Source organism: Pipra filicauda, unplaced genomic scaffold (genome assembly GCF_003945595.2).
Source record: "Pipra filicauda isolate LSUMZ 115617 unplaced genomic scaffold, ASM394559v2 scaffold185_size1782982_pilon, whole genome shotgun sequence".
Lineage (NCBI taxonomy): Eukaryota > Metazoa > Chordata > Aves > Passeriformes > Pipridae > Pipra > Pipra filicauda.
In genome coordinates, this window is record NW_024104293.1 from 280,212 (window position 1) to 1,411,306 (window position 1,131,095).

General features: G+C 45.7%; 24 protein-coding genes, 6 long non-coding RNA genes and 7 other non-coding genes across 83 annotated transcripts in view; 23 read left to right on the forward strand and 14 right to left on the reverse strand.

The window, feature by feature from the left end:
- Positions 1-27,569, reverse strand: part of RABGAP1L (RAB GTPase activating protein 1 like) — a 245,133-nt gene extending 217,564 nt beyond the window's left edge. The window contains exons 1-7 of one of the 7 annotated variants that reach the window (XM_039380095.1): positions 26,772-27,569; positions 23,027-23,106; positions 21,998-22,161; positions 20,743-20,800; positions 14,732-14,789; positions 11,563-11,686; positions 11,337-11,420 (exon numbers count right to left, since the gene is read on the reverse strand). The gene's annotated coding sequence lies outside the window, so the exon portion shown is untranslated. The other 6 variants (XM_039380098.1, XM_039380097.1, XM_039380094.1 and 3 more) reach the window with 6 other exon arrangements.
- Positions 27,072-89,422, forward strand: RC3H1 (ring finger and CCCH-type domains 1). 13 transcript variants are annotated; one of them, XM_039380092.1, is made up of 20 exons: positions 27,072-27,200; positions 49,465-49,833; positions 56,855-56,975; positions 58,103-58,342; positions 59,359-59,534; positions 60,362-60,562; positions 61,675-61,807; positions 63,919-64,037; positions 65,938-66,050; positions 68,703-68,984; positions 69,315-69,532; positions 70,891-71,264; positions 72,288-72,419; positions 73,003-73,173; positions 75,797-76,007; positions 77,389-77,479; positions 77,639-77,774; positions 79,637-79,807; positions 80,369-80,484; positions 81,483-89,422. In XM_039380092.1, exons 2-20 carry the CDS (start codon positions 49,603-49,605, stop codon positions 81,634-81,636), a joined length of 3,390 nt encoding a protein of 1,129 aa, XP_039236026.1. In that variant the 5' UTR covers positions 27,072-27,200; positions 49,465-49,602; the 3' UTR covers positions 81,637-89,422. The 13 variants fall into 13 exon arrangements, with proteins under 13 accessions (XP_039236026.1, XP_027579247.1, XP_027579251.1 ...); XM_027723446.2 differs by lacking the exon at positions 27,072-27,200 and adding an exon at positions 27,473-27,637; XM_027723450.2 differs by lacking the exon at positions 27,072-27,200 and adding an exon at positions 27,473-27,637 and having other exon boundaries at positions 61,681-61,807.
- Positions 89,423-91,946: 2,524 nt separating this feature from the next.
- SERPINC1 (serpin family C member 1) lies at positions 91,947-99,059 on the forward strand. Its single transcript, XM_027723490.2, has 7 exons — positions 91,947-92,032; positions 94,898-95,276; positions 96,770-96,985; positions 97,334-97,471; positions 97,556-97,949; positions 98,270-98,334; positions 98,530-99,059. The coding sequence occupies exons 2-7, from the start codon at positions 94,902-94,904 to the stop codon at positions 98,701-98,703; spliced, it is 1,362 nt and encodes a 453-aa protein (XP_027579291.1). The 5' UTR covers positions 91,947-92,032; positions 94,898-94,901; the 3' UTR covers positions 98,704-99,059.
- A 1,601-nt stretch (positions 99,060-100,660) lies between these two features.
- Positions 100,661-120,407, reverse strand: ZBTB37 (zinc finger and BTB domain containing 37). Of its 2 annotated transcripts, none has more exons than XM_039380084.1 (4): positions 119,286-120,407; positions 116,445-117,392; positions 114,989-115,088; positions 100,661-112,837 (listed from the first exon to the last, which is right to left on the reverse strand). In XM_039380084.1, the coding sequence occupies exons 1-4, from the start codon at positions 119,483-119,485 to the stop codon at positions 112,349-112,351; spliced, it is 1,737 nt and encodes a 578-aa protein (XP_039236018.1). In that variant the 5' UTR covers positions 119,486-120,407; the 3' UTR covers positions 100,661-112,348. The 2 variants fall into 2 exon arrangements, with proteins under 2 accessions (XP_039236018.1, XP_027579295.1); XM_027723494.2 differs by having other exon boundaries at positions 116,445-117,397; positions 119,286-119,374.
- A 946-nt stretch (positions 120,408-121,353) lies between these two features.
- LOC113989170 lies at positions 121,354-127,502 on the forward strand. Of its 2 annotated transcripts, XR_003541148.2 has the most exons (12): positions 121,354-121,411; positions 122,512-122,552; positions 123,053-123,092; positions 123,370-123,415; positions 123,800-123,831; positions 124,218-124,310; positions 124,886-124,911; positions 125,335-125,383; positions 126,067-126,137; positions 126,943-126,973; positions 127,166-127,208; positions 127,379-127,502. It is a non-coding gene; the product is annotated as an uncharacterized LOC113989170 (long non-coding RNA). The 2 variants fall into 2 exon arrangements; XR_005563080.1 differs by lacking the exon at positions 121,354-121,411 and adding an exon at positions 121,541-121,736 and having other exon boundaries at positions 126,067-126,973.
- LOC113989181 lies at positions 122,100-122,181 on the forward strand. Its single transcript, XR_003541159.1, has one exon. It is a non-coding gene; the product is annotated as a small nucleolar RNA SNORD74 (small nucleolar RNA).
- On the forward strand, positions 122,910-122,977 carry LOC113989178. The gene has a single exon (XR_003541156.1). It is a non-coding gene; the product is annotated as a small nucleolar RNA SNORD75 (small nucleolar RNA).
- On the forward strand, positions 123,216-123,297 carry LOC113989176. Its single transcript, XR_003541154.1, has one exon. It is a non-coding gene; the product is annotated as a small nucleolar RNA SNORD24 (small nucleolar RNA).
- Positions 123,548-131,900, reverse strand: HEBP2 (heme binding protein 2). The gene is made up of 5 exons (XM_027723496.2): positions 131,790-131,900; positions 129,749-129,833; positions 129,509-129,644; positions 129,241-129,406; positions 123,548-128,612 (listed from the first exon to the last, which is right to left on the reverse strand). The coding sequence occupies exons 2-5, from the start codon at positions 129,821-129,823 to the stop codon at positions 128,438-128,440; spliced, it is 552 nt and encodes a 183-aa protein (XP_027579297.2). The 5' UTR covers positions 129,824-129,833; positions 131,790-131,900; the 3' UTR covers positions 123,548-128,437.
- On the forward strand, positions 123,634-123,714 carry LOC113989177. Its single transcript, XR_003541155.1, has one exon. It is a non-coding gene; the product is annotated as a small nucleolar RNA snR60/Z15/Z230/Z193/J17 (small nucleolar RNA).
- On the forward strand, positions 123,887-123,973 carry LOC113989182. The gene has a single exon (XR_003541160.1). It is a non-coding gene; the product is annotated as a small nucleolar RNA snR60/Z15/Z230/Z193/J17 (small nucleolar RNA).
- Positions 125,922-125,997, forward strand: LOC113989179. The gene has a single exon (XR_003541157.1). It is a non-coding gene; the product is annotated as a small nucleolar RNA SNORD79 (small nucleolar RNA).
- Positions 127,021-127,095, forward strand: LOC113989180. The gene has a single exon (XR_003541158.1). It is a non-coding gene; the product is annotated as a small nucleolar RNA SNORD47 (small nucleolar RNA).
- A 9,402-nt stretch (positions 131,901-141,302) lies between the features above and the next one.
- On the forward strand, positions 141,303-178,727 carry DHX9 (DExH-box helicase 9). 5 transcript variants are annotated; one of them, XM_039380119.1, is made up of 36 exons: positions 141,309-141,447; positions 141,655-141,723; positions 143,301-143,374; positions 143,742-143,829; positions 144,935-144,992; positions 145,081-145,156; positions 145,815-145,907; positions 146,233-146,381; positions 146,577-146,623; positions 148,048-148,087; positions 153,396-153,536; positions 154,880-154,994; positions 155,218-155,330; positions 155,712-155,857; positions 159,040-159,086; positions 159,478-159,611; positions 160,233-160,322; positions 160,418-160,579; positions 162,491-162,568; positions 162,876-163,067; positions 163,704-163,845; positions 164,332-164,414; positions 165,493-165,649; positions 165,807-165,907; positions 166,498-166,711; positions 166,905-166,999; positions 167,145-167,218; positions 167,858-168,010; positions 169,610-169,770; positions 171,998-172,109; positions 172,689-172,850; positions 172,953-173,080; positions 174,176-174,405; positions 176,253-176,368; positions 177,658-177,858; positions 178,271-178,727. In XM_039380119.1, exons 2-36 carry the CDS (start codon positions 141,659-141,661, stop codon positions 178,539-178,541), a joined length of 4,308 nt encoding a protein of 1,435 aa, XP_039236053.1. In that variant the 5' UTR covers positions 141,309-141,447; positions 141,655-141,658; the 3' UTR covers positions 178,542-178,727. The 5 variants fall into 5 exon arrangements, with proteins under 5 accessions (XP_027579272.1, XP_039236053.1, XP_027579271.1 ...); XM_027723464.2 differs by lacking the exons at positions 141,309-141,447; positions 141,655-141,723; positions 143,301-143,374; ... (5 more) ...; positions 146,577-146,623; positions 148,048-148,087 and adding an exon at positions 150,764-151,031; XM_039380118.1 differs by lacking the exons at positions 141,309-141,447; positions 141,655-141,723; positions 143,301-143,374; ... (5 more) ...; positions 146,577-146,623; positions 148,048-148,087 and adding an exon at positions 150,764-151,031 and having other exon boundaries at positions 154,880-154,985.
- A 17,108-nt stretch (positions 178,728-195,835) lies between these two features.
- Positions 195,836-258,745, forward strand: LAMC1 (laminin subunit gamma 1). Its single transcript, XM_027723443.2, has 28 exons — positions 195,836-196,237; positions 236,551-236,855; positions 238,738-238,868; positions 240,263-240,429; positions 241,435-241,623; positions 243,562-243,679; positions 243,776-243,874; positions 243,980-244,116; positions 244,921-245,043; positions 245,132-245,321; positions 245,572-245,684; positions 246,987-247,208; positions 247,294-247,482; positions 249,024-249,269; positions 249,569-249,722; positions 250,166-250,308; positions 251,204-251,382; positions 251,537-251,693; positions 253,973-254,178; positions 254,555-254,634; positions 254,961-255,098; positions 255,259-255,403; positions 255,735-255,884; positions 256,286-256,400; positions 256,743-256,942; positions 257,162-257,320; positions 257,808-257,907; positions 258,275-258,745. The coding sequence occupies exons 1-28, from the start codon at positions 195,841-195,843 to the stop codon at positions 258,529-258,531; spliced, it is 4,809 nt and encodes a 1,602-aa protein (XP_027579244.1). The 5' UTR covers positions 195,836-195,840; the 3' UTR covers positions 258,532-258,745.
- A 6,711-nt stretch (positions 258,746-265,456) lies between these two features.
- LAMC2 (laminin subunit gamma 2) lies at positions 265,457-283,321 on the forward strand. Its single transcript, XM_027723487.2, has 23 exons — positions 265,457-265,587; positions 269,657-269,845; positions 270,808-270,937; positions 271,827-271,925; positions 272,398-272,534; positions 272,980-273,102; positions 273,229-273,418; positions 273,743-273,855; positions 274,156-274,374; positions 275,137-275,316; positions 275,771-276,004; positions 276,227-276,363; positions 276,633-276,786; positions 276,909-277,114; positions 277,393-277,472; positions 277,945-278,082; positions 278,844-278,988; positions 279,160-279,309; positions 279,803-279,917; positions 280,005-280,204; positions 280,782-280,940; positions 281,029-281,128; positions 281,318-283,321. The coding sequence occupies exons 1-23, from the start codon at positions 265,506-265,508 to the stop codon at positions 281,566-281,568; spliced, it is 3,531 nt and encodes a 1,176-aa protein (XP_027579288.2). The 5' UTR covers positions 265,457-265,505; the 3' UTR covers positions 281,569-283,321.
- Positions 283,322-285,351: 2,030 nt separating this feature from the next.
- Positions 285,352-309,402, reverse strand: NMNAT2 (nicotinamide nucleotide adenylyltransferase 2). Its single transcript, XM_027723445.2, has 11 exons — positions 309,237-309,402; positions 292,416-292,504; positions 291,644-291,711; positions 290,849-290,927; positions 289,703-289,832; positions 288,989-289,069; positions 288,841-288,885; positions 287,966-288,042; positions 286,833-286,934; positions 286,528-286,595; positions 285,352-286,402 (listed from the first exon to the last, which is right to left on the reverse strand). The coding sequence occupies exons 1-11, from the start codon at positions 309,319-309,321 to the stop codon at positions 286,300-286,302; spliced, it is 927 nt and encodes a 308-aa protein (XP_027579246.1). The 5' UTR covers positions 309,322-309,402; the 3' UTR covers positions 285,352-286,299.
- A 1,968-nt stretch (positions 309,403-311,370) lies between these two features.
- On the forward strand, positions 311,371-316,683 carry LOC120323024. Of its 2 annotated transcripts, XR_005563075.1 has the most exons (3): positions 311,371-312,078; positions 312,169-312,479; positions 315,014-316,683. It is a non-coding gene; the product is annotated as an uncharacterized LOC120323024 (long non-coding RNA). The 2 variants fall into 2 exon arrangements; XR_005563074.1 differs by having other exon boundaries at positions 311,371-312,479.
- A 3,313-nt stretch (positions 316,684-319,996) lies between these two features.
- SMG7 (SMG7 nonsense mediated mRNA decay factor) lies at positions 319,997-371,175 on the forward strand. Of its 5 annotated transcripts, XM_027723484.2 has the most exons (24): positions 319,997-320,230; positions 341,326-341,357; positions 342,561-342,678; positions 343,676-343,808; positions 346,736-346,907; positions 347,757-347,828; positions 348,854-349,004; positions 349,341-349,476; positions 351,316-351,478; positions 352,559-352,715; positions 353,802-353,872; positions 354,193-354,253; positions 354,919-355,038; positions 355,272-355,707; positions 359,267-359,411; positions 360,615-360,755; positions 360,873-361,006; positions 361,734-362,099; positions 363,608-363,757; positions 366,143-366,223; positions 366,776-366,935; positions 368,103-368,273; positions 368,386-368,537; positions 369,041-371,175. In XM_027723484.2, the coding sequence occupies exons 1-24, from the start codon at positions 320,202-320,204 to the stop codon at positions 369,152-369,154; spliced, it is 3,465 nt and encodes a 1,154-aa protein (XP_027579285.1). In that variant the 5' UTR covers positions 319,997-320,201; the 3' UTR covers positions 369,155-371,175. The 5 variants fall into 5 exon arrangements, with proteins under 5 accessions (XP_027579285.1, XP_027579282.1, XP_027579283.1 ...); XM_027723481.2 differs by having other exon boundaries at positions 360,615-361,006; XM_027723482.2 differs by having other exon boundaries at positions 352,559-352,712; positions 360,615-361,006.
- A 1,017-nt stretch (positions 371,176-372,192) lies between these two features.
- NCF2 (neutrophil cytosolic factor 2) lies at positions 372,193-381,111 on the reverse strand. The gene is made up of 15 exons (XM_027723500.2): positions 380,888-381,111; positions 380,399-380,481; positions 379,983-380,091; positions 379,661-379,795; positions 379,235-379,342; positions 378,459-378,518; positions 377,577-377,620; positions 377,218-377,359; positions 376,871-376,933; positions 376,441-376,519; positions 374,873-374,916; positions 374,220-374,371; positions 374,031-374,142; positions 373,639-373,801; positions 372,193-372,432 (listed from the first exon to the last, which is right to left on the reverse strand). Exons 1-15 carry the CDS (start codon positions 381,059-381,061, stop codon positions 372,335-372,337), a joined length of 1,566 nt encoding a protein of 521 aa, XP_027579301.1. The 5' UTR covers positions 381,062-381,111; the 3' UTR covers positions 372,193-372,334.
- A 2,902-nt stretch (positions 381,112-384,013) lies between these two features.
- Positions 384,014-388,937, reverse strand: ARPC5 (actin related protein 2/3 complex subunit 5). The gene is made up of 4 exons (XM_027723497.2): positions 388,759-388,937; positions 387,904-387,976; positions 386,049-386,225; positions 384,014-385,249 (listed from the first exon to the last, which is right to left on the reverse strand). The coding sequence occupies exons 1-4, from the start codon at positions 388,899-388,901 to the stop codon at positions 385,187-385,189; spliced, it is 456 nt and encodes a 151-aa protein (XP_027579298.1). The 5' UTR covers positions 388,902-388,937; the 3' UTR covers positions 384,014-385,186.
- A 1,780-nt stretch (positions 388,938-390,717) lies between these two features.
- APOBEC4 (apolipoprotein B mRNA editing enzyme catalytic polypeptide like 4) lies at positions 390,718-400,916 on the reverse strand. The gene is made up of 4 exons (XM_039380109.1): positions 400,733-400,916; positions 394,787-394,848; positions 392,854-394,176; positions 390,718-392,477 (listed from the first exon to the last, which is right to left on the reverse strand). The coding sequence occupies exon 4, from the start codon at positions 392,426-392,428 to the stop codon at positions 391,463-391,465; it is 966 nt and encodes a 321-aa protein (XP_039236043.1). The 5' UTR covers positions 392,429-392,477; positions 392,854-394,176; positions 394,787-394,848; positions 400,733-400,916; the 3' UTR covers positions 390,718-391,462.
- Positions 400,917-410,095: 9,179 nt separating this feature from the next.
- Positions 410,096-464,285, forward strand: RGL1 (ral guanine nucleotide dissociation stimulator like 1). 2 transcript variants are annotated; one of them, XM_027723474.2, is made up of 18 exons: positions 410,096-410,224; positions 411,512-411,622; positions 430,320-430,528; positions 435,436-435,513; positions 444,636-444,820; positions 447,946-448,070; positions 448,725-448,940; positions 452,074-452,177; positions 453,201-453,285; positions 455,172-455,261; positions 456,413-456,499; positions 456,730-456,762; positions 457,564-457,685; positions 457,996-458,085; positions 459,313-459,496; positions 460,197-460,604; positions 462,298-462,412; positions 462,953-464,285. In XM_027723474.2, exons 1-18 carry the CDS (start codon positions 410,198-410,200, stop codon positions 463,048-463,050), a joined length of 2,367 nt encoding a protein of 788 aa, XP_027579275.1. In that variant the 5' UTR covers positions 410,096-410,197; the 3' UTR covers positions 463,051-464,285. The 2 variants fall into 2 exon arrangements, with proteins under 2 accessions (XP_027579275.1, XP_039236055.1); XM_039380121.1 differs by lacking the exons at positions 410,096-410,224; positions 411,512-411,622 and adding an exon at positions 414,476-414,570.
- Positions 464,286-466,461: 2,176 nt separating this feature from the next.
- On the reverse strand, positions 466,462-513,286 carry COLGALT2 (collagen beta(1-O)galactosyltransferase 2). Its single transcript, XM_027723475.2, has 12 exons — positions 512,990-513,286; positions 484,808-484,918; positions 483,253-483,370; positions 481,855-481,989; positions 478,103-478,307; positions 473,497-473,616; positions 472,985-473,061; positions 471,217-471,323; positions 469,832-469,964; positions 469,200-469,327; positions 468,464-468,670; positions 466,462-468,061 (listed from the first exon to the last, which is right to left on the reverse strand). The coding sequence occupies exons 1-12, from the start codon at positions 513,244-513,246 to the stop codon at positions 467,785-467,787; spliced, it is 1,875 nt and encodes a 624-aa protein (XP_027579276.1). The 5' UTR covers positions 513,247-513,286; the 3' UTR covers positions 466,462-467,784.
- A 4,271-nt stretch (positions 513,287-517,557) lies between these two features.
- On the forward strand, positions 517,558-529,342 carry TSEN15 (tRNA splicing endonuclease subunit 15). Its single transcript, XM_027723498.2, has 4 exons — positions 517,558-517,765; positions 518,418-518,499; positions 519,829-519,964; positions 528,898-529,342. The coding sequence occupies exons 1-4, from the start codon at positions 517,589-517,591 to the stop codon at positions 529,100-529,102; spliced, it is 600 nt and encodes a 199-aa protein (XP_027579299.2). The 5' UTR covers positions 517,558-517,588; the 3' UTR covers positions 529,103-529,342.
- Positions 523,570-566,984, reverse strand: LOC120323023. Of its 2 annotated transcripts, none has more exons than XR_005563072.1 (3): positions 566,593-566,984; positions 552,406-552,509; positions 523,570-525,325 (listed from the first exon to the last, which is right to left on the reverse strand). It is a non-coding gene; the product is annotated as an uncharacterized LOC120323023 (long non-coding RNA). The 2 variants fall into 2 exon arrangements; XR_005563073.1 differs by lacking the exon at positions 523,570-525,325 and adding an exon at positions 527,374-530,939.
- A 28,054-nt stretch (positions 566,985-595,038) lies between these two features.
- LOC120323026 lies at positions 595,039-596,527 on the reverse strand. Its single transcript, XR_005563078.1, has 2 exons — positions 596,325-596,527; positions 595,039-595,878 (listed from the first exon to the last, which is right to left on the reverse strand). It is a non-coding gene; the product is annotated as an uncharacterized LOC120323026 (long non-coding RNA).
- A 268-nt stretch (positions 596,528-596,795) lies between these two features.
- On the forward strand, positions 596,796-709,858 carry CUNH1orf21 (chromosome unknown C1orf21 homolog). 2 transcript variants are annotated; one of them, XM_027723460.2, is made up of 6 exons: positions 596,796-596,885; positions 643,849-644,054; positions 664,167-664,261; positions 696,756-696,832; positions 701,169-701,229; positions 709,091-709,858. In XM_027723460.2, exons 2-6 carry the CDS (start codon positions 643,961-643,963, stop codon positions 709,127-709,129), a joined length of 366 nt encoding a protein of 121 aa, XP_027579261.1. In that variant the 5' UTR covers positions 596,796-596,885; positions 643,849-643,960; the 3' UTR covers positions 709,130-709,858. The 2 variants fall into 2 exon arrangements, with proteins under 2 accessions (XP_027579261.1, XP_027579264.1); XM_027723463.2 differs by lacking the exon at positions 596,796-596,885 and adding an exon at positions 599,576-599,811.
- A 7,542-nt stretch (positions 709,859-717,400) lies between these two features.
- On the reverse strand, positions 717,401-744,613 carry EDEM3 (ER degradation enhancing alpha-mannosidase like protein 3). 3 transcript variants are annotated; one of them, XM_039380083.1, is made up of 21 exons: positions 744,328-744,613; positions 742,550-742,595; positions 738,817-738,917; positions 736,335-736,374; positions 735,755-735,867; positions 735,002-735,155; positions 734,366-734,500; positions 733,165-733,270; positions 732,524-732,621; positions 731,160-731,285; positions 730,426-730,509; positions 729,161-729,244; positions 728,653-728,777; positions 727,994-728,159; positions 725,634-725,788; positions 724,697-724,850; positions 724,013-724,207; positions 723,088-723,253; positions 722,458-722,643; positions 721,603-721,617; positions 717,401-720,928 (listed from the first exon to the last, which is right to left on the reverse strand). In XM_039380083.1, the coding sequence occupies exons 1-21, from the start codon at positions 744,486-744,488 to the stop codon at positions 720,519-720,521; spliced, it is 2,820 nt and encodes a 939-aa protein (XP_039236017.1). In that variant the 5' UTR covers positions 744,489-744,613; the 3' UTR covers positions 717,401-720,518. The 3 variants fall into 3 exon arrangements, with proteins under 3 accessions (XP_039236017.1, XP_027579278.1, XP_027579279.1); XM_027723477.2 differs by having other exon boundaries at positions 721,570-721,617; XM_027723478.2 differs by lacking the exon at positions 721,603-721,617.
- A 906-nt stretch (positions 744,614-745,519) lies between these two features.
- Positions 745,520-754,001, forward strand: LOC113989145. The gene is made up of 3 exons (XR_005563069.1): positions 745,520-745,870; positions 750,330-750,370; positions 750,902-754,001. It is a non-coding gene; the product is annotated as an uncharacterized LOC113989145 (long non-coding RNA).
- Positions 745,645-827,202, reverse strand: NIBAN1 (niban apoptosis regulator 1). 3 transcript variants are annotated; one of them, XM_027723429.2, is made up of 16 exons: positions 827,073-827,202; positions 826,780-826,855; positions 825,444-825,627; positions 776,741-776,871; positions 775,206-775,337; positions 774,361-774,475; positions 772,711-772,878; positions 760,828-760,943; positions 757,543-757,647; positions 757,286-757,448; positions 756,288-756,475; positions 755,870-756,031; positions 753,436-753,546; positions 752,746-752,853; positions 750,895-751,006; positions 745,645-749,944 (listed from the first exon to the last, which is right to left on the reverse strand). In XM_027723429.2, the coding sequence occupies exons 3-16, from the start codon at positions 825,502-825,504 to the stop codon at positions 748,248-748,250; spliced, it is 3,369 nt and encodes a 1,122-aa protein (XP_027579230.2). In that variant the 5' UTR covers positions 825,505-825,627; positions 826,780-826,855; positions 827,073-827,202; the 3' UTR covers positions 745,645-748,247. The 3 variants fall into 3 exon arrangements, with proteins under 3 accessions (XP_027579230.2, XP_039236037.1, XP_027579231.2); XM_039380103.1 differs by lacking the exon at positions 827,073-827,202 and adding an exon at positions 826,931-826,970; XM_027723430.2 differs by lacking the exons at positions 825,444-825,627; positions 826,780-826,855; positions 827,073-827,202 and adding an exon at positions 804,393-804,486.
- Positions 827,203-827,292: 90 nt separating this feature from the next.
- Positions 827,293-845,893, forward strand: RNF2 (ring finger protein 2). 2 transcript variants are annotated; one of them, XM_027723442.2, is made up of 7 exons: positions 827,293-827,461; positions 838,691-838,779; positions 839,393-839,553; positions 840,840-841,055; positions 841,772-842,044; positions 842,880-843,051; positions 843,491-845,893. In XM_027723442.2, exons 2-7 carry the CDS (start codon positions 838,693-838,695, stop codon positions 843,590-843,592), a joined length of 1,011 nt encoding a protein of 336 aa, XP_027579243.1. In that variant the 5' UTR covers positions 827,293-827,461; positions 838,691-838,692; the 3' UTR covers positions 843,593-845,893. The 2 variants fall into 2 exon arrangements, with proteins under 2 accessions (XP_027579243.1, XP_027579242.1); XM_027723441.2 differs by lacking the exon at positions 827,293-827,461 and adding an exon at positions 827,643-827,750.
- Positions 845,894-848,483: 2,590 nt separating this feature from the next.
- Positions 848,484-863,403, reverse strand: TRMT1L (tRNA methyltransferase 1 like). Its single transcript, XM_027723437.2, has 16 exons — positions 863,055-863,403; positions 859,861-860,013; positions 858,973-859,035; positions 858,183-858,296; positions 857,190-857,254; positions 856,740-856,869; positions 855,209-855,326; positions 854,712-854,791; positions 853,692-853,938; positions 852,833-853,045; positions 851,903-852,093; positions 850,547-850,625; positions 849,668-849,834; positions 849,435-849,494; positions 848,972-849,095; positions 848,484-848,882 (listed from the first exon to the last, which is right to left on the reverse strand). Exons 1-16 carry the CDS (start codon positions 863,182-863,184, stop codon positions 848,567-848,569), a joined length of 2,250 nt encoding a protein of 749 aa, XP_027579238.1. The 5' UTR covers positions 863,185-863,403; the 3' UTR covers positions 848,484-848,566.
- SWT1 (SWT1 RNA endoribonuclease homolog) lies at positions 863,320-887,875 on the forward strand. 5 transcript variants are annotated; one of them, XM_027723432.2, is made up of 19 exons: positions 863,320-863,450; positions 864,369-864,443; positions 867,396-867,454; positions 868,167-868,884; positions 869,900-869,971; positions 870,098-870,154; positions 870,747-870,876; positions 871,001-871,102; positions 872,545-872,733; positions 873,042-873,135; positions 874,318-874,451; positions 875,109-875,260; positions 876,478-876,616; positions 877,247-877,392; positions 877,835-878,037; positions 878,772-878,900; positions 883,884-883,950; positions 884,637-884,701; positions 885,849-887,875. In XM_027723432.2, exons 2-19 carry the CDS (start codon positions 864,378-864,380, stop codon positions 885,952-885,954), a joined length of 2,628 nt encoding a protein of 875 aa, XP_027579233.2. In that variant the 5' UTR covers positions 863,320-863,450; positions 864,369-864,377; the 3' UTR covers positions 885,955-887,875. The 5 variants fall into 5 exon arrangements, with proteins under 5 accessions (XP_027579233.2, XP_039236020.1, XP_039236022.1 ...); XM_039380086.1 differs by lacking the exon at positions 863,320-863,450 and adding an exon at positions 864,055-864,169 and having other exon boundaries at positions 874,318-874,448; XM_039380085.1 differs by lacking the exon at positions 863,320-863,450 and adding an exon at positions 864,056-864,169.
- On the reverse strand, positions 887,136-903,789 carry LOC113989141 (influenza virus NS1A binding protein). Of its 2 annotated transcripts, none has more exons than XM_027723440.2 (15): positions 903,406-903,789; positions 897,667-897,878; positions 896,360-896,486; positions 895,899-896,068; positions 895,736-895,811; positions 894,873-895,046; positions 894,389-894,514; positions 892,910-893,017; positions 890,732-890,858; positions 889,985-890,209; positions 889,753-889,874; positions 889,529-889,655; positions 889,320-889,451; positions 889,010-889,183; positions 887,136-888,567 (listed from the first exon to the last, which is right to left on the reverse strand). In XM_027723440.2, exons 3-15 carry the CDS (start codon positions 896,468-896,470, stop codon positions 888,314-888,316), a joined length of 1,926 nt encoding a protein of 641 aa, XP_027579241.1. In that variant the 5' UTR covers positions 896,471-896,486; positions 897,667-897,878; positions 903,406-903,789; the 3' UTR covers positions 887,136-888,313. The 2 variants fall into 2 exon arrangements, with proteins under 2 accessions (XP_027579241.1, XP_027579240.1); XM_027723439.2 differs by lacking the exon at positions 903,406-903,789 and adding an exon at positions 898,306-898,491.
- On the forward strand, positions 903,389-923,946 carry LOC113989144. Of its 5 annotated transcripts, none has more exons than XR_005563067.1 (7): positions 903,847-905,705; positions 908,187-908,325; positions 908,727-908,925; positions 909,708-909,888; positions 914,475-914,564; positions 916,957-917,116; positions 923,745-923,946. It is a non-coding gene; the product is annotated as an uncharacterized LOC113989144 (long non-coding RNA). The 5 variants fall into 5 exon arrangements; XR_003541142.2 differs by lacking the exon at positions 923,745-923,946 and adding an exon at positions 919,518-919,852 and having other exon boundaries at positions 903,848-905,705; XR_003541141.2 differs by lacking the exons at positions 908,727-908,925; positions 923,745-923,946 and adding an exon at positions 919,518-919,852 and having other exon boundaries at positions 903,851-905,705.
- A 60,361-nt stretch (positions 923,947-984,307) lies between these two features.
- HMCN1 (hemicentin 1) overlaps positions 984,308-1,131,095 on the forward strand; it is a 161,660-nt gene continuing 14,872 nt past the window's right edge. Inside the window, exons 1-97 of the mRNA XM_027723459.2 lie at positions 984,308-984,848; positions 1,008,625-1,008,695; positions 1,010,762-1,010,920; positions 1,011,460-1,011,582; positions 1,017,399-1,017,570; positions 1,018,665-1,018,771; positions 1,021,377-1,021,497; positions 1,022,054-1,022,317; positions 1,022,574-1,022,718; positions 1,025,500-1,025,621; positions 1,032,103-1,032,360; positions 1,039,872-1,040,013; positions 1,040,381-1,040,508; positions 1,041,120-1,041,233; positions 1,041,870-1,042,028; positions 1,042,789-1,042,983; positions 1,043,791-1,043,889; positions 1,044,729-1,044,856; positions 1,046,545-1,046,689; positions 1,047,934-1,048,046; positions 1,049,046-1,049,205; positions 1,049,862-1,050,027; positions 1,051,929-1,052,056; positions 1,053,185-1,053,457; positions 1,054,891-1,054,986; positions 1,055,363-1,055,557; positions 1,056,598-1,056,728; positions 1,057,381-1,057,528; positions 1,057,690-1,057,816; positions 1,058,782-1,058,936; positions 1,061,191-1,061,469; positions 1,062,316-1,062,597; positions 1,063,603-1,063,711; positions 1,064,276-1,064,445; positions 1,064,786-1,064,940; positions 1,065,668-1,065,791; positions 1,067,057-1,067,158; positions 1,068,651-1,068,818; positions 1,071,866-1,072,017; positions 1,072,766-1,072,889; positions 1,076,750-1,076,925; positions 1,077,214-1,077,310; positions 1,078,708-1,078,830; positions 1,080,599-1,080,760; positions 1,081,412-1,081,690; positions 1,082,891-1,083,058; positions 1,085,691-1,085,804; positions 1,088,154-1,088,240; positions 1,088,623-1,088,814; positions 1,089,536-1,089,709; positions 1,090,660-1,090,773; positions 1,092,226-1,092,371; positions 1,093,987-1,094,137; positions 1,094,858-1,095,061; positions 1,096,636-1,096,749; positions 1,097,586-1,097,773; positions 1,098,187-1,098,283; positions 1,101,284-1,101,445; positions 1,101,619-1,101,732; positions 1,101,856-1,102,058; positions 1,102,297-1,102,378; positions 1,102,506-1,102,637; positions 1,102,865-1,103,014; positions 1,104,389-1,104,548; positions 1,105,143-1,105,267; positions 1,106,712-1,106,895; positions 1,107,062-1,107,159; positions 1,107,595-1,107,873; positions 1,108,585-1,108,775; positions 1,109,813-1,109,894; positions 1,110,296-1,110,432; positions 1,113,400-1,113,541; positions 1,114,396-1,114,540; positions 1,115,503-1,115,630; positions 1,115,977-1,116,133; positions 1,116,304-1,116,425; positions 1,116,608-1,116,772; positions 1,116,970-1,117,077; positions 1,117,198-1,117,335; positions 1,117,484-1,117,618; positions 1,117,845-1,118,114; positions 1,118,584-1,118,774; positions 1,119,129-1,119,342; positions 1,119,818-1,119,952; positions 1,120,434-1,120,624; positions 1,121,289-1,121,370; positions 1,122,420-1,122,689; positions 1,123,171-1,123,341; positions 1,123,890-1,124,060; positions 1,125,243-1,125,413; positions 1,127,115-1,127,285; positions 1,127,542-1,127,712; positions 1,128,280-1,128,450; positions 1,128,668-1,128,817; positions 1,128,994-1,129,131; positions 1,129,447-1,129,568; positions 1,130,369-1,130,606. Coding sequence (XP_027579260.2) covers positions 984,581-984,848; positions 1,008,625-1,008,695; positions 1,010,762-1,010,920; positions 1,011,460-1,011,582; positions 1,017,399-1,017,570; positions 1,018,665-1,018,771; positions 1,021,377-1,021,497; positions 1,022,054-1,022,317; positions 1,022,574-1,022,718; positions 1,025,500-1,025,621; positions 1,032,103-1,032,360; positions 1,039,872-1,040,013; positions 1,040,381-1,040,508; positions 1,041,120-1,041,233; positions 1,041,870-1,042,028; positions 1,042,789-1,042,983; positions 1,043,791-1,043,889; positions 1,044,729-1,044,856; positions 1,046,545-1,046,689; positions 1,047,934-1,048,046; positions 1,049,046-1,049,205; positions 1,049,862-1,050,027; positions 1,051,929-1,052,056; positions 1,053,185-1,053,457; positions 1,054,891-1,054,986; positions 1,055,363-1,055,557; positions 1,056,598-1,056,728; positions 1,057,381-1,057,528; positions 1,057,690-1,057,816; positions 1,058,782-1,058,936; positions 1,061,191-1,061,469; positions 1,062,316-1,062,597; positions 1,063,603-1,063,711; positions 1,064,276-1,064,445; positions 1,064,786-1,064,940; positions 1,065,668-1,065,791; positions 1,067,057-1,067,158; positions 1,068,651-1,068,818; positions 1,071,866-1,072,017; positions 1,072,766-1,072,889; positions 1,076,750-1,076,925; positions 1,077,214-1,077,310; positions 1,078,708-1,078,830; positions 1,080,599-1,080,760; positions 1,081,412-1,081,690; positions 1,082,891-1,083,058; positions 1,085,691-1,085,804; positions 1,088,154-1,088,240; positions 1,088,623-1,088,814; positions 1,089,536-1,089,709; positions 1,090,660-1,090,773; positions 1,092,226-1,092,371; positions 1,093,987-1,094,137; positions 1,094,858-1,095,061; positions 1,096,636-1,096,749; positions 1,097,586-1,097,773; positions 1,098,187-1,098,283; positions 1,101,284-1,101,445; positions 1,101,619-1,101,732; positions 1,101,856-1,102,058; positions 1,102,297-1,102,378; positions 1,102,506-1,102,637; positions 1,102,865-1,103,014; positions 1,104,389-1,104,548; positions 1,105,143-1,105,267; positions 1,106,712-1,106,895; positions 1,107,062-1,107,159; positions 1,107,595-1,107,873; positions 1,108,585-1,108,775; positions 1,109,813-1,109,894; positions 1,110,296-1,110,432; positions 1,113,400-1,113,541; positions 1,114,396-1,114,540; positions 1,115,503-1,115,630; positions 1,115,977-1,116,133; positions 1,116,304-1,116,425; positions 1,116,608-1,116,772; positions 1,116,970-1,117,077; positions 1,117,198-1,117,335; positions 1,117,484-1,117,618; positions 1,117,845-1,118,114; positions 1,118,584-1,118,774; positions 1,119,129-1,119,342; positions 1,119,818-1,119,952; positions 1,120,434-1,120,624; positions 1,121,289-1,121,370; positions 1,122,420-1,122,689; positions 1,123,171-1,123,341; positions 1,123,890-1,124,060; positions 1,125,243-1,125,413; positions 1,127,115-1,127,285; positions 1,127,542-1,127,712; positions 1,128,280-1,128,450; positions 1,128,668-1,128,817; positions 1,128,994-1,129,131; positions 1,129,447-1,129,568; positions 1,130,369-1,130,606 — 15,229 coding nt within the window. The 5' untranslated portion in view covers positions 984,308-984,580. The remainder of the gene's footprint in view (positions 984,849-1,008,624; positions 1,008,696-1,010,761; positions 1,010,921-1,011,459; positions 1,011,583-1,017,398; positions 1,017,571-1,018,664; positions 1,018,772-1,021,376; positions 1,021,498-1,022,053; positions 1,022,318-1,022,573; positions 1,022,719-1,025,499; positions 1,025,622-1,032,102; positions 1,032,361-1,039,871; positions 1,040,014-1,040,380; positions 1,040,509-1,041,119; positions 1,041,234-1,041,869; positions 1,042,029-1,042,788; positions 1,042,984-1,043,790; positions 1,043,890-1,044,728; positions 1,044,857-1,046,544; positions 1,046,690-1,047,933; positions 1,048,047-1,049,045; positions 1,049,206-1,049,861; positions 1,050,028-1,051,928; positions 1,052,057-1,053,184; positions 1,053,458-1,054,890; positions 1,054,987-1,055,362; positions 1,055,558-1,056,597; positions 1,056,729-1,057,380; positions 1,057,529-1,057,689; positions 1,057,817-1,058,781; positions 1,058,937-1,061,190; positions 1,061,470-1,062,315; positions 1,062,598-1,063,602; positions 1,063,712-1,064,275; positions 1,064,446-1,064,785; positions 1,064,941-1,065,667; positions 1,065,792-1,067,056; positions 1,067,159-1,068,650; positions 1,068,819-1,071,865; positions 1,072,018-1,072,765; positions 1,072,890-1,076,749; positions 1,076,926-1,077,213; positions 1,077,311-1,078,707; positions 1,078,831-1,080,598; positions 1,080,761-1,081,411; positions 1,081,691-1,082,890; positions 1,083,059-1,085,690; positions 1,085,805-1,088,153; positions 1,088,241-1,088,622; positions 1,088,815-1,089,535; positions 1,089,710-1,090,659; positions 1,090,774-1,092,225; positions 1,092,372-1,093,986; positions 1,094,138-1,094,857; positions 1,095,062-1,096,635; positions 1,096,750-1,097,585; positions 1,097,774-1,098,186; positions 1,098,284-1,101,283; positions 1,101,446-1,101,618; positions 1,101,733-1,101,855; positions 1,102,059-1,102,296; positions 1,102,379-1,102,505; positions 1,102,638-1,102,864; positions 1,103,015-1,104,388; positions 1,104,549-1,105,142; positions 1,105,268-1,106,711; positions 1,106,896-1,107,061; positions 1,107,160-1,107,594; positions 1,107,874-1,108,584; positions 1,108,776-1,109,812; positions 1,109,895-1,110,295; positions 1,110,433-1,113,399; positions 1,113,542-1,114,395; positions 1,114,541-1,115,502; positions 1,115,631-1,115,976; positions 1,116,134-1,116,303; positions 1,116,426-1,116,607; positions 1,116,773-1,116,969; positions 1,117,078-1,117,197; positions 1,117,336-1,117,483; positions 1,117,619-1,117,844; positions 1,118,115-1,118,583; positions 1,118,775-1,119,128; positions 1,119,343-1,119,817; positions 1,119,953-1,120,433; positions 1,120,625-1,121,288; positions 1,121,371-1,122,419; positions 1,122,690-1,123,170; positions 1,123,342-1,123,889; positions 1,124,061-1,125,242; positions 1,125,414-1,127,114; positions 1,127,286-1,127,541; positions 1,127,713-1,128,279; positions 1,128,451-1,128,667; positions 1,128,818-1,128,993; positions 1,129,132-1,129,446; positions 1,129,569-1,130,368; positions 1,130,607-1,131,095) is intronic.

Here is a 1,131,095-nt window from a genome sequence, read left to right on the forward strand (position 1 = left end):
ATCAACTAAACAACAACACTTCAGTTTCTTGAGCTTGGAATTAGTTTTTGTCTTTGGAAAATATCACGTAGCAACTAGGAGTACCAATTTTTCATGGCTGGAGTTGGACAAACTTGAGTTGCTTATTTTTCTTCCACTGCTGCATGATGCTTGCAGGCAGCATTCAAACTGAAACCCATCACCAGCCAAGTCACTGAACTGCACAGCTACTCGCTCAAAAACATAATGACCTATTTCCAGAGGAAAAAAGCAGAAGCATAACACAATCCTTGCTTTAAGGAGATTATTTAATGGTTTATTCCCTCACTGTAAAAATAACAGTGTTGGTCTAACGCAGTCAATGTAACAACTTCTCTCCGTTAAATATATTAACTATTTCAAAGAGGTCTTTTCTCCACTAGCTATCATTTCCAGAAATAATTCCATGATGTAAGGCACAGGAGACCATATGGAGCAGCAGTGTGACACAAGGCAGCAGTGATCCTGGGTGCCAGTCCCTGTCCTTGCCACACAAGTGCCTCCCACAGTGTCACTTCCGAGGCCAGCAAAGCGCACTAGAAATCCTGATCCACTGCCCAGCACCGATCACCTTTGGAGCCAGGAAAATCCTTGTTCCTCAAAGTCAGGACTGGAAATTATGACAATTGTTACCTTGAGGTTTGCAGATTTGAGATCACAATGTTTTGTTCCTAAGCTCAGGAGGTACCTTTGTAACACCAACCACAGACAGTGTTCCCCAAAAGCTGCTCCCCTGCAGTGACTGTAGGATGCACCAGACAACAGTTCACGCTCCTTTCTCATTTCCTTTAGATATTTTTCTTAATCTTAAGTCTTTCATTCTAATAGTTGTCAAAGGCAATCATGAGTTGTAAATGAGTAACAACACCAGACTCTGGTTTTTCACAATTCAGTCAGATTTTCCAAAATTGCAAGGACTGTTGAGTTTTGATTTGACAGCCATCTAGACTTCTACTGCTGTTTTATCAAAACTGTCATTTCAACAGTGTCCCCAACACTTTGTAAGCAAGAAAAATATTTCTTTTTTAATATGAAACAAAGCCAAACTTCTTGGTAAAAAGAAAATACTCCTGCATATGTTAAAAACAAATACTTCCACATACATTTAAAATAAATACTTTCACATACATTTAAAACCCTAAGATTTTATACTGTCACTTGAACTTAAATATTTAGATATAAGAAAAGATGGAGTGAGAAATCACAGTTAAAGACCAAACAAGGTTCTGTCTGAACATTCAGATCCCCATTAAAAGGCTTCCAAATTATCTAAAATCTTCTAGAAACTGGTATGAGCTGTGCATGTGAAAGCTTCTGGAAGACACACATCAAGGAATAATGTGGACCTTCCTTAAAAGGTTTTTAAGGATCCTTAAAATCTCTTTTCCTTAAAAGAGATTTATTATTTTTAAAAGACAGTGTGTTGAGATGATTCCTCTGTGTGATCAACTTCACTAATCCAATTATTCCAAATTCATTCTGTAATTCAAGGAAGAACTACGGCTTGGAAAGGTGGTATGAAAGAAATCAACTGACCCCTACAGAAAAACTTGCTCATTCAATTAATAAACAATTAAGAATATTTTATAATTCTAACTTAAATATTTGACCTAAAGGAAGTATCCCTCAAAGCTGCATGAGCAAGTGTCTGAAAAAGTTACACAAAGAAAGATGTTTGCATTGCATTACCTGCAGTTACCATCCAATTCACACCCAAGGATGTGTATAATCTCACACTTGATTTTTTAGGAAATGCTATGCATAGTGTTACCTTCCAAAAATATTTCACATCAGACCCTGAAAAGCTCAAGTACCTCTTAAGCTCAGTATTTCCTCCCCAGACTGCCTGAGAAGGTGAACAGGAAAGAGAACGTGTGAGCCCTTTTTCCAAGACACAGTTTCTTTTCCTTTCACCCCAGACATCCAAAATGATCAGAATTTATTTCTTCTCCTAAAGGATTAAAGAAAAAACTGGCTTTAAAAAAAAACAACAAACGCATGTAATCAAAAGACGGGTCTGATCTTTTGATCACTCTGTTTTACATCCTTGTTTCAAAAACTCCTTGAAGCTGCTACAAGCACATTTTAAGGTATTACAGAAAAGATCCGTAAAAAGCCACTTTCAATTAATGATTACGAGATAGGGTTACAAAAAATAAATTAATCTGGGGCTGCCAAAAAAAGTTTTTTTGGTTTGTTTTTGCAGCTTTTCTCTAGTAATCAAATTTGGTACATAGAATTGCTTTAAAGGACAAACTCTATGCTAAAAGCATCTCAACATAAAAACTTTTTAGATCCTTCTTAGGATGGGCTCAAAGAAAAAGCAGCTCAATTTTTTAATATTTTTTTAATAAATAAACTTAGTCTCTGGGCCAGATTACCATTATGTAGATCTTACGTACCTCATTTATTAAATTGAGTGAGTCTCGTGGATTATTTTTGGTGTAAGCCTCAAGTTAATCTAGAGCAGCCTATAAAAAAATCACAGAATAAGCTCTTGCTGCAGAAATACATCTCACATAATACAACACGGTTGCTTATATAATAACTGCAGAAATCTTGCAAAAAATACAGCAGAACTCCCATTCGTTTCCTTGATGCACTTTTCTTGTCTCAGATTAGCCAGGAATCATGAACAAGCATCTGTCTGCTGAGACAGACTATCTAGAGTAGCTTGAATTTTAAGTGTTATTTCTAGTTTGATAAATTCACCTGACTGCATAAAACAAGAAAACCTGAGAAGCCCAAAATCTGTGATTGCTATGCCTTTTTCTTTTTTTTTTATTAGTCACAGTCTCTCAAAGTGTCAGAGAGCTTCCCAAATACAGCCACACTGTACTATCAGTTTCAACTAAACGATGTGTGGTTTTCATTAAATGCAGATGCGAAAACTTACTGTCAATGTTTACATTCTGAATACTTCCCCCAAACATTTTTACTTCTGGAAACAAAGAGAGGAAGTTACAGGCAGCTAATCTAAAACAAAAAATTCACAGAAATGCAAAGCAATAGGAAAGGTCATGCTCTAAGAAGTGGTTATATAAGCCTTTCCTCACCACAGCCGTGTTTTTATCAGTGTTAAGTCATGAAGTCCTTAAACACAGCACAAGCTACCAGAAATGTCAAATACAGCTGAGAGATTGCAACTCCCAAAGGCAGAATGTCCCCATCAGCCTCAGGGCCAAAGTGGGCAATGCTGCCCCCCCAGGAACAAACTCATGGAATAAGCAAAGCCTTTTCAATACAGGAATCCAAGCCCAGCAGCAGCATCCCACCTCTCATCCAGGTGAGAGCCTGTGCAAAATCACCAGGAGGCTGTTCAGAAGCCCCAGGCAAACCCAGGATAGGAACTGCACATCTGGAATGGGATCATGGCACCTCACAGGGATTTTCTGGGAACTGCACAGAACAACACAAGCACTTCTTCCATACTCCCCAGTGAGACCCCAGGGGTTCACTTACTGCCAGAAAAAAGCAGGATCACAGAGGCCAGTGAGAGAAACTGGGAGGGATCACTTGATTTCTGTGGCTACTGTCAAAAGCTCAATACTAAACCACACTCCAGTCTGACTTTCTGATGTTTCAAAATGATGAAAGAAAAGGAGAATCAGAAAGGGGAAGCTAGAAAGGGTCAAAGGTAAATTAACACTACGATTATGGAGAACTTCCAAGTTCATGTTACTGTTTTGGAACTTGCCAAAGTATTTTCTTGGACATCTGGATCAACTCTTTCCATGCTTCCCTCACAGTTTTTATACATCCCTACAGCAATAAACAGTAATAATTAACATTCAAAACAATGTAAATATCAGTCAGTGACTTTCATTCCTTACTCCTGTTTCCTCAAAATCACTTAACTGTTATCTCCAAGAAGAATTCTAGCCAGTAGCTCTTTATTTCTTATAAATTTATAGTGCCAATACTAATTCTTAATAATTAGGATCAAGTATAACAGGGTTAAAAATACCTTTTTATGATACAAGTGTGAGCAAACACAAACTCTGCCTCCATGAACAGAGGGGATCAGCATCTCCAAGGCCCAGTCTTCACTACATTCGAGTTTTACTCCCAAAACAACTGGGGGCACACACAAACCTTCTCTTTCAACTCCATTGCTGTTTTGCAAACAAACAGTTCAATTGAAGAGAAAATGTTGGTACTTACAAGCCACAGATATTCAGTAGTATCTGGAAGAAGCAGGAGGTGAAGAAGTCCCTAAAAAAAGCTGCAACTCTTCCCACCTTTCTCTGCACAACAATGAACAGAACCCAGACCAAACCCAGCACTGGGCACGGCTGCTTCTGCAGCGCTGCCACCACCAGTTACTTGAGACTTCTCTTCAAAATAACGGGAAATAATGAAAGTATACTCCAGTGGAACAAAATTAAACAAAGGGTTCACAGAATGGGATAAAAAAAAAAAAATCCATTTTCTGCCACATGCATTTCAGATGGCTCAGTCTAAATCATACAGTCTTGGTTTTTCAGTAACATCTAATTTAAAAAAAACAAGTTCCTATGGAAAAAAATATCAGCTTGCGGCATACAAACTCTTAATAAAGGGAAACACATCAATATCTTATTTAAATACAAAGGAAAACCCTCCGGTTTTAGCCAGCCATTGAATTTGTCCACCTACGTCTAAATTAAAATTCTGTACCTTGTATTTTGTATCTAAACACACACACAGACAATGCATTAGATTAAGAATATTTGCATTTTATTTTCACACTGAGTTGACTGCAAAGGCCTGAAAAGGCAGAGCACAGCCTTCATCATAAGTAAAAATTTGGGGGGAAGAATAAAGAGTTAGAAAAAAGAGAGAAAAATAACACCTTTTTTTATTGTAACATATTTGTTAAAATACAAATATGTATACACAATACACAAATATGTGTATTGGAACAGATCTGTGGATCTCAGCAAAATCATTTTGTCTAATTTCAGAAAAAAACCACAACAATATTTTGCATACACAGTAGAAGCATGCATTAAAACCATCTTAATTATTATGCTGAAACAGCAGATAACAAGACTCTAGATCTCTGCAAAATGCAGTAATCAAGTCAAAATATCTAAATTGAACTACTTTGAACTGTTTTCCACTGGAGGAACTTCAGAAAGTGGAGATGGCTACAGAATTTATAACCAAAACATCCAAAACCACCTGAAGATAGGACACTTACCCCACTGTGAGGCCCTAACACCACGGGTGTCATCACACTGAATCCAAAACCAGGGTGTTCAATGTAACCACTTTTAAAATAAACCCTGTGGGGAGCAGGGAAGGGGATGCATTTCTGGTTGAGACAGAAACCAATTTCCCTAAAGACTGGTAAAGATTATCAAAATTAACTAAACAATTAGTTCACGCTGAAAGTCAATCCTTCAGATGAGATTCTTGGACAGAGCCTCAACTCTCACTCTTTTTCCTTCCAAAAGGAAAGATGAAGTCATATTCATGGACAGCTGCTACACAACAGCATTTGCAATTTGCTTTTTACCAAAAAAAATATGGTTGTGTGACTTAAGGTACAGACAACAGATAGGACCTAATGAGAAAGGTCGGCTATACCTGAACTGAAAGCACAGCTGTTTAACTGACCTCAGCATCCTGAAAGCCCAGAGGTTTAAGAATCACTTATAACTGACAAGAAGTGTCAAGAGTATTCCCTAACTACTAAGGAATTGCCCTCTGGAAACTTATACCAGCACACCTTGTAATACAAAACTTGCCATATAGAGGTTTTGATGATGAAAGAACAAATAAATAAATAAATAAACAAATATACACACACACACAACGTAAGAGATATTCCAAGAGCTGTATTTATTTGCCGGCAAGAGAAGATCAGGGACTGATCATGAATGGTTACCCAAAACTGCTTCCTTTCATTAAAGGAATGACTACTCCACAAGTTTGACAGCAAGTGCTGAGAAAGGACTTTGTTGTCAGTCACATTCACGCTGGTTCCACTCCTCACCTGTGTCACTGATCTATATGATGCAAACTATTTCACTTCTAAGCCCAAGAGTAACTACACTCAGCCATTTAGCAAATGGCCTTCAAGATCCACTCTCAAATTCAGTCACTCACTGAAATCCTGTTCTGACAATTTACTGCTTCTTAAAAACACCTTTCACTTTTTCTGCCCTTTGACCTTTTGTTTCCTAGCTAGAAATCATCTGGGAGATACTATGAATTTGAGCAATTAAGCCAGGAAGTTGTCCCCCATCATTAGTAATGAGGTTCACTGTTTAAGAGTCTGCCATTAGCCCCATGGAAAATGAAAGTTCATATTTGAAAGGCAAATGTTCAGACTGATTTTACCATTAACTACTGTAGTTATGGAGCACTGTTTTGCATAAAAATGTAACTCCACTTCAATATCTTTCTGCTATATTAGAAACCAACTCAGAACTCCCAGCCATGCTAAAAAGCTTATATTTAGTCCAAACAGATACCAAAGCCCTGTTTGGAAAGGACAGCCACACCAGTGACTGTAATCAAAGCTTTACCTTGGTACCACTGTCACCAGAACACCACAAATCCCAATACAAACACTAGTTAGGGAACTGCAGGCAGCATCAAGCACATGCTGACAGTTTATACCAACCAAGAACTTTGTTCCAGATTCTTTACACAGAATGTAACTCAGGAACTCATTCCCTTATTTTTCTTCAATAAAAAAATGCTTCAATTTCCAAGATTTTGGTTTATTCCAATGATTTCTAAATTGGATTTATGCAACAACCAAAAAAATTAAATTAATCCCAACTGAAAGCACATAGGTACAGACCACATTAAGTATTTATCCACCCATCTTGCTGCTAAATATCAACACCTCCTTTTCAACTACGATGCACAAAAAGGGAAGGGCACAGAAGCTCCAAATTTCTACTTGGAGTTAATTATTTTAGTGATGAAAAAAAAAGGAAAAGAAAAGACGTGTGGTTTGTTTTTCTCATTGTTTTGTCTCCTTGGCACCAAAGCACAACTTGCACTCGACATCTCAGGCAGGACTCACCCCTTATCACAAGAGCCTGATGCTTGTGATAGCTAGGGGGAAGTGACATCTTTGATTTCCTGCTGAGTTAGAATCACTTATTAACCACAACTTCAACCAATTTTGAAGTTTTACACATTTACAGATATGAAACTTTTGGTCTCTGCTTCAGAAGCACCCAGGAGGCAGGTGCAGGAGAGGCTGCCCAAGAGGAACCCAGAGGCACGGGCTGTGTATGCAAGGATGGCATTAGGAAAAATCAACATCCATCTGGAGCTAAAACTGACACAACAGTGTAGTGGCAGCAGAAAGCCTAACGAAGAACCTCTCTCTGTTCAGTGGGACAGGGGATCTGGTGACAAAGCACATGGAAAAGGCTGACATACTCAGACCTTTTTTACCCCAGTTTTCATTGTAAGGTCCACTCACAAGCCCCCCAGGCCCCTGAGCCCAGCAGCAGATTTTGCTGGAGTAAAGAATTACCTCCAAGGGAGGAAGATGAGGCTTGGAAGCACTTCAGGAAATTCTACAGAAGCAGATGGGATGTACCTAAGAATCCTGAGGGAGCTGGCCAACGTCACTGAGATACCACACTCCCACTTTTTTAAAGGCCATGAGACTGGGAGAGGTTTCTTCTGACCGGAAAAAAGGCAAACATCACACCCAACTTCAAGAAGAGCAAGGAGGAGGATCCAGGCAACTACACATCAGCCAGCCTAACCTAAGTCCATGAGAGGATTATGGAGCAAATTCTCCTGGAAGCTATCCCTATCCAAGAAGGTGATGGGGAATAGCTGGCACAGATTTGCCAAGGGCAAACAGATGCCTGATGGACACAAGAGCTGCAAGGAGACAACTGGCTTAGCAGATGATGGAAGAGCACTGGATACAGGAGGTCACTAACAACAGTATCCCACAGTATCCCGACAGCCAAACTGGTGAGACAGGCACTGGGTAAGTGAGCAATAAGGTGTTTGGGAATTTGACTGGACTGCCAGGCTGAAGGAACAGGCATCAGCAGTGCCAGGTCCAGTACAAGCAGTTACAGTCACATCCCCTGAGCATCACCACTGAAACCACCAGGACCATCCCAGGTCTCCATTAATCACCTGGATGATGAGACAGGGTACATTCTCAGCAAGTTTCCAGTGACACCAAACCAGGGGAGTGGTCAGGGCTCCTATTCAGAGGGACTGGGACAGGCTGGAGAAAGGCACTGGTAAGACCTCGTGAAGTTCAACTAAGGCAAGTGCCGGGTCAGCAACAGAACAACCCCCTGTGACAAGACAGGCTGGACACGACCCAGATAAAACATGACTTCTGCAGAAAAGAACCTGGAGATCCCAGCAGGCAAAACTTTGAAAACAAGTCAGCAGCAAAGGCAGCTGAGCACAGCCTGGGCTGTTTGCAGGAGTGCAGGCAAGGCTCAGCCTGTGAGGCTGTGTTTGCAGTGCTGTGCCCAGTTTGGGCTCCCTGGTACAGCACTGACACGGACACTGCAGCACGCCCAGCTGGCCGAGCTGGGCAGGTGGCAAGAGCACATGGTGTACAGGGAGGGGCTGTGGGGCTGAGTTTGCTCAGTCTGGGCAAGAAAAGAGCTCTGAAGAATCCTTTTTGCTATCAGCTCTCTCATGGAAGGGCACAGAAGAGAGACCTGGACTCTTGGGATGGTACACCATGACACGACAAGAGACAACAGACACAAGCCAGAAAGTAAATTCCAACTAGTTTAAAGGAGGGAGGAAAAATCATTGTAACTGCTGTCAAATGTAAAAACAGATTGCCTAGAAAGGTGTTAAAGGCTGGACCAACCTTATCTACATTACTCTTGCTTTAGTAGGGATCTGGATGACTTCCAGAAGCCCCTTTCAACAGAAATTATTCTATTTCAAGAATTTATTTCATCTGCCTGTGACTCTATTTCACAAACTTTCCTTCAGCATTTTTGCATCAGGTTTATTACTTTTATTCACATATTTTAAAACTTCAGTTCTCCTGGACATACAGTAAGCCTACATCCAAGTTTGGTACACGGAAATGTAAATACCTCTTATCTACTTGCCCTCAGAACTTTTTCCCTTTGTACTGCTGTGCTTCCCCAACAACCAGGGAACATGTTTTCAGAATCAGGACAATTCTGCACTTCTAAGCTTACTTGATCTAAAAAACTCACACTTTTTTCAATATCCTGACTCAGGATACAGGGGTGTTTAGAGCAGGAAATCAGAGGGCTGTGCCCCATCTCACTTTGTGGCAAAAACTATGTTTTGCTCTGTCCAAAGACTTTGGTCCCTGCTACTATTTCCAAAGAGTAAGAAAAATTCCACCAAGCACACAATATAATAGAGGTTTTCCACAAGGGCCTCACTCATCTTTCAGAGTGATCTATTTAACTAAGCAGGTTTTGGAACCCAACTGATGTATTTATCTCCTGCTTACAAACAGTCACACCTAACAAACTACTTTTTCAGCTTCACAAAGTCCCCTCTGGGAACACTTCTGATATCAAAATTAAATAAACACCTTAAAAGCCACAGAGGTGTTTTTTAATAATCTATGCATTGGTTTTGTTTCTTTTTAAAGTTAGGAATACAAGAACAAGGTGAAATAAGTAGTTTTCAAGCTCTTTACAATAATGGCTCCTTTAACAGTTGTACCAGAATAAAAGGGTAAGACTGAGGCTGGAACAAACTGCCAAAGGTATGAATCTCAAAAACCACATCTTATCAAAATATGCTTGAAAACAACCTCCACTAAAAGGACACCTTCAGAGCTTCAGGAAGCTCTGTGTTAGTACTCGAAAGGTGCATTTTAATTGTCACTTAATAGATCAAGATTAAAATTCATGGGAAGAGGCTGAGAGCTATTACAGGAACGATTAGTGCAGCTGGTGGTCCAAAGAGAAAACAATCCTGCAGTGGTGCATTTCCATACATTTTTTCATCCTACTGGTTAAAAGTGCTGCCTTTTTTTTCTTTTAATAATACCAAGATCAAAAGTGCCAATAAAATATATCAGTCCACAGGGGGCACAAAATGGGTATAATCCAATGACAAATTCATCTAGACTGGAAATCAGAATGTGTGTAATTACTAAGGTCAGTCATGTCTGAAATAGCCTTCCAATTATAGCAGAGGTAATAGCAATATACAACTCATTACTTTTAAATTAGAGCTCAATAAATTTACAAAAACCCCTCAAAATGCCCAGATCACTCCTTGAAATTAATGACTCACAAAAAAGTTTAGAGACAAGAAAGGATAGGCAAAGGAGAGCAAAGAAAACCACAGCAACTTCTGTGGACTCTTGGGAGAAAAACAGAGATACAGTGGTAGCTCTTAAGTCCATTTAATTTTGATGAGAGTAAGTAAAAAATAACACTAAGGCTTCATAAAGTCAGTACTGGCAGAAAAAAAAAGAGCTCCTACCACCCTTATCATTGCTACCTTCACCACAAGCAGCTTAAGTCAATCAAAAACACAAGGTGGCTTATTTTAGCAGTAGTGTCTTCTGCTGTTAACTTACTGACCATAAAATGAGGACCCAGCTGGGGCAGGAAGTTGTTCTAACCAAAGAACACCTCAGAGAGGAAAAGAAAAAAAGAAATAAAAGTACTACTTTTTGACCAGATTAGTTCTCTTAACTCACCTCCTGGAAGTCCCTTTGATGACAGAAGAGAATGGGCAGCCACAACTCAGACTGTCTTCAAATGTTAGGGGGTACACCAGGAACACAGAAAGCCACGTACTAACATTAAATCTTAATAAGTGAATCACTTTTTAAAGGACCGAAAGCTGTTTTTAACCAAGCAATACATTTCACTGTAACCATCTTAAGGCAAACACTGCAGAGCACCCCCAATAACTCTCGAATTTAGCTTCAATTCTTAGAACACTGAGTCAATTTGTGCTTGCTGTAACTGTATTTACAGTCTTTTCAAGTTTAAACTGCAAACTAACCTCTTAATCATATCATACCATCTAACCCACAAACACAGTTGGCTACAATCCTACTTAAAACCTAGGCACAGGCATAACTTGCAGAACTAACCTTAAACCCCTAGTAAACCGTCATAAGATGAGCTCAGTCAGTCCCAGGACATTTAGGATTTTGGTCCATATCAGAGAGATTTAGTTAAATAAAGCCACGGTACCTTTCCTGAAATTAAAGGGATGAGCAAATGTTGCCTGTAACGTCACAAAGGTCTCTCTCTGGAAATGGAAAGCACAGCTGGCCTCCCCAAAGTTCTAGCAGAAAACCAACATGATTGTGAGACTAGAGCTCGATAGGGACAGAAAAAAGCAACGCTTACCTAAGCAAGCTATTTCTTACTTGTTGCTGGATTCTTCTCAGTCTTGAAGAGCTGACACTTAAAATCTTTTTTTTTCCCCCAGTCCTAAGCAAAAGGATGGATGCACATATGCAGGCAGCTGTGAAATGTGGCAGGCTATGACTTATTTACAATACTATCAAAACCAGGCAGCTTCAACAGCACAGCTCTGGAAGTGACAGCAGAAACAAAGTACATAGGAACTCACACAAGAGGAAATTCTCCGAAATTCACCATTCAGGTGGTTTCAGCAGGTTTTCAAGTATTTTTATCTCAAGACAAGGACTTTTGTACCGGCTCACGGTTAGAGAGAGACGAACTGTGGAAGGGGGCTGGAAGAAAAAATATAGACAGGACAAAAAAAATTAAATTAAAAAAAACCAAAAACAAACAAAAAAAACCCCAACCAAACCAAACAAACAAACAAAGCAAAAAAAAAAAAAAACAAACCAAAACAAGACGTGGCAGACGGCACAGATTTAGGACAGCAGTTTGCTAGTTTGGGCTCTTGGGAAGTGACTTCACTTTTCCCGAGGAGGAGGAGGTAGACAGATGAGCACTTCCACGGCGCTCTCCCTTCCCTCACCACGAAAACAACTTTATTTTTCGAAGCCCGCACTCCGCTCCGGCTCCGCTGCTCCCGGAGCGGCGCCGCTCCAGGGCACTCCCCACACACACATCCAAAACACACAAACAGGGCACACCGCGAGGCAGCGGTACCATCGCCCCCGCCCCCCCTCCCCCCGCCGTCCTGAGGGCCCGGAACCACCACAGGTCAGCGGCCGCTGTCACCCGTCACATGGGGCGGGCCGGAGGATCCCTCTCCCCCCGCGCCGGGGCTCCTGAGGGAGAGGCGACCTCTCAGCCTCGGCCCCTCACGTACCACCCCCCGCCCCGTTCCCCTCGCCCCGGCGGGGCAGGCCTGAGGCGGCGTTCCCGTGTCTCACCGGAGCAGCCGAGCCGCGCTCCCCGCGCCGCCACCACCGCCGCCTCCAGCCCGGCGGGGCCGCGCAGCCGCCTCAGGGCCGGGACAGCGCCGGCCACACTCCGACGGCGGGCAGGGGCGGGCGGGTGCGCGCGCACGGCCAGGGGCGGGAGCGAGGGAGGGGCAGCCCCGCCCTCAGCCGGGGGTGCCGCGGAGCGGGGGCAGCGCCTGCCGGCCCCGAGGGGGGGCTGGAGTCCTGTGCGTCCACCGGGAGTGCCCCCTCTGGAACACGGAACCGTGGAATCACGGGATGGTTTGGGTTGGAAGGGACCTTGAAGACCACCTCGTTTCACCCCCTGCCATGGGCAGGGACACCTCCCACTAGCCCAGGTTGCTCCAAGACCCGTCCAACCTGGCCTTGGATACTTGCAGGGATGGGGCAGCCACAGCTTCTCTGGGCAACCTGTGCCAGGGCCTCCCCACCCGCACAGGGAACAGTTTCTTCCTAATATCCTACCCTGCCCTCTGTCAGTGTGAAGCCATTCCCCCTTCTCCTGTCACTTCAGGCCCTTGCAAACAGTCTCTCTCCATCTTCCTGTAAATTCCCTTTAGGCACTGGAAGGCCACAATCGGGTCACCCCAAAGCTTCTCTCTTCCAGGCTGAACAATCCCAGTTCTCTCAGCCTTTCCTCCCAGCAGAGCTGCTCCATCCCTCTGCTCATCTTGGTGCCTCCCCTGGACTCTCTCCAGCAGCTCCATGTCCTTGCTGTGCTGTTCCCCAGGGCTGGAGCAGCTCTGCAGGGGGGTCTCAGCTGAGAGGGGCAGAATCCCCCCTCCCCTGCTGTCCACACTGCTTTTGACAATGCCTCTCTCCCGCCTGTCTGAAAGCATCCAGTGAGAACCCAAACGTGTCAAAATCCTCGCCCACAAATGAAGGACAATGGAAGTAACCCATAAATCACGGTGCACTTCAGAAAAAAATTACTTTCTTATGTTTGCCTTCAGATTTTGTACCCCAGTCTCACCACGTGGTAGATTGCGTTTGCTTATCAACGTTGGTTTGGTATGGTTAAACAAATGATTAAATAGCGAATATATGTCTATGTTTAATTAAATATCGTCATTGCTTATGTTTAAATAAATATGTTTATATAATGAAAGCTTGTCTTGTTGGGGGTTTTCCCCCTCTCTTTTTTTTTGTCTTGTGTGTGAAACAAATTACATTTAAATTAACCACAACATTCACACAGCTTGTCTGAGTTCTCCCCATTTCACGTGTGGATCAGCAAAACCTTAAGGAATGTCAGCCCACAGCCTTCAATAAAGGTTTATTTGTTATGTGGTCTTTTTTGCCCTGTGCTGCTATAACAAACCTGTCTCAAAGCTAGCAAGGCACGCAGACAAACGAGAAAAAAATCAGGACTGTTTGACCAGTCCGCCACTTTGTTATCGTTACCATTTGTCTGCAGCTGCTGTAAATTAAATTATCTTCAGATTATTCTTATCACACCACAGGGTTTAGATGAACAACAAAAGCATGGGGAAAGAAGAAGAACTGGGGGGGGAAGAGAAAAATGATTTTACTGAATATTAAAATCGAGGAATAATAAAAAAAAAGTCTCCCTGGCACTGTGCTCAGGTGCTGCACGCTGGTGTATAAAGTGGGTAAAAAACAGAAGAAACTGAAAGTCATTATATTCACAACCAGAATTATGAATAAATTATCATCACTGGTTATTGTTATCGAAATGGAGAGTTTGTTCAGGAAGCCTAGGTAGGAAAAAAGGAATGTCAGGTACAGAGTGAGTGACAATATTTTAATAATGGCAAAAAGGAAAAGAACAGTGTCACAGCAAAGATCCATTAGCAACACACAAATGAAAAACATGAAGTGCATGCTGCTTTCATTTGAATAAAATCATCCAAAGTGTAGGAATTTGAAATAGCGTGGCACCTGCTCTGAAAGAAATTTGGGAGGCTGCAGAGGTGCCAATGGTCATTAAGTTAACGGCTCTTCAAAAGAGATGGAAGGAAAATCAAACTAATGAACTTGAATAAAATAAGTTCCAGTAAAGTCACTGTTTAAATGGCAAACCCCATTGTAGAAAATTAAGGAAAAGCACTCTCTGGAAAGTTTTCCATTTCCCAAAGAATCAACACTGTGAGAAATATCTCTAATTAAAATTTCAGAGACGGCCAAATAAAGTGAAATAAGGAACTTTATTTAACAGCGTACCGGGCGCATCGAACTTGTGACCCAGTTCAAGCACACCTGGATGGGAGGGACAAGCCCTTTTAAGACCCTTCAATTTAACATAGCCACTCCCTCGCTCCTCCCATGCCAGCCCTCGCTCTTTTCTTCCTTAAAAGGCAAGCTTTGCTTTCTGGTGCAGCCCATTGGTTGTCCCCATCCACCTGTCAGGTTGTTTCCCCGCCCAGGCCGCATGGTTACCTGGCAGTGAGCCCAGGCTGCTCTCACCACCGTGCATTCTTCCAGGCTCGCCTTCGCACTGGAACAGTAAGCAAACAGAACAGTAAGTGACAATAAGTAGCAGTAAGCAGGCAGAACTATAAGCAGAGCAACAGGCAACCCCAAGCAGAACTGTGTGTAGCAGCAGGTAGGCAGCAGCAATAAGCAACTTCAAGCAGAACCACAAGCTGTCCACCAGTCCCCGACCACAAAATGGCTCCCCAGTCCTTCAAACAAAATGGCTCCCAAGTGCCCCGGCACCAGGCAGCCATGGAAACCCCTGCTTGTAATAAAACCGTCCTATTTATTTCCAACAAACATCAAGGCTGCAACTAGACCACTGCAGTGAGAAAGCAAGAAAGGAAGGGAAGAGTCTGTTTAAATTGAAATATTTCAATGGCTTGCCCCTTTTAAAAAAGCAAAATCTAGGTTAAATTATTAAAATCAATGTAATAAACTAAGGGAATGATTCGAGCTAATTAAAAAGAAAACAGCACAAGGTCAATATAACCTAGAGAGAGAAAAGAAAAACAAATCACAAAACTTAATTGGGCCCCTATAAAGACATAAAACAAGTTACCTCCCATTTACCTTGTACAAAATTTATAGTGAGGAGACTTCATTTAGTTAACTAGATAATAACACCTTTCTTGAAAATTTATAACTTTATATAGATAACAAGCTAAGTCTAAGAAAACATCTGTTGAATGTCTGACTTAACAATATATATTGATGCTTGTATGTAGATACACTCTTGTCTAAGAAAAACAGCTGTTGAATTCCTGACATAACAATGTGTAATGTTTATGCTTATGTATAATGAATATTCATGAAGTAGCTGAGAATAAATATAGAACACTGTCTGCTTTGGGTGTGACAGGCGTTCAGAGTTGCTCAAACTCCCCCCTGATCACCCAGCGCTGAATTTGCTTTTATCATATAATAAATTTTAATTGGAAATTACCCGGCTTTGGGTCTCTATTTCTCACAATCAACAACACAAAGATTAACACACAATATAAGCTAAAACTGTCAAGAAGCCACGGAGAGTAAAAACAAAAAGCTTATGTGAAAGATTGTTGGGGAAGGACTTGCTCTCAGCTGGGCAAGGAAAGTGTTCCCAAGTCATTTGAGGAAAACCAAAGCCTCATGGTTTTTGCTTTGCTCTTCACCAAAATGTCAGCTGTAACCAGGTGGTTAACAAGGGAAGAGAATATATCCAACCCAAAACACAGCCCCACACCAGCTACTGGGAAGAGAATTAGCTCTACCCCAGCCAAACCCAGCACATGTTAACAACATGCAAACCAATGATCAAGGTAAACTAAGGAAAGAAACAATCTATTCAAGTAGGATGCTTACAAAAATAATCTGCAATTTTAGACAACACATTTAGAAAAATGGTTAAGTAATCTCCAAGCTATTAGCAATTCCTTTCAAGAACTCTGAAAAGACAGCTGAGGTTCCATGAGACCAGCAAAAAGGAAATAGTGCCTACCCTAAATGAGAAAAGGGTGGGAATCAGAGGCCAGTCACCTTTATTTTGTATCAGGCAAAATACTGGAAGAAATTATTTGTAAATTAATTGCAAGTTATTTGTAAGGTCTCAGATGATGAGTTGAATAATAATCAACCATAACATCAAAAAAAAAGCAAATTATGGAATCTTGACTGAAGCAAGGCTTCTGATGAAGCAAGGTCAAGAAGCTGGCTACACAACACTTAAGTGAAATGGTTACAAAATGGCGCTCAGAAATAGTGTCAAGTTTGCAGAGAGTCCTCCAGATGCTCACATCCCAAGTCCTGAACTGCTTCTGTGAGGCAAGAGGCTAGGGAATATTTTTATCATATTTGTGGAGGATATCCTGTTCAGGAGGGAGCTGTAAGCATTTTGGAAGATGTAATTAGAATTGAACAAATCATGACAAGTTGGAACAAAGATCTGAACTAAACAGGATGTAATTCAATAAGGTGAGAAACTATTACATATAGCTGGGAATAATTGGCTGCAAAACTGTGAGCTGAAGACAAAGTGGCGAAGCAGTCACTTTACAGAAAATCTTGGTTCATAGCAGTTCACAAATAGAAAATGAGTCACCACAAAAAATGTGACTATGCTACTGAAACGTAGGAAAAGGCTGTAAAAGACAAGAGCGAAATAATTCTTCTGCTCCTACTGAGCTCAAAAAAGGCTTTCATGAAGAACAGAGCTCAGTTTTGGGCACCTCCTTTCAATTCCAGAGATCTCCTGGGAGAACACAAAGAACTACCAGGAGCCCGCACAACTGAAGGGAATTCAGTTGGACATCTGAAAAATCTGAGACATATCCAAGCCTAGAAAAATAAGAGACTTCGTGTAAAGAGACCAGTCTCTGTCTATACAATAGAAGTGAATACTCATAACCAGCACATCTGTTTGAACCTGGAAATAACTTTTTGCAGCATAATGGACTCTCCAGCTAAAACACTTCATGAGAGTTGCTTTTTTTTTTAGTGTACTTAATTCCTCATCTACTTCGTATCCTGAGGTGTGATAAAAGTCCTGAAGATGCTGTGGGGTCTGTGAGGGTTATAAGGGCTCTGAGGACTTTGAGAGCTGTAGAGGGTCATGGGGGCTGTGAGGTCTATAGGTTCTTTGAGGGCTCCGGGGTCTTTGCCGGCTGTGGTGGCTATAGGGGCTGTGAAGGCAATGGAGGCTTTGAGGTCTGTAGGTTCTTTGAGGGCTCTGGGGTCTTTGCTGGCTGTGGTGGCTATAGGGGCTGTGAAGGCAATGGAGGCTTTGAGGTCTGTAGGTTCTTTGAGGGCTCCGGGGTCTTTGCTGGCTGTGGTGGCTATAGGGGCTGTGAAGGCAATGGAGGCTTTGAGGTCTATAGGTTCTTTGAGGGCTCCGGGGTCTTTGCCGGCTGTGGTGGCTATAGGGGCTGTGAGGGCTACAGGGGCTCTGAGGCTTATGGGACTGTGAGTGCTATTTGGTCTGTGAGCTCTGTGGGGGCTCTGATGGTTTGAGGTTTGTTACCACTACGGGGTGTATGAGGGCCGTGGGGTCTGTGAGGCATATGGGGGATGTGAGCACTGTGGGGGTCATGAAGGCTATGGGGGCTTTAAGGGTTATGAGGGGCTATAGGGGCTGGGAGGGCTATAGGGAACGTAAGGGCTATGAGAACTATCAGGGCTAAGAGGGCTGTGAAGGCTATGGGGGCTGTAATGGCTATAGGGGCTGTGACGGGCTTTGAGAGCTATGGGGGCTGTGAGGTTTATGGGGTCTGTGAGGGCTATAGGAGCTGGGAGGGCTATGGGGCTGTGGGGGTTGTGAGGACTGTGAGAGCTATGGGGGCTCTGAAGGCTATAATGGCTATAGGGACTCTAGGGTCTATGAGGGCTTTGGAGCCTGTGACTCTGTAGGGGCTGTGATGGATATGGGGGCTATGAGGCTCCTGAGGAGGTAGGAAGAAGGACAAAAACTTGATTCCATAATCATCCAAATTCAGGGAGGAATCTTCTCCATCCACTGTGGCAACCAGAGAGAAGGCACAAACATTCCAAAGCAATGCTTGTGGAAAATTTGTATACACACACTGCAAACAAATATATACAAAATATATACAAATATTAATCAAAGCCATCAAAATATTATTCAAATTATCTAGTATCTTAACAATACTGATTGAGGTTCTTCACACTATGTAAACAAACTTAAGTTAGAGTAGATATCCATCCTTTTGAGATCTTCTTAGAAAAAATGTTTTTTGTCAGATTTATTAGTATCCATGGGGGTCATCAGAGACATTTGAGTTCCTGTATCAATCAGAAAATTCAAAGGTTGTTTTCTTGGTCCTACTGGTAAGTAGAGATGGGGTCCATCCTATTTCAGCTCTTCTGTGGTAACCTGCAATTGGGAGGCTTCATTTGGGAAGCCCTACAAGGTATAAGGACTAAGCAAGGAAGTCTGTGTTTACGTGGGAAGATAAAGCCTTCCCTGTTGTCAGTGTATGTACACTATACTTCCTAGTGAATCTGTGACAGAACCCCTGACCCTCAAAGCAACCCCTTCTTCTGCAAGTTCTGCAGAATAAGAAAATTGGAAGTTGTGTGAGAAATTGTTTTCTGAGGAAAATATGCATCACTTGGCTTGTTGGTAAGATCTGACACCTAAAAAGGCAGCTGAGCCGCAATGGGTATGGTATTCAAGTTTAACAGAGCACTAATCTCTCTTGGGCTTCAGAGAAAAGATGAAAAACGAAGAGCAACCAAGCCGTTCTTGTCTGATAATAGTAGATTACTGTAACAGATAACTTCCAAAAACCTGAGAAACGGTAATTTATTATGCTATGCTGCAACTCAGTGTTTAATAATTGTAAAGAATTACAGGGACCTGACACAGATTTCAGGTGAGATTGGTGGATCCAACTCGATTTTCTTTTCACTTTAACTGCTGAGAAAGGTTAGCGATACCAAAAATCATCCCTCCCACCAAGGAGATAAATTATCTTTTCCTGTACTTTTACCTAAAATAATTCCCTGGATTGTAGAGGTGCAGAGCCTCTTATGGAGATACTGGTTGTGTAAGCTGTGCCTGGGCCCATCTGCATTTTAATAATATATGACCGTGTAAAATATACCAGATTTATCTCCTGCCAATAAACTTACATGGGTGGATACCTTAGTTCGTGGGAGTTGCATTGGTCTTCTGAACAGTATTTCACAGGGACACAGTTTTGTTGTTTGGTGAGGTCTTTGCCAAGATTTATTAACATTTAACAGTAGCACATACAAGACATGGTGATTTATTTGGCTGTAGCATAAAATCCTGGTGCAAACTTCAGCACTGTCTCCTCCTGAAGTGCTGACTGTGATTCGGGGTGACAGCCTCCCCTCACCTCCTTCCAGGCAGACCTGGATCTTACAGAAGCTTTGTATCTTTGTATCTCTCTGGTCTTGCCCTTTTAGCTGCTGATATCGAAAGGCAGACCGAGGGTCCGTTTTAGAACTTTAACATTGCATTCCCAGCATTCTCCTTTCAATTTGTGAGCTTGAGAAGTACAAGGCAAAGCCAGTTTGCCTCAGCCTCTGCCTCCCAACCCTTGTGAGTTGTAGCTGTTACACCTCAGAGATCAGTGAATGACCATGGTTGCCCTCCGCTGGTTTTCAATGTTTAACTCATCTCTGCAGGGTAGAAACAGTTTTATCTTGTCTATTTAATATGCAAGTAAGTGCATACATGCCTATGTGCTTCCTGTGGAAGGAAATCCAAGGAGAAGATGGAGTTTTGTATGAAAATAGAGGACACTCCTTTTTTTCCTTTTTTTTTTTTTTTTTTTTTTTTTTTTTTTTTTTTTTTTTTGCAGAGCTCTGTGTGTTAATGGAAACAATGATAAGAAAAACTGCTGCCTGTGAGAGACAGTGATAAACTGCCACATAAACAACCTTCTGATATCAAACTGCTGAAGTCCAACTACGGTCGAGTTGTAAAGACTGAGGATTTCACAAGGAAGATGAATAACTTACTTTTTAGCTCTTATTTTTCATTCAGGTAGCACATGTCTGCCCAGCAGAGCCACCAGAACGCCAGTGCCCCCAAAAGCACTGGGGACAATAAGACTGGAGATCCTGCAGCCTCATGTATGAGAACAAGAAAGTGCTTCTCAAAAGAGCTGGGGTTTGTGAACAGGCTACAACTTTTGCCCATATTGCAGCCTTCCATGTGCCTTAATGAGCACGTAAAAAATACCCATTCATCTCTGAGAAACTGATGACACTCTTGCTAAAATTAAATGAATATAATATCTTAAAAATGTATACACAATGCAAGCTCCATCTGTGCCCACAGGATGTTCTGATCCTTTCACTGTTGTTTCTTTAGCAATTATATCAGTTGCTTATGTAGAAAAATAACACCAAAAATACTTAACTAGCGAAACCACAAACACTTATCTCTTCCTGTCTGGAAACGAGAGTCAATTCCACTATTAGTTACTATTTTTCATTCAACTTACTGATTCCCTGTAGTGATTTTCCTTTTTCTTCTTCTGTAAATGACACCTCCTTCACCTGCTGGAATCAAAGAAGAGTAGGCAGCATCATATGACATGTCACATTACTGAAGCCTTCAAGCAATCTTGAAAGAATCTTTTATTAACAATGAAAGATATCAACTTCTTTTTACAAAACCGGTGTTCTTTTTAAGCAAGTTAAAAAATCAAATCAATAGTTGAAATGTCAAATTCAAAAAAAAATCCTTAAAGGTTAGGATTAATGATGTAATTCTTGGTGACAATTTACCAAAACCAGAAGAACATACACAACAAGAACCATTTGTAGTGTACATTTACAATTCAGAAATTTCAGTGTTTACTGCTGAAATTGAACTGCTGGAATGGTGTGTAACAGCTTTTTACCAGCACAGTAACGAGAGAGAGGAAACTGAGAATACTGTGCTGAGAAGAAATTCAAAAGTGGAGGAGGAAATTCTTATCAAAAAGGTAGGGGTTTGTGTGCATGAGAATGGGCCTGTCAGAGAAGACATGATATGTAGAACCTGGTAAAAGAATAACAAAAATTACCATACAGAATGATCTCCAAAAAATAACCTCAGCCCATCTAAACAAATTTGACATGTTCTCAGTGAAAATAATCTTTTTGTGAACTGTTTCTCAAGCATATACTGGAACTACATATATACAGAATATAGAATACATTATACATGTTACATATTAGATATATAATATAGATATATAATATATTATAGTATATATTATATAAATATATATTATAAATGAGATTTTTTTTACAAGTCTCTTCTGAAATCCCACTATGAGATGAGGTATCAAACATGTCTCTCTGCAATAATGTGAACAACATACTTTTTAAAACCTGCTAGAACTGAGATCTGAATAAGCAGCTACTTGACATCCACACTAACATAAAACCACCTAAACTTGCTTTATGCAGATATTCATAACATCAGGAGTAGCTAAGGTTGGTCCCTGATTTTCCTGTGGGAACTGACAGTCCTATTTGCTGGAAGGTGCACTAGGGAAGTCTTGTATCAGGCGTTCTCAAACAAGCCAGTACAAAACTTGGAGTCTTTATGGGGGATACTAAGCAAGGATAACTCCAGGAAATCATCAGCATGTTTTCCTTTACTGCAGAAATGGGATGTGACTGTCTTACAGAGATGTAAGACAGTCCTACTTTTTTCTTGTAGTAAGAGTGCTTTCCCTGGGAAATTCAATTGGAAAAATTACTCACCCCGCAGTTTACTCAGAATGCATTTACTGTAACTTGCATGAGTGTGGAGGAACACAAGGTCTAGTGGCTGGAACAGGAGACCAGACCGTGGGTTTATTCCTCATCTTGCCACTGCTTGCTTTGTGAACCTGAGAAGTTTCTTAACCTTTACAATTCAGCTTCCCCTGCAAAGTGAGAGTAAGGCTGTGGTTTTACATGCAGCTAAACAAAGGTATTACTGGAGAGAAACTGTGCTGGCTGTATCGCCCTCTCTGTCTCTTATTTCCCTCAGTTTTACTGTACACAAGGAAATCTGCCAGAAAAGAACAAAAATTACATTGCTAATTTAGGCGGTTTGAGGTTTTATGCACATACAAACACACTGGAATTCTTATAAAACATAATTGTCTGAATAGTTTAGCATCTCAACTCATCTATTACCTTCCTAAGCTCAATAAAAGGCTGTTGTAAAATGTGATGCAGCAGTGTTATGAAGGAAAAGAACTAGTTTCAATCTAAGTACCGCTGGAAGAAGGAAAGGAAATAAAGGATTGTAGTTGGGCTTTTCTGTTAAGACAGAATAAATAGAAAATGAAATAAATCAAGGAAGTGCAAGATAAAGAGGTGGCAGCATATGGCACTTGGCTGCTGCCTCTGCCTGGGGGTGATTCAGAAGCCAAGCAGATGGTGATTTCAGCAGAGGGCACCAGAACAACAGGGATGTGCTGTGGTACTGTGCCTGTGCCTTGCTCTGCCTGGTGGGTCTGTCTACACACCTGCCATGCTGCAAATTCTTGTACTTTATATCGCTTCAAAATTTTTGTCACACAGAGAGAGATGTATTAAATGACAGTGGAAGCTCTGGGATTGAAGCTAAGCAGGAATTACATGTAAGCAAAGAGGCAGTAAGTAGCAAAATGAGAATCTGGGGCATATACCCCTGAGCCAGCATTCTGCATCCCTAAGCACCAGCGGGAGAAGGAGGAGGAGGCGATGGGACAGTTAAGTAAGTGAAACTTCTAATGAGAAATCACTGAGGTTTCTTATTACCTCCCTTATAATTTCTTCTTTTTCCACAGCAGCTGCAACCAGAGGGTATATTTACATAGATCTTTTGCATTCCAAGTAGCCTGAAAATACAAACATTAATAACTGCATGGAGAGTTTGCAAATTTATTATGTACAGCATCAAAGAACTGTAAAAAGTTTTCAATGAGATGTTTGGCAGGTTTGCAAATTGAATGTTTGGGAGAGAAGCAGTCATGGAGGAACTCTGATTTTACATATATGCACTTTACATTCCTGTAGATCCTTCAGGATTCTCTTGCACAAAGGAAATCTAAATCTTGCCTCTTATGGTGGAGACACTGAATATGTCCTTCCACAGAGGAAGGCTCTACTTTGCTACCATCCTCTTGTTTTCAAATAAGCACATATAACAACCTCTAATAGTTATATCTGCATCCCATGGGCTTGGATGATATTCAGCATACTCTTTAATAAATATTGGAATTTTTTGAAATGATTACATTGGACAGATATGGTCTTCTGCTTTTGTCAGTGGAATTTTATAAAAGTGCAGGAACTTAGGTTTTGTTAACGAGATGGTCAAGCACATACAAGTGCTAAAGATTTTCTTTTTTGTTATCTGTGGTTTACATGCTTGGTAGTTTACATTCACACATCTTGGCTGTGTGAATTAACAAGGACATTTTTTACATACTTGCAGCCACCTGGAAAAATACATCATCCTTGTCTTTCATTCTGATATCACAGGTTTCAAAATGAGAATTTTTCCATTATTATCAGCTTTACTGCTCATGTTGGTAGCTAAAACAGCAAAGTGAAACACTGCCAACACATTTTAAAAATATGTATTTTTTTATAAAGACAGCTATTCTGGTAGCACAGTTCTATATCGGTTTTATATGAAAGAGCAGTATAAAAATTGAATGGTGAGATGACACCATTCGACAGTTACACTGGTATTTTACCTATTTCTCTCGGTCATACAGGCTAAAATGAGGAGTCATTTTTAAGGCATAATCTGAAGAACATTACTAGAGTGGCCACAAATGTCAAATCCTAGAACCATGCCTACACATTATCCCCTCTTGGATGGAAAAACAAAAGAAAAAAAGGAATTTAAAATTTAGACTATATGTGGTAGAATCAAACTAACTCCTGTGGGTTTTTAAGCATGTCATGCAGGAAGAAATGCTGTGTAACTGGGGAAAGCGGACATTAAAACTAATCTAGGTACCTCATGGGAGCAGCTCCCGAGGAGAGAACAAGCTCACCTACAAATTTCTGAACTTTTAGAAAACAGAATAAAGAATAAGCATTAGAAGCAGTCTGACTGATGGAGGTGTAAAATGGGGTTTGAGAATTAAAGTTGCAGTGTTACATAATAAGAACCATAGGCCATTTCAGGTCCCACTTCTTTAAATTTCAACAACTGCAGTAACCTATGTTGTAATACTGCAAATTATTGTTAGCGTGTTACTGGTGATGGAATTAAATGCTGAGGGAAAACATAAACTACCTGAAAACTAAAAGCTTTCCACAATACAGGAACAATACACAGGAACCAAGTATAGAAAGTGGCAGAAGTCTCCAGACTGGATTATTAAAATCCAGACTGAACAGAACACCAGAACATCACCTGCTAGAAACTAGGAAGTATCAGGATGTCCTCAGACCTTGACCATTTCTAGTTTCTGTGACTTTAAACCAAGGTTTAAAGAACGCCGGCCATTTTAGCTCCTACTGCCATCTTCTGCTTCTGCTCACAACACTGATAACTCCAGCAAGGGTCACATTTCTGTGTAACATTTAGGAGAGGAGTCTGCAAAGGATGGCTATTGCTGGTTGGAAATTTTCTGTGGTATAGAATCTCAGACTGGTTTGGGTTGGAAGGGGCCTTAAAGGCTATCTCATTCCACCCCCTGCCATGGGCAGGGACACCTTCCACTAGCCCAGGTTGCTCCAAGCCCCGTCCAACCTGGCCTTGGACACTTCCAGGGATCCAGGGGCAGCCACAGCTTCTCTGGGCAACCTGTGCCAGGGCCTCCTCACCCTCACAGGGAGCAATTTCTTCCTAATATCCCATCTAACCCTGCCCTCTGGCAGGTATGTAGAGTTTTAAATTAGAGTAATAGGGTGAAGAGAGTACTTAAATTGATCTAGAATAACATGCAAAGATACTGTTTAATAGGTCATTTTCAAGAGAGAGGACTGATTAGATAAGCATATAATGATTCAGATTTGAATTTTATTTTTTAAATTTTTTAAAATTACACTGCAGTTTGCCAGTTGGTTATATGAAAGACGGTGCTTCAGGACAAAGACTCTTACATTATTTATACAGCCATTAAGAACAAGTAGTATGAAGGTTTCATTGAGGCATTGTAGAAAGTATTGCAATGCCAATATAATGATAAAAATATAATAATGTACTAAAGTGTGATCATCTCCAACTTACAAATCTGGGTAAGTATAATATTCTTGATTAAACTGTTCATTCAGCTACTTAATTTTGTGACAATGGTACTAAGGATTCTGATGTTTACATTGCTTGTTTTAGATTTCTCTTGGTGGATTTTTAAATTTTTCCTGTTAATCTTTTTGAAGCAACAATAAAATAGTCATAATGCTTAAGACTGACATTTCCACGTTAAACTTCCCAATTTATCATAGAATCGTACAATGGTTTGGGTTGGAAGGCACCTTAAAGCTCCTCTGGCTCCAAACCACCTGCCATGGGCATGGACACCTTCCACTAGACCAGGTTGCTCTAAGTCCCATCCAACTTGGCCTTGAACACTTCCAATTTACACTTCTTTTGTAACTCACACTAAGGCTCTTGCTAAGTTAAAGGTGGTATTTGTAAATATGTTACCTTCTGGTGGTAAGAAAATATGGTAAGAAAAGCCAGCTTTCAGAAATTAATAGCTGTTCTTAAAAATGTTATTTAAGCTTGATAAGCACTAGGCTTGTTTTGGTGGACAAACCTAAATAATGGAGATGATTTCTACAGTAAAATGGATAGTTACTACCATCACATTTCTCGTAAAATTAACATGAAAATCTGTCTGTGGTCAGTGCAAGAGTCAGAAGTAGGAGCTGAAGAGTAACCTCCCCCTGTGTAGTTTTTCCTTGTGTGTAGGAGTTTAGCTCTGTGATTTATTTCTATGTTCTATCTGGATGTCACGACCCAGCTTCCTTTTGCACGTTGCTGTCTTGGGTCTCTGGCTCTGGGCCTGGATACTTCTGACCTGACGTTGCTCTGTTTAAATTGTATTTTGAGCTCATGCGACGCTGCAGTTCGGATATTGAACTGATAATACACTGTGTGCTCCTCACGGTGTTACAAACTGAAAATAGAAATGCAGTGATTCCATACCCAGCATCCCACACAGTGGCCTCACACCAGGATTGATCCCACAGATCTGGGCACAGACGTGACAAAACACCTGGGCGGTAAGACGGGGACACTGAACACTATTTTTGGTCTTTAATTTGAAAACACATGTGGATAAATTCCTTAGTATTTTACACCATATTCACATTCTTGTAAATGGGCATCAGGTGGATGCTACCTTCAAATAACCTGATGGCAAATAATTAGCTCTCGTAACACTTTAAAACTATCAGTCGGTACGTGCTAAGTAAATGCTACGAGTCATTATGAATACCTGTAAGGCATTTTATAAGGATTTAAAATTTCTTCAGTATTTCAACTATTTCTGATACTGCCATACCGGAAGGCTTGGTGGGTCCCCAAACACCTTACCTGTGGTGTTGTTAAAGCTGAGGATGATTTCAGTGGGTCCTGCAGCAAATAAAGCTACGGGGGACCTTCTCCAGCAGCGAGTCCAGCTCTGCTCCTTCCCCTGGGGCTGGTGGGCAGAGCGGCGAGGGCTTTGCCCTGAACGGCCGCCTAAGCGGGAACAGCTTAATTTGTGTTATTTTCCCTTTAAGTTAGAAAATTACCCAGCCCCAAGCTCTTAGGTGTGTTGGCGTGAGGCAGTCGCAGCGGGGAAGATGAGGGGAACCGCAGCGCTCGCCAACACAGGAGCATCCTGAGGGAGAGAAAATGGCGGGCGGGGGCCCTCGGGAGGCTCCCAACACACAGAGCACTCCTCAGGCGGCACTCGGCGTGTGAAGAGCCGCGACCTCCACCCCGATGCCCGTCTGAGCCCGCTAGCGATGAGAAGATGAGGTGACAGAGAGAAAAACACCCCAAAATGGCGAGAGAGGGCAACGGGGAGGTATACCGGCCCTCACAGACCGCCAGACGCCCTCTCGGCCTTGGGTGACAGTTCCGCCGCCCAGCCCTGCCCAGCCCAGCCCAGCCCTCACGGCGCTCCAGCCCGTGACTCGGCTGTTTCTCCCTGCCCCGCCCCGGCTGCTCGAGGGAGGAGGGCGCAGGAAGGGGAGGGCGATGCGGGGAGGGAGGGAAGGAGGGAGGCGGTGAGGGGAGCAGCCGACGCACAAGATGGCCGCTGCTGGAGCGGCGGCGGCGGGGCGGCGGCGGGCGATGGCGGCGCTGCCCCGGGGCCCGCGGGTACTGCCGGAGGAGCAGCAGGGCGCTGTTTCAGCCCCCGTGTGCCGGAGCTGAGGGGGCCGGTGGGCGCTGCGGGGAGCCCGGCCCGTGTGGTGAGTGCGCCGGCTCCGCCGCGGGGTGCAGGGAACAATGGGGCGGGAGGGCTCTGCCCGCCTTGCCGGGGAAGGAGGCGGAGGGGCGGGCGCTCGGACGAGCTGATCTCCAGAGGTGCCTCACAACGCTGACAGTTCCGTGGTTCTGTGCCTCTCCGGGCCTCAGGCTCCTTCCGGGCTCGATTTCCGAGCGCCCTGGGCAGGCGGGGAGGGACCGCAGGTCTCTGTGCCCGGCGCAGGGAAGGCGGAGGGCGGCTGGGTCCGGGCTGGGGGTGGGGAGAGGCGGCATCGCCTCAGGCTGCGGCGGCCGAGGGACAGGCGGCTTTTGTGTGTGCCCTGCGACTGCTGTTGTTTTTCTGCGTGCCTAGAAAGATAAGAAAACTCATCCCCGTGTCGTGTTGAACCACAGCGATGAGGGAATTAATACCCCCCGTTCTCGGGACACCCCCCCTCCCCTGGCCGTGGCTCTTTTGTCTGTGGCGCTTGAGGGAAGAGCGAGGTGGCCTCGGCTCCCTCTGCGTGGGGACAAACCGTGGTGAAACCGCACAGGAACTCCCCTGACTTTCACTAATTTTTCCACCCTGGCGTTGTTTTGGCCATTGGATTCCGGGGCGAGGGTGGGTAAGGTTTCATACCGGGAGCGTGGTGGTGGTGTAGCTGCATTTTAATGTGCTTTAGTGGTTGGGAATGTCCTGGTGTCAGGTTTTGTCCTCAAAAGCCATTTTGAGGCCTGTACTGTTTTAGAACAGGGAACTGATGCCGGGGTTTTTTCCTCCTAGGAACTGGGAATGTTGAATTTTCCTCCACATGCCTTTTCCCTCAGAGTAGCTCTTTTATTTTATTAATTTCAGTCAAGTGTGAATGACAAATCGCCTGTCCCTCTGCTGGTAGCTGCTGTTTTCTGGATGTTTTTGCCATATTGAAAAATGGCTGAAGTGGGTAAAAAAAATTGAAAAATTGACAGAAATTATTAAAAAGTTCAAAGTAACCTGGGCTGTGGCTGAGCTGCTTTAATCATTGTAACTGGTTTAGCAATGCTGTTGTCTAATGACTGCTGGAAGAGAAATGCAATTGTTAACTTCACCATTTATATTTTATTCACATCATATAGCCACAGAGATGTTAGATAACACAGCGGTACTATGAAGCAGAAATTAATGTGATCCTAAATGTACCTTTTTTTACCCTATTCAGCCTTATAAGGATATGGAGGGCATTAATTTTATCAGCTATAAATGTCTGTATTGCTGCGTTGGAAGTCAGTGGAGCTAATAAAAGACTTCATAGCTGTATAAATAACCCACATTCCAGGTGCTGTGTGTACCTTATTGACAGTTTCTAAGCTTTACCGGGAGCACCGTGGCTTTCTTCAGTGCATTAACACTCAGTGCTGATATGAAATTATGGTTTCCACTAACATAAATAGAAGCAGACGTTATCAGGCACCTTTTCTTTTCCCAGCGATAGCTTATGGCTTTGCCTTCCTGTCCCAGAAAAGGGTCTGTCAAAGCAGACAGCTTGACAGGCTGCTTGGAGGGAAATTTAGAAACACAGTTACCATCAGTACAGTCTGTTTTGACAACCAGAAACTTGAGTGGTGAGCTTGTCAATCACCTGTGAGCAGCAGGAGCCTTGATGGAGATGAGTGGGAAGTTATTTGTGTGGTTTCTGGTGGTTTGTTTGTTTTTGTGGGTTTTTTATCAGCTCTGTATCCAGACTAGCTTAGTTCAAAGCAAAATATTTTATAAATTTACAATGCGATGATTGTACGCGGATAATTTAAAAAACTGGTGTTCCAGTGAACAGATGAATGTATGAATCCGGAAATTGTAGACATTAATAAGGCAAGGTTTAATTTAGGGGCATCTTGAGACTTGTGTATTATTATATAAAAGTGTTCCTGCTGAAGCAGATGAACAGAACAGGATTGCTTTTGGAAACTTCTGCTGTGATGCCAGTGATTCACCAGCAGTCTGGGTGGAAGCCATTATCAATCTTGTTGAATTAAGTATCACAGAAGCTGAGATTCAATGAGAGTGTGTGTTAAAATAGTGACTTAATTTTTTACATAAAAAACAGCATTTTGTACAAACTTACAAAAATGCTGGTTTGTAGGTTGTGGGTGAATCTGATGGTGGTTACCTGTGATAATGATGGTAAAGACTAACATCCCATTTAATTAGAGTCTATATCTCATAACTAACCAGTGCTGTAAAAGGGTATTTGATGGTACTGAGGGAATTGACCTTTCCCAGTCTGGAATATGTAATGATAGGAATGAAAAATAATGTTTTTATTTTATTTTGTCACCAAGAATTATAGTTTACATGCTGGATACCTGGGAAAAAATGTTTCATCCATTTGAAAGACCTTGCGTAATCGTAGCTTTCAAACAATATAAAGTGTGAAGCTGGACTAGAAGGAAAGAACTCACCTGCATTTATTCTCCCAAACTTCTCAAGCATCTCAAAATAGTGATGCAGCAGCCACTATGAGGCATCTTTAAGTAGGTGACCTTTATAAAACTTTTTAATTTTTTGCAGAGCCTGCTCATTGTTTAAAATTCTCTTCCCCACTGAATCATTTTGCAGATGAAAATCTGTGTGGTTCTTTGGTGGTTCTTCCCACACCCAGTAAATCAGGTGGTTGTGTGCTGGACCATCCTAAGTATTACTGGCTGTTAGGCCAGGAAAACCAATGTGTCTCAAAGTACATGAGAGATAAGCCATAGGGGAATTTGTAATTTGAAGTTAATGCCCTGAACTGCACTTGGTAACGAATATGAAACCATTCTCACACAGAAATAAAGATATAATATGGCCCTGTTGTGAAAGATCTTTGTATAAACATGCTGCACCAACCGAAATTTCAGCGTGACCTTCAAGATTCCATGTAGGCTCTGTTACAGTAACGCAGCCTGAAGTCGAGGGACTGTGATAACTGAGAAGGAAAACCACAGATGTTTACTTACGTTATGTTACTTTCCTTTCGGCACAGAGATTCCACGGTGAACAGTGAATTAGGTGCAGTTCCCATCACTGAGGGTGACCACTTGTTTTTCTCAAGAAGCATCTCTCGATGGTTATCGTTTGCATCAGTTTCATTTTCTTGGTTCATAGTAAAAGTTGAACTGGTATTGGGTTTCCAAGGACCAGCTGATTTCTGAGGAGGTTTTTTTAGTTGTGGAAATGCGTTAACAGGCAAGAAAGTGAGAAAGTCTTGTCAGCTTCTTGTAAATAGATTTTTCTGGTATAAAAATAATTTCTGGTTAGAGGGCTTGAGGAAATAGCTTTCCTGTTACTGCGTGGTAGCAACAGGTTGTGTTGCTATCAGCTGGAGAAGGATGGCAGTTTTGTGATAGAAATACCAAGATTTCTAAATCATTTGCTGTAAATGTGTGTGGTCAGAGGCAGCACCAGTTGTGCACTGCTCTGTGTTGGAATGTCTAGAGAGGTGTGTTTCATGCAAGTGTGATGTGTGTCCCCCACCTCCCATTAAGATTTCTTTCTAATGCAGTGAGAGGGAAGGCAGCTGCACGTGGTCTAAGGAAAATTTCAGCAAGCAGAGATGGCTTATTGTATATATCAGGGAATACACACACACACGCACACACACAGACCTGGACATCCAATGCAGACTTTTACATGAAAACTTATGCCCTGCATGCTGGGTTGTGTTTTTTTCCCCCAGAAAGTAAAGTATCTCGGGAAGCCTAAGAACCACGTGTAGAAAAAAAATGTCTCTTTGTGACTTGATTGTTCAAAATAGGTAAGGGCACACAATGTTAGCTGCATTGTTAAAATGAAGAATTGTTAGGAACGTGGAGAAAGATCTTCATATGAGAAATAATGAGGAGGAGAGGGGAGGCAAGGCACAAAATGATTGTTTTTCCTCTTCTGCTACATAGGAAATGGAGGATATGCAGTTAAACTGAAAAGTAGGGGAAGGCTGGCTGAAGGAACCTATCTTTCGTTTGCCTCACATAGTTTGTGACAGAGTTGCCATGTAATTTGATACAAAGAATCAAATTTCTTTGAGAAGAGAGTATTTGTGTCGGGGAATACTGTGGTGAGCCTGGAGTTCAGTGTGACAGAAGATGGAGGCTTTATTGACAATTATGCCTTCCAACCATAAAGTCACTGAAACCACCATAAGGACACGTTGTTCTTGCTGTATAGGCCCCTCTCACTACTGATTTCTTGCAAATCCACTTCTTTAAAGCATTATTTCTCCGTTGCACAAATATTTGGCACTTGAGTATGTGTTATGTTAATCTGAGACAGGACTGTACTTCAGCTACGGGACAACTGAAGAAACAAAGCCTGTGGTGTGGCTGAGTGACTACAATGTGCTATTCTGGGAAAATCTAGATCTTGCAGGTGGTTCCTGATTTCTTTCAGTTTGTTTCTTGTTTTAACAAGGACAGTCAGGCAGGTCTCACCCCTCTACTATCCTAGTTTAATAAATATTTTTAAAATTATCTAATTAACTACTCTTTAAAAGCAGGCTGTTAAATTAAAATCCGGGCATTCCAGACGTCATTATTTTTCAGGATGCTCCTGTGTTGATCAGATCCTGTGAGTATAAGCCTTGAAGATTGAGGTATGGTTGGTTTTAAACCTGTTCTTGATAATAAAATGCTGCTTGATCAGCTGATGGAGCAGGAGTGCTTGTGACCTGATTCTAAATGTCTTCTCAGCACTTCCTCCTGAACTCCTTTTGAGCAATCACTTCAGTTCAAACAGGGAGGAAAATGAAGGGTGTTCAATTACAACTTTTAACTTCCCTACTGTTTTCAAAGGAGAATCTTGTCTCTTTGTTGTGCACTGGAGGTCTTCAGGGACCTGCAGCTAATTATTTTTGATAAATTGTGGCAGGCAATATTGGACCCCAACTCAACTATCTCTTGGCAAAAGGAGTGAGGTTCAGGGAAGGCATTGCAAAATGAATCAATTGAAATTCATGCCAAGGGGGACGGTTTTAATTACCTACTTATTAATAAACCAGCTTCTGTGGAACACTCTCAGTGTTCAGCAGCATTTAACTTTCTCTGTGCTTTGTTTTTAGAGTAAACATTATTCATACTGACTTAGCACTCTTCACTTCTTGTAGCAATTGTGCTTGAATTGGTAACTCCTCCATGTCTTACTACAGTGACTGTAATGTAAATGCCCTTCAAAAGTGAATGAAATAAAACTCTTATTGTTGACTTACTTTTCCTGTAAGTCACATTCTTTCAGCTTGTTCTATCCCCACCTCCATTCCTTTTGTTACCACTTTAGAATGGAAGTCCTTCAGGTACTATTTGATGTTAGAACTGTACAAACAATGAAAGTGGTAGGACTTCCTTATCCCGTGTTTGTATCTGATGAATCTGGTACTCACAGTACGGCAAGACTAAAGTCTTTTGTCCTTTGGGGCTTAGGGCAGTTATGCAGGACTAATGATAATAAAATCTCGCCTTTCTGTTCTCTGGGAGGCTCAGCAGAAAATGTTCTCCTGTCTTCACAAGGGAACATTGTTAATGAAATCTTGAAAAATCTGCTCATGCTTGTGAGTCCAGTGAAGTAGTCACTCATCTCTGTTGGTGATGTTTCACAATTTAAAATTCCTGTTTCACTTTACAAAAACCAGGCCTGCATTTTGTGCCACAGTGAAGTGTTTGGAGTGGTTTGAGGAGATAGCAAACAGCAAGGTGTTGTCCTGCTTCACATAGGAGGTATGGAAAAAAGAGTAGGAATTGTGGAGCAAGTCTCAGCCTCCACCTCTATAAATGAAACATCTTCAGTTATATATGGTGTGAAGTATTTCTTCAGCTATTCTAGAGCAATGAATTCTGTTTTACAAGGCATTTGGGCAGTGGGTTTTAGACATGTCAGAGGGGCTTCGTACGGAATGACAAAGTACCCTAATGTAAACAACAGAACTAATTAACCAAATTTGAAAGATCTTGATGAATAGTTGTTTACTATCATACTGGAATTGTCATTGGTCACCTGCATTGTTATTAATTATTGTGTGGGTAGCCATTAATATCCAGCAATTTTTGGAAGCTGGAAAATGAGCAGCTCTTATTTAGCAGCTCCAACAGTAATTCTTGGCCTTGCTTGCTTTGTAAAGGGAACGTGGATTTTAGTTCAAAAATAGATCAGAACAGGGCAAAGTGTCTCACAAATTACTAAAGCAAGTACAAAGAAAACACCACTCTGCCATGTGTCTTTCCAGACTTGAAATTATTTTTCTGTAAGGAATCTTTATATCTTTGCTTGCTAAAATGCATCCTTGTAGGATGTTTTTTCCTGGATACGCGGGTGTCTTTACCTCTCCTGTTCTCTTTAAGGATCTTTCATTCTCTGGTATTCCCTATTTTTCTTTTAATTGTTTTTTAATTTACCTTTCTTCTGATATGAGCCACTATTCAATCCAGCCAGCTAATGCAGGTAACAAAGATGGCTTATTGCCCCTTAACTTCATTGCTTTATAATTCAGACTTGCAGGATGGATTGGATGGATTGTTTGGATCAATCGTGGGACTCTTTGTTCTTGGACTTTGCTGGGAACTACTGAAATGTCACTGCTTCCTCTGGGAAGAGTGGTGAGAGGTTAGAGAGCATTGTTCATGGCACCCTCCCTTGTGGCCACTTTGACTGGTGCTGTAAATTTGACAGAAGAAAGATAAAAAATAAGCTAAACTGGCCTCCTGAAACAGGCTGGGTTAGTTAAACCAGAGGCTGCGACTCAGGCTGTCCTTCCTGTTTATGAGTCATTCTCCCATTTAATTGCGTGAAAAGGCCTCCTGTGGAATTAATTAGAAGAGACATTTGAGTGCTGCAAAAAACTTTAGTTAAAATGGTGAGTTTTAATTTTAGTCTCCTTTTTTTTAACCAGGCCCTAAGGATGGAAGCCTGGACACTGTAACTTCTTTGTGAGTGATTCTTACAGGTGGGGAAAAAACCCCGTTATTCAGGAAAGTGAGAATTAGTTAAACTTTGGTTGTTTGGAGTAGACCAGACTATTTAAAAGAGTAAGTGTTTTGTTGCCTTTTCCTGAATTGAAGATGTCTTTACTTCATGATTTCCTCTGGTTTTCTCTTCTGAACCATTTTAAGGATGTATTTGTATTAAGAAGCTTCAGGGAGACAAATAACTTGTTTTGCATGGATAATTGTGATTTAGTGCACAGAAAAGGTGCTCAAAGTAAGGGTTGACTGTGTTTGGAAACCCTTTGAAACATCCCATATCTACTTTTTTGGTAAGAGGCTGCCTATTGATAACAGGATGTGACTGGAGGTATCTGGAATAACCTAGTTCTGACTGGTGCCAGAATGCATTGGGAAACTGAGCTTTCCAGTTTTCCCTGCAGTGATGCTGCCTGGCATCACTGGCGACTCTGTCCGTAGGCACAAAGGTTCTGTTGGAGTGCAACATACTTCTTGTTTTTATTCTTAGAATAATGAAGTGCAAGGCTGTGGACAAAGCTCTCCTAAACAGCCAGAAAGCAAAGAGGCACAGCCCAGTTGGTTGCAAATCAAAATAAATTACACTTGTACTAAATTTATCCATTTTCAGTAATTATTACCAGAGTTAAGACTTACCTTCTGTTACTGGTAGGGAGAAACGTGGCAAAATTTTCATCTTTCCTTAATGTGTGGTGTTCTGTCCCATTTCTGTAGGAAAGAATAAAAATAAGACTAATAAGTTGTTATCAACACTAGCACGTTACTTTCAGGCTTTTTTTTTTTTTTTTTTTTTTTTTAAGCATATATTCCTGTACCAGGTGTAGGTAGAAATGAAGCAGCTGAGGTATTCTGCCTTCAGTGTCAAGGTCTCTGCACTGTAGTTCGTAGGAATGAAATAGTTCCCTCTCTAGTTTTACGTGGCTTCAGCAAGCAGTGAGATCTGTAATCAGCTTTTCTGGTCACTCCTTTCTCAGTGGAACTTCTCAGTCAAATGTTTCTAACAAAGCAGCACCCAAGGATGGGTGGGGATGTCTCTGGGTGTGTTTCTGAGGAGGAACTATGTGCTCACAGCCATTTTTATGTGAGTTTTCAGCTTCACTAAACCAGTTTAGAATGGAACAACTTGAGTTCTGTCAATCTGCATCTTGGGCACGATGTGGGTGATTTCAGGATGTAGCAGGAAGAACTGTAGTTCCCCAGAACTCCTTGGTGTCAGGATTTGAGGATGTGATGGTGTGGTGATCGCGTTAGGCTGCAGGAGGAGGACGGGGTGTGGAGTCAGGAATTACGAGGTATTCAAACAGTCACGGGCATATTTTAGGTAAAATCTAAAGGGAAAAAAACCCAACTAACATTCCACTGTATCTTCCTGTGAGTAATACATGTATTCACCTGATAAATAAAAATGTTACTTGTTCTCCCCCCTGCCCCAGGAGAGGGGGGAAAAGAAAGGCCTTAGTTCATTTGCCAGCTCACGTGACAGCACTTGGGAGCCTTCAGGAAGGGGAAGTGAGTGACAGCAATCCTTTCCTTCAAGCACATCCGATAATTCATGAATGTAATTTCAGCACTTGGTGTAGCTTTTGAGAAGTGGGAATAGTCAGTCACGTTAATGTGACAAGCTGCTATGTGAGTTGTCATTACAGAATGAAAATTGACAGTAAGCCCATGGAAATCCAGTGACTGCAATATGCTAATAAATACATTTAAATACTTTGTTCTTGTTAGGTTTTGTACGTTAAAGAAAATAATTTCCTATGTCATTTTGAGGGCTTCAGTAGTGCTATTACAGCTGCCTTTGGCTTACAGATTTCGAGAATTTTCTTTTTTTGAGTTGTTTGTCATTCAGTTTTAGCTTACTGTCATTGCTTTTATTCAAAAAACTGAGTGGCTAAATACAGGAATGTGTAAAGGGATATTGACTGCATGGGTGGTAATGGTTTACATGCCTAGTTTTCCCTTCCTATGCCTTATCGTATTTTTGGATAACTGCTATTTAACCAGGGGCTTATACAGCACAAGTCAGAAGGAATTTAAGTTATCAAGTCATGCAAATATTGGCTGTACAAGGCTGGCTTGTCATTTATCCTGGCTTGGTCTACAGCAGTAATGGTGTGATTAGAACAGCTAAGTTCTAAGACTGTAAAAGAAGGAAATTTGAAAAGTGGAATTATTTTTCTGTGTAGTCCCTGTGTGCAGTAACTGTAAAACGTGGATTAGATGTACCCTCAAGGAACTGGAATAGGGAATATTGCAGTCAGGGGTGTCAAGGCTCAGACACTTGTGGTCTCAGTGCAGTGGTGGGCTGCTCCTGGTGGGCTGTGGCCACTTCAAGAAGGAGATTGTTAATGGAAATTAATTCAAATGAAGTACAGAGTTGTTGACTTTGCACCTGCTGTTACTTTCTGAGCATATTCCAGTCTTATCTTATGATACTGGACTTATCCAAGTATCATAAGATAAGACGTATCCAGTCCAGTATCTATGACTGAGGTCTAATCTCCTGTGGATAAGGTTCATTAGCAGAAGTTTACCCTCTGCTTTTAGAAAGGCAGGCTGGTTCAGCTTGCTGTGGAGAGCTGTGCACTTCATGTTAATAGAGCTCTGGCAATAGTCTGTGAGATTGTGTGCTGGGTACTTTTTATTTTCCCTCTTTCCAGGTGCTAATACTGCTGTAATACAGTTGTAATATCTTTTAGAGATGAATATGTCTTTGAGGACTGTTCTGCATGGACTGCTCCGTTTAGGACAAGTTTCATGCAAAGTAAGCAGTAAATAAGAGAACTTTTGTTTTAAAAGACAGAATTACCTGTCTGAAGTAGAACTGTTTTTACAAGTCCTGAACAGCAGAATTCATTAAGTCGGCACTGGATTTTAATAGGTAACTCCCAGGATTATCGTATTTTGCCCTCTTGCTTGGATGATTTTCAAGTTATGTAACTTTAAACTTTTATAACCAGGGTTATAATTCAAAACCTCTTTTCAAGAGGATGTAGGATACTCTTTTTCCCAGTTGAATTCAGGTTCCTGCCAAAAGTAAATATACCTCTCATCCATTACTGATAGGAGGGTCAGTGGGATATTGGAGGCTTGGATTTTTTCTCTAATAAATGAGTATCTTGCATTTTTTGCTGTACTAAAAAAAAAGAAAAGGCATTTCATTTTTGTGGTTCAGCTGGAGATGTTTGTTATTGGTTAAGAGTAGGTGTTTAATGGAAACCCTGAGACTGGAGCCTTTTGTTTCCACTCACTAAAACCACAAGTACTGTTTTTAATGATCTTGTAAAGCTGTAAAGAAAAGATGCTATTTTTATAAATCTGGAAGGTGAGACTTAACACCAAAGCTGCAAAATATTTAAGGGTGGGATTTTTTTCTTATGATTGAAGGTTACATGAAAAGTCTCATTCAAAAGGAGTACCTTGCCCTGGGCTATTTCTGGCCGCTGGAACTGCTCTTTTTAGCAATGCTACAAATTGAATCACCGGCTGCCAGTAGCATTTAAAGCAAATGAGGCTCAATTACATTCTGAGTCAGAAGTACCTGCATTAACCTGCTTTTCAGCAATAGTTGTGTGACCTCTCCTGCTGATACTTGAAAGACTTTAAGCCCTGTGTGAATGGCAATTTAACACTGCTGAAAAGTGATGAGCAGGTTTTTCAGTGCTGAATAGTGTTTGGATTTTTACAACAAAACTATTAGAGGCGTGGAGAAAATCTTGAATAATACGTCGAGTGGCTAATTTTTTATTTATGCAACTGTTAACAAGGGAGCTGAAACTCTCTGGGCTCGGTGCCATTTCCGCAACAAGCTGCCTCTTGACCTTGGATGACTCCGGAGCTCTAGTGTAGGCTAGGTTGTGTTATTAAAACACAATTGTGTCATGGAAACAAGCAGAATAGTAATCTGTGAAACTTAGGTTCTTTATCATAATATTCCTGCTATTATTGCCAGCGATGCTACTACAGGACTCAACAAAGGAGGATACCTGGCTTTGTTGAGTCCTGTAAGCTGTTTTTGTATCGACTGTTGTAGCATTTACATGATGGCTTCCTTATTTGCAGCTGGGCTCTAGGAGCTGTAAGGAAACATGAGAGTTATAGGCTGCTACAGCATTCTTTCATCTTCTCCAGTCAGCGCTTTGTTCAGTGCTCTAACCAGGAGTGAAAGGATGGGTTTGACTGTATTTGCATGACTTACACCATTGAATGTTGGTTAAACCTAGCTGTGAAGCATTGTTTTTTGAAACATGCATAATTTTGGGGTGGATTTAGTATAAAGGAACAATTCCACAGGTTGTTATTGCTCATGTTCCTTATTCCATTTCACTTACTCTCATCATTCCAAACTGTTAGTCTAGTCGTCCTTATGTTAGGATTGCTTAATAGCATTTAAATGTCTGGTTAAAATTCGGCCAATACTTTAGTTAATAAAGAAATACTTAAAAATCTGTGTTGCCCAGGTTGTGCCCAAATAAGCTGTTTATGAAACTACACCTAAAAACTTGACAGATCCGTCTTGGTGCTAAAAAAGGCTGTTTTGAAGTTTCTTTTGTCTCTGCTTCCCTCACTCTTTCCCTTGTGTTTCCAGGACTGCTTGACCATTTAACAGATCTGAAACATCTTTTGGAGGCTGTTAGAGGCTAATGTGGGAAGGAAAGGAATTTGGTTTTGACAGGCTTAGGTCCTTGGCATGGATAATGCAGGTCAGATCTAGAGCTGTCATGGGAGTACTTTCTGAGAAGCAGTTCTGACTTGCCCCACTGTAAGCCAGGCTTGAAACTGCACTGAAAATGCCACATGGGTAAAGTTTCAGTATCTCTTCACTGGTGGTAGAATGCAAATGTGAGTCTGGATGCTTGGGGTCCTCCCAGGGCTAAAATGGCTCACCGACCGTTACTAGGTTGTGCTAGGCAGTGTCACCTGCTGTGTTAATAGAGATCATTTGCTCTTGCTGTGTGCTGCGTCTCCTCTGGATTGTCACACTTGGAGGTAGTGTCTGTGATTTGCTTTGTTTACAGTTTGGGTGTTTTCACAGAACCCCAGAATGGGTCAGATTGGAAGGGACCGCAGAGGCTCATCTGGTCTCACCTCCCTGCTCCAGCAGGGTCATCCCAGAGCACAGGGCACAGGCTTGTGTTCAGACAGCTATGGAATCTCTCTGTTGAGGGAGACTCCACACCCTCTCTGGTCTCAGCACTGCACAGCAAAGTTCTTCCTCATGTCCAGATGGAACTTCCTGGGCATCAGTTCCTGCCCACTGCCTCTTGTCCCATTGCTGGGCGCACTGAGCAGGGCCTGGGCCATCCTCTGCCCCTCCCTGCAGACCCCGACAGACCTGGATGAGGTCCCTTCTCAGTGTCTCTTTTCGAGGCTGAGCAGCCCCAGCTCCCTCAGCCTTTCCTGCACCCAGAGATGCTCCATCCCTTCAGCATCCTCACAGCCTCTGCTGGACCTACTCCAGGAGCTCTTGTCCCTCCTGTCCTGAGGAGCCCAGAGCTGGCCCCAGCACTGCAGATGTGCCTCACAGGGCTGGACAGAGGGGCAGGATCCCCTCCCTGACCTGCTGGCAGTGCTCTTCCTGATGCACCCCAGGATCCCATTGGCCTCCTTGGCCACAAGGGCACTTGTTTCACTAATCTTTTAACGATTTTCTTAGTTCTAGACAGGATGAGAGCAGCTGGACTTCAGCTGTGATCTGGGAGAGAAAAGAAGAAAACCTACATTATCTTCTATTACAACTCCTCAGGCTGCCTACCTCCACTTCTTGGAAGTGGTTGGTACAACTGCAGTGGTGAGCACAGCAGCATTGTCTTGTTCACACTGTTTGCAAACGGACATCTTTTCTCCAAACCTGATGGGGCCATACAGCTTCTTCATAGTGCAGAAATGATATCACATGGGTGACTGAACAGGGGCCTGAAGTAGAGGAGCTGAATTCTTGAAGCTGATATAGTTTAATAATTCTGTCTCAAAATCTTTGAGAATGGTGAAACAGAATTATAACAGAATAATTATAATAGAATCACAATAAGGCTCAGAGGTGAAAAACTTTCTTTGTCATCGTGGACTCCTGGTATGATAAGATGTATATGCCACCAAACTAGGTGCTCCATTGCCTTTTGTAAAAACATTACAGTAGTCTAGAGATTGTTTTGTACATGACACAGAACAAGATAACCTTCCTTGAGATTGTAATATGTTTTAATTGAACTCATGAATTAAACAGGCAGACAAGCAACTACATCAGTAGTTTTGTTTAAAAGTTCATTAGTTTTCGCTGGTCTTGGATGATTTTCTGTTTTTATTAAAAGATCTATTGATGTTTAAGTGCAGTCTTCCAAAATAAATTGCTTTGAAGGTAAATAGAATAACTGAAGCTTTATTAGAGACTGCTTATGTAAACATGATGAACATGAAGCTCTGACATCTGTTTTTAAAGTGGGGGCAGTGTCTGAGTGACAAGAAAGCCACCTCCAAATCAGAGAAATGAAAAGGGAGGGGAAGAAAAATCCCACTATAAAGAAGTTCTGAGACAGAGTTTTCAAATGGGCACTAAAAATACCTGTTTTATGAGCACTTGTGGAGTTCTCTGTAAAATTGAATTTTACATTTACCTTTTATGCTTTCAATAACTCTTTGAAATAGAAGCTTCTTCTTGCCTATGCTGGGCAGTAGCATTTATATTCACTTAACACTGCTCTTACAATATATTCCAGCATCTCCTTACTATTGCACCTGGAATTTTTGACATAGGAAGTTTGGGGTTTTGAAATCTGCCAGATAGTTTGAAAACAAATAAAAATGTGTTTAGGAGAATGCCAAGTGTAATGCAAACTCTTGAACATAAAGGGAAGGAGGCAGGGAGGAAATTCATACTCTTACTGGATTCTTGCCTTGTAAATTTATCCAATAAATATTTTCAGTAATATTTTCAGTAATATTTTGCAATACACTACAAACCCCCCGAGTTTCTGGATTATATTTTCTTTTCAGAGAGAGTATTTCTTTTACAAAAGTTTGCTGGGAAGAGGGTGTGTGGGATAAGTATAAAGGTTGTATTGTAGGTGGAGAGCATTCCCAGACGTTTTCTGACCGATGTCTCCAGCCAGACTGTGACTCTGCCCTCCTCTGTCCCATTGTTTCACGCTGCAGTGCTCATGTTATTGTAGCCGAGTGTCACCAACACCAAGGCAGAATTAGAGCTGCTGAGTCAGGCGGGGAGAGAAGCTGCTACTGGAGAGTGGGTGACAAGCAGCACTTTGTACTTCTTTATTAGGTTGTTTCTTTAATGCTTTCTCTTTCATTGAATTGTGCTGGGTCTTAAATGATTCCTGTCTACAAAATTATAAAGGCATTGCAGTGGCTACAAGATCTTCCCCCCTGCATTTCCTTAGTTTACTGTTCATCTACGAGATGCCTGTAGTAGGAGTTGTCAGGTAACTGTAGTTTATCTCTGCTTGGAAAAGAATGATGCTGGCCTTGGTGATTTTCATCTTTCATATGGTTTCTCTCTAGCAGATGCCAATCTTACTATGGCTGTGATGCATCAGATCACTAAAGGGCCTACAGAAAATAAGTTTTGCTTCAGCGGATGAGGACTCAGGTGCCTGTTCTGTCCCCTGTGCCTCTGCAGCTGGAGTGTTTGCAGTCCCCAGAACTCTACCCACTTCCCAGTGCTTTCTCTTCCTGAAGTCTACTACTTGGAGTTTTATTTTAGATGAACTGTTTGTGTGGCTGATTGCTTGCCTTTTTTCAGTTAAAACAAGGTATTGGTTGCGTAATTGCTGTCCACCCACATTTCTGCCTACCTGTGTTTATTAATAAAGATCTATGTTTAGAGCTTAAACCGGGGCAACTGCAACCAGTTCAGCTGGAATATCTTAGAAAGGAATGAGTAAGGAAGAGTAGTGACTCCTCTAGCTGGCAGCAGTAGGTAATGTGTGTCTGTACCCTTGAACCTGATGACTTTTACAAGTTTGTCCATCTTTACCATGGCATCTTTCAAACCTGTATCTGCTCTGGGAAGAGCAAATTATTTGGTTGCCTCCTTGACAGCAGAATTGAGAGCTCTTGAGGATCTGACCAGTTGAACCAAAGTCTATGTTCTGAAAACTGTTGTGGATATTTGAAGTGCCTTCTGCCTTTCTTCTGTTAATCTGTTTGGTTCTTCCTCAGTTTTTTTAATCCTGATTTAATCAGTGTGTTAATGTCATAGTCAGTTGCATTGACAAATGCGAGAACTCTTAACTTGAAATGAAAGGAACGTGTCGTAGAGATGCTTGTCTCTGTTAACTCCCTGGATTTAATCATCTGTGGGCTTGGCAGTCATTACTGGTAGAAAAAATGTTCTCGGTGATAGATCATGAAACCGTTCACTAGTAAGTGTTGGTTGTTCCCCTTTCTTTTAAATAAGCTGTAAGGGGTGTATAATATCAACCAGAAATTATGAAGTAAGTCCTGTATCTTCCCTGAAAATTTACTATTTGATCCACATGCAGGTTTTATATTCTGGAGGGTATGAGCAGGAAGTTTAAGCTTCCTCTACACATGCATGTGTAGAGGAATGTATGCGTATATTTTGGCTGATGTATATATTTTAATGTTCATTGACCCTAACGGTGCAAGACTAGTGACTGAATGATGGGTGAGAATAAGAGATCAAGAAAATTATATATTTGGGATCAAAAATTTTATATGAGGTTTCATTCCATGTTTTTCCTGTGAAACACTGGATAAGTAACTATTCAACAGTTTTCTGTTCCGCAGTAAGACACGAGCTCTTGCCTCATGGGGTGTTGTGGAGCTTAAATGATTGTAAATTGCTTTTAGAGCCTCTGTTGGGGAAGTACTGTGGTACAGTTGTGATGATGTTAGTTTGGTTTTTTTGTTTTCCTCGTGTTGTTACAAGGCAGGAAGTTTCAAATAAGGAATAACATCTTGTCCTTAACTGGCCCCTTTTTCATAACATACTTCACAGACTACCAAGTAAGACTTTTGCATGAAATTACGTAAACTTCCTTTGGTTTTTTTGCAGTCAAAATAAAAATTACTGAGAAGAAAAGCAAGTAGATCTTGAATCTGATTTAACTGAACTTCAGTGAGTTTGGGACAGAATTTTGATGGTGTTCACGATTTTAGCTTTGCTTTTCTGTCTCTTTAAAAAAAGAGGGGGGAAAAAGGAGATTTATTGTACAGCCACTGCAGCCCATTGGTGTTTCTGTAGCTTTGAGAGAAGGGTGGGAACATGTGTTACACACAGACTTGCAGGTTTTGGTGCTGGGTGGGAATGTGTTCTGTTGGAGCTTTGCTCTGGGAGGTGTTGGGTGTGCTGGGAGCGGGGCAGGCATGCGCCGAGCAGGAATGAGGAAGTGAAGCACTTGCTGCTGCCACTGGAGGGTGTGCACAGAAGTTTCAGAGAGCAAACAGGAGGGGGGAAAACCCTCAGTCTGTCGGAACTACTCTTCTGGGCTTATCGTATGTGTTGTTCATGGAGCTTCCCAGGCAGAGGTAAGAAGCTTTTTTTCTTCTACCTACTCTTCTCTGATCAGACCTGGACTTCCCCTCTCTCTTTAGTTTTATTTCAGAGGTTTTTTCTGTGGAACTGGATATGGAAAACATAGCTAACGTGATTTATTCTTTTCTGTGAACTGTGAAGTTGGCATTACAAGGTGTTTGTATAACAACCCATTACTTTTGGCTGGTCAGGGTTTCCCATGGGTTGTCAGGTCAGTTTTTCCCTAAAATTAAATTCAGGACTTTTTAAAGTCAGGGGAAAGAAGAAAGATACTTTAGTGTCCTCAGTAATGCTGTTGATTACAACGAGCACATAGGAGTAGAACATAAAAAGGTTCTTTAAAACTGGTAAAAATCTGTCTGTTTGGCACTAGGCAAGTATGGAGGGGTTCAGCTGGTGGCTAGAACTAGTGGGGGTCTCTGGTGATCCTTGTGAGTTAGGAATTGTTTTACTGTTGTCTGTTAATTTAATTTAGGCTGTTGATTTATTTTTAATCTCTAAGTGTCAGAGGGGTTTTGAAATAGTTAATGTGTCACAGAACCAGTCTCACAGGAGAGAGAACTGCATGTGGTTACTTCTCAGAAATGTGCAAGTTCTTACTAAGGAGTAAGAGTCTTTAAAAGAATTAATGAAACGATGTTTTCTTTATTAGATTAAATAATAGATTAGCCAAGAGCTGTATTTGCTTGAGCAGATCAGTTGGCAAGCCTGAGTTTTTTTTGGCAGTGAGGAGCTGCTGTAGTGTTAAGCTTAGCACTAAATAGGCTTTACTTGTGTTCACTGGTAACTGCAACAGGAAACTCTGCTTGGTTTAGTTCTGAGTAAGACTCAGCAAAAATGAAACGGCTTCAGGACCGAAAGAACAGCAGACAATTAAAACGATTATTCAGACTTTTGGTCAAGAAGGCGATGACACTGCTTGGGGAAGAAAAGCTGAACGAAATGCTATGGGGAATAAGTAAAAGCCAGGAGCAGGTAATGCTCTTGTTTCCTCTGAAAGGGCACAGACCGAGCCGACGGTGCCCCTGAGGTGCTGAGTCATCTGCTTCAACTGTGCCATGACTTGCTGGGGAGAGCAGGGAGGACTCAGTGCTGCCAGGGCGGCACAGGCTGGGCCTGTGCTGGGGCACGCTGCGCCCCAGTCCTGTGTTTGGGAGAGAACCCGAACCCGGGCAATGCTGGGACCTGCCCCGAGGGACTCCTCGGACAGCAGAACTTCAAGGGACGGGGATTTTAACTGGGAGCGCAGGAGTTTTCCTGTGTCATCCTGTGTGAAACTTGATGACAGTGGATGTTGGTACAAAGTGTTCTGCATTTTGCAAACAACTTTTTGTTGAGAGTTGAATCTGCAAAGCTCCCTGGCGACATGTGGAAGGCTCTGGTGGCCACAGACATAACACAGCGTGGACAGGAGGCTGCATTCCCCCTCTGCATTGTAGAGTAAGGAGCGTGATGAAGTGTTGGGAAGTTGTCCTGGTGGTTTATGGAATGATCCTGCCTTTCTCTGAAGCACTGGCAGGGTCCCAGAGGAGACGGGTCACTGATCTGATTACAGCGTGACATTTCCATCCTTGGTTGAAGGATGGAATTTCAAGGATTTTTGGGGGGCTGGGAGACCCAGAAAAGAGCAGGAATTTTTCCAGGTGATTCTGGCTGTGGATAAAACAGTTTATGCAGGGCTAAGCTGGAGGACAAGGCTTGCATACCGGTATTTTATATTTTCATGCTCAGAAATAATAAAATCAATCTATCTCTAGTTTAGTGTGGTTTTTTGTGTCTTGGAGTATCTTCATGCTTAATTACACCTTTTTGTCTTCCAGTTTATGTACTGTGATGTGCCTTTTTAGTGTTTTGTTTTCTTGAGTTTTGACATATCTTTATTTTCTTCAATCACGAACGAAGTGTATGTAGATACGTGTTTAAGGCACTGGAGAGTATCAGGTGTGAAATAGTGAGTTGAGTTGGGTTAAAAACGTAATATTATGGAAGTGGGGGCTTATTTAAATGGTTATGTCTTTTATAAATGTTTATATTCTTTGCATTTTTCTCACCTCTGGCATAATGCTGGAAAGAAACATTTTTAAAAACAAACAAACTGCACCATGAAAGTGAATATGCTTTTCCTACCTTATCTGTACAGGGAAGTGTTCTCCTTCTGTGGTGATGTTCTAATGGCTGACTATGGTAATAATACTGTCTTGTTTCCATTGTTTGATTGCCATCTCTAATGTCTCCTGTTTAAAGAAGCTCTTTGAAGTTAGAGACTATTTTTCCCCAGTTATTTCCAAGGTCATAGCAAGTCCTAAACCTTGTGACAAGGCATACACCTTTGCCAGCTTCGCTTCTGAACGTGTCTACCCCATCTGGATGCTTTGTGCCTGAGAGAATTTTATGTTGTGTCTCAGCACTTGGCTCTGCTTCCTTGTGTGAAGGTTGAGGATCCAGCAGGAAAATGGGACCATATATGTGGAAAGCTGTAGCGGCAGCAGCAGGACTTGGTTTAGTTCCAGCCTGTATTGTCTGCGACTCGTCAATCCTCAGTCCCTGTGATGCCATTCCTGTCTTCTGTGGGACCGGAGGAATTCCACAGTTCTGTGCTGATCTGATTTATTAGCAGTGCAGGGTTTGTTGCTCCAACAGCTATTCTTTTCTCCTGTGGGGAAGAGGTTGGCTGTATCTTGCCAGTTAGCCATCTGTTCCAGCAGCCAGGCTGTGCTGGAGTAGATGACTTCCTGAGGCTTCTCCCAGCCCTGTATTCTGTTCTCAGTGCTGTCTGTGGCCTTCCTTTGCCATGGAGGCACCCGGACACATCCACAGGCACTGTGGAGTCTCTGAGAGTTCTGATTATGTATAAGCTTTGCTTCCCTTGTTTCCCCCAGCCTTTTGAGACCTGCCTTGACGTGGGATCATGGATGCCACTAATTACTCCCTCCCTCCCTAGACTCCCCAAACTTCTCTTTCAACTTGATTTTGTAAATAAATATGACCTATTTCATTATGCCAGAGCTACAGGTAGGAGCAGCATGTCTCTGTTTACTGGGGTTTTTAAATTAGTTAACTCATATTAAGGTTGCGTTTAACTCCTTTGTTCCAGTTCAGAGCCTGGGATGGTGGAGTCTCCACGTCCACCTTTTATTCTTGATGGTACAGCTTCATATTAGCTGCTGGTTTTAAATCTCCTCAGTTAGTAAGAAACTGTTCTTAATGCTTGGTTAATAATCTGTGTTTCACATAGGCTGTTCAGTTTGTTTCTGAATTGCAGATGAGTCTGGGAAATTGTTGGTAGATATTTTAATAGCAGTGTGACCTAAAGGAAACAATGTGATTCAGCTCTCAGATTTTCAACCTCCGATGGTATTTCATAACACTAGATTTATCAAACTGTGTTCTGCTCTCTGCAGAAGGACTTCTGTGGAGTTTCCAGCTAATTTCTCTTGCAGATTTGGTTTACAAAGAGTAATTCTGGCTGGAATACTTGATACCGAAGTTTACTTAAAATATAAGGAAGCAAGGGAAAGCTTGGAAATAAATTTCCTGGATGTTTTAGTAAGTTAGTTTAGTGAAGTAATTTAAAAGTATGAAAGATTTCACTTGGCTTATGGTGTTACAAGTAATGGAAATGATCTGCCTGTCTGCTGACAAGATGAAAAAAATGAGTGCTTTGCTATTAAAGAGGTGATTTGGAGGGGGAACCCTGAATAACCTTGACATCTTCTGGTTGTGCAGTGGTGGTGGTAGGGTTAACCACATGCAGTGCCTCTTCCTCTGCCTGGATAATATTGATTTCTTATTGATCCCTTTTGGACTGGGCACCAGGGCTGGTGGGGTTGTACGTTGTCTTTTGAAGAGACAAGTGATTTTTTTTCATAGAATCATGAAGTACCCTGAGCTGGAAGGGACACACACGGATCATCCGAGTCCAACTCCTTTTCATTAGCTTTAAAACTAAGCTTTAATGTTTGATGAAACGTGGCTAAAAGCTTAACTAGTAACTCTTCATTGTTTGCCTTGGCAAAATGATGTTAATGGTGAACAACATTGCACTAAATTCTTGAAAAAATGCCTGAGGCTTTTCAGTCTCTGTTTTAGCATTAGATTTTCTTTTTGTGCTATTTTAAAATGCTTTGATTTTGAATTGCACAACTCTTAATTTGAAGTTTCTCTCTTTGCCTTTAGAATTGAGATTTTAATTTAAATTGTGAGGTTGTTTTTCAAGCTGAGATTTGATGACAGATTGCTGTTTTGCTTATGTGAGAACTTTCTATCAGAACAGATACTAACAAGCAAGTGCACACTCATGGGTTTGAAACTGAAGCCAGTGGCATGTGGGAAAGAGAAACTACCACATCTGGGTGGTTGGACTGGGGTTTTTGTTGGTGTTGAGCTGCTAGATATAGAAAAATTGGTTGTAAATCATTGACCTGCCCTCTCTTTTTTTTTTCCAACTCCACTTGTGATAGAAAGTAAGCCAGACATCAGAAATTATTTTATTACCAGTTTTCTTTCTGATGATTATTTTCATCCATCTGTTCTTTTATATTTCTCCTCACATGAGTTCTGCTTTTTTTTTTTTTTGTCCCAAAGGGATGTCTTTTCTTCCATTGCCTCATAATTAGTAACACTTGATCCTCTTAGCATTTTGATTTGAAAGTGCCAAGTGATAAAGACCTCCTAGGTTTTCCTCTATCGTAGTTTGTGTGATTTCTCAATACATTAAAGATGTTCTTTCTTTGTCAATATAATCTCTAGATAGGCAGGGAATGATGTACATTGGGGTCAGAAAAGGGTCCTTGAGACATTCTAGAAATGTTCTTCCCTCTGAAGGCTGGGACAGCTCCCACCTTTCCAGAGTCACTGTGTGCCAATCCGGAGCCCACTGGACTCTGAAGAAAGCTTGCTTGTGGTAAAAGCTTTGTCTAAGCAAAATTATTTAAAGCTCATAATGAATACCATGAAAAAAACTGGTTTGGTGGAATAAGCACACCAGCCCTTCAAAAAGGGTCTTTTTTATTCAAATCTTATTGATGTTAATTGGCTCGTTTATGAAGAAAAAAAGAGAACATAAAACTGTAAAGCTAATTAGCCTTATAACTTCAATGAGATAGTTATCTGTTGCCTATTTTTTTTTAAGCTGTATAATAGCAGAAATGGTTTAAAGTGGCTTTTCCAGTGCCAGAGACTAGCTGGAATTAAAGCAGGTCATGACTCAGTCCTGTATTTAGTGTCAGAACTGCACTCCCTACCTCACATTCCCAGTTCAGCTGTACCTTGACAAGTGCTATTTACTGAGCACAAAGGGTCTCCCGTGCCTGTTCCAGTACAGGATGCTCACTGTGTGTTTCTGCTTCCTTCTAGGTTATGTTTCACACTATGTGCTGACTGTCTGTACTTACAGAAGATATTTAAAAACAAACAGACTTTTTTTTCCCAAGATTTTGATTCCAGTGGAATCTGTGCTTTAGATTTTTGTCTTGTCGATTAACTCCTGAAGCAATGCCTGTACAAGCTCCACAATGGACGGATTTTCTCTCCTGCCCAATTTGCACACAGACGTTCGACGAAACCATCCGGAAGCCCATCAGCTTGGGTTGCGGCCACACCGTCTGCAAGATGTGCCTCAACAAGCTCCACCGTAAGGCATGTCCCTTCGACCAGACCACTATCAACACAGACATTGAACTCCTCCCTGTGAACTCGGCCCTGCTGCAGCTAGTGGGTGCTCAGGTAACAGTGCTTTGCTTTTCTTCAGAATCTGGGGTTGTGTTATTTTCCTTCTTTCTTTTAGGAGGACAAGTTGTGACTGATGTTAATGGTGTGTGGAGTACTCATCTGCCTTTATTGTAAATGTCTACAAAAAGTTGCAGAGGTACCTGGAACAGTAGTTTAGATCTTGATTCTACTGGTTGCTGACTGTGATTTTTGTTACATCTAATTCAGTGTAACCGTGGGCTGTCGCCAGAATGGGTTTGTTCTGTTCCCTTCCTTCTTCCTTGACTCTTACCTAGTCATACTCTGCTGAAAGGATGAGCTGGATCAGTGAGTTTATTTAGTGGGAAGCCATTCTTCTGTTGTAGGTTATGTGCTTTACTGTACTCACCCTACAAGACCTGTGGCCAGCTGTCCCAAAAGCAGGTCAGAAGTGTAAGGGAAGTGGGACAGACCCCTCTGGTAGCAGCCTTTATACAGCCTTATGTTTAATTTGAAACTGTGCACTGGAAATGCAACTTCCTGAACTGACATGTCGCTCTAAATCCATGTAGGTGGATAGGGGCAACCTGCCCAAGCCTCCCCTTTTTGCTGGAACAGGTACCGGTGAGGTCAGCTGAAGGGGTGATCTGATGGGGACGAGTGTCCCTGGTGCTGATGACTGCCTCAGGAGAGGGGCAGGGGTGTGTGGAAAGCAGGATCACCCTGTTCAGCTCAGACCTAAATTGGCATAAACTTATCATGCTTAGATCACTAGTAGCTTCCTGTGACCCGCACATCCCAAAGCTGGGCAGGATTGTGGACCTGGAAGAGGAGGGGCAATCATGTCTAATTTAGGGGCGAGGAGTGAAAATGTAAATGGGGACAGTTACCATACAGGGGTGGTTGTTTTGGTTTGTTCTGCTTCCATATCTGGGCTCAGCAGAGTTGAAATCAGCAGGAAATTCAATGAGGCCCATAGTTCAGGGAAAAGGAAAGAATTTTGTGGAGGAGCTGTAAAAGATGTGGAGGAGAGAAAGATACTCTTATGTTGCTTTTTGTTAGGTACTGGGACCTAGAGATCCAGCCATGCTTTTGCCACTTCTAAGTTCATCAAGTAATATGGCTAATTTGGTGTTATTTTTCTGTGGTGTGTGGCATAGAAGTTATTCTACAAGTTTAAAATGCAGTGATGTCTCTGGCTGTGCTGAGTGACTCATCCTGCTCTGCAGGAGAAGGCAGTGAGACTGTGCACTCCCATTTCTGTGATATGCCACCATCTTTGAAGAGCTTCCAAGCACTGAGATCTGTGGGTGATGCCATAAGTAAATATTGTAATTCTCTTTCTCCCTTACATCTCCTTCCTTCCTCTTTGCAGTTTCTAGAATAGTTCCAGCTGTACCCAAATGTCCACACTTGCGATAAATGTCTCGCATTTTTGCGGTTGGTTTGTGTGCATTTGTTAAGCTTTGTGAGAAGCTATGTGATAAACTTGATCTTTGCCTGAATTACAATTTCCATAAAAACAAGATCCTCTGGAATGAAATGAAAAACCACCCTGCCTCCGTATGGGTAACTGAGAATTTTATTCTGGTTTTGCCAGTTAGCCAGCCAGAGTTTCTCATCCATATGTGTGAGGTATGAAGAAGGAAGAGAGGCTTTATAGTGTTGTTTGTCTTGAGACTCTGGGTCCTGGCTTTGAACTAATGACACCATTTCGTGCTCCTTTTTACATCTTAGAATTTCACGTGATCAGGATTCACAGGACCTTGTTCCCTGATGACCTTCAAGCTGCAAATGCCACCAAAAGAGACAGTATTCCCACACCCCTCATTTGCCACTCACTGCTGCATGTTTGCTGCTCCCAGCAATTCTGGTACCTAAACGATAATCATGGATCTTAGCTGGATGTTTATTACTGAGAAACTTTCCCCTTAAGAGAAGTTTGCACCACCTTCCCAGCCAGCTCCTAATTTCAACATGTGAATGAAATCAGTGTTCAGTACAACTCACCCTCCTTTCCTCCTCCCTGCCCCTTCCTACCAGACTATGGAGTACTAGAAAATAAGTACACTATTTCACTGGGGAGGACAGGGAAACAGTTACTATTTCCCACTAGCCTCTCTAAGGCTATTTTTTAAATCTTCTTAGAGAAAAGGGCTTGATTAAGGACAAATTAAAAAAAAAAAAATTAAAAGGTACTTTAGAGAAACTAGTGATTTTGAACTGTGTCCTGTTTGAGAACGTGGGTTCTCTTTGGTACATATCAACAAAAATGGTCTGTGAGAAGCAATCCAGCTTTCAAAGCATGAGTGGTATCGACTTCAGTTGAAACCAAGCCCATTTCTCTTGTTCTGCTTCATGGTTTAGTTTCAGGAGGGTCTGTGTGTCATTAGTGTCCCTTAATCTCCAACAAACACCTGAACACCTTAAGCTGAGTCCATGGAGACGTGTAATACCTTCTTTTTAAACTATAAATTCAAAAAAAGCAGGTTTCATTTTAGAAGGAAATTCAGTACAGCACAATTAAAGCTTTTATCTGTGAGGGAGAAGAACAGTTTGTTCTTTTCCCTTTGGGGAGACTTCTGAGAAGTCTATATGTGTTAAGTGCTTTTTTGCTGGAGGCAGAGGAGGAGACCAGGCTGTTTAAAGAAACAAATCTATTCTGCTGTGACTGGCAGCAGTTATGGGATTCCAGGGCAAGTCACTTTGGCAACAGTGGGTGAAATAAGCAGGGCTGTACTTCAGAGGGAAAACGTACTAAACTTGTCACACAGTCGCCTGGGGAAGCAGTAACCTATTTCTCTGACAATAGCATTCTCTCTCTGGGTTGGTTTGCCACTTTAATGGTAAGAAGAGTTGTTTTCTTACTTGAATTACAGACTCTTTCTCAGTTTTCCCTCTCCCCACCCCTTTCCAGAAATGAAACCTGTTGCCCAGGTTATAGCCCCCCTTGATGTGAAAATTAACTGTTAGAGGGACTCAAGTTTCTGCCTGCTCCCCTATAGCGTGTTACAGGTCAACAGTGCTTACAGGGGCTGGGAGGCAGTGGTCATGGAATCATCGATTGATTTGGGTTGGGAGGGACCTGGAAGCTCATCTCATTCCACCCCCTGCCGTGGGCAGGGCCACCTTCCATTAGAGCAGGTTGCTCCAAGTCCCATCCAGCCTGGCCTTGGACAGTAGAGGAATGGGAGATTCCACAGCCCCTCTGGTTGGGTAATTCAGCCCACCAGATTAGATGAGTTCAGCAGATGAGGGAGCAGAAGGGATTATAAGGGGAAGATGAGAATTATTATTCCTGGGAGGGCTGGAAATAGCTGAGCCCTAAGCAGAGCTAAGCATATTGTGAGGGAAGGGAGGCACAATGGCTTGGGCACAAACCAGTAAGGCACTCCTGGGATACCTTGCTTCTTACACTTCTTGGGTGAAGAAATCCCTTAAGCCTGTTTCTGTGGGAATGGCGTTTAGAATTTTAGCTATTCCAGCATCCACATGTTACTCACTACGTGCAACTATTTTAAGCATTCACCTGGCCTGTGTTTTGAAGGTGCATAATCATGGATCTGTCATCTAAGCTCTTCCCTCGTGCTTTATTAACCCATGAAGCAGCAGCGTACACATTCCAAACAGGTGACATAGGGTGGCAGAAATGCCTGTGGTGCTTTAATGTCTTTCATAGTCTCCTGTTGGACACGACAGATACATTGGGCAATGGAATCATGTACATGATGAGAGAATGGGTGGAGTGATCTTAACTCACAGCCCTTTCAAAAGGGGAAGATTGCAATTGCAGAGCTATTAGAGGCTTGTTTGATCATTTTTTTATTGTAACTTCTGGTGAAATGAAGTGCCACAGAAGAGGAATTATCTGTGAAGAAGTTGTCCCTAATGTAAACCTTTGAGGAACTGAAGACACTAGGCTTTTGTTTGGGTTTTTGTTTGGGTTTTTTGGGGGGGCGGGAAGCAAATCCTCCATTCATAGGAAGGAGGGAGAAAGAGTTTTCAAACCAGACAAAAAGGGATTTAGTCTGTTTAACATGTTCTCATTCTGTGCAATTAGATGTCTAATGGTAATTAGTGACAACTCAAGCTGACATCCTTCATCAAATTACAGTTAAATCACCAATTCCAAATCACTGCCTGCTATGAGGTGATGCTTTAGCATTCTTTTCCGGTCCCCTTCCTCATGCTACCTCTTCCCCTCTTCCCACAGCCACAAGCCAAGCTGATGGGCAGCATTCCACTGCTGGGATCCTCACAGGCATTGCCAAGGCAGATGCAAAACCCTCACAAATCTCAAGCAATTAAACATCTGAGATCATTTTTCCTGTCTCGCTCTCGTCCCCCCGGGAGGTGTTGGTTACATGATGTGAATATATTTGCAGTGAAAACTGTGATAAGGGTGTGGTGTCTGAGAGAATGGAATATATGGAATGACCTTGAAAATAATGAACTCACTCTGCAGGGCATATATTCTGGGGCTCTTGAGAGGTTGTAAACAGCAGTGACCATAGGGTCATTCTCCATGCATGCTATTAAAAGGATATTTTGCAAAGGGGAAGTGAAAATACTTTGGAGTTGAATTATTATTTCTCAGTTGTCCCTCAGCACTTTCACGATGGAGCCAAAAATAAAATTCACATTTCCTGTGACTTTTATGAATCACGTCTTTACAGTTTTTCTCTTGGGAGATGCTGTTCTTACAATCATCCTAACCCTAAAATATTAAAGTAACTCTTGCAAGTGCATAGAATAGAACCAGCAAAAGGAAAATAATTTGTGAATTTTATTGTGAGGTGCATTCGCATGAGTGACGGTGAAGTGTGTGGGGAGAAATAAAGGCAGGTAGTGTTGTACAGCTTGATTAACTCCTGGAGGTTTTTCTCTGCCAGCTTTTCCCTGGGGGAGGGGGAAGCTCTCTTTTAGTTGCCTAGACAGCCCTTGTGTCTCGCTGGTGGCTCTGCTGTGTCTGGCATTCCAAACACGGCTCTGAATGTGTGCTAAAGCCCCTTCAATTCAGGGCCAAAGCCGGGGCTGAACAGGCTTCCTGTCCCAGGCTTCCTGTCCCACGTCGGTCCCCAGCCCCCTTTGTCTGCTGGGGGTTGTGGGTTGAGTTGTAACCGGTGTGGATGGAATGGCTGCAGGAATAAGGAGGAATTTTCACAAAATCTATGCCCACAATAACGAAGGCAGGGATGGGGCAGGCTCTGTCTGGGCACACGTGCAGGAGATGTCTTTGGGTAGCGGATCCAGTTCTGTTGGGTGACGGCCTAGGCAGAGCCTTATGCTAAAATGGCAGTGGCTTCGAAAGGGAGGTGTGCAGTGTTCTGTCAACATGCAAGTAAATATCGAAGGTGTTAGTATTTGTTTCCCAGATCCCAAGAAACCAGTCTGTTGTGACAGTTAGGTCTGACCACTGTAAGATCCATTTGTGAAATCTCCTTTTGCTGAAAACTTTCTTGCTCACAGACTCATAAAACCCCTCAAATCCCGAAAGCAAAACACCTCAAACAAACCCTGTCCCAAAATTAAAACCAAAAAGCCCAGAACATGACAAGTTAACTGTAGTCAGTGAAAAGGCCAACCTTGCTGTCTTGGCTTTGGTTTTCCCTTTAATGGGAGTGAAAGAGGCTGTGCCTGATCGAGACTATCTTGATTATGTTAGTCTTGTGATGGTATCAACTATCTTAATTGCAACTGATATTTTGCACTCTGAGATTATTTTTGTTGCCTGCTGTAAAAGCAAGAGTCAGGTAGATAGTAACTTTTTATTTTGCTCTGTGTGTCAAATGAGCAACTCAGCAGAGATTGTTGTGTAAGGAGAAGGGTGATCATGTGGTTGAAACGTTACTGTCTATTAAAATAGATGGGAAAGCTCCTATCCCCATTGGTGATGACAACTGTATCTGTATGTCTGTGTATATGTATGTATATATATATATATACAATTTATATATATTCCCTGCTTTTATTCAGTGCTACCATAACACTGCTTTTCCCAGGACTGGGTTGCACGTGAAGGTGGGTGGGTTTGTAACTGTATTTAACTGAGGCATTAAAGGCTTGTGCTTGTAGATTGAGGGCCTGGGTTGGTCCCCATAAGCAGCTATGTGGGATTAGCAGGCTGTTATTGCCACTGGGATAGGGATTGACTTGGAAATAGAACTCTGAGATCTGTTTGTGCTTTGACAGCATATGCAAAACGTGCTTGTGTTTAGTCTTCTGAGAAATTCCAGTTCTCTGTGCTGTCATGTTGGGTTGACTGCTGAATAGTGATGTTGAGAATGTTAGTGCAGTGCTATTCTGCAGCCTGAAATTTGCTTAAAGCTTTTAAGAATTAACCTGGAGGAAGGCAAAAACAAAATCATAACTTGGGGAAGGAGTGGTCCAAATCCCTTTGAAAAGACCTGATTTCTGATGAATGTCTGGATGAAGACATTTCACCGGGAAAAAAAAAAAACAAACAGCCAAACCCACGAATGTCAGGGGTGTGTTCATATGCACTGTGTAGGATAACTTGGTCTTGCTACTTGTTAATTTGATCGAGTCAGAATATGTTCCAAGGGTGTCATAGTGTATTTGCTGCTAAATCTTTCTCCTGCTAATCTAAGTAGCTGTAATTTATCCCTGGATGATTTTAGAGCTGTGAGGCTCTAGATACAAATCAGTACTTACCTGCAGACCAGGGTTCTTCTGATTTATTTTTTTTATTTCCCCCCCCCCCCGATTTTTTTTGGCCAGCCAACTTTTGGGATGTTTCAATGTGCGTTATTTTAGCCAGAGTTTTGTAGTTATGGGAAGTGCCATGTTAAGCCTCCTGCTTCTAGTTCCTGTCAGCCACTAAATAAAGGAAATCTACTAAACATAAATTCTCTGTCTTTTTGTTTTCATTTCACTGGGGTTTGTTCAGTAAACAAGCTGAAAAAATGGTTATTAATATAGGAAAAACACAGAAGGGGAATAAAACAGGAAATGCTTCATAGTAACAAGTGTTTGTAAGCATGACTGTCACTTGTTTATGCATATTCATGTAAATGTACATGTCATCCCTCTCCAGGTTCCTGAGCAGCAGCCAATTACTTTATGCAGTGGAGCTGAAGACACCAAGCATTATGAGGAGGGCAAGAAATGTGTGGAAGAATTGGCATTGTACCTCAAACCACTCAGCAGTGCCAGAGGTAGTTCCTGCATTGCTGCCTTGGACAGTGAGAGTGGGAAACAAATAAGATGCAAAATAAACTATCCAAATGATTAGTTAGTCTGTTTGAAAAATGAATATAAACCTAGTTTAGAAACAAATTGAAGAAGATTTCCTAAACATTAAGATTATGTTTTCATGGTGGGGGTGTGGGTGTGGAATTGTGGAAGGTGTCAAAAGTAATTCTGAGAAAAGACTGAGCTATTTGACCATGATATAGTGAGCTGAGACAAACTCTGTAAATTGCTTTGGCCTCTGCAGACTAAGTAAAAATAGACTTTTTTCAGTTCTGCTTTGTGATAACAAGATCTTACACAGGAGCTGTATCAGTCTGAGTAATTCTAGCTTAGCAAACCTGCACTGTGTTCAATAGTATGGATTTTATCTGCACCACATGTACTGGACTCAGACAGTCTGTCAGCCCAAGGAGTGGAGTTGAGCATCCTGGGCATCAGGTTTTCAGAAATGAATTTTTACAGGGAGTCGTCTCAGTCCTTTCTGCCCAGAACAGTGTGACAGCAGCATGACTCTGGGTAGTAGTGGCCCGGTGAACAAGCCCTGGCTGTGCAACAAATTCAGCATGGCAGCCATTTGCCTAGTGAGTCACTCGTTTCTTTATCCTGGATTAAGTGGCTCCCAGCACTTTGTGAATCAGAATTTTTGCACCCCAGGGAGTTCAGGACTCATGTGTAAGCTCAGTTTGGCTGGGCCAAAGCAGTGGAGATATCAGATGTAGGCAGGAAAGTAAATGTCTTGTGAAAACAAACCAACATCCCAGTGATCCCTGAAGTTCATGAATAAGGGATGAACTGAGAGTGTGGGACAAACTACCCTCACGCTGAGAGGATTCATTAGAGGCTCCACCTTCTTAGAGAGCCAAATCAGCCAATCACAAGACTTAAACCTGTGGGGAAGCTGACTCCCAGGAGACTGCTTTTAATGCCAAATAAGACAAGGTGGCAAAAATGAACATCCGATATGCCTTGTGCAGTGCTCTGTTTGACAAAGTGGACATCAGGTTTGCACTGTACAGTACAGTACCTGAAGGCTGGCACAAAAAGAGGAAATATGAGATAGTTTATTACTCTGTTTCATTTTGTTTTGAAGGTGTGGGTCTCAACAGTACTACTCAGAGCGTGCTGAGTCGTCCCATGCAGAGGAAACTTGTGACATTAGTCCACTGCCAGCTGGTGGAGGAGGAAGGGCGGATCAGAGCCATGCGAGCGGCGCGGTCACTGGGCGAGAGAACAGTCACAGAGCTCATTCTCCAGCACCAGAACCCTCAGCAGCTCTCTTCCAACCTCTGGGCTGCAGTGAGAGCCAGAGGCTGCCAGTTCCTGGGGCCAGGTAGGTGACATGGCAGTGCCACTGCTGTGCTGGAAGCCGTTTAGAACTGAGCCATCGGTAAATCCAATTACCCGAGTGGTTTTATTAGGCAGCAACTTAATTTCTTAATAGTAGATTGGGCTGTTGGGCTGCTGTCATGGACTTCCTTGCATTTTTAGTGCTTTTGCAAGTCTTCTGTGAAATTCAGAATAACGTGTGTCCTTTTCTTGTCATAAGATAAATTAGAAGTAGTTTCTCTTGCTATTCCTTGAAGAAGTAAGACCCTCCTAGAAAAAATAAGTTTACTACAAGAGGCTGGACTTGGCTTTTTTGCCTTCTTGGGGGTAATAAACGTACATACCAGTTGGGGGGATAGATTTATTACAGTTATGTGTACGCATTTTTAAAAGGTTATGTACTTAGAAATTACATTCCTTTGCTTAGAATACCAGAAAAAAATCAATTTTGCTTAAAAAAAAAAAAGTCTCATTATGGAAAATATAGGCTTCGCTTTCTGAGTCTTGAAATATGCAACCAACTTCTTAAACTAAAAATACACTAAAAATAACACTTTTCCCCCACTGAAACAGATTAAGAAGGGCTGACTTTGAGATGCTCACTTTGGTACCACTCCAGGCAAGAGAGAGGCTTGTTACCAAGCAAAATAGAGGTGCTGCAGCACCTGAGTTATTTGTGTGAGCACTCATTGCTCTTTTACCTGCATGGGAATGAACCTTGCCCTTCCTCAGCCTGTCAGCATTTTCCGCTGGAGTAGGTGTGGGACATAGATAATACGCTTGGAAAACTCTTACATTAATAATGAAGAGGTGTACAGACAGGAACAAAGAAGTCTTCCTATCAGATGGTACCCAAAACAGATGAAACAGTAATTTCATAATTTCATGTGGGTTTGTATGTGTGTTGGGGGAGTTTGTAGCTGGTCTCCCACTTGTAGGGAACCAAGAAACTGTGCACAAATCGTTCTTATGCTTCTCTCATCCTTTGTCTCTTTTCTTCATGTTTCCCCCCACCCTCAGCAATGCAAGAGGAGGCTTTAAAGCTGGTCCTGCTGGCTCTGGAAGATGGATCTGCTCTGTCACGAAAGGTCTTGGTTCTCTTTGTGGTGCAGAGGCTGGAGCCCCGATTCCCTCAGGCTTCCAAAACTAGCATTGGGCACGTTGTCCAGCTCCTGTACAGGGCCTCATGCTTCAAGGTATGAAGAAGATTCTGCCTGGAGATTTCATAATGCTATGAAAACTGTTTGTTTGCACTTTCAAGTTTCCTTTTCCTGTAACATTAAATGTACCTAAAAAAATGTGTAGTTATAGAAAGTATTGCTCATTAAATCCCATGTGTGTTTGGAGAGTTCTTTGTACAGCTGTGATGGCAGCATAGGCTGAAACTGCAGCTTGGAGCTCTAAAGCTAGGATTTGACTCTGTCCAGTCTAATAGATGCACAGTTACAAAACCTGGATGTAAGCCAACATTCTTATCTCGTGAAGTGGCTTAAAGCTGGAAGATCCCTAGTTCTGTTAATTCACTGATGATGTGGTCACAAACAAAGAAATAGGAGCCTCTTGGACATGAGAGTTGTATGAAGAGAACTTAAGATGTCTAGTGCACTCTGTAGTATTTAATGATCCTTTAGTTAGGTGTTCAACCTAAATGTCATTCACTTTTGTTAAATGAGTAGCAAAATGCTTTGGTTGTGGTAATTGTACCCTCAAACAAAATTCTGAAATGCAGATCTCCTTGACTGGAGAAATAAGGTGTGAATGCTGTAAAGTCAGTTAGGAAGTGTGACACTTTCACCAGGTCAGAGTCTGAGTAAATGATGTTTTTTATCCATTTTATAGTGACTCGTCTCTTCATAGAGTGTATTATTTTAGCAAAAACTGATGTTCACTGCATATTGTCATAACTTGAGTTTAGTTTGGGAGGAAGGATTTAGTTGCTGACTGAAGATGTTGCTTGTCTTGGGCTTCACAAAATCTCTGGCTTATCTTGCTTAATTGCCTTTGACTCGTTTTTCCCCACTAGGTGACAAAGCGAGACGAGGATTCCTCCCTGATGCAGCTGAAGGAGGAATTTCGGACCTACGAAGCTCTGCGGAGGGAACACGACTCCCAGATAGTTCAGATAGCCATGGAGGCGGGTTTACGCATCGCCCCAGACCAGTGGTCCTCGCTGCTCTACGGAGACCAGTCTCACAAATCCCACATGCAGAGCATCATCGACAAGGTAAAGCCACCTCAAAGCAGCCCAGCCCTCCTTGGATGCAGCTGTGGTAGATTTTGGGGCTTGTATTTACAAACTATGCCGACGTGTACTTGCCCTGTAATCATTTGCCCTGTTATTTCAAAGACCGTTATGCCCTAAATAATTAGAATATGTATTTATAACCTGATGAGTCTTGCTCCCTCTGCCATCCTGCTGTCTCTTGCTACTTTACTTCTTTCTGCAGATGGGAAGCCACAAAGTTCAGCTACACAATTGGGATGTGACCTTTGTGAACAGCTGACAACTAGCAGTGTAGTGACAGAGGTTAATGGTCTGTGTTTCTGGGCAGGAAACAAATCAGTCCCCCAGCCTATAGCTGAAGTAAGGCACAGAGGTGGAAGCATATTTTTAAATAAAATATTTGACCTCTAGAAATGCCCAGATCTCTTTGTGTTTAGAAGCAACATGGGCTTTTAAATTAGGGGACTCACATTGTAAGTGCCTAAATTGGGTGGGAAAAACTGAATCTTGTTGAATGGTTAGGAAAGCTGTGAAACAACTGCATTGGCTGCTGTGCAGGAAAATTAGCTTCAAGATCTGCCTGCGGTGTATTTATGCCTTTGCCCACTTTTTCAAATGTTCTGCCAGACATCTCCTGAAGGACCTACGTAGAATTCAAGGGTTTTGAATAATGGAGTTGTGTGATGTTAGTAAATGGAACGTTGCTATTTTTTCCTTGAACCATCTTGCTCTTTGTTGTCTGCTGTACTCAATTTAAAGCAAGGTGCAAACCTGCTGGGGGGCGTTGAAGATATTAGACTCTTCAGAAATCTAAATTGAATGGTTTCTAATATTGTCCATTTTTAATCTGGGTGCCAGCACAACACAGAAGAAATGGGTTTTACTGCTAGAAATAATACTAGCATCTGTTTTGTCTGTTTAGAGCTGTATTTTAACCTGCAATGTCAGAGAATTGTGCATTCTTGGTAGAAAGGGCTCGCTGAAATGGGCTGGTGCGTAAAAAGGTGTTCCTTCAGATTTGGGAGACAGCTCTTGTGAGCTTGTGAAGCAGCCTTCAGAAACCATGAGGATTGCTTTGCCTGTAGAAAGTTAATTATGATAATTTTTTTAAGTTGCAGACCCCAGCCTCATTTGCACAGAGTGTTCAGGAATTAACTATTGCTCTGCAGAGGACTGGAGATCCAGCTAACCTGAATCGTCTGCGACCTCACCTAGAGCTCCTGGCAAATATTGATCCCAGTCCAGGTAAGTCTGGAAAACCTGTAACTTAGGGTTTAGCCAGGAGGAGCTTAACACGGTGGAAAGATTGAAAGCTGATCATCAAGTATAAGAAAGCATCCTGTGACTCATCAACTTAAGATTCTTGGGTGGTATTCAAAGCCAGCCTGAACAGCAGTAATCTGTGTGAGGAACTGAACTATTCCAAAGCTAAAATAGCTTCCAAAGTATGGCAGGAACCATTTCACCACCTCTCTGAGGTGAGCTCCCTTGTTTGATGGCACTGGATGAGCTCTCATGAGTGTTCAGCGCATAATCCTGTGAGGTGACATAGGGTGTACTTGGGCAGTGCTAATGTGGGGAGTGGCAGCGCTCTGAGGTTCCCTCTTTTCCCTGTTTTAGTCCACATGCTGCTGTTTTAACCACATTGCAAAACAGCAGGAAGATTGACAGAGCCACTGTGTTTAAAGCAGAGCCTGAGCTGTCACTGAGATGCCTTTTTCTCTCCAGTTCTCTACTGCAGCAAATCATTTGTTAACCAACTTGGGGAAGCCTTCAACTCATCAGATTAAGGACTTCCATTAACTTATTGAAAATTGTATGTCTTTTTCTTTACTCAGGAAGTTCCTTGTATTAGTTTTTGATCTGAGATCTCCAGCCTGCAGACATTGCACTCAGAATTCTCTTAGAGGCAGCTTAAAATCATAAGACATCTTCTGTATAAAGAATTTTGGATTCCACAGTAGAATTTTGATAGATTGAGTAGACAGAAGCTGGACAAAAATTAGTCTAGACAAGAAAGATTTGTTACCTTCAGGAGTTTAGTGTTTTTCTTGTTAATGTATAATTCTGCAAAGGTGGGAAAGACAGTCTGGGAAGGTGAAGATAGCTGAAAAGAATATAAGCTGTTGACAGAGGAGAGAAAGATGAATATTGTTGATTAAAAATCAGCGGTGCTGTGAGGGTGGACCGGTTGAGGGAGAAGAGAAGGGACAGAACAGAGTGCTGTGGCTGAAGTTTTATTTCATACCTGTTAACATGTGTAAAATCATTATGCGTCAAAATAGTGTGAAGGCCTAAAGTATCACTTCAGGAGATGAGAAGTTGTAGTTCTTAGTTTCTGTATTTTAAACAAATAAACTTCCCTTTCAAATGAGGACCAGGTGTACTTCACAGCTAAAGGAAATGTAGTTCTTTCTTCCCAAATCTTTCATGCTGAAACAAGTGAGGGACAAAACTGTGTGTGCGCTGCAGATTTGTTAGCCAAAAACTGCTAAGGGAAGTAGCATCACTGAGAGCCTCACTTGGTTTCAGCAGGCAAGTCTGGTCTTGATGGTTCTTTTCTGTGCTGTTGAGTTGCTTCCCTGCTATTCTGTGGGCACGTTGGAAGTACCTCTGGAAGAATTTAGACCTTGTGAGTGGAATCTAATGTAATTAATTGTGCTAAAGATCTTGAAGGGCACTTTGAGGTCCCGTGCTTTGCAGCAGAGTGTGCAGGCATGGGGTGGGAGGGTCAGCTGTTGGCACAGATTCAAAAAACTAGAGAAGTAAATTAGCTGAAAAAACCCTCAAGTGCTCCTATAGAATTGAGACTGTACAGTTTATTCACAGTGCTGTGTGTTAGATGGTGGTCTGAGACAGATTTGCCTTGTGATGTTTTTTCCAAGTGAGAGGCATCGATTCCTGTTGCTGCTCCGTGACTGTGCCTGTGGGATCAGGCCAGTGATCAGGTATTTGTATGGAATGATTTTACCTGCAGGAGTCTGAATGCAAAGAGGGATTTTCAGCCTGATGTTTTCCGTTATGTGAAGTTTGTACAGTGCATTTACTCTGGAGCTCTTGTGAGATGAAAGTTCTTATAAAAGGAAATAATTTGGCATGCTAAGAAGTCTTACTGGCTCATTTGGTGTTTTGTGCAGTTCAGTCTTGAGTCTGTAGGTCCCTTTATTCTACAAGAGGTAAATACCCCGGAATTAAGTTGCTGAATACTTTTTATGTACTGATAAACACTTCTACTTGTCTAGTGAAGTTTTGTGATCCTGATGGTTTGTTGTTTTTTTGTTTTCTTTTTTTACCTGGCTTTAGAAAATCCCTCTGACTTTTCTTTTTCTATTCTCTGTTTGCTGTCCATGCATCAGATGCTCCACCTCCAACATGGGAACAACTGGAAAATGGACTAGTTGCTGTGAGAACTGTGGTTCATGGCTTGGTTGATTATATCCAGAATCACAGCAAAAAAGGAACAGATCAACAACAGGTAAAAGCTAAATCACGTAGGAAATGCTGACCCTTGAATTTGATTTGCTGTATCCAATGTTTACTAATGTCGTCTGGAGAGATTTGGCTTGATGAGGAGCTAATTGAAATATCACTGCTGGGTCATACTTATCAAAAAAGAAACAAGGAAAAAACCTCAAAACAAACTGCTCCCCAAAACCTGTTGAAATAATTTGCACAGCTCACTGGGATGAAAAGAGTCTGATCCAGCTGCAGGCTGAGGGAAATAAATAACAACCCTCCTGACTGGAGGGTGGGGAAGGGATGCCAGGGTGCAACTATTATCTGTAGGATTTTCTTGGGTTTGCCTTCTGTGCCATATTTCAGCCAACTGGCTCTGTGTTAATGAAGTTATTCTTACACCTGTGCTTAATGGTCTGTCAAGTTTGAAGATTTAAGAATACTCTATGTAAAGGTGCAATCCAAGTTCCTGAACCGAATGTTTTTGTTTCAGAAATGAAATTATGTTGGCAAATATTATACTTGAGCTTATCTCATTGTTATCTAATCACACATTCCTTTGGTCTCACTTGTTGGGTAGCTCAGTTGCTGTCAGTGCTCGCTGCTGCTGAAAGGCAGAGCTGCCTGTCCCAGTCCCACTCCTCCTCTTGGAGAGCTGCTCCAGGGAGCTCAACCAGTAGAAAGATTACTCTGCCAAAAAAAGGGCAAAATTAAAGTGAATTATTTCTGGTATTTCACCGTTCTGCATTCAGTGGGATGGCTAATGAGCACTGTCACCAGCAAAAGGAAAAGCAGTAGGAATGCACAAGTGGGAGTCAGGGTGGGAAAAACACTGAGGACTTTTGTTCTTGTGAGCCCGTGGCCTAGACCTGGTATAGGCTGTGCCACTCGGAAGGGAACCTGGAGCCTTCCCAGTGGGAAAGGGACGTCTGCTGGGCAGTGGGCAGAGCTGTGCTGCCTGGCAGCATGGCCAGCACAAGGCTCTGCAGCTCAGGTACACCTACCTGCATCTTTTTTTCACCACAGTAGATGATAAAAAAATTAAAAATCAGTTTGCAAATGACTTCTTAGGGATTTACACCTTTTGGCTGAGCTTCTCAGAAAGCAAAAGTTGACTTCTACAGACCTTTCCCTCCATGGGAGCTCTCGAGTAGGGTATTTCTGTCTCTGATTTAATTCTGCTGCAGAAACTGTAGGACTTTAAAGGACTTTGAGACCCCCTCTTGGCCTTCTGTCAGCCTTTATTTAGAGGGACTGGCAGATGGGTGACCATGCAGACAGTAAGATTGCAGTAAGTTGTTGTTTCTTGGGGAACTTAACTAAGAAAAAATGCAGCCCATCCCCTGCTGCTCTGTGTAGGAGTAAGATTGCACCCTCAACTATTGATGGAAACAATTATAGATAGTGAAGATATTTTTAGTGCAAAAGGGGGTAAAAGGAAAGGTGGTGAAATTTAACTCTCATGCAGATCGAAGGATACTCAAGTGCCATTTTGAGCCACCAGAAAGCAAAGAAGAAGCAACTAAATTGTATTTATTTTCAGTCTACCACATAACTTGATAAATATTTGGTAATTTCTGATTATCGTGGTAATTTTTTCATCCTAGATCAGTTTTGTCCACTTAACTGTGTCCTGAAATGTGTAGCTGTGTTCCAGTTAGAGCCTCCAGTAAAGAATTTGAATTAAAATGTTGTAGAAACCTGATAGTGACTTAGTTGTCAAAACATCTACTCTTGAGTCTCTTGGTTCCCTGGAAGAACCAAACATCTGCTCCAGTCATTTATTTCCCATCAGGTGCTCCTGAAACATGTAAATTGAAGGAATTATCAACAGGCCTTGGCTAAGAGGATACCCTCAGCTCTTGGTTAAGTGCACTTTGAAGTTGAGATGTCTCACCTGGTTTCTTTACCCTTGTCAGCCCCCTCAGCACAGCAAGTACAAGACATACATGTGCCGAGACATGAAGCAGAGAGGAGGATGTCCCCGGGGGGCCAGCTGCACCTTTGCACACTCCCAGGAGGAGCTGGAAAAGTAAGTGTACCTCTGCTAGTAGAAACCGGTCCAATCTTTGCTTCATCTTACCTGTAAGAGTTATTTATCCTATCTAGAAATGAGGAGAGGAGGTGCAACCTGGCTGATACACTAGAAGAAATAATGTGAAAAACCTGTGACAGTCTGTCTTAGGTTTTGGGGCTGCTTGTACTTCCAAACAGGATATTTGGCTTTGTTCAACAGTAATGTAGCTCCAGAAGTTTGATGTTACGCAAGTGTTATTTGAGGGTTTTGAGGGTTGGCTGTTTTCCTTATTTTTAAAGTGTGACTAAACCTGCATCCACAGTGGTCATTATTTGGGGGTACTTCTCATCTTCCCTTCGTATTCAGGTGGGTTGCTGGCAGTTTTCCAAATGTAGGGAATGTGTTGCTGGCTCTCCAGAGAGCTAAAAATGAACTTTCCAAGATTTTTTTCCTGCAGCAGTTATTTGTGCAATCTGTCAGAAAGTTTCATGCTGTAACCTTCAGTTGGTTAAATCTGTTGATGTAGAGTTAAAAAGTAATGGTGATATGAAGTCTGCAGCAAATAATCTACATCCGTTACAGATTCACAGGGGGCCCTGAGTTATCCAAGGGCAAGGTGCTGTTGTTCTGCAGGTTGTTTTAATTTATTTTAAGTAATTAGTATGCAGTGTTTCATTTTTTTATTCTAACCTTGAAGCATTCATATGGCAGTTCACTGGCTCTGTAGCCAGCACGCAGTGCATAGGCAAAACATGAAGGGAAAAAGAGCAGAGCCTGTGCTGTTAGAATGACAAAGACAGTTATTCAAGTGAACAAAGAACAGGACTTTGCGTGCTGCAGAAACAGTTGGGGTGTTTTGCCTTTTGCCACTGTTATTAAAATGGAGGTTGGTAGTGCTGACTGGGGTGGTTCTGTTAACCTGTGCTGGGTGGTGGGTCAGTGTTACACCACAGAGCTGGTTGTGTGTATCAAGGACTAAACAGTTGGCAGGTGGGAGAGGCCTATTGTAGCCCCAGACTGACTTGTATGCCTTGGTATTGATGTTGTCTGTCATGGGCCAAAGTGAATGTTTGCTCTCTTTCAGGTTCCAGTAGTTTCTGTAGGTGGTCGTGGAACTTGGAGTTCTAACTTTCTTGTGCTTTTATCTTTGCTTAAATCCTTTAAGTAGTTAATGTGTCAGTGCTCCTCCTTTTAAAAATGCTTAGTGTGAATAATAAGCCTTGCTGTTGCTGTGTGGTTCCTGTATCTCTACATATAGATTTAAGTTTGGAGGAAGGTTATGAGGAAGTGTGTGTAATGCCTTAGATAGCAAATTATGATTTAGACTTGCTTAAACAGCAGCTTATTACCCTCTTGGTACAAGGGACAAAGACCCAGTGTGCATAGGCAAGTATTGAACTTTTAGATTAATTGTTTAGAAGGCTATAGTCTGTCCCTGCTCAGGTGACAGCCTGGTCTCTGTACTCCCTTTAATGCCTTCTGAATGATGCCCACTGTCAACACACTGCAGCTCAAATTCATAGTTTGAGTATGTGGGTAAAGATTAATCCACCCAGAAATTGGGAGAGTTAGGAAGGTGACTGGAAGATACTCAATGAACTCTTACAGGTGAACAGCCCAAATGTGTATAGCAAGATTACACTTTATCTGGCTTTCCATATTGTCACATCGAAACAAAACCAAAACAAGCCTGGCAATAGACCCCCTTTTTGCCTCTGTTGCATTGACCTTAATGTTGTGCGTGTGGGCAAATACAAAGATTATCTAAAGACTGAGTAATGAGTGTCCTCTTTTTCTACACTAATGTGTGTACCTTCCTAGCCTGGGTTCCCATCTCACTCTGACTGTTAGATATGACAATAAAGTGTTGGCTTCAGTCCTGGTGAGGAAATGGTCTCTTGTTTGGTGAGAACACCCAGGTCTGCAAATGCACCCTCACATTTGGTTCTGGGATCTGAGCTGATGGCAGGGGTTTGGTGGAGGACCTTCAACTCTGGAATTTGCTCTCTGGTACTGCCAGCCTGCTGGTTTAGTTAAAATGCCTATGTTTTTCAGACTTTACTCAGAAGCAGTTAAATTTTTGGAATTGCAGTGGTTTTATCTCTTCAATTACTTTATCAAGTGATACACACAAATGGTGTAAACTGTATGTTGATATAGTAACGTAAATCTTAAACTGTGCTTTAAAAGATACCACGTGGCAGTAAACACTTGGCTTATCATTGGACACATGGTGGAAAAGGATATCTTCATCTTTTGTCACTTTAATTTTCTGCTGTTAGTTTCTTCTCTGAATAAGAGATTTGAACATTCTGTGATTCTTACTCTGAAGCTTCTGTTACTGTATTTTATGTGATGTTTGGTTTTCTTCTGTACAGTTGAAATGTGTATGTTGACAGTAAGATTTTAAACTTGCTGTGTGAAGTTTAGCTGTGAATTCTTGATGTACTTCTCATTCAAAATCCATCCTTGTTCTGATTGAAACTGCTGTTAAAGAGCTCAACTATCAGGCAAGTTGTATTCTAAAAGATATTCTCCCAAGCCCCTTGGAAACTTGAATTAAAACCTGAAGCTTTCAACAGAATCTGTGTTTGAAAACTCCTGAAAGTGCAGCTCCTTTTACTTTTTTCTGTTTCAATTTCTGATGTGCGGTTTCTCTTTCTGAAGATTCCGTAAAATGAACAAACGTCTGGTTCCCAGAAGACCCCTGAGTGCCTCCCTGGGCCAGCTGAACGAGGTGGGCCTGCCTTCAGGAGCTATCCTCTCAGAGGAGGGGGGAGTGGACTTGCCCAATAGGAAAACCTCTGCCCTGCCAAATGGAATTGTGTCAACAGGCAGCACAGTGACACAGCTCATCTCTCGAGGGACTGACTCGGGTTATGAAACCGCTCTGAAGCCCGGGAAGATGGACCATCTGAGTAGCAGTGCCCCTGGATCCCCTCCTGACTTGTACGGGTCTTCCTACCTCTTGTTCCAAATGTTGTGTGTACCTGTGGAGTAGAAACTAGGGAAACCCATTCTCTAGAAAAGAAGTGAAATCAGGGTTGTGGTTGCTTTTGTGGTTTGGGTTTTTGTTGTTTTGGGGTTTTTTTTTTAGTGATTAAAGAGAAGAGTAGAAAACTATAGCTAAAATTTTAAACTTTAAACTGTTTACTTACACTTTAATTGGAGAAGGTGATATAAGCCTTCAGAAGGTGGGGTGTAGATGAAGAACAGTGTGTGAGAATGCAGTGTGCTGTACTAGGCCTTAATAAGCAGAGCCATCTTTCTGCTTTTCAGGCTGGAATCTGTCCCCAAGAGCTCTATTTCTGCCTTACCAGTGAACCCTCATCCTGTGCCCTCCCGGGCCCCAGCAGATCTGCCCTCAGTGTCTGTCACCAAGCAGTTGCAGATGGTACCACGAGGGTCTCAGTTGTACAATGCTCAACAAGCAGATATGTTTTACCAAGACCCTAGAGGAGCTGCCCCACCATTTGAGCCAGCCCCCTACCAACAAGGTAAGGTTGGCACCAAGCTCTTTCATCGTCATGCTGATTTTAATCTTTCTTCCCACTCTGTTTTTTAAGCTCTTAAATTGAAGTTTTCTTGCCTATGACATGAAGTAAAGACACTAATGTGGTGATGACATCATAAAAGGGAAATTGGCAGGATTTTATGTCTTGACTGAGGACTTCAACGCAAATTAAAACAGATACCTGTGTCCATTCAGCGTAGCAAATCCTTCTGTATTCAGTTCTTCCCAACTGGGCTAGATCAAGGATCCAGTATGGTAAACCTTAATTCAGTCTGAATCAGGGAAAATGGAAATAAAGTGCATGTGATGGGTACAGACAAATGAAATTAGAGAAGGGTGTTCACAAAAAAGAAAGCAGATTAAAAAAGGAACTAAGAGGAAAAACTCCTAGGTATAAAGAGACCAAGTGGAGAAAGGTAATATTGAAGGGGATTGAAAATAAAAGATATGGCTATATATAAAGACAGGGAATGATTCTTGGGCAGTGTAAGAATGCAGAGAGAAATGAGCTAAAGTGAAGTTAATATGAAAGGAAAGCAAGGAATGGAAGACCAAAAAAAGTTGGAAGAAGAAAAAGTCCTAGAAAGGAAAGGGGAGAGCGAACCCATTTTTGAGAAAGTTGCAGAGCATTCTGAAGAAAAACAAACAACATTTGATCATTATGTGCCACTGAACATTTGAGTTGTCTACAAAATTTAATGTTATGCACATATTTATGCTTATTTTTAAATTATCCAGAGATCCCAGATAGAATATTAAAATGTTCAGGTAACCAGGAGGTGTGATCTTAGAAGTCTTTGGTTATTCACAATTCCGAAATTTTTTTCTACTGTTCAAGAGGTAGAAGAAATCTTTAGATTAACTTTAAATTCTAATAATCTGAGTTCCTTTACACAAGTAGTGGCTCTGATATATTGGGACAAATTGAATTTTAGTTGCATGAATGAAGATGTACAGGCTAATCTTCAGTTTACTTTTAAGGTTTTGTTTAGCTGAAAGCATTCACAGCAGTCTGGTGAATTATTTCTATGTGGTATGCTGGCAGGACCACTGGCACCTGTGGTGGGCTCAGTCTCACCACCCCTTCTCCAGCTACTGTAACACTGATGCCTTTCTGGTATCTTATTTAGATAATTGAACTTTAAATAATGGATTGACTTCTGCTGCTTCTGGGTTTTTGTGGTTAATTCTTGAATAGAAATACCAGTTAGACCTTTTTTTTTTTTCACCATTTTTTACCGTTCTCTTAATGATTCTTGCAGACCGGAGTACTTGGGGCGATTTGTGGCCAACGGTGCTAATGCCTTTCTCCTGTTTGTCCTGTTTGTCTCCTCCCCTCAGGAGTGTACTACCCCACGCAGTCCATGTCCCGCTTTGTCCGGCCGCCCTCGGCCGCCGAGGCGGGCACCCCGTACCTGGAGCCGTACGCGCCGTACCTGCCGGAGCGCGTGGTGAGCCCGCAGTACCCGCAGCCGCAGCAGTACCCGCCGCTGGCACAGCCCCTGTACCCCCCGCACTATGACAGCCGCCGTGTGTACCCCCCGGTGCCACCCTACCAGCGTGAGGACGTGGTGCGGGGCAGCCCCGTGCCCATCGACATCCCGCCTGCCGCCGTCACCCCCTACGTGCCCGAGGCCAGAGACAGATACCAGCAAGCAGAGGCATATTGCCCGGTGGCTCCGCACCTCGGCCAGATCAGGCCTTCGTGCCACAGGGTTTGTGCTGCCGTTTTGTACTTGTTCGTCCTTTCTCTCCTGCTGCTCCAAGTTGAGTGTTATTGCGGTGAGGGCTTTGTGAGGAAATAGAGGTTTCCACTTGAAACCTGGAAGGCAATTTAGTTACTGGTCAACTCGGCAGTTGTAATGATGTTAATATGTAGAAGAGCAGCAGGTTGCTATTTAGTGCTCAAAGTAGAAAAGCATTGGTAAAAAGCATTGTAATTGTCTCATACAGCCCTGGTTTCTCCAGCAAAGATTAGGCTGGAGTTTAATCTGCACTCCTCTGCAGATTAAATGCAGTTTGTGGAAATGGTCATTTCTGCATTGTACTGCCCAGCTCTGTGCTTAAATAAGAAATATTAAACATACATTTCATGATAAAGGAATTGAAAATTCCACTCTGCCAGATTTTCTCTAAGATTGCACAGTTCTCCGAAGAAGACCCTTCAGTTAGCAAACGTGTTCTGGGAAGGCAGCAGCTGAAGTCAAGTCCCGCAGAATTAGTTGGATTTACATCATCTGTAATTCAGATTAAAGGCCCTGAATCCTGTTGCTGAGTCCAGGAAGCATTTTTAACATAGCTTATAGACTTAGCAGTTTTGAGTTTGACATGTTTGTGGGATGTTTAATGCAAAATGAATAACTAATATGACAAGGTTATGATCTGTAGAGTTCTCCCACTTTCCCCCACATGACTGAAATGGGGACTTGACATGCTGGAACATGTTCCAGTGGAAACTTTGCCAGGATGGGATGCATACCTTGTCTTTGAGGTGTGTTGAACTAACACTGACCAGTGTAGGAACATTTATGTCCTCTATCAAACATGACAGGTAGCAGGAAGACTTTAACAAAGTGATCATTATTTGTTATTTTAATGATTCTGTCTGCCCTCTATATTTCCCTTTCTTGTAGGATAAGGCTGCCATGTTTCGTTTGGATAAACAACACTTAGGAAATTACTAGTTTTGTGCAATAATGCTTCAGGAGCTCCGTAACATATTTCTGTCTTCATTTCAGCCTCATCCCAGCCTGGATGAACTTCACCGACGAAGGAAAGAGATCATGGCCCAGCTGGAGGAGAGGAAGGTGATTTCTCCACCTCCTTTTGCACCGTCGCCAACCTTACCTCATCCTTTTCACTCAGAGGAGGTAAGCATATTTTGACAAAAACGTAATGTGCTGGCATGTTTAGAAAACACTTTGGAGTTTTTGTGTGCTGACAGGTGAAGGTAACAAGAAAATCAAAACAGTGCATCACAAGTGTGTGAGTGGATTGTGGATTTTGTGCTCCAGGTGGGAAGCCCTTGCAGTGCAGTCTCCAGTATCTCAACTGGCTGTTGATTCTCTGATCTACCACTGATTCTAAGCTATCTGCTCTTGGTGCAACCAAGAAAATAAGTTTTGAGCTATTATTAATTGAAGTAGTCTTCACAGTTACTGGACTTTACTTCATTTGCTCCTGATATTCTTAGAATTAAGTAACAGCTTGATAGAGACTTATTTTTTTAACCAAGGTCAAAATACCACTTTCATACTGGCCAAGTGAACAGTCAGCACTGGGAGCATGGCCAGGTGATCAGAATTTCATGCACTTCATGCCTGCCATGGCCCAATTCCAAATGGTGATGTATCTGATAAAAAAATAATCCTGGTGGTGTTTCTCAAGTTTACTGCTGTTGAAGTAAGGGGGGGTGGCTGTGAAGCTGCTTCTTCCCTTCACTTACAGAACCAGGTTTTTGTTTTTGTACAGTACTTGGATGAAGACCTGAAGGTAGCTGGGAAATACAAAGGAAATGACTACAGCCAATACTCCCCCTGGTCCTGTGACACCATCGGCTCCTACATTGGAACCAAAGATGCAAAACCCAAAGATGTCGTGGCGGCGAGGAGTGTGGACATGGCGGTACATGGGGATTAGGGGAAAACAGAAGAAAAGTGGATACTTCTGTGGGTTGGGAAGGACTTTCATTTGCTTTTCTAGGGCTTGTATTAGAGCTCAAAAGTGCATTGCAGTCACAGAAAGCATTTGCAGGTGTGCAGAGTCCTTTGTTTTCAAAGTTATCAGCAGTCCTACCCTGGTGTGGCTGTTACCAAATTCTGCATCTGAATGCAGGATAACCACTCTGCTCTGAAGGCATGAATAACAAGGATATTTTGCCATGATTCTTTACACTTAACTGAAATCCCAAAATTACTCTGTCCTAGCAGCTTGTTAATTAAGCATGGCCATCTGTAGCTTCTTGCACTTCTTTCTGTCAGAGGGAGATGCTGGAATTTAACTTTGTTCTGTTAGTTACTGGTAAGATGTTTTTAGTTTTTACTTGCGGGACTCTCTGATTGATGGCCGTGAGAGTACCCAAAACTTTCATGAAACTGTTGAGAGAAGCACAATTATAACATAGCACTAGGCTGTTTTTTCTTGAGGGCAGTTTCTAGCTCTGTGTTGTGCTTATTCAGCCCTTCACTGAACCGTGGGTGTCAGGCTGTGATCTTGTTTTGTGATGCTCTATTTTTGCTGGGTCAGTGATGCAAAAGAAAGGGGCTGCTAGGGTGTCATTGTTGCGAGTCATGAATGGAGAAGAAAAGAAATAGGAGTGTGAAATACCACCACTATTTGGTTCATTCCTAACATTCAAACAGCACTCAACACAAGAAATAGGCTTGGTAGCCCATGCAAGTATGAAGACATTCAAGTCTTCCAGAGAAAGAACTATTTAGCCTGAGGGACTGTTTTACAGAGGTGCATCTGTTCTCCATCACCTCTCATCTGCAAAAGTGATTTATCATCATTTATATATTGTCACTGTCACAGTGACTTTTCTTTGGCTGATAAGGGAGGGGGGAAAGATTTCTATCCAGAATTTATTCTTCTGTGGACAGGTGCTCACCTGTTGCAAACTCTTAAACAAATGATAGGATTTTTTGGCCCAGCTTCTCAAATAAGCTCCCCTTTTCCCCTCTGCCCTGTTGGAATTAATGTGTCTGATTTCTGTCCAGTGAATTGCTTTCCTGTAAAATCTCGACAATGCTGTGTGAAATGGGAGCAAAAAGGAGGCTTTTTCACAGAAAAAGGCATTTCATCTGCAGCTTTGGCCTTTTTACCTGTGCTCTTGCTCCCAGTCCTGCACAGAGTGGTTGCCTGGAGTTACAACACTGTCACATTTGACCTGGGGAAGGACTGAGATTACTTGGAATCAGATTATTGCGTCCAAGTGGCACCATTAAGGAATCAACAAACAGCTCTTGGCTTTCATCCCTGCTGCTAGACAACTGTGCAAACAAACTGTAGCTCAATTAAGAAAAGTAGTAGGGTTCTGGAGAAGCAGCCTCCTTTTTCATGGCTAAACAAAGCCTTCTGCCCCAGAGCTAATTTTCAAATAGGCAAATAGGATCTCCACTGCTCTTCAGTTTTTGTCTCCTCACAGGAAAAAATGCTCAGGAAACCTTTACTGAATTAATTCTTCAGTGAATTAATTCTGCCTTTTTTATTGTTCACAAGAGATTCCTTTTTTCATGGATGGGAATAGCCTCATCTGAGTGCATAATGATGAATATTATGCCGATGGCATTGCAACTTTACTCAGTAAATAGAAATAAATTAAAATTGGTGCTAGCATCCTATAGCATCAAGATTGGAATTCTGGGGAAAAAAATACATTGTAAAGTACTGCTGCCTCATGCCTCTTCTAGTTTCCAGGTGTTACATTTCTTGACTCTCTAAGATCCAACTGAGTTTTTACTGCTGTTTTCACCTGCCTCGGGAGAGAGAGAGAGCATTTTATCTCTTCATATGCTGACCCCTTATGGTGTTTAAACATGAAGCTTAGTTAGAAACCTACCACCTAAGGAGTCTTTCTGCTGTGCCTTTTGCAACCAGACTTGTCTGTCTCGCATTGGCCTTTTTAGCCACCAGCGCGCTTGTAGCAAATGTGGGGAGAGCCCTTCCCAAATCTTCGTTTGCAAAGCCCAGCCATGATGAGTTAGAAACCAGGATGTTCCAAGCAGTATTGGTCCTTAATGAAAAATGTGCCTGAAAAGATGTATTAGACACGTCCAAGTAAGTGCTGTACTGAAAAATTCCCATTTTGAGTCATTTGCAGGCTGTTAGTGATACAGTTCTTAACAGTGGGCTTCAGAGAAATTTCTTTTGAACTCTAGAAGGAACATATATTCCTCAGAGAGGCCCACTGATGTCATCTTTGACTTTATTTAAGGAGGAGGTCTTTTCCCCCCATCTGTTCCCATTAAACTTTCTCTATCTTCATTTTCATTTGCTGCTGCTCTCTGCTGCTGGATTTATTCACAGTTCATTATGCAACCACTTCCCAGGGGTGTAGTAAATGGTCATGTTAAGTCAGACCCTTAAAAAGACATCCCTCTAACAGCGGAGTTAGAAACTAAAGGGCAGGAAGACTGGCTGAAAGCTCAAGTGACTAGAGAATACAAGAGTTACTCTCCTGCTGCCAGCATGTGGTTCTGTTAATCCCCGAATGTGTCCTGGAGTGCCTTTTCCGTGTCTCGTGCAGAACGTGGACACCAAAGCCATGCGTGAGCAGCGGCTGGACCTGCAGCGCCGGGCGGCCGAGGCTGGTGACGACGATCTCATTCCCTTTGGAGACCGACCGACTGTGTCACGCTTCGGGGCCATCTCCCGCACTTCCAAAGCCATGTACCAGAACTCCGGGCCCATGCAGGCCATGGCGGTTCAGGGAGCTGCCACCAAGTCCATCATTTCAGGTACGGCCTGTGCTCTTGCATTTTGCTGGCTGTTGCTGTTTTCCGTAGTGCAACAGTTGAAGGCAAGCCCTCTAAACTTGTCTCTTGCCTTAGAAGTATAGCTGAGGTGTGTGTCATGCCACTAAAAATAACTCCAGGGAGGGTTACACTAAGAAGCCTGAAGAAAAAGGCTGCCACTGCTTTCTGAGGTCACTTGGTCTGTTCAGCCTGGAGAAGAAGAGACTGACGGAGACCTCATTGCAGTTAACAGGTTAATCACAGGGGGAAGCCAAAGGGCAGGCACTGATTCTTCTCTGTGGTGACCAGTGACAGGAAAGGCTGGAGCTGTGTCAGGAGGGGGCTCAGGTTGGGTTTGAGGAAGAGGTTCTTCCCCCAGAGGGTGGTCAGATACTGACCAGCCTCCCCAGGGCAGTGGGCACAACACCAAGGCTACCAGAGCTCCAGGAGCATTTGGACAATGCTCTCAGGGATGGAGGGGATTGTTGGGGTGTCTGTGCAGGGCCAGGAGTTGGGTCCTTGGGGGTATCCCTTCCAACTAAGGTTATTCAGTGATTCTGTGACAGGTTTGTGCACATGCAGTGTATGTCTTAGTGATTTGTTGTTGCTGTTTGGACAAAGTTACTTTGTTCTGCTGGTCCATCTGAGGTGAGGCTTATTTTAAATCTGTTGCAGTAGAATCCAGAAGCTTAGGGCTTTCCTAAATACATGGTGGAAAACCATCATGATGAAGTACTGTACTGCTGCTCTCCTGCTTTATGAGTAGCAGCTCCTGCAAGCTTAATGCAACCATTGCCTTGTGTACTGTTAGGCAAAGCAAAAAAGTAAGAATAGTTCATTTTTAACACACCTATTTTCTAATAGTATGTATAGTGTTGCTGTCTGTCAGACTCTCAAAGATGGTCTCTTTCTTGAGGTGCACTAAATAACCTTAAGAAATATTCTCTCAAACTTCCTTCTAGATTTTTCAGGTAGTAACTTTCTAGACTTTATTACAGGTAGAACTCTGACTTCCCTGAAAACTTAATCTTCAAACTGTATTTAAGTAGGTACGTCAGAATTATCAGTCAACTCTTGAGTCTTTTAGGAACTGAAATAGTAAAAATAACTGCTCTCATAGTGGCTGTAAGTTTGGGTTTGTGTCCCCCACCTCCCTGAAGTCCTTCAGTTTCATACTCTGCAGGGCTGTCACAGTGTTTTGGGCGCATGAGACCAGTCACGTGGAGTATTTCTGTGTTCATTTAATCAGAAAAAATGTTAGACTTTTCACTCTTAGAGGATTGGCCTTTCTTGTTGTTCTGTCTGTCCAGTTCTATGTTGGCTGAACTACTGGAAGGATAGTTTTGTAGTAATGCAACCTGGTTTTCTTTCTGTTCACTGGCAGACTACAGTCCTTATGGAACTCACGGTGGCTGGGGAGGCTCTCCATATTCTCCTCATCAAAATATACCTTCTCAGGGACGTTTCAATGACAGGTAGGATCGCTCTACTTTTTTCTTTACCTTTTTCTAAATTTTCTTTATTTTTTTCTGCACCAGCTGAGTAAAGCTTTTTTTTTTTTTTCTTTTTTAGAAATCTCCTTCTTTTTTTCTTTTCTAGAAATGTCCTTATTTTTTTCTTTTCTGATCCCAAAGGGAGAGGCTGTCCATGTCGGATGTGGCTGGTCACGGGAAGCAGTTGCCCTCAGCTGAGCGAGAGCAGCAGCTGCGCATGGAGCTGCAGCAGGTGGACCATCAGATCAGCCAGCAGACGCAACTGCGGGGACTGGAGGTTGGTACCAGCCCTTGGAACAACGGTGAGGGGTGCTGTGGAGAGAGATGAAGCTGGTAAAGCTGCTTTTCACAGGCTGGTCTTTCTCTGACTGTCACGATACTCAGTAAAAACACTTAATTCCGTGATGCCAGGCATCAGGACTATGGTACAGGTGTCAGCCTCTGCTTGGCAGCAGAACCTTCATGTGCAAATCAACACCATGCTTGACTGTGCACTCTGCTCAGTCGTGTTTGCTGTCATTCTCTCACTCCCTCTCTGTTCATCTCTCTACTCAGAAGCCAAGTCATGGTGTAGATGCCTATTCCTCCTGGCTTTACTGCCATGGGAAATGTCTGATTTTTTTGTACAGAAGGTCATGACCTTCCTCTGTTTCATGTTTGGCTTTGTGTTTGTACCCATTTCTTCCTAAATAGCACAAGCCACAAGAGTCAAGAAAGTAAATATGAAATACGTTTAGCTTGAAAAATTAAAGCTTAAAAGTCTGTCTCCTCACTTTCATTTTTAAAAGAATTAATGAGCTGAAGTCTTTCTGTTTTGTGAGACACAGAAGGAGAAGTGTCAGGGCATAATGAAAGAATTGTTTTAGCAAATCAGTAAATATTCATCAGAAAACTGTTCTAGGTACTTCAGCAACTATTCATGTTAATGTTTTCACTGAAGGAATTGCTGTAAGTAGTGGATAGCAGCTTCTACTGAAGCAATGGTTACCTAAGAACACGTGTTAGAGAAGGGTTACTGCAGATTAGGTGTCAGAGCTCACAAATTACAGGAGCAGTTGCAGTAATTTGCAGTACTTAGTTACTGGAAACATAACTTGTGTTCTTGTGCTCTTGTTTGGAAACGAGAGAAGAAAATATTTTAAATCTTCCATGTTTGCCTTTGCCATAATAGAAGAGTATTGGAAAGTTGCAAAACCCATGAGTGGCCTTCCTCTCCTGCTCATCATTGTTGGGATTGTCTCAGTGTTAAATCCTACAGAGTTGAGTGTTGAGCCTTGATTTTACTATTAATTTGAAGTTGGCAGAACTACTCAGTTATTTTGAGTAACAACAGTTCTCAGTTTATCTCTTGAGTTCAAAGCTGCAAGTAGGTATTAGAAATCCAGGAGGCTTCATTGATTTACCTCTACAAGGTTGCAACAATCACTTAATTCACTCAGAGCACGAAGAACTAGATCATTCTGCTTTCTTCCCAAATGAATGAGCATTTCTACTTGAAGACCAGCCACATGTTGGGTTGTGTGCACTACTAGATGTTGTGTTTAAATGCAGAGCACACAATTGCAGAACTGGTTCCCAAGTTATTAGCAGATTTTTGGAGTGGCTGACATGGCTACTGCTTTGAGTAACTTGCGATTTGTGAATGGCTGCAGCCACTTGCTTCTCTCTGTTCCTCTGTCTGCTAATATGGGACAGTAGAGAGCTGCATATGGGCATCTACATGTCTCAGGATGTTTTATATGATATGGTCATAATTCTGGCTCTCCTATAGAACTTGATAAATTCTACTGTAAAATAAAGCACTAGATTGGCTTACCTGCAGTTACATGTTGTCCAGCAATAGCTCACAAAAGAGGTTTTGTTCAGGGTCTTAATCTTAGTTTTGAGAAGGGAGTGGTATGTGAGGAAAGCACATGCAAATTTATGGCAGTAAAAGGTATTTAACCCTGCTTGTTTAAAGGTCTTTGTGAATAGACCTGTTGAAACTTGCCTTGGAAGTGGTTTCAGTTGGGACATTGTGAGGTGTGGAGAGAGAAGTTGGTTTTGCAAACGAGCAATACTGTGGCGTTATGGCCTTAGAGCTCCCCCGTGCCCGGTGTCTGTGCTCAGTTGTGTGTGTGCTTGGCTTTATGCATTTAGGCTGTTAGTAACAGGCTGCTGTTGCAGAGGGAGGCGACTACCCTGGCAGGCCAACCACAGCCCCCACCCCCGCCTCCCAAGTGGCCTGGGATGATCTCAAGTGAACAGCTGAGCTTGGAGCTACACCAGGTGGAAAGGGAAATTGGGAAGAGAACCCGTGAGCTGAGCATGGTGAGTGCTGGGGGGGTGGGAGTCAGAGAGGCGAAGAGCCCTGTAACCCTGGCAGAAAGGCTGGATGCCCACAGCTGGAGTCATCCATCTCCCTCTTCACCTCTTTATTCTTCAGAACCTCCTCAGAAGTTTCTCCAGTCTTCTTCATGAAGAATTTTAATTCTAGCCACTTGAAAATGCTGTTGTTTTGTTGCCATTTGAAATAAGTGTGGCGCTGAAATTTGTTGGAAACTAAACAGTCTCCAAGGTCAGTGTGCCATGAGTCCCATAATCTGCCTTAACATAGGAAACATCATCTGCAGGTACAGGCTAGTGTTCAGAAGTCTGTGTGCTGTTACAGTCTGTGGCCTTCGCTTGTTGTTACAAGGATCATCCCTTCCTTTTGGGAAATACTGTGTCCCGAGAGGATGAGCAAATCTTAGTCTGTTTTTGTCTCATGGCTTTTGTGGGTTACACTGCGTGACTCCAACTGACAGGCCTTCATCATCGGCCCTAAGGGATGAAGTCTCCAATTCTTCTAACGCACTGTTAAAGAATTTTTCATCTGTCTTTTCTTTAAAGGAGAGCCAGTCTTCACTGGATATGAAAAACAAACTGGGCACCGCTAAACAGACAGAAAATGGACAATTAGAGCCACAAAGCAAGGTTCCAGCTGAGGACCTCGCACTGACATTCAGGTAATATGGGCCTTCAACCTGTCTTTGTAACAGGAGAATAATTTCATCCAGGGTCACTCTCCTGCGTGAATAATTCCCCCTGCCTCACATCAGCTCTGATGGGGAAGCATCTACTAGGAAAAGAGGATACAAATCAAGTTTTTATAGTGCAAGCATGAATTAAGGACTGCTTTAGTTGATGAGTAGGTGAGTGGAATGAGACTTAGGTAAATTAACGTAACAGAAGACTTGCAAAGTCTTTCAGACCAGGAGTCCATCTCAACAGTATTGGATGATTTAATAGGGAGGAGCAGGAGATAAACAACAACCATAAAAGAAATCTCTACCTGCTATATTGGTTTCAAAGAAAATAGCTGTCCCAAATGTGAAAGGAAAGTTATTCCACCCTGCTAAGGTTTGTCATGTGGATTTGTCCAGGAAGGTACGGACTTTGAAACTAAGTTCTGTTTAATTTGTAGGCAGTTATCTTTTTGTGTGGAGATGCTGGGATTGATTTCAGTTCACATTTAATAGACAGTTGGAATAAGATGTTGGCTCGGAATGCTGGAAATGTCCACAGCAAGTATTTTGAGATGGCCACAAGCATCTGTGCGTATTCAGACTAGTATTGAACAGAGAAGCTCAGATGTCATTACGTTTACATAACTTGATGTGAGCAGTTTGGAATCTGGCTATTTATTCAGAAAACGTGTCCCTCAGTTGCTGATGAAGTTTGCACTTTCTTCTTATAACCCATTCTTGAGTTCTGCACTGCACCATTAGATTGAAGCCTCCAGAGCAGGAACTAGTTTTTTCATATGGAACTCTGAAAGTAATGAAATCAGAACAACCACTTATGGTTTTTACATTAAAAAAACCCCCAAACATAAGATAAACTTTCCAGGTGAGTTAAATATTCTGGAATGTGTTCATTGAAGTCATTTTACTTGAAATAAATGAAAAATCTCAGTAATTACTTCTTTTCACCCACTTCCCCTTTCTCCTCAACCTTCCCCCAGCAGTGATGTTCCAAATGGATCGGCTTTGACACAAGAGAACATTGGCCTCCTGTCAAACAAGGCAGCGTCTCTGAGCTTGTCAGAGGAGCCTGAGGGAGGAGGGGACAGCCACGACTCCCAGCGAGCCGGAGTCACACCCACATCTGCTCCATGAAGCCAGGCCAGCACACCCCGAGCTCCTCCTGCCAGGGTGGCAGCACCTTCCATCACGTTTTTTTTCCAGGGGTAATTGGAGAAAGCCAGGAGCAGCAGCAGTAGCAGAGCAGCAGGTCCAGAGGCAATGTGCACAAACACAACTACTAGAAACAAATCCTGCACATAGTTCACATTAACGCATTTTTTAATTAAAAAAATGAAAATTAGCAGTATCTGCAAGCAATTCAAATTAAATTTGTTTTTGTTCTGTGAATGAACTTTATTTTAATAACTTTGGACGCCTTGAATCCCAGGGCTTAAAAAAAAAGATATTATATATATATACTCTGTTTGATTAATTGTATGATCTTAATGAAGTAGGTTTTTTCTTTTATTTTGGTATTATTACATACCCAGTGCATAATTCCTTATCACCTTAATTTCTCAATGACTAAAACAATCTGGCCGCTTCCTTGTGTGGTTTAAGAGTAAACAAGGAATGAGGGTTGGAGAGTAGCTGTGAAATTGCAGTGTCAAAAGATGTGCAGCAAACTTCATTCTTCCCATTGTGGCCAGGAGCTGAACCCCAGCTTCTTACTTAAATCGTTGAATTTAAACTACAAGTGACAGAATCCTTGCAATTCAGCAGTTGTTGTGGTTTGGTTTTTTAAAGGTGGCATTGTTTAAGGTCTGTATGTTAGAAATTGGCACCTGAGAGTCAGCCTGCAGCTTGTCTGTCAGTGAATCCTTCCTGGATTCTCCTTTCCTAAGGAAAATATTGCATCAAAATGGCCACTGGAGGTGCAGCATAAATCCTGCCAGAAGTACTGGGAAGCAAATTTGCTTGATAGATCCAATGCTTTTCCAAGTAGATGCTTTGTAAGTATAAGTTGGAGAAGCCATCAACCTTTTTTGATGTTTTCTTTAAAAATTAAAGAAATGAAAGATTTTATTCTTGCTGCACGTTTTTTGACTCCTTTGACATACACTAGGGTGAGACCCTGGATACAAAGAACCCTGGAGAACGATTTTAAAAGTGCTGCTCCCTCTGCACCTTCTTGGCCTGTGTTCTCATTTTTTTTTCTGGGTTAGACTACTAAATGGGAAAGCACTGGTTATGTAATAAATTACTGCATTGCTTTGGTTGGGTAAAGCAAGAGTTATTGAATTTTCTTGGGTTTTAGTTTTTTTCCTTAACCTTAACTCCTGCTGAGGTCGTAGCAACCTTGGGCTAAGCTTTGCATTCATCATACTGTTAAATAAAACAAAAGGGGGGTGGGAGGGGATACAGTCCCACTATTGCCTACCAGTAGGAGAGTCCAAACAGAAGACTCTTTTGAGTAGCAATTATTTAATTTGCCCAGTCAAGGCACCGCGTTTATATACTATTTCACATTGAATTTGATTATGCCCTACAGACCTGGCTGGTCAAGGATTTGATACACATATTGGCTTGGGATTCGAGCTTTCTTTTTTATTTAAATAAAAATTTATATATAAATATATATATATACATATATACATAGTTATATCTGTATATATATTGGGTATGTTTTAAGAATTTTTTCGCATGAGCGCAGCTGTTGTGATCAAATGTCTGGGAGGTAGAAGCACTGAATGAAAATAAAGGCATTTTTCAGCTCACACCCCCCCACTCTCCATATGTCTTCACATGGGTTTATTTCACTCTTAGTTGAACTTTGGCCTCTTCATTGCCAAGAGTAGTTTGAGGCTTGCTTTGTTTTCTAGCCCCTCCTAACTTTGGGCAAAAAACCATCTTTGCACTAGAGCAGCTTCACCTCCAGCTTGTCCCCACCCATCCGTACCTGTTGCTTGAGGCCAAGCATTCCAGCCGCTCCCCTGGAGCCCAGCAGGGCTGGGGGGATGCAGTTATGAGTCTGTTCTTCCCTTCTCTGCTCTGGCCAGGAGGATGATGAAGGTGTTTCCCTGGCTGCCTGCTCCTAAGTCACCTGGCACAGGCAGCCTGCCCTCTCCTCCCATCATTTAGTGCAGAGCACCACCCTCAAGTCAGCCTTCTCCTTGGTTTTAATTAGTTTATACCTTCCTGCTGTGTCTTTATTAACACAGGAATCTCACCTTAGTCGAGATAAATAGGGCAATATTCTAAACTAGGAGGACAAGCCCAGAATGTTCCTTTTTTTGACTGCAGTAATTGTGGATGTAAAATTAATTTTCAAAGACGGTTACAATAGGTTTGACTCCAACAGATTCATTTGCAACACTAGGAAGAAAATCTGGAGGGCAGAAACCTTTTTACCTTTTATTTAACTAGTTCCCTTGCCAGATTAGGGATTTTTCCTTTCTCCACTTTTTCTGCTGGGAGGAATTCTGCAGTAAGAGCTACTCAGATTGCTGGCCTGCATATGGTGAATGCTTCCAAAACCTAGGGATTAGAAAAGAGACCTTACTGTTTTGGTTTTTTTTTTTTTTTCTCCTTCATCCAACTGTCCGTGCTGTACTTTGTGTGTAGTGTCCTTGTTGTGATCAGTGTGTCCAGGTGAATGCCCTGTTTGCCCGGAATTATAGTTTGGCTTGTTAAATAGTGTGTTTAATATCTACTAACAGTATTGATTTTTAGCTTTGGTTCTTCCCCTCCTCCTCTTCCCCTTTGTCTACCTTTTTTTTTTCTTTTTGCAGAAGTTAATTTAATTAAAACAAGTTGAACAGCAAAGTGCAGTGCATGCTTTTAAGTCTTTTTCTGAAAACTGCACATGAAATGTTCCCTTTTTGTGGAAAAACTGGGAGAACTCAGAGAACAGAGAGCTCTCCATGCAGTTGGCAGCATTGATGGTTACAGCAAATAAGCTGAGAGTCCAAATGTCTGGAGCAACTCTCTGTCCTGCTACGGTCATTGCTATAGCCCATCACTGTCCCAGTTGTACAGGAGTGCTGCCCACCTCTGTGAGATTGGTCTTGGCTACGGATTGCTTTAGTTCCTTCTACCTGGGCAAGAAGGAGTAGTATTAGCATGGTGTTAGGGCACTGCTGCATCCTTTGGTAGGCAGGTGGAATTTCCTACTGCACCAGACAACTCTTAACCCTCGCTGATACCTGGGTTCCAGCCCTGGCACGGACAAACCCCCCCCAAACAGAAAGCTTCAAGTGGAAAGTTGAGCTTCAGTGCATCAGTGATACAGTCAGTGTAGAAATGTCTGTTTATTCTGTAGTGTTACTTTCCTTCTCCTGTCAACACCTCTTCTTCCTTTCCTGTGACCTAGTTCTGATTTCTTAATAGGAGAAATTTAACCTGTTTCTTCTGCCCCTCTTGCATGCTGTCCCATTTCAGAGTAGGACTTGTTTTCTGTAGATCAGAGCACTTTTCAAGCTTGTCGCACAGTTATCCCCTTCCTTCTCAAGTTCTTTTCTGTCTTGTTTTTTCTGAGCCTTCACTCCCTTTTTTTTTTTCTCCTTTCCTCCTATGGCTTGCCCATCCACCCTCCCTGATTGTGTAACAGTGACAGCTTGCTGCCTCAAAACAGAGCATTCAAATGAATTCGCTTAGCCAATAACTTCTGTGAAGTTGCCTTTTCTAATGGTGTTATTACTCAGTGATGCACAAATGTGATATTGCCCCTACTGGTAGGCAAACGGGGGATCTGTATAAACATGGTAAACTGCTGTTTTCTTTAAAGGAGAGCCAAAGACTTGTGCTTTACACTTTTTTTTTTTCCCCTGATGTAGCCATTTTGATTGTCAAGCGTTTGTAGGGTATCGTGAGTTGACTGTATTATCCCAATAACAATTTCCAGAAGTTAATGATTGTCAAGCCTTGCCCATGCATTCAATTGTGGAAAATCATTCCATTGAGTCATACAATTTGCAATGTACTGAGATGTATCTGGGGTGTTGTGATGTATTTTTAGTCTCTCATGCACTCTCTCAGCTGATGGAATGGCTCATTTGGAGAGGGAGAAGGAACACAGAAATCTCATAATCCAAGAAGCCTTGTCTTTAAGTGTTTAAATCTAAATTGAATACTGATGGAAAATCTCTTCAGTTACATTAAAAGATAAATCTGTGTTACAAACGTGACTGACTTTTAAGCCCATTGGAACCGGAAAGACTTGTCAGACTTTAGCATTACATTAAATTAGATGTGCAAGAACCAAACTTGTATGGTCATATTGTCTCTTGACAGCACAAACTGAGTAAGGTGGGGCAAATTCTTGTCTTAAAAAAGGACCAGGAGTGAGGCTTTTATTGATAATACAAGAAAGCCACTTGCATTTCCCTTCCTTGATCTACTCAAACTCTTGCAGACTTGGTACCAAGGTTTTTAGATTCAGAGAGAAATCTCTAAGTCCAAGTAGCACAAACCCTCATTTCCATTGCCATTTATAAATCTGGACTATAACAAAGCAAACAGTTATCTGAAGAACCCCAATAAAAAGTATCTTTGCTGGACTGGCTATTTCAGACCCACTTTTATGGTCTTGAGAAATTCAGTGCCAGTATTCAGGAGGCTCAAGGGCAGGAGTGCCAGCTTCCTTCTCTGCTCTAAAATAGGGAAAACACCCAGACATATAAGCAGTGTGCAAGTTTTGTGCTTGTCTGTGTGTGTATGAGGAAGTGTTTGTCGTCCTAGGATAGACAGAGCAGTGCTAGGCCATGATTCAAGTTTTGTCATAATCCACTTCCCAAAACACAGCCTTCCATTTTGCCTCCTAATGTTGCTGATATAAAAACAACCAAAAAACCTCAGTGTGTCAGCAACTTAATTTCTTGTATCGTAATATATCAAGTTGCCTGGATGAACAAAAAACAACCCAGGAAGCAAAAGTTGTTGAGTTGACATGAATTGGAAAAACGTCTGCCTCCCTTGAGTAATGTAAACTGAATTTCTGAGGGAAGTGAAGCAGATCTGAGCCACCTTTTGGGTACAGCCTTGGTGCCAAGAGCTGGGTGGTTGTTACTTGTAAATCAACATACTGATTATTTTGTAGCACAAATTGATTTGCTCTCACATCAAGTAGACACTGAAATGTCAAAAACATCATTGGGAGTTCTCTTTTCCATAGTCAAGTGTTACCAACTGCATTATTTTCTGAGGGAATACCAATGGATGAAAGAGGCTGGAGTAGGTTAGTTCAAGTTACACAGTATAAGTAAGGAATTTTGGGGAATGTTATTGCAGTACAGTGTCCTTACACAGTTAACATGTGGTCTTCATTCTTCTGTAAGAAGAAGAAGAATGTAATTGCTTAGTGTTGTCACAGCCTCCGAGGCACTTCTTGTGATGCAAGTAGAGCTTAATTAGCAGGGAAAGGAGAAGAAACTTAATGCTTATTTTGTTTGTAATATAATTTCCTAATGGCAAGTGTGATATCATGTTGTGGGAAGTCTTTGAACACTGGTAAGCAAAGAGGCTGCAGCTTTTCCTGAAATTTCCCAAAAAAACAAGCACGTGGCAATGTGGATTTGTCTGCATAGGAACATCCCAGTCATTTGAAGCTTAAAGTATGTGGCCATAATATTCGAAATTGGGTGCCTGTAGCTTAGTAACATGGATAATTAACTGATCTTTCCCAGGCAATCTTTGCAATTCCAGTGAGTTTGTGTATGATTTGAGTGCCAATTGCCAAGTGTTCAGCAGTTGGGAAGGTTTAGGTGACAAGGTACATCCAGCAAGGCAACTTTCCTTGGATATACCAGTTGGATGTTTTCATATGCCAGGAAACAACTGATTCTGAGATCTGAAAGCTCTAGGAAAACACAATTATCAACTTCAATTTGAAACATGCAGTGTTGGGAGAGATGGAAGCAACAGGTGGTGCAGTGTCTCTGGAAATAAAAAGCATTAGACATGGTGGAATTACATGTGAAATATATATGGGGAAAATATATCTGTAAGCAAAAAAGAAAAAGAAAATCTTGTGGAATATTTGATGTTTAAGAAATTATTTGCTTCTTTGTAATGTTAAAAATGCCTAACTTATAGTTCTGTGGCAGACAGTACTCACAAGTCTTTGGCATCCAAACCAGACTGTGTATTGGATGGATCCCACAACTGGATGTGTGTGCTGACCTCTTTATTTGGAGCTTTTTAAAAAGAAACTTGGCAGCAGCCTTTTAAAAATGTGTGAAGCAACCTGAGGGAGAGGAGGAGAAGCCGCCCCGTTCACCTCCCAGCTGCTGCCCAGCTCACAATTGGGACCGTTCACCCGCAGCCTCTCGCAGGTGAAGCTGCTCAGCTTGGGCAAATCAAATGATTTTGAGAGTTTTTCCTAATTTTAAGGAGTTCCCACTCCCCCTTTGGCTTCTGCTTGCTGTGTAAGCAGCCTCCATGCTAAAAGGAGCTTTCCCTGCAGTCAGCTTAGCAACCGTGCTGTAGCTTGGCTGTTCTTCCCTGTTTCCTGTAACTGGTAGTGGAGTGTCGAGCTCTCTCCCCATTGTATTTGCTGCTGTGGGGAGGAGGAGGTGAGAAAAGGCACATGTGAGAGGAGGGAGGAAGAACTGTGGGATCTCTACAACGGCTCCCACACCCTCTTTGAAATCATCTGCTTCCAGTTGTGGGATTTCTCTATAGATGATCTTTTTTTCCTGGTTTCTGTAAGCCTAATTTTCTTCGATCTTGTTAGTTCTGTACAAGTCTCCCCGAGACATTCTGCAGTCATTATCACCTTTTTGGGTGGAGTTTTATTTTAATTTTTTGGTTTGTTTGTTTTTTAAATAACTTTTTAATATTGGTGCGTATATGCTTGGGATAGAGCTCATGTAATTTTCCAATCGTATTGATTGTATGTGATTGTGCCCTGCAGAGGTATATTTAACAAAAATAAAATAAAGGATAGTCTAGGTAATAAAATGGAGACCATGAGGTTTGTTGAGTCAGGTTATGAACTATTTCTTGAATTTATTTAGGATCCTGGATAAATGAAATTCCCTGTCTGCTGTTCTCATGAATCAGTGCTGAACAAAATGTTCATTCAGTCTCTGTTCGAACTGTGTTTTTTCTTGCTTTTCTTCTCTTTCTGTTGTTTTCTTCCTTTTCTGCTCTTCCCTCCCATCAACAAAAATTCTCACTCCTTTATGGGAATGGCTGACTCTGGGTTGATATTGTGGATATTTATTGTCTGTAACTATCAAAACATTCTTAATAGGAGTAGAGATGAAGTAGAATGTATGAGAAGAATTCCATAAATTGAATTCTTTGCAAGTTCAGGGGAATTTTGAAGTCTTGTACATACAGGCCTAGTCACAGGGGAGATGTTCAGAGGCACACAGGGAGTTGGTGCCTCTTTTCCAGGAAAGGTTGGATGCTTTGCTACCTTTGGTGAAAACTGAGATGACAAAAGGAGTAGAAGAAAGAGTTCTCTATATCCGTCTCCCTCTGTCTTTACTCCTGCAATATGCTTTTTAAACTTGAAAGAAAAGCCTTTTAGATACTGTGCTGAAGTGGGACAGAGTGGATTGAAGGAGGCAAAAGGATCCAGAGATCTGAAAGTCAGTATTTGTCTCCTTTATTTTCTCTTCAGACTTATAGAGCCAACCCTGTCATCTTTGTACGAAAGGACAAGGGAGTGGAGACCTATTGTATGTGTATGGTGGTTATGTAGAAAAAGCCATATGTTGAAATGTTATTTCTTCAGTCTTCACCTTGCTTTTCTGCCTCTTAAAGCTGACTCAACCTCACCTTGCTCTCACATAGTGTCTAAGGGTCCTTTGTGTTGCAGATTCAACAAAAACTGGTGGAAAGGTGATGATTCGCTATTTGGTGTGTAAATAGACAAGGTCTTACCTGCTTTTCTGTCAGCATTTATATTAAATGATAAATTAATGGAGAACACTTTGAAATATCTCTCGTTTTCTGTCTGGGGTGAATGCGCATTCTTCTGGATTTCGTGTGAGGCGTAGGACTGTCAGATCATCTCTCTAAGGCTTTCTCCAGGTCAAGGTGTGTTTGTTCTCTGCTGGGCTGGAGCATAAGAGATGCCAAACAGCAGAAGAGCCACATCTCCTTGGTCTGGTCTGTTCTCTTCTGACTCCACCTATAAACAAAGTGGCTCCTTCACCAGAGATGAATGAGAAAGGATACTCAAAATAATGTTTTGCTAATTGCTCAGAGTACATATCTAAAACCCAAAGCCTTCAGAGAAGGAGGGAGCAGCATTCGTCTGATGTTGAGCCTGGTTTGGGACTTGCCTTAGAGTGATGAAGGTTTGCTCCACAGTCTGCTTTGTGTTTTTTAATCTTCTCCTTTCTGTCCCTTTTGTGGATTCTAACAAGTCATTATCTGGCTTTAAATCTGAAACTGGCCAAACCAAGGCTGCTGCTTGGCTGAAAAACTATTCCTTCTCCTATTGCAGGGCAGGCAGAGCCTTCTGGCTTTTGAAAGGAAGATCTGAAGTGCCGTGGAGCATCAGATCCCTTTGGAAGGGAGTGGTGGGTGCTCTGCATCAAGAGAGATTTGGGGAAACTGGGATTTTTTTTTATGTGGAAAAGAGGGGGGAACTGGGTTCAAGTGGATGGTACCTGCTGGAAAATCTTTTTCCCTTTAGGTGTGGGTACTAGGCTAGAAGGGAGCTGCAGAAGGCGAGCCCAGAACATGGGATGCTTTGATCCCATCACACTCTCTGAGTGCACTGTGCCTCATCATAAAACTCCACAGTGAGCACCCAAAGCACAAACAGAACTAAGGAAATTTGTGTTCCTGCTCACCACTCAGATGTATTTAAAAGCTGTTTCTTTCCAAATAGAATGTCTCCAATTGTTTCTGTAACCTCCTTCTCCATAACTGTGAACTCCAACTCCCTGTCTTCTGGACTACAAGTGTGGGAGAGACTAAAACCAGGGCTTGATGCTTCATCTCCCTTGCCCCAGGTTGCCAGGCTTTGGTGCTCGATGGGTTTGAGCCCCTGGTCCCTGCTTTGGGTCTGGGAGCAGCAGCTTTTGGAGAACAGCCCTTCCACTGGAGCAGACGGGGCAGCTAATGGCTTGTATGAACACACTGGCATCTTGGATGCTTCTTTAGGGATATCCCTGCTCAGGTGTGAGTGATGGGCTGTTGCTTCGACCTGAACCAGCAACAAATTACCATTTACGTGCTGCACTCAAAAAATAGGTTTACTCTGCTCCCCTGGGAAGGGATGGCTTGGGCACTTCTGTGACATGTGCAAAACAGTAGGTGTTTGCTCTTGGTTTTACTGCTTTAAACTACCCCTGAGAAGTGGGGGTGAATGGAAACCCGTGCTTGGATGTCTGCCTTAGTGTGGAGCATCCTTAATTCACCCCGGAGACCCTGGGACCTGTGAGGTACCTCAGAAAATTAAACCAGCAGCCACCTGGAGCAATAAGGTGTGCGGTGCACAGGTCCTTCGTTTCTCATGGAGGACATTTTACAGTATCTTTTAATTTATTTCCACAATCTCTGTCCCTTTTAATTATATGCCATACTGGTATAGTAAGGCCTTTTACTTCCCCCAAACCATTTTGCAGCTGCATTTTGCATTAAGACCTGGGCTCTTACTGGAGGCCAGGAACAGGGCAGGTGTAGCACCTGCTGAGCCAGCCTGCTCCTGGAATTTGATGTTCAGGAGGCAACACTGTGGAATTTATAGAGCAGCTGCATCCCACATCGGAAATGGTGTTGCTCAGTCCTGCTCCCAACACTGCCATGTGGATCTGGACTGGAGATGGGGGAGCTGCTGCTAATCCTCAGCTTTCCAGCTGTACAAGTGAAAGGGCATAGAATCACAGAATATCCTGAGCTGGAAGGGACCCACAAAGATCATCAAGTCCAACTCCTGACCCTACGCAGGGCACCCCAACAATCCCGCCATGTGCCTGAGGGTGTTGTCCAAACTCCAAACACTGAGCTCTGGCAGGTTTGGGGCTGTGCCCACTTCCCAGGGGAGCCTGTTCCAGGTGAGTGTGGTTAAGATGTTATTTGAAACTGTGGCGTGTGAAGTGGGGCGGCTTCTCCCAACTTGTGCCTGTGTGAAAATGGGGGGCAGGTGACAGGGTGGGGAGACATTTTGCTAAGCTGCAAGATACCCAAATGAGAATTAAAGATGCCTTGGATCACCACATTTTTATTTGAACTCCTGAAAGTTTTGGGTTTTTTCTCATGGGATAAGCAGTTAATTTGCTGTGGGCAGGAACTGGAGGCATCTGGCACTTGTGTGGGCTAGATGGTCAAACCTTCCCTTGTCAGATTGAACTTTAAAACCTCTTTCAAACTAAACACTGCTTTTTTTCCTGCTCTTTGCTTAACCTCCAGCAGCTGGTCATCAGCCTTTGGCCTCAGCATCCTACTCCCCTCCCACTGTCCCCTGCTGTTGTCTCAGCTCTGCTTGAGCACAGAAATCCAGTGGGGAAACGGCTTTGGGCTCAAGCAAGACTGTCCTCTTAACAATTTGCATTTACATCCTAAAAGTAGAAGGCTGGAGGGGCAGGTAAGAGAAACAAATTTCACTAATCTTTCATTGTTAATTAATTCCTTGTAGCAGGTTCTTTTCCCTTCACAGGAGCCTATGAATTTTAGCTGCTACCAGAGTGGGTTTTTTTGCTCTTTTCTAGAGGATCCTCCCTCCTATCCCAACTCTCACGAAGGCTGACTTCTGTACAGCTCACTAAAGCATCATGCTTGACTTCTATCCCCAACCTGCAGCAATGCTTTTTGGTGTGGAGAGAATTCCTAAGGTCAGGATGTCCTGAGCAGTTGCTGGCTGTAAAAGAGCACTCCTGGTTTGCTTTGCACTCAGAGTTTGGGATGTGGCGCGGCAGGGAAGCTGAAGGAGGTTTGAGCTCCTTCCCATCAGCTGGGCTCTGTACGCAGTGTGTGGGTGCTGTGGGACAGTCACACCCCCACCAGCACCCCCAGTAGGTTCAGCAGGGTGGGTGCTGGGGGTCTGCAAGCCCACTGAGCTGCCCCGGTCCTGCAGCCATGAGGAACAGTGGGATGGAAAGGGCCTGTGCTGGCTGGAGCCCAGCTGTGGCACAGCAGCTGCGGGATGGGGGAGTTTCTTGACACTTCCCCAGAGCCTTCTGATTGAAGCTGAATCAGCAACTTGTTTCTTGGCTTTCTGCACGTTTTTTGTTGCTTCACCCTTCTAAGAGCTTTTTCTAGTTTCTACTTTCTCCCTTGCCAGTAACCCCTTTCAGGCAGTGCTGTTGTGGGAATACTGTTGACACATGGACTGTGTGGCAGTGCTGCAAGGGAAAAGGGAGTGTTGAAGAGCTGTGAGGGGAGGAGGAATGGGTTTTGGCCAAGTGCTACAACAAAGAGCTGGCCTAAGAAATAGCAAAGGCTCTTGCCTGTAAGAGCCAAGACTGGACATGTCAGGGGCCAGGTCAGCCTTAGTGGATGGTGAAGTTGGTTTAAGGGGTTAGCACAAAGTCCTGTATCTCCTCTAGTGACAGCCCAGGACTTTACTGTGGAGTAGAAATAGAGAGTCTTTTCCGTTTAGTCAGGACAGGGTGAAGATGAGGTGTTCTCCTCACTCCTGTGCTTTGGTTTTAAGTGTGAGATCGGATTAGCAGCACTTTGCGCCATGGCAGGCACCATGAGCTGCCTTGGCTGGGCAGAAACAGGGATTTGTCCTTGTACAGGCATGTCAGGATCTGCCTTTCCCTAGAGGAGAGCAGAGTGACGGGGCAGGGACCATGGTGAGCTTGTCCTTTCTGTTGGGGCCATCCTTCCTGCTGCAGCTGGCAGCACTAAGTGTGGGATTTTTTTGCCCTTTGTGGTGTCCCATCTGTCCTGAACCTTTTGGAAGGTAATCTGTTTGTCATTCCCAGCAAGAACTGTGGCAGTGGCCTGAGTCAGCCTCTTGTTTTGCATGTTTTCTCACAGTCCTTGTTGCTGTGCTATCAGCGGATGGAGAGGGGCCCTTGGGGCTCCACACAGTCTTGGTGCCAGATGAGGTAATTTCTGCTTTTGCAGAGGAACTGGAGCAGAGATGAAGTCATTGTCCAATAGCCTGGCGAAGGGGTTGTGGAAGAACCCAGAGCTCTCCTTCATCCCACGCCAGCCCTTTTGATGCTGCTGTTTTCCTCCCACAGGTGCTGGCCCACCAGCACTGCAAGATCACAGACACAGAGGTCACCAGTGCTAAATGCAGCTGATTTTTAATTTAGTTTCTCAGAAGGCGATGCTTGGTAGCCATGCAGTGAGTGTGCGGGGGCAGGCAGAGACCTACCTGAGTCAGATACATGTTTGAAAAAGTCTCCTGTGGTAGGCAAGTCCTGGGCAGGCTGCCAGCCCTTCCCAGTAGTTGTTTCTCAAGCTGCTGTGGCTGTGGTGTGGGAGCTTCCTGCCACAGGGATGTGAACGAACCCAGGTCATGCAAAGGGCATCTCGGAACCCCAGTGCACAGGACGTGCTGTGTCGACCCTGGCATGGCTGAGGCCTCGCTGCCAGAGCTGAAGGGTGTTGGGATTTAGGAGGAAATCCTTCCCTGTGAGGGTGGGGAGGCCCTGGCACAGGTTGCCCAGAGAAGCTGTGGCTGCCCCTGGATCCCTGGAAGTGTCCAAGGCCAGGTTGGACGGGGCTTGGAGCAACCTGGGCTAGTGGGAGGTGTCCCTGCCCATGGCAGGGGGTGGGATGAGGTGGTCTTCAAGGTCCCTTCCAACCAAAACCATTCCATGATTCTGTGTGCTTTAGCAAAGGTAGAAAAGAAATTATCTCTGCCTTGCTGGGAGATTTTCAGAGACCTGCTTTTGCTGGAACGTGGTGGTTAATATCATCCTGCCCTCCTCCGGTACCAGGGACAACCAGTTTGCATTGAAGTGGTATGAACTTTGGACAGGTATAGCTGGGATGCACCAGCTACACCATACATGCTTACAAAATGCATTTTTGGGATATTAAAGATGCTCAGTGCATGGAGGGACCAACTCCCCTGGAGACCTCTTCCTTATCACCTCTCTTCTCTGCCGTAGCATCTCCTGCATCAGGAACTGAAATAGCGTGAGGTGACCCTGGGGAAACACCACACAGGCAGGGCCCTTGCACTGTAGCCACCTCGCTGGGTGATGGGGAGGACTCAAAAGTTCAAGTCATATTTTTGTACAAACTTGAACCCGCTGCTTAAAGAGGACTCTGGGAAAACTCCCTTTTCAGTGTATTGCTTCTAAAAGTAGTGTGTGCTTGGAGGTATATTTGTTCTGCTGGTGTCTGTCTGTCCTCCTGGTTTATCCTGCAGCTCCAGGACAAAGGGAGGATTGGAGAGGAGCATGGGCTTCTGTTCCCCTGGCTGAAACAGGCCCATGGGTTTAGGGCCAGGCCGTGTGTCTGAGCACTCTCGTTGTGGTTCCAGGACGATGCGTCTGGTGGTGCTGTGTCTCCTGGGCATGTGGGGGGTGGCTGTCCCTGAGCCCTATGCCGTGGAGGACATCTGCACTGCCAAGCCCCGCGACATCCCTGTCAACCCCGTCTGCATCTACCGCAACCCCGAGAGGAAGCCCCCGGAGGGCGAGGGGCAGGAGCCAGCCAAGGACAAGCTGCCGGAGTCCACCAACCCCCGGGTCTGGGAGCTGTCCAAGGCCAACTCCCGCTTTGCCGTTGTCTTCTACAAGTACCTGGCTGACTCCAAGGACAATGGGGAGAACATCTTCATGTCACCCCTCAGCATCTCCACAGCCTTCGCCATGACCAAGCTGGGAGCCTGTGGCAGCACCCTCCAGCAGCTCATGGAGGTCGGTGGGATTCCTCAGCCTTTCCCTGTAGCAGGTCTGAAAGGCAGGAAAGGTGATCATGGCTCATGGATGCTCTCAGGGCCAGGACAGCTCCCTGCCTTGGGAAACGAATCATAGAATCACAGAATGGTTTGGGTGGGAAGGGACCGTGAAGCTCAGCTCGTTCCACCCCCTGCCACAGACAGGGACACCTTCCACTAGACCAGGTTGCTCCAAGTCCCATCCAACCTGGCCTTGGACACTTCCAGGGTTGGCATATAGCATTCCATATAGTGGAGACTTTGCAAGATACCTCTCTGTAGTGTTAGTATGTGAATGTGCATCCATACAATTCCTGACTGTCCTCCTGGTGCAGCTCATCTCAGTCCCAGTCTCTGAGCAGTCTTTCCTCTACACCAAACAGACTCTTCCCCTCCTCATTGTACTCCTGGTGGGACAGAGATGCCAAAACCAGCTATTCGGTCCCATCCAACCTGATCTTGAGACCTGTAAACGAGACCCTGAGAAGGGGCAGCCTGTATTTAGATACTAGCTCCTTCCCATGACTCCTTATTTAGATCCAGCATTCAGGGTGGATTTACTGGGTTTGAGAGATTAGGTTTCGTATGGAGGAAAGGAAGCTTCTTTGGGAGATGAGGGAATGAAATGGGAACAGTTTGTTTCTTGCAGATTGGGCAAGCACATAGCTAAGCATTTCTTTATGCTGAAAGCAGGAAAAGCTGTGATAATCAAGTCCCATTGGGAGAGGCTCTTTTTCATGTTCCCCGTCTCTCCCTTGGGACAAAAATCAGAGACATGGGAGCCCCTGCAGTCCACCTGACTTCCAGGGCAGGGGAGCCTGTACACAAGGAGCCTCATAGGAAGAGCAATGTGCTGTGGGATTTTCTGTGCTTAAAGGCCTGAGGTTGGATAGCAGTAGACAAATCATAACTGTCCTTCTAGCTGGGAACAGATAAAAAAATTGCCTGTGCTGCAAAAATCTACCCTCAAAACGATTGCTACATGTTCCCATTCCCTGTAAAAATAGATAAGATGTACCAGAAGTACTCAACAGGCCATGATAATTCCTCCTGGGAAGGAGCAGCCTTTGCCATTGTCACAGCACAATCCTTCTGAGTCTTCCCATGACCTGGTATGACCTGAGAACTGCTTCCAGGCCCCACTGGTGCAGTGCTCATCCCTGGGGTGTGGTAGCACTGGGGGAACCTGGAACCAGTCACAGGCAGAGTATTGGGAGCAAGGAAACCAGAGTTAGACACAGGAGCAGCACCTGAGCAGAGTTTAATCCTCCACTTGGACTCCAAAGGAGATCTTGGGCTGATGGGGAGTTCATTTTATGTAGATTTGGATTCCCAATTACAGATGGAGGGCAAAGCTCTGAGGGCCTGCAGATTTCCTGGCTGTTGAGGCAAAGGCTCCTCCACCACTTGCTGTGGGGCCCAGGAGCACAAGAACCTGCTCATGGATTCCTTCTCGCTGCTTGGCTCCTCCAGGTCTTTCGATTTGACACCATTTCGGAAAAGACATCGGATCAGATCCACTTCTTCTTTGCCAAGCTGAACTGCCGGCTTTACAAGAAAGCCAACAAATCCTCGGAGCTGGTATCGGCCAACCGCCTCTTTGGGGAGAAATCCTTGGTCTTCAACGAGACTTATCAGAACATCAGTGAAATCGTTTATGGAGCCAAACTCTGGCCTTTGAACTTCAAAGTGGGTTTGATCTACTTGCGACTTTGCTTTTTTGTTTGGTTTCTCCCCCCCGCCATCCTTCTGCTTTTGCTGAAGGATGCATCCCTGTCTTTTGCCCAGAGGAAGTGCCCTGCTCTGGCTGTGTGGGATATGAGTGAAAGCAGGAGGGAGCCTTGGATGCAGTTGCTCTTGTTCCAGCTCACCCTTAACCACAGCCAAGTCCCTTCTCCTCATTGCTGAACCCTGCAGCGCTGCTCTGGGAGCAGTGTCCTCCCCCAGCACACACCCTGGGAACCTGTCTCCTGCAGAAGGGGCACAAAGAGGTGTTTAAAACCCTTGGCTTAACCTTTTTTTGGTCTCTTCCTTCAGGAGAAGCCAGAACTTTCCAGGGAGATAATTAATGAGTGGGTGGCTAATAAGACAGAGAGACGCATTACAGAAGTGATCCCAGAAAGAGGTATTGATGATCTCACTGTCTTGGTCCTGGTCAACACCATTTACTTTAAGGTATGGCTGACAAAACTGGGGGAGGAGCCCACGTCCTTGGGGGAGACATGGTGCTCATGTTTGTCCTCCCCCTCTCCCTTTTAGGGGCACTGGAAATCGCAGTTCCCAGCTCCAAACACAAAACTGGATGTATTTAATAAAGCCAATGGCGAGACCTGCAAAGTCCCAACTATGTACCAGGAGTCCAAATTCCACTACGCATTCATCCCCCAGGACAAAGTCCAGGTGCTGGAGCTGCCGTACAAAGGGGATGATATCACGATGGTGCTGGTCCTGCCCAGTGCTGGGACACCGCTGGAGGACGTGGAGCGAGTCCTGACGTCGGAGAAGCTGCAGGACTGGATAGACTCCATGAAGGAGGTGTCTCTCTTTGTTTATCTCCCTCGGTTCCGTGTCGAGGACAGCTTCAGCGTCAAAGAGAAGCTGAGGAAAATGGGACTGGAAGATCTCTTCAGTCCGGAAAATGCCAGACTCCCAGGTGAGATGTGGAGGTGGGGGGCAGCCATTTCTCCACAGGTGCCAGGGCATTAGGTACAGCAGCACATGAGGAACAAGAACATGAAAGCATTTAGATGTTGCCACAGTCAGTGATGGACTCTGGTCAAGTCCCACCTCAGATAGGCAGCCCAGCTCTGCACTGAGGACATGGCAATTTACCAATCCATTGCATGTGGGGGAGCATATTTTCATTTTAGGGCAGCCATGCCTTCTGCCTGATCCCAGGCCCTGATGAATGGGAGTGTGTTGTCTCTTGAGCTGTGCCTAAACTCAGTTTAACCTTTCTCCACTCTGTTGCAGGTATCATCGCAGAGGGCCGCACAGACCTGTATGTGTCTGAGGCTTTCCACAAAGCCTTCCTTGAGGTGAGCCTTGTTCTGTCCCAGGGTGTCTTCCCCTTGTTTTTTAAAAACATGTAGCATTAAGAGAAAAAAAATAGCTCTGAACCCCTGGTGTTCATTTCCTCAGCAGTCTGGGGTTCTGGAAGGAGAAGGAGGGCAAGCCCTGTCCCTGCTGCACGATGCCTGTGTTTTAATCCCATCTTCTCCCTTGGCTGGCAGGTGAATGAAGAAGGGAGTGAGGCGTCAGCTGCTACAGCTGTCACCGTCTCCGGCCGTTCTTTCCCCATGAACAGAAAAATCTTCAATGCCAACAGGCCCTTCCTGCTTTTCATCCGGGAAGCTGCCCTCAACACCATCATCTTCATGGGCAGGATAGCTGATCCTTGCTCCTAAAGGGGCTGGCAGGGCCTCGCCTCTCCCTCCTCTGCCTCGGGAAGAGGGGCAGTGGGGTATTGCCACAAAGCCCAGGCTGCTCCTGGCATGGTTGGTCTTGCTGTTTGGTGCCAGCTGCAGGGAGGGACTGCATCCAGCTGGGCTGTCCCTGCTCCTCCCTGGGTGAGAAGGCTCACAGGGCCCTGCTACGTCCTCCATGCAAAGGGAAGCTGAATTTCTTCCAACACCAGTAGTTTTGCAGCACCCAAACCCGAGTCCAGCACTGCTGTCCTTCCCATGTCCAGCCCTCCTCCCTTTCGGGCCTCAAGCTGTAACTCTGATCCCGTGGTTCATTAAACCCTATAGATCTGTATGTAGCAGGCTGATCTCTGAATGCCCTGTTTGCACCAAGCCACTTCTTAGACTCATTTAAACTTTGCTACTGTTCCACTGACCTGTCCAGTGTGGGGTCGTTCTGCCGGGACTGGGGAACACAGGGAAGGGCCTGTTTGTTGCAACCACAGGGTTTATGCTGGCTGGGCCAGAAACATCCTTCCACAGCACGTGTGGAAGAGCTGCCAAACAGCTGTGCCCTGCTTGCCAGCAGCTGTGGTGTGTCCAACATGCCCCAGAGGTGAGAGCCACCAGTGACAGTCTTGCATAGCCAAGGCTCCTTTTTAACATTAAGACTTAAACTAGCGAACAGTTCCTGTAGCAGGGGTGTCCATGAACTGTGGCAATGCCCAGCTGAGGTAACCAGTACCTGTAGCTTTGTTAAAAATCCGTTATTTCACCTGCAAGTTGAAAGTTATTTCACCAGGAGCTGAGGTGTGCTGGCCTGCTGCTGGGCCACACGTGTGGCCTCTGGTGCTCTCAAGGTGGCTTTACTGCTGTACAGCCTCTGACAAGGTTGTCCTCCAGATGGAGAAGGTGGTGAGCTTCCCTCTCTAGGATTTCTGCATTTCAGGCAGCTGTTTCAAACCAAAAGGGCAGTGACAGCACAGGTGACAGAAGTGGTTTTTGCAGACAGCTGCGAAAACACCAGTGGGTGTCGCTCCCCAGTGGGCCCTTTAGGCTGGATTTGGTAGGAGCAGTGAAACACCCACCTCTGCAAAGGCTTCTCTAAGCAGCAATGGCCACAGCAGCCAAACCGTGCTGCAGTTAACTCAGAGCTGCCATGACAGGGATTTGGTGACTGGGTCTCTGGTTTTGGTAGCCATAGGGGTTTGCAGGACTCACTCTCCTGCTCCCAGGAGGAAAGTTTGAGCATCTGTGAGTGGCACATGTGTTTGGACACAGAGAGCCACCTCCTCCAGCTGTAGCAACCCCTGCACCCCCGCAAGGCACCGTCCTTTCTGGGCTCACCTGCCTGCCTGGAGTAACACCTTGGGAAGAAGCTGAGAGTGTCACAGATGTCTGGGGCCCTGGGAGAAAAGGGGGGAGCATTTTGGAAATAACTAAGGGCTCAGAAAGCAGCTCTTCCCCTCCCTGCCCTCCTTGGGCAGTCACCACTGTGGCTTTTCTTGCTGGATCCCATCTTTTGCCTGCTCACCTCGTTGAGAGAACACAACCCTGCAACCTCTGCCTTCTTCAGTTGTGCTCCAGGCTGTGGAGGTGGAGGCTGGTGAAGGAGGAGGGCTGAGGCAGTGCTTGGGGATCTCTAGCATGGCACTGAACCACAGTGTTTCCCCTGCCTTTGGCAGCTGGGAAAACAGCCAGAGACTGGCCTGCAGCAAGGGCATTGTGCCTGTTCCACCTGGTGAGACCGGAATGGGCTGAGCCTGCTGAGTGGTGAGACAAAGCTCATCCCAGACAGGACAGAAGCCATCTCAAGTGCCAGGAACAGCAGCCTGGCACTGCCCAACCTTTCCCAAACTGGGCAGTGCAGTGCTGCCCACAGCAGGGACCAGGATCTCCCACCATGGCTGAGAAAACCCACACTGGGTCACACCAGTCAGCTCCACGACACAGACAAGGATCTGAGTATTAAACCATTTAATTCTCAAACCACTCACATGCATAATGTTCTTTTACACAGTGTTAAAAGAAAGAAGAAAATGCAATTTATTTTTTTTAATACAAACAGAATTTCAAGTATACATTTATAGAATTTTCCAAGATTCCTACCCAAGTTGCTAAGTTTTCATTCACATTGTTCTTAAAGCTGTCCGACGAGAGCGCTTTTTGCTAAACTGCTTTCAATGCAATTGTACAGTCCCTCTACCTTGGTTTTATTTCCCCCTTCCCCAACTCTGGTTCCCCTCTGCCACCCCTGCCCACCCCTCTCCAGCAGCCCTGGCTGTCCCTGTTTGCCATTGGCCACGGTCTGCCAACACCTGCTGGAAGAGGAAAAGGGAAGTGATGCTGGAGGACCAGCTTGGGAACAGCTTGGAAAATCACTGAAGAACAGTCTGATATCCACAAGTTACACACAGCAGGCTCACTCTTCCACCTACTGCAGACTAGTCTGAACACTGACTTTTTCTTTTCGAAATAAGGATTACAACCAAAAATAAAATAAAAAAAAAGAGAATAATTAGTACAGCAGGAAATTTCTTAACTGTGAAAGTAAGTCTTGAGTGTTAGGACACCTGTCCTAAAAGGTTTGATTTATAGGCCAACAGTTGAAGGCGACAGCACAGTTTCTGTTACAAAGGGTTACTCTGCAAACCAGCTCAGAGCAGAATCAATGTGGGAGACACAAACTTGCATTTAAAAAAAAAAATAGAATACTGAACTGACAAGGGCTCCATATCCAAGTTATGGAAAAACCCCACAGCCCCAGTAACAACTTCCTCTGGCTCTGCTGTGCAGCTGAGCTCAGCTGGGTTGTAACTGGGTGCAACTTCTGACCTGTTAAAAACGGGATTTAAATCTGCTTTAGAGGCAAGGGTGGGTTCTCTGGACCGATGACAAAGCCCCCCCGGGGCCCAGCCCTGTCAGTGCTCGGCCGGGCGGGGCTGCCCCGGGGGGCCGGGCCCATCCCTGCAGGGCTGCCCCAGCCCGCGGGACTCCCGAGGTAGAGCTGCCGTGGCTTTTGGGCTGCCGGGGGCACCCCAGGGTCTGGCAACTTGGCTCCCCCCGGGCTCTGGCTGCCCAGGAGCCGCCTGCCCATCCAGCTGTGTCCCAGGCCAGCCACAGCTGTACTCGTCTGACCAGTTAAAGTGCATTGCTGCAGTAAAGGATTTTCTTTTTTTTTTTATTTTTTTTTATTTTTTTAAAGAGGAACCTATTTAAAGTGCTGTTCTAGTTTGGAAAGGGACTCTGGTTAGAAAAAAATGGCACCTTTTCACACAAGAGATCTGCTCTCTGCATGTGTTTGTGTATATATATATATATATATATAAATTTGCAGAGTCAGATCTGCTGACTAATGAACGACATATAAAAGTGTTTGTATTTTTATCTTATTGCTTTTTTTTTAATGCTGCCTGCTCCCTTGGAGGCAAGAGGGAGATGGATTCTCCTCTTACCTTTCCCACCACTGACTAATTTCCCAGTGCAGGATGCCGAGCCCACGGGACAGTTCACTGCTGTGCAGCACCCGGGGAGGTTACGAAGCCCTCCTGAACTGTCACACCCCCAGAGCCAACCTGCAAAGGTCACTGCAAGGAACTGGAGGCCAAGAGGGACTCTGGACTCCGAGGGGCTCCCGCTGCTCCTGCCAGATGCCATTTTCATAGAGTCACTTTACAGAGCAGACCTGCATTTCTGAAACACAGAGGTAAGGAAAACAAATCTCTTTGAAGTGAAAGCTTTGCTGCTCGAGTGTGTAGTGTGGTAACCTCAGCACTCCGAGAGAGAGAGGTAGTTATTGTCCTGTGAATCTGCTGCTTCCATTTCTGGAGTGATTGCTTAAAAAAAAAAGAAAAAAAAAGGAAAAAATCCTGTGCTCTTTACTAAGTTATCCCAGTTAAATCTTTCTGGTGAAGATACACTTGACTATTCCCTCTAAGAGGCTTTTATATTTTAGGAGTTGATTGTCAGTTTAGTTTGTTACGAAATCAAATTTGATTAGCAAATTGCTATACAAAGCCACTTCCCTCGTGAACTCCTACAATCCTCTCCCGCCGCTCCGCAGGGAAGGGCTCAACCCTCCGTGCCCTGTTTGGGGGGGGGGTCACAGCCTGTGCTCCCACAGCAGGACAGCGTTTCCTGCTCCGGGCACTTTTAATGGAAACGTTACAAAGAGCTACTGGTATCATATTCACAGTGTTGTACAGGGAAAGTGAGGTGACACCAGGGAAAGGAGGGGAGCTCTGGGGGACAACAGGGACACAGCTCGTGAGAGCTCCAGGTAGTGTTTAACACACTAGGAATATGCCTGGGAAAACTGCATTGGTTCTCTTCCCTTTTCAGACTAAAGCAGTACTTTGAATATCTTGCTTCTATTTTCATTAACTACCCTCTGATCCAGTCTTCTCATCCTTCCCTAACCCTCCCTGCAAGCGTGGGGCACGAGGTGAGGGGTACGTTCCTGCAAGAACGCACAGCTTCGTGTTCTCCTCCTAACTCAGCTTCTAAAAGAGCTTATTCAAAACAGTCCCCGCTGTGCCCCCAAGGATTGCTCTCGCAGCCCTTGGCCTGTCCTGACTGTCAGCAATGTTACAGACAGGGACACAGAACAAATGTGTTATTGGGACGACAACACTCCCCCCTCCCTGCACGATATCCCTCACAGTCCCCACCCTGGGAAAGCTGCCTGAGGTCAGCTTTCGACCCAGGCCAGCGCCTCAGCGCCTTCAGACTAACCCAGGCAGTTAGTCCGAAGCAAAGGGTATGACAAATTCACCCACACTCCACCTGGGCTGCTTCCTCAGCAACACAGCCCCGGCTTAGGAGACCTTCTAACACGTGAGAAAAGTACCTGCAGGCCACCTACACCATCACTGCCTGCGTCTGCAGCAGAGGAGATCCAGGCTGCCCTGCAAACAGCCCCCACAAACCAACCTCACCTTGACCCTGGCAGGGGTGCAGCCAACTGAAAGACCCCCCTGGGCTGGGCACAGCCACAGTGGGGCCGGGTCTTCACTCCCCTTGCCAAATCCCATCTGCCAGCAGGAGAACTGCACCGTGCCCCCCTCCTTGGTGCCCACCGCGGAACGGCACCTCCCACCTGCCTCCCACCTCTTGCAGCCAAGACTTGTGTTCAGTTACCAATGCACGTGCAAGGAGGCTTAAGGAAAAGCTTCACAGTAATCCAGAGAGTTTCCTTAGACACGTAAACTCTCAGAAAATAATACCAGGGAGCACAAACCCCCGTATCAAACCAATGCCCAAGACACATAGGCGAATGAGCGGACCCCGGGGAACCTCCTCGTCTCAAGAAACAGCTTTTACACTTGACCAAACAGAGAACCAGTGAAGTGACATCATCAGGTTAAAATTTGTTTCTCAGACATAGTTTTGTGATTCTTTCCCCCACCCCAGACTCAGTAATTTCTCTTGGAATTCTAGTGGAAGGTGTCCCTGCCCATGGCAGGGGGGTTGGAACGAGATGAGCTTTAAGGTCCCTTCCAACCTAAACCATTCTGTGATTCTATGATTTGAGTAACTAATTCCAATTGTATTTTATCCTTTATACTGCTGCTTTCTGTATTTTATGACCAGCAATAAAACTAACTCATCCAGCTTCATTTTTCATTTCTCATTAGTTTCACAGTTTCATAGCCAATGGTACTGGGTCTGACTTCAAAGGTAGTGGGAAGGTTTTAATAAATAAGCCTCACTGCAATATAAAAATAATGTAGGCATTTCACCATAGATCTGAGGGAGAGGGGGTTAAATACATTAATAAAAACTAAGCTGGAGGCTTAACACAGCTGACAGTCTGCAAAAAATTAATGCACTGATTTTTTTTTTAAGTACTGCTTTAGGTAACTGCAGTAAAATAATAAATCAGAATATGTCAGATTAAACAACTTACACAGCAGTATTTAAAAGATACCTGAATATGTTTCAAAAGCTTAACTGATATGAACTAGGAAGCCCATTAAAGCTGCCCATTTGTACATTATAATACTAAAAAAAACCCAAGAAGGTAACAAAAACACAGCTTGGTGTAGTCTAATGGAAACAGGAACCTGGAGGCTGCACTATCCCAGGATGGGGATTTCCCAGCCTCTCTGGACAACCTGATTCAATGCTGTTTGGCTGTTCTCATGGTGAAAAAAATACCTTGTAATACCTAACCTTATGCTCCTTTGTATAAACTTCCACCTACTGCTACTCCTCCTTGCACCGTGTGCCTCTGAGAAGGGTTTGGCTCTGTCTTCTCTGCGGAGTTTAAACAGGAGCAGTGACACAGGTAAAGGGGAGAGCACTGACACAAAAGCAAACTCCGGTCTGCAACACATGCTAGAAAACCCAACACTCAAAAAATGGCACTTTGAAATCTGTCTGGCACTGCCCTTCCCAGTCTGCACCTCCCATCCTTCAGTTCCTTCTGATGGAAGGAACCCCCTGGGGACTCTGCCCCCCTGGGGACTCGCCTTCCTTCGTTACCATTCACACTCCAGGATGGAGAACACTGGTGCTGTTCAGCTCTCATCTCCAGGATAGGGATCTTTGCACAGGGTTTCCTGAATGCTCCTGCCCACGAGCAGGTTCCAAACCTGGCATTTCCCTGTCCATGACATCCAGGGCGTGCCAGACGCATGCACTCCTCTTTTCCCAGTGATGCTTTGCTGCTGTTTCACCTATTCTACCCAACCCAGGTGGGTTCTAGCGCCACCAGCTCCAGACAGGGCTGACACCAGATGAACCCTCTTATTTCAACTGTCTCCCTCCTCCCTAGAGGAAGCAAGAGCTGCTGCCAAGGCTGTGGGGAGATTGTTAGAGCTGAATTTGTTCTTAGCGCTTGCTCATTCCTCGGGAAGGCAATTACTCCTTGGCACAGAAAAATCAGCATGATTTTATCATTGAACCCATAATTTCTTCCCATTGGTGAGAGCAGAGCATGCACCTCCACAGAAGTTACTAAAACAACCCCCAACCACCTCTAGACATCAGTAAATAGCAATGGCTCATTTTCTAAAACTTTCAATTAGACACTAAATGCATCAGTGACTGGTTTTGTGGCTTCTTCTCTCCAGCCCCCCGTTGTGCCAGACCACACTGATTTTCTGCCTTCTCCCTTTTTATTTCTAGTCTTGCCAGGACATACTTGTTTTCCTACAAAACCATTAAGGACCATGAAAAACACCTTCAGAAGGCTCCACCATCCAACTTTACCCAGCAAGTCTCAAATCCTTCCAAGGCTGCAAATCCCTAGGATTCAGCAGCACAGGTTCTTAAGTCTTATTCATATCCATGTTTTCATCAACAAAAACCTTTCAGAGTTCCAACCTCCTAAGGTTCCTCCTATTTCCGAGACACGTCTTCCCACAAGCTGTAATACTTTGGTTTACAACTGGATTAAAATATAAATTAAATAAGAATAATGCTAAATGAGTTTATACTGAAACACTTTATATATGTGTATATATATATATATATGTATATACAGTATGTGTGTGTGCACTCCCTAATGACAGCTAGAGGAAGCAAAAGTCATTCTCCAAAGGCTTCTACTCTTCCAACTAGCGTGGTCAACTTATCCATTGCAACAATTCCCTGTGCATAAAAGCTAATGAAGCACTGGAAGGTGGTGCTGGCGACCAGCTGGATCACACAGACGTTCAGGAACAGAAAGACAATAAATTATAAGAAGCAGTAGTAACTTGTTCACAGTTGGGATGAGGATAATGTTATGGGAAACCTGAATTTTCTACAGTCCCAGGAATAAAAAGCCAAAGGTCACTGAAGGTTAGAGATATATTGCAGTTAATCCTAAAAGCAAAGATCGGATCTGACACAAAGAAACCACATGAAGTTTCTCCCAGCAGACTAAACTCTGGAACAATCAGATTCAGCAGGAAGATCTCCATCAAAACCAGAATTCATCCCAAGGATGCTCTGATCTCTGCCTCCACCTCAGCAATGGATGCTTTCCCAAGTAGGAAGATTCCTAGAAGTCAACTCAATCCTACATTCAAAAGAAAATGCTCCCAAGTCCTTTCTTGATGCTACTTCTATCAGCCCAAGCGTCACCTTTAGTATCTCCTAGTCCCAGCCTCTGTGTTTCCCTATGTTTGCCAAGCCAAAGCCTTTCAGCAGATGGAAATATTTTAGAGATGGTCGGACTCTTCAGATAATTTTATAACCCACTTGAGCGAGTTCCAGGTTAGGAATAACCTAAATTTCTAGTAAGACTAACTGCAGCAAAACGTTGGTCTGCTGCACTTTATTAAAAAAAGGAAAACAAACAAATCACAGCAAGTCTCCTCCAAGCCTACTCTATTCCAAAATGTTCTGTTAGACTTTAGTTTCAAGCAGCAGCCAGTAGTGTTTGCATAGATCTAGCTTTTATTTGGTTACAAATATATATATATAAATGTACATATATGTGTATGTATGTATTTTATATTAAAATATCCCTTGAATGACAATGACCAAATTAAGGATGCTGAGCTCCTCTTTAGGCCCTTCCACTGCAGATGTCAGAGCTCTGTGCATGGCTCTCATCTCATGGCAGGAGTAAAGACTCGGCTACATCAGCAGATCCCAGACCTTCCAACTGCAGTCTTGGTCACAGGCTCAGCTTTCAGGGAAAACTGAGAGCCCAAAAAGTCTCCTGAATTACAGCTCCTTGACTTACTGAATGGTTTGGGCTGGAAGGGACCTTTAGAGGTCATCTAGTCCAACCCCCTTGCCATGAGCAGGGACTACTCCCATCCCCAAAATATTTCCAGCAGAGCAAGAACAGCATTTGGTGTCACTAATCTGCAGAAACACCTGGATGCTGGCACAGCTAAATTGGCAGGCATGTCACAGATCAAAGACGAGAGTTTGATAAAGTTTACATCATTTTAAGTGCTATCTTTGTTGGTCCTCAACATGACCCTGTGTACCTCCCAAGCCACCTTCCACCCCAACCTTTGCAGTTGTCTTCCTATTTATACCTTGGGTTCTGCAGGAGAGATGAAGTCAGAAGCAAATAAAAGCTGCAACTCTGCTCTTGCCAAGGCCTCCTTAGGGTTGAATCACCCAAAGGCACAGAAGGACCCAGCTCCAAGACCAGGCCTGGAATCACTGGCTGAAAGGAGCATGTTAAGTGATGTTCCCACCGCAGAGATGTGGAACGGAAACAGCCAGCGAGCAGGAGAAGCAGGGAGAGCTGTCCTGTCCATTTATTTCAACTCTGATCCCACGGAGGGCTGAACTCCTGGCTCTGTGCCCTCCCTGCTGAGCCAGCCCCACAATGCCTTTCAGCCAGGCCACAGCTTGTTCCCAGTGCTATTCCAGCTCTGGATAGCTGTCAAATGGGAACAGCAGCTTTCTGTTCCTCCTGCCCTTCTTCAGGCACACAAACTTCTGAAAGTTGAATTATACAGGTCACAGCTTGAGAACATTGTGGAGAAGGTGTCGGTAAGTCCAAGGACTGACCTGATGGTGGGCAGTGCTGGGACGATAAGCCAGGAACTGCCCATCTGCATTGGCTGCTCTGGCTCTCACTGGGCTGACAGCTCTGCATCTTACTAAGTGGCTCTAAGCATGTTCTCAGCCTCCTGTTACAAATTCACATTCCATAAAGCCTCTCATTCATCCCTCTCTAGCTGCTGGAAATACAAAAACCAATTTGTTTCCACACACTCCCATTGCAAGAGAGCAAAAAGACCTTCTCCTTTCTCCCTTTCCCAGTTTCCCATTGGTCATCCTTCTGAGAGGAAGAGGTTTAGCTTTTTCCCAAAGCAGCAGCACAGTATAACACAATTCTGGTTATTTTCACAGCTATTCACAGGGAACCTGGCAGCAGCAGGAACAGCCACGGCAACCGTCACGTCACTCGGCTGTGACTTGGCACCAGGGCTTGCTGCAGGCTTAAGGAGATAACCACAACTCTTCACATTTGGGAGGTGAGTTCCTTGGCAGCAAAGAACTAAGAAACGTGTTTCCTCTCCGAGAAAACAAACTGTGAAACCAGAGTGTGTTCTCCCTGTTGCCTGAGGCAAGCAAACAAACGGGTTAGTCAGCCCTAACTCTGAAGCGGACAGAAATGTTATGTACAGAGGTATTAAAACATGACAGAGTTCTCTTCACATCCTCCTTAAATCACAGTTGAAATCACAGTTTTGGCAGGAAAAGCTGCAGCTAGACGTGGGAATGCAAAGCTGTGCCTCAACCCATCACAGAAGCATTTGCACTTGAAGAGTTGGCATCTGATTCTCCACAGCTTCGGTGCAACTGTGAAGAGCCGTGCCAGTGGAGAGGCAACGGAACACGGCAGCATTCTGCTGGGAAAGCACCTCTTGAGTAGCTACACCACTGCCAGGAAATTCACATGAGGTTTTTCCATACCATACATGACCTCCAACCCCTTTTTCCTCAAATCTTGCCCTTATCTGCACCGAGAAGGTCAAGCACTGAAAGAAATGTTCAATAACGATTCCTTCGGAACTGGTTCCGCCGTCCAGTGTGGACGGGCCTGAACTGCTTTCAGCAATGTTCAAGACGTATTAGAGACACCGTGACTCCCACACATACATACACATCCATTAAATGTACAGAAATAATATTAAAATGATTCCCACTACCATACCTTATACTGACTCTAGCTACAAGCTATAAACTTCACCTCAGTGAGGCCTGGGCAAGAATTGGCTCTTTTGCATGCAATCAGAAATGATCATTTATACAGTGGCAACCTCTGCACTAAAAAAAAAACAACAAACAAAAAACCAAACCAAACCAAAACCAAAAGCAAACATAAAGGAGGAAAAAAAAATAAAAACCTTTCACAAGCTTTGTTTTTCAGCCTAGTAGGATATGAAGGACCAGTTTCATGGTTTTCACCAGGCCAATTAAAGTAGTGAATCAGCAAACAGGGCACACCGTTGGCACCCTGGGCTGTCCGGATGCTCCTCCGTTCACAGTATCAATACAGTAAAACACAAACCTGCTCAAGAAACTCACAGCTATGCCATGGGAATAAAGGCAGTCACCATTTTATGTCAGCCCTTCTTCACTACGGTTGCCATCTGTCTCAGAAAAATGTTGCTTGTGTAGCAGTTACTGCACCTTCACCCTTCTCTTCACAGCAAGCTTAGCAGGGAAACTTTCCCACTATATTTATATATAATATATGTATATAAATAATTTTATGTTTTTATAGTTTGGTAGTATTCTTTTAAAATTTCTATTTTAAAACACTTAAAAATCTTTTAAGCAACTAAAAGTAACTTTTGATGCTCTCTAGTGTGAACAGGATAGGATTTCAAAGTCTTTAACTCTTTTTTTTTTTTCATTTTTGGTAACTTCAAAAGCTATGACTAAAGCAGCACATCTCCACTCCTCCCCACACCTCGATTGCAACGAAACCTACCTTGGCCACCCTCTCACCTCATCTTCTGCCACTGCAACCTCACTGTTTGGGTACCATCCTGCTTGACCTTCACCAGGAAACCCAACGGGGCTGGTCCCTCGGGTGGCCAAATCACTCCCCGTGTGATGATGCACTTGACAGGAGAGGAGGAAGGGACAGAAGGAAAACGGAGGTGAAATATCAGCTTTCCTGTTTGAAATGGTCAATGAAATGGTGCTTTGCAGGTGCCTGGCTCAGGACACCTGCAAAGGTTCCTCTCTTAGGAGCACTTCCCTGTTACATATGATCCTGGCACCAAGCCCTTCCCACACACAAAAACACGTTAGAGCCACGTCTCTTTTTGAGAGAGAGATGGGAGGAACAGTGAGACCCCTAACCTATAAAAATGATCTGTAAAGTGAGGCAAGAATACATCACCCTTCCCCAAATTCTTCCCTCTAAAGGGGCATGAAAATGATCCTGAGTCCCAATTTGAAAGTGGGGAAAGCAAAGGCTGGAGATGTTTCCATGTGCCCAAAACTGTGCAGTCTGACTGCAGGTCAAGCTTTGCTGTCACGTGGTCAGTCTCCTGCCCACCAAGCCCCTGTTCCAACCACTCACCCAGCTTTCTAGCTGAAGCAAGATGAAGTGTATTTCTTTTCAAATGTCTCTTTGTTCCTCCCATCGCCTTAAGGATCAGAACTTCACCCTTCCTTTATCTTACATCCTCAAGAGAACTCCTTCACCAGACCCGATCCACGCAACCTGTCGTTCATTTCCCCCCTCTGTCATGGACAACTTGGCATCAGAACCAGAGAAAACTCTTAAAATATTGCATATTTTTTTTAAAAGACTTCTTCAAAAGATGTCAGAATATTTGCACTTATCTACCTGTCCCATGCTGTTCCGGTTATGAACCACGTAAGCCCGTGCAAACACCTACAATACACACGCAGGCACATCTCTCCAGGTTTGCTAAACTTGCTCTAAACATCAGAGCTGCTCAGAATACAAAAATCTTGAAGTCCATGCAAGGGGACAGAGTTGTGATTGCTCTAGGAACCATTCACTTTTAAGTCTCCTGAACTTCTACAAGGAAATAAGGTAGAGTTTTCTTTTCTTTTTGCATTTCATTGATTAAAAAAGTTATCAAAGTAGTTTGTAGAAACAGGTTTAAAAGCAACCACCCATGATTGCTTGGCTGGGACGACAGCATTGCAGTATTTCTGTATCACATATTGCTGTTATAAAAGATAAGTGCGTGTCGAGGGGGGAGCAGGGGCGAAGGAGGACTTTGGTAGCCAGCCTCTAACTCCGGAATTCAGCCACTCCAGAAAATCTGTGCCTAACCCTTGGCAACCCCTGGAGCACGGCAGCGCTCTGGCCGGGACATCGGAGAGCTCTGAGCTCTCCGGTCGCACCAGCAGACAACCTCCTCTGGAAGACCCCTCCAGCCCTTCTCCCAAGGCATCAGCGTCTCACACGAACTTCACAACTGCTAAATCCCACTCTCAGTAGCCCAAGTGCTTCCTTCACATCTCGCTGACCTGTGGAATACTGCCTTGGAGCCATGCCTGCTTTAACAAGGGGTGCTGAGGCCGTGCGCCTGGAACGGGCAAGGCCAAAAGCCCTAAAGTAACAGCTTAAACAAAAATGTAAAGAAACACACAGAAAATAAGACAGGGATAAATACACTCGGGCAAGGCAGGCTCCACCAGGACAGTCTTTTTGTTTTCTACCTGGGCAAGGGAGAAAGGCAATGGGCCCTTGCCCCTGCTCTCCCCTCGAGCGGGACCAGCGGATATGGCTCTGTGGGGCCGCGGGGCTGCCACCGGCACCGCCGGCAGGGCCTGGCTGCTGGGCCACAGGGCTGTCCAGAAATACAAATGACTGCTTGTCCCAGGTCACTACGGAACAGTAAAAAAATTTAAAATCCTGTCGATCCCTGAATAAGAAGTTGATTGACACAGTTGTTCTGTTTTTCTCCAAGAGGAGGAGGAATGAGGGAGAAAAACGTTTAACACTCCGTGTGTGTGTGTGGGTGTGTGTGTGTGAGAGAGAGAGAGAGAGAGAGAGAGAGAGAGAGAGAGAGAGAGAGAGAGAGAGAGAGAAGAGATTTTTCTATTTTGGCAACATCTTGGGAGCTTCTTTCTGTCCAGTGGTGGCATTGCACTAATTACAGTACCAGCCTGCCAGGTTGGTGCTGACTCTGGAGAGCCAAGAAAGGGAAGACGGTCCTTTCTCCCCGGACTCCGCAGTTGTGTTTCAATCCGGCCCAGTGGTGGACACAGATCCCTGTGCCGTCTCCCCCACAGCCACAGCCTCCTCCTGCGGAGGGGACTCCTCCTCCGCCTGCCCCCGGGACGTGACTGTGGTCTCGGGGGAGATGCTGTGGGGCCCCTCCAGGGGCAAACAGCCGGGGTGGTTCTTGCGAAAGTGCTGGTTGAGGATGGCCTGGAAAGGGAAGCTTTTGCCGCAGACGTGGCAGTGGAAGGGCTTGTTGCCCGTGTGCTTGCGGATGTGATATTCCAGCTGATCCTTGCGGGTGTACTTCTTCCCACACATGCGGCACACAAAGGGGGTGATGCCCATGTGGAGCCGCATGTGCCGGTCCAGGCTGCCCTTCTGGTTGAAGGATTTGGCGCAGTAAATACACGTGAGCCGCGGGTTGTACCGGAACCAGCGCTCGGAAACCTCCTGCTCCCGCAGATACTCCACATAACCACTCACTCCAAGCATGGCTGATTCCTCCCCCTGCCAAGGAAACAGCAGATTTAAATAACAAGCAGCCTAAAACAAACTGCAGAGAAGAAGATCAGGCCCCAGTCCAGCCAGTAAAGCTCGTGCCAAACCTCAAAATCAGCAGCACTAATGTCTGCAACCTCAAGCACATATTTAAGTGCTTAACTGGGGCCTTGGGGCTGAAGACAAACGAGCAATCAATTAGAAACCACTGCTACAGAGGCCCCCTCTGCCAAGTCATTCCCTGGATCTGGGGAACAAAAGACAGTCCTTGTCACGAGCATGCTTGGCCACCAATGGAGTTGTGGGTCACGTGTGTCAATACTTGTTACTTTTTTAAAAATCTGGGCCAGTTTTATTAAAATACTGTATGCCACCTTCTGTTTTACTTACTAAAGGTTAAAAACAGGAAGCCAATTGATGAGCTTGCTTTTTAAAACAAAGGTGGAACAAACGACAAATGGTACTTTGAACCCTTGAGGTGTCACTTCACACCTCACTGAGGTATCTATTCAGGTGTCACTCAGGGCTCGTTTTATTATAAGGAGTCACTTTTGCCTGCCTGGCTGTGTGACCCAGCCCAGCCCCTAGCCCGGCTCACACAGCAAGGACTCGCTGGCTCCTCTGTGTTCTCCAAAGCCACACAGACAAACAGCCAAGGGCAACCCTGAACCACGACAGACACTTCTGGCCATTGTCTTCCGATGGAGCACAAACAGACCGACTCCGGAATGCTCCGTGCTGGGGGATTGCTCTCCCAAGGCTGCTTCCCAGCAGTGCCAAGCACAGAGAACGTGTAACAGCAGGAGGACCCCTCCTCTGGCGGCCAGGGCTGTGTGAGCAGCACTGTACAGGTGCCAGGTGCTGCTGAATCCGGCCATGCAGGCACAGGGAAGCTGCTCAGGACTCAAGGGCATGCACAGAGCTCTTGTACTTCCTTTCCACTCTCTGCCGCTGCCACTGGGCAGGGATCACAGGCAGGCTCTTTTAGTATGGATATGGCAATGCCAGGAGAGTGGAGGGTGATGAGACCTCCCCATGTGTGTAAAGCCTCAGGTTTTATATTTGAGGCCATGTCACAATGCAGAAATAAGAGCAGCTTTTCCGTAGGAAGAGCTAGAATTGCTTTGTATGTCACATTGCCCCTGGAGGGTGAGTTTGACCTGAAATTTTCTCAATGTCTTCTAAGGACACAAAACAAAGCTTTGGAGAAACAGGAACAAAAAGGTATCTGTTGTTTTATGGAAGTGTATTACAGAGGCGGCAGACAGCAATCATGACTTTTTTCCCCGTTGCTTCACTTGGTCTTACTGAAGAGCAAAGCAGCCTGGTAATTCCTCAACCTGCCTTCAGCCAAGCCATTTGCTTACACATTGACACATTCCCTATCTGTCAGGCTCACAGAGTCCTTCTGCACTGTGTTGGCTGACACATTTGCACTACAGTGTCACTGTGACACTCACTGTATGCAACAAAACTAGACCAAAATCATTAGGCACAGGTATTACCACTGTCCCACCTTGCTGCACTCCCCACTGCCCTCCCGTTTCTGCATTTCTCTCCCTCCTACCCCAAAACTGTGCCCAAGAAAGCAGAAAGTTCAGAGCTCCTTTATACATAGCAAATTCTGCCGTGCAACACGGTGCCTTGGGAATTAGACAGAAACCTCTGCACAAATCCACAGCCCTTTGACTCTCCACCTCAAAGGTTTATGGGTGTAGTGCCTGGAGGGCTTTTTGGAAAGGTTCAGCTGCTGTCACCCCTCAGTCTTCCACAGAAGCCAAGCCACACCTCCCCCCTCAGCTCAGGCATTTGCTGCCAGTGTTTCAGGGCAGATCCAGCTCTGCAGGCAAATGGGATTTCTCCTCAGGAGTTGGTGGCCTGCCCAGAATGAAGGTGGATATTTATGCCCTCAGACAACAAGAGAAACTCCTTGTGTTTTCCAGGTATCTGGCCAAAATCCCAAGCGACCACAACCAGTTTTAAATTGTACACAGCCAGCAGACGTTCTCAGTGTGAGCAACTAAACCCTTCACAATAGCAAAAGGTCCTTGTTTCACACGTGGTACTGCTTGCAAATATAAAATATGACACGCTTCATCGCAACACAGCCCCCTTCACCTCCGAGCCAACATTCACTTGCAAACTTCTTGATCTGCCTACCTGGGAACTGGGCTGCTTGGGCTCATCCATCCGCCCGGGAGACTCGCTTTTTGATCTGTACCGCTCAGTCACAGCAACCATGCTGCCAGAAGGGCTAAATCTGTGGGGTGGGGGAAGAGTGTAAATGGACTTTTTAATGGGCATCAGGTCACTACAGTGTTTAGAACAACAGGTGAGCAGTGGAGGCACCTGTACAGCATCTCTTCAATCTCACCAGCTAACACACAGGAGGTGGAACAGTGCAAGTATAAAGGAAAAACCAAGTCATACTGGCATGTGGGTTCAGTCTTAACATCTGAAAAATAAAACTGAGTCATTTGGCTTCCAGTTCAGTGACAGAGAGCTTTGAGGTTGCTATCAGGAGTAAACCAACACAGGCCTGGTGACTCCGGAACTGCACAGCAGGAGCAGAAACCATTTCTCTGAGGGCACTCTCATCCACCACCCACACCCTCCTGCCGCTCCCCAGAGTGAAACACAAGGATGTGATGGACTCCAGGTGGGAAACACGGGATACTGAGTGCAGTGGAAGAAGAGATGCTCGAGACTAACTGATCCCTGGAAAAGAGCTAAGGAAGTAGAAAGCATTGCTCTCCCAAGGCCCAGCTCAAGACTGTTCCCACTGATTGATTTATTAGGCAACAAGTGGCAGAATATTCACTGCTTCCAGGTAGCCGTTCCTCTCTGGGACCAGAGGAACTGAGGTAGAAGAGGGGCAGATGTGAAGGGACACCCTGCAAATATAACCCGCTCCAATCCAACAGACCTGCCCTTTATCAGATCCGCTCTCTGGGCCGTGCTTAGGGCAACAAAATAAATACTCGAGCCGAGGGGAAGCAGATGGATGGAGAATCTAAACGCAGCAGATTTCACCACTCATTTTCACATAAAGGCTTTCTGCTCTCTCATATAAATCAAACCAACAGTAGAGGCCACTGGGCTCCCCACTTCAGCTGCTCCAGAAGATGTAAACCCAGGGCCCACTGCTGCCCTGAAGCACCAGGGACAAAATTTGCTCTTGACTTACAGATGGTGCCCAGCTTGTTTCTCAGCCAGAACCATCCCCAGATTTTCAGGCCAGAAGGCATCAGTGCAATGACACTTTGGGTAACACATATTGTATTTGACCTTGTTAATCCCCATGCTGAGCCTGGTATCTACTGAGGCTGCACAGAACACCTTCTTTAAAGAAAAATCCCACCTCACCTGAAACACTGAGGTACAAATCCCAACCTATGCACAGAACTGGCCTGTAGCTGGAGATCCTGCTCTCATCACAACCCAGACAAAATACTATAACCCAAACCAGACACACTTCTTTACACCAGGAAAAAAACTCATTCAGCACTTAAAATGGTTACAGGAAACAGAAGGAGGAAACGTTCCAGAGAGACCAACCCAGCCAAGTGAAAATATTGCACAGCCAAGGTCAGCAACTGAGTCAAAGGAAACCCACCTGTCGATCTCAGTGCTGGTTGGCCTGACCGCTTTGGCCCCGGAGGAGCCCAGGGCATAGGCGTCCTGGCCCAGCGCTCCATGGCCCGTGGTGTCGATCACCATGGCCGTGACCTCCTCGGCGCTGCTCCCGTCCTCTCCCGAGGGCTGGTGCTCTGCCCCCAGCCACTCCTCCAGGTTCTCGGTTTTGATGCGCACTCCGCCCAGCACCCGCACGTCGTCGTCGCTCCGGGCCCCGCGCTCTCCCATCCCCGTCTCCACGTACCACTGTCCCGCCCTGTTAATCCGCAGGATGGGCTCCCTGCCTTCCACATCCGAGCTCTGCTCAATGATCTGGGGGCTGGTGGACTCCTCGGGCGGGCTGAGCTCCCGGATGTCCAGCACTGTGCTCACCTGGCCCAGCCGGCTCCCCTTCGGGGTGTTGTGGTGTGGGCTCAGGGAACGGTTCAGGGTTGGTGTCACCCGGTGAGACTCAGGCGGTCTCTCCTGATGCTTCGTCCTGGTCTGGCTCAACTCCGCCTCCACCTCTGCAACGTTGATTTTGAAGTGAATCCCCTCAAGGATCTGCGTGCACTTGTCTATGATGTGCTGCATCTGCAGGAAGCTGGCGGCTGTTAGGTAGCTGATGATGTCGGCCAGCTGCAGGCAGATCCTGCCTGTGTAGCAGAAGGAGAGGAGCTGCTCGAAGACAGAAGGGTTCTTGATGACAGAGATGGACACGGTGCTCATCTCGTTGAGGGACATGTGGTCGCGGAAGTAGGGCGAGCTGGCCGCCAGCACCACCTTGTGCGCGCGGAATGCCTGGCCCTGCACGTTGACCACGATGTCGCACAGTCGGCCCTGCATGCGCAGCTGGTTCAGGTGGCTCAGGACAGAGTTACTGAAGTCAGGAATCTCCAGCTGAATGTTCCCGCTCTTCTCCATGGCTGTCCCGGTTGCAGGTGCACGACTGCGCTGGAAAAGGGGGAAGAGACACCGTCATTAGCAGAGCCAGCCTGTCATTTGCATTTAGAACCTTTTTTACCTGCTGCCACATGGGATTTTTAGAGACCTCTCTCCCCACTGAATTGCCCCACACCTGGCAGGGCTCTGTGCTCTCTACGTGCTGTGCAAACCACCCTGCACCAGCGTTCTGCTAAACCAGCCCCTCAGAGACCCCCAGTCCCTACTGGCGCTTCGGCGCCCAAAGAACTTCGCTCTGTCAGCCTCAATTAAAGCACACCTGCATTGTAAAAAGAACATAAAAAATGGTTCAGGTACTAAAAATAGGCAGCTGATTGCATAATGGATTAAAATACTCAGCACTTGTACCTTCTAAGCACTTTGAAAAGGGAAAGTAATATTGTTATGCCTCCTTCGTACAACAGGAATCAGGAAGGAGACACCTGGACCTAAATCCTCCTGAGACTTCTGAAAAGCTGGCTGGCATACATCTGACCTCGAGACATCTTAAGGGCGTCGTTAATCCCAAGATATCCATCATATGTGACACTTCTGACACATGCCAGAAAATATATAACGGGAGGGTGAAAGAAAAAGGTGTGGCCCAGGAGAGTCAAAGGGCCTCACTCAGGACCACTGTTTGTAGGGTCACAAGGCCACAGACTTTGGTCATCACCAATTTCCCATCCTGGCCATATCCCAAGTCCGTAAGTCCTGGGCTCTTTCCCAAAGCACAGTAACAACGGGACTGTTCCACTCGGGCTGCAATCCCCAGCGGTGCCGTTCCGCCCGGACGGCGATCCAGGTCAATGGTTTACCGAGGCTCCCAAGGATAACGGCTCATCCTTTGTTCCCCACCTTGGCTGGGATGTTCCTGGTTGTTCCCACCTGCACCACCCAGCAGCTCCTGGCAGGATCAGGGAGCACCTCCCCGCCCAGCTGGTGCAGTCAGGGGACACTTCACCGCTCAGCGGGTCCGTCAAGGCTTATCAGGAGCTTCCAAGGTGTTTCCAGCAGGGCCAGGGATGAGGGGATGCACCACCACATCATCACACTGCATTTTGGCAGTTTGAAAAGGAGCCCTGACCATATATGGTAAAAATTTGGAATGATCCAAAATTAGATGTAAACTCACCCCCCCAAAAAAAGAAAGTAAATAAGCTTGTTAAAGCCCATTCATGGCGTGAGCGGCTTCCAAGCTGGATGGCACCTGAAGTGAGGATTGAGCAGAGTGCTGCAGGTATAAATACCACTTCAGGCAGGCTGAGAATACTGAGGCTGATAGTGCCTACTCCAAGGAATCCCAGAATTAAGGCTTCTTCTCACGTTCTCCTGTCACAGAATTGTGGAATGCTTTGGGTGGGAAGGGACCTTAATGACCATCTCATCCCACCCCCTGCCATGGGTGGGACACCTTCCACTAGCCCAGGTTGCTCCAAGCCCCGTCCAACCTGGCCTTGGCACTTCCACAGCTTCTCTGGGCAACCTGTGCCAGAGCCTCACCAATTCTTCCCAATATCCCATCTAACCCTGCCCTCTGTCAGTGGGAAGCCATTCCCCCTTGTTCTGTCACTCAGGTCCTTGTAAACAGTCCCTCTCCATTTTTCCTGTAAGTTCCCTTCAGGCCCTGAAGGCCACAATCAGGTCACGTCAGAGCCTTCTCTCTTCCAGGCTGAACAATCCCAACTCTCCCAGCCTTTCTTCCCAGCAGAGCTGCTCCAGCCCTCTGATCACCTTGGTGTCCCTCCTCTGGACTCACTCCAACAGGTTGATGTTCTTCCCTATCTTTAGGAGATAAAACCCCCTCAGACCCAAGGAGCTACAGTGCACAATTCCACAGTGCTGGGAGCAGCACTTCAAACACACAAAGCCAGGGGAAACAGGAACCCCAGTGTCTTACCTGGAGCGCTGTGAGTTACATGCAGGGGGGGAGGAACTGGGGGTACTGCCTTCTTGTTCTCCTTTTTCCTTCTGATGTAGTGAGAAGGTTTGGAAGCTTGTTGCCCCCTTCCCCTTGAGAGGGTAAAAAAAGAAAGGAAAAATGAAGCACGGAGGAATTGTGTGCTCTCGAGCATGGCCATGGATGTCAGGCTTTGTCATTCCTGGTTTGCCACCTTCCCAAAACACCTGTTCCTAAAGCAATAAGCCCCAGAGCATTCCCTTGAGGCAGGGAAGCAAAGGCAATGGTGAAACAATCCACAAGCACCCAGGGAGACGAGGCAGTGGCAGAGGCTGAGCTCAGGAGGTACAGGAAGGGAAGGGTAAAAACAGCAATCAGACCTCAACTGGCTGGGTATGGCCCTGCTCTGAGGGCAGCTGCTCCCAGGGGAGCCCAAAAAAATTATCTGTGAGCTCCTGCTCCAAAAGTAGGGAAAATCCATCAGCCCTTTATGGCAGGAGGAGAAGACCTCTGGAGCTTTGCCCAACTCAGAATGGGGGAACCTGCATTTCATGAGGCACTTTATGTTTTATACACTTTGGGGAACATCCTCAGAGGCTGGAGAGGGGGAATCTGTGGGCTTGGTTCAAACTCCCCTGTCAGGGCGATTTCTGTGCCCCCAGGTAGGGGGTCTCTCATCAGCTTCTGCACCTCAGCAATAACATCCCAATTTCTGTCTTCCCTGGGAAGTCCATCACCTGCACACACCTTTCCCTCAGGGCTGAGCATCAGCACAGGGCACACATTGGGACACTCAGCAGCTTTCAATGCAATCTGAAGTGTCACCAGCTTGGACTTGGCCTTTACTTATCTCAGCAAATGCCTTTCCCTGTGTGAGGCAGCTCCTGAGAACAGAAATTCTCACTTCATCAGGGAAAAGGCAGAGGCAGATCCCCCACAGCAGATGGTGATCACTGTGAATGGCCCTTGTCAGGCACTCGCCCCAGGCACAGAGGGACTGAAAACTCATCTTTTGGGCTCAGATCTACCACGACTGGGCAACTTCACAGAATTTGGAAGGGACCCACAAGGACTATCGAGTCCAACCCCTGGCCCTGCACAGACACCCCAACAATCTCCCCCTGTCCCTCAGAGCATTATCCAAACCCTCCTGGAGCTCTGGCAGCCTTGGGGCTGTGCCCACTGCCCTGGGGAGCCTGGGCAGTGCCCAACCACCCTCTAGGGGAAGAACTTTTTCCCCAGATCCAACCTAAACCTCCCCTGACACAGCTCCAGCCATTCCCTCGGGTCCTGTCACTGCTCACCAGAAACAACTTAGAATACCAGAATACCAGAATGGTTTGGGTTGGAAGGGACTTTAAAGCCCATCCAGTCCCACCCCCTGCCATGGGCAGGGACACCTTCCACTAGCCCAGGTTGCTCCAAGTCCCGTCCAACCTGGCCTTGGACACTCCCAGGGATGGGGCAGCCACAGCTTCTCTGGGCAACCTGTGCCAGGGCCTCACCACCCTCACAGGGAGGAATTCCTTCCCAATATCCAAACCCAACGCGACTCGGCTCCTCCCAGATCCCAGCGGGACTTCTCTCGACTCCCCGTCCGGCCCGACCCCCGGCGGTGTCCCCCCCGGCGCTGCAGGGCTCTCGGTGCCGCTGTCCCCGGCGCTGCCCCTCGGCCCGCCATGGCCGTGACAGCGGCACCCGGACCCCCGAGCGGGGGCACAGCCCGGCCCGCCCTGCGCTCCCCCCCGCCGCGCTGAGGGGCGGCGGCCGCGCCCCGGCCCCGCCCGTCCCCCCGTGCCCCCCGGGCCGTCCTGGGGCCGTCCCGGAGCTCTCCTCGGGGCCGTCTCCGCCCGCCCCTCCCCGGACCGGGCTCACCTGCCGGGGGTGGGAAGGGCCCGCAGCGCCGGCCCGGAACCGAAACGCGCCAGCGCGGGCCGCGCCCCGGAAGGAAACGCCGTGCGGACCGTGCGCCCGCGCACCGCCCCCGCCCGCGGGGTGTGCCCAGAGGGGGTGGGGCCGCGCAAAGTCACGTGATTGCCAACCCTATATAAAGGCCGCGCGGGAGGCTTGCGGTCTCTTTGTTCCTGAGGCGCGGAGGGGTGGGAGGGCTTCGTGCGGCCCCCGCGGTGAGTGCGCGCTTGTTCTACCCCCGGGGTGGGCCGGCGGGGCGCTGCGGGGACCCTCGGGGTGCGGTGGGGTCCCCGATGAGCGCTGGAGCGGGAGGATGGGGGTGGATTGCGCCGCCGGGCCTAGGCCGCTGGTACTGTGCCTCGTGGCGACCTCGGCGCTGTGCGAGCGGGGTCCCATGGGGGCCCCCACGGGTTTGGGGGTATCAACTTGGAGGTGCAGGGTGATACACGAGGAGCTGAGTTGTGGGGTCTTTCCCAGGAGCCCTTTTTCCGTGGGAAACGCGCCTGGCATGTGGCAGTGTGGGATGGGCCCGCTGCAAATGTAAGCATTACGGATCCCTGGGTTTTGTGGGTTGGTGCCTTTTTTCACTGTGCGCTGGGCTTTAAAGGTGGTTACTTTGGCGGATAAATGTGTAAAATGCGATTGTAGCGTTGTGGAAGGGTTAAGGATTTCCTCCGCTACTGAAATGTGCACACGATGCCTTAAAGGATTAAGGGTTGGCCTCGCGGCCCCAAGGCTGCCAGAGCTCCAGGAGCGTTTGGACAACGCTCTCGGGGACAGGGGGAGATTGTTGGGGTGTCTGTGCAGGGACAGGGGTTGGACTGATCCTGGTGGGCCCCTTCCAACTCAGCATATCCTGTGATTGTGGACGTTTAAAGAGCAGTGGCTCACTCGAACTCCCTTATGCCCGCACGTGATGAGAACTGCGTTGGTAGGGACATCTGAGAGGGTGATTGATGAATGCCAACGGATCTGAGCTGGGCAAGGGACACTTGTGGGCTGTCTGGGATAGCTGAGGTGCCACGTGGGCCTTTCTGAGCAGCCAAAGGTCACGGGGCTGATCCGGTGATCGAACAGCAGAATTTCAGCTGTAGAAAGTAAAGTACTTCAGTGGTTCTGTTCTGCGTAAAAATACAGGCAGCAGTTATTTCTTGTGTCCTTGTTTGATCAAAGAGCAGAAATTTAGATTGTGTCGAGGGAGACTTTAAAGCTCAGAGTGCTTTGTATTTTACTTTACATCTCTCAAAGAGGTATCTGTAAAAATAACATTCTTTAAAGAAGAAAAGCTAATATGTCTTCTTGTTTTCTGTTTAAGATGCATCAGCTATGCTATTCCTTCTTGTGGCTTCAAAACAGGTAAGTTTTGCTTCTAAAATAGAGAGTTTAAATGAAAAAATACGTGGATTCATGTACAGCAATTAGACTGGAGTACTCTTGCATCAGGGAGTTACAGGATCAGCACTGGTGGTGGTGTCTCCTCAAGCACTTCTTGTTTGGTTACTGAGAAAAGTCACCCCTTTCTTTGTCCTAGGAAAGGATTTGGGAGGCTCCTGTTGTTTCTAAACAGCTGGTCAGCCTGTAACCAGACCACAAGAGTACCCCAGATCCCTTTTTTCCTGCATTACTGCTGCTTCATTATTCACAGCAATAAATAACTTGGAACACGTTGCAGAAAAAGTGTAACTGAGGAGATTGCTGTTGACTGGACTGCAGAGCCTGTGATGGTTTCAGTATAAAGAGTAGTGGACAGAAGTGATTTCTGAAAACTCTGTGCTGAGGCTCTTTTCTGTGCTTGGTGTGGCTGCCAGAGGGGCTCCCAGTTCTACAAACTCCTGAAGCTGTTCTTTCTCTTCCAGATCTGCCACCAAATGCACAGCCTTGATGCCCCTTCACAAGGTAATACATAATTAATGAAAACTCAGCATGAAATTATGCTTAGGGTTTGTCTGGGCAGTGTCTTTTGCTCTGATAACATACGTCAGTGGTCAGACAATTCCCTGAGCCAGGTTTTCCCTCTGGTGCCACAATGATGACACTTATTTGCTACTCTTGACCAAGAGAGTGATGAGCACTTTTACCACCATTACAGTTTTCTGAGGCACAGCAACTTAAGAGTTCCCCTCAATGCTTTGAGTACTGAATATCTTATTCACAAGCTTTTTTCTTCCTCCAGGATTTGACTCCTGCACTCAGCAGACGTGCAGAAGGAACATCACCTGGTGAGAAATGTGTGCTTTATGGTGGGGTTTCTTCCATGGGGTTGTTAAAACACTGCAGCGGGAAGGATGGGATGTGCTTTAAAATTAGTTTCCACTAAGACCAGAAGCAATTTATACTTGCTAGTATTCAAATTTGTGAATGTTTCTTTGTTTTATTGGGAAAACTTAATTGTAAAAGCTGCGACAAGAGGTGATTGCTTGGTAGGATGATTCCAAAGCAGATACAGTGATGATGGCATAGTTCAGCAGAGCATCCTGTGGTGAACACTTCTGTCTTTCGCTCCTATCTGATGTGTCTGCCTTTTGTGATCTCATCAGGAGCTCTGGGCTTGGACACCAAGGCTGAAATAACGTCTTTTTTTTTTTTTTTTTCATTTGTTGCAGGCACTGGGAGATGAGGCTCTAACCTGTGCAAGGTAAACATTGCATTGCCTGTGTCTGTCCAAACTCATTTGGGTCCCTGCTGTGTGAGGGGCTGCTGTGATGACAGCATAGTTCAGCAGATGAGCCGTGATGATCACACTGTCACTGTCTTTCGCTCCTGTCTGATGCAGCCTCCTGTCCTTAGGCTGTTCCAGTCAAATCATGTGGAAAGCTGAGAGGGAAACACTTCCTTTTGATCAGTAAATGTGTTCTGAAAATTGATCCCAGAAAATCAGTGAATGGGATAAACATAAAGTTTAGTGGGATGAATAGAAGGGTATAGAGTAGGCTGTGCTTGTAAATTAAACACAAGTACAGCAGAATAAGGTTAATCAGGTGTTGATGCTCCAACTTCTGAAAGGGTTTTGTTGCTTTACAGATTGCCCTGGACAGAGGAGACCTGTGCCTCTTGTGTGAGAAGCTATTTCATCTGTTACTGATGTTGGTGAAGCCAAGGCCTTCCTAATTGCAGGTAATTAATAAACCATTTTTAGGGTTTATTGGACACTTTTGTCTGCTGCATTTGAGCTTGGGTGTTTGCTTTTGGAGATGTCTGCAAATTCCTTGTGTTTTCTCTGGAAAGCGTGAAGCAAAGTGTGCTTTCAGCTTCCCGTGTTACACTATAAAGCAGGAAGTAATTGTGGTGGTAAAGATTTCTGGAAAGTGCCTGTTAAACCTGAGTGGTGAATACCATAGTACTCTGAATTTAGTGCCCAAAATGCTTATCCTGGCTTAGCATGGCTGGGGTATTAACACGAAGTTGATGTCACTGAACTCCGCACTCCAGAAGTTTGCTCCTTCCTGCAATTTCAGTTGTCTCTGGAGCTGAGGGATAAACTTACTGGGGTGTTGGAGCTTGCTGGGAGCTGACTTTTCTCTGGGAGGGGATGGAGGTGAGGCGACCTCTACTGTAGATGATGTTGAATCAGGTCTCTGATCCCTATGAGGACAAAACTTGACCAAATGCTGATACAGTATTTTATTGGAACTATTCTTATGCTAAAACTTCCTGCTGGACCTTGTCTAATAGGAAATTTTTCTCTGCAGGCTTCCAAAATGTTTCTCCTTGCAAGGTGGGTATTTGATTAACTCTGCAAGTATCAATATTCTAAAATACGCCCAGAAGTGAAGTATTTACCTTCTTGTTACCTGGGGGGAAGAGGCCAGTGGCTGGTGTTGTCTGCTGCTTGCCATCTCAGCCAAAACCGGAGGATGTTTAAAGGGGGAACTGCCTGGATAAGGCCCAGCCTTGGCAGGCTGGTGTGAGCTTCCAGTGAAGAGCTGAGCACAGAGAGTGGCCTTGATGGCACTGCTGGTGGATTTGCAGCCTTGGCCTAGAGCAGGGACTGACAGAGCTGCCTGTGTGATGAGATGTGACTGCCCTGACTCCAGTTGTGGAGGTCTGCCATTAGCTCTATCTGACTGCAGGCACCTGACTGAGTTTCCACCCTCCTCTGCTGCTTTCCGTGCTGTCCTGATAGTTTGCATTATTCCAGGTGCAGTGGAGCTGGGAAGTGGGGCAGTTGGGAGTGCTGCCAGCAAAAGGTAAGTCGCCAGCACATGGATTGGAACTGCTCAGAACTGTGTGATACAGGGGATGGGGAAGTTTCTAGATCCTATAATTGCAGCTGCAGCACCAAGCAGAAGGTTTCTGGAGGATTTTATTACCTTTACCAGGTAAAAACCCCACATATTGGCAGCAGCCTGCAGGGTTCACTCACCCAAGGTGCTTCATATCTCATATTTTAAAACTTTTAAGTGTTTTCTGTAACTGAGAAGAAGTAATAGGGACCATTTGGAATGTCCAACTGCTATGGGCTCCTTGAGTTCCTCGTTAATGAGTGTGTGGTAACCTGGCAGCACAGAGCTTGTGCTCACCAAAGCCAGTAGTTAATTAAGTAGTGGGCTCTTGCAGGGAGTAGCATTAATCTTCAGGGCTTACTGTGGTGAATTATTTTTCTTAAATGCTAGATCAGGGCTTTTGCATGATGTGAATGAAGATGTGGTTGGGGATAAGGTCTGAAATGCTGAGATCGGATCCTCTGAGACAAAAGTGGCACAACATCAAGCTGCTCTAAGCATGTACTGTTTGTGATGAATTCTAAGCAATGGGAATCTCTCTGAAAGAGTCTGAGGACAACTCTTGTGCTGAAACAGTACCCACATTCAAACTAAATCCTGAAGCACTGCCAAGGAGAGAGTGTTAGTAAAATTTCGCTTCTTTACAGGGTGAATCTCGTGGGGAGTTCCTGTGAGAAACAAGGTGGATGTGCCTGAGGAAAGTGTAGAGTACATGGGGGTTTGTAATTCCTGGAATACTGTCTTTGTGCTGAATGCCTAGGTAGTGGTACCTAAAAGGTGTCCTGTAAGAGATCTGATTTGTCTTCCCTTTATTGTATTCTGATTCTCCTGCTCCCATCTACTGTGGGAATAAACATGTGCCTGAAGCAAGAATGCACTTCCGTGTGGTTCTGAATTTGCCATGAAAAGGAAGGGCTGTTTCTGAGCAGGTACCTGAGTGTAGTCAGTGGTAAACTTGGTGTGGAGTTCTGACTGAACAGATGTGGCCTCAATGACTCTAAAAATTGGGAGTTTATTGCAACGTTGCACTGTGTAATTAAAAGAAAAACAACTCTATATTCTCTAGTTGTCACTTCTCAGCAATTTTTGCTGATCTTTATGCTGGCTCTACGCAAATTTAGACTCAAGTTCTAGATATTTGCTGTATGATCTTGTTTCCCAACAGACTGGTTCTAATTTTTAAAGATAGGTTCTTGGGATGATTTCTATGAGACTTGTAATTTGGGTACCTAAACTCATTAAATACAATTTTCCAATGGGGAGAGACAGCATCACAAAGCAAGTAGTAGCTTTGTACTTACCCTGTTTCTTCCAATGTTTGTAATTCTGTATTTCCAATTCAGTTAGGATTTGTAAGCTTTGTGTCTCCTATATTTGGGTGTTGCAAGTTGAACTTGTGAGTTGCCAGCTGAAAGGCAGCCTTCCCCCAGGTGAAATTAGTTTGGTGAATAGGAATTCATAGATAAACAAACTTGTATATAGTGCTGCTGTCTGTTATTCTGAAAGTACCTCTCTCTTCTCAGGAAAGGACTGTGCTGTTTGCAGCCTCACTGGGTAAGTCCAACAGCTGAACTGTATTATATATTATTGGGAATGTTTGTAGCCACTGATGAGATTGATTCTGCCAGATGAATTAGTGTGATTTTACCCTTTCCGTTCCACTTTGTGCTGAGGTTACAGAGCTGATGTGGAGCCTGTACCACTTGTGCTACTGCATGTGCTAATTGTGTTTTCTTCTGGCTTTAGGTGAGGAAGCAACTTTGCAATTACTGTATGAAGAACTGAGAAGGTGAGTGTAACTGCAGTAATTAAGACATTTCTTTGCTGGAACAAGTGATGATAACCTTAGCTTGAACTCTCTCACTGAACAGAGATGAAATTCTAAGGGCTGAGATGTTCCCAGCAAGTGTCTTGTGGTGGTTTGGTGTCTTAAAGTGGTTCTTATGTCTGTCTTACTAGGTGGAGGATTGCAGTATAATGGGCCACACTTGCATGAACAGCATTAAAAAGCCCAAGTGTTTTTTACCCCACTGGTAATGTTTGCCTGACGCTGGTTGGAGCCAATAAAAATCTGCAAACTCTGCCTGTTGTTGTGACCTCCTTTCCGACCGGAACAGCTTGGTGTGAAACAGCTCTAGGCTACTGTATAAAAGCTTCAAATGCTTGATTTAGAGCAGGGACTAAATTAGGTGAAATGCTTGCGAGTGTCTTAACTGGGGTGTCCAGTGCTGCTGGTGTGCAGGCCGCAGCTGGCCTGGCCAATACCAACATTTAGACAAAGGCAAACAATTAAAGGGGTAATTAGTGTGTTGTAGGTGAGAGCTAAACTTACTACTACTTTAATACTAAAATGCCCCCAGTAATCCTGGTATTATGTGTCCAGGTGTGCACAGAACAAGCACACTGCTTGGACTTTTCCACTGGAATTGAGCAAGACAGGATTTGGCCTCCATGAGGGGAAAAAAGTGAAGAGGTGGGGGATTTTGATACTACCAATTAAAAACCAAGTTATTAATAATGAGGCAGGAAAGCCTGCTAAGGTGTTTCTGCTTCCTGAAACTCATTAATGATAGATTTCTATAAAAAATTCATTTTTAAATTCCTCTGTCTCAGGGTTGATGTCAGTATTGGAAAAGTCAGCTCTATGGAGAACTGAATTCTCCATGACACTTGAGCTGTTGCTGTAGCACTTCTAATGAGAAGTAAAACTAGACATCCAAACTTTGGGAAGGATTAGTTTCAGATTATTGGTGTTCCCTAGAACCCCTCAATTAAGAGTAAGCTTGTACTATCTCCCTCCTACTCTACCTGGTACAATCTACTTGAATTTAAATAACATTTTGTAGACAGAGCTTGAGATCATTTTAGCCACAACAGTATTTCATCCTAGAGAAGATGAATTAGACATTCTGTGTCCATGTGCAAATTAAATCTCTTCTGCACTAAAGCAAAAGCCATTAATAAGGTCTGTTTTCATCCAGAGCTGATTAGTAGCCTCTTAATATTCCCCCCACCATGTTACTTTTTAAAATACCACACTTCATTGTGCCTGTTGAAGAGCTTGAAGGGACTGTCATAGCCTGCAGTATAGAAGAAGTCTTCATGGAATGGTTTGCCTCTGTTTCTTAAGGTTCTGGCCAAGACTTCAGCTTCCTCAGCATATTTCTCTGGGGAGGCAAAGCCACCAAAGGACCTGGTAGAAGTGAAAAAGGGGTTTTTTTTTTATTAAGAATTCAAGCCCCTGGTTTTAATTTGCACAGAAGGAGATTTCACGTTTGCAAAGCATACAGTGTTTTAACACTTGTGATGCAATTACTAGTTAAACTAAGGAGAACAAGCTGCTTAAGAGCATATGGCTGTTTATCCTGGTTTTAAAAGCAGGACTTGAAACAGCTAACCACCCAAGTTGATTCTGAGAGTTGGTTGACATACGGCCCAGGTGTTGCTTCGGGTGTATTTGCTGTAATAAAGAACTGCCATGCAGTGTGGGAGTTTGGGGCTATACCGTAAGGGTGCTAGAAGAGTGGTTTGGATGTTTTGTAGCACAAACTCTTAAGATTCTGGAGGCTGCACCTGCATAAAACCCACTGTAATATATTCAAGAGTAGGCTCAAAAAGTAACATTTTGAAACTTGGTCATTTCGTTCTTAATAAGACACCTGAATGTAATATTTCCAAATGCTTGGGTTTGGGCAGTGAAAGCTCTGGACAGCAGGACATATACCCAAGTAAAAATCCTCCAAGAAAGAGTAGCCCACAGCTCAGTGAGGGCACCCAGTGAGCTGGGTTGGTGTGCTGCCAGCGGTGCTGCTTGTGCTCACCGGACAAAGATCGCCGCTGCCTTCCGCTCCTCCACGAACACGTCGGAGTCCATGGGCTGGGGGGGGGAGTCCTGGTGTTCAAAGGGCACAAAAAACGAGATCTTGAAGTCTGTGCAGCCAGATTTCACCAGGCAGGTCACTGGCACAGTCATGTCAATCTTCATTTCTGGAGGAGAGGAAAGACAGTTGTCAAAGCCGCGTTCTCCAGCTCCTCTGTTTTGTACTACTCATCTTCATCACCTTGCCTTTCAGACCCAGCAGATCCTACCTCTCTCATTCTTTCCCTGAATGTAGTGGAAGAGCTTCCAGAAGCCCTGGCGCATGGCTTCCTTCTGGCTTTCCCCCCTGATGACTGTGCTCACCCACTTGGCCGTCTCATACTGACGCAGTTCATAGTCCTTGGCCTGCAAGGGAGCAAAAGTCACAGTAACCAAGAGATGGGTATTAAAGATGACCAAAATTAATAGCTACTGTTTCCAAATCAGCGTGAAAGCATTGTCGCACTTACCATTGTCTCTGTTGAGCTCCACCGAGGGGACTGCAGGTCCAGGGACAGGAATGTTTGCTTGAAGGATTTGATCATCTTGCCAGAGCTGAAAGGCAGACACAGTTCATTGGTGTCTCTTAAATCTGGTATTAATGAGCAGAAAAAGCACTAGGGCTTTCTGCCTAATGGTTCAGTTGTCCTTGAAATGGTGAGAGGCCTGAATTCCTGCTTATCCTCCCCACTGATTCAACAAAAAAGAGCTGAAATCATTTCAGTCCTCAGGAACAGTACCAAGACCAAGAAACTGCCTCTCGGCTGCTGTGGGAGCATTCATCTCTCAGGTTACCCTGCCTTCACTTCTCTGTGACAAAAAGGCGTTTCCTGGCAGCAAAACAGAAGGTGGAAATTCTGCAAGTGGGAGTTTTGTGGAAATCTGTAAGTAAAAAGGACTTGAGGATTTCAGTCTGTTTGCTCCAGGATGAAAAACACTGGTGTTGGTGGGTGCTCTGGTATTGACTTACTGGGCCTCTCATAATGACTTTGCCTAAACTTCAAAGTTAACTTGGCCTTAACTTTATTTGGTGTCTCATAATAGCTGATACCTTTCCTAAAAGCCTTTAGCCTCAGGGCCCTGTGGATAAATGAGATTTTCTGCATTTAGGAATGAATACTTTCTTTCCTTCACACAGGAGGAAAAAGCTGAAAATTTGAAGACACTGTCCCAAAACAAAGCAAGTGAAAATACTCAAAATCGCCCTTGAAATAATCACATCTGATTAAAAGCCTTGAGATTTTTAGGAGCCTTCATTTATGACTTTTGTCATTACCAGGCAGATTGTAGCATGTAACCTATATCCTGACAGTCTCAGCTTTCCTGTTATATCACTGTCCTTTGCACTTCATGTTGCAAAGACAGCATGTAGTTAATTCAGCAATTATCTCACTTCCTAGGTCATAGGACATTGTTTTCTCAGATTATAGCTCAGTTACATGTTTTGTTGGGTAACAGAACATCTTTTCTAAACAACTATGCTACCTAACTACTGTTTCCATCTTCCTGTGACATGTGGAGTACTGTTGAATACCGTTAATCCCCTTTCCATACCCTGCTTTGGAAGAATTCTTTTGGGGAGCTGAGGTTGAAAAGCTTATTAAAAAACCTCAAAACAACAAAACACACCAAAACCAAACTAAACAAACCTTAGAATCTTTAAAATTAAGTTGTGTAGTGCTGTTGAGCTTCTCCCAGCACTCCTTCACTTGTCCCCACAGAGCAAGGGGAGGTCCCAGAATCCCACAGCAGGACACTGATGCCAGCAGTTAAAGGCAGGTCCTGTCCCAGCCTGAAGGTCCCTCATCCTCAGCAGCCCTGACCACAGCGATGGTCACCAGGGGCTGCTGGGCAGTTGTACTCCAGTAGAGTTTTTGTCAGTGGTGTTTACAAAGCATAACGCTGAAAGTTCCTACAGTAATTTCTTTATTGCCGTTTTTAGGGCAAAGATGCTGCTGCTTTGCTGTCACTTTGCTTTCTCTTCGCTACAACATGATAGAAAACACATTGATCCTCTTCATGTGTTCCCTGGGGATGTGAGGAAGCAGAGGAGTAAATGTTTCTTTGTTTTAACACTGGTAGTAGCTACTGGACGAGCTGCCTTCTGTCTACATGCCCATTCCAACCCCTTTCCAACACACCTTTCCTGAACTGCTGGGTAGATCTCAGCTCTGGCTTTGATAATTTTTTGGCTAGTACTGTCAATGCATGTTAGAAATACTTTTTAATTAAATAAAACAATGCTTTGGGGTGGGAGAGACAAACTGAGAAGACTGCTCCAGATGTTTACAGCTGAGTTCATTTTAGATCTACAGGAAAGCTGAGCTTTGAAGTGTCCATCTGTTCATACAAATATGACCGGGGGTGTTCAGGTTTTCCTGCAACTGTTAACACGTGGGCCAGGGGGACAGTCAGTAGGTTACACCACTGCCACAAGTAAGCACAGCCAGAACATGCCATTCCACAAGCCACTAATGCTGTTGAGGAAGAGGGGAAAGCAAACATACTTACATTTTCAGCTGTCTTGTCCTTCTGGCTGTTGCAGTCTGTGCTGCTGAGGCTGCACATCCTCATAAGATGCTGCATGTCAGTGTTTATTTGAGTTTGGGCAAGCTCCTCCCATGCCTCAGCCCTACTGGAGGGGGCTGCTGTTACGAAAACCAGAAGGCTGGAGCCTTGTGCTGCCCTGGGTCTCATTGGAGAACCCCCACGCAGACGCCAGAAGCCCCACCTCCTGCCCACGAGGCAACACTGGGCCAGTGTGTGAGCTGGCTCTGTAAACACTTCTGCACCCTTGTGTAACTTCCCCCGGTTTCCATGGCTGTGTGCGTGCTGGTGTCAGGGTCAGCAGCAGGTTTAGTGCTTTGGAAGAAAGAATTTTGCATAAATAACGTCCCCCTAGACTTGGATTACGGGAGAGTGGGGGCACAGAGTGCCAGCTTTTCCTTTTTCACCCCAGGGGTGAAGGGTAGGTAGGAATCTGGCTGCACACTCCGCTGAGACCATCCTCACGAGATTTTTGCTGGCATGGTATGAAAGGCAGCCAGTGTTCTCTGCTGGCTGGCTGCTCTGAGCGGTATTTGAGGCTAATCAGTCCCCTTAGCCCTTGGATATCTGCACAAAGGGGTTATACAAAGCTATTGTGAAACCCTGCCCTGTTTGTAATACGCACAGCAGGGCCAACACTCTTCATTTAACCAGCTGCAGCTCCAGACAGAGTTGGGTACCAGCACAATAGGGCAGATTAAACTCCACAGTTTGTGTTCTGAGGACACCCCCCAGTTTGTCATGGTTTGTGCAAATTCCTTGCAGCCAAATTCAGATAAGCTCTTGGGGACGTGTGACATCAATAGCGGGGATGACTTTTAGCAGGAAACACACTTGGCTTGCAGGGAACTTCATCGGGATGCTGTGTGATACGCTCCTGTTCTGAAAGGGGGAATAAAACCCAAACCATGCCAAACAGCAATTGTGAACTTATCTCTAAAGCCACAAAGCTCTCCAGAGCCACAGAACAGGGTGGTGTACAGGGAGATTTACTGCTGGAGTGTATTAGAACATGCTGAGGCCTGAAATGCAGAACCAGTTCTCCTCATGCTTTGTACTTTAATTTTATGGAGTAAAATGTTTCTCACTTTCACCTGTGCTCTGCTTGGGTCAAACAGAAACAGCAGCAGGGCCTTTGGAGCAGCAGAATCTGCTACTCCTTGGTCTTTGCTCAGGAGCTACGGGCTTGTGTAAGGTGAGCTGACACCTTCCTCTGTCACCCCAACACTCCTTCAAGCGTGTCCTGGTAATTATTTTCATAGAACGTGGAATCCTGGAATGGTTTGGGTTGGAAGGGACCTTAAAGATCCTCTCTGCCATGGGCAGGGACACCTTCCACTTGACCAGGTTGCTCCAAGCCCCATCCAACCTGGCTTTGGACCCTTCCAGGGATGGAAGTGTTCTTGAACAATACCCAGCCACAACAGTTTGGTAAATCACCACCAGTGTACCCCAGTGGTGAGCGCTGAGGAGAATTACCTTGAAAGGGCAGCAATAACTCTGTAGATAAACACAAGCCCATAGTGGATTCTCATTTCTGAGGCAGAGAGGCCCAGAACAAACCCCCAGTCAGTCTGTGTGTGTCCAGCTGATGTCCCTGACAAAGAGCTGACTGTTCCTGGTGGAGCAGCCCTGGGCTGGAGAACAATCCGCAGTGTTTTCCCCAGGGGTTGTTTTCCAACAGGCTTTGTTTTTCACATATACATTGAGAGAACATGTCAACAGCTGGATGAGACAGCAGGGCAGGCATGAGGACATGTATTCTGTACACAACTATATACATTCCAAAACTAATTAGTGGAGGGAGTGGGATTATGGTGGAAGCTGACACAATCTCACTGGTACCTCCAAACAGGGGAAAATTTGAGTATGCAGCAGTCGTTAAGTCTCAAGGGCTCTGTGACAACTCTGTGTAATGCCATGAATATATGTCTGGGACTTGGCTGGTATTTTCTAGAACAGCTGAGAAAGCAATGCTCTTCTGTACTGCTGCCTTAAGGAGTAGGGATGAGGGCACAAGCACAGAAAAGCACAGGGTTTGCACCTTAATTTTACCGTTTTCATCAGGCACTTCTGTGCAGGAACTGGTAATGAACTGGTACTTCAGAAGCAGCTTTGATGGGAAAAGGAGAAGGGCGAGCCTGTGATATGATCACTTGTGATTTCCACTTTTTCTCTCAGTAACAAGCCCAGACAAGACCTTAAGCAACATTCTCCAGAGCAAAACTGCTTCCATGTGCTCTGTGGCAGCATTACAATCCTGCTGTCACATCTGTGCAGTTGTGTGGCAAGTTACCTTTATCCTTAGAGGCAAGCACAGACTGCTTGCACAAAAAACAGGAATCTTTTCCACTGACCTAATTGCGTCAGGATTGGAGAAACCCAGGGGACAAAGATGTTTTGTTACAGTGTGATTAATGATAACTTTGAGTCTTGTTCTTGTAGCTGCCAGGTCTGTGGTGGGATCCGAAGAGCTGGGGTGTGAGGGACAGAGAGGGAGCGTTGTCCCTTGTCTGGCCACTCACGTGTTCTAACGAGTGGTCTCATCCCAAAGCTCCAGGCAGTTTTGCATTGCTGCCTAAGCCTGTCAGGAAATAGTTGTCATTTAAAGTTTCATTTAAAGGAATTGAGACTCTTCACTTATAAATGGCCTTTGCTTTTGCAGACTCATGCTCATCAGATGATGCAGAAGCCCTCACTTCCCAACAAAGAAGTTGAGCATGTGATGTTACTGTAGTTACTGTCCAGGGCAGCAAAAATGTCCTTATATGTTGTTAGATGAACTGTGGTTTGCTGCAAATTCATCTCCCAAAAGAAGCCTCTTATGTCCTTGCTCTAAAGAGAGAGAAAGCCTCCATTTTACATCTTATTTTCATTTCCAGTATGGAAAATGAAGAAGCATAAGTGTACCATCTTCTAAGGAAGCAGTTGAATGTACTACAGTACTGTTCCAAGGAACGTCCTTATTATCCCTTGTAAAATGTGGAAAGGAGATCTCTGCCATAACTCCAGTGAGGGAGTATTTACACCTTATGCTCTGACCTACACGTTTTATATCAGCACACTGATTTGTTACGGTTGGATTTGCTCTCAGCCAAAACCCATTTGCTTTCTGGAAACCTGCATGTGGATTTTGTCCATGTTTTCCCCCGATTCCAGCTAGTTTGTTACAAATGACACATGAAACTACTGCCTCTCCCTGCTACCTTGAACAGCTGACTCACTGACAGTGTTACCTAACTCTTGCTGAGTGAGTGATTTCTTGCTCACTTCATCAGGGATGGCCTGGAACTGGCTGCTGTTGACCAAATAAAAACCTTCCTACACCCAACACCACTCCAGAGCACTCTTGACTTGGTATTTTCCAAGATTCCTCCACTGGAGATCACATTTTGGAATCATTCTAGGTTTGGGGAGTTAATCTTAAATAAATCCTTCCTTCCAGCTGCCATGCAAAACATTCCAAAACCTTCCTGTCTTCTGTGCATGGAGCCCAGAGAGAAACTTCCTCAGCTTTATATACTGCCTTATTCACTGGCTTCTTTCCAAAATAAGGGATATTTTTAACATGGATCTGTTTAGGGATCTAGCAGCTGAACCCTACATGCAATTAGCTCAGTAAACTTTAGCCAGCATTAATACTTATCTAAATCCACAGAAACTTCCAGTCCTCTCTGAGTGCTGGAAGGAGAGGAATTCACCTTCTAGAAATTCATCCACATTCTGCTATTGGCAGGTTCTTAGAAACAAGACCGTGAAACCAAGTGAATTTGTATATTCAAGACAGGAATATCTCATCCAGGGAAAGAGGTAACAGTGCTTGCTGGGAAAAAGCCTTGACACAAATCTATTGCACTGCTATTTGGGCTTTTTTAAACTGACATTTAACAGTGACTTAAGCCTGAGGTGAACACACCTTCTTTGCAAACAGAGGAGTCCAGCCCTATAGAGTCCCAAGGACCTGAGAACATGTCCAGAGGTGATGGGACCAGGCCTGGAAAGTCAGGATTCGTATCTTAAAGAAAATACTCTCCTAAAATAGTATTTTCCACTTCTCCCAAAAAGACATGAAAAGGTAACTGAAGCTGAGGGTTTGTCTCCTGAGCTGCTTCCTGAGCTTAGTTGCTTGAATATGGATCATGTCAGAACTTCTCCCATCTTCTGACAGTGGAGGTGTTGGTAGTGGGTGTGGGGTTTGGTGGGCACTTTCTTTATTTAGATGATGTGAGTGAGGCCTCCAGAGATGGATTCTGGTCTGAATTCTGGACCAGAACCTAGTCTGTCATCCTTTCCTTTCCCAGGGTGAGCCAGTGCTGGTTCTGCAGCAGGTGGCACTGTTGGTTGTGTCCAGAGGTGAGTTTTACTTTAATATTAATGTCCCTCAAGCTCTCTTGGTTGCCAGTGGTCGCTTCAGCTCAGTACTGGATCCAGTGCACCCTGATAGTTTGTTCTGTTTCCAAAGCCATAAACTTGATTATACTGTTGACTGTTAATGGGAAGGTTAAACATTTAAACATCTTAACGTGTAAAAAATTATCTTTGTGTGTTAAACATCTTTTATGCAGCAAACACACCAGCCTGAAACAGAGAATCACAGAATGGTTTGGGTTGGAAGGGACAAAGAGCTTCTAGTTCCAACCCCCTGCCATGGGCAGGGAATGTCTCTGTAGGACACTTAAGAAAATGCAAAGTTGGGGGGAAAAAACACTTAAACTGGCAAGTTTCCAGGCAGAATCAATAGCGAACCTAACAGTTTAAAACTCAGATGTCTGAGAGGCTAGTATTTCTTTTGATTTTTGCACCTTTTGATTTAGAGCAGAGAAAATGAGGTTGATGTATAATGACATCACACCAATCTTCCCAGATGATGTGCTTCTGAATACCAGCCAGCCAAGATGATATTTAACAGAATTTCATCACTTTCACAGGTATTGTCTTTCTCAATTTTCATTTAGGCTTGGATACTTCTTATTTGTTCTGAAAACAGACTCGAGTCTGTCTTTGGAAGAAAATTACATCTGGATACATTTATTTATTGCAGAAAGAAAGAAGCAAAACTGTAGTTTGATTATGCTGAACCAGAAGTGCACTCATGGTAGCTTCAGAAATGACAAAAAACAGGTGTCAAAACTCTGTATAGGTAGAGACTAGTGTGATTTGGAGAAAGTGGAAGTGAAGTTGTATTCAGTGTAGAAATTATTGGAAATGTTTATACAGCAGCAACACAAAGTCTGAAGGAAACTTGCAGGGCCTTTATGTGTTTATAACTTCCCTATTTGAAATTACATTATGGAGTTGTTTAGATAAGCTTTTGACATTCATGTTCATTCCTTTTCCTTACAGAAAAATTGCTAGAATCTGTAAAACCATATTTTTATTCCTATGCTTGTTTTGGAAAAACAGCAACTGACTTTTGTTGCTGCTTTCACGGGTGTCCTTATTATCCTCTGAGCTTCGGCACCACTGACACTGCATTGCTTATTTCAAGGGAAGTGGGAAGACACTTTTCTGGGCACTGCACAGGATGCTGCAGCTGCAGAGAGCCTGAACTCTCCTTCTGCCTTGCCCAGAATTTACAGTGCAGGTTTTGGAACCTGGGTGTCAGTTCATGTGTTCGGATTCCCCACACTATAAATTCCCACAGTCGTTGAAGCTGCCATTCCTTCTGGCTAAAGCACAGTTCTTTTTCCTGCTTGTTGTCAGTGTAAATAATCAGAAAGCCTTAGAATCTTCGCCATCGTTTTTTTTAATTGCATCCCTTCCAAAGGTAAGCAAAGACAGCCCTGAAACAGGAAACCTTCAGCCAGGGACTAGGGGAGAGGGACAGAGGCAGTGAGGGGAGTCAGAAACAGTGATCAGATGAGGGAAGACAGTGCCAACCCTGAACTGGGGCAACCTTAAAATTTTTCAGAATGTCTCTGAGCTATTCTAAGATTTTAACCCCCACTAAGCAGCTCTAAACCACTGTATAGTTCTTCTAAATTGTTCTAAAAGTCCTTTAGTTAGCCTAAAGAGCTCTAAGACCTCTGTATTGCTGCAGAGACAATTGGCTAAAACCAGATATAATTTACCCAACTCTAAGCAGTCCCAAAAGTACTCTAAGACTCTAATTGGCTCTAAACTGCCACTAAATGGTGCTAAACACCTCTAGGAGTTTATTGCCACCTTTAAAATACCTTTGCACTTCCTGAAACAGCTTTAAAGATCTGAAAAATAGCTCCAGATTCCTCCAGAACTCCTCAGAAGCACTCTAAGCAGTTCTGAGGAGCTGTAATATCCCTTCCAAGAGTGCTTGGGTCCTCTAAACAGCACTAACATCTTTCTAAACCTTCTCTAAGCAACTTTCAGATTCATCTGATCTTATCTAGAGCTCCTCTATATTGATCTGAAGATCCTCTGGGCATCTTGAACTCCTCTAAGGAGCTCTAAACCTCCTTGAATATGCTGTGAGGTGCTCTAACCAGGCAGCTACAAAACACCTCTGATGAGCTCTTACAGAGCTATTATTACACCCTCTAAATCACACCCTTTAAAATCATTTGACTGATTCTAAAACACTCCGGAGTGATAAACCAGTCTGGGCTTCTTTAAAGAGTTCCAGAATGCGCCACACTGCTCTACAACCCACCTAGACAGCTCTAAAACTCTTCTAATTGAAGGTAAACCATAAACAATGGTGAGAAACTATAAAAAAAGCCTCCAGTCTGAAAGCCCTCTAACCAACACCGATACCTAAAATTCCTCCACACTGCCTTAAGCAGCAGTAAAATGCTTCAAAACAGATCTCACCCCCTCTCAGTTTTCCATGAAATGGCTCTAGAGCTCCTTTTTGCATTTCTGAAACTCCTGCTTAGAGAAACAGTGCTAAAACTTCCCTGAGGCTCTAAAACCACGCTGAACTGCTCTAAATTGATCTAACTCCTCTAAAACCCCTGTAAACAGCTCTAAGCAGCTCTAAGGTCCTGTAAAGTGTGCCAGAACTCCTGTAACGTACTCTAAACTCATTTAGCTTTTCTAAACCTCTTCTAAACACCTCAGAGCACCCCTAAACTGATCTAAAGCTCCTCTGATGCTCTAAGCAGCACTAATGTGTCTCTAAAGACATTTAAAATGCCTCTAAATCCCTGCTGTACAACCCTGAACTGCTCTATGCAGCTTTAAAATTCCTCTAAAGAGCTCAGGGCAGCTCTAAAACCCTTCTAGACCAATCTATGACTCCAACAGACTGTTCTAAGCAGCTCTAAACCACTTCAGGCTACTGCAAAACTTCTATGCTGTTAACAGTAGCTCTAAAACTCCCTTAAAATACTTGGAATACCTTGTGAACTTTCTCTAAGTGGCTCTACGGAGCACTGAATTGTCTCTTAACCTCAAGAAATACACTGTTGTTTTGGGGAGGTGGCAGAGGTTGTGAGAGCTGGGGCTTTTCAGCCTGGAGAGAGAAATTACCCATAGGAACAGAAGAGTTTAGAGAGGAGGGGATTTCTGGCAAACAAGATGACCCTCAGAGAAAAGCATGTGCTTTGGGAGGACCTGCTAATAAAGCTAAACCCCAGAGAAAGTGATCTCTGTGTAGGAACAGCCCACAGGGAGCATATTTCGGGGTGGGGGAGGAATACCACAGCCCTAAACTCCTGGGGTTACTATGTGAGCACATGAAAAATGTGCTCCCGGAGCACACAACAACAACAGGGGATTGTTCTCCCTGCAGGCACTGGGTGCTCTCAAAACACACTCTGATGGGGGTTCTGAGAGTGCACCCTCAAGACAGATGTTTTGAAGGTTTATTGCCATGAATCTGTCCAGGGCAGATTGACATAAGACAGTACCTTGTCTTATGGAGTGCTGGTGGTCTGTCGAAATCACCTGGAGAAGATTTGAATCCAGGTCCAGCTGCAGTTCTGGTGGGATGGAGGAGGATTGTGCTGTGCACGGCTGCCATGGGGCCACACTTGGCACTGCATGCGGTGCACATCTGGGAAAACCATGTTGGGCTGCATGCAAGGAGCAGTTGTAGCTCCCCACGGGCCATTGTTTTCTGCTCTCGTCATGGTCTGACCTCCGTTTGCCCTTCACACAGAGACATGGATCCATGTGTCCCAGAGCCAGGACACTGTGCTGTCATTGGGAGTGCTTCCAGCACCTCAGTGAGGCTGAGAGGGCATGAGATGAGATAGCAGGAAAAAATCCTTCCCTGGCTGAGCGTGGTGAGGCCTTGGCACAGGTTGCCCAGAGAAGCTGTGGCTGCCCCATCCCTGGGAGTGTCCAAGGCCAGGTTGGACGGGGCTTGGAGCAACCTGGGCTAGTGGAAGGTGTCCCTGCCTGTGGCAGGGAGTGGAACTGGATGATCTTTAAGGTCTCTTCCAACCCGAACCAGTCTCTGATTCTATGATTGTCTCCACCCTGTTATTTTGGCAAATTTTGAAAAGTTCATTTATTTATTTTTATGTTTAAGTTTGCCGATAACGATTAATAACCCAAACCAGCCTTACTTTTTGCACAGTGTGGGCTGTGGGAGCCCGTGGGGGTCGTGGCTGTGCTGGGCGTGCCAGAGGGCAGGGAAGGGGCTGGGCGAGGGAGGGCTGAAGTGGGTTGGACAAGGGAAGATTGGGCGAGGGAAGGCTGGGCTGAGGCTGAGGATGGGCTAGGTTGGGGCTGAGAAGGGCTGGGTTGGGGCCGAGAAAGGCTGGGTTGGGGCTGAGGAGGGCTGGGTTGGGGCTGAGGACGGCTGGGTTGGGGCCGAGAAAGGGCTGGGTTGGGGCTGAGGAGGGCTGGGTTGGGGCCGAGAAGGGCTGGGCTGGGCTGAGAAGGGCTGGGTTGGGGCTGAGGAAGGGCTGGGTTGGGGCTGAGGAAGGGCTGGGTTGGGGCTGAGAAAGGGCTGGGTTGGGGCCGAGGAGGGCTAGGTTGGGGCTGAGGATGGGCTAGGTTGGGGCCGAGAAGGGCTGGGCTGGGCTGAGAAGGGCTGGGTTGGGGCTGAGGAAGGGCTGGGTTGGGGCTGAGGAAGGGCTGGATTGGGGCTGAGGAAGGGCTGGATTGGGGCTGAGAAAGGGCTGGGCTGAGGCTGAGGAAGGGCTGGGCTGGGGAAGGGGCTGGGTTGGGGCTGAGGAAGGGCTGGTTGGGGCTGAGAAGGGCCCTGGGCTGGGCGGAGGAGTTGGCTGTGAGGAGGGGCTGGGGCTGAGGCTTGAGAGGGCTGAGCTGAGGAGGCTGAGCTTAGGGCTGAGGAGGGCTGGGTGCTGAGGAGGGCTGAGGCTGAGGCTGCTGGGCTGGGTGAGGAGGGCTGGGCTGGGGCTGAGGAGGGCCGGGCTGGGGCTGAGGAAGGGCCGGGCTGGGGCTGAGAAAGGGCTGGGTTGGGGCTCAGGAAGGGCTGGGCTGGGGCTGAGGAGGGCTGGGCTGGGGCTGAGGAGGGCTGGGCTGGGCTGGGCTGGGAGGGCTGGGGCTGAGGAGGGCCGGGCTGGGCTGGGAGGGCCGGGCTGACGGGGCCGTGCAGCGCTGTCAGGCGGTGCCGCGGCCCCCGCCCCTCACTCCGCCTCCTGCTCCCTCGGCCATTCCCAGCCCGCCGCCTCCCGACGTGCTCCCGGCGCCCGCTGGAGCGGCCCTGGGAGGCGCCGAGGGGCTGCTCGAGGTGAGGGGGAGTTAGGGGCCGTGCCGGGGCCGTGCCGGGGCCCTCAGGGAGCGCGGGGAGCCGGGTCTCTGCAGAGCCGGGCCCTGCCCCGCTGCCCGCGGCCCCGGAGGGTGCTGGGGCACGGCCTGCGGCTCTTGCCTTTGGCAGAAGTCGAACTGCACTTGAATAAAGATGGTAACCGCGTTTACCCCTTTTTTCTTCAAACAGCTCAATGACATCCAGAAAGAAGTTGCAGGGTCTTGTAGCTGCTACAATTACTCCAATGACTCCTGATGGGTGAGTTGTCAAAGTTGCACTGATTACTGTTTCCTTAGACTTTTACTTTGCTTCTTTCATATTTGGAACTATCTACGTTGCTCCTTTCTTTCTTCCCCCTTTTTCTTTTTTTTCTTACATCAGATCTCAGGTGGGATGTGGGAACTGTTAGGTTGGTCCCACTAGGACCAGAGTGAGATTCCCTTTCCTCTGCCTCCTCCTGCTGCCCAGCAATTGCTGTAGGTCTGGGTTGAGAGAGTTTGGATCAGTCTCACTTCTCTTTTTCTGCTGCCTTGTAGGTGCAAATTAAATCATAGTAAGCTTATACGTGAAGAGTATTGCAGTGTTTTCACGTTTGTTAAGGAAAACCACAGTCCTAGTTAAAAAGAGCTCTTGAGAGCTAGAAAATAATTGTCAGAACCTGAAGGCCTTTTAGATTCCACTTTACCCTAGCTAAGTCATGCATGCACTCGTGTGTGTATGTGTGCTGGGATTAGTCTAAGCCTGAAGAAAATACTGCAAGGAGAGCACAGTTCTGAAAATAACATCCAATCGAAACTTGAAATTCAGCTTTCCTCAGGGCAGGGGTGGCTAACAGAACCCTCCCGACTGCATTTTGGTGTTGCAAGACAGAGTTTCCTGGAGTCAGCAGAGAACCCTGAGCTCTGGTGGGGGATGTGTCAGGATATGTTTGTTTTCAAGGGAGATGGTGGAGATGTGCTACTTACGACTGCCAAAAGTGAACTTCACTTTTTAAAAGTGCTGTACAGCTTGACACTGTCCCAGTCAGAGAACTCATTCACTTGCAGGCACTGCTTTGATCCTTGCTTTAAAGGAAACTTGTTTCTGATTTCACTTTTTATCACAACTCAAATTTATAGAAACATGGTATTTAGAGAGTGACCTGAGCCCTCTGCCTGGAATGCATGGTCCTGGTCTGATATGTTCTGGGAAGACAAATGTGGAATTTTGGGTGACGTGTAAGACCAGTCAAGGCACCAGAATTGAGTTCCAGGCTATAGGGTTTGTCTGTATGTTTAACAAATGATACAACAGCCAAATATTATACACTGGTAAACAAAACAAGTTTGTCCTGCAGAGAAGATACACATAGAATTCTATTTCCCCTGTTTCTTGGGGAAGTCTGTTGCTTTCCTCATCCTTTAATGAGAGAGAGAGAGAGGTCAAAGTCACATCCAGCAGATGCAATTTCAGTGTCTGTATCCAGAAGCAGTTTAACTATTTGCCAGCACAAAATCTTTATGCTCTCAAGAGGACTCCTGTTTCCCTCAACAGCTGAAAAGGTTTGTCTTCTATTCTCTCATACCTCCCCAAAAAAGTCCCCTGCTATGATGAGCCTGCAGTAATTCCCAATTGGGATAAAAGGTTGGAACTACTTGTCAGGAGGAAGAGAAACTGGAAGAGGGAATTCAGAGCTGAGCTATTACCTCAGATGTTAAATAGATGCTGAGGGTATCATACCTTGGTGTACAAATGCAAGGCTTCAAAATACATGGGGTTTTTCTTGTTTCTTAATGACTAAGTTAAAGAGAACTGTGGATGGAGACCTATGGTTGCTGTGATTCCTTTCTCTGCAGACAAATCAACCTTCCGGTGATCCGTCAGTACGTGGATTATCTGGTAAACAAGCAGACTGTGAAGAATGTTTTTGGTGAGTGTTTCTTTGACTGAACCTGTGTTACAGCCCTTCTGCCTGGATGGAAATCCAGTGATATCTCACCTGATAAGAGCTGTAGTGGGGGGACTGTGGATGTAGGATCATCCTGACCACTTATAGTCACCAGTGGAGAGAGAGCAAGAGGTACTTAAGGCATCTGCTTCTGCCCACATCCCATTTCTGTGTGGGTAAAATAAGTGTTGCCCTCACAGGGTTACACTCCCAGAGGTGACTGGATAATGTGTTGGCAGAGAAGGCTCACTGAGTGATTCTCCCCAACTCAAAGAATGTCAGTTCTTGTCTTCAGTGAAAACAATGTGTGTAGGTGAGGCCTCACCCCGTATGTTGTGTGTCGAAACAGTGAATGGCACGACAGGAGAAGGCCTGTCCCTCAGCATCCAGGAGAGGAAGCAGCTGGCAGAAGAATGGGTGTGCCAAGGAAAAGACAAGTGAGTAGCTGAGAGGGAACAGGGGATTCCAGATCTCATGTTTTGATGTTGGCATGCCTCGATTGCACAGCCAAATTTGCTGATGCCTTTTTACTCCAGTATTTTGCTGTTGGGCTTTGTTCCCCAGCTCCTTTGCCACTGAGCTGTGTTTTTGTCACTGCCAGTTAGCTGGTGTCCATTTTTTTGACATTTCTTACAAGCTTTGGGAGCTTGTAAGAGTCCTTCTCTTTGGTACACTGAGGGGTGGGGGGACAAGAAAGGACTTGGGGGGGGAAAAAAGGCCTGTGCCCTTTGCTTATTCTCAAGAAGAATTGAAAATAAAAAGCATTCCTGAACCTTTTAATGTAATAAATGATTTGGAAGGGGGAACCCAAGGTGTCAAATGTTTAACTGCTTCCCCAAAGGTGCTAAATCAGAGACAAAAGAAAGAATTCAACCTGGATCTGCATAGTGTGTCCAGTTGCAGCTCCCTTCTCCATCTCCCGTACCTGCTGCCTTCCTCTTACTTGGTCTGTCAGAGGATGTGCAGGGCAGGAGGTGTTTTACGGGGAAGGGTGGTGAGCAGAAATAAACTGGTGCGAAGGCTCACAGCTTTCACATCCCTAGCCTTTATATCCATATCTCCTGTGGATATAAAGGAGAAACACAGCAATGGGACTGATGGCCTGAAACATGGGAGAGTCCCTTGGCAGGAACAGACAGGCGCTCAAAGCTGCTGCTGTGAGGTAGGTCTGCAGAGAAAGAGGTTTAGAATGCAAAGATACACTTTGATATCCTTTACTCTTCCTGGCTTCTCCTTACACCCTTGACGTCTTAATTTCAGCTTCCTAATAAAATGCTGAGATTTGTCCCTCCTGACAGCCTTGCAAGTACACCAGCAAGGAGTCACACATGATCCATGCTTGCAAGTGTGATTTTTTTCCACCACCTGTCGCTTGTCACTGTTGGCATTTTCCCTGTGTGTTGGTTTGTCAGGTCAACACAGGCTCAGATCCTTTCTAGGTTCTTGTTCTGTGGCTCCCCAAGCTCATTTTGGCAGCCTGGCATTTTTCACCATCACTGAAACCTTTCCAAACCTTCTGAATTTGGGGTTTTTTTGGTACAGATTGGATCACGTGATCATTCATGTGGGAGCACTGAGCCTGCCGGAGTCCCAAGAGCTGGTGTGTACACGATATGATTCCTTTTCACTGTGTGTGATAAATATAAGCAGATTTTACCTTCAGGTACTTTCCATTCGGTCTTTTACAGGCAAGACATGCAGCAGCCATAGGTGCTGGTGGCATTGCTGTCATAGCGCCCTTCTTCTTCAAACCCACAAACAAAGGTGAGTACCTGTGATTGCTGGGGCCTTTTTATTGCCCTCCAAACCTTGATCGTAGATAAAGGATTAATACCATCTCCTTTCTTTGGAAACTGTTCTGGTGATAACGTTTGCACATTTGTCATGGAAAAGCAAAACCTACAAGAAGCGTTTTTTTAAGGATGAGAATTTTAAAATTCTCCTGGTAAGAAGTGGGAAAAATGTCTTTTGGGATGTGTTTTGTTAGTGTCTTGTAAAATGAAGACATAATAATTCTTTGATTCTTAAAATGGTACAAGAAAATTGTCCAAAAACCTGTTCATCATTACCACCAAGCAACACCCCGGGGAGGTGAACGTGACCTTGATCCCTTGTCCTTTGTGACACACAAGTGATCCTGGTGAGACCGCTTGGCACACGTGTGAGAGCAGGTCTGAGTTACATCTGCAAGAGAATGAATGAGTTACTGAAATTGCTTTGGTTTAAAACATATACTGTCTTTGCCTTCCTTAAGGTCTTCCCCTGATTTTTGTCACATTTAACGTGTTAGTGACGTGTGAAGGGTTTTATATGTATGGTGCACAAGCTGAGGCCTCTCCACAGCCCCTGGCTGTGAATCTGAACTGTCTGTCCCTATGGAATGTCTCCTTCTCTTATGGGATATGTGATGTTTTCCTTCCAGATGAGCTGGTCTCTCTCTTACAGAAGGTCACGTCTGAGGCCCCTGATGTTCCATTTTATTACTATCATATTCCTCCTCTGACAGGTGTGAAGAGTAAGTACAGAGTACAGATCTGTGGTCATTTGCTCTGGACAGCAGGTTATATGGTGTTTCTGGATGTATGGATTTACATTCAGTCTTAAATATGTTGTTGCCAGTTTGTGCCTAAACTTTCACTTATCCAGGGTTTTTGTGTTCTGATCTGGTAAAAGAGTCTCACTTTTTGTTGTCTTGCTCATTGGTTTAGAGCTGTATAGCTTACTAGGCTTAGGCCTATTAAACAACTTCTAAAACATTAAGTGTCCCTCTTGAGGATGTGGCAGGGGACTGTCCCAGAACAGGGCTGTGTTCCTTCACATGAGCTTGCTGTCCTGCACAGTTCGTGTGGAAGAGTTGCTGGAGGGAATAAAAGAACGGATCCCCACCTTCCAGGGTGTGAAGTTCAGCGACACAGACCTCCTGGACCTTGCACAGTGTATACACAAGAATGAAGCTCAGCAGCTTGAATTTCTTTATGGGGTGGATGAGGTAAGGGGCTCCTCTTAAAAATAATTCCTTCTAAGGCATTCTCTTGTTTCAGCCTTGGGGAAAAACAACCCTGGACACTCAGTGCCAGGCAGTTTCGTTGCTCCCTCCCACCACCCCTTTTTTATTCTTTATTTTGTTACATGAAGTAAAATTATTTTTTTTTTTACTTTTGTTTCTCCCCTCACCCCAAACTAGCAACTGTTGGGTGCACTGGCAGTAGGGGCAAATGGAGCAGTTGGCAGGTCAGTATGGCTTGGACTCCTTCCCCTCTGCACACACACTGCAGTGTTGTATCTTCCGCTGTCTGCACAGCATTTCCTTGACTGTCTTCTGTCACCACAACAGAGGATTTTACAGGGCAGGGATGTACAGAGGTAGACACATAATGTAGCCCCAATCCTGCTGATGGAACAGTCATATAACCTGGGGATCTCACCCAGTGTTCCTTTGGGTGATTAGTGCTGCAGTCCCTAAGCTGACCCAAAGGTTTCAACATAGTTTTTATCCTCACAGCAACTTTAGAAGTGATCCCTACTTCAGTCTTCATTATATGTGTAAGGAACCAAAACCCAGAGAGGTAAAAATCATTAGTTGACATGAGAAGTCTGTGAGGAAAAGGGCTCTGCCAAGTTTATTTCTGATTTATCTTCTGCCCCTCTTACTAGGCTGCTTAGATGAATTACTGTGTATCTGTGTTCCCATTTAGAGGATCCATTAAGTGAACAAGCAACTGGAAAATTAAGAGGTTGATGAATCTGCTCTCTAAACTCTTCTGTAGGGCTTGACATACATCAGATGCTCAACCACATATAGATTGCACAAATCTCTCTTAATAATGACATTCTTACCCTGTCAACAGCAAAAGCCTGTGGTTATTTGCTTCGTTTCACTGATTTTAAGTTCCTCCTTTGCATTTTCCAATTCTCTTTTTGGTTTGTTTTGGGGGTTTTTTTGTGTTTTTTGGCAGCACATACAACTATTTGGGCCGACAAACCAATCTGATGTTGGAAGCCTTTGCAAAGCCAGACCTTGCCTTGGCACGGAAGTATCAGGTACAGCATCTTCCCTGGCCCCACTGGGAGCAACCTCGAGCTTTACTGGGGTGATTTTCCATCTGGGTTTGTCATCCATACCCTGAGGTAGCTTTATTAAAGGAAAATTCTTCCAGCTCCGTCCCCCCTGCTTGTTACTCATCCCTGCTCAGCTTTTTGACCAGTCCTTACTAACTTTTATCTAAGATCTGCCTCACTTACCCTTCAACTCTAATCTCATCCATGCAGGTGAGTCTTTTTCCTTGAACAAACCTGTGTGGAGCAAGCCCCTTGACTAGGAATATTCTGGGGATAACCTACATGATGTAGGGCAGAAAGCTGTCCCAAAACAGCTCTGCCTTCACCCCTCTTGGTCTTGGGCAGCTTGGAGATTTATGGGGAGTTCTGAGCCATCAGTGCACAATCTGTACCCAATGTTTTTATGGGACATTTGAGGCATCCCTCCCCTATTCCAATGGAATTCAATTAGTATTTCCCATAGACTGGCCCAGTGGCCAAGGGCTTTTCTCAAAGCTGGGCTACAGTTGTATAAAATATAGATATCATAATATCTCTAGATGCTTTTACACCTTCAAACTTGAAGGTGTTAATAAACTACTGTTGGTCTTTTCTAGTTTCTCACTGGGGAGTTTCTCAACTTTGTCATCAAACTGGGTAAGTAAACTGGGTAATCACTGCCCGTTTCACTCGTTATGTCTAAAAATGTGGACTTGGTGCTCCTGAAACTCTCATGTTGTTGCACTCTTGGAACTTCCTTCCTGAAAGATTTCACAGTGAAAAACTGTTGCATCTGCTGTTTCCCAACTTAGCAGCAGCTGGAAGCTGGGCAAAGGGAGCTGACCAAGCATCCCTGACTGATTCCACTCTCCCTTCCTTCCTTCTGCTGTGAAATCTCACAGATTTAAAGCTAGGACTCTGTGATTTACCCTTTTTCTTACCCTGACTCTTTCTGTGGGTTGTTTTTTTGTTAGTTTTTTTTTTCCTTCTGTCTCCAAAAGCTCATTTCTTTATTTCTACAGTCATTTTTCTGAGATGGTGGTGCCCAAGGAGGAAAACAGCTCTGATACTTCTCTCTCCTGCCTTGCTGTAATTTAAGAGGAACTTTGTTGAAGGCTGTACAAGGCCAAAACATTTTAAAATTGAATGATTTTTAGAAACAAAATCAAGATTAAATACAAAAAGCAATTAAAACCAACCAAGTCAGAGTCGTGTAGGGAGACTGAATCAGACATGAAATGTTCAAATTAAATTAAATCAGATACTTAATGAAAAGAAGTGTTCCCTGTGGGTTTGCTGGGATATGCAAACCCTGCTTAATGTAGCTGAGCTTTAGTGCTTGATTTTATTTCTTGGATTCAAAGTCAGAGGAATTGCATTATTTTTTAGCCTTATAGATAAGGAGGCAAATACTGAATTTCCAGAGCTATGGACAAGGAGCAGGATGTTACTACTCCCAGGGTTTGCCTTTGCAAGAATCTGCACTGGGGTTGCCTATATATAAATAAATGTAGTGAGCAGGTGTAATTTTTACTGTAATGCCTTTCCTGTCTGCAAGCACTGCTCCCTCTTCTTAGTTACGCTGTTCTTGCTTCCAAGAAATACTTGAAGCCTGGTTGATGCTGGATTACCCAGGAAATCCATGCTGCTGCTTTTTTTGGCACCTTTATCAAGGCTGCTTTAAGCAAGGTGGTCTGCAAATGTCCTGATTTTGCTTTTGTCTGCCCAGGTTTTGGTGTTGCACAGACTAAAGCTGTAATGACTTTTGTTTCTGGCATTCCCATGGGACCTCCACGGCTTCCGCTCCTTGGTGCCTCTGAGGAGTTCATTGCCAAGGCCAAAGCCAAGCTGGACAGCATTGTGTGGCCTGATGGTAACTGATCACACAGAATCTGGGAATCACTGAGGTTGGAAAAGACCTCTAAAATCTAGTCCAACCATTAACCTGACACTCCTGGGTCCAACCCTGAGCCACATCCCCAAGTGCCACATCTACGATGCTGTTCACTTCCACGTGGATCTGGAGGTTCCTTTGCTGGGATTCTCTGCCATGTGGCACATTCCCCACATGCTGGGCTGGGATTTCTTTCAGGGAATTGGCAAAGTGCCCAAGTGCCTTCCTGCTGGGGCTGGCTTTGCTGGGGCACATGTGGTCCAACACTTTACACTGCTTCTCTGGAGCTCTGCACATTCCAGGTCTAGCTGGTACCTTTTAATAAAAAAATAGCAAATTTTCCCCAGTTGGAGGGGCTGACTCCTTTTGCCTAGAAAGGAGGAAGATCTGGCTCCACCCTCCCTCCAGCTGGATGATGTTTTGTCTTCTCCATGAGCACTACACTGTGTTTAAACAACAGTATGGCACCGTCAGATTGCTCAGACTGGTATCTGTTTGTCAGAGTCACTGGGATACTGTCTGTGCGTGTAAAATCCTGCTTTTGTCTGATCTCTTTGTGTTCATACACCTTAATGCAAAATTAAAAAAACACCCCTTTGGCTTTCTAATAAGCAGCTATTTCTCCATTTGTTTTCCTTATGTCAGGAGCAAAGCCACGACTGAGCTGTGCATCTCTATATCCCAGTGCAGAATGCTGTCTGGCAGGTTAGGAAGTCAGAGAATCACAGAATCACAGAATGGTTTGGGTGGGAAGGGACCATAAAGCCCATCCAGTCCCACCCTCTGCCATGGGCAGGGACACCTTCCACTGTCCTTCCACCAAGCCCTGTCCAACCTGGCCTTGGACACTTCCAGGGATCCAGGGGCAGCCACAGCTTCTCTGGGCAACCTGGGCCAGGGCCTCCCCACCCTCACAGGGAACAATTTCTTCCCAATATCCCATCTAACCCCGATCTGTGGCAGTGGGAAGCCATTCCCTGTGTTCTGTCCTTCCATCCCTTGTCCCACGTCCCTCTCCAGCTCTCCTGGAGCCCCTTTATGCCCTGGAAGGGGCTCTAAAATCTCCCTGGAGCCTTCTCCAGGTGAATCCCCCCAGCATTCCCAGCCTGGTTCCAGAGCAGAGGGGCTCCAGGCCTCGGAGCATCTCCATGGAATCACAGGGAATCCCAGAACTGTTAGGGTTGGAAGGGACTTCTGGAGATCACCCGGTCCAACCCCCTGCCAGGCAGGGTCACCTGGATCAGGTGGGTTTGGGATGTCTCCAGCGAGGGAGGCTTCTGGCGCTCCGCGGGCGCTGTTCCCGGCTCTGCCCCTCACGGACAGCCGTTCCCGGCTCTGCCCCTCACGGACAGCCGTTCCCGGCTCTGCCCCTCACCGACAGCCGTTCCCGGCTCTGCCCCTCACCGACAGCCGTTCCCGGCTCTGCCCCTCACCGACAGCCGTTCCCCGCTGAGGGACGGGGCTGTGCCCGCCCCGCCGGGCCCTTCCCGGCCGCCGTCCCGCCGGGCCCGCGCAGGCGCTGCCGCTGCCGGGCGGTGCTGCCCCGGAGCCTCAGGGAGCCCCCCGGACCCTCACGGAGGCCCGGCCCGCCCGGCCATGGGGGACGTGAAGAACTACCTGTACGCCTGGTGCGGCAGGCGGAGGGTCATGCCGGCCTACGAGATCCGCGCCGCCGGCGGCCGCGGCCGCCAGACCTTCCTGTGCGAGGTGCGGGCCTGCCCCGCCGGGTTCGGGCCACAGGGGCTGTGCGGGGGCCCTGAGGGGGCTCTGTGGTCCTGCCGGGGGTGTGTGGTCCGTGACGGGCATCTGGGGGCTCCGAGCGGGTCTGGTGTCCTTCCGAGGGTCTGGGAGGCCCCGCCGGGGGTCTGGGGTCCCTGCCTGTGTCCTGGGGGTGTTGTCGGGGGCTTGGGGGCCGTGCCGGGGGTCTGGGCTCGCTGCCGGGAAGGACCTGCAGCTGTGCCGGGGGTCTGGGGATGTTGCCGGGGGGCAGGTGACAGGGGACCCTGCCGAGGGTCTGGGGGCCGTGACGGCGGTCTGGGCTCTGCCAGGGGGATGTGGGGGCTCTGCCGGGGAACCCGGGGCCCTGCTGGGATCTGGAGTCTGTGACAGGGACCTGGGGACCCTGCCGGTGCAGGCTTGGGGCTTTGCCGGAGCGAACCTGGGGCCAGAGCGGAGGGCCTGGGGTCGCTGCCGGGGATCTGGGGGCTCTGCCAGGGTGGTCGGGGGTCCTGCCCGGCCCGGAGGGGGTTCGCTGGGAGCCGAGGGCTCAGGGAGGGCTCACAGTCCCGGCTTTGTGTGCATGGTGTGAAGGGAGGGGCAGGAGGGAAGCAGCCGGAAGGATGCTGCTACAGGGAAAAGGAATCGGTTTTCTTAAGGGTGGTGAGTGTCTGCACGCCGTGTGTGTGGTCCTTCTTGCACTTAAAATAGCTGTGTGTCACCTTTGCAGAGAGGTTTCGCCTGCGGTTGAACTCGAGATGAAACGTATCAAAGAATTCCTGCTGGAGTGGGTCCTAGGCTAGGCTGTAACAGTACTCTGCTCCTGGCTCCGGATAGTGTGGATGTGGGAGCTGTGAGTTCAGGCTGGCTCTGAGGAGGAGCTGGCAGTGAGTGTGCAGGATGGGTCAGTTTCTGAGCTGGGCCATGGATTTGCACTAAACACCTTGAATTTGTCATTTTACCCTTCCTTCCTGTTTGTCTTCCCTGTCAATAGCAAAACTGAGAAGCACAGTGATATTAAACCAGTTTTCAAGGTGTTTTAACTGAGATTGAGCATTACTCAGATGGAGTGGGTTTATGTGCAGTTAGATTAACAGAATCCCAGAATGGTTTGGGTGGGAAGGGACCATAAAGCCCATCCAGTGCCACCCCCTGCCACGGGCAGGGACACCTTCCACTAGCCCAGGTTGCTCCAAACCCCGTCCAACCTGGCCTTGGACACTTCAGGGATGGGGCAGCCACAGCTTCTCTGGGCAACCTGTTCCAGGGCCTCCCCACCCTCACAGCCAAGAATTCCTTCCCAATATCCCAGCTAAACCTACTCGCTGTCAGTTTAAATCCATTCCCTCTTGTCTGTCTCTCCATGCTCTTGTAAAAACTAATATATAGAAACTAATATATATATTCTGTATTATACAATATATGTATATTCTTGTTCTGGTTTTTGTATGTTGATGCCCTGTGAGCATCCATGGAGACTTAACAGGTGAAAGGATCAGTCTCATGAAAACATTCTTTCTTGCTGATTTCCACAGTCTGGCTGTGAATCCAGTGCAGTTATTGGTTGGTTGGAGGTATCATTGTCCAGGACATAGAATTGCTGCTCTAAAGTAAAAAAATCACAAATTAATCACATGTTTTTATCTGCAAGAATGTGAAGCTAAGCTTGAGGGAACACTGGCTCACTCCTGTCCTAGTCGTCCAAGGGTTTGGGATTATGGTTGAAGAAGGTGATCCTGGGCAGGGTTTGCTGCTGTGTGTTGCCAGGGTCCCTTCCTACATTGATTCGTCTTCTTCCACAAGGTTTTGGGAAGCACTTGTGCTCTGAGAATGGAGGTTTTCAGAATGTGAGAGTCTCTTTAGTAATGGCCAGTCTTCGCGAGCGAAGATTTTGGGAAAGGTCATTAACCCTTCCAGCCTGCGCAGTGGATTTTTAGGTGAGACACAGCGTGCGCTGAACTGAGCCCACCCTTTAGTCCTGAGGTTCATCTGCCGGGGCCGAGCAAAGCCTGGACAGTGGCAGTGAGGTCCCCAGGATGTAGGTTTGTTTAGAGTGACCTTCTCTTAGGTGGATTGCCTACCAAGGCTGATGAGCTCCACCTGCCCAGGGGGCCGGGAATCGAACCCGGGTCGCTGAGGTGAGAGTCAGGCACTCTAACCACTAGACCACCAGAGGCAGGCACAAAGAATACAGTCAAACCCTGCAGAAATATATGGCTATGTCTAGTGATACATAACAACACTTAGCGACATTATTTCTGCTGTATTTATGAGCAAGAAGACTTTGGTGTTTCAGCCAGTGCCGCTGGTTTGCAGGCCCCTCTCACCCAGCCAGCTGTGTGTTGTTCCCTTCAGGTCCGAGTGGAAGGGTTCAACTACGTGGGCATGGGCAACTCCACCAACAAGAAGGACGCGCAGAGCAACGCTGCCCGAGACTTCATCAACTACCTGGTGCGGGTGAACGAGATGAAGAAGGATGAAGTCCCTGCTTTTGGAGTAAGCTGCTCTTTCTCCTTGCCAAAGCCTGACCTTTCTTGGCAGTGGGATGCTCCCAGTTGTGTTTCACTCAGGAGTTCAGTCCCCTGTACAACGATGAGGATTGAGTGTGAGGGACTTGTGCTTGCAGTGCTGGAAAGCTGGGATACATGCAGAATATCAGGGTAGAAAAGATCCTTAAGAGCATCGAGTCCAACTGAATGTTGTGGGATGATCTGGTCCATACATCTGCGTGTTAAGCTGCAAAGCTGATGAGGCTGGAAAGAACTCAGAGTCCCTGTGAGGTGCAGCCTGACTTTAAAAGTGCTGAGTACTCACACCTGACACTGGGAATTGTTTTAGATACATATTATAATATATATGTATATATATATGTACGTATATGTCGCTGGGTATCTGTCGAAGGGTCCTGGTCCAAGGGGGGGAAGAAGACACACAACACACACGAGGATGATGAGACAAAGAGATGTCTGCCTGCTCAAGGCAGCAGGCAGCTTTTTTATTCAGTTCTCCCACCTCTACTTTCCCATACACAACACAAACATATTCTTACAACAACATCCAGGAATGCAGCACCTGCACTCAGCCACACAGCTCAAGGCTGTGTCCATGGGAACTATCTAATAGCTCCACTGCTCTCACGGGAAATGGCCCAACACTCTGCAACACTTCAAATCCTTCAAACTTCATTTGTGGGGCTGTGACTTCACCCCACATGTATATATATTATAATATATATATATGCACAGTCCTTTGTACTTAAAAAAAATTACAACAAAGAAATAATAATCACAAATACCTCAGACAAGATATTGAAAATTTGGCATTTTTTAAATCATAACTGCTTGCAGCCACAACTCCTCAGGTATGTGACAGGATCTCTGCTTTTTATGATGTTGTATGAACCATCAGCAGTGACTAGCACATAAAGGCTGAGGAGGAGGGTAACTCTGTCATTGCAACAATTTTAGAGAAAAAAATAAATAAAGCATGAAGTTATGTGTTATCTGTTGGGAAGGAAGAGAATAATTCTGTTTTCTCAGCTTTCTTGCCTCTTTAGCCCGAGTGAAACCCAGAGTGGGAACAGAACTGATATTTAGGTTTTGATGTGCCAGTTAGTTCACGGCAATTCAGTGTTCAAACACCCATAGTTGTGTTCCTTTCAGTTTTTAAAGGGTGTTACTACTGAGGTTGCTACTGGGTAGTAACTATTGCATATTTACTGGGGATAACTATTGTGTAATGTTGCCTGAGCTCTTTAAACTGCCTGACCAGTTTTGAGCTGAACAATAAAACTTATTCTGTACCAGTGTGGTGAGGTTTTCCTTCCTTCCCTTCTCTAGCCAGCCCCAGGTGACACCTCCGATGGAGCACAGGAAGCAGCTAGAGATGTCACTGGTTCCAGTTCAGCTCTGGGAGGACCCCTTCCTCCACATTTGCTTTTAAAAGGTGAAGTAGGTAAGGCTGAAAACTGTAATTTGTGTGTATTTGGATGTATTTGGGTGGTGATTTTTCTCCCAAATACTCTGCAGACAAGAGACATAGTTTTGGGACAGAGGTGTGAATGACTGTGAGATCTGAGGGACTGGTCATGGCCTATGAGATTGCAGGAAATGCCTCTCCATTGCTGAGAATATGTTTTGGGGGGGTTATTTTATTTTTGGTTTTGTCCACGTGATAGGCAATGGCCCAGGGGCAGCAGCTGGAAACTGTGGCAGTCATGGAGCTCAGTGGGATCAGAGTGCGAATTTGCAAGATTATTATTCAAGGAAAGAGGAGCAAGAAGGTCAGGAGGTAAGTCGTACTATGAAATTCTCCTTTAATTCTTAAACAGGTATCTATTTCACCCCCTTTAATTTGTTATTTGCATTTGTAATCAAACTTGGAGTTTTCATTTGATATTTTGCTGTTGATTTTAGCTTAAGCTGCAGATTTACTCACTGGCTTTTAACAAAGGTAATTTGCTTAAGCTAGGAACAAAATAAATCACTTTGGATACTGTGAACATCCAAGTGTTTGTACAGACATTTTGTTGTGAAAATAAGGAATTACTGAGGACTCTCTAGCATTTTCTGTAATGCCTTAATTATTTTATAGAATCTGGGTGAGTTATTTGAAAGACTTGTTGTAAGAATGTTTAAAACTAGTAAATGATACTCTTCTTTTCCGTATTAGACCTCAGAGTCAGAAGTGGACTTAAATGCTGACCTTCATGGGGGTTGGACCTTGGAAAATGCCAAGGCACGTCTGAACCAGTTTTTCCAAAAGGAGAAGATCCAGGAAGAATATAAATACACTGAAATGGGGCCTGATCACAACAGGTTTGGTAGTTTTAGTCACTGTCTGTGTACAAAGGGTTTGGTGACAGTGGCTGTTCACACTTTTTTTTAGTGCTCCACAGTGGTCTTAGCCAGGACCAACAACATCCCTAAATTTGCTTATGTAGAAATGTGCTTTAAGGACATTTTATTTCTCTTTGTATTACAGTTAACGTTTTTGACACTGGAATCTTCTACTGGAAAAATTAGTTTGACAGAATCTTCCCAAAGGAGTTTTGAGGGTTTCACTTGAGACCAGCTGGATATTACTCTTTCTTGGCTTTCAGCCCATTCCATCAGAGAATTTGCATGTGTTTCCCCAAATGGAAATAACTCATAGCAGATTGTGCATAAAGAATTGATGGTTTTTATTACTTTACCCCTGGAAACAGTCTCTACAAATCATCAAAACTTCAGGTCATTGTATTTCTGGTGAAATATGGTGATGCTTTGTGGCCAGAAACAATGGCACGCTGCTGCTGCTGGATTCTCCTGGCTGGGTCCGAGGTTGGGTTTTTTGCATTGTATAAACTTGTGTTCTACGAGAGTTGATGTTTTTAGAAAGACAAGAGAATTTTCTTATTACAGCCTTTCATGAGAGTCTCACTTGCAGGACTTCTGGTATTCTTTTGTTGAGACTTCCAAGCATTTAGAATATCTAAAATGTTTGTATCAGTGCAGAAAGCTGTAAATTCTCATTTAAAACTTGTCTTCAAGTCTCTTCATCTCCATTTATGTCTCTCAGGCAAGGCCATGTCTTTCCCTTAAATGTGAGTGACAAAAAAAGTTAGTTTGTGCAGTGCTAGGAATTTAAAATATGCTTGTTGTAGGCTTAGTTTCTGAGCATTTCTTTTCTCCTGTAGCTTAGGGAATTTTTGTGCAGCTCGTTTTGTTGCACGTTGTGCAGGTAAAGGCATGAAAGCCCGTGTATTTTAATGTAGATAGTCTGGAGCAGAATGAGATGACTACAGATGACAGTATGTTTCTCAGCCTGGCTCTTGTTCTTCCAGAGGGCATTTCAGAGTTTCCTGTTTCCTGTTTATCCAGGGAAGGTTGTGTGAGTTTCCCTGGATGGAATGGCAGAAGGGGGAATTCACTACCTGCTGTAACATCTAATTAACAATCCTAATGTGTTCTAGGGCTTGTTAAGAGAGAGCAAACTGTTGGAGTCAATCCTTTTGGGTGTGTGCAACAAGAGGGGGATAACTTCAGATGTTTTGGAGTTTTGAGGACGGTTATATAGCTTAGGTAGGAGTTTTTTTTAAGAAATACCAGTTGCCATGCATCCTGCCAGTCCATTTTTGGGCTTTTTGAGTAATGATCAGAGATAATAATTATAAAAGAATTATAACAGATCTGTCAGCCTTGCTTTCAGACATTTGTGGTCAGTTAATCACATTCATGGTCTAAGAACTTAGTAATAACTGGGAAATTTGGATTCAGAAACTTTAATAATGTCAGGAGGGTATGTGTTGTAAATCTAAACATGGCTCTCCTAAAACACAAAGCAAGAACTCAACATTAAGGGGTGGGATGTGGCTCCTCCATGTTGGGATTCCATCAGAAGCATGGGATGCCTTTGCCTCCTCCTGTTCCTGCTGGAGAGCGACATCACAGATCTGTGCACGCTCACACGGCTGGACTAGGGAATCGTGTGGGACTCTGCTGCAAACTGATTTCTGGTGTTGCTGTTCTCCCCTCAGGTGGAGGAGAATGAGATTGAATGCTGACTGTAGGCCTGGCTGAGAAACATACTGTCATCCGTGTCTTAGGTGGCCGTTGTGTCCCTGAGAGCCAGTGGCCTTCGACCCCTGAAGCCACTGTGCCTGAAGGTCAGTTCGCTGGTAGCACAGGAAGGAGCTCTAACCTGAAATTTAAATCACTCACTTAACCTTTCTTATTGTTTGTTTGCAGCAAGAAATGAAGGACACGGGTGCAAGGCTCTGCCTGCAGCTGGGCAAGTGCCAAGGCCTAGTTTCCAAAGAGGATCTCAGTCCAATAAAGCCCAGTTCCATGTCTTGAGTCACATTTGCCAGGTTAAATCCTGTCTTACAAGAATTTGGCTTTAATTTTTCATCTGGCAAACACAGGCTTAGGTCTGGGGTTCTTAAAAACGTGAATCTGGTTTCCATCCTCCTCTGTTGAAGATTATGTTTTTCTTTAAGCCTAAATTCTTTACTCAGAGACTGGTGAGGCCCTGGCACAGGTTGCCCAGAGAAGCTGTGGCTGCCCCATCCTTAGAAGTGTCCAAGGCCAGGTTGGACGGGGCTTGGAGCAACCTGGGCTAGTGGGAGGTGTCCCTGCCCATGGCAGGGGGTGGGACGGGATGAGCTTTAAGGTCTCATCCCACCCAAACTATTCCATGATCCTATGATTCTGTGATCAGTATACCAGTTGACCTTTAAACAAACTGGTCCCATGCCTACTAAGCAAACTATTAGGTTTGCTATGCAGTGTTACCTTGAGGAACTCTGTTACTCGAGTAACAAGTTGCTCAGTAACAAGTTGCTCTGCTGTTCCCAGATAATGGCAATAAGGGAATGGAAATTCATGCAAATTCAAGTATTCTGTCTCCTCCTGTGCAGATAAGTTCAGTGGTCTGTGACTGAATGACCTGGTTTGGTTTTGGCTGTGCTCTGGGCTGGCCAATCATGTGGTAAAAAGCAGAGTAGCTGTATCAAATGGTGCATCTGAGTTGTGAAACACAGGTTACTAGTGAGTTACTAGTGTTATACTAGTATATAATCACTAGTGTGATTAGTGATTAGATCTAATCTAATAATCGTGTGATTAGATCATCTAATCACTAATGTGGGATACAGTTAATGGTACAGTAGGGTGCACATTAATGTTACATTAATGTCCTACCTGCTTTATAATTGTTTCCTTAAACTTGGACAGCTCAGAACATATTTCCTAGTAATAAGGCTTTAAATTTCAATGCTGAACAGCGGCATTTGCAGGATTCTTCTTATCAAATCTACTGGTTCTATTGATGGCAGGTGTGTTACAGACTAATTTGGGGTTAAAGGGACTAAAAGCAGTAATATTTTACCTTGGTCACTGATGAGTTGACAATTTCTAACTGAGGACAGAGGTGTCTTTGCCTAGAAATATTGGAAAGAGTGAATATGTTTGCAGTGTCAGCTACTGGTGATTGTACCTTTGTGTTGTTTCTCTTGCAGGAGCTTTAACGCAGAAATGACCATTTATGTGAAGCAGCTGGGCAGAAGTAAGTGTTCCTATTTTAAGGAAGTTTTAAACTTACCAAGAGGCAGATGTTGGTACGGAGGAATGATTATGGGTACAGACTTTATCACAGTTACGTGTTGGAGCCACTTGCAGAGGTGAGGGATCCTCTGTGTGATGCTGCTGGATGGTATTGGATAATCATGCGCACTGAGTGCGGGAGGACTTCACGGGACTTGTCAGTAAGTAACATCACACAGCCAGTGTGAGGCAGCTGCTGGAGGGGGCTGTTGGATTTTAGGTTGAAACTCTGGATTTATCAAGATTTGAAACTTCCCTGTGTGTACAATCAGAGAGTTTGTTTCAGAGTAGTATCTTCTGTGGAAGCTGTGTGACTGATGGGCTCCTGCAGCTCTGACTTCTGTGTGCCACAGGGATCTTCAGCCGCGAGCACGGGTCCAACAAAAAGCTGGCAGCACAGTCCTGTGCCCTCTCCCTGGTCAGGCAGCTCTACCACCTCGGGGTCATCGAGCCTTACTCTGGGCAGACAAAGAAGAAAGGGGAGTCGGTGAGTTTGGGAGGAGGGGCCAGAATTACTGCTTTCCTTTCGTGACACAGAAGCACTGCCATAAACACAAGTGAGTTAGAGTCTGCTCTCCATATTTTAACATCTTACAAGTTATTGATTTTGTTTCTTTAGTTTAGCAGCTGTTTCTGTTCTGGCCAGTGATTTGGATCAGAAATATAACTCCATGGGTATGCGAATGGAGCAGTAACTAATTTTAAATGAAAAAGTATTTGTAACAAACGCTTTTTTCAGTAAAATGTTTCTACGAGCTTAAGTATTTCTGTTTATGTGCAGCTGTTTGGATTCATTCTCTGACACATGAGCATTTGCTGAGTATTCAAATTTCTCTCCCTTTCTCTCTATATATACGCACACACCAAATAATATGTATTATTTAGGTGTTTGGTAGCAACTTTGAGAATGCGTTCCTCCGAAATGAAATTCGAATATTTAAAAATAATATAGATTCTTATTTGATGAAAAGTCACCAAAACATTTCAAGAATGTGAATTTTGAACTGATGATACTCTTTGGCCCTGTTTGATGGTTCAGCCCACAGTTCTGGCTCCCACAGTCTGTCTTTTTGTGTATATTGACATGTAGTTTTTCAATATTTCCTAGCTGGAACCCTATGAGGTGTCACTGTCTCCTGACTTAGAAAATCAGCTGCAAAAGACTGTCCGGGAGCTGTCCCTGGAGATTGTGCCTTCGGTGAGTGTGTGGCTGAGATACTCCAGTGTGTAACATCACACCTGCTCGTTTAATGCATTCACCTGTCTTTGCCCTCTCTGCTTTTGGAATTATAGCCTGAAGATCCCAGTAATCCAGTTCTGATCAGTGTCGGAAAGTTGGCCCAATTCAAGCCATCACAGAGACAAAGTCACACAGGAGTTGTTCCCTGGTCACCACCTCATTCCAACTGGAACCCTTGGACTGGCTGCAATATCGATGAGGGTCCTCTGGCAAATGTAAGGTTAACTTAAAAAATTGATTTGTTGATTGTTTTCCCTGTGCTTCCAGAACTTTTAAATGGATTTAAAGTATAAGCTATTCCAAAGGAGAAAACAGTCCACTGATAAAATTTCTTCCCTTTTTGACCTGGAGGCAGGGAATTCTTTGTGTTTACTTTGTGTTTCACTAGGTATTGAGCAGCAGTGTCTTGAGTGTCCCAATTCTCTTCTTTGTTTCACTTTTTACTTCCCACTCTGCAGCCCATACAAAGCTTATAATTGAAATTACAAGGTAAGATCACGGACATGTCATTTATAACTCTTTAGCTTCTCTTTCCCATATTTCCATTCTAGGACTTTTTTCTGGGAGAAGAAACTGCTCCATGCCAAGTGTCATTACACAATCAGCCAAATTTCCTATTTTTTGTCATTTCTAGTCCTATTCAGCACAGAACAAATGAAAAGCAACAATGTGGCATGGTAGAATGAGGGAGAAGGGGAAAATTACTGGGTTGTCAAATTCAGAGGGTAATTTGGTCTGGCTGGTATAACCTGGTAAGAAAAGACTCTCAGGGCAGGAACTTGAGTTTCCTACAACAGAGAATCAGAGTGTGTATGGCCAAACCAGTAATTTAATACTTTCTTTCACTCGATAAATGACATCAATTTAACATTGATCATTATGTACTGACTTTTAAAAAATACGGAGCTGATGTAGATTTGGGTGCTGTTTTAAACACATGTGCTGGTTTAAGAGTTAACCAGCAGGGGAAATGAACTCAACTCAAAGGAGAGATTATAAGTCAGAATAACAATTTACTAAAATAATACAGTAAGTACAATCAATCAAACAAACAATTGGTCTTAACCCACAAAACCCAAGTGTATAGCCCAGTACCCTGGGGCATGAACAAAGTGGTGTTCCTTGGGCCCCGCTTGAGTCCAAAGTAAAGGGAGAGGGGAAGAACCTGCCGGTGGGAGAGCTGTTGCAGTCTGGTTAAAGTGGTGATTGCAGTGAGATGCTGGGGGAAGAGCTGTTGCAGTCTTTCTCTGGATCCCACAGAGTGGTTGAAAAATGTTCTAAGACTCCAAGATTATATATCCTCCAGTTCAGGCAGAAATGCTCAGTGCTTCCTTCAGGGCGGGGAGTTCCACAAAGGGTGTGAGGACAAGAGCATCCTCCTATCTCACAGGCCTCTTAACACCTAGTTTATAGCCTGAGGAGTCAGGCTCTATGGGCAGAGGGTGCGAATAGTCTATTGACAACAGTTTCTGGCATGGAAGGCTATAGAATACACAGTTTTGGGTTACACCCATGCCATGATGAACTGGTCTCAGTTGTCCTAACTAGGACAACACATAAGCAGGATATGTGTGGACATTGCAAATTGAGCTGACTTCAAATCTCATCAGTGCTAGTTGTGGTGCACAAACTTATTTGCAGCAAAAGCAGTTTGCTCTTTGGTAACAAATTTGAGTTTCTTTGCAATTCTTTGGTAGTTGAAATACAGGAGTTGCCTGATGAATTTCCCTCTCTGTTCACTTCTCCCTTTTCAGCTGCTGTTCTGTGGGTGGTTTTGTGCTTACATTAGTTCATTCCTTACATTAAAAACTCCTGTCTGAATGATCATCTCATTGGCTTCCTGCTGACTAGAGTGTGTTTTTCAAGCAGTTAAAGTGTTTCAATTTAAGCACTTGTTCTTTTTCAGTGTTTTGGATCTTTTTGAGAAACTTCTTAGAGGATGAACATTTAATTTTAATATGCTGGAATGAATGACATTAAATAGCTCATCGATGTAACTGATTTCAGGGAGTTGTGTAGGAAATGATGACATTTGGGATGATTATGTTGGAGTGCCTGATTTGATACTGAAGTTAGAATGTAGATAAGGAGTCAAAAAGCCTCCAAACAATGTCTTGTACTTGCAGCTCACTCCAGAGCAAATAAGCATGGATCTGAAAAGTGATTTCATGTACCGTCTGGAGCAGGATCAGGAATTACAGAGGGTAAGTGTGCTTCCTGTGACATGCTGTGCTTACACTAGTCTCTTTTTCTTCCAGAAGGGGTTGAACATAATGTCTACAAAGTGTGTAAGGCTGGATTTCAGCAGAAATACACGTTTTCAGAAGGACTGGATGTTCCACTGGGAGGGGTGTGGGGATGTGTTGTGCTGTGTCAGGAAAAAATACAAACTGTTATCTGTTCTTCCAAAGTTTTTCCTTTGTATAAGGGAAAGGGAGACAGGGTATGGATGTGGAGCAGAACAGGTTGATTTTTGGAGATTTTGGAAATGTGCTGGGTTTTTTTTTCCAGATCCAAGAAGAGAGAGAGGCCTTACCTCTGAAGAATTTTGAGAGTGAAATTCTGGATACAGTCCGTCAGAACTCTGTTGTTGTCATCCGTGGTGCCACTGGTTGTGGCAAAACCACCCAAGTGCCCCAGTACATCCTGGATGAACACATCAGAACCGGCCGGGCTGCCGAGTGCAACATCGTGGTGACACAGGTGGGGATGTGTGACCAGTGCACTTCTGGGGTGGATATGAGAAATCACAGGTCAGTTAGGACAGAATCACAGGATGCTTTGGGTGGGAAGGGATCGTAAAGCTCATCTCATTCCAACCTCTGCCATGGGCCGGGACACCTTCCACTATCCCAGGTTGCTCCAAGCCCTGTCCAGCCTGGCCTTAAATGATTGAAGGATGTGCTGAGGAACCTGATTATCATTGCAGGACATCGTTCATAAAGGTTTCTCCTCAGTAATACAAGTAGGAGAAACCTCAGCACTATGTATGTCTTCATTTGGAGTCTTATTCTTTCACAGATCTTCAATTTGGATAATCTGGCTTGTACCTTTCCCGGGCGAAAACTTTTCGTCAGGCTGAGGGGAAAAGATTTGGCAAATGCCAGCTGGTAGTTCCCATGTGTCCTCATATCCCTGCTCTGTGATTTCATATGTAGAATTAACCATTTCAGAAGAAAAAAACATGTCGTTACACACACTGGCGTTTAATGATTACTCCGTGAAGAAATCTGAGGGCAGGACACCTGTAGCACTTCCGATTTGTTTTCTTGCTTTCAGTGCTGTTGTGATAAAGTTCTGTAAGCTGATCATTAAGTCAGGGCACCCTTTCCCCCCCAGCCCCGGCGGATCAGCGCGGTGTCGGTGGCAGAGCGCGTGTCCTACGAGCGGGGAGAGGAGCCGGGGCAGAGCTGCGGGTACAGCGTGCGCTTCGAGTCCGTGCTGCCTCGGCCCCACGCCAGCATCATGTTCTGCACCGTGGGTCTGTACTGCTTTGCTACCTCTGCAGCTCGTTCCTTATGGGTCCACACTCTGAGTTAGCAGCAAAAGCAGGGCTGTGGTTCGGTTAAAATTTGTAGGAAGCCTGTTTCAGGGATTGAAAAGGGTTTTTCTGGGTACAAGTTTGCTGATGTGCTGTCATGCAGAGAAAAATTAAGGCTGTTATTTAGAAGTCTGGTAATACAGGTCTGATAGCACACAGAAATTATCCCATGAAGAGGTAAAATTGCCATATGATTGTCCTTAAAAGACAGAAGGGGAGGCAGCATTGGGTGGGAAGGGTGAAAGAGTCTTTCAGGTGGTAATGCTTCATGCCCTTGCTGTCACTTGTACAGATGAAGGCCTGGCAATTAGAGATGGGTTGGAAAAGGGGCTGGGCAGCCTGCACACTTCCTGGTTTTTAAACCGGGGGCTGAGAGGGGGAAGATTGTTCTGTTACAGGAACATTTACCTGATGTGGCTTTTTCAGGTGTTCTTCTGAGAAAGGTGGAGACTGGGATCCGTGGCATTAGCCATGTTATTGTTGATGAGATCCATGAGAGAGACATTAATGTGAGTGAGCTGCTGACTGCAGTCCTGATCTCTCTGTGCTACTGTTTAACTTGTGGATGTGTTTGTGTGTAGTAGCCAACATGTGAGAGCAAACTGTGTCTTACTAAGGGACATATATGTCAGTTTTCCATCCTCAATAATGTTTTTAGAAGCTCTTAATTACTCCTTACCTGATTAGCAGAGCAAAGACTTGTGCTTCCTTGCTGCCCTCTTTTTGCCTGTTAGCATCTCCAGTGTCCTGGTCCCCTCTGGAGAACAGAACACCACGGCACAAGCACATCTTGTCCAAACAGGGGAGCACACTAAATTGCACTGTTACTCTGCAGTTCTGTTCCTACTGACAGTGTTGTATTACTGGTGATATTTTACAGACCCTGCAGTAGAAGTAGGGGAGGGTTTGAATGTTATTTAAGAAATGGGAAACATTTTCTGTCCCCTTGATTATTCTGTATCATTTTCAGCCTTGCCACAATGAGAGTGAGAGCAAGCACAAAGTTCTGACAGGATATTTAAGCTTGTTTGGACAGAATTTGGGGTCTCCTTTGGGTGGAATTGCAACGCACATTTTTCTCTTCATCAATTAATTTTATGTTAATGATGTAAAATACAAGTTTTGAAATTTTGACTGAGATAGGAATTATACCTTTGGAACAAAGGGCCTGCCTAACTGCATGGCAAAACTAAATAAATGTCATGTTTAAACAGAACTATAAACTTCACATACACCTGCACATTTTTATTTATTTATGAACTGTAGCTACTTTATGTGTAAACCAAGTCTATAAAGACCTGAGGTTGTAATGTATTGTTAGGAAGGAAGCAGACTACTTTTAGACTACCTTCTTTACACTGGAAATCCTAAAATTCACTTACCCCAGGAATTGCAGTAATTTCAAAATAAGGCACTGACAACAGTTTCTGGTTACAGAATGTTTTTATGCTACTTGTTACTTCTCTTGTCCAGTAAAATTCCTGTTCAGTAAATGTGTATGTCTGTGTAGTTCCTTCTGGTCTCTTGGGAAGATATTGCTTTTTATGAGTAGCAAGTTAATGACTCTTTTATTCTCCTTGTGTGCAGACTGACTTCCTTTTGGTGGTGCTGAGGGATGTCATTCGGGCCTACCCTGAAATCAGGGTTGTCCTCATGTCTGCCACCATTGACACTAGTATGTTCTGTGAATACTTCTTCAACTGTCCCATCATCGAGGTCTACGGCAGAACCTTTCCTGTCCAAGGTAAACCATTGGTTGCAGCTCCAGCAACTGCTTTACTTTTTGTTTTGTTCATACTCTGAAACATCCCAGTTACGTCAGGAGACTCTGGAGAGATGATGAGAAGAATTATTACACAGGTTTCTGGCAGTCAGTCCTGATCACCTGTCTGTCCTTGCAGATTATTTTCTGGAAGATTGTATTCAAATGACTCAGTTTGTTCCTCCACCAAAGGAGAAGAAGAAGAAAGAGAAGGATGAAGAAAGTGGTGAAGATGAGGACGTATGTTTGACCTTTTTCCATATGAAAAATTGAACAAATGCCAGTTTTAGGGCTCTAACTCAAGTGTAATTCATGTGGCATTGTTGAACTAAAACACTTGTAGCAGCTTTCCTATTTTTAATCTCTGAGATTGCTGTTAACTTCAGCAATACAACTTAGTTTTCCCATTGCCCTTCTAAACTGAAGAATTTCTTTTTCACTGAAGCCAAAGTTCTTGTGTTTTGTCAGTCTACTTCTCTTTAAAGCTAGAACTGAAATGGTTTTGAAAATGAAAAGATTGGTGACCTTGGAAGAAGAAACAGGGAAGCATGAGCTTGGTGATACCTTTTCAGGGTGAAAATTTAGATTCTTTCCCTTCTTTGCTTGCAGTTGATGTTGTTAGTGCTCACATACGTTGTCAAGAAACTGTCACTTCTATAGCTTTTAATTTGTAGATTTGAAACTTCTGTTTAGGCCAGTCAATTGAAATTTTTAAAAGATGGCCAGTTTTTCTTGAGAGACAACTACCCACATATCTCATTTTCCTGTGTGCCTGGCCAGCCACTCTCTATAGTTTGAGTGAATTAATTTATTTTTTTTTTTTTTGGTAGGCCAATTGCAACCTTATTTGCAGTGGTGAATATGGCCCAGAAACAAAGCACTCCATGGCTCAGCTGAACGAGAGAGAAACCTCTTTTGAGCTCATTGAGGCTCTGCTGATTTATATCAAGACTCTGAATGTCCCAGGAGCTGTCCTTGTTTTCTTGCCTGGCTGGAATTTGATCTATACAATGCAGAAGCATCTAGAAATGAACCCACGCTTTGGTATAAGCAGCTGTTTTATTATATTTCATCTTTTTCGAAGGAAACTATTGGCTGTGCGAGGATGGGAGTTGGATGAGAGGCTTAGGGAGCTAATTTGTTGTGGAAGTGAATGAGCAGAAATTTTTATGTTGTGCAAAGAAGAAATGAGAGTCACATAGTAGTAGTTACCAACCTTCTTGTATTCCTGCTGTAGGAGGCCACCAGTACAGGATTTTACCTCTGCATTCCCAAATTCCTCTGGAAGAACAACGTCGAGTGTTTGATCCCATGCCTCCCGGAGTGACCAAAGTAAGGGAGCCTTCTCTGTGTGCAGCTCTGGGCTTTTGGGGAATGTGTTGCTGAATTTTTTATTTAAGTTCTGTAGTTTATTTTGCTGTTCATCCTCAGCTATTCCAGACCAATGACATCACTTTGCAATTCCTGGTTTTTACAGGTTATTTTATCCACCAGCATTGCCGAGACCAGCATTACCATCAACGACGTGGTCTTTGTTATTGACTCCTGCAAGTGAGTTCATGAAGCAGCTTTTTGTTTTGTAAATCCTACCCCTGGGAATGCAGAAAACGTTCTGGGAGCGCACAGAGGTGCCTTGTATTCCCGTGCTCCCAGAGCTGAGCGTGAGGACTCTAACTCAGGACAAATTAGCATTGTCTTCAGCTGGTCAGCACAGTGACACACCACGCTGGCATCTCAGTGGGCTGGGTTGGTCATGCTGGCACTATTCATGTGAGGTGTCAATGGGTCTCCACGCCAATTTGATGGATGCCATCTGCCAGATGAGTGTTACAAACCCTCAGTGTCTGTCTGATGGAAAAGAGGGAAGATTTTTGTAGTCTCCTACAGATCCTGCCTTGCTGGGCATGTTCTCTCAGCAACGTGCACCCGAGGAGCTCATGATTTTAAGATAATTTTAAGCTTTTGAGGCAGTTGTGAGAACATCATTCTGTGTGTGGCTTGGGGCATTGCTTTATAAAGAGTGATGCTTTAGCTTCCAGATCCATGCCTAACTAACCAAAGCTCAGCTACTCAGACAGGGTGGCTGGCTTCTTAAGCAATGTGACTTCAAGCAATAAAATAAGAACTGATTTGGCAGGACATAAGGTGAAGAGCTTCTGATCTTAAGTGTTTTTTTTCCCCCTGGAACAGGCAAAAAGTGAAGCTGTTCACGGCTCACAACAACATGACAAACTATGCCACGGTCTGGGCATCCAAAACCAACCTGGAGCAGCGCAAAGGCAGAGCTGGGCGTGTGCGGGCCGGGTTCTGCTTCCGCCTGTGCAGCAGAGCTCGCTTTGAGAGGTGAGGCCGTGCTCTGCAGGGACAAAATACCCCCAGACCGCTGTGTGCTGCTCTGGTCACACTGCGGAAATCACTGCAGAAGGCACAGAGAGATGTGTGATGTCAGCTCACACCGAAATATCGCAGTTCTTTGCCTAAAAAATTTACCTATTCGAAATGCTTTCACCCATAGTATGAGGTGGATAAGTAGCTGATGATTTTACCAGTAAGAGCTTCACTGCAACCTACAGAACCTCTCAGGGGAAAAATAATACTGCTTGGGAATTGAGGCAAGGCAGAAAAGAGCTTTGTAGTGAGGATGAGGCTCTAGTCTGCCTGCAAACATTGAGGGCACCTGGCCTCTCCACATAACAGTCAGTTCTGTCATGGAAGTGGCAAAAAGCAGGGAAAGCAGATGTTGCTCTTCTCTGCATCCCCTTCCATGGCCAGGAAGCCCCTTCATGCTCCGCTGGCACCTTCCCTGCAGCTGAAACTTTTGACCTCTTCTCTCTGCCAAGCTGTTTCTCCGTTACTAGAGCCATGGAAATCTCTTTGCTGGTTGGAAAAGTCTACACAGCTGTTACACTCTATGTTTGATCTCCCTCATGAAAGTTCCAGTGCCCCTTTCTTTGGCTGTTAGAGCATAACTGTTTTGATGTTCAACTTTTTGTAACCTCTGAAAACATCAGTTGATCAAAAGCTCTCCTTGAATTGCTCAAATTTATTTAGATCTGCTGTCGAGTACAGTGGAGTGATTTTAATTAACAATTTTTGACAGGGACCTGATTTTGGGCTACTGAAGTAATCATGGGACTTCATGATTTTAAAGTTACCTTCCTTGAAAGAATATAAACCCAAAATATACTAGTTCCATGGTGCCTTGGAAAGGGTTTGTGGACTTGTGAAGATAATCTTTTGAGAGATACTGTCTAAATCTGGTGCCAGCTGAACCTGGATATCTGTTCAAGGTGTTTGAAACCTTTTTTAGCTGCCTGTTGCTGAGTGCAGTCATTCCCTGGACTTCATATTTCAACCAGCAAGCTGAAGGATCACAAAGGATCACTATGCTAAAGACTTGAGAGCTCTGTGTGTTTCCATCAGGTCTTTTTTCCTACCAAAAAATTACCTTTGGAAAACATCCAGCAGAAATACTTAATCTTTTTAGTGATCAGAGAAGTATGTGCAGGAGGAGTGGGTGGTTTGGAGTTGATGGGACAGGTAGAGAAGTGCTTGTACAAAAGGGCTGCAAGCAGGTTGTCTCTTAGGAGTGGAAGAGGAGATGATGGTAAGGGATGTATAGGGCTGGACACAGCCATGCTGGGAATGGGGCTCCAGCCATGCAGGCTCCGTGTGGTCAGCTCGTGGTAGAAGCCACAGCGGGCAGTGGGGATGTGAGGGCTACACCCTGTGTGCATTCCCAGTGCAGATTTAGCCCAGAGGAGAATGGAGAAGCATGGAATTTCCTAGTAGAAGGGCCCAGGCTCCAGGAGCACAGAGAGAGCCGTGGGTTGGCTCAGGGGCTTTGGAGGGCAGTAGTTTGTGCTGGTGCAATGACCCCTCGTGGTGATCAAAGCCTGTGCTCAGTGAAACGTGCCCTTCTTTGTTCTCTTCTCATCCCAGGCTGCAGACTCACATGACACCCGAAATGTTCCGGACGCCACTCCACGAGATCGCTCTGAGCATCAAACTGCTGCGGCTGGGCGGCATCGGGCAGTTCCTGGCCAAGGCCATCGAGCCGCCGCCCCTGGACGCGGTGATCGAGGCGGAGCGCACGCTCAGAGGTACCTGGGCTGCCCTCAGGCTGTTCCTGGAGCTGTGTTCCCTGCGTCCCAGTGCTTTTCCCTGTCCCTGCTCACTGAGCAAGGCCGCACCTCCCCTGCTGGGCTGTGTGAGCAGCACGCGCTGTGGGACACTCCGAGGTGTTTCCTGGAGGCACCGTGTGGGTGGCAGTGGCTTGTGCAGCTGAAGAAATACTTGAATTCCCAAGTGGAGGGTCATTCCTTTGAGAAACTTGAGCCTTCAAACTCGAGGCTTGTTTTTTTGTTTCACCAGTAACTTATGTTAGCTTCCAGCTTCCTGTTTTCCAGCTGTGGCACTGCTGTGTGCAGCACAGACTCAGTCCAGTGCCTGAGGCATTCACAAAACTGCTGTAAAAGCACTGAAAAAGAGAGGTTGCTAGTTCATTGTATAATTACTGCTTTGTACAGTTTGCTGACCCAAGATCCAATATTCTCAGGTAATTAAATCTCCAGTTTATAAATCTGCATAAAAAGCCAGGAGAAACTGAGGTGGGAGTTGAGCTGTCTCCCCACTTTTTTCGAGGAACTAACTAGAATATGAATAAAATGGGGCAGGGAGGAACCTTAAATTTATGCTTTAGATGTAAAGCAGTGATGTCAAACCTCAGCATACTTTGCAAATGTCAGTAAATAAGCACTTCTTAAAATTTTTAACAACTGAAATATCTGCTTGATTGTATACAGGGGGTGACCAGAATGAAAAACAGAGCTGGGGATAGGTATTCAAGTTTAATGACTTTCTGGTCTAAAATTGTAAGTGCTTTTCTCACTGTGTAGATAAGAAGTGCAGAGCCAGGGGAAAAGGCAAATGTTTTCAGCTCTAGCACCAAGTAGCTGTTTCCGCAGGTGCCTCCCTCTCCTGGATGACCTGTGATTTTTCAGTGCAGGTACACTGCTAATACATTTTCAGGAAGGTGAGATGTTACTCTTCAAAGTATTCTTTAGGCTTTTGGGTTCAATAGGTGCCAAGAAAAAATGGATTTGATGGTGGCTAAGGAGTCCTTTATGTGTTTCCTTTCCTGTTTAATTGCTGAGGCTACAAAGCTTTTTTTTTTTTTTTTTAATGTAAAAAAACTCCTGATAGCTTTGAGGATGAATACAGGTGATGATTTGTAGGTAATGGAAGGGGGAAAAGGCAGGTAAAGCCTCACGGAAGAGAGAGTTTGTGGTGGTCTCTTTTTGAGTGTGCTGGTTTAAAAGTTAACCAGCAGGGGAAATGAACTCAACTCAAAAGAGAGATTATAAGTCAGAATAACAATTTAATAAAATAATACAGTAAGTACGATTATACAGACAAACAATTGGTCTTAACCCACAAAACCCAAATGTAGAACCCAGCACCCTGGGGCATGAACAAAGTGGTGTTCCTTGGGCCCCCCCTGAGTCCAAAGTAAAGGGAGAGGGGAAAAACCTGCTGGTGGGAGAGCTGTTGCAGTCTGGTCAAAGTGGGGATTGCAGTCCAGTTGAGGGGGGTGGTCTCAGTCTGGTTGAGAGCGGAGAGCTGCAGTCCTCCTCTGGATCCCACGAGTGGTAAAAGGGTTCCAAAACTCCAAGTTTATATATTCTCCAGTTCAGGCAGGAATGCTCAGTCCTTCCCTCAGAGCAGGGAATTCCATAAAAGGGTGTGAGGACAGGAGCATCTTCCTATCTCGCAGGCCTCTTAACACCTAGTTTATATCCTGAGGAGTCAGGCTCTATGGGCAGAGGGTGTAAACGCTCTATTGATAACAGTTTCTGGGAAATGGCATGGAAGGCTATAGAATACACAGTTTTGGGTTACACCCATCCAGTGATGAATTGGTCCCAGCTGTTCTAACTAGGACATTGAGGAAGAGAATTCTGTGATCTGGCAGCAGCAATGAAGACTCCACAGTTGGCTGTGATTAGATCAAATATAGGGACTTGAAGAAAGTTTAGCAATGTAATGGTGGTTTGTACAGAAACAAACTAAAAAAGGAATGGAAAAACACATATGTGAATTAAATAGTGATTATTTTAACTGTGGAGGAGGTAGGAAAACATCTGTAAAGCTAAAGTAAAATCTATCTGACCTTAGTCCAGTTTTGAAAATCAGGTTGGCAATATTGTAAACAACATTAAACTTAAGTACAGGTGGGGTTCTATTTAAACACACAGAAACTCTGCATTTCTTATCTAAGGCTTTCTGGGACTAGTTAACCCTCTTTGATCAGAAGGCATCTTGTTTCAGAGCTGGATGCCCTGGATTCCAACGATGAGTTGACACCTCTTGGAAGAATCCTGGCCAAGCTTCCCATTGAGCCTCGTCTGGGCAAGATGATGATCATGGGCTGCATTTTTTAGTAAGTTGAGTACTCATCTCAGTGTCTTGTTCTTGTTTTTCTGAGTTCCTGAGCCTCTTGACATGCACTGTATGAGAGAAAAAACAATATATCTAGATGAACAATAAGTGCTGCAGCTGGAGAGAGCAGACTGAATATTCATGGGAGCAGAGGAGAAATAACTTCTAGTGTAGGGAATGAAGTAGTTATGAAACTGAGAGTTCACTGCAACAGATCAGTGGAGCCTGAATATTTATGAATTAAGAGTGGGACTGGAAACACTTAAGTATAACCGTGAGCTAGAGGTGGGGAGACATGGAATTTGGCACTGAGGTAAGGATTAAAATGAATCCCCAGGTTTTGCTTTGTCATTGTGATGGCTGCAGGGTCCTTTTCACCTAAAGAAGGTGGTGTGTGGATGGGGAGGAGGGGAGGGAAGATAGACCTGATTTAACATCCACTTCCAGAGAAGTGTTTCAGTGAAGAACTCTGGTAGATTACTGAGGTCTGTAGCAGAGAAGCTGCACTGCTACCAGCAGCCTGCAGCAGGTGCTGCAGCAGGAACTGAATGACCCTGATCCCTTCTGTGGCTCCTTTCAGCGTGGGAGATGCTGTTTGTACCATCTCTGCTGCCACCTGTTTCCCTGAGCCCTTCATCAATGAGGGCAAACGCCTGGGTTATGTCCATAGGAATTTTGCTGGGACCAGGTACTCGGATCACGTGGCTTTGCTCTCTGTCTTCCAGGCCTGGGACGATGCAAGGTACGTTGTGTGGCGCAGCTGCTGAGGGGGAGTCGTGGGTAACACAGTGTGAGCTTTCCCCTTCCCTGACCAGACTTGTAATTCCCTCTGTTTGCTTTTCAGAATGGGTGGTGAAGAAGCAGAGAAGAGGTTTTGTGAGCACAAAAGACTCAGCATGGCAACTCTTAGAATGACTTGGGAAGCAAAAGTCCAGCTGAAAGACATACTAATTAGTTCTGGCTTCCCTGAAGGTGATTCTACTTGGACACAGTAATTTAAGAATTTGCATTTTTCATTCTGAGGTGATAAATAAATAAGCAGGATAGTCTGTGTTGAACACACAAGCACAGAGGGTTTAGTGGATTTGCCATAACACTGCTCTGCTTTTAGATGGAATTTTAGTGCTGTCTCCTAAAGCAGAGAAGCTGTGATGGCTGTGGTGCAACACAGGTTGGTTTTGAAGGCTGAGGTTAGGACTGCAGGATTGAAAATCTATTAAGCAGCTGTCCTTAGAGTGTTACCTCCCTGGTTTTCTTTCTCCTTCACTTTTACATCTCCAAAACGTGCTGTACTTCCCCCCTCCTTTCCTTTAGCCCGAGCAGGGAGTCTGTGTGAGCTGAACAGTGTTGTGTTCCCTGTGACTCCTGCTGCAGGAGGGATGCGCAGCAGTGTGCCAAATTATTCCATTTTCTAGGAAAAAATAAAATAAAATTCTTAAACTTGACCAGGTTCTGAATTAGCCAAATGTTGCTGAGGAGCTCAGTGAAATGGTTTGTCTGGTTGGATTTAGTAGATGTTTATCTCTCCTTCTTTTCCTTTTTTTTTTTTCTTTAAAATCCTTTAATTTTTTTTCTCCTCACGCTGCTTGGATCACTGCTGCATTTACCCTTAACTTTTTTTCTGGGCAAGATGACCTGAACACAAGCTCCCAGAGACTCTGGGGAGATTTGTAACAAATAAACTAATAAAAGCATCCATTCTGACCTCCCCCTGAAGTTCTGTCTCCAGAACAAATGACAGTAAACACACTGTGGTACAGCACATTCTGGGCAACCCCCTCTCTCCTTGTTTATGAAGAGTTTGGGAAAGAAAAATACCTCCTTGTTAGCAGTATTTTTCAGCTTTTTGCTCTCCATTAAGAAATTAAAAGTTGAATGTAGAGCTGAAATGCTCTGAGCGCAGAGGTCACTGGGGAGCAGATGCACCTCTACCAGTGGACTGAATCAGAAAATGCGTTGGTCCAGGATCCTAAACAGCCCTGCTCTGATCCAGGACCCTAAACAGCTCTGCTGTGCTCTCCTCCATGTCCTGTGGATTTGAGCCACTCCTCTGTTCTCTGCCAACAGAGTGTTTGATGACTCAGCCATTCAACAACACTGGCCCAGATAATAACCTGGATGTTGTCATCTCCCTGCTGGCTTTTGGGGTCTACCCCAACGTCTGCTACCACAAGGAGAAAAGGAAAATTCTTACCACGGAGGGGCACAACGCTCTCATCCACAAATCATCTGTCAACTGCCCTTTCAGCAGCCAGGACATCAAGTATCCATCACCCTTCTTTGTTTTTGGAGAAAAGGTAAAGCTTTTGGGTTTGTTCTTGATCACGTGCTGCCAGATTGTTCAAGAGGCTCTTCTTGGTAAAGAAGCCATAAGGGAAAAACCTGACTGTGCAATATTTAGCTTGTTTTTTGGGGAGGGGCTGTTGGTTGGTTGGTTTGCTTTCCAGAAAGTGAACTTTATGTGGTCCTGGTGTCACTCAGCCTCCCAGGAGCTTCAAGTCAACCACATCCAGTAGAAAGTTCCTGTGAGTTTTGTGACAACAGCCAGATCACAGAGAGGAATCTAAACGATTACCTTCTTTCAGAGTTTGTTTTGGGAGCTCTTCCTTGCTCATCAGGCACCAGAGAATTTTTACCCTTATCACTTCTGCTACTTATGAATCCAGGGAGAAAAGAGGGGCATGGAATATGGAAGTGGGGTGCTCCTGTTTCAGCCTGAAGGTAGTTTGTCATCTGCCGAGGGCAATTCCCATTTCCCAAGCATCTCTTAAGAACCCCAGGATGCTTTCCCCCAGGGTCCCCAGGATGTGCTCCTCCATCCCCTGGATCTGGTGTACTCAGCACGTACCTACATGTCTCTGGAAGCCCTGTGAGATCTCCTGTGCTCCAGTGATGGCCTCCATGAGCTCAGCTGCTCCTGCTCACCCGTATTTGTAGGAGCAAACAAAGGCAATGCTTTTATGTTTGGTAACAAATGAAATTTTAAACCCTTTGGGCACTGGCTGGGATCTTGCCTTGATAATCTGGATTCTCACATCCATAGTTCAGAGCTGTGGTGAGGCTTTGCCCCTCTTCACTCTCTGTGTCAGGATCCCAGGAGGGTCAGACCTTCAATCCCCCTCGACCATCTCTCTAAATTGAGCTTCCCTGAAAACACCAAAAGACTTCTGAGCTCAAAAAGCTTTGCTTTATTAAACCAACATACACATGGCAAACGAGGGGTGACTAAGGCAGTGGCTGAGCAGTGGCTACGGCAGCAGCTGGGTGAGGCTGGGGGGCAGGAAGGGTTTGTGTGCAGCTCTCTGCCTGCCCAGGAGGTACCTGCTGAAGGGAAGTTCCTCTCTGAGGTGTGGTTGTCCATTTGCTGCTGCACTTGGCGTCCTCTGTCTCACCAGGAACTTCAGGGCTCTGCACCGGCCATTTCCTTGCCACAGTTTTTATTCTGGAAGTTTCTCTCTTTTGAGTGTGTGTGGTGACTTCCAGGTAGGAGCAGATCTTCTCCCTGAGGACAAACAACCACAACAGATTCTGCTGTGCGAAAGAAGGAGGGAGAGAGGAGCTGTCAGGGTGGAAGGCTGAAATCTAAAGTGCTGCTCTTCTGTTCCTCTTTAAAGTGAGGGGCAGGAGCTGGGTAGTCAGGGCTGTTGTCTCTGGCTCAGGTCAGAAATCCAAGTGCTCACTTCGAGTTCAAGCTTAAGGTCTCGTTTCTATAAAGTGAGAAAGCAGGCTGGCACACTTGCATGAGTAGGACTCTACTGAAGCAGCTTTTCATCACAGCCCCAGCAATGCAAAAGGTGGGAAGATAATTCAGCTGTGCCTTGGTCATTTTTAGGCTGGCAAAGCATGAGATGGCTCTTGCTAAACCCCAGCTGCATAACTGCAGACACAGAAGATGAGTACTTCTAAATAGCTGTTGGGGTTTGATGGGTTTTTTTACACCAGCCAGTGCAGAAACACTCCAGACATCAGCCTGGCATTAAATTTTGTTTGTGCACTTGCTCTCGTAATCTCCTAACATTATACGTAGATTTTTTCGTGTGTTGTTGGGTGGGGTTTTTTTCACAAAACTCTCCAGTTTCAGTGTCCAGGGGAAGGTAAGGATCCGTTTTCCATTTCAGGAGTTGTTTTCCTCTCTCACCTGCAGATTCGAACACGAGCCATCTCTGCCAAAACCATGACCTTGGTGAGCCCACTGCAGCTGCTCCTCTTTGCCTCCAAGAAAGTCCTGTCAGATGGGGAGCTCATTCTGGTGGATGACTGGTATGGACCTCCTTGGTGCTCAGAATCATGGAATCATGGAGTGGTTTGGGTTGGAAGGGACCTTAAAGCCCATCCAGTTCCAAGCCCCCTGACTGAGGGGGAGTGTCAGTTCTGTGGACAAAAATATCCCTAGAACAGGGCCAGAGCAGGCCCTGCACCACAGGTGTGTTGGGAAGGCATCACCTTTGTTTCCTGTGAGGAAGGGAGGGGTTTATTGGAGCTCTGTTCCATGCAGATTATCTGCTTCAGCTGAAAACAGGACACCAGGCAGTTTCCATAAAAACTGCTGGGTTTTTCCTCTTTAACTGGAAGGTGAATAAGAGGTATGAGGAGTTTTGGGCCTCCACTTCAGACAGAGGCTGAAGAAACCTTGTTTTCAAGTCTTGGAAACAGCTTGAGGAGAACAGTGATTGCCTCTGGCAGTGTAAATTTTGTGGCCATGACCAAATACCATCTGGGTGTCTTTTTGTTCTTTCATTTTTTCCCCCTGGTTGGTGAAATGGAGGCAAAGAAATGCTTAACCTTAATTCACTAGCATTTTTGAGGGTGGCCTGGAGCTTTCAAAATCTTGGAGCCTCATGTTCTTAGTTCACTTTTTATTTTTGTATCTTTCTGTTTTGATGCAAGAAGTTACATACTGATATTATCTGAGTATAGAATGACAGAGTCCCAGAATGGTTTGGGTTGGAAGGGACTTTAAAGCTCATCTCAGGTGGACACCTTCCACTAGCCCGGGTTGCTCCAAGCCCCGTCCAACCTGGCCTTGGACACTTCTAAGGATGGGACAGCCACAGCTTCTCTGGGCAACCTGTGCCAGGGCCTCCCCACCCTCCCAGGGAAGGATTTCTTCCAATATCCCATGTAACCCTGCCCTCTGGCAGTTTGATACCATTCCACCTTGTCCCGTAACTATCTGCCCGCATAAAAAGTCCCTCTCCCTCCTTTTTATAAGCCCTATTTAGGCACTGGAAGGGGCTCTAAGGTCTCCCTGGAGCCCAAGAAACTCCAGCTCTCCCAGCCTGTTTCCAGAGCAGAGGGGCTCCAGCCCTTGGAGCATCTCCATGACCCTTTGTTTTAATTCAAGAACAAATTTCAACAGAAGAATAGTTACATTTTAGCAATGTCAAATTTTAGGGATCTTTCAAATCTGGCCCTTCACTGGGGCCAATCTGCCCCAAATTAGAACTTCGGAGATGAGCCTGGAGGTTTGTGGCTCAAGGAGGAGCCGCTCCCCGGGCCATCTTGGTGCCCGGCCGTGGGGGTGGCTCTGACCCTCCTCTGTGCCGCAGGATCAAGCTGCGGATGCCGCACGCGCCGGCCGCCTGCATCACGGCCCTGCGCGCCGCCGTGGAGGCCCTGGTGGTGGAGGTGACCAAGGATCCCGCCATCGTCCGGCAGCTGGACCCGGCACACGAGCGCATGCTGACCGTCATCCGGCAGCTCTCCAGGCCGGCGGCCGCGGGCATGGCCCTCCTGGCTGCCAACACAAGGTGAGCCCGGGGGTGGCTCCTGGGTGTGCGGAATGCTCCCTGCAAAGCCTGGTGGGGACAGAGCACCGCCTGTTTCCACAGGCAGGACACGTGAATCTTGGCAATAAAAGCTTGTCATCACCTCTTTGCAAAACACTGTGACTTTTTAAAGAAAAGATAATCCAGATTTATTTTGGGCAAACCTATTTGTGGAAATAAATATTTGGCCGGGCTTGCACCCCTCGATCGCCCCTTGTTTTCATGCCTCGCTTCTGAAGCAGAGGAAAGCTTCCGAAGTGGAAAAGGTGTGGTTCCAACACTGTTCTGTTACAGAAACCAGAGGTGGCTCAGCTGAGGATCTTGGCAGTTCCTGCAGCCTTTAGGAAGCGGAATTTGTGAGGCTGTCTCAAGGCTCTGCTGTTTGTCGTTGCAGGTTCGGGGACGGCCCCCGCCCCCCCAAGATGACTCGCTACGACAACGGCGGCTCCAGGGGCTGGGGAGGCTCCCACAGGGGCCGAGGGTATGGCGGGTACGGATACTCCGGATACTCCGGATACTCCGGCCGGCGCTCCAGAGCACGAGGATACCCAGGGAGCCCCTACGGAGGTGGAGGCGGCTATAGAGGAGGGGGAGGAGGGGGGTACCGAGGAGCGGGCGGGGGCTACCGGGGAGGCTACGGGGACCGGAGCAGGGCCAGCTGGTAGTGGTGGAAGTGCAGTGAAGTCTTTCCAGGGACTTCCTCTCCCAAATTCCTCTCTTCCTCTTCCCAGTCTGTTTGCCGTTTTGGTTCCTTAGTACCAGTACAGCTCTGTAATATATCATGCCCTTAGGGAACTTCCTGCAAGTTGTATGATTTTGTTCTTAATAAAGAGTTTGTTTGTAAAGACTTACATGCCATATGTTTGATTTTGGGTTTGAGTTTGGATTTTGGAGTCTTCTGTTGTTAATTGTGGTTGTTGGAGATATGAGGCATTCTGAGGAAATCTTTTCAGTGTCTAAAACCATTCTCTGCCAAGCAGATTCCAAATTACAGCTTGGGCTCAGTGGGGATTTCTCTTAGTTGTCTAACAAGCTGTGCAAATAGCGTTGCTGCAGTGGTTTTCCAACCATGTCAGGCATGGTTGGTTCCTTTGCAGGCATCCATGCTGTTACCCTCCATGGTGAGCTCTTTGGCTGATCCAGGTCTTGTGGGAGCATGGAATACCTTCTCCGAGACTGATGTAATGCTGCTGGTCTCTGCAGAACTTGGAGCGATCTCAGAAGCATGAACTGCTCCCTTCATCCAAGGCAGTGCGCATTGCCATTGCTTCTCCCAAACATTCCTGCACATCCATGTGGAGGAGAGCAGTTCTTTTATGGGAATGCATTGATTGCAGCCTGTGGATTCCAGACAGTGGAAACTCACTGTCTCCCCATTAATCCCGCTGTGGGAGATGGTGGTGGGTGAAGTTTAAACAGGAGGCAAGAGATGGGTGCACAGTGAGGAAGGTGAAACAGGGTACCAGAGGTTATTAGGTACAGGTACAATATTTTGTGATATTAGCAAAAAAATAGTTTTAGTGGGGTATTTCAGTGTTGTCCTAGCTAAAGAAATTCCCTTTTTAGAGTAAAGTTGATGTTTGTCAGGTCTATTGACAAAAATTACTCTAACTTGTAACTGTAAAGCTATTATTAACTATTACTGGGGAAACAAAAAAAGGTTACCATTAATGCCCCCCTGGCTGTGCTGGTTCTGGTACTGTTGCAGTGATGAATTCTGTAGCTCCCCAAGATGTGTGTGCCTCTTGGGCTCAGCTCAACACCACAGCCCCATTCATCAACATGGAGATTAAATCTCATTGGTGTGATTCTTCTGGTGTCCTGTGCAGGGCCAGGACTTGGGCTCGATGATCCCTGTAGGTGCCTTCTATCTCAGGACATTCTGTGATTCTAATTTCATGTTGCTTGTAAGATTTGTTAAAAAAGTTAACAGGTACTTAGGCAACAGGCAGGTGTAATAAATGAAAGTGTGCAGGTCACAGGCTGTGGAGGGGGAAGATGCTGTGGACTTTTTAGCATCTACAAATGGCAGCTTATGGTTTTGTCTGTGTGCTTAGTGTTTTACATATTAAGGAGTGTCGAGCATGAAAGTACTGCTTAACAACATTCAGTCTGGTTTTTAGTATCTAATCCACCAGGCCCAGTTAAGTGGGGAAGCAATAATCCTTGGCTACACTTGATGAATAGCACAGTCTAAACAAGGATTGACATGCTAATGAGGAGCTTAAGCAGCCGGGGTACAGAAACCCGAAAATTAACCTGAAATGACATGTACGTTTTCACAGTAAAAAAGGAGCTTGCAGTGAGTTTACTGTGTCAGTGCACGGATCTGTGCTCTGCCTCAAAAAGCCAAAGTGTCAGAACACTCGCAGCTCCCGTGAAGCACATTTAATTATTAGAATTCAAGCGGAAAGAACTCCCTGAGCTCTGCTGTACCCACCTGAGGTGTGCTGGGCTTGTATATCACATGTATCATGTATCTGTTGGCTTTTGATATCACAGAGTTCTCATAAGGGGATTTGGAGACAATCACAATTTCTACTGCTTTTCCAGTTCCAAGTGGAAAAGGACAAAAATAATATTAATAGTGTCAAAACCGTAGTCTGAAGGATAACACTTGGTAGTTAGTTGAATTTTTATCTTGCAGATTAGCATGGGGATTAGCTAACTGATCTCTTTTTCTGCCTCCAAGTAAAAAAAAGGGTTGAGGAATGCCAGCCAGAGGAAAGCTCATGTCACAGGTACAACTTGATCAAGGTGAGTGGCTTATTTGTCTCTGAAAGCTGAATGATTTCGATGACCCCCCCCAATGTGGAACTGGTCTGCTCACCCAGATCTTTGATGGGAAAAGGTCTGGAAATGGCTGCCTGGAAGCAGTTTGTCAGCTCAAACACTGTCTGTCATGCCCATATGTTATAGGGAACTGATTGGTCACTGAGTTCCTGCTCTGCTCTATCCCAGTGGCACAGGATTTTTTCCCCTAGACAGTAGTTAATAAATTCTCCTCTGCTGTTTATTTGCTCACTGAAAGTCTTTAATCGCATTAAAAGCCCTGGGGAATTTACTGTTCCCTATCATTTGCCGGGAACCATTAATCAGGGCTGCTTTGAGCTACGGTTCATAAAGGTAAATTAGAAGAGAACACAATACTAAGGCCCAATAATAATGTGTTTAGTGAACAGGGATAAGTTTACAGCCTCTTGTTCTCCTGGGAAAACTACCTCATGGTGTTCATGTTCAAATTACCACGTTGGTGAAATGGAGGGTCCACAGAAAAATCTTTCACCACACAGGAAAGAGTGAGCACTGCTTCCTACACTGAGCAGCTCAAACCCCAGTAAAGGTTCCAATTGAAGAGCAATCTATAACTCTGCCCTACTCTGTTTCCTGCAGTCACTTCCTTTTGCAGAGTCATTTCCTTTTGCACTGTCCTTTTAGATACCGGGACTGTATTATGGAATTCCAAGTTTTCCTCCCACGCTGCCATCTGCAAAGGGAGGTTCAAAAGGACCATACTGGAAAATACATGAAGAACTGGGGTTTTTTTCCATAATTCGACTCCTGACCTACAGCCAGTGCCTGGCATGTAATTCCTCACTGTTCCTCTTTCCTTTGTTAAAGGAATTAGTAGCCAGGTAGGGGGACAGGGGAGTAAGATCTGACTCAAGGATTCCAAGGAGGAAGAAAAGATACCTCAAGTCTTGGGGTTTTTTTTGATGATGTTACATGTTGTAAAGCATTTTAAAAGCTAATTCCTCTCAGAACTGGCTGCCCAATGGATAATTCTAGTGCAACAACCACTTTAGTTGTTATTCATTTTGTGCTCAGCTGCTCCTCTGTTTGACAAACAAACAGAGCCAAAGCTCTTTGATGGAGTTGGAGTGTCCTATAACCCAGATTGCCACGGCACGGTGGGTTTGTTGTAGGTTCAGTTCTACGCTTTCTCACACAGGAACTCCGCCTCATTCCATGCACTGATAAGAAGTGACATTCCTTAAGATGTTTTCTACATGTTTCCTGCTTGCCCTCCACTTTTCCACCCTTTGCTCTGCAGGCCTGAGCAGTTCTGGGATTTGGTGGCAAGGAAGAATTTGAAGAGTTTGGTTGATCCAAAGTTGGCATGGTGGGAACTGTACAGGCATTGGTCTGCTGGATGGTCTCAGAACAGGAAACTTCTATGAGAAACTCCCAGTGATGTCCTATTTTCCAAGGCACCATTATAAATTTGAATTTTTTTAAAACCTTGGAGTGACTCAGAAATCTGGCACTGTCCGAAGTACGAGCTTGGCTGTTTTGGGATGAGCATCTGCAGTGGGAGGAAGGACATTAGGAGTCCTCCTAATCCAGCTGAAGATGAATTTAAGGCACCAAGGTGGAAGAAAGAATCCATAAATGCCAGCTGCTGGATCAGAGCTCAGAAGTTTTATAACAACTTCTTTATAACAAAGGCCATGGATATAAAAGTTAGGATTAAAACACATTATATGATGTAATATGAGGACATATTATGGTAAAAAGCAAAAAAATCTTCATTATACTGTGCCACACACTAAATAGAATATTTTGCCCAATATATTTCTGCCCCACAACCCCACTTAAAATATAAAACATTTCTGGTATATAATCACTAAAGCATAATTAAAGAATTTATATGCGCATTTACATGAGAAGAGATTTTTCTCCCTGACACTGCCAGATTTCCCATGTCATTCCCAACAAATTTAATCCAGTTGCCAATTCATTGTACATCCTTTATATTCTGCATGCAACATGCAAGGCACCTGCCTGTTATCCCGTGGATATGCAGACAAGGGAAACTGCAGTTCCAGAGTACTTATAAAGTGCTGAATAACCTGGAAAACAAGCCCCAGGCTATTCAACCAAAACAGTCTTCTTTCCCCGGAAAGAAGGAACAATTGTTACCTTAATGCTAACAACTGCTTATAATAAGAAAACTAAGCACAGCAATGGAAACTGCTTGGTTTTGTTCTTAGGAGAAGCCAGGTGGGAAGATTTCTGGTACATCCCTGACTGTGAAACAACTGTAGGCTTTTAGATATTTATAATCTCCTGAAATGCCCCCATATTTATAAATGAACAAAGCAAGCCCCAAAAGCCCTGAGCCTTGTGTGGATTTATGCAGAAAGACATTTATGCATTTTAAGACAAAGGTTTTCAAGTGTTACGGGTCTTGAGACCCATCTCAATTAGAATAACCAGTCTCAAACTAGATGGAACAAACCCAAATTAATCAACCAAGTTTTGCTAATTCTCTAGTTTGTAACCTGAACCCGGCAGAGGCAGGAGAGAGCTTTGAACCACTTGTTCCTGTGCAAACCATGCTCACATCCAGAGTGCCTGGATCACTGGGACAGCAGCTGAGCAGCAGTGCTGGTGTTTACTGTGTGACCTTTTACAGCTGCCACGAAATGGCTCATCCCGCTCCCTTAGGGCCAGTTCAGACATTTGGTTTGGCTAGTGGAGCTGGCGGGAGGCTCAGGAATGCTTCAGGAATGGAATTTGGCTTTGCTCATCCTTTGGGCAGGGCAGCAGACAGAGGAGAAGGGGAAGAGGGGTTAAAAAAATCCCACCCCTGCGTCTGTAGAGGCCAGATGTGATGCAGTCAGGTAGGAGAGATGCTCCTGTGAGAGCCCAGCAGAGCCCAGAGCCCTGCTGTGCTGGTAAGGATGAGCAAGGGCAGTGAAGCACCAGATGGGCTACGCCAGGCTGAGCAAAGAGAACACACCAAAATAGAGAGCAGTGGGTCAGTGCCCTTATCCTGCAGTAATCCTGCCCTCACTGCAGAGAAACAGTGCCTGGTGAAGGGCTTGCTAAGAACTCCCAACTTTTCCAGCCCAGGAGAGGCACTGGAGAGGCCCTCAGCCTCAGGACCATCTCCAGTGCATCAGTTAGAGAAGATAACTCTCAGATATATACACACAGAGATAACTTTGCTTCCAAAGAGCTTTCCTTGTTTGCTATAGGAGTGCCCGTGTTCGTGTGGTTACAGTGGTAACTCCTCACAAAGCACCTCCAGGAGGATGTGGATATTCGGTAGAAGTTGAAGGTGCAACACACAGTGATGTTGGTGTGATGTAAATCAGGATAAATCACGTGCCTCTGCATATGCTGATGACTGCTACGGATCACCACCATCGCTGGAACACGGGAGAACCAGAGCGAGTCTCCCCCTTTAATACCAGTTTGTTCCCAAAATTCACAGGAAACAGCAACAACTGTCTATTAAACAGATGAACAGAGAATGTGCAGAGGGCCCTCATATTCTCTGCTGTGGGGTTTTGCAGTTTTTCAAGCTGGCTGTAACATGCAGTGTGAGGAAAACAAATTCAAACCCTGAGGAGAAAAGTCAGCTTACGAATTGCAGCTGCCATTTGATAATCTTTATTCTAAGGGTGCAGCACCAATAACAAAGTAAAACAAGTCAACAGCTAAATGTGAAAGCATTTTCAGATTTGCAGACTCTCGAGAGCTTCTGATTAAGATTTCTTTTTCTTCCCTCATTCAGGACGAAGTCCAAGACTTAAGTTTTGCAAAACTCAGAAATTTTATCTTTGAGTGTTTCAAATTGCATTTACTCAAAAAAGTTTTAAAAGAATTTAGTCTTAATTTTTTCCAAAGAAAAATCTCTGGGATTCAGACTGATTGTGTCACTTTAAAAGTGACTTTAAAATGACTTTGAAGTGTCACTTTAAATTTATCACTGGGAACAAAGACAATGTTACAACAACTTTATCTCCCTGAATGGTTCTCAATCACAAGAGTCATCAGGATCCAGCCAATGTTGCCTACTTGACATTTTTGACCAAAAAGGTGTTTTGAAATGTCCTGTCAGCTCTCCAGACAAATCGCTACAGCCTTAAAAACTCTGTGCACTGAGAATAGTGAAGCAACATGGAACAATGCCTCTGGAATAACAAGAAGGTGGGAGGAGGACACACAGCTGGAGTGAGGAGACAGAGATTTCTGTAGAGCCAAGGATGGGGCAATTAGAAGCTGATAGACATTTCTATAGGAGGTCAACTGAGCCAGAGAAGCTTCCAAGACGTGTATATAAGAACATGTATGTTAGTTCTGCATATCCTAATGGAAAGATTACTTCTAAAATGTACCCAATTCTCACATCCAGCATTTTTACACTGTTAAAAATTTGGAGAGAGTTCAAAGTGATAACAAAGTGTCCAAGGCCAAAAATAGGTCTAAGGAAAAGATTTCAGCCTTGGTAACTTATCCAAGAGAAGGTTGGGAACTGAATCTTGAGCTGAAAGTATTTACATAACAGAAGTCTTAAAAGAAAGCATTAGTTGTCTTTCTAAGAAAAAAGACTTTCTAATCACAACACCCTGTGCTTAGTAATGCTTGTTTTATCCCAGGGAATGCTCGAGAGAGACCCTTGGTGAAATCTTGTTCTATTAAATACGGCATATAGGTCATTAGCTTACTGATCTCAAGAGTTTTCATGGATCATCAGGATACATGTCATCATGGATTGCATCAAGGATACATGGGAGAGAGCCAGAGAAGTTACCTCCACAAGTGCTCCACTCTGCACTTGTATTAAACAGGTGGTACCTTCCCATTTAAAGCCTGGTACAAAGGTGGGTTCTGCCCCTTGACGTCTCTGGGACTGCACATGCCTAACAAGGGTGCTCGTGCTGTGCCACCCCTGGTAATCTTTCCTCAGACTAGCCATTTACAGCAGAATTCCAACTCTACCAGCTCCAGGAAATGTAAAAAACCAGGAAGTTATGGTGTAGGGAACCTCTAACGTGCTTGGAAGCGTCTTGGTGGCACTATACAGCCTCATGGTTTGAAAGAGCACTATGGTCTAGGCTGGGACAACAACAACAGAGACAACTGGTTATTTGCCTTGTGAGGACTGGAAATCATCCTGTCCAGTTCCAGACAGCACAAGGGTGATGTGGCTTTGACACAACCCATCTCTCAGCTCATCTCTTTGTTCCTTTTCTAAGCTGCTCTATTTATTCCACAACACACATCAAATTTTCATTGCTCGAGCTATTCAGCTAAATAATATCAGCTGTTATCAGCTGATATCAGTACAGTTCATCAAATGTTTCCTTTCCATTACAACTCTATTACAATTGTCCTGGAATGTCTCAGAATAAACATGTAGGTGTCTTATCTACCAAAGAACTTTGAATGTGTCTGTTGCTGTTGATCCCACAAATCGGTTTAGAGAGAACTAGCACTGACAAGTCTGTAAGTGCCCCAAATAGACAGCAAAAAAAAACTATCAGCATGTTCATAACCTAATAATGAGTATGAAATATTTTTTTCCAGTGGTCTTCCAGCCATGCAGGGCAGCAGGAGGAATCTGTACTGATAGCAACTGTGAGCACCTCTTGCTTTGTGCCACCAGGTCTGCTCCTCACCCCTTCACATTGCAGCTCCCCGAAGCAGGAGACCAAGAGAACTGTACAATTACCTCACCTAGTGGGATGAACAATTGCTCCATTGAGCTGATCCTTACTCTGAATAAATTGGCAGTCCCCACCACAGGATACAAGGAGAGCAACACACTGGGAGAACATCTGCCATCCCAACTGTGACCTGGAAGGGAACACGACTGTGAGAATTTGTGTTCAGTATGAGAAAAATGCTCTCTGTGTTGTACTTCCATGGGGACTAACGAAGCCATGTGTCATCTGTGCTGCGTTATTCCTTCTGTTTTCTCTGCTTGGAAGGCCAGATGTTGCTAAACTGGGACCTGGCCATGTGGCTTCCAGTGAGGGAATGGTTGTTATTGCCTCTTGCCCTGCGAGATGGGATTTGTTAAAACCAGGGCACCTGTACTTGTCCACAGGTGAGCTGGAGATGAAGTGAACACAAGTAAAAGCTTTCAAGCCTGACTTCTACAGGATAACAAACCAGGAAAAGCTCTTGCTGTTTGTTTCCTTTGGGACTTACAGCCTCACTTCCAGGGAGGGCAAGGAATGGCTGGAAGACATAAACATGAGGTGGGAGGAAAAAAAAAAGAAAATAAATTTAAATATTTTCATAAAATCCCAGAATGGTTTGGGTTGGAAGGGACCTTGAAGCTCATCTTGTTCCAACTTCCTGCCACGGGCAGGGACACCTTCCACTATCCCAGGTTGCTCCAAGCCCTGTCCAACCTGGTCTTGGACACTTCCCAAATGAAGGTGAGCTGAAAAGAACTCTTTGTGATTATCTGGAAGCTTATGATGCTTTCAGGTACTGTGTGGGAAATTAAGTTTATACTTGTGTAACTGAATTGGAAGGGAGTGTCCCTGAGGGATACCCATCTGGCAAAACCCATTAAACCCAATTTACCTGTTGTGCAACGAACTTCACTGTAAGAAGAAACACAGGAGGTTCAGTAAAATGAAAGAGAAGCTGAATAGGTCTGTGGGTTTGTAAAGCCCTCAAACAAGGGAATACAATTAATAAAAATGATATCTGGTGGCATCTGCTGAGTCAGTAACATTCTGATTTATGAGCCTTCCCTGCTCATGGACACATCCAGGGATATGTCTGAATTTTAACCACAGGAAAACGCAGGAGCGAACAAACACGTGTAAAATTCCCAATATAACTTTGGAGGTTTGGGAGCCTCACCAAAGCGTTGATGACAATGGTATGCCAGGTATGTATTACTGTATAAAGATGTTTATGTTCTGGAGCCTTTGTGTTTTCTTAACCTTTGAAATCAAACAGCTTAGGTAGCAAAAACTCAGTTGCCACAAGCCAGTGGCTGATGAGCAGGTGTGAAATGTGTTTTGAGAATGACTCAAGCTCAAAAGTAGACCAATGAAAACTACATTCTAGGTTAAAAAACATCAGGCAGTCACAGCATGGTGCTATTTTAAAGAGCATTCTGTGATTTCAAATGGTATCTAAATCTCTAATGTCAACTCAATGCTAATTAAAATACCTTTCACAGACAGGAACCTGAATCTTTGTGAGAAAACAGGAGCAGGAGGGATTGACATTACCATCCTATAAAGATGCAGTCTATCCTCTGCACCCTCCTCTGGTGTTTATTGTAGGTTAACTCCATCACGAACAATTACAATTCATTGTTTAAGAAATCAACATGCTAAATCTCGATTTTTAACTTCTTCACATGACTTTAAAATAATGTGCTTATAGTTGGAGGCAAATTAACGTGTCAAAGATGAACTACCAGATAAATGTGGCAGTTGATCTACTCCAATAAATGCTTTTCATATTAATTAAATTCTCTGATGTAATAATTTTCCTGAGCTCCAAAATGGAAGAAATGAATACCAGTTGCAGAAGGTACAGATTTCCTATTCTTTAAAGATATGATGAGTCAAAGAACAGGATGCAGGGTTCAGAATTTCCCATCCCTTTGCAATCACTCCGTTTTGCTGAACACTTGGCTTTGTCCCTCTGGTATTTCTATGACCTGAGTGTCATGAAAATGGGAGTATGTTGAGGATCCCAGAAAGCAAAATGTGGCTTACAGCTATAAAAACTACAGTTTTTCTTGCCTATGGAGTTATTACTTTAATATGTTTTCAAATCTCCTCCCTAGGTAGCTTGCTACTGGACCTTCAAAAAGAAAAAGTATGAGATTTTAGCAGGAAACAGTCTATTTATAAAGCATTTTATACATTTTCCCATTGTTTATGGTATCCAGTGATGAGTTTAAAAATATAATTTCCTTCCCTAACAATCTTGATTTTGCTCTTTGCTTTGATAATCCATAAGTAGCTGTGTGAGTATTTACACAGCATGCTTCAAACTAGGAGGATAAATTCTCTCATTATTCAAAAAAATACGGACACAGAAGGAAACAGGGATTCAGTTCCTCATAATGAATGAGGTTCCAGTGTTCTGTCTTCTGGATTGGGATTAATGGCAAATTACGTGCTTTTTTCAAATTTGCAAGCGCAACTTATATCAAAGCCACTGCATGTATTTCATGGTGACTCTTTGTTCTTTCTGAAGAGCAGATCAAGGGATTGATGTTTGATAAGGGAGTGGTCTTGATGTCAAAAATAAGCTTTTAGTGTTCTTGCAAGCATCTACCTAAGGATGGCTGAGTTACAAACCTCTTGAAAACTGTAGCTGCTGCATGCTTGGTAGCTTTGCAGAGACTTTGTAGAGCTAATAGCTATATTTTCTGTTCATTCCAAGTATTCCAAGTATTTTTTTTTATTCTGCTTCTTGGCTACAGTGACTGAAACAATTTTCCCTGAATGGCTTCTTTTGTCCATTTAGTCTTTGGTGGCAGGGGGGGCTTTTAGTACAGAGAATATCTCTTCTGTCCTCTCAGCTAGTCATTGTCTGGCCATCACCAGAGGCACAGGCGATGCAGGGGAGGATGAAGTGAGCTGGGGGTAGCAACAGTAGGGATGGGGCACGCTGACAGACAGCCAGGGACACGGGCAAGTATCCCAGAAGCAGCTCTGTGGTCAGACTCCTTGAAGCTCCTCATCCTCCACTGTGTCCTCCCAGTCATGTGGCAGAGAAGCAACTCTGGCTTAACTCCAGTCTAGGTGGGAGCAGGAGACAAGTTGCTGAGGAGCTTTATGGGAAGAACAAACAGTTGGGGGAGATCAGTGATCTCCATATCCCAAGATTACATGTTCCTAGCCTCCAGCTGGGCATCTAGGTTCAACTCTTCTGGCGTAACAGCAAACCCAACTGCAGCTTGCTCGTCAAGACAAACTATTTATTTAGCAGGAGAAACACGAGCTCTGCTCATTCAAAACCCGTCATCCAAAAGACTGGCCTTCTCAACCGACTGTCACAGAAACACCGGATGGTTTGGGTTGGAAGAGAGCTTTAAAGGTCATCCAGTCCTACCCCCTGCAGTGAGCAGGGACACCTTCCACTAGATCAGGTTGCTCAGAGCCGCGTCCAACCTGAACCTTGAATGTTTCCTTGAAAGTCTCCTCCATTAGGTGGTTGATCTGACCTTGGATGAGCCCAAGGGCTAACGAAGACCTTAGGCTAAGAGCATACAGCATGCAAAGCGTTACAGGTTTGTACAGGAAAAAGAAAGATCTAAAAGGTGGACTTCCTTAGAGAGACTGTACTTTTTACTTTTGTTTTTGAAAAGCAAAGGAAAGTTCATGAAAGTTAGGCTTAAAGAACATCAGACTTACAAAGGTGAGCTCTTATAATGAGGGAGACACTTGAATCAAGGTTGTTCTGAGTAGCCATCTTTTATGAAGAAACAAAGGGGTTTACAAATGATAGAACAGATACACTATTTACTATTAATAAAATAATGGTCATGGCAAGACTGATTGGCAGATGGTGCTATGAAGAGAGAGGCTGCGACCATAAGTTATAAAGAACTAACTGGGAAGAAAATTTCAACCCTGTTGGCACTGGGCAAAAGAAGTTATCTAGGTCTCTGTCGAAAACAATCTTGGGAATTATTCTGGAAGGTCAGGAAGGATATTTGTTAAACAACTTCACTGTGGTCACACAGGTCAACACCCTACATGGTGAGACACCCATGACCACCCCCAACACACACACTACATTTTATCAGGCTTGGAAGATAGTTCCACTGGGAATGTTTTAGTGTAAACAGCCTCAGCTGCTGCAAGGGAAGGATTTACATAGCTATGCAAGTCACTGAAGAACAGGACTCAGGCATGATCCAAGTGGATCTGGGTAAAGGAGTCCTGCTCTTTACAGAGAGAATTTCACTGACGTGTTGAAAACCTAATTATTGCTGGGTTTTTTTGGTGGCAGAGCATCCATCAGCGGACCCTGTAGTGCAAAGGTGAAGGTGGCTAAATACCCAGAGAATTTAGCATTAAATGTAAATTTAATGCCCTAGAGAAATAAATCTAATCCATTCCTCTGGCACACTTTCATCCATGCAGAGCTGGTGTACTGACTGAGAATGGGAGGGAGAAGGAAAGGGAAGTGCTGAGGAACCTCCCTTCTCCATGAGACCCACTGGACGTTTCCAGGCTGAATGCACTCATCCATGCATGGCCCTTTCCGAGCGGGAAAGATCTGAGAGAGGCAAGGGGAGGGCCTGGAGAGGGGAAGGAAGTCTATTTTGGTCTGGCTCAGGTCCCTCTGATGTTACAGCCATGGTCTAATACAGACTGCAAGATGTGGGTTATTAAATTCAGCACAGGGCTACACCACAGAATAAAAAGAGTGAAGATAACATATACAAATCTTATCTGCTAGGAATAAAAGATTACAAATTCAGCTCATATACATGAAAAAAGTTAAAAGGATGGGCTGTGTTTGAATCCACCATAGGAAGATGAAAAGCTGCACAGCCTTTCATGTTCTATTTTTGTTTTAGCATATTTTTTCCCAACATTACAGTATGAGAGAAAATGAGGCAACATCCCAGACCCACTTCAGAAAAGAGATAAAATAATCAGCTTATGTCTCTCATTTCTCCTGAGTTTGCAGAAACTTTTAAGATGCAGATTACCTTACATGAAGAGATTCAGAGGTAGATTTTTATTCACTTTTACAGCAACTACCCACGGTTGCTGTACAAGATTATTTAGGATAATATGCAAAAGAGTGACTAAGAAAGTCAAAGTTAAATAAACCATTTTATGAAACACCTTCTGATTTCATGGCTCTCTTTTTCAGTTCTATTTATAAGATTACAGTAACTTTCTGCCTCCATAAAATCACAATATAGATAAAAATATTTAGTAACCAGTAAGATTCTGTGACTCATTCTGTACTTGAACCGATAATGGATGCCTCAGGTGTTTACCAAGTGATTTCACATAGTGTGCACACCTGTCCTTGGCTTTGGAAGAATTTCTCTAAGCAGGATGGCTTTAAGCCCTATTTTAATACAGAACTGCATCTCTGATGCTTTGTGACACCAATCCTACGCTGTGTTTGCCCCCAGCGCACTGCTGGACACTGTAGAGGGGTTTCTGTTCACATCCTGTAAAAGCATCTGAGTTTTGTCAACCAGCCTTTTTGAATTTGGATCTGAACTGTGTCAACCTAGCCCTTCTGAATTTTGACTCTTCTGCACTGACTCTTTGGTGGATCTGCTGATTCATTTGCTTTCTTTTTCGTCTTTTTGGCTATTTGGTGGCCGGGGAGTGGATGTCTGCTGTGATTACTGTTGTTTGGATTGTGTCCGCAGTGAGAACAGCAGTGGGGCCGGTGGGAAGCCCCTGCATGACAAAGAGCAGGGCAGGAAGCTGCTGGAAACTTCTTCGTAGGTTGCCCAAACCAGCCAGATTGTGACAAGTGACATTTCCTAAGCTTGCTTGGGTGGCTTCCCTATTTTAATTAAATTGACACACATGGAGCCACAAAGCTCTGATATCCCAGGCTGAAACTTCTGAGCAGTTTTCCTTAGCATTTTCCTTTCCCAAATGCACAAATGTTGTCTGTGAACAAATGCTGATGCTAAATAACTATGGGAAGACTGAAATTTAAAGTGAGTGCTGCCCTGTGACTCTTACTAAAACCACTCTGGACCTCCTAAGACCCTAATGGGTCAAATATCTTGGTGCATAGGTGTGCTAGTGCTTGATTTGAGCTGCTGTAGAAGGACAGAGACCAATGGTGCTCTTAATTTGTAATTTCAACTTGCCTTGTGGGCACTCACCACACCGTTGCAATTTTTTTTTTTTTTATCAAAAGGAAAGAAAACACTGCTTTTCTCATTCCTTTTTTTTTTTTTTCTAAAAGAGGTTTATTCTAAGAGTGAGATTGCCAACCTTGGGAGTTCTGGCCTTCTGAGAGCTGACAGAATTTCCTGTAAGAGTTGCTTTTATAAAAGCTGTTTCCTTTTTGTCGCTTTTCCTTTGTTGCAATTCTTCTGTTTGTTCTTACTCTCTCCCCACTTGTTCTTACTCATTTAACCTGCTCTGTACACTTATAAAAGAACAGAAAGCAATAACATACTGATTTCTGCAGTTAACTTACAGTAACTATTAATTTATAGTTAATATCCGTGGATAAGGTTCATGACTGTGCTGTCTAAGCCCAGTCATGGGCTTAGAATATTTATGTATATTCAACAATAACCTGTTGAATATACACAAATATTCCTATTCAACAGCTGGTTAACTGCAGGTGCCCATCCTATCAAACAGTCCTTCCTTCCTTTCATACCGCTCCTGCCATGCAGGATGACTCACTCTGCTTCGTGGGAGTTTCCAGTTGTAACAGTTTATTGACCAAGACATTTTTATAATTATTCACCCCATAAGCATTGCAAAGTCACAGAAGTTCTCCAGGTTCTGTGCTTTCAAGGCAAAATTATTTTACATGAGGATGCTTTTTTCTGTGTTGGGAAGGAAGTGGGTGTGTGGGGAATATGCTGCAAGACTTTGACAGATTATTTTAGTAGGTAAGATATTAAAAGGAAAGCACAAGTCATGTATTTATAGGGATATGAGGCTTAATTCTAGTTTTAGTTAAATGAGTGTAGGTTTACCAATTGAAATATAACTGCATCACTCGATCGGAGTGCTTTAAGTATGTGTGTCAAGGTGAAATTGCATTAGGAGTATGGAGTGGATTTTAATGGCAAATATTAAATAGCAGCAGATATATTTTTCTCAGGTTTTATTAGAATCAGTACCCTGGAAATGACTGGGATGACTTCACATAAACTGTTGAGGATGGCCCTACATATGTGCTTTGAAATGCTGGGAAATTATTAGTTAAAAAAAAAATCAAGAAAGTTATTTGATTTTAGATAATAAAACTACCTTTAAACCCAAGAATTTTGCATGAGGCTGAATTTTTCCCATTATCTACGGGAACCTCTTACACATGGACAGACATCCTGTTGCTCCACTGAGTGGGATTTGTGGCAACACCCTTTGATCCCACTCAGAGTCCTTGCCCGCTTCTCACCTCTATCCTAATCCTTCCTTCCTTCACGATGAGCTGCTCCATGTGCAGCCTGTCCTGCTGGGTCCACTCCCAAGCAGACAGGCTGTTATTGAACCCAAGGAACATCAGCACGTCGTTCCCAGAGCTTCTGCCTTGATGGCATCGGCTCAGCGCTGCTTTCACAGTAGCTGGCTTGTTTTCAGAAACTAAGGAAAAGTGGGAGAAGTGGTGGAAATCAGACTTTCCACTGGAGATGTGCCATCCCAGCCTGAACAACAGCGATGCAGCGCTGACTGTAATGCACCACGTCCCTTCTGCTGGCGCTGGGGGTGTCTGGGGAGCCCGCAGCACAGACACTCAGCACAGCCACGTTAGTGCTGTGTCGAGGAGGCAAAAAGAGGAGCCACCACGCTGGATGTGTGGCACCAAATGTAATAACATCATCTCCCAGCAGCAGGATAATTTCCAGGTGTGCTGACTGGTACATGCCGTGCAGACCTTGTGAACAGTCCGGCACAGGCTCTCAAGGCAACAAGCAAAGAGTTGACTTCTGTAGGATACATGTGTTTACTTTAAAACAACAAAGTGCATTTTTTTCCCCGAAGAAATACAGACTGTATTTTTTTCAGTTCTTTTGGCTACATGCTGTATTCAAGCCTTCTCAGGATATAACCAAGTTTACAAAGCCTTTCCTTGACTCCCCTATCAATTTCTATCTCAAGGAGTAGTTTCCTGTTTCCTGAGCAGCCTTCTGGAGGCACTTTCTCCTGTAAAAGCAGCTTTATAGAATCATAGAATGGTTTGGGTTTTAATGAACCTTTTAAAGGCCATTGAGTCCAAGCCCTTGCCATGGGCAGGGATATTGTGACTTTACAGGATTCCTGGACTTTACACAATCATTATACAGTTCCTCAACCTGAAAAGTCACAGGAAGATCTGATGACAGCTAAAAGCCATAATGCAGTCTTTGGCCAGCTCTGACTGTGCCGATGCCTCTCAGCAGCCTGGAGATCTGGGTTTAGGCAAGGTAATAACCAAAAGTTCATTAAAAATTACAGCATCTGAAGTGGGTCCCCTCACACTCACTTCATGCCCATGGATGGCACAAAACCATCCAGGTTCGGCACAATCTGGCTGGCGAAGCACAACCACTTTTCCAACATTTCTCAAGAAACATCATTTTTTTTTTCTATGAAAAGCATTTAAATGAAATAAAGGACCTGGGGGTGCCCGTCGACAGCTGGTTGAACATGAGACCACTGTGTGCCCATGTGGGCAAGAAGGCCAATGGCACTGGTGGTGAGGCCACACCTCGAGTGCTGTGTCCAGTTCTGGGACCCTCAATTCAGGGAGGACATTGAGGAGCTGGAGCAAGTCCAGAGAAGGGCAATGGAGCTGGAGAAGGAGCTGGAGCACAAGTCTGATGAGGAGCGGCTGAGAGAGCTGAGGGGGCTCAGCCTGGAGGAGGCTCAGGGGGGACCTTCTCATTGTCCACAGCTCCCTGACAGGAGGTGTAGCCAGGTGGGATTGGCCTCTTTCCCAGGCAACCAGTGACAGGACATAGTCTCAAGCTGTGCCAGGGGAGGTTTAGGTTGGACATCAGGAAGAATTTCTTCACAGAAAGGGTGATTAGACGTTGGAATGGGCTACCCAGAGAGACGGTGCAGTCACCGTCTCTGGAGGTGTTTAAGGAAAGACTGGGCATGACACTCAGTGCTCTGGGCTGGCTGGCAAGGTGGCGATGGGTCACGGGTTGGACTCGATAATCTTGCTCCTTTTGTCGATGATCTCGATGATGGAGGTCCTTTCCAACCAAAATGACTGTGTGAAAGAGGCAGCCTTGCGAGGGCACTCCCGCCGCCACAGTCGGTCCCCGCGCTGCCCTGAGGGCGATCCCTCCCTCAGCCCCTCGCGGGGCTCCCGCCGGCCCCACCGCCGCCATCGCCGCTTTAAGGCGGTGCATTCCGGGCGGTGGGGGCGGTCCTGCTCCGCCGCGGGACTCCGCTCCCGGCCTGCCCCGCGCCCGCCCCGCCTCGCCTCGCCGGGCCTCGCCCGTCCCAGCCCGCGGCCGGCGCGGAGCGGCGGCACCCGGCGAGCGAGCGACCCCCCTGCGCCCCCGCCATGGGGGGCGGCGGCGGCGGCGAGCGCCGGGCGCTGTGGCTGTGGGTGCTGTGGCTGTGGGTGCCCGCGCGGTGCGGCGGCGCCATGGACGAGTGCGCGGAGGAGCGGAGCGGGCGGGCGCAGCGCTGCATGCCCGAGTTCGTGAACGCGGCGTTCAACGCCACGGTGCTGGCCACGCACACGTGCGGGGCGCCGGCCGAGGAGTACTGCGTGCAGACCGGGGTCACCGGCGTCACACAGTCCTGCCACCTCTGCGACGCCGCCCAGCCGCACCTGAGCCACGGGGCCGCCTTCCTCACCGACTACAACAGCCCGGCCGACGCGACCTGGTGGCAGAGCCGCACGATGCTGGCCGGCGTGCAGCACCCCACCGCCGTCAACCTCACCCTGCACCTGGGTAAGGGCGGGGAGGGGGCACGGGCAGAGTGTTGCGCCTGGGGGGAGTAACCGTGGGCACCGGTAGGGCTGGGGGTGACCCGCTGCGGGGAGGGAGCTACGGGTCCTGGTGGCCAGTGGGATCCTGGGGTGCATCAGGAAGAGCACTGCCAGCAGGTCAGGGAGGGGATCCTGCCCCTCTGTCCAGCCCTGTGAGGCACATCTGCAGTGCTGGGGCCAGCTCTGGGCTCCTCAGGACAGGAGGGACAAGAGCTCCTGGAGCGGGTCCAGCAGAGGCTGTGAGGATGCTGAAGGGATGGAGCATCTCTGGGTGCAGGAAAGGCTGAGGGAGCTGGGGCTGCTCAGCCTCGAAAAGAGACACTGAGAGGGGATCTCATTAATGTATATTGGTATCCAAAGGGAAAGTGTCAGAGGTCGGCCCAGGCTCTGCTCAGGGGGCCCGGCAATGGGCAGGAACTGATGCCCAGGAAGTTCCACCTGAACATGAGGAAGAACTTTGCTGTGCAGTGACCCAACACTGGAACAGAGACAGAGGGGGTGTGGAGTCTCCTCCCTGGGGATATTCCAGACCCCTCTGGACACAACCTGTGCCCTGTGCTCTGGGATGACCCTGCTGGAGCAGGGAGGTGGGAGCAGATGAGCCACTGTGGTCCCTTCCAGCCTGACCCATTGTGTGATTCTGTGCTGAGTGGCAGCTCCATTCATGGGGCACCTCCAGGACAGGGTTCAGGGGGTGTAAGCAGATCCTCGTTCTGCAGGTCCCCAGCTGTGTTCTAAGTCTGTGGTCTAAGTCAATGCTTCCTGCACCCCTGAGCTGTGTCAGGGGTACTCTCAGCCTTGCACTGGCTCTTCATCCCTTGGCTGATAGTGTACTCACAGATGCCCAACAGTGCTAGGTAAAGTTTATTTTCAGCCTTCTCCAATGAATATTACAGGGAATGCTCTGTTGCAGTCTGCATTGGATGTGCTCTTGATTTGTGAGAGGAGCAGCCTGTGCTGCCAGAGGCAGTTGGCAGTGGTGAGCTCACAGTGATCATGTGCTGCCCCATGCACCAGGAATCATCAAGTTATTTAGATTGGAATAGTATCAGGAAAAAATTCTTCCCTGTGAGGGTGGGGAGGCCCTGGCACAGGTTGCCAAGAGAAACTGTGGCTGCTCCATCCCTGGAAGTGTCCAAGGCCAGGTTGAACGGGGCTTGGAGCAACCTGGGCTAGTGGAAGGTGTCCCTGCCCATGGCAGGGGGTGAAACTGGTTGAGCTTTAAGGTCCCTTCCATCCCAGGCCATTCCGGGATTCTGTGACAAGACTTTTAAGATCATCGAGTTCAACCCGTAACCCAGCACTGCCAAGCCCCAGGTTGGATCCTGGAGTGTTCCAGGCAGCAGGCTTGTGGTTCAGGTGGGAGATGTTGGTTTGAAAAGTGGTGAGCACTGTGGAATATCGCGTGTGCGTGAGGGCACATCTGCTCTGTATCCTCTTATCCCCAGGGCAGTGTCTTCCTGTAATTGCTGGGTGGATTAGGTGTGTCAGCAGTCAGCATTGCTGAAGAACCCATCACAGCTAGTCAAAAAAGGAAGGTGGATTTTCTGATTAATTTACCTTCCCAGAGATTCCTTTGGGATAAAGTATTGTAGCCTTTGCCTTGGTTTGTGGGCAAGCTTTTCTTTTCTTCTCTTCATTAATTTATTCAAGCTGTTGTGACATGGAGAAGGGGTGATGGTTTAGAACTAGAAGATGAGCCAGCCAATGGAAAGTTGGAACCACAGCTTATATCCTCATGTCATTAAATCAAGGAAAAATTAAAGAAAACCCCATTGCAACCATTCACAGCTTCTAATCAAGAGCAGCTGTTGAGCCTTAAGTTTAGCATTGATAACATAGTTCAGAGAGAAAATAATTAAGTTAGGGCTTGGGGAGCTGGGTCTTGGGTTTCGCAACCTGAGGACAGGTTGTATGAAAGCTCCCACCTGTGTTGGTGAGATGGAGATGATGACACTGAGCCCTGTACCCGGGGTCACCTGGTGACCACATTGATGTGCCCCAATAGCTTGGAGTGCCTCACTGCCCTGAAGTGTTTCTTTGTGTTAGGAGCTTCAAAATAAATATACCGTGTAAGTATGTCTTGTTGATCAGATAAGGGGAGATAGTTATTAAAGCCTTGTTATCTTCTTTTCTTTGTTTCTTTGTACAATGGGAATGTTTTATTCAGGACTCCTGGAAAAACTGGTAAGCTGAGATTTGATCTCAAATTCTTTTTTAATAGAAATCATAATTCTCGTTATCAAGGCAAAATTTTATGGACGTATGTGTATTGCTGCTGTCTTATGTGCACCTGTGTGTGTATGGGTGTTCTTTGAAAAACAGCAGTATTTTTCCAGTGTACTGGAGCAAACATCATGCTGTGTCATGGGCTTTGAAGAAATATGCACAGTTCTTTGATGAAAAAGTTGCATCTTTGAAATATTGTAGTATTGCCACACACTCCCTTGGGTTCTGGATTTGTTTGTGGGCTCTTGTAGCTTTGTGAATTGGCTCTGCCTTGTTTTTCGACTAGAGTACAACTTTTAAGCAAAGCTGCCTGGCTGACTTCCACATATTTGAGGGGGATTTTTTTTAACCTGTTTTTTCCCAGTTAGGTTTTTGGGTGAGGTGTTTGTAGTGTAAAGCCTTTTAAGAATTAGAAGCTTGCTGTGGGCATGGTGGTGCTGGCAGGAGTTAGTTTTACGATGACTAACAGCGGACCTTTAAGCTCTCTGTGCACGTGCTGTAAATATTCCTGTACAACTCTATATGTGTTGCTGAGTTCATGGCAAGTTGAAGAGCTGTCGAGTACTGAAAGTGCAGTTTTAGACTGAAGTGCCCCGAACTCTTTTGCAGCGTTGCTCTGCTCTACTTCTGTGATGTCAAACCATCTTTCTTTGCGTGAGCTGTTGGGTGCCCACGGGCACCATGGTCTTTGGGACACTTCATTATTGACATCACTAAGAGAAGGAGGCAAAGAGCTTGACAAGTGTTTACGTACTTAGTAGGACATAAAGGCATTCTGGGACACAAAGCCCTTCTATGCAGTTAGTTGTGCCTGGTCTTTGAGGATTAAGCTCTGTGCTCAGACCCGTATCCTTGTTTGATGCTGCAGTCGCCTTCATTTCTAGAAGCACTGGTGTCCTGAGTGGTCATGCTGCATTGCACCCATTCGGGACCAGCAGTGTTAGTGTGCACATGCTGCCCTGTGCTGAGGTTTTTGGCTGGCTGAGATGTCTTGATTAACATCCAGCGATGTTCAGTCTGCATAGAACAGTCTCAACATTTCAGAGGAGCCTGCGAAAGGTCACTAAGAGCTGTGGGTCTGTTGCCAGCATGGGAATGTGGGTTTCTTTAAACTTGTTTTAAACTGGGAGTTGTAAGAAGATTCAGAAACCTTTAGTTTTGAGACTGGATGCCAGCAAATAGCCTGATACAGAAAGTACAACACATATCACTATTGCTGAGACTTAAAGGCTTGGATCCTCAGAATTGCTTAGAAAGGAAATATGTGCCCAGAAATGAAGGTGCTCCCTGTGGAGAGGGGAACTGGGGTAATTACCAGTCCCTGCACCAGGAACATCTGGAGTTATAAAAGCTGTTTCTCTTTGTACTAGAGGGTATTAAGACCCCCTGAGTAAGAGTCCCCCCGCAAGAGGCCTAGAGACATGAGTTTGCAGCTGTAAATCAGGAGAAGGGGGGAGCTGAACCCGTTCACAGGGTGGTGTCTGGATAATCAGGTTAGTGGATGAGAGGAGGGGGGAGCACCGCTATGTCCCTTCTTCCACTTTTCTCAAAAGTATCCCTTGGCTTATCCCATTTTACAGTTCCTCAAGCTGAATCATTTCTGATTTAGACTTGACCCAGCCAGTCACGTTTTTCCTCCAACGCTGCCCTCCTGCCGTGTTCCCATGTATTCCTGAAATAGGGCACTTTGGGGCAGCAGTGCCCCAAGTAGAAGATGAAAGCCAAGGCATTACTGTATGTAGTTAGTTTTCTGCCTTTTTTTGGTGAAGTCACATTATTTTTACAGTGTGTGCTGTTTGCCTGTCCTGGGAGCATTGGGATAGTTCTGGCATCTCTCCACACTTTGAGCACAGCTTTGCTGTTTAGACCCCTAACACACCAAAACAAAGCCATGTGTTAAAGATGCTCCTTAGAACATGGAAGAAGAGGAAAAGAAACAGCATGGAGGTACATGGAGTACTTTCGGTGGGCAAAGGTTTGCATTTTTTTCAGATGCTGTATAATTTTCCAGAGCAGTTTCTCACTTTTTCTTTCTGCAGCTCTAATTTCTGTGTGCTGTTTCTACTCTTTCTACACTTTTTTTTTATCCACTTCCGTGTGTGCCTTCACATTCCCTTCCCAACTGGCCCCTCTAGAGCCACCTCTCATTTTTCCCCACCACTTTTACCCTCTGGCTGGATGTGCTCGATTTCAGCTTTCGTGATCCCAGTGTTTTGTTCCTCGGACAAAGAGGCAGCGTCCTCAGCATGCTGGTGGCTGTTCTGTGCTGGGGTGACCCCATCTCCACTGAGAGCAGCCGTGCTTTTATCTGCAGCCTGCGAGCCGGGAGCGGTCTGACCTGGCATTCCCGGCGTGGGTGACTGCCCGCTGCATGTCAGCGGGGACAGTGCCCAGGAGATGTGCTTGACTGATGGTATTGGTGGCCTCAGCTGTGAATCCAGGACCATCTGTAGCAGGAAAGACCAATTCCAACCTCTTCTCTCATTGCCTGGGAAGAGGAGCTGGTGTTCAGTCCTGGAAGCAGCCCTCTGCTAGCTTGCCTTTCACAAGGAGAGAGATGAAATTGCTGGTTGCCTGTGTTAAAAGTGTGTTGGCTCCTGAAATCCCTAAAGTAGACCAGCCTAGAAACCCATGTTGCTGAGCTGGGTGGTGTCTTGTGTGTATAAAATAAAGAAAAACCTGTGAAGCTATTTGTTGTTGGAGAAATGGGCTGCCTGTCTCCTTCACCTCCCCCTTCTCTACCCACTCAGTCCTTTATTTGGCTTTGAGGAGAGTGATGATGCCTGGTTATATATACTTTGTCTGGAAGCATGGTTTGGGGCATGACTGCCATTTGAAGGCATTTACAAGGAAACACAGGCGAGGTGCCAGTTCTTATGCTCAGCCCTGGCTTGATTTGCTTGTTGTTTGTAGCAGAGGAGACTTTTTTTTTTTTGAGCTAGTACAGAAAACTAGCTTTTTTTTTTTTTTTTTTTTCAGAAGGGAGGGCTATAAAATGTGCCTTAAATCAAGTAGGTAGTTTATACCACCGGGATGCAGTTGCTTTGTTTCATTCAGTGGAGCAATGCCCTTGGTTTGCCGGTTATCCCATTAAAACTTTACGAGACTGCGGTTCACTGCCTACCTTAGGGAACCACCGTGCTGCAGGCAGGATGCACGCACGTGAAGCTCTGCCTGGCGTAGCTGCAATTTAAAAACTTGGAGAAATGGTAATTAAGGCGTCGAGGCAGCTTTTCCGGCGCCCAGGCTGGTGTTTTGGGGTGTGTCGGGAAGCCCTCGCAGGCGTGTGGAGCCCAGGTTGGGAAGGGCCGGCCCTGCGCCCGCAGCGGCTTTGCCGTGGTATTTGTGGAGCCCTGGGGGTGACTCTATTTTAGTTGGCCTCCAAAAGGCTTGATTTACATTTTGCAGGTTTCAACACGAGCAGTGAAGAGATCAGGGCTTTTAATGGCCAGCAGTTGTTCAATGAAGTTATATAAAGGGGCTTTAAAGCTCTTTATCACTTCCTGCATACCCTTTAAATTCCCAGGTTTTCTCCTGCTCTGCCTTGGGATGCTGATGCCACTGCGTGACGCCTTTGGGAATACTATACAAGGGAGAGTGCATGTTTTGGGAGGTGGAGAGAGTTGGAACCGTGTGGTATTTTGCTGCAAAACCAGCTGCTATTTGTGGTGCTTACCCTGAGTTGGTAGAAGGATTAATCGCTGGTTTTCAAACACTCAAATAGTTCCTTCTGTAGGTTTAAACCTTGGAAACTGTTTGCTGCTCAGAATTGTTAGCGTGCCGAAAAACTTCTGGCTTATTAGGTAGCATTTCTCTTGTAGCCTGAGGCTTCAGGAGGCTCTCCTGGGCTCTCTGAGCCTACAAGTGAAAATCCCAGGCTACTGCTTCCCACGGAAATGAAAAACATGATTGCTCTGCAAACAACATGAAGAGAGAAGAATTTCCAGCGCAGATGGATGGGATGGGAAATTCAAACCTTGAGTTCACCATCATTCTTAAAAACAGAACCATGAGCATTGTCCTTAATTGTAAAACTTCTGTCAGGCTGAGACCTCCTGCTTGTGTCCTGGGGCCTTAATTCATCATTTGCCACCACTGGGGAGGGCGTGCTGAGTATTTTCCTGCAGGATCACTGTGTGCCTCTGTCTTGTACCTGTGGGATATGAGGTCTGGTGTGTCAAACTGAGCAACTTGCATCACTGTGTCTGGTCTGTAATAACCTTTGGAAGCTCAGCTAGGGTCTGCCTCCCTCCATGTGAGCTCCTGTCTGGGAAGAACCATATCAGCCTGCTTTTACACATCTCTTAACCATGAGATCTTGCTTATTGGTGGCTACCACAGTGCGTTTTGATTAGAAAATAACATGAGTTTCATAGTTTCCCAGTAGAACGCAGGAATCTTGCTGGGTCTGTTGTCCCACCACACAAAAAGGAATATATTGTTTTTCCCCCCCCAGGTACTGAGTAGCCCTTCGTGTCTCAAATCACATTTCACAGGCTTTAAATGAGGGATGAGTGTGGCTGCTTGTGTTGACAATGTGACATCGCCCAGCTGTGTTTGGAACTCTTTGTAATGTTAGGATTAGCCATTTCCAAAGGATGTACTTGGGATTGCTCTTATTGTCCATAGTATTCCTCGAGTGGATTTTAACAGTGTGCTGGTGCTGTTGGCTATCACACCAGCATTGATGAGAGCTTTAGGACAGCTGCTAATGAAGCAACTGTGCTGTGAGATTAGAGAGCTGCTGCTGGTAGACATGTGCAGTTGTCAAATAGGACCAGGAGTACTGAAGAAGAGAAGCTGCCTTTTGTAGCCTGCCAATTGGAGGTGCAAACTGCTGTTAGCCCTGGTGGAGTTTTAGGTACTTTTGAGGTAAAACTTAATGATTTCTAGGAATTTTTCTCACGTAGAAGCTTGGAAAACTCATCAACTGTAAAAGGATATGAAATGGCAAGGTAATTTTATTTAAATTTAAAAAACCCCAACTCCTCAGTCTTTAATCTTTTTTTTCTACTGGTCCAGCCCTATTTGGGAGATCTTTTACCAAAAAAAAACCCCAAACCCCAACCAACCCCATTAATATATTATTCAGTGATCTTCAGCATTTTGTTTTGAAACTGGGTGGCAAAACAGTTTTTGTTTCCATGCTTCTACTTGTTTTAGATATTCCTGTGTGATAGTCATCAAAGAGCTGTTTCCAGTGGTAATCATGCCTGCAGTTCTGACACAACACAGCTGTGTTCGGCAGTGGAGAATTTCAAAATTTCCTCTTTTAGAAATAGTATCCAAAAACTATTATTGGATTTTTTTTTTTCCCTTCGGTAGGCAAGCTAGTACCATCTTGTACATGGGAGGTACGCTTCCAGGGAACCTGAGGGCTTATTTGTCCAGTTGGTTTGGGGGTTTGGTGTTTTTGTGGGGGAAGGGGAAGACTTTTAAGGTGTTTGTAGAGATGATATATTGAGATCTTGCGAAGACCCAGGGTTTATGGGTTCTCAGCTCAGCATTCTGTAATGTTCTTGTTTCTCTTGTAGACTTTGGTGTATTTGGAGAGCTGCTTACCTGACTTGGCATTGTAGTGGGTCCTGTGTTTTGCAGGAGGACAAGGTAAATCTCTGATTCATCCTTGGGGGCCTGAGGTGCTCCTGGGGGAAGATCAGGGTGCAGAATTGTTAAGCGGCTTCAGGAGTGGCACCTGGCCCCTACTTGTGGCCTGAAGTGGAAAGGAGGAAGACTGCCCTTGCATTGCTCTTAACTCTTTGTAATGGAAAGATCACCTCTTAAAAACCACCCCAAACTCCCTAAAACCTACTCAACATCAAAACCTGCTGGATAACAGGGGTTCTTCACATATGTGTTGAAGTGGGCAGTGGCTGGCTGTATGTGGTAGCCCTTGGCTTGCCAGCGGGTTGCCCAGAATGCTCGTTCCTTCGGGTGCTTCAAGGCTGAGGGAGTGCTGTGGAGTTTGTGGTTGGCACAAGCCTAGTTTTAAATACTCTGCTTTTATCTTGAAAGGTTGTTTTTTTTTGAGGTCCGCTTTATAGCTCAGCCCACTCAGCATCAGAAAAAAACCTTGTTCCCAACTCCGTGAGCCATTGCTTTTGCAGTGTGTTGCACTTGGGCTGGTTTGGGTTTATTTTGGTGGTGGAGAAAATACCAGGGATGCTGAACAGGTTGCTTTTTGCCTTTTCATAAATATATTCTTTCCCTTCCCTGTATATTTTGTTTCAGAAAGGTGAATCTTTCTAATCTTTGAATTAAAAAATAGTGTGTCTTGGAATCTTTAAGCAAATTGTTGCCTTGGACCTCTTGAAGAGGGATAAACAGGCTGTTTTCTTGGTGCTTTCTTATGTTGTGGAGTATAAGCCACATGCTTTGAAAGGCTCAGATTGCATTGGGAGTATCTCTTACAGAGATTAGTGGAATGAAAAATCAGTCCCTTCTGGAAAAAGTACATCAGATGCTTCTTGGTATCACAGTGTTAAGTGGGACTGCTTGACTGAGTGAAAAGAAAATGTTCTCGTCCTGGGACTTCTGTGGTCGGCTCTGATTATGATGATTATTTATAGTCCTTTCATCTGCAGTCCTTTGCATGCTCCCATCCGGTGGGATTTTGCAATGGGATTTACTTCCCGGCAGCTTGCAGGGTTGGTCCCTGGGGAGCAGCCCTGGACAGGCTGCCCTGCCTGCTGCGCTTGCCTCCCAGCTCCTGAAAAACACCGTTTACATGGCGTGTCTCCCTCTGCCCTGCTCCTGGCTGCGGCTGTCCCCATGCAGGGCTTGGCCCAGCCAACCTGCTTTTATTGTGTTTCAGCAGCTGATGCTTCCCTTCCCTTCCAGCTGCTGCTTCCTCAGCTTTCACTGGCTGCCTTCCTGGGCGTTGTGGGTCCTGCTCTCCTGGCTGGAGTAACGTAGGATGAGGGATTTCTCAGCACTGAATCAGCTTAATGAACTAGTTGAGAAGCTGTTGCTTGTCTGCGGTTGTTCTAAGCTTGCAGACCTCCTTGCCCCTCTCTCCCTTTCTTCTCTTTTCTGAAGCTCGTTGCAGCCTGCCTGGGCTTCACCTCCCTCCTGCTCCAGTTTCCCTGGTACTGAGATGTTTCTGGGCTCTGTAGTTTGGGAGGGTTCCCCTCTCCCCAGGATGAGGTTATTCAGCTGAGATCTCCCTGCACTTCTGGTCCCAGCAGCCACCTCAACCTGCCTGGGTAGCATTGCCACTGCCCTTGAACACTTGCTTTATGCATGCCTACAGACAAGGTGCTGGTGGTTTCATTTTGGTCAGACTGAGAAGTACAGTGCAAGTTCAGAATCGTTAAGTGCTCACTATTGTTCTGTAGTTTCTCCTCTTGCACGCGGTAGGGATTGGGGTGGAGTGGACACCCCTTATCCAAGGGAGTTACAAGTTTTCCTGAGTTGAAGCCAGGATGTAACATTCAAAAATGAATGTTTGTCACTGCTGATTCCCAGCAGGGTTGTGAAGAAGAGCTTGGAGCAAAGAGATTTGGGGCTGCAGGGATGGGGCAGCTGCTACGGCGGAGCAGAGTGAACTGAACTCTAAATAAAATGAGATCCCACCCTCATCGTGAGGTGTCTTTTTAATGAAACCTAGTTTTCTCCCTGCTTTCCTTCCCAGCCTGCTCTCTCCCTGTCCCGCTCTACTGGGGTTGCTGGCAGAGCTGGGAGAGCTACTCGCCACTGCAATGGCTCTTCAATCCCCTCCATCCATGCTCTGCAGGCATGAGTTAACTGATTAAATTACCGGCATTACACGAGTCACCGCTCTTGTGCTTTCTAAGCAGAGTGACTCTGCGCACATCTGTGAGTGTGCTGCCCCTTTCTCACACCCTCCCTCCCAACAGCCGGCCCTGATTGCTGGGAGGCTGAGCAGGGCCAGCTCTGGGGCAGCTAAACCCGATTTCCTTACAAAACAAAGTACAGATTATTTTGGAAGTAAGGATGCAGAGATGAGCTTTTCCAAAAGCTTCATAGCACTTGAGGTGTGTTTGCTGTGCTGCAGATTTCCTCATAGCCTAACTGTCCTGCCCTTCTGTTCCTTTAAGATGTAGGAGCTGTGTCAGGAGAAGCCTGTAACTTTCTTGGAACGTGCTGGAAAGGCTGTAAATTCTGAACTTGGGGCACTTCTTGCAACCCAGGTTGGTTCTCTTCATTCCCTGGCAGACTGCCATCAGTCTTATATTTGAGTACAGAGCACACAATTTCATAAAAAAGTAATCCAAGAGGCACTCTTAAAAGATCTTTAATTTGGAATCCAGAGATTCCTAGAAGTCTCTAGGAAAATGCATGTCTGTGGCTCTGCAAGTACATGGGTAGCCCTGGGGAAGAACATCAGAAGATTCCCAAAGTCGGGTTTGTTGCCTTTCTAAGCTTTGATTCTCTGCAAGTTCAAGCAAAAGCACAGCAGTAACATGGTTTTTTGATGACAAGTCATGTTTTACTCATAATTCATAGCACCGTGATGTCCAAAAATCACTTGGAGCAGCTGTGGTGCAGCTGTGGCACTGGCTGCTCATGAGCACTGTGGTTACCAGCAGAGGTTGAGAGCTTTGGGTACAGCTCTTGTAAAAGTGTTGTGTCTGGGAAGGCACTGGGCTGGTTTTCTGGTGCATTTGAAGTAGTTGGCTCTGATCTCGTTGTGCTTATTCACCAAAAAAATGGTAAATTAACCGAGGGTTTGGATGGGGAGTTACAGCAGTGCTGTGGTCTGGGCTGCTGGTGCTGACAGTGTCACCAGCTATTCCATGGAGGAGGTTAAAAATGCTCATAGGGATCTCAGTTCTTCCTGCTGCGAAACCTCGTGCTGAATATGTCTCCTCGTTAATTTGTCTGTGAATTTATCACCTTTTTCATGTCAGCCATTCAGTCTGGTTTGCAACTCCAGGGCTGTGGCACGTTCTTTTGTGAGCTGCATGGTGCAACATTAACATGCTGCTCTGGTGGCTGGGAGGGACCCTGTCTCCCAGCCCTTCTGTCCCCACAAATCCTGATTTTCTTTATTGCTCTCACCCATAAAAAGTTGACATTAACTTGAAAACAGTGGGAGGGAATGAGATGTGTTTTGAAAGGGTGATCCATTGAGGGGAGTGGTATTGAATGCTTATACAGGGTACAGAGAGGGGTTGTGGGAAGAGAGGTGGTTCAGCCGAAAGGATAGAGTTTGGAATTGTTAATCTGCGTCATTAGTGCTGTGTGGCAGAAAGTTTGAACTGTGCCTGGCTAAATCGAATGAGGCTTTGAAATTCCCAGCAGTGCTGGCAGCCCCGCCGCCTTTTGTCCTTCCTGCAAACACACAGCTGCTGGGGCCGGGCATCCCCGGGCCCTCCTGCGCTCCCCCCGCGGAGCTGCTCCAGGCTTTGGGGAACCCACAGGAGCCCGGCTGGAAGAAACCTCAAGAAATTGAGTTGGTGTTGCCGTTGGACTTGCAGAGGATGTGAAAGTGTGGAGAGTTCAGCTCCCGTCTCTGCTCTCTGTGTGTGATGAGCATAACAGGGGAAACGTTCTCTGTCACCCCCTCTGCACAGTGACACATGTCCAGACTTGCTTAAGAAATTTGCTGGGAATAGCCAAAAATGCGAGTGGAGAACTGGAGCGTGTCTTCCCCTAGCAGTCTGTGGTCTTGCTTTGTTCAGGTACCTGTGCTGGCTGCTCAAGGGAAGCTCATCTTGAAACATACGCTTAAAATCTATCAGCTTTTGCTTTTTCTCCTGTTGGTGTTCTAAAGCTGAAACAGCAGAGGTAACTCTGCAGAAAAGGTAATGGACTGTAAAAGGTTTTGACTGGAAAGTAGGCATGGAACCTCTGAAAGGTGTTTTATGTGTAGCAGTTCTTCATCAGGTTACGTGATGCCTGGCTGCTTTTGGGAAAGAAGTGGTCGTTCCTTCAGTGGTACTACAGGGTGTCTTGTCAGGTGTAAAATAAGGACAGACTCAAAAAGAAATAAAAAAAAATTCTGTGCTGGCTTTCTGCCTGTCCTGCTTCCTGAGGTAGATGCTGAAACCACTTCTTTTTTTCTTACATCTGCCTACAGAGAAGAAAGAACCTTCAGGACAAATGATGATGGTGTTGCAGACTGGAACATCATACTCCTTCTGTCATAGAGTTAATGATTAATTAATTAAATTTGAGCAGCAGAGGCCTGCTTTGAAGTGTAAACAAGCATTTGTAGTTAAGAGCGTGTAACTGCTAGGTCTGTGTGGGTTTTTTGCATCCTTGAGAAAGGCATGTTGAAAGATTTTGAAGGGGAAGATTCTTACCCTGTTGGAAAAAGTTAGTGGTCATTCTGAATCGGTAGTTAAAAAGGGATTAATAAATTGGGAAGGCATTCCTGGAGCATCTTCTGTCTACCGTGCCTAAAAGACACACACCTGTGTTTCTCTGAAGTATGTTGCCAAGATAAAACAATCAAACCATCGTTAAACTTCTTCATTTTGATACTTAAAGGGTTGAAAAAGGTGGGGACAAACTTTTTAGCAGAGTCTGTAGAGATAGGACAAGGGGTGATGGTTTTGAACTAAGGGAGGGTAGATTGAAACTAGATATAGGAAAAAAATGTTTTTTACAATGAGGATGTTCAGGCTCTGGCACAGGTTGCCCAGAGAAGCTGTGGCTGCCCCATCCCTGCAGGTGTCCAAGGCTGGGTTGGATGGGGCATGGAGCAACCTGGGCTAGTGGAAAGTGTCCCTGTTCATTGCAGGGAGTTAAATTGGTGACCTTTTAAGGTCCCTTCTAACCCAAACCATCCTATAATGCTCCAGAACAAAGTATAAGCCATAAGGATGAGCTGTAGGAAGCTTGGGCTTTCTGTCAGGATTGGCTCCAGTACTTGCTGTGTATCTCTACTGTATCTCCACACAGTTTTTATCCTACACATCTGCTGCTTCCCCCATTTCCTCTTCCACCACCCCAGGGCTTTCATGCTGACAGTCAACCTTTGTGTTCAGTTGCTGTGACAACAGAGTACAAGGCAGAGGCATTTTGTGTGCCTGAATGGTGCCTGTCCTTGCAGAATAGCTGTCCTGGGGCTCAGTGGGGTGCTTAAAATCTGGGAGGGAAGGAATGCAGGTGTGGCTTTACGGTCTCTGAAGGTACATTGGCATCTCTCAGCCCTGCCCTCCCTCACTGCAGCTGGGAGCAAGGAATCACACAGGCCTTGGCTGCTTGATCAGCTTGTTTGATTAAGGCCAGCAGTTAATTTGATGGAAAGATAACCTTCTGGTGGCCTTGGTGATACCAGAGTGTATCTGGGGCCATGGAAGTTCTGCCTGGTGGGAAGGAGGCACCAGGGAGGCACAGCTCAGGGATGAGGGACAGACTTGCACCAGTGGTAGCCAGTTTTGAAAACACCCTAAAAGTTTTTCAGAAGGATCCTTGTGATAATTTAGGAAGAAATTCCTCTCTGTGAGGGTGGGGAGGCCCTGGCACAGGTTGCCCAGAGAAGCTGTGGCTGCCCCTGGATCCCTGGAAGTGTCCAAGGCCAGGTTGGACGGGGCTTGGAGCAACCTGGGCTAGTGGAAGGTGTCCCTGCCCATGGCAGGGGGTGGAGTGAGGTGGTCTTTAAGGTCCCTTCTAACCCAACCCAGACCATTCTGGGATTCTGTGATTCTAAGATGAACTCAAAAGTGGGGACTTTGGATTATGGGGAAGCTACTGTGAGCTTTGAAAGCTCAACTTCTGTAAAAGGAAGGAAACGAGCGATTTGAAAATTCCACTTTTGTGCCTCGCAGCTCATTAGTTGAAGCAAAGAACCAGAGAAAAAGGTTGGGAGAGAGATCAGAGAGCATTTCTGGGGGAGGGTTTTAATAGAAAAGATATTCACGTCTGTGCTTAAGTTAAAAAACTGAATTCTTGTAGAGTTTTACTTCATGCAAAACCTCTTTATTGGAGATTCAGCTGTCCTAGCTTGTTTTAGCAGACTTTGCATAAGCAGTAATAATGAGATTTTTTAAAATTAATAACCCACTAAAATAAGTGGGCAAAGTGATATTTATGCAGCTGTTTGACTATCCTGGAGGCAGATTCAAGGGCAACAGACTGATCTAGAGTGGAAAAATCACTTGATAAACAGTCCACTTGTTTGTCTTTTTAAAGCTTTCTACAACAAAGAATTATTAAAACAAATAATCAGTGTGAAACTAAATATTTTTCATAAATGATGCTGAAGATGGAGATGGTGCATCCCAATGCAATTTAAATTTATAGGCTTATTGATTTTAGAATTAATAACACCACGATGACTTGCTTTTCTCTTTATGAGCTTGGAGTTCCCGTGGTGATGGAGAAGAGCCCATGAAGGATTCTGGTACTGCTGATATTCATGGCATATCTAAGAGTTAAATATAAGGAGAGAAGGAGGCTGGAGTGATTTGGGTTAATTACTAGAACAGCTCTTGTGTTACGTCAGCATTTCTTTTCATCTCTTAGGAAGCTTTTAAACTAAAGTTGGCAAATGTGCCTTCTTAGGAGGTTTTCCTGCAAGTCATCTGCCACCTGTACAGAGCTGTAGAGCTGCTCTTCCAGCAACCAGAGCCAGCCAATGAAGGGTGATAGATCTTTGCAGATTATAGATTTAAAAGTGGTTATGCCTTCCCTTTTTGGGGGACCAAAAAAGTGCTCTTTGATCCTGCAAATTCACTAGTCCTAAGTGTTTTGTTTTTTTTTTAATGCAACTTTCACCTACTAGCTTAATGTGTGGGTGCCTGGAGGAATGGAAAATGAGTTTAGCATACCTGAGGGCCTTTCTTACTGAGGTTTCCCTTTAGTACATGCCCTGCCCACACAGAGATAAAGATGAGTAAGAAAACCCCTAGAGCGATGGATTTTTGCATGGGTATGCAGCAGTTCCTGCCCAGACGACTCTTGCTGGGAGGATCCAGCCCATCTGACTCTTGCTGGAAGTATCCAGCCCATCTGCTGGCCTGGGGCTGCCTCTGATGTGCTGGGAAGAGGTACTGGGGTCACTGGTGGGGTGTTCAGTTTGTGGGGTGCTTTGCACAGTGTGCACCAAGGTAATTCCTGGTTTATTCCTGCTTGAAACAGAGCGTGGGGACAGATATTTCTTCTATCACATCAAGGAGAGCTCCTTTGCAAGGGCAGGCACAGTGTTGTAGTGCAACTTCATCCTTTCCCCTTCCCCCATTCAGGAGAAAGGTGGTGAACAGGCATCTCCCTCCACCCCAGATAATGCTTGAAAATTGTCCGAAGTGGGCTTGGTTTCAAAAGCAGCGTGAAGTCACTGGGGTACGTAAGCTGCAGCGTCCTGCTGGGGCTTTTGGAGTGCTCAGCCCTTCCTTCCTGCTGGGAGAGACTGAAGAACCTCTGGGTCACTTTATTTTTGATGCTGAATGCATAGTTTCCTTCCAACTCAGCGAGTTTGTGACTGTTTGGAGCAGGGTGTCTCCAACTCGGGCACAAGCTGAATCCTGCCAGCAAGGCAAGCAAGGGCTTGTTGGCTAAAGATAGTGTGCACACGTGTACATAGGCCAGGGGGCTCACTGGGAGTGCTCAGATTTACAGTGTGATCCTTGGCATCCAAAGGAAAATTAAGGGGATTATATGCATCCAATACATAACAAGCTATTTAAGGTCAGCTTTATCCTTTGTAGCACCTCTTCTCCAAAGCCAAAGCACAAGACACTTACGCCCACACATGAGCATCCACTTTTGCATCAAATTCAACTCCATCAGGTGCTGTTGTGCCCCCAGGTGGTTGGGCAGTTTTGGGCATCTCTGCTCTCTCTGAGGCCGGGTATGTGTTTGTAATTCAGTAATCCCTGCAAGGCATTTGGACTGGCCACGGGCGTGGCTTGTGCTCCTGTTAATCAGGCTGGCCCTGAAAAAAGTTCTGTTCCAGTCGCTCACTTTTGGTTCTGCTTCCTTTAGATTTACTAAATAGTTGCCTGCGTGGATGGAAAATGTTAAAAATAGAGTGCTCGAGGCAGGGCTATTGTGTTGGTGTCGACAGGTTCGCTGGAATTGGAGCATGTCTTGTATTTTAAGAAGCACCAGGTTTTGGAAGGAGTTGTGCTCACTGATGTCCTCTTGACCTTGAACTGAGGAGCTGCTTTTCTGAGCCAAGAAGAGACTGCCTTTTTGATAAATTGGGTTTTTAGTGTGCTACCATTCACTAGGCCTTGTGATTATTGTAAGTAATAGACTGAGTCTGGGATTTCTGAACAATTGGGGTTTTGCCTTGTCACATTGCTGTGCAGGCAACTAATATATAAATAATATATATAATAAATATATATAATATATTGATAATAATATATATATATTAGGGAATAAAGCACAAGTGATGATACCGAGGAAAGAGTGACAGTGTACTGATCTGTACTATGCAGCAAATACATAAGTTTCTGCAATTTCCCTCTCCCCACTAGCTGAAACCGGTGAGAAAACCAAATAACTTGTTTTCAGGAACCTCACCTTTGCTGAGCTTGCCCCAAACCAAAGCCAGGCTTTTCAGATCAGGAGTTAAAGACAGGCAGGGTCTTTATTTGGTGGGATTCTTTGACTATGAAGTTGTGTCCCCAAACTAAACCTAAACCGTGAGCATCTCTGGCCGTTGTGGTTGCGGAGACAAGATTCCAGATGTAAATAGTGCATGGAATGATGGAGAGCAACTTCCTGGGCCTCCTGTCTCGGGCTGGTTTCTTTATAGCAGCAGTCAGCTGTTGGTGTCTGCATTTTGTCATAGTGGATATCCAGCAATGACCACACAACTTTTATTGCACCGTGTCTGATGGTGTGAGCAGACACACGGGCTTATCTCGAGCCCACCAGGTATTATCCTGTATCCATCTGTCTCTTGTGCAGCTGTGAAAGTCATCCATGACATGTATGGAATTGCAGTTCTGCGGGAAACTGGGACATAGGACAAACATAAGGGAAAGGTAACAAGCTGTGGGGTTGCTTTTTGTTGTTGTTTTTCTTTCTTTCTTTTTTTTTTTTAACTTTCCTAAAATGGTAAGAGTAAAGGGAGGATTTCTGAAATTCAAGTCTTCACAACGTAGCGATTATTCCCTCCTTCCTTCTGCTGCACTGCACAGATTTCTGCCTCCTCTTGTGATGAGGATTCCCCCTGTTTTAGTCGGATCATCTTATCTTCCAAGTCCCAGCTCAGCAGGGGAATGTGTATTTTGATAAGGAGCAATTAATGGTGTTTCCCCACCCAGACTCGGAAGGATCCCAAAACCAGACCCTACGTCATAAGGAGGATGCTCCTTTCCACACAGCTCTGTGACTTGTGCAACGGGTGCTCGTAGGAATATAAAGAGATCTTAAAAATTGCACATTAAAAAACTTCATAAAGAGAACTGGGTTACTTCACGTCACTTACTGGTTTATTCCTTTCTTGGCTGTGGGTTGGTACATGGCAGTGCTGGGGCTGGAGCTACTGGGAAGCGCTGCTCCCTGACTTCACATGGAGCACAGCTAAATCTCTTCTGAGCGAGTGCACACCTGTACTTTCCCTCTTCAGAAAGTAATTGTAAGATGCTTTTAATATATCTGGAGCATTCTAGTTGAAGAACAGTAGTAACTTTCAACTTCCTTTAAAAAAATAATGTATAGATTTTTTTTTTTTAATGAGAAAATGCTATTATGTTCTGAGGCTTGTTTGGAATTCAGATGAGTAGCGTGCTTCTGTAAGCCTTTTTTAAAGCTTCTATTTATCTTTATGGTTGTAAGTTATTTGCTGTCATAGGTCACGGTATTTCTGTGCTAAATTTGGGAATATAGCTGGTGGCTTGCTTTTTCCCTGGGAACTTTCTTGTCAGGTTGTTACAGAAAGCTCCTTAGCTCTTGGGAGAAAGAGGTTCTTGGGTTCATTCTTTTTTCCTTTTTTATTTTTTTCACTCTTTTTTGTTTCCGCTGCGTTTGTGTTCCCTGACTTTCCCACTCTCATGGAAGAAATGGAGACTCAAAGTGGCTGAGCTGTCGCAGCCACTTGGTTTTCAGTGTTATGTTTGTCTTGCCCCTCGTGTGTGCGAGGCTCCCTTTCCTCTTTGTGGCTTCTCATTGTATTTTGCCAAAGCCCTGTATTGCAGAGCTGCTTCCTGCTTGTGGCTTTGTACCAGCTTGGGAATCTCCACATAGTTGTTCTTTACTTTGGTATGTGGCAGAAGCACAACTGTGCGGGGTGTGAAAGTGTAGAAAGCGATGAAAATCTGTGAAAGATCCAGAGGTTTTCTGTGTTTCTTTCCAGTGTTTTGCATATAATCATTTCACATTTAAAAACTAACTTTTAAATTTTTTTCCCCCCTGTGCTTCTGACTAGAGGGAATGTTCAACACAACAAAGTATGTGTCCCACTAGGTCTGTAGCTTATCTGCCCTTTAGGCAGAGGCGGTGCAGGACACCTGGTGACCAGCTTCCAGCTGGGACATGTTAGAGGTGACACATGGTCCATCCACAAGTGACCTGGGATGCTCGAGCACGAGATCTTTTCAAGGGTAGTTAGGTGAGAAGAGTAGAAATGGTTCCCGACCAGCACGAAACCTCAAGGCAGATCCATGCTCTGAGTGGATGGTGAGTGGAAAACCATCATCTCTGGCTTGGTGCCCAAACTGCAGCATGTTGGGAGCTCAAGTGCACTGCAAGAATTCCCTGATATGCTTTACCTCTTCCTGGGCTTTACCAAGATGTCATCTTTCGGCTGCTGCCAGCACTGGGATGTGCACCTGAACAAAGAGCACTCAAACCCCCACTTTATCCATGGTGACATCAGAGGTGCTGGCCCTGCAAGCTGGAATAGCCCTTCCCAGGTTAAACACAGCCCTCAGAAGCCTGCAGGGTCGGTGTTCCAAGAGTCTGCTCTCCAGCCCAGCTGCCCTGTGATACTCCAGCACACTGTTGGAAGCTAATATGCTTTTCCAGAGGATTTCTTAAGCACATAGGCATTAAAATTCTCGCCAAGAGCACAGGGAAACAATTAGTGATAAAACCCAGAAAAGGAACCTGGCTGATCCTATTGTTTCTGGGGTCTGCAGCTTTCCTGTTTACTCAGCCTGGCTTTCAAATATTTATCCTGCTCCTTAGAATTACAGTGCAACCAAAACCAGTATTTAGTTCCTTCTCCTGTTTTCCTAACCGTTTATGTCCTAAGTGCAGCGCAGTCTCTTGAAATGAGGGTTTGCAGAGGTGGAAATTGCCAGCTGCTGGTTGTTGCTGTGCTTCTCTGATAGAGACTTGGTGCCTTTGAGGTAGATTAAAAGATTTCAAAAATCATATAATTATAAAATTATGAAGTCTTCTATATGTATATATTGGGAATTGACCTACAGTGTCATTGCCTGTTGTGCTCTGAAGAAGTTTAATGTCTGATGGAGAAGTAGAAGAGTAAAGGGACAGATGTGTTGAGTGTGGTGTGGAGGCAGGGATCCAACCCACATTGTCACCTGGATTTATCTGCCCTGCAGAGAAATGGGAAGCAGAGACAGGAGACCTGTGTGGGGCCTGTGCTTGGCAGCACAGCTGTGCTGTTGCCTTTGTGAATGCAGTGGCGTTTCCTGTGACCTGAGGAGCCAGGAATCCCACTGGGATTCCGGGGAAGCTGAGGTGGCAATTCCTGACTGGTTCTTTCACACAGCATCCCAGTCTCCATAGCACCCTTCTCCTTTTTGTCTTCTGTCGGTCTGCCTGAAACCTGGAACCTGAAACCCTGTGCATGTGTGAACCTTTGGAGGTAGGAGGGGGGAATTCTTCCATTGCTACAGGTTGCTCCAGGTGTGGGTTTTAGCAGGAGAGGGGGGCGTGGGATGCCTTTAGGGCTGTCTAGTAACTCAACATCAGAATGGCCTTTACCCATCTATTCCACTCGGTCTGTGTGGGCAAGGAGAAGGTTGTGATGTCTTGGGAGCTGGGGGTGGCAGGCAGCTCTGTTTTGGGAAAGAAAAACCCAGATCCATTGGTTGGGAATTCTCTGTGAAGGTGCCACAGAGCGATGTGCTTGTGCTGTTCCACATGGGCTTGTGGCAGGAGGAGCTGCCTCAGGGGGCTTTTGATGGTCCTGCCTGCTGCAGTGACATGGGCCCAGGGTGAAGGTGTCTGTGTTCCTCTGAAGGTGGTGTGTACAGCTTCCTCTACAGCACTCGTTGCTCTGAAGTAGAATTCTTCTTCAGCTGGGGGCTCTCAGCTAGATGCTTCCTTCCTAACCTCTCAAGCAGAGGACTCTCAGCTAAATGAAGTTTTGCCAAAATAAGCATTCTTACTTAGGGCAGTATATCACCAGGAACGCTTCTGCCTCTAAAGCTTTAGGAAGAGAAGCTGGTCTGGACACTGTAGCTTGATAACATTTTCATTTATGGTTTTAAAGCACAAACCTGGATTGCAGAAACGGGGTCTCAAGTTCTTGATCTGAAGTGAACTGGTAGGGAAGATGCAAAATTATCCTTTTGGAGTGAGAAATGTTTTGTACCTTTACTCAGCCTACTCATGGGATGATGCCCCTGGAAGGAGCAAGGTGCTGATCTCCAGCTCTCATAACTAATTACAGTTTTGTTCCTGAAAAATGTCAGGGACATTTTGTTTCTGTCCCGAAAAAAGAACAGAAACAAACTTCCAAACCTTGGAGGTTGCTATGAAACAGAAGTGTCTTCCCCTTGGCTCTATTAATAAAGCCTTTAAATACACTCAGTGCTGAGTTGCCTTGCCGTTGCTGGGGCGCAACAGTGTCATGTATGACTGGTGGGTACTTCTCTTGTCACCAGACATTTTAATTGCTGTGGATTCATTGAACTCCTTCAGGCAGAATTAGGGTGCTGTGTGCTGCCTGTCCTGTGGTATTGGTACAGAGCAGGATGGTTTTCTGCTCCTACTTTGTGCAGGTGGAGGAAAATGATCTCAATCTTTTAGTTCTTCAACATTTTTTGAAAATATACTTATTTTAGAGAACTCAGCTCTCCTGCACACAACACTTCTGGGTATTATTTTTTTCCCTCTGGCTTTCAGTTTCCTTAAAAGGGTTTCTGATCTCTTAGTGACTTCCCTAAAGAAAACTCTCAGTGGTGGATGCTTGGGTGTCACTTTTGGTCAGTGAGAGGTCTTCATTTGACAGTCTTGATGTCCATATTAGTGTGGTTGATCTCCAAAGTCTCCTGCCTGCTTTGATCTAGGTGCCACTGACTATCATGAGAGGGGTCAGTCACATATATTCTGAATTTATTTGTCAAAAGCCTGGATCTGAATCCCATTCTGCTTCTGTTCATGGAAGAAGTGAGTTTGGAAGGGACCTTAGGACCTCTAGTCCAGACTCCTGCTTGGAGCAGGATTGATGTTGAATTCAGACCGGGTTACCTAGGTCTAGTTTGGAAAACTTCCAAGTCCTCTTCATGATGTTTCTTGGTGCAGTGATACAGTTCCTCGCTGCTTTGGTGCTGATATCGAGGATGTCTTCCTGTGCCTGTTGGGATTTCCACGATTTCTTGCTCATGACAATCGTGGTTTTCCAGGTAGCAATGACAAAGCAGACTGCTGAGCCCCTGCTTGTTAACCATCGATTATAAGATGACTTTTCAGAATTGGCTGTCTTGGGTCCTTACATCCATTTAACATGGAGATACTGCTTTAAAAAAAACACTAAGTGACTGGAAAGAAGAAAAAGGAGAAGCTGAATTGGTGAACTCTACTGGGTCACTCATTTCTGTGGCTAACAACTTGGCAACTTCTTATTCAGTGGTCATACAAAGCATGCGCTGGGTGGGATCGAGGGATGACTTGTTGCCCCTGCTTGTCCCCTTGGTGGCATGTGCTTGCATTGAAGTTATGTGGACTTGATGCTTCTTTTCCTGTAGACTTTCTTGTTAATTTACATTTTCTGCAGAACTTTGTACTCTCTTTTAAGGAGCTGAGCTTTGGGAATCATAGAATCATAGAATCAACTGGGTTGGAAAAGACCTCCGAGATCATCAAGTCCAACCCTTGCTCCAACTCCGCCATGGTTCCCAGCCCATGGCACTGATGCTACTGATCCACATCCAGTCTCACCTTAAACACCTCCAGGGATGGTGACTCCACCCCCTCCCTGGGTAGCCCATTCCAGTGGCTGAGCACTCTCTCTGGAAAATATTTCTTCCCAATATCCAGCCTAAACCTCCCCTAGCACAGCTGAAGACCCAGCCCTCTCGTCCTACTGCTGGTTGCTGGGGAGGAGAGCCCGACCTCCACCTGGCTACAACCTCCTGTCAGGGAGTTGTAGAGAGTGAGGTCTCCCCTGAGCCTCCTCTTCTCCAGGCTGAACAACTCCAGCTCCCTGAGCCTCTCCTCACAGCACTTGTGCTTGAGAAGCACCTAAGGAGAGGAACGCTTCTCGTTTCTTAAACCGTGGCTTTGTAATCTCATCAGTTTGGTGTTTGCTCCTTGAAAGAGTGTGTGCATGAAGGTGAGGGTGATGCAGACAGCAGCTGTCCACTCCACATCGTCGAAGCCTGGTTCAAAGAGCTCATCTGAGCTGGAGAGGAGGGCCAGGACAGCCAGGAGGGACAGATGGTGCCTATTTCTGAATTTGCAGTGTTTTCTCCTCTGCCCCCGCCCTCTGCAGACGCATGGGATGATTTATTTTATTAATTCCAGAAACTTCTGTAAACAGAATGTGTAAATACATATAAACATCTGCCTGAGCTGCTTTGGTTTGCATGTCTGGAAGCAGTGGTTTACCAAACTTGCTCGCAGGCTCTGGGCAGAGGAGGGAGGAGTGGGAGAGGGAGCTCAGGTGTGGATCACTTCTTATCTTCACTGGAGTCCAGCTCCTCTGGAGCAGCACCCTGAGCTTGCTACACGGGGCGGGGTGCCCTTGGCCATTTCAGCTGGGCTAGGAGGCTTAAAGCCCATCTGCCTTTTTGGAGCTTGGAACAAAATGAGCTGTTTTGTTGGGGCGGGAATGCGCCTTGCTCGTGGTTTCATCTGCTGTCTTACATCTCTAGGACGGATCACCATGTGCTAGTCTCCCTTTCCAGGGCACCATCCTTGTTTTTACTGATACTTTATTTATAGCTGGTGATGCTGAGCTCATGAAGGGTTGATGTCATCAGTTAAGTGGGTTTCTGCCACTCGACACTGGAAGTGTTGGGAGGAGCCCCACCAGGCACAATGTTGGGTCGCTTTGATGACCGTCTAGTTGGAGGTTTGACTTGGTAAAGCAAGTAACACAAAAGCATTTTTCTGCTCTTCATTGCTGAGCTTCAGGTGGCAGATTTTGCCAGGTGCCAGGGAGGGCACTCACTGCTTCTCCTAACAGGGTTTGGGCGGAGTTGTCCATTCTGGGACAGCAGCAGCATCTCCTCAAACCAAGGGCAAGCTGTGAGTATAGGAGCTTAGCCATGAGGTGGTTGAGCTAATAATAAATGCTTCAAGCTCTGAAGTTGGTGTTAAGGTCTTTTAAAATGAAAGATAAAAAAAGCCCTGTCCCTAATCCACATCTGCAGCCAAGAGGATATTTTGGTGATCGGCAAGTTTTCTAGGGGAGAGAGAGGGAAGAGGCTCATGGTTGACTTGGAGTGGGTATAAGGTATAGGGCAGATTGGTGCAGTGGTGCTCTTAAACTTGTCCCTTTTCAGTGAAAGAAAAAAAAAGAAGTTGTCTAAGGTGTATTTTGGGACTAAAAAAAATTACAAGAGTGCTTGGGGTACAGCATGGGGTAAACTTAGAAAGCTTTTGCACTCCAGGATTTGCTTGTGGTGAGGAGGGAAAAATAAGTGCAGTCACTCTTCATCAGAGGTTAGAAATAGGTTTCTCAAGAACCTCTCCTGGCATCTGTGGTTTTCAATCTCTGTAGAAAGTGAAGAGGTAATATCTTCAATGACACAGCTGCTGAAGTTACTGCTAATGAAGTTGGTTACGTGGTTTCTGAGGAACACAAAAGGCTGCAGCAAGGTCAGGTTATTCAGTAGCACCTGAGCAGATAAAACACTCCATGCATGTGTTTTGTGTGGCATGCTGGAAGGGAAATGTCGGAGCTATTAATTTCTGTTGATGAGATCTTCATTAACTCTGGGAGAAATACCATGCAGTATTTGATGTATCTCCACTGGCAGGTAGGATTAACAGTATCAAAGCTCTCATTTTAGTACATTCCAAGTGAGAATGGGAATGTCCAGTGTCTCCTGTGACTGCTCCACAAGCCTTGTATGAAATCCGTAACTCTGGAGACCTCTCTGCTGGTTGGAATTGGTGATTGAAGAAGGTTTTTAGAGAAGGGAAGGGGCTGACAAACATGGTTTAAATTTAGAGAAGTTGAAGAAGGGGAGGAAAAATTAGAGAGGTGGGAAGACCTGAGATGGAAAAGTTGGTGTAGGAAGTGGCATCCACCACTGTAGGATGTTTTTGGGAATACCACAGTGAGGTTGGATATCACTGCAGCCCCACTGCTGGGATTATTGGGTTTGGTAGCATTTAGCAGGAGCACCTGGTGCAGAATTCATTGTGAATACTCATTCATTGTGAACTGCTGGAAATCATTTAAACTCTGCTGACTTTATGCTGAAGATCAGTTAAAGCTCTTTGAATTGATTTTTTTGAGAGATTACGTGCCTGTACAGTCTCAAAACTCCTTTCTACCTTTTTCTGAAATTGGAATGGAGTGGATGGTAACCCACTGAAAGGAGCAAAACATCTTAAAACACTGAAGAGCTCCAAGTATTAATCCAATATCACAACACTTAATTTACTGCTGGTTGATGCCCTAATAAATGTTACAGTTCCTGAATGGATACAAAGATCTTCCACTGATGTTTTTTTGGGGAGAGGGGAAAGGACAACACCACTACCCCCTACAAACACTTATCCTCAAAGCAGTTGCCAAGAGGGCAAGGGCAGAAATTTCTCTTGGCTGTCTTGCCACTCATTTCAGGAATGTGTGAGCCTGGAGCACACTCTGGATACAACTCTGGCTGTTTTCCTGTCCCTGATTCATAGCCTGAAACGGTTGCAGCTCCCTGTGTGGTTGGGAAGGACCTGCAAGAGGAAAAGGGAAGAAGCAAGTGCTTCTTGTGTGCAGGAGAGGGATGGCATGTGTCCTTCATGCTGACATCTGTTTTGTTCAGTCTCTAAATTTGAAGCACAAGTGATTTGTCTGCACATGGCAACTGCCCTGTGAAATGCTGTCAGGATGGGTCCTGGACCCTTGGGTGGGAGCTCTGGACCTTGTGCTCAGTGAGGTGGGGTGGGCCGTGGACGTGGAGCTGCTCTGCGTGGGTGTCTCACACATGGGAGCGGAGGAGCTGGGTTTGCTCTACGTGCTGTTCTGCAACTCACAGCCCGGTGGGGCTTCTGTGATGAGGAGGAGAGGCTTCCCGCTGCAGCTGCAAGTTTAAGGGATAAACAGGAGGAAAAACAAAAGTATTAGTACAGTTTGTGCTGGGTTGGGCTGTCCAGACTGCCAGTGATCAAAAGGGAGCAGATGTGGTGTGTCTGGGTGGACTTGGCAGCCCTCGTCCTGGAGCACAGCCCTTCCCTGGCCTTGCATGCTCAGCTGGATGCAGGACATTGTGCTTCTGCCTTTAAACCACGCTGTAAACCTGAATTGCATTAATTTCTTCTTAATTTCTTAATGCTTTCCCTTTGGGAGAATGGTGACTGTCTTGAGGAATGGTGGTGGTTTGTCTGAGCAGACCGAAGGTTAAACCAGCTCCTTGCCTACAAGTTCGTTACCAAGCTTTCACTGTTTTGTACTTTCCTTTTACATAGGTTTGGAGGTATTTCCCCCTCCAATGATGTTTTGTTTGAGTACACTTTTAAGATCTGTGGTTAGTAGTGGGTATTAGGCTTGAGAGATTATCCGTGGAGCTGTTGGAGCACTTCATTGTTACACTCGGAAGTGGGAACTGGGTGAATTAGTTGCTTTTAAAGGGATTTAAGAGCAGTGTGGGAAAAGGGAGAGCTGTGAGTTTTCTGTGTGCTGACGCTCAGTATCCACTCAGGCCTGGAGAACAAGCTCAAAGATCTCATAAGCAGGACTTACTGTTACTTCATTTTTTTTTTTTTTTTAGTTTAATGCTCATTTAAACACTATATAGGGACTATCCTGTACAAATGGACTTGGCACAACTCCATGCTGGTTTGCTATAGAGATACAAATATTTAGGGAAACTTTGCTTAGCACATACATGACTAAATCCCCCTTTTTCAGCTGTAAAAATGTCTGTGTTAGGGGGGCCTTGAAAGCTCAATATTTGGAGGGAAGGAGTTGAATCTTGAGAAGACTTGACTGAAAAAAAGATTACTTTCTGAATTGCAGTGTAATATATTACTTCAACCAGACAACACAATGATTTTCCTCTGCATCTCCATGCTCACAGATTTGCCCACTGAAGTTCATCTTATTTCCAAAGCTTATTGGTATGTCCATGAAAAGGCTGGGAACAGCCTGGCTTTGTTTTCCCATGAGCTGTGGGAGACTGAGCTGGGGGAACATAGATTACTCTTCAATCAGCGAGTCTGGGGGAGGATATGCTCATGTTAGGCAATGTGGTTTAAATTGGCAAGCTATTACTATCTGGTCACTTGGTTAATGAAGCAGTGAATAATTTGTGTCCTTAATGTTCCTGGGAGGTTGAAATGCCCTTAAGAAGCCAATCTGTCCAACTGCCCTGGCTTTCTGCAGCAAGAATAAAAAGTAACCAGACCTGATTAGCTGACCAGCTCAGTAGTACCTGAGGAAATGAAGCAGTATGTGATCAGCATAGTGACTGTTTCTCTATCAGTGACCTTTACATGAGTAAAAAGTACTTTGTATACAAATTTTTAGCTGCACTCTCTCCAACTTTCATATTTTGTGGGTTTTTAATTTTTATTTTTTTTTTTTTTTAAATTTGTGGATATTTTTTCTCCCTGCTCACATTTACTCACCTTCAGTACTTAGGGGTTAGATAAAAGATGACTGCGAGGAGGAAGGAAATTACACTCTTGCAGCTGAAGTGAGAGGTAGGAGGCTAAGCATGAATGCCTCCTAAAACTCCCTGAAGATCTCTTCCCAGCTCTCATCCAAAGTAAACTCTGCTTACTCCAGCAGTATTTTACCAGAGTGATACTGCCTTGTGAAGGATAGGGCAAGCTGCTCACTCACCCTCAGCAAAATCACCTATTCCAGGAAAATCCTCCCCGCTAAGCTGCCAACACTATCAACTTCTTACCGAGGATTGTACCTCATCTCCACCATCATCATCACTGTCCTTCAGAAATGGGGATTTCTTTAAACACTTCTTAAAAGAAATGTAAATTGCTGGGTTTTAATGGACTGAAAATTAACTTTTTCCTCCTATCCTTAGCTTGACAAAAAGTAATTAAGATAAAATAACTTCTTGCAGAAGTATCCCAGCATGATCTGGAAGTGATTACATTATTGCTGGTATTGATTTAAGGCTTCTTATCATCTCTGTAAAATCTAGTGTATCTAATCATGGACCCATTGCTTCTTTTTTTTTTTTTTTTAATAGCAGGGCCTTTCTTTTAATTGGCTTGTATAGGCTTGAAATTAAACTATACTGTGTATACTTGAACTTTTTTTTATGTGTTAAGAAAACTCAGCAACTGTCTGAGTTAACATGCTGGTAGTGGAAATGTTGAATGAGCTTAATAATTACTTTTTTCCTGATTTTTAAAAGGAAATAGAATATATATATTTTTAAAAAGTTGTGGGTTTTTTTTTTTTTTTTTTTTCAAAAAACTAAGATTTCTGTTGTAATGAAAATAATCTACAGCAAAATATAGGGTCATCAGGCCTTGGTGAAAGGAAATCTGAGTGTATGTGCTGCTTGTCCATGTGTCTGAAGCAATTCAAGTGTTATTCTTTTTTTGGGAGTAGAGCCATTGACTTAATCTACTCTCCAAATCTTTGGAGGAGTGAGACATCCAAGGAGGTTATCACTGTCCATTTACTCATCCAGAGGGAGGTTGTTACATCTGATATTGCTGCATAACTTTGTATGTTCAAGCTTTTTTCCTGAGAGTGCCCTGAGAGGCTCATGGAATTTTTTGCAGTGACTCAGGAAGGCATGGCTGTTCATTGACTCTTTGCAAACAAGAGGCAGTTGTGTTTCTCTTGCTGGAATGCATTGCCCTATGGAATTAACACTCACCTAAGAATCTGGTCTGTGCCCTGTCATGTCCTACATAGTTTCTGAACCCTTTGGTCTTCTGCTTGGATGGGTAAAAGGAAGAAGCTTTCCACAATAATGACAGTTCTTGTTAATGCTATGGGAAATGAGGGATCTGGGATTAAAATATGCAACTTCATCTCCCACAGCTTTTGGCTTCTGCAGTCGGATGTGACTCCGTGTTGTGGAGTTGAGCAGATGCAAGGCTTCCCTTCTAAGACTCAGCCAAGAGGCTGGCACGTAGGAAGCCATATGTTATTAATTCCCCTGCTCCCAGGGCTCCTTCTGACCCACCCCTCATTTTTTAGCATTACCAGAAATTGTGTGTCACTTTGGGGGAAGTGGCTGCAAATGCCTCGCTTTACCCACGTGGATCTTGGCAGCCCTTAGTTGTCCTTCTGTGTGTGTCCATCTGCTTGTGTTTAAGACCAGCAATGAAGTCTTTTAATCTCTAGCAACTCCTATTTTCAATCTAAAAACACTACAGAGCAAGGTTTTTTGGTTTTTTTTTTTGGTTTTTTTTTTTTTTACTGTAGTGTGAAGTTCTGTAAGGAAAAGTTTGAGGGTAGAAGGCAGTGTTGATGCTGAACGAGAGTCCTTCCCCCACTGCTCCAACGCATTTGCAGCATTTTCTTAACATGGACGGATCCTGGGTTCGACTCATTCCCTCAGGGGCTCATGTGACTGCTGAATCTCCTTTGGTAAAACATTTTGCCTCTTAATTTTATGTCATTGAAGTAGAGACTCAGCATGATTTGCATTGTGCCAGAAGACAGCTCTCTACCGTGGCTGATGCGTGCTGCTATTGAGGGTTTAAAATTAGGGTTTTATCTTGCCTATGACTGGCCCTATTAATTGCTTTTAGGATAAGGACTGATATTCCTTTGGTATCAGAAGTTTACTGGGAAGTGGTAAACTTTTAAAAATAATTATCTTACCAGGCCATCAAGGAAACAAACCTCTAGAATTTGTACCATTTGGTATCTCCTGGATTTTGCTCCATTTCTATTGCACTGTTGTGCAAATCTTTTTTTGAAGTGATACTGTGAAGATTAACGTTTGGGCTTGTGTGGAGGCAGCTTCATGTGGCCTCTGAATGAGGTACCTGTCTAGGCAACAGTCATGGGAATACCGTGGGGTCTTGACAGTCTGAATACAGAATACAAGAATTTAATGAAAACAAAACCTTGAGAGTGTTGTATTGTTTGAGATTTCACAAAGGCAGTGGCTTTACAGATGGGCTGAAGGGGCTGTTTCTTCCCTTTCCCCTCCAAAATACTATCAAAAGTGTCAAGATACAAACTAAGGACTCTGAAGGCATGGGAAAGACTAATTGTCTCAACCTCATGTTGTGGGCTGCCACCAATGGGCAGCAAATTACTTGAAGTTTTAATGTGTGGTAGTTTATATTACTGATTGAGTTATGAGAGTTATTATCTAACTTGAAAAAAAAATGTACTTTTTTTCCCTTCAGCTAGGGATTCAGCATTTTAAAAAGAATGTCACTGCATTAGCAGTACTAATCAGAAAATGAATACTTAAGTTTCACTCCTGAGAAAAATACCTTCTTTCTTGTAGAGTTCGTTTTGGATTTGCAGCAGTGCAGTGTGCCTGAAGAAGATCTCACCATTTGGTGTTCAGTGCAGATGATTAAACTCACCTTTTGTGCAGTCAGCCTCTTTTTAGGCAGTGCTGAGGAAATCCTGAGCTGTCCTGCTGCTGAAGAACCCGTGTGACCGGGGAGGATGTGGTGTGATCTAACAGGTCATGGCATGTGCCTCCCAGCACAGCACTTGGGGACGGGAGGTTTGTCTCCCCACGTACAAGATGCTTCTTGGGCTTTTGCTGGGAGGCTCTGAGCCATCTGGGAATGCAATGTATGTATTTGTGCAGCTTCCACCAGGCTGCTCAGCCTGTTCTCCAGCACAACTGCCTCGCTGCTCTGCTGCTAACAAGGTGAATGAATTGCACATCTGGAATCACCAGGGTTCCGTTGCGCTCCCGCCGCTGGGAACCAGGCGCTGAGGTTTGCCTTTGTCCCACGCTGTATGGCCTGTGTTTCAAGACCAGTACATAAACTCAGCAAATTAGAAATTCCTGCGGAAGGTCTTTTAAATGCATTAATATTAAATTTTTTGTATCTGATGGGGCTGTTGTAGGAAAACGTTTTACAGGAAACTCATTTGATGTCACACTGTCTCAGCAGTATCCCAGGTGGTGTTTGGTCCCGCTGAAGTGGGGCAGCGACTCTGTTGGTACCTTCTTTGCAGTCCTTCCTTTGCAAAGGAGCAGCACAGTAATGCTGTCTCAGTCTAGACATCTCCCTCGTATACAAAATTGTGTGGAAAAGCTGTGCATGTACCTATTTTTTTGCATTTTTGCAGTTTCTCTGTTCCTGATGGGCAGCCTTCCTGGGTGGAAGGAGTTTTGATCTGCAGGTAACTTTCCAAATGTAGGTTTGGTGTGGATACACTGAGGTGTTTCGGACCCTGATGTGAAGCAGATTTGGCTCTGTTCTAACCTGTCAGTTAAACCAAGAGCTTCAGATTTTGCAGCTGGAAGTATTGAGAAGCCTGGAATTAGTATTACCTTTGAAGGGTCAGTGGGGAGCATCCAATTTCATTTTATTTGTTCGTGGTGTTCCAGAATAATCTTAGGGAGTTGCTTCTGTTGCTTGGTGCTAAGCCATGCTACCTTCTCAAGTACACGTAGTTTTCTGCTGAACTCTTTTCTTAGAAATAGTCGCTGCATGTAGTAGTGCTTTGCCCTTCATGTGTGTCCAGACAGGACGTGTGGATGAACATGAACTCACACGACTTTGTGTTTAATACACCTTTGTGACTTCCATGAGCGTTGGTAGTTTGTGTAGATTATTCTCCACAGGCGGAGTTGAAGGCACATGCTGGCTGTTACTTGTGAGTCAGGAACTGGAGTGCAGTTCCTTCTCTGCTTCAGTAAAAATTTGGAAGAGCTTTGCTTCTGACTTTCCAAAACATATTTGAAACATAACTCAGTGGCAAGCTTTGTTTTGGAAATGGCCTCACTCCAGCAATGGTTTTGTTGAGTGCTGTTTATCCCAATTCCTTCCCCGGCTTAATAGACTGAGAAAGTAAAACTGTTGTGTGGGTGGGTGGTTGAAAATGGGCCGTATGGATATTGCTGCAATTTGTGTTTCATAAATAGTAGTAGCTTGTGCGTAAGCCTGTAATTGACTGAAAATGCATTAAGAGATAGTACGAGGGCTTGTCAACTGCTGCTTAAAATCCATCGCTGGAGCCTCTTGGGAGGAGGGGGAGATGGGGAGAAGGGAGACGTGCAAACTGTGCAGCATTAAACGCTGTGATTCAGCTGTGCTCCAAGTTAGTTTTCTTAAATGTTTACTGAAGAAGGCAAAACTTAAATATTCGAGAAAAGAAAGCTGTCAAGTCTGCAGTGGGCCAGGCAACAGTATTATTCCCAAATAGCAGTGGTGTTAATTATGGCCTGTGTCTGAAAAAAATCTGGGGCTAGTGAGTGGGAGATGGAAGAGCTGGAGGGAGATTAAACCATCAAAATTCCAGAGCAGTTAGTGTTTTGTGCAGGGAACATTTCTGGCCTCTCCGTGGCTGTACAGCCAAGCAGTGTTGGAGCTGGTCTGGAAGGTCGTCTTGCTCCCAGAGCTGCTGAACTTGCTGCTGCTCAGGGCACTGATTGTATATAGACCTGTCACTTAATTTGTCCTTAATTAGGCTCAACAATTCGAGCTGTGTGTTTTTGATGTGTAATTCAGATAGGAGCAAAGCCAGGTGTTGGAGCTCGAGCGCATGTGGGGGGTGAGTGGGGAAAGTGCTGCCTTTCAACAGGGGAAAAGGCTTCAAAATGTTATTTAATAGAAATGAGTGGCTGATGGAGCCATGGGACTGGGTCGAGTGACAATGTTCCCGTGGGAGCTGGTGTACCCCCCTCTGGGAGTGCTGGGCTGGAGTGAGGAGCATCTGACCCACGCACACGGACACCATCCAGGGTAACTTCCATGCTGCCTTTGGCCAGGACGTTTTTGACTCCGGTCAGTTGGGTTTGCTGAACTTGTTAAGCTGAAATCTTGCCTAGGGTTTGACTTCAGGTGTGCTGGGTAAAAGTGTGCATGCTAAGAGCAAGGGGAGGGCATCGACCTGCTGGAGGGTGAGGCTCCTGGGAGGGCATGCAGAAGGAAAACAGACCTCAGGAAAACCTGTTAACATTCCTGCACTAACAACATTCACAAAATGCTTTTTGTTTGATTTTTTTTTTTTTCCCCTCCCCCTCACAAGTCAGTAAAATCCTAGTTGTCCTTTAAAGAAACAGTTTTGTAATTCTCACCAGATTATCTGATATTAAATTTGCTTTCAGGGTACAGCACTACAGTCCAATAAACTCATTTTCTTTTTACAAGAAGTCATGTGTTTGCCAATTAGACAGATACCACGTTTAAAGAAGCTGCAGCTTATTTCTCGTTTAGCTATTTAAACTTTTGGAGTTTGAAAGTAATTTTTAGTCTCTTTTTCCCAGTCATTCTTCAATCCCCACATCACCTTTGAAAAGGTACAGTTGGAAGTGAACATCAGGAACAGTCCCTCCTCTGTCAAATTAAAATTTCTGAGGGGAAACGATCCAAATGGGATTCACTGTTTAAGTTGAATACTATGAGAATGACTGGAAGGTGGGTGAGATTTGTTGCTTTCTTGTGATTCGTGTGGATATGTGGTCTTACCCAGGAAACGTTCATGAGGGATGCCTTTCTGTGTGGCCAAGGTTGGGAAATGTCCAATTTGATGGAAAGCTTTTTGGTGAATCTCCTTTGGCCTTCAGCTGCCACCAGCTCTGATCTTCTAGGGGCTCTGTGGTGGTGGTTGCTTGCTTCAGTTTTTACTGGATGATAGTTGTATCTCCAACATGAGGAAAACTCTCGGGAAAAGGTAATCTTGCTTGGACACCAAGGTCCTGCAGTGATTTGGAACCCTTTTAAAGGGTTGTTATTACTGTTGATGGTGTCATTATGGGCTGTTGGTGATGGAAGGATGATTTCTTGGTAATTGCTGCACATTCTTCTGCTGAGAATAAAGGGCAAAAGACAACTTTTTTGTCTTTTGTGTGTAAGTAAACTATTTTGATCAATTTTTTTCTTTTTGTCTTTGCCTCTTGGGTAAAAGCCCTGTTTTGGGAGAGTAAACCCCCACTTTCCTGTGCTCCTTCATTTGGGGTGGTGTAGGGTCGTGCAGCAATGTCAGGTTCTTCGATACAAGGAGGTGAATTTTCCAAGGATCCCAACCCACCGTAACCCCAATGCAGCTCATCTTGGTGCCGACGCTGGTGGCAGGAGGTAGCTTTGCAGTCCAGATATATGAATGGAGCCCTCTCCAAAATGGCCCGTGGTGTCCTTGATCATCCAAGATCTGACTGTGCTTGCCAAGTGTAAAGTGCCTTTTTAAAATGAGCTTTTATCGTTTGTGCTGAAAAAGGACTTTGAGGCTTCCTGTTCAGATAGGACTTTTGTGCTGGACATGGGATCTTTCCAGTCCCCAGTGAATAAACACAGCTGGCTGTTTTGGGAAACGGACTTAACATCTTTGCATCAAAGCTGTACAAATAAGGCAACAAGCTGTACCAGATTATTGGATAAGGTTTTCTGACTTTTACACTGTCTTAAAAGTGATCAAATGAAAAAAACCCACATTTTTTACAAGGCTGCCTTCAGCCCATGCAGGGGGAAATAAGCTTCTCCTCCTCCCCCCTTTGGAAACATGACTAAAACAAGCAGCCTCGATGACTTATCAATGTTGGATTATCATGCAATAATTTACTGGGCAGCCTGTTGCTGTCCAGAGCCGCCCACGCGCAGGAGTCAATGGTGCCTTTGTTTGGGAGCGCTGGAAGAATGCATGATCTAATGGGGTGGTGGGAGTTCACCTTCGTTCCAGCGCACTCAGGGCTGTGCTCATTCCCCCAGCGTCCCAAACACGTTTCCTTCCTCTGTCCCCAGCTTAATACTTCAGGCTCCCAGAAAAAGCAATCCATGTTTATATCTCTGACAGGCTCTTTTAAAACCCAGGCACCCATCTGTGGAGGAGCTCCCCAAGCCAGAATCTTTGTTTTGGTGGAGCGTGGTTTAAGAGAAGACTGTTAAAATCCTTCAGGCCTTTCTTGTTCGTGCTTTGTGTGCATAAATCTTCAGGCTCTTCATGTGAGAACAAGAAAATAAACCTAAGGTTTATTATTACAAGTTTGTGTTCCTCTGAGGGCCACGACTTGGCACTTGAGAGCTGTCATCCGTGCTCCTGTGTGGAGTTATTTCCCCAGTGGAGTTCATCAGAAAGTCAAAATTCTTCATTTTCTTTCTTCAGATGCTGGATATTCCATTTGCTTGTGCAATACCAGTGCTCTCATCTTCCTCCTCCTCCACAAATTTTCTCAGAAAAGCTGGGGAGTAGTTGTAAAGGACATTTGCTCTAGAACTACAGAAATGTCCTGCTTTCAGTCGTAAGTTTGGCTTTTTCATGCACATGTGATGCAAGCGACATAACTTCGTGCTTACGTGTCTTGCAGGTGTTGGGCTGTTGTTTAATGAAACTACTTTATTCCAAAATAACAAGTTTCTTAGGGTGTTTCTCACTCTCCTTCACTCCTTATAAACTCTGTCCTGCTCTCGTTGCCCATCTGCATGCTGGAAAATCCTATCCTGTCCGTGGAACGGGGTAACTCATTCACCTTAAAAATTCTTCTCTGTTCTGCAGCCCCTGTGATTCAGAAGGGAAGGCTCCAGGAGTGTTTCTAGCATGGAAAGCTGAGAACTTGGAATGGTTGGTTGGCTCAAGAAGTGATCAGTCTTGAATGAGATCCTGTGAACTTGCTGGCCTCTGTCTACTGAGATCCAAGTTTCTGTCCCTTGCAAGGAACATGCTGCTCCTGTGAAGGTTCTGGAATCTGTGCTACTCATAGCTCTTGGTGGTGGGAGATGCTGCCTCCTGCTATGGCCAGTGGCTCTTTATTTGTCAGAAAGGAACAGATGAGTGTCTTGAAGCATCAGTCTGCTTATAGCTGTGTGGTGGGAGAGCTGATGGTTCAGGAAGGGTAGAGTTGAGGCAGGAGTAAGGGCAAATGGCATGGGCATGTTTCAGTCTGGGAAAGGTGACATCTCCTCCTGGGAGTGACAGGGAAACAGGTCTGATGAGCAAAATGAGATGCCAATGGTGTTTGCCCTGTAACTGCAAAATGGAAATGAAATTCAGTCAAAAAGCAGTAAGTGGGCATTATTTGTTACTGGTTTTGTTTCAATTCTTTTCACCTTTGCTAAGACATGGGTTGTCGGCAGGTTACCTGCATGAAAAAACTGCCCTGAAACAGGAGCTAACCAGAAGGGAAACCATTTCATTATTGCTCAGTGGATTTTGCTGAAAACAAATCTGCAAAGGCTTGGTTTGTTGCCCAGTATAGTCTTCTCAGGTGGATTAGTTTTTCCCTGGGCAGCAGAACTCAGTGGCTGTATTTTCAAGCTCACTGCTGGGAGGATGCGTGGAGGGACTGCAGGGAATGCAGGTTCTTCCCACATGCAGGGGATTGAGTGGACCGACAATGAAGGAGGCGAGTGTCATCTGGGCTTATCTCACCCGGGCATCTGCTCACAATTCAACACTTGTAGTCATTGTGCCAGCTGGCAGGACAGTTTTCCTGATGTAAATTATCCATCCGTTCTGAGGGGCCTGAATACAAGGAGACCTTTTGTGAGTAGGGACGAATTCCTAACTTGGGGGGAAAGGGAGGAATTTGTAAAGATCTAAATGGCATTCGCTTACATTTTTCTGGTCTATCTTTACGGTTTTCAGCATGGCGTGTTTCCTGGTGGACCTTGGGATACACAATTGGGCAATAACCCTGCTGAGGAAGGGCTGTAATTGCTGGTGGCAGCATCTGGTCAAGCCTGACAATGTGAACAGGTTGTTGGGGGAAGCATCCCCTGAATCAAACAACTCTGAATGTTTCCAAAGCCACTGCTGCTGCTGCCTCTCTAGACAGCCAGGACTTGCTCTATTGAATCCATAATTGCAATACTGTCTTGAAGGCTTATAGATTTGCTTGCTTATTGTAGAGAAAGACATTAAAAGTTTTCTACATCAGCCTGAATTGTCAGAATAGGCTGGTTATCTTGTCACCTTGTCACTTGCTGGTGAGCATGCCTTGGAAAAGATGCAGTTTTAAAACGCACAGCTCATGATTTTGAGCTCTGAACACTTTAAAGACAAGTCAGGTTGTGCTCGTGGTCACTGATTCCAGCATGTGGAGTTCTTCCTGCAAAACAGATCTGCCACTTCTCAGTACAGAGGGAAATATTATCTGACATTTGACACTATCAGACACTTCTAAGTCAAACTGAGATCAAAATAATTACCAGCTTCTAGGAACAGGAGAACAATGACTTTTTGTCTTCTAAATGAAATGTTTAAATGTTTAAACATTTAAATGTTTAAAACTGCCTTTCACCTGGTTATTGCTGTCACCATTTTTCAGCGTAATAGCTGCATATGTTTATTCAGCTCTGCAAGACTTGAAAGCAACCTGGACTGCTTATCTTTGCTAGAAAAAGGCTCTGGAACCTCGAAGAGCTGCCAGGCTGCTAAGCACAGATTTTGTGTTCAGTGTGAACAGTGGGGAAACATGTTTATTTCCACAGTGTGTCAGCTGGTCTTGGGTAAACCCCATTGTCCCAGCAGTATTTACCCACGGCGAGCTGCTCGCCCGGCACACAGCCGCTGTCTGCGCCTTAACGGCATTCCTCTGTAATGCCATTAACTGCACTTCCCAAGGGGCTGCGTTCCCAGCTGCCATAAATGTCTTTTTCACCTGGGTTGCTCAGTCGGGGGGGGGGGTTGAACGTGTTTTCCTTGGCCTGTCGTGTAAAACTGGAGGTGAAAAAGGGAGGGTCCTTCACCGTTTAGCACAAGGAGTTTCTGTGGAAAACATTTTCATGCTGCCCAGAGTGCAGTTGGCATGTGTCGTGCCTTTAGCTGAGCTGAGATTTTTGCAAGGAGCTGTGGGAGACCTTGTCTGGGAACACGGATCGTAATCCAGTTATAGTGGAGCGGGGGAAAAAAAGAGTTCTTTTCCGGGACATGCAGGCTGTGACCTGGCCTTTCGGCTAGAGCTGAAAGCTGTGTGTGAGCGAGAGCACGCGCCCGGCCCCCCCTTCATTCCCAGGATTCTTTTGAAGCATTTCCTCCCCAAAACCATCTTATGAAGCCTAAACATGGGGGTTTTGCTTCACACCAGAGGAATGCAGTACTAGTGGAGGAAAACTAACCACTCCAAGTCAAAGGAGCAGGATATTCCTGACAATTCAGCTGACACAGCTTAATGGAGTGTTCTTCATTCTGTTGGCTCTGGCTTATTTTTTTTTCCCCTCTTGACTCATGGAATGGCTGCTCTTGCCTGATGTCTTTGTTGTTTTCACTTGTCGTGAAACTTGCCCCGAGAAATCCCACCAGAGCAGACGTTCAGCCTTATATTTTGCTTTATTTTAGCATGTGAGCTCAAAGAAAACTTTCTCATTAAGCCGTTGACAGTTTTACTGTTGACAAAACTGTGATAGTAGGTCTGGTTTTTAGTTGCTGCCCATACAAGGTGTTGGGATAGGCTGGCAAAGTTGCAGGTCAACACGTACCCTGGGGGTTTCCTGCAGAAGAACGAGGAGGCATTTGTTTCTAGAGCTCCTTTACCTGGAAAAGATGGGGAGTAAATCCTGGATTTGTTTGGGATTTCTTTTTCATGGACCTGAAGAAGATATTTGTGCATGTCCAACTTGTTGGCTTCTGTCAGTTTTGAGTTTCTGTGTCTGCACGTTCTTCACCTCTGAAGCATATTTTGCCTTCATGAGCAGCTCTCTTTTTGAGAAGAGACCATGTAGCAGGAGAGATGGGAGACCTGGGAGGAAGCACATGATGCCTGCTTCTTGCCTTGCACTGAGATTCATGAGAAAAATACTCCCAAATCCCTGGAACAGGATTAATCCCTTGCACCGGGCAGCAAAGGGAGGATATTGCCTAAGCTACGTTAGTGCTGAGTGTTGATCCTTTGGAGTTTTGAGCCTTTGTGGAAAGTGCCAGTTTGGCATTAATGCTGTGATTGCTTCTTGCTTGTCTTCTGTGTGTAAGAAGATCTCATTAAATAATCAACCCCAAACCAACAGTGAGCAAGTACTGAGCAAGAGCCACAGATTGTGAATGGTCTGGCTTCCAGTCTTGTGCTTAGGTCATCTGAAACCACGCACATGATATAAATAGGGAAGGGTGTTCTGTGGGAAGTATTGGGGGGTTTGTATCCATCTAACACCCTAGCTGTCCTGCATGTCACACACAGACAGTACTTATTGGTCTTTTTCTATCCTTGGGGAGGTAGTTTTTCAGGTGCTGTATGTCTTGATTTTTACTTTATTTTTTTTCCTGGCACATTGATTTCTGGACCCTTTGCAGTGCTTCTCCTGCTGCTTTGGTTCCTCGTGCCAGCCATGCTCTGGGTGTGACATGCCTGGTCCCAGTCTAAGCAGAGGGAGGCCTGTGAGGCAGCACTGTGGTGCACGACCTGGTTCCTTGCCGGCGGGCTGCGCGCGTGTGCTTGGAGGGGCACGCTGTTCTCCTTGCCTGGTGCCGTCAGGTCTGCTCTCATGAACACTTCAGCAGGGGCAAAGCCTCATGTTAAAATTTAACATGGTGGAGTTCATTCATTTTACAAGTTGAGGTTAAATCCTTGTGACTCCTACAAGCTGAAAAAACCTGTTTCTCAATCAGCTGAAACTCTTCTAGTAGCTTTTTTTTTTTTTTTTTTGAACCAGTGATGGCTTCAAGTTCTGCTTAGAGCAGTGTTTTTCTTGGAAATGGTGGGAGCATAAAAGAACATGGCAGGGACTAAACACCCGAGGTTTTATTCCAAACAAACCTCACGTTGTTTTAGCAAGCTCCCTACGTGCTCTGGGGTGTCCTGATCGTACAGTCTGTTTGCCGAGGTGGAGCAAGAACAGCTGGCACACAGCTGTATGCCTCCTCCTGGGAACGTGCCCCTCCTCCAGCGGGAGTGGTGGAGGAGGGTGACTGAAGTGTGCTCTGGCTCTTGTCTCCTAATGGATTTTCTCAGGGCTGTGAGTCCCCTGGGCAGTTGGTTTATGTGCACGGGGGTAGATGCTCAAGTCACTGGAGAAGAATCCATGAGGGAGAACAATGTGTTGACTTCTACAAGCCTGTTAGGAGGTGAATAGAGGGCAGGGAGGTGCCTAGGAAACAGAGAACGTGGCATTGCATTCTATCATTGCACTCTGATCCAAAATGTGTCTTGATGACTCGAAATATACGGTCTGGGAAACTTAAACTTCATTTTGGCTTTCCAGTGAGTAGAAGAGGTGTGTATTCAGTAATTCAGTGCTGGAAGAAAGGCTTTGTGAGTAATAGAATGAGTTTGAGATATTGTCTATTTTGGGAGGAAGCAGAGGTACAAGCCAGACTCTACAGTGTGACTTTTACCTCTCTGGTTAATACTGTTTCTTTCATACATGTATTTGGAAGAAATACCATCAAATGTCATCATTAACTTGGGGCCTGGCCTTAGATACCCACAAACTGTGGGTCTGATGAAGTCTGTCATCTGTTGGGGTAAGGACACTGCTGGGAGTGTCTGCAGGAGAGAACTGCACCTTGTGACATGTGTGTTTGGTTGCACGGGAGTCTGTAGGTCTGTTTATTTCTCTGTTCAGTCTGCCCTCAACTTCTGCCTTCTCTTCCTTCACCTTGTCTTTGTGGGGCGATTCAGCACTGGGCTGGAAGAGATACTCCTGGTGTTCTGGATAGCGCCAGGAGATGCTTCTCCAAAGAGAGAATTGCAGTGCAGCTCTTTCCATTCTTTCCAAGTCTGAGTCTTTCTCACGCCCATGTCCTCTCACCCGCAGGGAAGGCCTTCGACATCACATACGTGCGCCTGAAGTTCCACACGAGCCGGCCGGAGAGCTTTGCCATCTACAAGCGCACGCGGGAGGACGGCCCGTGGGTGCCCTACCAGTACTACAGTGGCTCCTGCGAGAGCACCTACCACAAACTCAACCGCGGCTTCATCCGCACCGGGGAGGACGAGCAGCAGGCGCTCTGCACCGACGAGTTCAGCGACATCTCCCCCCTCACCGGGGGCAACGTGGCCTTCTCAACGCTAGAGGGGCGTCCCAGTGCCTACAACTTTGACAACAGCCCTGTGCTGCAGGTGTGTGAGCAGGGCTGAGGTGGGTGGGTGGGCTGAGCGGGCTGGTTTTATGTGTAGTCATCGTGGATTGTGGCTTTGTGCCTGCTGGGCTGCACTGCAGCCCTTACTCTTAGTGAAAGGCCCTTGCACAGGTAGGTTGGGACAGACATTCCTAAGAGGCGCTTTTGAGCTCTCGACTCTATTGTTAGTAAGTTTACGGTACAGAAAGCAAAACTGGTGGCACTAAGGTTGATTTGTCACTAGGCATCATGGAAGTCTTCAGAGGATGGATGCAAATCTCTACCTGCTTAGAAAGCAGCTGTGGACATTTGTTGTTTCAGATACAAGGACAGAGGAAGGTAAAACCTCTGTTCAATTTATATTTGAGGCATCTTGTGTGTATACTTTGAGTAGAAAAAATTAAGAAATATGAGATTCTTCTAAACAAATAAAGCATTACACGAATCCCTGACCTGTTCTCTTACGTGTGTGTTGAAGCAGAGGAGCTTGATTTTATCCACGGAATTTTTCTCTTGCAAGTGGCTTGGCAAGAGGGGTTTGGCTGAGTTTTTTTGTTGTTCACAGGGGTGGTTGGGCAGTGGGCAGGAGCATACTGGAGCAGCAGTTTATCTGATTTACTTGCCACTTTCTGTATTCTGCTTGGTGACTTTCCTAACTTAAATTGCAACAAGGAGCTAAAGCTGTGGGATTTGCACCACTGGGGCTCCTTGTCTTCTTTTCAGCACTGTGTTTGCCACCACTTCCCTTTCCTCTTAGAGTAGCAGGAGCAGACTGAGATGTGAGCACCCAGCAGGCTTGGGCCTCGTCTGTCTGGTCCCCAGGCAGGAGAGCAGAATCTGGTGGGTCTCATTTCTGCAAACAGAAATAAAGATTAATGGGAAAGGAAGAACTCCAGAAATGGAAAAGAACCAGTTTGGCCACCTCGTTCGTGCAGCCAACCCCTGCAGAAAACCGCGTCTTATCGTTACGGTGAACGCGGAGATTTCAAGTTAGCAATGTGTTTAATTTTCTGATAGACTTCTCTATTTTAGGAATAGAGACCTGACTGCCAGTTTCCTAAAGTTTGTACAAACCTCTGGTGTTGCTTTTCAGAACTGAAGTAAATGTGTCTTTTGTGCTTGGCATTTCCACGTGTGTATGCCAGTGTTTGTAACTCACTCAATCTTATCACAGTGGCTGAGCAGTGATGCAGCTGCAGCACAGTTGTACTTACAATTGTGTTTTTCTTGTGTTCTTCTCTTATGGTGTTTGAAGGAAAATGGCATTACAAAGCTGTAATAAAACCAGGGAGGTACCAGTGAGAGTCATGGGCTGAAGCTGATCTGAAATTTGGGGACAGGCTGTGTTTGCTGGCTGTTGCTGGAGGAGGGCAGGGCAATGTGTTGAAGATGCTGTGTAAATATTATGAAAAGCTCTTGTGTTGCGAGTCAGATCTGCCTGTCTGTTTGTCTTCCTCAGCCTTCCCCAGCCTCATTCATCTATCTGTCTGTGACTTTCAGTCTGGTGCAGTATGTCTGCAGGAGCACTGCAGGCAGGCAGATACATACAATTAGCAAGCTGGCACAATTGCCTGCACTGCACTTTTTGCTGAAGAGGTTGCCCACTGCTTCCCAGCTGAGAGCAGCCAGGATATGAAGAGGCATTGGAAAGGGTATCCAGAGAGGAGTGGGGTCCAGGAAACTCACCTGAACCAAGAGGATACAGTGTAAGGCCTCTGGGGCAGGAGCGTGCGACGCCCCGAGGTGCAGAGGGGGATAGGATGAGGAAGGAACGTGCTGATTGATAAATGGCTTTGTTAATAGAACTGCTAATGACACAGCACTGCTGTGCTCTCCAGAGGGAGGTTTGATGTTTCCTCTGATGGGATTTCTGTCTGCTCTAGGAATGGGTGACGGCTACAGATATTAGAGTGACCCTCAATCGTCTGAACACATTTGGAGATGAAGTTTTCAATGACCCAAAAGTTCTCAAGTCTTACTACTATGCAATTTCTGACTTTGCTGTGGGTGGTAGGTGAGTAGACAATAAAACTCTGTACTTATTTAAAGCTTTTGGTCAGGATTATTAGACTGCTTTAAAGATTTTGGTTATACTCACATGATACCATTAGGCTCTGGTCTTTATTGACTGTCCTAAACCAAAAATGCAGTAGAATGAATTTTATGTAGCTTGCAGATACTGTGCATAAGCTTTTGTGGCTGTAATTTCAGGGCTGACAGAGACTGAATATTTTTTTCCTTGATTAGATGAAATATTAAGTGATTTGGGAGGGTGGAGATTGAAAATAGTAACAAAAATATAAAACAAAAGAAGAAATTTTTTCTTGCCCTGTGCTTTGTGTGATTTTTTAAATTGGTTTTAATTGCTTTCTGCCTGTATCTGTAGCTAGAAAAACAATAAGTAGAAAATCTCAGTGTCTCTGCCTCACATTTGTTTTGGGAGCTATCTTCTGTGAAGATCTGGAGCACTGTATGACACAGCTGTGGTTGTCCATTCCTTTTGCCAAAGCCTACTGCAGAATGTTTAAACCTTAAGTAGTTGATGATAAAATGTTTTAATAAATAGAGCTGAGACCAGTGCAGTGTTTGGACTGTTTGCAGAGACCAGTCCTGAGCCTGGGATTTGTACTGGCTGTATCACCAGTCTTGGAGGTCCCTGGACTTCTGTTATTAGTCACCTCTGTGCTATTTAATTTCTTACTGATACCACAGTATCCCACACCCAGCGAGCACACTGTGTTCTGGACTCTCACCAGGGAGAAGCTGTGCAAAATTTATTAACCTAAAGCCAACCAAATCTTTACTTCTCCTACTCAACTTACTCTGAAGACTGCAAAGGAATTGATTAACTTTCTCCCATTTCTAAATGCCTACCTGGAGTATGCTGCACCTCTTTGTTTTATAGGATGGTTTGGTTTGGAAGGGACCTTCAGAGACCATCCAGCCCCCATCGTGGCCAGGGACACCTTCCACTAGCCCAGGTTGCTCCAAGTCCCGTCCAACCTGGCCTTGGACACTTCCAGGGATGGAGCAGCCAGAGTTCCTCTGGAAACCTCTGCCAGTGTCTCATCACCCTCATTGCAGAACATTCCTTCCTTATGTCCAATCTCAAACCACTCTCTTTGAGTTTAAAATTATTGCCCCTTGTCCCATCACTACAGGACCTAGTAAAAAGTCTCTCTCCATCTTGTAAACCCCCTTCAGATACTGGAAGGCCTCCATAAGATTTCCCTGGAGTCTCCTTGTCTCGAGGCTGAACAACAGCAGTTGGGTTCTCACTTTTGTTGTGACCACCTACCTTTGAATTTATCTCAGACCTTCAGATCCAGTCCCTGTTTTGGGGGTTGCTCTGTGAGTGACCTGGATCCGTAGAGTTTAAATACCTGTTCCTTGCCTCTTGTTGACCAGGTGCAAATGCAACGGGCACGCGAGCGAGTGTGTGAAGAATGAGCTTGGGAAGTTGGTCTGCAACTGCAAGCACAACACCTTTGGGGTCGACTGTGAAAAGTGCCTTCCTTTCTTCAACGACCGTCCATGGAGGAGAGCGACAGCAGAGAGTGCCAACGAGTGCCTGCGTACGTGTGGCCACCCTTCAGGGGACAGGCTGCAGGGGCTGTGTCCCCTGCCTCTGCTGGGGGACAGAGGCTGGCCCTGCATGGTTGGAGTTAACCTCAGTTGCAGTCAGTCAGTGTTAAGCACAGTTAATGGGACTGTTAGTCATTCCAGTCCTATCCTGTAGGAGCTTTCTGGTAGATCCCTAGGAAGGGGCATCTCCTTTCTGGAGAAGGATGGGAGCAACATTTAGGGAAGAAGTGTCCTGCAAAAATGTAGAGTCTTCTACTTTATAAAACTCACAGAAAAGAAATGTGTATTTAGTATGCTGGAGTATAACTGCCCTTACAAAAGCTCCTCATTTAGCATCTGCTGACTTGCCTTTGTACTTGGGTTATTGGTTTTTACAGTTAACAATTAACTGTTGGTTGTCAACTGTTTCATCCCATTTCGAGGTTGTTGCAGCAGTTCTGGACTGAAAATGCAGCTCTCTGTCATGGAACACCAGTTTGCTTGGGTTTGTGTCCCAGACCACAGCTCCTGGTAGTTTACTTTATGGGGAAGCTTTTTCAGACAGAAAAGCTTTCTTCCTGTCTGACCTCTGTGTGTCTTGATCGGTCTCAGCTGTCTGGTCAAGACCTTGGTCTTCCCCTCGACAGGCTGGTGAAACTGTGTTGTCCTGCTGCCTAGACAGATGGGATTTGCAATCCAGGGGAGAAACTCTCCTTACAGCATGGAGTAGCCTCGCTGTTACCTTCTTGTGCTCGTTTGGATGATGGAGATTGGTTTTGCTGTGTGGGAGGGCAGCATTTTGGCTGCAAATGGCAGCCTGATGTGCAGGGGAATGAGAACGGTCTGGAGTTTGTTTCATCCTTACAGCCTCATTCAACCACCACAAAAACACACTTCTCCCTTTTTGTTTGTGCACAAACGCCCTGGGGCTCAGGATGGTTAAAAGCTCCTCTGAGCTTTGCAGGGTTTTGTGCTGTCAGGGTTGGCTGGTCACTGATGGCACCTTGTCTTTGCAGCTTGTGACTGCAACGGGAGGTCCCAGGAGTGCTACTTTGACCCCGAGCTGTACCGCTCCACGGGCCACGGCGGCCACTGCCGGGGCTGCGCTGACCACACGGCCGGCCCGCACTGCGAGCGCTGCAGGGACAGCTTCTACCGCCAGGGCAGCGACCAGGGCTGCCAGCCCTGCAGCTGCAACCCCGTGGGTAAGCACTGCCTGCCGCAGGCTTCCAGGCACAAACCCCACCTCTGCTTTTGGCTACTTCTTGCTTTATTTTTTTCCCCTCCATATATGAAATGTGTATTGTGTTGAATTTTGGTTTGAGTTACTCTTGGATCTAATTGGGGTTAGATGCTTCACCCCTGCAGCACTTACTCCTTCCAATGTAAGGTTTGTGGGGGTTTTTTTCACTGTGTATGTGTTGCCGTGGATGCTCCCAGTACTAAAGAACTTATTTAAATTCTTAATAACTGAGATGATGTGAGTGGATATTTCTGGAAGTTGCTCATACTGAGGAATTGTAGTGAACTTTAGCTGGTGCATCAGTTTCTCCTACTGAGTATCCAGGCACTATAAATACAAACCAGTGAAACATTAAACACAAAAGGAGTGGGGGTGAGATAAAAAAAAAAGTGAACTCAAAATATGTAGTTAAACTCCTTTTTTTTTTTAAAAAAAAAAAAAAAAAAAAAAAGAAAGTGGGGGGAATTCTGGCAGGAGAACAAATCTTTTCTCATCGGGGGAATCACTTGACCTGTAAGGAGTGATCCCATAACTACACCAGCCCGCAGCAAGTAAGGGGGAAGGAGAGAAAAGGGTAACACATAGTAAGGTATGATGTGAGGTTTCAAAATAGAGGAGCTGGAATAAGTAATTGCTTGCAGCATGCCCTAAAAGCAGCCAGAGAGAGGTCTGCCAGGGTGCATCTCCTATCTAATTTGGTCAGAGAGTTGTACAGTTGTGAAATTTTTGACCAATAAAGGCCCTTTCTTCTTCTGTTTGCTCTCCCAGGTCATGTCAGACCTTATTTTAAGATGGGTGAGGGTTGGTGTCAGCTGAGACAGTCAAGAAGATGTAGGGAGGTGACCTCTCAGGTCTTTAGGGACAGCTTTCAAAGGGCTTTATAACTTAGCCATCAGCTTGTATCCCGTGGCACATTGGCACCCAGGGTGTATTTGAATCCCCTGGATATGTTTAGATTGCTATTTTTTGTCTGAGTGCTGTGTTTTCCTAAATAATCCTAAGTGGGACTGCAAAGGGGATTTGAACTTTGGCTGTATATGGTAAAGGTTTTGTGTGGAGTTCTGTCCTGTCCAGCCTAATCATCTTATAAGTCTTCACTTTGCTATAATCTTCTGGTGTGAATTGAAGTGGAAACAAGCAACTATTTCTGTATACTAAAACATTTTTCTCCAGGTAGATAACTCTTGGAGTGCTGACAGCTCCAAGGCTGCCAGCTACAGGGATGCTTGGAAGAAAGCATTTTGTCCACTGTGGATTAAAGAAACTGCTACTGCTTTTTGTGCAAGTCCACTTGGACAGAGCAGTACTGAGGAAGGTGTCTTTCCAAAAAACGAGAATTTTGCTCAAGAGTTTGTTAGGGTTCATGGTGGCAGATGCAGCTTCACTCTGAGGAGGCAGTTTAGTCTTTAAATCCAACTTGGGAATTGAGGGAGGAAATTGGAGCATGAAAGGAAGAGGTCAGGATATCCCCTGGCAAAGGGGAGATGGTCATTAGGGAGAACACAAGGAATTTGGGGAATAAAATATCGGAAATGGTGTGTTGCAGGATAAAACAGCATGGAACTAGAGGCGTGCAAAGGTAACAGTGAGGATGGAGCAGGAATAAGGATGGGAATGCAATTTGAAGTTAAAATTATAGTTATATATTAGAAGGCTGGTTGGTAGGAATAAAAGACTGAGTATAGTTTGGGAAAACTAGATAACAATTCATCTGTCTAGGGGTGCCAGGGGAAAAATCCCTGTGAACTAGGGGCAGCCTTTAGGTAAGCATTCAGTTGTCAGCTTGAAGCTTCCCACTTTCTTCTCCCATATTCCTTGCCCGTTTTGTGAAATTTCAGAGCTTGCAGGCTGATAGAGCTGTGTATGTGTGCTGAGGTGCCTGTCCCTGCTGTCCCCACAGGCTCCCTCAGCACACAGTGTGACAGCTATGGCCAGTGCAGCTGCAAGCCCGGCGTGATGGGGGACAAGTGTGACCGCTGCCAGCCGGGCTTCCACTCCCTCTCCGAAGCTGGGTGCAGGTAAGGGGGACTGCAGCTCTCTAAAATAAACCTGGACTCTTTTGAAAGCTTTCTCTGTGGCTCCTAATGGGTTGTCCTCTCTCCTGACTCTGGCAGACCCTGCTCCTGCAATCCATCTGGCAGCACAGGGGAATGCAATGTGGAGACAGGGCGGTGTGCGTGCAAGGACAACGTGGAAGGCTTCCACTGTGAGAGGTGAGTTTCTCCTCCCATGGCTTTGTTTCAAGAATGAGAAACATTCGAGCGATGACCTGGGGTCAAGCATCAGGGAAATGAGTTCTCTTTCCTTCATGTCTTCAGATGCAAACCTGGATTTTTCCATCTGGATTCCTCCAATCCAAGGGGCTGTACCCCCTGCTTCTGTTTTGGACACTCCTCGGTCTGCACCAGCGCTGTGGGCTACAGTATCTACAGCATCACCTCCAACTTCCAGTTTGGTAAAATTGCCTTTCTTTGTATCTCAGGTTGGGCTGTCGACTCAAGTCAGAAGCTATTAAAAAAAACAAACAACTCCTTCCTTTCAAATCCTGGGCAGGCAGGTCTAGGATTCCTCCTTTGGAAGTGCTGAAGCTACCTGGAGCTTCCATGTCTGCTGCTTGTTTGTTCAGCTAGTATGAATTCACAGCTTTGGCTTTGGGCAGTTGTTGTACGCCAGGCAGGTGCAAGTGGGAATTGCAAATACAAAGCTTTTCTAGCTTGAGAGGTGTGCTGGTAAGGAAGCATTTCCTCAGGTTTCGAACCAAATCAGGAGTTTCTGATTGAAAGGATTAAAATCACTTTAGATTTGGAGTTTAAGTGGCTCTGAATAAAACACGGTTGTGTTTCCAATGGGTCTGTAAGCTCAGGAAAAACCTTTTTTTTTTTTTCATGCAGTCAGTTTCCTGTGTATGCATGTTTTCATGCTGCGTAGTCTGAAAAGAACATCTTTTTAATTAAAATTCCACTGGAGAACAGTTCATACAAAGGCTGCAACTCTCAACAAGTCATAGGGGACTGCAGGTTTTTCCGTGCCTGTTTAAGCTCTTTAGAAAAGAAGGTTTTGAACAAGTAGTCGTCATAGGGCTCAAAGTTCAGAGGTTTCAAGTCAGCACTGGGGTTAGGGGCTTAAATTGGAAATGTGGTGTTTGTCAGTGCCTGTGCACAGACCGTAGAGTAACTAATATACAAACAGAGTGACATGAAAAGTGTGTGCAAAGCCACATCTTCCAAGGGTGTTAATTCTGGCACATCTGGTTTTTCAGGAGAGGATGAGTGGCGTGCTGAGCAGCGTGATGGCTCGGAAGTCTTACTGCAGTGGAGTGCAGAGACTCGGGATATCTCCGTGATCTCGGACACCTATTTCCCCATGTATTTCGTTGCTCCAGGTAGGTCATTCCAGAAGCGTGACTTTCTGTGCTGCTTGTGCCCCTTTATGTTCCATCCCCTAACTGTAAGGATTTCTTATCCTTTCAGGCAAGTTCTTGGGCAACCAGGTTTTGAGTTACGGGCAAAACCTGACCTTCTCCTTCCGTGTGGACAGACGGGACACGCGGCTCTCTGCAGAGGACCTGGTGCTGGAAGGGGCCGGGCTGAGAGTGTCGGTGCCACTCATTGCCCAGGGCAACTCTTACCCCAGTGAGAGTGCACAGACCTACACCTTCAGGTACGGTGGGAGCAGCCGGGGCTGAGCTTGGGGTGCCCCTGGCCTCTGAGCTCTTGAGGAAACCAGGATCATTAATTTAGCTCGTAAGAGGGTTCTTATCAGGTTGATTTTCACTCGCTGTCTGGCAGCGTTGTGTAAGCGCATGCAGACGATGTTGCAACAGCATTCCGCCTTTGGAAAGGGGGCTTTGAAAGGGTGCAGCTGTTAACATTTGAAAGCTGTGCTGATGATGCATGGCCCTTCTCCCTAGGCTCCACGAGGCTACAGATTACCCATGGAGGCCTGCTCTAACAGCATTTGAGTTCCAGAAGCTTCTCCACAACTTGACTTCCATCAAGATCCGCGGGACATACAGTGAGAGAAGTGAGTCGCTGAGCAGAACGCTGCAGAAGAGGGGAGGGGGCAGACTCATTGGTCTGATGCTTGAGTTACTTCATTGTGGGGCTGTAAATAGCTGTGGTAGCTTATTTGGCAAAGCTTTGTGCCAATGGATTTTCACTTGGTCTTCCTGTGTAACAGCTTCTCCCAGGCCTCATGAAGAGGATATGGGGAAGAAAAGTGCTGTCTTTGAGGGTCTGGAAGCTCAACACTCATCACCTCCTGATTCTTTGCTTCTAAACATGGGGATTGTGCTGTGTTGCATGGCCACTGTCTTCCAGATTGATAAAAATACATAGTACAGAGACCCGAAGGACGCGGTAGGAGAGACGTAGGGAGTTTACAGCACTCGTCCACAGTTTTTGCTACGCTAGGAATGGTTACATCCCCCCTGTTTCCAGGTCTTACCTTGACATGGCAGATGGGAAGGATGGGGTCTTGAAAGTGCTGCCAGTGCAGAACTTAAGTGAAAGCTCCTCGTAATGCGGGTTTATTAGAAGTCAGACATGAATTAGGAGCAAAAATGTGTCCTTGGGTGGTGTTGAGTGTCAAAGAATTTTTCAGAAAGATGGAAGGGGTGAATTTGCATTTGGAGAAGGCTGGAAAGCTGCAAATGTTTTCAGTACAGGTGGCTTGTAAAGAGGAATGCGGAGTTGTGAAATGGAGGGGAGGAAAGGTGTGGAGCAAACCATCCCGAGTGCTGTAGCCACTGCTAATATGAGGGAGCTGAGGCTCCCTCAGTGCACTGGAGTTGCTGCAGTGGTACACAGTGGTATAAGTTAAAAGCCAGCTATGTTGTGTCTGGGCTCTGTTTTGCCCCAGGGAAAGGGCTGGGAGAAGAGGGAGGAAGCACTGAAATGCCAGCAGAAGGAATGGCTAGAGAGGAATAGCTGAAGAGTTTGCCCCGAGGCATGGTTTGCAGTGTATTAAAATTGCTGGAGAGGTGGTCTGTCCTGTCTTGAAAGACAGGAATTGGTTCTGGTATTTGATGTGGAAATGAAACCCATACCCATGTAAAATATAACATAAACTGACTGTACTTGCTCACCTGCTCTTCTCAGCATCCTTCTCTGTTATTCTCGTCTTTCCTGCTCTGCACATGCCCTTCATGAGCTCTGTTGAATCTTTTCTTATATGTCTAAATCTTCCTGGAGGATTTTGCTTCTTGATTCCCCTCACCATCTGCGAGCACCCACCTGTCTATCCTTTGCACCATTCAGAGTGTTTTGGGAAGTGGTGATGAGAGCATTTGTGGTTACAAAGAGTTTCCCCCTCGGTGCTTTCTAGGTGCCGGTCACCTGGACGATGTCACCATCACAAGTGCTCGCCCTGGACCTGGTGTGCCCGTGGCCTGGGTGGAGAGCTGCTCCTGCCCCGTGGGATACGAGGGGCAGTTCTGTGAGCGCTGCACCTCTGGGCACCGGCGAGAGACCCCGAGCCTGGGGCCCTACAGCCCCTGCGTGCCCTGCGCGTGCAACGGGCACAGCGAGACGTGCGATCCCGAGACAGGTGAGAGGGCTGGAGAAACAGGGAGGGTGATTCTTCCTTTCTAGGTTGGACAAGGAAGCAAAACCCATGTCCCTCTCTGTTCCAGGCGTGTGCAATTGCAGGGATAACACGGCGGGGTCTCACTGTGAGAAGTGCAGTGACGGGTATTACGGCGATGCGACGGCCGGCACAGCCGCAGACTGCCGGCCCTGCCCCTGCCCGGGCAGCTCGAGCTGTGCCATCGTGCCCCGCACCAAGGAGGTTGTGTGCACCAGCTGCCAGGCTGGCACTACAGGTGTGTTCCTACACAAAAAGTCATCTTCTACATCCACATGCTTGTGGAAACGTGTCTCCTGCCAGTTCTGGGAGTCTGATCCGCAATGTGAAAGCTGCTGTGTTCTGATTCCAGTCCTTCTCCCTTCCTCAGCCCTATTTTCTGTCCTGTGTGAGGCTCAGGGCTTCCCATGTTCCTTGTGCTTGTCTCTCTAGAACAAGAGAGCAACAAAGGCTTGATCTGTGCAAAGTCTGACCATTTCTATGCTATGTAGGTGAGCCATGCTGGCTTCTAATAGAACTCTGGTAATTGTATGCAGAAAATAGATTTAAAGGAGCCAGGGAGGTGGGTCAGACTGAAATAAAATTAGAAGATGCAGTTTACCAGCCAGGGAGGCACCACAGGATGCTTCCTAGGAAAAGCAGGAAGCCTGCAAAGACTCACAAACACTGCCCAAAAAAATATAAGATCAAACGAGTGCTCAGCAGTTTTAATGAGAAATATATGAACGGATAGAGATCTTTTTTTCAAAGCAATAAGCTGTGAAGTCCAGGCATGCAGCTGAGTTGTTAAGCAGTTGTTTTGTTCTGCCTGCAAACAGCAAGGAAGCCTTAGGATGGCTGGCAGCCTCCTCCCTGCTTCTCTGCTGATTTTATGCTTGGCATAGCAGAGTCCAAAGTACAGAATATACCTGTAAATGCTTGACATGCTTAGAAAAACCCCTGACCAAGCAGCTCATGGAGGTTCCTATGGGTGCCACTGCATCGTGAACCAAGGAGGAGTCCAGGGGCCCAGATTCCTGCAGCTCAGGTGTCTGTACAAGCTCGTATTTACTTGTAACTGTGTGACTGCACAGGAGCTCCACCTGTGTCATGCCACCTTTCTGGGATGTGAGGGAAAAGAGGGTTTGTGTGCAAGAACTGCCTAACAAACGGAATTTTTAGCTGGCTGGGGAGGTCAGATCTGCAGTAAGTGTAGGGAGCTGCTGAGTTGAATGCTTCAGTGGCTGCCCATGGAGGTTTGGTGCATCTCTGGCAGTGGAGCTTCCTGGAGCAGTGATGCCCCATGGAGCCCTACCTGGTTGGAACTCTTAAATTTACAACAAATTACAGCAAATAGGTTTGGCTTAAATGGATATTAGGAAGAAATTTTTTACAGAGAGAGTGATCAGTCATTGGAATGGGCTGCCCAGGGAGGTGGTGGATTCACTGTCCCTGGAGGTTTTTAAGATGAGACTGGATGTGGCATCAGTGCCATGGTCTGGGAACCACAGTGGGGTTGGATCAAGGGTTGGATTTGATGATCTCAGAGGTCTTTTCCAACCCGGTTGATTCTATGATAGGAGGGGAAGGAGGAGTGGAAATGATTCATAATGCAAAGTTCCAGTGAAAAAGCAGCTTGAATTTAGACATGGGGAGGGATTTGTGTCTGACCCCAATAGGAGGATGAAAGTGCAGGAAGCTGGAAAGTTTTGTTTTCAGAAGGGACTGGAAAGGACATCCTGTGTGAGGTGGCAGCAAAGGGCTTTCTGCTGCAGCACCTGAGTGTGTGTTGTGTCCCAGGCAAGAGGTGTGAGCTGTGTGACGACGCCTATTTTGGGGACCCGCTGGGTGAAAACGGCGCTGTGAGGCCCTGCCGCCTGTGCCAGTGCAACGACAACATTGATCCCAACGCCGTGGGGAACTGCGACCGCCAGACCGGGGAGTGCCTCAAGTGCATCCACAACACCGCCGGCTTCTACTGCGACCGCTGCAAGGACGGCTTCTTCGGGAACCCGCTGGCCCCCGACCCCGCCGACAAGTGCAGAGGTCAGAGCTGGTTCCTCGTGCATTTTACGATGGTTTTGTCCCCAAAGAGATGCTGTTAGGACACAACGTCAGGCTGTTGCTTGTGCCCGTCGGCAGCGATGTGTGGTGGTGGTTTGATGGTTCGAGCTTGTTAAAATCCTTGTATTTGTGGGCATTTACTGCCATTGAGGCAAAAGCACTGTGCGATGCAGACTGCTGGCTGTGGTTTGGATCCAGGCCTATTTAGGGACCAGTGAGTACCAACACCACAAGGGACTTCTGACTTGGTGCGTGTTTCTCCATCCTTTCTATTTTTGCAGCTTGTCACTGCAATCCCTATGGCACTGTGAATCAGCAGACGAGCTGCAATCAAGTGACTGGGCAGTGCGAGTGCCTGTCCCACGTCACCGGGAGGGACTGCAGTGCCTGCGAGCCTGGATTCTTCAACCTCCAGAGTGGACGTGGCTGTGAGAGGTGATGTTTACCTTGGCTTGGGGCAAAGAGCCTGGTTTTGGAGGGTCTGGGCTTACCTTGGGCAGGAATGTGATGTTTGTCACAAGTAAATGCTATGCGTCAATGCTGCTGCAGGTGGGGAAGAGCAACGGTCAAGGAGTGGCTACTAACGCTGTGTAAAAAGCCTGACTTATAAATAGCTTTATAAAGAGCTCTAAATCAGGGTTTTAAATAGAAAACTGCCACATGACTGTGTGATTGTAGCAGGAGCTCATGGGTTCCTTTTTTAGTGCAGGCAGCAAGTGACCTTGCACAGTTCAAAGGCTCAGTGCCTCGCCTGCTGTAGCTGCACAGCAAGAAAAGCGACTTTGGGCAAATGCAAGCATTGCGCCGCACCCTTCAGGGAGGCACTTCACCTCTGTGTCCCTTCTGTGCCATGTCTGATGTGTGTCTGCCTCTCCCAGGTGCAACTGCCACGCGCTGGGCTCGACCAACGGGCAGTGCGACATCCGGAGCGGGCAGTGCGAGTGCCAGCCGGGCGTCGCCGGCCAGCACTGCGACCGATGCGAGGGCAACCACTTCGGCTTTGGCTCCGAAGGCTGCAAACGTAAGTCTGAGAGGCCAGAGCGAGGCAGATGGGAAGGATGTTGCACACGCAGCCTTCCCGTTGCTTTCGTCCTGTCCCTGGGAAGGTCCTTTCTCACTGTGCTCTTCATCACAGGAGTTGGTGCTTTTATGTCCGCACCCTGCATGGTGGAATTTGATCTCCGTGCTACAGCTTATCCCCTTGTTTTGTTAACTTTCCCTTATCCAACTTATTAGATACCCACCTTCTTTTGAGATACCCACCTTCTTTTGAGATACCCACCTTCTTTTGAGATACCCACCTTCTTTTGAGATACCCACCTTCTTTTGAGATACCCACCTTCTTTTGAGATACCCACCTTCTTTTGAGATACCCACCTTCTTTTGAGATACCCACCTTCTTTTGAGATACCCACCTTCTTTTGAGATACCCACCTTCTTTTGAGATACCCACCTTCTTTTGAGATACCCACCTCTCTTTGGTGTAAATACATTCTCTGAATCTTGGCCTGCAACAGTTCTGTTCCCTGTTGTTAAATCTGCACAGCTACTCTGCATATGGCCTCAATATACAGATTCTGTCTTGAGGAGCAACACATTGGAAAAACAGGATGATCCAAACTTTCCGCATTGATATCCCTGCCTGTAAAGAGCAGGAAAAGTAACTGCAGTTGGTTACAATGAAATGGGGTAGAATAATGCTTTGTGGGAGAGGCAGTAGTGACACTGAACACATGCTGTGAACATTGGGTCTCACTTGTGTGTAGAAGCACCGTGATCAGGAGTGGGGTTCAGCTGTGGGTTTGTGCCCTGTAGCTCTTGCAGATGTTTTAGGGTATTGAGGGTATGCGCTCGCCCTGGCGTTTTAGGGTGTTTCTGCCTCTTCTCCAGTCTGACTGAGGTTTGAATTCCCGCAGCCTGTGACTGTGATCCGGAGGGCTCGCGCTCCCTGCAGTGCCAGGAGAACGGCCGCTGCGAGTGCAAAGAAGGCTTCGTGGGGACCCGCTGTGACCAGTGTGAGGAGAACTATTTCTACAACCGCTCCTGGCCGGGCTGCCAGGAATGTCCAGCCTGTTACAGATTAGTGAAAGACAAGGTAAGGCCAGGAATGCTGCTGTTGGTACTGCTGGAGACAGTGTCACGTGCCTGCTCGTGCAGCAGCTGCGCCCCTGGCTGTTGACGGCTGCTGAAGGCAGAAAGGCTCAAGGTGCTTGGCTGGGTCACAGCTGTGCCCTGTCCCTCTGACATAGGTGGCGGAACAACGCGAGAGGCTGCGGGAGCTGGAAAATCTGATAGCAAATCTGGGTGCAGGAGAAGAAGCCGTGACTGATCAAGCCTTCGAGGAGAGGTTGAAGCAGGCAGAAAGAGAAGTTATGGAGTTGCTCCATGAAGCACAAAAAAGCAAAGGTGAGTTGACGAGTTCTTTGCCTGATGGTCCTGTTTCCTTTGGAGGCAGCGTGTTTTATCTCAGGCCTGTGCTGTGCTCCAGGACTGACAGCTATTTCAGATAGCACTGAGTCAGTGTGTGTTGTTATCAGAACAACAGTGCCTTTGCTTTTATCCCTGCTGTTCTCCCAGCGCTCTCTGTTGTACATGCAAAGTAAAGATCTGCCTCTAGCTCCATACGGGTGTGTTTTATGTGTTAGCCTCTTCTCCAGATGCATAGAAGGGTTTTATTTGTTCAACGAACAGAAGACTTTCCAGTACACTTTTCGTGCTTATAAATTTGCTCAAACATCTTGAGATCGAGCAGTTCTTGTTAGGATATCATCAGCAATCAGAATGAAGGCTTCAAGATCCTGCTGGCAAGCTTAATTATCCCACCATAAAGTGTAGAAAGTTCTGAAGAGTGCTGTTGTGGTGGCTTTTAGCTGTTTTCCCTGTTAAACTCTGCTTTGAATTGACTCTTTTATTGTCACCTCTACCACAGGATGTCTGTGAGCAGGATGTTTGTTGTGTCTGTGACAGTGAGTGGTTTGTCCTTAGAGCGTCTTTAATGTATGAGATGATGTGTGTTTTGGAGAAGAGAAACCTGAAGACTACTGACTTTGCAGTAAAAGATGTTCCCCTGGGAGCTGGGACAGTGATTTCAGACCATTTTGGGAAAATCCATCCCCTTTGTGTGAAGCTGGAAAAAAGCTGACACACATCTGATGCTGGTGTTTGCTTGGGAAGATTCCTGCCAGTGGGAATGATGGCTGAAGCTCTTCTCAGCTTTAACTGAGGTAGATTTACACTCTCTGCTTGGCATCCAAGTCTGGAAAATAGTCTCACATAAGGAAGTAGGAGGTTGGGAATCGAAGAAAGGTGAGGGAATGGATTGGGTTTTGTGGTGGTATTTCAGATCTTTCTTTCCATGTCTTACAATCATAGAATCACTTAGGTTGGAAAGACCTCTGAGATCAAGTCCAGCTGCTAACCCAGCACTGCCAAGTCTATCACTAAACCATGTCCCCAGGTGCTACATCTACGTGTCTTTTAAATCCCTCCAGGGGTGATGATTCCACACTTCCCTGAGCAGCCTGTGTCAGGACTCAACAACCCTTTCAGTGAAGAAGTTTTTCCCAATATCCAATCTAAACCTCCCCTGGTGCAGCTTAAGGCTCTGTCCTTTTGTCCTGTTGCTTGTTGCCTGGGAGCAGGGCCCGACCCCCACCTGGCTCCACCCTCCTGTCAGGGAGTTATAGAGAGTGAAAAGTGCCCCCTGAGCCTCCTTTTCTCCAGGCTGAGCTCCCTCAGCTGCTCTTTGTGCTCCAGCCCCTTCTGCAGCTCTGTTGCTCTTCCATAAGAGGGCAGGTTAAATGCAACAAAAGCTACTCTTGCAAAAATCTGTACAAGTTATTTGTGTTTTTCTATGTAGTATGTTTTTGAAATGTGTCAGATTTTCATGTTCAATATTTAAGATGTGCTGCAAGGTCAAGGTATTTGGGAAGAATCTAGTTTTGGAGGCCTGTGGGCTTCTGCTTGTACTTCATCTCTTGAAAACATTCTCATCTTTTCAAAAGTAACTGCCCCTGGCCATGAGGCACGTGCCTGTACTGTGATGGCTCCATTATTAAGGTGCTGTTGTGGGGAGTTGCCTGGTGGTCCAAAAACTTGGGGAAGTTTGGGTGGCTCCGAGGTCCTACACATGAGAGAACCAAGGCTCTATCTGGCCAGCTTTTGTCATCCCTTGGGTTTAGGGGAGAGTTTGGAGTAGGTTAACTATTCCACACATCTCCTAGCTGCTCCCTGTGGAGACTGTCTGGCTTGGGAACAGCCAGTGTTGCCCAAAGTGGAGAATAATGTACAGCCCCACTATTCCTCCATCTCTGCAAACCTTCTAGGAGTTAAGAGAATTCACAAAGCAGACGTTTCATACCTCTTCAGGAGCAGCTCTGCTGTGATTTTAAGTCCATGACAGAGGTGAAACGTGATTCTGAACCCAAAATCTCCCATCAGAGTCGGTTCCAACAAGCAGCAGGGTTGTCTTATTAGTAGTTAATGGCTTTTCATTCCTCATATTTGGAGCACATTCTGATGGTGACTTTGATCTCAAGCTGAGCGACTTGTGAAACAGCTTTGCTGGTCCCCTTTCAGTAGGGGATTAACCTCCAATACGGTGCCTGCAGCGGTGAGCTGCTGCTCCAGCTTCTCCTCCTGCTGTAATTAATTTTGCTTCCTCTCTCTTATATCTTGTGTTTCAGACGTAGATCAGGGCCTCATGGATCGTCTCAAAGACATCAACAGCACACTGGCAAATCAGCTCAACAGGCTGAGGAACATCCAGGGCACAGTGCGGGAGACGGAGAACCTGGCGGAGCAAGCCCGGGTGCGGGTGGAGGACACCGAGGACCTCATCAGCTTGGCTTCTGACATGCTGGAGAAGGCAAAGGTGGCAGCTGACAACGTGGTGAGTGTGCTGCTGAGATCCCACGCCACTGGGAGAGGAGAGGGCCTTTACTTCTTTGCCCTCTGGTGTGTTTCTCTGCTTGGTCTCTCTCATATAGCAAATGTGCACCATGGAAAATAAGTAAAGGAAGTTCACCAGTGTCTGTCAGAGATTGTGTCTTAGCCCCTGCTCAAAGAAACCAACAGAAGAACTCTTAAAGAAATATCAACACCTTTGTGTTTAAGGGATGAGCAGTGGTTAAGAAAAACATAGAGAAGTCAGAAGTAGGTCAGACACATCTCTAAGCATTTAGATCATGACAATAAATATTTAAAGAAAAGATGAGTCAAAGATGAAAGAAGAGGTTTAGGGGTTTCTTTTTCCTTTCTTTTCCCAGTCCATTGCACCTCCAGAGCAAAGCGGGGACCCCAACAACATGACTCTGTTGGCAGAAGAGGCCCGTAAGCTGGCAGAAAGGTAGGCTGTGGCAAGGCACACTCCTCGTGGATCACATCAGGGCCCTGCTCTTCCCTGCAGATTTTAATTTGCTGGGTAGGAAAAACACGCCCTGTGCTGAGTAAGAGCCTGTCACCGTGGGCTCATGCCTGTGTGGCACTGAGGGCAGACACCAGACGTGTGAACAGGGGGCACAACAACCATCTTCCATTGCAAATGTTTTAGCATCTCCCATATTTAAATCTGGGAGAAGGAAGGAAAGTGAGAGAATAAACTCCAGAATTGAGGATAGAAACTGCTGGCTGACAAACCTAATGGCATTATTTTTTTTCCATTATCTTGTCCAGACACAAAAAAGAAGCTGATGAGATTGTTCGCGTAGCCAAGGCTGCAAATGATACTTCCACGGAAGCGTATCAGCTGCTGCTGAAGACCCTGGCTGGAGAAAACCAAACTGCCATTGACATTGATGAGCTCAACCAGAAGTGAGTCAATAACAGAAAAATGGTTTTATTCTCTGGCTTTAAGTGCTTAAAACTAATCGTTTTATGGGAGTTGGTTTTCAATTTCTTAGCCCCTCTACTCTCTTAAGTTCAGTTTTACAAAAAATATTGTAGCACAACTGGATCCTTGCGGATTTTTTAGGTATAATCAAGCAAGGAATATTTCTCGAGACCTAGAGAAACAGGCCAACAAGGTGCTTGCTGAGGCAGAGGAAGCTGGAAACAGAGCCCTGCAGATCTACGCTAATCTCACCAGCCTGCCTTCAGTGGATTCCACAGGGCTAGAGGTACGTGTGAGCAGCATCACATGCAGTATTCCCTGAAGATTCCAAGGTGCTGGCATACCTTGCATATGCTCTGCTAATGCTCCCAGTCTGTGGGATTTTTGTCCATCTAGGCATAATCCAGACTTGTGCTTTCCAGCTTCCACACAGGAGATTAAAATGCATAAAACCACCTACATAAACCTCCACTTCCCCCAGTCTCTGAAGGACAAAAATCCAAGTGAAATGTTTGCCAAGCATCTTGGCTTGAATGGAGAAGTGCAAAAATTTGCCACCCGTTCAGAAATTCTTTAACATTCAGGACTCTGCGTTTGTTTCTGATTTCCACCTGCAGAATGAAGCAAATAAGATCAAGAAGGAAGCAGAGGAATTAGATCAGCTAATTGCCAGAAAGCTGAAGGATTATGAGGACTTGAGAGAAGACATGAAAGGAAAGGAGCTTGAAGTAAAGAACCTCTTAGAGAAAGGGAAGACAGAGCAGCAGGTCAGTTCTGCTTTGTGCAGGCTTTTGTTCCCTGAAAAAAAAACAAACAAAAGAAAACAAGTAACTGGCCAGATGTGGAAGATCTGGTCTTATTCAGTCTCGTCTTATTGCAGCTTGTTAATTATGAGAATGCTGAAGAGTGGTCCCAGAAAGGAGATGCAGAAAGCTGTTAAAAGCAACAGCATTGAGGCTGTAAGGGAAAATAGGGGATATTTGCCAGGTGTGGTGTCTTTTGTATTCAGAACAGTATTCCAGAAGTCCCTACATTCCCCTGTCTCAGAGGAAGTACTGCTGTTTTAGATGGCATTGGTGTTTCAGACTGAGCAGTGCTTTTTTTGATACACCTACGTGGTTGTCCCTCAGGAGGTGAGAATATGTTGATCCGTGTCATGTCTCCTCAGACTGCAGACCAGCTCTTGGCTCGAGCAGATGCAGCGAAAGCCCTGGCTGAAGAAGCTGCTCGGAAGGGCAATGGCACACTACAAGAGGCCAATACCATCCTCAGCAACCTGAAAGGTAAAGAGGAAGCACTTGCAGTGAATCCTTCAGTTCCAGTGTGACAAGTCATTTGGCAGTAGGGGTATCCTGCTTAAACAGGCTGTGCTATTGCCCTCACCTCAGTGTTGGGGGGGTTCTTTAGGCTTGTTTTTCTTTAAAGAAAAAAAATATAAGCATTTTCAGTGACTGGAAATCTCCTTTAAGCTCCTTATTTAGTATCAGAAGATGTGCAATAGGGAGAGCTGATGTCAGTTTGCTCTTGGTCCCTCCGATGTCATGGAGGCAAAGTCTGGGGAGCTCAGTCAAATGAGCATCCCAAGGCTCTCTGTCCTGATAAGGGTCTGTTCTGCCCTTCCCTAGACTTTGACAAGCGGGTGAATGATAACAAGACGGCGGCTGAGGAGGCGCTGAAGAAGATCCCTGCCATCACACAGACCATCGCTGAAGCCAACAACAAGACGCGCCAGGCGGAGCTGGCGCTGGGCAACGCTGCTGCTGATGCCCGTGAGGCCAAGGCTAGAGCAGATGATGCTGAGAAAATCGCCAGCTCTGTTCAGAAGGTGAGTCCTTAGTGGTTCTGAAGCCACCCTCTCCCCGAGATGTTGGTGTGTAACTGCGTGAACTCTGTTCCAGTACTTCCTGGAGAGCCACATGTGCTTTCTGCTGTGTTCCCACATGTGGACGCGACAGGAAATCAGTGCATTTTGAAGGAAAGGACTGAAGGAGGTTGTGCACCTTCATCACCTTTCTTCCATCCTCTTCCCCCTTGTTGGCTGTAGAGTGCTGCTGCTACCAAAGCCGAAGCCGACAAGACTTTTGCCGACGTGACGGGGCTGGCCAGGGAGGTGGATGACATGATGAAGCAGCTGCAGGATGCAGAGAAAGAGCTTAAGCGGAAGCAGGCGGATGCTGAGCAAGATATGATGATGGCAGGCATGGTAAGTAGTGCTGGCAGGTGACAGCAGTGGCCAGGAACTGCCTTCTCCCCACTGTCCTGGAGAGGCAAGCTTTCCTCCTGCTCTCCCCTTGCAAAGACAGTGCTGAGTCCAGCCAGTATTCAAACTCTTCCAAGTTTTAAGTGGGATTGAGAACATGAGACAAGATCTGGTGCATTAGCACAGGCTCCCTGCTGGAATTTGAGAGCCAGCTTTCTTAATGCAACACTCTCCTTTGAGTTTAACTGAAATCTGACTATAGACCTATTGACTCTAGTCTGACTTTCCCTGCAAAATCCTGCTTAGTTCTCAGGGATATCCTGAAGTAATCAGAAAAGTGATTATTTGAAGATTGTCAGTCTTCTCCAGCATTGTGATAAAGATCTCAGTGCATGAGTGTTACCCTGGAGTGAGGAGCCAGAGGTGTGGGTGACTAACTGCTTGGGTAGAGGCAACAGTTTTTTGTGCTCTCACTTTTTACACCCTGCAGGCCTCACAGGCTGCCCAGGAGGCAGAAGATAATGCCAGGAAAGCAAAGAACTCTGTGAACAGCCTACTCACTGTCATTAATGACCTGCTGGATCAATTAGGTAGGACTGTCTTAATGTGCCCTATGCCTTTGAGTGTTTTCCTGATGTGTGCTGGCTTCCCTGCCGTTGCTGTGCAAGGAATCAGATGGGTCTGTTGACCTCTTGAAATGGGGTTTATGTGGCACACCTTGGGGTTTTTGCTTTGCTGGGGTAGCCTCAGAGCTCGTTGTGCAGTGTTCAGTGGTGGTTTTCTGCAAGCTGAGGACACCGAAGGTGTCACCCATGTGGTTGGTTCTGCTTTAAATGATGTCTCTAATGCAGAAACAGCCCGATGGGGGTCTGGCTGTGGGCTCAGCTGTGTGAGCACCCAAAACCAGGGCATCAAAGGGTTTTTAATGCGCTTCACTATTTGCTACTGGCTTTTCAGGGCAACTGGAGACGGTGGACTTGAACAAACTGAATGAAATTGAGGGTACCCTGAACAGTGCCAAAGACCAGATGAAAGACAGCGACTTGGACCAGAAAGTGTCTTTCCTTGAGAGAGAAGCCAAGAAGCAAGACGATGCGATACAGGCCTACAACAGGGACATTGAAGAGATCCTGAAGGACATTAGCAATCTGGAAGACATCAGGAAGACCTTGCCATCTGGCTGTTTCAACACCCCGTCCATTGAGAAACCCTAAGGGTGCGCTGGGGGTGGGGGGTATTCCCCCCGAGCGGTGGTTCGGCTCCGGAGTGCCTTAACACACAGTACCTTCTCCAAATCCCCACCTCTTCGCTGCTCACAGCCACTGTTTTCTTGTTCAAATCAGGATAAGTTGAAAGATTTTTTTTATTATTATTATTTTTTTTTTTTTTTTTGAGAAGCAAATTAAATATCCGTCTTTGGGCATCAAAGGGGTTTTTTTTTATATAGATTGTTTTCCTGAGCACTCCGCCTTTGCCCCTTCCTCAGACACAGTTTCTCTTTGATTAGTGCAAAGATGAGAGATGCTCTGGACTCTTTATACTGTGGTTCAGAAATAACCATGTGAGCTGTACACAGGAAGGCAAAACTAACCCAACTTTCTCTCCTCCCTTTGACTGTAAAATCCTCAGTCCCAGAGCTCTCTGTTCCTATGAAGGAAGGGGATGGCTGCCAAAGTATTACTGTAATGGCCAGTAAAGCTGCACTCTCAGATCTCTGTTCCCAACTTCTAACCCTGTGAATTTATTGTTTTCATCCTTACCTAGTGGCCAATCTGACGGCGTTGGTAGCCTTTGACAAAATAGCTGAAGCCTCTTTCTGAAATGCTTTCTGTGATGATGCATTGCTCTGAGGAAAAGGCAGCCTCTGATTGGAGCTGTTTGGGAAGATGGGATACTGGTGGAGTGGTGGATCTTGCCAACCCCACTCCTCATCTGTGGAAAAGTTTTGGGTCCGGTCTGAAAGCTGCTGCCTGCTGGGTAGTCCAGACTGCCAGAGCGTGGAAGCCACGAGCTGCCTTCCCATCTGTTGCTACTGAATTGCCAGAGGATCTGGTTTTTTAGGCTTGGAATGTCTGACTGACAGATGAGTTTGTTCAAGCAGGACGAGTTTTGCTCAAGAGGAGGGCTGCCATCCAGAGAGCTCTGACAGCTGCACTGGCCTTCACGCCGAATGTCTTTGGGTGGGGAAGGAAGGGGGCACGTGAGTGGAAATGGGAAAAGTCTGTCTTTCTCCCCATCTTTTTCCTGAAGGAGGACAGTGGCATTTTTATATCTCTTGGCATTGCTCTGGCCTTTTGCCTGTTTTTAAGCTGGCGGGAAGAGCTGGAATTTTCCAGTGCCCTCCTTTCTTTTTGCCTCCCGGTCACCGTAAAGCCACCACAGCACAGGGGCTTCAGGCCAGGCTTAGGTGGCAGCTCTGCATTTCACAGCTCCCACCTTCTTCCCTGGCAGGCTCCCTCCCCAGGTAGTGCTCCCCAGCTGCTCACTGGTGCTGGGTGGGAGTGCCAGGGAGAGCATCCTCTGGGCTTCCTCCTTGTCTCCAGCCTGGCATCCCTCCCCCCCTCCCTGAGGCCTAGTATATATCTATCCTTAAACACTATGCAACTTTGTATGTTTGCGTAGCGGGGAAGAAATTATTATCTGACACACACTGGTGCTATTAATTATTTCAAATTTATATTTTTTGTGTGAATGTGATTTTTTTTTCCGTTTTTTTTTTTTTTAAATCATGATTATAGTGTGAGGAAGTCTCTCGTGTGTGCGTATGTGTGTGTAAATATACTCAGCCATGTTTCCAGAATGGCACAGCCTGGCCTCCTCCATGTGCTCTCCCCTGTAGCCAGTCAGGGTGCATGCATTGTGTATCGCTTCTCTCTGTATCATTCCCTTGAAACTTGGGATTTCTCCCAGCTGGGCTCCTGCTTTCTTCCTTCTCCTGTATCCTCAGCACCCATCAATAACCACTTTGCCTGTCGGGCGGATGTCTTCCAGCCCTCCCTGCCAAGCCAGCCCTGCCCCACGGTGCTCACAGCACCCGGTTCCGTGTGCCTTGTCCCTTGGGACGCTGCACCAGGACAGGGGCAGGAGCTGTGGCTTTGCAGCTGGGCTGTGAGGAGCTGTAGCACAGCTGGGACACTGGACCCAGCGCTGAGTGGTCGGAGAGCTGGACTCGGGGACATCCTGATACCACTGTGTGAGGCAGGAGGCTCGGTGTGCCCTTGGGGATGGCACTGCTGGGCGGGGGGTGATCCCAGCAAATCCCGCTCTTGTACCCCTTCCCTTAGAGATTCTGGCATTTACCAGCTTGGGATTTCCCTCCTGCCTGCAAACACACCTGGAGGAGAGCTTGCTGGCTCGCTGGCTGCTCTGGTCAGATGGCTGTAACCGCGTCACCTCTGCCAAGGCTGTGAGAAGAGCAGATGCGAAGATGCGCGCATGCCCTGGCTGACCTCAGGCCTAAGGCTTTCTTCTCTTGGTTTTTTTTTCTTGGTTTTTTTTTTTCCTTAAGCTGTTTTTAACAGAATTTTATTTTTAAATAAAAGAAAAAATCTTTATAAGCGATCTCTTAATCACTACTGCATTACAGCCATTAATCATTGTGTAAGTCCAGTTATTTCTTTACGTAATGTGATGACGCGACAGCTGCTGGTGGAGTGCTGGATGTCAGTCCCTTCATCACCTTGTTCCTGACTGTGGCCCCCTCAGTACGTGCCTTCACTCCAGCTTTTTTTGCCTTAATCTGTGGTCTTGCTGTCTGGGGCGGTGAACAAAATGCAACACTTGCAGTTTTTATGTATAAAACAGTATTTCTTATTTATAATAAAGTCTGAATATTTGTAACCCCTTATACCTTGGCATTCTTTTGAGTATTGCTTTTTTTTCTTTGGGGTAGGGGGAGCGGGTATTGATGGGGATGTGTCTCAGTTGCAAGATTCAGCTCTTGCTTAATTAGGTGACCTGTTTTAGGGTGGAGGAAAAAGGAACAGGAAACTTGGAAATGCATTTGGTGGGTGCAGGTGGCCACAGGGATGATGGTTTCCCCCGTGTCCACTGCTCCATTGCCATGGCTATGATGGATTTTAAGCTGCTGGTTTTCCAGGACTTAATAAGATTGTACTGCTAGTGCTGATGCTGTTGGAGCTGCACTGTCCTCCTGGAAAGCCCTGGGGAATTGGGATGTGTTTTTACACTGTAAGGGTAAAATCCTTTTAGCTGAACATGTGGAAAAGGATGGAGCTCCTGGGAAGAAAAATTAAAACCCTGAAAAAGATGCTGAAATTTCTCACTAGGAACTGCCATAAGTTTGGACACTCTGTGTTGTTCCTGGATCCTGTCTTCCAGAGCCTGAGATAAATTTTATTCCTGAGTTAAGTAACTTTGTAAGGACGGATTACAGTGATAACAGACTAGGCCATTCTGCAATCACACGTGTCTTACCTCTCCAGCTGGATTTCTGTTATTTTTCTCAGCAGAGGAAAATGCACATCTCATTAACTTGCATCAGAGCTAATCCCCTCTCAGCTGGTAAATTCTTCTCATTAATTTTTGTATTTCAGTTTGTCAACTTTCAACTGTTTATTCTGCAGTTGCCACTAATGAATTTGTTTTCTAAAATACTTTTTTTTTTTAACCAGTACTACTGTTGGGCAAATTCCAGCTGGCAAAATCTGTCTGAGGTTTCAGCTGGACTGTAGGGAGCAGTCAAGGAGCAGAGAATTGGGTGGTGGGATGGTTCTGACCTTGCATGAGCTGTAGGTTGACATGGAGCCTCTTACCATTTTGGGGCTAAAATACTCAGGAAGCAAGTCTGTGCCCTTTATTGTATCTTGTTAGAAGTTAAAAAGTGCTGCGAACAACTGCCTGGAGGATGCGGCTGTAGTGTCCATGTGGATCTGAGGATGGAGAGGACATACAGCTGTCACCCCAAGCTGGCAGTGTTCTGTGCTGCCCATCTGACATGTTGGGCCACGTTCTGGTTAGTTAATCTTTCTGGTTGGCTGCTGGCCCGATACCTTCGGGTGTGTCCCCATCCCAGAAACATCAGGAATGCCATGTAAAAAATACCCCACTGAGTCTGGGCTTGGGGGGCAGTTGGATGGAAATGCCCTCCCTCATCCCTGTGTGTGTCACCCCTCACTGGTGGGGCAGGGCACAGGTGAGGCATGGCCAGGTGTGATGGCACTTCCTTGCTGTGCTGCTGCTGCTGCCCTGCCCTGCTTGCTCACCGTAATCCCCGGTGTCCCTGCCTGCTCCCTGCCTGCTTCCTGCCTGCCTCTGCCCATCCCGGTGGAGCCTCTGCTTCAGGTGGCTCTGGCTGACATGAGGACTTTTTCCCAGGGCACCCAACTGGCCGAGGAGAGACTGAAGTCTGGGCTCTGTCACTGCACTGGCATTTGGTGATGCCGGCACATCATGATCCCTGATTTTCCACACTGAGGAAATCTCAGAGGATTTCCTCCTGGAGAATGTTGCAGCTCAGATGGTCTCTTGTAGAGGGCAGCATGGGGACACCAAGGTTGCAAGGACACATGCAGCATCATGGTGTTTATCTGTCATGAGCCACCAAAATGGTTTTTTTCCCTTAGTTAAATCAATAAAACTATCGCTTCGGGGGTTTCACACACCTTATTACTTGCCACCTGCAATGAACAGCAAAATTCAGATTGTTATGGAGTTTGAGACTGTCTTTGGAGTTGTTCATTCTGCCATGGCCACATCCTCGAGGACTGATGAACTTGTGAGCCCCTGCAGTAGCACTTCCTTGGCTCCATTGTGAATGAACACAGAATATTTTCTTGTGTTGCAGATTAAAAGACACAGGTTCTCCAGTGAAGAAAAACTGTTCCATTGCAGTGTGTGATGAGCACCACTACTCTTCATGCCTCCCTTTGCTTAGGCTTCTGCTCACTCTAAAGGTAATATTTCTGTTAACTATGTTTATATGAGACCTCTTCTGGAGGGTGCTGCCGTAGCAATGGGTTGTGATGGGTGACGTTTGCTCTGTGGAGGGTGGTGGGCAGCTGTTTGTTCCAGACCAGAAAATCAGGGCCCCAGAAAATACTTTTTTTGGTGGTCTCATGGCATGTGTTCGTGTGGTTTTCAGAGGTGATCTTGAAGGAGGATGAGGCACACATTCCTGTGGTGATCCTGAGGGACGGTGGAGGATGACAAGGTAAGAGTAACCTAAGTAAATATGCAGAAATGACTGAGGAGCAAGCTGTGTCAGGGCCTTGTTTGCACGGTGGGGTGAGAGGTGGGGTGGTAACAGTGAGATAGAATGGATAACACGGAGGAGACAGATAAGGGAAAAGCTTCCTGATGGCAAGAGCTGGTTTTCTAAAAGAGAAGTCAGCCCAGGGCTGGGTGAGATCCAAGGGAACTGCTGTACACTACATGCTGTTGGAGGAGATGAGCTTCCTGAGTGGAGGGGTGTCAGCAGTAGGAAGGACACAGGAGAGGTGTTTCAGGTAAATGAGGTACTTTAGAGCAAAAGGGATTGTGTTTCCCTAAAAGAATAGGCGGATCCTAAAAACTGCTAAATTGGTGGGAACACCATAAATAGTTTTATCCTACTTTAAAAAAAAATAATAAAAACCAGATAAAACAACCTTGGGTGCCAAAACCCACCGTGCCGCCATTGCATTCGGGGAGCTGGTTTCCTTGTTGTGGGCTATATTAAGATCCAGCAAGTGAAATGAAAAGGAAACCGCCTGTTTATAAAAGCGAGTTGACTCAATCAGCAGAGGCAGGTACAGCCGGCGAGGGGAGGTGCAGAGATGTGGTGAGTTCAGGCTGGCTGCGCCCATGAGATCACCAGGAGGCACAGAGGAAAGCCCTCTGAGTCAGCTCCAGGTGCCTGGAGTGTCTGGAGGCTGTAGGGCTGTGTAAGATGCTCAGACTAGGACCTCAGTGTTAATCACCTGGGTCTGTCAGCTCTGAAACGAGCAGCATGGCAGCGCCTCGGGTTGAGTTTGAATCCCTAATGGAGAAGGGGATCTAAAAAGGGACAGATTTGTTAGGTGTCTTGATTCCATCTAAAGGTGCTCATGGACCACTTGCAGTCAGTTGTCACAGTAGGTGTCCCGTGGCAGTAAGTAGGGGAACATGAGGGCCCGTCCTTCCTGTGATCCCCTGGTGGGCTGCTTTTGCAGGTCAGGTGGATGTGCCGGTGTTTTCACTTATCCTGGTGTATGCAGGATGAGGAGGACTCCTGCCTCCAGATTTCTCTCTTCTCCTGTAGAAGTCTTCATGTCCTTCCTGCAAGGCGAAGGTGACGAACAAGGTGGAATTGTCTCTCATGCCTTGTTTGGCTCACTGGCTACCCTTTAGAACAAAGTGCTAAGGGACCTGGGTCTGTGGAGCCTGGTATCCTCCTGCTGGTTCCAGCAGCAGCCTCAGACAAGCTTTCTCCTCTCTCTGTCTCCACTCCTCATCCTCCTTCTAGCACGAAAGTGGATGCACTAGGTGAGCCAAGGACCCATCTAACCGTTTTCCCCTTGGGAGCAAAAGCAGGTAAATGTGTGTGACAATTCCCGCCTCCCATTTCTAGGTCTGGGGATTTCCTGAACTTGACACTTATCTGGTAAATCCCTATCGATCTGCTTTCTGAGCACTTCCAAGCTGTCCTTGGGGATCTCTTTGCATCACCAGTCCCACTGGTCACCTGAAATGAGCCCTGCTCTTGCAGGTTGGTTGACTTGGGCCTGGCTTGCGAGCAGACAGTCCCCATCCACCCTCCCCAGGCTTCCTGTGAGCTCATCGTGTTTCATTTCGCTCCCTGCAAGCCGCCTGCGTGCCCGGGCAGCCCGGCCCTCCCCAGCCAGCCCCGGTGCCCTGCCCGCGGAGGCAGCAACGGCGGATGGATGGAGGTGGGCGAGTGGGACGGGCAGGAGGGGCGTCCGCAGGGGCTGCGGGTATATTTTATTCCCCTGCCCATGAGCTATCAGCCCTAGGAGGGTGCAGGCAGAAGCTCCTCGGGGTGCTCTGTGCGTGGGGCGGGCTCCTGTCTGCGCTGCCTGGGCTGGGCTCTCCCCGCTCGCGGTGAGTCAGCCCACGGCACACGTGCTCCTTCCTGTTGGGAGTGACTCAGGTGGAGCAGCCGATAAAAAACACACGGGCAAACAAGGCACCGGGCAGCCCTGGTCGCGATCCCGCCGGACCGGGCGCCCTGGGCTCCCCGGCACGAGCCATGGCCGGGCGCTGGCTCCTGCCCCTCGCCTGCCTGGCCGCGTCCCTGCCGCCCGCAGCCCCGAGCACACGCAGAGGAGAAGGTGAGGCCTCGCCAAGGTCGGCTGGTCCCGCTCGGACGTGCGGGCGTGCTCGCAGCTCTCTCCGGTCCGGTAACCGGGAGCTGCCTGGGAGCACAGCACCCTGCCAGGGCGCTCTGCCATCCCGCCCTCGGGCTTAGCGTTTCCTCCAGGGTTGAATATCCCATGAGCACTTTGACTTTGTTTTTTTCACTGGCATCCCTTTCAATAAGTTATTTATGTGCAGTTACGTTGTTGCTCTCTGTATGAAGCCTTGCTGCTGGGGTGCCATGTGGGTGTGAGCACGAGCATCGCCCAGGCGGTCGCTGCTGTAACCAAAACCTTCCCCAAGCCCAGAGAAGAGCTGGAAGCATCCAGGACCCAGTTTGATGTAGCAGCATGGTCGTGTTTGGAGTTTGTGCAAGTCTGTGGAGCTCACAAGGTGCCCACAGCCCTGCTCCACCCCGTGGGAGACGAGTCTCCCGTGGTCCATGGACTGATGATGAGCTTCCAAAATCCAGCAGATCCTCTCGGGAGTGCAATTGTAGCAGAGAGTGTAGTGCAGGGAGGTTTGAGCATGTCCAGCCCAGTGGTAATTCAATAGCATGGTTTCGGTTTTACTGGCCTATAGTATGTTTGGCAAAAATCAGGTTTTCACTTGTATTTTGTAAATACTGAGTGATTTTAATTCTTTTTTTTTCTGCATTACTGGTGTTCTGAACGCTACTGGGCTTGAAGTTGGATTTTATCAGTTTTAAGTGTGGTGCAACAGGGGTGCAATAAGTGCTGAATAAATGTTTTGGTTTAGGTTTTTTTTCTAAAAAAAAAAAAGACCTGTTTTGCTTTACATGCTACTTGAGTTAATTATTACATCAGCCTTAATTACGTGTAAGTTTAAAAACACTGGCGTAGGTTCCTTTCTTCCTCCTTCCTGGCAGTATGTGGGAAACTGCTCCTTTTCCATGGACTCTTGAACCTATTTCTGTGTGTGTGTGAAAGCGATGGTTGATACCAGCCGTGTTTTTATGCTGCAGCAGATTTTCTGAGGGGGCTTGGTGGTGTAATTTAGTCTCCCGTGCTCTCTCTAGTCCCAGCTCTAGATATGGGCTTGTAATTAGCCCATGTAATCCTGTTTTGCCTGCAAAGTGCTCAAGTCAAACTGGGTTCAGGTGTGATCCAGCAGAGCAGCAGTCAGGACACTTGTACTCTGATCCCTGTGGAGCCTTGTGTGTGGCAGCACAGGATGGCTGAAGAGAGCTCCCAGGGTTCAGGGAAGAACTGGAATATGGCGGTCAGAGCTCCATCGCACCAACAAGGTGTTTAACTCAGGGTGTTAGAAAGCAGAAGGCACCAAACAGCAGGTTTTGGCTCCTGGTGTGGGGTATGTCCCTGCCAATGCTGATGGAGCCCCAGGCAGGTCTTCCTGCAGTGAGAAAGGAGTTGGGCAATGGGGATACCTAGACTTGGACAGCAGATTGGACAGCCTTCTGGGTCTCTGTCCCAAGAGCATGGAGCAGGGAATGGCTTGTGTTGATGTGGAGGCTTCATTGCATGCAAAGCTCTGTTGATCTCCTGATGGAAGGAGGGGTCTTTGTAGGCTGGCTTGTGTACGGGGCTGTTGGATCTGCTCCACTCAGACCCTGCCTCATTTTCTGATTTTGTGAATTTAAGAAGACAGTTTAAGAGGCCTGAAGCTGCATGTCTCCTTCTCCAAGCCTTTCTGATGTGGGAATTCATCTCGTCACAGCAATCAAGCATTTTTCATGCTTTATTCTGCTGGGTGGGAGCTGGGGGAATGATGTCCTGCTGGATGCGTTCCATGTACCTCCTGCATCCTGACGTAGCACTGAAGAAATCCAGCTGCAAAGCTTCTCCTCTAGGGAGCCTGCTCTTTTCCATGGATGATCTCAGAGCAGAGCCTCAGGGCACCTGGATATAGAAATGATCCTGTCCTCAGTTGGTCCTCATCTTCCAGCAGTTCCTACGTGCTCCACCTCTTGCTCTTGATAAGGATTAGCCTGTCTGAGCTCTCAGGTTTCCAGGAGAAGACCAGGAGCAGCCACACCGGTGGGGTGATGGCACTAACCTGCCGCAGCATCTCAAATGGCTTTGGATTAGTGAGACCTGAGTCTGTGCCAGGAGAACTGGCTCCTAACGTGCTGCAGCCAGAGAGCAACACCTGAAAAAAGGTTTTCATTCCCTGGGGGAATAGTGCTCACGCCTGTAATTTAGCAACCCAGTAAATCCTCCGGATTACATAGAGGTAGGGTAGGGTGATGCGTGGGTGGAGTTCAATTCAAAGATCCTTATGGATCCCTTCCAACTTGAGATCTCACTGCAGTGTGGAGGGATGGGAGTGGGATCAACCCCAAGTGGGATCTTCCCACGGTGAAGGTGAGCACAGAGACCTTGAGAAAGTCCCATGCTGTTGCTCTTGGTCTGTATTGTCCATGTCCTTGGGTCACTGGTGATGCCCACTGAGGCTGGGGATGCTTTCCCACGCCCTGGGGACAGGACTTCTGTGCCCACAGGTCCTCTCCCAGCTGTGGCTGAATCTCGGTCTCCTGGCAGCCAGGCTGTGAGGGAAGAGCCACGTTTGCCAGAGCTGGAAAAATCTCTCTCCCTGTTTGCTGGCGCATGAGGTCACCTCTGCTCTTGGCAGAGGCTGGGCTGAGTGCCTCCGTCTGGAATGTGGGTGCCGATGGGTGTGTGGGAGGGAGGGAGGGCGGCGCCCAGCTGTGAGCACAGGGCGCAGGAGCCTGTGCCTGGTGCTGGGAATCACAGATGCAGAGGGACAGGGACCTTGTATCCTGGGGCTGAGCTGTGCCAGAAGAGCACTGGGAAGGAGGAGCCTCTGTGTGTGTCGAGTACAGGGCGCTGTCTGCATCCATGCTGCAGGTTTCTGCTTGCTTTTGGACTTCCTCCACCTCTCCGTGCTCTCAGAGGTGACCTGAGCGGGAGGTGGGCAGCTGGGGATCACCTTTCTTATCCCAAGGAGACCAGCAGTGAGCAGAGTTCCTCAGAGGGAGGTCGAGGCTCCCATGGCAGCATCAGAGTGGTTCAGAGCACCTTCTCAGCAGGTTCTGCATCCCTGAGGGGTCCCTGAGGCTTTTTCCCTTGGTGTGTTTCATTCTCCTGCCTGTCTTTGCCAACCATCCTCTCAGCTGTGCTTGCTTTCCTCTGTGGCACTGAGAGATGCATCTGGAATAAAGGGCCTCAGGCTTAAACACTTGAGTACTGGCTGCTGAGGCCTTAGATGAGAGGTGCCTTCAAGGGAATACCTGGACAAGCAAGGGAGTGCTGGAGCAGGCATGTCTGGGGAGGTACCTGCCCGTCTGCTCTCCAGAGAGATCGCCTGTCCTGGCTCTAGTGGGAGGCAGAGTCTCATGCCTGTTCTTCCTGGCATCCATCATGCAGTGATGTGGGCAGCTGCAGCTTTTCTTCACAGGGAGGTTGAGGTAGGTGACCTGTGCCAAAACCTGTATTGCCGATCTCCCTCTTGGCTGGCATACTTCTGCCGAGTGCCTCGGATCACAGGCCACTCCCTGCATGGAAGAACTGGCTGGGGAGACCTGGTCGAAGTTGGTTGAGTTTTTCCTCCTGAACTCACGCCTGGTCAGAGGCTGGGTGAAACAAAACATAACCTCAGGGATCTTTCCCTTTTCCCTGAAGTTTCCAGTAAGGTTCCCCATGCTTTCCTCAGGACAAGATCGGGGGGGCTGTTTAATCATCTTTGCTTACTCAAAATCCTCATTGGAAGTCCCGTGAAAGGATGAAGGACATCCCTGGCCATGCCATGCTTGGCTTGAGGGGTTTGTCCGTCCTGAACCATGTTGGCAGCGAAATGGGACATCGCTCCACAGCGTGAGGATGCGGAGCACCCTGTGGGCACTGGTGGCACAGGGGTGGCTGGTGGACACAGACACATGGGGACAAGAGCAGAGACATGGGGACAGAGCTTGTTATTAGCAGAGCGAGAAGGGGACATTTGCACCGCCTGGGCTTATTCCTTGGCCTTCAGGGTGGTACTTACAACTGGTACCCTCATCTCTTAAGCATTGTTTGAGATGTCTCTCTGCTCTCTTCTCCCCAGTCTGCGACTGCAACGGGATGTCCAGGCAGTGTGCCTTCGACTGGCAGCTCCTGCGGGAGACGGGGAACGGGTACCGCTGCCTTGGCTGCCGGGGCAACACGGAGGGCGCGCGCTGCGAGCGCTGCAAGGAGGGGTTCTTCCGACGGCAGGAGCGGGAGTGCTGCCTGCCCTGCCACTGCCACCCCTGGGGTACGTGCACGACAGCCCCGAGGGCACAGGGTCTGCTCAGGGCTGTAGGGGAGCCTGAAGCACCTGCTGAGCACCTGGGCAGGTAAGGCTCTGGTCCCTACACACTGGACCAGAGGCTACAAGACCCACCTGCCCTCTGAAATAATCACAGACTCACAGACAGGTTTGGGTCAGAAGGGACCTTAAAGATCATCTCCTTCCGTGCCATGGGCATGGACACCTTCCACTATCCCAGGTTGTTCCAAGCCACGTCCAACCTGGCCTTGAACACTTGCAGGGATGGGGCAGCCACAGCTTCTCAGGGCAACCTGTGCCAGTGTCCAACCACTTTCATTATAAAACGTTTCTTCCTTATGTCCAATCTAAACCTCCTCTCTTTGAGTTTACAACCTTTGCACTTGAAATGCCTGTTGGTCTCTTGGTGCAGGAGGACCACTAGAAGTATTACCTGCACATCAAAAACAACTGGCAAGAGGATAGAGCAATAGGCTTTAAGGGGTTGGAATGGCACATATCCCCTTGGCTCCCCTGGCACAAGGATGGCCTGGCAGCAGGACAGCTGCCTGTAGGTTGGAAACCAAAGATCCTGCCATGGCCCTCAGCCCCATGGGTTCCTTGTAAAGGCACCAAAATCAAGTTCCAGTGATGTCTAACTAGCAGAGGGTCTGTCAAAGAAGAAAAAATTCCCTAGACTCCATCTTTTTCTTCTTGCTGACCTTTAGAGTAGGGAAGAGGATCCTTGTCCTGGGCATCTGGTCAATACCTGCTGGGATTTACCTCCTCCGAGTCTCCCAGGGAGACTGGAACAACTTTTAACATCCAGACCTGGTATCTCAGCCCTGTGTGGGGATCTCAGGTGGGGACCTGTCCCTGGGGCTGGATTGCTGCTGCAGTGATGGCGTGGTGCTTTGCCCCCTGTCCCATTGGGCCCATCCCAACCTCTTCTTCCCCTCTCTCCGCAGGCTCCCTCAGCACACAGTGTGACAGCTACGGCCAGTGCAGCTGCAAGCCCGGCGTGATGGGGGACAAGTGTGACCGCTGCCAGCCGGGCTTTGAGCCCCTGTCCGAGGCCGGGTGCCGGAGGAGCGGGCAGTGAGTGCTGACCTCCCTCAGTGGCACGGGGACAGCAGGAGGGCCGGCCCCCAGAGCTCTCCCAGCACCCGAGCTGGCTGAAAACACCCTGTGCAAGGGCAGAGTTTGTTTTGTGGCAGCACAACGATGGCCTTGAGCCAACCTTGCTGGGAGAGAATGGGCTCCAGTGGGGTTGGACCTCCATGCAAGAGCTCACTGTCCTGCAACAGCACCAAAATCTGAGCTTAACCACACACTGAGGCCATTGTCTTATTACCCAGATAATGCCAAACAGGTGGCAGCCAGGCTTGGCCATGTAAAACAGAACCTGCCCACCGTGGGCCTGCCTGGTGTCGGTGCCACTCACAAGGAGATGTGCCTGCAAAAATAAACCCCTTCCTTTGCACGATGCCCTGTTTAAATACCTTTAGTAGCATTTCTTCTCTGACTTCCTCAGTGCTGTGTCCTCTTCTTCCTGACCTCACCTCACTGTTGCTCCTCTGGGGCCACAGGCAGGCAAAGGGTGAGGGGTGAGGGGGACTGCCTGCAGCTGTGCTGCTGTGCCTGGCCTTCTGCAGCTTCCCTGGGGCGCTGCTGCCTGTTGGAGCTCAGCCGGGATCTGTTAAACTCAGCCAGGGTTTATTAAGCTCAGCAGAGCTTCATGTTGCTCTTGTGAGTGGGTCAGGTGCTCTGGGGTGTGCTGGGGTGGTAGCTCTGGGCAGTCTCAGCCTGGTACCCACAGCGCTGCAGGTTTTCCTTACAGAGATGGCTCTGCTGGTTATTTTTCCCCTTCCAGCATGGGAATAGTATCTGGGGGTGTTTCTCTGCTCTCTTCTATGATAGCAGGGGGCACTGAGCTCCCAGACTGAGCTGGAAATCCAGGTCGAGGTTGCTGCTGTCCCTGTTGCAGGAGCCTGCAGTGCGAGTGTGACCCTGCCGGTAGCTCCGGGAACTGTCGCTCCGGCCGCTGCGTCTGCAAGGCGAGCGCTGCCGGGGAGCGCTGTGAGAGGTGGGTGTCAGGGGACTGCCGCACCACTGCGTGGCACGACCTCCATCTCCCTGGCAGTGCACAGAATCGTAGAATCCTGGAATGGTTTGGGCTGGGAGGGACCTTGAAGATCACCCAATTCCAAGTCCCCTGCCATGGGCAGGGACACCTCCCACTAGCCCAGGTTGCTCCAAGCCCCGTCCAACCTGGCCTTGGACACTTCCAGGGACGGGGCAGCCACAACTTCTCTGGGCAACCTGTGCCAGGTCCTCAGCACACTCAGAGGGAAGAAATCCTTCCCAATATCCCTTCTAACCCTGCCTTCTGGCAGTGGGAAGCCATTTGCACATGCCCGTCTTGCCATCTCAGCCTGGCGATGACCTCGAACCCTGGCAATGGCTGTGTTGCACAGTTGTCATTAAAAGAATGCTTATGTTCACCAGTAAAAAGAGAAAATGAACTCTACCTTTGTCACCTTCTTGCATTTTCCCAGGTGCAAGCGACACTTCTACAACCTGGATGCCAGAAACCCCATGGGGTGCTCCCCCTGCTTCTGCTATGGGCACTCGGCTACGTGTGTCAGCGCGGACAACCACAGCGTCCACAACATCACCTCCACCTTCCAGCAAGGTGAAGCCCAAGCGGGACATCCCCACGACTCCTGGGGGTGTTTGCCAGCCCTTCTCTTTGATGTGCTGGAGGAGCTCCCTTGTTCACAGCCCTGCTGGGAGTCAGCCCCAGGCTACACATGCTCCTTGGGTCCTCATCCAACCTGCCCATGGCTGCAGCACCCCTGCTTTGATGGGTGGCATGAATTGATTGTAGGCAGAAGTAGGGTGTAAGGTTTGGGGCAGCATAGGCTTCGTTCAGCATGTCTTCCCTGCCACTTGGAGGAAGCCTCTGTGCCCATCCGGGCAGCTGTACAGATGTGTGGGCACAGGGGTACCTGTGCTGCCCCCTCAGAAGCTGGGGGTAGGAAGCTGGAGGGCTTTGATAATATACAGCTGAAGAAAGTTGCTGGAGTCCTGGAAATACTTTCCCTGTCCCCGCTGATGGCTCCTCGTTGGTGCTCCAGGTGCTGAGGGCTGGCGAGGTGTCCATGCAAGCAGCTCCCCAGCCCAGCTCCAGTGGTCCCCACGCCATCGGGATGCCTTCATAGCGGCGAGGAGATCGGAGCCCATATACTTCGTGGCACCTGGTAGGTGTGGCATCGCCGGGGGCAGAGGTGGCAATGAACCCTTTTCTTGGTCTGATCCCATGAACTGAGCCTTTAGGAGGAAGGCAAGATTTTAAGCCTTTAGTTTTCCTTTCCTTTGCTTTGCAGCGAAATTCCTTGGGAACCAGCAACTGAGCTACGGCCAGACGCTCTCCTTCGATTACCGCCTGGACCGAGGGGGACTCCAGCCATCTCCACACGATGTGATCCTGGAAGGAGATGGCCTGAGAGTCACTGCCCCCTTCTTACCCCAGGGGGAGGTCCTGCCCTGCGGTGTCAGCCATACATACACGTTCAGGTAAAGGGCGAGGCTGGGGTGTTTGGGGTAGGGAGGAGCAAGAACGGCTCCTGGATTCAGCTGTGATCCCTTGGAGGTGGCAGATGGTGGCCTGGTTTGGGCTGGATCCACCTCAGGGGCATCTCTCCTGGATAAAGGGGTTACTTTGTGAGAGGGGCAGTAGAAAATCTGGCTTGAGATTGGGCTGGGTGCTTGGCTTGGGGTCGCTTGCATGGGGTCAGTTCCTCAAAGTCCTGAGCTCAGGATGGGCGAGGGCTGCCACGTTTTTGTGGAGGCATCTTGTTTTCCTGAAACTGGTTCCACTTCTCCCCTCTCCCACGGCAGGTTGGATGAACACCCGAGCAGCAAGTGGAGCCCGAGGCTGAATCACTTGGAATTTCGCAGGCTGCTGGGAAACCTGACAGCCCTCTGGATTCGAGCCACATTTGGGGAGTACAGTAAGTGTGAGGAGAGCTTGCAAGCACGAGGTTGGCATCTCCTCATTGCTGGAGACACCAGCTCTCCAGATAGAGACACCTTTGCTAAAAGGTATTGTAAAAGTAATAATAATGATATTAAGTGCCCTACAGTGGCAAAGTTAAATTATGAAGAGATTGAGCACGGTGGCAACAGATTTGGCTGTTCCATTTGCCTTTGGACATTGCAATAGGATGTGTAACCTGAGCAGGTCCTGGGTGTGGGGGTCTTGCAGGTGGAGCTACTGTCCTCCACGGGTGACTGGCTGTACCTCTCTGCAGGCACTGGCTACATCGACAATGTCACCCTGGTGTCAGCACAGCCCATCCCTGGAGTCCCTGCTCCGTGGGTGGAGCGCTGCGAGTGCCCGCCAGCGTACGGGGGGCAGTTCTGTGAGAGATGTGCCCCTGGCTACCGCAGAGACAGCCCTGGCCAAGGGCCCTTCAGCATCTGCGTGCCCTGCAGTTGCCAGGGGGGAGGAATCTGTGACCCTGACACTGGTAAGAGGAGCCACCGCCACCACGCAGTGCTTGTAGGGTGTGTGGGAATGCAGGACAGCTGCTTGTGTCCCAAGAACTTAGCTGGGGGGGTCAGGAGCACTGACTTCGCAGAAATTTCTTCACAGAAAGAGTGGTCAGACATTGGAATGGGCTGCCCAGGGAGGTGGTGGAGGTCCTGGAGGCATTTAAGGAAAGACTGTACGTGGCACTTGGTGCTCTGGTCTAGTTGATGTCGTGGTGTTGGGTCACAGGTTGGACTTGATGATCTCAGAGGTCTTTTCCAACCTAATTGATTCTGTGATTCTGTGACTCAGGGGGCTGGAATGTGGGGGATCATCCTAGAAAAACTCCCCAGAGCCTAGAAGCACTGCACCCAGATGCATTTGGATCAAATTGGGTGTAGATGTTGCATACTGGAGAGAGAAAAAACATCTCCTGCTGCCCTGATAGCAGTAAACTCTTCTGACTTTTTGTTTTAAAGTTAAACCTGACAGTGCCTCAGGTTGGCTGGGGCTCTGAGCAACCTGGTGTAGTTGAAAATGTCCCTGCTTATCGCAGGGGCAGTAGGACTGGGTGACCTTTAAAGGTCCCTTCCAACCCAAACCATTCCATGATTATATGTGGTGCATGGTATGGGCAGGTGTGGGAATCTTAGGATATCTCGTGGAGGACACTGGAATGTGCTGCGGTGGGTGGAATGGTGGAGGGTGTCCCACCAGGGCTGTGAGTAAACTTCCCTAAGCCCTTTCCTTCCTCCTCCAGGCGAATGCTACTCTGGAGATGAAAACGTGGGCAGCAGTGTCAGCTGCCCCTTCGGCTCCTACCACGACCCCCGGCAGCCACACGGCTGCAGGACCTGCCCCTGCGGCCACGGCCAGGGCTGCTCCGTGGTGCCAGGCAGTGAGGAGGTCACCTGTGACCACTGCCCTCCTGGAGCTGCTGGTAATGCCCTTCTCCTTGCTTCCGCTCTGCCTCTTCCCAGAGCTTCTACCCTCTGTGCAGGGGTGCTTGGAGCTGGGTGGATCCATCCCATCCTCTCTGCCCAGCTTGCCTGAGGCACTGCCACTCCTTCCTGTGACAGGGTGCTTCAGCCCCAAGGGCTGTGAAGACACGTTGCCCCGCCCCAGGAGAGGTTCTCATCTAAACAAAACGTGGATGGAAAAAGGATGGGTGGGAGAGGGAGGGGAATAAAAACAAATAGGAAATTACTTAGCCAATGTCAGCTGTTGCACCCAGCTTTTGAGAGCCTGCCTGTCGTGTTGGCTGTGGTGCTGTGGTGGTGATGAGAGCAGAGATGCTGTCGTGCCAACTCTGATGGGTTTCTGTGAGGCAGAAGCAGCGAGGCAACCTCTGCCTTGCAGGCACGAGCATGAGTGTCTCATCTCTCCTTTCCCAGGGGACAACTGCGAGTACTGTGCTGATGGTTATTTTGGGGACCCAGTGGCTTCCCAGCCCTGCCAGCTGTGCCAGTGCAACGGCAACGTGGAGCCCAACGCCGTGGGGAACTGCGACCGCCAGACCGGGGAGTGCCTCAAGTGCATCCACAACACCGCCGGCTTCTACTGCGACCGCTGCAAGGACGGCTTCTTCGGGAACCCGCTGGCCCCCGACCCCGCCGACAAGTGCAGAGGTGAGACCTGGGCACTGTTTGAGTAGGAAAATCCGTGCCCGAGTGCTTGGTGAGAAGGGGGATGCCACAAAAGCCAAGGCTAGAAAGTGGGAGTAGAGAGCAGGAACCAAAGCACAAGGCTAAATGGTGGGAGGAAAGCAGGGAGAGAGGGTTGATGAAAAGATGTGCTGAGGCTTGAGATGGGGACAGACTCCTTTGAACCTGTGTTGCTCCAACCTGCAGCCTGCGCCTGCAACTCAGTTGGTGCTGAGCCCCTGAAATGCAGGAGCGATGGGAGCTGCATCTGCAAACCCGGCTTTGAGGGTCCCAACTGTGAAGAGAGTGAGTGTCCAGCTTGCTACAGCCAGGTGAAAGCCCAGGTGAGCATCTATGCCAGTCCCAGGGCCCCTGAGCAGCAAGGGGTGCAGCAATTCATTCACCCTCAGTGTCTCCTCATGTCCTCCTCAAGTGAGGAGTGATTTTGAGCTTTGGCTTTGTACCCCACTGAAGTGATCCCTTGTGCCCCATCCAAAAATGGGCCCTCCTGTTGCTTTCTGTTCTCTGACTGGACTGTGGACCTGGTTCCCACCCTGGTCTTTCCCTGTGGGTTTGGTGTGCTGCTCACTGATGGCCTGGTCTGTGGTTGCAGGTGGATCTGTACCTGCAGCAGCTGGGGGAGCTGGAGCTGCTTTTCTCAGGGCTGCAAGCTGGTGGTGGGGCCCAGAGCCAGGAGCTGGAGAGGAGAATGCAGGTGGCTGAGGAGATGCTGCGGACCATCCTCAGGGAAGCCCTGAGCCTGCAAGGTACCACCCACCCACTGCCCTGGAATGGGGCCATCTGGGCTGTGTTGGGGAGAACTTTGCTGCCTGTGCCCTTCTGCTCAGCAACGAGTTTCTCTTCAGCCTTCCTCTTTCTGTCTCACCAGCTTCTGACAGGTCTCTGGAAGGCCGTGTGACCAGGATGAATGGGCAGGGTCCCAGCTCCCAGAGCCGCTTGGGCGAGATCAAGGCAACGGTGGAGAGGCTGAGGTCTCTCGGGAGCCAGTACGAGAGGCAGGTGCAGGAGACCCGGCAGCTGCTGGAGAGAGCGAGGCTGGACCTGGAGAGCAGTGGAGCTGCCCTCCGCCGGGTGGTGAGAGCATCTGCATGTGACACACTCCTAGTCTAGCTCAGGGATGGAAAAAAAATGCATGGGGAGAGCAAGGATTTAAGGAATTCCAGATATTATGTTTGTTTTGTGAGTGTAGATGTTCTGGTGGCCCTTTCCATGCAGCCTGGACATGGAGAGGTGCTGGCAGGGGTCTTTGGGGCTGCTGGAGGTTTAACGCACTGCGGTTGCCTCTTTCACTGCTGAGCTGAATGGAGAGCAGAGAAAAGCACTCACAGCTCTTTACCTCCCTCTCTCCTCAGAACATTCCTGTTTCAAGCCTTCCCGGGGGCTCAAATCAGTTCTTGATGCTGGCCCAGGAGGCTCTGAGACTGGCCAACAGGTGAGTTCCTCCCGCCATCAGCCGAGAAAGAGAGGGGAGTGGGACTGAGATCCCACTGGGTGCCCAGAAGGTAATATTTGGGGGGTCCTTGTGAACTCACTGGGCTGCAGCTGCCAAAGCCTCTGTGCCAGCCCTGGAACAGAGGAAGATGCAGCTGCTGGGCTGACTTCGCTGCCCTATAGAGTTGTCCTCAGCTGCCTTTGAGGGTGGAGTTGGGTGTGATTTAGAAGCATCTTTGTGATAAGTGACCCATGTGTGTCCAGTTGGAACTGGCAGCATCTGCCTCCCCTCTGGTGCTTCTCTACTCTTGAGAGACACAGGAGGGACAAGGAAAATACGGATCTCTTTTGCAAACACTCTGCATTTCCTGAGAGGGTGCAGTCCAGCATCCCTGGATACAACAGTAAAGGAAGTTGGTGGAGAAAACCTGGGTGGGAAATGTTTCTCACGAGCCCCGCTCTGTCCTTCGCAGCCATGCACAAGCAGCCAGCACCATCGAGCAAGCGGCGCGGGCGGCGCGGGAGGACGCGGGGCAGGCGCTGGAGCTGCTGCGCGCGGCGGCCGGCGGAGAGGCGGCTGCCTCCGGCTCCCTGCTCGGGCTGCTCGGGAGGTGAGTGCGGGCTGTGCTGGCCTGTGTGTCACGGGGGGATGTGGGAGGGAGGAGAGGGGTGGCCAAGCACCTGTGTCCCCTTCGCTGCCTCCCCATCTGAGCTGCAGAAATGTGTGTGTTCGGAGGCGGGACTTGCTGGAACTTCAGTCACTGGCACATCTGAGCGGCGGAGATGGAGATTTGACAGGTCTGTGGAGCGTCTGCTTCCCACTACACAGACCACGGTGCTCCCATGGAACTGCCAGCAGCTAAGGGAAGCTGGCATGTCTGTGAAGAGACTCCTGATGGGGGGAGTCTGTTCCACATGTGGTTGCAAATCTGGGCTGGGTTTAGCCCCAGGGTGGCTTTAGCCCCATGATTCCTGTGTGGTGGGCTGGTGCCACTCCAGAGCCCACCACGGTGGGGCTGGGATTTCGCACATCACTAGTGGGGTGCAAGCAACAGCCCTAAGGGAAGTTAAGAAGCTGAACTGGGATGTGCAGGAAGAAACATCCAGTTGTAGGGCAGAGATTAGCAGAGCCGCTGTGGAGCCCATGAGGGTTCAGATGTGTGAAACACCTTTGGTTCCTGGAGCAGGAGTAAGGAGCCAGTGGATGCCCTGTTTGGCTGAGGGACTGGGATGCAGGGGGTGTTTGCAATTGGGTTTTCCTGCATGATAAATGGAGAGCATGAACAAGTCCATGTAGAAGGCAGCATTAATGCTGGGGTGGGGAGTTGGCAGCCTGGCTGGTACCAGGCTCTCCAGTCCCACATCCCTGCAGGTACGAGAAGCTGCAGTCGCTGGCTGGAGGCCTGAAGGCTGATGCCGACGGAATGGCCGCTGAGGCAGACAAGGCTTACCAGGGCAGCCTAGTGCTCCTCAGCTCCCTGTCCCGCCTGACAGAGACCGACATCGGCTCCTTTGAGGTGAGGGCTTTGTGTCTGTGGGACCTTTTGCTCTCCCTGCCAGCAGCTCAGCCCTTCCCAGTGCTCTGTCCCCATTGGAGAGCCATCGGATATGCATCTTCTCACCCTTTTGCCCGTGGTTCCCGGGGAGCACTGGGGAGATGCTGGGACCCCATCATGTCTCTGTTTCAGGGGGAGGCATCCCGGCTGAAGCAGGATGCCAGTACTCTGCTGAGCCTGGTGGACACCTACATGGCCCAGTACAAGCAGCTGCAGAGCCGCACGGGGCGCTGGGAGGAGGAAACCAAGGAGCTGCTGCGAAGGCAAGAGGGCGAGAGAGCGGTAAGAGATTGGCCGGGGGGCTGTGTTGTCCTCCAGGAGCTGGAGCTTTGGTGGGATGCCCTTGGCACCACCACTATCCCAGTCTGGTTGTCAAAGGTAGCTCTGCCTGCCTGGAGCAGGATTGTACCCTTTCTTGGAAACGCAGCCTTGGGGTTGGTCTTCTGAAGCCCGTGGGAGACCTCCCTGTGAGCATGGAGCTGCTGGTGCAGGGTCTTACCTGCACACCTTCTCCATGTGAGGCAGGTTGAAGACCTACTCCTGGAAAGATTAGAGCTAAGATGACTCAGGATGGCTGGAGCTGGTTGAGGAGCCCCAGCACAAGGCTGTGCCAGCAGGTTGTGGTAGCCTTGATTCAGGGGCAAGAGCAGGCATTTGGAAACAGGCTGATGGGTCTTCTCCTCCAGCCCAACTCCTCCCAGACTGCTCTGGGCATGTCCAATCCTCCCATACTCTGTCCTTCATCCACCTGTTGTGTCCCTTTGACCTGTTGCAGAAGCTGACACAGCTGCTGTCCCGAGCCAACCTCGCCAAGAGCACAGCCCTGCAAGCCATGAGCGCTGGCAATGCCACCTTCTACCAGGTGGAACAAATCCTGAAGAGCCTCAGGGGTAACATCCTAGAAACCCTTCCCTTGCGTTTCCATGTGGGATCTCACGAAGGTAGTGCAGCTTCATTCCTACATGTGTTTCTTCCAGAGTTCAACCTGCAAGCAGGTGACAAGAGGAGGGAAGCTGAAGATGCCATGAGGAGGCTGCCCATTATCAGCAGCATGGTCACCAGTGCCAGGGAGAAGACAGACCGAGCCGAAGCAATCCTGGGCAGCGCTGCTTCCGAATCCAAGGCAGCCAGCAGCGCTGCAGGGGAAGCGAAGGAGATCACCACAGGGATCCAGGAGGTGAGGGCAGGCTCCAGTGCTAGTGCTGGCAGAAAAGAGTTTGGAAGGAAAAACAGTGGAAGAAGAGGAGATGGTTAGCACTTCATGGTGGGGCTGATGGGTTAACTTTTGGACCTGCTGCATTGATTTCTGGGCTAAAGTTTCTCTACAGTGGGTCCTGCAGATACCCAAGTTTGGCTGTAGATCAGTGGGTGTGCAGATCAGATCTCTGCAGGCACGTTTCTTCCATGAGGATCTTTGTGGCATCTCACTGTACCTGCCTTTCAGTGACCAAGGGGATTTTCCCCCTCCCACAGCCTGAGCCACTGGCAGGCTTGTGAGGTCCCAAAATTGCTGCTTGAGGGTTCATCTCCCAGATGTGTGTTGTAATTTCCCAGGGATTTGCTGATGTGTGCAGGAGAGGTTGAGCCATTGCCATGGGAACAGCTCTCTGAAACAACTGGTGGGAGAACATGAAGGATACAGGCCAGTGTGCTGTCATTTTGGGTCCCCATAGAAGGAATTTCCATCAGCTCTGCATTCCAGTGCACCTCTTGGCCATGCTCTGCCCCTCTGAAAGTGCCTTTGCCTTCCCCAGGAGATTGCCCAGCTGAAGGTGGAAGCCAACCAGACGGCCGATGGTGTCCTCGCCCTGGAGAAGGCAGTGGCCGCCCTGCGGCGCGAGGCCAAGGAAGCAGATGATGAATTCGAGAGGAAGCTCTCGGAGGTTGAGGCGGATGCTGCTGTGATACAGGAGGTGGGTCCCTGTCTCCCTTGCCTTGTCCCCATCCCTGTTGCCTTTTGGGCTCAGTTGCACCTTACAGCTGCTGTCTTTCCTCCTTCAGACAGCTCAGGAGGCTCAGAGAGTCCATGACAAGGCTGGCCAGGCAGGGGTGGCCGTGCAGGAGACACTGAGTGCCCTGGAAGAGCTGCTGCGCCTGATGAGTAGGTTTTGTGATGCCACTGTGGGATGTGGATGGAGACAGGTCCCCACTGGGAGTTTAGTGGGAAGCTGGCCTCAGGTGATGCCTGTGGACAGGCTGGGCATCAGGGTGGAGATGAAGTATCTAGAAAGATGTAGTCCTCAGCCTCCATCCATGCTTTCTTATTCCTTGTTTTCCTTCTGTTCCACAGACCAGCCTGGCGCCGTGGATGAGGATGGCCTGAAGCAACTCGAGATGAATTTTAGCAAAGCCAAAACCAGAAGCAACCAGCTGAAGGCTGAGATGTCTGAGCTGGAGCAGACAGCCATGCTGCAGAAGGCCCGGGTGCGGACGCTGGAGAGCAACATCGATGAGATCCTGGCCGATATAAAGAACCTGGAGGATATCCAGAGGAGTCTTCCTCCAGGCTGCTACAACACAAAAGCCATTGAATTGCCATGAGTAAGCTCTGGAAAGGCTGCAGCACCTGCTAGGCTGAAGGCAGGAGAGCCTCCCCAAATCTGGCAGGACTGGCTGCGTTTGATTGTGTTGAACTGATCCTTACCTTCAATTTCAGCATGGCAGATGAAGCTCAGTGTCATGCTGGCCCTGGAGAGTCCCTAATTTTTCAAAGTGCTCCGTCCCTCGCTCGTGGGAGGAAGAAGACCCCTGTTTTGTGAAGGTGCTACTGGCTGAAGAACAGCCCATTCCTACAACATTTCTCTGAGGTGCAAGTCAGCGTTGCTTGGTGTCAGCCTTGGGAGTTGGCATGGTTCGGAGCCTGAAGTTCATGACTGAGAGGTTTTCCACCCTCTACCCTCTGTGGATCCCTTCTCCTGGTCTGGCACACACAGCCTCTGTCCTTACTTTGGACACTGCCACCACCACCACCTCCTCCTCATGTTCTCAGTGAGGTTTTCCTCACCATCAGTAGCTCAGCGAGCGGCATGAAGAGACAGATGGGAGAGATGAGTTTTGAGCTGTGGCAGTGGTGATGCTTCCTGTGGCGTTCTCCTCCCAGCCTGCCCATTCCTCACCGTCCTGGGAGTGGTGCTGATGTGGTTTTGCTGTGGCTTAGAGCTCTGGCACCGATGACCATTTTCACACAGCTGCAGGTCTTCCACGGTGCTTCTCAGTGAGGTGGTTACTGTTCACTAAAGAGGAGGGAAAAAGAGCTTCCAGGTGCCTTTGAGCTCACAGTGACGTGCTGGATGGAGGACGAGGAGATCCCAGGCTAGCAGGGGCTCCTGAGATGAAAAGTCTTTCCTGCTTTACCTGCTCCCTTCAGCCAGGAGGAGTATCCCTATTCTTTCTCCCACACTTCGCAAGTCCCAAAGCCCCTGAGGGGTGGCTTTCCTGTCAAAGCTCCTCCTGGGCAAACACAGGTCTCCCTTACCACCTCCTTACATGCTCAAGCACAACCTTTCCTTACAAGACTGGTCCCTGTGGTACCAGGCAGCTTCCTGGGTGTCCCAGAGGCCAGGAGAAGGAGGGTGATGTCTCCAGGACTCTGCAGGAATGGGGGCTTTCTCTAGGGGTCTGCAGCCGTGAGCTCTTGTGTCTGAGAGCCCTGCCCCATCCCACTGCAGTGTCTGCACCCCGATTTGATTGGTGTAAAAATATTGAGGATGTCTTGAATGTGTTTCAGCCTCTGTTTTGGTGCTGCCTATCCCCCCCCTCCCTCCTGCGTTGCTTGTGCTGGATGTTTCTCAGAGGCTCTGGTAGTTCTCCACAGGGGTTTCCCGTTGTACATCTGAGCAGAGCTCAGTGGGGCCAAAGACCCCAGTGCTCCCTTCACCACCCGTGGCTTTCCTGCGGGTCCAGATCCATTTTGACACCACTCCCACCTTCCTTTAGATGTCATGCAGGGGAAAAAAATTGCTGCCACATGCTGTAAGTCAGCTCTGCTGAAGCCCCTGGCCTGTGTGGTGGTAAAAGAGGAGGTCCTCAGTGATGGAGGAGGACTCTATGGGGACTCAGCCCTCCTTATTTCTGATTCTCTGATAAAGCGGCATCTGTGCTTTTGCTTAATGATATACCAAGTATTATGTGTGCCTTACACTTTTATTTAAGTGAGATATACTCTAGCCCCTGGCATGTCTTCCTTCTTCTGTTGTACTGCATAGGGACAGGTATTATGGACCTGGCTATTTTTCCATGAGTTGGGTTTTTTGAAAGGGAGGAGGTCAATAAATGATGAATACTTTTGGCTGGATCTTGCCTCTTGGTTTATTTTCTCAGGCTCCCTGATTTAGGTCGGTTTGGCCAGGGGTTATCCCAGCCATTTGCTCTCCTTGTCCTGACTCTGTCTTGGGGCTGTTTTAAAATTACACCAGTAACATCTTTGTTTTGTTTTGTTTATTACATAATTTAAACATTTTGCTGATAAAGTTTTTTTTGTTAATGACTGGTTTTTTTCATATAGCAACAGAAAAAAAAAGAAAAAAAAAGGCTCCAAAACTTTTGACAAAGGTGAAATTGGTGGCATGACAACTTCAACCCCTTTCCCTCCCCCCTTTATTTATTTTTTCCCCCAAAGGGCGTTTGAAGTTCATTTCTCTTTCAGCAAATTGCACTGTTTGAAAGTGGAGGTTCAAAGACCAAGACCCACAAGCTTCTTCCCACCCCTCCCCTGCACCCTGCAAACCCCAATCCTCACCTCCCTGGCAGTCACATGGATCATCACAGATGATTATTTTTTTTCCCATACCCACCCAAATACATTTTTCCAAATGGGTCCCAGAGCTGCAGGACCCGTTACAAACCCCCCATCCCACCCCCCATCAGTGAGTTTTGCTGAGCTGATACACGAAGGCGCAGGTAAGACTAGTCAGACAGAATATACTCATCATCTGTACCACAACACTACGTCTCTAAGCCATGCCATCCTAACCATGATGGGGTGGGAAGCACTGGCGTTCCCACGTCCCATCCCACGTACCTAGGGAGGGAGGGAGGATCAGAGGTGGCTCTCGGACATGACACCTTCCTTCCTTCTCCATCTCCTTTGTTTTACTTCCCCGTGTCTTTTCCTCAGTGGGAACCCACTGTCTTTCGTGCCCCTTCCAAGAGGCGCTGCCCCCCCAGGAGGTTCAGCCCCTCTGGGTGTGTTTTGGAGGCTGGTTGCCACCACTGCTGCTTCTCCTCCAGCTGGGAGCTGAGAAACACGGTGAGGTCTGGCAAGGAGGGGAGGCTGCTGTGTGGAATGCCTTCTGTGTTGGGGTGGAGAGGGAGAGGAGACTGACAACCTGAATGTGTGACAACAATGGGTGGAGTCCAGCACCTGGTTACTGGTTACCTCATGGATGAGGTGTCCCACCACGGGCACCCGCCCAGCACGTCAGCTGAGGGAGCTCAGTGGGGTGGTGCTGACCAGCTCCAGCTGGCTGAAGACCTCCCTGGAAAAGAGGCATTCCTGTTCTCTGAGTCCCCCACACACTCGCCACCCTCTCTGCTTTGGCATCTCCAAATCTCCTCATCCCATGGAATATGTACACTACCACCTGGAGACACCGGAGCTGCTGCTGAGGGACTCAGCTGCCGAATTTAGAACAGTTCCCGAACAAACCTCACCGTGCAGAGGGAAATCCCTGGCAAGGAAAGACCTCTTCTGGGGCCTTTGGGTGAGTCACATCACCTCTGTCCCTCATGATTTCCCTTCTGGGAAGGGCTATGTCCTCCTGAGAAGTTGTCAGCTACTGTTCCTAAAATGCTGCCTGCTGCAAGGACCCTGTGACCATGGCCTGCCTTGTTTTGTCCAAAGCTGTTTGCTGTTCCAGGGATGCCAGCAGCACCCAGCAGGCCAAATTTAGTGCAAAGTCTCACCAATTGAAGCTTCAATGAGAGCTACTTTGTGGACTTTTAAGGGATGAAGTAGAGGAAATTTCACATCTTTCCTTGAAACACCGTGGAGGACTCTCAGCTACAGGCAACTGTACGGCTCCACCTGAAGCAATATAAGGTTAGATGGAGCAAAGGGAGAACAGAAGGTGAGGGGTAAACCTTCCTCCTTGTGGCTGTGACCTTCCCCAGGAGCTGTGCAGGGTCCTTGCACCCTAGAGATGCTCAGCAGGACACGAGCCTGCTCCAGCAACCCTCCGCTCCACAAGGCTTCAGTAATTGCTCCCTGTTACCTGCCCTGGCACGTCTCCACCAGGCTCCATCCCTGGCATCTGGAGGCATGTCACAGGTGGGAGAGCAGGAGCCTGGCATGTCCCAAGGGATGGGTGAAGTAGCCACAGCTGGTTTGGGAGGGGGAAAGTATCATGCATTTAATGAACTCTTCAAGAAGAGGAAGAGAGTCAGAGAGGTGGGAGAAGGGGGAAGTTTACAGACAGAAATAGTGATCTGAAGGCCAGAGGATGGTGATGGACCCAACCAGCTTTGGGGAAAATTGTCACCAGAGGTTTTGGCTCACTACCTGCTTCTTTCTACCTCATTTCTCGGCTCCATAAGTGGCAGATCCCTTTCTAGGTGCTATGGGTTGGAGTAGAACATCACCCCAACTCAAGTCACCCAGGGAGTGGCTTGAGTTCTTGCAGCCAAGGGAAGGTGAGACATGACATTCTCCCTGCAATGCTTTGGCAGCGATGATTGCCAAGGCCTCTGCTCCCTTCTCCATGATTTTTCGGGACCAGGAGGAGGATTTGGTTAGCTGGGCTGTCCTACTGCCGGTCTGGGAGGCTCACGTGCCATGAGGCACCAAGCCGGTGCCAACCAGGGTTTGGTTGGTCACTGGGTCGAGAGGCTCAAAGGGCTTGCACTAAAACTATTGCATAAAAAAAATGCACCTAGATTTATTGAGCTTAAGTTCTGTAAGATGATGCAGAAGAGGTAGCCCCTGCTCTGAGCATGCTGGGAGGACGGACCAGGGGGCCTTTTCCCAGGGACATGCTGGGAGGGGGTGCCGGGGCAGCCTCCCCTTGAGCACACCGAGCACATCGCTCTCGTACCGGTTCCTCCTCCCTCCCCACGTGTGCAGGGCAGGGCAGTACCCCAAAAAAGAGACCAAACTGTTCCCTGGACATTGCTGCACAATGGAGTGTTGGTGCCGGGGGTGAGAGGCAGACACAGGCAGGAGGCCATGGGATGGGGAGAGAGATGGAGACACGGACTGAGAGAGAGAAAAAAGAGTGATGGAGAGCTGCAGGTAGGCGGGACACAAGGGCTGTCTCGCTGCAAGGCCTCTGGCTCCTAGCCAGAGGCGTTGATGTACAGCTGGCTCTTGAGGATGTAGTCGATGACAGGCTGGCAGAGGTAATCCACAACGTGTCCATCCCCGTGCTGCAGGGCCAGTCTGGGGGCACGGGGGGAGAGAAAGGGATCAGAGCCCACTTGGATGGGTCAGGTGTCCATGTGAGGACAATGGAGGGGCTGGCTGGGGGCACCCTGCTCTTCCCCCAGTCCCCCTGCATCACCCACCTGCTTTTGGTGGAGCTGACAACCGACATGGGGTGGTTTGAGTCATCCTTCACCACCAGGATGTTGTTCTGCAGGGGAAGGAGGGAAAGAGCAGTGAAGAGATGGCTTAAAAGCAGGTGTCTGCCCCACCAACCTCCCCACCCTGCTGGCCTTGGGAGGTGGCTGCATGGTGGCTCATCCCACCCAACCGCTGAGAGCATTTGACCCCGAGACATTTTGTGCCCTGTGGCAGAAGTGCTCTCCTGGGTAGAGAGAGGCTGTGGGTCCTCTCACAGCCTTCCCTGGCCATGTGTGCATCCACTCACTTTGTACTTGCGGAGGATGGAGGAGTGGTTCATGATCCGGTCGGGATCTGCTCCATCCCGGGGCACCACCACGATCCCGAACTCCCCGACGATCACCTCCATCTAGGAACAACCCAAAGTGTGGAGAGCTTTATAATCACCCCACACAAAACCCGCCACTGTCTGCCAACCCCCCCTACTCTGTGAAAGCTGGGCCGTGGTCTGGATGGAGATGGAAAGTGAGTTTGGGGATATGTCAGCAGCCTTTGGCAGAAAAACAGAATTATCAAGGCAAGTGGTCTGCAGTGGATGAAATAAAAGGCATGGGGTTAAATCCTATTACTGGGTGATGAATTCAGACTTTGAGGAGAACTCATGGTAGAAGGAGGTGGCAGCAGAATAGGTTGCCTAAGGAGGACATTTTTGCATCCTTTGTGCTGGGCTTCAGGACTTGCCTCATCTCAGCTTTTTAAGCCTTTCAGAGGAGATACCTGCCACCTAATTGCTTTACAAAACTCAGGACTGAAGATGTGGTAACTGAATTTAGAAATGGTTGAGAGGTTCAAGGAGGGAGGTTTGTGCTGACTGCCTGATCTCAGTGAAGAGCTGGGGGAGACCCCATAGCCAGCACTGCTCTGGAGCAGCATGTGGGTCATTAACCCATCCTCTCTCCAGGGCTGGTGTTCTCCCATGAAAATGTGGCTTCTTCAGGCAAGGACCAACAGTAAAAGCTGTTGATTTGGCTCTAATTGTGTTTAATTTCTAATGTCTGGGCAACTTCTGTAAAGATCTTACTTCCTACCTGTGCACCTCACTCTGCTGGGATTGGCATCTACTTGATTCTGCCTCCTTCTGAGGGACAAGGAGTGGAAGCACAGCCTTGGGATGGGCTCACCCTGCATCCCAGGTTACATCCTCTGCATGGGCAGTGAGTGGGAGCAGGGCTTGAGTCTGTGGAAGCCCTGTGGAAGTGTGTAGGGGAGGTGAGGGTCAGGGTTGGGAAGGAGGAGGCAGTGGGGCCGGTGGGCACAGCTCCTGTAATCCCAAGAGACCTGAGTGGCTCCCAAGAGCATGGGGTGTGGGAAGCAGAGGAGGAGGAGGAAGGGAGCCTGGGGAAGAGGAGCATGGAGGGATGCCCAGCAGTGGTGACTCACATCCGCCTCGTTCCAGAGACCAGGGATGCAGAAGGACTCCAGCAGGTCGCTGCCACAGAGCAGTAAGATGCGAAGCTCTGAAGAAAAGGAGAGAAGCTCACAGGTGTGAGCACATGGGGCTGAGCAGGCACCAGCCCCATAACTTCAGGGTTGGCTTCGCAGCTCAGCAAGAAAGTTGTGGCACGGGAAGGAGCTTTCTGCTCTGACAGGCCCCTAAAGATTTATTTATTTGCACAGCTGCCAGAGAAAAGCCATAAACCCACTCAGAGGAGTGGGAAGAGATGGCTACATGGGAGGGTGCCTCCCTGTTTGGCATTTCCAGGTAGCCAAAGCCTCTGGGCTCTGTGTGGTGTAGGTGCTGGGATGGCTGTAGTGCCAGGCTGTGTGTGAGCTTGCCCATGAAATGGGTGTCAGAGCCACCAGCACTCTCTCCACACAGACCTCTGGGTGATGTATGGTGGGGCCACATCTGGGGCAGCCTGGTGGGCCTGAAACCCTTACAGGGCTTTAGAGGAAAGGGCAGCTGAAATCCCTCCTGCTGCTGTTCAAGGCTTTGCAGGGCTGCAGGCATTGCCAGGATGGGATGACACCACCATGGGAGGGCACTTGGGGTGACTGTCAAGGCATGATGCCATGGCAGGTCTGTGTCTGCACGGGGGCCGTGTCCCCACTGCTCACTCCCTTATTTCAGCTGCTGTCTGCCAACAGGGCCAGGCTCAGCACAGTTAAGCACTGCTCCTGTTTCACCCCTGAGCCCCAGTAGCTGGCACTGGGGTGAGATGATCCTATATCCTTCACTTGCCCCTGGATCTTTGTCCAGTAGCTCCCGAGCCACATGGCGCTGGCCCAGGGGAGCTGGGGGGCTGTGCACTCACCGATCTCCTCATATCGCATCACTGTCCCCAGGTTGGCATTTTCATCTGAGAAAGGGAAGAAAAAGAGAGGTGCTGGTGCCTGGCCTAGCACAGGGGGCTGGGAGGAGGGCTGGGGGCTGGACTGACACTGGACCTTTCCTCTACGTACCCACAAATGTGAAGCGTTCCATGGGTGGGCGAACACAGCAAATCCGGCTCAGGCTTTCTCCCACCTTCCCCAGGATTTTTGCTAAAAGTGAAGGAAAATTAATGGGAGAGAGGTGGTGCAATTAACCCGTACAAGCTCTTCAGCCACCCTGGTCCGGCAAGATGCTCCTGTGCAGGAACTGCTCCCAGCACCTCCCTGCCACCTCCTTTCTTGGTCTTAACTCCCCAGAGTGCTACCCTGTGCCTTGAAGAGACCAGCTGGACAGCTAAAATCACTAAGAAAATCACAAGATGTCCATTTTTATGGGATTTAAGTAATGTTCCCACTTCTCCCTAGCTAATACTTTCATGTCCCATATCCCACTGGTTCATAGGGGATCCAGCTCCATCATCTCTCCTGCCAGTTCTTCCCTTGCATGCACCCTGTGAGCATCAGGTACCTTTTCCTTTAGCTGCTCTCCCTGCCTGGACATCATCCAGCTGAAGCCCAGTGAGATTTTACAGCCATTTTATGCTGTTCTTGGCTCCCCTTGCTGTGCTGGATGGTAACTTCTCCATTGCACCCCCACCCCACCCTGGGCTTGGTGCATGGAGCCAGATGAGCCATCTGTCCAAAGACAAGGTGATGGAGCACTGTTCCTAATGCTTGGCAGCCCTGGCTGGGAGGTAAGGGGTCAGTAGTAATCCCCCTCTTCCCCACCCTGATGCCACCTACCTGCAGTGGGCTTGTTGGAGACGTTGTTGTTGTTCTGGTAGATGTTCTGCGAGGACTCATTCTGGGGCTGGCCAATCACAGGGGTGATGGAGGGCGTGTTGACATTGGAGAGGATGCATCCAGTCACTCTCTGCAATGAGGGAGAAGTGTAGCTGGAAGAGCATCTTCACCCCAACAACATCCCAAAACATTTTTGTCCCTATATCAAGCCTCCCCACCCTTGGCTCAAGGTCATCTTCAGTGACAAGTATGTCCAAGCTCACTTTAGGATCCCCAGTCCCATGAGCCCGAGGCCAGCAGGACCCTGTGGATAATGACTTGTGATGAAGGTAGTGCTAACTTTTTGTGTGGAGCCATGAGGCTGGCAAGGAGCAAACATGTTCTCTTCTCCCTCCCAGTCCCTGCAGGAGAAGGAAAGCATGGCCGGCGACTCCTCAGCTTCAGCATCATGGTCCTTGGATGCACCGCACATTCTGCTGGGCTAGTTAATGCTGTGTCTCCTGTCTGGGCTGCCTGTAACTTTGTGTGATGCTCTTTCATCCATTTCCCATCTTTGGTTTTCTTGCTGTATCCAAGTGTGCCAGCAGCCCTGCTTCCCTGCAGTCACCAGAGGGCAGCCACCTTTTCCCATGGCTCTCAGACCTGCCTGGGTTTTGGAGGGACTTTTCCTCCAGGGGTTTGTGCTCCCAGAGACTTCCCAGGTGCTGATTTTTCCCACTGAGTTTCTCCATCAAGTTCATACAGCAGTTTTGGCTCAGCTGGTGAGTGGGAAGGCCCATCCACCTCGCCTTCCCCTCTGGGAGGAACCAGTAGGCAGCAATAATGATTTGGCTTGTGCCCATCCCTGCCTTCTCTCTACCTTCACCCCTCCTCCCCTCCTGGTGTTCCTGGGTCCAGGATGGCTGCTGGCTCCAGCTGGAGGGCCCAGTTTCCTTCCAACATCAGAGCAAGGAGCTCAAAGTGGCTGTGACAAGGAATCTTGCGCCTCTTCCAGGTCAGGATCTCACAGATGTTCCTGCAAGTCTTCTCTCATCCTGTCTCAGACATGTTTTAGTTGTCCCCACACTGGGGGAAGAGCAACCCCATTCCTGCACCCTCCCCATGCCCTCACCCCTGGGTGCACCCCCGGTGCGGGGACTGCCTCACCTTCATCAGGTCACGGTGGTGCTCCAGCACACTGCAGGTGGTCTGCCAGGTGTCCTGGTAGCACTCCCAGGGGTCCACCCTGCGGGAACACAGCAAGGCAACAGCGTTGGCCGATGGCCACCGGACCTCCCGGCTGTGCCACCTCCTCCCCACCGGGCTGGCCAGCAGTGCCACAAGCAGCTACCATCACTCCACAGGTGTGCCATGGACCATGTCCTTCCTCCAGCCCTTCCACCCAGCCCTTCCTAACAGCTCTGGAGACCTGAACACGTGCCAGGGTACCTTTCCGCTCTTGGTACCCAACTAACCAGCTTTCATTGGGATTGGATGTGACTACACATGTCACAACCCTGTTTCTGAGGGCAGCCCGAGGTGTTTCTGGTCCCACCTCAGCCACCAGAGGCCATGTGGTGATGCTGGGAAGGTGAGAGTCTGTGGGCTGGTGCTGCAGGTGTGGAAAGGGAAGGTGCCACAGCACAAAGCTGGGGTAGGCTGAGTGACTTTGAGCCTTGCCCAGACACCACAGGCTGAGCAGGGGGCTTGCAAGACCTCCTGAATCCCCAGAGCTCCCTTGAAGGGTGATCTAACCATCTGCATCTGTTCTCTGCTGGACTGGGAGAGGAAGGTCTTTGGTTTTTAATCAAGCTTGGGCTCGGAGAGGAGAAAGTCTGTCCTGGAGCTCTACCAGCTGGTGGCATCTCCGCTTTGCACACAGGCCTTTGCCACCGCAGGGCAGGGAAGGGGCAGGGGCTGCCAGGCCGCTGATGCCACAGCAGGGTGGGCTCTGCCACTCACCTGATCCAGTCAGAGGACTGGACAGCCAGCTGGCACATGGTCAGGCGGTGCCGGCTCGAGACCAGACCCTGCAAAAGAGGGTGAAGGAGGAATGGTTACATCGTACCCTGGCCAGCCTGAGCTTGCAAACTTTCCTGGGGCAGAACATCAGGCTCACTCAGGTGAGATAGGCCAGAAGGATTCGTTCCTGCCCATAAACATTTATTTAAGCTCCTGTTTGCTGGAAGGGAGGAGTTCCTGCTGGGCGTCAGCCCTGACTACGCACCAGGAGGTGACATTTGCTCAGCACCACCACTCCCAGCTCCGTGCTGCAACAGAGCCAGAGCTGGGGTGGTGGTTTCTTGGTTAAATTTCTCCAGCTTTCAGGAGAGGAGGAAACTCTCCACTCCTAATTTGGAAAGTGCTTCTAAAGGCTACTGTTTTCATAGTTTCCATCCCCGCAAAAAAAAAAAAAAAAAATTGGCTTTGAAATAATTAAAACAAAACCAAAAAACTACCCAGCAAGATGGCCACCACTGTTTTGGGTGAGAACATTTCTCTTTGCTCTCTAGTACTTTGGTTGGTTGTAGGGCCTTGCTGTGGCTTTTATCCAAAGAGTGAGTGGTTTCATCCTTTCCCTCCTCTCCGAGACTTTCCCATGGTCAGGAGCTGCCCCAGGCAGAAGATGAACAGGAAGGGACCATGGGTCAGGCAGTGCTGCCCAGTGCTCATCCCTGGTTTCAGAGATACCATTGCACACAGGAGGCAGAGAGGGAAAATGGGGACAACCCACCGTCTTCCCATAGGAGTCATGCACGGGCGAGACGATGCCACCGATGACGATGAAGCGTCCCGTCTTGTGCAGGTAATCCCGGGCTCGCTCTGCGGGGGGAGGACAAGGAAAAAGGTGCAGGGGGGTTTAGCTGGACCCACTGAGCGCTGCAACACCGTGGCACCCACCAACCATGGCCCAGTTGGTCCCTCAGCAGCCTCACGGCTCTTACACCGCTCCTGGCCTGTGCCAACACCACGTGCTGCCCACGTCCGACAGACTTGCCAGAGTCCCTCCAGCCTGATGCCCATTCTCAGGCTGGTATTTCCAAATGGTGACATTTGAGGATAAAAACACTGGGGAAGGGTTGCTAAATTCACATGATCTCCTATGTGTCCACCCCAGCTATTGAGACAGTAGCAAGAAAAAAGAAGATAGGAAAGGTAAAAGCAAAAAGGGAGATAAGATTGATGAGTCATTAGAAAGTCATTACAAAGAGCTTTTTTTTTTTTCCCCCAAGCAAAGGAGCTGTAAATTATTTTGCATTTGCAACAAAAAAGAAGATTTCTGAAACTGAGGTGTTTTTGGGATCTGTCAGCCATCCCAAGATGTCACTGTGCATCATATCCTTCAGCCACCCTGCTCAGGGGCTGGCACTTCCCCAGGGGATGCGGAGAAGTCCTGCCTGAAGGTGCAGCAGCAGTGGGGAGGCAGTTTCAGGGAGCCTTCCTCCCCCTCTCCACCTGCACCCAGCCCCAGTGGTGCCTCTCTTCAGCTCCCATGCCCTCCCTTCTGCTCTGCTTCAGGGCAAAAATTCAGCTCTGAAATTATTTTAGAGCTCCCTTGCAACAGCTTGGGATGGATGAGGAGCACTCATACATGGAGGGAAGTGAGGGGGGCTGAGCAGGGCTGGAAGGTTGGGTTGTCTTGGGGACAAACTTTTTATTAGGGCCTGTAGCAATAGAGCAAGGAGAGATGGTTTTAAATCTAAAGAGAGTCAGTTTAGATTAGATACGCAGAAGTTTTTTACTCAGAGGGTGGGGAGGCCCTGGCACAGGTTGCCCAGAGAAGCTGTGGCTGCTCCTGGATCCCTGGAAGTGTCCAAGGCCAGGTTGGACGGGGCTTGGAGCAACCTGGGCTAGTGGGAGGTGTCCCTGCCCATGGCAGGGGGTGGAACGAGATGGGCTTTAAGATCCCTTTCAACCCAAACCTTTCCAGGATTCTATGTCACTTGGGCAAAATGATTATTTTTTTCTGAATTTTGACATTTCTACTAAGGAATATTGTTCAGCTATTGTGTCAGCTAAAAGTCAATTTAGGAAATATAATTGCCATGGACCTTTTTCCCCCCTCGAGGGCATTGAGCAGCCCCAGGCCTCTGTGACAGCCTGTGGATGATTTACCAGCCTCAGTAAAACCTCTTCCTCAGACTCACCCGAAATCCTCACCCTGGCTGCCTTCCCAGCTCTTGTGCCCTGGGTGCACCAGCGTCCAGGGAGGGAAAGCAGGCTTAAATCATTTGATGGGGGCAGGGAGTAAAATTCGATTGCCTGAATTAGATGTACCGAAATTATCCCTCCCCGTCCTCAAAATCCTTGGGGAGTACATGCAGAAAAACACAACATTCTTGGGTGAGGTTTTTTTCAGGGGCAGGGAGGACCCAAGATTGATAGATCAGCATTTACCTTTCTATCACAATGCAATTTAAAATGCAAATTAAAAGAAAAAGTAAATTCCCTAACAAAAAAGATGCCATTGAGTTTTAAATAAACACAAACACATCCTTTGATTTCTCCCTGCTTCACTCTGACTTGATTTTATTTCCAAAAGACAATTAAAAACACTGACCTGTTCATCTTCACGTATGGCATCTTTATAAAGTTCTCTCTTAAGACAAGCTGAGCAACTTATGTGTAAGCTGTGCTTCATGTTCTCAGGGTTGGCTGATGGTATTAATTTGCCTTGAGTTTTTGGTGGCTGTTCCTCAAAAACATATACAAATAAAACTTGGGATCTGCATTTTTAAGAGTTTGTTGTCTACCTCAGAAACAACAAACAGAATTTAAATAGGTATGGAAAATATATAAATGTATGGACCAGTAAATCCTCGCAAGGGAAGTATTTGGGCAGACGTGGGCTATGAAGCAGCAGTCTCTTGTAGGGAATGAAGGGCTGAGAAGGAAAGGGAAGACCTGCTTTCTGGTCCTACCTTGCCTAAGACTTGCAGAGCACGTTTTCACATCCCAGACTGGTCCATTCTCACTTGTTTTTGGGGCAGAGCATGTCCCTTTGCTTGCAGGGCTGTGTCCATCAGGCGACTGTGCTGTCTCGCCTGTTTGTGTAGCTGTCAGCTAAGTCAGACCTTCACAGCACCCACTTCAAAGCTAAAGCCTTTAAAAAGATTGCATTTTCTTAAATGACATGTCAAATCTTGTTTGGAGAGGAGCTGTGCCGCTAGTGGGGCTGGCACAGCGACGGGAGCAGCCACCCTCACTGCTGGGATGGTGGCAGAGGATTTGGGGCAGGTGGCACTGTGGCTTCAGCGTGGCACAAGTAAGACACTGAGGTGCTGCAGCGTGTCCAGAGAAGGGAACGGAGCCAGGGAAGGGTCTGGAGCACAAGTCTGACAAGGAGCAGCTGGGGGAGATCAGTCTGGAGAAAAGGAGGGACCTTCTCACTCCCTACAGCTCCCTGGTGGGAGGGTGGAGCCAGGTGGGGGTCGGGCTCTGCTCCCAGGGAACAAGGGACAGGACGAGAGAAAGTGGGTTTAAATTGAATATTAGGAGAAATTTCTTCACAGAAAGGCTTGTCAAGCCCTGACACAGCTGCCCAGGGCAGTGGTGGAGTCCCCATCCCTGGAGGGATTTAAAAGCCGTGCAGATGTGGTGCTTGGGGTCATGGGTTAGTGGTGGACTTGGCAGCGCTGGGGGAATGGCTGGACTCAATCTAAAGGGTACTTTCCAACCCAAATGATTCTGTGGTTCTATGATTCTAAAATTGCCGTGTTAGTTTGCAGCATCTAGGTGTGTCCTCACTGCAATCATGATGTTGTGCTTAAAGCTTATTTTTATTTCTTTTACAGTTTGAATCTTCTTAGGCTGATATACTCTTCAGTGGCTAAGTGGAGAGGACAACAGGCCTCCGTAGCAAGCCTGTCTAAACATGTTACCTCATCGATCCTTGAGCCCTACCCTCTGCACAATGCAAGACCAAACTGCTTTAGCTCTTGTAAGAGACCTCGGGGGTGTTGGTTCATTCCCCACCCTGGGAGGAGGTCACAGTGTCTCCTGGCACGGCATGTGCTCCTGGCATGTGCAGAGGGGGGTTTGGGTCTCAGCACCTTGAAATGGTGGGTGATCAGTGCTGTGGCTCCGTGTGAGGAGTAACTAGGGGTTGGGCAGCAAGGGCAGGGAGACGGGATGGAGGTCACTGCTGGCACAGAAAGGGCAAAGTGGGCGAGTCTCCTGCTGTCCCTGGGTCTCTCATCCTGAAAGGGGGGCTGTGCATGGTGTGAGGCTGAGCTGAGGAGCTTCACACCCAAGCACAGCACTGGTCATTCTTCTGGGTTTCTGGAAACAGGACTCTGGGCTTGGTGGGTTATCGCTTTGAACCACTGTGGCTGCTTTGATTTTGCAGTGCTTTCTCCAAGCCCCCAGGTCCATGTTATCAGAAAAGACTTCTTTTCACAAAATTTGCTGTGTCTTTTACGCAAAATATGCACATAACTGGTCTACTCTGGCCTCCAATCGGGAGGTCTGGAGACACACTATCTTTAACTCTGCTGCTTTTTTTGAGAACACACGCAGGATCACCCTTGAGGAGAAAAGACAATGCAGAAAGAATCGTGTCTTGCAGAATATACCACCTAAGGAGTCTTTCTGCTGTGCCTTTTGCAACCGGACTTGTCTATCTCGCATTGGCCTTTTCAGCCACCACCGTGCTTGCAACAAACGTGGATAGAGCCCTCCCCAAATCTTTGCTCGTGAAGCCCAGCCATGAAAAAAAAAAAGGATATCAGGTTCGTGGTCTCCCTGCAGACACTGAAGACACTGCAGTAGCTTTGTATTCTGGCCTATTCATTGTCCTTGAGCTCAGCCTTCTGTCACGGCTTCCTAGCCCTTTCCCAGCCCATTTCTTGCCTGTCGAATGCTTATGATGTCCACAGACCATGCCAGACCCCAGAAACCCCCCTCTGGTATTTTCATTTTCTATGAGCACTTTATCTCCTGCCACACCAATGCAAGGATGTCGGCTTTGGAAGAGAAAAGCTCATTCCTTTTCCGGTGTAAATTGTCTGTAATGCTCCAGGTGCCCTCGATGGCTTTTAAACCTTGTTGACATAAATAAACTCCTGGTGATGGACCCTGCCAAGGCGTGCATTAGCCCACCGGCAGCATCACTTGTGTGATGGGAAGCTCTCAGTGCCCTGGCTCCACGCCTGGCGGCTGGTGGATGACCTTAGCCTGGCTTTGTTGGGGAAGGAAGGGACAGGGGTGACACCTGGACTCATCCCAAGCACTGGTGACACCTCCCCGCCGCCCCAGCCCAGCTTTGCTCGCCCGCCCTGCAAAGGCACTTCAAATATTTTTGGCTCTGCTGCTTTCCTGTGGGATGACGGTGGGGAAACACCAATCACTGGATGCACTCCAGGGCTACAAAAATGGTAAGTGGTGATGTTGTCCAGACTGAATGAAAAAATAGCATCCTGCTTCCCCAATAGGAAATCAGGCCTTATTTAGGAGATGTTTCTTTTGGAGGTTCTCACTGAGTATATTCAATCGCAACATCTCAACTCCTCTGGCGCTGCTCCATCACCTAAATTGACGTTAATGAAATCAAATATTCTTCATGTTCAATTTTTCAAGGTGTAATTTCAAATTTTATTTGCTTTGCCTTTACACCGGGGTCATCTGCACACCCAAGATTCCTTTTTTGCTTTTTTTGTTTGTTTGTTTGTTTTTACAGAATAAAGCCACCAGCCAACTCTGATTTATGCCCCTTTCCCCATGAGGGTTGAAGCTGCAGCTCATTCACACTCTGTGCCAGCTCTCCAAAAACACACACAAGGGTGGCAGGAAGGCAAGTTTTGCACAGCCTTAATTGCTCTTCCCCAAGAGCTGGGGAAGAGAAGGTGCACAGCCATAGGTGATGGAGAAGGCAAAACCATTGCCCAGGTGTCTCATTTTTGTTTCAAGGAATTCGGCCTCTGACATCCTTGGAGGGGAGGTGGGATGTGGCCATGAGGCGCCGAGGGCAAGGCAGGCGCTTCCCCACTCTCCTGCAGGGGAGAGTGACCCAGATACGCCAGCACACTGTGTTTTATTCTCAACCTAGCAGCACTTGCAGGACCTAAATGGTGCTTCCAGAGCCCATCTTGGGCACAGAGCCAGCAGTTACTCTCAGACTAATTGAATGATGTCTCTGTGTGTATGTATATATATATATATATATGTATATATGTATGTATGCATGTCTATATAAATCCTCTGAATCAGGGATGTATTCATCAGAAGTGTCCACCTCTCAAAGCCCAGCTCTCCTGCCTGGCAGTTCTCTTCCCCAGTCAGTGTCTTTACACACCCATCACCCACAACCACACCTTGGTTAGAGCTGGGAAAACCATTGGTACCTCCCTTCCCTGAGCTTCCCAAAGGGACATTTCTACTAGAGCAAGCCCTGACTGCTCTTCAAGGGAGGTTTCTCCTATAGGCAGAAGCAGGAGAGTGGTTCTTCACCTTGAGATTGACCCCTTCCAAGGCAAGCCTGGGGAGATTCCAGTGTCCCACTGACCCACATAGCTTGTCCTGCCTTGAGCTCAGTGTCTCTTAGACAATCTCAGTCAGATTCCCAGAAGACTTTTGGTTGGTGGAAAAATCCCATTAAGCCCCCTAATGCTTAATGATTTTTATCTCCAAGCTAATTACTCTGTTACACACTTTCCCCCAACCCTTTAATCCATAGCTGCACCCAGGCACTGTAGAAATAACAAATTTGGGAAGGATTTCCATGCTAAATGTCTTCAGCTGTTGGTGCACATTTGTTTTATTGGCTTTTCATAAGCACAAAATACCAAATACCTCAAGACTCATGGTGGAAGTGGAGGCTGGGAAAGGCCTCAGGAAATGACGCTGCAGCATCTGACCCTTCCATCTCCCAGCCCACCCAGGTCCCCACCAGTGTCCAACTCAGAGCCACCTGAGTGATGACTAATGAGAGTCATGCTATCACCATCTGTTGACCACTCATGGCTTCACAGCAGAAGAGTGAAATTAGATGTTTAAACAAACTAAAAATAATAAAAGTAGGAGACTTGAGTCACAGTGAGCTGACCTAGAAATAGCAGAGCATTTGCTGGAGACCCAACTAGACGGGGCCTGGGCAGGGGACCTGGCTGGTCCCAGGTCATCTGGGTTTCTTAAATGAAGCCATAGAGGAACAGCCTATTTGATCTCATTGAAATTGAAACTGGAGGCATCCTATTTTTCCTCTCTTTTTTTCAGAACTGGGGGATTGCAAGGGCCACTGTGTGTGTGAGAAGTTACACAGGAGCCTGGTAAGAGATCCTGCAGGTCCCAGAGCTTGAGAAGAAGCATCTGAGGAAGAGCCTGGCAAAACAACCTCCTGGAGCAGCCAACCCTGCTGCAGTGGAGCAGGTTAGAGCAGGCATTATCCATCAGGTGAGCGACATGAGGAGAGGTACAGGTGTGTTGAGATGAAGCTGCCGCCAGCTCCTCCAGGTAGGGACTGGATCTCCTTTTCTGTCAGGCAGGTAGGTGATCAGCCCAGTGCTGTCACTCACACCACTTCTACAGAGAAGCAACATAACTTATTGCTCAGAGATCTCCATCCTGGCATCACGGGGAGAGCAGGAATATCCTCAGCACCTTGCTGGATCTCACCTGAAGGATAGGCAGCTCAGTCCTGACAAGGTGCCCTTGTTAAATACCTCCACATGGTATTTAATGCCCAGAGCTGCTTCCTGGGCATCTTAGAGGTTTTGGGGCTACCAAGGTGAGGGGAAGCATCTAATAAGGTAAAAGCAACTCTTGGTAGGTAAAAGGCTGGGCTGGATGGGGCTTGGAGCAAGCTGGTCTAGGGGGAGGCGTCCCTGCCCACAGCAGTGAGGTTGTAACAAGATGCTCTTTAAGGTCTCTTCCAAACTATTCTGTGATTCTAAAAATGGATGATGAAGGCGACTTCACCTGAAGAAGGAGTTTTTTTGAGCTCTCTGCTGCAGGGCAGCACCAAAGCACCTTGCTTAGAAACCCTCAGAGAAGGATTAAGCATCTCTAGGTAAGACGAGTGTATGGATGGTATTGAAGAGTGAAAGGTCGTGTACCTTTCCCTGTCTGGTGCAGTAGCTGCCACCCCACAAGTCAGCAAGGGCTGGGCATGCTGTGGTGTGGTGCAGGGCGGAATGAGTTTCCCCCTTCCAGTGCAGTATTTTCCTTGTTTTTTAGAGAGAAATGTGCTAAAATGTGGATTTGCCAGTGCTTGGTGTAAAACACCACTCTGAGCACCAGGGTTTATTTAAGTACAAACCAGGGGAATGAACATCACTTGAGGCTGGGCTGGGAGAAAGCGGTCAGAGGGATTTTGGTTGAAGCCTGTCTCTCCTATGGGGTTTTTGAGGCTAACAGCTTCCAGCTGGTATAAAGAGACATAACATGCCACCCACAGTAAAGCAACATCAATTTGTGGCACAAATCTGGCCTAGAGCTGGTATTCTGTGGTTGTGTCTCAGCTTCAATAACAGTCTAAATATCAGGAGCAAAAATAAACTGTTTGGCAAGCAAAGGGGAGGGTATTCCAGATAGTCCTGAGTACTCCATTTGAACCAACTTTTGTAACCCTGGGCCCATGGAGAGTCACACAGGACAAGGGTAGCAGCAAAAGGCAATATTTTCATTATCCTGCCATGGTTTTGTATTTCACTTTCATCAGAATGTGGGTGGAACATCCAAAATAGGACAGGCACCTCAGTGTACATCCCTGGAGAGGTCCTGGTCCACATCTCAGCCAGGGAAATTGGTATCACTCAGTGCCTTAAAAAAAAAAAAAAAAAGGGAAATAAACCCCCAGCGGATTTCCACGCTTGTTTTCCAGTGCCCTAATTTCCCTGTGGAAGCGCTTCGTTTGTTTTCATTTCCGAGCCGTTGTAGCACATCAAAGGCAGTGCTTCCTAACCCTGGCGTGTGTCGTGCTGCTCCTTCAGGCTGAGCACGGCGGGATCACAACCCCACCAGGAGCAGGGGATTGATGGCTCTCAGTTCCCCGTGGAGCACAGATGGGTGGCATTTGCGCTGCAGCTCTTTGCTGGTCTTGGGCTGCCTCCACGAGGGCTGGCCCCTGTGTGTGGGCCTGACCCTTGTTTTGTCTTTGCCGGCAAAGCGTTCGGAGATGCTGACCTCGCCTGGGATCAGTGTTGGCTGAACCAGGCAGGCAGAAAATGTCCCACCTACAGAGATGCAGAAAGGCCAGGGGATTGGTGGTGACAGTGTGGGGTGGCAGAGGCAGCCATGGTAGGACTTCAGCCCTTTGGTGACACCAGTGGGATGTCACATTCCCGTTTTGCACTAGTGAAACCCTCTCTCTTTGTAGATCTATTCCTAAGACCTCACTTACCCCAAGAGAAGCATCAACAATATCTTTGCACAAAGCACAAGTTCCAGAAGCAAAGCTACACCTTTCAGCACCCCAATTCAGCTTGTGCTGGGAAAACTGGATTTTCTTCTTCCCCTTGCCAATAAACCCTAGTGAAATGTCATCTCCTCAGGGAAGGCTTAAGCTCAATTAGGGGCTGTTGGGTTATCGATGAAAATAGAAACCTTTGTGGAGCAGAGGCTGAGCAAATCCTTCCTTGCCTGGCTCAGAGAAGGACTCTCCACCCATCCCATGGGGAGCTTCTCTGCCTTTGCTTCCTATTCCAGATCCAAAACAGACTTATCTCAGTTCATCATCTTCTCCTGGGGCAAGCCCTACAGCGGCTCTTGAAAATACATATTTCTATAGACTCTAGGTTTCTCTGTTCCCAAATATTAATTTAGCAGTTTTCTGCTGGTATGACCAAGCTACATCCAGCAGCTCAGGCTTACTGAAGGAAACCACTTGATGCTGGAAAGGGACAGGCAAAAATGAGCTCCTGACCTGGGTTGTCTTCTCTGGACGTGACTGCACACTATCAACATGTGTAAGCAATGCTGCTTTGAGGGGATAAGACCTGTGTCCTGTCCCTGGTTTGTTTGCAGGGCTGTGATGGACACTATAGGCTTTGTCTGGCTTTTTCACTCTGAAAATTGAGTCCTGCTTAGCTGGACACTGGCGGCACCATGGGACTGCTTAGATTGAGGGGTTATAAATGCCAGAGAGGGCATGCTCATCTCAAAATCCAGAGGTGACCTGACCCTGTCTCTATCTTGGGCTGATTTTTCTGTCTTAGAGGTTGTTGAGTCTTTCTGTGGCTGTTTTGGGTTCCCTGGTCCCAGGTGGAGATTGAGGTTAGAGTTAAGGTTAGGGTAAAGTTTGGGGTTACCTGTGCTGCACACTCAACACAGCTGAACTATTTCTGCTTGGCCTTCGACCGCAAGTGGTGGGATGTGGTCTTGACCCCAGCTCTGATACCTCTCTGTGCCTCCTTCCTTGACTCAGGGGATCCCTTGCAGCCCCCCAGCCTTGCTGCCAGAAGGCATTTTGCAAGCCTGGAAGGGTGCAGGGGTGAGGATGCCTATTTTGGGCCAGCTGCTGCTCAGATGCACAAAGATCAGCCTGCTCACAACCCACTCCTACCCCAACCCCCACTACAGTGGTACCCGACCCACAGCAGCCTGGCAGGGAAAGGAGGGATGTGACTCCTCCTCGGTGCACCAGTCAGGAGAGGTTTAGTGAGGTCACACTGGAGATGTGGGCTGCCACTGGTGGGGTTTAGCATGCAGCTAATCAATATGGCATCGGACAGGCTGCTGTTAAAAAACATCAGAGAAGATGGTAAGGGAGGTGAGAGAATTGTAGTGAGTGCAAATGGCTCTTAAATAGAAGCAGAGCCCCTGTTTCTCTCTTGAATGAGGTTGTAGCACTGGATTTCTCACTGCCAAGTTTGTTTATAGTCGATGGAAGTAAAAGATGGTACGTGGTACATTTTGGGAGGTGGCATTGTCATAGAAACAATGTGATGTCTCACAGACCGTAATAAATACTGCTAAATATTTAAGAGCTTATAAATGTTTTAAAAGAATCCCTGAGTAGTTATTGATGGAGTTTAATCTCGTGCTTGGGAAAACTCCTCCTCACTTTGGGTCATAAAGAGGAGAGGAAACGCTTGAGATGCAGGAAGCCGGTGATAAAGGCCATGAAAAAAGGAGCCTGTATGGGGTACAGTGATGGGAATGGGACATTAACTGATCTATAATGGCACACAAAAGAGCCATGGGTGCTGCAGTCCTGCCTGTGCTGCTCTGTTCTCCCAGCACAGCACCCAAGAATCTGCAGTTTCAGCATGTTTTGGGCAAGTGCTGGGTGTGGAGTCATGTCAGCGACTCACCCACCGCGGCATAAGGCTGGGCTGAGGGGTTTCACTGTCTGCCATCACATTGAGCCAGGAGCACCTGGGGATGGGCACAATCTGCCCTCCCAGACCCCTTGCACTGATGAAATGTTTCAGCTGTTTTCTGTGATTTCAGCTGCTTGGATGGCAGTGGAAGCTCCTCGCCTGCGTTGCAGAGAGGTGAGCACGGATGCTGCAGCTCCCCTGGGCCGACAAATCAACCTGAGTGTTGTGAGATCTGTCCTGGCTCTGTCTTGGTCAGGTCCTTGCTGGTGCTGCTGAGCCCCACCACTGCCATGCAGAGCCAAGCCAGGGCTCAGTCAGGCTCTCGCTGTCCATCCGGTCCTCTCAGAGCCCCCTCACCCCTCCCGCTCCATCGATCGCTCCCGCTAATTACGCATTCTGATTCCAGCCCAGAGATGAAATGGAACCAGGAGGCAGCCTCGCAGGGGCCCAGACTTCTTACTCATGTTGCAGACAGCAGAGCAAAACCTCTCTCGAGCTCCTGATGAGCTTTTGTTGGATGTAGGCAGGGAATTTTGCTTCTGGACATTTGTAGATGTATTCCCATTTGAGCAAAAGGGTGAGCTGTCATTCTGCTCAGGCATTTCTCCCAGCTCCATTCCAGGCAGCGACGCTCTCATTAAACTGCTCTGCAGTTCAGTCATCTCAATCAAATAGGAAAAAGTGATTTTTGAAATTCGGGATGTTAAACAACACATCTTAAACAAAAGCCTCAGCTCCTGCCTCTTCATCCCTCTTTACTTAAGGAACTCTATCCCTTCATCTCAAACCAGCCTTTGTGGGATGCAGCAGCTCTCAGTGCTGCTCCTCTACAAGGACTGCAATGGATAATCAAGGAGCAGCCTGCTGGGGTTTTTAATTGCTCAAATTTTCTAAAGAAGCCAAGTGGAGAGTTTTACTTCTGATCGCAGTCTTTCGTTGTTTTCTGTCAGAAATGGTTTTTACCCAGCTGTTGGTTGGGATATAAACTCTCCTCAACAACAGATGCACATAGGATCTAGGGAAAATTTAATTCTAAGTAGACAAAAAGGGAAGAATAGTGGTGATTTACTGACTTTCAGGATTCAGCTTATCTACAAGCAATGTTCTTCTGTGCAAGTCCAGGTCCTGGCACTGTTTGAAATGAAGTAGATGGGAAACTCTATGGCCAAACGTTTAAAAACAGCTGAGGTACCAAGATTCCCTACAAGAAGGTGACATCTGAACAACATCTCACAAACCCCTTCCTCCTACAGGAACATACCTGGAGCAACCCATCACCCCATGAACCAACACAAAAGAGATGAGAGTCAGGATACAGGCGGATGATACAGATATAATTAAATTGCCTATTTGCTATTGAATGTTTGATAGTGCCCAAAAAATAGCAGTAAAAAAATCCTCTGACAGAGTCAAACAGTAATATCCCAACCATTTTTTGGGGGGTGTTACCCAACCTGCTGCCTCTGAGTGCAGCTCTGAGCATCCCCATGGATCCCAGAGTCCACACGGCTGGACCTCATGGGCACCTGGAGGGGGGAAGGACAGCTCAAACCTTCCCCTGCACGGGCAGGGATGTCCACAGTGAAGTTCTGCTACTCAAAGGTTGATGAGAAAAGGTGGAAAAGGGGATGGAGAGGTGATCCAAACCCTGGAGATGAAGCTGTGTCAGGCTGCTCTTACAACTGGGCAGAAATAAAACCCTGTTTGATGAGCAAGGCTGTTTGATTGAAGCCAGAAGTTTGCACATAAAAGGATGGATTGTGAGGAATTTCAGAACTCTAAAAAGGCAAGAAAAAAATGTTTAATGTGCTAAAAGGGGGAATGTGGGCAATTACAGAGCCTTTTCTTCTATGATTTAAACAAAATGAATTAAAAAAAATATTGAGACGCTGCATCTTGATTGACCTGATAGCATCTCTCCCCACCAAATCCTTAATTTCAGTCTGCAGAAATCATCAGAACAACCCTCTGATTCTCACATATCCATGGGACAGTACAAGCCTTTTCCCTTGCAGAACTACGAAGAAACTCATCTCGGCGTCTTCCTTCCAGCTCCAGCAGTTTATTGGCTCCCTCTCCAGTCCTGGAACACACAAACCCTGGAGCCTCTGACCTTGCCTGGTGATGCCTTTAGTCCCAGTATTTTACCCAAGACCACCTTCAAACCGAACCATGGGGTTGTTTTGATTGAAAAAACGTGCTTTCTACCTTGCTCTGCAGAGCTGCCCTTTGATTTTCAAGCTCTTGAACACAGTTGTATTGGGGCTCCCTGAGCTGGGCCAAGGTGGGGAAATGATTTAATTGTCAAAGCAAGCACAGGCTCGTTGTCTGGCAGGGCACCGGCACGGGCTTCAGCACATTAGCAGGGCTGCACAGATTAGGTTTTGCTTTTGACGTTGGTCCCTTGGCTTTTGTCCTTTGGGTGGCATCGTTTGCACGGGAAGGAAGCAGGAGGCAAACTGTGAGGAGGCCAAGATGGAGGGAGATGTCCTTTAGGCAGCAAATTCCACTCTGCGTGTCCCCAGCAGTTCGGCACCGAGATACCAAAGCCAGCGTGGGGATGTCTCAGAGAAGGATCCCCTCCTGAGCTGGCTGCTGGGGAGGAGGGCTGAGCTTCAACCCATGCTCAGAGTTCCTCTGAGTGTCAGCAGGAAATTAAGGTGAATTGGTTGGAGCTTGATGTGTGCTGGCCAAGGTGAGCAGCAGTGGCGGGGTTTTCATGTGGCTTTAACACGGAGATTTTTCTGAATCTTATTTTTCTCCAATTTTTGCATGGGCTGCTCTGCTTTTTCTTCTCTGTATCTCTTTAGGGTATAAATGGAGTTTCATTTCAGGTGAAAGGCCACCAATGTTCATGTCAAGCTTTAGAAAGAACCTCTAGCCTGTCTCTTCTCCTGCTTTATCTCCCTGCCACAGTGGCATCCCAAACTTTTTCTCATAGCCACCTAAAGCTAGGAAATACAACTCAAATTTGTGACTCAGAACATACGTATATCTCAAAGCACAGCAGATACTACAAATAACTCTGAGAGTTTTCAGGACTGTGTGGGTGTTTGTGTCAACCCCTTGGTAAGGATGGCTGTACAGCACCGTATCTCACCTACTTTTTTTGTTATGTGTTATGTATCTTATGCTAAGTATTAATTTATATGTATGATATATATTTTATACACACAGATGTGGATCAACTTCATCTGGGGGGCCCCAGTGATCCAGAGTTGTTACTGGCAGAGGATGGAGGGAGCCCTGTTGTGGGAAGTTCAGTTCCACACACAAGGGTCAGTGGTGTGTTGCACTTGCAGATTTGGGGTTGTAAGAAGAATCCCAGCTTTCTGGAAACCCAAGGCTAATGATGAGTCTTAAATTCACATGACTGGTGGAAAGAATAGCCCTGTGGGAACCTTTCCCCCACTAGAAGAGAATTCCACATAATTAGCCCATCTCCTATTCAGACAAAAATCCTATGGGAAAAGGTTGGCTTTTGGCCTGAATAAAAAATGGTAAAATCCATACTGAGAAAAATGATGGTTGGCATATAATGGTATGTCTGCAGTGACATACCCATGCAAATACTGTTCTTTCTTCTGGCTTAATTAGTGCCATGTGTTAAAGAGATAAATTTTCTCTCTCTACGTTAAGCAAAAAGTTCTCCTATCAGGCTCTCGAAGCCCAGGTATTTGTCTGAATGATAAAGACCACATTTTTGCACAAATTCAGCTGTTTAAAATGCAACACTTACAGGATGGAGCACTGTTTTGGTTGAACTGTACAGCACAGAGCAGAATAACACAGATTTTGGTTGAGATTCCCATGGCTTCACGTAATTATTATTTTAGACTTGGGGGGAAGCGTTCCTCAAATAAAAATGATCAGGGATCAGGTAAATTCTGTCTTTTCCCTGTGGAAGTCTCACTTGTCCCTATCAGGTATCTCAAGACTTATATTCCAGGATTTCTACAGGATACATGCATAGAAAATTTCCACATCAAGCCATCCTCTGAGCTAAAACATGTCTTCCTGAAAGATGTCTGAGTGTTCGTTTACAGCCTTCAGGTGACAGAGAATCCATCAGGTACCCAGGTGCTTTCTCCTACTACATGATTACCTTCACTCAAACCCACACACCATATCTGTAGCTTGAAGTTGTGCAGGATCCAAAGCTGCTCTTGGCATGTCACCAGTCCTAATTCTACTGAATAAAGGAGCCCCCTTCCACCAGATATCACATATCCCTCCACCAAGCAGATCAAGTTGCCCCTTAACATCTTAAAGAATGGATCCAGACTGAGCCTCTCTAGTCTCCTGCCACAAAGCCCGGCTTCTGGAGCTAACATAATTCTTGTCACTGGTCCTCTGAGAAGGGCTTTGCTAATGCTGTACATGAAAATAATACAACCTTTCTTCTTCTGCTTGATATTCCCCCCCTTGTATCTGCAAGGATCACATTTGCTGCTGTATTTACAGCACCACACAGAGTTTGCATTCAGTGGGCTGTGTACAATCCCTCCTCAGTCCCCGACACCGTTGCTGTTTGGCAGAAGACATTTGCCTGCTGTTTATATTGGATGTGCGTTCTTCCTCGCTGGACATATGACTTTGCATTTGACTTCACTGTTTGAACAAGCCCTTTTTACCAAACACCCCGAGTCAGGCAGCACAACTGTCTCATTACCAGCATGAATTGCTATTCTGACCTCTTTGGGGTCATTGGCACTTTTTAGCGGCAGGGATTATATATTTTCTTTCACATCTTTGATAAACATACTCAACAGTACTGAGCAAAAAAAAAAAAAATCTCATTTCGAGTCTATAAGAACACCCACTGCATACTAATATCTCACCAATCTTTATTTTCTAAAATATCTTCTTACTGGTTTTTAGTCCACTGAATATGGGCTGCATTGATATTTTCAGTATTACTTAATCAAAATAGGGCTAAATGTGAATTATAGAAATCTGTTTCATCAGTGGTTGCTTCTATCAACCATGTCCCTGTAATTTCATGTAATTATTATTTTTATTTTGAAATAGTTCCTCTTGATCCTTGTTAGCAATTTCTTTTAGCTTAAGCAATAAGATTTTTTTGAAATTTCAGGTATGTTGTTGCCCAGGACCACATTTTTCTGGCACTTATGAAATGGAATAGCAATGTGATCATTTGCATCTAGAAAGCCATAATTTTCTAGCCTGCTACCCAACTCGTTATGGTCTACAAAAACAAGGTCTGACGTAGAAATAACCCAAGCTGATTTCAATTATTTTTGCACTTAAAAACTTCTGTACAGCTTTTAGAAACCCCAGGGATGCTTCTCCAGCAGTAGCACAAGACCTTCGGCATCTGCTCCCCAACCTCAAATCTCCTATCAGACATAAAGGATGGATCCTGCCTCTGCACTCCAAGAAGGGATATTAGAGGAGCTGATCTTTCTATTCTCCTTTTTTCAGTGGTCTGCAGTGGACACTTCACCCTCGCAGGACTCCTCCCCACCCCAAGTGAGTTGCTGTTTTCATAAGGGATCTTCAGGCATTTCGAGCTTTACCCAAACCGTCAGTATTTATGGCATGTCAGACTGCCTTTGATGGAGATTGCCCTTCCTCCCTTTCTCTCTCCCTCCCTCCTTCCCTCTTGTCTTGCCTGAGCAGGCTGTAGCAGTGATTTTAGCATCCCCATCATCTGTATCATAGCATGGATGCTTGGTAATATCCATCATCTCACAGGAACATTTCCCGTTCCTCAGACCTGGTATCAATCTAAACGTCGGGTACTCTAATATCTTGATTAACTGCCTGTATTTTTGTTGACTTCTGTGCCTGGCTGTGGCTGCCTGGCTGTCTCTCCTCCCTGGCCAGAGGAGATGGAAGCGCTGCAGCGGCCGCAGGCTCGAATCCCGGGGCTGAGCGGCAGCGGACAAACACGGCCAGGACCGACGCCGGGGGACTGCGGGGCGGGAGCGTGACAAGGGAAGTCCAGAGGGCAGAACCCCGCTGTCCGAGGGGGACAGCCCCCAGGGATGGGGGACAGCCCCCAGGGATGAGGGCCAGGTCGGGGAGGCCCGGGCGGTCCCCGCCCGCGGCGCGTTCAGCACCACCGGCCGCGGACAGCGCCCGGCCCCGGGCTCCGGAGCGGGGCTGCACCCCGAGCACACCCCGAGCACACCCCGAGCACACCCCGAGCACACCCCGAGCACACCCCGAGCGCACCCCGAGCACACCCCGATCCCCCTTCAGCCCCCCCATCCCCACCGCGGGGTACAGCCCCTCGCCTCCCCCCCCGCCCCGCCGCCGCGGGCACTGACCGAACATCTGGATGTGGCCCTTGGTGATGGGGTTGAAGCTGCCGCAGGCCAGAAGGATAACGTGGGTCTTGGTGGTCTCGGTCATGGTGCGGCCCTGCCCGGCCCCGCCGCGGTCTGTGGCTCGGTGCGGCTGCGGGAAGGAGGAGGGAGGAGGGATGGAGCGGGGCCGGGCGGGAGCGGGGGCGGCGCCGCGGCTGCGGGAGCGGGGACGGGGCCGCCCCTCGCCACGCACGGCCCGGGGCGCGCCCCCCGCGGAGTCCTGAGCACACGGGTGGGCGTGTAAACACACGTATGTGCGTGTGCACACATGTGCGCACCCCCGCGGGCACACATCCAGCCCCGAGGGCGCAGACAGGGGCACCCGCCCTGGCACAGATGTGCCAACGCTCACATCCACGTATGGACACACATCCACGTATGGGCACACATCCACATCCCCTCTGTACGCACACGCGCACACATGTGCACACACACTCACACAGAGAGGCAGCAGTGACACACTGGCATCCCCAGGACTGAGACGTAACCGGAGGCTTAACCTGGAGAAGAAGAGGCTCAGGAGTGACCTTGTTGCTCTCTACAGCTCCCTGAAAGGAGGCTGCAGCCAGGTGGGGGCCGGGCTCTGCTCACAGGAAACCAGCAATAGGACAAGAGGACATCGTCTTAAGCTGCAAGAGGGGAGGTTTAGGTTGGACATCAGGAAAAATTTCTTCACAGAAAAGTTGATTAGACATTGGAATGAGCTGCCCAGGGAGGTGGTGGAGTCATTGTCCCTGCAGGTGTTTAAGGAAAGAATTAATGTGGCACTCAGTGCTCTGTTCTAGTGACAAGGTGGTGATTGGTCACAAGTTGGACTCGATGATATCAGGATTCTTTTCCAACCTAAATGATTCTGCGATATGCAGGACTCAGCGTTCATGAGCAGCTGTGCTCTGTGTGTTCCCCCACTCCCGCTCAGGAGACCCCAATCCCAGCCCAGGATCCACACGGGCCTCCCAGCTGCCCCAGTGCAGCATTGCTGCAACACCCTTTTCTGGGGCCCCATGGGGAAACTGGCTTGGGGGGCTTCGGCTGCACCCAACACCTCCATTTCACTGCCTGAAGGAAGCCAATATAAAACAGGTGCAGTGTGTCCACCAAAAAACATTCTTCATGGTAAGGTAAAACCAGTACCAGACTGCCTGACTAATTCTCTTCATTTCTTACTTGTAGGACTGAAGCACTGCTGTTCTCTGCTGAAGAAGCTCCTCATCCCAAGCAAGGGCCAACAGAGCCCTCTCTGCTCACAGCCACTGAAGGAGAGCTGGTAGGCAGCTGCCTTCAACCCCTCCCAAAGGCTGTCCTGGCCAGTTGCTTCTCTGACTCCTACACACCACAGCCTTTCCTTCCAGCAAGGAGTGATTTGCCACCAATAGGTTTCCTTTTCTTTTTTCATCTCTCTTTCTCCTTCTGTCCTGAAGAGGTACAGACTCCATAGGCACTGTTCCCTCATCTCTGCCTTCCCTTGGCAGTGTCTTAGCCCTGCCTGCAGGAACAGGATGTATTTCTCCCTGTCCTGGTAAGATTAATTATTTCCAGTCCTTTGCTTGAAAACTTTTGCCCTGCCAACTCAGCCAGGTGTTGGGATGCTCGTTGGTCCTATCCTTGAGCGATCCATTACTTGCTCCCTGTCTTGCCCCCTCAGATCCATCCAGATCCCCAGGGAGGTGTAGGATATATTAACAGAGTGATCCTCTTTGGTATCAAGCTGGCTCGAAACCCACTGGTGTTTCATAAAATCCTAGTAGGGTTTGTAGTTCAAGGGACCTTAAAGATCATCTAGTTCCATCCCCTGCCATGGGCAAGAACACCTTCCACTGGACCAGGTTCCTCCAAGCCCCATCCAACCTGGCCCTGAACATTGCCAGGGAGAGTTTGAGAGCTCATAGCCCCCTTTGAATAGGCTTTGCAAGTTGGGGATCAGGAGGGAAGCAGGCAGAGCTGCCAGAATTTAAACAAACCATTAAAAACTCCAAGCATACAGCCCTTTCAGTGTGAAAAGAAGAAAATAGTTTACATGCATTAGCCAGAGGTTCTTACATCCAGGGAAAAAAACAAACACAAACTAAAATTACCAGGAGAATATTCTAAAGTAGGAGAAAAAAGGTGTTAAGTGTGTAAATGTCTGTCTACAGACAAAAGTCCTTCAAGGAATCTTGTTCTCTCACCAGCAGAAAACCAGGTGAGGAGTTTGCTGCTGCAAACACAAAATTATTTGGGTTCTCAGAGGTTCACTCTCAGTGCTAGTCTCAAAGCCCACGACAACAGGCAGGTAGGTGACACAGATGAGGCAGATCAGCTGGAAGACAGGCTGGACTGGGGTGTGAGATGTCCTAAAAACATTAGTGTCATCTTTGCTTGCTGGGCTGAGCTGCGAGAAAGGCCGGGGTGGCAGATCCATCTCTTTCCATCAGTTGCATGGGGAAAGGGCAATAAATAAATGTATAAACAACACCAAGTCAGTAAAGGTACAGTACTCTACCTTCTTACTTGCTCTGTGCAGACATCTATTGATTCAGTTGGATTAGACTTTGGGGTTGTGTTGATTTTCTTCCTGTGCTGCTTCTACAAGCTTACCCTGAAAGGGAAGAGACTCACTGCCTTAGTGGCTCTCTGCAGTTTATTATCAGTGCTCTGCCTTTTAAACACAGGTCTTCTCAGCAGGGAACATGGTGCTTCTCTTCTGCACTTTCCTACTTAAGCTGGTGTTCTACCCCCTTCCCTCGGGATGAAATGTGGGGGGTTGCCCTTTACAAGAAGACTCTTCACTGAGTCCTTTTATACAGAAGAGGCTGAAGTTCAGGTGAGAAAGTTGAATTTTTTGTTAGTCCCACCCCCACTCCTTGTTAATTTTGCATAGGAAATGTTGCAGGGTGGCATCTTTTCCCTTCAGCCTTCCCCAAGTTGCACCACTTGCAGCCATAGGAGCATTAGGTGCTGCTGTTGCAGGAAAAGGCACAAACGGAGAAAATTGCCCATGACTGAGTTCTCCCACTGCCTGGTGATCTGAAGCACAACCCACCGGGCCCACCAGCTCCTGCCATGCAGCCGAATCTCTGCCTGCTCCGTTTCACGCTGGAGTTTGATCTTAAGCGCCAGTGGAAGGTCAAGGAGGCCTGTGCAGGTGTGGGATATGTGCTGCCCATGAAGTCTGGCCAGCACTGCCTGTACCTCTTCCTCGGCTTTCCTGCTGCTGCCGGATGGGTGAGTGATGTAGTAAATCAGCTGTCACTTAGCAACGTACCGGCTGGGGAGCCGCGGTGGGGTTTGGTGCGGGAGTGATGCCTGCAAGGCTGTGCAGGGGAGGTTATTTCACCTTTTTTCCCCTCAATGTTTTCCAACCCGGCCTCTATTTTCTTTTCCTTGCTGCTTTCCCTGATAGGTGGGTGCAAATTTCCTATGGGTGAAGGCAACTCCCCCAGCTGCAGGATCCAGGTGTTCCCTGCCAGCCCTCCCTGGGATTGCTGTGCAGCGTCAGAGCACCCCAAGAGCTCCTGCCAATCTGGGCTCCAACCCAGCCCATGGTGGCAAGCAGCCATCTGCCATCTGCAGAGCTGTTACAGTGGGACAGAGAGAGGGCAGAAGGATGATTAGCTTGGGTTTATTCTCTCAGGAAGAAAAATGGAGAAACACAGTGACTTGCTTACCCTGACACAGGGAGCTCACATCAGCACTGCAAAATCCTTGCCTGTAGGACTTGAGAAGTGAGGCTAGACCTGTTAAGCACACCTGAAACATCACCTGTGATTCAGACCGATGGTATTTCTGCACATGGATCTGTCTGGTTCTTCCACCTCTGGACAGTTGGGCCCCACAAGCAGTGGGGCTGTCCAGCAGTGGGTCATGGCTGTGTTTGCTGGGGTGAGGGATGGAGACGACTCGGTTCTCCTGGCACTGCCCCTCACCTTGTCCATCCTCTTGGGCTTGGGAAGAGGAAGGGAAACCTTCCAGCTTAATGCTTTTCAAACTGGCAGTCTGCAAACTCTTTAAAAAAACCCAAATATGTTAGAGAAAAGGGCAATTAGAGGGGCTTAAATGAGTTGTGAATCTGCCCTGGCACATTTCAGAGCCTTTTCTGTACAGGGCTAAGAAGTGGGTTCAGTTCTACTCCCCACATGCCAGTCATGTATCTCTAAGAAATATTTGTAATGCAACAATGCACTTAAAAACAAAAACAAAAACAAAAACAAACAAACAAAAAAACAACCATTCCAAAAACAACAAAAAAACCCCCCCATACCCAAAAAACCAAAGGTCTTTCCTTGAGAACTAAGGAGCAAAAGATCTTGAATTAGGGAACTGCTCACTTGGTGGCCCAGTTGGAATAAAACCCCTGGTTCCCACAAAAGCAGATTTTTAATTTACACCCATTTTTGAGATGTGACCTGAATGTATCTAACCAAAACTCAGGGCTGCAAATTCAGCCCCTGGGAGGTAAAGGAAGTCAGCCTGAACTGGCAGATTGGGCCAGGCTGAACTGGCCCAGCTGAACCAGTTTGCTCATGGAGGAATGGCACAGGACAGTAACTGGAAGCACTGGAGGCAGCTGCTGTGGTGTGAGCCTGGTTGAGCTGGAGGGAGCTGCCAAACCCTGAGGCCACATGGGATGAGACAGCCTGTCCCAAAGGGAGAAATCTTCTATTTTTGATGATCCAAGGCAGGAGCAGACACTCAAACAAGGAAGAAGTAAGCAAGGCTGAGGAGCAGCTGAAAGAGGTGGCCTATAACCAGGGTCTGAAAATTCCTGATTAGCCTGGAGAGTTTTTCTCAGGGCTTCATCACATCCTGGAAGAAGATGCCAAATGGTGCCATGGGATAAAGTTCCTGGAGATGTGTTGAGGTTGTGGACCCAACACCCTGGTGTTGTGGCCTCTGCAAACTGATCCCAAGTTCTGTGCAGTGCTTCTGGGACGCTGGACTGACATTTCAAGGTGCTTCCTGGGGAAGGGCAGCTTGGTAGCAGATTTCTCTCTTGCCCCTATTCAGCAGCTGAATGCTGGCCACAGACACAATTAGCTCTGCAGACCTTTCAGTGTCTGTGATGCTGAGGTTACAGCTCAGCCGTGCAGGACGGATCGACCCGCCCAGCTGGGATCTGAGCTGGGCTGTGCACCATGAGGCTGTGAGGCAGAGGCACTTGGCCTGGATCCCCAGGAACAGCTCCTTGCTCTCTCCCTTCCACGAGGGGTTTAGCTTACTTAGGGTGAAAGGGTACTTCTTTTCAGATTGTGCAGCACTTATTTTCACAGAATTAAAAGGAAATCCATTAGATACTTTATGAATTATAAGAATTAAAAGGGATTTCTTTAAGAAGCAAGGCCTATTTTATTATTTTTCTTTGTTCTGAGTGATATTTGCAAGGGAATAATGAAACCTTTACACAGTTGAAATTCTGGAAGTTTTGCATATGGGCTATATTTGGGGAAAGGAGGTTATAATTAGGGTAAGATGAGGCTTTTGTCACTAACAATTAAAAATCTAAGTAGTATAATCTAGGATGACAACAAATACACTTTAATCATGATAACATAATTACTGATCAGGATGAATAGAGGGCAAAATTAAGATTGTTTAGGTATATTCATACTTTGCTTCTTCCTTCACATTCTTCAATTACTTTTGAGTGCTAATTTCCCACATTCACAACATTTGGATTGAAATAATCACTGAACCTGCAGAGAATCTTGTGTTTCATCATTCAGCTATTGTGTTGTTCTCTCTTCTTTCCTTGATCCCAGGTTTTCACCCTCAGCAGCAGGAAAATGGGATGCCTCAAAGACACAAAAGCCAGGGTTTGGCACAGAGACAGAGGGATGTCCAGTGGCCACATCTGTACGTGAAAACAAGGGGAGAATTTATGCACACAAAAAGGAGACCTCTGTGAGCTTCACAGGATATTCCTGGACAATTAAATATGTCAGTGTTAATGAAGAAAGATGGGAGCAGGCTCTGATGAGGTCCACCCCTCCATTCTTGTCTTAAACGACCTTGAGGAAATCTCTTCTGCTCCTCTGACTATCTGTTAAGTGGGAGTGGTCCTTGCTTTCCTCTCAGAGCAGGCTAAATCAGTGTTTTGAGGATAAACACATCCAAGGTCTGTGAAATGCTGAGTTTGTATGGTGACAGAGGCTATCAAATGATGTAAAAACAGATTTGGGATTATGAGGCTTTCCCTCTGGAGACCAGGGCAGCTTCACTCCTGGGAATTTTGGCTGCATTGCTGGCTGAGGGCAGGGGTTTATTTACTGGGTTAACAATGTCTCTGGTCTACCCACCTCCTCTGGGGACCAAATCCTTCCAGATGCTGTGTAATTAATAAAATGGTAGGTTGCAGTTCATAACCTATTAATGACAAAAAAGATACTATGAGTTGATCTCTATGAGAAGTCTACTTCTTTGAAGAGAAGACTTATTACAAATCTCATGGAACAAAATTAAGGGGAGATTGACTTGGGGCTCCCCCTTAAATTGAAGTTACCTTCCTTGCCATGTGCAACAAAAGGTTTGAAATAGAATTTCATAAGAAACAGAGCAGAGCAATCAGCAGCAATGTCAAGCCCTCAAAAATGTTGTGTGGGGGAAACTGAGGCCAAAACTGGAAGTGCAGGGACATTGAAGAACTCTCCAAGAGGCAAGAAGGGAGTGCAGGGGAGAGAAACTTGTAGGCACACTATCCTAATGGACAGATTTATTCCAACAGTGAAGAAACTCAGAAGGAAGCAAAGCACACTACAATTCAGAGGAAAAGCCCTGAAAAACAAGGAAAAGACTGCAAAGGTTCTGGCATCCTTTGCTCCTGTGTCTGGAAGATATTCAAGAGGAGTGAGAAAAGGCAAAGGAAGGCTTTGTGGACAGGCAGGTTGCCCTGATGTGCCACAGTTTTCCTCATACATCTGCCCCAAGGTATGGCTCTGCTTGGAAATTCATATTGGCATTGAACAGCTTAAATAACACCGGCAACAACACCCATCAGATTCTCTTGAAAATACCCAGGGCTGCTTGCTACCTGCTGTCCAAGACTCAGAACTCAGCTCTACCCCACGTGAACCTCTCAGGTCTTTTGGGGTGGCTGTGGAAGTGGATTGGATTCAGACAAGACCAAACAAGACAGTCACTGAGTCCACTCTGCCAAAGAGAAACTGCAGAAAGCTGGAAAATGTCACTTCCTCTCCAGCCAAAATACCCCCAAACCAGGCTTCTGCCTTCAAATTTGCCCTGTCCTGTCCACATGCAAACACCAAAGTCATGGGGAGGCAGCCCTGGAAACTCCTATTTGCACAGATCCAACCTGTCGAGCTCAGAAGGGCACTCACAGTTGCACAGAACAACAGCCCAGTGACTTTGTCTAAGGTCCACCACTGTGCTAAAGTGGACTGCAAAATAAAGAATCACTTTTTATTTTAAGTGATAACAGTGCAGGTGAACAACTTATTTTATTTCAAGCATTTTATTTTAAGCAATAACATTGCTGCCCTGGGGAAATGAGCCAGAGTGCTCTTCACACTTTGGTGATTACCTTATAGTCAGGCTGTATGTTATCTTTCTGCCTGGGAGAAAGCCCCTGGAGGTGATCCTCTCCAGCAGAAAAAAGTGGAAAACCAACAATTTGTTTGTCCAAGGCCAAAAGGAGGGAGGGGGAGGCCCTGGAATAATCTCTGGGAGAAGAGTGATGGAGGAAAACTGACAGAAAAATTCCAAATAGCTCTGTGGGAGGCAGGGAAGCATTCCTGTCTGTTTTGGCTTTTGCTGCTTAAGTCAGTGTAGGCTGTTCCCACGGCTGCTGTGGGACACTGTGGAGAATGTGGTTGCAAACAGGGGTTGGGAATGAGGGGTTGGTGAAGGGGAAGTGGCAATGGCTTAAGGTGCTTCTGCTTTCAAAACTTGGGTTATTCAAGTCCTCTGTAAGGAACGAATGGATTGAAAACTATGGGAAGAATAGAGATAAGTTTGAGGTGCATGTGCAGTTATATGCTGCTTGGTGGGTCTCCTCAGAGATCATTGAATCATCATAGGATCCTGGAATGCTTGGAGTTGGAAGGGACTTTAAAGCTCATCTTGTTCCACCTCCTGCCATGGGCAGGGACACCTTCCACTAGCCCAGGTTGCTCCAAGCCCCGTCCAACCTGGCCTTGGACACTTCCAGGGATCCAGGGGCAGCCACAGCTTCTCTGGGCACCCTGTGCCAGGGCCTCCCCACCCTCATAGGGAAGAATTTCTTCTTAATATCCCATCTAGCTCTGCCCTGTGTCAGCAGGAAGCCATTCCCCCTTGTCCTATCACTCCAGGCCCTTGAAAATAATCTCCATCTTTCTTGTAGTACCTTTCCTTCAGGTACTGGAAGGCCACAATTAAGTGCAGGGTGCCCTAAGCTATACCAGGAGCAGAAGGACAAGGCTCCCAGTCACACAGACAATGTGAAGGGCCTGGGGAGAGTCCTGGACAACATACCCTGAGAGATGCAGCTTCTAAGAGCTGCGTTTGTGCACTGATCCAGGAGACACAATCTCAGAGTGCAAACTCAGCCTGTTTTAGCTCAGGACAGGCACCAGGCAGGCAGGAGCAGCCCTAGTTTGTCCACTTCTGAACCAGTTTGCTCTTGCTCTGCAGCTGAGAGCTTGGAGGGATGGAGCTGAGCTCTGGGCCCTGCTGCAGTGCCTGCCTGAGGTGCTGCACAGGATTCCACCAGAGGTTTGGCCATGGCTTCCTGCCCAGCTCTGATTGCACTGAAACCAGGAAATCCATTCTGCAGCCTTGAGAGGCTTCTGTTTGAACACGTGGGGCCCTGAAAATCGTTTCCTTGAACAGGTTCTCGTTTCAACCTGAAAAAATGCAGGGGATTTATTTATGAAACATGATCCTTCATTTTGTCCTCGGGGTCACTTTCAGACTCAAATGACACAACTTGCACTAGCCAGCCTCCTCTGCTTCATTCCTTCAGGCTGGCCCACGTGGTCAAACGGACACTGAACTCGGTCCAAAAAAGACAAGTTGAAGCAAAAAACAAGTCACCAAGTCGGCACGAGAGGTAGCACCACATGGTGTAAATGATGGGAAAAGTGTAAATATTGAGCAGTGATAGAATGATGTATTCAGATGCAAGGTTACTGCTCTGTCCCAGCTCCGTGCTGAGAGGACCCCACCCAGAGCACTGTGTCCAGCTCCAGGTTCCCAACACAGGATAGACCTGTTGGAGCGAGCCCAAACAAGACCACCAAAATTATTTCCTCTACTGTGAGGAAAGGCTATGGGAATTGGGATTGTTTAGCCTGGAAGAAAGAAGCTTCAGGGTGACTTAATTGTGGCCTTCCAGCACCTGAAAGGAGTTGACAAGAAAGATGGAGAGAGACTATTTACAAGGGCCAGGACAAGGGGGAATTGCTTCACACTGACAGAGAGTAGGTTCATGTATTTATTCCTTACTGACGTATTTTTTCCCACATTCTTTCCAGTGTTAATTTCAGCTTGCAGATTATGGAGAATAGAAGTCGGTGTGCGATAATGGCCTTATCAAAGATAAGTTTATTTTCTTTCCTTCCCCCCCTCATTTGTTGTGTGCTTCAGCAATACTGTTGACAGCTGGACTTGATGACCTTAAAAGTCTCTTCTAACACTGATGATTCTGTGAGTCTCTGTGGGAAGTTCAGGCCTACAAGTGTTGTTTCAGCTACAACATTTCAGGTCAGAAGAGTGTGAGGCCACTGCTGCCCTTGTGCTGAGGGACTGAGCCGGCAGCATGCTCGGGGGCCAAGAAGGCCAACAGAACCCTGGGGTGCATCAGGAAGAGCACTGCCAGCAGGTCAGGGAGGGGATCCTGCCCCTCTGTCCAGCCCTGTGAGGCACATCTGCAGTGCTGGGGCCAGCTCTGGGCTCCTCAGGACAGGAGGGACAAGAGCTCCTGGAGCGGGTCCAGCAGAGGCTGTGAGGATGCTGAAGGGATGGAGCATCTCTGGGTGCAGGAAAGGCTGAGGGAGCTGGGGCTGCTCAGCCTCGAAAAGAGACACTGAGAAGGGACCTCATCCAGGTCTGTCGGGGTCTGCAGGAAGGGGCAGAGGATGGCCCAGGCCCTGCTCAGTGCGCCCAGCAATGGGACAAGAGGCAGTGGGCAGGAACTGATGCCCAGGAAGTTCCATCTGGACATGAGGAAGAACTTTGCTGTGCAGTGACCCAACACTGGAACAGAGACAGAGAGGGTGTGGAGTCTCCCTCACCGGAGATATTCCAGTACTGCCTGAACACAATCCTGTGCCGTGTGCTCTGGGATGACCCTGCTGGAGCAGGGAGGTGGGACCAGATGAGCCTCTGTAGTCCCTTCCAGCCTGACCCATTCTGGGGTTCTGTGACTGGGGCTCCCCGCCGGCGCCGTGGGCAGCCGCCTCTCGGCAAGGCGCCCTTCCGAGGGCCGTGACAGGGATGTGACAAAGCGGGGCGTCGCTGCGCGGGGCCCGGGGCGGGACGAGCTGCGGACGCAGGGATGCAGGCCCCGGGATGCGCCGCGGTTGCCATGGCTACGCCGCACCGCCCCCTCGGTTGCCATGGCAGCGGGCGGGGGACGGGTTTGCCGGTGGCGCCGCCGGAAGTGCCGGCGGGGGTGGGGTCCGGCCCGGAAGCGCGGCCGGCGCGGCGGGAGGGCCGCGGCGCCTCAGCGGGGCGGGAGAGCGGCCGGCGGGGGCTGCCGGGCCCGCGGCGGAGCCGGAGCGGCGGGGCCGGGGCTGCCCGGGCCGCTGAGGGGCCGGAGCGGCGGGGCCGGCGCGGCGCGGGCCGTCCTGCCCGGCCGGAGCGCAGAGCGGGGACACCCCGCCCCTTCCTCCCCGCGGGCCCTGCACGGGAAGATGGCGGCGGCGGGAGGCGGCGGCGGCGGCGGCGCGGGGGCGGCGGGCCGGCCCGGGCTGTGAGAGCCGCGGCGGGACGGGCGGCGAGCGGCGGAGGATGAGCCTGCTGTGCGCGCAGTATCTCCGGTGAGCGTCTCCGCGGCGCGGCGGCGGCGAGGCCGCGGCAGGGGGGCCCCGGGGGCGGCGGCGAGCGGACGGACGTGGAATCCTGAGGCCTCGCAGCGGCGGCGGCGAGCGCGGGGCGAGCGGGACGTGTCCGGGGCGGGGAGCGGGACCCGGCCGCCGCGTTCCCCAGCCCCGCGGGCGGGCGGACTCGGCTGCCGCATGGCCGAGGGCTCCCCAGCAAGGTCACGCCGGGGCCGCGGGGAGGGCAAGAGAGCCCCCCGGCTTCCCCGCCTGGATTCTCCAGCCCTTCTCCAGGAGGTGCCGGGATGAGCCGCCGCTGCGGAGCGACCGCGCGGTTTGACCCCGGCGGTGGAGCGGGACCGGCGCTCGCAGCCCCGGGAGTGCTGTGGGAGAGCGGGAGCAGCAGGAGCCGTGTCTGAGCTCTCGCCATCAACTGCGAACCCTCAGTCACGGCTGGCACAGTCTCCGGTGCTGGGGACTGGCAGCTGAGGGCTTGGGAGAGGAGCGAGTCTGGCAGGGCTGTGCTTGGGAACAGAACCGTGCCCAAGTCCCCGAAGCTAGAGCACTGGGCACCTCACGTTGGTATGAGCAGGACTTTGATAGGCTTTGGCATGAACTTACCTTTTGGGTGCATTGGTATCCAAATGCTCTTCCTCTGGTGGTTTTGGAAAGCGGCATCATGAGCTACAAATGGCTTTTCAGCAGCTGTAAAATACCAAATATCCAAGTTGGTGGTGGTGCGTCAGCCCTGACCCTTCCGGAACACCTCATGGAAAAGGAGTAGGAATGCCAAAAGGGTGTGAGTGTTCCTTCTGAAGAGTTCAGGGCTTGGGAAGGATTTAGAAGGAGTGAATTCAAAGCAGTTTTTACATTTTGAAAGTGCTTTCTATCCAGAGTTCTGAAACACTTCAGATGTTTCTCCTCGCTGGTTCTCCAGATCCTTCCCTTCCTCCTGGTCTTGTCTTGTATCTCTGTCTCCTTTGGCTAGTCCAGATCCTGCCTCAAGTATATCTTTTCAAAAAAGGGCAAAAAAGGTAATATTTTTCTCCAATAGCAAGTTTATGAGCTTTTTTCTGTTCCAGATGAGTACACCTCTGCTGTCATAGAAGCTTCTTCATTCTCTCTTTCCCCTTATATTACAGAAAAAGCTTTTAAATGCCTCATTATTAGCAATCCTCTACCAGTAGAAGACTTGCTTCTATATTGTACTGTTTGTCTTAATAATATTGTAACATCTGGCTCCCCATGGCTGTGAGTCTTTGGCTGCTTTGAGTCATGGCAAGGCTGTACCTCTGAACTCACACATGTCCCTGCCCCTGTTACCTCCCTGCACCACCAGACTCTTTCTTAGTGTTCTATATTCCACTACACCAAGCTGGAGATCCTCCCTACCTGCAAACACGTGGGCAATAATCCCCTGTTTCTCCTTGCTTTGTGCTTCCAATACTTCAGCTTGTCCTGGGCCTTTCTTGCTTTTTCTTTACTGCTTTGCTTGTATTGTGCCAAACCAGCAGGATTGAAGCATGTGGCCACTAATGTATTACAATCAGTGACTCTTGCTCTTGTCACCAAGAATCTTACCTCCTCCTAAAAAACCAGGACACACCCCCTCCCAAACTTTTCAAGCGCTTTGTAGTCCATCATTTTCACCTTCTGCCTATTAAAGACCATTTGGGCTTGTTGCTCCCTGTAGAAGGTAAGCATGGGGAAGGTTTCCTTAAAAGCTGCTTTTTATACCCACAGAGTGTAGATTTAAATTGTTTGATTTGCATAGGGCAGAAGTAGAACTGCAAATTTGCTGCAGCCCAAGCTCATAAAAGGAACTGGGAACAGAGCCTCAGAGCCAGTTCTGTTAGTCCTTTGCCTTAAGGAGGAGAGCATCCTCCTTTTTAGTCTGGCATGACAAGCTGAATCTGAGTGTAATGAGGAAGGAATACACAGACAAAAGTACAACGATGGGACAGGGCAGTTTAACAAAACATTGTGCCAAACAGAGACATGGAACAATTAGTCTCGGCTGTCTTTGTCCTCTTAAAACTAAGAAGGGACAGAAAAGTTTTTGTGAGAAATTTTTCTCCATGTATTTGAGGTTTAGGCAGGAGAGAGCTGGGTTTCTAAGGTGAGCATGTAATGGTTGAATAACTAGTGAAATAATGACTCTGCAAGAATCGAGCTGCTGAAAAATGAGCAGGGAAGAAGGGACTTTTAGCTGGACTGCCTTAACTCCTCCACTACCAGTCTCTTGCTTCCTGTATATATGTGTGTGAATCAACTGTTTTAAAATGCTGTCCTTAAAGGATTTTGGCCCTTCAATCAACGTGTGAGAACTGAGAAACACCCGAGACTCCTACAGAAGTCTTCCAGGAAGAACAAAGAAGATCAGGCTTCATGTAATGAGTCTTCGCAAAGTTGCAGGAGAGTCTGTTTTTAAGTCATCTTCCTATGTAATAAAGTGTTGGGATTTTTGCTTTCCCGGTCTTATTATCCTTTTCAAGGTGACCTGTCAAGAGTACTGGAGGGTATTCTCTCCCATCTAGTTTCCTAGATACTTCTCTCGAGTCATTGTTGAGTCAGTGCTCAAAGATTTGCACTGCAGCTGGTCAGGTGAGTAGGCCTTTCAGAAGGTTCTTTCAAAGAGATTTTAGGAAAAAGAGGCACAGTTTAAGTCTCTCTGTTCAGGGGGATGTGCTCATCACAGTTGGCTAAAAATTTATATCCATGCCATTTGTGCTGGTTTGGGAATCTACAAGTACTCCCCATAAATCAAACTAATCTCGTGGGGCACTTGTCTTACAGTAAATGTGTCATGTATCCTGCTAGGTATAAAAGAAGTCATTTTTAGGCAAAATATCACTGATAGGATTTTTACCACAGTACCACAGAAATTTCCAAGCACATCCTTTTTATAAGACATTATTGAACTTTAGTCCATATTTGTTCACTTTAGGGAAATGGTCCTCATTGCAAATTTTATATGTTAATGTTCAAAGTGTAGCTAACTAGGATTCAAAAGTTTAGCAGTTTGAGATATGACTGTCTCAATTGCATTTCACAAAGATGTGAGCTCAGTTATCAGTTAAATGTGGCATTACCCTGGTAAATTGTGGCTTTTAGCACTCTGCAAACATAGAATAAAATGTGCTTGAATTAGAGGGCTTGAGCACCGCTTAGAAATCCTAGCGCTGACAAACCAGTGGGTAGTTTCCTGTAGCCTTGTGATGAGGCTATAACCAACTTCATTAAAGGTTTGACTGCTTTAATAATTCAAATTGTGGCTCTCTTTTCAAAGACTCGTCAGTGGCTCCATTAACTTCTGCATCTGCCGTGTCTCTTCACGGTTGCTCCTTTGCTGTCTGCCAGTCCGTGATGACGCACCTCTTGTGTTGTTTAGTGGAGGAGGGTAGAGCAGAGGTGATTTAGTGTTGCAGTCTGTGTGTGTGAGCATGTTCTGGTACTGATTCCTGGTCAGGATGTAGAGGTGATACTTGTCTGTGCTGGAAAGGCACAAATCTTTTTGAAACACAGAATGAGTCTCAGCAAGACTGAGTCAGTTATTTAATTAGCTTGAGGGCATAGGAAGGAAAAAGTTAGTAAATGTAACCTCCTAATAGAGAACTTTATGTGACTGTAGCATGTTTCCTGGAGTTCACAGGATCACAAGGTAACTGGGGCTGGAGGGGAGGGACCTCAGGTCCCCGTCCAACCTCCTGCTCAGAGGGGCAGCTCAAAGGACAAGGTGCTCAGGGCTTGGTCCACTTGGGTCTTGAGAGCCTCCAGGGGTGGAGGCAGCTCAGCCTTTTGGGGCAGCCTGTGCTACTCTTTGGCTGTCCTTGTGGTGGAATAGATTTTCTGTAGATCCAGTCTGAACTTCTCATATTTTAATACCCATAATTATGCCCATTGTCTGTTGTTCTCCTGCCACATGGAGAGCCTGGATCCATCTTCTCCATCCCCTCCCTGTGGGCATGTGGCAGCTGTGGGTGCCCTGGAGCCTTCCCTGCCCCAGGCTGACCAAGCCTGGCTCCCACGGCCTCTCTTCCAGTCCCAAATCCAAGTGCTCCAGCCCTGACTGCCCCGGAGGCCTCTGCTGGCCTGTCTCCAGTTGATCCACAGCTTTCTTGATTTGTCTTGATATCTGAACAAGTCTTGGAAAGTATTCCCTCCAGCTTTTTTATGTTCTGAAATGATTAATGCTACTTTCATACGGTCTTCACTCTTGAATTTTAAACAGGGGAGGAGTAGTGGGCGAATCACATATAGCCTTGGCCTTCCAGGAGGCACCTCACAGTACTGTGTTTTCTTTGAGGGAACATAAAGGGAAAGTCTCCCTTCTAATTTTATCTCTTTTTCTTTTTTTTCTCTTTACAAGTTATTTCTAGCATTTGTTAACTAGAATTTCTGCCAATACTTAGTATGAGCAACACTTTGTATTCTTCTTTGAGGGCGAGGGTAATGATTTAAAAAGACAAATAAGATTGATGATGGCTACTACTTACTACTGATCAACAAGCTTTTTGTGGGGACCTGTGAAGTAAAAGGAATTAAAATAAAAAAGTGTTAAGCAATTCCCCTCTGAGCTTTCTGCTGAAGAAAATACATCTTGCTGAGAGCCCCAAGACACACACCATACTCCACAGGTCTCTGGGCAGCTATTACTTGCTCCCTTCTTCCTGTCATGGGGATTTGAATTATTAAGCATCCTGCTGCCACGCAGGGACAACTTGTTCTAAAGTCTAGGTGTACTATCAGAGCTTTGATACTTTCTGTTTTTCAACTCTAGATCCCTAAGGAAACAAGGCTTGTACATGTGCTGCTTATCATTTTTTTTCTTCTTTCTCAAGTGGCTTTAACAAATTTTAGTAGACTTCTGCAGAGGGATAGATGTTTCAAAGTTGGTTGTTGCCATTATAACTTTATGGAAGTTAACTGGTTAAGGTGATCACATTTAGGTGAGCCAAATGAGTGTGCCTGTTGAGAGAAGCAGGCAGAGCCCAGCTGGGGTAAATCAGCACTTCCAGAGCTTCTCTTAGCTGCGGTGCGGGGTTTGAGTGTGCTCTGCTGTACAGAGTTAACAGCAAGGACTCGAGTGCCTGTGCAGTTTGGCAGGTGCTGGGCACATTTTCCTGCTGGAAGGAACCGGCAGGAAGGTGACTCTGTGAATGTGTGCTAGAGGGAAGAGGGCTGCAGTAACCAGAGAACTTGACCCTACTTGCACTTGGCAAAAGCTTGGCCATACAAACAAAGGGTGTATTTTAAACTTGAACAGCTCCCGACAGAAGTTTCTCACTCTCCCGTTTGCCCTCAGCCCTGGTTTGATGGCGTAGATTTATGGCCAGTCTAAAGTGAGCTGGACCCGGGAACCGCAGTAGGTTAGAACCGCTTTTGTTTTGTTTTGTACCCACGGAGCTCAGTCTGAGCTGGTTTCCTGATCCCATCCATCACGTTACCACAGATGTGCTGACAAAAAGGGTGCGGCTGTGTGCAACAGGAATGAAGCTCTAATGGTGAGGGCAGGGTGGGACTGCTGCTTGGAGTGATAGTGCTCCTTATCATGGAAGTGCTGGCTGACCCGTAACACTAATAAATAATGCCCCCTTTCCTAGAATGTGGCTGTAGCTATATATAAAAAACATATACATAAAAAAATAGAATGTAGCTGGTATCACTGTCACCCTCTTTTCAATCTGGACTGAGAGTCTCCTCCTTTTTCCTTTGCTGCAGAACACAGTTTATTGTGGATGCTGTTACTTTGTGCTCTGCTATGAGGTTACTTGCACAACAGTGTTCCAGTGACCTAGAAGTGCAGGTTAGTGTAAGTAAAGTTACGGCTGTATTTATTTATTTATTTATTTTTGATGGCAGGGATGATTCCTGTAGCAATTAACTCTTGTTCTAACCTGCATATCCCTATGTAGTTTGATCCTTACTGGAAAGGAGAAAATTCTGTTGTGGCAGTAAAACCAGGTGATGTTTATCTGAAGTTTTGGTGGGGGACTGAAGCTGCACTAAAGCATTTTGAGAAGGCTTTCCCCAGCCCTGAATAGAGGGGGTTGGAGTTTTTTTTTGCTAAGGTTCTTCATTTCAGTGCATAGTGAGAAGACACATTTGCTTGGTGAATTAGCTGTTTTATATCTCAGTATAAGGTATGCTGTGATGTTCACGCTCCTTATAAAATCTTTTCTTTTGTCATAAGAAGTCATAACAAGTAAACCTGCTGCCCTGCTTTTCAGTTTGCTGCACTGGCTGTTGTGTGCATTTTCAGATGTCTTGGTGCTTCCCACTGGAGAAGGAAAGGCTAGGTTGTTGGGAGAAGGCTGACTTGATTGATGCATAGATGCCTTGGGATCTCCCCTGCCCTACTCAGCCAGCAAAAATGAGTATGGAAGAGGAGTAATTGCAGTTCAAGTGTGTGGTGGCTGGTAGAGGGAGGAAAGGATAGTTTGCTGTAGGGTCTGATTTTATTGGATGAGGAGCTGCTGGCGGTTGTAGAATTTTAAGGATCCTTCATCACTGCTATTGGATCTTCACAACAGCAGAAGAGGCTCACTAGGAGGAACAGACTGGTGGAAGAGCAGTTAAGGAATGCAGCTATAATTTGTAAGGAGTATATGTGGGAGGACATTAGTTAGTGCTTTCCTTATTTTGAGGCTTGACCTCATCTCACTGGGAAGCTGCACAGCTGCTGGGGAATAAACCCACAGATTTTTTCCTTAAAATCATGAGCAGAATTGCATGCACTGCTCCTGTACTTCTTAATGTATTATGAGGGAGGTCACAGGTTTCAGTGGTGTTCGGTAGAACATGGGGGTTTTCCTGTGCTGAGGGAGGAGTATGGCTTCTCCACTCCATCTTACTGCAGTGAGCAGAATAGAGGACTAACTTAATGTTTGTTGTGGAGTGACATGAGGACTCGTGGGCCATAGTTGCTCCCTGTTTCATAAAGGGTGGAGGACTGGTGGCTTTTTTCTATGTGCATCTGGAGCACTGATGTTGTCACATTTAACAAGATGTTGCATGAAGCAGAACAGTTATACTGGTGTCATCACCAGCTTCCACTGGTGCAGCCCTGCTCCCAGTCCTGCCTTTAGGCCCTGTTTCTAGAATTGTCTGGCCACTGCTGCTCCTCCCATTTGAATTTAAGAAGAACTTCTTTTCGTAAACTTGGGGACTTCCCAGATGACCAAATGAAGGGGAGGTGGCTTAAGCAGTGTTCTGATGCTGAGTATTTCAATTCCTCTGAGTTAAATCAGCAGGTACCTGTTTGATCAGTGTAATGCTGTAAGTTGGGGTGGAATAAGCATTTTTGAGTAACATTAGGCCTGCTTTCTCCTCTTTCTGTATTCCAGTAGGACTTTTCTCAGATTATTCACACTGGCTTCTGCACTCAAGGGTTTATCATAAGGAATCAGAAGGGTGAGGAGTCTCTTGGGATTTTTACAGAGCCGTGGGTGACAGACTGAATTTCACTGATGGGACTCAAATCACAGATACCCTTGAGGTACTTAGGAGTCCTGTTCTCTTCCACCTTTAGGGAAAATAAATGACATTTTTCTCAAAGAACTTATGATATCCCCGATACATCAGTCTGTTTCTCATATTTTAGTTTCATTGTCTGTGGTGTTGAAAGTGTCCTCTAGTGCTTGGCCTGATTGAACAGTTTTCCGCTTCGTCTAATATTGGTATGTGTGAAGCTGATTTTTATTTTATTTCTTTCCCCCTTTCCCCCCACCCCCTGAAGCGCTGTCTGTTTTGAGTCTGCAGGCCCCACTTGTCACACAGCTAAATTATCTCAGAGCTGCTCTCTAGCTGCTAGAAAATGAGAAATTAGTTCTGAGTGGGAAACCTTTAAGACTGATTCAGCCAAACCAACGTGGGAAAAATTTCTTCGATTACTTTAAGGAACCTCAGGCAGGGATTAGACTTTTTTGTTTGGAAGTGGTAAAACAGACCTTTTGGGCATCAAGAGACTTTATTCAATACTTACTTTGGTGTTTCATGGTGCCTTGATTTCATGAGGCCTTGATAGTTGTTCCTATTTGATCAGGCCACAGCTGAGGGCATTTTGTTTGGAGCCAGCCTGTTCTGGGGCCCCCTGGACTCCTCAGTGGTCTGTACTGTGTTATTTACCACAGTTAACCTTCCCTACATGTGAGGAAGAAATGAATTTTTGATGAATCCGTTGGGAAGACCATTTTTTCCCCTTTGTTCTATGATAATCCCATAAATTGTGCTACTGTCTGTCGCAGTGAAATTCTCCTGGTATTTGTTTTGCCATGTCCTATCTTGGTCTCACCGTGATTTGAAGAAAGCACCTGGATATTACTGTGTGTCAAACAGCTGCAACTGTGTGATAATCTTTTTTTAAACCAGGGTTTCCTTATTTTAAACCAAGGAACCTTTGACAGGCTCCAGCTTCAGTTCCTTCTGCAAGGACAGGGCCTTTGTGCATTCTAGCTCTTCATTTGAAGTACACTTGAGCCATTGAGAGGGGACTTTAGGGTAGTTTTTCCAAATTAGCTTAATAATATCTGAAAATAGAAATGATAATCATCTGTACCGATGGAGAAGGGGAGAAAGAAGGATGGGACAAGACTTTTGGCTGTTGAAGCTGTCTGTTTTGAGGTAGTGTAAATACTTGTTGATGACAATGCTATGACCAGGCTTCTGAGCATAGAGACTTGATGCAGCCAGATATTCCCTGGAAAAAATCTACCTGTTGGTCTGTTTCTTGTGAATGGCATTAAACCACATTTTCTGATATTAAAGAAAAACCCCAAGAGTGTATAAAAACCTGAAAACTGGAGCAGCTCTTAAAACTCCAACATGTGGCTTCAGTTACTAGTAAAATGGAAAACTTATTATTTCAGTTTGAAGAAAAAGGTGAGATTTCTATCTTGGTTAATGGTTATAAATTAAATTATTAAAAGATGCAGAGTAAACTCGCAGTAAAAATCTAGAAGGTGTTTGGTTTGTCTTATACCATCAATGGCATCAAGTTCAGCGTAGATGTGAAATCTTTAACTAGAAAGAAGTGATAAACTGCCTAATAAGCATTGTCAGCATTAATTTGAATTAATACAGAAGGCCTTACTTTAAGAGCATGTCACATAGATTATGTTGGGGCATGAACGTCTGGCAGATTTTCCACCCAGTTTGAACATACCCTGACTGTTTAATTTAGAGATTTATTTTGTTTTGAGGTAAATGGTTGAAAACACAGGGCCTGGGGCAAAGACAGCTGTAGGGAATTGTGGCTTTCTAGGTGTCCGGCCTTAGTTTAAGTACTAGCCTTCTCCTGGTTTTGATGTCAAAGACTAAAATAACCTCTAAAGCTTGAAACTATCCAGAAAGATATTTCCAGTGTCTTTCTTATGAAGATGTCAAGTGCTTGCTTGTGCAACTACGGACTATTTGGTAGCTTCCATCATAGACAACCAAGCAGAAGTCAGCACTAAAAAAGGTGGTGTGTCTGTCTGTGTAGTCAGAATTTGGGGATACTAATTTAAAATCAGGTAAAATTCTCAAGAGAGTCTTATCTTTAGGAATAACAGGTCTGAAACACATGAAAATCTTTTGGCCTTTAGCTGCAGGAAGTTTTATGTGTGTGGTTGAAAATGCTGTTGAACGTACGGATTTCAGATTTTGGTGTTAGAGCAGCGTGATTCGCCTGGTTTCCCTGCTTTATTGTTAAATGCTGAGGTACAGGGCCAGAATTACTCTCTTTTCAAACTTCTTTTGGACATGCTGGCATACTATACAAAAGAAGTTTGACAATGAGATCCAGCCTTTAGTGGTTGCAAAGTGAAATGCCTAGGTTGAGTTGGCTTGTGCAGGGTGAGTTAACAACTCGTAACTGTGTAGTCAACTGGTGAAATCTTTTGCCGGCTTCTTGCTTAATGTGCATGAAAGATTCAGAGAATATCTCCTCTGAGTGAGGACAGTCCCTGTCCCTTTCCTACCTTCCAAAGGTAGCAGTGGGTTGAGCAAGGCTGGTGATGTTTGCTGAGGAAATTGGTGGGAGGAAGGAGCCAGAGTGGGTGAACCCAAGCCATACAATGATTTTTGAAGGCAAGATCTGGAAATGGTTTGACAGAGTGGCCAGAATAGGCTGCTTTGGGGTATGGAGGTGACTCCGTAGGACTTCAAAACCAAGCAACAAAATGTTTGTCAGGGATAACATCAGGGTGAGGGAATGGGCTATGAAATCTTTTGAAGTCCTTTCCAGCCTTTAGATTTGATCTTTAGGTGGGATGTGTTAGTCCATTGCTCTGGAGCCTTTTCATCAGCCCTTGCAGAAGATAAAATGAGTGTAATGAACAGGTTTGGTCTGACTGTTGAAAGAGAGAGTGCAGTCTGGGAAACCGCATTCAGTTTTGTTTTCTGCAGAGTTTATGTTCAGTGTTGCCTGTGTATTTTGGTGCTGAAAAAATCTCCGGAGCAGTTAATTAGGGGTGAGATAAGGACGGGTTTATTTTGCCAAGGCTAAGATGGTATACGACGCGCGCCGGCCGTGCCTGAGAGGGTACATTTTATAATACCATCTATCCAATCCCAAATGTGTCCACCCTTTGGCCTTTCCTTTGGACCGCCCCGGGTCCACTCCCTGAGAAATGGGTCTGGGGTGTATTTTGGGACCCCCCCTTCGTCATCTTCAGCTTCATCAGAGCACAAAGGGTACATAGTTACCTAATTTTTGACCGTATTCTGTGGTTTAGGCCCTGATATGCTGTTCTGTCAACTGTTTAGGCCTCACCTTGACAAAAGACTAAACACCCTGCTGTATTCAGAAGCAGGATTGATATGGGAAGCATAGAAGGGGGTAAGAGAGTTAGGGAATGTAAACAAGGGAAAGGAACAAGGGACAAGGGGGGGTTTCTGCTTTTTAAAACCTACAATTCTTACAAGTCTTACAAATATTAGAAAAATAAAAACCATTAGGGCTTAAGGCATCATCAGAAAAGATCTGCTAACCCCCAAATTTCTCTCTACGTCATCGTAAATGAGGTACCCATTTGTAGCTGGCTGAGCATCCTGTGACCTTTTCTAGACACAGAACTAGAAAGGACTCTGCCTTAAGGTCTTGAGGTTCACATTTGAAATCAAATGGCTTTTATAAAAACACTTAGTCCTCACAAGCAGGTTTAACCTTGGAAGTTATAAATTTGCTCAGATGCCTGCTCCTAACCAATCCATTAGTTTTTGAAAGAGCAGAGGAGGTTACTGGTTAACTGGGAGTACCTGGGAGTGCTCGGCGGGGCAGTGGCAGCGGTGGCTCCATCGGAGGCGGTTTGGACCTGCTGGAGCAGAGCTGCACAGCTCAGATGGACATGGCCCAGGGAGCTGTGCCTCTTCAGCCAGGCTGGTTTTCCTCCAGACCTGTTTGTGTTTGACAGAGCTCAAAAGCCTCAGGCTGCACCTTTACTGGGGAGGGACAGTAGTGTCTCCATTTGCTTCCCTCCTCCCAGGCTAATAACATTCATTAGATATGAGCTGGTTGGATTGGTCATATGTTTCTCCTTCGGGTGAACACAGACCAGAGTAACTTTCCATATTCCAGGAGTACATGTGTTTTGGTGGTGGACTTGGGTATTGTACCTCACAGCCCTTCTAGATGAGCCATTCCTGAACTGAGGAGAACCAACAGCAGAGGACTGTGGGAGAGTTGTGTGCTGCTAAACTAGAAATTAAATCTAAGGCTCAGTAAGAATCCCTCTTTTCCCTTAGCTCCACGTAGGAGCTCAGTGAGGTATCCATGGTACTTTGTGCCACATTTTGTTAACATAAATAGTAAATATTGCTGGTTGTATTGTTTGAGGTGGTATTTTATGATCATGCCTCTTCTAGTTTATTGTAAGTCATGGTATGTGATAGAACTGCATTAAACTTGTGATGGTAGAGGATTCCACCTCTTTTTCATTTCCATATTTAATTGGGGAAAATGATTATTCAGATATTCTCTGGTTAAAAAGTATTTATTTCAGAACAGCATTGCTTGTGTGTTTCTGGTAGAGAATGGGGAGCAGCTAATGAGACTCCTGTAAATGATTGACAGTGATATACTGAGTACCCATTTAATTACCAGAAATGGAGGATATAATTCTCCCTGACTGGTGTTCAGCCTTCTGCTGCTGTTGTGCTTTTCAGAGTGTGGTTTGCATTTAGTTTCAAGATGGAAAATTGAAAATAGTTTCTAAGATGCAGCTTGCAATTAGGATGATACTTGGATGTAACCTGAGTGTTATTGTCAAGGCTTGTCCGAACCACGCAGTGTCCTTTCACACTGCAAAATCCCTTAATTATGAAAAATTGTTTAAAACTTTCAGGTATGTCACGTTTGCGCATAGATGTGTGTTTTGTGTCGTGGTGACATGATTGGGAGTTAATAAAATGAATGGGATTGGGCAAAAACCAGGTTACAATTGCTGAATGACTGCAACTAGTAGTTTAGATATCAGTAATTTTGCTTTAGGCCTTATGTTTTTGGAGGCCATGACTGTCTGGGCATAGATCTCGCAGTGTTAGTTGCTGGGAGAGCACGTGTTGAAAACACTGAACTCCACTGTGTCTGTTGTAGGTAATGCTACAAACACAGTGAGAAGGATTACTTATGCTTTTCTCCTGCCACCTCTGATTGTCATATTTAATGCGTTTGCTTTTTGTCCATCTGCTCCTTAGCAAGGAAGACAATGTCTTGAACTCCCAGCAACTGCCTCCTCCTTACTGGTCATCGCCTCCCGTGGCGATGTGAGTCATTCAGCGTTACTGAGCATAAGGCTCAGCGTTTGCCACTGGACCAGGAGCAATTTGAGGCAGGGATTGAGAGGCAGGGGGTCTGTAAAAAACACCAAAAATCAGTAAGATATCTGGAGTTTATATCCTGAGCTGTTAGTGGAGGCTGGAGGCAGCAGGAAGCTTGTAGAGCTGAAACCAGGACTGAAAGGGCTGCAGGTATTGCCCTCCTGATGCCGAGTGGGGCGGACTTTCCAGGGGAAATGCATGTCACCGCTCTGCAACTCCCTGCAGGAGAGAGGGCACGTTTTATCTTCATTGCAAATGTGGCACTGAACTGACTGTGTAATTTCCTTCCTTTGAGCTGGATTCTCTATGCTTATCTGGGAGATCCTGTGCAGTGTTTGGGGAGGGCTGGCATCTGCCACCCAACTGGAGCTGATCTGGCTTCTGCAAGGCTGGCTTCAAGGACAGAACTTTCTGAAACTCATTTGGTGATACCCAGCTGAAGCTGATCTCAGTGCTCAGGTTTCTGCATTTTCCATCATTCTGGACGTGGCTTTCATACTGCAAAAGCTGTTAAAAGAAGTTAAATAATACGTATTTTAATATCTGCTCTCTGCAGTTTCCAGCTCTTAACACAAGTGAAGGTTTTACCAAGTCAGAAACTGCAATATAACAAATTATTGCTGGTGTTACTTTATATTTGTCACAACTGAGACCTGGTATTGTCTGCACTCTAATCAGGGTGGATTTGAAAGAGAAAAAAATAGTGATATTACAAGGGTATAATTTTGTTTGTTTGTTTTGTTTGTGCAGTGTGTTTTTGGTTTTGGTGGGGGGTTTTTGTTTGTTTGTTGGGGTTTTTGTTGTTGTTCAGAAAGTAATTCTGTTGCTTCTCCTTGCTCAATCACAAAACCTTGTGGTAATTACCATGGGAAGTAAGGTAGTTTAGATGCAAACCTCTTACATCCCTCTTAGCACCGGAGTCCTAAGGACTAATAACCCTCCTGAGTGCTTCCCAAAAGTTCCATGTTGTGGCTAGTGAGGGAGCAGAGCTTTATGGGTTTTGGTCCCTTTTTTAAGGAAGAGGGCTGTTTATGGCTGAGTGGATTGGAAGGCAATCTTGAACTTTTTGTGCCCTTTTTGTGTACCTTAAAGATTGCTTTAGTTTTGAAAGATGAGCTTGTCCAGTGGGTTGCGTAAAGATTAAGGAGATACAAACATGGATTATGTATTCCATTTTAAATGTTTTGCCTTTCACTTATTCTCAGGTCAGCTGCAAAGCTGACATGGTGTCAGCCAGTGCAGTAAGTATGTTACTTTATGGATGCTGGTAAACAGAGTATTCCATAAAAATATTATTTGTTGACTGTTTGCTATTAGAAATTTTTGTTTGAAGGTATTCCTTAATATATGAAAAGGTATCCCTGTCTTGAAGCACCACACATATTAAGCATCCATTTTTTATTTATTGAGTGTCCTTTTTATGGTTATTAAATTGTTATTACTGTTATTAAATCTGAATTTTTCTATACTGAAAACACTGCCAGGGATACCTGTGGAGCTACACCATCAGCTCCTGGAAGGTAAACGAGGTAAAGGTGAGTGGAGTTTTTGTGCTTTTCTTTCTTGGGCAACATCCATTCAGAGGTTATTTTTCTCCCTGTTGGCTTTACTAAAATTCCAGATAACTACTGGTCAAGATGGAGAGTGAAAGAATGAGTGAATAATCAGTATTTAAAAGAAGAGTGAATAATCAGTATTTAAAAAATATCTTTACAAACCACTGACTGTGGAAAATGCAGCTGAGGAGAGGGAGAGCAGAGACTTAGGTGGAGGCAGTGGAATGCTCAAAGCCTGAGCAGAGTAGGAGACTTGTACTTCCCTTTGTGCAGCTTAAATTGGGGATTCAGCACATACGAACTTCCCTTAGGGGAGCTTTTACCTGTTGGGCACCTAATCTTAAAATCTTGAGACAAAGGAACTGACTTCCCTGAGACTGGAGGAAAAAAATGAGTTTGAATGAAGCTGACTGTGAGGGCACTTTTACCCTTATCCAGGGAGGAGGGTTGTCAGTTCTAATCAAACTTGGACAGAGTTGCTCTTGGTGATTGCATTTTGAGGATGATTATTATGACTTGCTTCTAATAGAGCCTGGACTAGGAGAAGGGCGGAAGATGGGATTAAGAAAAATCCTATTCTGTGTCCTCATTTCTCAACATCCTTCTCAGCTAAGGTGAAAACACAAAAGGAATAGCGCAGGATTCCCTGTGGAGGGGGTTTGTGTTCAGGTGGTAATTGCCTTGCTTTAGCATCTGCTTGCAGAAGTGTTGCTTTTTTTTTTTAACTCATTGTAAAATAATTGTTTCCGTGGCTTTGATCTTCAGCTATAATCTGATTAAGCTGCAGGTCAAAGAAATTAGCTGTACCCTGACTTCAGTTGCCTGTAACAGCAAAAATAATCTTTAAACTAGTTAGTGTGTAAAATTGACAATAAGGTGGTTCTGTTGAAGATGTTTTTCATTTCCATATGTGTGAGGAAGAGTTTCCTTTCAGTGTAAAAGGCACATGGAGCATTTAGCTCTGTGACCCACAGCCTGAAGATCTCTTGCTACCTCAGTGAGAGCTGACATCACCCAAACCTGCCTGCTCCCAAAGAAAGTGATTCCAGCACTTCAGGAAAATTACGGTCATTTAAATTAGGTGGCAACTCTTGCAAGTTGGGAATGTTAAGAACTTGTTCTATAAAGGTAAAGCTGTTAAAAAAGCTGTTAAGTAGTACATATCTGTTGCACAAGTGAGTAGGTAGAGTCTGTACACAAATAATTAAATAAAATCTATATTGGACACCATATACCACTGCAAAATCCTCGTTTCATCGAGTCACCTATTCAGGAAAAGATGTGTCAGGCTGTTAACTGGAGCTGCTGTCTGACGTCTGTTGTATTCAGGTGACGTTGAATTAGTAGGGGAAAGAAATATCAGAGATGAAGTTTATTTACGAGTTCCCTGCTACTGTTATTCAGGCAGAACTGTCTAGGTTTGTACACAATCCTAAGATTGCTATAAAAATATTTCCCTTTGATGGGTCCTAATTAGATACACAGTTGCTGTCAACAAAACAGTTCAGAGAAGTCAGAGTTCTTTGTCTTTCAGAATCCAATCTTTAGCAGTGTGCCAGCTGTAAAGGATTAGTGCCCAATGAGTCTCTAAAAACTGTAAATAAAGCTTTATATTTTAGCAAGTGTTAGTGGGAACTCTTAGGAATTGAAGGAAAAACGCTTATTTCCCATAAAACTGTCAACCACTTGTATCAGATAGCAAGTTTTCCTCAGTGCTGAACTCCAGATGTGAATGTGTCTTGGGTACAGTGTTTGGGGGCTTCTGAGCAACCAAGTTCCCCTAAATGTGCTAGAATGGTATGTAGAAAATGTGTGTAGAATATTCAGTACCCCTGCTGTTAGTGTTTCCTACTGCTTTCCCCTGCCCTGGATCAGCATGGGTATACTTAAATAAAGACAAATAAACAAAAAGCCCACTGAGGTATTATAAGTTTTTCTTGAAGTTAACTGTTTTGAGGAAAATCTACTGTAGTGGTTGCTGGATGTTGCTTTGAAGTTCCTACTGGGTGTGAGTCTTGCCAAATATTGCAATTGCTAAAGTACAATTTCAAGTGTGTTTGACTTTTAGTATGCTAGCATAGGAAATTTACCTTTCCTACCCAAAATGAAAAATTTTCTACATTTAATAACCCTAGTTTTCTTTCTGAAAGGGAATTTATTCTGGCAGTGCCCTTGATGAGCCTTGGGATCAGTCACCTCCTGCTGAGGCGGGTTAAGGCTGCATGCGCTTTTCATTGTGGTACAATTTCTGCATACACCTCCTGGGAAGAGAAGTGCAGGGATATAAATTCCTGCTTGGAGTGAAGCTATCCTGACCATTTAGTATGATTTTTAGTTTGTAGAATCACAGAACAAGTGGTTGGATTCTGATTGCTTTCGTAAGCCCAGCTGCCTGGATTCATTGCCCATTTTAGTCCTGTAAATCCTCAATTCCTTATCAGGGGAGCTGTGTTACTGAGATTTGCAGGGGGAACTGTTGCAGCTGCTGGTGCTTAGGGCTGCCAGGGGAAAACCGGGTGAAGTTCCCCTCCAGGCACGGTGGAGAGCAGAGTGTTGTGTTCAGAGCTAGTTTTATGAGGTCTGGGGTTTTCCACGTTTTTTTGGTGAACTTGTGCTGTTGTAAATCATGGCTGGCTCATGCTCACTGTGAAAATGAGAGAGGTGTGGTGCAAGTGAGGCTTGACTTTGACTTTCAGAAACAGAGTGTGTTAGCTGGGTAACACAAAACTGCTGCTTTGGAAACTTGGGCTTAATTTTATTTGCTTATCTGGGCTTGATTATGAAGCTTATTAGCAAACCCCTGCTTCTGTAGAACAGATATTGCCCTGTTGGAGATGCAACGTGGTGTATGCAGAACTAAAATTTGTTATTAGTTATTTAGTTATTAAAATATGCTAATGATAACAGAACTGAAGAATAGATATTGGAACAGAAACGAGCTGTTTTGGGGATGACAGTAAAATGGATCCATTTGTTTAGTGATACCCAAATGGAGGTTGAAGTGAGGTGCAACAAGAGGAAAACTTGAATAGAATAGTTAACCAGAGAGGTTGTATGATCTTTTCTTGTAGGATTTTAACATCAAATTAAGCAAACTTGTTCTGGCGCCGAAGGCTGAGTGGGGCTGCATGATCTTTTGGTGTACCTTTCAGCCTCCCAGTGTGATGGGTTAAACCACTTGAAAATGCGTATGGGAGAAACATCCCGATATTTGTGGGGTTTCCTTTCCTGCAGTGTTTGGGGAACGGCTTGTTTACTTTTTCTGCTTTGGGAAAACTTAATTGATCAAAAATGCTAAAAACTTGGAAATGGAAAGATGAAATGTGGTTTTCTTGTCTTCCTTGGCTAAATCTAGTGGTTCATTCCAGGCTAAAAGTAGTGTGTGAGTTCCAGCAAACCAGGAGTTTATATACTCCCAGGTTCTTAAGAAAAGAAAACTTGCCTTTGCCATCTGCGAGTACTTAAATTTTAATATATCTAATACCTTCAGAACTTCAAAAGAAAGTCCTGGCTACTGTGTTTTAAAGTTTTGAAGCTTTTCAAGTTCATGAATAAAATGAAAATTCCTTTAGGTGTCAGACTGTTTTACTGAGTTGAGCGGAAGGCTTTTGTATTTGAGTCTCAAGTTTGACTGAAGCACGGGACTGAGTTTATATTTGGTTAGGAAATTATAAAGAGTAGCTATCACAGTATATATGAAGATGGTATGTCATCTAATGGGAATGCTTGAAATACAGTTTTTTTGAACTATGGTTTGTGCTTATTTGGCTTTGGACCAACAGACTTGGGGAAACTTGAATTGAAGACTGAACTTCTGATCCAGCTGGGCAAGGAGGTACTTGAGGATATTCTTGAAATGATGAAGTGTGTAAGCAAGCTGTACCATGTCTCCTGGCAGGCAGTGGTTTTTGACCCAGAATGAGTCGTTTTAATGGAAATTCAGTATGCGGCGGTGCAAGAAAATACAAAAAAAGCTTGTTAAAATGCTTGACAATAAAAGGAACCATTGGCACTGTCAGAAACTCTTATCACTTTTCAGTGAATGCCAGTCTGTGCCTACAGGAGTCTCTGAGCACCAGCAAAGGCTCCTTGGTGCAGTCTGTTCCAGTAACAGGTAATACATCTTTTCTCTCGAGGTGCTACTGGTGCAGAACAAGTGTGGTACCCAGGCTGCCCCCTCTTATCCTGGCTTAGGATGTGTCTGTTTTAAATAAAGGTTGGTTTGAGGTGGAAATGAGACACAGCATGCTAATGTTAGACCTACTTTACTAATTCTGTGGCCTCTAGGAAGTATTGAAATAATTTCCATGCATTTTATTAAAAATTAAAGTAATAATCCCCTCAGTGTAGCTTGTTGCAAGCTTATAAAATATAAAAGATTGTTTGCATTATGGCTCCTGAAGAGATTGGTGCTAAAGGCTCTTGTTCTGTAAGCCCGTGAGTATTCTCCTCCAGAAAAGGAATTTTTAAAATAAGTCTTTTTGGTAGAAGTTCAGTTCCAGCATATTATTAGGGCTGTGCATTTAGAGAGCATCTGCTAGCAGTTGCAGTGATGGTTGAGGCTCTCTTTCATATGAATTTTCTAGGCAACAGTGAGGCAAAACTTTATGAAAAAAAAGCCTTTATAGTGGTGCTATTTGTATTTCCCCCTCTAAAAATTAGCACTTAACATAGTGGAAGGTAGTTCTGCACAAGTAGTTTTCAGAGGAGCAGTTCTTGGCTTCTAAAGGGCAGAGTCTTAATGCGTGCAGGAGAATTTCGGGCTCGTGTTTGCTGGGGCAGTACTGTGTGTCCTGTTCGGGCTGAGCCGCTCAGCAGGATCCGTGGCTTTGGCAACACAGCTCGTGTTCTCAGCTCAAAGCAGACGTTTGCACAACTGGCAGGTAGATGTTTAAAGTGTGAGCCAGACTGCAGGAACTTGGCTGGCTGTTCAAAAAAGAGAGTCTCCAGCACCTGAGCAAGTCAGCTTTTCCTTCTGAGCAGTGGCTTCGCAAACCTGGCTCAGCTTTGTGCCTGACTGGACTGGCAGGTCAGCGTTGGAGAGGCTCCCGAGGCACCCAGAGGTGGCTGCCGTCCTTCCTCGGCTCCTCTTAGCTCCCTGGGGGACAAGATCTGCTCTTTCTGGCTGCAGCGATGGGGAGACAGCTTTTGGACAAGGAAGAAATGTTTCTTGGGCTTTCTGTGTTCTCATGACACAATAGCTAAATTTTTGCTCACTTGTCTCAATAATAGGTTATCTCTTCTTCCAGTGCTCTCTGCTGTTAGGAGTTAAAAAATCATTAGCACCTTATTGAAATAAATAAAGAGAAGTTGTCTTAAAGATATTAAACTTGTGAAGCAGGTGACGAAGATACAGATTTCCTTCTGTCACCAGTTAACATATTCTTGACTTAATTAAATCTCTGGGAGCATCCCACTGCTTCTTGGATGATATGCAGTGGCCTTGGTGAGCTGCTATAGATATTTCTTGTATTTAATAAACAGATATTTTGTGAGGGGACTTTCTCCTAATGATGCGTATCCTATTCTGATATCTTTTTAATCCTCATGTGGATCTCAAAACCTTCCCAGTAATTTGTGGCCAGTAGGTAGAACCCAGAACAACCTGAAAAGCTGTTTTTACAGTCACCACATCATAATGGCAAGAGAAAGTATATGCTGGTTTCTGAAGCCTCTTTAGGGATTAGGTGGTGCTTTCTCCTGGTTCCCTGTTCTTTCCCAAGCTGGCACCTGACATTGATGTTAGTCACAGTGCAGCTTTCATCTAGTTTTTTTGCTGAGGCGGGTGAAGCAAGCATTTAATGTGCCAGGAGGATTCCACATCTAGTGTGGGAAAATTGCACTCTGCACGTCTGTGCCACCATTTGAATGCAGCAAAAGCATAGGGATATGTTCCACCCAAACCCAGCCTTGTGTCCCCTCTGCCAGCCCTGAGTTAATTCTGTGTCGCTCAAACAGGCCAGCAGTGCTGCTCCTTGAAATTCTATGTATTGCTGACACAGTGATTAATTGTAGCATCTCCATTGCCTGTTTCATCCAGACATTGACCATTCCTAAATACTTATTTATTGAGGATTGTATCCTAATATTCCTTTGCTTGAGAAACTTTTTGCCAGCCTGCACCAGCAGTGGGGATTTGCAGAGGATGTTCAGTGCAGGAGTCACCTGTAGTTGCCATTTTTTCCTGTATGTGCTGTATGTTTTTTTACTTGAAAACCTGATCAAAGCATGACTTTAGGGAAGCAGTTCAAGGAAGAGGTAACTGGGGAAGCCATAGTCTTTATCACTTCTCACTAAGGAAAACTAGTGCAGCACAGAGGCAGGAGGGCTCTACCAATGTGCTGACAGGCACTGATGGGAGTTTGCTTTGCTCTCACCGTTGGCTACTGCATTTCACATGTGACAACTTAAAGTTAATATCGAATTCCCAGGTCAGGTAAGTGGTATCACTGATGTTGGCAGGATGCTACTGCCACGTAAAGCTTGAAATATAAAGTATAATGTAACTGGTTTTTAGGTTGTAGTTTTTTGAAAAGAGGCTTAAGCAGGGAAAAGTGAACAGTGCTTTATGGGATGAGCTAGAAGCAGTCACACTGTTGAGCAGCAATAGCTCAAATCCATGGGATGAACCAGAGCAGTGTGGGTTGTAAAGCAGACCGCCATTGCGTGAATGTGCTTTAGCATAATTCAATTATTTTGATCAGTCAGTTTCTAATTTATTGTTTTATTGCTTTCTTACAGGCAGGCAGAAGTCCTGAAGGCTGACATGACAGGTAATTGCCTCGATTATATAATTGATCTATTTGATTCTATTTGATTCCTGGGTTTGTTTTCCTTTTGTGTTCCTTATGCTTATCCTAAGAATTCTGTGGAAAGTGTGCGACTTCATATTAAAGGCTTGTCCTCTCTATGTAAGTAAATAGCATTTTACCAATTGTGCCCCTCTTGCCTGTGTCTAAAATGTATTTTTAAAGTTGACTTTGGATGTTCTAAACATTTGGAGATGGAGGTCATGCCTCTGCTCCTCTCTGAGATTCCTGCCTGGACTAGCACAGGGACTGCTGTACTTGGGATTAGCCAGGATCTGGGTGGTTTTGAGGAACCTTGGTGGTGGAAGTGCTGATCTGAGCATTACCCCACGTGTTGTGAAAGTGCAGCCCTGCACACTACGAAATGCTACAAGCTATGATTTAAGTTGTTTATATTAAGGCATCAGCTTCACAGTACAAGCAGTTCCCTTAATGAACCTCTGCTCAGGTGTGCTTTGCCATGTGAATGTAGCAGGTTGATGTGTAGTCCCCACAGGAATATTAAAACTACCTAGATCCACCTAACACATCTGGATGGTTTCCCTGGGGTGAGGCCCATCCCTGTGCTCCTGCAGCCCCAGCCCAGGTGATTTGCCAAGGCACAGGAAATTGGACTCTGTAACTCCAGATAGCAGGGAGCAGTGTCTGCTCACTCTCACCCTCCCTCCCTGATGGAAAGCAGATGGCTACCAGAGAGTTAGGAAATGGCAGGCATGCAGGAATACTTGCCCACAGTGTTCTCCTAAATACCAACAGCATGTGTCCAGGGACTGTCCTGTTTTGCATCCCTCTATGGATTTATTTTCTGTGAATTTTTTCAGGCTATGCTGGAAGTTTTTCTAAATTCATCCAGTGGCAAGGAGTTCTGCAGCTTAATGACTCCTGTCTGTTTTGGTTTTTAACTTGCCAGCTGCTGACTTAGCTCACGTCTAGTTCTGGTGTCGTAGGAGACTGATCAGTTAATCAGTGATCACTCAGCCCCCAACCCATCTGTAGTTCTTGTATTTCACTATTCTGATGAATCTCTGATAAAAGCAGGTGTTTGGTTTTGTGTCTTACACTGAGCTCTGTTCTTGCATTTGGTAGGTGAGTGAAAAATCCGAGTAACAACATAAATTTGAGTGCTACAAAACCTGTTGTGTCTTTTTTTTTTTCTTTGTTGCTCAGATTCGAAGCTGGGTCCAGCAGAAGTCTGGACGTCCAGACAGGCTCTACAGGACTTATATCAAAAAATGCTAGTGACCGATTTGGAATATGCTTTAGATAAAAAAGTGGAGCAGGACCTGTAAGTACCTCAGTACATTTTTGTGTATATATATGTAATTTGGGCTGATGAGCAGGAAGCCCTGAGACTTCCCGAAAAGTGAGTGTATCCTGTGAAATGGTTGTCTTATTTCCTTTAAAATGAGAGCTGTGTGAGAATGCACTGCAGAGCCAGTGAAGAGCATTCAGTAGGTTAGTATTTTACCTCTGGCAATTTAGTAGCAGCCAAGTCATGCAGAAGTGGGTTTTGAAGAGCCAGATGGAGGGGAGAGAGCTAAGGAACATCAGTCTGTGGTGCTGTCAGGGAAGGGCTGAAGGCTGCAGTTTCCAGAAAGAAGAAAGTTTGCCTGGTGTAATCACCTGGAGCTTTGAGCAAGGTCTAACAGGAGTTGGGTAGCTGCTCAAGACTCTCATTTTAAGCCTTCTTACGTATTGCTGAGCAGAGGGAGGAATATCAGGGGAAAACTTAGTGGGGTGCTCATGGCACCTTAAGAATCAGGAAAAGATCCTGCTGGGTTTCCTCCATGCCCTGAGTCCATTCCCTGGTATTTAAGATGCAGACATGGGTTGTAACAAGCTTAGTTAAGTGAAGCATGTGGTTTTTCCAGCACTGAGAGAAGTGAGATAAGTAGGCTGGCTGAGTTGTCCTGTCCATGCCTGCAGTTACTGAATGATTTTTTAACCCTCACCTCTACACCCCACATCTTGTTTTAGAGAGTAAGTTCTATGCTGCTTAAACCAGAACAATTACAAGCAAATATTATTGTTGTTACAGTGTTACTTGTATATATACACATGTATATGTATGTTAGCATATACACATATATCAGCATATAGATGTGAGAGGTGAGGAGAGGTGGTTATTCCGTATTTAACATTGTATCTCATTTGAATGTTCCCTGAATTTGCATATTCTTCATGTCTGATGCTATGTAATTAAACACTTCTTTCCTGTTGCTTATGTCATCTACGTAAGACGCTTCCAAATTAAAAAGGAAAACCGTTTTTCTTGTTTTCAGTTGGAATCATGCCTTTAAAAATCAGATCACGACGCTACAGGGTCAGGCGAAAAACAGAGCAAATCCAAATCGGAGCGAAGTTCAGGCGAACCTTTCTCTGTTCCTAGAGGCAGCTAGTGGCTTCTACACACAGGTGAGTTGCAGTAAGTAGAGGAAGGGTGGGAGGGTCAGTTTTAGGGGGGTAAGGTCTGTTCTTTTTCCTTAGCATAGGAAACTATTGCTGTACAGGCTCGAGCAGTGCACCTCACTGAGCTGGTGCTCTCAGCAGGACATGGCTGCGAAGCTGGTCATGTGCTTTCTTTTGATCAGCTGTAGTCTTGAACTGGAACTTCTGTGCATCTGCTAGGTGTTTTGGTACAATTCAAGTTCCCCTCTAAGAGAACCTTATTTAAAACCTAAACCCCACTGTTTCGGTAAGGTCGAAGGTCCGTTTCTTACTGTACTGTGCTGTGACTGCTCAGTGAGCATAAAGCAGCAGGAAGGGGTAGAACAATCCTTCCTCGCTCTGGTCTCTGGCTTTCTGACTGTGCATCTATTGCCTTCTTGAGCTTCTTTATATGTGAATCCTCCAGCTGTTAGGAGGTCTAGCCTTCCTTGGCTCTCCAGGCCTTCGTGGAGCCCTTTACTCTGGTCTCTGCAGTGAGTGCAGAATTTTGTCTTCTAATTGTAATGTCTGCGAGTAACAATGACACTAAAAAAAACCCAAGCCCAACAAACATGTTAGCTGATGATTTCGTTGGTACTCTTAGTTCTTTTTTTTTCTGCCACTTCTCTAAAACTTCCCATTCAGCTTCTCATTACTGTGTATGTATTTGTGGGACATTCCTTTCATTCCCTATATAGTGAAGGATAAGCAAAGATAATCAGTTTGTTCTTGGACTGAGTTACTCAAGTACAGAACTAAGTGCAGAAAATGTAGATGCACAGGATGTGTGTGATGGCCTGATGTTTTTCTGTGTCCCTTTCTTGTAACTCCTAACACTGAGGATGGGCAGTTTTTTAAGAACGTGTCCATGCTACATACATATTTAAATTCAGCTTTATTTTCTCAATAATACCTGACTTAGTGCCCACCACAGTTGTACACTGAAGTAGGGTGGTTGTACCTAAGAGTATTATGTAGCATTTACAATACGTAATGTCTTGCTGTTTTTTTGATCAAGACTCCCAAGTTTACAAGCCTTCAGTCTTAATTCTATGTTTTTGTTAACATTTACTTAGAATTTTATACTTTGGCTCTAGAAACTTTTCTTCCCCTTAAGCAAAACAATTGTTGAGTGCTCTTGTGATAAGTATATTTTGTGAAAATTTCAGTTAATCGCAAAAGGGATGCAATTCCTGTTCCTTACGTATTTTTGCCCACACTCTTTCCGATGTTAGATTACAGCTTGTAGATTATGGAGAATAAGAGTCACTGTGTGATAAGAGCCTTATTAAAGATAATTTGCCTTTCCTTCCCTTTCCCCCCTCGTTTGGTGTGTGCTTCAGCAACACTGTGGTTGCCGAATCCTCTCTCTCAGGTAGTGGTCTGACTAAACTTTCTGTCACGGCTGGTTTGCACTGCCTTCAGGTTACAGCACTCACAATAGGTCATTCTTACTGTACCAATTCCCAGTTTGATTCCAGACATCTGCAAGGCCACCCCACGTGTTTTTACAGAATCCTCGTGGTTACCCTTTTTCCCCTTCAGTATTGTTTCTTGAAAGCTGCTTATTTGACAGCCTGTGGCATGTTTGCTAAGGGTTTTCTACCATCTCCACCATTTGTCTTGCAAAAGCCTTGTTCTTCCCGGCAGTGGATCAGGGAATTTTGCTCTTCTGAAGTTTGACACCATAGACTGGCTTTTTTTTCTCTGTTTGCTGTGATGTTCATCATCCCATTTTCAGTCTGAAGACTCGGCTCAGCCGAGATACCTGCTCTCCAGCTGAGAGACCTGCGTGAACGACATCTTTGAAAGAGAGCATGAGTTCTCTTAATTCAGCATGTTGGAAGATGTCAAGTTTCTCTTTTTTATCCAGCTTTCATCTATGAGATCCCTCTTCGTCAGGGATTTTTGTCTACTGTGTAAAAGACAGAGCAAAAGAGGGAGGGAGGTGTAACACAAACCTCTCTCTGCAGCAAGCAAAAGCATCGCGTAGTGTGTTTAGCTGTTGACAGAGTGTGCATCTCTGGGCTTTCTCTGTGCCTTTATCTGGAAGTGGAACCCTGCTGCAGGGCTGTTTTATTTGGAGACTGAGCATGTTCCCAGCTGGGAGAAAGTCTGTCACTTCTTACCTGCATTTTTAACCCTGTAACTCAGCAGAACAAACACTTTTCATCACTCCCTCATTACTGTTTCTTTCCAGAGTATTTGCTGGAGTCCATTAAAAAAAAATTCAAAAGCACTAATTGGAAGGGCAGAGTTCAGGTTTTAATTCAGTCAGCTTTTGAGATACTTGATCAAGTAGCTGGTATCTTGTTCCTTGAAAGAGTCTCACTATTGACTTACCACAAATATTTACTGACAGCTCAGCCACTGAACTGTTCCTATTGCCTCATTGCTTACAAATTTGGTATTGTTCCAGCTCCTCTCTAAAGTTTAAGTTGGGATAGTGCTGTTTCTTACATTGGAACAAGCTGATTTGGGGGTTGAAGGACATTCTTTTCTATTATTTTCAAAGAATAGTGTCACTTCATCAAGGTATAAAACCCATGGTGTTCCTCTTGAGTGCCCAACTTAAAAACAATCAAAACAAAAAAAAATGATAAAACCACAAAACCCAACAAGATTTGTAGACCTCTCATAGCCCATCTCCATCCTTGGTGGTTTAAATATCACGAGGACTGAGTTGCTTACTGGTTTGGGATGGACAACTCTTTCTTCTCTTCCCAGTTCTGGGCAGACTACTGTACTATGGAGCTCGAGGATTTCCATATGGAAAATGTAATTTGAAGTCTCACTTGTTTACACTGTTTAGCTAATCTGTGCCTCCAAGTGATGCTCTGTTAGTTTTGTTACTTGCTTCTATGCTTTTCTGGTGACTGTCTCTAGTTGCTGCTAAACTCGACCTGTTTTTGTAGTTATTACAGGAATTGTGCACAGTTTTTAATGTAGACTTGCCGTGTCGTGTAAAGTCTTCCCAGCTGGGAATCATTAGCAATAAACAGACGCACACCAGCGCCATAGTGAAGCCACAATCCAGCTCCTGCTCTTACATCTGCCAGCACTGCCTTGTTCACCTTGGAGATATTGGTGAGTTGGGGAGGGAAAAAGAGGTGGGATGTTGAGTTCTACCTGTGTTCAGCTCTCCTGAGAGGGATCTTCACATAGCATGGCCAACTGCTGGAGCAAGTGTGCTCCAAATTAGTAGCCACTTGATGATTGTGCCTTTTGGTGGTTGCTGAAAGGGGAAAGAGCTGGAAAGAAATGCTGTTAGAGTTTTCTAATGTGTGTTAACACATTAACACATGGCCACAGTTAACCACTGGCTTTCTGCTAGAATCTGTCTTGTAGTGTTCTAGTCATGTTCTAGCTGGTAGGCACAGGGAAATGTTGAAAGCAGTAATTATTATAAAAGCTTGTTGCAGCAGGCTAGCACACTTCTCCATTCCAGAACATCAACATCTTAGATACAAGGGCAACAGTTAGAAATCCAGACTCTCATAAACCAGGTTTCTTTTTTAGATTAAGTACAACAGGTTTATTTTTTTCTTGATTTGAGTAGAACTGTGTGTTGTAGAAAGTTCTCTTTTCACAGGAATCTGCAGCTGCTTTTGGAACAACCTAAAAGCAGATCTAGTTGGTGATTGTGCAAATGGGGATGAAAAACATTTGTAGCTCTCTGGCTGTGGTGCTGTCACACCTTTGTAGTTAAGAACTGCTAAGCTGTAACACTGGGTCTGAGGCAAAACAACTACCTCAAAATTCAACAACCACCTCAAGATTCAAATCCTGGTGCTGTTTGGTGTCATTGTATGTTCCTCTGACATTTATTCCTAAAATAATAGTAAAATGCTCTTCAGGTAAACTGGGTTATATCAGAGTAAGTGCAGGAGAGTTTGATTTTATGCCTCAACTTGGTTTTTTTTGCTATTTCCTTAGCTCGCTATAGGAATCAGACCAGCCAGGCAGAGTCGTACTATAGACATGCAGCTCAGCTTGTCCCTTCCAATGGTGAGTCTGGGATACCTTTTCAGTTCTTAATTCCAAAGAAGGGTTTGGGGTATAGCTTTTCCTGTGTGGCAGTTGGAAACCCGGACTTTTATATAAATCTCCTTCCCCAAATTCTCCAAACAACCATGCAACAAAGCCTGACCCACCAGTAAATCATTTAGGTAATGGTTATTTGCATGATCTGTGTCACTTGTCTCCTTTTTGGGAAGTTTTAGAAACAAAGAAGGTAATACACAGCTTTGCTGCTGCTGTTCTGTGTTACATGCATACATTATAAAGGACAATTAATGAAAACTTGCCTACCACCGGCATTGCTTTTTTTTTCTTTTATTGTTTATTCCCATGCCCATTTTATAAAGTTTAGTAGCTAAAATAGCATTTTTCAAGTTGCTCATGTAAGTTAATGAATTCTTTAGTTCAGGGATCTAGCTTTTCAGCTATTGGCTTAGTGACCCAAAATGTAGGGATGGTGAGAGAAGGATAAATCATTTTTCAGCCAGGCTGATGAAACCAATAATTGAATTTTTTAGCCAGTTGTGTTGTAACTGCAAAATTCTCTGTATTCTAACTATAGAAATCTTTTATTCTCTAGGCAACAAAGTGTGAACTGTTGACAGTTAGATTTGCCTCACGAGGTAAAACTGGGCAAGATTTTGTCCAAATAGATGGAGATGAATAAATAAGCTGGGTTTCAACAGTATTTTCTTATTTAGACAAAAACCCCAAACAAACTCAAATCACAGAAACAAACAAAACCAAACAGAAACTTCCACAACCAATCTTTCTCCCTCCAAAAAAACCCAAACAAACCAGGAAAACCAAACAGCTACTGCACCACAAATTTAGAAGCTTTTTCATTTACAGGTTTTTCATTGCAGATACAAGGCTGCAGTAGAAGCATCCTTAGATGGATCTGAGCCTTGTCTCTTGGAGAACTGAGGACTGTGCTCCCTTTTCAAGTGGCCACACTTACTCTGACGTCGAGCACGCTTCACTCCATGACAACTTGTCTCTTTCTCCCTCAGGTCAGCCTTATAATCAGTTGGCTATCCTAGCTTCCTCCAAAGGAGACCACTTGACCACAATTTTCTACTACTGCAGAAGCATTGCTGTGAAGTTTCCTTTCCCAGCTGCCTCCACTAACCTACAAAAAGCACTTTCTAAAGCACTGGAAAGGTGAGACTAAGGATGAATTCCTTCCACTCAGATAAGATGGAAGAGACTTTTTCCAGCTGTACCTCCCTTGCCAGAAGTTATTAACTTTTGGTAGTAGACACAGAAGCTCTCCATCCCCTGTCCAATCAGAGCATCCTCACACAAGTGTGGAACAAAGAATAGTTTGTGATGCTCCTGGCTGTGATTACTGAATGCAGGAAATAAGCATATTGTGCCAGCACGACAAAGTAGCTTTTCATGGACTTTCCTCCTTTATTTTGAAATAACTCTGTAATGTTATGTGCAGCTGTGTGTAACTCCAAAGACTGAAGTTGGGTATTTATGTTCTAAATGTAGTCGTGATGAGGTGAAGACTCGATGGAGCGTGTCTGACTTCATCAAGGCATTTATTAAATTCCATGGCCATGTGTATCTGAGTAAGAGCTTGGAGAAGCTGAGCCCTCTTCGAGAAAAGCTGGAAGAACAGTTCAAGGTTAGTTTTAACAACATATTAATTAGTATATTGAGGAGGATATTTTTAGCAGCTGAGTTCTGAAATTACAGTCCAATAATAACTCTTTCACATGCTAAAATACAGGAAGCTCAAGTAGCCAGTTAGGGAAAGTTTGCATTGCAGCTACCACTGGGTAGTTCTGATAACTTATGCCAAGAGCAGGGATTTTTCCCATTTGACGTGTGGTCTTTTCTTGGTGGAGATACAGGAGAAATCAGTGACCACTGTTGATTCTCTGCTCTTTAACCTGGGTGATTCATGGATACCTGTGAAAGCACTTGATTCATCTGGGAAGTCTTGGCTCAGTCTTGGCCTGAGGAATTTCGAGAGCTTCGTTTTTTGGATGGCATTCATTCACTTCCCCTAGTTAATAGTGCTGCTTTTAATCTGTCTCAGGCAACTTGTCTCTCCTGTTTGCCTCTAAAAAGTGTCTCAGTGAGACCTTAATTTGTGTGTAGATGTGAACTATTCAGAACACGTTTCCTCTGGAAGTTCCATGAGTTCCAGCTCATTAGGTTGGACAATACAGCAAAGAATGAAACAAGTATTTTGTAATGTATTTGTACAAGGTAATACATTTTCAAAGAGGGTGTTGTAGTGTTAGGTGCCTTTTGGAGACTGCTCTGCTTCAGCTTCTTAATTGGTGGAAAAGGAGCAGGGATTGTGGATTTGTTCAACACAGCAGTGGCTGCTTTTCAAAATTAAGGAGAAGATGGTCTTAGCAATAGAAAAACTTACAAATGTTCTTTACAGTGTCTTTTTACATTTTTTGCCTTGAATTGGGCTGCTACAGCTAGGTCCAAACTGTCTTTAAAATAAATTTAAAAAACCACAGAACTAGCTGTGAATTGTATTAGTTTTGAATGTGGGCTGTTAATGTTGTTTCAAAATTAAATAATTGTGTATTTCTGTGTGTGATGTTGGCTGTTGAACAAGTACTGCTTTTTCCACAGTGCTTATGATCAATAAATATGAGCATTGCTCAGGCATGTGGAACAGTCTTAGTTTTCTGGACTGAGTTAGGTTGTTAAAACAGAGCTAATTGAGCCCTGCTTTGTGCTTAGATTACTTTTTTGTTTATATTATGCAATATAAGGCTTAATTTCCTAGAGAGCAACTCTTGTGGATTCGGTGGGTTGAATGTGGATGTGAAGTTGACTGTATGGTGAGAGATCAGTTTAACTTTGTGGCTGATTTTAACTCTGAGGAGAGCAGTTACAGATAAGTTGGTTGGGCTTTAGGATATCTCCGTTTTTTTCCCCAAAAAGCATTAAAGTTTCTTTTCCTGTCCTGAGAAAGGTGACTTTCCAGCACAGTTACAGAAAGGCATTTGTAAATAGCTCGTGCTGTTTTAGTCCGCCAAGGCATTCCATGACCCATGAAGTCAGATGTGGAATTAGTTTTTTAATACATAACCACCCAGTAGTTAAATTTTCCTGGGGTGTTTTTTTTAAATGTCATCTTCTCTGTGCTGTTTCTTTGAAAGGCTGACAAATCCAGTGGATCTGCTGCAGTGCTGTCACTGCACGTTCAAGTTGCACTTGCTCTGAAAGAGAACAGTAACCAAGGGGATGTTGATTTGTTGAGCATCTGAGCTGGTGTACAAGCAAAATCCTTGGGCTTAACAATAGGCACCTTCCCAAGTCCTGCTGGGAAGCCCAGTGCTGTGCCAGTAGGGACGACCTGAAAATAAAATCCAGAATGAGTGTTGCCTTAAGGCAGAAGCATTAGTCAAGCAGTGAAGTAACAACTACTAATCCTTTCAAGTGTGTGTGCTTTGCCATCTAAAAATACACCCCCCATGTGTCTTTGCTGCAGAGGTTGTTGTTCCAGAAGGCCTTCAATTCTCAGCAGTTAGTCCACATCACTGTTATCAACCTGTTCCAACTGCATCACCTGCGAGACTTCAGCAACGAGACGGAGCAGCACAGCTACAGCCAGGATGAGCAACTCTGCTGGACACAGCTCCTGGCTCTCTTCAGTGAGTGTGCAGGCTAATTGATTTTTGTAGTTCTCTTTGGTTTTTACATGGAATCCATTAGTAATTTCCTGTCAGAATCCAGCTTAATGGTTATGTGAGGTAAGTGCTGAGAATAGACATTAGGGAGAAAGTTTAGAGAGAAGGTGGTTGCACAGGGTCATTTATGTCAGCAGTGCTGACTAGCACTGGATTTCTGAGCCCTGGATGTACTCTGAAGTTTTACAGAACTCTGCATCGTTTCCCTTGTTCTGAAAGAACATTTTTAACTTGGGTGCAAAGCTGGATCCAAGTTGGCAGTGGGTAGTACCACTCCTGGGGGGCTGCTCCCCAGTTGGCTGCAATGCAGTTGAAGTTGGAATGGAGCTGGTCCTGATTCCACAGGGCTGAACTAGAAGCTGAGTCAACTAAGACTTCAAGTGCTTTTGTGCCTATGATAATATTGACTAGGAGATAAGTGGGAGTGCGGAGCATTTTAGACTCTAAGAAAATAAGCATTATGTGGCTAATCTGATCCAATCCATGATCAACTTGGCCTTGTTTGTCAACACCTAAATTTCTGAAGAGCTGGATTTCTTCAGATTCCAGCCTAGAGTTGATTCTGAAAACACCAGGGTCACACTGGTGTGGTTACTGTTTCTCAGCTCTTATGCCCTAAGGGGTCTGGGCTGGGTGCCTGCCTGCAGAGACTGCTCCAGTGCATTTGTGTGCCTGCTAACTTGGGAAAGTGGATAAAATGCAAGTAGATAGTTGAGTTGATAATTTCTAATAAATAGGTGAGTGAATAATTGTGCACTGGGCTCATCTCACCCTATTTTTTTAACTTAGCAAAATGGTTTGCTGTGACACTTAAAGGGACAAAAACCACCAAGGTTCTGTTTCATGGTAGAAAAGTATTTAAAAAAATATCTTCTGATTTGTTGGTGAATTGTTTGAGATGAAGTAATTGAGGTTTTTTTGTTCTAAATAACTAGCTCTTAAAAACAGGGGGATGTGTTTTATTAGATGATGTTCAACATTAGCACGTCATTCCCACATTGTGGAATTTGTTTGTTCTGTTTTTTCCCTTTACTCTGTTTGTAGTGTCCTTTCTTGGAGTTCTGTGCAAGTGTCCTTTACAAAATGACTACCAGGAGGACTCTGGGGCTGCATATCCTCTTCCAGCTGTGAAGGTTTCCATGGACTGGCTGAAACTTAGGCCCAGTGTTTTCCAGGAGGCAGTGGTTGATGAAAGACGGTAGTGAGTGTTAATCTTTCTTTTGATACCTTTGATTGCATGAATTCATAATTACTGGTGATCCACAGATTAGTCCCAGGAAAAGTGATCATATGACTCATTATTACAGACATTAAAATCATAGAAAGTATATGTGCTAAAGAGTTCATAAAGCAAAACATGAGACTTGTGGGTTAAAGGAGCAAATTCAGTGCTTTAATTTGCTTTAGGTTTGCACATAACTTTTGTCTTTTTTTTAAATCAGTCTAGCTTATAATGTCTGATTTGAGCATAACTACTGAGTGTTCCTGTAGTCTAATCTATTGTAATGGTTTCTCCGATTATTGAGGGAAGTGGCAGCAGAATACTTGGCTTAATTTCATGTACTAAGCCATCTCTTGGGCAGTGCTGGAATCCAGTTTTTCTGGTTCATCACCCAGAAATTAAATTGAATTTAGTAGAGAGGGTCCTTAAATGTCAGTGCAGGCATTTCTGTTCTGGACTGTTGCTCTGATTTTTCACTTCTGACACTAATCTCATAAATTTAGGCTTAAATAGTTCAAAACATCCTAAAATAGTTCTTTGTTGCCTCCATGGTGCCCATCACTAAAGCAGAAGGATGCTTGGGCTTTCGGGTGGCATCTTTTGAAAAACTGGAGCAAGCAGCCTGTTGGTGGCAGTTAAATGTTAACCACCTATGCAGTGATCAGTGTGATTTGAAAATTATTTGCTTCAGGGCCTTTGGGAAGAATTTCCAGTCATTGCTTGTACTGGTATTGCAGGACAAGGCAGGGGACTGCCAGTTCACCTCTAGGTTAATGGTCTTACTCAGTGCAACCCTTATCTAGAGGTCTTGCCTTTGTGGTAACTGCTCCAGTGCTACAGTATCACAGAGCACTTGGGAACTTAGATTGGCTTTTAAAAAATAGTAATTTTTTCAAGAAGGTGGTCTTTTTCCTGCCACTTGAGGGAAACTTTACCTTTTCTTGGGAATCAGAGGATTAATGGAAGCTGTGACTGTGTAATGGAGTTCAGTGTTTCCTTGGTAAAGTGAACACATCCCATGTTTTGCCATTTTCACTTATGGTTTGTCTGGTTTCTAATTTACAGCATATGGCCCTGGCTGATCTCTCTTCTAAACAGCTTCCAGCCTCATGAAGAAGATCTATCCAGTAATAATGGTAAGGACACTTCTAGTCTGTGCTGGAAAGAACTGAGAACGATGCAGGTTTTTCGTGATGGTGGGGAGAATTGCAGTTGAAGAGCAAATAAGGAAGGAAGTAGTCTTCTAGTATTAGTGCATGTGAATACTTTGCAGATGCTGCTTTCTTGTGCTGAGCAGACTTGCTCTGCTTTATCATTCCTGAGCTCCTCAGGTCACAGGGTGGACCAGTTAATAGAAGGCTTTAGGATGTGTAGTGACCATGCTGAGGTATCTGCTTATGATACTGTGCTCAGTGCTTTCATGTTTTCCTTACATTATTTAATGTCTGTTTGCTAGCAACCCCCCTTCCAGAAGAATTTGAGTTGCAAGGATTCCTGGCTCTGAGGCCTTCGTTCAGGTGGGTAACAGCTGAAGGATCCTGTACTCTTGCTGATGTCATGACTTTGACAAACATTGACCTGTTCCCTGCAATATCTTATTTATGAATATTTACTGCTGTATGGATTGATGTAGGTCTCTTCAAAATGAATGTAATGGACAATGTAGCAAAACTCTATGAAAATCTTGAGTTTATAGTAATGCTTATGACTTTTTTTTGGTTTTACTGTGTAGTCTTCAGACTTATAAATGGAAAGAGAAAAATTTAAGAAGTGAGAAAAGAAATGCTTTTGCATGAAACCTGCTTGATGTGATTTTCTTTTGCTGGTTTTTACTCTGTTTTTAACTGCATTCCTGTACTTAACATCATCCACAAATGCTGACTAAATATTAGATATATTCACTCAACTATTATTTTTCTGATTTTGATTATCACACAGATGAGCTTTTGGCCTTTTGTTATTTAAAAAAACCCACCAAACCTTCTTAATATGTAGATGGATCTTACCAGAAGAAAATAACATCTGTAAATCAGACGTCTCTTAACAGTCATGTTTTGAATAACTCCTTATGAAAGTTTACAGCCTTTAATAGAGTAATGCTGGCATGTTGTATTTCTAAAGAAATACGATGTTGCAGAGGGTAATTGTGTAATTAATATTCCCTCTCCTGTGTCAATACTAGGAACTTGGATTTTTCCAAAGGCCACCAGGCAATTACAGGAGATAAAGAAGGGCAGCAACGTCGGATACGGCAGCAGCGCCTGATCTTCACAGGCAAATGGATCGCTGATAATCAGCCGAGGTAAGTGAAATACCTGCTGTATTTCCCTGCTGCCATGAGCTGAGGTAACACGGGTGCCAGAGCTCAATGCTGTTTTTCTTTCTGTTCAACACAACAATTACCTGTACTGTGAGTACAAGATGCTGACAGCGCTAACAGCATGTTCTGTGGGTCTACGTGCCATTGCTTCATGGACTGGTTGTGATAAGTAATGTAGTTAATTGTACTTGCTTTTCAATTGCGTTCTTCTTCAGGTTGATGCAGTGTGAAAACGAGGTGGGAAAGCTGTTGTTCGTGACAGAAATCCCAGAGCTGTTACTGGAGGACCCTAGTGAAGCCAAAGAGAGTCTCGCCTTGCAGGAGACATCCATGGCAGAGCCACTGTGTGCCGATGGGAGCCCTGGACTCAAGTCAGTTCTGGCCTCTGGCAGAAGCCTGAGCAACAACTGTGATGCAGGAGAAAAGCCAATGGTCACGTTCAAAGAGAACATCAAGCCCCGGGAGCTGAACAGGGAGCAAGGGCGCATCTATCCCCCGAAAGACGTAGCGAGGGAAAGGCGGGACTTTAGCAAAGGAATAGTGGCCACTAAGAACGATGGGAAGAAGGACAACAATAAAAGGAAGAATGAGACCAAGAAATGCGGCTTGGATAAGATGCAGGAAGCGGGAAAGCAGAACGTGGCAGTTCAGGTAAGCCTTTAGCTCAAAGGGATGCTGTGTCTGAGGAGGTACCACGAGCGTGTCAGGGAAGGCACTGCTTGTGGTAGAGCTGTGCCTCTGTACGCCAGAGCTGAGGTCTCACTGTGGGCACTGCTAATGAAGCTAATGCACAAAAATATAAAGCACTTCTACCTCAAAGACCAGGTGTTGGTGATCTTTGGGTCTCTGCCCTTTCCCTGTCTCAATTTTGGGGGAGAAAAGGATAGGGAGCAATGAAAGGTGATTTTGCTGTGTTAACTGTCTTAAAAGAAAAAAACAGATTTCTACCCATTCCACCAGTTATTCAGGCCACCAAGACTGTTCACATGGCCAGGCTGCAGTCATGCCTCACCCATGCTGTGGTCTGTTGAGAAGGAACTGGGTACTCTGCATTTTCAGTTCAGTTGACTTGTGCACTTCCAACAAACTGAACACGTCACAAAAGCACCGAATAGGATATGAGGAGTAAGATCCTCTGTACTGTGGGTGCAGTCAGGTGTCTCTGTAGAAGTAAGGAGAGCCATGCTGCTCTTAAATTGTAAATCTGTGCTCAAGAACTTGCTCAAAATTGTTGATTTTCACATCAGCTGCTCTTTTATCAGCTATATTTTTTTAGGGACATGCTTTTTTCTCTATTTCTGTGTGAGCATTATTGCAAAATCTGTCAAGTAAACAATGAATTTACTGATCTGACTTCCACTGAGTTGTAGTAAATAAGAGTGGAGAGTCTCAGGCTGATCTGATCTGTACCTGGACAATCTCAGTCATTCCCCCAGTGATGACTGGAACCATTTAATGATAGTAATGGAGACTCTAATATCTCCCTAGAGAAACTGTGTCAGTTCTTCAGTGTTCTTGCAAGTGGAAATTATTTCCTAATGCACTTTATCTCCCTTGCCTGTGTGTAAGCCCATTACTACTGCCCAGGACAGGTCTGCAGAATAACTCTTTGCAACTTCTCTGAAGTCCTGTGTAACTGAGGTCTTGTTTTCCCTAGGCTAGACAGACCATCTCTTTTAGTCTTTCTAGCTTGTGGTGTTAGGACTCTTGGATCATTCTTCTTGTTCTCCTCCTGATTATTTGCTGTTAAACATCATGGATATGAAATGGAAGGTCTGAACTGGCAGCATTATTCAGTTGGTTTTGCAGAGGGTCCTATCAGGGAGGGCAAAGTGTTACTGTAAAGGCTACAGAAACCGTGTGGGAATTGTTTGTGACTCGCTGAATGCGACTCCGGTATCTGAAAACCAACACAGGTGAGTTAGAGTAGCAAGTTTCTTATTTATTTGTCAAACATGTCTGGAATGTGGTTGCAGGCCTGAGTATAACTCCCAGCTTTAGTTTTTGTGTCCCTGTCTTGCTAAATAAGGACTTGAGGCTGATAAAAACCCACCAGATCTGAGAAATATATGTAGCTTTTTAGATAGGAAAGATAACTTATTTATCAGAAATTTGCTTGTCTTAGTCTTAAGAGACAACAAACCCAGGAAGAACTTATTTGAAACCCAGCAGTAGCAGAATCTGCTCTGATGTGGTTGGTCATCCTTCTTCTCTTCTTCAGTAGGAATTAATTTTGACGTTTTAGTTCCATCAGCTGTATTTATGAAAACTAATCCAAGTAAGTGCCTTTTATTTTATGTAGCTTGTGGACTTATTTCTCCAGTCCTTCCCCCCACCCTGAGAAACAAGTATAGGTTTTTGTACCACTTAGTGGACTCTTAGTGCTCTGCTTTGGCCTTCCTGGAAATACCAGGCTTTATCTCCTCCCTAGTTCATTGCATTCAAAAGCTTAATTGCTGAAAATGCTGCAGCTCCTACTTAGCAAAAATGTGAAGAATGTTACACAGTTCTGCTTTGCAGATAAGTGGAAAACTTGCACGCTCAGGCGGTTGAATCTGTGCTCTGTAGGGAAAATGTTGGGTGCCAAGGAAGGTTTAATGCAGGCTCACTTAGGATGTAACATACTCTTCAGAGGTCACTGTGATGAAATGGTACCTCTCAAGCACAGTGTAGGAACACTTAGGACCACTGTGGGACTAAATATTTGGTAGCATTGACACTTTTGAGGTGAGATCAAGTAGAAGCAAGGAAGCATCTGGAGTTTGTCTGTCTTGATTAATCAGTTTTAGGTATTTAGATTTATAAAGTTAACTCTAAATCAGAGAGCCTTTTGGAAGCCATCCCTTGGAAATTTGTTATAGCACCTTTGAGTTTCTGATGGACTAGAACTCCCTGTTTTGAAATCCTGTGGCAGTAAGAGCATCTTTGAATTCTCCAATGTTCTGTAAAAGAATACAAAGCTCTTGGTGTGATTATAAAAATGTTTTGCTTATTGTGGAGAAAAAAGGGGCAGCACAATGTAAGTTGAATGTACAGAATGTGATGGACAGTGAAGGTGTCAGAATGTGGCACGAGCAAGGGCTGCCTTGTTTGTGGTGTTTAGCATCAGCCAGAACCTTGACATGGAGTTCCCTCTGGACTTTTTCTAGTGGGAGATCAAAAATTCACCCAGACCTCCGAGTTTTACAAGCACAGAAAGAACCCTGCGCTCCCACAATTTCTAAAGGGGGAGATTCAGTTTGAAAAAGAATTTAAGAAAACATTTGAATGCATCTACCCCTTTACTATTGTATTTTGGCAGAAAAAAAATACCCTGTAACTCCTCTCCACTCAGTAGCACTAAATGTTGAAATAAACCCTACAGTTTTGGTTTGTTTGGTTTGGATTTTTTTAATTTGGCCCCTGATACAGCCCTTTTTTTCACTCACCTTCGAGGCTTGGTGTCAGGTCTGTTCCTGGGCCCTTTCTGTATTGCCCGGGTTCCTTGCTTGCTGTCTTTTTCCTGCCTGCTCCATCTTGCATTCCAGGCAGTTCTGCTGAGCTGAACAGAAAGGGAAAGTAGTCTTCCCCTCTGTCTTCCTCTCCAGGAAGACCCAGACTGCAGCAGACTCAGAATCAGGTAAACATTACATTACATTCTTCTCTCTGCCTTTAACTGGTGCAGCTCTTTCAACAGAACACCCAGCAGTTACGCAGTAAACTGAACACTTCTGCTGTTTGTCTTGTATGCTCTGGGTCAAAATAATTTCATTAGGCTGAGAGAATTCCCTAGGAAGAACGTGGCAGTGTTTGTTTGTTTTTTAAGGTGCTGCAGGTAAGTGGCATGAGTTAGGCTGAAGCAGTGCCCTAGGAGAAGCATAATAGCATCTGCACTTTTGTTTTTAAACACTGCAGGTGAGCAGCATGGTAGGTTCTTTGGATGGTTTGAGGATTATTATGTCTGCTTCCCGTTCTCTTGCTAGAGAAAGAACCTGTTGCATCTTCTGAGTAGATACCCTTAGAGTGCTTTTGTGAGGCAAGGAGTGCCTGAGGACACGCAGGGTAACCTGCCTGGGGTCAGTAAGGAGGGTTCCTGTGTTCCAAACCCCTCCCAGTTACTTAGGGAAAAGATGATCCCTCAGACAATCTGAGAGTTTATTTTTTGGCTTGACAGAATATGGGTAATTACAGGAAAACTGATCTAATTTCTTCATACTTTCTTTTGCATCAGGTAAAATCCCAGACGGAGATGAGGAAGACTCCGGTGTCCGAAGCCAGGAAAACACCTGTAACTCAGACTCCAAGTCAGGCCAGCAGTTCCCAGTTCATCCCCATTCATCACCCAGGAGCCTTCCCTCCCCTTCCTAGCCGGCCAGGTAATTTGCATTGTTCTTTTGGAGTGTGATTTATTGACTGCAAAGAAAATTCCTGCAATAGTGGTTGTTAGAGCCTCGAAGGTAGGGGCTCTGTTAATGATGTGGATTTTTATGTTGGGAATCTTAACAAGTAGTAAGAAATGAGCATATCAGAACTGAAACAAGATAAATAAGATTGCTTATGCTTTGAATCGAGGTCTGTCATGAAATCTGCCATGTCCTTTCTTGGTTAGTGGATGTGAGATCAAGAAAGTTCACAGAAGGCTTTTCCTGTCAAAACATGACAAAGGCTTCTGCTCAGGAGGAAACATTCCCTGTGCTCAGGACTCTATTACAAAAGATCAATCACACAGCTTTCTTTATAGCTCAGTTTCTTTTGTACTGATGCTCATGTTTCAAGCTGTAATTTGTGTGGTCTTATTTGCTGCTGTTGCTGCAGTGCATGTTCCCATTTTGTTGTGGAGTGTTCCTGTCATACCTTGCTGTCCGTGTTTGCTCGTGGAATAGCTGGAAACTGCATCTTCCCTGCAAGCTGTTGTGTGGAGTTCCTCAATATAAGATAGAGGGACATCTTCCCTGTCCCAAAGTCAGCATAAAGTCTGGCTTGTGAGACACAGAATTAAAGCTTGCCTTCCAAACCTGGCTTTTCAGTGTGAACTACAGGGAAGGAATTGATCTTGCGGATATGAGGATTTGTTTACTTACCATCTGTCTCTATCTAAATTAATCCAGAGACTGGTGATCCTCTGGGAGGAGGCAGTAGACTTATTTTATTGATTGCTTCTATTTATTCCTGCAGAAGTTTAGTCCCTGAAAATGTGTTTGATGGTGAGGGAACTTTGGAGATAATGCATCAAAAACCCCAGAATGGTGAAGAAAAAGGTAGTGGGGGGAAAAGAAAGAGCTGGGAGATGGAGGCAAGGGAGGAGGGGAAACATGATTCTCTGAGGCACTTCCCTGGCTGACTGTTATCAGTGCCTGGAATATTGCAAGAAAACTCCAGAACTCTGAATCCCTGTGTGATCACAGCCATGTACATGCAAAGGTGAGGAAGGACATTACAGTACATGTCTGCAGACTGGTGCCTCCCTTCCTCATAGTCTAAATGAACAGCACAGGAAGAAAAACCCCACTAAATGTTTTCTGGAGGGAGCTCTCTGCTCTGCCAAATTGCAATTAAAGGTGCATTTTCATCTCTTGCAGGATTTCCACCTCCAACCTATGTCGTCCCCCCTCCTGTGGCTTTCTCCATGAGCACGGGGTACACCTTCCCGGGTGGCGTTTCTGTCCCAGGAACCTTCCTCCAGCCCACAGCTCACTCACCTGCAGGAAACCAGGTGCAAGGTGGGAAACAGTCCCACATTCCTTACAGCCAGCAACGGCCCTCTGGACCAGGGCCAATGACCCAGGGACCTCAGCAAACACCACCTCCTTCCCAGCAACCCCTCTCATCTTTACCAGCTCAGGCAACAGCACAGTCCGCAAGCCAGTTACAGGTCCAAGCTCTGGCCCAGCAGCAGCAGCAGCAACAGTCCCCCACAAAAGCTGTGCAGGGCCTGGGGAAGAGCCCACCCCACCACTCCGGATTCCAGCAGGTAAACTTGACCTGTGCTACGTGCTAAGCTTTGTTTAAAAACAGATGACAGCTTTCAAGACTTGTGTTCCAGGATTACCTTTCAAAATTGTGGTTAAAGAATTTTTTGATTGTGAACTTCTGGGGAAATTTGAAAAGGAGCGGAAGTTTGGTGGGTATGACTGTGTGATGCTGGAGCTGAGAGGAAGGTACGTACTGGAATGGGAATGTGTTTTCTGTCACCCTTTTTCTGTGTGTTTATAGGCAAGGGATGAAGGTGATATTTCTGATCAGGTATTTCTGTCCCAGGCCTTTCTAGTTTTCTTGTGTGTGAACTTTCACTCATATTCTTCTTTTGGCTAATGGTGCACTGCCAGTTCCCTCACAGCTCTTAGATTTATACTTACTTTGTGCTGGAGAAAAATCTCCCTTCTGGCATGTCTGGACTCGATGGTGAGACCCTCCTGGTGTTCTGGGCAGCTCATACCTCAATAAAGGTTTACTTTATAGGTTTTAGTTTATCAGGTACTGGATTGGAGCAAGGATTGTACTTGGCTGTTGGTTTAAAGCTGGACTAGAGAATATTAGATGCTGTCAAGACTGAGCATTTTGGTGAATAATGCAGACATTGCACAATCATTCTGATTTGCTGTCACACATGAGCCAGGCTGACAGTTTGGATGGAGTTAGGCATTCAAGTAACATTAATTGTTCTTCCCTGCTGGTGAAATCCTGTGTCTCTGCCTCAGTATCCGCAGACAGACTCATCGAAGCAGCTCTGGAATCCCCCCCAAGTCCAAGGCTCTCTGGGGAAGATCATGCCTGTAAAGCAGCCCTATTACCTGCAGGCCCAGGACCCTCTCAAATTATTTGAACAGTCATTGCAGCCTCCTGTGATGCAACAGCAACCTCTGGAGAAAAAAATGAAGCCTTTCCCAATGGAGCCATATAACCAGAACCCCTCAGAAGTCAAGGTGCCAGAATATTACTGGGACTCTTCCTATGGCATGGCTGACAACAGGGTGGTGGCCCAGCAGTCGAACATGGACCGCAGGGGAAAGCGGCAAGGAGTCTTCCGCTCAGAGCAGGATGCTGTCTCCAGGATGACCTTTGAGGTAAGATCCAGGCTGCAAGTGGTGGAAACCAATGAGGCTCTGGGATTCCTGACAACTCTGGGCTTTCCCTGTTTCGGGAATGCCCAGTGGCCCCAAATAGGTCAATGTGAGCTTATTTAGAAGAGACCTGGGTATCATGGGGTACGTGGGGTTCCAGAAAATAGTGATGAATTTTCAATTTGAGTTGGCTGTGTGTGGGATCAGTCTCTTGAAGATCTGGTTTCAAGTAGGTGTAAATCTTGTTCAGTGTGGATGTGACATTGATCTCTGCACTGTGTCTGACAGGTTTAGAAACATGGCAGCTGTTAGTTTTGTGGAAAATTCTTGTCTGGCAACTGATGAAAACCGTAAAAGCCACCCAGATAATTGCAGTTGAATTATTACTCTTTAGATGAACTCTTAACACCCCTCTAGTGAATTGAACAGCTGAGGCTGCAGCAGTCCAATTGAGGCCGGAAATCGAGGCTGGTAGCAGCAGTCTCATGTTAGATTTTTTGTTTGTTTGTTTTTCCTGAAAATCCCACCACTGAGAGCTGAATTACTTCCTTAGCTGTTAGTTGCACTAATGGAATACTTTGCTTCTGTTCATGCAGTTGTGCTTCATGTTGCTGTTTCTAAAACCAGTAGTGTCTGTTATTATTGGAGTTATCTGTGAGTGCTCCTGGTGGTGTTTATAAGGAAACCTAAACAGAGGCCTCTTTAAGCCTTTTGTCGTGGTGTGCCTCTGTAAATGCTCTCAGGACTTGGAGAAGGTCAGCTGGGATCACTTGGCTCATCCTTCCAAGAGAAAAGCCAGACAATATACAGGAATCTACCCCTACTCTGATACCACATTGTGGTTTTTAGATGGAAACAGGGTCAAAGCCTTATTCTTGTTCCTAAAAAGGAAATCTTGCCAGCATAGTGCAGTGTGGAGAGAAGCTGTGCCCGTGATGTTTGGGCTCTAAGCATCCCTCACAAAAGCCAAGATGTCCAATTTGAGCAGCACTTGGCAGTTTTTTTGGCCCAGTGGTCTGGTCAGCTGTATGCTGGTGTAGCAGCCGTCACCAGTGGAAATAAGTCTTATGGGATTTAAACTCCACTCCTGGGGGAAAGAAGATGCAAACATAATTTTACTCGAAACCTAAATTACTCCCAGGTCAGCTGTAGAATAATTGTAAGATTTCATGTTCCTTGTCCTTGAGTGTGGACCCAGGTTCAGTGTGTGGCATGGATGCAGTGGGAAGCACACGCTGCACTAATTTGGACTCGCTGCCCATCACTTTGGTGACGTGACACTGCTCCCCATGCACATGAGGCCACGTGCCTGGGGCTGTTTTCTGCTCAGACTTCTCTCTCTGTGTGCCTCAGTACACTTCTGCAATGCCACTCCCTCACCTCACTCTCTGCATGCTGCCTTCTGCCTTCCTCTTGCTGTTCTGTCTCCTGCTCTGGCTTAGCTTGCCCTTGCTGTCTCTGGCTGTTCTTTCTGCCTTCTGTTGTCTCACTGTGCTCATTTCTGTCACTAGGACCCCAAGAGCTCCCCTCTGCTTCCTCCGGACCTGTTAAAGAGTCTGGCTGCCTTGGAGGAGGAGGAAGAGCTGATTTTCTCTAATCCTCCTGATCTTTACCCAGCTCTGCTGGGGCCTCTCGCCTCTCTTCCTGGACGAAGCCTCTTTGTATGTATTTGATGTAATACTGCTGCTTCTCATTCTTAACTGGCATCTCTTTCTTCTGTGAAATGATAAGAAATGTGAAATTTTCTTTCTCTCCCCCATCCCTCCTATCCAATTCCCTGCCTCAACCTTGAGCTAGTTTTCCTGGAGGCCCATGATATGGCTCCTGGGCCAAATCCAGGCCTGCTGATTTCTTCAGAAATCGGAATAACTGGGGTTTTTTTAAGAACAATCCACAGGAGAGATGCTGATGCTTCATTTAATGCACTCACTCTTTTGCAGTTGTATGGGCTTAGTAATAAAGGGGAAGGGGGGGGCACAGGTTGAACTGTGGGGAGTCACCAAAACAAGGGTGTAGTGACAGGACAAGGGGGGGTGGTTTCAAATTGAAAGAGAGCAGGGTTAGATGAGATATTAGAAAGAAATTCTTGGCTGAGGGGGTGCTGAGGCCCTGGCACAGGTTGCCCAGAGAAGCTGTGGCTGCCCCTGGATCCCTGGAAGTGTCCAAGGCCAGGTTCGATGGGCTTGGAGCAGCCTGGGCTAGTGGAAGGTGTCCCTGCCCATGGCAGGGATGGGCTTTAAGGTCCCTTCCAACACAGGCCATACTATGATTCTGTGATTATAATCTGCATATAATAATTCCGTAGAGACAGGGGATGCTGCCCCACTAAATACAGAAAAGATTTCTTCCAAAACAAGATAGCTTTGGAAGAAAATAGCAAGCAACGGGCTAAATAATCAGTAACTCTTATATAAATACAGTAATTTTTGACAGACTGAAAGGCTTTTTTTCGTACATTTTTGTGTTAAAACGTTCCTAGTTCACTAGCTGGAGGGTCTTACAGCTGCTGAATTTATAAATTGCCTCTGAAATTGCAGTGTGCCTTTCCAGTATGGCTACAAGCATGTTCACGAAATCCTACTAACTCAGATTAGTGGCAGTAACAAAGAATTACTTGTGACTCAAAATCTCTGATTAAGTCTATTCCTCAGTTATTTTACCTGCCATCCCAAGGAGCCAGTAGCAAAACAGACACTCATTTCTGTCTCATTAGGTAACTTCGCTAGGAAACTAAAGGCTGCTCCATCAGCAGCTTCCTTTGAAGCTCCTGCTGTTGTGGCTGCTGACAAATGGAAGGAAATCCTTTGCTGTGCAAGCCGTGTGGATATGCAGAGTGGGAATTTTGTCTGCCTTTTAAAACGTGCTTTCAAAGTAATGAGTTGTCATGTTTAAAATCTTAACAAGCTGGGAGCTGCTTGCCAAGAAAATGAGGCTGTTTGTCTTAAGTTTACGGGATAAAAGCAAAGATATTCCAGATATTGCGACTGTGTTAAGGACAGAGGGACGCTAGGTCAGGTTTCTGTGGTTTGAATAATAAATTTAAAAACATCTGACATGCTGAGCTGGAGCAAGTGCAAGAGGGCTTTTATTTGGAACGAGACTACAGCTCTTTATTTAGTTCACACACAGTTTTACGTATGGCTTTATTAATTCCATGGCTTGGTAATCCTAAATTTGGAGATGTTCATTGTCCACCAACCAAGCTTGATAAGTTTTCGTTGGTTTCTGTGTCAATGATAACTGATTCCATTTCTTCCTTAAATACACTTGTTTTAGAGACATTGTTTTTCACTCCCTAATCATAGTTAAAACCAAACAGAAAGCTGAGAAATATGCTGGAAATGACAGCTGTATGAGGGGGGCTGGCATAGATAATGGAAAGGGTCATGGCCCATAATATCTTTATATGGAACCCCAGGGGAGTTTTGGAACCTCTCTTTTAAACGCCTGGGTTGCATTTTTATTTTCTTCCTCTCTACAGTAATTTATAATGGAAATGAGACAGTGCTAAATGACACTTGGACTCTTAAACCTAATTAAAGAAATCACAGCACTTGGCAGGTCTCGCTGTCTAAGAATGTCTGTACAGCAGGGCTGCTCTCAGAACTGGAAAATACTCTGTCAGTAGCCACGTACAAGGGTCTGATCACGTCTGAAGGAGTCCTCTGATCACTGGGAAGAATCCTGTCCGATTTGTGCAAGTTTTCACACAACCGTAAGGGATTTTTGGCAGCAATCTCCCCTCCAGATGTATCAGGCAGAGTATTAGACTTCGGATTTGAAAAGCTGTTCTGGCAGTGGGGTTTGCCTGAGACTCTCAGCTGTCTTGATTGTTGATTTTTAGATATTAATTACAGTTAGTAGAAAAACTACTGACTCTCTGCACTTGGTAGTTTGCTTCCCCTGTCCTCCAAGGTGCTGGAGCCAAAGTGCATGGGAGGTTTTATATGTGACCAAACCCACTGTGGCAGTTTCTGACAACACACCTTGCTCCTGCTTAGTACACTGATCGCTAACTGCTCTCTTCCCCTTTTTGGTTTCTGAAGAAGTCCCTGCTGGAAAAACCATCAGAATTGATGTCTCAGTCATCGTCTTTCCTGTCCCTCAGTGGCTTTTCTCTTAATCAGGTAAGTGAGAGTCAAAGTCTGCTGCCATTTGCCGTTTGACCTTGCTGTCAAACTAGTGGAAAACCTGAAAGAAATCCTTATGGAGGCCTAATTTCAGTCTGTATCAGCCTTAATCTTTGCCTTTGTCGGTTGTCTTCCCAAATTCATTAGCTGTAATGGTGCAGATGTACTGTTGAATCTTGATGAGTTCATGAGCCCCTTGCTTTTAGTAGAATCATGGAATAGACTGAAAAGGTGCATCTCAAGAGTTTTTATTTCCTGAGCAGAGAATGACTTGTTTTCTTCCAGAGAATTGAGCAGGATCTCAATACAACGTCTCTGAGTACTGGGAATTTAAAGATTTTGTGAAGGCTTTGCAGTCCAGTCAGGAAAAATCAGTCTTGGTTCAGAGTGTGATGGATTTAATGTGATGGATTAAATAAAATAGAGAAGATGGGGCTGTGCAGTGAAAAAGGAGTTAGGAAATATTTTAATCTAGAATTGTTTCCTTTATACATTCTCAGTGTTTGAAATAAATCCAACACCTAAACATTCTGTTTGGGTTTTTTTCAGGAAAGATATCCAAACAACAGCATGTTCAATGAGGTGTATGGGAAAAACATGAATACCAGCACAAAAACAGAAGTTACCCCCTCAGTTGCCCACCAGGAGACTTCACTCTATTCTCTCTTTGAAGGGACTCCATGGTCTCCATCCCTTCCAGCCAGCTCAGGTAATACTGGTGTGGTATTTCTTGTCTAGTGATTTAAGAGGATTTGAGTTAATTCTAAACCGACTGCAAGTTATATGTAACTGGAAATTTAAAAAAGGCAACAAAACCCCAAACCTGCTTGACAAGGTCTCTGAAGGTTTCTGTTTTTCTTTATATATTCTCAGATATGAGGGGATTCTCTAATTAATATCAGAGAAGAACCTGGATTTTAATTTAAGTAATTGAGCAAGATAAATGTTGTAGGAGGTGTTAAATCCTGAAATCTCTTAAACTTGGTTTCCTGACAGCCCTTTGGGAGTAGGGCTTTAACTCAGACATCCATATACTTTCAGTGTTGCTTTTTCTGGAAAAAGCAGGAAGAACTGGATTTCATAATCTAGAGATTTAAAAGGGACAAAACGGTATGACTGAAGAGTATGGAGGAAAATAAGACAGTTGTGGGTTTTGTTAGGTTGTTTTTTTATTGTTAAGCAGCCTACAAAGCACACCAGTTTCTTCATTATTAATTATCTTAAAGGCATAAACCATAACTTTTTTATTATGATTTTATTCTCACTAAAAATCCAGAAGAGTATGAGAGGAGGAATTAGTTGAATCTAAGACATGAGTAGATTTTAGATAACATCTGCACTGGATGAGATGTTTGATTGCACTGAAACTCTTGCAACCAACCAGGAAAAGCCACTGTGGGTGAAATGGAGGGAGCTGCATAGCGCTTTTATTCTAACAGGTTTTTGGCTCACATGGCTTCAGCTTTCTCTCCCTTCACCTCTTCATTCATTCTGCTCTGCCTGCAGATGGGCTTCATGCTCACTCTCCTCTTTTGCTCAGTTTTGGGTTCTGGTCTTTTTAAGACTCACAGAAGTGTAAAACATTCTCAAACTTGGGAGTTTGAGTTGTAAACTTGTGAACTCCTCAAGGTCTAATCTGATTTTTTTTTTATTGGGCCAGCTCTCATAAGGCTTCCTGGGTTTTGTGTTCTTGTAAATTTTTCACTCAGAACTTCAGAATTTGCATTACACTCGTGTAATGGAGGGAATAAAAACTGCCCTTCAGCATTGGAGCAAAGTGGATGATGGCAAAATTTGCAGCAGCACTAAGAAATTCAAAATTGGGAGGCTCCTGCTGTCTCTGCTGACTGTTTTCCTCTCGCCTTGTAATCACCAGATCATTCGACACCAGCCAGCCAATCTCCTCACTCCTCCAACCCCAGCAGCTTGCCAAGCTCCCCTCCTACCCATAACCACAATTCTGTTCCCTTCTCCAACTTCGGACCCATTGGGACTCCAGACAACAGAGACCGGAGAGTCGCAGACCGCTGGAAAACAGATAAGCCAGGCAAGTGCTGGGTTCCAGGCTCCTGCAGAGCCATCAGACACCGGCAGCTGATGGTGTTTGCTTTGCAGTGGTTTTGCCATGTCCCTCTGAACTTGTATTTCTCCCATTTTAGCAATGGGAGGGTTTGGTCTGGACTATCTCCCAGCAACATCGTCCTCTTCGGAGAGCAGCTGGCACCAGTCCAGTGCTCCCGGTGGCACCTGGGCAGCCCAAGGCCCTCCCGCCATGGAGGACTCCTCAGCTGTGCTCATGGAGAGCCTGAAGGTAGGTTTGGCTGAAACTGTGCTCAGGAATGGGTCTGTGGGGCCTGAGGATCCAGTGATGGGCATTAGGCTGTTGCATGTGTCAGAGTTCAGTGTCAGAAGCTGAGGGTTTTTCCTGTAGATTTGCTTATGCAGGCAGTGTGGGAGGTGTCGCCAGCGCTGGAAGACATCACAGTTTTCCAGTTCCTGCTGGTTTTGAGTGTTTTGTGGATCAAGCCCAGGCTGGCAGAACTGGAAGGAATTATAAGATTTACTTTGACTAGTCTAAAATTAGTAATAGTTAGCGTGGGATGAATTTTTATGGTAATGAGGATTCTGTAGGAGTTGAAGGTTCTTCCAGGGAGCCTCTTTTTAGAAGGCCTACTTTGAAGCCTGGGTAACTTTCATGATAAGCCAGGTATGAGTGACAAAGAAGGAGAATATAGGACTCTGTCTCTGCTTTCCCATCTGTCAGAGGGGGGCTGTCTAGTGCGGGAGGTGCTAGTGTTGGCTCTTTGTTTTTAGTCCATCTGGTCCAGTTCCATGATGCACCCTGGCCCCTCGGCCCTGGAGCAGCTGTTGATGCAGCAGAAGCAGAAGCAGCAACGTGGACAAGGCGCCATGAACCCGCCGCATTGAGACAGAGGAGGCAACCCTTGCAAACGACGGCTCCATAAACCATGGCATGTTGGGTCTGCGGGACTGGCCCACACGGTCCTGTGCAGGTGGCAGCCCTCTCTTCTGTTCCTTGCTGTCAGGAGGGCGTAAGTGCTCCACCGACCCACTGAGTGTGCACAAAACGTCTGCAGTGCAAGCAAACAACATCAGGAACTCTCCCATCCCTGGGCCCTTTGGAGGGAGAGAGGAACTGCTGTTTGGCTCACTCAGTAACCCGATATCACCGCCTCTCACCTTCTCCATCGTGCATGTCCCCAGCCACATGGGAAGTAAAAGCTGAGAACGAAGGGCAGATGGGAGAAGCCAATGAGAACTTCTCAATCTTTATCCCCTCTTTGGGGAGATACAATAGGAATCCATTAATGATTGCTTTGCTGACTGAGAATGTAGTTGAAATTACTCCTAAACATCTTTATTACTATCTCAGTAGTAAGATCACACTGAATTCTTCCGTACACAGACGTGCTTCATAGTCAGTGTGTAGCAATGAAAGCCCCAGTTGCTGCTCTGGTCAGAGGTGGTTGGTGGCGAGGTGGGGCTCTATCTCCTGGGCTAGCGAAGGAGTTTCATGAAGGAGAGTCTGGCACTTGGCACTGCTTCACCCAGAGGCTTTGGCCAGCCCACGGGTGGGTTAGAGACTCCAGCATGAAATGCCCTCCTCTCAGTAGGTGTTTGAGCTATAATGGGTGATGTGGGGCATCGCAGCACTCTGCTGAACAAGCAAGTTAACTGCTATGGGGTTTTCAATTAATGTGTGATTCCTGTACATTTTACTGTAGCATAGTGGCTAGCCCCACAAAGGGCAGGCTAGTCTGTGCATTCACGGCCTGACTCATTTTAATAGGTAGGTAGAAAGCTTTCAATGGTTTTCTTTTTTTGTTTTCGGTTTTGTTTTGTTTTTTTGTTTTTGGTTTTTCCTCTCCATCCTCCCATCTTCGCTGAACGCTCGTAGTTTCATTACCACGTGCAACATCTCGCAGAAAATAATCAGGGGTCCAGCAGGGCTGGGTAAATCCGACAGTCAGCCTGGACAGTGTGGAGTGTCCACACCCCCAGCAAGGCACAGGTCAGCTCTGCAGAAACCCGTCCCCCCCCTGCCCCAGCTGCAGCCCCAAGCTTTCAGTTCCAGAAACAAATCCAAGGCACCCATGGACACACGTGTGTGAACCGCACATGGAAACGGCATAGTGCTGTTCATAGCTGAAAAGGTGCAGAAGGGAAAAGGAAAAACGTTTTATTTGCTATTTATTAGGGGGAAGGAAGACTGGAAGCTTCGTTAAAGGACAGCGTTTTTGTTAGGTTTCCCAGGGAAGTTCCGGAAACAATCTCAATGTCCATTTGCTGTGTTTAGCAGTAGGGGTTTGTGTGATGATTCAGGATCTCTGGACTGGAATTCAGATGCAGAGCAAAGCACATGCAGGAGCTGAAGTGAGACTGGAGTCTGGGCAGCTCCAGAGAACACGAAAAGGGAAGGCGGAGGAGACCGATACCCCTCAGGGGTAGGAGCAGCTCCCCCACGAGCTCCACCTTAGCAACATCACTGTTCTGTGTTGCATTTCGAAGCTGTATTTCCTTTAACAAGTCCAAAAAGTGAAGTTCCCACCCGGTGGTAATACAGCCCACCCCTGTGTGCTTCCCTCCGGCTCTCCCGGTGTGTGTCCGAGCTGTGCACCCCGGCAGCTGCGACATTCCAGTGTTTGATCCGTCACTGACTCTTGCACCCCAGACGAGCTAACCAGGTTCTCCATCTCACTCCCGGCAGTGCCTGGTCCAGCCGCACCGTTCCACTTGTGCATGAGCGTCCGGCCTCGGGAATGCTCCGACTGCCCTCCCGCCCTCCAGCACCTGGGGGAGCGAGGCGAGGGGCCCCCAACACAAACTGGTTTGTGTCGTAAGCTTTTTTTTTGTGTTTTTTGTCTGTCTGTGCAAGAACTGCAGCTGCTGAAATCAGCTTTGCCTTTAATTAAACCATGTTCTCTCCATCCAGGTCTGTGTGTAGCATTTATTTCCCATGTGACTTGGCTGCAGGCCTTTAAAAACACGTTATTTTTCTGGAGGAGCCAGAAGGTTTGAAGTTGTTTTTTTTTTTAATTATTTTTTTTTCCCCCTCATATTTGAAAGAGACCTAAATAAATCACAGTGGTTCTGGCTTGGGCTTGGTGCAGATAATTGGATTGTGGTTTTGTGCTGCCCGTGTAGCGTGTTTTACATACCAAACCAAAAATCTGGGATGGGGGAGTAGCTTGCAAAGCTCCTCTTCAGTTGCAGACCGAACTTGGTAGGACACAGATCCTTCTGCCACTGACCTGCCTGCAGATCAGGATGTTGGCTGTTTTCATACTTCCAAATGTGTCAACAGAAAACGCCAGAGATGTTCTTGGTTTGAAATGACAGGTGTTTGTTGTATCCAGGCAGCTCTTCAGAAATAAATATGATATTTAGGTTATTGGCTCACTGGGGTTGTCCAGGACCTGTGTGATGGAATCTAAAGTGGAGAAACTGCTGCCTTTGCTTTGGAGCAAAGCTCTGAGATTGCAGGCAGTGTGTTTCTAAGTTATGGTCTCTTCTGACTGATCAGAAAAAGCTTTAAGAAACAATGGTGAAAAAAGGGTCCGCTTTTATTGGTGGGGGTTGTAAAGTCCCTGCGAATTTGAATTGTGAGTTGGAGCAGGGTGAGGCTGTGTGGTGCCTCCTAAGTTCTTGGGGTTGGCAGTAATGTTTTAAGGAAGCAAATGCTGTTCAGCCTTTCCTGGTCTGTAGCTTCCTGAATGTCACTTCCCCTTTTGGATCTGCTGACAGGGCTGTAACTGCGGATGGCACCGCCCTCTCGTGGGTTTTCCCAGCTCCTGGCATGTCTGTGTAAAAGCTTTGTTAAGGATAGGGCAGGTGGGACAGGGCAAGTCCAAGGGGCTTGGCAAGCACAGGATTTAGGAATTCCTAACAGGAAGACAATTAGCAACTTCTTAACAAGTACCTGTTTTAGAGAACAACACAAAAGGTAAAAGAAAATATAAAGCTTTTAATACAAGTAGCAATAATATAACTTCATAATGAAGTTCATTTTCAGATGCAGGGATTAATATGGAAACTTCTTAATGGCAACAGTTGAATTTTTTTCCACGACTTTAAGCTCTTCTGAAGTCACTTCTCTGGGTCTTCAGCGTTAGGCTGCTGAACAAACGCGGATGGGAAGATGCCAGTCTTCCCCTTGCACTGGCCTTCTAACCAGTCTTCATTCACTGGAAGAGAAAATTGGCATGGTTTTTGTCACCCCAGGGATGTAGAGGAACATAATCGCCTCCATGTGCTCCAGACAGGCCTGAGATCACCATTTTAAGGTGCTTCTGCTGATAAGCCTTTGAGCCATGCTAGAGCCTGGTAGAGAGGGGAATGTGGAGGAAAGGGGATGAGAAGGAGCTAGGAAGAGAGCAAAGCTACAAGGTAAGAAGGAATGCCAAATGGAGGTGGGCTGTCCTCTTCAAAATAAAACTAAATTGTATTTTCACCTGTTTTCCGAGTTCACATAAAAACGCCAAAACAAACCCCCAAAGCCTCTGCTACCCTTGGTTTGAGTAAAGCCTAGGAGCTCTGAAAATCTTGCTGTGGGGGAACCAAATGAGGTGAGAACTACCTTTCAATGGGAAATATTTAGCTCAGCAGTGAAGGGGAGAGTAAGATTTTGGGGTTGGGGAGTCATCAGTGCTGTATGGTGCAAATACCAACCTGTAAAATCATAGAGGGGGGGACTGTGATTACTTGTGTACTGCTGCCAAAGCCTGCCAGCCACCACAATTACTGACAGAGCTACAGCTAGCAAGGTATCACAATTTTTTTGCCTTCAAACCTTATTCCTGATGTTTTGATTTCACTCAGAGGCCCCATTAAGGAGGGAAACATGCCCTGTGTATATAATTCTTCAGCTGGTGGGGGCTTACCAGCAGTTTTTGCTGAAGCAGTGGCTTTGTCCCCTCTGCTGTGTGTTCTGCACAGGCTTGAAAGGATTCAGCTCAAACATATGTACTAGATCTTGCTGAGATTGTCTCTCTTTAAGCCTCAGTTCTCATAGAAGCACTAAAGACTAATATTTAACAGGATTCAGGCTAATGGGAGATTGTACCCTTAAAAAGAAAAGCAGACAGGAAAAGGTGCCATGTGAGAGGAATGGGAGCAAGAGCTGCAGCCAAAATGAGGCATCTCCTTGGAAAAATCCACTGTGAACAGTAAGCTTAAACACAGCTCAGGTGGAACTCCTGTCTTAAATGCTTGGGGAAGGGGGTGGCAGAAACAGGACTGGGATGAAAATGTGTTGGAAGTGTGCGTGACACAGAAGTGTGGATGGGAAGCTCCACTAGAGCTGGAGGTGCTCTGCTGCTGCCACACTAGCCTTGCTCTCAGCAGAGCTGACAGGTCCCTCCCCTGCCCTGTCACAGGAGGAGCACGATTACCTTTGGATAAAACCAGGATCACATCTCCTGCCTGAAATTCCAGGTCTTCAGGTTGGGTGGCTTCATAGTTGTACTGTGCTACAACTTGGGTTGGTCCCATCTCCTCCGGCGTTGCCTCCTGTGGAGACTCCTCTGGCTTGCTGTCTGGTAAAAACCCCTCTCCCTAGGGCAGGGAACAAGCTGGTAAGGACACACACCCTTTGGCTTCTCCTTTTTCTTTGTACTAGAACAAGAGAGACAAGCTCTGCTTCTCCTCCTCGCCCCCTCTTTGCTCCTCTGCCTTTCAGGAGGGCGCTGGCTTGCGCTGGAAGCCACAAGCCTGCACTCGTGGCAAGGAAAGCAAAGGCAGGAGGGGGAAGAAAAGGTGGCTGCCACCTGTAGTTGTCACTGACCTCTGTGAGGTCGCACCAGACTGTGAGGCAGTTGCCCTTGCTCTGGCTCCAAGCTGTATCCAGGTTCTTTGCAGTCAGAGTCACCAGCTCTTTGCTCTCCGCAGGCTTGTACCTGGTGTGCAGGGATGTGGGTGAGGGTGGGAGCCCTGGGAACACGGCTCTGGCTCCCTGCGACGGGCAGGGCCTCACCTCAGCTCCGTGTGCTTGGGCTGCAGCTCCAGCTTCTTGCAAACCAGGTCCAGGAGCTCCGTGTAGGAGAGGCCCGGCTCGGCCCTCAGGGCAACCGTGTACTTGTAATGCACCTTGAGGACGCAGGGGCTGGAGGTGGGTGGTTCGGCCTCCTGCGGGCAATAAAGGAGCTGTCACCTTGTGTGGCTTGGCAAGGGAGGGGAGAGGGATTGGGATGTTGAAACTGTGGTTGCCACGGTTGTGGTTGGTCAGATTGTGCCACCCAAGCTATGGCTGGACATTGGCTGGTTGGCAGCCCCTGGAGAGAGCCCAGTAACAGATGAGACACTTGGCACCGAATTGTGGCTTTGGGGTGACCAAATTCAAGCTCTGTCCACCCTCCAACCCCCTCATTCTTTTTTTCGAGTCGGGAATGTTTTGTTTTCCCATCTCTCTCCCCAGCACGACCATCTGATGCGCCGACCCTGCCCAGGAGTGTGTGCATTCCAGCCAAACTCCTATTTCTCCCTTCTCGAGTGCCTCAGGTCAGCTAAGATGTTGCAACTGCACCAGGTTAACTAAGATGAGAGTCCCAAAAAGCAGCTCTAGTTGTCTGGTAAATGCAAGTTTGTGGCACCAACAGGACCTTGGGGTCTGCATTCACAGGATGTTACCTTTGCTGTGTCTCTTGGCTGCATCACAGTATCAGGAATGTGGTCTGTGGAGGAGGAAAGAGGTGGCTCAGCAGGTGGAATGGGATAAGCGTTGTTGCTCTGTGCCTGAATACGTGGCCAGATCTCCTGCAGCAACACCAACCAACCCTGGGGCCTGCAGTGGTCCCTTGAAGGGATCTGCATCTGCCACAATGGGCTTCATCCATAAGACCTAGATACAACCACTGAGCAGAGGTTTGGGCTCTGTGCCTTCCCTCTTGCAGGGATGGGAGCTTGAGGGGTGAGATGCCTTTCCTGGGTGGATTTTTAAAAGATAAACGCGAGCTGCTGGTTTTAGTGTCTTTTCTCTTAAAATTTCCCTAGATCCACTGTGAAAACTGAAGGCAGTCCCTGTCCTTCACTGGGGCTGTAAAGCTAAATTTAGACCTCCAGGCAAGGTGCTTTCATGCAGGTTTGTTGAAGCCTCTTCACGAGGATCTGGTCTGCATTTTGGAAGTGCTGTGACGTGACTGTGCTCCTTACGGGAAGAGACAGCTATGCTGTTGAATGTGGTCCCACTAATTGATCTGAGATGGCTTTTGATGGCCTAAAGGTGGTCTTTGGGGTTGTTGGATCTATGAGCTTTTTGTTCTTAGCTCTATGAGCCACAGCCACCTTCTGTGTCAGCTTTACCCCTGGACAGCCTATGAGGCTGCTCTGCTTGGGACACAAGCCCTGTCCTGTCGATAGTCATCCTTTGATCCACCTTTTTCCATGACCAACTGGCTCAGGCCTACCTCAGAACACGGGGCTGGCAATTGGTTCTTCACATATTCCTGGTTTTTTTGGCAGGTTGGCCAGACTGAACTGCACCAGGTTAACAGCTGGGTGGTAAAGTCTCTGCACAGTGGTATTTTCTACCCCAAAAGGGTTTTTCCTGCAGCAGTGTGGAGCTCAGCCACATACCTGTGACACTGTGTGATTTTTCAAGAGAGGGCAATTCGCAGTGCATCCTCAGCTCTTGGCTCTGAACAGCCCTTTCAGACTGCAGCAGTGACATTCAGCTTCCCAGCATGCTGAACCAACTGTGCTGGGGGCAATGTGGTGACCCTGGTGCCGCCATCTCTGCCCCAGGCCTGGAATGTGGGACCACTGGGTCATATTGCCCAGGAATCCCCTTCCCAGGGCAACCAGAGCTCCTTCAAGCCCAGCCCTGCTCAGGGCAGCAAGAAAACCATCGTGGGTGCCCTGCTTGAAGGAGATGCCTGTAAGGAGCCTTCTATTCCAGCTGCTTTCTTGCCCCATTCCTACCCCCAGGCCCTTCTCATTAGTCATTGTGCTAATTAAGAGCATAGAGGGACTTGCTTTTCTCAGATATTCACGGGCACTGTTTTACTCCATCCTCAGCACTGCAGTTGCTGTCTTTGCCTCCTGCTCTAATGTGTCCTAATCCTTGACTGCAAATGGGGCTGGGAGCAAGATGGAGATGAGCCTTAGCTTTGGTCTCAAAGGGTCAGGACATGGCACAGAGGAAACCACCTCAAACCTGTTGCTGGGGTCCCCCATCCCTTCAGCTCCCCCCCTCTGACCTGGCACCGGCCGCCGTGGCTTCTCTGGCACTGTGGAGGTGGGTGACTCGGGCATCTCGTCCTCCACAGGGGTTTCTTCCTGTGCCAGTGGAAAGAAGGTAGTGCTGTCAATCCCACTCCTCCTGGGGTGCTGCTGCCTTGTGCAGCCCCCCCTCCAACCAGCTGTTTTCCCAAAGTCTGTTTGGGGTCTTGACCTGTGGTGGGGTGACTTCGCTACCCTTTAACTCTCCAGCATTGCCAACTGCTACCCAGGGTGCCACCAACACGATTTTGCAGATCTCTGAGCTCAAGTTAAGGTGACCATGAGCCAGAAGAACCAACCCCACCATCGTGAGGGGGAGAGAATCGCAGATATGGATCCTACTGGGAGGTGGGTGAATGTGTGGGGATCTGCCCTTCCAGGACACCGTCTCCTCCTGGGCCTCCTCACCTGGATATACAGCTTGTTCTGGAGCTCCACAGGCTCAAGGAAGTTGCAGGGGACGATCCCTTTCTGCAGGGGGAGGAGAAATGAGTGGTGACTGCCGAGCAACTCACCGCTGGAGGACACAACCAATTGTATCCTCACCCTCCCCTGCATCCAGGAGAGTTCCTGGAGCTTGAATTTTAGTTTCTGCAGGTTGGATGGGTTTCACTGAGCCCTGTGGCCTAAGCCAGGGAGGGCATAAGGGACCTAAATCAGAAACCCATTTAGTTGCTCTGGGCAAGGCTTTGCCTCTGCAGAACCTCACCACATCCACCCCACTGCCTGCCCTGCTGCCAGCACACTCCTGGTACCTTTCCATTGAACATCACTGTAGCCCAGTTGTCCTTCTCTTTCTTCAGGACAAAGACAATGTTTCCTGGCAGGACCTGCAGCTCCTCAGCGGTCTCAGGGATGAACTCGTACATGACACGGTGTGGCTGCCCTTGGAGGGCCCTGGGTGTGGGAGCAGTGGACGGGTCAGGAATGCTGGCAATGCTGTTATTTTCCTCTGTAGGGATAATCCAGACTTCTGCCTCCTTGTTTCTACCATCCATTCCTCATCCCCCTTGAATTTCGGGTGCCAGCTGGATGCTCAGCCACGATGGTGCAGGATGGGGTTGTGCCTGGCTGCGTGGGTTAAACAGCATCGACCATCCTTCATCCAACTTACCTGAGGATTTCTGGGGTCTTGGGCCTGGGTGGAGGACCAGAGGTCTGCCAACAGGAAGAAGAAAAGGAAAATCAGCAGTAATCTGGAAGATTTTGATTGCTTTGCAGGAATATTCTGCAGCCTTCTACCACGCCATCGCCCCAACACCTTCCTCCCTGTGCTGGTGCCTTAAGTGCCGTGAGGAATATCACTGGCTTTGTTCCTTCTAAGGAGTTGTTTTCAAATTCTCCCACCTGCAGTTGGTTTTCAGAGGCACAATCCTCTTTCCAACTCGTGACTGTAGTTTCAGCTCAGAGAGGGTTGAGATGTCAACCCCTGACTGCATTGAGAAGGGCGACGTTTATCTTGCACAACGGTGCAGCAGTGCCTGCGCTTCCCCATGTTCTCTCAAAAAGCTCCTGTAAAAATTCTCAGACACCTTTAGAGATGGGAAGGTGCTGCTCCACCATCTGGAGAATGGCACGAGAAATGAGAAGGGCTTTGGGAACGGGGAGGAGGATGGAAAGGGAGAGCAGAACTGCCCACTCAAGCTTAGGCAGAGGATCCCTAGTGAATCCTTCTTCGAGGCTCAGAGACTGCTCCCTGCTGAAAGCTGTCACCCCACAGCGATGGTGGGGGCAGAGGATGTGCCACCAGGCCACCACTTCCCCATTCAGGGAACCAGTTAACCTCAGCCATGGAGGTGGGTGAGCTTCCTGATGAGGGAGGCAGCAGCTGATCCGGGGAGGCAGTGCCTGCCTCCTCCCTGTGGCAGTGGCAGAGAGTTCATGGTGGTTGCTGATGGTGCTGTTTGCTCCCCACCACAGGCCAGAGCCCTTGGAAGCTGCGGGGTGACATCCACCCCCACATCCTCCTGGACTGTTCACTGGTTCATAGCCTTACCTGTGGCTGGAGGGGAGCAAATCCTGAGAAATCGTCCTTGTCCACCACAGATGCCACCACCTAGAGCCAAAGACAGACAAATAACGACTTGGTGCTTGTAGACCTCTGATGTCCACCCTCTTCCTTTGTTGTTGGCCAAGCCAAGCTCCTCAGGATGCTTCAGGCTCAAGAGGGACTGTGATTTTAGGCTAAGCATCTTGGACTACAGGCTGAGTGCTTCTGGCAGCAAAGCTCCCCTCAGTGAGGCAAGTTCTCCACTCAGCCTCGCTGACACTGTGCTTTGAGACCTGAGCCCAAGGGTGATATCCCAGTGACTGGGTTTTGCACACTCACAGGAGAAAAGCTTGCTTGCTTATGTGAGATGAAAAGCCCATCTCAAACAGAGCAGGGGAAGAACTGGAGGTTGTTTGTGGGTGTCAGATGCAAAATAGCTTCTTTCCCCCACCCCTGAAAATATCGTGGCTCGAGTCAAAGTTCCAGTGGGTTCTTTCCAGCTCATTGTTGGCTGTCCCTCATGTCTCACTAAGGAGACAGAATGGAAATAGGCCATGCTCTGCAGGAACATGCTTTTAGCTCCTCTGCTCTTGCAGAGTTCCTGTTCCCCATGTGTGCCATCCCTCTCTCCACGCCTGGGGGGATCCCAGAGGCACGGACCAGCTCCATATCTCTGGCTGCCCACCAGGCAGCAGATGGCAGCTCAGAGGGGTGGTAGGAGGGCAGACAGCAGCTCTCCTCAGCCCACAGGCTTGCTCTAGATAAATATATTTCTTTCTTACCATTGCCTTCCCCAGGTAGTCCTTTTTCTCCAGCTGAGCCACTTGCTTTTCATTTGGCCTGAACAGCTTCCCCACAGGAATGGCCACCAGCTCACAGAGCTTCTGCTTCTGTAGCACAGGGGAGACATGGAGTCTTTGGCAGTGAGAGCAGGGACTGCTGAATGCCCCCTTTTGCCTCTGGGGCTTGGGTCTCGCTCCATAACTCCAAACCACTCTGTGACAGCCTGCCCCCAGCCCTGACATGGTCCATTGAACCCAATCTTCCTATGTCTGCCTTCCCAGTGACCCAAAGCTTTTCCCATGGACTCGTATCTCACTATGATGCCCATTCCCACTGTGCTTTTCTCCTGCTAAAAGGTGACTGGGATTTTCCTGCCTGAGGGGCTGCTGGGAGAGAACACAGCTGTAAGACCTGCTCCTCCCTACCAGGATGGCTTCCATTGCCCTGTCAATCTTGTTGTGCTGGGGCTCACTCTTCATGCTCATGGCCAGAGTCAGGTGCTCCTCAGCCTTCCCCCAGTTCTCCACCGTGGCGAACACCAGCGCGATGTTGCAGAGAATCTGCCGGAGGGATGGGGGCAAGGAAACGAGCTATGGGAGCAGCCAGACCAGGAGGGCAGCACAGGAGAGGACAAGCAGGGTGGTGGCATTGCACCAGCTTGCTTGTTTTTTGCAAAGCACAAAGAGAGCCTGGCTGTCTTCTTAGATTTCTTGTGCTGGAGAACAGACTTTTGGGATCAAAACTCACCTCACAAGCAAAGAGCCTGTAGCGCAGCCCCAGGATCTTGTAGTCAATGAGCTGGTTGCCTCGCAGCTGGGCCAGCGCCTCTTTGAAATCTTCAATGGCCTTTTCATTGCTGTGGAGGAGAGGACAAGGGTGTCACCAGGTTGTGGTGGCAACCTGCCTGCCTGCCTGCCTGCCTGCCTAAACTCGTGGGAGTTCAGTTGGCTCTCTCCTTGCAGTGTTTCAGACACCCCAGGGAAGGAGAGATGATCCAAGGCTGGTGTTAATCCCAGGACTGCAGTGCTGAAGAACAGGAGCCTGTTTGACCTCAAGGGGTTCCAGTTTGGTCCTTGAGGTACCAGTCTGCCTGGGGGCATCCTGAGCTGAAGGCAACTGTCTCCACAAGCAGCAAAAGTTAAACTTTAAACCCTTCCACTCACTTCTGCCTCCGGTAAAACACGGTCCCCCGCTGGAAATAAGCCACTGCCAGGTGCTTGTCGCAGCCGATGCTCCGGGTGAATGCCTGCACGGGAGTAGGAGTGGGGCAAAAAGGGGGTAAAAGGGGACGCCTTTAGAAAACTGGGGGCATAGAGCAGTTGTACCTGTCCTGCTTTAGCTGAGTGGCCTAGGCTGGGCTCTGTGGGTTGTCTCCCTGCAGTGTTGGGCATTGGGTGGGGGAGCCCGTGTCAGGCTCCTGGGTTTTTCTGAGCAGCGAGCCATGGGCTGCCGCTGCTGCCTCCCCTCTGATTCACGGGGAAAACAGGTTCAGCAGGAACAGCCCAGGGCTGTCTCCCTTCCTCACAGATTTAAAAGTCCCCACATCCTTCCCTTAGGCCATGACCCTCAATTCCTCCCTTCCCCACAGCGTCCATGTGTCTGGCAGGTCCAACAAGTGAGAAGGATTAGCAGCGCTTTGGGCTGTACTTTACCTCCTCCGCCTCCGCCAGCCTCCCCAGGACAAGGTGGATGCAGCCGATGTTAAAGCAGATTTTGGCAGGGGGGTTCTGGACGGCTGTGAAGGCGTCCAGGGCAGCACTCCACTCCTTCCTGTCTGCTGCACACACCCCTTCTTGCCACAGCCGGATCGTCTCCACCAGGGACATGGCGTGGTGGGAGCAGGGTGTGGGATCCCCGGCTGTGTCGTGGGTCTCGTCCCTCTCCTCGTCCTTCCTCGTGGCGCTGCTCAGCTTCTCTGTCTCCCTTCTGCCTGTACTTCTGCCTTCCCCCTGCCCGTGTCGCAAACCTGGCAGGAAGTGGCTTCACTGCATCACAGCCCCGGGATGGGGAAGTGGGGCAGAGGCTGCCCCTGATGCAGTGGACTTTTCGTGGGGCGCACCCCTGGTCCTCTCTGGCAGCTGCTCCTCATCTCCCCGGATTTGGCTTCTCTGGCTTTTCCATGAAAAGCCATAGATTTTGTCAGCGAGGTGGTTCATCAGGTCAGATTTTGGATTGCAAAGCCGCAGGGCAGTTCTCAGCTGAGCCCCTGGAGCCCTCTGCAGCGCGGTCCTCCATGGAGGGCGTTGCTAAATGGTTCCCCCAGGCAGCTGCTGGCAGGCTGCCTGCCCAGCTGGAAAGGTGAAGCACACCTAAGGCACCACCTGGGAAAACTTTGGTCCTTCCTCCCCCACCACCGTGTTGCCTCAGTGTGGAATTCTACTGCAGGGGGGACACGGAGCTGCCCACGGATGGGGTTTCTTGCGTCAGGGCCATGCTGTGGTGTGTCCTGACAGCAGTGGGAACTCCTGGTCAGCCCAACATCACTTCTGTCCAGGTATTTTATGGCCAATGGAGCATAACCTGGCTCTGGAGTGCTGCTTGGAGCACAGGGACACACGGAGCATGTGGCCAGCGGGGATGACAGGAGTCTGACCCGCTGCTGACTCAGAGGTTTGGAGCTGAGTGCTCCACACGTGGCTTTTAAGTATTTCTGGAAGTACTTTGCCGCTGCCACATCTATTAGCGATGAGATGTGATGTGTATTTTGCAAGAGCTTAAAATATGTCGGCAAGACTCTACCTTTGTGCCTTTACCCAAACTTCCTCAGCAAATTACAGACCTCCAGCAGTGGGAGGGAGGCTGAGGAGACTTCTGAGTCCTGCTTTGGGAGAAACCTGAGGCCCTGAGCAAGGAGTTGGGTTTTAGTCCAAAGTAGGACTGAGCACAGCCCTGATCCTGGGGCTCTCTCATTCTCCAGCTGTATGTGCACCCTCAGCACCCCACCATACCCAAGTGGCTCCCACAGGCTTCCCACGGGAGCATGGAGGAGGCTCTGTGACCTCCGGAAAAGCAGAGGGAAATGCAAACACTTCATGCAGGAGAGGTGTGGGAATAGCAACATGGTGAGTGTGCAAACACCCCTCTGATGTGCCTTATCTCACTCCTGTGAGGAATGGAAGACTCCGTGGAGCAGGAAAGGGATAATTCTTGCAGGGATAATTTTCTGCTCTTTTAATTGTCTGAACTGGTACACTGCTGGGTCAGGTTTACCCCAAAACAGGTACAAGGGGAGCTGGAGGAGGATGTGAGATCACCCCTGTGACAATGTTGGCTTTTTTTTTCCTTGTATTTCAGAGAAAGATGGGAGCACATGGAATGCTCACCCTTCTGTTTGGGTATTTGTCATGTAACGTTCAACTGATTTCAGAGCCATGATAAACACAGCCCTTCTAGCAAGTCTCTCGTTCCCCTTTCTCTGACCAAGCTGAGTTAGTAGGCAAACCAGTTTCTTCTATGATAACATCCGAGAGGGAGTGAGTATCGGAGATGGTGACATCTCCTGTGGAAGATTCTTGGAATCCAGCAGATGCAGATCACCAAGAGACAGGTCAGAAATACATAGAAATGCCCAAAATCCAGCTGGGGTGCAGTGCTTGTGTTTGAGTTTGTACAATTTGCACAAGGTTATCATCATCTCTGGAGAGGAGATTCAAAAATAAACTGATCTGGGCACTGAAAAAACATTTTGCATGAGGGAAGACCTTTTTACGAGGAGTTTTATTGGGCTGGAGGAGGCAGAGCATGTCCAGCTCCTTCCCAGGAAGGCACGTCAGGGCTCTCTGTGCAGGACTCGAAGTTTTATGGCTCTTTTCCCAAACGGTGACAGGGAGTGACACGGGAGGCCATGGGAACTCTGGCCAAGAGTGATGACCAGAGCCCAGGGCCTGGTGTGGGCTGCAGCTCCATGGTGGGAGGGAGGAAGGACAGCAGTGTCTCCTGGCTGTGACGAAGGCAGGATGTGACTGATGAGGTGCTGTTGCCACACGCTCCAGCCCAAGCTGAAGGCAGCAGAGCTCTGCAAACCCTGTCCCCCTTCTGGCAGGTCTGACCTACACCAAGTTTTCCACTGAAGGCTTCCTTCTCCTAATAGGAATCTCACCCCCTGTTGTGGTGATCATTTGATCCACCAATATGAGCCAGGCAGGATCTGGAGGAAAGAGGTACAGGTTTGCTTTTTCCCTTCCTGTCACCCATTACCAACAGAGGTGCCTCCCTGCAAGTCCTGCACTATCCCCACATCAGCATGTGTTTTAGCACATCCCTGAGCACAAATACAGATGTACACATTTTGGAAATATTCCTAAATCCATCACAGCCTCACCTGAGGGGATATGGAGAACCTTAAGATCACTCTTTTTGTTCCCTTCATTTATCTAATGCTATCTAGAGCATCAATGACCTGCTTTGGCACCAATTGCTTTGGAAAATATTTTTAACTTCTCTGAGATTGCAGGTTTTAATGTTTTAAATAAGGATTGATTGTTGTCTTAACCAAATGTGGACAAGTGGAATGAACCAGAGAAGCCAACCACAGACCCTGGGAGAGCCGTACAGATGGAGCCATGGCTGCATGGGCTCAGGGGAGGCTCCTGTACGTGTGTATGGGTGAAACCTGGACTTTCTGTGGCCTCTGCAGCAAGGCTGGGGTTTCCACTTGGTGTGCTCAGTGCTCTTGTGGTGGTATGTAGGAAAAGCGTCCTAGGAAGACAACTAGACAATCTGTGTTGTCCACCCTGGAGGAGGAGCCTGCTGAAACTTGAAGGTATGTCAGACATGGGAGTAAATATTCAGTGGAGATTTGTTGTCTGGTCTTTATTATTATTACAAAAAAAAAAAAAGCAGATATCAAAAAACAGCAAGGATTTCAGAAGGTCCCCAACAGTTTTACAGAAATGAACTGCAGTAAAATAGTGAAAGTAAAATATGTATTTTTCAGTCCTGGCCCTAAACCTTCTACGGTGATCTGTGGCCTGGGATGCCCTGGGCTTTCCTAATTCTTTCTAAAATACTCCCCTTTATTTGGGAACCCAATTGGCCCACTAGCTAACATAATGAGGCACAATGCAACAGGAATGTGAGCTGTTTGGTATCCTTACAGACTCTACACATCCAGAAGCAAAGTATGGGAACTCTGCAAGGATGGTGTGGATACCAGGATGTGTCTCTGCCTACCCCAAGCAGCCACTTAGTTGTGCTTGACAAAATCAAATCACTTTCCAGTTGCTGAAAGATGATTTGTTGTGTAAAAGCTGCTTTTTCTTCTTCTCATCAGGATCTTTGCTCCCCAAAATAAAGAGTTCACTGGGCTGAGCTCCAGTGTAAATGGACCATCAACCTTTTAAGTTCCATCATCCAAACTGCATGATGGACAACTTCATCCCATTGTGACCTTCCGCTGCAGACCCAGTGTTGGACTGGTCACAAGAAACAGGGAAACTCAGCTCTCTGGAATGATATTTGGGCTTGGGAAGGAGCTTTTACTTTCTGTCCTATTCACGGGTGTAGGTTCAGAGGTTGACCAAAGGCAACGTGGTCCAGTTACCTGTGTTAATAATAGCTGCCCCACTTCTCAAATACAGATTTTAGCTCAAAACACTGCTTGGCTAGAGAAAAGAATTAAGACATTGCCCTGCGTCCCTCAGCATTTGCTCAGAGAGTCAGGTCCAGATCTGCCACGATTACACACAAATGCACATCACCCTAAACACCAGGTTCACGTCACTGTACGAGTCACTGAAATGTCGGCCAGTATCAAATATTCCTGTTAGAAGTAAAATTGCACCTTCATAATTTTCCAGAACTTAACCACGAAAGAGATCACGACACGCATTACTTGTCAGGTATGAAAGAAGCAGAGAGAAGGCAAGCTGAGAGACAAGGGCTGCCCCCGGGGCAGCCGTGGCAGAGGCTTGGTCGGGCTTTGCACCAGCAGTTCCCACTCGCTGCTGGATCTAAACCGTCTTCCTGGCAGTCAGCACGCGGACAATGGACCCAACTCCTCCAGCAGCCAGGGCCTGGGAGGGGAAACACAAGAATTAACACCAGGCCAGGGGAGCTACAGGCTACCAGGACCTGAAGGAGCCAACAAGAAAGAGGGAGAGGGACTTTCTAAAAGAGCATGAAGTGACAGGACAAGGGGCAATGGCTTCACACTGACAGAGGGCGTTATAGATTATTAGGAGGGAATCCTTCCCTGGGAGGGTGGGGAGGCCCTGGCACAGGTTGCCCAGAGAAGCTGTGGCTGCCCCTGGATCCCTGGAAGTGTCCAAGGCCAGGTTGGACAGGGCTTGGAGCAACCTGGGCTAGTGGGAGGTGTCCCTGCCCATGGCAGGGGGTGGAATGGGATGGGCTTTAAGGCCCCTTCCAACCCAAACCATTCTGGGATTCTATGAAATGACTCAGATCCCAACTATATTTCAAATGAGCATCTCCCTGCCCTCCACAAAACACCAGCACCCAGGGTGCCAGGGCAGGATAATCATACTCACTTTAAACACAGCTATTTAACTTAGAGTAAGCTTTGATTTCTCTGCATAACCAAGCTGCAAATTATGCTTCCATATGCTTGAGCCACCAAATCCAACCATTTTGTTTGCCTCGGTGTAAGGAAAAACCAAATTTTATCTGTAGAATCTTTACCCAAGGAACCAGGAGAAGGCACAGGATGTAACTCAGCTGTGAGGTTGTGGGATCATACCCTCCTCACAGCCTGAAATACGGCTCTGGAGTTTCACCAGACAGGAAGGGGGCTCTTACCAGGGCCGGGACCTGCCACCAGGGATAACCCAGCAGGAGCTCGCCCCACCCACGCACCTTCTCGTGCCACTGGAGCAGCACAGCACTGCTGTTGTCAGAGGGGCTCTCAAAGCCCTTGTAGATGTACTTCATGAGCAGGTCCACACTGTTCTTGTCCAGTGACTGCACCGCCTTCTCGATATCGTTGGCTTTGAAGGAGATGAGGACCTTCAGCACAATGCTCTCAGCACGATCCTGTCAACAGGCAGGCACAGACACATCCATTCTCGTGTAAGATGCATCCAAATACTGCTCCTCTCTCAAAAAAGTGAATGAGAATGTTTTCCTCTTTAACAGTTCTGAACAGGACAGTGTGTGATGCTAACATGTAACAGACAAGGATAAACAGTGTAAAGAGTTTGCCCTGCTCTAGTTTTTTGGTCTCTCTGCTCATGTTTGCAATTCTTGGCTATAGTAATAAATAATGCAATTATTTTAGACAATTGTATCTAAATATTTTAATTAAATAATACTTAATGTTCATATCAAAGCTCAAGGTCTAGCAAGCTCCAAAAGAATTATGACAATTAAGTGCTTGTCTGACCTCCCTTTCCACCAGAGCCTTTTCCATGCCTCTGTACTCTTCAATGTGACACAACTATTATATTCCATGGAAATGCCATGGCCAGCCTGGAAGAGGTGACTGCTGGAAGCCACGTGTTTTCCAAACAGTCAGCTGCTGTCCCAGGCACACTGGCTGCAGACTGGCAGCATTAATATTGTGCATTAATAAGCATTTGCAAGTTGATCTGCATGTCATTTCGTGGAGGCCCAGGAATGTGTGTGGCATGCTCATGGTGGCACTTAGCCATGTAATCAGCAAAGAACAGCTCTTCTTCTCTTCCTGTTCATCCATCACTAACTGAGGATAAAAAAAAGGTCTTGGGTTTACTGGACTTCACACAAACACTTCAAGCAGCTTCCCCCTACATAAACTGCGGATGTCAGTGTTCTTGCCCAATTTAATATCCCATAACCACTTGGCTTAGCAAGACTTCTCACAGGAAGAACTGCAAGTAAAAATACAGAAGTTCTAAAGACCAACTAAAAATGAAAGCAGACATTAATATTAATTCACTCTGCCCTCTTCAATTCCACTACCAAGCGTGTTCTTAAATCCATCAATACAGGGCTAATGGAAACAAGTCACTAATGTCAGGGCCATCTGTAACAGCTGGTTCTCAGAGCCTCATGAAATCCCTCAGGAATCATGGCTGGGGCTAAAGGGAAAAAACTCTGCCACATGAGCAGCACGGAGGTGTGCCTGTGGACAGGGAGAACTGACTGCAGGCACTCACTACCTGGGCAGTGCCACATCTTATCAGCTCGTTCCTCCCACCACCCAATCATGAGCCATTCAGGGGTTATTCTGGGGACACTCAGAAATGCACACACCCACTCTCTGTCACAGGGGGAGGGCTGGCCTTTTCCGAGGTTTTAACAGCTTCACTCTGATTGGATGTGATAAGCACCAATTCTTCCTTTTTTGTAGGCTCACTGCTAATGGTTTCATTTGTCAGAGGTGACAACTGCGACTCTGGTTCTCAGATCACTCAGCACCAACTACATCCTTGTGCTGCCACGTCCGGGTCACACACAGGCACCCGGTGACACCTGGGCATATAAAACACAACCAACACAGGTAGGAGAACACACCACACCTCATCCAGCACCAAGCTGAAGTTACCGTGACAGATGACACTTGAACTACAGTACTTCCAACAAGATTAAAACACTAGTGGTCATGGATGTTTCGATATCAGGGAATACCCTAAAACCTGCTTCCTCAAAGTACACCTGGCAGGACAGGGGCAACAGAGACAGGAAAGGATTTTTAGGGAGTAACCCATGAGTGAGTTAGTTACTATTTCACCTTCACTGCCTGGTTCTTTGTGTTGATGGGAGGGTTCTTCAGAGCCGCCTGCAGGGCAGCCATCATGTTCCCTGTGCCAGATGGTTAAGGACCAGACACCAAATGCACGGAAATCAAGCACCAAGTACTAGGACAGCCATACTCTGCATGACTGAAAACACTCCAAGCTCAGTGGATGCAATGATTCCCTCACCAGCTAGCACAGATTACAGCCTAAGGCAGCAATTTTTAGGCCACTTAAGACAGGAGGAGCACCAACAAGCAGCTGTACAGCTCCAGGACTGGAGAATAGCTCCTAGGCCCTTCAGTGAATGAGGATCCAAGTAAAAGAAATCATTCTCCATCGCTTCTGCAATTTGCAGCCCTGGAGAACAGGCCTCAGCCGGGCACACCCACCTCCGGCAGCCGCTGGGACAGCAACCGAGCCCCGCCGGGACAGCAGCCCAGCGAACCCAGCGCGGGCGGGTGGGGAGCGCTGCTCCAGGGGCGGCCAGCCGGGCACGGGGGGAGCGGGCACAGGGAGCGACCCCCGTCGTCCCTCCAGCCGTGAGACCTCCCCGTGACAGCGCAGCCCCGGGCACCGCCGCGGGGGTGAAGCGGGGCTGCCTCCCTCCTCCCCCTGCAGCCCCCTCCCCGTCCTCCGCCAGACCCTTCCCCCGCCAGCCTCTTTCCCTGCCCACTACAAGCCCCTTTCCCTTCAGCCCTTTCTCCTTTCAGCCTCTGCGGCTTCTCCCCGCCCGCCCCTTCCCCTCTGGCCCCGCTCGGTCCCTTCCCTCCCTCCCCGCTCGCCCATGTTCCCACACAAGGCCGCCCGGCCGCGCCCGCTCCCCCCGCCCGCCGCTCCCGCCAGGATATTGCCGCAGGCACGAGTCCACCTCGCCCTCGTCGGGCCCCGCTTGCCCGTCGCCCCCGTCCTCCTCATCCACGAACTTGTTCTCGTCGTACTCGTCCACATCCACCCGGCGGAACCGCGCCGAGGACACCGTGTGCTTCGCCATCGCCGCGCCCGCCCCGCGCAGCCGCCGCCCCGCCCCGGCCTCGCGCACACACGGGCTGCGCGCCGGCGCAGCGGGACAGCGGGGCAGGGCTGTGGGACAGCGGGGAAGGGCTGTGGGACAGCGGGGCAGGGCTGTGGGACAGCGGGGACAGCGGGGACAGCGGGGACAGCGGGGACAGCGGGGCAGGGCTGTGGGACAGCGGGGCAGGGCTGTGGGACGGCGGGGACAGCGGGGCAGGGCTGTGGGACAGCGGGGACAGCGGGGACAGCGGGGCGGGGCAGGGGGTGGACGCGGGGCGGGCTGTGGGACAGCAGGGCTGCGCGGGGACAGCGGGGCAGGGCTGTGGGACAGCGGGGACTCGGGGAGCGGGGCAGGGACACACGAGCGGGGACAGCGGTGGACAGCGGGGACAGGGCAGCGGGACGGGCGGGGCAGGGCTGTGGGACAGCGGGGCAGGGCTGTGGGACAGCGGGGACAGCGGGGCAGGGCTGTGGGACAGCGGGGACGGCGGGGACAGCGCAGCGGGGCAGGGCTGTGGGACAGCGGGGACAGCGGGGACAGCGGGGCACAGCACTGGGACACAGCGGGGACAGCGGGGCAGGGCTCCGGGACAGCGGGCACGGCCCGGGACACAGCGGGGACAGCGGGTACGGCCCCGGGGACAGCGGGGACAGCGGGGTGCGGCACTGGGACACAGCGGGGACACCGCGGGGACAGCGGGGGGATGGCACCGGGACAGTGCCGGGATACCGCGGGGACGGGAGGGACCGGCCCCCGTGTCGTAGAATCACACAGTGGTTTGGGTTGGAAGGGACCTTAAAGCTCATCCCGTCCCACCCCCTGCCCCGGGCAGGGACACCTTCCACTAGCCCAGGTTGCTCCAAGCCCCGTCCAGCCTGGCCTTGGACACTTCCAGCTTCTCTGGGCAACCTGTGCCAGGGCCTCCCACCCTCACAGGGGAGAATTTCTTCCTAATATCTAATCTAAACCTACTCTCTTTCAGTTTGAACTCATTCCCCCTTGTTCCGTCATTCAGGCCCTTGTAAACAGTCTCTCTCCATCTTTCCCATAAGTTCACTTCAGGCCCTGCAAGGCCACAGTCAGGTCACCCCAAAGCTTCTCTCTTCCAGGCTGAACAATCCCAGTTCTCTCAGCCTTTCCTCCCAGCAGAGCTGCTCCATCCCTCTGCTCATCTTGGTGCCTCCCCTGGACTCTCTCCAGCAGCTCCATGTCCTTGCTGTGCTGTTCCCCAGGGCTGGAGCAGCCCTGCAGGGGGGTCTCAGCTGAGTGGGACAGAGGGCAGAATCCCCCCTGCCCTGCTGCCCACGCTGGGGGATCAGCCCAGGGCATGGGGGGGATTCTGGGTCCCTGCACCCGTGGCTGGGTCATGTCCAGCCTCTCCCCCACCAGCACACTCAGGGCCTTCTCCCCAGGGCTGCTCTGCATCTGTTCATCCCCAGCCTGGATTGATTCCAGGAGTTGCCACAACCCAGGTGCAGCACCAGCAATTGTTCCTGTTAAACTGCATGAGATTCCCATGCTCCCACTTCCCAAGCCTGCCTGGGTCCCTCTGTCCACCACCCCTTGCCCCATTCTCTAAGACCTTTAGTATGTTAACAAAGATACTGAATCACAAAGACAAAACGCTGCTCTAAAGTGTAGAATTATTTTTTTAAAGTTACACTTGGACTGTGCAGGTAATTGTTACCCTATTCATCATCATGGCTGGGCTTCGTGAACGAAGATTTGGGAAGGCTCTGACCACGTTTGTTACAGGCACGTTGGTGACTTATGAGGCCAATACGAGATAGACATATCTGATTGCAAAAGGCACGGTAGAAAGACTCTTTAGATGGTATATATGTTACCCTATTATTAATTAGGAAATTACACAGCTTTGTGAGAATCCTCTTAATGGAAGGCAGCAGCCCTAGAAATAAATATATACACACACATATATATGCATAATAAATATATACACACACATATATATGCATATATAACCCCCCCTATTATTAAAGGAACAGCTTGTGGGAAAATTTATTCCTGCATCAGCTCTACCTGCAGGACCACCTTGTTGATGGAGGAGGAATTTAGGATGTGTCATGTGTTCCACCAAAGCTGCCTCAGCTGGGAAGCTGCAATCCAGCTGTAAATGAAGTTGTAGCTTGGGGACTGTAACTGACATTTTTCTGGTAGAAATTGGCTTAAAGGCAATAAATTAGTTGCAGGAGGTAATTAAAATATCGCAGAATCAGAGAGTTTGGGTTGAAAGGACCTTAAAGGTCATCTAGTTCCAACCCCCTGCTGTGGGCAGGGAACATGGAGGTTTGGGGTTTACTACTCTGGATTTATGTTTGAAAGGTAGAGGATTAAAACAAAAGTACGTTCACAATCAGTTATTTGAGACCCACAATTATACTGTGGGTAAGAGGGGACTTTTGTGGTGCTTTTTGCCATCTGTGATCTAAGTTTCACACCCAAAAGTGGAGGGATGTGTGTCATCCTCAGAAGAGGTGCATGCCACCGGAAAACATGTCAGAATGAGGAGTTCCACTGAGTCATTCCTTTGGCATTTTTAAATGCCTTACAATATTTATGGGTCTGAGGTATAGCTGTTTCCTCTGAGAGGGCAGAAACACACTTGGGAAAAGCACATGGCTTGGAGACATTGGAGGGAGCAGAGTGCCTTTCATGGCTGGGAAAGGCTGTCGGGAGGCCGGGCTGGGAGAGGGAAAGGCCTTTAAATTCTGCTGCACAGCCAGGTTCCCCTCCATTCCCTGGGGAAAGGCTTCCCTAAAATACGTTTTCGCTCCTGTTAAGTTACTTTGATGTGGGTTTTGTCGACCTGCTGAGGCTCCCGATGGCAGCACTCGGTGAGGAGGGGTCGCCCCTGTGATGCCACACACGAAGTGGCGAAGCAGGTACTGCTGTGCCCCCTCTGGCAGCCTCTGCAGGGTCACCCGAGGCCAGAGGCTGCGGAGGCTCCGCAGAGCCCGGGCATTCCCCCCGGCACGGGGAGAACCGCTCCCGGTGTGACGGAGCTGGGAGAAATAGATGCAGAGCGTGACGTGTGGGTGTCTCAGCAGGAAGCTGTACATTTTCCTTAAGCAGCAGTGCTGAGCCTCGTCACAGGGGGAGAGGTTCGAGTAGAGGATGATGCACCCGATGCTTTCACAGGCGGCTGTGGCTGCGTCCAGGTACCCGCCCGCCTCGAACAGCACAGCCTCGGGGTGCTTGGCTCGGGCAGTGCAGTTCGTGGCGTGGCCTTTCTGCAGGACTCTGCCTGAGAAGCTCCTCAGTTCGTAGAAGAGAAGGTGCCTGTTTTGGGGAGTCGCTGTGGGCCTGTGTGGGGAGCCAAAGAGCCCGTGAAATTCTGTGTATGGCACTCTGGCTTCTTCCCCCGTCCGGATGTGGAAGGGACACCTGGCACAGGCATGGCACTGTCTCTGCCACCAGCAGGGCTTTACCACAGTGCCCTGGTTTGTCAGAAACTCTTGGAAAATGGTTTTCTCTCCTGCATTCATGTTCTGCTGAAAAATCTCCCTGTTTATGTCAGCTACACAGCTGACAGTCCTGAGTGAAAAAGGAAAGTAATATTTTAATTCAACCCTTCGATTTGTTTTGTACTTAAAACTACAAAAATAATAGGGCACAATCTCTTCAAAAAGCTAGTGAGACTTGTAGCAGCATATGGAAACTTGCTTGGTGAGACACAGAACAAAACTCTCACAGCCAGGGAGCATTCTCAGTTTTCACAAACCAGCATTTTTACTAGAAACATGAGCAAAAAACATTTCTCTGGCTTCAGCCCTCTGACCCTAGACAGGAGAATCTGTGTAATAGAAACAACCACACTTTTCAGGATTGAATACAGGTTATTCTGTGATTCAATCTGGCAAAAGAAACATGCAAACATGAGAAAAAAAAAATTAAAAAATGGTATAATTACCATCTCAGCAGCTCCAGCTCAGGATAATAGGAAATATTGATCTGATTCCCTTCAGTGGAATTTTAGGTTTTCACTTTAGGGCTCTTGCAAGCTTTCTCTGCAAATTCCATGGTGCATAAGAAGGAGGTTCCTCTTGCCTGGCTCCTTGCTCTGGGCAGTTCGGCTGCAGAAGGATCTCTCCCAGAGCAGGAACTTGGCCCCAGTTGTTCCAAGGCAGGTAGGTTCCTTTAGGTGTTTCCAGGTGCCAGGTGCTGGGAGACAGGAACACAAACAGGATTTGCTCTTGCAGGGCCAGGCACCAGTGGGAGTTGAGATGCTGTTCTGTGCCTATTAATACTTTTTCCATCTCTGGAGTTTTAGTAACTCACTTGGTTCTTTGTTGCTGTTTGATACGAGGTTTTATAGCTGAAATCTGGGTGTTCTGACGAACGTCCTACTGAGTTTCTTTCCAAATGATTTCTCTGTGTATCTGCCTGCTGTGCCAGCTGGGCAGAAAGCTCCTGTTGTAATTCTGCAACAGGTTGTCCCTCCTTTAGGAAGCTTGTAACCCCCCCCAAGGCTGTAATTCCCTGGGCTCAATCACGTTCTGCATGGGTGGGGTGCCAGATGAGGGAAAACACAAGTTTTGTGTGGATGAACAGCTTTTGGCTCAAGCAGAAAATTATTTATTTGTCTTCACTGCTGCTCTCATTGAGCCCCTTGTCATCCCTGGATCTGGTTTAACTCTGTTGCTGCTTCTCTGAGTACGTACAACTTTTCCATCTGCATGTTTTATCCCAGCTTACTTCTGCATTCCACCTCGATTTGCCCTCTGTCACTGCTTCATTTTCTTCTTAAATTCCTGACTTGATTAATTAGCTTTGTTTTCCACTCCTGACTCTACACTAACTTCCATGTATTTTCCTGTGCTGGAGTTCCTTCCTGATCCAGGTCATTGTGCTGTTCTCGTTCAGATTATCCCTGAAGATTGGCTTCCTGACATCAGGAATGTTCCATTTGTCATTTCTGATGTTTCTGTACGTTTTTGATGTTCAGTTGTGCTCTATTCTGGGCAGTGCAGCGTCACCCTGGCAGCGCTGGGCCTCAGGAAAGGGAGAATGCCTTTGCTCCCTGACACAGAGGAGAGCAGATCTGGAGAAGAGATTTCTTCTTTGGAGTGGGATGTCAGGAGAGGCATCACCACTTGCAGGTTGCAAATACAAAGGCAGTTGAAAAAGCTGCAAATCTGGGGTGAAGTTCCGATTCCCTCTGCTGGTGTTTCTGCACAGCTGGGATGGCCACATGATGGCAATGTCGCACCTCGGCGATGTGCCCCGTTCCCTGCTGGAAGGGGCCGATGGCTTGAGCTCTGTTTCAGTGTTGCTAAAGGTTTTCCACCAGAGGCACCGGAAATTTTCTCTCTCCCCCTAAAACCTGCCTTTTTTTGTTTGTTCGTTTGGTGTTTTGCCCTGATCTAAACCTATCATATTTTCAGTCTCCTCAATTAATAGTCACATCCTTAGGGGATGGGAGTCAAATCCCAAGCTACCCAGTTGGATGGATTAATTGGAAGAGTGTTCCAAGTGTGTTTCTGTGTGTACAGCATCAGCCTTTGGCCCCTTTGCCAGTGTTGTCCCTCCCCAGGAGCCACCATCCTGATACAGATGATGGCAGATGGATCACTGGAAACTCAAAACGTGGGTTAACAACTTCACATCTCCTGTACAATTATGTTTAAAATTATAATTATATCCCTGCCTATCCCAACTATACTTGGAGGGGACCCGGACATAATTATAACTTTAGGGAATTTTTTCACTTATTACTAAAATGCAGCCCTCTCTGGGGCAGAGGGCAGGAGGTGTTGATTAGTGCCCCACAACAAGGTACAAACGTTCACAGGAGGAACTGGAGGGGAATGCTTTATCCAGTGAAAACCACAGGGAAAACTTACATGGTCAGTCCATAATGACTCAGGTTGGAAGGGAGCCAGGATCCAAGCCAGGTGTTCTGCTCCTAGGGAAAAAAAACCCATAATGATCAGGGCTGGGATTTTTTTAAAAAAATCCAAATATTAGCTAAAACCTGGTATCTCTCCAGACTAAAAAGCACACAGAAATTCTGATCCGTCCCAACGTGTCCAGTCTGGACCTGATTTTACTGATTTCAACGTAGGATATTGGGATTTCTGAAGACGTCTTTTGGAAATGAAGTTGTGTGCATTGATTAGGCAAAAGCTGATGCATGATTATATGGAATCAGGATGATTCTATTCCCCAAGCTAAACCATGATCTGGTTCCACAGCCTGGTCCAAGTGTCCTCTGTGTGTGTGAGGGGCTCTGGCACTTCCCTCGATAACGCTGCACTTAGGACAAGGACGGGTCCTTTGTTTTGCCTCTGAAATGTGTTGAAATTCTGTTGCGTTTCTTAGTACAGCCTGGTGCAAAATAATCTCTATTGGAAGCATTTTACAGATGACTTCATTCAGTAAGGAGTTTATCTGAGTTCAAAGTCCAGAGCAGTCACATGGTCCCTTAACAGCCAGAGACTCGATGTTCCTGCGCAGCCCCAAGATTTTAAAAATAAGGAATAAAGGACGCGAAGGAAGAAGCAGCATCTGTCCACAGCTCCTCATAACCACAGCCAGACAACTTAAACCCAAGCTGCTGTGGCATAACCTGCCTCCACACTCCACAGTCTCCAGCTCATTGGACAGAGTGGGATATCTTGTGCCGCAGGAACTCTGGCTCCCGGCTCCGGAGTGGAGCCCTGGTGCTCTGCATTCTGCCACCAGGCCATAAAGATTAGCCAGGATTTAGGGCCTGAGTTGGGAACGTTTCCTGCTCAGGCTCCTGTTAAAGTCAGACCTTCACAAAACCGTTCCACCAAACTTTCCTTACCTGGCTTGTCCAGTCTCAAAGTGATTGGAATTATCACGTTGCTTCCTGAGATTTTTCCAGAGCTCCATTATCTTTTTGTTTCCCTTTAAGCCTAAAAATAAGTATTTTTCCCTTTTCTGTCTATTAAAGATAGAATTGAAAACGACAGAGCAGCAAACAGTCTGTAAGGGGAATGACAAACAAGGACATTTAAATGCCACAGGTAGGGTAACCAGGTTAAATTTTAGGACAGCAAAAATCTTAGGGAAAAATTAGAGAAATAACCCAGCATTTTGATTATTTAAAAAAAAAATTCCCATTCTACTGAGTGTGGTCACACTAGAGATGCTAGGTGGAGAATTTCTTCCATATTAATTATAAAGTGTTGTGAGGATGCTTTGTTTGTCAAACAATTGGACAGATTTCCTCTTGTCCTAAGAAAGAGCCAAGGACCTTGCCAAGAGCCTGTGTTTGTAGACAGAAAATATAAAAGACCAAAATGAAAGTTTAGAGATGGAAAGAGACTTTATATATATATATTGCATATAACATTGTATGTTTTACACATATACATATCAAATAAATTATATATATATAAAAAATATTCTGCTTTGTCTTCTTCCCATTTAAAGTGAAGATGATTCTTGGGAGTCAAAGCAACATATTTAATTCTTAGAAAATATCAGCTCAGGAAATAATTTAAGATTCAGGGTCAAATGATTCATGAGCACACAGATTTGCTTCCATGAAGATCAGCGGAGCTTGGATGGTTTCCAGAATCACAGGGCCAGGGAAAATTTTACCAGTTACTGGCATAAGTGTTATGAGACGGGCAGAAATGTTCCTTTTAATTTTGGTATGAACTATGAGCCACATACAATGTTCAGTCCAAGTGTGAGCTCGTTTCTCCTTGTCTCTTTTCAAGGCCTTCTTTAGGGATGAATGGAGTTGTGCTGGCAGAAAACCCGTTGGAGTTGTGACTCCACTCTGTTCACAGGGTAAAACAGGCAAATCCTAATTAGTAGTGCAGTAATTACACCTATCATCCCCTCCTTCCAAAGTAGCTGCCTGGTGATTGCAATCAAACTGACAAATGCTGGCTTGTATGTCAAGGAAAAAGAGGAGGCAGAATTTGGTGTTCTTTGGGAACAGATGCCAGGGATGCTTTAACTGTGGGCTGTGAGCCTGGGCATCCCAAACAACTCATATTTCTCCATTTAGGTGCCCTGTGTTCTTTTACCATGCAGGGATGAGCATTGGCTAAATAACACAATTTAAGATTTGCTGCTCTGAACCCAATTATCAGCCTTGCCTGACTTCCCTGGAGATTTAACTCTTGAGTCTCTTCCAGAACTCAGCTATGACCTCAGATGCTTTGTATTTTGGGATTTAAATGTAAGGAAGTTAGCAAGTAGTATACGGATTTTCAAATTAAAGCCCAAGGAGCAGTCTGAGCATAGCAGGACTTCTTGGCTGTAATCCTTGGATTAAGCATTGGCTTTCCTTGCACTTGTAAATAGACATTGTGTTTCTCAGGAAAAAAAGTAATGTCCATCAAAATAATCTTGAATCCTGGGGAGATACAGTGATAGCTGCATTGTTAGAATTGCATGTGGAAAGAGATTTACAGTAAATTTCTTGGTGTTCAGATTAAACTGGACAATATCCTTATGTGTCGATGGCAGCTGCTAGGATTGCAGCCACAGAACTATCCAACCCCATCTGGCAACTCTTCCCTCCCCACAACAAGGGTGACATAACTACAGGGCTTAAAAATGTTAAATACTTAAATAAAAGTAGAAATAAAAACTTAGTAATGTTTGCACTGCTGCTGGACACAGAAGCTTTTCCACGGCTTTGGTGGCGTTCAGATCAGGTTGTTAATGAGTCCTGTGTTGTTGTGAGAGAGCTGGAAATAACATCTCCCCAGATCTTACCAAATCTTATCAAAGGCATCGTGCACTTCTTTGCCAGTTTGCCCTTTTGGTTTCAGCCCCTCTTTCTTTTTATAAGGATTTGTTCCTAGGCTGCCAGGCCTGAATGGAGAATGGGAAGTCACTCCAGCTGTTTTCCTCGTGTTGGCACTCTGTGCTGAACAGGAATTGCTGAGCAAAGAACATAATTTCCCCAGAGATGTTTGCTGGGGTAGCACAGTCTGGATTTTTTTTTTTTTTTAATTAGAAGTTCCTGCCAAATACTATCATCAAGGGTTGGGGGAGGAGGGGAGGCAGGGAGGGAAAGAAATACATAAAGTCTGAAATCCACTTGGAAGAGCAAGAAACCCGCCTGGGAAAGCAAGAGCAGTGTTTTTCTCTACAGAACTCTTGCTTTTTAACATATAACAGTTTATACAGAAAAGAGGACTAGGACTTTTTTTTTCCTTTCCCTCTTCCATGAATCTTGGTTCTGACTGTTGCTTCTCCAACAAAGTTGGAGGGATTGTGCAACTTTGCACTTGGTTTTGGACTAGCCAGTGGAACAAAAAATAAGCAGAATTCCTTCTCTTAAGAGGGTGCCAAATTACCAAGTGCCATCATTCCACATTGTGGTGATAAATGCACGGCTGGTCATGGCTTGCAGTGAGCCTAAATTCTCTATTTTTTCCTTAAAAAAAGATATAAGGCTGTGGCTTCCTTGCTTTCATTTTGCTTTACAAAAGAAAGGTTAAAGAAACAAGCTGTAAAGAATAATTAAGATGTATTTGGGGGAAGAGGAAGATAAAGAGCCATTTGACTTCTTGCTTGCAGGTTTAATTCAGGATAAATGTGTAGTGACAGAAATATACTGGGACCTGATGCTATCTGATGCTGGGACCTGATGCTGAATGTGGAATGCATTGGGTGCTTTATTCCAGTCCTCAGTGCACTGGTGACCACTTTATTTGTACTTCTGTATTATTTTGCATTATTTGACACTGTCTGGTGTTCTTGCTGGCAGCATTACTCAACTTATTGCCTTGCAGTCTGAATAGGCCTACCTAGTAAGGTGATTTCAGGTAAGAACTGATTTGTGGATGAAAGATGGAATGTTTTAGCTCCTTGTTTTGAGGATGCTGCTAAATCCCTGTAATGCAGAAGGCAGCTGTGGCCATACCAAGAGTGACCAACTGCCTGTATAGTCCTGACAGTTCAGCTGTGGACAAGTATGAATAACTTTTTACAGGAAATTTTCCTCCATGGATCCTCTCAGTGTTCAGCTTATAACCCCAAGTGAAAGAATTTAATATTCCTTTGACTTTCTGGGGTGTGCTTTAGTACAACTGCATAATTATTAATTATCTGCTCTAGGTTTTGATTTCCAATGCAGCTCATCTCCCCGAGCACAGTAACATATGGCACAATTAACATGCTGTTTATAATACGCCCTTGAAAAGAGGATCTTCCATCCTGGTTGTTGGTGTGTTTCCAGCTGTTCTCCAGAGAACAAAACAGTTGCTTCTGCACCAACTTTTTTTACAACTTTGTGTAACGTTGTTCAACTTTGGCCAGTTTTGAAGTTCTTGGTTTTTACTGAGGAAATCTTCAGGTGAAAATGTGGAAACATGTCTTTAGTAATGTCATCCTGATACAGTGGATGGGGTTTGAGTTTGCCGTGTCCGTTGCCAATAGTCTAGGTGACAGATGTGAATTTTTTCTAAAATTTTCCACTCTGTTACTACCAATACAGGAGGATTTCCCCTTCACAGGCTTTGGTTTACGTTTTTTATTTTGCTTTTTGGGTTTTGTGTAATTCCTCTGTGAAGATCATCTGGAGGAGAACTGGGGGAACTGTCAAAACACAGGTTGTTTCCTGGCATTGTCTAGAGCATTGCGGGTTTTCCACCTCCTTCCTGTCTTTTGTTTCTGGGTTGATAATGTTGTCTTTAAATAACCTCAAATAAAAATATTTAAGCCCGTAGCCTCGGCATCTCAGGTGCAGATTTATGGGCAGCCCAGGGCATTCCAGGGGCAGCAAGACCTTTTCTGTCCCGGCACCTTTTTTCTGGGAGGAATCTTCATTCATATTCAATTTTGGGGGGCAGAATAGAAATTTCAGCACTAGGCTTAAGATTCCTCCCAGACAAAAGATACAGAAGGGGCCAGCACAGAAAGGTCTTGCTGTCCATGGAGTGCCCTGGGCTGCCCATAAATCTGTACCTGAGAGCCTGAGAATATGGCATTTCTTTCCTGGGGAAAAGGGCTGTCTTTTGCTTTCAGGAGCCCAGCGTGGAAACTTTGGGATTCTGTCTCTCAAAAGTGAATAAAAATTAAAAAAAATAAAATAAAAATAAAATAAAAATAAAAATAATAATAAAAAAATAAAATAAAATCAAAACAAAGTAAAATAAAACAGAAGCATTCTGTGGGGCAGAACACAGCAGTCATTCCTCTCCAGGGCAGGGAGGGAATGTTTTGAGGGCCCACATGCAGCTGCTCCAGATTACTGGAGTTAACAAGGAAAAACAGTCATTTCCTGACCCACCTATTATCATTTGGGTCTTGGAAGGCACCTGGGAGCCTCCTTTAGTGGCTCCTGGGTGGAGCCGTGGCTATTAAAGGGGTAGGTGGGGACACCCTGGGCATTTGCTTCTGGCAACAGCCACCGATTTCCTGAGGGGAGTCCTGGAAACAGAGCCGAGCAACAGAACTGCCTGGTCAGTGTCCTGATGTCTCTGATCTAACGCTGTGCTGCCCCCAAGTCACCTCGCTCTGACTGAAACTGTCTCTGAATGTGCTGGAAGCACAACTTGGAGAGGAGCAGAAAAGGCATCTGGGGAGCTTCATCTTCCCAGGGGACGACGCTTTAGGGATATCCACTTTCTGAACTGCACAGATAGTTCAGGTTCCCACAGAAACCTGCTGGGCCGTGGCCCTGGGGCGGGAGTGTCAGGAAAGTGGCATTTTCAGTGCAACCATAGTTATTTTCCTTGGAGCTCTCAAGACTGGAAGACAATAGTGTCCACGGGCCCCTCGCAAACCATGGGGCAGGATAAACGGTGTAATTATGTGTCTTTTCCTGCTCTCTGCACTCTCTTCCTTACCTGTCCACTCCCGATCGCCTCCCTTTCCATGCGAAGGGTTCATTCTCTCCGCTAGAGAAGAGCTCCAGTGCTCCCGCTCTCCGCTCCCTGCCCGTTCCCGTTCCCCGGGGAGCGAGCGCCGGCCCTGCCCCGCACCCCTGTCCCGGCTCCTGCGCATCCAGAGGCGCTGCAGGCGGCGGCTCGGGAAGGGAGCCCCCGGTCCCACCGCGGCAGTTGCACATTCCTTCCTCCCTGCCAGAGGGGCCCCGCTGCTCCCCGGGCCGGCACAGAGCCGGGCGCGTCCTGGGACATCGGGGCAGGGCTAAGGCTCGCTGGAGCTGTGGGCAGCAGTGCACCTCAGCACCGCCTGGAGTCCGAGGCTGGGAATTAAAAATCGGCAATTCTGCTTGCTGGAGCCTCTCCCAACTCTGCATTTCTTCTCTCCAGAGCACAGCTGGACTCTGTGAGCCCTGGAGACCTCGGGGAGTCCCCCGCTCTGTACAGCCCGGTGGCCCCTGCTCCAGTCTTTCCATCGACTGGGGGTCACCCAGGTGGTCTTTACCAGCATAAAATGTAAATTACATCACAGCCCAAGGCATTAGGGTTGGACTTGATGATCTCGGAGGTCTTTTCCAACCCTGCTGATTCTATGATTCATTCACACTAGGACTGGACACTCCTGGCTGAGGTGAGCAGTCCATGGAAGTCAGACCAGTGACAGTCCGGGGGGTGTTTTAAGTTGGATACTTGCAGATTTTTATTGTCCAGAAACTCCATTCTTTTCAGTATCTCTTGCACAAATGTTTCCCTGTAGTAAGAGATCGATTTTTCATTAGTGCAAAAGCGTGGTGCCTGCCTGTGTCCGGGGGGGGGAAAGCCTCACTGCTTTGGTGTCGCGGTGGTCGCTGTCATCATCGTTGTCGTCGTCCACGTCATCAGCAGCGGCGGCAACATGAACATCGTTATCATCATCATTTACGTTTACCTCAAGGAAGAAAAAAGAGATCAGAGCCAGAGAAAAATAGTTATCACCATGGTCACCACGTGGTGACGAGTGGGGAAGAAAGAGAAAGCACTATGCTGCTCCGACTGAGAAAGTCTCAGTGCTGCATTTTGACTGATTTGGAGGATGGGGATATGGGCTTTGGAAACCTCAGTCTGCAATAGGTGGAAGACAAGAGTCATGATATCATAAGGGAAAATGTTAGAGCTTACTTATGCTGGTAAAAGCATTTCACCTCCCCTACCAAAATAGGTCCCTTCCAGAACATGTTTAGCACTCCTTTTATTGATCCAGAGTGGATGTAACAATGCCCTGGGTTACGAGTGGCTGGTGCTGCATCTGAGGAACATGACTGAGCATCTTCCTTATCTGTGTCGTGATCATCTTATTAAACTGTGTTTCACAAGAGAGAGAGAGAAACGTAATGGACGTTAAAAGTAAATGTACTGCTGTCTGCATTTCAAAACTGCCTTTGCCTTGTTTTTAAACAGTTATGGATTTTCTTCTCCAAGGGTGGATCTTGCTGGAGAGTTTTTAGATAATGAAAGAGCAACTCCCCTGAGGAAGATTCAAGGAAGCTGAAGAAGGCAAGTCGCTGGTGTACAGATTGTTGTATGTGACTACAGAATATTTTAGAGATGGAAGAGGTAAAACCAGTCAAACAGAAAAATAACTCAAACCCCCCAAGCCCCAGCCTCCCCAAACCTGGATTTCATTGCACTGCACTCAAAAGATATCCTTTCTAATTTAGAGATTCCTGTGTTCAAGGCTGTCGTAGTTAGTAAAGCCCTGAAATTTTAATTGTTTGAGGTGTATGTACAATAAAAAAAACATTACGTGGTTGCAGAGGGACCAGTATATCTGTTGCTAAAGTTAATTGTTACATCTTTGTTTACAATTCTCTTGTTCGTGGCTCCTCCCTGCAAATCTAAACAGTGCTCAAAAGAAAGCTCAAAAAAAGAGTTCTGTAGCAGGGCTATAAAATCTTTGTAGGATTTGGTGAAATCAGATAGGATGAATGTAGCATTAAAGGAAACAAGAGACCTGTAGATAAGCTGAATTGTTGCTTCTCTTCAAATATTTCCCTTTTAACCCAAGGAAGAGGAGAAAAAACCCATGATAACTCTGTTTTTACTGTTGCTTGAGTGCTGGAAAAAAGGTAGGGTTAGCAGAAAGCTTCCAGGAATTTTTTTTAGAACTGTCTGAGAAGTCTGTTTGTGGTGTGCAACCATCTTCAGCCTCCAGAAGATCTCTCTTATATGACTGACATTCAGTAGGCTTTCTTAAAACAGCATCTAGGAACTTCTGAGTATCTTGAAATATGTCCCACAAGAAAGAGGGAACATAGTTTTAAAGCTTAAAATGGATCATTTATAATAAGAAATCCAAATAAGATAAATTATTATGGTAATACAAGGATTTGTGATCAATTTATACCTGTTACTTTGATCTTAGAGGTCAAGAAAATTTGAGTACTGGGATTTGTTCTAGGAACAGCATTTAAATTCAAACTCTTCATTTATTCTTTCTGGAAGCTAAGTATGCATGAAGGGAACGAGTCAAACTCAAGACATGCCATCTTATTATAACCCAAGGGGTGGGAGGGACAAAGTCCTTGGGCTTTGAACTAGTTAGATATAAATACAGAGCTCACTGGCAAAGGTCTGCTCAGAGGAATGGGAGGCCCAGATAGAGTGGGGAGTACTCCCAGTATCCTAAATAATAGAGACTCCAATACAATTATTAAGCCCAGAGTCCTCTGGGGAGTGCTTGGATTAAAGGATACCAGAGTGATACAGGCTTCTGGGGAGGAGATATTTCTTTTTTTAAGAGGAAAAATGAAAAATACTCTAGTGCCAGAGTTAAGGAGATGAAAATCCTCACAGCCAAAAGAGATTTATCCTGTTTAAGCATACTGTAACAGGGCCATAAAAGTGCAGTGTATCTGTAACCAAGGCAAAATGAAACAAGGCAGAAGGGAAAAAGCAATGTTTGTAAATGGGAAGTTTTGAGAGCTCATTTAATCGAATAGTTAAATTTCTTGTTCTGGAAACCTGAAGCTTGCTGGAAAAGAACAGGAACCATGGCAAGCAATTTGGGAATGAGGGGGAGGATTGAGTACCAACTAGCCAATGATATAAGTAACAAGTCTGTCAATGTACTGAAAGTAAGAAGCTTCTTATGGAGAATCAACGTGTTCATGGAGACAAGAGAGCAATTAGGGAAAACCAGAATTTTTTGTGCTGAATCTACCCAATACATGTTTGTGGCACGATCAATTTAATTATTAAACCTTACTTAGGTGCAAAAACAGAGATCTAAATCACAGTGAAGGCAATCTTTTGAGCGACACTTGAATATGAGAGCCATTTGATTTATATGTGACATGAAGATTTTGGTATGAAGATGAAATTGGTCTGTTCCCTTATGGTGCTGTTGTTTGTGTCGCTGTTCTTGTAGGGATATAAAGCTTGCTGGATGCATTAGCCTTCTCTTTTCACTCTTTCATAACTTTTTGTTGGAGAAGGAAGTAATAATTTTTATTAGTTCTGCGTAGGCACCGAGGTTGGTTTTGATCCCATGACAATGGAATTGATGTCAGGAGAATTAGCCACAGTCACATTTGTAACTGAGCAATGCCTTTTTATACTATTACAGTATTTATTCTTTGCAGAAAGCTTTAAAATTGTTCAAATGAGGCTCTTGGCCCCCGCTCAAAGGTGAATTTTTTGGAAAGTCTGAGCGAAAACATTTCATCCATGTGTGAGTATGAGCAGAGTGGAAAACTATTTTTCCCCTCCATAAAGACTTTTTGCTGCCTTCTTTTGAACAGCTCTGCGGCATGAGTAGCTGAGGCCTGTGGGCTAAAATTTGGCATTGAAATAGCCATAACTATGAAGTGTCTTAGTTTTGGCTTTGATTTGACTGAGTTATGAGCCTTAGAAAACCGTGTTCTCAGCATGTACTCTGGGGCGTTTTTTCTTCCTTCAAAGCTGCTGAAGGGTGCAATGGAGAGGATTTGCTGTGAGCAACTGAGGAGCTCTGCAGCATGAAATTGGAGAAAGATATTGCTCTGAAACTGCAGGGCCACGTGGGGATGGAAAGAGATCAGGAGACCTCGCAAAGCACTTATGGCCTAGGAAAAGTTTCTGGGTGTTTTGTGATATGTGCAACTGAAACTCAAGTTCTACGACCTGCAGTCTCTGCTCCTACAGGTCATTTCCAAAGAGCCAAGAGAGGCTCCCCTCCTGCAGAGTGAGCAGGGATAAGGTGTGAGTAGGGATAGGGATAAGAGCAGATTCTGAGGCACACTGGCACTGCTTAAACCCCTCTTGAGTCAAAGGCTCGGGGAGTACAATACCCTGTTGTTTCTCCACATGTTGTAGCAGGTGGTGCAGTTTCCCAGCTATGTGCCTGTGCAGTGCTGTTTTGAAGGCTTTCCCAATAGGAGTCCAGGGACTCGCTGTTCCTGGAGGAGATATGCCCCTCAGATTGAGATTATGTCCCTCTGGACAGCACAGCCTGTGAAACAGTGCATGCCTATCTAATTGCAATCACATGTGAAATGAGAGGGCCAGGGAAGGCTGGATGTACTTCTTTAACTACATAATTTTTGACTTAGCATTGTTAATTATGCAGCCTTATGAATCATTAATTTAGTTTTATGTATGGGAGCTCTGGTGCATTTCCTCTGGCATTTTACAATGAATCTGGTTAATATTTGCAATTACTTGGAGGCTTCTGTTTAGTTCTGGTGTCAACAAAGATAGATTATGACGAACTTGTGTGCCTGGTTCTTTACTGAGCTGTTACTGCATTGTCACATCTTTCAACAGTGTTCAGAGTGAGTGGAGAGTAGTGTTTTCCCTTTTGCACAGGAGCAAGGATTGCAAAGGTTGCAGGCAGTGGAAGCCCAGATATAGTGTATAATGTAACAGGTTTTTTTGCTCTGATTAGTTAGTGGTTTGTGATTGACATTGAATGTTTGATTACAAGAACTTTTCTTACCGGCTGAGACGTAAGGATACTGCACCTCAGTCATTTAAAGAATATAAATATCCACGTTATTTTATCTCCAGATGAGGCAGATGGAGGACCTGGCTCACCTCTGTTACCCTCTACAGCAGCATGTGCAAAGACCGCCCGTGCGGATGAAAATGCCTGCAGGAGGTATGTGCCATAAAGGACCTTCAGCGCAGGTGAGATAGCAGTGCACTGAATGTTAAGCAGCTCTAAAGCACTCCCTGACAAACTACCTGTGTAATTGAGTGAGAAGCTGGAACTCAGGTGTTCACAACGGAAAGGAACAGGCCCAGGTGAACCTTGTACAGTCTCTGCGGTAAAGAGCTCTCTGCAGCCAAGCTACAGTTCAGAGTCTGCTGCCAAACACAATATAAAACTGATTCGTGTTTGGGTTTCTATAGTGTCTGCATTCTGTAGCTTTTGTGGTTCATCTGCATATGATTTTTTTTCAGTTTTCTCCAGAACTGTAGCCCACAGCACCTGTTAATTATCAAATTGAGGGCATGTGGCATAAAGAAAAGCAAGAACTAAATGTGGTTTATAGAAAACAGATGAATAACTACTAATGAGACAGTCTTAATAGAAACAGTATTTATTTCCTTTTGTAGCAGTGCACTTGTAATGTATCATCCGTTGCAGGTGTGTCTCTTTGGACAGGCTTTATTCTAAATGATAGATTCTTATATTTCCTATGGGATGAACAGACAGAGTGTGTCATGGAACTTTTTTTCTCGATTAACATTTAGGTAGTGCCCTTGAGGTGGCATTGCTTCAGAAAGAAAGGTAATACTGTAAAAATGTTGACTGCAAAGGCACGGTTACTAGGAAATGTCTCACATAACCAACACACAAACAGTTCTGGCTCCTGGCCTAATCAAGCACCAAGGAGTGGAAATGGCTTGAGCTGGCACTGCCATTGAAAGGACCATTGAAACCATGGCTGAACTTACAGTTTTTTGTGTTTTTCCTTTTTTTTTCTTTTTCAATAAATTTTTTTTAAAAAAAGGAGAGAGTGGTGTGTTTTTCTTTCCCATCTCCCAGGGAGCATCTCTTCCCAGTGAAGGTACGTTGCGTGCAGCCCTCAGGTACACGGCTTCTTTCCTTTCAGGCTGCATGACCTCTTCCTCTCCTGGAGAAGCTTGGGACCATTCTTACATCACCTGGTTGCTTTGTCCTTTTCTTTTGCTCTCCCAAGTATTTTCCATATTTGGGTATCTCTGACTTGTGCTTCCTTCTCCCCTCCTGCCAGGCCCCAAGCAGAGGCAGTCAGATGAGCTTTTCTTTACTTCCAGCTGCTTTATAGGTCTTTTGCTTTGTCTCCTCATGAAAGCATCTGCGTGCCAGCTGTAGCAACAGCTGAAAACAAGGAAAAATCATCACTCTGCAACTGACTTATTTCTCTGTGGACAGTCGGCCCGTTCTTGTTGGGCTGTAAGTGGTCAATGATCTGCAGTTTGAGAACCTTCCAGACCTCAAAGTATTTTCTTATATAACATTTCACTGTGAGAAGTGTAAGGTTGCATTCACAAGTGGATTTGTGTTTCTCTCTTGTCGCGAGGGGGAAGGAATGCTCAGATGTGTTAGAGGAACAATTCTGATTCAGTAGAAAGGGCAGGCACAGAGCTTGATTATGGCTGGAATGTAGTTATTGCATGTGAACATGATTTGGAAAGAACCAATGCTTAACACAGCGTTGACCGTGTGCCTCATTGGTGTAGATCGGTTTTGTGATTAAAGTCTGCTAAGAGAGCAACCCAGCAGTTCTGCTAAATTGAGCTGCAGACTTGTCTTATTAGTTTCATACTTCCTTCTGTCCTTGAAACCTTAAGAGAACATCTTTTAGATGAATCAGAGCCTGCTTTGTCTTCGTGTTTTCCTGTGCTTTCTAACCCTGTCTCTTGGTCCAAATAAGTGGTTGAACACTGTATAATGGAATCAGAATGCAACGAAATGGAAGTTAAATGTTACATATGCTTTCCCCCCTTTTCAATGTCAAATAATCAGTGTTTGGATATAAGGCAGATTTTTAGGGGCCTTGAAATATCCTTTTCCCAAGGGAGACAGTTATCAATAGAATGCCTGATTACTGTCCCTCCTGTAACCTTTCACTGTGACATGGTTGGACTCGGTGATCTTAGAGGCTGTTTCTAACCTAAACAATTCAATAATTCTGAAGTCTGGGCACTGTATCTCACGAAAAATATTTTGGAAAAGACTCTAACTCTGTGCAGGACTAATGGCAAATCTAATGAATAAAAAGAGTAGTTTCTTGCTCCTTGCTAAACTGGATGAGGTCATCTGGTGCTCCTTCCTGATGGAGCTTCTCTCTGTCACTTGTCAGTGGCCAAAAGGATTCAGGAACATCATCCCTGAGAGTGCTGTGCCCTGCCTTGAATGGCAAGTCCTGAGCTTGTCTCTCCATAAGGTGTTTCCTAAGGATTCAGTCTGAAACTTGATTGTTTCAGATGACTTCCATGATTGCCAAATTGAATCAATACATGGGCTCCTTCCTACTGCATTAACTCACTGCTGTTTTCTTTTTATTAAAGAAATAGAAGTAACAACCATTGTTTGGTGATTGCCACCCAAAGTGATGGTAGTGCACTTACTGTAGCACCAGAACATGGTACTGTGAAAAAACCTTTATTTCAGAATAATTATTTGGCTTTGGTGTTGTAGTCCTTGTAGCCAGATATCCCTTTTCATGTACTGATACGTTGGTCCTGTTCAATAGCAACTTGTTCAGAAGCTGCTCGCACGCCTGCAGGGCTGGCTACAAGGGATTCAACTCACGCTCTGGTTTCTGCACCTTAAAATTATGACGTGGAAAAGCGGTTTGCGAAATGTAAAGCATTCAGAATGCTCTGTGCAGTTTTACAGGAGAAGCCAAGGGACTTTGGGAAATCTAGACTTTGATTTGTATGGTACAATATGTTTGAGTCAGGTTATTAAAGCCTGTGTGTGCCTCAGCGTATTCAGGGTCACTTCAGGATCACACAAGTAAACTAAAATGCACAGCCTGCAAGTGAGCAGATCAGGTCACCCGTGACCACACAGCTCGGTCGTGGTTTCGTAGCTTAAAATAATGTTCCTTGCTTTCATACGGTGCCTCATCTTAACAGCTGCTTGTGCTAACAGCCTGTGAACCTGCACTGCTCCTCAGGTCATCAGCACTAACACTTGTGTACATAAAAACATTAATATACTGGAGATTACTGTTGGGCTTTGGGAGATCTCAGCTCTCTGGGTCAATTCTTAGCGTTTTCATTGCCTTGCACAGGAATTTGCACACTTGAATCACCTCTATTTTAATTTGTAAGCCCCAAAAAGCAGGTAATTAAAAACAGCTCAGCAGATAACTAAGTGGTTTTTTTAGGGTGTTTTGAGATTCTCGTATCAGCACACAAGTGCCTGCAGCTGGAGCTTCTACAGAGATGGTCATGGCTCATAGGGGCTCATCTGTGAGCAATCTGGAAAAAAATAAGGATATTAAGCTACTAGAGAGCATCCAAAGGAGGGCCTTGAGGATGGTGAAGGGTCTGGAGTGGAAGTCACATGAGGAGCGGCTGAGGGCACTTGGTCTGTTCAGCTCGAAGACTGAGGTCAGAGCTCATCGGGGCCTGCAGCTCCTCCCGAGGGGCAGTGGAGGGTCAGGCACTGATCTCTGCTCTGTGTGAGCAGGGACAGGACCCAGGGAATGGCTGGAGCCATGTGGGCAGGGTCAGGTTGGATCTCAGGGAAAGGTTCTTCCCCACAGGGTGGTTGGCACTGCCCAGGCTCCCCAGGGCAGTGGGCACAGCCCCAAGGCTGCCAGAGCTGCAGGAGGGTTTGGACAACGCTCTGAGGGACAGGGTGGGATTGTTGGGGTGTCTGTGCAGGGCCAGGGGTTGGACTGGATGATCCCTGTGGGTCCCTTCCAACTCAGCATGTTCCGTGTTTCTGTGATACTGTGGGAGACTGCTGGACAGGGCTAGGGCTCACTATAACCTTTAATTTCCTTACTTTCCAACTCGTAGAAGTTTTTAAAGTTAAGTTTGCCTTAAAATTCCTTCCTTACGGCGGCATTAACACCCTGGCCCCCCACCGCCCCCGCTCCCCTCAGCCCTGCCCGGGCACCGGGCGAGGGAGGGAGAGCGAAGGAAGGAGGCAGAGAGGCGCTTTCCCCGGCAGCCGGGCAGGACGCGCCGCGCCCGTCCCCGTGAGGGGACACCGGGCAGACAGCCCCGCTCCCGCCGCCCCTGGGCCGGGGCCGCCCGCAGTAAACAGGAAGGCTCTCGGGGGCGGGCCGAGGCGGGGCCAGGGCCGGGCCGCCTCCCCCGCTCCCTCCCGCGCAGCCGAGGGGCCGCTCGGCTCGGCTCGGCTCGGCTCGGCCCGGCCCGGCCCGCGCCCGCCGCGCTCGGGGCGGAGCGGCGGGGGCAGCGCGGCGTGTCCCGTCCAGGCGCCCGGGAAAGGCACCGAGGATGAAACTGCTGTGGAGAGCCAAAATGGTAACCGGGTGTCCCGTCCCTCTCCCTATCCTTCCCCTACTCGCAGATCCCGCTGCCGTGCCCGATGCCGGCGGGGTCGTGCCCGCTACCGAGCGGTGCCGGGCGATGCTGTGCCCGGTGCCGATGCTGTTCCCCGGTGCCGATGCTGTTCCCCGTGCCGATGCTGTTCCCCGGTGCCGATGCTGTGCCCGGTGCCGATGCTGTTCCCCGTGCCGATGCTGTTCCCCGTGCCGATGCTGTGCCCGGTGCCGATGCTGTTCCCCGTGCCAATGCGGTGCCCGGTGCCGATGCTGTTCCCCGTGCCAATGCGGTGCCCGGTGCCGATGCTGTTCCCCGGTGCCGATGCTGTTCCCCGGTGCCGATGCTGTTCCCCGTGCCGATGCTGTTCCCCGTGCCAATGCGGTGCCCGGTGCCGATGCTGTTCCCCGGTGCCGATGCTGTTCCCCGTGCCGATGCTGTTCCCCGGTGCCGATGCTGTTCCCCGGTGCCGATGCTGTTCCCCGGTGCCGATGCTGTTCCCCGTGCCGATGCTGTGCCCGGTGCCGATGCTGTTCCCCGTGCCGATGCTGTTCCCCGTGCCAATGCGGTGCCCGGTGCCGAGCAGAGTCTCTGTTAGCTGGAAGTTTGGAAGACGTTGCGCTCTGCTTTATTTTCCTCCGCTTTCCATTATTTGCGAGTTTTAAACCCTGCTCTCTACCACCCTTGTTTGGTTTTTTTTTTCCTTGTTGTTCTTGCAATAATAGGTTTTGGAAAAGCAAACCACAAAGCGCTTCAGATCCCTCCTTGTCAAGACAATTAAAATATTGCTCTGTTTTAAGTGCTTGTTAGCTTCAAAGTTTCAAGGCTGGCCGCCGAAGTAATTCAGCAGTTTTAAAAGTGCGACTCGTCCTTAACTAGAAAGCCAAAGAGATTAATTGCTGCAGAAAAGGAGGGGGGGGGGGAGAGGGAAGAAAAGACTGCTAATCAAAACCAAACTCTTTACTTAGAAAAGACTCTATGCAACTATTTAAAATATGTGCTAGTCTAGGAAAAACAGTTAAATGGAAAATCGGGTATCTTGATACCACAGGAAAGGACAGCTTGCCAAGAATATCTCCAGTGTTCCCTCAACCTAAAGGTATCCTGTATTGCTTTGATTGTTGTGTTTACTTTGTGCTACCCATCTTCTCGGCTCTGTGAGAAGCAGCAGAGCACCTGGTATAGATTGTGGTCTGCACAAGGGGAAAAATGTTTCTTTTTATCTTTTTTTTTGTTTTGTTTTTTGTTTCTTTCTCCTTTTCCTGGCAGACCACATTTCAGGATGGGGGTGAAGAGGTAGAAGAGGGAGCCGTCTACAATGTCACCCTTAAAAAAGTGCAGATTCAGCAGGCTGCTAACAAAGGAGCAAGGTGGCTGGGGGTAAGTGAAGCTGGCGCAGTGGCATTTGGGAAGGCTGCTCATGGACTTTGGAGCCTTCTCCAGGGAGCTGAATCCACATGAATTGTTACAATATTAACTTCTAGCACTGACTGCTCTCATTAAAAAAAAAAAAAGTCAAACCAAAACACTGAAATATTCTGCTTGGGTCATCTGAAACAACACTCTCCTTGTGTTGACTCTTCCTCTTTTCTTGACCTGTAAAAACAACTTGGTCAGTTGTGGCCATGGATCAGGTGATTCTTGGTGCAGAAATAAGGATCTTAGCTTATGGCATGAGAAGCTGAACATTTATTTCAGACTGGACTGTGGCTCATTTCTGCTGTTGGGAACCCATCTCAGGTCTGCCAAACAAATAGTCATGGCATTTTGACTGATGAAGCTCTCAAAACTCAGCTGAACTTCCTCAGAACTTAAGGAAATATAGCTTGGGTCTTATTTTTCTATTGCTTTCTCAGCCAGATGAGAAATTAATTGCATTTCTGCAAGAATTACAGCTCTGTCTTATTTTTCAAAGTTGTCTTCAAAGCATAAAGGCTTTCTGTGGTAGGTAAAATGAGCTTAAATGCACATGCACTCGATTTGACATGCTGGTGAGTGCCTTCACCTTTCTCAGACCAAGTCCCCAGTTGATATGAAATATCCTCACTTCACTGGAATCAGTGCAGCTGTGGCAGTTTGAGCCAAATCTTCAAGAGGTACTTATAACTTTCGTAGTATTTTGTTATGTTTATATATTTTCTTTGGGATCAAAGGAAATAATATAAGAAGTTGGTTTGATGTAGTATCAAGATATATATTTTAAAGGCTTTTAAAACTGCCCTGAGATTTATGTCCAGTCATTTTTCTGTGACATGAAGCAATACAGCAGTGCTGAAACCACAGTCAAGAAAAATAAGCAAATTCTGTCCTGCATACAGATAGTGCTTAGAATCATCCCTTCCCTTGTTTCCAAGAAGTACACGGGGTTCTAATCAGAACAGATAATTTCAAATCTGCTTCCTTTGAGTGGCAGATTTCCCATCTCTGCCTCCTGTTTTTACCAGGAAAAATATTACAAAGTATATTTGAGCTCCTGTAACTTTCCCAGATGGTGGTTTTGTGTAAGAGGTGGAGCTCATTTTGCATGTGTCTGTGGCCCATAAACATAGTTTAGAAAAGCAGAATTTTGCCCTGTTTGGGCTGTGTTGTTCCTTTTACGTAGAAGGAGTTTGCCAGGTGGTGTTCTCAAAGGAAGGGAGCGTGTGTGTTCCTGAGGTCATCACCACAGCTGATGGTGCCCATCTTACCAGGAGTACAAGGGACTGCAAGGTCAGAGCAGTGACTCTTAGCTTTCTGTGGCTAGCGTTAGTTTTCTGAGGTCAAAATCAAGCCCTGTTTGTGGGGAAGGAGGCATTGTGTCAGAAATCCACACCTGTTCTGGGCATAAATCGGTGACTTCAGCTTCCAGGCTGGCCTTTTTCAGAAACAAACAAACAAAAAAACCAAACCAAACCAAAAAAAAACCCAAACAAAAAAAATCTCTTGCATATTATCTGAACATATTTTGAAACATATGGGCTGTTTGTTTCCCTTAAGCTCTTCAGAACATAAAATATTTTAAGCCCTTTTTGTGATCTTGTTTTATTAATGGCTTTTTTGTGGTCCTAAAATCAATAAATAGCCTCTAACCCAGAGCATTATTTATGAATAGTCATCCCTGCCCCCAGCAGTCTGGCCTTGAAAAGTCTCTTTTAAAATCATCAGGTGACTTTTTTTTTTTTTTCTGGAGCTTATAGGGGTTTATGATGGTTTTTTTGTCCTATGCTTTGAAATTCATAGCACTAAATTAACAAGACATTGGATTTATCAATGTTGGACTTAATTTTTTTGATGGTGCTCTAAGTCAGGCTTAGGTTGAAGACTCAAAGTCAGCTGAAGAGTGGGAACAACCGTTTGTACATCAGCAAGTATTGAGTCGCAAACATAGTAACTCTCTTATTGATTATATGCATGCCTGGATTTACTTTTTCAAAAATTACTTTGCAAAGTCAGTTTGTAACCTGTAAAGGACTACTTTAGCAGTCTGACATTCTCTGAGGCACTGAGCTTTCGGTTTGTTGGTGTAGGTCAAGTCTAATAAACCTTTCTTAAAGTTCTGCATCCTCAGAACCCATCCAGGGTCACTGAGTGGTTGGCCCTGTGATGAGAGAATGGTCTGTTTAAAGGCCAATCATAAAATTCCAGTTTAAGCTCCATAAACACTTGCCTATTTAAATACAGAAATGTCTGTCTTGTGTTTCAAACTTCTACAGTTAATAAAAGAAAAACAGGCTGTGACTTAGGCAGGCATCAGCAGTTCTATAACTTTCAGAAGTGTGAAGCTTTTGGATAATCACCAAATTTCTTAGCTTTAAATTTAATATTAGACATCAAAGGCTGCCAATAATAGCCACTGCTTTTGTCACCAAATACTTAATACTAAATATTTAGTGAAGCTTAGGACTTTAAACATTACAGTATTAGGGAGTATTAATAGCCCTGGTAGGAGCTCAGCATTGTGAGATGCTACACAAAAGCACTATTTTGGCTAAAAAGAACTTACAGATGTAAGCCTCTGAAGAGGCTTGTCTGTACACACTTGTTGTCTCAGCTGATGATTGGTATCAAAGCTTCAGAAGTCAAGTGTACCTTCTGGAGATAGTGAGAGGGAATCCCTCCCAAACATGGTAGGTTCAACCACAGAAAACATGAAAAGACTTTTTTTTTTTTGAAAACAAAGTGGGTTTTGGTGTCTCCAGGATATACCTTGAGAGATCTCCAGGGTCCTGAGAGAGAGGAACAAGCCACAAAAGCCGTGGAAGCTGAGGTACATGGCCTGACTCCTTTGTGAGAGAAAAGGATGGAGAAGTAGAGATTTGTACAGATGGATGGCACGCTCCAAAGAGCAGGTGAGGAAGATGCTTTCTGCAGCAGGATTTTGGGTGGCATTATGTCAGGCTAGAGAAAAAGCTGTATCAGTAACTGGAATAGAAGGTTTGAAAGTGCAGCAAGGGATTTGAATGATGTGGCTAGAAAGAGAGTGTTGTATTTTAAAGCTATGACAGAGCAAAAACCTGAAAAATTGGATCCAACTTCCCTCTGAGGATGTAAACACAGCCCACAGAGAGCTGGCACCCTGCATGTCCCAACAGGATGGTGCTATTGTCCATGAAGGAAAGGCAACAAAACAGAAGAGACAGGTGAAAAATTTAGAGTTCTGTGGGGGTTTTTAATCTTGAACTGACAGCCAGGTACCCGTGAAATGAAACAAAGACAAGCTGAGTCATACGATAGCTTGAAAGAGATAAGAACAGCAAAGCAGTGGCTGTAAAAGTAGATCAGCCACTAAATACCTGAATTTCTGTGGCCAGGAGCAATATGCTGACAGAGCATGAATGGTGTTGGAGCGGTGAACTGCACTCAGTGATTTATTGTAAACAGTAAACTGAGAAGTAAACAGTTGAAAGCGAATGGAAAAAGCAGTGGGTAGAGAAGTGAAGAGATGGAATTGAAGAGAGATGGGGAAGAGTGGTGTAGGAAGAACAGAGGCATGGATGTGGTGTGGGCAGATGGACAAGAGGGTTACTAAAAAGAAAAAGCTAACGAGGTTTTAAAGAGCTGTGAAATGACTTTTGTAGAGCTCCGTGTTCCCCCCTGTACTGCTTTATCTCACCGTTCCAGAAGTTAGGGAGGGGTGGGTGGCCGCTGTCTAGCCCCCTTGGAGTCTGAGGGAAGCAGTGAGGAATGAGCCTCTGAGACAGGAGGGGCTCCCTAAAGCCTACGGATATTTTTCCTATCGGAGTCCTGTATCCGGGAAGAGTGAGGAAGAGACTTACAATCTGCCTCTGGAGTATTTCGTGGGGCAGGTCAGAGGAATTGCTGCCAGGAACGGCACTTCTCCCGAGCCTCTGTGCGGTATTTCCACGTCTTAAATGACTGCTGAGCTTTCAGAGCCCATCCTCACACATCAAGTTTCGTGCTTTGCTGACAGATGATGCAGACTCCGAGTCTTAAATATCCAGATAACATAGGAATACTCTGCTCCCTCATGGCCAGCCTGCCTGGCTTCTTTAGCTGTTGTATGCACGTCTAGAGCAGATTTGAGAGACTTGGTTTATTCCTTCTGCTTTCTCGGCCACAGCTGAACTTCTGGCTCTGGAGTTTGTTCAGGCAGAGATGGATTCAAAATATTACTTGTCTCAAGGTGTCTTTAATACTATAATATTGGGTGTATAGCAGAACATGTTCTTCCAAAATTAAAAATGAACTGCTGTAGAAAGGTGCTTTTCAATACCTTAAAATGCTGAAAGGGGGAAAAGCTGAAAAGTACCAAGTCTATCATTAAATATTTGTGTGTTTTCTTAACACTGATATTGTTTGATAATTACTTTTCCTGGGAATTTTGTGGTGTTTTGAAAATAAATTTTGAGTGCTTGTCTCGCACTGAAAACTGCATGTGACCACAGGTTTGGCTTCTAAACACTTCTACAGTCATATACACTGGCAGGATGCTTGTGTTGGAGAGTTCAGTCAGAAAAACATTGCAAAAACTTGTGTCTAACTAAGCTGTATCCCAGTTAGGACCTAGGACACGATCCTCTCTCGAGTTGAACTGTCAGAAAAGAAGCTTTAGTTTGGATTTATTTCTTTCCAACACAGACCTCCTAAATATGGGTTGAGATTTAAATGGTGCCTGGAATCATCAACATTTTAGGAACAAGCAAACCTCAAATTTTCTTTGAGCCTGCTCCTGCCCTCCTACGTGTCTTCCAAGCCAGCTCTGTGATTTCTTTTTTATCTTACTCTTAGATCCCAGATGTTCTGGTTGAGTGTAGTTTCCTGTGGAAGCAGCAGGCCAGGGCTTGGCTGATCATTGTCCTTGCTGCAGCTTGCTGTTTTGTCTCTTGATTTAGAGCATGTGTTGGTCCCTTTTGGCTAAATCAGACTCTTCAGTCAGGTTCCTCCAGCCTGTCCTGACCACGTAGACCAAGGCCAGGGTGTAGTTCTGGCCGTATGTTTGGCAGAAGCAGAAAGGCGGTTCCCAGGGAGCTGACAGGCTCCCTATGGAAACTGAGCTGTGCTGTTGTCCACTCCAGATCCTCTGGGAAACTGTCTTGGAGAAGGAAGAAAGATGGGGTGTGCTCACATTGGTATTGCATGGGGGAAGTGCTGTCAAGGGCTGGAGACCCACAAAGTAGGTGTATGCAGAGGGAACTAAATGGTTTTACCTATTGACAGGTACACAGTTATCCAGAAGAAAGCTTTGGCATCTCATTCAGCTTGTCTTTTGATTTGGACTAGGCTCTTTCCTCCCGTCCTTCCTTCAGCTGTGGGCGTAATAGTACCATAGTATCATATTAATGACTCCTCATGGAATATTTTTCTCCTTACTTCCCGGTTCAGGCACAGATCTCTGCTCCAGGGATATCCTAAGGAGCACTCTTGGATACAGTCATCAGCTGGATAATAGAGGCTGTGTGTGCAACACGCACTCAAAAATAGAAACTGAGCCTATTAAGAGTTTTAAAATGGAAGCCTGAAAGATTACTGTCCATTACTTTCCCAGTTGCAAATCCAAAGTGCATAATTAGAGGGGTAACTGGCTTTGCAGCACAGTGTCATGCTCTCAGTTGGGTTTAAAACCTCCCATTCCAAGCTGTCAAAGCGTGACAGGGTGGCAGTGCTTTAATCTTGTGGTGTTATTAACAGAGTTAAGGGATACTCCAGCATGGCCACATGGAACCAGGGAGAGGGACACAGGCAGCCTCCCTTCCTAAGGGCTGTGCAGAGGCATCTCTTGCTAATGATCTTTAGATGAAGTGGAACGACAAGAGCCAAGGGAGCCTCTTGAGCAAAAGTTGTTGGAGACTGCTCTGCTGTTGCACTGGTGTGTATCTGCATTTTGGAAAGCTCACAGCCAGCCTGCTTATGGACAAAAACTTGCCCTTGGCATACTTTCAGTTTACCTGTGACATGTAGGAATATAATGACATCCTCTGCTATAATTGCTCTCTTCTGGGAATTCCTCCGACAGCCAGGATGACTGTCTTTTTAAACTGTGCTGCTTGGATGGTAGAGGTTCTCCCTGAATTCAGCACCTTAAATGTCTTGCTGCTGACATCACTGAATTGCTTTGTCAAGAAGTAGAAAGTCAAAGGAATAACCAAAAAATCAGCTCACTGCAAAAAAACCTGGTATTTTCTTTCTGAATGCTAGATGTAGGTCACTTGTTGGGTTAAAGAAGAGCTGGCAAGGAATGTGGCTATGTGTCATTGGAAAGCTTGGGAGCAGCAGCATAAGAACTGGACTGAGATGCTGTACAGAGAATAGCCCTGGAGAAACCATTAGTTTTACAGTTTGGGTTTTGATGTTTTCATTTAAGGAACAGGCTGAAGCATTGCAAGCATGTTAGTCACACTTGGATTTAAATTTAACCTTGGTAAAGCTAATTAAAAATCTATGTGTAAATGCACACTTTAAACTTCCATCTTTTACTCCTGCTCTAGGAATCTGTTTGCTAAGTATATAACTTCCTTTAGCCAGCACTGTAAGGGAGTACAGCTGTGTGAAGAAATGAGCACAAAGTGGTGACTTAGCCCCTTGAAAAAATGAGGTTATTTTGTGTGAAAGGGGTAAATAAATGCTAACTCGGTGTTGAATCCTGCTCTTGCTTGTCTTTGTGTAGCCAGAGCCTTGTGTCTTGTAAAGCAGAGGCAAAATGTGTGTGATGTCTTAGCGTTCTCACCTCAGCAACATGGTATCAGAGATTGTAAAACATTATTCCTAAAGGGAATTGGGATCTCGTTCCTAAAGAGCTGAGCAGCCGACCAGGAGTTGTCTCCAGGAAGTTGTCATGGTTTGCTCTTGCAGTCTTCCAGAACTACTTTTGCCCTTGTTTCACCCCCTAAATGCTCTATTTTCCTGTTCAGTGGCCAGAAGTGACTTGTAGTTCTTCATGGGTGGTACATTAGCACATGGGGTGCAACTATAAAGTCTATGTTAGGTATTTACACCTTCTGGAATAAGAATTTTATTGAGATGTGTGAGGATGTGGGTTTCTTTTTAATTTTGATTTTTTTTTAAATATCAAGTTTTAAAGCTGTAGTGAGGAATTCTGTGGTTTGGATATGGAAATCCTTTTACTGTTCCTGGAAATCCTGCGACCTTGGACCAAACTGAACTCGTGCTAACACCTGAATCCAGCTGCGCTGTGGTTCAGTTCAGCACCATGTCACCCATAGGTGACAGTTTAGGGACTGGAAGGAAAGTAAAAACATATCCAAGTGAAATGATAATGGTCTTGCATTCTTAAAGCATCTTTCATCCAAATAACTTCCAAAGCACGGCCGCAAATTTTCAGCAGACTGACTATGTGAAGTGTGTTGTCATGTAACATAGCACAGAAGTATGATTTGGGTGGGGATTAAAATTCAGCTGCAGTGCTGTATCTTGGGTTTGGTAGATTCCCCTTTATTTGGGGGGGAGGGGGGAAAGAGAGGAGGAAAAAGTTTTCCTGGGATGATGCAACTTTAAAAAGGCTATTTTTTTTTTTAGGCTGCTGAAGGGCTGGAAACATTAAATAAAAGTCAGGGGGAGATGGATTAGCTGTCAGAGCTGCCTGGTAATATTTACTTAGTGGCTTCATAATGTTATCACATGGATATCTTCCCCACATGTGACATATATGCTGCAAGGAGCAGCTGCTTAACAAGGCACAGCAGCACATGGAAACAATTTAGGACCAGAAGTGAATTAATTAAAACCACCTGGGAAGAAGACCTGGACTTCTGAGAGTCCAGAGTTCTGTGGAAGCATTTGCCCACCATGATGCTTTTGTGAAAGCAAGCTCAAGTATGAAGCTGTGTCAGGGAAGGGGGGGATGAAGTGAAGCTGAGAAAAGGGGATGACAGTAGCACATCACTCATTCCTGGTGCTTGTTTCCTCATCTCAAAGATCAGAGACCTAGCAAAAGGGGTCCACAGATGGGAAAGGATTTGGTGACGCTGAAAAGGTGAGGACTGTTTAATTTGTGTCTTGTTGCAAGTAGAGTTGATGTGCTGGTTTAACAGTAAATCCTCACAGGATTGAGGCTCTGTTCTGGCAGTGAATAGGAGGATATACTAAAAACATTTAAAACAGTGAGTGGAGAAGGGACACTTTACCTCTGGAGACTGTTTGGTGGCTTTGAAAGCAAGGGGGTGAAAGAAATTAGTGACTTTGCTTTGCATGAAATGAACCTGAAGGGACATGCCACTGGAAAAGTAGCTGAGTCCAGCCGAGTCGAAGAGGATACAGAAAGGACTGGACATTTATGTAAATAATGAGAACAAATGCATGAATACTATATGAGATTGAAAACACAAGACATTAATTTTTGTGATTTAGCTACAAAACAAACATGTCCTGCAGCTGAGAAGAGTCTTTTTCCTCTGGGCTGGTTGTTCTGAATGTTACGGGTGTTATTCCTTCATCTTCCTCCATAGCATCTGGCCATTGTCAGAGGGGGAAAACCCCCCCAGTTATTGTGTGTGGCTGTTTCTAAAGTTCAGGTTACAATTTGTTTGCAGCAAAGATTTAATGAGGCAGAATAAGGTTGAACACAGTCACTTACCAAAAGAATCACAAGAACTTTAATGGCGAGGAGATGTCAGGGCCATATTGTGACACCCTACAGGAGTTTGGTGGGGGCTAGTTTTCCAGCAGCCCAGCAACCTCCTCCTGGTCAGGGAGGACTCTGGGTGCTCAGATCCTTTTTTTTGGTGTGTGTGAAGCAAAACTTTTCATCCTTGCTGTTTTAGGCTCTGCAAATATAGGAGTTGTGTGGGTTGCCCTTTGCTTTACTCCATTCAGCTTCGAAATAGCTACTTTAAAAATAAGGCAGCTCGAGCAGAGCATGGTACTCTACATGTGGTCTCATCATGCAGTGGAAGAATAATGTCCTTTGACTTGCTTTGGTACCCTTTATTTATGCTTTGCAGAATTGTTTGCTTTTTGTTACCGCTTCCAAGCATTGTGCTGAAAGATTTAATGCTCTGCCTATTCCAACCCTTCAGGTCTTTTCTCTGATCTGTGTGCCAGCGTGTGACCTTTGAGGGTGGGACATTCAACAGACGTTTTTTGCTGGCTTTTTACATTTACCTACATTTAGTTGCACCGGCCATCTCTTGCCCATTTGTATCTCCCCTTTAGCAGCTTTGTCAATCAAAATGAGATTTTGGCAGCCTCCACCTGAAGTGTGAAGCTTTGTGCCGCTTCACGTGCTGGCAGTACTCACGAAGCTTTTGCTCTGCAGGTTACTGGGTTACAGCCTGATGGAGCTGTGACTTGTTCCTCTCTGCCACCTGCGTGGATCTCCCACACATGGCTGTGGACAACAGCCACCAATGCTGCTGCTGGGCCATGGTGGGTGGCACTAATGAGGTGTAGGCATTTGAAATGCTTTTGTGGAGTGATCCTGTTATTACATTCTATTATTTCATCTATTTTTCTCTTATATTCTTCCCACCTTTTTGGTCTGAAAGGAGTTTGAGGGGTTATTTTCTTCTCCTTTCCCACCCCCCTCAGCTGCTTGGTACAGTTGCCTTTCTCCTTACCAAGGCTCAACCTTTCTCCCAGTCAGTGGCTGTTTCTTCCTTTTTGGGCACTCCATGGGCTCTTTGTGCGAGTAAAACGACATGTTTTTATTACAGATTGGCATTTTGTATTGAAAGGTCTCAGAATGATTGAACAATATGGAGTGACTGAATGCTTTGAGATGTGTTCAGAGCTCTTGGGCTTCAAACTGGAGACTCGTCAGATTTCCAGGTCTCAGAGGCTCTTTCTGACTCTTAAAAATCAGTGATCTAAACTTGTAAGTATCTATATATCCTAAAGCAGAAACAAACCCTCACGTTAGAGCTGTCTCAGGTTTTATTCCTTCCTATGTATAGTTGATGCCCCACATAAGCTTTCATACACCGAATATATTGAGCTTTTGTTTTGACTTGAATCAAGCGCAGAATGTCCTTCAGTTGTTTGGAGTGTTTCTCAACTTGTCAAATGAGGTTCATAACACTTCAAAGCTTTGTTGGTGTTGGGATGCGAACAAGTCAGTCCCCCCTTATGGTTAACTGTTCTGTTCAGTGCAAAAGAGGTGAATTAACCAAATGCTCCTGAGGTGCGTTTGGAACCTGGTTGAAATATTCCCTGCAAATAAGAAAATTATTATGAAGATATCCTTATACTTCTGTTTGTTTGGTTTGTAGTAAACTCTGTCTCTACCTGTGGTGCATTTTGTATTTTTAGAGTAGAAATCTTTTAGGGCAGGGACAGTGTCTTCTGTTTGGAGATGCCATTGTGCTGCTGTTGGAAATGTCCAATAAGTAACACCAACGTGTTTCATTTGGAAGGCAGATCTTAGGCCTTTGCATTCCTCCCCTGGAGTGCTTGGGATTGATTCTGGCTGTGCTCCGGGCTGCTGGCTCCCTGTAGCAGACAAAATGTGAATGAACTCTTGCACACTTACTTAAAGCACGAGGCTTGCATTCTTCCTGCAAAAACAGGCGCTTTGTTCAGGAAAACATCAGGTGGTCATAAAGTTAGAACAGGACTGAGAAGAGCAGAAGTATGCTGTTAACTCCTGATGGGTAATTAAACAACAACCCCCCCAAAAAAGAAGAAAAATCAAAAGAACAGACAGCAAATGTGGACAATTTCTGTTTTATCTTTTTTTTCATTCTTTCTTTCCCCTTTACTTGTAAGCTATACTTATTTGCATTCTGAGTCAATACTTCCACATAATTATGTGTTTTGATTTGTGTCCATTGCTTAGGGATTTAAGTCCAAGTGCAGCATTTTTAAGCCAAAATACAGATCTCTACAGTGGGTTCAGGGCCAGCTCATGCTGTTTCTGCTGTGTCAAAAGAGAAGGGGTAAGGGCTGGTGCTGTGGTTAGAAGAATCCAGTAATTTGTGGAGGCGTGCAGTGTGTTTAGCTGTCATATATTTGTTTGTCATACAGAATTTATCATAGAGAAAATACCTGTAGAATTTGGTCAAGGATGCTGCCATTCAGATGTGGTACATACACACACACACACGTGTAGTCACACAGAGTCACTCCCTGTCTCTGTAGGGGTGTGTGTACAAGAGAAGAGCCCGAAGAGATTCCATAGTCAGTCCCCTGGGAGGTCTAGATAGTACAGTAAAAATGCAGTTTGGCCTGGACTAAAAATTGCCTTAATATTTTTGGACTCTTTCAGCACGTAAATAAGCTGGTAACACTTAATATTAGGAAACATTAGCTTACTATTACTGCTTTTTCTACTCAGACCCCACCCTGTAGAGGTCTCTTAGTTTTGAAACAAAGGGTAGTAAAAAGCACAGCCATGGAAATGAAGTTTATAACTCAATTTAGGTACATATTCATGCTGTGGTCATGAAAGTGGTTACTTACTGCTAACCTCTTTCTTTTATAAAATACTTAAAAAGCTTGCCATTAGAGATTGCTCACAGTAATTATTATGAAACATATAACAGCATTTCTTAGATATTTGTTGCTCCACAAAAATGCCTTGTTTCCAGTTCAGTTTATTTTAAAATCCGAATCAGTCTCCTGCTGTTTTCTCTGTCTGGATGCATTTAATCTCCCTATACCTACAGTTTTAATTTCCAACTCTTCATACTGTTAAAAATCTATCACTCTTGCCCTTGGTGTTTTCACTGAGTGCAGTAGCAGTTTACACTGATTTCCTGACTCGTATACATTTAATTTCTGTGTACTGCTTGAGCAAGCTTTACAGTGTGAAAGGAGAGCCAACAATATAATCAGGATGAATAAAAGCATTTTGGGTTATGTAATATGCATTCATGCTACCATTATGCAACAGAATTATTACTTGTGGCACCCTTTAATCCATTTTGAGTTTAGCACTGTTGCCTGCTGTCTCATACAGGACCTTCTTTGTTTCTACTGACTGAGCAGAAGGTGATGATGAGCTTCACAATTAATTTAAATTGCATTTCTGGAAGGAGGAAAAAATAGTGTTACTTTTCACAGGGCAAATATTCTATTGGTAGTCAAAAGTCATGATACCATATGAAATCTGTCTGTGTTAGTGGTAATATCAATCATCCCTTCTCTTTGCCACACTTGGTGTTTATTAAAAAAATGACAGCATATTTTAGCATTTTTCATGAAAGAAACATGGCAAATGGTTTACAGACCAGTGTTTCACAAACAAAATTTCCATAATAGCTTTCCTCTGGTATTTCTTAGGGTAGGCATAGAGTTATAATTTTTAACATCTAGGCAGCTTAGAAATATTGTATATAAATACAGAATTTGCTATGCTGTGAACTTCCTCAGATGGAAGGTGCACTGTACCCATCCCTGTAATCATTAAAAGCTGTTTTAGAGTCCAGTGGAATGTTCGAGCTGTCTGCCACCTTTTATACTCTGTTTTTCCCTGCTCGGCGCCCCTTCCTTTTTCCCTTATGGTTCCTAGAATTGGTTCCTGGGTGCTTTGGCACCTATGAATTTCCAGGACAGACTGGAAGCAGTGAGAGTGTGGAGAAGGAGGAAGAGGAGTTAAGATAGGGCTGTCAGCAGAAACAGTAATTGCTATTTACTGTTTCTGGGGCACAGGGGAGCTGCCCCAGCTGCCTGTTGCCCTCCTTAGGGACCCTCTGTAATCCATACCTGTAAAAGCTTTTATTAGTTTTGACAGTTAATCACAGACTGTTTTATGCAAGTCCAAAGAGACTTTGTAGAGCTCTTCCCTCATGGAGACACTGTGTAGCACTTCCTTCGGCTCCAGAAGTCAAAATATATTATAAAATGAGCTGATTTTACTGCCGAAGTGGGCACTAAAACCTATTTCCTTGCCTTCATCCTGGTGCCCTTCTCCCTTAGCTGTTTATTATTTTGTGTATTTATTTACTGCTCCGTTTGGTGATCGGATATTTTGGTGTTCCTGTCCACTGAAGAGAGGAGTTTTACAAATGATTTTTCTCTAATACGAAAGGGCTTTGGGAAGATACTTAATATGGGACACATTTCATTTGCTGGACTAGAAGAGTATTTCCAGTTGTTTGATGGCCGATCTTCCCCCAACGGCATAAGATGCACATGACTAAGAGTATTACCTGACTTACTGGTTTCTTCTTCTTGCCTTTCTGTTTTAGGAACTTGCTAAGCTTCAATGTCCAATCAAAACCAGGACAAGCAATATTTCATAATACTGACATGCAATGAAAATAATACAGCTCTGGCATGCTTAAGGGTTGTGGTAAACTGTAGAGCTGTGAAACACAACAAACAAAAATGAAAAGGGTTTCAGTAATCTGATTTTTCAGGTTCAGTTAACTCAGTGAGGACACTCAGAAAAGGGGAGAGGGTTGGAGGGGTTGTCTTGGTTTTGTTAAAAGCCTTGTGGAAGAGGGGTGAGAGTCAGGATGAGAAGGAGCTTTCTGTAGGTAGGAAGCAAGGAGAAGGTAAGTGCATAAATCATACGAGGTAGAGGTGGGGATTTGGAGCTGTTGGGGGGATTTTTGGTCTCTAAAAAACTTGTGTGCTGCACAGTGAACCTCTTGGAGGACTTGAATTCTCACTGAATAATACGGCTACATTCCTTTCCTGCACAGATGCTTCTGAGTGGGTAAATTCAGAGCAGGAATTTCTGTGTTCCCATGACTGGATAAGCTCCACCATTTGTAAGAGCTGCACAATGCCATTTTAACCTAGACCTCTTTGAAGATTCAATTTCTTAATGCACTTGCTCAAACTCCTTTAGATGCATGCAGGGAGAGGTGATGTGTAAATTAGGCTTCTTTACTTTTGCTTTGATTCATTTAGAGCTAGTCCCACATAATTCACTGATACCCAAATGAGTCTAAATTTGCATCCCTTCAGAAGGTGTGAGAATGCATAGCTCAGCGCTATGGAATGTTTCCTATTTTCCTCAGAGTGGCTTCAAGGAGCTGCAATGTGCCCGAGTGAAAGGGTTCTAACTGAGCAACAGCATTTCTATAAGAGGCTTTTTTCTTTTTCCTTTTCCTTTTTCCCCTAAATCTGCCCCCCAGCTTTTATTACTGTTTGCCAGCGCTTCAGACAGATACCAGCCAGGCTGTGAGCTCTGAGGAGAAAATGAGAATGCCTTTTGTGTGATGATCATGGAATTAATTGGTCCTGGAAACTCTGGGTTGCTGCCAAGAATGGTTATTTATGTGGTAAGGAAGGAAAGGAAAAGGGTGGAGCTTTGGAAATCCGGGAATACCCCTTGTTGTTGGAGCATAGGAAAGAGCTTATGATGTTATTTTGGCTTCTGAGTTTGGTGCAGTCAACATGCAGAATTCTGATTTTTCTTTGTTTCATCAGTATCCAAAATGGGGAAATGGGAGTTAGTGAAATGGAGAGAGTTCTGGAGTAATTTTATTTCATTTTAATTCCAAGTGCACTGCAGGATAAAAGCAGCTGCCCTTGGGAAGGCAGGTCTGCACTGCAGGCCCTGCACTGTGAGCCACACTTCCCAAGGCTGAAAATTCTGCTTCAAATTCAGTCTTATCTCATACAAGCTGTTTTCTAGGCTGGAAGTTCAGTAGAGCAGGGGACAAGGACAGAGAGGACAGTGGTGGGATGCAGGGCTCTTAAACACTTCCAGGATCACAGAACTGGTGGCAGGAGGGGTGTGCACAGCCGTGGCCTGCCTCAAAACCACTTGAAATTCTTGTGACTGTTTGATAAGATTAGTCTGGTCACTGCTATGTGGAATTGTTAGGGCAAAATTACCACTTTTCACAGTTTGTTTTTTTTTTATTTAGTGGTCATGTGGTGTGAGTTTGAGTCAGTCCAGCATGATTGTCAGCTGCTGTGGGTTTTATCTGTCAATACACCTACGGGACAATCCTGCTTTCTTCCCCTTAAAAGGGAGCAGGCGCAGTTATAAAGTTCATGAAGGGCTTTGTTGGAAGGAAACACTATGTCAAATAAGTTGTTAATATTTCAAGCTCAGTCATTCCATGATTTGATTTCTTTTTCCTTTTGTTTTTATTTTTTTTTACTTCCCCCAAGGATGAGTGTAGATATTAAGGATATTTGTTGGTGAACCTGTGTGTGAGGAAGCAACATGAAAAAATAAGAGTATCTTATTTCTACTTTCAGAAGGTTAACGCAGAATCACATTTAGACAAAGAGTTAAATTCTTGATTAGAGTGCCTTATTTTGAGTTAACTTAAAAGGTAAAGTGTACTTTAGGCACTTTTATTCCAGCTTGGGGTGCCTGTCCAGTAAGTTACTAAAACCCGAGTGGAAAACTCCATCTGGAAAAGCTGTAAGTTTCAAGAAAAGTGAAAAGCATTTAAAATCTGTCAAAATCAGTAAAAATGGAGTTTAAGAGTTAGCTAGGTGTTCTTGAAAATAGTTGCAGAATATCTGAATAAAGCAAGTCTTTGGTCGAGTGGTAACGTTTCAAATGACTGAGTATGAAGAAGATGTGATATCTCATTTATTGTTCACCCCAGTTGTTTTAGTATTTTTTTCCAGTCTGCCTAATAAAAAACAATTACCTTGATTTCATTCCATGGTTCACATTTTCAGAATCTCAACAGATAATATTTGCACTGGAGAAAACTTGCGGAGCAGTGGTTTTCTGGGTAAAAATGATTGTTTCCAGTGACATTTCTGAAATAATGACTACAGTTCTGTATGTCTTTATTTGGGCAGTCTCTGTTTTTGTGCTGATCGGAGTTTTAACTTTCCTTTTTACCTTGAGTCTCTAATCCCTCTTGCTAGGGCGTAACATTATTTTAGGAGATGATGGAGTTTATAATTAATTTATAATCCCATTGAAGGTTAACAGGTAGTGTTTGCAGGAAGTTTTTTCAGCCTGGATGTGTTTCAGTCTGCGTGGAGCTCTCCTGTTTCAGCAAGAACTGTGTATGTAGGTAATGTTTTGTGCTGTATAGCTGTAAGATGATCACCTTAAAAGAGAGTGGGCCCCTCTGAAGGTGCAGCATTGCCAAGGGTTAGTAAAGATGTTGGAATTACACTAGATCAGTACATGCACAACAGCAAAAAATAAGGATGTGCAGGGATATCCCTCCATTCAATCTTTTTACATTTGCTTTTGAAAGACTGTCAGTCTTGTAGGAAGATACTTGCTCATCGTTTACACTTGCAGATTATCAAAGCTCTGATCTGTTACCTGAAAAACCAAAGTGAGCTGTTAAAAAGTTTAAATCAGACTATAAAATCTGTTTATAGTAAAGGACCAAGGAAATGTTGCTGAAACCCTGAGATGCAGGGTTCAGCATCTCTGTTAGACACGGTGCTGAAGGAGACAAATAGGAGCTGGAGAGCCTTTGTTTGTTGTTTTGATGCACAAAACAATGCCAAGCTGGTGGCATTTATTGGTATGACTAACAGTGGTCACCGTGTGCCACTGTCAAAAACTGCAAAGAGCTTCAGGAGCATCTTTTAATGGCAGTAGATAAATTGTTCCTCTGAGCAGAGAGCACAAAACCCCATAAAAACTCCTTTGCCTTTGGGTAGCCTGGTTGTGTCAGTGAAGAGATGGCCTCTTGATTAAATCCAGACTGAGCAGTTTCCTGTTAGCATGAAACTCAGCCCACAAGGTCTTATTCTCCAAGCCTGCTATTGAGCTCGTCTGCCAAGTCCCTTTTCCTTTTAAACTTACAGGCCGAATTGCTAAAATAATACAAATACAAGCAATCCCCAAACTCTCACAATGATTCCTAACAGTTTAGTGTTCTGCTGACAAATTCAGTTTTATATTTTTCAGAGTTTGGGGTTGTTCTTTTTTTACTTTGGTGTTTTTTTTTGGGGGGGGGGTTTCTTTTTAACATTCTCACAACATGATGTCTTGGGGAAGTTGCAGTGTTGCAATTAATGGAAAATTTTGTGCATGTATCAGCCTTGGAAGCAGATTCTGACCTCCTCTTGAGCACAGCCACATCAGTGAACAAGAGGTTTTTTGCATGCACTGAGTAAATATGCTCATAAACCATTATATTGTGAGTGGGGCAATCTTGCTGGATAGAAAATTAAGAGTTAAATGCAGTGGTGCAGACTTTCTTCCCTGTTTGAAAGTGGTTGCATTCTGTAACTAGTTATTTTCAAAAGTACATTTTAATTGTAAGATGAAAAGTCAGCAAGAAAATTGGAATTTTTTTTTCCAACCAAGTTTTGGTTAGGGAAAATTTGAATGTAAGAGACATATACTGGTAATAACATATCCTGTTAGGGTTTCTGTAGTGACAGTAGCCCATGTAATTCCAGATACACTTTTAATTCAAGTATATCATTAATATGTATTTCCAGATCCGCCTTTAAATCAGATATATTACACATGATACACCTTTAAAAAAGCCATAAGATCCACGGAACAAAAGTTTGCAAAATTTATCCCTGTTTAGTCAGTTTTGGTTTTGGGTTTTTTTTTGTTTGGTTTGGTTTGGTGTTTTTTTTTTTTTTTTTTTTTTTTTTTTTTTTTTTTTTTTTTTTTTTTTTTTTTTTTGGTTTTGTTTTGTTTTGTTTTTGTAGTGGAGACAGCATGTTGTGTTTTAATTCCCAACAAGCTGGGAAATGAGATAGCAGAGCTTTGGAATAATGCTAAAGGTAGAATTTTATAATAGTGTTAAAGTTAGGCTTTAGAATAATGTTAAAGACATACATACTGTTTAAAACAAAGGGGGATATCTATTAGAAGCAATTCCAAAGCAGTGGCAGGTAGCAATGTAAATAGGAAGTGGGTTGGATATCTGTTCCTAATTATTTTATTAATAGATTGGTTTTTTCAGTATGCCAAGCCAGGATTGGTAGTGACTACAAGTCATTAACATGCTGCCTTCATGCCCTCAGTTGGATATTTTATATTTATAATCCCATTTTTAAGGCTTTTTATCCCACGTACTTTACAAAATAGGATTTAAACCAGTCACAAAAATACTTTTCTGAACTGTCCTCTAAATAATGGCAGAATTTAAGGGAATGTTTCTAGTTCTTTCAGACTTTAATCAGGCTGTAAGCATTAAAAACAAATGCTGTTTAAAAAACACACCCAACCCCAAACCCTTGATTTGTGGACAAATATTGTGCCAAATGGAAACTGTAGGAGAAAATTGAAATGCTATAATGAAATGTTTGCAAGATGACTTCGACACCCTCTTGCAAAAGTGTCATGAAATGTTTTGCATCCAAATGTGTTCCTGACCTTTGTTTTTGTGTGGCACCCCAAAGCTGGTATTTTCAGCAAGGGAATCACAAGGGCCAGTGCTAAAGTTGTGGTCAGTTTTCATGTTTATTCAGAAGTTCAGTGAAACACTGAATTATCACTTTTTTCCCCTTCAGAAATATTATTCTTTGTGGGATAATGGATTTTCTTTTAGATAATACTATGTGATAGAATCATGAGTTAACTTGATAGTGGTCACACTCTAAAATATTTTGAGGAGCACGTCTGAGAAATATCTTAAAGTTACTTAAAAACTCCATTATTTGATACAGCACTTGATCTTTGGTTTAGAGAGCCAAAATTGACAAAATCCTTTGGAACTGATGCTGGGCAGTTCTGGTGATAAGGTGGAATGTAATCCATTGAAAGCTGTGTCAGGCATCTGAGTCCTGTCTGATTTTTGTGCTTTGTTTTTGTTTCCCTTTGTAGGGTGAAGGAGACCAGTTACCTCCAGAGCATACTGTCAGACAATATGAAACATCCAAGATCAGGGCTATAAAAGCTGGAACTTTGGAGAAACTGGTGGAGAACCTTCTCACAGCTTTTGGGGATGCAGATTTTTCCTACATCAGCATCTTCCTCTCAACATACAGGGCCTTTGCTTCTACCAAGGCAGTGCTGGAACTTCTCCTGGACAGGTAAGAGCCAGTATTTAATGGAAACGGAGCCATCATTTACATGACAGTAGGATGTTATCAGGAATTTTTTCCATTGCTTTTAGTGGACATGGATTTAATAACTCATGTCAAGAATGCTGCAAAATCCAGAACTTCAGCATAAACATCCAGTGTATAAATGCATTGCTGCCTACATCCCAACTCTTATTAAAGTCACCAAGTAGGGAAAGTGTGCCATGTCTGGCTGCTAAAGACCCAAACTGGGCCAACACAGGAAAATTAATACAGCTTTCCCCCCCAAAAAACCTCAACAGAATGCTGGGGCTGCAAAGTCGTACCTAGCATAGATTCCAAGGTTTTGCTGGATGCTGATGTTTTCAGACCTAACTCTCCTATTTGGGGAGATTTGAAATGGGGATTGTACAAACACAACAAAGAATTTGCCTCCCCCTTCTATAACTTCACATGAATATGCAGCCCTAAATTTTTGCAGACAGCACAAGAACTGCTAAATGTTATAAGAATAGCATTTATGGCAAGACTGTTAAATCATGGCTACTGTGTCTGTATAAATGCTTGGAACATGCAGCATTGCTTTCTCACCCTAAATTCTAACTGAGACACAGCTGGGTCAGAGGTGGGCTTATTTTGGGAGTGTCGTATTTATTGCATTTTCAAAATCAAATGATGTACAGAAGTGGCTACTTTGGCAGATAGTAGTTAGAACATAGAATTAGTGATTAGGACGTAGAAGTGGCATAAGAACTCCTAGGATTTAATTTTGGCTCTCCCACTAGGTAGATAAGGAACAAGGCATGGATAAATTACCTGTGCTTTTCTTTTGTATCTGAAAAGGATAATACTAGTTGCTTTGTAGGAATATTGTGGCTTAATTAGTATGATATTAACAATAATAACTTGACAGTCAGGTAAGAAACCTGCTGAGAAAAGAGCAGCCATCCTGGAGTGCAAACTTAGGATTTACTACTCTGAGCTTTACCTCTCAGCCCATCCCAATTCTGACACAGAACGTGGGGAATGCTAAAAATTGATGGTGGATATATAAAAGAATATAAAAATGTTGAGGCTCCAAGGAAGTTGGCCCTGCCCTCCTCCTCTGCTGCTGCTTTAAAATGTCAGGAGGGGGCAAGGAGGCCCAGGGGAAAAGTGTCCATGGAACAGAACTTTCTTTTCTGAGCCCAGTTCTGATCTTACTGCCTTTTGTGCTCTGAGCAAGCTACAACATCCCCTTCAGAGGAGTGGGGTGCCTGACCTTGTCAACATTATGCCCAGCCTTTTATAATAAATGATAGAATCCACAGGAAATCCTAGGAGGTCACCGCTTCCTTCCCCTCTCACAAATCTTAGGAGTGTAGTGGCTAAGAATCCGTGGATGTTTCTCTTGGCTTTTTGAATATCATGGATAATCTAGAATTTTATGGCTTGGGACAAAATATAGATTAAACTTAAGCTATAAAAGTTGGAATGATTTACATGCAGCTGAGATATATGGACCAGTGAAGAAAAGCAGATGTTACAAAGAAAAATTATAAAAAAAGATGGATGGTAATTGATTTTAAGCAGCTTGGTTTTCATCTCTACCTTGGTTCAGGATAAGTAGCAAAGAGTCTGTATTTTTCCAAGTTTCTTTTTAATGATACTTATTAATAATCACAGCACAGAGACTAAAGTGGGTGCCAAAGTGTCAAATAATCTGTGTTCTATAAGTACTTACATTTTGTTTTGTGTTCCAGTGAAGTAATGAAAAGGGCAGTCTCTTAAAAAAAAAAAGTATAATTTTGGCATTTTTTATCCATTTCTGATGTATGAATTAGACATACAGAAATCCAGATTAAGCAGAGTCCTGGAACTGTTAAAATAGTGTCCTGGGAAATCTGGATATGCTGTACCCTAAGTGCGTGGGGATATTTGCTGGTCATTCGATGCTGTCTGCAGAGTATCCTGTCCAAGCAGTGCAATATTCACTGAATTTGTCCAAAAGCAGGTGGAGTGCTCTTCCCTGTGTGTCACAGGCAAATAAAAAAAGCAGATGCCAAACTGAAGAGAAACTTCAGTTTTAGAAACCTATTATTATTATCACTCCAGGACTTCACATTAGGCTTTTGCTTTTGATTACATTTCAGACCGGAGCCCTGTTAAATTTTTTTGGCCAGATTCAGTCTATAAAGGTTTTCTTTTAACCACAGATTAGAAGTCACTGAGCAATATTTTGAGCATTAACTGGTATGTTGAGAAGTGAGGGGGATGACTTGTGTTTTCAAAGCTATTTAAGAGTAATTGGACATCCGAATCCCTTTAGTATTCATGGAAGTTTGGCAACTGAGTGCAGCAGGCAGCTTTGAAAACCTGCCAGGCTTTTAACACTGTATGTGCTGATATTTTCTAGTTCTTTGATACAAGTGGCTAGGGAGAGTTAAAAGAAAAAGATCTTGTTTGTATTTTTATGTGAAAGCACTCGATGCAAGTTTCTGGAGGGAAGGAAAGGAGAGCCCTGGGGTGTGGGGGTGCTTTGGTATCCCCAGTGGGATATTCCAGAGTGGTATTCTCACAAGTGTGATGGAAGCCAAAGATGTTTAGCTAGCTGTCCAGATGAGGGTAGAAGCAGGCCAGATTCCTCTCTTACATATTTTATTTTTCCCTGATAATCATGTTCCTTAAAAGCAGGGCCGTGCCGTGCTTGGCTCGGGCACAGATAAAGTAGCAACCAGTCCCTATCTGGAGGAGTGTGCAGAGGAGGGAACTATGGGAGAGCTGGAGCTGGGTAATGACAACAAAGAACAAGTTAGTTTTATGTTTTCTGTTCATTCCTTTTGCTGGAGGATGGTCTGCTAGAGGGTCAGTAGAGAGGACAGGGAAGGCACAGGGGGAGATGTTGAAGGGATGTGTCCCGTGGCAGCAGAGCCCCATGTTTTGGGACAGCAGCTTTATGTGGTGTTTGGCTCACTGCTGGCCCTACAGCACCTATTATTCCCTCTCTTTCCCCTCTATACCAAGTGGTTTGCCTACTCAGCTGGAGAAGTGACTTCATTCCCATGATTCCTTATGTGTAGGATTCAAACCACCTTACTCTTGCTGAGAGTCTGGGCTTCCAAATTGCTTGCTTCAATGCTCACAAACTTATTTAGGGCTTTGTTTGGGGCTGTTGCAGAGAACCACCTTTCCTTTATTAGTTCTGATTTATTCAGAGTATTTTCTTCCCTCTTCTTAACAGAGACCCAGGGGTGCATTTTCCACTCTGTTTTTCAGTATTTAAACATTCAGTCCTACCCATCAGATTCTAGTCTCATTTGCTTAGTCAGTCCCTTTTGAGTGGAGTCTGTAACTTTCCAAATGCCAAGCAAGGCTGAAAAGTTCTGTGGGCTACAGGATCCTTTTGTTTCTTGTGTCTCTTTTTGTATGCAAAGCATTCATACAAGGCTGGGCAGTGAATGGCTCTTTGTGCAGGAGCTGGTGAGAACAGAGCCCTGGAAGGCTGCAGAAAGGCTGTTCTTTACATCAGCTGTCTCATTAACTCCTCCTAACCCATATTTAATGACTGTTGTTCAGGTAGAGATGAGAGATGGACAGAGGTTTACATCTGGCAACATAACAAAGTGTTATATTCTTCTCCAGTTCTGCATAGAAAACTGCCTGCTCTTTATTGCTGTCTTATGGATTTATCTTATAAAAATCAGCATGTGTCTCTAATGGGATTTGAACATAAGTACCTAATGTTCTGCAAAGATGTATTTAATATTTCTTGCAATAGTAGGACAATGACGTTGGGAATCATCTCAATAAATTTTGCTCAAAGAGTTAATGGCAAGTTTTGAAAACTGAATATAGAAATTGAATTTTTAATCAAAAAATTTCTCCCACCTGGGAGAAGAGTGTCTTTTGTCTACTGGCTGAGATGTATTTTAGGCATCTTACAGAGTGGATGGCAGTGGAGAGTGAAATCCTCTCCCTTTAGCAACAGATCTGGGATTCTTACACATGAAGCCTTAAAACAATACTTTAGAGGAGCTTAACACTACCACTACTATCATTTTTTGACACATTTTTTGAATAGTTTGTGACAGTTCTGACACAACAGCCCACTGTGTTTCTCTATCTGACACTAGGTTGTTGTATCACAAACATTTAAGAATGCTCTAGTTCTAACCCTTCAGCCTAATTTCAGGTGTATAAACCTGACTGTATAAAATCACCTTGTCTTATTCTGAACAGTGAGCAATCGTCTGCCTTCATTAAAGCTGCCTGTAAGGAGCCATGGAATTCTCTCTGGATAATTATGGAGCTGTATATCTGAAACAATGGGCACTCCCATTGAAAATGAAGTGCATAATGCTGCCTGCAAGGCACAGCCTTGTAGGTAGGAGATTTTCCTTTGCTGCTGTTGGAGTTGTTCCCATGGTTTCCTCTTTCCCAGTGTCGTCATGGGCCATTCCCACCCGTGACAAATGTGTGGGAGTTTTGGCACAAAGGGAGCATTTGCCCCCTAGAAAACTTGGTGTGGAATAACACTCCAAAGGAATGTCAGGTGCTAGAGAAACAGAAGCTGAATTGGAGAAAGGGGTTGTGTTACAGTCTCCTTGCACACTGCGGTATTGCTCTGGGAAAGGATGGAGTGGAAGCAGGGAGAGGGTTGTGGAGCTGTTTTGGTTGATCCCTCCTGTGTGCAGGCTGCTTCATATAAATTAATAAATTACCTTGGAAGATCCTGGCTGCTTCTTTGGGATTTTTTTTCCCTCCTAGATGAAATAATCTTCAAGCTCCTTAATTTTGCTCACCTGTTAGATTCCATATTTGTAGTTTGAGCTAGAAGCACTTGGTAGTTGTGTATGATAATTGTATATGAGTGATGCTATTTGGGATATTGCTTTTATCTGGTAGAGTTTCTTCTAAACACCCCTCTGCTTTTTCAGGTTTGGAAACCTGGAAACCTCGAGCCATGGAGAAGTGGCAAACCTGAATTCCTTCGAATCCGAGGTCGCGCTCAGGGCGTAAGTATGGATTTGCACTGCAGAGCAAGGCCAAGGCAGGATTTTGGTACTGGGGGAGGATGTGGGCAGCAGAGCTGTTGTTTCCATTGAAAATTCACAGCACTGTTTGCATGCTTAAACAAGCTTGTGGAAAGGCCAAATAACAGTTGGCTTGTAACATATACAATAATATAATCCAGGGATCTTTTGCAGGGAAATTGTCTCGGAATTAAACATGAGATGAACACATCTGGGCCAACATTTTGTTGATTAAACAAACGAGGAGTGTTTGTTTCCTCTGCCTTATCTATGGCAGTAAATGGTTATTGCCTATGACTGATTTTATTGTGCATTACAGCAGTGCCTGCACACCAAAGCTGAGGGTGTTCCAGACAACGTGTGTGTGCATGTATCTTTTCCATTAGTGCCCCTGTGATTTACAGTGCTGCTTTTAGAGTGAAATTTAAATTCTGAGGTCATCCTAATTTGCAAGAGAAATAGCAAAGCTGTTTTGAACTGCAGTTTAAATGAGAAAAAGGTGGTTTGGCTATCCTCCTAGCATTTTATCTTTAGACATTGGGTGTAAAATGTACCTTAGGTCATCAGCATTTGTACTCTGACGTCTGTGGTTTGCACGCACTGTGGCATGTGTCATTATATTTGATTACAGTGTGAAGATGCTTGATTTTTGTCAGCGTTACTGGTTTTCTGTTCCCCTTGCCCCATGAGACTCGAACATAGGAGCTTGACTTTCCAATTCTTTCCTGGCTGCTGTAATATTTTCCTCCTAATTTGCCATGAGAACTCATCAAAGAACAGCTGGTAGTTAAAATTTGGTCACAAGCACCAAGAAAGCAGCATTATGGAGTGAGTAGAGGCAATAATACACAGCCAGTGGTTCCCTTCCATCCAAACCCCTGTAGGGTCTCTTCCAACGTTGGGCAAACCATTTGAACCTTGCCCTATCTCAGTCATAAAACATGAGCTAAAGCAGTACCCTCTTGCAAAATACTTAAGGGATTTATATTGGGGATGTGGAAGATCATTTCACCGGTATAAATCATGTTGGGATGGATCCCCCAACTGCCTTTTTATGGACCCAGAGCAGTCCATGAAGTGGAGAGAGAAAAGGGGTGAAAATAATGTTGACGCTACTTGTGTTACCAAGGCTTTGGGCAAACTGCATCAAGTTTTTGTTGTGCCTGGAGGTGAGCGTGCAAGGGGAATAACATTTGGGAGAAGCGTGTTTGTTTTGGTTTGGTTTTAACTGGAATTGTTTTCCAACTGACATACACAAAGTTTACCAACCCTGTCAAGTTGCTTCCTGCTGCATCAATGGTTTCCTCCCTCTTGGCATGGGATCATCATGTAACCCCTTTGCTCAGCCAGGGACTGACAAACAGATGGAGCCTGTGTCCTGTCCCTGTGGTAGCTCAACTTCTGATGAGTTTTTCTGACAGAATTTTCATTAGTATAGTCGGCACAGCTGATTTTGCTCCTTTGGCCTTCATAAAATACCTTTTTAAGTGTGAGTTTGATACCTTTACCCAACTACATGTCTGTAGAAAGCTCAACAATGAAGTTGTCAACAAAGAAATTTGTCAGGTGTATGTGTTTTAGCAGATCCCATATAAATGTGAGTTCACTTTCCTCCTTCAAAAGTTTCCATGGCTCTCAGCTGCTCTGGCTACTTGTCTCTTAGGTATGATAAATGGTATCTGGAAAAGTGGTTGGCTTTGTAGTCCTGTTGTGAAACATGTAGTTCTAGTAGTTCAGGTTTTCTCTTGTCTGGGATAATTCCAATGTAATTGCATTTACCCTCTTTTCTCATAGAACAGAAACATGATATAATTGTGTTCTTGGTTTTATATGACTTGGAGAAATAAGAGGAAGAAGCAGTAGAGCCATGTTATTTCTTGCCATTAACTCTGTATTTCTCAGAGGAAAAATATCTCATGGGGAAGCCTGTGGTCTGTGGCTAGAGACCTTCTGGATTTGTCAGACTCCTGCTGTGACAGTTCAGGGGCTTTAAAAATCCAGTTAGGGCATTAGAAATGGGGATGCAATTTAAAGCATTTCCAGTGGTTTGACATAAAAAACTGCAGCAGAAGTTAAAAGCAACTGCAGATGAATGTATGGCTGTTTAAATACCTCATGGAGCTTTAAAGAAAGGGTGAAGTTTTGCAAAATCTTAGGGGTACGTGTGGGAAGAACTGTGAGCTCACAGCGTACTGATTTCTACCCTGAAGTTCTCTGTGCTTTTGCACTTGTAGTATAGAGCTGTGATGTATTTTGAGGAGAACGTCTGATGTGTGTAAATTATCTGATTTTTTTCTTTTTTAAGTTATGTCAGTGTTCTACCCAATGTTCATATAGTGCAGAACCTTCAGGTCTGCACTAGGCCTTGAGCACACTTGTGGCACAGCCTTGCTTGAGAGGCTTTTGGGAGCTGTAAACTTGCCCTTGTGTTTCCAAATTCTGGGGCTGAGCCAGCACACACTTTTCACACTTGCTGCAGTGACATATAGTTGTTACTGACCCAAGATCACTTCAGCTATGTTCAGAAACATGCCTTCTAAGGATCCCTTGTGCCAAGGGGATTTTCTCCTGTTCACTTAAACATCATTCCTATCATTTTTGGGCTGCTGGAGTGGTCAAAAAATTGTATTTTTCAACAGGGATCTGTTAGATCCCTGTTAGATCTAAATTTCATCTAATATATAGTTTAAACAAAGGTGCTGTAACTTTCAAAATGCCTTGGATCTTACAGTTATGAGTAGACTATGAACACCATCAGAAGTTTTGTAAGCTTGAAACAACCTGCCTTGTTTTTTCCTATCAGGACCCACCTTACCTTTTCACATTCACTAACTTGCTTTCCACATTTCACGTTATTTTCAGTCAGTCAGAAGGTTCATGGTCACAAGTAACAGAAGAATTAAGTCCAGCAAAGGTCATATATTCCAGTCAAATGTCTGAATGAGATGGACTTCAGCCTGTATTTCAGAAATATGTCTCTCTTAGTTGTCTGATAAGAGTTGTAAGGAGTAACTTACTTGACCCTCTACCTCCTATAAGCAATTTATTTTTTGCTCTTCCTTGCATTGTATAAACAAGATTGCCTGGTGCTCTGTCTGAGTTCTGCATGTTTTTGTGTCAAGGTGTGACAGAGTTCCCTCCTCATCTTGGGTTGTTGTTGTCTTTGGAGTTCTCTGTTCGCTGCATGTTTTTTAGCGTAGGACTTCTGTTGACTTTAAAGAAGAAGAGACTAGAAATAACACCACGATATGTGACAATTCAGAATACAACCATATATACATTAAACACAAACAAAAATTATCAGTATGACAAGTAGCATTAAGAATTAGAGAGAGGCCCATAGAATTTGTACTATAATTCAGCTATTGTTTTGGTTTTTTTTTTTTTAATGAGGTTATACAGTTCAAATGTGTTGTTTGGTACACAGCATCTGACAAAAAGCAAATGAGGAAAGAAATTAGAGCAAAAAGTAGTTCTTTCTCTTGCTCATATCTAATGTAAAGACTCTTTGCACCTTACTAGCCAGGAGTCATGGGAAGCTTGAATGAGACAGTCACTTCCTGGAGATCTTAAGCACCTTTATGGGTTCTGGGAAGGGGATCAGCAAGCCAAACAACTAGTGCTGTTTGGGACCTTCAGTCCTCCCAAAATGCTTGTGTATTGCCCACAAGATAGTTAGAAACAATGCTTCTGGTGATAGGACCTGATCACCCTGATCTCTCTTCAGAGCAGGAGAGTTCCTCAGTGAGCTTTTAACTCGCTGTTAAAAGCTTGGGGTTTGTATGCAGGATGATCTGTGCCCTATTTCCCTCCCCTAGCGAAAGATGGGGTTAATTTTGATCTCTAGGCAACCAATCCATTGCTGGCAGACAACTACACCCAAACCCACAGGCTCTGTGAATTTAAAGAGGTGATTTATTAAACATGCAGACACTGCTTTCCCAGAAGGTGGGCATTGAGGACCTGGCTGAGGACAGAGAAAGAACCATAAAGCCCTCAAAGTCTAAAATATCGTGCATATCTGCTTGTACCTCTTGGAAGTCGTGGCTTCCCTGGGTGCTGAGGTGCCTCTGAGTAAGGTGAGGGTCCCAAACCGTGCTGAGCACGTGGCATTGAGGTGACTTGGCTGTGCCTGGAGAGCTGAGGCAGCACATCACACTGCATCCACGAAAGGTGCTGAGTTTGCTACCGTAAGGTTTAAAGATTTCTGTCGGTGGAGTTCCCAGAAGTGATTCATTCCTGCCCAGACACACAGAGAAAAGGCCGGGCTGGCGGTCCAGGCTGGCCTGCAGTGTTTGCATTCGGGGGAGCTGAGGTCAGCGTTACCTGAATTGAGTTACTTGAAGACCTTGCTCAAAAAAACAGTAGTAGCAACCTGAGATTACCCACAGGAAGGGTTTTTCAAGGGGCAGACAATGTTGCCGTGTTGGTTTGTGGACTTGGACCATGATTTTTTTGTTTGTTTGCTTTCCAGAGGTCTAACATTAGCACTGCCATGGCTGAGTCCTGAGGCTTTTGAATCTCTGAGTCACAGCAAAAGTCCTTTCAAGCCTCCTCTTGGACTATGAGGTTGTGGTTTCCTTCTGCTACTGGCTTTGGTTTGCTGGTTTGGAGTGCATTGGTGGTTCTCTCCCTCAGATGAATGACAGGCCACAGAAAAGAATTAAAATACTTGGGGCTTCTTTGCTTGTCTTGAATGTCAGCTCATAGTTGCATCTTCTTTATTATCCAAGTGTGGGATTTATTTGTTATTAAAACTTGGAATGTGGCACAATGAAAACCATAGACAAAGCAACTCGAAGCTAAACTGAATTCTCCTTGTTTCATACCATAGCAACTGGGGGAAACAGTTCAAATAGAGAAAATTAGGGAATTAATCACTTAACCACATGGCATGACTTGCATGTTTACCTCTCCTCTTTTGCACTAAAATAGTAAATACCAAAACCTTCAGTGTAATACCACAGCATTTGGAGTTTCTCATAGTGACAAACAAACATTCTCCCATGGCTTTTTTTGCATTTAGACCTTCCTGACCAAAAACTTGTCTTTTAATTCCTCCTGAACCAAACAGTCCCACTGGAAAACAATGTGCATAGTTACAGCACTGTAGAAATAAAACCGGTCCTGAAACATTGTATTCCAGGACAACAGACACCAAAGGAATGTGAGACAAATGGAAGAAAATTAGTTGGAAGCTTCTGATGCCTGGGAAATCCATGGTGGGGAGCAGTTAAGATGCATTTGGGAGAGCAACAATCAGCATTCATTCCAGTAAAGCAAATTAAGCTAAAACAACAGCAGAAACCAGTGTGGTTACATGAGAAGCAGAGTCAAACTTGGGGCAGGGTAAGCAGTGGAAGAGTGGGAGAGTTATGAAAACAACCAGAACCAAGCAGACAAGAATAATTAGAAAGAAAAATAGCGATTGGCATCTCAATTAAAACAAAGAACAGCTAGCAGAGCTCTTCCTTTAGTGGCTTTCGTGTCCCAGCAGAAGCCTCCTATATGTTATTCAATGAGTTTTTCCCAAATCAGAAGGAGCAGACATTTGCTGGAAGTCATCAGGACAGTATTTATAAACAGACTGGGTGTGAGAAGCCACCCTTGCAGCAACCTTTGCTTGCGGTTTACATCCGTTTTACCCCTGATTTTATCCCTGGTTTAACAAGGAAAACTGAGAGAAGGCAGCTGTCTGACTTTAGTCTGTGTGAGCAAGCCTGAGCATTATTGCATGGACAGCCCTCTATAAAGAGGTTGATGCCTTAAGTATGTATTTGGCAAATTACAGATAATTTTATGCACATTGCTGTATAATTTCATAAGAAATCAATCATTTATTTTCCTTTTGCAACTGAGGTTCTCCTTAATTGTTGAGATTCCCTTCTACCCGTTCTTTAGAAGTAATTGTGGTGGGAAGAAAATGCTGCTTTTGCCTTTTTTGTCAGGAAGAAATGATCTCTAATTCCTATCAGATCTCTTCAGGACTGTTATAGCTGTCTTCACTTTCGAGACAAGAGCATGCAGAATTCCCATGTGGCCATGGGGTGGGAAGGTCTCATTTTCCACCTTCTCTGTGCCCTCTAAGCTAACAGAGCTGTCAGACTTGGAGCTGCCCCATCACCCAGCTTTTGTGGTAGCTCCTGGGCAAAGGGGAGTGGGTGAGTAGTTTTTGTTCCCAGTTTGTGAATGACAGACTCAGATACACTTCTTCCACCTAACACTAGGTAGGTTTTGGAGACTGGAACCTTCAGAGATGGGCTTCAAGCAAAGCACATGTGTGGAATTCAGAAGGTTTTTTGATTAGTGTGAAACTTGGAAGCATTGCTGAGCAGAACCTGGAGCCTGTGGTTGGCAGGACAGGAGTTAAACATTGAGGTTTGTTTTTTTTTTCTTATAGGCGAGAAATGAAAAATTTATAGCTTATAATCAACCCATGAAAAATGTAGTCTGTGATGTTTCTTTCCTGTCTGAGCTCTCGGAAGGCTCCCGTTCCTATCTGGGGCTGTCGAGTACACGGAGTTTCTTCACAAGGGCAGTAAATGTAAAGCTACTGCAAGATATGGGCAAGTCTCCAGCCCGTTGTTGGAAAGCTGCATTCCCTGACACACCAGTGAAGCAATTGGGCAATAGGAGGTCAGTAGGGCACAGTGTACCTCTTCTCTCTTTCCTATTTCCCCTCTTGACTGAAATGATTTTGCTGGCAAAAATCAGTGTCTGTAACAGCAGTGAACTCTTCACCCTGCTCTGGAAGACTGTGTCTGTCTTAAACTCTGTTTATTCTTCAGCTCATGAAAGTGGCCACCAACCAAGCCTCTGGAAACTGTGCTTAGTGTAAAGGGTGTGTGAACAATATTAGTTAGTACAAGAACTTGCTCTGTGGAGAGGCTCCTCCTTCCAGATCATTGCTGAGCTGATAAATGCTCGTAAGAATAGGATACCCAGCCTGGTTTTGGTGGTGGAACCAGTGGGGATGATGCTGAGTTTGTGATGTGGGTGGGGAAAAGGAGCACAGAGGAGGAGGAGGAAATGCACAATTTGGTCATGGAGCAAGGCACATCTGTCTGTTGTGGCCTTTCCTGGCACTGGGATGTGGAGCTGGGCTGGCACTGTTGGCTTTGCCATGGTGGTCATGGAGCACTGGCTGTTATGTGATACCTGTTCTGAGGGAATAAAACAGTCCTGAAGCTCCAGATAAAAAGTTTGGCCACCACTGGCCTAAACCATGAAGGCTGTACTTGTTGCACGTATGGTGGTAGTTTGCCTGAGCTGACTTGTGAAAATTCCGTCCAAATGGTTTTGAAATGTAGAGTCTTCCAAGCTGCACGGTGTGTTTCATGTTTGCAGTGAAACCTGAAATCCAGAACGTGTTTGCATGTTAATTTTTGGTTGTAAATACTTTTTTGTAGCTCTGAAATTGTAATTCCAGCATTTCTCCTGTCAGCAAGCCTAACCAAACAATATTACTGACAGATATCCAAATACTCTAATTGAAAATTCAAAGTTGCCACAATATCAGGGCAAGAAATGGAAGAAACAACAGACTTAAATGGAATGGGACTTGTAAAATGAAATCTGTATGGGATTAAAGGTTAATTGAGTTTTGAGGGAAAACCAATACAGTTCAGATGAGATACGGAGAGTGGGAGAAATTCTCTTTACTCTTATTTAACTGTTGGTTTATTTTGGATGCCAGTGAGCAGCTGAATTAACCAGAGACTGCTGTGGTTTCCCAACTTGCAGCAGCAATGTGCCAGTATTTGTACACAGCTCTGATGGGAGAGCTCTCCGGGCTGGAAGAAATTTGATGGTTTCAGTGACACAGAAGAAATCTTCAGGACCCTTTTCTCAGGAAGTTTAGATGTTTATTGTACCTTTTATTCTGAAAAAAAGGAGCTTAAAACATTAAGATATTTGGTTATTTTCCAGTTGTCTTCTGGTTTTTCCACACTTAGTTGAAATTTGTCAACAACTGTCTAAGTTATTCCTGGAAAACATAGCTTGGTCTTATTTATCAAAATCAAGTTGAAATGATGAAAATTCCTTGCAAATGTAGGATTTAAGGGCATTCCCACAAGCATACGTTTGTGCAGTATCTGCATAAGTGGGTGTGGATGAAAACCTACATAAACCAGGAAAAGCAGATAAACAGATCACTTCCCTCCGTTCGGGACAGGTGGAAACCACGCTGATTCATCAGCTTTGTTTCCCCTCATCCCCCCCAGTCTGTAGGATTGTCCATGGGCAGTTAGTGTCCTTTTAGCTGCATGCGTGTAAGAAAGTCTGGGATAAGTTTCCTGAACAAAATCCAATGGTCCTGTAACTCCCTAAGCATCCTTTTCCTGCACTGCTAGCATGAGCGAGATGCTTTTTTGCACAGTGTAATTTGACGGCCCCTCCTTGTATTTGGGCTAAAAATGAAACCAAGGTTCTGCTGATATATTTTTGTTAAACATTTCACCCCAAGATTAGCAGGAACAGTGTGTCATCTGGGTTCAGTTCTCTTGGTGCTTCAAGTTTGATCCTTGGCATGGACAGCGTCATGCTGCACATGTGCCAGTGAGGGTTTTATCCTCACAGACGAGGCAATCCCACCAACTGTGTGTGCTCCTGGGGGTTAGTTTCGGGATTAGACACCTTTTTCCTCCATGAAACCCAAGATTTCATGGACAGGGAAGCTTAGTACAAAGACTGCAGACAACAAGTCATATGGTGTGGATATGCAGCTTCAGCTTGGTCCCCAGACTGCAGCAGCGACTGGTGAAAGGCCCCACAGGAAGTGTTTGATTTAGCACTTCCACTGGAAGGAGCCATGAATACCTTGTTTCCTCTCTGCTATTTTCCCACAATATGCCATGGAACAAACACTGAGCTTTTCCCACTGGCACAGGAGGGAATGAAGAAATTACATTCTGCTGTTGATTATGTTTGTAATGTGTGGTAGTTATCCAAAGTGGCCATGGCACAGCTCAGCAAAGATACTTCAACTGGGTGTGGTTTTTGTTCTGTTAGGTACAGGTACATCAGTTGTGGGTACATACAATTCCAATTCCATCAGCACATGCTGTATGCAAACCTTGTGTTCTCTCTGTGTTTGCTTCCAGGGAAATAGCATCAGTCTTACGGGCCTGGCTCGATCAGTGCTCTGAGGATTTCAGAGAGCCACCTGACCACACATGTTTGCTGAAGTTGCTGGATTACCTGAAGAACAATATGCCCAATTCTGACATGGAGAGTAAGGTGCAGAACCTCTTGAAGCAGTTCCAGAACCAAGAAGCGGAAACTGTTGGTGAGTTACCTTTCGCTTCTGTCTTTCTGTTCTCTCAGACTGTAAGGGGTTCATGTGGACCATGTTTCAACACCTCTCATGCTTATCAGTAATAATGTGAGGCTCACCAGTGGCTTGTTTCTCATTTCTTTTTTTTTTTTTTTTAAATCTCTGTGTGGGGCTCTGTGAGGGAGGAAATACTCTTTCAGTATAGGTGCCCATATCTGTCTGTTCTGGGGTGGATTGGGAAATCCAGCACTTCTCTAATATTTAGCCAAAGCTTTGAGATTGCTGCAGCAGCCAAGTGGTTAATTGTCAGCACACTTTTCTCAACCCTGTTGAGTTAAAACACAGCTGCTCTCTAGCTGGGCTCCTCACTTCAAATTCCCCCCCACACACACACAAGGAAACCCCTGACCAACAAAAAACAGAGCTGTGACAAAATACAGCTTGAGTCACAGGTTTGTTGTCCTGCAGCTTTTCTTCCTAGTTACCATCTTGTCAAAGGAAGTGTCTGTGACTGTTTTTTCCTATTGGAGTGGCTGGCTGCTGGAATCCAAGGACAGAGGAAAAACTTACGTTATTGGGGGTCACAGTCTACTGGAACAATAGTGAACTGTAGTAACACAAATCTGTGTGCACCATCAAGCATGACACATCCCCTTATCCTGCTCAGAAAGCTTCCTGTGGCATGAGCTGGAAAGTCATAGGAGCTCACGTAGTATGTGAATGAGAACTGGAATCAACTTCCAGCTTTGGTAGAGGGATGAGAGGGAATAATTCATGTCATAAAGGAAATGGCAGAAAAAAACCCTTTCATCCCATAAAAATCATGTCTGCCGGATGTTCCAGAAATACCATGTCAGTGCATAATACTGTGAAATGCCAAATGAACTCAGTCACTAACATAAAAAGGAGTAATGCACAGAGCCCAGTCCTGTTCCTTATTGAACACAGGTACAGGATGGCTAATATGTGCCCATCGATGACCTTTCCTGGGTTGGGTTCCCCCAGGTCAAACAAAGAAAGCTATAGAGAGCTCTATTTGGGTCCTCTGTTCTTCAGAGTGAACAGAAGATTCCAGCAGCCTGCTTCTGTTCTGCATTTGTTTCCTCAAGTAACAGCTGAAAATATTCTTTTTTGAATCATACAGATGAGTCAATTTGAATGATAACATTTCCCAAATTGTGGCAGAATAGAACCTGGTAATTAGGGTATCATAAGAGTAGGATAACAAAATTAATCTGTGGAGTCTTCAGAGAAGAGATTTAGGATTGCCTTACTTGATCAGAGCTCCATCTTTGTACATTTCAGAGATTTCTTTCAGAATTCTTAGTATGTTGTCTGCAATCCTTGATGATAATTATTGTTCCCAAGCATTCATCGTGCTCTGAATTTACAAATTTGCATCCCAGTGCTGCCACTTGACTTGGGTATTCAAACCTCCACCCCATGCTTCCATCAACCATGCCAGTAGATTAGATTGCAGTGCCAGACAGGTAGATAAAAGCTGTTCCTGGCCCCAGTTCTTGCAGCTTGAGCAAATCAAAGCAAGGACAGGCAGAGATTGCAAATTCAGAAGGGGCACGTGGTTGTTCTCAGTGCAGTCAAGAGAGCAGTCAGGCTTTGAGAGGGCTGAATGGATCAGAGGGCTTTGGAGATGATGAGATACTTGAGTACAAGAGGATTCCAGCTTGTTGTAGAGCAGGGAAAAGACTGGTTACACATTTATGAAGGAGAAAAAAAGGCATGGAAAAAGAAAAGGAAAATTTGCATTGCATTCCAGGACCCGGCTTTAAGGGAGCTGTGAGGTTTTGGGTAGGGCTGCAACTCAGTGATGAGGATTTTGAGTTGAATTTCAAGAGCTGAAAGGGAAAGGAGGAGTTACAAAGTCAAAAAGAGAGAGATTCTTGTAATAGTTCAGTCGAAGTCCATTTAGTTATGCATATTGTTATAAAACAACCACAGGAAAGTAACTCTGGAACAGAGATCTCCATTTATCACATTGAGCTCTGTCAGTAAATTGTGCAATTCGAATGTACAGATGGAAATCAGCCTGTAGATATAATTTGTTACATCAAAACCATAGCAATTTACAGTGATGATCGTTTGGTAATGAAGGAAGGAAGGAAAAATGAAGTATTTTGAAAAACAATGATTCTGCATCACTTTATCTGCTGTTGTTGCTTGAATGTTCTGCTTTAACTGGGTATGAAGTCTTGCATAACATATTTTGTTTTTGTTAATGAAATCTCACTAGTAGTAAACTCAGTACTTTCATTGTTAGTCTTCAACAAGTCCATAATTTTTCCTCCCTCCTTATGGAGTTACTGTTGCCTTACAGTAAAAAGGATTAAGATTTATTTTGAGGGGTTTTCTGTTTGGGAAACAAGGGCATATTTCTTGGCGTTTAATTTTTTATTCCCAACTTCTGGGAGCCAAAAGGTGACATGGCTGTGAAACCTTTTCCCTGCTACACTGTGTCGGGTTCAAGCTCTGCTCTCTCACCTTTTCTCTGCTGCCCAGTGCAAATTTAGAAGCATTCAGCAGAATGCTGTAGGTGCTCACTCTATTCCCTTTCCTGGGAAAAATTCCCTGAGAGGGAAAGGTGAAGAATGGTGGAATAAACCCTCCTCGATATAGTCCATGTAACCATAAATGGTGCTGAGAAATATCATTTCTCCTTTTATTTCTGGATATAAGAGCACTCCTCATGCAATATTTTGGGGATATTACTGCAGCCCTTTGTAGTTTGATAATTTTTTTTATAAACACTGGAAAGTAAATTAACTATAAACACTGGCAAGTAAATTAACAAAATTCTGCAATGTTAACAAGGAATTTTTGCTGGAGTGATGGTGATGTTTTTTCTTTCAGAAAAAAATAGCAAATGGGTTAAGCCACTTCTCTGCTAAGAGAACCTGAACATCTCAGTTCTCTCTATTCCTTTTTCTTCCACCTTTTCTTTGCCAGTTTAATCTTCTGGTCATTTTTGTCACGTATGCAGCCCAGTGGGGCCGTTACATCAGGCGGGACCCTTGGGGTGTTCTGCTGTAATACAGGGATGTTTCAAGATAAACAAGCACCTGCTTTGATTCATTGTTTGCTGTGTAAGTTTACTGAGTGTTGGTTTCCATCCTGTCCAGATGGGTTCTGCAGCACTTCCTCCAGTGACCTGGTTGATGGAGAGGAACTGGAGATCAGCAATCCAGAAGAATTCTCCTCTTTTCAAGACCATATTGTGGCAGAACAGTTGACATACATGGATGTGGTATGTAGAGTATTACATATAATTATATATAAGTGCCTATATAACATTATATGATACATAGTATATATTATTTAAAGTTATAGTAATATAAGTATAGTGTTCTAGAACAGGTCTGCTGTTGGGACACAGAACACAGCTCTGTCATTATTCCAACTGCTTCAGTCACTGGGCTTTTGCCTTCAGTCATACTGAAGGTGTGTTTTGTTTCGTTTTTTAAAAAAAGTGGGAATATATATTTGTCGCCTTTTTTGCAAAATTTAAGACTTGACACCTGAGAAATAGCATGTTTTGACTATATTGCTACCTGACCTGAAGATGTCTAGGTTCTCTGAACTGTAGTGCTCTAATTTGCTCTGTCTGTATCAGTCTCCTTCAAAATATCATTATATAAAAAAATTTCACCTTGGTTATGCTACTAATATAAAGGTGTCCCTTTTTTTCCCCAGTATTGTTTAACTGACAGTTCTTTTAGGGCACCAAGCCTGTAAAGATTATGCCAAAATGTGTATTTTAAATTAAAAAAACCCAAATATTTATCTTTGAATACCGTATTAGATTTAAATCCAGTTTGTACTGTAAACCTGCATTTCTCCTCATGGATAAAAGAGATTTAGGAGAATCCTGCTGGCTTACCACACCTCTGTTTCCCTCTAGATGCTCTTCAAGAAAGTTGTGCCCTACCACTGTTTGGGATCCATCTGGTCTCAAAGGGATAAGAAAGAAAACAAGAACCTGGCTCCTACTGTCAGAGCCACCATTACTCAGTTCAACACAGTTACCAAATGTGTTGTCAGCACTATCCTGGGGACCAAGGAGCTCAAAATCCAGCAGAGAGCCAAGATCATTGAGAAGTGGATTCATATTGCACATGTAAAGCATTTCTTCTGTTTAATGTTTTTTTTGGGCAGGTGCCTTGGAGTGAGGGAGCTGGGAGGGGAGAAGGGGGTTGTACACATTGGTCCCAGGCCATCTTAGCTCTAATTCTTTCTATTTTAACCTGATTTGCTTTGTGATACCAAAGGAATATTGCCCTTCCTCTCCTTAGTTCTTCCCCACCATGGAAATGGAATTGCTACTTGGCCATGTCAAGGGTTTAGAGAAGTCCAGACAGACAATATCTGTAGCTCTTCCCTTGCTCCATGCTGGAAGGCCACTGGATTGGTCAGGCAGGACTTGCCCTTGGTGAAGCCGTGCTGGATGTCTGGAATCACGTTCCTGTTCTCCATGTGCCTCAGCAGAGCTTCTAGGTGGTTCTTATAGCAGATTCCATGTTTCTTAATCTTGGCATGAAAGGGTTTTTTCCATGCCTTCTTTACATAACTCTAGTTTGATAGTTTCTTAGATTTTTGTCTTTAATCTTTTACTGTCACCTTTTTAACTCCCCTCAGAGCACTGGGCAGCTGGCAGTAACCAAGGTCTCTCTCTTGTAAGAGAACATTTCAAGCACTTCCACGGGGATGTGTGTTGACTTCTAAGAATCACATGGATTCTTTCTGAGCTGTACATAACAAGCAGTCAGGAAAACCTCAAGACAGAGCCTTGACAATGCACTTCTGTGCTTCCAGAAGCAGCATTTAGTCCTGGTACCTGAGCTCTGGCAACTGCATGGTTCAGGAAACTGGTATGGGGAAGGTCTTTCACCTCTCCTGTGGCACTGACGTCTGCTTGCTTTTGTTATCATCTAATGGATGCTTTATAGCCCGTGTGAAGGCATTGGGAAGTTTGATTCCTTATTTTCTACATGCAGATCTTTAGGTTGCAGAGGGCACCAGCTCAAAGGGCCTTCGTGGGGCAGCCTGGGCTGGCAAGGATGAAGAGCTCCCTCGTCGTCACAAGGCAGAAGGGAAGCCAGGACAGGCACTGCTCTCATCATACCTGCTCTGTGGATGGAGAACTTTGTTCTCCACCTCTGCTGATCCAGTGCTTCTCCCTGTACTTAGTTCCTACACATAATTAAATGCTCCAGTCGTAGCTAAGCATCAGAAAAATGCATGTGCACACTCTACAGAATAATTGCACGTGTACAGCAGCTGGGTGCATATATTCTTAGTTGCCCACTTCTGAGGAAAGTTGCTTGCTTTGTGCATGCAAATGAGTGTTTTGAATAGTTAGGTGCCTGAATTAGAAAATAATCCGCTCATTAAAGTGCAGTTATTCACTGACAACTGAGCCTGTAATGTAGCAGCATGGAGTTCCATGTTTGTTATCTCTGTGACTTTTGGATCCATTTTCTTGGTTTAAAAGATAAAGTGAGTGCTTTTTCCAACTGCCAGTCCTCTCTGCTCCGCCTAGGTCTGAGGTTCCTGAGCAGAAGCAGCCAATTTCACTCAAACAATATTTTCTTTAAAAATAAGAAGTAAAAATTAAATCACTAATATCCTGTTATGCTTACATTTTTTAAATCAATGCTGTTTCTGCACAGGATTCTTTCTGGTTTTCTCCCTGTGAAGGACACAGCATGAAACAAAGTTATTCAAACCAGTCTTAAAAATTCTTCTTACATACAAATGAAAGCTTGCTCAAGTTTAGTCTGCAGTCAGTTAAATCACTGAGAACACTAAATCCAGTATTGAATTCCTAATGTCCTTTAAATTATACAATATGCAGTTAAGTCAAGATGGTTCCAAATTGGATCTTCCAGTCCAAACTCCTGTGGTTCTAGGGGAAAAAAAGGAAAAGCTGATAATTTGTGCCTCTGAATTCGTTTTCTGCCTAACCTGAATTTCAAGTTGAACATAAAGAAAGGTCTCATTCTTAAACGTGCCAGTCCCTGAAGAAGAGCTGTTATGTGGCTTTTTTTGGCCCCAAACCATGCAAAAATAGCTTTCAGGTCTAGCATGTCCTACCACCTGATCTTGAACTTGGTCTTTGTCTTACATAACTGTCCACCTGCTTCAGGTGCTGTCTGCCCAGCCTGTCTGCTTAAGCCACACTGAAATGCAGCCTCCTAATTCACACAAAGACCTTTTTTTTAGCTAAATAACTGGGTGAGTATGTACTTGCCTTAGTTGTTAAATCGTTTTTAATGCAACTCCTGAACAGAGTTGCTGCTTTATTAAGGTCTGACTTCTGCTTATGCTGAGGTTGCTTTACATTTGTTCGGTCCTACAAAGGAAATAAATCCATGTCTGTTTTTCACTGTAAGGATCCTTTAGGTAATCAGCATTACTAGGGTAATGATCAGCCCCATAAAAATGTTCAGAAGCAGAACTGGAGTTTGAATACATTCTCATCTCCGTGCTGCAGTCAAATTGGCAGGTGTTTTGTCTGCTGAATTTGCATGTACAGACACCTATTCTGAAGTTTGTGGTGCCCGTGCTTTTGTTCAGGAACCACCAACGGATTTCCAGGAAGTTTCTTGAAGAGTCACAGACCAGACTTGCCCCCTCCTTCTGGCTTCCATCTGCTTTAACAGGAATCTGTGCTACTCTTTTTGAGAATTCAGTTTTTCCTTATCCTTTTCCATCAAAGCTTTTACTACAGAGAAGCTGGATAAGAAATGTTTGTGATCCCAATTGTGGAAAAGCTGGGAAGGTTTTTCTCTTTAAAGAGCGTAGACACACTTGAATAACAGGTTATTCCTTTGCATGTCTTTAATTGACACTTAGATGATTGAGGGTTTATATTTTAAATACCATATACAAAGAGGCAAAGCCTTGTTTTCCCCCTAAAGGGTAAAAGGGATTGGTACTTATAAAGAGCTTTTTAAGAAGTGCAACCTTTGTGCCTTTTAGCCTGGCTTTATGGACTTGGTTCCACTTTTGTTTTCACTGGGAGAACTGGAAGCACAAATACAGGGCAGTGAGGAAAATAAGATATAAATGCCAAAGCCTATAAAGTGTTTGGTAGGTAGAGGGAGGAGTGATATTTTTGATGCTCAGTATTTGCACAGCTGCCTGCTCAGCAGTGGGAACCTGTCACAGGCGTGACACTGGTCAGAGCTCTAAGGTCTCTGTAATGCTGCCATTTAATGCTCCTGTGTCTCTAACTGCTCCTTTCACAGGAATGTAGGATCCTGAAGAACTTTTCCTCCTTGAGGGCCATCATTTCAGCACTGCAGTCCAACTCCATCTATCGGCTGAAGACGACCTGGATGTGTGTTTCAAAGTAAGGCTCCCCCTCAGCTCCTGAGGGCACAAAGCTCAGTGCTCCTGCTTCTCATCCTCTTGCTGTTCTGCTTCTTCAGGGACATCACTTCTGTTGGAAGAACCTCCTGTTCCTGGGAGGCTCAGACCCCTGCTGTGAGCTCCTCTTTCATCCCCAAGGGCAATCCCTACTGGATTCTGTCCTTTTTAGCATACTGGATCTTCCACAACCTCTTTTGAAAAACTGTGGCACTGGCTAGTCCCCCAGCTCGTGCACACCATTCCCAGGTCACCATGATCTTTCCATGTTGTCCTGTTTCCCATGAAGTTTGAGGAGGTCCAGCTTGCTACAGGCCCTCACTAATCTAGTCCTGATATTTCCATAAAATATATCCTCAAACTACAAAATCTAGTATTGAAGATAATATTTCTTCCAGGGGAACACCTTTTTGTATTAATAATTCTTTACCTGGCATATTTACTGATTGCCTCACAGACACCAGAAGTCTCTGTGTAGAAAAGATGGTGTTCTGCTCATTCAGTTTGGGAAAAACAGATCTCTTTGCCTTTGATAAATTAAAGATCGTTCTACCAGGCAGTATCCTTCTGTATTTTCCCTACACAGAGGTGGGATGTGCCTTCTGCTTCCCCATACCATCTAGTATTGGGCAAGAGAAAACTCTTCCCACACTTAAACGCTTCCAGCTTTCCAGAGAGCATGGAACAGGGCAAAAATTAAGTACTTGGGTTACCTCTCAGCAATTCTTCTGTTCCTTTTTATCCCTTTAACCTGTTCTTACGCCAGTCTCACACTTTGCAGTTTAGTTGAAAACCCTGCTCGGGGTCTGTGTGGCCTGACTTGACTGGGAGCAGCAGAAGATCCCAGGAAGGCTCCCAGTAGATGTGCAGCATCTCACTGGATGCATTCTGATGGCATCACCTTTTATAAGCCCAACTGTTAATGATTCATGAGAAAACAATGGAAACCTGATCTGATTTTGAGTGCTTACTAATGACCTGAATGATTTAATCTTTTCCTGTTTAGGGACATCCTGCTGATGTATGAAGAGCTGTCTGAGATCTTCTCAGACCATGACAATTATCTGACAAGTAGAGAGCTGCTAATGAAGGTGAGAATTAGTGTGGGGCTTGTGATCTCAATTAAATCCGAGGTTAACCCTTTTTGTAACCAGCTGCCAAAGCTCATGTCTCCCTCAGTGACCAAATGTGGTGCTTCAGGGAGGTAAAACCTGGGCTTTTTGCTGGGCTGAGAGCTGATTTCTGTGTTCCTGGAAGAACTTGCTCTAGTATTAGCCCGTGGCACTTGGATGCCCACAAAGAGCAGGCTGCAGCAGCGTGGATCCGAGGGGACAGCAGGTCTTGCAGCCCTTCAGCCCACTGGGTTGCACCACTGTAGTGCTTTTGAGTTCATGGGAACAATTGCACTCAGCTTCAGCTGAGGAATTAATCCTAGATGTTTATCTGACTATCCCATACCTTTCTTAGAACTAGAAGGACAGGGCTGGGAATTCTGAAGGAACAGGCTTCCTGCTCTGTGTGTGGCCAGATGGACAACAAAGCAGGCTCTGTCTGGAACAGTTTGACTTGTGCACTGCCCTGGGCGAACCCCAACAAGCTCAGGAGCCTGAAAGGGGTGAGGAAGAAAGCAGGGAAAGGTTATATTCTGCAGGAACTAAGGAATGTTTGTGGCAGGGTTTTTTCTGTTTACATAAAAAAAGTTCCTATAAACTGGGTAACCAGTTTACTCCTTGGCAGTTCTGTCCAGTCAGTCTGGCATTTCTCCCTCACCCCTCTTGCCTTGGGATCTGGAACACTGTGTTTTGCTCAGGAATGGTGGGTGAACACCTTCAAACCTGTCGGTCTGTTTTGTTTATCATCCATTTATCAATATCTGTAGGTAATTTTTAAAGCAGGTGAGACAATAATAAGCATAAAGGGGAAAATGTGTGTTCAAAACAGCCTATTTAACTAAATATTAGAAGACAAAACAACTCAATCTGAGCCCAGACCTCTGGCTCCCAGCAAATCACTCTCTCCAGCTTCCTTAAGTAGATTTGCAAAACATTCTGAAAGCAGTGAGTGAAAAATTCCACAGAATAGCTAGAACCTCTCCCCTACTTTTCATTTTGGGCGGTTTGGAGGATTATTATCCACTGAATCCTCAAAGTCTTTGTTTTATTTCACTATAAATAGCCTCTCTAGGGAAACTGTGTTTGACCTTGCCTATCCAGCCTGCAAAACCAAGCGTAGAGCAGACAAAATGCCCTAGGAAGCAGGTTGGCTGGCACAGAGAGGGAGCAGTGTTCTCTCCTTCTGAACAGACATCCATAATGACTCGTGTCGCATCTATCCAACCACTGGAGAAAACCAGCAGTGACTCCAACATCCCCCGCACATCCAGGGAAATAAAGGTTAAAGATCTATTGTGAAACAGCTCATCCATTCCTAGGAAAGCTGGAGCTGTGGGGATGGAAACCTCTTCCTTTCGTTTCCTGCGCGGTTTTGGATTAGTCAATAAGCCGCAGTCGCTGGTTCTCTGTGTTGGTGTTCCAGCAGAAGAAAAACAGCAAAGCATTACATAAGATGGAGATGTTTACTTGCAGCAGGCCTGATTAGGGAATTAAACACAAATCCTGAGGGTCAAGAGTGTTGGGATAGAGTTCAGGGAAGCATCTGGACACCTGAAGTATGTCTAAGCTTCTCTGATTTAAACTCTCAGGAGATTTGCAGCAGCACTTAGCTTTGGCCAGAGTAGAGCTGTTTTACAGAAAAATTCCCGTATAGTCCTCTTGTGGGATTTTATCCAAAATTCCCAGTTTGTGTCCAAGTCCCAGAAAATCAACATGATTTTACACATATGTACCTGAAAAGCAAATAATTTTGCTAGCCCAGCTTGTCTGGTTAAACATATTTGCAGTTATTTTACACAGGTGTAGTTTCCAGCTTACCACTTGGATCCTCCATTAATTGCCTTTAATCCCTTTTTACCTCACAGGAAGCAACATCCAAATTTGCGAATCTGGACAGCAGCGAGAAAGAAAATCAGAAAAAGTCACAGAAGCGACTGCAACTTCAAAAAAATAAGGTGTGTTTGGGGTTTTTCCTCCCCTTTTTGGTAACATGATTAACTCTAACTGGTGTAATTAATTCTTAATTCTGTAAGAAGCAAAAGCTAGAAAGGTCTTTACCAGAGTGAGTGTGCAGGTGATTGATGGACATGAACTTGTGTCAGTCATTTTCAGCAGTCTTGTATCTGTCCTACAAGAAAGAATTCCATTATCTACTCCTTTAGAGAGAAACATGGGAAAGCCATACAATTTCCATGTAGTAAAACACATGCTGTAAATGCTGTAGTACTTGTGATAAGGAAAATTAGCTCTGGCCAGAGCAGAAGTCTCATTTACTTCTAAACAAGGTCACGAAACTTCTGACATACCAGCTTGAGAATTGCACAGGGCTTTTACAGAGATTGCTTTGTAAAATGTGTCTGGGTTCCAGTCTGCTGGTGAAAATGGCTTTTGTCTCAAAGTTGGCAAAGATTTAAAAGGACAGGGGGAGAGAAATCTGGGATAGGGAGGCCAAACTGCTGAATATGATTTTTGTCTATCTGTTTGTTTGACTGGAAAAAATACAGCTCCTTCTGGATGGTAGAAACAAGTGTTTCCTTCACAAGTGTAGAGCCAGCCTGAACTCTGCAAGTGCTGGCAGTCTAGAAGTTTAAAATGTGAATAATTACCATTAAAGTGCAGTGGATGGCTGGGGAAGACGGTCACTTCTTAGAGGGAAAAGTCTGTGCCTTGACTTGACTGTTACATAGCGTAACACATGAATTAAAAACCTACTGGAACGAAGCAGAAATGGCTCACACAGGCTGGCCAGGACCATTCCCCAGCTCTTCCTCTTGGAGTAGGTGACTGAGGCACTCTGTCCCTGGTCCTCAGTGCTTCTTCCACAAGCAGGGTTTCCTGGGGACCCACTGTTGGAAATTAATGGTGGCAATACTGCAATACAAACCCACCTGGCAATATCTGTGAGAGCATCCTGCTCTCAATGGAATTTGATTTAAATTCTAGATTAGATAATGAGAATGATGTAATGAAAGAAAACATAATTACAAGACTGCTGTTTGGTTAAGCAGATTACTTTTATTTCATTTTCTTACACAGGGGTGTTCTAGAATTCTAATTATTATCATTTTTCAGTTAATTAATCCAACATTGCTCTGATCACTTGCAGGGAGTGATGCAAGGCACAGTCCCTTACCTTGGCACCTTCCTCACTGATCTCATCATGCTTGACACAGCCCTTCAGGACTATGTCGAGGTAATTTGGGGCACTTTTTTTGAATCCTAAATATCCTGCCTGCCTTCCCAGCACTGTGTCTATTTTGGTATCTTCTGCTGGGTTCTTGTGCAGCTCTTACAAATCTGTTTTCAAATCAAAAAGGAAGCAATATGCAGTGTTACTAACAAGAGTCTTGTGTGACTTTGAATGCAGTTGTCTCAAGGGACAGGCTTAACTCTTCTCTGACCCCTTCTCTTTCCTTCCAACAGGGTGGCCTGATCAACTTTGAGAAGAGACGAAGGGTAAGTGGAATGCTCTGTGATTTTTGGTTTATTAACACCCTCTTTTAGAGCATTCTCTTGGCAAGGCCATTTGTCTTTAGCAGCTGTTTTATGTGCCTGAGCAATTTTAATGCAAGTCCATGAGGGAAGAACAGACCCCTGCAATGCTCGTGCTCTGAGCCTTTGCCTGACTGCGTCTGTCCTATGACCTGGTGGCAGGAGACCTTTGCTTTCCAGAAGATAGTAAATATCTTCCTTCTGCTGCAATAAACTGTTTGTAGGTAAAAGGCTGCAGAGCACAAACCACAGGACTGAGAAATAAATGCTGTCACTCTTTCCATTCAGCCAGATCCTTGTTGGTCAGAGATAAGTAATGCTCTGTAGGAGTAAAGGTTACTTGGGTCTAAATGAAGTTGTGCCAAATCCTGGGGCCTGAAAGCAGACTTGGATTTGGCTGTGATGGAGCCATTTCCTGCCCTAACCTGCTCTATAACCTGCTCTAAACAATTAGGAGTTATTTTGGCAAAGTGTGTATACAAGTGGAGTTACAGAAGAGCAGCACTCTCTGGTCACGCATATTAAGGGTAGCATTTTATGTTCCTCTGGAACAAGTATGAGTGCACATTATGGATGCTGAGGAAAAAAACCCACCTCTGTTATTTGGAAAAACTGGTTCTTGAAATAGTCACTCAACTGAAACTGAACTTCAGGTCAAACTCTGTCCTGGATCTGTTGTTGCATATGTTTAGTGTATGAATGAGTTTGTTTGGTTTTATCTTGTTTTCTAATTCTAAATTTTTATTTGATTATTTCTTTTCTTAGGAATTTGAAGTCATTGCCCAAATTAAGCTCTTACAATCTTCATGCAACAGCTATTGCTTGATGCCAGACCAAAAATTCATCCATTGGTTCAGGAGCCAGCGGCATTTAACCGAGGAGGAGAGGTAGGTTCTCATTCCAGCTGGCAAAGCAGATGTTCTTACCTCACGCACACCTACAGGCAGGTTATTGCAGCCTGCAGCTCTCCTCTTAACAGGAACTCACACGTACTAAAGAGCACTGGTTTTAAAAACTATTATACAGCGGTGAAATGTCCCTTTCACCCTGGTAAAATGTAGGCAGAGCAACATGCCTCTTTGTGGGGCTGCAACATTCTGTGAGGGGTTTCTGAATTTCTTGCCTATTGCTACTTTGAGATGTATAACTCATAGTATTGTCTGTAAAAAAATTAACCCAGTGGCCTCTGTCCTGCAGTTACAAACTGTCACGGGAGGTGGAAGCAGCTGCTGATACTAACATCCTATCTCCAAAATCCCAGAAAAGCATGGTGAAGAGGATCAGCACGTGAGTACGATGGGGCAGAGGAGGTTTGGGGTGGGAATATGGACCCTAATAACTCAAAACAAGCGGTGCTCATTTCATCAGCTGCAGAACCTGGCTGTGGATCCAGATCCCTGTGTTGCTTTAAGGAGAAATGCATCCTTGTGTCTGAAGCTGTCCCTTTCTGTTGTTAGAAGCAGTCACGGGGGTTATTAATGATAAAAGAGTTTAGAAACAAAGAACCCTTCCTAAGGTGTCGGAAAAAGGAACAGTTTTAGTGCTGGATTAAATCCAGTACCTATTGTGTAATGACTTCCCTGAATGCAGCAGCAAAACAGAGGAAATGAGGAAAAAGTCTGGACTATTATTAGTCTAAATTGCTATAGACATGCAAAGATTCCTTGCAGGATTTTAATATGAAAATTCAGGTTAGTAAAAAGGCATTTGATAGTAGAAACAATCTGCCTTGATGCTGGAGAAGGAAAAAATCATGGGGACGTGGTCCAGTTTGATGGAATATCACAAAGATTTAAACAGGAGGTGGGTAGAGAACAGGGACATGAAGGTAAGCAGACAGGAAACAAGAGACTAACAGGAATAAAGCAGAGCTCAAAGACTGAAGTCAAAATATTGGCACTCTGTGCTTTGCAAATGAATACTGTAGAAAAGCAGTGAGTGACACCTCTCTAAACTGTATTAAATCACTAATTGCATCCTGACGTGGCATCTAATGCACCCTGCTTCTCCCCTTTGTGTATTGTAGCAGTTTGTTTTCTTTGACACTCCTTTCAATTCACTTGACCTGCATTTAGGACTGAGTTTCGGAGAGGGAGAGCCTTTAATTTACCCTTTCTCGTGTACACCTCCAGCCTCTTAAGAGGGAAACTGGTATCTGTGGCACCTTGACTGAGGGCAGGAATTGGCAGCAGGGTGACTTTGCCCCTTTTGAAGCTCTTTTTCCGAGCAGGTGAGCCTGAAAATTTTAACAGACCAAAGGGGAATCTCATGATAGTGGGGCATGAGCTCCAATTTTGGCGTTGCAGCTGGGTCAGGAAGGTATTGTTATTTGGTGTGTTAACAAACTCTCTGGACAAACTGTATAAACAACAGGGAGGAAATGAAAACAATAGGCCACTCCAGATAGGAAAACAAAACAACATGTAAGAGTTCTGAAGCAAGTGACAAGCTTTGCTCTGTTCTGCTCTCACTTACTGGCTTTTATGCCCTTTTTTTTTCTTCCCCCCATACCAGACTTTTTCTGGGCACTGATGTGATCACCCCACCCAAAGAGCAACCCCCAAAGAGCTCTCCCCTAGGAGGGAGCTCTGGGGAAAGCACGGATTCGGCCAGTGTTTCATCGTGTGAGTTTAATCACTCCGAAAGCGAGGATGTCTGCGTGACTCCCATCTCCAGTCCTGAGGACCCTCTGAAAAAGGTACAGCTGGGGCCTCGGTGCCACCATGAGCAGCTGGGAGAGGCTCTGCATGCTGCAGCCCCGTGACCCTTGCCCAAGGCTCTTGGTCTTGACTAGAGCGTTGCTTTCAGTGTGAATGGAGAGCCTAGAGATAAATGTGTAAAAATGGAAGTGATCCAGTCAGGTTCTTGCACAATCCCTTCTGTGTTGCCTCTTCCAGTGGTTTTGATCCTACCAGGAAGCTTTTGAGCAAAGCAGATGGAGAGAAAGGCAAACCCTGAGCATCAGGGGAAGGAAGGGGGCAGTTTCAAGAAGAATGGCAAAGAGGGAAGGGTGTGTTATTTCCACTCGTGTGAAGGGTCCCAGCTGGAGCAGGGGTGCCTGTGACTCCCTCTGTTCCGTCCCAGTTCCTGGCTGCTTGCCCACAGCCTGATGCTGTTCCTTGGATCTGCTGCCACCTCCTGGGCTGCTCTTACTGCGAGCCCAGACCAGTGCCCAGTGCCCAGCACACCCAGTGGGACATAAATTGTCATTAAAATGGTGGAATCAATCAAGTTCAGCTTTTCTGGAGGCAAGGAATCCCACTGCCAGACTGCTGGGTAGCATGTGTGTGACTGAGGTTATGTCTGTGCCTGCTGCTTTCTCCTGTTCTTCCTGCAGAACGACACAGGCAGACAGACAAAACACCCTCTTTGTGACAGTGCTTTTCTTTGTCGTGTAGATCCCTGGATACCCCTTATCCTCCTGTTCTCCTGACTCTTCCACGAGCACACCTTCCTCGGGGGTGTCACCTTTACCCTCATTCCCTACTTTGCTGCCCTCCAGTGATGACAAGAGCTCTGTTGGCTCCGACAAGGGCTATGACTCCGACAAGGGCTCCATCGGCTCCGACAAGGGCTCTGGCTCCAACAAGTGCTCCATCTTTGACAAGGGCTCAGGCTCTGACAAGTGCTCCATCTTCGACAAGGCTTCTGGCTCTGACAGTGGCCCTGTCTCTGACAGGAGCTCTGGCTCCACGACATGCAGCACTTCCAAAGTGCTCCCTGTTTACAACCGGCAGAACGGAGGCGCCTGCATCATCCGAGTCAGCATGGATGGCACCAACGACAGCGTCTACAAGAGCATCCTGGTGAGGGGCACAGAGCTGGCAGTGACTGACCTTCTCAGCCAGGGTGACTGAAACAATCACTGCAGTCATGAGGGTTATTAATGACAAAAGAGATTAGAAACAAACAACCCTTTCCCAGGTGTTGGGAAAAGGAACAGTTTTAGTGCTGGATTATAAATTAAGTATCTATTGTGTAATGACTTCCCTGACTGCAAAAGCAAAACAGAGGAAATGAGGATAAAGTCTGGACTGTTATTAGTCTAAATTGTTATAGACGTGCAAAAATTCCTTGCAGGATATTAATATGAAAATTAAGGTTAGCAAAAAGGCATTTTATAGTGGAAGCAATCTTCCTTCATGCTGGAGAAGGATGTGGCCCAATTTGGTGGAATACCACAAAGATTCAAACAGGAGGCAGGTAGAGAACAGGGACATGCAGCTAGACATGGGAAACAAGAGACTAGCAGGAATTCAGGGAGGGCTGCATGGAATAAAGCAGAGCTCAAAGACCGAAGTCAAAATATCCGCACTCTGAAGTGTTTTGCAAATGAATACTGTAGAAAAGCAGTGAGTGACATCTCTCTAAACCGCATTAAATCATTAACTGCTTGCTGACATAGCATCTAATGCACCCTTCTTTTGAGACCACTTCACTGAGCTGACTCATCGAACCTGGCTGGAAAGGGAAAATGACAAATGTTACCATTCAGAATATGTGGAGCAGGGTAGGAATGAGAGGTTTGAAAAAAAACAGCAGCCAGTCTGGAAATCAAAGTTTGTGTTTTATCCAAAAGCTCCAAGGGAAGCACTGTGATCATGTGCAGGCCTTGCTGCTTCTGCCCTCCTGCTGCACCAGCTGCTTTTCCTCCAGCTCAAAATTGGTGTGCAGATTTTGACATAAGATGCCACATGCCAAGTTTTCCCTGGAGAAGCTTTCCCAAAGGGCTGGTTTCTGGCAACAGGGAGCTGTAGGGGAGAAAGCTGACAACCCTTTAATTCTGCAGCCTCTCTGTGTGGTGGTGGTTGCCAGAGCAGCATTCATTTCCCTCTCTGCTGGTTCCATGGAGGGATCCTGGCAGTGTCGGGCCAGTGCTGGGCTGTGAGCACCCTCAGGGCCTGCCTGGGGGAACACACACACAGCAGGGTAGTGCTTAGCACCTTTAGCTACCTTCTGATTTTAATGGTGGGACCTCCCCAAATGTTACAAGCTGTTTCCTGAGGGCCTGGCAAATTTGGCTTCTGGTGAGACGGCAGAAGGCTCTGGAGGGAGCCCTGTGTCTGCTCCGGATGCACAGCACTTCCACAGCAGACAGCAAACCCAGCTACCAGGCCAAAAATCTCTGCAGGATGTCAATGGGAGTGCTTAGCACAGGAGTCTGCAAACAGCAGATGGGGCAGCTGTTTCTGTGGGCTTTTGTGGCTTGTGAGAGTGATGTCCCACCTCTCCAAGCTTTGCTCAAGAGAGCAGACACTCTGATATACTGCTGTCTCATCTAGTGCTGTATCTGTCATCTTGAGCTAAAAAGCCACCACTTCCCAGTGTCATAAACACCAGATTTTAATATCTGTCAGCACCTATCACTCTGTTACTGACCCATTATGGTTTTTTCAGTTCTGTGACATCTTTTCCAAAACCAAACAGGTTTTTGCTAATTCCGAAATCATTACTCTCGTGAGTAAGCAGAATCTCTCATTGCAACTCTTACCTTTCCAGATAACTAACCAAGACAGAATTCCTGATGTCACTCAGAGAGCCTTGCTGAAGCACAACCTGGAGCCTGATGCAGTGGAAGATTACGAACTTGTGCAGGTCATCTCTGAGGACAAAGGTAGGGAAGCCAAACTCTGCTGCTGCCTGAAAAGTTCTGTTGGATCTCAAAGGAAAGAGTAAAATGTGAAGCACTAGAAATGCCATGAACAGGTCCCAGCTGGCAATGAGAACAACCCCCTGGATGCTCAGGGATGACTTCTCATGGCCTGTCAGCACATCCCACTTCCCACGGGCAGAGCCAGCTCCTGGGCTGCCAGGCCAACCTTCCCGTGGGCACTGCGGCTGCAGGGCAAGCGTGGGGCCTGGGTGGGGGGGTTCTGCCTCCTTGGGACCAGAGCATGCAGATCCCTTGAATCACTGGCTTCCCACACAGCCTCCTCTGGGAGAGGCTGCCAGGGCCTCCGCCAGCCTTGACACCGCCCGGGCTTGGCCTCCATCTCCTGCCCTGCTCCCCCTTCCCTTTGGGAGAGCTGCTGGGGGCAGCTCCCGATGCCACTCTGGCCAAACAGGGAAAGCCCCCCACGCTCCGTTGTTCCCTGCTCCCTGTCCTTTCCCAGCTTTCCTTCGTGCTGACGCTGCTCTGGGCCCCGTTTTGCAGAGCTGGTGTTCCCACGGGATGCCAACGTGTTCTATGGCATGAACAGCCACGTGAACTTCGACTTCATCCTGCGGAAGAAAGCTGAGCTGGTTGGCTGAGACTTCACCTTTGCTGCCGTCCAGTGTTAGGGGTGGATGTGTCAGTGTTACCTGTTGAAAACGTGCAATTGGAGGACTGGGCAGCCCCGGGGCAAGAGGCTGCCACCTTTGTCTTAAGGGACACCCCACGAGCCAACTCTCTTTGTGAGAAAACAGTCTCCTTCGTGCCAGTATTACACAGAAGATCATCTGAATTTATTTTTACACAGCTGAAGAAAGTTCTGAGTGCACGTCTGCCTGAACCAGCTGAAGGCTTTTTGCACTTGTTCTGCACCAGAGAATTACCTGTTTTGGATCTGGTTTCCAAAGAACTTTAAAATGAATGAACTGCACTTGCCTTTGGATGATCGTCATGAATTGTTCGTGAACGGGACAAACACACACTACTTGTGTTGGATTGAGGTCTTAATGCCATGACAGGGTGGTCTGCCTTGGACTTTAACCCAGGGAACAGAACTCAATGCCTTTCTTGTGTGATGGATGTACCTCCTCCTCATGTGCAATTACTCTTCATGAGCAGAACTTTTAAATTTTTTAAAAGCCATAAGTGAGACGCTGGATTGTAAACAGCCCTTATTTGAGATACATTAAATAGATACAGTGTTTCTGTTTCTGTAGATAGCATTGTGCAAATTTAGGAGTTAGTTATTATCCAAATAGATAACTTAGCACTGTTAAGGATCATTAGTTAAAATAAGAGTTTTATCCATGCCTGGGCCTTTCCCCCCCCCCCAGTTCTGTCGCACTAATTTTCAAAACTGGGCTCAGGTTCCATAAGTTTTACACTACATTTGGATTTATCACTTCTGTTTACAAGTAGGTAAAACAGATCTATTGTAGGTCCAACAGGCCTGTTGTACATCCAAGAGACCTATCGTAGGTCCTAGTCTGAACAGTTTATGAATTCCAGTTGTATCTTGGTTTAGAGGGTGGTAGAGGGAGGGGGTTGTTACTGAGCCTTAACCTTCGCCCAAATTTAGGGCAAGACTAGAAGTTAAGTTTTCTCTGCATTTTGGTTCAGTGTCAGTGTCTGTACAGAGCAGTTTCCCATGTACATACAGCATAGTTCCTAATGTATATAGTACTGTTCACTCAGAGGTTGTATGTCTGTGTTAAGCTGAGAAGTGAATGTTCTGGATTTTAAAATTATACTCTCCAAATGTTTATATATAAGAGGTTTTTAATTGCTTACCTGTAATCTTTATATGATAAGTATATAAATTGTTTTTCATTAATATTTGCCTGGAGTCAGTTGATTTTCTTTTATTATTGCATGTCAGTTGTGGGGCTTTTTACACCTCATAGCACTTCCCTCACTGTCATTCTCTTCAGCTTCTTCGCTTTTTCTGTTTTAACTTCTAAACAGCAAAGCCAAATCCATTGAGAGCACAACAGCACTCTTCCATCCTGAGCAAGTTTGAGCTGGCTTCCTGCCAAAATCTCCAATGCTCAGTGAAAGTCTTTCCCCTGCTTCCCCCTTTAGGCAAAGGAAAAAAAACTATAGAAACTGAGAGAAACCAAAATCAACTAAATTATATATACAATTTGAATATATTGTACACATGATAGGGAGCTCCCGAGGGGCAAAAAAGGGAAAAGGGAAGGGGAAACAGGGATAAAAACCAAAACCAAATACCCTCCAAATATACCCGTTAACAGAGAGCTAGCGGATAAGTACAAAAAAACCGGATTAAATAGTTCCCTGAAGGGGGCAGCAGAACTGCGTGAGGCAGCAGCCAACTCCTCCACGCCTGCCGGAGGGACCCGAGATGAGGGCAGGGCTGAGCAGCAGGCCCTGGCCTGCACAAGCAAAGCCCCTCTACAGAGACCTGTCACCTTCAGCCACCGAAGAGAGAAGAGCCAACTCTCTTGTCTGTGCCTTTTAAATGTCATGTTATGGAAAGGGATGATATCGAATACTTCCTTAGATTCCTGACCCTGTTGCTAATGAACGCCTAAAAAATCCAAAAAACCAACCCACTACACACCCTTAAGCCAAAGCAAAGACAGAGCTGTTGGGTCCAAGCAGTCTTATTGCAATTAATAATTTTTAGGGCCTGTCACCACAACCTTTCATGTGAAGAAGCTGCCAGAAGGCTGGTTCAAAGCTGGTGCTGCTCATCAGCTTTGAAGCCCTTTAGATGAGTCAAAAACCCACAAAGTTAAGTAAGTACATGGAAACTGGAAAAATACCAGAACAATCCACAAGTGTTTCAACTGGCTCCTACTTTTCCAAAACACGGTTATTTCTGAGTAGGGCAAAGCCTGGCCAGCACCTGCCAAGGAACTGAAAACACAGACAGGGAACAGCACTTGTCACAAGGGTAGAACCACTGGCATCCCCCAGGCCTTGCATATGTCAATAAATAATTTTTGTATGTATAAACACACAAGGTAAAGGAATGATCAACAACACTGAGGCCTTGTCTGCTCTGAAACAGGCATAGTCATTTAATTCATGTATTCTTCATTTGTTCCCTTCCCTGAAAGCACCATCAACCCCCTGAACCACCCGCTTCCTGAGTCAACTAAAAGGAAAAAAAACCACAAAAAACCCAAGCTAAAAAAACCAGCCCTGTTGTAAAGTTGTTCTTCGTAAACTGCTACTGCTCTGCTTAAGGAAATCAGACCTTTTCTACCTTTTATTATTTGAATGAGGTTAAAAAAAAAAGGGAGGGTGGAGGGCATGAGAGGGCTCCAATTGCTTGTATTTTTTAAAAAAATCTATGCTTTGTTTCCTAGTGGGGAGCACCTTGTGCTGACACAGGGAAATCCCATGGCGGGGGAAGGAAGGAAGGAGGCCCCTCGTAGACACAGAGGTGGGTCTATCACAGAACAACAAGCACATGAGGGTGGAAGAGAGGTGGCTCTTGTATCCACAGCAACACCTGCCAACATGCTGGATGCTCACCTGGTCATGGAAATCCTGCTGCAGGCCACACCAAGCATCCAGCCAACACCTCTGGGGTTTCCAGTGTCCTTGAAACAGGCCAGACTTGAGCTGGGACAGTGAGACCTGTGGAGGAATCAACAGGGATAGTGAAGAAGGAACCCCACCCAGGCTGTGCACGGGGCCCTCAGGGCACCTCCATACTCACCAGTCCTGTGGGCACCTGCTCCCAGCTGGACAGCAGAAGGAACACGGCTTCCAGGTGGGAGCTGCAGAACAGGCACATTTATACCCCCGGTGACTCCAGGGGAGAGTGACACAGCTTAGAATCCCTTTGAGGGCCTTCAATAAACCTTAACATTTAACACTCAAGGCCAGGTTGGACAAGGCTCTGAGCAACCTGGTCTAGTGGAAGGTGTCCCTGCCCATGGCAAGGGGTTGGACTGGGTGACTCTTAAAGGTCCCTTCCATCCCAAACCACTCCTTGATTCTCTCACTCAATGAAGAACACACACAGCTGCTCATCTTGCACCAGGTTCTATGTATTATCAGACCGGCTGACAGGTAATAACATGTCTTCTTTAGCAGAAAGCACAACACTGATCAGTAATTATTAAAAACAAACACAAATTAAAAACAAAACCCCAGCCACACATACTCAATGCACAGATCTGCCAGCAGGTGAGTCCCTAGATGGCAATTCCAGGAGGGAACCCTCCCACTGCCCAGCAGCTCGGGGTCTGTGCCAGCTGCTCTAAGCAGGGTAGTCCGTGATCACCTGGCCTCTGAGAAAGGTTTTTTTTAAAAAAATAAACACCGTACCCTGCTGGCATGTGAGCCAACAGCAAGTACATCAGAACTCACCCGAAAAACAGACAAGTTTGCTCCTCACATGAAAAAGTATCCAGGCAAGTTGCCTTTCTGTCCTGTAACACACAATTCTATTGGGCTGTCGAGACAGTAACATTGCTGTAGGTTGTTTCAGTTTAATAAGGAGAGTTTGTAACCTATCTTTTTAGGTTTTAAGTTTCCCAAAACTCCAACACTTGCTTTTATGGCCTAATTAAACAGGCCTGCAAAGAGGTTGTGGGGATTTGCTTTCCTGAAGGAATAAACTGAGGCAGGGGGTAAAGCAGGACATGACACCGACTAACTCCCCCTGTGTTCCCTTCAGGGAGACAAATAAAACCAACCACCTGCACTCCATGATTTTAGACATGCCAAGACATCCCTTCTGGACTGGGAGGCCTTTTTAGATGGGATGTAGCAAGATTAGAAATGAGCTGGGGGAAGCCAGCACTGACTGTGATGGGGGAGGACGACAGAGGAGCGCTGCTCCCCTGCACTGAACATTTTTGGGAAACACCTCGATTCTGACAGAAATCCCTTTGGAAAACAAATCCAAATCCCCCAAACGCTCAGCAGAGAGGGTGGTAAAAGCCTACAGACCTACAAGGAGTGAGGCAGCAGCCCAGGTACAGCCATCCCAAAAGGCATTAACACTTGTACACCTCTATATATTAATCTTTATAAATACAGTGTTCTACACGAGGAACTGAAGAAAGATGTCATTCCAGGCTGGTATTTTGTTTTGTTTTTTAGCAAAAGCTTTCCAAGGGCTTTTGTTCAGCTCTCTGCCAGTCTGGAACACTTGTTCTTTTTCCTCCTTCATCCTCCACCCTGTCCTCAATGGCCCGGGCAGGCATCTGGTCTGACTGCTGCACTCGGCCATTGGAAGCAGTGGGAAAGGAGACCACATGAAGAGCTGCTCTACAACTTTCAAGGGTGAAAAGCAAAAGTGTGAGGCAGGTTCAGCTGTCACAGAGTTCCTGGGAAGCGGGCAGTCATAGCTCATCCCTGGATGACGGCGCGTTGAGAGACGACTGGGAAGGCAGGGCATCCTTGTTCTGGGCGTCGCTGTGGATCTGGCCCTGCTGCCGGGATTTCCAGGAGTGTGTTCTGTCCCAGTCCGTTGACACGGTCTCGTTGTCCCAGATGGTGGAGGTCTCTGTGTCGCTGAGGTAGCCTGGCTGCCCCGTGTAGTGGGTGGGGTAAACAAGCAGGGGTTCTGCCGAAAAGGCTTTCAAGTCTCTGGGCTCATAGTACTCCATGTACTTAGTGCTGCAGGGGGGAGAAATGCCATCAGAAACAGAGTGGATCTTCACTGGCACTAGGCTTGGGAGACAGGTCAATCCACTGAGCAGGGGGTCCCAGGGAGTGGGGGTAGCTGCTGGGGTACAGCCTGGCTCTCTACAGCCAGAACCACATGCCTTACAACCACACAGCTGTACAAGCAAACCCCGTTCCCACAGACAGCCAAGCCCCTCAGAACCAGCCCGTAACCCCCGCCCCAGGCAGGGACACCCCTCACTGTCACTGTCACCTTCGTCGATCTACGTGGGGAGGGTGCAACCAACAAGCACAAGGAGCCCCCACTAAGTAGGCCACCAACATGATCCAGCTCAAGACCAGCCAGCAGGTCCCAGCTCGTGTCCCCCTGAGCCATGGAGGCGTCCGACTTACACAGGGTGCTTGTTGTACATGACTGGCAGAAATTCGTCCACGGGCAGCATCTTGCCGAAGGGCTCAGCTCCGATGAGCTTCTGAGCCCCATGGAAAGAGATTGCATAGCCCAGGGTCCAGTAGGAGTAATCAGCTTCCACCAGGTTCCTGACATTGGGAACAGCTTTCTCAGGCTCCTGCACCTGCATCCTTTTCCGGCCAATGTAGCTTAAAGGGTGAAAAGATTGAAGAGATTGTGATCAAAGTGAGTTCGCAGCAACCAGGATCACAAGACTGTGTCAGCCAGGGCAGGGCAAAGGGTCAATCCAAGAAGCAATCCCTGACTTGGCTCACAGATTTCTGTCCTGCACCTCTCCCAGACATCCAAGTCTTAACCCCGTGGGTGGTACCGCTGTGAAAGGCTCCATAAGGAGCCTCAGCTCCATAAGGAACTAAGACGACACGGTCCAAGGCTCAGGACTGAGCTGTGCCAGTTCCTCTGTCACAGCAGCATCTCCTATGCTGCTGAGATCAGCCAATGCTGCCCACAAAGGGCAGTGACGGTGCCCACTGGGCATCCAGCACCAGCCTGCCCCAGAAGGCAGATCTGCCCCGATGGGAAGAGCCACTGAAGTGTCTGCCACTGTCCCCTGCACTCCAGCATCAACCTGCAGCTCCCCTCTGCCATGATCCAGCAGTGCTGCCCACCCCCCCACATGCCCAGGAGCTCCCAGATGGCTGAGGACCAGGAACTTACATAAGCTCCCAGTCTAGCTGGGCTTGTTCAATGTCATCCATCAGCTTCGTGAGCTTCCTCTTAAACTGGTGCTCAAAGCGCACATCATCCTCAATGACGAGTGTCTTCTCCAGTCCTCTGTTCACCACCTGAGACAGGGGGGTTCACAAATGAGCACGGTGGCCCACATGGGCAGCCTGAAGCTGATGGGGTCACCCTAACCTGGTATGGACACCTTCCACTAGCCCAAGTTGCTCCAAGCCCCGTCCAACCTGGCCTTGGACACTTCCAGGGATCCAGGGGCAGCCACAGCTTTTCTGGGCAACCTGTGCCAGGGCCTCCCCACCCTCCCAGCCAAGAATTCCTTCCCAGTATCCCATCTAACCCTGCCCTCTGGCAGTGGGAAGCCATTCCCCCTTGTCCTGTCACTCCAGGTCCCTCTCTAGCTCTCTTGGAGCCCCTCTAGGTAGCAGAAAGGGAAAAGGGAGATGTGAAAGCTGAATGCTGTGTTGAAGAAAACCCCTGTAACCCAAGAAAATCAGTTCCATCCTACACTTCCAGAAAACTGTACTGGATTTCATGCTCTGCCCCAGGACTGGCTGTGCACTCACAGCACCTTCCTGCAGGAATGCCAAGGCACCCAAACTCCATACCTCCTTCCAGATGTAATAGTGGCTGAGGAAGCAGCCGATCTCTCCTCTGGTCAGTGGCCTGGAGGAATACGGGTCCCGGTACCCCGGGAGCATTTCGATGCTGAGAGCTTTGAGCTGACTCGTGTTCAGTGCTCTGGGAAAGACAGAGTATCTATCACCATTTCAGAAACACAAGCCAATTCAAGCCAGACACAGGCACAACACAGGGAATGCTGCTCACGTTCAGGAAAAAGCCACACCTCAAGAAATTCCTCCACTTGTTTTGCTCAAAAACACGGAGGAAAATAACTTCTAAATCAAGCTGATAAATCATATCCTTAACTCTGCCAAAGACTTCTCGTGAGACCACCAATTTTCCTTAACTATGCCAAGTACTTCTTGTGGGACCATCAGCACGTCAGGTGCTTGGCTTCAATTATTTTCCTTCGATTATTTAGCCTAAGTTTATTTTCCTTGGCTAAGATTATTTTCCCATCCTTGAAGGGATCCCAAGTCTCCAAGACCACCAGATGGCATGTGGGCTCCTGTCTCTCCGAGGCCTTTTTGCAACTCATAGACCCAAAATTTCGGCAGACCTTGATTTTTCATTATAAAATGATCTTAACATACCTTAGAATCATGAATCATTTAGGTTGGAAAAACCCTCTAAGATCAAGTCCAACCATTAACCCAGCACTGCCAACCCCACCATAAACCATGTCCCCAAATGCCACATCTACAGATTTTTTGAACACTTCAGGGATGGGGACTCCACCACTGTCCTGGGCAGCCTGTGTCAGGGCTCAACAAGCCTTTCTGGGAAGAAATTTTTCCCAGTATCAAACCTAAACCTTCCCTGGCACAACTTGAGGCCGTTCCCTCTCCTCCTGTCCCTTGTTCCCTGGGAGCAGAGCCCGACCCCCCCCCGGCTCCCCCCTCCTGTCAGGGAGCTGCAGAGCCAGAAGGTCCCCCCTGAGCCTCCTTTTCTCCAGGCTGAGCCCCTCCAGCTGCTCCTCATCAGAGTTGTGCTCCAAACCTTAGAGTAAGCTTGGGAAGGGCTGGGTCAGGGCTAATGGTAGCACAGCAGCTCTGTAGCCCTGGGATGGACAATGTTCTCAGGAGATAACTGCACAATTCACAGAAATCAGCACAATTTTAACCTGATTTTCACCTTAGTCTGAACCCCACTGTCCTGGTTCTCTCATAGAGACTGACTAATTGCAAAAGAAGAAAGAAACAGAGCAAAACTGCCCCAAACAGCTGTCAGGGGGATAAAAGGGGTGTTCACCTCCCCCTCAGCCCACGCTGCCCCACCAGAAGGAGGTCAGGGCATCCAAGGAGATGCTATGAAGCAGTTAAGCACATCCCACTCATTGAAAATGTCATCAACCCCAATCAAAACTCACTTTCCATCCACAGCCTCCACTATCTTGACTGTAATCTCCTGCTCGTAGAGAGTCCGCAGCATCCGATCCCGCCTGTCCTTCCGGCGCTTCAGGTTGATCATGAAAATCTGGGTAAGAAGAGAAAGACATCAGCCTCCCTGCTGGGGAGGGAGGGAGAAGAGAAGTCTTGATCCACTCTTCTCCAGCAGCCCCTCTGGAAAAGCAGGTCTTGTGAAAATAACAGGTGTTTTTTCATTCCAGTCAAAAAATTGGGAGTTGGTTTTGAGTTGAAAGCCTAGAGGCTCGTTCTCTTCCTAAACAACTACTTTTGATGGATGTTCACGGGGGAAACTTGCTCTTTGAGGGTGAATAGAAGGGAGGGAAGACCAGTTACAGCCAAGTCTATAATTTCCAAAGATGCACGATGTTTAGGTTTATATTAAACACAGAGTAACGCAGCCACCTGCAGCCTCAGTCCCACAGGAACACTGACCCACAGTGCTGCCACTGCCTGGACTGAGGACTATCAGCAGGGCCACCATCCCAGTACGAGGTCACGGTAAAGAGGGGATTTTTGTAATTACTTCAGGCACTGAGAAGCTGCTGCTGAGAGCCAAGGCTGGGAACAGAGATGTCTGGGCAGGGCTCCATCCAAGCCTCAAAAAGACTCTGGAGGGCTGAGGACTGAAGCCCTCGTTGCAGGTAAACCTCAGAGGCTCAAGGATACTTTTCAGTCCCAGAAAGACAAGTACAAGTGCAGTGTTGTAGCCCGAGGAGCAAAACCTCATCCCAGTAAGAAGCGGAACAAATTCCAGCTCAGGACAAATGCAAAAATAATAAATTGGATAAATAAAGTGAAGCCACAAAGGAAAACATGGAAAAAACCTGGACCAGCTGTGCCCTAAACACAGATGCTCAAACACACACAGCCGGGTCGGGTTTGGCTTCACGAGTCACACAAACAGATGGAGCAGAACACAGCAAGAAGACAAAGGCTCCCCTGATCCCCACAGCTCCCTCGGCCACAGAGCCAGGGCCTCCCTGGCAGCTGCACACACAGGGGCTGCTGGCTCTGGGAATAACACAGACAGCAGTTCATTAAAGCATGGCAGATCCCTCTCCCCCCTTCTCCCCCTGCATGGTTTGCTCCCCTCCTGAGGGTACCCAGGGTGAGCCTGCAGCCCCCAGGGTGAGCCTGCAGCCCTCAGCTGCCCCGGGCTCTCCAGTGTCTCTCTCAGCTGAGAGAAATCCTTCCCTCCTGCCACTGGAAAGCAGGAGAGCTTTCCCAAAAGACCAGTTTCTGTCACAGCTGGAAGGATGACCAAACTGCTCTGTGGAGTCACATGTAGGAGACAGCACAAGAACTGGGGAATTAAATAACCTGTTTTTCAGCCTCACTTCTGCCATCTCCTCCTGGTTGGATTAAAACACAGAATCACAGAATGGTTTGGGTTGGGAGGGACCTTGAAGACCATCTAGACCCCAAACAGGGGTCTTGTTGCAGGTACCAAGTGCCCACAGATGGCCTCCTTTCTCCACAGCAAACATCAGACCACTCCCTGAGCCCTTTCCCTTCTGCTGCCCTGAGCTCAGCAGTTCTTCCCATATACAGATGGCTATTTTTTCTCTTTGCAAAAGGTTTCAACCCAAAAGATGAGTAAACAGGTAACTATGCAAAAAGATAATATACTCCAAGGGAAACAGCTGGGAGCTCAGCTACAGGGAGAACCCAGGTCCTCCAAGTGATGAGTGGGAAGACAAGACAATAAACAGCAAACAGGGTCCTTACTTCATCAAATCCCATCTTGTCAGGGTGCTTTGGAGGAACAGAGATGTACTGAGAGGGTTCGACAGGAGGGCGATCGACTGAAAGAGAGCAGAGACCCCAAACATCACCCCCATGTACATCCTGCATCAACGTTTCCATCACAGACCCCGGGGAGTTGGGATGAGGAGTCAGTGCAGGATGGGTACAGCAGGGAGCAGCCACACTGCAAAGCCAGAGCCAGCAGCCATGTGCCAGACAGACAACACGGTCCTGCAGCACCTCTTCCACATGAAAGATGCATTTTCACATTTGATATGGGGAAGTTGAGGGATTTTGTGTATGGGGCTGACCTGATCAAGAAGTGCTTACATTCCTATGTAGAAAAGAGGTGGAAAATGGAAAACTGCATATCAAAACAGCATGAGAGCAGTCAGATCAGGATGCAGACGGCCAAGGGAATGAGAGCTGGGCCAGTGGCAGGAGAGCTCTGCAGACGTGGAGGGATCCATCGTGGCAAGGGCACAGCAACTTACTCATGGCCTCGATCAGCGTGTGCACAAAGTTCTCAGCTTCTTCCGGCAGCGACTGGTGTGGTTTCAGGGGCATGGGAAGGAACCCGTAGTGTTCACGGTTGCAGATGAACATCTGTATTCCTGAGGATCACAGAAAAGCAGAAACCAGAATCAGGTCTGTTACCAGCAGATTTCATTGCTCTGTGGCTACGTAGCCACAATCAAACTTGTGCCAGGACCTCAATCCCCAAATTTCTGCTTCCTAAGCAAACAATTCAAAACCATTCCAGTGCCATTTGCTGTTCCGCCTGGCTCCTGGCTGGCAGCAAGCAGCCTCTCCCATGAAACCAATCCCAGCTTGCTCCCTAACGAACCCTGCAAAGATATGAACTGACCGGGTGAGGAGGAATGGCTTGCCACTGTCAGAGGGCAGGATTAGATTAGGGATTAGGAGGAAACTTCTCTGTGAGGGTGGGGAGGCCCTGGTACAGGTTGCCCAGAGAAGCTGTGGCTGCCCCATCCCTGGAAGTGTCCAAGGCCAGCTTGGACAGGGCTTGGAGCAACCTGGGCTAGTGGAAGGTGTCCCTGCCCGTGGCAGGGGGTGGCACTGGATGAGCTTTAAGGTCCCTTCCAACCCAACCCGTTCTATTCTTTATCACTGCTTCCTTTTGCTTTGGCTAGAAAATAAAGACAACACACTTTCACCTGTGCTGGCAAAGGACTTTGATGAACATGTACGACAACCATCTTAGAACTGCTAAGTCTACACCAAACATGGTCCTTTCCTCTCCAAGACTATTTTTTACTGTGCCCTGAAGGTTAGAGGAAAATCCAAGAGAGAGACTCCAGCAAGGAGAACAGATGCTTTCAAACAGAGGTGATAACAGAACATTCTTCTACTCAAAAGCTTTTGCAACTGCTTTTTGGAGGGGGGAAACAAAGGGAAGCTGCAAAGCCTCTCCTAGGAGCAGGTTCCTTTGCAAGGAAGAGACCCACCCACTGCCTGTTCACTGGGAGCATCCCAGCATCAGCAAAAGGCTGTTCCCTCTGGGATGACAAGGATTTGCTCACCACTGGCTGTAACTGTGGCAGCACTGGGCCTGATGTCACATCCAGCAACACACTCAAAAGCCACATAGAGAGAAGCCAAGGAAAGTATTTCTGTTGTTCCTCATCGAGTTCTGGTAAGGTCCTTTATTATCTAACCCCAATCAGAGCTGCTAGAACCCACACAACCGGCCAAAAAAATGCCTTTCTTTTTCATTTATTTTTTTTTTTTAATGGAACAAGGACAACCACCCCCCTCCCTCTAGGAAATAAATGAAAAGCAGACACTACCTGGTGTGCTGATGCTTTCATCTATTAGTTTCCCTAATCCCTGGTATTTTTAGCAGAGTGGAATTGTCGGCACTAATGACCCCAGTGTTTCTCTCATTTTAAGTTCTGCAAGTAAATTGCTGGCTATGCTACTTGCCAAAACACATTCAGCTGTCAGCTGCAATTTAGGTAAATGGCAGAATAAAAAAATACTACCTGCTGACATTAATGGGTTTGGCACTGATCTAATCAACTAATCTTATCTGGCTCACTGATCTCTGTTCTTACCTTCCGCTGGCTTAACACACTTAATCTGTGCAGATTCATGCCAGTATTCCTGTTCTTTCTGGGATAAAAGTTACCATATAGGTAAAGCTCCCATAAAATGGGGAGGGAGACTCTCTCTCCAGCTCTCTTTTATAATAAAATTGGATGATTGCTACGGAAAAACGACAGGTTTTTGCATTATTATTATTACATTTTATAAGCAGTGGCCAGGATTTGCAGCCATGCCCTAAACCCATAATTAAGGAACCTAAATTTCCTCCACATCCCTGTGACTGGACCTTCCTGCTGGCTGCTCAATGGCTTCAGAGCCTCAGGCTTGAAAGGTAGCTCAGGAGATCACAGAATGGTTTGGGTTGGAAGGGGCCTTAAAGCCCACCTCATTCCACCCCCTGCCAGGGGCAGGGACACCTTCCACTATCCCAGGTTGCTCCAAGCCCTGTCCAACCTGGCCTTGGACACTTCCAGGGATCCAGGGGCAGCCACAGCTTCTCTGGGCAACCTGTGCCAGGGCCTCACCTCCCTCAGACACAAGAATTTTTTCCCAATATCCCATCTAACCCTGCCCTCTGACAGTGGGAAGCCATTTCCCCTTGCCCTCTTACTCCAGGTCCCTGTTCAAAATCCTTCTCCAGCTCTCTTGAAACCCCTTTGGGCACTGGAAGGCTGACCAGCCTGGCTCAACACTCCTGTGAGCACAAGGGGCTCTACAGAGTACAGTGCTGGCAAAAACACACCCACACTGAGTTTTACTGAGTCAGGACTTGCACCACGGGCCACGTCCTCTCAGCAGAAGTGGGACCATCTCTCTGAAGCATCACAAAACAGTTGCTTCCAGCAGTAGATTCCCTGTTGAAAATCAGTGGCTTGACCTGAGGCATTAAGCCCGGTACTTGCCCTCAACAAAAGCCAAGATTATTTATGACTTCAGGGAACTGAAATTACTCCAAAGAGAAGTTTACCTCAAAGCCCACACATTTTTCACATTTCTGAAACATTCTGTCATCCTGTATCCTGGGTGACAAAACTCAGCCCAGGACACGAGCCAACAATCTGAGCAGATCAATGGGTCAGACAGCTGAAGCAAAGCCTTTCATGTCATGGGTCGGTCCTGGAAAAAGCTAAAGTGCTCTAGGATGGAAGGAAAAAATGATGAGTTTGAATCCCTGAAATATTTCTGAAACAGCTGGAGCTAATGCACTGCACTTACCACACTGGTGGGATGCTGCATTTCTGGCAGAGCTGGCACAGGGAAGAAGCGGGGGGACAGTCTGCTCTGCTATCCAGCCTTAAACCTCAATTCTCATCTGGAGCCAAGATGTGGCACCTGGGGACATGGGTTAGTGGTGGGCTTGGCAGGGCTGGGGGAGTGGTTGAACCTGATGATCTTGATGCTGTGATTTTATACCGACATTCTGACTCCGAACGTCAGGACCACAGAACTGCTCTGCAAGTTCACGTCTCACCTCTGCCTCCCAAGGACTCCAATTGCAGCTCTTGCTGCCTCTCCTCCATAATTTGTCTTATTTGATGCTCCTCATCCTCTCAAAGCTGATTTTAAAAATGCCCTGCTCAGTCTGCCAAGAAAACACCATCTTTTTTGGTGCTGTCAAGACCTTCCAACCAGAAACACCCCTAAAAGGGAAGGTACAGACAGCTGGTGGCTGCTGTGCTGTCTGGGAACGGTGGGAAGGCAGTCACAGCCCGCCTTCTCTGCAGAACAACTGCCAACAACAACAACAATCCTTCTTCCCTTGGCTTTCTCTCTGCCTGGCTGTCCCCCAAAGAGCAGCTTTTCCTGCTTACCTTAACTTCTCTTTCACAGAGGACAGGTAGCACCAACTGCACATCACTCAGGGGACTCATACACAACTTTTTCCTGCTAATTCACCTCAGCAAGTCAGCAACCCAGTCATGATCTCTGAACAGAAGGCATTTATGGGTGTCACTGAGCTTCCACCAGTCACTTTTTCCTTATAATGCCCCAAACTGTGCCCTTTTCAACACAGCAGGCAAAGAACACAGTTGGCCATCACATTAATGTCCTTCTTGGGAGTTCCTTTCAGCTGCAACACTGTGTCTGCCAGCCTGGACTTTGTTGGAGACAGAATACTCACAAGATCCACTCTCCGAAAATAAATGGGACTAAACATCCTCACCACAAGTACAAACAGCAGCAGCAACAGGCACTCAAGGGACAGTGATGTCTCAGAGACACCTGGAGCTCTCTGCAAACACCAACAGCCACTCCAGGCACAAGAAGAGGACATGGAGGTTGTGACTTGGCTGAAAAGACCCCTGTATTTCAGGGCTAACTGAAATCCTCCCACTGTCCAGGAGAACCTGATTCCAATATTGGCCAGAGTGATGTCCTTGCTGTGCCCCAGGGACCTCAGTGCTCTGTGTTCTCCCAAAGTACCCCTGACACAACATGAAGCACAACAGAGATTTTACTGCTCTCATACCAGCTCTAACTGGCTCTTGCCTGCAAAAGATTTCTTCTCCCTGGAAGTGTCCAATCCAGGTTGGACGGGGCTTGGAGCAACCTGGTCTAGTGGAAGGTGTCCCTGCCCATGGCAGGGGTTTGGAACAAGATGAGCTTTAAGGTCCCTTCCAACACAAACCATTCTGTGACTCTGTTCTTTAAGAAGAGTCTCTTGCCCTCACCCCTTTCCTCGTGGATCTTCTGGAAGTGGCAACTTTAGATACTTCACCTACAGACTTCACAACACCTTCTCTGTTTCCCTGCTGTGACACAAACCATGGGTGGAAGCCACACATTTTGTCTCTGAAATATTGCCCCCAGGCCAAGAACAGCTCCCACATCCTCTGAAGCCAGCTGTAATCCAAAACTGCCTTTCCAGTCACTTGCTGCTGATTATCCCTGACCAGATCCCAAAGAGGAAAGGGAACAGTGTCTGAACCCCCCACTGAAGTTAACACAGGACTTTTGGCCTGTGAACTCACAGTAGAGGTCTCTGTGTCTCTACGAGTGAATCCTCCCCAGCCAAAGCTCCAGACATACCTGCTTGGCGACTGGAGAAGGCAAAGACCATGATATCATCAAAGCTCCAGGTGTAATCCTGGTGGGGGGGGTAGAACATCAGCTTGGTGGAGGCCTCCTTCCTCAGGTCAATGAGGAACGTGGAATGAATCATGGGGACAGCAAAACAGCCCATCCTCTTCCATTCCCGAATCAGGGGATATTCCAAGGTCCTTTTGTAATAGCCCTGAAATCACAAAGAGGGAGTTGCTCGAGAGATTCCTGTTTCAGAGATGCTCCTTTGCAAAAGTTCTCACCCTGAGCTCTTCCCAGCAGAGGTGCATCAGGGCTCAACTCTCAGCTTTTTCAGCATCTCCCATTTGAAAAGGGCTCAGTCAAGTATTTAGAAACAGTCTCTATCCCAAAAGTTAAAGACTGACCTTCTCTTTCCTTTTTAGCAGTTCTTGGAGACCCAAAACTTTCCACTGCAAAATTCCCCTGCAATGGACCTTCAAACCTCAGACTATATTCTCCTGGCTCTCCAAAAACCTCTTTTTTGCTCATAGACTCTCCAGCCTGATCCTTGAAGTTGCTGAGCCTGAGCATCCATGATGTCCTCCACGTTTATCAGGCACAGATATGTCTCACAGAACAGGAGCTGCAAACTAATTCTGACCATGACCTTAAAAAAATGGTTTGTGTCACTGCAGTGTAAGAATCCCTGCTTCCCCCATCCCGGGGCAAGTAGGTTTAAAATTCACTCCTGAGCCTGTCTGGGGGAGGCACTTCAGTCAGCTCACGGGTAATTCCCTGTACCCAGGAGTTCTGCCAGCCTTCCAGCACTGTGGGGTGCAACACCCACAGTCTGCACCTCATATGGCTAAAGCCATCAGATTTGGAAATAAATGCACTAAATTCCTCCAGAAAGAAAATCCTGAAACACCAATTTGACATCTGGATGGCTGAATCCAGAGCAGATTCCGGGCCTTACAGAAACGATGAGTCACTAAAAGAAGTTAGAGCTCCATTTATAGTATATTTTCCATAAGCATCCAGGCAATGGCTGAGCAAATCATGGCAGAACCACTCTACTCTGAGCTGTGCAGAAGCATGTGTGGTGCATCTGCCTGTTTATGCATCTGTCACCCTCCCCTCTGCCCTTCAGACACCTTCTGACCACACTGTGAGGACCAGAAATCCCAAACACAGCAATCCCGACTGCCAAGGAAAGGAGCGTGCGGGTAGAGACCTGAGCAGCCAAAGGAAGGGTTAACACATCCAACCTCTACCAGACATCCAAGAATGCCCACAGGTGACAGACTGTGGAAACTAAACTTGCCTCCTCCAGTCAGTCGCCCTGGAGTGTTGGGGCTGTTCACTGCTCATAAACCAGGGGTAGTCAAGAAAGACTCCAACTCCTCCGTGCTGCTGCCGTGCTCTCTCTCCCAAGGTTTGCTCCGTGACAGCTCAGTGTCAGGCTGTCTGGAGCTGGCTTTGGCCTGCCGTGGCTCAGTGCTGGAGGGAGGCTGTGTTTCAGGGCATGCTCCAGCTGTTATTCCCTCCCCAGGTCCCCTGGGAGAGCAGGGCTGAGCACACGAAGCCCTGGGACTGTGCACGGAAACAAAATGCAGCAACTGAGAGAAAATGAAAAATAAAAGAGCAACTTTGCTGTTCACTTGAGCAGCTTTTTTTTCCACCAAATTCTACAAGACGCACTTGCTGCAAGGTTTTTCCCTCTACTTTTCTCAGCTAATGCTGGAAACTCCCCACTGGGGAGGCAGGGCTGAGATCCACTGCAGCCTGTGGAGCAGTGCTGACTTACACCAGTGGAAAACACGGCTGACCCAGGACTTAGCCTTAAAAACCTTAAGGACACTCAATACCTTCGCTAGGAAATTTATATCTTCCTTTTAAAACAAAAACTGAAACAAGGAAACACACCTCCCCACTCCCCTTTTCTTATCTCCATATTTACTTCCCAAGGATTTGGATAGTTCGGGACCTTCTTCTGCTATTTTTATTCAAATACTTAGTCTGAACTGTGGAACTCCCTGCTATAAGATAGTGTAGGTGCCAAAAAATAGATTCAGACAGTGATTTTTGGAGAAGAAAAAAAATCTCTGAGAGATTTAAAGACAAGTATATTCCTCAAAAAAACAGAAGGGGATTGCCAGAGGATACAGAAGTAATTTGGGCAAGTATCACTCACTTTTTTTGCATCTGCAGGGAATTGTCACTATCAGATGGACCTTTCCTCTGACCCAGTACAGTTGTTATGTTTTCATCCTGCTTCTGATTCCTACTTGTGTCCCTGGTAACACTGGGAAGTAATAATGATGTTTTGTGCCAGATAAATAGAGGAAATGGGAAAATTGAGTTTGCTCTTTATTTCACTCCAGCAATAATAACAATTAGAGTCAGATTAGGTCTCTGGAATAAAGCAAGAGGGTAGGGAAGGGCAGGAATGTGGAACTTGCCCCAGGGAAGCTCAGGGATGCATATGCAGCTCAGGATTAAACACATTTGTCTATGCAGTAGCTTTATGAATAAGGAAGCAAGACTCAGGCATGGAATTAAGAAGGAAATCCTTAAGCTTTCCAGGGCAAACAGGGAAAAATTTTCAAGAGAATACACACTCTTTTGCTATTCCAAAGACACACAGCTTAGGATCTTGACTCCTCAAAGGATGACAATACACAGGTCAGCAGCAGACTGGAGAACAGGTCAAAAAGCTGATCTCACTACTGAGGCTTACCTGGGAGAAAAGGCATTAACTACGGTCCCCATTTCAGGCTGAATGTTTTGTAAAGCCCATCCAGAGCTTTATCAAGAATATTTCAAAGGAAAAAAAGGCAAAGAACCACTGTGACAACAGATCTGCCTTCTATTCATTTGATTCTCTCAGCAAAACCCTTTTATGGACAAGGTGACTGTACTGGGTTTGGTTGTATGCAGTTGATTTTCTTTAAAGCTGCCTGGATAGTGCTGATTTTGTATCATTTGTTTGGGGTTTTTTTTCTCTTTACTCATTAAATTATCTTTATCTCCACCCATGAGGGTTGCTTTTGGGTTCATTTGGGGTTTTTTCCTGCTTTTGCCTTTCCAATTTGCTCCTTCATCCCACTGGGCAGGATCCAGCAAGTGACTGGGTGGGGACTTACCCACTAGCCAGGTACACACCACAGTGATGTAGGTCAGCTTGTAAAGTGACAGCTCAACCTCATGACGGCTTTAAAATAATGCTGTTTCTACCATACAATATTTTTGTGTCTGACACTTTCTGTGGTTTGAAAAGGTAACATGAAACTGATTTTTTAGGCTCAGCACCAGTACCAGTTTTACATACACACCTCAGCACACACACTCCCAACAAGGTAAAGGGTGTTTTTAAACTATATCTGTTTATAAGTGAGAAAAATAACTTATACACAAGAGAGCTGTGGAAAGAAAAGCAAACTCCTCTCGGATTAGCATCACTATACAGGAAAACTAGCCCAAAATTACGCACCAAGAGTTTTTAAGGCCATTACAGAAACACATGGAACCACCTTAAAAAAAATTCTGGTCTGCATATCAGTATTTTTTGTGTAGATAGTGGAATTGCATCACATGTCAATACCACCCTTGCACACCTCAGAGCTGCAGTAGCTTCTGATCAGGAAGACACTACAGAAGCAGATGGGAAAGTCCACAGAACAGAAAAAAAAATGCCCATTGCTCCACAGATACAGGGCAGGAAGCCTTTGAGAACACAGCTCACACAGTCACCTAACACCCTTCACAAGGTCACTTGCCTGGGGGGTGATGCCACACCAGAAGTTGGAGTAGAGGGAGCGAGATTCGAGCATCGGTGCCACCAGTGTCTTGTTTTCTGCTATCAGCAGGTTCAGGGTTTGTGGGTTGGTCAGTAAATTATCTGCATCAACAAACTAGAGGAGGAAGAGAAGACATTCGTTAACAGGTGAAATGATATGCTTCCCCTGACACTTCCTTGGGAAGGAGGCAGCCAGAGGCACATGATCAGCAACAGTGTGGCCCAGGGCAGTGACTGTCCCCCTGTGCTGGGCACTGGTGTGGCACCTCAAATCCTGAGATCAGTTTTGGGCCCCTCATGACAAGAAAGACCTTGAGGGGCTGGAGCGTGTGCAGGGAAGGGAAGGGAGCTGGGAAGGGGTTGGAGCAGCAGGAGCAGCTGAGGGAGCTGGGGGGGCTCAGCCTGGAGCAAAGGAGGCTCAGGGGGGACCTTCTGGCTCTGCAACCCCCTGACAGGAGGGGGGAGCCGGGGGGGTCGGGCTCTGCTCCCAGGGAACAAGGGACAGGAGGAGAGGGAACAGCCTCAAGTTGCACCAGGGGAGGTTTAGGTTTGATACTGGGAAAAATTTCTTCCCATAAAGAGTTGTCCAGCATTGGCACAGGTTGCCCAGGGGAACGGTGGAGTCACCACCCCTGGAGGAATTTAAAAGCCATGTGGATGTGGCCTTGGCAGTGCTGGTTTAATGGTTGGATTCAATGATCTTAGAGATCTTTTCCAATCTATACGATTCTGTGAGTCAATAGCTGGCAAAAAAAAAAACCCCAACAGTGAGCTGGTGGGTTTGGCTTCATAGGGCACACTGCTGGTACCAGCAAGCCCAGGGGCACCTGCCCCTAGGACACGCAGTGAGATGGGAGAAGATGTGGAGCTTCCCTGACTCCACACAACGTTACACCAGCACAGGGACAAGGGAGCTGAAAGGGAAAACAGCATAGCTGAAAATTCAGGACAAGTTTATTCTGTGAAAAGGATCAAGAATGACTCAAACTGGCCTCACACCCTCGCCTTGCTCAGGGGCTGTGGGAACATCCCCATTAACTGCTACTGCAGTGACCAAGGGCAGCATCTTCCCACAGCTGCTCTGCAAAACTACTCCCTTACATTTCATCAGGTGGGTTTCAATCTGGGGGACCCTTGCAGGTACCTCCCACCACCAGGACTATGTTCAATCCTGATGCCCATGGAGAAAGCCCTGAGCTTACCCCAGGACTCACCTCCACAGCTGCAAAGTCTCTGGCTCACCAGATCAAGAAATGACCCACAGCATCTCCATTTGTCTTTAGATGCAGAGAAAACTTTTTGACAGTCCCCAGTATCCAAATGACCACCTGAAAAGCTTTTGCCTGAAGGCAGTTAATAAGTCAAAGCCTGTATTTACCAGGATGTAGTCTGACCACTTCTCCCGTGCAGCACGCAGGGCAGCCTGGCGCAGCTTCATCACGTGAGCGAATCGGGAGCTTGGCCAATGTTTTGGACCAATTTCTTCTGGGTAAGATCTAGAAAAGGAAAAAAAATTGACTGCAAAACATGTCTGGGCCTTATTACACCAGTCAAAAAAAAAAAGAGAGAGAGAGAGAGAGAGAGAGAGAGAGAGAGATCCCTTGATGCCTTCATGCCAAAAGGAAAACAGCGTTAAGAGTCACCTCAGGCAACCCAGGAGAGGTTTTGAGGGAGAATGATTCCAAGTTCTGTGCTGGCATGAGCACAGAGGGCACCAGGGAACAAGCAGTGCCACAGTGTTTCCTGACAACCCAGCAAAGCAGCACCATCCAACCCAGGAACTCCTTCGGCAGAGGGTACCCCCCAAAATGAACTGCAGCTGATTTACCCTGTCTGACCCTCTGGTAGAAACTCATCTGCCCTCTGGGCTGCAAATCCAGCTCCCTTCAGCCCTGCAGAGTCAACAAAGCTGAGATGTGAAGATGAAGGCAACCCGGATTCCATCAGGGTCTGGGCATTATTAGGAACTGTTAACACATCCCAGGAGCAGCTCTTAAGTCTCCAAACACCCACCACCCAGCCCCAGGAGCCCCATCGCGTCACCACGGTTGTGTGCGTGGCTCTGTTCCCAGGGTCAGGTCCAAAAACAAAGGCTTTGTAACAAAGATGTAAGGAAACCTGGGAATAGATCCCTACGTGGAATAAAAACGCAGGACTTTGAAACAGCGCCTGTATAAGCCAGGGAAGGAGCTAAGAGTTTCAAAAGCTTTTGGCAGAAATTAAAAAAGCCAAGTTTCACAGGAAGAAAACTCAATTCCAATGAAAGGATTAAAAATGTCAATAAACCCAGCATTCCCTGTGGATTTATACCACAAATACCCAACCACTGCACCGAGGACCTTGAAAATAAAAGCAAGCCTAAAGGAAGGGGAAACTGATGTAATTTTCCTTGATGGAAGAAATAGAAAACAGAACAAAACCAGGAACAGCTGATCTTAAAAATAAATAAAAATTAAAGCAATAAAACCCCAACACATCATATTTCAAAGCAATGCTCCTGCAAATCATGCAAAGGCATAATATACTGAATTAAATCTAGTTCTCTGGCTCAGCACTTACTGAATAGTTGATGTCTCAGAGCTTTCATACATATTACAGGAACAGGCTACGATTTCTCTGCTTCCTTGCAAATAAAGCATGATAGTTTTAATTCCCTGTAGCTCTTGATGTGGTTTGTTTACCACGCAAAGAGAGCAGCTGCAGATGCTAAATAACTGAACGGAAAATGCTTTCTTCAAAGATTTGCAGGAGCTGCTTTACTGAAGTCAGAGATCTCTTCACAGAGACCTTACCTTACCTTTTTTTCATAACAACACAATTTTAATGGGACAGACCTCACAAAATACATAATCCACATTTTAATGCTTGGACATCTAGTACAACTCCTGCTTTGGAAACAGCAAACCAGGTGAGCCCCTCGCTGTGGTACTCACTGGGGTTCCTCCATTGGTCTCCACTCCACATCGTGGTAGAGGTGCTGCACGTTCTTCAGCCACTCCCTGAGGATTGCTGTGGTGTTGTCAACGTTGTGGTCAGTGGCTGCCCTGGGAAAGCAGGGGCAAAGGAAGCATGTTAACGCAAGATTTAAGTCCTTCGCCTAAATCCCTGTTTTATCACTGGAAAAAACAAGACAGGCTGTTGTGGTTCAAGCCCAGCTGACAACCAAGCTGCTCTCTCAGTCCCCCTTGCCCTGTGAGATGGGGAGGAGAATCAGGGAAGGCAAAAAACCTGTGGGTTGACATAAGAACAGGTTAATAACTGAAACGTGCTGATAGAGGAGGGAATGTTTTTTCCTCGGGGTTGAGCAGCAGAGCTGCACAGACTGGAACAGGAGGCACAGATCCACAACTCTGACAGCAACCACGTGGAAACGTTCCCAAAGGAGCCACAGGCTCCTCTCTGCCTGGGATCCTCAAGGCTTCAGGTCCCAGGGTGAGCAGGCCAAGTCACATCCCAGCTGCTCCTCCCCAGCACGCCTTTCCCTGGCACCGGGGCTTTGCACACCCAACCCCTGGTCACTCACACGGCCATGGCAGATTCCACAACAAACTCCCATCAGAGAAAGGGCTGCTCGTTTTTCCTGGGTGGAAGGCAGGACAGCAGAGCACAGCTCAGTAGGCTCCACTGGGAATTTGTAATCCCTTCGTATTCCTCTGGGAGCATAAATACTCCTAAGAGATCCCACGGAGACAGTAAAGATAGTGTGGAACACATCCCTCAGGGGAGGGTGCTGGAAGCCCCCTCAAGTGCTATAGATTTCCTGTTGCATCCTCCAGCTCCAAAGACACAAAGGCACTTCTCAGAGCATCCTCCACCCTGCTTCAATCCAGAGCTACCCACAGTCAGGTGAGGGCACACAGAAGGGACAAAGGGAGTTCATCCTAAACCCCAGAGCTATTCCAAAGCTTTATCAGGAAAATACCTCCACTCCAAGTCAGCGTATTATCCTATAGATGAAAACCAGGGCATGAACCCTTTTTAGTTCAAACCACTGGAAGATATAATTCCCATGAAGTTTAGCCTGCTTTAAATTAAAAAAGAATCAAGAATTCAGATTTTCAGTTTATTTATAATCAGAACACCATAATCACTTAAGGTCAGGAAGACTATTTGTTGAATATTTATTTATTCCTATTGAAACAATAAATAATGAGAGTTCAGTAAATGAAGAGAGGTTGGTTCCTGTGTCATTAACTGCTCTCCTGTGACAGAGCAAAGCCGGGCTTAGTCATTGCTTTTGATCAAGACCCTGGGTCAGACTGCACTGTAGATCTAGTCTGCAATGATGTTTAAACTGGACTAAACTAGTCGTAGCGCTGACTTGGTATAAGTCCAACTTGCTCCATGTATTTTTGGGATGAAGTTCATCCCCTTGAGCCCCTTTTCACATACTTCCTTGGCCTCCCACACCCACCACGGTGTTCTGCTCTCCTCCCACGCTCCAGCTGCACAGTCAGCAAACAACAGCTCCAGAATTCCTAAAATACCAAAGAACTGTGAAAATGGCTTTATGTTCATGGTCATCACTGGAGCTGCAGTGGCACCAAGAAGGTCTTGCTATACAGTAGGACCACACTGCAATTAGGTCGCACACAAAGCAAAGATGATGGTGGCCACCCTGATGAACATCATAGCTCATCCCACAACAACATCTTTGCCAGGTCCAGACTAACCTTAAGGATCCTGCAAAACCTTAAAGTAAGCACACAGCTCCCATAGAGTCGGGTCCACATGCCTCTTCCCCCTCAGCAAACCTCATCCCAGTCCTTCTAAGCTCACTGGGGACACATGAAGGGATTTGCTACAGTCTGGGGAGGGAAAGGGGAAGCTTCAGCTGCCTACATGTCAAATTAATCTCAGTTTTATGTTGGCTGCTCCCATCTCAGCCAGGAGATCCCTCTCCATTCAACTTTGTGCACACACAAGCCCAAAATGTATTAGATGGGGAGCTGTTTGCAGGGATGTGCACAGGAAATCCAAATCCAGAGCTCACAAACAAAACACAAACTTCCTTGACAATGTAAAAACGTTGAGCCATTCAACCTCAGAGAAAATTATTAACGTGATGGAAGGCAGTTCCTCAGTCGCTCAGAGTTGCTTCATGAAGCCCAAAACTGACTGGCAGAAGAAGCTTTAAAGTGGTTGGCAAAGTTACAACAAGACCTTCTTTGCTGCCCGAGGCACAACAAGGGGACTGAAGGTTGCTCTTCCCATCACACCTGGAGTTCTCCATCCTGCTCCTGGTAAGACAACAGGCCCTTGACAAAATTCCCCCTGGAAGACCCCAACAGCTAACGTCCTCCAGCCAGAAGTGAAACACATGAATGGCAGGCTAAAGCAACCTCCAGATCCACCCACAAGGAATCTGCTAGAAGAAAAACGGCATTTTCCAACCCAAACTGTTCCATGAGTCCATGATTTTACTGCCCAGGCTGCAATGGTGATACATAGAAGGTAAATTCACATCCCAGCAGACCTTTCGAAGACATTGGTGAGACAAGGCTCTGGCACAAAGGACAGACTGCTTTCTCCAGAAATATCCACCCAGCAGCAATTCTAAGCCCAAAAGTTCTCAAAGGCAATAAAGTTTGTTCTGCCCTGGATGAAACAAGCCCTATGACTAGCAATTTGGCAAACCTTTGTTTTTCCCAGCTTTAAGCCTCAAAATCCAACCCAACCAAAAAAAAAAAAAACCAAAAACCAAACCCAAAAAAATAACCCAAGCCATTCCCAAAGCAACTACCACTATTAGTTCCAGAATAATTAATTTAAGGTCAAACAGAATCAGCACTGACTCCTATTGTAGTATCTGAACCAGCCCACCTTTCCTCTCAGAAAAAAACCCAGCACCTTTGGTGTTTGCAATAGCACTGTATGGAAAAACAGGCACATACTTATTTTCCTCTTTTTTTGTTTAATGACAACCCCTGCACAAGAAAAACAGGCATATAAAAATGCAAGCAGGACTTCTCACTGGCAGCCAGAGCTCCTCAAGCCATGAGAGGCACATCAGGACACTCCACATTATAAACACTTCTATAACAGACACTTTGTGGGACCTCAATGTGTCTCCTCTGTACGTCCCACGAGTCAGTTTGATGGTGAGAGTACATTCATAAGAGATGTTATCACCTCTCCTCTCTTGCCTGTCCTGGAAAACTGTTTTTACTACATCCTCTGATCCTTACTGGTCCATGATCTGCACTTGATAGGGAGAGGAGAGTGGATCCCTGCAACCCAGCTCGGCTCAGCTCACTCAGACACAGCTCAGACACCAGCATGGTCCTTAGGCTAAGGCAGTGCCTAGATTTTTTGGTGCATCCTTGGGAAGCAGGTTGGTGAGCACAGCATTCTTATTCAAGTGAGAGCCTATCAGCACTACCGTTGACCTGGCATCAGGTTCAAATCATGGGTTTTGAGTGCATCAGTTGGAAACATTTGTGCAGACAAGCAGCAGCAGCAGGAGCTTCGAGAAGATGTGTCTAGTGCAAGGGCACAGGAAGAGGAGAGGTGAGGTGGCTGGAGGAGCACAAGTATTTCCCATCATTCCCATACGTTTCACCATCTTCATGGCTCTCTGCTGGATTCACTCATGTTTGTTAACATCCTTCTTCACCAAGGGGGCTCAGAACCAGACGTGGTGTTTCAGATGTGATCAAACATACCCTGAATCACTGCCAAAGGTTCTTTCCTTCCTAGGTGCAGGACGTGCTGAAGTACAACAGTTTCCCTGCAGGCACCTCTCAAAGCCAACACACTCTGCCTGCAACCAGTGACTGGGGGAGAAGACTGAAACAGTTGGTTTCTCTCAAAAGAGACAGATTACATCCATGATGGTTGCACTGAAAAGGAGGCAACTTCATTTTCAAGAGCCGACTAACAACATCCAGAATTTAATTAGAGAAAAAAGGTCCCCTGCAAGATTTACAATCTAAAGCCTGTGCAGTACAACCTGGAAAAAATGGAGTGACAAGGAAAAAAAAAATCAAATTCCTGCCAAGCTTTTCTGAAAAGAAAGTTTAATAAATAAACCAGAACACATCTCCAGATGGACACTCCTATTCCTATAACATGGCAGCTTTTTCCACTTGGATTTAAACCCATTTACCATAAACACAAGTTAAATTTTTGAAAAGTTTGAGGGGGAATGTTCATATAGGGGCTTTTGTCAGCATAACTATCACCACTGCAGTATTTACTTTGGCTTTAACCAGTAGTCATATCATAGACACAAGCCCTCATTGTCCACGCTCAGCAAAAGCACCCCCTCCCAAAAAACTCATGGATCATGAATAGGGGAAAAGTAAAACACGACATTAAGCACCTACTGTTTTAACTAAGTAATGTGAGTAGCAGCATATGAGGAAAACAGGTCCTTTTACAAACTGCTCCTAATTTTAGCTTGATAATGTCTCCTCAACCTATGTTTGCAAGGAGGAGCTAATTTAAACTTTGATGGTTGTTCTCTTTTCCTCTCCAAAAAAGGAACTAAAAATACAAATAAAAGTCACAATGCCCCTTTCTCACTTCTTCACACTCCAGCCTGCTCTCCCAAGCTATTTGCAGTTTATTTACCTCAGGCACCGGGTCAGAGAAGAAAATTTTTACCTTCACCTCTGTTTAGGAAAAATACTAGAGGACAAAACCCACCCTGTGTGCTGCCGGCTTGTCACAATATGGGTCATTCTGTGACACAAATTGTGGGAAACTCCACAGCCAGAGGGCCCTGCAGTAATTTTCCTACCGAATTCAACATTTACCACCTCTTCTCTTGAGCAAACGGGGTTAGAGGGACAGCTTCAAACAGGGAGCAGTAGTCCACCTTCAAGATGTGTGCACTGCAAAGTTAGGAGTGGAGGCAGCCAGCTTTCAAAAACAAAAGCTCTAAGGAGGATCCTTTCCCTTTCTGACAGTGTTTTGAAGACTGCTGGGCTTGAGGAAGGTGTTGAGGAACTCAGACAGCCAGGTTCAAGAGGGCCCTCCCCATCACCCCGCTGAGAACACACGAAGGATGACGATGCTCAGGGTGCTGCCGGTGGTTGGGGTTGCATTGAAAATGGCTCACATGAAGAGGCTGCCTGTGGCTTTCCAGGGCTCCTGCTGCTTCCACATACTGCAGAACTGAGTTGAGCATGTAACCAAGTCCCAGGAAACCCCAGGGATATTCATTTTAGCCGTCTCCCTCGGTTCCTCTCTGCCTGCAGCCAGGGATCCAATTCACCCACGAGGCTTGCTATGGGATGTAGTCCAATATTGAGTTTCATTGAAGCAAGAGCCATAGGTTGGCCACATGCCCTAAACCCACAGGGTCTCATCCAAAGCAAAGCCCAAAGTCAATGGAAAGCCTATTAGTAGATCACTCCTAACAACTGTAACACAGAAACTGGTGACAAAAGCACCAGTAGGTCCCCTTGGCCATTTTCCACAGAGCTGAGCAACAATAAAGCATTCAGAGAGAGGCTCAAAACAGAGTGATGGAGGAAGCACATTTCTGTGTGCTGTGTTCCAGAACTTGTGCTAACAGAGGTGCCCAAATATTCAAGAACAAAGTTCAGCCCTCAGAGCAGGACTCGGTATCTTCCTGACCATTTTCAGCCTTGAGCCAGCAGCAACCAGGCACTGAATGGGGGGTTCCCTGATGCTCAGGGAAAACACCAAGGATTTCAAACCCCCCAGCATTAGAAAATCCACACCACTTCATGCAGCCCTAACCATAACTAACAAGTTACTCCAAAGGTCGCATGGTTTTTACCACAGCACTAATGACATTTGATGAACGGAGCACAGGATGTGAATTTTAACCTCAGAATTGTTCAGATCCTGCAGCAATAGCCTTCAGCTTCCAGTTCCTTAGGCAGCCCTGAGAGCTCCATGGCCTGAGGAGAGCTGAGGTGTGTCACCCAGGCTGCCCTGACCGATGACTGTGCTCATTCTGGGTGTGAGCTCAGCCCTGCCAAAAACAACTGAAAAAGCAGAGTCCAGTGATGGAGTCCTAATATGAGTCAAACACAAATTTGGATTTAGATTTCCCAAAACAAGCGGTAAATAAAGTAACAGGGAGTAATTTCTCCCTGACTTTTTTGTCTGAATGCTGCCAGGCTTAGAAAACCAATTCAAAATATAAAACTCACTGAAGTGGCAGTTTCCACTGTGAACCAGAGACTAACTACCTCGACTAGAAAACAGTGCAGCTAGGAGAAGGGATGGATCCTAAAGGGGAGGGAAAAAACTCAAAACAAGACAGAGGCAAAACACTTCTGAAGCCCAGCGAGAGGCATTTCATTTCAGCTGTGAAAACATCTGTCTTTACCACAGAGGAGCAAGTGATGAAGTCCCTGGAAGTGTTCAAGGCCAGGCTGGACAGGACTTGGAGCAACCTGGTCTAGTGGACAGTGTCCCTGCCCATGGCAAGGGGTTGGAACAGGTTGATCTTTAAGGTCTCTTCCAACCCAAACCATTTGAGGAGTCTATTATATGACTCTAAATGGAGTTGTTGCTGTCAACTACTTCATATTCTCTTGCTCAGGATCTTTCCAAAAAAGCAGCAAACCAAGCAGAGTTCCCTGTATCTTTCCAAGCATTCCCCACCAACAGGCAGATATGGTTCTTGCTCATCCAGCACCGAGGAGACCCAGCCAATAAACAATTTTCTTTTCCTGCTCTGCCAGCCCTATCTTGCATCTATTAATCCATGACTTGACACCTCATATCTCCCAAGTATCAACAGCATCAGGGATACCACGTCATGAGACACCACTGAGCCAGTTCCCAACAATGTAGTCCAGAGACTCTGGATAGATCTAAACCCTCTAAATCACACAATGTCACAATATCACAATTTTGCTTGCACACTTCATTAATAGAGCCTGAACATTCAGCCCAAGTTCAAAGAACTGTTTAAGCATTTAAACAAGTTGCCAAAATCCTAACATATGTATAAGACTTTTTGGCTTCATAGGGACTTGGCATTTTTTTCTAGGTTTTCCTTAATTAAAGACAGACTTTTGGAAGTACCTTCATTTGGTTTTTAATTATTTGAACTGGGTCCCCAAGACATCTGAGCCCAGACCAGCGGCAGGGAGCTGCGTGGGAGCATGGAACCAGTAACACGAGCAGAGATACTCTCTGGGCTGGGCAGCTGTACAAGAACAGGATCTCACAGCACAGAAATGCAACACATAGGGCTGCCCTCTAACTCTTTCTCCCTGCCCTTCAGCAGCTGTGGATAATGGATTTTGCTGGCAGCAGCACTGATTCTAAAACTTCCAATGATGTTCCACATCCAAGAGAGAGAGAATGATTCACAGATGTGTGTACATACTTTTGCACACGTCAGGATCTTTGCTCTTTCCCTACACCACAAGAAATCCCTCACTTTCTCGTCCCTCACTCCCCCAGACAGAATCATGGAATCCTACAATGGTTTGAGTTGGAAGGCACCTTAAAGTTCATCTCATTCCAACCCCCTGCCCTGGGCAGGGACACCTTCCACTAGCCCAGGTTGCTCCAAGCCCTGTCCAACCTGACCTTGGACACTTGCAGGGATGGGGCAGCCACAGCTTCTCTGGGCAACCTGTGCCAGTGTTTTAACACCCTCCTTGTAAAAAACTTCTTCCTTGTATCTAATCTAAATTGACCCTTATGGTTCCCTCCTGCTAACAGTCAAAAACCTGTGTAACAGCTTCTCTGGCATTTGTGCAAGGGGAAGTCTCTTGCAACGTAAAAGAGGTGCCTGCTGCTTCAATCCCAAGTTCTTTTTGCCTTGTTTTAGTTTACCCCATGGTCACCCTGCTGCAAAGCTTTAAAAGAAACAAAAAAGAAATCTGCATCTTTTGAGTATTTCCACACAGACTTGGGTTCAAAGGAACAAGTCCCCTAAGGAAAGCTCAGGAAATCCCATACGTGCAGGATCAGGGTTGTGACGAGCCTCTGAAATCCATTTGTTCAAACAAGGAATTAACTGTAACAGTTCTGTAATTTCTGAAGGGCTAGCTTCTTCCCACCAGTGCTAAATCAGACACCAGCTGATGCAGCTGTTCCAGATTAATGGAAGTGTGTAAGCCATTGGGAAGGAACACTGGTATTTAGAAATATTCTTGGCTGTGGTAACAAAAAATGGATAAGTTTTAAAGGGCAGAATCTGCTTACATTTAGGTGCTCACGACCACTGATTTTTGAATGGGTACATTGAATATGGGCCCACACCACCTTACCAGAGGTCCCCCAAAATAGAAATATCTGAAAAGCTCTCAGTCTCTGTACCAAACCTGCAGCAAGAAGAGTGCAAGCCTTCCCAGCCTGCCTCGCCTGGGAAGAAGACTCAGATGATTGATCCACCAGACACCCAGTAGGAAGGGCAAGACAGAGCCCAGTCCTTTCACTCATTAGCTTTATTTTTTTTATTTATGATTTATTTTGTTCCCAAAAAACGTTAGAACTATGCCTTACAAGTACCAATAAGCACCCAGTGCTTGCCTCCCTGCCCCACACCACCCAACAAGAGCTTTCACCAGTTCTACACAGAATCATAAAATGACAGAACCACTGAAAGGTTTGGGTTGGAAGGGACCTGAAACTCATCTCATCCCACCCCCTGCCATGGGCAGGGACACCTTCCACTAGCCCAAGCTGCTCCAAGCCCCATCCAACCTGGCCTTGGACATTTCCAGGGATGGGGCAGCCACAACTTCTCTGGGCAACCTGTGCCAGGGCCTCCCCACCCTCACAGCCAAGAATTTCATCTGTACATCCAATCTAACCTGCCCTCTGTCAGTTTGAAGCCATTCCCCCTTTTCTATACATACATAATATTGAGATTTTCAGAATGTAAAAGTAGGTTTTGCAACATACCAGGAAAGAAAAACAAATACCTCTCTACATCTTTCTTTACCTCCCCACTTTCCCCTGAACCTCGCTTCCTTTCCTGTCTTTTGTTGATGAACTGTAGTTCTGCTACAGGGTTGACAGACTTCTTTTCCTCTGAAGCAGGCAAAAAATAAAGGAATGCTTATTTTAGATTACAGCAACCTGGAGAGAACAGGATTAGCTGAACATAACCAAGTTATGTGGTTGAGACTGGTATGCTCCATTCTTCCAAAGTGTACTCTCCCAGGCAAGACATTTCTAGGAACTTGACTTAAAATATGAAATACGACTTCCTTTTCATTATGAATTGATTTGCATTCTAAACACATCTTACAAAACTTAATCAAAGTCATTTCAGCACACATAGAAACACTTCTTGTTGGAATCCAAATACCGTATAATTAAATCGCTACAAGTAAAAGTGATTTGTCATCTCTTGTCCAGTGCTGGCTGACAGAAACAACATAAAAAATTAGAGAACGAAACCAGAATATTTTAATTAATGTCATTAATGTGGAAGAGTTCAAGTAGCAGTAAGAAACACACCAAGCTAATTCTGGAGCAAAGGAGAACGTTTTTTTACCCATCGAGAATCTGCTCTGTGATCTGGAAACAAGCAGGAAGTTTTGTGTGATCCCAGAGTGAGTTTTACACAACAATTGACCCTTTCATGTGAAAACTTTGCTGATATGCAACAATAAAGCCATTCTTCCCAAAGGTTTTCAGCCAGTTTTTCTTTGAGGCCATCAGAAATCTAAAATAATTTGCATCTCAAACCAGAATACGCCAGAAGAACAACTCAATGAGTGTGCCAGTACCAGTGTTTTCTGAGGTGAAACTCAAATTTAGCATTTGGAGGAGAGTTCTGCTTCAAAATAAGACAGAATTGCAAAAGAAATGTAAGAAGAAGCCATAAACTATTCTTCCTACAAGCAAAGTGGCAAAGGATGCTTGGTTAGCCAGAAAGATTTTGCCTCTGGATAGAGAAAAATGGATCTGTTTAGAGGGCAGGACACGCACAAAGTTAAACAGTCACTGAAAATCAAGAGTATTTCATATTTTCACATCAGACTCCCTGGGACTTCCAATCTTTATACACACCCTGATGCAAAGATGACCAAAACACGCAGATTTCTTTCACTTGCAGAGACCTTCAGATCACAGCTCAACCTCCTGGTGGTTGAGGAAAGCCCTTCATTCTGTTCAACAGTTCACAGTTTTTGTTAGAAGGCTTTCAACAAGCCCCTATGCAGACCCTGCAACAGGACTGCCACCCCAACACATCCGTTTGAGGTCAGCTCTACATCTAGGGCTGATTTCCATCCAGACCCTGCACCTCTCCAATGGACCAGGAATTCCTTAGTTGTCGCTGCAGGCTGAATAGGATTGTCAACAGCAGCAAGCCCTCCAGACCTGTCTCCAGCAGGCTGCTGCCTGCCTACATACTCAGGTGCACAGAGACATCACTAAGAAAACCCCAGCAGTAAAACATTTGGTGTATGCGTGGCGATTTCTGTAAAAATGTGGCACCAATGGTGGGAGAGATCTTCCAGCTCAGCAGGTCTGGACTTTGAGGGTCCAGGTACACATTCACTGAATTAAAGCTTGAAAAATTCCACCTCTGTAGGCTTTTGGACAGCAGGCATGTTGCAGTGTTCCACACTAAACCTGTACACCGACTGCAGGACCTCGTGCTTTTCTGTGCCCACCTCCAAGAAGGCTCCTTTGATCAACACCTGAACTCATACAATATGCTGAGTTGGAAGGGACTCATCAGGACCATCGAGTCCAACCCTTGGCACTGCACAGACACCCCAGCAACCCCACCCTGTCCCTCAGAGCCTTATCCAAACTCTCCTGGAGCTCTGGCAGCCTTGGGGCTGTGCCCACTGCCCTGGGCAGCCTGGTCAGTGCCAACCACCCTGTGGGGGAGGAACCTTCTCCTGACATCCAAGCTAAACCTGCCCTGACACAGCTCCAGCCATTCCCTGGGTCCTGTCCCTGGTCACAGAGAGCAGAGATCAGTGCTGCCCCTCATGAGCTGTACAGAGTTAGAGAAAAGCTCAGACATACGTTTGCCCTGCGGGTAGATGTCCATTCCAGCAGAAGAAGCAATCTGTCCTTGCCCGCAGAGGCTTGGAAAAGGGGAGTTAGAGGCAGGCAGAAAGTCTGGACTTGCCCACCATCCCTAGCTCGGGACTGCCCAACTGCAGCAGCCCCACCACAGAGTCTTCCAGTGCAATACCATCAACACTGAGGAGCATCCCAACAACTCCCAGAGGGCTGGGATGTTTCCCTAAACTCCTGAGGCATGTAGGATGATGAGCCTGGTGCAAGGTGTTATATTTGTGCTGCACCACCCCATGGAAGTGTGTAATCATGAAAGACACAGAGAAAAGGAAGACGCTCAGCACTCGGCTGAAGGATTCTGTAACCTGTCCCCCAGGAGAGGAGGGCCAGCCCTCTGCTCGTCTGTCTGCTGGCAGTGTACACACGGGTGTCCCCTCACACCTTCCCTGCTCCAGCTCCGTGCGGCTCACTCGCGGCAGAGCTGCTGAGGGAAATTAGCTCGGCCGGGCCCACACTACAAATAAATCCCCCGGCTAATTTGCACTCAGAAATATGACTCTGCACTTCTGCTCCGTGAAAGGGCTCACTGTCTGGGCACGGAGAGGGCTGTGGCAGGATAAGGTACCAGATGAATGGATCACTACAGACACGCGGAGAAATCCCAGCGCCGCCGTCAAAGCGCAGAGCATCGTTGTCAAACCAACAGCTCACGCAGGAGCTTTTGCCAAGTTTAAAGGTTTAGACCCTGAGAGAGAGCTCCAGGCTTGCCTTGCACAGACAAAAGCAGTTCCAGTAATTTAATTAAGTTTTTCCTCGTTACTTATGCATGTGAAACTTTCCACCCCGATGATCTTCAGTGCTCCCACCAGGAGCGGATGATACAGAACACAGACAAATCTAAGCCCAGGCAGGAAGGGCATCCCTGTTTCTAGAGAAGATCACCCTCAGGTAGATGGGTGAGTTGTACCCGGTACCAGACTTACCAGTATTGCCCAGAGAAGCTGTGGCTGCCCCATCCCTGCAAGTGTCCAAGGCCAGGTTGGACAGGGCTTGGAGCAACCTGGGCTAGTGGAAGGTGTCCCTGCCCATGGCAGGGGGTGGGATGAGATGATTTTTAAGGTCCCTTCCATCCCAAACCATTCTGGGATTTTATGATTACAGAAGCAGACAAAGTCAGCAAGTCTTTTTCAAAGGAATTCAACTTCAGAGTGACTTGAGAACAGCAGATTTCAAATTGTGACCAGCAAATGTCTGTGGGTTATTTTGAGTTTGCTTGTGAAAGGTAACTTAAAACAACCCAACACTATCATACCTAAGTCAAAGTTTGCTATGCAGCACAGGAAAAGCATGTTGGCTTTATGCTCAGCTGACAGAACATCATTGCCCTTTCATTCATGCTCGAAAGGTCAGTACCAACACCCTCCCCACAACCAACACCCCCAGCTAAAACCTCACTGCGGGATCCCCAGCACAGTCTCAGCAGGCAGCACAATAAGCCATCTGTGTACCTAGAAACTCGTAGAACTTTGGACACTAAAAATATCTGGAGTTTACTCTTACAGTGCAAGATAACAGAGTCAAGGCTGGCACAGGCACATCATAAACACTCCTGCTCTCCTGGGCAGCCTGTGAATTACTGGGTGCTTACGGGAAAACTGGGCAAGCAGAGGAACGATAAAATCCCAGGTGTTCATAACATGTAGTACAGACACTGAGGAGTAGAAACAGAAGTAAATTTCTTGACTGCTTCTTCTACAGCCTCTATATGACCAAGTCAGTGACTTTTGGGATGAAAAGTGGTAACATAGAATCTGCTGTTAAAATACAGCCAGGAGGTACAGCAAGAAAAGTCAACCAGGGGCCCGTAACAAATTCCTCACAAGGAGGAGAGCTGCCACACTTTTCATCTCGTACTTCTCAAGGGATCCAGACACTGCACTAGGTCACAAGCAAACCCGCAGGCAAGCTGGCCTTCCTCCTGCTGCCTCAGCACCTCTTCCTCAGTCATTTCACCTCCCATATTTTGGGATGAAGAAACCAGCAACAAAAAAAGCAAAACCAAAGTGTTAATGCTGAAGATACAACCAGCCCTTCCCTCTCAGAATATGCACTTTAATAACCCAAACAACGCATAATCCCTGTGAATCTACAATATACACCTACAACACGCAGTATTTAACAACATCAGACCATGCATTTCTCCTCATCTACTGCAAATTCACAGCACACAAACACAGTAGGTTCCATTACCCTCTCACTGGCACAGGTTTCACTTGGCATAAAGGTGTTTATGCCAAACTTTGCTTTTACTGACACTAAACTAAATCTAACAGTCATCAGTGAGTTATTTTAGAGTAGATTTTGCTGAAGCTAGCATGGAACTTGAGACTTCATAATTTTGGCCCAATTTTCCTCAAGTAGCCAGTAGCCTTGGAAAACAGAGGTTCTCTGAATTGCATGGAATGGTACAGTGTCCCAAAATAAATGGATTATGTCATAGTTGCTGGTAAAAGGCTGAAAACGTTTTATACATAATTAAGAGAATAGAAAAACAACCACCGCAGCCAAATAGGGGAAAAAAAAATTCAACCTTTAGAGACATAAGTAGAGAGTTTTCCTGGATGTAATTTTGTCCATCATATTTCCAATGAAGAAACAGTTGAAAAGGTGACACCACCTCATATGCTGAGAGGATTCTGAGTGTGGGGGGGAAAAACACAACAAACACCACTTTGCTAGCATGAAATAATCAATTTATGAATTAACATCTTCTGAATTTCTACCAGATTTTAGTGTTCTTGCTTTGAATTGCAAAGTGTACTTGTCTTCAATGTGAATTAGGTGATATGAATCAGAGAGGCCAGAGGCCCCCAAAACCCAAATGGCAAAGGTCTCAACTTGCACTGAGACAGCATTACAACTTCATTTTACAGAAAGGGAAACAAAAGCAAAGAGATTATTGCATTTCCACAAGTCCCCAAAAAAGAGTGGGTGTCAGGGCTGGGAATGATAAAACAAGCCAACACTCCTTCCAAAATACATACTGAAATAAACTACAGATATTCAGCTTTTGTAGATGAGTTTACTTAGCACATTCACAGCGTATTTGTCAGACTAGTGGTAAATTTGTGGCCGTGGCAACCTCAAGAACAACTTTTCCTCTGTGTTGCTATTCAGAAACTCTCGCAAGCTCACAGGCTTGTGAAGTCTCTCTTCCCATCCAAGCACTTTGTCTTCAGCACTAAAAAAAAGCACTGGGTTTTTGGAGATGGGGTTATAGATTTCAAGTGTTTAGGGTCTCAAAGCAGTGAAGCACTAGTACTAGAGAGAAGAAAAAAAATTAAAGGCGAAGCGTTTCTACTTTAAATTACAAATACTTTGGGCTAGCGAAGACTTCTGGAGCTGAATCTCTCCCATTTGTGATCTCATGTTTCACTCACAGATACAGGAATACACTTGGTTTCTGCTGTGAAGGAAGGCACAGACACATGTGCTGCACACACGGCTACTGTGGGGTGAACACATGGGACATACTATGGACGCCAGAGGCGGAACACATTTTCTCTTGGAAAAGACTGAATCTGGATTCAAAAGTGATGGAAAACTGGTGCTCTGCTGATGGCTGACTTAACTCTAAAGGGAAGAGAAAGTAAAACACAGAGTTCTTAACATTCCTCTAATCTTGTATGCTAAAGGCTCTGCAGTCTTCTGTAAGTAATGCTGTGTATTTCTCATCCCCAAATACGGAAATGAGATCACGGAAACGAAGGGACAAAACCAAGCATGGAATTGCTTCCACTGCAGTAAACTTCACCACAATCCTCCCTTCTCCTGGTCTGTCCTGTCTGCGGAGGTTTCAGCGAGCATCAGTGCAGAGGGATAAATCTCAGGGAGCATCACTGCAGAGGTGCAAACTCCAGGGAGCATCACTGCAGAGGTGCAAACTCCAGGGAGCATCACTGCAGAGGTGCAAATCTCAGGGAGAGTCGAGCACTGAAGGCTGCATCAGCAAGTGTGGTGTGGAGAGGAATGCAAAGGCACAATCTATTTTAACTCTTTCAAGTTTAATCCTACCACAAATGCACAGTTTGAGGATAGGTAGTTTTTTCCCCATCACTGCCTGGATGTAAATAGAGGAAACAGGCATTTAGGTGTTTCAGTAGTAAATTGGGTAATTGGAAGCCACACAAAATACACGTGTGCCTTTATTTGGTCCTAACTATGTAATTTTCCAATGGGAAAGAGTCCCAGCTTAGCTCTCTCCATTGCCAGTGGATGAAGTGCCTGAGATAAAGGGCTTTCCAACCCAAACAAATCTGCAGGTGCTAGACTTGTCTGTCCCCTCGGGGACATGCTCCGACCCCAACAGCCCTCACGCATCACAGCACTTGTCCAGCAGCATTCCCACGCCTGGACAGCTCAGCTCCCTGGGGCTTTAAGGCAATTTCAAAGGCTGCAGAACTGAATTTTTGGAATACCTCACCACAAGGCATTGCTGTGGTAAGGGTGAAAGAGCAGAGAAGAAAAGTGACAGTCCAGCTTCAATGAACCCTCAGCTGAGTGTGCAGGAATCCAATCCCAGGCTCTCCCTCTGCCAGGGATAAATGTTGGCCTAACCACAATCCTAGCACTACACAGGGAATATCAGATAATTTGCAGTAACTGCTAATATATTATTACAAAATATGCACCCACTCCACGTAAAGTAACACAGGCTGTCTTTGGGGACTCTGGGTTTTACAGAGAGATGGGATGTATCACAGACAAATTAAAATCTAATTGCTTATTTTAATTTATTTGCTGAAGATATTAGGTTTCTTAGGAGTTATATTCCAATAGATCATTTAATCTGATCTAAAGCATCACTTAATGTGTCTGTATCAGATTCAAAGATTTTTAGCATCACCTGCTTGCCACTCATAAATAAACCCAAAAACTCCACTACCTCTCTTTTTTTTTCCTGATTTTCAACTAAAACTGTCTCAGACCCTTGTCGTGCAGCCTTTCAAATAATCCCTCAAGAGCTCCATTGAAATCCACACAACAGCAGCAACTGATGTGCAAGATCAGCTGCAAGCAAACAGCTGATATGTCATGGAAGTACCAGGCCACTAGAGGGATTTCTTAAATACATGAAATAAAGACAGTTCATGGAAAACTCAGAGACTAGTTCTGTCTCCTTTGAGAAATCATTCTGCTCTTAAACATCTGCCAGTTTCTCAGTGGATGTAGCTGGGTAGAACTTTTGTTTTAAGGAGTTTCATTAACCTCTTCAGGTCACGTAACCCAGTAAGAGAACTAATGAGTTGAAATCTAGAGGGTTTGCCTCTTTATTTGGTTCCTTCCAAGCATATTCTTAACTTTTATGACAGCAGCTCTATAGCTCTATCTGCACTGTTGGTTCAAGAGACCTGGAAGAAATATACCTTTATTGGTTCAGTAGACCTGGAAGAAATACATCCTCCTGAGCAGGAAAGGCTGGAGCTTTGGTCCAGCTACGTGCCCAAACTGTTAGAACCAGATGTTTCTGTTAATCTCTGGACTGTCCCAAAGGTGTATGTGTAGTAACCAACAAGCCACACAGCTACAGGAGCAACAGGAGCTGGTCAGGTTTGTCAGGCAGGAGATCACTGCTTGTAGATGTAATACACAGTTATTTTTCCTTCGAGATCTCACTCTATTGGAGAGGTAAAAATAATTGAGAGACCTGAACCACGTTTCTCCTCAGCAAATCTCTGTGGTATGCTGAGTTTAATCTATGATTTCTACATGCTCCACAGGCAGCAACAAAGGGTGCACCTTGCAATAGAGCAAGAGAGCAAACCTGAAGGTGATTGAAGCTCTCCGCAGGTAGAATCAACTGACATCATTGCACTGTGATTTGGTCAGAGCAGAAAAGAAACCCCTGCTTAGCCCCAGCCTAGCCCTGAACATGTATTCCTCCCCCTTATATCTGCAGCACTTACATAAAGAGAGGCTTGTCCAAAAAGCCAGATGTGATGCTGTAGGCAAAGCTGCTGGAAGCACCCCTGATAGCAGCTGGATTCTTGCTCTGTGAAACAGAGCTTCTTTGGAGGCTCAGGTATTAGGCAAAAAATCCTGGCAGCAGCCTTCATTTGTATGAAGTCAGAGCAGAGCTCTGCCAGCAGACAGGCATGAGCTCACTAGTCTGAAATAATATTTCATTGACAAGAGTTTTTGTGGAAGCAACAACTTGTTTGTGTGAGAAATAAAGCGGGGAAGGGGGAAGTGAGTGTGTGTTAGGAGTGATAAAACATGTTATTATAAGCCCACTCAGTGACTTAACAATGATAATTTGCATTTAAACCCTGCTTCAAGTAGAAAAAACCAAATTTTAAAATAAATCATAAATTAAGAGAAGGTATTTAGCAGCAGTGACATTTTCATATTCCAGTCACACACATTGAACTTATTTCAGAGTAGTGTTTTGAAAAATGAGTCTAACCAAAGTCTCTGACAGCCAGAACTGGAGGAAGAAAATATTTGAAGAGGCAAAAGACCCAAAAGCAATTATTATTCTCTGCTAACCTATTTAGAAGAGGCTGGGTAGGCTCCTCCAGAACCCTGGAGCCCATCTTAAGGGACAACTAAATGGAAACTCCATCCAGAGCTTCCTACTGAAGCAGCACGTATGATTGGGAGCAAACACCAGCAGCATCCAGGAACTGATGTGAGTCAAGGAAATCTAATGGCACAAGACTAGGAAAAATGAGCATAGTGCTGGGCTACTACTCTGCTGTTCCTCACTTGTTTACAAGAACTGGTTATGTTAAAGCAGACACCAAAGGCACAGAGCACATGCTTGGTCCCTATCAGCAACTGGCTTTTCTAAACCTCCAGGACCCAAATAACCAGCTCATCTCTGAGTCTGTGAAGCTTGAAACTCCCAAACCCCAACTCTGAACTAAGCTGTTCCATACAGGTAAGATAGAACAGATGGAATTAAACTCTACCAACACCCCACCTCCATCTGAAGGCGCTGAGGAGGTTGAAACCAAGCCAAAATAGAGACAGTATAGAGTTCCAGGTACTTTTACAGTGCTCTGTAAAAGTACTACCAGAAACTCCCTGTGCACACTAACAGAGAAAAAAATGCCATTCCCCCAAGTAAACATCAACTTCTTCCCAACTCTGCCAGCCATGCAGAATCCAGCAACAAAATCAGATTTCCAAATCTTACTCCTAATCCCAAACCACTAAGGAACACCAGTTTAATGCAGGGGCATCACACTAAAACAGAAGGTCATAATACACACCCTCTACCATTATCAGCCCCTTTTCTCCACCTGTAGGATCTGCAAAGGTCAGAAGTAACTGGAGTTGTCAAAGTCTTACCATTCCCAAGACCCAACTTCACTTCAATCCCTTCTGCAGGCAAGGGATCCTTTCCATAATACAAGAGATTACCCGATCTTGATAATCTCACACCACTCCTTCTCCTAACTTTTTATGCCTGTCAGTAAAACAGGGCCTTGAACATTTATATTTCAAAGCCTGAAAGTTAACCTCCAAGCTATTCCTCCCACTGGTAACTCTAGCCAATTCTAGCCAAGAATTAAGGAGAAATAAAATGCAGGCCAGCAGTTCCTCAGGACACCAGAACTCCTTTAATCCCTCAGTTTGCAGAAAAGAGATATAGCATGGTTTTTGCCGTTTTCCAAAATAAAACCAGAAGTCTTTATCCTAATCATACAGTTCCTGTGCTGACACATCTTTCATTGAGTCCTTTTCTTAGGATTTTTGCTAGTCTAGTGTAGCGACTTGTGCATGTAACTGCTGTGCTTTTCACTGAGCTCTAAATACTTTTGTCATTGTCTTTATGGGTTATGGTGTTAATTACAAGTTCTGGTTAGACTACAGGAATGTAGTTGTTGACTTCATTTAAGAAGAAGAATTTTCAAGAGTGAAAACACACCCTCAATAAATCTCAAGGGGAGTTCAGAGCATTAATAAGTATCCCAGTGCTGCGACACCACTGAATAGAGAATCTGCAGCTAAATCTCAGGATCCTGGGATTTCACACCTAAGCCAGCACTGCAAATAAACACCCTGGGACATGACAAAATCAGCATCCCAGCCTGCCCTCCATCTCTCCTCTCCCTGGGCTGGGTCACTGATGCACCATTTGTTTATATTCTCACACAGAGCTGCAGCTGGGAGACAGAACTACCCCCAAACGTCCCTTCCCTGTTGGCAGGCAGCAGGATGGAGCAGCCAAGGACCACACTGCACACACATCAGGGATAAGGGAGAACAGCCAAGGTCAGTGCTGTGCACCTGCTCCCCTCTCTGCAGCAAACATCAAACCATGCTGGCTCCTCTCCAACGAGGTTTTAATCTCTCTTAAACACTCTGGGGATTTTTTTGACACAATATCAACATAACATTCCTGCATCCTCACGTAAACTGGGAAGTGCTGATGACTGGTGGAAAGAGCCTCGCTGCAAAGCTTTATAGGTCATGTTCCTCTTTGCCTCCTAGAAATAAACTGTAGGAACAGAACAGGTTTCTCACAGCTTTTCCTGGCTGTCTAAAGCTCAGGCTTCCTAGTTAACATCTTTGTAGGATTTGCCACAAGCAGGCTTTTGATTATCTAATGACACAGTAGTCCTACTAAAGGAACTTGCTTAAGTTTCCTTGGCTGAAGTCTGGTGGGGAATAATTCATGGATTCAAGCTAACAGGCAGAAGGGAAAAGAAAAGAAAAAAAAGCATTTGTCAGAGTTTAATATTCAACTTCCACATCATGATTAGCAGTTTAAAGTGGGACTGCTGGAAAACAGCCTTTTCCTCCAAACCTAGAATGGTTTGGGTGAGAAGGGACCTTTGAAGGTCACCCAGTCCAACCCCCCTGCAACGAGCAGGGACATCTTCAACCAGACCAGGTTGCTCAGTGCCCCATCCAACCTGACCTTGAATTTTCCCAAGTACCTTGTGAGGACAAGCACGATCGAAAATACCGAGGAAATGACTCAAACAGCCTTCAATTCTCATTCAACCCCCAAAGGTACAATGCAGCATCTGCTTTAAGAGTGCTGTTGAGGCAGTAGCAAACCCAAGATTCTGACCTGCTAACTGAAGAGATAAAGCACCTGCTATCAGCTTCGGGATGTAAAGTAACACTTCACAGTTAATGCAACCTCGTTTTGCCACTGGGTGAAATTCAAACCAGGCTGCAGCCACACATAACCTTTCCCCTGCAGAGAGATCAAAGAGCAAAACTAAGCAAACAATCCTTTTAGAAAAAAAGGGAAGCCTGTACCCTGCCTGGGGAAAGGGGGGGAAAAAACATAAATAAAAATATTTTTTCTCCTCCTTACAGGAAAAAAAAGCTTAAAAGAAAAGTAAAAATAAACAATTCCCTATTGGAGCTTAAGCTTTACAAAACTAATGTGAAAGAGCTTAAATGAGCCCTACCACGTAGCTTACATGGCCACCCACTATCTTCTGCTTCAGCATGAATTTAGATCCTCATGAGCTCCAGGGGTGACAGGCTCAAACTTAATCCATGTTCTGGTCCAGATCAAGACCTGCTTCTCTTTAGAAGAAGTGTATGACTCCTGTCAGTGCACCCAGACAGAAAGAAAGGCAAACAGCTGGAAACCTATTAATTCCATGTATTACAACCACTTAGGCATCAGGGATGACACTGATGCAGGGATCCCCAGCAGTGCCCATGTTTTAACAGTCCCTGGAAAAGGAGCAAGGACAGACTTTGGCAAAAACATATTCCCAATCCAAAAAATTCACACTGTTTTACCTGATGGTATAGTTGCATGCCAGTAAGGGGGAAAAACATATTGACCATGTAAATAGTTGGTCAGAATAAAAGCAGAAGAGACACCAGCCTTCACTTCTGAATAAGATTTCATTTTGTAGCATGTTCTATGGCTACCTCAAATAAGTGATCACCTCTCCCAAAGAAAAACAAGAAAGATATGCAGGAGTATGAACATAATTCCAATCTTCTGTAGTGAATTCAGTCTCTGGTATAAAATTAAGCCATTTTTCAGCAGTGCCACATCTGTGAAGAAGAGGATCAACACATTACATTACAAAACAGTGTCACAACCAAAGTAGTTTGCAGAAAACTCTGGTGACTAAACTCCATTTGAAAGCATATACCAGATTCCTAGTCAGCTGGAAAAGGTTTAAAATCACCACGTAGTTGTTAGGTTCCCTGTTAATTCTCCAGAAAGAAAACTGGAGTCATTTTACGGTAATAAAAGTGCTCTGATCCAAGGACACCAGATACAGATATAAAGACAAATGCATGTGCTTGCACACATAACCGAAACCAATTATTTCATGTTTGAAAAGTGGATTCAGGCACTGAGTGAAGCAAATTGTACACAAAAAAAGGGAAAAAAAAAATCCCACATGCTTGTATGAAGGAGCTGGGCATTTTGGCAGAAGAGGGCCAAAAATCCACCTTGTAGAGAACACCAAGATTTTTTTTTATTCCTATCTTTCTTTACCCTGAAACTTTGGTGCATGTGGGCCCCATTTAGCTGTAATCCACCCCTGGCGAGGAGCACCATCAGTGTACACTGTGCTTCACTAGACTAAAGGAAATGAGATGCACAGAAAGAGACTGAAATAATATCAAGCCTGAGCCATCATCCCACAGGAAGGAAATTCCAGGTCCTCACAGACAGCCCCCCACATCACCTCAGTCCTCTCTGTCCTGCAGCCCATATGGTCTTTCAGGGCGTCTCCCAGGACCGACGGCGAGCGCTGGTGGTGGGTGATGTTCTGCACACCACGTGTATCACAGACCCATCTTTAGAGAATTCTGACCCACTACGGGAAGACTTTCAGTCCCAGGGGACTCCAGTAAATAACTGCAGGTGTGTGATAATTTACACAGAGGATCAAAAAAGCCCTTCAGTCTCTGTTTCAGTGCAAACCCCTGTTCTTCTCTCCTCAGGAAGGCCCCTGCCACACCTCCCAGGGACTGACCCCTCTCCAGCTGCACTCAGACACCTGGAATTCCTCAGGAATCTGATAAGCCGTGATCAGGCAGTTTTTTGAAAAGAAGACATGCTCCATTTAACAGAAAGATGCAAAAGAGAAGGGGAAAAAAGCTGTTGGAACAACAGCTCATCCCAAATGTCTGCCACCCTCAGCCAATACAAACTTCCAAGACACTCCTTGACAGCGACAGTCTCACTGGAGCAGGCTGCCCAGGGATTGTGGAGTCTCCATCCCTGAGATATTAAAAACTTGAACTGAAATGGTTCTGGGCAGCCTTCACCTGAGCCTGCTTTGAGCAGGGACCAGACAATCTTTGGAAGTGCCTGCCAGTGTTAACTGTCCTAGGAGACCTGTGCATTAGTCCAGTTGGAGAAGCACTGAGGAAGGGGAAAGGCTTTTTTTCCCTCTCTCTAATAAGAGAACGACAGCAGGAATTGCTTCCCCTGGATCAGACCTAACTGATCCCTGCTTCCAGAAATAAGAAGCTTGTATGCCAGGAACATACAAGTGAAATTGCCTTTTTTTTTTTTTTTGGGACAAATTAACACCAGTGCTTAACAGCCAATACTGGTTGCAGCTGGTCCTTTGACACGTTCCCACAGCTGCCTCCTCGTCCCCCACACCTGAAGATTCTTCAGAGGACATGCCAGCACACAGCCTGGACAATCTGCAGCCTGAACTGGATGAGGAATCCCAAATCCAGGCAATAGACAAACAGGGGATGAAGTGGGATCCTGCCCTGGGCAGGAATAAACTAGGTGACCCCTTGAGGTCTTTTCATCCCTACTTTGTACACATCAAAAAATCTTGAAAACTAGTTCTCCTTGACCTTTGAAAGCGTTCAAAGGTTTATCATATCATTCTGCTATCAAAATCTGTCCTGCTGTTTCTTCATGGCAACATATTATTTTATGGGATTCCAAACTCCAAACACACCAACTGCACTACAAGGCACCAGGAAAACAATGACACAAGGGACAGACCTATCTCAAAATGCGGTTGCCAAAAGACACCAGACCAAATACATGGTTGTATTTTCAGAGATACAGAGCATGCAGGATGCAGATATTAAAAAAATAGATCCAACACACACAATGTATTAGGGTCAATAATCTCACAGGCCTTCTAAGCAACTCCTGTTCCTCTCAACACTCATCTCAGGTTAAAAAACACTTCAAGACATCAGTTTTTCAGTATAATCCCTGCACCTCTGGGGGGCTTTTTATTCATTTCATGAAATATTCCAATATTCACCTTGATGTCTGGTAGACCCTAATACAAAGTGTGCAACAAGATGCTTTTTAATGGCATCAAAAAGGCATCAATGTGTGAGCACAGCAGGAAAAACCAAAGAAGCTCTTGCTACTCAGCAGTTGCCATCACAGAGCTGATGCCTCTTTTAACATTTCTCTGCAGAACTGCAAGGTTTTTAGCTGAAGTGTAGGTTATGTCTTGCCACGCAGACCTCAGCAAGGCATGGCAGTAATTTTTGGTTTCCCTTCAAATGTTTCTACTGAACCATTTCATGATATCACTTGCTTCAGTTTGCCAAGAGTTAGAAGAGGGAGAGAGACCCAAAGGACAAAAAAACCCTGTGATTGTGGATGTTGGGATGGGAGCAGTTCTTTAGCATTCTCTGGTTTTCCATTTCTTACACAAATTTACTGCACTTGAGTGCAAAAGTGGCCTCAACAAGTAAGAAGCAGCAAGCAATGTGAGTTATAAATACTATCTCTGGTCTCGATAAACTCAAGAATTTTGCACAGGTTACTTAACCTTTCTTCCCCAATTTCCCCAGGTAGAAATTGGAAGTATTTACTCCCATTCTTTCTTTTGATGTAGTCATCTAAATGCAAGTTCTCTGGTAGAAAGACTCTCTGCAACATCTTGGACAATGGGAACATCACCTTAATCATAAGGCTTAATCCAAGGCTGTGCAAGTCTAACCTCTCTTAGCACAACTTAGTCTATGACTGTTATTAAAACTATATAATAAATACATTTAAAATACCTACAAATACTAACGAGAAACTAAATCCCACAGGTTTAAACAACAAGCCAAATGAAAAGTCAATTCAATTTCTAAAACCCACGTTTTAATATTGCCACGTGGAAGTCACAGCGCAGGTGAGCACATCTGAAATAGGTGCAAAACACCAGTGGACAGAAGCAGGAGAGGCAGAGCCAGCAGACTGGAACTTCAGCATTCCTAAGTGATTAATAGTGACCATGAAGATTAAAGTGACCTCCTTGCTCAAATGGAAACAAGGACAGAAAACATAGGGCATTTGAAAGCCAACACCTCCCTGTGAGCAATAGCAGCCATTAAAGATTTAAATGATCCCTGCATCTCATTAAAGTTTGTCCTCTATGTGGAATTTTTCACATTTGAAAAATAAACTGTTGAAGAATAAGAAAATGCTCAGGTAGAGTATTATCAGCTAGACTAATAATATGTAATTATGAAGTATAATTATTATACTGATCTCATCAGCTTCTATTTTCAGCTACAACCAGCTCTTTTAAGTTGAAACCATTCACTCCCTGGAGCTGTGTTACAGTATATCCACTGATCTCTCAGCTGGGATTTATTCCAGCTTTCCACCCATCTCACTATCCTTCACATTATCATTTCTGAAATCTAAGCACACTGTGATCCCCAAAGCAAGCACAGATTTTTTCAAGCACAAAAGAACCTAATTACTGCTCTCAAGCACCAATTCAACTTATGCAGGCATTCAATCCTCAGGTTAGTAAAAGATGGGAGCAGATGGCCCACAATGATGAAATAGCAGGTATTTAAAGATGAAATTACAGACAACTTTCTTTGCTATACCACCGCTTAATCCAAGACTAAGGAAAGTGTAAAGCAATGTGATAAACTGCTGAATAAACAGACTACAGCCAAGATGAACCTGTCCAACAAGCAAATACTCTGCACCTATAATCAAACGGATCTCAAACACACTCGGCACTGATAAAGTACAGAACAAAAAAACCCAACCTCAACCCACCCACAGGAGGGTTGGGACATGCTGACTATGTAACTTCTGGGTCATTTTTGTCCAAGATAGAGATCATTTTCCCTCCCTTAACAGCTCTCCAACCCCAGCACAAACAATGCTGTCCGCCTTCCCCACATGCCCAAGTTTCCCAGCTTGGCTGGGCTGGGCTCAGCCCACCCTGCTGATCACGCCAAGCCACACGAGGAGCCCATCAGAAGAACCCTCCCTGGTTACAAATTAGATTGTCTCGAGTCCAAGAGCCGTGTCTTCTTACGGCTCTCTCCCATTGCTGGGCACCAGTGCGTATTTTGGAGCTGACTGGTCCCAGGGGAGAGCTGGGACCTTTCCTCCTTCACAAGAAGGGGTGACTGTCACCTCCAGCATTACTCCTCCATGGCAACACCAGAACCAGCTCGGGGAGCACGGAGGGAAGCTGGGTTCTGTGGCTAAAGCTGGGAGCTGTTGCTGTTCCCACCTGGATGGGCAGCTCCAAAGGCTCACAGACTGCCTACAGTCAAGTCCATCCCAACAAGCTCAGCGGGGCCAGGACAGAGACCGGAGCGCTTTCCACAGCAATTCCCACCACTGAGTCATCAGTACAATCCTGGGATGACCTGGAATGACCTACAATCCTCCAAGACAAGGACAGCTGGGGTTAAGACACGCCAGGGACCAGCCTAGGAGGCAGTTCAGATGCAACTTCCCGATTCCTGTAGAGGGAAGTAAGAAAGGAAGGAAGGGTTTAACTGAAAGGCCACGGGTCACTACGTGCCAGCTGGCCCCAGGCCAGATGTCCTGCTCAACTCATTAGCAGCCAGCAAGTTCTTCCGAGGTTGCTCACCACGACAGCTACTGTCTTCAGAATTAAGTCCAGAATTAAGTCATAATTAAGACCAAAGGGAAGAAGGGAGCACAAGGCTGCCCAGCGCACATATTTTGCTCAGTATCAGGATAACAAAGGTTGAGATTAATTGATACAGACTGCACAAAGAAAATTCAATGCCTGCTTCAAACTCATTATCTCTTAACCCATCTTTACTGTCACTCATAAAACTTGCCTCTGGAAATCCATCTGAGGAATCCACTGTTGAATTTCAGCCCTCAAGCTATGCAAAGAGAGCATATGGGAGCTTCAGAGATCATACATGCTTTTAATTTTCATTCTTAAGACCTACATTTGGGCATTTTAAAATGCTGACTTCACTCAAGAGAATTTTGAAGTAGAATATAAGTGGCAATGGAGGAATGGGAGTCCTTGACAAACACCACTTCCCTGCCCTTCTCACCAAGCTATCCCAGTAACACAGGGACACAGGTAAATCCTGGAATTCATCTGTTGAAAGGACTCTGTCTGAAACACAAGATGCTTCCAGAAATGGACTGTATGGTTTTGTTTGTTCTCAGGAGACTTGATAGATACCATATGTGAGCTTCTTCTGGGTGGGTACTTTGTGTCCTCAACATCTCTGGCTCTGAAAAGTCTTATAGGGGAGCTGAAGTGAACTGGACTAAACCTCTCCAAGGAATCACTGCCACCCTATAGGTACCTCTCACTCTCTGTAGCAACTCAGAGCATCCTCAGAACTTCCCTTCCAGTGGCTGTGGCATTTTAGTCATTCTCATTTTATAAAGCCTGACCTTTTCAACCACAGATTTTCCAGTTTAACCATGCCTTGTTTCTGTGTGCAATCCCCTTAAAAAGAGTGATGTTCTTATAAGAATCTTAGCCTATTTTAAGTTACCATAAGTTCCCATGAATACTTTCACACAACACTGCAGAGTCCTTAAGTTTAGCAAGAATGATGAAGTAATTTACAAAAAAAGTTGTAGGGCCAACCAATTATCTACAGGACTTAAAAAAGAAAAAGCCCAAAACTTATTTTACACTTGTGCAGTGAGAAAGGCACGTCAGGATCCACTCTGCTTTGGTGATCAGGAGTGCACTTACGACTCCCACAGGGTTTTATAAACACTGGGCTTAGCTGAATCACAGGCCATATGGCGTCTGATAATATCTGTTCTTATACACATGTGCTACAATGAAATCCAAACCGGCAAAATTCCTACTGATACAAACGAATGCAGAGTCATGGATCTACACTCATCTGAGTGTGGATTTACCCACTGCCCCACACCAGCTTGGAATTCCACAGTAATTCTACTTGTAATTCACAAGTGTGGCACCCCAAATCTGGGCTGACAGCACTGTTTTCTTTGTGCATCTTCAATCCAAAAGGATAAAGAAAAAGGTAAAGAGTGCCGTGCACTGATTATACCAGGCACTGATGTTCTGCAGAGCCCTGTACCTGAACACAATCCCAGCCACGTTCCTGAAGCACACACAGAAGCATCTGTTTAATGACACTTCAGTGACGTGACCGGGGGGGAGGTCCTCCCCACATCCCTTTATACAAAGTAAAATTAAATCTTATTGACTTTTTAAGTTAACAGGAGCCTCCCCACAGACTTCAGCGAACTTAGATCAGGTCCTATAGAACCATTTCTTATTTTACACCATTACCACACTTCAAAAGAAAACCTGTTTGGGGGCCTTCCAAGCAACTCCTGTTCCTCCCAACACTTATCTCAGGTTAAAAGATTATTTTTTTCTTTGTCCCCTTGCAAAGGCAGATTGACCAGTTCCCAGATTGCTCTAATTCCTCCATCCCGACCCCCATTTGAGCACCACAGCTGCCCCCATGCTGCGATTTCTGAATACATCTTTGAATCCATCTTCCAGCCTACAGCCTGGCAACAATGCTCCTTTCAATGCCCACCGGCACCTACCCAGCCTGCCTGCTCTCCAGCCCTGGCACAACCCACCCAGCCCCCACAAAGCCCGGGATTTACCAGCCCCGCGCTCCCAGACGGAGTTCTCCCTGCCTGTGGATTTGGACACATGCTCGGGCGGTGAATGTTCCCAGGCTCCAGGCCAGCTTTGCTGGGATAACTCATCTCCCTCCGGGCTCACGGCGAAGCCCTCCCGGCTCCCCCGCAGGAGCCGGGGGATCCCGGGACGGGTGGGCGAGCTCTGCTCAGGTGCCAAAGCCCGGCTGCCAAAGCTGCCCCTCCGAGCGGGGGTGCCCCGGCCCCGCTACCTGTGCTCCCCGCACAGCCCCCTCTCCCCGCCGGGGTGGGACCGCGGGGAGGGCCCCGACACCGCCCCCCCGGCCCTTACCAGAGCGCGATGCGGCTCTTGGGGTAGCTGAGCCTCTCGATGCAGCCCAGGACGTGCGGCAGCGTGTGCGCGGCGTTGCGGGCGAGGATGGCGAGCAGCACCGTGGGCTGCTGCAGAGCCGACTCGGGCAGCGCCGGGGGCTCGGGGCTCGGCGGCTCCGGCGGCTCCGGGGGGGACGGGCTGGCCCCGCAGCCGCCCAGCAGCGGCGGGAGGAGGAGGAGGAGGAGGAGCGGGGGGCGCCCGGCGCTCGCAGCCATGATGGGCGCGGGGCGGCCGCGGGAGCCGCGCCGGCTGTGCGGGGCGGCCGCGCCGCGGGGGGAACGGGACGGGGAGGAGGGAGACAGGACAAGGGAGGAGGCGGGAGAGGGAGGAGGTTCAGGAGGAGAAGGAGGAGCGGAGCAGCGCCGCCTGCCCGCCCGGCCCGAGCCCCGAGCCCGCTCCCCGCACCTCCCCCGGCCCCGCCCCGGCCCCGCGGGGCCGCCCCAGCGCAGGTGGGAGCGCAGGTGGGATCCCTGTGGGATCCCCGGTGGGGTCCCCGCGTCCCCCGGGAGGCTCCGGTCAGCACTCGCCTTTGGCCCGGCGAAAGTCGCAACCCCCACGTTTCTCACCCGAGTTCTGGGTTTGAAGGAGGCGTTCGGCAGTTCCCTCCCAGCGCGGGTGCGAACGCGAAGACATCCCTTAGTTCGCTGCTTCTGCGAAGATCTAACCCTCATCATTCCCACGCAGGCAGAGAATGAAGGTTAGTTGTGCTTTTATATCAAAGAGGTTTACTCAAACATCCCCGAGATGTCTGTGTGAAGCAGCTGCACACCCCACGCCCATCCCACGCTGCAGGAGGGATGCGCATAGTGCTGTTGTCCCAGCTGGAATGTGGCTGGAAAATTAATATCATGGAGTCATAGAATGGCTTGGGTTGAAAGGGACCTTAAAGCTCGTGCAGTTCCACTGCCCTGCCACGGGCAGGGACACCTTCCACTAGCCCAGGTTGCTCCTACCTGGCCTCGGGCACTTCCAGGGATGGGGCAGCCACAGCTTCTCAGGGCAACCTGTGCCAGGGCCTCCCCACACTCACAGGGAAGAATTGCTTTCCAATATCCCATCTAAACCTACCCTGGTTCAGTTTAAAGATGTTTCCCTTGTCCTGTCACTATCTGCCCACTTAAAAAGTCACTCTGTCTTTTTTTATAAGCCCTGCTCAAGTACTGGAAGGGTCTTTAAGGTCTACCTGGAGCTTTCTCCTCTCCAGGCTGAACAACCCCAGATCTCAGCACCTCTCCTCCGAAGAAAGGGAATACAAGGAGAATATTCCCTGTATTTCATTGACTTTTCTGCCGTGGAAACATTTGTATGAATGGACCAACGACAATTTACCATAAAAATAAATAAAGCATGTTCCAACAATTAAAATTATTGGGTCATGATCTTAAAAGGGGCATAGTAATCACAGCTCTCTTAGAAGTTAATAGGATTTGGGCATGCTAAACCCTTTTCAAGATGAAATCTCTAATTAACTCTAAGGGCCCCACCATGGCATATTTGGGGTTTACTGTGGGTAGGTGGTTTCTCCAATGCAGACAGATCCACTTTAAGCAGGCAGCACTCTTGGCTGTGTGCTTGCAAAACTCAAATATAAGGAGAGCGAATTCATGTCTGCTATTCTTTGTTTATAGAACTTAATTTATCACCCACACCAAATTATAGTCTCAGTTTCCTGATCAGATGACTCCCAAAAAACTAACACAAAAACATCCTAGGAAACTTCAATAAAGAATCTCCAAAGGTCATAGAATCATCTGCACTAAAATTTGAGAAACTCCCTCAATTTGTCAGCATCTTCCTGAACAATTGCTGCAAATATATTCTTTCTGTTTGCCCTTCATGACACCTTTCTAATTGTCCTTCTAGAATGATACATTAATGAGGCTTTTCTTTCATGGTTAGTTTGCCACATGTTGCTTTTATGCTTGGATTCATTAACCAAATAGAAGGAGCAGCTTTGTAGCCTGTGTGAAGTGATTAGGGTTTCACAGGAGCCAGCTGAATCCACACACACAGGATTCTGCTGTTGCGCACAGGACTGCTGCAGTTTGGAGGATGGGGACTAATGCTACTGAATTATACTTGATGTGGAGGGATGTAACCTGGCATTTTCCACTGCATATTCAAGCTGGGTCACAATCCCGATTTTAGGAGGCTTCAGGAGAAATATGCATCTCCTGTGACTCCCCCTGGCCAGGCCTCCTCTGTGGATGTGGCATGGCGACACAGGCGCTTCTCACGGGAGGGAATGCAGGGTCAGGATCAGGGCCAAGCAGAGATTATTTCCCCCCAGAAAGAAAGGAAGATCTGGAAGGAGGCAACTGCAAAGCCTTTGTTCTACCTGCAAAGTGTAAAGGTGCAATCCAGTTTGGGGGTGTTGCAGTCAGTGTTTGCAGAAGGCTGACTGGGCGTTTTATCCTGTGCAGTTCTCAATGTCTTCAGTGAAATCTAAAGTACTTTCAGTTCTCTTCGCACTTCTCCTTTATTTTCTATTTTGAGAACAGCATCAGAGCCATAACAATTTGCTGAGGGCAAATGCAATGCCTCCAGCAGCATCCTAAAACCAGTAATTTGCTCCTCAGGGTGACATTCCCCTCACTCACACCACTCATGGTGCTCGCTGGCTCCTGTGGCACACAAAAGAGAGAGAGCAGCAGATGCCTGAAACATGAGATGTTCTTCCATGCATAAGAGAAAGGAGTCAACTCAGCTTAGTCTCTCACTCCCAGCCACACAGCACGGGGGAAAGATTGGAGAGTTCAGGTAAACAGTTACCCTGACAATTCATGTCATTCCAACACCTATAAATGCCTGTTACTTTATGTGCATATACAAAGAAATCTGTGCACATTCTGACCTCTTTATTAGTGGCCAAAATTCTATCCTGTTTTCTTTTTAAAGCCCATACTCAATCCTGCTGTGACAGGACAATGAGCCACTGTGTGGTGAAATAGTTCAGCTTTGAGGAAGAAGCAGCTTTTTGCAGACCTAAGTCCCACAGAAATTAATTTAAGCCATTTGTTTCAGCCTCCTCTAAACATCCACACCAAACACGAAGATTCCAGCTGAGAGAACTGTCTCTGGCAGTGGCGTACTCCCTCAGTTTGACAGGGGACAAATTTTCTCTGAGGCAGCTTTCTTCTAATTTACACTTGTTTCTCACACAGTGGAAAACAGAGGATCTATCCTGCTGATATTTATAGACAAGTCTATTTCCTTTCATTTACTTCTTCATCTCTGAGGACTCAAATCCATCCAATTATTTTCCCAGCAGTTGAGTAAATGACTGTTGCCAACTCTTCCATGAAAGTCTCAGAGACTGGATTACTTTTCCTGTCTATTTATTTATTTATTTTGTACCCAGGGAGTTGAAGGGCTAGCTAAAATAGTGGTTTTTAATGAGGCCAACCTCCTCAGAATTGCTTAAGTTTGTGTCCAATATGATTTTCTGCAGTTACAACACACACACCAATTTATGTATTAAATATGTATAGATTAATTTTCATTGATCCTTTATTGCAGAATAATCATTAAGCCTATAAGGAAGAAGGGTTAAAGACAGGACAGTTCACTTTTCAGTAGGCCCTGCGTCAAACTGATCTTCTCAAGATCATACTTGGTGTTTCCTTGAGTCAGTGCAGATGGTTGACATTTTCCAACCTCAGCCAGATTTTTCTTGGTGTAGCCTGGCCAAGTACAACCCCAGTGTACAAGTGATGTCTTTGCAGTCTCTCACCTGATGTTACAAACAGCACACAGCTTTTTTTTTGCATGGACACCAGCTTGAGGCTGTTCACAGACAGAGACAGGCCTGACTTCATTCAAACCACTGTTTGAAGTTCATCCAAAGAGGCACTAGGGCAGATGGAGCCGGTAAGCCAGACCTGGGACACTTTGCATTAGGCAAAGCAGATTCTTGTTGGAAGTCAGAGATATTTCTAGTAAAGCGGTACGAGATGCTTTTAATAACAGTACCTTGAATCTATATCCCTTAAGCAGTCTATGAAAGCTTCAGCCACCGTATATTAATTAAATATTCTTTGCTTTAACCCTTTAACCCTTCTTCTTAGGCTTGATGATAATCTTATAATAAAGCATCATTGAAAATTAATCCATATATGTATTTAATACATTAATCAGTATGTGGGTTGTAACCTCAGGAAGTCACATTGGGGACGACCTTGAGCAATTCCGAGGATGTTGGCCTGTTTAAAAAAAAATTAAAAAAAAAAAATCTCTATTTTAGCCAGCACTTCCATTCCCTGGACACAAAATAATCAAACAAAGAGATAGATAAACAAATAAATAAATAAGAAAAAATTAGCCATTAGAAAATGGTATCGGGAAAGGACCCTTTGTGATAAGGAATATACATCTATATATATGTATATATAAAATTTATCGGGCTTAAAGCAGCGCCTTTGGCCTTGGCTGGGGAGGTGGAGGGGGCGCGGAACGAATTTGGGGCGGAACCATCGGGGCGGCGCCGCCGTTTCCGGGGAGCCCTGGGCCGCGCGGCGCCGCCCGGAGCGAAGCCGCGTTGCACAGCCCGGGCAGCGCATGGAGCCCCTGGCCAGGGCGGGCACGGGCGGCGTTTGCCCGGCCCAGGGGGGCGAGGGGGGCACCGACCCGGGCCAGGGGGGCACCGACCCGGGCCAGGGCACCTCCGCGGGCGGGCGGACCCAGGGCGGCTGGGCGGGGGCGGCTGGAGGCAACTGGATGACGGCTCACCCCACGGTAGGCCGGGGCGGGGGGCGCTCGATCGCTCGGGGGTCCCGGTTTGCCTCCTGGATCCAGACAGGATTCCTCCGTCATGGCTCTGAGGGACATCTCGGGCCCCCCCCCAGGAGGTGTGCTGCGCGGGGAGATGTCAGTATAACACATATTGGGCATCCCGAGGGAGTCTCCGGCATTCGTGGGGTGGTCGGGGAATGCCCCCGATCAGCAGGGGAGGGGGTTGTAAATCATGGAAACGCAGTCAGGAAACGTAAATGCCTTTAAATGTTAACTCCATCTTAATTTTTAGCGCACCAAAAACACGGAGGGGTTTAATTTTGGCCATCACCCTATGTTGATGTGCTGTAGCAAAAATAGGTAAAACGATTTACCCAAAAATAGGTAAAATTGCACAAAGCTAGAGCTGTTCCAGGAATAGATGTGATTCCTCATTTATTTGTTTATTTTGCTTGCTTTTTTAAGTGCCAAGACACGGGGAATGCGGAAAAAGGAGCTTTTAAGATACTGTCAGAAAACAAGTTCTGCTTTTGATTGCCTTAAAACTGGTTTCAGGCTTCAGTGGCTCCTAGGGCTGTAGAGATTCTGGATTTGGTCTGTGCATGCTTAATATAGCTTGTGTTTTCCTTCACCAACATTACTTTTTGGGTCTCAGTTCACAGAAATGATGTCACTTGATATATCTGACAGTACTCAAGTCTACGCTGCATTTCTGGTGTACCTGGACCTCCTAGAAGGTAAATCATGGAATTGATTGGGTGGACATCTCAACAAATGGCTTTGCCTGTAGGAGCTGTTAAATTAATTGTTTATGCACTGGCAGGACCTTTCTTAGGAAGGCCTTGGTGCTCTTTCTGAAACTTCTGTTGCTGAAGGTTTTTATCCTGTGCCTACCTGGAGACTTTACAAAGATCTTATCCAGCACTTAGAGGTGCAGGGTTCCAGGGCAAAGACAGGCAGCATGGAAAAAAAAAAAGCAAAAGAGGAGTAGGGGAAGGAAAAGGAACATAGAAAGGTAAAGTTACAGGTTCAGTAGTTGGTCATAGAGTCCTCATTTGTCGATTAATGTGAAGTTACTAAATCATAGTGTTTCACTAAGGGTACCATTTAGCAAATGGCTGATGTGTGCTGGCCTGTTTTCTGGAAAGGGCAAGGATTCCTCTAGGACAGGAGATTGTTTGCAAGTGTGGTGGCAGTAATTTATAACAACTGTGGTAATGTTATGTAATAATGTAGTAATTTATAACAAACTGTAGATGTTGTGCTTAGGGATGCAGTTTAGTGGGGGACCTGGCAGTGTCAGGGCAATGGCTGGACTTGATCTTAAAGGGCTTTTCCAGCCTAAATGATTCTGTGAAATCCAATGTAGTCTTCTGGTGTCTGCTAAGAGTGGAACAGAGTTATGTGATACATAAACTTCTGCCTGGATCCTTCCAAGTTGGCTTTATTGAAAAGGGACTGCGAGTAGGCAGCCAGCCAGCCTAATAAAAGTATTTCAGTTTTGCTTGGAGCCTGGTGGTTCTCAAGGTCAGGGAAGGGAGGGATTTTACAGGCCAGAAAGTGCTGTGTCTGTTATTGTTACACCTCTGAAGAAAACACCTTAATAGGCTTTAAGACAAGGTTTCTGTAATTGTGCAGCAAAAGCTTCAGCCTTACCCCTTCAAGCAGAAGGGAAGGGCCGTGTATTATCATGAATCATGTTTTTAGCACCTGTTCTTTCTCAGTTCAGGATACTGATAAAGTCCAGATTTGGATTGCAGTGCTGCAGATGACAAAAGCTGTGTGGTTTTATCTTCTTTTTGCCTTTTTGGAAGAAAAGCTTTGTCAGACAGATCCCTGTTCGCCATCTCTCAGCGGAGCTCTGGAGTCAGCAGGCTGGTACTGCTCCGTGGGCTTCTTTAACAGGATTGTCTCAGAAGGGGAATTTGGCAGATGAACGGGGCAGTTTTCCCATGAGGAGAGGGAGGGAAAACAGAACCTTAGATGTTTACTTGAATATTATATTTGAATGATTAAAAGTTGTGTTTTGTGTCCTGGTCCTTCTCATCACTGACGAACCTTTCTAGGGAGAAACTGGCACGAGGTGAAGCCCGTTGGAGTAGCAGAACTGCAACTGGTGTGTTTACATGCACGTGCAAGAGAGCAGGAGGGTCTCCAGGTGATGGTGCCGGTGCCTGCCCACATCTTGATGAGCCATGAGAGGTGAGGATGTGGTCAGTGCTTGTCTCGTGTCACCAGTGACATAAAATGAAGCACAGATGTGTTTTACAGGCTGCTGATGGGTTTGTCAAGAGTGGAAGGGACGGGGGAAACAAAGGAGTGTTGTAGGAAAGCAGCATCTCAGCCTGTGAGCAGAGTTAATTTGGGTGCTGCAAACATACAGGCAGCTTGGAACACTAAAGAAATCTCACCTTTGCATCAGTTTCTGCCTCTCCCGCTCTGGAAGTGGTGCTTGGATGTCAGCTTTCCACAGCAACTGACGCCTGCTGCTAAACACTTGTTATTGTTTAGAGCTGCATGTGCTCTAGGAGATAACCATGGATACCAAAGTATGTGTTTGAGAGACAAGGTTAGAGTAAAAGACCTTCACAGCTTATGTTTTGGACATTCTTGTGCTGATTTTATAGTCTGGGAAATCTAGTGATACTTGAGTTGCTGGACTTAAAAGTACCTAAGAGGAAAGAAATCCACTTGGACCTGTCTAAGAATAAGTTTGTTTTATTGTCAAGTCTGTGGATAAACCTTATGTGATTTGGTTTGCTTTTGTTTTGAAACTATACTTAGGCTACTTTCAACAGGAAATTCCTCTTACTTATCTAGAGTTTAATGTGTCTGTTATTTTTGACTTACTGTCCTTACACATGTCAGAGCAATTCTCAAGACAGCTCTGAATGTGTGATATTGCAGATATTTGCAGGCTAGAGAACTTCCACTTCAGTAATTCTACAGTATATTTTAACTGGCCCTTAGAGCAGCTCAGACACATAATGGGATTTACACCTTGATAAAGACTTCTTTCTTTTGCTGGTATTTGCCAGTCTGCCCTGTGATGTCTCTGAAGACCTGGACTGTTTCAGCAGCATAATATGGTTGTACATTTTTCAATTTCTTCTGTTTCTGCTCTTGGTAGGAGGTGGCTCAGGGCTGGTTTTACAGATCTTGCAGGCTTTTGCTGTTCCCTCTTGCTCTCTGGGCAGCAGCCTGACACAGTAGTAGGTAGCTAATTAATTACACTTAGTAGATGTGTGTGTGCACTCTAGGAATGATGTTTTTGCTTTTTTACTTTTAGGTTTTAGAAGTGACAGTTTGCTGTCTTGCCAACTGACTTCTGTCTTCACTTTGCTGTGCGTTGGGTGAGGAGGAAGAAAATGATTTACTAGAGTAAATGGGGTTTAGTACTATCTATGTACCGAAAAAATCTTATATTTGCAAGTATTGTTCAATCACTTTTGTGGGCTTGGTCTTGCAAGAGAAATATGGTGTGATCTCCACACCAGAGGAAGGCTGTTGAGAGGTCTTGCAGGATGAAATGCTGGCTGTCATCCAGAAGCAGATCACACTCAGTGATCTGAGTGTGCAGTTCTCATCTCAAACGAGATTTTAAGTGGGAAAAGAAGGCAGCAAATTAGGATGTGGGATCTTTGAGGAATTCCACCTACGTGCCGAGTCGTTGTGCTTGTTTAACGTAGTACATTTCCCCCTGGGCTGGAAACTTCGACTCCTGGCATTGGGTCAAGGCCAGAAGTGTGTTCTGATCGACTTTTAATGACAGATATTCCACTGCATGTATGTCCTATCTTTCACTGTGTCATTGGAGCTTTTCATTGGGAGCCTCTGACCTTGTTTGTTCTGTGGTGATACTGTTTGCTCTGCCTCTGGCACCGGAGTGTCTGGAATCCTTTACTGGAAGGATGTGTGTTAGGGAGGCAAAGAGTGAATGCATCACATTGATTGAAAGTACAGTTTGTGACTAGGTTTTGCTACAGAGCAACTACATAGGGCATGCTGTCACTAAAATGAGCTGAATCCCAGGCTGTAATGCCAGGTGAGTCTGTAAAAGCCTGTATGTGCTCAATATCCATGGGTGTTGTCAGGCTGGAAGATTGTGTGCACTTGTGTTTGTGTTGTTGAATGTGCATCTGCATTTTGTTCAAAGCAGTGCCTTGGGTTTTGGTGTTACCTGCTAGAAGCAGAGGAGGTAAGAGTACAAGTGAATGCACCTCACTTAATGTTGAAAATAAGCCCTTGGAGACACTTGGGAAAGTGAAAACATTCTATCCCCATTTCTGGGCCTGGAACTGCAAAAAAGCAAAAGCAGCCAGTAAATGGCAGCATTTATGAGCAGCGTTTCCTTGCTTAACAGTAAGGCCTGGGTAGGTTTGAATGTGACAAATCAGTCCCTTGCAATCAGACTTCCATCTTCATTCTCCTCTGTGTTTTTCTAAGAGCTTATTGGTGAGGGGGAAGAGAATAATTTATTAGGTATTGATGGATTTTATTACTATGTATGTGCTGAAACAGTCTCACATTTGCAAATAGGAGTCAATCATTCTTGTGGGCTTGGTCTTCCAGAGACATAAGGGGTGGTTTTCCTCTTCAAAGCCGCGTCAGCCAAGCTCTGTCTTCCCAGGTGTCTCATGAAGATTCCTACTTTGCTGCCACTGGGAAGTGTGTCCTTAAAAGGCCACAGTAAAGTTGCTGTGGAAATTACCAGCAAGACACCTAAGCAAATTACAAATACGAGTGTCCTACAAGAAAAATAACCTGCACAATGCTTTTAACCCGTGATGAGATTTCATAGTGTCCAGTTTGTGCATGACAGTTAACTGCTGAAGGCAGAAGCTGTTCTGCTTACTGAGCTCACTGCCCACTTCTGAAACAGCTCGGTGGAAGCTGATCATCCTGCCCTGGCAGCGTAGGGCTGCACAGGAACGTGCTGAATCACAACATTATGGGCTCTGGAGCAAAGAGACCACCAATGTAAATAGTCTCTTGCAATCTGCTTCGTGCTGTGCGTGCTTGCTCTCAAAATGAAGATTGCTGAGCCTTCTGCGAGCAGAGACCTGGGGAACACGGCGCAGCTTCTGTCTGCCTTGGCCCACTCTCTCAGCCACGCACAGCTGGCTGAGGTTTGGAGAGCCGTGTGTTTGTACACCTCTGAATTCTGCAGGGATTCAGACTTGCGGGAGGAATTTGTAGGTCCGTGGCTGGGATGTGTTTGCTGCTCACTAGGACACCTTAGTGCACACCAAGTACCTAATTGTCAGTGCTTTCCAGAATTGTGGCTCCCCAAAGGGGAGGAAACAGTCAAATACCTGGAGTGCTGCTTCAGAGCTGGTAGGAATGACTTGCACAAACCAAGCTTAGCAAAGGTAGGAGGGCTCACAGTGTTGACAGCTGGATTTTTCAGATAGCCTTGAAAGCCTTGGTCCTTTGAGGACCAGGGAGTTCAGTTTCCAGATCTAATAGAATTAGGCACTGTCTGTCCTAGACAAATAACACTCTCTAAGCAAAATGTTACTGATAAACTGTCAGGTTAAATGATATATCCCTGCCCTGTTTGTCTTCTGTGTGCAAGTGTTGGAAATGAAGGATGTAGTTGGTTGCCTGAGGTCATGGAGACCTGCAAAGTTTGGTTTAGGCTGAGGGAAAGACTTCTATTGTTAAAATGCTAACTTAATTTAAATGTTTCATTTTAAAGCTGATAAGCATCCTGAGAAAGAAATCTGAGGACTGGAAGTGATTTACTCTATTCAAAATTCATAGATTGTGAAATAAATATCTAATCTGAAGAAGTCCTGTTATTTTAAATGCACTGGAAATATGATGTGCTTCTCATCTTGCATCCTCTTGATGGTTTTGTCAGTAACTCTCCTGCTATAAGCATCATTTGAGTTTACTGATACAGTAAATCACACATTGAAAATGTAATTAAAGGCTCCTAAATGCAGACTCTTTATTAGTATTTTATTTGGGATCGATGTGCCTCCTACAGCAGAGTTGGTTATACAGTGTTGTGAGTGAATGTGCTGTAGTTGGTGTGTCTTGTAGGACTTTGCTGAATTCTGATTCCTCCATTTTGCGTGGTTTGTCTTCAACTTCCGTGGAGAAAAAGTCTTTATATTCCTCAGGGTTTCAACTCCTTTTCCTGACCAGTGTGGAACATGGTGTTTGCTTTGCTTTGTAGGGTTTTTTTTTCCAATTACAAAAAGCTGAATTTCTTCTAGCGTTCCCCATTCCTGTAGTCTGGAAACAAACCCCAAGGAATAGTGGTGTCCTTTTACACCTTCTCCCACCACCACGTGCTCCTTCTCACATCTTTCAAGGCACTGGGTTAATCTTGCTGCCTGCCCTGCAGCTGGGCCTGGAGCAGCATTCCTGATGGGGAGCTGTGCTGGCTAAATTCAAGGAATTGTGCTTCCTGGGAGGTTTCCCCTGCTTGGTGCTGACCCAGTGTGGTACAATGGCATGCTCCAGTGCACCGAGTAATGATCTCTGCTAGTGGCACAGAGACCAGCTTGTGTTGACTCTGCAGCCCTGCCTTGGGTGGAGGGGAGGGAGCGGTTGGGGCTGGCCAAGCCTGCAATGAATTATTCATCCAAGTATAAAGGGCAGATTGAAAGCCTTTGGCTTTTATGGGATGGAAGGCAGTAGTTCCATTTCAGCTCAATGGAGCACTATGCAACCTCCATAAAACTGCTCTGAGCTTTCAGTGTTACGCTGCTTCTCAGAGGTGCTTGCATGGGATGTGGCAATGAAATGCTCTTTTGTTCATCACAAAACTTTCTGCTTGTGCTATCTTTCTTTTATGATTCTGTTCTTAGTTTTTGGGCAGTGATTTGAAACCTCAAGCTACAGCTGCCTCAGAGTCCCCAGCTGTACACCTGGTTCTTTCTCTGGGGAGAGAAGGGCAGCGTTGTTTTCTTAGGAGCAGATCATTAGGAGAGACAGCACAGATTTCTGATGGGTGTTGAAGGCCTACTTTAGCACCAAGATAGGGGAAAGATGGAAAATTCCTCTCATCTCTTTGGATGGATTGGTATGGGTTTCTTTGTTTTGTTGTTGGGTTTTGGTTTGGTTTTAAGGTATTAATTACAACAGTAATAGAAGACCAGGTAAGCTCACTGTTGCCATTTAGTAAAGGCAGATACAGGTAACATTTACGGTGCTGTTACATCCACTTGGGTGGTCCTTGCATGATGTTAAGTAAGTTACACTTGCTCTTAAGACTAATCCTTTGGTAGAAAAAAAGCAACCTCTATTGACAGTAGTTTGTAGTTTTCTAGAAAAGCTTTTCCAAGCCCTTTTTCTGATGCAAAGTGCTTTAGAAATGCCAGCTCTTTACTTTGGATAAGTGTCCCCTTCACTGTGTGAGGTGAACTCCTTTGCATCTTCTGCAATGTGAGGTGAATGTGAGTTTGCTTCCTGGGTGAAAAATGAGGGCTTTGTCCTGCTTGCATTTGGGTTTTTGGGAGCAGATTCTGGATTGTAGTGAACATGGAGGCACCATCAGTCTTTAGAAATGGGTTTTCAGGCTATGCTGGAAGCCTTGGACTGCATGATCTGTAACAGATGAGAATACTTATTAAAAAATACTTAATCTTATTCTACTTATGGGACTTCAATAAGACTTTTCCAGTAATTCTTATGATGTCTGTATTCCCCTAGCTTCTATATGTTATTTTCCTTTCACGGTGCCTTGGTTCAAGGCCTACCTTTTTGTGTGGGAAACCTGAAACTTCTGGAACTTCTGAACTTACTCACTTTACTTGGCTTTTCTTCCTGAGGAGGGAGAGAGAAGGGAAAGGAGTGGTTGGCAGGGTATTTTAGCTCAGACTTCTCCCTGTGCATTGCAGGAACATTCAGGACTGATTGTTCTGTGTGCTCTCCTGGGGCTCTAGATTTTTTTTTTCCCCCCCCAACCAGGTAGTTATTGTCATAAATCCTGAGAAGTTGGCATGGATAGGGTTGACTGCCCCTGATCTCCCTAGCCAGGCTGAGCCTATGGATGAACACGTGCTCAGGTGATGGAGTATTGTGTCCCTCAGGAGGTGACAAAGTGACATGGTGCATTCTGATGGATGTGTTGGTTTCCTCTGTTCCAGAGGCTTCTCACGTTTGACATTTTCAGAAACATTAAATCCACTTTTATTAAAGCAAACCCCGTCTTTTATAACTGACACCACCTGGTGTCAGGTACAGCAGGTGTACTGGTCATTAAGGAGCTTATTTATAACCATGAACTTGTAACTGAAATCGGTTGGCTCTGCTGGGGGTGTTAACACACCGGCTTCTTGTCTGGGGCTTCATTTCAGTCATTGAATACAACTGTTGTGTGAGGTGGGCGGCCTTGAGAGCTGTATCTCTTAAATTAAAGGCTTCTTGCCTTGTTTAGAAGGTCAAACTTGCATTCTTTTGAATTTCAGGAGGCCAACAACACTTCTTGCCTTTTTTTTCCCCCTAAACGGTGTTAGACACATCAAAAAGCTATACCATTCCTGCAATATTTCATCTTCCTGTTTATGGCAGGTAGCAAGTGCAGTGAAATCAGAACCCAGACGTTCTCTGACTCCTTTGAAATGTCTGCTGGTGCAGAGAAATGTTGTGAACACTCTGGACACAGAGGCTGACGGTGATGCCTTCAGGGGAGGAGAGGAAGGGACCGCGGCGTCTGATACAGACTTCCTGAATTCCAAAGCTTATTCTTCTAAAAGATACCCTCTCACCAGTCTGCAGATGTGCTGCATTGCATTATGCTGGTTGTGGTATGCACAAATGAGAGCTCTGGGTTTGGGCTGCCTGTTTGAGAGAATGGGGAAGAGGAAAACTGCATTAGCAGTTGTAATTCCTTATGGCGATAGCAGCCGATTCCCCATGTGCAGTGGAAAGCACTGGACTCTGGGGACAGCACTTAGCAGATCATCCTGAGGCAGTGGCATGGCTTTGTACCCTTTACATAAACCCTGGAACTTGGTCTCCTGAAAAGTAATTCAGGGATGCAAAGAAACGTGGTTAATCTGTTGTCAGGACCTGGCCGCGTTTGGGTCGTGGTGCATCTTCTGAATGGGGGGAAATAAAGGGGCAGATGTTGGTGCTTGGTATAAGGAGTTTATCTTGCAGTGTAAGGAGAAATCATGAATGATCAGAAATCTAGATCTAAGGCCTCAGTGTTCCATCCATCCCCCAGTAGACTAGGAGGAGAAATGGTGATAAGTACTAAAGAAAATAGGAAGGAACTTCAGCCCTGGCTGACAGGTGAATACAGACACTGCCTGAGTCTGCTCCCAGATATGGGGCTGTCCACACTCAACACCAGTTTGGTTTCTTTGGCTCCCAAAATATCTTTTGTGGGAAGCTGTGTCCTCTTATTTGGTCTTTTATTGTTAATTCTTTATCATGTTCCCAGGAGAAGGAGAGAGATTAATATCCATTGCTTCCTAAAAACCATGGATAGTTCTTTCCTCAGTGGGTCTCTGCCAGTTGTCTGGCCTCACCAATTTGTTCAGAGCTTCCTCCAGACACTTGGTGGTGAGGTGTGAGGGTGGGGAGGCCCTGGCACAGGTTGCCCAGAGAAGCTGTGGCTGCCCCTGGATCCCTGGAAGTGTCCAAGGCCAGGTTGGACGGGGCTTGGAGCGACCTGGGCTAGTGGAAGGTGTCCCTGCCCAGGGCAGGGGTGTTGGAACTGGATTACCTTTAAGGTCACTGCCAACCCAAATCATTCCATGACTCCGTGTGTGACAAGTGGATTCTTGCTGTGTACCCCTGAACAGGGGCTGGAAGTGACAGGAGCAGAAGGTGCCCAGGTGGCCAGTACAGTACAGTCTTTCTTACCTTATTTGTTCAGTTGTTATGAAGTGTGCTGTTGTAGGAGAGCCAGGCTGTAGCTTTTCACAGCCACGGTGTCCCTGTTGCATGCAATTACTGCCTATATTGTATTGCCTTGCTTTATGTGTGGGCCAGTGGTGAAAGCAAAAGGCAAGGCAGTCCTGGATTTAGCCAGGCTGAATTATGCACAGTTCAGAACACAGATGGATCTTAAGAAGGTCACGGGCTTAACAATGCAGGCTTTCCAGGCTGCTCTTTATTCTCTGCCGCCTTCCATTTGGCTTTTATTAAGGGATCAAAGAGGTTTCGAAGGAAGATGATGATTAAAGTTTGAAAGCTGATGCATTTAGAAAGAGCCTTATTTTCAGCTGCAGTGTCCAGCTTCAGAAATGCATGTCTTCTGGTGGGGGAGATCTCCAGGGCACGTGAAGTGAGGGTGGTTTTTCCCAGTGCGTAGCTGACCTGTTCCCAGAGCATAACCTCTTCCAGCAATCCCAGACAAGCCCTCTGGATGAAGGAGGAAGCTTCCTGTGGAAATCTCGGGGTGGGGGTTTTTATTGTTCTGCCCCTGGGCACCACTCTCCTTCAGTACTTGTTCCCCAGTCGTGCCAGGAATCCAAAGACTCCAGGGATCAGTGTTGTCCTCAGCTCTGAACCGAAAAGTAACTGCCATATTCCTCTTAAAATAAGCTAAACAGGAAAAATTGCATAACTTTGTCTTGAATTTTTAAAGAAGACGTTATTTATGCTGACTGTCCTGAAGAACATTAGTCTTGTGGCTTCTAGTCTAGACAGGGAGGTAGAGAAACCTGGCTTGGGCTCCTGGGTCTTCCACAGTCTGGCAGAGAACTGTGGCACAGAGACTGGAAGACTTGCCTCTACAGATGGATCAAGTCTTAATTATTTAGTTGTCTAATTGAACACCAGGTGTTATTTAATTAGATTTTTTATTTTAGCCTAATGAAAACAGGGCCATTAGAGATTGCCATGCTAGGATTGTGATAGTTGAAGGATGGCTGAGGCACGTGCACAGGAATGCACCTAAGGAAAGCTTAGAAGCGTGTGTTGTGCCATTTCCAGCAGAAACGTATGAAACCGGTATATTTGTATAAGATTCTCTGTTATTTTCTTTTGTTTCTTGATTATATGAATTTGGAATTTTATTAGAACAGATACGATGTTTTCTTTAGTGGAGACAAGTTTGCAGAATAAAACTAGGCTGAATAAAAATAGCAATTGTGCACTTCTGCCTTTGTGCCATCACAGGTGGTTGTGGACTCCTTTCTAACTGAATTTTTTTCTTTTTCTAGGTTAAGGGAAATACTGAAAGAAGCCTCTCTCCCCCCAGAGGATCCTGACACCCCGCTGTCAGTTACCTTGGCCATAGTTGAGACAGATTCCACAATAGTCTATTATAAACTGACTGATGGCTTTGTAATGCCAGACCCTCCTGATGATACTGAAGATGGGGACAATAAACAGTGGAGAAAGAAAAGAAAGAAGCTTTTCAAATGATTAGGACAAAACCAAAGACTTCTCTTGAACTCCTGTGCTCAAACCTAAACAAATCCAGGAAGCGATGTGTGTAAATGAGGGCTGTGCTACCCTCTGCCCTGGCAAATCAAGGATCTGGGCAGGGAGAACAGAGGCTTGTGCAGCTGCACTGTAATGAAATGCCATTTGGGGTATGAAATGGGTCATGCTTTGAGACAGATTGATCCTGACTAATAAATGTACTTGTGAGGTGTTTCGAGAGCTGGGCTCCTTTCTATCTGGTCAGGTATACAGCAGAATAAACACATCCTTTCCCATACTGTAATTACTGCTTACAGGTAAATCTGGAGGGTTTCTGGCAGGAATACTGATACCAAGTGAAGAGCTTTGTAGTTTACAATGTCTTTGTTCTTAGCACTGTCAGAAGCACTCATGCTGCCCCCCAGGCTACATTTCTGAACGCTTGCTTGCTTTCCTCTGCTTTTGGAGAAAAAGCTATTCCACAGAAATACTTTAATTTTTTTTCCCTGCAGAGGGAAAACTGATTATAGCAACACCACAGGCAACTAAAACACCAAAGTATGTCACCTTCTGTGGTATAAGTGAACACTAGTTATCTGCTTCATGCACCAAGCAGGTTTCTAAGCCCATTGTCATTCCTAGGATTTATTATTTTTTTGGACATAGCTTTGCATGTTGGAACTGGCTGCCCAAGAGATGCTTCAGCTAGGAGGAAAAAAATTACTTTTAGTTTCTTCTACAGGAATTTTCCACCTCTTTCACATAGAGATCTTCTTCAGGTTAAACTTAGAGTTCCTTGGCAATCAAATAGCATCCTAGGAGCAGCTTCTTGAGCACAAAAATGTCCATGTGACAGCTGTGAGGCCAAGGATCACACATTCAGAATGTGAAGCACAAGAGCTCTTTTTCTCCGTGGGTATAAGAATGGGAGTGAATCCAAAAAACCAAGCTGGAAATGAAAGACTGTTTACTATCCTTGTGACTAGGGTGGATGTTTCTATAGTTGTGGAGTTTGAACCTGCTTTGGCCAAATGTGCTGAGAGACAGAATGATCCCACAGGGGGAGCCTGGGGCAGGACGGCCCTTGCACCCTTGGAGGAGAAGGGTCACTGTCACCTGGAGCTCTGCATGGCACCTTTTCCCTCATACAGCAAGGGAGGACTGTGGGTCTGAGAGCTTTAGTCATGGAGGAAGGCAAAGAAAAATTCTCTCTCTCTGTGTTGCTCCTCTCATGGAGGAAAACCATCATTTTATTTTGGTCCAATGCCATACTGCCTTAAAAGGGTACTTGTGTGCTGACTCCTGACGTGCTGCGTGTGCCCTTCACATCGATATTTCATGTGCTCTGTGGCTTATTCCATAAAGTAGGTCTTGCAATTCACTAGGCTACATCCCACCAGGTAAATTGTCCTTGTTAGAAGCTGTTAAGTACCTCAGCCCTGCTGTGAGCATGTGCTGGAAAAGAGCTGGGTTTGTGTGACAGAGGCTTTAACAAATGGTGCACATGGCAGAATTTATATCTAAGTGACACGTACTTAACCCCAAAAACAAACTATTTTGCATTTGCTTCAATTTCTGGGAAATGCCGCCACTTTGCAGTTTGCTGTATGACTGATGCTTGGCTTTACCCTTCATTTTATTATTTCCATGCACAGAAAGAGGAGCATAACTCAAGCTTCCTTTTCTATCCTCTGAAAAACTGCTGATCCAGGCTCCAGAAGCTGAGTTGGGGAAACTGTGTCCAGAGGCTTTGATTTCTGTTTCTTCTTGTGTCCCACTGAGAAATGATTACATGGGCCTTTTTCCAGCCTCTCTAGATTGTGGTGGTTCTTTTTTTCTGAGGGAAAAAAGCATAGAAGAATAAATAATATCACAGCACTGTTTGTCCCATAGGTATTACAATGTAAACATGGGGATGTTAAATAAGCTCGGAGCCAGCTGTGCTGGTCCTTTACATGCCACTGAAGTATTTCTCTCTGTCAAGTCAACAACACAGACTGGAGCCTCTGGTCTTCCAGGCACTGAATAAAGATGGGGAGACAATCCCCTTAGAAGTGTATCAGTTCAGAGCAGTTGTGCATTAACGTTCCTGAATCCGTAGTATCTTGGTGCTGTGTCTGACTCTGCTTTAAGTGTTTGTGAGACATCCATGGAAGCATGAGCCATGACAGCTGGCCTTCACACCACTGCAAAGCCAGCTCTTATTTCAGCCCAAAACATTTTACAGGCTACATCTTGCCATCTTTTAAAGGGTTTTTTTTTAAGTTTTATTTGCTGAGCACAGCTTGATTTGTTTTACTTGATCCCCCTTGACCAACAGCAGGTGACTTAAAATCTTGATAGTATCATTTTCTGTTAGATGATTGTTTCAAGCTTTTTCTCTCTTCAGAAGGATGTTTGCATTGAAGCTTCCCCACCGAGTTAAGAATGACAGAAAAGCAAAGTGATGTTTTGGTGTGGGTTTGGCGGCGAGACTCGATGCCTGGTTACGTAAGTCAGCGCCCGCCTTTGCTCATGCAAACTGTGCTTCCTTGAGGCATGGCTGGCACCATCCCCCCAACTCTTGCATTCAGCCTGACTGTTTGCAATGCACACAGAACGTTTGATGTGAAAAAACACCAGTGGAGAAGCAGGGAGCCTTGTCAGATGCATGAAGGGGAGCTGCAGTTGCAAGAAACACGCTGCAGCGGAAGGGAGCAACTCCCACTTCCCTGTGTCCACGCTGGGCGAGCAGGAGCACGTGTGGCTGTTTGGGCAGCAGCTCCTCTTGTGGGAGTCCCCTTTGTGGCTCTGTGTGTGCTCTGTGTCAGCTCAGTGTGGAGGGACACTGGAGCTTTGGCCTGTCATCTATCCCTGCTTCCCAGGGCACGCAAGGGTGGCAGAGATGGCAAGCAGTGATGAGGTGAAGGTGTGTTGCTTCCACATCCTAAGCAGGATCCCATCCCCTAAAAAATGGCCCTCAGCATCCCTACAAAACACTCCTGTTACTCAGAAATCACTAGAAGAAATATATGGGCTCTTGCAACCCGTTCTCAAGCGAAACAAGGTTTTCCTCAGGATCTTTTGCTTGGACACAACGTTGGAATATTAATAACATTACTAAAGCCAAGCAATCTTCATCTTTTTTTTCTGGGTCAGCAAACCAACAAAGTTTATTTGTTTAATTTAAAACTTTTCTTTTCTCTAAAAAAGAATCCATGTGAATTTACTGATCATCCTACCAGTATTGCAGATCTGTAGGAGTTAGATGTATCATAAGTTGTCCCAGTAGTTTCCAGGAAACTAAATGCTATTAGCTAGCCTGCAAGTCCTGTTTTCTATAAATGGGCTCATTGTTAACCTCCTCTAGTCTTCCAGGGACCAGTGATAGGACCCAAGGGAATGGCATGAAACTGCCAGGGGAGGTTTGGGTTGGATCTCAGGAAAAGGTTCTTCCCCCAGAGGGTGGTTGGCACTGACCAGGCTCCCCAGGGCAGTGGGCACAGCCCCAAGGCTACCAGAGCTCCAGGAGCGTTTGGACAATGCTCTCAGGGACAGGGTGGGATTGTTGGGGTGTCTGTGCAAGGCTAGAAGTTGGTCTTGATGATCCTTGTGGGTCCCTTCCAGGATATTCTCAGGATATAATTCAGGATATTCTATAATTCTAAAAACAGCTGCAGCTGCACCTCATATTTCAGAGTACCCCAGGGAACTGATGGCTTCTCCGTTTCTTTCCCTCATTTCTCAGAAGCTCCCACCTAGGTTGGCACCATAAGGCCAAGGAACCCGGACTCACTGCCTTCAGCAAATCAGACTGACAGTCCATTTGCCAGCAGAATTAATGAGCACTCTGACTCCTGATTAGTTACACACAGCGTGCTGTTTTCAAAGCACCTGACTGACATAATTTATTGCCCTGACAATTTATTGTCTCATTAATCATTCTTTGCATCCCCACCTAGCTACAAGCTTCTCCTCATGTTTCTTGTCTGGCCTTCCAGACAAGTTTGCCAATCCGGAATGGCTCTGCTCATCTTTTTCATGGCTTTTTTTTTTTTCTCCTCTGTCATTCCTCTAGTCATCTCATTAGCAAATTTTTTACTATTGCTTGCTGCCCTCTTGGCCTGTGTTTCACACATAGCTCCACATCCCTTCATTACCCTCAAATTTATCTTTTCATGCTATCTGGGAGGTCTCCTTTCTTTCCAACCTTCCTGTCTTCAGCTGAGGTGCCTGGATGATCCGTGAAGAGCCATCTACGCCTTTCTCTGTCCTAATCCAGCTACCAACTGGTCCTCTTAATTTCACCAGACCAATCCCGTTTACCGCCAAAAATTTGGGTAAAATCTGAAGCAAGGTCTTGTGAGCCCTCTACCAATATCCAGCCTGCTCAGAATCATAGAACGTCCTGAGTTGGAAGGGACCCACAGGGATCATCCAGTCCCACTCCTGGCCCTGCACAGACACCCCAACAATCCCACCCTGTCCCTCAGAGCATTGTCCAAACCCTCCTGGAGCTCTGGCAGCCTTGGGGCCGTGCCCACTGCCCTGGGGAGCCTGGGCAGTGCCCAACCACCCTCTGGGGGAAGAACCTTGTCCTGAGATCCAACCTGAGCCTGCCCTGGCACAGCTCCAGCCATTCCCTGGCTGCTGTCCCTGCTCAGCCAGAGCAGAGATCAAGAGGCTCCTGGAAAGCGCTGCCTTCGTGGTGCAGGGTGGCTGTCACCCCCCTTTCCACCCCCCCAAACACCTCAGTGAACCCCCAGCACGGCTGCTGGCCGGATAAATCCGCAGGTGGAGCTGGCTGGGGCCAGCCGGTGGTGCCTGCACCAGAGGGCGCTTAGACACTGCCGAGCCTTCCTGCTCTGGGAGAGCTGGAGCTCTGCAAAACTGCCCTCGCACTTTGTTCCTGGTTCTCATAAACAAAAGGAGGGGGGAAAAAAACCTGTCAGCAGCAAACCCCCGCGATGGCAATGCTCCATTCTTTAATGCTGGAATGATATTACTGAAACCTAGCTGAAGAGGGGCTTTGGACAAGGGATGGAGTGACAGGACAAGGGGGAATGGTTTCAAACTGAGAGAGAGTAGGTTTAGATTAGATATTAGGAAGGAATTGTTTACCGTGAGGGTGGGGAGGGCCTGGCACAGGTTGCCCAGAGAAGCTGTGGCTTCCCTGGAAGTGTCCAAGGCCAGGTTGGACGGGGCTTGGAGCAACCTGGGCTAGTGGAAGGTGTCCCTGCCCATGGTAGGGAGGTTGGCATGAAATGATCTTTAAGGTCCCCTCCAAACATTCTAGGATTTTATGATTCTCTGAAATTCCAGCCTGGGTTGAGGCTGAAGGAATGGTGGCTCAGTCTAAAAACAGGGCTCAGGGATGCTGGCAGGTTCAGTCCTGGATCTTCCCAAACAACCAAAGGGCCAAAGGGCTGTGGAAGTTGAGGCTGTCCTTGCCCTCCCACCTGAAATCCTGGAAACAGGTACACAGTGTCTGTTGAGGGGGATGCTGCGTGATGCTGTGAGGTGAAATCCTGTGCCCTGAGCTATACAGACCACAATTGCCCCGTTTTTCACATTAATTTTGAGTCCTGCAAGTGACTCTGCTGTAGTAGTTTTGTATTCTCACGGACAAATGCATTGCAAATCATAGAAAATAAATGGATCTGAAGTTTAGACTTTATCTTGGAGGTCTTTTCCAACCTTAATGATTCTCTGATTCCGTTGTCTGCCCATGCCCCTGATTTCCGTGGGCAGGAGTTACCAAATCCTTCTGCAGCCCTGCAGCCCCCTGCCCTCCCCATGCTCCCAGCCAGCCCAGACACTGGGTACTCAGGTGTCCCCTCCTTTGTGACAAGTGAGCATCTCCTCAACACACTGCTCTGATAGGACCATTTTATGGTATCACCATAAAGTCGGTGGGTGAGATTTTCCATCGCAATGGACTTTTAAACAGTGGAGTGAAAAAGAACATGATTTTGGCATTCCAGGGGGGCTCAGCTAAACCTCCCTGCTTATTAATGGCATTACATGACTTAATTAGGCTGAATGGTAGAGGGTTCAGAACACTGATTGTTGTCCACTTGTCCATCTATTAGCAGAAAAACAGGACTTTGGGGTGTTTAAATCCCTCCTGACCATCTGGATCCTCTGCAGCTGATTTTTCCAGCCCGGAGCCTCGGGCAGGGTGTGAAGCAAAGGCAGTTACAGCAAAACACCACAGAAGAGTCTTTTGGCTGTCCAGTGCTTCCCCTCTGCTGTCTACATATGTTAGACACTGTGGCAGCCTCTAATTAAACAGCCAATAGGTTTCTCAAGACCCCTTTACCTTTTAATTCCCCCTCATATGATATAAAATCACATCCTCTGTAATAGGAGTTGAGCCCAGCACAGTGGTAATCCCGACTGCCCACACACCTCCTGCCCAGAACCTTGCAGTCTACCTCCTGGATTCATACATGTACCTTTTGAAAGCCTAGAATAAATATCCAGAGGGAAAACTGCAGCTTGAAACCAGCCATAAAAGATCATATTCACTATAAAAGAACATAAAGATGGCATAAGTAATACAGTATTGTACAAAATAAGTGGCTAAGAGAGACAAAAATTACTTGCTGTGCCTAAAAATATGTTGCATTCTTCAGGAAATTGTAGAGCTAAGGAGGAATTGGTCATTCTCTCAGGAAAATTTAATTTACTGAAAAAACAAAATTGAAAGTAGAAGGAAAGTATTAAATCACTTGAACTCCAGCATTTAAAATATATTGATTGTTTTCCTGAGAAGCAGGTTGCTACTAGTCAGGAATTTATAATCATCCCTGTGTTGAGAAGGGATGGGCTGAGCTGATGCCCTTGCTGAGTTATTGCTAAAACAAAATTACCAAAACAGAGTGATCATAATTACCAGCAAAATGGGTTTGGAGATGAGATAGTGTGATGGTGAGAAAGTGTTTAGGAAAGAAATTGTGAGTTGTAGATATCAAGGGAAGTATCAGGGTGGAAGGAGGTTGCTCATGGACTTGTTCAAGGGCTGAGCTCAGGTCTGGTATGGTTCAAGTGTTTTAATTGATGGTGTTGGACTAAACACAAGCACAAAGTCAATGAAGTGTCAAGGCAGAAAAAAATATGGAAAAATATGGAAATTCTGTGTCGTAAACTTTGGTTTCCAGATTAGGATGGATGGAAACCAAGCTCTGAATGTACGGAGGAAGCTTTTGGCAGCTTCTCACAGAAGCCACCCCTGTAGCACCTCTGCACCAAAACCTGGCCAGGCAAACCCAGTACATTTGGTCACTCTCCAAATGAAGTGTCTCCAAATGACAGGGCTGTGAGAAGACAAATGCAATTTCTAGGACTGCTCAGGCGAAATATTCCCAGTAGAGACATGTATCCCAGTAGGTACCAGCACTGCACAAGGCACCTGCCAGCCTGCAGCGCTGGGCATTCGGGTTCCATCAGCCAGAGTGGGAACAGGGAATCCCTCCTAGAACAGAGCGTGAAGAACTGGCGGTCAGAAAGCACAAATGGGTCCTTAAATAGGCATCTGCACATGCTCAAAGGCTTCTTCCCCCCATGATCAACCCCAATTCTCCTGGAAATGGAACTCCACAGTGAGGAATATCAGGTCAGGCAGCGCTCTGCTGGTCCCTCTGGCCCTCGGAGGATGAGGCAGCTCCTCAGAGGACTCCACACACACAGACCCTCTTCTCCATGGTGGGAGAGAGAGGAAACAGTTCCCACATGCAGGCTGCCTCCCACAGCATGGAGGTTGTGTTACATCCAGGAATTTGGTTTCAAGACCATCAGGCTAGGATCAGAGCTAGCTAGAAACAGTTTTGAAGGGTATTTTTTTAAACCCAGCTATTACAATATGTTGTCAAAGTAATGCATTCAGCTAAAAGAGTTTTAGCAGAGCAAAGGGGGTTTACATAGCAGCTGAAAAAAATCAAAAACCTCTGGGTGGTAATTTACCCAGGTCAGACTAATTCCCCTCTAGCTTGTTCCCCAGCAGCATCTTTAATTGCTGGAGCCCACGTGAGGAAAGGAAGATAATAATTAGCTGAGCACTTTTCTTGCCATTGCTGTGAGCCTGCAGGGACTTTCCTTTCCAACATTTATCATTTGGTTAAATCATTTTGATATAGTGGCTTGATAAAAGGGAGAGCTGGGATGGAGGTAGGGTGTTTGTGTTGTGCTGTCCAGGGTATTTCTAGGATACTTCAGGGAGGTGAATTTTGTTGGCACATCAAAGAACAAGAGGGAATTTGGGTCTGTCATAGGAAGTTTTAGGGTTGCAAAGCCTGGCGCTAGGAGATCCCAGAATTTAGGCTGCTTGTGCATCCTGAACCTGACCTTCTTGTCACCCTGGGCTTGATCTTCTTGTGAATAAGTTTTAAGAAGTCTTTTATTGTAGGTTTCAGTACTTATTTTTCCATTCAGTAAATGTGGAGCTGCTCAAAAGTCCTTCTTATCCTTCTCATCAGTATGTTACTTTATAAGTTGTTAATCAAAGGGTGTCTGGATGTGGCCCTGAATATAGAAGTCCTGCCTTTGGGGTGTTTCACCAGAATATCAAAACAAAGCACAAATATTAGTGAGCTGTGAGCATTGTAATCCTATATAATTAGATGAGAAAATTAGGCAGGGGTGATGCTGCTTCCTTTTGCAGCCAGAGATCTGAAGAACAGAGATTAAGGCCGTAAGTGTCTATTAATTTCCAGTGCTGAGTTTCAGATAATGGGTGCTTAACTTTTTAATTTAATTTAATTGCTTGTGCCTAGCAATTCAACTTCACTTCACTGGTTCAACCTGCTGTGGAAGCAATAGCTAAACCAAAAAGTCTTCACATCTTGAAGTAAACTTCATTTCAGGGGGTTGAATTGGGATATAAAGAGGAGAAGGGCTTGTGTGTGCTCCCACCACTTTGGTATGCAGCATGGTTCTTCCCCTGAAGACTCGAGAGTCCTCAAGTCCACCTTGAAATAACTCATCACAGCAATAAAGCCCCTGCACCTCCTGGTTAGTTTTCGGTTTTGTTTTGTTTTTTTTTTTTGGTTATTTTTAGATTTCATCTCAGGGATAATCCTGTGGATTAAGCAATGTTAAGATAGCTACAAGTCACAGTCCCCTGGCTGGGGCTTGGCTTGGTGTTTCTGGGGTGGAGAGTTGGGCTCTGGCTGAGCGTTGCCTCTCTCAGCACTTGGCACCTCAGCCCAGCAAACTGGCAAAAACATCTTTTTTTTTTTCTCCATAGAATTGTTTTTCTGCCAATATATTCAAATCTTAATGGGTTTTTCAACACCTTTGCAGCTCAGGGGGTTTTCTGTTTGCTTTACTGTACCCTTCCTAGGCAGTGGCTGCTCCAGGATTGGTGTGCAGTTTTAGAATCACAGAAGGGTTTGGGTTGGGAGGAACCTTTAAAGGTCACCCAGTCCAACCCCATGCCATGAACAGGGACATATTCCACTGTAACTTCAGACATTGCCGTCTGGATTCGACTTCTGAGCCTTGGACTCCCCTCTGTTGGTGATGTGCTTTGCTTTGATACACCTCTCCATACATCTACCTGTGTATATAGAAACCCTGCTCTTCAATGCCTCCTACAGCAGCAAGCTGTTCCTTTGCCCAGAGTCTCCAGATGGTGCTGAAATCTTCAGAGCTTTGGGGGTTTATTTGTTTGTTTATTTTTAGATAACTTCACACACCTGGGCCCTCATCAGAATACCTCAGCCTTTCCATTTACCAAACAATCTCACTTTTAGCTCAGTTTTTGTCCTCGCTGCCTGTGATGAATTGTCTTGGTTTATTGTTACTGTTGGTGCTGAAGTTCATTTTCTAAATCTCTGTTGTTTTTTCCCCTTCCCAAAATAAATTTGCAATTTCCTCTGCGTTGCGATCTGTTATTTGCTTACCTCCCTGCTGGATCCAGACCAAGTTTGCTGAGGAGACTTGGCTATTAAAAAATAAAAAAGAGAACCACTGATCTCATGTGCTGAGCCCCAGGCCCAGCTCCACCACCAGCACCTTTGGAAGGGTCACACTACATCCATCCTCCTCTGCTTTAGTGCCTTTGGGGAATTAGCCCCCAAATCAGCATTTGGCAAACATACAACTGTAACCAAGTTGGTTTTATTTTGGGGAGGGGGGAATGCTGAGCATCTCCAAGGATGGCAAAATCAGCAGGCCTATAGAAGAGCAGCTCGATTATGCATTCTACAGCTTCCTTGTGAGGACCAGAGGAGGGGCAGCACTGATCTCTGCCCTCTGTGAGCAGGGACAGCACCCAGGCAATGGCTGGAGCTGTGCCAGGGCAGGGTCAGGGTGGATCTCAGGACAAGGTTCTTCCCCACAGGGTGATTGGCACTGCCCAGGCTCCCCAGGGCAGTGGGCACAGCCCCAAGGCTACCAGAGCTGCAGGAGGGTTTGGACAATGCTCTGAGGGACAGGGTGGGATTGTTGGGGTATCTGTGCAGGGCCAGGAGTGGGACTGGATGGTCCTGGTGGGTCCCTGCCAATCCAGGGCATTCTGTCCTTGCATGTGTCCTGTTTTCCTGGTCAGCAGAGCTGGCTGTGGCAGTGTCCTGGCCCTGGCAAATCTTGGTGTGCTCCCAGCTGCCAGCACGAACCAGCATTTACTGTGTGAGCCAGAGAAACCCTCACACTGGGGCTGGGGGGGGGGGAACCAACAAAGTCTGACTCAGCAAAAGTTGCTTATTTTCCTACTGTTTTGGGGAAAAAATCCCCAGTGCTCCTAGTCACATTGTACAAGCATTAGGGAAGAAAATATGATTTTAACGGAAAGCTGGGACATTTTGTAGTTCATTTTTTTCACAATGAGCCAGAGTATCATCTCTGGGCAGCTCCCCTGCCTGTGCAGCTCCTGCTCACAGGTAGTGGCCCCAGAGCAAAGCCGTGGCCAGCAGCTCCAGCCCCTCTCCCTCCATCCCACGTGGGAGCCGGGTGTCCCCTTTCCCCACCTTTGGTTTTGGAGCGAACGCTGCAGCTCGTCTCTCGCTCAGGCTATATTTAGCTGCTGTTTGGTGGCATTTCCAGCTTTCTATTTTTGTAAATGCCATTTCCCAGGAAAGCAGCTGACCCGCCTCCGATCCGTGCGAGCACTGGGAGGGAGGAGCTCTCTGTTTGCCGTTCACATGGATAATTCACCTGTGCCAGTGCCACAGCTGGTGCTGGTCCAGCCTGTGCCCACAGCTCTGCCAGTGGGATGCCGATGCACAGCCCATTCCCCTTTCCTGTAGCACATCCCACACCTATTCCCCCTTCCCCTATAGCACCTGGAAAGGTTTTCCTCCTCCTTGGCATCCTCCCCACTGCTGTCCCTACTCTGACACCTGCACGGGTCAGGGCACTGTAGGGCTGGAGACTGGGTCCTGCTTCATTGCAGCCGTTTCTTTCTGCCCACATGGGGTTGCATGGGGATAGATGTATAACTATATAAATGTAAAAAAAAATATGTGTATAAATATAGCATATAATTAGCATGATAAATAGTATATAAATAGCCCCATGACTGAGAAACTCACCCAAAGCAGGTGAAAACAGCAGTGCTGTCACACTCTGGCACAAGAACTGGAGGAACCTGAAGCTGAAAATCCTGCTCAGTGATTACTCCAAGCCCTCTTGGACTGATGGGGACAGCACACAATGACAAGCCACCACCTGATGCCCATTAGCATCCAGCCAAGCCGAAGGGGAGAAGCCACCAAGCTGGATTCAAGCCCACAGGTCTATTTTTAAAAGCTCATTTGCTCTCTGTAACTGGCAGCATCAATTCATTCACACAGACAGCACACTGGTGCCTCTGAGGGTGCATTTAACCCAGCGCTGTCTTGGAGCTGTGTTTAGTTTTTACACTATTTTCACACAGGAAGGTGCTCATGAGGCCCAGCAGTTTGCTCATCGAAGGCTTACAATAATTTCAGAAGCTGCACATTCCCTCTTGCAGTCTGGTTTACCTGCAGTGAAAAAGGGATGTGGGCAGGAGCAAGCAAATTCTGTCCTGGATTTTTCTTTGTTCTTAGCAATAAATTCTGCCCTAAAACTGATGTGTTATGATAGCCTTTTCAATAGCATCCTGAGGTCAGTGCTCCATAGGATACATACTGCTGAAGTATTCCTGAATTTCATTGTATTTGCTTTGATGCTTTTTTCCTTTCTAAATTATCCTGTGCGTTTTTGTCACAGTGGGCTGATAAACTGTTCCAATATGGGGACAGAGCAGATACAAGCATAGCCTGTAATAGAAAACTGAGCCCATAAATTATAATATTTATTATATAAACTGATCAAATAAATTACTGTCATTTCCTGGCCCCAACACAAACTCTACTCATCCATCTCTCCATCATCACAAGCATCTGAGCTGAGAGAAGCACTCTCAAGCCCTGTGAGAAAAATGGAAAAGTCAGAAACCACCTCAGTATTTAACACTGGAGAGTCCATTGTATCTTCCTGTGCCCAGATAAATTTCTTTCAGCCCCTCTGCTTCTCCTCATGCGATTCTTCTGATGTTATTCCAGGGCTGATATCAGGCTCCTTTGATGCACTGAAATTCCCCAAAGAACAATACTCAAGTTTCGCACACAATCCTTATCTGCATGTATATATTCCTTCTCTCTGCCTCTAAGGAATAGTTTCCTATGATCTTCCAATGTTTATTTAGGTCATTTTTGTCTTGATCCAATTTTCTCTTTGGAGAAGAAAGGCTGCATATGTTTCTTCAGATGTCACTCTCCCTTCAGTACAGTCACAGTAAATACACAGCTATGAAGCCTTTCCTCCATGTAAACATTGAAATGTAGAGAAAGTTTCCCAGTTATCTCCAAGATTTACCCTCGGGGTAACTTCTCCCCTTGAAGTCTGTATTAGCTTTAGCATTCACTTCCATTAGAAGTATTCACCCAACACTGAGGCAATTTCCAAAGCCTCCACCCAAGTTTCTACTACCAAGGTTCGCCTCTCCCAAAGCTTCCCAAGACATATTCTGTGTATGTTCTGTGAGTGCAGCAATTCACTGTATCCGTAGGAACTTAAAAGACACTTTTATAGATCTGATTTCAGCTAATTTCTGGATATGAAACTGTTTGATAGCAGGAACTACCCCAGTCTTGAGGCCACCCTGTCCTGCTTCTCCCTGGGTAAAGTTCCCTTGCCTTGGTTACCAGCTGCCCTGCCCAGCCACTACAAGATTGCAAAGGAGGAATCCTCCTTAAAACAAGGCTGGGTTTGTGTCGAATTATCAGACAGTGAAAGTGATTCCAAGGCTACTGAGCTGGTATTAGAGAGATCACGGAATTTCTGATGGTTTCTGCAATTCACCCCGGCGCAGGTATCGCTCACACACACATAACCAGTTTGTGCTTGGGTAAAACAGCCTCCAGCACAGCCAGCTCAGCAGGAGGAGGGCTTGCTCACTGCTTTTCCAGCTCCCAGAGCCGGAGGGACTGGAGCGGGATGGGGCTGGAGCCAGCTTTTCCCACATGGGATGAAGAGGACAAATGAGCATCTGTAGATTCAGCTCACAGGCTTTGGGAGATGCTAAATGTCTGCCCAGGGCTGCTGGTCTTTTGTAGGCACTAATCTGCTGACATGACAGCTGGATCCACTCGGGTGGATCCTCGGATAAGCACAAATTTCCATGCCAGGAGTCTGTGTGGGCAAAGAACAAAAGCCCCTTCGTGCCAACAGAGCCAGGTGCCAAATTCTGCTGGCTGTAATCTCTTGGTGAAACCACTTATCTGAAAAGGCAGGAGGAAGCTGGCTCCAGTCCCTTGCATAATTAAAGGCCTGGTGCTCTGGGCACGTACCTTCGGAGTAGAAATCTTATTCCCCCACTTCTCAGCTCCCAAGGAAACATGACTTAGAGTGACTTGGAAATGTATAGGATCAAAATCTCTACATCCCTTGCTTGCTATCTGATGGTTCCAGCCCCAGCTCCAAGCCAGGTGTGGTTGAGTATTTGCATCCATGCTGGTGGGAGTAGGTCTGACATTTCAGCCATGAGTATGAGCCTGTGCGAGGAGCATCTACATCTCATCACATGATTTAAAAGCTACTTTAAGTTTCAGGAATACATGGTTCTGTATTCATATATATATATATATCTATATCTGTGTGTGGATGTGCATAAAAACACACAAGTATAGGTGAGAGAGGTGGCTGTTTATATCAAAAGCAGATTTAATAAGGAAAAAAAATTATTCCTGAGTGTCTGGGGATGTTTCACTATGGCCCTCAGTGCCTTGTCTGCTGGAAGTTATTTCTGGCAGACAGATTTTACTGGAAAAGTTCATTTTTCTCACCCAGAGAAAGGCATTTATTTAACCAAGCCCCTGGCAAAGAATAAAGGTTGGATTGTCCTACTTACATCAAATAATTTGTGTTTAAAAGTTTTATATTCCTCTGGTGGACACGAGTGGCCAAGTTTAATAATCTTCTTCTTAACCTCCATTTGTGACTTGTCACAGCAAGGTGAGCAGAGGTCTTTGTGCACTCCCATGGAGACCAAGGCAAACTCTTCAAGGAAAAATATGCCATCACTCTGCTATAGCTCTGCTTTCTGCTCCAGAAGGTGCACGACACGGGCTCTGGTTTGTTCCTCACCATTCAGTTTTACTGTTCATGTTCCCTGTTTTCTGCATGGTTGCTCCCCCTCTGGGGGATATTCCTGTGCTTTTTACCCACTTCCCTTAATTTCTTGCCTGGAAGTTTTGTCAGGGGTAGCTCCCTCCAACAGCTGCCTGGGAGCGGGTCGCATTTCCAAAAGGTCGGGATGGGAAAGGCAGCAGTTATAATCAAATACAGCTGCCTACATTTTGGAGGAGAGCTTTTGAAAGAGAGAATCTTAGAATCACAGAATGGTTTGGGTTGGAAGGGACCTTAAAGATCATCCAGTTCCACCCACCCTGCCATGGGCAGGGACACCTCCCACTTGGCTTCCACCACACAGTTTTTCCAATAAAGACAGAAACCCCTTGAGGTGAGGCCCAGCATCCTCACGCTCACCTGGGTGGTTCTGCTTCTACAAGCATTAAAACTTGCCCTATTTTAATGTCCTCCCCAAACTGCTAAACTAGATGTACATTTGGTGGATGGCCTTATCAAAAACAGGGAATCTCTGGAGCAGGATGAGGGCCTGACCAAGCTGAGTCAGCACTGCTGATGGGAGATGGGGCTGAGCTCCACGGGGAGTTCCCTGGGAGATGGATTTGTATATCCCTGAAAAGATAGATTTTCCTAAACTGCTCCCCAGCTCATGATGGTAAAATACTTACACTTCTGTGTATGGTGCTGATGAACAGCCTTCATACACTCACTCAAGCAGACAAGCTATTTTTGCATGAGTAACCCTGAAACTCCTGATGGGATTGAAAGTCTGGCAATAAGAAGGTTGTGTTCTGCATCCAAATGGAGTTATAATTTTACTGCTGGGTGGTTTATATTCAGACATTGCTGCTTAAGGATGTAGCTGTAGGATCAATGATGTCAAGAAAGCAGCAAATTAACCAACAACTCATTTGTAATGTCAATTCTGTCTAGAAAAATGACTATTACTGTTGGTGCTGGAATAAACCTGATTGCTCAAGTGGGTGAAATGCATCTTCTGCGGTGTTCGATCCCAGCTGAGGAGCTGTGAATAGCAGTACTGAGAAGCATTTTCACAGGCAACTGTTAGACATCATGACTTTGTCTTTACAACACAGTATTGACATAACTGTGCCAGCAGTGGGGGAGGATGTGAGGTCGTGACAGAAGAGTCAAATCCAGCCTTTTCCCAAACACTGCATTTCCACCCCGATGGATGCCAGTGCATGGGAGTACACCAGCATCAGACATACAGAGCTGGGTGTCACAAACGTCCTGAGCACCCTGCAGCAAATTTCTCATGTTGTGGCTCTAAATAAACATTGGGTCACAGCAGAAACAGGAGACGTGGTGCCAGTCAGTGGAGAGATTGTGTTAGCCAGCAGGAATGCATGCCAGCCTCCTGCTACCAACCCGTTCATAGATCTGTGGGTGCTGAGCTCTTGCTGACCTACTCTGAATTACGGGGGGTGAGGGTCTGAGCTCCATTTGCACAGGGTGTGGGACCTCACACAGAGGTGGCACCCCCACTGACAGTCGATCTCATTTTAGACAAGCTCGTCTCCTAATGGTGCCTCATCTTTTGGCCCTGTAGGTGGGTTTGGGTCTTCATCTGCATTTACAGTTGTGTTCATTCACAGAAATCGATTTGCAGTGAACTAATTCAGGTCCCAGCATGACTGATCTAGTCAATACACCAGCCTGGGGTGGGGAAACCTCTACCTGATGAACCATCTGCAGATGGAGCGGTGCTGGTCCTTTCCTCAGTCACTCCCTGCAGTTTGTGCTGATATTTTGCAAGGAGTAAATATGAATACTTGCCAGGTTACTCTTTCCTTTGACATACATCTCTTAGGTGCTCACCCAAAGTGCTAATCTCAACCTGTTGGAACAGAAGAAATGCAATCCCAGTTGAAAAGCAGAAACCGGTTTAGTCTACTCAATATTGTCCTCCTTAAGCCTGGCAGACTCTCCGGTGCCTGGAAAGGTTTTCCCCCCAAAAATGTAAAAAGGGCAGGTCTGGGAGACACCACCAAGACATAGAGTGGATCTGCTCTTATAATAAATCCACAGGGCTAGTACCAATGTGACTATTTTCCAAGATGGAGTTTTCACACATCAGTATCCTCCAAGATAAATACAATAAAAATCTAACAGTATAACAAGCCAGCTCCTACTGACTTCAGAGGGAGCATGGATGCAATCTGACTGTTTCAAGACCATACAGCACCCTTCCTCTGATTCCAACAGCCTCTATAACCTTTGCTGATTAATGCACTGTAGTGCATTATGAGTTGTTCATGTCTCCATGGTTGGGGGTGTGTGAGCCCTAGAGCTCTTCCGAGCTGCTTGTCTCCAGCTGTACAGCTTGTGGGGCACGGGCAGGAACCCAGCGCTGATGACAATCCCGGGATAAGAGCTCCAGCTGGCACGTACCTGTCTCAGCTCTGAGATGCCATCACTGGATGTTGATCCTTTTGCAGAAGGAAGAAGCAGAAAGTGTGTGGCCTCTGACAGGCCCTTGCAGCCATCAGGATGGGAATGGCTCCAAAAGGGAATACTCAGCAGATGAAAGATGTTTGTTTTCCATGTCATCTATCTTGGATGTGCTAATCCATTTTGTCATCCCTCAGACTTGGAAGTGACTGTGTAATATGGCCTGACAAGGAAACTGTCAGAAAAACAGGCAAAGCAGACCACTGCTGTCAAACACTTGACTTCTGAGTCCCCCTAGGTCTCTATTAATTCATTATTATGCACTTTCGCCATCAGTCCTTTGATCCAAAGGACAGATGACATTAGTGTCCAGCTCATGAGCAGGTTTCAGTGAAGTCTGTCCCAGTCATTCTCTGTCAGTTCAAAAACCACACATGGAATATGTGCACACCTTCCTGAAGAAGTCTGACTACAGTCACAACCACACGTAGGCAGTGGAAGTGAACTGTTGTGCATGGGGGGCACAGACTCCCTGGAGGCAATGGGACAAACTGGGTTTGCTCCAAGAAAATGGACAGGGGCATGTCCACACCAACCAGGCAGCAGGTTTTCAGGTCAGAAATCCTCCTTTTACCAAATTACAGAATTACAGAACTACAAACTAAATGCAACCAGTGACAAAGGTTTTGTCTAAACATCACCCAGCTAATTCTACCCATGGGCAAGCTGAAGTTGGCCTGACAAACCTCACCACCACTTGACCACTTGAGCCCAAGTCTGATGAGGAGAGGCTGAGGGAGCTGGGGGTGTTTAACCTGGAGAAAAGAAGGCTCAGGAGGGACCTTCTCACTCTCTGCAAGGACTTGAAAGGAGGGTGGAGCCAGGTGGGGGTTGTTCTTTTCTGCCAGGTAAAAAGCAATAGGACAAGAGGAAATGGCCTTAAGTTTTGCCAGGGGAGATTTAGGTTGGATATTAAGGCAAATTTCTTCACAGAAGACGTGTAGGTGTAGCACCTGGGGACATGGTTTAGTGGTGGCCTTGGCAGTGCTGGCTTAATAGTTGGAGTTGATCTTGGAGGTCTTTTCCAAACTAAATGATTCTGTGATGCTCTGACCTTTGAGTCTAGAGTGTTGCTTCCCTTGTCTCACGCTTCTGAGGGTTTTCATAACAACCTCATTTGTGGTTATTTAGTGTGTCTGGGAACCAAAACAGAGACACATCCCCAAAGCCATCCACAAAAGGAAGAGCAACACCCACTCTGGATCTGCCCCTGACACGTCCCTGTTCTGTGCAGGACAGAGGTTGTGACAACCATTCCCACCCAAGGGACATCAGCTTGGACCAAATTTAGTCAACTTCTGTAGTCCTAGAAATTCACGGGTGAAGGTAGGAGCTGATGTAGAGTAAATCATCTTGTTACCCTGTACAGAAGGGGTGCAAATTTAGGATTTTAGTTACTCCACTCCCTTTTTATGTCAAGGCAGTAGAGTACAACCACAACTTGTCCTTTTTCTTTTTTTTTCTAGTGGACATTCCAGTGGGATCTCTGACACCCCCGAGCAAGCTACAGTGAAAAATTAAACGATGTCTTACATCTGACAATGAAGGTATTCATTTTGTGTTATAGACCGATGCACAACTACGTGTTAGAGAAAGCAGTCACCACTGATTCACCCTCCCTGCAGGATGCCATTGCTACTATAGCCAAGCTGAAGCCTGTGTTTCAGAAGTGGGAAGACATCTCCACCGCGCCGATGTCACCGTGAGCCTGCTCTCAGGAGCTGCTCTCCACAAGTTTCAAACACAGCAGAGAGGTAGGTCGAGTCTAATGAGCCCTGGGAAAGCTTTGTGGCACCACTGAGGGCCTCCACCTGCACTACACCAGCTGTGCAGAAACACCTTCACAAGAGGTGCATTTTTACTTTGATTTTGTTTTGGTTTAAATAGCATTCGAGTCCTCAGTTTGCCTGCTGTAAAGTCTGAGCCAAGTATTCTTGTGGGCTCAGTAACCTCACCTACAAAGAAAGAAATATCCTAAACACCTTCTGTATAGGATGTGAGAGATTCCCAGTTCATGAACAAAAAAGGAAAAGTAAAACAAGCTTACAAAAAACCTCCTGCTTATATTGAGGCAAAAATGTTTTCATGATTTAAAACCTCTTTTTATGTCCTTGAATGGCCTAATGGGGGATTGTTTTATTAGCTCTGGTGATGGAGGATGCACGGGACACATTACAGGTGACTTTGTTTTCAGCTTTTTTTGGACACAGGTGTTGGCAATACAGGAATTAGGGGCCAACTTGGCTTTGGAAGAAATCCTGTGGTCTTCATCACAGCAGTATCGCTACAGAAGATACATTTGGAAGGCCTTGGAAATTTGGAAAGCCAGACTCTGCCTCGCTGAAGATACGCAACAGTTGAAAATCAATGCTGGGAAAACCAAAGGTACGTTTTTTATCCTATGTATTGACACATCCCAGTGCACACGAAATACAGGTGCGAGTGATCCTCTTCATTTTGTGGTTCACACAAGCTCCTTTCAGCTCAAAAAAAAGCTCATCAAAGCCCATGAGATCACAGCTGGAGCCTAAGCACTAAAAACCTTTCAGAAACGATCATGCTTAAAGAACCAACTTCCGAAGAGCAAGCGGGGAGAGCGGAAATGAGACAAAGTTTCCTTCTCACCACTGCTTTGATGGACAGCAGTAGCCTGCGATGTGTCTCATTTCTGCATCCTCCAAAGCAGAGCTTGTGGAAGAAACAGGGTTTGAAACCATTTATTTGAATTCTCAGCAGCTGCTCAGCCACGCTCGAACCTCTCGCTTATTCTTTGCAAGTCATCTGTAAACAGCCAGGGAAAGGGCTTTTTGTTCTCACAGTACATTTGGGAAGTGCCTCTGTGTGCTAAATATCCAGAATTGTGCATGTACAAAAATCTATTTGTTCTTCCATTTGCAGAACCCCCCAAACATCATTCATAAATAGAGCTCATATGACTGTGTGCTTTGAAATCTGCTGAAAATGGTTTGTAATAGTTCCTACCTTCATACTTACAAAAGGAACATTCCGTTTTTGGAAATCTGATAAATAAAATCTGGAAATCTGTTAAATAAGGGAGTTTTTTTGGTCCTTTGTTCAGCTGCCAGATACTACTTGCAAAAAAAAAGCAGCATTTGAGGTTCCCTGTCAGGGTAATTCAAAGTTCATCAGCTTGTGGGGGCAATTTAACAAATTCCTCAGCTATTGTCCAGATCCAACAGATCCCCCCGTTGCTGCACCTTTGTCCACGTCTGCCAGCGTTACTGCTGAAGCAGATTTAGCAGCCTGACACACCACGACACACCAGTCTCTGTGTTCATTCAGAAATCCGTGCCTGGTTTTTGGAGCCAGCCATGTAGGACATCCTCCTCCTCTGCATCCTTTGCATACCGAGCCAAGGCAGTTGCCCGTGCAACCCAGCTGAGACTGCCAGTGGTGTTCCCAGCCCACCATTTCCACACATCAGCTGCACAGAGCAGTTTGAATGATGAAAATGGGGTATCAAAACCCAGCATAGCTGCAGAACAAAAAAATTCAGCTTATCCACATTTGTGCCTTATTATTCCCTGCCTGTGAGCACAGATTCCCTTCTCCCCAGCCTTTAGGGAGTGTTGCTCCACAGCCTCATCTCTTCTCATGCAAATAAGAGCGCTCTGTGCATGAATAAGCAAAGAAGGTTGTGTTTTCCTGCTGCTTTAGAGAATGCAACCCATCTGGAAGCAGAAAGGATGTTACTTAGGTGATGGCACAGGGCAGGAGGAAGGAATAGCAACAGCAATAGAGACGTGTGTGAAAGCTGAAGGAATACATCCAAACTGTTTTACAAGCACTTAAAATACTAATTAGCAAGTCAAGATGCAACAAGGACAGCAGTTAAAATTAAACAAATAATTTGGCTGCTAATGCTGCCGGGTTTGCTGTAGTACAGGCAGTGCCTTTGTATGGCACCAGACAAGAAATCTACATTCACCTCCATCCTCCCTCTCCTTCCAGTTTCCTCTAAGCCATGGGAGCAGCAGTTCCCTTCCAGTATTTCCCTCCTTTTTATGCAAGAAGGAGAAGGGAGGGAACCTGCAGGTGGGCTTGGGCTGCTGTCCAGCTCAGTTCTGCCCCGAGGGCTTTTGTGTACCGAGGTGGTACCACGATATGCAGTCACTGAAAGCAGAGAAGATGTAGCTGAGAGACAAATCCTACCCAACCTTACTGCTGTCATCCCTTACATTTCCTCGGAGGTGCCAATTGTTGCCCTTCTGTATTTGCCTCTTCCTTATAAAGGAGGTCAGCAAGGACAGCAATTGGTGGCTTCTTGTTCCAGTGTCAAGGATACAATGGTTCATGTCCCCACTTGCTTTTCTCTACAGGAGACCATCTGCTTGGTAATTAAATGAAGACATTCAGCAGCTCATGCGCTTGTTGGTGGGGTGAATCCCTCCTGTCTCCTTTGGTGTGGTATCACCAGTTCAGTTCTTTCTCCCTGGTTTCCCTCTAAATGCTTCACCTAACATGGTGTCTGCCTCACTAGGTGTGATAAACTTTCCTGAGGGACATCTGAATAACAAACAGGCAGTTGTAGCACTATCTGATGAGAAACTTGTTTAAACATGTCTTAAAATGGCTCTTTGTGGTCCCTTTGCAAACACGTGTTTCTTCTTCCCAACACCTCCCACAGCAACTGTTATCTCCCATGCAGGAGTGTCCTGGGAAAGGTGTCCTGAGGTGTCCCATTGGTCCTTTGTTAACCCCTTCCTATTGGCTGTTGACCCTTTACCTGATGGTTTTTTCTGTGTGACCCTGAACTTGTGATTGGTTCCCCTTTGACCCTCCTAAAAGCTTTATAAACCCCTTCCCAACAATAAACTCTCTCTTGCCTCCTCTCCACGCCCGGTGTGCTGTCTCTGTGCCTGCCATGGAGCCACGTGGGTGCTGGGGGGAGGGGAGGGCACCTCTCCCCTCCAGGCTCGGGGCCTGAAAAACCCTGTGTCTGGAGTCCCCCTTCCCCGTCCCACAAGACGTCGGAAATGGTTCTTCAGACGGAGAAGGAACTAGAGCTGGGCTCCCCCACGTCGTGGGTGGGGAAAGGGAAACCCATTGGCAGTTTCCAGTAGCTGGTCTCTTCCTCCTCCTCACAAAGGTGAGGAAACCTGCAGGATACACACTACCCCTGTGCCATCCCTGGTGCCTGCACAATGGAAACAAATCCAGAGTCTCTCGAATTGAGTAAATTTATGGGGATTTAAGGATGGCACTTTGACAACTGAACTTGCAATAGCCACCCAGTTCCAGGAGATGTTGCTGTGCTTTCAGCTAACGGCCTGGAGCAGAAGCACACAGGAGAAGCATTGGGGATTGCAAAGAGTCAGGGAAAAAATACTAAGCACTCTTGGAGCGAGTAGCACTGGGGAATGTGCCAGCATGGGTAAAAGCTGTGTTTGAGGCAGTTCTGCACTTCCTGGGCTGTGAAGTGGAGACACAGGAGGCTTCCAGCAAAAAGCAGATGGGTGGGTGGTAGCATCCCCACTTCTAGATATCTCTCACACCTCAGGCTGTGCTGCTTTTTCATATGTGCTGGTCTGACGCCACACAGAAGGCAGGTCACTGCCTTAAATAAAAATTCAGTTCTTCCCAATTGCCTTTTGACCTACAGTAGGAAAAACCTCCCACTACATGGCCAGTTAAACACAATCTTCTAGAGAACAAGACAACAAAAGGTGTAAACACTTCTTCTAAGCTTTTAAACAAGAGTCTCCACCTTATGATATCTCCAAGGCTATGAGCAAAGTTGCCAGAGGTGCCAGAGAAGAGACAGGGCTCAAGTCACAAAGGATCTGACTGGAGGGACCACTGACGTGCCCAGAAGTCCTGATTTAACTGGGTCTGTGAGATTAGTCAGCGTGCTGCCCTGGGGTTTGCTCGGGGCAGAGGCTTTGTGCTGTCTCCTGTCACCCCCACCCAGGCTGCAGCCCTGGGAACGAGCTTGTTCCCAGCGCCCGGCAGGAGCCAGGGACAGACGTCTCTTCACAGGGTCATTACCCCTGCTCATGGTCACCCTGCACGACCCAGCCTGGGGGGCCTGCCTCCTGTGTTTGTTTGCAAAGACTGGCCACCCTACGAGCAGAAATAAGGACAACCAGGGAAAACAGGAGCACGTAAGGGTGTGTTGCTCCTGCGTCTGCTCTGTGTGCACAGAAGGAGCCGCAGCATTGCATTGTCACTGCTCAAACAGACTTGGTGCCCAGAGTGCGTTGGAGACCCACCTTGGCCCCGTTGGCAGCCAGGAGTGTTGCAGTGACCTGTTTGCTGTTGGTTTGCTCTGCTGAATCCTCTCCATCCACTCCTCCTTCCAAGATGCAGAACATACCTGCTGGTGAGAGGAGAACCATCAGAGCTTGGCAGTGCTGGCACTGCCTTCAACCCACACACTGTTGGTAGAGACATTTCTCTGAGCTTCATCCAACATGAGCCATGGAAGCCAAAATCCCTTTGAGAGCAACGAAAAGGGTGTTTGGGGTAATTAAACTCCTCCGGGTGAGTTGTGCTCCCTACCCCAGGGAGTCTGCCAGCTCATCTGGGGACAGGCACAGATGTCACAGCAAAAGCTCAGGAAGATGATGATAACAGGCACGGACACATGGGTTGCTCAGAGGGTTGAGTCAGCATCCCTTTGCCCGCAGTGCACTGAAATAGCTGTTTGTGAAGCCAACAACTCTCCAGTGCCTGATCCCTTTTAAACTCAACTTCATTTGCACTGCTCGGAGGTAAGTAAATTCATGCAGGGTTTTCCCAGGTAAAGAGGGATCCAGGCTATCCCATCCATCCACCCACTTGTGTGCAGAGTTATGCTCATGTCCAGGGTCATCCACATGCAGCTGAGTACCTGAAGCACACATCAAAGGTTATTATTCTTTCTAACTGTACAATGACTAGTGAAAAAAAGCCAATAGTGTCTAGACACAAGTGTGGTAACAGCAGTTCTTGAGTCATGCTCAAGACTGCTGCAAAATGGAAGCGATGTGTCAGGAGCACAAGATGCTGCTTTGTGCCCAGTATAATTCCTTACTGCAGATGGGAGACAGTGCTTAAAAGATTCTGGGCACCTCCATGCTCTGCACCAAGCTTTGATCCCCAAACAGAAAGCACTCCTTGAGACAGAGGCTCGCTGCCTCCCTTTAACCCAGCCTTTAACCTTCTAGGTTTTACTAACAGTATATCAAAAGTAGACTAGAAATACAACTAGAATATGTCAGAAGTAATGGAGAACAGGAGAAAATGCATTTCTCTTCAAACACTCTGGTTTTGTGGCTGAAGCCAGCACAAGGAATTGGATGCTGAGGAACACAGGGGCTTGAAACTTCCATTTGCTGTCACTTCTGCCCATCCTAAATGTCTGCACTTCAGGACATGGACTGGTGCAGAAGGAGCAGCAGGTTCCAAAAGCATGGCATGAGAAGAATTAATGGAAATATATCCTTTGTGGTGACCTCTATGTTTGCATGCCCTAAAACATCAGCTAGAAAAGCTGACATAGAGGTAGTGGTGGGCAATCACCGGGTCAGCCACGAGTGCCAACCATGAGCAACTGGAATCCAGCTGTGTACCTGGGTTGGGGAGTTCATTTGAAAACTGTTTGCATTCACTGAAGAGCCTCAGAGTTCTAAACAGCCTTAAGGATGCTGCAGAAATGGAGCTGAAGCTCCACGGGCTCCCAGTTTGTACTAGGCCAATTAGCTTTAATGAAATAGCTCTGAGCAACCTGGTCTCCAGCATGAGGTTGGAATTAAATGATTTTTAAGTTCCCTTCCAACCCAAACCATTCCAGGGCCATGGCAGGGGCTGTTTGATCTTTAGTGATGGTGAGGTCTCAGGTTGCACCAAATATCACTCTTCCAACAGCACCTGGTTACTGGGAGAGCATGAGTCCCAGGTTCACCCCAGAAGGCAGCAGGACAAGTCCTCCCAGTTTTTGGGGAGAAGTGGAGCAGGAGAGGGAAGTGCAGTCCTGTGGATGCAGCCTGCACAAGACCACCTGTGTTCAGGCTTGGCCTCCTGGCCCTGGCTTGTGTCACTGAGCAGTGCAGGTGTGCCCAGAGAAGCTCCAAGGCTGGAGAGAGAAGGGGTTTCTGCAGATGCATGGCTGAGCTGGTCAGCCTTGGCCAAGAAACAGCCAAGCACCAGCTCCACTGAATACAAATCTTCCCAATAAAATGAGAAAAATAAAACGAGGTGTAAGAGGCACGTTTATCCTTTGTTCATGACCAGGTGAAGCTGATTCACGCAAAAGCATCCCCTGCCGTGGGTGAAGAGGGGTTCATGTGGATGTCCTCGCAGTGACACGCAGCAGAGGTCTGAAGCAGGTCTGAGTTTACGACATTTAACTTGCGTGGCAAAGCCAGGAGTTGAGTGTCGACTGTCAGGATTGGATCCCAACGTCAAAGAGTTTTGAATTAGAAGCACAGGCAAAAGGGAAAGCAGCTCTACCTCACAGCAGGCTCCTGTTTCATTCTTGAGACACACTAATTGCTACTATTTTTAATTGCACATTTATACCGCAGGCTATTTCTTTCCCTTTAAGGAGACAGAGTGAAATCAGCTTATAATGTTTCTACATCTTTTCATGAAGGTGTTGAAGGAACTGCCTGCTCATTTTTGCTTTTTTAAAATGTGTTTTAGGGCAGCAAAAAAAAGAACCGATAGATATCAAAGGAATGAAAAACGGGAGTTTCTTCCCAGCTGGGTGATTTCAGTGTGGGGAAGGGAAGGGGCCCAGGGCAGGAACAGGGCTCAAGGTCCTGGCCCACGTGAGCCCGTGATCTCTTCTCCGAACAGGCTCCCTGACAGGAGAGTTCAATGGGGAAATGCAGAGTTGATAAACCAGCTCAGACCAGCTCAGGTTTAAATAAGGATGGTGCTCCCAGGTCAGTGTTTTTGTTGAGAAGGGCAAGGCCAGTTTTCCTGTGCTTGGAAGTTCAAGGATGAAGGTGCAGCAAGAGAGGGGGTACTGCCTCTTTCAGACTTGCGGGAGCCCTACTCTGTTAGTCCAGATCTTCACCTTCCAGATCTTCAACTGGAAAGGGGAAGAAAGTAAGGCAGGAGAAAGCACCCTCCATCTCATAACCCTTGGGGAGTGCAGGAGTAGTGAAGAGGAATGAGGAAAAAACCTCCCACCCCAATACTTTAGCTTCCGAATTTTGGTTTTGATCAACTTAAAATCCAGAAAACTCAAATTTTCACCATTTGTGCAAACAAGTGTAAACTTTGTTGAATCTTTTTAAGTTGGCTCAGTACACTGGAGATCTCATAGCCTACTGGAAGGGACATTTTAGGGATAAAACACCTTCTGAGGGTGGCCTTTTTTGGGAATTGGCTAGGGTAGGTGGACAAATTGTCCGGTGTGACCACCTACACCTATAGAGCTGTAGAGCAAATGGAGGAACGTGTTCATGGGGTTTTTTCTGTTTTATGGGGTTTTCTAGTGCCTTATAGGATCAGCACTTTAGGAAACTCAGAGGTGCTATTTGGATACCGTGGAGCTATGCAAAAAGTTTTTGTTGAGCCTAAAAGTCAAGGAGTAGCTCTAATGCAAGTCTCAGATGACACGGCTGTGGGATCGCTACTCATCCCTCCCAAAACAATTTTTGTCAAAGCAGCAATTCCCCTTTGGAGCTGATCTAGACTCCCTTCCCAAGTTTTTCTGAATGGGCCATGAGAGCTTAGGATCCAGCTGAAGGCAGCTCTCCCTTCTCCTCCTGTGCATGCTGAAGCAGAAGCTCCTCTGCTTCCAGCTGTGACTAAGGGAAGGAAATCTGTTGAGGGGGTTATTGCTCCTGCTCCTGGATATGGCAGCAAAACTCTGCTCTTGCAGCTTAGTAAGTAAAAAAGTGTGGTGAAGGGTGTGTGTAGTTTGTGTGCACTGAGTTGATTTTAGGAATAAATGAGGATGTTAGTACACAAATGGCCCATCAGTGCATCTTCCATCATTGCAATCCTGCTCCTGATGGCAGAGCAGGATCCAGAGTCAGTCTTATCTCCATCCTGACAGCTGGAAAACAACCAGACCTCCACACAACCCGATTTTAATTGTCAGTCTGCACTGTGTGCTCTTGACACTGATGTCTGTTTGGCACCAGCTTGAATAACACAGTTACTCAGGTCAAAAGGGACCTCCAGAGGTCTCTAGTCAACCTCCTTCCCAAAGCAGGAGCAGGACAGGTCCCAGGAGGGATTTCTGAGTAACCCTACTTGTAACCAGCCACCAGACTGAGTACAGACCACCAACCACTGCACTTTGACCCCATGTGGACAGTTTTCCTACACCTCCAGTTGTCCACACATCCAGACAGAGACATCCCAACTGGGATACGAGAAAACTGAGGAAGACCACATTGAAAGCCTGGCTGAACACAAGGCAAGTGGCATCCCTCATCTGTAGATCCAGTCACAGAGTCATAAAATATCCTAAGTTGGAAGGCACCCACACAAGGATCATCAAAGTCCAACACCTGCCCCTGCACAGGACAGCTCCAAGAATCACACCAGTCATTTCTTCTCAGAAGGCAATCAGGTTGGACAGGCATAATTAACCCTTTGCAAGTGCATGCTGGCTATTGCCAATCACCACCTTCTTTTTCCACTGCTCAGGAATGTGGACTTGCTCCATGACTTTTCTCAGAGCCTCATTCTCCCTGAGCAGTGGCAGCCTGGGAGCAAAGGGAAAAGCACTTTTAGGTTGTAAATCAGACTGTCAAGAAACAGCTACAGAAGCTCCCAGCCACAGGAGCCACTTGGAAGTCACCAAGAGCAAGCTGAACTTCAGAAAAACAAATGCTGAACAACAGCAAAAAATGCCCCAAGATATAACAAACCCTTCAAGAAAACACCAAACCCCAAAGAAAACCTCACTCTGCCTGTATAAATAATTCACAAACGGTCAAAAAAACAAAACATGGAACCACCCACTTCCCCAGACTGCCAAAAATGGAGGGGAAAGTCAACAACAACAAAGTTAACAGCCATCCAAACAAACTGCCCAAACCCAGGAACAATAACCCTCTCCCTCCCAACCTGCTGAAAAGACCAATGTTCCCTGCTGAAAAACTACCCAGAGGGAAAAAAAGGAAAAGAAAAAAAAAGAACAAAATAGAGACAGAAGCCAAACAATAGTTTGTTGGTTTCTTGGAAATATTTATGAACAATATTCAGAGGAAATGTTCTCAAGGGGAAGTCACGTAACCAAGTACAGAATCCAGGCAGAGACTGGGAAAACAGATGGATCTGCCTCTCCAGAGGGGATTTCTGGTGCACACACATCCAGCCTCTGACAAAGGACTACCTCGTTCCTTAGCTACTGACACTCCTGATGAGACACTTTAGCTGGCAAGGCTTTGATTTATTAACTCAAGAGCTGACATGCCAGTAAAGATAAAGTCATCCAGTTTTCAGAGGATTTTCCAACCCATTTTCTTTTTTTAGCTGAATATTTCAAATGTTCTTTAACTAAATACCCAGAGGATGGTTTGCTGTTAATGATCCCTTCATTTATTTGCTTACAAGTGAGAATTTTGCACCAGAGGGGACCATTTTTGCACAGAAAGTAACAGACCACAAGACAGGTGTCAATGACTTAGGCTAAAATAATGCAACAGTTATTACTTCTGGTCTGTGAAAAGACATCTTTGTAATTTAGCATCCATTTGAAGAAAATGTAATTAAGCACTGAGGTCATAGGAAGATTTTAGTATTGTGTTGCTCTAATGTTTTGTTTGACCACAGGTAGGAAATAATTGTTTGACCCTTCAGAGGATACCACAGTTAAAGCACCTCTTCACCAAATACACCTTCACCAATACTGACTTTAAAAACCTCACTGGGAGCCTCTGAGCAAGCAGGGACCTTACTCCAAATGCCTACAGGGGAAATAATGAATGTATAAATTCTACCAGGAATAAAACATCTGCTTCAAACAGCTCTTTGGAGTCTATATTGACACCTAGACAGCTTTCTATATATTAGTTATCAATTTGGAGTACCTTTAGTACTTGAAACCACCTCTTCGACCTGAATTGTGGAGGCTGAGGTAACCACTGGACTGTGTTTTGCAGTCCCTCCAGGGTGACAGCAGGTGGGACACCCAGCGTGGTTTCACACCAGACCGGGGCAGTGTTTTATTGCACAAACAAGGGTGGGAGCTCTTCCTGCAATGATCTGTGCCCAGCAGGTAGAAATAAAGCTGAGATTGCTCTCGGGTGTCTCCAGTTTCTACACCGGCAAAGCTCCAATAATGAATGCTCAGCATCTGAGGGCGTCCTCTATTCCTGTAACTGTGTCCCAAAGCTCCTGCTATTCTCCCCTAAAATTTTGCCTCAGGCAGGCCACATCGGGACCGGGGGTCCCTGTCCCCTCAGTGTCCTCCTGCACACAGAAACGAGTTACTGTGGTTCACAGGACACGTTGTATTTCCCAGTCTGAAAGATCTGCTTACAGGACATCCAAGCTCATGTTACGTGAATTTGGAGACTTGTTTACGGCTCCCAAACCCAGCAGTCCAGTCAGACCTGTTGGGACATTTATAATTGTGTCACCAGGCTATATGAGCACTGTCCAAGAGCAGGGAGGCAGCAAGTCCTGCTCAGCAGCACAGGCCGTCCTCTGCCCTTCCCAGCCTGTTATCCAGGTCCTTAATCCGAGTATGATGTCACTGCTCTGCCCTACTCTTCTTTAGCAGAAGAACAGCATGGTTGCATCTGTTCACAAATGCATTGAGACAAACGTGCTGATCATCACTAAAAATATTTGTTTCAGGACTTTTGGCCTCATGAATGTCCCACAATCTCCAAGGAAATGTAAAGCAGTTCCAGGCAAGGCTCCCTGCACCTCCACACACAGCCAGCCAGGCCTCATCAATCTTAGGAGCCATTTAAAAGTTCTGCAAGGATAAAAATCCAATTTTATGAACATTTAAAATATACTGTACGTTTGATATCCTGCATTAAGTTCCCAGGAGACATTCCCACTATGCTAATAATCTATTATCTCTAAGTAATTCCCATTTTTCATTCACAATTTACAGTACTATCGAGCATATTTTTCTTAAGTTCACCAAGTGTTTAAGCCAAGAAAGAAAGGAAGGTCAAAAGAAACTAAGAAACTTGCTGAAGGTCCCTGAAAAAAAAAAAAAAGAAAAGGTAACAAAACCCAGGTGTCTCCACGTTGGCTCAGCATTCTTATAAACAGATTCATTTTACTGTCCTTTAGAGGTCAAAGCCACAAAGAGGTTGCAAAGAGAAAATAAAGATATATGTACACAGAACAATTTGCACACCAGATTTAGAGATATGCAGATATTAAAAAAGCCTGACTAAAAGCAATATCAGAGCTCAGAGTGCTCATGTGTTAAGAAGCACGTTGCATACATAGATTTCTGCCGTTTTAGATGCCCCCAGAACACCAAGTGTTCTGGTGTTGTACAAGTGTTGAGAGAAAAAAACCCACCCACCTCTGGAGTAGTACCAAAACTGTTCTTTATGGCAAGTTGCATAAAAGTGACTGCTGTTGATGCTCGGGCAGGAGTCCCAAGCCCCACGGGTCAAACAGTGGCCAGATGAGCCACCGGAAGCGAGCAAGGAACCTCAGCGCCTCTGAAACCACCTACGTGATTGCCATCTTCTTGGAGAATTTGTTTTCCTTAAGAAATCAGAAGTTTGGCTCCTTTGCTAAGGAAAAACAAACAAAAAAAACCCTCTCCAAAACCCAGAGAACGAAAACCAAATGCCACCTTTGAGTCAGAAATCACCTGTAACTGCACTCCGAGGAGAACCCAAGCGGACTAAACACCCCTGCTCACCCCCGAGTGAGCACCTGAGGACAGCTGTGCAGCAGCCAGGCCCATGAGCAGAGGGGATGAGGAAAGGCAGAGCACTTTTAAGACTCAACAGTCAATGACTCAGCCTTCTGTCAGATGACAGCAGCCAAATTCTGATATCCAGCAGTCCAACCTCCACAGCACCACACGAGAGCTGAGAGAGTTCTCGTCCCAGATGGCGCGCTCAGATGTGCCCTACCAGAATCTCCTGAGTTCTCCAAAAGCTCATACAATTTTATGCTTTTTCCTGCCTTCCTTGTCCTCTCTCTGTCTCCCCTGATGCTCGCCCTGGGCAGGATGGGAACATCTCCCATTTGGGGGAGCATTTCCAGCCACGCCGGGAGGTCACTGCACAAAGGCGTTACGGCTGCTCGAGTCAGCGCTTGGCTTTCCAGATGAAAGCTTCCCTCAGGCACTAATCCTGCTCCTCTTGGCCCAGCTACTCACAGCCTCACAGCCAAGCAATGCTTAATCCTCCCTGAAAGCTGCATGACTCTGTGCCACCGGCCACCATGGTGAGTTTTCACAAGCCCTGAGTTGCAACACTCAGGGCAGCTCTGAAAGGGATGGCACACCTGATCTTCACACCCTGATCCTCTTCCTGAAGCTATTTCAGCACTGAGAAACATGTTGGGAAGCTTTCCCTCTGGGAGAAGGTAAATAGCTCAGCAGACAAATGCAGCTCCTGGTCTTTGACATCATGACTGTGGCACTGGCTTTTTTAGCCCAATGAGCTTTCGGTGCAGAGATTTAGCTCTAATTCAGTTTATCAGGATCAGCCACCTCCATCCCACCTGGTTCTCCTTGCAGGGACACGCTCCAGAAAGGGACATTCGATTTGGATGGATAAACAGCAACGGTTGCCAGTAGGAGAGATTAACTGCTAAGGTGAAAAGGTTGTCAGCAAAGCTGTGCTGACTGTTTTCGGTGGAACCTGACACTCAGACAACTGACCTCCAAGCCCAGGTGAGCACAGGAGGAAGCATAGCCCAGGTTGGTTTGGAGATGTTTCCTCACAAATAGGGACTCACATCGAGAGATCAGCTTCGAAATAAAATGCTTTTTGAAATAAAATGCTTAACAGCAAGTGGGATTCATGTTAAAACAGGCAAAGTGTTGGGTGGTTAAATGCAACTGTGGCAGCTGATGAACAGCAACATCAGGTCTAGACGAGTGCAACACACCTTCTTCAGAAGGCACTTTGCAAACCAAAGTTTTCCACAATTAGGGACATTTAAGGGCAGCATTTCACAGGAATGAATGAATTTTGAAAGACTCCTTTTGATTATGCTCTTGGTTTCTGTCATGAAACTTTACTAGATCTGAAGTTTTGAGTCCTTCGTGTGTGCTGGCTTTTCCCTGCTACAGCTGATCCAACACCTCAACACCCCAGCAAAACACAGTCCCTGTGCATCGGCGGCTGATGTACCTCCCACCACACTTGTGACAGAGAGAAGAGATCAGTCCAAAGGATCACATTCGGGCACTGGAGGAGGGAAGGGTGAATGGAAACAGATGCGGCACTATTTGCGTGGCTAAAATGTACCCAGAAGTTTCCCATGCTTGCAATGCCTGCCTTCCTTTATATATATATATAATTTTAAATAAAGCTTGGCAGGAGTTCAGACCTAAGATTAAAATAATCTCTTTGTGTCGTCCCAAAGCAAGAGCAGAGGGCACTCTGTGCTTTGTCAGCTGCTCTGCCCCTGCTGCCAGCGTGGACCGTGTGAGCTCCGGCTCCTCCGGAACAAGCAGGAGGCAAGAAACATCCTTTTTCACAGCCATTATTGGAGACATTCACAGAACCATAGAATCCCAGAATGGTTTCAGTTGGAAGGAATTTTAAAGCTCATCCAGCCCCATCCCCTGTCATGGGAAAGGACACCTTCCACTAGACCATGTTGCTCCAAGCCTCATCCAACCTGGCTTTGAACACTTCCAGGGATGAGGTGTCCACAGCTTCATGCAGCTCTTCCCTCAGACATGCCTTGCTTGGTTTAGGAAGCTCAGTTTGGGAGATTTTTAAAACCAGCTACCAGTTCCTAACCTTGGAGGTGATAAGATGCACTACACATAAGTCCACGTTGAAGAAGGTCCATGTTAGGTGGTAGCATTAGCCTGTAGGAGCGTTCAGTTCACTCCAAAAAAGTTATGAAACATGCAGTTAACTTCTCTAGGATTGCTACTGCAAGAGAATTTCATTTAGAAATAGAGTTATTTCCAGACTATGAGGGCCTGGGTGTTTGAGAACAAGAACTCAATGTTCACAAACCAGTAAGCAAATAAAGACCCCGAGGTTTCTTTGTATTTAAAGCAGAAAAAAAAAAAAAAAGTTATGACTGAGGCCTGACTCATGATTTTCAAATTCTTGGAGGCAGTGAACTCCATAGTTCTGTAGTCTCTTGTGGATTGAGACTTCTATGACTTTCTTTGCTCATAGCTAAGAGAAGTTTCACACGAGCCTTTCAACCCCATTGCCGTGCTCCATGGAAATCTGTTCCATTGAATGCAGTCCAGGAAAATGGGTCTGTGACTTCTACACGAGCTACTCATGAATAATACATCTAGCTGTTTTCAGCAAATCCAAACCTTTAATGAAAAGCAAAGGCATATTCCCAGTTTGAGCTTCGCTGGGCACCAGGTCAGATCCCAGTGATGCAAATCCACGGTCAGGGGCAGGATGCAGACCTTCAGCCTGGCATAGCCTGGAGCACACATTGCTTTAAGTGTGCTGCTTCACCTATTAGAACAGTGATTTATAGGTATTGGTTTACACTATTGGATGTTCTCTTTCAGCACAATCAGCGCAGAGATTTTTTTTGTGTGTACTGCTGCATGAATATTTTTTATGCACTAGAAAATCAGGGAATCATAGAATCACAGAAAGGTTTGGGTTGGAAGGGATCCTAAAGATCATCTAGTTCCACTCCCTGCCATGGACAAAGAAACTTCCCAGCAACTGGTTGCTCCAAGCCCCATCCAACCTGACCTTTGAACACTTCTAGGGATGGGATGCAAATATTTTTTTTATACGTATACAAAATATTTTTATATCCACTGCTGCACCACTTCAGATCCCCAGGAGTCTAGAAGACTTTCAGATGTCATACAAACTGGGTAGGAGAAGCTGAGCCTTCAGGATTTCTGGTACCCAACACACAGTGGTCCACAGGACAAAGCAGCTGTCCTGCAACGTGGTCCCAGAAGCACGGACTCACCCTTGCTGCACGGTGCCAACGTCCACACGGTGGAGTTGGATGGCTTTAGGGGTCTCTTTCTCACGAGAAAAAGCCAGGAGCAGGGTTGATAGGGTTGCTTTGCAGCAGATATCACTGTTCCTTGCTTGTTATTCCAGCTCCTGCTGTGGGCCATCTCTGTTTCCCAGAGCCCGGTGCTCTCCGGAGCGCGGTGTGCTGCGCCTGCAAGCTGATAAGGCTGCTTTATGATCTATGGTGGCTGGTTTTAATTAAAGCTGCCTCCTCTGCATTGCTTCCAGCCTTGTGCAGACAGCAGCGCAAATGATTTCATCCCCTCTGATCCACCAGATGCCAAGCTCACAATTACGAGCTGACATTATTAAGGAAGCTTCTCCCACCACTCCTACTGGCTCAAGTAAGGTTGGAACAAGAGAACTAAGGAGAAGGCATACAATGACAGCAAACAAAACCTTCACTTGTACCACTGACTAAGCAGAAAGCTGCTTAAGCACATTACCTTCAAACCTCCCCATCTTGAGAGCTCCTGGAGGGCTGCAGCAGAGGTGATGAGTCAGCCCAAGGGAGCCACTCGCTCCCCTTCAGGGCAGCAGGCAGCTTCTAGTCCTTTGAACTGATGAGACAGGCTCCAGCCAGGAAAGCACAGTGTTTCTTGTGAGACTCCAGCTTTAATTCCTACTGACACCTCTTGTGTGCAGGTGTGTAGGTAAAGGCTTCAGTTACCCCTGGAGTCACACCTGGAGTCATCCTTCTCTCACTCCTCCACAGGTGGGACTGAGGACATTAATGGGCCTTGACTGCCCCATCACTCTCCCCTGATCACTCTCCCCTGGGCCTCACCCCTGGCTGCCCAGGCGCCCCCAGGCCACAGCTGAGCTATGCCTTGGGTTGTGCTCCTGACTGACTTGTTGTCTGTCCTTCCTGCACCGACCTCAGCCTGGACCTGCTGCTGCTGCCCTGCAAGATCGTGGGGCTGCTGCAAACCAGCGTGGTCACCTCCCTGAGGTACGGGTGGTCAGTGTGGTACCCTGGGCTCTTGGCTCGTGTCCTCTCCTGGGGCAGTCTCCTGCTGCTCCCCGACATCAACTGAGCCATCTCAAGCCCTTGAGCCAAGCACTCTGAAACCCGTGGCTCCCATGAAGCTCTGTGGGCTTCCAGGGGCCCCTAGACCTGTGGGCAAGGGAATGTGTGGTCCCAGGTGGAGCAGTTCTAGGGCCATCTGGCAGCACCTCAAGTCTGGTCTGCCCTTGGCACCCCTGCTAAGTTCCCTGGTCCAGGCAGCCTGGGAATGCCATCTCCTGCCACCTAAGCTAGTTGTGTCTGCTACCACACCCTCAGGGTGGGAAACCCCAAGCTGTCTGGTGAGTTTGTGGGGCATTTGTGGGGGCCTGGGATCCATGATGTTGAGGTAAAAGTGATGTTTTGCCTCCCTGACCTAACACTGAGATCACCTGAGGAGCTCAGGAAAATTGCAGACGTTTTTTGCACAAAGCCAGGCCCAGAAAACTTTCCATGGGCACAAAAATCCCACCGCATGTTGTTCTCACCCTCATGCTGTTCTCGTAGTACATAAGGTTCAAGCAAGTCATTTTATCTTCAGAGCACCCTGACAGAGGGGGGAAAAGAGAAAAACCCCAAACTCCACACCCTGTATTCCAGTTGGGGATGCCCAGAAAGTGGACTTTGCTTTTAGGACCACCCTTGGCAGAGACAGTATTTAAACTTTGAAGCACCAGACCATGGACAGATAATCTTGTATACAGAGTGGGATGTTGTCTTCTTTCCTGTATAAACAGGAGAGCAGAAGACAGGATTGCCAACAGCCTTCCTCAGCCACCAGTTCATTCCTCCCAGCCTCCCTACACCTCAGGACTCCTAAAATTTCGACCCGAGGCAGCTGAGCTGCAGTCAGCTCAAGACTTGCCGTTGAGGGTCACGGTGGGAGATGTCAGACTGTGGTGCTCTGCACCGAGACACCTGAGTCATGCACACAGGAGCATAAACAAGAACATGAATTGATGAGAGGGCTTCATGGTCACTGCAGGCGGTTCCTGCATCTCTTTCATGTGCGGGATGTGCAGTGTCTCATTTCTTGCATGTCCCCAGTGTTGTCATAGAAGCAAGTAACATATTTTTCTGGTACAGACCTACTCTGGTACATCCCAAGCTGGTACATGTTGTGCTGTGTTTCAGTCTTCAGAGGGCAAGAACAGCCACCTCAGAGCTATCTGAACTTTGAGGATGCCGTAGCATGCTGTGTGTTTTCAAAGGACCTCTGGGATCCAGCTTGAGTCAACAGATTGAATTGGTAGGGGGTGAGTGGTTGTACCAGAGAGTGACTCTGCTTGAGGGGTTTTGTCTGTTAATGCAGAAGTTAAACAATTAATTTTTGTGAAAATACCAACACTTTTAGAAATTATTTGTAGCCTTTAATGTAGGTAGGGGGAAAGACTTTACAGGACTACCACTGATGTGGAATTTGACTCGAAAAAGCCAAACAAGCCCAAGTCTGTGCTTAGAATTTATTTCTTCATGCAAAGGTTCAAAAATGACAAAAACCAGGGTGCAACTCTGAAATCTTTTCCCCTCATGGAAATCAAAGTGATTTAAATCCATTTAATTCCTGTGTTCTGTAACCAGTTTGCTCACGTTTACGGCGCTCAGTGATCCCACAAAACCAGAATTCAAATCTGGATGCTTGACACCAAGTACCTGAGCTCAAGTTGTGCTTCAGTGACCATCCATTGGGGTGTACCCCATCAGGGTACCCCCATCACTCCTTGATTCCACAAGGAAAACTACCTCCATGGAGATTATGGCTTTGAACTTGTTACCCAAGAGCCCTTCTGGAGGAGCTCCGTCACACTGACTGTCTCCCACCCAGCGTCACCCTGAGCATCCATCTGTTCATGTTTTCCTTGTCTGTTTGCTAATCATGGTTCACTGTGGAGGCTCTTTCAAAGATGAGCCTGCTAAGAAGGTGAATCTGGAAGACATAAGACTGCTAATCATCTCTGGGAAGGTGTTCCTCGTTACAGCCAGCTGGAAGACCGGATCCCTGGGCTTCAAACACTCCAGCCTTTGCTCAAAGCTTGATGTTGTGACAACTCAAATGAGCATTCCTGTTAGTGGTCTAGCAGGAACTGCACACCATGCTTTCTGTGTGTCCTAGCTGAGGGAACATTTTCTATAACATACGGAGCTCCAACCTATGTTTATAACAAGGCGTGTCACTTAAGAGTACAGAACTTCCCCCCCATGTCAAAGAGAAAACAACCCCCCAGGAGATAAAATACTACCCAGAGCTATCTCAGACCCAAACGTTTTTCCTCCCAGTGAAATGGAAATCCAGAATGATTAGGACTGCTCACCTGAACACAGAGGTCCATGCAAAATTCACAGCAGTTGAGTTTCCTGGGTCCCTTTCTTCCTTCTCACCCTGGCACACTGACTAAAACCATCAAAGCACAGTAAGTAGCACCCAGCTGGTCCAATCTCCTTCACCAGGAGCATCTCTTAATCCTGCAGAACTCAGAAAGTGATGGATGGAGACACTGTCATCCCTGGAGGCAACAGGACACTATGCAAGCAGGCATTTGCTCTGAGCTCTGCCTGACCAGATATTGCAGCCTACCATCAGCTCTCTATCTGGTACCCACAAAAAAGGCTCTTGTTTCCCTCCCACACTGCTGCCCACGCTCGTAGTGTGTCTGCAGGCATTTACCAAGCTGTGCCATCCCTCCATGGGCTCAGCCTGGGAAGAGCCAGCAGCCCCTACTGCTTCCACCCAGTCTCTGGCAGGAGTCCCTGCAGAGCTCTGCTTTCTGCTGTCTCTCCTCACACATCTCTGCACCTCCCCAGGGCTGTGCTGGCAGCTCCACGTGGCACTGAAAGCATCCACTCCCTCAAATCCCCTTTTTCTGGCTGAAAAGAACGCCCCTCCTGCCCTTGGAGTGGTGACAGGAACCTCCTGTCCCCAGCCACAGCCCGGGATCGCCTCCTCCTGCGGCAGCTTTGGGGTGAATCCAAACTCAAGTAAAGCAGCTCTTGCTTTTTCCAGGGGAAAGAGAAGCAGATTTTGGCTCGCCAGTACAGTTATTTCCAATGATCTTCCAAACAGGCTTTTGTGCTTCCCTCTGACATAAAAGACGATGCTCTTGTGGAGTCACAGATGAGATCCAAAGCACAGTTAGAGCTCCCATTTTAGCAAACTGTGCTTTGGTTCTCCACATAAATCCTCCTTAGGTTCAACCTTCATGTTCATCTTCAGTGAGGATACTTCACTTATCTCCATCCTACCTAAAAATAGGTGGAAAGGGGTAAAGATGGAGCCAGGTTTTTCTCAGTGGTGCCAGGACAGGAGACAACAGGCACAAACTGAAACATATGAAATTCCATCTAAACATAAGAAAAGCTTATTTGTTGTGAAAGTGGATGAACAAGGCAGCAGGTTGTCAGGAGAGGTTGTGGATTATCTGTCCTTGGAGAAATTCAAGCACTGCCTGGATGCAGAGCTGGAAGAGCTACTCTGGCTGGTCCATCTTTGAGGAGGGTTGGATTAGACATCTTCAGAGCTCCTGGAGAGATCCCCAACCTCAGCTGTTCCATGAGCTGGTCACCTCAGCTGAAAACATCATTGTGACTATTGAAAGGAGTTGTAAACACCTTTCTGTAGCACATGGATGTGCTTTCACAGCCTTTTTGGCTGAGGTTTGGGACAAAGCTTGTGTCTCCAAGGAGACACCATAACCATGCTTCTTTCCCTGAGCCTTAAGCAAAGTCTTTCCCAAACAGAAATCTTGTTCACAGTTTCATTTCCATTATATTTTTTTTTCATAAAGCATTGTCCCAATCATTTTTTATTTCCTGTGTGTGGCAGAAGATAGAAATCAGGGAGGATAAAAGCCAAACATGGGAGATCCAGGAAGCAGCATCAGAGTCACTGAGTTACCTCGGGGTTGCTGTCAAATCCATTATTATTCATTACAATAACCTCTGTCAGACTAATGGACATGTGTCCTATTAGTCCTGCAGTCACCATGGGGAAAATAAAAAGCTTTGGACAGTTCTAGGAAGGGTCTCAATTTCAAGCCAATTTTCTTTATCACAGCCTATTTTTGGTCAGCGCTGCTCATTTGGGTCCTCCTTGGATCTGCTGTTATGGGAACATAATTTCTCCCTTGTGGATGTCCATCTCTTGTTGACCATGACACATGTACTGGGTGATAAAAGTGCAGGTCTGGGAGTTCTATCAGTCAGGGTGGAATCCAGACCCAAGCCCTGGCAAATTCAGTGGGGCCAGAATTACCTTTGAACAGATGACTGTTCAAACAAAAATATGCATTTGGGAAGCTTTATTCCTGACTATATTCAATCATGTTTCAACATTGGACACTATTCGCTGCTGCTAACATGTTTTTTCCTTAGAAAATATTTTTTTTTAGCAAAATAAAAACTCATGTCATTGTTCTGCAAAGCTTGCTGACCTTGTGCTAATTAACCACGCTTGAAGGCACACAGCATAACCTCATGCTAAGCAAAACAATGAACAGCCTATAAATAACAAAGAGCTACTGCTAAATTTCACATGTTCAGCCTCAAACTCAAAGATTTCCATGGAGGTAGGAGGTCACTTCACTGACAATATTTATCTCTTTAAAATTAACAGAAAGGAAAAATAGGCCCCTTTGCCCTCAAACTGGAACATAAGGTCAGGATGACAAGTGGCACTGGCAGGGCTAGGGGAGTCTGGCCGTGTCCAAGGCTCCTCACAGCTCGAGTCATCACCATCAACATGCTGGCAGGGCCCTGGGCTCTGATACTCTGTGTCCAGCAGGAAATGATATTCCTCTTGTGTCCTGAGTCATCACCCTGGGATTTTTACATCCATGAAATGCTAAAAAAAAATAAAAATTAAAAATAGTATGCTTGGTCTTTCCTGTCAGTTCCAGGCATGTGATTGTTAAAAAACATCAGGAGAAAAATACTTGCCATTTGTTTCCAAAAGCCTTGGGGAACAGAGACGTGAAATTTGGGCATGCTCAGAGTCTCTCCCAGAAAATGGCATTTGTCACATATCCAGGTATTCCACTGATCCAAGGAGCTGCTACTGATGAAGGGATGAGCTGTCCCCTCAGCCCCTGAGCTGTGTGGTGCCTGTGCTGGCCTCTCTTTGCAGGCACCGCTGCTGTGCTCAGCCATGGTGGGGGCTGTCTTTGGGCTGCAGGGAACAGACACCCTCATGCTATTTGGGTGTTCCTGCTCTCCTCTGCTCTTCTTTTGGCCCTGCTCAGCTCTAGCCAGGCTTAGGATGTACCATCTCCTTAGGGAAACTGGCACAAAACCTGCTGGAACACAGGGATGCTGAACTGAGCCTCCCGTGAGCCGGAGGACAGGCAGTGCCTCAGATGCCACCCCAAGCCAATGCTTTATTTTGCTTTTCTGAATTATGCATCTAAGCCTCCACAAAGGGCTCTTTTTGTCTCTTAACTGGGTGGGGAGGCCCTGGCACAGGCTGCCCAGAGAAGCTGTGGCTGCCCCTGGATCCCTGGGAGTGTCCAAGGCCAGGTTGGACGGGGCTTGGAGCAACCTGGGCCGGTGGAAGGTGTCCCTGCCCAGGGCAGGGGTGGGACTGGATGGGCTTTAAGGTCCCTGCTAAGCCAAACCATTCCATAATTCTATGACATGTTTGGACAATAAAGTGTCCCAAATGCTAGAGCAACTGACAATTAAATTATTAGAAAGTGGATCATGGTTTGATAAACCTGGTTTTGATGTTAAAATCCTTCTTCACCTGCAAACCTTGACTGAACAGGGCCTCAGTTGCAAACCCAAGGTGGCAGATCATGAGGGTCACTGGGAAAACAGTTAAGGGAAAGAGATATCCCCCCATGGACTGAGGAGACTTTGACACCAGTTACAAATACAAGGGAAGGAAAAAATGGAAGCCGGTGACTTTGATAATCTCCTCCCTGAGAGGAGCTGGAAGCAGCAGGGACCCTGAACACAAACCTTGCATCCCTTGCTGGCAAGCTGCATGGTGGGATTTTTGCAGAAGCACCCCAGGTTCCACAGGAGCCCATGGTCATCCTGCTCCTGCCTGCATCCATGTGTGAGGGCTGTGAAAACCCCAGAGTAAAGCCAGCAGTCAGGTCTTCTCACCTGCTGAGCTCAGCAGCATCACAGCAAGGGGGAAGCTGACAAGACTAAGAATTATCTCACGAACAAGAAACATCAACTGTACTCTTTGATCTTCCCCAGGTTAACAGACATGGCACCATTTTAATGGCCAAAGTTATAGTCACGCAGCTCAGATCTGTCCCAAGGACTGCAAAGCTTAAGGACACTTCTTTCCTCCCCCCACTTTTTATTCTCATCAAGGAATGCTTGCCATGCTGGGCAGATGTACAACATCACTGCAGTGCCTCAGGCAAGTGGAAAAACCCAAGAAGTGCATGTCCACATCGTGCCGAGCTTCATCAGCCTGTAAATAGCAGTGATGGCTCTGAGGAGCCCAGGGGAATGGGAAATAAATATTCCTTCCCCTGAGTACCACTGGGCTAAAAAACATCAGCCGAAGGTCCCACTGTAGGGCAAGATTCCCCCATGGGGCTACTGATGAGGATGTTGAGTTTGAGGCTGCTTATTGGCATTTGGAAGGAATTTGTTCCACCAGTGGAAAGTTTTGTGGCTGAAGCAGTTAGAGGGGGAAAAACCAGCTAAAGTTCTGCCTTTCTCTACAGAGGGTAAACTTAGAAACATGATTTAGGACACGTAATTTAGAAAACCAAGATAAAAGTCAGTCCAGCTGCTTCCCCCCAGAGCTTTTTTTATGATTATTGCTTACCGGGATAGCCACATGGACTAAGTGCCATATTTTGAGTGCAGACTTTTCTGGCTAAGCCATGAAACCCACCAACTGTAATTTTTGAACATGTTATTTGTCCTGCCTGAAGAGACTCAAAACCTAGTGAAACAGGAAGGAATAGGATGTGAATTGCAAAGCATCTTTGTGCACACAGGCTGCAGCGAGTAGTAATACCCATGTATGATGAGATTTGTCAAGGTTTTTTTGATGAGAAGGTATCAGCAGATGACAGAGGTGAAAGCTTTGACACACCAGAGGAGCTGTGTTTGTGCACAAACAGTGAAAATTAATTGGCCGCTAATTTGGTCTTGGTCTAAACTGAACCAAAATTAATGCCATGGTTTCATCTCACCCTAGGCTGGCTTCTAGTTAACAGCTCTGAATAATCCAGAAGAAAGCCTGCCTCCTGCCAATTACTGCTGCAGACAGTTCCCATCACCACCAGCCCCTTCGCTATGCACAGCCCTGGCTCTTTGCTCCTACCCTGGGCAGGGGGGAACTGTCATGTGAAAGTGAGATTTCTGTCTTCTGTATTGGTTAGACTTTTCCATGTGATAAAGGGAAAAGGTAAAACCCAGCTCTTGTTATTCCATTAGGAATAAATTCTGTTGGTTAATGCGATGTATAGCTTTAATAAACTAATTGCTGCAGTTAAAAATCGCTCCTACTGGGCGAGGTTTTGGTTAACACGACACATTATACAAATCTGTGCATTTGTGCAGATGCAAATCAATAATGGGACAATCTCCAGCTCCATCCTGGTCCTTGAGCACCTCTTCTGACAAAGAAGTTTCCCACAAAGAGAGTTGCAAGAGGATTTTGGGATATACTGAAATATTTTCAGTCACATTTTGTACTGGTGCCTGATAAGAGTCAGGTTTTCCAGCCATTTCATCCTGCTCTCACACATTGTCCCAGCTTTTGATTAAAAAAATGTTGAAACCTTGGCTTTTTTCAGACATCTGTAAGCATTGAGAAATCGATCTCCCCGGGGTTCTGGGCACCGTAATTAACTTCTTCTGTTTCTAATGTTAAAAAACTTCATTATGACTTCACTGTCCCAGACAGACATCATGGAAAAAATGGTGCATGGCTCTGATCCCATGTCTTGATGGATTAAAAGAGACGTGAAGGTACGAGGTAAGAGCAGAAGGCGGTGAATCGGATCATGCACACGCTCCTGTTGGTTTCCACTTGCACCCCTTGAACAGAAGCCCGAGGCCCTTCCACAGTGTAAGAAATTTCATGCCAAGCTGTTGAAATGGCTGTTTTAACATCTAAGCTCTCTACAGGGTTGTCTCCACATATCCACGCAGACAGAGCTGCTGGCAGGCAGGTCCCCACCTGCTCCCCTCAGTGGGACACCTCACATGGGATATGGAAGCCAGGGGAGGATTTTTGCCGAGGTGTTTTCCAGGTGGTTGGCGCCCAGCACATACTTGTGTCTGGAGTTGTTCCTGCAGAAGGGCAGGACTTTGCACTTCTGCTTGTGGAACTTTATTTATGCTGTTCCTGCCAACCCATTTCTCCAGGCTGTTGAGGTCCCCATGGATGGCAACACACCCACCTGGGTCCATCAGCCTCCTCCCAGCTTTGTGTCACCTGCATATTTGCTGAGGGTGCTCTCTGCCCCATCATCCATCATTCAGGTCATTAAGGCAGAGGTCTGGGCAGCACACCGAAGGATTTCAGCCTTCTTGGTGGTCCTGATGAATCCCACAGAGTGGGATTTCTGGATACAGTCAGGAGCTCAGCTTCCTTTTCAAAAGCCTGAACACCTACAAATATCAGTGTTCAGCTGGGGCTGTTAGATTTGCAAGTACAAGCACTTCAGAAGTGCCGGCATTAAAGTTTCATATCCCACTCAAATCAGTCCTCTAAGCTGTTGTTCACTGGCTCACACACGCTTTTCCCCCGAGCAGACAGACCTCAGGAATGTGTGGTTAACGCGTGGTTTGACATGACACTGGCTTCAGCTGCAAAACTGGTAATGGGCCCAAATCTTGCTCTCACCAGCTACCCACGGGCTTCCTGTTCCACAGTTTCTTGTCCCCAGGTGGTGACAGGACAACTCTTTGTGGGGCCAGGCTGTCAGCTCAGCTGTGGACATTACCCAGTTTAAAAAGGAATGGCTTTGCCCCAAAATGCAGCATTTCTTGCAGTGTGTGGGAAGGGTGTGCTCTGTGTCAGCCTGGGGGTGAAAAGGTCCCTGTGAGGATGGAAACTGTCCTGTGGAACCCCTTCCTCTTTGCTGCAGAGTGAGACAGAGCCCTCAGCAAGGCAAGGAGTGACCTTATGGACCAGACAATGGAAAGTCCACAGCTGCCAGCAGTGCCACTGTCACTGGGGTGTCGTGCGACACATTTCTCAGAGGCGGCGGCTGGCTGACGGCTCCCCAGATTTCTGCTGACTGGCTTGAGGTCCTGCTCGTCTGATTTACAGAAATGTGCATCATTCACAGCTGCAACTGGAGCCTGGTGGCTCTGCCACCATGGCTGCAAGGGCTGAAGGGTCTCTCTGGAGAGCCGGAGCCTGGGCGGATGGACGGATACTCAAACTAAGAGAGCTTTGGCTTTAACTTCAGGAGCTTTAGTTCCCTGTCATCAAATCACGGAATGGTTTCGGTTGGAAGGGACCTTAAGGATCATCCATTTCCACCTCTCTCCTGCCATGGGCAGGAACACCTTCCACGGGCAGGAACACCTTCCACTAGACCAGGTTGCTCCAAGCCCCATCCAACCTGACACTCCCATGGATGTGGCAGCTTCTCTGTGTAACCTGTGCTAGGGCCTTACCACCCTCACAGGGAAGAATTTCTCCCTAATATCTCATCTAACCCTGCCCTATCCAGAGGACAGTCACAGTGCCAGTCCCCAGCCTGGCAGGGGGGTGAGGCAGCAGACTGAGCAATGCCACTCACCAGCACATGCAGGAATGAATAAACTCCATCTCCCATCAGCCTTTCAATCTGTGCTGAAATGAAACAGGATCAGTCACTGCATAACAAGGAAGAAGTAGCCCGTGCCACTGATTTGGCATTTAGTACTCCTCTGAAGATTAAAGCGAGGGTTCCACTCAAAAACTGGGGGAACTTGCAAGGGAGCTGAAGCTGAAATAAAGTTGTGATATGCCCTGGCCTTGTCTACCTTTTGAATGGGGGACTTTTTTTGGAGTTACTAATGAAAATAAGTCAAATGGCCTGTGGCTCACTTTCGGTGACTCCTCTTCATTTAGTTAGTAACAGATGGATGTAACGAGCAGCCAGCATGTGTCATTCCCAGACACCTCATCCCCACGGAGATCTCCTGCCAATGCCTTGTTTGCAGTGAGATCCATGACCTGGCAGTTCACCTTTAGGCTCCATGGGAAGGTAATTGCAGGAGGAAGTGTGAAGAGGTCTGCTTTTGTCAGGCAGGCTCTGGCAGCCTGTCAAACTGGCAGCTTCCAAGTGCAGGTGAGGAGAAGGCTTTTAGCCTGGTTTCCTGTGGAAAGGAGCCTGCCACCATCAGGCTGTGATCAGCTGTAACCCAAGCTAGCGAGCAAGCTGCGGTAAAGATCTTTAAAAAATTGAAGTCCTCTAAAGATCTTTTAAAAATTGAAGTCCTCTAAATATCATAAGAATAGAGAAGCCCAGAGAGAAAAGTGATGTTATTGATGCTGTCACAGAGGGAAGGGCAGGGATAGCTTTCCTCCTAGATATTGCCTTCAGCAGCCGCCGCTGGCCATGGATGTACTCACCAACTAATCCACGGGAACGCAGCCCCAGGGAACAGCTCCTGTGGTCTTTTGGCTGGGTGACACTAAAGGAAAAGAGGGACATATTTTCTGTGGTGGCCACAAGTGACGTGAGAGAAGAACTGACGAAAGGAAAGATCCAGGAGATGAGGAGAGGAGAGCTGAAGCTGTTTTGAAGAGAGTATAGCCCTATGATCGTGTATCACAGGAGGTTTGCTCGACTACGGGCTATGGCAGTGCAAGAGGTGTAGCAAGAAGTCAGTCTGCAAGAAGCCAGGGATTTGTGGATTTCTTTTTATTATTATTTTCGTGGGTCTTGTAGTAATTTTTGTGCCATATAATAATGTTTTTGCAGAGAACAGGGGCAGAAGGCTGGGTGAGCTGTTCATGGGTCTTCCTGCATCAGCAGAAATACATCTCACATTCAGCCACACTTGGCAAACCAAGTTGTGTTTAGCCTGTAGCTAGAAGTGTTTATAATTTGTTTTAGTGTTTATAATTTGTTTTGGTATCTATAATTCGTTCCTGCACACAGCACTGAGAATGTCATCACACCGGAAAGTGTTCAGCTGGTATCAGCTGAAGGAAGGGAGCTGGGCAATTATCTCACAAGGAGTCTGTGGATTCAGGTGTATCTTGTATTAGAACATCCACCACTCACTGCAGTCTGGCCCATGTGAAAGGCTCAGCTGCTTTGTGATTTATTTTTGTAACTCCTTGGGGTCAAATCATCTCTGCAAAGGAGGATTTAATGAGAGGGACTGACCCATCCTGCTCCTCTTGCTATTTGACAGTGAAATTTTAACCAGCATCTCCTCGGAAGAAAAACTATTCATCAGGCCAATTTTGTATAATCAGTATTTCCATTGGATTTGCCTGACACTTGTGTTTCCTGACTAGCAAGCCCTGTCCCATAATGTCATGGCATCCCCTAAAGCCACCGGTGCAGCCAAGTCATCAGTCACCTTTCTTCACTTCAGGAACCTGTGCCAGGTGAGGAGAGCAGAAACATTTCCCTGAGCAAAACAGGCCAAACCCAGTAAATGGGGCTGAGGAAGGAAACATAAAATCACAGAATCATAGAATCATTTAGGTTGCAAAAGCCCTCTCAGATCATCAAGTCCACCCAGCACTGCCAAAGCCACAACTAACCCGTGTCCCAAACTGCCACATCTACACGTATTTTAAATCCCTCCAGGGATGATGACTCCACCCCTGGCCTGGGCAGCTGTGCCAGGGCTTGAAAACCTTTTGGGAGGCAAAAAAATGTCCCAATATCCAACTAAACCTCTCCTGGTGCAACTGTTTCCTCTTGTCCTATTGCTTGTTACCTGAGAGAAGTGACCAACACTCCCAAAACTGCCTCTTCCTCTCGGGACACTTGCATTGGAATCTCAGATTCATTTTGAGTTAAAATGATAATGCTCAGCACAAACCTTAAAACAACTTGGCCCAGGGTCTGTCTTTCTTTTGCCTCAAACACTGAGCTGCATTTTCTGCAAGTGTAATTGGTGCCATCAGATTGTGATGGCAGCTCTCCATTCCAAATAGTTAATTTTACTTTGTGAGATCAAACCCTTTAGCAATTTGTTCTCTGCAGTCATTGCAGACAGCAATGAACATAGTATTTACAATATTAGACTGCAGCTTTTCTGTAATGGCCAAAATAAAAGTAAATCTGGAATATCAGAAGGTAGTAACAAGGTGATTGGATGTTAGACCCTTATAGTGTCTTATAGGCAGAGTTCATATTCCTGGCCATAATTTGGTTTATATAAGGCAGAGAAGACGAAGTTTTATTTTAAAATTTGATGGACCTGCGGTCCTGAAAGCTGAAAAGCTTCTTCTAAATCCATTTACCCACAGAAATTCTAACCACAGACCTTACATTTCATTGCCTGGCCAAGCAGACAAATCTGAAGTTACCCAGACCACGACCTTTTTTACTGCTTGTGGCAGCAGATTGCAGCCTGAAAGCAACACTCATCCAGGGTGATACACCTGAATGTTTCTATTTTCTTTGTTACTGTGGTTATGTTGCAATATCTAGTCTTATCTATTTATTGTTTACAGCTTAGTATGGCCTAGGTTTATACGTTCTGAGTAATTACCAGAATTTCACTCCACGAAGCAGAGGAGTCCTGGGCAGACATTTTCATTTCCATCAGCTGTCATATCCTGGTAAGATAATTAAACACTCTTCATTTTCCATTTTAAATGGTATACAAACACCAGACATTAAAACCAGAGAGCTTTCCAAAAGAGAACATGTGGGTAACTTCAAACTTTCCTTTGGCACCCAGCCACCAGTGAGGTTCAGCTGAAGTTCACCATTTCCCATTGTGTAAGGCTATTTGTTTAACATTTCTTTTGTCTGAAGTGGCCTTGTCAAATGAGATCTCCACATAATTTTCATTTGGCTCTTCACTCCCATCTGAGCTGTTACTCCCATAGAAGCAGTTTGACTTTAGGCTTAACAGGAATGTAGGCATAAGTAGATAAAGTTTTAAAGAATTCACATGATTTTTCAGGTTAATCATAAAGCATCCATAAAAAAGGGATGGGGCAGCCTCAGATTCTCATGGTCTAAAAACCCAAAGACATTTCCAAGGACCAAAGTTCAATAACCTTGGTTCACTTCACCTTTGTAGACAGGCTGGCCCAGGTTTTGCAGCCAAATTCCAATCTCTATGTTTTGACTAGATTAAAAAAAAAGCTTCACATTGTTTTGAGTGAGGGACATATCCTTCTTCACATCCTGTCCTGCATGGCAGTGCTGAGTGGGGTCAAATGCTCCTCGCCTTCCCCCCTGCAGCGTGAAGCCATCCACAGCTGTAGGTGGGGGTCATGCACGTGTTTGCTCTGTGTGACACAATGACATCCCCCTAAACAAATCAGTGCATCTCCTGGCAGGTCTGTGTGTCAGGATTTAACTGGGGACTGGAGCTGGAGTCACTGTTCCTGCTGTTTCTCAGGTTGTGGTTGCACATCCAACTGCTCCGATCAGGGCGTGTACCTGTCTGTGTCCCCACTCACCTGGCTGACACTGCACCGGGAAAGTGTTGGTTTCTCCTATTCTAAGATCATATTAAAGACAATAAGGAAAAGGATGAGAGCTCTTAAACTTATATTAACAGGTAATATCGCTAAACACTGTAGGGATCCACCTCTGCTGGCATTTGATATGCAAATGAAAGAGACCACGTTACTGTTGGGATGGAACCACAGCGGCTGGGAAGGACTCCGGAGGTCCTCTACTCCCCCCTCCTCATCAGGGCAGGCCTAGATACAGCAGATTGCTTGGAACCACGTCCAGTCAAATTTTGGATGTCTCCAAAGAGGAGGTTTTAAAACCTCTCTGGCCAACTGACATCAGTTTTTCTCTACTCTTATGGTAGAAAATTCTTTTCTTCTATAGAGTTGGAATTTTCATCTGACATAAAACAAAAGGAAAAAACCTCAGCCCTAGCTGGATCCAGAAGCTACACTAATTTCTGGTGTGGTTTGCTCACCCCTCAAAATCTCTGCTTCTCCCTTAGCATCTTCCCACTACAAACAAAATTACATTTCTCTATTCATCTCAATTGTCTATATAAGCCTTTTGAGTCGTAGAAGCTGCCAAGGCTGTGCCTCATTTCAATTTCTTGCTGGCCTCGCTCAAAGGCCTGCTGCCACTGAAATCCAGCACCCTTAAAGAATCAGTTATAGAAAATGACACTGTTCCAGACGAATTCCAGACGGCTTCTTGCGATCCGAGAGGAAAGAGTTAAAGCACTGCAGCAGGAGCAATCAGCAGGGCTGTCTTCCCAAGGGTCAAAGCATAGAGCAAGAAAGTAACGTGAGTCGATGCAGGGGATGTAAACACGCCCGCGGATGCTGTGCCAGCCCTGCCCACAGCCCGAGCAGCGCTGCCCTCCCGGGGGCGCGTCCTGCCCCCGGCCCCGGAGAGGCGCTGCCTTTTCCCGTCGGCTGCTGCTCCGCGACAGGGAGGAGGAAACGGGTTGGGTTCGTGCCCCCGCTCGCTGGGAGCGACAGAGCACACTCCGCACGTCGCGCCCGGTTTCATCACCGGGGCGTCTTTCGTCCGGACACACAGCTCTCCTTTCTTAGGGGGACTGGGGGCCTCGCTGGTCCAACGCGCCAGCGCTGCCCTGCAGGATGAAAGGCAGCTCCAGCTCACACCGGTGCGCTGGGCTCGCATCTCTCTTCTCTCCCGTGTCTTTGATTTCGATGCTTTGTGGCCACCAGACTGGCCCCCGCTGGTCCGGGTGGCACTGCAGGAACATCTTTCTGAAGCTCCACCTGATCTCCCGTCCCCTCCCGTCGTTGTTGGAGGGCACATCGCATGTCAGCAGGGAGACGGGCTGTCCCCAGGAGGAAAGCCATCCGAACTGATAAAAGATGAATAACTTGATGTGATCACAAGAATTAACAATACTAAAATGTCTCTGAGAGGCTTTTGGCGAGGCCCTGATCGTCACACACGTTCAACGAGCTGCTCTTTGCCACAATATTGTTGTCTTTGATATCCTTAGAGAACACAAAATAATGCAAATTAGTTGTATCTTTGCCTCACAACAAGGGGGCTTCAGCTGTTCCCTGTTCTCACACCGGAGTGATACATACCTAGCTGTACAGTATAAATCAGAAAATTACTGTCTTTGGTACCTATAACTGGAAAGATTCTTCCTCTAACAAAATTAGACAATTCTGAAATATCGCTCCATGATGTTAAAGAGCTGCTACTTCCACATATCTCATCACAAAATATTCTAAGTTGGAAGGGACCCACAAAGATCATGAAGTCCAACTCTTATGGGAATTATCCATACAGGGATCAAACCCACAATCCTGGCATTATAAGCATCATGCTCTAACCAACTGAGCTAATGGGAGGCACTGGGAAATTTGTAAATGAACTGTTATTTCAAATTTGGGAGTTAAATCAGGAATATATACTATTTTGATGAGATCTTAGAAAGACTTTTTTTTTAATTACCCATGACTGTGGAAGAGCTTTGAGCAATCCCTTCCCCACCCCAAATTCCCAATGGCACCTTCCAAAGTGACATGGAGTAATGAGAAGGTTTCACATTTCAGAAAACATCAGAAAATGTCATTGAAAAATGAAGAGCTTATTCTCCACTTTTTCAGTGGGGAAAATAAAATTGTGTACAATGCAAAGGCATAACTTTAACAGCACATCTTTCATTTAGCAAGAAAACCAAGCAATAATTTCCAGCCCACTGGAAGAAGTGCAGCTATTTGCACAGTATACTCGAGTAGGCTCCCTCTGTGTTAACATGCATCACAAGCTGCAGCTATTTTAATGCTTTTTAGCTTCAGCATTTTTACATGTCATTGAAAACATCCGGCTTTCCACGAAACAAATCTCTACTTTAATGAGGTGCTTGTCTAGAATACATATTTTTTTACACATTATCAGATAGAAAGTTTGGAAATGGAACAATAAAATACACACAAACCAGACCAAAGATGAACATCCTGCATACCTGATACAAGGCTCTGCTTAGGTACAATGTGCAAACAGTTCTTTCTCTTTCCACAGCTGTTTTATTATTCTTTGGGTTTTTTTTCAGGGCCGAGCATAAAATCTGGTCTCTTCTCTGGTTCTCCATCTACTTGATTTTGTATGTTAAGAAGAGCTGTTAATGAATATGATTAAGCTAACACATCTTTAAGTAACATTAAGCTACTTCAAATATATTCCTCCTAATATATCAGCTGTTTCCTGGGAAGAGAAGATTTCCTTCAAGAGAAGATTTCTAAATCTCCTCTCATTTGTCCCAAAGGAGTTTACTCCTTTTACACCTTTGTAGTTAAACTGTGTGTATTTTGAATCTATCTACTGTCCTTCTGTTGTGACCTTCACCACACTTCCTTCCCAAATTGGAGTTTCTTCTTGATGACTTGGTCTATTTTCACTCAGCTTCCTACGAGGTCATACCTCTGGTGTGTGTTGCTCTCAGAAAAGAAAAATCCCACCTGGAGTTTCAGGGAGGTGCAGTTGCCATTGCAGACTAACAGTTGCATTTTCCCTTCTACCCCCAGATGATCCTTCTACCCACAAGCTGTGCTTCAGAACATAAAGTTACCACAAAGTGGGCATTCCACTCACCCGCTTTTTCCTCTTCCTGGTAAGGAATTGCTGCAGCACTGGATTAAGAAGCAGTGGCTGGAGGGTCAGTCTGGGGCCCACCTCAGTGTATGTGTGTGGTACCACAGGGGCTCCCCCAGCCTGTTGTAAAGGAACTCTCGGTCCCGTGGGGAGCACAGTGGGACACCCAGTGAGGGCTGAGCGGCAAAACCACAGGACTTTTTATTTCGAAAACGAATCAATTCCCAGTTATTAAGCTAATTCTCAGCTCCCTTACCTCATTCCTGGCTGCGTGTCACCTTCTCAAACCCCCTCCTCCGTTTCCACTGACTCCTGTGGGACTGTGCCTGTCTGAAGAGCAGAGGTCTGGCCCTTGTCCTTTCAGGGGAGACTGCTGCCATAGCTTTTGCCTTGATGCAAGGCGACTGCCTCCCTCGGGAAGGTTATTCACCCTGCCTGGTTTCATGCATCCAGCACTGGGGCCTTAGGAAATGCTAATAAAAAAGGTGTTCACCAGAGAGCACAGTGTGGCTGGGATGGACCAAATGTGAATGAGGCTCCACCTACTGTAAGCAGAGCCAAGGCAAAGCAGATTTCCACTGTGGATGTTTAAATTAGGCAATGAGATTACTGCCTGCACTGTCCCTTTACTGAATGTCCATTCCTGCCCAGTGCTCATCCCAAGCTGGCCATTCAGATTTAAAGACCACAGCAAAGAGGTGGGAATTACAACTCACATTACTGGAGGATAGTGCAGGAGTCAAAAATTTAGTTTTACTGCCTAAAGCAAGGTCAGGGTCCCGTTAACAACTCAGGATGGAAGTGGTATTGTGGCCCTAAGGACTAAAAGAAATAAATTGTATTAAAACATTTCATTTTGGTGACAGACTCAACATCAATATGACAGGTAGTTTAGTGATAAAATCATAGAATATCCTGAATTGGGAGGGACCCATGAGGACCACTCAGTCCAACTCCTGACCCTGAACAGACACCTCAACAATCCCACCCTGTCCCTGAGAGTGTTGTCCGAACGCTCCTGGAGCTCTGGCTGCCTTGGGGCACTGACCACTGCCCTGGGGAGGCTGGTCCAGTGTCCAAACAGTGAGGGACTGCAAATATACCAGGACATTTATAACATCATTCAAGAGTTGTTTTGCACACTGCAGCAGTAAAACTAATTCAATATATAATTTTATGAAGAGATTATTTCATCAGGTCTCAAAATGTGTATGTCTCTGCCAGTCCTTCTTTCCTTTGCAAATGAAATTTTTATCTTTGCATCAATTTCTCCCACCATCAGGTTTCAAAGAAGGATGTTCAGTTATCTAAACACTGAAGCTGGTTTGGGCGCTTGCCAGTTTTGAAGGCATCGTGTTCACTATCCCCTGGACTGCTTTGAAGGATGCCTTTCATCTAAAATATTACATCCTTTGGAGCTACATTTTACTTACATTTTATTGGGTCTTTATTTCCAGAAGTTTCTTTTACCTCCTACTGGCATCCAAAGGAAATTTTGTGGCAGAGCTGAGGTAAATTAAAACCAACTCCAGAAGGGGAGGGTTGTGTTTGTTAATAAAATCAGCAACTGCCTCTGTCAGGAAGCTGTGAATACCAGGAAGGACAGTTGCTTCGCATCAAATAGGAATACTTGATGTGTTTATTTAGACAGCACATTTTAGTCCAAGAGGCAGTGGTCACAAGAGATGCCAGGGGACAATAACGAGGAACGCTCAGGACACGTCTGGGCTGGCCCAGAAGAGATCACAGGGGGCAAGACTTCCTCATTTCCTCTCTTAGCTGAAGACAAAGTAACAGCAGCCCATTGCAGCACCAAGGTGTATACAGATAGTAGCTCTAGAAACACACGTAGCCACCTTACAACACAGAAACAAGCAATAATAGATCTATTGGAAGATTGAAAAGGGAGTCCTTCGAGTCAGTCCAACAACCCTCCCTGCAAACCTCAAATGAGCCGTGGATGATCAGCTCAGGTGACTGAGTTGCCTTGGCCTGATGATTTACACTTGCCTCCCCTTTTGCCCTCTGTGATTCAGAAGAGCTGCTGTGAAGCTATCTCTGCTCACCATCTGTAGCCCACATAGAAATAGGAGCTATCTGAACTGTCCCCAGGGAAAACATCCCGGCTCACATTTCACCCGGCTTTACTCATTCCTGTTGAGTCATTGTTCCTTTGGGTACTTCTCTGCACCAACGTGTTTGCTCTGTCAGCAGCTAAAAGGAAGACACGGGTAAGTTCCTCTGATGGGAGATACAAGCCTGGAGTTTTACTCATACAGTGCAATATTTCTTCACTAAGAGCACTGTGACATCCTGATCCCAGCAAGACAACAGTTGTTGAACTAATTCATTGCTGAACTAACTCATTCTTCTTCCTTTCCCTAAGACAGACCTGATTTTAGACATAGTTTTTTCACTACTGACATCGACGTGTGTATTAGCAGACAACTGAATAGGACCATCAGATGATGCAGAGGTACAAGTGTGTTTTGGTGATTGAATACAAAGCTTGGAGTTAAGAGTAAGAGAAATCATCTTGGGAATGGGTTGCTTGGGAAGTATTTGACAAGTGAAAAACTACCTTAAATGAATTATGGACTTGGTCCAGCGTAGATTATCTTTACTAAATTCATATGAATAACCTGTTTCTGTAGTTTTAGATTTCACCTAAATCTCTGCCATCATGTCACTATGCAAAAAACCTGAATGATAAAAACTCTCAGGAGCATGATGGAGGACTAATTCACCATCATTTTTCAAAGATAAAAAATAATAAAATATATAAAGTAACATGAGCTCAAGCCCAGTAACATACAACGGGCAGAAAACAGCAATGGTTAAAAGCTAGAAACTGAGCATTTTCAGTAGCAAAATAACAACTTCTTTCTGGTGACCATGTCTACCAACCTCTGCTGTGAACAGAACTATTGATCTGAGAGTGGGTGTTTTGCTCAGACTTGAACTGAGACTCCCTGTGTGCAGGAGCTGCTCCAAGCCTGCTGTCCAGCAGTGTGCTGCAGCCAAATAGAGAAGACCTTGGAATTTACAGGCTCTGTATTTTCCGACAGGTAAGTCCCAGGTACTGGTTTCCCTTTCAGCTGCCTATTTACAGGTACTTTCTTCTGAGTCTTTTCAAAAAATGTAGTTCCTCTCTCTCTCATCCATCCAGATTTCAGGCCAGCTTTCACTTGCCTTTCAACCTCCTTATCATCTGCAGCTGAGTCATCTCCCATGTTTCCTGTAGTCTGGATTAATTCCTTCTTTGGCAGATGGGATTTCCCCTCCCACTCTTCCTCCACAGACTTCTTGAGCAAGTCATCTTCCTTTTCTGCCTCAGCTTTTCCATCTCTAACATGGGAATCAGTAACCTTCCCTTCCTTGGATCAATTTTAAGAACAAATCCACTTCTATCTGCAAAATACTGCAGTGACTGCCACAGAAAAATCTGCAAGCAACAAAATCCTTAATGTTCTCTCACAAGGGTATCCATAAATGAATACATGTATTACATCCCTCTTCCCAGCTAACCACATCTTAAGAATGGGAAGTTATATTGACAGCTATAATCAGCAAATGCTGATGAACAAGTGTCAGCTGCACCACTGATCAGGTGGTGTGGCAGGTCAGGGGAAAAACTTGAGGTCTCCCACATCGAGTTGAAGATTTGTGGGGCTCAACCTGAGCAGGTAGAACAGAAGGAGGAAGAGAAGATGCTTAACATACCAAGCACAGACAAGCAGTGGTTTCAGAGATGGAGACAAACATGCTGAAGAGTAAAGCTTGGAGGCACTTTTAGCACCTCATTCAGGAACCAACCTGAGATTTTAGCAGACAGCCCTACCAACTGCCCTTCCTCTGCAGCCTTTGTCACACTGTGGCGACAGAAAACAGTCTCCTGGGGAAATCTGCAGCATTACAGAGAGTGCTGAGGTTAAGGAAAGCATCCTCCAGTTCTCCACTTGGCACTTGGACTGTGCCAATATTGACCAAATCGCTGATGGTATTAAATAGACTCCCTTTCATTTGAAATGCAAACAGGTAAATATTAGTGCTACGTCAAATGAGACTTGGAGAATGCACATACCAACCCCCCCTGTTCATTACCCTCAGGCACTGCTTAGAGGGTACAGAGCCATGGAAAGATGTGCCGTGTCTCAGCTAATTTAGACCCAACTGTAAGAAAGCTAAAAGCAGAAGGACCTTGCAGTCTGTGCTGGACACAAGCTTGTGAAATGGAAATGACACCAGAATGCTCTGTATTCATGGGTCATCTGTATTTTTCCAGCTCAGGGTAAGGTCTGAAAAACTCTCTGTGCAGTCACAGGCATGTGAGGACATTGCAGTGCTCCCAGGACAGACGTGCCTGAGGAAGCTCCTCATCCCTCCCTGTGATGAATGGGATGGGGCCAAAGGGCACCTGAACTCTCTTGGCTTCCAGGGAGGCTTTAATTTATTTTCAGTCACACCAAACCAAAGAGGACCCAACCTTCCTCACTCTTTGTACACATTCTTTGCTACAAGTATGGACTCCGTCTTTGGAGGGTAAAAAAAAATATTTACAGTCTGTAAATCTTGGAAAATTGTTTCTCTTTCAGCAACAGGTCCAGTATCCTGGCCTGCTGCAGGGCAGATTGGGTAACAGTCTCCAACTCACCTCCTAGCCTACAAAGTTTATGTATTTATAGAATATCTTGGAAAAGATTTTTTGATTTACCTATGATTTTTTTGCCAGAGAGGATACTGAGCGCTTCTCCTACAATACAAATGACATTCTGCATATTTTGTTATGAGTCTTTCGTAACACACCTTTGTAGTATGTAGACTTTTTTTGTTGGCTTGGCTTACATCTGCTATGTTTTATGGGCTCTGCACCACTGACATTTCTGAATCATTTGCATTATTCTTAATACCCTTGTGGCTGAGAGGAGTGCTGGGCTTTTTCATGGCACTTTACTAGCAGGACATGCATGTTGAAACAAATCGTGATGCTTGGGATTTGTACCTTCAAAGTGCTCCTCAAATACAGCCAAATAAAACTTTGCACCATTGGGGTGAGGAGCTGAGAAGTATTTATTCCTGTTTCACCAGAAAGCGAGTGGCTGAAGTCGACACTGGGGCATGGTGTCGACTTCAGCACACCGAGCGAAGAGCAGGCTCCTTTTATTTTGGAAATGCTTAGTCACGTTTGAAGAAGCCCTATTTTGAACCATATAACCATTGAACCATTTGAAGTGGTGCGTTCCCACGCAGTCTCAGAACTTACTTGGCTAAATTTCTCCCCGTCCAACACCACGGAGTTGGGCAAGGGTGAACCTCCTCCAGTACGTTTTTAGTTGTACACATAAATGTATGAGACTGTGTATAGCATTCATTCTCCCTTCTGGTCACAGTGTGGAAAATATAGATAGCACTTAATCCAGTTAAATGGGATAAGATTAATGGAGGCAGCTATTTTCTGAAAGGAAGTACAGGAGCACAGGTGGCTACGGAGATGAGTTGAGTCTTCTCATTCCCCAATTATTGGGATGTGTATTAGGTCATTTAAGAGCCTGATTTGGTCCTCATTGAAATAAAAGCAGAAAAGCACTTGTCCTCTGCTTCTTGATAACTGGGATGTGCTCAGTCTCTTAGCTGCTCTGTTTTTTCATTCACTTAACTGCTCCACCTACGGCTGAAGCCACAAGCAGTGGTGTCTGCTAAAGAGTACAAACGGGTCAGGCTTTTTCCTCCACTTTCAGCACATTAAATGAACTAATGAAATATCGGGTCCTGCTCATCCAGACACCTCAAAGCTTGACGTGGAGTAGGTCAGCCTAAAGGAGACATTTGGAGACAGTGTGACATCCATTCAGACCACACAACACCAGTGTTCTTCCATCTTTGAAAGGCTTTGCTGGACAGACATTGGGTATTGAGAACTGCCTTCCCCTTTCTGGCCAAGAGCAGGAGTCATGAATAGCATGAGCTAGAGGTTCAGGTTTGCTCCACGCCTTTGAAAGGCCAACAGCCATGGGGACAAGCACAACCCCACGGCAACAAAGGGAGGAAACAACACTTTGTACTTCTTTACTACAGTTGTGCAAAGTTGGGAAATCTCCCTTTAACACTGCACAGACAATGTAAACCAAGGTTTTTTAAACACCAGATGAAGTGTGCCACCTCTGAACATTAACAGAGGCTTGTTTAAGGCTCTTTAAAGTGTTTTCTTTCAATCTTATTCAATTCAACTTTTCTTTAGCTTCGCACCTGGACCTCTGAGTCACAGTAAACTTCAGAGACTGGCAGTTCTTTCCCTCTCCAAAAGCACATACACACAGAGACACAGACACAAAACAAACAACAAACCCAGTAACAGATGTTTGCATGGTCTCAGGCGTAGCATACTGTAAAAAATTACACTCCTGCAGTCCTTGGAGGTAGGTTAATATTTAGTTTGGCTTATGGTTTCTTCAGACTCCCAGGGCAATAGTAACCTTAGGGGAGATGCCTCTGTATTTTTTGAAGCCTGGAGCACCCCATCCCACCAGCAGCAGGCTGCAGATGTTGTTGGAGCTGATGCAGAAAGGTTGCAGCTTTCCTTTCTTCTCCTGTACCCCCACTCAGGAAAGGATGCATTATCTCTATACTTAGCTTGATCGCCCAGGTCAAGGTGACTATGTATTAATACATAGTCATGTGCCCAACTCCTGCCTCTGCTGTGGCTCAGCAGTTTAGGGAAGCTGTTAGTGACCCTCAGCTGGTTTTGTAAAACTACAATTAACATGGATTGTCACAGGCTCAGACTGCAGAAGAAATGACCCTCTCTCTTTTTTCTAGTCAGATTCCCTTCCATTCCCCATGTCCACTGGTGACAGACATTCTTCTGAGGATCCACTGTCTTTTTGCCATGAAAAGCACAATTTGACCCACATGCAGACTTGCATCTCTCCTCCTTTCAGAGGTCCAAATTTGGACTTGTTTTGTGATGGGGAAGACAGGAGATGGGCACCCTACTCAATCCATTTGGCATCTTGCACAAGAATAAAGACACCAGGAGATTTTCTGCATAGTCCTTCATAGAGGTTATTGCAAAACAGACTCAGGGAGGGCTGGGTAAGACATTCAGCCTTTCCCACATCACCCTATGGACCTATCTTGGCTTTCCCCTCACCTCTCTTTGTTGTTCAGCAAAGGAAGAAGCTGATTAGAGGACCTCACTTCGCAGAGGTCTTTGGACTTCAAAGAACAAAGAAATATAGTTGAATTTTGTGAGAACAAATAACACAGAACTATATTTTGCTACTGCCCTTCACTGGCTTGAGAGTGGCCAGAATGCTTTCATGCCATTTTTGACCAAACAGCCTCTCCACAGCCTCTCGCTGGGATGTATAAATTTTTGAGCTGGACATTGAATCTGAATTTCTAGGTCCATAATAGTACCCATTGTCCAGACATTATGATGGACAGCCCATTTTTTCATTCTGCTTAAACATGCATAAACAACATCCAAACCATGTGTCGTATTTAACACAGTTCAATGCAAACGCTAATTCTGATTTGGCCTCAAACCAACTAAACTTATCTAGAGTGAACTCCTAAGCAATTTGCAACTTTTAATCATGATAAGTGTCTATTATGACTTTCATGTAGATTTTTCCAAAGTGTGGTCTCAGATACCTACCTTTTAATGCATCCTATTGCCATCCCAATTCCTCTCTCTGCCTCTAAGCTACAGAGAAGATTAAGACAAAACTGCTGGCAATACCCTCTCTGCCTTTTTTTAAGGCACATCCTTCTTTCTACTAATTTTTTTTTTCTTCTTGCTCCAAGAATCTTTTGAACAGCCTAGGGAGAAAGGGAGTTTTGATAATGAACTGAAACCACTTTTTTTGTTTCAGAAAGAGGTGGCATTTCCACAAATTTCTCAGTTGAAAATGGCAAGGAGGAAGAAGGACAAATAGACATTAAAAAAGTGGGAGAGCAAGAAAGGTAAAACTTTTGACAGGTTTATTGAGAGAAAACTCTCCAAAGTGATGATGGAATTACTGTCTTCCTAAACACCATTGAATTGCCCCCAAGGGTGGGTTCACCTCACATGGGTTAGACATCACGACGTAGGTGCCTGTGCTGGTGCCAGTTATCCCAGCAGAGCACAAGCCTCTAGAAGGTCATTCACTTCATCTCGAGATAAATCAGCCTTTGGAGGTCCTTCCTTACCTTTATTTGACTTTAAAAGGATCCATGGAGGATTAGCTGTAGCACGGACATCTAATTCTGAGATGCCTCGGATAAGGCAGGCAAATCCTACCCTACAGCTCTGTATCATACCTACATATAAAAGCTACAATAAAAATGCATTTGTGATTAATCACATATCCTTACAAGTTGTGAAATTCCATGTAATAGTTCCCTTATGGACCATAATACACACTTTCTGTCAACTTAATATTTTCTATAAAGGTGCGTAGCAACCATCGCTCCAGAAGAGCTCAGTGTTTTGGACCAAGTTACAATTTCTAAGGGAATCATAACTTTGCCTTGATTTGAATGCAATTAAATTCTTTGCCATAACAGCAGCATAATGGCAAGAGTATTTTTTCTTTATTTCCTCAGCTTGGAAATTAAAAGGGAATAACACACAATGGTGCATGAGGAAATAGACCTTCAATTCCATATGGACAGCAGGATTCTCAGGTTAGCTTGTTCTCCTTTCTGGTATGAAAAGTGATGCAGGAAAATCCATCTATGTGTTTCTCTTTCATGCCCACTTCCAGTGCCTGAAAAGGAGGAAGTTGTGCCAGCAGTTAGAACATGGCCTGTTAGCCATGGCTTGTAGCTTTGTTTCACGGGCCTGCTCTGGGCTTAAGGGTAGTTACTGAAACCCCTGTTTGCTTGTCTGAGATGTTGAGACCTGAGACTTGATCTAATAAAAACTGTGTACAGGTTTAACTTTGCACATGGTGCACAGTTCCTTACTGAGATGCTGATAAATGGCTTGGGTAGAGCAGAAATGATGACTTCACCCATTCCAGTTTTACTGTTCGAAGCCATTCTTCAACTAGTTATGAACTTGCAATGTTGTTTGTTGTTTCGTGGTTTGCTTTTGGTTTTTTCTGTGTTTGCATAAAACACATTAAAAATGCCCAAATTCTTCATTACTGTTATAGTCACTAGATTTTGCTTTATGTTCTTGCAAGCAGTATTTTTATGGGCCCCTGAAGGACTGATTCACATACAGTTTAACAATGTTTATCTCCTAATGTAGTCATCTCAGTATTCAACATCAGCAGTTGAGATCTTATCACAACCAAACTACTCTGATTGTATTCTGGCCATCCTGCCAAGGAACCATTACACAGCCACTACTATCTCCCATCACACTAACCCAACCCTTTCCCAAATACCCGGACAGCAAAATCCAACACAAAGTACCCTATATGAAGGATTGCTCCCCAGTAACCCTTCCCATTTGATCCCAGGCCTTGGCAGATTCCTCATGGGCATTTGCCACAGTAGCACATCCCAGTGGATGTGGTTTGTGGTCATCAGGAGCCCGTATGAGCCAGCAGCGCACGTCCCAAAATATTGGTGTATGGAGGGTCTCTGGGTCAGACAAGTGCCCTTTCTCTAACTTAAATTTCTAACCTAAGACTGGGCTCTAACTTAGTACTTTGTATACTCCTGATGGAGGTCAGGAGTGGAAGTGGGTCTGTGCTTTGCAAACACCTGTGCTAGGAGAAAAAAATCACTAGTGAGCAGTGTCCCTCAGTGCTCCCACCAGGAGATGCCCACCTCTCCAGAGGAGGTAGAGCTGCTCACGTAAGTGTTCTCTGTATAATTTAGTGTCAAAATGAGCTGTGTTAAAGCTTAAGAGGCTTAAAGAGAAAGTCGTGCTCGCCTATGTGGTACTGAGAAACAAATGTGTAGGCTAGAAGAAAATGTTCTTGGCTTTTTTGGTGCTAACTCAGTAATGAGCACAACTCAGCATGTGCTTTGGATGCAATTCTGCACAACCAAAGTAAGAGGGATCATTTGCTGGTGTCCTGAATGGGACCATAGTACCCAGTCCTCACCACTAATTTCCTGGGTTTTCAGACCATATATTGCCTATTTAGAGAAGTAGCATAGCAAAGGATGGGGGTTTCTGACAAACTGGGCCTCCAAACACACAAATCAAAGTTGATCCTGTGTGCAGGGCCAGGGGCTGGATTTGTTGATCCTTGTGGGTCCCTTCCAACTTAGGGTATTCTATGATTCTGTGATTCTATGATCTTGGTTGACTAATCTTATTATTGTACAGGCACACAGCCTGTGACTCCAGTCCCAGAACATAACATAATTTAGGATAACCCCCCCAATGTATTAACTTTAGAAGTATCCATGCTGCATCCAAATATTGAACAACTGAAAACTAAAGTTCCTGCTTATTTTTTCCTCTCTCTGTCTTTCCCTGAAATTAATAGACAGCTTTGCTAAACTGTTAATCTGGAATTAGGACCTCAGAATTGGATGCTCTGACACAGATCTTTTGTTCTTGTTTATACGGCATCCAAAATGTGGGTGGTTTATCTGAGAGCTTATCTACCTATTTTGTCTTATCTTGCCTAATTGCAAGCTCAGGTATAAAGAGAATAATTGAATCTGTAAATAAACAAACATTGCACATAGAATTGAAATAAGTAAAGATTATCTGAAAATTCCCATGTGTATCTATAGGTTTCTCTTTTCTTTTCCTTCTTACAGCTTTCTGTCCCAGGGCTTTAATGTTCTGTGATGATGAAAATGTGAAAAAGAAAGTTCTGGAGAATTATGCAGCTGTAACTGATGCAGATTAATCTTTGACTCTTTTTCAGTATTTCAGACTCCTTTTTGCCCTCTGAACAGGTGTTCTGCTGGGTGAGGTGAATGAGAGCAGTTCATGCTTCCAAGGGCATTATTTATTCTGAGATCACAGAATCCCAGAATACGCTGAGTTGAAGGGACCCACAAAGATCATTGAGTCCAGCTCCTAGCCCTGCACAGGCCCATCCCCAAGAGTCACCCCCTGTGCCTCAGAGGATCAGCCAAACCCTCCCTGAGCTCTGGCAGCCTTGGGGCTGTGCCCACTGCCCTGGGGAGCCTGGGCAGTGCCCAACCAGCCTCTGGGGGAAGAACCTTTGCCTGAGATCCAACCTGACCCTGCCCTGTCACAGCTCCAACCATTCCCTGGCTGCTGTCCCTGCTCCCCCCAGAGCAGAGCTCAGTCCCTGCCCCTCCTCTGCCCCTGCCCAGGCAGGTGGAACTGCACTGAGGTCTCCCCTCAGTCTCCTCTGCTCCAGCTGAACACACCAAGTGCCCTCAGTGTCCTCACATGGCTTCAAATCAAGGCTCTTCCCCATCTCCGTGTCCCTCCTTTGGACACTCTCCAATGGCTCAATCCCTTCCCTCCATTGTGTCCCCCCAAACTGCCCCAATGTTGAGGTGAGGCCGCCCCAGGGCAGAGCAGAGCGGGACAAGCCCCTCCCTGATGCCCCAGGACAGGGATGTCCCTCCTGGCTGCCAGGGCACTGCTGACTCAGGGACAACTGGGCACCCACCAGGACCCCCAGGGCCCTTTCCCAGCACTGCTTTCCAGCCTCTCACCCCCAGTCTGTCCACACATCCCATGTGCAGAATGTGGCCACTTCCCCTTGCTGGACTTCATGTGGTTGGTGATTGCCCAGTCCTGGTTGCCCAGATCAGATTGCCTGATCTGTCGAGGTCTCTCTGCAGGGCCTCCCTGCCTTTGAGGGAGTCATAATTATTTATTGGTTAAAATGCATTCTCTGATATACCCAGAATTTGCAGTCCAAGTTTTTCTTTCTTGCAGATTGACACCCATTTCCATTTTAATAACGACAGTGAATGCAACAAGCAGGGCCAGACTGTGCAAAACAAACATCCACAAATTTGTAGTCATTTAAATATGTAAAGCTAGTCTTTGATGTTAATGCACCATTAAAAAGGAGCTGGGAAGTTCACACTGTCTGTTCCTGTGTCGCTTGTCAAGCAGCAGAACAGCTCAAAGAGCAGCTTGTTGGTTTGCAGCATCAAACCCACCTCAGCAAGTTTGGCATCTTGTAAAAATTTTTGGTACCTGACATTTCAAATTTTACAGGACATGGAAAATCCATGTGAAGACACTGCATTTGCAGAGCTTGCACCCTCTCTTTGTTATCCAGCAGCACCAGCTATGTGGTCCTCATAAGCCTGACTCTGATTCTCCTCCAGTCCTGGGGGATGGAGGAATGGCTTCATCACCCTGGCAGTCAGAGTCCTTTCACAGTGACCGTATTTCCCAACCCTCAGGATCTTACAAAGGTTTACAAAGATCTTTGAATATCAGCACAGTTAGGAAATAGTTCAATGTTTTGGGACTACAATTCTTAGAGGGAAAATGAATTAGTCATTGTGAGGTTTACATTAGCATCTCTCTGCCGGGATCAAGGTGACACCAATTAATCAGAATACTTAATTTTTAGTTTTCCTTCTAAATTCCTGTTCTTTGGGATAAATGTGCAGCAATTTCACCTATTTATCTATAAGCTGAGATATAACTGCTCCCATTTCTCCCATTTCTGAAGCGAAGAGCTTCACTGAAGTATCAGGAGATCACCGGTGTCTTTCAGAAAATAAAACAGGGTAACTTAGGCATTTGCAACAGTTTTCAGCTTGAAACACAGACAGTTGTGCTGCTAACAACTACCTGACTGAAGTAATGGTCTATTTTTTACCCAGAACAACTAGCACACAGGTACAACCTTTGGCATAGACAAGTGAATTGCATTCCCATTTTTAGGAGAAAAGAAGGCAGAGAGTCCTGTTAGCATTGCTGCATTATTATAACATAGGCAGCATGTGTGGCACGCATGCACAGACATTGATTTCACTGCAGCAGTGGGATGAAAGCCAAATAACTTTTTTCTTCTTAAAGAGGCCAAACTGGTGTTTCTCCACCACTGTTTTAACTGCTCTCTTAAGAGGTTTGCTCTTTCCAGCATTCCTGTTTGCATTTTGCATCCTCAAGGCTTGTTCTACACATGCACCATCAGTAACACTTTTACCTCTGCCTGTGTAGTTAGTGTTATTTAGTGAAAATGCTCCTCTGTGAATGTCAGGGCACTCTGACAGTGTGAAGTGAGTACAAAAGTGAGAAACTAGTCCATATTCCCACTACGATTGCATTGGAAATAATATACATCAGCCTGGGCAAAAAGCATGCTGCAATCAAAGGGCTTCATCAGAACAGAAACAATGCATAGATAAAGCCAACAAAAAATTGTAGTGCGGCAGCATTTGGCATGGAGGTGGAGCTTCTTTCAAAAGAAGACAACCAGGTGCAACCTCTGCAGCCGCTGACCTTCCACACTCATTTCTAACCTCATCCTTCTCCTATCCAAGAATTTTGAGGGGCTCGTGTGTTTCTTTCTTTTTCTTATGATAACAACAACAGCAACAACAACAATAACAATTTTGTCTTTGCAAATATTAAATATTTGCTGCTGGCTACTCTTTAGTCCATTGCTCCCTCAGATCCAAGTCAATTTATTCCCACAACAGCAGCAGAACTGAATTGAGAAAGTTGATTTCTACTGTACAAAAAGTCAGGATGAAATTTGTCCTCCTTTTGCAGGAACAACCCCCAGCCTTTGGTTTTCATATTAAACCCATAATTTATTCTTGGGTTAATGAATTAATACTCAGTTCAGGCACCACTAGGCAGGGACAGAGCAACAGGCACAGCTGATGTGAGCTACGCTTAGTATCAAGTATGTTCTAGATATCAGAAATTGTTTACTCTGTTTATAATTCTTCAGCTTCTAAAAATAACTGCACTGTCTCATCTCAAAAATGAGTAAAACAAACATGAGAAATCAGTGAAATAGCTATTTTCTGCTTTTAGACATCTCTTTGACTACATGAGAGTGGTAGGCAAAGGCTTGATCAGTAAATTTGTGCATAAGGAAATGGATTTATGTATAAATAATTATTATGCATGTTAACTAGCTGCACACATCACAAGGAAAACATCAGGGAGGTTTGCTTGTGGAGGCTAAACAAAATATGTTTGCTTCACGCTGTTCTTTTATGGTCACTTTTATTGGAAGCACAATTTATAGAGGCATAGCAATCATACATTTTTCACTGTAAAAGCACCATGCGTCTTTGGAAACAGCATCGGGCTCTCTGCAGAGAAAAACCAAAACTGGTCAACTTCATAGTTGTCAACCTAGAGTTGAAAATATTCCCTCTTTTGGAATGTCTCGATGTTGTTTATGTGCACCTTTCTGGTAGTGATTTCCAATGCAGTGACAAATAATTAATTGCTAGAAACTCGAAGACAGAAATGACTTCAAATAGAATCTTGCCAATGATCTGGCAAACAAACTGTTCTTTATTTCAACATTTTCATCATGGTGAAGGAAAAAGGTCCTTAGACGAAAACATATCTGCCTGGATTATTGGACAATACTAAAACTGTAAGTCATGAAAAGGATGTAGGCTTGCTGGAGTCTTTCTAGTTCACATGATAGCACTTCCTGGCGGGAGCAGTCTGTGATAGCTTTTACAAGCCAATCTTCAAAGAAGCTTCACCTCCATCTCCAGTTTTTCAGTTAAGTAATTCTCATTAAAAACTCTGCCTCCGTGAACAGAAAAATATGGTTTTGCCAGTGAAAATCTGTGTGCATGGTGCCATAAAACTGACAGGCATTACTTTCCTGAGAAAACAGCTTCCATAACAAGGCACAGAAGCACTCCACTGTCCCCTTGCTGAGTTGGAGAAGGACACCAAAGGCATGGGGGTCTGCGTTTGAGATGCATATAAATATCTCACAGGCGGGTGCCAAGAGGACTCTTTTCGGTGCCAGACTCTTTTCGGTGGTGCCCAGCGACAGGACAAGGAGCAGTGGCCATAAACTGAAACACAACAAATTCCACCTCAACACAGAAACACAGAACATGCTGAGTTGGAAGGGACCCACAAGGATCATCTTAGCCATGCACAGGACACCTCAATAATCCCACCCTGTCCCTGAGAGCCTTGTCCAAACAGTCCTTAAACTCTGGCAGCCTTGGGGCCGCACCCTCTGCCCTGGGGAGTCTGTTCAGTGCCAACCAGCCTCTGGGGGAAGAGTCTTTTCCTGATGTGCAACCCAAACCTCTCCTGACACAGCTTCTTGCTGTTTACTCGAGTCCTGTGATTGGTCATGAGAGCGACGAGATCAGCGCCTGCCCTTTTGCTTCCATGGGGAAGAACTTCTTTCCATGAAGGTGGAAGAGCACTGGAACAGCTGCCCAGGGAGGGCGTGGAGTCTCCCTCTCTGCAGACATCCCAAACCCACCCGGACGCGTCCCTGTGTCACCTGCTCCAAGTGACCCTGCTTTGGCAGTGAGGTCGGACCGGACGATCTCCAAGAGGTCCCTGACGATTCTGCGGTTCTTTATTTGAGCATCTCTGACCTCCCCTGGACGCCTGGCGCTCTCCCACCTCAGCGCGCCGCTTCCCTGCGGTGCCGCGGGAGCCGCGGGGTCCCCACGCGGGATGCGGGACGCGGGATGCGGGACGCGGGATGCGGGATGCGGGACGCGGGATGTGGGACGCGGGACGCGGGATGCGGGATGCGGGATGCGGGACGCGGGATGCGGGACGCGGGATGCGGGATGCGGGACGCGGGATGCGGGATGCCGGATGCCGGAGCTGCCCCCGCGCCCCGCGGGGCTCGGCGGGGCGGCGGCTCCTCCTCCGCGGTGACGGCCGGGCGCGCCCCCGGCCCGCCCCGCCCCGGGCCCGCCCCGGCCCGCCCCGCTCCCCGGAGAGGCCGCTCCGCGCCCGCCGCCGCCGCACACCGAGTTGGAGCCGCCGGTGCCCCGCGCCTCCCGCCCGCGCCAGCCCGGGGGAGCCGCTCCGAGCGGCGGCTGCCGAGGTGAGACCGCCGGGGCCGGGCGGGTCGGGTCGGGTCGGGGTCCGGGGGGAGCCTCCCCCGCCCCACCCCGCGGGGCCGTTCCCGCCGCCGCGTCCCCGCGCAGCCTTTCCATTCTTTCCCCAATTTCTCCGAATGCCGACCGCCCCCCGCCCCGCCGCCTCCTCGGGGCGATGTTTTATTCATGGCCCGCCGGGCTTTGTACGCGGAGCGGGTCCGCCGGGGAATGGCTGCGGGGGGCGGCGGAGCCCCCGGGCCGGAGCCCCCGGGGCGGGCACAGCGCGGCGGGCGGGGGGCTCTGCTGCGGGGAGCGGGCCGGTCCCTGCGGGCCCTCCGTGCCGGGCGTTCTGTGTGGATCTCTATAGCTGTCTGTATCTACATCTATATATATCTGCCTGCCTTCTCGATGTTCAGCAGCCGCGTACTGCCACACGGAACGCCTGCGAGCCGGGCGGCACTTACACCATCACCGAGTTAACTGTAGATGTCAGGCTGTGCTTGCACTGGCGTGATGTCAGATCGGTAATACCGCGCAGAAATGGTGAATTCGGTGCGGGCAGAGCGCGATGGAGACGGCACAGACCCAGCTGGCGTGGACAGGCTCGGTGGAGCCTCTCTCTTCCCTGGTGCAGGGCCTGCCGTGTGGGTAGTTCCCTGGCGCAGGCGGATCGGAGGGGCACTGGGATAATTAGCAATTATTTGTGGGTAGCTGCGGCCTCGGAGGAGCAGATATTTATGCCTGGAGCAGAGATACTTGGCTTGCTTTCCCTTACAAAGGTATTCAGGAGTGTGGTAGTTAGAGAGTCGTTTGCTGCTGCCCGTCTTGTCTGCAAGTTCTGCGGGGAGGCAGGCTCCATGGGCAGCCTCCTCTCGTTCCCGAGGAGGAAGTCTGTTGCGTGCTGTGGAAAGCTGGCTGTCATCAATAGGTAGTTTCATATTAGCTCTCGATACCACCATGATTTCTCCCAACCTGCTCACGGACCGGCGAACTAAAACTGAGAAATGCTGAATTCAGTTTCCCATTTGCCTGCCCTTCACGTTCCCCATGCCCTGGTTGGTTGGATTTCAATGGAAACATTCTGGTCCTGAGTCTGTTGAAAGAAATCTGTATGTTTTGGTTTTGCCTCTCTAACTTGCTGTTTGATAATAGCACTAAGGCTCCTCGTTTCTGGAGATCCCTGTGCATGGGGGGCTGGGGCTGTTTGCCATTTGGTACAAGTGGAGTGCACCGATACTGCTTGATGTTGTTGAACCTTATATTATCTTAGGCGTTGTATGATGAGGCAGCTTGATTTGTTTAAGGCTTTGTGATGATGCAATGCAATAATAATTATAAATCTTCTCATTGTCTGAAGACTCTTTAAATACTACTCTGTCTCGGGAGGTACTTCGTGTGTGTTTATTCCCAAGAGGCGCAGGCACGGATGAGCAGGGTTTGATATTAATCACCATCATTTTGGGGTGGGAGGGTGGGAGCAGTTTGGCACTGGTGCTTTAGGTTGTAATTTATGGGCGTGACGTCATGAGCTAGATAAGCTTTTCTAGGATCTGCCATGTCAGTTACAGCCTTTGTTTATCTACGTGCAATTACTTGTTTTGAAAATCCACGCTGTATAGTTTGCTTACGAGCCTGCGCTGGAGCTGTGAATAAGATCCAGCAGAATGTGCTTCGATTGCACAATATTGTTCAGTGGTTGAAAACATTTTGCTTTACCTTGTGCTCGCAGCCTACACCAGGTGTGAAGTTACTCCATGGCATCTGCACGCTGTGATGTGTACGGGAGTTGGCTGTGAAAGCGGTGACCAGGTGCTTTTATTGTCTTATTTCTCCATGATCCGCCAGGTGCTTTTATCTTCTGCTTTCTCCACGATCTTGTTTGGTTTGTTTTTTAAAAGAAGCGAGGTGCTGAAATGACTGATTTCAACTAACCCGTGCTGGAGAGAGCAGCTTGGTTATTTAAGGCTGCTGTGGTTTGTTATGCAATCAGATTAACAAAGGTTGAAATGATCGTTCAGCTTGGGGTAAATACGATCCATATAACAGCGTGGATTAGGGCGATTGTTTACATCGGGCAGATCTGCTGCAGTCGGAGTATTGCAAATATTGGATGAAGACTCAATGAGTGGACACAGTAACGTACTAAATAAGTTTTTAGTAAACTCCTTGGGATCATAATGTACTTGCTATCGATTGTCTGTGCTCCAGGAGCTTCTGCAGTGCCTTAGGTGCTGCTTGCACGCATGGGCAAACTTACTTTCAGCTTCATTTAGTTGACAAGCAAAGGCCTGGGTGAACATCTTTGTGCACAGCCTGGGGTGCCCAGGGTGCTGTGCAGGCTTTGTGCTGTTGCAGTCCAGGTGTTGGGTCAAGGAAGATGACCCAGTGCTCAACTGGAAGCTTTCTAAATTAAAAAAAAATACAATTCCAGCCACATTTGCTGAAGCTGGCAGCCCCTCAACCGGTCCATTATTAGTTGGCCGTTTCCCCTCGTTGTCGTGGGGGCAGTGTTGCTGCAGGGGGGGTTTGAGGCTTGTCTCCCTGAACGTGCTCAGAGAGGAGGCGATGACGCGTAGGCATCGATGCTGTACCAGAGCTGAGACCCTGCTGGGAGAGATAGGAGCTGAAAGGGGAAGGTGGAAGCCTGGGATGGGGAAGTAGCCAGAGCGCAGGGGGGAGAGGGAGGTGTTTGTCAGCAGGGACCTCTCCGTGTCTGTGCACGCTCAGACCCCGCTCTGCGGTTGTACCACGGTGCTCTGGTGTGGGCTCTGGTGCTCTAGAAGGTGGACCTTGCTCTAAAAATACAGTATGTGGTGGCATCGAGTGTTTGGGAGAAAGGAGGAATAACCGACTCCTGCAGTCAGTTTTCTGGAGGCCTTCATGTTGGTGTGGAGCCCGAGCCCTTCCAACCTTCCTCTCATTCAGGAAAAGGTAAGATACCCTTCAGGATGCTGCTTTTCCATCCTTCAGCAGATGATGGAACAGGACTACATTTTGGATACACATTCAAAAGTACTCCGGAAAGGGTTTATTAATATTAGTATTATTATTTATTTCCTTGCTGACCGTGTTTAATTCTATATAAGCAAACATCTAACTGCAAAGGGATTTCACAGGCACTTGCAAATGTCTCTCACTGTGCTACTGGCTGCTGTGTGTGCTGTATAACATATTTGTGATAAATGTACACAAGCACATTTAGGGTACACTGGAATCTGAGAGAGGGATTTTGGGGAATAGCTAACATTGTTAAGGCTCTGTTATTGTTGGATGTTCAGAGGAGGTGGTATGGGATGTGATATGCACTCAGTAATGTTAAGGCTGTTACTGGTATTAGTTTACTTCAGCTCTAATTTATTAACAGGTTGGGATCTTGTCACCTTCAATTTTGTGAATGGAGTAAGAACAGTTATTCTTGGCTGGACTAGAGACGTGTCTAACTCAGTAGCTTTAATGTTGGGGCCACTTTCTGGTTCATAGGAAAACTGTAACTCCAGAGTTGTCCTGCTGGTAAACCCTTCCAGTGGTCATTACTCTAGGAAATCTTTGGGCTGGCAGTTCCAGTGAGGCTGTTGTGTTTAATAGCTGCTGATGGATTGTCTTCTCTTAAAAATGTCTTAATTTGTTTTGAAAAACTTTATGGCTTTAGTGTTCACAGCCTCCTGTGTTGGTGAACTTCTTGGTATAATTGTGCAGTCTGAAAAGGATTTGATTTTATTCATTTTACAGCTTGCCATTTCAAGTGCCTGTGATTTTATCTGAATTGTGGAAGAATATCTTTCTTTTTAGATTTTCACACAGAAACAGACTATATATGGGGATGTTAACAGATCTTAGAACATATATAGAGATAACTGCTATATGTTTGCAGTCAGGCGGGCTTCCAGCCTCATTTACAGTCACCTTTCATAAATAGGTACCATTATGGCTGTCATATTTAAGTGATTGCATGCAAAAAAGTGTTAAAATAGAAGAAATTATGTGATTTCTGCAGCTGTTCATCCTGTACACACGTTGTGGTAAATCTTGATTCGGAGCGACTCAGACGACAAAAGGGTTCCTACTTGCCAAGGACCAACTTCACCAATGTTGTTTGAAGATTTCCTGAAGTAAAATTTTGCAAGGAGTCTGGTGCAGCATTTTAGGGATGTGCAAGGATGTGTAGAACAGAATTTAAGAACTCTATTTAAGAGTTAGAAGTTAAGAAATACAGATTCCAATTAAGTGAAAACAGTGACTGAATCCCCGAATTGTTCTGTAGGTTGGCTTCCACCAGGCCATCCTCGACCATTTCAGGAATAGATGGGTGTTAACAAAGTTGTGGTTTAAGTTCCTCTTTTCCTTTATGTGGCAGGGAAGCAGCATCCTTTGCCTGTGAATTGACCTACAGTATTTGTTTTCGGCCTGGTGATCCAGGGGACTGTCTGGGTTACAGGAGCCCTCTGGGTCACAGACGGTGTTGTACTAGACTTCTGTACTGGTGGTAATGGCAGTTGTGTTTGATGTGTTAAAAAAAGCCCTTCAAAGGTTGCTAATTTATTCCTGGAACCATAGAATCATAGAATATCCTAAGTTGGAAGACACCCACCAGGATTATCACGTCCAACTCCTGGCCCTGCACAGGACACCCCCACAGTCCCACCATTCCTGAGAGCATTTTCCAAATGCTCCTTAAACTCTGGCAGGCTTGAGGCTGTGACCACTTCCCTGGAGAGCCTGTTCCAGTGCTCTTATTGTGGCAGCTTCTGAAATCCTGCTGATAAAAATGGGTAGAATTTTCATGTTTTTAAAGCAAAGGGAAAATCTTAATCTTGTAATTTCTATTGTTATTCCACCCGTAAGCCTGTAAACTTATGATTAAAGTGGGTGGAATTTCAGCTTACTGGTTTATGGGTGGAATATTAGTAGAGGCTGACCAGACAAATGTTTTCTTTTTGTTTTAAAAATAGAGACACTTACATAATGATGCTATACACAAAACAGTATATGCATATGGATAAGTTCTGTGCAACAGTGTTAATCCAACAGCATCCCTTGCCTGTGTGTCTGCTGTCACTTGCTTCAAAGAAGGGTAATTCTGGAGTGAAGAGATGCCAGTGCCAAGTGATTTAACTGGAGTATTGTATTGGTCCAGTCCTGAACAGCCTTTAGGCAGGGCTCTCGATTAGAGGTTTGGAGAAACAGATTTTTAAACCATTGTGAGCTCCTAATTTTTTATCTGAATAAAGGAAAACCATTCTTTCTGGGTTTTTTGTAGAGCACTGTTGTCTGTGGTTTGAGTTGTTTGCAAGGATTCATCTTTTAATGTGTGGCGTGTGCTTAGTAAATCTGAGGTCCCGTTTTTGAGAATGGAGTGTTATTGCTAATTAAAAAAAAAACCAAACATGTCTGAAAGCATCAGGATGGCATCAGGGTTTTTCCTTACTGTGAAAGTTTGTTTTCCTTCTGTCTCTGTATTTGTAATAGAAAAGAACAGACTTTATCCATCAAGTTTGGACAAAGATAAAAAGCAAGTTCACTTGAAATATGTATTTAATAGGGAAAATATTCCAGGATCTATATATATAGGTGGGCATTTTCCCAAAAGCATGTGTTAGGTGTTGAGGCCGTAACTATGTTGTTGCTAACCAAAATTCTGGCCCTGAACATATCTATAAATACCATACGTAGCCTCACCCCTTTGACTCTGTGAAACGATACGTAGCTGGAATCATTTCATACATCAGGACATAAAAGGACCTTGGTGAACTTGTGCTTTTATAATAAACAAGGAGAAGTTTATCCAGGTTGCCCAGTTTATCCACACAAAGACAGCTCTTTATTCAGGGAGGGGGAGGGACTTACCTCTTAGACTTTCCTCCTTAGGATTTTTATCTCATCCCATCCTGAGATTTTATTCATAAAAGCAAAACAACTTTAATGTTTTTGTATGTTTGGCAGACAGAGCTCTGCATTTTGGAGTCGTGGGTAATTAGATTTGTGGAGCCTGTGCAGTTCTGGATATTGGGCAGGGAGATTGTTCTTGCAGGAAGACAGAGCGAGGAACAGCTTGCTCTCATTCCCTTTCTTAGGGTGGCAGCACCATTTTCTGTGCCCTTTGCAGGTTTGTGATGTTGGTGTGCTGTTCCTGGGGAAGCAGGCTTGTTGAAGTTTGCCTTTGTGTTTGGAGAATTCCTTTTAAATTGCTATTCAGTAAAGCTCTGAATATTGGATATTTGCACATCTCCAGTGGAAAAGTCTGAGGGAAGAATTGGCTTGTAAACCAAAACAAATGCTGTCTTTTTAAGGGCTGGTAATGGGCTGTAAGCCCATTTCAGCTTCAACTTTGAGGGATGACTAAGATGTTTCTCTGATCTGGCAATAGCCGGTTTGGATCCCGCCGCTTAATTTTGTCTACAGGCCTGCTCGTCCCAGCCGCATCTCGAAGGGAGCACGGCTGACGTGCAGTAAATGTACCGACAGAACGTGCAGGAGTTTGGGCTTTTGCTGCCGATGGATTTGCCCAGCGCTCCATCCCTGGGAAGCCGCCCTGGGCATCAGGGTGTCCTCTGAAGTGGGATGTTCAAAGCTGTGGTTTGGGCTGCTGAGCGTGGCCAGCCATGTGATGCTGAAGGACAGGGTACTGCTCCTCTCCTTCCAGCGCCGTTGTGCCTCTTACGGACGCGCAGTAGCTGCAGTCTGGTGGATGCCCAGAGGCTCAGCTTTCTCTTCTGAGCCTTTATTTTTGCAGGAATCTGAAACAGCAGAGCTGAAGCTGCTGAATAAGCCGGACTGAATCCAGGGGAGCAGAGCTGGCTCTCCTCTTCGCCTGCCACAGAAATGCAGAGAGGAGAAACTCCTATGAGTACTCCAGGGACTTGTTTTATTAGTGGGTGAAAGAAAAGCCAACCAGAATTTTCTAATACTGTCTCTATTATTTTTACCACTCAAAGTTCTAATGGATATAATTGTTTTTTCTTACAATTTATGTTTTTTAAATTACTCCCTGGTTTTCAGGTGTGGGAGTCTATCAGCCAGTACTACTGAAATGAAAATCAGAACCTCCCAATGAACAAGCTCCTGACACAATTTCTGTTGGTTTTGCTCCGTTTAAGAAAATAATAAGAGGGAGCTGTATCTGTTCTGCTTTGGACATGCCAGATAAGGTGTATCTTCGAGATTAAAAAGTCCTGATGCTCGTGGGAGGAGGGGAGCGCTTCTTTCTTTTGTCTCCAAGGTTGCAGCAGAGGATACTAATTAACCACCAAACAGATTGGGTTTGTGGAAGTTTGCCTTTGCTATCGCAGTGAAAATGCTTTGTTTGGAAGAGCTGCGTGAATGACACCCACAGGCGTTCACGGCGAGATGACCCAGCCCCTGGCTGCCCCAAAATCCTCCTGTTTCAGTCTGCAGAAATACGCCAGGCAGGCTTTTGAAACGGCAGCAGCCAAGTGTGCATGTTCTGGAGCAGACTGTGTCCCGGGGAGCGCGGCACAGCCCCGAGCAAAGACGTCAGCAGTGAGCAGGGACTGTCACCCCAACACGGACGGGACGGAGCGGCCGGAGCCACGCGGCACCGACGGGCAGGTCGGGGTGGGTGTGAGCCCGGAATATGGGGTTGGTTTGTTGCTCTTCCCCAAGACAAGCACTCTGAGGTGGATTTTCCTGTAACTACCACTCTTGGATGTTTTGGCAAGAGAGAGACTGTTTTCTAAAAAATAAAACGTTAAAACATGGGATAAGAGGCCTCAGGCTTAGTAACAGCATTTTAGGAGAATAATAAATGCTCAGCCTTGTGAAGCTGCATTTAGTTGTATGTTTATTTGGGGATTTTTTTACAGGCATAATGGAAAATTATGCACTCGACTCTTCTCTAAGTTGCCATGGGATTCAGGGGACCTAATTTCCCTAAGACTGTGAAAATCCCAGGCTTTGCAATGTAATTTTTGTTTGCCATTACACTTCTGTGCTAGTCTTTGAGCCTTTTTTCATCCACGGCAAATGCTTGGGTGCTGCAACAGAAATAGTTTAAAAGCCAATGATTTGAGAGAAAAAGAGCTGGAGCTTCTTAGATGTCTGGGGACTGGATGAAGTAGGATTAATCTGGCATTAAGGCAGAAATTTGTGAGAGAAGCTCGGTCAAGTGACTGGCTGGAGAGAGGGGGGATTCATGAAGTCAAAGTCACTTCTTCAGCCAAAGGGGGATCAGGCTGACATCCTTCTGACAGGATTTTTGCCTGGCCTCTCCCACTCTGGGTAGCTGTCACGTACTTTCTTCGCAATTGCTTGCCATTCTGAGAACTCATGCCTTAAAAAAAAAAGTCTCGGAGTGAACAGCTTTCCAGAAGGTCGTTAGAAATTTAATACTACAATTTAATGAGGTTTGTGAGTTACCTGTAACACAAATAACAGTGCTGACGGGTTGCTTTTCAATTATTAATTTTTGTAAAGCAAGTCGTTGGCCATTAAGATGGGTTGTCTATGCAAAGCGGTTCCCTAAAATGCAAATTATTAGCTTCTATGTGGGTCAGAAAACATTGCATACTTGGTGTAATGCTTGTAGTTAAATAAAGTCCTTTGCTAGGCAAATAATTTAAGCACTGGTTACTCTTAGCATTGTCAAAAACATACGTGGGTTCTTGCTGAGTGTAAATAAAAGCGTTTCAGCTTTGAGTGATGACTGCAGGATTTGGCTTAAAGGCTATTTTTGGGCCCCGGGCACAGCCCAGAGCCGGGGGATGTACGTGGCTCCGCTCCGGGAATGGCGTCAGGACGGAGGATGACTCAGTCACCCCTGCAACTTCCTCGTTGCTCCGGAGAGGTGGTGATTTACTGCGGCTCTGTGTCAGCAGCGATAGCCATCGCCCCGCTGATTCAGCCGCCCGGCAGGGCTGGGGGAGGATGTGCCTGCCCGGGCCCTCCCCTGCCCTCCCGCCCGGCACTGCCCGGGGTGGCGGCCTTGGCTGCCGGCCGGGCACCCCCCGGCACGGCCTGCCCCGCCGGCACGGCCTGCCCCTGCCCCTGCCAGCACGGCCTGCCCCTGCCAGCACGGCCTGCCCCTGCCCCTGCCAGCACGGCCTGCCCCTGCCCCTGCCAGCACGGCCTCACGGCCTGCCCCTGCCCCTGCCACCACGGCCTGCCCTGCCAGCACGGCCTGCCCCTGCCCCTGCCAGCACGGCCTCACGGCCTGCCCCGCCGGCACGGCCTGCCCCTGCCCCTGCCAGCACGGCCTCACGGCCTGCCCCTGCCCCTGCCAGCACGGCCTGCCCCTGCCCCTGCCAGCACGGCCTGCCTCTGCCCCTGCCATCACGGCCTGCCCCTGCCAGCACGGCCTGCCCCTGCCCCTGCCAGCACGGCCTCACGGCCTGCCCCGCCGGCACGGCCTGCCCCTGCCCCGGCCTGCCCCTGCCACGCCAGCACGGCCTGCCCCTGCCCCTGCCATCACGGCCTGCCCCTGCCAGCACGGCCTGCCCTGCCGGCACGGCCTCACGGCCTACCCCTGCCGGCCGGGCACCCCCCGGCACGGCCTGCCCCTGCCAGCACGGCCTGCCCCTGCCAGCACGGCCTGCCCCGCCATCACGGCCTGCCCCCCCCCCGTCACGGCCTGCCCCGCCCCCCTCACGGCCTGCCCCTGCCAGCACGGCCTGCCCCTGCCAGCACGGCCTGCCCCGCCGGCACGGCCTTCCCCGCCAGCCTCGGGAGCTGGACGGCCTTCCTCTGGAGTCAGGGAAGAGCAGCTGGGCAGAGCCCCGGGGCTTCGGTCTTCCGAGGGTGCTGAGGTTGAATCAATAGTGAATGTGGCAGAATCAGCGCATAGCGATGTTGCTGCTGGGTGAAAAATTGCTCCAAACCCTTCCAGGCCCTGCCCTGGCCTTCCTTTGTAGGCAGAACAGGTTGGGCAGTGGCACAGGACAAGAGGAGACTACAGAGAACGAGGTGAAGTTCACTGAGAACATTCATTAAGCGTGATGGGTCAAGGACTCTTTGTTTTTCTGGGGTTTATGTTGGCTTCGGTGCATGAGGAGGGATTTCTTTGCTCCTGTTGTGAGGAGTAAGGGAATTAGTTGTTTAACTGCTGGCTTTTGCTGCCTGCCCTCCAAAAGAAACCCCAAAATACAAAACCCACCAGTCTAAACACCTGATTTTGAAATAAAGCACTTTCTTTCAAATACGGGAATGATCCTACCATTGTCAAAGGACTGTGATGGAGAATAGCATCCTGATGGCAATACCTCCTCGCTTCTCTTCCACTCTGCTTTCCCAAGAGCTGCTGCTATCCTGGGAAAGCACATGAAAAACCCACTTGCTCTTTCTTGTTGGAGCCCTTATCTTTTTAGTGGAGAGTAAATACCAGGGTAATTGTGTTCCTGTATTTTTTTTGCCTCAAGCCAAATGCAGAATAAACAGCTCTCTTTTCTGGGGCATTTTTGCATGGAGGTATGCTTTGAAAAGGCACAAACAGGCTGTTGTTGGCCATGATCAGTGTTAGCTGCTTCCCAAGGTGATGTCTCGCCAACCTTTGTCAACCCTTGTCAGAGGCAGAGGTGAGACACAAGATCCCAGGTGAATTAACCATGCTGAGGAAATTATTCCCCCAAAATCTGTGGGCTTTCTGAGCATGTGAGATCAACTCCACTTTTGATCTTGGTTGGGACTGAATATCCTCAGGAATAAAAACCATAAGTAAAAATGGAGGCGGCCCTGAAGACGTCTTGATTTCTCTTTTATGGTTGCTCCCTGGGGAATTGCACTGTCCTGTTTGCTGATGGATTCTTTTAACGAGTAAATTGGTGACCTCTGTGCTTTTTTAGGTGTTCAGTTTCCCATTTGTCTTTTCCTTGTGTATAATTTTCCGTTCCTTATCGGCTGCCAGCTCCCACAACAGCTCATGAACGTGCCCGAGTTGTGTTTTGTATTGAAATAGTTTATTGCTTTCAAAATACTGACCGTGGCTGGGTGTAAAAATTAAAGTAGCGTGTGAGCAGCGTCTGCTGCTTCTGTGGCAGTAAAGTCAAACTCTGTGAGTTAGGCTCCATATCCATAAGGTCTCTTCCAAGTGCAAACTGAGCTGAGGTGCTGCCTGTGGGAATGCTGACCTGGTATTATCCCTCAGTATTGAGGGGAAAAAAAAGTGTTGGAGGAGATGCAGGGACCTTTCTGTATCATCAGACCACAAGACTGGTTTTGTGTCTCCATTTGAATGTCCAAGAAGAGATGGAAAACAGAAGATGGGAGTGATTTTCACCCTTGAGGTAGCATATGCCTCTTGGTGACAGGGATGGCAGGCTGGCTCTCCGGTTTCTAGTTCATCATTCCTACCTGGTCATTAGCCACCAGGTCTAGTAGGTTCAAGTATTGGGTTAGTCACTGGGGGTACTCTAGGACAGAGTTTAAACCTGATGGAAATTACAGCAGTCTAAGGTGCAGCACCTCAGACCTGAAGTTGTTCGTTATACTTACCTGGAAATGTAGTAGTGAACCCTTGGTGTATCTGTCCTTGGCAGTTCCCCTGGTTTCTGTCCTGTTTGCTGCTTTGTTATAGGTCTCTACTGGAAAGGCTTGGATGAAATGAGTGCCTGCAGGAAAAGTTTTAGGGAATATTGGGAAAAAGAGAACAAGCTTGCACCGGAAAAATGGCTTCAAAGCATGTGATAAGGAGGAAAAACCATGCATGGTTCCAGATATTGCTGGAGTAGGAGAAAAATGGCATGGATCATGAATGGTGCACTGGGATGGGAGCTGGGAGACCTTTTCCCAAGGAACTGTGGAGCTGCTGCAACTGGAGTTGCCCATCCAGGCTCTTTGCAGCTGCAACCATGTCTTTGTGATGGAGCTCTGAGCTCAATCTGTGCCTTGCTATCAGGAAAGAAAAAACAGGTACCTTTTCTCAGCTTTGAAGTGTTTTTGGTGGTTTGTTTTTTGTTGTTTGTTGTTTTTTTTTAAACAGTGAAATCTGGATTAGAAATCCTTTGATCAACTTGAAACTCGGTAGCTTAATTCTGTTCTCATAACAGATTTGCTTTTCAAATACTATTTTTAAGTTCAGAGTTCTGAAGAGGAGTATTTCCTATTGCTGCCTGTGACAAGTACTAATACTCCCAGTTCAGTCCTGGAGCTGGGGTGTGCATCCCGATTTCCTGATGGTTTTTTGGAGCTTCAGCCACCTCCGCAGGGTGAAGACAGTGCTGATTGACTGCAGGGTTGTATTGCTAATAACTATAAACAGCAGTTCTGACTCACTGGTCATGGAAGACAGAAGTACAATCAAATATTGTGACTATGTTAATTTGTTTACATATAGGGAAATTTATGTAAATACTGGCACAGATTAGTTTAGCCCATGTTTGCACTTGTGTTCAGTACACTGGGGCTGACATTGGGTACTGCTGAGGTCAGAGAATTTTGCTGTTGAGCTTAGCAAGTCTAGGATTTAGCTTCTGAAAGTTTAGAGGCACAGTGGTTTTTAATACTGTTAAATGCTGTAGAAGAAGGATTCTTGTGGCTTTGCATTACTGTGATCATAGATGTGAGGAAGGAGAAAATAAGCTGATAACCCGTCTTTCTGGTTGTCCTCTTTAGAAGATGTACGGCTCCCCTGCACACCTGGCTTTTGGTTGTTTCCCAAATTCAACTCCCCCCATCCCTTCCTACAGTCCCTACCTCCCTCATACAGACTGGGGCTTGCAGGCACCTTGGGTTTAGCATGGGCTGAAAATCAGTGTTGGAAAAGAAGTTCAGAATAATAGTTGGCCACCATGATGCCTGGCAAAGGAGGTATTCGTAGAATCGTAGGATGGTTTGGGTTGGAAGGGACCTCAAAGCTCATTTCATTCCAACCCCCCTGCCATGGAATGGGACACCTTCCACTCAGCCAGGTTGATCCAAGCCCTGTCCATCCTGGCTGTTGGAATTCCATGTTGGCTGATTCTTTTCAGTTTAGGGTAGGAGCAGGGCCTGGGCGTGTTGTATCTTGGTGGTCACCATCCAGAGCTGGTATCAAGAAGAAGAATAATGACCTGGGAAGTGGGAACAGTATGTTCTTGAGTTTATTGAACAGAGAGGTGGCAAGGTGGAAGGTTGGAGATGAAATGGGAAGAGCTAAACGGCTGATGGCACAAGGCTGGAAACGTGAACAGGAGAAAATGAGACATGGACTAACAAAACCAAAAGGTTCTTGCTGGTGAAAAGGAAGTTGTGCAAGGGCACACGTGTGCTTTGCATTGCTATCTCAAGATGGATGGTCAGAGGGGCAGAAATGATCAAATGCTTCCTCCTCCTGGTCTTCATATGGTGTGTATTATGAATAAAAGCTTTCTGAGTGAGAGCTGAGGGCCAGAGCTGATATCTGTAGGCTGTGATGGAGGGTGTTAGGCTTTGTGTTGCTTTTCCTCTTTGTGCACCCTTCTCTTTTAATGGGTGACATATAGTTTGGCTGGATCAGCGAGGAGATTCATCACTTGAACCATGCTGAGCAGCAGCACAAGCTATGGGCAAGACAGAAGTGGAAAGAAAGAATTTGGTCTCCAGTTAGGGTATTTCTACAACTCTGAAATACTAAAGATCAGCCAAAAAGCTTGTAAATATTCCAGTTGTGAACTGCAGTGATTTTGTTTAATGTGCTTTAATGATAATCCTGTCATCTTTTCCAGGTGGATATGTTAATACTTCACTTTAGAGCAGTATTTATTCTGATCTCTGGCTGTACCCCTTGTTTGTCCCCTAAACCATGTCTCTTTCTGCCACAAAGCACTTAGATAACTGGTGTTATGGCATAATAATCAGCACTTGTGTTAGCTGCCCAGTTCTCAGCTGTGCTGGTTTGTATTCTGGTATTTGGTTGCAAGCCAGACAAGCAGGTAAGTACATAAAAAGCAAAGCAACAGCAAGAGGAAAAAAAGAAATTGTATTTGATTAAAATAAATTTCACTATGGCACCTTAAATATAGCTAATTGGTTGTGTGTTTTGGGGGGAGGACTAAGGCTACGGATGAAGTTTTACGGATGAACCTTCACTTCTTGAACCTGGGATGGGGCTTGAGGGAAGAAATCACAGTCTCACCGTGGCACGGACACACTGTTGGGAAAGGGGACAGCGGCCGACCCCGCAAGCACCGGCTGTGGGAATACAGTGGCTCCTGATTCCAGTAGCTTCTCCTGGTTAAAGGTCCTGCTTTGTGCATGGAGGCTTGTTTGTGTTTGTGTTCTGTGTCCACCACCCGTGCTGTCTCGTGTTACGCAGTGACCTGCGAGAGCCAAACCAGCACGAATTTCCGCGGGGTTTCGTGTTGCCGCTTGTGTTGGCACACAGCATATTTGACAGGAGAAGTCCTGGCAGGACACCAAAGGACAGGAGCTGGCTTGTAGGCCAGCAGAGGTAATGGAGCACTGTGCCTGCTGCAGTAGGGCTTCGTATCCAGGAAGAAATGCTTTAGTGCTGGTTTTGAGAGGGAAAGTTCTTGTGTGCGATATCTGCAAAGTCTTAGGCAACAGACAGTTGTTTTGTGGGGGTCCTCTTTATTGGTTTAACATTTTGAAGAGTTTCTAAAAAGTTCTTAAGATATTCCTTGGTTAACTTCACTTAAGAATTAAAATGATTTACTATGGAGCTTCCTCTTTGCCAGCGCTAACACCATTTCCTGTTTTAGTTTGCTCTTCTTAAATTTCCCCTCAGCACATTACTAATTGTGTTATGATGGTGCAAGGAAACTCCAGATGAGATCAGGTGTTGTTTTGGAAAGCACAGTCTTGTCTTTTGGCAAGGGGATTGGCTTCCCGAGGCTCACAAGGTATGGAGGAGCAACCAAGGGTGAGTGGGGAACAGGGGAATGGACAGGGGAACCCAGTAAGTAACCCTGTGCAGTGATGATCAATCCATGTTGATTTGCTGTGTTGCACTTACTACAACTTTAGTTGCACATTGAATTGAAGAGGAAAAAGTCACCCCTGTATTTGGGTTGGTGTAGTAGAGAGCGTTACGTGGTGGTTTCACCTTGACCTGCTCTGTATTCCTACACCCCTTCCCAGGTAACCTTGGTTTCTCTTGAGTGCAGGATGAAGTGGATCTTTAGTCCAACAGAATGCAGTTGTTGGGAATAATTCTGCATTTTCAACTCATCTTCAAAGTCTTGTATGTGCTTGTGAGGTCTGCCTAGGATGGCTTGGGGGATCGGGGGATTCCACTGCAGGCCTCCTGCAGAAGGAGTTGCTTCTTTAGTTGTTTCTTACGTCCTCTGCTGAGCTTATTGGATAACAACAGTTCTGGAAAGCAGAGGAATATAATTAAGTTTAATGTCAAATTAAAAAAAATTTTTTTTGGGGGGAGAGGGGTGTTGCCTGTCCTTCATTTCTTTACATTGTTTTCTCATCTTCCTCTCAGATGAGTGCCAAAAGAAGTGCTGGTATTCCTGCAATCTCTGAGGAATGATGGGTTATCATCTGTTAAGGGACTGGCTGTTGAATTGAAATAGTGAATTTGGAGCATGCTGTGAGCGCACTTGCTCCTTGAGTGTTGTTACTCAGTGTCTGTGGTGTACAAGTGCTTGCTGGAGGGAAAACTCCTTTTCATGTTTATACACTTAATAATTTGTTTTGGTGAAACATCCTTATTTTTAGTCTCTTTTAAGCCAGCAGAAAAATTAATTTACTTTTAGAGTTGGTCAATTTTTTTAAGATTTCACTTCTTTCCCCCGAAGTCTGCAAAATAGCATTTTTCCTCATGTTTTCTACTCATCTATGCACAGCCAATCAGAATACTATTTTTTAGTCCAAATATAACTTTTATAGTAATCTGATGTTCTCCATCAGATTCCTGCCTTGGCTGAGGGCAGCCTGTAACGACTGAAGTGATCAGCCAGGGACTCTAAGCACTAAGGGTTTGTAATGTCCAGTCACCCAAAATGCCTCTGTTCTTTGAGCTGAGTGAGAATACTGGGACCCCATGCCATCCCTCAAAGTCCCCTCCTCACTTTTAATGCCCACTAGGTTTGGCTGAGGTTTGCTGCCAGTTTATATGACAAAAATGTCTGTGTAGGATTTGCAGATTGAGTCGTGCCTTTGTTCTGGGCATGCAGTTGAACAAGTGTGGATCTAGTCCATGATAAGAACTCTGCTGTTTCTTTTCTGTGTTTTTGTCTTTCAAACAAGTTACAGAATCACGGAATATTCTGAGCTGGATGAGACCCACAGGGATCATCGAGTCCAGTGAATTATCCATACAGGGATCAAACCCACAACCTTGGTGTTATTAGCACCATGCTCTAACCAACTGAGCTAATCTCAGGGTCCACATCAGCTTTTTTTATAAGAGAATGCTTTGTAAACCAACTACAATGTATTTTTATTCATTTGATGTGAACATGAACAAGGATACAAAACAAAAGACAAAGGCAAGCATATAAGAAAAGACCTTTAATAAAGGTCCTGCTTCTGTGAATTCTGTTTGAAGTGAATGGGAAGCACTGATTATTTGTGTGCATGTGTATATAAACATTTTTTTCATCACAGAAACTGCTGCTCTCACTTTGTAGTGCTAGGAAATGGTGTTTGGGAGTCAGAGGCAGCGGTGGATGGCCATCTGCTGTGCACCACGTGGGTGGGGGTTTGTGGCTGCCCATCTGCAGCTCCCACCCGCTTCTGCTGCTCCCCCGTTACCAGGGGCTGTGCTAAACCCTCTGGGTAAGATGACTTGCACAAAGCATTGCGTGCTGCCATACCTGTGTCACTCTTCATGCTGCTTGCTCCCGGTCCCCGCTGCCTCAAAGGAGATGATGTACCCCGGGCAGGTGTGGAGCAGGAATGGTGTAAATGCACACACTCTGAAAAGTGACCCTGATCAAAGGGACAGGTGTCCAGGGGTATTTGTAACGTTAATAATAATGATGTTTATTGAATAGAATCATAGAATCATTAAGGTTTAAAAAGCCCTCTGAGATCAAGTCCAGCCAGCACTGCCAAGGCCACCACTAATCCCTGTCCCTGAGTACCACATCTACAGGTCTTGTAAATCCCTCCAGGGATGGGAACTCCATCCACCACTGTCCTGGGCAGCCTGTGCCAATGCCTGATCACCCTTCCAGTGAAGAAATTGTCCCTAATATCCCACCTAAACCTCCCTTGGTGCAACTTGAGGCTGTTTCCTCTTGTCCTGTCACTTGTTACCAAGGAGAAGAGACCAATCCTTACCTGGCTGCACCCTCCTGTCGGAGTTGTAGAGAGCGAGAAGGTAATAAGGGTAATTAAGTAAGTAATAGGACCTATGCAGGTACAGTAGGGCAGATTGCAGGACAGCTGTAAGTGCCAGTGTCCCCTGATGACCCTGAGATTAGTGTTGGTGACAGACAGGGACACTGCTCCAATTCCAGGTTAGGTACCTTTTGCATGTTCTGAGTTAATTAGTGATTTTTGTGCAGATTGAATTGGATTGTTATAATTATTCTGGTGATGGTGTCTAAGGAAACGTGTGCAGGTCTGTAAGGATTTTTGGAGAGCAGGTGGGTGTGGTGCAGACAGACCATGGCAACAGTGGGGCTGGGCTTAGGCTTGGTTTCTGCTGGCTGCTTAGCACCAAAGCCTCGCTGACCTTTAACTTGCATTTTCACCCTCCATTTAAATGTGTTAATTGACCTTTAGCCAAAAGATGTTGCTGCTGAACTTGTGAGAGGTGAAAGTCAATCTAAACCATGTTCTAGCATTGTACATATTCAACCATTTCGTCTAAGGTGATCTTCAGAATCAGGATGCAGCTACAGCAGCAAATCTGCTCAAGCATCTCCTGTGGGCTGGAGCTTTGGAAACCTGTCTTGGTTGTGTTTTTCATGTCAGCAGTTCCTCTGCTCTCTGTGGCTTTCCGTTCTCCTTTGTCAGCTTTGTGAGGGAGCAGGCTTGAGGCAGAAGATAAATGGAGACTAAAATGAATATTTAAGCACTTCTAGATGTATTTCACTGACAAATAAAATCACTGCTTGATTTCTGTGGGAGGAGCGTTTGCCAGAGCCTTGCCAAGTGCTCCAAAAAAGGAGCTGGAGAATGTTAAACACAAACCTCACAGCATTTCATGGGAGTTTATTCTGTTGTTTCAGTAGTGACTCATCTCCAGAATCATCTTCACTGTGTATATGTGGGGGAAAAAAAGCACTGACAAAGGTCTCAGAGCCACCTACAAAATGCAATGTCCTGTTCAATTATTAGTTAAAGCACCTGAGTATCTCAAGCCTTTAGGCAATTTTGAGAGTTATCCTGGCAAAAGATGTTTGCAGTCAAACCTTGTTCACTTTTTGTTAAAAATCCTGAATTTTTTAAAGATGTGGGATGAGAAAGAAGTGGTGTAGGTATAGAGAGAGAAAGAAGTGCTAGATATGATTCTCTGGATGGACAGGATGGTTATTTTTGAAACCTCAGGAGTTGTTAGGACATCACTTTTTCCTTTCTGCACGTCACATCTTTGGCTAAATGACCTGAAAATTAAAGATCAGCGTTTCAGTGTGTTTGTTAAATGCTTCACTTCCTGAGGTGGCCGCTCAGAAAGCCGAGGGCTCCCATCTCGATTTTCCTCCTGCCCCTACTCATCGTCCTCCCAAGGCAGCAGTGAGTACAAAAACAGGAAAGGGAATGAAGTGAGTGCTGAGTTAGCAATGCCAGGAGGAAACGGCTCTCTGGTGGCAGCCTTGCTTCTGCTGAAGAATAAACTGGAGGTGAGCTGACTTAAAATACTTCTGAAAATGGAGTTCCCTCCCTTGTGAGATTTTTCTGTGACCTCTTCTAATAACTTTTTAAAGCAATGAAGTAGAAAGCGTGCCCGTTGTGTTGACTGGATAATGGCATTAGTGTTTTAGCAAACACCTACACAGTATATATGGACTCAATTACCTAAAGGGCTTGTTAACATATCATCTGCATGCAAAAGAAAGTGATGGTGGTGATGGAGGCTGCTTAGAAATGATGTGAAGGACTGGTTCCTCTGTGTGGTGCTTCTGCATGTGAAAACTGCTGCTTTTTCCTTCAATTTTTCCCCCTTCTATCATTCCCCAGATATTGTGCAAATTGTTAGAGTGATGTTCATTTTTTCCATAATATTCCCCCATGGAATTGCTAGAAAAACAGAACATGGTGAAATGTTGCCTGGGATGTGAAAGTCTGGTACTGCTTTAGGGCCTGACCAGAGCACAGAGCCTGACCCCAGGGCTTGGGGGGACTCTCTCGATTCATCGCGTGTTGCCACGTTCCTTTTGGGTGGGTGCCAGGGGGTCAACACAGATGCACTTTTTGTTTTTGACTCTTCCATGTGGCACTAACATTTCCCTCTTCAAGAGCAGCATAATGCCAAGAAGGAGTGATGTCCTTTCTCCGTGTTCAAATGAGTCAGGCACGGTTAGTGAGTCCCCCGTGAAGGTTCGGGGGGAAGGAGGGCGTCTTGTGAATGCTGAGAACAGTGCTGGCCTTGGTTCTGGATGTGAGGAATCTGAGACAGGGCCATCACGTCATCTTTTTTGCTGTTTTCTGGTTTCACATTTTGACTGAGAAGAAAACCAACCCTTGAGCACAAAACTCCAGACCTTTTGGAAAAGGTTGTCTGGGTGAGAAGCGGCTTTACTATGGCAATTTCTTCCTAGAGGGAAATGTCCTTTGGGGATCCTGCTCCAGGCGTGGGGGCCGTGAGCACGGTGGGTTTGTGTGCTTGGCTCCAAGCGAAGAAAAGCCAAATTGTGGGATATGGGCACCTGTGTCTCTGAGCAGAGAGATCCCAAAGGTGGTATGTGAGAAGGGAGGGTGTTTAACCAAAAGGCTTGGAAATAAAACCACTCAGCCCATGTCCCTTCTGGTTTTTGATGTTGGTCTGGTCCCATGAAGAAGGATTTCCTAAAGATCTCCACAGATACATGTAGGACTCCTTTTGGATGCAGCATGATCAACCTGGTCTGGTGGAAGGTGTCCTGCCCATGGCAGGGGGTTGGAACAGGATGGACTTTAGGGTCCCTTCCAGCCCAAACTATTCTGGGATTCCACGATTCTGTGATTTTATGGTAGAAATTAGGGTGAAGTCTTGTACTGCATAAACCTTTTCTAACAAATTTGAAACGAACCGTTGAGAATGATAGCAAACATGTGGGAAGCTATGAAATTATGTATTGGAAATGGTGTATCCCCTAGGTTCACAAAATTTTAACAAGAGAATGCTATGAAGATCAACATGATTTAATGGTTACCAACTGATGACAAGGGAGCTTTCTGTAATAAAATAGCTGCCAGTAAAAATGGAGCAGCAGATTTGGGTTGCCTCACTGAGAATTGACATTATTTGAATTTAAATAAAAGTATCCTACGTAGTGCAGAAACTGTGAGTACCGATTTGTGCCATGTCCTTATCAGCTGTGGAGAAGATTGAGGAGGTAAATTCAGTATTTTCCTTTCCAGCCACAAGTGTCCATCTCTTGGACAAGGGACTGAGATGGTGCCTTTTCTTCTTAAATTGTGGATTTCCGGAAAGCTTCCAAAGCCAGTCCTTTTCCCACAGAGGCTAGTGGAAGATGTGCTTTGAAAAGAGTTGTTGGTACTTTTTGCTTTTCTCTTTCTTTTTGTTGTTTTCTCCACAAAAAATGTCCATTGGTTTTGAGGAGGTTCTTTTCTCTCTGTTGTCATTTTTTTGCTGTTGTTGTTTTGAAGGACTTAAGACTTTTTTCCCTCTTTTATCATAGGAAAATTTTTTAAGCTACCCGGCCAGTGCTTTTGTGAAGTTCATAGGGCATGTGAAATAGTGGTAGAGCAAAACCGTCCACCAGTGAAAATTCTTGATCTACAGAACATGTTGTTTCTCTGAGAAAAGTTGAGTAATGCTTGACTTGATTTTGTTTTGTTTTGCTTTGGTTTCTTGGCTTCCAAATCAGTGTTGAAAAATACCTGCCAACTGTAATTATTTTACTGGAAGTTTAATTCAAGGTCTAATTTTACTGGAAGCCCGAAGGAGGGGAGGAGACCAGAGCTGGAGAATGGCATCTGATGTTGAATGATGGTGATGTCAGACATATTTAAGATAAATGAACTCGTTTTTAATAAAATAAACATGTAGTGCTGCTTTTGGTCCACAGTGGGCCATGGAAGTACTTGTAGCAAGCCAGTCACTTCACTGCTGGTCCAAAAGCCTTTGCTGGTAGTTTTGGTCGTCTTCCACCAGACCCTCTTGGCACGTGTGTAACTTTGAGCCCTCAAGTTGTTGTGGTGGAAGTATGTGTGTGTTTGAAGTGCTTTGGCTGAAAAGAAAATCAGTACTATTCTGATAAGGAGGGGGAAAGTATTAAGTTGCCTAAAATAGTAACTTTCTTCAGGGGATTCAGATTTGTTGTTAAAAACTCACTCTTGTATTGGTGTTTCTCCATTGGGGAGCCTCCTGAAGCAATTTCAGCTTTTCCACGTGGGTCTGCAAAAATCTCCATTATCTGAGTTTTTTCTTTAAAAGAAGGGCTAAACCAGCAGCTTTTCAGAAGGAATCGGCCCAAAGAGCAGGCTGTGTGAGGAAAGTATCCAGTTTTGTCCATATTTCGTTATGCTCTGTGGTGGAGCATCGCAGATGTGGAGGCACAGAGAGGTCACTCTTGTGAGACAGGTGGGTTACACCTGATGGCTTTGCATCCAGCAGAAAAACAGTGGTTTATTTTCACCCCCAAGAGGAATGATTTGAGAGGAACCATCTGTCGCTCTTACCATTTGAGTTTTCTTGATACAATTCTCCTCATCCCTCTGCAGTTCTCCTCCCTGTGTTCAGCAGGGTCATGTTGGGGGGGTCACTTCATTGAGTGAAAGATCAAACCCCCATTTCAGACTGCTAAATCTTTTATTTAACTTTAATCAGCACTTTATGTAGTGTAGGCATCTTCTGGCGTTGCTGCCCATCCCAAAGCCCGTGAGGAGTTTTAAGGGCAATACTGATACTTGCAGAGTATTTCTGAAATTGGAGATTATAAAGGATTGATGGTTCAGTTGTCCTCTCTGGGAAGCGTTTACAGAGCAGAAGGGTTGTGGCAGGAGCAGTTAATGTTGTGTTTTAATAATTTAGGCAAAAATGTTTGGGAACAACGCAATGGGAAACTATTTTCATGTTGTTCTCAGGGGGAAAATAGCAGCCATCCTGTGTGCATTGGGCAGGACAGTGATGGTGCTGGGCACAACACAGTTTTGTAGCTCACTGGGAGAATGAAGAAGGAAGAAGGGGAAAGGTGAGGGATCAAGGGAAAGGGGACTCTCTGCTCCCTCACCCACTTTTTCTTCAAGGAAAAAAAACCCCAAAGCAATAGTTTTTCTCAATTTACCTATTGAGAATAAACTTGAAAGGTATTTATAAACCACAGGCTTTATCTGATTTGTCTAGTTAGGCAAATCAGCAGAATCTGCTTGGGGAAGGAGCCAGGGAGGGTATTGCTACGTTTTTTTTAAACTTCAGGTAGAATCTTAAAATTAGAGGTTGCTGCAAGTCCCCTCCAGCATGTTTCATATAACTTGATATTTACACACTGAAAGCCTGTCTAGACTCTTACCAGTTGTGTTTATTATATACAACGTCAATCACTGCGTGTCTCTCCTTGTCAGTTTGTATATATAACACTTATCCTGATCTATCCACGTCTCCCTTTTCCCCATAAAACTCCCCCCAAAAGGCTTATTCCCTTTTTCCCATGAAGCTGCTCGTGCCAGGGACCTGGCAGTGTCCTGAGTATCAGTTTTGTCCATGGGCATGGCATGTTTTGCTGATGCTACAGGTTTGCTGCATCGGCCCCAGGTGAGTAGATGTGGTTGTATAAACCACCTGTCGTGGTTTAATAGGTTGGAGGGATGGGGAGGAGAATCAGGTAAAGGTAAAATCTGTGGGTTGAGTTAAGAACACTTTAATACTTGAAATAAAGGAATAATAATGATAATAATAATACTAATAATATTGTAATGAAAAGAGAGATAAAAAGAGAGGAATACAACCCAAGACAGTCAAGTGATGCCCAACACAGTTGCTCACTGCCCACTGACTGATGCCCAGCCCCAGCAGTGATCAGCCCCTCCTGGCCAGCTCCCCCCAGTTTGCACACTGGACATAACATTCCATGGTCTGGAATATCCCCCTGGCCATTTGGGATCAGCTGCCCTGGCCATGCTCCCTCCTGGAGTGCAGTTCCTCGCTGGCAGAGCCTGGGACACTGGGAAGTCCTTGACTTGGGGTAAGCACTGCTCAGCAACAACTAAAACCCCGACATTATTCTCCTGCTGAATCCAAAACTCAGCTGTGTACCAGCTACTAAGAAGAAAATTAACTCTCTCCCAGCCTAAACCAGGACACCTTCTTTGGAGCTGGGGGTGATTCCTTGTGTTCAGGGCCTGAGGGCTGATCTATTTTAGTCTGGAACCCGCTGCAATTATTTTTAGTTGTCTGGTTTTGCCCCTGTGTAAGGATGGGAATTGTGGTACCCTCCATCTTCTGTGTGGTTCCCTCCATCTTCTGCAAACTGGTCCTGATGCCTGGAACAGGCAGCATTTTATAAGGTCTGGATGATAGCAGTCATAGTGTTCCTTGTGGAACCTGGTTTGAGGTTTTCAGTGTGTTCTATAGAAGTAAAATTAGTTTGAGTAGGAGTTGCAAATTGTCTTCAGTGTGACCTTGTGCTGGTGTTTGTTTATCTTCTGTTTTCTCCTTTAATGACAGGCTCTTTGGAGGAGACTGCCCTTGCTCCGTGTTTACACAGTGTCCAGCACAGTGGGATTCTTTCCCATGCTACTCCTACGGCCTACAGATATTCAAGTAATAATGACATTGAATGCTGCTCTCTCCTCTTCTCTCCTCTCCTCCACAAGCTGATTTAAACCGTTCAACTCCTCCTTTCTTATCTGAAACCCTATGAATTGTGCCTGGAATTGTTCTGAGCTTGTTAGAGCTCTCTGCTGCCTGTTTGGTAACAAGGAATACTGTTTACTGACATCCTGGTAAATCCTTTATATTAAACAGGAGCATAAGCTGTTTGCTGTGTTCTGAGGACTTCAAGGAGTCTTGAACAACAAACAGTTTTCCCTGTTTCTTTTCTAAATGCTGAAATATTTACTTCTTGTCTCAGTTTTGCAGAGACATCCTTCACAGAACGTGTATTTAAAAAAGAAGCGAATCTGAAATCTGTAGAGAAGGGATTAGAAAGTCAAATCCCAGTTTGGAAGGCAGATATATTTATTCTCTGTGTTCACACTTGTTTACAATAGATGGAGCATTTGGCTTTTTTTCCTTTATCCCTTGCTGCTTCTGGAAGTACTTTGCGTATTTAATTAATTAACAGTGTCGCGTTTGAATTATTTCCCACTAAATTTTTGCTTCCCATTATCGATCTCTTCTCTTCTGCTGTCATCTGAAACTCTTCCTTTCAAGCACAAGAATTAGGGAAGCACTGGAGATGCTGTTTCTGCAGACAGTTGTGAATGCAGCTTTCTGAGCAGCAAAAGACAGAACGCTGCACACACTTCCAGTCCCTGTTTTAGTAACTGTGTGAGTGTTTGTCCTTCTGGGGCCAGGTGCTGAGCAGTGGAGTGCCTTGTCCTGCTCATCTGCCCAGAGCCTTGGGAAGGAGCTCCTTGCATTCCCATGGCACTGACCTGCCTGGCAGTGCTGCTCAGTCTGGAGTGTGGCAGTGAAATCTCTTATTGCCAGTGCACTCCAATGGTACCATACACAGGAACTTGCTTTTCACGAGTGGCAGAAAGCAAAGGCTGGTAGTGAGAACTATAACAATTTATTTTCTCTTTTTAATAGAAGTGTTTTCCTCCCATTACTTACAAACAAAACACGTACACACAAAAGAGGCAGATTTTACTTCCTTTTTGGGATTGGAAGCCTACCAAAGCACTGATAATTGGCCTTATTGACATTTTTCCCAACTGATTGGAAGCAACACAATTATTTTTTTTCTCTGACTGTGTTCAGATTGTGCTCTATGAAGATTACATGGCCTTTCTCTTCCTGGCCCGTGGAAGAGCAGATCCCTCTGTCACAGGATGTTTTCCCTGTCCTTTGCTGCCCTGCTCTGTCACAGCCAAGGTGCAGTTTCCTGATCCCTTCATTGGCACTGGAGGGTCCTGCTTCCAGCTGTGCAGTACAGGTAGCTTGTGGTAACCATTCTTTTTACAAGGGACAGGATGGTTGGAGCATAAATCCGTGATCCCAACTATCCTGGTGTTAGGATTTCCTGGAGCAGACTGATAAATGTGTCATTGTGGAAGCACATCTCTGCATCTTCATCTGGAGTCACAGCTCATGAAACTGAACTCATTGGTTAAAAAAAAATATATATATAAAGGCTTGAGGTAAATATATATAAATATAAATATATAATTAAATATAAATATATAATTAAATATAAATATATATATCTATATAAAGGGTAAGGGATCCAACAAGATGATTCCCCACCTCTCTTCAGGGAAGTTGTCTTCACAGTCTTGAAAAAGGTCTTGGTCAAAACTTACTAGACAAAAAGTCCTACCAAGGATGCACAAACCTACCTCTAATACAGATCATTCTTTTCAACAGAACTACCAGGCAATAAAATGTTTGTATAGAGTTACGATTGGTGGGGTTTTCTCCTCACTTGGATTTTCAATGTTACTGAATTATAATAGCACCCATTTTTAAACCTGCTTTTGCAGCTTGCAGTCAGTTTTCTTCACTGAATTTCGTGCTTATACACTACATATAAATGCAATATTTTCATTAATGATGTGAGTGGTGTCCTAAATATCTTCATACACCGTGTTTGCATATCAAAAATGGTTAACCTTCATTTCAGGGGTCTGATATTTCTTTAGCAAGAAAATAATTGAACAGTATGAGTACATGCTCCTTCTGAATACTGAAGGGTGCCCTGTTGTAAGAGGAACTCAAGTGCATGTTAAACAACTGCAGGCAGATCTATTTTTTAATTTAATAGGAGAGCTCATTTGAATGTTTTCCCGAGGGAGTGCCACTTGAGCGTGTTGGTTGACTTGTAAGAACTAAAACACTTCTCTCACAAGGGAAGCCCTATGGGATGTCATGCTGAGTGGGGATGTTGAAAATTGTGTGTATTTGAATTTTTTGCATACGGGTTCGCTGTCATAGTAAAGTTTTGGAGGAGGCAGAAAAGGAAGATAATCCTTGATCAGGTCTGAAGTCCCTCTCCAGCTCTCTTGGAGCCCCTTTAGACACTGGAAGCATGTTTTCCAGTGAACCTGAGGCTTGTGCTTCTCTGAGAATTTGAGATACAGGAAATAGTGAACCCCAAAATGCTGTGTTTTTTTTTTTTTTTTTTAAGTTATAAAGTTAGTAGTATTTTCCACCCTCTCCTTTTGTTCACCCAGCCCGGTACTGCCGGCAGCGAGCATGTCTTGCTTGTGCCTGGAATCCAAATGCCATCGTTGTGGTTCCTGAATGGGCTCAGACTCCCTCCTTTTGAGGGAGCTTCAGGAATCTGAGAAGACGTTTAATTTGCAATTTCAATTTATCATTGTCTGTGCAGAGCTTTTATTCTCTGCTCTGCCTTCCTGTTACATGTTTACTCTTCACGACTGGAGCGCCGCTGGCTCTGCAGTTGGAGCTCAGGCTGTTTGGTAAAGGAAGGGGGATTTGGGTGTGCTTTGGGTTTTTTTCCTGAAATACAAATTGCTTTAGAAAATGGATAACGTGCTGAAAAATGCTTGTATGCCTCTTGTACAATTATATCTGTGATCTTTGCGGAATCGCATCTTACTCCATCAGCTCTGCAAACACTGGTTTTTCCAGTAAAAGTGCTTTTTTATTGCATTTAGAGGTTGTGCCCCTCACATGTCAGCAGTGATCACCCATTTGATCATTATACTCATGGCAGTTGATGAATATCTCCTTTCATACCATTTGGCTTATGAGAGATGATTTATAAAGCGGAATGAATGAACGGTGCTATCGTGGGGCCCGGAAGGTGTAATTTTTTTAAGATGCTATGTTAAAATGCATTTTACCAAGTCTGCTAATATTTCTTCTTACTATGGTTTCCTGATTGCATTGCAATAGCATTCAGACCTTTAACTGATGCTCCCCAGCTCTTTGCTCACCTTCAGGAATACTCAGGATTCTACAAGCTGAACAGGACATGATGCTTTTCCCCCGAAGAATTTCTACTACAGGCTTTCTTCTTGGCAGAAACCCAGCTTTTGCTTAAAAATTATAGCTGCACTTACACAATGAAAAAAAGCAACACATTTTTCTTGATCTTTTTGTTCAAGTACTAATGATATAATTTGTATAAAAACCTCAGACTTCCAATGCAGCATATCACCATTTTAAAGGATAAACCCAGGGTACTATTTTTTTTTAAATGCCGTTAAAAATGTCAGAAGCGAAGGGGTCCAACATATATACAGTTCTCTAAGAACATCATTCCTAGGATAGCCAAATCCCTAAAGCTTTAAGCTTCTCTTTGATCCAGGGGATTAGTGGAGATTTCCATTTTTGCATGGCAAATTTTTGGACTGTTAAGGATGCACAGAGGAACTGCGTTTTCATGGGAGATGAGTCAGGTAGGAATAATATTGCTCCCAGTCCTCCTCCACTGGTTTGCCCAAGCAGTTCCCAATAGGTTTGGGCATCCCACCTGGAACTTTATGAATGCTGAGGATTTATGATGCAGCTGCTGATGGGGTCAGTGACAGACACGTTCAGGTGGCATTGCCAGGAGACCTGTCTCGTGGCACAGGGTTGGAGCAGAGGCTCTCTGGTGAAGGCAAAGTTTTTCTTCACCTTGGGTAAAACATTTGGGTGATATAATGCGATTCTTTGCAAGGGGAATCCTTAACCCCTGCTGGAATTATTCTCTTGCCCGTGTTGTTTTAGAAGATGGTGGTTTTTGTGGGGTTGCAGTTTTTTATAGAAAAATTCCAGCACGTAACTCATGCTAGGATAGGTGTGGTTGGTCTTTCATCATGTATCTGTGGGGATACTTCAGGGAGAACAGGTTGCTCATGATGAAAGCTATGGTGAAAAAGGCTGCAGAAACACCAAGAAGGGGATTTTCAGGTGCAAGGAGAAAAAGGAGAATAAGAGATAAGATATTAGTGGTATTTAGAAGATAGATGTTTTGTAGGCCAACAACATCTGTATGTAAGAGAAGGAGTGATTTGTATCAGCTGTTTACACACTTGAATTGGTATTTACAGTATAAATACTGTAATCTGCTTCTCTGTAATCTGCTTCAGCAGCATCTCTTCAGGTAACAATCACGAGCAAGGCAGGAATCATGTTTAATGGAGTCAGGGTTCAGCTCTCGGGTGAGCTGTGGCCTTGGAGAAGCTTTCTCTCAGGCCAGAGCTATTATAAATTTAAACCTAAATGAGGGACTAAAGCAAAGAAATTCAAGGTATGTGCACTCAGAGACAAATATTCGTGGGTGCAGAGAGAAGTTGTGTGAGAGCTTCCCATCAAACTCCACATGTTCTTTTGTTGTCTAAAACAGGAAAACAGAACGCTCGGCAGATGAGAGCAAAATTTAAAGCAGGGTAAAACCAAGGAAAACCCTTTAATACTTTTTTGTGATTTCAAATTGTACTGTTATCCTGCTGTTTTGATAGAATTATCTGTTAGTTTATTTGCTGCAAGGGATAGGATATATCACATTCAAGGCCACGTTGGACAGGGCTTGGAGCAACCTGGTCTAGTGGAAGGTGTCCCTGCCCTTGGCAGGGTGTGGAACACGATGAGCTTTAAGGTCCCTTCCAGCTCAAACCATTCTGGGATTCTATGAATGGCACGAGCAAATTCTTTTATTTATTTTAGTTTTCATGTATGTTTTTTCATCCACCATAATGTGAAGCTCCAGCTCTAGCTCTACATTTCAGAAAGGATATTAGTAGTATCTGAAGGTTTCTGAAACTATTCTTTACTGTAGGTTTCTCAGCATTTAGGCTTTGTGCCTATCTCCTGCTTTAACATCTTTGGTAACTTACAGTGTGAAAAGTTTTGTTTTGCATAATAAGGATATCGTCAGTGCATAACAAATACTTTGTTTTTAATGGAAAAAAGTAACAAACAAACAAAACAACTTCCAAGTGATACAGTGCTAAAAGTAGTACTTTCATAGCAGATACCAAACGGATGCTCCTGGAGAGCTGTGTTTTAATTAAAACCCATATTATTATTTGTTGCAACCAGAGGTGTTTGCTCTGTTGCAAGATATTTCTTTGACACTTGAATGTGATGCTCAGCCAGACATTAAATGTATTAGCAATACTTTACACGTTTAATCTCAGGCTTGAAAGCAGCGTGGAGAGCATAACCCTGACAGGTTATGCAGCAATTTCTTTGCTTGGCATCTGGAATTCTGCTGTGATTTCACGTTTTTTTCTTAACCTGAACCACCAGAACACAACTCAGCAGAGGCTGCTGGCTGTTGCTTGGCATCAAGAAGAAATTGCATAAATCTGAAGGCTTGGGTTGTTTCTGTCAAAAATGAAGTTTCCCAGGATTACTGAAAATTCATCTCGAGTCGTTGCGAGTCCCTTGGCTTAGGGAGCTTGATGTGCACATCAGAGGTTATGGGCTCTTCCTTCCCCACCCCATCCTTCCTATCCTGCAAACATTTCTTCACATCTCCTCAGAGGAAAGCTGCAGGATAACAGAATATCCTGCTTTAATTTAGAAGTACCATCCAGTGGTGTTATTTAGGGCGGGGGGAGATCTCATTTGGATTAATATTAATCAAACTCACTCGAGGTTTAAATTAAAGGTGATAAATAAGTGTAGCTTTTATAATCGTGGAAAGTCTTTGCAACGAGTTTTGAAAATTATTTTAAAAAACAGTGTTAGGATAATTAACAGAAAAGTAGTTCTAAAGCTTGCCTTCCAGCCCCTCTGGAAAGCAATTTTGATGTTTAAGAGGATGAGGGATGTTTTCTGCCCTGGAAATGAGCTGGCAGAAGCTCCAGCACAGTGTTGTTAAATCTGTTTGAGCTGGGAGAGCCTGTCACCACGGGAGGAGGAGGTAAGGACTGGCATTATATATTATATATACATATATATACGTACAGGCACTTACACCTTTGTGACACTTTCATGCCAGAGGGAAGGGTGTAGAGGAGAACACGAACACGTATTCAGAGATACCCACAGCTGCTGCTCAGTTACCCAGTCATGACCTGTACTAGATTTGCCTCATTTACCTCAGAGGGTTGGAAGACACAAGTTTTTCCCTTTGAACCAAGGGTAGGGGCGTCTAGAGGAGCTGAAGATGGCTGGGCTTTTGCCTCCAGCAAGCGGTAATTTGTATGAAACATCTAATGGACTTCCGTAAAATGTCTAAGAGAAAAAACAAAACTCATGTAGAGTTTTGCTCTGAAGGTTTTCTAGGCTAAAAGGCCAGTCCAGAATACTTCTTGAAAACAAGAAATTCAAGTCTCTTACTGTGAGGTAAGTGAAGATCAGGTGTGTGGGACCAACAGCAAGTGATCGAAGGGGGAAGAGTCTGTTGCCTTCAGTGCAGGGAAGTGGGAGTAAACATGTATCAGTCAGGATTGTTTTTCAGTTCTCCTTGCTCTGTTATTTTGATTGAGCCTCCTTGTACAAAATGTGATGCTTATTTACAGGAGAAACATCTATTGACAGGGCAGCTCATGGAACGGGGAGTTTAGCATTGAGCTGAAGACTTAATGAAGGGCTGTTAGCAAGGAGCTGTCTGGTAGCATAAGCTGACTGTGATGCTGTTGAAGAATATAAATTCTTCCTTCTTAAGGAATGCATTGGGGTGGGCATATGGAACCTCTCATGCTAAGCATGAAAAATTAATCTGGGTAAACAAGATCCCCTGGTCTGTAGGAACTGGGGAAGAGGAGCAGCAGCTTATGGGTCTACTGATAGTGCAAGATGCTCGTGGGGTTTTCAGCAGAGATTATTGAATGAGACAGGCATAGCATGCAAGAGCTGTCTTGCGTGTTATGATGCCACATCATGACAGCTCTTCTGAGTGTTTTCCACTGCCTAGAACTTGCTATGAAATGGTGCTATGCCTTCAAGAGGGATTTTTAGCATTTGTGAGTTCTGTTGAATTACAGCCTATCAGGGTGAAGCCTTCTGGTTGTAAGACCAGTTGACTGTTGGTAAAAATGAACAAAGTGTATGTGAGGATGATTGCAAGAGATAATCTTGATCACCAAAATAAAATTTGAGTATCTGTTATAGCTCATCTTGCTGTACAAATCAGTACAAATGAACCTTTGGGCTGTTTTGATTTAGGTTTTTTTAATATTTTAATTCAGTATGCAGAATGTCCTATGGTGAATAATGAAATAAAATATCTCAGTGCCGATGTAGCTTTATGAGTTATTTTTTGTCACGTTTTCACTGAGTTTTCTGAATCCCAGTGAAACATTGTCATTGAGCTGTCTACAGTAAAGCCTGGGTCACAGTTGTACATTATTCCTTCTAATCTGTGTTACCTTGTGCTTGTCAAGATAAGTTTATTTCAAGTTCAGGCAGCTCAGTTGTCTGGCTTTTCTCTGGTCCCTTGGGATTGTGCAGTTTTCCCTAGCCTTGATTAATTTGCACAGTTAGTGCCACCCATCATGTGTAGCTCTTCCCTGGCCACTCCTTTCTGGGGTTTAGCCCATCTCTGTATTTAAGGAATAATGCTGGTGTGGAGGTTTGGTTTTTTTTTCATTGATGAAATGTTTTACTCTGTGACTGGAAAGGGATTAATGAGAAGTAAATGAGGGCAGGGAGGCTGTAGGAACACTCACCAGTCCTGGGTTGGGCTCTTGATCTGGAGTGTTCCTGGAGGAGTTGTTGCCTTGTCCTGACATTTATTGAAGCCTTTTGAGGGCAAACATGCTCTTGTGAAGATTTCCTTCGTCTTTTCCCTCTGGCAGACCAGGTGACTGTCTGAGGTTCCTTTCAAACCACTTGCCAGGTTTCTCCAATAAAACCCCTCCAAGATGCTGTCGCTGGCTTTTGAACATTGGAGTAGCAGTGACATTTTCTTTATCCAAAAAAACCAAGCACACTGACTTCCCTGACTGAAGCATAAAATTTTTTGATTTAACATCTTTCTCTAGTTGTTTTCGGACACTATTACTCATTAATTCTCATTTCAAACCCTTGTAAGGCCAATTGATCTGTAATTTTCCAGATTGTTCCAGAGCGTTTGCCACTCTTCCCTCTAGCTGGCTTGGATGGCAAGTGGAGTATTCTTCCCTGGTAAATTTTGAGTAAATCAATCATTCAGTGTTCGGGGGGGGCAGGGCAGTGTCACAGGGCACTCTGCACACCTCAGACCCCGCCTGTGAGACACCCATTCCCTCCTCACTGCGGCTAAAATAAACAGAATTTATTCCTGCTGAAAGTGAGGTTCCTGCCTGCAATCTGCTGGCCCGTTTTGGGGCCCCTTGTTTTGATTCCCAGTTATGCCATCCCATGTCATTGGTATTCTGGGAGGGTGTGTGGCCGCTCGCAGGGAGCGAAATCCTCGGGGCTGCGGGGGGAGATCGCCAGCCTGGACTGGCTTTTCACTCTCAGACCATTGAGGGAAGCTGAGTGCCATGGGGAAAATACAGAAGTGTGGGATTTTATCATGTAAAATTGGATTACCTGCTCCCCTCCTCCTGAAAAGGTCTGCTGTGCTCTGAAATACCAGTCTGGGGTTTTATACGCCGATAAAGGATCTGTTAATGTCCCTCTCTGAGGTTGTACTTTGCCTCATATAAAATCAGGTCCTTTTTTCCCCCCCTAATAAGGCACTTAAGCATCCTTAAATGAAGATTAATGTTCCATTACACTTTTATCAGTTATGTTATAGATTGAAATGCTCTGGTCACATGCAGATTGATCTTATGTGTCAAATAATAGCAAAAATCGATACTTTTGTTGTTTTTTTTTTTAACCACTATATCTACAGAAATGCTTGTTTGCATCAGGTAACTCCCTTGTTTTATTGGATCTCTGTCTGGAGATCTGTGTGTACCAGGAAAGTGGAGTACTAGGGTGGAGATGTGAAGCTCTTGGTAAGCCCAGCTTTAAACCCGGGGCTCTGTGAGCACCCACATCGTTCCTCCTGTCTCATTTTAGGTCAGCATTATTATTTATTTTTTTAGTTCAGGGGCCTGTATAAGATCTTTTTATTGCCTAAAAAGAGAGGAGTACCCAAGCTGTTGGGGTTCCAGCTTCCGTTCCAGCTGGTGCCAGCTGGCAAGCGCCCGAGGAATTGCCGGTCCTGGTTTTGCATCTTGGCTGTATTTAAAGTTTGATCTCTGGTGCTTGCTCAGAAACTCACATTTTGGGAGGCTTGCGAGGGGAGCTGTTGGCATCTGGGTATTGAAGTCTCAAGTGGCTGCTTTGTGCAGATCCTGAAGGTGATTAAGGCTGCCTTCCCAAGGTTTTTGCTGCTTTATTTTTTCCTTGGGTAGCTGTTGATACCTGGTATTTTTGCCCTGCATCCACAGTGGGAACAGACTGACTTAGCCCTTCAAAAACCATCTGAATTGTGTGATTCATGTCAGCTGAGGACCTTGCAGAAGACAAAGTTTCTATGTTTAATTCTTTCACCTTTATACTTCTAATTTCTTTCACCCAACCAGCTGTCAGACTTACAGAGTTGCTAAGCAACTTCTTCCCTTATTGCCGTGGCATTTCTCTTCTTCCCTGGTGTTTCGGGGGACTTCAGAGGGTCTCTTCCATCCTGGCAAGCAGTTGATACTTCCCATAATCTCGCTATGAGGAGGCAGGGTGACGTTGGTAACACAAAGCTGATTTCACCCAATTCCTTACCAAAATTGCTTCTCGTGCTGCTTAGTTTCCTTGGGAGTTTGTGTGGCAGGTTTGAAACCAAGCACTGGCACTGACTATGTTGAAAAAGCTTCCAGGGGTGGTGGTGGTGGTGTCATAAATAGGAAGGGCTCAGGTGTTATCACACAGGAAAGTAAGGAGATGAGGGAGTGTTGCGTTGTGACTTATCAGGAGGGAGAGTGAAATGATTTCCAGGCAGAATGTCCATATTTTTTAAATTTTGGGTTTAAGCTCCACAGCATTTTTGCTAAACCTGAGCACTTAGACTTTGCTTCTCTTTTAGTAAAAGGAAAGTGAGGAAAAAAATTAAGGAAAACAGATGATTTTTGGGGTTTATTTCAGTATATTTTAAAACTTGTCACAGAGTGGGTTGGAAGGGACTTAAAGGCCATCCAGTTCCACCCCCTGCCATGGGCAGGGACACCTCCCACTAGACCAGGTTGCTCCAAGCCCTGTCCAACCTGATCTTGAACAGAAACTTGTTGCTCTTGATGAACCAGACATACAGTTTCTGTCCTTGCTCTTTTTTAGCTTCAAGCTCTCACACTGATGTTCTGGATTTAGTGTTTGGAGTTTCGAGGATCTCAGCTTCACCGTGGTGCAGTAGGGTTTATTTATGAGCACTGACATATGTATTAAATGATTCACTGTGGATGACAAAACATCATGGCTCTTCATCGTGTAATTTTTTAATTATAAAAAATGCAACTGAAGAGAAACAAGGTGGAGAGAGAAGGATCCTGTTCTTAGCTCCTGGGGTGGATGCTTCTCCGCTGTCGCTACCCCGATGACGTTTCTTGCAGTGGGATGAAGGCACCTTTAAATAGTCTGTTTAAACTATAATTGGTGAGTGCTCAGCTACAGTATCAGAATTCAGTTGTGCAGAATTTGCATATAACAGAGGGATGGAAAAATACAGTAATACTGCCTGAAGGATTTATGGTGTTTTGGTGCGCAGTACTCTGGGAGCTGATTTTCCTGGGACTTGGGTTTATCAGTTGTCTGGCAGGGGATGATTTACTGGCTATACTGATTTTGCTGGCTATAAATGACGCCAGCATTTGCAGTTGTTTTGCGTTAAATGCTGTCCTAGGGATCTGGACTCACTTATATGGTTTTTCCTAGGAATACCATTGAATCAGCTTCGAGTTAAAGGCTCTTTGCTCAGCCATGACCATCCCCAATCGTGGGCTTGTGAGGGAGGTGCACAGTCTGTGCAGGACCTTGTACAGCACTGAGGCCATATAGTTGCACTCTTTCCAAACTGGATTTGTGTGGTGCAGTCAGGTTGTTCAGGAAAAAAAAGAAATGAAGAGGAATGTTTTTATTGTGTGGTTGTTTAGTGTTCCAAAGGGGAACACCAAGATTTAAGAGCTGGGTGGGACTTGCGCGTGTTATTTAAAAATATTCTTGGTTTTGCCATACTTAAAAAAAAAAAAAACCAAAAGAAAAATCAAGGAGAATTAATGAATGTCTGTAACCAGGTCTCCTGCAAAGGGCTGAGCAACCGTGGTCTTTTCTTGGGATTTGAGGAAACTGTGGGTAAGCTGTCTGTCTGTCCCAGAAGGTGAAGTATTTTTTTCATAGTTGTTTAAACCTAGTTTTTGCATTTCAGGTGGGTGGGTGGCTTACCACCCCTGCAGATCTTGTTTGGGTGCTTCACTCTGCCCCGCTCGGCTCTGATGGGAATGAGTTTGTGTCTTTGAGGAGCTTCTGCTAAACACTAATTTTGAGTGTTAGCTTTGGGAGAAGTACTACAACTTGCAGTAACTCCACTCCTCCATTTGCCTTTTGTTTTCTTCTTCTTAATTAATATCCAATTCAGTGTTTTTTTAATATAGTCTCAACATTGCTTTCCTAACATAATAAAAGTGTATCTAAGAGAGCCAACCTCCTTTAGACTTCATAAATGTATTTCTTTTTCTAATTTTAAAAAGAAATCCTCCTCACACTTGAACCTAAAAGAGGGAGAGAAAGCCTGTAAAGCTATTGCAGATTTTACTCTCAGGAAAGCAGCTGTTATTTTCATGTGCAAAAAGCTAAATGTGGGAGTAAAGGGGCCAGTTGTACAGCTGTGGGTTGGCTGCCTTTTAGCATCAGATGCAGCTGCATCCAAGTGTCTCAGTTACAGGGAACTGTGGACCCTGGTCAGTGAAATGGTCCTGCTGGACCTGACCTGGCTGGGGAGGGTGAACCTGCAGAGCTGGGCATGGAGACCACTCAACTCAACAAGTTGTTGCAGTTAGTCCTTGCTGGACATTAGGAGGGAGATAACAAAATAACAGGGGGAAAATAATATAAATGGAATTTAAGCAACACTGCATTACTTCTCATAGTAATTAAACATGCCAGGGCTAAAAACTTTTGATGAGTCCCTGGGAAAGATGATAAACCATATGCCATCCTTGTAGAAGGGTTATTAAGAAACCCAAACAGATGCTATGCTGTTGAATCCCAGAAGGCTTTGGGTTGGAAGGGACCTTAAAGTTCATCTCATTCCACCCCCTGCCATGGGCAGGGACACCTTCCGCTAGCCCAGGTTGCTCCAAGCCCCATCCAACCTGCCCTTGAACACCTGAGTATAAGTACTGTTGAAATGTGATGGTTTTCATGAGTTTCTGCACAAATATAAGCAATGAGTCAAAATATTTAGAGTTTGAAGGCTGCTGAGATGGCTTTAGCAATCCTTTGTGGCTGTGTGGGTAGTAAGAGGTGCGTGTTGTTCCTTGGCCCCTCATCTAGTGACACTATAGAGTAACTAAGGCCCTGAAGGTCTTAATACAGGGGACATGAAATAGAAAAAGGAGCAGTGTTTGAATATTTGAATAATGAAGTAATTGTAAGGAGAATTCTTTGTGGGCAGAAGGAGTCTAAATAGCTCCTAGAAGAGGGTTGAGCTCAATTCATCCCCATAAGAAAGGAGACCTGCCTGGAGGGAGCAGAAGAGCTTGGAGCAGAAGAACTTGGAAAATACTTTTGAATCAGGATTGTCCTCAAGATTCTGAAAACAGTGCAGTGGGAGAAATTTCCACCTGTCTGTGGGTGTAGCCCTCTGCCCTTGGGTGTGAGTGAGAGGCACAGTGTGGACCGGTGCAGACTCAGCCTGGGTGATGCATTCCCATCACCTGCTCAGCCCTCCTCAAAGCCAGCCAAACAGCCTGCGTTCTCATGGCTGTTCTGAGTCTTCTCAAACTTTTGTAATCCACAGTGCTGATTTCTTCAGGGGACCTGTATTATTTTGTTCCTGTCAGTTTTCTCTTCCTGCACAAGCATTTGCAGAGCCTTAGTGTGTTTGGATGTCTCTGCTGACCTGAATTATCCACAAGAATTATAATCATGGAGCCATTTGTATTGTTCTGGAAGCACAATTCTTAAAAAGAAATAAATCCTATTGCATTTCAATTCCTACCAATTGTATTCAATGGTCTTTGGAACCCTTTTCAATTATTTATTACACATCTCTTCTCTGCTCCTACAGCTGAGCAGAATGTATATTTTTCCCCCGCTCTGGATAGGTTTCTCTCCTTGCTTTGACTCCCATGGCTGTAATGTTTTCAGCTGGGTTTTTTCCCCCCTTCTATTCATGTATGGATTTGGCAGAAAAATCCCAGTGCGAGCTCAGCTGTGGGGCCAGGCGGCTGTGAGGGGGCGTGGGAGAACACTCCATGTGCTGTTTTCTTTCAGGATTATTTCCTCCAGCTTGTTGGTGCTCAGTTAGACACCTTTCACAACTGCAGGACCACAAGCCAACAATTCATCTCCCTGAGTTCAGAAACCTCCCAGTCCCGTAGCTGGGCTGACGTGTGACCCCCCGATGCACTGAAGATCTGCTGCCCTGGAGAGTCTCAACATCGGCAAAAGTGGTCTCAGACCAGCTTTGCATGAACTGCATGAGTCTAAATATACCCATCTTGCTCGGGTGCATTTCGGGGCAGCAGCTGGATCAGTCACTCTTAAGTCTTGATTTAATCGACTGCAAATGGCTTTGGGTTCAGCTGCTCACACAGAGGAGTCAGGGCACGCACTGATGTGGCCTTGTTGTCCCACCCAGAGGGAGCAGCAGGAGTTCTGCTCGCTCTGCTGGGAGCAAGTGTCCCTTTAAGAGGGGCAGCACGGGCAGCTGGGAGCAGTACCCTCTGCAGATGTGGACCATGAGTTAGAGCTCTTGCTCTGCTGGCTGACCTTTGTGCTGAATCATGGAATCATGCAATGGTTTAGGTTGCAAGAAACCTTAAAGATCATCTCATCCCACCCCTGGCCTTGGGCAGGGACAGCTTCCGTTAGCCCAGGCTGCTCCAAATCCCTTCCAACCTGGCCTTGGACACTTCCAGGGATCCAGGGGCAGCCACAGCTTCTCTGGGCAACCTGTGCCAGGGCCTCCCCACCCTCACAGGGAAGGATTCCTTCCCTATATCCCATCTAATCCTGCCCTCTGGCAGTTTGAAGCCATTAAATGAAAGTACAGGGGCAGGATGCTACCAGCTGGAATAAGATGTAGGTAATTTAAAGAAGAGAGAAGCTGCTTTCTGTGTTTTAAATCCTGATGAGTTCTGTTTCTGACTTGACTGCTCCTTGTCATCAGTGGGAGGAGAGATCTCCCTGCTCCTGTGCCAGCAATCCATCTCTGCACTTGCTGCTTGTGTTTGAGTTATAACTGTGTTAACACGAACTGAAAATACTTCACTTGTTCTTGGCTGGTCTGCTGCTCATTTGTTTCATCATAGGCTGGAACATGGTGTAGATCTTATTTTTTGAATATCCAGGCTTGGTTATGGATGTGTCCATTCAACATCTCACTATCGAAAGGAAAACTTTCCATTATTTGCACTGTTAATTAATAGAGAGTATGAAACTATAACTTACTTAGTTAAAAACCACTGCCCAAAGCTGTGACTGTGGTAAACTCCTAAATCTGTGTCGAGGGAATGGAGTAAGGAAATATTTTTCAAAGTGCTCAGCCTCCAGCAGGGATGTCCAGAAGCTCCTGTGCCTGAGCACTGGCTGGGGACGTGGAATCACCGCAGGGGCTGGATCACAGCAGGTTTTACAGGAGTGGTGACACGTTATTTTTCTTCCCCAGAGCCCAGTTCCTCTCTTGCCTGTGTTTTTCCAGCTGCCCGTTCTGGGCTGGAGGTTTCTGAAGCTCTGCTGCTCCTGAGCACAGCCTTCTTTCTCAGCTGCACTCCCAGCTTGGGATTCAAGGGATCATGTGTGTGATAGGATACGATGTCAGGCTCTCGGATCAAACCATGCCAATGCAAACATTTGGGTACTGTGGCCTTCACCAAAAATCCTGTGCTCTCCTTGATGCTGAGGAGCGACCCTGCTAAGCAGGAGGGAGCAGTAAGTAGTGTCATTTTGGGGATGCAGGTTGCAGTGTGCTTCCCTTTCATTCCTACTTGGAACATTTCCATAGGACTGCACTCAGGGAATCATAAAAGAAGTCCTCAGTAGAAATGCTTAACCCTATACTGTTGTTCACAGAAGCTAAGAGTGAAATGAGCTGCTTTGTTAGCTTTTGTCATTAGTTTTACCATAGAGGCAGTTGTGTATGGAGTAGATGCCTGTGCTGGGATCACTCCTCAGCAGCCTGGATGAGTCACCTCCTGTAGTTTTGAGCAGCATCTCTGCACTTCTTCTCTTGCTATCAGGTTAGTGAAGAAAGATTTCTTCTTTCTCTGGCTCATCTCCAAAAAGAGGAGGCCCCTTTAAACTGTTCCATCCTCTAATGGCACAGAAGCAGCAGAGGTGCATATGGCATATGTTTCCTCGCTGGCACATTAACAGCAGGTCCCCAGCTTCTCCCCCCCTTGGCTTCTGCATAGTTCAGTTGTTTTGTTTTATTTTCAGCCTTAGTGGCACATGAAGTAGCTCCTGCCATAGCTTTTTGGATGAAAAATGCCTCAGAAGTGAGCACAGGTTGCCCAGAGAAGCTGTGGCTGCCTCTGGATCCCTGGAAGTGTCCCAGGCCAGGTTGGACGGGGCTTGGAGCAACCTGGGCTGGTGGGAGGTGTCCCTGCCCATGGCAGGGGGTGGGATGAGAGGAGCTTTAAGGTCCCTTCCGACCCCTTAACATTCTATGAGTCTATGAAATGAGACCCTGAAAATGTGCAATTCTAGATTTGTACATTAGGACCCATGTCTGTGTGGTTATTTCTATCATGGTGGCACACAAGAAAGACGAAGAAGTAGTTTGAGAGGGAAGTGAAAATGCAAAAGAATAAAGATTAGACCTTCAAGTCTAATAAGTCCAGGTCTAATACCACTAATGTGGGATATTAGATGCTTGATGCTTTTACTTTTGAAATAAAGAAATATGTGCTTCACACTTTTAGGAGAGGCTTGTTAAGCCACTGCTTATCTGGGAGAGGGGCAGTCCTAAAAAGAGCTCAGCTCCAGGCCGAGGCCAGTGTTGACATCTAGTGGTGCATCCCCCACCACTGGTGGGAAGAGGGCAGGAGGAATTAAGGAGAACAAAGGTGCTTTTTCACAGTGTTATAATTATCCCTCAAGGGTTTCCTCTGAAACAGTTGGTTTTGTTGATGGAGCAGCTACGGCTTCTACATCATTTATTTTACTCTAAAGATGGTGGGGATTGTTTAGGTGTAATAGTTGCAGCTTTAAATTATGTTATTAAGACAGAGGAACGGGGGAGTGAGTTCTGAGAAGGAAGATGATGCTCAGACCCGTGCTTAGACGTGTACAAAACATTGTATAAATCACTGTTCCTATACCTTGGGGCCTTTTACTGTGCCCTACTCAGTAAACCGTACCTTGCTCTTAAACCATGAAGACAGAAATAAAATTAAATAGGAGAGCTTATTGTTGGGGTTTTTTTCTATTTTAGAGGTACTTGGGCTCCCTTCCCATTACGGTAAGTGCTGGAGATTATTCTTAGATATACAGGAGAGTATATTCTTAGATATACAGGGGAGTGGAACCTGGCTTTTCTGCAGCCCTGTCTGGTGTCTCACATCATATCAGCCTGGGCTGCTATCACCAGTACTGCATTTTCAAAATCTCTTTGGAAATAAATCACAAAACAACTAAAAAAAAATCCTACAGTGTTGCCAGCCCCTGAAGTCTCACCTGTCTTCAATATTTCGCCTATTAATTCTCATAGAAGGAGGGAAACAAAATAATTAGGTGTTAGAACTGCATTCTGTAGCGGTGGTGGCAGTCTACCTATCACTACTCCTGAAGTATTTGAGGTTTAAAAAGAAAGTCAGAATAAAATTTAATTAACTTTCTTTGGAAACAGCGAAAATGATGGGTCCTATGACTGACATCTCCTGTGTTGCTGGGCTTTTCACCCCGACGTTGCCTTGACTCCACCCTGTGTGAATGAAGAGGACGATTGCAACGTGGTTCCCTTTCCCTTCCTCATTCTTATTTCACTCCATGCTGTGTGAAGGCTCTTCATGAGTCTGAGGAAGGAGAAAATGCTCCCTGGAAGTATCATGTTGCTGTTGAGAGCTTTTCTGTTTGGAAATCACTTGTTGCTTCAGTACATCAAACCCCCATGTATTAGATCAGCAGAAATGCTGGTTGCAAACAAAAGAAAATAAAATAAGAGGCTAATTTTGCTGATAAAAAAGGTAAGCTAAACCTCAGAGGGGCCAACTCTGTCCTGTGTTAAGCTGATGATATGAATTAGTAGAATTAATGCAAACCAGGCCTTCCCTGCTGGGAAAAACTGGGTAGATGAGCTTCTCTGTTTTTAATTGTCAGGTCTTTTTAGCTGTCAAATTGCAGTATTCTTTTTTGCTCTTTGAGAAGTGATTTCTGCTGAGCATGACTTCCCAAGGGAGGGTGCATGCAAATGGCAGTTCCACCATCCCACTGGGTAACTGGGCTGGTTTAGTTTGTCAGTGGTATTTTGGTGCAGCCTGAGGAAGGTGCTGTAAAGCCCCGATGTTCTTTCCCTGCGTTTCCGTGTTGCTGATTTTACAGCACGGTGCTAATTCTCTTCCCTTTCAGCCAGTTACTGCTGGATGGAACAGTGTGTTTCCAATAGGAGGCTGAAACGTGGTGGTAAACACAGTAATTTTGCATCATGGAGACAAACAATTCATAGAAGGGGAGAAGATGCTTCATTTCCTGGCTGTTGGTATCAACAGGCCGAGGGGAGCGTGTTCTGCCCACGGCTCCCAAGGAACAGAAATCCCCACTCACTTGGACTTTTCTTTTTCCCCTTCTGCTGCTGCAAGATATTGCTCCAGAGTGTTTGCAACCCTCATTCTGCTGCTCATTTAGCGAGTTGGTGGCTTAATTTTCAGTATAACTATGCTATTCATGTCTATTTGAATAATTTGAGGAAGGAAAGAGACCTTATATGGCATATTTTTTTAAAATCTTTCTTTCCTTCCCTCCTCAGGCCATTGGTGCACTTCAAAGGCAAAAATTATATCTTTTTGGCTCAAAAAATGCCTTTTGGCTGTTGAATAAAAGCTAAAAAGCCATCTTTTGTGGTGGAGAGTAGCTGAGAAAGAGGGATGTCGCAGTGGGGAAGTCCCAGGTGCTAACTACCAGCAGCCCTTGTGCAGGACAAATTCAGAATTCAAAGCTGCTTTATTCTTTTTGGGGAAAAAAACCCAAATGGAAATCAAACAGGGCGATTTCTTATAGGAAATAAAATGTAATTAATAGCAGTAAGTTAAATCCTTGAATTCTGCCTGGACTAGGTTGTTTCATAGGAAAGGCCAGTGTGGTTTTTCTTTGTAGCTTAGAGTTTTTCATGGTTGCAACTCATTGCTTTGATCTCTTCAGCTTTGTGAAATTTTAACCTGATTTCCTGTGTGGTCAACACAGGAGGAAATTTCTGGATGTATCTGCAGCCTGCAGACGATGAAAGATTGGTTATCTCAGTGCAATAAAGATGAAAACAAATACAGTTGTGGTAATAGAAGAATTAACTTGCATTTGTTGTAAGACACTGGAGGTCCTCCATTTGCTATGAAGTGTTTGTGGAAGCAAAATGTGTTTTGTTGAGAATGTGACCATCAGAAATAAGGGGTGAGGGGATGCTGAGTGGATTAACGAAGTGTTGAAGGAGCTGATTAAAGAAAAAGCACATCATAGACATGCCTCAGAAGAAAGAAAAAAGGAATTGCTGATGGTTTCCAAAGGTAATTCCTATTCTAAGAATTGAGTTCCCCTGGCTTTAGCTCAGAAGAAACTTGGGGTATGAAGTACAGCATCTGAGAGTGTCTCCAGTCTTCTCCTGACCCGCATGTAAGATGTTAATCTTAAACCTGCTGCATTTCATTTGAGGGTGGTGTAGACACTTTTGATGTGCCTGAGAGATTTTTCTCACTAGTATTTTGCAGATTGGAGCCTGTAAATTGCCTCTCAAATCTTGATAATTAGTGATGGTGGGTGGTGAGCATGAACTGCAAATGGTTTGAGGTTTTCTTCTTTTTATTTTTGGCTTCTGAATATCTGTGTGCCCCCAAAATGCTCTGGGAGACAAAAGGGAAAATTCTATTTGTGCAGAAGTGGGGGAGGAGGAGGAGCGGATGTGCTATTCTGCTGCCATGTGAAGTGCTGTGTTTCACATCCTGAGAACCTCTGTCAGACATCCCACTGAGTGAGGCTCAGCACCTCAGTTCTGAGTGATCCCCAACCTCGGCACTGATACTTGGATGCTCAGGCAGGAGAGGTTTCCCCGAGGCTGGAAGCAGTGTAAGGCTGGAGAGCATCACGCTGCCCTGTATCTCGAATTTCAGGGCTTGTAAAATTAGTGCTGCTTTTCTCTCGCTCTGTTTGTTTGTTTGTTTGTATTAAACCCTCTGCTAACCCCGGCTTGTGTTTAGGTGTCCCTGGCAGTGTCTCACAGCACCGTGTGACCAGTAATCGGAGGAACATGCCTGGAAATGTGCATTACACTTATATTGGAGGTCATTTTGCAGTATCTTTCTCAGCCCAGTTTATTGGCACCAGGAGAAGTTGCCTTCATAATCCAACTATTAGCTGTGTACCTTTTTCAGGTGCTGCTGTGATTACTGTTGTTTAATGTAAAAGGGGAAACTTCCAGTTCTTGTATCCCATTTGTTTCCTTTAATCCCAGCATGCCTTTGAACATGACCATATTTTTAGAGGTTGGTGTGTGCTACCAAAATGCCAAAGAAGAGATTTGACTGTGGATATTTTTTTCTTCCCTCCCCCAAAGAGCTTTATCCTTTTGCATTCACATTCTGCATCTCCTTGCTCCTGATTGCTCCTACAGCGTGATGGCCCTGGGACCATCACCCTCCTGGGTATTTTGCAACTTATTGTACTGCATGTTGGCTGTATAAGGCTTCACAAAAAATCCCCTCCCAAAACCAAACCCACTGCTCCGTTGTGAAATACATGTGGGTTTTATTACTAAGCAGCTGTTTCCCTTTTGTAAATGCTCCCTGCTGAGAGACAGAAAAAGAAAGAGGAAAAATAATGGAATAAGGCAAGAGCATAATTCATTGAACAGGTACTTCTGTGTGTGCAGTTCTGCTGCTCAGGGGCAGAGGTGCTGAGCCTGTGGTGGGCAGTGACTGTCCCCCATGTACAGCCTGTTAGTGGTCCCACCTACACAGCTCCTTGTCTTTTCTGGGCTCCTTTTCCCATAGCTGGCCACAGCCTTTTCCCTGGAATAATACAACTGGTTATATTTTAAATCAGAAATCAAAGCTAGTGTCTCTAGGCTCTTGTTTACCTCGAGGCTCCTACTCCTGTCTGAAGCAGGGACTCTGTTGGTCATGTTCATCCCCCCTTCTGTTTAGGCAGGTCTATTAAAAGCTATTGTCTTTAACCAAATTTACATCCTCTGGGAAAATAAGTCCACATTTAATTCCAGTCCAGTGAGCAGTTTCTCCTCCATCTGCTGTTTCTCCCCCATCTCCCACACCTCCCGTGTGTGAGTCTTTACCTGTCTCCTGAGCAAGCACATGCTTTAAATCCTTTTGAATCCTCATTTCCCACCCCAACAGTGAGACGAAGCCCTGACTGCAGGCTGTCACTTGGCCACATGTGAAGATGAATTGTCAGCTGTGGCCCTCACTGCACTGCAAAAAGCTGAGGAACAGCTCCCCCGGTTTACCCAGAGCGGGCACATCGGTATTTATGACACGTGGCAGTGTAATTAGGATGGGCTGCTCAGGGGATCGACTGCTGCATGTGCACAGAAGCATCTCCAGGGTGATTTGTGTCTTAGCAAGGCTGTAGCTTTGTCTGTATGTCTGACAAGGAGGCAGATTAAAACAGTTTGAAGAATAGCTTTGAAGATTGCTTGAGGAAGCAGAAAACTGGCTTAATATTGACATTTGCTGCAAACCCTGGGTTTTCTTTAAAAAAATAATGTAGCCATTAAGGGTTAAAAAAGAGCTCAAGGGTATGTGCTGACTCCCTCACACTGACAGCAGGAACACTTGGTGTAAATTGCCCAGAGAAGCTGTGGCTGCCCCATCCCTGGAATTGTCCAAGGCCAGGATGGATGAGGCTTGGAGCAACCTGGAATAGTGGAAGGTATCCCTGCAGGGGGGTGGGACTGGATGAGCTTTAAGGTCTCTTCCAACCCAATCCTATAAAATCCTGTGTTTTCACCAGAGCAGCTGTGACTAAGAGAGGAAAGGAAGGGGCAGTGAGAAATTTATGCTCAGGTGTGAATATATAGGAGGAAGAAAAAAAGGAGTAAGCATGCTGAGGGATATCCTGAACACAAAAATGCACGTACAGGTGTGACAGGGAGGGTTGGCTGCTCAGAACAGGACTTGAGCAGCTTTGGAACACCCCTGTCAAGTGGGGAAAAGGACTTTTCTGTGCACAGTAAGACAAGCTGGTCTGTGAGTAGGAGTTAGAGGTGGTTCTGCCTCCGAAATCCTTCCCTTTTCTTGATGAAAGCCACTGACTGCAATAGCAGAAGCAGAATCACTCTCGACCCAGCTGCCACATCCTCATTTCTGTGGGTTTGGGGATGGCCAGGAAAATCTCTCTGAAGGTGGCTGCAGAGCCCTCCTAGACCATGTCCTGATGTGTCACACAGCTGCTTTGGCATGGACAGGTGTGCTGGTCGTGCTGAGTGTACAGGGAAAGGAAACTCCAGAGATTTTCTCTGGGGTTGTGCATTGGTGGGATGGATATTATGGAATCGTTTGACTTGGAAGGCACCTTAAAGATCATCTTGTTCCAACCTCACCCTATCCTAGGTGAGTGTTTGTCTGATATTGCAGGTAAGATTCTTGTGGTCAGCGTGGATTGAAGAAGCCACAGCCTTGTAAAGTACATGCCCAGAGCTAAAGAGTTAAGAAATTGTGTGTATGACCTTACGCTGTAGCTGAACTAACCAACTTGGCAAAAAGGGAAGGTTCTCATTTTTCTCTAGCTCTTCTCTTCTAAAAAGGTTGGCTGGTGGAAAGGCAAGCCAGGTCATCTCACCAAATTCTGAAGTTGTCTTTGTTCAAGTGAGGAACCATTTAGCAGTTAAGCAGTTCATGGTTTTAAATTTGATTTTAGTTTTAACCTAAAATGTTGCAGCTATTAATTAGCCTTTTCTTCCCTCTTTTGTTTTATGTGACATCTGGATTGTTCAGGCAATGTTACTTCATCTTAAAGTGGGGATAGTTGCCTTTTTGAGCAGTGAAGGTTTTATGGATTCAGTAGAGTAATGAACATGTAGAAAAAAGATAATACAGCTGCCTATCGCCTCTCACATCTATGAACAGAAGGTCTTTAATTGATTTAGGGGGGTCGTTTTCTCTGAACACTTGCAGTTAGCAGCTCTTAATCAGTAAAATGCTTTGTAAGAAATCTGGCTTGATGGTTAGGTTGGTAAAAAGAACAGGAGGAGCAGATATTGATGGTTTCTTATCTTCTCTCCCAAAAACCTCTGCGTTCTGTGGGAATAGGTGGCTGGGTGGGCAATAGATCTCTGTGTGTTGCTTTCTTCAAGCCATGGATTAAAGAATAGGGCTGGAAGAGAGTTAGAGTTCGGCTGCTGTGCTCCTGCTCCAAGGCAGGATTGATGTACATTACATGATCTACCTGTCTTGTGATCTGCCCGGACCAGATGTTATTGAATACGGTTTTAGCAACCTCAGACAATGGAGGCCACCTGTGTTTTGTCCTTCTCCTCTTCACAAACCTCATTATTTATCTCCTTGAAGCTCCCCCTTTAGAGGTTACCTTTTTTGCCAATGTTTTTCTCTCTCTTTTGCCATCTTCAGGTAGAAGTGACTTGACAGCCCAGCAGGGAGGTGGATTATTTTCGCAGCGATGAGCGGGCGTCTCTAGAGATGCTTTGTGGTTTGGTGCAGCTGGAGCTGTCTGAATGAAGCGATGGGCTGTGCCTCCGCCAAGCATGTTTCTACTGTTCAAAACGAAGAGGAAACTCAGAAGGGGAAAAACTACCAGAACGGAGATGTGTTTGGTGGTAAGTGTTGCAGGATTTCATCTCTCTCCCAGCATCCTGAGTGTTCTGGAAGGTGTATGTGGGAGTGTTTCACAACACATAAAGGAAAAAGCATGTTAAAATATGTCATGGTGGTGGAGCAGTTGGCCCATCCAAGGGATGGTACCGTGACACTTGAAACAGAGGTGTGGGTGAAATCCGTACTGAAAAATTAACATTTTAAGTGATAACATCACAAATCTTGAAATAGTTCAAAGACAATGAGTTACATGACCCCCTCATATATTTATATATGTGTCTTTCTTAGGTATTTGTCATTGGGTACCAAAATAGTTGACTCATTTCCTAAAAATAAAAACCTTTTCAGTTAGAAAAAGAATTCCTCACTACTGTTGCCCTGTAAAGCAACTAAATCTTAGTTCTGAAATCCTATGGCAAATAGGGTTGGAAGGTGCAATGAAACTAGGAACTGGGAGGGATTCATAGTACAGGGAAGTAGGATGAAAACATCTGCTTCACTGTGTGGGGAGACTGGTCTATGATGCAGATCTTGTGCATCAGGTAAAGTAATAGAAGATAAAATGCACAGTCAGCTTCATGATTCTTTTCACCCCAGATTCTGTTAATATATGCCAAGGTTTTTTAGATAATTATGTAAATCATAATACAGTTTTTTAAATGTTAGGAATTATTCAAAAGACTGTTCAGAAATGAAGCTTCTGGATGTGCCCTGATATCTGTCTGAAAGTTAAGTCAGCTGTGAATAAAGTACCTTGGTACTGTTATTGTTAAAATAGGTGCTTTGGTACTGAATACACCAAACTCCTCTGGTGGCTTTTATAGCAATTGTTTGTGTAGTAGTGAGAATGACACATATAGCAGCAAATAGTCTCTCCCTTTCATTCCAAAAGCAATGATATTTCACTTTTTCAGCCTTTCTGAGGGCTAACTTGCTCTCACAATGGATCCCAGAGTAAGAATACCCAGAGGTGTAATCTGGAGAGAAAGTAGTTACTTAGCAAACTTCAGGACTGTTCAGTGCTCCTCCACTAACCCAGGAGATGCTGGGTTTGGAACTGGGAATTCAGTAATTGCTTTTATTTGAAATAGGCTTTAAGTGTTGTCGTGAACAGAAAATTCTATCAGTTTTTCAAAGGTTTAGATTTTAGCTGATATTTAGTGGAGGAGCAATTTTTGGCAAAATGCGTGTCTCAGCTTTTTGGGTTTTTTTGTGGTTGTTTAACCACATGCTGCTGGCCAAAGATGATAACTTTAACACAAGAAACTAAATGTAGCTTTTGGAGGCAGGGGATCAAGAAGATCGAAGCGATTTTAAAAGGCTTCCATTTACAGAGCTGGGCTGGTGTCAGCAGGATCATTTAGCTATTCTGGGATCCATTCGAGGGCTGTTAATCGTTCCCTGTTTTACTGGCAGGAGTTCTACCTGCTGTTAACCATTTTCTGGCACATGCTTTACTTTAGGTATGCAGGTCATCATTGCTAAAGATCAAATTCCATGACTGATCCTTTTTTTAGTGAAGAGTTGGAGTTCTGTGACTTAAACAACTTGTTGACCCGTAACCATAGAAGCCACATTTTTCCCTTGCTGCTGAAAGACAGCTCCTAGGTCGGGAGTTGGGTGCATGAAGAAGTTGAGCTGGAGTGTACCTAGCTTTATAGATGAACTCATCCCACCCCCTGCCATGGACAGGGACACCTTCCACTAGCCCAGGTTGCTCCAAGCCCCGTCCAACCTGGCCTTGGACACTTCCAGGGATCCAGGGGCAGCCACAGCTTCTCTGGGCAGCCTGTGCCAGGGCCTCCCCACCCTAATATTTCCTTTCCTGTTTCTGAGAAGGGACAGAAGTGTCTCATCCAGCCAGTGGCCAAGAGCAGAGTATCTCTGCTGCCTGTAGGGATTGAAAATGAGCTGCAGAGCAAGACCGAGGTGAGTGGCAGAGAAATGAGGAGCAAGGAGGTAATGGAAAGGGAATTAGAGATTAGTTTTGGGGGAGGAGGCAGCAAAGGAAACATGTGAAGCAGGGTTGGAAGGTGGCTGATGCAGTGATAGCATCCAGAACATCCTGAGAATATCCGTGTGCATATCCCATGATGTACATGGACCATGAGCACGTGCAGTGGTTGTGTCTGGGGACTGATCTGACGTAAAGTGCCCGTGCAGAAGCAGCAGCTATGAGCTGCGTGGCTGTGGTAGCCCAGACTGCCTCAGATGTTTCACAAGTGGAGGAAATCCTGAAGGACTTGGAACAGCAATGACAGAAATAAAGGAGAAGAGCACAGTGCTGGTGCTGCCTTTGCTGGGCAGCTGCTGTGGTCTGCAAGGCGTGGTGACAGGACATTGCCCCTCGCTGTGTGACACACTCGAGGGGAAAACAGTTCCCCCCTTCAGCATCATCCCCACACAGGCTGGAGGCAGAAAGAGTCAATAGTAAGGATTGTGCTTTCCAGTTAAACAGTGCTGGGATATTTTTTTTCTCATCGGTAGTTTTTGCTCGAGTCCAGATGTCACTTTGAATCCAGAGAGAACTTTCTGAGCTTCTCGAAGTGCTGCAGTTCTGCTTTGGCTCTTCCTCAGAGCCTCTAGATCTTTTTTCCTTCTTTTCTTGGTGGGATTGGTTGAAGCCAAGTCTGTTGACTGTTTGAGAGATCATTGCTTCTGTGAGGGTTTTGTTTAAACCTTTTTAAAGCCACTGCAGGTTATGATAGATCTCCAGTACTTTATTTCTTCCCCAGCTTTTAACCTTTTTTTTCGGTCGAGCAGCCACATTGAGCCAGGTGGTCGCTGTGAATTTGAAACTCTGGTGCTTAAAACTGGGGAACCCACAATGAAACCCATGAATCCTGTAAGGACAAATTCTGGTTAACTGCAACCAAAACATAAAAATTTCCGTCTTGTCCCGAACTGTAGAAGTCACGCTGCATTTTGCTGTAATATATATTTAAATAATTGAGTTAGCAGGCCTATCAAAGGAGATGTTCTAGAGAAGATTGAATATAATATGATTATTATGTCTTGTTGGTCTCTAATGACTTTAAAATCCTTCTAATAAGGATAGTAATAATAAATCTTCATTTATTCCTCATTCCACTTCAAAGCTGATTTCCAGGGCAGTACATAAGAACTGTAATATGTAAATACCAATGAAGAACAAAATGCCATGATAGAGCCTTGAGCGTTGTTGATTGCAGCATATGTTTTAATAATGTAACCTCCCTTGTAGATTAATTTTATTTGTGTCTTTATAAAAAATCATTTGGGGAGGAGAGGATTGACGTCATCCTCTCTGTAAGAAAGTAAGTGGTAATCTGATTTGCAGAAAAAATATTTTAGAATCCGTTCATTAATCCAGACGTTTCTATGGAGCTCTTGGCTGCTTTGCAAAAGGGAGAGCAAACATGGCACGTAAGAATCTTCTGATAAAGTGGGAATATCTAGATAGGATTTCTGTTATTAAGAGCAGCTCCAGTTGCTAAACCAGTCTAAATAAAGCTGACTGCAAAGCACAATAGTTTATAAACCAGTTTATCTCAGAGCAGCTGGGAGAAGGCTAGGAAAGGAAATCTTTAGCATTGGGGTGTTGTAATGAGATTGAAAAACTGATTGATGCCCACGCCAAGTTGGACAGGGCTTGGAGCAACCTTGTTGATGGAAGGTGTCCCTGCCCATGGCAGGGGGTGGAATGAGGTGACTTTTAAGATCCCTTCCAACCCAAACCATTCAGTGATTCTGATTGCCTCACAAGCTCCAGGGTAGTCTTCTTTTCTGGTTTTCTCATGTTGATGTTTGCTTTGTTCTTATGTGTTTTATAGGTTTGCCTCACTTCTGCTAATCCCCATCTTGTGACAGTCGGTTCCTTTCCTTCCTGTTTGCCCATGTCTCATCCATGTGGGCATCTCGGGCCACTGGCAAAGGCAGCAGAGCTCTGACTTAGTTTGAAGTAAATGCAAAAAGATGCTAAAATAATTGAAACCATTAAAACATACCCAGTGTACACAGGAATAGAATAGCAAGAGGAATTTGGGACTATGATTTACCTTTCCTAAATATGCATCGTCATCTCCAGAAATATTATGCCCAAACCTATGTAGTTTAATCTGTTTTGAAGGATCTTTCCTTAATAGACAGGCTTAGCAGTGTCATCTTACTGAAAGCTTCAGTCTCAGGATGTTGCTCAGGACACTTCAAAATATCTGTAGGCTTGGCAAAACTGTTCAGATGTCCTTAATATGAGGCAACTTCCTGAACCCACCTTGTTCCTGTGCACAAAATTCTGGAGATCATCTTCTGGCTATTTGAAGTTGTGAAGTTGGGAAGTTTTCAGATAAAATTTGCAGTGAGAAAAATATCTTTAAACTGTTTTCAGTGAATAACACCTTCCTTTTGTTGTACCATTACAACACCTCTCCCTCAACAGTCAGAAAAAAATGCTAAAATTGAAAATGGGAGATCCTTTTTTCTGGAAGGAGCGTGGCCATCCTCACTGAACTGAAACCCTCTGGAAAGCTGTAGCTTAGGGAATATAACTTGTGCCATGTTGACCGTGAATGTGTGCCGTGATCAGAAGGTCTTGCTGCACCAGGCTTCACACAAACACACAGCTGCCTTTGCCTGGCAGCCTTTATTTTATTGACTGTGTTGGTCAGCTGATTAGCACTCAGATACTAATTGCTCCAGCTCATTTGACTGTCCTGACATGCTTCTGCAATGTCAGGTCTTACCCATTTGGGGGCCAGATGCATAAGGGGACCAGCACCATGCAGTGTCCTAATTCCATACTGGATATTTTGAGACTATAACCTTTTTTAAAGACAATTCAGTCATAAATAAATGCTTCTGGTACAGCCACAGCACTAGTTCTTAGATTTCTGAGTGCTTCATCTGAGCTCCATGGAAGTGAGGGACATGTAGGCACCCCCCCCCCTCTGAAAACCCAGTCTCGGGGGTGCCACACCAAATGTCACAGTGAGTTTCAAAGGAGAAGATTTTCCTTCTTAAATGCAAACTCTGGCTGAGGTCCTTAAAGGGAAGGTTTCATGCTGTTCATGGTTTCAGCAGCTCATGTTATTAAGCAGATCTTGCTGCAGTGTTTGGAAGCTGAAGCAAAGCAGGTGAGTGAGCACATTGCAACGTAGGGCTGAAGTGCATGAGCATCTTCCAGAATTATACTGGACTGTGGGCCTTTTCAACTGACAGAGGGCAGGTTTAAATTGGATATTAGGAAGAAATTCTTGGCTGTGGGGGTGGGGAGGCCCTGGCACAGGTTGCCCAGAGAAGCTGTGGCTGCCCCTGGATCCCTGGAAGTGTCCAAGGCCAGGTTGGACGGGGCTCGGAGCAACCTGGGATAGTAGAAGGTGTCCCTGCCTGTGGCAGGGGTGTTGGAACTGAGTGGTCTTTAAGGTCCCTTCCAACCCAAACCATTCTGTGATTCTGTGATTCTCTCTTTCTGGGCTTTTTTGAACAATTTGTTGATAGCCTTCTTCTTATCTAAGTAAACATGGGTCAGTCCTAAACATGTGTTTCAGGAAGTGAGAGAGAAGAATAGAACCAAACCCTACTTTGGTGTTATGTTCATGTGGGAAATGTAATAAAATCGTGTATGTTATCCAGGTTTATGAGGTATTTGTGTAACTCTGAGAACACCCTTGGTAAGTTAATAATTTACTATTTTATTACCATACAGAAGCAACAGAGTTTTAAAAAAAATCAAAACAAAACCAAACCCCACCCTCAGGTTTTGTGTAGTTATGTGTTCATGATTAATGTGTGCAAAGAAAGTGTTTTCTATGTGAATTAAAACTGTGTTTTCACCTTTTGTGTATGGAAGTGGCTCATCTTTGTAGCCCTTGGAAAAGGTACTGCTTTTGCAGAAGAAAGGAGGAAGCTGCTCTGAACTACGGGTTTGCTCTTGTAGCTCTTCATCCTACTCCAGCAAGGAAATATATAGAGAGGTATATAAAGAATGCAAACAGAGCAGTCCCAGGCGTGGTAATGAACCAGGTCCAGGGTCCATCCAGGGAGTGCAGCGAAGGAGCACCAGGGGACAAGGCTGCAGACAGGGAGAGAAGAGATGGGGCAGAAGGGACCTACAGCATGGGTGGGGGTCCCTCCAGGAGATGGGACCAGAGGCAGGACTAGAGACAGGCAGACCTGCTCTGGCAAGGACTGAAGGCCCAAGTGTCAGCCAAAACAAAGCTCCTGTGATCCATGGGCAGAAGATGCAGGTGGGGTTTCATGGGACTGGTCGTGGCCTCTTAGTGCACTCAGGGCTCTGACAGCATCTATCCACTAATTGTGGTCTTTATATAACGATGGTGATTGAACTAGCTTTCCCTTCCCCTACTCCTTCCCCTACTCCTTCCCCTTTTTTTCCCTTGCAAGTGGAGAAACACTGATCTGATGGTCCCTAGGGGAGAGATCCGAGTCCATGGAAAGGTTCCCGTAGACCGCAAGAAGGTAACCTTGCCACTTTGAACAAGATTGGTTTTCTAGCTTCCCTGATCCTGCAGGGAAGAAAACCAGTTCAGAAGTGATGGGAGAGTAGCTTTTTAGGATACCTGGGTGCTGGAAACATGCTTAGTTGTAAATTGTTTCAGGGCAGTAAAACAGCAGTGGTAGAAGACATTCCTTGGTGCATATTTAGAGTTTTTCCTTTGGAGAAAAAACCCAGGAAGACCCCAAATGAGATGACTTTCCCAAATGGATAACAGACCTTTGCCATAGAAAAGTTGCTGAGGTTTTCCTGCCTGAGAGTTGGACTTTAAGCAGAGCACGTATCCATAAATTACGTAGACAGCCCTCAGACTCTGTAGTTACCTTCTTCTGGCGGTTAATCTTCTTCCAGTGTGTTTACAGCCCCTTGTCACGGTATTAGATGAGGGAATTATTCTGCAGAGTCTTTCTCCTTAGTGTAAGGGAAGTGTTTTTGTACAGATCTTTGCAGTGCTCTCTGGGTTTCCAGGAGCACACAGTCAGCTCCTCACCCTCAGTGGGGATTTACAGTGTAGAAAGAGAGGGTGAACCAAGGTGGAGAAATAGTTGTTACCCCCAGTTTGGGAGCAGAAATTAATCCCAGGCAGGTCATAACTTCCTTGTTTCTTATTTTCATGTGAGCTTTCACCTTTTGCAATCTGCCCGTTGGCGTCTGAGCACCCGAAGGAGTTTGACCCGTGGTTCGGGGGCTCTGAGGGCACCCCTGAGTCTCTGCAAGCAGCTGATATGTGAACAGAGTTAATGTGCTGTTATTCTTGGGAGTGACCTTTCCTACAAGCTTAGCTTGATGGAGAGTAAAGTCTGAGCTAAACACAAATAAAGTGCATGGGGTGTGCATTTCACAATTGCATTAGTGGGCTATAAATAGGGCCATACGTCTGCCTTTGGTGCTGGCTAGAAAGGAGCCAGGATGTATTTTCTGGCAGCCTTGGTGCTTAAGGAAATCCGTTTATTTTATGGTACAGAAACACTTACTTTTTTGCTTAAAAATCCTCGGTGTTCATTGCCTACCCGTAGGTGTAAAAGAGGAAAAATGATGGTAAAAATGCCATATACTTTCAATTATTGCAGTGTTTTTGACATTTTCCAAGTGTTTTATTACTGGGCCACAAAGTTGAAAAAAGCCCAGCAAAAATCCAAAGCCAAAGCCTGAAATTTGTCCAGGAAAACCTCACTCTGGGGGATAAATCTCCAATTCCCCAGGTAAGCCTTGTGGAGCTGCACAGATGCGTATTCATTGCAGCAGCACAGGGCTGTAATTTTATAGTAGGAATATCTGCTGGAATAAATACCTGTTAAGTGCAAGGAAAAGGTACCTGACCAATAAATACTTGTGTACCTTCACATATGCAGCCAAAGGTGCCTTTACAGGTTAGAAGCAAACGTAGAAGGCATTTTTCCATTAGGTAATTCTCCAAAACACTGTGCCATGATGGGTATTTTAAATAAATCTTACAGCCAAGTGTCATGTTGTCCCTGGTCCGAGTCCCAAGATTGCTGATGCTCTCTGTCTTGAGCTAGAACCGGAAAAAGATTGTAAAAAATGGGGGAAAATTGGAAATGTGAAGATTTCTGCCTCATGGACTTGTAAAAAACAAAGCCTGGCTTCTGCTGAGAGAGTGTAATCATGCCCTGCCACGTGCCTCTTCTTCTTACCTGTGTGAGGGGGGTTTCTGGCAGAAAGGATCAGGTTTAGGGTGCTCTTAACTGATATATTTCCTTTTTGCTCTTGTAGAGGGAGCGCTGCAAGGGGCTGTTCAGGTGACAGAGGTGCAGAGCACTCTGTGTCCTGTGGTACCAAGGAGGAGCACCAAGTCACCTTTGTTTCAGGATTTATGGTTTCAGGAATGATCTTGATCTGTTCAATGGGAAAAAAAGGGGATGTAAGGGTTTTTTTTTTTTGTCATGGAAGTCTTCTAAATTGTATTAATGGTTCTATTTATTAAAATTACCTTCATTTTATCCCCTGTATTTTGTTGTCACGGCCCCAAGGCTGCCAGAGCTGCAGGAGGGTTTGGACAACGCTCTCAGGCACAGGGTGGGATTGTTGGGGTGTCTGTGCAGGGCCAGGGGTTGGACTGGATGATCCTGATGGGTCCCTTCCAACTCAGCATATTCTGTCATTCCATGATATATTGGATTTTTACCTGTAGGAACTGGGTACATCTTGAGATCTTTTTAGGCTGAAAGTCTAATAACAAGTGCTTATTTTGATTTTTCTTTTAGCTATTATTAAAAACTGCCTTTTCTCACCCATTAGTATCTGGCTTTCGTTTAAAAATTGCTGCACAAAGGGAAGGGGAGAAGGCATGGAAAATCACTGGCTTTTTAAAATTTCCTTTTCTTTTCCACTGGTGATTTTTACACTTCCTTTTTTTTACACATGCACCTTTTAAATGTGCATGTTGACGTGTAAGTGGCTTTGATGTGGCAGGGGTGAGTTCCTGGAGTCCCACGAGCGGGTTCTGTTGGTGGTGGCAGCGGGGACAAGAGAGGAGGTCGTTCACAACCGGCTGCATGGTGCAGAGAATTGGGAGGTGATTTCTGGCTTGGCATATATGGCAAATGGAGATGTTAAACCAGACATCTCCCGCGACTGGACGGGGCTGGGAGCCGGGCGGTCCCTTGCTGCTCCGGTTCTGGGACTTCCTCAGGGTGTTCCCATCATTGCCCATCACTGCCTCAACAAAACGCCTCCGTGGGTGGCACGTGTTTGCCTTTTGGGATTTAGGTAAAGCTTCTGCAACATGGATGCTGCTGAGGGAAGTAGGCATTTCTAGAGATAACAAATTAACTCTGGGCATTGTAACCAGAGTAAAATATTAATCTTCCCAATAGGTTAATTTTGGAACTGTTTGGATGGTCTGTAAGGAAAGTAATGTAATTAACTTTTGTATCTTTTGCATCTGGAAATATGTGCTGTATTTTTATAAATCAGGTTTTCATTAGGTCCTGCCCTCCCCTCCTGGTTTAAAGGAATACTGGCAGTGAGGAGACATTTGTGCTCATCATGGATCTGCAGTACGTTACTGTCCTGGATAATTACTGTGTCCCTTTCATAATGCAGTTAATAAAAATGAAATATCTGTTGATTTACAAATATACTTTGAGGTACCTGAGCAGTGAAAATTTGATAGACTAATAGAAGAAAGCTACTATGCCAGAAAGGATATAAAAATCCATTTCAAGTCCTACTTTGCAAGGCAACAATCTCATTTAATAGTTGACTAATTGAGAGTGGCACTGCTTGTAAAGTAAAGAGGAATTGGCTTTTTTATTGACAAGGAAACTGAAGACGCCTCATCCTGTATGTGCAGTAATAGGATATGTGTAATTTTGAGGGTGTGGAGTAGTAATGACTTATTTTCCGGAGAACTCTTGGGGTGGCTCAGTGTGGCACAGGTTTTTGTTCCTGGAGCAATTGATGGATACATTAGTGGGGCTGTAAGGAGCAGGACCTCCATTGCTGCACGAGGGGTGCTCAGTTAGGGGTTTTTTTGTGGAATCTGAATAGTCTCTGTCAGGTTCAGTGCTAAAATGATAACTGTTCTGCAGTGGAGTACAGAGACAGATGCTGGCTGGGGCAGCAGAGACTGAGAGTTTCATTATGACATTGAAAAATCTGAAAAGACTTAAATATTTTGTGCTTGGTGGGTTTTTTCAGCTTTCCAAGGGATAGTTTAAAAACAGAGCAGTGAAATGGAGTTGAAATAGCCTTTCTGACCTGGCCGTGCTGTGCCGTGTTCAAGGTGCAGGGAGGCCCTTCCTGCTCCCCTGTCATGGTGGGGGGATGTTGGGGCATCCAGAAACCTACCTGGTGGCTTCATATGAACAGCAGTATTTTCAAGGCACAGACCCTTTGTTTTCCTCCTGACTGTTCCTTTAATTAATCTCTCTGCTGCTTGTTTCCTCTCCTGCTTTCATTTCTCAATTTGATCTTTTTAGTGGGCTAGATAATTGCATTTACTGAGTATCCTTCCTGCCAAGCATCGTGGCTGTAATCTCCTCCACCTGAGAAATGGTTTCCTTTGAACAACCTGGCATCTGCCTCAAAGTTATGTGTTAATTAAATAAAAAAAAAGTAAAAAAAAAGTGTGTCTGTATGTATATACATACATATATATATGTGAATTATAGAGTTGCAGCAAGCAAAAGTCTGGGTAGCTGAAAGATGGTTATGAATGCACACCACCAGCACTGGTTTTTGGCTTTGTAATTGCAGAGGAGTGCACAAAAGTCTTTAATTATATGATCACATGGCTGTTTTTTTCATAATATCTTATATATGCTGTTTCCTCAGATCCTAAATACAAAGACAGTACAAGCGAGGCAGAAATGGTGTGTTTAGTGGTAACTGGATTTTAGGATGTTGAGGCTGCATTTTTAAGTCTTTTCCTGAGATAATGAAATGGCCTCTGAGGTTGTGGTACATTCCCCCACACTTGAACCAGGTGCTGCAGCGTGTCCTGGCCAGATGGGTTCACTGGGGGACTTGGCCAGAGGGTCCCTGACCTTGTCAGGAGCTGTGAGGGAGCGGAGCAGCAGCAGAGTGCTGCCTCCCTTCATGGGGGTTCAGGGGAGTTTAAGATTTCTGATCCTCCTCCTACCACATACAGTCACACCCATGTGCCCCCTTCTCCCCAAGAATGGTTTTACAAGTGGTTTTGGGTACTCAGTGTCTTCCTCTTGTTCGTGCATCTTTCTGTACTTCTCATTGCATAAAGAGAAGTGTGTAACCCTGAGGAGCATGGAGGAAGTCTGAGCTAAAGCAGGAAAAATCTTAGGTGGTATCCTGACTGGAAAACTCTCTTCCGTCCTTGGTCTGCAGACCTGTGTGCATATGAAGCAGAAATCTTGATGGAAAAATTATTTCCCACAAAACAACTATTGCTTGCACATCAGTGTATATGTTATAAAGTCATAGAGTGGCCTGGGTTGGAAGAGACCTTAAACACCATCCAATTCCACCCCCTGCCATGGGCAAGGACAACTTCTACTACACCAGGTTACTCCAAGCCCCGTCCAACCTGGCCTTGGACACTTCCAGGGATCCAGGGGCAGCCACAGCTTCTCTGGGCAACCTGTGCCAGGGCCTCCCCACCCTCACAGGGAAGGATTCCTTCCCAATATCCCATCTAACCCTGCCCAGTGGCAGTGGGAAGCCATTCCCCCTTGTCCTGTTCCTCCATATCCTTGTAAACAGTCTCTCTCCATCTTTCCCATAAGTTCACTTCAGACCCTGCAAGGCCACAATCAGGTCACCCCAAAGCTTCTCTCTTCCAGGCTGAACAATCCCAACTCTCCCAGCCTTTCCTCCCAGCAGAGCTGCTCCAGCCCTCTGCTCATCTTGGTGCCTCCCCTGGACTCTCTCCAGCAGCTCCATGTCCTTGCTGTGCTTTTCCCCAGGGCTGGAGCAGCTCTGCAGGAGGGTCTCACCTGGGGGGCAGAGGGGCAGAATCACCTCCCTCAGTGTGCTGGTCACGCTTCTTTCTATAGATGTGTTGGTTTGTTTTTCCCTGCCAAAGTACTCCTTTGACCTACCTGCCACTAAGGTAGACACAGCAGTGGGCCTGTGCCCCTGGGGCAAGGTTAGTTAACACAAGCCTTTATGCTTAATGTGATAAACAACTGATGCACAACTCTGGTTCCCATAGTTCCTGCGGTATATGACAGTCCAAAATGTAGAGTAGCCTTGGGAACTTTTTGGTCAAGAAGAAACCAAATAGAAGAAGGAACCAAGTAATGACCTCCTTGATTCAGCTGCACATGTCCTGTTGTGTCAGCTGATGTTCAGTGGTGTGTCTCTGCAAGGGAGCTAGATTATGGCTTCGTCATGGTTTGCCACTTTTAGACTGGGGGGAAAGAAATCAGAAAACCCAAGATAAATAAAGTGAGGCGCCCGATGAGCAGCAGCATCGTGGGGGTTGGAGCGTCAGGCTGGGCCTTTCACGGGACAGGACAGAGACACCCACAGCAGGGAGGGCTGCTAGCAGTTTGCAGCACCAGGAGCTTCTGACAGCACCAGTGAAGGGTGGGTTCATCTGGCAGTACGAGGTTTGGTGCTTCTGCAGCAACCAAGATCAAGATGATGTTTTCTGTCAGACCTGTCGGCCCCGAGGGAAACGCTGCTGAAAGCTGTCATGATTTGGGCCTGCAAAGGGGTAGTTTGATAAAGTAGAAGGAAATTTGCTAAAATTTTTCAGGTAGGCATCACCCTTGAGGGAGTTAATGTTTCAGGAAGGGCTGGATATGCCATGGGGCTGCTTGATAGCTTAGAAAAGAGTTATCCCTGTCTTGCCGAGCTTTAGGGCAAGTGTCCCTCCAGTTCTGCAGAAATCCTCCATGTAGGGTCTGACTTTCGTTACACTGAATGTCTCAATCTTTTTTCCTCCCAAAAAATAACCCCAGCAGTCACATCTGCCGTGTGCAGCAGCAGTCGTTGGCGTTCCTTGGGCACATGTTAGGATTGTGTAGGAAGAAGAAAAAATACTTGAGAGTGGTCTTTCCAGATGTGCTGCCATCTGTTGATTTTTAAAGAGTTTTTCTGCCAGATGATTTATATTTTATTGGCAGAATTGGTGTGTTGTTTGTGCACCTATTCTCTGTTTAATATCTAGTGGTGTCCAGTGCCTCAGCTCCCAGCAGTGGCTGTATTTTTAGATTGGATTAAGGTAAAATAACTTGACTTGGGAAATCTGAACGAGCATTTTCAGATAATCCTTTGAGAAAAATGAGTTGGCTTATTTCCTAAGTTGTTTTTATTACTCTGTTCATGGTTGTGAAAACAACGTGATCACTGGGATCTAGAATTGCCTGTGAATTGATAGCTTTGGGGGTTGCTGACAGAGGAAGACAATGGGCTGCTCTCCCAGTGCTGGTTGATCTCCGATGAAATTTCACTCCCAACCCACATCCAGTGGATCGGAAACCCACCCCCACAGCTGTGAATCTCTGCAATTAAGTTAGAATTGAAACATCCATGTAGGATCAGAGGAACATGTACGTGCTGCTTTCTTTGAGTGCTTGAAGCTGCAGCTAAGAAGATAACTCAGATATCCTCCATTTCTTAGTGTTTAGCTTGAGAAATATTAATTTGCAAGATTTTTGCAACTACTTTCTCTAACTGTTGACTTTTGTGGGGATGTTTGACATAGCTTCTGCTGGTATCTGTGCAGTTGATACACATACAGTAGCAATTCTGGAATAAATTGAGTAGCTCATCTCACCTGTGGCACTCAAGGCTGAGGACTCAGGCGATGGAAACTTCAGCCACCCAAGCAATCTGATTCTGCTCCTTGACTATCCTTGTGGTTGAAGAGTTTATTTTTTTCCCTGATGTCTGGCCCGACTCTTTCTATTTGTCGTGTCCTGCCAGTGTAGCCATGGAGATCAGAGTATTCCTCCTTCACAGTGGCACTGGAGATGAGCTCCAGGAGAGCGGCCTCCAGCTCCGGGGGCCCAGCACAGCAAGGACATGGACCTGTTGGAGCGGGTCCAGAGGAGGCACTAAGATGATGAGAGGGCTGGAGCAGCTCTGCTGGGAGGAAAGGCTGGGAGAGCTGGGATTGTTCAACCTGGAGAGGAGAAGCTTTGGGGTGACTTGATTGTGGCCTTGCAGGGCCTAAAGAAGCTGACAAGAAAGATGGAGAGAGACTGTTTAAAAGGGCCTGAGGGGCCCTGAGGACAAGGGGGAATGGCTTCCCACTGCCACAGGACAGGGTTAGATGGGATATTGGGAAGGAATCCTTCCCTGTGAGGGTGGGGAGGCCCTGGCACAGGTTGCCCAGAGAAGCTGTGGCTGCCCCTGGATCCCTGGAAGTGTCCAAGGCCAGGTTGGACAGGGCTTGGAGCAACCTGGGCTAGTGGAAGGTGTCCCTTCCCAATGGCAGCGGGTGGAACGAGAGGAGCTTTAAGGTCCCTCCAACCCAAACCATTTTGTAGTTTTATGATGTTTGGCATGTTCGGTGCTCAGCATCCAAGTGGCTCACCTGCTGTTATATGTTTCAGTTAAATTGCATCATCTTATGGTTTTTAACAAATATTTTTAGAAAGAGCAATTCAGTCCTTTATCCAAAGATAGCTTTTAGCTTTCAAGTCTTTGGGAGAGGAGAGCACGTGAAGCTTTGATCCGTGGCACTCACAGCAGTAGGAGTACTTTCTGCACCTGGCAGAAATAAGTATGGTACAGAGGAAGTTGTTAGACAGAAAGTTCATATTTCACAGAACAGAAATGTGTCTTATTATGCATAAAGGACAAATCTGGGCATGTCCTGTGATAGGAAGGCAAGAGTGACTACAGAAAGATACAAAGCACAGGAAAATGGTGTGTTTCGAAACTTTCTTCTTGGCATTGTGACTGAAGTACCACTTTTACCTCCTGCCTGATACTTGATACCTCACTAAAAATAGAGAAGAGAGGCTCACCCATCATCCCTGTTGATGACAGCAGAGCCAAATCTGTTTGTCCTTACGTGTCTGAAATGGGAATGCAAAATAAATCAACATTTTGTTTATTTATTTATTTAAAGGCTAGATGTTTTTTACAAAAGATCTCTCCAAGACTCACAGTGAGTTCATTTATATTTGATGAAGTTATGCTTTTTTCAGGTGGCATTTTTTTTCAAACTGAGCCAGAATTAGTGTCATTACTGATGTTTCTGTGGTAATGGCACTTACAGCCATGGCTGGAAGTACTGAAGAAGTTTTTCTCATAAGAACAACCACAGTTCCCCTCCCCTTCAGTAATTGTTTCAATATTATAAGTTGATATGCTCATTTATCACTGAAATCATTATTAATGAGTGCTGGTTTTCTTTGTCATGTTGCCATGGCAACCGGGTGACATGTTTGGGTGGAATTATCTGTTTCCAGATGGAGATCTCCATTCATAAGATTTGCCTGCTGAGAATTTTTGCAGCATATTCAACTTCAAAATTCTTCTTCCCTTGCCTTTCCCCAGAGTTTGGAGCTAGAGGCGTTCCTGCTCTCTGCTTTATATCCTGGGATTTTGTGGTGGGTGTTATGCTCACAGTATTTCTGTCTTTTATTTGTGCTTCATTTATGTTGTTTTTCTTTTGATTTAATTGAGTTGCTTTGCTTCAACTCAGGATTTGCTGTGCCAGTGCTGTAAACCCATTCCTCCCCCATATGAGTTATTGGAAAGCTTCTATTCTTATATAATGTACCACACAATAGAAGACAGGACTTGATTTTTACTTTTACTCTTGAAAGGACCATAAAGATGTATTTCTCTTTATATATGACATACCACACTCTGAGTTATAGTGTCATAATTTTTTTATTATATTCACTACTTGATTTTTAGTTCTGTCTAAGAAATAAGCAAGATGTTTCACTTTTTTTTTAATATATATAAAACTGTATTAAGGAAAAAGATAGAGCAAGATAAATGTGCACAGAACTTTGTATAATATCCTTTATTTCAAGCTTCTTACAGTTTTAAGGGTCTTGTTAACTGCCAGACTTAATTAGGTCCTACTGGATCTCAATCAGCATTTCAGGATTTCTCTGGGTTCATTTCTGATCACTCAGACCAAAATACCTCAAAATGTTGTGTTTCCTTTAGTAGAAATCAAAAGATAAAAATCAAAAGGTGATTTTTATCATCCTTTACTTCTTCAACTGCAGATCACTCTTACCTTATTGAGCAAAACCCAGTCAGCAGTTTTTTGCAAATATCTTAAGGCAGTAAAGGCCCATTCATCCAACCTGTCTTAAATACAATTTTCATATTCACCTAATGCCTTTAATGACCATGACTTCAAGGTCTGCCTGTTGCTTAAACATCCATTCTTTCACGCTTCCACTTCTTTCATCCTGACAGGAACTTTAGAACAAGAACAATCTCTTAAATATTTCAGAATCTGTAGTTTCTGAACACCTTGTCTTATGCATATCATATCTGTAGAAGATAAATATGGTCTTCACCTAGTCAAAAAAAGTCTTTATATGGTTGTGTCCTCCCAATAATAACCTAATACAGCAAGACCTGTCTTCTACAAATAATTATTTTAATTTAATTGCTATATTTAGTATATTTGTAATAATGAATGTTACCTTATCTGTGAATAAGTTGTTACACCAACTAAGTGTCCACACTGCCACCTTCTCCTCCTTTGCACCCTCTGGTTCCTCTTTGAAAGTGAAATCATATTTGTTTATACCTACTTCCAGCAATACTAACAAATGTTACCAATGTATTATATTTGTGCTCCCTGTATTAAGGAAAATGTTTTGCCTGGGATAGGGAATTACAAGAGCTTATGAGTAATAATGTTGCTTCAAACCTGGTGTCTCTGATCCGTTCGCTTTGTCTCTCTGTGTATCTGATAAAACAGTTGTTCATGGCTCAGTTAACCAAAATTAGGTCGATCACTGGCTTTCCACAGGCCAGAGCTGCATTTGCCTTTTTGTGAGCTATTGCTTCGTGCACTTCTTGCTGGGAACACGTGGGACTGATGGAGCTGATAAACTGCCTGGCACTCCTGGCTGCTAATCAGTCCTTTAGGCACTGAAGCCTCTTCCTTAGTGTGCCTCATCCCAGGAGATAGTCTTGGCCTTTAAGGCAGATCCTCAGCTTCAGATTATGTCAAAATTATATTGGTTTTTGAGATACAAATAGAGATTTCTTCTGCTCGAACACAAGCTGTGTATTAGAGCCATGACATTTGTATTAATTTTGTAAGACACTGCCTATTACAAGGCTGATTCTACTAACATCTGCAGAAGCAGGGGTCTTCTACTTTGACCTCCTGATTTTTTTAAATCTGTATCCATAGAATCCCAGAATGGTTTAGGTTGGAAGGCACCTTAAAGCTCATCCAGTCCCACCCCCTGCCATGGGCAGAGACACCTCCCACCAGCCCAGGTTGCTCCAAACCCCGTCCAACCTGGCCTTGGACACTTCCAGGGATCCAGGGGCAGCCACAGCTTCTCTGGGCAACCTGTGCCAGGGCCTCCCCACCCTCCCAGGGAACAATTTCTCCCCAGTATCCCACCTAACCCTGCCCTCTGGCAGTCGGAAGCCATTCCCCTGAGGGGAACGTGGATTTCTCCGAAGTAAGACTTGCTGTTTGGTGTGGTGTGTTCAACTTGCCCCAAAAATGTAGTGAAAAGTGACTGATTTAGTTTTGGAAACTTCCTTGCTACTGCACTGAGCTTGAATTATCCAGGTATCTGCACTCCTGCAGTTTGTAGGATGGAGGGAAGAGTAATGCCAACTGTGCTACAGATAACTGAGTAGTTACTCTATTCATAAGTAAGTATTAAACTTTACTAACACTCTTGTGAAAATCACTTAAAAAATCTTTGCAAAGTTCTTTGCCACCATTTTAGGGCTACTTGGCGCATCTGACAAATGATGCAGCATTTGAAGGATCTGTGCCCATGTTCAACGTGAATTTAAGATGGCATTTTTGAGGGATTTTGTTGATGATGATCTCTAAAAACTCTCCAGCTGTATTCAAATTTCACATATAAAGCTGATTATACCGGTTATCAGTCATGGGCTCATCAGAGCCCTGATTGACTTGCTGCAAGAGATGGTGTTTTTCAGGGAAGCATCCCTCACATACAATCCCCACAGGGCTGCCATGCAGTCGGTGTTCAAGCACAATTAATCTCTTGGAATAAGCAGGAGACACGTTCCAGAGATTATTTTTGCTGCTGAACATCAGGACCTCCATCCCTTCCTCGTTTTCACTGGGCTGGGTGGAACGTGCCTCCCTCTTTCGGTTGCCATGGACTGGCTGAGGGTTCTGCAAACTTCCTTTGTGCTATTTTCTCCTGCTCATCTGTTTTCCCATTCCAATCTGTACGTGCCGCCGTGGGAGTTTTATGCCTTTTCTGCATGTGGGTTTTATTGCTAATCACAGCAGAGATCACTGGAGCTGGGAGCAAAATGGAAGTTAGATAATTGCAGTCAATCAAGTACTTCTAACTCCCAGGCTTTATTGTGTTCAGCCCTTTTGGGTTTATGAATTGTCACCTCCAGACCGGCTAAATTACACTGAAAAAAAAGGAAAAAAAACCTCAGAGTTGTTGTTCACGTTTACCCATCTAATAATGTTGCCTTAAATTCTTCCATCTGTTTTGAGATTTTGCATCTGAGATGCTGCTATTTGATAAAACCACAGTTTTATTTAAACCGTATAATAAAAAAACCTCCATAGAGATACGGACTAAACCAAATGCAAACCCATGTTGTACTTTTAAAAATTGGATTAATTTTTCTAACAGTCTTATTTTTAAAATAAGCCTTTTAAAAATAAGCCTTATTTTTCAAAATAAGGCTTATTTAACTCACAGATTCTGGGGTTCACAGTTTCCAGAAAACAACTTTCCTTTTAAATAGCGTTGGTTACTTTTTTAGCAATGCAATAACCCAGAAAAATCCATTTGTGTTCTGTTTTTCTCTCATCAAGTGAGAGAAATTGCTTGAAAACACACACAAAAAAGAGGGAATTTTGTGTGGTTTCTTTTAATTTGCTGAGGTTTTGCCTTTTATCCCAGTGTACTGTGTCTCATTTCACTTTGTATTAATATTTGCCACTTTTGTGGGATAAAGTTTCTCTTCTGCATCATACATCCTGGCTGGAGGAGTGTGGGTGCAAAACTCTGGGTGTTTTTTCCAATAGATTCATGTGCTACAAGGCAAAAAGAGACTGAGAAAAGGCAGTGTTGGTACTACAGGCACTGGATTCTCAGGCTGGAGAAAAGAATCACTTCTCCCCAAATCCAGTCTTGTCCTACCAAAGAAAAAAATTTCTTTACTGAAGCTTCCTGTGGGACAGAAAATATTTCCATACTGGAGCTGGGAATTTATTATTTGAAGACTTGAAATGCGAAGCTGATCAATATTAAGGGCAAAGCAAGAATCTTACTTTTTTTTCTTACTTATTTTCAGGCTGGATTTCTGTCTGGGTAATATTCATATGCAGGAAAAAATGGTTGCTGGGGGGGAAATGGGAAGAGGAAGATGGTGGGCATGGGGCCTTCTCTCCAGAAATCATTCCGTGACTGTGCATTGTGTCCTCAGGAAAAACAAAATTAAAAGAAAAAATAAAAGCAGTGGAGTTTGGTGTGAGTTGTTTTTACCAGCTTTTAACTTCAATTTTCAGTACCCTCCATCAGCTTTGCTTTTCAAAGGAGTCTTTTTTCAGTGCAAGGAGTATCCGTGAGTAGACTCCTCTCTGTAGTAACTGCTGGTTGCCCACTGAGAATAAAAATCCAGGGAGGATGCAGGAGCAAAGAACTTGTTTGCACTGAACATATTATACAGAAAACTAGGGATTTGGGAGAGAGTACACACCAAACATCCCTGTTTTGTGGTGCCATGGCTGTACTAGACCAGAAGCTACTGAACAACTTCTGGAAACTAGTACTGAAAATTCTTACTGAAGCTTCAGTCAGGAGAATCTCCCTTGGTATCAGTCACGTTTAAGCCTTTAAAACTATATACATGTAATTTTTAGTTGCTTTGCTTAACTAGGGTCTTTTCTAGTCAGCTCTTTTGGTTTTAGTTTGATTTCTGTCCCAGCTGCTGAACTACACTGGTTCAAAAAAATTTTTTTTTCTTTTTTTTGTTTTTTCTTGGTGCTCAGATGAGTATAGGATCAAACCAGTGGAAGAGGTCAAATACATGAAAAATGGGGGAGAAGATGATCAGAAAATAGCAGCCAGGAACCAAGAAAACTTGGTAAGGATTGAACTTATCACTTATCTAATGACATAATGTGGCTCTGCTTTTGTCCTGAAATATGCAACGTGCAACACCCTCAAACCCCGGCTCGCGCGCGGCAACGGGATCTGCTCCAGAATGTCCCAGCTCCCTGCACAGCTCTCATAGAAGGTGCAAAACGTGGCTTTTTCCTGCTTGTCTTTCTGAATTAGGCCCTACTTGATCTTGGAGTGAGTGCTTCCACAGTCACAGTCCCTCCCCTCCCTTGCAGATCTGAACAATCGCTTTATTTTGAAATGTGTGTGTCTGTGGTGGTAAACCAGCAGTGCACTGCCTTTAAGAAAATGACCTACTTGTGGAGATATTATCTACTTATGGAGATAGTAAACCATTACTGCTGGTTTTCCATATTTTAAAATTCACGGGGAAGGCAGTTAGGACTGGAGGAAACCGATATATTCATAACACAGCAGTCACAATAAAACATGGTGTGTGTTACTTCTGCCCTGATTTGAGCACTCGTAGTTCCACTTACGGGAAGGCAATCACAGGTGAAGTCTTAGGACTACTTGAAATCACTAGGATGCTGTTAAAGCAGCTTAAAAATCACAGTTGAGTCACTTCTGGCATTTCTGAGAAGTCATTTCTCCTCTTCTAAAGCTGAAGGAACGTAGGTTTTGTAATTGGCTGGCTGGGGCTTTGCCCAGCTGAAATTTTCCAAGACATCCCACAGTTCTCATAGTTGGATGCAAAATTTCACATCTGGTTCCACTCATTCATTGCAGCTTTTCTTCACGTAGGATTGTTGGTTTTCCCCCCCCCCATCAGTAGGACCAGAAGGGGAACATCATCATCAGCCTTCAGTGGAACCGTAACCATTATCACCAGCTGAGGATTTGCCTTTTGCCAGCATTGTACAAAAAGCCACTGTTTGGGGTTTTTTTTTCTTTTCCTGGAGATGTAAGTGATCTCCAGGCAACTGGATACTTCATATTCCCTCTTCTAGACCCACACACTTGTGTTACACCACTCCACGTGCATTCCTGCAGGGAACAGAGTTTATTTTGCTGTCCTAACCCCATTGCTCAAGCAGCGATTGAGCAGCAGGTGACACGATTTCTTCTTCAGTCTCCAGATTAGGTATTTGCCACCTGAAGTTTTGCATTGCTAATGCTCCAGTGGACAGTGCAGCTTCAGTTTGTAGCAGGATTTAGGGTGGGTCTTTTTTTTTTTTTAGAGCCTCAGAAACATTGCTGAGAATATCCCCTTTTCCAGCAGCATCCCCAGTGAATCCAAATTTATTGCCAGCATAAGCACGTTTGTTTTGAACTGGAAGAAGTGTGACTGCAGGAAGTTTTTGCTCATTTTAGGCACCTCAGTGTGTTGTTGGTAAATGGGAAAAAAAAGGAAAAATTAACGCAATGAACACAATCCTCTTTTTTTTTTTTGGGGGGGGGGGGAGGAAAAAAAATCTAGCAGGTTTTTAGGTGGGATACCGGGAAAAGGTTCTTCCCCCAGAGGCTGGTTGGGCGCTGCCCAGGCTCCCCAGGACAGTGGGCACAGCCCCAAGGTTGCCAGAGCTCCGGGAGGGTTTGGACAACGCTCTCAGGCACAGGGTGGGATTGTTGGGGTGTCTGTGCAGGGCCAGGGGTTGGACTGGATGATCCCTGTGGGTCCCTTCCAGCTCAGGATATTCAGTCTAGATTTTAGACTAGCCTTCAGCTGAGTTAAATTAGAGTATTTGCAGAAGGTAACATGCCACTTGAAGGACAGCAAGGAAAGGTTCAGGAAAGCTCAGGTCTGCTGAGGTGACACAATGGCTGAAGTTGTACTCAAAACTAGCTCAAGATATTTTACACTTTGGTTAGTTACTGCTGTCTTGTAGCACCTAAGTGTTAACCTGATTAAATTTGGAAAGATCCATTTCTACAGGACAGTGCTTCATGTTTTATTATTGACGGGTCATGTTTTATGGGAGCAGTGGGTTTGTTGGAAAATGGAACTTAATATGGATTTTGAGGGCTGGTATAGCTCTTCTCTCTCATGCTTATCAGAAGGAAAATAAAAGACAATAACACAAAGTCTTCAGTCACGATGTATATACTTTAAAACAAAAACTGTCTTGCACACCAAAAAGGCTTTATTTTCCTTTTCCTCATCTTACTATAAGGAGATTACCTTGTCTGTAATATATGCAGCTTTTTAATCCTGGGAATTGTCAAGTCCTCGTCACTCCTGGATTTTTTTAAATAGGTTTCACTGTTCAAGTTGTCCTTAGTAAACATGTTTTAGTTCAGCGCTTAGAGGATGGGTTAAGCTACCCATCACTCAGGCTTTAATTTTCTGAACGGGTGAAAAGTTGGCAAGTGCTTACATAATCCTGGCTTCTCATCAGCCATTTCCAGGCAACAGAAATTTTAGGCACAAGGAAAGGCGGTGGGAGAATCGACCAGCCCTTTTTCCCCTTTTCTTGTTTCTTAATCCCACATTTCTTTATTGTCACAGGGCTGCAAATTGACATCCTTTTCAGAAGCATGGCCCAGATGAGATGTATAACCTCAATGTCCCTATAGTCTGTGCCTGGGAACTGCTCTGCTGTGGGTTATCTTACCTCTGATACTGGTGCTTGAATTATGTTCTTCAGATGCCGTTGAATTTTTCGATCCCATTATCACCTCTGTTACTTTTTTGAAGTATTTTGAAGTCTTGCTTAAAAAAAAAAAAAATCTCGAGTGAAAATAAAACCTCTTCCTTTACAACTTAGGGACTCTGATGTGGTGCCATCTCTGCCTTTGGTGTTGCAATATTTCTGAGTCAGGGGGAAAAAAGGTCACATAAGTAAGATATAGAGAATAGGAGGATGTGGCAGTCACCAGGGAAATTGTCATTTCATCCTGGGGTCCTGTGGTCAGAGTCCCAGGCTTTTATTCTGCTTAAGGAGAGAATTGGAGAAGGGCTGGTACAAGCGTGGGAATCCGTGGGAGAGCTGAGGCTCTGTCAGTGAATCACCAGCTTCTCAGCTCCAACCTGAGGCTTAAGCAGAGCTCAAAACTTGAGCAAGTCTGACACTGTAAAGCAGAAATATTCCCAAGATGCACTGACAACAGGAATGGCTGTGCTAGAGCTGCCTGCCAGGTGAAGCAGAAGATGCTCCATGGGAAGACATTTTCTGGCAGAATCAAAGACCTCCTTGAATTAAAACGTAGGCTCTTGACAAGGGGATAAAAAAGAAAATAAGAAAGGATAAAAAAGTCAAGCTTGTTTCAGACTCTGTTGAAGTCAGTTGTTTTCCTGCCTGCCTTTGTATCCATGATTCACTTCTTTACTCAGTTTGTTTCTCCAGTTCTCCACTTGCTGCTGGGATCAGTCCTGTCCTGGTCTCATTCTTGGTACCTCCGACACCTTCCTGAGCATCTCCACCCTCAAAATGAAGACAGACATGTTGCACTCGAGCTGACAGTCCCACATCCTGCTGATGGGATTAGGATGTAGCAGGATTAAGTGCTGTAGAGTTGGGGTTACGCTGGATGCTGTCACTCTGCATCACGTGCTGTGATAGCTGCTCAGCTAAACCAGAGACATTTGGAGCCAGGCCTCTGAAGAACTGGTAGATAGATGGAAGAAAGAAGTAATTTGTACTATATAAATTTTTAAATAACAAGTGGTGGGACATATATATATATATGTAAGAAAATATATGGAAGGTGTGCTAATTTTCACATGAGACATGATAATGCCTAGAAGGTCCTGTGTGTGTTATTATTCCTGGAGGTAAATGAGCAGCTGTGATGGTTATTTGTGAGCTCAGAAGCAGAAGGGCTGACTGGGATGGTTTTTTGGGTTCCTGGGTTTTGTCTCCATGCATACCTTGGTGCCAGTGTGCCACATGAGGTGATGAACCCCCCTATGTTAAAAGTAAACCTCAACTCTCTGTGGATCCACAGCAGCTCTGCAAAACCCCACTGGGGCAGAAGGGACCTCTCCTGCATTTCCCCATTTTTTTGGGGCGACTATGTGTTGTTTAAGGGGTTTATGATAAGCCTTCTCCAAAACAAAGGGAGTTTTACCAACGTTGAGTTTGCCACTCAGCAGCTCCAGAAGAGATTTTTTGGCCCTAAACAGTAGCAAAGGGTATTGATGGCTGATCATGTTTCACATACCCTTGGAAAGCTAAAATGATAAAATTCAGGCGGTATTAAGATTTTAAAAGGTAAAATCCATTCCGAAACCTACCTACTGTAAGGAGGTGTGACCAGAATAAATAACACATTTCCCCATTTTTAATGCTCTGTTCATTTTTTGTTTGGAAAGGACTGTTTATCTCTACGCCACCACGTTAAATATACACAGTACAATTACATAACAGCCTATTTAACATTCATAATAGGACAAATTTAATTGTCCCCATTTCCATACTCTCACAGCACTCAGGGCTTTCCATTGTAAACTTTGACTGCCAGAAGAGGTAAAATGAGAAGGTGTGTCGTATTCCTGCAGCTTAGCATTGCTTTGGCAAACTTGATGAGCTGTATCAGTTTTGCTCCAAGTGGAGCTGTAATAGTACAGATTTCCCTGAACATATCAAATCCCTAAAGCTGCATTTCTTTTGCATTAGGTGGCTATCTTCATATTTATTGCAGTTCAGGGTTTGGATGTTTTTATAACTTTTATTCATCTTTTTCTGGGCTGCATTGGTACAAAAGGCCACGTACTGGGTTTTTATGCTTTGCTGTCCAAACCCCCAAAACAATTAGGTGTAATCCTCCGTTTCATCCTGAAGCTCCATAGTGAAATTGCATGTTAGAGCTTGAGATGAATTCCTGCTGGAGCTGGGAGAAAATTGCCTCTCTGTTGCTCTTGCTCTCTCTCACTCCACCTTTAATAACAACGTTTTGCCTTTTGTTTTCCCCGATAAGTACAAATTTCCACTCCACTTACCTGCAAATGCAATTTTTGTCAGCCTTGTGTGTGCTGTTATTTCCTGACTCTCTCTTGAGCTGCTCAGCCTGGCTGCTGTTCTCCATTTATCACTCAGCTCTGTTATACTTGGTATTGCAAACCCTCCTCCTCCGTGGCTCTGTATTCAACACCAGTTATCATTTTCTGCAGTGATATGTTAAAAGTAGACAGTAATATCTGATAGATAAAGTGTGTGAAATTAGAAACCTGGCAGAAAATGCAGACTGAAACACCTTAATAACTATATAAAATGTAATATGTGAAAGGGAAGATCCCTATTTAAATATATATATTACAGTATGCAGAATGCATATTATAGATACATCAATCATAAACATTTCTGATGTGCAATGGAAAGGCTGGCATATGCCTGAATTCCACATCAGTTTAGGAAAACACCTTTTTAATTCTATTGCCAAGCTGTCCAATCTAGTTGCTAAAAAAATATGAAGAAATAAACCAGCTAAAAGAAATTAGGGTGGCCACCACTAAATTTATTGGGGGTATTTGTGGTGTTTTCCTTTCTGTAGCCCATAAGGGCAAATTTAAACATGGAAATATAATTAATTTGGGACTTCAAGGTGCTTAAAACCAGTGCTGCTTCCTATTGCTAGATAAGCTCTGAATTGCTGTGTTTTGAATGTGTAATTCTATATTTGTCACAGCTCTGTTGTAGTACATTGATGAAGAGCTTTGTAAAAATGAAAATTATTACATATTAATGTATACTCCAGTACTAAGAATCCAGGCTCGAGTTTCCTAGTTATTTATTTTAAACCATTTGCACTGATGGTGTTTCAGAACACACCATTTCAGGATCAAACTTCCTCATGCTCTGCTTGTAAAGGGAAAGAAACCAGAAATGCCCAAGCCCTCAACCCTTTAGAAAGAAGGGGGATTCTTGGGTTTTGTCTGCCCTGAAGAGTTTGTGCCTGTTAAATCCTGTGTTGACCCCATGATTCCTTTCATTGCTGTATGCAACATGATCCAGGAACCCCTGTCCCACCCCAGGATGGGGTCAGCTCCAGATACAAGCACTGGGACAGCTTCATCATGTGCATTACCCAGTCAGAGGTGGATATCTAGAAATTTTCTATGTATAAAATATAGGCCATTAATTTCTCTGCCTCTTGCCCTCTTGCCCCCCTATTTTCCCTCTTGTTTTCAGATCATAGAACCACAGACTGGTTTGGGTTGGAAGGGACCTTAAGGCCATATCCTTCCACCCCCTGCCATGGGCAGGGACACCTCCCACTAGCCCAGGTTGCTCCAAGCCCCATCCAACCTGGCCTTGGACACTTCCAGGGATCCAGGGGCAGCCACAGCTTCTCTGGGCAACCTGTGCCAGGGCCTCCCCACCCTCCCAGGGAGGAATTTTATCCCAGTGCCCCATCTAACCCTGCCCTCTGGCAGTGGGAAGCCATTCACAGTTGCCCAAAGTCCCCCTCCAGCTCTTGGAGCCCCTTTAGGCACTGGAATACCAGTACACATAGATGTAAGATCTGTATATAGAAGATATAAAACCTCAGCTCAACAAAATACTTGAAGATGTTGTTGGTTCTTATGTTGGAATCCAGGCAGGGAGTAAAACACAAAAACATGGAAAATTACAGCTTGGGTAACTCCGTGAGGGGAAAAAGAAGTCCAGACACCATTTTCTTTGGTCCTGGGGCATAAGAGTGATAAAAGGACAACGTGAGCATCACCAGGTGAGCGTGGAGGTGGGATAATGTGCAGGAGGTCCCTGTGCCACCCACCCGTGGCCTCTCCTGCACTGCAGAAGAGAGCAGGGAAGGGAGGGCTCCAAAACCAGGCTGCTCCCCCACACATTTTCCCACAAGGACAGGCTGGATGCTTTGCCTGGATGCTGTGTCAGCCAAATCCCGGGGCCCCGAGGGAGCTCTGGGGGAACAGGTCCCACAGGTTCCTCGTGGAGCTGCTCCCCATCTGAGCTCCACTGTCTTCAGTTCAAGAAAGAAACCACAGAACTAAAGCCACAGAATAAGTGAGTAAATGAAAGCCAGGGATTAAAATTTGAGAGTAACTCGGTGGAGGAGCAATGAGAGCAATGTCAAGCTCCTTCTGCTCAAGATGGCAGGGTTCCCATTAGGATAAATGAAGCAGATCCCACAGGCAGGTGGGGGAGCTGGGACACCCCAGAACCCCCTTCCCCAGGCACCTGCAAGGGCCAAGGTGTCGTTTCCTCCTGGCAGAGCCGCTCGGAGCAGCCGAGAGGGCAGAGGGACAGAGAGGGCAGAGCAGATGGTGTGTCCCACTTGGTGAGGATGCATTCCAGAGCCATGTAGGACAACATCTTTATAATATTCTGGATGCCCCAGGTTGCCCAGAGAAGCTGTGGCTGCCCCTGGATCCCTGGAAGTGTCCAAGGCCGGGTTGGACGGGGCTTGGAGCAACCTGGGCTGGTGGAAGGTGTCCCTGCCCATGGCAGGGGGTGGCACTGGAGGATCTTTAACGTGCCTTCCAACCCAAATCATTGTAGGATTCTAAGAGGAATTTTGCTTTTTACTTTAATAAGATGATACCTAAGAAATTCCCCTGGGAATATATGGTATTTTCCTCCAGTCTTCATTGATAGTGTCAGGATTGGCACTTTTTATGGTGTGTATCATCCCAGATTCCCTTTCCCAGAGAAATGAAAATTATAAAATCATTCTCTGGTTTCTTTTTTCCCCCAGAGTCTGATATCCTAAATGAATGCTGCCCTATATGCTGTCACTACTAAGTAATTACAGCATTTCAGTCTTCATAAACCAATCTTTCCAGTGTTTTTTGGAAGAAATGTATTTGCAGCTGAAATAGAAGTGCAAGGAAAGGACATTGTTACCAGAGCCAGTTATTGTAAATGCTGTGCAATTAGGTGATTTCCATATTGCCCAGTTCATTTCAAATTTGCAGTGATATTCTTCAAAGAATGGTTTCTCATAATGGATTTATGACAGTTTTAGCTCATTCCACTCACGGGTCACTGCATATTATATAGACATCAAAGTAAATGATTGCGCTATTAATATTATTTTTCTTCTGGATTCTATTAAAATGCTTTTGGTGAAGTATTCATTTTTTCTCTATTTCATTATGAAAATCTAAAAGATAAGTGAATACTATTAATAAATATTTTTAGCAAGTCAGAAAACAATATAAAAATTTTGGTCCTCCAGCTTCATTTCTTCAGACCAGACTTCGTTTCCTTCTTCCCCCTTTGTTGTTGAATAAACCTTCACAGTGCCCTATGCAGAGGTAGAGTGATATGATTTATCAGGCTCTTGATGAATGTGACTTTTAAGTAGAAAGCTTAAAAAATATATAATTATATTTGTTTCTAAGCATATTAAAATGCCGGTGTCCAGAAGCAACATGTAATTGCAGTGTTGATGGGGGAAAAATGTAGTAATAGAGGTCTAATGGGCAGGAGCCCAGGGCAGCTCTCAGGAACATGTTTTCAGGACCAGTTTACATTGTTGGTGTGAGGAGTTCTAAAACCTGCAGAGATGTTCCCATCACTTGTGGAAGCAGGTCATTTTCCATAAGAATTGTGTTTTTCCCATGCCTGTATAATTTTAACGGGGGTGGTTTGTGCCTGGGATTTTTTCCCCCTCTTTGGGCTGATGCTGTTTAGGAGGAGGATGGACACAGAGCTCTTGGTGAAGCAGGAGTCAGAAGTCATGGCAAGGCAGCCAGTTTTTGATTTAAGAGTTTTTTCCATCATTGTGAGGACTGGTAACCTTCCCCTCCTTTTTTTTTTTTTTTTTTTTTTTAAAGCTGAGATACTTTTTTATTATTTTAGTTATTTTTTTAAGAACTTGAGCATCTCCACACTTGAGGAACTGAAGCTTTAAGAAAGATGAGCTGTAGGATTTTGCAAGCTGTCTCCAGGAGAAGCTCTCTGTATCCTCTGTTTTGGTGCTTGCTATTCAGCAATTGCCTCGTAGGTGTTAATTATTAATTCTGCTCTTCTGGAACAGAGGGTAAGGGGAGATACAGGAAGAAGTGAACATGCAGAAATACCTAAAATCATCAGAAGGCACTGATAGAGCCTAGAGCTGGTGAGTCCAGGCAGCTGTGCTGGCTGCTGGGAGTCCCAGTGTGGAGCAGCACTGGCCAAGCCAGTGAGCTGTGCTCTGCTGTCCTCCTGCCTTGTCACAGCGGCCAAGTAGCAGTTCAGTCTCTCATCTGTTCACATTTAATTATAGGTATTATATGGGTCTGGTCAGGCTTTCTTTTCAGGGACAGGATCTCTGCTCTTTGGGGACCAGGGACAGCAGCCAGGCAATGGCTGGAGCTGTGTCAGGGCAGGCTCAGGTTGGATCTCAGGAAAAGGTTCTTCCCCAGAGGCTGGTTGGGCACTGCCCAGGCTCCCCAGGGCAGTGGGCACAGCCCCAAGGCTGCCAGAGCTCCAGGAGGGTTTGGCTGATCCTCTGGGGCACAGGGGGTGACTCTTGGGGATGGGTCTGTGCAGGGCCAGGAGTTGGACTGATGGTCCTTGTGGGGCCCTTCCAGCTCAGCATATTCTGGGATTCTGCAGTTTCAGACTGTTGAAGTGCACAGTTATAACAAGCAAATTTATCTGTAGATATTTCATTAGATATTTAACCATGCAGCCTTAATGATCTCTCAGTTTTAGTCTGAATATGCTATTGCACCTGGGAAAGAGAGGTGAGGTGCCATTTTAGACCTCAAACCAATACGGATGTGGTGCTTAGAGACACGGTTTAGTGGTGGCCTTGGCAGTGTCAGGTTAGTGGTTGGACTTGATGATATTAGAGGGCTTTTCCAACCTTTATGGTTCTATGAATTTATTAATTTTCATTGCTTGAAGCTGAGGCGAAGCCCTCAGAGGGGTGGGGCATTCAGGATTGGTTTCAGGCAAATCCTTCATACAGTCAGTGCATTTTGGCTGTACCCTGTTTATACTGCAGTAATTTTTTTCAGTGGAAAGTGTTTCATTTTGTGAACTTCCCTAACTAATGTCTTCAAAGAAGAAAATGGGAAAATGAGCAGAAGCACTACAGGGAGAGGTAAGAAGAGATTCAGAGGGTTCTCTGCAACCCTGAACTTCCCTGCTTGCCACGAACAGCGCATGATAGCAGCATGTTGCTTCATCTAGAGTTGTCATTGCTTGAAAAACAGAGTTTTCTAACTTATTTTTTTCAAATGAACATTTTCAGCTTTGAATTTGCCACTAGTCTCTTAAAAGCCCTGTTGCTCCTCTGTTCTGGGATTAGAAAACCAGAAGCTCCCAGTCCATTTAATACCATTATTGTTTTGAACTACTTGGATTTTGTCTCCTTTTGTTACACAAACAATGCCATTTTTTCCACTGTCCAATCTGTATGAGACTTTCTTCATTACCTAAATTATTTTTAGCATGTTTTTTCCCTGTTCATCTTGGTTATTTAGTAAGAAATGTTAAAAAATACTTCTACAAGCAGCATACACTAGAACATCCAAGAGTGAGGAATACTCCCAGGAATAAAAATTGTAGCAGGAGAACACTAACCAACCTTCAGATAGACAGTGTCTGTTGTACTGAATGAGGACAAAATGTTATTTTCCTGTTTCAATAGTCACTGTTTTTGTTAGATTTTCCACCTGTTAGGCAATTGTGTACTCACATCATTTATTGAGCAGGAACATTTTCCACTGCTGCAGCCGTTGTTTTGTGTTTGCTTGCTCGATATTTTGATTGTGTTTCATTACAATATGTGACCAAAGTTGGTAAATGTTTCAAATTTGCCACGGAGAAAATGCTGATGTTTTGCACAGAATTATTTGAATCCGCGGTGAACATTTTTAAGTGGATTTTTTTTTTTTTTTTTTAATTCTTCCAGGGAAATGAGGGGTTTCAGCAGGGGCTGGGCTACCCAGGCCTGTATCAGCTTAGGCTTTTTGGGATTTGAGGGCACATGGGGGCAGAAGACATCCTGATTTAATGGTGTCTTCTCTAGAGAAAGGGAGGGAGAATGGAGACGGCTGCTGGGGAAGCTCATTAACAGGCTCCTTTAGCTCTTTAGCCTTAATTGCTGCGTGCTCAGGGTGACAGGCCTGGCAGATCCGGGTCTCCTCAAGACCTGGCGTGACCTCCGAAGGCGCCTCCCGTTTGCTCTCCGGCTGCCGCGCGTTTTGGGACTGTTGGGGAGGTCACGGCATCCCTTTGCCTACGTCCCTCCACCTTGCCAAGGGTGACTGGGGTGGCCACCACAGAGGTGTCCAAGGTGCTGTGAAGCCATGGGATGCTCCTCAGGGAGGAGGTGAGTGAACCAAGAGAGGGGGATTTATTCCTGGTGGAGGATTAAAGCAGGATCTGCGCACGGACGGGGGGACTGGCAACATCCCTGGTGATCTTGGGGTGTTTGAGGTGTCCTGTACAACCCCCCCAAAAAGGAGCTAGACTGCCTCCAGCTGAACTAGAAATGCTTCAACCACCTCCAAGGACAAAACAATGAGTGTAGCTGCCCATCTGCACTATGTATTCTTACACCAGGGCTGGAAGGGCTCAGTCTCATCTTTTTTTTTACTATAATTTAACTTTTTGGCTTCAGTTGTTCCCCTTTGATTTTGTGGATAGCCAAGATGAGCTGCTCTGCAGGCGGCTGAGAGACTCAAGGGTGTGTTGTAATGGATTTCTGCGTTTCAACTGGTGGAAAGAGGAGGAGAAAATTGGATTGGGAGAAGGGGAATCAATATAAGATTATAACCTACAAGGGTTCAGGATTTTTTTAAGTGAAAAGAAAAAGTCAGGGAGGGAAAAAAAAACCCTATGAAAATAAATTTATGCCTGTAAATGCAAGCACTTTGATATTCTGAAAAAGCTGAGCAGATAATTCAGGCTCTTGTATATACAGAGTTTGGAATTACATGTAGACATGTTACAAAATAAATCTCCTGCATACATGAATAATTTTTAATGTGAAGCACTAGTTTACGCAGATACCAGAGTAATACTGAACTAAGTTAGTATGCAGCTTTATGTATGTTCTCACTGGGAAGAAAACCCTTTCTTTGGCTTTAAATTGTTTGTTCTTTGCTCCTGCAAGAAGCAGTGTTAGAGTTCAAACAGAGCTCTTGGTGCTCCGCTTTCATCTCCCACACCTGACCTGTGTGGACCGTGTGCTGCTCTGTCTCATATGGAATCTTTCCATGGGATGCCATCAAAGAAAGGCAGCTTTAAATAAAATAATCAAGCCAACGGATAGTCTCTGCATGGGAACACAAACCCAGTGCTTCTTAATAAGGTAATCATATTATAATTGTGTGTGTGTATATATATATTTAAATGTAGCTTGTATTGCAGCAGCACCTGAAGGCAATAGTTGGGAATCAGAAGCAGCTGCTCTGCCTGCAAAACCAGCAAGAATGGGCTCTTATATTAACAATTTTTCCCAAAATTTCATCCAAACTAGCACTTTTATTCAAAAATCCATTTACTTCCAGAAGAGTGACTTAGAGCTAGGTTTCCAAAGCCCAGGCTGTTAATCAAAAGGCAAAACCTGGCAAGGCGGCGTATGCAGCAGAGAGGGATGTTCTGCTGTCCTCTTCCCCCAGTATGGGCCTACAAGAGAGCTGGAGGGGGTCCTCATACAAGGGCCTGGAGTGACAGAGCAAGGAGAAGTGGCCTTACACTGACAGAGAGTAGGTTTAGATTGGATATAAGGAAGAAATCTTTCCCTGTCAGGGTGGGGAGGCCCTGGCCCAGGTTGCCCAGAGAAGCTGTGGCTGCCCCTGGATCCCTGGAATTGTCCAAGGCCAGGTTGGACGGGGCTTGGAGCAACCTGGGCTGGTGGAAGGTGTCCCTGCCCATGGCAGGGGGTGGGATGAGATGAGCTTTCAAGTCCCTTCCAACCCAAACCATTGTAGGATTCTATGAATATTTGGATGATGGACTCCATGAAGGGGCAGTTTGGGTGGGAGTGGGAGGGAACATGCCGTCAGCCTGCCCTTTTCCCCTAGTTTTCTCCCTTCCTTTTAGCCATTTGGAGAAACAAAACTGCTGTGAAAGAGAAAGGAGGGACAGATTTGACTGTCAGGCATGGTAGAACCCACGGGGTGATTTCAGGGTTGGAGAGATGCTGGTAGTGTTGTACTTCTGCAGCTGAAATGCCACGGGTTTGCCAGACCACCCTCTCTTTTTCATAGAATCATGGAATCACGGAATGGTTTGGGTTGGAAGGGACCTTCAAGATCACGCAGTTCCAACCCCCTGCCATGGGCAGGAACACCTTTCAGCCAGACCAGGATGCTCAAAGCTCCATCCAACCTGTCCTTGAACACTTCCAGGGATGGGGCATCAACAACCTCCCTGGCATCAACGACTTCTTTCTAGGCTTGGAGAGCACGTTCCCTTAGGAAGCACCCCTGAGCTAACCATAGGGAATCCTCAGCCCTTCCAGGTGACTGGAGCTCTGGAATAACCGGCTTCAAGTTGCTTCATAGCCTCTAAGAGTGAGTCAAGGTCAAAACGTGCCTTACTGTTTTTTTATAAGGACTTGGCTGGATGCACAAGTTTAGCAGCTTGTATATTTGTGGGATTTGTTGCTTCTGGAGATCTCCCGGCTCTCTAAGTCACTGCGTCCTGCCCAGCTTTTCTGAAGGTTAACATCCGTGTGGGAGCGCTGCCTCTGAAGCTGTGTTTACACTCATTTCCTTCCTGGGGAAAACATCCAGCAGCGGAGCAGGGCTTCGGCGGCGGCAGATGCGAGGAGACGGTGGCACGTCTTTGCAGAGTACAGCTTGTTCCTAGCTGGTTGTGCATGGAGTTTTCTGCGTCCTCTTTTCCTTTTCTTTATTAAAAAAAGCAAGCAGAAACCTCTTCCCGAGCTAAAAGCATCGCTCAGCCTTGCGGCAAACCCAGCCAGGGCTGGCCACCGGCCAAACCTTCGCTCGCCGCAACCTGCACGCCACGGAGCTCCTCCAGGAATAGCCCTGGTGCTCTTTTAAAAAATCCGCCCCCCACCCCGTAAAGTTTTTTAGCAGTGCGTTGTCTTCATCCCCCTTGCAAAGCTATGGAGTTTGGAGGGGCTTTTCCTCCCCCCTGACCCGTTGTTTCGCTGGTGCCTGCAATGAGCGATCGCTAATGCCGAGAAATATTTTCGGACTTAATGCGGTGAGTCAGGGCTTAGCCGTAAATTGGTCATGGGATGGAAAGGATACAGATTGTCTGTTACCCAGTGTCTGGTTTCAGCGATTTCAGAAACATGAGCAATCTCTCAACTGACGGTAATTAGGCTCATAACTCTCTCCAAGATGATCTAAGGCGAGGATTAATTATAAAAGTTTCTCGGTGTTAGAACACGTTTCTTTAGTTAAAGTCTGGCATGCTTTCGTTTTACCACTAGCATGAAAGAATGTCCCTCTACTTAAAATCTCTTACTACGCCATTCTATCATGCTATGTGAATACTCATATTTATGAGTTTATCTAAACCAGTCTGTTAAATGGGAAAAACACATAAAAGGCCCAAGCGCCAAGAGCCGATTCAAAGGCTCATCGAGTGGACTTGCATATTCCTTGGGGGCCTGGTTGTGTTTTGGAAGCCGTTCTTTGGGCTGTACTTGATTTCTCACTTAAATAATCAAACTATAGGTTATTTTGCTATCTTCATTAAAAGATAAGTGACCTAACTAAGTGCCCTTATGTGCTTCTCCTTTTGTCTCCACAGAGAGGGGCTTTTCCAGGGCCAGCTCAGTGGAGTCTTGATGGAGATGGGGATCCAGTAGTCTTATATTAAACCCCCTCCTTTGGTTGTATGACCTTAAAATTGTCCATAGAATTGTGAGGCTGTGAAAATAGCCAGTTCACATCAGCCTCATCAGTTTGCCTTTTAGAAATGGTATACACTCACCATAGTCTGGATGAGATGACACATCTTCCCTGTCTTCTGTGTTCCTTATTTTCCTGGGGGTAAATTCCAGCAGATTCTCACAGCATAATAACAAGTGTGTTCCCAGTTAATGTTTGGAAAACTTGTCCAAGTTTTCATTTTGTTCACTTTTTTACTTCATAACCTATTTTATTACTATTAAGTCACATAGCCAAATAGTGATGTCAATTTTTTTTTCTATCCTACTTCTGTGAGTGCTTCAAAACAGAAGAAATTCAAATCTAGCTCCTCTGGCTGCTGTGTTTGAAGTCTTTTTTCTAGAAAAACATTGCCTTAACCTGCCCTTGAGCTCAGGTAATAGAAAATTGTTGGGGACTTTTGCTTGCAATAAATTTAGACTTAGATTCTCATCACATGTTAACATTTTTAATAATCTGACACTACAGATCTCCCCAGTTTTATGGTCTATACTTATGACTCCTGCATTAAGTGTGCTGAGGATTACTGTGAGAATATAAGTTATTAAATCGATTTTATGATGGTGTCATAGAGCGTAAAGCTGAGTTCTGTTAAGGAAATAAAGCAAGCCAAACACACTAAAAATATTAAGAAAGCGTTTTGTGTCATGTTGGGTGATGAACTGTGGTGGGATTTGTAATTCAGCTTTCCATTGAAACCCTTGGGTGAAGTGGTGCTCCAGCAGCACTTGCCCTGCAGTGTCCCCAGACTTGGCCCAGTTACCAGTGAGACGAAATATATTGGATCCACTTGGAGTTTACAAATGGTGACAGATTAATTTGGAAAGACAGATTGCAAACATGCATCATGGGCCCAGTCTGAGTCCTGGAAAAGTGATGAATGGCTGGTGCAGAATGATAAAAATTCATATCAAGGGAACAGCTTAATTAACTATTCTTGATTAAAGCAGTACAGTATGTGAATTTAATAGCTTGTCTTCAAAAGCAGAATGTGAAATCACTTATTACTTTGGTGTATCTTACTGGCAAAGAGTGAGCTGCCAGTGGTTCTTCGTGATTAATTGAGTTTAGAGGAACTCGACACCAGAGTGGGACCTACCAAATAATTATTCTGTTCTTGCTTCAAGCTCGTTGCCTCACATGAATAAAAAAGTTGTTAGGAACAAAGTCATGGGGGTGGACTAGGATCGATAGCTGGGATAGGATCGATGGGAGAGGGGAGGCGTTTGGGGATTGCGAAGGAAACAGTACAAGGACTTGAGTGCGGCCTTCAAAGTGTTGGGGGTGAAATAGTTTAACAGCATTGCCGTGCAGATTTCCAGGTTAATGGTTGATTTGTATGTCATCGTGGTTGTTGGGGTTGCTGTAGGAAAGGAGAACCAAAGTTTATCGTGTCTCACTTCTGTCACCTTTGAGGTTGAGCAGCTCCAGGTCGTGAAGTGTTTTGTCCACTTCATGTGGAGCTGTAGTTGTTCCTGTTCTCTGAGGCCTCCTCGGTGCCTGGAGCTGAAGAAGGACTTGGGTCCTGTTTAAATCATCTGAATTCTTCAGGACATGTCTCCAAGTTGTCAGGAGAACTCTGAACCCTGCAAAGCAGAGTCTTTCCTGGCTCGATGCTCTCCATGGTTTTGGAAAGCAGTCATAGTTTCCAGTTCATTATTATTCATCATCCCAGTCCCCAGTGAAAATCCAGCTCCAGGAGAGATACCAACAAAATCCTGCTTGATCTATCCCTCCATTTTAACAATGTCCCATTGTAAAGTACCTTCTCCCCGGCCAGCTTTGCACGTTGGTATTGATCAAAGCTCAGAGCAGTCAGTCTGATAATTAGCACAGATGTGTAAGTAGTGAACTTCTGACATCATATGATGTCCAAGTGAGCTTGGAAAAGGGTTTTCTCATCTTCTTCTTTAAAACAGTATGTAAACCCTGCTTTACATTTCTTTCAGAATCAGTACCTCCAATATATTTACACTTAAACTCATCTGAAGAACTTTCCTGATTCCAATCAGAGACAGTTTTCAGGGCATGTTTTCACTGGAAATAGGTAAATATTCTATTTGGATGGGTGAACATTGCTGCTGCTCGAAAGTGGCGTGGTTGAATACGTGATCTTACAGCAGCTCTCCTGGCTTTGAGGCTGAGCACCTGCACACCTGGGACTGAACCAAGATGCAGAATTAGGGTTTGCTCCTAATTTTTTCCTGATCCAAGATGAAGAATTAGGATTTGCTCCTAATTTTTTATATTTGTACATGGGATTTACCGAGACTAGAGTTAGCGAATGTCTGAGTCCTGCATAACACAGCAAAGAGGTTTCTTTTAGGGATACTCATTCCTCCTGGTGGCCTTCTGGGAACAGGGCTTACTGCAAGATAGGCTCAGTGAAATGGATAGGACTGGCTGTGTGTGCAGATATTTTACCCTAAAGTAAGTCAGTATAAACCCCAAACTTCTAAACACATTTTTCTTGGAGATACATGTATTGCCGAAGCCTGCCTCTGCAGTTACACCTAATTATAAGACACCATTGTTTTGTATTTTATGAGTGCTTTGAAAAAATTAGCAAAGTCCATTAATACTGTGGCGGGTGAACTCCTGTGGAATTGCCTGACGATGCTGTTACATACACAGAGTGGAAAAATCGATAAATTTAATCCAAGGTAAAGCTGTCTGGCTCTCTAAAGGAAAAGGCTGCCTCGGTTGCTGAGGGCTGGAAACCATTGCCTCATGCTAATTGAATAACATCCAGCAGTTGTGTGGCTGAATATTCCAGACTGATTTGACTCACAGGGGCTGAGTATCTAAATGAAGTGTATTTGTCATGCTGCAGCCCTACAGGATTAAGAGCACTTGGATTCATTTGATCTGATGCATTCCAACAATATTAAATAAGTCCATTTTTTATTGTCCTTTGCACCTTGTATTTTCCTGGCTTTAAAAGTCCAGCATCTTACTTTTTGGAACCTGAGCTGTGATATGACAAATATTTCTGGCCAGTATTTGTAGCTCTGGCAGGCTTGAAGAATTCTTGACTGGCTTTTACACTAGGCTGATAGCTAAAACCAAATATAACAAGAGCAGAGTACAGCATGTAGAATTAAACCATGTTACTATTTATTATATTATTTTTTCTTGTCTTGAAATTATTCACTGTACTCTGGTTTTTGTGATAAACAGTCATTCTACAATGTTTTAATTAATACATAGATGTTAAATAATTTTAAACAAAACATCGAAAGATCTTTCAGCAAGATAATTACACTGCAAAATTTGCTTTCATAATTCATTTGGGAAGTCCAGTTTATTGAATGTTTGGAATGAAGGACTTAGTCCTGATATATCTGTGGTTTCTCCTCTGAATCTTTTTTGTTTTAGTGGCAGACTTCAGTCAAATGAACATGAATAGTGGCTGCTCCATCCCTGGAAGTGTCCAAGGCCAGGTTGGACAGGGCTTGGAGCAACCTCGTCCAGTAGAAGGTGTCTCTGCCCATGGCAGGGGGTGGAACTGGATGAGCTTTAAGGTCCCTTCCAACCCAGACCATTCCATGATTCCAAATTGACTGTGAAGCTGCACTCTTGAGAGAGAGGAAAATAAATACCTTTAGATAGTGAAAAATAGTCTCTTAACATGTATGGTGCTGTTGGTGTTGACCAGCGTTTGTGGTGAGTTCAGGAGAGGGTGTGCTGAGTGCCCACGGTGGCCGTGCAGCTCCCCTGGGTCCCTCGGGGACCAGCACGCAACAGCCCTGCTAATATTGGTATTAATTGAAAGTGATTTTAAGCTCCAGGAATTTGGGGCTTAAACTAAACTCTAAATTGGAGGATTACGAGCAGATCACCTAATCATCTAAAGTGTTTGTCTTCCCAGATAAGCCTTGACAACATCCTGAGCGTTCCGTGCACCCGCCGGCAGGATAGTGAGCGGCTCAGTGTGCCCTTTGGGAAGTGAGAGGGCAGGGGACTGAGCTGAGAACCATCTCAGTCTGGGCTGGGGTAATCACAGATAGCTCCCTTGGTGCTGAGCAGCAGGAAAGTCCATAGAAGGGTGGCAGAAGACAGTCCATGGGCACAGGAGCTCACAGGTTTGAGGCACGTGCACCTGTAAGCAGCGCACGGCAGGGCCATTGGGATCGCTGAAGCAAAGGACCAAGCCCTCTCCATAGTCACAGAAAGGCTTTAATGGTCCTAGAGCTTCATTAGGACAGTGCAGTGTTACTACCTGCTTATTTAGAGCTGTAAGTTTAGGCCACGTGTGACTCTTCATTTGCAAGAAACAAGCAGAGGAGCCTTGGCTGAAAGGCGTGTACTTCCTTCTGCTCATTGCGCTCCGATCATCACTGTTGTTTAAGTCACGTTTCAGCATCTTAAAATGTGTCCTCATCTTGTGATCCCCATCTGCTGTTTGCCCTTCCCTCCTCTGCTGAAGGTTATTTTAGCAACTCTGCCTCTAGCACAGGCTTCTTGAGCTGGCCTCCATGCTGCTCCTGTGGCAGGTTGTTTAGCTTTCCTTCCCTGCATGCCTTACCCAGCTGTTCCAAACACACAGAGCAGTGTCACAGAGAGTCCTTCCAGAGTGGAGTTGCTCATGTCATTGTTGTGTTTAATAACTGCAAAATTGATCTTCAGCACATGTGGTCTTTTGCTGGCAGAACCATGCAGAGGGTGATTCAGGAGAGCAGCAATGGGCAAAGGCACCACTGACCCAAGGGGGATTTTGGCACCTGTGTGATATGAAACGGGCCCTTAAGGGGGAGCATTGTCAGATTTGGCTGCTAAGCACCAAGCACAGTGGGTTTAGTTGTCTTTGTAAAGTTATACAATCTATTTGTTGGCATTTCTAATAGACTTGCTGAGCCTGCTGGAAGGTCAAGTGTGCTCCTTACTAGGTCTTGATGTTTTGAGTCTTGGTAGGGCTCTAGTCAGGTATTAAGAGTTTACAAAGTGCAAGGCAGAGAAAGGCCAAGGGAGGAATTCATGTCATGGGTCTCTGCAGTGAGTTGTTCAGAAATTGAAAGTTTTGACAGAATAAATGACCTAACGTGGTCTTTGGTGAAACATAGGTGTAGGATCTGTGGAGACCTTTGATCACCATCTCTGCTGCTTTTTGTTTTGCCAGAGAGATGAACACGTGAGAACTATTGATCAGAGCCAACTGGTTTTGATTTCAAAATAAATTTTATTTGTTAATGTTCCTAGTAGCAATCAGTGAAGATTCTTGGCCTGTTGCAGCTGCTGTGCTTTTATATGGCTCATAGTGTTATAAAAAGGCAGGAGGATTATGGGGCTTGGGTGACTTTAATAAGATCTATTTTTGCTGTTAGGATCATAACACTGACATGGTATATGGTTTGAATTAAAGTTCTCATTATCACATTAAGATTCAACAAGGAGTTAATTAAATTTAGGGAAGTAATTGAATGCTAATAGTACAACACTGCAGTGAAAAAAATGAAGCACTATTTCCATACTGAACTCTGGTTTTCCCCTCGTTGTAAGTACCCTGTCTATGACCGTGCGTTGGGTCGTACTGCTGGCTCAGACAGAAAGCTTTCATGCTTGGGAATGCTGCACCTCTTGGTAGTACATGTTGATCCATCACTTTCTGAATATTCCTGTGATGGGACCGCCCTGGTAAATTTTAGAGGTGCTTCTCTTTGCACTCACCTGACTTGAAAAGAAAATAGAGTGTGCGTTAAAACTTGGCGTCTGCAAATGGCTGGGAATCAACTTGGAGACTTAGAAGCTAGTTTTGATTAGAAATAGCAAAGTTGAAATGATTTAAGAACACCTGTTTTGCTTGTTGCATGTGATTTGCTTTAATTTTAGGAAGACCTGATGGACTGTGAGTCTTGGAACATGCGGATATTTTACTTTGTGATATTTCACTTTGTGATATTTCTTGGTTTTAGATATTCCAAAGATTTGAGGTAGGAAGACAGACCATCCCCACCAGCCTTTCTGGCTTGAGAGAGATCTTAAACACTGTACCACAAATTTTTTAGTGAAGTTGTGCTCGGCTAATTTCTCCTTCAGCATTGATTTACATCGGGGGTTTTTAAAGTACGAGTGCCTGGTTTACAGATGCACCCTGTATCTGTGGTAGGTCAACCTCACTCCTTTGAGGTAACCCATTAAAAACAGGAATAAAAAAATATAAATACAGCAATGCATGTGACACATCCTGACTTCAGCAAGGCTTTAAATACTGTGGCTGAAATTGGAAATGTGCTCTGGAGGGAAGATGCAGGCAGATGGGAAAGAGCCCAGAGGGGAGTGACAAGAATAGGAGGTTCAGCAAACGTAAGCTGTAATGCAAGATGGAAGCAATGGATTTGTTTAGCCTAAAAATACAGAAGGAAACGCGAGTCAGCCAATATATGAGAGGTTGCTTCAAAAGGCATGGCAATCCTTTTTTCTCCATGACTACTGAGAGAGGCAGGAAGGCATCAGGCAAGGATTAAAGCTGGGTAGTAGGATAAATGTTTGAACTTTCAGGGAAGGGGCAAAATGAAAGACAGACTGTTGAGCAAACCTGTGGGATAGGAGTTTGGAGAACAGGTTAGATGGAAAGCTGTTGATGTGGTTTGGATGCATGCCCCCAGGTGATGCAATTGGGTGATATTCTGAAATATCTGCCTTTTGTGGTGGTTGATACCATGAGAAGATCTCAGGAGACTAATCTTAATTTCACAATGCTGCTTCATATTCTGATCAAGGAGACATTGAAATTTTGTGGGTGAGTGAAGGATCCATTCCTGGCTTGCCTGATCTTGCACAGTGTATGATCCTCCTTTTCCATGGCCAGTGCCTCCCAAGGGAGCAGACACTGTATGCCAGCCCTGGCTGGGCTGACTCTGACACTTTCCTGGAGAAAAGATTTGCTGCTTTCTGGAAAAGGAGGGCAGAGCTCATTTTGAGTCTTTTCCGTGTCCTTGGCCACCTGCAAAGGGTGGTTTTGGGAAAATCTGAATGAGAAGGTGAGAGAATGGAAAATCAGAGTGGACATTTAAAGCCATGACGGGCAAACAGTAATTTTGGACTCTGAAATATTGGTCATTTTAGGATGATAGAATCATAGAATTGTTAAGGTTGCAAAAGACTTCTAAGGTCATTGATTCCAACCATTAATGTGCTGAATGTTGGACATGAGTGTTTCTAGGCCTGTAATTGTATTTTAGGCTAGTTCTTCTCCCAGTATTGGTTTGGATATCTTCTTCTAACCTGCAGCATCCTGAGCATCAAAGCTATATTTAGACATCCTCAGTGGAATATATTGGGCCCTCATTTTGCAAGCACTTAGGAGTTGTTCTTATTTATCTGCTCTTTATCCAAGGAAACTTAGAAGAGATATACACTTAAAACCCGGCCTCCATTACTATTTTAAATGGCTTATAAAATTTTTAAACTGTTTGTGGCTGTCTTTCATTCTGATGTATGTGGTTTCTATTCTCAGTATTGCTCTCAGATAGAAGTGTTGGGAGAATCCAGACAAAATGTATGCTTATACATCTGAGGACTGGCAACTCAGTAAATGGGCTGGCTACCATAGGCTGTGTGAAATAATAATCATTCCAAAGTAATGGCTAACCAAAATAATGAAAAGATGGTACAAAATACATAAATCAGACATAAGGCTTCTCCTGCAGCCATAATGCTTCTCATGTGTCAGAGCACATATGTCATATTTACTAATATACAAACAATTGAGTCCTTTGAAATGCACATTTTACCCATGCTCCCTGAAACTTGTCATATAGCAAGAGCTGTTACTTCATCCTCTCAGGTGTTAAATCTTATGCCTGGTGCAAATTTGAGAATTAATGCAAATAAAACAGACGTTGAGAGGAGCAAAATACAGACATTGAGAATGTGTGCCAGCAGTAGCATTTACATAATTGCAATTACTGAAAATTTCAAAATTAGAGCCTTGGACAGTGCTGGGAGAATGAGAGCTTATTGTAGGGAATTCTTGCTGGTTTGGAACACATAAACCCTTCCTGTTGCAAATGTATTTGTATTGAAGAGTAGCACTATTCTTGGTTTTGTCATCTAATTTGTAATTTCTTACTACCATTTTACTCTGTTTACATATGACTTAATGGTGTCTTTTCATTTGCACCATATCTTCTAATTAGTTTTGGCTTTCCTGTAAATTGCAGGCAACAAACCCAGAAGGACTTTTTCTTTCACTGCTTTCCCTTGTTCTGTCCTTTGTAAATCCCAGGTTTGAACAAGAGGGGAAGAAGTATCCTCAGAGAATCCCAGAATGGTTTGGGTTGGAAGGGACCTTAAAGATCATCCCATCCCACCCCCTGCCACAGGCAGGGACACCTTCCACCAGCCCAGGTTGCTCCAAGCCCCGTCCAACCTGGCCTTGGACACTTCCAGGGATCCAGGGGCAGCCACAGCTTCTCTGGGCAACCTGTGCCAGGGCCTCTCCACCCTCTCAGGGAAGGATCTATCCCATCTAACCCTGCCCTGTGGCAGTGGGAAGCCATTCCCCCTTGTCCTGTCACTCCAGGCCCTTGTAAATAGTCTCCGTCTCTCTTGTGGGCTCCCTTCAGGTCCTGCAAGGCCACACTCAGGTCACCCCAAAGCCTTCAGGTCACCCCAAAGCCTTCAGGTCACCCCAAAGCCTTCTCTTCTCCTGACACAACAATCCCAATTCTCCCAGCCTTTCCGTGTAGAAGTGCTCCATCTTATGTGTATCCCGCAAAATTCTCCATTAAGACTGGTTTAATGGAACCACTTGTCCTCTTCAAAGTGGCTGTTTGATGGTCACCATCTTTTCCATGACCCCACCCTAAAATGTAATCCAAAACTTTGTATTAAGGCAGTGAGGTGGGACATGTGCACAGGGGGAGCCTTAGTCCTGGTGGGTTTTGGCAGCACAGGAAGATCTCAGGAGAGGGATCTGATTTTACAAAGGTGTAGAACAAGTTCTAAGAACAGTCTGGAAAAGGTCATTTTTGCCTTTAGAAGACCAACTTGAGAAAATGCTACAGCTGCTGAAAATTTAGGCCCAGCTATTTAAACAGCACACGTCTCGTTCTCTAGTTATGTTCTCTCATACATATTTGAAGGGCATAAAGCTCTTCAAAACCATCTCAATAAAAAGCTGTGCAAAAATCGTGGTGGCAGTAACCCCCCATGCCATTCCAGCAAAGTTCCTTCATGGAGCAGGAACACCGTGACACCCAAATTCACTCTCAAGACTGCCTGCAACATTTGTTCCTGGCTATAAATGTTTTACAGACTTCACTCAGTACTGTTGTTTCCAGCTTAGTGGCAGCTCTTTCCATGTTATTGCACTTGGTGGAAAACTGCCTTCAGGAGATGCATGGAAAATTGGGAGCATGAGTAATATATACATTTACTATAAATAACTGTATTTTTTTAAAAGCTGGTTGAGCAAGAGAGAGAGAATTGTTGATGACACAGGTTTAATAACAGAAAGTTCATTTTTTGAGCGAGGTTTTGTTATCCAGGGTGGTTCTACAATCCAGGAGAGCAACATACCTGCAAAACAGCAAGGTTAGTTGTGCTTTTTGTTGCCAAGTGCCCTGAACCCTCTGAAGTTTCCACAAGAGTCAGTCTAGTCTTCAAAGTCATCAGTAATGCAGTTTTTAACTTTTAACCATCTATTTTTTATTTGCTAGATAAAACTTTCAAGCACTTGGACACACCAAAGCCATTAAAGATCTGGTGCATTAATGAGAGTTGGAGAGCAGGTCCAGCCCGTAGCACTTTATTTGCAGTATTTTGGGTATCTTTTGACGTAAGCTCTAAAGCACCTTGTCACCTGAATTTCTTGGGTGTATGACTGTGAGGGATAGTTTTCAGCCTCTTGCAAAGTTGTTTGTAGAGAAGATGCTCCTCAGCTTCACTTTGCAAATCCCTCCCCGCTGGCAATCTCGTGGCAGTCTCGCAGATGTGTCCCTTCCTCTGCTTCCTGCCGTGTTCCCGTTCTCTGGGTTTGCTGCACAGATGAGTGAGGATCCTGCTGCAGGAGCAAGAGAATTCCCTCTTTGACCTCAAACTTCCTGCACTTGGAGGCAGGTGTTCTGGCTTTGTTTATCTCTGTTATGCTCATTTTCTTGTCCTGGCTGACTGTTCAGAGTACCACAGATGCTGAGGGAGCCAGAAAACCCTGATTTTCAGGGCAATGTAATCCTCATATTTCACAACAGAGGCATTTCCCCAGTGATCACACCCCTCATTTTCTGTAGGGGACACCTTGATGTTTATCAATCTGTCTGCAGAAAAGAACTCTGAGATAGAAATCCAGATTTTATTTTTCTGGACCTTAGTGTCCCAAGCCATATAGAACCAAGAGTATTCTAACTTGTGGGGTGATAAAACCTCAGAGCTGTGAAAGGAAGCAGGGATGCCAAGGTGCAGGTTAAGAGTAATTTCATCTGTTTACCTGCCTTAATTTCCTGTCCTCAGACCAGCTGCTCCCATGTATACTTTTCAGTTTGTCTACAGCCTTCCTGGTGTCTGGTTACTTGAGAGAATTAATTGGAATTACTGTAACCAATTAGTCCAGACTTTCTAATATTGGCTGGGAGGGGGAAGGAGTTGAAAAGCTGATGAGAATATTTAGAAAGTTGTAGCTATTAGATTTAGTAAATATTAATGCTCTGTGAAAACCCTTTCATGGTGGGAATTGCCCTTCATTTTTTTCCCCTGCTCTTTAATGATGTTCTCCATCAAAGCTCAAAGGCCAGTAACTTTGGCTGAGGGTGAACTGTATTTAGATACTGCAAGAGAAGTCCTGCAACTCACTCCGGATGGAGCATTTTCCTTCTTCTTCCTTTATTTTTCTTCTTTTTTTCCCCAACTTTACACTTGCGGTTGGATTTTTCTGATTTTTGAGCTCCTGCGGCGCGAGTTGAGTGTAATGGGCATGTCAGATGTTTTTTAGAATAACCCTTGCACTGTTATTTTTAACATCTCAAAAGCATTTTAAAAAGCAGCTAGAAACTAGTTATTGCACCAGTTTCACCAAATACACAAACAGCAGATCCAGGAAACCTGAACAGCAAGTGAGTAACCTCAGACTGGGTGTCCTTGGAGAGGGAGCTCGATATTGGAGAGGCAGCAGAGCCAGAGCTGTGGACAGAGCAAGTTTGTGGCCCTGCCACAAAGCACAAAGCTTTGCTTCCTCCCTTGGAGGGGTAAATTAAGCTTCATTTAAACCATTTTCAGAATTTGTAGTGTGTTCTCAGCTAGAACTCATTGTCTTTTTTCTTGGTCTCCAAATTCACCCAGTTTCCCTGTAATCCAGCACTCATTTTGTTCTTCCCGCTTACACTTGCCCTGGCTTTCTGTGTTGGCTTCTTTTTAGTAGATGATCCCAGTCTGGAGGAGGATCTCCATGTAGGTATTTATTTATTTATTATTATTATAACCACTGAAAGCAACATTCTCTAATTTCTCAGATTGCAGCAACAGGTGCCTTTCTGATGGGCTGTAGAAAGCTGCTCAGGATTTATACCTTTCTCTTTTTCTACCTGTTTTTATCCCATTCTAAGTAAATTTCGGGGGGTTTTGTGGCTTTCTGAATCCTGCTCTTCCATATTGCATTGCAGGATCTGGAGTTGCTACAGTAGAATTTCCCAGTAATTACCCTGGGAAGGAGGAGCTCCGTTAAGAGCTCGTTTCAGGAGGAGGTCTGGAACACAGTTTGGATCTCTGGTGAAAGCACAGGGGTTCTCTCTGCCAAACCTGGGTTACACTCCCTGCCTCAGTGCAGACTCACTGCAGGATGTTGGCTGGGTTTGCAGAATCAGATTTTTCTCCAGAATAAATGCCAGGCACTGTGTCTGCTGCTGCTTTCCCTTTGCATGCCTGAATGGCTCCGGTCTCTCCCACTGCTGCTTGGGGGTAAAACTCAACAAACCTATTCAAAAGTGGGTTTTTTCAGTGTCTGATTTATTAAGGAAGATACTTTGTCACAGAATTACAGGCTGGATGAGGTTGGAAGAGACCTCTGGAAGTCATCTGGTCCCTGTGGCTCAAGCAGGACCATCTAGAGCCTCCTGCCCAAGGCCAAGTCCAGACACCTTTTAGACTTCTCCAAGGATGGAGATGCTGACAGGAGTAAGGCATTGTGGGCAAATCCTTCATGCTTAGTTGAGGGGATTTTGGCCTGATACAGCAATAATGTTTATTACAGTATTCCATTTAAAACAGATTTTTTATTATGAAATGTGACCTCAAGCTTCATCCAAATCCACAAATAACGGCCACGTTTCCAGGTCCTCGTTCCTGAGGACCAGGGTGCTCCAGGGAGCAGCGCTGCCTCAAACAGACAGGCTGGGCATTGTTGTTGCCTCAAGTGCCTCAGATACAAGGTGCTCCTTAAAACTGAGCTCCCAGGGTGGGTTACACAGGTTCTGTAGGAGCCTGGGGCAAGAAGGGGGGAGCAGGGCCAGCACCTGCTCTCTTGTGTTGCAGTTGTGTGTCCAGGAGCCTCTGTGACTGCACCCACACTGCCCTGGGAGGGGCAGTGGAGGGATCAGGGGAGTTTGTGCCAGTACTGACTGTTGCAAGTAGAAGGTTCCTTTTCAGAAAGACTTACCTGGGAAAGGTAGAAGGTCCTTCTGATGACTGTGAAGGTAACACCTTTCTTAGATGTCTCCTCCCCATGAACATCCATTTCTGTCTCTGTGTGTGTGCCATGAAGGGCACATTCATTGCTAAGCCCTGGCTTTAGGTTCTGGTGTATGTTTTGGAGGTGATGTGCACCTGGAGGACAGTGCTCTCAGGCTCGTGGTGTGATTCTGGGGCTGTCCTGTGCAGAGCCAGGAGCTGAATCCAGTTATCCTTGTGGGTCCCTTCCAAGTCAGGATATTGTATGAGTCTATGGCTCTGCGTTAGGTGCATGGACACATTAGGGCAGGGATAATGATGGAACTGCATCCAAGAGTAATCCCTTTTGACCAGCATCTGAGATTTTTCAATGCTTGATTTGCCCCTTGGTTATAAAGTTACACTAAATAACATTTTCAGGTGGTTTTGCTTCCAGGTAGATAGAGAAAAAAAGAAAGGCTCTCTTCCTGTCAAAGGATAGCACAAAAAATAAATACTTATGTGTGTATAAAGCAAAGAGACTCAAGTAAAATCTCATAGGTTCACTTCTCCCTTGTTCATCCTGATGCATCAAGACAGTCCATGTGAAATATTATTACCCGGGGCTTGTCCTCATGACTGAGCGAGGTAAAAAATGCTGGGCTGGCATATTAAAATCTTACATCTCATCTTTCATTCTCTTTCTGACTGATGCATTTGGTTTCCTCCTTTTCAAATACAGTTATTTTAAAGAATAGTTTATGGCATAAAAAGAAAACAAACACTTCATTTTTCCCGTAAGTTATTTTCATGATGAATTACATGGCTCCAGAAAGCAGTTTAAAGGTGCTGTGGGCTCCTTTGAAGAAAAGTGTCATCTTGATATAAATCAGGAATATTATTTTAAAAATATTTGAATGGCTGTAAACTACCAGTATTGAGTAAAAACATGATCACTCTCTGGAGAGACCTTTGTTGTTTCTATTTGCTTCAAATATATTTTAATAGCAAATCTACAGAGACAAATTAATTTTTAAAATTATACTAATCTGGAGGAACATGCCACCTTCCACATTGGTGGTTCCAGGTTACAAATTGGATACTTCAGCCTTTTGCAAATTAAACAAAACCAGACTGGAAACTAAGAACCCCGTTACACTAAGTTTTACTGACTTAGAAATGTAAAATTGTCTGGAAAAGACCTCTAAGGTTGTCCAGTCCAACCATTCCCCAGCACTGCCAAGGCCACCACTGCCCCACGTCCCCAGATGCCACATCCACATGTCTTCAAAATCCCTCTGGGGTTGGTGACTCCCCCACTGCCCCGGGCAGCTGTGCCAGTGCCTGACCCCCATTTCAGTGCAGACATTTCTCCCCAGATCCAATTTAAACCTCCCCTGGCACAGCTGGAGCCGTTCCCTCTCCTCCTGTCCCTTGTTCCCTGGGAGCAGAGCCCGACCCCCCCCGGCTCCCCCCTCCTGTCAGGGGGTTGCAGAGCCAGAAGGTCCCCCCTGAGCCTCCTTTGCTCCAGGCTGAGCCCCCCCAGCTCCCTCAGCTGCTCCTGCTGCTCCAGCCCCTTCCCAGCTCCCTTCCCTTCCCTGCACACCCTCCAGCCCCTCAAGGTCTTTGTGTATTTGTTTAATTCTTGTAACTTTAGAGGAAAAACAATTAAAGATTAATTTAATCAAAATTAGGCATTAGATTACATAGTGGTGTTGCTGCTGTCATCTTTGAGTTCTTGACCAGTTTAATAAATTTAAAGATGCTTAAAATATAGTCTCTTCATAAAATGTGGCAGCTCTTATGGAAGCATCTCTTAAAAATCAGCCCTTCTCTAATAAGCTGAGTGTTAAAAGTGTGGAGAAGAAGGACTATTAACAGCTTACCTGAGTCCATCTGTGGCAGCCTGATGAAGAAAAGCAGAATCCTTCCAATGAAGTTCCCCTGTCTGTAGAAATGGGTTCATAAGAGGGGAAGCATCAAGGGAAATGTTGACAGATATTTAATTATAGTGGCAGTAGTGGCTGTTGCTGTGTTAATAGCATCTGGCAGCAGAGTCACTGCCATCTGTTAGTGCCCTGAAATTCTGGATATGGTGCGTCCTTTATGGAGGAATTAACAATAATTAACAAATCTATCAAATGAAATCACCTTGATTGGATGACAGTTTTACCTTGATAATGATTAATTGCAAAATAATGGGGAGGAAAATGTCCACTATTCCCCTTTTTTGCCAATGCTGCTCTCCAAGTGCAGCATCCTGGAGGGTTTCCTTTTAAGCCTGTGGTGTGAGGCAGCATTTACTGCACTTACTTTTAATAATCCTTATAAGCAGAGCCAGATTAAAAACAAACTTCTGCATATTCCTTTCCATTTGCAACAGATTTGGGCTTTAAAACCAGGTGTGGTTCTGTTGATGCCTGCTAACTTATTTATTGTTAAATAGGGGAGAAAATGAGGTTGAACTGAGAGATGTGACCCTTCAGTCAAAGTCAAGTCAGCCTGAAAGAATAATTTGACTGCATTAGAGCATCTCAGCTTTTTTTGTTGTTGTTAGCAGGATATTAGAAGCCAGACCATTAGTTTCTGATGAGTCAGTTTGTCTTCAAAGTAACGAGGAAAAAATAGGTCTATTTGTTTGTATTTGGGAGAATTGTTTTTGAATATCTATTTTTATCAAAGCCAATATTTCGATCGGTGCAATGAAATATCAGTGCCATAAATAATAGCTAGAAACAAAGCAATGAGCCAATTTGAGACCTGCTTGGGGTTTATTTTTCTCTTAACTCCCCTTTTTCTGTTTGTTCCTGCTGAGCAACAGATGGAGAAGGTAAAATAATCTCTGCTTAAACAGGAGAATTGTAATAGATAATTGAGGTGTGTTAATTATCAGGAGCAATGGGAGGGAAAGAATAAACTGTGGAATCTTGAAGTCAAGTAAACTGATATTTTATTTCCCTTTTCCTATGTCAGTCTGTTAATATTCTGAATACTGCTCTGGGACCCAGAGAGAGAAGGCAACATATATTTTTCTTATGTCTTTCTATTCATTCCTAAGTGCCAGAAGTTTCTTTAGGCTGGGATTTGGGCTGATTCCAACTCCTGATAGAGCTGCACTGACGCCAGAGCATGAGCAGAGGTGTGGAAGTCAAGTTTGCCCTGCTGTGATTTATCAAAGCTCCCAACACAGGAGCTGTAGATCAGAGCTTCCTTTCCCCCTTCTCCCTTCCCCTTCCCTTTCCCCTTCCCCTGGAGTAAATCTGGTGATAAAAGCTCACCTGATGCACGAGGTTGGGCTTTAGCTGACTTCAGGTGTTGGTGTTGTCACGAGTGTCTCCCCCATGAGACCCATCCCTCTCTTTTCATTCTGCTTGCCAGCTGTGAGAGTCAGGCAGCAGCTCATGAGAGGTTCATGCATGTTCATCACACACAACATCTGCACACTGCTAGGAGATGCTTTGAAAGAAGGGATTTTATCTTCTGCTGATTTGACTTGACATCCCGGGGTCACGGGCAGGCGGTGGCTGGTGGGATGTAGCAAACACACAGACACTTGTTAGAGCTTGGAGGAAGGGCTTGTTTCTCTCTCACTGTTATTTTCATGCAACACACAGTTCTCTGCTTAGGAGGATTAGAAGATATGCATTAAACAGTGCCAAAGATGCTGAGGCAGTTGATGTTTACATCCCTTGTGGAATTATTCATTAAAATATTAACTGCTAGACAGCCTCTTTTTTTTTTTTTGACTCAGTGATTTAGTAGCCCTCTCCAAAATTGCCTTGTGTGATTCAGACACTCAAAGACTAAATAAGGCTAAACAAACTCACCAAAATTACCCACAAACCCACTAATTTTTGGCTTTATGTTTCTTAAATTGTCATGGCTAAGAAACTCAGAGGGCTTTGTGGAGCGGGTAAGCTGTAAGATTTGACTCAGACCTCTCCCATCTGCACCAGCAGCTTTCCCTAGCACACGGCACTGGGAGGATCTGGCAGGGGCCTTATCCTTTTCAAGGATTTTGGAGATAATAGATACATGTGTGCACTAAGTTTTGGTTTACAGAAGCTCATGACATGATGACAAGGTGTTACCTTGTGCTGGCTCTCATCTCTTTTCCCTTCTCATGCCTTTCTTAAGATGTTTTTAACGGTTCTGGTCCTCTGCAGAGGACATGGTTGTGTTCTTGTCTATAAACATGGAATGGTTTGGGTTGGAAGACACCTTAAAGATCCAGTCCCACCCCCTGCCCTGGACAGGGACACCTTCCACCAGCCCAGGTTGCTCCAAGCCCCGTCCAACCTGGCCTTGGACACTTCCAGGGATCCAGGGACAGCCACAGCTTTTCCGGGCAACCTGTGCCAGGGCCTCCCCACCCTCCCAGGGAACAATTCCTTCCCAATACCCAGTCTCACCCTGCCCTTGGCAGTGGGAAGCCATTTCCCCTTGTCCTTTCACTCCAGGCCCTTGTCCAAAGTCCCTCTCCTGCTCCCTGGAAGCCCCTTTAGGAAGCCTTCTCCCTGGAGCCTTCTCTTTTCCAGGTGAACCCCCCCAGCTCTCCCAGCCTGGCTCCAGGGCAGAGGGGCTCCAGCCCCTCTACTCTTCTTGGTGGTGTCTTCTGGACTCTCTCCAGCAGATCCACATCCTTCTTATGATGGGCTCTCCAGAGCTGGTTTCCTTCCTTGTTCCCGATTTTCTGGCTGAGCAGGTCAAGTCTGCCATTGCTGCTCTTCTCCCTGCCACGTTTAACATATGCTTCCTCCCACAGATGGTTTTCCACAATGTTTCTCAGCTCTGTTCTTAGCAAGCCTGGGTTACTCTGGGGCCCTCTCAAAGGTGCCAGTTGATGTTGTTATTGATACAACTCTGTGAGAAGCCAAGCCACAGATGCACACCTCATTTTCCATGGATTTCGCTCGGTGACCCAGAGGCAGTTCCCCCACACCACCAAGCCCATGGCATTTAAAAATTGCCCACGTGGGGTCACTGCATCAGTTGTGTTGCCTTTAATTTAATTTTCGCTGAGCTTTCCTCACGGGGTTCTGCAGGTTGAGCCTGAACCCAGCCCAGTGTGACACTGTGATGACAAGTGCCTGTCTCCCTTTGTGTGCTTAAATAAATACTGATGGTATCTCTGTTGTGTGTTTTTTGTGTGTTTCAGGAAAAAAGTGCCAGTTCAAACGTAAGACTTAAATCTAATAAAGAGATCCCAGGATTAGTACATCAACCCAGAGCAAAGTAAGTTCAATTTTTGTTGTTTAAGTCATAATACAAATAACCAGAGGGTTAAGCAGTGTCTGTGAGATTCAAGATTGCTGCCTAGTGCAGACCAGCTGGTGGCTCCAGCAGCCCTAAAACCATGCTCAATTTGAGTAGATAAGGTCACTCGTGTCCCAAGACCAACACCACACTGGGCAGCATCTCTCCTTTGCACAGCAAAGGACCTAAAAAGAGGTGAGAGGCATCTTGTCATGGCTGGTAGGAGACCCATCCTGTGTTGTTTCTCAGCTTTCTATACAACTTGCACATAACTAAAATTGTATCTCCACTACTGTTCATAGATACTATGGGTTAATTTCCCAGGGAGGTTTTTGCTCCTGGTGTACATTAGCAGCTGTATTGCCTGGGATTGGGAATGGTAAACTTCTTCCATTTAGAATGGTCACATTCAAATGAGGAGGGTTTTGTAGCTGAGAGTTTTTCCACCCTTGGCTGGCAGTTCTGTGCCCATACCCTGGCTGAGGTCAGCCAGTGCCATGAAATATTTAACTCTTGTGACAGAGCTGGTTATTGATATTAGTAATTCATTTCTTATCTAAATCATCATTACATTTAATCGCTAATTGGCTTGGAAATAACAGATTACATGGAGCTGTATATGAGGTTCGTAACGAACAAGTGAAGAAGCTCTGCTGCTGGATTTTGAACACTATGGAAATGCTGTTCTTTATGCCCTGCCCTCAGGGCACTTATTAACTTTAACTTGCTGAATATCAAGTGCTTTGAACACAGTTTCAAGACTGGAAACTTTAGTAATTTCCTAATCAACTGACAGTATAATTCAGCCTCCTTTCAAAGGGAAAAAATAAGTGCTTTGGACGTAATTGCAAAGAAACTCACAGGAGGGAGGTGGAGGTAAAATCACACTTTAGCAAAGCTGTACTTCATTACTGTGGCTCTGCCCTTCCCAGCAGGGTCAGAGATGTATTTAAGATGCTCTAACATGAGGCTAATTAGTCTGGGGTAGAAAAGGGCTGTTCTTTTGGTGGGTAATCTCTTGGTACATCCAAGCCAGAGGAACTGCATGGGTTCAGGGTTTCCATTCTTTCATCAAACCCATCATTTTAAAGGTTCCTGCAGAAATCAGAACTGACATTGAATCACCAAAAAGCCCATTTTTTTCATTGCACTGGCAGAGGTAAATATTTTTATGCCAGTCCTGCCAAAATAAGTAAACTTCTGAGAGAGGTGCAGAATGTCACGGTAGGTTGTTGGGCAGAAGGTCCACTGTTTGCCCAAGTTACCACTGCATTTCTGTTTGTAAAGTGGCTACATGTGTTTGAGTTGCTAAATGCCAGGTCAGCAAATAGCTGCTATCACGCACAATTATTTTTTTAAAGGTTTATCTTCTAAAAACCACAGCGGTTCTGGCTGCTGGGGGGGTTGGCACTGGGGGGAAAAGGGTTACTCAGCTGAAAGAGCAGAAATGAGTGGATAAATCACTTCCAGGGATGGGGCAGCCACAGCTTCTCTGGGTAACCTGTGCCAGGGCCTCCCCACCCTCACAGGGAAGAATTCCTTCCCAATATCCCATCTAACCCTGCCCTCTTGTCACTGCAAGACTGTTGTTCCTTGTCCTGTCACTACTGGCTTGCTAAGAATTCCCTCTCCATGTTATATATTGATATTTTGAAAGGCTGCAATAAGGTCACCCCAGAGCCTTCTCTTCTCCCCACTGAACACCCCCTGTCTCCAGAGCAGAGGTGCTCCAGCCCTCTGACTATTTCCATGGCATGTTCTGGACCCTCTCTAACAAGTCCATGACTCGTTCTGGGGACCCCAGAGCTGGATGCAGGTGTTCCTAAATTCTACTGATTAAGCTCCCAGGGAAGTTTTTACTCACTCCTTCTTGGCAGAGCTTCTCTGAGTCCATTCATCACTCAGAGAGTGCTGATACTGGGGATAAATATCTCTGCTTTTGGCAAAATGTGTTTCATCAGCCTGCCACAAAACATTTAAAAATGTGTTCTCATGCCTTCTGATGTGCTTCTTACATGGAGAATTAAATCCACATTTCGATTTGGGGAAATCTTTTTTTTCTGTTCTGTTCTCCAAGAACTCAGCTTCGATTTGATGGTTTTCTGACTCTTCCAGTGTTCACTAATTCTGTCAGTTCCCTGCCCTGCAGTGGATTTTACAGTTATACACAGCTCCTCAATTGTCAGCATTGGAGTGTCTTTCGTCTCTAAATTGTGGGGCAGTTTTCCTGCCCAGACAAACTTGTGTGAAGATCACAGACTGTCAGGTCTTTAGGACTTCCTGTGGGAATTCTCATGTATATAGCAATGCAATCCTCCTTTTTTTTTTCCCCTGCCTTCTTTTAGTTTTCTTACAATTTATGGCTGGGGTGAGTCACTCCAGTATCATCTCATTTTATTAGAAACAGGATTTATGGTGTTGCAAAGGCAAAACTGTTTTTCAAGCACTTACCTACCAAGAAAGGGCTGTACTGCCCTAAAATCTCTCTCCAAGACACCTGAACATGCAGGTGACAGGGGCAGCTGTCCCAAACAAGCATCTTTTGCCCATCTGAGGTGGAGGTGGGAACCTGAGGGACTGGCAGACAGCTGGGGACAAAAACTCCCACAACCACTGAAAGGTGAATTGTTCCTGCTCCTGAATCACCAGCTTTAGGTTTTAATGCCATTTCTGAAACCTTCGCTTCTGAACTGAGCCTTCATTTATGTCCAACATAAGCAAATCATTGTATATGTTCATCCTGATAGCGAGGGCAGTCTGAATGCTGAGCTTTGTAGGGAAGTGCAGCCTGTTGTTGGGCACTTAGGGAGAGTATTAACTCATGACAGCTGAAAGGATCACTCTGAGGAAAGGGGTGGGAATGCAGCAAACCAAGCCAGCTTTTTGTGCTGGAGAAAATCTCCGAGAGCTGTGTGTCCTGACCGTTTGGCATCACTGTTAACACTGGCACCAGTCCTCATCCTTCCTTTTCTGCATCTTTTTTTGTTGCACACTGAGTCCCTGGCACGTTTCCCCAGCCCCCCGTGGGCCCAGGTGCTCCTCCCTGCTGTGGGTCCAGAGGATGCTCCGGCCTCACCTTCCCGGAGGGATGTTATTCATGCAGGAAGGAGGTTCTCCCCATCCTCTAACATACATAAAGCAGACCCACCCCAAACACTGTCTGCCAACATCCTCATCTTTGTCTCCTCGTCCTTTCCTTGACGTCCCACCTTCCTGGATTTTTAGCTTGCAAGTCCCCCCTTGGGGAAGGGCTTGTGGTCTTGTGCCACCCTCAACAAAAAGGAGTATTTTCCATCCCTCTTTGCTAATCCAAAATCATATCACTGAGACTCTTGGTGCTGCAGAATTAATTGAAGTGAAGGGTCTGGAGCACAAATCTGATGAGGAGCGGCTGAGGGAGCTGGGGGGGCTCAGCCTGGAGAAAAGGAAGCTCGAGAGGACCTTCTCACTCTCTACAACTCCCTGACAGGAGGTTGTAGGAGTTTTCAGTCTCTCCTCCCAGTAACAAGTGATAGAACAAGAGGAAATGGCCTGAAGTTGTGCCAGGGGAGGTTTAGATTGGATATTAGGGACAATCTCTTCATGAAAAGGGTGGTCAACCATTGGCACAGCTGCCCAGGGCAGTGGTGGAGTCCCCGTCCCGGGGGATTTACAGGGTGTGTAGATGTGGCACCTGGGGACACGGGTTAGTGGTGGCCTTGGCAGTGCTGGGGGGATGGTCAGACTGGATGATCTCAGAGCGCTTTTCCAACCTAAATGATTCTGTGAGTAACCTGTTGGGTGTGCTCAGGGAGCAGTAGGGACCACCCCTCTGGCAGGGAAGGTCCAGCCTGGGCTCGTAGGCGTAGCTGGGTGTTGGGTGCAGAGCCCACCTGTGGCAGGACGCGCAGATCCTCCAGTGCAAGACTTTAACCTCCTTGGCATTTCATTTCATTTGGTGGTGGTGGAATTGGCAGCCTTGGAAAACCTGTTTTGACGCAGAGGGGGCTCCCACTGGCCCGGGCAGCCCACCTGGAAAAGGGAATGGTCTCCTCCATTCATTCCCTCCATGGATGCTCCTGTGTCCTAGTTACCATCCCAAGCGTAGCACACATATACAGAACTACATGCAGTGAGGTTTTTTTGTGGGCAAACCAAAAATAGGAAAAAGAAAAAAGATTTTAAAAATTGACATTGTAGATGAAAGTGTAAAGTGATTTATTTTTCACAATGGTGAAAGCTGACAGCTGGGTCCCTCAGCAACCCTGGTCTGCAGCATCAGTGTTCTATAATGGAAAAATTTGTGTTGTGCTGATACTGTTCCTTTGCCTTCCAGCATGCACATCTCTGAAAGCCAACAAGAATTCTTCAGAATGCTTGATGAAAAAATTGAAAAGGTAAGACACAGGGATGTAAATGGACGTTCTCAGGGGAGGACACACAGGTTTCCCAGCTCCACGGGGAGGACAGCTGGACCTGCCTGCTGCAGCACTCCACATTCTCCATGGTTTGGAAGGGATCTGGCCCAAGATCCCCTTAAATGCTCCTTGGTTAGATAGATGAAGTGCAAAGAAGACCAGAAAAGTAGGGATTGCGGGCAGTACTGGGGAGAATCCTTTGTTTTGTGGGAACATCACCAGTCTAGGATGGATGGCAGGTTAACTCCAATGTCCAGGATATCATGGATAAAGGAGAAGAGCAAAGTGGGATTTTAGGTCATTACTAATTTGATCTTTCATTTAATCTCTGTGGGAGACAACTGGAATCTTGATGCTGGTAAAGCATTGGACTTGATCTTAGACAGCTTTTCCAGCTTAAATGATCCTAAATGATCCTATGAATAATTGTATCCCAGTACAGATGGGAAACTGAGGCTTGAGGAATTAAGTGGGCTGTGTGGATCAAGTCTAGATCTCAGTATTTGCTTATACCTTGAGCTGAGGTTCGTGCACCAGTACACCCTTTTAGTTTGGAGTCATTTGTCTTGTTTAATACTTTATATTAAATATTTCCTTCCTCAATTGCAGTAAGCTAATTTGTACTGCCAATTTCTGACTGGACCTGAGGAAACATTTCTTTTCTGAGAGGGAGGTCAGACACTGGTTTAGGCTTCCCAGAGGGCTGGTTGTTGCTTCAGGCCTATCAGTGTTTCAGAGATATTTGGACAATGCCATTAACAATGATGTAACTTTTGGTCAGCCCTGAAGTGCTCAGTTGATTGGGCAGATGATCCTTGTAGGTCCCTTCCAAATGAAATACTGCTATTCTATTCTATTCTATTCTATTCTATTCTATTCTATTCTATTCTATTCTATTCTAAGTTGTGTTGGGTTGCAGAGTAGAAGGGAAATTTTTCCTTGGATGGCTCTGAATTTCTGCCATTTTTGCCAGCACTCCTGGTGTTAGGAGTCAGAGTGCTACAAGGAGTGACCAATCTCTTATTTGTCCCAAGCAAGAAATTTGTTACTCTAAAAAGAATATAAATTATGAAAGCAAAAAATGAGACAAAGGGAAAGAGCAGAAGTGAGGAGAAGTTTGTAGATTCCTGAGAAGAATATTTCTGTACCAGTATTTCACAGGGGTAAGATTTTGTGTAACCAAAGTGCATTTAAAAGTAGAATTTCTACATATCCACAATATAACTACATCTCCTTTGAGTAAATGCATCACCCTATGAATATTCAGATGCCTTTCCTGGACATCATCCCCTTCCATAATGTCAAATGCAAAATCTCCAGTGAAATGGATTTTCCAAAGGTCTGTGTTATCTGCAGTCCAGGCCAGCTGAGGCTGTGTTTGATGATGAGTTCTGGTTAGTTTTTTGTTTCAGGGCACTAATCCCATTCCTGCCACACTGAGTGCAGCTGCCCATGTCTTCTGGCTGGTTGGATCATGCTCTCAGATGTTACAGGTGATCTCCAGGGCATTTGTACAAATTTATCTTCTCCATCAGGAATTTGTTTAGAGGGAATACACAGTTTATCTGTCAGAAGGAGAGAGAGGGCTCTCCTGCTTTTCAAGCTGCTGACACTTGATGGGACTGGCAGGAGTTAATGTGCAGCTGAACGTGGGATTTGTGTTCTCTGGGGACCTCCTGTGCCTGAGGAAATAGTCTTCCTAAGGGAGAGTTTGGGGTTTTTTAATTAATCTTTGCCCATAACACATTTTTTTCTAGGTATTGCCACAAATGCCAAAAAGACTGGAAAACATGAGGGGTTTTGTCTGATGCCTAAACAGCATTTTGAGGGCACTGTCAAACAATTAAAGGAGTTCTATCAGTGAGCAGCTCACCAGTTGCAGCTGAAGTAGTTTGCAGAAGTGGAGGGTGTTGCCTGTGGCTGATGAGGTCCCAAAACATGTTGTAACGTTCCCGTGGTAACCGTGGCCATGAGCAGCACTGGGTTTGTGATGGAGACACGGAGTCTGTCACCAACTCTGGGCTGTGCCTACAGAAACTCCACAGGCAGGAGCAAAACATCCCTCAGCTTGTGTTGGAGTCTCAGGGGGTGTCGGGTCACTTATTACAAGTGAGTAACAACAACTCTTACGTGTGAGCTGCACATTAGACAGGAAAATGAAACGGGTGTTTTGGACTCCTCACAGCCATTAAATGGACAGGAAGGTCAGCTAAAATAAAATTTCTGCAATCAAAGTGTGAAATGGAAAGAACACAGGCTGACATTTCATCAGCTGAAGCGTTTATGAATCCTGCAGATCCAAAAAAAGCCATGATGAAACAGTCTGGAGAATCTCTCTGGCTGCCCCTACGAAGCTCAACTGCCTCCTGCAAATGCCACCCAAAGGTAAAAACCAGAATGTCAACCCCAATGAGTGGAGCTCCTGTCTACCAAAATTCAGTGTCAAAACACTGTGAGGCATTCAGAGGGAGACATCTGTTCCTGTCTCTGCGTGAGTCCCTGCCTGGAGAGCTGGAGCTGAACTTGCCTGTATGGAACTGCGTGTGATTGTGGTAATTCAATTCATAGGGTTTGTTGGAAGGAAGAAATACTGGAATGAAGGCTGAGGTAGCACTGCCTGAGAATGTGAAAGTCAGCCTTGCACATAGGGTTAGATGTTGGTTCTGCTGGAGTCAGCCCAGTCGTTTCAGAGACACCAGAATTTGAGCTTAAAATACTGAAAAAACTGATGAGAAGCCAGAGATACAAAGTTTTGTGGGAGACTGGGAGTAGCTGGGTAGAGTTAAGCACAGGAAACAGTAGTATCATAGAACATCCTGGTCTGGAAGAGTCCCACAAGGACCATCAAGTCCGGCTCCTGGCCCTGCACAGGACTACCCCAGCAATCCCTCCCTGTGTCTGAGAGCATTGTCCAAACACTGTTTGTCATGGGCCTGGCTTTTGGAGACAAAAAGACACGTGTGCAGCAAGAGTTCAGGAGGAAAATGGAGCAGAGACAGGCACTGGGAAGGAGACAGCTCACCTTGTGTCAGTATGATCATCATTATTGAAAATTAGGCCTGCCTGAAATCACAGAAATATATTCCAGTGGAGGATGAGCAAGAGGTAATAGCAATTAAGCTTGAGGAGAGTGTTCCCCCAGAGTAAATTAGAAAGATGTGGGTCAGGAGTACAAGTGATTTGCTTGACCTGAGAGATGGAGGCAGAAATACGCAGAAATACAGCTTTGGAAACCTGAGAAGGAAGCAGAGAGTGATTGAACATTCCTTCTGAAGCAGACCCGGCAGCTGCTGGATAAATCTGAGATCTGCTGTGCCCAGCAGAGGAGAAAGGGGCTCCACTGGCTGCAACCAGGGCTGGGGCAGTCACTACCCTCTCACAGGGGGATAAATCTGGTTTTGAAATCCCAGCTCTGATTAGGAAGATAGAAACGTGTCCTGGTAGGAGGCCATTTGTATTGATATTCAGGCAAATAAATTAATTACCTGGGTTCTCTCTAATCTAATAGTGCAAGGACTAATTGCATTTGCCTTCAAAAAGAGTCACAGTGAAGCACACAATGAAGAGCTAACACCTTTCTCCTAAAGTTTCTCCAGTCTTCAGGGTGTTTTTTCTTTCTACATCTCAAATTTGTTTGGACCCTGATTCCACAGGACCCCATGCAAGCTCCATGTCACCCCTCAAGAAGAAATCCCAGCACAGGAAGGACATGGAGCTGTTGGAGACAGTCCAAAGGAGGCACCAAGATGAGAAGAGAGATGGAGAAGCTCTGCTGGGAGGAAAGGCTGAGAGTTGGGATTGTTCAGCCTGGAGAAGAGAAGGCTCTGGGAAGACCTTATTGTGGCCTTTCAGTACCTAGGAGGCTCCAGGAGAGCTGGAGGGGGACTGGGGACAAGGGCCTGGAGTGAAAGGACAAGGGGGAATGGCTTCCCACTGACAGAGGACGAGTTTGGGTTGGGTATTAGGAGGAAATTCCTCCCTGTGAGGGTGGGGAGGCCCTGGCACAGGTTGCCCAGAGAAGCTGTGGCTGCCCCTGGATCCCTGGAAGTGTCCAAGACCGGGTTGGACGGGGCTTGGAGCAACCTGGGCTAGTGGAAGGTGTCCCTGCCCATGGCAGGGGATGGAATGAGATGAGCTTTAAGGTCCCTTCTGAACCAAACCAGCCTGGGATTAAGAAATAATCACAATGCAAACATCCTCATGGACAAAAATGAGATTAAAAAATGTCATAGCAAGTGAAGACGTCCCCATAACAGCTCTGGTGTGGTCGGTGGATACCCCGAGTGTGGGGAATCGTGTCCACCACCACAGGGGTTGTCACTTTGGGTCAAGAGATCACTTGGTCCTGGGCACCGGTGCCAGTGTGGGGGTGGGTTTGCAGGGATTTCTCTGCCAGTCCACTCACCTGGTCACCGGGAGCCGGGTCCGGGAGTACCCAGGCCAGGGCAGAGGTGCCTGGCATCAACTCGCTGCATCCCCTCGTTAGTAAAACTGGGCATGGAGCGCGGCGGCGACACAATGCAGCTCGTTGTATGGTATTTAAAGAGGAAGGGGGGTTGCTAACGAAACGTATGCAAGGGCAGAATGATTAGGCAGAAACTCATTAGCAAAGTGGATTGCTCTTAATGACTCCATTGATTTTTTCCCTAACAAAATGAGAAACGGACGAAAATTAGCACAGTATACAATGATTTAGTGCCGCCTCTCGGCATTTTCTTCCCATCCTTTCTGCGCGGGCTGTAAACAAAACCAGATTGATGAAAAGGGTTCCCAGCGCAGAGCCGGGCTCGCCATTCCCAGCGCCGCCTCCTCCGTGAAAGGGGCCACTGTGTCCCCCCAGCTCTTTCAGCCCGGCAGAAGAAAGGGCTGCTTGGTGCAGCTCGTTCCCCTCTCCCGGCCCGGCCGCCCTGCTCTCCCTCCCTCCCGGGCCGTGGCTGGGATGCCGGTGCCAAGCTGCGGAAGCGCATCCCCGGCACAAGGGGCCATTCAGCCGGGCGGGCTGTGCCTCGCCCTGCCACCCAAAGGGGGGGGGGAAACCCTTTTCCTGTGATTTTTTCCTCTTTTTATTCCCCAAAAGGATCTCATCAGCCGTGGTGCACCCCCGGTAGGTGATTTCTAGAGGGGGATGAGCCCTTCTGGTTTGGGTACAGGCAGGAAAGGAGGCATTCAAGGTGTTTGGAGATGTTTCTGTGGACACCGACAAAAGCTGAAAGTTGGATTTGGAACTGCAGGGGAGGAAGACGGGATTCCTCAGGAATTAGCTGGACTTGGAGGCATGTGTTACCATTATCATTACAACTCATTTAATGTCCTGTGCTATTAAGGGCTATTAAAGGAAGGCCCATAAAGTCCTCTCGGTAGCCACCTGCTCTGTTCCACTGGCTCCTCTGGACGCAGGAGCCTGCTCCCCTGGACAGGATTTGACTGGCAATCATGGAATCATAGGCTCATAGAGTGGTTTGGGTTGGAAAGGGACCTTAAAGATCATCTTACTCCACCCCCTGCCCAACAAGGGCAGGGTCATCTCCCGCTACACCAGGTTGCTCAGAGCCACATCCAGCCTGGTCTTGGACAGCTCAGGGGTGGGGCAGCCACAGCTTCTCTGAGCAACCTGTGCCAGGGCCTCACCACCTTCCCAGGGAGGAATTTCTTCCTAATACCCAATCCAAACCTGTCCTCTGTCAGTGGGAAGCCATTCCCCCTTGTCTTGTCACTCTTGTAGCCCCTTGAGGTACTGAAAGGCCACAATAAGGTCACACTGGAGCGTTCTCTTCTCCTGCAGACTTCTTTTCCAGACACAGTGGTGGTCTGTTTGAGGGAAGTTGTTACCTCCTCTGGTTCCTTTGCTTCCTGTCACACATCTGCTCCTGGAAAAAAAAACCATCATCCTTTCAGTCTAAACTTAGATACCACTGGAGCTCCTCTGCTCACATTACCAGCTCATCATCTGGCTGCTGCTTCACTGGTTGATGTTTCACAGAATCAAAGAGTGGTTTGGGCTGGAAGCGACCTCCGAAGGCCGTTGCTGTTGAAGAAGGTCCTTGGCATCCCTTTGGGGATTGACGCACTCGGCAGCCACAGAGCAAACCCAGAAGCAGAAGGAAATGGCAGGAGGAACGGGAGGGAAACAGGGAGTGCATGATGGCTTTCTTCCAGGAGTTGGGTCTGTTTGAGGCTGTGATAGCAGTGATGGCCACTGGTGGGAGCGTGGTGGGGAATGATGGGCTCCCTCCTGAGCAGGAGGCCGAGGAACCAGGTAAATGGATCTCCTGCAGGTGCCCTGAGCCTCAGCCATCCCTCACTGCTGCTGCATTTCACAGCTCTGAAGCATGTTGGACAAAGCTTTTATCACCACCAGCTTAGTCTCCTGGTTTTGTCCAGATGTGGGCCCTGGACTGGAGAAAAGTGGTGGATTTGGGTTTCACTGCAAAGTATTTCAGCGTTCCTTCTTTTTGAGCTTTTAGTTTAAAAAATGTATTTTATTTCCTTTCTTTCTGGGTCAGTGACTGCTGAATTGGAATTTGAGCTGATTAGTCTCTTGGGGTTTATTTTAACTTACTAAGAAAACCCTTTTGCTAACAGTGCTGGGCCCCTGGGGAGCTGTTAGAGTGCACACATTCCTGGGTGTGGACTCTCCAGCAAAGCCAGCTCTGCAATCCCACCACTGGCACTGGGATTGTAACTGCAGGGGCATTTTGGAGCCTTTGTTCCTGATGTGCACCCCTGCTGTGTGTCCCAAATAAACTGATTGCTGCATCAAGAAACATCTCTTCCCTTTTTTTTTCACTTTTATCTCTCCTCCCTTCCCTTTCCTGACAGGACAGTGATTGGTTTTGATCTGGGAGGCAGCTGGGTACCCCTGTTTTACCACTGCTGTGTTGGTGTCTTCTGCTTACAGGGTGATGTTGACTTTTTATGCTCTGTTGAAGGTTAGACAGTCTCATATTTCTCCTCTTCTTTTTCTTCTTCTTCCATGACAGCCCTTTGCTCAGCTGCTGGGATTTTCCACGTGAGCTCTTGGGTGATACATCCAGCACATGGGAAAAATGGGAAATAGCCCAGAGATTTTGGGCACTGCATTTGAGGGACTTGTTTGACACAGGATATCTCAGGTGGTTTGTGTCAAAAAGCTGGTTTTGTGCAGGGAAACAAGGATAGTGGGACCTGTCAGGTCTTTTTTTGCTGCTTTGAACAAAACAGGTAGTGAGGGACAGGACATACCTTCTCCAGAACAACATCCCAAGGGGAATACCTAGAGAGATGCTGCTGCCAGTCTTGTGGTTGGGCTGGAATGGAAGGCTTAACATGACTGGTCTGATAAGAAATCCATGTTTTGTGAAGCTTAGCCCATATCCCCCACTGTGCAAGCATAATTTCAATACAAATAGTATCTTCTGCTCTTCGGTTAAACTCTTGCTGGGGTTATCACAGGAGGTGTTCTTGTTCACAGCAGCTGCCTTGTGTTGCTCATGGGATTATGTGCTTCCTTGCTTTTGCCTCGGAGATTATCTCTTCCCAACAAATGTGCAGGGTTTGTGCCCGTCAAGGTGAATCATCTTGGCATAAAATAGGTTTGTAAATCAGTTTGTTGGACTCCCCCTGGAATTCAGTGTAGGGGATGACATTTAGGAGATTATTAGTGAGAGAAAGGGAAGGGTCTCCTGTCCTGGTTTCGTGGCTGGAGGAGTTGTGCAAGCTCCATCCCCTGTGCTGGAGGTTTCTCCCCAGCCCTGAACCCCGCCACGTTTAGAGACCTGGTCTGCATTCCCAGCGAGCGCTCCCTCAGCTCATTCCTGTCTGCAGTAGCCATGTACAAACTGTCTGGCTTTTGTCCTTGCAGGGTCGTGACTATTGTTCAGAAGAGGAGGATGTCACATAGTGCCAACTCTGCCGCTCGCCCCAGGAGTAACTACTGTGTAAATAGATTACAACCCAGCCGAGACCTTCCGGGAGTCTTCTAGAGCGAACAGCACTACATAACAGAAGAAGATCATTTCCACATTATATACTCCATTCAGTTACAGTGTTTCCTAATGAACAGATGAGGAATATTGCTAAGAACTCGTAAGGAACTGTTTTTGTTGCTGCTAGTTAAAACTTGTTGCAACTTCTCACTTTTTTCTGTGTCCAGATACGCAGCAAATCCTTAAAAGTTAATCCAAAAGACGTTGTTGATTTTACTGAGGCCTCTGGCCTGTTTTCTATCAGATGAGGTAGTGTTATACAAAGCTTCCATAAGTGAACATTCAAGCATCTAAGAAACACCCCTAAGCTGTCTGTCAGTCCGTGTCCGGGCCGGAGTGCTTATTAATGCTGGTGATTCCAAGCTTTGGAGATGGGATGTCTTTGCCATGGCAGGCCTTGTTTCTCTGCTGAGAAGAAGCTGAGAAATTATTATCCATTAAAAGCATGTTATCAGTGAAATACTGGAAGTGATGCAGGAGCAGAAATTTGTATTCTAAGAGGAAAAAGAGTTTCATTTAATAGGTATCTTAATCAAGGACTAAGCTTGCAGTATTGGCTTTGCTGAGCACGAATGGGAGTGTGATCACAATCATTTTGAATCTCTTTTTTTCTAAGAAAATAAACATTTTACTGTTTTTATGTATTCTTGTCTTTTACCATTCCTACAACACAATGTTTTCAGAGTCTGGGGACAAGGAAGACAAAACCAACCCTCCGCCTTGATGAGTCCTGTGGATCTAATCTCTTAAAGCAGCTCTGTGCCAACTGGGGGGATCTGTTGTGTGTCCTGTAGAGTTTATTTTTCCATATTAAATGGAGAGGATATTACCTTCTCAAAAGCAGATGTAATATTTTTAACAAATGCTGTCATGAGTTAAAAAAAAAAAATTAAGGAAAAAAATACAGCTTTTGTATTTATTATTTCAAAGGAGATTGTTACCTGTGCTGGTATTTCTTCCTGCTTCGATGCTGTATGAGGGCAAGGTTTGCACTGCAGTTTTGTCAGGACATAAGTTTCTGTACTGTGTTGGTTTTGTTGCTCTGATGTGTGTGATGGGTGTGGAATAGATCATGGGATTGCTTTAACAGCATCTGCTATGATGTGGCTTCAGGGGGACATGGAGCCCAAAGTTTATTGTTGGCCATTTTTCACTGAACCTTCTGAAAAATCAGATTCCTTTGAAGGGTTCTAAGTCTCTCAAAGGTCACCTGTGTCTTCAGAAAATCTCTAAATTTTTGGTGAATTTCTTGACTAAAGAGGTTTCCTCCAATGTTTGCTCTGAGTGGGGTTGGACAGTCCATGACAGAGGATTTCCTTCCCTCTCACTGCTGTGCCATACCTAGAATATGTCCAGAAAAACCCCACCTTCCTCATGCTCCCATCCCTGCACTGGATTTGCCCTTGGTTTTCAGGCAGTGGGGTGGGGAGGACCCACCAGGGAGAGAGACCTGTGAGTTACTCCAACTTGTGCAGCGCTGGATGCGAGCACTTCAGCACGAGCAGCTTTCCAAGCAGCTGCAGATCAGTCTATTTGCTTGAAGGCAGAAGCTGTTCCTGAGCTCTGCAGGCTCCTCAGTCCCCTGGGCTCCCATCAGCCTCAGCCTGAGCCCCGTGGTTGCTGTATTCCAGGACTGAGACAACTCAAGTGCTTCTGAGCTTAAACAGCTTTCCCTGTGACAGCTCCGTGTCAGGGTCCTCCCTGGCGTGTTCAGCTTTATCCCGATGGTCAGAAATTTCCAGCCAATTTTGATTTTCCTAAATCCTCATTGCATTTTAGCAGCTGCTTTGGCCACGCAGCTCTTCCCGAGTGTCCTGCCCTCCCTGGAGGTGAGGTTTCACTGCCTTCCTCCCATCCCATCCTCCTTGTTGGAGCTGTTGGCATCTCTCAGTGCCGCGGAGCCGTTTGATCCGTGATGAATTCTTCAAGGTGATAACTCCATCCTCTTGGATATGATTTTTTTTCCATAATTTATGCCAGCTCTCGAGCAGGTAGCCATGCTGAGGGGAGTCAAGAGACTGCATATTTCAATTATTTAAAAGACTTTAATTAATAAAGAGTCCTGGGGCTTGATCCCGCAAACCCTTCTCTCCAAAGTGCTTTATAAAGCTTTTGTGAGTGGTACAGGAGTGATGGGATTGGGTCTGTTCTTCTGAAACATATTTCATTGCCCAGATGCTGAACATATCATGTATAAAATTCCCCTCACAAACCCTGTGTTAGACACATTGGGGTCTTTCTTTCAGCCACCTCTTAGTTTTAATAATTCTTTTATTTCATAATTTTCTTGCCAATGATGATGGCACCGAAGGCCTGGGCTTTGGTGGAAGCTTTATGAGGGAGGACAAACAATTCCCATCTTACCTGTGCTCCTATTCTGAGCAGCAGCAAGTGCTTTAGTCTTCTCTCTGAATTAGAACCTCACTGAGGGACCTTTAGGTGACAGTATTGTGACTGTCCTGCTGCTGGCTGGGGAGGCACAAGAGAGAGCAGGAGGTCTGGAGGGCATCAGTGGTTGTCTGTGGAGTTGACATGCTCCAGTACTGCTCCAGGACTGCTCCAGTACTGCTCCAGTACTGCTCCAGGACTGCTCCAGTACTGCTCCAGTACTGCTCCAGGACTGCTCCAGGACTGCTCCAGGCTCCAGTACTGCTCCAGGACTGCTCCAGTACTGCTCCAGTACTGCTCCAGGACTGCTCCAGTACTGCTCCAGGACTGCTCCAGGACTGCTCCAGGACTGCCCCAGGCTGCTGCTGGGATTGGCGTGAGGGAGACAGCCTTCAGTGTGCTCTGAGCTTCTGCAAGAAATGCTCTCAGGAGAGCACATGGGGTGTCCTGTGCAGGGGCAGGAGTTGGACTGGGTGATCCTCGTGTGTCCCTTCCAGCTGAGGATGTTTTGTGATTCTGTGAGACATGAACAGAACTGAGGGTTTGGGGAGGGAGGCAGGTGTTGCCTGTTCATGCCAAATCAGCAAATCCTTGGCCACGACAGGTCTTGCTGCCATCACCCTGTACCAGGCAGGTCCCAGGAGCTTCTTGATGGTTTTCAGCCGACTGAACGACTTGGTCAGGCAGGAGAATTGCTCTTATACAGTTTTGGATACGGAGAAGCAGAGATCAGATCCCACAAGGAGCCCCATGATAGTGCTCAAATGAATGTTGCTTTTGAACCTGCTTTAATTCTCCCACCTTTGCAAAATCCTGGCTCATTTTGTTAGAAGTCTAAATATGTACAATGGCTGAGGATCTCTAATAATATAAGTAGTTTACTGGGGCTTAAAATGCACCTCTCCTTGCAGCCCTGCCTCCACATTGCTTTAGTCTGCTCAAATATATTCAGCAGGGTGGGAAAGAGGAGGGTGGGAAGAGAAGGAAAACTGCTTATATCTGATATGATGTGCTTAGTTTAAATGGGATTTCAAGGTTTCCTTTAAAAGAAATATCAAGTGATTTAGGGCCCAAACTTCACTTTAGGAGACTGACTCACTGTTTAAGCTCCAAGCCGGATTCTGGGATCCTGGAGGAAATTGTGGTTGAAGGGGTTTTGCAATCAACCTTCCTCCCTTGCTGTGCTTTTTGCTTTGTGCAAAGCCCTTAGAGCAGTGTTGGATTTTCCCCTCAGAGCCTGCCCCGTGCGTTAGCAGAGGAACTGGGGAGCTGGAAGAGTTGCCCAAGCGGCTGTGACCATCCCCAGATCCAGCCCTGTGCCATGTTTTATCCATGAGCTCTGACCTAAAAGGATGATGCCTTTATTTGTTTTATTTATTGTGAGTTCCACTTCACCTGTGACCCCTCCCAAAGTCTTCCACCCCCAATTAACATTAATTTCTTCCTTTGCTTTCAGTCAGAAGTTTGGGTTTTTTGAATTAAGTCTCGCTGCCAGAAGACCCAGCTCTGTCTCCTCCCCCGCCACAGAGCCCGGGGTTGACTTGCTTTCCATCCCTGTGTGCACAGCAGGAGTAGCGATGTTTTCAGACAGGTGAGATCCTCACCCCGGGAACAGCCTCATCCCGCCGTCCCCGCGTCCCTCCTCTGACCTCTGCAGCTGGAGTTGTGCTCGGTGCTGCCACGGGACACGGTGGCCGCGTCTGGAATAGAAAGGAGCCAGGGATCAGCAGCATTCCGTGGGGTTTTTGCAGTGTGCCTTTTTGTTGCTGTAAAGAACATCCAGGACTGGCCATAAGAGTGGCGACGGAGCACAGCAAGTATTTTAAAATCTGAATGATGACACAAGAGCAAAGGGGCTGATGAAGCACCAGGAGAGGTGTTGGAACTCTGGAGACATCGCCGGCTCCGTATGAGAACTGGGCTGAAGAGAAATACTCGGTTGTCAGCTGTTTCAGTTTTATCAGGTCTGTAAAACAATAGTTTCCTGTCGCTCCCACTTTGGAATTAGCAATCATTCAACTCCAGATTGGCTTGGCTGACCCGTCAGACCTTCAGGACAGGAGAGGCTTCCAGCTGGGTATGTGTGTGTCTACCAAGGAATGAACTTAATGTGAGCTTTTAACAAGATTTCCTGTTGCTGTTGGCACTGCTGTCCCATCAACAGCCTTGATCAACGCTGATGCTTCACAGGTGACAGTCCCTGATGCCATGAGGTGTCCACAGGGGTGGGACACTGGCACGGGTTGCCCAGAGAAGCTGTGGCTGCCCCTGGATCCCTGGAAGTGTCCAAGGCCAGGTTGGACGGGGCTTGGAGCAACCTGGGCTGGTGGAAGGTGTCCCTGCACATGGCAGGGGGTGGAACCAGATGAGCTTTAAGGTGCCTTCCAACCCAAACCATTCTGGGTTTCTATGACTGTGAAACGAGTGCCCCAGCTCAGGTGCTGTGTGGGGTGTTGGGGTGTCTGAGCAATCAGTATCTCGTGTGCCAGAGCTTTTACCTGTCAGAGACAGCCACGGCCCAGGGGGAGATAACCCCACTTGCACCTCAGGATAATCAAAATCTTTGTCTGCAGCCACGTGCAGTGTGTGGTACTGACAATGTTTATGGTGTTCACTGAGAAAGCACAAATTTATGAAACTTCCTACCAACGTGGTTTTATGGAGGATGCTTTTGGGAGAGCTGAACATCAGGAGACCCTGCTCTGGGTCCTGGTACTGCTGGGAAACTCTGCTTTTTCATGCTGAAATGTTTCTCTATGGAGTTTAATTCTATAGGTACTTGGGGAAGAGGAAACAAGGAATGCAGGGATGGTTTTGGAGGGGCACATCATTTGCTTTACTGTTGGGAAGGAAGCCTTCAAGTGCAACATCCAGAAAATTGGGTAAGCGCCAAGTGAAAATTCCTATTATTGTTACTGTGCTTTTGGGGCAAAGGGAAAGAAGCCCCAGCTCAGGGGAACTGCAAGATGGGAACATTGGTAGAATTCAAAAACCTTCATGTCTTTGCTTTTTAAGAAAAAAAATATTTTTTTCTTTTAATTTAGCTGCACATCTCTACCACGACATCCAGGTAAACGCTCACTTTGAGCTTGAAGGTGGCAGAGCCATCATCATCATCCTCTTCATCATGCTCATCATCTTCTTCTGCTGCTTCTTCATCATCATAAACATGTGTGGGACTGTGAACCTCCTTCATAAAAGCCAGCTGTAAGAGCAGCCTCATGGACACCTATTCCCTGCACCCACGGCAGCAAAAGGAGAAGCCTGTGATTCCTTCCCTCTCGGAATGACTCCCTCCCCACTGCTCTGCCATCCTGGGTGCTTTCTATTTCAGTCAGGAGACCTGAGCTTTTATTCCCAGCTTTGTTACCAGCAGCAGCCTCACCCTAAGGCTCTGTCAGCAGGAGGTGTTGCCTCGGATGGGTGTGTGATGCTGGGCTGGATCGGGCACCGCCCGCCCGGAGCTGGAGCAACCACCCTCCATCCTTGCAGAACTTCCCCCCTCAAACCTCCCAGGGGTGAGTTGAAGAGAAGATTTGCTCCCCCTGCATATATTTAATTTTTTTTTTTAATACACATATTAAGAAAAAAGTCACATTTTGAGACAAAAAGTTCTCGAGAGCAATTGCTGCAAGAAACTAGAAAGCTCCGTGTGGGAACTGAGCGATATTCCTGGGGGTTTGGCATTCTGCTTTTGTGTCTATTAATAATCCCCCGGAGTGAGTCAGATGGAGCTGCATTTATTCACTGAGTTGGAGAGAGCTGCTGCCCGAAATAGCAGCTCTGTAATTTTTTATGATGCTGTAATGCCAGCACGGTGAAGATTGACATCATTGCAGGGCGATGCTCAGGGCCTGGCAATCAGCTCACCCGTGGCAGGCCCAAAAATAAACGTGGGAAGCCACGTGCTCAGTTACATAAAGCAGCCGTGAGAGCCGGCACGTGGTGGAAATGCCCTCACCTGCACAGCTTTTCCCTGGATTTTTCCGCCTTGTGCCTTTTTAAAGCCGCCTTTGCTGATTTTCTTCACCTGTGAGGAGCGCTGGGCCCGAGCAGGGATGGGGAAGCGGCTTTTGCTGCAGAGGGGAGGATAAAACCACGTCTCTAACAATCAACTGCCTGCCTGCCAGGAGAAGAGGTCTGTAGGGAAAGCCTAAAATGCATCAAATTCAGCAGAGCCAGCTCAGAATTCCTCTCATCCACACTCCTGCTCTGTGTGTCCCAGCTCAAACCTCCAAGCGTCCCCTGGGTCAAGGCCTGTGCCCAAAACCCAGCGACTCCTTCCCATCTCAGTGTCGCTGGCGAAGGGGGTGAGGGCAGGGAAACACTGGGGTAGGGTTTGGGTGGTTTTTAAGGATGAAACTGTTTTTCTGGGTGTTTTCTCATTCTCTGCCCTGCACTGCTGCCACCAGGTCTGTCCTGGTGTGGCAGCCGGTGGAGCGCCCGAACCAGCCCGAGGTGGTCCCGCTGCTCCCCAGAAAACACTGGTGGGTACCAGGGAGCACCACACAGGCTTTTTTGGCACAATTTTGGCCTGAATGCCTCTGCAGTGGGCCAGCCCTGGTGCTGTGACATCACACTGTGCTCTCCACCAAAGGGTTAATAAAAGATGAATTTGCCCATGCTGGAGCTTCACAGCTTGGGTGAACTTTCCCAGGCAAACATGTTTTATAGGCCCCATTCCAGCTGGAAACATTTATTAGCGTTACCTTTTTATGTAGCACTTTGGAAGAAAATGGGACTCCTGCCACCAGCAGCTTTGGGTTGACCTGAAGGATGGGATGAGCAGCAGCTGAGGCTGAATTTCAGTCAGAGCCGCTGAAGTCCTTCAGGTGACCTGACTAGGAAGTGGAAATGTGGTAATTGAGTAACAGGCCATCGATAGAATTATTGGAATAAATTAATAAATATAATTTTAATAGGAGGGGTGATGACCTGATGCCACCACGCCTCCCTTACCCCCCAGGCATTCATGAGAGTGTTCCAGGGGAGGATCAGGAATCTGTTCAGGCCCAGAAATAAATACCCAAATAGTCCTGATTTCTTGTTATAAAAGAAATACAGAGAGGGGCAGGCACATCCTAGATGTTAATCTTGTGTTATATTTTTGCCTTTTCAGAGGCCAGCTGCAGTGGGAGGGTGACTCCTCCTTGTTTCAAACAGCACCTTGGGATCATGGCTGGCAAGGTGGCAGAGATGGACATGGAGAGATGAAAGCAGCAAGGCTGGCAATGATTTTACAACGCTGCTCAGCAATAACCAGTTCTTGAATTTAGGGCTCCTGCATCTTAATCCTGATTTTCTTAATCCTAATTTAATTATCCTAATTAATTTTCTTAATCCTAACTTCCACAGAGGAAGAGCTCATAGGAGCAGAGGTGTTGGAGGACACCCGATAACAGAGCAAGGATGATGGAGTAGCTTCTGCCAAGACTTACCTGGGGTTTTTTTCAATTCTAATGAAAACAGGAGCAGTAAAATGAACTTTTTGTGGATGCGTATTCTGGATCGAAAAAATAAAATAATAATGCCCAAGTCACAGAGATGTTGAAATAGTACAATTAGCTCAGGTTGCCGAGAGCTTTTCCTGTCTACTTTCAATTTTAGGCTGAAGAGGTAACAGAGAATACCTCTGGATTTGGGCAACCTCCCAGAGGAACACTGGAGGCTTCTCCAGGGTGGTAGCCACAGAACCTGCTCCATGCCCTCATCAAGGCTGCCAGTGAAGCCGTGGGAGTTCCCGTGTGACTCCCAAAAGAATCCCAGCAAGTCAGAAAGGAGCACCAGTTCAGCACAGCTTGACCAGAATATTTACATTTTATTAAATCTTTACAATCAGCAGTTATAATCAAGTACACAATTATGTACACGGATTATATACATTTTAGCCCAGACTTTTACATCACAGTACATAGTTGCCCTTAGAAATATTGTATACACATATCACCAGAGAGTAAAACCCAACAATAGTGTTACAGCACCTGTTATTAGACATCTTTCATAAGAAAATATACGGCTGTAAATTGGGCTGGCTAAAAAAACGAAACTGAAATCTTATAAAATCTGAACGTACAATATTTCATTCACAGAATGGTTTGTTTTCTATGTTCTGACTGATGCCTGTTGCATAAGATGTCCTGTTTTCAACCTCTCAACACGCCCTTACTGGTGCCTGTTCAGGTACACTGGCAGGAGGAGGAGAACCAAAGCTGGGCTCATTCTGAAACTTCATTAAGAAACAATAAATGTAAACAATTAAGATTCCTTTAAGATCAAATAAGAAATTAATTGGCTGATCTGAATTACATGGCATGGAATAAGTGCTAGTTTCAGCTGTGATTCCTGAATTCTTCAGTGTTCAATCCCATACAAATAAATGTACAATGCTATACACAAGGAAGGGCAGTTACTGATTAATGTACGAGCAACATTCCTTACGAAGGGAGCAGCCTTCCAAGAATTTGGGAAGAACACTCGCTCCTTTCTCCAAAAGTTTTTTGTTTTTTTTTTGATAAATACATTCTTTTTGCTTTTTAAGATGACAGTAACAGAAAACTGACTTATTTCCAGGCTGATATGAACAGGTTAAACTAAAGCCTATGTCCTCATAAGGAAATACAAAGTGAAAATAACCTGAATAAAACTCTTCCCCAATTTAATCCTCTTTCCCAAAAGGTCAACCTTCCCTGATTCAGTTCTGTAAACAAAGCTATGGCTCTCATGATGGTTTCAAAGGGAAAGTAGAACTAACTGAAACAAGAAAAACACCAACCCAGAAGGAAGGAGGCAACAGTTATCTGAGGTAGGCCACCACCAAAACGCTGCGTCAAATCCACCCGGAGTTCTGGGATCGCTGGAAATCCCTTACAAGGTAACATCTGCTGCTTTAGCAATAGGTGCAGAGAAAGCAGTTAAATAAAAAGGAGCTGGTGATGGCAAAGGAAGTTAAATGTTTTCATAAAATTTGACATCTACACCTAAATCTGCAAGTAAAAAAAGAAAAGCTTGAGCTGCTGTATTGACACAGTAACGACCAGAGGCCTCTGAGATATAAAAATAACTATTGTCACCAAAAGAGCTACGAGAATGAAGATGATGTCCATGTCAAAGAGCATGGGAACAGAAATGCTCCTTTGTGGCTCTGAGCACTGACAGATCAAAGGAATTATCCGAGGGAAAACGTTTGATCTGCACCCTGATGGGTTTGGTCCTGGTCAGGTCCCTTCAAGCCCGGGCACTTCCAGGGCTCCAGGGAACCAAGGACACTTACAAGGCTCCCATGGTCAAATGCTTCACATGAAGAAACTCATGTAACTAAAAGCATAAATAAAAACATTCCCAACTGAAAACCCCAGCTGCTTTAAGCCCTGCTCTCCAGTCCAAACCTCCAGTTATTTGTGCAAAGGAATTAGAACTACATTTAAAATTTCAAAGGACACTTTTTCACTCATCTTCCTCAGCTCCCTCCTACCCTAGAGACGTGAAGTTATGGATGATCCCTGGATGGACTGCCATGCTCTCAGAAGGTGCCTGTGCATTGTGAGACTCTTGAAAGCGAGTGTGGCTTGGATACATGGATACAACATTGCCTGGGATTGCTCTGCTCACTGTACAGGAGTATAAATACATACAGTATGGCTGTGCTAATTAACAGTTGCATATTCAGCACATATAATTTCACCAGCTAAATCAAAGGTGCAGTTCAGAGTGGGGCTTTCTTTTTTGTTTATTCCATCGTAACCACGAATGTAACCCTTCATTTTTAGCCTGGTGCAGCATATAGGCAGTGTTCATTTAATCTTTAATATAAAACAATTCCTTAAACCACAATTCACTAAAAGCAGTTTATATAAATCAAGTTAATTAGTTTTTGGCAGTTTCTTTGGACACAGTCAAAATGTCTCTACGTTGTTTAAACTTCCCCATTTTTATTTAAATAGTTTTTCACAATGGGGATAACAAGTTAGGACTCACACTTACCTGTAACAAACTCCAGAGCCCAGAGTAACATCCCTGGGCTCTGAACTATCGACCCAACAGCCCAAATTGTTGCACTTCCCTACTGGCATTGGCCTCCCTGCCTTAAATATCACACATACAGAAGTTGCATATAAAAAGAACGACAACAAAGTCAAGCTGTTAGAAGTCAAACTTGTAGAAAAAGGAAGGATTTGTTACAGCTGATGTAGCTCTGTGTCCTCTCCATTTCAATTCCGTATCTCAGGGCAGACTGGAGTCTTTCAACCTGGGAGGCCAAAGGAAATACCTGGGACTCAACACCTGCCTTGTCCACTTTACCTCAGCCTCGAGCATGACCTTCCCTCACCTTTTCCTGGTGGGCCCCACGGCTGGCTCAGCGTCCCTGGTGGAACCTGCTCACACAGTGCCTTTGGTTTGGGTGGGAGCAGGAGGGAAAACTCCCACGGCGTCGTGGGATGGGGTGATGAGCAACACTGCTGGGTCTGATATGTCAGGACAAAACCAAACTGCTCCCAGCTGTGCCTTAAAGACACGACAACTGGGAACAATTTCCCCTGCTGCTGTTGCCCAGGATTCCAGCTGGGGAGGGGTCCAGCAGGACACCAGTGCTGGTTTGTCACCCCCCCTGCTCAGCTTCTGCTTCCCAGGGCCCAGGGGAGCGTGTCCTCCCGGAGCCTGGAGCGCAGGAATCGGGCTCCTTCCCTGCCTGGGCTCCAGCCCCAGCCGTGGGGCCACACCAAGGCTTGGATTGCACGCTCCCATTTTGAACCAGGAGGAATTAAAAGATACAAAGCACGTGCGGGGTCTCTGTGGTGTTCCCCAGGGGACACCTGGCTGCTCATCACAATACTGAATATGTTTGCTCGGATATCAGGGCCTCACTCCTACCCAAAGAGGTCTCCATTTGTTTATTAACAAATAAGTTACTATTACAAGTCATAGCTCATCCTTTTCCATCATTTCAAATGCTTCTATATCTTCATTCCAGTCTGCTAATATGGACTCCATAGGTGTGACTTTATTATCCCAGTTAACTTTGGAATTTGACTCTGTCTCAGTCTGTTGTTCCTGAGGCTGGTTATCCCCTGATGTACATGCTGGCTCTGGAGCACCGGCCTCCTCGGTCCCAGGGACGTAGGAATCCTGATGTGAAACGGGAACACTGGCACTGTCTGCGTTAGCAGGAGATAAAGAACCAGGGTCAGCAACATCTGAGCTCTCTCCTCCTTCCTCGGGCTCCTCACTGGCTGCACCAACATCCTGAGATCCTGAAGCAGCTTCCTCTGCATTCTGTTTATGTGAATCGTTTTCAGTTAATTTCTGGTCCATATTCTCCATTTCCAAGTCTTTGAGAGGGAAGAAAAAAAAAAAAGAAAAAAAGAGTTAAAACAACCGTAGGAATGCAGCATTTTATTATGTATTTCAAAAAAGCAAGGTCACTTCCCTTGGCCTTATTTCTTCAAGAAAGTGCAGACTTTCCAGTGATATGAAAATTTAATGTTACTAAGGACCATTTTTTTACAAAGAGAGGGGAGGGAAGACTTTTAAACACATTTTAAATGATGGCAAACAATGCAGTGAGGCTTGTTTTGGTTCCTCAAATGTCAGAAGTGAAATGTCAGTGCTAGTTACCCTCCTTCAGTCTTAGCAAATACCCACTGCATGCACTGAACTGTATTACTGGATTTTAAAGCACTCCCAGATCCACCAGGATCCCACATCTGAGCAAGGGACAGCTGGACAGTTTTATAAGTTTACTGAACTGCGATTTTAAGAGAGTCAAGGGCTGAGCCTCCCCCATCACACCCCCACTCAAACTACCAGCACGTATCCCCCGTCCCAGTCTAGCTCTCCAACAGCTGCCCAGTTTAACCCTGATGCAGATTTCTCTGGAGTTTGATCATTATGGCCAGAATACAGGACACTGATATTTCAGGACCTGTAGGGAATTTAACTGCACATGCCAGTTTTGACATGGGATACTTACTGCTATCAATAATGTAGTTTGGAATCATTTTACCTTTAAAGATTGTTGCTGGGATTCCAAAGGGAAGCACGAGGGGGGGGGGGGGGGGGAAGAAGCAGATATGGATTACAAATTCTCAAAGGCAGAGCTATCTTGTTTTGAGCATTTTGTTAGAGCACTTAAGCACAGTTACAAACAGAAGGGATTTGTAAGCTAGGAAGAAACAACACTAGATTGGAGCATATCACCTTTGCAAGGGTGCACAAGATAAATGCTGTCAACTGATTTTCTAGAGAAACTTTTCTTACCTACTCTGCTTGGACACAGCAGTCCTATGAGGAAGGCTTACAAGAGGAAAATCTGGAATTTTCTGCCCTATTCAAACATTTCAACTGGGAATGTATTAGCTTGCAATTTTCTTGTATTACACAAGAAAACCCAGGAAACATCTGAGGTCAGCAGCCTCATGTCTCATGATAACCACTTCTCCTTAGACAGGCAAAATAGTTCTAACACTTGTCTCTCTCCTTTTGGGTACCAGGAATGTCAGTGGGGAGTTTGGTAAGGGAGGGGCATTGTCAATGTAGGGCACTGGAAACACTTAGACTGTTCCTGATGCTACTTCAAAGCACATGATGACAAAAAGGGTTCAAAAGGAATCCAAAAGGCTGTATTTTTCTCATTAGTCAAAGTGACATTTAACTTAGGAACAGCATTTCTGGATGTTAACTTGTAGGGGGAAAGGGCAAGGATACATCTCAGATAAGGGCTTTCCTAATAAAGAACTCATTCCTATGTCACACAGAACTATGGCACCTTGGGGCAGCAGCACAAGTTATTATTGTACATTTTGCACTGTGCCACAGCACAGATGGAAGCTGCATTTACAGAAATGCCCTCCAACCTTACCTCTGTCTTTTGCTTTATCAGACAGGAGCACCTCCACAGCCTCGTACTCCCGGATTGCATCCAGGATAATGTTTCCTTCCTTGTTGAAGAGGAAGAGCATGGGAATTGTGATATCGTCTGTATTCTTTCCATCCCCAGCCATTTGGAAGAGAGGAGCTGTGTCACTGCTGCTGCCCTCATTGTCATCTAGGCAGGGCACACAAAAGGAAAGGCAAACTCCCTGTTAGATCAAACTGCAGCTCTGAGCTTTGGCACACTGGGAGCTGCTTTCCCTGCCCAGAGAGTCCCAGGCACAACATTCACTGGGAAAACCAAAACCCCAAGTTGGGTACTTGTTTTCCTTCTCAATTTTCATTTGTATCCCCATTTTTTCTCAGCAGTTAGTACTGACAGCACTCTGTGATCCTTAAAATAGCAACTTTTAATCTGCAGAGACAGTGACAATCCCCCATCCCAGTTTGTTTTGCTGCACTTTCTGCACAGAGCCAAACCCAAAACGTCTCTTCATCCTCTGAAAGCACAGCTTCTGTGCTGGCATCCCAGCCTAACAGCTTGTCAGCTTTCCTGCATCTTCACATCTGTACAATTAGGTTAAACTCACACAAATGAAGAACTCAGAATTTTATTTACCAATAACGATGCCTCCTATGGCTCCAGCTTTCTGAATGTTTCGTGCTTTTTCAGCAAACATACATTGGCCTCTCTGCATCAGAGCAATTTTCTCTTTCACTGCCTCAGGATTAGTGATCTCTGAGCATCCATTATATGGCTTAATGGTTGCAACAAATCCTCTTGTCTGTTTGGAAAAAACAAAAATAAAGAGAGAATTAAAGCAGCAGGTTCAAGCTTGTAAAAGGTTCCCACATATTTTTGTTTCTTCACTTAATCTAATGCATTTAGTGTTGTCTTCTGTCAGTGCAGGCAATGTGTACCCTGAAACTGGAGTTCTGAGAACCAAAGAATGCCTGGCTGAAAACCCAATTCTCATATTCAGAGTATTTTGTCTACACTGGTGAACTGTTGACTCTGGAAGTTTTTCTTCTGTGAACTGCTAGTCTGGAAAACTCCTCTTTGGGGCTGCAAATTGCCCAACTGAAGCCATGGGGGTTTCCTACTGCTTCCAAAAGGGAACATTGCTTCTGTGGTGTTTTCTTCTTCCTTTTAGAAAAGCTTGCATAAGAACAGCTTATTTTAGCTCTAAAAGGGCTTCTGCAACTCATGGTTGACATGGGAGGAAAACCTTCCTTTAAATCAACATCTCTTTAGCCATGCCATGCTGCAGGTTGGATAAATTTGTTTCAAAAATCATCCTGTGTATGTATTTTAAATCCTAAACCATGGCTGATGACTCAGGAGCAGAGCACAGTGATAAACCACTCATCTAAATGACTGTCACTGCTGTCATTCTGTCACTGCTGGGCCCTGTCATTTTAACAACTGTAATTAATTGATCCCCCTCCACCTGGCTGCCCTGAAATACTGCCAGGACAGTAAAATTAAGGCTTTTGCAGTAAGGAAAGGAAGAGAAAGCGAGGGACAGATCTCACACACACACCCCTGCTTTGTGTTTGGATAAGTCCATCCCAAATTGTGCTGGTCCAGCAGTCAAGACCACCCTGCCAAAGAAGGGATGGGAAACAATCTGAACAGCACGAGGAGGGAGCTGCTGCTCTTTCTGCTGCTGACTGGAGAGTTCAATCATCTCCTGCATGAACCGTAAGCCATCCTCAGCATCCAGGGAACTTGCTGCCTGCAGAGGAAAGAACCAATAATCACTTTTATCTTAAATGTTTGAGAAACTTGGGGGAAAAGAAATGCAAGTTATGTTTGCTACAAAGATTTTCAAATACAGAGTGGGTGCTCGTTGCCACTCATTCATCGTTTCAAATCAGGTTTTTTAGGACCTGAACTGCCCAGAAGACTGAAAATATACAAATACACAGACCTCCTAAGGAAATGGAAGTATCTCACACTGAAAACAGTGTTTTCAGATAAGATGTTGTGAGCTACATCACTTTAACATGAACACCCCCCATCTCATTTAATGCAAGATTAGTTAAAAGTCTTGCTGAGGTAAAATATTAACAAGCATCAGCCTGCTAAATATAGCTGCATTTCCAGCTCACGTGCCTCCTTCCAGAGTCTGGCTGTCCCTCCTCAAGCTCCAAGTGTCAAATATCATTGCTAGTAGGATTTTGCTGAAATTTCTGGAAAAAGAATATACCCTGTCAGGCCTTACTTGCACTGCATGCTGCACTAATTGCACCCGTCCATCTTTCAGATGGATCAAACTGACTCCCATCTTCTTCAGTATCTCCAAGTGCTCAGGATTACTGGCCATGAAATCTCTGGCTCTCAACGGTGGTTTTGGTCCACTTCCCAAACTCTCTTCTCTGCCAAAAGATATTAGAGATCAAAGCTTTAAAAACTGGGTTATTCTTGAAACAGAACTCTCACATTATCCCCACCAGCACAAGGTTAGAATTCTTTGCAGTAACACTGAGTACAAGCTTCAGTAGAATGCAACTTCTCAATCAAGATATCCTTTTGAAAAAAGTTGTCAATATTATCAGTAATTTTATAGTGCAAAACACCCCCCCAACATTGATAACAAAACTGCCATATGCTTGCTCTCATTTCTAATTAGTCTGCATTATTGTAAGACTGACTAAAACCAGTTTCCCTCACGCAGTTGCTACTCAGTGTTACTCATGAAGTATAAAAATAAAAGAGGTGGTTAGAAAGATAAACTTCCTCGGCTTTAACACTGTCCTAAATCCCTCAGAACAGGTGTAGTTATATATGGCAGCATGATTTGCTTACTACAAAGAAGAGTTGCAGAACTGTTCAAGAGACTATAGAAATTAATTTTAGAAAATCAGAGAGCTGTGTACTTCCTGTAATACTCCAAGTGGGAATTTGCAGCCCAGGTATGTGGCTCATTAAGCTCCTTTTGCTCAGAAAGACTTGCTAATTCCTGCTGGAAATGAACTGAGTCTTGCTGATGGTGCCACAGAAACCACGACTGATTTCTCCTGTAACTAGGAATCCACTCCCAGAGGGCTGCAAGCTCGAGCAGTACATCCAGTACACCTCATATTTCTCCTTCCATGCCTAACAGATCCTATTCCACTCACTCCTGTGCTAAAAACAAAGACAGAAAATGTTCATCTTACGCTCTGGAAATACCCCTGGGACAGCTCTTGTCCACCACGTTTTTCAGAGGTTCACGAATGCTCTGAGCAAACATCGGGTCATTCGGGAAGAGAATCTGGGTGTTGGGACAGGTCCAGTCAAAGTTGCTGTCGTCCAGCTCTGTGTACTCTGTGGTCTAGAATGAGAGATACACATTAATAAAGCGCAGGTTACCTTTTCATATCAAGCAAATGAACAGATAAACCTCATTGCAGTGATCTGTGTGCTCAGGACACGCAGCAGCTGAGTGCAACAAAGGGGAATCAGGGATAGATAAATACGACACTGATTCTGATTTGTAATTTAATAAATTTATACACAGTTTCCAATTTTTTTTTTTTGCAGAAACAGCTAATCCTCTGCTGGCAGACACTACTTCTCAAGCCTGGTCATGACCCTGCACTTTTCTGTGCTGGACAACTAAAGGGAGTAGTTATGGTGTCATTTGCTATTGCCTTTCCACCAAGTGACCAGCTGCAGGCCTTGGGTCACTCCTGCTTTGTGTTACCAAAATTCTCACAGCTTTTCCTATGAACAAAAGATTCTCCTCCTCAGGAGCCACACAGGCTTGCAAGTCTGAATCTATATATAATTCAAAGAATTTCTATTTTTAGGAAAGCTGACAGAGTTAACATTTGCACAAATTGCTGCTTTGTAACACGTGAAACTATGTGGAAAGTGGCTGGTGGTTTGGAGCCATATTTAGCCTGTCCTTAGCTTTGCAACTAACTGGTTAGATAACCAGCAAGTTCATTTTCTCAAATGAGAAAATTAAAAATTAATGTAAAAATTAATGTAGTATTTATCTATTTGAAAAAAACAAACCACCCCTCCTGTTTGCAATTAAAAATCAAGTATTTAAAGGCTCCCTAAAACCCAAGACCTAAAGGGCTACTAGTTCACAGGAATAGTAAGACATGACCTTTCCTGTTTATGAGAACAAATACAAACAGGATGTTGGGTTCATGCTACAAACTATCTCACATGCAGTTTGCCTTCATAGCAGTGTGTTTATGTTAAAAATAATTTACACATTCCATTCATTCACATAAAATCCCATAAGAGTAACACACCCAACATCACAGCCTTTGATACCATTTTCAATGGATTTTTTGACTTGTATTATGCCCATTAACAAGTTTGACTTAAAGAGCTTAAGAAAACTGTATTTGAGCAATTTACCTTCTCTATTGGCCTTATATTAACATCTGTGGTTCTCAAGAGAATGACCTAAGTTAGGTCAGCCTTGACAGCTGGGGGAATCCTGCCTGTCTCAAAAGTATCTAATTCTTATATTGGGAACAAATGTCATATAAAATGCTCCTTCAGACCCTTCAGAAAACTTCTGGCATAGTGTAAAAAACAGCCTCCGTTTGCAAAACTCCAAGAAAAAAGGAAATAAAAAAATTCCCAGGGAAAGAACATTTCAGAGAGGGTGTGGGAGGGATCTCCACCATCAAGGAACATTAAAAAGCAACCCCATGACCCATTGAATACATTAAATATATTACCAATGTTAGAAATTAACATCAAGTAATTAAACATCTGTCACTGTCTAATGCTAGAGTGCATAAAACAGGGTGATTTCTCCTCAGCTGTAAAGATTTCTCCAGCCTTTTCCTCTGAGCCAGGCACTACTGTAAAACTCTTAGTAAAGGTTAAAAATAGAGGCACAAATAAGGGAATTTATGTCCTTGATGTCTCACACACTCCACTTCCTCATGCATTTCTTCTGCTTGCCACTAGTACTGTTGCTTTAAAGATAAATGATGTCACCTTACTGACCACAAAACCATAAAAGATGAGTATTTATGATGCTTCATGGCACAGTTGTATTGCCACAGGTTATTTTGGAAGGTTAAGTAATTTATAAACCCATAAGCAGCCTCACATTTACGCAGTAGATGCCTATTATGTGGATTAAAACAATGAAATATACCAAAAATTATAGCTGTACCTTGACAAAATAACTTTGAAGCTGTCTCACAAAACCTTTCAAAATATGCCAAAGGTTCATGCAGTAGAACAGACAACAAAAACTTGGGCATGTTATTGGAGATACATGGAGATAAAAACATTCTAGTGTGTTATTTTCTAATTGAGAGAGGTGGGGAATTATTTTCTTGTTAAATCTTGCTACTATTACAATTTCTCAAGGTTCAGCAGTGCAGAATCCAGTCATGGAAACATTATTCACACTCTTGTGACTGGCACTGTTAATATGATGAAATACTGCATATTAAATGTGTTGGAACTGGTGCACTGCTTCAAATTATGATTGAAAACTGAAGGAGCTGATTCAAAGCACGACAAACTGATTTAGATTTGAGGTGTTACATACTGTGTTTTTTTTGGAGATGGTTTGGTTTGTAGTGGAGAGCCAAAGTGGCAATAGATGAGCTTCTGTAGTGAAGATATAATCTTCAATGTCGAAAATCATGTCTTCCTTGTCAGCAAACAGCAGGTACAGGTATTTAAACATCTCAGCCAGAAAGAACGAGTCCATTCTATGGGGAAAAAAAAGGGGATGTCCTTTAGGGAAATCTCCTTTGTTCTAAAACATCAGTAAAATAAATACTCCTATTGCTCCAACTCTGAAGACTTCATGATTGTTATTGCTGAGCATAATTCTATTAGAATTCCTTCCACTTGGAAGAAACTCTGTTTGGAGGGCAATGATTCAGCAAGTTCAGTACAAAACAGAATTACAGAAAAAACAAATAAATCTCCTTACAAACATACAGATTTGAAATATATTTTGTTGGAAGGTAATTCACCTATTGCTCTGAGACAAATGAACCATTGTTAAACTATTCTTATGGAACAAACCATAAAACTGTTGAAACAGTTTACAGACTAAGACAAATGGGTTATTTAAGACTTGACTATCAAACTGAGGACAGACAGCTACTCAAAATTCAATTAATTCAATTACATAAACAGGGCAATTTGATTTTTTCTGTATCTTTATATGAAGAAAAGAATGGTGAAAACTTTTACCTGTCTTCGTGACTTCCCGTGCGGACATCCTTCATTGCAGCAAACCCACAAGGAACCCTGGCATACTTGTTCAAGTTCTCAATGAGGGTTTTTCCTACTTCTAGATAGTAAGGGTCTCCCGTAGCCTGTAAAAGAAAAACAGACAAAACCCAAAACTAAGCACAGAGGTGCACTTGCTGTACAATCAGCACTTTCTTCTCGGTGAAGTACAAAGGACTTTTGCTCTTAGTCTCTAAGATCTCTTCAGAAGAGATCAGCAACACCTAAGTATCTTTTAAAAATGGTTCTTTGTCGCTGAGTTTTCTTTCTAATGCTAGAGATGTAAAACAAAACTCCTAGAACAGTTGTTGATAATCAGCAATTTCATCCGGGTTATCTACAGAACTGGCTCCAGGAGGTCAAATAAGGTGGAGATGTGCTACTCAATTTTGGATTGAAATAAAAGAGCAACAAAATTCTAGGTGCTAGAAAATGTGACCAGAAGTCTGAGGATTGAACGTGATTGTACCTTATACAAGAAGTAAGTGCTTTCAGCAAATTCAGGCCTTAGAGGATGCTGAGCCCAGTGAACTCTGAAGTCTGTTGTGAATGCCTGAGGATGAGAAAGGACAGACAGAAATAAATGCAAGAATGAAAAAACCAAACATGGGTTCATTCTGAATTTAACGTTAACTATACTACCAGCCAAGCTTTGATAAATACCATTTTTGCAAACATTCCCACCACCTGACATCCAGTGCATTAAAGTGTCATTGCAAACTGACAGATGGTTAAACAGCTGTCCCTAAATTAATGACACAGACTAGAAGTCAGGTATCTAAAAATCTCCTAGTCTGTGTATTCACTCTTTCCCAATGGAAAAGCCACTTCTGTCATACATTTACTACTTCATGCAAAGGTTTAAACTACGTCTTTTCTAAAGGGGATGGTCTACTGGCTTAAATACAACTAAGTGACCTTTCAAAGGTTTCTTCATAAGTATAAAACACCAAAAAAAGCAACCCAAAAAACCCACAAGGAGTCGAATCATACCATTTTAAAAGTACTCAAAAAAAAAAAAAAAAAGAATCATTTCAATGCTTAGAGAGCATTCTTTGGTCTCAATAACCACATTAGGTGAATGTGATGTTAATTAAAATGTTCTCTAGCAGAAATAAGCTTACTCCAGAGAAAAGTCAAAATTAAACTTGGAGTCAGAAGCCTTCTCATACATTCTGGGTCATCACAGCTTAAAGACACATTTCAGCAGGTAAACAAGCTTTTCTGGGCAGAATTCACTTACTCAAAGCCTTGCAGCATCTGCAGTAAGTCTGTGTACTGACTTTCAAGGACATTATGCAAAATTTCAGAATGTTCTCTCAGAACAATTCAGTCTTTAGGTTCCCTCCTTGGTTTAATAGAGACGACTGTGATCTTCAGCATTAACACTATTATATTGCTAAGCAGCTGCTACTAAATGTGATTATACAAGTTTTGCATAATGAAATGAGTCAAGGTCAATTTTGAAAGACTGAAATATAAAGCCTAAGCAATTGTTAATAGCAGCAGCTTCCCATTATTGTGTTAATTACAGCAGAACTGAAGGAAAAATATTTCATATCCAGAACACAGCTGTCACATATGCAGACCTGCAAATCACATCACAATGCTGTGGAAATGAGCCTTTCATTTTAATAACACATATACCTACTGGTTGTATATGAGTACCATAAATGTGACTGCTCAAATTGAGGTAAAAAATCAGTCTACACAATCAAAAAACCACCACCTTACCTCTGGAAGAAAGTTATGCTTTTTTATAACCTGATAAAGCATCTCATGAGTTTCAATTGCAGGTCTAATATCGCCCTTCAACACCTAAAATGAAATAACCAAGCATAGCAATAATATTCAAAGTTAAGCACACTCACTGTGTTCATGTAAAGCTACAGATCAATGACATACTGTAATTATTACTCCCTTTCAGTGTAAGCCACAAATATTCCAAATCAGTGAACTCATTAAGATTATTGACTACGTAGAACAAAGATCTCTGTCATTTACAGAGACCTGGGGTGGAAATGTGATTTAGTTTGTTTTAAAGATATAAATGGCATACAAACTAGAAAATTTGTCACTAGACTACTAAAAAGGCAGATTGAGTGTTTTCATGAGGAGAAGGAAGCAAATTATATGGACATACTTTTCTTGATAGTCAACATGGCCAGAAAAGCATCATAGCAATGAAGTGACAGGAACGAGTACAGAAATCATGGAATCACACAGTGGTTTGGGTTGGAAGGCACCTTAAAGCCCATCCAGTGGCTTCCCCTGCCATGGGCAGGGACACCTTCCACTAGCCCAGGTTGCTCCAAGCCCCGTCCAAGCTGGCCTTGGACACTTCCAGGGACCCTCACCCAGTATTTCTGAAAATCAAATTACTAAGCTTGACCTGAATGTTATATATCCAGTCCAGTTAATAATTTACTTGTTATTAAAACCATCTGCTCCTGGGTTTTAAACCTCACCTGCAAACCAGGGAAGAAAGCCAGCAAAGAATCCATCCAGGTGCGAGCATTTAGCATGGGTTTATGAATATGAACATCAAGAAGAAGAGGTGGTTGGCTGATGTATCTCATTATGGCATCGTAGTGCTGCCAAACAGCAGAAAAAACGAGTTTGTGTTACCAATACTATTCCAAAATCAGACAGAGCTCACCAGATTGGCATTTTATTTCAGTGGAAGAACCAGGACTACATTCCCAATCATTACTACATTTGGCAATGCCAGGAGGTTCTCGTTTTGCAAACTAAAAATAAGTAAATACTGAAAATCTCCACACGCAAAACTTATCACGTTTTCCAAGTCATATACATACACAAAAGTATATTCAGCAGCCATGTGATAAACAAAGAACTATCACAGTTAAGACACATTTGTTTGGGCTAAATTTTTAAGCTCACACTGAAAAAGGCTGAAACTGCTTTCTCTGAACAAAAGAATTCAAAAACAAATGCATCTCAGAAGGAAAAGGAGGTAAAAAAATCCCAACAAAGCAGCTGGACTTGATGGCTCAGAAGTTTAAAACCCACTAGCTCATGTGCCACCTTGCTGACTGCCTTTTTGGTTTTCTGGAGGTGCAACCATGAGCACATGAGTCAAACTGAAAGGAAACACTTAACAGATGTCACTCAAGGAAATATAATGGGAGCTGCACATTAGGAACATGAAATAATCACTGCACCTAAAGTGTTACAACAGGTCTTTAGCCACTGAATTACTCCAATTTTAATGTAAAATCATGCTGTATGATATAAAATCATTTTACCATCTAAAATGTTTTTAATGGATGTCACTATTTTCAAAAGAAATAATACTCTTACGAAGGAATAAAGATGCTGACAGCTGCATAGTAATCATATAAATTTAGTAATCCAAGTGTGGTTTTCAACTTGTAAGCATATTTAAATGTGTCCTGGGCCTGAGGATCCGCAGTGCAAAGCAAGATCCAGACTTTGATTTTCAGATCTTTGCTGCTGCTCCAGGACAGAAGCTGTACCCTGGCTTGTAACAAGAGGCTCTTACATTGTTTTACAGAAACATTTCCAGCATTACACTCTCCAAGGTCATCTTGAAATACAGCTTCTCCTGTACTGGAAGCATGGAGAAAGGTCTAGAAGATTCTGGGGTTAAAATAACTGCTCAGGCGACAGCTAATCACCCACGATTAGCAAAAACCCTCAGTAAAAAGAGCTGGCACTAAACACAGCACAAGTCACAGAAATTCTGCTAAAGATCTCTTCACAGGCTGCTCAGGCCAACAGCTGACAACACAATTCCTCTTAAATCTGTCTTACAGAAGGCACAAACCTGAGCAAGGTGTTAACTTACCGTGTTAAACCTTTCCAGGAAACTGTCATCTCCCAGCAAGACATAGGCTTTTAATAAATATTCATAATAGGAATCTATTCCTGCTCCAACTCCACTATCTAGAAACAGGAGGAAATGAAAAGGTGGGTTTACGTTAAGTAGATACATGGGTGTTTTCCATATTTTTCCATTTTGATTTCAAAGGCTTTTCCAGTAAAAGGAAAAGCCTTCTATCACTAGAATTAAGGTCCAGATGGATGCAGAGACATAACACTGTGTGTCAAAGCAAAAGGCTTTGCAATGCCAGTGCACATAAGAATAGGGAGGACATGCATTGAAGCCAGTTGTTTCACTTTCCTCAGAGGAAATCACTTCTACACTCCTATTTATATTTTTCCTATGTATTTATAGCAAAATCTCTGAAAGTTTATCCCACGGTATTCCCCTCTCAGTATTAAAGTGAATCAGGGAGCACTTTGCAATGAATAAAACTGGTTTCTCTACCAAAAAGCCCTTTCAGAGCAAAGCCAGGCTTTGGTGTAGCAGGTTTATGCAGCACTGAAATGATGTAATACTCTTCTACAGTCTATAAGGGTGTTGGGGCTGTGTCAGGAGTTTTTCCCTGCTCCAAACCCCCGATCCTGAGCCAGGACATCACCCACCTTTTCGGACCCAGTCTCCAGTGTGAATGTTGATAGTGACACCCACTAAGTTGCTGCTGCGCTGCCTCTTCTCCCAGATAAAATCGAGAGCTTTCCGGGCATATTCCTGCAACAAAAGCCAAAGAAAAAAAAAAAAGGAAATTAGAGAGACACAGATAATAAAGACTGTTATTCTTTTGTCTACTGAAATTCAGATGCGAGGAAGGAATAAGATGTTTCATATCTAGCAATTATAAATTGCAGTATTACACGCACTTTAATAGTACCATATTCAGCCCACATTTTATACAGTTATTCAGTGGCTGATCAGCAAGATTGGTGCTTGGCTCCACAAGTGTTTGCCAATACACAAGTCAAACACCCTTCTGCATGGGTTTCCTATTCTAAAATAATGATGAGATAGTGCAACCTAATTAAAGTATCTCAAGAAATGTAACATCCTTAGAAACAAAATCCCTGTGTTCTTTCAGGCACCTCAAGGTGGAGCAGCAGCCCCTGTTCACTAATATCCTAGTTATACACATTCTTTACATGCCCCAAATTCACTTGAATTTAACATCTACTCAACTAAGATGACCTCAAACAGCAAACACATGCACGGGATTTTCGGGGGCCCAGCTTTGCTTCCGCTGGGTTCCACGACAGGAAATGAAGTACCAGGCACCTCATGAAAGACTGAAAAAAATTCTCATCTGGAAAAGAGCTTGCCTTTTTTTTTTAAATCAGATGGAGGTTGTATCAGATACCTGCAAGTATTTTCATTTACCTTTCTGATAAGGTGCATTTCTAATAATACACCTTTAGGTAGGTCTTGCACATGTTCAGTGACTCTACACAACTGTGGGGTTTATTTATTTTAGTTTGAAGTGCATTTTAAGGACCAAGCACCTCACTTTTCTTCTTACTAGTCCAGATGTCTTTACCCCAAAAGCTATGGAAGCACTACCCTTACGCTGTTCTTCAGTACATTTATCTCATTTACTGTTGTATTACTGTAACTACTTTCAACCAAAATTATTTCCCGTGATTTAAAAAATAATTAAATCAATCAAACCTTAGAACAAAGCCCACAAACACAACAAATCTGCAGAACAGCTAAGACACTTGAATTTCATCCATTTCATGAACTCAAAATTACAAAAATGTAATAGAACACTAATTAACACCTAATCCAAAAAATAAGACATCATGGAAAGCAAACCTCAAATATAGATGTTCCTGTGAATCTGCTTAAAGCTGCAAACTCAAGGATCAAGGTACCAGCACAAGCTGTACAGGTATCAGTTTCTGTTCCTGTTCGTGCTTCTGGATGTCTTACACCAAATTTTAAGTTAACCTAGAGAAAAGTAGAGATTATCATCTTTGTATTTACTCTTGTAACTCTTAAGAATTTTCACTCTTGTGATTGTACAACAATCTACAGCTTCTTCTAAAGACAAGAGGAAATAACCCACACAGCCCTCCTCAGTTTCGCTTTGCTTTTACCACCTACTGTCAACTCAAATGCACAGAATATTATCCAGAAGCACCCAAAACACTCAACCCTCCCAAATAAAGACCTGTTGCCTGGCTCAGGAAACACTGGAATAACACAATACACCCTGAAAACCTAATTCTAGCAATTAATATTTACCAGCAAATCAGGAACTCAGAACATCACAAGTGCTCTTGGGAATCAATCTTTGTAAACATCTCACTATTCCTGGCTCCAGAGAACACCTGTAATTTCTCAGCTTTTGATTTTCTGTCCACTTTACAAATACAAAAATGATTTGGAAACAGAGATAAAACCAGAACAACAGAAGTAATCCTGCATGACAGAAAGCAGAGAACTTACCCTTGGGTAAGGGAGACCACTAGTGGTGTTGAAGGCAGGTAAAAGCTTGTAGCCCAGCTCCTTTGCCATGTGCAGGAGTTCACCGTTGTACCACTGCATATATTCACCTTTTTCTTTCAGCATAATTGCCACTGAATGCCCACCTAGGAGACCTCTGAACACAAGAAAAATTATCCCCACCTCAAGAGGGATGTTCATCTGAACGGCAGTGCAAAGATCTCTACCGTTTAGATGTGCATAACTGTGCCATATTCACAGAGCCCTAGTTTTCAGATTGCTGATGCAATTCCCTTCATAATCAAGGTTAGCTGCAGTTATTTTGGAAGCCATTCTTACTGTTTATCAGTCCTGAACTGCAGAAGAATCACTGATTCAGCAATATTTGTCCGGAATAAAAACCAACAGCTCTAAAACTGCATATAATAACTAAAAATTACATGCTGTGATCCTGCACTGAGCACCAGAGGTCCCTTCCACTCTGAAATAATCTACTACCCCGAGTACTGAAATCTGCTAAATCAAGTGTTCAGAGTCATTTGTTAGCCTGTTTCCAATAAGAAAAGACACTGCTACCTCAGCAGGCACAGTTTTTTGAAATGAGAAAGCTGCTGCTGCAGGTCAGTCCTGCCTCGCATTTTAAACCCTCTCAGGCAAACTCCTTAAAATGATGTGGAACAGCACAGGAACCTATCTCTGAAGGACATTTACCTAAAGCCCACCTTTTAAAGAGTTTTGAAAACGAAAGTTACTCACCCAAGGACTCTTATGTTGGTTTCAAAGACAGACACAACGATGTCATTATCTAAATTAACATCCGTTATTACTTTTTTTACAGCCTCTTCAAACTCTTTGGTTTTATTTAACACCTGGAATACAAAGGGAGGCAGGTGTTAAGTTCCAACACAGCTAATACAGTCACAGGCTATTTAGGTACAGTATATTTAAGTGCACATAAAGTCATCCATGAAATATGTATATAAAATTTAAAACCATACATTAATCAGTGGTATTAAGGGTTGTGTCCCCCAATAACTCTGCACGTTGCTTTAGGCTATAAAATGGGAAGCAAACTCACATACTTCTTTGTTAAGTTAAAGCCCCAAAAAAGCAAGAGAAGAAAGTATCAATGACATTTGAAGGAACTGTTGTAGTTTTCATTTTACAACAAACTCCAAACACGGCCCTCACTGCACTTGAAAGTTCTTCCAAGCGACAGTCACTTCAAACAGAGAGTCAGAGATCAATGAGCAAGAAAAGGAAATCTAAAAGTAAGTCTGAGCATCAGAAGACAACCTTTTTGTTTTATCAAAGTTTATCAACAGATTAAACTTACCACAAGAGTGTCCAAGGTATCAATCAAGGTCAGTGAAAACCTACGAAAGGAAATTTAAAACAGATTTACTACAGACCTGTATGAGTAGAAATCAAGTCATTTTTAATAGTAACTGATACCATGGAAGAAACTAAAAGTTCTCACAGACCACTGGGTACCAAAAAATTAGTTGTACACAATATGTTTAATATGAAAACACTCTTCTAAGTTTCTTCTCTTTGTTAGTGACCAGGGTAGGAGCTCACTGAAAGAAGCTGTGATCACAAATACCTTCATTTACTGCAAAGCTTTCTAACTTCTTGTAAGCAAATTTCATTTTTATTCATAGTCTCAAATCAAATCTAGTAAGAAACTGAAGAAAGTGTTTGAAGTCTTCTTCCAACTTCTGTTTTACTTCGTTTTTCAAAAACAGGAAGAATGTTGAGAGTCAAACTAAAAGAACGTTGAGATCCAAGCTAAATTTCTCCTACCAGCAACTGTTCCAAAAGTAACAAGTGGCAGGCTCAAAATAAAGAATTACTTTATTGTCTTTAAAATAAAGAACTACTTTAAAATGAAGAACTACTTTAGCAGTGCCCAAGAGCAGGCTGGACAGGGCTTGGAGCAACCTGGTCTAGTGGAAGGTGTCCCTGCCCGTGGCAGGGGGTGGAGTGGGATGAACTTAAAGGTCTCTTCCAACCCAAACCATTTAGGATTCTATAATTATTCCATAAAAAGAGAACATCAAGTCAGATCCACATGGTTTCAAACAGGAATATCACAATAAGATCCCTAAATTTTCTCCAGGGCTGTTCTAGTGCATCCCAAGCTGAGTGGGCCTTTCCCCTACCCCAGCAATTATACGTATAACTGTATCTCAAATATATCTCATTCCAACAATTGCTCTATGCTAATGTTAAAAAACACACACCACACATAGAATTTACAGAACATGATGGTGTTAAAACTGAGAACTTTGCAATCAGTTAAAACTGCCAATTAAAGAGTAAGCACCAAGAATTTAAGCAGGGTGTCCAGTGTTTGAGACCCTGTAGGCAACACATGACTATTAAAATCCTAATTAAGTGCTGCTACATTACGATTTTCTTTAATTTGTAAAGACATAAGGGCATTCTGTGAGTGCTGTTCTACGAGAAGCAGTGTCTCTTTTAGGCTAAGTACAACTGCCTAACAGAGACACAGCTTTTTGTATGGAAAAGGAGGGAAATTGTGCCTTTCACAGCCCTAAAGCTGCTGTGCAAGTACCCTCCTGAGCTCTGCAGGGGGACAGAGCTGCCTCACCCTGGCACTTGTGACTGCAAGGGCTTGGAGAGAACATGACTCATGGGGCAGCTGGCAAGAAAAAGGATTAGATAAGAAATCTGGTCACTAATAACAGAACTAATTAGAAGGTACAGAATAAAGCATGTATACAGGAAAATAATAAATAAATAGACTAGTCACTGCATCTAAGGGCCTGAAAGGGATTTTTACTCAAATGATAGCATGTTATCGTGTAAAAAAAGGTCATCAGGACTAAAAATACATTTTCTGGACAATTCTTTTCCATCAGTCGTATCTCTCAGTACCTCCAAAACAGCAGGTTTATATAGAAATTTCTAGACTAAGGAACTTTTGTACGTAACAAAAATAACCAAAATAACATGCTCAATATTACTGAGACAATTAGAAGTAGTATTTAAGACAAGGACTTCAGCTGTGATTAACCCTATTCTGCTTAGGGACACTGAGCAGTGATATCAATAAATAAAAGCAGCAGCTATTTGTAATTAAGGATTTCCTCCACAAACTGCACACATACAAAGGAATCAATTAGAACACACTGAGACTAAGTCAACTCTTTGATTGTTCCATTTAACATGGAGGAAAAGTTCTTACATCTACATTTTTCTGGCCAAAGGATCAGTTCTTTCTATTCTAAGCAACCTTAAAAGACAGAACATGAAGTATGTTCATGTCTGAAATAATGTTTTATGCTTTGGCAAAGGCCTCAGGGTACCACACACATGATAATCATTTGACTGTTTTCAGAGAACTTTCAACTTAAAAGAAAGGCATTTTAAATAGCATTCACAAGGGCAGCATCATGGATAAGTTTATTTTTCAGCTGATCATTAACCCTTATGACCTCTAATATTAATAACATTAATGTCAGCTCACATTTGGAAGGCTTTCCTATGGAAAACACTTGGAAAATGGTTAAAAAAAGTGATTATAGAATCTGCTGAGTTGGAAGGGACCCATTCAGATCATCAAGTCCAACTCCTGTCCCTGTGCTGGACACCCCAAGAAATTATCTTTGGATCTCATTCACTGGTCAATTCTCATGTCACATCATTTAACTTCACGGGAGGAAATAATCCAAGTATTTCTTACAAGTGCAAGCTTCTGGACATGCCAACTGAACAAACAAGTTTTATGGGCTGCAAGTTGTACTTAGATTAGATGTTCACAGGAGCCAGTAACCATTTCAAACACTAACTTTCCCAAGGCATCATCCACGTCCCCTCGACTCGGTTCCTGACCCCGGACTCGACCACGACACGTTAAAGGCATGAGTTCATCAGCGGGATACGCGTGTTCCTGTGGGGAACAAAACAAGGCAAGGAGTTACACTGCTCACAGCCAGCACAGCAACTCTGCTAAGGGATCCTACTTATGCTGTATCTCACAAAAACTGCATGGCAGTCACAGAGCCTCTGAGGTGGGAAGGGACCTCTGGAGCTGATCTTGTCCAACTCCTCCACTCAGGCCTGGCCACCCAGACCCGCCTGCCCAGGACTGTGTCCAAACAACTTCTGAGTATCTCCAAGGAAGGAGATTCCTTTGGGCACCCTGTGCCAGCCCCTGGTCCCCTTCACAGTGAAGAAGCGTTTCCTCCTCTGTTTCAGTTTGTGCCCACTTCCTCTGAGCACCACTGAGAAGAGCCTGGCTCTGTCATCTTGACAGACTCCTTCTTCAACCTGGAAGGTCCTAGAGCCTTCTCTTCCCCAGGCTGAACAGCCCCAGCTCTCTCAGCTTTTCCTTACAGGAAAGCTGCTCCAGCCTCTTCCTCTTCCCGGCCCTGCAGTGGACTCTGCTCACTGTGCCCATGTCTCTCCCATCCTGGAAGCCCAAACTCCAGGTGTGGCCTCCCCAGTGTGAGCAGAGGGGCGGGATCACCTCCCTGACCTGCCGGCAACATTTTCCCGAGGCAGCCCAGGATTCCATGAGCTGCCTTGGCTGGCTCATGGTCAACCTGGTGTCCACCAGGACACCCAAGTTCTTCTCTGCTGGGTGGCTGGAAATGATTAAACTGGGAACAGACCAACAAGACCTATTTTCTCTCTAAGCTCCCAGAGAAGTCTGGAACAACTAATGCCACATCCAGGAAAAAAAATAAGAGTAGTTAATTGTGTGCTTTCTGCAATGAGGCACATGTGACACTTCCTGTGACGTTACCACCTCAAAGATGAGTTTAACACCTAAAACTAATGCAGGCATTATCAAGTGGCTGGTATTTCATGGAGGATTTTGTGGGAATTAGACTTAAAAGGCACTTTGGAAACACTTCCCAATGAACATAAAGTGGGCCAGGGTGACAACCAGTGACAGGTAAGAGAACACAGAAGTTAAAACAATAAACCAGTAAATTACTACATAAGGCATAAAAAAAAATAACATTCACCAAAAAAAAAAGCTTGAAAAACCTGAGCCTTTTTCAAATAGAACTGACACTAATACAACAAATACAAAACTGACATGAATAAAGATGAATCTTAAAGATATCTAATTCCAACAAACACGCACGAAATCGCCTCTCCATCAGAAGCTCAATGCAAACGATCTGGGATGGAGCTTCTCTCTCCATTTCATCAGGGAACTGGCTGCTCTACTTTGCTCTTCACTTTGAATTTTAGCGGACAACTAACATGTGGCAGGATAAAAAACTCCAATTACTGCACTGAAACTGCAAATAAACACATTCAAAGTATTTCCAAATATATAGTACAAAAATAATCTATATTCAAACATGAAATAAAGGGAGAAAAAAGGAACATTTCTCTATAAATAAACAGCTCTTACAGCAACTCCTTTTGAAACTGATGGTTTGTTTCCCCGTATATCACCCTCCTGAATGTTTTGGTCTTTGCACAACTCTTTGTTCTCCTTAAGTTCAACTACAAAAACCAGAATCTAGATCATTTTAACACAGCTCAGATGTTTCTGAATATCCTGCAAAGTATTCAGCAAAACAGATTAAAGAAGTACATGACAAAAGCAAAGTCAAAACTTCTTAAATTATGGAGAGAGGAGTTATAAAAATTCTGGAGAAAATGGACTTTTAGTTTTGCAAAATCATAAGGAACTGGAAGCATTTTAAAAAATAAAAGTTCACTTATTCCCTGCATAGATCAGGAAAGGCTACTGGATCGAATGGTTTCCCAACTTGTCCCTGGCCTCAAATAACTGACATTTTCACATGTTCTTTCTACAGCCAAGAAGAAAAAAACATCCTGATTATTACAAATATTGTTGAAGGACTGGGAAAAAAAAAACCAGCAGCTTTTTATGCAAGGTTTCTGTTAAAAAAAAAAAAAAAAAAAAAAAAAAAGGGAGTTTCCCTTGCAAGCAAACATGAATTTTCAGTCTTCTAAACACACATATCCGAAATCCATATTAATAGAAACAGAAAATCAAAACTTTTCAGCTGGCTCTTTCGAAAGCACCTGCAAAAGTACTTAATTCTCTTGCTGTCAAGAGTCAGGTCTGACACCCTAATCTTTTCTTCAGCTTTAAACAAACAAGTCACATTTCTGTTTGTTTTGTGCTCCAGTATACGTGGCAAGTCCACATCCTTTTGGCTCCAAAGTTTCCAGGATAGCTGAAGTTGTTCCTCTCTTTCAACCCGAATTTTCTTGCTTCAGATGTAGCAAGAACCATATGAGCTGCCTGTTTATCACCCAGTGAACAGCAGGAGCACAGATCCTTGTAGTATTTTAAGCAATCTTGCCAAATGCACGACTTTTTCCTTGGGGAAATCCAAGCCAAGTGTTTTTCATGGAATCAGGTCCCAGGTAACCAGTTCCAAATTATCCTCAAAAAGCCTGATGTTTGGTTAAACTGCTAGAGGTGGCAAAAGTAGAGAGCTGATGATACAAAGAGAAACTACATCCCTTCTACCCATTCCAGGGCCCTGGACCTCTCACCTGCTGTATAAGCTTGTAATTCCCAAGCTTTTCAGCTGGTATTACATATCAAAGTGTTGAACCACGACACAGAAACTGGGACATGTGGCAAGATGCTGCCAGGAGACAGCGGTTTGTGCTGCAGGAACTGGTGCAACCTGAGGGGTTTCTGCAACACCCACAAAGAATGTGCAAGACTGTCAATGGAAGGTCAGTCAAAATGCATCTTTTATACTTATCTGCACCTGCAGTTTCTCCTCAGAAGTGTTACTTAGAGTATAATGGACTATTGCTTGAGGCAAGTCCACTCTCAGTAATTCTTTATTCTTTAGCAGATCTAAACCAAGCTGACTGTATTTCAAGGTGGGTTAGAATGGCTCACAGATCTAGAACACAGGGACACCTGCACAGAAAATCACAAGTCATAGCAAAAGAAACCATAGTGAGCCTGACTTACGGTCATATGACACTCACATCCTCAGCGGAGTCTGGAATGCCTGCATATGACACCACATCCCCTTTCTGGGGTTTGTAAAAGGGTCACCAAACTGCACCTGACACGTCTGACCGATCAAGAAATATTACACGGCATTTTTACCTACAAAGTAAGTGAGATCAGATAGTTCTCCACAACCTGATGGCTACCAACAGCTCTTCTTGAGCTTCCTTTTCCTACCAGTTTTAGGAGTCTGGAATTTCAAACCAAACACTTTACTAAAGATGAGAACTGTTGGAAACATAAGATAAAGTGGTTTGGGAAAGACCAGAGATCTTCCCCAGAGATTAGAGCAGAGATTAGGAGAGTTACCACAGGCAATTCTGAGTTACCCCTCCAAAAGCCACCATAACCCTCCTGACTCTGCTCTTCCTGAAAGTAACATTTGTTCATGTCTTTTTAAAGGCTGTACAGGTGCTGTTATTTATTTTAGCTTTGTTTTCACCCCTCCCTCCTGGATACTTCTCTAGAATGTCATGTACTGTAGGCTGATTTCTCTCCCAGGTCAGCAACAACTCCTCTGACAAACATCAAACAAGTATTTTACTCACCATATAATTGCTATATGCATGATCAAACATTTCAAGCACTTGATTTCTAAAAAAGAAAAAACCAAAAGCGTTAGTGGTCTGCCTCCAATGGCCTTTAATGCACCATCTTAGATGAATCACACTTTAATATCTGTCTGAATATCAGTAACAGGTTCTTTACAAACACACTCTACTCAAGTAAATGAGATACAGAATAGTGATTTTTCCTAATTTAACTACTTTTGGTCTCTGTGGAAAGCCTCTTTCTTCACCTAACATGAAATTAAATACTTGGGGATTTCCTGGTAAGCAAATACTAAGGAAAACTCTTGTAGTTGCATTTATCTTACCAGTCTGAAAAGCAGTCAAGGTGAGAAATGCTACTATATATAAAAAAAAAAATCCAAAAAGCATATTGTTTTTCTGAGAGACAGCTTTACTTCCAGTCACTCCTAACTGTTTTACTCAGGAGCCCTGCAAGCAAAAGAGGATGCTAATTCTACCATCAACATAATTCACAATCTCTGCTGATAAGACTGAACATAAACGAGCCAAGAACACCACAGTTATACTGTAAATATCCAATTTAGTTCAATGACTTGGAAATCTGAGAAGTAGCTTTAACTCATCGAGTGCATTAAGTCATCAAAAGAGCAGAGGATGGTGCTTTTTCCAGGTACTTCACAGGATCTGGGATCTCCAGCAGCAGACAAAGCCCCAGATGAACTAAGCACACAAAGCTGCTTAAAATTTACATTTACTGAGCATTTTCTGGGACTGACATGACCCTGTCATTAAATAAATACACAGATTCCTTTATTTAGAAGTGATCCCAAATACAAACCATGGTAGGACATGACCTGCACATCCCTGAGGCATCAGATTATGTTTTAAGTGCAAGATATTAATGCAAAAACTTTAAAACCCATCAGGGAAAGGAATTAAAACTCCTTGTTGTAGCCACACGAGCAAAGAACACAAAAAGATTATACAAACAAAATGCCCTGAGAACACAAAGTGGGAAACTCCAGTAACTGTAAACACCAGAGTTAAATATCAACTTATATCTGATGTTTGGACTTGGGGGTCTTGGAGGCCTTTTCCAACTTGAGGGATTCCATGATTAATAGCCAGGAGAGGATCCAGAGTGCTTCTCCAGCAGATTTTTTTGCATCACTATTCTGTACCACTGAGCAGAGGATGATGAAACTGCCCCAGTAACATAACAAGATCGAGATATGCTCGATTACAAACTTCTCTTACAGAAATCCCACTTGACGCAGGGAAATATGTTTCCAGCTTGCCACAACCTTTACCCCTCAGCCAAAAAGTACACCAAGAGAGAATCAGGTTCTGACGTGTACATGCACAGTTTAGCTCACACACAGGAACTCCGCAGGAACATGGATAAACATTTACCTTTTTTACGACTCCCGCACTCTCACGGAGGCAGGGCCACAATTAAACCAACCGAGAGCGGAGCTGGAGTTACCTTTGATCGCTTTTACCCCTAATTCCACGGAACCGCCGGCCGAGCCCTCCTGGACGAGGTGCCAAGCGTTGTGACTGCGGGTTCCCGGAGCGCATGGAGTGACCCCCGAGCAGCCACGGGGCTGGGGCTGGCCCGGGAGCCCAGCGGGTCCGGCACACCAGCCGCAGCGCCGGCGGGGCCGGTGCCAGCGTGTCCCGGAGCTTGGGGACAGGGGACACGCTCCCGGGGCTCCGCGCCCGCCCCAGCCCCGGGGGCGGCTCAGCCCCGCTGCCCGCCGTCCCTCCCCGTGTCCCGTCCCGCCGCTCACCCCAGCCGGCGCTTCTCCTCCCTGCTCATAGCCCCGGCGCCCGGGGCGGCCGCCAGCACGGAGGAGGCGGAGAGCAGGCCCAGGGCCAGGAGCCTCCAGGGCCGCCTGCAGCGGGCGGCGCGCTCCCCGGCGCGGCAGGGCGGCGGTGCGCTGGGGGCCATGGGGGCCGTGTGGCGGCGGTGCCGCTACTCCCGCTGCCGCTCCCGGTCCCGTTCCCGGCCCATGGCGCTGCCGCCGCTCCCGCGGGGCCCGGCCCGGCCCTGCCCGGCCCCTGCGCGCGCCCCGGGGGCGTAGCCAAGGAAACCGCCTCGCGCCGCCGCCGCCGCTTCCGGGACCGCCGGGCCAATGGGGGAGCGCGGCGGGGCGGGACACGTGCGCGCGCGGGGCGGGCACGTGACGAGACGGGCGACGTGGACAAAGGGAGGGGCGGACTACAACTCCCGGCGTGCACCGCGCCCCGCCCCGGACCACAGCTCCCGGCGCGCACCGCGTCCCCTCACGCCCCGCCCTCCCCCCCGCTCTCCCTCAGGGGCGGCTCCGGGCGCGGAGTGTGCGGGGGAGTCGGGGAATGGCTCGGGTTCAAAGGGACCGTAAAGCCCGTCTTATTCCACCCTTCGTACATGCCTGCCGCGGCTAAAAATGAGAGGCTCCCAACGCTTCCACAACGCCAGCGTTTCAAACATTTTGTACACATTAACCGTTATGTGCAGAGCACAATCACAGCCGATTAGACGATTATTAAAGATGCCAAATTAATATAAAATATGAAGCTGAAACTCCAAATAGCAATTCCCAGCTTCAGAAGCCAAATCTGATAACAAATAACAAGCATTTACAACACCGGGTGATATCTCAGCTTACAAACAAACACGTCTGTGTGTGATGGAATCACTGAATCACAATAAAGAACAAGGGAGAAGAGACATAGAATTGTATCATCATAGAATTCCAAAATGGTTTGGGTGGGAGGACCTTAAAGCCCATCCAGTCCCACCCTCCTGCACGGGCAGGGACACCTCCCGCTGTCCCGGGGTGCTCCAGCCTGGCCTTGGACACTTCCAGCGATGGGGCAGCTACAGTTTCTCTGGGAAATCCGTCCCGGCCCCTCACCACCCTCACAGGGAAGAATTTCTTCCCAGTATTCAACTAAAACCTGTTCGAAGCCATTCCCCCTCGTCCTGCCCTTATAAAAAGTCCCTCTCCACCTTGCTCGCAGCTGCCCTCGGGTTCTGGAAGGACACGCCTCCCTCACCCCCCGACAGCCGCCTGAGGTATATTTGTTAAATAATCCCCCCGAAACTATCACACACTCACAAAACCAGCCTCCCAGCAACGGAAGGGAAGAGCGTCTTTATTTCCATGACAAGCGTTTTTACAAAGTTCCAAGCGAAATCCAAACGTGTTTCCTGTCCTGGCCGTTACCAGTGGAAAGCCCAGGAAATCCCAGCCCTCAGCCCGCTCCCCTCGGGGTGCCCTCACCCATCCTGCCCTGGCAGGCGATTTTTTACTGCTCCCAGTGTGCAAGTGAAAAAAATCATTCCAGGTATGTGTAGGAAATTTCAAGAAAGCTACAAAAACTGGCGGAATGGGTGGGTTATTATCATTTTTGATCAGCGGTCCGAGGCAACCTTGCAGATTTCTGAGCTTGAAATGGCTGTTGCCTCTGGTAAAGACAAGAAAATGCTACTTTATCCATTTGCAAATGGACAGAAAATGTCCAAAAAGGGAAAAAAACAGTCCCCTAGCCATGAGGAACTCCAGTTTAAATCGCAGAACCAGGCAATGTGCGGGCTAAATCTTCCCTGTCCTTTCCTGTCCTACTTGTGAAAAACCTCCGAGCACCTGCTTTCAGCAACTCAATTCATGTTACAGGAAAATACTGCCCAGATCTAAGCCTGCCACAGAAATAACTCAAAAATTATCATGATGGGAATATTTATTCTGAATACTCTCTGTACGGATGTATCTAATTCATATTAGAATGAATTAGTTTCCTTTTACAGGACACTGCAGTCTTTTTTACCATCATGTTACTTGTCTTTTTCACAAAAAGAGCATTAAAAACCCATCGTGTCCCCTGATTTTAGCTAAAAGAGGCTGCTCCTGCTTAACTGTATAGCACATGGTATAAATTTGAAGTCGCTTAGCACTCAGTACCAATTAAAAATAGTTAATGATTTGTAAAAACAAACCAGCTGACAGTGAAGTAAGTAATGATTTGTTAAAAAAAAATTGGCTGGCAGTGGTTTGTGTGCTTACAAATTAGTATTTTTGCATGAAATATAGGGAGGAAACAAGTCAAAATCCTTCTGCAAAGAAAACATCTGTGACCTTCATGTTTCCATACCACAGTATGGCTTCTGGAATAAATAAGAATTGCATTTATTTTACAATAGTGACAGAGCAGTTAGTCTAGTTACTCAACAGTGTTCCTTTCTGACACAGTAATGTTTGCCTGTTCCTCTAGTGTCAATTCTGTTAGTATTAAAGAATATTTTGATAGCATTAAAAGGCTTTGCAGTTTGTTGAAGTTAAATGCCAACACGTATTATGCTCCCGGGACTTTGTTATTTCTTCTCATGTCTTTATGGGCATAAATGCTGCAGTCCTTTACTGTATTTATCATTAATCTTTGCTGTCCTGTACTGTATGATATTCAGAAACAGTCTGAAACACGGGGCCAAAATTTTAAGGTGCCTTAAACTGAGCTCTTAAGTGAGGTCTTGCACTCTAAAGCCCAATTTATTAAAATACTGGGTTTCATTTCCAAGCTTTTCTGTGCACAGTCCATAAACTTAAATGCAAATAACACATATAAGCAAATCCATGCCTAGATCATGGTTTGATATGTATGAAAACAATTGTCTCATTTTAATAACTGCTTTTTTAATGTTATTCTGCTCTCCAAAATCTAAGCACATGTAGTAACCTTTGGCTGCTTTTCACTTCAGTTAACATCTCTATTAGAAATTATATGCAATGATTATGATATTTCACAATTATTGCAACTTAACTATGTGATTTCCACACCTAAAAATGCCTACAGAACTGGGTAACTCAGTAGGAATGGGCATGGCAGGACTCAGTGTTCTGTATTAGATAGCTGTAAGTGAATCTATTTTATGGTGGGAATGAAACCAGAGAGATGCTGCTAATGGTTATAGTTATTGTAAACATTCTCATCTCTCCCTTCCATAAAATAAAACAAAATAAAATAGCTGTAAAGTGCTCTGGAAGGCTAAATAACCCAGAAGTGCACAGTGGGACTGAGAAACCTGCTCCCATACTTTCCCCATTTTAAATATAGCAAAAAGAGAAAAAAAATTAAAAAATCAGAACATTTGCTTGTCTTTAACATCTACCCAAACTTGAAAATAATTAAGTAATCAGTTTGCAGAGTTTGCTTAGAGTGTGGTTTTTGAGCAACCTACTAAATTAACCACTGGGTTCTGTTTAACTACTAAAAGATTGATTTATTTCCTGTACACTGCATGCAAATACTAAAAGCACCTTCGAGTATCTATGTACCAACCACCAGGATCAGAGCAGTACTTGTCAAATCCATGCACTGAAAAATCATGAGCAACACTACGAACAGTGAAGTTGTTAAAATAAATTGATAATAGTTGGGAGTGATTTGCTTTTGAAGCATTCAGTGGTCACATTTTCAGACTTTTTCTCTAACCATAAAAGGGAGCAAATTTTAAGTGAAAGATGAGGTTTCTCAGCAGTAACCTGGTTTTAAACCAAAAAGAAGCCCATCACCTATCACTCAGGAAGAGATCTGTGGGAAACCTGGAAGAGCTGGCAATCCCACAACAAAGCCCATTTCCTCTCGCCCCAACCCAAAGGAGTATTCACAATTACACAAGGACTACTGGAGTAAATAAATCCTGCAGGGCCGGGCTGAAAAACACTTCCTACTCTTCCGAGTTTTGCTGTACACAAGTATCTTCTCTGTTTTCTTCTGTGAGAATATCTTTTACTTCTGTGCTTTTGATTTCCGTGTGTGAAGATGATTCATCTCCTGGCTCCCCCTCGCCCCCACCAGCCTCTTTATCTCCTGTGACCTTTAACGCAGCGTTAACCTCGTGCTGCTGTGGCACCAAAGAGACTGCCTCCAGCAGGGCTGTTCCTGGGTTCTCTGTATCCAAAATAGGCACTTGTGTGGAGTCTGCATGTTCAGCAGCCCTCTGAGAGGAGCTCTGTGGCCCCACCTCCACCGGGATGGTGTGGCTATTCCCTGCTCCTCCTTCCTGCCCAGCCAACCTTCTGTCTTCCGACACATTTCCTGTGTGTTCCTCTGGCTGCAACCTCTCACTTCCACAGCTTCCCACACCCGTGTACCACACGCTTTGCTTCATCTCCACCTCTGCCTTTGCCTCCTGAGGCGGGTCCGAGCTTTCCACCAGCCACTCTGCTTGTGCGCCCCTGGACACGCTCCCTAAACTCGTACTATCTGTCCCCAAACATGAGGATGGTCTCTCCTCTTTGAGTTCCACACATTCTGCTGCATCTTCGCTCCTCATCGTCTGGCTCACCTGAATTTCTGCCACAGCCACTTTGCTCAATTCACTGTTCCCTCCATTGTCCTCTTGCAACTTTATTATCTCCCCCTCACAGATCTCCTTTACGTTCTCCTCTGGAGCATCTGCTGGTATCTCAACCGCCACCATCAGCAAACTCCTTATCTCATTCACATCATCAGGGGATTTACAACTCTTCTTGTCCAACCTGCTTTCTTTTCCAGGACTATCCCCAAACTCTCCTTTCCCTGTGCTTCCACTCTGGGAAACAACTCTTTTCTCTGCACTCGCTCCTTGCTCCCTGCTTTCTTTTTTACCATCCTCTTCAAACCCTGTTCCTACTGCATTTTCACGCTGAGATAATTTTCCCATCATTTCTTTTTCTACCTCGCTTTTCTTTTCAGCATTCCCTGAAACCTCTGCTTCTGTTACACTCTCATGTGGGGAAGTCAGCTTTATCTCAGAAACTTCTTCCTGTGCTTTGCTTTCTTTTTCAGTGGCACTGACAAATGCAGCATGCGTTGCTATTCGACTCTCTGAAGTTGCCTTTTCCTCCGCTGCTCCTTCAGGTGCCTTAGGTTCTTTTTTAGGGCTGGAGCCAATATTTTTCACTGCAGTGTCAGTCCCAGAAGCTACTTTTTCCTCCACAGCTTCTTGTGGCGTCTGCAGTTCTCTCTCAGCATTCATCACACACTCTGGTTCATTCTCCACAGCGCTTTTCCCCTCTGCAACTCCCCGTTTTGTGTGGGCAGCTGGAGGGGACTCCCGTTTCTCACCGATGTCTGTAACAACCACTGCTTCACTTTTGCTGTGATCACCAGCTGCATTACCAGAGGCCTCTTTGTCTGGTGACTTTCCTTCCTCAGCATCCTTCTCCCAGGCGATTTTTCCCGTCACAACGAGCGTTTCGTCCCCCTGGCTCTCTGTGTCCGACACCTCGGCTCGGGCGGCCGAAGGTTTCTTGGCGGGGGTGGTCTGTGCCGAGCCCGAAGGGGTCTTCAGCTCCGCCAGGCTGGACACGCTCTCGCAGGGCAAATTCAGGTTATCTTCAAAGAGGTTGTGCTTTTTCAGAATGGCAGCTTCTTTTATCACTAAATAAAACAGAAGGACAGACTGTTTTGGAAAGAGTCACAGAGGGACATGGAAGAAGGTACAGTGTTTTCCTGAGTTTATGTTGTCCATTTTGATATTACAGACAACAGTAATTTTAATTTTCAACTTCTTTTCTGGGGGTGGTGATCTTATCTGTGTTCATTAATGGCACTTCAATGTAGACCTAAGCATTTCTGAAACAGAAAACTACCAGAGGATCCACAATGTACAAAGGTAATGCTTCAATGCAGAAGCAGTTACACTGAATATGTGAATAAAAGTGCCCTTGTTACATTAATTATTATACTGATATTTTTGACCAGGAGTGATAACAAGGATCTATGAAAACCTACTGTGCAATACATCTGCTTGTCTTTTATACAGGGTATAGGCAGAAGGCAGCTCCAGAGAGATACAAGTATTTTGTAAGTATTTATATTTCTATATATAATATTTATTAAGAGTAGCTTAGTTTTCTGACACAAAAGCAGAGGGTACTGCACTGGCATCAGTGAGGTACTGCAAACTGCAGCCAGCAGCTCATTTCATTTGGGGAAATTAAGTTTTGTTGCCGTTAATCTTTGTAATTGTCTTAGTCTTGCATATGGCAAAGTCTTGCCATTTAGTCATCACCAAGTCTTTGCAAATAAGGGCATCATTTCCCCATTTGGCCCAGGGAATCGAGATCAAATGAAGTTGGCATAATCACATTTTGTTAGAGAAAGGCTTGTGCCAAGCTATCACTTCGAGTTTCCCAGGTTTAGTAAAGTTGCCCCATAACTCAGATTTTAGGGCTTTCCACACATATTTAGTGAGCTAAATAAAAACACCCTGTGGTGTGTCTTGGGGAAAGTGAGGCCTGGGTCTACCAGGGGAGGACTCTGGGAAGCTCTGAAGGAAGAGCTCATGGGCTGCAATGTCATTACTGTCACCTCAACACTGTTCTCACCTTTCAGGGCCTCTTCAAGCAGTGTCTGATATAAAATGTCTTCATACACATTCTCTACTTGGATCACACTCGTGTAATCAGCAAAAATGTACTGCTCATATTTCTGCAGCTCCTGTGCAGGTGGAAAAGAAAAGAACAGATATAGAAAACCCAGGGATTCTCAGAGTCCTACAGCAACCGAACACCTTGGAGATCCATCCAGCAGGTCTTGCAATGCTCCATGTGAGCTATGACTAAAAAACTACCTATGTCCTCAATCTATTATGTGCTAATCAAACAGTATTCCTGCAGTATAACCACATTAAAAGCACTACAGATCACTGCCACCTGAAATAAACAGCTGGGGAGGAAATGCCTCACTAACTTGTTTGTCCAAGGAGGCAAATCCATGGTGCATGGGAGATACAGGGTTTGGGGTTGTTTTTCTAATAGGTGTGTAACACTTTTACTCAGTGATTTATATACAAAGGCTGTCTAGACAATAAGTGAATCATTGTTATTAAGCAGCTGCTTGGTGGTCTATAAAAAGTAAATTAGGTGACCTTCCAGAAGAGGCACCTAAATAAAAACTCCCGGAGATTTTCAAGGGAAAGGTCAGAACTTGGCTGTGCCTGTCAACTGTGCTGCACTTTTGCTTCCAGAGCTGGCTGCTCATTTCTGCAGAGGCACAAACACAAAAGGCTTGTGGGAAATCAAACAGACAGGGCTTGTGGGAAGTTTGCACCACCACAGCTCCCTCTGTCCTGTAGGACAGAGACATGAGCTGTCTCCACAGATATTGCAGGTGATGAAATGCTTGTTCCTGTGTGTAGACACCCTGTCACAAAGGCACTGCTGACACTCTACAAGAAACTATTACTTTGGGGATACTACGGAAAGTAGAGAGACATAAAGAAAAGATTGGTTTAAAATATATTCTTGGAAGTTTCAAGTTTTAGTATTCCATAGTTTAAAGACCCGTAAGCATAACTTGGCACAACATTTGTTTTTAAACTTGGCTTGGAAACTGAAACAAGCTGGAGAGCAGAAACAAGAGCAGCACACCATTGGTGAGAGCTCCCAGCATCCAGGAATGGATGGACATCAATGGAAACAGAAGGGCAGGGAGGCTGGGATGGCTTAGGCAGGTACAGTGACAATGCAGGAGGTCACCCACAGGCTTCCAGAGGGTTCAGACTGTTTATTCTGAGCCAAGGTGAACAGCATTCCAACAGGCCCCTGATGCTGCCACGCTGATAACATCTACCATCTCAACAAAACTCTGACAGCCACATCTGCTGACTGCTAACATGGCCTGTATGATTCAGGGCAACAGAGATCATCTCTGTGGGATAATTTCTTGTTTGTTGACTCAATGCTTCCATTTAAAAGCACTGACAGCAAGGGCATGGCCTGGCTCCTGCCGCTCCTGCTGCCCCAGGAGGCCTTGGGTGCTGAAGGAGGTCGCTGGCAGAGGCTGTGCATGTTCCCAGCTGTGCCTTGGGGTGCTGCTGAAGAGGAATGAACACAAGGACCAGCTCATCACCTACATCCCAACTGCCCAGAGGAGTCCCATCTGGGGGACTTCAGATCTCTAGAGAAGAAAGGAACCAGGGATGGGCAAAGGACTGCCACTACCTTTGAGCAAGCAAGCTGTACCTACTGTTTCCCTGTTTCCTGAAATCTTCCTTATGCCCCACACCCACCCAAACCATGAACTGGAAAATCTAAGCCTGTTTGGCCAAGCAGGCAGCTGACCTGCACAGCCCTCTGGGAGAGAACAGCTACAGTGTTAAGGACTTGCTGACAAGGCATTATTCCTTCCCCGCCTTTTATTATCGGGGTTGGGTATTTTTAATCCCAGAAACCTACTGGTTTGCATGTTGAAGCCAGGCTCTTCTGCATTGTGGGCAGGGTAATCTGTACCAGTGCTTCTTGGAATATCTTCTTCCTGATGGTGCTGCTGTCATAGTCATATTGCTGTCAGAACACAGAACAGAAACAAGCCCGGACGTGCTCGGGGTTACTAATCACTCACGCGAGGAACTGGTTCTTGTTATCCTGTCACTGGTGCATCAGAGGTGCACTCAGGGCTTTGAACTGCCATGCAGGTTATTCCAGCTTTTGCAAAACCACTCTAAAATCTAGATTTCTGGCATCTCTTTCCATTCTTGTTTTTTTATACTTAGGCTAGAAACAGCCCCTGATTGCCCTCCCCAGGTATTTCAGCACTGCCTCTTCCGAGAGGAACAAATTCTAGGGGCAGGCTAATTATACAGTTAATTAAAACTTTTATATCCAGATTCACGGCATCATCATAATCTGATTTAATTGCAATTAAAGGGACTGCACATGCAAGTACTTTTAAAATGGTCTGCCCAGAACCAGGTTTTACCCCTCAAAGGAGCAGTTTGCTACGTGCCACTGAATTAGTATTTCCAGCTGGTTGGTAGGAGATATCTCCTTTCAAATACAGAGATAAATTCATATAAAATATATTCCCTTTTCCTAAAAAGGCAGAACCCAAGGACTTCCTGTCCAGAAGTGCTACACAAAGTTTACCTTCAGCACCCTCAGCTTGACTTTTTCAATGGTTGTTGCCACTTTGGCCGAGTCTGCCTGGTGACTTGGAGAGAAGAGCTGCTCAAAAGTATAAACTGCATTTTCCATCAGCTGAAAAGAACCATTTAAAAGATCTGTTAATAAGACCGGTAACATAAAATTCATGCAAACATGATAAATGTAACTGTTAATTTGTGTTTTGGAAAAGGTGAAACAGAGAAAGAATAAAGGGCCTAAGATGGATAAATATTTCAGGTACTTTAGATGACTGTGGAAGGGGTAGAAGAGCCTCGTTTAGATTGCAACACTCAGTTTTGGAATGGGAAACCAAAAAGAAGATTATCTAATGCAAGAGAATACAAAAATGTAACTCTCTCAATGTCTATCTGGAGTTTACAGCAGGTCAATACTACAAGTCTGCTCATGTAACTGAACAGTTCTATCAGCAAACATACTCAGAGTGGATTAATTTATATTGTCCAAAAATTTTCTGCTGCATTTCAGTTCTCTGAAGGGCAACATGCACTGAAAATGCTGCAATAAATAAAGAAAATTAAGCCTTGGTATCACTGTCATGCTGTCACAGCTTTCTTGCATAGATTTGATCTCATGTCACCACCCAAAGTGATGGTGACAAAACCAAAAAGTAGAATTGATTATCTATATATAAAGACCACAGACAAAACTTACTATCCCTAATAAGAAGACTCCCATTGACTTCTACCATTAATCATTAATAAATAATAATAATACGGCAGATATTTTTAAGGTAATTAATAATTAGCTACCCTTATAATACCAATAATAATCAGCAAAAATCACAGAGTGCAATAATTTCTCACAGAATTATGTTGAGCTGGTATTTACCATATTTTCAGGTTATCCAAAGATTCATTAAAAACATTAAACCCCTGCTCTGAAAATATCTTTCAGACAAACAGTCCCGCAGGTGTTAATCGTGTCTATTTAATGAGGTTTTGCCTTTTTTTAGCTGTTTCCGTTCAAATTTTAATATGTTCTGATTGGAGATGCCCACGGGGCTGTCCATTCATGCCAGTTGACCACTGTGCTCCCAAATTTCCTAGAACTGGCCACTAGAGGATGCCAAGTTCCCAAGGCAAGGAATGCTGCTCCACCTCTGCCCGAGTCAGGGCTAAGCCAAATGCTCCTTTTAATTAAGACAACACGAACACAGACATGTCTGATTTTACTCATCAATAAAAGAACTGTCCATGGACACAAAGGGAAACTACTCACTATTTTTATGAGGAAAACACCAGACTTTTAAAAAGAGAGAGATGCAATAACAGCATTTTTAGAACAACTCGTGCTATAATTGAACTCATTTCTTGTTATTTTGACTCATACACTGTTTAGGAAAAAAAAAAACACTGCTTGGTTTTATGGGATTTATTTTCTGTCTAATTCTTTCTCTTGACTCATGGTCTTCACTTAGTGAAAGACACTTTATTTGGCAGCTTTTTTGAATGGTCTCCCTGAAAGACCCAGACATGAGATCAGAATTTGATTTTTGAATAATTCTTTGGCTGCTGGTCATGGCTGTACATAGAAACGCTGCTTTTAGGAAAACCCTGTCCCTGCACTCGTTTTCCATATTCATAACTCCCACTCCATAGATCTGGACCAGCTCCACTTCACAAGATTCCTGACTACATTATTTAGTTTCCCAACCACGGATTAAAATCACAGGATTCAATTTAGAGCTACAAGGGCAAGTGTGCCTTGTGATCTGGCAAGTGAAATAAGTCTGCTGGCCAGCTCCTAAGAGACTTCTGGCCAGGCATCCAGAAGGAATGAAAGCCAGGCCTAATTCCAGCCTATACCAAAACACACAAGAGGGGACAAAGAGGTGGAGTTCATTTTTCACCTGAAATGATGTCAGCACTTCCCCCAATCCCCTGAAAACTGAAGCTGGATAAAGCACCTACATCCTTAGACATCATCTGTCTCCAAGTAATTACCAGTTTCTAACATTAAAATGACTTTTTTTAATATAAATGAGAAAATAAACTACCAAAAAGGAGACATTCCATTTTGGTAAAATATATTTAAGGCACTTCCTGAAAAATCCTTCCCTCCTGGGAATGGGAATCAGGTAGATTTTAGCCACCCCATTGGTTACAAGCACAACTTCGCTGGGTGCTGAGACACTGGGAATTCAGACCATGAAGGTTCGGAGAAGAGATTATCCATCCAAAATTTTTGTGCCTTGCTGAACGACTCACAGACACACAACCTCCCAAATACAAACCCCAAGCAGCACCCAGGTGATCTCCTCAGGTTTTGTTCTCTCTGCTTTGACTGAGAGAGTCTCTGGGACTCGAGCACAGCTTTTATCAAGATCACTTCCAAGCAGATTAGCAGGACGATCCTAACCTGTTCTCCCGGGAGGAAAAGCTGGATCTTACAGTACCTCTTGCATGAAGTTCTGTGTCCTCTGAATCACAAAATCAATGTGATAGACCTTGAAGCGACTCTTGAGGTCCTGCAGGAGCTCCTGGAGGAGGTTCACCTTCACATAGCAGGGCTCCATCTTCACGGAGTTGAAGGGCAGGTTCATAAGCTGATCCACGTTCTGCATTCCAGTGCAGGAAGAACAGGTTTCCAGGGAAAGCAACCAGAGGTGAATTTTTAACAGAGAATGTAACAATTTGGCCTTAAACCAAATTCTGGAATCTACCTTCTAGTTGCACAAATACCACTTGACTTTCTAAATGACAAACCCAAGCATTAACTTACTTCCACCCGGGAAAGCAAATACTGCTCTCAGCCAAGTTCTAACCAGGAGGTCCTAGCTCTAATATAAAGGCTCCAAACATATTTTGTCTTACCTCCTTTAGCTTTGTCATGTCATTGGTCTTCTGGAAGTCCTGGATGATGTCATTAACTTCTTTCTCAAAAAGCGAGCGGACTTCCGTGAATCCCGAACTGACGGGGCCCATGAGCTCCTCGAGTATGGAGGCGAGGAACGGCTGGATGTTCTCTGTGCAGCACTTCTGGGCAGGCTCAGAGACAGTGGCTGGAGGGTCACACAGCATAAGGGTTGCATTTAGAGATACAGCGACGAAGTAATGGGAACTGATCTACTTCACAAGGAATTCTATGGTTCCGTAGCTTTTCCTGGAGTTACACCCCCACAAAGATGCTGCGGGTGATGAAAGGAGAGCTCACAGTTTTATGAGTGACAAAGAAACCTCTCTTCTCATGCCTCACCTAAACAGCAGCTGCTGGGGGCACTCTGAGAGCAGGGGAAAGGGCAGCTCTAGGTATCAATTACCAGGAATTTATTTATTTATTTGCCAGCTTAAGCAACACCAATAATGTTTTCTCTGCTTTGTAAACTCACTTGTATATTCACAGCAAAATTATGATTACCTGACATTAGTTTAAAACCACCTAGGAAGCCCTTGGGTTTAAGAGCTCTTTGGTAGCCTATGAATTTGTCACATAACCAGAACCTGGCTTTGTGGTGCATTCCTAGAAATCAGGTCAAAACCACTCCTCTTTTAATTATGCTCATGTGACCTGTATCTTCACTACCTAAGGCTGTGCAAGTCAAAATGAAAGCAGAATGAACAGCTCTGATCAGGCTACTCAAAACCTGTCAGCTCCAGCCTGACAGGACGTGGTGTTTTCACAGACACAGCAGCCACAGGTGTCAGCTCCCAGCAGAGGCAGCGCAGGCTCAAAGCATTTGTTGGCTGAAAATTGGTGTCTCCAGCTGGATCTTTCAAAACACACGAGGATTTCAAAACAATGACATCTGGTCATTCAACACAATGGGAAACTTTAAAAAATTGCTCCAAAGCACAGCTGTTCCTCCACTGACCTTTGATTTTTCCAGCTAAGAAGTTCTTGGAGTTCAGAATCTGATCCATGTCTGAACGAATGGTTCCTTCAAGAGTTTTTGCAAAGTCTCTGCATTCTTCTTTCAAGGTACTTAATCCTTCTGCCACTTGCTGCTGGACTAAGCCATAAGTTTCTTCTACGATCTAAACCCAAATTAAATTAAGAAGCAGAGATCAGAATCAGCACCCACAGGGAGTTGCTTTGAGAAACAGCTACTCTGCAAGTCTCAGTACTTACACCAAACCAGGCCCGCTTCCTATCATTCCTCTTCCCCTTCATTTTAGGCAGGATCATAGTCTGAAGGTTAGGCAGGAGTTCCTCCATCACAAGGTTGCTCAGGATCTGTAAGGTCAGAATGACGTGTTCACACACTGCTCTCCACCGGAAAACTGAGCACCTGCATCACAGTGATGTGCAGAGGCAACCTCAAATATCCAGGGGCTGAGCTGGCCCAGGCTACCAGGAGGACTGGATTTAAAACACTAGGAAAGCCTGAGGGGAGCTCCATGCATTTCATCCAAAGCAATTTTCACTGTAAGACTTGAAGGTACCAGGCAAGGACTGACAGCAGATGAACCAGGATGCCTGCTGGAGTTCACAGCCTGCTATTATGGAATTGCCATGTGCAAATCAATGGAGCTAAAATGATTCATTTCAAGGGAGAAATCTGATCAAAACCACTGAAAAGCTGGTTTGCTGACTACTGCTCCCCCAAACTGACCTCGCCCTGGGATGCTCCCACCCTCCCAGAGGAGATATCATGGGAGAGAAATTGTGCTGAGGAGTCATCAAAGAATATTTCTGACAGGAAGATCACTGGCCAAAAAAAGGAAGATATGACTGAACCAATTTGAATCTCCAGCACTTTTCTGGGTGAGCACCAACTGCACAGCTTAAACAAGAAAAGCAGGAGATCACAAGAAAAACAGGATAGAGGACAGAAGTGGAACCCAGTAATGTGGGTAATCTGTGAATCAAATTATTCTACTCTACATGATTTTTTTAATTAACTTTTGTTTTCAAAAAATGTGTAACGTGATCCAAAAGATTCATTAGTTCCAACCTAATCCTGAGGCAAAAGGGATGAAATAAATAGCTCTTGGAGTTTGTGAAAGATTTTCCAAGCAACTTCTTTTGTCATTAAAAGACAACTATACTGGTCTAAAACCAGTCAAACTTTCACCCTGTAGAATTCATATACATTCAAATCTCCTCCCAACACCTCCAGATTTTTGAACAAAACCCATATGAAATCTATAACCTAAGAAGGTATTGGTGACAAAGGTGCACCACAGCAGAAAGGCAGGAGGAAGAAAAGAGTCCAAGGGACTTCTACACACCAAGAGTTCATGATGGAACGTAGGAAAACTGAGGAAAAGGAATCACTGCCCCGTTCTTTGATTTTCTAAACTGACACTGAGCACTTTTATCCCTCAAGCACATTTTCACTTTGGATTCAGTGGTTGCAGAGGAGACCCATCACCCTCTGATCCCAGCATCTAACTGGCAGTCCGGTCTGGCAGATGGTTCCAGTCAGAAAGGAAAGACACCAGACTGGGAATACAGATGATACCAATTTGGGGAGTAGTCCACGGGCTGGCAAGCAAGGCTGCTATTCAGAGGGACCTCGATGGGCTGAAGAAATGGGTGGACAAAAACCTCACGAAGTTCAGCAAAGGCAAATGCACAGTCCAACATCTGGGATGGAACAAATCACAGAGACAGAGCAAGCCCAGGAAAAGGCCAACAGAATGCATCTGAAGGTGGGGTCCATTTCTCACTTACTCTGGGTAAAGGATGTGCCCAGAGAAGCTGTGGCTGCCCCATCCCTGGAAGGGTCCAAGGCCGGGTTGGACGGGGCTTGGAGCAACTTGGGCTAGTGGAAGGCAGGGGTTGAGATGGGCTATAAGGCCCTTTCCAACCCAAACCATTCTGTGATTCCGTGATTCTTTCTCACCGGTTTCAGAGGAGTCTCACAGAGAGAGTACACAGCCCTCCTGGCTCTCCAGTGGAACCTGAGCAGGGTTTGTGCTCAGTGATGAACATTTGAACCCAGCTCTCCTTGCTTCAACAACAGCCCAGCACGGGCCACATTCAGGATCACGGCCCTGATGCTCCCAGCTGCTGGCTGAGCCAATACAGAGTGCAGAGACACCCTCCCAGCGTTCCCTTTTCATCCTGTCACTGCTCCCTCACTCGTGTCAGAGCTTCCTGGCGCTGAACCTCGTGTTTTACAGCTGCTGGAGCGGGTTTGAGGCACCAGCACCAGCACAGGGGAATGGCAGGAACTCAGACAGCAAAAGGACGGGCTCTGACTGTGTGCCAGTGCAACACAAAGCATGAATAGCTCCTACAGAAATATAACACACAGTGGACTCTGATATCCCTCTGCTATACCTACAGTAGGCAATGCACTATTGCCATAGCTTCATTTATTGAAGTACTTACAGATTATGCCACAGCAGCACTTCACATTCAGCAAATATATTTATTGGCATTCTGCAGGGATTTTTACAGCAACAAATTGCAGCCTGCTGTGTTCCAAACCACTCACTTAGGTTGGATATTTGCCTAAAATAATTAGCGTGTTTGGTCCAAGCAGGCATGAGAACACACTACACTTACAGAATGAGTTATTACCAGGGAGATAATAGTGGAACTAGGCTGGATGTCTTCTGATTACAGCTCTCTGGAGGTATATGGGTTATGAGTAAGTTGTTGGCAAGCAAAAGCAAAAATAAAACATGAAATGAAACTAGCACTATAATAGCTCCATAACTGGAGGGAGGAGGGGAGAAGAGAAAACTCTCACTCCCTCCACAGGAAGGATGGAACAACTTGTAGTGAGGAATTTATTATCAGATGCTAGCATGAAACGTCAGTCCCTGACATGATGGCACTGGAAAGGACACTGTTTATAGAATTTTCTCTGGTTTGCACCCTTTTCAGCATTTCAGAGGTAGGCTGCTCCTAAAAGAATAATCTGGTTTCTTAAAACAAAACACTCTCTTTGGGTTTTTTTCCACTCTCCCAAAGGGAAGCCTGATTTCATCAAGGAAAACACCCAGCAGCTGGTACTGAAGTAAACAGTTGCTGCTGAGTGCTCAGTGCTTTGGAAAAAGAATTATAAATCAGGGCCCAAATATCTCAATTGCCCTAGAAGAGGCATGGAGCGATGCCAGAGGGATTGGTGGAGTTACCTCAGATACTGTCAGTGCTTCAAAGCCACACACTCAGGTGTCCAAATATGGACGCAGACCATTTCTGCAGAACTGAAGTACACACATTTTTGGTGTTTAAGTGTGACTGTTACTATGCAAGACTCTGTTTCAGAAGTTCTTATTAGAAAAGAATTATCACTTACATGTGAGTCAGAAGTATCTTAAAATCTCAGGTATTTCTACCGACTGAGTTTTCTTTTTAAAAATGCCATTTTTTCCCAAGGGGCTTTACAATCTTCACTGTGCTCAGAGCTGCCATATTCGAAGGCAAAAAAAAACCCCCAGGAATATATTCTTTTACCTCTTTTTCATTGCCAGTTATCATTTCCCACGTCCCATAGTGGCCTTTCTCCTGCCGGAAGAACTGAATGGCTTCTAGGAACGCCTTGACTTCATACGTGGTCTGCTTGAGGAAATCTAGGGAAAACAAAGAGGGACACAAAAGGATTTGCCCATAAATAACCCTTAAAAAACAACCACCCTCCTCTGCTGACCCATTTTCCCATTCCACATGCATCCAGCAGCAATGTTTTTAAATCGTTTCCTAAGCCTGAGTGCCTGAAGACCTTGAGCTTTCATTAAGATGCTGAACTATCCCACTGCACAAATGAACTATCACAGGCCATCCCATCCAAGCTGGGAAGTTAAACCAACACCAGCAAATGGAGGAAGAGGAGGGAAGAGTTTTATGGCATCAAACCTTGTCCATGTAGACTTTGATAAGGCAGCATTAACCTATGAAAGCTCCTCCCCTACACTGATACCTGTGAACAGTGTAGGATGGCACATAGGAAGACTATGACATCATGTAGCAGGGCCAAAAGTTGGGAATTCTCCCTCTTTAACATAATGATAGTCAGCTTATTGTGGCATGTTGTGTGCCTTGATAACTTACTAAAGCCTCAGTTAACACTCCCCAATATATTTTAGTTCCTTTGTTTTATAAGGAAACTGATGACTGAGATAATTTTTCATGGATGTCCAACAAAACAGATCTAGAAAAGGTAAGCACTGTGCTCACACCAATTAGCACAAAAACTTCTGGCAGCATCGTGCTGCTTTCCCTAAATATTTCAGGAATGTTTACCCACAGCTCTGGAGTAGCTGGTTATTGTCCAAGGCCACTGCTGCTGGATGGTGGCACTTCCCAAAACAAAGTGGTAGCTTGGGGACAGACACCCTGTTGGACAAATGAGTCGCCCTGCCTCAAAATGTGGAAAAGCTCCCTGGAGCAATGTGGCTGCTTGACAAACCTGAGTTAGAAACCACCCCCTAAAGACTTCAGGGATTGAAGTGCTGTGTCTTCACTATGAAACAGAGCTCCAGGAGTATTATCTTAAAGAAAAACAAAGCCACAAGGGTTTATTGCCCCTCTCCAAGGTTTTCTACTGCAGCCTTGATCCCCTGAAGTCCTGTAGTGTTAGGAAGAAAGGAGGGAAGAACAAGAATGTTGATTCTCTCAAAGGTAATTATGCTGCTTTAAAAGTTCCTAATACATATAAACATTTGTGATGTGAAGAGTCGAGGATTAAGTCCTCAAGCCTTGCTTGTCAACCAACACACTTTATTTTGGCTTGCTCGTGGAGCTTCTAAAGAGAGAGCAGCTTTACAGGAGGTTTGCATAAGTGCCAAGGGCAACACAGGGATTATACAAATTACGGGAAGCACGGAGGATTAACCTACAGTAATGCCTGAAATGTCTCCTCCATATGCTTCTACAAAAACAACAGCTACAGAAACCTACAATTAATTTCATCAGGGCTTCACCATTGAAGCTTGAAAATGACTGCTTGAAAACAGCCCTGTAGAGATTTTATGTGCGTGGGGCAATGAGGCCTCAGATCTGCTGAGAGCCCAAATGCCAGAATTTGGCCTTTCAGAGTTTCTCCTGGCTGCAATGACTGCAGGAAGGTTTATCACACACACTGGGGGCCACTGAACCCTCCCAGTGCCACTCTCGAGATACTGCTCTTGATTTGCAGATATTTGGAGATCCAAAGAGATCACACAAATTCTCCAAGCTCATACGATGATCGAACCAGAAAAAATCAGCCAAGTGAAATCCCATCCCTGCCTTCACTGTCACCTCCACAATTTATACCATTTTTCATACCAAGTCACAAATCAGGATGCTCAAATATCAGTATTAGTTGTAAGTCAGGCTGTTCACTGCCAAGAGAACATCCTCTGACCACAGCTTTAATGAAAGCATGGGGTATTCCACCTGAGAAACGGGTGGAGCATTGCACCTGAAAGCTTTTGTCCTCCCAAAGTTGAACTCTGAATATTCTGAGGAGCAGAGGGCTGGGCTGGAGGAAGGGGGAACTGCAGCTCCCACAGCCCTCTGGTCATGACTCATGTTTTCTTTCTTCACAGCTGTGCTCCCTCCTAACCCAAAGGGCTGGATCTTGGACCTGCTGAGATGGGGATGCGCCAGTGCTGACAAGAATCTGCCCTCTAACATCATGAAGTTTTAAACTCCATGCTCAAGGGAGTATTTCCTCTCCATTCTGACTGCCCCCAAACCCGTAGAGCAGTGGGAAGAAGGTGCTAAAAATCCAAGAGTGATTCATTTGAATAGTTCATGGGAAAAACATCAAGCTGTAAGTGCCATAAAATCCCAATCACGCATTCTTTCCTATGCCAGTAAACACAGGAGACAAACACAATTATGGCAGGCTTGTTACAAAACCAGTTAAAAGTAGAAAGGAAGCTTTATCCTTCAAGGCTACTGCTTAATTTAGGCAATTTCATTCTCACTTTCCATAGGAGGAAAAGATTGCATCAGGGATAAGGCACTGAACAACCAGAGCCGGCCGGAGTGGGGCTGTGCAGAAGCTGCTGGTGAGACAGAGGCACATTCATGGGATGGGGCTCAAGAAAAGGGAATTGTACCCCAGCTGAAAGGAGCTGTGCTGCACATCCTCCACCCCTCCAGCAGGGAAGAGCCAGGCCTTCTGTGCAGCACATCCAGCACTTCAGGAAGGGGCTGCAGGATGGCAGGCACAGCAAAGGCAGGAAAACAAGGAATAAGCTGTTGGGGCAGCCCTGCCTGCGTGACAGACAGAGGATGGGCCGTGGGAGAGGGAAGCACATGCTGCAGCTGCAAAGGGGGCGGGTGGTAAAGCCCAGTGGTATCAGGAACGACTGTTCTCCAGGAGAAAGGATGACACGTGCTCCCCTCTCCTGAATGCCCTCACAGGGGCTTCCCTCCAAAACATGTGGCACCTCTCAGGAGTGATCCATCTGTCCTGCTGTTTGGAGGGAGCGCAGCATGTTAGGGGAGCTTGGTGCTGTGGTGGTTGTAGGTCTTCCTTACCCAAATCCCACCCAAATCCATGAAGTTTACTGAATGTCCTCTGGCAAAAGGCTGGTGAGGCTTTACAGGTACCCAGACTGATGCTGTGTGCTTAATCCAGGCTGCTCTGCTCTTGGAAAATCACCCAAGTGCCTTTTCCAGCTCCTAATGAATGTAACATCCACTTATTTGTGGAGATTAAAACAAAATTCTGTTTAATTTTAAAATAAGAAAACCCACCTAGACACTCGACATACCAAAATGTGGAGCCCAATTTTAACAACAGGTAAGATATGGCTACCCATAGATTCCTTTCCTAAACACAACAGAGTAACTGCTTTAAAGCCCCTATTGAAAAGATGGAAGCACATCTGGAAGCACCATGACTTTACCTCAGTCAAAACACTGAGGAGCTCCATGCAAAAACTCCTACAAATAGGCCCTGTTACCAGGAAGGATGAGTGCTGCAGCTGCCTCTGGCTAAAACTGGACTTCCAGCAAAATCCACATAACATGAAACATGAACATTCCAGTTCAAATTGTGGATCTGTGTATACTGCACACTGCTGCACAGGGCTGCTGTTGATGATGTCTGATCACTTAGAGGATGATTTTTCTTAATTCCAGTCAAAGGAAGAAGCCATTATAACATTTAAATAGCTGTTAAAAAGTGATTATTTCAATATCCAGTTTAAACTCTGTGTCCCTCTGAACGATAATTGTTATTAATGGCACTTGGGGACATGGTTTAGTGGTGGCCTTGGCAGTGCTGGGTTAATGGTTGGATTTGATGATCTTGGAGGGCTTTCACAACCTTAGTGCTTTTAGGATTCCATTCAAACTCATTACTGCAGCATGAAAGAGGCTAAAATGGTCATCAGACATCAGGAACGACAAAAACAAACTGAGTGCCCCTATTGCAATCCAGTAAATGTCTTCCTCCCACGTGGGCTTTTCTTGCAATAAATTCATTACTTTTACTGTTAATAACAGTGCAGGGGTATATTGACTGTGGATAAAGTGCTTCACCAAAGTGAGCTACACCATGGAGAGTAATCTCAGCTTTTTGGCTGACATTTCACAAAAAGCTGAGGCCCAAAGGCACAGATGAACAAGTGTCAAACCAGAATCCAGGAGTCTGAGCTCACAGAGCATGGGTTTGACTTCCAGAAATGCTGACTCTGACACAAGCCCCATCACTGAGCACCAGAGCTCGGAAGGAATCCACCCTGGCTTCATCTGCTCCCCGCAGCACTCCCATCTGCAGTTGGGTGACAGCGAATATCATGTTCCAGGCAGCCCCTGAATCCTTCCTGCAGGTCATAATTGCTATGGAAGCACTCTGGCCTCCAAACAGAGCTGTTTTTACAGGAGCTGATTGTGTCCAGGCCCGCAGGCCTCGCCTGGCTCTGCCTCCCAGCTCTGCTCAAATGTCTCTTCCCAGACAAGTCACTCACAACCCCATACAAAGAGCCCATGATGCTTTAATTCCCTCCTACAAGACAGCAGGGCACAGGAATATCCCCTCAAACCATCAAAACCAAAGGCTGGCTTTGGCTGAAGAATGAGGAAGGCAGGAGGACAGTCCCTGCGAGGAGATGAAGGTGACCAAGGACTCGAGTTTGGTGCTGTTTCACAGCAGAATGTCACTTACTATTAATTTTTGGAACATGATAAATGAATAGAAACTGCATTTCAATTTATGCTTTTCCTTGCTTCTTCAAATATTTGGTGGAGAGCTGGCTCTGGTGAAGGCAGTGCCAAAACACCTCTTTGTAACAACTCTTTCTTGTTGGTCACCTCATAGAGCATTTTCCTGGGACAAGAAAAATCTCTGTGCAGGGATTGGTGAAGGGCCTTCCTTCTTGTGATGCTACAAATACACAGTAGGAGGTAGATAAAAAATACTTGGAATTTTACGTCCAGTCTCAAAAGACAGTGCTTCCACCCCTTATTATTTCCTCAACAGATCAGATTTCATGCTAAGAAATGCAAATTACGGTTTTTCCCATTTTCTCATCCTTCCAAGTCACCCCCCTCTCACCTTGGCATCTGTTTCTTCCAAATATATTTAAATTGATGCTTTTCCCCTGCTTTCCATTACACAAGCTCTTCAAATAAAAAAAAAATCATTTCCACTGATTTTTTTCTTTAATTCAGTTCTTTGCAAACAAAAGCTGGTAAAAAAGAAAATACACCCCCCCAAACCAACTAAACAGACAGGACACTGCCATCTCTTGTACTGGTACTTCAAAGGTAGTGCTTACACACTGCCAGCCACCAAAGGCTTTGGGGTGAAGGCAGCTGGAGAGCATCAGGGAATAAGAGACGTTCCTGCAGTTAAGGAATCACTCTGCCAGCCTCCCAACACCACAGCTGGGAACTGCCCAATTAATAAAACAATGAGCATGATGAAAAATGATTTCCCTTCCTAAGAGCTCACGTGAGCGCCCAGCACATTTTCAGAGCTGATGTTGTCAGGTATCACAGGCAGCCGTAAAAAGGCCATGGCCATCAACTCCAACAAAATAAAACTGTGGGAATATCTGCCTCCAAAAAATGAGCAAATGGTCCCAACCCAACAGAGATGTCAGGTAAAAAAAGGAGAGAATCCACCTGCTTGAACCTGGGGAGATGAGGAGACCTCAGGAAAAGATAGGTTGCCCAGGGCTTGTAAAACAGCTCCAGCACCGCTGGAAATGATGCTCTGAATGAAGGGACACCCCATTTCCTGTAACAAAACAGAGTCCTGGCGTGGCAGTGCCCAAAGTGAGAACAAAGTGAAATGCAGAGAATGCCCTGGGCCAGAGAGGCAGCAGCCTCCCAGCTCTGATGATCTCTGAGAGCACTGAGCTGCCCCATCCTTCACAGACACGTGGTGTGAGGCTGCAACCGCCAACAGAAGCTGCAGGAGGTCACTTCCAAAGGGGATACAACCCTGCAATAACATGCTGTATTTACTGCAAACACAGTTTGGCAGCACAAGTTCCCTCTGAGACCACCAAACCAGCACTGAGCAGGGTTAACTGTTTGACTGGCATCACACAGTGCCCCTGTAAAAGCTGTTCAAAGCAGCACCAGACAGGTCACAGGGAACCTGCCTCTGATGGCACCAGCAGCTCTGTGTTCCATCACCTAAAACATGAGTGAACACTGCACAAACACACCTAAAGAACCACATTATCACTTATCTCTGATAATTTCCAAGCACTTTCCAAATCAGCTACTGTATTCCTGGAGCAGGTGGGAATCTGGAGAAGAGAAGGCTCCGGGGTGACTTTACTGCAGCCTCTCAGTAGCTGAAGGAGCTACAGGAGAGCTGGAGAGGCACTTTGGACAAGGGCCTGGAGAGACAGCACAAGGGGCAATGGCTTTGAGCTGAAGGAGGGTAGATTTAGATGGGATATTGGGAAGAAATCCTTCCCTGTGAGTGTGGGGAGGCCCTGGTACAGGGTGCCCAGAGAAGCTGTGGCTGCCTCTGGATTCCTGGGAGTGTCCAAGGCCAGGTTGGACGGGGCTTGGAGCAGCCTGGGCTGGTGGAAGGTGTCCCTGCCCATGGCAGGGGGTGGAATGAGATGGGATTTAAGGTCCCTTCCAACCCAAACCATTCCAGGATCCTGTGATTCTGTGATTTCCCTGCTGAACTTTGAAGCTGGAGCCTGAGCACCACCTCACACCTGCACAAATGGGTGGCCTCACAGCCCCTAACACACATCAGGTGAGGGGCACAGGGCAGTGGCTCTTCTGCACCACCCCACGCTCGATAACACGTCAGAAAAAGAGAATCAGCCCGAGGTGAGAGAGGCAGGAAGACTGTAATGGCAATTAGGATTTTAGCACATTCACCATCTTGGGTGTTTCAGGATGAATGTCACTCCTCCAGACTGAAAATCCTCCCCACAGTGTAGGCAAGCAGGCTGGCTGGAACAGCAAGGACTGAAGGAACTGATGCTGTAGAGCAACAACATCCCAGAAAGAGGAAAAATAGTCTTATTTGAAGCAAAATATTCTCTCTTATACAAAAAAATTCCATATTGTGTCCTAAAAAATGTCATGAGTTTAGCAGCTCCCCACAAAGATATTTATAGTGAAATGGTTTTGAATGTTATGACAGCATTAATATTGCTCTGGAACTTCACACGTCAGGGCAGGGCAGTTGTGCCTCAAACATGTCTGGGGAAAGAGCAGCCAGGGTCTCATGGGGATCACAGGAGATCTGACCTTATGAAACACAAAGCAATTTAATTAATCAAAGTGCAGCAGCTGCTGTGAGAGGAGCCAAGTCCTGGTAGATGAAGGACTAAATACTGCCTTCATTTGTACCTTTTCCCACCCCAAATTACCACACAATCCTTCCAAAAGGCCTCACTTTCATCCCAGTGCATGAGGCCATTTTTCTTTAATGTCATGAAAAGCAATTTCCTCCTCAGTTCTACTTTAATTGCTCCTTCCACATCCATCAGAAGCAGGCAACAAGGAAATCCTTCCCTTCAGCTGCCCCCTCTGGAGAAGCAAAGCCACCCTGTTTGTGGCATGAAGGCTCAGAAATCCTTCCAAAGTGCTGTTTGGACTCGAGACAGCTGCTCTGCTCTTATATGGAGACACAGATGTAGATTAATATACAGACATACATATCCTTCTCTTAACTATTTCATGGCAGCTTCTCAACCTTTACCAACACTTCAGCAATTATTCTGAACTACAGTCCAAGAGCTGGTAAGTCCTACATGTACTATAAACATGTACCATAGGAAAGTTAGAAATAACTATGAGAAAAATGACTATCAGATAAATTTAGAGTTAAAAATGTGGACACAGAGAATGACAACCCTAAAAGTCAGAGATGGAGAAAAAAATCTGCCCCTGTCCCAGTTGTCTTGATGTAGCCAAGCCCCTCCTGAGCTTAAAACTACATTTTGTCTTTGTCTCTTGCCTCGTGTATTTTTTTCCTTGTACTTATTTCATGTATTTATTGCTCAAAACAATTTTTGGTGTTGTTCCTGTTGAAATTGGAGATGACAGGATATGGTTTTTGAAAGTCCCTCAGCTTCCTGTGTCAGGAGGGTGATTCTCAAGATAACGGATGTGAAATCAAACCAGATGAAAGAAAATAAAATCCTGAAGTGAAACTCTGGGTCTCCCAGAACAAGCCACTTGTAGTTTCCTTCTCATCACACAGACTTCCCTCTATCCCAGCACCAAGGGGTTGGGCCTCTTCCTTTTTAGCAGGAAATACGAAGTGAAACAACATGCAGAAAACGAGAGGACTTCCTAAAAACCAAATAATTAAATAAAGGCTTGGAAGAAACTTCAGTCTGATTTTCAGGGCATACAAACATAATGGAGAATGGGGAGTATTGGAGCACTGTGAATATTTTAAGCCTTTCCCTCAGTACTGCCATTTTGGACTGCCAGAGCATCCCCAGTGCAGGTCAGGTGGCCATTTCAACAGCCAATTCCTCCCAAAATTTGAGGAATGTAGTTTTCAACATTTCACTGAGAAAATGGGGAGCAAGAGGCAACCAAATAGGTCCAGGCTGTGGATGAAAGTGGAGAGATCATGGAGATAAGGCAAAGCAATGAATCCCATGCTGCCACCACATCTCACCTGGGAGTAATTCGTTTCCTCCACACTCCACCTCAACGCAAGCACAGCCTCTTTAAAAACCTGAGGAGTTTTAAACCTAAGCATTACATAAAATCCTACACTGATGGAGGTCTGTCCTCCAGGGACATTTGGGAAGAACAGGCTCCCTGGAAGCAGTTCCCCTCTACCCAGCCCTCTCTGAGTGCCGGGGCAGCCGGGCCGGGTCCTGGTGCCCATCAGTTTGTTGGGGTTCCTCTGCTGCTCCCTGGGCACTTGTGTTTTCATTAATTAGCCCCTAATCACAGATTTAAAAGCCTTTGATCCACATATTCGATCAATAATAAAGGGAATCATTGTCTCCTCAAACTGCCAAGCCCCCATCAATGAGTACAAAGAACAAACACAGCAGGAGCACCGGGAGGGGAATGACAGGAAAACGTGCCACCCATACATCTGAATCCCATTTCCAAGCGGTGCTCCGTGCATCCAAAGGCTTTTGTTCTGACCAGAAATCCCAGAAATACAGGCTGGGCTGGTTATTTGTACCAGAGGGACTCCAAAGAGAGGGAAGAGCTGAATGCCAGGGCGGCTCCCAGAGCAGGACCACACGCTGGGTCACTCCAGCTCTGCTGGGTGGGACAGCGGGGCCGACTCTGCTTCCTGGGGGAAAACACACTGGACCCCAAAACTCCTCCAAGGCCCTGCCTAAAGCCCAGGGGGATTCATTCCTTTCCAGGAGGGGCAGATTACAGCAAGGACAGAAAGGCAACTTCTGATCAGACATTACATCTGTCTTTGTCCTGCCCTTGCCAAATCTCCCCTGGCAAAAGTGAACTCTCTTTCAGAAGATGTGGGGTGAGTGCTGCCTTGGCTGGTGCTCTTCATCCCACTAAATCACATTCCACAATTGAACTCGAAGGGTTTTTCACATTTCTGCTTTCTTTTCAAGTTTATTAAATAAAACATACAGCCAAAGTTTACATCACAATCCTCACTACCCCCAGTACTGCTGCACGTGCCTGTAACTTTCTCAGATCGTTCACACACCCGTTTTTTGTCAGCAGAATTCTTTGCAAATAAGCCTTTAAAAAGTATTAATAAAGTCATGTTTTTCAGTCATGTGAGAATGAATATAAATCAATATGAAGACCTTGGAAAAAGAAGTTCACTCCCAGGGCAGAGTTCAGGTTACTGGGGTGCTTGTCTGTGATCATTTTTCCACTTGCAGCACCTAAGTCTCCAGGAGATGATATAACTCCAAGAAATACAGAAAATATGGGCTCCTGTTTCCTTGTCAGCTGTTAAAACCCTTTTCCTGGTGTAACAGTAGGTCCTAATCCAGACTGTCTTTTTCTATTAATCACCCTGTTGGGGTGGAAATACTGAGGCAGAGAGGATGAGCCTTGAGGAAGGCACTGGGGTGTCACTAAGCATCTTCTGTCAGATCAAAACTTGACCACAGGAAAAGCTGAGAGGGATAAATCTTGGAACAGATGCACAAATGAGCAATAGCTGAGCCATATGAAATATAATAAAGTGCAGACTTGCAGGCTTTGGAGATGGAAAGGACCTATTAGGTCATCTAAACCCAGCTTTTGCCAATTCAGGATTGGCCCCTAGAGTGATGTGCTGAACTTTATGAAAAAACCCAGGCTGCCAAAAGCTTTGTCAAGCCTGTTACACTTTGCTCCAGGAGAGAAATGAAAAACCCCAACCAAAGACCTAATGAACAGGCTTCAAGTCATGGAGTGCCAGGAAAATGATTATGTCTCCATCTCTTTACCAAGCCTTGATGAGGAACCAAGTCCAGAGGACTTTCATCCTGTACAACTGCCACAGCTAAAACCAGGCTCACCAGAACTGAAAGCCACAGAGCCAGGCTTTGGCCTCGGGTTCCTCCAGCAGCTCCACAGAGAATATTCACCGAGGCTCAAGCTACTTGGAGGTGCCAAGTGAAGGCCTGTTCCTTTCACACTGCTGCCTCCAGCCTCTGTTCATCCAGCCAGGAAATGGTATCTGGAGCTGCTTGCTCTGGGAGGCTCCCAGAGCCAGGAGGACACACTGTCTCACCACCTCCAGCAGGGCTGGAAAGGAGCTGGGGAGGGGGAGTACGGAATGTGAGGGTGGGGACCAGGAATCCTGGGAAGAAGCACCTGCCACCAACCACCCCTGAGACCACACACACCTTAAGAAACTACCCAGAAACGCAGTCCTGTGTGTTTTCATCATGGGAATGGAGACCTGCAGGAGACCAGGAATGCCTCTGGCAGTGGAGACAAGGGAGAAGAGATGGCAGCCGAGGAGGATCCGTGGAGGACAGTGGGAGACAGCTGTCTGAGGGAAATGGGGTGAAGCTGATGGCCAGGACACTAAAGTGACAGCTAAAAAACATCCACTGGGAGCCACTTCTGTGAGTACCAGGGGCTGTTCACACACTGCACTCACAGCTCATTCCTCTACAAGCACAGGCTTCGGGCCCAAGGAGCTGAGATTGCTGGAGAAGTTTCTGAGTGTTCCCCTCTCCCACCAAGGGCAGCAAGAGCGGATGGAACTCACAAGTGACACTAAAGGCATGGAGGAGCCTGGAGACAGGTGGGAGAACCAGGGCAGCTGAAAAGCATTTCTTTTTCTGAAGGATCCAACTCATCCAATTTCATGGGAGCAAGGTTTTTATAACCCTAGCAAGCCACAAGTTTGGTTTGTTTTTTTTTTAATTTCTCTAGTCTAACATACTCAGAAAGTGAGATTTAAAATTTCTCTTTGTGCAAACAACCCATACTGTGTCTTACACGCCATTCACAAACCAGTTCCATGGTTTAACCATGGATGGGGCTTGAGCTGCCATCAAACACCTGCAGAAAGGCCAAGCGTTGGATCACAAGTGATACAACACCACAGAAACGTCCTGGGAGACTACACTCCCTCCACACTGTACAACCTGCTCTCCCATATGGCACACGGTGGGATTGTTGGGGTGTCCTGTACAGGGCCATGAGATGGACTCGATGATCTCTGTGTGTCCCTTCCAACTCAGGGCATTCTGTGATTTTATGATTTATGATTCTGGATCTGGGATGAATTTGTCAAGCTTGCAAACACAGGGAGGGCGTCCTGTGCCACTTTCAGTAAACATCTCTTATAATTTTGTATCCTCATACTGGATTCAGATGGACTGACAGAGAGAGCAATTCCCATGTTGTCTAGCCAAGCTCACTTCACTGCACCCCAAACCCCCCAGCTGTGCTCCCAGCAGAGCAGGAAGCAGGGTTACCCTGACTCGTCCCTCGGGGTGCACTCACCGTGGTTGGAGTGTCTCACACAGTCCCCCAGCACGGCGCTGAACTCCCTCTGGGCTCCGGGCTCCGGGAAGCAGAAGTAGCTGTGCCGGGCAAAGGGCTGCCACAGGAACACCGGGAACTCCTTGGGGAGCTGCACAAAGGCTGGACTCACCTCCTTCTCACTCGACCCTGCACAAAAACACACCCCATTGCAAAGCTGCCCATTTCTTGGGGGGGTTGGCTCATCTCTAGACCTTTGCTAGAGGGAAGCATGAGACAGGAAAAAATCAAGTCTGCTTCCCAATCCAAGCATTTGGACATGGAGGGCAGGGGGACACGGCCGGGATGGGCACACTCAGCAGGCACCAAACACCTCGCCACCTTACACCACAGCAACATGGCAGCCTCTTGCTGTGTGTCCAAGGTGGCCAAAAACTACACAGTCGTGGTAAAATTCCAAAGAAATTATTTCACTGGATTGCAGCTGCTGGGGAAACAGTTTTCACAGCAAGTGAGGAAGTCAGTGTGGGCAGCTCTGGTCTCTGCCACAGAAAGGCCATATAGGACCATATGGACTTCCATGTAGGAACAAACTGCATTAAACCATGTTGGAACAGCAGTGCTTCCCTTGGCTCCAGGGTTTCCAAACACACCTGCACTTAAGAACTGTCCCTTCGAGCCCTTGTGGGTGAAGCAAAGAAAGCACCAAGTACCTCCAGTTCCCACCTGCCCTGAGTCTCTGTGAGTCCCTGTGCACAGGAGCTGCTGCACAACACATTTAGGGGTGACCAAACCCCATCCCGGGTCACTGCTGTGCTTTGAGAGCCCAGACACAGGAGGGTCACCTCAGAGGGTCTTCAGCATCACACAGAAAGGGAAAGGGGGCATAAAAGTCTAACTGAGGCCCTCTTTTTTCGAAGGGAGAGCCATGGGAAGCCCACAAACAGCCTCAGGACGCTCCATGTTGCTCAATCCCAACAGCTACTGAGCTGTGGTGACACACAGAGGACACCCCCAAGCCCCTCTGACCACCCCATGCCTTGGGAAAGGGTGTAAGGGGGCACCTCCCGACAGTCATAACTTTAAGTAAGGTGAGACAGGACTTAAAAAATAAGTCCTTGTCTTCATGGTACCCTCATCCCTTTCATTACGTGGCATTCCATTGTCCAAATCTGACTCTGCCACATGAGATCTGCTCCCTGAAAGCCTGAATTTTCTCTGTCTTTGTGCAGTGGGGGCAGGCAGGACCACAGCAGTTCCCATCCCAGAAACAACAAACTCAGCAGCAGCAGCAGCAGCAACCTTCCTGCCCTCTCTGTGGGACTCATTATCAGCTGTGAGTCAACACAGGCAGCTGGCATCTAAAAATGGAAACAAATAAACCAGGAATATTAACAAAGCCCGGGAACAATGGTGGTGTGGTTCCTGCCCTGCTTCTGCACAGCTTCCATGGCTTTGTGCCGGGATGATGGGAAGAAAGGGAGCCTGCATTTCTCTGAATGTCAGCTTAGAGCACCTTCTGTGTTCATCCACCCTGGAGCTGTTCTCTGACTTGGGAAAAGGGCTGTGGGCATCTTCTGCTGCCCTGTTTTAATGTGGAGCCTGAAAGCCTTCCTAGAAGAGGGAACAGAATAAGGAACAGAGTCTGGGTTTTGGCAACTCAGGGCTTACCCACAGGATCTGGAAAATGTTTATCAGACAGCAAATTGTAATCTTCTTCTGAAGTCAGCACTTTGCCTCCTGCAGGAACAACGTGATATTTAGGGCTGGCTCCTTTCTGGTAGGCCTGGAAAATCAAGAAAGAGGGAGTATCATGAAACAGAGATTTAAGGAGAGGGAAAACATAAAATACACAACTCATTGACAAAGCCAGGAGTTGTTCTCCATGATCCTTGTGGGTCCCTTCCAACTCAGGATATTCTATGATTTTAATGCATGGGGGTATTCCCAAAAGGGAAAATCTTTTCATCAGGCTGAATTCTGGATATGTTCCCTAGACATGTCAAATCTAAAACACAGTTAAATATAAAAAACATGTTTGAAGATACCCTCTTAGAGCTTCTCTGCCATGAGGAAGAGTCAGGGACAGAAGGGAGGGAAAAGGATGGGATTTTCTCCTGAGCCCTCTTTGTTTGATTTGTCAGTCAGGACTAGTTTGACTGTGGCCAAATGAAAAACTTCCCTGTAGTCAACCTGAGGCCACTACTACTTTTAAGTAGCACAACTGCTACTTAAAATCCAACTGCAGGAGCAGAGGGATGCATTACAGTGACACACAGATAAGAAGTGTTCTGGGATAGGCAGAGGAAGGTTCAAAGTGCTGTCAGAACAATTTGCTAGTTCTTGCAAACATATATTGCCAAGGTTTTACCCTCAGCCATCCCCTTGGCAAGGCTGGAGCCACTGGGACGAGGACAAGGCTTCATCCAGTACTGCTGAAGGAGAGGCAGCAGCAACTCCACCTGGCACCAGTTTATTTGGGAATGGACAAGAACATCCAAGGAAGAAGCACTTACCTCCTTGGTCTCAAAGCAATCCACAGTGTAGTCATTTCTGATAACGACATATCTGTCCTTCCACTTCTTCAGATCCTCCACGAAATGCAGCAGCTCTGCCTCGTACAAGACCGTCCCCGCTTCCCCTGGGGGCTGCAAAGACACTCTGTGAGCTCTGAGGCTGCTCTGGACCCCTGGTCAGTTGGAAGCTTTTATTCCTAATTTTCCAGAAGGCTGCTACGAGAGTTCTGGAGCCTTCAAATGCTCTTTGGAGTCACAAACATCCCTCTGATTTGGGCAGACACTACATACACAAGCAAATTCTTGTAGCCTGAGCTGAGGAGGAAGCAGAAGAGCTCTGCCTTCCAAAAATACTGCCAGATTTCTGAGACAGAGATGTGATTCTTTCAGCTGGCGTGCTGAATGCAAGACCTTAGAATCCTGGGATGGTTTGGGTGGAAAGGGACCTAAAAGATCACCTCATTCCAACCCCCTGCAAAATGACCTGTAGTTCACGAACTCCCATTTTCCACGATGTCCTAAAAACATTTCACTGATGCAGCAAAGAGTTTTAGTATAAAATAGTAAGTTGTTTCTCATTTCTCTGTAGCACTTTTGCATCTGTGCTCTAGTAACTGATACATATCTTCCTGAAAAACACAGCTCTTCTATTATCCCACCTCTTCCACCATCCCTCCTCTTACATCCCACCTCAGTGCTTTACCTGACTCGCTTCCAAAGCATTGGAAATTCATGACTGCCCATATGGCCAGAAAATTTAGATTTGTATCTTCTTAACATTGAAGGCTGCATTTTCCTCAAATAAAGAGACTTTTGTCTCTCTTTTTGTCTCTCCTCTAATAAAAACCAGCTTCCCAGAGCTCATTCCACAGAGGGAATCATTGCCATCTTCCTCATGGAACCCTGAGCCGTGGATGAAAGGATTAATTATGTTTTCCTCTTCCCTGAATGTGTGATCTGTGTCCCTAGATTTTGCAGAACCTTGCAGTCAGCAGGAAGCAAATAGTTTTGTCCAAGTGGCCAACTCTGTACCAGGAACTTGTGCCACAGATTTCCTCACACTATAATAAAACAACTAAACAAGACCAAAACAAACATGAATTTTCAAAAGTACAACTTGAAACCTGCACCCAAACATAACTTTTCCACCTCAAACCTAACTGAACCAAATCCAACATCTCCATGTGCAAACTACTGTGTGAACTTGAGCTATAGATAAGAAAACACATTTCTAAAATGCCACAGATGCACATTTATTATGTTTTCAACTATCCAATATAAGAAGCTGAAAGAACACTGTGTAGAAACATTTAGATAACTTTAAAAACATGCTTTGGGTTGATTTTTAGAAGCTTTGAGTATCTGTGCCACTCTTACCTCTCCTTGAGGGCACTGAATGCAGGGAAGAACAAGAAAACCCAGTGCAGGCAGTGCCCGACAAACTTCCAGCTCACGTTTTTCACACATTACAACTTCTAAAGGTGCGATTTAAATACCTAATGTGTTGATTATTCCACGCAGCAGAGCCTTCCTACCTTGGTTTTCAGGAAGCAGGACTGGGAATGCCGGTGCTGCTCCAGCTCCTCCTGCACGTGCCTGCAGAAGGCCACGGCGTACTGGCGTCGGTAGTGTGGGCTGAAGTTCTTGATGGTGGCCTCTGTTTTTCCTGAAGCAGGAACAGAGATTTAAGTGTATTTCATGCATGTGGCTTCACAGACTGCAGTGCAGAACCAAAGCACTTATCCCCAGAGACCCAAAATTCTCCTCTTTGGAAAAGAGGAGTTTCGGCGTGACCTGATTGTGGCCTCCTGGTACCTGAAGGGGCTACAAGAAAGGTGGAGAGACACTCTGGGCAAGGGCTTGTAGTGACAGAACAAGGGGGAATGGCTTCCCGCTGCCAGAGGGCAGGGTTAGATGGGAGATTGGGAAGAAATTCTTGGCTGTGAGGGTGGGGAGGCCCTGGCACAGGCTGCCCAGAGAAGCTGTGGCTGCCCCTGGATCCCTGGAAGTGTCCAAGGCCAGCTTGGATGGGGCTTGGAGCAACCTGGGCTAGTGGAAGGTGTCCCTGCCCATGGCAGAGGGTGGGATTGGATGAGCTTTAATGTCCCTTCCCACCCAAACCATTCCATGAAAATCCTGCCCAAGGACCTCTTGCTGCACAGATCAGAAAACCCTCAGAGATGCACTCAGAAAGAACTCGTCCAGAAAAACACTGGGTTTGGGACACTGTTTTCCTTCTAAGAGTGAGTAAAACATACCCCAAATCCATTTCTCCAAGGAAAGCTGCTGTCTGCCTCTCCCTGGGAAATGCTGCCCCAGAGCCGTGGGGGTTCAAGGGCTGAAAGGGTTTTCAAAGCAAACCAATAATACTGGCTAATGTTCAGCCATATTAGCCAATTTTATCGCTTAGTGAGATTTTAAAGCTGTCTCAAAGCCCTACAGACGATTCTTCTAGGCTTGGGTGCTGCAGCCTGGTCTTTGTTTTAGTGTAAACAGATACTCAGTCAGGCTGCAATAAACACCAACCTTGTATTGTCTCGCTATAATCAAGATCTCATCAGTAGCAACAGCAGTGAACACACTGACAGTCTCATTTCTGAGAATCTTACAACAGTTTGCAAGTAATTAACTCATTAACCTTCCCAAAGAAATAATGATGCTTTGCAGACAGAGAAGTGAAGCTAAAAGTTAAAGGCATGTGCATATATGGGACTCCAAAGAGTCTGTGGCAATGCAAACACTACCTGGGCTATGATCTAGAGAGCATCCCAAACACCCTGGATACTGGAGAGATCCCTTTTTTCTTGGCATTAAGGAGCATCCTTGCCAAAGGGCTTTTTCTGAGCATACAACAGCCCACAACTGTCATTTCACATCTTGAGCAATTTTGATGCTTTCCAAATTTCATTTTGTTCTGCTCGAGTTAAAAATACCAAATTCTCTGTATGAGACCAAAAAAAAGGGTAGTTCCCAAACTAAGATTCCACGAGGTCTCTCTACGGACCCCTAAACCAGGAATGGCACTCGGCATTCCTGAAGGGCCAAAAAGAGGAACTGTGACCTCCAGAGTTCTGGAAAAGCTGAACCACCTGCATCCTTTAAGGATATATACTCCCTTACTGACAAACTCCTCCCAGCACTACCACCAGAAGGGATTCACTGGGAGTTTCCATGAGGTTTCTGGATTTTACAGCCTGGGCTGTGGGTCTGCAGCAGCTCCAGTGAGATCAGGGAGAGCTCTTGACAGATTTGCAGTTTCAAGCACAGTCCTTCTAAATTAACCACACAAAACTTCCTGCATTACTACTGGTTTTACTGCCATTTCTCACAAAAACAAGAGCTTTAAATGCCAGTGCGGTTCCCAGAACATTCATGCCTTTTTTCTTCTTAAATACTTTAAAATAGAGTTAAAAAAAGCAGAAAAGCCATGGATCATACCATAGGATTTTATGGGAGAAAGTGCACAGGATGCTATGGTCCAAAACTCATCACATCTGGCTACCAATTTCCATTTTAAACCCCCAAATATGTGTGGCTGAGTCTGCCATGGAAAACGAGTGAGTTTGCTAAGGAGTTCACAGAGATGGGCAATGGCAAGAGATTTTATAAGGTGCTTATTTCAGGTCCAGCTCTGATTTGCTCCTCATGTAGGACATTACCAGAATGATAATTTCATCCATTCAGAGAGCCACATTTTTTAATTATGCCAGAGATTATTGTCCAGAGAAGCTGTGGCTGCCCCATCCCTGAAATGTCCAAGGCCAGGTTGGACAGGGCTTGGAGCAACCTGGGCTAGTGGAAGGTGTCCCTGCCCATGGCAGGGGTGGGACTGGATGGGCTTTGAGGTCCCTTGAAACCCAAACCACTCCATGATTCTATGAATTATTCCATAATTTCCTGGCACGGATGTGCAGGCAGAAGAAAAAGCTACAAAATGGACACGACCTTTCATTCCAGCCACTCCCGGGTAACCAGCTCAGAGGGGTGACCTGGAGCCGCCTTCTTCTTAACCATCAATGGGATCGCTGCCTTCCACTAAGCTGGAAGCCCTTTTTGTCCCACTCCTGCCCCATTGCCATCACACACCACGATGGGAGACAGAGCCGGTGCCCCCACGAGCCCAACCTGGGCACACAGAGGGGACTGGGGCAGGGCTGGGGGGCAGAGCCAGAGCCCAGCCATCAGTTATGGAACCTATGGAAGTCTGGCACACATTTACTGGCGGGACAGCACCGGGTCACGATCTGGACTCCAAACCTTCAGTTTTAAGACAGATTTTTGGAGACCTCCTGATTACAGGATGTGCTTGGGTATAATAGCAGGATATGGTGCTGTTGGAGCAGAAAATCCCAGCCCTTTAAAAACCAGCCTGCTCTGGGCAGAGGCATAAACTTATTTTCCAAATAAGGACAAAGCTTCCCAAAACCTTTTTTAGAGCATTTTTTCCCTCTGGTCCCAGCCAGCAGTAGGATGTTGTTGGCCCCGGTGGAGTTTCCTGCTCAGGGTTTGCCCCTATTTTCCACCGTGGCTTTTTCTTTTCCAGTTTGTAGTGGCCTCTTAATCTGTTGCAGAGGGCCCTGGGACACTGGACCTCATTTGACTACTGCCTGCATCCTGTAGTAAAAATTTGTAGAGGAAGCGGGACAAAGAACAGAATTCTGGTGTTGGGAAAAAACTTCCAACAATCGCAGGAAATATCTGTAATTTTTGCAAAAGTCTTTCAATGATGGCTAAATGGCCTCAGAAGTGTGAGTCTTCACTGTCAACATTGCTTAGATCAGCTTGAAGGACAATGACTAAAGAGAAAGGAACCCTGCAATTCATAATATATATTTGAGATGCGTGACACTGATGTCATTTTTATGTGCAGACTATGATCAACCAAAATATGAATCGAGGAGCAAATGTTTCAGGCCTTTTCTTCCAGTCTTTGCACTACTTTTTGCAAAGGACTTCTGCATTAAAAATCTCCTCCCTCTTAAAATTAGAAGAAAAGTTTATTTAAAGAGACTGTGAGTGGCACCACACAAGGACCTGGCAGTGCTTGGCTCGACAGGAATCTCAGCACTACCTGGGGTGGGAAGAGAAGTGGACGGACCCTTGAGCCATTGTTCACCCATGGATCTTTAAACTCTTTTGGTTTACAGAAGATAAAAATACACTATTTGAAAATAAACACGATGGAAACAGTCACGAGTAACAGAAACTCTTCCCATGAAATGATAACATGGCGCTGCTAGAGATAAAATACTCCAGGGCAGTTGAAAAATGAGTTCCCCTAATTCTTTTCCAAATTTAGTGTGGCTGGCCTAGTCAGGGCTGTTTATATGGAGCAAGGCCAACCTTCCCACTTGGTTGGTCTGGCAACGGCACAGCCGCAGCCTGTACAACTGGGATGTGAACCCCAGCAGCCAGGATGTTTATCCCAGGAGAATGCAGAGCTTGGTCAGCTCCAGGAGAAGCCTCCACGCAACCTCCTGGTCCTGTGCAGGGCCGGGAGCTGGACTCAGTCATCCCTGTGGTTCCCTTCCAACTCGGGGTACTCTGCCATTCCATGAACCAAAATTGCCAACAGGGAAGACAACAGTGGTGGATGTGGAAGGATTTCTGTCAAATTAATGTGCTGAGGGTCCATTCCCCCTTTGTTGAGGGTTTAGATCCTGCTCCAGAACAAACCTTGCTGATGCTTCACGATGCATCTCCTGTTCTGCAGCACAAGTTACAATATGTCTTTTGAGACTAAAAACAAATGTCAGTGTGCTGAGAAACAAGAAACATCTACCACTTGTCCCTCTGGAAATCAGTAATCATCCCTCGGATTGGTTTCTTCTCGCTTTCCCACTGCCTTTGACCTTCTTAGCTATGTGACACCTTGCTGGACACTTGTATGGAACTCCCAAGCCATCAGCCCCCCAGCACGGCCTCAAATACACGACTTTTCAGTGTAGGTGTCACTGCTTGGACTGAAATAAACTGGAATATAGCTTTAAAAAGCAAGGGCAGTCTTTGGCAAGTGCTCCCAGGAAATCCTGCTGGTCTTTCCACTGGCTTCCAGCCCGGTGGCACGGCCACGTGCAGCCCGGACAGCTCGCCCTGCCACACTTCACTGCTCTCAACAACACCTTGCCAAGTGGCCAGGACAGAGGCAGGGCAGGAAAATTCAGGGAAAAAGGCCAGAAAACAATAATGTCTTGGCTGGCATGGAGGAGAGAGATTGCTCACCCACACCTGAGCCACTTGGAAGTTAAGGATGGAAAGAAGCGAGGACTTGCCACAAAAGTTTCACTTAAATATTGGTGTTTGGTCGTAAGATGACCCTTCTAAGAGCAGCAAGATGATCATGTCCCTTCCTCTTCATAGCACAATTGCTTGCACTCATCACTTTTTGGAAGGGGTTTCAAAAAAACACCATGACCAGTGATACAGATCCCTTTGGAGGGCTGGGGGATATATATTTTTAAACTATTTATACCCCTTGGAAAACACACTTTGTGCCCCAGGGGACATGAACTGTAAAAAGGTAGATTATTTGCCATATTGAAGCAAATCCTAGACAAAATAAAACTAAAAGAAATAAGCATTGTGTGTGCTGAGTGTCAGTACATCCAGCACTTCTAACAAGTGAAGTGGTGAGACAGAACAGGAACAAATCACTTTATCTTTGTTTTCTTCCACCAAGCCACAATCAAAGTTGTCAGAAATCAATGTAAAATGATCAGCTGATCATACCCACATGGTGCTTCACCAGCCAGGATGGAACCCACAGCTGGGGACATGCTTTTAGTGATAAACTGTAAACTTTACTGTGTGCCTTGATGTTATACAGCAAATTCAGTACTGAGAGCTTAGAAATTACTATCCATCCATCCTTCATTCCACATCCATAATCTGATTCTCATGGCACTTCAAGGTAGCAGCAAAATGAGCTAACAAACTAATTTCAGTGTTCAGCTCACGGGCCAACTTCATCCCAAGTCTAACAGAACCTTTGATGGAGGTAAACATCTGAGACTGCAGATGCTCCCCCTGAGCTCTGGGAAAGTAATTCCCTTTGCCATATCCTGACAGTGCCCATCACCTCCCAGTGCTCTGGGACACGGAACAGTGCACCAGGAATTACCAGCAGCTGGTTCCCTCTTTCCTACAGTGGAGTACTTACAATACCACCCAGAAACTGTTTAAAAGTAAAGTGCTCCCAGACTTTACCTCCACGTCCAGGGAGGCAATATAAACCTCTCTCTTTGTTGCTGGAAGCAGAGCTCAGTTTGATCTTTATTTATAAAACAGTATTTCGATTACTCCTGAGTCAGGACTTAATACCTGTTCTGACAAAAAGGGAGGGCAGACCCAAATCCCAGGCTCTGCTTTGGCTGGATCACCTCTCCACAGGTTTGTCTGCACTCAGCCAAGCCAAGTTCTCCGGTGGAGCCACCCCTGTTCCCCAGAAAGGAACGTGTGGTTTGCACCTGATAAAAAACCCAAACCAATTATTTACTCTCAGCTCGTTTTCTGTTAATGGAGGCTGCTCTTATCAACAATTTACAATGCTGTAACTACCCAGGCCCAAATCATCAGCTGGCAACACAGTCACTGAGTGACACTGGCACAATTCCTGTCAGTCACCCTAAACAGTGCACGGGAGAGGATAACACCCATCACCCCCATCATCCTCTGACTAAATCTCAGCAATAAGCACTCCTTGGGTGCTCAGTCCATCTTCTCTATAGGAAGAAATCGATGCTGTCTTATGAAAAAAACCAGATTTTCTCTCAAGTTTGTCAGCTGAGCCCGTGGGTGTGAAATCTGGGCTCCACCAGAAGCGAAGCCTCTCTCTCACAGCAAACTAAACAAACACATTGGTAAGTTCATGGAAACTTGATCCACAGCAAAGGAGGTGCCAAAAATAATAGGCTCCATTCCAGCCTTGCAGATCTCCCTTGCTACAATTGTACCCGAGTGCTTTGCTCTTCCTCGAGGGCTCTGCTAAATGAGGCTGGATTTTACACTGACATGGACAATTATCCCACAGATTCCATAGGTTTATATACTTATAATGTTCCTCTCAGGCAACTTCAGGAGCATCCCATGCTTCAGAGGAAGCAGACAGACCTGAGTGAGACAGAGCTCATGCATTCTAAAAAAAAAAAAAAAAGGTTGTTTTCCCAAGAGTAGCTTGTGATTTAACAATGGAACTCGCTATTTGAAATTAATTCTGATTATTAAAAAACGCAAAACTAAATGCAGAGCACTGATCCTGCGTAAACACAGACTGGCTCTTGGGTCAAACTCGACACTCAGTCCTACAGACAGCTTTCCTTTCCCCTCTTCTGCCAGACCAGGGTGCACCTGGGTTTGCTATAACCTGGAACTCTTCGGAGGACACCTCCACTTCAACCATGCTGTTTCCATGCATCCTCTACAAGAAGCGTGTGATTCCCTCTCACTGCTCTACAGGTTGCCAGGGAATTTTATTTCAGATCAGCTGCAGTTGAGATGGAAATGCCCAGGGAAATGGATTTAGTATCAACCCACAACTGTCAAGCAACAGGCTGGGGTGGCACAGACCTCGTGCCCACCTGAAATGGAGGAGCTGCCTCCAGCAGGTACATCCACTCCTTCGGCACCTGCACTTCATGCCAGCCCTGGGACAGCACATCCCCAGCTGCTTCATCCCTTCTCCCACACGGGTCACCTCTGGTGCAGGGGGAAAAGGATGGACAACCCCTCCAGAAGGAGATGGGTCCTGCACGAGCAGCTCCACCAGCACTCAGAGGGGACAGAAACCCCAGGAAGCCACTGGCAGTGTGATGGCCCCCCTAAACAGAGGGGTCTGGAGCAGGGGGCAGGGAAAACAATGGGAAGGAGTGAAACTTTAAGCTCAGAGTGCCTGAATTGTGAGCAGTGAGATCAGACACTCCTCTCTCACGCAGAAGCCGCCAGCTCTGCAACCCTCCCGAGGGGAGAAGGGAGATCTCACCAGTCGCCTTTGCACTTTTGTCAGGCTAAAAAAGTCCTAATAACCATGAATTACATAAAGGCCAAAGCCCGTGGTTAATCAAGCTGAAACAAGCCCAACAAGCCCTTTATTGGTAATGGGGTGAGAAGCAGCAACGCTCTGTCTACAAACAACTACTCATGGCCACATCCAGCTAGAATATGGTCTGACAATACCTTCTTTATGAGCTTCTTTCAGAGCACCACGAGAACTAGGGACTTAATAAAACAAATTAATCTAGTTCCTGGGGCTCACAAGGAGCTAAACTGCATTCTGCAGTAAGTAAATTTGGGGATAGTCAATGGTTTTCAAGTTTGGGGGATTTTTTTAACTCCCTGAGCCACTAATGGGGTCACAGACACCAAGCATGTCCTGAGCAGCTTTCTCCAGTCCAGATCTCGGCATCACATTACACGTCACAGTAGGTCACACAAAAATACTTCTTGGGAACATTTAAACAGCTTTCAGAAAACATAAGCCAATGCTGCATCACCCTTTAAATCAGGATGATGTATTCCCTCTCCCCTCCCTTCCGGGTGACAGCAGCCAGTTACTCCACTGCCCAACCATCCCCAAGGCAAACTAACAAAAAAACATTGTCACACTGGAGACAGAAACACACATAACTGGAGACAGAAACACACATAACAGAAAGAACCATCCTCATGACACTAGTGGAAGGTTTTTCTGAAAAAAAAAATAAATATATATATATATACATTTATACAAACACACACACCCTCAAAAGATTAATGCTGTGCAATGCCTGGTGGGTGCTCATATAGTTCGTGAGAGACTTTTACTAATTTCTTTTTTCTTAATTACTTTGCCAAATTTTGCCATACTACATGGCTCTATTACAAGATTACTCAGAGGATTATATGGCATTGGACATAGCTATGAGTACACACACACAAACACACACACATCTTTCCATGCAGTGCCTCATTTATGCTGAGGTTTCCTTACCTTAGCCTTCAATTCCCTTTATTCCCTTTGCATTCTCAGTCCTTTCAGCAGCAGTCTGGTATAAGTCAGCCCAGATGGACTCCTCAGAGTCCAACGTTTCCCACAAAGCATCACTTTTTAAGCACTGTAGCAGAAGGTCATTATCCCATGGTAGGATCTTATTCCCTTTCTCTTCAACAAACACACAAACTCCACAAAATGGAAGGAGGTTACGTGTGGGTAACAAAAAGAGAATACAGGTACCATCAGGTCCCCTTTCCTTCCAATTTTTCTGACCAAGTCTTAAGGTGTTTGGTTCTCTTTTGGCTCCCATATGCACTGAAAATGAATAAATATCATGATTTCCAAAGGATTTTCTGTGCAAAGCAAGGGTAAACTCAAGATTCGTCTCTGAACTAAGGTGAACAGAGGTCTCAAAGCATGGATGTTTATTTTGATGGCTTTCCAAGACCACAACCACGTCACTTCATTTTACCCCAGAAAATCCTCTCAGCCTCCCAGCTCCCCCTTGGCACTCTGAACCCCGAAACACCAAGTGGGGAAATACACAGATTTGAACCCAAACAACTGGCACCATTCAGATGTTTGAAGCCCAAGGCCATACCCAGGTGTGCCAGCTGGGGCCATTTTCCAATCTAATCTGTTTTTCTTGGCTCCTGCCAACACCACCTCGCCCCGGTGCTCCGCAGGGCAGCAGCTGTGGAAGGGTGTTTGGAGGGGGACAAAGAGCCAACCCTTTGTAAAAACCAAGAATCAATTTTATTCCTCTTCCCCCTCTTTTAAAAGGGAATATTTTTATATATATATATGCATATATATATATACACACATATATATGTAATATTAAGCTTCTAATAAAACTTTGTATTACAGGAAGAGGAATATGTAAAATGCAGCTCACACTCCAAGGAATTTTTTACCCCACCTCCCAATTTACACTGAGCTTGCACAACAAAAATGGAATCATATTTCCTTCACAGTGCATTTTTATGCACTATTTCAGGCTCTCACTAATTCCATGCTATAATACTGGAATATGACTGCAAGAAAATTTAACTGTTGTCACAGCAAAATCCTGGGGAGAGGATGGGAGGACTTGCTTTAAAAAAACTTAGAAGTTTGAGTGAAGCATCATTTCAAAATCTCCTTAACCTCACATATATTTTGTTGTTACGAGGCATCCCATGGTGACACAATGGGATCACTTCCTGATGCCACATGGACTGTGCTGGCCATAAAGATGCCACAGGAGGAATTGTTTGTTCAAGGCTGACACAACCTGCAAGACAAAAATGCTCCACAGCACTACGCTGTGGTTAATCTTTCACCAAGACAATTTCTCCCTGCTGATAGCCTGCTCTCACATTCAGAAAAAATAAGATTATATCCTTAAACACATTTGCTAAATCTTTAGAAATGAGTGGATTAAAAAAGGATCGCATTCACACTCTGCAGGAAATCCTGCCAAGCATTAAAGGGTCTATACTAATGCAACTGAAAGTCTCTCCTCTTAGAAACAAACCCTTCTCTACTGCTCCATGGATGATAATGTCTCCCAGAAGAACCACACTGTTCACTGGGGTTTTAATTCTGCAGAAGAGATAGGAGACGGTGCCTCATCCTGTGGGGGAGGTTTCTTCACATGGCTGCTAAAAAGCATCAATTTAGGTAAAGAGCTTAGAAGACAAGTGTGTGATTATGACATAAATCTGCTCACCTGATCCTGTGTAAAACAACCAAAAAAAAAAGTCTGTTTTATTGTGCATATTATGGATGGGGAAGGGAAACTACAGCTCTGTGATGCAACAGCTTTGGAACTCAAGGTAGTGGAGGAACACCATGAAGTGGTACCAGCTCATCCACCACCTCCTACTTCAAAGCAGGTTTGGCACGCCTGGGACCTCTCAACGTGGCAGTGGCCACCTGCCAGTGGCCTTCTTTCCCCTCTTTTCTCCCACCCAAAGTTGAGCAAGGCCATAATCAAGATGCCAGTACTTCCAAAGCACTTCTTTTACAGAAGGAAACGAAGTGATTTGAACATTTTTGGAGGGTTGGTTTTTTTTTTCCCCAAAGCTAAAAGGACCCATTAATTAATCATTCCTTACTCAGCAGAGTTTCTGCTTTTGATTCTTCTGGGTTAAAGCTGGTACCTGACTAATAGAAGTATACTTTCTGCTAGCAAATCTAGAATAATTCCAGAAATTTTATCCTGAAAAGGGGTCAAGTAAAAATCCAAACAACCCCTAACTTTGTGCAGCTTCAGCAGTATCAAAGATGAAGGATTATCTTTGCATTCCCCACGTCTGCTCTCCTACAACCCACCAGTGCCAGCAATCCACATCACTAAAGGCACAAGAAACACCCCCAGGTCACAGGTCATAGGTTAGAGGAATTTAAGGAAAAAGGGAAAGAGAAGAACTGTGCTCAGAGATAATTTGATGTAAATGGCACAGAGGACGCATACAAAAGAAGACCTTTATCTTACAGTCACCCCTGAGGGTTTCAGGTCTCTTTGTTCCAGCACACTGTTCCAACAAAATCATTTATTTTCTTTCTCAGGCTTCTGTTTTTAAGCCCTAATTCAGAGGAAGGCCGGACCCCAGTGAGTGTTTGCCTGCAGGCCCAGCCCCGGTGTGCCCTGCTGCCAGGGGAAGGGGTGACACACAGCTCTGCAGGTGGAGCCTCCCAGTCGCCTCCTTCCCTCCGTGGAGCTGGATTCACCAAGCTCCACTCCCAGCCAGCGCAACCCCGCTCTGTGATCCCGAGGGGTTCCATCCAGCCACTCGTCACCCTGCCAAGGGCTGCACGTTATCCTCCTTCCGCCTGGACGAGTTTCAGCTCCTCAGTGCTCATGAAAGCACCACTGGGCAGACAATAGGGTTAGTGCTGCTGTTTGTTTGCTCCATCTCTGAGAAGACTTCCTGGGAAGAAGCACCGCTCGGTCATTGTCCCTCTCGCTAAACGTGTGTTTGAGGCTCCTCGGCCGCTCGGCTCTTCCGCCTCAACCTTTCAATGCTCCTTCCTTTTTATTAAGAAAAAAAAAAAAGAAGATAAGTTGCCTCATTTCCTTACTCCATTTATCTTTCATGTTCAGAAGGGCTTGTGACAACATGACACGACTTGAAAGGAAAAATCCCAAATCAAAACCACCTTCTTCCAGCGCTGTGTTTGTACAGCAGGGCCACGTGAGCTCCTGGGCTCAGAAGAGCAGCTGGGCAGGTTGTTATTAAGAAGAAGAAATTGGTTCCTGAGAATTTCTTTGGAAATGGGTTGGTGAGAGCTCTCCTGCAGGTTCCCAACAACCCTGTGCCTCTCAAGGTCTTCAGCAGGGCCTCAGTGAATAGACACACCAAAACGACTTGATCGTCCACCTTGACTTGTGACAACACATAACCAGGAGATATTTAAGGCTTGGTTTTTGCCCACGGGGGCAATTCTTTAATCAGTGCATTTAACAGTTTGCTTTCATCACTCTTGCCTTTGTATGATTGGTTATGGAGCTCTGGTTTTGTAAGTCTCAGCTCTTCCATCACGGGTCTCTGTAAAGGTCTTCCCCTCAATCCAATTTGAGTTCCTGTTGATGTGGACACTGATATATCCTCTCTTTCTGGAGAAGAATATAGTCCTCTGCTTTGTTTGTTCATATTAAAACTTAAATTCTTCATCTCTCTGGGTTTTGCAAAATGCACCAAAACCAAACCAGCCCTAAGAATGCAACATGCAAGAGCTGACAGGAATAAAACAAAACAGCTTTTGTGTCACAGGAGTTTTATCTGGCAAATTTATGTCTATGGGATTACATTTTCATTTTGTGAATGCAGAAGTAATCACTAATGATGCAACTTTAAACATATTTAGCTCCTGTCCACTCAGTGGCTCTTAGAGCAGAGGTTAAAGCAGAGTGTACGAGATTTCTGGGTTTTGCTGCAGCCTCTGCAGGGCTGCTCTGCAAAACTTTGCCATGAGCCCATGGAAGTGTCCAATATCCACGTCCTGCCCTTAACACAGCAAAGCTCATTTACAGTCTCATCCAAACCTGAATCCCTCCAAAGGCTGTCTGCATTTCCTCACTACAGCTACATCTTTAGCCATGTTTGCATTCTTTGAGGGTGGCTCAAAGTCAGCCTGTGGCTTTCTGAGAAATAAGCGCAGGGAAAACCACATAAATCCATCTTTTATCTTCACTTGGGCTGATGGACTTCACCGGCCTGCTGAAATGAGGCATGAGCCCAGAATTTCTACAAAATATTTTCCCACCTAACAGCATCCAGTGTAGCTTCAAAATACCCTCAAGAGCTTTTGAATCCACAGTAACCTTTCAGAGACTTTTCTACCCGTTATTATTACTCCGAAGGACCTTTGCTATACATACACAGTGCATCTCTTCCGATGAGATGCTACTTAGGCCACGTGCTACTCATGCAATAGCAAAACTTTTTGGTACCCTGGGACACTATTTCTTTGCTATTTACCCTTTCAAGCATCTCTGAGCCAACAGTTTCACCAACAGTTTCACCAACAGTTTCACCACAGGTTTTGCATAAACCCAGCAGCTTCACACAAACTGTCAGGCTCTTGGTTAATGAAAAAGCAGAGCAGTGAAAAGGATGACAGAACCAGAACAGGCCAGCAATTCTGAAAACTGTACTCACAAATCCCACCAGTAGAATCCATGGGTCGTTTTTAATGTTCAGTGAAAAACCTTGGAGATACAGGGTTGAAAAAGAGCATCTTATGGTCTCTGCTCTACTCTGAGCTCTATTAGTAGAGATGGACCAAGCCTACAAAAACAAATCAGCCAAGTTGAACCTTCTGGCTCCAAAAGTTTGGGTCTAAACGGAGTCACAGCTTTTTCTTTGCAAGTCTCAGAAATTCTGAGGCCAGGACAACAAAACCCAGGCTTCACCTTTAACCCCTGCTTTCCAGTTCTGCTTGCAGGCATGTCTTCTGAGGGACCAAGAGCCACAAACCCCACAGTCCAGGAGATGACCGTCTCCTTACAACCTCTTCAGAACCAGTAATGAGGGTTATGTCCTTGTGCTGTAGTTATTTCCCTTTCAGAAGTGCCTCTGGCACTAAGAGGACAGCACACACTGAAGATTCCAAGGCACTTCTGAAAATTACGTTTGCTGCCACCGGCGAGAGGCAACTGCTCGTGTCTGCAGAACTGCTGCAGGCCAACCCCCAGTGCCAGGTGGGTGCTCAGCACCTCTGAAGCCAAGCTGAAAGTCTGAATGCTAACAGAAATTCTAACCATTACCAGTTTTGTGTGAATGTATTAAAAATATCTGCTTGGTGTGCTTCAGAAGGACCTGCTGCGAGGAAAACACGGAAGCATCAGATCTTATCTCATTTAAGAACGACAAGTACAGAGCAATGGGAAGAAAGTCAGAGGAGACAGTGCAGCCCTGGCTTCCAGATTGAGCAGATACCCTGACATGCTTTTTAAACTCTCGATTTCCGAGGGTTCCTCTAATTTGTAAAATACTGTATCTCAAAACTGAAAGAAAACACAGAATTGCAGTCAAGAAACAGATAAGATACAGAAGTAAAGCTGCTTCACTGGCCAGCAAACGTGGTGTGCTGTTTAAAGGAAGTTATTTAAATAAAAATAAACGTCTCTTAAATGCATTAGACCGAGTTTTCTTGCAAATCTGCTCTGGAAAACCCCTTTTTTACACATACACTCTTTGCTTGTCTACTGTATATACTGCATATCTTCTGATTAACATATTGTTCAGTCTGGAATAATTACACATCAGAGAGATGCCTAATAAGCCTATCTTTAAACTCTGCAGAACTAAAAAAAGATCCCAAGCGTGTTTTATGAATATAGAATGGCATCAGCTGACAGTACAGTCCATATTATTGTGGTTGCAACCCAGAACCACGTGAATGAACGTTATGGGTTTGTCTTTGCATTATTCAAGACAGTGGGACTTCTGAAGGAAAGCAAGAGCGTGTTCCAGAATTGTGAGACTTCACCATGAGGATAAAAGAAAAAGAGCCACACAGTATGGTAAAGAAAATGCAGAATACAGGCAAAACTGCATTTTATCAGCAGTGTGCACTTCACTGGAAGACTCCATAAGGTTTTCAGAATCAAACAGCTGCTTTGAGAAGCAACAATGAATAGAAACAGTTGGATTTACAACTAGAATTGACAAAGAAATATTTTCAGTTACCATAGCCATATTGTTTTAGACTTACATCAGACAAAAGCTATTCCAACAGGAAAACCTGTCTTAGCCAACAGCTGGAAAACTAATAGCCTGATTCTGGAAGGAAAGGGGACTTTATTACTTTTTACAGATGTCTCCATTCTCATCATCCAAAAAGAAGTTAAAACTATGAATAGGGAGATGGGCCCCATCTGAAATACAGCTTTCACATCCTCCCAAGGCTGTGCACACTCACAGCCCTGGCACCGGTTCAGCCTGCACATAACGGCCACAGAAACCCCACGTTCTGTGCACCAGCCCCAAATCAGCTGCATTCTGGGTCAGCCTCTTAGAAACCCACTCATCCCTTCCAACAGCAGAACTCCAGACCCTGAGCCATCAGAGAGGCTGGGTTTTATTTCAAAATACTCTTTTGCAGGTGGTAACAATAAAGCCCAGGCGGTGCTCACCTGCACCGTTCAGCCCCGACACCCAGCGAGAGCCCGGTTCAGGAGCACCCCCTAAGTGTGAAGTCGGTTTATGGTCACAAAAGTAACACCTGCCAAGGCCAAGTGTTACAGGAAAGAGCACAGCAACCTTTCAGTTGACCACACTTCCTGCTGCCGGGGTATTTAAGGCACGTGAAGGAAAAGCCATGTGGCAAGATGAGCAACCACCAAACCACAAGCTCTTGCTCCAGGTTACCATGGAGGGTTTTCTGCTCCTACCAACACGCTGGGTTTGGATGTTTGTTTACGTTGGTAACCCCCTTGTCTCTCGGTGTGGTATCAGCTTTAGTCACCCCCTTTCTGATACAACATGTGCTGAGCAGCTTCATGTTTTTTTCAAACTTGAGGGAAGTTGGTGATAAACTGAGATGGGGGCCTTCCTCCTTCATTCACTTTGAACTCTGCTTCTTCCCCCAACAAACCCCAATGCTGCTTCAGTTTACGATTGGTCACCACGACTTGGCCGCAGCTCCCAAGGGATTACTGGGAACAGATCAAGCCCTCAGTGCCCAACCTCCAAAGTCTTCTACAGAAGCTTCTTTTGTCACATATTTCGGGAGCATTTCACACCAGACGGAGCCTCGGGTTTGTTCTGGGCACTCTCCCTCCCCACAGCTTACCTTTGGTTTGGCAGGACATCACAGAACCATCGACTCGTAACAGCTGGAAAAGATCTCCAAAATCATTGAGCCCACCCTGTGCCTGATGCCCACCTTGTCCCCCAGGCCACATCCTTGGACACCTCCAGGGATGGGGACTCCAAACCTCCCTGGGCAGCCCCTGCCAAGGCCTCACCCCCCTTTCTTTCCCTGATGTCCAACCTGACCCTCCCCTGGTGCAGCTCAAGGCCATTTCCTCCTGTGCTGTCGAAAGGACAGCTTTGTTCAAGCACAAGTGTCCAAGGCCAGGTTGGACGGGGCTTGGAGCACTCTGGGATAGTGGGAGGTGTCCCTGCCCATGGCAGGGGGTGGCACTGGATGAGCTGTAAGGTCCCGTCCCCCCCACGCCGTTCTATGACTGATCTTTTCTCTTCCAAAAGCACCACAAACCCCACCATCAGCTTAGATCAGCTGACAATCTGGAAGATGATGGGGCTCCTCCTCGCAGACACATCAGATGCAACCCCGACATCCGGACACCCCCTCCAGCCACGCTCACAAACCATCACTAACCCCAAACACCCCTGGCTTCAGTAGCTTTGCTGCTGCTTCCCGGGCTCAGAGCAAAGACTGATGGAGCACAAGCACCTTGTGGTTAAAACTACTTTTTTTTTTACAATCACACCTAAAAATATCATCTTCTACTCAACTACTTCTCAAAGTTTCTGGCACAGTGAGCTGGAAATAGTACAGACTTGATTTATATTTAAAAGCAGGTAAATACCACTCCAAAGAACCAGATCCAGTCTCTGTGTCTGCTCCAAAACGTGAAGCTGGGTAAAATGTGTGTCACTCACGGCAGAAGCTCCCAGATGGCTCCTGCCACCTTCTTTTCCAACATACAGAAGTGCTGAGTGCCTGCAGACACAACTGAGCACAGCCAGAGCCCCCTGGAAAGTTGGGGAGAGCACTAAAACGGCCAGTTCCCTGAAAAATTAAGCACTAGGTTTGTCAAGCCGCAGATTAACAGCCACAAGTCCTCATGCATGAAAGCAAACACCAGCACCTCTCCCAGTATCTCAGCAGGAAGATCAGCTGAGTGGTGCCTGCACGGCGCTTTGTAGCTTGGCAGGTGCACAGGAAATCTCAGAAGGAAAGAAAAAAACCCAAACAACAAATCTGGGGCTTCCTACTGAATGAAGCCAACAGAAAATACACCTAAGAGCTGCCTTTCCAACCTCGTGGAGACACCAGCGATGAGTTCAGGGCTCCAGATCCACGAACCTTCTCAGCTCACACATAAACTTACAGAGTACAAAGTTGTGTTTGCTTGGTGAACAGCAGCTGGTAGCTGTGGGCTTTGCAGCTATTTTCTAGCCTGCACGGAGGGCAAACATGGACACAACAAGGTTTAGTTCAGCAGGTGAACATGGGCAGCATTTAGAAACCATTCCTGCTCGCCTCCAGCTTCCCTTATTCCAACTCCATGGCCCCCAACCCCTTCCCTGCTCTTGCAGGATACGCCTGAGCTGCTCAACAGATCATCCAAAGAGAGGAAAAACATGTTTTCTTTAGCTTAATTCACAAAAAAAAAAAAAAAAAAGAAAAAGAGCTCATCCATTTTAGCTGCAGTTTTCTCAAAACAGCAACTTGAGGCAGACACTCAGCATGGAAACTTCAGTCTGGACAGCTGAAGGCTGGCAAAGCCTCATCTGCAACTGCAAACAGTGGAAAGTGTCTGGCAGACTAAATTATAGTGATATTGCTTTACAGAATAACCCTAAAGAGCAAAAAAACCTTTTTTCCTTTCTTTTGCACAGACCTTGCCATTAAATCTTTGCCTGGGGATGACGGAAGCTTGCCTTTCCTCTACTTTTGTGACCACTACAATATGTGGACTATCAAGGGAAAATACAGAAGGGTTCTCTATATCATGTCCTATAAAGGCAAGCTGGTCTTTAGGCAACGCTCACCCAAGGTGTTTAACATCCCCAACGCTGCTTCAAGAATCAGGTCTTCAGTTACCAACGCCAAGACAGAGCCCTGCAGAGAATCCTGGCACAAACAGCCACTGGGGTTTCATGCAGAGGAAGGAAGCTTTAAAAACCCCTTCCTGAGACAAGAGATGAGAGGGGCTGAAGGAGAGGGGGTAAGATGGATGCCAAGGGGTGGGATGGTGGTGGCATCTTTTGTAAGTCTGAAGCAACAATACCTGTATATCTCTGAAAAGAGCAAGGAAAAGCTCCTTGGCAGGCAGCGGGATTCCACATATGGCCCATGAGGATGATTTTTTTAGCTGGAATCCCAAGCACACAGAACTGGAAACCAGTAGTAAATCCAGGGAGGCATTAGTCCAGCGACTGGGCCATCCCAGGAAGTGAGCAGGCATCTGCTGTGCACGGACAGAGACAGCTTTTGAGCCCCTCAGAACCTGCAGCTCCCCTCACCTGGAACATAAACCTTCAGGGGAAATCCCAGATGTTTTTATAATATAAAGAAGCTGTAGGCACTTTTTTTCTAAGGTTGGATGCGAAAGCATTTAGTGACAGGCTGAGAGAGCTGGGATTGTTCAGCCTGGAGAAGAAAAGGCTTCAGGGAAACTTTATGGCAGCCTTTCACTATGTTAAGGGAGCCTATAAAAAGGCGGGAGAGGGCAGATAGTGACAGGACAAGGGAGATCAGTTTTGAACTGACAGAGGGCAGAGTTAGATCCCATGTTAGGAAGAAATTCTTTACTCAGACAGTAGTGAAGCAGTAGTGAAGGTTTCCCAGAGAGGCTGTGGCTGCCCCATCCCTGGAAGTGTCCAAGGCCAGGAGCAACCTGGGCTAGTGGAAGGAGTCCCTGCCCATGGCCGGGGGTGGCACTGGATGGGCTTTAAGGTCCCTTCCAACCCCAAATGCTCTGTGATTCTATGACTCTGTGATCACGAGTGCTTGAAGGTCCAGCTGGCCCCTGGCACGTCCCTCATTCATTAAGTGTTCCTGGCTGGGACCCATTGGCACAGCTGGAGCTGCTGCAGAGCTTTGGCACACGCTGCTTCTCCTGGGCCTGCCACAACCTGGTCCCGTGCCTTTGTTTCTCTGGACCTCTGCTTTATCTTTGCACGTTTTTCCTGCTTAAACAGTAAACAACCAAGCACAAGGATTGCTTTACCCTGTTTGTACCACGAACAGCCTTTGTGAGGACCAACACGTCCACCAGACAACAACCAATGTGAAATTCTGGCCTAAATGGCCTTTTCTGTGCGCTGCCTGTTGGAAGCACAGAGGACCCGGAAAAACAGCAGCATTTTTGGGAGCTATGAATGGATTGTCTTACACCAACACCAGTGATCTCCTTACAAGTCCACTATGATTTGAAAAGGCTTCAGCAGTGCAGATGGTGTCAGTGGAGAGCCCACGAACAGCCCAGGCACTGGCATGGGTGGCTTTTCTCGGAAGAAACCGGTAACGGGGGGGGGAGGCACCACGTTCACTGTGCCAGCAGAAGAAAAAAACAACCTGAAGATCAACTGACACGTTCACTTTGCACAAATCCTAAAAGCAGAATTTATCCTGAAGGACAGACCGTGGCTTGCTCCCGGGAACACACGGGAAGCAGGGAGCAAGCCAGAAACCTGGTGCAGGGATCGCTGCACCGTCACTGCAGCCGGCCTGGCCTCGGGCACTGCAGTGCCAGGCGTGCTTTGAGGAACCCCAAAGGGGCACATGCTGCTCTGACCTACGGGGCTGGCACAGCACCCTCTGAGATGCCAGAGCATGACCACACACCTGCAGCACACACGTACCAGCCGCCACAGCTGACGTGGTGCCTCCCCTCATCCACATCCCAAAAAACTGCCGGGGACACACTTGGCTGGTCGGGCCCTGAACAGGGACTGCACAGAAACACTGAACATGTCACCCACGACGTGGGTGTCACCCTCTGCAGCACCTGCCCACTCCTCAGGAACCACACTGCTCAGGGCACAGCAGCACAGGATAGAATCGACCTCACCACCATCAACATCAAAAAGTTATTTTTAATCACTGCTTCTGCACTAGAAAATTTATTTGCAAAATAATTACACTACTCCTGATTTCATTTATTTCCTAGAGGAATTTCAACATACAAAACCAATCTACATGTTTCTGAAAACTATATTGCTTTTAACTTCTTGCTCATCTAACCAGAACAACCCAAGAGTCAGCGTCGCTTTTGTTTTCTACTTCCTGCTACTTAGCTTTAAAAAAAAAATGCAATAAAAAAGATTCAATAACTAAATAACAGTAACACTGAGATGACCTAAATATTTAGGCTTAAAGCTTCAGTACTTCCCAAAGCGTAAGAGCAACTGCTCGTGTCAGACCTGTTAACTCCTCACAGATGCATGAAGATTAAAGGCTTATTATTTCAAGAATTAACAATTAAATACCTAGAGAAATTAATTCACCAAAATCTTAGCCTACACATACCAAGATAAGCGTCAGTACAGAATCACCAGCAAACTTTTTTTATGTGTAAGACTAATAAAAAGATACAGGATAAAGTTTTTAGGAGACCCAAGCAGGCAAACCCTTTCTTCACACAAGTTTGAGCCATTTGCATGAGCTTTAATCTTGCTTTGATCTAAGAGTTGGCCTCATTTCATTACTGTCCTTTAACCACAAAAGACAGGAAAATGCCTGCATGCATGTTCCAAAACTCGAAACACTTTGAATTGTTCTGTGAGTGTGAAGAGAAGAGTTTGTTTATTCCATGCAAAGGGAAAAGCTCTACTTTAAAAGCCCGTTCCTTAAGGACACCATCCTTCCCCACCTAGACACTGGCTTTGCAGCTGCCACTGCCCAAAGGTACCACCACCAAAGCTGCTTTCATCACCTCAGTGCTTGCTTCTTCTCCCCTTAATATCCATAAAATCTCTATCAGATGCAAAGATTGTCTTATAATTTGTGGCCAAGCTGCATTACCTGAAGAACAATCAGTCTTCAAGATTTTGGAAAATATCAAGTACAAAAGTGCAGCAGGCTCCACACTTACAGCGTGCCTCTCAACTACAGAATTTTTGGCAAAGATGAGCCTGTTTCTCACTTTTCCTATTGAGAAGAAGCTCTTTGCACTGACACTTGTGCCCAATGCAACGTTGTACGTAGTTTCTTCTACAGAAACAGCAGAAAACCATGAAAAATGCCACATCTTCCCCTACCCCTGGTGGTTTCCCTTCCCTCACACTACCCAAAAAAAGACCTTCTTTAGCAGAAAGAGGCCACCTTTTGGTTTTCAAACCCAGTGATGCAGCACATCATCTTTAAGGGTAGTTCTTGTGTAGAGTTTGCTTTGGTTTAAGGGAACTTCAGATGATCCTGCTGAACAGGTAGGGAGAATAACTCAACTTCCCACATGCTCTGGTAGAAGGCAAAGCTGGAACACAAAATGGGTAACTGGGATTTCTGGGTTTAGGAAAACCTCAAGCCATTTCCAGAAGGTAAATGGGATGTGATCCCAGACAACTGACAAAGTGAAGAACAAAATCTCCTCCTGCTTTGATCAGGGAAATTCTTGGTCGTGCCTGTTGCAAGGCAATGTGGCTGTAAAATTCCAAAACTGCTCGTGGTGCTTTTGAGAGAAGTTAATAAATGGGACTATATGAGAAATGGAAGCTGAACAGAGAAGGTATATCCTGCCTTGATCTCCCAAAGCTGAAATTGGGAAGTTACCAAGGACAGTAAATTCTGTTCAAGTTGGGTGGCAAATAACTTTCCCATCAATCACATCCCCGGATGCCTTTTGCTTGCACTCAGTTGAAACCTAAGAGAAAGTGCCCAGACCCCTGAATTAAAGACCATAAAAACCCAAGAGAAGCTGCCTCTCCTCTCCAGCACAGGCTGGCACCATTTATCAACACTATGGGATGAAAATGTGCCACTGGCTCCAACAGCAACAACCTCTCTGAGCACTAAAACTTCCAAGAAAACAAGTAAAGCCAAAAAGATTTTCCTTCAAAATCTCATTTCTTAAGGTCTTCGAGAACTTGGAAGTTTTGCAAGGTGCATAGAATAGAATCTCATATACTTATTGAACTTCAAATTTCCTATGAGCTTTACTTCACTCTTTCATTCTGTGGATATTTATGCCTGTTTGGATTGGACTGGATGGCACTGTCATGAATTCTGGATTCAATACACGTCTGTAAAAGAAAATCTTGCTCTGCCTCTTCCACAGACTTTTGGAGTTGCAGGTAAATCCTATCAGCTTTTACCATAAACCTCAGAACATGAAAAGGAAAAGCAGCCTCGAAGGGCAAGTCCAGAGAGACAGCACACTCAAAGAATCATGGAGAGGTTTGGATTGGAATGGACCTTAAAGCTCATCTTCCACCCCTGCCATGGGCAGGGACACCTTCCACTAGCCCAGGTTGCTCCAAGCCCCATCCAAGCTGGCCTTGGGCACTTCCAGGGATGGGGCACTCCTGCTCTGTGTGATGCTGCAGCCACACTCACCAGTGGAAATCAGCCAGGATTTCCCAAACACAACACAGCTCAGCTTGTAACAGGCTGAGAGAAAAGGCAGTAAGTGCAGCCAGACTTGACAAAAGTGTTACACTTGCAGTCTCACCCCAAATTAAACCCAGAAGGATACACAACACTTGAAAGCAGAAAATCCAACATCCGGCCTGAGTGCCTGTCCAGAAAAAGGCCAACTTTTCCATAATTAATTCCAAGTCATTCTTCCATCCTCCAGCACCCCTGCTCACAGCTCTGTGAACACTGGTTGGAATGTCACTGCAGAGCTCTATCAGGCACTCGGGGTATGTCCCTCCGAGCCAGGGCGACTTATCTCCATACAACCCATGGAGTTTATTCAGAGGCTTTCCTGTAAGGCCAGAAACCCATTTCCTCATCTTGTCGTTCAAGTAAAGGGTAAATCAGGCTCCTCTTCAGTCTCTAAAACGTGACAGAATATCGGGACTCTCTCTGCTTTTTCAAGTAAGGTGCACCTTGTAGGAACACACCTACAGTGTTTTATCACCATACAAAAATACCCCTGTCTTAACTAATACCACACTGACATTCACTGGCAAAACAAATGGCTAGAAAGAAATTTCTTACAGACATTAAGTAACAGCTTTCACTGCCGACTGAGAAGAAGAAGAGCTGGAAAGTCTGCTTGGAAGAATGTCCTAAACAATGAGGAAACCCAGCGGGTACATCCCTGGGTGCCGCAGGGTCGCAGCGCTGTCACTGTGCCCCTTGGCTGGACTGTCCTATCTGCCTGGGTGAGGAAAGAGGTGGAAAAGAAGGGAAGGAAGAAAGAAAAACTGCATTTAAACAAACAAATCAAAATACAATGACTACAGGGCTTCATCCTCTGCATGGCTGTATGTTTGCAGAAGTGGGTGGATGGGATACGGTCAAGCACACTGAGCACCTTTAATAAAAAATAACCTTCAAGGAAGTTCCATTTTCTGTACACTGAACTCTTTTGAAGATGCACCTGCTGAAATTACTCGTGTTGGGTGCTTGAAATCTCTCCACTTCTCCAAATTTAAAAAAGATTTGTTCCCAACACACCACACGTGACGGGGCAGAGCTGGGTCCCCCCTGCTGCTGCTGACATGGCAGAAATGGAAGATCGTCAACACTTCAGGGCATTTCCACCTTCTGCCTGCTGTCAGATCCACTTCCTTGACTGTTCCTTTTCTAATATTAGAGAACCAAAGCACAAGTTTTCCATCAGCAATGTTGAAACCTCCAGCACAGTCTCTCAGAGCACACTAAGCTGCTTTAACAGGCAATTCCTCCTTATCCCCCGATTTAACAAGCGCACCCCGAGTCCGGAACTCCCCTCTCCCACCCTGGACCACTCCTTGTTGGGTGTGGAGCACTTATTAGGCATCATTAGATGCCTAATTCACCCAATGAACACCTCCCATCATATGTTCAGCCCATGCCTCATCAAACTGAAAGCAGGAATTTTTATAACAAACTCTTTTCACATGACCGACTCCCAGTCTCCTAATTATTCCTGCCATGTTTTAAACTCCAGTTCACTCATATCCTGAATAATCCCCATGTCGTCCCCCAAGCCACCCCCAAAGAAGGATTATCTCTCCCACAAGTCCTTGTTTTCAAGACCTCAGTCCAAAAACCTGAAGGAATTACTATAAAATTTTCATTTCAGAGGGCTTTAAATCATTTTACTGCTTACAATGTGCACATATTTTAAATATCTTATGGACCTAAAATAAATGGAAAAACGTATTTTTCCATAGGTATGGTTAGAAAAACAGGCTCATGCTGCACAGCACAGAAGACACCTTTGAAACTAAGGTTTCAGTAATGCTGCAGTGCATGTGGTCTGGCTTTCTGCCCCACTCCTCCTTGCTGGCACTACGTGGCCTCCCACTCTCCCCTAAATATCCTCCACCCACCTTCTCCCCGTGGACACAAACTGTCCCCAGCACTCACAGGAGTCCCTGCTGACTCATCTTTCCATTATTGTTCTGTGACAGTGATTTCCTTCAGGTAGGAGTAACAAATATCGAGTGTTGACATTTTACTCACAATTTCATCCCACAACAGTGACCAATTTTCACTCGTGTCTACTCAAAAAAGACAAAATATGCTGCGATGGCTTGCAAAGTGAGATATAAATATATATAGTTTCTTAATTTTCTGACTATAAAAATTGTTTTTCAAAGCATTTCCATCCCCAAATAAGTCTTTAGGCAGTTGATTCAGACTTCACAGGGATGATCCCTGCCCTTGCCGTTCCAAGCACAGCTTCACACGTATCGCCCTGCAAAGACCACTTGAAAAAAATCACACATTGGCATCGTATATTCTCTTCTCAGGCACTATTTGCTGCAGGAAACACACATCATCAGGTCAATAGTTATATTTACTGACTTTCAGGTCATGATATTACCCAAGATATTGCCCCAGCTCTCAGTGCTTTGCAGTTTGGCTGGTTCAATCCTACCACTTCTTCCTTAAGAGCACAGAAGTGGAAAGCAGTTTTAGGTGGAAATCACAGCCTTTGGTTCCAGTAACAGAGACGCCGCGTAGGATGCCTTCCTGATTTTCTCTGGGATTCATTTCTCCAACTGGTCTGACAAGGCTCCAACTTACCCACGGGGAACCAACAGCCAGCAAAGCGTCTCCCAGGCTCTCCCTGGGGGTGCCCCTGCCGAGGGCCAGGCTCTTGATGGCTTACACAGACACCTATTTGAATGGGTTTGCATATTTTAACATCATTTTACATATCACATGGTTCCTGTCCTCGTTTGGTTTTCCTCTCATCCCTCAAAGACTTTTGGAACTTAGAAAACCTGTAGAACTGTACTGTATCACAGAATCATGGAATCATGGAATATCCTGAGTTGGAGGAGACCCACAAGGATCATCGAGTCCAGCTCAGGGCCCTGCACAGGACATCCACCCCTTTAACCCTCAGCATCTCATTTCCATTCATTACACTGTGTTTTAGCTTAAATGTTGTCTAAATGAGCTACCAGGCTTTACAACACATTTAATTTCAGGCAAATTAAATTACCATTAGAGCAACAAGAAATTCAATTACACCATCAAGACAAAAACCATGGACTAGACCAAACTCTCACTTGAAGTAACACTCAGGATTTCCTGTCTCGAGGTTACTGATATTTGGGCTGGTCTGAGCGAGCACCCCAAAATGCACAAAGTCTGGTCTGGAGAGTGTTGCTGGCTGCTGCCTCTGAGTAGGGTGTGTGAGGCACATCCTTGGGCTTGCTGTCTCACAATCCCCCTCCCGAGCACTATAGACTGACAGTTCTGCTGACAAAAAACAGGTCCTCTCCCTTCTCTTTTTCCTGAGGACACCCCTGCATCATCTTTGGAGGAAAAGAACCCCAAAAGCTCCCAGCCCACCACAAAAACACACCTAAGCTTTACAAAGCCGGCTGAAAAACGTGCTGCTTATTCAACCTACAGCCTTACTGCTACAGCCTGCTTCCTGTTCCACCGAGGGGAGCTCAGCCCAGCTCACTCTGCACATACATCACCCCAAAGAGTGTCAGACAGATAAGCAAGGTCTGAGTCTTACAGACTCCAGCCTCAGCATCAGCAGTAGGTCTGGTGAGCTGGCTGCATTGCACTCTGTCTCGATTTAAGAAGCTCTTCCCGATTCCTTTTCCTTCTTGGAAGTGCTAATTCACTGACAGTCTCTGTACAAAGTGCCTCATTAATTATTTTTCCAAGCAGGAGCTTAGAGTGGGGGATCCTCACTTACAGTAAGAACAGCAGACACGCCAGGGGATGAGCACGGTGCTTTCATTCCTTTTTCCACAGTGATTTGGCTTTCTCTCTCGCCTGTGCAGAGATGTGACAGGCAAACCAGAGCTGTGTCTGAAGAGCTGCCCAGCTCCCAGCGTGGCAAAGGCCCCCTCCCTGAGAGCTGAGGGAAGTTTCAGACACACACCCAGCCCCGCTTCACACGGAGGGATTTCCCAACCCTCCGGCACCGGCTCCCAGTTCTGATTCTAGATGATGTTCAGGGCAAGGACCTGCACGGTTTCCTCTTGCACAGCTGTGAAGAAGCCAACCAGCTCCCTGAATTTCCTGATATTTTTTTGCAGTAAATAGTCATCAGCCTTTTCAGGCGCTCACAACTCAGGGACCAGAAACTTGAAATGCTGAACTATGGAAATGCAACTTTGGCTGCAGCACAGGGATAAGTGTAAAGGAAAATAGAAATCCATGGGGATCGCACCCTCATGGCTCTGATGGGACTGAAAACCACCCTCAACCAGGCAGGAAAAAATGACAATACTGAGAGGGCACAATAGAAAAATCTCTGCATGTGAGGCCGGTAGCTTTGCTGACTGCATTTTGGGTGGAAACCATTTAATAACTGGACATCTTTCCCACTATGGGAATCTCTTGAAAGACCCACTGTGATTTCAAAAGAGTCCTGACAGAGGAGCAGTTCAACATTTGCACTCCCTCTACACCACAAAAAAAATCCCGGAGCAGCAGAATCCAAGGACAAGCTGGGCTGTGGGCACCACCCAGGAGTCACCCTCCGGCCTGAATCCACAGAGTTTGATCTCCCAGTCCACAGCAGAGAGGACTCTGCAGGCTCCACATGCATAATACATGAAGTGCTGGAACTGGGCGTCCTTTTCTCATGCAAACTTTTACTTCACTTGTAAATCTCCAGCCTTAAAATTTGCTTTGTAAATACTCTACCTGCCGCCTTACCGATAAGCAGCACAGTTAGACAGGCAAGAGTAAGATGTATTTCATAGTTAACTATTCAAGTAACAAAAATACCCCCTAAAATACCGATTTATGCTCTTTTCTTTCATAGTTTAGTAGCCATAAGCATAATTCAAAGTGGTTTTTTGTTTGTTTTCTCTTTCCTAACATTTTAATGGGATAAAGGAATGTCCTTACACAATCTGAACAGTTTACCTAAATACTCACCTACAGTGTTCCCACCGCCTGAAGCAAGCTTGGCAAAACTTCAGGCCATATGAATCACAGAATTCCAGAACACGCTGAGTTGGAAGGGACCCACGAGGATCATGGAGTCCAACTCTTAGCCCTGCACGGGACACCCCAAGAGTCACACCATGTGCCTGAGAGTGTATGGTCGGGATCTGATTTACCCTGGCAGACCCCGGTGCCGTGGGGGCTGCCGGCGCTGGGGGATCGGGATCTGCTGTCACCCGGGCAGATTCAGCCGCATCGCTCCCACGCTCCCTAAAGTTTTTACTGTCTATTTACAGTCCCTCCGCGGGAATGTTTAGTGCATCGCCGCTTAAGGAAGCGCTCCAAACTCCACCGGCCTCTAGGATCCAGCGCAAACCCCGCCGTGCCCGGCGCGCGGGATGCGCGGGGATGCCCGGGAGCGCTCCCGCCGGCATTCCCGCCGGCATTCCCGCCGGCATTCCCGGCGGCGGCGCCCCGCAGCCCCGCCGAGCCCCCCATACCTCGGATGTAGGTGCACTTGCTGTCGTCCAGCGGCGCGGAGGCAGAGCCGCCCATGGTGCGGCGGAGCGGGAGCGGGAGCGGGAGCGGGAGCGGAGCGACAGCAGCGGCGGCCCCGCAGCGCCCGCCCGGCCCGGCCCGGCCGCACCGCCCCCTCGGCGGCACCGCCCCCGCCCCGCCCGCCGGGGCTGCTCCGGACCGCGGGGACATCCGCGCTGCCCTGGGCTGCCGGGGACATCCGCACTGCTCCCGGGCTGCCGGGGACATCCACAGTGCCCTGGGCTGCCGGGGACATCCACAGTGCCCCTGGGCTGCCGGGGACATCCGCGCTGCCCTGGGCTGCCGGGGACATCGCACTGCCCCTGGGCTGCTGCCGGGACATCCGCGCTGCCCTGGGCTGCGGGGACATCCGCACTGCCCTGGGCTGCCGGGGCACACTCCACAGTGGCCTGGGCTGCCGGGGACATCCGCCCTGCCCCTGGGCTGCCGGGGACATCAGCACTGCCCTGGGCTGCCGGGGACATCAGCGGTGCCCCTGGGCTGCCGGGGACATCCGCACTGCCCTGGGCTGCCGGGGACATCAGCGGTGCCCCTGGCTGCCGGGGGGGACATCGCACTGCCCCTGGGCTGCCGGGGACATCCACGGTGCCCCTGGGCTGCCGGGGACATCCGCACTGCCCCTGGGCTGCCGGGGACATCCACGGTGCCCCTGGGCTGCCGGGGACATCAGCGGTGCCCCTGGGCTGCCGGGGACATCCGCGCTGCCCTGGGCTGCCGGGGACATCCGCACTGCTCCCGGGCTGCCGGGGACATCAGCGGTGCCCCTGGGCTGCCGGGGACATCCACGGTGCCCCTGGGCTGCCGGGGACATCAGCGGTGCCCCTGGGCTGCCGGGGACATCCACAGTGCCCCTGGGCTGCCGGGGACATCAGCGGTGCGCGTCCCGCGGTTTGCTCTGCCCCCGCTGCTGCTTCCTCTTCCCACCGTCACTTTGTCACCCTCATCGCAAGATCCGCGTCCCCCCGGAGGCACGCACAGACCCTGCGAAGTTTCCATAGAGGCCGCTTTAAACACCAGGCCACGCTAAAGGCGGCTTGTCCAGAGAAGCTGTGGCTGCCCCGTCCCTGGGAGTGTCCAAGGCCAGCTTGGACGGGGCTTGGAGCACCCTGGGCTAGTGGAAGGTGTCCCTGCCCATGGCTGGGGGCTTGGAATTGGATGACCTCTAAGATCCCTTCCAACCCAAACCATTCTGGGATTCTAAGTTGAGGATGCTTGGAATGATTTTACTTTGTAAAGAAAACTAATTAACAAAGCCCATGGGATGCAGAGAGAGCACACGAGTCAACCAGTGGCTGCCTCTCCCAGCACAAAAGCTGGGATGCACCACACGGAGCTACAAACTGTTTTGTGTTTGAGGTTATTCCCAGAGGATCCATGACTGTATTGGTTGTGCTCTGGATGGGGCTTGGAGCAACCTGAGATACTGGAAAATGTCCCTGTCTATGGCAAGCAGTAGAATGAGATGGTCCTTAAGGTCCTTTCTGCCCCAAACCATTCCATGACTCATAACTCAGCCTTCAGGGCCATATCTTCCCACTCTTACCAGGAATGCTGAATGTTGCTATAGAATGCACAATTCCAGGATGAAGGATAAACCCACACAAGCAGGCACTAAAATACACATCAGTAAATATCAGTAAATACTGCCCAGTGATCAAGCCAACTTCCTAAAATATGCAAGAGCACCAGTGTGTAGATCCTCTCACAGGACAGCACAGAACAGATACCTGAATTTCCTTGCCTCTGAATAATAACTTCAGTGATGCTTTGGACCAGCTGTGACTTTTTAAGGTATAATCTGCTGTTCTGCTAATCCAACGATGGGCAGGGTGCCATCGTTACTGTGCCTCATATGTTTTGCATGGAGCTGATGAGCTGCAATGATTATGGATAGTGATGACACACTGGAGCTTCACAGTGATGGGAAATTATGCATTTTAGCCTTGAACACTTTTCATTCAGCCTGCACACATCTGTCACTGGCTGTGAAATTGCTTCAGCAGAGTTGAGGTTTGCTTACCTGGGTTGTGGGGTCGGTACGTTTAGTGCTTTGCCACTCGGTTGATCACAGGATGGGTAAAAATCTTGGGGGTGAATCTTCTTAAACCAACACTAAACTTGATCAGGTTTGAAGTACTGAAGATGACATGTAATGCCAAGTTCGGTGTTCTGCTAAAGAGCCTCCTTCCTTCCGAAACTCACACTCTCTGGGCACGGGATCGTTGTACTGAAGAGTAATGGAGCAATTAAGCAACTGCTTAATTACCTTGAGGAGACCAGGCTCACCCAGAGCACCCCTGAAACAGCTACACTCTGCTCAGTGTAGCATATCTTTTATCAAATGTGGCTGAGAAGCTTTTCGTAACACACAGTCACGTGGAATGTGCAAGTCAAGCTCCAGGAGCCTGGAGAGATAAACTGTGGAAAATTCATGAGCCATAAACTGGATTGCTATTCTGTCTCGTCATTTAGCAGATGAAAATATGCCAAATCCCAGAAGCTTTATACCCAAGAACAGATGCTGGCGTGTGCACTGAATGGGAAACTTCCCTGTCTAATTACAGCTAGGGTAAAAACAAAGTGAGAACTGAATAGTTTACTTAATTATAACATTTATACTTGGTACTACCTGCTCCCCAAGATCCCCAAGCATCTCACAAACGTTAGCTAATTAAAGGCTGTAATTTCCCTTTCAAGATAGGGAAATGCTGTGTTTTAATGGCAAGGCTTGTGTCCTAAGCATCTTAAAAAGATACCATGAGAAACGTGAACCAAGTCAGGAACATATATAAATGATCCTATTTCTATCCTGCTTAAAAACAAAACCATCCTCTCTAGGATAAGAAATCCACGTTAGATTTTAGGCTGATATAACATCCACACTGCAGCTATCAATTATAAGGGAATACAATCAAAACAAAAATACCACCAGAACCAAGAAAAATACTTCCCCACATTTTCTCCTATGAAATCCTGATCTTTGAGGGTTTTTTCCCCTTACTCTCCCTAAGAGTTCCTTCTTTAACCCCCTGTTTTGTATTATATCCCGAAGGTTGGATTGTATACTAAAGGGCAACGTGATGGAGCTCTGCCACCCCACAGAGAAAGTGAATTCCTGAGTGAGCAGGACAGGAGAAGCACCTCCTGCCCACCAAAGGAATGAAATCTGTCTCCACTGCCTCTGTAACTTCACTTGTGGCAGTGTGACACCAGGAGAGAGGTCCAAGCTGCCTCAGGCTCTGGACCCACGAGGCACCAGTGAAAGCCCTGGGAGCTGTAGTACCCATGAAGTGCAGTCACAGCCACTACACTGCCTTATTTTGTGTTGGCCTCCAGCTCTGGTTCAGGAGGGAGAGAGAAGGAGGTTGTCTCCACAATCCCTTCTTCATTGTCTCCCTGCAGAGGGACTGTAATGGAACCCTGACGTGCCCCAGACACGAGACCCACTCTCAACACCATGGAATGAACTCCAGTGGTTGTTGGTCTAACACATGGGCCTTAACCACAGCTCTGCTGACAGGTGCAAATGTATCATCAGGGGGACTGGGAAATCTTTGCCACCTTGTTGGCTGCTTCTCCTTGTCTGATTGCAAATGAGACATGCCAAGGAACCAGTTTCTTTGACACGCTGCATAACAGCACTTGAGTGGGCCCTTTGCTTCAGAGGGAACTCTGTGTGTGCCCACACCCCCTGTGTGTGCCCACACCCCCTCTCTGTGTGTGCTCTGCCACGGCCTCAGACACACAGTTTGTTAGCAAACAGAAGCACTTCAGTGAAATGTGTGTGAAATCCATTAGGAGAGATGATTAACTATCCAAAACTACCTTAGAAGATTTCCCCAAGGGAAAGGAGCCATTTGAAGCCCACTGACTTTGTAGGCAGGATAACAAGGTGCTGTTGACAGAGAGAGCTGCAAATGGAATAGAACTGTCCTGCATAAATAATAATTATCTACTGCTAGAGGAAACTGTTAATCATTATTGTCTGAAAGTCAAAATCAGGTTGCAGAGAGTAGTCTCAAGATGTGTCACAAGATAAAAACAGCCCTTTTCTCAGGACAGGCTGTTGGTTGAAATATATTCTGAATCCTTTCTATCTAAGTAACACAAAAATGTTATCCTTAAGAGTTATTTTCAAAAGCTTGGAAGGAGGTCTTAAAATCGAGCTGCAGAAGATACCCCTAGAGAATCACAGCTGTTCAGGCTGGAGAACCAAAAATGACATTTTGATAAAATAGCCCTAAAGAGAAAGTTAGAGTTGGTTGTGCTTTAGCTACTACCCTGATTCTGAGGGACTGGCAAGAAGCACTGAGAACCCACAAACAGGAGAGTGGATTTTAATAGGTTCTTAATCACGGAGTCGGGTTGGAAGGGACCTCAAAAGATCATCTGGTCCAACCTCTCGTGGGAGAGGGAGTCTAATGGGATTATCTAACACCTCATGCCATTGCATCCTGAGAACTTTCAGCAGCAGAGACTCCACCACACCCCTGGGGAGGTTGTTCCAGTGAATGGTTGTTCTTGCTATAAAAAATATCCTTCTTATATCAAGATGAAATGAAAGGTATGGTGGGGTGGGGAGACAGTATATGAAGTGCTGCTTCATCTATGAACTGAATGTTCTAGGGAAGAGATAAAAATGGCGTTTGTGGTCACTTATTAAAGAAAGAAATCAGATGAAACTTCTTATTTTTGTAAGTGCAGAAAGTATTGATGACAGTCTGAACTACTCGTGAAGGAAGAAAAGCAAGGCAAAGGTTCATTTCAATAGCAGATGGTGGTAAAATGATATAATTTTATCTCTATCTTTCAAAGGTTTTGAGAATCAAAATATAATCAGGCTGCTGAGTGCACAACCTAATGCAGGAGGAGGCTTTGCTGGCTGTCTTCCTCCCTCCTTATTTTTCTCTCAGTTATGTTTTACTGTCATTCAACATGTAAACAACATTCACTCCAATACTCCTTGGATACCAGTGCTCATAAAATACCAAATTGTAAGTAACATTCATCATTCTGCCCTGCTTGGTTGCAAATAATTTATAAATGTCTGGTTTTTTCACAGAATTGAATCTGATACATAATCTGAGGCACTTTCCTGCAATCAAATGTTCTCATAATGCATTAATGGTGACATGGCAAAGTTCAGTAGATCTCCACTTGCATTGCATGTATGTGTGTGTGTATATATATATATATATATATATATACACACACACACATATGCACTTATCCCATAGCAAGGCTCAGCCAGACATTAGCCTTGCTACAAATCTAGAACTTCCATCCTCAATATCCAAACAGGACACATCACGTCCCTCCAAAAATAAATACTTTTGAGTGGAGAGGTTGAAAACTTGGGGTAAAAACTCTCTTTTCTTAGTTGTCAGAGGGCGAGGTGAGGTCATGAAAGCTTCCCTGTAATGAGGACTAGAAGTTTCTCTCTCTGTTGACACCTGAGATTAAAGACACCAGGTAAGCATAAGAATGCTGCTTACCTGGGATTCCTCCTCAGAAATTAGGAGAACAGCACACTGCTAATGGTAAACTCTGGAGAGGAGCTCTGCTCTTTTCTTTCCTATCCATAAGTGTGTCCTAGGTTCCCAGTTCACATGGAGTGCAACCAAACCCATGTAAGTCTATTTTGAGCAAGTTATAATGTTTATAATCAAATACACAAGCTGTTAGTACTTGGGCCATATTACCAATTTGCACGTCAAGGCTGCTTTTAAAACAGATTCTAAAACTGATTTGTTACAAATAAACAGATTGATGCAAGTACAGCTCTAGGCAGTGGCTGTGGAGAAGGGAAAGAGCTCTGCACACCTTGAGTACTTAAGTAAAAAAAAATCCTCTGAAACCAGTAACCCCACAAGAACAAGAGACTTTGCCTTGCCTTAACTTTGTAATCGTTATCTTCAAGCCCTGTGGTGAAAAGTTCCCCTGGACTTCTCCCCTCCCAGGTTTTCCTGCAGGAGTGCTGCTGGCCCTGTCAGCTGCCATGTCAGGACCCTGAGGAGAACACTGCTTTAAGTTTGCTCCTTTGATGTCAGCCTTGTGACTCTTTGAAGCTGGAGTCTCCTTTTGGAAGGCTGGAGGGGCAATACTGGATCTGGAAGAACAGGAAAGAAGAGTTGTAGCAAACCCAACACCAACGGGAATCAGCAAGGGGGAAACTCTGGTTGTTAGGACATGTCACAGGACATGCACTCGGGACAGGAGTGAAAGTTCTGAATAGGGTTGCAAAAATCAGAAACTTTCAGATGTGGTTCTGGATTTTATTTCCTATAAAGTAAGGAATCCTAGAGCTGAGAATCACCTCCAGCTGTTGCACACTCCATTTGCCTGTCCCAGTGGCCAAGAAATTACATGGGTTTGTATATATGTAAATTGAAAAAAATGAAATAAAGTACATGTGTGGAACTTTTCTTGTTTACTAAACACTCCCATCATATTTGGTAAATTCAAAGACCGTTTTCTTCTCTGCTTAGTCACTAGTTATGAAATCTGGTGACAGCTAGAGGTGCTCATTCCTGCTCCGCTGCCATTAGAGGCTGTATTTTAATTAGTTAGGACATTCATGTCAAAGCAGCTAATGCACAGGCCTTTACAAATCCATTGTTGGAGCTCCCTCGGTGTCAAACATGACACATTGATTTGTCACCTCAGGTAGAAATCGGGGTGGTGCACAGGAACCAGTAAATAAAGCACAGCTCAGGGCCCCTCCCGCTGCCCAGTGCTCACAAGGGAGCAAACAAGCACAGCTCAACCTACTGATCTCAGCAGAAAATCCAGGAGGAAAATCCATCCCTTGGAGATCCAGTGGATTCTTTACCGCTTCAAATGGGCAGCCACACCTTCCTGGGAAGACAAAAGCCTTCCCAAATGTTGGAAATGAGTTTATGGGGTGGGATTTGCAGCCCGGTAACAGAGGAAGGCTGACATCACACTGTCACTGAACAGACTTCAGTGCAGCAGGACACCAAATCTAGCAATTAGACCTGTCACTTTCCCTTCTGAACTAAGGAAACCACAGTGACTCTTCTTAGAGGAGTAAGAAATCCTCCTTCCATTTGATTAACAAAGATGTGACCGAAACTTTCCTCCCAAGTGGGCTGATGTTCCTGCATGATTAACTGCCCTGCAAAAGGACAGCAGGCGCAGGCTGCAGAAGCTGAATGATCCTGCAGACATGATTAATGAAGGAGAGGACTAAATCCCCACCACATCTGGATTTGCTTCTTCTGACCACAGATGGTTTTGGTTGCTTTTTATTCCGAGTATATTCATTAAGACTAAGCACAGGGTTTAAACACAGCCTTCCTGTTCCAAGGCTCCATTTTCCATGGAGAAGCTTCTCATCAGGAGTCTGTCCAAGAAGGCATATGTAGCAAATGAAATGGGATTTGCTAAACCATCTTGCACACTGAATGAGCTGCAAGAGTTCAAAAGGAGATGCACAAAGGAAAGCTGAACAGTTTGGATTTTTGATGTATTTTCCCTGCTCTGAAGTGATTGGTCTCGTCTGCCTCATTTTCCTTCCAGATAATTTTACAAAAACCTCAGCACTCCTAGGGTTTGAACTCACAGTAAATGGATCCCAAAATGTTCACAAGTTTTTCTGTTCATTAAGTTTGGCTGTTGAGAACCTAAACCCATCCATCCAAGCCTGCCTTCTGGCACGGGGAAGCCGCACAACAAAGGACACGATGTGCTAATCTGTCAGCGGGGAGATACCTGCTGACCCTGTAATCCTGTTAGCATCCTGCTCCTCTCCACATCAGCTGCACTCACACAAGAATTTGCCTGGACAAAAGGCCATCACCTCCTGGGCAGCACCAGTAGGTTCAGGAGGCATCTTGTGGCCAAGCAGGCAGCAAGAATCTTACCAGTTAACAACTACTCTGATTATTTGGGTGATAATATCTGGGCACAGGGTTTCTCCTTGTCCTTTAGGACACCAAATGTAATTAACTGGTGTATTATGACTTCTGCACTGATTTTCTCATCCTTGCTGCTCTAATTGCTAACATGGATAACAATAATCTGCTTTTTTAGCATGTCACCTGGCTGGGGTTCTCTCCTGCCTCTTTAACTATCCCACAGAAGAAAGAGGAGTGGCCTTGTTTATATAATAGTGATCTACTTAGAACTGATAAACTTTCTCAAGTCACTAGTAATTCTGTTTTCTTTTCAAAGCAATGTAGGTGTCAGTGTTTATTTGGCTTTTATAGGAAAGCATGACACTTATTTTAAAAACTGCTTTATTTCTGCCAGACCCACCATTGCAAGTGCAGCTGTTTTGCTGTGCAGTATTGAACACACTGGCATGTTTACTGCATTAAAAGGGCCCTCAAAAAAAGATGATTTTATTGCTTTTCTGATGATGTTTAGCAGAGACCTGTATTCTCCTGGTTACCTGTGCAGTTCAACTTTGCCAGATTGGTTTTGACCACAGCACTAATGTTTGTAAGTGAAATGCAACCATTGCTTTTCCTTCCTTTCCTATTCCATAATAAAGTTAGTATTTCCGTAGGCACTGGAATCCTCATTTGCCTGACATGAGAGAAAATAACAACATTCTTCTGTTATCCCAACTTTGAAACACGATGATTAGAAGCATTATGATAGATCACAGAAAAATCTAGCTTGGAAGGGGCTTCTGGAGACCATCTGCTCCAAACTTCTGCTGGAGGCAGGGCCATTGAGTTAGGCTGTCCAGGGCTCTGTCAAGCCAAGCCTCGAATATTTCCAGTGAGGGGAAATTTTACCACTTCCCTGGCAACTAAGTCCACTGTTTAATTGTTCTCACAGTGGTGGTTTTTTTTTACGTAAACCCAGACAGAATTTCTGCTCGAGGGGAGTTGTTTGTATGAGCCTTAATGTGTTTTCCCTTGATGTGTTTAGATGCACAAATTAGCTCTTGCCCGTCTGAAGAACCAAGAGAAGAACCAGCAGTGGCCTTGTTTTATTTCTGATGCCACACTGGACGTTTCTTTGCACAGCCCCTGTAACTACTGCATAGAACTGGGGGCTTGCAGTACTCTGTCATTACCAGAGAACACAGAAGTGGGCAGCAGGCTGAAATCAAGGGTGTTAATGTCCTATAACAGCCCCTCACTCATTTTAAAATGAAGTTTTTGAGGAGTTTGCCTATATGGTACAATTGAGCTGTGAAGGTCCCAGCCACTGGACTCCCATTTTGAGCACACACATCCCCACTGAGGACTGAAAGCAGTGTGTGCAAACCAAACCTTGCAGTCCTGCCAAAAATTACCTGGCACTTGGCACGCTGCCCAGAATTCAAATCTTGCAAAATTTTAGTCTCTCCATTTCTCTGCTATTTCTGTAGGTATTTAAACCACTGCCAATAAAATAAAGGAAAAAAAAAAAAAGAGAGACGATAAAAATGTTTATATTATGGGCTAAACACACATAATGGTCTGGCTACAGTTCCCTTCTCTTTCCCCAAGTACTTGAAAGAATAAGAAGAGGAAACTCTAAAAAGAACCAGCAATCTAAACAAAGGTGGTGAGGTCAAACTCTCCCTTGCTCCTCCTTCCTTCTCTTTATCGCTGGTGGCCACTTGGCTGCTGGTCCCAGCTCAAGGCACTGCTTGCATTGTTAGGCCATGGACAAAAACAATAAAGCACAAAAAAGGTCTGGAGGAGGGCTCAGTGATAGCTTGAGCTATTCCAGACTTTTGCCTTGTGCAAAATGAAAATCCTCTGAAAACAAGGAAAAATAAACCAGAAAACAAGGGAAAATAAGCCAGAGTTCATGTAGAATCCTAGAATCCCAGAATGGTTTGGGCTGGGAGGGACCTTAAATCTCATTTCATTCCAAGCCCCTGCCATGGGCAGGAACACCTTGAACACTAACAGGGTTGGGGAGAATTTCTTCCCATCTATCCCTGCCCTCTGGCAGTGGGAAGCCATTCTCCTTGTCCTGTCCCCCCATCCCTTGTCCCCAGTCCCTCTCCAGCTCTCCCGGAGCCCCTTTAGGCCCCGGAAGGGGCTCTCAGGTCTCCCTGGAGCCTTCTCTTCTCCAGGTGAACCCCCCCAGCTCTCCCAGCCTGGCTCCAGATCAACTCAGTGGCCTCCTCTGGACTTGTTCCAACAGCTCCACATCTCACTTGTGTTGGGGTCCCAGAGCTGGATGCAGCCCTGCAGGTGGGGGCCAGGAAGTACCAGCCCCAACTATGGCCACCATGGATGCCATTCCATCACTAGAGTGAGTTCCACAAGCGACAGCTCTGTCTGTATTTAGGTTTAGGAGAGGGAGGAAGAGCTGTTTTGAGGAAGCATGTTCTGTTTGGGGACAGGAGGGGTGGAAGTCGCTGCCACTCAGTGCAGTTCCCCTAACTGCTGGCTGTGCCATGGCAAAAGGAGTCAGGAGACCTGTCTGACAGGGCTCCAGTGTCCTGTCTCCTGAATGTTCCTCCTGTCTGCCAGGAGCCCTGTACTGCTACAGCCCTGAAAACAAACACAGCCCAAGCTGGAACCTCGGCGTGTGTTGCCTCATTCCATATTCTAGGAATGCAGGCAGCCAACACTCACTGGATCAATGGAGAGTCTTTGTAAGGGAATTTTCCAGTTTAACAAGGAACTAGTTCACTGTAGGGACTGGTATCCAGGGCTGTAACTGAGGTACTGGGGCAACACAGTAAAAATAAGGGAAGCTGAACAGTTCCTGCCGAGCTTGCTCTCACACACCTACTTCCAGAGGAGTGACAAAGATTATGCTCCTGACTGATCAAAGGCTGGAGATGCTGACATGAGTGACAGGAATCAGATTTTCAGTCCATGTTCATATATCCTGCCTGTAGCCATGAATGTGGAATGCACTAGCTACCAAAACCATGGATGCTCAGTCACCCACTCTAACTCTCTGAGGTTATGCAAAATATAACCTCAGCCAAAACTTTAAAGTAGCTGTTCTCTTCCTTTTTTATTGAGATGTTTTCACACCAACGTTACTCCTTGTTGTCTGGCGCCCTCTCCTGCACACTCGCTTGTGTAGGATGTTCTGGTGACAGAGAATCCCCCGCACCCTTCTCCTCCCGTGAAGTCTTTCCATACAAAAGTCCCTCCTGCCCCAGCACATCTCCCTGTTTTTCAGATACCCACGTTGTGACCACTCATCACACTCCAGGAGGCTCCCAGGCAACCTCAGTTTAGGTAAGGAAGAGTTATCATGCAATTAGTTTTCTTTACAAATTAGAATCATCCCAAGCGTCCTCAACTTAGAATCACATAAACATAGAATGGTTTGGGTTGGAAGGGACAATGAAATTCATCTTTTTCCACCCCCTGCCATGGGCAGGGACACCTTTCCACTAGCCCAGGGTGCTCCAAGCCCTGTCCAACCTGGCCTTGGACACTTCCAGGGATCCAGGGGCAGCCACAGCTTCTCTGGGCAACCTGTGCCAGGGCCTCCCCACCCTCACAGCCAAGAATTCCTTCCCAGTTTCCCATCTATCCCTGCCCTCTGGCAGTGGGAAGCCATTTCCCCTTGTCCTGTTCCTCCATCCCTTGTCCCCAGTCCCTCTCCAGCTCTCCTCGAGCCCCTTTAGGCCCCGGAAGGGGCTCTCAGGTCTCCCTGGAGCCTTCTCTTCTCCAGATGAACCCCCCCAGCTCTCCCAGCCTTTCCTCATAGGAGAGGTGCTCCATCCCTCTGATCATCTTCATGGCCCCATCATGCCACCTTCAGCCTTCTTGCTGCTCCCTGTAGTAAGGGAGCAATAGCTCTGTGCCAGTGATGTCCCTGCCCTCTGTAGAGGCAACAAAAAGCTGACAGATTTGGTGGCTCTGCTCCAGCTGGGAATGTTTTGCACAGAAGGCCCATTGTATCTGCAGCACAGGGAGTTCAGAGAGGGGTGACTCGACCTCTGCCTCGGGTCGTCACAGCCTCAAACAGCAGCTCTGAGACTGAACTATTGCTCCAGTTATGTGCTCTCTTGCCCTGGTGTGAGAATGAGTAGAGTGGTGCATCAACTGCACTGGAGAGACGGAGGGTCAGGGCTTTCCTTTCAGGGTGAAAGGGCAGTCGTTCACTGCAGGAGCAATGCACTGACATTGGCCGTCCGGCTCCCAAAATTCCATGTGCTTACCCTTCGTCTCTCCAGGGCACTTGGTGACCCACTCTCGGAACTAAAGGGACAGCAAGAGCTTTCTGTGCTGGTGCCTTTTGTCTGGGAGGAATCTTTGTCTGTATGGAATTCTGGGAGCTGGACTGGCAATTTCAGTGCATGGCTCCGAAAAGCCAACAACAGCCCTTATCCCAGGGAAAGAAAGCCTGGGACCTTTGGGGTTCGGGTGCAGTTGGTGGGCCAGCCTGGGCACTCCATGGGCAGCAAGAGCTTTCTGGTGTGGCACCTTTTGTCTGGGAGGAATCTTCATCCATATGGAATTTTGGGAGTCGGACTGGCAGTTTCAGCACAGGATTCCTGAAAATGAAAACCACCCCTTTTCCACAGGAAAGAAAGAACTTACTGTTGTGGTTTCCGGTGCAGTTGGTGGGCCAGCCTGGGCACTCCATAAGCAGAAAGAGCTTTCTGGTGTGGTACCTTTGGTCTGGGAGGAATCCTCGTCCGTATTCAATTTTGGGAGCTGGATTGCCTATTTCGGCCCTAGGATTTCTGCAAGTGAACATCAGCCCTTTTCCCCTGGAAAGAAAGCCCTTACCTTTATGGTTTCTGGTGCACTTGGTGGGCCAGCCTGGGCACTCTGTGGGCAGCAAGAGCTTTCTGTCCTGGCACCTTTTGTCTGGGAGGAATCTTCATCTGTGTTCAATTTTAGGAGTCGGACTGGCAATTTCAGCGCAGGGCTGAAAAAAGCAAACAGCCCTTATCCCCAGGAAAGAAAGCCTGGAACCTTTGGCTGTTAGGTGCAGTTGGTGGGCCAGCCTGGGCACTCCATGGGCAGCATGAGCTTTCTGTGGTGGCACCTTTTGTCTGGGAGGAATCTTCATCCGTATGGAATTTTGGGAGTCGGACTGGCCATTTCAGCCCAGGGCTCAAAAAAAAGGGAAAGCTCTTGCTGTCCCTGTAGTGCTGAGAGTGGTGCACCAACTCCCCAGGAAAGATGAAGGGTCAGGGCTTTCTTTCCTGGGCGGAACAGCAGTCGTTGGCTTGCAGGAGCCCTGTGCTGAAATTGGACATCCGACTCCCAAAATTGCCTACGGACGAAGATTCCTCCCAGGCCAAAGGTGCCCGCACAGAAAGCTCTTGTTGTCCCCTGGAAGCTCCTGCCCCCCTTATCTGGAGATAAAAATATATGGTCCCAACTCCCACCAAAGACAGGGAATGGGGCGCAGACCCTGAGGAGGGTCTGAATTCCTAGAAGAGGAAGCAATATGGGGCTCGCACTTAATCACCGTGTTTCTGCATCCTCCTCTCACGGGCCGACTGCCAAACCACTTTCTCTCCTGTTTCCTTCCTCCTCGTTGGCTTTTTTACACTCTGTCAAGCAGTTCACACTGCTTCCTCATCCCCGCTCAGTGTTCCAAGACTTCTCATCATATTTTCCTAGTTTATCATCAAAAAGCTGCCAGAAACTAAGAAGAGAAATTATGTCTTAGAGAACCACAGAGGAATGCTTTGACTTTTGGCCAATGCTCTGCTGCAACGTTTCTGGCATTTGATCTATATGTTTTAGAAGGCTTTTTACTTGTAGGTTGGGGATGAGAAGTAGATGCCTGTTCTCAGTAAAAATTCACAGATGCTGGCTATTCATTTTCTGTAGGTGCCTTGGAAAAATCCTTCTGGACAGGGTGGCCTGTTTGACTATTCTCTGATCAATGGCTACACAAAACCACTGTAAATTATTTCACAGGAAAAGACATTAAAAATTTGGTTTCAGCTGCTTTGTGGAAACAGCTGTGGTCTCTCATTGTCCAAGAACTCTGTATCACTGACTTCTTTTGAACAGACTATTTTCTCTGTAACTGTTCCTGCTGGAGGTTAAGTGTTCAGGACCAGGACATGTGCTAAGCCTGGAAGTTCGTGAAAGCTCTTCCTCCACTGGTGCTGTGGATTTAGGTCCCTCCTCCCCATGCACAGCAACCCACCAGACTTCTGCAAAACAAACCACTGAAACCAGCAGGAAAAGGAACCCTGAAAGTCTCATGAATTGAAACTGCCTTGTGGAAGATTTCCTTCAGCATACCTGTTCCTGCAGCACAGCAGGGAGTTCTGTGAAGAATACAGAAGAATGTAACAAAGCTTCCAAAAATGCCTGCTGTTTTAGGGGAGCAAAACTTTTGGTATCTATTGACAGTTTCATCCCACTATCCCTTAGCTTGGAACTCCTTTTAAACAGTACTATTTAAATGGCTTCCATGGCTTGTTTTAACTAGTTTTTTTAAGGAAGTGTTGTGTATTGTTGCTAAATTATTACTAAAACCCCTGCTTTTTATGGCTCATGAAAAAAAATAAAAAGACATCAATTTTCTTCCACCTGCCTCCACTAATGCCAAGGTGTTCTGGAATCTTTGGCTTTGTACTTTGAGAAAATTAAGTTTTCAAAGTTCCTCATGTTCTTTTTGAAAGTGGGGATGATTTATGCACATGTAGACACTACAGAATCAGTACCTGAAGAGAATCACTACATTCTATTGCCTTCCTCCTCAATTTTTTTATTCCCTGGAAGTGTCCAAGGCCAGGTTGGACAGGGCTTGGAGCACCCTCGGATAGTGGCAGGGGGTGGGACTGGATGGGCATTAAGGTCCCTCCCAACCCAAACCTTTCTGTGATTCTATGAGCAGAGCTGTCTTGCCAATTCAGAGATAGGTAAGAACACAGAGGGCAATTCAGAATTCCTAAAGCAGGCGCTTAGAGTAGATAGTGTGGGAAAAAATGCCAGCTTAATGTTACGAGTACAAAAAAAAAGCTTCTTTGCTCAGTCCTCACCCCTGAGGATCCTCCTGCTCTGCATTCCTTGCACTGCCTGTCATTCCCAGTCACACATAAGAGAGTTCTTCGGGGCTTCTAATTTTTATTGTCACCTTGCTCCCACTGTTGTGTTAATTAGATTAACCCAGACTCCCAGGGAGGCTGGAACAATGACAAACACTGTAGTGACCTGTCAGCTCTCTCTGAAAGCCCTTTCTCTGGCGTTGCAAATGTGCTGTCCCCACAGCCCACACCTCTGTGGGATGGAAAGGGATCTGCCTGGATCACCCCTGCTCACAAACACTGCAATAATCAGCACAGAAAAGGAAATTCCTAATGACTGGAAACCTCAGGCACACTATCAACCTTTCCAGTCAACCACCATGAAGAGGGTCATGGAACCAGAATGTATTAATACTGTCATTTTTAAATGTATTAATACTGTCATTTTTAACTGTACAATGCAAATATTTTGGGGAGAGAAGCCCTGTCAGAAATCTAAACTGACTGTGCATTAATACTCATCGTTTGCTTTGTCTGGAAAGATTGGCTTGTTCCATTTTTCCCTCTTTGCCTTAAATAGGTGGTAGCCTTTCCACTGCTTGTTCTGAAGACAGCAAAAAATTCTGGCAACTTATAACACAGACCCTCAGTTCTGTGGGGTCTCACTTGCAGGCAGTTAAATTCTAAATCCATGTCCTGACAGATTTCATCTGAGGAAAAAAGGACAATGCAAGAGTAAGTGCTGACCTGCCCTTCTTGTCTTAATGTCCAGAGACCCTCAGCAACAAGGCCCTCCTCATTCCAGACCATGTGGAGAATTAGGGGGGGCTTCAGCAACTCAGGTTCTTTCCAAGGGATTTAGAAACCATTATAACAAATAATTATTTACTTCTCCCTGAGCCCTGTGCCTCATTTCACTGAAGCCAAAACTGTTTAGGTCTCCTTTATGCAGTGTGTGTGTGTGTGGACATCTGCTGTGTCCATAAACCTGCATTACTTTTTCCTCTTACTGCAAATTTGAAGCACATGTGTGAGGCTGCAGGGAATAGGTGGAGGCCACATTTCTCCAAATTGTGTTTCAGCTACTATTTGGAAGGCAAAAAAATCTGCCAAATAGCAGAACTACAGACTTCAAAAGCAAGTAGTGACATACAGCCAAGATCTCACCTTTCCATTCCTCGACCTGAAAATAACTGAAGAAGAGTGGAAGTGGAACCCAAAAGGAGAAATTATTTCTTCTCTAGACCTCTACCCTAATCTAATGCCTGTCCCCAGCACCTACCAAAGTCCACTGCAGATCCCATAAGGCTGTTTAGAAGATCATCTGACAACTGTGATCTTGGAAAGAAACTCCCAACTGCAAAATCCTCCTTAACATGCTGGGCTGAAACGTGAGCGTGTGCAATGTGCTCTGCCACCCCCAAATAAACCAGAGCTCACATCTGTATAACCCACACCCAGCAGAGCTGAGAACTCCTGACATTTGTGAGGAAGAAGCTGTGTTCTGAAGAAGTGCAAGAGTTGCTTTGGTGAGTCACATGTGGATTTGGAACAAGAGCCCAGTTGGCAAACACGTATTTTTCATAATTGCTTGAGGTCAGTGCTTAAGTAAAAATAATGGAAAAACCAGATGAGTTACAAGCAAACCTCACTGAGTTATGTGTGAAACACTCAGCTCAGGGATAGGCTTGCAGAATTTAACCAGCACCAGCATCCCTGGAGCTTCTCCACTCATGGAAACAGTGGGATTGGGGATCGTCTGCTCTGACCAGCTACAAACCAGGTCAGTCCGTGCTACAAGGAACCCCCTCAAACAAGACATAAAAAGGGGGAAGGAGTGGTCATTCATTTGCTATAACTGATGCTTAAGCCAAGAATGACTAAAATGTATACTGATTATTTTTTCCAGGATTTCCCCCCCCTCCTCTTTTTTTGCTTCCTTCTGCCTTCTCCTTTTCCTTGTCTATTTAAAAATACACTTTTGCTCACCACTTTTTTAAATGGCTGTGTAAAGATCAACACAACAGCCCAAGACATCCTCATGCTCATTTACCTTCTGTATGATTTTCAGTGCAAGCATAAACCTTCAGCCATTTCAGCAAAGGTTCGCTTGGTTGGACCATTCAGTGGCAGAAAAAAAATCCCTGGATTTGCAGAAAAATAATCCCTGTGTTTGATTGTATCTGTTTCAGACTCCACAAGAGGGCACCAGATAATTATCTAAAATATCACCCAGGCAGCTGTTGTGACAAAGCTGTTAATTGCACCTAATTAGAGCTCAGCAGATGTATTAATTAATTAATTAATTAAATCGGGCCTCAATACAGACATTCCATCTCCACCTAGCTTCCAGTTTGCTGCTCCTGTTCTGGATCCAAGGAGAGTTCTATGCAGGTATTGCTTCTCCCTCCAAATATTCCATTTCTAGTCTTGCTGCTGTCCTGGCTTGTGTCACACACCCCAAATATTGCACATACCTCAAATATTGCCCAGAGCCCCAGAGTGAGAACAGCCAGTGCCAAATTTGTTTTCTAGGTCACAGCACAATTTTTTCACCACAAATGAAAAGTTCATCAGTGCAAGAACAGCCTCACTACGGGTTAACCCCACAAACATTACCACACATCAAGTCTTTGACCCTATCTTTGCAACACTTACAGTTACTTAAAAAACCCCAACTATTTCAAAGCATCGTGTACAGAATTTTCCTACATTTCATAGGTGTTAATCACCCTTGTTTCCTTGCTGCAGAGGACAGGGCATTGATTGCTGGCTGAATCACAAATTAAAAAGCTGTAAAAAGGGTTTAATCCTGTCCCTATTTCAAATTAGCTGTGCTGGGCACCATTCTGGATTCTTCTTTGCCCTGACACTACTTAGACTCTTCTGAAAGTATGTCCAAAATCTTTTGAGGAAACAAGAAGGTAAAAAAACAAACTAAAAAATATTTCTTTTCTCTCAACCCACTTCTCATTGCTGCAGCACATGCAAGCAGAAACAATTATCACCCTGTTTTTTGTTGTGGCTAAACAACATGTTTCAGATAAGTGGAATTAATTCTCTTCTCTTCCTGTATTAAAGGGATAAAGCAAATGCCTAAAATAAAGATCCCAACAAATGAAAATATTTGTAATAAACTAATTACCTGATTAAATGATTACATTCTCTGTCTCCCTATATTTCTCCACCTGTTAATATAGTCTTAAATATCAAACACAGCATTAATACCAGCCATTAAGTGCATGCTACCCCCTCCAAAAGCCCAGTCAAGTATGTCTTTATAAACAATACCACTAATTATGCAGCTCTTTTATTTCAGTCAAACATCTTAATATGCCTTGAAGGTCTTTTACAAGCTAAGGAGACAAAGTGTCTACTCAAAGCACCAATATTCTGAAAACATGGTACATTTCTGACCACAAGCCCTAAGGCTATAGATTTAGTAAACACAGGTTTTTTTCCAGTAAGTTTGGGGTTTTGCCTCATGAAATGTTGAATTTTTCAGTTGCATGGCCTTTTTCTGTAATTTGAGAAGGTGCTACTTCGAACTATCCTTCATTTTTTAAATTGGCCAAACCCTTTGATCACTGGCTGAAACTTCATTTTCTGAAGCAGAGAATGTGATCTTGCAGCTACTTGTGAAGTTCTTGACTAGTTTTGACCTCAGTTTTTACTTTGTTGATACAATTACTTTCCAACCATGCAGCTGAATGCTGTTATGGAAACACTGTCTGAAAAACACTAAATATTTCTGAATTACTCCCAGTCGTTGACACCACTGGGCTCAGGTTGTTCAGCTGCTGTGCTTGTAGGATTGCCTGGTCTGTATGTACTCTGGGATGCTTCCTGCCCATGCAACTGCCAAAGCTTTTATTTATATATATATATATATACGTATATTCCTGCCTTCTTAAAGCAACTTGCATTAATATCTTTCCCCACTGGGACAGCATTGTCCAAATGCTGGCTCTAAACTGTTTCTCAGGGAATTTTTTGGAAGAAAGAACTTAATAATGGTGGGGTCTGAATACTGAAGATCTTGTAGTGTCTCATCCAAAACTTATTTTCCAAAGGAATAAAGCTGATAAAGTCCCTCCTTGGTGCATTTTGATCCTTGAACAATGTGGATTGTGCTACAATTCCCATTTATTCACATTACCTCTGTGAGTAGTTAATCTGCCATGGCTCTCTCCTTCTCACTTATTTTGGTCTACAAGTCTCAAAATAAAGCCACGATCTTTTCCAAGCCCTGCAGATACATTGGCAGGTTATTATCTTACCCATCAGCCCAGGAAGGTAACAGAGATTCCAGCAGAGCTGACTGTTTTGGACACACATTGACAAGAAGCCCTTTCTTCCTGCCCCATTGTACCTGATTTGATCCCGAGGAAGGCTGCTCTTTACACACTTTGTAACCTGCACAAAGGCTAAATGCCTCAGAAATGCCTCCTGCCCTGTTTGACAGGGACAGTCAGCATGGGAAAAAGGATTATGTGAGTGCTGCCAGGGCAGCCCAGTCTCTCAGCCTGCTGGGACACCACCAATTACCTTACCTCACCCTACCAGTGCCCATTTATTTTTCCTTTGCTATCACTTATTTATACCCTCATCTTTCCTTGCTGTGATGTACCACAGCAGTTATGCACCAAAATGGACATTTTCTCCTGATTTCTCCCACCTTTTGCCTGCTGTTTACAGTTCTCTGCCTCTAGACTTTTAAAATGGGAGTATTTTATTTTTCTTTTACTTCTCTCTATATGCTGCATTCTAAAAGGCAGCGAATGGGTGACCTTCAATCACTTTAACAGGTAATAAATATTTTACCTGGAAGGAGGACATGGAAAAAGCATGTCTCAGTTGACTGGAGTAATTTTCTTTACTATTATTTTGCTGCTGCAAGGAGCAGAAGAAATGTTTCCATTACAGCAGGAACAGTGGAAACGAGGAGCCGATGAAAGCTTTCTCAGCTCTCATGCTGCATGGCTTTTCTGCCTGCTGCAGAGAACAAAAACACTCACAAACACAGGTTTGAAATACAGTATTATCCACCTCCCAGGCTCTCTTATCTGCACTGTGAGAGCAGAATCACAGAATGATGGAATGACTTGGGCTGGAAGGGACCCCAGGAGGTCCCTGTCCAAGCTCCAGCTCAAAGCAGGTCAGCTCTGGGGGCAGATCAGGTCACTCAGGGCTTGAACTACTTGGGTTTGGAAAACCTCCAAGGATGGGGATGGCACGGCCTTGCTGGGCAGCTGTGCTGCTCTTGAGTGTCCTGGTGGGGAACAGGTTTTCCCTGCATTCAGCCCAAACCCTTCTTGGTTTGGCTTACTGTCACCCCTCACCTCGACTGAGAAAAGCCTGGCTCAGCCTCATGGGAAGGGCTGGATGGTGCAGGGTCCCCAAAGCCTTCCCTGCCCTGGGCTGACCAAGCCCTGCTCCCGTGGCCTTTCCTCACAGAGAAAGTTCTCCAGCCCCAGCCATCCTGGGGCTTCCTTTCCCTTTTCTTCCTCCAGTCTCTCAAGGCCTTTCCTGTTCTTGGAGCCCCAAACTGGGCACGGTATCTGGATGTGACCTAAGGAGTGCTGAGCATGAGGGACTAATCCCTCCCTGATCCCCTGCCATGCCCCTGCCAGAGGCAGCAGTGTCCCTGCCACTGAATGATACGGGAAATGTAAAACAAAATAAACATTTCTTAGAAATATGGTGAGTTGGACACCAATAACACAGCTTAATTTTGTTGGATTTCTTTCAACAAAATTTTCTTAGGAATATTTATAGTTTATTAATTTCCATGCCACTCTTTAGTTTAGCGTTTTGCCAGATGCTTCCCTGTGAGGGTGGGGAGGCCCTGGCACAGGTTGCCCAGAGAAGCTGTGGCTGCCCCTGGATCCCTGGAAATGTCCAAGGCCAGGTTGGACGGGGCTTGGAGCAACCAGGAAGATGTTGCTGCCCACGGCAGGGGGTGGAACTGGATTGGCTTTAAGGTCCCTTCCCACCCAAACCATTCTGCAATTCTGTGATTCCAAGACACCTTGCACTCCATCTGCCTTTGGAGATCTGCTTTCCTTACAACTGCATGCTCTCATTTTGAAAATCTTACCTTTGCAACGTTTAGTTTTTTTCACATCAAAAAACTTTTCCCAACAGTGGTACGTTAACATGGGAACTTCTTCACTCCCCTCAATACTGCAGACAACTAACAAGTGAAGGAACTTTCACCAAAGGACACTTCGGGTACAGCAAGAGCTTGACAATGTCTTCCTTTCCTCAGCACTGATGAACAGCTGAAACACCAGAAAATTTCAGTCATTAACTCTTAGTGTGATTCTAAAGGAGCAACTTACCTGATTCTCTTCTTCTGTTCTTTGAACAGCTTTGAACTTTAACACTGAAAGAGCTCAACACGAACCACTGAAGAAAAATAATTCTTTTAAAAAAAGGAAACCTAATCAAGAACAAAAAAAGGACTGTTAAATCCTGTCCCCAGCTGACTCCCTCTGAGATTTAGCTGAGACATTTGATCACACTTAGAAAACAGAGATGTTATCACTGACTACTTTATCAAGCTCTTGTGAGGATTAATTATATAGGCTGCGGTGTAGGTCACAGGGAGTGTGAGGGAGTGAAAGGTACTCCGTAAAAATAGTTGCTTAGAACAACGAGGAATAACCTGACATAGGCTAGAATTTCTTAAAAACATGTGAAGTTTTGCAAAAAGGGGTAACAGTCCAAGCCAGGATTTTTTTAATATTGAGAATATTAACTGTAAAACTCGAGGAAAACTTAAAATACTCCATATTGAATTGCTTAAATACGCCATATTGAATAATCTTAATTATGCTGCTGCATGATTAAAGACTGAAGTATTAATTCAAACTCACATCTCACAAGGTGATCTCTGTTCACTTTTTACCCGCACCACGTTTAATTACGCTAAGCACACTGCTTTGCTTTTGCTATAAAACAGTTAATGCCAAGACCAATAAAGGCACCAACAAAGACCCAAAGCTCATAAAAACAATCCTAACTTAACAAACATTAAAAGGCAGATGCTAGAAGACAAATGCTTATTTCACTTCATGACCGCGGAGTGGACTGGGGATGCTTGAAAACCCTGGCATGTGTAATTTTGTACGGTGAGTAGGAGCAGGACGAGTCGTGCCTCAGTTCCCATCGCGTTGGAGCAGCGTGAGGGTGGCAGTGCCCGGGCCCTGGGCTCGGTGCCACGCTGCCCTGCCTGCCCGGGCTCCGGCTCCCTCCAGGGCCCACGAACTGCGGGCACGGCCCTCTCTCCGGAATGGTGGCCAAGAGCCGTGGAGTTCAGGGAGGGGAGCCCAGCAAAGGCCACACGTTCAGCCCACCGGGGCTGATGGACCTGCTCGTGCCCAAAGGCAATAAGGCAGGTATAACCTAATCCCCGCTCTCCACCGCCTCACCTGGCTCCGGGGCAGGTCACACTCCGTCCAGGGCATCGCCATCCGGCCGCCTCGCTCCTCACGGAGCTCCTGCAGGCTGCGGGAATTACAGGATCAATGCGGTTGGAAAAGCCCTCCCAGCCCATGGATCCCCCCTGTGCCCGATGCCCACCTTGTCCCCAGCCCAGAGCACTGAGTGCCACGGCCAGGCCTTCCTGGGACACCTCCAGGGCTGGGCACTCCAAACCTCCCTGGGCAGCCCCTGCCAGTGCCTGACCACCCTTTCCAGCAAGAAATTCCTCCTGGTGTCCCACCTGAGGCTCCCCTGACGCCGTTCATTGCCCCCCGCCCCGGTGAGGGCCGTCAGGGGGTGCGGAGCCGAGCCGCGATGGGCTCTGTACCGCATCCCCGTGAGGGGAAGGGGAGCAGGGGGAACGGAGGCGGCGGGGCCGGGGGTGCGGGCAGGGCGGGGAAGGCACCGAGCGGCCCCCGGCCCCGGCGGGGAGGGAGGCGGAGGAGGGCGCGGGGCGGCCCGGGCTCGGCGGCCCCGTCCGCGCTCCCCCTGCCCAGCCCCGGCCATGAATATGTAACTCCCCTCTATTTCCCGAGCTCCATTGCGGAGCCGCCGCTCGCCATATTGCGCTGCGGGGGTTGCGGCGGCAGCGCCGGCCGGAGGGACCCGGGCGGGACCCGGCGGCACTCGGTGAGCGGGGCCGGGCGGGGCCGCCGGGGCTGTCCCTGTGGGGGCCGGCCAGGGCAGGGCTGGGCTCGGGCGGTGCCGGTGCCCGGAGCGGGGCTGCCCCGGGGCGGGAGGCGGAGGGGAGGCTGCGGGCGGCGTTGCGGGGCGGGGGGCGCCGCTCGGGGCCGGGGTGTCCGGGAGGAGCCGTGGCAGGGCGGCCCCAGCGCTCCCCGACCCCGCGGCCGCGGGCACCGAGCCGCCCCCGGGCCGGCGGGGGGCTGCAGCCCCGGGGCGATGTGTATCTGTCACGTAGGTATGTATGTGTGCGTGCAGAGTGTCTGTGGGTGCGGGGGAGCTGCGGGCAGGGGCAGCGCACGCCGCCCCACACGGCAGCCGCAGTACCGCAGCGGCAGCCCCGGAGCGCGGCACTGCGAAACGCCGTCCTTGGGAAGGGAGAGCCCATTAGCGCCGTCAGGGGCCGGTATTGTTGGGGCTGCGGATCGCCCCCTCTGTAAAATATGATGGTGGATATGATTTATAGCTCTGCGTCCGCGGTCTTTTGTCTCCGCCCGAGCCCCGCGCATCGGGGTGTGCGAGGGGTGATGCTCCTGAGCTGGGGCTCGGAGCGACCTGGCTGCTCCTGCTCCTGCCCCTGGGAAAATGTCGCTTCCCACGGGGCAGCAGGTGCAGGAAGACGCTGTGTCGGGAGCTGTGGATGTCCCTCCTCCCTTCGCACCCGCTCTCGCTGCTTCCCATACGAATTTAGCACCTGTTCCTTGCCAAGTTGTTCACTCTGCGGTAGCTGCCTCTCCGGAATCACTTGCCTCCCTTCCTCCGAGCCCATGGCACAGTGCATGTATGAAACAAGCACTGAGCAATGTTCTCCTCGGGATTTTTGTAAGCTGTTTGTTTTTCAGACCCTCTCCTATGGAAAATAGTTGGATCGAGTGCCTAATTCTGCAGAAATCCAGAGGACAGCTAGTGGGGAAAGATGATTTCCAGCATGATAAATCATAATCCAGCCCTGTTTGGAAGTGGCTGTAGCTCTGTGTAATAACTGTGCACTGCACACGGGCTTTTACGGATTAAAGGGAATTGCTTGCATTTGAAAGAACGTGACTGGTGTGCGGGGGAAATTATTGTTGCTTGGGGAAAGTTCTTTAATCAAATATGTCACTCATTTCACTGACAAAGGCTCGATTTGTCATAGGAGTTCCCTGCAGAGGTACTCTAATTTGTATTCATCTGTGTTTTCATTAAAAACTTGTGTAATGAGATCATTTGACTTTCTTATACAGCATGTCAAGCTCAGAGCTGGCATTCAGCGTGTGAGCTGAGAGAGAGGCACAGCAGCAGAAATGGATAAGCAGCGTAATTTGTGTTAAAATATTTATTTGTTTGAAGGGTTAACTTTGTCAGTTGTTTGGAGGTGGGAGGAATTCTCTTTGGGCAGTGTGAGCTGAGTGTCAGCCATGAGCTTTTTGGCTGGGTCTGGCTCTGTAATGGTCCCTTTCAACAATGACAAGTTTGGAACATCTTTATACCTTATTGACCCTGGAAATCATCATTGACAGTGTTTAAAAACTACCTTATTTTTTTGGTGTTTGACTTTGTAATAATACAGGGACACAGATGTTGCATTGGAGGTGTTTTTTCACTTCTTCAGTGGCTAAAACTCCGACCTGTGGCTTCAAAGCTTTGAAGCCCCAGCCTTGCTGCAGCTGCCAAGAAAAGCACTGCTTGTCATGTCTTAGAGGGGAAATAATATGCAGGCCCTGGCAAAATAAATTGCACAGGTCTCCCTTTATCAATGGTGCTTTGTGTTTTAAGAGTGATAGGTGGTAATGGGTTGAGTGCAGAGACTTGGTTGGGCATCTTGGGGGATTACAGCAGAATTCTGGCATGTTCAGGGCTGTGTTACCATTCAGGAGGAATGTGGTTGGCACCCATAGGAACGCCGTCAGTCTTAGATGTGAAATAGATATTGGGAGAACTGAATTTCTGCAGCTTTCTTTAAACTCTTTCCCATGCTTACAAAAAGAATGGAACTGGGGGAAAAAGGAGCTTCAGAAACCAAGATACAAGTCTGGACTGCTCAGTTGTATTTTTCCTATAAGGAGCACTGGATCTGCTCTTACTGCAGCACCAGTTCTAGGAACATGCGGGAAAGAAATATCGGAGTAAAGGAATTCCCTCCATCTTTTTTCCCTAAATACCTTTTACCTATTTTTTCTGAATAGATCAGCAGCTTAATAATGGTGTAGACAGAGAGGAAAAGAGATTGGAGAAGGGATGTTGTTGGAGCTCAGCTTGGTTCTTCTTGTTGATGAAAACAACTGGCCTTCGAAGCTGACCCTAAATTCTTAATTTTCTGAGGAATGAGCAGCATTCAATATTATGGAGCTGTTTAGACTTGTTGCAGTGGAGAAATATTTTAGGAATTATCCCTCTCTGCTTTGCCCCCACTTCTGGATCGTGGGGCTCCCTTGCAGACAGCTGAGAGTTAGCAGTAATATTCTGCTAACTAATTAAAAACCTAATCCATGCTTTACTCTTCACCTCTTGGTGATAGCATTAAACTGTTTTGGATAATTACTGGGTTAAACTGTGTGAATATTGCTCCTGTAGTACTGTTTACAAAATGTACAATCTTATTTGTGAGGGAGTCGTTGGAATGCAAATTGTTCTTCGCTGTCACCCAGCTTTAGGCGAGAGCTGCTTCGTGTCCAAATTAACAATTTGGCTTCTATATATTTATTGTAGCTATTAAGTCAATCATACATGAGATGGCTTGAGTCTTTTTGTCTCCCAAGTGTTGTGGGGGAGTTTATTTTCTGTTTGTTAACAGCCAAGCTGTCTTTTGTTCTCCTAAAGAAAATTCTCTCGCTGTTGGTTGTGGCTTCACTGTGATAACTGCTAAGTGGGGGGGAAATCTTTCTGTCTGTCTAACATAGCTCTGGAAAAACTGGAATCCAAGCATATTTCTTGATCTGGTATTCTCAGAATTGTTCCTATAACGTAAATGCAACAGAGTACTGGTGCTTGCTGTTAATAAATGGGATGGATGGCAGGTGTGTTGTGTGCTGAAGAGCAGGATACAAAGGGCTCACTGGATGTGATCCCAGGGCACCTGAATTACAGTGTGTTTGACCTGAACTTTCATGATGCTTCTTAAAATGTGCTTAGAAGCATCTTGATGCTGTGGCACTGTCGCAGAGCAGCTGTCCAGGAAGGTGATGAGCAGCTTTGCTCTCGGTGGGATGAAAAATCTCAAACCCCCTTCATTTCCCCATGGAAATAGAAGCAGATCTGTGCTGGCTCCTCCAGCTTTGGGGCTCAGGGTTAGTGTGGTTATTTCCACATGCCTTTGGGTTTAGACTTTCTTGGAAACTGGGTCTTTCCAACCTTTTCCACCCTGGGCTCGGGATGGGCGTCTGAGGGCTGGAACAGTGCAGCGGGGGCAGCAGGAGGTACAGCCCTGGAGAGAAATTAAATATGGAATATTAATGTATCAGCTCTCTAGCTCCTTTTCCAAGTCACCCTGAAGTTATCTGCGTGTTTGCAGGTTGGGATGACAGAGCTGCCTGACCCCACAACTGTCAGGAAGGAACCTGGAATGTGCACACACCTCTGGCTGGAGGTTCGGGTTTGCTCAGTGTTACACTCAGGACTGCAAAGTCCTGCAGGCAGAATGGAATCGGTGGGTTTCATTCCACCACCAAAAGTAGGTTGAGCTGTTGGGTGGAGAACAGCTGTGTGTTGGTTTTTTTCCTCCTGGTATAATAACTGTAGCTGTAGAAGTGATTTTTCCCAGCAGAATCACCAGCCAAGAACTGTATTTCTCCACGTTTCCAGTGTAAAAACTGAAGAGACTGAGTTTTCTCGAGAGCCAACCTTTGCTGCCTTTGTGGAGATGAGAAAGGTCATTTGAATTGTAGTGCAGGGATGTTCCAAGGATTTGTGTTAAAATGCACAGCAAATGTAAAGGCTAAAGCAGTTGAAATGATCAAACCTCACCTTATTGATTGCAGTGGTCAGGTCTTGCTTTTGGCAACTGTTGCTTCAGGGAGACAGCAAGAAAGTGGTTCACCACAAAAAAAATGTGCCAGCAGTGCAGGGCAAGGAAAAACCCCAAAATCTCATTAAAAATATCCTAAGGCAACACATGTCATTCCTGGCCTGTTTGTGTGAATTTAGTTGCTGCGACAGATTCGGCTTTTCTGGAGTTTGAAGGTTTACTTTTGTTTGCTCCCAAAAATTTTCAGTCCTTTATCCCTCCTATCTGATACAGTACTGAAATGAATATTAGAAAGGCATTTTTGCTTTTCTCCATCCCAGTTGGTTATTAACTCTGCAGTCTAAGGTTGATTTAAGAGACGAAAAAGTTCATTTCTGAAACTCACCTGGGTAGACACACACGCTTCCTAATGTGAGAAACTTCGCATAAAATTTAACAACTAGCAGATAAAATCACAATTCTACTCCTCCAGAGTTCTGCTTAATATTGTTGCTTCACAGGGCTAAATTATGGCTTGGTAGTGGCTGTTTTCCTTTTTATTTGAGTTGTTGGCCAAGGTCTCTGGCACGATTGAGGTCAAGTGCTTGCCTGATCTATTGACCCACATTAGCAGTGAAAAGCTGCTGTTCCTGTACCAGTTGTGGGGTTTGTTTTCACTCCTAGCAGAAGCATTAATGTTGTAGCATATTTTAATACTAGTTTGGACAAGATATCGATGGTGTGAAAGGCCAAGTACCAGGATTTGAGCTTTAGTGATTAAAGTAACCTTACTGCCTGATGCATTAGAACAGTGGGCAATGTTTGCCTTTTTTTTGGTGTGTGTACCAAAACCTGCGAAGTTTTCTAATCAGTCTCTTTGAGATTAAAAAAACAGGAGTTTGGGACTAGTTATCAGGAAAACTAAAATCTGGGACCTGGTGTGATTGAGAGGGACGGTCGTGTTGGGAAAAGGTTTTTAGTGTAATCAACTGTGGCGGCTGTTAAACTGTGCCCATGCCTTGGATTTCTCTGCATTCCTCAGTTTTATTGGCTGCTTTGGGACATTTTTGAGTCTGTGGTCTTGAATTAATTATGCAATGTCTTTCCCTCCTGGCTGGGAGCGCTCCAGGGCAGCACTGAGGTTGTCTCTCTTTGCTGCTGTTCTTTATAGACTGGCAAACCTCAGATTTCTCAGTATTTAAATGTACAGCTTGGCACAGCTTTGAGTGTGTCAACATCAGCATCTGCCACTGGTGTATTTACAAATAGTTTTATTGTATTAGGAACTTCTCCACTGTGCCAGTCCATCACTTATCTGCCATTCAGTGGGACTTGGATGGACCCATCTGAACACAGAATTTTTGTTTTAATATTAGTTGTCTGGTTTTATTATAGTGAAACTGTTTTCTCAGCCATAGTGGGGCCATATTAATAAAATTGATCAAAACATCAGAATGTTCATCTCTTCATTTCCTTCTGTAAATACAGGAGGAAAATAGGATGGCAAGGAACCAGGTGAAAACACTGTTAAATTGGGATTGCCAGGGTGGTTATCACATGTTTAATTTTTAATGACTTATAATAGTGAATCTGCTTTAAGTTGTTTCCTCACATTGGACATGGACCGTAACCCACGTCCCCAGGTGCCACATCCACATGTCTTTTAAATCCCTCTAGGGATGGGAACTCCACCACTGACCTGGGAAGCTGTGCCAGTGCCTGACAGCCCTTTCACTGAGGAAATTTTCCCAAAATCCAACCTGAGCCTCCCTGGTGAGAGGACTGTGCTGGCATTTGTGAGGATTTTTGGAGGACTTAAGGTGGTGGTGAAGTTTGTAATGATGCAGGTGGTTTTAAATACACACTATCAAAAGCCCAGTTCAGAATCCAGGGATGATGCCCTGACATGGATCTGATTCCTTTCTTACTTCCCAGCAGCACTGTTGGCCCTGGAGTTGCTGGTGTGCTGGTTTCTTCCTTTCATGGAGCACAGATCGTAGAATCACAGAATCCCAGAATCAGCCGGGTTGGAAAAGACCTCCGAGATCATCAAGTCCAGCCCTTGATCCAACCCCACTGTGGTTCCCAGCCCATGGCACTGATGCCACATCCAGTCTCACCTTCAACACCTCCAGGGACAGAGACTCCATCCTCTCCCTGGGCAGCCCATTCTGATGGGCTGATTACCCTCTCTGGAAAGAATTTCTTCTAATATCCAACCTAAGCCTCCCCTGGCACAGCTTAAGATACCTGTTCCGTGGAAGACAAGGGGAACATGGTTTTAAAACTGAAAGAAGGTAGGTTTAGATTGGATATTTGGAGGAAATTCCTCCCTGTGAGGGTGGTGAGGCCCTGGCACAGGCTGCCCAGAGAAGCTGTGGCTGCCCCTGGATCCCTGGAAGTGTCCAAGGCCAGGTTGGACGGGGCTTGGAGCAACCTGGGCTGGTAGAAGGTGTCCCTGCCCATGGCAGAGGCTGGAACAAGATGGGATTCAAGGTCCCTCCCACCCAAACAATTTTGGAATTCTGTGATGATACAATTCTATGTCTCTTCTCCCTTGTTCTTTATTCTGATTCAGTGTTTCCATCACACACAGACAGTCCCAGGACGTGTTTGTTTGTAAGCTGAGATATCACCCAGTGAAAAGCACCGTGTTGCAAATGCTTGTTATTTGTTATCAGATTTGGCTTCTGAAGCTTGGAATTGCTATTTGGAGTTTCAGCTTCATATTTTATATTAATTTGGCATCTTTTATAGTCCTTTAATTGGCTGTGATTGTGCTGTGCACGTGAGACTTCTAGTTAATGTGTGCAAAATGTTTGAAACGTGTTGGGAGCCTCTCATTTTTAGCCATGGCAGGCATTTACAAAGGAGCTCACATTACCCATCAGTATTAACTGTAAAGTGCTTGGTAATAATTTTGAAATTAGCCCATTAATATACTTTTAGGCATTTTATGAATAGCTGGAACTGTTCACTTGATAACATTGATTTATTTTTTTTTATCTGATCCTCATGAATTTGCAGATGGATAGTTAACCTGCCCCCACTTACAGCTCTATCCTAAGTGTTCTTTTTCTTAAATACATGGCTATATCATGTGTTTGTGAAGAAAACTCCCATTTAAGCAGATTTGCTGGATGTTCTGTATAACATAACAGGTGTCTGAGGGCCCAATTCCCTTGTTGCTGTTTCAACAGCTCAGACAAATGGATTCTACTCTGTATAAAGCCAGTGGTCACTGTTGTCCCAAAAAAGCCTTCTGATGTTTCTTATGCAGACAGGGAGGATGCTCACAGAATAATTGGCCACATAGATTGTAAAAGGTCAGATTTCTTCAGCTTTTTATTGTGGCAGTGGTTTATTGGTGGTAGTTGCTGTTGGCTTTTTTTGGCTGGGTCACTTTCTACACAGCAAAACTAAGGATAAATGTCTCTGATAGTGAGAGAACTCCATCATCAGAATAATTTGGGTTGGAAGAGACCTCCAGAGGTGATCTGACACAACCTCCTGGTAAAAGCAGGTCAGGTTGTTCCCCACCACAGTTGAGTGTGACTGTCTCCGATGCTGGATGGAAACACTTTCTCATTTTGGTTTTGGTACCTTAGGTAATTGTTGCTTTCTGTCTGGCTCGTAGTGTGAGCCCACAGCACAAGCTCCTCGAGGTTTTAAGTGGGATTTTAAGTGATGATGGAGAGCAAATCGTATCCTAATTTGTGTGTTGGAGGTGAGCTGCCCTACAGAGCCACTGTGTTGTGATTGCAACCCTGAACATCAGGGCATGGGGTTGAACTCGGTGTGAGCGAAGCTCAGGGGTGATTGTGTCGAGGGAAGGTGACTGTGCACGTGGCAAATAGAATATTGAAGGCAGTTTGCAAACAGGAGGTGAAAACCTTCCCAGTAGGGCATGTTGTGACACTGAACTTCACTGGGAGGACAGGGCCTGGTGGGTGAAGGGGCTAAAGCCACTTCTGTATGACTTTGCTCTCTTGAGCTGAGCCCCTTTGGAGATCAGGGTCATTATAGGCAATGCCACATAAACTCAGGAGAGGCAGCTGGAGGAGTGGTGACAGTAGGGAGGAAGGGGAGGCAGCTGGAGGAGTGGTGACAGTAGGGAGGAAGGGGAGGCACAGGCAGATGCAGTGACACACTTGTTCAGGATCACTGAGCAGTTCAGTTCAGAGCTGGGAGCAAACTGAGCTCCAGGCCCGAGCCTGATTCCACTGTCTCCCAGGGGTCTTTTGATCCGGAGAGGAAAAAACTTTCCGAAGAGCGTGAATGCTCAAGGTAATGCTGGATTATAACCTGCTGCTAGTTGTCCTACGTTATAACTGAACACAGAGCCATCCGAGCTGCCAGTGAACTGCAGGCAAGATTAATGTCTTCAAATAGTGTCTTCCAGAATTGTAGGAATTTTTTTTTTTTTCAAATCAAGCTCTTCAGTCAGAAAGTAAAAGCAGAAAAAAACCTTAAATTTCAGCCTTTTTTAATTGAATAAATTTAAATGAACGACAGAATTGAAGACTTTGTGAAAACATGCAGTCTGCCCCCGGTACTAGTTATAGTATGAGAGAGAGAGTAAAACCCCAAACTCTAATCCTTTTAAGCCTCCAAGTAACTGCAGTATGATACCTGTTTTTAAAGGACCTAATCCTTTGGAAAGTGAAACCAGAATGGCTGAAGGTGCTGTTGAACTTGGCACACCAAAGAGAAGTCTAACTCTTACTGTTTTAAGTCTAAATATTTACCTTTTACAACTTGGAACAGAAATCAGTTGATCTCTAAGATTTTAATACTCTGTAAAAATGTGTGTAATAGATTTTTTTTTAAGAGCCTGATGCAATTTTTTTTTTCCTCAAAAGTGGGTTTTTTTTTCATGAAAGTATCAGAAACATGGACACTGTTTAGAGTTGCATTGGGGTGATGTGGTTATGGCTGGGTTTGTGGGTTATCTGCTCCAGCTGCTTGGCACCATTCCAGCCTTTCCCTGCCCTCAGGGTGTGCTGACACAACCACACCTGCACATGCTCTTTAGCCTTTGCCTGGGCTAAAATAGGGCTAAAATAGGCATTGCAGAGCATTTTGGAGCATAACCCAGGTTGTGAGGGATCTCTGGGGGCATCCAGGGGAAAGCCTCTGGTTCCCTGGTTAAAGCAGGACAACCTTCACCGTTAGTGCCAACACAGGAACTTTAGGGAACCAATATAGTGCCAACATAGGGAGCCTTAAATTGTTCTAAATGACAAATTTCGAGATGTAAGTCAAGGAACCATGGGGTATTGGTGGGTCTGAGGGGTGGGAGAGCTCTGCAAGGTAAATTGGGAAGAGCAGGAGCAGAGACACCTCCTTCAGAAGAAGGACACTGGCATAAATTCCCCAGTTGGTGAGGAGGCAGGAGATCCAAGGGCCTTTCACATGGGCTCTTCCACACTGATATTTTTTTCCCTGTAACTGCCTGTTTTCCAGCACTTCAGGAACAAGACTTATTTTCTTGTGAAGTTTTGGAACCCCAACCATTTTTCTTCAGATTTGTTTTAGAAAATGAGCACAAAGAGCGGGATTGCATAAGCCCTGTTTTCCAAGGAAATCAGGCTTAAATAGGAAGTTTTCAGCTGGAGTGATGTACTGCTCTTTCCTGGAGCCACAGGCTCATCTCCCGGCGCTGTTCAGCTTGTGGGTGAAGTTTGGATTTATAAAGTCAATCCAAAGTTTCCTGAGCTCCTTAAGAACAGCACAGGTGGCGTTTGTTTTATTTTGTTTTTAACACTGTAACAACACGGAGAACTGAGAAACAGCCTGGGTACTGATAAACCAAAATTGACCCATTCTGATAATCTTGAACAATCCCCCTGTTTCCAGTTTTCTTCTACAAAAGATGCAGATCAACCAGGCAAGTTTTAGGACTAAACACCAAATGTCAGCTTGTTTCCCGTTTTCCAGCTGCTGTTTGGAGCAGGGGAGGGACAGGGAATCAAACCTGGAGAAATTAGATGAGCTTTAAGGTCCCTTCCAACCCAAAGTATTCCAGGGTTCTACCTAATAGCCATAACAGTGGATGTGGCTACTTTATGTCAGGCTTTTTTTCCCCCTCCTTCTTTTTTCCTAAGGTGAGAAAACTCTGATTTCTGTGCCTGGATGGAAGTAGATCTAATAATCTTCACTGCACCGCTTCTCTTGCTTTTCCCTTCACAATTAATTAAACCTTACAAAGTAACCTTGTTCTCCAGAGAGGTTTTGGCTCTTTTCGTATAGAACTTGATGAGCTGGAAACTGGATTATAATGTATGTGGTAGATGCTGATAGAAAATGCATTTGGCTGCCGAATTGAAGGGTCTGGAAATACAAATTTAGGTTTAAAAAAGCGGTAAAAGAAAGGAAGAAAGCACTTCTTCCACCGAGTAGAAATGTCTGCAGCTGTAATCTTGCTACTTCTGTAGTTACATTTATTTTTTTAAACATACTCCTCAGTCCAGGGTAAGTTTTCCTGCTTCAAGGCAGGCATTTTTGGAGAGGTGGGAAGGATTGCCTCCTCTACCCCAGTGTGAGAGTATCTTTTGTTCAGAAACATCCTTTTCTTCTGTCGTTTTCCCCTCACTTTTTCACAGCTGCAGTGACCATGTGTGGTAATTTTGCCTCATCTCATCCAATAATCCTGAAATTCTGATGGGACAGCGTTGCAGTTTCTCTGCGTGGTCCTTTGTTTTATCGGTCAGTGACTGCGTTGCACTTGATCTTTCAGCATTCCCTAAACTTCTGTTTGGAAACTCCATGCAGTGTGTTTTCAGGAGGAAGGAAAAGCCATCCTGGGGTGCCCCAGTGAGCACTTTCAGCTGGTTTTTGTGTCATGTCTAATTTTGCCCTTCCCCTTGGTCAGGAGGCCGACCCTGCTGGACCCCTCTGCACATTTGTGAGTGGATGTTTCAGGAATATTTTCCACATCAGGTGGCGTTTGCAGCGTTGGCATCGCACGGCCGAAGTTTTGTGGCCTTCGGTTCCGTGTCGCTTTTGTTTAACAACTCAGCTGATTTTTGCCAAGTGTTCACGGCTCACTGGCTCCCTCAGTTTTTCTGGAGGGGCACAGAGCACGGGTTATCCGTGGAGCTGTGGATGAATAAGTGTTCCCCCAGAACTCCTGCTTCGCTGGCACAGAGGCCGCTGTGTCTGCGAGGATCTGGAATTCCACTGGCTCGGGAGAGGGAGTGGATCCTGTACCGGGCACGCAGGAGTGTTGAGCTTGTTTCTCTTCTCCTTCCCAGCCATGTCTCAGGCCGTGCAGACCAACGGGACGCAGCCCCTGAGCAAGACCTGGGAGCTGAGTCTGTATGAACTGCAGAGAACACCTCAGGTAATCCTCGAATCCCAGAGTGCTTGGGTTGGAAGGGACCCCTGGAGATCCCCCAGTCCAACTCCTGCCAAGGCAGGGTCACCTGGAGCAGGTGACACAGGGACACGTCCAGGTGGGGTTGGAATGTCTCCAGAGAGGGAGAGTCCAGGTTCTCCCTGGGCAGCTGTTCCAGTGCTCTGTCACCCTCATGGAAAGTTCTCCCCGTGTTGAGGTGGAACTTGTTTTGTTTTAGTTTCTGGCCATTGCTCCTTGCGCTGTCAGTGGGCACCACTGGAGAGTCTGGCACCATCCTCTGACCCACCTTGGAGTTTTTGATGTGCATTAATGAGATCCCCCTCAGTCTTCTCTCCAGACTAACCAGGCCCAGCTCCCGCAGTCTCTGCCCATAACACAGATGCTCCAGACCCCAACTCATCTTCATGGCCTCCACTGGACCCTCTCCAGTAGCTCCTTGTCTTTCTTGTGTGCTACAGAGCTGGCCTTGCTGGCAGTTTGATGTGTTTATGTAGGTCCTGTTTTGTCTGCTTGCCGTGTTTCCCTGTAGTAACACACGCCACCTCCATGAGGCAGTGTCTAAATTCCTTCAAAGAACTTTTCCTTTCCGTGGCACTAGGAAGCCATCACGGATGGGCTGGAGATCGTGGTGTCCCCCCGGAGCCTGCACAGCGAGCTGATGTGCCCCATCTGCCTGGACATGCTGAAGAACACCATGACCACCAAGGAGTGTCTGCACCGGTTCTGCGCCGACTGCATCATCACGGCCCTGCGGAGCGGGTGGGTGACTCTGCGGGAAAGGGCAGCCAGGAGAGGCTGAGGGGTCGTGTGGGACAGTCACTGTACACCTTTCACATCTCCTTCTTCCACCTCCAGCCATCTCGGGCACACAGATCTCATTCTTCCCTCCTGAAAAACCATCCCATAACTCTGTTTCTTGCAAGGAATTGAAACTCTCTCTTGTATTCTTTCTTTTTTAACTGTTTAATCCAGTAACAGTAAACCAAACGTTACTTTCAAAAATAAATTTCATTTCCCTTATTCTTCCTTTTCCTAATAATAAGTTTCAGATTGTGTGGCCTTCAGCTGTAGTTCTGCTTCCAAGCTTCACTCCTGTGCTAAAGTGCAAATATCTTTTCTTGTATTCTTCAGTTACACGTTCATATTTTCCCAGATAGAATTCTGAGGTAACCAATAGCAATTAAGGCAATGATGGTTTTATTTCTGATAATGGCAATTATCTGTGTCACGCTTGGTTTGCAGTGCCTGGGTAAATTCTGATGAGTAATTAGGAAAAATTCATTAGAGGGAAACAAACCATCAGGAGTAAAGACACCAGGCTTTCAGCTACTGAAGCCTCTTCCTCTCTCAGGAAAAAGATGGTGTGATCCTGCTGTTTTAGTTAAATGAGCACAAATAGTAGGAAGGACAAGATTGGGCTAGTTTTCCCAGTAATTAGTGCTTCAACAATTGAATAGATTTCTTAGCCTTTGTTTTGCCCTGTGAGTGCTAGAAATCACGGAATCCCAGAATCCCAGAGTGGTTTGGGTTGGAAGGGACCTTACAGCCCATCCAGTCCCACCCCTGCCATGGGCAGGGACACCTTCCACCAGCCCAGGTTGCTCCAAGCCCCGTCCAAGCTGGCCTTGGACACTTCCAGGGATCCAGGGGCAGCCACAGCTTCTCTGGGCAACCTGTGCCAGGGCCTCCCCACCCTCACAGGGAAGGATTTCTTCCCAAGACTGTGCCTTAATATAATTTCCACTAGAGATCCATTTTTTCTAGGTGAAAATCCAGCCAGAGAGTGAAGGGAAGAACCGGTTGGCAGAGTGGGACTTTTGAACTCCTTGGTCTAAGCACAGTTTGTTCAGGCATACCTTAAAATAAAAAAGCAGCAGGGAGAGGTATGTTTGGGATTTTTGTTTAAATATCTGCAACTACCATCCCAGATTTACTGTAAATACTGAGTCTTAGCGAGCCCTTTGACTAAGAATGGCAGCAGCAGGGCAGAGTTTTGTCCCTGCTGGAGAGTTAGTGCCCTTTGCTTCCTTCTTGTTCACGTCCAGCAACAAAGAATGTCCCACATGTCGCAAAAAGCTCGTTTCCAAGAGATCCCTGCGCCCAGACCCCAACTTCGATGCTCTCATCAGCAAGATTTACCCGAGCAGAGATGAATATGAGGCTCATCAGGAGAGGGTGCTGGCAAGAATCAGCAAACACAACAACCAGCAAGCCCTGAGCCACAGCATCGAGGAGGGATTAAAGATCCAGGCCATGAACAGGTACGTTAATCGTGTCATTTGTCCATGTGTCACCTCGTTTGCCTTCAAACTAAAAATATGCTGCCTGTGTAGCTTGAGAGTCCTCTCCTCTCCTCTGAAGTCTGCCAAAATAATTTTCAACCTTTGGCAAAACAGTTTTTAAGCTTTTGCCTGCTAAGAGAAACCTTCGTACTGCTCCCTGCAACTCCTGTGGTGGCCTGATGGAGATTTCAGCTTAGTTTTACCCAATTATGGCTGTCATGTCTTGGATAACAACCCATAATACAAGGAATTCTGTACCAAAATACTACCCTTCCATGCAAATAAATGCACATAATACCAGGACTTAAGTTTTAGTCGCAACTTAACTCACAGGCTGGAATATGTGGTGATTGCACTGTAGTGAAATTTCCAGTGTCCATTTAAACTTCAAAGAGCCACCTGGGAAAGAGACCCCAGACTTTCTGTTGTGGTGAAGCATGGTGTGATTTGTATTTTTAATCACATGTGGATTCGTGTTTAGATGAAAATAATGGTCTGCAATTGCCTGAAAAGCAACTGTATGAAGTTAAAATGGTCTTAAAACATGTCTGGAAGTTGTTTGAGAGATAGGAAAAAATTAATGATCTTGTCTATGAGAATCTTTTTCTAAAAAAAATATTAATATTCGTACAGGGCCTGTCCCCTGGGTGAATTCTGAGTGGGGATCAGGGTTGGTCTGTATTTATTGTGCCCAGGTTACAGAGGGGCAAGAAGCAGCAGATCGAGAACGGCAGCGGAGCAGAGGATAATGGAGACAGCTCCCACTGCAGCAACGCCTCCACACACAGCAACCAGGAGGCAGGGCCCAGCACCAAGAGGACCAAAACCTCGGATGATTCCGGGCTGGAACTGGACAATAACAACACCACTGTGGCCATAGACCCTGTGATGGATGGGGCCAGTGAGATCGAGCTGGTCTTCAAGCCTCACCCCAAGCTCATGGAGAACGACGACAGCGCGCAGACGAGGTCAGTCTGCTGCTCCTCTCCATGTGCTCTGCTCCTCCTTGCTGCTGCTTTTGGCTTCTGTCACCTCTTGGGGCTTGGAAAAATCCATTTACTTTGGTCACACAACATCCTGTTCAGCCATATCACAGAGTCACACAGTGGTTTGGGTTGGAAGGGACCTTAAAGCCCATCTTGTTCCACCCCCTGCCACGGGCAGGGACACCTTCCACCCCAGGTTGCTCCAAGCCCCGTCCAAGCCTTGTGTGTCCAACCCTTGGACACTTCCAGGGCTGGGGCAGCCACAGCTTGCCAAATGCAAATAAGCAGTCCTTCCCTCTTCCCATTCCGAGTCAGGTACTGCTCAGCTATTGGAAAGTTACAGTAATGAGCTGTCTCAAGCCTTTGATCACAAATAAAGATGTTTTTAAGTTTTTTTTTTAGTATTGCAGTTCACAGTAGGTAGTGGGATGATGGTGTAGTATCAGCCCCTTTCTACTATTCTGAGATTCTTTGGGAATAAACAAACCTTGTGGAAGTGTCAGCAGTTTTCAGAGCAGCTTTGTGCCAGCAGGATTTGCAGGCTGGAAGGTTTTCCTGGCTTTTTTTTGTTCACAATCCAGTCCGAGCACTGACAGCAAATTTTGGCTCACAGCAACGAGCAGTTTTGTGGAGTTTCCTCAGGTCTCTTCTTGGCTTTCTCTGCTGATATGTCTCTGTAATGTCTGTCAATCTGTGAGAAGCTCCAGCTGTGAGCTGTCTTTAAAGGCCTTTTCACAACTGGTGTTTAATATTTGGAGGCGTTCCAGATGTTTTTTCCCCTGTCCCTGCTGCTCAGACATTGTGGTTGCTGTCACAGGTACATCAAGACCTCAGGCAATGCCACAGTGGATCACTTATCCAAGTACCTGGCTGTGAGGTTGGCTCTGGAGGAGCTTCGGAGCAAAGGAGAATCCAACCAGATGAACCTGGACACGGCCAGTGAGAAGCAGTACACCATCTACATCGCCACTGCCAACGAGCAGTACACTGTAAGCACCTCTGGCCCACACTAAATCCCACTGGTAACGTGTCCTTCAGACAAATCTGATTCAATTCCACCCAGCTGCACTTGTCCCGAGTTGGCTTTAGGGTAAAATCCACGGCATCAGGTTATTTAGAAGCAGATCAGCTGCTTGTCAAGAAAATGGAGACAGCAGAGGCTTGGTTGGTAGAAAAGGAGGCATATAAATTACTTTGGGAAAATGCAGCGGTGCAGTAACTACAAGCTGGCTTATGGTGTTATTTTCCAGTTAAAATGGACGAGGGAAAAATAACACTTCATCTGAGAATCTTGGGGTTTGGTGAGCTTGTAACTCGTGCCACATTACTGGGGACTCCTTCAAGCCAACACGTTGAAGCGTTACTGAAGGAGCCTGTTTTACAGCACGACCAGATTTACTTCATTTGTGTCTTGCTCTTCTCTTCCAGGTGCTAAATGGGTCGTTTTCCCTGGAACTGGTCAGTGAGAAGTACTGGAAGGTGAACAAGCCCATGGAACTGTACTATGCGCCCACGAAGGAGCACAAATAGGCCATGCTGGGAAACTGGGCTGGGACTGACTCTTTTTATAGCTACAACTTCTTTAATATGAAAAGAAGGCACCACCAGTATCTTCCTGGACAATACACGTGCTGCCTTCGGGCACCCTCAGTATACTCAGTAATATGATTAGACAGTATTCTGGGCTGTATTTAATTTAGTCTTTAGGGTTGGGTTTTTTGGTTTTTCCCTAGGAGACTAAATGACCTTCTCCATCCAGTGCATTCCAGTGTTTGACATGCTTTTTTTGTTCCTAATGCATGATAACTGAGCAAGTGTTCCAGTTTGGAATGTCTTCATTTTGTCCAGGTAAATCTGGATTTCTCCTACATTTGACACAGTTACAGTAGCCTCTGTGAAGTATTGATGGCCAAGGAAGTCTGTTCGATAGTAGCATATGCCAAGGAAGGTGTTAAATGTTAGAATTTGGTACCAGTTCTCCATCTGAAAGATTGGTAGAGAACGGATTTTGGATGGCCTTGCAGCTAGAGGTGATTCCCTAGGAAAGGTTTATTAAGTCATTTTCTTGTGAACAAATGTGAGTTTGGCATCTTGTGAGAGGCATCACTGCCCATGGCAGGGGGTGTGGAACTAGATGGTCTTGAAGGTCCCTTCCAACCCAGACCATTCTGGGATTCTGTGATTCTAAATAGAGCTGCAGTGAGAAATCTTGGAAACCTTGCTGTTTACTGGGCTTAATTTGATCCTTCGGGGCAAGGGGATTCATGAGATTGGTTTGGTTTTCAGTCAAAACAAGCCCAAACAACCCAAACCCGTAACTCTTCCCCATGCAGGATGTGCCAGTGCTGATGATTGCCTCTCTGACAATGCCCTGTCCTCACAGCTTAAGGGAAGTAAATCTTGTGGAAGTGTCACAGCCCTGCTCTGTTCCCTGGAGTGGGATCTCTATTGTGAGCATGTTACAATGTGCTCTAAAGAACTGTCTGGAAAACTTGTTTTTTAAAGCAAATCCCCCAAATTCCAGCACATGGCCATCAAAATGCTTTGCTTTAGGGAACTGTGCCACCCCAGCAGTGACCTTATCCTGGTGTGCGAGTAGGAAAGACTTCAACCATAAGCTGCTCCAAGATTCTCCTTTTTTTCCTTTGCCATAGCTTTAACAAACATGGCTTAGCACTTTGGAAGACAACTTTAGTACTTGACAACGTGTACCATTGAGTGTCTTAACCTTAGGTTTGAGTGTTCCAGCTTGGCACTGGGCCCTCGTGAGGCCTGGGAGCTGCTGTTTGCATGTTCCACCCCTCTGCCCAGGCTCTGGGCTTGGCTGTGGCTCTGGGGGAGCTGCTTCCCCTGTGTCCTGCCTGAAGGATGTTCTGTCCCCACGAGGTTCCCTTTGCTGGAGGACTTGCTGATGACCCCTCACCTCTCTGCACCTGGAGCTCGAGGCAGAGCTGGTGATGGGTGAGAAGCAAGACTTCACACCACAGTGTTGCTCCTCCTGTGTGCTGCCCGCGGTTCCACTGGGTTTGGCATGTGCTACACCAGTATTCCAATGCTTGGGGATTCTCCTGGGAAGGATTTACCCTTCCCTGGCTCCAGGCTTTCCTAGCACCTGTAAATACATGTCCTTTCCAGCTGCTGTTCCAGGTCAGCTTTATCCCGCTGAAAACTGCACAGGCTTCCTTGAGTAACTGAATTGTTTTCTCTGACTGGAGAGACTTGGGGGTTTGTGACTTGAAGTTTTGAAGCCCCAGAACACAGAGGGGGCAGTTCTTAAGGAAATACGTTCTTACTTTCTGGTGAAACGTTGCTGTATAGACTAGTAGTGCATGTCCACAGAATATAAGCGGGGGGTGGGGGAGCAGCCATGGGAAATGCTTTAAATTCATGGGGGAACTTCTAGATTAGTTGTCAGCATCCCTTCCAGTGTGAGAGCTGTAGGGATGAACAGGCCCTGAAGCAAGAGGGGTGTTTGTGAAGCTGAGCAGTCTGTCTAGGAGCTGTCTGTCACTTTGTCCCCAGTTCTTTCAAAAAGTGTGGGAGAATGTGAAGCTTTTATTTTCATGTTGTAGTGAATTTCCTGAATATTTATGTTCTTTAAATATTATATATATAATGTAGTTGTTTGATTAAACCATTGATTGCACTGTGACTCTTTAGTGCTAGAAACTATTTTATTTTCAACATGATGTTACTCTTGCCCCTTTCAAAGCCGTGTTATTTTCAAGTACATAACATGTTAGGTACGGGTAAGCCTAACTTAAGTCCTATCCAACTAAAGTCCCACTGAAATGCTCAAACTGACAATAAAAGCAAAAATGTTATCAACAACTTGTTGGAACTTTCAGTGCTGCTTCCTGTTGTAGCTGATAAAAGAAGCCCTTTGGGGTGTGTTTTAGTGCTGCCCCTGAGCTCCACCGTGTTGGGTGTTCCAGTCCCTTGGAAGCAGTGAACTCCAAAGGGTGTTCTGTGCCTTGAATGAGAAATAGAGGCACATAGGAGGCAGCAGCTCTTCCACTGACTTGTCTCAAGTGTTCCTGTTCCAGTCAGATCCTGTAGCCCCAGGAAGGGGATGAAGGATTTTCGCAGCACTGGGTTAAACCCCGGTACTTTTGTTGCACTGAACTGCACGAAGCAGCTTCTGTCCAAAGCAGTGGAGGGCAACTGTAAATCACCTGGGCTGAGGTGCCTTATTTTATTTTAAAGTGAAGTTTTGTTCCTTTGCTTGTTTTCTCTCTGCATTTACAACTGTTAACCAGAGGTTGCCCCTTGAGCTGAGGCAATGTCTGTGTTCACCAAGAGCTGTACTGAAGCTCTCCCAGTGTGGAAGGAGATCCCTTTGTGCCCGTGCTCCTGCTGCCCCCTGGGCTGCCCCTGATTATCCTAGTTGCCTTTGAACAGCCTAAACTCCCTTAAAGCTTCCCTAAATCCCAGCTAAGCAGAAAACATCCTGAGTGCTCATGGGTTCTGCAGCAGGGAGGTGGCCGTGTCCCCAGGTACAAAGCATCCGAGGTGCCACTGCACCACCCACAGTGGGAACTGCATCACATCCTACAACTTCCCCTTGCCCTCTGGCACTAATGCTCCAGCCTGCTGTCCAGCTGATGGCCCAACACTGATTTCCAGGCTTCCAGCAGTTCTCATTCTGTTCAGCACAAGCCACTTGCAGACACCCTGACCCAACCAAGAGGTGCTGAAGGTGTGGCAATGGTGGTGGCTGGTACACTGGCCAGCTCTGAGTGCACACAGGACCAGCTGTGGCCTTGCCACCACCACCTGCATTATCCTCCCGTTTCCCACTCTGTTCCCTGCTGTACCAGCCAACCCTGGCACTGTGGGTCAGTACAAGGCCCCAAGCTCCAGCCTCGAACAAACTCTGGGGTTCTGGTAACTAATTACTGCACGACTGGCCCTATCTTGGCCTGAATTTCACTTTCTCTGCTGCTCCAAATACCTGGGAATAGTTGTCTTGGCTTGGAAAAGGTGCACAATACCTTCTGTTCCTTAGGAGGAGCTGCAGGAGTAATCAAAAACATTTCCCACAAGGGGCTTCATTAAACATTCTTTTTAACCTACTTTACTGTAATTGGAACGATTTTTGCTCCAGGTAACCAACTTTAGGACTGATCCATTAACACTGAAGTGAGCAGTATGTTACCTGCAAGCACAGCCTGCCAACGCATTCCACTTGAAAACCCAAAAATGTGACTAGGGAATGTGAAATTCTCTTCCTCCTCCCTCTCTCTTTCCAATTTGATCCCAGGTGATCTCTGGAAAAGAATTATAAGCACAGCATTTTTGAAGGAAACTCTGTTGCTGTATCACTGATCCATGATCCCTTCAGTGGGCTCCTCTTTTTTAAATCAGAGCAGAGTGAAAATAACTCATCACCAAAGAGCTCTGGAATTGAAGAGGATGTAAGAGGCAGCAACTTCTGGCCTGACAGGAGTGCGGGAAGTTCTGCATAATCAGGAGTGTATCGGTCACGGTACTCTTGTTGCAAAGTTTCAGAGATGGATAAATAAGGATAATAAGCCCTGATACTCTGCTCCTTGATAACCCTAACACCAGGGGCCAGCTGAACACCAAACCTGTGAGAAACACTGTGAGAGCTGGTCCTTACTCAACTGAAACACAGAGGCATCAGAACAAAGTTTGAGGGAAAGAAAGGACAAAGTCAAGCTTGTTTGGCTGGAATGCTGCCATGTATTTAAGGAAACCAGAACCCACTGCCAACACACGGCACCTCTGCTCGTTCACAGAAGAGATTTTTCTCACCTAAGGTTTATTATTGACAAACTCATGGCAGAACTTCACCTGAACGTCAGCTGTGGTCCCTCGTCCCTGTACCTTTCTGCAGCACACAACCAGTGTGACCTCTGAGCAAACAACTACCTAGAGTGACTACACAATTCACTAAGGTTTGGTTATACACTGGAGTTTCAGTAGCAGTCGTGTCACCTTCCTTCCCTTCTGCCCTGGAGCAGGGCTATGGAAAGGGACCTGAACACAGTTCCATGTGCAGCCTGGAGCTCCAGGTGCACCCAGGCAGGAATTCCTGTCTTCAACTCACTTTGCATTTTATCCTGTGCTATATTCTTACCTTAGCATGCCCGCCCTCTGGATTGTAACCAGCCAGGTTTTAGGAGTGATGCTTTTTAGGAATATGCTGTTTCACCTCCACCTCACATTCCAAACTGCTGAAGACTTTTGGCCCTGTCCACCCTCCTGGATGCTGTGCTGGCAGTAGGGCTTGACCAGACAGGGGAGCAGCCTCGGTGTGAAGAGCATGGGAGTGTAAAAGCAGGTAACTCTCCAAGACCTTTGCACAGTTCCATGACTGTAGCCAGGCTGGGATGAGGGCTAAGTTTTGCTACATAAGTCTAAAATGCCCCTTCAAAGTAAAACGGGCAGCTCAAAATGCAGTTTGGGAAGGAGTAGCTCACTGGAATGGGGTGTGTTCGAGTCCGGAACATCCTGATGGCATGAACAAAACTATCCACATTAATCAGCTGCACAGTCAGTGGGGTAGGATGGTGTGGACACGGCCTCAGCGACTCCAGATTTATCTTCTTCTGGAAACTCAGCATCTTCTTCCTTGATATCTGCAACAGCTGGAACCTCTTCTTCCACTTGGACATCTCCAGGGAGGTGGACAGGCCCTTCTGCCTGCCCCCCCGTGTACGTGGGGGTGCTGTACTTCATGAGGACAGTCTTGAACTGCGCCAGGGGCGCGTTGGTGCGCACCCCCATGGGGTCGAAGTGGGTGCGGCTCACCCTGTACCCAGCTTCGGACAGGTAGTTCAGGAACTTGTTCAACCTGGAAAAAAACCAAAGGCACACGTGTAAAGAGCAGGTGGCGCTGCTGAGGCTGCCTGAGCAGGAGCTGTGTTGCTGGAGCAGCCTTACTTGGGCATGTTCATGCCGCGGATGCTGTGCCGGTGCACGTTGTAGTAGAAGGCGGGGTGCTCGGCGCTGTGCTCCGCTCGCTGGCGCTTGGCCCCGCGCGTCACCTCCTCACCCTTCCTCTTCCCTGCACCACAGAAACAGGCCAGGACACCAGTGAGTAGCCAGGGAGACGACCAAAGCCCAAGATGGCACATGAAACGAGCCCCGCAGCACCTCCCCCTGTGCTTTTCTAAGGCAGTACGTGCAGAGTTAAAATCCAGCCTGGATTTCATGAACAGGCTGGTTTCAGTCATAACGAGCAAAGTGGGCTTCATGGAGCATTCAGCATTCTGCTTTGACCAAAATGATGATATGATAAATGTGATGAGAGATTAAGATGAAGTAAAATCAGTATTCAGTGGAGAAAAACTATAGAGTAAAGAACAAAACCTGCCCAACTGCTACAGCAAAACGATCCACTTACCAAGTACCACGTAGGACTCTGCAGAAGTGTTTGAGGTTTTAATATACACACCACACTCTTCTAGAATAGGAATAAAGTCAAAATTAGTTCTACTGTAAAGTGGAAAAATAATTACACAGAAAGAATTCATTCTGTTATTCAATAATGCACTGAATTTTATGGACACACTGCTGTTAAATAAGTTATCACAGAGCAGCATCTGTAAATCACCACAGAGCTGCCCTTCTTCTCACCTTGCTTGTTCTCATCACCAGGACCATGGGTAGAGAAATGTTTTAAAGTTGTGCACTCTGCTTCACAAACTAACGTCTTCAGGAGTGGCTGGGCTTCATCCAAGCCATACTGCACAGCCTCCAACAGCATCCTCCTGAGGAATCCAGTGTTAAAGAGGCTCCCTGACCTGGGACATGTAAGGGGGATAAAAAGTTAACACTTCTTTTAATGAAAACGAAAAAACTGCTCTAGAAATCTCTTGCCCAAATTGATTAGCAATTGCTCCACCAAAGTGCTGCATCAGGCTGAAAGTGTTTTTAACTTATCAAAGCTGAATTACTTTGTTTGCAATGACAGTAACATCGGTCTTATTAAAAAAATATTCAAGATCTCAAGAATAGGTATTTTTTTTCCTGCCCTAATATGTTGAGAAAGTCATTTAACCCCCACAAGAAAGGTACTGTCAATTGTCAGCTGTTTTTAATGCTGAAATGGTCAAAAGACTTAAAAAGCTTTGCTCTTGTTTCTCACAAGTCTTAATTATTAAGCAGTGTCTTATTTACTATGGTCAGTACATGTAATGATTTACTAAACGAATTCTCCACAAGCATAGAGTAAAAAGGAGTTGCTTAACATCAGACCACTAGAGGAACACAGGAGGAGATTCCCCTGTGCAGGACGTGTTCCATGAGTGCACTGAGTGTGAAATCTAAAGCAAGCTTGTTATTATTTATTAAGTGGTTTGAACAAAAGCAAGAACTGAACAACTGACTACACTGAAATCCATGATCTGTTTCCTGAACTCCTCTCCTTTTGTGGTGCTAACATTCCCAACAGAATGGGAATGTGACAGGACTGACAACTGCCCCTCAGAGCTCCTTCAACCCAACTGCACTCACCAGAGAGGCCCCAGGACCACGGCTGTCCTCCCGGGCATGCTGCCATGGCAGTCACAGGGCAGCTGCTGGTAAGGGTTCTCTGCAACAGAAAAACAGGGCTGAAGTTGTGGGGAACAGCCAGCAATGCCCTTGTTACTGCAGAGACACAGCCAGAGCCCACTGCAGGGGAGAGAGTGGAAGGGCAGCAGCACGAGTGTGACACTGTTCTCACTGCTGCCAAGCAGCTCAAGCTGAGAATTTAGTGACTGATGACTTGATCTTTAAAGCAGTGTTAAAACACTGAAGGGAAAAAAAAAAGCCACATAACTTCCTATGTTTTTTTCAAGTAACAGGGAAATTATTTGCCTTCTTACACTTATGTACTAATTGTCCAAGTTAATAGTAAATACAACCAAAGACATTTCAGACACAGCCAGCTACACCTACAAAACACCTACGAGTTTTCTAAGCCCTGTGCAACTAAGACATTAAGTAAACAATTCACTTACTAATTAAGATCTCTACCACTGTAATTACCAGTTGCTCATTCCCATCCTTAGAACTGATTTTTTAAAAACCTTTTTAATACCAAGCTCGTGCACCTGACCTGGAGCAGGGCAGGACCAGTTAGGAGCGAGATGTCCAAGAGCCCCTGACTTTGAAACAAGGTTTTAGCTTTTATATTCATTCAAAGCACCATCTCTAGTGTAATTTTTATCTCCTCCCTCTGCTGACCCGTGTATTGAGACAGCCCATGAACAACAGGAGGGGAAAGTGAGACTGTGCAGTCCACTACATTTTAAGGAACTGAAATGAGCAGCAGAAAAGCAACCTGACACCAAAACCTGTCAAGCTGCTGCTGTCTGGAGGAACCCAACAGTAGCCAAGGCTGCCCCACTCTTCTGGCCTTTCCTGAAATGGCAGATCCATGGACATACCAGGCATCCTGGCAGCTTCAGCAGCTACAGCTAGTTAGTAGGATGTTCTGTCTAGAGACAAATCCCAGAATGGTTTTGGTTGGAAGGGACCTTGAAGACCACCTCATCCCACCCCCTGCCATGGGCAGGGACACCTTCCACTAGCCCAGGTTGCTCCAAGCCCCATCCAACCTGGCCTTGGACACTTCCAGGGATGGGGCAGCCACAGCTTCTCTGGGCAACCTGTGCCACAAATCCAGCACATTTACAGGAAAATCCATGCACACAACTAATCTAACCCATGACCACAAAGCACAGTGCCCCCTCCACCTCACACAAAACACCCATTGTTACATCCAAGGGAACCGTTACTAATGGGATGTAAATATAAGCAAGGCACAAAACAGAGACACAGGAATCAGACCTTCTAGAAGTGCAAAAAAAAAAAAAAGCCATTTACCTTCTACCATATTACCCTCTTTCTGAAAAATCCTCTCTTCACACCACTGGCAGTGGATGAGGTACCGGATTTTCTTTGCGGAGTCGTCTGCAGTGGATGGGCCCCTCAGAACTCTGACCACCACCAGGACAAAGTGCTCCAGAGCCACTGCCAGCAACACCTCAATGCCTTTGTTACAGCGAGCTGCAGCTCTGGGAAGGGAAAGAAAACCAGACTGTATCAAATTCAAACACTGCCACGGACACCTGGACCTGCTGCGAGGTGCTGGAGCTCATCCACCTTCTGGAGAGATGGACTCGAGGTTTGAGAGATCAGGAGAAAGTGGTGTTTCTGAAGTGCCTTGGTTTGGGTTCCTCCTGCCAGGCCAAGCAAATCTTGGTTTACTTCTTTTTATCACATCTAGAAATACTGGTCTTCCCCCTGCATCATCACACATGCAGGGAGATGGAGAAGCAAAATCTATGTTCATGTCAGCATTTGTGCTCTGGGATTCCCAAAACCTCTGTGTGCTTCATTTCCCCCCAGCTTTTCCAAGCAGGTGTCCCATCCTGTATGTTTTCTTTTTCCCAGTTAGGTTCTGTGCCTTCATTTATTCAACAGACTGAATGTACTGAGTATCTACATGCCAATGACTAATTTGGCAAGTCAGTGATGACACTGAACCTCAAGAGTGAGGATCTGAAGCGAACACCAGGTTCCACTGAAGCAAGAAGCCATCCAAGCAGTTTCATTAGCATTTATGAAGTCCTGTGCAGCTCTAAATGACAAAGCTGACAGAGGAATGGAAGAGTTTGCAAATCTGGGTGGGTATTTCCTATTGCCATCCCACGCCCCTACCCCACTGATGCATTTGCACCTTGCCCACTCACTAATTATTTCTAATAATTACCTAATGGCTTTTTACCGTGACTGGAGGGGGTTCAGCAGTACCTGGTGACAGCAGCAATGACAATCCTGGCTGCCAGCTCCTTGTAGTACTCTGTCCTGACAATGTTGCACCCATAGTGGCGCAGGGCGACGTGCTGAGCCTTTGCATACAGAGAGCTGATGTCTGTGGACGTCAAGGACACAATCCCAAGGTTTCTCACATTCCTAAAGGCAGAATCCAGGTAATTCACTGAAGTTCCAAAGGGGTCCAAGTGGCTGAAAACAAAGGAAACACCACTGAGTGTCTATAAACGCTCCAGAGTTTAGCTTTACGCTGAGGAAAACACTATTTTATAACTTCCTCTTATTTAAAACAAAAAGAAGGACCAGGACTAAAACTTCCAATAATAATATAAAAAAAATCCCATCATTTATTCTGATGTCTATATAGGTTTTGAATGCACGCATCTCTAAACTCAACCTGGAAGAATTAGCCTACTTTAACTGAAAATTAATATGCTGAAAAATGGTTAAAAGAGATGCAATAAACTCTCCTACACAACAACATGCAAAGGGATGAATTTTAAACCAGTAGAAGTTTTAAGAAAAAAAAAAAAAAGACTGATTTGACATTTCTCTTCATTGAACAATGAAGTTATGTAAAAAAACTCCAGTTTGCCTTAACATTTTCACGTATATTTAAAGTCCATTCTGGAAGAGCAAATATTTTTATAGCAACTTCTAAAATATTTAAGATTAAAGTTCTGTCCCCACATCATGTCTGGGAAGACAGAATTATATTTAAAATACCAAGTGACTGTTGGCTGACTCTTTCATAATTCTCCAAATAATCACACACTGGGATGTGGGGGTGGGATGTGTCATCATCAAACCAGAAAATTTTGACAGATTCAACACTTACATGAAATCAAATGATCTCAAATGCATGATAACATTGGCATCCATTCTGGTCACCTCAATGGTGTCAGTGTTTTCTTCTCCATCTCCCACAGTTCCATCACTGTCTCCTTCCTTCATGTTCAGCTTCACCTTCATTTTGTTTAAATGACAGTTTTCCTTGATGATTTTCACGGAATTCTCGTTACAATCATTAATTGTAACTCTCACAGAACTCCTGAGGTGCTTTGCCCACTGCAGTCCCATTATACCTGAGGAAAACCAGAATTGGACAGAAGAAGGAATTGCTTTCTGCATTGCTGAACTTGACAAGAAAAATCCATGGTTTTCAATTCTTATCATACAGAACTGTGTGTGTGATGCAAATTCTGTCACGTTCCTGCAAAACTGTGACCTTCTGCCTCAGCAGGGTGACAATGGGGTATGGAAAAGGACAGTCTTACCTATCACTTTCTTACATGATAATCAGGGTTACAGACCCAAAGGCCTGTGATTTTGCAGAATTTAAGAAAGCTGGACCCACACTCTCCAGGAGAGCCCCTTGGCTTAACACTCCAGTACAGAGCACTGTGAAATCCACCATCTCCTCAGACACTGCTCAACAGACACTGATAGAACTGCTCTACACTCGTGGTCAGAATTTTGGGTATCAATTAAGAGATGACTGTGATAAAGAACTCCGAGTTCAACCCCATTTTTAAACCACGGGTTCATTTCACAGCCAAATTCCACATCCATGGAGTTACAAGAGACCTGTGACCTTGGACACAAGCTTAGGAAGATGCCATTCCAGGGACTGATTTGAAGGAGACCACTAAACTTTGATTTAGTATTATTCAAAGCCTCTTTAAAAGGCTGAATACCAGGCTCTAGATGGCTGGGGTTTTGTATGTAAGCTAATAACTGCCTGCCCAAGGAAGAAATTACTGTGTTTCTCATTAGTTTTGACTACATGATGTCAGTTTTGATTTCTGCAGCTTCTTACTGTTGGGTATTAAGCAAAGTTTTAAAGAAATGACTTTACCAGTGGCCCCAAAAGCATCCAAACACTCAATGGGTTTACGCTCCTCAGCCAGCACGGCCAGTGCACAGAAGATCAACTGCCTTCAAAAGAAAAAACAATGGGCACAGGAAGGAGATTAAGTATTTTCCCCTCCTTTTCCTTATTTATCTCCCTTGAACACAACAGTGGAACATTTAAGCTAAGCTCTATCTTTTACGTTGTAAAAGAATTGCAAATCAAAAGCCTCAGCTCCACTTAGAAGTTGTAATTCTACAGCAGGACATTCTTAAATCTACTAATTACAGAAAGATACTTAATTGCTTCAGAAATTACAGTATTTCCCATGTAGTGTTCTTGGGTTTAAATATTATTTGTCAGGAAGAGTTTTCTGATGGAAAACTCCTTTCTCCTGCCCTCTGAACAAAAATTTCACAGGGCTTGCTTTTTAAACCACGTGTTTTTCACTACAAACTCAACCCCCCCCCCCGGTGCATCCTCCCCACTCCCTGTGCTCTTACCTGTTGAGTTTCATTTTGGGATTAAAATAGGAATCTGTTTTCTGGGGTGTGGAGTGGTTGGGAAGAACCTGCACATCCGTGGCTGACTCTTTGATCACTTCGTTTGTGGGAGCACGAACTGGGGGAAAGGAATTGAGGGGGAAGGAAAGAACCAGTGAGAACTGGAATGAACATCAGCACACTTGAGAAATCCCATGGCCACACTGCTCCCACACAGCCACAAGCTCTGGTCATGCTGTAACCCAACCAGCACACGGAGCAGCTGACAAGGATAAGGAGGGAACAGGCAACAATTTGTCTTCTAATCTCAAGAGTGGCAGATAAGGATCACACTCTACCACCATTTTCTTCCCATGCAAGATCAGGTTTGTTCCTCAGTTGGGCTCCTATGTATCCACTCACATTAAAGAAAGCCAGCCCCTGAGCCTGAGGCTTAGCTCTGGTTTACATGTTCAAACACAATACATTGCTAATTAATTAAAACCCTATTAACATAGTCCTGAATGTGTATCAATGAACTGCAAAAACCCCTCAGAATCCTGCATCTAATCTCTCTAAGTTATCAAACAGCTCCATGAAACGTGCCTACACAGCACAGGGACAATTCCAGCACTTAAGCTCTGTGTAAACAGTCTGTGGTTGTCATTCCTCTGAGCAATTTATCCCCAGCCTAAAACTCACCTAGGAATGACCAGGAAAAATTTATACCAACTAGATACATTCCAGAGCTCAGCCTGCCTCTCTTCTCAGGGCTTTCAAACACACAGGTGGTTTATCTGCTCCACCTTCAGAGGCCCCAGGAGTTGTCAAAGCACCTACAAAGCACAAAACACCTGAGCTCTGAAGTTCTCCTTTTGTTAAAAAATGACAAATGGGCCATTCTTTACTTACAGCTCTGAAGGGAACCACACAGAGATTGATGTATTGCACAGCACAAACTCTGCTTAAGCTCAAGGTATGGATACCACTGTAGCTTCTCAGACATGCAAACTGCTGCCCAGGCATTAAACTACTAGCATTCCAAGGATTTTAAAATGTTTTCCATCTAGTTTATCCAAGTTTAAAAAACAAAAGCCCCATTCTGGAGAACGTCAGGCAGGATTGTAATTTACCAAAGCACTACTGGCACCCCTACTGCAACTCTCTGGGACTAAAAAAAACATCACCTTGGTCTGGGAAGCCAGGCTGGTGCAGTTTGGATAAAAAGTGAAGGATTTTTATACTGTTTTGCGGGTGCCATGTCCCTCATTCTTTTGGAGACACAGAAACTGGTACTTACAACATTAAACTAAGTGTGAAGGGAATATTAGTGATCAGTAAGAACGGAGTAACCTGCCAGTGCAGAGACTAAACCACAACACTGCAACATTTCTGAGGGAAACAGAAGCTCTGAAATATGAGGGCAGATTTTTCATTAGTAAAGCTGAATCTGTTCTGGAGGTTTTCTCCTGTCTCTCACCCCCGTATCACAGTTATTGCAGGTGCTATGTGGTATACAAGGACTGAATGTTTGCTGTAGCTCAGAACCCACCTGTAATAAACCTTGACTCAGTCTCTCCCTTGTTCACATGCCTGTTAATGTGACCTATCATGTCAGTCCTTCGGGTGATAGTTGCCGAGCAGATGATACAGTGGTAATGGGCTCCCATCTTTGACAAGGTCTGTAAAACATGATATTCTATGTAGTTCCAGAAAACAGAAACGTGGTCAAAAGTCATCTGTTACCTCCAGAGCATTCAGAATATTTGGAATCTCCAGGCAGAGATGCTCTAGGCAGCTGCCCACCACAGTGAGAGGTGTAACTACATCCAGCCACCCGGGGGTTCTGTCCAATACTTGCACTCTGCACCAACAGCTCAGCCCACACATGGCAGAGCAAGATGGACCTGGCAACTCATTGGATCTCCAAAGTTCCCCTAAATCACCCATTTCCCCCAGTCTGTACAGTAACAAGCATTTCTCTGTGATTCAGTGTTTGTACCTGGTCTCCAGCGAGGTTTGGTTTGACTGGACGACAAGGTAAGTGACAGATGCACATCCTGTACCCTGGAAAACAAAGCCACACACAGCACAGCAAATAAACAGGGTGGCTGTGTCCTGCACCACAGTCAAGGCTCCCAAACACACAGAGAACATCACCAATTATCTGGTACATTCACCCTCTGCACAGGGAAATTAATCTGCTAATTACACATTTTAAATTTTAATGTGCACAAAAATCTACATAAAGCAAATTGTTTTAATCAGTCTCTGAGCATCCTACAAAGCTATGTCAGGTCTCCAGTTCAAAAGTACTTGTGAGTCTTTTACAAAAATATTTGTACTGCCTAAAGGACTTCTGTGAGGACTCCTATAAAATATATGCCCTACAGTCGAAGAAAAATAAGACAAGACACCCAACACTCCAGTCAGGTAACTTTCAGTTTAATCTTATCATTTTATTTCCCACAAGCCCATATACTTGGTTCTTTAACAAACACCTACTGCTCCCTTTTTGTCTTTCCTAAACTTCTTGCAGGCATTTTAATGCACCTTACAAGCAGGTCACAGAGTTTGTTAAAAAGCAATTAAGGCTACAAAATACTAAATAATATGCTAAATACTACTAAATAAATACTTAAGATTGTTTATCTGAAACCATGGACTCTTTATGACGAGCCAAAAATGACCACATGCGTGTGTCTGATAATTTCAACATAAATAAAACTTTTATTAAAGTAATTTTCTTATAGTAACTTCTATGACATGCCAAGCTACTGTTTTTTCGAAGAGAAAATGTAGAACTATTTTGGCATGCAGAAGAATAGAGAGCTATTTCACCTTTACATTTTACATCCCAGCTCAAAATTCATTGTGTCATTCTGATTCAGAGCTGGGAGCAAAACGCTTAAGGAAGGGGAATTTAAGAAGATGAAACACAGACCATGCCCACAATTTGTTCAGGTATTTGCTGTTCAAATCTGACTGCCATTACCTTTGAACTCAACAGAAACTTTCCAGTGCAAGTTCTGAAGGTGACGATGGAGTTTATGACTATAGCAAGCTTTGAATTTCTCCTCAGGACACAATGGGCAAGGCTTCTTTTTGTCTGAAAATACAACGAAAAAACACGAGAAACAAAAAATTTAGGTATCGTTCATGTTAACCAACATGCAGGCCAGGAGAAAAAAAGCACGAGGGTAATATCCACGAGAGTTAAAGATGAATTCCCCAGGGAACATTCTACTGCAGGCCCACAGAAACTTCAAATTCATGGATTTAGTCTTTGTACTCCGCTGAATACAGGCAAGAACCACTACCAACTTGAAAATAATTAGCTTCTACAACCTTTAGCTTTTGTTTTCTAGTATTTTTTACTCCAGCTACATGAGCTTTAATGCTGAAGAGCCCTGAGGAACAACAGAATTTTACAGATGACATGCAGAGACTTGCAATGTTTTAAAAAACCCCAAACAAGTTAAGAGGTTAGTACAAGACTCTGTCTTTCCAACTCCTGAATCTTTTGGAGAAAGCAAGCATCTGACATCTTTGTAAGGTGCAAAAAAAGACAATGTGCTCTATATGAAATCATTTTGCCTTGGAAATCCTGCAGGCAGAATTTAGCAGAAGAGCAAGGGAATAAATCATAAAGTTCTATTTTTACAAAAGCCCTGGTCTTCAAGCATTATAAAACATGTAGTGTGTTAAAAATAAAGACTAAGGGAAAACAGAAATACCCTTAACACAGAGATGTGTGTTCTGGGGCACTGCCTTGGTGAACTCACCTTCTCTCAGGTCAGCCAGTTTCTCCAGATCAGCCAAGTGTCTTTGAATTGAAATATGTTTGTCTAACAAAGCAGAAATATTCAGAAGTTAAACACTCTCAGTTTAAAAATTATTTTTAGTTTACTGCTATTTTTCTATGCATCATTTCAACCCTAACACTGTTAGAAAATGACTGTAGTACCAACTGGAATCCTTATTTGTATCCTTCAACCTCCATGGCAGCAGGAATGACTGCCAAAATTAATCCCCAGAAAGGCTCTTTAATAAGATCTGTATATTTTCACATATTCCTACTTCTTTTTAATACTAACACACATCAAACTTTTAAAATTGGAAATGTGAAAAAACAAGCTAAAAAGATCAAGTCACGTTCCATTTACTGCTGGTTTTAATGCAAATCATGCCCAAAGCAGTATAGAAACATCCTATGAACTGTCTGGCAAAATTAAAATATCAACCAAAAGTGGACCAATTTTAAGAAAAATTATTCACTGTAGAGCCAGAATACATTAAATTCTACCACTTTTCCCCCTTTCCCTTTCCTCTAAATCTACCACCTGATTTTCCAACTTACCACTCAAGGGGAACAGTGGAGAATTTGTTAAAAAGAAGAGAATTAGCTTATCCAATAAATCTGCTTTATTGGTTCCAGCACACAGAACATCCCACTTTAGACTGACACTGATTTTATAGTGACTTTAACCTTCACAGTGTCTTTCCCAAGATCAATCTTCAGGTTTTCTTACGAGAGACAAAGTAATTGATCCGTGTGCTCGGGATATACCGGTGAGTTTTAAAGCTGTAAAATGAGATTTCACACACCACCTTTCTCCCCCTGTTTCTCTACCTCAAGCACACAACACAAATATTAGAGTTTAAGAGCAAACCTCGTGGAAAATCAGACGATACATCCAAAATGTTGCCATCTGATTCCCTTGTAGGTTCTTCCTCCGTTCCTTTTTCTTCGGTTTCCAATTCTGACTTGGGAATTTTCACATCCAGGTTGTTGCTTTTCACTTTGTCAGAGACAACCACACCATCTTAAAATCAAACAAAAAAGCCCAGTGGAAGTGTCGTTGAGGTAACTGAACTATACAAACGTGTTCATCTGTTTCCAACAATCCAATGCTGACTAAAAGTGTGAAGGAGGAAAAAACATAACCAAACAGTATGTTGGGGAATAATATATAATATATAATGGCCAGTCTTCGCGAGCGAAGATTTTTGGGAAAGGTCATTAACCCTTCCAGCCTGCGCAGTGGATTTTTAGGTGAGACACAGCGTGCGCTGAACTGAGCCCACCCTTTAGTCCTGAGGTTCATCTGCCGGGGCCGAGCAAAGCTTGGACAGTGGCAGTGAGGTCCCCAGGATGTAGGTTTGTTTAGAGTGACCTTCTCTTAGGTGGATTGCCTACCAAGGCTGACGAGCTCCACCTGCCCAGGGGGCCGGGAATCGAACCCGGGTCGCAGAGGTGAGAGTCAAGCACTCTAACTGCAATTATCCTTGGAAACCACCGTGGAATAATGCCATCCTGGACAGCTGAAGCTATTCAACTCACCACCTGTATTACCAGATGTTTAAGGTGAACAAAATAATATTTACATTTTTTCTGGAAGATAGCAAAGGAAAGCAGGCAAGGAGGAGGTCCAAGTTCTCCTAACAACATACCAGGGCTGAGAAAGTCTGGTAACAGTAGTTTAGAATTGTTTGTAATTCGAACAATCAGGGAATAAGGAAGGAATTTGCTATTCTGGGGGTTAAGTGCTGGTGCCATCAGCATTTGCAAATGAATGACCTCCTGGGGCAATGCGAGGTGGGCCTGAGGAGGAATATCAAGGGGCTGAGTGATGGGACAATAAAATGGCAAAAAACAGCCAAGTCAAACTCGGGGAAATAACTGAAGGAAGAGGCAGAAGTCCTCAGAAGCTGTGGGTCCCCTCCCCACCCAGGGGCACCAGGAAAGGATTCAGAAAGCCACTCCTATCGAACGACCCCACAAGCTTCCAAGGGGCGCGCGGGACTAGGAGAGTTTCCAACAAGAAACAAGGCCACGGCGTGGCCGTGCAGCCACTGAGGAGCAACAGGGCAGCCTAAGGCTCCTCAGCCGGGGTGGGACAGATGTCTACAAGACCTCGGCATGCAGAGAGAGCACACGAGTCAACCAGTGGCTGCCTCTCCCAGCACAAAAGCTGGGATGCACCACGCGGAGCTACAAACTGGTTTGTGTTTGAGGTTATTCCCGGAGGATCCGTGACTGTATTGGTTGTGCTCTGGATGGGGCTTGGAGCAACCTGGGATACTGGAAGGTGTCCCTGCCCATGGCAGGGGGTGGGACTGGGTGATCCTTAAGGTCCCTTCCAACCCAAACCATCCCAGAATTCCATGATTTTAGTAGTCTTCCCCAGCCACCCACTCCTGGCTGGAAGGATCTCACAGCAGTTCTTCGAATTCCCCTGGGGGACTTTTGTTTGTTTTCTTTTAAACATTGCAGTTGGGTACAAATATTTGTTATTGCAAAAACAAAGCAGAAAGAGGAAATAGGATACCTCAAGGCAAGGACTAGAGAAATTGTTTCAAAAGACAGAAGCAACGAGGAAAATTATTCTACCTACCTTAAAATATTATCATGACTGCACTGCTACCCAGAGAGCATTGCTGTGCTCCTCACAGACCTGTTTCTAAGCTGACAACTCACCTAAGACAGACTTGTATTACCTGCCCAGTGCTCTATTAAAAGTTGTAGGATTCCTGGTGACAGTTTCTACGCAATTTATTAACAGACAGAAAGAAGATGAATAAGTAAGAGGATTTTTGGTAAGAAATCCGTAACAGTTATCAATTATGATTATGTGTGCTCTGAGAAAACTGGAAAGAGTTACAAAAATGTAGAATGAGAGCACAGCAGTGACAAAAATCCACCGGAAATGGACCACCTGCATCTTCAGAGCACGTGTAGAGGTTAAAATGGTTGAAAAGGAGAGTTCGTGTATATATATAAATGTAATTAGTATGTAAATGCACAGAGAGAGAAGTAAACTTTCACACCGAACGCTGAAGAAAAGCAGGCTGCTACCGAAGAAAGACTGCAGGATTTTTTCTTAAATGCTTATCAGGAATCACTGATTACGCACAAATCAGAATAACGCTTCAGAGAGCCTAAATTATACTTAAACGGGAAAAAAATTAATTAGAGGAGTCGGTTCACTCGAACCGTAAGGCTGCAGCAGGAAGGGACTTGAAACCCGGCACAACCAGTTCACGGCCCCCCAGAACGGGCCGGGCTGGGAGGGACCGCAGCGTTCCCAGCCCCTGCTCCGGCAGGGTCGGCTCAGAGCACATGGCACAGACAAGTCTGGGCTCGCAATCCCGCGGGGAAAAGGCGCGGGGCTGAGCCCCCCGCACCCCGGGCTGAGCCCCCCGCACCCCGGCGGGCCCCCAGCACCCCAGGCTGAGCCCCCCGCACCCGGCTTGCCCCCGCACCCCGGCTGAGCCCCGCGCGCCCTGGGGGTGGTCCGGGCTGAGCCCACCCGCAAACCCCGGCTGAGGCCCCCCGCACCCCGGCTGAGGCCCCCCGCACCCCGGGCCCTGAGGCCCACTCATTCCCGGCTGAGCCCCCCCCGCAAACCCGGCTGACCCCCCGCACCCGGGGCTGAACCCCCCCCCGCTGAGCCCCCCGCACCCGGGGCTGAGCCCCCCGCACCCCGGGCTGAGCCCCCCGCACCCCGGGCTGAGCCCCCCGCATCCCGGGCTGCCCACGGGCCCCCCGGGAACAACAACTGACCACCGGGGACAAGGCACCGCTGGGTTCAGGGGGGAAGGGGAGCCACGAGCGCGGGGTCGCGGGCTCAGAGCGGCCCGAGGCCCGGCGGGAGCAGGTCGGGGAAGCCGGGAGCCTCCAGCTCCCAGAGCTCCACGGCGAGGGCGGAGGGAGCCGGGAGGCGGCCCCGGGGTGGAAATTCAAACGCGCCCGGGGTGGAAATTCAAACGCGCCCAGGGCTCCGCATGGCGCCCGCCCGCCCTCAGTCCCCGCCCGGCGGGCCCGGCTCCCCCCGCCCGCCCTCAGCCCCCGCCCGGCCCTCACTGAGCGCCGCCGTGTCGCCGCCGCCTCCGTGGTTATGGTTATGGTTATGGTTCTCGTTCTCCTCCTTCTCCTCCTCCTCGTCCTCCTGCCGCCGCTGCAGCGCGGCCTCGGCCGCCTCAGCCGCTGCCATGTTCGGTGCGCGAAGCCCGCGGCGCGCTCGGCCCGGGGCGGAGCGGCACGTCCGGCCCCGCCCCGCCTACACTTCCCACCGCGCTCCGGGCCCGGCCCGGCGCGCACCGCGGCGGGAGGAGGAGCCGCGGCGGAGCTCGGGGGGACCCGCGCCCGGCAGGACGGGGGCGGTTGGGGCAGGGACGGACCCTCGCCCGGCACAGCCACAGCCACCGCCTCCGCCCCGCCGGCCACACGGAGCCGCCGCGGGAGGAGCGTCCGAGCCGGGTGAGGCGGCGCCGTACGGGTGCCCTGTGGGGAGGGGCGAGGAAGGAAAGGGAAATAGGAAGGAATTAGGAAGGGAGGGTGTGCTGTCAGTGCCCGAGGTGCCGTGAGGGCCCCCGGGCTCAGCCCCACGCGGGGGGCGAGGCGGGATCTGTCGTCCCTGAGCCCCCCTGGACCGGCTCCCTCAGAGCCCTGTGCCTGTCCCCCCTCAGAGCCCTGTGCCTGTCCCCCCTCAGAGCCCTGTGCCTGTCCCCCCTCAGAGCCCTGTGCCTGTCCCCCCTCAGAGCCCTGTGCCTGTCCCCCCTCAGGGCGGGGCCGCTCCCGGGGCTCCCTGCCCGGCTCTGGGCTCTGGGAATCGCCTCCTGCTGAAGCCTTTTACAGCCCTCGGGAACGCCTGGTTCGAGTGCGCTCGTTTGTGTCGAGGGTGGCGTGGCTGTCGTGAGGTGTCACGGCAGTACCTCCGGCCCGGGGGATGGAGCGAAGGCGAGAGTTGCGAGAGTTGCACGGTTGGAACTGCCTCGCAGAATCGGTTGCGTTGGAAGAGACCCCTGAGGCCATCGAGTCCACCCTGTGCCCGATGCCCACCTTGTCAGGAGGAGCCCGGAGCCCCGAGTGCCACGGCCGGGCTTTCCCGGAGCACCCCGGGCACGGCGACTCCGCCAGCTCCCTGCGCAGCCCCTGCCCGTGTCTGAGGGGCTTAAAACTTGGTCATGCGACTGAAGGTTAAAGGATGTTTGTCTCTGTTTGCTGGTACAAAATCGATGTTTCTGGAGCACCTTTCTGCTCTGAAGTTCCCTTAGATGTGAATAATCAACCCTGTCGAGATCTGCTGTGGCTCTGTAATGAGAAAACAAAAGAGAAGTATTTGAATATTTTTTTTTCTCTGACACAAATAATAATGGCAGCGCTCTCTTTTCTTAGGATTTGAAGATGTCTAAAAAGAAACTGAAGAAATTAACTGAAAAGGAAGACTCTTTGGATGGCCGGGATGACAAAGTAGGAACCAAAAAATTATTACTGTTATTATCTTAATTAAATCCCCTGTGTTCAAAAGAAAAGCATGAATTGTTTAGTAGCTTTGTGATAGAAGGATGAATCCAATTTAAACAGGAGGTCATAAAGAGCAGCAGGAGGGTCGAGTTGGTCAGATAACTTATGTTTGTGTTTATGTATATAACTTAGGTTTTTCTCCAGGGCTGTGAGTAGTGTAGTTGTCAGAAAACAAGAACCTTTTTTATTTTTGTGTATCTTCCTGGCTGAGGAAAGTTGAGCTTAGAACTGTTACCGAAAGCACTGTTGTTTTCTGGGGTTGTTCTGTATCTTGGATCATACGCTTTTATTTTCTGATGAACCGCAAGTTGTACTTTTTGCAGCATTTTCATGAGCGACTCTCAAATATTTCCTTCTAAGCACTGAGACATAAATTAATGACCAAAACTCTCAGCATATCCTGGTATCTACTTGTATCTAGTGAGTGAGCTTTCACTGAATCACTTGTAAAATGCAGATGCTACAGGGGTGATCATCTTTCTGGTCATTTCTTGCAACCTTCTTTTTTCCCCTTGAATTTTGCAAGGAGTATTTGAAATAAGAGAGCTTTTAACTGTCTTATCAAAATTTTTTTGGCAGTGTTAATAAATGAGCGTGGTATTATGACCTTATAAACTCAGTTATTCATATTAGAAACCTTTTAATCTTATAGAAAATGTTGTTCAAAGCCAAATATTTGTAGCTGGGTTTTTTTTCTCCTGAATTCCTTAGTATTATTCAATTTGTGTTTTAACATTAACTTAGGTGTTTTGTTGGGTTTTTTTTTTACTTCTGTAATACAAAGGGTAAGCACTTGGCTTTAAACCTCCTGCTGTAGCTTATTGCCCTTGCTGATGCCTCTACTAATTTGAAGAATACAAAGTGTTGCCTGATTTCAATTTGAGGCAGCATTAAATATTGCTTTATGCAGATATTGACCAACAAAAGCAACAGTGAGAAGCCAAACTATTTAGTAGCAAAAGGATGAGTAAACCTCTAATAGTGCAAGAGTTCTCCAGTGTGATCACAGGATGGATTAGAGGCGTCTTACACCCCAAACTGAGGGAAGGAACAGTAAGAAAACTTGCTTGTGATGACCAAATTAAGTGAAAATCAGAGAGTTAACAAGAGACTTTTAAGAAAAGGAAGAGATGGGTTGAAAAGAAATATTAAAAATACCATGAAAGCTGGTGATGGTTGGGGACTAGTCCTTGAAGAGAGAAATTAGTACCTGAGCTGCTGGCAAAGTGGGTTGGATGTCACCAGGAGTTGTCCCACCAGCATCGTGAGCTCCACCTGCCCCAAGGGAGACCCTTCCCTGCCTTCCAGCCAGTGGGGGACACACCCTGGGGATATGGACATGACCTGAGGGGGCTTTGGAATCGTCTGTCATTCTCTTTTTTCTGTTGCATTGCTGACACTGATCCTACAGCTCCAGAACCAACCAACCAAGGCAGAAGTTCTCAAAATTGCCTTAATTTAGGACTCCACTGCTTTCTGCAAGCCTTTGATTTTTGAGTGGAGTGCTTTCCAGTGTGGAAGTAAACCAGCTAAGGCCTGTCTAGGTAGGAAAAGTCTCTGCAGCAGTGACCTAATGGCCTCACTGAGTCAGCACACCACAAGTGTTGAAGGAGTGAATTATTTGTAAAAGGATGAACTGTCTGGAGCTTCCTTATCCCAAGTAATCCATATGTTACCGTTCCCTGTTGTAACTTCCTACACTCTGCTGTAGTTTGGGGAAAACTGAGTCATATAACACACAGGTATATAAAACTAACTGCCATGTGGGGCAGAGTTATCCAGAGTCTGTCCTTCTGCTGCTCTCCCCTCTCTCCCAGAGCTGCTGCTCTGCCCTGCTCAGAGCTGCCCTCCCGTTATTCCGCGACGTGGATGCAACATGGACACAGCAAGCAGTGATGCTGCTGCTTCCTAGACAAGGACTGTCCAAGTTCTTTGTTTGAGGACTGTCTGTACCCTTAACCAGGCCTGTGTGACCACATTTTCATGCTGTTCCTCTGTGGTGGTGCATCCCCCCATCCCTGGCCCTGCTGGAAGCACCTTGGAAGCTCCTGATAAGCCTTGACGGACCCGCTGAGCGGTGAAGTGTCCCCTGACTGCACCAGCTGGGCCGGGAGGTGCTCCCTGATCCTGCCAGGAGCTGCTGGGTGGTGCAGGTGGGAACAACCAGGAACATCCCAGCCAAGGTGGGGAACAAAGGATGAGCCGTTATCCTTGGGAGCCTCGGTAAACCATTGACCTGGATCGCCGTCCGGGCGGAACGGCACCGCTGGGGATTGCAGCCCGAGTGGAACAGTCCCATTGTTACTGTGCTTTGGGAAAGAGCCCAGGACTTACGGACTTGGGATATGGCCAGGATGGGAAATTGGTGATGACCAAAGTCAGTGGCCTTGTGACCCTACAAACAGTGGTCCTCAGAGCAGGATGTCTGTTGGAATTCCTGAATCCTCAGGGACCCTCGCTGATGAGGAGGTGTGGGCTGATACCCCCACACATCTCCACACTCCTCGAGGTGCATCCCTTGGCAGTTGGGAAACAAAAGGATTTGATGAATGTCACTGAATTGTGGAATTTTGGACAGTACCTTCACACACATGGCAGTAGGTGTGGGACACATCTTCTGACCCGGGAATTGATCACAGGATGGATGTTGCTGTCTCAGATCTATAATTAAGTCATTGTTGTACTGAACCCTGTTGAATCACTTGGTAAATGTTAAAGTACTCAATAATTAAATGCTGCTAAACCCTTTTGCACCCTTAATTGCATCCACATCCTTTGCACCGTTTGACAGAGTTTCCTTAAGTAGCCAAACCACTCAGTCGTGGCACCATCTTATGAAAGTGTGTTTTATTTTAACTGCAGTTCCCTCTATAAGCCCACGATTTTTTTTTCTTTCAGACCTCTGAGGACACAAGATCTTATAAGCACACTGTGAAAGGAGAGACAGAACTCCAGAGGTAAATTCTTGCCCTGCCATTAAATGGAACTACTTAAAAATGTAACAATCACAGACTTTTTCAATGCTGAATTGAAGAACTTTTTCAACCTTTTCATCAAATAAAACACAGTATTTTAACTAGTGTTTCTTTGGGCATTTTAAAGCTAGTGTAAAGTAAATAATAATTACTGAGTATTTTCTTTACTCTTAGGAAAACCGACTAGGAAACTTTCTTCTATCACTCATGCTTTCTGTAGAATGTTACTATATTCCCATCAGTTGTTCCTTTTCCAAGTTCTCCAGTCAGTGCAGGACAAACAGTTTGAAAGCTGTGTGGGTTTTGACACTGGGTGACCAAGCTAACCTTTCAGGGTGACACACCTCCTTTATCATTAAACTGCTGTTAAAACTTATCTGTGTGATAAGAAGAAACTCAGCTTTGTAGGGTGTCTCTCAAACTGACAGATACCGAATGCAGAAAAGGCTTTTTCTCCATTTTTTTTTGAAGCTGAAGTAACTGTACAGTGGAGAAATGTAAATCCAAAAAAAACGCTGTATTAAACTATTTTAAAGGACAAATGGTGCTGTAAGTTCATATTTAAGAGCAGACCAAACTGATGCTCATAAATACTTAGCTCTAACTGCCTAAATCAAATGTAGGTGCCTTTTTTGTTGCTGTTTTGTGTTAACTGGGCTAAATTACATTGCTTTTTTTCGTGATGTTTCTGTAGATCCAAACCAGAGAAAGATGGGCAAGAGAAGAAGCGACACCGAGGTTCTAGTGTTTCTCATGATGCTGATGAAAGATCCCAAGGAAGATCTCCAAATAGAAGCAAAACCCCAGACAATTCTTCAGTTAGACCTGAAAAGCAAAAGAAAGTCATTATCCAATTTAAACCCAAAGAAATTAAACACGGAAAAAGCACCCGCACTCCTGACGCCGTGACCGCGAGCAAGGAACGAAGTCGCTTGGAGGGAACAGAGAAAAGGCTCTGGTACACCTTTGAACTTCAGAGGGAGAAGGCCCTGAAGAAAAAGAGAGAGAAAGCTGAACTCTGCAAGCTCAAGTTAAAAGCAGAACAAGCCATGATAGAGAAGTTTAAGTCATCTGTGTCCGATGTGCCACGGAAAAGGGCGGACGGCTTGAAGAAGTGCAGTGAAGGTGGCAGAATTCCAAAGAAGCCACCCGGCACCTCTGTGAGACCTGTCACTAAGGAGTCGGATGTACTATCTGGCCTTTGGGAAGAGGAGGAGGAAGAAGAATATAAGGAGTTTCCTGTGAAAAAGAGGCACGTGAGTAAACACAGAGCAACAGGCCCTTCAGCCGAGACACCGCCACGATGGGACTCCCGTAAGCGCAGAAAGCACGATGCTGGTTCTCCTGAACCTTCTGGACCTTCAGGGACTGAAGAAAGGGACTTTGAAGCCACAGAAGTATGTTTTAAGCAGGTAATGAGAACCCAGTTCTTTGTATTCTGCAGGTAGATATTTCGGGCTGGCTTCCAAGTGGCAGAGTTTTCCATACTCAGACTGTCTCCTTCCAGAATTCAGCCAGGTTTCATGGCTTCACCAGGGGGGTTTTTGTCATCCCAGTGTAAACCTTGATAACGTGTTCCTTGCTAAATGGTTAAACAGAGCAGAAGAGTAAAGGTCTTGCATGTTTGGGCTGTGTCTGCAGATGCTTTCACAGCTTTGCTCTGCTGCTGAGGGTGTGGAATACTTCCATTTAGGTATAAATCAACAGGAGTTTGTTTCTGAGTTGACATGGTTGTATCATTTTTTAAATGAATGGACTCAAAGCAATGAAAACTTGCTGCCAGACTTGCTGGCAGAGTGATGCCAGGAGAGCTTGCTGTGGATCTGGGGTTAAATTGGTACTTTTCCTGCAGAACTTCCCATTTGGCTGTGAGGGGTTCATTTCTGAGTTCAAGCTGAGGTGCAGAGCCAAACACAAGCTAGATCTTGAGCATGGGGTGGTTCTCTTTGTTGTTGTTGTTGTGTAACATGCCCAGAAGTTTTGAGGATTTCAGTGCATGGTATGGTAGTGTGAGCCTTTTGTGTGTATGCAGATATAGTAATTCCTTGCAAAATCATGGAATCACTGAAGTTGGAGGGCCCCTCTGGAGATCCTCTGGTCCAGCCCCTGTGCTCGAGCAGGATCAGCCAGAGCAGGTTGCCCAGGACAAAGGATGGAGACTCCACAACCTCTCTGGGCAGCCTGTTCCAGCACCTTCAACCCCCAAAAAGTGGGGGGGTTAATGTTCAGGTGGAATTTGCTTTGTGATCCACTGTTATTTATTTAAATGAGAGCCATCCTTCTAAGCTCTGCTGAAATGATACTGTAGATGCTAAAAAACATAGAATTGGTGTTCCCTATTCAGTTCACTTGGGACTATTCAGTGTTATTTAAAAACAACTGTAAAAGTCTGATACATGTTGTACTTTTATTCTCACTTGTTTCTAGAATTTGGAGAGCCTGAGCACATCTGAGTCCTACCAGGAAGGTGAGGTCAGGAAGCCTGTGCCTGTCCAACAGGTGAGTGATGGACTTGTTTAACACTGTACAGCTCTATCCTGGAACTCCTGACATGGGGATCACTTGCTCCTCAGTCTTCTTTGATGTTTTGTGGTGTTGGGAGGGTTTTTTTAATCCTTCCTGCAGAACTCTGAAGACTTTCCAGCCCTTCAAGACAGTCAGAACCCAGAAGCAGACCAAGAGGTTGGTAATGCTTTAATTTAACACTTCTGAGTTGTATTAAAAAGCAAAGGCACTGGGGTTGTGTAGCTGGACAATTCCATGACCTTTCCTAGTATTTGGCATTGTTGGCTTATGATCTGCCCTTCAAAAATGTGGAGCATTTATTTTAAATGCTAAACAAACTTGCTAAAGTTTGCTAATCAGGAACTTTCTGAGATAAAGGTTGTCTTTCTGTTGTTATCTGCAAGGGGCCCTCATAGTTGCTCACGTTATCCAGCTGTCTCATTTTCCATCCTCTAACTTCTTAGCTGGGAGAAAGACTTCGTTTTTAACAAGTGCCTGTGAGGAAACTCGCAGTTTATGTAGCAAAAAATGGAACAAAGTTTTTGGGTACCAGCTAGAAAGGTCCTAAATCTTCTTTCCAGGCCATATTTTCGATGCCTCCAGTGGAGCAGAAGTTCTCATGGCTTTACATTTCCTGTACCAAGTTACTGTTTTTCATACATCATTTTGAGCCAGTTTTAACAGCATTAACGCAAAAGGATCTTTGGGGGGGACAGTTATGAAGTGATTCCTTCCAGTGGATTGCATCCATGCCATGTTTTCCCTGTAGATGCAGATAGCTGAAGACTTGCACGTTGCCCGTGTGGAGAAGAGGATGGCACTGTCTGTAGTCCAGGCTTGTGGAGAGCTCACAAGCATGGACATTGATCTTCCAGAACAGGATTTAAACGTTTCTGCTGGTATGTCGTGGTGCTCTCTGCTTGCAACTGGTAATTACAGTTGGCTGATGGTCTGAATAGGGAGTACACAACTGATTATTTCACTGCTGCTTTGTTTTCTCTTTTTTCTCTTCTTTTCCCCCAGAGGCTTTTACTTCTGGTCTGAACATTCTGGTGGTGATTGACACAAACATCATGATTAGTCACCTTGAGTTTGTCAGATCCCTGAAGTCTGAGGATATACCAGGTATGTGAATCCATTGTAAGAAAAAACAGATGTTGTAAGAACTTGGAGCTGTCTGGAGAAAACCAAAGCTGGGCTCCTTCAAAGAGCAGCAGATTTCCTGCAGAGGCAGAAGGCTGGTTCTGTGAGCCCAAACAAGCTGCCTCTCATGGGAAGTCCAGCTGTGGAAGTACTGTGCTTATCCCTACCTCCCTACCGGGAATCATGGCAGACATTCCCAGGAACATGCTTGAATTCTTGGAGCTAAATAAGTCTTACCCTTTCTAAGAACATAATGCAAGCATTTCAGCCATAACTAGTGATAATTGTGTTTTCTACTCCTTTTAGAATTTCTTGTCCTAGAAATCTAAGAACATTTGAAGTCTGGTAAGCCGTGAGTCAGTGCTGTGTTTCTGTTTGGTAAAGGTCACAGAACTGAGCAGTTTTCAGGAATTCAGGAAGCGGGTTCTGGGTTTAACATTTGGCTCTAATACGTTGGGAAGGCTTCGGTGATTTAATGTTAGCAGGTTTAGGGTTGGGCATGTCAGTTCTTGGAAGCATATTTGGAATCCAGCAGAATGTTTAGGGTGCTTCGATTCAGCTCATGAATACACTCATTCCAGCCACTTGGAAAGTGGCTTTAATCATAACTTTACTCCTGAGTAATTTTCAGGAGAGTGTCAGACCGTATTTCTCTTCCCATTTTGGGAATGGTGTTGCCTTGCCTACACTGGGTTGCCTTTTTAGAACATTGCAGCTCCCAGTTTCTGGTCCTGCACATGGAGAAGGCCACAGATTCCTGACCATTTATTACAAAGCAGATGGTTATTAATGTATTTTCTCAAAATTGCATCTCATAATGTGAATGAGACAGAAAAACAGTTGAAGTGTTTGTTGTGAGTGGACCAAGTTCAGGCCATACTTACACACAAATAAACCCTTGGTGCAATATCCATACTCTGATTCCTGGCTTAGGAATGCTGGTTGGCAACTGGAACAAGCCATGGCTCCTTGTTGGGATGCTTGTTTTGGCACAGTGACTGTTGTGGTCATCCAGGTGTTTGCAGCCTGTTATTTCAGCTGCTGTGTCACCTTGCTATAACATCTTACAGCAAGTGTGTGACAAGGTAATTGCTGCAGATGTATTTTATAATATTGCTACACACTGTTGTCAGAGTGTTCTGTTGATTAAAATTGTGTCTTCCTTTTGCTTGCCTAATATTGTCATTTTTCCATGTAATCAGTGCAGTGCCAGTTTGAGGTTGGGTTGGAAAGAGGGACCTTGGCCATTTCAGTTCTTTTTTAAATGCCAGATTCTCTTGAGCAAGGAATGTGATAACTGGTGGCAGAAAGAGCAGTGTGAACTTGCAAAAATATGATGTTTGAATTAAAAGTTCTCTGTAGTAGTTTGTGTGGCTCTTCAAAATATCATTTATTGGTTGTGGTTTGTTTTTTTTTCCTTCCAGGTGTTGACAGACTTGCTTTAATAATTCCCTGGGTCGTCCTACAAGAGCTGGACAACTTGAAGAAGGGGAAGATGTTGCAGCATGTCCGGGACAAAGCTATCCCTGCAGTCCAGTTCATCTACAAGTGTCTCAAAAACCAGGACTCCAGGCTGTGGGGACAGTCCATGCAGCTGGCTTCTCAAAAAATATGTAATATATGTGCAGTCACTTGGTGTGGGGTACCTCATCCTTGGAGTTCACCTAGCAGGAACCTTTAATAGAGTCTTCACTGTGCAGTTTGCTAATTACAATTAGCTAATAGGTGCCAGCAGCCTTCAGAGCAGAACCAAGGCTGTGCTGTGCAAATCCCTGATTAGTGTCAGTGCCGTGTTCAGTGTGGTTTGCTCAGGGGGTTCTCAGTTTCACTTTACACTTCTCTCTCCTTGTCTGGGGGGTAATTAAATGTACAAGCAATACCCTGGCTGCACTGAAATATTTCTTGCCCTGCCTTTTTGCAGACGGGCTGAGTGATGAGAACAACGACGACCGTGTCCTGCAGTGCTGCCTCCAGTACCAGAGCCTCTTCCCTCAGGCTGTTGTCATTCTCTGCACGTGAGTCCCTGCGTGGCTTTGGGTCTCGTGCCACAGGCACTGTTTGCGAAATGAAGAGCTGTTGTGCAGTAGAGCTCTTTGAAGGGCAATCACCCCCTGAAAAGCTTAGAATAGAGGGATATCATAAACTGTGGAGACTGCAGGTGTAACCACCTTCATGTCAGGCCTGAAGCAGAATTAAGTTTACTCAATATTCAATTTTAAAACTTGTTAAAAGTATAGCTTTCTCAGATTTTAGCCTGGTTTCTCATATATATTACTGAAGTTACAAAATAGAAAAAAATATTTGTATTAATGATTGAGATACTTTATCACCGTTCCCAGCAAACACAGGGTTAATCTGAGGGGGAAGCTGGACATGGATTTGCTGCTGCTGTTCCTGTTTTGTGAAGATAACAGCTGACTTCTGAGTGTTGATTTTCATTTGATAGGAGCAGGTGAAGCTGTTTTTCAAGGGCTAGTGTTCCTTGGCTGTACTGTAACAACTTGCTCTGGTCTCTGCTGGAACCAGTTCCTGCCTGGTTCCAGTCCGTGGGGTTCAGACACTGGGCACCAGTTAGTTTGTTTAGGTCGACAGGAGTGGCTGCTGAAAATACCATTTCAGTCACAGTATTGGTGGTCATTTTAGGTTCCTTTGAGTAAAGAACAAGAAGTGACTTCAGAAGTGCTTTTCATCCAAAAATCCCTTTATCTTCTCGAGCCATATAAGCAATGGGAATTTTTGAGAAAGCGCTAAATCCAACTTTGTCCTGCGTCTTTGGAGTAGTTCTGCTGGAGCAGAACCTCAGGGCAGCATCTGGGATAGTGATTTGGACAGTAGAACAGTAAAAAAGGGTCTCAAAAATGAGAATTAACTGTAGCAATCAAATAAGATTGCTATCTTATTGCCTTGTTTGCGTTAAGATCATAGAAACCAGGCATCATTGCTGCAGTATTTATAGCTGTTGTTTTCTTAAAGCAAACCTAGAGCCTGAAACACTTCTCAGTATGTTTCTAATTTCTTTTCAGAAAAGATGCTTTACTTAATTTTCTAGTTTAATTTTCTGATCTACTTCTAATTGCTTGAGGAAAAAAAAGTCAGACATAATGAAGTTCACAAAGCAAGTTTTCCAGATGCACTTTCTCTCCGTGTGTGTTGCTTTTATTACTTTTATGTCAGCAGTTCATTCTCTCTTCTCCTAGGGATGATAAAAATTTGTGTAATAAAGCCATTGTGAGTGAGGTCAAGGCATTCTGCAAAGCTGATTTGGTCACTGCTCTGCAGAATGTGAACGTGAACAGGCCCCAGAGCTGTGGGGAACAGCAGCCAAAACGTGGTGAGTTTGTTGGATGTAACAGTTCCTACTCTAGTTTCAATTTTCCTGTGCTCTGAATCCTTAGGAATACTTTTCGTTTGGGGCACATTTGTTGTTTTCAAAGGTACGTGGTTTTCTGAAGGTTTGAGACCTTTATTCAAGCATCTGTCTCAGAGTTCTAGGAAATTCAAGTATGATGTGTTTTTGTTTTATACAAAAAACACAGCACGAATTTCCTGTGTTTAGAGTCATTTAAAAATTACCCTGAACCTTTTAGGACTGGAAGAGGTTCTTCATTTTGTCAAAATTTGCAATGTTAGGGAGTGATCATCTTAAACTTGGTGATAACCCCACTGGCTGTACATAATCTAAGTTATTTAAGGAAAAAGGAAATGTGGAGTAATATCACAAATTAGTAATGCTCTGGGGTTAGTAGCTCATAATTAAAAATGCCCACAGTACAAGTGGATATAACTAGAAATACTTGAAACCTGTTTAGGTGTAGCCCATCTGCTTTATAAACATATATAAATAAATATATAAATACAACATTTATTGTATTTATATAAATATAAAATGCAGTCTGTATTTATGGGGATGAGTTCTCTGTGTACTGTCAACACAAATTAGATACAGAAACAGTTGCAATAAATACCTTTTACATCACTGGTTTGGCAGATACAGAATTTGAGAAGACACAAGGAGGTGATGCTGGGTTCACTGCTCAGTTCCCAAATGTGCTTCCAGACCTTGAGAAGAACTTAGGAGAAGCTTTGTCTTGTATTTTGGAGACTGAAATGAAACTTGCATTCGGAAACCTGTGGATGGAGGTGGGTTTTATATCATCTTCCTTGATGTTTCAAGTATGAAGAAGTTTAAATGTCCTTAATGTTTTAATGATAGTAATACCTGTGCTAAGGCAAACAGCTCAGTTATCCAGTTCACTGCCAGTGGACAACTCAGGGTTCATTTCTAATATTTCATTTATAACGAGGTTGTTCTATTTGACCAGTAATGACTGTGCAGTATTTTAACAGAATTTTAATAATGCAGTGGCAGAGATGCTGGCTGCTCAGTGTGAATTTTCAGAATGCTTTTTATTAGTTGCATTAAAATTCTATTTATTTCAGCTTTTCTAGTCTGGGTAAACCACTGCATTGTAATTATGTCCTGCAAGAAATCATTCCATCACATCCTGTGTAATCCTGGGGCTCTTCTTGCAGGCATTTCTTCCCCACCACAACAGATGTTTTTAGATACCTTGTGGATAAAATTGCTCACAGCTCAATTGATTACAGTGCAGATGCAGAATTACAAGGGTGTTAATGAGGACCTCCAAACACTCTTTCAAAAGTATTTTAAACAGAAATTGTACCCAAGGACCAGGCACTATAAATTGTCCATGCTTTGGTTTAGATTCCATTTCATAGCTGGTGGGGGTTAATTAGAAGTTTAAATTTCTTGCAGATAAGCCTCTGTGGCTTTAAAAAAACCCCAGAAAGTCATGGGATGACAGTTAAGCTTTTGGTCACTTCTGTTTAACTTAGTTCATTTCTGTTAACATCTCTTCAAACTCTGGTTTCACTTGATACTCATAAATTTCAATTTTTTGCAATACATACGTGTTACTTCATGTGTATACAGTCAGCAATTTTTATTTTTATTGTTTAGCAATACTAGAAAACCAAAGGCATATTTATTGTTGTTCTGGCTCTTGTGCACAAGTAACACATTAATCACTTTGAGATAACCCAGGAGCATTTGGATTTTGTTTTTAGAGGAAAGAGGAACCAGAAATTATGGGAGTGATTGTACATTGTACATGAGCATCACTATTCAACCCATGCTGCTGAATCAAATCTTTATTTAATAGATAAACTCGTTACATGTGAATAAAGCCTTATTTTTGAGGAATCACTGAAACTCTACTTCAGCAATGACAAATCATCCATTAGGGGAGAACAGAGAGAGTGGAGCAGTTGTGGAATGCACAGGAATAGGTGTAAATGAAAAGCAGCCTTTGAATTTCTAACGTGTTCTCTTTCAGATCCTGTATCTGAAGCCACCATGGACATTAGTAAACCTGCTGAAGTGTTATAAAAAGCACTGGATGGCTGTTTTTGGTTATGTGGTGCCAAGGAGTTTACTTTCAACTGTTGAGTGTCTCTCTAAACACCTTTGTACAGGTAAAAATCCTGGAGAATGTTAATTGTAAACTTGTAAAAAACCTCACTGTTCTGGTTATAGTTACAGACTCTGTGTATTAATGGTTGCCAAAGTCTCTGAACTATTTTGAAAAAGCAAATAATCATTTTCCCTCCTTTGCCCCTGTGTTATGTGGGCAAATAATCTACAAATGATCTATTGCCAAAGAAATTATGGAGTAGCAAAGGACACTTGATGTGGCACATGAGGACAGGGAGGTTTGTTTTCAAAAAAAACCAACAAAAAAAACCCCCACAAACCTTTGACTTGTTTAAAGATGTCTTTTAAGATTTGATTTTATCAGATATTCCTGTTAAACTCCCCCAGAGGGTGGTTGGCACTGCCCAGGCTCCCCAGGGCAGTGGGCACAGCCCCAAGGCTGCCAGAGCTGCAGGAGGGTTTGGACAGTGCTCTGAGGGACAGGGTGGGATTGTTGGGGTGTCTGTGCAGGGCCAGAAGTGGGACTGGGTGGTCCTTGAGGGTCCCTCCCAGCTCAGGCCATTCTGTGGTTCTGCCTCTCTTGGGATATTTGAGTATTAAATTTGCCTGCCAAGACTGATAACTCCTAACATTTATTTTTTTTTCCTCTTATATTGATGTCTAAATATCAGATAAACCATTTGACTCCTCAACAGTGCGTGTCTTGCTCCAGGAATCCAAAAAATTACTCCATGCTTTCAGCTCAAGGTCGGACTACAACGGTGTCCTGCCCCAGGCTTACACTGCACTGACCAAACTGTGGGAGAGGCTGGCAGAGGTGAGAGGAGCTCCAGTGCTTGTTCACCTCAACTTGTTCCACGGTCATATTACAAACCTGGCTTAGATTTCTTAATTATTCCCATCATTTCCACTAAGTTTTGCAGGAAATGTTGTCGCTGGTATCTTTTCAGAGTGAACAGACCCCAACTTTAACTTTAATTTTCACATGGTGAATATCTGTAGATATTTGGGAGACTCCTTTTTCCCCCCAGTATTTGTGTTAGTATTGGGAGGGTGACTGAGAAACATTATTTTGTCTTAGCTTTCTGTTGCATTTGTAGCTGATGGGCCTTAAAGATTAAATTGCTGTTTCTCCTTCTGGAGAAGGAATCCCACACTATGAGTCCCTCACTACTGCTCTTAGTGTGTAGAAGTGTTCTAGTTTTCTCAAGTTAGGAACCAAATACATTCATGATCTGTTTGCTGAACTGTTTTATAAGGTGAGGGCAGACAGTGAGCAGCATTTATCAGAAGACATCATGGTTCTTTCAGAAAATGCTGAAAAAATGGAAGCCACGACACCCAATCTGCCAAACCCTGAAGAAAAAGTGTTACATCCAAGCTTTCATGTGGCTCAGGAAAGCAGGCACCAGGAAATCTGGTCGGTCCTTGAGGGTGTTTGGAACACAATGAACCTCTACAGGTAAAGCTAAAGGAGCTCAGAACTTCTACAGAACCTTAAATAATTTTCAAACAAGCACACTTAAAAATTGAGCTTTTTTCCCCCCACTGTTTTAGAATAAAATCTATTGATAATTAATCAAAATCAAACCCAAAAACCCCGCAAAAAAATCACACAACCTGTCACACAAAGAAGTTGGGAGCATGCAAATTATGTCCTTCTGCTGCTCTATTGTGGGCAGCAACTGAAATAAATTGCCTTGGAAAATGTTGTTGAAAACCCCACAAATGTGAGACATTCATGGAAATCTCATATTTATCCATGAAAAGAGGCGTTCAAGCTCCAAGATTTCTTGTGGTTATTTCTTTCCAAATCCAGTGGAGGTGTACGAAACTCTTTACCTTATTTTTAACCTTTAATCAGTTTGAAATAGAAAACGTTTTCTTGTGAAGCAGAATCCTTCACTGAATAAAATCCAACTGCAGAGTCTAGGGATGAATTTCCTTTCTCATGGAAACTCAGAATTGCAGGAAATGAACCCCTTTTCCATCTGAGTGTTTTACCATTGCTTTTAGTTCGGTTATTTTGTTCTGAGACTGTTTTACACAACATGGGTTTAGTATAAGTTTATATTTGATCTAGTTTTTTTAGTAGACCAAATACAATGCACACAACAGATACTGAGTTTCTCTGCACTCTGAGGATTTTTATTAACTGCTTTCCTCTGTCTCTTCTTTGTTTCTTTTTAATTTTAGTATTGAAATATTCCAGAAGTTGGACCCCAGTGCAGGGACTATGGCTGCAAAGTCTTCATTTGAGGAAGCTTTTTTAGGCCTGCAGAAGCTGTTGGCAGCTGTGAAGGATATCCAGGAAGGAATTAGTAGGTGAGCATTCCAGCTGGGGCAGAAAAGTGAGTAACAGTCACTTGAAGTCCCTAAAAGTCACTGAAATATTTCAATACCAAACCACACTTGTGCTCTGCATGCTTAGTTATGTGATTCCCAGTGGAAATCTTGGTGTCAAGGCTACATAGAACCATCTCTTGGTAACCAAAGAACATGAAACCGCTGCAGACATTGAGATCTCTTGCAGGGAATTTTCTCTTCTGTGGGAGGAGAGCCCTGGGATTTGTTTTTCCATGTTTGATGCCAAGCAGGTCAGTTCTGCTCCGAGGGGAACTGGAGCTGGGACATGATTAATACATCAGCTCTGATGGCAGCAGCTTTGAATAATTCAGAGCACTGGCTTGCCAAGGCCCCATGGAATGGGGGCAGATCTCCAGTGTGGTGAAGGACACAACATTTTGGGGCTTTGTTCCCAATTCCAGAGTGTTCTTCAGGAGTCAGAACCTGTGTCCCAGCCCTGACAATGAGCAGCAGCTGCACTCTCCATTTAGGAAGGATCATATTCCCTCTGCCTTCGTAGAATCACAGAATTCCAGCATGGTTTGGGTGGGAAGGGACCTTAAAACTCATCCACCCCCTGCCATGGGCAGGGACACCTTCCACCAGCCCAGGTTGCTCCAAGCCCCGTCCAACCTGGCCTTGGACACTTCCAGGGATCCAGAGGCAGCCACAGCTTCTCTGGGCAACCTGTGCCAGGGCCTCCCCACCCTCACAGGGAACAATTCCTTCCTAGTATCCCATTTAAAACTGCTCTGTCAGTGTGAGGTCAGTCCTCCCCCATTTTTCCAAGAGAGCGGAATAATAAAATGGAAGTTTCAGGAGGAATAATGAATTTCCTGGGTAATCTTACTCCTTTTTTTTACAGCAGTGTAGTATAAATCCATCCAAAGAATTGTCTTTCAAAGAGAAATGATCTGAGTATTATGAAAGTAGAGACAGAAAAATATTGGTAGAAACATGAGCTGGAGCAACTTGGTGCCAACAGGTTCATTTTATTGCTAGTGGGTTTCTTTCTCTAAGAAAATTGTTCTAATTAAGCAGGTTACTGCTAAACTTTGCTTTTTTCATCCCAATCCCAAAGTTTTTGCAGCAAATCCTATGGTATCAATTTGTAGCCACGGTGGCTGAGATTTCCTGGGATTATGGTGCTTGGGGATGGTTGTTTCTGCCTCACAGAGGTGTTTCGGTGGAAAATGTTACATTTTAGTGAAAGCTCCTCACCTCCCACCTTCCCCCTTCTGGGAGAGCTGTGTAACAATGAAACCTGGAGTGCACAGGATGATTCCTTGGAATGGAGAGTGTTCCTGGAGGTTTCCCTTTGGAAAGGATGTGCAGGTTTGCAGTAGGTGGCATCGTGGAGCAAAAAATGGGGAGAATCTGCACCCAGGGCTCTGCTGCTCTGGCCTGGAGTGCAGGGCTTTAAGGGACCTGGAGACTTCTGAGTGGGGCTTCCAAAGAGTCAGAAACCAGATTTAGGACTCCTTGTACATTTATATAGGAATTAAAGCAAAAGTTGTGAAGTCTTCCTGGAATCCCAGACTGGTTTGGGTGGGAAGGGACCTTAAAGCTCCTCTCGTTCCACCGCCTGCCCTGGGCAGGGACACCTTCCACTGGAAGGTGAGAACCTTCTCACTTCCATTTTGCTCTAAAACTTTGATTTCTGTCCTTGATTTCTGAAAAAATACCTTTTGGTGACTTATAGTTAAATTATATGGTAGCGGAAAAGGAGACCCTGGATAAAAAGTAGTGCAAAAGCTCCAGGTTGAATATTTGGAGCTTTTAGTGCTAAAATGCAAATGGTTTCTGTGTTCCCTTCGGGTCCTTGCTGCCCAGAACAAAGAGTGGGAGACACCTTGTGAAAGTTTGGAAGTCTGACAGTGAAATTATCCTGAAAGTTCAGCTGCATTAAAAGTTTAGATTTTCAGAGTGTTGGAAACAATTAGAAAAGCACAATGACACTTGTTGAGATAAATGTGTGTGAGATGCCCTTAGTCAGAAAAAAAGACTCCACTGGTGGTACTGCTCCAGCTGCTCAGGCTTGATGAGCAGAACATGGTAAGGACAGATACAGATGTTAAAAAAAAACCAACAAAAAAGGCTGTTTGATGGAAGTTGTCAAATTAACAGCTTTTTACATCTTACCCTTTTCTTCTTTGGACATTTTTAATTTTATCTTGGCTCCTTCCTCTGACAGCACTGGGAGCAGAATGGGATTTAAATTGCAAAACTCTGCGTGCCAGAAATGTCTGACAGTGCTTCAGCTCTAAAACTGAGACAATAATTCTATGGTTAGCAACTATATGTCATTACTAATCATGAACAAAGATTATTAAACTCTGAAATTTAAGTCAGGTAAAATTGTGAGACCATGACACGTTTTTAAATAGTATTTCTGAGTGTTTATATTTGTGTTTGAGGTGGGTATTATTTGGAAGCAGTTAATTAAGGGACCTAATTTAAGGTCTCTTAAATTAAATCTTTAAAATAGTTGACATTTTCCCTTGGCTGATTAGATCTGATTCCAAGGTTTATAGGGAAATTTTACATGTCTTGATGTTTCCTGCCAAGTTCCTTTGAGATAAATCCTTGTTCTTAGAAAAGAAAGAAAATTCAGCCTTTGGTGAATTGATACACTTATTTCTAGCTGGATTTTTTTTTTCCATCTGTTGGCTAAGAAATAATTGTTTTGTTCCTGTGCCAGCTTTAAAATCCCTCACGTCCTCTTAGATACAATCCTCATAAATATTTATACTAATATAGTATCAACTGTAAAAATATTTGCCCTGCTCACTGCAGGAAGGAACCTGAATTCTGCTCTCTAATATTTTATCTAAATGGAATTTCTCTCCCACTCCCAATGGTTTGGAAGACACTGGCTTAGACGAGGGCTCCAGGAACATTTGTAAATCAGAAGTGTAATTTTTTAAGATCTCAGCAGTGCAGGGGGGGCTGTTCCTGTATCAGAAGTGATCACTGAAGGTTGGCATTAAATCCTTTCGCAGTGGTTCTGCAGTTTAACTCATTTCTGCAGTTCTGCAGAGGGACAGAAACTGTTTTCATCCAAGGAATCGAGATTTCTTTTTCTTGGTGTCCAGTGAGGGAACTGTCCTTCCCTCAGGCTGCCAGGGCAGGGATCTGTGTCAGGAAGAAAGGGAAGCTTTGCCCTGGGAAAAGTCCCTGACTTTCCCGCCAGGTTCCCCCTTCTGTTTGAGAAGTTCATTTGCTGATTCTTTCAGAGAGGTTTTACTTTTTCCCAAATGCGTTGGCACGGGCGAGGAACCACATCCTGAGCTCTCTCCTGTCCATCTCTTCCCGTCTCTTACACTTTGTGCACGAGTTTGGCATCAGGTGAGTGCCAGGGAAGGAACATCTGCAGTGGTTTGGGAAGCTCTGTTGCTTAGGAGATAAAAGCATCAAGAGTGACTCTCTCCTTTGTCCTTTCTGGCCCCAGAACAACATTTAACCTCCCTTTTGGAGCAGGTATCCACAGGCACTTGTTGTGTCCATAACATTCTCTGCCTCACATGCTGAATATTTCCAGGAAACTGTAGAACCACTCTGGGTTGATCAATAAATTGCATTTTAGTGGCAGTGCAGCTTCTGTGTCACCCCTCCTTGCCAACCCCTGCTGAGAGCGTGACTTGGATTCATTAAAGTTGAATTTCATCCTGTGGGCTGTTGTAGTTTGGTTTGGCTGTGCTGACAGAAATGCAAAAAAAAGAAAAAAAAAAGACGATTTGCACCCTCTGCTTTTGAAACACAGTGTAGACAGAGAAGCAGTGGATGGTTATTTACACATTTTATTTTGGGGTTTTTTCCCAAAGAACCAGAGGCACAGGGGGTTTGTCCACCCACCTGAGGCCTGGGAGCTTGCAGGGAACTTTTGGTGATAATTCCTATGTAAAATCGTGATGGAAATAAGCACTGAAGTTCCTAGTTCAGTAAATCCTGTGCTGTGTCATGGGCTCCCAGCCTGCTTCAAATACAGTGTCTTTTAACTGGATTTTCAACTTATGCCTTAAGTTTTCCAGTTTTTCAGTTCCTAATTAATTCACTTATAAAGGCTTACAGCTTGCAAAGGGAGGGAGGGGAGAATTTGGGCACTTTCCCATGAGAAAGTAAATGGAACTTCTCAGAAAGGGTTGTTTGTTTTTTTTTTCCAAACTTGGTCATTATCTTAATGATTATTTACCTATTTAAAACTTCAGAGGCAGAACTCTGTCAGTATTTCGTAGTATATATCAAGCGTTCTGTGTGTTTCCATGTGGATTTGAGGTACATTTTGCAGCATTTAGGGGGGTCCTGCTTTTCCCTGGGGAATGCAAATGAAGTTCCACTGAGGTGGAACTGAATTGTAGCTGCTCAAGCAGAGGAGGAAAATTAATTTGGGGAGAAAACCCACTTCCTTATTGGATCAGAGCTGGGAAAGGCTGTCCCTTGAGGTTCTTCCTAAAGCCACATCCCTTCAGCTGCCACATCCCACAGTCCCTGGGCAGAACTGGGTGGGAATTATTAGCAGAAGCAGGAAAAGTGGGAAGGGACTGGGAGTTTGAAGGGAAGGAGTTAAAGCTGGAGCTGCTGTGGGAAAGCTGGGTGGGTGTCCTGAGTGGCTCTGCTGTGGCTCCACATGAATCCAGCAGGACTTTGCTGATGGGCAGCAAAAGGCTTCTAATTATTGCTGGGTTTCTTCCCTCCTCGGGGAGGAATCGCCCACGAGAAACGTGGATTGCATTTGTAATGAGGAAAAGCCTCCAGAGAAGGTCCTCACAGAAATAATAAGCTTTTTAATTCTTTTAGAGGAGGCAAAGGAAAAATTCTTCAAAGTTCATAATTTCTTTTTTGTTTAAAGAAAATAATTAGATTTTTTTTTTCCCCTTGAAGCATTTCTGACTATTTTTTTAACCCTTTCACAGAATCCTTTTACACTTGCTTTAAAAAAAACCCCAAACTTTTCTCTTTCAGAATTTTGAGCCCCACAAGCAGTTTCCAAGATATTTGGACCCTCTATAACTTCCTCAGAAGACACGAGGTAGGATGTTTTCTGGAGTATTCGGTCACTTCACTCACACTTCTTATTTCCAGGAGCTCTGAGGTTGTGTCTCATCACTCTGTTTCCACTTCTGTTTTGTTTATTTGCCCTTATTTATGAGGTGTTGAAACATAAAGATACATTTTTGGTTGGCACCTGCCGAATGTACTCAGATTTCTCCCAGTTCTTTGTGTGACTTTCTGAGCACTTATTTGGTGTGAACGAGTCTCTGTTGAGAGTAAAAAGCCTTGAAATGAGTGTTTGCAGTAGAATATGTTTCTATTTAGTGTATTCCATATTTCAGAGGCTTTCAGTGCTCTACTATACAGAAAAATATATTTGGGCTTGGGACCTGTACATGTATTTTTTGCATTGATGTGATCTATCTTCATTTGAGGGGGGTGTATATGTATATGCACATAACTACTGGGTAAATTAAGAGAGGAGGAAGAGTTATTTAAGGTCTTTCAGGTTTGCACAGAAATGGTTAGAAAACGAAGCTGGAGTTTGTAATATTTGATTTTATAGCACATAGGATGACTTTTTTAATGTACTCTCTCACCCTGAGAGCTGTTAGGTAATACATTACCTGTGTGTGATACCAGCTGTACATATCTATATACACAGATACAGATATCTTGGAGATGTGGTACTTGATAAATTACTATATTCCTTCTTTGTTTTAGGTGAATAACAGTCTGAAATTCACTGCTGAGGAGCTTTATGGGTGTGTTTCCCAGGAGTTGTACAGGTAAGGCAGTGCCTGACCACACGGGGGGGTTGAGGCAGCGTTTTGACATGGATTAGCATGGATTGAACGTGCCTTTTACCATGGATTAACCAGGGTCCCCTGAGAGAAATCACGTGGGCAAATCCAAAACCCCCTTTGTAGGAGGGGCAGGGGGAAAATGAGTGGGGATTGGTTTTTTTTGTTTTATTTCCTGAGGAGGGAGGAGTAGCAGAGACACAACCCCCAATCCCATCCCCCTGCAGCACCGGGAGGGGAGGGAATCGGGAGCAGGGAATCGGGGGTGAGGTTGGGCCCAGGAAGAAGGGAGCAGTTTGGAGATTTGGGTTGATTTCTCTCTCTCCTGCTGTGATTCCATTGGGAACTCATTCAGGTGATTTTCCCCAGTCACAGTGGTGACTGGTGAGTCTCTCCTGTCCTTTTGTGACATTGTCCTCCCCTGTCCAGCTGAGGAGGGCAGTGACAGTGGCTTTGGTGGGCACTGGTCAACCACCACATGGATGGATTAGAAGTCAATCCAAGTGAAAGAACCAGTTCTGGCTGTTGGCTCTAGACCTGCATCAACACAGGCAGGAAGAGAAGAGGGGGTGGAAATTTGTGCTCAGCAGAGTAGAAAACAGAAGTACTTCGGAGGCTGGTCTGGCTCAGGCTGCACTTGTGGAACTCAGGGATGGGGTTTTTTTCCTCTTTTTTTGAGGAGTAGCTTTTAAATGGTCTTTTGAGAAATAATCTCTTGGAAACCAAAGTTATGGAATGTTTACATGTGATCAGGTTTGGATCCCTCTTTTGAGGGAAAGGTGTAAATCATAAATCAGTGTAGGCAAGAGACTTGCTTTGGGTGTATAAATACAGTGTATGCAAATATGAAAGATGGTTTGAATGGAACCTTCCAGAATCCTCAATGTGTCCAGAAAGCTGGAGGATGTGACTGATTCCTCCACCTTCCCCTGACCCAGGGAAAGGGAGCAGAGCTCTGCCTGCTGCAATTGCGGGGTGGCTGTTTTAAGGCATTCACATAAAAGTCACTGCTGCTTGTTGAGCTTTATGGAGATTTCCTTCTTGAAAACTTATTTTCTTTTCAAGGAATATTTGGAAAGATTCCCGTCTGTGCAATGGGTCCACTGTGTCCTAACTGTTGTCTCTTCCCTAGGGAAAGGCTGGAAGTTGGTTGCTGCCAGCTGGCACAGCTGGAGCAGACCCTGGAGCAGTGCCAGGTGTCGGCACACAGGGAGGCCGAGAGCAGGGGCTGGCTGTGACTCCCCGGGCTGGGACATCCCCGGGCTGGGACATCCCTGGGCTGGGACATCCCAGGGTTGTGACCCGGAGCCGGGGGGCTCAGCCCTGCCTTGGCCTGGCCCAGGTGAACCCTGACTCCCCAGGGGAGGAGAGGGAGGTGCTGGAGGAGCCAAAAACCTGCCTTCTTTGTTCTCTACGGTGCTGGTTTGTGTTGGGAGTTGAAGGAAAAGAACCTGGTTACCTGTGGACATTAAATGTCGAATTTCTGCTGAAATGGAATGCTCTGTCTCAAAGGAGGGTCCCGGCTGGATATCCATGGATACCCAGGAAAACCACGGCTTCGGGGCCGGGCTGCTCTGAGTGCTGTTAATGAGCCCATAGGAAAACGCTCTGTTTGTTTTGCTGGTACTTTAGAAGTGACAGGGGAGATAAAAGAGTCTGTTGTGTCCCTTGGGGGGCTCTGGAGGATGGAAAGGGGCCGAGGACAAGGCTGGGAATGAAGGACTGAGGAGGGACAACGGGGACAGATGGATGCTCATTGTTTTTAAAGAACCCCCTCCCTGCTGCAGGTGTGTTTGTCCTGGAGCCCTTCACAGAGGAAAGGGATGTTTTTCCTTTGTTAAAATGCCTGCTTAACCTTCATACAGTGGAAACCTGCTGGCAGTGCTCTTTGGGAAACTCCTCATCCTTCTCTTGCCACCTCCTCCTGCCAAGGTGGGACTGGTCACCCTGCTCTGCAGGTGCCCTCTCTCACTGCACTGCTGGTTGCTTTCCAGAACTGCTTTAAGCCCGTGAAACTTTCCAAAAGCCATTTTCCAAGGCCTTTCTAACGCTACCTCTTCTGTGTGTGCATTTGTACAGAGACGAGAGACAACTGGCAAAGTTCTAAAGGGTCTATTTTGATATTAACTTCTGGATGTATTTGTAAAACCTCGATTGTACAGATGTAATTTATTGTTAAAATAAACGGTGGTTAATTCTTGAGTGGCTCTGCCTTGGAAGCAGGAGATCTCCCAGTCCCACACAAGGGCTGTTGCTCAGCCCTGTGCCCTCCAGCAGCACGAGGGACACTTCACCCCCTCCATTCTACTCCAGGGCTGTCAGTTAAACACCCCCTTCCTTGCTCCTGGACCTGCACCCATCCAAAGGGTCGTTTTTAGAATCCCACAGTTCTGTTTGCAAAGAAAAGGACACAGAGAGCTCAGGGCACGCCTGTGGTGCGAGGGTTTCCCAAAAGGTACCTTTAATGTGTTTGCAGCAGCAGCAAGCAGTCAGTGCTAGTTTGGCACCCAGTTAGGTGTGCAGCACTACACATTAGACACCAAGTCATCCCAACCCAACAGCTGATCCAGAGGAACAGAGAGAGTGAACGAAAACAGGACTATGAGCACATAGGAAATCAAGTTATTTGTGTTCTATCACACTTCCAGCTCGGAATATTAGAAAAATAAACTTAAGACAGTTACTACAACACATTTTCAGTGCCAGCTGGCAAGAGTTGAAAACCCACCCATGAGAACCCCCCTCCCCGAGCTGAGGACAAAGATCAGCTCACCCAGAGTAACAAAGGGCTGTACAGAAAGCGCTCTGCGTCCCCAAAACACCCAGAGCCAAAGGAATTCTCCCCCCCAGGAAGTCTCAGCTGTGGTGTCTCAGAAAGCCTGTGCAGCTCTAAGGTAGGTGGTGCAGACTAACTTACACTATTGCAGCAGAGGCAAAGCTCCCACACGGGTGAGTCCACTGTCCCACTCGCTCTCTATGAACTCCAAGGTTGTCTCTTTGTTCCAATAACCATTGATCTGCCATGTGCATTTCAACAGACAAAATACTCTGCTGAGTATATAAAAACTGTTATAAAAAGGCAATTGTAAAAGATAAGGTATTAGCAGAGGCATGTCAGCTTTTTTTTAATAAAAAAAATAGCCATTATATCTATTTAAATAAGGCTTCTTGTTACAGATTGTTCCAGTTACTGAAGGAAACCAAGGCCTGATGAGAAAGAAAAAACAACTATTCCCCCAAACTTTACCCTTCCTGCCCCGAGAACACACCTACAGGAAGCCATTTCATGTGCAAAGTGACAGAACAAACACTGGGGGAAGCTCCTGAAATGATATGCCCAGTCTAGTTTCTCCTGCTTTATCTTCAAAATCCTGAAAACAAAACCAAAACAAAAGTTCTAAAATACACAAAAACCCCCTTCATCTCAATATTCTTTCCAAAACAAAATATGTACAGCACATTAATATGCAATATGCAAAAGCTCTGTGTTGCTGTTGGCAACGTCTATGCCCTCCCCGCCCCTATTCACAGGTGTACCTCTACTGACACACAGTTACATCACTAAGCCTGTTAGTCTGAAAAGGGGATTTAATTCACTCAGAACTTGTAGATCTTGGTGTAGGGGCTCCACTCGTTGTTCTCGGGGTTGTAGACCTCGAGCGTGTTGAGGAAGTCGTTGCCGTCGAAGCCGCCCACGGCGTAGATGGTGTTGCCCACGGTGGTGATGCCGGCGTTGCTGCGGGCCGTGGTCATGCTGCCCATCATGCGCCACTCGTTGCGCGCGGGGTCGTACATCTCCACGCAGTTCACCGCGTGCGTGCCGTCGAAGCCGCCGCCCACAAACAGCTTGCCTGGCAAAGGGAAAGGGCACAGGATGGGCGCTGGGTCCCAGCCTCCTCCTGGGAATGCAGACCCAGCCCGAAGGAGGAACCCCAGGGGGTCTGGCAGTGACAAGGTGACCCGCTTTGGCTCTCCTGAGCGTGGCAGCTGAGGGGAACCTGGGTCAGAGCCAGGGAAAAGTCCAAATGCAAACAGGTGCAGCTCTGGAGTGCTCTGAAAAGAGCAAACAGGGAATGCCCCAAAACTCTCTGATTACTTTTCTTTAATCCAGGTTCTTACTGTACTGCGTCCTCCCCGAGCAGGAACACAGCTTTGTACTCCACTAACATCGCAGCTTAACGTGGAGCAGTCACCAAGCACCAGACGCTGCTCAGGCCCTGCAGCAGCAGCCCCTACCAAGAGAGCCCCCCTCAGAGCCAGCCCCCTCCCCGGGAGCCCCTGGCAGCCCCGCACCTTCCCGCACGGCCACGCCGGCACCGCGCCGTGCCACGTTCATGGGCGCGATGAGGGTCCACGTGTTGTTCTCGGGGTTGTAACGCTCCACGCTGTTGAGGCAGTTCCACGACTCGGCTCCCCCGATGATGTACAGGAACCCCCCCAGCTCGCACACGGCCGACTGGTGTCTCCCTGCAAGCGAACGCCAGCAACAGCCATGCACCAACATCCCACAGCAGCTCAGCTCGCTTTGGTTTGGGTTTTGCTTTGCGGCAGTTTTGCAGTTGCCCTTCTCTCCCCCTCCCTCCTGACTACACAACGAACTTACGGATGTTCAGGGGAGCACAGCTTGTCCAGGACTTTGTTACGGGATCAAACACGTCACAGTTCTTCAGTCCCTTTTGGCCATAAGGATCAGAACCACCCACGATGTACAGCTTTCCATTCAGGGAACACACTCCTGTTCACAAGGGACAGAATGGTAAGGAAAGGAGTGAATTTAAAACACCCCAGCCCCCTGTGCTGCAGAGGCCTCACCTGCATTGCAGCGGTTGGTCCTCAGCTCTGGGACAGGAGTCCAGTCGTCGATCTCTGGCTCGTACATCTCTCCACAGCTCAGGTCATCCGAGTGGCCGTTGGATCCCCCCACGACGTAGAGCTGCCCCTGAGTGGAACAAACACCCCCCCTTTCAGCACTGGAGCGCCCCAGAAGCACAGAGGAAGCCCTCCTGGCAGTCAGCGTGCCCCGTGTGTGCACCCACCATCAGCACTGCCATCTGGAACCGCGCCCTGGGCGTCCTCATGGGCGCGATGAAGGTCCAGGTGTCGCTCTGCGGGTCGTAGCACTCCACCGTGCGCAGGCACTCCTCCCGGTTGTAGCCACCTGGAAGCAAAGGCTCTTGTGGCACCACCGTTCGAGCCCACGTGCTGTGATGCTGAGGAACCCCAGCGGGCGGTGGTGAGGACCCCCCAGCCCCCTGCCCGTGCCCTGACCTGCAGCGATGAGCTTGCCGTGCAGCTCGGCCGTGCCCAGCCCCGAGCGAGCATACTGCATGGGGGACATGGGCTTCTCCACCACGTTGCTGGGCTGCAGCTCGAAGCTGAGGCTCTTCAGCAGCCGGGGGGTGCTCGAGGGGGAGCTCTGCGGGCTGTTCCGGCCGTGCAGGAAGATCACACACAGCACCCCGTCCAGAACAGCCAGACACAGGTACGTGTTACCTGGCAGCGGGAGACAAGGAGAGACCGCCGAGGTCAGTAAAGTCGTGGGTCACCCCAAGTGAAAGCCAACGAGGGTCTTTTGGTTCTGCTCCTCCCCTTATCTCCTTGGGTTTTTTCTGGTTACTGTTTTTCCAAGTGTTAGAAAAAGTGTTATTACTGAAAAATCTGAGTTTTAAGTACTAAAACAGTACTCGAAGAACGTAAGACAGCAACCTAAGGATGTGCTGGGAGAGTCTCCGCACACACCCAGAGCAAAGAGCTCTGCTAATTAATGAGGGACTGCCTATCTCCTTAGGCTTTTCTGGGTAACTGCTGCACACCTTGGCATTTGGGATGGCCCTGTAGACAAGGAATTGAGGTGTATGTGATCCCAGTTACATTAGAAACATCCCATCAATTACTTGTAAGGAAAAGCACTTCTGCATTCCTCAGAGATGCTGAAGGAAACCCCCAGGGAGCAGGAGGTGGTGGGTACACGATACCAGACACATCTGTTAGACAAGCCCTGCCCCTGTTACTCACTCGAGGTCTTCTCTGAAGCAATGATTTTCCACTCGTGTTTAGGACTCTGAACAGTAGCATTTGGAGAATGACATCCAGTGGAGCTGCTACTGATCTGCTTGTGATCATTCTCACGTGGTGGCTTCTTCTGCAAAATCAAAAGGCAGCTACAGAAACCTAGCCAGAGACTACACCTCCTGCTCCCTCTGCTTCCCTGAGCTACTCCGTACCTACTGCAGAGCACATCCGTGTGCCCCCCGCAGAGCGGCACTTGGAGCACACTTAGCTCCTCCTGCAGAGCACCTCCCTGCCCAGCAACAGCCACAAACCACCCTGCACCTTCCTCCTGGGACTGCTCTCATCCTGTGACTGCAGCTCTACGCTGCTGGAGTCGGAGCAGGAACCATTTCAAATCCCTGGAAGAGTCTGCCTCACTGACAGCATTTACAAATGCAAGGCAAGAGCTGCATGCAGTGGGACACAACTGAGCTACCAACTAGAAGCCTCTCACAGCTCTGCTCCTGAACTGGAGTTCATTATATAATGCTATTTGGAAGTGAATTAACTATTCTCTTCATTCCCTGAAGACAAATTAATTTCGCCTCAGTTCCTTTCTGTGCTCAGATTAGCTGTTTCTTGGATTTTACTCCCTTGATACTTCCCAGTAACAGGAGATTTCTGCTTCCTTTTCATCTGCAATTAAATTTATACTGCAGCTTACATTATTTTGCTCAGTTAAGAAAACCCTCCAAATTTCCCATTTCAGCCCAGTTGGCTGGGGCGGTTCAGGCTTGGTTCAGGCTTTTCCTGAAGCCCAGAAGTTGCTGTGCTGTCTGTTCTGCTCAGCAGCAGAGTTTGTGACCACAGTCCCAAGTTTGTGATGCTTGCAGAGTTCCCTAGAGCCTGATCTCCATGGAAACCGTCACAAGACTTCTAAAACACAACACCTAGTGCCGATATCCTCACACAGAGGAGCTGCACTGCTACACTCAGCTCCCCCTGAACATCAGCTCATTGGTGGGCAGCGTTTTTGGTGTGGCTGAATCTCCATCCAGTTAACCCCTTGTGCTCTTATCCTTAAACTGCCTCGACCCTAACAGAAAATACAAACTTCTGTAATTCAAAAACTTAAAAGTTACAATTTTTCCAAGACTGGTGTTAGATCTCCCAACTGTTTAGAATGTCTAAAGTCGGTGATTCTTCTTATCAGAAAGGATTTAGAAAAAAGTTGAGGACCCCTGGTCTTATTTCTGAAAATGAACTTTCTGAACCTTTGCCTCCCCACTCCTAAGCATTACAAGGAGTAGTATCCAAAGGTGGAGAAGTCTGTGAAGGCTTATTAAAAACAATTAAGAAAGTGGAAAATTAGCTGGCTTTTCATTTTCCTCTCTTTTCATTTCTAAAATCCATGTTCTGGGGTGGACAGTGTTTTGCTGAAAGTTCCAAGACGTAAACTTTTTGTATCAGCATGTTATAAAATATTACAAGACATCTGCTTCAAATTCAGTGAATTTAAACAAACTTCAGGTGTATAAAACAACTGATAATTTACATCTGTTAGTCCCTCTTTATTCTTTGTGCTTAGCCTCTGTTTTGCTAAGCTGTGTGGTTTTCAGGAGTTGAGAAGGATTATACCTGGTTAGAAATGAAAAAAATGAAAATAATTAAAAACACCCTTTCCAAAAGCACAGGACTGACTTGCACTCAGTCAAAACACCTCTAGATCAGAGAGATCTGGCAGCTACACTACCAGTGCAGCTGAACAAAGGGAACAGACGCTGGCAGCTGAAGGATTAGAACTTGGATGTGGAATCTCTCCCTGGGCCAGAATTTCCCAGCAGCATTCCCCACTGCAAGCCAAGCGGCCCGAGATTCTTTACAGTCTCTGCATAACTCTACAAAGCCTCAGTTGACTTCCTACAGCTGAGTGCTTGTCTGCCTCTTCTTTCTTCTAACAGCCAAGATTGATTTTGAAGTCAAACCCAGAGCGCTGGGTTTTGCAAAGGCTCAGTCTGCCAAAAAACCAGAGGCTGAGACTGTACCCCTGCCTGCAGCAGCTCTGAAAGAGAGACTTTCTCGTGGCGTATTTCTCCATGACAGCTACTGCTGCTTTCTCTGCTGGCACAACACAAGACTTCAGGTGTGCTGCAACCTGCTCCAGTCTAGCTGGGGTTACCTGAGGCTGGCTGCAATTTGTACCTGCACAAACTGAATGTGGTCATCCTCACTGCCATACACCTCAGCCTGTCCATCTAGCAGATTTCCATCAAGCAGCTTGTGATCAGCTGAGTAGTACAGCGTTTGCACCTGCAAAGACAACAACAGAACACCCATGTGGCTGCTGCCCCGGCGCTCCTCAGCTACAGCACATCCCCCCGGCACACCCTGCTCCTCGCTCCGCCCGAGCTCGCCCAGGGGCACCACTAAAAGGAAGCAGATGTCATGGTGGCAATCTTCAGACAGGGGTGGAGGGTCCACACCTTCTCAGCTTGAGAGAGACATCTTCCTTTTCCACAGGCTTCCGCTGCTTGTTTTTCCAGCACAGAAACATTAGACAAGCAAAAGGCACATTAATTTGCAGAGTTACACAAATTCACAGTCTCATGCAAAGCATTTTTCCTTATCCCTGCACACAAGTTTTCTTGCTTGAAAAATACACATATGAAAAATACTCCATCAAAAAACGTCAAGAGAAGCCAACAGTGGACTCTAAAAGAAAGGTACGGGAACGAGGGAAGACAATACGAATTTAAGCTCTGGAGGGAACTGTTGTCCACCACTGAACATCAGATGCAGCTGTTTCAATGAAATGCATCTGAGTTTCAACATGACCAAAGCTTGTTCCAAGAGGAAATACACACTTGAGAATATACGACAGTATCAACATGTACCTTTGCCTATACAAGTGTTTCTGAAGATCTTTCATGCTTGTAAATAACAAACTCGGAAAATTCCGACGTTCCACGAGATTTGGCAAAGCCTGTAGCCAATTAAAAATTTTGCCTCCCCGCTAATTTTTCCATTAACCACTGCCCAGGCTACATCTACTATCAGTATTCATGAGTAAAGCCATTTAACAACACACAACTTTCAAAAGAATGTATCCTGTAAAAGGAGTAATAAACACCATTAAATCATCATCATCGTTCTCTGCCCACAGCGGATTTTCTTAGGAGAACTGGGGCAGGACTGCTGCTTCTGTACGTGTCAATACACTTGAGGGTTCTTCTTGGTTCTTCAGCCTTGGTATCCTAGTTTTGTTAATAAACCTATGGGGAGATAAACCAACGGGGAGGAACAACCATTAGAAGCTTTTACTTACTGTGCATTTACAAGCAAAACCTGCAAGAGGAAAACATCAAGAATCTACGGCAAGTCCTCAGTTACCACCTCCCCAAACCTACAGCGAGATACACGCCACTCTGAGGGCACTATACAGCAACAGGGAGCAAAAAGGGAAAGCAGAAGACCAGACTGAACAGTTCATTCAGCTCACCTGAACACCCCCCCAGTTTCTCAGCTTAGGGGTACCTACAGTAAAATTTAAATTCTTTAGGGTCATAGTTCAAAAAGTGAAAAAAATTTAAAAAAATCAAAAAGTAAAAAGGGATCATCCTTCATAATGGCTTTTTCGTTTAAAAAAAATAAATGTTGAATCCCATTTTCTTGAAGACTAACCTCTTCCATGAGATCTTCCAGGCTGTCTCCGTTCTCCCAGATGCTGCGCTGTACCCAGTTGATTACCTTTGTGTACAATTTGCCATTGCTGGGTAGGCCAACATTGTCTTCCAGCATTATTTCAAGCTTGAAGGAGAAGAGAAAAGCACGATTACTCCCTAGGAATCACCCTGGTACGTGCAGCGTGCTGTGCTTTACACAGTCAGCATTACTCTCACTTTACCTCGGAGGAGCTGCCCAGGCTCTGGAACTAAGCAGAGTGTTTAAGCACAACCACAGCTACCTTCTGCACTTGGAAAGGACGACAGGGTGTCCTCTCCACAGTTAAGGTTCAGAGCGTATGAATATTACACAGATCCATAACTGTCGCTCTGTTGGCAGAAGTCAATACACCAAGTTTTCCTTCCCCCAAAAAGGAAGCCATCCTTGCTGGTTGCTCTTCAGAAATCCCGTCCCAGAAGGAATTCTACAAAGCCAAACTAACCTTTAGCCGTGGGAGTTTGAGAAATTCCTCCTGTTCTGAAATCTGTACAAGGTGTTCCTGTATGTAGCCGTCGATCTTGTTCAACAAACGGGAGTCTCCCATGGAACTGGCAAAGTTCCGGTAGGAGATGCAGCTCTGCACATCCATCTTGGACAGCAAATAGTCACCACAGACCTGGGAAGGGAAAAGCTGCATCTTAGTTCACAAGGAGACAAGGTTTTTATGCATTTAAATGATCCACCCCAACATACAGCAACAGCTGTTTGTGCCTGCAGGACAGTGACTGTCTGCCGTCGTCCCCATGCCAGAGCTGGAAAGGACACGTTGCCTCCCACAGGAATATGCAAATTTAAATGAAAAAGTCAGATACATTTGGAAGTTGCTGACATGACACTGGCCCCCTGCTTTTCTACAGAACACCTATTACATCCTCCTTAGTCAGGTGAGGTGAATCCCTATCCCTTGGAAAAGGTATCCCCCTCCGTGGCATCAAGCACTACCTACTTTATATTCAGGAGGGTGTGGATTATTCTTTTTTCCAGGTTCAATTATGTCCCCAACACAAGCAAGCACAGCACTGCTCCCACAGACCCCAAGGTGAGCAACCAGCCAGGATTCCAAGCTGTGTTCCTCACGCAGGTGCACAAACCCCAAACGTGAGTTCAGAGACCCCCTCAGCACAAACACGACTCATGTGGGAGCAGCGCGCACTGCTGGCACCTGGTCACTGCAGCGCCAAGGGACACCTGCAGAAGCTTCACACTGACACACAGGCATCACTTTCTGCCTCACTAGCACCAAAAAGCACAATGCTGTCAGCTTGGGAAGGCAGAAAGGACTTCCAGAGGAGCTGAGAACTGTACCTGCTTAACCCTCTCCATCTTCAACCTCTTTGCTGCAGAGTATACATCTTTAACCAGCTCTTTGTCAGCTTTCAACCTATTAAAGACAGAAATTTATCTTTGTTATCATTCTGATCTTCCAAACCAAAGCTTACTCTCTCTGCTTTCTGTGAAAACCACTTACTGAGCAGTATAGGCATAATTCAACAGAACTTCCACAGCCTCTGGATTGAGATCATCAAACTTCACGTGGGACACTCCGTGGCAGTCACTGTCAGTGTTGAAGATTTCAAACAGGTAGGGGCTGCAGCAGGCCAGCACAGCTCGGTGTGCCAGCATCTCGTGGCCACACACCTGCAGTCAGAACACAAACAGAAAGCTCACATGCTGGTAAGGAATTTTTGGAATGACATCTGTATTTTGATAGTATAAAGGGAAAGCCACAGGTCAAGTGGATGCCACAGATCAAATCGGTTTTTCCAATCAATAGTCTCTGGCTGGAAAACAATGTCAGCATCACTCCTCTCAAAGCACATCTGATTTATTTTTTTTCAGTGTACATTTTTCAGGAAAACTGGACCCTGAAATGCCCCCTCTCCCGAGCAGTGAGGCACACAGAGCCCTCAGGGGACAGGACACGGGTACCTGGAGGCGGACGTCGCAGAACTGGCCGCTCTTCCGTAAGGCATTGAGTTTGGCAACGGAGGACTCGATGAAGTTCTCATCTTCAAACATCAAATATCCATTGGGAATCATTTTGGTGATGGTTTGGCTGCAAGGAAAAGGCATACAGGTTATGGACACAATGTCACGCTTCGGTGCAGGAGGACTATTAACACCCTGTTTGCAACCAGACATTCAGGGAGGATAAAGGGGTTCATGATTTTCACAGACCAAGGCCACAGCTCTTAATTCACATCACAGGAGGTACCAGGTTCAGAACTACACCCTGAACCTGTGCCAGCTCCATGGGAGCAAGCTGGAAGTCCCTGGATTACACAAGAAGCTTCACTCCCCTCTATAAAGATCTTATTTGGGACATTTATCACCAGCTCTCATTATTCATCACCATTTTCCGCTCACTATCACACTGGTCAGCTGCATTTTTTGCACAGCTACATTGAAAAATAAGAATTTAAAGTAACTGGTGAAGTAGAATAGAAATAGAAATATTTTTTGTTTAATTTTATGAGTAATGACTCAGTATTTTAGAGCAGCTGGAACTCATGAAACAACATTATGACCAACAAAACGACCATGGATTTTAAGTCATCTTGAAGCTAAAACAACCTCCCCTGAAGATCTTACCCATATATAAACACATCACCTCGGGGGAACTGGTCCAAGGCAGGAAAAATAACTTCAGGAAACTAACTTTTTGATCTGGAAGCTATTTTGTAGCTCTTTCAATTGATTCGCTTTTAGTTATGCACTTACAGGAAAAGTCCACTTTCCAAACAGGAAGCTAATTAAGAATACTAAAATATTACCCTGATGTCACCTAATGAATTAAAAATAGTAATTAAAAAAAAAAAATCAAATTTGTAACTTTGAGCTACTAACACACACAAAAGTACAGTTTCTCAAAAACTGCAGAGGAAAGTGTATGTGGGATACTACTGATGTTACCAGCAACAATTTGTATTTCCATCTAAGGTGTAAGAAAATTCTGAAGATCAGAGTAAATGACAAAAACCCAAAACAGAAAAAGCAGAGAGCAAAAATCAGTAGCAGAAATAGCAAAGCCCCCCCCAAATAATTCTGGTATTAATCCATTTATTTTCACTTACCACTGCAAATATTTGACCCTAAACTGGCAACAATACTCTTAATTACAAAGATCATTATCCATTTATTGTGTTTAATTAAAAAAAGGACAGCAAGGGTTAAAATTTGCAGCATTTCATCTAAAGTATTAACTACTGTACACATACTTAGTGGTATCAACTCACCTAACAAATATATGACTGTAAATTTAAAATAGTCCAATGGTATCACTGTGTTAGAACAGAGCACTTGAGTTTCCGTGCTCTGGGGAGAAGTTTGTTGAAAAGCAGAAGCAGCTGCAATATGGATTCCAAAACTATCAGGCTTGAAGATGATGTAATAAAGTCCTTATGAGCTATAGACATGAATTTCTTCTGTGATAATCATTCATCATAACCTGCAACAAAGGAGAAGTTATCAAGTAAGGACAACAGATAGTGCTAGCCTGTATTTCAGATAAAACTTCCATGCTGTGTCAAAGTACAAGTTCCTGACCCAAACAAACAAGCTCACAAACAAGGTGTTCTTCACAAAAAGCAAACAGCCTGAAAAATTCCACACTGACACCAACACATTCTCATGCCTAATGAGAGATCAACCACACCACTTGTTAAACCCCCAAAGACAAGCAAAGGGCTAAATTAGTGCTTAGAGAAAAAGTGAGAAGATCTGAAACCCATTTTCAAACAATTCCTTACCAGCTCTGCCCTTCAGCACATCCTATCCCAGACCATTACCGCTTGTAAATAACTTGCAAGTAACACAACGAAAATACTATTGCAAAATATAATTTTAAAGAAGACCCCGATCCACAAGCCTCCTACCTTTGGCTTTTTCTGTGCTCATCTACTTATAGCCTTCTTCTACCGAATGCCTAAAATTGTCTGACGATGGATTAAGGACATGTCTGAAATGACTGGGCATGTCTCCAGTCTCTGGTACTTCCAAAAGGATTTATGAAGTCAGAGACCACTATCTGGACGACAGCTTTCCCTGGTGAAAAGTCTCTGAACAGAATCAGCAGGGTTCTGGTCGAGCTCTGCGCTGGGATTCCACCTTCTGTGGGCTCTTTATGCCGGGATTTTCGGGGAGGGCACACGAGGAGGAGGAGCAGCAGCAGGGAGGGAACAGGCACCAAACACCCACTCTGGAACTTTCCATGACCCTGATGCCACCTCAGGAAAACCTCGAGCACTCCAGCTCCAAAACTCTCCTCACATCTACGCAATAAATGCCACATCGGGAATCGGGTTTCCTAAACAAAGTTGCCCCCGTTGCAGGGAAGAGCCCCCGTGCCCCTGGCGCTGCCACACGGGTGTCCCCGGGCAGGAGCTGTGTCCCTGGTCCCTCGGCAGAGCAGCAGCTCCAGCGGGAGGCTGATTCCCGGCAGCGGCAGGGGGCATTATCCCGCCATATCCCGGCTCCCAGCCCCGCAGCCCTGCAGACAGCACTTCGGGCAGGAAGAATTAACAGTCGTTAAGTTTGGCTACTGGAACGGGCACACCCCCTCCTCCAAGGGAGGAACACCTGCTCCAGAGCTCCATCCAGCTGGAATGGAGAACCCTGGAACGCTGGGAGGACCCTGGGACTGCAACCTTCTACTTTAAGGTCAGCCTGCTTTTCTAGGAAAAGAAATCTCAAAGATTAAAGGTGTAGTCTTTTTATAATCCTACAGGCAAGTTCTGAAATTGAAACCAAGCTCTATTTACCAAATATTATTTAATTAAGCATTTGGCAGTCAACACTTCTCATGTGGGTACAACTGCCATAATCACTGCAGGTTTCAAAGTGATCCAAACTTCTCAGAGCAGAGCCTGACTCCCCAAAGATTCACCTCAACCAAAACACTTCCAGGTACAGGACAGCCAGTCAAACAATTCCAAACCAACCTCAGCACCGGCCTCGCTCAGTTTACATCTCTGGGCACGTTTTGTCACATTCTGCTGTAGCATATCAACTTTTTTACAAGTGTTATACCACTGTTCTTGTGACCTTGGAGACCTAAAAAGGCCATCCCAAATAATTCTGGATTGCAATGGAAGATTTGTCTCTCTGTGTGTGACATCAAACCCACACATACACATTGATGCACCTCAAAGTATTGTCCAATTTGAATGTCTGAGAACGTCTTAATTATTGCCACAGAGTTTCAGTGCTGTTTTGTGTGTCATGGCTAATATTATTACTCAAAATAGCATTAAATAGCATGAGCAGATTCATTACTTTCCACATTCTTTTTGGTTTGGTGTACTACTGCTAAAAAAAAAAAGCCAAACTATCAGCCAAAATTCACTGAAAAGCCAAGAATGCTGCATTTTCTGCATTAAAGGTTATAAACAGGTACTGCAAACAACCTCTTCCTAAAAATTATTTTAAAAATCTAAATCACTTTGTCATTACCTTTCCCCCCCTTGCTTATACTCCCTTCTAGCTCACCACAGCAAGAACCATGTGTGGCTTTTTTCCACAGTTTTCCAGGATTTTGAATTTGTTTGAAGCCAAGTGTGATGTTCCCAGATCGTTGCCACCCAGGAAAATCCTGGTGCCTCTGAAGACTTTTCAAGCTCCACCCAAATGCACTTCTTTAAACACTTTAAAGCTACAAAATTGGCACCCCGGAATGGGAACAACACATTCCACTTGGGAAAACTCTTACTTGAGAGCTCCCTGCACTTACTTTTTAAATGAAGCAAAGAAAAGAAATCAGAGTGATGCGTGAGCTCTGGATTTCTGTTCTAGTTAATCCTGAGGTTGGACAGTGGTGACAGCCCTTCGATCGAGAGCCGATCACGCTGTGCTGCCCAACGCTCACGTGGTGTGTTCCCACGTCACGCTGTTCCCAAGCACAGGAATGCCAGGACTCAAATGTCTGCCCAGCTGCTCCACTCAAACACAACTGTGCTGTAATAACTGTGGTTCCTGAGCACTTCAGGTGGGGCACAGACTGAGGTTCTCCACTGCTGCCTGTGTGTACCACTGGGCCATGAAAGAGTCACGGCTCGTAACACACTCGGAGATAAACTGGCTGCACACACTACTGGCTTCCAGAAGGGAAACTTCCTCCTCTTAAATTCATCTTTCCATTTCACTGTATGTACATTTAAAGGTGCATTTAAGAAGACTCACCTAAATAACCATGATACTAAGTCTTCTCATCCTTCACTACACTATCCTCTTATATATCTTGTAAATGCTGCTGGAATATGATTAGCTCAGTTACAAGAGCAAATAAATGTAATAATTAATACACTTTAAATTCTTAATTGCATTCAGCATTTTGAATCTGCACAACCCAATGTTTTATTAAAACAGTTGTTCACTGCAGAAAATATTCCAGCATTTAAAAAACCTTCCCCAAGATTATTACTGGGGCATCTCAAACCCTTTACTGTGCCCTGGGACTCCCCTGCAGAGCCACCTGTAGGACCTGTGATCTCTGGTGAGGCACCAAGACAAGCCCCAGAGGCAAAAGTCACCTTGCCCATGACCCAACAACACAGGGAATATCTCTCTCACCTCTCACCTTTAATACAGTCCACTTTCCACGTGCTGTATTTCACTGGAAAGGCAGACAAAGCCCTTGCTCTGTGCCAAGTTTGCACAAACTTTTTTGTCACATTAAGGTATTACCTCTTCAACTCACAAGTGAAGCACTACCTTGGGAGAGATACTTGTTCATCTGTCGATTAAAAGTCAATACTTGTTGAAATAATGATGGACACTCGATTGACACTTGTTGGGACAATGAAACAAAAATGGAATGTAACACCTCTGTAGGTGCTTTCTGGCTTGTCACAGCCCAGCTCAGAAGAAATGCAGGTCACACCTACAACCGTTCACAGTCCATTACCTGTATCAGAAGATAAAACCAGACGTCCTCAAAACATTTCTTTCAGAGATTAGCACTTATTTATGATAAAAACACACTATCTTTTCATGTTTGAGTTTGCACTGGTCCACATCACAGACCAAGACACGTATCAACATACTTTACACCACTGAACAGGCTCGACTTCTTTACACCAGGGATTTAAAGTAAGACTCAAGATTTACAACAATTTGTTTTGCTTATTCACTTCTCAGTTGATTTCCCCTGAAGATTTAGTCTCACTGATAACTATGACTTGTAGACAAAATTGCTCTATTTCGCTGCAAATCAACCTCAGTTGTGCTCCCACCCCAGCAATGAGGAGAGAGGGAGGGAATATTTGCTATCCCTGGGTAAGAACTGAACGGGAAGGATGGAGTACTGTGGACGTTTTCCAAAATCTCTGACATGCGGCCCCAGAGACGCAATACTTGGGCTGTCCTCTACAGAGAGCAAGCCTAGAGAGCTCTTCCAAACACACATTATGCATGCACACTTTAAAAATTTATAAGCAGCAGGCTTTCTGCTTGACTGTTACTGCTGTTCCAGCGACAACCCTCAGCTCTGACACCTCAGCTGCCCATTTAAGCACTCGCTTCCAGGACTGGCCTCCCACACCTCCGAGTCCCAGCACTGTTCATTAGTCCCCTTTCCACACTGCTCCTGCCTTTCCTCCCCTTTCCCACGTAGTCTTTATCTACATCTCTTTTTTCAGCTTCTGCCTCACATCCACTCTACTAAAATCTGAGCTCTTTCCTCCCCCCTCCCTCCCTCCTCATGGGTTTCTTTTTTCCACTAATAGACACTTCCCACAGTTCTCTAAACATCTGTCACACAACCAAATTAGTGGGGTTTGTTTGTGTGTCCTCCTGGTCTCCCACCCCCCCATTCTGGGTAGTTTTTGCCTTTCTTACCATCTCCTGCTCCTTATGAACTCAAGCTGAGGAAAACAAAATCAGACCTATTTACAGCAGCTTCCTAACTGGAAAGTATTCCCTCGCTGTTGCACCCTGTGCTCAGGAGTCAGGCCTGTGGCTAAAAAATCCGCTTTCTAAAATTAAACCAATCTCACCATCGAAGCACCACATCCTGCTTGGCTTCTTATTTTGCAGCTCCCTGACAGAAGAGAATAAATGTGGTGTCTACACACCCATCACTGGAAACAACAAAAAAAAAATCCTCCCTTCACAAACCACACAAATAAAGAGTGACATGAGGCTGTGTTTCCATTACTCCACCACCACTCATCTCCTCAGGAGTAACTCTGCCTCTCACTTTGTCAACATTCCTCTATCCTCCATAAAAATCATAACCAATCCATCCAGGTTTTACTGTCCGTGGGAATTCCGGGTGAGGGAAAAGTGAGGGTGCCAACGCGAAGGTATTTTCTAATGCGAAGGTATTTTCCTACCTTGAAACGCCTCTGAAAAATTCCACAAAGCTGCTGGAAATTGGTGCACACCGGCAGAAAATACCGTACTTCTGCCCACCCACCCCCCCGAAACAAACAAAAACCCAACAAACCCCGTGGTCATTCATCCTCCCCAGCTTTCCCCAGAAGCACTAACGTGGGCTGACAGCCCACATTTGGCTGTATTATCCCCCAGTTCCTAGAGCGGGTACGGATGACAGAAAGGGTCGTGACATTGGCAAGCAGCTGTCAGCACACGTTGTTCACCCCTATTTCCTGCAAAGCCCGGGACTTCCGCGATCCTTTCCCCCCAGTTACTCCCGAGGGTCCAGGGAGGTGGCGCTGGGGGAGGCAACGCCGCCCTTGGCCCCGCAGCCCCGGAGAGCGCGGGGAGCCCCGGCCGGGGTCACACCACAGCCCCGCTGCCCCCGCAGGCACCGAGCGGCCTCCCGCCCTCCAGGCCGTGCCCACACGGCAACTCCGCGGCCCGAGGAGACGGGCCCCGAGCACCAACAAAGAGCGGCGGGGCCGCAGCGCCTCCGGCTCCCTCAGCGCGGGGCGCCCGCCCGGGGCCGCCGCCCCGCCCGCTCCCCGGCGCCGAACAAAGACCGGCCGCACGGCCCTGCCGCCCCCCGCCCGCCCTACCTGGTGCCTCTGAGCGCAGACGGCGCTGAACATATTGGGAGCCTCCGGAGTGCGGGGGAAGCCGGTTGCAGGGGCAGCCCCGGCCCGCCGGGAACAGGGAGCGGAGGGCGCGGCGCTGCCGGGGGAGAAGGAGGAGGAGGGCGGCGGGAGCGGAGCGGGAAGCGCGGCCACGGAGCTGCGGGAACACGCAGGGGCTGCGCCTCGGACCGTTCGCCTGCGCGGGGCGGGAGGAAGCCAGGCAGGGAGGGAAGGAGGGAAGGAGGCGGTGCTGGGGCGGTGATCGGCCCCGCTCGGACGGGAATCGAGTCCGGCCGCTCCGCCCTCCGCGGCCGGGGCGCTGCGGCCAAGGCGCGTCCGCCTCAGGGGCGGCGGGAGAACGGCCGGGCCCGTGAGGGCTGAGGAGGAGGAGGAGGAGGTAGGGGCGGACCCACCGTGCCCGTTTCTGCCGGTACCCGGCGCCGCCGCGGGGTTGCTCTTAGCACTGAGCCGCGAGCACAACTGGCTCGGTGACCCTTGTTTTTCAAACCTGGTGCGGCCTGTGTTCTTCAGCCATGGCACCCCCTCAGCTGTGACACCCCGTCAGCCATGGCACCCCCTCAGCAATGATCCCCTCAGCAATGATCCCCTCAGCCATGGCACCCCCTCAGCTGCGACACCCCCTCAACCATGACCTCCTTAGCCATGTCATCCCCTCAGCCATGTCACCTCCTCAGCCATGTCACCCCCTCAGCAATGATCCCCTCATCAATGTCATCCCCTCAGCTGCGACACTCCCTCAGCCATGACCTCCTTAGCCATGTCATCCCCTCAGCCATGTCACCTCCTCAGCCATGTCACCCCCTCAGCAATGATCCCCTCATCAATGTCATCCCCTCAGCTGTGACACCCCCTGAGCCTTGACCTCCTTAGCCATGTCATCCCCTCAGCCATGGGCCCCCCTCAGCCGTGACTCCCTCTTAGCCATGTCACCCCCTCAGCCATGACTCCCCCTTAGCCATGACACTCCCTCAGCCATGTCACCCCCTCAGCCATGATCCCCTCCACCATGTGACCTCCTCAGCCATGTCATCCCCTCAGCCATGGCCGCCCCTCAGCCATGACTCCCCCTCGTTGCTCCGGGCTGTAGTTCAAGGGGTCATATCTAGTTGACCAAAAAATGCCATGCTTAATGCTGGGAACTCTCCCTGGCAGCCTGCCCTGTGTGTGAGGCAACGCCAGCTCCATCTCGCCTCTTCCAGCACCTTGGAACCCCCTGGGAACGGCATTTTCCCAGCTGGATGAGAAATATCCACACACTCTCTTCACGATAAATCCTATCTTGCCAGGGAAAGTAATTTGAAAACATCCCTGCTGATAAATGAGGGGTATTTGAAGCCCTGTCTGTTTGTTATGTGTTTGTATGTGAGATAGTGCAGCGGGTTCCTGATTCATGGCTGGGCCTGAGAGCTGCTGCAAGATCATCATAAATAATCCACGGACCGGGTGAAGGCTGAGGCTCCATGTTTGCTTCCTGATTTAAAGTGCCAAGGTCACCTGGAAGGCAGCGATACACTTCCCTGTGCAATTTCCTTGTGTACTTCCTCCGGATTCGGAGGCCGCCTTGGTCAGGAAATAGGAAACCTGTAGATTATGTTAGATACAGCTTCAGTGTCTTGCCGGTCAAATGTGCATGATGTATTGTCATATATTATAATATTTACCCATTTCTCTATAATTTTTCAAGAATCTCGGTGCAGAAGTGTGTTTCAAAACACTGAAGTTGTGTGTTTCTGAGATTTCAAGCAGAAAGTGCTTCAAAATACTGCAAATAATGGTCTTGTCTCCTCGGAAGCAGGCATTAAAGCTGTAGGTATATTCCTCACCCACACACCTCTCTGAGATACACAGTGCCCACACTGCAGCTGAGCCCTCCCCAGCTTCTCACTTTGCCTGCAGCAAACAGGACAATCCCGATTTCCCTGAGACATTCTCACTGCCTCCTTTCAGTTTTTAAATCACCAGCCACACCTCAGTCCTGCCTTCCCACTCTCTGCTTGCTTTGTGAATGAAGTTTCTTATCAGGGCCATTGTAATCAGAGGCAAAGCTGGGAGGGAGCAGGAGGTGCAGACAAGAGACAGGAACCATGATCAAATAGCTGGGATGTTCCTTAATTAAGTAAATCTCGGGATTACGCAAGCTGCTGTTCCAGTTTTCTCAGGAAAGGAGATGTCTTTATGAATCACCGTCAGTTTTCATTATCAGCCACCGACTGAGACGTCAGAGAGCAAGAGTAGCATCTTCCCCACAGCACAGTTAGCAGGTCAGTGTTCCCAGTTCTCTTCACGTAGACAGGGGAACACGTTTGGGATTTTGGGAAGCATGTCTAAGCCAGGACCTCAGGCAGCATCTCCTTTGGGCCGGTTGCATTCTGATGACCCAAACTCACTCCTGGAAAAAAAAGGGTTTTTTTCCTGTGCTCCTTGCTTAGTAATCAACATGAAATTATTTTACATCATTAAAACACCATTGTTCTGGACAACTGTATTTCCTGTGATGATGGAAAAGACTTCTATGACATGCAAATACTTTAATTTCAAATTGCTAGAAACTTTGCAATCCGTCCCAATGAAACTCATGCTAAATCTTAATTGATTTCTGAAGAAGAACACATTATTGGAAGGGACTAGTGGGACTGAGTTGGAAAGCTTTCTTGCTTTTCATGCCAGTGGTGTGTTCCTCCTAAGCCAGGTGGTTTGTAGGTGTCCCTGACTCTGATGTGGCTCTTCTGCTGGTCCCTGTCCCCACATGTCTCATCTAAAGATATAATGGCTAAAGGAAAGGCTGCATTTGTTAATTCTGGATATTGCAAAGCCTTGATGTCATCACATCAAACTCTGCTTCTGACAAAGCTGTGTTGTGAAAACCACGTGAGAGGGGAAAATATTAGATTTGGTGAGAACAAAATACGGGGCTTGGATTGCTGCACTGAAAATGGAGAAAATGCAGAAAAAATAAGCTAGTCCTAGAAGTAAGAACAAGACCTTTTTCTCTTCACATAAAGACAAATCATTCTACAATATGTCTTTAAATGCAGCATCACAGAGTGTGACCAGACTAGCACAGCTCAGTGCAGTGCAGCACCTGAGCCAGGGACACCACCGGCCAAGGATCTGGGCCCTGCTTTGGTTTTAAAGAGAAAAATTCTTTCTATGAGTGAACAAAACGCTTTGTGAAACCCAATACAATTTAGTGAATTGTCATTTATTGTGTATATATTTAAATTATATATAGATATGTATTGCAACTGAAGGTTCCTTTTGTTCTCTGTAATTCTCACACCGGTCTACTCATCCGTAGCTTTTCCTTGCTGCATTTTGGAGAGGTTTTCCATAATTTATTCTGGTTGCAGAAGTCTTTGTGTAGAACACATTTTGTCTGTGCCTTGGCTCTCAGAGTCCTTAGCAATGACATTTTAATGTTGTTTGGGCTGTGTTGGGATTGATGGTCCACACTGGACTCTTTCCTGTAAACTCTGGCACCTCATTTGCCATCTGGCTGATAAGAGCTACTCTGAGCAGGGCACTTCATCTCCTTTCCTTTCCCTGTGGCAAAGCAATGATGATCTTGGATAAATCCTTTACTTAGGAGCAAAGATTGTAGGAAATTTATAAGCACTATGGAGGAGTATTAAAAGACCCAGGTTTAATAGCCATGGCCTTACATTTTGAAGGCAGGTTCTCTATCAAGTCTCTGTTCATCTTTCTTGAACAATGTAAACATCTTTCCCTTCTTCCTTCCCATTCTTCCACCAGAGTCACCTCCCTTGATTTGTGCTGGACAGAAAGCCAGAGCCTGTCTGCCACAACAGGGCTATAAATTATGCCTTGTCTCATTTCCATTAAGCAAATAGAAGTCTCTCTAATTAATTCCATTGGATTAAGTCCACAGAAAATGTACAGAGGATTCCGAGAGAGCTGCTAGTTAATGTCTTAAAAAAACCCCTTCTTCTGAATACCTGTCCTTGAAGGATCAGTCCTGCCATCTCAAAGACAACAGCTTTTGGGATGAAGCCTCGTGTGAGCTCCCAGCTGCAGATATATCTTGCACAGAGAAGATTGTGACAATTTTTGAAAAATTACAACTTTTATAACTCTTTCAAGACAATTCTCCCCAGGCAACTGTCAGCAGATCCATCCTGGGCATGGAGAGCCTACTTTCTTTATGTTACAAGTTATTTTCCCTTGGCCTGGGACAGTATTTAACCCAGATGTACCATCAGATCACAAGTGTGGATGTGTTCAAAGCAGTACCTGTCCTGTCACCATTCTTGGAGCAGACAAATCAAAAGCTGATGTTCAGATCTGATCCCCAGCAAATGGAGTGGCACATTTGTGGCTGCCCCATCCCTGGAAGTGTCCAAGGCCAGGTTGGAGCAACCTGGTCCAATGGAAGGTGTCCCTGGCCAGGGGGGTGGCAGGGGGTGGAACGAGATGAGCTTTAAAGTCCCTTCCAACCCAAACCAGTCTGGGATTCTTTGGTTTTAAGGAGACTGGACTAAAGTCTGATCCTTTGGAGTTCACATGTTCAAGAGTTTCTGGTCAGGCACGAGCTGTTAAAAAATCTCTAGTTTATGGCTTTCCTGTAGAACTTGAAATGTGGTTATTGTTTATTTAGGACCAGGAGCCTAGTTAAAATGAAATGCTTTCCAGCTGTATTAAGTTGTGGTTGCTGGGCAGTGGTATTTGCAAATATGTTCTACTTGTACATTATAAAAATGCTGATTCTTTCCATACACCTGTAGGTCTTTCGTGCTTCCATAAGGACAATAGTTTCTTTGGCTGAAACATCCTGTCCAGAGGGTTACAATAAAACACTTTGCACTTGAATTGTTTGCCTTCCTGACCCCTCAGCTTTCTGCCAGCTTCTGACTGTGCCTGCAAGTAAGAGCTTTGTACTATTTGTCCTTGAGGTTGCACTTACTAAATATGTTTGCTGCCTGTACTGCAGCCTGGGAGCTCCCTATTTGCTCCTCCTTCTTTTTATTTTTCTCCATCTGAAGCTACATCGTTACTAATGAAAAATCAAAATGTGAAGAAAAATGAGTTAGAAAATTTTAAATTATGAGTGTTTCTTCAAATATTAAGAATGATAGCACAAGCAAAGCTCTTTTTTCAGCTTTTACAGAAGAGCCCAGTGTCCCTCAATTTTATTTTTTTAATTAAGGCTAACATAAAGCTATGAGAACAAAATTGATTTAGGAGTTGGACTGCGCATTTGTAATCTCTGCACAAGCAGAAGGGTAGATTTCTAAAGTTACTTTAACTCTGCTTATATGTTTCAGCCACAATAATGCTATGACTAACTTAATTAGGAAAAAAAAAAGAAGAAAAATATAGGAAAACCTTTATGTCCTGTGAAAGGAAATCTATTGCTGCTGTGAGAATTGCTATTCCTGCTGGCAGGAAGGCAGGAGGTTAATGAGAACCCCTCCTTGAGGGTTGCTTTTCTCAATTTTCTCATGTGCACAGGAACAAGCAAAGGTGAGCTACACTGTTTCTTGATGAAGAGCAATGAATTAATCTTAAACTCCATCATTTATTCCATAGAACACAGAAATGTAGTGTAATCGTGTCCTCACTCTGTATTGACAGTGTCTGAAAAATAACTTTCTGAGACATGGATTCTCTTTGATTTCATCAGTGTCATGTCACAGGACAGAGCAGCACAGGGAAAAGTGTAAGGAGCACATTTGGAGCAAGAGACGCTTTTCCTGCATCACCAGTGTCTCCCCTCCAGAATCTGAATTACCCCAAGGACTTGAGAGGGGACAAAAAGGCTGGAGAGATTTAAAATTCCAGCACTCTGCCCATGGGGACAAACTAGATGCACCAAGAGTCTGTAACATCCACTCGGTGTCATGTCCCTGTGCCCTCCTGAGCACTGCACATTCCACTGGAAGGTCATGCTCACATTCCAGAGGTCATGCTCCCTCTTTGGCCCCATCCTTCTAGCACAGAGAGTGAGAGCAGCTACAGGCTCGTGTTACCCGGGAGCATTAATTGTGCTGGGTGGAATGCCCAGCTTAGTCCTTTGAATGAATGTATGGGTATGTGTATCCCACAGTGCCATCCTTACAGCCTGGGCATTAACCTACCAGCACAGCCAGGAGAGGCAGTGGAACAACAAACTCAATTTTTATTAAAATGAAACACTCTCTTTTGACCCTGGTGTTAAGGACTCAGTTATTGTCATATATAAGATGGAGAGTTTGGAACATGCTGTCTGTGGTGCCAAGATAATTGCTGTGTGTGTTTTGTTCCAGCTCCAAAGCTCTGCAGCCATCCCTACCAGCAACAGCAAGTTCCTGCTCCTGTCAGTTAAAAGCCTGCTTACCTTTGAACTCAGTGGGAACAAGAACCCGGCCCTTGTGCAACTGTGGGAAATAATTGACTGCAGTAACATTTCCATCAGCCCTGTGAGTTGATTTGAACCAGATTACTCAGGTAATTGCAGCAGGGTTTACTTACAGTTTTACATCCTTAATTACCACCCAAGTCTTCAGCATTGGGAATGATATGTATTTAGGGACAAGAGGAAAAGGCACTAGTGGTTTTCTACAAGCTGTTTCAGACCCAAAAACTCTCATGGCCACTCCAAAAACCAGAGTGTGTATTCAGCTTTTGTGAATTCTAGGAGATACTAGAGCAAACAAAGCAGATGTTCCTTTTATATCAATCCTGAGGCCTGAAGTTTAAAATGTTGTCTTGCTTTCCCCCAGAACTGATAATCTATCTTCATCTCTTAATTTTTGCCTCCTGTTCATTTATGGTCTGTCTTCTGAATGTCCTTTCTTCACTAATTTTCGTTGCCTGCTTTTATGACTTTTGGCAAACACCAAGGTGATAAATTACTGACTCTTCATTAGAGAGAACAATCCCCAGTGGCTCTACCTTGTGGTACTTTTATGGGGTGCCTTATCTTTTCCTTTCACTTCTAAATGAACACATCTGATGTGTTTGATGGGAAAGGGGAAGTGGCATTACCATTTATAAAGTCCAGTTTGAAATCTGTAAGTGAAAGCTGGGTCCCTTTTGGTTTTGTAGTCACTCCCTTTTTATGAGTGAATTTATTTGGAATTCTACCATACTTACTTTACTTGAAGTTTTCCCTACCGTAATCTCTGATCCCATCACAAAAATGAATGACTGTAGTGTCACAGCAGCTCAGAGAGATTTACAGACCTCATTTTGCAGCTTTAGAAGCTGAGGCTCAAAAAGGCCAAGTCATTGGCTTGAGTCACAAAGGAAGAATGGAGCCAAACTGGGAGTTAAATTTGGAACACCCAGGTCCTGTATACACACTTTCACCCTAAAGCCATTGTTCTGGTGTGATGCAAAGAGCAATGTGACTCATGCACATGCATGTCTGTTTTATATAACTATTTAGAACAGGACCACCTTATGAATATGAATAACCCAGGATGATTTTGGGGAGGAAATATCCAGAAAGATGAATTATCATTTGGATAAGATAAAATACTTGAGGTTTTTTAAGTCATCAGTGAAGGCTGATGGCCAAAATAACTGGCTGGCTGCAGGTATTGCTGTAGTATCTTCCCATCCTTCCTAGCTACCTCCCTGAAAAATTAAATCCTGGCACTAGGAACTGCATATTTGGGGAAAGAATGGGTAATGGCATGGTCATAGTGAAAAGTTTGGTGGAGGAGATAGAACAAGGAACAGTCTCGAGCTTTCCAGGACTTCCCAATTTCAGAATTAAAAACTCCAAACCCAACCCAACCACACAGGCCGAATGAAGGAGATATCATTTGACACTGTGACATCATTCCTGTCAGCAGTAACCCTCCCTTACCCTTCTCCACTCAATCCATCTTTAGCCACAAACTAACTCTCTTGACAAACTTGGCTTTGCCAGTCCTGACTCCTCCTTACTTTAGGGCTTACTTAGCTCGTTATTATCCACAGCCATTTTTCCAGTCTCCATTCAAATTCCCAGGCCCACCTCTGGTTCCTCTGCCTGAAAACCCACTTCTGCCCACCACACCTCTCGACACTGGTTCCTTGGGAACTCTCTCTGCCTGCTCCAGGCTGCTCCCTCCCTCCCTCCCAGCTGAGGTCAGGGAGCAGCTGGTGGAGCTGGATGTCATTCCTCCCCTGGCACAGGCTGAAACACTTGCTCTCCTGTCTCAGACCACCGGCACTGTACGTGCAGCTGCTGCTGTGTCCAGAGGAACAGGAGATGGGAAACCTACTCCTAGACATGGGAAACACATGTCCTAAGTCTGTGTGGTTGAAGCAATATCTTGGATCATTCGCCTGCTGCCTCCTCTTTGTGCTGAGGGGCTGAGCAGATTCCAGGGACTAGGATGGCACTGCAGTGTGCCTTTGGCTGGGTGTTATGCTTTGCTCTCAGGGCAATGGGGTTTGGTGGTGGACACATGATTGAAATGGCTGAAATACAGAAAATGAGCTAATGGGGAAGAGGCACAAGCTGCAACTGGACTAACATTCCCTTCAGGAGAAGGGGAAGGGATGACAACAGCTGTCACAAGAAGGGATCCCTTTCTTGCTGCTGTACAAGCAAAGCAGAGATGACCTACAACAGTTTATTGCACAGCCTGTTGGATTACTTGGGATGACTATTCTACAGTCACCTGGAATTCCATTCATAACAAACAAAGGAGGAGTTTTTTCAGGATGATGCTGACATCCTATGAAAACAGAAATATGACAGACATTATATGTACATCCAATGCCACCCCCTGCCATGAGCAGGGACACCTTCCACTAGCCCAGGGTGCTCCAAGCCCTGTCCAGCCTGGCCTTGGATGAGGCTGATGGGTGCATGACAAGCTGTTATTCCCTAAATCCGTCAGTAACAGAGGACATAGGTTGAAAGAGGTAAAAGTAAATTCGAAACTTTAATTGAAGAAAGTACTTCTTTAAATGACACGTAATGAACTTCTGGAATTTGCATCCTGAGGAGGTGATGGAGGCTGATTTGGAATGGGATTACACAAATTCATGGATGCCAAGTACATGAATAGCTACTACAGGGAATAGTCAGAGATGTATCCTCTAATATCCCTAACTCAGGGCAGTAGGAGGGACCACAGGAATTGGCTCATGGGCTCTCCTGAAACAGCATTTTCTGTTCCCAGTTGTCTGTGAGATAGACCATTGGCCTGAGAGCCTATAAATAGGCCTGGGGTTGCTAAATATGTATCTTAGATACTTGGATTTGCTTTAGTTTTGAGTACTACAGTACCCAATAATCTGTGAGCAGAATACAGTGTCCATAAACAGCAGATAAAACATTCAGGGGTATTGGGAAACTAACTACAGCCAGGCACAAAAATAACCACTTTGAATACATACTGAGGAAGAGTTTAGTCCTTCATGGTCCAGCATTTTTGGTATCAAACAGAACTTGTGCCTAAAAGAGACAACCAGCATCGCTGCTCTGGTTTCCTGAGTCCTTAGGAGGTGTGGAAATAAGCAGTTTTGTACTTGCAGAGGTCTCTGGAGGCTGAATTCCAGGGGAATGGTACTGGAATGTAGTCCTTTTTATCTCTCCAGAAGCTGCCCACAGTTAGGGTGGGTGCAGCCTGAATTTTGGGATTTTTTAATGGCCCAACATACTCCTCGTGTTGTCAAACACTCACAGTACAGCAGTGATTAGCTTTGAACCTGTTCTGATCTACAAGTGACCCAATCTACTGCCAGCACATCACTCATCACAGCAAGTGAGAGATGTGGGGGGACAAAGAACCCCCATTTAAAGACACGAGATGAGCCAGTTTGTGTAATTTTTTTAATTTGGGCTCAGATTCCTTTCTGGGTCAGTACATTTGCTGCATATTGATTTTCCTGGAGTTACATAAGGCCTAAACCAGCCCTTTGTCACCAAAAGCAGTGCAGCTGTTTCCAGGACCATGAGTCATGCATGTGACTTCTCTTTTTAACTTCCCACTGGCTGTTTAAAAATACACTTTAAATCAGTTCTGCTTTTCAACACCAAAGAAAATGGCAGTAACTTTTCCCAGGAACTGGAGATTTGGGCCAAACATTAAGTTTGTGCTGAGAAGTTGTGGTAAACTCAGATATTGACATGATGTTACAGCATATGGGAGATATATATCTGATTACATCTAAAATTCAGGTTGGAGGTACTGGAATTGTATTATTTAAGATATAGTGAAACAAATGAATGTTAGCAGCAGTGGGGAAAATTGAGAATTTCTGGCTACACTGGCACTTCTTTGGGAATGTGTTCATTTACAGTTAATTAAACATTAAAACCTATGAAAGTGGGTCTGCTGAAAAAAATAATAAATGCAGGTACAGGGTGAGAGTGAAATTCTCGTTGAAGTATCTTGTGTAATCCCATCTGGATTAGCAAAACAACCAGTGCTGATTAAGACCAGCTTTTCCTTGGCCTCTTCCTGTGGTGTTTCAGAGCTGTAACAACCTGGTCTTCATGTACTTGTTTTTGAACCTTGTTTTGTTTTGCTCCAACTTTTGTGCCAGGGATTTAACCTGACCGGGATGTGCCTCCAAAGGGAACTCTTTGTGCTCTTCTGGAGTAACATCATGTCATTCCTGGCCTGGGTCCCTGCCGTGGTCCCAAGATGGAGCAGTCTGTGCTCCCAGCATCTCCCAGGTGCTCCCAGACTGTGGGAGCAGTGGCTTTACAGCACTTTAGATTGGATTTGCTGAAGTTACACCACTAATTATACAATATTCACATATCATATGATATTTGTATGATAAATATGTGAAATCTATATATTTGCACTCATCACCTCTAAGGCTTTTGATCTGCTTTGTGAGCTGAGAGGACAGCATGTGTCCTCCTGGCTGCTGTGTCCCGGGTCAAAAACTCAGGGAAGGGTTGTTGAGTGACATCTCCAACGTTTGTACAGTTCCATTCACCTCACACACTTGCATAAATTTCAGCAAATGAGTTATTTTTAGTAAAAAGAATGGCAGAGGCACGATGATGCAAGAAAGGCTGAGACATGACTTGACAGTTCTTTTGTACATTATGAACCTCTCTGGTTTTGCAGGAAACTCAAAAGCCCAATGCGAGGTTTTTATGATGGATTTTTCCAAGGCAAAAATCCATGGACTGGCTTCATACCACCAGCACAGTTGAGGTAAATGAATGCATTTAAGAGGACAGATACTAAATTTCACATCAATTTGTACTGACACACCCAGAAATACATACAAGAACACAAATAGAATTTATTTATATATATATATGTGTGTGTGTGTGTCAAAATTCTCTCCCAGCCCAAACCAAGACGCTCTGTGAGTTGTACAGAGACACGTGTCAGCTCTTAGGTGGGAGGTATATCCAAGTCACCTTCCTTGGGATAACCCTGTAAGCAACCACATGCACAAGTCAGGGCAGGATCAGGCCCTGGCTCTGTCTTTTATAAAGCAAAGCTGCTGCTTAGCAACTGTTTTCTGCCTGGATGAAAGCAGGAACCTTGACAATCATAAACAAATATGTAGGTCCAGGCAGAGGCCAAGTTAAATAAAATGTCCTTTACCCCAACTCTGTCTGCTCCTTTTAATTCATGATAAAAATTTCCATGAAAAACAAGAGGGAGTGTAGGACACAGACCTTTAAAGGAGGGGGTTAAAAGAGAAATAAATATGATGCACAGGAAGTTTTCAGCCACTGTAGGAAATAAATAAGACCTCCAGAGGAGATAAAAATAACTTAATTCAGTCTTTTGAAGGTAAAATTTAAAGTGGATTTAAAATTTTCCTTTTTTCCCTCCATAAGTAATAATTACAAATATGTGTTATTTCTTCCATAAAACTTAATGTGGAATGAAGAGGCCAAGGAGTCACTTTGGATATCTTTATTTACAGGTATTTTTGGTCATGTCAGCCAGACATTCTCATGCATTAATGAGAATTAGGGCCCAAGGATGAGCTCCAAAAAGAGAGCCCCTGCCAGCAGCCTACAGAGCTCTTGCATTTGCTCACTGACATCATGTGCTGCCTGGAAAATTGCTAAAAGCCCAATTTCCAGAGGTCTTTGTATCCCTAGGGATGCAGCTGGCACCCAGACACTGCATTTTCAAAGGAAAATCTAATGCAAAGAAAATGAGGTTCCTAAATCTCCGGGTAACTGGATGCTTAATCTATTAAGGTACTTTTGAAAATCCCATTAGGCATCTAACTCACTTCCCAGCCCGGCTGTAGGGGAAATCCCTGGGGACTGATCTCTCTGCAGGCATCTCTCTGTATCTTTTGAGTGCAATACACATAATCATGGCCCAATATCCACATAAAGTAGCATAAAATCTCCCCAAAGGATGAACAAGACAGGCAACCCCACTGTTTTCATCTCCTGATCTAGAGATTTTAGGGCAGAGAGACTGACCTTCATGCCTTTTCCAACAAAAAAGGCTTCTGGGTAACATGGGAAAAATACAGAGCCCTGCTTGTATTTTCAAAAGCACCTGAACCTTTTGCTTTTCTTGGAGGCTTAAATACTTCCAAACACCTGGGGCTAAGGATTTAATGGTGAAGAAATCAACTTTGGATGCTAAAATTGTGGCATTGCTTTGAAAATCCAGTCAACAGAATCCCAGAATGGTTTGGGTTGGAAGGGATACTAAACTTATCCAGGGGCAGGGGCATTGGACAGGGACCAACCTTCCACCAGCCCAGGTTGCTCCAAGCCCCATCCAACCCGGCCTTGGACACTTCCAGGGATCCAGGGGCAGCCACAGCTTCTCTGGGCAATCTGTGCCAGGGCCTCCCCACCCTCACAGGGAAGAATATGGAATGGATTAAATTGCTATACAAATCCAGTAATAAAAAATACAAGGGAAATTGTCTTTTGAAAATTGCTGAATGTTTAGGAGCACAGCAAGAATTTTCCTGTAAAGCAGAAGGGAACAGAAAACATTTGAAGTCCTTAATAGAATGATAATGCTTTTAAATTTACACTAAGAACAAATGACACACTCATATGTTTAAGGCTTTTTTACTGTAGAATTTCCACGTTTTGGCCCCCAGGGCTGCTTTTGTACAAACCCATTTTGACACACTCACTAATCTTTGGAGGGCTTTGAGCAAGGAAATTATATGTAAGCCAGAGGCATGCCTGCATAATGCCATCATAAACAAAGTTAAGCAAGACAAAAATAAATATATATTTTCCGTTTATCTTCCTATATCAGGTGTTGTAAAAACCTCGATGAATTGGTGCTGTTATTTTTAAGCAGGTTAAGCTGGTTTTGTCACTAAGTATTGGATAGGTTTTGATTAAAGACAGAGCAGTGCTATCAACTCTGTTTAGGAGGCATGGAACAATGACAGACTTCGTGATGGTTCTCTTGATACCACTGCTCTTAAAAGACAAATTAAACCTCTAAAAGGTACCTTTTAAAAATAATTCTGGTTAAAAAGAAGTATCTGTTTTCTGGGAAGCCTCTCTTGGGTGAGAAATCACAGGGTTGTGTGACAGCCAAGGAGGGTTTCTGGATTGCTGATGGTTACAAGAGCTTTCATTTTCATAAGGTTTCCCATCGTGAGATTGATGCTACCCTTGAGCCTGAAAATGGCTGGCAAGAGACTTGTGGGTGAGCGGAGGAGACTGTCACAGCAGTGCCTGTGGGGAGGTGCTGGAGTCCTTCTCTGAGCCAACTGATCCTTGGCAGGTTGCAAACAGAACAAAACTGTGAGTAACTACCCTCAGAATGGAAAAGGGAGATGATATCAGTTCACTTTGGTTGCATTTCCATCAGTGTTTATCAAGGGAAAGTACTCCTGGGTGAAAGAGAACATCAGGAAATCACCACCAAAGCTGAACGTGGATGAAAATTTAATGGGGCTTGTAGATTATAACTGGTGTCTTTCATGACCACCATGGAATACCCAGGGAAGTCATGTGATGGGAAATTAAGTTTACAACCCCAGTCCACATGAGTGGATGGAGCCTCCTCATGTATTATGCTCTAATTGCAATTAAGAGCTCTGTGTACAGGAAGTCTCTTAGCAATTAAATGTTCTGCTTGAGCTTGGGATCAGGAGCGTACTCAGATGTAACTGTTGAGCTGGAGAAGGTCTGTAAGACCAAAAGCAATGTGAGAATAAACAAACACATCTCCTTCATGGAAAACAACATAGGATCGCAGAGTCATTAAGGTTGGAAAAGGCCTCCAAGACCACGGAGTCCACCCTGTGCCTGATCCCCACCTTGTCACCCAGCCCAGAGCACTGAGTGCCACGGCCAGTCACTCCCTGTGCTCGTAACCTCTTGTGCAAATACTTCCTGAGAATAAATATAAAAATAGAACATCCAGTTAAGCCCTAAAAGTGTCGCAGTAGCAGGACCTTCCCCTTCAGGCTGGTGACAGACCGAGGCGAGTCCTCCATGGCAGCCGAGCTCAGACTGAGCTGCTCTGTCTGGCGTGTGAGGTGCATTATCCAGCCTGAAAGCTAAACTTCATAGGAGCTGCTTACCCTGCATCAGCTTACCCTTCCCAGTGGAGGTTTGGAGCTTTAAATGCTCACCTACACGCTGCTTATTTTGCCTTTGTGCCTTCATGACTCAGTGGGTCAATAGGCCAAAGCCCAACTACCCCAGCTTCAGGATGTGACACCTGAACTTTAGGCTGGGAGGAAGAACAAGGTCTTCCTCCCATCAAAGGATCAATATCTTTCATTTAAACTTCACAAAGAGCTAATAAAGCTCACCCATCTTTGCACAGAGGAAGCAGGTATCAATCACATCTCCTGAGTGCTGGTGTCTCGGAGAGATGGGAAGCAACTTGCCCAGTTGAGCTGGATCCTTGTTTTAATCAGCAGGTAACATCCTCAACATAAGAAGATATTGGTTTTAGGTATTAACACTTCACTATACAAAACCTGTCTTCGGCTGAAAAATAGGTTGTTTAATGAGGGAATAAATACAATGAATCCCTTTGAAATGCAAAACGGCTTTTGGTAGTAGCAGAGTAAATATTTAAAGTACTTCTTACTAATCAAACTCAGATGTTCCCTGCCCAAAACTGGATGCACAGCAGTCAATGGGCTCAATACAACAAAGACAAAATATAATTAGTAATAATAATAATAATCCATGCAGATTCCACCAGAAGGGCACTATAATACCCTACTCCAGTTCTCTTTGTCTCTGTACAGGTGTCTTCTTATTTCTTTGCAGTCCATTGACAGTGACATCGTTCCTCAAGGGAATGAGGAGTTATTTCTGTAACATTTCAAAGCTGAAATTTATATTTTAATGTGGCAATAGTATTTAACATACAGCAAGGCACTGAAATAGGGCCTGAAAATGTCAGCTGTTATGAGCAGTGCTTTGTGGAAAGGGATTATTCACTTGTTTGCTTCATTCCAATATTTATAGTTAGAAATGTCACCACTGTGGAGTTCAAGCACCTCTCCCATAATTTAGATAATTTTACTTTTTTAGGGATTTACTCTTATTTCACAGTGATAACAAACACTGCCACTTTCATAAACAGCCATTATCTCTTTCCCTCCACAAATTATTTTCATGGAGCAAAATACATGGAGAATTTGCAAATATGGGACCGCAGTTTCAGATGCTTCCTGTTGACTCTTACCTTGTCCCTCTGTGAGGGTGGGGAGGCCCTGGCACAGGCTGCCCAGAGAAGCTGTGGCTGCCCCTGGATCCCTGGAAGTGTCCAAGGCCAGCTTGGATGGGGCTTGGAGCAGCCTGGGCTAGTGGAAGGTGTCCCTGCCCATGGCAGGGGGTGGGACTGGATGATCTTCAAGGTCTCTTCCCACCTAAGCCATTCTATGAGTCTTTGATATGTCTGAGAGGTTGTGGAGAGCAGGAGTGACCAGGAAAGGTTTGCAGCTGCCCAAACCCTGTCTACCCAATCTCAGCAAAATCTGAAGCAAAGGCCAACCGCTCTGAGTTCCAATAGCTAATGGAAATCTACCCTCTTTCAGTTAAACCTCATTATCCCTCGTCCTATCACTACATGCCCTTGTAAAATGCATATATAAGTGTACATATAAAAATATGTAGAGCTGTAAAACCTGGTGGGGACCTTGAGTCATAATTTTGGTACTCACTTTCTCACCTACAGAGAAGTGGCAAATGCACTATTTCTGTGGATGGCAGACAGACCAGAGAGCAATTACACTCCCCAGTGTGGAACATCTCACATCAACAAGGCTCACTTTGGTGCTGGGGATTCAGTGGGATTCAGCTCCAGTGGGCTCTGGCACAGACCCTAAATATAGAACTTTACATGACCTTAATGTTGCTTTTGAAAATAGACTGCTGATACTGAGACTTACATAAAGAAATACATAAATTTACTGTTCAACATGGTGGATAAATGCCCTGTGGCAAACATCTATTAGAGAAGTAGAATGTAATTAAGGTTACTTAATGCTGGGAAAATAAACATTACTTGGATTATTTTGTCATTCCTAATCTATTAATCAAATCCATCTCAGTTATATTTCCTTATTCACTGTCTTTCCTAATGGAGCCTCATTTTCCCTTTCTTCTAAAAGTAATATTTATGTTCCACGCTTAATGTATTTTATGTTTTAATGAAGAACCTCAGTGTTGAAGTGAACATGGGGTTTTTTTCTGTCTTTGAATTTTACACTTACGGGAACTGTTTCACCAAAAAGCAACTGGGCTTCACACCCAATACGCTTTTTCACTTGCAAAACCATATCAATTAACTAGAGAAAGCATTTCATCTGCCTGTAGGGTCAGCAACTTTATTTTCTTTAGTGGGGGCAACTAGTCTTAGAGCAGGATCACAGGCTGCCCAGAGAAGCTGTGGCTGCCCCTGGATCCCTGGGAGTGTCCAAGGCCGGGTTGGACAGGGCTTGGAGCAACCTGGGCTGGTGGAAGGTGTCCCTGTCCATGGCAGGGAGTGGGACTGGATGGGCTTTAAGGTCCCTTCCAATCCAAACCATTTGACGATTCTACGATTCTGTGACTTAGCAGAAGTCCAGATTCTGGATAGGTTTTCTCTGTCTTTTCTAAATATAAAAGAATGTGCAGGTTTAATAGGTGCTGCTTCGTCATTTCCTGGTGACGCCTGCTCCCATTGGGAGGGCCAGCTTCCTTCCAGGGTTGCTGCAGGTGCACAGTAATGATCCTTCTAGAGATCAGCAGGGCAGAGTTTTAGATGAGGAGGGGGGACCAAGGGGTGCCCTTCATTTCACACTCCCCAGGCAGCAGCAGCTTCAGCCTGGCCTGTGCTGTGGGGAAGCCTCCAGAAAGGGTTTCTGAGCTGGTCACAGAAACCCCAAAGTTCCCAGTCCCAGCCAGGGCAACAGCACAGAGTAACTCCACTTTTGAGCTGCTGTTCTTCCCTCTGGAAGATCCAGGAGAGCAAAAGCATGTCAGAGACTTCAGGAAGACTGTATGCAGAGCACAGGAAGAGCTCTGGACCCCTGCCAAGGCAGACAAGGGAATTTTATCCCTAGATGAAGTACTGTTTCAAAAGTTTAAAATCCGGGTGACAGCACTGCTGCAGTGCTCCATGGGCACTGACACATGCACTCTCCAAGCAGAATCCGTAGCAGCTCCCAAAATCCCTAAGCACAGAGTACAGCATGTGAAGAAATGGCTGTGAAGAAATCCAGGGTGGGAAACCCAGGTGAGATCATAAATGCAAGTATAAAAGGGAAAAGATGAAAGTGCTGAGCTGAATGTATGTCCTTATGGTTATAAACGGTCTCTATCACGCAAAACATCTTTATTTTGTGTCTTGATTTTAACCTGAGGCTGTAACAGCTACTCTGGCTTTGCTTCATTTGTCAGAATTCATCCTGAAAGCAGTTTTATCAGTTTATCTCTGCTGACTTCACTGGAATGATGTCCTTATCTCTCTCCTTCTCTCTAATAAGAGATTCCTGAATTTTCATTCTCACTTTAAAGACTGATAGAAATACCATGTTCTCTCTGTTCATGTAAGCAGAGTCCTGCCCTTTTAGGGTCAAATCTAATTTTTGTTAGGTCAACACAGTGTTTTTAATTTATTTCTGTGGGAGCTGATCAGACTTTCATAGGATAAACTAAATTAGGTATCACCTCACAGTATATACCTTGTTAATTTTCAGGAGATGTCATGTGTTTGGGCAGTTTGAAAGGTGAAGTAACATAAACCAGATTTAGTAGATGGAGTAAGAGCTTCTTATTTAAAATCCTTCAAAATGATTTCACATGAAAACAGCCTGGTTCCAAATGATATCCAGGACATGTCAAACAGTTAATGATACACAGTCAGATCTCATATGACACCATGGGAAAGGGGGGGGAAAAGGGAAGATAAAAAAGTTACAAATACTTTCAAGGCTGTAGCTGTTGAAGATGTAAGAAACATTAGCACAGTCAGTGGGAAGCATTATCTGTACTGAGCAAGGGTTGTTTTCTGGATGTGCTTGTCTGAAAGAATTCTGCCTCTACGTCTCTCCAGGAAATATTGGATAGTTTATGAGTCTACAAGGCAGCAGTAATTAATTGGAGACACTTAAAACCAAGAAATCCCTGGTGTGAGATAAGGGTTATTCAATTTTTTTGAAAAGAACTCGGTAGGCTTTACATGCCTCTTGAGTGATGACAATTATTCATGACACTACATTTAAGAAACTTAGAGCTTATATGGATATGTGAAAATACCACTAACCTCCTGAGACCCAACTTGTAAGTATAAATTGAAAAATAAACTATTACAGTGTGTAAGGAACGAGAGATGAAGCATTCCTGAATATGCAGAAGTATTTTCTGATCACTGACTGCCATAAAAAAGAATTACTAAAGTCACTATAGCTCCACTGAACCCATTGAAATATAGAGATTTAGGGGTTCTGATTATGTCTTGGGGCATCATTTGTGGAAGGTTTTTTTTGCATGACCCATTTTCAAATCCATATCCATTTTTATAATGACGGCGATGAGGAGATAACTAAGAGATAAAAAGATTTCTGAGGCAAGCAGGATGTTCTGTGGTACATATAATTTAGTTCTCACGGTCAGAGAACTGAGATACCTAATTATTAATGGCATTAGATGTTGAAAAAGCAGATCTGTGACAGGCTGAAGGGGTCAGATTCCAGGACAAATAAAAAACATGAATGTAGGTTACGAAAGTTTTGGTTGAGTGGAACCAAAATTTTTTTAGTCTTATAGTGATGGAGCAATATAAACTTGCTGGGTCTTTCTGTCAGAGAAAAAGAATTCTGCCTTATTACTACAACATTCTCTTTCCATTCCTTGAATGCTTTGAGGAGGTTTTGTTACAAAACAGTAAACTCTGAGTAAAGCTGAAAGTATTTAATACACAAGGGTATGAAGTGGCCTCTTACAAAGAAGGTCAAGAGGCTTCATCTGAAGATGAAGGGCAGGCAAATAAAAGGGGAAAAAAAATATCTCTGTCTTTGCTTCCCACATAGGTCACTGCACTTACCTGGGGCAGAGCAGACCTTTCTTAGGCAGGCTCTGGGCTAACTGAATTTAGGTAGCCTGTGATCAGCTTTGACTCTTTGTGCTTATAAGTTCCAAAGCTTATAAGTACAATATTTTTCTTGTTTCTGACCACATGCACTAACTGAGCTGGGAGACCTCGTGACTGTTACGACAGCACAGTTTAAGAGAGGCGTTTGTATTTGGAGAGACATGATAAACCCTTATCCTTTGAACTTCCTCTAGGGATTGTTTAGGAATAATGAAGCAGAGCAAAACCAGTTCAGAAAGATGTTTAACAGGAAAACATTGCCCAGTTGGACGTAATGAACTGGACAAAAGGGTTTGAAATTTAACTTGAACATTTACCTAGTGACAAAGTTTTCGGAATGTTTTCATTTCCAAGTATAGTTAATCTGTAATGTAAATACTATCCATGTGCTTGGGAATAGCAGATCTAATGGAGAAGTGTGTATCCAATGGTAAGTACAGTGTACCAGTCCTCTATTTACTGTCCTTTATTCCAGCAGTGCCTGGCAAGTAAGTAATTTCTGATACTTTTTTTCATCTGTAAAGGCACATAATTTTTACCTGTTTGGGAAATTCTTGTACTGTATCATGAAGATTTCTCTTGTTTTGACTTGTAAACCAGCAAAATCACAGGTTAGCACTAGTTACAACCTGAAGTTGCTATGGGCATACTGCAGAACACAATGATTTCATTCCATGTAAAGTTCAATGGTAAAGAATCATTGGTTTGAAGGATGACATTTTATTATTTTTATCTATAAAGTTGTCAGTTCACACTCAGGTTTGCATGGGCTAAAAAACATACAATTTGGGCTAGTCGGGTGGAAATGTCATTTCCATTCTATTCCAGATGGACAAGGATTTCTACTCCCAAATGCTTTAGTAAAAAGGACAAGGACTGAAGAGGTTTGAAGACTGAGCCCTCACGCTCTCTCCATGGCCTCTCAATCAATGTTATATCCAGGCTGTGGCTGGCAGACAGCTCTCAGTGAGTCCTAAGTAATTCCAGCAGGCTGCCTCACTTACAGAATCCCAGACTGGTTTGGGTTGGAAGGGACCTTAAAGCTCATTTCACTTCACCCCTGCCATGGGCAGGGACACCTTCCACTAGCCCAGGTTGCTCCAAGCCCCATCCAAGCTGGCCTTGGACACTTCCAGGGATCCAGGGGCAGCCACAGCTTCTCTGGGCACCCTGTGCCAGGGCCTCCCCACCCTCACAGCAGGAATTCCTTCCCAATCTCCCATCTATCCCTGCCTCTGGCAGTGGGAAGCCATTCCCCCTTGTCCTGTCCCTCCATCCCTTGTCCCTAGTCCCCTTCCAGCTCTCCTGGAGCCCCTTTAGGCCCTGCAAGGGGCTCTCAGGTGTCTTCTCTTCTCCAGGGGAACCCCCCCAGCTCTCCCAGCCTGGCTGCAGAGCAGAGGGGCTCCAGCCCTTGGAGCATCTCCTTGGCCTCCTCTGGACTCACTCCAACAGGTCCACATCTTTCTTGTGCTGGGATTAGACTTCAGGAGTTAGAGCAATGACAGTGTGAGTGGTACCTCAGCTGGTGCCTGGGAGAAAATAGAAGCACAGAGGGGATTGTGTTTTGAAGACAAAGGAGTGTGTTGTAGGAGGCTATTTAAGAAAACAAAGCATAAATCATAACACCTACTTGCATGGTAAGGCAGAAATGCACTCAGTCATGTTATCATGGATAAACAAAGCAAGGAGGTGAAAACAGTAGAAGTGTCTGGCTGAGTAATGAGAGGTTTGGATACATGGACCAACAAGACTGTTTGGGAGCAATGAAAAGAGGTTTCAGAGCAGCTTATTTTCCCTTGCAATCCACAACATGCAGAGAGTGCAAATAATAATGGGAAATGCAAACTGTGCTGTCAGATCTGTTCTTCATTTTTATTCTGCTTCATGTGTTTAGGGAAGGGAACATCTTGCACTTTCCTAGATGCCTCAGCTTCAGTTTCTGTGACAGCTTTTTAACTGCCCTTCCTAAAAACCAGTGTAATCTTAGTAGAGGGAGGTGAGCAAGACACAGAGCATTAAAAGCAGAGTACCAGAGCTGAACAGCAGTATAATTATCCGAATTACAAGTGATTTGTAGGCAGTCAGTGTGTGAGCAATAAAGGAGGATGCAAGTGTCACTCTAGCAGATCTGACAGCACACACCCACCCTGCCACCTCCTGCATTCCCATCTGCTTCAGATGTCTGGCTAGCCCTGGGCTTTCTGGGCAGATTTACATCTGGTATGAGCATGCAGAGGTGATGGCCAGCACAGCTGCCTGCAAACATGATATCATTGCATCATCTTCTGTACTTAAGGAAAATCGAGTCATTTAAAAAAAAAAAAAAATACAAGCCCCAAAGCCCACCTCCAAACTCCAAAACAAAGGAGCACCATAAACAAGTTGTCGAGATAGAATACAAGACACAGTCCCCCTCCCCTCTGGCTCCATCCAAGGATTCTCTCCCCTTTGTTCTCCTCAAGCTCTGGCATATCTAGGCCAGCATTTACTAATTACCAGGAAATGGAAACCAGTTGCTGAAAAGTGATAAAAGAAAAGTCTCATATTTAAACCCTATGTTGATTTGACAGCAGAAAAAAAAGCTTACTCAGAAGAACTTTAAGAAAACAAAACAATAATTGCATTAGTGGATAATTGGAGCTCAAGCTTGGCGCATTATATAATAGCACTTCCCAATCCAGCTGTGTTTCACCCCTTTCCCCATCCCTCCGAGCACAAGACACAGCAATAGTTACCACACCTTAGAAACTTTCTAGACCACACCTTTCTTAGAAACCTTAGAAAGGTGTGGTCTACTGTTGTTGAATTACATCAGATCTTGAACTTGAATCCACAAGTAGTTAGAACATGCCAATGACTACAGCAGAGAGAAAGAAGAAATTAAGTAGAAAAAAACCTGCTGAATGCTTACCCTAAATAATCCCTTTATTTTTTTTCCCATTTTTCGTAGAATCATTTAGACTGGAAAAGACCCTCGAGGTTATTTTCAGGTTAGTGAAAAAGGCTTGCATAAAGGTTTGTCTGGAGAACGGGAAGTAGGTGAGGAGAAGGGGGCTGGCATACCATCAGCTACTAACAGCATGCAGAACATGTGTCTGAAAGGAAGAATTCCTAGTGCTTCAGGCCAAGCCATAAAGGACAGAGAGGTGTTTGGGAGCCTGCAGGCTGCATGTGACTGGCAGAGGTATGCAGCCTCCCCAGCCTGGTCACCAGGTCACATCTGGGCAGGCAGGGTTAGACATTACCACTGCAGGCAAAGCTGGGAATTCACCTGCATGGACACTTGATAAGTTAAGGCATCTGCTTAACTTTATTTCCCCTGGTCTAGAGGAAGGTGTCCCTGCCTGTGATTCAGCCCAAATACATGAATTAGCATTGTTTGGTTCACGTCTGCTTTCTGAGGTGCTTGTCAACTTACGACATGCTCTGAAAAAAAAGTTGTTTTCCTAAAGCAACTTTTAAAAGCATTCAAAATGAGAAATATTAGGAGCGTATTCAGTTTTTTCTGAAGGGGGAAAGAAATCCCTGAGTAGTCTGCAGAAGTTATTGTAGTGCTAGTTTTATCAGTAGATTTGCAATAAATCCATGGGCTTATATATGGAAACAGAACTGTGTTAGCATTCTGTGAGGAAAAGGCTATTTTGGTCTGTTCATCCACTAAGGAGATAAAGCAGACTGTTCTGGCAGCCTTGACAGCAACTCGGAGTTTTCCTGGATATGTTTAAGAAAAGGGTTTTATAACTGTTCACCATATGGAGGGAGAACATGTGATGCAGCCTAAAGCTATTTCCTTTGAAAGCAGAGCTTTATTCCTGTAATAAAGCCATGGATGGAAAAGCCTGTCGTTAACCTGACAAAACCAGGTATCTGGCACGGTTCAATTACAGCACATTTCACTGGATTAAATTTGCAATTCCCTCTATTAGTGCCTGCAGTGGGATATAGGATAACCTTACATTTTACTGGCCCTGTGATTTTTCTGGCTGGGGACCTCTCAAGAAGGCTTTAGGTGGCTCTGAGGAGCTGGTTAGTCCAGAGCCGTGTGGGACTCACCACCGGAACAGACACTGGGGTTGTGAGACTATTCCAAGCCTTAGTGGGGTGACAAGGGGACAGAGGTCTGGCAAAGTGTTTCAATGTATTTGCTGAGTCCAGCGGACTTTTTTGAACAGAAGGTGTGCTGTGCTGCCCTGGAGCTCTGCCAGCTACTCCAGGCACAGGGATTTTCCAGGCAGAGGGGTTACACTATTGAGTGCAGAATTCCTGAATTCTTTCTGCTGGTGTCCATTAAATCAATATATAAAGATCAGGCTAGTGCTTTTCATGGAGGAGGCATCAGCTGCCTCTTGTCTTCTCCAAAACTTCCTCCTCTGAGGGACAGCAGAGAGGAAGAGGCTTTAACTTCCATCAGAGCAGGAATAGCTCCACTGCAGCTTTTTGCTTTATCCTTGTCCTCTCTGCAGGGAGGAAAACTGCTCTGGGAAGCCTTTCCTCCTCCTTTCTGTCAGAGGCAGCCTGAGTGCAGAGGCTGCAGCACAGGGGAGTATCTTTTCCATGTGTGTGGGGACCTTTTCCTTTCCAGTACAATCCTGGTGTGTGCTCCTTTGTCCCTGGCCTGACCTCCCACCACGGAAGACGAGGCAGTGTTAGAGCAACGTGCACCCACTGGCACTGGTGAACTCTCCTTCTGTTTTACCCAGTGAGCAGGAGGGAAAACATTCATCAAAGCGAACACTAAACCAGACTGTTGGAAAGTAGGGTGATTGTTACAGGTTACAACAAGACCAAGACTCTTAGTTGTTACATGTTCTAGCCAGACCTTTGTGTTTGGTTAAAATAATAGACATTTATACTTACTTGGAATAAAAGACAATAACCAGAGGTATTTAGTGTGAGCAGGTGTACATGTTGGGGCTTAAATTCAGTGAAGGATGTGAGTAAAAGAATTGTTGCCTTGCTTTTTTGTCCAGGAGTACTATCTTACTAATTGTGGAACACAGGTCTGCACAAGATGTTGTCCTGAGTAAGAGCAGAGATAATCACTGCCATCATGTAAATAATGCTGCAATGATAGATTTTTTTAATTAACAGTCTTAGGGGATAAGAATCATGGCCATAATTTTGAAAACATTTGCAAGTAAATGTACTGTATGTAACCAAAGTAACCTCTGGAGCACAGCAACGAGGAACAAGGGTTAGGAACTCAATCTGAGGAGATGGGACATGTCCAGAAAAGGATAATCCTTCTAAAGGGGAATGGTATTCCCATCACCACCTTGGAGAAATCCTAAATGTTAGATCCCCATACATCAATCAAGAGGTCAGCACTTGCATCAGACATAGCTATTGCCACAAAGACTCAAGCTGGCTTTCTGCAGTGGGATATACATTTTAATTTATCCGTGGGTTTTTTGGGGGGTTTTGTGGTTTTTTGTTTTTTTTTTTTTGCTGGCTGAGGGCCTCTGTAAAGGGCTTCAGGTAGAAATTCTGAAATAACTGATGGAGCACCAACTCTTCTGATTATTTGCAATGTGATTATTTGCTACTGTTCAATTTTTATTTATAGTCTTACAGTCCTTAATGGACACAGGGGGATTTCAGTGGCAGGAGGTAAAGTGAGTATTTGTGAAATCCGGGGCTACAGTCTAGAACGTCAGAAAAAAAAAATCTAAACATGGAGAAAGTATTAAATATTGAGAAAAACATTGCAAAATAGAAAAGAAATATAAAAAAAAGGAAAGGAAACTTTGAAGCCATGCACAGAGCAACACCGGGGCTAGCAAGACAAAGGCTAGTCCTTGATTACTTATGGGTTTAAAATTAAAAAAAAAAAATAGTAAAATAAAAAATAAAAATTAATGTTCTATAAACCCGGGGAAGAGAATTTTCAGCAGAGTACGAAAATTTACCGGGGGGTGTCCCTGGCTCTGCCCCCGCCTCCCTCTCTCCCAAAGCCAGCCTGTTGTTAAATTTTTGTTAAATTGATCCTTGTCATTGGGTGGTTGTGGTTTTGTTTGGGGTTTTTTGTTTGTTTGTGGTTTGTTTGCTTGTTTTAAATGAGAGCTGCAGCATCAAGAGTCAAACCACGTTTCTTTCTGCAGTAAGTGAAAAGAGATGGTGCTGCAGTTCTTGCCTCTGTTACTGTGGGGAGAGTGCGTGTGTGTAAATTGGAGGGCAGAGTGAACCCCCGGGTTTCTTTTTAATGTTTTAATTTATACTTTCAGCTTTGGGGAAAAAGGGATCCGTAAGGGGCGAGGAAGGGGAGTGCTGGTGACCTGTGTTTGTTTGGCTCAGGCAGACACTGCAGATAGCCCATAATGCTGTGAGTCAGCTTCAGCTGGGCCCACTGAACTCAGCCATCAACCCTGCTTTGCTCAGCTGTGACCCGGGCATTTTTATATATATTTGCATATATATTTATAATGTATATTTAATAGTATATATAATTATATATTACAGTGAGGCACTGGCAAAGCTGTGGCTGCCCCTGGATCCCTGGAAGTGTCCAAGGCCAGGTTGGACGGGGCTTGGAGCAACCTGGGCTAGGGGAAGGTGTCCCTGCCCAGGGCAGGGGGTTGGAATGAGATGAGCTTTAAGGTGCCTTCAAACCCAAACAATTCCATGATTCTATGATTTTTTGGAACAGAGCAACAGGAGGGGAAAAAAGTCAGTCTGACTGAAAAATACAGAAAAAATTTCTGTGTAATGTGAAAATAGATAATAAAAGCTGTCGTAGCACACTAAACGTTCCACCCAGTTCTAATTGCATTTTACATATCTTTTCATCTTCCAGTACTTTCCTGTTCAAGAGTTTGCTTAAAATTAACTATGCTATATAAATTCCAGAGCCATAATTCACAGTGGTGGGTTGAAAAGTTGTGTTTGTTCATCTTGTCCTTTGTGGAAGGAGAGAGAGGTTGGAGCCCAGGTGTGCAGTGGGGAAGAAAAGTGGTCCAGTAGGGCATAAAGACAAAAGGGAACACACAAAGTGTATAAACATGTGAAGGGATAGCAGAGCACTTTGGAAATTATATACACAGAGAAATATAAATATAACCTAAACCCTAACACTGGAAGCTGCTCATGCCAGCTGCACTCCTGCTAAGGTTTCCATTATAGCAACATGTTTTCACCTGCTTCTTTTTCGGGCAGAAGTCCTGCATGACCTGTTGCTGCTTGAAGACCAATGTTAGAAAACGTGAGCAAAAATTCCTTTGCTGCTTCTTGAAAGCATTACTGGAAAGTAGAATAAATATACACTTCTATTGTAAAAACACCTTGGTTATGCTCCTTAAAATGCTAATGCAAAAAGCAAAAAACCAGCTGACAGAAAAGATAAAATTGGAACTATGAATGACTCTTTCAGGATCTCAGTCATAGCCAGAGAAGGCTTAAATTTTCTTTTGAAGTTGCTCTTTCAGTACCTGGAAATGTTTATTTAAAAGCTTCACCCTGCAAGCATCTAAAATTATTAATTTCATACTTGTGAGTGGTTATTAAGTTCAGTGGGTGTGAGATCACGGTCTAAGTTCTGCTGAATTACTTCATGCTTGGTTTACTGAAGGTGGCATGTCTAGGCTGTCTGGTTGCTGTTGAGACAATTTATAAGCCTCCCAATCAAAGCATTTTCAAAAAAAATTCAAATGCAGCTGCTTTCAAATCTGGGGGTGGCAGACTGCCCATTTTTGCTATAAAGATTTTGTCACAATTAAACAGACCTGATGCTACATGGTTTAAAATCACTCCTCTGGAAAATGGTTTCTGATATAATAGTCCAAATAATTTCTCTGTTATGTGTAGCTTTCCTGCAGGGACAGCAGGAACATTCTTCATGAATAGCTATCCTGCTTCCCAGGTTTGCTGCCTGTATGGAAATTCTGTGCCCTGCAGAAGAAGCTCAAATGTTTTCAGGAGGCAGGGTTTGCTAGAGAGGGACTCTATCAGCAGCAAAGAGGCTTCTTGAAATCTAATTTAACTTGTTTTTTCCCCCTGAATATTTGCTTCTGTTGCTAAACAAGTGACAAACTTTACCATCTTTTAGGTTAAATGTCTGCCAGGTGGTACCTGTAATTCCTGGGAGCACCCAGTAACCTGTGCTTTCCTGAGGGGCAGTGGGAAGTGAAAGGTAGGAGTCTGCCAGTGGTGCAGTTGGATTCCAAGTGACACGGTGAAAAGGTCGGTGCAAATTGGGCATGTGCATAATAATGAGTTTCTCAAGATCAGCGATAGGCTAATGATCCAAGTCCCCAGGGATGTTTCCAGTGCACACAGAGTGTGGTGGGTTCCTGAGCTCAGGAGTACAGGAGGAAATACCGACCCTAGAAGGAAAAAAAAAGTGTTGAAGTTACTTTAAATCAGAGTCTAGTTTTCAGAAAATCGAGAATACATTAAAGTGAAAAATATAAAAAAATTGGCTCATGCGAAAGACACAAAATACCCCGAGAAAGCTAAAAAGTGACAAACCAAATTTTACATGTGCTTCACACACCATCACTTCACACCATTATTGAGTTTCCTTATGACAATAAAAGCTCTTTCCTGGTCACTTGTATGTCCCACAAGAACGTCCCTGGACGGATTATCCAGCAGTGCCTGCTGGGTACCTGTAACCTCGTTGCTAAAGTGGAGCACGGTCTTGTCTTGTCTGTTCTGTCAGCTGAGCATTCTCCTCCCTCCCTTTCCACACTGCAGGGTGGGGGCAGAGAGGAAAGAAATCCCCAAGGATTAAAACAGTGTCAGAGCATTAACACTTAGTCGATGACAACTGCTCGGATTAATTCAAGCTGGTCAAATCCCTCTTAGCTAGAATAGGAACCAGCAAACCATCTGGTGGAAAGAGCAGTATGACAGGGCTAAAAGGAAAGACTGTCTGAGTAGGCAAAGGAAACCAATCTTCTCCACAGACTTTTGGGAGCTGCTGTGTTTCCTCAGTGTCTGGCCACAGTGAGCCACAGCTTTGACTAGTTTAAATGAAGAGTGTGGCAAAATACTGTGTTTGCAGCACAGAAAAAAAAATTGGTTTTTAAGCTTTTGAATTTTCTATAACACACAACCCTTGCAAAAAGACCAATGATGCATTCTGTGAAAAAGATATCATCCCATCAAATCTATTTGCTTGTTCTGCTGCCAGACCACTACGTTACTGCTGAGTGATCTCTGCAGGTAAATCTTGTCCCTGCTGTTTTCAGCTGCCCTTTCCTACTCCCCGCCTTTGAGAAAGGTGTTATGGGATAACCAAAGCGTGTGTGATCACCAAGACAAACCAGGAGTGACCCAAATTCCCAGCTAAGGTTAGTATCACAGCTCCTGGGGCTGGGCAGGCTGGGCTGGCCTACAAAGACAAGGTGATCAACCTGGTAAACTGCTTGGCGGTTAGCTCTGCAGGAATTAAGGGTGTTTGTCTCTGGGGCAGATCAGACAATGGCAATTGGATTGCAGCTGAAGTCTCTCCTCCCTGATGTTTATACCACAAATAAGGTCTTGCTGTTGATGGGTTTAAGCTTGGTTCACTTCTCTTGGTCCCCTTATGAATAAAGGAACCTGTGACACCTTAGAAGAATTTAATTTCCAGCCTCTGTTTTCCGAGGTGCTGCCGTTGGCTGGTCCGTAATGGCACCTGGCTGGCTGTGAGGGTTGGTGGTGACTGTATGTGCAGGAAGCTTCCAAGGGTGGCCAGTAAAGACATTTTTCATTCACTTTGATCTGTTAGCTGTTCCCTTTTGAAATCTAGAAATTCTCTTTTGTTTATCAGTCATGAAATGTAAAAAGTGTTTATGCAGCTGATGCTGTTGTTCCACAACAAGGTTTTACCAATTTCCTGATTATACAGAGCTTGTTTGTCTGCGGAAAGTTTTCATCCTGCTGCTCCCCAAATATTACCAAGGGAAGGAATTTATAAATGCAGCAGGCTGGCTTGTAGTCTGATGTAACAAATGGCTTTGCAAATATAAGCACTGATTTCTTATATTTGGTTGGCTGATAGAAGAACACCAAAGCATTTGTTGACGCTCCTCTTTTGAAGGTGGATATTTTTGGTGTGTGAATGGCAGAGTAAATGTGAACAGAGGAGCCCCAAGGCTTTTCTGGTGCTTGAAGTGAACCTGTTCTGTGCAGGGCTGGATGGAAAGAAGGTCAGCATGCTTTGAGCCTGTGTGGCTACAATAGGGAAACACCTTTTCTCTAAAAACAGTAGCAGTTTTTAGAGTTTCTAACAGTTCTTGAGCCCAGCCTTGCCCTCTGAATGCTGCTGGGGTGGGAGAAATGTTTTCAAAATACAAGGCTTCATCACTGCTCAGAAGTTTCATGGAGCCTAAAATAAAGATAAACTGGGAATTTTTGGATCCAGATTTGAAATAAGAGGATCAAAGGACTCAAAATCCCAGCAAAGATAAAAGAGTTTGTTTGCCCCTGTCAGGTCTCACGACTGACACCGAGGGCTCTGCTGAGCCCTGCCAGTATCAAGCAGGAAGCATCTGTGTGTGCTTATCAGCTCTGTACAACAAAAGTCACCCATTTCTGGCCTCTGCCTTGTCAAAGATAAAGAGTAAGATGTCTCAACATCTGTGTGTCAGAGTGTGGGATCTCTCCCAAAATCTGCAGTGACTTGGGCTGTATCTTTTCCATCAGTTTATGGGCAGTTTGTCTAATAACATTAAAACTGTGTGAAAGGTTGAAGCCATCCATCCCCTCTTGTTTTGATCCCGATGATAATCCATCAGTCTGGCCAACTGTTCTCACAAACCAGCTGTGCCCTCAGCATGGAGAATAAATAACAGGAATGAGTCATCCCAGAGAACCAACACGAGTCCTGAAGGTAAAAATTATCCTGGAAAACTGAGTCGTGAGAATGCATCTCCACAAAGCATCCTGATAAATTAGAAAGCGTACAGCAAGATTCACAGTGCTCTCAATAATTGCTTACCAATCACTAATCATTGATTTCTAGCTACTTCTAAGCGTGGTGCTCCCAAAATAACAGCTCGAGGCAGAACAGTACATGCTATATAGTGTTTGGGGTAAAAGTCCATTAAATTATTCGAGGGGGTAAATTTTAGCCATTGTAAGAATAAACATGCCACGGGTGGCCCACTGCCTTGACTCTAATAGGGGCCAGAAGGGGATGGATGCCAAGAAAAAAGTGAAAACAGGGTTTATATCATACCTTTCCTTCTCCCTCTCTTCCTCTGCCTAATCCCTTGTGGTCTCCAAGCCATTTTTTCAGGCAAGGCTGAAGGGATTTGCCAGTTTTATAATCCCAGCTGCAGCTCTGTGCCGAGCAGTTGACCAGTTGCCTTGTGAGCTCCTCCTGTAAGATTTTCACCGATTAAAAATGGAAAAGGCAACAAATGGAAGGGACAACAAAGGTGCAGGACAACCTCCATGGGAGGTTTGACTGAGGAGAAATGAAGCTTCTGGTGGGCCTGTAAACCCTTCACCGAGGGATGCTGGAGATGCACAACATTTGTAGGGGTTAGAAAGAGCTGAACAGGTGCTTTGGAAAGAACAACATCCTCGATTTGTCCAGAACCCAGCAAGCACCAGCGCCATGAGATTAACAGTTGATTTTTATTCACCTCCAGGCTATTCAAGAACACAAACCCATCTGAAACAGCCCCTTTCAGTCTAATCTTCTCTGTGCTGCCTTTTCCGCTCAGTCAGTCCTCATGTGGAAGTTGTTTCATGCATTTCATCATCTTCATTGCTCGCTTTTGACCCTTTTCCACTTTTAATGTTCTGTGTTTCACCAAAGCTTCCCCGAGTATTCAGTGGGAGAGAACCACAGACGTGTGTAATGGCACACTCTTCTTTTCTGTTGCATGCTGTATTGCTCTGGTAACAGCTCCTGAGACCTTCTTTTTTGGCAGTTGATGATTTTATGAAAGTCTTCATCTAGCCCTGGTTCTCGCTGTGCCTGTTTCCCTGAAGCTGCTCAAAATGTTGATTTAATAATTCCCAAGCTAACAAACAATATTTTCATTACAACTATTTACAAGTATATGCATGCTGAGTTTAATTGGCTTTAATAATTTGAGTGATTTCAATCTGCATCTTTAGGCATCTGGATATCTTTTTTACATTTGGCCTGAAATAATGTTAAATATCTTGTTGTGGCAGTTTGGGGTCACCATAATCATAACTGTGTAACACAATCTGTGAAACAGAGCTGTGCCATCTGCAATCCCACAGGCTTTGGAATGGACAATCCATGAGACACCTTCCAGTTACTGATAATATGTTCATACGCTAATGGTTAATAATAGACCACCTTTCTGTGAAGAAAAGTATGAGGACCCTGTTCCTTCAGGAGACTGAAGATGAACATAAACTTTCAAGGACCACAACAGTTGATCCAATTTGGAGTATGAGTGTACTTCCTTATATTCTTCCCAGCCCTACCTATAGCTGGCAAAAGTAATCAAACAATAATTTACGAAGATATTTTATAGAGCAAAAAAACACAATTACATATCTGGACTTACTGTGTGGAAAGAACATCACTCTTTTCCCTTCCCCCCTTTTTTCTTTGACTTCCTTTATTTCCAGTGGATCTAATTCCCTGCACTTTTATTCTAGATGTGATTTACAGATTGTTCTCCCAATCTTGTGGTGCTTTGTTCTTTACCAGCTTGATATTGTTAAACTCAGTAGCAAAATCTCTTGAGAAGCTGGAAAAAAAATTCAGGGCAAGCCAGCTCAAATTAATTTCACTGTCTGGAGCACAGTGTTCTTAAGGATGTAAATAATCTAATGCTTAGAATATCTTTGGGATCTTCACAGTTTGTCAGCCTCTATTAGAATACTCTCATGGACAAGTTCTCCAGGATTTAATAAGGGTGAAGCAGAAAGACATTTCCCAATGTGCAAATGAGTGCACAGTAATTACAGTACTTGGGAGTAACCCCCCCTTTTTTTTTAATATAATTACTTTTAGGACCATGCTGTTTTTATTTTTCAGCACATTCATTTTTACCTCTTTGCTCAAGACCAGAGAAGCAGCAACATTTTTGAGTTTTAGAGTTGGATCCTAATTCCCCCCAGCGCTTGTAGCCACAGGCACCCTATAAAGTTCCTTAGGACTACAGAGTAGGAGAAAATGAAAGGAAAATTACACAGCAGCTGCTGTTTTGATGTTGGAGGCCCTGGCACAGGTTGCCCAGAGAAGCTGTGGCTGCCTCTGGATCCCTGGAAGTGTCCAAGGCCAGGTTGGACAGGGTTGCTCCCCCCATGGCAGGGGGTGGGACTGGATGGGCTTTAAGGTCCCTTCCAACCCAAACTGTTTTATGGTTCCATGATTTGTGCTACTTCTCTGGGTAGCCATTTTTTTTTCATTCTTGAGGCATACAAAAAAATATAAAAAAATACAAAAAAACTCCAAAGTTCTGTGGGCAAGAATTTTGATGCAGCTGAGGAAATGGTAGAATGGATGATTACAAATGGAGACTCCCAACAAGTGATCCCCTCTCCCTTCCCACTTGTGCTTTTTTGAGGTTCTACCTTCCTTTCTGTACAAGAATCAGCACCTGAGATTCAGTGGCAATAATTATATGTTTTTGTGTCCTGAGAATAGGAGCGAAAACTCGAAATTTGGTGACTTTTCATACTCCTGCTGGCCTTAACTTGTATGAATGTCAGGTGAGGGCACTGTTCAAATGAGTTGCAGAGGGTGGGACTGAACTGGGCCTTGTCTGTGGTGCTTCAGTGGGGGTACATTTTGGTGCTTCCTGCTGCATTTGTGTTCCACATTTTTAATATATGATGAACAATGCTCCTGCTGCTTACAGAACGATTGTATTTGTTATCTAATGTGTATGTCAAGCGCTTTGAAGAGCCAAAACCTCACCTACCTGTTCCATACAAGTGATATTCTGAGACCTGGCCATGGCATCAATTTATATTCTGATCCTGTGCTTTGTGTGAGTCATTTACAGTTCTCCAGCAGCCTGGAGCATTAAAGAGCTATTACCAGGGTAATTTTGATAGTCCCATATCAGGCTCTAGGATTGCTTTCTATAGTGAGAGTCTATATATTTAATTTCCAAATACCCATTCCTGTAATTACTTGGAAATGATGATATTGCCAAAAACTCGGTGCTTTGTGCTTGAAGTATCTCAGTAAGGTGATTAAGGAATTGGAGTTTGCCTGCTTTTGTCTGAGGCAAAGTTCTGGCAGTGGCTGCCATAGCTGCCAAAAAGGGGGCTGGCTGGCAGGTTTAACTCCCCTCAGAGCAGTGAGGAGTGGTAACTAAACGTGTTTATTTGCCACAGTCACGTGGCCAAAATCGGCCTCTGAAGGTTTGCTTTAAAACCTTCCTTCAAAGCACTCCTTGCAAGGTTGGCAGAAGAGGTGCCCCTTAAAATAGACCTCAGAGGTGGCTCCTCCCATGCTGATTCTCCAGGAGGAAGGGCTGCAGATGGATCACACCTTGACCTTTGTGCTTGAGGTGAGCCGTGGCTGTGAGAGTCCTGAGTCAGGATGGGCGTCAGCAGGAATGCACCTCCTGCCAGGAGGGCCAGAACACTGGGAAATCTGAGGGCAAAGTCACAAAAAGAATGCTTTAAAAATAAAAGCAGCAAAATTCAGCTTCCCGGAAGGCCTTGTGGACAAGGGGAAAGGTGCTGCTGTCTCCAGACACAGAACAGAAAGGCAGTGGCAGTGACTCTTCCAAGCTCTGCTTGCTGGCCTGCACGTTAACATTTATTTTTGATCTCTGTCACAGTCACTATTCAGAAGAGGAGATATCCACTCCTCCTCTGGACTGCTCAGGAATACCTGGCCATGTGAGTGTCTCAATGACAGTTTGGGATGAGGTTTGATCCATGAGCGTTCCCTCTCTAGACAAAATTAGTTGATGGTGTCTCTGTGCTGGTCATGAAGTTTGTTCCTCAGGTAATGCTGAATTTAGCATCCTAATGTGGATTTGCATCTCCTCTGGTGGTATTTTCATTAGGAGTGCTGTAATGAGCAGCTTTCCAGTTCCTAAAGGGGCTCCAAGAGAGCCTGGAGGGACAGGACAAGGGGAATGGCTTCCCACTGCCAGAGGGCAGGGTTAGATGGGATATTGGGAAGGAATTCCTGGCTGTGAGGGTGGGGAGGCCCTGGCACAGGTTGCCCAGAGAAGCTGTGGCTGCCCCTGGAACCCTGGAAGTGTCCAAGGCCAGGTTGGACAGGGCTTGGAGCAACCTGGGCTAAGGGAAGGTGTCCCTGCCCATGGCAGGGGGTGGGATGAGATGAGCTTTAAGGTCCCTTCCAACCCAAACCATTCCATGATTCCATAGTTTCATAAATGCCAGCCTCTTTTGATCCAAATACACATTTGTAATTTCAGTGCTATTTTAAAGCTTTTTTCCCTAGTCTCTTCTGGAAGAAAATACCTCTTATTCCACACAGAACTGCTTAGAAATGCCACTTTTATTGACAACAGGATCGGTGATGGACTCTTCCCTTGGTCAGTGTAGTGAGGAAACACATGGTAAAAATAGTTTCCATTTGAAAATGTTGCAGCAGCTGCCAAAGCTCTTCTGAGGTTCCTTTGTTCCTGAGCTCCCTCAGGAGCTGTGCTGGGAGCTGTTGCAAAGCATGGAATGAGCCCTACTGGGCTGTGTTCAGGGGTGAACACCACCCTGTAGGGACAGTGTGCCACAGAGTACAGAATACCACTCACAGACAGCTCACTTGGATGATTAAAGTCTAAGTTGCCCAAAATGCAGCACTTTCCCCCCATGTGCCATTACAGTTAAACAGCAGTTACAATTAAATGGATGTTAATATAAGGATTTTATAATTACAGAAACAAAGAATATCCTGAGTTGGAAGAGACTCACAATATATTTTAAAAATCACAGAATCATTGATTCCATTGAATTATGTCATGGTGGTTTTCAATTTTTTATTTATTTATAAATCAATATTTCCTAGTCACAGATTAGGCAACTTCCCATTTGCCTTTCTTCCCTTAAGAGTCTGCTTAAATGCTTTTAAGATACAAGACTGCAGAACACATAGGTGTCCACATCACTGTTATTTCCTACTAAGTTATCAGTGGTTACCTAAGAAATGGTCAACACAGATAAGCCTTTCCTTGGAATACTGTTTGCTTGCCTTGCTTCTCTCAGTTCTTCCAGGCATCCCTCACCAGACACAGCTCCTGGTGTAAATGCTCAGCTGTACTTCACTCTCCCTCAATCAGCAGTGAAGTGTTGGTGTTTTGCTTTTGTGTTCTGGAGCCCATCAGGGGCTGAATCTCAGTGATTTTCCCAGCACCTTCCTTTCCTTTCCCATCCCTGGGATTTAATGTGACCACGCAAGAATGGATTCGGGGATTCATTGTTTTTCATGCAAAACTTAAGATGTGATCTTTGGGAAGTAGTCAGGATTAAATGTTGGATTTTCCTATTTTTCATGTTCATAAGGTTATTAACAGGAAGGAAGGGACAGAGCAAAAGGCAAATAAAAAAGCAAATGAAAGAAAGTGCTGGCTGGATCAAGCAGTTGAATTCCTTCAGCTGCACTCTTTCCCCAAAATTTCTGAAGCTCTGGATGTGTATATTGATCCTTTTTTCTGTGCCAGTGTTGCCAGCATGGATAAGCATAGGAAGGGAAGAATCACACCAGTAGCACCTCCTGCTCCCACCATTTTGGATGGCATTACTGGGAGCTTGGAGTCTCACTGGAGCACAATTCTTGCAGCGTAGCATTAGTGTGAGGAGAGAAGGGAGAGCAAATCAATGGCCTGGCTAAGAAAATTAATCTTTGCCCATGTTTCCAAGGCAACAGAGATAAGGAAAGGAGTAACTGCCACGCTTAGAAAATGAGCTGGTCATGTTCAAGGGGAAAACTGCTCTGGGAAAATCCAAAAGACATTCCAGCAATAAAATCAAATAATTTCTAGCAAAGGAGATGCCAGTTGTCCTTTTAAACCCCACTGTAACTACACACATAGAGAAGAATGAACACAGTGAAACCTGGGTGGGAAAGTCACTCTGAAGTGAGTCAGAGAATTAATTTACCACGAGGATGCTCTCAACCATCCCTTGAGTAGTTTGATTCTGGCACAGAGGAAGATCTTGTATTTACTGTGAGCAAGGGCTGAGTCCTCATGGGAATTTGGAAGCACTTAGCAGAACATCAGTTCTGTTTCAGAATATCCTTACTATAGAGAGACAATTAAAATGTCTATTAAAACATTTGTCTTTTGATAGGTTCACAGTATTTTAGGATCTAATTTAAAGAAACATCAAAAGGTTGGAGAAGAGGAACTTTTGTTGTTGCTTAATCTTTACCTCAGGAATAAGGGTCTTGCCAAGGGTCCTACTTATTTAGTTTTTATACACACATATATGTACAAAAACTACATATATCTATAAAGTTTTTAGACAGTTTTAAACTAATATATTTGCAAAGCCTGGCCAGTCAGTAGAAATACCAAAAGCTGCTAGAAATGTTGCCATTGATGGCAGTGGAGCTCCTGTAAGCATTTCACCACTTAAATCCCTCTGGCAAGGTCTTACTGACCTGTATTTTAATATAATCTCACGATTTTTGCTTGTTTGATTGTTTTTAACCTTTCCTAGAGTATTTTTAGTCATGATTAGTATTTTTTCTATGATTTGGAAGCTTTAAAGAAAAAATTTTGAACTTTTATTGTGTCGTATGGAGTAAGATGAGAGGGTTTATTATATGTATTCTCTTCTTGGGCATTGAAGTCTGTGGTTAAATGCCTCTGAAAAATCTGTTTTCTTCTACACAATGATGAGTGAGGAATTCTTGGTGGAAGCTCTTACTCTCCTGTGTGGATTTTTATGATAAAACAACTCTTTGAAAGTGAATTGGATGGTCTTATGTTCATAAATCCATTTTTAATATTATTTTTCTCGTGTTCTTCCATTTTTCCTTGGCTTCCCTCTCCTTTTTTTTTATTTTTTTGGATGAGGCTCACAAGAAGATGTTTTGGGTCCCTCACATATTTTCCTTTGCATGTTTTCCTTTTGACATCATTACTTCGACAGCTTTGGAAAGACAATTGGAAAAGAACATTTTGGGAAAAGAGAGGGAAGTGCAGAAGTGGCAAACCGAAATTTTCATTATGTTTGAGGACAAGAAAACCTAACTTTATGCAAACCTTAGTGAATTTTGCAATGTCTGGGATCCTGCTTTTCTGTTGGAAGGCTTTTAGCTGCAGAACCTTCCCAAGCTGCTTCAGTGGTTGCCATCCGGTATTTTCCCTCCCCTTTGGCAGCTGGGCTGCATTCCCATCCCTGATTTTCCATCTCCTGGGTCATTAGTGACTTAGTGGGACAGACGTCAGCCTGTGGAGCTCACAGGATTACTGGGGGGTGACCTTATTCCAGCCTCCTTCTCCAGCTCCCCTTTGGTGCTCTCCCTGGAAAATTATCAGTGCCCTGCAGCTGCCAGGGCTGCCCTGCTCTGCTCCCCGTGACAGGGCAGCGAGGAAATGCTTCTGGTGGGACAGATCCCCTTTCCAGGGATAAAGGCAGGGCTGGAGTCTGGCCTGGTGGCACTTGCAAAGTGTCTTTACTAATGGACATGGATTTTCAGGTGGAGCAGTGGGGGGTGACGGCCTGACTTGGGGGTGGGGGGTGTTTTGCCTGCTGGTTTATTTCTAATTAAATAGAAATCCCATCTGTAATGGGATTATGGTATTTGCCAAGCGTGCCTGGGGGCTTTTAAAGCATTGACTTTCTGACATCACTGAAAATGGGAAATGGGATGCTGGCTTATTGTAGCGCCTGGAAAATATCTGAGTAATTGAGTTTTTAATGTACCGGGCTTGTTGTTGTTAATTAGCTGGGATAGATGGTGGATATGGGCAGGGTGTGTAGGAAGAAATTCCTCCCTGTGAGGGTGGGGAGGCCCTGGCACAGGGTGCCCAGAGAAGCTGTGGCTGCCCCTGGATCCCTGGAAGTGTCCAAGGCCAGGTTGGACGGGGCTTGGAGCAACCTGGGCTAGTGGAAGGTGTCCCTGCCCAGGGCAGGGGGTGGGATGAGAGGAACTTCAGAGTCCCTTCAAAGCCAGGCCATTTTATTATTCTGTGTATAGGAAGAAAGAGAGAGAGAGGGGAAGAGAATGAAAGAGAAGACCTGAGAGAGAGAAAAAATAGGAATGGGAGCACAGGAAAGGAAGACAAAGCAGGGAGAAATGCCTTGTGCATTCCCGTGCATGCTGGAGGCCTGGGCAGAGGGAGGGAACCCCTCAGCCAGCAGTGCAGTGCCTGACAAGGAGCCTCCCAAACGACAGGTCTGAGGGCTCAGCCGACCTCACCCGACCCGGTGATGCAGCTGCTTTTCCAAAGCCCAGAGCTCAGGGATCAAAGGAGGCACCGCCCGTGCCAAGTGCTCTCGAGGGGTGGGCAGGGCTGGGCTGCTACTGCAGGGAGGTGACACGTTGTGAGTGCCCTGGTAAGCAGAGTGGTGTCACTCTGGTTCAGCAAGGATCAGGCTCAGGTGGGTTTAGGCAGGTGCTTGAAGGCCGTGTCACGCTCAGGAAGGTGCTGGGAGGTGCACCTGGGTGGTCCTGCACTGTCTCTATCTTGGCAAATCGACTCCACGTCACAAGGACGAATCCTCGTGTGTAAAACAGCTGCTCCTTTGGCCTCCTGGCACCCAAACCCCAAAAGGATTTGCCAGTCCTGCAAAACATCCCAGTGGGGCTTATAACCATGTAATTCCCCTGGGCAAACGGAGATGTGGAGATCTGACTTGATTCCAAGAGGTGTAGTTTGACCACGCGCTCCAAGGCAGCTGTTCTGCAGAGAAGGAGTTGAGCCTGGTGGAGGGAATCACAAACCAAGTGCTTTATTTGAAAAAGTGTGATCTATCTGCTCTGCTCAGCATTAGTAAGACCTTAACTGGAGTCCTGGTCCAGCTTTGGATGCTGCATTTCAGGAAAGACATGGGCTGCTTGGGAGCACTGGGAGGGAAGCAGTGAGGGTGGTCAGAGATCTGAGAAATACAGGGAAAGACTGAAACAACCCCAGTTCTCTCAGGTTAAAAGGAACTGAAGGAAGGAGGGTGGGACATAAATCTGAAGGCTTTAAAGAGTGCTGCAAAAAAGAAACAGTGTGTCCTCTGTGTCCACAGAGGACAAGACAGGAAAGAAAAAGACTCTAATGACATTAAGGAGATTCGGGTTGATTTTGGAAAAACTCTTCTAGCAGTAGATGTTGTTAAGTCTTGAGGAAAAAAAAACAAATTGCACAGGGAGCCCATGGAATACCACGAGAGGATTTCAAGACTAAGTTTGACAAACAACTGGAAGCAAACAACTGGAAGTGACAGAACTGACCCTGTGGGTCACAGGGAAGATCTCTTTAGGGTCCTGGTTCTTTGCTCTTTGACCTACCTTTAATTCTGTCAAGACAGCTTCGGTTTTTGATCCTGTCCTTCAGGAGGGCTTTTTAGAATTAACCTTCCTTCTTGTCTTGTGTTCTTTGTGCATGAGTTTCCAAGGGATTAAAGGCTGGCTGAGGGACATGTTACCCCACATTTCCTTTCACCTTGTTTTTTTAAAGACAGTGGTGCATTTCCTCAATACACTGCAGATCAAACCCTGCTTTACGAGTTTAGGTGAACAGCCCATGTCCCTGAAAGGACACTCCACACATTGGGCTGGATGGGAGAGGCCGTGGAGTGATCTCTGTGAAATAAGGGACCGGTTCAGAAAGGTCCTGGATGGGACTGAGGTGAGTCCAAGCCTGCAGGAATGTTGTAACTGCAGAGTGGTTGTACACACTGCTGGGGCAAAGCGAGCAAATCTTGGGCTGGTTTCTGTCCTGCTGTAAATATCGAAAAGGAAATATGAGTGTTTACATGTTCTGGGAGTGGATCTGGCACTTTCCAGAGTGCAATCTCGATTCAGACTGAAAACAAATGCCAGGGAGGAGGGGCAGGGTTTAGCTGTCCTCCTGACTGTGGAACAAGTGACCTTTGCAGAGGACAGGTCCCTGCCTGCCGTGTTTCCCCAGGCAGGTGTCCCACTCCATGGGGGTTGTCTGCTCAGCTCTGTGTCAACAAGACCCAACCATTGCTCCCTGGAAAGCTGCCAGCAGGGCCTTCACCCAGGCAGGGCAGCAACTCCTGCCTTGTGACTCCTGCCTTCTCCTTCCAAACGGATTTTTATGAGCTTGCTCATTTTGTGGCCAGGTTGACATCAGGATGTGGGTCACTCCAACAAACTGATTTCAGGTGGTTGAAAACATCAACACAATATTAGCACAGGGAGTAGGTGAGGGGTGAGGCTGAGGGAACACTCTGTGCAGCCTTGAGGAGGGGCCCAGGATACACCATTCCCACAGTGACTCCCTGTGACTATTTGTGCTCTGTATCTATTGTACACAAAACAGGGGGTGGTAGTAGCACAGTTCAATTAGCACTGAAGGAGATCCAGTTTTATTTAGCACTCTGGATTTTTCCCATTTATCAGATGTTCAGGACACTTTGGAAGTAGCAAACAACAAACTGGCTAAAGACATGGAAATGCAAGATTTCCCTCCATCTCTCTACCTAGCTGTGGAATAACTTCTATAAAATAAAATTAACTGGCTAGCGGTTCAGAGAAGTCCTTCCAATAAAGAAAAGGAACCATATTTCTACTTAGTCTGCATTCAAGACAAATATTCCACCTGGGATAATCTATAATAGCCGTGGAAGGAGCAAACTTCTGATTTACTCTGAGGATCTGTGCTCGTATTTCCCCTTGCATTTGTGTAGCTCCATTTATGCTTATTCACTTGATTTAAGAACACTGCTATAACATGGAGGTGTTTTATGGAGTTTATTATATGTTTTTTGTATGCCTGGCTTCTTCTCCCTGGAGCACAACCACATCAGGCCAACCCAGGCAGCCTTTCCCCCCTGAGGTGTGTGGGGACTGCTCAGTTCTGGCTTCCAGGCTAAAAAAAGAAGCAATTTCCAAATGTCATGGAAACCTCCTGCTGCTCCTGGCCTGGGAGATGGTGCTGGGTGTCCCTGCTGCCTGGCATATCCTCTGCCTGCCCTCCTTCCCTCCCCCCCTGCAGCCAAACTGCCTTTCCTTGGTGTCTCCCACTGCTCAGGATGGCAGGCAGTGAGGTGGCCCCTCCGCCAACATGTTCATGTGCCTCACATGCACATCAGTGAATCCACCAGGACAGACAAAGCAATTCCCTGGGCTCAAAGATTCCAGCTGCTGCCAGATGCCTGAAGAGCCAAGGAGCATTTTTGTGCCTGTTGCTCTGTAGTGGAGGTGTTCCAGTCCCTGCTTTCTGGGAGCCAAAGCTGACTGTGGTACACAAGTCTGTGGAAAGCTCTTGGACAAGAGGCCCGTGTTCAGCCATGCCTGAAAGTGCTCTGGGGAGAAGCAGTGACTGGGTTCAGCCTGGTAGAAAACTCCTGTGAGGCACAGGCAGAGCTGCTGCTCCGGAGGGGTCTGGGCCAGGCTCAGCCAGAACAGGCTCTCACCGTGAGTGCTCAGGGGCATTTTGGTCTGACCAACTGCTGGCAGCATATTTGGGATGGAAACACTGCCATGGCTCACTGGGCCTGCTCTGGAGTGACCTTCAACATGTAAACCAAGCCTGGATTGTACTTTGAATGCTCCAAAGGAGGTCACCAACACTGCAGTGGATTAAAAATTGACTTTTGTCAAAGGCATGACACATTATATGGAGTCACATAGGTAGACAAGCAAAGTGCACGAGGCTTCCAGGCTGCTGAAATGCAGCAATATTTGTTGGGCTAAAGGAAAGCAACTCAGAAAACTTTTTTTTTTCCATGAAGGGAAGTGAACTGTTGCAAAAATATAAATTTAATTAGTTATATAAAGACATTCGTTTTGCTACATAAGTACAAATCTAAAGCAAACTAAGGCTTACAGAGGAAATCCCTTAATTTGCAGAGGGAGCCTCTAACATGATGCTGGTTTTAGCTGTTATGGAAATACTTTGGGTAGTAAATCCATGCTAACATCACCCGTGGAAAGGTTTTATTCACTGTTTCCCTTTCTGAGACACCTCCTTTAAAACCCTGCATTTGTACTAAAAGGGTGGAATAAACTTGGATGTAGATCTGAAGTCAATGTGAACACCCCCATGGACTTAAATCCCCTGTGGAGCCCTGTCTCAGCTTTTTAGGGTTTTTATCTGTCCCTAAAGAGCTTGATAAAGGGAGCAAGGCCAACACAGGACACCCCTGATCAGACCCTTTCCTGTTTTTAAAAGGTAAATGGAAAGAAACAGGGATGTGGGGGAGTTTTAGATCTGACCACATTAATGTCTTCTCAGAGGAAGAACAAATATTCAGAGCTCAGACAAATGTTTGCAGATTTATTTTAGTGGCCTAAATGAAACTCAAATTCCAAACAACCAGCCCTAATTTATTATATTCATATAGTACAGCGAAGGCTTTTTCTCACAGCAAATGTTTTCTTTGTTATATTGATGTAAATGACAGTGTTGGTCCCAGAAGGAAAATATTTCTGGAGTCTGCTGGTTTCTTTTGGAACAGGGCACTGCAGTCTCTCAGGGCTTTACTCTGCTGATAAGCCAGGCTGGTTCTGGGGAGAAGTTATTACTTCAGCTGAAGCACAAGTCCAGAAAAACAGTCTATGAAGAGTTTCTCTGAGCTGATGTTAGATGAATTGAAACACTACTGCTGAGGGAGGGAGGGAAAGGACATTGTGATCCACTGTCCATCCACCACACTGAGCTGAAAGGACATAAACAGCACAGATTCTGGGGAGATTTGTTGTCCTGCTCCTCTCCCCTCCTCCTGCAGTAAGAGTTGGCAGTTTTCAGAGAAACTCAAACTTTAAAGATGCTGCTGCTGATCTCTTCTGTGAGAGCTTTTCACTTGGAATTGCATTATCCTAAGTGGAAATACAAGCAACTCAAATTGGAAAGAAATAATTTAATATTTAAAGCCTCGGGCGTTCATTAAATGATTGGGTTTGTCCTGGTCAGACCTTTCTGGTTTGCTGTTGATGATTTATTTTGTTATGGATTGCAGTGTTAATAATTCACAAGGTTACCTGGCAAATGGAATAGATGGGTCAATTGAACATTTTAGGAAAACACCAAAAGAAATCAACATGAGAGACTTTGATACACAAGGTCACTGTCCAGGGAGTGGTGGAGTCCCCGTCCCTGGAAGTGTTCAAAAAACATGTGGATGTGGCACCTGAGGACACAGTGCAGTGATGACTGTGATGGTGGTGCTGGGTTCGTGGTTGGACTTGATCTGAAAGGTCTTTTTCCACCTTAACAATCCTATAATTCTATGATCCTCTAAAAAATGAAATCAAATCCCACATAGATTGGAAGTGAAACTCCTGAATACTCATTTTTCACTTTTTTTGCAGCCTTATTCTGTGGCATTGATCAAATTTCCCAAGGGACTGTGTTCGTTTTAGGGTTCACAGTGGTTTGTGTAAATATAAGTCTTGATTTCTGGTCTTATCACTAAAATCCACCCGGAATTTCCTCCCCCCCCCACTCCCCCCGAAACCATTAAAAAGCCCTGGATTTCCATGTACACCTCCCTCACTCTGCCATCTACCTCTCAGTTTTGCTGCTAAACCCAGTGTTGCACTGCTCACCACTCACAAATGGGGAGGCTGTGGGTATGGGAAACTCTGATGGACAGTCTAAGCTGTGTTTAGCAAGAGGCTCTTTTTGGAAAAAAAATAAATCAAAATCAGGATCTGAGCATCACGACACAATGACAACCAGCTATGGCATCAAGCTATGGATCCCATCTGGCTGGAGGACAAGTAGACACAAACCCCACTTGAGTTGTGCCTTTTTCATGCTGCATAATGAAAATTATAGACACTGTTGAACTAAGGTTGTGGTAGTGACCTTCTAAATATCCTGCTATATAACTCAATAAAATAGTGTAAGATTGGAGCGAGGCTAAAAGTGCAGCTCAGAAGGATGAGTCTGATCTGTGACTCTGCTGTGGTGATGCATTACTGGTGTGGATTACAATATATACCATCTTTTTTACTAGAGAGTCAGGACAGGATTGAAATGAAATGAGAAGAGGAGGCTTTTTTGTCATTTATATATTAAAAGCTTTCAAGCCTTGTGCCAGTTGGGTTCTTGCATTTATGATGAGATCATTTGGCACTGGAATCTTGTATCAGGCAGCTCAAGGGAAACAGCACCAGACTGGCACTGCTTGAATGAAGTGAGAGACTGAGGCTGTATCAGCACCTATTATCCTGATATATTTATATATCAGTACATGAACTCGGACCCTTCGTAGTGGTGACCTAAAACCAGAATTAACCCCAGCCCAGCACAAGCTATTCTTGCAACAGCATTACCTTATGGGGCCGAATTAAGCCTCAGGTCACTGTTCCAATCCCTGTGACTGCAAGAAAATAACTGCAAACCAACACAAACCCAATAGAGAGCCCAGAGAAAACTGAATTCATTGGTGGCATTTCAGTTGCAAGAGTACTTTACAAAGGGCAAAATAATTAATATAATTGCAGAGACCTCGGAGGACTTTTTCTGGACTAATGTTCAGCCCTAATTCCTGCAAGCCCTTGGCCACGTAAATAATCCACACGGGGAGCGTCACCTGACGTCAGGAAATGATTTGCAGGGAAAGGATTACTCACGTGACTAAGGGTTTGCACATTTACTTTAATTAGGCTCTCTAATTTATTTTTTTTTTTTTAGTTTTCAAATATTATGAGTAACTTCCTCGGTTACCACACCCATTTTGTTCAAAATAGCAGGTTAAATCCATATTTATATGGATTTATTATATCATTTAACAATATGTATATATTTATCCATATTTATGGTGTGTTTTAATTCTGTGTGATTATAACAGCTATTAACACCATTATAGAAAACCACACAGTCACAGGGACAACTGTAAAAGGCCCCAGGTGCTCTCAAAATCCTGGATGTAGCAAAACTGATCTTTTGTTGAACAAAAGTTTATTTATACTTTGCTTATACTTCCCCCCACCAACTAGTTGTAGTTCATCCATATAAAATCAAGAGAACTCAACTGTAACTGGACAGAACAGGTGAGAGTCATCTCATATTGATATCTAAGATCCACCAATAAGGAAGAGGAAATTACAAAGTGGACCAATTTCGGTGTTATTTTTAAATCAGGAACCAGAGAAAGCCTTGCTGAAGTTTGCAACATAACTCTTGAGTGGCCTTGTTCCTGGGAATGCCTTATCCCCGTGGGCAGCTGGGCTGGTAACACTGAGCTGGGAACAGCACGAGCTGATTTGGGATGTTTCTCTGGGTGGTAACAGTAATTCTGGCTGGGAAGAAGGGGCCTGAGGCTTCCTTATAACTTGTGGGAAACAGGCTCCAACCAGGAGAAGGTGAATATGAAATATCTGGGTTCTTTAAGGGTATTTGATTGCTGTGCACACAACAGAACATGAAGAACTGGTTCTAAAGGATGTTCTGAGACAGAATGCATGTGTCAGTACTGAAGGAGCTGAATTCTTAAAGACAAAAGAAAACAAGCCCACAGACAGACAGACTCAGAAGTACCTGGGGAAACGCGAATCTCTGGAGTGGCTCAGCTGTGTGGGCACCTTGAAGGCACCAAAATCACCCTGCAGCACTGCCAGGATGGGTGAAAGGAGAAGAAGATATTGTTCTTTATTCAGAGACCAACAAACCAGGCAGTGACTTTACCTTTGGCACCACATAAAACTGTTGCAGGGGAGAGCAGCCTTTGGAAAATCCCCGAAATGTGGCTGTTCCAATGCACAGCCATCCCCACTGGAGCAGTGTGACCACAGGAACCTTGTGCCTTACCCTGAGTTCTGTCAGACTTAGGTGCTCTGCATGATCCCTGAGACCCTCCAGGACCTGTCACCAGTCTGAGGATGATCCTGGTGTCAGCTCACGGGTCATTTTTGCCTTTGTTCAATAACCTCCTCCTTGCCTTTTACTAATTGTCCCTCAGAAGTTTGGTTTGGCCTGTCTGGATGTTTTATTTTTGGTTTGTGTTTTACCTTCAACCTGCCAGAGTTTGCAGTGCTTCATTTGACCCAATATTTGTGGTCTTTCCAAACACATGAAGTGGGAATTGTGCAAAGAGGAATTTCTGTTGATTTTCTTTCCTCCTTATCTTGGTTTAACCTTTCTGTGTAGTGGAGCCCATAAAGGAAAAGAAAGGCCCATTGAAGCCTTCCTAGTTTTCTTTTCAAACAACCTGTAGGACATCAAATATGCTGTGAAGCCCTTCGGAAGCAGAAATTTGGTCAATGAGCAGGGATTTGTTTTTTCCTCAGGTTTCTGCTCCCGTAGAAAAGCTTGCACTGGATTCCACCATGGCTTTTATGTTTGGGATGTTTTTCCCAGCTGAACCTTAGCTCAAATAAAAATAACAGCAGTTTCTTCTTGGAAACAGGTTCAGCTTCTAGAAAATTCACAAACCAAACCAATCCTTGGAGCAGGGGTCTTCCTCACTGGGGGAAAGCCAGGTCAGGTGAGGGAGGTTCACTGCTCTGCACCAGTGTCCAGCACTCTGTGCCACTCGGCTGGAGCTTTGCCGTCATGTTCCACTTTCCATGGCTGTTCTTACTGATCCCCGTTGTTCACTGGCGTCACTTGCTGCCATTCCCTTCCTCTGTTCAGGTAACTCTCCGTCTGAGGAGGAGGATTAGTGTTTTTCCAGCCTTTGTTGGCGGCGGGGCTTTGAACATCCCCGGCACTCCGAGTGCACTGAAGGGCTGAGGGGGTTGTGCCGGAGCCCATCAGTGCTGCTGTCGGTGATGGCTCCGTGTTTGAATACACACCATTAAGTGGTTTATCAGCCCTAAAAAAAAGCTAATGTCTTTGCCAAGCATTGTGATGCAAGCTGTTGTGTGTGCCCAGTCATCCTTATGCTGGAAAAACGTCGGGAGTGTCGTGGAAACAAGGCAGAGTTGCCATGTATCAGCACCCAGAATCTCCTGCTGCCTCTCTCCTGAAGAGCTCTGGTAAGGGCTGCTCTCAGTGCTCCTGCCTCGGGCCTGCTCAGGGCAAGAGACACTTGGCCAGAGTGGTTCATCTGCTGCTCCCCAGGTGTCCACGGGGATCCTGCTGGTTCTGTGTTGGGCTGCTCTCCCGTGGATTGGAGCTCCCCTGTGTGCTGGCCGGGACCACTGCCCTGCCCAGCCTCTGGGAGCCAGGGGACCTTCAGGTTCCCAGCTGGCAGGCACCTCCCTGCCCTCTGACCAGGAATGCCGGCTCCAGGAATTGCAGTGCCTCCTGCAACCCTCCCAGGAGAAGCCACTGCTGTGTCTTCTCACAGGATGGTTTGGGTTGGGAGGGACCTTAAAGCCCATCCAGCCCCACCCCTGCCACGGGCAGGACACCTTCCCTATCCCAGGTTGCTCCCAGCCCCGTCCAGCCTGGCCTCCCGCAGTGAGGACCATCCCAGGAGGTGCCTGTGCTCTGCTGTGCCCACACTGTGCCCTCTCAGGCTGCCTTTGCCCCTCACACAGTGGAGTGTGTGTGATCCCTCCGGGATCAGCAGAGCCTGGGCTGTGCCTGGACCTTCACCTTTCCAGGGCTCGATAACAGAGCTCAAACACTGCTAAGAGATTGCAAGTTGTACCAATGCCTGCCTCAGGTATTTACCTTGCTTACCTTGAAGATAACCAGAGGTTATTACCTGGCCTTGGTGTCTTGATTCTTCTGCAGAAAGAGGGAGCAAGTTGAGCGAGATAATGCAGAATATTGCACTGAGAATTTGATTTATGGCAGTGGTTTTCTTTTTAACCCACTTAGATAGAATTGGGTGCTAATGCAGCACAGGCAGGAAGTTTGTTTCCATTTTTGTCTTTTCAGAATCTTTCTCACTGCACTGCAATGGAAGTTATTTGTTTTCAAAACCATAACAACAACATGTATTTATCAGTTGACCTTGAACTACTTTTTTAATGAATAATAAAAGTCCACAGAATACTGGCTCTTGATAATCTGTAAAAGACACTAAAAAAATAAAAGAGAAAGGTTAAGTAAGGAAGGCACATAAAATCAGGTAATAATCATTAAAGAATTGTGTTGTTACTGTTTATACTATTACTGGGAGCTAAACAAAGTTAATATTGCCTTTCAGAATTTAGTCTTGTGGGGGTTTTTCTTAACTAGAGTGAAGGACAAAGATAAGCACAATGGAAAAAAGTCGTACCAAGGCCAGAGCTTTAGGGCAGTGTAAAAGCAGGAGCTCAGTGGGGTGGTGAACAGCGTGTGCTGAGAGGTGGGAGAGGGCTTGTGCCGGTGGAGAAACAAAAAACACGGAAACATTGTCAGAATTGTTTTCTTCCCAACCCCGCTGCCCATATCTCGTGCTTCCTTTCCACAGCCCAGGTCTAGCCGGCTCATTGCTGCACGCGGGGGTTGCCCGTGGCTCTCTTTGCGTGCTCCTGCATTTCAATTGTCAAGGGCACCTCCAGCACCGCCCCGGGACCGGCTCGGGCTGATGCTGCAAACCAGAGACACGCACGCTGGCAGTTCCACTTGGAAAGGGAATTTGTAAACTTCCCTCTTGGCTAAGTCTGAGCAATTAACTCTGAATTTGCATTCGGCAACATTCCTTACAAGTTCCTTATCAAATCAGGGAGCAAGGGACTTGGAACCAAACTTACTTCAGTTAATTAATTTTGCCTAGAAAGCTGATATGTAAAGCAAGCTTATCAACCCCCAAAATATATTTAAAAAGAAAACTTCAAGAAGACTCTGACCCAGGCACACAGCAAAGGGGAGCTCATTCGCTGGATGAGGGTGCAGGAGGTGTTTCGCTGGGGGGGTGCAGGACCTTTGCAGAGCCCCCGCGCTCTGCAGCGAGGCACGGCAGAGCAACCCCCGCTTTCTGGGTGCGTGTGCTCTGCACTCCCTCTTCTGGATAATCTGGGAGTGGTTCTGCTGCTGCACTTCCCTCCCTGCTCAGCTGAGCCTACAGACTCCCCAGGGCTGGAATTCTCCGTGCTGGGGCTGGAGTGTGCTTGCCCCAGATAGGAGCAGGCAAGGACAGCACCCTGTGAGGGTCTGTGAGCTCCTGTGTGCTCTGAGCCAGCCCCGGGCACGTGGGGTGGTACCATTTCTTTGGAGGGTTATATCTCTCAGAGGTCATGGGAACACAGGGGGCACCTGACCAGGGCTGGGCAGGTGCTGCCAGAACCAGCATTTTAGTGCTGACCACAGCAAAAATTGGAAATCTGGATCCAAGTGCAGTCTCTGGCCTCTTCCATTGGAATGCATCCCTCTGAAATGATGCTTTGAATCTCAGAATGGTTTGGGTGGGAAAGGACCTTAAAGCCCATCTCATCCCACGCCCTGCCATGGGCAGGGACACCTTCCACCACCATTCCAGGTTGCTCCAAGCCCCGTCTAACTTGGCCTTGGACACCTCCAGGGATAGGGTAACATACTTTAGGTATTTGATATCTGGCATTATGAGCCTTAAACAGTCTTGCCAGACAGAGAAACAAAACTTTCTAAATGAAATGTTTTCTCCATGCCCTCATTTTATCTGGGGCTGACTGTTCACTTTGGGTAGGGAGGGGCTCCACAGTGCCCCTTCTTGTCCCCTCTGTGCTGTCCCCCCCCTCCCTCCAGCCTCCACAACTAAGCAAAAGCCCCAGCTCTCCACCTGGAGCACACTGATAAGAGTTGCCTAATTAATTCCATACACCCCCTCCAGGTATTTTGGATCCTTCCCCACACACCCCCAACACCTTCAGCCTCCTCCGCTCTCAGGCCTCCACAAATCTTTAGTCTTCAATGAAGAAAACAGAATTTTGGGGTGATCTGTTGTTTGGTCCCTCCCTTCCCACACCTCTTGTGGGGTTACTGATGTATTGAGGCTTTTATACCTTATATACCCCCAAACCAGCAAACCCACTGATAACACTCTGTTTTCCAAGTGTACTCAGAGCCTGGGAGTCCTCCCGGGCCGTGGAATGTCCCTGCTCAGGGCTGTGCTGCTGACAGGAGGGAATGCTTCCATTGGGAGCCCGGGAGATTTACAGGAATAAAGTAAAGCTTTGCTCGAGGTTTTCAAAAGCCCAAACTCTGCCTGTGCATCCATTATACATGACAGAGCGATTACACCACCAAAAAAACCCCCAGATATCCAATCTTTTGTCTTTTGGCTGCAGGCAGTCGCGCTCTGTCCGGTTGAGTGCACGTTGTGTGTTCTTCCTTTGGCTGCACAAAGGGCTGTGGGGTGGTGATGGAAGGGGCAGGGGCTGGAACCACATCAGACTGTTTTCCCTCTGTGTCTGGACAATGCAAGGACAGGCTCTGCACACACAGGAATCTCTGGGGATCATCACTTGCTGCAGGCAAACTCAGCCCCTCATTGTCCTGATGCAAAATCAGAAATATTGGTTCATACTGCATTGAAAGGTTTCTGTGCATCCTGAAAAAAAGGATGGGATCATTTAACACGTGGACCTGGGGGTTTATTGAGGTCTGTGGATGTTTTGCCCCTACAGTAAGTGAAGGACAAGTGTTACACGTGCCAGTGGTGACGGCACTTGGAATCTTTTCCAGCAGAGAGCTGGTTTTGTTCCAGATTTAACAACATCTCCTGCTTATGTTGTTGCCTTCTATGAAAGGGTTTTGAAACACCCTATAGCACTCCCTTTTACTTTTTCTCTCGAGCTAGATTTACTCTGAGCACAGGTAACACAAGGGAGGGAGAAGAATGGGAGGAGAAGTGAGAGAAAAAGGAGCAGTGAAGGAGAAAAGAGGAGCTGGTGTCAGTGCAGTGGGGGTGAGTGCTGCAAACCCCAGAGGGTGTGGCCATGGCTGCACAGATAACACACTGTGCTCCTTTCTCCCTGCCTGCTTTGGTACCTGAAATTATTGTTTCTGGTTTTTGTCTTCTCCCCTCCCTGCTCACCTCCAAGGATTCCTCTTTCCTCGGCTGGGCTCTGCCCCCTTTGTGCTGAGGAACAGCTGCCTTGGCTCAGTCCCATTACTGGGGTGAACATCCTTGGGATGCAGCCTTTCTCCAGTGACACCAGCTGGAGGTTCACTCCTGCCACTGGGAGTGATCTCTTCAGGCTCCCAGCAGCTGCTTTTTGCAGCTTGGGAAACTCAGCTTGTTAAAAAGGGCGTTTCCTGCTCCCTAACACAGGGGTGAGCAGCGGGTTCCATCCCCTCAGCTCTCAGGAGCTGAAGAGCTGCCTGGGTGACCTCTCCTGACACCCAAACAGCTGGGAGGGCAGAAACAAAGCCTGTGCTGAGGAAGGAGGAGGAAGTTCAGGCTGTTTATGTGTGGTTATGGTTTCCGGTGTTTCTTCCTATTTTCTGTTGTTCCTGGTTTTTGTTGTTTTGTTTTTTTCCCAAGTTGCAGAACGATTTCACAGGACTGGAAATAACATCCACTGCATATACTGGCAAATCTTGTTAACTTGGTTTCTAGGAATTCAGGGCTGTGGTAGCATTTTTCTGAAACCTGGGCTTCTCTAAGAGGTCTCTAAGAGCCCCGCTACAGAACAGAACAGAACAGAATTGTACAGAATGTAAGATGTTTTGGTTGCCTGAGTGGATAATTTCAGTGCCAGACAGGTAAAGGCTGGTTTCAAATTGAATTGTTTTTCTCTGTTAATTAGCAGATGAATCTACTGACTTGGGTCAGCTTTGAGGGCAGGAATTGGGATAAGTGGGCACATGCCTTTTTTTTTGCAGCTTAGAATCTGAATTGGCTTAAGCCATTTCTAATTACCACATCTGTCCTCACTTTCACTCTTTTTAAAAGAATGCCCATAGGAAAATGCCTTCTGTAGGTACAAGCACAAAGCCTAACTCAGAAACCAGTTTGTGTTCATTCCCTCCGAGAAGGACAAGGAGTTCTGCAGCCCATTGCTGAGGGTGAACAGGTTCTGGCTGCTCAGTGAACATCAGTTCAAGCCCTGTGTCTTTTTAGGTTGTTATTTTCAAGCTCAAGTCCTCAACAATGCCACAATAATTTCCCTCAATGAAAGCAGAGGTTCTGTGTTCACCAAGTGAAAAGCAAGGAAGGCTGGAGCAGCTGGTGCAGTAGTAACACCAGTGTTGTAGGGGGTGAGGAGGAGGGTGTTGTGACACCAGGGGAAGAGACAGACTCTTGTGACACACGAGAGCTGGTGTGTCACAGCCAGCACTGCTGAGCCCTGCCAGGGCTACAACCTCCTGCCCTTGCCCAGGCTTTGTGCTCCACTGCAGTCTGGCTGGAGAAAGGAGTTTGATACAGAGCTCAACACCCAGTGAAAACCTGAACAGTACAGTGACTGCAACCCTGTGCCTGTGTGAAACACAGACACCTGGGGAGCTGCACTGGGGCCCTTCCACCTTCCACCTTCCACAGAGGAACTCCCTCTGTTCTGCCACTGTCCCACGAGCAAAGGCTGAGTGAGGAGGGCTCTGAGCCCTGTGTGCTGGCAGATGGCAGTGGGACGAGTGCAGGAGGCAGTTGCCAAACGTGCCCTTCTGGTGGCCTGAAGCCCTTCTCCCCCACCCAGGGAGTGATGTGTCTCTGAGGCATTTGCTTGGGTATCACAGTAAGGAATATCCCAGAGGTCTGATTCTCTTCTTTTAGTGACTTAACAACAAACGGGGAGGTTTGTTCAGTAACTCAGAAGGATTTCAGTAGCCCAGTGCTCATGGTAAAGCCTTCCAAGAGAGTGGGAGGAGGCAGCCTGAGTCAGAGCTGTGCCAGGGGACCGAGGTGACCCTGTCCAGTGTTCACAGAACCACAGAGTGGTTGGGCTTGGAGGGGACTTTACAGATCCCCTCAGTCCAACCCCCTGCCATGGGCAGGGACACCTTCCCCTCGAGATATGTATGTTTTCTGCCCAGGGGAAATTAGTCCTGTTTTTCATGTTTTAGGGCATCATTTTCTTGAGGCGAAACAGAGACATGCCTGGATATGTATTTTTGGTGGAATTGGTGTCTCACTTTGGTTTAGGAGAGAACTAAACCTGTGGCTCATGCCCTTCTGTCCCTGTGCTTGCAGTGTTGGTTGGGTGCCACAGACTGTGCAATTAAACCACAGAACATCTTTGGATACAAAGTCAGTAACCTGGAGCATTCCAGAGCCTTCCTGTGCTCTCTAAAATGAATCCCCAGGCTCTGAGGACCATTTCTGCAGCACTGATTGTCCTCCTGTTACATGTACGTGCTCTGAAACAGCCCCTTGCCTCTGGTCCTGGAGCTCCCCAGCAACCTGTGCTCCTTTGGAGGTGGGGAATTGCCCCTGGAGGGCTGTGGAATTGTACTGGTGCTGGTGCAAGTCATGGCCGAAAGCGCTGGCAGGAATAAGGCTGTAACTCTTACAACTATGCAATGGCCAGACTGTTATTTTTCCCTGAGGATAATCTGGAAGAAATGTTTGTGCTGGCTTTGAAATGTTTCTGTGCAGTCCCAAAGCACCGACCTCCTAAAAACAGAGCGGGAATGTGCCAACACCTCCCTGAAAAGGGCCGTTCCCCAGGCATGTGCTCATCCCAGCCAGTGTGCCTGAACACTCACAAATAATAAAGGAAGGGAGCCACATGTCTAATTGAATCACAGGGCAATTAGGAGCCTTGAATGAAGGTTTGCAGATGCTGGCTTTGCAATTTATGGTTTGCACATTCCTGTTCCTACACTTTATAAGGACCAACGGACAGTGCGAAGCCTGTCAGCATATCCTGGTTGCCCTAATATCCTTACTTTTAAGAGTTCTATTTTGAGTAAGTGTTTAAATAGCTGAGGAGATGAATTTCATGCCTTCTTGCTGAATCAGCAAAGCCTTCAAATCTCCTGTTGCTTTTCTCCTCAGTTATTTATAGCTCGGGTTGTCTCCTCCCCAACACTTCACTCTTGGATCCTGTAAATCCGGCTCAGAGTCAGGCAAGACAAAGGAGTCACGATGGCATGAGGAGGAGAGGAGTGGAGAGTGTAGGGCAGGGTCTGCCTCTGCCTTTAGAACTATTCCTGGCAGCAGGATCAGCAGTCCAAAGCCTAAGTCTTTCCTTTTGCTTTTCCATGCCACCTCCCTCTTCCCGCCTTATGGTGGAAACAGCCATTCCACAGACAGGGAATACCAAAATCCAGGTCTTCTTATACTTCTGGGGTGGAAAGAAATCTTCCAGCAAAGGGTCTGAAGCACAAAGAACGGAGGCAGGTCTGGCAGTGAGGCTCCAAGCCCACAGGAGTGTAGGGTGGGCACAGGAGCTCTGCCCCTGGAGATCAAATCCAGCTGGGCTGGGTTTGCAAACTGTTCACTTCATTTTGCATATTCTGACAAAGCACAGGGCAGCTCATTTGTGGGTGTGGGAGCTTTGTTTGTGTGTCTCTGAGCTCTTGGTACCTGCAAATCCAGATTCAGTTCCAGATTTTACGTTTGCTCAGCTACTCACGGTGTTGTTCCCTATCCCAGTGTTTAACATACTCGCAGGGTGATCCAGCAATAGGCAAATATTTTACCTTAAAACACTAAACTGCCAATTTAAAAATAGAAACCCACCAGTTGCTGGGTTTAGTCACTGCAATTTCCCATCTGTTGTCAGTTGTAATTGCAGGGCACACGAGGCTGGATTGGCAGGGGCAAAAAAGCTGCTGCTCGTTCTGTGTCTTCTGTAGCAGAACCGAAAAGCCAAGTTGCCTTTGTGTGTGGCATTTGTGATCACACGGCTCTGGGGCAGTGCCAAGAGTCCTCCCGGCGGGCACGGAGCATTCCAAGGAGCTCTGTGTGATGGACCTACATGGAACCTCCCCCTTGCAGGAGCTGTGCACAAAACCAGCGGTGCCCCCAGCTACCCACATACCCCAAATGACGGATCTCTTTCTTAATGAGCTGCTTTGAAATGCAAATATATTTACATTTAAACAAAACAGAGCCCAAATATCCCCCCAGCAAAGCCCGGGTAAGCTCATTTACCGAGTAAAACGCTTCGTGTTTAAGGATGAGGTGGCAAATGATTTTTCATCATAATGTCTTGAGCTCTTCTATATCTTCGGTGATAAAATCAGCTGCATTAACTGTGCTAAATACTCCGCTGAAGTCCTGAAACTTTTGTCTTTGCTGAAGGGGTTTACTGAGGACATTTGCTCCTCTGAGTGATTCCAGTGTCCTTTGACTGGTGTCTTCCAGAATACACTGAACAAGGAAATTAAAACTGGGTTTTGGGTTACATGAGAGAGTAAATTGTTCACTGAAACACAGAATAGGAGTTACAGTTTACCTATCAGGTAATCTGAAAAACTATTTAGATGTTCAGGCTCACAGGGACGTAGTTCTCTTCTTGGGACCTCTGAGTTGATTTTGAGTTGGAGCCTGGCCCAGAGACATCCTGAGATCCTTTCCAACCTGAAGGATCCTTCTTCACATGGAAGGATCTCTGGAGGCCATCTGGTCAAAGCCAGTTGAACTTGGGTCAGCTTGGGCTTGGCTGAGTTCTTAATATCTCCAGGCATGGAGGCTCCACAGCCTCTCTGGGTGACTTGTGCCACTGTTTGACTGCTCTCAAGTATGACAAGACTCTGCAGGTATTTGGGATTGGACACTTCCTTCATGTCTGTAAATAAAGGTTTTAGTAACAGAGGCCAAGGAGGGGTCAGTGTGGATGTTCAGTAGGTGACATCAATACAGATAACGTGGCACAAACTTCAAGGTACTCTTAGGAACTGAAATAAGATAAATTGCATATTGTTCACACTGTCTGTGCTAATCTGATGAATTGTTCAGATGCACTGTCATAGTCCACTTGTCTTGTTTGCTCTCTGCTCCTTCCCTGCTGTCCCCATGGTCACACAGGGCAGGACCAGGACAGATTCCTGGTGGATGTGCAGCTCCAAGCAGCAGGAGGGAGCAGAGTCTGAGCAAGCCAAGGTTGTCCTGGAGCAGTGCAGCTGCAGTGCTGGCAGCTGTGCTGTGCTGGAGCTGAGACACTTTATTGGGAATGGGGGAGCTCACACTGCCCCAAGCAATGCTACACCACTCCAGGGCAGAGGGGCTGAGTGCCAGGGCTGTCTGGCTGTGCTTCCAAAGAATTTCTACCTTGGCAGTGGCGTGTGCATCTGGAATATTGCACTTCCCACTCCGCACTGCACTGCACATTTCTTTTCTCTCATACAGCTGACACACAGTTTAACAAATCATTATGTGGGCTCTGGGGAAAACCAGGTCGGTGGAAATGCAGAGATGGAGGAGCATTTCCATAATCTCCATGAATCTTTTCCTTTGAAGTGAAAATATTCCAAAAGGCAGTAAATGTCCTCACAGCATTTTGGCACCAACAGCCAGCCTGGGGCATCTTGAAATTCATTTCTGAGTAGGAATAGATAGGAGTGGGGAATCTGGAGCACTGGGTTATAGTTCCACAGGGACAACAGATAAGGAAGCAAAACAATGGCTTTGTGTGAGAGCCTGGGAGGAATTTTTCTATAAATAGGGATTTGTTTCTCTCAATCATCTCTGAGAAAATATTGAATCCAGCAGGGCTGGCACGTAAAATCCTGACTGGGGAGAACTATAAATGATGATGATAAATGTAGAAGCTCCCAGGGCTGGAGCCCCTCTGCTCTGGAGCCAGGCTGGGAGAGCTGGGGGGGTTCCCCTGGAGAAGAGAAGGCTCCAGGGAGAGCTGAGAGCCCCTTGCAGGGCCTAAAGGGGCTCCAGGAGAGCTGGAGAGGGACTGGGGACAAGGGATGGGGGGACAGGACACAGGGAATGGCTTCCCACTGCCAGAGGGCAGGGAGAGATGGGATACTGGGAAGGAATTGTTCCCTGTGAGGGTGGGGAGGCCCTGGCACAGGTTGCCCAGAAGCTGGAAGGGAAGAGCAGGTTCTCAGAAAATGTGGGAATCCCTGTCTAGACTTTTGCCTTCTAAAGATAAATACCCAAATGTATGTAAATTGGTTGTTGAGACTAAATGGAAATTCAGGGTTTTTTTCAGTAAGGAGCTGTGGAGACAGTGAGTTTTCCTCTTTTTACAGATCATAATTAGTCCCTTTGTACGTACTCCCAACTCACCAGTCACCCCCAAATCCTGCCTGCAGAAACCCTTCAACCTGGGGTGTTTACCAACCAGATCTGAAAATAGCTTCCCTTTTAATTATCTTGAGTAATCTAACCAAAGCCAACAGGTTTCTGCCCATTGCAGCCTGAGAGGTTTCTTTGATGCTCTGATGCACTGTGCTGGAGGATTTCCAAGGGAAGAAATGGATGGAGAAAGACCAGTTAAATGCAAGGCCTCCTTTCTTTTGGCCAATTAATATCAATAAGATCTAGGACTTGCCTTTGCAGGAACACCAAAGCAGTAATCTAAATTAACTAAAAATGTGATTTTAACATGTATCAGTCAAACTGTACTGAGCCTCTGGGTGCTTCCTCGTAACCAGAGTTAATCTGGCCTCAATTTGATATAGCTGCCTTAATTTCCAAACTCAAATTAAAGTGACTTGACTTCTGAGTAGAGATTTCATCAGTCTGTTTGAAAAGTTCATGCCTGGAATGCCCCTGTTTGCCCAGGCTCCTGATAAATACGGCAGCTTTAAAAAGAGTTGCTCCTGCCCTCCCTTGGCTGGGTCACCACAGTGGTTATTCCACAGTGGTTATTCCACAGTGGTTATTCCACAGTGGTTATTCCCACGTTCTTGCTGCACATCAGTTGGCACCTCCTTTGGTTTTCTACAAGTAAATGTTCCCCTTTTGCTAAGAGATTTCTACAAGCAGGTGCTCAAAATGTTTTCTTTCTTGTGTCACAGATGCTGCTTTTCCAGGAGAGTGAACAACTGCCCTGTTCTTACTCTGTAGCCTCTTGTGCTGGTTTTGGCTGGGGGAGAGTTAATTCTCCTCGCAGTGGCTGCTGTGGGGCTGTGTTCTGGCCAGCTCTGATTTCTTTCTTTCTTTCTTGCCACTTGGCCATGTCTCCATCACCCCTTGTTCAGAGCTTCCCCCCAGCACGGTGTAATTACTGCCTAAAACCAGCCTGACTGTCCCCAAGGTGCCTCCAGGATGCACTGCAGGTACTGCTGAGGAGTGACCCTCACAACTTCCACATTCCCAAGGAGTTTGGATAAGCATCAGAAAGGCTGGATGTTTATCTGAGCCCCCTTGGGTCTTCCAGTTGAGGTTAGAGATGTTTACTCTCAGAGCCCTGGTATTTCCTGCTCCTGACAAGGCCAGATATGCTCCAGTGGCCCTTTGAGGTGATATTTGTCTCCTGTTTTTACTCCCGTTTTTATCAGGTCACCAGTTCTTGGATGTGGGTTCAGGAAAAGACTTAAACACGTTCTTGGTCTGAAGTAACAACAAAGACTAGAAAATGGGCTTTAAAGGGCTGAGAGGGACAATGGGACATCCATCAGAGCCAGCAGGAGCTCTGACAGCAGGGGGGCACAACACACATCTGCACGACAGGAGCCTTGCATTCCTCTGGGGGAGAAGAGGAAAGTTGCTTTTAAGTGATAAGTTAAATAAAAAGAGGAATTAAGAACACGAGTGAACACTAGAAAGTGAATTCATGTTCCACTTACGGCTACTGTCAAGCTTTGCCAGGACAGAAGGACTGCAAATCCTGCACACAAAAGTATGGGAATGATAAACAAAATGCATCCACCCTTGCTGAAGATCAGGAAGGAAGAAATCCCAGCTCACAGCATCAAATGCTCGAGCTCTAAGGCCACATATACTTTTGCTCTCAAAGAAGTTGTCACTTAATCAGCCCTCAGTGTTCAGGCTTGTGGGTACTGGAAATATGTTTTCTGAGATGTTTAACATACCAGGCCTACAGCTTAGGCCAGGATTTCTGCAGGAATGCCCCTGGGATCTGAGGAGCCAGAAGAACAAGCATGTCCAATCATCCCTCAAGGGTTTAGGAAGTGCCTTGAGGAAGGACACTGGCATTGAATTCCTGGTGTGACCAACCCTGCCTGAGGCTTTGGGGAAGAGAGATGCAGCTGTAGGGCAAAACATTAATCCCAGACAAACTGAGAATAACAGGGAAAGGCATTTTCTTAGTAAATCTAATAAAAATGTTAAACCCCGAGCTAAGTATTGAAGAAGCATCTGAAATTTGCCTTTGAACTAGCACAGCTTTCATGTAAAGACAACTGAAATCTTCTGTGTGATAAAGCAAATAACTTTTTACCAAACAGATATTATTTTAATCTTAGTCCTTGAAGTTAACAAATTAACTTTCCCTGTGATTTCCCCACTTGTGACAGCCCCTGGCTGTGTTTTTACTGTGGAACAGCTCTGGCAGACTGCGTGTCTCTCACATTCACTACAAAGTAAACAGGAATTTTTTCCAAGGGTAACTGGCTGGGCTCCAGTGGAAGAATGCAAGTTATTCATAAGTTCTGGTAGGCTCATTTCTGCTTAATATGGGTCTGTTTTTATTATGGATTTTATGGAAAAAAAAAAGTCGTGAAATTCTTTGAATCCCCTGGGATTCTTTTCTTCCAACATGTGGGAAATTGCCTTCCCCCATCCCCCAGCACATAATTAACTGCTGTTTGTCCTGATCCTGTTCCTCTTTTTCCCACCTTCAGGCCCAAGAGGCTGCCAGAAGGTTCCCCAGGGCAGCCAGGACATGCCAGGCTATTCTGAGGACACAACTGCTGTTGCAGACACTGCTCCCTCCTGGTGGTGGTGAGGGGTGAGGGGGTGCCAGCAGCACCTGCAGATTCCTGCAGCAGGAAGGGGCTGGATAACCCTGGCAGGAGAGGCAGAAAAGTCCTGCAGGGATTCCAGGAGGTTCAGCATTGAGGAAGCAGAGCAGGGGGAGGTGAATCCTGGTCCCAGGGACCCAACCCGGGCTTGCCCTGCCCTTGCCCGCCCTGGGCTCTGCAGCCACTGGGTTTGCTCTGTGGTTCTTTGTGTTCCTTTGGTGCTTTCCCAGGGATCCGTGGGGGAGCCCCTGGATCATTCCCGTCCATGGGGAGCTGGGGAGGGACGTACCAGCAGGGGAGAAGCTGTACAGGTGAAGGCTGAAGGGTTTGAGCTGTCCAAGCACCAGGCGGAATTTGGCTGGAGGCTTCCAAACAGACCGGAAGAGTTCTGAGGAGGGGGAGGAGTGAGGGAACTGGATGCATCAGGAAAGGGGTTAAATGATCATTACACAGAAATACTGGTGGTGGCAAATGGGGACTGAGTTTGGTGAACAGGGAGGTGCAGTTCGAGCCTAAATTCCTCTTTCCCTGTGTGCACAAGAACAAGCCCAGAACTGAACTGGAACTGAGGACTTGTTCAGCCAAGTGAAAGTGTTCTCGGGCCTCTGCCCACAGCCCTGATAGCTCAGCTGGGGGAATCACAAACAGCACTGCACTCCAAGTGGCTTGCATGTTAAAGGGGGTAGAGTTCAGGCCAGTGGTTCATTAAAACCAATAGTAAATTGAGTATTTAACTTTCATATTTCTATACTACCTTTTTGTTTGAAATGTCAAGCTGCTTTACCATCAAAAGTGACTTAAATGTTGCAAAACTCTGAAGAGAAATAGTATTTTCTCTGGTTTTGTGTATGGGGAATGCAGAAAAAGGGTGGTTTACCTCAGGTCACTCCAGGGGAGCTGTGTAAGGGTGAGCCACAGAACCCTCTAACGCTGGATTTTTGGGTGGAAGGCATCCTATGGGAACTGCACTGGGGAGTGAAGGGCATCACACGTGGTCTGTGGTTGGTCAGGGCCTGCTGGGGGGGCCTCAGGGGAGATTTTGTGGCCACATACATCTGTGTGGGGCTCTGGCTGCCTGCATGGGTTTGGAAATTCGAGTATTAAGAGGGGAGACTATTCATACAAATCTTAACATTGTGTGGCTTTTCTGCATGTTCAAAGCACTGCCCAGACACCACCTCAATAATCCTGGGATCTTTCCAGGGAATGGGAATGTAAACAGAGTTTATCTCTTGCTCTGGCACTGGAGTAAACTGCTCGAGGCCAGCAGTGGGAGAGGCTCCCCTTCCCTTCTGAAATCCGGGGGACAAATCCCTCTGCAGGTGTGGGATGGACAAGGAAGGGCTGCTATGGGAGAAGGCAAAGGGCAGCAACCCTTTGAGAGAAGAGTTCCCTGTGGGTGCCTGGGTGAGAGATTGAACACTTTAATACAGAGGAAACATGTAATACACAACTAACTGAGGCCAAGCAAGCCTGCTTTCTGGTGCCTTCCTGAATCAGGAGGGGAGCTGGAAAGAAATCCCTCTGCCAGGGACTCACCATTCCCTGGAAGTGTTCAAAAAAAAAGAGTGGAGGTGGCGCTTGGTGAGATGGTTTAGGGGCATGGTGGGGTTCAGAGGGTGGGCTTGATGATCCTGGAGGTCTTTTCCAACCGTGTGGTTCTGTGATTCTCTGAGATGAAGTGGAGCTGTGCCTGCCCTTCAGTGAATGGCCAGAGCAGGACCAGCTCTGGGCAAAGTCTAACACCCAGAGAACCAGAGGAGGGAGCAGGAGAGGAGGTGCCTCAACCCCCTGGGCTGAAAACAGGGCAATATGTCATTGCTTGGCAAAGAGAAAAACAGAGAAGCCAATTTTAGGGCTTTTAGATATCACTGCAACTGCTGTGTCCCACAAAACTGAGAGGATTCCTGCTACCAGCAAACTGGGAGGGGTCTGTCCTTATTTCCTGTCCCTGAATGCCACTCACTTCAACATCTGTGCATGGAAATTGTGAAAAGGGTGCACCTGGGGTGCAGGACTTGTCCGTGAGCCGGGTCTTGAGCCTGCCTGGGAAGTAGCACTACATCCTTTGTGCTCCTAAAGCACTGCCCCATCAGCTGCTGTGCCACACAACAGTGGAGAACATTCCTTCAGGCACCAGGAGTTTTGTGAAAGCTTTATCTGAAGGTGGTCACAGGTCAAGCACATTTTTAATTTCTCTCCTTCACTTTACAAAGAACAGCAGATGGGGGGAACTATTCCTGAAACATGTTCCTTTTAGAATATTTTGGGAAACAAAACTATTTTTGAGGTTGCCCATAAACCTTGGGAGATGTTGGTGTTGGTTTAGTGCTGCGGCTCCTCTGGGATGTCCTCTGAAAGGTTTGTGCAGGTTTTTTTCATTTTCTCTTGACCTACTTGTCTTTTCCTCTCTCAAGCGTGTTCACACCTTTATTCTCCTACTAGAGATGAGCTACCAGTCAAACACAGGGTATATTTAAGCTTGGGTAGAGCCCATCTCATTTCTCTTTCAGAAACATTAAAAATTAATTTTAATTAGATAAAAATCACTGGATTACCTCTCTTTAAAACCACCTCTCTCTCTGCTTCTCTTCCTCCCCCCACGACTTTCTTTTGAAAGCATAATAAATTCCTTTCCTTGTTCTGGGTGTTTTCATCCACTTGTTAAATTCACTAATGAACCCTTTGTGTAAGTATTAGCCTGATCTTCCAAGCAAGAAACGGGAACAGAACAAAACTGGCAAAGCCAGAGTTCAGGTTTCTGTATTTCCTATAAACCACAACATCATCTTTAAAGCTCAGGATTTCCCTGCCTCTGCTTTGTTGCTCCTTCAGGTGTTGCCTGTCAGCTCTGTGCAAGCACAGCTTTGCCCTGAGCTGTTGGCAGGGGTGGGGCTCTCCAGAGGGACCTGGGGTGTGACAAAAGATGAAGTAATGGCTCCCTTTAAAGCATTTAACCACCTCAAAACCTCGGTGGATGTTGGTCTGTCCATTCGGGCCAGGAAACTTCCCGCTCTTCTGCCTCCTGTCCTTCCCCTCCCACCACACAGGGTAAATCCGTTGCCCACTCCCATGGATTTTAACCTGTAAGGGATCCTTCCCTCACCACACGGACACCCTGCCAGGCTCCTGTCACAGTTACAACATTTCTAGTCACAGCAAGAATTAAAGAACGATTTTTAAAAGGTGCCTTCTTCCAGAAACCTCAGAAAGGGCCTCAGGTGGAGTGCACTGGCCATTCTCTCACCACTGGTGTTGGCACTTGATCAGTTTGATAAGAAAACAATAACCACAGAACCCACTTCCCCTCCAGGAAGTTTTTTTAATCAATGACTTATTTTCATGCCTAGAAAGCACATTTTTCCTGTCTGAGGAATGGGAAATGGAGGCCATTCTCAGTAAGAACACCACCTCTGTCTGTGCCTGATGTTCTGGTGCAAAGGCAGCAGCTCTGTGCTGAGGAAGGGAGGCCTTCCAGCACCTGAAGGAGCTGACAGGAATGATGGAGGGACTTGGACAAGGGCCTGGAGGGACAGGACAAGGGGGAATGGCTTCAAGCTGACAGGCAGTAGATGGGATATTGGGAAGAAATTTCTCCCTGTGAGGGTGGGGAGGCCCTGGCACAGGTTGCCCAGAGAAGCTGTGGCTGCCCCTGGATCCCTGGAAGTGTCCAAGGCCAGCTTGGACAGGGCTTGGAGCAACCTGGGCTAGTGGAAGGTGTCCCTGCCCAGGGCAGGGGGTGGGACTGGATGAACTTTAAGGTCCCTTCCAACCCAAACCATTCTGGGATTCTATGAAGGACCCAGTTAGTGCCCAAGACGTCCCAGGACGTGCAGGGTTAATTTATGTGCTCCTGTGGTTTCTCAGACGTTAATACCAAGCCTAAATCCAGCTCAGATCTGTCTTTGGCTGCAACAGCCACACAAGTGTTTGTAGCACACAAAGGCCAGGGGTGGGAACAGAAGGAAAAGATGGAACAGCAGAGTGGAGGAGTGTGCAGAGCTGCTCTGTGTAGTGTGTAGAATCCAGTCACTCTGGAGCTCCAACAACTATCCAGAGCAAATTACAAAACATTTCATGTGGCCTTAAATCAAGTTAGAGTTTGTAATAAAACCAAATAAACCACCAAAAGCAAGAAACCCCACTTGAGAGTGGCATAAACACACTCCTGGCGTCTCTCAGAGACCTCCCCCAAAGACAGACACAACAGAAGACAGTGTTTGTTTGCCAGCAGTCTGGGCACAGTTGTCACCCAGTGTTTCATTCCCTGCTTCCCTGGGTGTGCCATGCAGGAGCCGTTCCCAGAGGGAGTTGAGTTCCTGTTTGGCCTCTCTTCCATTAATATTTGTACACAAACACACGGACACTCCAGACAATGGTTCACACACTCACACACATCTGTGCCGCTGGGGATTGTTTGCTACAGGCAGGAAACAATTCCCAAACTTACTTTGCAGTTATCCGGCAAGAAATGAAGAATTACATACTTGTCTGCTTCAAACCCCATCCCTGGGTGGGGTCAGGAAGATGTTTCTTACTGGTTTAGTTGGACAAATTCATCACTGGGCACGGGGATCGTGGAGGGAATGGACTTGGCTATTTCTGGAATCTTCTGATAGGACTGAGGGCTGACATTCCACGTTCTGACAGCCTGTTCCCACCTCCTCACCTGGGGCAGAGCTGGGGTCACAGCAGCTGGACTCCCCCTGGTTTCCTCCCTCCCAGGGCTGCCAGTGTAGTTTTCTATGTGTCACTGTTCTCTTTTTCCATGGAAAACTTAAATTCACAATTGTGACCATTCGCTGTCATCCTGTCTTTGAGACACCAAAGGCTGAGGTGTCCCAGGGGACATGCTCTGCTCAGCTCTTGGTGGGACTGATGGAGTTGTTTTCCCTCTGTGAACAGCACAAGTCTCTTCAGAAACCTGGGGATGTAGATTGGCTTTGCAGAGTTCTGGTGTCCCTGTTGAATTCCCACCAATCTGCCTGTGCCACAGAGCTTTGGGAATGGGAACATACTGGTTTCTTTGAGAGCTTCCCATGCCATACACCAGATCCCAACTACTAGATGGGAAAAATGATGAAGTAAAATCAAACACATAAAAGTTTCTTGTAGGTCTTGGGAATAAAGAAGAGTGAAAGCCTTTCATCGCGTTTCTTCCTACGAGTGAAGAGCTGTTAGAGCCCCATGTGTCACCCTCCCTGAATTCCCAGGAGCTGGATGGAGTCCAGCCCTCAATCCATTCTATCCCTTTTTCATTGTTGTTCAAGAAGATTTTAAAGACCTGACAGAACTTCTCTGGAAGTGTGGCCTGGAGGAGAGAAGGGAATACATTTACCCCCAATGCCAGCGGTCACTGGGGTTTGTGAGCAGGTTGGTGCTGGTGCAAGAGCAGTTCTGCTGCTCCTGCGCTGGGGGAGACTGGCAAATGCAACAGGAAAAGGAATTTGGAGGGTTTGGATGGTCAAATCCATGAGGGGAGTGGGCAGGGGTCTTTCCTGAAGAGGAAAGACCTTCCCATGGTACATTAGCCTGGCCTGAGCCAGCAGTGCCTGAGGAGAGGTCTGTCCCCGTCAGCACCAACCCCTGGAATCCTTGTTGGCACTCCCAGCTCAGGGGGGGTGTGCTGAGCCACTGCAACAGGGATCCTTCTGCTTTGGGCAAGGTCCTATGGAGCTTGGACCTTCTAACAGGAGTTCTGGAGTAACTAAAGTGGGAGGGGACCCAATGAAACGGTGTCACCGAGTTGTGAGCCCGTCTCCTACAAGACTAAACTAAATTATTGAAATATCATGTCACCTCAGGCAAAGTAGCTCTGGGTGAGCCTGAAAGGATGGAGAAGCACCAGCTGGAGAGAGGAAATGTCTCTGTCTATCCCTCCCCCCCATTTCTGTGCTCAGTGTTTCTTATCTGGCATTTTAATGACTTGGTGCAAATGAGGACAAAAAGTATGTGAGGCATGTTGGTGACCATGGGGAGCAGAGCTGGGTGCTCTCTGTGCACAGAGCTCCTGATGGAGATAGGAATGAGGAATTTAGCTCTTTTTGGAATGCAAAGGATTTAGTGAACTTTTGGGAACATTCCCAGCTCTTTCTCTTCCTTAATACTCGTAATGCCGTTTGAATATGGAAGTGTAATGCTGCTCTGGGTATAGAAATGCAGATAATCTGGCTTTATTAGCTGCTGCTGCTGGGTTCTTTGTTTCCAAAATAATTGGAATGTCATTGAGTTTCTCTTTGTTGAAGCAAGAACTATTTGCTACTTTACAATATTCCTCACATGCAGCATTTCCCAGTGTGCAGCTGCTTTGCTGCTGTAAAGAGATACCAACCCAACTTTGACCTCAGCAGCTGGAGTGAGGTAGGAAGGCTGGGAGAGGACACATCCCCAGGGATAGTTTTGGGAAACACTCTGCCTACAGGTGGGAAGAGATGGCGGGAACATTCCTAAGGGAGAGCAAAGCAGGAGCAAAGCTGCTCCCCATGGAATAACATGAACATTTCCTGAGCCTGGAGAGCTGCAGGACTCCTTCCTCCTCCTTATCCCATTTCTTGCCTTGCACATCACCAGCCATCCCGAAGTTCCCCTGGCTGTTGAGGCAGGAGCCTGTGGAAGAGGAGGAGTGGGCTGGGAGCAGGGAATTGGATGTACCAGGTTCTGTGCTAACAATGAACTGTAAATTGTGACTCTGGCAACTCCTTTGCCTGCTGCTTTCGTTCAGTATCTTCATGAATAAAATTAGATCCCTCAAGGAAACATCACAGATAAAAGCTCTGGGAAGGGAGAGACAATGGAGACTATTTGAATGTAAAAATGTAATCTGGAAACAGTCAAACTTCATAAATTAAATGAACAGTGCACCTTAATCCAACCCAGTGAACAAGCCTGTCCTCTACTTAATGAAGTGCATATTTGCTATTATTATTTTCATTATTATTTAACCAGGCTTGAACGGTCATTAAAACACCTCTGCTGGTAAATAACACCTAAACCCATACACTAAAGATAGGTGAGTTGGGACTTCTTGCCAGAAACTAGCCTAATTCTGCTGTAAGAACCCAAAAGTACTCAGCTCACAGGAGTTAGTGCTGTGTCTGGGCATCGACTTTAAAGTGAAAATATCGCTTTCATATCCCTCCCTAGGTTTGGAGATGCACTTTATTGGAGGTCAGTGAATGCAAAGCTGATTTAAAAGAATGGATATTTGGTGTTGAAAACCACTTAAACGAGGTAAACACAAGGCAAAAATCCTAACTGGCTTCTCTGAGGAAGTACACAAGAAACAAGTATGGATATGTTAAAACTGTTCTTAAATTGCTTTTTTGCTGTGTGGGAATGGCTTTTCTGTAGGCCTGGCTCTTTTGGAACCATATGGATGCTCCCAGGGTGGGAGGTCTTCACAGTTTGAACTCCTTTTTTATTTCTGACAGTTTTTACTCTCATGTGATCAGCTAAATCTGAGGTCAGGAACCAGTTAGGAACCAAAACGAGCCTTGGTAACTGTGTTTGCTCAGCCATTGCTGGGGGGTTAAACAGCAGCAGATGGTGCTGGGGGTTAGTCAGGAGGAAGAGTAGGTTGTTCCCAAAGGACTGGGGCATGGAGCTTGCCTTTGTGGGTGTGATGGCACTGAAGAATTCCCAGCAGGATTTCTGGGGTTTGTGGCATCAACACTAACCCCTTGTGCATTGCACAAACTATAGATTTCATAGCCCTTGGAGCAGTTGCCTGTTTTGGTTGCCAATTTGTCAACCACTTATACTGAAGGACATTATTCCTCCTGAAGGAGACACTCTGCGTGTTTAATCAGATTATGGCACAAAGATCTTTAGTCCTTTCCAGTATTTGGGAAAAAATATTATTTCCCACTACATTAATATACTTAATTCTAGAATCTGCATTATATCCATGGCCTGCTATTTCCTATATATAGACTATTTATAATCCCAGTTAGTGAAATTACAGCTGCTTCAATGCCAAAGCAAAAAGTCAAACACAAGCATATTAAATCTAATTTTCTGCCCTTCATGTAAAGCTCTTGCTAAGACAGAAATACAACGTAATTCAAACTACAGGCAAAACTGGGGGGGAAGCTGATTCAATGCACTGCAGCTCAGCTGTTCCAAATTTAACCAATTCCCTGCCGAAATTCCTCAGGACTGTTGCTGTCCACTTGGAACAAAACCTGAAGAAAACGGGGAAAATGCTAATGGTTTGGAGGTTTGCTTGGCAGTGTCCCGGGCCAGGCTGGACGGGGCTTGGAGCAAGCTGGGCTGGTGGGAGGTGTCCCTGCCCAGGGCAGGGGTGGGACCACACGGCCTTTAGAAGGTCCCTTCGATCCCGAACCATCCCGGGATTCTGTGCTCGCCAAAGCGAACCTTTCGGTCCCCAGGCACCAGTGTGTGACTAAGGATGTCCGTCCAGCCCCGGCCCTGGAGCCCCGGCGGCAGCAGCGCAGGCTCCGCCCACCAGCCCCGCTTAATTGCGGTAATTGCACTAATCGTTGGAAGGTCTCCACCTCGTGGCTGTGCCGCGCCATCAGCCGCCTCTGCGAGCCCGCGATTCAAACAGGGAAAAGGCAAGCCCGGCCCGTGTTTGATGCTGTCCTAGAGAGCCTTTGGGGAATCCTTCAAACATACGCGAGTGTGAGGGGTGACTTTGAAGCCGTGGCTTCCTGGACTCTTCTGGGACTCAGTGATGGAGTCGTAGAATATCCTGAGGCGGGAGGGACCCACAAAGCTCACAGCAGCATAAATCATAGGATAGTCTGAGTTGGAAGGGACCTTAAAACTCATCTCATCCCACCCCCTCCCATGAGCAGGGACACCTGCCACCAGCCCAGGTTGCTCCAAGCCCTGTCCAAGCTGGCCTTGGACACTTCCAGGGATGGGGCAGCCACAGCTTCTCTGGGCAACCTGTGCCAGGGCCTCCCCACCCTCACAGGGAACAATTCCTTCCTGATATCTAATCTAAACCTACTCTCTGTCCGTTTAAAGCCATTCCCCCTTGTGCTGTCACTACATCGAAGTCCAGCTCCTGGCCCTGCACAGACACCCCAACAATCCCACCCTGTCCCTCAGAGCATTGTCCAAACCCTCCTGGAGCTCTGGCAGCCTTGGGGCTGTGCCCACTGCCCTGGGGAGCCTGGGCAGTGCCAACCACCTTTTCCCGAGATCCAGTCTAACCCTGCCCTGGCACAGCCCCAGCTGCTCCAGGGTCCTGTCCCTGCTCACCCAGGGCAGGGATCGGAGCTGCCCCTCCGGAGGAGCTGCAGCCCCCTCTGAGCTCTGCCCTCAGCCTGCTCTGCTCCAGCTGAACACACCCAGTGCCCTCAGCCACTCTTACGGCCCCTCTAGGCCCTTCCCCATCTCTGTAGCTGTCCTTTGGGTGCTCTCTAACAGCTTTACACCCTCCATTCAGTCCTGAGATTCATCCAAGTGACAACACTTGGGAGCTGAGATGTGCTGGAGCTTTACACTGGGCTGGGCCTTGCACACAGATGTTCAGACTGGGCTCCACTCACAGGGCAAATTAATTTCTCATCCATTCATTCATCTCATTTTCTCATCTGCTGGGTCCCAGAGGTGCTGTTTCCCGGGGAGACAAACACAGCAGAGTGGACCAGGACACCCCTTTGGAGCAGAACTTGTTCTTTCCTTCTCACCACCTCCATCTCTGGCCCCTGTCCCTAAGGCAATAGGAACTGATTCTCCAGGACTGTTCCCAGGGATTTGAAGAGAGCTGTCTGATCCTGGTGTTCTGCTGGGATCACAGACCTTGTTTGATCAGCAGAGCTGGGCTTCTGCTGAGCTTTGGACCAGTCCTCACTACCCACTTAACAAAGGCTTTGAATATACTCTGAAAGAGAGCCTTGTTTAAAAAGTAACATAAAATTGATCTTTAGAAGTCCCAAGGCACCTTGATCACAAGAATATTCTCCACTTCTGTGCTTTTCCTTGCTTTCCAAAAGAAAACCCACACCAGTGGATCATCAAACCCAAATAGATCCACTTTCTTTGCCACTTTAAAAACTCCCAGTGGGTCACTTCTTGATTTCATCCATCTAAACCTTCAGCAGGACATAGTATTTATTTCAATATTATCTTTCTGCCAAATCCAGTGCAAATGTAACCGACTTAGATATTGAATTGATTTTCATTTTTGTACAGATAATTCATTTTCTCCCCAGAATTCTTCCTCAGTTCTCTGAGGTATAAATGGCCCTGCTTCAAAGACAGTTATGTGCTGTTCTTAACCTACTGTTCCCATCTCAAAACTCCCAGGAACACAAGTCCCAGCAGCTTAATAACTGAGTCGTTGTGCCTTTGGGTTTCTGCCCACGCTGCTCTGGAGATGTCTCTGCCTGGGACAGCACATCTGATCTGTGCAGGCCCCTTTCATCGGGAGAGAGCTGGGACTGTGCTATGGGAGCAGCCTTTGGGGCAGCAGCCTCTGCTGGATTCATGCAAATGAAGAATTTAGAGAGCTGGGTCACTTCCCAACTGGAATGTCAGGTAGTGAGAGGCTCTGAGCCCAAAAGGAAAGCAAGGCAAGTTGGACGGGGCTTGGAGCAACCTGGGATAGTGAGTGGCATCCCTGCCCGTGGCAGGGGTTAGAACAAGATGGGCTTTAAGGTCCCTTCCAACCCAAACCATTCCAGGATTCTTTGATTCTATGAAATAACTACTTGTGAAGAGGGAAATTGTTTTCCTGGAAAGCTCTGTACACCCAAACTCCTTTCAATACACAGAGAAACCAGCTCCAAGCACTCAACTGAAAGTTTTAGTAGTACCAGTGCACAGTTTTTATCTGATATCTTGCCCTGAAAGCGAAACCTTGCTGCCTGCCTATTTCTGAAGGTCCATCCCCTGCTCCTTGGGTCGCTGAGCCTGTGCTGGAAAAGCCACACTGTGACATTATAGAGTGGCAGGAACAGAAAAGGGTAGTTGGGTGCTGAATGTTGCAGTTCAGCTGTGTGCTCTCTGTTTATTCTGGTTTTGAGGACTGGGTTTAGAAATACTTTACCAAGAACAAAAAATACAACAATAACCCCCCTGCAAATAAACTCACAATAAAATCAAGCAAGAAATAGTAACTAAATGACTGCAATGAGCATCCCAAAAAGGCTGAAGAGATGCTCTGATCACAAGGACGTTCCCAACCCCTCTGTTACTGCCACCAGTGTGTTAAGCAAGAATAAATTTTATCTTGGCATTCAAGAAATGTAACAGAAAACTCTGCTGTGTTCCATTCCTGTGAATGATTTTATTGTATTTGAAGTTTATGTTCCAAGTTATTAAAGTGTGAAGATCTTAACAATCTTTCCAGCAGCTCAGGAAGGATGGGCATAGAGAATGTGTGGTTTTACAGCTTCTTGAGATGTCCTCTCCTTGTAGCAAAGGAGTACATTTTGGTTTTATTTTATCCATTGCCTTGATAAACAGCAATGGTTCGATCCAGAGGTGGCTGGAAATGAAATGAAGGAGCCTGTTCATCTCATGAGCTGCAGCTCAGGTCACTCATGGGTTATTGTTTAAATTTCACTGGAATCAACATTATTTCTGATGCCTTTCTGCATAACAACCTTTGGCTTTTCGACTCTTAAACCCAGGAGCCTGAAGGCAGGAGGTAAATCTAACCAAGATGGGAGCATAAAAATAGGAATTGTCTTTTTAAGTATATCCCTCAAAATTTTCCTACAGCTCAGACACTCTCCCTGGTATGGGCCAGTTGCTGTAGCTGCAGGAACAATTCACTCTTCCAGCTTGGCTGGTGTTGGTTACTCAGGATGTGAACTTGGGGTTGTTCAGAAAGGGCTTGTCTCGGAGCTGTACAAAGGGAGGGAAACGTGCAGCTCACGCTTTTGGAGCTCAGACAAACCACAGGCCATGACCAAAGTGTCACTGGATGCTCCATGACTTAGAGCAGAATGGTCCTGCTTGTCTCACATGCCCCTGTGGTTTGGCCCCAAACCAAGTCTCTCTCTCACAAGTCAGACTTTATAGGAGAATTTCAGCCTGTGACAGGGCACTGGCAAAGCTCACTTTAGGCTGAGCTCTTGATGCAGTGACAGGAGCTGTGCTCTGAGCGTGGCCCAGGGGCTCAGTGACCCCAGGGGAATGATTCCCTGCTGCTGCACCAACCTCCCAAGGCCCCCCAGGAGCTCGTTTTCCCCCTCTGGGGCTGGCTGGCTTCACAGAAGGTGAGGCTGAGCAGCCTGCGAGGGCTGTGCAGCCCAGCTGCAGCCAGGGCTGGGGGGATTGGTGCAAGCAATTAGATTTTCTCGGGTCTCGGAGAACGAGCCTGGAATCTTGCCAGCATACGTTGATGTATAACTTCTCGGTTGACTCTTGCTTTTAGTTCGGCTGGAATCACTCTATGAATGGAGCTTTTTAAGGGTACCAGGACCAGAGTTCAGTTCTGCTCAGAGGCAGGAGCTGCCAAGGTGTGCAGAGAGCAGGATGTGCCTGGCGGCTCGGAGGAATCTGGTCTCTTAATGAGTGGGCATGGACACAAACCAAATGGGCAGTTTGACAGCTAATTAATTTCTATTCATTCACAGCTTTAGATGGCAAACCAGGGCTGTTGGTTTATATTTTACTTAGGAAATATCATATTCAGTTGCCCAGAGAAGCTGTGGCTGCCCCACCCCTGGAAGTGTCCAAGGCCAGGTTGGACGGGGCTTGGAGCAACCAGGATAGTGGAAGGTGTCCCTGCCCATGGCTGGGGGTGGGACTGGATGAACTTTAAGGTGCCTTCCAACCCAAACCAGTCTGGGATTCTGTGATATCCTTCTTCCTTGAATCTCTTCTCTACTGTGTCTGTGCCTCTACACCCCAAAAGGTGTTTGCTGCCCATGAGGATGAACTGGTGCCTGGCAGGAAGGCTGCTGTGTGCAGGGACACCTGTGGCTTTTAGGGGTGATGTACATCTGGGATGCAGAGCTGCTGGCGCTGGTGGGTCCTGCTTTGGGCACTGTTTGGCTCCCTGTGCTCTGCAAAGGCACAGATGGGCTGGTCTGGGGCAGCAAGAGCCCTTGGAAACTCCTGAGCTCCTTCTAAACAATCGATAAATTCCCCCAAAGCAGACATTCTGTCTGGAGCATTTCAGAGCAGACCAGGAGTCTCACCAAGCAACAGGGCCCCGAGAGCAGGGCTGTAATGGAAACTGCCAGGTGAGTGATGCCAGAAGATGAATTACCCATTCTGTCTGTCACCTGTGTGTGCATTAACGACTGTGTTTTGTAAGGGGAAGCCTTTTTTATCACCCTTCCCCATGAAAGGCTTTTCATTCTTATTATGAATTAAAGCTCAAGTCCATTCTTATTTAACTCATCCCTTTAATCCTAGAAAATGCTGTGCCTGGCAAAAGGCTCCCATTTCCCAATAGACTACAATGAAAAAAATGACGTGAAAAACATTCCAGGTTTTAAGAACATCTCTGTTCTGCCAAGAAGAGTGTGCCTGTGGAGAACATAGTCTGTTTGGGTAGTAAAACTACCTGTCCACTGCACAGAGGCTTTGGAAAGTTATCCTTGGTAACTACTGCAGAGGTGCTAACTTACAGGCTGGCAGGATTTTAAAGGATGTTTTGGTCTTTATGGGCTTAAATGTAAAAACTGAAACTGCAGGGGAAAAAAATCACCCAAAATGATGAACTCGTAAATTAGGTGGACTTGGTTTCTCCAAATGCTGGGAAAACACACTTCAGGTGCCTGAAGATATTTAGTGCTGTCTGGCTGAAGAAATAGGCAGGGTATTTAATAATGTGGGAAATATTTCAATTAGCCAAGCCTACACACTCACAAAAGTATAATGTTGAGGTTGGAAGTGTGAGCTCACTCTGTAACACTTTCCTGGGGATGAGGAGGTGGTGGGACAGGTGCCATGCAGTTGTCATCAGGGGCTCAGCCTGCACAGACAGGTGCCTGGAATCTGGACTTCAGTTTGTTTTTAAACAAAATACATTTCTGACAGGCTTGAAAGGGGCAGAGTGTGTAACTTTGGAGAGCTACTAAACATTCATTCTCTTCTTCGTTGTGTGAATGGCACAAACACCCAAACTCATTCTCATCCCTGGAAGTGTCCAAGGCCAGGTTGGACGGGGCTTGGAACAACCTGGGCTAGTGGGAGGTGTGCCCCCATGGCAGGGGGCGGCACTGGATGGGCTTTAAGGTCCCTCCCAGTTCAAACCAGTCTGGGATTTCTTGTTTTATTTCGTGATTTATGAGCAAGGATGTCTCTGTTAGTCCAGCTTTGTCAGAACACACCCACAGGGCAGCTCTATCCCCTTTCTCTCATGGGTGTTGCTGTGATGCTGTGCCCCAGCTCCTCCTGAGAAATTCAAAATAGGAGAGTTCATTCCAAGGCAAGAGCTGCAGTAATTAAGATCATGGGCTTCAATCTGTCAACTGCATTCCAGGGGATAGCTCCTGGCATGAGAGGAATGGGATGCTTTTTGATGTTATCTATGAATTGTGCCTGTCATTGACTCCAAAACAAGCTTTAGTCTGTGGACTGAAGTGGCAAAGCAGCTTCTTTGTACCAGGATTATGATACTTGAAGTAATTTCCTCTTCTTTCAGAACTTACTCTGGGTGTCAGCCAGGAAATATTGCTGCTTGCCTGATGGATAAGAAACACAGAGCTGTACTGCAGGACTAATGCTGTTAGAACTGCAGCAAACATCTAATGTAAGATCCTTCTGCAGTGTAGAGGACTTGCTTCTAATATTAAAATAATTAAGAATAGTTCTGCATTCTGCAAGTTGCTGTAAGGCTATAGTGTGATGGAAGTTTTGTAGATTTTCTGAATATTTCAAGAGTCCATCTTAAATAATTCAGAAGTATTAATGAGACAACATAAAGGCTAGATTTTCTCTGGTCAAATTAATTTTAAAAATGGATCAGTTTTGAAAAAAATATACTCTAAGTAAATACGTTTTTTCCCCCAAATATAAAAATTATACTTGCTTTTTGAATTCTCTTATCACTAGAATCTCTCTGTGCCTCTAAATTTCCTTTCCAGAGAACGTTCCCTGTAGAAGAGACTTCTGTAAACGTTATGTACAAAATATTTGGACGTAGGGATGGATCTGTGGGAGTCTGTGGCATTGTGCTGACATTTCAAGGTTGTTTCCAACCTTAAGTGTGAAAAGCAATTTCACCTTGTATTCTGTAACTATTAAACAGAAGAGTAAAAATCCCTACTTTTCGTAATCCCTTTTCACAACATTTCACTGTGATTTACCAGCAGAGGGAGATCGTGTTCTTGTTCTTCTTATTTTCACCCCGGTTGCCTCATTGGCTAAACTCTAATGAAAATCCTGCCTTGGCCAGTAGAATATGTTGAAATTTTTGGTAATATAATGCTTGTCAAGGACAAAATTTTAAGGTATCATTTAGGTTGGAAAAGCCCTCTGAGATCATCGAATCCAACCACTGATCCAGCATTGCCAAGGCCTCCACGAAATCGAGTCCCAGAGTGCCACATCCATGTTTTCTGAACACCTCCAGGGACTGTGGCTCTACCAACTTCCCCGGGCCACCTGTTCCAATGCCTGACCAGCCTTTCCATGAGGAAATTTTTCATAATTCCAATCCAGACCTCCCCTAGCTCTTCCTTTCACCCTTGTTTTGTTACATCTCTACATCTAGTTCTCTAAAAATAGAATTGGATGTAAAGTTCAGGAGTGCACACATCCCTGGGGATTTCTTGGAGAGATCAAACGGGAGATCTCCAGGGGCTGGAAAAGGAGCTTGGGCTGGATGTGGACACCCATGGTGAGTGGAGTTATGGACAGTTCAGGGGCCACGAACCCCACACTGCCTCAGGCACTGTATTGAATACACAGCCACAAGTCAGATGTGCATGATGACATGGCTGTGAGTAAAATAGCTTGGAGTTGTGGATAATTGGCATGAATTTCCTGTGTGCAGAGTTTAAAAATTCAAGTATGGGATTTATTGACCTTATGAAACTGGTCTTGAAAAATGACCTTTATTGCATGGTCCTCGTTTTGCTTTCAGTGTGTGATACTGCTCCCATTGTTTTCATCAGGAAATACATTCCCTTTCTCATTAAATATTAAATACCTTGAAATCTCCATCCATCAGTTTATCTACTCCATTTTTTCCAAGGAAGCAGGGAATCAGTAGAGCAGGTCCTGCCTTGGTCCTGGTCTTGCCCCATAATTGCATTAATGAAGGCAGCAAGCCTGCTTCTGAGCCAGAAACAAAACTTTTGACCCCTGCCTTCTATGTCATGGTCACAGGATGGCCTGTTTTATGAACCAAATGTTTTATAACCAAAAGCAAAGTGATTTCATCTTGCAGATGAGGGATGATTCAGTGCTACAGTGGGGTGAAATGGTCTCTTGGCTCAGGCACAAGGTTTATTAAACAAACTACTCCAGTTGCTACAGCTACTTATGCCTGTGCCTCACTCCTTTTGTCTATTATGTGCTAGTTTGAAAAGTGCTGAACTCTGAATCAAACTGACGTTTAGATTGCAGCAAACTTCCGTGGGGCACAAAAAGAAGTTTCAAAATGGCAAAAGATTCTCTGTAGGACTTGTAGACTCTTCACAGGGTAGAACACACAGCATCTGAAAATGTCTCATTTTTACAGCCTTTCCATCAAAAGCTCTCTGTCATCAGAAATTTTGGCAGTACACAGAGCATTCACCTGTCTGCTCTGATTCTGCTGTAAAGCTTTAATTGGCAAAGCCTTGAAAAACTAGAGCAGACTGAGTTTATAAACGAAGCAGGAACCCTAAAATACAGGATGGTCAGAATTCAGCCAGACACTATAAGTGTGAACAGCTCAAAACAGATTTCTGCTCCCAGCTTCTCTCTTTATACCTGAGGGGCAGGAGCAGGGAATATAGCCTTAGCTTGATTTCAGATTCAAAACTTTTGGGAAAGTGGAGATCAGAAACTTGCAGTTCTTCAGAATCTGGATTATCTATAAAAATACAGAGGTGATTTTGCTGGAATCCCAGGGTTTGTTTCCTTAACAAAAGTCATGTGGATTCTGGAGAAAACCCACAATCTCTGAAGTCAGAAGCCAAAAGTCAGGCCAAAGTTGCACAGATCCCATTTTTATATTAAATCACAGTTTTTGTATTGTTGGTAAAGGCAATGCACCTCACAGGAAGATGGGAATGTGCTGGGAGTAAAAGGCTTTGAGATTGATTTGGTGTAAGGTTCTGTGGTTCTGTCTGCAGGAGAGCTTTTAACTATCTCAAGTGACCTGCCTTGGTCTCTGAGAGCAGAGACAATCCTAAAAACATGCTGTCCAAGTGTGAGAGCAGCTGCACAGCTGAAAACCAGGAGTCACAGGCTGGAAGAAGGTCAGGGTTTATTTGATCCCTTCAGAGTCTGAACCCTCCTCACATGATTTCATTCACGTTACAGTATCTCCCCCCAAAAGTCTTGCAGGTCTTTTCAGGGCCTCTGTAGATGAATGTGAAGATTATACCACACATAAGCACAGATTAATCCATCAGCCCTCTCTCTTTTCTGCACTTTGTTTATCTTTCCTTGCAGATCTGTTAGCAGCAGCTCCAGTGAGCTGCCTTACCTGCTTCCAGGCTCCCCAGCGTACCTGCTAATTCCTGTTGTAGCATTCCTGTCCCAGGATGGCACTTTAACCCTGCCCTTCCCAAAAGCAGCACGGGTTCTGCCTGCACACAAGCAGCAGTGAATGTGCACCTCTCCTCTGCAGGACCAGAGTGTCTGTGTACATAAAATACACGGACAGGACGGGCTAAGAAAACTCTCTCAGTGAAGCCGAGAGATCTCACTCTGCAATACACACACTTGTCACAGGGTGAGCCAGAGCCACCTACCCAAAACAAACTGCAACCCGTCCCTCCTTTCCCACCATTAGTCGAGTTCGAACAGAGAAAAGAAGAAAAGGAGGGATGGGACTTTTAGGAGGAGTGGGAATAAAAGTTTTAAATGTGTGTGGAGTTCCAGAAGAAACAAGATGTTGTCAAATCTCTGCGACAAAGCAGTCCGGAGGATCTGGAATACGTGCAGAACTTGCTGGCCAGGAGGGAGGTGTCGTGAGAAAGAGCTCTGGTAGTTGCAGCCTGCTGTGAGTGGTCCATGGGATCCCAGGAGGAGCATCTGCTTTGGTATCAACAGTTGCTCTGTATTAAAGAGCAGCATCGGCTTTAAAAACAATCATTTTGAGATTCTCCTTGAGATGAAAACTTCAGGTTTTGCAGTGGATTCCTGTTTACTATGAAGGAGGATGAATAGTGCAGCTCTTTCCTCATCAGCAGCCATGGGATAGTAACAATTTTTAGCTGAGAATTACAAAATGGGGCAAATTCAGACACAAACCCAAAGGGTGAAAAGTACCTTATTTCCTTCCCAGTCTTCTGAACTAGTATACAAATTTATTCTTTTTATTTGAGACAAGCTATGAAAAGAGAAGGAGTTAAGTGACTTAACTCTTTACTTCACCTCATCTAATAACTTACAACTATCAAGGATAAACATGTAGGGATATATATAAATATATATGGACTATTTGGGCTGTGCCATGCTGTGCCATGGGCCTGACCTTGGAGTGCTTGTGTTGAAGTTCTCACCCTGGCACGATGTCAAAATGTTACTGCAGAGCATGTCAGAAGGAACACAGGGATATTTTTTTTCAATAGATGATTCTTTGGCAAACTATGAAAATAATTTCATTGGAGAAGAAGGAAAAAAAAAGTCGTTCCTCTTGCTACAGGGCTTTCTTCCTGCAAATTTCAAAGGCCTGTTGTGAATAATAGTGTCAGTGCTTCCAAGCTTCAAGGCTATTTTATAGTGGAAAGTGTGAGGCAACCAAAATAAATATCAGTTTCCACTGTTACTAAATAAAGGTTTTGCTTTATGTTGCACCTTAAAAGCCATGTTCAAAGGCTTTATTTTAGAGACACAGCAGTGGGTATCCCAGAGGGTTATTTTTTCATACAGGCACTAGGTTTGCTCTCGCTTGTCTACATTGAAAAGAGGAATAATTTAAGACAGAAAGCACGTGATGGCTTTCTTTATGAGGCAAAACCTAACAGGAATTCATCTCCTTAAAGGACTGAAGGCAATCCCTAAATCCAAATGCCGCCAGTCTCTTGGGTGCTCAAAATACATATTCCTATTTTATGGCATGAACGCATCTCTCCTTACAAGATCTGTGAGTATTTTTGACAAACCTGGTTCTACTTTCCTGCTAGTGGAGTTACAGATGAGGCAAGTTTTCCATGGTTTGGGGTTTTATTGCGAATGCTTCGCACAGCTCTGGTTATGTGCTTCCTTCTCATGACATCAGTGCCGAAGGGGAGAAAGAATGTAAACATCTGTTTTTTATAATTCAATTTCAGGCTTATAACTTGATTAGGATAAGCAGTGTTTCTACATGATTTATTTTCCAGTCACAATAATGCGCAGTTTTAGCACCGGCTTGAAGATTAGTAAAATAAGGATGGAAACTAATGAGGTAAATCCTGCTTCATGGTCCACTTTTGTGAGCTGCACTGAATGCTGTGCAAGGGCTGGATGTCCGTCCCCCTCGGTGTTCACAGCGATGTCCTGTTGTGCAGGATGCAGCCCATGGAAGGCAGGCTTGTGACAGCAGCACTGAGGTGGGCTGGAGAACCGGGACTTTGGCTCCTGGCTCTCCCCAGAGCCCTTTTGTGTGGCCTTGGATCAGCCACCCAGGACTGGGTTTTGCCTGCTGGGATGTCACTGCATCCTTAAACAACTAAAGAGATTGAAATATAGGACCTTTAAACTCTTCCATCGCTCGAGCAGGGTTAAAACACCACTCAGGCCACTTCCTTTTCTTTGTTGTCCAGGCTTTTTCTTTCAACAGGGACTGCCAGTGCCTGGAGCCATAGTCCTAGTCACATTTTGGGGTCTTTACTACCCCATTAAACTATTAAAAGTCAGAATACGCCCACAGGTGCTGAGCAGGGCTTAGTAGTAGTTGTGGAATTGTAACTGAAGCCAAGGGAGAGCCGGGGCAGCACCGCGTGTCGGAACCATTTCAGTCTCATAGCACGTGTTTCCAGTGATAAAACACTACATGGAATCTCAGACTGGTTTGGGTTGGAAGGGACCCATCTTGTTCCACCCCCTGCCACGGGCAGGGGCACCTTCCACTAGCCCAGGTTGCTCCAAGCCCCGTCCAACCTGGCCCGGGACACTTCCAGGGATCCAGGGGCAGCCACAGCTTCTCTGGGCAACCTGTGCCAGGGCCTCCCCACCCTCCCAGGGAAGGATTCCCTCCCAATCCCCAGCCTCACCCTGCCTTCTGGGGACGAGCCGAGCCAGCGCCGCGTCCTCACCTTTGGTAGCTGCGGGCACAGCCCCGGGGCCGAGAGGGGCAGCTCCGAACGCAGCTCTCGGCGCCAAGGAGGCGGCCAAGGGTGAGGGGGAACGGCCCTGAGGGGAGCGAGGGACCCCGGGCGAGGGAGAGACCCGGGGCTGAGGGAGGGAACGGCCCTGAGGGCAGAGGGACCCCGGGTGAGAGCGGGAACCCGGGTGAGGGAGAGACCCCGAGGTGAGGAAGGGACCCAGAGATGAAGGAGAGACCCAGAGATGAAGGAGAGACCCCGAGGTGAGGGCGGAACCCCGAGGTGAGGGCAGGGGCCACGGCGGGCCACGGGAGGCGGGACCGGCGCTGGACCAGGGCGCGTCTGGCACCACCTCCGCCCGCAGCCGGGGCTCCCAGGGCGGCAGCCCCGTCCCCATCCCCATCCCGGCCGGCAGCAGCAGCCCCCGCGCCCCGCCGGGGCTCAGCCCTGTCCCTCGGGGCGGTGCTGCCCGGCCCTGCCCGGTAGGGAAGGCGGAGCGGGGCCGCAGCCGCGCGCAGACAAAAGCGGCGGCGCTTCCTGCGCTCCGCCCGAGGGGAGCGGGCCGTGGGCGCCGGGCCGTGCGCTCCAGGGCTGTCCCCGACCTGTCCCCGGGCTGTCCCCGGGCTGTCCCCGCTCTGCCCCGGGCTATCCCCGCTCTCCGCTGTCCCCGCCGTGTCCCAGGTGCCTGTCCCGGGCCATGGCTCCCGGTGTGAGCAGCGGGGCTCGGGGCGCGGGTGCGGGCGCGGCGCTGCTGCTGCTGCTCGCCCTGAGCCCCCGCGCCGTGCCCGAGCCCGAGGCGGTGCCCGACGGAGCCTCCACGCTGGCCTTCGTGTTCGATGTGACCGGCTCCATGTACGACGACCTGGTGCAAGTGATCGAGGGAGCATCCAAGATCCTGGAGACGTCGCTGAAGAGACCCAAGCGGCCGCTGTACAACTTCGCGCTGGTGCCTTTCCACGACCCAGGTAGGGGATCGGGCAGGATGGGCAGGAGCCGGGAAGGGCAGCAAGGAGCTGCCGCTCAGGGCTGGCTTTTATAAAAGGTTGTTTATCCTGCGCTTCCAGGGACTGGAGCCTGGGTATTACTGTCCCCTCCTGACCCTCCTCGCCGTGCGGGTCTCTCCGCTCGGGAATTTGCCGGGGCGAGTAGCGCTTTGTGACCTCCACCTCCCTGTCTGCCTGCAGAGCTTCACAGAGCCTTCAGGAGCAACTGGAGTGGGCTCGCAGTGCGCTCTGTGCACCAAAGAGCAGCCTAGGGGATCAAATAATTGTCTTAATAATTCTGATACGAGCTGATGTGGCTTCAGTGACCTTCACGTGTAGTAGTAACGATGCTACTAAGTTTTTCAACGCCCTTCTATGGGAATGCACTTAGGAACATACATAACGCAGTTACACTTTTCCTCCTGTCTTGTGGTCCTGTGTTTACATTCAGTAACTCGCAGTGAAACGATCCAGAAGTTTTACATGGTCTGGCTTGTGTGGGTTTTTTTGTTTGGATTCTTATTCTTTTCCCTCCTTTTACCTTTTTTTCCCTTCTGCTGTACATTGTGCCTTTTCTTCCAGCATCTGTTTTCTATTCCCTTCCTACCCCTTTTCTCTGGCTTTCTTCCTCTTCCCTTGTCAAATATCTTCTGCTGACTTGAAGAGGAAATAGGAACAGGATGCCCCAGGCTGGTGATGTGTGCTGTACTGTGCAGTAAAAACTCCCTGTTAAAAAAAAAAAAAAAAAAAAAGAGAGAATCAGAAAGTGGGAAAAAAAACCCTTGAAAATTACCTTTGTGGCTCTAGTTTCCATGGAATATCTCAGAATACGATATTCCAGAAGTCAATTCCTAAGAGTACCATTTTTGCAGGGATGATAGCAAATGAAAAAAGACAGCCCTTCTATTTCCCCCAGTCACAGGCACTTCTGCTTACAAGATGTGTTTGCTATTGGCATAAATACCTTAAACCATATGCTTGGGAACTTAAAGCAAAACTTGTCTTTGTGGATTTTGCTGCTTTGCTATCTATAGGCTGTATAGGTTCTCTTTTTGTTTCTTATAAAGAGCCCATCATTGTGGTATCAGAGCATCCTATCCCAAAATGGTCTCTCTCTGTACCTTACCTTTTCCACCTTTGCATCACTTTCTCTTTTCATCTTCTGTACCTTTTGGTTATTTTATGGAACAAACTTATATGGGACTTTAAAAGCATCATACCACAGAAGTGAACAAGAAGGGAAAGATTTTGGTCACGTGTAGAGCCTGGAAATCTTTTATATCCTTCTGGAAAATCAAGCTGATAGATCTCCTTGGAGCTCTTTCTCCTTGGATGGGGTAGAAGATCAACAGGATGGGTTGGGAGTGTTTTGGTTTAATTTTCTCTCTATAATAGCTCTTTATACATCTTCAGTGATCAGAAAGGGATTCACTCTGAGAGCTGATAGATCTGTTTTTCAGAGGGATTGTGTAAACACTGCAACCACGACAGCAAGAAGATGAGCTTGTGGTGCACTTTTAGTTTGCAGGTTTGGGAGGATGGTCCTTTGTTCTTGTGCATCCCAACACTCAGCTTTCATCACAGGCCACTTTCAAATAATTTCAACAGCTCTTTATTTCTTTCTCATCCCACAGTTTTCCCCCCAGTTTTTCCTCTGCACATGGTCTCCTTTTCTGTCCTTTTTCCCCCCATCCTCCTCACTTTCTCGCTCCCAGTGTCTCTCTGGGATCTGTGCTTGTGTTGCAGACGGAGCCCTTTATCCATGCTTTGCTGTGCCACCTCTCCTTGCTCCATCCAAACCTCACCAGCAACAAATCTCCTGCCACCTTCCTCTGCCTGAGTCACATTTTCCCACTCACTGACTCCTTGCTTCCTTGCCTCCTCCCCCCTTCCTTCTCTTCCCACAGGAGAGCCCTTTCCCTGGCAAATGTTAGGTTTCACTCGGTGGAGTGTCAGAGCCTCAGAGCTGCAGAGGGTGCCCCCAGAGCAAAGAGCCGTGGGGATCCAGTTACACCTCTCTGCGGGGAAGCCCAGCTCCCCTCGAGGGGCCTGGCTTTTTACTGTGAGGGATAACTCCTGAGGCCAGAACGCTGCTGGGGAGGGGAGAACCTACAACTTCCAACTTCATTTTGTCCTGGTGCCGGGCAGTTGTCCCTCACACCTGATGGGGCCCGAGCCCAGGCAATGGAAAACAAAATGCAAGAGATGCTGCTGTGGCCACCTCAGCATCTTTTTTTTTTTGTGTCTATAGAGAAGTAACTTTATTCAAAAATCTAATCAAAAATATTGCTTGGCTTGTGTTTCACAGCATCCAGTTAATTTATCTAGTGTTCTTTCTGAAGGCTGCTCAACTGACTCGATGAGCACAAAGCTATTTTTTTCTCAAATTGTCTGGTTATTTACTCAATTTTTCTTCAACGAAAAGAAGCCTTATATGTAGCTGCACCACGGACAAATTTTCTTGATGTTTTTTTGTCTGTGAGGCAAATGGGACTCTACAGGGGGTACAATATCAGTTGGAACCCAGATCCAAGGAGCTGCCCTTGGTATAAAGGTGTCCTGATGCAGATATGCTCTTGAGAGGTAGTTACAATTTAAATTTGGTGTAGATTGGGTTTTTAACTCCCTTGTTTTCCTGATCCACGTTGCACAGTGTGCAGTTTTAGTGCTGAACATGGTGGTGGTGCTGGGTTGACGATTGACTTAAAGATCTTAAAGGTCTTTTCCAGCCTCAATGATTCCACGGCTGGGATATGCCAACACATTGTCTCTGGTGGTACATTTATAAGTAGTGTTATGCCTGTTGCTGTGGTATTTGGGAACAACAGCAATACAAGTGTATTTTTTAGCATCAAACCTGAGGTTGTTGGCAGAGAATTACGGCCCACAGAAAAAAAAATTGTCATGGGTTTCACATTCCAATACTGTGGACCATGTGATGGGATGCAAAGATCTCCATTTTGGAAAACCCTTTTGGTTTGGATTCTGCTTTCTGAGTAAACATTTGCTTTAACAGATTACAGGGAATTTTTTTATTGTGGTTTTTCAATGCCTAAACATGATCACAGAAGCTTTGTAGATAGTGAAAAGGGCTGTTAACTAAGAAATCTCTTGCCAGACTTGTGTTCAGTGGAAAAACTCGGAGGGGGAGGGGAAGGAAAATGCCCCAAATTAAGAGGAACTGGCCCAGGAAAATTTTGTATTGGAACTGAAGCTTAAGATCAGCAAATGCTTTTGTAATTGCGTGTTGTGGGTCCTGATCTACTGACTCCCATTGTATCCTGTGGAAATGGAATTGGACTCAGAATGTCTTTATTTAACATCTGAGGCCAGCTTTGCTATTTTTTCTTTATGCCATTAAGGAATTTTGGAATGGAAAATAAGCCAGAGAGGACAAATTCATCCCTAGTATTTTTCTGTAAAGCTAATGGAATTATCCCAGCCATAACTCACTCTGTGTGATTTAATCAAGCATTCCTTTGGTGTGAATGGCTATTTTATAGACCACACTCCAGCAATTAATTACAAGAAAAAATGAATATATAACCTCTGGACCTCCTAGTGCAGAGGGTGATGTTTGCTGTTCATACTCTGCATGTCTACAGATCTCTGCCTGAGCATCTGCTGACACTCTTCTTACAAATCAGACAGACAGCACTGTGTGAGAAATGGGAAAACGTTAATACTGCTTAGTTCACAGGGGGAAACAGTACTGAACCTAAACACACAGTAAATGTGTGGGAGAACTAGAAATACTCTTTTTTTTTCAGAGTAGAGCTCTGTCCTCTCCTGGAGTGAAGGCACGGAATTGTTTGTAACTTTAGAACCTGGAGTCTCCTTTATTAACAGACTGGCAGTGCTGTGTCCGTGACACGGGCAGGCTGCTGAGCCCCACACCAGCTTGGATCAAGTTCAGGAGGGCATGTGAAAAGTCTGGAAGCTTTGGGATTTGCAGGTTTGATAGTTTTTTTGGGGGAGTTCTAATGAAGAAGTAATGTCTTTTCCAGAGGAGGAACATAAGAAATGAAAATTGGGCTATTAATGGAATTAAAGGTTTTCCTGCTTGCTGATAGAAAAAGTATTGTGGTTATGCAGGCACAGGATGGAAAGAGAAGAATTGCCCCAACTCTGTTTGGTAAAAGTAGGGTCAGAGGCAAAGACAATTATGCTCTCCCCTTAATTCAAATAGTCGTCTTATTTTGATAGTCGAGTGGCTTTTATATTATTACCAAAATCCAAAGTGGGAAAAGAAGAATGCTAATTTAAGCAATCTGATCTCCCTGTTCTTCCAGTGCATCACAGAACATCAGGTTAAAGCTGCCACAGCTAGTTTTTCAGAGTAGTGTTCTTTGGTGGCCTCACATTTGTGAATATGTTATCTAAAAACTCAAGGCTGTGTAAGGGTTTGGGGTTTTTTTGGAGGCTGGTTTGTTTTGGACTTCCTCAGAGACAACAATAATGAGTGCACGTCCAAGTTCTGAGTTTTTCTTTGGCATTTTAGGAGACACAATGTAAATTTACAGCTGTTCAGTGCTGTCTTGGTGTGTCTGAAGGCAAATGATAAGCAGAACTGGACGTAATAACTGTGAATTCTGCCCTTTTGTGCTAGAACTTACAAAATCTAAATGCACCTACAGGTGTTTTCCATCTCTGAGGCTTTTGTGATCACTGCATTGCCCGTGTGGGAAATGAGGATTTGAAACCTTATTGTCACCCTTAATGGAGACATTGTGACAGCTATAAAATGAATTCCATGTGATTGCATGGATGCTTTCTTGTTCCTCTGGAAGGATTTATCTGGGGTCCCTCTCAAAGTAACTGTTTATACAGATTACAGGAGACAGTAAGTATTGCCAGTGCCAGAAGCTCCAAAATCTGTGAGCCAGCCAAAATGTTGTGACATGATCCAAAAGGCTGCTAGAGCATCACTTACAGCTTATTTTTCTACTGTCTTAACTCTGCCTGTCCAGCCTTGAGGGTGTGCACAGTGGGAAATTCCCCCCCCCCCCCCCCCCCCGATTCCTGAATCTTTTTGGCAAAGGAAAGGATTTTATCCCTGTTTTTATTTGAAGATACAGTGGAGGTTCTTTTCCTTAGGAAAAAAGTGATAATGCATCAAATACATAATTCTCTTGAATTACAAGTTATTTATCATGTTACATTTCAAATTGTTGCCTACAGGACTTAGAAGCTACTTGTTCTATTTTGCTTTGCTCTCCTGAGCTCCAAGTGGTGATAATTCCATGGAAAGCTCTGCAGCTCATTAGTGATGTATTCCAGTGTTATTCTGTCCCCATAATTACTGCTCATGTCATTTAGCACGGGAGCCCTCCTGTCAGCAGGAACCCAAGTGCTGTCTCAGTGTACTTAAAAAAGGGAAACAGGATAAGAACAAAATAGTGTCCAAAAAAATCTTGGAATCTTGGAATCTTTGGAGCGAAAAGCGACATTATGGCTAAAGACAAAAAGAAACATCCACAGAAAGATCTTTTCCCAGTTCCTTAACCACTTTTTAAACAAAGAAACTTCCCCTGTTCACCTTCCCTTCTTCCTCCCCTCCCTCTGAATTTATTTCCCAGGAGTTCCAGCAGCCTGTGTTTCACACAGTCACACACAGAGACCCCGTTAATCCTGTTCATGGCAGGGGTTGTTTCACAGCAGGTTACAGGGCTTGATGGGAGCTCTGTGGCATGGAAAGAAAAGAGCAGTTTCTGCTGCTGTTTGCATCTCCTGGGTCGGTTTAAATGCACACAAATCAAATTCCTAGTGATGGGTAAAGAGCAGATATTTAATGCAGATCCTCAGGTGCTTTTAAGCCATGAGTAAGCTGTCCCTCCCTGAGACTGATAGATTCTGTCCCTTTTTCATCTGGAAAACAGTTATTTTCTGAGGATCGTGGTGATGAAGTGAGTAAACAGGCATGCATATTGTACACACCTTTATCTCACTTTAACTGAGGCAATAGTGTTCCTTGTAAGGTGAGTTGTCAGAGAAACAGAGGGAGGGGAGTTGGCAAGGAGGCTGCTCAGAGAGTATTTGCCCATTTCTGCTTTATGTGTGTGTTGGAGCGTGCTTGGAATTTATACCAGAGTGGATTCAGTTCAGTCAGTTGAGGATCTGGATAAGCTGGATTAAGGAGTATGGAAAAGGAGCAGATATTTAATTTAGGTAATGGATTTTGAATGTGGCCTAAGGCATGACAGGAGGAACCCTTTAGGCAGAGAAAGCCCTCAGATGCAGTTGGTACATATTTTCCAATCAATGGTTTGATTTTTGGCATGTGCTGTGGCCTTTGGTTTTGAAGGAGACTCCTGCCTCAGAGGAAATATTGAGAACACATGTTTTTCAGTTTGCAAATGGCAGAACAGTCTCTCTGTTGAAAGAGAGTGATGGTGTTACTTGACTGGCTCACCATGCCTTGAAAATCAACAATTTTGTGAGAAGAAATAATATGGATTTAATGAAAAGTGCTCTGGGCTGGCTGCTTCCTTTCCTCCAGCCAGGGAGAATGTGCTTTACCCCTCAGTCACATTGTTGGACACAATGTGTTTTTTATAACCGTTGCCAGTGTTTAGGATTTCCTGTTTGAGGTGTGTTGCTCTCCCGTCTGATTTATGGGATCCTTCGGTGATGCCTGCAGTGAATTCATGCTGTGCAGTTGTTGGGTGAGCTCTGGGTTCGAGATTTTGCAAAGGGATGGTTTGCAGTGTTACATTTTTAAGTGGCATCAGGGTGGTTTAGGTCAGGCACATCCCCTTGTGGTCTATGGTTAAACTTCCCTTGCTGCCTTTTGAAGAACACGTGCCACCTATTCTTTGGTGACTGTGGGTGTGAGCTGAGCTTTTCCCTGGTTTTGCCAGAGGAGAAGCACGATGACTTTGTGTTCCTGAAGCACTTGAATGGCATCAGGTTATGTCAAACACATGGAGCCATGGCACTGAGGACAGGATTAATCCCATTTCACTTCAGGCACTCAACTGAAGACCCTCAGCTGAGAGACTGGTGACCCAAATGCTCTTCTGTAAATCAAAAACAAAACCGGCACCTTAACAAGCAATTAATCACCTGGGAAAGTCCAGATACTCCTGGGAGATCTCATTTGCTTTCCCTGGCTGCAGGGGGAGCAAAGCTGAGTTCAGTCAGAGCCCTGAATGTAGGTCTGAAGTGAATTAAGAGGCTTTCCAGCATTTTCCTGGGCTGGGCCTGGCTGTCCAAATAATGGTCCCCGAGGTTTGTTTCACAGGCAGGTTTGCATCCTGCCAGAGGGTACTGAGTGCTGAGCATTCTGTCTCAGCTACAGGAGCAGCACTGGCAGCTCCCAGGCTCATGATCCCGTGGGACAAGCCCCCCTCAGGGACTGGGATGCACGTTGCTGCTGCGGATTGCAGATGTAAACAGGTTGTGTGTGTTTGTGCAGATATGTGAACTTATTGTTCTGTATCCCCCCTGTGCTCTTTCATCTTCATTTCCTTTGGCATCCTTGGTACTCCTCTTCACTCTGTGCACTTTTCCAGCTCTGCTCAAGTCGGAGCCCTTTTCCCAAAGCATTCCTAGCCACAGCTTGGGGCCCGCAGAGCATGACTGGTCAAATACATGCATATCTGCAAATGACAGGTTCCCAAACAGCGAGCCAGCCCGCTGCAAACATCTCATGCAACCAGGGAGACCTGGAAATGTTGAATTTATTCTCAGTGGTGGTCCTATGAGCAGTCTCATCCATTCTCTCTGGAACAGCAGCTTCCTTACTGTGTGCTCTTGGGAATACAGCAGTTAGTGTGTGATGTAGGTACAGTGAGTAAAGACGATACAGCTTTAAAGGCCGATTTCACAGAGCCAAATTCCCAATATCAACTTCCTAGGATGAAGTACAACCAGCAGAGCTTGCTCTCCAATGAGATGGAACCAAAGCAAAACGGGACCCCAGTTCTCAGCCTGGAGAAACCCTGCTGGAGTGGGGTGAGTGGGGGTGGGTTTGCAGCCCGAAATGGGAATGTGTTGTGCTGCTGTAGGCACTGCTGAAGGTCTGGGCTGTTTGCTGGGATAGCAGCTCTGGGCTGTGGCTGTAGGTTGCTGCTGGAGCCCTGCCAGCCTGTTTCAATGAGATTCCTGGCCTGGGGGCCCGGGGGACAGCAGGAAGCCATTGGAATTTTCATGCCTTGGACACCAGTGTATTTTCATGAGCTGAAGTGAAGTGCCTCTGGGGATGCTGAATATCACTGAAACATTTCCTGAGTTCTCTTAAGCTCTACAATGGTATGTCCGAGTCTGTTTTCCGAAGGATGGAGCTTTTTGTTTAGTTAGTGAGGTCTTAGTTAGTTCACTGGACTACTATGCTTTTGCACTTGGAATTTATTGAGGAACAGAAGAAGAGGAGGGAAGTTGTGCAGCAAAAATGAAGTGCTCTGCCTTAGAACATCTAGGAATGCTGTGGTTTCTTTTATGTCCCCATATTAATTTATATTTCTGTTTACTATAGTCGTCCTAAGATTGTGACTTCACTTTTCTTTGGTGTCTTGGGTTTTTTTGTTTGTTTTGTTTTGGTCATGTCTTTCCCTTTTTAAATTTTACATAAGCTGAATCAAAGCACAGGGAATTCATGTGACTTACCCTGAGTCACAGTTCTCTTGTGTTAACCACAAAACCACAAATCGCTTTTTTTGGTCCCTGAAATGTTTATTCCTTCTTTTCCTTTCTTTCCTAGTCTGTTGGACTCCCACATCTTTTTATCTTCTTTGTCTCTGCATTCAGCCCATCCCTCCCTCAAAATTTCCATTTCCAATTTCAGAATTGGATCAGCTGACCCGGATATTTTGTTCTCTGAAATCCTGCTGAATTTGTTGACATACATTTTCTTAAAGTTGTAGCTGTAGTGGACAAAATATTACTTCTCTGCACTGCAAGCTGCTCCCCTCTTCTCTGTGGCTGTGGCCTTTGATCCCCAGCCACGAGGGGCCGTCGCAATTCCAGGTTCATTCCCAAATGGTCCAGATCAGCAGAGGCTGCTGAAACTCTTGGTTAGGGGGTGTACAAAGCCCTGGGCTGCCGAGTGGAGGAGGTGACAGCTTGGGCTGGCCCTGGAGAGCCAGGCTGGCAGTGGGCTCAGCTGGCAGAGCTGCAGCGGGAGGGGAGTGGGTGTCCCCGGAGCTAATGAACTGGAAGGCCTGAGTTACATGGGATCTGTGTGGGAATCTGGACAGGCTCTGTGAATGCTGACGGTGGGGGAAAAATGTGCTGCTTTGTGTGTCAAGCTTTGTTCTAAATATTCTTGCTGTGGCCCATGCTTAGGGTGTGAAAAGTGGGGATCATGTCACTGCTGTCGACAGTCGGCTCTTTCCCCACCCTCGAGAGCTGACCTGAATGTCATTCTGTCACCTGAAGTGAGCCATGGTATGGGGAGATGAAAAGAATGTGTGTTGGCCAAATGGCATTTTAAAGAACGTGGCAATTCTACCATATCCACCAAATGTTTCAATGTCCTGGTGCTTTGGCACAGCCACCTCTAGTGATACCTGCCCCTGGCTGGGATTTGTTTCAGAGGGAAGGCACAGAAGTACTCCTGGTGTTAGAGGTGTATGGGAGTTATGGAGATGGAGCTTTTGCTTAGCAAATGGTAAGAGAGGCTGAATTCCTTTGTGGAAAGGACAGGAGGGAACAACTGGAGAGATGCTGTTCCACCCCTGCTTCGTGGGGATGAGTCTTGGTTCATCTCAAACCATGCTCTTCACAGAACAAGAGAAGCCCTGCATACGTGAAGCATGTTTGGAATTGACTCTTTAATTTGCATAAATCCTGTTCAGAGGTAGATTTGTAGTACATAAACCCTTTCAAACTGTGGAGAATTTTGGCTGTGGATATTTACGGAATGACTCAAGCCCATCTCACCTTTTGTGTTGTAGCTACGTAACGTTAAACAGTTTCTTGGTTACTTGCAATGAAATGTCCCATTGTGTGGATGTAAAAGCCTTTTCCCCCACTTTGATATTCTGTCTCATTGAACAGGTTTTGATCTTGGTTAACATGGAGTAAATCCAGAGTAATTCCATTACAGTCAGTGATGTTAGTTTGGATTTACACCAGTATGACTGAGCTCAGAGTCTGGCTTTGGTTGTCTGCCTTCTTAATTTGCTAAATATTACATCTTTCCCAAATACCCTTTCTCATCTTGTCTTCAGACCTTGCTGGCTCCTCCTATTTTCCCAAATTCCAAGAGTAACAACATAGGTGAAGTTTACTTGATGAAAGATTGTTTAAGCAGGGTCTGGTTTTTATTAGCTCAGCTGGTTTTCATTTTTCCAGCCCTGTTTGAAGTCTCCCTGTGCTCAGGCTGGGCTCTGGATCCATCCTGCTTTTCCTTCTCGACCCAATTTTGTCCATTAGGAGTGGGCTGGTTTAAATTACAGGGTGCTCCCCAGCGTTATCCTTCAGTAAGAACTGTGTGCCTCACTGAGATTTCAAAGCAGTTTTTAACTCCAAAGATCAGAAAAAGAGAAATAATTATGCCTTAGGGCATTCCTGCTAATCAGCAACATAACTTGTTTGGAAGGACTTGGTAAATGGGAGATGTGACTTCGGAGAACGAGACGAATTAAATTGTTCCTGGTTCCTTTGTAGAAATGTACTCTCTTACAGAGTATTTTAATTTACCATGTGTTAGAGACATCTGGGATCTCATCTAGGTTATTCCATTAGTTCCACTGGGTTTGGTTTTTGGGTTGGAAGTTTGGACAGTTTTGTCTGTGTTTATGTAGCTTAGCTGGGACATTGGTGGCTTGGGCCTCACAATCATGCCAGAAATTAATCCATAATGTTTGCATTGCTGTCTTTACCTTTGGACTTGTACCTGCTGGTACAGTATCTCTACACTCCTGTGATGATAAATAATGCTGCCCAGGATATCCAACTCTTGCTCTAGGGATAAAGAAGGGATGGGAGATGGGAAACACCACCTCCTTTACAGTTTGGAGACCTCAGGCACAAAGTACTTCAGCAAAACACTTCAGAATGTTTTTATGTATATTCTGTTGATTTTGATACCATTTTCACATATGCTTGAGTGTTTTCCTGAGAGAGGCCTGAAGATTTGCCTCTGGCAGCAAAGAGAATCTGTGGCAGAACTAGTGACTTAGGCCTGAGTGCTCCTGTCTTAACCATTGGCATGCTATGTAGCACTGCAGACACCTGAACACGAGCTGCAAGAAAGCTGGATCACTGTTCATGTCTGTACCTGAATGTCTCCTGAATTCCATGGAATGACAGTCTTCACCATGGCCGTTCCAGTGGGTGCTTGGTATAAACAGATGGTGTTCAAAGAGTTAGTGATGCCCTCCCAGCCTTTGTTTCATGGCATTAGTGTTCAAGTTTACCCTGACTCCTAATGTCTGCAGGAATTTCATGCTGGTTTGTGGCTGTCTTTAGGAACAGGGTATTTTTGCTGTGCATGGGTGGGGGTGAAATGGGCAGTGGAAGGCTCAGTGTTGAGTGACTGTCTGCTTGGACTCCTAAGTCTTGCTGCCTGTGAGGGACATCAGGCATGGGATTGGCACTGGAGGGTGGCCCAGAGCAGCACTGAGCACACACTGGGACACAGACAGGATCCAGGCTGGGAGGGCAGGGGTGCAGACAGGCTGAGAGCTGGGGGTGTTCAGCCTGGAGAGGAGAAGGCTCTGGGCAGACCTGAGAGCCCCTTCCAGAGGCTAAAGGGGCTCCAGGAGAGCTGGAGAGGGACTGGGGACAAGGGGATGGAGTGTCACACTGCCACAGGCAGGGTTAGATGGGATATTGGGAAGGAATTGGCTGGGAGGGTGGGGAGGCCCTGGCCCAGGTTGCCCAGAGAAGCTGTGGCTGTCCCTGGATCCCTGGAAGTGTCCAAGGCCAGGTTGGACGGGGCTTGGAGCAACCTGGGCTGGTGGGAGGTGTCCCTGCCCGTGGCAGGGCGTGGAACTGGGTGAGCTTTCAGGTCCCTTCCAAGCCAAAGCATTCCAGGATTCCACGGTGTTCACTGGTGGCACCCTCAGTTCCTACCCTTGGCCACAGCAGCTCAGGAATTCCCATTCCCTTTTCAGTCGAGTTGACTCGTGAGGGGAGTGGCTGCCACTGCAAATATCCCAGTGGGAGCTGTCAGAGTGTGTTTGAAAGCACCTGTGTGTTCAGTGTGAGTTTTCTCAGGGTCTGCATTGTGTCTGGAAGAAAATATGCTTTCGATTGACCTGCACAAACAGTACAAGTCAGGTGGTAGCATTGATTTTTGGAGCTTGATGGCTTTATGGTCACAGATCCAAATTCTCTGGAGAAGAAATCTTTGTGCTTTGTGTTGTATAAACAGGATGAACAGTTTAGTGAAAACAATCATCATGGTAAATTCTTCCCTTTTTAAACTGTTGAAGAGTAGCTTTGGTAATTATTTAGCATTGATTATTTTATTTCCATGTGAGAGTTCCATGTTTTTCCAGTAGTCAGCTGAGCACTTTCCAGTCTGGTTGGACTAGACCAGACAGAGGGTGAAATTGGGAAATACAGGGTTCACACAAATCAGTTGGTCTAAATTAATTTCTATCTAAACCTAAATAGTGGTATTATTTCAAACAAATTTTACAAGATGAGCAAACAGAAAACAAGGTCTTGCATAATGTATTCCTGTAACTGATTTAAGTTATCCTCATGTGAAAGGAAAAGACTGTTTTGTTTAAGGTAAAAAAGTTAATGTTCTCATCCTCTTTGCCTCCTCCCTCCCTCCTCACATCTGCTTTTTGAATTAGTTTGGAACACACTTGCATTTTTACACTACTAAAACTCAGTGGAATTTTATAACCCACAGATAATATTTAATGTTTCCCTCTCTTCCACAGCTTCCTAAAAACTACTGGACACTCAAACCTGCATCGAGTGGAAATATTCTCATGGGTTTTTTTTCCTTTTCCTTCTCCCAGAGCCATGAAACAGCTTTGCCATAGGCACACGTGTGGGATGTGCCGTGTGCCGGGCAGTGCCAGCAGGGAGCCCTGCCCCGCTGGGCTGGGGGTGTGCAGGCACTGGGTGGGGGCAAAGCTGGTGCAGCAGCAGCTCCCAGCTAAGCTCTCCTGGGTGTTGCTGTGATGAGCTGCCCGCAGTCACTGCTTGTGGAGAGGAGCTGGCCAAAGGCAGGGTGTCTGCAAGGTTGCTGCCGGTGCAGAGGGAGCAGATGGCACCCGTGGGACTCACCGATGGCATCTGGGCACGGCTGCGGGCCGAGGGCCAGGCCAGGCCTGTAACACACAGCTGTCTGTGTGGGTTTGTGAGCTGGGCTTCAGATCAGCTTCTTGTGAAACACTCCTGGAGGCTTAACTCTGCCTTTGTCCTGAGCCAAACCCACAGGGACTGAAGGCATTGCACCGTAGGACTGCTGCTGGCCAGCAAAGGCTCCTGCCCTGCCGGCTCACGGGTGGGAAAGGGCACAGCTACAGCTGAGACCTGCTTGGTTTTTGCTGAGGAGCCCAAAGCACGGACACTCTATTCACCTTTAATCCATGACATCTATTAAATCCTTCCAGCAACGTCATGGAATCATAGACTCATAGAATTCCACAATGGTTTGGGTTGGAAGGACTTTAAAGATCACCTACCACCCCCTGCCATGGGCAGGGACACCTTCCACTAGCCCAGGTTGCTCCAAGCCCCGTCCAACCTGGTCCGACTTCCAGGGCTGGGCAGCCACAGCTTCTCTGGGCAAGTCCTTCAGCTTAGTCAGGCAGTATCATCTCCTTCAGAAACTTGTCATACCCTGGAGGGTTTAGGTGGAGTCTCAAGGAGGATGAAGAAAGTCCCTGATGAGCTTTTAGGATGCTGATCCTGCAGGGAGCCAGGTCACAGCGAGACAGTGACACGCTCTGTGTGCTTGGCTGAGCTGCTGGTGGTGGCACCCCAGAGCTGCTGTTTCACAGCTGCCAAAGCCACCTGAAAGGGGTGCTTTTCACACGAGTGACGACTGTCTGCCAGTGTGGGTCTCTTCTACTTGTTTCTCAGTTGATATTTAAAACTCTATTGTTATATAGGACAGGAGGAAACAGCCTCAGGTTGTGCCAGAGGAGGTTTAGATTGGGTATTAGGAAAATTTGTTCACTCAAAGGGTTGTCAAGCACTGGAACAGGCTGTCCAGGGACGTGTCACCATCCCTGGAGAGATTTAACACACGTGTGGATGTGGCACTTGGGGACATGGTCTAGTGGTGGGCTTCACACTGCTGGGGGAGTGGTTGGACTCAATGAGCTCGGAGGTCTTTTCCAACCAAAATGGTTCCATGATTCTGGGTGTTTTGCAATCTGTCTGAGGTCTCAGTGTTGTACAACACATGACTGTGGGCAGAAATGATGCTGAGACCTGGCCTGGGGGTTGTTTATGTGCCACAGAGCTTACACGAGGGAGGGAACGTGCGGATGCTCTGTCCAGTGATGAGTGAACACGTCTGTCCTGCAGCCACCCTTGAGCAGCACAGTCAGAGACTTCTGTGCAGCAGGATTCCTTTAACAGACACTCATCCTCAGAAGCTGACTGTGTGACTACTGTGGGGACAAGGTCTGGTTTTCCATTCTCCTGCCAGATCAGAAGATGGAGTGAGCGCGGTGCTGCAGAGGGGAGGCAGGAACATCTTGTGGCTCCCAGTGTGGTTGTGAAGGGCTCCCAGCAGCCTCCCTCCGTGAGGGGAGCTGAGCTGGGAAGGACCAGAGGTGAGGCATTCCCACTGGTTTGGCCCCTGGGAAGGAAGGAGACACATCAGACTGTTGTCACCCCCGAGCTATTCTGGCAGCTCCGCAGCCTCTCCTCAGCCTGGCGCGACTCCCTCCCTCACCCGGGCTGTGGTGAGCGGTCTGGTTTCTTGGCCTGGGGTCCCCAGAGTCCAGGAAGAAGTTTATCCCTTACTTGAATGATTTCTGCCGCTTAAAAATGTTTTTCTTGGTGCCTTTTAGAAAATGACACAATTACAAATGATACAGGCACAAGGGAAGGGATGGGAGAGAGCTGCTTCCAGCTGACTCGCCAGTTACCAAAGTAAACAGTGCTCTAATGAAGCTTTTGAGAGGCTTATCTGGCCATGACAAACTTGCTATATCTTTCCTTTTAGATTGGCATTTAAAGCCAAACCACATATTTTTAAAAGTAGAAATGTTTCAGCATCCTCCTCTGCCCGGGTTGGCTCTGTCAGAGAAGCTCTTTTGCAGTCTTATTTTCTGCAGCTTTTTCCCAGCACCATCCTGTACAGTAGAGTCCTGCAACAGCTCAGCTTGGAAAGGGCCTCTAGAAATCATCTGGTCCCACCTCTCAAACAGAGCCTCACCAGGAGTTAGAAATGTGTCTGTTAGGTAGAAATAGAAAATGAACTATTTAGAGTCTTCACTGTCAAAATTAACAATAGATCTTTGAAAGGACCAGAAAGTTCACCTTAATTTGGTACACCAGTAACTGCCCTTCTTTGAACATCTTTAAATAGATGCTTTAACTTCAACTAATCGATGCCTCTTTATTCACAGTGGTATTTGAGGCATCACCGGACCCTTGTTAGAGCCCTGGGGATAATATTCCCAACTGGATATTGTCAGAGTGAATAATTGGTGTATACAGACAGAGTTATCTGCTGTGACATTCCATGTTCTGTCAGCTGCACACGGATTAGTTCTGTGAAGTGGAGTCTTAGTCGGAATGATGCATGGAGATTTGAATTTACAGTTGTAATGCCTGAAAGGTTTGGGTTTCTAATGGTTTTACACTGGTAATCCTTTAGCAATTTGTTTTATAGTAGAATACTTGGAGGGGAGCTGGGCCCAGTTCTAACTGAAATCAATAAAACCTCTGTCATTGACTTGGAAAGAAAGCAGATGCATTTTTAGCAGTAAAAAGGAAAAAAAGAGTATTTTAGATACAGAGTAACCTCATGCAGAATATCTGAGTTCTGTACTGAATGTGACACTTTTTTCTCCCAGCAGCAGGCCTCAGACTACTTGATTTTTGTTATGTTTGGAAATCTCCATTCTCACAGGATGGCAGCTGGATAAATCCTAAAGCCTTTTGAAATGATGATGTTATGCACATGTATGTACATCTGTGCACACACACACACATATGGGGTCATCTCCTAGGATGTTGGTTTTATTCTCCTAGAATTTTCTAAAAGAAACCTTTTTTCTTTCCTTCTTTGAGTTCTATTCAGAGACCAGTGACTTGGCATGAAAACTGGGGAGAATCTATTTAGTAGTGTTTGAATTATGTAAGTGTAGGTAGGTCTGTGGTTAGTGTCTCACTTTTTCCTTTGTTTAGGGCTAATTGACTAATTATGTGGTTGGTTGATAATTTTCTGAGCAAAATTTAAGTCAATAACTTTTCAAGGGTTGTGTCTGGCATCTGGAGGCGTTTTAGCTCAATCTTTACTTTTTTGTGTTTCTCTTATCCGCTGTGAGGCCAGGTTGGACGGGGCTTGGAGCATCCTGGGCTAGTGGAAGGTGTCCCTGCCCATGGCAGGGGGTGGGATTGGATGGGCTTTAACAGTCCCTTCCAACCCAAACCTGTGATTCTGTGATGATTGAAAAAAAACCCCTTTTACCGTGTGAAGACATAACCACAACATGAGCCTGCTAAAGAACAGCGTAGGATTAATATGGGAGCATCCTCTGGGAAGTCCTTGTTCCCATGGTCTCTTGGCAGCGTTCAGCACTGCTGGATTAGTGCTGTGGTCTGCATGAAGCTCGTTAGGAGAACGGCTCCCTCAGCAAACACGGGCTCCTGGGTTATTAATAACCAGGAAGGAGCACCCTTCCTGCCTTGGGATCTCACAGTGTGCTACAGAATGTCTTTCCCCTCATCCCACACTGAGCAGGATTGGATTGTCCTGCTCTCAGGATGCTCAAGTTGCTCTCGGTGACTTCCTTTGCTTCCAGAGTCTGTTTTTGTGTAGCTGTGGGTGCTGAGTGCATTAGTAATTCCATATCCTTCAGGAAAGCAATGTGGCTGCAGTTCCAGCAAAAAAGAGCCAGTTGCTTTTTCAGTTTTGCTGATGTCTCATGATCAAAAAGCTGACTTGGCTTCAGTAAGGTAGCCCTCTCCAAGGATCTTCCAAGTCTCTTTGAAGGAAGTAATCTGGGACTATAATCTTCCAGGCAGCAGAAGTTTTTAATTAGCCCTTGTAATTGGACTCATGTATTCTGGAAAAATAAAAGAAGCTGTGATTTTCTTCTTTTTTTTTGCCAGTCAGCCTCTGGACCCCTCTTATGGTGAGGTACATTTGGGGGCACGGCAGGACCCAGAGTTCCACGAGGCAGGAGAAGGAGCTTTAGGGATGAGGTTGTGGTCCCCTGCAGTGCCAGGAGGCTCCCGACGGTGGAGCTCAGATATTCCCGGCCAGCAGCAGCTCGAAATCAATCTGTGCTGGATGTCACAGTAAATAAGTTCATTTTGCGATGCAATATTAAGTATAAATGGTGAATTAAAAATGGAGTTTTCAATCTTATTTGATTTGACCTCAGTGTGTTGAGGTAATCCATCCCAAAGCAGCGCCGTGAAATGTGTGGTTGCTTTCATTGCTGCCCAGTTCTGCAGGGCAAGTCCCTTCTCCAGCACTGTTACAAGTGCAGGAGGAGCACTGCCAAAATACACAGGCCCAGAGATGAGACAGAAATAGCCCTGGCCTGAACTGGAGCTCAGTCTGGAGAAGGAATTGGAAGAGCACTGTGAGCTGAGTTTTCTTGTTGTTAACAAGGGGAGATAAACACAAACAGAGCGGGAGCTGATGGGAGCTGATGGGAGCTGATGGCCTTCTCAGCTGCTCCGTGGAACAGCTCCCAGGCTGTACAGTGAGGGAGCCCAGCCCTCAGCAGCTGCTTGTCCTCTACTGTAAGCTCAGGCAAGCACATTCCTCAAAGCTCTTTTTTCCCCTGTGTCTGCTGGTGCCTTTTGTTGCTGGAAAACGTCTGCACTGGTGGCAGCGCTGGGCAGCCAGGCCCAAAGCAAACCCTCTGCACACAGAGAGCTGCAGGAGCACGGACAGCAGCTCTGCATGGATTCAGTGTGCTGGGAAGGAGCTCAGGCCCTAGGCTTGGGTGTCAGGGACCACCTGGCTGTAGGAGCTTTCCATCCCCTCCGTGGCTCCCTCAGCCCTCTGGCCTCTCCCAGGGACTGTGGGCCGAGTTGCCAGCCCTGCGTGTGTGTGGTTTGGGCAACCCCCCACGGGGGGCTGGCCAGAGGCCCCCATGGGACAGACCTCTGGGGCTGCTCAAAGGACAACGGGAGGGAGGATCTCAGGATTCGGCTCGTTTGCTTGTCCCTGGAAAGAGGAAAAGGCCTTGCTTTGGGTCAATCTTTTTGGGACATTTAGTAGCCATGACAACCAATAACTTGACTCCACATGGTTAAAACTTAAAGTATTCTGGTCTCTTTGCCTCTTAGTTGTGCACCAGGAATAGACAAAACCTTCTAGAGGGGATGTTCAGGTGGATTATTTCCTCAGAACAATAATCAACCAGTAGTTCTGCTTAATTCAAACTTTCTTTTTCTCATTTGCGGCCAGAGGGAGCAGGTTTTGTGTCTGGTTCCATGCACCACTCCTGCGGGGGGCTTGAGAAGCTCTGAGGCTGTTCCGTGCACCCCCCATTTCAGAAAGAATCTGTGGCAAATCTGGATTTGTTTGACCCATCTCTGGGTAGAGGAGGTCTCTCTGCACACCCCGTGGTTTGTGCCTGTAGCTCTCAGAAGGTGGAGTTAACAGTGAGCTGGGCCAATCTGCCCCAGTTTGTATGATTTGTCACTGCACATGGTTAATAACTGTAAGACAACCACACTTGAGGCCCATAAGCCAAACTTTGTTCTTGTTGCAGTAGACAAAAGATGAGAATATTAGATTTTATCCACTGTGGGTCCAGTGAGCTTTTCTTTTCCAAGAAATTAAACATACATCATACTTTTTTTCTTTTTTTTTTGTTTTTTTTTTAGTATGTTGTGTTACCTTAAAAAAAAAAAAGGCACGGGCGCATAACTGTTATAACAGTGGGAAATAATGATACAAACGGGGCACTTACTAAGGCACATTGTTACCAACACTTGTGTTAGAATGAAGCACAAGGCTTTGCATTTGGTCTTTTTTTTCTAGACAGTGTTTGTTAATACTTTTCTAGCTTATATTTTCAGAGTCAGCTGCTTGGTTTTAGTAGTCTGTGATAGAAGTTTGCAGTCATTTTATTTGCATTAAAACATAATGGTAAAAACAACCCTCTAATGCTGTGTATATTTGTCAGCTGTGTGAGGAACAAAAATAGTCACTGCCCAGTGAGATGGCAATTAAAAGTGTTTTATTTAGTTGTACCTGTTTGATGGCCCTGTGTGATGAGTCCTGGGAAGCACTTCCAGTGGGATCTGCAGTGGGGGAAGTCCTGGCCAGCAGGACCCAATTGGCTGTTGGGAAATGAGGGGTTTGTGCTCCCGTGCCCCCGGGACAGACAGCTGGGGAGGAGGAACCCTGGCAACACTCTGATTTCCTAAATCCCTGGAGGGAGCTGCTCCTAAAGGTCTGCAGAAGAATTAGAGGCAGAGCTTTACAAAGAATTGGATACGATCCTCTTCTTTCTCTGAGAGGAGCATTAAATCAGACACAGCTCAGTGCTCAGCACTCTTAAGGAATAATTGTACACCAGTTTCTTTTGGCAGCGATCTTGCTTTCAGCATTTTAGCTGTCCCAGCTGATTATTCCCAATCCTTAAACATCTCTTTACTTGTGGTGAAAATTATTTTTCACATATATATATATATATAAATGGGCAGGCAGGGGTGTGTATGTGTATATATGAATATATATGTCTGTGTATGTATATATGAAACCCATGTTAGTCTCTTGATCCCCAAAACTGTCAGAATTGCTGTAGCCCAGTGCTAAAATTGCCAGTCCACAAATAAAAAAAGAACGTGAAATATAATGGTCACTCAGGTTTACAAAGTGGGGAAAACTGCTTCTTAGTGAGCTGTAGACTATGTAATGAAGAAATAACTGAATATAAATTATTAGTGCTATTAAAATATCAGTGGTTTGCTGCTGTTCTGTGCTTGGGTTTTGGGATTTGGTTCTTCCTTTCTTCTTCTTTTTCATTTGCAGTGTTGTAATTCTGAAGAATATATTTCTTTGGAAGTATCCAAAGGTGTGCAGATTTTTGTGGGGGATCTCTTGTTTTATTTATTTGTTTATTTATTTTTTAATCCTGGGTATGGTTTTGCATTAGGGAAACGTCCTTGCTGTGAATTAGGAGAAGGAATTCTGTGGCTGAGAGTGCTCCACAGGACTCAGCATCTCTGCCAAAATTCCTTCAGCTACCAAGTATCAATTAAGCTTTATTTTTTTCCTTCTGGAACAAACAAATGCAGTGTTCTGAGCTGATGAGAGGTAGGCAAATGGCTTCCATATTCCTTTGCTAGATGTCCTGGAGCCCCCAGCTGTGCCAAGCAGATGTGTTCTGTGGGCAGAACAGGGAGTGCCAAATGTGCAATCACCCTCAGTGTCATGATGGGCCATTGTGTGGCCTGGGGAATGTGTGGTTTTCCCAACTCAGCTTGTACATAAACATGGGGCCATCTGAGGTGTGGCACAAAGCCATGGAAGAGCAGCAGAGCCTTTAGGAATGGCCAGCTCACCACAGGCTTTTCTCCTTATTTACAGAGGAGGTGGTTTTGACCAGATGTGCCCTGGAAAGGAAGTATCAAAATCCTATTACTCCGTTTTATGTTGTCACAGTTGTTTAATTCTGCAGGTACAAGCTCAGACACCACAGTGGCTACGTTGAGTTTGGTGATTTCAGTTTAGGAAGTCCAGTCTTTGTTCCAAGAATGTGCAGCCATTCCTTTAAACATTTCCTTTCTTCTGCTATTAGTTTATGTGTGTGTGCAACACCAAGTCTTGGATCCCAGGTCAGTCTGACAGAACTGACATTTATGCTGTGCTTGGCAGACAAGAGAGTTGAGCTGCTGCCTCACAAAGCCTTGAAGCCTTGCTGGGGCTTTTTCAGGTCTTTCACCTTTCCACAGTCCCCTCTGGAGGACCAGGAAAACTTTGCAGTGGTGAGCACTGAGGAGACCCCCACAAGAAACTACACCAAACATTCCCATATAGGTGCCTAAAATGGATTCATATTTCAGCATCAGAATGGAAAACCACACCTCCCCACCCCTGGAAGTGTCCAAGGCCAGGTTGGATGGGGCTTGGAGCAACCTGAGCTAGTGGAAGGTGTCCCTGCCCGTGGCAGGGGGTGGGATGAGGTGATCTGTAAGGTCCCTTCCAAACCAAACCACTCTGTTAGAGTATTCCATGTATCAACCTTTGCCTAATGAAGCAGTGAAGTTAAAAGAAGTGTTATTTTCTTCTGCTTGAAGTGTCTGAGTGAATATTCTGTATTTGGAATGACAGGTTTGTAACTCTGCTTGATTTGAGCGATGTCTGATTTATGTCATGTGGTCATTGAGACACGGGGACATTTTGTATGTGGAGTCAATGATGTTGGAGGTCTTTTCCAGCCTAAATGGTTCTATGGATCTGTTGTGCAGCCATTAGCACTGAGCTGCACTGAGCCCCTCATTCTGTGTCCAGAGTCAGCACTGCAACTTGATTTACACTTTACAAGTTTTGAGGTTCTTATTGTGTTGGTAATTTAAGCCTCTGTAAGAACTTTTTGGAGTGTTTTGTGAGAGAGCTTGCCATTCTTTCCAAGGGTCCTTTTTGGAGATAGCTCCCAGCTGGGAAGGAGGTCTTGAGGGAATGGTGTGTGGTTGTGCCAGGACAGAGTCAGGTTGGATCTCAGGGAAAGGTTCTTCCCCAGAGGGTGGTTGGGCACTGCCCAGGCTCCCCAGGGCAGTGGGCACAGCCCCAAGGCTGCCAGAGCTCCAGGAGGGTTTGGATGATACTCTCAGGGACAGGGTGGGATTGTTGGGGTGTCTGTGCAGGGCCAAGAGCTGGACTGGATGCTCCTTGGGGGTCCCTTCCAGCTCAGGATAGTCTGTGATAAACTTAAAGCCCTTCTCCCAGTGTCCTCTCCCTTTCTCCCTGCCGAGCCCTCCGAAGGCCTGTGTTCCCCTCGCTGCTCAAACAGCCCTGCTGGGGCTGCACCTTGAGGCCACGGGATGAGGGTGAAGGACGATGGAGCTGGTGGAGGCTGCGAAGGCAAGGACAGCTTTTTTGGCAGGCAGGTCACTCCTGCTGGTGGCACAGCTCCTGATGCAGGTGTGTCCCAGGGCAGCTCCTTGCTGAGCTCTCAGCAGAGGGCAGCTGGAGCCTTGGGGTGATCCTGCAGGGAGCTCGGCCAAGGGCAAGGCTGCCTGAGGGGGAACAAGTCCAAGCTCGCAGCCCAGCCTACCTGAGGGGCTGCTTTGGCTTAGCTGCAGTAGTGTTGCTTTTCAGATCTTTATTTTATAGGGGGGAAAGGCCTTTCCAAAGGATTTACTGCTTTAGATTGAAAAACCTAATCCCTCAACTGCTGGCAGTAATGGAGCCAGCGGGGTTGTATGGAGAAACCCCAGGCAGTGATGTGCTTTACAACAGCGGTTGTCAGGGGAGAGATTTGAAGCAAGACAATTTGGAGGGAGCTTTATTACAGGTGCTGGCTTCAAAGGACACCCGAAGGACAGTGGGTGTCAGGTGGAATGGGAGGAGTGGGCTGAGGTGTGGGAAGGAACAGTGAGTCCTTAGAGCAGCTCTTTTGATCATACTGTAGTATTTTAGTACATGACATGCACAGATAAATTGACTCACAGCCATACAAAAAAAATCTGCCTAAGACAGTTTAATGTTCTAGGAAAGGTTTTGTGTGATCTCTTGGGTGCCTTTCAAACAAATGAAACCCTACACTTAGCAAAAGGCACTCGTAAATAGAGCCCCCCCAGCAAACAGGGGTGTGTTAGAGTAGACCTTAGTGATGGCTGTTGTTGAAACTGCAGTGAAATAAAACTTTGGACTGTTTAAAGCAGAAAAATGTGTAGATTATATAGAAGATAAGTGCACATTAACTTTTATAGAGCTTGGAAAGCGCTGTGAGGTCTGCTGAGGCAGCACTTCCCTGTGAGCTGCAGCTGCATTGAATTGGCTCCGCTGCACTTTCCTGCTTTGCTTTTCCCCTGACAGCACAATTGTGCCCCATTTGGTCTGCAGGGACTCAGCTGATCCCTTTGAGTGGTTTGGGCACTCAGCTGGCACAAATCTATTCACTTGTGTGTGTGTGTGTGTATTTATTTATTTCTGGCACAGCACCCAGACCCTGCTGAGCTGGGTGGGGGCCAGTGCTGGCCCTGGGCAGGAATGCAGGGCACCAGTGCCAAGGCACATTAAGGTGCACAGGCAGGAAATCACAGCCACAGGAATCCAGCTGGCTGCAGTCACACTGGATACCGTTGGGAAGGGAGCTGTTGGAGGGCCAGAGGGACAGCTCAGTGGGATTGGGAAGTGCTCACATACCTGCTGCTGTTGCTTACACACCCCAGGCCACTGCAGTTTGATGTCCTGCCTTTTCTCCATAGACAAAGACATGGGAAATGTCACGAATAGAGTTGTTTCTGCTTTGGTTCTTTCTGCCAGCTCCTGCAAGGTACACTGGGGCTGGGTACTGGGCTCACACAGGGGTTTTCCAGCCAGAGGTATATAGTTTTTTGCTGGGGGTCTCATTCTCAACTATTCCTTTCTGTTAATGCTTTTAGTTTCCTTTCTTTAATATCAGAAGCCTTTTGATAACTTTGTGTTTGCCTCATATTTTCAATTTATTTTTTTTCATCTTAGAAATTGGTCCAGTGACAATAACCACAGATCCCAAGAAGTTTCAATTTGAACTCAGGGAGCTTTATGTTCAGGTGAGTAACTTCTTTGTGGTTCTAGCAAAGACTCCATTTCCTTATGCTAATCTTTCCTCTTGTGCTGAAATTCCTGCTACAAGGATTCCTGAAGGTGTAGCTCACTCACCTCTACCATTTTACCTGCACAAACTGTCCTCTTTCTGTTCTCTGGTCATCTTAATTTATGCCCACTGCCCTGGGGAGCCTGGGCAGTGCCCAACCACCCTCTGGGGGAAGAACCTTTTCCTGAGATCCAGCCTGACCCTGCCCTGGCACAGCTCCAGCCATTCCCTCAGGTGATGGGAAGAAAGGGAAGTATTGGAATGGAATTACCCTGACTGGCAGAAAATATGTTCCAATTGTCTTGTCTTTCATCAAGCAAAATACTTCTGACCTGTGGAAAACCTTGCTGGAGTCAGCAGTGCCAGACAGGCTGTCCCTCAGACGCTGGCACAGGGTGTAATCCCTGCAGGAGCAGATTGCTTGAAGATTCAAAGTTGGCAGAAGGTCTGAATTCAGAGAAAACAATAGCTATTATGCTTTCCTCCTTTGTGGGGAAGTTTAAACTTCAAAACTCCTTCCAGATGTTTTGTTTTCTCAATAGTTATGGGCAATACAGGCAGCTGTTTCTAAAAGGTACGTGATTTAGATGAAGCTTTTGGGAATTTCAAACTCTGTTTCCAAGCGAGATGTTTAAAAATTGCTGCCTAACGAATCTGAGGTTTCTTTCTTTAATGCTGATTGATTGCATAGTTCATAATTACTTCCAAGATGTGCTCATTCAGCTAAATGAGGGCTGGTGAAGAACCTGGTCCTGGGTTACCTGTGTTACCTGTAAGGCTGCTGGTAGTGTTTTTTTTATTCAGATCCCAGGTTTACCCCTTTGTGGGTGTTTACAATGCCATTTCAGAAAATAGGTATTAAATGGGGGGATAGTACAGATGAGCTCAGCTGCCAACCTCCATTTGGGCGTGCCTGTCCAAACTGAAGGGAAAAGGAGGCTTGCTGGGCTTCCCTCACCTCTGGCTTTCCAGAAAGCTTCACAGGGTAATTGGAACCACATTTAATTTGGAGAGAAAGGCAGGAAATATTGAATGGAAAATTTTCCTGTTTGTTTAAAAATAAAGGCAATACAGCAGGTTAAATGGTAGGAAGGAATTGTTCCCTGTGAGGGTGAGGAGGCCCTGGCACAGGGTGCCCAGAGAAGCTGTGGCTGCCCCTGGATCCCTGGAAGTGTCCAGGGCCAGGTTGGACGGGGCTTGGAGCAACCTGGGCTAGTGGGAGGTGTTCCTGCCCATGGCAGGGGGTGGGACTGGATGGGCTTTAAGGTCCCTTCCAACCCAAACCATTCCATGATAATGATGATGATGAGTTGTAGTTCCACCCAGCTGCCTTTTGAAAATGCTCTTCTACGTCATGGGAACAAAAAGAAATTCTCCCTTGAATTTCAGGTTGTCTGGAATCTGCCACTTACTTTTCCTATAAAAAGTAAGGCCAGGTCAGGAAGGACTGACATAAAAAGAGTGATGGTTCTTATATGACTTATAGAAAGAATAATGGCAAAGTACTTATTCTTTAACAGAGATGAGGAATTTATTGATATTCCTGTTTTGAAATGGGATTTAGAATACTGATAGATTAAACTTGTTACCAACATGAACATTTCATTGAGGACAACCAAAATTCTCTGGTATGAGAGGCAGGTTTTTATTCTGGTTTGTGTGTCTGTGTGAATGTTTAACCTCAAAACATAATTTTTGATGGCATCTCAAGAATTCAAATTCAGGGCAGCAACTGCATTACCTTTTCTCCTCTTCCTTCCCAGCACGTGGAGATTGTATATACATGTGTGTGAAGGTGGGTCGGTGTTAAAAATAAACAAAATCAGTTTTATATTTCTGTTACCTTTGGAATTGTCTGTGACAGCACCCTGCAGCAACCACACAATCCTTAGGGTGAAAAAAGGGAATGAATGATTACAAGTTAAGGAAATATCTGTCCTGAATGTCCCCAAAAAGTAACAGATTTGGCATGTTTCTTTTTTCTTAAAAAAATGCTTTGTTTTTCCTTCTACTTGCGACCAGGGTGGTGGAGACTGCCCAGAGATGAGCATTGGGGCAATAAAGATCGCTCTGGAAATTTCCCTGCCTGGTTCCTTCATCTATGTCTTTACTGATGCCAGATCCAAGGATTACAGACTGACCCACGAGGTGCTTCAGCTCATCCAGCAGAAACAGTCCCAGGTACAGAGGATCTGCATTCTGAGCTGGTTTGTGTTATTTGATGCCCTCTTTCCTCGGTGACAAGGGGTAAAATTCTCCTGTGTGAGACTCAGTGAAGCCTTTTTACAGAACACTGCATTCTAGGGACCTTTTTTTTTCTTTTTTCAAATAGAGAGTTACCTGATCTGGTGGAAAAACAAAACCAAAAACCCAAACGGAAAGGGATATTCCTTTTAGTATTGTAAATTAAACAGTGCAGCTGAGTCTGATACCAGTATATGTATTCTTGGCCAGCTTACCACTTATGTGGATGTTTTTATATTGCTGTAAAATAAATATTGTGTGAAGTACAGGGCTGAGAGATGAGGATCAGTGTAAGGGGATTCTTATCTGTTCCTTTTCTTCTTCATTGCCTTTTCCATCAGCCCTGAGTGCAGTGATGCTGTCCTTTATGCAAAGTAATAAGCCCAGCCCAAGTAATACATTCTTCTGTTGTCATTGCAACGTTTTCTAAAATGTGCCCCAGGTGCCAAACGATTGACTCTTTGTTTTCCACCCAGGTGGTGTTTGTGCTGACTGGGGACTGTGATGACAGGGAGCACGTTGGCTACAAGGTCTATGAAGAGATTGCCTCCACCAGCTCTGGTCAGGTTTTTCACTTGGACAAAAAGCAAGTGAATGAGGTAACTTTGCCTGAGCTCTGCAATGTACAGAGAAAACAAGGCAGGGGTTATCCTCTAAGCCTTTAAATGACCTGATCATGGGTTAGGGAGCAGAAGGGGAAATTCTGAATGCCCTGGTCTCGGTATGTGGACTCTCTTCTACTTTTCCCTTCCTTCTTTTTCCATTTGCTGTATCAGGATGCAGATCTGGGACTTTTACTGATGTCAGGGAAGTGTGCAGTGTCATATCTAACCAGAACCTCCCCAGCTTCCCTCTGCCTGTGCCACAAAGCTTCCAGGAGGAGAGCCTTTAAAATAAGGAGTGGTTCTGGGCTCCCAGAGCCCAGTGGCTTTTCTAATCAGTATGAGAGTTCAGTACCAACTCTAAATGAGCATTTTGTCAGCAAGCAAGGGATTGCTAATTAGCCTGGAATGTTCCTCACATTATGAACTCTCAGGTTTCCATCGATGGTAACTTTTAACTGAGGTTATTGTTGCAATGTTTGCCACCTCTGCTGGTAGCTGTGGTTCCTGACCCACAGCCATGAATGACTGTTTTCTTGGAAAACTCCAGTGGGTCTTAGGCAGAAATGAAATTTCAAAAGTGCATGAGAAAACAATTTGGAGAGAGATGAAATCACATGGTAGTTATCAGGAGAGCTGGAATTGTTTATAAATGTTGTAAACATTCCCCTTTGAATTCCCCCCGCAGGGAACGACTAGGTGAGGTGTTTTAACAAAAATTTACTCTGGTTTGTTCCTTTTTCTTTCTTTCCTAGAATTTGGATAGTGACAGATGTTGGAGATAAATTGCAGTTTCCTACTGTTGTTGCCTAGAAAAACTGATGTTCTTATTGGGAGTGATAGAAGCTGTTGGCAGTGATGTGAAGGTGATCAAAAGGAGGAACTTCCCAGAGGATTTAGATAGGTTAGAAGTCAGAGGTAAAAGAAATCAGCTGTTGGGAATGTGCAGTTCCTGACCTGAATTTTGGTATTATTTATGTATGAAGGGTAAAACTTGCCTCTGTGACACTCCATGAAATCCCTTTATACAGGAGGGATTGTGATGGAACTGGATGGTCTATAAAGTCCCTTCCAACCCAACCCATTCTATGGTCCTCTGGTACTGCCCATGGGAAATGCTCTTTGCTGGGACTAAAGTTTTAGGATGAAGCTTTTGTTTGATTGTTTTGGTTTTATTTTCTTCTGCTTTTGGGAGGTAGAAGTGAGCAGAAAAAGCCACTTGTCTTAAGCAGTGTAAGAGATTGCCTAAAGTGGAAAAACCCCACGAAATCACTTTCAGAAGTTTTCCACAATAACTGCCAAACAATTTGCATTAAAACCAAACCCCAAAGCCTCTGAAATAATTTCAGTGATCACTGACCTCACATAAAGCTGTGTCTGGGCTAAGGGACTGTGACAGTGAGTTGACCCAACTGCTGTGATCCCACAGGAAACCTTCCCTGCAGATTTCAGTCCTGGATCAGAAGTGCTGATTTCAGAGGGTGGATGCAAAGGGACAGGAGATCTTGCTGTTCGTGGTGCAGCCTTCAGGCAGGACTCAGCTGAAGTAAAACCTGCCCTGCTTTGTCTCTGAGTAGCTGGTGATGTGTAAAGAATGCAGTTTATAAATGCTGAACACACTCCCCGTTGGGGGCCTAGAGAGAGCTAAAGCTGGAGTGTGGAGAGGGAACAGCTCCACAGTCACCGAGGGAACCCCCTGCCAAACCACTGCCTTGTTTTGTTCAAACATTCTTGGTTGTTCTACCCCCAAAGAACCCAAACAAAGCTATTTTTAGTGTATAAAGTTTCAAACCGTTACTCCCTGCTCGCCCTTTGAGCATTAAGTGGAGAATGAAGCAACATTCAAAGCTACAAGGAAACACAGCAAAACAAAACTTGATGCACATCCAATGCTCGTGCACTGAGCAGGATAAGAAAATTTAGTGTCTTTTTTACTTCTGAGAAACATGTTCTGATTTCAAATACTACAGCTGACTTGGGCAAAATTTTTGTTGATTGGGTTCAGCCCAGCAAAGCATGAAATACATAAGTATCTCCACTTATCTGATGAATGCAGCTCATCTAAGAGTCTGTGAGGAAGGGCATATTTTGACAAATTTGCCGTGGTTTCTATGCATTCAATTAATAAGAATTTTCTTAAGGTCCAAAGCACAACTTTGATTTCGTTATCTAAAGTTCTAGATCTCCTCCATACAAAGGAATGGTAGCATTCTCATTTTGTCCCCAGTGTCTTAGAAAGGTTGTTATGCTTTTTTTGCCAAAGCACTGGAGAGGTGTTTCTTTAGGGTGAGCTTCCCTTGGCTGCTTTTGTAGGCTCAGGGCTTAATTTGCAACAATTGCTCAGAATTAAAATGCGCGGAGAATGCCCATCAAACAAGGGTTAAATTCTCCTGTTAAGAGCAGATCCTGTAATTTTCATAACCATGGTACTAATTTTGACTTGAAGTTATCTGACCCCACACTTACTTATTCCCCTCACAACGAGTGCTGTAGGGAAATGCCTGCAGAGGGTTCTGCTGCAGTGCAAAAATAGGTTTATTAGGAGGTTTATTAGGCACTGGTGGTTCAGGTCGTGTCTCCAGGTCATTTTGACTGTGGTAAAACTGAGTCATTGCTGTGTCTTATGAACTGGACTGACCAGTGTGGGTAGAGCTGGGATGTCCCAGAGACTGAGCTAGGGAGTGGTCTTATTCCATTTCTTTTTGTATAGAAACACTTGGTTTTTCTCACTTTATTTTCTTCTTGCAAGAAGGAAAAATTTTCCTTAGACTGCTTAAAAGTAAAGCTTTCTTCCTGATTTTTAGTGTGAGTAGAAATCCTGTGGAGGAGTCGGGAGCCATGGCACTGACTCTGGTGGAAGAAGAGGGTGTTGTTGAGTGATTTGAAAGGTGGATGAGACTAGATGGGGAAAAAAGAGTCTGGAGTTTGGGTGAGAAGCCTGTGAATAACAGTGATTATGTGAGTAAGAGGAGGGTGGGAGGGGACTGAAGACAAGATGGGTTACAGAAGGTTTAAAAATGTAAAAGGCTCTTCAAGAGTAAAATGAAGGGCACAAAGTCAAAAGCTCAGCATTACAGCTTAGGAGGAAGGGTTTTTGCTTTCTCTTCTCCCTCCATCCCAAACAGGCGTTATCCTTTTTCGTGGCAAAAAGGAGCAATGGTTTAATGGCAGAGACAGTTGAATGCTTTACTCTGAGGATACATTTTGTACAGGGAATGCCAGCCAAGGAAGGGATAAACAAACACTTCCAGCTGGCCTTCCTCGGCTTCCTATGGAGCTGGGAGGCTCTGGAAAAAGAAGCTGTGCTCATGTACACAGAGACTGTCCTAATGCAACTGCAGAGGGGCTGTCAAAGGCAGTTGAGAGCAGGCTCAGTTCTTTGGTTCCTTGCAAGAGCTTGAGGTTCAACACTGAAACTTTTCACTTGTATGTTTTTTTAAACATGTTGTAGTTATAGATATCATTTATGTTTTATTTTCATAGTATAATTTTCACGTGCTTTTCTCAGTCCTACTCTTTGACATGCATTTAAAAGCATTATTAGAATGGATAATTTTTGGGTGTGAGTATGAACTTACATTTACTCAAGCAATGAAACAGTTAACTGGAAATGCTGTTGCTTTGACTGCTTGAGAAATATTCTTGAGTCCCAGAATAAACAAATGGGAATAGAGACCATGCTCCATAGATTTTCCAGGTTTCAGCATGCATTCCAAGGAATGACCTGACAGCAGGGCAGGTTGCAAGAGCAAATTCTCTGGAGAAACGTTATAAATTATTGCTGCATTTGCCCTTCCCCCTCTAATAATCCCCAAGTCACATTTTGGCAAAACAACAAAAACTGCTGTTGCTTTGGGGGCTTTCTGTAAGGATCCCAAAGGGAAAAAAAAAACCTACTTCCAAAGCAGTGTTACAGCAGTGTTGCAAACCTCTTTGGAATGATGGTTGGGAAATGGATCTCCCAGAACTGCCTATTGAACTTTGGAGAAAGATTTCGCTATAAAAGCAAGTTGCTGCCAGACTTCAGACAGCTGGGCCTTTCTCTTGCCTCCCATTTTCAGTTTTGATCTTGAAAAAACTCTCAGAAACTGAAGTTCATATGGGTTCATTAAATTTTACAATACATTTAAAAACTTACCTGGAATTCAGTGGAAACTTTCCCATCTACCAAGTACAAAAAGGTGTCGTACTCATCTCAATATATGTGAGGAGAACAGTGAAGTTTCTTTTGGAAGCATTTTTGGACCCAGATGTATGATTTCTAAAGGTAAAACTGAAATGAGTTGGATCTTTTTGAAGCTCTGTGGTTCCTGTTCCAGGCTTGTCCAAAGCAGAGTTGCTGCCTCAGAGGTGTCACCAGCTCTTGCACAAACCCTGTTTCTCTCTTGGGCCATGTGCCTTCAGGGGTCTGGAGCAGTGTAGTGAACCTGACTGTGATTTTTTGGGTATGTTCTTATGAAAACATGCCCAAGCCCCTCTCTCACACAGACCCTTGTGGAAGGGACACTTGGTCACTGCTGTTTTACCTCATCTTGTGCTGGGAGCATTCATCATGTCTCCGGCGAGCTGTTACTAAGAGTGGAGGAGTAATAATTGATGAAAACCTGCCCCCACATTCAAATGTGTTTTCAGTGATGCCCTTCACTTATTGAAACTTCTTTCATGTTTGCACAAAGGCTGCTGGGCATTCATAGAGTAACATGTAAGAAAAGTGCACTTTTATTTAAAGCAGGCTGGAATCTCATTTCTATCATAAAGTTATCTTGCACACAAACCTATGGTATAACCCATATTTTTAAGGGAAAAAAACCAGGCAAATTATGCCCAACAAGCCAAGGGAATGAGGCTCTTTTGGGCTGGTGTGTTGAACCAGGTTCCTTGAGCTAAAGGCTTGCTCTGGAGCCCTACACTGCTGGTGGCTGCTTAGTTTATTCCTGGGTTCCAAGTCTTGAGCTGACATAACCCAAAGCTCCTTTAAAAGGTGTTGTAATGCAATCCTGGTCAACTGTAACCTAAAATCAGGGTTCAGCAGCACTGTCAGCCATGGGCACAGTGTTATACAGATCCAGGATTGCTCCCATGGCATTCAAACACCCCCCCTGCAGCTCCTGTGGTGGGCTCATTGTCCACCTCCCCCAACCCCTGGGCAGGGCAGAACATGGGAGCAGTGGGCTGAGGAACCTTCTGGGTCCAGATAAGGACAGGGAATCACCAGTCATTGCTGAGGGCAAAACAAACTGTCTGAAGGGAAATCAATTTGTTGCCAATGACAGTAGGTATTGAATTCCTCATTCGGGCAGTGGGAAGGAAAGACAAGTAGGAACACCCTTCCCTCCCCTTCCCAACTGAACTTCCCTCCCTGCTGCAGGACGTGCCTTCCAAACCTTGCTCCCCTCTAGTCCCAGCTCTGGGCTGTGCCTGACAGTGATTGGTATGATGTGTCTGAGGGCAGAAAGAACCACAGGAGTCCACAGATGGCAATTGCTCAGTACATCTGGACGAGGGAGATTTCCTTCTTGCTTCATGCAGCTAAGAGCTGATGACCAGAAATAGCCACAGATTTGCATCCCTAATTCCTTCTTAAAGTGTACCTGTGGATGTTGTGTGGAGATGTGGCCAGGTCTGCTTGTGTACTCCTTTAAGCCTCACACTGAGCATGGCTTTGGTAGTATCTGCTATTAAAATGGCATTTCCTACAAGCATTAATATTTTTAAAAGTGAATTAACATGGAATCTCTACAAGGCAGTAAAGACAGTATTGCAGCAGCAAATGCTTTTGACAGTATAATAACAACTGTTACTTTCTCTTCTAGGTGTTAAAATGGGTTGAAGAAGCAGTTCAAGCCTCCAAAGTGCACCTCTTGTCTACAGACCACTTGTCCATGGCTGTAAATACTTGGCAGATCCCTTTTGATCCCAGTCTGAAAGAGGTCACAGTGTCCTTGAGTGGTCCTTCACCAGCAATCGAGATCCATGATCCTTTAGGTGAAGCAGTTTATGCCTCCTTTTGTGACAGCAAAAAAGGGGAATGAAGAAGCACTTCTGACATTTTAATTTTTCCCAATATTCCCAATATTTTTTTGGCTGAGAGGAAAGTGGAAAACTTCCCTATTCTGTTCACTTTGTCTCATCTCCATCTTCTTTCTTACAATTTGTCCTTGTATTCCATGTTCATGGACACATTTGTGTTTCATCTCTTCATGTATTCACTGAGCCATCATTTAGGGGTTATAGGTGATGGTTTGGTTTATTGGGGAAAGGCAAACCGAGGCCTGCATTCTTTGAACTACAACAGCATTCAGAATCAAACCCATCTCCAGCTGAGCAATGAGAGATTGGGAGCTAATTCATCACTGAAGATCTTCTGAACAAATCTTGCTCACTGTTGTGTTGATCCCTTGGGAACCTGGAACAGCACTCCAGAAATAAATTCAGATCATACTTTGTGTTCTCTGCATGACTTTTACCTGAGGATATAGCTTAAGTTTTAGCATCCTGGAAATATTTTATGCCCAGGATGTGTTCCCTGGTCAGTGCTACACTGAGGAATTCTTCTGTGTTTAGAGAAAAGAGATTTGCTCAGTGTCTCTCTTCAGGCCATGACAACACACAGTCCTGGGTGCAACTGTCAGGCTTAGCTGAGGCTGTGACCCCCCCCTGTTTTCCTATCTCCTGGTTCAGCTCCACTCATCTAAATCCACAGTGTTTCACCCACGTTAGTCAAGGCATGTCTAATAAAGTCTTAGAAATGGGCACTGGGGCAACCCATTCTCCACCTTTCCCTTTAGTGCTGTGGAAGGGTTTCAGTGCTGTTGGTACTCCAGAATCAGCCTTGGGGGAGCAAAGTGCCTCTGTGAAGAACCAGTGCCTGAACCACTCATCTGTAAAGGAGCATTTTTAGCATTCTGGCAAAGAACTCCAGGGCAGTTAGATGGGTATAAATGTCATTGACTGCTAAGTAGTGAGCAAGCCAAGTATCACAAATACATTGGTACAGCCCAACAATCTTGTATTTACTCTGTTTTCTTTAGGCAATACTGTACCTTCTCAGTCCTGTATTTACTCCCTGGTTTTTTTAGGCAAGCGGCTCAGTAAAGGATCGGGGCTGAATGAATTGCTGAATATCCACAACTCTGCTAAGGTAGTAAATGTCAAAGATCCAGAGCCTGGAACATGGACAATTAAGGTAAAGTTACTGCAGAACTCCTGAATTACTGTCCTATAGCTTGTAATGATTTACTGTGTTATTTATCATGTTCTGTTCTATGACTCTGAAAACTACGTAGTCATTTTTGGAGGTGAAGTCACCCGTGTGAGGTACCTTTACAGCCAGGGCTGAATGGAGCCTGCTGTGCATTGTCCCTGCCCTGAGCACAGGGGTGGTTTGAAAAGGATCATTAATTCCCACCCAGCCCTGTGGGAGGCTGTTGATCCCACTGCACAACTGGAGATACAAAAACATGGTTAGCTCAGCAGCTCTGGGGAGAATTGTTTGAACGTCTGTCTGAGACTGGGGGCTTATAAAACACAGGGAGAGGGATTTTTATACAAGGAGATAGTGATGGGACAACGGGGAATGGTGTGAAACTGCCAGAGGGCAGGGTTAGATGGGAATTTGGGAAGGAATTCTCCCCTGGGAGAGTGGGGAGGCCCTGGCACAGGTTGCCCAGAGAAGCTGTGGCTGCCCCTGGATCCCTGGAAGTGTCCAAGGCCAGGTTGGAGCAACCTGGGCTAGTGGAAGGTGTCCCTGCCCATGGCAGGGGGTGGCACTGGATGAGCTTTAACAGTCCCTTCCCACCCAAACCATTCTGGGATTCTATGACCAGAAATGCTGAAAAATCTGGTACAGAGACAACCTGGAGGGCTGTTAAAAATAACAAAGAAGTGGTGTCCTGCTGGACTTGGTACCATCAGCCACGTTGGGTACTGAGAGACCCTTCCCTACAGTCAGTGCCTTAGCATTGACCTCTGTCCTTGCTGGGGGTTTTAGGGTCAGCAATCAGCCCCAGCCAGGGCAGCAGCTGCTCTTGCAGGCAGGACTTGGCAGTTTCTTGGGCTTGGGATCTTTTTGGGTTTGTTTTCCTAAGCTCAGCATAATGCTGTCTCCAGCTCTGGGGAGAATAGAACATACAAATTGATGTATTTTGGCTTAAAAAAAATGAAAAGAAGAAAAATGTCTTGAATATAGAGTAGAAATAGTTGAATTTAACTTTGATGAGCCAGCCAGGCCATACATTTCTTTATAGATACCTGCATTGCGGGCAATGATTTTTGTGTTGTTTGCAAGACAAGAAAACATCTGTGACAAATAAGTGTTTGCTCTTTTGGTTGTGCTCATCCAGTCTGGGAGGGGAAACACTAATGTACAACACCAGTGATCCATGTTAAACTACAGGTAATGAAAAGAGACTTGATGAAGATACTAACTGGAAAGCAATCCTTTGGGATGAAACATTCCTTGTGTTTGCCTAAGACCCCCCAGCTCCTGGGCATGACAGTGGGAGATGAGTTAATGGTTATTAGTAAATGGTAAAATTTTACAAGGTTATTCTGGACTTAAAATTCACAAATATCCAAAGGTCTGAGTAATTCATAAAGAGAAACGATTTCCCAGTGTATTTTTCTATGGATTGTTTACTCTGCTTCAGTCACTGGCTTGGCTTATTTACACAAAGATTTTAAGGCTGTGACTGAAGACCTAAGCTTTGTGAGAAGTTTACTCACACCATAAATTCCCTCTACATTGAGCTATAAAAAGAAAACTTTATCACAGAGTTTGTCTAATGAAATTTTAACGGGCAGTTAACGCTTGATACCAGGAGTTGTTTGGCACAATGAAGTATTTCTTTGTACTGTTAACAGCTGGTTTATATAAAAACACTTCAGTGGTGCTCTGTCTGAGGTGAAAGGGTAACCAAATAGAAGGAAATAAGTTGTTTTAATCAGACAGACACTGATTTGTCACAGTGTCTAATGCCTGTCCCTGGGCTGTTGGTCGTAAGAATGTGTGTTTATTTGCTGTTCACGTGCAGCAGTGTCAAAGGGGGTTACTGAACTCCAGGAATTGGATATTTGGGAATGGATCAGGTACTACTCTCTAGGGAAAGCTCAGTGGAAGCTTCCATACACCTGAGGATGTGGAAAGCAGGTGGGGAGGAAAAGCTGTGGGTTCCTGCACACCTTTGGCAAGGAGCAGTTTTCCTTTTCTTTCTCTGCATAGAATCATAGAAAATAACTGACAATTACTCTGATTTATCTTCTTTAACACAAAAGACTCACATCAAAGCAGCTGTACCCTCCAACAACCTAAAACTCAGGCTTTTCAGGGGTGGGTGGAGGGCTGGGGGTTGTTGGTGATTTGGTTTTTGCTGATTCACCCAGGATGACGAGGTGGAGACCAGAGGTGAGAGGTACCTGTGCATCCCCTGCTTTCCAGCTGAGCTCCTGGCTGGGGAAGAGAAACACCTTTAATACACCGGTTTTTCTGTGCAGTTCTAAATCATTTACACTTTCCTAGTAGGCTTTGTAATAGTCAGATGCTGGTTCACAGTAGTTGTTGATCCTGTGTTTCTTTGTGATTTATCCCCAAGACAAAACCGGCTCTTTTTGCTGACCCCACAATTGTAGGGCCCAGGATCTGAAAGCAAGGCTTTGTTAAAGGTGGTTTTTACTTACAGCTTCAGACACGAGCCTCCTTTCTGTCTTGTTTTTAAGGAATGCTCAGTGGATGGCTCAGGAGCCGTGCAGTTCCTGAAATGGTAATTCCAAGGTGTTTCCCTGTGCTTTTGCAGACCTCAAGCAGTGGGAGGCACTCTGTCCGGATCACAGGGCTCAGCACCATCGACTTCCGAGCTGGCTTCTCCAGGAAGCCAACACTGGACTTCAAAAAGACATCCAGCAGACCAGTGCAAGGTTGGCTTCCACTTTACTCCATCCTAAAGAATTTCCTGGCCCCCAAATCAAGTACAGCTCTCTGATGAGCTTTGTGATAACTCTGGGGGTGCTGTTCGTTGGTTCTCAGGGGGCTTGGATCTGTGAGAGCGGCCAAAGTTCTTGTTTTACCAGGCTGTGTCATTTTTTTGTGTTAACTTGTTTTTTTTAAAGTCACACAAATCCAGATATTTTTAGCTCTGAAATGCCTCGACACGGCAGGGCCATTTCTGTTACTTTTGGAGCTTCAGAAAAGCCCTTTAGCCCTGGGGCAGGGTGAGGAGTTAATAAAGAAGCTGCTATTTCAGAAACACCTGCTGGAAATCAGTAATTTAACCCCCAACCCAGCTGGGTCCCATGACAGTTAATAAGCAGAGCACAGCTTAGCACAATTTAGCTTTTCCCTGCTCAGTCACTGAGGGCTGGAGCTGAATGCAGCATTCATGGGTTGGTGAGCCATCCAGATGGAATTTAATCTTCTGTGGTTTAATTATTTATTTTCTTTAGCACTTAAAATAGCCTGTTTCTGTTTTTCTAGGGATTCCTACCTTTGTGCTGCTCAATACCACGGGGATCCTGCTGCCAGCCAGAGTAGACCGACTGGAACTGCTGAGCATTACAGGGGAACTCCTCAAGACCTTGCCTGTGAAATACTACCCTGACAGAAAGCCCTATGGACTCTGGAATATTTCTGACTTCATTCCACCAGATGAAGCTTTTTTTGTCAAAATAACAGGCTATGACAAGGATGATTATCTTTTTCAGAGGGTTTCAAGTGTCTCATTTTCTAGCATTACTCCTGGTAAGAGATTTTAACTTGAACTGAATGTCCATTTGTCATATCTGAATCAGTTAAAATGGATATCTTGTATGTTTTTATAACTTGTACAAGTACTTTCTGTGCTTTTTGCTCCCCAAGTCCTGTCTCTAGATCGTGATGGACAAGTTAATGTTGTTATAAATCTATCAGAAACTGAATTTCCCTTTAATGAAAGGAAAGACAGGATAGATACAGGAAGCTGTTAGTATACTTTTTGGGGAATGTTTTCTTTCCTCAGATGCTCCAAAAGTTACAATGCCCATGAAGACTCCAGGATATTATTTACAGCCAGGCTCTGTTCCTTGCCATGTGGAAAGTCTTATACCTTTTACTCAGCGTTTTACTAGAAATGGAGTAAAACTGGGAGTGGATCAGTTCTTCAAGTAAGTACTGACCTTTTTTCCCCTCAATACTGTTTTATTTCATATTTATAGCTTGTGATTTCTATTTATCATTTACTGCTATATACTGCTTATATCCTACTACTTCCAATCCGTTATTTTTGGTGATATTCCCTAGGGAGGCTGTATTTTAGGGAAATATTTATAATATTTAAATATATAGATACCTATATATGATACACAAAGGAGGGTGTACACTCTGTACATACGATGGGATTATATGGTTCTGGCCAAAATCCTCCTCAAATGTGTGCTCCTAAATGATGATAAATTGAGTCTAAAAGTCTAGAAGGCAAATGCTTTTAATTTATACTATTAATTTATATTAAAATTTATATCAAAAGTGATGTAAAACAGACTGGTAACTAGCTTTTGTTTCTGAAACACCCCCCTCACTCTGCCTCCCAGTGATACATAGATGACTCTGCAACATCCCCTGATTTGTTTTATTTTCAATGCCTTTCATGGATGCCCTAGAAATAAGTCCTATAACCCACCTGAGGAAACTCTCCTCTTCAGAAAATCTTTCAAAATAGGAAAATTTATCCTGAATGTACCAGAAAGCTCTTCAGATTTCTGTATAGAAAAAGGACTTCGTGCTCCTTCTCTGTAGAGTGAAGTAATAATAATAATAAAAATCAGAAGTTAATTAAAATACTCATAAAGTCCACCCTGTAATTCTGGTTGTTGGAAGCCAAAGGGAAGTGTGCCCTGGCTAACAGTGTCTTGTAAAGCCTTGTACTAGTAAAGTCCTGTATAGGATTTGTTCAGCTTAGCAGTTTAATGCAGATTTGAGCTGTACTATTGCTCTTCATTGAATGGCTTTGTTTTGGTGACAAGATGTCATCTTTACTCAAAATTTTAAAACATTTTTTTCACAAACTAAGCTGTTTACAAGCTGAACATTATATTTCTATCATGATGGTTGTCTATGTGAAAATACCAGCTGCAATAATAACTCCTAATTTTAAATGAGTAACATGTTTAGGAAGAAGAAACTTCTGTAAAATTGCAACAGCTTTGTTTTTCTAGATTTCTGCCTCCTGTGGTGGTGTAGTAAGAAAATCTAGATTTTGCTTAATATCCTGGTGCATTTCTGATGAGGCTGATTTAGGGGAGGCCAAGAGCAGTAGCTAAGCACCTCATTCCACTGGAAATCAGCGAGAACTGAGCACTGAAGTTCTTTACAATCTATTCTGTTTTATAAATGGCAGATCCCACCGACTCTGCAAAGGTCAGAATCAGCAAAAATAATGCCTGAAATTCTGACAAGGAAGGCAGTTAATTTAGTTAATTAAAATCTTTGTATTTCCCCAACTGACCAAATAAGCAGCTCAATCAGCAAATTACGTCTGCAGTAGGTGATGTGGGTAGGTTATGACTTGGTGCTGAAAGGTGCTGGGTTACCCCCCAGCACGTGTTGCAAGAGCTGTGTGCAGTCGGTGCTTGTTGGAGCCGGTGCCCTGAGGGCTGTGTTAGTCAGTGCTCCCACTCTGGGGTTGGTTTGTTCCCAACACACCACCACAGGTCTTGCTTTGGCCAGGCTGCTCCCCTCGGGACACGTTTCCCTCTGTGCTTCTGTTCCCGTGTCTGACGTCTGGTGTGTGGCACAGTCGGGAAGGAGGAGCAGCATTGCCTAACCTCACTTTTAACATACTTTCCATGAAAAAGAGCAGCTTCTCCCTTGTTATTTGGAAGAAACACTACCTTATTCTTTAGTGTTGGCTCTCCCTGCCATGTCCCTGTGCCAGCATTGCACTGGGAGCTGTCCCAGATGTGATGTATGATATGTGGGGTTATCTGGAGTAAGGATGAGGTAAGAGGGAACAAGGAAGGAGCCATTTCAGGTCACCAGACTCTGCTTTATTTGTGGTGTAGTTGGATTGTCTGTCTGGTGGTGCTACAGACTGAACTTCCACACATAGTCCAAGTCTCTTGTTCCTTCTGCATACATCAATCCATTCAGGCAAACAAAGGGGTCACTAATGTAGTGTTTTCCTGTAATGTGGCAATGCCTTGCCAAAGCTCTCACGGCTATTTTGGTGCTTATCAGTGTTGTTTATGTGCCATAGCAACAGCCCACGGGGAGCACTGGACACTGCAGAACCACTACTTGGCTCGTTTATGTCATTGTCTGTGTGTCTGTAGCACCAGGAGTTCGTAAAACGTGGGTGTGAATCGTGAGAAGCTGTGGGAGTGTTTGTTTTGAAGCCTGTGAAACCACCAGTCAACGTAGCTGCACTTTTATTCTCCTCTTGCTTTCACATTTCATGTGATAGCAACGTGGTATTACTGCCCAACAGCTCTGTCCCTGCTGGGATTTAGGGAAAACCAGCAGGTGTTTCTCTGGATTCCTGTACCTGTGAGTTTGGGAAGCTCAGGGGGGAGGATGAACCCTTATTACCCTTGCTAGTAAGAGCCATGTGTTCAGTACCATGTACTGGCTGTGCTTGGGAATTGTTGGCATTGAGGGTAGAGCAAATATAAGAGTCTGGGCAGCCGAGAGAGTGACAGCAAATACAGAGAGTTTGGGGTCTGGGTGACAGTTGCTGACATGCTAAAGGCTTTTTATAAGAAGCCTGACAATGTATATATGATGTCTTTAACTAAAATCCATACAGCTCGACCCAGTTTGATTCATCAGAACATCTCTTTTGCCTCTTAATTATTGTGAAATTCTCCTGTGTCTGCAGTGAGGAAGCCAAGTTCCTGTTTCCCTTCGTTCCTTCAGGATTTAGTGAGTTTTTCCTTCTCTTCCTCCAGGGAATCCTCCAGCATGAGCTGGGACATTGCCCAGGTGGCCGTGTCTGACGAGGGCTTTTATGAGTGCGTGGCCTCCAGCAGCGCGGGGACGGGGCGTGCACAGACCTTCCTGGACGTGTCAGGTGGGTCCCAGCACACCCTCCTGCTGGACAGAACTGGGTTGGGACCCCTCAGAGAGCAGCCAACAAAATACATGCCCAGTTTGAGTGTATTTTTAATTAATGGGTTTGTTTCTCAGCCGTGTCCTCGAGGGGGCTGATGTTCATTCACGAACCTGTTTGAAATACCAACACTGGATTTGTTTTGGTGAGTGCCCACTGTCAGTTGGACTGGCAGAAGAGATAGGACCTGTAGAAGCAGAAACTGAAGTCTCAGATTTCAGTTGTTCTCATTTTTGCCTCAGGCTGTACCAATTACATGTTTGCTTGACTGTATGGGTGTGTTATCTGATAGACAAGGGATTTACAAAAACTGTGTTCAAATTTCTGCCATTTTAGAAAAACAAAATTCAGTAAATTGTTGGAAATCTCATCTATTACCTTGGAATCTTTTAAAAGTGAATAGCAAGGAGAAAGGAAGTAAAATTACATGAGGAATAATTTGGCCTTATTGATGTGACATTTCGTGATATGATGCTATTTGGTCAAAGACTGAGCTTGGTGATCTTGAAGGTCTTTTCCAACCTTTATGATTCTATGAATCGAGCTAATCACAAAGATAATTTTGAATAAACAGCAGTATTTGGTTGCTAGCCAAAGATTATCTACCCAGTAGATAATTTTAGTCACTTTTTTGAAAAAAAAAAAAACAAACAACAAAAACAACCCAAACCTAAAATGTTCCTAATTTCAGAAAAATCTCAATTTAATGGCCAATTAGTTGTAAATCTGTTCATTCACTAGTATGAGTTGATGTGCCTTGTGTGTTCAAGCAGTTTCAAAGCAGAAAGCACAGATATTTGACTTGCTGAGCGAGAGGGGATTTCCCTTCTAGAAGTGAATGACCTGGTAGACTTGGTGCACTAAATGATCACACTGAATAAAGTTAACCCTTTACTCTGTCAGAGGAGTTTAGTGTGAGTCACTGCCAACCATGGTGCTCCCCAGGCACAGACACATAAACCCAGGAGGCAGTGGGGATCTTCTGCAGGAAGGATTAAGAAGAAAAGCAGATTTATGCCTGTGGGTGGGGGCATGAAAACCCTGCCCATAACTAGAGCAAATGTTGTCACTTTATTTTTCACTGTTGCAATGCAGTTTGGGGGAACTGATAAATGACTTCTGTGACTGAAGGCTTTGTTATATAGCCTTGTGCTGGTGCTGCTCAGAGATGGGTCGTGCACAGGTGTAAGTTGTTCCTAGACTGGCACTGAGTGTGGCACTGACAGTGGCAGTGGGGGTGGCAGAGCTCAGCCAGCAGTGTGAATTCAGCCCCAGGGTTTCACATCACAGCTTGAAATCCAAGTTACCTTGTCTTCTGTCTCCTTGTGGTAGCTCCTTCAGGTGAGTTACCCTGGACTTACAGCATCCCAGAATGGTTTGGGTGGGAAGGGACCTCAAAGCTCAGCTCATCCCACCATGGGCAGGGACACCTTCCACTAGCCCAGGTTGCTCCAAGCCCTGTCCAACCTGGCCTTGGACACTTCCAGGGATCCAGGGGCAGCCACAGCTTCTCTGGGCACCCTGTGCCAGGGCCTCACCACCCTGACAGCAGGAATTCCTTCCCAATCTCCCATCTATCCCTGCCCTCTGGCAGTGGGAAGCCATTCCCTGTGTCCTGTTCCCCCCATCCCTTGTCCCCAGTCCCTCTCCAGCTCTCCTGGAGCCCCTTTAGGCCCTGCAAGGGGCTCTCAGCTCTCCCTGGAGCCTTTTCTTCTCCAGGGGAACCCCCCCAGCTCTCCCAGCCTGGCTCCAGAGCAGAGGGGCTCCAGCCCTGGCAGCATCTCTGTGGCCTTCTCTGGACTTGTTCCAACAGGTTTGAATATTATGAATTATAGAATCACAAAGCAATTCTGGCTGGAGAGACCTTTGCAAGCCACCTATTCCAATCCACAGTTCAAAGTAGAATTAACTTCCCAGCTTGATTGTGTTTTTCAGGAACTTGTCCAACCAGTCTTTGAATGTCCCCAGGGCTGGAGATTTCACAAGTTCCACGGGCAGCCTTCAGTGCTTAACTACCCCCACTAGGAAAATATTTTACATGTCTAGTCAGAATTTCCCCTGCTGCATGTTGTGACCACAGATTCTCATCTTTTTTTTTTAAATTTTATCCCCTGTGCCTTGGGAATAATTGTATATTCCCTAAAACCACCCCCTCAGTAGCTGAAGAGAGTGGTATATAACCCTTCACCTTCCCTTTTCCAGGCAAACATGTTCCTCTCACTGCAGTGAGAGCAAACCCAAGGAAACCAGTGAGATATCACTGATTCTATGCAAGGCAAAGTTTGTGGTGAAACAGTGAGAATTTGAGGAGAGGAACATCCTTTTAGTCACACAAAGTAGTGAGTAGAACAGAACAGTAACATCAATGCTTACCCAAGTCCTTGCTCTAGAACACTGTTTTATATTTTGGCTGCAAAAATCCTTCAAGCACATAGGGCTGTCCCCAGATGTGTATTTCAAACTATTGTTTGGAGGGCAAGGAGTTGTGGGCATAAAGATTCTTGGTTTGGAAGTTGCAACCATCCTCCTCATCAAAGGGAAACCTGAGAGAGAATCCTAACTTTTTTCTAGTGATGTTGATAGCACTTGAAAGTCAAGAGCAGTAAGGGGAAAGGTCCCGTATCCCCTCATTTACAGAGCACTGAGGGATAGACTGGAGCTGACTCACTGTGTAAACATGAGCAATTTCTTCTGTTTGCAGTGAGATGCTTTGAAATCCTTGTGTACAAATATTTGCAAGAAAATGACTCGAAATTTCTCCTTTAAGCAAAGTAAACAATCTTTTCAAGTGCCCTTGGTTTACCCAGCTGACAGACAGCGTAGCACAGACGACCCATTCTGGCAAGTGCTGTGTGAAAGGGCCTGGAGCTGGGCCAGCGTCTGCTCACTTCAGGGAAAGCAAACACTTGAGCTTGACTTTGTTTTACTCCATTAAATCTTTCAAATGTCAAATGGCTCATTAGCCGGGGTGGCACTGTAACTGCAGGGCCAGGAAGGAGTGCTGGGGGGTGGCTGTGTGGGAGGCTGCTGTAGTCCAAAGGATGTGTTAACCCCGAGCTGGGGATTTCAGTCCTGTGCTGGCCTCCTCTCCCTCTTCCCTGGGTTCATGTAATGTGCTGGTGCTATGCCCAGGAGGAGCATTAGAGGACTGGTTGTTTCTCCCAAACAACCCAAACCCAGCAGTGCAGGCAAGTGCAGCTTTTCCTGCCTCTCCTGTCCACGGGGGAAACACAGTGTTGGTGATTAAGGTGATGCTGGTGGGGGCTGTGTCTGTAGGGCAGCAGGGCTGCACTCCCAGCACGTGGTGCTGTGCAGGGATCTCACACAGAGCTTGTGAACCTCATCTGAGACCCCCCAGGAGACTCCAAGGAGGGGGATTTATGGCTGGCTCTGAGCTGGCTCTGAAGGAGTAACCTTCACCCTTAATAAATAGAGATTATTTTTTTTTATTATTCCCTGTTATCCTTGCTCTTCTTGAGAGAATTGTGGTTTAGTGTGTGCTGATAAAGATTTGGTCTTGCTTTTACAGCTGTCTCATTTCTGCTCAAGCATCCCCCTCAGAATATTATTTATTGCAGAGCTTTTTTTGTTCAGGAACCAGTCTGTGGAAAACCAAATGGAGTATATATATAATATTTTAAGGGAAATGCATAAAGTCATAGATAATTTATTTTCTTTCTTGAAATGTTGCCTTCTTGATCAGTGATATCTCAAGGAGGAGCAGGATAACTGCTGCTATTTTAAGCATCTGTGGTTTCAAAGTTTAACTCCAGTACAAAATTATCGCATCTGCTTTCTTCTGAGAGCATGACAGAAGTGTACAGATGGGCAGGGTGGAGAGCAAATAATAATAAATGGTGGGAGTTACGACATCAAATACAGACAGGGAGAGAGAATGAAATTGCCAAAGATTTGAGTGGAGCTGAGAATGTTGTAAGTAGCTGCAGGCTAGAGCAGCTCGAGCCGAGAATTCCTCCTGCCTGGCTCCTGGAGCTCAGTCCTGCACCCAGGGGCACCTGTGGGGAAGGAGCAGAACTGCACCGGGTGGTTGTTGTGGGCTGTCTGCTGAGAACCCAGTCCCTCCCGTAGCTGGTGGTGAGCCCGAGTCCCTCCAGTGGCCGCGTGCCACAGGTCCCTCCAGCCCTGTTCTGCCTCGAGGAGCTGGCACCCAGTCCCCTCACACCAGTCCCCCCAGCAGCTGACACTGTCCTTGCAGGACACAGAGAAGGGACAGGGAGTGAGATCAGAGGGACATTAATAAGAAGAGGACAACCCGTGGTGGTCAGGGGCAGGCTCAGGCACTGCCTGGCAGTGTTTGACAGGTGACAGGCCCTCCTCCTTCCTTTGCTCCTCTGTGATTCCATTCCCTGCATGTCCCTTCATCCATCTCCAGAGTTCCCCAGCTTCCCCCAGACTTCCTGTCCCAGGGGCTCCACGCTGGCCTGTCCATCAGCATGGTGAAGGTTGGCTCTTGCCCAGCCTGTCTCTCTGCCCAGTGTGTTCATAACCTCCCCCCTTCTTTATTTGATGAGGTCCTTGATCAAACAAGGGCACAGGCACCCTCACCTTCCACATTCCCTCGTAGAATCCATCATGGAGCGAAATCGAGCAGCTCTTCCCTGGGTTCACTGTTGCTGTTAGAACTTCCTAGGAACGTGTTTTTTGCCTGTACCATCTGTAACAACCCCGTGCATGGCTCAGGTGCCACCAGCTGTGGTCACACCTGGGTTGGGGATCAGACTGGGAGTCCCATGGTGGTCTCGTCTGTCCCTCCTGTTGCGGCGACACTGATCTCTTCTTGGCTGACCCCAGTGCAAGAGGGGCTTCAAGAGCACAGAGCTGCATCTTCTGCTGCAGGACGTGACCTGCCATCCCCTGTTAGGTGAGAGCTGGGGCCGAGGCCAGCTGTGCCCACGTGATGTGATGTGAGGGTCAGGGAATGAGGGTGCTGCCCTGGCTTCTGTTCCATGGCTTCGGAACAGGAAATGAAACTCAGTATTAACCCTACATTATTAAATAACTCAATTTATTAAATCGGATATTTTAACCCCCTAAATCATTCGGTAAATAATTAAATATTAAAATATTGCTTTTATCTTACGCTGTAGCACACTTGAAGTTGTTTATCGAGAACCCCCAAGTGAATCGAAAGTTCCCCAGGCTTTTCCCTCTGTCATGGTTTGAGATAGTCCCAAAATCCAATTCCTTAGCTCCATTCCCCCTCCCACATCTCAACCTAATGTGAGATGGGTTTTTCCAGACAAAACACACCAGACTCAAAGTGGGGAAAAGGGAATATATTACAATGACTGTACAAGTAAATACCATATCACATTATACACATGATCACAAACTATCTCTACCATGACATATGTATTTACAATGGATCAGATCTCTTCTCCCCTCCGAATAAAAGTCCAGGAGGGAAAGAAGGACAGATCCCTTCCAGTCCTTAAGCAGCAGGATCTTCTAATGCAGCAGGTTTCTCCTCATCTCACGCATGCAGCAGCTGATAGCTGGCTTTCTGCCAGCATCCACGAGGGAGGTATCCAAGCCTCTCTCTCGGCCCCATCGCCTCACAACCGAGGGGTCTTCCGTGGGCTTCGTAACCCCAGACAAGGTCGTATCACCACGTCATATCACGAAGACACAGGGGGGTCTTTGTGACGGTCTGGTATCTCTTGCAGGGCCTCTGTGCCCTGCCTCTCAGGCTGCCACCGTGGCAGCAGTGCAAGGGTGGGGGGGGAGCCAAGGTCAACTCCCCCCACATTCCATCTGGCCGTCCCGATCCAGCTCTGGGATGCTCTGAGCTTCTCAACTCCTCTCTCTCCGGTGCTGCATGTCCAAAACTGCTCTCCAAAATAGGAGTCCATGTCCCTCTTTTCTCAGAGGGATCTCAAAGGAGTTTTGGGGGGCTGGTACAGTCTTACCCCAAACTCTGTCTCTCTGCTGCTGGCTCTCCTTTCCTCAGCTCTCCTTCCAGCAGTCTCCTCTGGTGCTGCATGTTGCTTCTGCTGCTCCTCCAGTTCAGGTCCTTATCTCTGGCTCTCTGCCACTGTTTCTCTGGTCAGTGTCGGCTGCTGCTCTGCGCCCATGGAGAAAACATCTCCCGGCATACTACAGGCACCTAGCCCAGCTTTATGCTGTTCCAGGTCCCTGCAGCCCCCCAGCCAGGGGCTGGGAGGGGGCCAGAGGCCCCAAGGGGCTCAGAGCCCCTACCTCATGGCTCTACAACATGGCCACCTCTCCTACAACCAAACTACAACTCATCTCTTCCGGTCTGGTTGTGATATGTTTACATTTCTGCAGGAGCGTCCATTGGGCAGAATTTCAAAACTTCCAGGGGTTTCCACCCCTTGGGGTCTACCACTTCTCCTAGCCTCTGGGGAAAACAAGGTTCAAACCACTACACCCTCCTGACTCGGTTCTCTGTTCCCCGCAGAGCCGCCGCCCGTGATCCACGTCCCGCACAACGTGTCGGTGGTGCCCGGGGCCGGGGCCATCCTGACGTGCCTGGTGCGGAGCCCCGGGCGGTACAACCTGAGCTGGGCCGGGGGGGACGAGCCGGGCCGGCTGCGGCTGCTGCCCAACCTGTCCCTGGAGCTGCGGCCGGCCCGGCCCGGGGACAGCGGGCCCTACACCTGCACCGCCGCCAACGAGGGTGGCTCCGCCTCGGCCACCGTGTTCCTGAGCGTCCAAGGTAAGGGGGCTGCGGGACAGCCTGACCGGGGACTGCGGGACAGCCTGATCAGGGGGGCTGTGGGACAGTCTGACAGGGGGCTGTGGGACAGTCTGACCGGGGGGCTGTGGGACAGCCTGACCGGGGGGCTGTGGGACAGTCTGACTGTGGGACAGCCTGACCGGGGGCTGTGGGACAGTCTGACCGGGGGGGCTGTGGGACAGTCTGACGGGGGGCTGTGGGACAGTCTGACCGGGGGGGGCTGTGGGACAGTCTGACCGGGGGGCTGTGGTACAGTCTGATGGGGGGCTGTGGGACAGTCTGACGGGGGGCTGTGGGACAGTCTGACCGGGGGGCTGTGGGACAGTCTGACCGGGGGGCTGCAGGACAGTCTGACGGGGGGGCTGCAGGACAGTCTGACTGGGGGGCTGCGGCTGCCCCGGCCCTGCAAGTGTCCAAGGCCGGGCTGGATGGGGCTTGGAGCAGCCTGGGCTAGTGGAAGGTGTCCCTGCCCATCCCTGGATGAGCTTTAAGGTCCCTTCCAACCCAAACCATTGCAGGATTCCATGAAAAAATGTCAAAACTGAAAAAGCACGAGTGAGACCAAACACTTTCTAGGTTTTTTTCTGTTGCTGCATACCAGGAAAAAAATTAAAAGTGTAGTGGGAGAGGTCCGGTGGCATGGCTCTGCTTTCTTAAGGGAGGTATTAAGATTTTTGTTTGTTAGCTCTCTATTGGCCGTATAACTATCTTTTTTCTGGTTTTCTTTGGGGTGTTGGGGTTCTCTTTCTTATACGTAGATAGTTTTTGTAACTGTATATAAGTCTTTAATATATATATATTGCTTTAGTTCTGTTATTTTGGTTCTTTTGGTTTATTTTTTCCTTCCCTTTCCTTTATAAAAGGGGGGGGGAGTTTTTGCTGTGGACTTGGGGACATGGTGGGGAGCCAAGTCCAAACCACCACAAAGGTATATGCATAAAGGCAGTAATTTGTAATGGAGCAAATCCTTTTACAGTTTGAGTCTTTTCAAAATTTGAAAGTGCTGCATGGTTTTGTGGGTTTTTTTTGTTTTGTTTGCCTCGATCACGTGGAGGTTTGAACCTTGGTCATTAGCTGTCTGTCACTGGATTAGGAGAGATGGAAATCAAAATCTTTTAGGGAGGAAGCTATTCTGCCTTCACGTAGGTGATTCCTACAGGATTTCTGCCTGCGGGTTCTTCTGGATCATGTTCTGTGCAGAGTGGGTATCTTGGTTCATTCACTTTGCTGCACTAATTTCAGTACTTGTTAGCTGATGGAAAACTTAGAATTATGGAAAAAATAAATACTGAATGGAACTGCTTGGCCTAAGGTGCCCAAAACAGAGAAAGGTCAAAAGTGGAGTTGTAACACTTATTAATGGGATGTAGTTTTTCTTGCAGGAGGAGCATATTGGTTAACAAGGGGGAACAAGTAGTTGTGCAATGAAACGTGTAGGACATGCTTATTACAAAATACAGCAGTTATAACTTAATTTCTAACTTAGATTTCAATAGCTTAAACTTCTAACAAGGCTGAGGGGAAAAGAGCCATGAAAAGAGCTCAACCCCCCTACATTTGGAAAACTTAGTTTTAAATGCTACAGGCTTTTTCCATCAAGACACTCATTCAAGCATGTCAAAGGCAGCAAGAGAAGCAGCTCCTCCCTCGTTCATCTCTTCCTGGGATTTAGATTTTCCTCCCTGATGTCTGTAGGCCAGCTGGGAGCTTTAACTCAATGACCAAATTGCTTCTGGCAGTTTTTTTCTAGTAAAGGTGAAGAAGTTTTACTGCTGCCACAGCAGAATACTGAGTTTCAAATCACTTATCTGTGTATGATGATTATTGGGGATAGTTGGAAATGACATGTTGGCTGGTACTGCTCTCAGACATGTCTGGGAGAACCCTCTTGGGCACTTCAGGCTTAGGTGAGAATTGTGTTTTCTTTGATTTCTGATGAAAGGTGCTTAGAACAGAATAAATGTGCAGGAAATGCTGAGCTGCAGCTGAACTCGGGTCTCAGCAGTGTCTGCCTCCATTTTTTTGGAAAAAGGAATCTACTGCCAATCTTTCCAAGAGCTCGTGCAGGAGCTGAGTGGTATCCAAAGGCTTTGCATGCCCTGTTGTTATTTGTGATCACTTTAATTTGCTTGGACAAAATGATTTCCCTCAGATTCCTGGAGGTACTGACTGTGTGATTGTCACGTACAATTTGTAGTGCTTGGTAGGGCCCAGAGCAGTTTTCAGAAACCAGTTTCTGTTTGGCAGCAAAGAGTATAGGGTGGCCAGATGTAAGAGCAAAAGCTTTATGGGCTTGTCGTTATTAACAAGCTGAAGAGGGAAATTTGAAGTCTTGTTAATTGATGGAGATGGGTTCGGGCTTTGTGTAGTTGCAAGTAATTCAGAATGTCAAATTAAATTCAGATTGAAGCCCTTTATTATTGCTGGAACAGTTCCATGTAGATCTCTGAATTTTGGATCATAAGAGAATAAACACTGCTTTCATCCCCATTTTCATTCTGGGACGGGGGTTGAGGCACAGAACAAATGCTGGTGGCTCTAAAAATAGCCCGGCATCTGCTCTCCCTGCTGGAGTGTGTTGGAGTAACCCCTTGTTTTGAGCTGGGTTTGGTGCTGCTGTTTCTGAAAGGGGGCATTGCCCTGGCTGTGGTGCCAGCAGCTGTGCCAACAGTCTGGAATGTGCCGTGGGAGCTGCCTGTGTCCCCAGCCCTGTGCTCCCAGCCCAGGGCAGCACAGCACCCCCAGGCACTCACTGTGAACCATTGTCCCACAGCAGGGCCACGGGCAGGAGAGGAACCAGTTGGACCTGGGCCTCTCCGGGCACTGGGGGGTCAGGGAATGCAGTTCTGATGAATTCCAGGGACTGTTGGTGCTTATGGAGTGCTCGGAGCACGTGCTCCAGTTTGGGGGCTGGGAAACAGCATCTCCATGGTGTGACCTGCTCCAGTCCTCCCATGGGATTGGCCTTGTGTGGAAACATCCATGAATTTGTCAGGAGTTCCCTACTTTTCCAGGTGCCTGGAGGAGCATATTGCAACTGTGTGAGGCTAGAGATTGGCCAGGAGTGGGAAGCATTGCTGATCCTCTAAAGCTGTCAGTGATCTGTTTCTCACTGATGAGTGCAGTTCCATGAGCATTTAAACCTTTTCTTTGCCAATTCTTGCAGCTTTGTGGGTGAAATATGAGTTTGCTGTTTGAATATTGGTCAGGTTGAATTAATATGGCACGTTGTGGTAACTTCTTTTGTTCTTGATACTTTCATACATGTAAGTAATAATGATTTTGAGGGTAAATTTAGTAATTTAGGCTTTTTTATTCAACTGAAACAGTGTGCATGCTGAGACTGATTTGTGCTGGGTTTGTGGGTTTTTCGTTTCCTTCCCCATTCAAGAATTTCAACTACACCTTTAAAACTCAGATCCCTGAAGTTTGGGTGATGGTAAATGTGATTTTATGCCAGTCTTGCTTTTTCACGTGTTCTGGTTTAAGTCAGAGTAGCCAGGGAAGGAGTTACCTTAATGACTGCAACTGTCTTTTCCCTCTACAACACAGTTGTGTATGTGTAGACCTTCTACAGCTTTGCCTTGTGTTTAGGTTGGTGATAGTAGAGATGTTTGAGTTTAGTATCTGGGCATATGATGAATTGCAGCAGCAGGTTAACAAGAAGTGAAGTCAGCACCCCGTTCACTTGGATTTCTCTATCTGAATGTATGGATGGAATAAAATCATATGTGCTGTACTTACTGTTCTGTCTACACCAGGATGGGTTTCCTTTCCTTTCCTTATCATTTACAAATGTTTAAATGACTGTCTGGTATCACCATCACAGCTGACAGGCATTTTCAGCACCTGCTTGCAAATGGCAGTGATAAATAATTCAGCACCCAACTGGGTGCTAGAACACAGAAATAATTCAGGGGTCTCTGCTAGAAGCAGCTAAGCCACACCTGCAGGAAATAAGCACATTTATAATGTGTTCCACCTGCCCACATCAGAAATCAAGTGTATGTTTGCCTTTGGGCACTGAAGAATTGTCTTGGCTGTAATAACAGTTTGATAAGGGATCTTTTATCAAGCCAAGGGGTGACAGAAGTGCTGCATGAACAGTCACATTAAGAGTGGAATAATTCCAGGGAAGAGACTGCCCAGGAGGGCAAAAGGAGAATTACCTCCTTGGCATAACCCTGAATTTTCTCTGCTCTTTTCTCTGAAAAGACACAATACAGAGATAAACGTGTTGGGCTTTGAGAGTTCTCTGTGTGAGTGTTGTTCACCTGGATCCATGGATACACGCTGGGATAATAGGCAAGGAGAAAGTTGTTATACTCTGCTGAGTTCTTTAAACACTGAGAAAACAAGAAAGGGAGTAAAACTGAAATATTACTGCTTTAGTTGCTATTTCAGATTTAAAGTAAAACGAACGTGAGGTGTCTGTGCTAAGGAGCAAAAAGCAGCTTAGTGCCTTCAGTGCTTCCCTCTGGGCTGTTTTTGGAGCTATCTGAGGCTTGGAGCACCCTGCTCTAGTGGAAGGTGTCCTTGCCTGTGGCAGGGGATGGAATAAATGATCTTTGGATCATTTGGAGTCCCTTCCAAACCAAAACACTGTTGATTCTTCCCTCAGGCAGTGGATGAATAAGTAGTTGTGCTACTTAGCTACAAGGAATGGCTATTCCCTGTGTCCTGTCCCTCCATCCCTTGTCCCCAGTCCCTCTCCAGCTCTCCTGGAGGCCCTTTAGGCCCTGCAAGGGGCTCTCAGCTCTCCCTGGAGCCTTCTCTTCTCCAGGTGAACCCCCCCAGCTCTCCCAGCCTGGCTCCAGAGCAGAGGGGCTCCAGCCCTGGGAGCATCTCTGGGGCCTCCTCTGGACTCTCTCCAGCAGCTCCACGTCCTTGTGCTGTTGTTCCCCAGGGCTGGAGGCAGCTCTGCAGGTGGGGTCTCTTAAGAAGCTTTACACATGATCTGTGTTGTTTAAAGGGTTTTATTCTGCAGCCTTGAATGGGATGGACACTGTAAGGAGCTTGTGCTTCTGCTTCTGTCTACAGATCTTCACCTCTGTGATACAGAGAACAAAACAAAGGAAATTCAGTTGACCTGACATACAGGAAAGCCCCTCTGTGTGCCTTCCTTTGGGCAAGAAAACAAGATGGTTAATTCGTGGCAAATGTGGTCACACTGTTTTTAGCCAGTATCTTATTCCAGCTGTGTATATGGACTTTCTTCTATTAATTTTATTACAAATACAGTATTAATTAAGATTTCTTTTATCTTCTCACCTGCTAATATCACACGTGGGCAGCAGTGCCACAGCACACTGTGTGAGTGCCACTGGAGACAGTTTCCTAATCCCAGCAGGAGAGGAGACCCTCCATGGGCCCAGAGCCTGCAGAATTACCCCCAGTGACTCTGGGCAGGATTTCAAACCAGATAAAACCAGCTGAGGCATCTGTGCACATCATGAACCACTCAAGGACAGTTCTGTAATGTGCAGCCATTTCTGGCCCCTCCCTGCCCCCTTGGATCTGGATTTAGTCCTGGTGCTTCTGGGGAACTACAGCTCTGCCTTCCTCTGGTGCCTTTTCTCTGGGGGCTCAGAGGTTTCAGAGCTGTTACACGACACAGGAGGGACTTTTTGGGACCCTGCAGTTGTTTTTGAACCTACAAGTGAACAACTGATAAACTTGGGGAAGGTTATTGTGCATCAGTTTAAGAAAGGGAATGATCAACCATTATCTGCATCTGTGTTTACAGTTCTGCAACTGTGCAAGTCAGCTGCAGTTTATTACTGACTTTCTTCCTTAGCAGTGCAGCAGTGTGGGTTTGCATTCACTATTCCTACAGATCTCAGAATCCTTTACAAGTTCTCATGTTTAGTTAATGACTGAAAATAAAGTCCTGCCAGTTCTCTCCAGGTGCTGCACTCAGCAAAGAGTCTTCTCCAAGCAGCAGTTATATTTCTCTTCCAAAGAGAGGTTTATGTGCTTAATTAGGGGCAGACAGATAAGTTTCCATGAGACACTAACAGCTGGGAATTAGTCATGAAACTCAAACACAAAACTACTCCTTGCTGGGTCAGCAGTGGCTCAGTTGATAATGCCTACAGACTTAATAACCTGTATTTCCTAAACTTATGCTACTCCTGATAAACCTCTTCCTGTAAAAGAGGAAGAGATCTCCTGCTGTTCTTCTCTGTGTTTTTAATTTGATGGTTGAGCACTTGAAAAACCATCTAATATCTCATTATCAGTCATTCATCCCCTTCTCTGTGCTGTGATTGTGAGGAGGAAGATTGTTTTCCAAGTTTTGTGTTTTAATGCCATTTGCCTAAAAATCTGCTGGCTAAACTCCAAAGTTTGTGCTCTGAAAGGAGGCAGAACCTGCCTTGCTTCTGTCCCAGGAGCAGCAGAGTCTTCTGCAGGGAGGTTTTTCTTCCAGGCCAAGAACACTGTGGTTTTTAGTGAGCAGCTTTGTAAGCAAGTGGTGTTACAACACAGGATTTGGGCAGTAATCTTCCTCCCAGCGATGTAAGGCAAAAACATGGTATTAATTCTCCCCCAAAGGCATTTGTAGTAGTGCTCTGTTTCTGTCCATGACAGATGGAACTGGAACAATGGGTGCTGTTCACCTGGACGCTGCATAGCATCACACCTGCACCTTGTCCTTGATGCATTAAACCACACCTACCCAAACAGGCTGTGTGTGCTGGCTCTTACACACACTTCTGCTTAGCAGCCACTAAAACATATCAAACACCATCTGGGTCTGTGGGATGGTGTAATTCCCTCTGAGGGTAATAAAAATGAGCTGTGCAGAGCAGCCCCAGATGAGGTACCCCTGGGTTATGTGTGCTTTGACTCTCCCAAAGGACAGGCTCAGGCTTTTCCTCCTGTGATTTCTATAGGAATGATCAGCCCCAGAGGAATTCAGATCAATACAGAGTGTGATTAGCAAAAGGCAAAGCTCCAAAGGAAGATTGATACTACTCATGTCATAGGAGCCAGTTTCATTCCTCAGCTTAGTTTTTATCTCTGGGGATGGGTCTCCTTCTTGCCACTCTAACTAGGGCACAGTCACATGCACCGTAGGACAAAGTGGCTGCTGCCGTGGGGAACGGCTTTGGGGGTCACTGCCTAAGGATCACAGGCTCACAGGATGGTTTGGGTTGGAAGGAGCCTTGAAGACCACCCAGTTCCACTCCCCTGCCATGGGCAGGGTCACCTTCACCAGAGCAGGCTGCTCATTGTCTTGTATTTGTTAACATTGTCTCTGTTGCTGCTTTTTAAAATCCCGTCTCAGGTGGGCCCAAGGCACCTGAACCCTGACTTGCAGTGTGATAAAGGTGTTTTATGCTGGGGGTTTGGGAGACTGTGCCAGGGGAAGGCACAGTGGGCTCTGCCCTCATGGGATTGCTTTGGAAACGGGTATAAAGTGGTTATTGTAGCCTGTGTTCTCTAAACAGACATTTTTAATTGCTGGGTTTGATTTCTTTTGCTAGAACCACCGAGGCTTGTTGTTTCCCCCAAGAACCAGACTTTCACAGAAGGCTCTGAGGTGTCTATCAGGTGTTCTGCAACAGGTCATCCAAAGCCAACAGTCGTGTGGACACACAATGATATGTTTATCGTTGGCTCAAGCAGGTGGGAGTTATAGTTTTCTCTATTTCTTTTCATTTCCTATGTGAGAAGGAAGTTTTGAATAATGCCAAAATATTCTGATTATTTCCTCAACTTTCACTTTTAATAACTCTTTAATTGCAAATATCTCGTCTCTAAAATAGAAACACTTTAGTTCTGTTCTTCGGGAGGTTTTGTTTTTTTTCTTTACAAAATAAGTGCTTTTCACAAAATGTAGTGCTGTTCTCTGGAAGATATTATTATTTATCATGAGAAAAAACCCAGCAAGACTATTTATAAACCATCTGGTCTTGCTGCTGTGACTACTCGAAGTGTGGATACAACCATTGCTCTTTTTAATCATTTTGGTTGTTGCCCTGTGTGTTCCCAGGTATAGACTGACCCCAGAAGGCACCTTACTCATAAGGAAGGCAATTCCCAAAGATGCAGGAATTTATGGCTGCTTGGCAAGTAATTCAGCTGGGACAGACAGACAGACATCCACCCTCACATACATTGGTGAGTGAAGGAAACAAGGCAGTGAAGTTAAAAAGGCAAACTAATATATCATCAGGGACTGCTGGAATGAGTAGAACTGGGCAGAAAACACGGTGTTAGAAATGTCAGAAAATACGTTGAGCAGCTCCCAGATGTCCCTTTGGGTTTCTGTTCCAACCTGACTGGTGCTGTTAGGTGGGATTTGGGGCTTCTTGTTCTCGTGCTGTTTCTAAGCTTAAAAATGTGGGTTTGCTGTGGGATGGGCTTGGGAACCTGAGTAGGTCGTTGGAAAAGGAATTGTGTTTCTGTATCTAAATACTATATTAATATATTAATAGCAGAGCATTAAAATGTTTGATGACCAACATCTGGCTGGAGAAGGAGAGTGACTCTTGATGTTTTTACTTCCTACATAATGAAACTTTCCTGATTATTTTCTTTCATTCCCTTCACATTTTACGTGTGATTCAGATGCTCTGGGGCTGACTTTACTTTTCCAAGTTTCCCAGAGTTAATCTGTCACCTTAAATGACTTTTAATGCAATTATTCTTCTATATAAAAAGACAAAATAAGAGTCTTTCATTGTTTATGTTTTAGAAAAAACTATTTTTTTAATCTTGTTTCTTTTTAGAGGGTCCAACATTGACTGTAGTTCAGAGTGAAATTCTGGTTGGTCTTGGAGACACGACTATTATGGAATGTAAAACAACTGGAATCCCAGCCCCCCAAGTTAAATGGTTTAAAGGTGTGCTTATTGCTTGGTGTTTGGTTTATTTATTTAGCAGCAATATTTAGAACAATGATCTGGAAGTGACTTCATTTCTCTCAGAAGGTTTTTGTAGTATTCAACCAATGACAGACCTGTGAAACTCTGTAAATCTAGAATAAATGGCATTGGCCTCTATTGCTCCTATTTAAATACAGTGAATTATTTTTCGTAGCATAGGTAATCAAAGAAAAAAAAGAGCTGAGCCTCTTGCCCATTTACATAAGGTTCATTCTTTTGTCAGAAAATGTTTAAGTTATATGCTGCAAAAGTCACAAAACGTTTTTCTGTAGCCTCTGATGTCCTGTTTTCATGTGGCCTCCAGTTGGAGAGGGAGAAATACAGCCTGAGACACTGCCTAGTGCTGATCTCTGCCCAGGGCTACTTGGGTTTGTGTTTCCCTTGTGGAACCAATCAGTAAAAAAGGATGTATTTAATGTGGGAATGATTTTTTCCACTCAGTTGAGTGGGAGTCAGAGTTCTCATCTGCTGAATTCACACAGCCATGCTGTGACCCATCTCAAACTTGGGCACTGTTTTGTTGGAATAACTCTGATAAATACAGCTCTGATGTTGATATATGCAGTTATATTGCCTCTTTCTGTCTGGACTTAGGTGACTTAGAGTTGAGGGCATCAGCATTTCTCATTATTGATCCTCCCCGGGGTCTCCTGAGGATCCAGGAAACACAAGAGCTGGATGCTGGTGACTACACCTGTGTGGCCTCCAACACTGCTGGGAGAGCCTCTGGCAAGATCACTCTGGATGTTGGCTGTGAGTAAACTGGAACCTGCTGGGAACACTCCAGTTCCAGTGTCTGCACTGGGCAGTGAGTGGTGCCCTGGTTCTCTGAGCCTTTCTCACAAGTACCTATAACCTGTGTGTGTGCTGGGGACGCTTTTGGGTGGTGCTGACTGAGCTGTTTCCTTGTCCCATTTGGGCTCCAGCTTAGAATCATAGACTGCTTTGGGTTGGAAGGGACCTTAAAGATCATTTTGTTCCAGCCCACTCCTTGATTCTTTTGCAAAGCATAAAGTTATGGGAAGGAAGAGGAAGGCAGAGGAGGAGGAAACTGTTCAAACCTCAACCTAACAAAATTTGCATATAGAGAATTTATTATACAAACTTGAATTACTGTGAGAGGTTGTTGTATAACTCAACCTTTCCTCTCCTCTTTTCCTAATGCTTTCCATCTGCTTGTGGTTGTTCAGTGTTCCTGTCAGGGACATGCATCTTCTGAAGCAATGAGGGGAGGAGAACTTAACAACCCTAACACTTGAGTGATGGGCTCAAGTGTGGGCTGTGTGGGCTGTGTGATGGGGGTGGCTCTGTCTTCATTTTTATGAGATGTTTATCCCATTTCCGAGCTCCCAGTGTAAGAACAGCATGCAGGGCTACTCTAGGTGTTCCTAGAGTTGGGAATGTCAGAGTAATTGTGCATAATGGGACATAAATCGAGGTCACCAGCGGTGTGAGGAGATGTGAGGGTTGTGTTGAACCCCAGGTCACCTTGTGTGTGTGTGTCTTTCCCCAGCTCCCCCCGTTTTCACGCAGGAGCCCAGCGATGAATCCGCGGATCTGGGCTCCAACCTGACCCTGCCCTGCTACGTGCAGGGTTATCCCGAGCCCAGGGTCTCCTGGAGGAGGCTGGATGGGGCTCCCCTGTTCTCCAGGCCCTTCACTGCCAGTGCCACCAGCCAGCTCAGGACAGGGGCTCTGGCCTTTCACAGTAGGTACCCTGAGCTTGGACACAAAACCTTCCAGGGGAACGGGACATGTGCGGTGCACTGGAGTTGCTGCACAGCTTGGTATCACTGTTAACTTGGTGAAAACACTGCATTCCTATCCCAGGTTGTGTTTCTGATGCTGACTTCATGTTGACATGCAGTTCCTTTTCCCATGCGTTTGTGAAATCGGTTGTGTTTGGTCATTGGCTTCACTCTTCATGGAAGTTATTACATCTTTGTGTAAATATCTGGGGGTTATGGGTTTTCATTTTCAGTATTTTTTTGAGAGAATTGTGGTTTTTTTGAGACCTGGGGTTTTTTATGTGTTTTTGTTTTTGGTTGGTTGGTTTTGGGTTTTTGTTTTTGTTTGGAGTTTAGTGGTTTTGTTTGGTTTCTTGGTTTTGTTTTGTTTTTGTTTGTTTGGGTTTTTGGAGAGAATTGGTTCTAGACTCACTATTTTAGACCATTCCTAATTTGGGTAATAACACTCTGCAAGTGGCTTTGTGATTTTGATCATTTGGCAGCATTTCAGTCACCCTTACAATAAGTGATGTTATTCTGTTTTCTTAATTAGCTTTTGAATTTCTTTCTAGACAGTGTCAGGTGGGGTGAAGCAGTTCCTCTCTGCTGTGCATACAGGGAGTATTTTGTGGGTGTCTGTTCACATGCAGAAACACTGCAGCGTGTACTGGGCAATATTCCCAGTCAGGGCACTCTTGTGGTAGTAATGTAGAGATGTAATGTACTGCCATATATCATTTATGGACTCCTTGCAGATGCTGCAGTCAGATCTCTCTGTCCCCCTCTAGATCTGTGGGTCAGTGATGAGGGGATTTACGTCTGTGAAGCTGAGAACCAGTTTGGGAGGATCCAGTCCCGCCCAGCCACGGTCACAGTGACAGGACTGGGTGAGAGTGGGGGTGTCAGTGGGAGCTGGGGGGGTTTGGGGGTTATGTCCACCCCTGCTGACCTGTCTGTGTGCTCTACTTCCGTGTCATCCACACACACGGAATTAGGAAGCATTTACACGGAATATTGTCATTGATTTCTGTGGATTTTGTGTGTTAGAGTGTTGTCTTTTGACTGGCTACACTAGTTGGAATTAGTTCCACCTGTGTAACAAAGAGCTTAAATAGGATTTGTCCTGTCTTCTGTTTTGTCTTCCTAAGGGAATTTAATGAGGAGTGAAAAGTCATTGTAATGATGGGGCTTCTGCCATTGAATTCATCCTTAAAAAAACCCCAAAAGAGGCAGCAATGAATGTGCTTGTGCCAGTGTTGGTGTAGCTGTGAAGGAACCCTTGTGATCCAACAAGACAATAAATGACAATAGAATCATAGAATCCCAGAGTGGTTTGGGTCGGAAGGGACCTTAAAGATCATCCCAGATTGTCAGCTGGGCTGTCATCTCTGTTCTAATCCTTCATAATTTAATGCCCGAAGAAGTGGCCACTTCTTTTTTGTCCTCTCCAAACCTGCTACTTTTGTTCTTCAATATTTTACCCCAGTAAGGAAAAATCAACTTGGTGTCAGGGAACACGAGTTCTCAGGGAAACCCTTGGCTGAATCCAGTTTCAGCTAAGGATCACACTACATGTGTTTCTCCAGCTTCCCTTCTCTCCTGTGCTACCCCACCCCTACACTGGTTTCTCTTTTTTTCCCTGCCTTTATTGTAATGCTAATTTTAGTACTCTGTGTGGAAATATAAAAACTCCTAATAATTCTACTCATTCTTCCTTTTGTTCAAGTCACACCTCTGATTGGAGCAAGCCCAGCCACAGCCAATGTCCTTGAGGGCCAGCAGCTCACTTTGCCATGTGTTCTGCTTGCTGGGAACCCCATTCCAGACAGGAGGTGGATTAAAAACAGCGTGGTGGTAAGACTGCTTTGTTTCTTGTGAGATTTATTGGCACAGAAAAGCTCCAGCTGACATTTTGAGGCACAATATCAGCTTGGTTTGATTTACAAAAGTTAATGTGATCACTGCCCATGCTGGGGAGTTCTGACCCTGAAGCACAGATAAGAGAATGGGAGATGTGAAGATCTAGAAAATAGCTGTGAACCAAAGTATTGGTGAATTGTCCTTTTACTTCTGTTTTACTTCCATTTATGCAGCTTTGTGGCTCATAAATTTCAGCCTTGGGCTCTGAATATGGGAATGCTAGTGGGATATACCTACCAGAATGACATGCTGGAAATTAAACTGTGGCAATGCAAAAGCTTTTATTTTCCCTGGGTTGTTTTTTTTTTTTTTTAATTTAAATAAACATGTTTAATTTAAATAAACATACCTGAAAATGTCTGTAGGTTTTTAAGGTGTTTTAACATCATGGCTATTCCTGTTGCTGATGGGATGAGGTAAATGCCAGTACCCCTGTTCCATGTACTCCTTTCCTAGTGGTGCTCTACTCAGAGTGTGAATAATGACTGTGCTTTCTTTCCCCTTGGGAACATACCATTGCCAGTTCACTGCTCCTGCAGACAGAACTGCATGATCTTTAAGGTCCATTCCAACCCAAGCCATTTGGAGATTCCAGAAAGGTGATGTAGACACCCCACCTGGGTTAGTTTTCTGCATGAAACCTCATTTCTTCAACAGTGAAATTACTGACTTCACATCCCTGTGGAGCTGCTTTTTATCTTGATTGCTCATTTCTCCCTGAAGTCATTTCTCCACAGCTGGAATTAAATTGATTGTGCCAGAACCTGGCACTACCTGGCCCTTACTGGAGTTTCCTGCTCAGTTTTGGTGCCTCTGGGAACCACTGGCTTTTCCTCAGGCTGTGTGAGTGCGAGGAGGGGGGGAATACTGGCAGGATCCTCCTTGTTGAGTTGCTAATTCCTCTGTGTAGCAGAGCTGGTTTCCTGTCGTTGTGAGCTGGTGGGAAAAGCTGCACTCCAAGGAAGGTGTTGGAGCAAGTTGTGTTTAGGGAAGAATTCTTCATCTGAGTGTGACTGGAACAACTTTGCTTTCTAACAACCCTCCTGTGAGCCCAGGCTGTGCTGCCGAGCTCAGGGATCTCTGGTATTCCTGTAGGATATAGAACTCTTAGAGGGTTACTCTTTGGTGGAACTTATAATTGTCCTTCCAAATGGTTTGCTGCAGGGCTGATCTCTTCTATTTGATGGATATGGAATTTGGAAGGTTTTGGTAACTGTAAAGAAAAATGACCTGCCTGTGGAAGAACATGTCATCGCACTCATCAAGAGCTGACCTGTGACCAAGCTGAATTACTGGAATAACCAACTCAAATGCAGTGAAATAATTCAGCTAAATTTGGGTTTCCCCATTAAAAGCACGAGTGGCAGCTCTCGATGTGCTGTGGCAGAGCAGAGTTGCTCTTGCAGATCTTAATACAGCAATAAATACGAGGTGCTGCCAAAATTCTTCATCAAAATTACGTTTCCCTGGAAGATGGAAAGTAGGAAAAGCTCTAGTAAAATTCTCCACGAACGCAGAATTTTTATGGATGTGAAATAATGAAGTGAAGCCACGCTGCATCCCCAAATAAATATTATCCCAAGTGTTCTTGCCAGTGAAATGTTCCATCCCTCTCTTGGCAGCTGGTGCCCAACCCCTACGTGAGCGTGCGGAGCGATGGGAGCCTGCACCTGGAGAGGGTTCGGCTGCAGGACGGGGGGGATTACACCTGCATGGCCTCCAACGTGGCTGGGACCAGCAACAGAACCACTGCTGTCAACGTGTACGGTGAGGAACAGCCCTTGGATGAGGGATGGGGGAGAGGAAGGGGTGACACTCACCCCCAGCAGCTGCACTGGAGCTGGGCAGTGGCACTGATGTCTCACGTTGCTCTGCTGTAACGGTGGGACTTTGAGAAGGAACGTGAGGGGAGATTCCCCTGCACAGGGAAGAGCTGAGCCATCCATACAGTTTTTAAAGTAAAATCGAACAACACTGTTTTGTGATCATAAAACATCCTCATTTTTAAACGCCTCCAAAGGCAGGCTGTGCACTCTTCATCTTTATTAACATGTGGAAACCCATGAAAAGTGCTGTCTGAGTGGTTCAGAACTGGTGTAAGGAAGCACAGCTCCTGGGAGAACTAGAATGAAAGAAAATGAATTATGAGTTTTGGCAAGACTCAAAATTTGTTTGTTGTTTTTGGTGTCATCCCCGTTCTCCTCCCCCTTATTTTTTCTCTTTAATTAAAACATACCAAAAATTGCACTGACAGCAAGACAAAGTGTTAGCACTGTGGTGTAACCCATCTGCATTTCAGCTGAAGATATCTGTGTTAAATCTGTGGGGCCACAAGCACTTCATGGTTTCTCACGTGTTAATTTTGCTCACATGTTAAATTAATCATGGGAGGTTTATTTTAAACTTCACTGAAGATTCTGGAACATCCTTTTATGTTAAGAGTAGCTGTAAATCTTTAATACAGGCAAGTACTCATAAGATCTTCCATGTCAGCATTAGTTTTTTGGATGTTTCAGAACTTGGGAACAAAAAGAAATACCTTTGTATGTGTTTAGATATTTCTAGGTTTTGGTATTGTAACCTTAAATCTGATTTTATTTTTCTGTTGTTAATTCAAAGGCAGCTCAGTTGAGCCAAAGGAGCTGGGATTCTTGTCTCTTGTTACTGATTTTGGGAAGTGAAGCCTAAAATGTTGTCAGAGGATAATGTGACAAAGCCTTACTGCAGTAATTGCAGTCAGTGAAATACCTGCAGTCAAGACTGCATGTACCTAATGCAGTGATCAGGCTGTGGCTTTCATGCTTTGTAGTGAACAGGGATTTATCCTGTCCCAAAAGGCTGGAGAGTGGAAGGGAGAGTGGCTGCTCATTGTCCCTGTTAGGGTTGGAGAAGAGGCTGAACAGTCCCAAACCCTGCTGCCTGTAGGAAGTAGTATAAGGATAATTTTGTAATAGCTGTGCCATGGCCTGAAATGTCTTGTGCAAGTCTTCAATATTTGCATTTATTTGTAGTCCTGCCTGTCATTCAGCACGGACAGCAGATATTCAGCACCATTGAAGGAATCCCAGTGACACTGCCCTGCAAAGCAAGCGGAGTTCCCAAGCCATCCATTGCCTGGTCCAAGGTAATTCCTCACCTTTGAGCTGGTTCATGGTGAAAGATGAATTGAACACATCATGTAGTTGTCATAAAAACTGTATGCCAGGAACATGGCCCAAAGTGTCAGGTGTGAGGGACCTGGAAAACTGTTTGTTCAGAGCTGCTTTTGTTTCTCCGAGCAGGACTTTTGGCCGTGCTCCTGCCATAGCTCAGTGTTCTGTTCTTTGCAAGGGCTGTATCTGGGTGTTTTTAACACTTCAGAAATTGTTCCTGTTGGGAGCTGATAATTTGAGATTAGGCAGCCTGCCACAGATTGAGAGTTCATTTTTCTCTTGGAGCTTTAAGAGGACTTTTTCCTCTGAGGAAAGTGTATCTAATCATGGCATCCTGTCACTTTTCAGCCATATCTTTGACACAATGTCCACTGAGGAGGACCTCAGTCTTTCAGGGAATTTCTCTGAAAGTCAGGCTCTTTTTTTCCCCCCTATTTGAACAGAATAATTTCTGGTAGTAACAGTTATTTGGGCTATGTTCCAGCTCACATGACATGGCTGTGAAGGCACTGTAGGGCCTCAGAAGTTGTGCAGATGTAGCTGATTGGGACCATGTGAAACAGCTTCGTTTCAAAGAAGGAACAGAACATGGTTAACTGTTGGTTTGGGAGGGAAGAGAACACGGGAGGAGTGGTTTTTCTTAATTATCACTTAATAACATTCAGTGCAGACAAGGAAGAATCTGCTGACTGACAGTTTATATAATGTGTAAAGATCCATTTTGACATCAGAAGTCAATGTCAAAATTAACTCAGTCGAAATCCTGATTGTTTTTTTTTAATTTTCTTTTAAGAATGGTGTTCTGTAAAATGTAGCAAGTTTTCTGCACAAGAATCCCTGTGTTTCTGCTCTTGTTACTGCTTAGAAAGTGACACTCCAGGGCCGCAACAAGTTAGTAGAAGTGAATTAGTTTGTATAAATGGAATTTCAGGGCCGAGTTTCTGAATTAATGTGGAATGATTTTTCCCCAGAAAGGAGAAGTGATCCTTCCCAGCAATGTGAGGTTCTCTGCAGGCTCGGATGGCAGCCTGTCCGTGGTGTCCCCCGGGGGGGAGGACAGCGGGGAGTACACGTGCAGTGCCACCAACGCCGCCGGCCACGCCACGCGCAAGGTCCAGCTCACTGTCTATGGTAGGTGGGAGCTGAACTCAGCCCCGGTGTCCTCTGGGCCCCCCTGCTGTGGTAAAACACCCTGGGCACCCCCTTTGGGTGGTAAAACCCCCCCCTCAGGTGGGTTGGGAGTGACACACCCGCAGTGCATGTGGGGTTTAAACCTGGCTCTAGTTACTTGGACATAATTTTGTCTTTTATGGAAGTGGATAACAAGCATCTGTGTAGGAACAGGATTTCCCACTAATAGAAGAATGAAGATCCATTAATCCCAAAGCTTCCTGCCATCTCTCAGTATTATTAAAACTTTGATTTAGGTGTAGGTGAGCTTCGTGAGGCTCTTGTAGCTTGTACTTACTGGTGCTGCAGTGTAAGAGTTCAGGGAGTAGTTTCAAACTACCTGTGCAACACAGAGCTCAGCACTTGTGTCTGTTCTATCCAGCTTTTTGGGTGGATACTCCTGTCTTTCTGGTATTTGTGGAATTACATGGAGGCATCAGCCTGTGCCTGAGCTACATCAGCACTGCAGGGATTTATCTCTGCTGCAGACAAGTCATTAAAAATAGGATTGTAATGTTTTATACCTGATAAAAAAGTAGATGTTTGCTCTGAAGTCAAATTGTATGGTGTTACATGTGTTTATTCATTGCAGCTTCTTAATGTGTTCCATGTTATAGTGAAACCCAGAGTGTCCAGGCCTGGAGACCAGCAGGGAAATGCACCCATTGAGGTCTCAGTGACTGCAGGGGAAGATGTCACACTGCCCTGTGAAGTGAAGAGTTTGCCACCCCCCATCATTAGCTGGGCCAGAGAAATGCAGCTCATATCTCCCTTCTCTCCAAGGTAACAACGTTTGATGAAAACCAAAGAGAAGTGAAATGGCCTCTGAGCTGTCAGGGTTGTGGGAGGGGTGTGACTCCTGATTGCCTCAGGATCACTCAGAAGGTGTTGCACTGTCCTGCCTGATGAGTTCGTGTGCTGGCTCTTGAAACCCTCTTTCCCAAGGATACATCCCTGCACAGCTCCCGTTCCCAGGGTGCTTGTGTGCAATCTCAGGGGGCCAGGATGGAAGAGATCCTGTTCTGTTCATACTGTGGTGGTGCCCAGGGACCCACATCACCTGGCCATGATTGGAGATGTTTAAAAACTGGTTTTCTTTCCTTATGCACTTCACATTTGTGCTCAGGGGAGCATTGTCTGTGATTCAAATGAGTTCTGGGCTGTCAGCAGGATACAGATGACAATAAATGTTTGGGTGTGCTCACAAGGGCTCGTTGCTCACCGTGTTTCAGATCCAAAACCTCTCCAGATATTCCTGAACATGTGAAAACACAACTAAGTGCTTGTGAAGTGTTGAGCTTGACAGTCTGAGAGAATGAGGAACTCTGGGGACTGTCCTGTGTGCAGTGTGGAGCAGGGTTGGAGTTCTCCCTCCTTGTTTTAGTGTGATCCGGAACAAGGGGGGAGACAAGCAGCTGATTATCCTTGGATGTTCCCCGTTGAAGTGCCAGCGACTGTCACGGGCTGTGCTGGTGCTTCCTGGTGTTCCAGGTCCCTCCAGCTGTATCCATAGAACAGGGAATGGTAGGGCCAGGCACAGGCACACCGTGGTGACGGCTGTGCCTGTTGGTGTCTCCCAGTGACCCGTGGAAGGATCAGCCAGGGTCTGAGCTGAATTAAGGAATCAGGCAGACGAGCCCCTTTCCCTTGTGGCCAAATCTGCACGTTGGAGCCATTCCAGTGAGCCTGGGACAGCCTCACGGTGGCTCCTTGGCCACCGTGTCTGGTGAAGGAGGCTTGTGCACAGGCACTTGGGTTGTGGGTAGTAATCCATGTGAAATTCTCTGCCGTGTCCCGTGAGCACTTGCCTGCACTGACAGATCTGCATTCCTGGTCCCTTGTCCTTGTTTTACCTCAGGAGACATTGATAAATTAGGCTACTTGCTCATGGCTGTTGTGGTGAGATCCAAGTTATCCAGAGTAACTGAAGTCCAGCTCAGCCCATTCCATAAAATTGTTTACAGATGGCAGCAAAAGTTAAAGATTAATCCAAACAAAATGGTTTGAGACCACCCAAATATCGTGTTAGCAATGTGTACAGTAAACAGAGGAAGAGGGAAATCAGAAAGGAAGGCACTTTTATCAGAAAGCAAATGTAATTACTGGACAAAATCAAGAGGGAGAAGTAGCTCCAGCAATTTGTCTTTTGGGGTTATTAAGAAAAAAAACCCCAAAATGTTTGGAAAGATATGGGCAGCAGAGAAGGAATCAGGAAACATTGGCTCAGTTGGTGGGAGCATGGTGTTGATAATGCCAGGGTTGCAGGAAATATCAGAAGTGCCAGTTTTGAATCAGAACCTCTCTTCCATCCTGAGTCAACCTGATAGCATTTTTTGCCAGGATGAAGCAGTATGAGAAGTTATTTAACTTTCTGACCTCACTGACCTGGGCTGAGCAAAAACTTTTGAGCTCCATTTCTCTGCCTCTATCACATCATAGTGTCTTATAAATAGCTAGAATCCAAATTTTGTGATTTGGAGCTTAGATTTTAGATGTTTGCTGTGTATTCTGAATGTAGTAGTGGCTCAGGAAGGAGAAAAAATGAGTAAATGTAAGTCCTAGTTGAGTGACACAGCACAGAATGCTGTTACTGGAGCTCACAGCAATCGTTAGCAGTGTGTAAGTAGAGGTCATTCACCTTTCCATACATGTTTATATGGTTTATCTGCTTCTTATTTTTCCAGACACACTTTCCTACCCTCAGGGTCAATGAAGATCAGTGAGACCCAAGTTTCAGACAGTGGAATGTATCTCTGTGTCGCCACAAATATTGCTGGGAACGTGACTCAGTCCGTGAGGCTCAGTGTACATGGTGAGTTGGGACTCCAAGGTTAATCAGCCACAAGTTTCCACATGGAATTTTGCATCATGCAGAGCTTCCCCTTTCCTTCAATCATCCCATGTCACTCCCTTGCCTCTCCCCTGCTCTCCCCACACTGGGGCCCCAACCTCCTTCTCTTACCCACTCACACAGTGACACGTCTGGAAAAATGTCACTTGTTATTGTTTCAGACATTCTTTTTAAGTCTTTTTATTGCCAACGATCCTTAGAAAGAAAAACATTGTGGCAAAAGACTTAGGGTGGATTTAGATTATTCTTTAGGACCAGGAAAATCACTTCCAGTCATATTTTGTCTCCCTGTCTGAACCTGTGTTTGGAAGAGTACAAAGATCAGGGATTAGGGGAAGGAAATTAAAATGTCAAAAGGAAAATGTGATTAACTTTATCATAAAAGCTTTTGAATTGTTTTGTGTTATGAGGAGCCAGTACCTACAGCTCTTCAAATGTGCTCTGAGTATTTCAGTGCTCATGGGAGTCATGCAGTGGAATTTGAAATGTGACTTCTTCAAATAAGTCAAGCATCTTGCATCCTATTCTGTGCAGAGAACATGCAGATCTGCTTCTGTAGTCTCCTGAGGAAACTGGGGTTTGGTGAACAAAGAAGGACATTTTCTAAAATAATAAAAGTGGAAAACAATTTCATGGGATCATAGAATGGTTTGAGTTGGAAGGGACTGTTAAAGGTCACCCAGTCCCACCCCCTGCCATGGGCAGGGACACCTTCCACCAGCCCAGGTTCCTCCAAGCCCCATCCAACCTGGCCTTGGACACTTCCAGGGATCCAGGGGCAGCCACAGCTTCTCTGGGCAACCTGTGCCAGGGCCTCCCCACCCTGACAGCCAGGAATTCCTTCCCAATCTCCCATCTATCCCTGCCCTCTGGCACTGGCAAGCCGTTCCCCCTTGTCCTGTCCCTCCGTTTCATTATCCAAAGTCCCTCTCCAGCTCTCCTGGAGCCCCTTTAGGCACTAGAAGGGGCTCTCAGGTCTCCTTAGAGCCTTCCCTTCTCCAGGTGAACCCCCCCCCGCTCTCTCTGCCTTAAGAATGATCTCGTGCATTGTTTTCTCCCCGTTTCTGTGACTGCCTTTGTGTCCCTCAGTCCCTCCCAGGATCCAGCGTGGCCCTCGAGTCCTGAAGGTGCAGGCCGGGCACCGTGTGGAGCTCCCCTGCAGTGCCCAGGGGGTCCCTGCCCCGTCGGTCACCTGGCTCAGGGGCAGGGCTGCCGTGCCCGTGGGCGGGGGGCAGTTCAGGCTGGGGCTGGACGGTGCCCTGGCCATCAGCAGTGCCCAGGCCCCCGACGCCGGCACCTACACGTGTGTGGCCAGCAACGCCGCCGGCACCGACACGGCCGAGCTCACCCTGCACGTGCAAGGTACTGTGCCCCTGCCTGGCCAGGTACTGTGCCCCTGCCTGGCCAGGTGCTGTGCTCCTGCCTGCCCAGGTACTGTGCTCCTACCTGCCCAGGTACTGTGCCCCTGCCTGGCCAGGTACTGTGCCCCTGCCTGGCCAGGTACTCTGCTCCTACCTGCCCAGGTACTGTGCCCCTGCCTGGCCAGGTACTGTGCCCCTGCCTGGCCAGGTGCTGTGCCCCTGCCTGGCCAGGTGCTGTGCCCCTGCCTGCCCAGGTACTGTGCCCCTGCCTGGCCAGGTACTGTGCCCCTGCCTGCCCAGGTACTGTGCCCCTGCCTGGCCAGGTGCTGTGCTCCTGCCTGCCCAGGTGCTGTGCTCCTGCCTGCCCAGGTACTCTGCTCCTGCCTGGCCAGGTACTCTGCTCCTGCCTGCCCAGGTGCTGTGCTCCTGCCTGCCCAGGTACTCTGCTCCTGCCTGGCCAGGTACTCTGCTCCTGCCTGCCCAGGTACTGTGCCCCTGCCTGCCCAGGTGCTGTGCTCCTGCCTGGCCAGGTACTCTGCTCCTGCCTGGCCAGGTACTCTGCTCCTGCCTGACCAGGTGCTGTGCTCCTGCCTGGCCAGCAGGGATCTGGTGCCAGTGCTCTCTGCTTGGTGTCTGGGAGGGCAGTGCTCTTCCTGCCGACTGTCACGTGAAGTAACATCCACATCTGTTTTTGGTGTTATGTCCTGATGTTAACTAAGGAAAATTAGAATAAGCAAATAGTCTTTGGAGAGTTTGCAGAAATGAGAAAAAAGAAACTCTCTCTCTCTATGTATTTAAATAACAAGATGGTGTTGCAATGGTGATGGGGTAACAGTGGTCAGTGTGCCAGTTTAAATCCATAGTGTAACTCCTCACCTGTCACGGGGTCACAGACATCAGTGGAGCGTGACTGACTTCTGCTGAGCAGGAACTATTTCTTCTTTGCAGTAGTCTAAAGGCAGTGTTCTGATCCCTTTGGATTAGAGGTGCTGAGAAACACTTTTTACGGACAACAAAGAACTCTCAGTAACTTTATGTAATTATAGATAATATTCTCTGTGTATTGTCAGCCTGCACACGAGTTCGAAATGAGACTCGAGAACAAAGGATGGCAGTAGCACCAATGTTTGGGGAAAAGCAGTTTCAGTAGTATTTTTCAGATTATTCAGAAACACTGCCTTCAAAATAAATATAGCAGGTTTTCAAGAGAACCATTTGCAGTCACATTTGAAAACCTCTTTGTATCGCTTGCTTCCTAAATATTCCCGTTGAAATAAGACTGCTTGTATGACACACATTCCAGTCAGTGTAAAGGGGGTTATTGGAGTCTGACCTCGTGTGGATGGGAGAAACTGAGTGATGTGTATTGCCAAACTGTATTTTTACATTTGAGAGCAGAGGCCAAGAAGTTTTTGGGGTCTGATTTTCTTTCAGAGTCTCCCAGTATCGAGGACCTGGACCCTCCATACAACAGTCCCTTCCAAGAGAGAGTGGCAAACCAGCGCGTGGCATTCCCGTGCCCTGCTAGAGGTGTGTGCCACTGCTCCCACTCCCAGAAGTATTTTTGCTGTTGACCTTTGAAAATTACTAAGTTCCTGTAAAAATGTCCAATCCACACAGTATTTTCCATATATACTTTATTTGGAAAAATTCAAGCTAATGGTAATTTAAATAACCACCGTGTGTGGAAGTGTTGTGGAAAGTCATTGCAAGCCAAAAGGATTTTATAATGTTTGGGACTAAGATTTTTCATGTTAAAAATCATCCTGTAGCAGTGGGGCTTCCTCTTGGAAGGACATGTGTTGTCCTTGCAGTAAGACTTCCAGCAAGCAGCAGGAACTGTGTGAACCTCTCTTGTTGTGAGCCGAGCGAGGCGTTTGTGGCAGTTTCCCCTTTGCCTCCTTAGGTGTTCCAAAGCCTGCCATCAGGTGGCTCCATAACGGGAGGGAGCTGACGGGCAGAGAGCCAGGCATTGCGGTGCTGGAGGACGGGACACTGCTGGTCATCGCTGCTGTCACCCCCTCGCACAGCGGGGACTACGTGTGTGTGGCCACCAACGAGGCTGGGAGCACTGAGAGGAAATACAGCCTCAAAGTGAACGGTACAGAACAAACACAACCCTTGGGAACTGCTTTGGAGGAATCTCTTTGATGTTACTGTTGGGAATTGCATGCCCAGGTCTGCCCATGTGCCGTTAAATGATAAAAGCTGATCCGACTACTTGCATTTCTATTATTCAGATGTTCTCTGTGGTTTTTTTCTGTTGTTTCTGTTCTCCATGACTTTAGGAACAAACCATCTTTGTTTTGCTCCAGGAGCCAGGTGCATCTCAGACTATTTATACTTGAAATCTTCAATGCAAATAACAAATGAAGACTTTTGTACTGTAGAGATTAAAGACTGGGGGATAGGTCTGCATTTCAGGTCTAAATATGAGAAAAGTTATTTATATGATTAAACATAGGATAGGAGAACTTTTGTTCCTGATATTCTTCTTCCAGAATCCTTATTAGAAAACAAAACCTCCATGGGTGGCCTTGAGGTATTGATTTGTACAGAGCACTTTTATTTCAGCCTTGTTCACTTCCCATGATAGTGCTGATGCCTTTGAGCAGGATTATTATATCCTTATCTTTATCCTGAGAAAAGCAGGAATTCCATCCTGTGCCAGCAGGACTTGTCAGTGGGTTGGGATTTTCTAATCCACCACATAAGGCCATTCTGTTTGCATCCATAGTGAGATAAATATTAGACAGGTGTTCTGGAACATGACTGGAAGCAGTGAAGAGGAAGGATGACTCTGGAATCTGCTTCCTTTGCTAACCAAATGTTGCTGAACAAGTAACAGGAGATTTTAAGATTAAATTTAAGGTTAAATAACATTAAGATTCAGTATTAAGATTAAAAATGTTGCTGGTTGTTCTGTTGGAGTGAATTTCCCTGGGAGTCCATTACTGGGCAAGAGAAGACTGTTTTTTGAGAAGAATAAGAAAAGACATAGGAAGATATGCCCAGAGGCAAAAGGCAAAAGGAAACATTGAGGAGGGAATGAAAAGGGTCTAAGAAATTTGGATTACGGTGGTCCTTGACAGAGGGGAGGAAGGAGAAAGTGGGAAATCATGACTTTGAGTTTTCTTGCAGTTCCTCCTGAAATTAGAGATCAAGAAAAGGTGACAAACACCTCTGTGGTTGTTCATCACCCTGTAAGTCTCTTCTGTGAAGTAACTGGTAACCCCTTCCCAGTCATCTCCTGGTATAAAGAAGATATCCAGGTATGTGTGATTACTGAAATTAGGCAGCCTCACTCAGTTTTGGGGGGACTTTGAAGTGCTTGGTGTGAAAACTGACTGAAGTAAATACATGCACCTGCCTTTATGTGCTTAGTAGTGCACTAAGAACACCTCCACAAAAAACCAGCTAAATATGGTTCATCCATGAATTCAATAAGTGAAAAGTAAGCTCTTTATTTTCAGGATTCCATTAGGAATTAGCCTTAATAATCTTCCAGTATTGCGGATGCCAGAGTCCTTCCAGAGGGGACCAACTATGCTATTTTCTTTATTTTGTGGGTGGAGAAATAAGAACTGTTGGAGGCTATTTGAATTCCTCAGGATTTATCCTCGAGTCCTCTGCTCCCAGTTGTAGCTGATAAGTCACAGTTTCAGACGAGGAGAGAGCCCTTTATGCACTCTGTGACTGCCCCTTGCTGATGGATGGAGGGTTTCTTTGGTTCCCCCCTTGCCTGCTGTGAGCTCCAAACCATATTGAACAGATTGCAGCAGTGCAGGGAATTAGTGCTGTAACTGAGAGGGGAAACAGATTATCCCTAAACCTAAAACTACCATTTTCTTATAAAAATCCAGCTGTGCTGTTTGGCTGATGTAACTTGGATCACATAAGGCTGATGTCTCGGGTTCTTTTAAGGTTGTGGAAAGCAGTGCTGTCCAGATTTTGCACAATGGGAAGATACTGAAGCTCCTGAAAGCTGCTACTGAGGACGCTGGGCAATATTCCTGCAAAGCCGTAAATGTGGCAGGAAGTTCTGAGAAGCTGTTTAACCTAGATATACTAGGTCAGTTCATGGTTTGGGGGTTGGTTTTTGTTTTGTTTGGGGTTTTTTTTGTAAGTTGGTGATTGGAAAAACAGTTGATATTTAAGCAGGCAGTAAATTTCAAGTCATTATAAATAGATTCTTCCACTCACTGTTCTTCCTTAATGTTTGTCTTTCTGAAGTTCCCCCGAGCATAATAGGTACTGATACCTCTGGGGAAGTTGCAGTCATCCTCAACCAGGAAATCAGCCTGGAATGCAGAGCCAAAGGCTTCCCTGTTCCTGACATTCACTGGTTCAAAGATGGCAAGTGAGTGTGTTACAGCCTTTGAGGTTTGTGTCTGGGTTGTTCCTGCCCTGGAACACGGGGGAGGAAGTGCACTGTACCTGCACACTCTGGTTTGACTACTTAGGGTTAAGTTGTCATCAGATAGAACTTGGGGTGGTGTGAGCTGGTGAGTCCTTTAATTAAAAGTTAACCTTCTGCTCATCTTTGTGAACTCTCCCCTGACTGGCACTTGCAGAACACATTTAGGATATTTTAAGCCAGACAATGCTTGAAGCATTTGATTATAAACTCCTCCATTTCTTTGAGTTTATTCCATGGTTATTCTATCTGGATTATTTTAAACATGTCATTAGTTAAAATGCAGTTTAGCTGACGTGTTTGACATTTTTCTAGCTAGTGCCTTGTGCACCTCTGCACATCTACATTAAAGGTTATATATGCATATATACATGCTTCCATTCCTCATCTCATCCTCCAGGAAAGCACACCAGGAGAAGGATTCTTAGTGGCTTAACTATTAGCTGAAAATCCAGCTGGGCTGTGTTTTTGGTGTTTAACAATATAGTTCAGTACAGACACAGATATCCTGCTGTGACAATTCCTTACTCTTTGGTGTGGATATATTGACACTTTCAACTAGTAGTTGACATTTTGTTATCAGCAAAGGGCTGGCATGACTAAGGATATTAGGAAAAAGAACTGAGGTCAAGCACAGGACTCTGGCTCTGATGCTGGCATCCTGGATGACCTGAGTAAAGTAATTTTTGTGGTTTGTTTTCTTCTAAAAACTAAGAATAGAGTTAATTATAATAGTTTGTCACTTGATGATGTTCCTTGTGCTTAATGCTCTTAATTTAGTGCTAAATTGTTCTCTGGAACGGGATAATTTCTGCCACTAAAGGACCTCTTCATCTTACTGTCAGTTTAAATTACTGCTGAAAGGATGGGGTCAGAGTTCTGGGAAGCAAAACACTCTCTTATTTCAGGCCCTTGTTTCTGGGAGATCCCAATGTTGAGCTTCTGGACAGAGATCAAGTTCTGCACATCAGGAGTGTTCGAAGGGGTGACAAGGGTCGTTACCAGTGCAGTGCCACCAACACTGCTGGCAAACAAGTCAAGGAGGTCAAGCTCATTGTCCACGGTGAGTTTACAGAATGCCTGGCCCTGGAACATCCTTGGATTTTACTCATAAGGTTTCTTTTTGGAATGGAGATGCTCAGATGCACACAAATTTTGCAGGATCAGATCCTTAATTTGTATTTGTCTGAGTAAATCCATTCAAAAAAGAAACTTTACTGAAACAAGCATAACTTAATATTCATCTGTTGACAAAGAGATCCTTTTTGAGCATTTATACATATGAAGTCAAGTATGGGTCCAGTCTTTGCAGACTTGGCCTTTAAGTGGTGGTTTTGTGCTTTTTATAATTTTCTAACTGTTGAGAGACAAAAATCTTGACAGGCTTTCTCAAATTCTGCTATTAATTAGTTTCAGCTGAATTTTGATCTGTCTTATGAAGAAGAAAATGAATTAGAAGATTTTTGTTTTAATATACTTGTGGACTTGTTTTCCTTTAGTTTTAGGAGTAAATTCACCCAGGAATAAGTTAAAGTTAGTGCAAAAGTATAAAGCAAAGTGCAAAACCAGTAAGAGTCAGACCTAAATAGTGTTTGAAGAAGAATATTCCAGATGACCTTCAGGTAGCGTGGTGGGACATTCCTGAAGTATGGAGCAGCCACAGCACACTGCCTGTACACCAGCCATGGGCAAGCCTGTGTCCAGCAGGAACAAAGGAAATGCTGGCACAACTTGCAGGTGATTGTGGCTGTTGGGAGATTGGAGGAATAAAAATTAGAGGAATAAAAAGGCCCCCAAGTAAAACTCTCACGGATGAGTAGATTTACTTCAGAGTCTTCAGGCAAGAGAGGTGAACTCGTGATAGTAGATTGGAACACCTCTTTACTTTTAAATTTCTCATTAATCCTGGCTGCACAAACAGAAGCCCACAGAGTAAGTGAGCAGCCTAGATGCTAATTCTTGCTCATTCTTACTTTGTTTTAGCAGTTCAGCCGTATTTTTGACTTTAATATTTTCCCAAAACACCATGTTAAAACCATTCCCCATTTCCGTGGATCCTCTGTCAGCATTTGCTGATAGAGAAGTGCATTTGCCTTTGATCTGGGTTTGTTTCAGCATGATTTATGGATTTAGGTTTTTTGGCAACAAAAAATGTTTAATTAGTAAAATGTTTCATTGTGGTTTGATAATCTGCAAGACCCATCTCAGGTGTAGATCTGTCCACGGACACTTTGCTTTACATCTCTGCAGTGGGGTTTTCAGTGACCACTATGGAAGTCAGTGGAATCTGTGGATGTGCTGAGCATTTTTGGCAGCACAGGAGTCAATGTGTCTGCCAGATGTGTCTGGTACTCTCAGCAGTCATAAATTTACTCGTTGCCAATTGCACTCTGTTTTTATTACTTCTATAGAGATTTACGGACTCTTTATATTGGCTGATTTACACCAGAGCTTGTTTGCTAGAAGAATCTGAGTCCTGCTGCCCAGTGAGCAAGGGAAATGACTGTGGGCCAAAAAGTTTCAAAAATAGGAGCATAAAGCAAGACTGTTAAGCTCATATTTAGTCTCAAAGTGACTTCATCCTCAGAAGTTTGGAGCCCTGAGCAGTTCCCGCTGCAGCTGTCGAGGCTCTTGGGTGTATCTGGTATTTTTAATGGCAGGTTCCTTGCTGGGAGGATGCACCTCCCCAGGGATACAGGGATTGCTCTTTCTTCACCCCTTGGAGACAGGGAAGAGGGGTGCCCAGATGCATTGCAGGATGCATGGAGGCCCTAACTTGGCACAGGTTGGAGCCTGGTGGCCCTTTTTGTTGTGTTCTCTTTGTGCTTTCTACCCTGTGTTGCCTTGGAGAGCTGTACAGGTGATATATCTCTTTTCCCAGTCAACCAGCAGTAGGACATGAAGGCACAGTCCCAAGCTGTGCCAGGGGAGGTTTAGGTTGGAATCAGGAAGAAGTTCTTCACAGAGAGAGGGATCAGACCTTGGAATGGGCTGCCCAGGGAGGGGGTGGAGTGCCCATCCCTGGAGGTGTTTGAGCAGAGCCTGGACATGGCATCAGTGCCATGGTCTGGGTGACAAGGTGGGGTTGGGTCGAAGGTTGGACTGGATGATCTCAGAGGTCTTTTCCACCCTCACTGATTCTGTGATTGTGATTCTGTGATCTACTCTGCTGGGGAAAAAAACCAACCAAAATACAGCAGGAAGGGTTGGAAGTCTGATTAAAATATTTTGTTCTTACAGCATTCTGATGTTTCATTTAAATCTGCACATCTTTGTGACCCAAGGCTTTAGTGCTGCTGTTTTGTCTTTTGAAACAGTCCCTCCCAGTATCAAAGGAGGGAACGTTACCACGGAGGTGTCGGCGCTGCTCAACAACCTCATCAGCCTGGAATGCGAGGCCAAGGGCACCCCTGTCCCCACCATCACCTGGTACAAGGATGGGCACCCCCTTCTCTCCAGCCCCCAGGCTCTGTACGTGGACAGGGGGCAGTTCCTGCAGATCCCTCGTGCCCGGGTGTCGGACTCTGGCAGGTACACGTGTCGTGTGAGCAGCGCGGCCGGTGCGGCAGAGAAGGTGTTCCACGTGGACGTGTACGGTGAGGGACAGCTCCTGGGCTGGGGGTTTGGGTTACAGCTGCACTGGGAGAGCTCTGCTGCCTCTGCAGCCTGGCAGGGACTGTGTTTGAAGGCTGGCCTCTCTGAGCAGGGCCATGGACAGGAGATTTAGACCCTTTGCTTTGTGGGACTCTCAAAAAGCTCTTTGGTTCATGGAATCCTGCAATGGTTTGGGTTGGAAGGCACCTTAAACATCCTGCAGTTCCACCCCCTGCCCTGGGCAGGGACACCTTCCACTAGCCCAGGTTGCTCCAAGCCCTATCCAACCTGGCCTTGGACACTTCCAAGGATCCAGGGGCAGCCACAGCTTCTCTGGGCAACCTGTGCCAGGGCCTCCCCACCCTGACAGCCAGGAACTCCTTCCCAATACCCCACCTAACCCTGCCCTCTGGCAGTTTAAAACCATCATCCCTTGTTCTATCCCTCCATGCCCTTGTCCAAAGTCCCTTCACCAGCCTTGGTACCACACTTTCTTCTGCTGCACTATTTCTTCTCCATGTATATGTTCTCGAATTCCCATCTGTATGCTGAACAATACTTACCTGCAATACCCGGTCTGTAGGGGATCTTTAGAATGCCCTCTTGAGTCCTTTGTATTTAGTTCTTCCCTCTCAAAGCCCTGCAGATCCTGTGTGGTCAATACTGAAGTAAGAAATTCTCTGTTTCCCTTTGCCTTGTCCCACCCCAGCAGCAAATTCTCCCATGAAATCCTGCGTGACAGAATGGCTTAGGGAGCCAAAGCGGGGGGAGGAACCAACCCATTTGCTCTTAATTCATTTTCTGGCTACAGAATTAATGGCTTGCAGTGTATTTTTTCCTTTTTCCAGTTCCTCCGGTGATCGAGGGCGATGCTGACACAGCCCAGAGCAGGCAGGTGGTTGCTGGGAATTCCCTGACTCTGGAGTGTAATGCTGCTGGCAACCCTCCCCCTCTCCTGACCTGGCTGAAGGATGGGGTTCCCGTGCAGGCCAGCGCCAGACTCCGTGTCCTGGCTGCTGGGAAGAGGCTGGAGATCCTCAACGCCGCCGAGGCCGACCGGGGCCACTACTGGTGTGTGGCCACAAGCATAGCTGGGGAACAAGAAATCAAGTATGAAGTTGAAATCTTAGGTGTGTGAGCAGCACAACTACTGATTTGTCACATTCCCATAAACCTAATATGGACAGATTCCAAAAACCCCCGTGTTTGTATTTTTGTTTGTGAAAGATCAGTTATCGGGCTCCATATTTAGTTGAACGTGAGCACTGTACAACTTTGCTGTCCAGGGTTACAGGACAGCTGGGAGGCTTTCAGGTTAGTTCTTGAAGGATTTTTTTTGCATGTGGTTGGTAAATATTATTCTCAGTAACCCCTAAAATTCTTCTAACTTGCCTTCATAGAAGAAAATCATAGATCCCCAAGAGTATCCATTAAAAATATCACTGAGTAGTGGCTTCTAGGAGAGGACATCTTTCTCTGAGTTGTGTTGTGCAAATTTTGAACCTTCTCTTGAAAAAATGCTTTTCCTTTTGTGTCCCTTGAATCTGTTACCACAGTTTGCATCTCAGCAGTCCCTGCTGACTGTCCTGAGGTAAAAGAATTGTACAAAAATGTGAACCACCTTCTCTTGACATGGCAGGAGTTATTTATGAGCTGTAATGAAGTTTGAATTGCTCTCTTGGAGAACACAGTATTGAATGCAGGAGAAGAGCACCCATTCTGCTGCTCCAGGTGTATCTCACTGGTCTGGGTCAGTGGAGGAGCTGTGAGGAGCTGTGTTGCAGTGCTTCCTTCCCAGAGAGGACGAGACAGGGTGAAGAAGGACCTGGAAAAGGTTCTTCTGCACCTTTGTTTTCTCCTTCTTCTGGCAGGGAGTGCTAAAAGGCCCCCCCATCCCCACCCATTCATAAGGTTGTTCTGACAGAGTCTGGGAAAACCAACCAAATGAGAAACAATAAAAAAAAAATGAGAAGAATGATTTGAAGCCGCAAAATATTACTGAGTAAATGTTTCCCTTCAGAGAGGAACTGAGGTTCCTAATGAATCAGTGTGTGTTTAACATTGCTATTTGAGAGAGACTGTCATGATATTTCTGATACTTAAATGTTTCTGTTTGTGGATTTTCTCTTTCACAGTCCCACCATTTGTGGAAGGTGGGGGTGAGCTCTTTGACTACATTGTGATTCTCCACAGCCCTTTGGAGCTGGATTGTACAGCAACAGGGACACCCTCACCAACTATCACGTAAGGGCACTTGTGTGACAGTAGAAAATAAATAAATCTGCTGCTTGGTTAGGGGAGTGTGGAACTGAGCTTTATGAGCCCCCTGTGTTGTTTGGTGATGGTTAATGAGCAGAGGACAAACTCCTGGCTCCACTGAAGACAGCACTCACTGGGCAGCATCAGAATTTTATTTTAAATGAGTTTGGTTTGTTGTGCCAGTGTCCACGTTCTGGAGATGGGCATAGACAACAAGAGCAGCCAAAACTCTCATTCCTGTGCTAATGCAACTGAGCACTTCTGTTCTGCCACCTGGGGTTACTTTTGCTGTGGAGATTTCTCTCTGCCTCTGATGGTACCTGCTGTCACCTTTCTGATGTCTTCTTTAGTGCCTGTTCCCCAATACTCCCTTCTGATAAACCATTTTGGTCCATGGCACTCAGGAAAGTGGAATATGACATCTCCAAACTTCCCTGGAAATGCAAATTGAGTTACTGAGCTGTTCTGTTTAATGGAGTTGTGCATGTTTCAGGAGTGTTGTAGATCTTTCTTTCACAGAGAGCTGAGACTGAACTTTCTCTTTGACAGGTGGTTGAAAGATGGTCATCCAGTTGAAGAGGGAGCTGGGCACAAGATCTTATTAAAGGGACAGAAACTTGTCATCTCTCAAGCTGAAGTGTCAGACACCGGCCACTATAAATGTGTGGCTGCAAATAAGGCAGGAGAACATGGGAAGGAATTTGATGTTACAGTGCATGGTAGGTTACTCAAGGGGGAAAGCAGCAGACTGCTTTTCTTTTTAAATTGCTGGCAAGAAGGTGCTCAGATCTCCTGTAAATGCTTATTTGTATTAGTGGGTTGAAAAATTGTAGATGAGATAAGCTGAAGTAGAATCATAGAATAGTTAGGGTTGGAGGAGACCTTAAAGTCCATCTCATCCCAACCCCCTGCCGTGGGCAGGGACACCTTCCACTAGAGCAGGTTGTCCTGATCTAGGGGTAGAAATAGAACTGCACTCAGCTGTGGGGTATTGTTTCTATATCTTTAAATGTACATGTTCAAATGACACTTCGTTTTTGTTTCTGGTACTTCTTGCAGTTCCTCCAACCATCAAATCAACTGGGCCTTCCGAGAGAGCTGTTGTGATCCACAAGCCTGTGACACTGCAGTGCATAGCCAGTGGCATTCCCAGCCCTTCCATAACCTGGTTAAAAGATGGACAGCCAGTAAACACAGCCAGAGGAAACCTCAGAGTAAGCATGACTCTTTTGTGGGATCCAAACCATGACAGATAGTTACAATGAATGATACAGGTCAGTGCGTCTTTTCCTGTTGCTTCCCTCGTGCTGTGATATAAAGATGCTGAAGATCCATCCTGGAGAACGAGGGGCTTTTTGCCTGCCCAGGGTGGTATCTCTGGTTATAGCAGTGTTTAGTAGACTGAATCCCATTAGACAGCTCATATCAGAGGAGTCCAGGGCTGGAAATTCAGCATGTGGCTCCTTCCAGTGCTACTTGAACCTTTTGAGGTGTGGCTGTCTGCTGATTGTGAGGTGGGCTCTGCCCACTTGTCCCTGTGAGGAGGCATTAAGATGAGCTGTTCTAAAATTGCTGCCATTGCAGCAGCTACCTGTAATTCCCTTCTGATGGTGACATCCTGCCTTTCCATGAAGAGCCCTTCCCAGTGGTTCCATGCTCCAGGGGTTTGGTTGCTTGCAATGGCTTTGATTTACTGTGGGCTGGAGCAGCTTTTGACATCCTGACTGCAGCCTCCTCTGCCCTTTGCATGCCTGCCCTGCTGCCATATGGGTCTCCTTACACTTGTACAGCTCATAATGCTGATGTCCCAGGATTACTGAAGCATCTGAACTCCCAGACACCCCTTCCCTGGGTTAGAGGGAAACCGCTCCCGGCGGTGTTCCGTGTCAGCGTGTGCTCTGCCCTGGGCCATCGTGTCCATGTGCTCTGTTTTTGGTACAGCTGGAGTCCTCAGGCCGTGCTCTGCAGGTGGGCAGGGCCCTGCCCCAGGATGCTGCCCACTACACCTGCGTGGCCACCAACGCAGCCGGAGAGGCCCAGCAGCACGTCCGGCTCCACGTGCACGGTAACGTCTCCGCTCTCGGCAGCTCCTCTGTGTGCCCTCTGCTCTGGCTTTTGTGCTGTCTCTGCACATCCCCCCTTCAGTTTGCTTTTTTTGTCCCACTCCATTAGTAAGGAGTGAGGCCAAAAACTCTTCTTCTTAAGATCTGGCCTCTCTCCTGTGGTACCAAGGACCCAGAAATAAATGAATTAATTCCCTTTCCAGGTAATTGCTGTTCAGAGGTCTCCCAAAAAGCCAAACACGTTGCCACTAACTCACCCCTCAGAATGGTACCTGTTTCTGAGTCAGTATATGATATACCACCATTGACATCATTAATTTCATCCAAATTGTCTGTGGATATTGGTATTCCCTGTGACCCTGCAATGGGAAATTTTTACAGGAATGACTTTTATGAGAAAGAAACATTCTGTTGTGAGGGGATTTTTCAGCCTGATTAAAGGGAACTGTCTTTTGCAGCTAACAATAGTATAAAAGGAGTCGGGGAAACTTGAGAAGCAGTTGTTTGCATGTGAGTTTAATAAATGCTCTCACCATGATTTATGTATGTTTGGCTCAGAAATCGGCTTTTGCATTCTTGATGTGATCCAATCCTCAAAGGAGGTGTGGGAATCCTCAGGAGGTGTAGGAATGGACCATGGCAAAATGCTCACAGAGTATCATTATGTTGACTCTTATTGCCAAACCGACTCAGTATCTGGAAAATGTTCAACTGAAATGGGGAGAAGCTGCAGAGTCTCCATGGACGAGACTTAGAAAGAGAAGCCACACTCATCTTATACTGTGATAATTGCATCACAGCTAATTTGAGTGTCAGCCCCATGTCAGAGATGACTCTTTTTGCTGTCTTCATGTTCAAAGTGTCATTATCTGGTGTTTCTGACGTGGTGCAGATTTCTAAACGTTAGTAAGGTAAAGCTGTGTCAACAGTCAGTTGAAGTGGGATGTTCCTGCCACAATAAAGAATTGCTGTTCTGTGTTGTGCACCCATTCCTTGCAACTCTGTTTTAAAGTCCCAATTTCACGAAAAAAATTAGAAGTAACAAAAATAACATTTTATTCCTCTTACCACTAATGTGGTTATATAGTTAGAGAATATCCCCTTTTCAAAGATGAGCTTCTTGGAGAAATTCCTCGGTCATCCAGCAGCTGAAGGTTGTGCAACTCATAGCCCAGAGTTCGTCCAAGGGCAGATGACTTTGTGGTTGGATGCTGTGCTGGCTGGGTGGCTGAATTAATGCAAACCTGCTGCCTTTGTCTTTCCCCAGAACCACCTAGTCTGGAAGATGCGGGAAAGATGTTAAATGAAACAGTGGTGGTGAACAACCCAATCCATCTTGAATGCAAAGCTTCTGGGAACCCTCTGCCAGGTATCCACGTGCACCTTGGGGAACATCTGGAATCACCTTTAAACACATCCCCTTTTATCTCCTGCCAGCCAAATATTTGACAGTGTAGAGCAGACCTAAAGTACCTGGTGCATTGAGCATGTCAGGTGTGGGCATATCTAGGACCTTTTTTAGAGTGTGTTTTTGCTCCCACCTTCTTCTGATAAGATATAAAAATACCATGTTACTGTGAGAACAATTTTCTATATTAATTGTTGTACAGCAAAACTGGAGGAATAGTTACTAAGAGCTTATCTAATATAGCAATTTATTCTCGTGCTGATGACAGCAACATTTTCAGAAGAAAGGTGTTATTACATTTCAGGTGAACATCCGGATTCACCTTTTCTGCCTTTTTGAGAATTAATTCACAGCAAAGTATTGTTTTCTATAATAATTTATACTTGTATAAGACACAGGTTAAAAATACTGAGGGTGTAAGTAAAATGTAAAAACATCAGGATTTCATATCCGTTTTACACTCTCTTTAATTTCTTCTCCTCCTTTTTCTCTCCAAATTGACAATTATTTTAGAACAAACAATTAAAATGATGGATTTCAGATGATTTATGCAATAAGAACAGTTTGGTCACCTCTGGTATGATGTGATGCCACGTCATAGTGTCAAGAAATAACATTAGCAAAGAAAAGTGATAGCACACCATTCCACTGAAAAAGAGAGGAGCCCTGTACAGTCTTGTTTATCAGTGAGACCAGAACACTTTGTGAATGCAGTTCTTTCCCCAAATAAACTTGTGTATTACAGATAATCAATAAGTGGTAATTTCATCTACTGAGTGGTGGTACCATAAATCCTACATGGCTCATTCTCCTGATGGCTGGTGCCATCTTTTGGCTGAGATGCAAAATCCTCAGATGTTGCTGGTTATAGAGTTCCTGTAAAACTTTCTTTTGGAGCAGCACCGGATTCCTGCTCTTTATTTTAACTTTTTTTTTCAGCCTGCCAACTGAACTTTGATTTGGTTGCTTACATGTTGGTTCTTTGTCCCAGGTGGTTGAGTTTAATGTAGGGATAGTTTAGGATAAAAGGTGAAAAAATGATACATATTGTAGAATGGCAGGGCGGTTTGGGCTTGAAGGGACCTTAAAGCTCATCTTATTCCACCCCCTGCCATTGGGCAGGGACACCTTCATATTATTGTGTGTTTTTAAACAGCTGCTCGTGACCTCGGTATGAGATGAGTAAGTTTGGTTTGTGAGATAAAATGTCCTGAAGGTAAAAAATGTCCTTAAATATATGATGTGTGTAGATGATAGTGTCGAGAGTGCTGTTGAATTCTGGGGGGGGGATTGTCAGTATTTTGCACAAATGTTACCCATTTCCTCATTTCGAGTTGCTTTTCATTGTTGTTAACGCTGATTACTGGTGATAGGGCATCGTAAGGGTCGGTGTGTGACTGGAAGGCCGCAGCCCCTCTGCCCCCCTCACGGGTGTCGTGTCCCTTCCCCGCAGCCATCTCGTGGTTCAAGGACGGCCGCGCGCTGGCCGTGGGCGCCGTGAGGGGCCGCGGCCGGGCCCTGCTCATCGAGGCCGCGCAACTCTCGGACGCGGGGCTGTACCGGTGCCTGGCTGCCAACACTGCGGGCACGGCCGAGCTGCTCTACAGCCTGCAGGTCCACGGTGAGTGAGAGCCGGGCAGCGCCGCGTCCTACCCTGGGAACAGCCCGTGCACAGCATCCAGTGCGCCCATTCCCCCCGCGCTGCCAAGGCCGGCCGGAACCCACAGCCCCCAGTGCCACGGCCACGGGGCTTTGGGATCCCTCCACCTCCGCCCTGGGCAGCTCTGCCAGTGCCTGACCGCCCTTCCTGAGAAGGTGTTTGTCCTGCTGTCGGACCTAAACCTCCCTGGCACAGCTTGAGGCCGTTTGCTCTCGCCGTGTGTCGTGACATGTAGGAATAACACGTACACGCGCTGCCTTCGGTCTCCTCAAGCTTCAGGTCTGCTCAGCAGACTTGGTGTCAGTCATCCCATCATCCCATCATCATGGAATGGTTTGGGTGGGAATGGACCTTAAAGCCTGTCCTGTTCCACCCTCTGCCCTGGGCAGGGACACCTCCCACTAGCCCAGGTTGCTCCAGGTAGCCTGGCCTTGGACACTTCCAGGGATCCAGGGGCAGCCACAGCTTCTCTGGGCAACCTGTGCCAGGGCCTCCCCACCCTCACAGGAAAGAATCCCGTCCCAGTATCCCATCTGCCCTCTGGCAGTGGGAAGCCGTTCCCCCTTGTCCTGTCATTCCATGTTCTTCACTCTTTTTTTTAATCAGTGACATTAGAAATAGGTGTTTTGAGCTAGGAAAATGTGCAAAGGGAAGGCATTTCTAGGAAGATTTGTGGAAGAGGTCTTTTATTTAAGGGACCACTTCAGCAATTTGTAGGGCCTGGCAATGGCCGGGGTTTGTTGTAGATGACTTTGAAGCTCACAGTAGATAAAGGACACAGATGAAATGCTTTTTCATAATCCAAGAGCTTTAAAGAAAAATGTACTGTGTCTAAGAAGATGAAGTGAAAGTGTTGTGGGTGTTTGCAGACATGAGACACCTGAGCAAAAGCCAAATTGGAGCTTTTCCACTGTTTTCAGTGGGTTTTGGATGTGGCCATAATCCAAATTCTTATCTTTGATACATGCATATGCCTGTAGCTGATTTTCTGTCAGAGTCTTCCATGCAGAACTGTGGCCCAAATTTGGCACAGTGTCCCCAGCTAAGATGCATGCAGAGTATCTAGTTCCTATTAATGTTAATTAATGAGTTGGGCAGTGCATTTCCATTGAATTAATGACCATCAGGGGAGAAACTGATGGCTCAAGGCATGGTCAAAGGCAATTAACCCCACCCAGTGATTAATTCCCAGAAATACTTAGAACTGAGCTCATAATTCTAGTTAAATGAAGAATAACCCACAGTGTCTGCGTGTCTTTTGATGGGTGGCAGAATTTCAGTGGATATGTCCAGAGTTTTCTGGGGAACTAATACTTTCTGACTAAGGCACAGAATTCTAGAACACAGTCTGTGCAGTTGCAGGCAGAACTAATTGCATCAAAGGAAGCCCAAACTGCTGTCCATGAACCTACTTAACTGAGCTTGTGTCCTGCCAGGCTCACACGTGGGGAGCTGCTGGAATTTACCATCACAGGGTTGTCATCCAGTTTAGTTGGAATTTATGAGTTTGAGAAGAGGAAGCTTGAGTTTTTTCCCTCTTCCTAGTGGAAGCAATGACTACTTGAAGGAGAACAGACTCAGAAATGCCAAGAAAGTTGGGCTGCATTTACAGAAAGGCTGCTCTGGATTTCCATGTGGCACTTGGCATTGGGAATGAGCACCTTCCTTGGTCATTACTTATTACTTGGTCTTATTCAGTGATTTCTGTTGTTAATAGTGTTATCACATCTTTTTTGGCATTAAAAACAATGCTTGATACTGCAGGCTTAGCATTAAATAAAGCCAGGCAGGCCAGCTGAAGGAAGCAGGTGGAGTTCCAGTTTAGTATATTCATATGATTTCATTGTATTAATTTTTTTCACTTCTCTCTCCCCACTGTAACTTTCTCAGGCTTTTGAGAGCAATGAATGCTACTGCACTGCATTAGGGGAGCTATGTGCATGGGTGTGGGGAAAAACAGTTATAAAGATTATAAAATCCTGTGCTTTTTTTCTGCCCTTCCTGCTATTACTGAAATGTGTGTAAGAGTAGGGAGAATCATGGAATGGTTTAGTTTGGAAGGGGACCATCAAGCTCATCTCATTCCACCCCCTGCCATGGGCAGGGACACTTTCCACCAGCCCAGGTTGCTCCAAGCCCCGTCCAAGCTGGCCTTGGACACTTCCAGGGATCCAGGGGCAACCACAACCTGAGTTAAGGCTGAGGTTTGCTGAATTTTTTAATGAGTCTTATTTTCAGGACAGAATTTTTTACCTGTTTTCTCCCCTCACAGAGGATGTGTATGAGTAGCTCACACCATTCCCATCCCTTTCCTGAAGTGACTTCAAATATTAAGTTTTGTACTGATACTGACTTTTAAGTTTTATCATCGAGTTATTAGTGGTAGGAGCAAATAAAATTGGTTTGATTTTTCTCAACAAAAGAAACATCTTCCTTTTTTTAATGCTTCTGGTCTCCCTTTCTGACACAGCCCTACAACATTTGCTGGCCTGTGTGCCTGGAGTAAGTGTTTAGAGATGTTCCATTAAGATGTTTGGTGTCATCGGACAGGCAGATGTTATGCAATCTGAGCTGGAAACTGTTCCCATATGCTGTGCAAGGCCAATTTATCACTCTGTGTATGGACTTGCTTTATGTAGTTTACATGATAAACTCCTTTCTTTAATCCCCACCACTCCTAATGCCTTTCACAAGGTCTAAATGGAGTATCAGAGAAGTTAGAGGGAATATTTTCTGGCTTTGAGTGGTGGTTCCTGGGTTTCCCAGCTGTCCTCTGGGCAGCAGGCCCAGTCCCACATACCTTGCTCACAGTAGTTCCACTGGAGTTATCTGCCTGCTTATGCAAGGGAAGAGCAGGATTTGGCACAGAGCAAAGAAATGACAAGAGTTCAGTAGGAGTAACATGAGAGAAGAGAAATAACGTCCAAAAGTAGGCGGCACAATGAATTTCATTGTGATTTACACTCTTAGGGAGCTGTTACAGCTTCTTTTTCTGTTTGGTTTTTCAGTCCCCCCATCAATCTCTGGCAGCAGTGACACAGTGACAGTGGTGGTCAATAATCTGGTGAGGCTGGAGTGTGAAGCCAGAGGCATCCCTGCCCCCATCCTGACATGGCTCAAGGATGGCAGCCCTGTGTCCAGCTTCAGCAACGGACTCCAGGTACTGGGTTCAGATCCTGCTCTGTCTGTGCTGTTCCCTCTTGTGGGAGGAGCCTTCGAGGTTTAATGGAAGACAGTAAGTTAGAAGATCTGGAATGGAAGTGTAAGGCTGCTTGCTCTGGGTTATTGGTGTGAGTTTAGCTCCAGTAATTGCTGTGTGAAGTATATTGAAATAAAGTGGTTCTTTCAACTGATTTCATACTGAGTAAGAGTTTGCATCAAGAATTTTCCACTTACTGGCAAGGAGAGGAAATTGGACTGTATTCCTCTGCTGAAGAGATTTGTGGAACTCAAGATCACATAATAGCTCATTACATACTATAGTAATTCAGAAAAAAAACCCAACCTTTGATATAAGGAGATATTTTAGAGCTAAAAGCAGAGAGCGTGGTTGCTCTTCTAAAGCTGATTTTTATGATCTGCAAGGGAAGAGGGGAAATTTGTGTTCTGTGGAGACAACTCAGGGCACAGACTAAAGGTCTGACAGAATGTTTGAAGCTGGGGAGAGGGAGGGATGTCCAGATCCTGCAAACACTTGTGAATGCCAGGAGTCCCCTGTGGACTTGCCTGAGGTTAGAATTCTGCTGTTGCAAGTCTGGATCAAAAGAGAACACTGGGTGCAGGGAACAGTGTGGGGAGCAGGGAGATGGTGGGAAGCAGCGGTAGTACAAGTATTTAATTTCGAAATGAAAGCTAATAGTGTAAAACGTGACCCAGGGGAACTGAGGTGTGTCCTGAACGTGTTGCAGGTGCTGTCTGGGGGCCGGGTGCTGGCCCTGCCCAGCGCTCAGCTCAGTGACACGGGGACCTACACGTGTGTGGCCGTCAACGCCGCGGGCGAGAGCCAGAGGGACACCGAGCTGCGGGTGCTGGGTGAGTGTCTGACCCACGGCTTGTCAGGAGAACTGAACACTCCAGGGCCCAGACCTTGAGCAGAGCGAGTACAGATGGTCCCAACCCGTGATGGAGGAGGGGTTTGTGCACAGAAGTAAAAATATATTTATGCATATAGGTCCCCATGTATTAAAGGCTGCAGGTGCAGTCTGCTGTCTGTCCTTGAAGAAATATTATTGCAATAGTGACTTTACAAGTTGAATACATAGAAGCTCATTTAGAAATGGTAGGAGAAAATACATGTTTGTGTAAAAAACATGTAGATCTGCCAGGTGAAAGATATTATTTTGGCCAGAGCTCAGTGGTGTTTATTGCAGCAGAATGAGTCACTGTGAGTTCCCCATCCAGCTCTGCGGTTCCCATCCCATCCTCAAGCCTTGCCCTGCCTGCCTAAATGGTGGGGACTTTTTTACTGCTGATAGTGACACTGCTATGAGCTGTGCTGGGCACAACCAGTCAACTTGGTCTCTTCCAAGAAGAAGGAAATAAATCTTTTGTACTTGGTCAGTTTTCCAGATTGTGTCAATAAGTTAATTCTGAAATCTCATTGTCTGAACTCGTATAAGTTCCTCCTCCCTTCTCAGTTGGACAGGTTCTTGGGCATATGGTGGGATTATTGGGGTGTCTGTGCAGGGCCAGGAATCGGACTTTGATGATCCCTGTGGGTCACCTTCCAGCTCAGGACATTCTGTGATTCTGTGCTTTTTTGTAACTTGTGTAAGTTTTATCCTGATTTGTTTGTGACTTGTATAAGATGCCTTTTCATATTCATGGAATCCTGCAATGGTTTGGGTTGGAATGCACTTTAAAGGTCATGCAGTCCCACCCCCTGCCATGGGCAGGGACACCTTCCACCAGCCCAGGTTGCTCCAAACCCCGTCCAACCTGGCCTTGGACATTCCAGGGATCCAGGGGCAGCCACAGCTTCTCTGGGCAACCTGTGCCAGGCCCCCCCCACCCTCACAGCCAGGAATTCCTTCCCAATATCCCATCTAACCCTGCCCTCTGGCAGTGGGAAGCCATTCCCCCTTGCCCTGTCCCTCCATTTCGTTATCCCGAGTCCCTCTCAGCTCTTCTGGAGCCCCTCAGGTACTGGAAGGGGCTCTGAGGTCACCCCATACCATGTTCTCAGAGCTTGTTGTGCTGTGCAGGTTCTGAGGAGCCTGACCTCCTGCACAAGGGCTGCCAGGAGGGCTGCCAGGGAGTGTGACTGTGGCAAGCTTTGAGTTTCCTTGGACAGCTCAGTGACTGTGGACACCAGTGAAATGAGGATGAGCAGTGATCTGCCGTTTTGCGGTACCAGATGTGGAGAGGGAGTTTTGGAATCGCAGCACCTTTGTGTTTCTGCTTCTGCTTTCAGTGGGGCAGTGGAGAGAGAACTGGTTGGACTGTGCCAGTCTCCAGCGTTGTGGCAATCCTGAGCATGACTCTGGAGAACCGAGGAAAGTTAGAAGTCTGGATGTTTTCCAAGTCAGGGATTATTCACTTTTGAGTTTGGCCTTCAGAATTGACTTCCTTGGTTAGGATACTCCCAAATCATGGTGACTTTTGCATCTGCAAGGGGCAGTTCAGAAATCCAGGACTGTGCCATGGCAAGTGAGCCAGGTTAGCCTAGGCTGGAACATTTTGTGTCCAGAACAAGGAGTATCGAGGTCTCCTTTGGTGGAGGTGTGTATGTCTGTGTAGCATGGCACAGATGTGTTTGTCATTCCTCTTTTGTGTTCTGGAAGCTCTGTCCATTTTAGCCAGATGAAATGAAAAGAGTTAGGTAGGAGTGGTGTATGTTTAAAATTAGTGTTGTATTAAAAGCTGGCCACAGTTGAGCTCAGCTGCAGGGCCAGCTTGAGTGAAGCTGTCACCAAAAAGCAGTATTGCTTTTCAGACTTGCCTCACAAGGGCAATCTAATTAAGAAGCCACAGGAGGAAAATAATTTGGAGTGCAGTTGGAGCTGGGTTGGTTGGAAATGTGTGGTGTGCTGAGCCAGGAAGTGGAACAATTTGGGTAACTTACAGTTACCATGAGCATAATTAGATTAATTTTAAACCCTGTTCCTTCAGAAATAAATGCTTTAATGTCTGTCTCTCTCTGTTTCACAAACTCAGTTTCCTTTTGAACACATTTCAATTCATTTAGCAGAGAGGAAAAGTAATTGGTGGAAAAGTCTTTGGAAACAAATTTGCCTTCTGCAGGAATGGATCAGCTTCCAGCTCTCAGTTCCCCAGCACTCATAAAGAATCTGGGCCTTTGTGAGTTCTACAAAGAAAGAAAGATAAACAGATTTCTTTTCACTTACTCTATTTCTTATCCGCAGGGACCAGGCTTTTCCCTAAATTATTTCCAAACTGTGAAATCAGCAGCTCTGCTGAGAACTTCCTGGGCAAGGAACACAAAGCTTTATTGTCAGTGGGCTTTTGCAGGACACCTCGAGAGCTGTGGGCACCACTCTGGGGCTCGTTAGGATCCAGTCACTTGGGTTCAGAGGGAAGCCCGGGGTGTTCTTACTGACAGTCCCTTCTCACCCCAAGGTTTTGTGCAGTCAGACCTGCAATGTCTGGGGGAATGGGTTGCAAAACTGAAAAGCAAAGGCAGTGTGACAGTAAAGGTTCTTATATTTGGCCCTGGTCAACTTTCTGGGGATAATATTTCCTCCGTTGTCTTTTTGACTCCAGCCATGAACACTTTCCCCATGGAAAATTGCTGACTTAATGTTCCAGGTTCTCAGTTGCTTTGTTTTTCTTGTTGTGGAAACACAAAATTTAAAAATGGGAGGAAAAAAATGTGTTTTCTTAAATCCTGTCACTGTTCAAGAACAGCTAATGGGCTTCCACTTAAGTGTCCAGTGTTTTGGGTTGTTTTTACTTCTACACAGAAAACTTCCATTCCAAAAGCTGATTTTTCTACTGTATAATTGGGAAATAATAGTGTAGTAATGAAGTTATCACTGAAACTGCAGGACAAATCTAAATCTAGTGCTCAGTGCCAACAACTGCAATAATTAGCAGATCCCACACAAAGCAGATAGACAAACTAATTGTAGATTATGACTTGATGATTAAGTCATTAACACATTGATTTGCTTGCCCACCACCTAAGTTCTTATTCTGCCATCTGCATTTGGCCATCTCTGGACAACATTCATCTCTAAGTCAGATTTCTCCTTAAGGCCAGCTATCCTTCTTGGCACTGTCTGGACCAGCTTAAGACATTTTCAGCTTCTGGGGCTGATTATTATCTTGTGAGCCTTTTCACTCAGCAGCTCTTTTTCTTTTAGCAGGAATGCATTCCCCATCCTTTGTGTATTGGGGATTTTCCTTTCTAGCAAAGGTTCAAGGTGGTTTTTTTAGCTAGTCCTGGCTTATCTAGATGATTTCTCTGTAGCTGATACCTCCCTAGTGTGTGTCTTGTGTGGAGGATATTCTGTAAGTAAAAACATTATTCTCGTGCTTTTTGTGATATAAAGGAGACTTCAGCTGTGTGTCAGAAAGGCAGCAACTGTTATTTTTGCTAATTGAAGTCTGTTAACTCCATATTATGTTTACGTGGGGAAGCCTTCAATGTTGAAAGGTCCTTTGTGGTAGGACAAGAGGAAGTGGCCTCAAGATGCACCAAGGAAGGTTCAGGTTGGATATTAGGACAACTTCCTTCACTGAAAGGGTGGTCAGGCCCTGGCACAGCTGCCCAGGGCAGGGGTGGAGTCCCCATCCCTGGGGGGATTTCCAAGCCCTATGTCTGTAGCCCCTTGGGACAGGGGTCAGTGGTGGCCTTGGCAGGGCCGGGGGGTGTTTGGAGTGGCTGATCCCAGAGGGCTGTTCCCAGCTGTGTGGTTCCATCGCTGCAGTGCCCCCGGACATCGCGGGCGAGGAGCAGAATGCGTCGGTGCTGGTGAGCCAGGCCCTGGAGCTGCTGTGCCAGAGCAGCGCCGTCCCCCCGCCCGTGCTCAGCTGGCTCAAGGACGGGCAGCCCCTGCTGCAGAAGCCGGGGCTGAGCATCTCCGAGGATGGCAGCGTGCTCAAGGTACGCTGGGCGGGCCGGGGGGCCCTCCTGGGGGGCTGTACCCGCTGCGGGGGCACTGGGCACCGCTGGAGATGGGACAGAGCTGGGCTCTGGGAAAACAGAGTCATGGAGGAGTGAGGGGGCTCAGAGACCTGCCTGTCTGGGGACACACTGGGCTGCATTAATACTCTGTTGTTAATATTCAGGGGACAGATGTAAAAGTAAAATTGAACCCTGAGCCCCCTGTCCCTGCAAGTTTCCCGTGTAAGGATGTAAGGAGAAGAACTGCAGGTTTTCCTTTCCCCCCAGATCGAGGGAGCTCAGGTGCAGGACGCGGGCCGGTACACCTGCCAAGCCACAAATGTTGCTGGGAAGACCGAGAAGAACTATAATGTCAATATTTGGGGTAAGACTTATTAAAATTGTCGTGTGAGACACCAAAATCCTCTCTAGTTCATCAGCACTCAATTCCTGAGGCTCCTGCAGGGGGATGTTGTTGGATTTGCTGTACTTGAACAGGCCCAAGTGCTCACATTTTTCAAATTGCTTTAATTTGGTTCTAAATTAATAGCAGCTACTTCCTAGGCCTTTGTTGGGCTGGGTCTGCGTGCACGAGTAGTTAGAGCTGTAACTATTGAATGGCATCCCTGCCCACAGCAGGGGGTTGAAATGAGATGATCTTTAACTGTCCTTCCAACCCAAACCACTCTGTAATAACCAACTGGGTTTGTATCCATAGTTTTAGTACCAGTTAAAGTAACCTACCAACCTTCCACTCATTTAAGTGCTGAAGCATGGACTTTCAGATAAATAAAAGCTGCCTAACCTAGATTTATTTGCTCTACAAGGTTATCAGTGCTGAATCATAAAGATAGCTTTAGTTAAATTTTTTTGTGGCTCTCTGATGAATGTGACTTAAGACATTATTTTAATAATTGATTTTTGAATTTTTTTCCTGCACCATCATTTTCTCCCCACATGCAAATTGAAATATCTCTTTTTTGCTATTATAAATCAATTTCTTGCTTTGAAATCACACAGCTAAAATTATCTAAAAGGGTTGTAACAGTAAAATCACAATTTTTAGAACAGAATTCAATTCTGTCATTATTGATTATAAATAAACATTCATGGCATTTAAATTAGGGGTGGATATTGCAGCACTGTGCCCTTTTCCCATGCTGGAGCATATACCATTTGCTGCGTGTGTCAACCTCTTTTTTTTTCAGTCTCTACTGTTTCCATCTGATGAAAATGCCTCATTCCTAGAAGGCATCAGAGGAAAAACACTGGTCCCTTTTATCTGCAGCTGCTTTGGAGTCCCAGAGCTGTAGAGCAAAGCTGTCCCTGTGCTGCAGGAGGGTGTTTGAAGGGATGGGGTCCGTACCTTGGATGTGGCAGCCAGTGTGCTGATGCAGGAAAACTTCCAAGGAAAACCATAGGCTGAATTTTAAAAGTCTAGTGATGATCTCTGTAGGTTTGCTGGCTGAGCCAGGCTCTCAGAGTTGGAGTCAGTTGACATAAGTCCCCAAGCCAGCTTTGTTCAGTGACACCCATTCAAAGTCAGCCCAAAATAAAGCCTGTGCATGCAGCAGAGCCTGGAAGCTGGAAGGATGGATGCAGTCATTCCCAAGTGTATTATTCCCTACCTAGGGCCTGGTTTGCATTGTCAGCAGGAGGATGCAGTCCTTGTCATTGCTCCAGAGCTGAGTGGGGCAGATTTGTCTGAGGGTTGTTTGGGGTTTCCTGCTGGCTCATGAGCTGCTCTTTCTAATGCTGCAATTACTTGGCATCTCTCTGCAGTGTCCCCAAGTATTTCTGGCTCAGATGACAGCTCTCAGCTCACAGTCACTGAAGGGAGCATGATAAGCCTGATCTGTGAGTCCAGTGGCATCCCACCACCCAGTCTCACCTGGAAAAAGAACGGTGGGTAACTGTCCATTGTCTATTTTATAAAGCCAATGGGATAATTCTGACCTGAGGGTTATTCTTTTTTCGCTTGTGCACGTTTTGGATGGTGTGTTCTGAGGAGCTAAAACATGCAGGGATCTACACAGTCCTGATGTGGAGTAAAATGAACTCCAGTAGTAGATAATTCCCTTCTCTCTAACTCAGCTCTGCCTGGATTAGGTGTCAGTATTCCTAAAGGAGTGCAAGAGAAGCCCAGTGCAGAGATTCCTGAACTGACAGAGAAATGGACTGTGAAGGATTTAGCCCCTCTCAATGTGTTTATTTACCCTGGGGCAGCAGGACAGCACAAGGTGTCCCTGCCCATGGTAGGGGGTGGAAATGGGTGATCTTTGAGGTCCCTTCGAACCTGAACCGTTCTGGGACTGTAAGACTTGTTTGTGATCCCAGGCAGCAGGGCTGGGACTCGCTGGGAAGCCCCCTGGAGTTGAGGGTCTCTGCCCTGTGATCCACTGCACAACAGACAGGTCCTCTGAGTTGTTTTTAAACTTGCAGCCAGGGTAACAAGTAACAAAATGCATCGAGTTGTGATTGCTTTGGGGCTTTACTGAACTCTTTCTCTCATCCCATCTAAGAGCAGTCTACACACCTTTTTGCTTTAGGGATTAAAGTAACGTTGCCAAACACCTTTTTATGAATTGCTAGACGAAAGCAGGGGTTTTTTTAGCACATTCCTTTAAACAAGGACACTTCTGGAGACAGAATGTAAGACAAAATAAGGTGTTGTACTCTTTCAGTGTGGTAAATCCTTTGTTATTAATCAGTCTTTCCTAGATCTGTGTTCATCTAGGCTGCACATTTCAGTGTGGTGTATATCTGTACTTTAAGTAATTTTGCCTCGTGGAAAGAGCAGATTTTAATTACAAAACACTATTTCTAATGCATAACATTTTCAGAGAAGATGGAGTTTATCAAGTTCTTTCTGAACCTTGTCTCTTGGAAGCTAAAAAGGATTGTACGATATGTTCTAACAATTCATTGCAAGACCAGCATGTGTACACTTCAGTGGCAGGAAGGGGACTTAAACCTGTTGGAAAGCCTAGAAAAGCAGTTACAAAGGAGGAGGAGTAGATTTGTCAGCACATTCGACATTTGGTGCACTTTGTAGAGAAGATTTTAAATACACGAGAGGGAAATGAAGATTGAGCTTGTAAGAATGATCCATGGCAGGTGCATTCCTTCTGTCAGCAAGTCCCCCTGTGATTTGGAGAGGTTAAGATTCAGCATCTGAGGTCACCAGGACTGAAAAATCTGCTCAGAGAATGTGCTGGTATTTTGCTGTCACATTGCTGCTGAGGATTTCCTGGGCAGGAGGCTGTGCACGTACCTTGTGTGACACACAAGTGGGGTGAAAACTAAATCAGGTGTTTCTAAGCTTTGGCTGTGCTGGGTGAGACAATTCTGGACTGAAAAAGGAGTTACATTTTATTGGAAGTGCTGAACTTTGTGCTCAGTGGAGGTGTCCAGCACTCTGGGAGGATGTGAGTGACTCACTGTGCTTTAGCTCAAGGTGCTCTGGGCCGTGGAGTCAGCAGTTAACACGGGGAGTCCTCGGAATCTGCTTGGGTGAAGTTCCTGCTGTCTGGGAAACCTCTGACAGAGCAACTGTAAAATGGGCAGCTCTGCAGCTCAGTTCTTTTGAAGTGAGCCAGTGGACTTGACAGCAGGTGACACATGTGCTCCTTACCCTCTTCTGTGGCTGGATCTGAAAGAAGGTGTCTTGCAGGCTCTCCCCTGGTGCCGGAGCTGTCGGGAAGGGTGCGGGTGCTGTCTGGAGGCAGACAGCTCCAGATTGCCATTGCTGACAAGTCTGATGCTGCATCTTACACCTGCATTGCTTCAAACGTGGCTGGGAGTGCCCAGAAGGAGTACAGCCTGCAGGTGCACAGTGAGTACCAGGAAAGTCCTGATCGTATGTGCCAGTTCTGCAGTAGTGTTATGGAAGTGTGCTCAGTGCAGTGATGTTGAGCTGCAGGGTTTTCAGAGACTGAGGGCTGGCTGTGGGACAATTTAAGGGTAGTCCAAGAGGAATGTTAAGTAATTAAAATTTTGGCAATCTGAACTCAGAGCATGACCAAGACATTGCAGATCCCTGTTGGAAGTGCATGATTCCAGGGCTGTAACCTTTTAGGTAGCATAACGTTTCTTGTTTCCAAACTGCAGCAGTGATGACAACTAACTGAACTGAGATTTCCCTTTGTTCCCTTAGATTTTACTGTGTTTTGGTCAGGAACAAAAGGAGGTGTTTTGAAACAATCCCATGAAAAAGAAAATCTCCCAAAATCAGTAGGGATTGACAGCGTTTGGGGCCGTCATTTTTGATTTAATTTTTTCTTCCTGTTTGCGTTTTTAAATTGCAAGTTAACATTTAAAAAAAAAACGTTTTTACTTTGTGGGGTGGAAGGAGGGAAGAAGAGATTATTTGTCTGTTCTTGGCCCTTCTGATTGGGCAGCCTTGCTTGTTATTCTGTTGAGAAGCAGGTGAGGACGCTGAAGTGTTGCTTCCAGTTGACTGTGCGCTGTGTTTGTTCTTCCACAGTTCGACCGACTATCCTGAACAGTGGCCCCCACCCATCCGAAGTGGTGGTCACGCAGGGCAGTGAAGTGTCCCTGGAGTGTGAGGTGCAGGGTGTTCCTGAGCCGGCGGTGACGTGGACGAAGGACGGGAGGCCCCTGGCTGGGGGGGACGTGCTGCTGCTCCGCGGGGGCCGCGTCCTGCGGCTGGAGCGCGCCCGCGTGTCCCACACCGGCCACTACCTCTGCGTGGCCTCCAACGTGGCCGGGCTGGCTGACAGCAAGTACCACCTCAGTGTGCATGGTGAGCCTGTGCCAGGGGGGCAGGGGGCACAGGGACAGCCACATCCACCCAAGGCTGTCCAAACAGCAGTTGTTTGTGCAGCTCAGTGCATCTGTTGGGGGGGGGGCAGTTCCACCTGTGGGTCACTGGTGCGGTTTCAAAGGCAGTGTTATAAAAATCCAAATCCAGTTGTGTAATTCCTGAATATTTTAAAATCTTAGCGCTCTCTCTGTTAATATCAACCTACCCCCAGCTGCTTCATCTCCCAAGGTAACCAAGATCTGGTACCATTTTATATGATATTGGAGTGAGGGTCATGATATTTTACTGTGGGAGACAGAAATTAGGGTTTAACGGAGACCACCCTCCTAGTGGCCACCACAGACAGGGGTATTACCTGGGGACAGCCAGAATCACAGGGATATGAGCATCAGGTTCTCTGATTTTACACAGTCAGAACACTTTAAAGATTGTACTTCCAGGTATAACTCATCCAGTTGGACTGGTGGCATTGATCAGAACGTCACATTATCTTACAGCACCTGTAATGCTTTTGCAGATGACCTTTTGCATTTCATCAGACACTGAATATTCATGTTCTACTGTGAGCACAGGAATTCTTATTAAAAACAAGAGGCCAAAATTACTTACCAGTTTTATTCTTTGTTTTGAATATTTGCTGTGCTGTATTATCAAACTTGTGGGTAGTAAAGAGAAACTTCAAACCTCCTCAGTGCTGGAGGATATTGGTGAATTCTTGACCCCAGGCCTTATGTTCTGAAGTAGGAACTGTAGAGCTTCTTCCAAAGTGGAAATGTTCTTACTCCTAGCATAGAAAAGCTGAAGATCAATTTGTGGTAGTTATTTTAATAGGGGGTTGTTCTTTCCATGAGGAGATTCTGTCATAATTCTGTCAGTGCAGGAATTTTCCCCAGTGTGTCATTTGATGCTGGGAATTATAGTTAGTGTAGACTGGACAGGACTGCTATAACTGTTATTTGCTTTTAAGCCATAAAATAAAGGTGGTAGATAGAATTTAAGTTTATTATTTCCATGCCACTACACAGTAAGAAATAGTCATATGTAATATTAAATGTCTCTGTTCTGTAGCTCCTCACTTGCCAAGCCTAACTTGGCTTCAGTGAATTATAATTATGTTTTGTGAGCAAAGTTAATTTTGATTTGTTCTGAAGTGTGGCTTTTCTTTGCTCCTTTCTGTAGTTCCCCCAAGTATTGCTGGTTACCTGCAGATGCCTGAGAACATCAGCATTGTGGAGAAGAATCCCATCTCCCTGGTTTGTGAAGCCTCAGGAATTCCCTTGCCAGCAATAACGTGGCTCAAGGATGGATGGCCTGTCACCCTGAACAACTCGGTGCGAATCCTCTCAGGTACAAAAGCTGCAGTTGTTTAAATAAAAAATGAAAAAGAGAAAGGGCTGAAGGACCCTCTGCATCCACACCTGAAAGGAGGAGGTTTGGTTTATGAATCTGTAAGGAGCAGGAAAGAAGAGAAATGGTTACTCAGTGCCAAGTTTTTACCTAAATGGGGTCAGATTGGCTGAATAGCTGAAAGTTGGTACCTGTGTATGGGCCAAAGGCTAGTGATGTTTGTGCTGTGACATGGACTGAGCCACAGCTTTGGCTGTTGGTGTGTGTTAGTGCAGAGCTTGCTTCCAGGAGCAGGTCAGGTGGCAACGCCTCGCTGTGTTGGGAAGTGGGAGGACTGGCTTGGCAGCTGCACCGAGATTAAAGGGGTGTTACAGGAGGAAACTGAGTTGTCAGCAGCCCCTGAGATGACAAACTGGGTACCAAGCAGGTGCCAACACATTTTGTGTTGCCTTCCCATCTGTTCAGGGATCAGCTTTCCGGGAATGTGTCCCTGCCCGTGGCAGTTTGGAACTAGATGATCTTTAAAGTCCCTTCAAACCCAAACCATTCCAGGATTCTATAAGTTAAGTATTTGGTGACAACTGAGGTGTTTCTTTGAGCTTGGTTTGCCACTCACAGCTCGAAATCTCATGAATATAAGTTTTGATGGAGTTTCTGATACTCTGGCATAGCCACCACGCAAAGCCAGGCCATCCTGCAGCATGAACTCAAGAGGCAGGGAATGGAGCTGGAAGGTATTTAGGAGCTCAGCTAAGACTGGATTTAGACCTGAAATGTTTCAGGAGTTTTTAATCAGTGGGACTTCTAATGTTGCATGTAGTCCTGGCCTCTGCTTTTCCATTTTTACATACAGCACGTGGAAAAGGAGTGGGGGTGTGATTATTATCCGTAAACCTGGCAGTGGGAGCTGGCTGCATTCCTCCTCGTGTGAAGTTGCCATCAACACAAATAACATCTTCTGGGCTTGATTGTTTGTGTCCTGTCTGTGGGTTTCTACACCCACACCACTATCACAGACTGGGAGGGGGGAGACAAAAGGCTGTTTATTGTCTCTGGATTTTGGCTGCCGTGGGAGGGGAAACACGCCAGGACCTGGCTTTGTGTGCCAGCAAACCTAGTGCTTCAGAAAGCTACACACTGTGGGAGTGAAGTGTAACCATCATGGCACTTGGAACTTTATTTGTGCTTGTACAAGCATAAAAACCAACAAAAATCCTCCTCTTCAACTAATTTAGGAGTTCAATACTTTGACAAAGCAAGGTTTTGGTTCTGTTGACTGAAAACATTGCAGATAATTTCAATGTGTGGACACACTGCTGGCAACTTTTAGTGGGCTAATTCAGATCAGAGTCTCCTGAGCTGGAAGGGGCCCACAGGGATCATGGAGCCCAACTCCTCCTGGCCCTCCACAGGGACCCCAACAGTCCCACCCTGTCCCTGAGATCATTGTGCTGATACTGATGTTTCATTTGGATGATCTTCCTGTGTATCCTCTAGGAAAAAAAAAGGAAAAACATTCCACTGTAGCCCACCTGCTTTCCTTGCAGCCCCTGCCCTAAGCTGCACGCTGGCTTTAGAAAGGACAGAAGCTTTAATTGAACTAAATATATAAAATCCTGTGCCGCGTCAGCACTGGGGTCTGGGTGTGTTCTGGTGTGTGATACCAGGGCAAACCTCAGTCTCCTGCAGCCGGGTACCTGCTTCATTTTGCTGCTTCTGGGGCCTTGTTCAGGGGGTGGATGGGAGAAGGGATCAGGGAGACATGAGGCTGGAAGAACTGAGCCTTCCAGGCAGAATTCCTTGGGCAGAGGCACATCATTAACCAGCCCGGCAGTTTCTTCCTTCCAAGCGCATGAGCAGGAGCATCAGTTCCTGGGCTCTGTGCCAGCAGTGACCCCTGGGGGCATCCACAGGCAGGGGATGCCCGTTTAGGATGTGGTGTATGGTGTGGGAATGCTAATGGCAGAGCTGCTGACCAGAAACTGGGAAAGGCTGCAGGCTGGCCACCACCTTTGTTTTCACACTCAAATGCTCCCTGAGGTTTGTTTTGCTGTTCCTCTGCCAAAACAAGAAGGGAAGAGAGGTTACTGTGCCATGGCAAAGCAGGGATATTCCTGGTCCTTTGGTCAAACATACTTGCAGATGTTATTCCTTTTAAACTAACATATCAGTGCAAAGGTGACCTGACAACTGCTCTGCCACAGTGTTAAAAGGAATCTGTTATTTTAAACCACTACATGTAAACCAGTTCTGTTATTACTTGTTATTATTATTGATGGCACAATTATTGGAAGTGCTAGAAGGGAGGAGTGGAATTTTGTTCCTCATTTATACATGTGAAAATATCTTTAGGGCGTTTATAACATTAAGTGTTTACAAAAATAAATTATTATTTTTCCTGCATATTCAGGTGGATTCTCAGTGTATGGCCAAGCACTGAGGTGAATGACAATCCTGCTGAAACGCTGTGTCCTGTCCCAGTCTCCTGGCCAGAAGTACAGGCGCAGATCCATCCCGGGTGTCTGTGATCCGGGAATTCCGTGTGCGGGCGGTTGGGGGGGGGCTGAGAGGAGCGGGCAGTTTGCTCTGCAGGCTGTGGCAGGGCAGGGTGTGACCTGTGCTGTGGTGCCAGGGGGCCGGACGCTGCGGCTGACGCACACGGGCGCGGCGGACGCGGGGCGGTACACGTGTGTGGTGACCAACGCTGCGGGGCGGCTCGCCAAGGACTTCCACCTCGCCGTCCTGGGTGAGTACAGCACCAGCTCTGGCACAGCACAACGGGGGGGTTGGGCACTAAGGAGGAGGTCTTTGCTGGTGTTTTAAAAACGTTAAGCCCAAACATACGTCCTTAAGGGGAAAAAATAAGTGGATTTGATGCCATGGACAGAAAATTAGGTTGTAAAGAGAAGGTTCTTCTACACAGCATCACAGAATCCCAGAGTGGCTCGGGTTGGAAGGGACATGAAAACCCATCCCATTCCGCCCCCTGTCATGGGCAGGGACGCCTTCCATTAGCTCAGGTTGCTCCAAGGGAATCCAGCCTGGCCTTGGACACTTCCAGGGCAACCTGTGCCAGGGCCTCCCCACCCTCACGGGGAAGAATTCTTTCCCAGTATCCCATCTAACCCTATCCTGTGGCAGTGGGAAGCCATTCCCCCTTGTCCAGAGTCCCTCTCCAGCAATCTTTAGGCACTGGAAGGCACTCCAAGGTCACCCTGGATCTTTCTCTTCTCCAGGATCAACAGTCCCAACTAATACAGTGCCAACCTTCAGTCAGTAGAGCCCTTGGTATGCCAAAGGATAGAGACCAATGGGTTAGGGGGTGATCCTGCTGACATATTTAGGCTAGGAGTGGTCCAGCAGGCTCTTTAGGGGCTATTTGGAACCATTATTGTGCAATTTGGTCACATTGCTTAGTTTTAAAAAACACTATGTTTCCCAGAAAACACAGCTTTTTGTTTTAGTAACTGTTTGTCGTTTTTATCGACAACTCTTAGGCCTGATGCAGGTTGTCTTACAGCATTTCTGTGTGTCATTTTTCTTCTCCCTGAGGTGCTGAGCACCACCAGCCCCCCTTGCCTTCAGCTGACTCGGGCACAGTCAGCCTGTACATGATAACTCCCATTCATGTCAGTTCATGTTTATTTGATGAGCTCATGGAAGTGTAAGTGTGGTAGAATGGAAGAGATGGATAAACACTGGAGAGCATTCATTGTCTGACTGTTTTCTTTGGAGGGTTTTAGTAGCAGGGTGTTCTTGAGGGTTCTGGGAACCTCTATTGCATAGGCTTTGTTTGCCTTGAAGAAAAATACTCAGTGAAGCTGATTTCAAGTGGAAAATTCCATTGTTCAGTCTCCTCTTCCCTCCCCCCAAAAATTCCTTTGTCTTTCTAGAGGAAAGTTACTAAAATGTGGGCTGATGGTGGCACAGAATCCTCACCACCTCACTGTCACTGGGAACTGTGCAGGGACATGCCAGGGGTTCTGTGGATTGTTGGAGGATGTGCAGCAGTTTGCAGGGAGAGCTTGGTGTAAAAAGCACAATATTTGAAAAAGGTTTGGTGTGGCTTTGCTATGTTTTTGAAATTCATATGTGTTGACATATTACTGTATTATTTTGGGGCCAAAGCATGAGTTGCTGTGTTTGTTTATGAACAGTAACATTTGGCCCGACTTAAGTCCTTAACTTCAGGATTTTAAGTTGTGTTTTGCCCCCATCTGTTTCCTTCACTCCAGTTTGAACCCTTCATAAGTATCAGCAATCTGGTGTAACATTATTTTTCTCTGTTGACAGTGAATTCTGCATATTCCCACGATTCTTATTTTTGTAAAACTTTGGCTTCCAACATAGTGCTAGATCACAAATGTGCTGCTGAATGTATATTTTAATTCCTCTCTCTTTAGGTCTTCTATCTATGAAAGTTTGCATTTTATAGGGTTATTAAAGTATAAATCTGTCTCCTTAGTGTGGCATCTTTGTGATTAAACTTCCCAAAACTTCCCCCAAACTTGCTTTCTTATAAGTCTCCTTTTCAGCCTGTTGTACTCCCTGCCTACTTTGATTTGTAGTGCCACTTTCTTTTGGCCTCAATCTACTGATGCTTCTATTTAAAAGAAATAGCTGATCTCAGCGCTTCACCACCACACCTTAATAATCTGTCCTCCCCCATCCAAAAGCACATGTTGATCAGGATTACTTGGAAACATCATCCAGGTCAGCCATACAGTAAGAGTTGCCTTGCCCGGAGTTGGCTGTTTTGGGGTGGGATAGGTATTTTAAGGGTTTTATCTTCCATTTCCCTAGAGAAAGGTAATTTGTACCACAGCAAGATGCCTTTAGACCTACATAGTTTGTTTATTCCTGCATGGAATTAGCTGTATTTGCATAAAACACTGGTGTGCCTTTATACAGCATCCACTTGTTGGGGATCTGTTCTATTGTTCTTTGTTTTTTATGACATTGTACAACCAAACACAAACAGTGGTGAGTTTGTTTTCCACATCCTGGATCCCTCCTGCCAGGATCATCAGGCAGCCTGTTGTGTTTAAATGTTGTGAGTAACCCATGCTGCTGTTGTGTTCCTGCCCGTTTGCAGTGCCTCCAGGGATCGTGGGGGAAAACAAACTGGAGGATGTGAGAGTAAAAGAGAAGCACACAGTTACCCTGACGTGTGAAGTGACAGGTAAAAGAACACTGTATTACTTATCTTTGCTCGTCAAACCCATGGTGTCCATCACTTTTGGTGCTGAACATCATCTTCTTAATGGAATTTTCAGTTGAGTGGAATTTTTAAATCTCAGATTTAACCCTGGTGTTTAGAGCAGGACTAAGCACTCCTTGTAAAGGTTGCATAAAATGAAACCAAGAGGGTAGTTACTGTGGTATTTCTTCTCCAAAAGCCTGTGGAATTTCAGAGGAGGTTCAAAGCCTTCAATAATGCATATTCCAGAACATCTCCCCACGGGGTGTGTTTTAAAAGGACACCTGAAACTGTATTTTTGTGTTTCTCAGAAATCTTGGCATACCCTGGAGGTTATATCTGCCGCTTTCTTTCCTGCCCTAAGGGAGCCCAGTGCCACAGATCAGCTGGCTGAAGGATGGGCAGCCTGTGCCTGAGGATGGAGAGCACAGGGCTCTGTCTGGGGGGCGTTTGCTGCAGATCTCCAACGCCCAGGTCAGCGACACCGGGCGATACACGTGTGTGGCATCCAACGCTGCCGGGGACAGGAGCAAAACCTACAGCCTGAACGTGCTGGGTAAGGACCTGGGCTGGCTCCTGCCGGGAACAGCCATCTCAGGAGGAAAGATAATCCCACTGGAGTTGTGCAGTGCTTTAGTGACAGCAATGTGCAAGTCACCTGTCTACAGCGACAACTGTATAGCTTAGGTATAGTGGTTCAATAGAAACACCAGTGCTGCCCCTCAGACAGTACAGAGCTGGAAAATAGGGAACCATAGCGGGATATCATCCCTATGGAATGGGCAGGACAGCACATTGGCTTATTGTGAGTCACGGAAGGAACATCTGAAGAGCCCTTCAGATTGTGATCTCTGCAAAAAAGCTGTAACCATCTGCAGTTCTCTTTGTTTTTTCCATGAGGGCTATTGCACAACCAAGAGCAAACAATGGCCAGTTTGTTTTCCATAGCCTGGATTCCCAGGCTCACCCCTCCTAACAGGATCATCAAGCAGCAGCTCTGCCAGCTGCTGCACAAGGAGTGATGGCTGAATTCCTGGTGACCTGTGCTTGACAAAGGAACGGGGGGGGGGGATGGATTGCACTGACTTGGGATCGCTGCTGAGTTCAGGACAAAACATTAAAGCAGCTGAGTGTTGTCTGCCCCTGGGTTTCAGTGCTCCTTGTAGGAATGCCTCCCAGCTAGCTGAGGCTGCAGCCAGATTCCTAGACTGACCAGGGACCAGAAAATTGGCTGCTCAGAGAGGCCCTTCCTATGGTTAATGATTTGTTGTTCCTAGTGGCTCCAAGCATCGTGGGTGCAGACAGCCAAGGGAATGCAGAAGGTGTCACCATCATGCTCAACAGCCCCACCTCCCTGCTCTGTGAGGCTTATTCCTACCCTCCAGCTACCATCACCTGGCTGAAGGATGGGAATCCCTTAGAATCCAACAGAAATATCCGCATTCTGCCAGGTAAACTTCTTGTTGTTATTGAGAAATAGCATTACGGGTTATTCTTTTAGCATTTTGGTTGTTGTTAGACTTCTGTGAAAAATCAAAGGATATATTTCTTTTAAGTGCAATGCACTGGCACAGGTTGCCCAGGGAAGCTGTGGCTGCCTCATCCCTGGAAGTGTCCAAGACCAGGTTGGACAGGGCTTGGAGCAACCTGGGCTAGTGGAAGGTGTCCCTGCCCATGGCAGGGGGTGGGACTGGGTGATTTTTAAGGTCCCCTCCCACTCAAATAATTTTGTGAATCTATGTTTGTACTTTTGTAGCACTTCCCATTCCAATATTTTCGGGTGCTTCACAATTAACTGATTATTTATTTGTATTTTATTTGTTCTCAGGTATTTATTCTTTTGTTCCATAAAGCCAAGTGATGGCAAAATTCATATGAGTTAATAATGAATATAAATAACTTGCAATTAAGTGTGGAAATTAGAGGGACAAAGATATAAATGACAGCATTAGTAAATAGAATGAGGTGGCATTTTTCTAAGTGATTAATAGTTAGCCATTTTAAATTTGTGGAGTAACTCTTGCCTGGCACATCCATGGAGGTGCAGAACTGGAACAAGTGTCACTGGTAACTCTGGAGTAATGTAGATGAGCAAGTACTTCAGACTTGTTAACTACAAGTGCTCAGAGGAAGAATGAACCCTGTCTGAATATCTTCAAGGACTTTTGTGTACAGAACTGTGTTAACAGATTTTCCAGGAATCTATAAACAACAGGAGCTGTGATCCACAGCACTTCCCTGAATTATGTACTCCTTTGGTACACATGGTGGTAAGCAGACAAGGTTTCCTGCTCATCTAAGGGCACAGTTTGGACAAAAGGGGTGAGAATATGCTGCAGAAAGTATTTCAATAATTGGGAAGCAGGAAGAGGTGCTATTAAAGCTTGGTGTCTCTTGGCAGGTGGGAGAACCCTGCAGATCCTGAGTGCCCAGGAGGACAGTGCTGGCACTTACACCTGTACAGCCAGCAACGAGGCTGGACAGACCTCAAAGGACTATGAAGTGAAAGTCTACAGTATGGAAATACTTCCTTTTTTAATTTCTTTTTGTTTGTTTGTTTGTTTGTTTTTGTTGGGGTTTTTTGTTTTGGTTTTTTTTTCATTCTTCCATTTCCCCCACTGCACTGTTCCTGTCCTGGTGAATACAAAGTTTTCTATTAGTGGCTTTGCTAAGCAAACATCTGCATTGGCTGGAGGAGAGACCCTAGAAAAGTTTGCTGTTGCATCCTTTGCAATGCTGCTGTTGGGCTAAAAGCCTTTGTACCACCCAGGGGGAGGAGATGGAAGGAACACTCAACTGCAGTTCCTTCTGGGATGCTTTTTTTGGTATTGATTTTCAGATCAGACCAGTGCAGCACAATGGGAGATGTGAGCAGTAAGAATCTCCTGAGCACAGAAACTGTTTTAGAAAAACAGTAGGGGAGGGGACTCATAACACCTATTGGGAAACTTTCTTGAGTAAGGTGAAACAGGAGGATACTATTTTTATATCCTTCCATAAAATTCCATATGCACAACAGCTTTCCCTTTCCAGACATCCTGTCAGCACATTGTCCTTTGAGCATCTGTGCCTAATAGTCAGTTTTAATGCTCAAAGTCTTCATTATGAGCTCAGTCAACCATGATTTTTACCTTTTTTTTAAATTTCCTAGTCTGAATTGGAGTTGGTTTGCTCCCTTACAGTAACCATACTGTTATTTTAATTACACTAAGTCCCTAATAAGGCCCCATTGGATTTGGAATAATAAGAAGATGACAAAAGAGTTCATTACTGAAGCATAGCTATGTAACAACGTAAAGCCCCCCAGCCCCAAGTGCCATTGCAACTGTCAGTTAGGGTTCTGTAAGCATTAGGGAGAGTTTAAAATTTCCAGTTGGAAAAAAAAAAAAAGAGTGGAAAATGCTTTGAAGGCATCCAAAATAATTTAAAAGATATTATGAGACCAGGCTGGGGGGCAGCTGAACAATTTTGAAATGTTCTGGTTTCCTTCTGATTCAGAAGGAAACAACATTTTGCAACACTGGGGTTTCAGTGGAGTGGAAATGTTGAGTTTTGACCAGCTACTTTGAGTGTGGACTTCAGTTCAAACATATGTTTCTGGGAATATTAGTTTCCATTAAAATGCTTTTTAATGATTACAATAGCCTGAACTTTATGGCATTCAAGCCAGGCACATAACGAAGTGCTGTAGTTAGGTAAGCTGTTGTCAGGTTTGCATGTTTAAAGGTGTTGAACACGGTTTTATATATTCTTACATATAATAAATGTACTAAAAATGGTTGAAAATGCATGCATATATATATCTTTATATATAAAAGTAAGAATTTGGCTGTGGGCAAGAGGCAGTTTATATAAGGGAACTTGCTTTCCCTGAGGTTATCATGCAGGCTTTGCCTTTGTGTGGTTAATTCTGAAATGCTGCAGCAGACAGTAAGTCAGGACAGTCTCTCCCTTTGTTTTTGTGCAGTTCCTCCCACCATTACCAGAGGGGATGTCTCAGGGACAGGGCTCTCCCCCAAGGAAGTGAAGATCAAAGTGAACCACAGCCTGACCCTGGAGTGTGAAGCTCAGGCCATTCCTGCTGCTGCCATCAGCTGGTACAAGGATGGACAGGCCAGTCACAAACTTCCTTCCTTCCCAGGGGGATTTTGTGCAGACACAGTTTGTATTCCTCGTCTCTCTTAACCAACAGCTCACTGGCACTTCCCCCCCTCCTGCTGGTAGCATCACCCCTCACACATCTTGGGGTGTTTGCTGTGGGCCAGACCTCTGCCAGTGCACATCCTTGCTTTTTTTTGGGTGCCTGGCAGTGCCCTGAGCCACCAGTGCTGGAGTTTCCAGGCCTTCCACTGGGCTGTGCTATAAAGAGGGAGGGCCCTGCCTGGCAGGAGCATCCCACGTATTACCACAAGTCCCTTGGCTGTTGTGTAAAACCCCAAAGACTGTGTTACAGATGGTTCCCTCAAGTGCTGCCCTTGCAGAAGTTGCAGAGAACCTCCCAGTTGGTCCTGGCAGAGCTCACAAAGCCACAGGAGCGTGTGGCCCCTCGGTGAGGGTGAGGCGCGATTCCTGCCGCACACAGCGGTGTCCGAATGGAGCGGCACAGCTGGGGAGGGCAGGGCACAGGGCCCCACTCAGACACCTCATAAATAAAGAGAAAGAAATGGTGCAACTCCTGTAAGAGAGGAGAGAATAATCTCTTGCTTTAGCTCTTCTTGGTAGGGCAATCATTGTGGAATCAGCAATTCCTGGACTCACCGAGCACGTGGAAACAGCCTGGAGTCACAGGGAGACTGTGGGGACAGCCTCGGGTTCATTCAAGCATGCACTGTAATTCTGGGATCTCCTGGGAGTACTGATTGGATTGCCAAGGAAAAATTATGTTGGAGGGGTTGAGAGGTCCCTAAAAGCAGTGGCTCTCCACAGCTGGCTGCCACGGGCACAGCAGCTGCTTCTCCTTAGGCTGCCCTGGCTGAATGGCTTTCACTCCCATCATGGACTGACTGAACTGTCCCCTGCAGGCTGGGAGTTCAGTGCCAGCTCCATGACCGTGGAAATGTGGGATCCTGGAATGGTTTGGGTTGGAAGGGACCTTGAAGCTCATGCAGTTCCAACCCCTGCCCTGGGCAGGGACGCCCTCCACTAGCCCAGGTTGCTGATGCAGATGCACACCCACACCTGAGGTGTCCCGTTTTCAGCCCCGAGACAGACAGGCTGTGTCAGTGCAGTCCCTGCTGTCCCCTGTGATGTGTCTTCAGGGACAGTAACATGCAGTGCTGTGTCTCTGTGCTGCTGTTCTGTCCTATCATGTTCACACCGTGTCCCTGCTGGGCAGCAGGTCCAGTAGGGTGAGTCACATCCAGTTGTTCACCTCACAGAACACTGCTGATTTTCCACATGTAGATCTCCCATCAGCTCATTGACCTGACCAGTGAGTTCAGGGGTTGGATCAGCCTGATTTAATCCAGTGTCAGGACAGCCCTGGTGGGGATGGCATCACTCTTCTCAGCAGCATCTTGACTGGGGTTAGGAGTGATGTAAACCCCCATCCTTGAGCAGACCAGCCACCCCAGTCAGGGTGAAGATGCAGTTTCTGACAACCATGAAAAGAAAATTGCCTCCAGGACCTTGGAGCTCGATCAAGTTTACTCATATTACTTCCACAAATGTGGCTATTTCTAGTGTGTGTTTTACTAGGTATTAATTTTCATATAAAATTCCATTACAGCCACTTAAGGCAGATGACCATGTCCTGATCCAGGCCAGTGGCCAAACTCTGCACATCAAGGAGGCCCAAGTGTCCGACACCGGGCGTTACACGTGTCTGGCTTCCAACATTGCTGGGGAGGATGAGCTGGAGTTTGATGTCAATATACAAGGTGAAAAGAGAATCAAATTCTTCTGCTAACCTCCTTTTCTAATCTCCTGAGATGTTGGAATTTATAGTTTTATATCCTTTACCCCCGTTTGGTCTAATCCAATACTTTTGTCTTTTCTGTGATTTTTATTTCATGTATATTTTGCTGATCTTTATACAGTATTTGATTATTCTTTTATATGTTGTGAAAAATGGAGCTTTTCAGAAGTCAGTGGAATGACATAACAATTCTGGTCTTCCTCTAATAACAAGAAAAGGCTTTTGTTTAACTCAAACTAAGGCATCATGTTTTATTTCTCTCCACTGAGTAGTATTTAGAGGCCCCAGACATCAGCATTCCATTGGCCTACACACTCTGTGTGAATACAAGAAAACAATCATGAGTAATTTCTGAAAATTTAGACAAAATGAGAACTTGAGTGAAACCAGATACCTTATTGTTTCAGTGGTGTTGTTGATTGATGTCCTCTGGGTTTGGTAGCAGGTCTTCTTACACTGTTATTTATTAGTCTTCAGAAAATGCTCAGTAGATTGCTCAGTTGTTCATTCTGATGAGAAGAACTAGAATTTTCCTGGGTAACTTAAATTGGGGGGGAAGAGTTGATTTAATAGTTATTTTTTTATTGCTTTTATTTAATGTTTCAATACCTTTCATTTCTTGACTTTAAAACTCACCATTTCTGCTGCAAAATGTGACCATTTTTCTTCTCCTTTGTTGTAGTCCCTCCTAGTTTCCAAAAGCCTTACAGGGGATGGGAAGCTGGGAACACGGTGGATGGGGGAAGAGTTGGAGAAAGCAAAGATGTGATTGTGAACAACCCCCTCTCCCTGTACTGTGAGACCAACGCTGTCCCCCCTCCCGTGCTCACCTGGTACAAGGATGGCTCTGCCCTCAGCTCCAGTGACAAAGTGCTCATCCTGCCAGGTGGGTGTTCAAAGGGCCCTCTCTGACCTGAGGCCACCAAGGTGAGCAGGGATGGGGCAGCTCTGCTGGGAGGAGAGCCTGGGGGAATTGGGATTGTCCAGTGTGGAAGAGAGGAGCTTCAGGGTGACCTGACTGTGGCCTTCCAGGGCCTATGGGGCTACAGGAAAGATGGAGAGAGACTGTTTACAAGGGATGGAGGGACAGGACAAGGGGGAATGGCTTCCCACTGCCAGAGGGCAGGGTTAGATGGGATACTGGGAAGGAATCCTTCCCTATGAGGGTGGTGAGGCCCTGGCACAGGTTGCCCAGAGAAGCTGTGGCTGCCCCTGGATCCCTGGAAGTGTCCAAGGCCAGGTTGGACGGGGCTTGGAGCAACCTGGGCTAGTGGAAGGTGTCCCTGCCCATGGCAGGGGGTGGGACTGGATGAGCTTTCAGATCCCTTCTGTCCCAAACCATTCTGGGATACTATGATGAAGAAATGGCCTTAGTGCTGGTATTTGTATAGTAATAACACACTTTTCCCTTTCAGAACATTCCTTTAATGTTCTTTTCAGACTTTGTTGGCTGGAAATGTTTCTCTCCAGTCCTTGGCCTTAAGCTGTTTCCCTTTATTTAAAAAAGTAGTCACTAAAATGGTGTGAAGGTCACCATTTAACTTTTATAGAGAATCACAGAATCCCAGACTGGTTTGGGTTGGAAGGGACCTGAAAACTCATCTCATTCCACCCCCTGCCATGGGCAGGGACACCTTCCACCAGCCCAGGTTGCTCCAAATCCTATCCAATCTGGCCTGAAACACTTCCATGTGCTGAGAAATAAAATACAGCAATACCTTCTCTCTGATGTGTTCCTGATTTATTTCCTTATTAAATTTGCTTTGACAAAATTGTAATTGGAGTAGAAAAGCCTTTTAACCAAGCAGTGAAGCATGGAAATCATGTTTCCAGCAGAAAAATGGCCATGAGCTCCTACTTAACGTCATGTGGGCAAGGGGAAGGGCTGCCTGTAGTCCTGGGAGTCTTGCTGTGCAGAGCTGCTTTGGGATGGGGGATGTAAAGAAGGGCAGTGGTAAAAGGGTAATGCCTTCTTGTCCCCCTTGCTCATCTGTTGGGAGAGCAATGACAGCCACTCCCAGAAGGTGTTCCTAAGATGTCCTCTCCTTCTGAAGTGATTTATGTGGCAGTGCTGTAATGAGGAATAGAGTGAAAAGTACCTTTAAGCTTACAAGTGAATCTTTTGGAACAGAATATGCTGTGCTTACATTTCCTTTTGCCTATTCTGTGCCGTCTAACTGACAAATATTTCTCTTCTTGATGGAAGAATAATGCCTGGCTGCAAATTGCTGCAGAATGTTACTCCTTTCTGTGGAATTAATTGCTCTTTTCTAACATTCCACTATGAACATGGCTCAATTCCAAGGATCTGCCAGTAGAAAAAAAGTAGCTGCAAAATAAAAGCCTTTAGTTACTTATAATTCAGACCAAATGCTTGACCATTCATAAATTTGCTTGCTCAGGTCTCTGGTGGGCCGGGGTGTGGGAATGACAGAGTTCCCTGGTGTGTGTTGCTTGCAGGAGGCCGAGTGCTGCAGATCCCGCGGGCCCAGCCCGGCGACGCCGGGACTTACACGTGTGTGGCGGAGAACGAGGCCGGGCAGGACTCCATCCACTACCACGTCCACGTGCTCTGTGAGCTCCCCTGCTTCCCCTTCTCCTCCTAGTGGCAAAAAAAGAGTTCTCTGCTCACTAAGGGAGCGTTGTAGCCCAGGTTTCCTTCATGTTTTTAAAGTCTGTGTATTTGTAAACTATTAAATCGATGAGTTTAGGGTGCTGGAGTTGTAGAACTACACAGAATTGTGTGAAAATGTTGTTAGCTCAGAGTGTTTCTAGGTTGTTATTCTTATAGGAACTCCATTGTTACCCCTCTCACCCTTCACCAGAAAGAAAAGTGTAGGTAGAAATCCAGGTTTTATCTTGGTATCTCTTGTTCCTTCTCCAGCTTCCCATTGAAAAGTCTGACCAAGGCTTTTCTCTCTCTTTATTTTGGTCATCATTTTCTAAAATGCCTGCAGAACTCCCAAAGGCTGAAGGAAATTGAGGGTTTAGATCAAAGAATGCCTGCACAACCGTGTTGACCATCTGCTCTGTCCGTTGATGCACTCAAGGTTCTGGCCTTGGGAAACACATTTCTTTGCCTCCATTGCTGTGTATGCCACTGAAAATATGGATTTATTGCTATGAAGGGGTTATGCCTCGGAAATCAACTTTTATTTTGATAGCAAAGAACATGATGGGCTAACTGGAAAATGAGTTTTCACCTCTACTTCTTCCTGGCTGCTGTGAATAAATGTAGTTGTGCTGCAGTCCTTTGAGTTATACTGAATTGTTCCAGCTGAACTGCTCCTGGGGTGTTTTTATCTTTCACTGGATTCACTGGAGATTTCTCTTCTTCCTTCTGAAAACCCAGTCTGATTTAAGAAGCACCCCTGAGAGGTGCTGAGTGACTGTGTTCTCTCTGTCTGCAGCTCCCCCGTCCATCAGTGGAGCCGAGGGTGACCTGCCTGAGGAGGTGACTGTGCTCGTGAGCAGGGTGGCAGTGATGGACTGTGTTCCCAGTGGGAGCCCCTCTCCAAGCATCACCTGGCAGAAGGATGGCCAGCTCCTGCCAGAAGATGACAAACACACCTTTTTGTCTAGTGGAAGGAGGTTACAGGTAGCTTGTAGTGCAAAACTGATTTTTGGCTTCACAAACACAAGCCAAACTGCCCATAAACACAGATCTGTTTGGTTTTGCTGAGTGTGCAGTCCTTGCTTTCTCCTGCACGGTATTGCAAACGTAAGGAATTTTTGTCCCTTCTTCCTCTCTCTCATTCCCGTGGGGTTCCCTTAGACTCAGCTGTTTTGTGGGGTCATGCTGTGAACCATTCATTGAAATCACTTGGTTTAAAATAATATTGACTTCTGTGGAGAAAAGAGTGTATTCTGAACAGCTTTCCCTTTCTATCGATAAATTGGGTAAAACTATCAAACCAGTTAGAGAGCTGGTCTTAATCCTTCCCATTTGATTCTTTGATAGTGTTGTCTATATGTTAGTTCCACAGCCGTATGTTCTCTTTTTTTCCTTAGATTTTGAATTCCCAAATAACAGACACTGGCAGGTACATCTGCATTGCAGAAAACATAGCTGGAAGTGCCAAGAAGTATTTTAATCTTAACGTTCACGGTAAGTACAATAAGCCATAATTTGCTGTCTTCCATCAAATACTAGTTCAGCTTGGTGTGTGAGCTTTGGAGTGCTCAGGCACACCCTTGGCTTTATGTCAGGAAATCATCTTACTGGGTGTGATGGGCGTTCTGGCACACCAGAAATCAAGGATCAGTTTAAAGTACCTTGGCAACACGTGGCTCTTGATACCACATGGCTTTGGCTCCCTAGAGGCATTCCAGAAAGGTGGGAATTGTTTTTGAGGGAGCCTGGTGTAGTGGCTGTGTCTGCTCACCCTGTGGGGGTTGCTGAGCTCTGACATCACGAATTACAAGCAAGTTGAATTATAGTCTGTTTTGATGTGTTCATAAAATTAATTTTCCAAGGAAATTAATGGTTAGAAAGCATTAAATGAAGATACACAGCGTTGTAAAAGGTTGCTTTTTAGAAATGTGCCCTTTGAGTTCCTTTCTGTTCTCTGTTTTTGGTTTTGTTGTGGAGTTAAAATAAATTTTGGCCTTAAGCACCAGAAGTCTAAAACAAATGCAATCAAGAAATTAGGACATTTTTCATAAAAAAAATAATACCTCCACCACCTTCCCTTCCCTCTCCGGGTAGCTTCAGAAAACCAGGACCTCTCTAATTAACATTTCAGAGTAAACCCAACCTCCCCCTTTTATTTCTGCCCATTCTCCATCCCCCCACGTTGGGATTTCCATCCCGAATTGCAGAACAGGAGCATTATTCCCACCAATTCCTGTGCACCATTCCATGGTTAACCCTCCCAGGGAATACTGGCAGCTCCATCCCTATTTGCTCTCACAGTATGATTTGCAGACTTGTATCCCAACCTTCTCCATGGGGTTGGTGTCCTTTGTCACTCCCTGCCACTGGCTAAGCCTCTTGGTCCAGTCTGGATAGAAAACAAGGGCTGTGTTCTCTCCCTCACTGCAGTGCAGGACCAGCATCCCAGGAATGGGAGGATTCAGGTTATTCCATACACAGTAATTCCCCTTTTCCTCATTTGCATACAGCAAATTTACATCCTGAACGGCACAGATTTATAGCCCTTTTTTTCTATTCAGTGATACAATTAGCCAAAAATGGTGTTGTCATGGGAAGAATTTGCCCTGGAGTCATTCTTTGAGAAGTTATTTTCTTTTAATGGCGTCTGTCCAAATTTTCTGATGTGTGAGTTTTGTATTGAAATCAAAATATTTCCCTTTTCTTGACATATGTGTTTTAATTTAAACTTCTTGTCTTTAAAATATTTGTTTAGAGTGACAGTAGTCTAATCCTCTTCTCATAAAAGAAATATTTGCCCGAAGCTTCAATTCTAGCTCAACAGTATTACCAATTTAGGTCTATTATTCTTAATACAGTTTAATTTGAAAAAATAGAGTGTAGTTGTTCAGGAAGGGACCACACAGGGTGAAGCACTGAGGGAAATCACTAAGCACCATGGTCTGTGTCTTGTCAGTGTCAAAAAAAAGGCTTATTTCCAGCATTTTTGTGTGTTTCTAATGGAACTGCTTTCCTAAATTTCAATAAAATACTAAAGATGGTGTTCTTTAAGAGGTTGGAAAAATCACTTCTGATCTCCAAGGCGAGTGATAAAACTAATAGAAAACCTTTTAAAACATTGAAAATAAGCACCCAGTTTTAAAATCTCAACCTCTAACCTTGATATAGAATAAGGAGGTAATTTGCCTCCTGAGTGCTGTAATTGAGCTCATTACTGCATCTGTGGGCACATACCGATAAATTTGCATATGCAGATTATTTGTGGGGGCTTTTCCCTGAAGAAATTGAAATCACCCCCTTTTTAAGTAAGTTACATTCAAGACAGCTGAGATTTGGCCCTGTATATTGAATTACCCACTGCCAATAATCACATCTGTGGCGAAGGAACTGTAAAAGTAAATAAATATAAATAACTATGAAATGTCATCAGATCAGAATTCTCCACTTAGTCTAGTGAACCATTTTATGCTTTTTATCAGGAAAATATCCTTCAGTTATTCCCAGCTGAAAAATATGGACTGAATTCCCTCATTTACATGGACTCCTTGTTTCTCCAGTGCCCAGAGGAGCCATAAACTTGCCTTAATGACTGGTTTGTGTCACTCAAGTGACAGCAAACAGCTGGAGAATTTCGGGTGGAGATGGGCCAAAATACTTCAACGTTTCTGTCTTTGAAGAAGAGGATTCCATGTGTTCTTTGGAATGATTTTTCCACCCTATAGAGCCAAAAACATGCTTTTGCTTTCCTCTTAAGTGTTTTATATATCCCCACTTCAAAAACATGGCAACTAAAACTTGGGGGTTATTAAAAGGAAGAGATTTACAGTCATTTCGTTTTAAGTCATTCTTATAGAAAGGTCACATGTCAAAATATTCTTGATTTAAAAGTACTGGGACTTGTGAGCTTAAAAAGTGCACCCCTTGGAGCAGTGGTGCAGGCCAGGATTCTAAAAGTGCTTAGCTCACTGTTAAACAACAGGTTTGTGTGGTTACAGAACAGCCCTCAACTGAGGCAGGAGGAATCATTTTGGGTTCTCTTATCGTGAGAAAATGGACTACTTCAGGAAGAATAGGAGCAATAAGAATTCAGGAAGGAGTGATAGTCATCCTACACATCCTGCCACGGGGAATCTGATCTGTGCTGCCTCATCCAGCAAGTGTCTGATGGGGCAGTGTTGGAAAATTGAGAGGGCATGAGTCAGGACCTCGTGGAGGCTCATTAGCCTTCCCAAATCTCAAGCACAGAAGGACTACAAATGAAATAATTGACATTTTTATGAATTACAGGAGCTGGAATGACCATTAGATTGATTTCAGTCATATTTCCAGCTGCATCCAAAAAACAGCAGGTCCATTCATGGGATGTGAGAGATTTTTGTGACTTTTCCCTCTGGTGAAACCCATCAATGCAGCTTTATTTTAGGAAACCAGGATCTGGTGGAATATCCTTTGCTGATGCAGTGTAAACCTATTAATGTGTGTTTCTCTCCACAGTTCCTCCAAGTGTTGTTGGTTCTAACCCTGAGAATTTGACTGTGGTGGTGAATAATTTCATCTCTTTGACTTGTGAGGTCACAGGCTTTCCACCTCCTGATCTCAGCTGGCTCAAGAATGGAAAACCTCTCAGTTCAAATTCCAACACTTTCATTGTGCCTGGTGAGGAATCTCAGCTATTTCTACAGCCTTTGGGCTCAACTTCTGTGTGGCTTGTCTTGATAAGGCCCATGGCCACTAGTTATAAAGCCTGTTGGACCTGCAGTTTTAAAATAGCATTTGGGATTAACACAATCCCCACGGGATAAATCTGCAGCCTTCCCTCTTTGCTTCAGGTGCTCGGACGCTGCAGATTCCCCGAGCCAGGCTACCAGATGATGGGGAATATACTTGCATTGCCAGGAACCAAGCTGGGGAAAGCCAGAAGAAGAGTTTCCTAACTGTCCTTGGTTTGTTTTTTGCTGTTTTCTGGAATATTACCTATTGCTTGGAAAACACGGGGGGGGGTTATCTGTTTTACTGGGTTGTTTCAACAAAACATAGGCAGAAGTAACTCTGAGCTTCTCCTGCAGTGCCCCCAAGCATCAAGGACCACAGTGGAGCCTCCCTGACAGTGCTGAACGTGCGGGTGGGCACCCCGGTGACACTGGACTGTGAGTCCAATGCCATCCCACCCCCGGTCATCACCTGGTACAAGAACAGGCTCAGCATTTCCGAGTCTGCCCACGTGGAGATCTTGGCAGATGGGCAAACGTTGCGCATCAAGGGTGCAGAGGTAGGCCAGGCCGTGGGGAGGCTGCACCTGCCACTGCTCTGCTGCTGTTAGGCAATTATTTTCATCTCTGTTGGTATATTTTACTTGCTGTTGGTAGGAGATGTGTTTGCTGGAGGCCTTTCTTGCTGTGAAAAGGACCTCGAGTTGGCAGAAGCACAGGAGGGTGTTCGTGTCTCTAAACTGTAGGATTAAAATCAGACTCCATAATGATTTCTTTTTGAATGTATTTTAATTTTAGGTTTCTGACACAGGCCAATACACGTGCAGAGCCATAAATATTGCGGGGCGAGATGATAAAAATTTCCATCTTAATGTTTATGGTGAGCACTCTCTGCATTATCTACAATAGTATCAAACCATAGACTTTGTAGATTAGACAATGCAAAACCAGTTTACAAAATATGTTTGTTAACCAAACAATTTTTCTTGCTTCTGTTCAATTCCTAGTGCCTCCAAGTATTGAAGGCCCTGAACAAGAGTTGGTCAGTGAATCCGTCAGTAATCCTGTCACCTTTGTGTGTGATGCCACTGGGATTCCTCCACCAACATTAGCGTGGCTTAAGAATGGAAAACCAATAGGTAAAACATTCTCTTCATGCCTTTCACTCCTTGTTTTCCCCTCTTTGAGGCACCACTGTGCTATTTGCTGTCTGTTGGTTGTTTCTTCTTCATCTGTCTCTACACAGACTCTCCTGGTAACTGATTGCAATCTTTGTTTGGAAATTTTGAGGAAAGAATTTCTCCCAAAAGAGATGTTTGCTTCCCGCGGCCTGGTTTGCAATGATGACTTGTTTACATATTTTCAGAAAACTCGGATTCCCTTGACGTTCATATTTTGTCCGGTGGAAGCAAACTTCAGATCGTTCACTCCCAGCTCCTGGACAGCGGGACCTACACGTGTATTGCCTCCAATGTAGAGGGAGAAGCTCAGAAAACCTATGTGCTTTCCATCCAAGGTGAGGGATGAGGGTTCAGTGAGCAGAACTGGTCAAAAATTCAGCGAGTGTGACACTGTATCTCTGCCAGAAGCACTGAGATAACATGAACATGTAGGAAAGTGGAGAATTCAGACCATTATTTTTATGATCTCTGACTGGGGGAGAAATGGTTAGAGGGTTATACTGCTAGAAATTTGCATGGAAAAGAATATTCTTAACCTCTGATTGTGGAACTTGAATGCAGTTATGCAGGCTGTGTGTGTTTGCTCCTGGTCACATCCTTCCTCCTGTGGAGCACCCGAGCAGCTTTGGAGGATTCTGGAGCACCACACACAGGTGGCTTCAGGAGCTGTGATACCCTGTTGCCTTTCTTGCCAGAGCAAATGGGAGGAGTTAGCAAAGACATACTGGCAGAATTCCCTTAGGAATACCTTTTTGTCCCCCCTGGCTCCAATGACAATGGAATTGCCTCCACACCCAAAATGGTGGACAGGCGGCTCCCCCTCAGCACCGCACACAAAATGGCCGCCACCCTTTAAGGCCACGCCTCCTCACCACCTTTTAGGGTCAGGCCATGGCCCATTGGCTCCACCCATCTCACCCCCTCAGAACCCCCAAGCTGCTGGAATGGGCTTAAAAGGGCCCCAAACAGCGATTTGCCCTCAAGTTTCTCTTTTTGACCTCTTTCCCCCTTAATTCCAGTTTTTTAAATCCATTTCTTGTGGTTTTTACCCCAGTTTCCTTTCTTGTAAAGATAAAATGGGTTAAAAAGAAGGGGAGGAAAAGTAACAAATAGTTAAAAAAGGGGAATAAAGAGGTCTGTGGGCTCCTGTGGGTCTGAGGGAGCTCCTGTAGGGTTTGGGGTCATCTGTGGGCCTATGGGGGGGTCCCAGGGCTGGGTTTTCCTCTGTTACTAATGACTCATCCCCATTAGTTGTGCCTCTGTGTGTCAGGTTTTCCCCAAGGTTAGGAATTGAATATGAAGCTGTAAATGTGACTGAAATTGTTTGAAATGCTCAAAATTTACCAGAAAACAGGCTAGAAATGGCTGTGGTTGGGATGGAATAATCGTGTGGCTGTTAACAGGACTATGATGGTCTTGATCATAGAATCCCAGAATGGTTTGGGTTGGAAGGCACCTTAAAGCCCATCTCATCCCACTCCCTGCCATGGGCAGGGACACCTTCCACTAGCCCAGGTTGCTCTGAGCCCTGCTAATCCTTCCAGGGATGGGGCACAGCTTCTCTGGGCAACTGGGCCCTGCCAGGGCCCAGGACCTGTTCCAGGTGCTACACTAAATGCTGGCACTCCTGAGCTACTGCAGTGGGACTGTTTCTAGTTCAGGTTATGTTTCTGCTCCTGAATCCTCTTCCCTCCATTGTGCTTTTCCAGTTCCTCCCAACATTGTTGGCTCCGAGATGCCGAGTGAGGTCAGTGTCCTGCTGGGAGAGAGCATCCAGCTGGTCTGCAGTGCCCAGGGAGTGCCCACACCCGACCTGCAATGGCTTAAGGATGGAAAAACAGTTGCCAGTGATGATTTACAAAGAATAAGGCAAGCAAAAATAAGCAGACACTGCCTTCTCTTCTATAATTTCCAGGCTCAGAGGGGGAATAAAAGAGGGCCCTATGAAGGGAGTGTGAGGAGGGCCAGAGTTGGAGCTTAGCCAAGTTAAGAACATCATCTCCCTCTTTAACTTCTATAAAACTTGTATAATTTTTTACTACTTTGGTTTTTTCTTTCTATTTTTTTAACAGAGATAAGTATATGATATTTATTTCTTTCTCAGTTAATAAATTCCATTAAAGTTCATCAGCTTCCTGAAAGTTTATTAAGGTCAATAAGTTCCATTAAGTTCCTTTGGAGGAGAAAGATATGAGGCATGGAAACATTTTACTTGATGTTTTTTATTATGGGTCCTTCAAAAGCCTGGCTGGAACTGAATCCTAAAACAAAGTTAAACAGATCATCTCTAGGAAAAAATTCCTAGCCTATCTCTAACAATAATATTTTGCAAAAAACAGTGGTTCTCTCACCAAACTCCCAGGAGGATAGAGGTAGTTATTTAACCGTCCAAAATGGACTGTTTATTAGCCAGGTCAGAGGAATATTAAACAAACTCACTGTGCTTTGTGATGCTCCTTGCAGAGTGACTCCAGATGGCAGCACATTAAACATTTCCAGAGCTCTCAGTTCGGACACAGGGAAATACACTTGTGTAGCTACGAACCCTGCGGGAGAGGAGGACAGGATCTTCAACCTGAATGTCTATGGTGAGTTCTCCCAGATGTGAAACCAAAGTCTGTGCATAATCTCATCTTTGTACACACTCCCAAGGGAGAGCCCAGAAAGGAATGTCTGTCTGCAGTGGAATACTAAATACACGTGTTTCCAATTGCATGTACTGTAGATATCACAGTGTATTCCACAGGATGTTCTGTCAGTGACAAAAGCATTGAAATCGCTGGTAAATGTGTTCTGGGATAAACAGGAATTAATTCCTTTAGTGGGCTTCATAATAGAGGAATTCTACTTGTGGTGATTTTTTTATTTCTTGTGGAGAAAGATAAACTAATGGAACAAAAAAAGCAGTATAATAGGAAATCAGCCCCAAGCATATCTTCACTAATTCCAGTCAAAGTACATCAGCTAAAAGCAGAGTGGTGTATAGGGAACTAATAGTTAAAGGTCCTGAGTTTAAAAGAAAAATGATGGAGTGTTGAAGGAAATTCTTCTCTTCCCCAGTTTGACATCCAGAAGACAGTGAGTGTGATTCTTTAGCAGCGTAGAGAGTGGATATTTTAATTTGTGAAAAATGTGTTTATTAGGTACAATGACTGAAGCGAAGAGGGGAGAGTTCTGTGTAGGCAGGGTTTCACAGCTGTGCAGGGATCTGTCCCATTATACAGCCTCAGAACGAATGGGAACACAGGCATGAGATGATCTTTGATATAATAAGGAACAATCCTTAGTGACCACATCGCATCTTTTGGGAGAGAATGGCTCTGCACAGCAGCAGAGAGTTTTTTGTTCAGTTTGCAGTGGTTGAAATTCAAGCAATAACCAACTTAAATGGTCTTATCGACACAGCTGTCGTGTGTGATTGGGTGGTGAGAGAGCCAGAGCTTGGGGCTGCACATGGCTGGGCCTTCTCTGTGTAGTGAACCCTCAAGAGCATGGTTTTCACACTAACCTATAAAACCAAAAAAGCCCCCAAAGCAGTTCTGTTGTATAATCAGCTGGAATACTTAACTAGGCATTTTGAAACTTCCTTTTTTAAAAATGAAGGCAGCAGATAAATTCTAGGTGTTAATAAATTAACTTTCCTCCTGTGTGGCTTCCCTGTATTTAAGTCTTATTGAAGGACATAGGTTTAAGTGCCAGGTCCTTTCTGTCCCCTTGAGGTTGGCCCTTCCTGCACTGTCATTCTCTTCCCATGAGCTTCAGGCTCTGAGCTCCCTCTTGTTTGCCACAGCCTGACAAATCAAAGGGAGGATTCTGCTGTCCTTCTAAAGTGCATCTGATTTTAAATATGTAACTGGGTAATTTATTAGTGCTCAATATTATTGTTAGAGGTTTTACTCTATTAAAAATGAGGATCATCTTACTAGGTTACCTGTGGGGCCTTAGGTGCAGGATTTCCTATGAGGTAACACATGAGCAATGATTTTAAGAGTTGGTTTTAATATCTTCCTTTTCAACATTTACAAAATGTAGTGCCTCCAGCAATAGCCAGTAGTAAAGCTGAAGCAGAGGAGCTCACTGCCCTTTTGGACACCTCCCTAAGTATTGAATGTACTGCTTCTGGGACCCCCCCACCACAGCTACACTGGCTGAAGAATGGCCTTCCTCTGTCTGTCTCCTCTCAAATCAGGCTGCTGTCAGCTGGGCAGGTTCTCAGGTTGGTTTTCATCTATTTTAACTAGCTCAGTTTTCTGTTCTCATTTACTGTATCAGCATAAGTCTTCTAGTATTCTTGGAAGCAAGAGGAAAATTTGGTCTAAGCCATGCCGTAGTGGATTCCATGTATTCCATTTACAGCTTGCTTAAAATGCTTTTCTCCTTAGACTTGCCCGAGTCCAGATCTCTGATACTGGTGTGTACACTTGTGTAGCATCTAACAGGGCCGGAGTGGACAACAAACATTACAACCTGCAAGTTTTTGGTGAGTTTCACTGCAGTGCTTTATGCAAGGAATCTTATTTCTTAATTTCTTAAACCAGTTTTCTTTCTCACCCACACCATGTTGCAGACAGCCACAAGTATATCTTATAATCACGAGGGAAGCATTGGCTTTTCGATGTGTTGGGGTTTTTCTAAATGGAAAGTGTTTTAACCCTAGAAGAGTCCTTACTTGAACTGTCACCCAGAATCCCAGAATGGTTTGGGTTGGAAGGAATCTTAAAGCTCCTCTAGTTCCAACCCCCATGACACATCACAGTTTTTTTAGAAAGAGGAATAATATGTAATTTCTCAGTGAATTTTAAGACATGACTGTGAGTGGGGAAATGCCAAAAGGTGGCTGCATTCCAGCTGTCTTCCATCCAGCACTGCCCTCTGGGCTGTGCTGTGTGTGACCCAGCTCTCTGTGTCTCGGCAGTGCCACCGAGCCTGGACAACGCGGGGGGCACGGAGGAGGTGACGGTGCTGAGGGGCAGTGCTGCTGCCATGGAGTGTCTCACTGATGGCTCTCCTGCCCCCTCTGTGACCTGGTTTAAAGATGGCCATCCCCTGGGCCTGGGGGCTCACCTGACCTCCAGCAATCAGGGCATGGTCCTTCACGTGGCGCAGGCAGAGCCTGGGGACACGGGCAGATACACCTGTGTGGCCTCCAATGCCGCCGGAGACACCAGCAAGCACTTCGTCCTCAGCGTGCTGGGTGAGTGTGAACCTGGGAGTGCGGCAAAATGGGAGCAGGAACATGGCACTCAAATAATCTCTAGGGATAAGGAGGGTTTTTATAGACTCGTAGAATCTGTCTGTTCTATTCAGAGTGGTTTGGGTTGGAATGGACCTTAAGCTCATCCAGTCCCACCCCCTGCCACGGACAGGGACACCTTCCACTAGCCTGGGTTGCTCCAAGCCCCGTCCAACCTGGCCTTTTCAATAAATGATAAATGAGAGAAATAAAGAAGTGAAAGATACCTAAAAGAATGTGAATGTATAATGTATATATATTTCCCAAGTACTGAAATATGCTGTAATTAATACAACTTTATGCTATAAATTAAGAACTTTGGTTAGCAGAAATTCAGCTTGACTGGAAGATGCACAGCTGAAAGTACAACAGTGAATATATAAATATATGAATAAATATATTCACTGAAACTGAAAAATATATTTTACCTGTGATTTTGAAAACATTTTCTAATGAATAATTGCAGTGCCTAAAATATGCAAATTAATAGGCGAGGCAGATGGAAATTACCTGAGTTACTCAGGGAGTTCATGACACACTCAAAAATAATGTAATGTAGACTAATTCTACTAAGTCTACCCCCAAGGCTGTATATGATGTTTTATAGGCTTTCACAGTCAGTTGTTAGGTTTTTTGAGTCAATAAAGAACTCAAATGTTTTTTCTTCCCCAGAGCCACCTCACATCAATGGTTCAGATGAACCAGAAGAACTCTCTGTCGTCATTAACAACCCACTTGAACTTCTCTGCATCTCCTCTGGTGTTCCAGTCCCCAAAATCTCCTGGATGAAGGATGGGCGCCCACTTCTGCAGACTGATAATGTTCATGTGCTGAGAGAAGCCCTGAGAATAACCAGCGCTCAGGTGGAGTATTTGTGTCAAGATAGGCTCAGATCTGCATTCCCAAAAGAGTGCCTGCCTTAGGACTGTGCTAAGAGATGTCCTAAAAACCTGCTACAAAATCACCTTGACTTGGAGTTTCCCATACAGAACACACAGTAATATTCTGGGATGAGAGTGCCCAAGCACTTCAGCCTCTTTTGAGCTTTGTTACTTCATGTTCACTTCAGAGTTCCATAATTTTTTTATTTATTGGTGCATTGTGTTACAAAGCAGAACAATCAATGCTGGGACTAATCATTTTATGGTTTTAATCTGTCTGTGATCTGTTCTTATTCATTTTCTACCTATTTGACTCTTGTTACTATCCCTTGCTTTTCTTTTGTGATTTATAGTTCCTCTTCAGCCTTTCTTCTCTTCCCATTAGCTTGGATTTTCCTAAAGCCCTTTGATGACACAGAAAAACTGCATTTGCAGCCTTCTGGCTGCAAGTTTGGAAAAAATAGTAAAGACACTAGAAAGACTTTCAGATTAATTCATACAATAAAAGAGCCCAAGAAAACAACCTTTAGAAACCTTCACCCTTAAACTAAAGACTGGATCCAACTGTGGGCAGCCAGGTGAAGTTCCTCAAACAGCAGTGGGATAGGGCTGGGGATTCATTTGTCTGTATAACAAACACTTCTTGGCTTTACAATGAGGAGTTTACAGGAAGGAGAAACCATAAAGGATTTAATGACTGTGTGTGCACAAAAGGATTTCCTTAGTACCCAAACCTGACCCTTTCTTAGATTGATCCCACTGCCAGTTCCATCTTTATTGCTGGAGACACATTATCTAGAGAGATTTTATGGAGGCCTGCAGCTCCTAAGCCATCTCTGAACAATCCCAGCATGGTAAAATAATGAAGTATTCAAGAACTTCATTTTTTTCCCAGGCATTCCTTATCTGCTGTGTTTGTGTTCAAGTGCTGCCTATGTTGTTGCCATGTTTGTATTTCCCGGTTTTGCTGAATTTTTCCCACATTCTGAGGTTTCTGCTGAAGTTGTTCCTGTCTGTAGGTGGAGGACACAGGAAGATACACGTGTTTGGCATCGAGCCCAGCAGGGGATGATGATAAGGAATATTTAGTGCGAGTGCATGGTAAGTTCAGTTTAGGAAAAAAAGTTATTCCTTCAAAGTGTGAACTGCTAAGGTAAATCAACATCTCATTTAACAAGGACATACTCTGTGATATTGCACCATATGATCATAACTAACATTTCTGAATAAGGATAGTTATTCTGAGCATGGTACACAATTAGAAGGGAAACTTCCACCTGATTTCTGTTACAATTCCAAGTCCTGTTTTTGAATACTAGGAAGTTTATTGTGAAAAGGAGATGAAATATACTGATACATTTAGCACAGGTATTGAAAATCAGAACTAATTAATGATATCGAGCCATCGGATTTATTTTAAACTTCAGAACTAAGTTGGAAGTTTTCAATAAGGAGTTTTTGTGATAGCATATGTGTGGTGTTGATTTTGTTCTCTGTTCCAGTTCCTCCCAACATTGCTGGTACTGGTGGGCCCCAGGATGTGAGTGTGCTGCAGAACAGACAGGTCATTCTGGAGTGCAAGTCGGACGCTGTGCCCCCTCCCACCGTCTCGTGGCTGAAGAACGGAGTGCTCCTGGAGGTACAGAGGTTCCTTGTTTGCACTGGCTCCCTGTAGCTGTTACACACACTGCCTGAGGGTTCTTGCTCCTCTCACTCGCCCCTCCCGTGCAGCACATGAGCTCCAGAGAGCTGAGTAGCCCCAGCCCAACTCCAGGTAGCCCTGACTGAAGCCAGCAAACCTGTGAAGTGGCCATCCCGCTGTTACTTGTTCTTTTTTCCTTTAGGGGGATCCCTTGCTCCTCCTGGATCCTCTGAGCAATGCTAGAAGCCTTCGGTAAACTCCTGAATGGCTTCCCAGGAAAGGTAGCTGAGAAAAGACTACACTATATGTTTCCTTTGGCTATATTATGCATCCTCCTACTCTAGTAGCATTTAGAAAGGAACTGAAGTTCTTTCAAAGCAAATGGGTTGCTAATCACCACAGTTTTGTACCAAATGCATCTTTTCCACTCAAAATTCCATAGTGGAACCAGTCTTTGCTGGTTGAGAGACAATTAGCAGGAGGGGGATGGTTTATACAGAAAGAATTTTTTACTTCCCATCCTTGGGATCACTCACAAAACAGGTGCTACTCAACTGAACATTGAAGTTCAGTTATTGATCGAACTTATTTGATAATTTTCCCTCAGTTGATCTTTATTCTTTAATGAGGAAACAAATTCAGCTTATGAATTGTGTCTCCCTTAACTGTGACCCATCACTAAATGTTCACCCAAATTTCTCCTTGTTTGCTTTCCTTTTGACATACCATTCCTCAGACTCTTTCTCTAGTGTAAATTTAGAAGAATTAAATATTATTGGAAGAAGTAAGAATATGGTGGGTGAATATCTTACAAGCTGCTGCTAGAGACTGTGATCTTGAATATGGCCCAAGAACCAGCTAGAAACAAAACTAACAGAAACCTGCTTCTGAACAGTTAATTTCTTAATTGAGTAGTGGGAGGTTTTATGAAAACAAGGTCTAACAAGGCTTGGAAATGAATACTTTTTGCCTTAAGTCTTCACTGGAAAGCTCGTGTTTTAAGAGCAGTACTTAATGAAAACAATGCATGAAAGGCAGCCACTGTTAAAAATATTCACCAGGGCTCAAAGCAGGAGAGGAAGGCTGTGATGGCCGTAGGTACTGAGCTGGGAACCTGGGAATTAGCTTTATAATGTGAGTTCTCCTCTTGCCTCGTGCATTGATGTCCGTATGTGGGGGCTGAGGCTTCTTGGGACCTCAAAGCAGATCTCATTCCATCCCCTATCCTGGGCAGGGACACCTTCCACTAGCCCAGGTTGCTCCAAGCCCCGTCCAACCTGGCCTGGGACACTTCCGGGGCTGGAGCAGCCACAGCTTCTCTGGGCAACCTGTGCCAGGGCCTCCCCACCCGTGAGCCTGTGTGAAGATACATTCCAGATATCAGGAGAACATCAGTGTCCTTCCCAATGCCTGGTTGCTTTCTCAACCTCAGGGGAATGTAATAGACTTCTATTACTAAAAAGCTGGGAAAGGGGTGCCCTTGGTGTGGAAAGGGAGGTGCTTATTGACATATCATCCTCCTTATCCTGGAAATGTTGAGGTTTCACAGTGACAAGAGAAGTTTGGGGAAAGTCATGTTCTCAGGTTGCAGTGTTATTTCCATTTATATCATCACTGCTCTTTGGGAACAGCCTTGTGGTTTTTTTGTCTTCCACTGGGCAGATTTTGAGGTCTGCACTAGTATGAGGTCTGCTCTAGTCCCCTTCTGCATCCTAAATGATGGAATTGTGCTGCACCACCTTTTTTGGTAGCAGAATTGTGGGAAGATGTGGCCTCCAGCAGCTTTAGAGTCCTGACACTCTTCATAAATTTGGAAATGCACATTGAGGGTTAACACAAGATGTAAGCAGGAGCCTCTCGACCTAGTCTGGCTTTATTTAACTTGCTGAATTTGTGTTTTTTCCAAGATAGGTTTTCTAACATACTTAAGTAGAGCATAAGGATTAAATTATAGCTTTACCCCCTGTCTTCTGTCATCTATATGCCTCTGTGTTTAGAAACCATCACATAGGCTGTGTTCTGAACAGGAAATACCAGTGATTACCCAAAATCTGTCTCTAATCCACTCTGGGGGTGAGTCATGTCACCGGAGAGGTTCCAGCCCTGCTGTTTGTCCTGCATTGTAGACCTGGAGCTGGTGTCTGTATGAAACCAGTGTTCCAGGGTGCCAGTGAGAACCAGAGGAGTGTCACCTCTGTAGTGCTCTGCTCAGACCCCTAGGCAAAAGAGTAGATGGGAATGTCAGGTTTCAATTCTATCCACAGGGTGGGTAGCACACACTGGAAAAGCTTGAATTCCTGCTCTTTTTTCTACTGGGTTGTATCCACTCAGGTCTTTGAGCACTTGTAGCTGATGTTACTGTCAGTCGTTCATGCAGACGTGCCCCAGACTGGCTGTGGTAAGAAAGCTTTGACTGAACTGCCCTTGTGGCAGGGGCTGTGGAGTCACTGTAGGGCTGGGAAGAATTGCTGGATATCTGGATACAGAGCCTGTATCCAGAACTGTGGCTAGGGAACTCCTGGCTGGTGAACTGGCTAAGTCTATCCTGGCTCCCACCTGAACAAGACTACGATGCTGGAAGAACAGTGTAGAGAAACTTGTATTCCTTCTGCCTGTAGCGTGCATAGATTAAAAAAATAATAATAAAAAACTGAATCCTGTTTTATTAGTTGCCCCTTTCTATAAAAACTCCCAAGCCCTTTGGCTGTATAGCCCAAAAGGCTGTCTCCTTCAGGCACGAGTCCTAGGAAGGGTTTCAAGGGGGAACCAGTGAGCAATGATAGTTTTTTAAAACTTTGCTTACCCTCTTATCTTGAGGGATGTAAATGAAGTTAAGCCAGCAATGAATTATCTATGCCCTTCTTTCATGGTTTTCATTGCTCTGCAATGAGAGAATGTTCTGTCTTCACCAGGAAGACAATGGGAAAGCTCTAAATGTGTCCATGTGTCTGTCTGTGCCCTCAGGGAACGCCGCGGGTCCGGATCCTGTCAGGCGGGCGGTACCTGCAGATCAACAATGCTGACCTGGGGGACACAGCCAGTTACACCTGTGTGGCCAGGAACGTGGCAGGAGAGGTGACCAGGGAGTTCCTGCTCACAGTGCATGGTAAAATCACGGATCAGCCTTGTGCACCTTCATCTTTGCATGGCATTTCTGCAGGAGTTCAGGCAGCAGGAAGCAAATATTAGTGGTCTTTTTCTAGCCACATGTTGGCCACTCAGGCCATGCCTAAACTGTGGGACTGTGAGTGTGGTCTCATGTCTGAGTCCACAGCTGTCCCCAAACTAAAGGACCTGTTGGGGTCTCCCCATGGCTCACTCTCCATCTGTCTGTGCTTCCTGCTAATGGAGCTGCATCTGGCCATCATCCTGATAGGGAGTCAGGATACATCCATAGGGAACCCCCAGATACAGGACTGAGAAATGCTCCTGGGCAAATTCAGAGAGATTCTTTTGAAAGCATTTCACTGGCCCCTTGGGGACAGGGTTTCACAGCTGGCTTGGCCACTGGTTTGGAAGGTTCCTTGAAACCTGTGGCAGCTTCTCTGCACCTGCAGCAGGAGAGGGCAGGACCTGAGGGGCCCTGTGCTTGATACTTGTCCTGTGCTACCACAGCCCTGAGCCCCATTTTAGACCTGTTTATTTTCTCACCTCCAGTCTGATAAGAAACTCTTCTGCTCTCACACTCGGGTGATGAGAAGGAGTTTTTTCCCTGTTTCTGTTTGATTCCCACCCTATAACTTGCAGAGCTGACCTTTGCAGTGCATTTCAGCCAATGTTTCTTTCTCCTCCCCTGCTGCGCTGTGGCAGTTACCGTGTGCTGCCCAAAATGGTAAGAAACTTGTTCCTGTCTTTGCAGTGATCCCAAACCTGCTGCTGCCTCTATTTTCCTGTGTTTAGTTTCAATCATTGCAGTATAAAGTTATTTTCTTTGCATCATCAGCAGTTTTCCCTCTGCAGTGGCTCCCACGATCCGGAGTGGTCCCCAGACTGCCGTGGTGCACATCAATGCCTCTGCCCTTCTGGAGTGTGCTGCACGAGGGGTCCCAGCCCCCAGAGTCACCTGGAGGAAGGATGGGGCTGTTTTTACTGGAAACAATACAAGGTACTGTCCAGAAGTCAACATAAATGTTCCTCATCGCTATTTAAGAATGTTTTCATTACGGAAAGTGTAATTAGACATCAATGACTTAGAAAGCAATTTTGTTTTCACAGATCAGAACTAATATTTTTACTTTCAAATGTGGAAGAATAACAGTGATAGAAAGTGTAATGTCATAGAATCAAAAAATCACAGAAGGGTTTGGGTTGGAAGGGACTTTAAAGACCATCTTGTTCCAACCCCCTGCTGGGACCAGAAGTTGTTCTACAGAAAAGTAGCAGTACCAAAGGTTTCAGCCTTTTATTGTTCAGGACAAAAACTCCCTCCTTTTAGAGGTAAATGTAATAGTAATTCTTCTAATATTGAAGGTTTTGAACACTAAATGTGAATGATCTTTATATTTATATATATATATATATATATGTATGTATATATATATGTATATATGGAGTTTTGGGATGAAGAAAAGCAATTTTATGTAGGCCAAAAGCTACTGGAGTGTATTCTGTATTTTCTAATACATAAAACTTTTCATACATTTTCTAGTACCAACTTTTACACCAGTGAATGGTTTCTATCTTCTGACTGTTTTAAAAGGAAGCAGTTTGGCATTTTCTAGAACTGAGCAAATGTAAGGAATTCAGTTACATTTCGAAGAAAAAGTACAAGCATTAATTAGGGTTTGTTAAGGTTAAATGAGAAACTATAAAAAAGGAGTTTGGCCATTTTCTGTAAATCCAGTATCATTTATGTGAAATCACTATGTCAGCTAGATTACATCATTCCTCTGGGGAAGAGTGAAGTCAGAATAAGTGCAATAAAGGAGAAAACTCCGTGTGGACAAATTGAGACACCCCGTGTTTAGGCCACTGGTTGTGTCCTGAGTCATCTTTCCTCAGCACTGCCAGGATAACCCGTGGCCCTGTTGGTTGGAGAGTGGACAGCAGTGTTTGGCTTTGTTTCAGGTACTCCCTGTTGGAGGATGGGTCCCTGCACATCCCCTCAGCACAGGTTGCTGACACCGGCAGATACGTGTGTATGGCCACCAACAGCGCCGGCACCGAGCGCAGGAGGATCGACCTGCAGGTCCTGGGTAAAACTGGGGCCTTACAGCTCTGAAATACACCTATATCCATTTTAAATTAGCCCCTTTTTAGCTGCATTGGTAAAAACAAACAGAGAAGAAATGTCCAGCCTTAGGATTATAACCCAAATGTTCATGAGAAGAAAATATTTATTCCTTGTCTTGAACTAGAAAGACCTGACACATCCCATGCTACCTGTTTAGTAGGTTTGTTACTGTCAAGTTACTCCTTATAAAAATTAAGTCAATGTGTTCAGACAGTTCAGCTCAATATATTTAGATGTGAGAGAGATGTATGGGCATATATATATCTCTATATAATTATTCTGAATAATTAGGCTTTGTTTGTCCTTAGTTCCTCCAGCTATTGCTCCTGGGCAGACGAATATCACAGTTACTGTAAATGTGCAAACCACTTTGCCTTGTGAAACCACTGGAATTCCCAGACCAGCAATTAGCTGGAAGAAAAACGGGCACCTGCTTAGTGTTGACCAGAACCAGAATACATACAGGTGAGAGGTGTTTTCTTTTCCCTGTGGGTTTAAAGTTTTTAGGGATGATTTTGGCACTTTAAAAATCTAGCCATGTATAAATGTAATCTTATGTAGCCAGCAAATTCAGTGGGCTGATGATCTGAAAAGGAGTGTTTCAATGGCTTTCACTTTCTTTTTTCTTTGTTCAGACTTCTGTCTTCAGGTTCCTTAGTAATCATTTCTCCCACTGTGGATGACACTGCTGTCTATGAGTGCTCTGTGTCAAATGATGCAGGAGAAGATCAAAGAGCAGTTGAGCTCACTGTTCAAGGTAGAGGGGATATTGCTGTTACATGTGTGTGGCACCCAGAATTTCTGTTGAGATTTTTATTTCATTTCTTTATGATACTGATATCCATAAGTCTCTGGTATTCCCAAGAAAGATAATTTATTTCCAAGAATTTATAAAAGTGAACGTGGGGAAGTAACCTTTGCACTGCTGTTCATTTCCAGTGCCCCCATCTATAGCAGATGAAGCCACAGACCTTCTGGTAACAAAGCTGTCCTCAGTCCTGATTTCCTGCACTGCCTCTGGAGTTCCTGTCCCCTCGCTCCACTGGACCAAAAATGGCATAAAGCTGCTTCCCAGAGGAGATGGGTACAGAATTCTCTCCTCAGGTACTGTGCTGCAGAGAACCAGCGGGAGGGTACAGCTGGGCACATCTTGACGTAATTAATTACCTCAGTGCAAACAACCCCCCAGAATCCCCTCTCCGATATCTCAGAATAAAAATATGGCCCTCCTGGGAGGGATGCTGAGGGAGAAGTGTGTGAGTAGAGGATGCAGCTTGTGTTTGATGCTGTCTGTGCCCCAGGAGCTGTGGAGGTGCCCTCTGCCCAGCTGGCCCACGCGGGCCGGTACACGTGCGTGGCCCGGAACGCCGCCGGCACTGCCCACAGGCACGTCACGCTGCACGTACAGGGTAAGGGGGGCTGCCAGCACACAATGCTCATCCAACCTGCTCAGGTTATGCACTTCTAGTTATCTTCTGTATTTTTCTAGCCTTGAAGGTTCAGCCTGCTGCCTTTCCCTTTTTCCACAGAGCCACCAGTTATCCAGGCTCAGCCAGGGGTGCTGGATGTCATCATGAACAATCCCATCGTGCTGCCGTGTGAGGCCACGGGAAACCCTCAGCCCGTGATCACGTGGCAAAAGGAGGGTATCAACATCATCACCTCAGGTATCCTAACCCTGGAACTCAACCTGCTTGCTGTGACTCAGGCACTGACATTCTTGTTTCTGATGTGCAGGGTTGGGTTCCTCCTGTCTATTCGTTTAAAAACAAAAACCAAACCCAAAGGGTCATACGTTGCTTATATTTGTTTTAGGCAACAGTTACACGGTTCTTCCAAGTGGCAGTTTGCAGATTGCCAGAACAGCTGTGGAAGATGCTGGCACTTACATGTGCATTGCTCAGAATCCAGCTGGCACTGCTCTGGGGAAGATCAAACTGAAAGTTCAAGGTAAATCATCTTTAAACTCTTTCTGTTGGTCTGAACACAATTCTGAGCAACTGAAAGGGACCTGGTGCTTTCCTGTTTGCCATGACACTGAATAGAGCCCAAGAGGTTTATTCCCTTTAGTTCTGTGTCTACTTTAGAATCAAAATATGCTTTTAGGAGTATTTTCACTGAGAACAAAAGCATTCCATGTTTCTAATTCTTTAAGTAATTTCTTAATTCCTTTCAGTTCCTCCTGTTATCAAGTCCCACCCGAAGGAATATGTTGTTCCCGTTGATCAGTCTGTCACTCTGCAGTGTGAGGCTGAGGGCTCCCCTGGGCCGGAGATCAGCTGGCACAAGGATGGGCAGCAGATCCTGGAGTCGCTGAGGAGGAGGGTGCTGAGCACTGGTGCCCTGCAGATCGTCTTTGTGCAGCCCGGGGACAGCGGCCGCTACACCTGCACAGCCACCAACGCGGCGGGGTCCAGCTCCTCCAGCACCCAGCTGGCTGTGCACAGTAAGGCATTCCTGCTGGGATGGGGAACCACTGCAACGGGGTGTCCCCATCCCTGGAGGTGTCCAAGGCCAGCTTGCACAGGGCTTGGAGCAACCTGGGCTGGTGGAAGGTGTCCCTGCCCAGGGCAGGGGGTGGAATGAGATGAGTTGGAAGATCCCTTCCAACCCAAACCATTCTGGGAATCTCTGATAAGTGGAATAGCAGGGAAACGATGTGTGACCCCATGGAAAGTAAGGAGCTGGGATGAACAGGAGGAGTTCAGGAAAATTGTGCAACTTAATAGGGGAGTGTTACTGGGTTGTAGTATCAGCCAGTTGCTTGAATTTAGGAATGTGGTCATTGGTGGTGTCACTGATGGAGATGGACAATACAGGAGATCCAGGCAGTGTTCCCTTCGGTCCAGTGTTGCCTTTACAGGAGTGCTGGGATAATGCACAGAGGTAAATCTTTGTAATAAACCTCTCCACAGTTCCCCCCAGGATCCGCAGCACGGACACACAGTACACGGTCACGGAGGACTCCCAGGCTGTCCTGTCCTGTGTGGCTGATGGGATTCCAGCACCAACAATAAACTGGAAGAAGGACAACATGCTGTTAACAGAGATAGTGGGAAAATACCAGACTGTGCCGGGTGGAGACCTCATTTTGGACAATGTTGTTGTAAGTTCCCTCAATCTAACCTATTACTGGACAGGTTTGGCAGTGATAAAATCCACCTCTGGATTAGCCAAAGTTTTATTTTGATTTCTTGTTCCTAATATTATGAAGTCTTTATGAAAGTTTTGCTTTCCACTGAGGAGTAAAATCTGTGAAGAATTTGTAGTGGTAAATTCTCAGGAATGGTGAAAAGAAGTGTTGGTCATACTTCCAAAAATTTAGAGAAGTGAAAGAGCTCAGCTGAGCATTTCTGCTGAATGCTTGTTCCAGACCTTTGGAGATTCTCTTCCTGTTAGGAGTTGCAGTGTTGTGTAGGATATATCACAGCTGAAATTGACCCCACACGTTTCCTTGCAGCCTGAAGACTCTGGCAGTTACACCTGTGTGGCTGCCAATGCTGCCGGGGAGGACACACACACGGTCACCCTGACAGTCCATGTGCTGCCAGCCTTCACTGAACTGCCTGGAGATGTAGCTTTGACCAAAGGAGAACAGCTCAGGTTAACCTGCAAAGCAACTGGGAGACCTGTACCCAAAATAACATGGACCTTCAACAATAACATCATTCCAGGTGGGTAACACCAGGTCCCTGGTGGCCATTCTGCTCCAGAGTTTTCTCCCATGCAGCATTGCAGGTAGTTTAAGGTAAGGAAGAAGAAAAATCTAGAGGGAATAAGCTTGTTAGTGATTGCGTGAGGAATATCTTCACTGTTATGCAATCATATAATTAAATGGCCTCTGAGACAAAGCTGTAAGGAAAATAATTAAGAAATTGTTCCTCTTCTATAGCCAATAATGTAGCACATTAAAACACTCAGTATCTGATGATGCTTACTCAGCATCCAGCAACTAATAAACAAAACTAAGGAACAACTTCAGTGAACAGCTGCATGTGGGCAAATGTCATAGCAGTGGCTTTCTGTGCACTCCTGGGGTGTCTCAGAACTGCAGTGTCACGGGGCCCTGAGCAGTGCTGCTGAACAGAAACCCTCTGATGGCCTGTGTGTGTGAGGCCTGGCAGTGACCCTGTCCCTGTGCTCCCCCAGCTCAGTACGACGATGTCAATGGACACAGCGAACTGCTCATCGACAGGGTCTCCAAGGACGACTCTGGCACCTACGTGTGCACAGCAGAGAACACAGTGGGCTCCATCAAAGCCATTGGCTTTGTGTATGTCAAAGGTATGTGAAGTGCCAGCAGCTGTGGGCACTGTTGGGCAGTTTCACAGAGCCAGCTGTTTGGAGAGCGGAGTTGGAATGCTTTGGGTTGGAAGAGTCTGTAAAACTCACCTCATTCCATCCCCTATCCTGGGCAGGGACACCTGCCACTAGCCCAGGTTGCTCCAAGCCCTGTCCAACCTGGCCTTGGACACTTCCAGGGATCCAGGGGCAGCCACAGCTTCTCTGGGCAACCTGTGCCAGGGCCTCCCCACCCTCACAGGGAACAATTCCTTCCCAATAGCCCATCTAACCCTGACTTCTCTCAGTTTAAAACCTTTCCCCCTAGCATTTGATACCTCATCTATGGCTAAATGGGAAACACTGAAACAGGTTGAAATTCCCACTTCAGAAAGTCCGAGGTGAATGATCCCAACCAGCAATAATCTCACTGAGTGCATTTTATTTTGCCTCTGCTGTTTCTCGGCCATCCCTGGTGTTCCAGAGCCCCCAGTGTTCAAGGGGGATTTCCACTCCAGCCGAATCGAGCCCCTGGGGGGCAATGCCATGTTGAACTGTGAGGTCAGGGGAGATCCCCCTCCAACCATCCAGTGGAGCAAGAAGGGAGTTGGGGTTCAGATCAGCAACAGGATCCGACAGCTTATCAACGGTTCCCTCGCCATCTACGGCACCGTGGTGAGTCCTGCTCTGCTGCCAGGAGCTTCTGTCTTGTACTTGTATCACTCAAAGTGTTCCAAATCACATCATTTGGAAAGAGTGAGGCTACACATTTAATCCACTTTTGCTTTTACCTTTAGCTAGTGTTTTAATTCAGGCTAGAATTAGACTCGAAGTACTGAGACCAAAAAAGAACAGGGGGTCATAGTTCTCTTTGGTTGTCGGAAGAACTGAATCTATGTGCTAATTGTTGGTGTGCTGGTCGTGCCCAATTAAATGGGACTTTTGCTTTTAACCTTAGAAGACCCTGGATTCTACAAAGTCAGGTCAGCAAGTGCATTCTCCTTGTGCAAATACCTCAGCATCTAAATACCTAATATGAAGAATAAGGCCTTTTTTTTCCCCATTAACTCTTGTCTGTGTTTTGAAATGGGGTTAAAAACAGCAACTCCCTTGAGTTTCTTTAAGTTTAAAAAATTAATTTGATCATCAGCATGAAGGAGTTGAAGGAAATTAAAAATGGAATAATAAAAATAATGCACCATATCAGCTTACTGTTAATAAAGGCAAAACGTTGAGGATCTAACAGCAGAGCCCTTCAGATCCAGGGAGTGCTGCCTTGAGTCACAGAAAAGTCCCCCTCCGGAGGGGCTCTGAACAGTGACCCCGTTTTGTTCTCCAGAACGACGATGCTGGTGACTACAAGTGCGTGGCTACCAACGAGGCCGGGGTGGTGGAGCGCAGCCTGACCCTCACGCTGCAGAGTAAGGCTCAGGGAGGGGCAGTGCCACAGATGGGGTGATCACCTGCCCGTGGGTAGTGGAGGCAGCTCCCAGGGAAGGTTTGGAGTTTGGGCAATGCCCTGTAGGTTAAGACTTGTCTCATCTTTCATAAAGTCGTAGAAGGGCTTGGGTTGGAAGGGACTTTAAAGATCACCTGCCATGGGCAGGGACACCTTCCACTAAGACCAGGTTGCTCCAACTTGGCCTTGAGACTTCCAGGGATGGGGCAGCCACAGCTTCTCTGGGCTGTGGGAATTTTCATCATGAATATTTAAGTGTCTGGTCTAAGCTGTGATTAAAGTTAAAGAAGAGAAGGATGCAGAAGGGGATTGAAACTCATCTTAGAAACCAACTTTGAGCAGACCAACTTCAGGCCATCTGAAGGGCCTGTTTCTCTTGGTTAACTAGAGAGGATTTCTACAGCTGGATTGAACTAGACCCTCAGCTTCTAAAGTAAGAAATTTATGGGAGATGAATCCCAGTTTTTAGTGACGATGTTTTGTTTTTGGCAGAAATAATATGGTAGAATTTTTATTTTTTTTTTGCTACTGGGAGAATTTCTAAACATCCCCTTCCTCCTGTAGGAAGCACCGTGGGTCTGTTACTTATGTCTTAGTTGCTTCTGGACATGATTAACAGTATTGTCCTGTTTTATAAAAAACCCCACATTTTAGCAATAAAGATGACCGTGTGCTCTTATAGTGGGGCCCCAATCCCAGCTTTGGTCCTCAGATGTTAAACCATGTTAAACTGGCCTATTGTGTGCATTGTAACGTGTGTCTGTTTGGTGGCACCTGGGGACATGGTTTAGTGGTGAATATGGTGGGTTGATGGTTGGACTTGATCTCAAAGGTCTTTTCCAGCCTTAAGGATCCCGTGATTCTGTTTTACCAGTGGAAGAGCAAGAATAATAATTTTAGTCGAAGTGAACTGACTTAAGGTTTCTTTGTGCCCGTTCTGCCCAACCCTTTGACCTGAAATCAGCAAGGAGCTGTATGCAGTGCTGTTGCCTGAAGATGTGTCCCTTGCAGGCCCCCCGGTGATCACCGTGGAGCCCGTGGGCACCGTTGTGGACGCCGGTGCCACGGCCCTGCTGCACTGCCAGGCCAGGGGGGAGCCTGCCCCTGCCATCAGCTGGTCCCGGCAGGGCCAGCCCGTGGTGGGTGACGACAGGGTGGCCGTGCTGTCCAACGGGTCCCTGCGCGTGGCGGCCGCGCGGCGTGAGGACACGGCCCCCTACGAGTGCGTGGCCAGGAACCTCCTGGGGTCCGTCCTCGTCAGAGTGCCCCTCACCGTCCAGGGTACGTGCACAGCCCAGCCAACGGTGGCTCCACACCGGCACATTACAGCCTTCCCTGAGGTCCAGGGGGGCCAAGATTTTATCCTACCCACGTTTTATGGATAAGAGATTCGATCTTATCTTCCTTATGAGGTCTGAGTTAAGCCTTGTCTGAGATGTCAGTGGGATTCTGTTTCATGACGTTTGATTCCATTATACTCATCCTGCTGGGTGAGGCAGAGGGTGTGGAGTGAGAGACATAAATAATAATGGAAAGGGTGTTGAACCCATGCTCAGAACACATCACTGAACTGTGCCTCTAAAGAGCAGCCTTTAGGAGCATAAGCAGTAATTGTCTGTGAGCTGCAGGAAGATATTTTTGCAGTAGTGAAGACATGAAGTGAGTTTGATTTCCAAGGGTGGCTCAGGGAGAGCATTTTTCACTCATCTAAGAGAGTTTTAAGCACAAGCACGTTCCAAGCAGCCTCCCTGTTCCCCTGCAGTGCATGGAGGGTTCTCCCCATGGCTGGAATGGCGGGCGTGCAGCGTCACCTGTGGCCAGGGGGTCCAGGAGCGGGTCCGGCAGTGCAACAACCCCCTCCCGGCCAACGGGGGCAGGACCTGCGAGGGGCCCGTCACCGACGTGCGCAGCTGCCACAGCAGGCCCTGCCCAGGTACTCCCTCTGCCACAGCTGGAATCCCACAGTGACCCGGGTTGGGAGGGACCTCAATGACCATCTCATTCCATCCCTCCTATGGGCAGGGACACCTTCCACTAGCCCAGGTTGCTCCAAGCCCCGTCCAACCTGGCCCTGGACACTTCCAGGGATCCAGGGGCAGCCACAGCTTCTCTGGGCAACGTGTGCCAGGGCCTCAGCACCCTCACAGGGAACAATTCCTTCCCAATATCCTGTCTACCCCTGCCCTCTAGCAGTTTAAAACCATTCCCCCTTGTCCTGTCACTGTCTGCCCATGTAAAAAGTCTCTCTCCCTCTGTTTTATAAGCCCTGTTTAAGTATCAAAAGGCCACAGTGAATTGATATTTTTAGTGTGCCTTGTGTTGTGGCCGGGCAATGAATCATCACCATCACAGACCTTCATGGCAGATTCATTTTTCTAAGCAGTTGGAACTGATTGTGCCTTTCATGTAAAGAAAGAGGAATTTTCATTAAATACCAAAAACTGTTGTTTAAAGGAAACTGGGGGTGTTTCTGTTTCCCAGTGGATGGCAGCTGGTCGGAGTGGGGACCGTGGGAAGAGTGTTCCAAGAGCTGTGGACATGGCAACAGGACCAGGAGCAGGACCTGCAGTGCCCCCCCGGCCCAGCACGGGGGACAGCCCTGCAAGGGCAGTGCTGTGGAGTCAGTCATGTGCAATGTCAAGCCTTGCCCAGGTAAGACACGAGGAATTTAAGTTATTTGCACAAGGGGCGTCATATATACATTTCTTTTTTTCTCCAAACCCAAATTCTCTCAGCTTATTTAAGTTGGGATTGTTTTTTTTTGTTTTAAACTTGGTTGTAATTCACTGAATGGCACCAGTTCTTGGAAACAGAAATCACAAAAGTAACGGCAAGGAATATTCTCAGCAATTTCTTTTTTTTTTTTACATCACTAAAAAGTAAATTTTGTATTTTGATGTTTTCCAGTACTTGATACTCACATTCTCACAGAGTAAATTCACCGCTCTCAACCTCTTCTGCAAAGCCAGTTAAAAAAAAAACCAAACCCAAATCACCAACTATTTAAAAGCCATGTAAATAATGATCATTGGTAATTTATTACTTTATCTGTATATTTTCCTCTGTTGTTCTAATTTTCAGCCACATCTTCCTGCTAACTATTTGAATGTTCAGGTTTCCTTCCTGTCTCATTACTTCCTATGTTGGAGAGGTTGTAGTTTACTCAGAACCTTCACCACTGAGAGGTTCCCTTCTGTACAATTTTCACTGTATTGATTTTTCCCTTTTTCCTGAACTCATGATTCCAAATGTTCATCCATGGGCCTGAGACTTATTTCTCTAGATTTTGGCAGCAGAATCAGCTCTGGCTCTGGAGCTGTGTGCCAGCTTTGGCCAGGCTCAGACCTCCAGCCCATCCAGGGAACTTGGGAGATGCCAGATTTGATCAAGTGTTCACAGGATCACAGCTATGCTGATTTGGCAGGGAGCCACAAGGACCATCCAGTCCAGCTCCCAGCCCTGCACAGACACCCCAGCAATCCCACCCTGTCCCTCAGAGCGTTGTCCAAACCGTCCTGGAGCTCTGGCAGCCTTGGGGCTGTGCCCACTGCCCTGGGGAGCCTGGGCAGTGCCCAACCACCCTCTGGGGGAAGAGCCTTTTCCTGATACCTCCCCTGACACAACTTCAGGCCATTCCCTCGGGTCTTGTCGGTTCTGTTGTTCCAAGGTCACGGCGAGGTGATGCATTAAAAACCAAACCGCTGACCCATTTCAGCTGTTGCTCAAGGCAGAGGTTTCCAGGGCACGCTCAGGGCGTGTGTTGTTGCCGTTGTGGTGTTGAGCAGCTCCTGAGGAGCGGTGTGATGTGTGATGTGCTGTGTGCTGCCGTTGCAGTGGCCGGGGAGTGGAGCCCGTGGCTGCCGTGGGGCCCGTGCAGCGAGACGTGCGGGCAGGGCACGCAGCGGCGGGCGCGGCTCTGTGCCAGCCCGGCCCCCGCGCACGGCGGGCAGCGCTGCCGCGGCCCCGACACCCAGCTGCAGCTGTGCCAGCGGAGACACTGCCCAGGTGAGGGGACACTGCTCACACCGTCTGGCTGCTCCCTTTGGGTTTGACACTGCCAGCTCTGAACGGGGGGTACTGAACAAATTCCCCCTCCAGGCTTTTACTGTCCTGGCCCTCACATGTTCAGCCTCCCTCTATAGACCCTAGAGATGGGATTTCTTCTGCTGTCCTTGCTTCTCTTCCTTTACCCCAAAAAAGCAGCAGTTTAAATCCTTGGCAGTTAAATTACAGGTTTCCTAAACATTTTTTTTTTTAATTTTCCTAGGATCTGTTTTTCATTTATCCTTTCCTTCCACATTTTCAATGAGTCCTTCGTGAGTGGATAGGAAAACTCAGGATTTTGAAACAGGACCTCTATATTTGGCTGAGTGCAGGGATAACAAAGGGAAGTTCCATGGAGTGGAATGTGCAGTAGCTCAGACTGAGCCTTCTGGCTTCATGCTCCATTTTTCACATGCCAGATCCTGCGCTGAGTCCCCACTGTGACTACAGCTGGTGGGAGGGAGAACTGACCTCGTGGTAGTGGAGCACCCAAGGGCCTGATGTTACACGTTTATACAGCTCCGTGTGCTGCTGCTGAGGATGCTGTTGCTTACAAATGGCTTGGGACTACTCAGCCTCTTAGCCCCCAGCTCCAGTGCTTACATGGATGTGATTGTGCCAGTTTGTGTCACCACATCTTAGGAGATCAGAGCCCCCTGTGCTCAGCTGCTCAGACCTGCCCCACGTGAGATCCCTGAGTAGCAATGTCCATTGGTGCTGGATGTTGGTATCCAAACTGCAGAACCAGTCAATCACAGGTGGGTTAGGAAGGGGGTGGAGAAGGTGGTGATGGCTCCATCTTCAGACAGTGCAGCTGCAGCCAGAGGACCAGGATTCTGGTCAGGTTTATGGGTTATTTAAAAGACAGGTCATCTCTTTGTCACTCCTGGAAATCATAGAATCATGGAATGATGGGTTGAGTTGAGAGGGACTTAAAGCTCATCCAGTTCCAACCTCCTGCCACGGGCAGGGACACCTTCCACTAGCCCAGGTTGCTCCAACCTGGCCTTGGACACTTCCAGGGATCCAGGGACAGCCACAGCTTCTCTGGGCAACCTGTGCCAGGGCCTCACCACCCTCACAGGGAAGGATTTCCCCCCAATATCCCATCTGACCCTGTCCTGTGGCAGTGGGAAGCCATTCCCCCTTGTCCCGTCCCTCCAGGCCCATGTCCAAAGTCCCTCTCCAGCTCTCCTGGAGCCCCTTTAGGCACTGGAAGGCTGCAATAATGTCACTCTGGATTATTCTCTCCAGGCTGAACAATCCCAGCTCTCCCCTTTCCTCCCAGCAGAGCTGCTCCATCCCTCTACTCCTCTGGACTCTCTCCAGCAGCTCCATGTCCTTGCTGTGCTGTTCCCCAGGGCTGGAGCAGCTCTGCAGGGGGGTCTCAGCTGGGGGGGCAGATTCCCCCCCTGCCCTGCTGCCCACGCTGGGGGATCAGCCCAGGGCACGGGGGTTTTGGGGCTGCCAGCGCACATGGATGGGTCACGTCCATCCCTCCTCCAGCAGAACCCCCAGGTCCCTGTGTAGGAATGCCTGCGTTGCCGAGATGTTCTGGAAAGAGTCTGTGACCTCCCCCGGTCAGTTTTCCTGAGGTAGCACTGCTTTGCTTTGTCATTCCCGCAGTCAGACTGTAACTGTGCCGTGCCTCTCTGTCCGCAGTGGATGGGAAGTGGGCCCCCTGGAGCAGCTGGAGCGCCTGCAGCGTGTCCTGTGGGGGGGGCAGTAGGCAGAGGACGCGGCTCTGCTCGGACCCGGCCCCGCAGTTCGGGGGACACAAGTGTGAAGGGAGTGACGTTCAGATGGATTTCTGCAACAGCGATCCCTGCCCCAGTAAGTGCTCCGGGTCGGGCTGCTCACCCCCTTCCTGGGGGGAGTGCAGGAGGGGAGGGATGCACTGCACAAGTCACACACTCCCACAACAACCAGGGGGCTGAACGGATCCCTTTCTTAGCTGTGGTTCTTTTTATTTTGGGAAAAGAGATTAAGAAGTTAACTCTCCAGTAGAAGTGTTTTCCTTGCTTTACTGTCTGGTTTTAAATAACTGTTATTAAGAGGAAGACAGATCAGATGTGACTTATTTTTTCAGTCCATGGCAACTGGGGCCCGTGGGGCAGCTGGGGCAGCTGCAGCCGGACGTGCGGGGGGGGCCAGGCCCGGCGGCACCGCAGCTGCGACAACCCGCGCCCCGCCAGCGGCGGCAGGGGCTGCGCTGGGCCCGACCTGCAGAGCCAGAGGTGCAGCACCGACCCCTGCCCAGGTGAGTGCTCGCTGCCCCGGGGCCAACGCAGCTGGCTCTGGAGGGCATCCCATAATGTGTGGGAGATTTTCATACTGTGGAAGGAATGTAGAACATCCCTGGAAGTGTCCAAGGCCAGGCTGGACGGGGCTTGGAGCAAGCTGGGCCTGGTGGAAGGTGTCCCTGCCCATGGCAGGGGGTGGCACTGGATGGGCTTTAAGGCCCCTTTCCACCCAAACCTTCTGAGATTCTGTGAAAATCCTTGTAATTCCTTATGATTTCATACAATCTAATAATCCTCTGCCTTTTTAAATGACTGTCACCTGACAAGGATTTTGCCCTTCACATGTTAGATTTTCCCAAAAGGAGAGGGAATAAATCAAACCAGGACATAGCATATGAAAATGTCTCTTCCACTATGTTTCTGAGGGAGAAGGTTCACACCTGCCCACTAAGGTGGTTTGGTCATCCTTTGAACTATTCCTTTAACACACTGGTTCCCTCAAGAAGTAATGAACTTGAGCATAACCGATGCAGCCTGAAACATTGAAACTGAAAAATGGCTTTCTTCGTTCTCCGTTTCTCCAGTGGATGGGAACTGGGGGCACTGGCAGCCGTGGAGCCCGTGCTCTGCCTCCTGTGGAGGGGGAGAGCAGAGCCGGGTACGCCTGTGCGGCAGCCCCGCCCCATCGAACCGCGGCCGGCCCTGCCCCGGGGACTCCTCCCAGATATCCCGGTGCAACACCCAAGCGTGTCCCGGTGAGTTCATTTACAGCTTGTGCGGTGTGGGGAAAGCCTGTGGCTCTCCTGATTTCACTGGTGCTCTCTCATGTCTTGCCCAACTGACCGAGTAATTTAATTTTTTGGGCTTAAACCTCCCTTGCAATTTAAGCTCAATTCAATCTCCCCTGCAATATCCAACAGCACACATCATGTGGCCCATTTTTTTCCCTCCCTCCTTCCCCCCTCTGCACAGGTGGGCCTGCCCGTGCCAAGGGCAGCATCATTGGCAACATTAATGATGTGGAATTTGGGATTGCTTTCCTGAACGCCACGGTGACAGACAGCCCAGACTCTGACACCAGAGTCATCCAGGCAAAGATCACAAACGTCCCTCGGAGCATTGGTAGGCTTTTTCACTTTTATCACTTTTTTTTTTTGCTCTGAGTACACCAATACATCCTGTCTTCTGGTTTAGATCTGAAGGGTTACCTTAGTTTTAGGTCTGCATTCACTCTTGGGGATGTGGGTCCCATGATGTTCAAATTAAAGCTCCCTGATGTTCTGTGGTCATTCTTTCAGGCCCAGCTATGAGAAAGCTCGTTTCCATTCTCAGCCCAGTTTATTGGACAACTGCCAAAGAAATTGGGGAAGCAATGAACGGGTTCACGCTCACTGATGCCGTCTTCAAGAGAGAAACTCAAGTGGAGTTTGCAACTGGTGAGTTCCCTGGGATAGACCAGCTCTTTCCGTGTCCATTAAGCTGGATAGATCCTGCATTTCTTAAAAAATTGCACAGGACCATTGCTGAAACTTGAGTCTTGTGCTCACAGCAGTATTTTCTGAGTGACTGTGTCTGAGGCTTAAATACAGCTTTTAGAGCTGTGATTTGAAACATGCCATGGTTTTGATGATAGTACCCCTTAGAAAATGCAAGTATAAAATAACTCGTCAGGGGATTCCAGTTCTGATCCCCTGTGGTAACGGGAGTCTGGTTGGGAAGCTGGACACACCAAGGTGCTCTGCAATCCCCAGGTGAGATCCTGCGGCTGACGCACGTCGCGCGGGGCCTGGACTCTGACGGGGCCCTGCTCCTGGACGTGGTTGTGAGCGGCCACGTGCTGCAGCTCCCGGCCCTGGCTGATGTCAACGTGAAGGTAAAGCTGCCATCCCTCCCTCCTTTCCTTCCTCTCTCCCTCCCTCCTCATCTAGGGTAAAGCAGCAAACACTAACTCCTGAAAACTGTTGTACTGTATGTGGCTTGTTTTATGCCTGGTTTAACTGATAGATGCTGATGTTGCCTTTGAAAGCAAAATGTCGTCATCAGGCAGGTGATGTTGGTCTCTCAAGAATCTGAGATGTTGCCAGGTGGTGCTGAGAAGGGTCTTTAGGGTAGTTATTGCAGGCACATTGGTGTTGCTTTTGATAGAGCTGGAAAGGGGCATCTTTAACCTCTCTGACTTAGTCATTAGTTAGTGGTAGTTGACCAGTATTTCTCTGTGTTAATCCCACTGTACAATAAATATACATAAAGTTGTTGATATTTTGCTACACTGCAATGTACTGTATGTCCAATATTTATACCTCTTTTTAGTGGCAGAATTTTTCTCTACTGAGTGTTTATTTAGCACGTTTGTCAGCATCTGACTTAGAATACAAACAAAATACTCTGACCTGAAAAGACTGTTATTAAAGAGTAGGATCGTTTTCGGGTTTTTGGCAGTGCTGTGGCCTCCATCATCAGGCTCCTCAGTACATCGGTCTGTATCTTGTTTAAAGAAATGCACCAGGTGCTGTTAAGGTTCAGCAGTTAAAACAAGTGGAAAGGACATGTGTGTGTGTAATACCATTTGTTCAGATCAAACCCTTTCTCTGAACTCTCATGCAACTTTAAAATGCAAGATGGCCCAGGTTTTGGCTGCACTCAGCAGCTGATGCCCAAATCCTGCTGTTCCAGGATTACACCGAGGACTACATCCAGACTGGCCCGGGGCAGCTGTACGCCCACTCCACCCGGCTCTTCACCATGGATGGAGTCAGCGTTCCCTACACCTGGAACCACACCGTCACCTACGACTACACCAAGGGCAAGATGCCCTTCCTGGTGGAAACACTCCACGCTTCCTCCATTGCAACGGACTACAACCCACTGGAAGAAGCTGTGGCTTTCAAAATCCAGGCTTCCATTGCAAAAGGTACTGTTCTAGTCTTTCCCAGAAATCAAACAATGGCAAAATAATGTCTTCTTCTCCTAGAATTCATTCCCTGTAGCCTCAAAAGGAAATTCTGTGAGAGTTGGGTAACTTTATTGTAGATCTCGAGACCTGCCTGTCTCATTAATGTACCCACGGACTAACACGTAAGAGCTATTGTGGTTTGCACTTCCTTCACCCCTGGTTCTCACCACACTGCCAGCGGCATCCCCAGCAGCCTCAGAGTTAACCTGAAATAGTTCCATTTCCTTGCACGTCCCTTTCATTCTCTAAAATGAAATTATCATGGAATCCCAGAGTGGTTTGGGTTGGAATGGACTTTGAGGTCCATCCAGTCCCACCCTCTGCCAAGGGTGGGGACACCTTCCACCAGACCAGGTTGCTCCAAGCCCTGTCCAACCTGTTGCTTTTCTGTGGGGTCAGGGTGCTTTTGTGTGGTGGGTTTTATGTCTGGGTTTGTGTTCCCATACC

Excerpts from the sequence above, each read along its gene's own strand:
- RC3H1 (XM_039380092.1), top strand. The coding sequence starts at position 49,603 with ATGCCTGTACAAGCTCCACAATGGACGGATTTTCTCTCCTGCCCAATT. Across the intron at positions 56,976-58,102 it reads ACCACTCAGCAGTGCCAGAG|GTGTGGGTCTCAACAGTACT; the intron begins GTAGTTCCTGCA and ends TTTGTTTTGAAG. Across the intron at positions 69,533-70,890 it reads GCCAGCCCCCTACCAACAAG|GAGTGTACTACCCCACGCAG; the intron begins GTAAGGTTGGCA and ends TCCTCCCCTCAG.
- SERPINC1 (XM_027723490.2), top strand. The coding sequence starts at position 94,902 with ATGCGTCTGGTGGTGCTGTGTCTCCTGGGCATGTGGGGGGTGGCTGTC. Across the intron at positions 95,277-96,769 it reads CCCTCCAGCAGCTCATGGAG|GTCTTTCGATTTGACACCAT; the intron begins GTCGGTGGGATT and ends TGGCTCCTCCAG. Across the intron at positions 97,472-97,555 it reads TCAACACCATTTACTTTAAG|GGGCACTGGAAATCGCAGTT; the intron begins GTATGGCTGACA and ends TCTCCCTTTTAG.
- ZBTB37 (XM_039380084.1), bottom strand. The coding sequence starts at position 119,485 with ATGACAAAGCCTGACATCCATGGCCATGCTCGAGAGCACACAATTCCT. Across the intron at positions 117,393-119,285 it reads TGTAACTCACAGCGCTCCAG|TCGTGCACCTGCAACCGGGA; the intron begins GTAAGACACTGG and ends TTTCCAGCGCAG. Across the intron at positions 115,089-116,444 it reads ACCAGCACTGAGATCGACAG|ATTTAGCCCTTCTGGCAGCA; the intron begins GTGGGTTTCCTT and ends CCCACCCCACAG.
- HEBP2 (XM_027723496.2), bottom strand. The coding sequence starts at position 129,823 with ATGATCAAATCCTTCAAGCAAACATTCCTGTCCCTGGACCTGCAGTCC. Across the intron at positions 129,645-129,748 it reads GGAGCTCAACAGAGACAATG|GCCAAGGACTATGAACTGCG; the intron begins GTAAGTGCGACA and ends GCTCCCTTGCAG. Across the intron at positions 128,613-129,240 it reads GCAGCGGCGATCTTTGTCCG|GTCCTTTGGTGGCTTTGCCT; the intron begins GTGAGCACAAGC and ends CACTTCTACCAG.
- DHX9 (XM_039380119.1), top strand. The coding sequence starts at position 141,659 with ATGACATCCAGAAAGAAGTTGCAGGGTCTTGTAGCTGCTACAATTACT. Across the intron at positions 145,908-146,232 it reads TCCTCTGACAGGTGTGAAGA|TTCGTGTGGAAGAGTTGCTG; the intron begins GTAAGTACAGAG and ends TGTCCTGCACAG. Across the intron at positions 160,323-160,417 it reads CCCTGGAGATTGTGCCTTCG|CCTGAAGATCCCAGTAATCC; the intron begins GTGAGTGTGTGG and ends TTGGAATTATAG.
- LAMC1 (XM_027723443.2), top strand. The coding sequence starts at position 195,841 with ATGGGGGGCGGCGGCGGCGGCGAGCGCCGGGCGCTGTGGCTGTGGGTG. Across the intron at positions 245,044-245,131 it reads CATGTATTTCGTTGCTCCAG|GCAAGTTCTTGGGCAACCAG; the intron begins GTAGGTCATTCC and ends TTATCCTTTCAG. Across the intron at positions 251,694-253,972 it reads TGAAGCACAAAAAAGCAAAG|ACGTAGATCAGGGCCTCATG; the intron begins GTGAGTTGACGA and ends CTTGTGTTTCAG.
- LAMC2 (XM_027723487.2), top strand. The coding sequence starts at position 265,506 with ATGGCCGGGCGCTGGCTCCTGCCCCTCGCCTGCCTGGCCGCGTCCCTG. Across the intron at positions 269,846-270,807 it reads CTGCCACTGCCACCCCTGGG|GCTCCCTCAGCACACAGTGT; the intron begins GTACGTGCACGA and ends CTCTCTCCGCAG. Across the intron at positions 276,787-276,908 it reads GGAAGCCCTGAGCCTGCAAG|CTTCTGACAGGTCTCTGGAA; the intron begins GTACCACCCACC and ends CTGTCTCACCAG.
- NMNAT2 (XM_027723445.2), bottom strand. The coding sequence starts at position 309,321 with ATGACCGAGACCACCAAGACCCACGTTATCCTTCTGGCCTGCGGCAGC. Across the intron at positions 288,886-288,988 it reads GGAACGCTTCACATTTGTGG|ATGAAAATGCCAACCTGGGG; the intron begins GTACGTAGAGGA and ends TCCCTTTCTCAG. Across the intron at positions 288,043-288,840 it reads GATGCGATATGAGGAGATCG|AGCTTCGCATCTTACTGCTC; the intron begins GTGAGTGCACAG and ends CCTTTTCTTCAG.
- SMG7 (XM_027723481.2), top strand. The coding sequence starts at position 320,202 with ATGAGCCTGCTGTGCGCGCAGTATCTCCG. Across the intron at positions 341,358-342,560 it reads CCTGAAGGCTGACATGACAG|ATTCGAAGCTGGGTCCAGCA; the intron begins GTAATTGCCTCG and ends TTTGTTGCTCAG. Across the intron at positions 353,873-354,192 it reads AGATCTATCCAGTAATAATG|CAACCCCCCTTCCAGAAGAA; the intron begins GTAAGGACACTT and ends TCTGTTTGCTAG.
- NCF2 (XM_027723500.2), bottom strand. The coding sequence starts at position 381,061 with ATGTCCCTGGTGGAGACGATCCGGCTGTGGCAAGAAGGGGTGTGTGCA. Across the intron at positions 380,092-380,398 it reads GTGTTTTACCGGAGGCAGAA|CAATGAAAAGGCCATTGAAG; the intron begins GTGAGTGGAAGG and ends TCTCCTCCACAG. Across the intron at positions 378,519-379,234 it reads ACTACCTGGGGAAGGCAATG|GTGGTGGCATCTGTGGTGGA; the intron begins GTAAGAAAGAAA and ends CTTTGGCTCTAG.
- ARPC5 (XM_027723497.2), bottom strand. The coding sequence starts at position 388,901 with ATGGCGAAGCACACGGTGTCCTCGGCGCGGTTCCGCCGGGTGGATGTG. Across the intron at positions 387,977-388,758 it reads GTGGACTCGTGCCTGCGGCA|AGGGAACATGATGGCTGCCC; the intron begins ATATCCTGGCGG and ends ACCATCTGGCAC. Across the intron at positions 386,226-387,903 it reads CAAAGAACCAGGCAGTGAAG|GATCGTGCTGAGAGCATTGT; the intron begins GTGAAATAGTAA and ends GCCTGTTGACAG.
- APOBEC4 (XM_039380109.1), bottom strand. The coding sequence starts at position 392,428 with ATGAATGCAGGAGAGAAAACCATTTTCCAAGAGTTTCTGACAAACCAG.
- RGL1 (XM_027723474.2), top strand. The coding sequence starts at position 410,198 with ATGAAACTGCTGTGGAGAGCCAAAATG. Across the intron at positions 459,497-460,196 it reads CTGAGGACCCTCTGAAAAAG|ATCCCTGGATACCCCTTATC; the intron begins GTACAGCTGGGG and ends TTTGTCGTGTAG. Across the intron at positions 460,605-462,297 it reads GCGTCTACAAGAGCATCCTG|ATAACTAACCAAGACAGAAT; the intron begins GTGAGGGGCACA and ends TTACCTTTCCAG.
- COLGALT2 (XM_027723475.2), bottom strand. The coding sequence starts at position 513,246 with ATGGCTGCGAGCGCCGGGCGCCCCCCGCTCCTCCTCCTCCTCCTCCTC. Across the intron at positions 478,308-481,854 it reads GGTGTGGCATCACCCCCCAG|GGCTATTACAAAAGGACCTT; the intron begins GCAAGTGACCTT and ends TTGTGATTTCAG. Across the intron at positions 469,328-469,831 it reads ACTATTACATCTGGAAGGAG|GTGGTGAACAGAGGACTGGA; the intron begins GTATGGAGTTTG and ends CCCCTGTCTCAG.
- TSEN15 (XM_027723498.2), top strand. The coding sequence starts at position 517,589 with ATGGAGCCCCTGGCCAGGGCGGGCACGGGCGGCGTTTGCCCGGCCCAG. Across the intron at positions 517,766-518,417 it reads GGATGACGGCTCACCCCACG|TTCACAGAAATGATGTCACT; the intron begins GTAGGCCGGGGC and ends TTTGGGTCTCAG. Across the intron at positions 518,500-519,828 it reads GTACCTGGACCTCCTAGAAG|GGAGAAACTGGCACGAGGTG; the intron begins GTAAATCATGGA and ends GAACCTTTCTAG.
- CUNH1orf21 (XM_027723460.2), top strand. The coding sequence starts at position 643,961 with ATGGGCTGTGCCTCCGCCAAGCATGTTTCTACTGTTCAAAACGAAGAG. Across the intron at positions 644,055-664,166 it reads GAACGGAGATGTGTTTGGTG|ATGAGTATAGGATCAAACCA; the intron begins GTAAGTGTTGCA and ends CTTGGTGCTCAG. Across the intron at positions 701,230-709,090 it reads TTGATGAAAAAATTGAAAAG|GGTCGTGACTATTGTTCAGA; the intron begins GTAAGACACAGG and ends TTGTCCTTGCAG.
- EDEM3 (XM_027723477.2), bottom strand. The coding sequence starts at position 744,488 with ATGGCCCCCAGCGCACCGCCGCCCTGCCGCGCCGGGGAGCGCGCCGCC. Across the intron at positions 731,286-732,523 it reads TCCTGGAAAGGTTTAACACG|CACTACGATGCCATAATGAG; the intron begins GTAAGTTAACAC and ends GCTGTTTGGCAG. Across the intron at positions 724,208-724,696 it reads TAGTGCAGCATGCAGTGCAA|GCAGCAAGTTCCCTGGATGC; the intron begins GTAAGGCCTGAC and ends TTTCCTCTGCAG.
- NIBAN1 (XM_027723429.2), bottom strand. The coding sequence starts at position 825,504 with ATGTTAACGTACCACTGTTGGGAAAAGTTTTTTGATGTGAAAAAAACT. Across the intron at positions 760,944-772,710 it reads TGTGAGACACTCCAACCACG|ATTTCCTCAAGCAGACCACG; the intron begins GTGAGTGCACCC and ends TGTTTTCCCTAG. Across the intron at positions 756,476-757,285 it reads CTTAGCTGGAAAAATCAAAG|CCACTGTCTCTGAGCCTGCC; the intron begins GTCAGTGGAGGA and ends GTGACCCTCCAG.
- RNF2 (XM_027723441.2), top strand. Across the intron at positions 839,554-840,839 it reads ATCACGGCCCTGCGGAGCGG|CAACAAAGAATGTCCCACAT; the intron begins GTGGGTGACTCT and ends GTTCACGTCCAG. Across the intron at positions 841,056-841,771 it reads AAGATCCAGGCCATGAACAG|GTTACAGAGGGGCAAGAAGC; the intron begins GTACGTTAATCG and ends TATTGTGCCCAG.
- TRMT1L (XM_027723437.2), bottom strand. The coding sequence starts at position 863,184 with ATGGCAGCGGCTGAGGCGGCCGAGGCCGCGCTGCAGCGGCGGCAGGAG. Across the intron at positions 859,036-859,860 it reads ATCGTCTGATTTTCCACGAG|ACAAACATATTTCAATTCAA; the intron begins GTTTGCTCTTAA and ends CTGCTTTGTTAG. Across the intron at positions 855,327-856,739 it reads TGAGTCAAGGTTTATTACAG|TTCGTGCTCCCACAAACGAA; the intron begins GTGGGTTCTGAG and ends CCTTTCCCCCAG.
- SWT1 (XM_039380085.1), top strand. Across the intron at positions 867,455-868,166 it reads GGAGAGACAGAACTCCAGAG|ATCCAAACCAGAGAAAGATG; the intron begins GTAAATTCTTGC and ends ATGTTTCTGTAG. Across the intron at positions 874,452-875,108 it reads GGAACAGCAGCCAAAACGTG|ATACAGAATTTGAGAAGACA; the intron begins GTGAGTTTGTTG and ends CTGGTTTGGCAG.
- LOC113989141 (XM_027723440.2), bottom strand. The coding sequence starts at position 896,470 with ATGATTCCCAATGGATATTTGATGTTTGAAGATGAGAACTTCATCGAG. Across the intron at positions 896,069-896,359 it reads TCTGCGACGTCCGCCTCCAG|GTGTGTGGCCACGAGATGCT; the intron begins GTACCCGTGTCC and ends TTCTGACTGCAG. Across the intron at positions 890,859-892,909 it reads ACCACATTCAGTTTGTGCAG|AAGAAGCCACCACGTGAGAA; the intron begins GTACAAATTGCA and ends TTGATTTTGCAG.